At 39.2% G+C, this 1,153,433-nt stretch overlaps 8 protein-coding genes, 1 long non-coding RNA gene, 4 other non-coding genes and 2 pseudogenes across 35 annotated transcripts; 9 read left to right on the forward strand and 6 right to left on the reverse strand.

Annotated features, from left to right (window-relative positions):
* Nucleotides 1-99,693: 99,693 nt before the first annotated feature.
* On the forward strand, nucleotides 99,694-126,313 carry GDNF (glial cell derived neurotrophic factor). 4 transcript variants are annotated; one of them, XM_027607183.2, is made up of 3 exons: nucleotides 99,694-99,841; nucleotides 104,494-104,670; nucleotides 123,180-126,313. In XM_027607183.2, exons 2-3 carry the CDS (start codon nucleotides 104,520-104,522, stop codon nucleotides 123,662-123,664), a joined length of 636 nt encoding a protein of 211 aa, XP_027462984.1. In that variant the 5' UTR covers nucleotides 99,694-99,841; nucleotides 104,494-104,519; the 3' UTR covers nucleotides 123,665-126,313. The 4 variants fall into 4 exon arrangements, with proteins under 4 accessions (XP_027462984.1, XP_027462987.1, XP_027462985.1 ...); XM_027607186.2 differs by having other exon boundaries at nucleotides 104,494-104,592; XM_027607184.2 differs by lacking the exon at nucleotides 99,694-99,841 and adding an exon at nucleotides 103,600-104,313.
* An 8,465-nt stretch (nucleotides 126,314-134,778) lies between these two features.
* LOC113928922 lies at nucleotides 134,779-152,290 on the reverse strand. Of its 2 annotated transcripts, XR_003522024.1 has the most exons (4): nucleotides 139,641-139,730; nucleotides 137,357-137,738; nucleotides 135,948-136,162; nucleotides 134,779-135,775 (listed from the first exon to the last, which is right to left on the reverse strand). It is a non-coding gene; the product is annotated as an uncharacterized LOC113928922 (long non-coding RNA). The 2 variants fall into 2 exon arrangements; XR_003522025.1 differs by lacking the exons at nucleotides 137,357-137,738; nucleotides 139,641-139,730 and adding an exon at nucleotides 152,065-152,290.
* Nucleotides 152,291-152,367: 77 nt separating this feature from the next.
* On the forward strand, nucleotides 152,368-173,960 carry LOC113928921 (SWI/SNF-related matrix-associated actin-dependent regulator of chromatin subfamily D member 2). Of its 9 annotated transcripts, XR_003522023.1 has the most exons (4): nucleotides 152,369-153,961; nucleotides 155,820-155,917; nucleotides 159,703-159,773; nucleotides 162,842-163,078. XR_003522023.1 is itself a non-coding variant. In XM_027605242.2 (2 exons), exons 1-2 carry the CDS (start codon nucleotides 152,390-152,392, stop codon nucleotides 159,727-159,729), a joined length of 1,599 nt encoding a protein of 532 aa, XP_027461043.1. In that variant the 5' UTR covers nucleotides 152,368-152,389; the 3' UTR covers nucleotides 159,730-159,747. The 9 variants fall into 9 exon arrangements, 2 of the variants coding, with proteins under 2 accessions (XP_027461043.1, XP_027461044.1); XR_003522017.2 differs by lacking the exons at nucleotides 155,820-155,917; nucleotides 159,703-159,773 and adding an exon at nucleotides 173,334-173,960 and having other exon boundaries at nucleotides 152,368-153,961; nucleotides 162,839-162,962; XR_003522020.2 differs by lacking the exons at nucleotides 155,820-155,917; nucleotides 159,703-159,773 and adding an exon at nucleotides 173,334-173,960 and having other exon boundaries at nucleotides 152,368-153,961; nucleotides 162,842-162,962.
* On the reverse strand, nucleotides 164,479-455,033 carry WDR70 (WD repeat domain 70). Of its 2 annotated transcripts, XM_027605240.1 has the most exons (18): nucleotides 454,919-455,033; nucleotides 454,756-454,821; nucleotides 451,890-451,973; nucleotides 443,803-443,923; nucleotides 433,976-434,171; nucleotides 400,036-400,095; nucleotides 396,761-396,894; nucleotides 370,144-370,297; nucleotides 344,881-344,957; nucleotides 267,744-267,918; nucleotides 216,342-216,441; nucleotides 213,409-213,493; nucleotides 211,828-211,966; nucleotides 190,371-190,471; nucleotides 188,667-188,746; nucleotides 186,556-186,672; nucleotides 183,669-183,831; nucleotides 164,479-164,716 (listed from the first exon to the last, which is right to left on the reverse strand). In XM_027605240.1, exons 1-18 carry the CDS (start codon nucleotides 454,941-454,943, stop codon nucleotides 164,629-164,631), a joined length of 1,965 nt encoding a protein of 654 aa, XP_027461041.1. In that variant the 5' UTR covers nucleotides 454,944-455,033; the 3' UTR covers nucleotides 164,479-164,628. The 2 variants fall into 2 exon arrangements, with proteins under 2 accessions (XP_027461041.1, XP_027461042.1); XM_027605241.1 differs by lacking the exons at nucleotides 443,803-443,923; nucleotides 454,919-455,033 and having other exon boundaries at nucleotides 454,756-454,808.
* Nucleotides 420,709-420,850, forward strand: LOC113930070. Its single transcript, XR_003522440.1, has one exon. It is a non-coding gene; the product is annotated as a small nucleolar RNA SNORA67 (small nucleolar RNA).
* Nucleotides 455,034-466,506: 11,473 nt separating the features above from the next.
* NUP155 (nucleoporin 155) lies at nucleotides 466,507-530,498 on the forward strand. Of its 3 annotated transcripts, XM_027606455.1 has the most exons (36): nucleotides 466,507-466,810; nucleotides 466,924-467,104; nucleotides 469,908-470,045; nucleotides 472,624-472,720; nucleotides 475,559-475,629; nucleotides 480,839-480,931; nucleotides 481,690-481,856; nucleotides 483,548-483,653; nucleotides 484,436-484,509; nucleotides 484,800-484,891; nucleotides 486,671-486,768; nucleotides 487,264-487,416; nucleotides 488,149-488,249; nucleotides 490,660-490,830; nucleotides 493,194-493,304; nucleotides 494,434-494,528; nucleotides 495,275-495,363; nucleotides 495,842-495,904; nucleotides 496,431-496,578; nucleotides 497,910-497,976; nucleotides 499,562-499,677; nucleotides 505,761-505,858; nucleotides 507,336-507,466; nucleotides 509,096-509,287; nucleotides 509,953-510,091; nucleotides 510,806-510,941; nucleotides 511,937-512,090; nucleotides 512,299-512,403; nucleotides 513,464-513,618; nucleotides 514,939-515,068; nucleotides 516,217-516,330; nucleotides 517,090-517,210; nucleotides 517,658-517,768; nucleotides 520,988-521,124; nucleotides 527,310-527,416; nucleotides 527,993-530,498. In XM_027606455.1, exons 2-36 carry the CDS (start codon nucleotides 466,948-466,950, stop codon nucleotides 528,129-528,131), a joined length of 4,176 nt encoding a protein of 1,391 aa, XP_027462256.1. In that variant the 5' UTR covers nucleotides 466,507-466,810; nucleotides 466,924-466,947; the 3' UTR covers nucleotides 528,132-530,498. The 3 variants fall into 3 exon arrangements, with proteins under 3 accessions (XP_027462256.1, XP_027462255.1, XP_027462257.1); XM_027606454.1 differs by lacking the exon at nucleotides 466,507-466,810 and having other exon boundaries at nucleotides 466,833-467,104; XM_027606456.1 differs by lacking the exons at nucleotides 466,507-466,810; nucleotides 493,194-493,304 and having other exon boundaries at nucleotides 466,833-467,104.
* On the reverse strand, nucleotides 479,297-479,402 carry LOC113930030. The gene has a single exon (XR_003522409.1). It is a non-coding gene; the product is annotated as a U6 spliceosomal RNA (small nuclear RNA).
* On the forward strand, nucleotides 500,662-500,789 carry LOC113930078. The gene has a single exon (XR_003522448.1). It is a non-coding gene; the product is annotated as a small nucleolar RNA SNORA30/SNORA37 family (small nucleolar RNA).
* On the reverse strand, nucleotides 522,773-523,327 carry LOC113929512 (annotated as a pseudogene).
* A 9,002-nt stretch (nucleotides 530,499-539,500) lies between the features above and the next one.
* On the forward strand, nucleotides 539,501-540,898 carry LOC113928470 (annotated as a pseudogene).
* A 6,729-nt stretch (nucleotides 540,899-547,627) lies between these two features.
* CPLANE1 (ciliogenesis and planar polarity effector 1) lies at nucleotides 547,628-686,619 on the forward strand. 6 transcript variants are annotated; one of them, XM_027605163.2, is made up of 55 exons: nucleotides 547,628-547,844; nucleotides 556,327-556,451; nucleotides 559,606-559,741; nucleotides 559,852-559,971; nucleotides 560,426-560,655; nucleotides 564,028-564,134; nucleotides 565,785-565,941; nucleotides 566,350-566,453; nucleotides 568,258-568,440; nucleotides 570,985-571,234; nucleotides 571,408-571,563; nucleotides 571,735-572,504; nucleotides 573,246-573,454; nucleotides 573,864-573,944; nucleotides 576,988-577,152; nucleotides 580,133-580,306; nucleotides 585,519-585,747; nucleotides 586,870-587,009; nucleotides 590,203-590,420; nucleotides 592,541-592,705; nucleotides 596,124-596,262; nucleotides 596,943-597,052; nucleotides 597,211-597,369; nucleotides 597,489-597,597; nucleotides 600,270-600,573; nucleotides 602,509-603,412; nucleotides 619,014-619,162; nucleotides 619,763-619,929; nucleotides 624,631-624,710; nucleotides 625,454-625,533; nucleotides 626,987-627,064; nucleotides 629,360-629,552; nucleotides 632,063-632,356; nucleotides 632,540-633,310; nucleotides 635,325-635,491; nucleotides 636,765-636,897; nucleotides 637,702-637,756; nucleotides 642,279-642,383; nucleotides 644,569-644,640; nucleotides 646,523-646,632; nucleotides 646,983-647,178; nucleotides 647,587-647,736; nucleotides 652,336-652,589; nucleotides 656,034-656,118; nucleotides 661,215-661,379; nucleotides 665,079-665,109; nucleotides 665,830-665,961; nucleotides 674,272-674,437; nucleotides 676,514-676,572; nucleotides 677,033-677,200; nucleotides 677,953-678,065; nucleotides 681,814-681,903; nucleotides 683,634-683,717; nucleotides 684,726-684,901; nucleotides 685,339-686,619. In XM_027605163.2, the coding sequence occupies exons 2-55, from the start codon at nucleotides 556,371-556,373 to the stop codon at nucleotides 685,504-685,506; spliced, it is 9,891 nt and encodes a 3,296-aa protein (XP_027460964.2). In that variant the 5' UTR covers nucleotides 547,628-547,844; nucleotides 556,327-556,370; the 3' UTR covers nucleotides 685,507-686,619. The 6 variants fall into 6 exon arrangements, with proteins under 6 accessions (XP_027460964.2, XP_027460965.2, XP_027460966.2 ...); XM_027605164.2 differs by having other exon boundaries at nucleotides 619,766-619,929; nucleotides 685,339-685,506; XM_027605165.2 differs by lacking the exon at nucleotides 644,569-644,640 and having other exon boundaries at nucleotides 685,339-685,506.
* LOC113929167 (mitochondrial import inner membrane translocase subunit TIM16-like) lies at nucleotides 584,905-585,476 on the forward strand. The gene has a single exon (XM_035727685.1). The coding sequence runs from the start codon at nucleotides 584,976-584,978 to the stop codon at nucleotides 585,474-585,476; it is 501 nt and encodes a 166-aa protein (XP_035583578.1). The 5' UTR covers nucleotides 584,905-584,975.
* A 14,015-nt stretch (nucleotides 686,620-700,634) lies between the features above and the next one.
* NIPBL (NIPBL cohesin loading factor) lies at nucleotides 700,635-898,852 on the reverse strand. The gene is given in 49 exon segments (XM_035727556.1): nucleotides 700,635-701,350; nucleotides 701,913-702,101; nucleotides 704,297-704,471; nucleotides 705,713-705,987; nucleotides 707,745-707,891; nucleotides 711,043-711,243; nucleotides 711,727-711,834; nucleotides 714,243-714,433; nucleotides 714,830-715,003; nucleotides 716,463-716,553; nucleotides 717,066-717,133; nucleotides 717,136-717,242; nucleotides 717,913-717,958; nucleotides 717,961-718,009; nucleotides 718,132-718,272; nucleotides 721,848-721,984; nucleotides 723,470-723,578; nucleotides 736,170-736,223; nucleotides 737,568-737,666; nucleotides 738,498-738,632; nucleotides 741,892-742,038; nucleotides 742,140-742,238; nucleotides 742,838-742,940; nucleotides 743,051-743,265; nucleotides 744,333-744,422; nucleotides 746,854-746,997; nucleotides 747,849-747,981; nucleotides 748,566-748,648; nucleotides 750,559-750,697; nucleotides 752,004-752,104; nucleotides 752,823-752,903; nucleotides 753,476-753,627; nucleotides 754,428-754,659; nucleotides 757,142-757,228; nucleotides 759,562-759,665; nucleotides 761,389-761,478; nucleotides 761,568-761,639; nucleotides 761,881-762,078; nucleotides 766,449-766,631; nucleotides 783,944-785,566; nucleotides 791,577-792,203; nucleotides 795,707-795,803; nucleotides 796,722-796,882; nucleotides 800,015-800,166; nucleotides 800,702-800,801; nucleotides 803,705-803,832; nucleotides 806,252-806,417; nucleotides 808,443-808,585; nucleotides 898,527-898,852. Coding segments are annotated over 48 exon segments (8,433 nt in total). The 5' UTR covers nucleotides 808,507-808,585; nucleotides 898,527-898,852; the 3' UTR covers nucleotides 700,635-700,984.
* Nucleotides 720,490-720,593, forward strand: LOC113930087. Its single transcript, XR_003522455.1, has one exon. It is a non-coding gene; the product is annotated as a small nucleolar RNA U13 (small nucleolar RNA).
* A 149,575-nt stretch (nucleotides 898,853-1,048,427) lies between the features above and the next one.
* Nucleotides 1,048,428-1,125,772, reverse strand: SLC1A3 (solute carrier family 1 member 3). Of its 3 annotated transcripts, XM_027605845.2 has the most exons (10): nucleotides 1,125,546-1,125,772; nucleotides 1,123,645-1,123,924; nucleotides 1,104,332-1,104,469; nucleotides 1,065,326-1,065,530; nucleotides 1,063,278-1,063,320; nucleotides 1,059,201-1,059,493; nucleotides 1,056,351-1,056,584; nucleotides 1,055,595-1,055,789; nucleotides 1,052,500-1,052,634; nucleotides 1,048,431-1,050,665 (listed from the first exon to the last, which is right to left on the reverse strand). In XM_027605845.2, exons 2-10 carry the CDS (start codon nucleotides 1,123,823-1,123,825, stop codon nucleotides 1,050,461-1,050,463), a joined length of 1,629 nt encoding a protein of 542 aa, XP_027461646.1. In that variant the 5' UTR covers nucleotides 1,123,826-1,123,924; nucleotides 1,125,546-1,125,772; the 3' UTR covers nucleotides 1,048,431-1,050,460. The 3 variants fall into 3 exon arrangements, with proteins under 3 accessions (XP_027461647.1, XP_027461646.1, XP_027461648.1); XM_027605846.1 differs by lacking the exon at nucleotides 1,125,546-1,125,772 and having other exon boundaries at nucleotides 1,048,428-1,050,665; XM_027605847.1 differs by lacking the exons at nucleotides 1,052,500-1,052,634; nucleotides 1,125,546-1,125,772 and having other exon boundaries at nucleotides 1,050,461-1,050,665.
* Nucleotides 1,125,773-1,153,433: the final 27,661 nt, after the last annotated feature.

Consider the following 1,153,433-nt stretch of genomic DNA (forward strand, 5'->3'; position numbering starts at 1 on the left):
GGAGACGGAGATCCATGAGTGTTCATATTTTTATTCTTAAACTATACACAGACGTACATTTTTATATGTACTAGAAATTTACAAAATAAAACATATGTGTGCAAAGCAACAAAAGAGGGAGGGAACCACCATTCCGTGGATGGACTTAAGCAGAATTTCCTTCTAGCACAGTGTTACCCTTTATCTTTCCAGTCCCCAGAATCTAATCTGCAAGAAGCCTCACTGATCTAGGTGTCACCTTGTCCTCCTCTGAAGATAAAAAATCCCCACATGCAACACCACATCATGCCTTCCTGCCAACAGATCTCCAACTCAGCTTTGTCGACTATCAGTTTATTTAATGCCACATGGTGCAGTGGACAGGGTATTGGACAATCAGAGACCAAGACTGGGGCCTGCTGAGTCACTCCCCAGCTTCGATGACTTTGGGCAAATCATTTCATCTCTCTGCTCAGCCCCTTCAGAAGACCCCCTGGGGTTAACCAGCGCTGCTCCCTTTTTAAATGGTCTTATGTTGGACTTCTTGGCTTGGTTTCTTTTGAAGAAAGGATTACACCGTTTTAAAAAAAAAAGTTCAAAAGCCTCTAGACCAAATGATCACTAAGAATTTTCTTGCTGGAACATTTTAGAATTCTGTGTTTTGTGAAAGCCATGTTGGGCCTGGCACACTGTTAGATAGATAGATGAAAAGGTACTAAAACTAGATCATAAACGTGGCACCTTACAGAAAAAAAGCTAAATGTGTTTTGCCTAGAATGACGGATTATTCCAGAAGTTCTCTCAGACTTGCCTTCTTTGCTCCCACTTCAGGACCCACCTCTTATCCTATGACCCTTACTTCTAGGCATTTGACAGCAAACCTGGCTCACTAGTTCAATCACTATCAAAGAGAAATAATGCAAGTGGGACTGTAGATTAGGGGCATTTTCTGCAAGGGGCAGAATTGCATGGGAATTTTCATAGGAGTGCCTGGTGGCCCACAGCACTCTTCTCTGACCCTGTCCATCCTCTTTTGTCTCTAGTGCTCAGGGGACAGCTGCTCAGGCCCCTCAGCCATTCTGTCCTCAGGTCTTCTTCCTCCACCCGTTCTTGGGTTTCTCTTCCACTCTGGTTGGCCAATCATGTGTTAAGTGTTCCAGACTGGACACGGTCATTTAAACCCCTATCTTCTGGGCATGATTAATTTCAGGTACCAGGTAGAGATACAAAGTCAACTCTGCGAAGGACAGCTTGGCCTATAATACTCACCACTGCCTAACAGGACAGCATGGAAGATTTGTCCTCTGGTCAAGATTTCAACATTACTGTCTTCATAAAAGATTACCCTTTGGATCGTCACCCCACTTTGGGCCTCACTCTCTACTTTAACTCATTCTAATTTCCAAACCAAATGTGCCGGTTGTTCTAAAGATTAATAAAAGGAAATAGTAATTTTTAAGATATATGAGCTTGTTATATAGACTTATAACTAGCCTATAGTTCTGAGAAACTTGATTCAGTATCACAAAGATTTCTGCAAGGTGCAATTCTGGTATGAAATCATGATACATGCTCTGGAGAAACAAAGGCTGTTGTTCCTTTTTCTCTTTTCCCTCTTGTACTTCACTCAAGGAAGTGGAGCTGAGCTCCCATGAGAACCACACAGCCACACTGTGTCAATTCCTAGACATTCGCATTCAGTTTAAAATGAGATTTTAAGTGTTGCCAGTAAAGATAAGTAATTTTCTCCTTGGGAGAAAAAGTCAGCATAGGAAGAAACAAACTGTTTCTGCCTCAGCCATCCCAGAAACCAGCAGTTTCCTCAAATCACAAAAATAAGTTCCCCTCCCTGTCTGCTCCTCTTGCAAAAAGGCATTTTCATTTGTTTATAGGATCACTACTAAACATACTGGCTTCCCCACCCATGGTCTGGAAAATAATTCTCCAGGAGTTTTATAAACAAGTTGAGTGGAGGAGGCTCAAAGTGATCCTCTCTCTAAAGGAAATTATACCCAGCCCCCAAACTCCAGCATGCATGAACTCAGTGCCCAAAGAATTCAAGCTAATACACCCCATTCTTAGTGGCTGGGTCTGGTGGTCCACATGCATATCCTCCAATCCAAGGGAAATGGGCACCGTCTCATTAGTGAGAAGGACCATACAAACTGGAATCCCTTCCATTGATCATATTGCCATTTTGTTTAAAAAAAAAAAAGGTAACAAGTAACATTTGATGAGTCTCATTTTTTTTTTTTTTTTTTTTAAATTTTATTTATTTATTTGAGAGAGAGAGAGGATGAGAGAGAAAGCACATGAGAGGGGGGAGGGTCAGAGGGAGAAGCAGACTCCCTGCCGAGCAGGGAGCCCGATGCGGGACTCGATCCAGGCACTCCAGGATCATGACCTGAGCCGAAGGCAGTTGCTTAACCAACTGAGCCACCCAGGCGCCCTGATGAGTCTCATTTTTTTAAAAATTTGACTCATTCTCCTTTGCCCAGCATTCTACACTATACCAGCAGCCTGCGGATGGCTATCCCAGCCTCATCAACCATTCCTCCCTAAGCCTTCTGCCAGAACCAAGTTATTTATTGATTTATTTATTTTTAAGTAGGCTCCATCCCTAGCATGGAGCACAACATGGGGCTTGAACTCATGACCCTGAGATCAAGACCTGAGCTGAAATCAAGAGTCGGATGCCCAACTGACTAAGCCACCCAGATGTCCCAGAACCATGCTATTTTAACCTCTATCCCCTAGGCTCCCTACACAGTTCCTACCTGGGATGCATTCCCTACCTCTGAAATTGTTTCCAACATTCAAAGCCCAGCCAAATAAATGCTCACCACCTCCTTAAAGCCTTCTTAAGCATTCTGACCAGAAATCTCTACTTCCTATGAATGTTTATAGATGTTCTAGCTTCTACTCTTAACTTGCCATTTTTATATACTAATTTGCTGGATGAGATTTTGGCTTGTTTTGAACTTTAAAATAGTATCTGCCTATCCTAGCCTGACATACCTACCTCCACTAGCCTGAAAGCTTCAAAGGCGAAGGGGGTTGTAAGGAAGATACCTTAAACTTTTGCGGGTCTCCTATAGCATCTACCACTTATCTTTACACAGAGTGGGTGATTCAGTAAAAGTCTGTTGGTAATGTTTGAGAAGCAAAGATTCCAGACAAAGAAACCCAAAATATGTTGTCAAACATAGGAACAGACTCCTCTTTAGTAAAACAAACATCTGATCTACATATTCACATGGCATCCCTAAGACTGTTTGAGCCAAATCCCCGGAATTCTGTCTACATCAATTTCATACACATTAGCAGTCTCCCAGTTAACCCAAAAATCCAGCCCAAGGTGTCTGCAGAGCTCTAGGTTTACCATTCCAACTATATCATGACTGATCCAGAGGACCCTAAGAAATCCTTGAATTTGAGATTACCCAGGACCTGACTTTGTCCAGGTCAACCCAAAGGGGGTACTAGGAAGCAGATCCATCCCTTCCATCTCCCAGTATCCTCAGAACCCAAAGCCAGACCAGTTCTGACTTGCAGATGTTCAAGGATGGTCCAGTCTCAGACATTTATCTCATTGAATGGCTTCCATATTTGTTGCTTCATTGGCCAAATGAATAAATGAATAACATATCTATTTAATAGTTGGATAATCAATCAGTGGTCCCTATGACTATTACCTAATTTTATCTTTGCTGTTTTAATAAGAAGTAGGGCTTAGCTAAAGACTTTCTTTGGACTCTGAATCTTCAGGACTCAAGTCCTCCAACATCCAATAAAGATATAAATATATACACATCTACCATATAAATATCAATGTATCTATCAATACATATTATCAATAGAAAATTACTAACTCTAGGTTGCTTGGGTGGATCAGTCAGTTAAGCATCTGACTCTTGATATCAGCTCAGGTCTTGATCTCATGGTCATGAATTCAAGCCCCATGTTGGGCTCCACACTGGATGTGGAGGAAAGGAGAGGAGGGGAGGGGAGGGAGGGGGAGGGGAGGGAAAGAAAGAAAGAAAGAGAGAGAGAGAGAGAGAGAATGAAATAGAGAGAAAGAGGAAGGAAGGACGGAAGGACGGAAGGAAGGAAGGAAGGAAGGAAGGACGGAAGGAAGGAAGGAAGGAAGGAAGGAAGGAAGGAAGATTGATTACCATCTCCTTTCTTGGGATGAACTGTCCATTATTCCTCATTGTTCATGTCAAAATATTTTTCTTAATAAATTATTAGTCTTAGAGACAGCTCTTGACTTTTTTTTTTAGTGGCATTACTTGACAAAATAAGAAGTCTGGCTACCCTGTTTCCTCAAAATTATTCAAAAATTATACCCATCTATGAAACTCAAAGCTTGGGAACCACTGGCTGGAGAAGGTAGACCTAACTTCAGCATCACATCACGTCTCTTGCCCTTTATTCTCATTTGCACCTTTCTTTAAACCATTATTTATGGAGGCCCCCATTGGGTACCTGGCACTGTACCAGGGGTTGGGATTAGAGACATAGGATACAGATATGGTTATCAGTTTGCCTAAGATCTAGGGAAGAGGCAAGCAGACAAACTGTTATCCTACAAAAAAGTCATTGTTTCTGTGTTTCAACCATGGTGCGTTCTAGAAAAGGAACATCTGGTCCTCCAGAACTCAACCTCTCATCCTTTTGAAGGGCTCTGTCTACATTAAGGCATTTGTCCATTTTTTTCCAGGAACCTAAAAAAATGGAAATGCCCTGGGCCTCTCTCAACTCTGAGATGCTCTCCTTTGTTGCTCCGTCAACAAGTCCCAGGCTCACTTTAAACTTTAAGTTGCTTTCTTCAGCCTCAGTTAACATTCAATAAACCAAAACATATCATCCTTCATGTTCCACTATTTCCCTTTAAATTGTGGTATGTATATTTCTCTTATTACAAAACATCACCTTTCCGAAGGAGATTCCAATCAAGACAAAGAAGAAAACAATTAAGAGGTTATTCAAACAAGAAGTACATGGTGGATCATAATCATAAATCAGGGTAATCAAAAGGGTCATAAAATTTAATGAGGACAAAAGGGAAAAATGATAAAAGGGCTTCTGGTCTACAGAGAAAGTAAGAAGTTCCTCCACTCCAACTTCCAACTTCCATACCCCATACCCTGTGGCTAGGGAGCTTTTTTTTGTGACACATCACTTGGACACCTTCTAGCAAGTGAGGAGGGATAGGTGCAGTGACATGTTAGTAAGCTGGCTCTCTGAAGAAGAAAAAAAAATGATTTCTAACATTTACTAGTTTCCAATGAGACAAATACTCTTGCTATGGCCAATCACAAACTACTAACAGTTTACCAGCCAGATCAGAAAATTCCTAAATACTGAACTACTAGTTCTCATGAGCCCCTGTGACTAGCTCCTGCACCCCACCAGATGAGTGTCATTTGAGAAGTGACTGCTCCAATCCTGTATCCTCACCGGATGGTAAGAAGCAAGGCTTTTTAGGGGGGTTGAGCAACTCCCTGAGTTCAGTGAGAGCAAGCTAGTACATGAGCAAGGGTACATTTCTTCACTACTGTTACAGACCTGAAGATGGGAACCAATGGCTTTGGGACTTGAAAGAGGAAATTCCCCTGCCCAGTCAGCCATTGCCCAGTCACTGGTGGGCAGGGAGGGACTGATTACAGGCAAGCTGAGGGCATAAAGGGCCACAGAGAGGAGTTAGGGGAGAGAGAGAGGGAGAACCCAGGGGTGGAGAGGAGATGATGATGATACGCAGAGGTTCCCCCCAAAAAGCAGCCAAGTACAAAACAGGCTCATTTCACTTCACCTTCAACTGATACGTGTTTGCAGAATGGAGTTCCCTGAAAAGTTTCACTTGGTTTCCAAGGAAAACAACCATGAAGACATGGTTTTCTGTCCTGTGGTCTGCCCCCCCCCCCCCAGGAACGTGATTGCAGGAATGTGAACTCAAGCTGATAGCTCCTTTCTACACATATGGAACAGCTTTGGGATGGGAAAAGATTTTTTTTAAAGACTGGAAAAAAAATCCCTGAAGAGCAACTTGGCTTTTGGTTAATAGGTCTGATGAACAATTTGAGGGAAACGAGAACTGGGGCAAAATGGAGTGTTTGAAATTCTGAGTTTCTCCTTAGAACAGGGCTTTACCATTCAGTAGCCAGGCAGTGGGTTTCCTGGGCCTGTTAAGGCTCTTGATTACTTTTAATATAAAAATTTTAAACAAAAAATTTTCATTTTGGTGGGATGGATGGATAGATAGATAGACGATAAATAGATAGAGGTGACTATCAAATACTAGGTTTCCCTCCTCGCTCCTATTGGTACCTTCCTCACTCTCGCTCTAGGGAATCCACATCCTCCCATCCTGAGTATTGAGAACTACTGAGATTCTAATCTGAGACAGATTCAGGCCCATACAGTGGCCAGGTCTGGTGGTATTTTTGCCAGTGTCTCGAAGAACCTGTCTGCAAGTCTTCTCAGTAGAGGTGGTAATTCATGCATTCAAGGTTCAGAGACAGAGACGCAGAGAGAGAAAGACACAGAGATGAGATATATATTTACATAAAGATATTTATATTAAGGACCTAGCTCACACAATTGTGGGGGCTGGCAAGTCTGAAATTTCTACGGCAGACCAGGAAGCCAGAAGCTCAGCAGGAGTTAACTCTGCAATCCTGAGACAGAATTTCTTCTTCGCTGGAAACCTCAGTTTTTGCTCTTAAGGCATTCAGCTGATTAGATGCGGCCCATCCACATCATCAGGAGGAAATCTCCTTTAAAGTAAACTGACTGTAGATGTTAATCCCTTCCCCACAATATCTTTACAGCAACATCTAGACTGGTGTTCAACCAAACAACTGGGCACCACAGCCAAGTTGACACATAAAGTTAACCATCGCAGGTGGCATCCTAGCCCGCCTAGCTGGAATTTCCTCTCCACTGCTGCTCTAGCACTCTGGGGTCCCACCAACAGCAACTGCGGTTGTGTTAACGTGATAGTTACCACAGTGGCCCACATCAGGTCTGTTCTCGGTGACTCCCAGATGCCCCCTACTGCCCTCTCATCCTCTTCTCTCAAATATGTTCTATTGGGAAGGAGGACTCTAGCCTCTTTGGAAGCTCAGGCTCTCCAATTTTTTGTTCTAATATCTGGGCCCACAGAGGCAAAATACCAAAACCCAGAGTGCCTGTCAGCCCCCTGTAAGGACCCACAAGCATATTCCACTTCTTCCGTCAAAGGATAGCATCCATTATAGGTCAGTGTAGGCTCTGGTCTGTGTCATCATTGCCCTAAGACCCAGATGGGTCTGCCATCCTTTGGAACCTTGCCAGTCACTGGGGCAGAGGGAACATGGAAAACCATGCCCTGGCTCTTAGAGCTTCTACCTGAAAATACCACTCATCCCTTTCAGTCACGTTTCATTGGCCAAAAGCATGTCACATGGCCATATGAGCCACAGGGGAGCAGGGCAAGTACCACCCCCTAGGTGCCTGGAAGGAGATCAGCTGGTCAATGTTTGGTGACCAGCGCTGACCATTACCCCAAGTTCTCTCAGCTCACCTGCAGAGCTGATGGGCATGCCTCAAGTGAGTTGTCAAATCTTTTCTGGACCAAATCACCAGTCCCTTCTCCCCACTTCCCCAGGTGCTTGTGGATCTCCATCTACCCAGTGCACACACAGCCTTCCTTCTCCATTCTTCTTTTTCTCTACCTTTCCTATACTGCCCACACTCAGAAATGACCTTCCAAAGTCCATGCTAGAATTCTATCATGGAAACACACTTTGCACAATATTAATAGACAGTGTCTACCAAAGAGAAAGAGGATTACTTCCCCAAGATTTCCTGATCCAACACCTTGACTCACTCATTGCAAACCACCCAAGACCAGTGGCTGCCTGGTACTTAAAAGTGTCCATGTGTTTCTAAGAACATACAGTTAATGATGAGAAAGAATTCTTATGATAAAATATGTAAATAAAAGAATTGCTGTAATATAGAATAATCTCAATTTTGTGAAACAAAATATTCATATGTGCAACTTTTAATGGGTCAAAAAAATACTTCAAAATAATAGAGGATTTTTTTCTGGAAAGCGGAAGGAGAGTTGATTGATATGTTCTTAGGTTTTTGAAAGAAGAACATATGTATATTCTTTTAATTAGGACAACTATCTTTAAGCAGTTTTTAAAGGTTTTGAAGTCCACATGGATGGAAGTTTTTCATCCTCTTTTAATCAGTCTTGTAGGCAAGAATCTCCCCTTACATCTCATTAAACTCTCTTTTACAGTAATATAAATCTGTTTCATCCTGTCTAGGTAACCAAAAAAGGTGGGGATGGGGTTAAGAAGTATGGTGTCTCCTTAGATCACTGGAACATGCTGGAAAACTAACCAGGGTAACTGGCTCAATTCCCCATCCCCTCCTGTGGCTACACAGAACCCTCCCAGAGGAGGTCTTGGGCCCCCTCCGCCCTGTTGAACTAAGGGCACCTGAACTTAGAGGGAACCCGGAGGTGGGGTGGGGCCGAGGATGGGCAGATGCCCTGCCTAAAGAAAAGGCACTCTCCTCCAAGCCCTGACACCATCCCAGGTCCAGGCGTGCCAAGTCACACCAGGGCTCCTCTAAGCAGCATTCTGGATTTATCCCATCATCTTCAAGTCCTCGGGCTGGGCAGAGTGTGTGGCTAGTGAAACTGTGCATGGGGCAGACTTGTGTTGGTTTTAAAACATGGATGCACCACATAAGCTTGAAAGGTGCTGTGTGGCCCCCATCAGAATTTGACCAGAGTCAGAAGGCACAAGGGACAACAGCACATTCATGCAGTTACTATAAGCTCAAGAGTATTTTTTTCTTTTCTAATTTTATCTAGGAACATAATCCCTCCAGTCTTACCTACTTCCAATGGCCACAAAGAGGGGGCACAGGGAAAGACAGCTGGGAAAAAAAAAAAATTACTATTACAATGAACAGCAATAAGAACAAACACTTCTTGAGCACTTACTATTGCCAAACTCTGTACAAACATAGCATCTCAATCCCGCAGCAACCTCACACAGCAGGGGTTATGAAAGCACATGTTTTATGGATAAGGAAACAAAAGTTCTGCAAGTTCAAGAGCAATCGTGGAGCATCTGGGTTCAGACCATGGACTAAGGAGCCAGACTGCAAGGATCTGAATCCTGGTTCTGCCATTTACAGAAGTGTCTGACCTTGGCGCATCACATAACCTCCCTGTGCCTCAGTTTCCTCACTGGCAAAATGGGGACAACATGTGTACCTTCCTGACCAGGTGACTGTGAGGACTAAAAGACACTCTACACAAAGAACTTAGGAAGAGTACCTGGCCCTTGACAAAAGCTGTAAAGCGTTAGCTCTTACTAAGTCATCGCCCAAGGCTACACAGTTAGGAAGAGGCAGTGCTAAGAACTGAAGGTCAACAGTGTCACTCCAAAGCCCCCACACCTAAAATCTCCTCCACTCTGGACAATGAGCATTCTAGCTCCTAAAGTACAGCTTCCCCCAGCTGGTCCTTGTAATGCACCCAGGGGCATTCTATTTGGAATCTAAAGGGATCCTCTGGGCAAACGTTAAGGCACAACAATCTCCTTTCACATGACGTTCTAAAACAGATAGATGCTGAAGTTTTCAGTCACCACTGTGTCACCAACACACAGCAAGAGTTGGGGACTGTCCTTGCAGGGAAGGAAAGCAGCACAGAGACTCAATCTACACTCACTCACCCTTGGGCCAAACACCCCACAATGGAGCTGATCCCCCATCCTGGGCCTCTCTCCACTGGGTTTGGGTTGAGTGTGCAGCTGTGGGCCCACTTCAGTGGGGGGCAGCCTGGCCACCTCCCAGCCCTGTCTGCTGCCCTTCAGGCTGCCCCCAAGCAGCTGCAAACATGTTAGATCTGTGGTGCCCCTGGGCTTTTAGGTCTCACCTTGGATTTTGATGCATGTCCAAACTGGAAGCTTAGTTTAAGGAAGAAAAAAAAATCAACTCTTCCAGCTGATACCAAGGCTGAATAAAGGAAGTGCAGGGATGATGAGCACTAGCCCAGACAAGAACTTCCTTCTCTTTGCTTAGGCCTAATCACTGGGCTGCCTCAGGTGGCACACGGAACAAAAGCGATTCCTCTGTGAGATGCAGTAAACCTCCAGGGAACAATAGTAGAATTTGAGCATAAATCCCAACTCCATCAGTGGCCAGCTGTATGGCCTGGTGCAAACTGTTTCAGTTTCTTCATCTGTGAAATGGGGATTATCACCACCACCCATCACTCTGCTGAGAAGAGTAAGGCAGGCATGTTATGGATGAACAGCCTCTCAGAATTTTCTGTAGTCCAGTCCCTACAGAAATAAGGTCACGTTAATCATGGTTTTTTTTTTTTTTAGTCTCTATATTTTATAATGCTTTGACATGTTGAGGACCTGGCTAGCTGAGAGAGACTGCCCCTCCAGGGTTAGCCAGTTCCTAGAGATAGCAAACAACTTGCCTGTGATGGTTTTCATATGTAAACCAACTGATCCAGAACCCTGGTCCCCAACCACCTCCACTATCTAACTCACACACACTAAGCCAATTTCCCCCCCACCCCCGCCCTCAATCGCTCCAGGGCCAGGTACTAGACAACTACAGACCACCCCTATAGCCCAGAGCCTGCCAAAATTATTCAAACTAATCAATCTTAAGATATTTATCCCTCCCTGTGAATGTCTCAAGGTAAATCTGATTGGCAAAGGATACTTATGTATTCTGAGTCCTTAATACTCTCAAAATCAAAGATACTGCTGGGAACCAGTAGCTATTTCCTCAAAGAGACAGCGCAAACTAGACAGCCAACAGAGCTACAAATGTGTGAAACCTCATGCTAGATACTCTCATAAAGGCATATAAGCTCTGCTCTTTGACTTTATTTTTTTTAAAGATTTTATTTATTTATTTATTTGAGAGAGAGAGAGAGCAGAAGCAGGGGGAGGGGCAGAGGGAGAGGGAGAAGCAGGCTCCCCGCTGAGCAGGGAGCCCGATGTGGGGCTCAATCCCAGGACCCTGGGACCATGACCTGAGCCAAAGGCAGACGCCCAACTGACTAAGCCACCCAGGCATCCCTCTGCTCTTTGACTTTAAAAAACACGTAAACCGGTTGTACAAATGACATTCAACTTCCCCAAATACATATTTATTATATATATTATATACAGGTGTACATGAGAAACACCACATGAATGTTATTTATGTACACTCAAAATTCAGGGTAGCAAGAAAGCACCAATAATACAAATAAAAATCAATTAGTCAAGCATAACAGCTTAAAGAAAACGCGATGTTCTAGGTCCAAGTCCAACTCTGAGGTTCATTTCTATGGTGTTCCTATGCACCTGGGAAAACCCTCCACATGGCAATTACTGGCCTTCAGCCCCTTTGCCTCTCTGGCTGCTACTGCCTTCTCTGGAAAGCTCTCTCTGGCCTGAGCCCAGCCCCTGGGTTGTAGCTATTCCTTCAGTGGGCCATGATGTCACCCATACTTCCATGAAGCTTTGAGCAAGTCTTCCTTCCACCATCCATCTACCTCAAGGCATCACCTAATATGCCTGAATATCCAGCTAATTCATTCTGAGGGAAGGTGTTTCTGAGAACGCCATACCAAGGCCAGAGGCTGGGCCATGTGACCTTGCCTTGTCACTGATCATCAGTACATATTCACGGGGGCCACTAGGGAAACTGGTCCAGAAGTCAGCCCTACCAACCAGAACCGGGCCAAGCAAGCAGTGCTCCGGGCTGGCTTTCACTCTGGACTGTGGATGGAATTTTTGATGAAGGCACAGTATGTGACTGGCTTTTCCTCAAGAACTGTAAAGTTATCTGAAGAATTCCCCATTTCCCATTAATGCTAAAAACATGTTTCCAATTTTGCTTATTTACTTACATGTGTTCAGTGCTTATTTATTTATCCTTTACAAGGCTCATGATAGGAATGTCTGCTTTGACAGGAACCTCCCAGCAAAGCTTTCTTCATCTGTCACTCCTAGGTTTGCATGCGATGGAAAGGACTGAGCTTCAGAATCAGATCCGCTTAGGTTTGACTGCTGGTTCTTCCTCTTCCCAGAGGCTGGACCAGTGAGCAAGTTGCCTAAACCCCTCTGAGCCTCTTTCTCTTCCAAGAAAACTGTAACAGTCATTCCTACCTCACAGGATTGTTGTAAAAGATTAAACGAAATAACATGGGTAAAATCCTTAGCACAGTGCCAAGAACACTGATGCTAAGTGTTTTTTGATGCTCAAAAAAATACGAAGTCTTCTAGTCTAGCACTAGCTAACAAATGTTTTAAGTGCCCACTCATAAAAAGGATGCAATGATATAGTAGTCCTCAAAGAAATGGTAAATTGAGGTTGTTAAAAGAAAAGGTAATGACTATGATAAAAATACAGTAGTCAGGATAGATTAGGTTATGTTGCAGCAACAAACAACCTCAACATCTCAGTGGCTTAAAACAATAAAGGTTTATTTCTTGCTCATATTCTGTGTCCATCATGAGCAAATGCGGCGGTGGGGGGAGGGGGCTGTGCTCTACTTCACCCTCATTCAGTTACACAGGCTAACAGAGACTCCATTCTTTGGATTATAGCTGGCAGTCTTGACAGATGGAGGAGATGGAGAATCATACTCCAACACTTAAATATACCTCAGCACAACTCCATTCATATATTGACCAGAGAGTCACCTGGCCATACATAATTTCAGAGAAACAGGGAAGTGTAATGTTTCTGAATGCCCAGAAGTAGAGTGGAATCCAAGCCTGAAGTTTCCCACAGAAGGTACACAGTGTATGATGAAGTCATAAAGAAAGGAAAGCATAAGGTTGCCTTGAGTGTCCAAAAGAACCTCTGTCAGGGAGGTAATTCTTGTGATGAAACTTTAAAAATTAAATTCAACTTGCCAGACAGGCAAAGGAACAGGAGGTGTACCAGACAGAGTGCAAAGAGTCAGAAACCTAAGAGAGCAGGACGCTCTCTGGGACAAGCTATTCAGTGTTACGGGGGGGGGGGGGGGGGGGGGGGGGGGGGGGGGGGGGGGGGGGGGGGGGGGGGGGGGGGGGGGGGGGGGGGGGGGGGGGGGGGGTTGGGAAGAAGTGGGAACTGAGTGCTAGACCAGTGCTAGATCATGTCATGATAAGAAACTCAGATTTTATCACAAGGGTGATGAGCAGCAGGGCATGGCCCTGAAGATCCATGGCAAGAGAGTGACAAAATCAGATTTGCTCACCTATTCAATCAAGAAATATTCATTGAGTGCCTGCTAAGAGCAAGGCACTGTTCAAAGAGTTGGGTATATATTGGTGAACAAAGACAAAAGTTCTTGCCCTCATAGAGTTCAAACCCCAATGTCAGAAAAGGCAGTGTGGCAGCATTATGGGGAATGGATTAGGAGTTGGTTGAGATGAGAAGCAAAGAAGCCAAAGAAGAGGTTACTGCAATATTATAGGTGAATAATAATATGGGCCTCAACTATACATAGCAGCAAGAGTGCTGAGTTGAGGACAGATAAGAGACATTGAAAGAATCAACAGAACTGGCTGGGGATCAATGCAATATAAAAGTAAAGAAGTGGGAGAAATTAAGAATGACTCTGTTTTCCTGCATGGACTAGATAAATGTCAGTGCCATTCACCAAAACAGCGCTGAGAAGGAAGAACAGTTTAGGAAGAGGTGATGGGTGTTGTCATGAGAGCACTGACCTTTGGGTGGAGTCTTTCCCACACGAATTTGTGTATCTGGAACTCAAGAGATGGCTATACACTGAAAAAATATATTGGGGAATAAACAGAAGGGAACAGAAATAATGGAGGAATGTAGAGTAATGGCAAATGTAGTGTCCTCTCATTCCCAAGACCATGCTAGCATGGTCTTGGGGTACTGAAGAAGATACAAACACACAACAGCACAGTGCACAAGAAAGTGGATAGCACTGAAGAACAGAAAGTGGTTGGAGGAAGGCAAACCAATTTCACAAATGAAAAGGCTCAACTTAAAGCGCTTGCAAAGAGGCTGACCTGCCTTCCAAAAACCACTTAAGAAAATGCTGTTGGAAATAAAAAGGGATAATTAAAACAACCAGAAGTAAAGGAAGACAATGATGTTGAAGAAATCTCGAAACTGTATCAAAAGTCAGAGAGAAAGAAAATAAGAAAGAAAAAAACTGAAGACTTAGATAATCAATCTTAGAGGTCCACCTGCTGACTAAAAGGAACTCTAGAAAGAGAATGGAAAGAGAGGATAAAGGAAATTATCAGGAAATCATACCCAGAAAATGTCTCAGAACTGAAAAACAAATTCCCAGTTTGAAAGGGCCCTCCAAGTACATACACAGGGACCAAATACAGGCATACATCAAAGCATGTAACAGTAAAATTTCAAAACACCTAGGTTATAAACATAAAACTAAATCTCTCAGGACATAACCATAGTCCACATACAAAGAAATAGGAATCATAATGATATCAGAAGGTAGGCCATAGACCTAAATGTGAAATTAAAACAATACAGAATCCAGAAAAATCACAAGGAGAGTATCTTTGTGTCATTGTGATAGGCAAAGATTTCTTAAACAGGACACAGAACATACCACCTATTAAAAAGTGAATAAACTAGACTTTGGTAAAACTAAAGCCATTAATAAACTAAACAAGCAAGTCAATGAGAAGATAATCTGATTACATGTATCTGACAAATGACTTGTATACAGAATACAGAGAGAACTCCTTCAAATCCATAAAGATAAACAAGCTAATTTTTTTTAAATGGGCAAAAGAATTGAACAGACATTTCACCCCCCCAAAAAAAGTATCTAATTGGCTGGTAAATGTATGAAAAAAATATTTAACGTGTGAGATTACTCATTAGGAAAATGCAAATGACAGCTTCAGTGAGCTAGCACTACTCACCCACAAGGTTGACTAAAGTTTAAAAGGCTGACAACTGCACATGTCAGGGAAGATATGGATCAACTGGCAGTCTTATAATTGGGAAAAGCGGTTCATCTATTTTGGAAAACTGTCACACTGGCTGGTAGAATCTATAACCCCAGTATCCAGCAATTCCATTTCCAGGTATTAAAGTGTGTGTCCTCAAAACAAAATGCACAGAGCGTTCTTAACAGCTTTATTCATAGCAGCCAAACTCTGAAAACCACCAAAAAGTCCAACAACAGGGGAATGGATAGAAGTTGTGGAACACCACCTAGTATAAAAATAAATGAACAGCGGGGCACCTGGGTGGCTCAGTCGTTAAGCGTCTGCTTTTGGCTCAGGTCATGATCCCAGGGTCCTGGGATCGAGCCCCGCATCGGGCTCCCTGCTCAGTCTGCTCAGCAGGAAGCCTGCTTCTCCCTCTCCCCCTCCCCCTGCTTGTGTTCCCTCTCTCGCTGTCTCTCTCTCTGTCAAATAAATAAATAAAATCTTTAAAAATAAATAAATAAAATAAATGAACAGCTAATAGGCACAACCACATGGATGTATCTCAGATATTTACTGAGCAGAAGCAGCCAGACACAAAGAGTACCACACAAGTCCATATATGAAGCTCAAGAACTAATACAGCTAATCTGTGTGAGAGAAGTCAGGTAAGTGGTTATCTCCGGGGGGACGGGGGGGGCGGATGAAGTAGTATTGACAGGAAAGAGGTACCAAGGAACCTTCTCAGTTGGTGATCTGGATAGCATTACACAGGTAGATACATCTGTAAAAATCTATCAAGCTATATATTTAATATTTCTTTATATTTCCATAAGACATCATATTTTATAAGGTTATGCCCATTTTTTAGAAAAGAAAAACAATAGAATGGCATTAGGCTTATCACTTGCAACACAGGAATCTAAAAGACCTTGAAGGAATGTCTTCAAAATTCTGAGAGAAAATCTAGAATTCCAGACCCATCCAAACTTTCAATCAAGTGTGAGGGTAAATTAGAAAAATTTTAGATGAGGATGAGCAAGCACTCAAAAAAAATTTAATTCCCACTCATTCTTTTTAAGATTTTTTTTTTTTTTTTTATTAGAGAGAGAGTACAAGCAGGGGGAGTGCCAGGCAGAGGGAGAGGGAGAAGCAGGCTCCCCGCGGAGCAGGGAGCCCAATGTGGGGCTCAATCCCAGGACCCCGGGATCATGACCTGAGCCGAAGGCAGATGCTTAACCGTCTGAGCCACTCAGGTGCCCCCCCCCCCCCCCATGCATTCTTTCTTTGGAAGCTACAGAAGATTTCTCCGCCAAACATGGGAGTTCCCAGTGGATCCAGAGAACAAGGAATGTGACCAGAGTAGAAGGAGGGAGGGCTATGGTGGGAGCTATGCAGGAAAAAGGAAAGGAGAAGTGAAGTGTAACCGGATACACGTGAACATTTAGAAAAGAAATATGATAGGTTTGTGACAGACAGAATATGGCATTCAGGAACAAAGGAAGAAATGAACGGCGATATTTAAAAATCGACAAGTGAGAATTAGGAGCAGTTACTGACTCTAGTAGAAATAAAAATGATACTAGGAAGCAAATATCAGTAGTCTTCTACGTTGGTCTACAATGAATATTAATATAGTAATATTGTAAATGCTGATCATTGGCTTAATAAGAAATATAACTACCTTAGGAGGATGAGGGAGGGAAGTGTAGGGAGATGCAAGAGAGCTAAATCCTCATCAACACTGGAAGAAATTTGTTATTTTCAAGCACTGTCTGAAATTGATAAATGAAGAGCTAGTGGTATAAAATATTACAGAAATAAGGGGACAACTATGAAAAGAAACTGCCAAAAGAATTAAAAAGTACTGTCTGCACAAAGTGAAAATGGACACAAGATAAAGCTGTGTAGGAGGCGGGTTTGTGCATCTTAAGCCTTTCAAAACTATTTTTAAATAGAATTTTTAAGACACAGGAGAAAATAGAGACATGTATAAGATTACGCCGGGAGAGGAAAATGAATGAGAAGCGAAGGATCCTAAGAATTCTGAGGAACACCCACGTTTAAAAGGAAAAGGAGGAGGAGCCCGCATGACAGACTGAGGAGGCTAACACCAAAGAGGCAGCGAGAGAACCCCAAAAAGGGCTCCAGGGAAACCAGAGGCAGCGGCTGAGTTCTTACTTGCTGGGGAGTCAAAGCAGGGCGGGACTTTTACTGAGCAGCTACACTTGCTTCTATCCATGTACCACTCTCCTCTACATGGGTCAGCCAAGACCCAGCAGCAGTTCTGGAATTGTTGGGCACCAGGCCACAGCATCTGTTGTGGGACCGCCAGAGCAGGTGAATACACACCTGGCCCCAGGAAAGCTGCTTGAGCCGACAAAGTTGCTCAGAAACTGTTCAAGTGCCCCACACCCTCTCTGACCACCTGCTCTCCCCTGCCCCACAGGCTGTGAACTTGGGCCCCTGTTTCAGGGGAAGGGTTCTGGGACTCTCCTTCTCTGGCTCTCCGTGGCTTCCATTCAGATATTCAGATTCCTACTTATGATGAGACTCTGTCCTTTGCTTCTTGCACTGGACCTAACACTCACCAGCTGCCTGTCTAGGTGTCCCCACCTGTTCCCGCGGTCCATAAGGCATGCTGCTCGCACACACGACAGGAATAGCTCGTGAAGCAGACGCAGCTTCACCTTTCCTGAGAGAACACTCGCAGGCCTTGTCAAGGAGCATTCTCCAGTGAAGCTGTGTTCCGGCTGGATAAGATGGCCACGGCTTGCTTAGAGATACGCTAATTGTCTAACTGGAAACACAAAGCATTAATTCTTTAGGGTAGGAAGGAGGGTGGTGAGAGCAGCGATGCCAGTGCTTCCAGGCCGATAAGTGAATGAGCCAGAAATTTCTGGAGGTATGAAAAGGAAGGAAGGACACTCAAGGAAAACACCATACATAGCACTTCTGAAGTGAAGGACGTCCCAAAGACACGTGTGGATGATCCCATCCCAGGGAGGATTTGGACAGACACGCAGTTAACCTGGAGTAGCAAATGGAATGGACAGAGCCACTGATGACAAGGGGAATCTGGCGAAATGTAGGCAAGTTATCATTATAATAATAATGAGAATAGATATCGAGTGCTTCCTATGCGTTGGGCTGTGAACACTACCTATATTAGCTTACTCAATCCCTACAAAGCCCTGTGAGGTCAGTATTACTGTTAGTCCCCTTTTACAGATGAGAAACTGAGGTAAGGAGAAGATACGTGACTTGCCCCAGGTCTCACAGCCGATAGCGCTGAGGTTGGAACCCAGGCAATAAGGGTCCAGAAACGCTCTGAGGAGCTTAAACCACAGCGTGAGGAACACACACCACATGATCTGGATGTATTTCCAGGCTGGAAAGCAGTCCGGGCTCTGTGAGAAATAAGTTATAGTGCCCATAACAGAAAAAAACGGGAGCCTATTAAGGAAATGAACCCATCCACAAGTTCCCAGCTCCTGTGGAAGGTAAAATCCCAACAGGAAATCCTGTAGCCATGGCTACTGAGTAAGACTTACGAAGGGCTACCCTTACCTCAGCTGTAAGCACAGGAGGGGTCCAGCCAACCTTTCCACACTTCAGCAGACAGAGCCCTGGGGTTTCGGTACCAACAGCCTAAAAGCTTACTTATCCTGACATAAATTATAGTCTCGAAAAGTCCAACGGTACAACATTCAGGGAGATTTGTAAAATATATACCAACAGACTGAGCCTGTCATTTAGGGGACTGTGCATCCATTTTTAAGAAAAATTCTTCACACAAGTACCCAAATCTGAACATGCAAGTCTGTAGCTAAATTTTACTCCAAGGGCAAAGAGCTTTCCTGGTGAACCACATGCATCCTTAGATCATTCCGAGAAATAATTCACATAAGAAGAACTGCAAGCTTTGTTGAAAAGGACTCCTGGTGTTTGTTCAGCATCAGCATGAGAGACCTCATTTCAAATTGTTCTCAAATCCTGATTGTTGAAAATCAATCCAAATGTCTCCTCACCAGCCCCATTTTCTTCTAGTGAGTTTTATTAAGCAATAAATTCACAAACATACATTTGGAAACTTCAGATGACGCTAGTCAAATTCACTATACAGTGAACGCTCCAAAGAAATCAACATTCCTCTTGCACATTTTTTCATAGGGAGGGCCAGAAAGATCTCCCCCGCCACCCCCACCCCGGGCATGAGTCCCAGGAAGGGGACTTGGCACAAATAAGAAGCGAAAGCTTGCAGAGCTGAGACTTGTGCATTAAAAACCCATGAGGCTCCAGCCATGCTGTGTTAGCTCCAGACCTGTGGTTATGTCCAGGCTTCATCACCCACTCCTAAAAGCACCAGCTACCAGCTTTCTTGCCAAAGATCCAAAGCAATGAGTTCAAGGTGCTTCCTGGCCCTGACCCAGCTTATGTGGAAGGACCCCGTGTCCACAGTGGTGCAGGAGCGCCTCTGAGCCTTCTCTATAAGTGCTCTGGAAAGCATTATCCTACCCAAAGGGGATGAAAGTCTCTTTGAAAACTCTTCTCCGAGGCTGCTCAGAGATGAAGACAAAAACCATAACACATGGGAAGGACCAATATCCTGCAAACTGCTGACTGATATTATCGGGGTATTCTGCTTTTGAAAATATTTTGTTTGTAAAAAGAAAAACGCGTTCCCATCACTGACTGTCCCTGGAGCAAGTCATCTGCCCTTGCATGAGCTCAAGGACCTCATCTGTAAAATGAAGAGCTGACGGGCGCCTGGGTGGCTCAGTTGGTTAAGCGACTGCCTTTGGCTCAGGTCATGATCCTGGAGTCCCGGGATCGAGTCCCGCATCGGGCTCCCCGCTCAGCGGGGGGTCTGCTTCTCCCTCTGACCCTACCCCCTCTCATGTGCTCTCGCTTTCTTGCTGTCTCAAATAAACAAATAAAATCTTTAAAAAAAAAAAAATAGATAGAGCTGAATTAAGGGATTGCTGAGTTCCCATCCCATCTAGTAGTCCAGTTAACAACAGCAGTCCAAAGGGGTCCAATATGGCCCATCTCCTAGGGTCCACCATTGACACAGATTACACACACACACGCACACACACACACACACACACTCACTGGGCATGTACCCTCACAAACATTTACTCATTCATTTGATGAATATTTACTGCCGGCTAGATGCCAAACACTCTTCTAGGCACTGAGGATATGGCAGCAAACAACGCAGCAAAAGCCCTGCTTGCTTGGAGATTACTTGCTAGGGCTGGCCAGATGCAAAATAGTCAACAAATACATGTCAGGCAGGAATAATGCTATGGAAAAAAAGAGACCATTGGTGGTGGGTAGGATGTTTTGATGCGTGATTGGGAAAGGCCCCCTTGAATAGGACATCTGGGTAGAGCTCTGAAAGATACCTGGTGAGGAAAGGAGCCATTGGATATTCGTGGCAAGGAGGCTCCTGATAGAAGCATGTGTGAAGGCCCTGAGGGGGAACCATATCAACCTATTCAATATTCAAAAGACTGCAAGGAAATCAGTGGCCAAGAGAGAAGTGGTGCAATGATGGGAGTTCCCATTTCCTGAGCTGGGAGAGATTATGAAAGGGACCTATTTTGGGTGGTGGGAGATAGAAATCTGGATATGTCATTTTGGGCATGAGAAATCTGAGATGCCTTTTAGATATATTATGAAAGCATGATATTAATACCACCAGCTTCTAGAATCTTCTTTGGACAATAATTTAAAATATAATCCCCAGTGACAACACTCAACGTCTTCTACTTGGGAACTGTCCAGAGAATACATGCTGGTTAATGTTTAATAATCTGCTCTGAGGGAGGGGTGATTCCCTAATTTGTTGCATTTGCCTATTTCCATGGTGTAAATACTCCCACCGTGGCCAACTTCGAGCTACCAGTGTGAAGCCACTGAGTGTGGCGAGGGGAGGAGACGGGTGCAACCGGCCCCCATGCCAGCACAAGCAATAGCCCCAGCACACTACTGCAGTGACCCCGTCCCCTACCCCCCCCCCACATCCTTCAGAAGAGGAAGAAAGAGGGGAAGCAGGGACAATTTAGATGGCTTTAGGCAGTATCCTTTAAACACCTTTGCCGGCCTTTTGAAAAAACAGGTTCTAAGAAATACTGAGGCATTTGTATTATAACCAGCTGCCTTATTACTGCAACAAACTGATCCAAGATCTGACATTAATTATCTCTAATGCAAAACAAATTTACTCTCAGATTTCTGTGGGGGGGGTAGAGCAGACAGGGGAAGATGGGGTCCCTGGTCCCCCAAGTCATTGGTGGAGGGAAGGAAGCTCCATCCTCAACTGTTTCAGTTTCCAAGCCCGTCATCCCTTTCTGAATCAGTCAGGGGCATATCTGGCTCACTTGCAAATCTGGGATGAGAGGAAAAAAAAAAACTGCTCTAGGCTTTAATCTGCTCCTGGAGAGAACTATTTTCTCAGGGCAATAAAAAACATTAGGTTTGTGTTAGCAAACTGTTGTCCAGTCAGCAAATTAAAGATCCTTAAGGCAAAGCTTGCTTTCCTTCTCCACACTAAAACAGGCGTTCTTTTTTTTTTAAGATTTTATTTATTTATTTAAGAGAGAGAATGAAAGAGAGAGAGCACATGAGAGGGGGGAGGGCCAGAGGGAGAAGCAGACTCCCCGCCGAGCAGGGAGCCCAATGCGGGACTCCATCCCGGGACTCCAGGATCAGGACCTGAGCCGAAGGCAGTCGCCCAACCAACTGAGCCACCCAGGTGCCCTAGAACAGGCGTTCTTAATCCTCTCTGCTTTTTTAAAATCAGCTGGGGAAAGATGTTAGAGAATTCATGTGGGGGGTGGGCACCCAGAGATTCAGATCCAATTGATGGGTGAGACCTGGGTGTGGGTATTTTTAAGTGCTCCCAGCTGATTCTAGTGTAACCAGGGCTAAGAAGCACCCACCCTGGAAGCTTGAGCAATGACTGGTTAGAATCCACCTGATCTAACTGGTTGTTCAAAGAGCACTCGCACACAGAGTAGCCGCTAAGTGGGGTAGAAAAGCCTCCGGGCTAGGAACGGGTGAGTCCAGGGGTCCAGTCTTATTCCTGCCATTGGACAAGCTATTGCAGAGTGTGGGCTCCTGAGGGTTAGGACAGATGGTCTCCAAGCTCACTCCTCCCCCTGACGTTCTGTGCCTGCCGACACCGGGGGTCACACCATAGGAGCTCCACTTTGGCTCCCACGAAGGAAGCCACCTGGATGATGTGAGATCCTGTTTGTGGAAGAATGGCAGCTAAGGCTGTCATTGCTTGCAACTATGCCAGAGCTGGCAAAACATCTTGATAAAGAAGGCCCGAGCAGAGCAAGCCTGGACAAAAGATGTGCCCAAAATAAAGCATCTTTGTCTGGGATGGAGACCTTGCCGGGTGGAAGGGCACGCCTAGCCTTTCCCGACTCCCGCACAGAAGTTTCCTGTCCTGGTTTTATTGCTGCACAAGGATGTGGCAGAACAAATGGGACCCAGCACTCTTCAAAACCCTGACATTTCACCACAGGATTCCTGACCAAACAGTAAGTCAATAAAAGTTCAATTAAGAAATCCATTCTAAAATCAAGAAATATTTAATTTTCCTTTGAACACAGGTAATTAATCATCAGTTGCACCAAACTCTCATTATAGTCTCAGTCTCCCTATTCTCTTTCCTGTCCTGCCGCCCCAATCCAGAACAATCCCACCCTCTCCCACTCACACAGATGCCAAACTGGGACGCAAAGGGACAGAGGGAACACGACAGCAAACAACACAGAGTGGTTGGAGGAGGCACAGCAAGGGCTGGTGGTCCCATGGAAGGACCAAGGCCCAGAAAATGAGCATTTCCAAGGAGATGAGGAAAATCTTCACTGGGGAGCAGAGCCCCGGCCGAGGGAAAGCCCCCCCAGGATATAGGGCCTGATGAGCCTGGAAGGACAGAGCCACAGAGGGAATCAGCACTGGCTCAGGGCCCGCCGCCTCGGCCTCCAGCCCATCTCCCACCACCACATGCGTCCCTCGGGGAGGCCGGGAAGGAGGAAACACTCAACTGCTAGCGGCTGCACAGGCTTTTGATTAAGGGAAGTAAATGGAACAGAAGCTTTGTCTTTTCAATCCCTCAAAACAGTTTAAAAAAAAAAAAAAAGCCATGCAGATAGAAGAGGGGCACAAATGTTCAGGACTCCAGGCTGGAAGGCCAGATGGAAGAAGCAAATTCAATGTGTTCAGCAAGAGAACAGGGTGATGCTGCCAAGCTACGCAGGGGAGGGAATTCCCTGTTTTTCTCGCCTCTCTCCTCACTCGAGAACATGGTGATGCATTTCATGGAAATGGTTGGCAGAATGAGTCAGTTAAAGGTACCGGGTCACCCTTTTCCAAATACAACAGCCAGGCTGGCAAATCTGGTCTCTTGCTCATGCTGGTCCTTCTTCCTGAGAAGCTCCTTCTTATCCCTCAGGACCCAGCTCAAATGTCACCTCTGCTGGGAAGTCCCCCTAGACTCACTCAGGCAGACCCTAGGGCTCCTCTCCTGTGTTCCTAAGGCCTTCATCCATACTCTCCACAGACACATTGTCATGTTGTCATCTAGTTATGTGTGTGTCTCCCCAAGTAAGCTCCCAGGGGTAAGAGCTAGACCTTGCTCATTTCCTCATTCCCCAGTTCCTACTAAATGCTTACTAAGGGACCAGACTGGCAGACAGACACAAAGATACCAGGGGGATCCAGAAAGGCCCTGCTCTAAAAAGGAATCTTCATCTACAGGAGACAGAAGAGCTGCCAACCATGAGATAGACTTTTCTATAGGCAACGAGTCATCTTTTCTGGAAGTTTGGAAGGGCTGTCAGCAAGATCTCTGCCAGTCTCCTTTGTGTCTCTCTCTATTTATACCCTGGGGCCAGGAGACAGGAGGCGGCTGTCTGAACCCAGGGACGATGGTCTGCAAGCAATACCTCTTCTGCATTTATTCTTGGCAAGGATTCCCAGAGATTAGATTTCCTCCAGAAAGGAGCCACTAAGACAGGGAAATTCCAGTTTTTAAATTCTCCTGCTAGTCCCAAAGAAATGGACAGAAACTTTAAATATATTTTTGGTAGCCCTTAAGTCGCCAAAATTCACCCTTAAGCAAAAAGACTATCGGCGTTGCAGAAGTTGCGGACTCATATTTCAGGTTACTGGAAAGAGAACAGCAATCAAGTAAAACTGAAGGGATCACTGAGAGAGCAAAAAAATTGGAGGGAGGTTAGAAAATCACCAGTCTATCCAAGTGTGTTAACTGCAAAATGGGGCAAAAAAAAAAAAAAAAGAGTTCAGTAAAATATTTGGGCTTTTACTTAATGGCTCTAGAAACAGGGGCGCCTGGGTGGCTCAGTTGTTGAGCATCTGCCTTCGGCTCAGGTCATGATCCCAGAGTCCTGGGATTGAGCCCCGCATCGGGCTCCCTGCTCCGCGGGAAGCCTGCTTCTCCCTCTCCCACTCCCCCTGCTTGTGTTCCCTCTCTCGCTGTGTCTCTCTCTGTCAAGTAAATAAATAAAATCTTAAAAAAAAAAAAAGAAACAAATACAAACACACATACACATAGAGTAAAGCCACTATTAACCTAATTTGCTCCCTTTTAGGAAAAGGGGCAAAAGCCCCAGTGATTGAGAGCACACATTCAGATGTCAGACCTGAATGGAATCCCACCCTCCAGCCTTCCAGTTGTGAGACTGGAGCAAGTTACTCAAACTCCCTGAGCTCCAGTGTCTCTAGCTGGGAAATGGGCTGTGGTCAGGCTTCCTGGGGTGCTCTCGGCACAGAGCCAGGCCCAGAGAAAGGGCTCGGGAGTTGGTACACGGCAGTGATGGTAGCAGTCTCCAGAGTCCTGTCATCACAATAACAAAAAAACAAAAGGACGTCAAGGATTTAGGAAAAAGTCCCAGGTATAGGAAGAATCTCCTGAACTTTCTTCAATAGCTTCCTCTCTTATTTATCAAATGCACTGGTCTCTCTCTAGAATCCTCAACCATGAAAGAAAGATCCAATTATGGTCATGGACTTTATAAGAAGGGTCATAAGACATTTGATCAAGCTTTTCAACCAAAGGGTTGAAACCAAAAAAGTTTTTCTGAACATTCAATTACCAGGAAAACCCCACACCCTAAGAGCTCAGTTCTAAGCCTGAATTGTTTATTACTTTCAGGAGGTCTGAGAGATTGCCTAAATACAGGTTTCTTTCTAGAAGTTACATCAGAGTTTCCACTTATTAATGTCCCCAACAGTCTATAGTAATTGAACATGCCTTTTTTTGGCATTAAAAATGTAGTACCAGTGTCAAGCACCAACTCCAAGTTCATGGACTTTGTAATAATACAGCCCATCATTGAGGACAGCACTCTGTCACCAGAGGCTTGAAAAACTCAGCAGGACAAAGTTATCCTCAATTTTATTATAGCTTTTCAAGGGCTAAAGACCCGACATTTAAACACAAGTGTATGGTGTGTGTGTGTGTGTGTGTGTGTGTGTGCACGCATGCACGCGCGTGCATGAGCGCACACACACACCAGAACAGGTGTGAGGATTATGAGTCATGCCCTACACCTGGCTCTGCCTATCATGTCAAGGATGCTCCCAACTTGTACAAGTCAGTTTGTCTTGCCAGAAAGGAGGATAAAAAGGAAAAATGACTAAAGCACCAATGAAACCCAACCAACTTATTAACAGAAGACCATAGACTGCGGAGATTATGAACAATTTATTTCTCACAGTTCTGGAGGCTGGGAAGTCCAAGATCAAGGCCCTGGCAGATTCCTGGTTCATAGACAGATATCCCCTCACTGTGTGCTCAGGGGCAAGGGAGTTCGTGAGGGCTCTTTCATAAAGGCACTAATCCCATTCATGAAGGTTCCACTCTCATGACCTAATCACCTACGAAATGCCCCACCTCCTGTCTTACCGTTGCACTGGGGGTTAAGATTTCAACACGTGAATTTTGCATAGGGGGCACAAACAGTCTATAACAAGTACCAATAATCAAGAAGATGCAAATAAATTCAAGTGACACATTCTACAAATTTCATTCTTATCTGACTTTAGAATAAATAATACAAGTTGGCATTTAGGTTAGGAATTTTGTTGTTCTTTTCTTCTGCAGTTAATCTTTAGCATTTGTGTTGGGGGGGAGTAGCAATTATAATTATATTCCATAAGCCCCCAACCAAGTGATGATTGCAGAATTATATTTGATAAAAGAAAGAAGCCATTCTCGGATGAAAAAGATGCTAGATAAAAGAGTGGATAATGATAGATAATTGGGAGTTGGCTTATTATGTGTGTGTCTCCATCTTATATATCTGAGTATGTATATACATACATATGTAGCAGATCAATGCCAGTATTATGTGGTACGTATATATGTGTATATCTGAGTATACGTTCATGCTTCCTATAATGTGAGGTTGATGTGTATACGTTTCTATGTGTAAGGATGTGTATATGTGGACATATGTACATATACAGGCATTGAACAATGCATGTGTGTGAATGATATATGTGTGTGTTCTTATGAAGCTTCATCCTCACAAAAGAATTTGTCTCATGAGCCCCGGCTGTAGCTGACATACAGCCTTGTTTTAGGAAACATGTTTTCCATTTATATGGTTTATTATTCCCTGGTTGTTTCCTTCCTCCAGCAAAGAAATGATGAGCCTTCAGCCCCTTCCCTCCTCTCCACAGATCACCTGCCCTTGCTGGGAAAAGCCCAGTCCCTCCCACTTTTGCAGGGCCATGACTCACACCATCCTTCTCTGGGGACAGCCCAAGGCAGCCCTAGCCTGGTCCGATAGGACTGTCTCTATCAGTCCCAACTTGTTCCTTCCGGGGGCCTTTTTCTGCCCAAGTAGAATACAGATTTTGGTGGTAAGTCTCACCCAGGCTGCCTCTATCAGACATGTAACATCTGGGTCCAATAACACCTTATAATGAAGGACCTCCTGTAGCTGGGATCAAGTCACATCCCCCCCAGTCACAGTAAAAGTTATCTGTGTCCCTAGGTTACAAATTCTCTTAAGAAGCCATGGATTTAAGCTCTTTTATATACATACAACCCTGCTGGCCTTGAGAAAATGGGGGAAATTCTCTATGTGGTAAAGGGTTTGTGTCCCTAGATGTGCCCACTCTCCTGATGCCAGATGCACATTCCGCCATACCCTCGTTCTCCATCTCTCTAGCCTGGCAGACGTCTCCCGGGCACAGAATGTAGACCATCTCTACCACCCCCCACTTCCTCAGCCTCTTGAGAGACAAAGAGAATGAATTTCCTGCCCATGGCACTACCACCCCATTCAAGGCCATGCTAGGAGTACACAGCAGGGTCCCAAGGTTCACCATTGTCATGCCCTAGGCAGCCAGTCCTCAAAATGCCTCCACCACTCCCTCCCCCCTTCCACAGCATCTCTTCCAGGACCCTCTCTCCTATCCTCAATTGCCCAGTCTCAGCCCAGAGGCACTCCCCACGCCCAAGGGAGCCCAGTAATCCTGAATTCCCCCTAAACTTTCTTCAGGCTCATCAAAAACATATTGGTCTTCAAGAATTCTACATCTCTAGAGATGATGGACGAGGGGGTTACTCAGTTCATTTACTTATCACCTGATGCATTTGCTAGCTAATAGGTTCTCTCTTATCAAGAAGATCCATGGAAGATAAAACTAGAGGTGAGGTTGTAAGAATCCAATGTAGAGGAAAGAGGAGCCCCTGTGGGAGGAGTAAGATTTGGGTCCTCTTATGCCATCCCATACAAACAGTCACCAACTCTGTAGCCAGAGTTGGAGGGATAGATGACCACCAGAGAACAATTCTCCAGAAAGAAGAGGTTCTGTTCCCAGTCCTTAACCCCTAACACCTGACCTCTCTCAGAACCACCCATGGAGTCTCTCTCAGCTCCCACGTGGAGGGTGGGCTTCTTCACCCTGCGGGGGGAGAGTCCAGCAGACAAACAGCACTCCAGAGGCTGGGAAGGCTCCATGTGCTTCCCCAAGGGCACCACGGAAGAGCCGGAATCCATGCAACTGGGAGGCCAAGCAATCGAAAAACACTCTTGGCAGGAATACAAGGGCCATCAAGAAGCTAATTTAGATCCTGCCTGGCTGACTTGGGTCTGGAAGGAAGAGAAAGAACAAGAAAATTATGTAGTGAACTGTCAGAAGGCAGGAGAGACCCAAGGCCTTGGTCTTAATCATGTTCCATGTGAAGTTCTGGCATGGTACAAGCGTGAAACCTGCCAAACCTTGAGTAATGGGAACAAACGAGGCAGGAAAGAGAGAGCGGGCTGAGAGAGACTGGTGGGGAGAGGGAAATCAGGCTGTGTCTAGGTGGTGCCAAACATCTGGGTAAACTGTAAAATGTTTAAGCCAATAGCCAGCCATTTTGTCTACAAAATAACAACCATCGAATCTGAAAATGTCTAGGTCGCACATTTGTGATTTTATTTTTCATTGTTTGTGCAGATGTCTGAAAGTTCCTTGAGGGCATAACCAAGGCTCATTTTCAGGTACCTCCACCTTCCAGTACTTAGTACATTTCTGGTACCTAGTAGCTATTCTTCATGTGTTTAAGAAAGGGAAAGAGGGAAGGCGGAAGGGAGAAAGCCATGTGCAGGACTACCCCTCAAATCCTTAATGACATATAATTTTATTGCCCAAACTGGGACGACTTTGAGAGTAGCTAGAGGGGTGCTAGTCCTGGCCCAAGCCAGGTAGCCACCCTACTTAATGGCCAGTTACATATGGAAGAATGAGGCATTAGGGGGAACGGCCTTTATTATTTTCCAAAAACTGTAATTTCGACAGGCTTGGAGTACACGAGAAATAGCAAGAAGGTCAATGTGGCTGGAGCAGAGAGAGAAAGAGAGAGAGCAGGGAAATGAGGCAGGAGAAGTCAGGAACTTGGACTTCACCGGAAGTGTGACGAGGGGCCACTGGCATGGGGGAGGGGGAGTTACCTGAGGGAATGACAAGATCTGATTTAGGTTTTAAAAGATCTCTATCCCGCTGCAGTATGGAGAATGAATTGTAGGGGGCAAAGGGAGCATCAGGCCACTGTGGTTGTCCAAGTGAGAGGACAGTGGCTCGAGCGAGGAGCGATGACTGCAGATGAGGTGGAAAGAAGGGGACAGTCTGAGGACAACTGGTCTAAGTTGAGTCACTGATGCGATGGACACAGGAGGTGAGTTAAGAGAGGCATCAAGGAGGACTGCTAGGTTTAGAGCTGGGTAGCTGGTAAGGTCCTTTATCTACCTGGGGAATCATAGCCTTTATGGATGTCTCTCTAAAAAAAAAAGGCACCCCCAAACCCTCAGCTATTCCTTGTCTTTTACCCCTGTTTACCTCCCTCATGGCTCTTATCACCATCTGTAATTTTATTTATGGGTTTATTTGGTTAATGACTTGTCTCCCCCACCAGATTGTTAAGTCCCATGAGGGTAGGGACTTTGCCTTGTTCACCAGTATGCCTAGCACAGCACCTAGCATCGAATACATGCTCAATATCTGCTAAAAGGAAAACCAAGAGGAGTTTTTAAAAATAGTACACTTGAGCCCAAGGACATGTTTTGGGACCAGGGAGCTGCAGAACCTTAGACAAGCCATCGGGCCTCCAGCTCTCATCATTACAATGACAGATTTGGAGGAGATGCTCACCAAGATCCCCTCCAGCTCGAACACTCCAGGACCACGATTGTGTCTCTTGAGGCTCCCAGATGAGCTAGAATCAGCAAAACCAGAAAGTGGTATTCACAGCTCTCCAAACCAAGAAAACACTTTGAGCGAGAGCTCAGGAGGGACATTCTCCCCAGTGCCCAAGCCCTCACACCAGTAAGTGAAGAGACAGCAACATCACAGGGAGGCAGCACAACAGGTAGAACGGGGGTCCCACTCCCTTGGGTCTGTAAGGAAGAGCATAGCATGGCACCCCCATTACCAGCATGACCAGCACCCCCATGTATCAGACATGCCCATTTTTCCAGGATGATAGGTTGGGGTCCTACCCTTCGGTGAGTCAGTATCCCCTTTTCTTCTTCACGTTTGTTCCCATTATTCAAAGTTTGATGTGTGGTTTACATGCAATGAGTCAGATCCTTTTGCACGATAAAGGATGAAGCCTGCTATCCTCTGACAGTTTATTGCATGATGTTTTCTCCCCCTTCTTCCAGCCCCATGTCCAAGAGGGACCTTCGGAATGAGCCCTGTGAAGGCTATTGCTCTTCCAACAGCTCGGTGATCTTGGAGTCTCCCCGATTCCACATTTGGCATTTCCAGAGCCCAACAATCATGATGACCTTCCCTCCCTCCATGCCAACAGGAAAGAGAGAGCGCGGATAAAGGCAACTGACAGATAACCTAAAACGCCATGTTAGTCATTCATTAAAACCTCCGGATCTGCTAACAGGAACCAGGACTCCTAAGAATGTTGAAAACCTGTGCAATTAGGCTGAGCTGGTATAGAGTTGCAACACTCACAGTGCCATGCCGCATGCCAATGGCTGGTTAGCCTGAAGGAAGCCTCCTGAAAATCAGGCCAGAGACCAAAGTAGTGAGTTCAACCATCAGGGCCCAGATGCACTCCTTGGGGGATGCACTCTGTTTCTCCAAACCTGGGACCCCAAGCCCTGTCCCATGTCCAAGCATGAGGAATCTGTTGCTCCGTCTCCATGAGCGTACTGGACCCCCGGCCGCCAGTGTCCAGCCACGCCCCGCCTGTGCCACTGGCCTGAGCACGCCTGCCTCTGGTTCCCTCGGGAGGCAGAGACCCGCCCCCCTAAACCTTCACAAGTGTCTGCATAGTTCTCCCCCCCGCCATTTTGCATTTTTCTCCACCTTCCCAATTTGCAGCTGGAAGTCTGTCTCAGGTCCTCTCCTAACCTTTCTTAGGCTCGTCTGAGTCTCGAGTCTCCTGTCACCAAACTCCTGGTTCAAGGTTCCATTGGAAGCATGGTGAGCAGCCACACTGGTGACTGTTTTCTCTGCCAAACACATTCTCTTATTTACTCTGCTGCTTCTAAATCTGTCATTGCAGAGAGACCTGGCCAGGCCCTCCAAGTTACTCGGACTTTGCCCAATTTGAAGAAAAATTGACATACTTGGTAGCAACTTCTAATGTAACTGCTGGATGCATAGATGCCTTCTGGGTCTGGTCTGAACCACCACCATCTCACCTGCGACAGGGCCTGGTCACATCTGTCTGTAATAATAGATAACTGCCCTTTCTGCTGTACAGTTCTCCTCCGTAACTATGATCCTGTTCAAATAGAAGTCTGATCATGTCACACCTGTGCTCAAAATCCTGCAACTTTTCTCCCACTCATCACAGGGTAAAAGCCAACGTCTTCCCAATGATCTAGAAGTCCCTTCAAAATTGGAGGTGTCCTCAATTGTTTCTCAAACATACCAGGCATGCTCCTGCCTCAGGGCCTTTGCACTGGCTTTTCCTCTGCCTGAAATAGTTACCTCCAGATAACATGGTTCACTCCTTCTACTCCTTCAAATCTTTGTTTAAATGGCTTATGCAGACCAATCCATTTATAATTTCAACTTTCATCCAGCCATCAAATCCCCCTTTCCCTGTTTTCCTAAATCAAATTCTAACATACTATGTAATCTAGTTATCTGCAGGATATTCCTTATTTCTGTCTCCTCTGCCAGAATTTAAGCTCCAAGAAGGCAGGGATTTTTGTCTGTCTTGTCCAGCAATGAATCCTCGGTGCCTAGAACAGTGCCTACACATATTATGGAACAGATGAAGTAATTAATTAATAAGAAGTGCATTTAGGATGTGTACGTGGCTCAATCAGTTAAGCATCTGACTCTTGATCTCAGCTCAAGTCCTGATCTCAGGGTTGTTGTGAGACTGAGCCCCGTGTCAGGCGCCATGCTGGGTGTGGAGCCCACTTGAGATTCTCTCTCTCCCTCTTCCTCTGCTCCTCCCCCCACCCAGAAAAATAAATAAATAAGAAGTTCATCAGTAAAGAGTCTAGATGCTGGTCTTACTTCTGAGTTCAAATCTCAGATTCAACTTCTACAAGCTGTGTGACTTTGAATAAGCTCTAACTTTTTTATACCTCAATTTACCCCATCTGTAAAAATGGAAGAAAAAAATAACTGCAACCACTTTGTAGGACTTTCATGAGAAAATTCATGTCGCACAGTGCTTAGAACATAGTAAGAACTCTGTGGATGGTATCTATTCTCTTCAGCCTTGGTAGATGAATTAGACTTTTGGAAATAACCAAAAAGCCATGTGAACTAAAGCATGCTAAATAAAGTAATCGTATCTCTGCTGCAAAGATGGGAAGATAACGCAACATGCACGGTTCTCTTTTCTGGTTCATAAACCAGCTCTAATTCTGGGGGAAAATAATTCTGGGGGTAGAAAAAAGCAACATTCACGTTGTAAGCAATGGTACTCCCTATGTGGCCACTTGGAAGGGCAATATGTTCTGACATATTTGCTAATGCCCTAGAGTCCCAATAGTAGAAATAGAAATAGAAATAGCAGCCCTTAGAGGTGCTCTGCTATACCTCCCACTTCCCTGACTCACTTTATGTTGCTTTTCTGCCACGGAGAGCCAACTGCTCCGAGTATGTGGGTCAAGAACCTCTGGGGAGAGAGCGCCGAAGAGGCTTTATAGAGAGGATGTCACAGAAAGTGATACCCTGAACCAGGCTGAGACGTAACCTGAGTGTCGTGAAGGTCTAGAAACTCAATCTGGGGGAGAGCGAGCAGAGACGGAACAGCTCATTTGCAGCACAGACTTTCAGGGGCCCAGAGGAGAGGGAGGAGGAAGAGACTGACCCCCAAACGGGCTGGCCACCAGCCCGGCTGTTAGAGCTCTGTGGTCTTCCTCCTCTCCCCCTTCCTCCGGCACCTCAGGAAAGAGGGGGTGAGAAGAGAGGGGAAGCTCAGGGCAACACCCTCAACCCTGCCACATGAGAAGATGCAAAGTAGAGGGCTCTTCCATTCCCGCGGTTCCTGCTGTCTGCCTCCAGGGCCAAGCATATTCTTCATAGTGTAGTAGAAACTGTGCCTCCCTGTTTTACAAATGAAGGAGTTGAACCCCAGAGGAAAGGGAATGTGGCTGGCAGACAAATTGGTGGCCCAACCATATCCCCTCCGTCCACCCCAAAGTCACCTGCGGACAGGTTTACCTGGCAATGACTTCCTGCATCTCCCTGCCCCGGGGGTGTCCTCTGGCTTCAGAAGCATGCTCAGCCCAGGGGCAAAGAGGCCAGGCATGCCAGGGAGTTATTACCCCAGAAGCGACCCTCAACCTACCAGGGAGAGCAATTTCAGATGCATGTCACGGCTTCTTAGAGTGATTTTCCCATCGAGTTCAGACCCCAAGTTTTAAAATAGGGGGACACACTTTCATATTTAAAAGAGAAGATGAAGGGAGAGGTTTTAAGCATTTTTGTTCCCCTGGACTCCTTTGGCAATTTGGTGAAGACTGTGGCCCATTCCTCAGGATCATTATTCTTAAGGCACAAAATAAAATCTATAAAGATTATAAAGGACACTAAATATGTTGAAAGACAATTATCAAAATAACTTAAAAATAATTTTGTGATAACACAGACTTATTTTAGAATAAGATCTAAAGGAGCAGCTCATAACTATCATAATCCTAAATGAGTGATGAGCACTAATATTTTCCGCAACAACCGTTATATGGAAATATGTGTGGGGGCACCTGGGTGGCTCAGTCGGTTAAGCGTCCAACTCTTTATCTCAGCTCAGGTGTTGATCTCAGGGTCATGAGTTCAAGCCCCACACTGGGCTCTGTGCTGGGTGTGGAGCCTACTTAAAAAAACATTATATGTATGTGTATATGTATATACACATACATATAATGTTTTTTGCTAAGTCACAGTCACTGCTGATATAGTGTGGTGTGTTGCCCACATTCATACTGGAGGAAAACAGTAAAATGCAGTTATAAGTAAGAAAATAAAGATGTGATTTCTCAAAGTTGACAGACTCCTGAACTTTCTGCATCCACCTTCTGGGCACCTATAAACCCCAGAGAGAACCCCTGTGCTCTATGTGAGACTTGCTAACTGGTGACTCAAAACTGGTTCAGTGGCTCCTTGAGCTCCTGTTCCCTTCCTGAACAAGTCAATCCTAAAGCCATCAGTTGGGGCAAAGCAAGGTAGTAGTTCTGGGGTGGGGGAAGCCACAGTGGCTCAGAATAGGGTTTCAGAGTTTCAACAGAGTGAGGAGGGCAGCCCTGCTGGGGAGGGGATGGCAGGAGAATTGGTTGGATACAAAGAAATTAATCAAATGAATAAATACATATATAACGAAAGCAAGGTTCCTCACTGTTGGGAGAGTTATAAATACAGAACGGGGGAAGACAAGCCTGAGCCATGGTGTTGGATTACAATTGGAGACATCTGTGTGAACGCGTGGTTTTCAAAAGATGGAGATGTTAATGTGTGTATACACCAACACGCGCGTGCATGTGCACGCACACGCGCGCACACACACACACACACACACACACACACACAGCTCTGGCTGTTGAGAAGGTCTGGGAACAGCAATCCCCCAAGAACGATGAGCATATTTAGCACTCAGATCTTGGCTTCTAAAATAACATTTTCTACCAAAAGAGCCCAGAGCTCCTTGAAGAAATGGCTGATTGCTGGGCTGGAGCACAAAAAAAGTACAGGTGAGCCAAGAACATCTTACTGAGCCAGAAAGCCAGGAAACACTCCAAGAATGACAGGGTTCTGTGAAAGGAATTCAGAATCCAGCCTTAGTGTGATCCCAATGGCCAAACCAGGGACAATCCGAGCATCAAAATACATAAGAATTAAAATTCATTCAATGTAATGGGAAACCATGAGTCTGTATAGATGTAAATAAATAGATGAATTAATTGAATGTGTGATAAGGAATGAGATGTTTATACAGTTTCAAAATACCTTCCCACAAAATATATATCAGTTACAGAGGAAGAGAGTAACTTTATAGTGGGAGAGCCTAGAAGACACCAACTTAATTAAGTGATCAAAGGTGACAGCACCAGGAAGAACATAAAGAGACATCTGTACCACTTGATGAAAGGCAATGAAAAGAACATAACCTAACTCCTGTGGTATTCCTGCCAAAAAATGCATAATCTGAATCTAATCATGAGGAAACATCAGACAAATCTAAATTGAGGGATGTGCTACAAAATAATTGGCCTGTAAATTTCAAAATGTCAAGGTGATAAAAATCAAAGTGTGTTCCAGACTGAAGGAGGCCTAAGAGATGACAACTAAATCCAGTACAGGATTCTGAACCAGATCCTATTGCTCTAAGGGTGTTATTAGGATAACTGGCAAACCTTGAATAGGGTGTGAGGTAAGATGATAGCAAGATATCAATGTGAATTTCCTGATTCTATTGGTTGTACTGTGGTTACACTTGTTTCTTTGTAGGAAACCCCTCTAAAATATTCTAGGATGAAAGGATACAGGTTGAAAATTTACTTTCAAAGTTTCGAGGTGCGGGAAGTTCTTTATAGTGACCTTCCAGGGTTTTTTGAAAGTTTGGGATTGTTTCACAATTTAACAAGAGGGAGAAAAGCTGGTTCTATGATCTGTATAGTCCACCACTTATCTGTAGCCAAAACGAGAAACTAAAAATAAGTAAAGGAAGATTGGGGAGCAAGGATTTCTTGGAATAGAGTGTGACCATGTATTTAGAGAATCCTGTTCATTTCAGTTGGGTGACGTGGAGAGCCATTCCCACCGCCACTCAAGCCTTAGAGGGTGGGTGTATCTGCCTTAAAGAGATTAACATTTTGCCCTTCAGCGTGATGCATGTGAACCTGCAGAAACTCAGAGCTCTTAGCACTGCAACCAGAGCAGAGCATGAAAAGGTTTGAGCACAGCCTGCCCTTCCAGAGTTGGGTGAGCAGAAAATAGAAACTATCTCCCAGGAGCAGTGGACATCATGGAGGACAGCTCCATGTGAGCCACCTTAAAAAGATTCAACTCCAAAGGCAAAGTGATCCCAGTAGCAAGAAGCTCAAGGAAAGGGAACAGTCAATGGTCAGTAGGAAGGTGAGCCCGCAAGTCAGGGAACAATGCAGCAGGCAGTACCAGACACCCTTTTAGGGAAAGGGGTCCTAAAACCTATAAAGCTCCCCAAAAGAGAGAAAGCTAGCACCTGGGTATATGACACCCAGGGGGCATCAACCTCAGAATACAAGTGCACAAGTATCAGACTAAAACTACAAAGCACTAGCAGCAGCGAAAAAACAGAAGAGAAATAAACAACAAGAAAGAGAAATCACAGAACAAAGCTCACCCCAATCCACCCCACCCCCACCCCGGCGCACGTTCCCAAGACTGGATCAGTCCTGGAGTTGGACGAAAACTTGAAATTTTGATTCGCATCATAATTGTTTAAAACCAGAAAGCAAAGCGAAAATACCTGAAAGCGAGCAAACATCTATCAATTCTTGCAGGGACAGGGAAGGAAAGGCCAAAAGAACCCATTTGAAAAGCAATGGCGAACAAGAATAATGTAACTCTCTGCTTCTCCCCCACGGAGTCCAGCTCATGCAAACTGCTGGTTCCACAAGGGTTGTCCTATGTATTCAGCATAGGACACCCTAGAAAGGTGGCCTTTGCTGTAAAGCCTGCCTGAAAGGGACCTGAATGCAGGCTCATCAGTACTAAGTCATGGCACCCGGTGTGCCGGCCTTGCAGGGAACAGGGCATTGCACTGCACAACTTCATCCTTGGGGAATGAGTAAGCAGAGAGCAACACGAAAGCCAGTAGGTGGGCAGCAGAAACCAATGGAGAAAATGCAAAGAACAGTTGCAGGGAATTTGTTTTGCTTTTTAGTGGCTTCCTGGGAAAACCACAGCTACAGGGAAGATTAGCAATCAGGGATGGGGTGGTTCTTCCAGCACAGAGGCTCGGGCAGAAACATACTGTGAAAGCTACAAGCCCAACAAAGAAACCGCCCATATCGGGAATGTTCACAAATCAAGCTCATTGCAGTGATTCTTAACCTTGCTTATACATTAGAATCACCTGGGAGTTTTGTAAAGATCCTGATAGTGTGTCCTAACCTCAGAGATTCTAGCATTAGGATTTTTTTTTAAGGTCCCTAGGTGATTCTAATGTGCAGCCCAGGTTGAGAACTATAGCAGTAGATTTTGTTGCTGAAGTTTGGGGGGGGGAGGAAAAGCTGTTTTATCTCAACCGCAATTATCAGCTCTAGAAAGGTTTGGCTTGAGCATGAACCTCAACCCTGAAAAGCAACTTGTTTGAAATATAAACACACTAATGAACATCCAGGCACAGCCTCATTTGCTAGGCTTAAATACAGATACGGATATGGAGACAGATATATACCCATCTTCCTGGTGCTAGTAGTACAATATGTATTTAAAAAGTATTTCTCTGGGATGCGTGGAGCAAGATGGCGGAGGAGTAGGAGACCTGGATTTCATCTGGTCTCACGAATTCAGCTGAATGGGGATCAAAACCATTCTGAACACCTACGAACTCAACAGGAGATCGAAGAAGAGAGTACCAACAACTCTCTGAACAGAGAAGCGACCACTTACTGGAAGGTAGGACGTGTGGAGAAGTGAATCCGAGGCAATAATCGGGAGGATAGACGGCAGGGGAGGGGGCCTCCATCGGCCGCTTCTGGCAAGTGCTAGAGCCACGGAGCACAAAATCGGAACTTCTAGAAGTCGGCTCCGCTGAAGGACCTCACTCCAGTGACTAAGTGGGAGGTGGAACCCTCGCGGGACAGTGTGGTCTCAGGACCCTCGGGGTCACAGAAAGACCGGGGGTGCTGAGTGCGGCAGATCTCCCAGGTATCGGAGCGGGGAAGCCGGCTGCAGAGACGGAGCCGAGGCGCGGGTTCTCAGCTCGGGGTTGCCATAAACTGTGATCCACGGCCCAGTCGGGCCACTGCTCCTCCAGCAGGGACCCAACAAGCAGCCGAGCTGGGGAGACTCCCCTTCCTCCCCCGGGAGGAGCGGCGCGGGAGCGCACCGCAGGGTTGGAGACTCCACACGGGGTCGGGTGCCAGAGACAGAAACGCTCGGTCACAGGCCGGGTGAGCACGAAGTGCGGCTGGAGACAGGGAGACGGGAGTGACTGCTTTTCTCTAGGGGCGCAATGAGGAGCGGGGCCCCAAGTTCTCAGCTCCTCTGGGCAGAGAGTGGGAGGCCACCATTTTCACTCTCATCCTCCAAAGCTGTACCGAGAGCGTGCAGGGAAAAAAAGCTCCTGAGAGCAAACTGGAGCAGCTTGCTTAGCCCGGACCGACAAGGGCGGGGCAATTCCGCCTCCGGCAAAGACATTTGGGAACCACGGCAACAGGCCCCTCCCCCAGAAGATCAGCAAGAACAGCCAGCAAGCCAAGACCAAGTTTACCGATCAAGGAGAACGGGAGAACTCCAGCGCTAGGGGAATACTGCACATAGAATTCATGGCTTTTTTTTATCATGATTCATTAGTTTTTCAAAGTTAATTTTTTTAACTGGTTTTTTTTAATTTTTCTTTTTCCCTTTTTCAACCAACATCTTATCAATCCTTTTTTTAAAAAAAATTTATTTTTCATTTTTAGAGTCATATTCTATCCCTTCATAGTAGTTACCCTTATTTTTTGGCATATATATATAAGTTGTTCACTCTTTAAAATTTTGAGATACAGTTTCTTCTAACAGATCAAAATATACCCTAAATCTCTAGTGTATGGCTTTGTTCTAGTCTCCTGCCTGATCACATTCTCTCCCTTTTTTTTAATCTTCTTCTTTCTTTTTTCAAACAACTTATCAATTCCTTTTATAAAATCTTTTATAATTTTCATCTTTACAGTCATCTTCTTTCCCTTCATTGTATCAACCCTCATTTTGTACATATATGTCTTTCTTTACAATTTTAGGAGGCACTATCTTCTAACAGACCAAATACACCCAAAATCTAGAGTGTGGCACTGATCTATGCACTAGCCTGATCATATTTGATCATATTCTGTTCTTTTTTTGTTTTGTCCTGTTTTTGTTTTTTTATCTTTTTCTTTTTTTTCTCTCTCTCTCTTTCTTTTTTCTTTCTTTCCCTTCTTTTCCCCTGGTTTCAGGTCTCTTCTGATTTGTTTAGAGTATATTTTCCGGGGACATTGTTAACCTGTTAGCATTTTTGTTCTCTCATTCATCTATTCTCCTCTGGACAAAATGACAAGACGAAAGAAATCACCTCAGGAAAAAGAACAAGAGGTAGTACCGTCTGTCAGGGACATACTCAATATGGACATTAGTACGATGTCGGACCTAGAGTTCAGAATCATGATTTTAAAGATACTAGCTGGGCTTGATAAAAGCATGGAACTTATTAGAGACACCCTTCCTGGAGAAATAAAAGAACTAAAATCTAACCAAATTGAAATCAAAAAGGCTATTAATGAGGTGCAATAAAAAATGGGGGCACTAACTGCTAGGATAAATGAGGCAGAAGAGAGAATCAGCAATATAGAAGATCAAATGATGGAAAATAAGAAGCTGAGAAAAAGAAAGATAAACAACTACTGGATCACGAGGGCAGAATTCGAGAGATGAGTGATACCATAAGACGAAACAACATTAGAATAATTGGGATCCCAGAAGAAGAAGAAAGAGACAGAGGGGCAGAAGGTATATTGGAGCAAATAATAGCAGAGAACTTCCCTAATGTGGGGAAGAAAACAGGCATCAAAATCCAGGAGGCACAGAGAACCCCTCTCAAAATCAATAAAAATAGGTCAACATCCTGACATCTAATAGTAAAACTTAAGAGTCTCAGAGACAAAGAGAAAATCTTGAAAGCAGCTCGGGAGAAGAGATATGTAACCTATAAAGGTAGAAGAATTAGATTGGCAACAGACCTATCCACAGAGACCTGGCAGGCCAGAAAGGACTGGCATGATATCTTCAGAGCACTAAATGAGAAAAATATGCAGCCAAGAATGCTATATCCAGCTAGGCTCTCATTGAAAATTGAAGGAGAGATAAAAAGCTTCCAAGACAAACAAAAACTAAAGGAATTTGCAAACACGAAACCAGCCCTCCAAGAAATATTGAAAGGGGTCCTCTAAGCAAAGAGAGAGCCTAAAAGCAGCATAGACCAGAAAGGAACACAGACAATATACAGTAACAATCACCTTACAGGCAATACAATGGCACTAAATTCATATCTTTCAATAGTTACCCTGAATGTAAATGGGCTAAATGCCCCAATCAAAAGACACAGGCTATCAGATTGGATTAAAAAACAAGACCCATCAATATGCTGTCTGCAAGAGACTCATTTTAGACCCAAAGACACCCCCACATTGAAAGTGAAGGGGTGGAAAACCATTTACCATGCTAATGGACACCAAAAGAAAGCTGGGGTGGCAATCCTTATATCAGACAAATTAGATTTTAAAACAAAGACTGTAATAAGAGATGAGGAAGGACACTATATCCTACTTAAAGGGTCTATCCAACAAGAAGATCTAACAATTGTAAATATCTATGCCCCTAACATAGGAGCAGCCAGTTATATAAGGCAATTAATAACAAAAGCAAAGAAACACATTGACAACAATACAATAATAGTGGGGGACTTTAACACCCCCCTGACTGAAATGGACAGATCATCTAAGCAAAAGATCAACAAAGAAATAAAGACTTTAAATGACACACTGGACCAAATGGACTTCACAGACATATTCAGAACATTCCATCCCAAAGCGACGGAATACACATTCTTCTCTAGTGCCCATGGAACATTCTCCAGAATAGATCACATCCTAGGTCACAAATCAGGTCTCAACCGGTACCAAAAGACTGGGATCATTCCCTGCATATTTTCAGACCACAGTGCTTTGAAACTAGAACTCAATCACAAGAGGAAAGTCGGAAAGAACTCAAAGACATGGAGGCTAAAGAGCATCCTACTAAAGAATGAATGGGTCAACCAGGAAATTAAAGAAGAATTTAAAAAATTCATGGAAACCAATGAAAATGAAAACACAACTGTTCAAAATCTTTGGGATACAGCAAAGGCAGTCCTAAGAGGAAAGTATATAGCAATACAAGCCTTTCTCAAGAAACAAGAAAGGTCTCAAATACACAACCTAACCCTACACCTAAAGGAGCTAGAGAAAAAACAGCAAATAAAGCCTAAACCCAGCAGAAGAGAAATAATAAAGATCAGAGCAGAAATCAATGAAATAGAAACCAAAAGAACAGTAGAACAGATCAACGAAACTAGGAGCTCGTTCTTTGAAAGAACTAACAAGACTGATAAACCCCTGGCCAGACTTATCAAAAAGAAAAGAGAAATGACCCAAATCAACAAAAGCATGAATGAAAAAGGAGAGATCACAACCAACACCAAAGAAATACAAACAATTATAAGAACATATTATGAGCAACTCTATGCCAGCAAATTAGATAGCCTGGAAGAAATGGATACATTCCTAGAGATGTATCAACTACCAAAATTGAACCAGGAAGAAATAGAAAACCTGAACAGACCTATAACCACTAAGGAAATTGAAGCAGTCATCAAACATCTCCCAACAAACAAAAGCCCAGGGCCAGATGGCTTCCCAGGAGAATTCTACCAAACATTTAAAGAAGAATTAATACCTATTCTCCTGAAAGTGTTCCAAAAAATAGAAATGGAAGGAAAACTTCCAAACTCATTTTATGAGGTCACCATTACCTTGATCCCAAAGCCAGACAAAGACCCCATCAAAAAGGAGAATTAGAGACCAATATCCTTGATGAACATGGATGTAAAAATTCTCACCAAAATACTAGCCAATAGGATCCAACAGGACATTAAAAGGATTATTCACCATGACCAAGTGGGATTTATCCCTGGGCTGCAAGGTTGGTTCAACATCTGCAAATCAGTCAACGTGATACAATACTTTAACAAAAGAAAGAACAAGAATCATATGATCCTCTCAATAGATGCAGAAAAAGCATTTGACAAAGTACAGCATCCTTTCTTAATGAAAAGTCTTCAGAGTATAGGGATAGAGGGTACATACCTCAATATCATAAAAGCCATCTATGAAAAACCTACAGCGAATATCATTCTCAATGGGGAAAAGCTGAGAGCTTTTCCCCTAAGGTCAGGAACGCGGCAGGGATGTCCACTCTCACCACTGCTATTCAACATAGTATTAGAAGTGCTAGCCACAGCAATCAGACAACAAAAAGAAATCAAAGGCATCCAAATTGGCAAAGAGGAAGTCAAACTCTCACTCTTTGCAGATGATATGATACTTTATGTGGAAAACCCAAAAGACTCCACCCCAAAACTGCTAGAACTCATACAGGAACTCAGTCAAGTGGCAGGATACAAAATCAATGCACAGAAATCAGTGGCATTCCTATACACCAACAACAAGACAGAAGAGAGACAAATCAAGGAGTCGATCCCATTTACAATTGCACCCAAAACCATAAGATACCTAGGAATAAATTTAACCAAAGAGGCAAAGGATCTGTACTCAGAAAACTATAAAATACTCATGAAAGAAATTGAAGAAGACACAAAGAAATGGAAAAACGTTCCATGCTCATGGATTGGAAGAACAAACATTGTGAAGATGTCAGTGCTACCTAGAGCAATCTACACATTCAATGCAATCCCCATCAAAATACCATCCACCTTTTTCAAAGAAATGGAACAAATAACCCTAAAATTTGTATGGAACCAGAAGAGACCCCGAATAGCCAGAGGAATATTGAAAAAGAAAAGCAAAGCTGGCGGCATCACAATTCCGGACTTCCAGCTCTATTACAAAGGTGTCACCATCAAGACAGTATGGTACTGGCACAAAAACAGACACATAGATCAGTGGAACAGAATCAAGAGCCCAGAAATGGACCCTCAACTCTATGGTCAACTAATCTTTGACAAAGCAGGAAAGAATGTCCAATGGAAAAAAGACAGTCTCTTCAACAAATGGTGTTGGGAAAATTGGACAGCCACCTGCAGAAGAATGAAACTGGACCATTTCCTTACACCACACACAAAAATAGACTCCAAATGGTTGAAAGACCTAAACGTGAGACAGGAGTCCGTCAAAATCCTAAAGAACACAGGCAGCAACCTCTTCGACCTCAGCCACAGCAACTTCTTCCTAGAAACATCGCCAAAGGCAAGGGAAGCAAGGGCAAAAATGAACTATTGGGATTTCATCAAGATAAAAAGCTTTTCTTTTTAAAGATTTTATTTATTTATTTGAGAGAGAGAAAGAGAGAGATAGAGAGCACGAGAGGGAAGAGGGTCAGAGGGAGAAGCAGACCCCCCCGCTGAGCAGGGAGCCCGATGTGGGACTCGATCCCGGGACCCCAGGATCATGACCTGAGCCAAAGGCAGTCGCTTAACCAACTGAGCCACCCAGGCGCCCAAGATGAAAAGCTTTTGTACAGCAAAAGAAACAGTCCACAAAACCAAAAGACAACCAACAGAATGGGAGAAGATATTTGCAAATGACACATCAGATAAAGGGCTAGTATCCAAAATCTATAAGGAACTTATCAAACTCAACACCCAAAGAACAAATAATCCAATCAAGAAATGGGCAGACGACATGAACAGACATTTTTCCAAAGAAGACATCCACATGGCCAACAGACACATGAAAAAGTGCTCAACATCGCTTGGCATCAGGAAAATCCAAATCAAAACCTCAATGAGATACCACCTCACACCAGTCAGAATGGCTAAAATGAACAAGTCAGGAAACGACAGATGTTGGTGGGGGTGTGGAGAAAGGGGAACCCTCCTACACTGTTGGTGGGAATGCAAGCTGGTGCAACCACTCTGGAAAACAGTATGGAGGTTCCTCAAACAGTTGAAAATAGAGCTACCATACGATCCAGCAATTGCACTACTGGGTATTTACCCCAAAGATACAAATGTAGGGATCCGAAGGGGTACGTGCACCCCGATGTTTATAGCAGCAATGTCCACAATAGCTAAACTGTGGAAAGAGCCAAGATGTCCATCGACAGATGAATGGATAAAGAAGTGGCATATATACACAATGGAATATTATGCAGCCATCAAAAGGAATGAGATCCTGCCATTTGCAACGACGTGGATGGAACTGGAGGGTGTTATGCTGAGTGAAATAAGTCAATCAGAGAAAGACATGTATCCCATGACCTCACTGATATGAGGAATTCTTAAACTCAGGAAACAAACTGAGAGTGGCTGGAGTGGTGGGGGTGTGGGAGGGATGGGGTGGCTGGGTGATAGACATTGGGGAGGGTATGTGCTATGGTGAGTGCTGTGAATTGTGCAAGACTGTTGAATCACAGATCTGTACCTCTGAAACAAATAATGCAATATATGTTAAGAAAAAAAAGAAAAAGAAGAAGATAGCAGGAGGGGAAGAATGAAGGGGAGTAAATCGGAGGGGGAGATGAACCATGAGAGATGATGGACTCTGAAAAACAAACTGAGGGTTCTAGAGGGGAGGGGGGTGGGGGGATGGGTTAGCCTGGTGATGGGTATTAAAGAGGGCACGTTCTGCGTGGAGCACTGGGTTTTATGCACAAACAATGAATCATGGAACACTACATCAAAAACTAATGATGTAATGTATGGTGATTAACATAACAATAAAAAAATTTTTTAAAAAAACTATTTCTCTGGGGCGCCTGAGTGGCTCCGTTGGTTAAGCTGCCTTCAGCCCAGGTCATGATCCCAGGATCCTGGGATCCAGCCCCACCTTAGGCTCCCTGCTCAGGGGGTTGTGCTTCTCCCTCTGCCCCTCCTCCTACTTGTGCTCTCTGTCAAGTAAATAAAATCTTTTAAAAAAATTAAAAAATAAAAATAAATTTTTAAAAAATTAAAAAATAAAAGTGTTTTTCCTGGGGCGACTTGGTGGCTCAGGGGTTAAACCACTGACTCCTGATTTCATCTCAGAGTCCTGAGTTCTCAAGCCCTACGTTTGGGGGTGGAGCCTACTGAAAAAAAAATAAAGTGTTTTTCCTGCGTTTGGAGGAGATGATCGCCAGTTCATCTTATCCACACTTACCCAGTGGGTACTCCTTACAAAGAAAAACACACATTTACAGGGTAACTGTAGGACATTGGGTATGCAGGAAGTCGCTGAAAAGGGCAAAGCCATTGGACCCACCAAGAGACTGAACTGGGCGGGGAAAGGCGGGGAGGTTTTTGTTTCATGAAAACTGTTCTGGAGCCAGCTGAACCCCCCACACTACAGCATTTCCATCCACCTACTGACACTAGTGTTTCAATAAAAGGAGAAAATAAACAAGCAATTAGACAAAGAGTCTTTCTTTTAAGGGACTTTTACATTATTTAACTCCAATGTCACTTTCAACTTTCAACCGTTTTCAGATTATTCTTAATATTTCTCCATTACTCAACTGTAAAAGAAAAGGCCCAGCTCCACGGATCAATAGGTGGCACACACTTCCCCACGCCCTCACTCCCAGTTCCTGACTCACTGCAACTACTCCACAGGGCCGGCACAAGCCAAGGCTTAAAAAGCCACCCTCCAACGCTGGCTCCACTGTGGTCGCCTGGAGAACACGCCCAGGCTAGTCCATTGGAGGATGAGAAGCACATGACCCAGTGACGCCCAGCCAACAGCCAATCAACTGTCAGACTCAAGTGCGAGTCAACTCCGCTAAGACCAGAAGAACCTAGCTGTTGAGTCTGTCCTAGATCAGCCAACCTTGGAGTCGATCCTGTTAGTGAGCCCGAGTAAGACCAGAAGAACTGCCCAGACAAGCTCAGCCTAAACTGCCATCCTGCAAACGCAAAGGCTTAATCAAGACTGATTGTTTTCCTTTTTCTTTTTTCTTAAAATATGTTGCATTATTTGTTTCAGAAGTACAGATCTGTGATTCCACAGTCTTGCACAATTCACAGTGCTCACCATAGCACATACCCTCCCCAATGTCTATGGGGAGTAAGTCAGAGGGGGAGACGAAGCATGAGAGATGATGGACTCTGAAAAACAAACTGAGGGTTCTAGAGGGGAGGAGGGTAGGGGGATGGGTTAGCCTGGTGATGGGTATTAAAGAGGGCACATTCTGCATGGAGCACTGGGTGTTATGAACAATGAATCATGGAACACTGCACCAGAAACTAATGATGTAATATATGGTGATTAACATAACAATAAAAAAATTAAAAAAAAAAGACTGATTGTTTTCCGTCACTGAGCCTCGGGGTGATTTGTTACATTATTATGGCAAAAGACGGATGATACAAGTGCCCAAATGAAAAACTGTATGGCAGTCATTTCAGTGAGGTGAAAACAAGTGGCCAGAGACTAGACTGCAAGACCCCTGCAGGCGGGGACTTAGGCTGGGTGGTTGACCACCGTATCGCCTTTACACAGCCCACCCACATAGCCACTGGTACTCAATCATGTGTGCTGCATGAAAGAAACATCTGGTTGAAACAGATCCTATGCTGTCACGCTTCTCAGAATGGTCCTGAAATCATTAATTTCCAAACTTTTAAAAAAATATAACTGACCCACTACTATCCTTTATTTACCTTTTTCCTTTCCAAGTCAGAATCCTCAGCCAGCACACATAAACCACACAGTAAAAAGGACTTCTGTAAAAGACTTCCCCCAAAGCACGTGGATGATTCTTTGCCCCATCACATAAAGCCATTTCTCTCCAACTGCCAGGCTGCTTCTGCAAGAGCCCAGCCAGTTACAGTAGCTGGTGTAAAAGCTAATCTTAGAAAGCACACATCACTTCTCCAACCCTGTAATTAAGACCAGAAATCTGTAACTGAGACATTCATAAAACGGGTTTCCAAGTGCCAGCTTTGCCTTAAAGCTCTGCAGAATGGGCCAGATTGGGGGAAGGCTGCCCAGAACAATCTGATGGGCAGAGGGATGGGAGAATGGGCTCCTGGATGGCCAAGAAAGCGTGGGAGCAGGCCCCAGCCAGTAATTTCCAAATCCCCCCTCTCTGCCTAGTCAATGGCACAGAACTTCTCTGTCCACCTTTGATCATTATTAAGTGCCAGGGCCAACCAACTATTAGCAAACCTGCAGGAGAAGAACAGATTCCTATGGACAAGGGGAGCAATTTTGTTGGTTTTTAGATGAATGTCTCCAGTGGCTAGTTGTCAAAGAGTAGTCTTTTAACTTCTCAGTAGGATATTTCTATTCCACCAATTTTATCTTTCACAGAAGGGACCAGTTTCAACCAACTGTTTGCAGTCCTGATACTTGGATTCAAGTCAGGGAGGGTTATTAAACTTATTTACACAGTGCTTATGACTGAGTTCTGACTTATTGATGTGCTTATTTCTACACAGCCATAACAAGGACTGGGAAAACTATAGCCTCTCCTTCCCAAAATGCAAACATATGCATATGCCTCACCTCTGACTCCAGGCCTTGCATTTATCTGGACAAAGTGCTGATCTTGGCAGGTCACCCTTGAATACACTTTAGGAGTCTGTCTCTTTGATACAGCCAGCAGGATAAAACCGCCCTCTCCACATATGTCTTCAATGGCTGAGATAATCTTTTCCCACCACTTCCCACTGTGGGGACTTTTTCAATCTGTTTAATAGTAGGGAGGAGCCAGGTTGCTATTTTGGGTTTAACCATGAAATATTTATTGAGCTCTAACTTACCAGGAGCTATTTGAAACCCCAGGGCCTTCGGATTGTATCATTTTTATAAAAATGGTCCCGGAAATTGATCAGGTAATGAGAGGAGGGAAAAGAAAAGTCGCCCTGATTTGAAGGATCAGCAGGGCCAGGGGGTCTGGCTTATCAGCGCCCAGAGGATAGGAAGGGTAACATTTGAGTGTTTCATTCACTTTTATAGGCCCAGAGTGTAAAAACCAAGCAGTACCTTACAGGTCGGGTATTGTAAACTTTCCATTTTATATGAGGAAACTGAGGCCCAGGGTGCTTAAGTGACAAACCCAGGCCCCACACCTAATCAGTGGAAGAGTCAGAATCGATATATTTTACTCTTTTTGAAACTCCAGCAAATGACCATGAGTACCATTTACAAAGACAGGGCAGTATTACGGCGTTTGGTGGTGTACTTACATACAAGCTAGAGTTCAAAATCTTTTTTTTTTAAGATTTTATTTATTTATTTGAGAGACAGAGAATGAGAGAGAGAGCACAAGAGAGGAGGGAGGGTCAGAGAGAGAAGAAGACTCCCCGCCGAGCAGGGAGCCCGACACGGAACTCGATTCAGGGACTCAAGGATCATTACCTGAGCTGAAGGCAGTCGCCCAACCAACTGAGCCACCCAGGTGCCCTAGAGTTCAAAATCTTGAATGTTCCTGCCTCCAGGGGCCCAAATTCAACACACTTATATCAGTGTAACATTTTTCATTATACATTAGCTCTCAAAGGCGGAGAATCCATGATTTACAGCAGGGGTTCTCAACCTCAGCACTACTGATATTTTAATGTGGATAATTCTTTGTTAGAGTGGAGGTGAGACTATGCATTATAAAACATTTTGCAGCTATCCCTGGCCTCTACCCAGTAGATGCCAGTAGCCTATCTAGTTTGGTTCTCCAGACATTGCCAAATGTCCTCTGGGGAGCTAAATCGCCCCAGCTTGGAGCCACTGATTTTTTTTTTTAAGGTGTTTATTTGACAGAGACAGAGCAAGAGAGGGAACACAAGCAGGGGGAGTGGGAGAGGGAGAAGCAGGCTTCCCGCTGAGCAGGGGGGTGCCCGATGCGGGGCTCAATCCCAGGACCCTGAGATCATGACCCAAGCCGAAGGCAGATGCTCAACTACTGAGCCACCCAGGCACCCGGGAGCCACTGGTTTAAAGTAAAATTAATATGACACCTGTGCAAGGCTCTATAAGCATCATTGAACCGCACAATATATTTCTATTAATGGTGACGAAGGTAGAAAGACCTAGAGATTTAAAGAGAAAGACCTGATATCATCATTGTATTATCCAGTACCTACAAGGCACAAAAAACTTCTCTTCCATCTTCTTAGAAATTAATAGAATTAAAAATTGATATCTATTATTACTAATAAATGTTAATTTATTAATTAATAAAAATCTTCTGAATGCTTCAAGTTTACATTAAAATAATTTTCTTTCATTTATCCTACCCCCCACGTACAGCTGGAATTCTTTTCCTAATGGCCATTGCAGTTCTTTTAAAAAATCTACATCAGGGGTACCTGGGTGGCTCAGTCGTGAAGCATCTGCCTTCAGCTCAGGTCATGATCCCAGAGTCCTGGGATCGGGCCCCGCATTGGGCTCCCTGCTTGGCAGGAAGCCTGCTTCTCCCTCTTTCACTCCCCCTGCTTGTTTTCCTGCTCTTGCTATCTCTCTGTCAAATAAATAAATAAAATCTTTAAAATAAATAAATTAAAAATCTACATCAAACTCAAAAGCTTTGCATAATAAAAGAAATCATCAGCAAGACAAAAAGGCAACCTGAATCAGACAAGATATTTGCAAATGACACATCTGATAAGGGTCAATATCTGAAACATGTAAAGAACTCACAGGAGTCAACACCAGAAAAATAATGTGATTAAAATGGGCAGAAGACCAGAATAGATGTTTTTCCAAAGAAGACACATCCAGATGGCCAACAGACACATGAATAGGTGCTCAACATCCCTAACCATCAGGGAAATGAAAATCAAAACTACAATGAGCTATCACCTCACATCTGTCAGAATGGCTAGTATTAAAAAAACAAGAAATAATAAGTGTTGGCGAGGATATGGAGAAAAGGGAAGCCTCGTATACTGTTGGTGGGAATATAAACTGGTGCAGCCCCTCTGGAAAACAGCATGGTGGTGCCTCAAAAAGCTTAAAATAGAACTACCACACAATTCCATTGCTGGGAATTTACCCAAGGAAAACAAAAAGACTAATGTGTAAAGCTATATGTACCCCTATGTGTACTGCAGCACGATTTACAATGGCCATTTTATGGAAGCAACCCAAATGTTCATTGATAGACGAATGATAAAGAAAATGTGGTATATATTTTCAATGGAATTTTTATTCAACCATAAAAAAAATGAAATCTTGCCATTTGTGACAACATGGATGGACCTAGAGGTATTATGCTAAATAAAATAAGCCACACAGAGAAAGACAAGTACTATGTGATTTCACTTATATATGGAATCTAAAACACAAACCAAACAAAAACAACAAAGACAGAAACAGACTCAGAGAGAACAAACTGATGGTTACCACAGGGAAGAGCAGTGAGGGGATGTACAAAACAAGTGAAGGGGATTAAGAGATACAAACTTCCAGTGATAAAGTAAATGTCACGGGGATGAAAAGTACAGCATTGGGAATGTGGTCAATAAGATTGTAATACACTAATCATGGTGAGCATTTTGTAATGTATGTAATTTTTGAATCACTATGTTGTACACCTGAGAATAATGTAATATTACATGTTGACTATATCTCAATGAGATATTTTTTTATTTTAAAAATCATAGCCTGAAGACTATACAAAGTACACAGATGTGGGATAAAAACAATCCCCACAAATAACAATTCAAAAAAAAAAAAAACCCACCTCATTCACATTTGATCCTTTACCAAATTAAAACTCATTTGGAGCAAACACCCTGAGGTGGATTAGCTTGCATTAGCTCAGACGGCTTTCCTAGCCACCAGCTCTAGCTCATGAAGAGTGAGTGGTTATGTGGGGTGCAGAGGAAGGATAAGACCTTGGCACCTCAGAATACCAGCTTCACTTCATTTATTTTTTTTTAAGATTTTATTTATTCATTTGAGAGAGAGAGAGAGAGAGAGCACACAAGCTGGGGGAGGGGCAGAGGGAGAAGCAGGCTCCCCTCTGAGCTAGAAGTCCGACATGGGACTCGATCCCAGGACCCTGAGACCATGACCCAAGCTGAAGGCAGCCTCTTAACCATCTGAGCCACCCAGGCGCCCCACAGTTTGAAGTAACTCCAAAGTCCTAGGAAATGTAGCCGTTTGTAACTTTGTTAAGGTACCAACCCGAAGCTGATAGAAGGAGCCCCAACAGCTGAGCAGCAACCACAGCCAGACTCAGCCCCATTGCTCTCTTCTCACTGAACACAAGCACAAAGTGACTCTGGCAGGTGATTTTTTTAAAATTTGTTTCTATGTGAAAAATGCCATCAGGTGAAAGAGAAAACTTCAGGGAAATTTGGAAAGGTGGTTAACTATAGTTAATGAGCACTGTGAAGGCAAGCACAAGGACATTTGACTCTCCATGGAAATATGAATTAAGAGAAAATCAAGAATTTGTACATTGTCTTACTCTCATTTTATTCTCAAATCTGGGGAGTCAGAAAGTACTGGAGTATCAACCTCCAGATTCTCAAGGGTCTATTGTAAATTCTTGCTTACCCAGGAGCACACGGGGTGGGGGTCCAATGAGTAAGGGTCCAGAGTGAAGGGCTTTGATCAGAGGCCATGGGCTTGCCATGAGGATAGGTAGTAGTTGGAAGCCAAAGAGAGGCTCACTTGGCAATTCTGCCTTTCCAGAGCTGCCTTCCCAAGTGGCTCTCATTTAACTTCAGTGTGGGGGACAACAGGCTCCTACCATGGTGAGTCCACTCTAGAGTGGTAGGTATGAAAGAAACGCCTAGGGTCAAGGTTGGACACCAGTCTTCTGCCTCCCAGATGCCATAAAATCACATTGGCTATAGAAGGACACTAATGTCAGGAAAACAGACCAGGTTTGGAGAGGCCCAGGCAGGGCTGTTCCAGGGAGGTGAAAGATGCCTGTTCTGTGGAGTCATTGGCCAGGGTGACCCCAAGCTGTTCTGCTCTTCTTCCCTGCTAGAGCCACGCCTGAGGCCCCAAGAACCCAGTCCATCAATGCCTTGGGCTATGCAATTTCCCCTCTCACATCCTTTCCCTAAAACCTAAAGGAATAAATCATCTGTAGATCTTATTTCAAAAGGGCTAAGGAGTGGACTGCCTGCTTCAGTGCACTCTCAGCAGCTCTAAATCTCTGACTAACCTTGGCTCCCACATGAGCCAGCAGGAAGGTACTCATACTTGGTTCTACAACCATTCACCAAGCCTGAAAGAACCCCACAAATTGTCCTTCTTCAGAAAAACTCACTGTCCAATCCTGTGCCACATGCTTTATATATTGTCTTTTTTATACTTTATAACAGCTCCCTTGATAACAACAATGGCAAAGTACATTTTCTAAGTGAGGAAACCGAGGCTAGAAGTTATGTAACTTTTCTGAGGTTGCACCAACATTAAGTGATCTGGCTGGGATGGAACAAAGACTAAGTCCTGTACTTTCTCCACAACAGCAAGGGGTATTCAAAACCCAAGAAAGATGCACTATTTCGGGGCGCCTGGGTAGCTCAGTCGTTAAGCATCTGCCTTCAGCTCAGGTCATGATCCCACAGTCCTGGGATCGAGCCTGCATTGGGCTCCCTGCTCCGCAGGAAGTCTGCTTCTCCCTCTCCCACTCCCCTGCTTGTGTTCTTGCTCTGTCTCTCTCTGTCAAATAAATAAATAAAATCTATTTAAAAAAAAAAGAAAGAAAGAAAGATGCACTATTTCAAACAAATCCAGATGAGAGTTTGAGCCTCTCCTGCCTGCTTGTTCCTGGGGCAGACCTGGCAAATCCCACCAGAACTGTATCTCTCCACACCACCTGCCATGTTGATACCCAGGCTATCCGTGCCACCCCGAGAACATCCTTGAAAGTAGCTACAAGCATTGATGCCCCGTGGATCCAGACTTTCCACCACACCCAATCCAGGATTTCCCGAGATTTACTGCAGCCAGTATCTCACAGAAAGCCCCACATTCCAAACCAACTCCTCAGGTCCCCAGAGACTGCAGGACCTTTCTTGGAGTTGGGGACAAATAGGTAGCCTTAGCCTGACTACAGGCCCAGAGCCTCATTTATTAGTTTCCCATGGCTGCTGTAACAAATCACCACAAATTTAGATTTGTGGGTACAGTAGAAGAGATTTAGATTAGACAATTTGAAGAACTTGCCCAAACAATAAGGATTGGGTTAGACCATTGGACTAAATTTCCCCTATGTAAAAAGAGTGAGACACTGACACGAATTATTAAATTGTCTTTCCTTGGGGGGCTCCTGGGGGGCTCAGTCATTAAGCGTCTGCCTTCGGCTCAGGTCATGATCCCAGGGTCCTGAGATCGAGCCCCGCATCAGGCTACCTGCTCCACGGGAAGCCTGCTTCTCCCTCCCCCACTCCCCTGCTTGTGTTCCCTCTCTCACTGTGTCTTTCTCTGTCAAATAAATGAATAAAATCTTTTAAAAAAAATTGTCTTTCCTTGGAAGTTTTCATAACACAGACCTAGTAGCTAATGTTGTTCACAAATTAAAAAAAAAAAAAAAAAAGACGATCTGTGTCTTCTTTGCTAGAACTGTCATATCACTCACCCTTACAGCCCCAGAGCCCCAGGTGCCCAGAATGGGGGAGAAGGCAGGGAGGTGAGCTGCCACCACCGCCCCAAGGGAGCCAAACCCCAGAGTCAGCTCCCAACCTGTGGTTCTCAAACTTTAGTGGGCATCAGAATCACCAGGAGGGCTTATTAATATACAGATTGCTGGCCCCAGCCCCCAAGTCTCTGACTCTAGTCAGTAGGTCGGTAGTTCATGGTGGTGGGATCTGAGAATTTGCATTTCTAACAAGTTTCCAGGTGATGCTGATGGCTGCTGGTGGGGACCACACCCTGGGATGTGTCGTGTGAACTGCTTTGGCCCCTGACTCCTAGACACAGTAGGAGCGAGGAGGGATCTGGGCTTCCTCCCACCCCTGTGGAATGTTCCGGGGTCCACAGGATGGCCAAATGCACCTTCTCCAGTGTTTCTGAGGACATTCTCTCAAGATCCTGCTGGGACTGTGATTTTTTGCAACAGAAGCGCTAGCCCTCTCTCCCCACCACAGCTGAGAGGAGGTCTTTTCTCTGAAGAGACACTAATCTTGAACACTTGCGGAGGATGCGAGCCACCTATTTGCCAACCTGCCACCGGCTTGGCACTGATGTTTGCTTAACCTCTGCTCAGCTGCCACCTCCTGAGGATTTTCTTGTCCCGCCCTTGGCCAGGTTCGTGTTTTTCAAGTTCAGTCCTGAGAAACCTCTTATTTACCAGTTTGAGGAATTTGGGTTTCTTTCCTGCACGTGCCTCTTCTGGATTCCCCATGTCTGTTGTTCTCTGTCCCACAGCACCAGTGGGGCCAGAGGGTAAAGGCCCGGCTGAACCAGCTGTTCGGGCAGGGAGGGGTCTTTTATCACCGCAGTGAATTGTTGGCACGTGATGATCATAAAAATCAGTTTGTTTCATTACTGCTTTTAAATTCTCAGGGCACCTGGGTGGCTCAGTCAGTTAAGCGACTGCCTTTGGCTTGGGTCATGATCCCAGATAGGGGACTGAGCACCATGTCGGGCTCCCTGCTCGGCGGGGAGTCTGCTTCTCCCTCTCTCTCTGCCACTCCCTCTGCTTGTGCTCTCCTGCTCTCTGTCAAATAAAGTCTTAAAAAAAAAAAATTCTCTATAGACAATGCACTCCCCTCCTCTACCCCTGTGGTCTGCACCTGGGACCGATGGCGCCCACCCACCCCCACCTCGGTACACCAAGGCCACACCAGGTTGCTCTTCTAGAAGCCTTTAAGTTGAGCACCATCCTTAAAAGGACCATTGTCACAAGGTTCCCTGGGAGCAGGAGTCAGGGTGGAGATACCAGTCCCCTTGTTGTCCTAGCAAATCTCATGCTACCTCCCCTTTCTACCACCTCCACCACCAACCTGCACAACCCATCAGCCTCAGTGCCCCAAAATCAGTCTTCTTCATGCCTGCTTGCTATTCCCTTCTCTCCTCAGCCCACCACCCATCCAGACCTGCCAAACCTCCTGCCTTTGTGGCTAAATGATCTGCCAAACTCATCTACCCTAAGACCTTCATGGAAAGGCAGAACTTATCCCAGACCTTGCTGCACCCTAAATAGCAGGACTCCTAGGTAGAGGGGTGTCCCTTTGTGAAAGATTGTATTGGTAATAGTGACAATTAAGCAATTTGAGGCTTTAAGAAGGGTCAATATGGAAAAGGTAGCCTCTGGCCAGGACGCCTAGGATCAGCCTGTGTGTGTGAATCCTTAATGTCCTGTGGCACCAGCCTTCTTTTACTATCCAAACAAAATGGCCTGATTCCCATCCCATGGGAATACAGTGCCTTCCTCCAAATTCCCAAGGGAGGGCATGGTGGGGGGGGGGGGCGGGACTTGAGGTCTCCTAGCCACCCGCACGCACTTAAATTCTCCCTTCAAGGGACTTCTCGGTCTGCGCTCACCATCTTGCGCCCTGCATTTGTGGTCTCCTCTGCGCACCTGTATGCGCTCTCCTCCTCGGACGCTACCCCCTCCCCCAATCCTTTCCCCAAAAGAATGGCAAGTCACTGTCTCACATAATCATGCTTTCACTGAAGTGTGGGAAAAACAGAACACAGCTTAAAATTGAATATTAGTCATCAGTGTTCTTAAAGTTGATGTTCTATCCCTGCCACTCTCACCCTCTCGAGCTGGATCTTTCCTTGCTCATCATCTCCCCATTTTTCAGGCTCCAGATCTCTGTTCCTCCCTCCATGCTCAAACTGCCAAGGGAAAATGGAAATTTCTGTTACTTTATCATATAGACATGTTTAAGTCTGAACCACCCCCTTCTAGGGACTGGGGGGCCTCTTTCATGTCTGCCTAATAAGGTTTCCTTAACAAAAACCCACCTTCCCCTGGCATGAAATCCTCTCTTGCCTGCTCACGGGGAAGCTGCAACAGTCATTTCTGTTCCGAAAGAGCAATTTTTCCTTCCCTGTTACACAGGCAATTTCCGCTTCTGCCTACAGGCCTCACTTTGATTCCTAAACCATAAGAAGCTTTTCTTTGTGCCAATTCCATTTTTCCAATTACTTATGTATTTTTTCATAATTTCATAAAACCATTTCGTATGTGATTGAAAACAAAGAGCATGATCCCATCACTCTTCCAGGCACTTTTCATTTTCAAATGCACCATTTTAGTCTCTATCCACCCATGCATATTTTAAGACATCTATGTTTTCCTCGTCTGCTTTTTGACTTGACGTACTATGACTTTCCATGTCTTCATTGCTATTTCTTAATGGCTGCCGAATATTCCATCTGGTTATTGCCCCACAGCTTAGCTACACATTCCCCATCACAAAAGGAGGGACTTTTGTCTGTCGTGTTCACTGATGAATCCCAAACAGTGGGAAATAATGCCTGGCATGTAATAGGATTTCAATAAATACCTGTTGAATTGAATGAATGAATGAGACAGATTGTTTCTAATTTCTTATTGCTATAGGCAGGATGTAATAAACATCTTCATGCATACCACATTTTTCTCTAGCTTACGATTTCCTTGATATAATTTTTTCCCTGATATTAAAAACTGCAGTGGCAGCAGTTTTAATAAAAATTGCTTTTAATAGATAATAAAACCAGCAGCAGCAGCAGTGATTATAATAGCTAACATTTACTGAGCAGTTACTACATGCCAGGCTCTGTGCTAAGCACTTTATACCCAAAAAATCATTGACTCCTCACAACATCCCTATGCAAAAAGTACAACTTACCCTCATTTTACAGATGAAAAAGCAAAGGATTGTTATTTGCCCACAATCACATAGCTTGTACAGGGCAGAGATGGGATTTGAACTAAGGTCTATCCCACTCCACATTCTTGAGCTCTTAACTATGACTTATAAGATCAGAGGGTATAAATGAGCTTATGACTCTTGGTACATATCGCCCTGCAGCTTTTGAAAAGACTGTGGCTATTTAGAGAATCCTTATTTTAAGGTATATCACCTCATAAGGTGCATGTACTTGGGTATCGTTTTTTATTCAATATGACAACCTTTACCTTTCAATTGTAATGTTTAGCTCACTAACATTTAATGTAATAATGGGCTCACTTGTATGTAAATACCCAACCTTACCATTTGTCCAAACTGTTCTGTGTTCCTTTCCTCTTTTTTTCTTGCTTTATCCAGATTGGTGTTGTCTTTTTAAATTCCATCTTCCCTTTCTATTAGCTGGGTGGATATATATTCTTTTATTCCTTTTAGAGGTTATCAGAAAAGGGTCTTTATTATAAAATCTCCTGGCACTCAATAAATACTATTGGCACATTTTTTGCTAGACACTCATTAATCAACCTCAATTAAATCATCTCCCAGAGCTGTCTTCTCTGCACACAGCACTGTAGGTCATAGACTCCCCCAGAGCAAGACAGCAGAATTCCCTCTGTATAGGCAGTGTCAAATTCTGGCTGTAAAATATTAAGCAGCTCCTGTTGTCCTCAAAGGCGTTCACTCCAGTACAAACAGGCAAGCGAACCATTCGATACCCAAAATCAGATGGCCATCTGTGTAAGACACAACCTGAGCATGGGCTGATGGCAGAGATGGCCTCAAACCCAGCCCCTGGCACAGACAAAGCCCAGCCTGCCTCGTGCTGGCCTCACAAAGCCCAGAAGACTCTCCCTGGGGAATAGAACCTTCTCCCAAAAGTCTGATCCAAAATGTTGTTCATCCTTGCCGAGGCTACCTACCTTCAAACATGACATGATAACACTTTAATTATGCATTCAAATAGAGGGCATACACATATCCCTTATTGTTGGCTTTGGATGATGATATTCATCATTTGAGATATTCTCAAAACTTTAAAATGAAACCATGTTGCCAAGGGCTGGAGCAAAATCGGCTTGAAAATAGCCTAAGACCTTCCTCCTCCCTCCATCCTGCAGCTCATAGATCCAGAGTTTGGGGTGGGGTGCCAATTGTCTGAGACCCCAGGGTATCTATGCATGCATTTCAGCAGTAAAGTTGTCTAGGAATCCCTAAAAATTATCTCCCTGTGGTCACGGACACAAATAATGAGAACAGAAAATATCCTTCGCCAAGGAAGTAAGTTATTTCTGTTCTTTTAAAGTATGATTTTGAATCTGTTAACAAAGCTTTGCTGTCTTGTCTGGAGTCAGAAAGGTCAGTTTGAGGTTAAGCCCAAGTGAACGGTCCATGATGGAATAAACACAGCACAACCCAGGGCTATGTGCAATGTTATTCTTTTACCTTCTTCCTGGAATTTCAGAGGTTGTGCAAATGGAATACAAAAATGGACAAAACAGTGCAAAATAATACCAGGCGTGAAATCGGCTTACTTGAAGATTCAAAGAAATAAAACACACTTTAACAATGGATCTGCCCAGCTCTGCTCCCTGTTCCCTGATAACCATCCCTTCCCCCCAAAAAGAAAAACTTATAGTTTCTCTTTCTTTCCATGAGACTATGGTTTCTAAAACTCTTTCTCCCTCTCTCTCTCTCCTATATACACACAGAAAAAGAAAAGTGGGATGTTCAGCTCTGGATGGGAGAGCTGAAAAAAATCAGCCAAGCCAGAGCTTTTCAAACTTCTTTTAAACCAAAGGATTTGATTATTGATTAAACCTCATTTGTAAGCTATATTGGCTCTGCCTGGAGTAATGCTGTGTAACAAACAACCGCCTAAAATAGAATGCTTTTAACATTTATTCTCCAGCTTACAGATCTGCAGGTTGAAGATAAGCTGGTCTAGTTGGAACTCAGGCTATGGGTTGGGTTTGGGTCTGCTACACACATCTCTCATTCTTTCTAGACCAGCTGCTACCTATAGGCCCATTCTCCTAGTAAATGGAAGAGCACAAAAGGCAAGAGAACTCTGGCAAGCTCATTTAAAACCTCTGTTCATGTCACATCCTTCCTCATTCCATTGGTCAAAGTAAATCACGTGGTCAAGCCCAAAGTCAGCAGGATAGGAGAATGTAGTCTGTTCCAGGGAAGACAGGGGAGGGAGTGATTACAGGCTAACCAATGATCCAATCTATCACAGAAATCAAATATATGAAATAGACATAGGTGATTCTTTGCTAGTTGAATGAGGGATGAAGGGAGCCTAGATCCCATGCTCTTCCCCACCCCCCAAAGTCCCAGTGAGTCCTCTGGCAACCCCAGGGGCTTCAAAGAACATGGCATGAATTTTGGGGCAACCCACTCATTTTGCAGATAAGAAAACTGAGGTGCAAATATTTGTAACAACTTGTCTACCATCTGAGAAGCATCGGGTAGGAGGCCACCCGTGAGAGGACCTTTTCTAAGAGTTTTCACATCTGATGACAACTGGTCATTTTCCAGTCTCTAGTCATAGTTACAGGGATTACAACAGTCACATGGTTTACAATTTGTGTAAATTGCTTGCAGGTGGAGAAAATGTCCACAAACCAGGTAGCATAGTAAATAAGAAAAAGAGGGAGAGGCGAATACAGTTCTGACTACCAAATCTCAAACTACTCATTTCACAGTACAAAACTCAAAACCAGCTCCTTCTATTCCTGGCTACCCATCCATGATTTGACGTAGGTTAGAGCAGTGACAGACAAAATGAGGGAGACCATGGTTGAGTTAAATTCTAAATGCATCTTTGATGAAGACAATCCTCAAATTAAAGAATAAAAATGATATCATAATTATATTTGTTGGTAAATGAAGCCTTCAGAAGCCAGAGTGTTAGGAAGAGGCTAGAAGCTTTCCCAAGGCTGTAACTCTGAGCACTCAAGGCACTGCAGGGATTACCCAGGGTTTGAGGATGTTGGCCACCAAGGAGACCTATAGGTCTGGCTAGAGACTTTAGCAGGTACAGGTGTCAGAAACAGAGAGTAGGCTGAAAGCCATGAAAAGATTCACCACCGGGGTGAGGTCAGAGGCACACCAGAATCCCTAAGAGGGACAGGTGTTTCCAGTCTAACCCAGACCCTGATTGCAAAGTTGAGGATTGGTGTAAGAGATGTGAGCCCTCAGTGCTTAGGGGGTCAAAAGAGCCCAGCTTCTGGGGATAAGACAAAATGGCCAGGCTATTCCACGACCTGAGAGTGGAGAGGGCTCTGTGGTTCAGTGTCCAGCAGCCCCTGAGGTCGGCTTCCTTTATCCTAGCCTTTCCGAGCTTGAAGTGTTAAAGCTGAGCGTCAGGCACACGCCCCTCTTGGTTCTGAAGCTTTTACTCCATCTAAGCAGCATGAGGCCCCCCCACGGTGGTGGTGATCGTGTCCTGTGTCACAAGAGCCAAACAATGTCCCCGTGTTCCTTCCCTCTCTGGCTCCGATTTCAGGCGGGCAACACGAAAATCTGTGCGAGCTCTGGAAGGCAGCGTGAAGCTGTGACCCTCCGGAGGTCCGACTGGGGCACTCGCTGGCTCAGACCCGCTGCTCACCTTGGTGGGGTGGGCACTGGCTGGGCCCACAGCATCTCCACCGCCCACGGGGTCTCCTCCAGCTTCTCAGGGTCCTGGGCCAGGTGCACGTGAGCCTCCGTGGTGATGGGCGTCCACTTGTCCTGCGGGCCACCTGTGTTATCAATATTGGAGGCGGCGAGAGTCCGATGCAAGCTCCAGTTTGTTCTTGCTCTCCCCCACGTCACATCCAACTTTCCACCCCACGTGTAGGCCCTGCTGACCTGTAGAAACTTTAGGCCCAACATCAGACACAGAGGCAACAGCCTTGCATAGACTTTTCCACTAGCTCTCAAATTGGGTAAGCCTAATCTCTGTAACAAATCCCTTATTCCAGGTCACCCAGAGTAGCTCTGCTTTCCTCACCAAAGGCTAACCGATACAACCAGCTATTCCCATTGCCTCAGCAAATACAAACAAAGATCCTTCTGTTCCTCTGAACAGAACATTGATACCTCCTCCAAGCTTCTGCTTTCTTGATTGAACTTTCATCACCACCGAACTTTCATCACCACCAAACGCTCATCACCACCACCTCTACCGCCCCCAAATAACCAATACTGCTACCGCCATCCCCAACCCCACCAGCATTCCCGTTCCCCCCCCAGCACCACTGTCATGGTCCCCATCCCCACCACCAGCACCACTGTCATGGTCCCCATCCCCACCACCAGCACCACTGTCATGGTCCCCATCCCCCCCCCAGCACCACTGTCATGGTCCCCATCCCCACCACCAGCACCACTGCCTGGCCTTGTCACCACCAGCATAACTGTCACCCCTATTCCATCTCCGTAATTTTCATAGCCATACAATCATCTAGGTACGATGATTCTACTTTACAAATGAGGAACTGAGGCCCAGAGAGATTAAGTAAGTTGTCAGCAGCGAGGGAGAGGCTTAAACCCAGGTCCAGCTCCAAATCCCTGCTTCCTTCACGACACCCTGCAGCCTCAGGAACTACATGCGACAGAGCAAAAGAGGGTGGTGGTCAATGAACAAAACAGAGGAGGCAAAACTGTGCCGACCAGGAGGGGAGTGGCAGAGGAAGGTGTGGATTCAGACAAGACCACCAGAGCAGAGCTGGGGTGGGGGGACCAACTATGTGGGGTGGCACCTCTGACCCAAAGCTGCATGGGGTTCAGAGACCAGGTGGCTCTGCTTCTGCAGATCTCAAGGCCAGGGCCCCAGAGCAAAGCTTGCTCATGGCAGGAAGGTCAGCAATCAGGAGGACAGAAATCCCACCTGGCCTCCAAAGGAAGGGCCAGTAAGTTAAAAGGGGTGAGAGTCCAAACTGACAATGGGAAACACCTGCAAAGCCCGCTCTATGCTTTAGCCAGAATGGTTCTCAGCCCTTGCCACACATTAGAAGTATCTGGAGAGGGGTGCCTGGGTAGCTCAGTCATTAGGCATCTGCCTTCAGCTTAGGTCATGATCCTAGAGTCTTGGGATCGAGTCCCGCATTGGGCTCCCTGCTCATCCGGGAGCCTGCTTCTCCCTCTCCCCCTGCTTGCATTCTCTCTCTCTCTCTCTCTCTCTCTGTCAAATAAGTAAATAAAATCTTTTTTTTTTAAGTATTTGGAGACTTTTACACTTGCTAATCCCCAAGTTTACACTCAAAACCTCTATTATCTTTCTAATGTTCCCCCAGTTCATCTTCAAGTGCAAGAAGGATTGAGAAGCAATGCATTAAACCAGTACAATACTGGGCTCATGATTTTCTTTTTTCTTTTTTTTTTTTTTTAAAGATTTATTTATTTATTCATGAGAGAGAGAGAAGCAGAGGGAGAAGCAGGCTCCCAAGGAGCAGGGAGCCCGATGTGGGACTCGATCCCAGGACCCTGGGATCATGACCTGAGCCGAAGGCAGACGCTTAACCATCTGAGCCACCCAGGCGCCCTGGGCTCATGATTTTCTTCCACTTCAGTGCCCAGAATTCCCTCACACTCCAGTGGGACTTAGGTGGGCTCTTGAATTAAGTGACTCTGGGGGCCAAGTGGTGGTAAAGCAGAGGAGAGAAAAGAATCCTCCCCAGAAGAGAGGGAAAAAAAAATGACCGTAATTTTAGACAGAAAACTTCACCTGTTTCTTATTGGGGTGTGAAAGAAGTAGAGGATTCATCTACAAATTGAAGCAGTAAGAAAAGGAACATAAGCTGGAGGAGACCCCTGCAGTTGGAGTAAGGTGCTGCCCTTGTCCTCAGCCCCAAGGTGAAGCTGACTTATTCTCTACAATATCCAAAGGCTTAATGGAACAAGAAAAATCAACAATAGCAATTGTTAACATTTGCCCAACACTTATGGGCCCAGCACTGTGCCAAGTTCTTTACATGTAGTAACTCTTTTAATTCTCAAGGCAACTCTATGTGGTGGATGTTAATATTTTCCCCATCATACAGATGAAGAAACTGAGGCACAGAGAGACTAAAGAACTTGCCCAAGTTCACACAAGTATCAGAGCTCTGATGGTATCCCAGGAATATGCCTCCGGACTCTATACTCCTAACACCACACTGTACAGCATCTCAATCCCCATGGGCCCTTGGGTAGGTAATATCATTCCCACCTTACAGGTGGGGAGACTGAGGTTAAGCAAATTTCTCAAGCTGCCATATTTCCCCACTAGCACAGCCTGGACTTGGAACCCCCACAAGTAAAATACACCAGAGCGGCTTAGGGATAGTTTGACCCAGAGGCAGAGAGATATTTCTAAATGCCCATCTCTTCGCCAACACCACTCCATCCTTCACACTCAGAGGCTACACACGCAATTATCTTTCAAAATAACTGCCTTTTAAAAAATCTCCCCAAGACCAAAACCAGCATTGGCATGTATGGCACGTCTGAAAATGGCACATAAATAGAAGGAAAGGGTGAATCCAGCCTCACTCTAGGTTAGGCAAAACATCTCAGATTATTTGTTTCAAACATTTTGCAATTGGCAAGACCCAAACCACATTTTTCCAAGCATTCCCTTCTCCACCCCAGCCCTACCCCCACTGCCCTGCTTTACATTGTAAGCCCATGTGTATTTCCCCAAAAATGGAATCCATATGTCTCTGATCCATTTATACTTAACTCATCAAATTGTAGTTTGCTAGGAGTTGTTTGTTGCCCATGAAGCCTTCTGAGACTGTCCGTGAGGCCTTCAAAAGGCTCTTTCAGCCTCTTTTCTTAGAAATAGGAAGCTACATTGAGCTAATGGCAAATGGAACTGGAAATATTGGCAATAGGAGGGAAGACGCTCTGCGACCAGAAAGTTGCTTCTTATTCTCCACTTGGCAGAAGAGCAAGGAGGATCCCCCTTGAGGTCATACCGTCAAGGTCCTAGAAACTTGCTCTGGTTAGAGCACCAAGGCCAGGGTTGGGTCCGATTTTGTTTTCAGCCACAGTCACAGTCCCTCTGTTGCCATGGCCTCTAGAGTGGCTCTGGAATGTAATGGAGAGCCAGCAGCACGTCCCTGCCCTGGGTCACCAGTGATCCTGATGGTATCAACGGCTTTGGTGGAACTAAACCCTGTATACTGGGTTTCTACCTTGTCAGGCAAAGATCTTGCAAGGTCTGTTTTTCCAACTGCCTTAACAAAACACGCACACATATAGACAACAGACCAAACACTTCTCAAAACAAACCATTACATCTGATATGGTTTAACTCATCCATGTTTTTTGGCTTTAGCAAAAGGTTCTAGTTTGGGGTTTGTTTTTTTTTTTTAATTGCTTAAATTCAGCTCACTTATGTCCTTTGGGAAAACTGATCTATGTAAATGTGATTTAACTAAAGGGGGTCTGAGCCATTCACATGTGTTTTACATTTTCTAATCATCCTGAGCTCTGTACATAGTGAGCAGACTGAAAAATGATGGTGGTCTCATTTCAACATCAGTTTTTAGCCATTCTATCTCCCAAGAATGCCGAACAATGCCTGGGGAGAATCTCACTTCCTATTTCCAGACAATCAGAAGTTGGTATATATGAAAACCCTGGACGTGTGTAAAGTTGATTGGATGGGCAGAAGACCCATTAAGAAGACACCAATTCTTTAAGATGTCTCCATTCTTAAAAATCGGCCAAAAGTTTAGCAGAGATTCACTTTAAATGTTCTATTCCCCTGATTAAATTAAATTCAATAAACATTTAAGAAATGCCTACTGTATTAGTTTTCTATTGTTGCATAACAAATTACCACAACTTCAGTGGCTTAAAACAACATACATTTACTATCTCATAGTTTCCATGGGTCAGGAGCCTGGGCATGGCTAAACTGGGTCTCTGCTCAGGCTTTCATAAGGTTGCAATTAAGGTGTCACCCAGGCTACATTCCCATCCAGAGGCTTGACTGAGGAAAAAATCAACTTCCAAGTTCATTTGACTTGTTGGCAGAATTCACTTCCTTGTGGCTATATGGCTGAGCTCCCCGTATTCTTGATAGCTGTTCTCCATGAACTGCGCTCAACTCCTCAAGTCCTTGCCTTGTGGGCCCATGTTCTTAAAACATGGATGTTTGCTTCTTCGAAGCCAGTAGAGGACTCTTTTCCTTTGGGAAGGTCTAGGCTGGTTTAAAGGCCTTTTCACCTGATTAAGGCAGGCCCAACAGCATACTCTCTATTAGGGTTAATCCAAAATCAACTGATTTGGAAACTTCATTATATCTGCAAAATCCCTTTCCTTAGCCACATAAGGTAACCTAACCAGGGGAGTGACATCCTTCATATTCACAGGTCCCATTCACATTCAAGGAGGGGGAATTATATAACGTGTGTATACCAGGAAGGTGGGAAGCTTAGGGGCCTGGGGAATCTAAGAACTCTGCACACCTGTACAAGAGTATGATGCTACATAAGTTATGAACCCTACCTTCATGAAACTCATACCCTGACAAGGGCCGTGGGTATGCAACAAGTAATTAACTACTTCATGAGATATATTCTGTAATAGAGCTATGTTTGGTGTTCGGTGTTAAGCAATAGTACAAAAGTGGCCACACAGAAACTGGGATTTATGAGATAAATAGGAGATTGGTGAGATAAATAGGCAGCAAGTGTGGGGAAGGGGTGATTAAGTGGGATTGGCTTGAAAGAATATGGTGTGATTAACATTACCAGAAATTTGATTTTGCTAACAGTTAAGCAAATGTGCTGAGCATTTTTATTTGCTTTATTTTTATTTATCTTCTTAAAACAAAAAGAAAAAAATTAATTGCTTTATTTTTTAAAAGATATTTATTTATTTATTTGAGAGAGAGCGTGAGAGCGAGAGAGCACGAGCAGGGGAGAAGGGTAGAGGGAGAGAGAGAGAGAAGCAAACTCCCCACTGAGCAGGAAACCTGACTCAATCCCAAGACCCCGGGATCATGATCTGAGCCGAAGGCAGATGCTTAACTGACTGAGCCACCCAGGCACCCAAAAATGAGTTGTGTTAAAGCCTGGCTGATGGACCATGTGTACGTGTGTGTGTGAGATATGCTGCATATGACTCAGCTATTTACAGCAACCATGAAAATAACACCAAGGGGGAAAATGTATCATAAATTAACACTGTAGCTGCGATGGACTGAATGTTTGTATACCCTCAAAATTCTATACTGCAAGCCCTAATCTTCAGCATGATGGTATTTGGAGGTGGGATCTTTGAGAGGTAATTAAGTCACAAGGGTGGAGCCCCCATGGTGGGATTAGTGCCCTTATAAAAGGAAACATGAGAGAAATGATCTTTCTGCCATGCGAGGCTACAGTAAGAAGGCAGCCATCTATAAACCGGGAAGAGGGCCCTTGCTAAAACCCAACCATGCTGCCACTCCGACCTGACTTGCCACCTCCAGAACTGTGAGAAACAAATGTTTGTTGGTTAAGCCACTGGCTCGTCTTGTTATAGCAGCCTGCACCGACTAGGGTAGCAGACATATGAGAAAATACGCTCCTGGGTCTCCTTAGGGATGGATAGACCTTTATAAGCAGAAGTTCCCCTGAACTGGTGTTTCATTCCAGAAAGGTGGGATAAGTCCACCCCTACAGACTTAACAACAAGAAGAGCCAAGGCAATTTCTGTACCCAGAGCACAAAGAACAGCAACTGAGGCTGGATGCAAAGTCAGGCCCATCCCAGCACCTGAGGTGCACGTGCTGACCTGCACCCCACATCCTGGCACTTTCATAACTTGAAACAGGATTCACTTTTGAAGCTGGAGGCCTCTGATTCTTCTACCACAATGTATAAACATAGGCCAGAAAGGAAATGCCTCTAAAAAACACAGTAGTCTCTATGTCAACCTCAAAATACCTCTTGAGCCACTAGGAAGATGACAATATTGTAAACCAAACACAACCAGCATGCAGGTGGTTGGGTCCACGGGTTTCATTTCCATTGTCAAGTCTGCCCCTGGGGTATTTCCTGGTGACTCAGACCTGCTCAGGTTGGTCTGCTTCTCTGTGGGCCTCTGAAAAACCCCACGGCAGAGGGAATGCTTGAGATACGACATGAGGAGGCCTGCACTCCTGTTTCCGTTTAATTTGTTCTTTCATTTACCCAGGATTGTTGGAGGACAAGTTTTCCACGAATTGGATAAATGGGTTTTCTAGACAACTGAAAAACTCACTAGCTATAAGATGTTTGCACTTTATTGTTTAAATTCTCCTAAGATATGGGCACATATTAAGAGCATGGGCCCTGGGGCCAAGATGCCTGGGTTTGAATCCCAGCTCCACCACACACTCACTGTGTGACATGGGGCAAGGGAACTAACTTTTCTGTGCCTCTGGGGACCATCCCTACTTCATAAAATAGTGGTAAGGGTTAAATAAATCAACTAGATAAAACACTCATGTACCTGGCACATAATAATCATCTCAATGAGTAGTGCTGTTGTTACGATAAAACAAATGTAAAATATAAAAGATAAGGGAGACTTTATTTCTCCGGGTCATTTTCATAAACACTAAACAAAACACTGTATATATATATACACATAGGGTATACTCTATACTACTCTACACCCACTCCCACTAAATATATATAAATACACACACACACACATATAGATATATAAAACCATGCCTCTGTGACCCACTGGAACATATTAGGAAGATGACATTTACCCCAAATGACCTCAGAAGGTGGTTTTTTAATGCCTTGTGTTTGTCTTTTTAAAACATCTTTGCCAGGTACCTGGGTGGTTGGGTGACAGCCTTTGACGCAGGTCATGATCCTGGAGACCCAGGATCGAGTCCCATGTCAAGCTCCCTGCTCAGCGGGGAGTCTGCTTCTCCCTGTGATCCTACCCCTCTCATGCTCTCTCTCTCTCTCTCTCAAATAAATAAACAAAATCTTAAAAAAAATAAAACAGAAAACATCCTTGCCTCCTCTCGTTGGTCTCACTGTTATCCACGGTCATGTCTGGCTAGCGGTCTTCCCCTCTGAGTTCTTCTTCTACACTTCTGTGACTGGGCAACCAGATTACACAGCTTGCTCTAAGTGTGGTAGAATAAGAGCACAGAGATCCGAATAACATTGAGCTTGCTTTCTGGATCTTGAACATGTTCTAAATCTGTGGATTTCAGCCACCTGCACAGGTCCTTCCTGCTCTGTGAGCACATCGCAGGGGCCCCCATGGTGGGGGGAGGGGACCGGCCAGAGGGACGTTTACCCAGTAGGGCTCCAAGTCCTCCACTCCTACTTCAACCAGAGAAACTCTGTTAGAAGTTTTATGTAATGAAGTTCTGCATACAGCACTGTTTGAAGAAAAGCTTCCACTGCTAAGGCAATAAATAAAGTGACAGCTTCTGTTCTCCAGAGTCACAGATGACATCTGGACACACACTCTTCTCTGTAAGTTTGAAGTATCTCAAATATTTAAAAAAAAAGAGTCACAAGCCAAACCATCACTGGGAATTAAACATAACAAGAATTCATATATTATAAATGAGATGAGACATCTATATAAAGCATTTTCAAATGTGCCACCATACGTATGATTTGTTTTGTTTTGTTTTTAAGATTTTATTTATTTATTCATGAGGGACAGAGAGAGAGAGAGGCAGAGGGAGAAGCAGGCTCCCAAGGAGCAGGGAGCCCGATGCGGGACTCGATCCCAGGACCCTGGGATCACAACCTGAGCCAAAGGCAGATGCTTAACCATCTGAGCCACCCAGGCGCCCACCATACGTATGATTTGTAAAAAAAAAAAAAAAAAAAAAAAAAAATTAATGAGATTAGGCTAACCTCATGTCTCACTGGAGATCCACCAAGTTAAAAGTAAATAAATGTAAAATGAGTTATACTTTTGAGAAGTCTAAACTGTTAACCGTGGATACATATTGATGGGAGTGAGTTGCACAGTTGGGAAAAGGAGAATTGTTCACAATCATTCGTAAGAGTTTTTCTAGAACTCACCAAAAGAGAGTCCAATAGCTGAGGCCATGTTTCTACTCAGAAAAATCCTTTGAGTGAAGATGGGCACATTAGCATGACATAAATGACCTTTCAGCAACATCAAACTCCCTCTTGTTCAAACTCTATCCTTACTAACTGTAGCAGTTAGGACTGTTTTGGCTGCAAAAAAAGTAAAACACAAAAGAGACTTTTAAAAGCTTAAACAAGATCAAAATGTATTTCTCTCTCACATTCTGGAGGTAGTTAGCCCAGGGCAGACACAGCACTCCGTGATTTCAGGGATCCAGGCTTCATTGACCTGTTGCTCAGCCTTGAGTGGCTTCTGTTTTCAAGAGCCCTTCTGACCCAAAATGGCTGCTAGAGCTCTAGACATTATGACTGTGTGCTAGACAGCAGGCAGGAGGAAGAAGAAGAGAAGGAAATTCCCCTTCCTTTCAGAAGATTTTTTCAAGTTTCACATACCCCTCTGTTTTCATCATATTGGTCATAACTTAGTAATATGGCCACACTTAGTTGCACAGAAGACTGGGAAATATAGTCTTTACTCCAGACAGTTCTGTACCCAGCCAAATCAGGCAGTCCATCACTATGAAAGAAGGGAGAACAGATAATGGATGACAATAAAAGTCTCTACTATGGCAACTCACCTCCTGATTTCTATTTTAACTTCCTAAATGTACCTATTCAACAAAAATAGTGATATCCCCATTATCCACTCTTCCCCCAATTATATTTTTAAAAATTAATTTTCAAGTCAATGTAATGCCACAAACATTTGTTAAGTACCTATTATGATTCATACAATGGAATACTATTCAGCAATAAAAAGGATCAAGTTATTAATATATGGAACAACATCAATGAATCTCAAAATGATTATGCTGATTGAAAGAGCCAGACCACAAAAAATAGAGTACATGTTATATGATTCCATATATATATAATTCTAGAAAATGCAAACTAATCTAGAGTGATGGAAAGAAAAAACTTGGTTGTCTGGGAACAGTGGGAGGAAGAGAAGAAGAATTGCAAAGAAAGCTTTGGGAGCAATGGATATGTTCATTATCTTGATTGTGGTGATGGTTTCATGGGTATATATATATATCAAAACTCATCAAATGGAAAACTTTAAAAATGTGCAGTTATTTCTACATCACTTATACTTCAATAAAGCTATAAGATAATTTAAAAAAAAAGAACCTATTACATGCCTGGCACTATGCTAGGCACTGAGGTTACAAAATAAGCTATGAGTTCTGTCCCCAAGGGGCTCAAAGTCCAGTAAATTGTTCTGATGAATAAAATAGGTTTATGGGTGTAGATGGGGTGATTGGCTCCCCCAACATCTGATTTAGTTCTCAACAAATGGACTAAAGCAAGCAATTCAGTCTACAACTGAGGACCAGATCCCAGCCCATGGGTCCAGTCAACCCCCAAAACCCAGCTTGAAGCCCATCAGTTTTAACCATTTTATAGTGAGAAGCCATGTACATGTACACACCATCCTTTAAATTTATTTCTGCATATGGCTATGAATACATATGAGGAATAGTATTAATAGTTTAAAAGTCCCAGAGTTCATTGTATATTTTCCACTTTTAGAAATGAAATCCAAAGGCATGCTCTCTTCACTTTTCACATCTGTGTTGCAGAGCCAAGAAGGATCATATGACAAAGACAAGAAGCCGGCACAAATGAATCTTTAGAAGGAATAGTCTAGCGAGACAGCTATTTTGAACTGCTGTTTCCAATGACCAAGATTGTTCATGTCTTCACATCTCTTGGTAATACTCTTGTAGCACGGGTAACATTGCAAAAGTGCAGTGTTAAGCTCCGGAAGTGTTAAATGTTGGCTCAAGGGCAAATACTATAGATCAAATTCTTTACTCTCTTTTCTCCTCAACTTTGCACCCCCTACTTCTTAGGGCTTATGAAGGTTAATAGGACATTTCCTTAGAACTGAAAGCCATTGCTACTACCTTTTCCACTTTGAGAAAAAAAATCATAAAAGAACAGTGGTTGCCAGGGTTTGGGAGGGAAAGAGACAGATGAATAGGCAGAGCACAGAGAATTTTTATGGCAGTGAAGATGCTCAATATGATACCATAATGATGGGTACATGTCATTATACATTTGTCCAAATCTATAGATTATGCAACACCAAGAACAAACTGTAAACTATAGATCCTGAGTGATGATGATGCGTCAACGTAGGTACATCAATTGTAACAAATAACCACTCTAATAGGAGATGTTGGCAATGGGGGAGGCTATGCATGTTTTGGAATGGGGGTGTATGCGAAATCTCTGTACCTGCCTGTCAATTTTTTTGTGAACCTAAAACTTGTCTAAAAATATAAAGTCCTAATAAAAAAAATCAACATGCAAATGGTAATCAACCTCATTAGAGTTATATTAATCCTAATAAAAAGTGAGATATTACTGCCCAACATATTGACTTTTTAATTACAATAATCAAGGTGTTCCCATAGTAGGTAGGAGTGTATATTGGCATGTTCCTCTGGACAGTAATCTGGCGAGATGTATAATGAGCCTTTTGAAAAGTTCCTGACAATGTATGCATAAAATATTTCCAAAAGACTATACAATAAAGTATTAACCGCTTTTAAAAAAAAAATATCACTAGTTGCTGAATAGATAGCTTCTTAAAAAGTAACAAGATTAGATCAATTCACAATCCATGCCAAAGAAAGAAAAAAATTTCCCATCACCCATGAGGCCTTTCCGGGGGAGCTGTGTGGCCTAAAGAGCCCTGAGCAGAGTTGTATCCAATGCTGCCCACAACCCAAAACACCTCCTCCTCTTACCCTAACCCACTGCTAACACTCCTGTATTATTGACCCTTTTAGATTCAGATGCTGAGGCTGAATTGTCCTCTGGGAAAAGAAAGCAAAAATCCAAATGGCCCACATTGCCCAGAGAGTCTCAGAGGACCGGTATAAGGTAACCCCATGGGGTTGGTTTGCATGATCACCATGGACCTAGTGGGGGTACGACAAAGGCCAATGTGAGATGCATGAGGTGATGACAGTAAACTTTGGTTATGGGAAATTTTCTCGAGAACCAGTACATCATATTGTAAAAAACTAATCTGGAGTCAAGTGATGAATTATTCCATACATGATCACCAAATCTTAATTCTTTTCAAATGTCAATGTGTTTTTAAAGATCCATGATTCAAAGCACTCCTTTCACTTTTATTCAATCTCCTAATAAAGGCAGACTTGCTGTCCTCATTAAGCTCAATTTATTGGCACTTGAAGCATACTGACTTCCTAGTATATGATTGCCTTAATTTCACTGGAAGTTCCAAAGCCAAGCAACTCCGCTGATGAAAATCATCCCTCCCCAATACTCCCTTTCTGACTGGGCACCTCTGTGCATTGAAAACACATTTTCAAAGCTAACTAGGAGGGACTTTCTCAGCTCTTATCACATTAATCTTGTGGTCTTAACTTTTTTACTGGACGTCCCTTTCTCCCATATGTCCTTTCCTTAAATCGCTTTGAGGATGGCGTGAGATACTTCATCAAGGAGAGGGCCCAGTGCAAATGTGGAAGGAAGGAGAGAGAAATCAGCAACAATCTTCAACATTTGTTCTCTAATGGCAAGCAGCCTGACCCTCCTGCATAGAACATTTGAACCAAATACTCACTTCTGAAGCTGATGGGAATCATTCTGCCTGAAACAGAAGTCCCTCATTGTAATGTGGTTTTCATGAGCAGACATTTCGGGGCAGGGGGAGGTTTGGGGCAGGAGGATGTCAAATATGGCCATGAAAACCTAACATTGTGAAGCCTACAAAACACTCATAGCTGCAGTATGGCGTCAGTCCCAATTCCCAATATGTCACAGAGGCATTTACCACATCACCCAGTGACTCTCCCAAGTACATCTACTTTGTGCTTGCTTTGTGCCCTTGGACAGGTCACTCTTCACCTCTGAGTCTCATTTCTCATCCATACCAAGTAAAGCCTGGACCAGGGGACCTCTATCATCCATTTTAAGTATCTATTCTGTTCTGGAATCCAGTCCGTGGAATTATCTTGATTCTCCCCTAGTGACCACACTTTGTCTTGGTGCCTTAATTCTTCATGACATCACTATTCTTAAGACTCCTCAAGAAGTATAATCTGATTTTTTAAAAAAATCACTTCCAAAATGCCAGGAGAGAACCTCTTCAGGTGCAACGGAGAAAGTTGGTAAAAGCCTACGATCTGCTGAATGGACCTTCTAAACACCATCTATGCAGACGGGCTGGGGGCTGACTTTGCCCTTCGGGGTACATTTGGCAATGTCTGGAGCCATTTTTGTCATAGCTGGGGGCGGAAAGGGGCTCCTTTTATCCTCTAATAGATAGAAGCCAGAGATGCTGCTAAACATCCTGCAATACACAGGACAGCCACCGACAACCAAGAATTATCTGGCCCAAAGTATCATTGTACCAAGGTCGCGAAGCCCTGGTGCAGTCCGTAGAATCAGTACTACAGTGCAGCCAGCTCCCCAGAGTCAACTGTGTGCATCTCTTTCCAGTTCCTCATTCATAATATAACTTTAGCAGCTTGAAGTTGGCCAAGGGGGGAGTATTTACACCACACACATCAGCACACTCTACAAAGCAAGGCAATTCTATTTCAGAGAGCCAGCTTAAACAGCTGCCAACACACCACTACTCGGAACCAACACCTGATAAAACTGACTCAAAACTCAAAAGTGCTTTCAGCAAGAAGGCTGCATTTTGGCAAAACTAGAGATGATTTTCCCTACGGGCAAGGAGTCTGACCTCATAGCGCCGCCATGACAACAACAAAGGTACACCGTGAGCAGGTGTTAGAAGCCTCTCCTGTCTTGTTTTGCTTGCTTCTTCATACACACCCTGCCTTCTTCCAGAAAGCATTTGAGGCGACAATTTAGGACATAAACCATATGCTTGTTTATTAAAATCCTCACAGGAAATGCATGATGGAATAATTCAAGACATTTAATTGCGAAAACTTGACATACAAAAATAAAGATCAACACACAACAGGTACAAAGCCTTGAGGAGCTAGTAAGTCAGTCTTTCCGTACCTGGCCCAGCAAACTGAGAGGTGCATTTCCTGGTGGGTCCTGGAAGTTGGCAAAGCTGGACTCTGCTAGATTCCCCCACAAGGAACCGCCGGGCCAACACTGCGACTCTCAAATTATCTTCGTGCAGATACTGGGTGCCCTACAGGGACTCAAGCCACGTTGGAGCGAAACCCTTTCCCGAGTTTGCTCCTTATTGCTGCCTTGATATTTGCCTCTGGTTGCTATGATGAAATCTGGCACTGGAATTTTTCTGGGAACAAATAGGAAATAGTTGTGGGAGGAGATTCAAGACCCCACGCACATTTAGGTTTGGTTATAAACATTTATGGTAAAACAAAGCATTGACTCATTAAACCCTCCCAAAAAGAAACCCCCCAGATATTTTTTTAATCCCCATTCAACACTCCTTTGTTCCAGAGGTGACCAGCTAGAAGCTATTTGTTCTAGACAAGGTCACCAGCAAGATGAACTAACAGGGTAGAGAACTGACCAGTGGAGGTCGGTTGGTCACCCTTTGCCAAGATACACTCTGCTTTCAGTGTGTTTGATTTCTGAAGCTGAAAGTGCTAACCCCACACAGTGGAAATTTCCCATTTGCTAGAGTTGATTATCTTGTCCAGCCTCACTGAAGAGAAAACCAGGGCTGCAGCCTTTCAAACCCTGGCACTGAGGGTCTGGGAGATCTTATGAGAACATTCAGGCCTCTGACACGCCTTGGACTCAGATGTGCTCGGTGTCTCTTTGTCTTTGTCTGTATTTATTGAAGGCTTCTGTATCTAAAACTTTATTTCTGGGGGCGCCTGAGTGGCTCAGTCGGTTAAGCATCTGCCTTTGGCTCAGGTCATGATCCTGGGATCCTGGAATCGAGTCCCGCATCGGGCTCCTTGCTCATTGGGGAGCCTGCTTTTCCTTCCTTCTCTGCCTGCCACTCTGCCTACTTGTGCTCTCTCTCTGTCAAATAAATAAATAAAATCTTTTAAAAAATAAAATAAAATTTTGTTTCTGAATCTCCACTTCTGACTTAAGCCCAATTACTCTCTTAGTTCCCATCCACCAACTTGTCTTCTAGAGCCAACCTTATATGAGGGGAAAAAGCAGCCGCCGTCCCTATGGAGTGCTTTGAAGGGAGTGTGGAAGCCCACTCCACCCTATATGGGCTGGTCAGTGCCTTCTTATATTTGATGAAATATAAGAAGATGGATGTGGGGAGATGCGCTGAAGAAATAGCCTACTGATCCTTTAAGGGGCCATCTGGCTCCAACCTATCTTGCCTGTCATATCCCCTAATGCTCCCCAATGAACATAGTCCACTCCAGTCAGGCTCATATCCCACCATCTCTTGCATCTACCATAGATGCCTCAGAAGTAGTGATTCAAATACAGCAATTTTTATCTCTCAGAACTCCTTGAAAGAGAAAACAGATCTGTTTGGAGGAAATATTTAAGTAAGCCAGCTGGGGAGGCCAGACAAGATCTCTAGGTTTGTTCAGAGAGCAAACAGTGGTCACTGAACTACGATTCATAAAATAAGTTATGAAGAAAAAGGCAACAGCTTAACACGGAGGCTGGGCCCATATGGGAGCGGACTAAGAGGAATAACTCTAAGACTATCTAGTGTTTACCTCTACCTGGCACTGTTCCAATCTCTATGTATCACTCATTTAACTCTTACAACAACCCTAAGAAGGAGTCAGTAATATTATTCCCATTTCACAGATGGGGAAACAAAGGTCCAGACTGGTTCAGTAAGTTGCCCAAGGTCACTTGGTTAGTGAACGGTTGGAGCTAGTGAGCAACAGTCTGATGCTAGAATCTGCTTTGAACCCACTCTGCAACTGCCTCAGTGAGTAAGCCTCTGCGCACAGCTGAGGAAGGACGACAAAGCAGAAAGCTACGGGGATTTCATCAAATATAAGAAGGTGCCAGTGTAAGACCCGCCATTATTTTAGGTATCACCACGAGAATGGCTATGATATTTGCTATTTTATATTATACTATGACACACCATCACAGTAAGACAGATTCTGGTTCAGAGATATCAAATATTCACATTTGAAAAAGGTGCATCTCAGATTGGAAGTCAAGTATTGAAGGGGGATTATGACCCTGTTTGCTGGAGAGGATGCAATGAGATCTTCTCCATCTCTCCTTGAAATCCTCAGTGAAGTCTATGTTTCTCATTAGTGCTTTTGTGAGTATAGATTCTTGGGGGGAGGTGGTGGCAGGGAAAACTTGTAGAAGTGCTGTGTGTGGAGGTGTGTGTGCACACGCAAGCACGCACTTGTGCTCCCCGCGCACACAAGCATCGGTGAACAGATGCGGGGCAAAGACAATTTTAGCAAGTTCAAAATTACCCTACATTTAGTGACACAAAGAAAATATAGCTTCATTATTTTCTATAATTGCTCTAATCTTTTTCCTGACCCTTCACTATACTATGTAGGGATGGAAAATTGAACATCATCCAATCCAATAATTTACACAGTCTCCTAGATATTTCGATCTTGCAGCACCCCCACCCCCGCCACTCTCCCATTTCTCTCCAAGGTGGCCCCTCGAGGAAGAGTTTACTTTACCTGGAGTTTACTTTACTTGGGGTGGCTTGACCCACATGATTCATAGGCACAGGTCCCTGTACCATTCTCTGGGTCCTCTGCATCCTCCCTAAAGACCCGGATGCTGAAACTGGTAGAGCTCTGTGCTCTCTTGGCAGGGCCCTGCTGCCTGAGCTCCACTTAGGTCCTCACAGGAGTCACAGACCCCCTGACATCCAGCTACATTTCCCATTTCATCTCCATCCAGGGAGTCCCCATGGTGGCAACACCCTGCTAAGTTCAGCACAGCACTCTTGTTCAATGAGCCTGGGCGTGAGGTCCTTCCTGTCACCGCCCACTACGTTGACGTCAGCATATTAAATAAGCTAGAGCCAGCCTGGATCTACTGCTGATTCCCTAAGAGGCACCCCTGTTGGCCGTTACCTGTGCCCAGGAGATAGTAATCACGTGAAGGGGGAACACAAACATTAGACAGACATGCAATTAGTACTGACTGAATTAATACTTTTATCACCTACTGAACGTGTTAGCATGGGTGTTAGTCCTAATTCTAGTAAATCTTAAGCCACCAATCTTCCCCAAGGGAGAGAGGGGGACACATGCAACATATGCATGTGCTGTTCAGGTCAGATATTCTTCTGGCTGACTCCCCCAGGATAACATGACCCAGTAGAGGCGAGCAGGCATGTGTGTGTGTGTGTGTCGGGAGTTTGTCCAGAACTTTGGGTTGTCATGGCCAGAGAAGTGATGGACTAAAGAGCTGATACTGAAATCTCATCCATGTCCAGAAGTCTGGATGAACCCACCAAGAGCCTAGGACAGAGCACCAGGCAGCCTGTCACCCCCTCTCTAGACTAGAGCCCCCAAACATGGAGAAGCCTGTCCAGGCCAGAGAGCGGCCCTTTGCCTCTTTCTCCACAATCCCGTTCTTCCTCTTCCCGGAATATCTACCATCTGTCACCTCAACTGACCTTCTCCCTCTGTTCAATGAGTGGAGTGTCTGAGTTCCGCATTTTCCAAAAAAAAAATCCTCAGAAGGCCAAAAAAAAGCATTCGAGAATGAGCTCTGAAGAGAGAAGAGGACAGAGAAGAGAAGTACCACTCCCCTCTCCCAGGAAAGAGGGTTCCCTGGACCTCACACTTCTGGCCCTCCCCTGGCTGGGCCCCTTTCCTGCCTGAGTGGTCCCGAGCCTACTTCCAGAGCCTTCCCGGGTGGGTTCTCTCCAGGGCCAACCACGTCTCCAGGGCACACACCCCTAAGCCCAAGAAGTGGCGGAAGGGTGGCTGTTTGCAGGGATGGACTTAGACGTGCAGGCGGGGAAGTCTACACGTGTGTGTGGCCTGTGCCTCTCGTGTGGGGCCACCGGGGAAAGAGGTGAGTCCCCAGGCCCTGAGCCATCGCATTCCTGCACAAGCCTACATAGTCTTGATTCAAACCTGCCCTCTGTGCAGGTATACTTGTCAAGGCAGGAGGGTGAAACATATTTTACTTAACAGTTTGTCCGCTTGATTTACAACTTTTAAGTATCTAGACGTGGTATGTGAGCCTCCATTTTTACCTGTGCAGGGGCCCCATGAAGTGAAGGGAGGACCTGGGGAAGGGAGGGACGGGCAACTCTCTGCATCAAAAAAGACCAAACTTGATTCTCCGCTGTGTGGTGCCTAGAATAGTGCATAGTACACCCTCAAATATGTGCTGAAAGAGAAAGGAAGTAAGGAAAGAAGGATGAGGCAGCGAGAGGGGAAGGGAAGGGCTTGTGTGAAACCGTTCACATTTCAGGAGTTTTACGGATTCAGAAAAGCCGGAAATCAAAGCTGGCCTCCACCATCCCACTTGCATGTCTTTGGGTAGCAGTAGGCTATTTGACATCTCCAAATCTCATTTCCTCACCTGGAAAATGGGGAGGTCATGCCTATGCAAAAGAGAAAACAGGTAAGGATTATCTACTTACATTATTCTCATCATCAATTTTTATTTTTATTATATACTTCATCTCCCCAATCTTGTTTAACTTATAAATCATATTCTGAGGACCAATTTGTTTCAAACAATCTCAGGAAGTTTACTGCTATTGATGGGCCCAACATGGAGGGAGAACTATTTCATGATCCCCATTTCAGCCCCACTAACAACCTCAAATTCCCCCCAACTACCATGGCAGATGTTGCTGGTGCCCCATCCATATGCCTGGGCACGGACCCCTTCAATACTCAGCAGCCTGACTTCCAATTGCCAGCACCAGCATTTCTTTACATAAAGGCATCCCCAGTCCTCCTCTTCTTTGCCACTTGAATGGCCAGACAGAAGCACCAGAGAATTAATGTCCAGGCAGCAGCCTTCAACCAATGTCGGATGGGAGTGAGTGTAAATACCCCAGCTCTCTCACTCCTACAGGAAGATAACTCCAGGGTACACGGTCTATACTGAATCCCAGCAGGATCACATTATAGTTGCCCTCAGTGGTAACTTGCTGGATAAGGAATCCTTTGGTTGCTACACAAATATGCATGAGGATGGTCATTCATGCCAGTTACTATGACCAGTGACTATCCCTTCTAATTGGTCAGTGCTCACGCCTTACTCCTTGTTAAATATTTTTAAAACCACCTCTTCACATTTAACCAATAAGTTGCTCCTATAAGTGCTTCTTGAAAAATATCAATGTTCTATAAAACTAGATCCAGCAGCAATTTCACCTGATAAACTAATAAATATGCATGATTTCCTCCTTCCTACAACATGGCATTAAAATTCGATAGTTGAGTGGAACAGATGATATAAGATCATTCAATGCTTCCACCCACATTCAAAAGCCAGCAAACACCACGGGTTTTTTGTTTTTTTTTTTAATTTTCCCATATGTTTAAATCAGTACCACGACCCCACACAGTCTATCAAATAGGGCATCTGCTCTTATGTACTTTTGTACTTGGCAGTGACCTCAGGGCTTGACAAATACGCTGTCTCGGTGTTTTTATTTATTATCTCATAATCCCTTGGATGGTGACACATTCTGTGATTCTATCAAATATAGTAAGATCCCTATATGAATGTAATGTAACAAAAAAAAATAACCTAGATCTGGAGTGGGTGAATGCCAACCCAAACAGTGGCTAAACAAGGCAGCTGTTTGCAATTAGGTCCAATTAACACATATTAAACATGGCTGAGCTGGGAATCTCTTTGAAGTGTGTTGCTGGTGAAGGTTTTTCTTTAAAGGGGTTTCTGAGTAGGAACCAGTCAAAGCCCACAGCTGAACAACTCAACTTCCCATTTTGACTTAAGTGCCTTGCAGAATTCACAGTTTTAGAGTTCATTTTCCCCAGTTATGTGTGTAAATATTTCAAACATGTAATGAAATGCCTGGAAAGGCATCTTTGCTGAAAAGAACATTTTAAAGCCAGGAGGAGAGAGGAAAGCAAGGGCAGGGCTCCTGTGTTCTCAGTTGCATTCTGTCAAACTGCCAATCTCCACTTAAAACATAAATTGCAAAATATTTATTTATGTCATAAGCATATAAGAACATCGTCTACTCTGAAATAAAAGCTCCATGAGGGCAAAAACTTTGTCTCATTCATCACCATATCCCTAGGACCTAGACTGATGCACAGCAGGCCTACAGTGGATACTAGTTGAATGAATGGAGGGATGGATGTTTACGGAGTGAATAAACAAATGCATGAATGAAGTAATAAAGTGAATTAATTATATACATATGTTTGGAAAACACAAGCTAAAGTCCCTAACCCACATGTGTGTGACACAGAGGCACCACACATACACTGAGAAAGGGAGAGAATTGTCTTAATTCTCCTAATTATTTTGCTGGTGCTGCCTAGTTGGGGATAATTTGGGACTTAAATCTCAGCTTCACAAGGCGCCTGGCTGGCTCAGTCAGTAGAGTTTGTGACGCTTGATCTCGGGGGTGTGAGTTCAAGCCCCACATTGGGTGTAGAGATTACTTAAAAATAATATCTTAAAAAAAAATCTCGGCTTCATTTTTCATATCTGACATAAAGCCAAGGACCCGTGCCTGGCTTATTTATTAAGTAAGCACTTAATAAGTATTTGAGGACTAGTGAGTGAAAAAACTAAATGGGGCTTGGTTCCATGGTCTCTGACCAGAAGAGGCCCGACATCTAAGTGCCTCACTCCTTGTGTATTTCCTGAGTCTTGTCTCCCCACTGACCTTCCTGCATGACCTTCTCATTTGCAGACACCGGGCCCAGCTTTGGAAGAAGAGGCAGGGAGACAACCTCCCTCCCACCAGTCCTGTCTCTGAGATGGAAGGGTCTGTTGCTTTGTTCCAGGCGAGGCAGACAGGAGGCAGTGGGATATCTGCTAGGAGGCCAGGTTCTACAGCTGGGCTGCCCACTAAAAATGCAGATTCCCGGCTCTCAGCCCCCAAGGCTCCGACTCATAGTGAGTCTGGGATGTAACTCGGGAACCTGCATAGGAACTACCACTCCAGTAATTCCAATGTAGAGGATAAACTGTTAGGGACTCGGGTTAGAAGGAAAGCATTCTGAAAGGAGAAAACTTCCATCCCTGAGTGCCCCCTGGAAAGTAAGTCCATGTCTGGTTGGTTGATGCCATCCTGGGATACTGTTTCAGGGAAATTCTCAAACATTCTCTAAAAAGACCACAACATACTTTAATTTAAAAGAGAAAGGCGTAACACATATTCTTTCCTTGCTGTTGTGGTAGGTCTCTCACACACGCTCACATACACATTTCATCAACCAAAGCATTTTGGCTCCTGCAAAGTCTGAACACTAAAGAAAGAGCCCTTGAGCACAGTGTGAGAAACCACCCCTTCTTCTCAGAAGAAGTGTTTTCCTTCAAGGAAATTGAGAGTTTGCTATCACAGAAACAAACCAAAATAATAATAACAACAACAACAACAACAACAACACCTAGAAAATCGTAGTTGGGAATAACCATGCTAAGGAAAAGCAAGGCGGAGGAGCACAGACGCTGGTCTCTAGAAGCAGAAGAGGTCTGGGACCTGCCCATCAGGACAGAAGGGAGGGCCGGACCAGAGCAGGACTCCAGTCAAGCACTGGAATGACAAGTTCCTGCAGACTGATAATTTAGAGACTTATAACATATCTGTCCACACAATAACTAATTTCAGAGTCAATGGTGTACTTCTTGAAGACAGCCTAGAAACCTGGAAAATTCGAGACAAACGGCCTGTTAGCATAAAGGAGCTCAATGGTTTAAATCCTCCATTTATCATGCCTGCATGAACGGCTTCCTCTGTAAACAGAAGAGCAAGACCACACTGCCTTGTATTAAGATATGCTCAGCTTGTTTAAAAGGGGGCATTATTTTCCACTGGGCATGTGGTTTCTTCATGATTTCACACACACACTGTGCACCGAGCAGACAACTTTTTTGACAGGCTCTTGAGCTTAGCCTTTTTGTGCTACCTTGGGAAGCTTAACCACAGACTAGATGGATAAATCTACAGTACCAACGGGTCAGAACTCCATCTCTCACTGGCCACCAATATCTCTCCCCTTCCCACTGCCTTCCCACCCTGCAACCATCAGTCTCTTTGTTCTTGGATCTCTCTGGATAGACAAAGGTACTTATGTTTTGTTTACTTGATAGCAAATATAGTTTAAAAAAATAAATGGTCATTGTGTTAAGCATGTATTGTATTATGAGAATTACATAACAAGAGATTCTAATCATTTCTGTTGACTCCCAACCATTAGGCTCATGGCAAAGACCTTGTGACTATATGATGAATATGGGAGACTTCTCATAAACGTCAGGAGGGAAGAGAAGATACCACATTTTGTGCAGGCTAGTTTATGCTGTGGCAGCAAACACTACCCGAGTCTCAAAGGCCAACAAAAAGCCTCTTTCTCATTCCAGCACATCTTCATCTGAGTAGCCAGGCACGTGGTAGAGAAGAAGAGAGCACAATCTCATACCAGCAACTACACGCTGGGTCTGGTTGTGCCACACATCACCTCCATACACATCTTCTCGCCCAGAACTAATCATGTGGCCCAACCACTAGTCACCCAATGACAAGGGGGCCAGGAATAAAATCCTCTCCTGTGTCTGGAAGTCAAAGAGTCAGAAAGATCTAGAGAACAGCACTAATGACCACCAAGAGAAGAGGAAGGAATGGAGAAGAATCCAGCAACTGAGTGCTATTGAGGAAGACACGCTGAAAAATCTCACCTACTGTCACAGACTATACCCTAGTCCTGACTCAGCGGCATCTCCCACTGCCTATAAAATCCTGCAAGTTTTGTAATTTAAAAAAAGATAACAAAGATTTGTTTAATCACCAGTTTTCATTTTATGTTTTCATTTGCCATGCATGAAATAGGCATTCTCATACATGACTTCTATGAACAAAGTTAATCAGGTCTTTCTGGAACATTACTGGTTATGTGTAGAAAAAACATTTAAGAGTTTCATTATCTTTGACTCTATAATTCTATATCTAGACATGAATCCTAAGGAAATAAGCAGAAATGCAGATAACAATTTATGTAATAGGATATTTTCTTAATCACATTATTATTAATGTTCCAAACTGGAAGTAGCAGAAATGTTCAATAAAAGAGGACTGGTCAAGGGGCGCCTGGTTGGCTCAGTCAGCTGACCATCGACTCTTGATTTCCACTCCAGTCATGACCTCAGGTCAGGAGATTGAGCCCCGTGTAGGGCTCTGCGCTCAGCGTGGAGTCTGCTTGAGATTCTTTCCCTCTGCACCTGCCCCCCACCCCCCGACCCCCCGCTCACACACATGCAGGTGCTCTCTCTCTCTCTCTCTCTCAAATAAATAAATAAATCTTTTTTTTTTTTTTAAAGAGGACTGGTCAAATAAATTCTGCTGCATCCATATGCTGGAAGAATGGATAGCTATTAGAAGAAATGGCTCATCAGGCTGATGTGTCCATACAATGGACTGTTATATTGACATTCAGAATCGCGATTATGAGTGTGATCTAGAAATATGGGGACAATACCTACATGAGGTAAGGATAACAGGACAAAACAGAACTTGATAATACACACATTAAAATTATATATAAAATAAATAAGTTCTATATTAAATTCAGAAGGGACTGGGGCAGATATATGATGATTCAAGAGTTTGAGCTTTTCTGGTGATTTCAAATTTGTACCCAGATGTTTTGTTCAATGCTTGTTTAGTTGATGAAGGAGAAAAACAAGCAGGGCAAGGAGAAAAGGGAGAGTGAGGAGGGGAAAAAAAGGAGAGAAAGAGGGAACAGAAAGTGGAAGTAGAAGGAGCACAGAGGGAGAGGAGGACCGAAGAGACTTGCTGCATTCAGCATCCTGGGCTCCATCCCTGGCAAAGTCGGGAGGAGGCTCCTCTGTGAGCTACACAAGTACAGTGTGATTTTGGTCCACCTGAAGTATGTCTGCTGTTCATTAAATACACAGAACATGTAGAAGAGACCTTCAGTACCTCTACGTCACACAGGCAGACATTTCCCTCACAGAAGAAGCTTTGGCATCTAAGCAGTGTGGCCGGCCACCTGGAAGGTTCTCCAACTACCTCATTGGCTGGGTGTTTCTGGAGTACATGGTGCCTGGTTTGGCCAATTTCCAGTTGGTAGCATTGATGAGCAAGGCTGAGTGGCAAGTCTGGGTCTGGGCTTAGTCTAATTTCTTGTGCTCCATCCTTGAAGGCAAAACAAAGGACCTAGAAGTTAGTATTAGAAGTTCTCAAACAAGCACGAAACTTTTTGCAACTCAGTAGGCTACCAACCATCACACACCCAGCAAAATGGATTTAATTTAGGACTGACAGTATCAAGTGTTGGTGAGGATGTAGATGAACGAGAACTCTCAATCACTGCTAGTGTAAAATAGTACAGCCATTTTACATTTTCCATCTGGAAAATGGTTTGGCTGCTTTCAGTGTAATTTCACTCCTAGGTATATATACTTAAAACAAATACATGCATATACCCACAAAAAGACCTGCACAAGAATGTTCTTGGTGACCTCAGTCACAATATTTCACATTTGTTCCATCCATCTCCTTTCTGTGGGATGACTGACTGCCCAAGACAAGGTTTTCTCATGGTCGAGCCCAGGGGCACAAGAAAGCAGAGGAAAGACACCTGCCATGCCTCGTGAAGTCCCACCTAGAACTGACCCATGGCCACCTCTGTCCTCTTGCTGTTGCCACAAGCAAGACGTGTGGCAAAGCATTTACTGAACATTTATTGCAGGTCTGACTCTTTTTGTGCATTTGAACATTTTCAACGGTGCAATGAGGTGGGCACAAGTATTATCCCCTTTCATGGGTGATGAAAGGGAGACTCTGGGAAGTTAAACAAGTTTTCCAAGGTTACAAGGCTAACAAATAGCAAGGAGTTGAGTTGCAGAGTCAGACTCCACAGCCCCTCACCCTGAGCCAAGTTGGCAGATCCTAGATATGGATTGTTCTCGACTTGCACAGCTATCACAAAAGCCTGTGGGGTGAGTTGGGGCATAAATTTTTAAGTGGTTTGGAAAAAACAAAAATCACTTAACCTATCTGGCTTTCAATTTCTTCTCCCGTGAAATGAGAATTATATTGGATCTCTAAGCTCATTCCAGATATAAATTTAACACCAAGATTCTGTGAACACAGTGGAACATTTACAACAGCTGTAAATGGCTCATATGCTAATCACTAAAAGCAAGCCTACAAACTACTGGATTTTGGTATGAGCGACCGTATTCTGGGAGGTCACAGGGAAATGGTGAAATTTCTTTATGTAGAACAGATACCAACTTAATTCTCATTTTTTAAATATTGAATTTAGTGTTGTGGTTGATTCTAAAAGCACTAGAAAAAAAAGGAACTCATTGTAAAATTAGATAAATTCCTCTTTTAATTCAGGATTTTGCTTCAGTTTCCATGGAAGTGTAGCTGGGCTTCTGGCAGTGGGTCTTATCCTCTGCACCTTCTCCATGGGCAAAACAACCAGGGTGGGGTTGATACCCAGGAGGGCTGCATCTGGGTGTTCACTCAGGCAAATTCCATTCCAGTAAGAGCCACCGTGAGCACTAAAATTGCCTTACATCTATCATTTCTTAAAATAACCTAACATTTTCTGAGGATTTTTTTAAACATACTTCTCTGGTCTCCCTAAATGGACTTACAGACTCAGAAAACAGAGAGCTTCTTCTGGTTTGCACGTCCACGATCACTTAGTACCGTCCTGTCATCAAACAGGAAGGATGGATGGATGGACGGATGGACAGATGCCCAGGTGAACACATACTGTACCTCTGTTAGAAATGCTCTTTCCATCCCACTCTACCCCCTTCTCCTAATTAACTCCTAATCACATGTTGGTTCTTAGATCAAGCATTGCTTCCTCATAGAAGCCTTCACTGACCCCCAGTCAAGGGAGGCAGCTTCCTGCATGGTCCTTTCATAGTGTGGTGCTCCTTTCCTCAGAGCACTCATCTGTGTATAGTTATACATTCATCAGTATAAGCAGATGTTTAATGTTGATCTCATCAAGGCTGTAAGTTCCATGAGAGCAGGAACAACGTGTGGGCTAAGATGATAGATGATAGATAGATAGATGATAGATGATAGATAGATAGATAGATAGATAGATAGATAGATAGATAGATAGATACACAGACAGACACACACACACATATATGAACAAATAGATGAACAGAGAGGTGAATGTGTGGATAGTGGGCTACGAGCTTGGAACTTGATTGTAAAGACATTTCTACAGTAACCACAGAATCGCCATATTTAAGAAAAGCAGAAACCTTCAAGGTTAAATGATGCTCACACAATGAAAGAATATTAGAGTTTTGAGGGACCTTTGGTTCAACCTCCCACATAATGTGGGAATCTGCACTGTAATGAGATTTGACCTCTGAACAGAGTATATATTTTCAGTGAGGCTTTCTTTTTGGAGTAGGTGTTTTTAATTCCCTGGAAAACATTATTTGCTCTGGTACCCTGAAGCTCTGAAATGTTTAATTTAACTCACATTAGTGTACATTTTATTCTAAAGGATTATTTTACTCATGCTCTTTCAATTAATCAATTTATTGGTCTACCTAGCTTAATGTAATGCAATAGATACGTATGTGCATGTGTGTGTGTTTACACACACACGCACACACACACACACAAATTATGTGGAAGTCATACTTCCATCAGTGAAATCATTTAAAGTACACCAAAGTATTTTCTTCTATAAGATGGAGAATATTTTCTTTAAAGATTTTTTTATTTGAGAGAGAGAATGACATAGAGAGAGAGCATGAGAGGGGGGAGGATCAGAGGGAGAAGCAGACTCCCTGCTGAGCAGGGAGCCTGATGTGGGACTCGATCCTGGGACTCCAGGATCATGACCCTGAGCCGAAGGCAGTCACCTAACCAACAGAGCCACCCAGGCACCCAAGATGGAGAATATTTTAAACTTGAAAACTTTTAACCCCTAATTTGTGTTTTGTAAGTCCAGATTTTTAATCTGAGCTTCCTGAAAATGAGACACACCTACAAAGGTACCCCCAGTACCAGATTTTACAAAGAAAAGATTCCTCAGAAAAATGACTGTGGAGCATTTTATCATAATATAGAATAATATATGGGCATTAAACTGGTTTCCTCTACTATGTTCCAGAAGCCATATGGAGATGACCACCAAACCTCCCTTCTTCTACTTCCTTCTCAAGTTAGTGCAGGTCAGTGGGGAGATTCTGCCCTCACGCCATCTCAGCTCATAGCCTGACCCTGCCAGCTAACTACCATGGTCTTTGTCCACGCCTATGTGGACAGCTTGCCAGGCATCTGGAGGATTCATCTCTAAATGCCCTTAGGGAATTAACTCATCAGCTATTCCCCAACCTGATGCCAGCCACACATGGGTAAGAGGAAAGGAAAATCATGTGGCAGACCCCAGTAGTTGCTCTCACTCATCTTTGCTAGCAGAATCCTCACTGCTTAGACAGCATTATATCCAATTGCAAAAGCTGACTCATGGTTGGTTTACACGCGGGCACATAGTCCTCTTCCCCTTTGCCAATGACGTGGCAAGGATGAGCCTGTGAACCAGCTCAACTCAATGAGATGGGAAGAGAAGGCTGCTGGGGGTGTGCCAGGAGAGATTCCCTCCCTGATAAAATGAGAGAGGGCTGTAAGAAGATCCCTTTTCTCTCCATTCCCCCGTCCCCTTTCTTCTCATTTGGGACACTGCCAGGTGAGGACATGACTTTTGGAGTTGTGACATCCATCTTGCACTGTGAAAGGAGGTACCGCCAATACCTGGATAACAGCAGAATGTAAAGAGCAAACATCAGCTCTTGAGTGACATCATGGAGCCACTGCACAAATCTTGGGGACTTTGCACATTCAGGTAAGTGAACAATAAGTTTCTTTATAGTTTAAGCCACTGTTACTTCAGTTCTCAGCTACTTGTAACCAAATACATTCCTTTTTTAAAAAACATTTTATTTATTTATTTGAGAGAGAGACAGAGAGAATGCACAAGCACGAGCAGAGGGCACGAGCAGAAGGAGAGGGAGAAGCAGGCTCCATCCCAGGACCCTGGGATCATGACCCCAGCTGAAGGCAGACACTTAACCGACTGAGCCACCCAGGCGTCCCACCAAATGCATTCCTGATACAAATAATAACATAGTGAATATCTTATATCAGCACGGCACTTCCCATTTTTCAAAATACTTTCACATCCATTACCTCATTTAATCCTGCCAACAATCCTGAGATTGAGTGCAGGAAGTCAGAGTCCAAAACCCCTCAAACTGAATGGGGAGTTAGAAGATCCTAGATCCTTGTTCTTGAGTTACACAGCCATCACAAAACCCTGTGGAGCAAGTTGGTGAAGAGATGGTTTATTATCCCTATTATCCCTCATTTTATAAATATATAGAAATGAAGATTTAAAAAGAATTAATCTTGTGAAAGAAAGAAAAAAAAGGAAAGAAGAGAGAGAAAAAGAAAAAGAGAAAGAAAGAAGAAAGAAAAAGAAAGAAAGAAAGAAAGAAAGAAAGAAAGAAAGAAAGAAAGAAAAAGAGAAAGAAAGAGAAAGAAAGAAAGAAAGAAAGAAAGAAAGAAAGAAAGAAAGAAAGAAAGAAAGAAAGAAAGAAAGAAAGAAAGAAAGAAAGAAAAAACAGGACTAAAACTGATTGGAGATGCTTTGCTTTAATCCAAGGGATAGCAAACTATGGTCCACAGGCCAAATAAATGGTGGACAAAGAGTATTTTTTGCATTTTTAAATGGCCGGGAAAAAATTTAAAAACAATAATATTTCCTGACATGGGAAAATTTTGTGAAATTCAAATGTCAATGTCCCCAGTAAAGTTTTATTGAAACACAGCCATGCTCATTCATTTACATACTATCTATGATTGTTTTAATGCTTAATGTTTAATGCCGAGCTGCATCATTGTGATGGGCTATATGGCCCCCAAAGCCTAAAATATTTACTACCTGGCCCTTTACAGAAAAAGTATGCTGACCCCTGTGCTAGCCCTATCAAGCCCACTCCAAAAAACTCATGTCCCCATAAAAACCACACAGGGTGGTCAGGACACCATATTTTACACGCTCACGTCATGATCTAAGGTTTTGTTTGCTGTTTGTCATTTTTTTCATCATCTGAGTCTAACCTACTGACAGCTTCATAGTCCCCAGACTACCCGAAGAGGAGCAGAGAAACGTCTTGCCTAACTGCTAATTAATCAGTCTGGCTTAAATTCTCCCCTCAGTAAACACCAGAACACATCTGTTTGAAACAATGTTTTGATGAAACAGCCCTTCCATCATAAAGCAAAAACTAACATCCCATGCATGCCACACTGCAGTAGGTTCTCTTCTCTGAGAGTGGTCATCGCATGAATGTAAATGAATTACGCTAAATCTGGTGTAAAGCATACAAAAGACTTCCTCCGCAGAGAGATTATGGGCAACCATATTATGCAAACCAAGATTATCCAAACCAGAAAAAGCAGATCTAAAACAAATACATCAATTTTACTTAATTTTTTTTGGTTTTGATCATTGTAACATAATATTTGATGAACAATTCATTCCACTGGATGAGAAAATACAAATATAAACATAGAATAGGGTACCTAGTATATATTTTGTACTCATTAAAAGTAGTTGAACCTGAAATTCCATGAATCACCGGGAGGAATATTTTTAAACTACTTAATTGTTAAGCTATTTTTTTTTAAAGTATGCATCTTTAGCACGTAAATGCTAGGAATCGCCAGTCTACTAAAATTCGTCTGAAAATAAATTTTTTCTCATTTTTGTGGCTTTGGTTTAAACCACTTCATAGAACCCCCACAAACATGCCTCGGAAGATACAACGCCAGCTTTATTCCAGCCAACATGGGTATGCTGACACAGTTTTGCCACAGTTCACAAATCTTCGCATTGTTCTAAAGCAGAAGCAACATACTGGTCTGTAAAGACTCCTTTAAGAGTTTTTATTAAAATTATACCCACTCACTATCATCATCACATAGAGGCATGGGTTCTCCATGATAAAAGTGTTTGGGTTTTGTTTTGTTTTGTTTTGTTTTTTTAGGGCTTCTGAGCTCCTGGCTCCTTGTCACCCCAGGGAACTCCATGTTTTGAGTTGATCTGCTCCCCCTGCTGCCTGGTTCCGTAGTAATTACCAGGCTCTTGGAGCTGGGCTTCTCATGTGATAGAAGTATATAAGCTAAGAAGTAAACACAAACAGCTGTGTTAATTCCAGCAGTGTTCAAACCTTAAGGCTGAGGGAAAGTTGCTGAATCAAAAAGGAACGAACTCCAGGGGGGATCGCTCTCCCAACATTCTAGCAAAGAACCGAAGGGCTACATCCAGTAGGGCCCAACCATCCAAAAGAAAGGAGACTGTAAAATGCACAGGCTTTTAAAAATACAATGGTTGAAAATCCTCTTTCTTTCCTAGACAAAAGCTTTATTTTAATAATTGCACATTCTCTGGAAGAATTCATAAGAATCCAGTAATTGCGTTACCAGGGGAGTGGAGGGCTTAAAGACGGCATGTGAGAAAAGAATCGTTTATCACTGAAATTACCTTTGCACCTTTTGAAAGGTATAACATGTGCGTGTGTAATTTCATCAAGTAACTGCATTAATTAATTTTTAAGATTACACATTACATACCAAACACATGTGACTAGACCAAACTTACTAAAAGCAAACAATGCAAGTTCTGACTTCTAATGGAATTCTTCACTTTCCCACCATTTAATACCATTTATGTGCTAAGTACTAGGGATGCAAAAATTAAAGATGTGATTCCTGGCCTTGCAGAACATTTGATCTGACAAAGCACGAATATGCATACAAGCAATTGCATATAGTAATTGGGTTGGGCTCTACTGGTGCAGTAGGAAGAGAGGCAGGATGCCCAATAAACACACGCACGGATATCCCCAAGTGTGTGTTACCACCTCCTAGCAGTTCCCTGGAGATACCATTCACTTATTCCAGGGTTTCTATTGTTGTTCAGCATTGGGAGTTCCTCTTTTGGAATCAGCTTACAAGCTGTATTAGTTATCGATTAACAATGCTGTGTAACAACCACAGAAACCCAGGAGCATAAAACAAGAAGTATTTATTGCTCATCTACCTGGAGTGCTCAGTGAGGCAGCTCTGCTGATCTTTACTAAGCTCATTTACACGTCTAGGGGTGGAGTGTGAGCTAACTCTCAACAGATCAGAGCTGACCTTGGCTGTGATGAATGGAGCAGCACTACTCTGTTCCACGAGTCTCTCATCCTGCATCAGGCTAGCATGTTCTCATGGTAACGGCAGAGTCTGAAAGAGTAAGCGGGAACATGTCGGCCTTTGGGGTCCTAAGCTCAAAAGTGGGAGATGCTCACACCCATGGAATTCTGCTGGCCAAAACAAGTCACAGTTCCAGTTCAGACTCAAGGGATGCGGAAACGGACACTACCTTGTTAGTAAGAACATTTGCAAAGTCACGTGACACAGAGCCTGGGCACAGAGAATGAAGAGGAAGAATTGAGGCCCTCGACCGCAATGTACCCCCAAGGCGTACCAGAAGAACAGTCTCCAAATTACCTTCTCTCGGTTTTAACCCACCTCTTCCACTAGAATTTATTTCAGGTGGCTTGGTCTTTGCCCGAAATTAAACCCATCCTCAAAAACCAGATAACTGCCACCACTGAATATAGGGGTGTTATCTCATGCCTTTTTATGTCCCTTGACAACTGCCCACACAAGTCCTTATGAAGCAAGGTGCCTGCACAACTCTTTGTTAGATGAATGAAGAAACACATTCACATATCATAAAAGTGTTTTTAAGCAATAGCTGCGTATTAGAATATGCAGATAGTTTCCTCAGGTGGCCATTTTAAAACAGATGACACATTCTGATATACTAGTGCTCCTATGTTTGTATAAAACATCAATCCACTATATTTAGGTTATATTCCTACCATTCAACATTGTAAAGCAGATATTTTATTATATTTACCTTACTTTTACCTTTTGTTTTTACTCCTATTTCTAAAATGAATCTTTCACCCATTATTTTTCAAATAGTGAAGTCATTCTACAAATATACTATTCCCTAACCTCATGTTGGGTATATTATGGGCTGATCTTTCATTGGCTGGAGAATGACTCTGGGATAGGATAACCATGACCTACCCTACAGGATTGTTCTGGGAAGCTGCATGATGGATTTCGTAAAGAGTGGTCTGCAAATGTGCTTTTCGTAATATTAATTCTTTACATTTCTAGAGCTGATTTTCTCTCAAAGAACTCCAAACACCTCACAGATGGCAGGCCAGATCCTCTTGGAGTGTAAATTATGCCCCAGGAGTAAGTGAATTACTTGGAGGGAGGCACTAACTCTTTCAGGTCACCAGGGTTTCACTTAGAGCACAGCAGGAGGGCAGTAATTTATCAAATAGTACCCTGGTGGCCAGAAAGTATACGTGCAGTATAAATTATTCCCAGGGAGTAATTTATGAACTCAGAAAATCTAGCTTATTATCTCATCTATTCACATAGTATCCAATGAGGGAGAGAAGGAGTAAAAAGAGAAAAACAGGCAGGGCTAGGGATGCTAGGAGTTTCTCATAGCTCATCCAGGGCAGAGGTCCAACTTGAATTGCCTGATCATTGGCATAACTTCCTCCTAATTAGTGGCTTCAGGATTTGGGGCTCTCACCTTGACATTTCTACTAATCAGGGATGGGGACCCAGGTGAAGCAAGTGTGGTGCCCACCACGCAAATTGGGAGGCCCCAGCTGTCTCCCCCGGTCTCAGCCCTGCTACTGACTCATGAGGGGATATTTGGGTAGTTGCTTGAAATATCTAAAGACCACAGAATTACACTTACATTTACTACTTGCTTCTCATAAACCCATAAACACTGATGAGGATTCATTAGTTAATTAATTCATTTTCCCACACTGAGAAAATGTGGGAGTCAATAATGGTAGGGCAGAGAGGCTGTCCATATTGTTTTGTTGCCAGAGTTGGAAATGATCAAATAGTTCATCTATTTTAGGTAAGAGAAAAAATTGAATTCAATCTAGATTGAAATCTGTATGATGTAATTAATACATGGCAAAGAGGTCCCTTGGAATATTTTGGCTTGAAGGCCCAAATATGGAGTTTTTGTCCCTGAGTCAACTCTTTTATGGCAGTATCTTTAACTATCACCCATGCTTTCAACTCTTTAGAGGACACCAGAAGCTCTGCAGCAGGCTCTAGGTGGCCTACAAAAGAATTAGGATGCAGGTATCTTGATTCCCCACTCAAAGCTCTCTCTCATACTCACTCACACACACACACACACACACACGACATATCTCTGTGCCTTTGTGATGAGATCCTGGGTAGCTGCTGTCTGAAAGCCAATCACAGGAATAAAATGGCCTTTTAAGGAGGAAAAAAAAAATCTATTTAGTGTTCTGCTTTGCCTGGGAACTCTGCTATGCTCTAAAAGGCAGCAATCAACCTCTTTTCAAAGTTCTGTCTTCATTCAGCCTGACATTAGCCTCTGCCACCAATAAAGATTCTGACTGATTTCTCCATATTTTGACTCATTTCTTGCCTCAGTGAAATATACTAACTCACAATTTGAAAGAAAGGTGATACAACATACCCCCCATGGCTAACCCCGCTGCCATCATGCATACCATGAACACACACACACACACACACACACACACACACACTTGTGAAATAATTTGATCCCACATTTTCTTGGAGGGTAGGGGTATGTCACTCACTCAAAGAGTGGTTTTGGCTAAGTCACTTACTCACTCCCGGCCTCAGTTTTCTGGTCAAATGAGGAGATCGGACTAGAAGCCTCAGGTCCCTTTCAGCTTTGGTGTTTCATAACCCTAGAGCCCATCCATGTTCAAGTCACGACTTTAGCCAAAGCTAGAGCCAGCCAACTACAGCCTTTAGGTGAAATCCTGCCTACTGCCTGCTTCTGGATGATCTATGAGCTAAGAATGACTTTTATATTCTTAAACGGTTGGGGGGGGAAATCAAAAGAATAGTATTTCATGACAGGTGAAAATCATACAAAAATTCAAATTTCAGTTGTCTATAAAATGTTTATGGGAACACAGCTCTGCACATTCATTTACATATTATCAGCGTCTGCTTTTGTAATATAAGGGTAGAGTTGAGTGATGGCAACAGAAACTGTACTGGGGACTACAAAGCCAAAAATATTTACTATCTTTACGGAAAATGCTTGCTCTTTACAAAAAAAGTTGGCCAATCCCAGATCTAAGCCATTAGACCACGTGCATAGTAACAAAGTCTGCCATAACCCTCCTACCCGATTCAAGTTTTACTTCTGGAAAACAGGAGTGTCAGAAAGTAATCTCAAGAACCAAGAATAAAATTAATGGATAGTCAATCGGATCCTTATAAAAGACATTGCTAGAAATCACTGATAAATCTACCATGTCGATGTTAGAATTGATTTCGTATGAGAAACAATTTACTCCAAAGAATTTATCCCTTACTACTACTTGGCAAAAAGGCCATTACAGTCCATTTTCCCCTTTTCTTTTTCTTTTTTTCTTTTCTCATCTTATAAGTGGTCTGAAGTATAGCAAATTTATCTTTTCTTTATGAGTAATAGTATCATTGGTGAAAATGACTGCAAAAGAACAATTTCACATGAAACAAATCCCTCCCTAATAAAGTGGTGACTTTGAAAAGGAAATTGCCCTGCTCAAGTGATGGATTCTATTTCAGCTGTCATGACCCATGTTATGAGGGAGTCCTGAGACATGGGGCCTGGCCCTTACAGGCAGACCAGCTGCAGAGCCCCACTGGGAGCTCCCCCAGGACGTTCTGTGAATGGCCAGAGGCTGACCCGCCACTCCACCACCCCTAAGAGCTGCTCACTGCTGAGCACTGAGTCTCCAGACACCCCTTCCACCTAGCCTGGAATGCTCCCCTCACCAACACCCCCCCACACTTACTTTCCCCAAGAAAGGCCTAGTTTGAGTTCCAAATATGGTAATAGTCGTGGCCCACAGCCTCATCATACCCTATATTACTTTTTCTCATTTGGTTTGTGTTTTCTCTTCCCTGGGACTGTAAGATCCTCCAGTACAGAGAGCATCCATCATTGAAACCTCTTTCAGTTAGAGATCTACATCAAATTCCAATGAAGATGATGATAATGAAATGGGAAATTAGGAGGGTTTTGAACCTTTCTTCTCAAAGAGGAGATGAGATGCTTGAACAATCCTCGCTTCTCTCTTTCTGATTCTCAGGCAGGTTTTTCCGGATGAAAGGCTGAGATCTAGGGCCAATGTAAGGATTCTTCGCAGTGTGTCGTTTTTACTTTATCAGGAGACAATCAACCTACTCCGAGCAAAAGTGGGGCTGCAGATTGTTCTCTCCTGGACTTTGCTGAGGAACAACTTCATATCGAACTTAGCTTTGTTTCCTAGAAAAAAGGAGAAGGTAGGGGGCCACCTGGGTGGCTCAGTCTGTTAAGCATCCAACTCTTGATTTCAGCTCCAGTCATGATCTCAGGTTCCTGCGATTGAGCCCCGCATCAGGCTCTCTGCTCAGCAGGAGTCTGCTTGTCTCCCTCTCCCTCTGCCCGCCCCCCGCCCACTCATGCTCTCTCTCTCTCTCTCTCTCTCTCTCTCACTTAAATAAATAAATAAATAAATAAATAAATAAATTTTTAAAAAAAGAAAGAAAGAAAAAGGAATAGATGGAGCTATGGAGGGGTCCCTACTTACAGCAGCTGGGGGCTTTGAGATTGTGACATCAGGCCATCCTCTTGTCCCTAAGACATCAAATGCTTGCTTCACAGTAGTCACTTTACAAGTCCAATGCGCTATCCATTGCGCCACAGAGCCACCTTCACGGTAGTCACTTTACAAGTCCAATGCGCTATCCATTGCGCCACGGAGCCACCTTCACGGTAGTCACTTTACAAGTCCAATGCGCTATCCATTGCGCCACGGAGCCACCTTCACGGTAGTCACTTTACAAGTCCAATGCGCTATCCATTGCGCCACGGAGCCACCTTCACGGTAGTCACTTTACAAGTCCAATGCGCTACCCATTGCGCCACGGAGCCACCTTCACGGTAGTCACTTTACAAGTCCAATGCGCTATCCATTGCGCCACGGAGCCACCTTCATGGTAGTCACTTTAGAAGAAACTGTTTTTCTTTGTCTGTCAAGGCCCGAGACTGAGGAGATTTTTGTCAATACCAATTACAGTACATTTAAATGTTGGGCTTTGTACTAGGAGATTTTGACCACTTCAGACCTTTTCCCTTTTTCTGCAGCCATCTGAATGTTGTAATCATGCAAATAAATGTTCTTTCAAAACTAGAAGTGTTTGCTTTAACTCTAAATTCAATTTTACATTTTCCTTTACATTACAATTTCAAGATAATCAGTAGTATTCCAAAAGAAATTTAATATTTTGGAAGCGCCTTAGTCCTAGGAGGTTCTAGGACTATCAAAGTAGGTGAATCTCTTAGTTTTGTTCTCAGAAAGAATCATAAAATGATTATAATCATTGAAAAAAATAGTGTTAATTGATACCTCAACCCCAGGCGTACTTAGAACAACTCGGGGAACATTTAAAAAAATACCAACTTCTGGGCTCCACTGCTCCAGAGAGTCTCATTGAATTGCCCAAGAATAGGCCCAAGGCATGAGTATGTTTTCATAATCTTTCCAGGGTTTGACTGGCCATGTGAAGATCAGACATGAGCACCTCCTACATACCTCTGTGTGCGTATGAGCATTTATCACTCTACACTGTGACTACTTGTGGGCATCTCTCCCTCTCTTACAGATGGTAAGTGCATGGAGACCAGGAGATGTATCTTATTCATCTTTGAGTCTTGTAGTAGAGGTTTGTTAAACTCCAAGAGCCTACCATTAACACAGTTCTTTCTGGGGGCACAAATCCTGTGGAAAGAAAGCAAGGACAAACCCTGGGCAGTTTCTTAAGCAAAGGTGGCCAGGCTTGATACCATGTGACCCCAACAGCATGGCCATAGGTGACTAGCCCAGGAGTAAGCACCTGACCAAGGTCTGCTGATCTACAGGCTGTCCAGCAACCAAATGGAGGCCTGATATAAACACTGAGTCCAACTCTAGCATCTGGTTAGTGCCCAGTGCAGCCAGTTAGATTCTTTCACTAAAGGAGTTAAAATATGAGATCAACAGAGAGCTGAGCAGTTGGTAGCAGGATCAGAAGCCAAGAGACAATCAAAGAAAGAGAGAGAGAGAGAGTAGCTGAATCACCTTGGCGGCTAAGCCTGCTAGTAGGGATCCCAGATGCTTGCTGCTCAGGGGGCAGCGAGATAACCCAGCCACAGAGCCGTATCCTGAATGACCTTCCAGTTCCTGAACTTCAATCCAGTTTTCTTGAGGCCTGGCTGGGTGGCCTTTCCGGAAGGCTTTTCAGAGACACGTGGCTGAGCGGTGGAGATTCCGGTCAGCCTTCCTTCCACAGTAAACTCCCATTACTTGGGGTGAACGCAGCGGTGTCTGTTCTCTGCAACCACAAAAAGCCCAGTCAGCACAATTCTGGGGTCTAGCACATAACAAGTACTAAATCTTTGCAGGTGCTTGGACGGCATGACCATCCCCAGTGAAAAACCTTCTGAAAATGAAGAAATCATTCATGGTAGGAACACTCACTAGGGTTGCCTTCGAATTCCCAAAACAATGCTAAACTATGATAAATATGTTAAGCTTATTCTCCCCTCCCATTTCCAAATCCATCTACATTTCTACCATAAATCCAACAAAAAAGGAAACGTCACATTCTGCAGAACTACAGTGAGCATCCTAACTTCAGCTAAGGTATGTTTGGATGACTTGATTTTCATTCCGCTTCATCTTAAATCATGGTAACATTAGTAAGAACAATTTTCCTCCCACACTAGCTTCACTGACAAACCTCCAAAGGTAGCTGATCTTTGACTTTCAAGAAGTTTAATAATACATGATCTTCTCCCCACATTGCCACACACATTTCCCCTGTCTATTGTCTGTATCAGCTACCTGAAGAACACATACTCCCCAACAACCGGATGAGTCACAGAATTAGAGGTACATGGATGTAAACTGAGCCTGTTTACCCTTTCCCTGGCCCCAGCTCATAAAATAAAAGAGGTCCCACTGAATTCAGGTCCCAATGGCTTCCGGAAAGCAGACTTCAGCTGAGCAAAGACATACCTTATTTAGTATATTATTTTAAAGGCAGAGCTAATGTCATGCGCTGTGTGAATGAAATGTATTTATGGGGAGAGTCATGCGCAGGGTGTGTGTAAGGACTTGCCCTCCTCATGTCCTCTACAAAAGAAGGCTCTGGCTGCTTCTGGTGGTAAGCTAACCAACAAAAGGAATGCCTCAAAGGTCTCACAGAGATCAGGAATGGGAGCTGGGTCCCTGCTCACTGGAAACTCAGCACCCAAGAAAGTGCTTGCTTAGGTTTCCCATCTGCATTTTCCAAAATCGGGATAAAAGCAGGTTTATCCCCACCTCCCTTGACCTGTTCCTGATAAAATGATCTTACCCCTCTGGAATTGGGATTTTGAATGTATGTGCCTACCCCACATCTGATATTATATTACAACAGCATGAAAATGGAGCCTAGGACTGAGGAGCCGGCCAGCCTCAGAAGCCTTCTTCATTGCCTGCCATGTAATACATGATATGCAAAGCCTCTGACTTCAGCCAGCAGGTATTTGGAGACCGTGTTGGCCCTAGCATGGGGACTAAACTAATGTGTGTTTAGGTCAGAAAGCGAATCAGAAAAGCCACTGGAGGGCACGTCACAGAGTGAGAGTCCTATAAATTCATCCCCACTCTCAGCGTCCCCTGGCAAACACTCTGCCTCCCTCACTGGGCCGCTCCACATCTCTCCTTCGGAGTGCTAGGAGGACTCCGGCAAGCAGCTCCTCTCCTCCCCCACTGCCTTCTGCCCTGCAGAAACGCGAGAGGGCTAGACACCTGGGAAGGAAGGAAAGCCTTCGACAGGCGCGAGGAAAGCCCAGTGTAGCCCTCCACCAGACGGAGCGCCCTCCCTCACAGCGCGGGGCGAGGGGGCAAAGCCTGGCGCGGTGACCGCGGTCAAGTTCAGATTGCCCCCTTCGGTTGGTCTGCGCGGAGCTCCACACATTCCTCCGGATCTACCCGGCAAGAAGGAGACGCAAGCCCGGCAGCGTCTCCACGCGCTGAGCGCTCTCCCTGCACCCCGGGGAGGAGCGCCTCGCGTCACCCACTCGCACCCCAAGCCCCCTCCTCGGGAGCGCGGGCGCCTCCTCGCTGCTCTCCTTTCCCTCCTTCACAACCGCCTCCCGACCCCTCCCCTTTCGGGGCCCCGCGCCTCCCCTCCCCCACCCCGGCCCCCAGGCCCGGGCTCTCAAGGACCAGCCTGCGCTCCTGGCGCCCTCATGTCTTCACGGGACTCCCCGCGCCGGTTGACGTGGTGTCTCGATCGGATTTCCAGGCCAGACCTCAGCTCCGGCGGCAGCATCAGTCCGGCCCATCTCGTGCTCCCAGGCGCTGCGCCCGGAGAAGGCGCAGAGCGCGGCCGCCGCAGCTGAGCCGCCCGCGGCGCCCCGGGCCCGCGCAGCCCCAGCCAAGAGCGCGGCGCGCGCAGCCGTGTCACGCCCCCCCACCCAAGGCAGCGGCGGCTGCTCGGACCTCGGTTTCTGGGGGTGCAGGGCATCGGCGGGGGAGCTGTCGGCATCCCTCGCCCTTCTCGAGGCGGCGGCGGCTGGAGTCTTGGCCACCGCCTCCTGCGCACCCTCGCTGCCCCAGGATTGCGAATTCGTGCCCCTGACCTGTTGGGCGGGGCTCTGCGCTCCTGCCCTCGGCCCTCGGATGGGGCTCCTGGCTGGGACTCAGGGCTCCTGGAGTTAATGTCCAACCGGGGGTCTGCGGAGACCGGATCCGAGGTAAGTGGGAGAGCGGGCCGGGGTGGAAGGGGCGGATGGCGCCTGAATCGCGGGCGGCCGCGGCGGCCTGCCGGGTGCGGGAGCCAGAGGGGGCGCGGCTGGACCCCAGGGCAGGCGGTGAGATTGGAAAGAGGAAAGACTAGATGGAACCGAGGCACCGGGAGGGTAAAGGAGAGAGAGAAGTTGGACGCGAGAGGGGCTGGCCTTGCAGAGACGCCGGTTGCCTTTCCACGTGGGCAAGGATCCCTGGTGCCCCGATGCCGGTGGACCCCGGAATGTCCGAGAGGGTCAGTTTCCCTCCCCGGCTCGGCGGGGCGCTCTTCTGTCAAGTCCCGGGACGGGGCGGGTTTGGGGTCATCTTTGAACCCACCGCGACCAGAAAGTGCCCTCTCTGGACGTACAGCTGCAGAGATACCATTGCCGGGCATGTAACTTACTGTTGAGATTGGGTCTGTTCCGAGGGAAGGTGCACACCATGCGAGGGACTGATGCAAAGGTGCTGGGAACCTAAAAATACTGGGCTCGCCTCCTCCGGGCGCCGTCTTGCAAAGCTACATTCCTCACCCTTTTCGGAACCCGGTTGCTTGCACTTTCCTAATGCCTGCAACCCCAACTAACCGTGCCCGTCGAGGTTAGGAGAGGGGCTGCGTGGACAGTCCAGGACTTGGGTCTCCGCCTCGAGCAGGTTCTTGAAACTCTCAATGTCTCCGCTAGGCCATCGAAGTGATTACGTTAATGACCTCTTCTCTCCTGCAACTCTGTGCCACCTCACCAATAACACCTTCCACCACTGCCTTGCACCACCTCTGGCCTGACTGCGCCGTGGATTGATTTACCAGCCCCACCCGGTGAAAACGAACCCTCACTGGGGAGGGGAATGGACTTTCACCGGAACCCCCAGCCTCCTGGCGCCTCCCTAGTTTTGGCTATGGCAAACCCGCCGGCAGAGCCGACTTGCGCGCCCCGGGCGGGGGTAGGGGCTGCCCAACCCGGTGTTCCCAACATTTTTGCTCATTGGCGGGGACAAACACAACTCTTCTGGCCCCTGCCGCCGGTGTGCTAGAGCGTACTCGACTCTTCCACGGTATTTTGAATATACACTTAAGTATTCCGAGGAACAAACGCAACTTCCAACTTCACGCACGCACCTCTTCCTGCAAAGCCCTCTAAGTGGGAGCCGCTGGGCTTCTGCCCGGCCGGGGCCAATTCTCACCCTCACTGTTTAGCCACACATTCGCTTTGGCGGGGTAGGGGGACAGTGCCGCCTTTTCAACAAGTGTCAGGTGCCCAGGGAGCCCGCAGCGTCCCTCCCCAGCCCACTCTCGCAAGGGGTTCGGGTGCCCCCCGGACCTGGAACCTGGTCTCAGGCCCCTGACCGGAGAGACCTCTTCCCAGAACTGCATGCAGAAAACGTCCCTCATTCTTTTTCTTTCCCCTGGTCTTGGGCCCAACAGTTAGCCTCCCCCAGGCTAGGACACGAGGCACACTTAAGAAAAGCAATACATCTTTCAGCAACTTCTCTCTATCCCAAAAGAATACCCCCCGAGTTACAGCACGCTCCCCACCACCCCGCCTCCCTTTTCTCTCCGAGACCTGGATCTTGAAGGCAAAGCCCAAACAAACCTCCCAGCCTGCCAGACAGAGGAAGGTGCGGGGGCACTGGCGGCGGGGGCGCTCACCCCGGGGGAAGCTGTCATGGTGACGCGGGGAATTGCGGGGAGGGGGAATCTAAAAGCAGGTTACCAGAAACCAGATCAGGTGAGGTGGGAAGGGAAAAACTGGGGAGAGAGGATGGAGGGTAGGAACCTGAAAATCAGGCATGCTGGTGAGCACATCCGGAAGTTTCGGGGGGTATTTTGGATTGGGGGAGGATTGTGGGGGGATCGGGGGTGCTTGTTCACGGATTTGATACTTAAAATGACGCAGCGTCTCGTTCGCGTGGGCACTACGGGACTCGGATGGTTTCTGGTGCCCCCTGGTGCTGGGAACCCAGAAGCGCCCCACCGCGAGCGGCGGCTTCTGTGGGCAATGGGGCCCTCCAGAGCGCCCTTTCCCGGGCGGGCCTGGGGACTGCCGGGTGCGGGCGCCCACGACACGCCCCTTTTGCTCTGCGGGGCGCGCTGGTCGCGGGCGCAGAGGGAGAGCAGGCTGTGGGGTACAAGCATGGGTGCCGGGGCACCTGGCGGAGCCGACTTCTGGAGGAGAGCGTGCTTACCGCACGTGGCAGCGCCTTAAGCAATTCGAGCGCGTAGCAAAGGCGGCGGGTTGCACAGAAACACGTCCCGCAGCTGTGCTTTGAGAAAGCGATAAAGAGAGAAACCGGGAAACGGCGGGGGCGGGGGCGGGGGCGGGGGCGGGGGCGGGGGGAGGTTCCAGATGGGCCCTGAGAAAAGCTTCCTAGTCAACCACTGTGTGCGCTCAGCCCCCCCCCCATCCCCTCCTCTTCCTCCGCCCAGCAAATACCGGGAACTAAGCCGTCGGAGTGGGGCCGGCCCAGCGGTGCTCCGAGGGAAGAATGCGCCCTCCCTGTCGCGGGGGAGGTGGGAGAGCGCTTTCCGGGCCTGCAGTGCACCCGGCCGCGGGCGGGAATGAGAGCTGGGAGCCCCCTCTGGCGAAGCGGCGACTTTTTCGCTGTTTCCTCTTTTGCCAGCTTCTACACACTTCTAATTGAGGATCTCCACGTCCAATTTAAAAAGCTCTCCGTCGGCCAAGCGGGGAAAAAAGGAAAAACCCTCTTAATGCGGAAGGGAAATCTGGTGCCTCCGTCGCTTCCTGCTGGCGGGCACGGCGATTTGGAAGGGCGCGTTAACCCCGCGGCGGGACTGCCAGCCGTTTCGCACGCACCCCTGGAGCTGGCAACGGGGGGAGGGGCGGGGGGGCCTCGCGTTCCCCAAGACCTCTCCTGTGCGCTCCTTTAGCACGGCCTGGGTGCAGTGTTGCCTGGGCCCAGGCGCCAGAACCTAGAGCCTTTGCTTTTTCCCGAGTTTGTAAAGCAGCCCGCGCGGCATGAGGTGCCGGGAGCTGCAGGTTGCCGGGAGTTCCCAGTCCCTACAAACACCCCGAGGCGCACAGTGGCATAGCCAACTGACGCCCGAGGTTTGGAAAACGCATTCGTCTCCGCAAGGATGGGAGGCGGCGGCCGAATTAAAGGCTTCCCCGGGTGGCCTGCAGGGGAATCTGGGCGGGAGTTCTGGGTGGAGATGGGGGTAGGGCTGCTGGACGGGAGGCGGGTAAACCTGGGAAAGATGGGCTCGGCTTGTAAAAGATGCCGAGCCCAAGTTTTTGCGTTTACCTGTCTTACTCTCTCCCATGGAAAAAGTTCAAGGAGGTTTTCCTTAGAATCGTATCTGGAGGAGGGGGGATAATTAACTGCATGAATCCCGTAGTTTCCACTTAAGAATTCCCTCGGAAACTGGAACACGGGCATTGGGAAGACACTGGGAAACACCACACCCCGAAGTGCCTGGGTCTCCTCCACCTGCGAACTGGGTGGGGCTTGGCCCTGAGTTGACAGTGCCCTTCTCTCGCCCGCCCGCGACTGCTCTGGTGTCGTCCGCCTTTCTAGGGGTTTTGAGGACTGAGAAGCCAAACGGAACCCCCTCGCTGAGAGAACTGAGCCCAACTCCGCACCCTTTCGTGGTCTGAGCCCTCCCCTGCCCGTGCGCCTCCGCAGCGTCCGCGGCGGGGTACCATCCTCCTGGATACCCCGCCCGGGGAGCTCGAGACTCCTCTGAAGGGGGAAGGGATTTGGGGCCAGAATCTCGCAAAACTGCAAAAGTAAAATAGAGGGTGTTCGGGTTTACCATGACGGATTAAAATTTGCAAGACAAATCAAACCCTACTTAACAGCAATGCTAAAGCGCTTACTCTATGCTCCCCTAGGTCTTTGATACATTATTTAATGTTCATAACCTTAAGAGGTGGAAGTAATATTTTAAACGGAGCTGATGCTTTGGGAAGTAACGTAACGCAGGTATTCCCACACAGGCCCAAAGTCCCCAAGTCCCTACTAACTTCTCGTTCAGCGACAGAATACTTCTATAAATAAGTGGGAGGAATGAAGCGCGCGGGCGGGGTGAGGGGTGCCACCAAGCCTGCCCCAGCCAGCCTACGGGACCCCGGATAAAGGGTCCTTGATTGTATTCGTAAAATGAAAAGCTGACCGCTTGCTTGGGTGGAAGGCTGGCTCACGGGACGTCCGGGAGCTGCCGGAAGGTGGGGAGGTCTCTGACCCGGGCGGAGGATGTAGGCTGACGGCTGCCTCCTCGTCCCCCCGGGGAATGGGGCGGTGGGGGCGCCAGTCCTGGTTTCGTCGTGTTGGCCAGGTATCGTGGTGTCGCCGTGTCGGTACCTGCCGGGGCAACGGCCCCGCTGGAAAATCTGACCCCTGGGATTCGGTAGCAGAAGTGAAGGGCAGTTGGAGGTTGGAGGCGGAGAGCCAGCCGCGCCTGGGACGCCGCCGGGACCCGGGAGTGAGCCGGGGACTTGGAAGGGGGGCGCGGGATGCCCAGGGAACCGCTGGGCTGCAACCGTCCCGGAGGAGGGCGGTGACGAGTGTGACGGGGGGGGGTACCGGGACCCGCGGGGATGCCGCGCCCTGGGCGTCCCGGCCTAACGCGCCTCCGCCGGCCCTCTCCCCCCCGCCCGTGCAGGTGCCGCCGCCGGACGGGACTCTAAGATGAAGTTATGGGATGTCGTGGCTGTCTGCCTGGTGCTGCTCCACACCGCGTCCGCCTTCCCGCTGCCCGCCGGTAAGAGGCCTCCCGAGGCGCCCGCCGAAGACCGCTCCCTCGGCCGCCGCCGCGCGCCCTTCGCGCTGAGCCGTGACTGTAAGAACCGTTCCCTCCCCGCGGGGTGGGGGGCCGCCGGCGGACCCCCACGCACCCCTACGCGCCGCTCGCACGCACCCCAAGCCAGCCGGGACGGCGGTGCGGCCTCCCACGCCCGCGCGGAAGCCCCCCTCCCAGGCCCTGACCCCCGGTCCGTCTAGGACACGTGCTGGTTGCCCAGAGAGTATCAGATTTTTTGCTGTCCGTTTAGCTTTCCGGGGAACAGACATTTTCCCCACCACTACCAGCACCGTAGGAAAACACACAGTTGTCCCCTTTTCTCTGCTTCCTATCGTAGACGCGCACTCCCTTGTTTTCGTTCTTCCAAAGCCCTTTATCTGTTTGGGTGTGCCTGGCTATGCTTAATTCTGAAAACAATTGCATTTCCATCCTAAACTGCCCTTGCAAGGGAAGAGGCCGAGGTTTTCCAAAACCAAGCCAGAGTCAGAGAAAACACAGAAGGGCCTCGATTTGCAGAACAAGCATCTGGGTAGTGTCAAATCTGTTCAGAAAAGTTCCGGTTCTAGAAAGACTTAAGGGAAAAAGTGCTAGCTAGGACTAGGCAAAAAAGCTGTAGTTCGCTCCACACTTGACAATACTAACTTTTAAGAAAAGACCATATAAATAAATAAATAAAAATCTGTGATTTACCCCTCAAAAATGTTTTAGATAGCACTCTATTAGGGCATGTCAACTATGATTTGATATAATGTGCCCTAGGCCCTTCAGAAGTTTATCTGTTGCATAGAGCAGGGTATTTGCACACATTACAAGTTAGAGGTTATTGGGGAAGTATGTAGGTAACAGAGGTAGCACTAGAAAATTGGACACAGCCCCAAAATAAAGCAGTAGTGAGCTGTAGCCAGGATGTCACCCTAGCTACTCCCACCTTCCATTTTCCCTCGAGCTGTTTTGCACTTAAAACAAACTGAAGTCAGATGCATGGCAGAAGCAGTCCTGAAAGTCAGCTGTCTGCTAAGAGCCCCCCAAACCTAGTGAGTGGCCTTGAGCTGAAAACAGTGCAGGAAATGTGATGTGCTTATTCTGTACTTAATTACAACAATAAAAGCATCTTCCAGAAGTCCCAAGAAAGAGGAAAAAGTGCATTTTCTAAGCAAATTAAGACTTCAAGAGTGACTTAAGGTTAGAAAAAGAACATGGTTGATGCCTTGAAATTTAAAGTAACTGTTCCAAGAGTTTCTGTCAATTAGTTATATAAGCTTATTTTTTTAAGATTTTATTTATTTATTTGACAGAGAGAGAGACAGCCAGGGAACACAAGCAGGGGGAGTGGGAGAGGGAGAAGCAGGCTTCCCCACTGAGCAGGGAGCCTGATGCGGGGCTCCATCCCAGGACCCCAGGATCATGACCTGAGCCAAAGGCAGACGCTTAACGACAGAACCACCCAGGCGCCCCTATATAAACTTATTTTTAAAGGCTTTGGTTTCAGCCACGAATTTCCACCTAAGTGTATATAAATGTTTCTCCAATAGAAACTTAAATTTAAAATGCCCCTTAGTGTCAGTGTCTTCAGAATAGTACCCATGAGGGCTGAGTAAGTGGCTTTTTGTTGATTCAAACAGCCTAGGCCAGAGGAACAGGAACACAGTGTTAGACAGTACTTCTCTAATCAGGATCTTCAGGAGAAATATGACTGTGCCTGATTATGAAGCTCATTAATTCATGGAAACTTAATTAGCATATTAGTATCCTATCTACCTAGGCTTATTTAATGCTGGCTCTGGGTTCTGGCTCCACTTTTTTTTTTTAAGATTTAATTTATTTATGAGAGAGAGAGCATGAGCAGGGGAGAGGGGTAGGGGCAGAGGGAGAGGGATAAGCAGACTCCCTACTCAGGGAGGAGCCCAACCCGGGGCTTGATCCTGAGATCATGACCTGAGCCAGAGGCACATGCTTAACCAACTGAACCACCCAGGTGCCCCTGGTTCTGGCTCCACTTTCAACTAATTTGGACTTTGCACAACTTACTTACTTACTTTAGAACTCAGTGAACAGTTTACAACCATGCAGTAAGGGGAGGCCTTTCTACTTCAAAACACCAGTGGCTATGAGATTTTGTCCCCTGGTCTTCATGTTCTTGCCCTCACTGTCCTCTGGGAAAAGACTCAGAAGGAGAGACCCCCCTGCTCACTGGAATCACCCAGGGATCTTTAATGGAATACTGATGCTGGGCCTCACCCTGAGAGATTCCAATTTAATGGGTTTTGGGTGTGGCTTGGGCATTTGGAGATTTAGATGTCCCCAGGTAACTCTAATGTGCAAAGGTTGAATCATTATGATTCGATAATACCCCAAGAAAATCTGTGCCCCATGTACGATACAACAGTGGCAAAGCAAGCAAGGTAGCATTAATCCTACTGATTCGGGCAGGGGGAAGGTGTGCAAAGGACAGGTAGGAGAAGGGAGATTACTTCCCTTTTCCAGAACTGATGCTAAGTTGTCAATGGACAAGATTCCTACTACTCTATTTACATTTGAACCGGCAGAACACACCCAATTCTGTTTTATCTACGGGAAGACCCAATAGATCCTAGAGGACACTTGAAACAGAAACATTCCCAAAGAGAAACTGAGCGGCATTCTAAGCCAAGTTGACTTCTTTCCAGGTATGTTCAGTTCGGTAGCAAGCTGTTAGTACAGGGAAGATAGAATAATGACAGTGTGCAGACTTTGAACACTCAACCAGGGTCAGCATGCTCCTATCACGGTGCTGACATTTATATCTTGCGCACCGTACACCAGGCGACTGGTTAAAGCTTATGGAGAAAAACATTAAGTCACAAGTTGCATTTGAAAATAGTCCCTCTGCTTTTCAAATGCTTGTGACTCAGTGATTGAGCAAAGGTGCTTTCCTGCCCTCTTAACTACTCCGTGCCGTTCAGAGGGGGCTAGCCTGCACACCCTCACCCTTGAGGTGGCATGTGTCCTGCTGCTTCCAATGTAAATGAAACGGCCAGAATTCTTTTCCTAGCATTTTCACATTTCAGGATGAACTGCCCAAATAGAACGGGTAACTGGCTCGCTTGCATGCCTACAGGCTGGCTATAAAGGGAATGGGCTGTGGATGCCTCCCGTGGCAACTGTGAACTTGTCTAAACCCCAGGACCGGTGATTTTCCCTTTGGGGCATCCAAGGACGTCCTTTTAGTTTGCTTTTTATCAGTATCGTCTCCAAAGGGTGATTAGAGCAGGCAGGAGAAATCTAGAAGGTGAAATTAGCAGATGTCAGAGCACTGTAGAACCGGCAGTTAACCCCTTCCGCTCCTCATGGTAAAGCAGCTTGTCCAGAGGGCAAGAGCTCCGCTGTGGCAGGCAGGTCGGCTGAAACTGGGACCAGAGTTTCCCAGACCACTGAGGCGCAGAGCAGAGCATTTGGTTTTGCTACGTAGGAGAAAACACTTCGTATGGGAGGAAGGTCTTCAACTAGCCACTAAGACCCTGTTGCACAAGGCTGTCTGAATTTATTAAAGGTTAGTTCATCGTAGTCATATGTCAGATCTCGGCCGTGGATGACAGCTCTAAATGTGTTTCACAAGCAAAAGCGTAAAGTGCGTGTGGTTTTAAAACTTGCAATCTAAAAGCATGTATTCATTCAACAAACAGTTCAGGTGTGCCTACGGGGGCCAGGCACTGTCCTCGGTGCTGGGAAATCCTTGGTACACACAATAGGCAAAAGTCTCTGTCTGCATGGAACACACCCTCTAGTAGACGTACAGTGTGGTACAATTAGGTAGCGCTGGAAACCAGAACTGATCATGAACAGCCTTGGGCTGACTTTTTGTGTGACCAGAGGCCAACTGGAAGAAAGACTGAGCCTTGTTAAATTATAATTACAGGTAATACACAACTTATTGTAATACGAGGGGACTATATTTCCCCAGTTTGGTAGCAAGTCACAAAATTTCCTATGGAAACAATCTTATAAATCAAGATATCCGGTTCCCAGGCTGGCTCACAACAAATCTTGGTGTAAACCATAATATAACTGAAATATAATTCATAGTATCATTAGGCTAGAGCCTCTTCCTGGGGTGCCAGGCCCCACAAGTTGCAGAAAGAGGGCACAGAGCAGGAAATCAGGGAGTCCTGACAAGCAAGAGTTCAGTTCACACCATCGGATCAGACTAGGGTTTGGATCCCGGCCTTGGCACACAACCAAGCTGTTACTTCATCTCTCAAACCTCAGTTTCCTCGTGCGGAAAAGCGGGACGCTATTACAACTGTCTCCTGGGGTGGCTCTGGGGCTAAATAAGATAATGTTTTGTAAAGTCCGTGCCCCATAAGTAAATACTGCAGGTGTGAGGGGCCATCTTCCTCCTTGCAACGCCCGATGAGAGCCTTTTTCCCACCCTCACCCCTTCACTTCAGCCTCTGCCAAGACGTTGCTCTAAATGGTGGGATTTCAAGCAGCACAACACAGTATGGACAGTGAAAGAAATGCAGGCCTTACGGGGAGGCTATTCTGGGCCCCCAAGTCTGTCATTTGGTCAGCACTTGGTCAGGCCAGCCTTGCCTGGGATTCTGCTCCCCGGGTCAGGCCCCCTGGCTCTTCCCAGGTTCCACAGCTCCTTCCCTTCCCCCTTTTCTTGAGCCCACAGAGTTCCTGTGGAATTTTTCCCACCAGCTTCCCATGCACACGTTAGGGAGACCCTCTTCCCCCACTGGGGAGAAGGGAGCTAAGGTAGGCAGACCCTTCTGTGTAAGTGATAAGGGAGGTGCGATTTGGAGGACACCTGTATTGAGTATTTTTAAGTGATCCCTGCTGCATATTTAAGATGCTTAATTTAATTTGAGATGTTTCAGAAACCCAGCAAAAACACTTTCGGTGAACTTTAGTAAATGTTCAGCCCATTGTTAATCAACAAAGGAAGCTTCTAGAAGCTGGTTCAATGTTAAGCTTTCCAATCTAATGTTATGGGATATAGAATTTGGAATAAATAAGCACCATCTACCTATTGCTTCTTCTTACTTTACTGACTATGTGAATGAGCAGTACTATAATAAAGTAACTATGTAAGCTTTTGGAAAGGGCCTCTGCCCTTTGGGATGAGGCTCTTGAAATCAATAAGTTTCATGTCAGGCCCTTTCAGGAGGCATAAATTCCTCACTTGAGATCTGAGACCAACATTTCACTCTGGCCCCAGTCTGGAGACCAATATCAAACTGTTGCTGTTTAGAGAAATCTATTTCAGGCTTAATTTGGATTGGCTGATCTTAGGACCTTCGGCTGATCTGACAGCTTAAGAATTATGCTTAAAAGATTCTACTTTCACTGATACAAAAACAAAAGCTATCTGGCCTCCCCCCCACCAACATCCCTTTCATCTTTGTTTGTTTAGCATTTAATGGTCCCTAGCACCTTCATTCAATTAAAACACTTATTCTTTAATTAATCACTTGAGCTCAATCAAGAAGCAAGTGTTAAATATCTTTCATGTGCTAGGTGCTGTGTGGCATCAAACAGACAAAATCGTGAACTAAGCAGCTTATGGTCTAGTTGTAAACTATGGAGAGGCAGATGGGTGGGTGGGCAGATTGATATGTCTACCAAGGGGCTTATATTAGCTGAGGTCATGGTAAGAATTCCTAGCAATGAGGTCACTGGGATTTGGAGATCATAGCAGGAAAGGATTCAGGGAGGAGTGAGGATTTGAGCTGGTACTTGAAAAATGGGTATTAGGAAGGGAAGGGAACGAGGAAAAGGCACATTCCAGACTAGGGAGAAGCCTGGGCAAATTTATGCCCATGATATGGGGAAGGGGCAGGTGGTGAATCCCAGGAGGAGGCCAGACTGGTCACCAAGTGCTGAGAACAGGTGGCGGGAAGTGGTGTGAAATTTAGGAGATCTTCGTAGGTGATACCTAGATGATGAGATGCTATAAAGTCCAGGACAAGGAGGGGTTTGCTGTTTTTGATGGCAGTAGAGCCCCACGGGAGAATCTCGAGCCGGCAGGTGGCTGTGGGTGGGATCCTGCTGCAAAGCGGTCTTGCCACAGAAGTTACTCAGGGACACAGGCTGCTCGGGAGTGGAATCCGTAGCATTAGGCATATTTTTCACTTTGAGGTATTGTGCCCTCCTTTTTAAAAAGTTTCTAGGCATAGGCACAGTTGAATCAACCTATTAATCCTCCAGGAAGTGAATAAGTACAAATAAAAACAATGTTAAAATTAGTGTTGTAGCCCCTCTTGGCTATCCACACGGTTGAATCAGTTTTTAACGAATAAGTTTTGTATCTTGTCTGAAAATTGAATAAGTTTGAGCTCTACTAGACAGGAGGAAATACTTGTATCCCCATTTTACAGATGAAGAAATGGGACCCAGAGAATTGTTCAAGGTCACAAATGTAGTAAGTGGTGAAACCAGAGTTCAGACCTCAGACTTCTGGCCTCACAGCTTTCTTGGCTTTACACAGAGTGTGCTCCCATATTAGTAGATTAAGAAAACACGAACATTGGCTTGCTAAAAATACATTCACTAACCCTGAAGCGCAGATTTTCAAGAAAATCAAAAGAGCAAGCTAATAGGAGTAGGGAATATTAAATTTTTTTTAAAGATTTTATTTATTTATTTGACAGAGAGACAGCGAGAGAGGGAACACAAGCAGGGGGAGTGCAAGAGGGAGAAGCAGGCTTCCCGCTGAGCAGGGAGCCCGATGCGGGGCTCGATCCCAGGACCCCGGGATCATGACCTGAGCCGAGGGCAGACGCTTAACGACTGAGCCACCCAGGCGCCCCGGGAATATTAAATTTTTAAGCCCCTTTAAAAAAAAAAGATTTTATTTATTTATTTGACAGAGAGAGAGAGCACAAGCAGGGGGAGCAGCTGGCAGTGGGAGAGGGAGAAGCAGGCTCCCCGCTCAGCAGGGAGCCCGATGTGGGGCTCGATCCCAGGACCCTGGGATCATGACCTGAGCCGAAGGCAGACGCTTAACAAACTGAGCCACCCAGGTGCCCCTAAGGCCTTTCTTCATTTCCATTTGGGTGGCAGTGGGCCTAGGCTCCTATTATTAGTGGCTCCTTTGAAGCCCAGATCAGAAGCTTTTAAGGAGGGAAACGTAAATTTCTGTACTGATACCAGCGATGCCTGTTGCAGTGGGAGGAGGCTTCCTAACATTTGGGGACAAGGTGAGGTCTGCTCATACGTTTGGTAGGCTGACAGCATTTGGGAGACCTTCTGGGAGATACTTGTGCTGAGATCACTCGCGTTCAGCCCCAGGAAAGGGGACATTGACATAGGAAACCCAGGGTGACTGCACACGGGCCAGAGTGACCCCCACGGTGGGGACAGGAGTGGATTTGCCCAGACAGAGCTGGGCTCACCATTGGGAATCTACCAGTTAGCTCAGGAGAAGGCAAACCCACTTTTTGCATGACTTTAATAAGGTAATTGAGGTGGAAAGTCATGGTTTTAAAAGTCTTCAAAGTTTTTTGTTTGTGAACCTGCCAAAAGAATGTTGAAAAACTTCTTATTGCACACTTCTAAGACGATACCTAAAATGTTTGAATCACAAGTTGCATAGTCAGTCGTACCAGATGTAATTTCCAGACCATTGGGGAACTGTATGTGTGCCTCACATACATTTTTGGTGAAATCTTGGAGCTGCAAATTTAGCTTATTCAGTTCAGGGGAAACTATCAAACTAATCAGCGCAGCTAAATTGACTTTTTGGGCAGAAAAGATCTGACTTCATTTCCAGTTCAAAGACACCTGTTAATATACATCCATGACAACCACCATACTTCCGGATCCTAATTACATGATGAATAGATGGATGGGTAGATGGACAGGCAGACAGATAAGCACAGAGGCTTGCCGTTGAGTGTCCAGCCAGAATGAAACGTGGAACCACCCACTTCAGTATATCTTGGTTTATTCATATGGGACTTCATAGTACACAGTTCATAGTACAATGAACACCCATGTATCCTTCACCAAGACTGACCTCGTGTTAGCATTTTGCTTCATTTTTTTCCCCCGAACCACTTGAGAATTAGTTGCAAACGTAACATCAAATACTTAAGCACGTACCTTCTAAGAACAAGGATATTACCTTATATAACCACAGTTCAATTATCAGTCTCAGGAAGTTTAACAATCCTGTTATCCAACAGATAATCCATATTCAGATTTTCCCAACTGTGGCAATCATCCTGTTTTATAGGGTTTTTTTTTCCTTAATCAAGAATTGCAAATTGTATTTGATGATCATGTGTTTTTTTTAAGGATTTTATTTATTTATTTGAGAGAGAGAGACAGAGATAGTGAGAGAGAGCACAAGCAGGGAGGAGAGGGAGAGGGAGAAGCAGACTCCCCGCAGAGCAGGGAGCCCGACACGGGGCTCGATCCCAGGACCCCGGGATCATGACCTGAGCCGAAGGCAGACGCTTAACACCTGAGCCACCCAGGCGCCCCATTGATCATGTTTCTTTATTTTCCTTGAAAATAGCTGCCAAGCCTTTTCTTCCCATGACATTGACAGTTGTCAAAGTTCAGGATGTTTTGCCTGCTGTTTTGCAGACTGCCCTTCAATTTGGATTTGTGCGACTGCTTCCATTTATGAGATTCAGGTAAACATCCTCAGAATAGAAGTTCCTGATGACGTGTCCTTATGTCAGGAGCCCCCGACATCAGTTTTCCCCCCAGAGCCATGCGTGCCTGGATTGTCCCAGCGTGGCCCCTGCAGGTTTTGCCCCCCGGACAGTGCCTCCCAGTAAAATGAGTGAGATGGGCAACAAGCACGCCTCTCTCATGAGGTGGAAGGCTGAGCGTAAGCCAGGAGTTGGGAAAAGGTGCGTTTGCAGGCTGACCAATTTCAGGGTGCAGCACATGTGGAAACCAAGTCTCCTAACCTGCCACAGGCCCTGTAGAAAGTTTTCACATGCCTTCAGCTGGGACACATGGCTCAGTTTGGAGACACCGACCCACACCCATAGCGGACCCAAAAACACCATTCATGGGCTGTGGACTCAGTGGATGCTTGTGTGGTTAATTTGGGGGCATTTCGAGGGAGCACAGACAAGGCAGCAGAAACTCCCAAGACAGGCCTGCTCCTTCTGCCCACAGACCATAGACCGCTGTACCAGGGGCTCCCAGCCCTCTCCTCTGTAGGACACACTAGACTAACAAGGGACCAGGGTCTGCATCTCCTTTGGGGAACTCTTGCTTTGTCTAGAGCCAGCATAGTTGACCTCCACAACTGCTGCCCCCCGTGTAGATGTCCCTGAAGAATGATCACAGACAACCATATCAAGTGAGCTGAAAACTTGCTTCCACTCTGGTAAACGTGTGACTATCCCCATTTTAGGGGGCTATTGGGACTTCACAGTGTTAAGCAACTCAGCAGCCTCTGGACCAAGGGCAACCTGAGTCCAGCACTCACTCTGTTTTGTTTTGTTTTGAATTCAGTTAGCCCACATATAGTACATGATTAGTTTCAGATGTAGTGTTCAATAATTTATCAATTGCGTATAACGCCCGCTGCTCATCACATCACGCAGCACTGACGCTTGTGACCACACCACCAGGTCACTTCCTCCCCACCCAAGACACTCCTACAAAACTCTTCTAGCTGTGTCAGAAAGTCAGGAAGGGAAAGTCAGGCATTGGGATTTTGTAAATGCAGTCATTTTTGAATGGTCTGTATAGCCGATTCCATGAAGAGTCTTTGAGATGCCAGTAAATTCATTCCCCGGGGGGAGGAGGGGTGTGTAGCAAGTCCCTTTTCACATTTGACCACAGGAAGCTGGTTCAAATGATAGAGAACACCTTTCTTTTACCCCCTTTATTTTCCTTTCATCTTCTCTTGGCCCTTCCTCTTCTTGCCCAAGTCCCTCAGATCAGCCACTGCTCAGTGGGCCCCTGGGAAGGCCTGAGGGAATGAGAAGGCAGAACCCCGGAGCATTCTGGGGCCTCCGGCCTCAGGCCGGGCTTTGTGGGAGGGAAGAAGCAAAGGTTCCTTTGCTTCCAGGTTCTTTTGGAGTTTCCCCTCAAAACCCACCTGCCTCTGATAACACCGCAAGGGATTCTTTTCCCAAGCGGCTTTTTGTGCTTAATTTTACTGGGTAACTATCTCATCCTTCCTGTAAGGTTTTCATAAAGGCATCAGCTAAGCTCATGGTGCGTGCTCGTTAGTATGGGCCCTTTACGGCTGACCGTGGAGTGCTTTTAGCTCACACCAGGTGTTCGTGGATTAGTTAACAAATGGACACCCTGTGGGGTGTGTTTGTGACTTAAAAGCAGGAGGATGGACATTTTTCCCTCCAGGGGAGCTGTGCAGTATTACCGTAAAATTATTAACATAACTATAATGAAAGCCTGGACCACATAGGTAGAAATCAGAGCCAGGCAATCAGAAGCTGATGTGAATATACTGTCTCTTCCTCAGTGAGGTTTTGGGGCTGTTTGTCTTCCTGGAATAATTTCCATTATACTCATGACAGGTTTTCTTAGTTAAGTTGTAGGATAAAAATTCAAGATAGTATAACTAATACTCGTGTGCGATGTTGGTCAAAGCAGGTGGAGATGGTAAATAAAATGGCATTTTGATGAGTAAAGTGGCTTTTGAAAGTATACCCAAGGCTCCTTTTTCTATATTCTGAAATGGTGTGCATCCTGGTTGGTCTTTTTCTTCTGCCTTGAGAGGATCCAGAAATGCTTTTTTTAAACAACAAAACACAGGTGTTTTTACGATGCAAATACTTGTCAAATAAACCCGTGTCATGCCTTACTGTCAACAAACCACGGGTCATGAGGAGATTGAGCTGGTAGCTCCGGCAGTGGTCACAATGACTTAGTAAATCGCCTCAACTGGTGATTACTCTTAAGGAAATAAGATGCCATAGACCCCTCTTGAAGTTAACCCAAGAGTACCCAGTGACTAGGCTGGTCTAACACTGGGTGAATACTCTAAAATAGGAAAGCAAGGATGATCGTTACATAATGTGACACTATCAGCATTCTGGTGCTTAGTGAGCTACAGGCTTTTTATTTTTAATTAATTCAAATCATTGGCAAAATTAACACATAAGTAGTAGCATATGACAAAACTCTAGAATTTTTCAGAGAACTGGAACCTTCTTGTGGAATAACACCACACATTTCAGAGGTCACTGAAGGTCAAATAAGAACAAAAGTCAGCAGCTTGCAAGGTGGGCTGGATCCGTGATCCATTTGGTAGCAGTCGCAGTGGGTGATTCTAGCCTTGGATTCATAAGCCGGGTATGACCCAAACATGACTGAAACAGCGAAAACAGAAATGGATAAAATAGAGATTTTTAAGAAAATGGCAGGTTTAGCGTTCAACTTCCGGGTGATGGAAACAGAAGGCTGACAGCATGTTGGTGTAATATGTCCTCTCAGAGGCCATGGGCGCCATCCCTTCCTTTACAGATGGAGACTGAGGTGTAAGGATGCCTCCCCCTAGAACCCCCTAGAACCTAGGGTGTTTTGAGGCTCAGCACCCTTTCTACACATCTTTTCACCTCTCCTGCACAGGGGAGAGGAAGATGATGAGTTGAGAGACACTCCATGGTGATGATTTCAAATGTAACCAACGCGCTGAGCCAAGAGGTAAACTGAAAAGGTCGAGAACTGCTAGGCCCTAAAATACCTCCCGTGGGGTTTCATGGGGCCCTGAGCAGAATGCTGCCAAGACATCAGCCAGAGGCGGCCTCTCCCTGACAGAGGTCACTGAAAATGAATGTTTTCAGCACTCCCCGCCCCCCCCCCCCCCCCGCCTGCCTCTTAGGGCATTAGCACTGGGGAGGGCCCCAGAGAAGGTCCAGCCAACCTCAGGAGCACTAAGTGACTAGCCCAAGGTCACGAGACACCCCAGACTGGAATTCTAGGCTGTGTTCTCTCCAGCTCTGCAGCGAGAGCCTCATCATTTGGTGCCAGAGTGTTTGAGGAGCTTCCGGAGATGCGGCCTCTCTGTCGGAATCTGCCACCGCCCTTGGCTGCTGGTTTTCCGGTTTTAACTGGGAAAGTGCCAGATCTGCCTTAGAGTGATATGCAAGACCCAGGGCATGGGAGGTGCCCCTGAATGGCCTGGCTTTTCCCTTTCCAGAGACAACTTACTGTATTCTGTGGCCCGAGGCAGCCTGATTTTAGAATCTACTTCACATAACTCAGTTCATGCTGAATTTTCCAACAGAAAGTATATTTCTCACTGGATTTGGTAAATGTGTACAGGTGAAATCAGCATATCTTGAACTTGTTCCTGAGTAAATTACCACACACCTCGAGACTTAAAAAGCTGCCTAGGAGTAAGTTTGTTTTTTTTTTTTTGGTACTTAAAAACAAATAGGTGGCATGGAGGCCTAGAATAAGTTTGAACTTTAAAACTAAACCAACAGATAATGAATCATTGAACACTACATCAAAAACTAATGATGTACTATATGCTGGCTAATTGAACATAATAATAAAAATAATTAATTAATTAAAAAAACTTTTCAACATAAAAAAAGAAACCAACAGAGTCCACATTTATGAGTCACGTGGCCTTTCTTTTCATCTCCTCTGAGCCTCAGTTTCCCGATCTGTGAAGTCCAGATAATACGCAGTCCCTACGTTAACCTTGCAAGGATGTTGTGGGGCTTAAATTTGATGCTGTAGGAAAGGAGGTATCCATCCCCCCTTTATATTGGTAATATTTTATGTGCATCAAGGAAGCTGTTATTTTAAACATAGAATGATTTAGTTTTGTAATAGGAATTTTTAAGTTTTTTAATACTTATAATATTTCAGTATTAGTGAAGAAAAATCATGTTTGTATCTTACTGAAAAGTAAAAATAATGTATTCCAAAGAATGACATGAGTCGGGAATTTTCTTGAGAAGCTCTAACAATCAAGCAGGCTGATTCTTCTCATGTAAACATGTATGTGCGCACGTGTGTGCACACGTATGTACATATACATGTGTGTGGGTAGATAGCACTTGTGTTTTTCATATGCAAACTTGGTCTACAGAGTAGTCTGTATTTTCCCTGGGGTACAGGCAGGTAAAGAATATCAGGTTCAAAACAGGCTGCCCAGCTCCTCAGCACCCTGTGGCATAGCCTTCCGTGGCCTTACACTGCCCCCCTCCCCAGGGTGTAGTCCACCCTGGATAGGGCATTATTTGGAATAAGGCCATCTGGGCACTGGGTCCAGATGCACCTCTCACTTGCGTGGCCTTGGCTTGCGCAGTAGCTCACCCCATGGACCTCCGTGTATTAACCCTTGCCCTTCACCCCAGTACAAAGCAGCCGGATGCTTTCCGGTGGGGTACAGCGGCTACTGCTCCCCAGAGCAAGAAATAGTCGGGCCTTTTCTCTGGGGCCCCTGCATCCTTGAGGCTGACTCTGGCCTGGAAGACCTTTCCTCTAAGAGGGGCTACTGTGGGTACTAGGATCCAGCCCCCTCCACACACACTTTTTTTCTGGAATTCTCAGAGCCTCAGAGACCTTCCCTCTGTGCTCAGAGCCCACTTGCACTCTGGAGTGGGCTCTCCTTGTGCTGCCTCCCTTTTGGGCCCTGGGTTGAAGACAGGCTGAAGGCTGGCTTAGCCCCCCAGCCTGGCTGGGGCAAGGAGGGGGACACCCTAATACTACTCCTTTGATTAAAATGGAGTTAAACTCTGCTGTTCTTAAGAGAAATCTAACATTTAGGAGACTGTTTTGTGCATGGAATGGTTTGAATTATGTACTTTTTACTTGGGCTATTACAAGTACTCTGAGTCCTTACCATTGTTCCTATAAAAACCCAGTTACCTTTACAAAATGGTCAATATCCCAGTTTTTTGTTCCTGAGGTGACTTTACTGTCTTCCCCCCATAATCAAGGGAGGCAAGGTCTCTGCTGTGAACGGTTTGTTCCCCAGTGCAAGGTTTCATTTGCTTGAATAGCACTGTTTATACAAAGGACACATCAAAGTTAAAATATCTTAAAGAGAATAATGCCAAAATATTTGGTTGCACCCTGAAGGATCACTTAAATGCATTTGAACATTTTGATTTTTCGAAAACTTTAGCTTTTAGATGGACATGTTTTTCTAAGACATATCCTCCAAGTGGGGTCTGGGAAACGAGCAAGTGTTTGACCTATTTTTTAAAAATGATGCTCCTCTTCTGTGGTTCGCGAGTATTTTACTATCAAAGTTAGTACTCACGAGGGCTGTTTGGATAGCTGACATTCTGCCAAGCCCTTTATAAGATGAGGAAGAAAGTGATATGCCATTAAGTTTTAATTTAGGGAACTAATCCAAACCCTAACCCCCTTCTTTCCCCTCAGCTCCGTGAATTCTTGGTAGATACAGGCAGCTATGGGTTTGCCAGGGCCCGGGTTCCAGGCCTCTGCAGAATTTCTAAGAACAGGCACAGTGAAGTGAATGGCTCCTCATGGCCCCGAAATGCCTGATGTTGATAAATTAAGGGAACTCAGCATCAAAAGGCCTGGAATTAGGAATTTAGTTGAGACAGGCCTATTTGCTCTGTGGTTTGGAAAATATAATGTTACCCTTTTCTGGTTTCCAAAATTCATATCCATGTAAAACTTGCAAAATAATTATTTATTATTTTGCTCTATTTTTCAAGAAGGAGAAAAAAGGAAAGGGGGAAGGGGAAAAAAAGCTTTGGGCTCACTAAGAATCACCTGGGGCCTAAAACTGTGGCTTCGATAAATATTTCCACATCACCAATAAGGTATGAGGCAGATTTTCCCACCAAAAGGAAAAGTACTTATTAGCTATATCCTTTGGTTTAACATCGAGCATTTATTGACTGCCCCCCAGGTTCCTGGAAGCCTTTTATTTCAGGATTAATAATCTGCTTACCACCTTATCCAAAAGCATAAGTGGTTGGTGCATTCACACTGCTATACTCATCACCCTGAAAAAGCCAAATGGAATTTAAAATAAAGGAACTAAACGTTCTCATAACAAAGTATAAGTATGTCGCACACATCCTTTAGGACTGCTTAGACTAAAAATTTATTTATATTTTATCTGAAATTCAACTTTAACAAGGTGCTCTGTATTTTATCTGGCAAGCAAAACCAATGGACAGAGCCACACAGTCAAAATGTCATAAAAAGGAGGGAAAACGGTTTTGGGGAACTTTGAAAGGATCAGGCAATAAATAAGAACATCATATATACTGACTCAAATTGTTATTATAACTCCAGTAATATAAAAGTATGTAATTTATTGTTGCATAAATTAAAGAGTCTCTAAACCAGTGTAAGTTGAACTTTTACAACTTGAATGTTTTCCCATGAGTTTATGTTAAAATTTTAGTAATGTTTCTCTTGAGTAAAATTTCTGAGTAATCTTCAGTTGATTCTTAATTGATTTTAATTTTCTATGTCCCCAGGTTCTTAAGTTACTGATCTATTCAGGAATTCTTGAATAGAGTGTTGGGGGGGAAATCCCCTCATGTGAGTTCTTTTGTAACACAAAGGGTCTTTTGCGGGAACATGAAGACTTTTTTGGTATTTTGATTAATCACCCCTAATATATCAATTTTAGAAGTTCAGATTTCTATAAAAGACACGGTTTTTTGAAACTGAGCACACCTAATTCCTCTTCAGAGCTTATTATTGAAAAAAAATCACAAATAGCATAAGCAGCTCATTCCTCAAAATAAGCCGTTCATTTCTTTAAACAGAGTGATTTAAAGGTTTTTGCGTTTTAAGAAGAAAAGAAAATTTCTTAAGGAAGTCCAGTTAGGAACCAGTTAGAAAGTGGTTCCGAGGAAATGACTCAGAGATCCCCCCACAGCAGTCCTCCCCGAGGGAGCCCCTTCCGAGACCCCGAGGGAGGCGGACATTGAGAGAGAGCTCTTGCCTGCTGCAGGAGGCTGGCAACATGGGTATTTCGCTCTCAGCTGGAAAATGACGGTGCCACTTAGGGCGCGGCCGCTTCCCCCGCGACGTGGGCTGTTTACCTGGGAGCCGCTTATTTCATTATCACCAAGTGTCCCCTTGAAAAATTAAGGACTTCTCCTTCTCCCCTTTTAAAGTGCCCTATTTCATTCAAAAATTATCAAGGGCTTCCAGGGACCAGATCCTATTTTAAGCGCTTGGGATCCATGGGTAAACAAGCCAAGCAAAGGTCGCGCCTCCTGGAGTTGAGAAGACAGTAAATAAAAAACACAAGAAATCAGTTATACAGTATGATGTTGGAAGGAAGTATTATGGTGGAGGGTGGGGAAGCAAGGCAGAGGGGTCTGGATTTGGGCTTGGGGACAGATTACATTTTAAACAGGGAGGTCAGGGTAGGACTTGGGGGTGGTGACCTTTGAGTGAAGACTTGAAGGGGATGTGGGAGTGAGCCAACTGGGTGCTGTGCAGGAACAGTATTATATGCAGAGAAGGAACAGACAGCACCAAGGCCCTGAGCTCCTGATTGTGTCTGATCTGTGGTTCTCAACCCAAGATGATTTTGCCCCCAGGGACATTGGGCAATGTCTAGGGAAGGGTTGGGGGGATACTCCTGGCATCTCCTGGCTCGAGGCCAGGGATGCCGCTCAGCGTCCTGCAGTGTGGGAGGACAGCCTCCCACGGCAAAGAATGATCCTGCCCCAAATGTCAGTAGGGCTAAGGTTGAGAAACCCTGAGTGTGAGAAGAGGTAAGGAGGCCCGGAAAGCTGGAGGAAAGGCAGTAAGGGAGAAGGGAAGTAGAAGAGAGGGCCAGAGGTGACAAAGGCTGGAGGAGAAGGGGTGGCTAGGTCAGGTAGGGCCTTAGGCCAGTGTGGACTTCGGCTGTTACTCCAAGAGAAATGGGGAGCCATTGGAGGGTCTGGAGCGGAGAGGGACATGACCTGCATTAACAGTTTGAAGAGTGTCGCTCTGGCTGCTGAGTGGAAAGGAGACTGAAGGAGGGTAAGGCTGGAATGAGGGGGGTCGAGGCTGCTGTGGTAACCCAGAGAGAGACCATGGGGCTCAGACCAGGGTGGGAGCAGCTTCGCGACTTCCAGGCCCCGGGACTATGCAATGCCAAATCCTAGATACCGGACAATCAGGCGTTCTGGGGGTTCCACACAATCTGCACTCTTTTCATGACTGTGTATCCTATATTATATATATTCTATATAATCTAGATAGATAGATCAGTGTCGATCAATAGACCTATCAACTGATTGATAGATTGATTGGCTGATAGAGTTAAGTCGCCTTAGCTGGATTTTGTTTTACACAACAGGATACCTGACATTTGTTTTAACAATCAGTCCATGACAAAACAATTCGACAGGAGTCAGGCCCAAAGTAATCCCTCTCTGCTTTACCACAGTCTTGGCAAAACATGTTCACTCTTGCCAACAACTATTTTGAGGTGTCTTTTTCTGAGCCACTTATAACCCTAAACCTGCTAAATTACCTGAAATGGGGATGAGGGGAGCATAAAAGGCCTAGGACCTAATCATGAGGGGTTTGAATGGCTTTCTTCTCTTAGAAATGCATTACCTTGTTCAAGCAGCTCCTCACCTCTTACTTGATCAGCCAAAGCAAATTCTACAACAGAGCAGAAAACACCAGGGGATTGGGAATTCTTGCTCTAACCCAAAGGTCTCAAACCTCTGAGAAGCATCGCCTCCATGTTCCTCCGTGTGATCTCCCTAAAGCGCCCATGTCTCGTCCTCTGGGCAACCAAAAGCCGTGGGAGTCGTGTGGCTGCCTGCTGCAGAGGCTGGGCCTCTCTCCACAAACAGCATCTCCTCCCATTTTTTGCTGATCCATATAAATGTCTTCTTACAGTTTACCATATTTTTTTAAGTCATGCTGTTCCAAGGAAGTGGTCGTCTGTTAGTGAAAAGTAGGCTGTTTTTCAGGGAGTTTTTAAGGAAATTTTAACATATAGATGAAGTCATGAGCTTTTCATTCGTTCTACCAGAACATTTCTGGCCCCATTCAACGGCGCAGAGGTGTGGAGTCAGGGAGAGATTCCAGGGAAGAGCCCTCGATAGTCCAGATGAAAGTAGCAGTGTTGGAAGACTTCCCGATCCAAGATCATCCTTTTCTCACCCTCTAACCCAGGGTTTCTCAAGGTCATGTCAGAATTCATTAAAAATGGACAATCTCTGGCCCTTCCCCGTACCTCCCACTAAGGGTAGGGCCAGGAATCTGTATTTCCGCGAGCCTCCCAGCACCCTCTCACTCACACTCACATCTGGGAGCCGCCCGCTCCCAGCAACCGCAACACAGACTTACTTAAAAATGGCAGATGGTACTCAAACGAAGGATGCGCTTCTGAGGACTTGTTCTCTGCAAGGAAGCGTGTCTGTCACCTGGCAGGCTAGTCTCCTCTTTGAATTGGATACTTTCCCTTCTGTAGGTGCATTTTCGCCTCTGCTCCCCGGGGTCGGGGGGGGGAGGGGAGCGCAGTGGTCGATAGGCTGCTGGTTCTGCCGGGGGTCCCCGCTAGGCTGACTTTGGAGGCGCCTTCCTGTAGAAGCCTGCCTGAGACGGTCCTTGTGGTCTCATATGACCTTTTCTGTTCTCTCGTTGAACAGCAAACACACCAGAGGATTATTCTGATCGGTTTGATGACGTCATGGATTTCATTCAAGCCACCATCCGAAGACTGAGAAGGTCGCCTGAGAAGCAGGTGGCCGTGCCACCCCGGAGGGAGCGGAATCGCCAGGCCGCGGCCGGCAGCCCGGAGAGTTCCAGGGCCAAAGGGCGGCGAGGCCAGCGGGGCAGAAACCGGGGTTGTGTCTTAACGGCAATACATTTAAACGTCACTGACCTGGGTTTGGGCTACGAAACCAAGGAGGAACTGATTTTTCGGTACTGCAGTGGTTCCTGCGACGCGGCCGAGACAATGTACGACAAGATATTAAAAAACTTATCCAAAACCAGGAGGCTGGTGAGTGACAAAGTAGGGCAGGCTTGCTGCAGACCCATCGCCTACGATGACGACCTGTCGTTTCTGGATGACAACCTGGTTTACCACATTCTAAGGAAGCATTCCGCCAAAAGGTGTGCGTGTATCTGACTCGGGCTCCGGAGACTGCCATGTTTTGCATTCCTACTACGGTGCACAGGAAGGGACCAAGGTTCCCAGGGAATGTTAGCCCCGATCGGAAGATGAGGACCAAGGAGGCGGAGGAGGAGGAAGGAGGAGGAGGAAGGAGGAGGAGGAGGAAGGCAGCCGTTGGGGGAGCCTGGTAGAGGGAGATCCAGCTACAGAGAACTGGACGGGAGAGAAAACAGCCATCTGGACTCTCCCGGCCGGCAGCCGACGTCACCAGAAGCTCAGGGCTGGGGTCCCTGGCTGGGTGTTTCCTGCCATCTGACACAGCCCACCATGGCCGGTCCCGGGCAAAGTTGCGGATGCACTTGAAACCAAACCAGTGTATCTCCTGTGGTTTATTTTCACATGTCTGGAGACACCCGGGAAGGGGTCATCCTGGTGTCGTTCCTTGTCATGACGTTTTACCGCAGAAAGCGAGAAAGGTTTATTTTTCTGTCACTCAGCGGAGACATACCCCGGAAAGGAGGAAGAAAATGAAACAACACAACACAACACAACACAAAAAGCAAAGACACAAGAGATCGTTACCCTTGAATTTGAAAGTTGAGGCCTGAGGTTTGCTAAAGCCAGCATGTTTTGCGAACGGTCGGCCAGTGATTGATTAGGAACCTGGTGTGTGGGGTGGGAGGAAGCTGGCTAGGAACCAAAAAGGCTGTCCTCATGACTAAAAACAAACCTGAAGGTATTTCCTTGATGTCCTTGGAAATAGGAAACCAGTCGTGGTTTTCGGCAGCATTCTTGCAGGAGAGCGAGTGGGGAAGGCCCCCAGCTGCCCCCAGGGCAGGCGGACCCGCTGGGCCTGTTGGTTTACAGAGAGACAGATGTTACATACCCCCCAGCTCCGTTTATGCATGGTCACCAGTGACCAGAGAAGCTACTCGATGCAATGCATCTGTTTCAGAATACAGAAATATAGAGAAGATATTTATTGAGATTTAAGTTATTGTTATTTATTACCATTCGCTAATGAGTTGCTCTTCTTTTCCCTTATTTATTAAAGTTTCTTTTCAAAGGTGCCAAAGTATATGTGCTCGCAAAATGCAAAGAAAAGTGACAAAGGAAATTTTGATTGGGAACAAGGGTCCATGCTTTTCAAAGTATTAAAGTTTTTCGCTAGGCAAAAATCACTTACTTTACCTTTTTAAGAAAAGCCCTCCTTAATCTCCCTCCCCCCACCCACCCATTTCAACCTCTTCCCTATTTTAATTTTTGAAAAAAGGAATGCGTCAGAAGGAGCGCTTCTGACAGGCCCCCTTCTCGGGAGCGGCGCACAAAGACCTGTGCTCGCTGTTCCACCGCCGAACAGATTCACCACACGCTTCCCTTTCCGTTGCGTGTAAGCTCTTACTCCCGACCACACAGATCTATCTACGAGATGCATAACCGTGTATATGAAAGGGTAAATCCCTTTTAGTAAGTAGTCCCGGATTCAGTGCTGACCTAAAAGTACGATCAAAATCCTGTCAGCTAGCCATGGTTCTGCTCTGACTTGTGGAGACTCTTCCTCCATCCTTCCATCCACCCACTATCTTCTAGAGAAACATGCTCACGCCCAGTGCAGTCAGGGAGCATGTTGCCAGCCTTCCAGAAATGGGATCTACCTGGGTGCCATAGAGCTCCTTGGCTGTCGCCCTGGGACAACAGTCACTGTCCCTGTCAGAAGAAGGTGGCCCAGAAGGGAGGACGAGGAAGACATGTCTGGCCTAGCCGCATGCACACACCAAGTCTCCTGCCCACAGAATGCCCTACCTGTACGATGGAAGCCTTTGGAGGGGCAGGGGTGTAGGACAGGAAAACCCAGCTCCTCGCACGAGTCCCAGAGGTGGGTTTGACTGGCAGCTGACTCAGGCTCAAGGCGCTGGGCCCTATGTTAGAGTTTGTTGCATGTTTCATAAAAGGGATTTTTATCAAGGAAATCATCTATCACTACCTGAGTGGCTAATGTCCCGAAAGTATGACAGATTTAGCAATTAAACGACCTACTGGCCTCCCTCAAACACTCATGTGAATTTTGCAAAGTAGCCAAGAGGCAGCATTTACCAGACATCCCTTCCCCCAAGCCCCAAAAGACTCGAGTTCGCCATCATTCTGCCCCTCTCCGTCTTTTCCGCTCCCCTTGCACAATTTGGAAATAAAGGAAAAGGAACCCCCCCCCCACCCTCTCCTGGGGCCAGAGTGGGGGCCCCGCTGAAGAGCAGCCTGCTTCAAACAGTGACAGACCCAGCCGTCTGGTCATTCGTGAAGCACAGTGTGATGTAACCCCAGGATCATCTGTCCGGTTCAGAGAATCCTGGCACATTTGGCGGCTGGTGTCCCCCGGTGTCAGCCTCAGTTATGCCCCCAATTCCCATGGAGAGCCCCTGCTCGCAGGGGCTCTATGACACGTGGATGTGGACAGCTCGTTCCCAGCACCGCCTACACACCACAAGCAAGTTTTAACCGGAGCAAATCACTCCACCAAATCCACAAAAAGGGTAAAGTTTGTGATTTTTCTGTATCATTGCGATTACCACCTGATCCGGTAAGGAGTGCACTTCTTTGGAAGTTCTGACGTCTCTGATCTGTCTCAGTCGTTTGTGTTACACAACCAAAGTTCTCTACAGACTTTATTTTTGTACAATATCATTTTGTAACTTTTTACAAATAAAAACTCATTTCTATTGCTCCCTGTCCTTCTGTCCTTCCTCCCTTGCCCGTGGACCACAGCTAGCCCCGGCGGCCAGCCCAAGCATTTATGATCAGTTGGGCCCTGGACCAGAAGGCCCCCCCACCTTCACCACCACACCACCCACAGTTTGGTCAATGGCCTTGCCCGTCAGCTCTCCACAACCAGTCACACCAATATTTATGGAGTTCCTACCCTCTGCCAGGTAATAGTCAAGGCACCAGTCATCCAAAAGTGGCCAAAACCAAAAATCTTTGCCCTCGTGTAGTTGGTATTTTATTTTAGTGGACAGGCGGTATTCAAAAAAGTAAAAATATGTAGTGATCCAGGCAATGATAAATGCTATGAAGAATACAAACGGGCTATTTTGTAATAGGAAAAAAAATGGGGCCTGCTTTAATTAGAGGTGACACTGAGGCAAGATTTAAGAAACAGAGAGTGCCAACATATAAGGAGCATCTTGGCTTCTGCCCTGAACCAGGCAAACACTTGGATGGAGCCACCGCCTTGCACAACTTTGGGGGACACCATTCACTTCTGTTCTGTATGACAATCCTTGGAGTTGGCGCAAATGGTGGCCTTGAGCCGAGTGCATTCTGGTGGCAAGAAAAACACACCAAAGAGAGGAAATGCCAGTGCCCTGGGTTGGGAAGGAGAGCATGCTTCCTCCTCGGATGACACACAGCCTGTGTTATGTCACAGGCAGCCTTGTGACTATGAAAAGGTAGCCTTGTGTAGTGTTTTAAACCCAAAACAAAACTCTGACACTCTTAATACTCATGCTAAGTGTCTGCCAGCTGAGGTTTTCCAACAGACAGCATCCAGAGCAGTGCCAGGCTCTGCCCGAAATGCCGTTTCCTTCCTGATGCTCCTGGCCCCCTGCACTGAGAGTGCCTGGTGTCTCGGGGCCCCACTATGTGCTCCAGCATTTGGAGTCCTTCTGCCAGGGCCGTACTGGGGCCAGCTGAGGTTTCTGTCAGCCAAATTCTGGTACAAAATTAGTGACATGCCGAGGGAATGCAAAGATTGTTAGCTCCTGCTACCTTCTGCTCCCTTTTTAGAGCCGTTTCCCCAAAGTAGGCTCCCAGGATCGTTAACTGGGTGAGATGCTCCACAAAAACAAAAGGATGGGGTGGTTTTCTAATCAAATAAGTTTGGAAAACCTTGAGTTAAATAACATCAAACAATTTTTTAAAGTTAAAAAGAGAAGCGCAGAACTTACCAGAACCTTGATTAGACCAACAAGGACTGCGACCCTCCAGGAGGGGTGTGGGGGGGGCTCCCCAGGTGGGTGGGGCCAGGGAACCGCCTGCTGCATTGTTCTCTTGCTCATTACACCTGCTGACCGTCCCTTGAAACTACCTTGGGCGGTGTTGCCTGCTCCTGTAAGCATCAGGATGAGCAGAGAGGGGGCTAGAGATCGGTAGAGAGGCAGAAACTGCCGGGCAGCTCCCACGGGAAGGACAGCCCCCCCACCACACACACACCCCTACATACACACACACACACACACGCGCGCGCGCGCGCACACACACACACACACACACACACACACACACAGGTACTGTGGTTTCTTGCTCAGCATGATTAACCAGCAGTCAGCTTTGGAAATTTCCTTTCCAAAGGGAGAATGTGCAAATGCATTTCTCTCACGTAAGGGAGAATGTGTTGAAAGCTGGGAAATACCTAGCAATAAAAAAGAGAACTTTCACCATGCTTACTGAAAATCCTCACCAGGCTCGAATCATTTTGAATCACGAGTGCAGGCTTGAGGGATTGATGCCCCCTTGCAGTGGTCCTCAAAGGGAATGCTGCTTCTATGGAGCTTCAGGTTCCGAATTCTTGCTGCCGAGAACGGTGGGAGCACTGGATGAGGAGCCCCATCACCAGGCTCTGACCGTCTCCAGTGGCTTGTGCCCATGAGATCAGCCCAGGCCAGTTTTCTCCTCTGTGGCCAGGGCTGAGCGAAGCAAAGGTTTAAAAGAACTTTTTAAAGAATTAATCCACTCTTGAGGTAAAGGCAGAAAATCAGAATTTCCTGAACCTAAGTCTCAAAAACCGAAAGCACTGCCCCCCTCCACATGCAAAGTCCTGCTTGGGTCACGGCTGATTTGCTATCTGACCCCAGAGTCCCAGGGAGGAGGGAACCCAAGACCTCACACTGTCCACCTCAGAGCACAATGGCAGGGAGAGGACGTAGGTGTCAGCCATGGGCTTTGGGGCTTTCTTCCATCAGGTAATGAAATGTCTCAATCCAGAGTGTCTTCTTGGGACACATCTTTGGTGACAGAACTGTTGACTGATCCCATGCAATAGTTAACTTTGGTCTCATCACATCCTGAATGAAATTAAAACCAAATACTGCCCAGTCGTCCCTGAAAATAAATAGGTAGGTGGGGGAGATAAAGGGAAAACGCCCATTTACTCATGGGTGACAAGGAACAGACTGCCACATCCTGGCCCGGGGGCAGGTGAGGGGAGCAATGAGGAGGATGCAGACCGGGGCAGAGCATGCGTGCTGACAGGTGCACAGAGTGCGGGAATGCCCTGGCCAGCAACAGGTGAGAAGAAGACCTGAGAGGGAAACAAGCCAGGGACAGCCACAGTGCTGGGTTGCCAGACCATTGGAATTTCAGATAAGCATACCACAGCTTCTCAGTATTACTATGTCTTGTGCAAGATTTGGGACATGCGATATTTGGGACATAGTTACATTAAAACGACCACTTGTTGTTTATCTGAAATGCAGCTGGGCACCCTCTATTTTAATTTGCTAACACTGGCAAGAGAAAGTGACATTTGAGCTGAGCCTTGGGGATGAGCAGGAATCTGTCAGGTGGACAAGGGCAAAGGGTGGGGGTGGGATGAGGGACAGACGTTCCAGGCTGAAGGAACAGTGCGACCCAGAAGGACAGAAGAGCCCTGTGCGTTCCAGGAGCAGTGAGCAGAGCAGTGGGCTCAGGGCTGACTTAGCCATTAGGCCCAGGAGACACTTGGCTAGGAGCCACAAGATTTTTAGAGGTCCTTTTAATTAAATATCAATTTTGATAATTTTTTAAATCAGAAGAAAAATTGAATAGAACAATATTGACTATATCATATGAAATCCAGTCTGGATTATATCCCCCTTTATAAAGCCATGTGGTCATATAATTTTTAATATTTTACAGAGAGGGGCCCACAAAGGCAAAAGTAACGCAGCCCTGGGTGTGGGGAGAATAACAGCCTTGCCGGACTCTCTACCTGCAGTTTCCTTGCAGGCTTGCCTCTCTCGCCCCATCGCGCAAGCCAGCCTCATCATGAACATTGTGATTAACACTCGGGAAGAACTTGTTACATATATTACCTCATTAAATCTTCACACCACCACCACCACCACAAACCCTCTTCCCACCCTTCAAGTTTGGGTGTCTTCTCAAGATATCTGCACCCGCACCCCGCTTAGGGAAACACCCCTGAGGGTAGGCCATCCACATTCCAAGATTCCTTCACCCCCTTTGAGGAGACCCGTAAGGCAGGCGGCCCGGAGCATACTGGCAGTCAAGGGGACAGCGACAGAGGGAAGAAGTGGTCAGACAGAGGGCAAGAAAGGTAGAGAGGAGTTAAGGCTCCGAGAAATGAGAGAACCAGCACAAGTGAGCCATGACAAATAAGGATGAGGTTTCCAAACACACACAATAGATTATTTTAACTAGGGAAATTCTTTAAAATGGTGTATGTAAGGAATTTTAACCCACTTCCGGCTCTGTGCCTGGGTTTCATTCATTCAACTAATTATTTAGCATCTATCTCCTACTGGGGAAGGATATAAAGATAAAAGCATATAAAGATAAAGCCCTCAAGGGGCCCCCAGATCAGAGGGACAGAAACAGTATAAAATACATGATGAGGACAGTGATAAAGACAACACAGTGTCATGGGAGATTCAAGGATGAACCATAAACCCAGCTGAGGCGGGGTATCAGGGACAGTTTCCTGGAGGTGGCTGCCTGAATGTACTATTATAGGATGAGTAGGAATTTTCCAGACTGACGTTGGGGGAAGAGAGGGCATTCCACACAGAAGGGACTTGAGAGCTAAGCCAACAAGAGTAGAAAGAGCCTGGTGTACTTTTGGCTTGGAAGGGTGGAGACCGGTCAAGGCCAGAGCTTTGGAAAGCAGGACTAATGAGCTTTATTGGGCAGGAGAGGGAAGGAAGCAGTGAGGCTGGGGGCAGTGAGGGGCGGGGGAACAGAGAGCTCTTCCTCTCCTGGGCTCCAGCTCTGCATCCACACTCGGGAAAGGATCACTTCTGACCTTCACGCCTGACCTCGTCCTTTCAGACCCTCTGCCTCCCCAAACCCCTGTCTGAGTCCTATTTTCTCAAGGCCTTGTGTGCACTGCTTTCATTCTCCCATGAAAAGCCCTCCAGAGACAGCTACCTTCCACAGGAGACTCAAGAGCACCAAAAGGCTTCCAGACCAACACTTCCCCAAACTGCCCAGTTGAACTCTAGGGAGTCATTCATAGATGCAAGGGTTTCTTGATTTTAAAAATTAGGGAAATGCTGCATATTTTGGTTCCATCTCAGAAAGACATAGTACATGTTAGCGTATTAAACAAGGCCCTGAGAAGGCCTGTGGAGGAAAACCTGTGTCATTTTGTTTAACCCAGCAGCTCACAACCTTATTTGACCAAGGAGCATTTGGGGACATCTCTAATAGAAGTGTTCTGCTAGACACAACTTGGGAAATGCAATGCTACCAGAAGGAATGGCCAAAGGGTCAACCAAAGAGTCAACCAAAGGAATGACTCTCTAATGGAAGAATTGCTGATGGCAGATTAAGTTCCTTCTGTGCAGGGGATCTTTCCAGCCCACCATCAGTAGAGGCACCTTTGGCCTAAAGGACCTGAAAACTGGCCACCACACTCTCTTATGTGCATCAGTTGGACTGACCCAGTAAGCGACCAAACTCAGCCATGGTCTCATTTCTCCCTGAGCTTGAGCTGAGGTAACCAGTCCTCCTCCCCTGTCCTCACTCTCCACCCACTCTCAGTCCTAACCCCATCTGGCCAACCCTGCCATAGCTCAGAATTGCTGGGCTGGAAGATACTCCAAGGGGGGCTCATTCATGCTACACACATAAAAAATCAGCCATCGTGGTCTTCATGAGTGTTATTCACCAAATAATCACAGATCCTTTCCACTCCTGGCTACATTGTAAGGTTACACGTTTGGGTTCCCTTGCGGTTGACTGAGGCCAGTGACTGACCAAAGAGCGTGAGCAGAAGTGGCTTGTGTTTCTTCTAAGCCTGACATTTAATTGCCATTATGAGACTCTTGAGAGTCTCTTTCTTTTCCTATAGGATGGCAACCAGAAACATTCAAGATGGTGGCTGTTCTGTCAACTTGGAGTGACTACGATGAATGGAGCCACTCTGCCAACCCACGACAGACATGCGTGGTAAAAGAGAAAGGACCCATTGTAATCTGAGCCACCGAGATGTGGAGGTTGTTTGTTACTGCAGCATATCTTAGTCTATCCTGACAGAGGCAAGTTTTTATTCTGATGAGGCATATTGTGGGCCATGAAGACAAAGAGAACAGTCAGCAGAGGTGGGAAGAGCGGTAAATGTAAAGGCTCAAAGGGATGGGGGAGTGGTAGGAGATAAAGTGGGGGAGGTAATCAAGGGCCGGGTCATGTGGAGTCTTTGGGGCATTGTAGGATTTAGGATTTTATTCTGAATCAGACAGGAAGCCATCAGGAGGTTTTAGGAAGACAGGTGACAGACAGGATCTGGTCTGTGATGTTAAAGGACTCTTCTAGCTGCTTTGTGGAATATAGACTGTGGAGGAGACCAGCGAGGCCCCTGCACTAATGCACACAGGTGATGGTGGGGACCTGGATGAGCATCAGCAATGGTGGTGCCAACAGGACTTGCTCAAGGTCTGGGAGGGAGGGGCCGGGAGAGCAGGAGTGAAGGTGTGATCAGAATGGTACCGAGTGTGAAGCCAAAGCAATGGCATCTCTAAGAAGGCCAAGCTGCACAGGTCTCACGCAGGGGACCTCATTCGGGTCTCATTGTGGAGTTTTCTGCTGGGAAGGTCACCAAGGAAGAAGAGAGATGCTCCGTCCTGACATCTAACTCTGGGTAAGGCAGGAGCCAGGGCAGGGGCCGGGCTCTGAGGGAGTCTGCCAGGCCCTGAGGTCTGGAATGCCATTAAACGTGTGCATGCCAGGCCAGTTGGCTCATGGTCAGGATGAATCTGCCACTGCTCCCTCTGACAATGTTTAGCATGAAATAAAAAGTATGGCTTTCAAATGATACCACAAGGAAGATTCTTGAGCAAATATGGCCAGAGCCGCTCTGCAGAATGTTCTCAGAGGCTGGGATTCCATTCGCCTCCAGCCCTCTTTTTCCATCTGGTCCTTCCCAGCCCTGCACTGAGGTCCAGCCGGACAATTGCATTGGCCTCCTCACAGGTCCCCCGCCTTCCAACCCTTCGCCTCCAACTGCACTCATGGCTGCCAAATTAATCTTCCATACCTCCCCCTCCTATTCAAAACTCCTCTCTATCTTCCTGCAGCCAGTCAAATCCCTCAGACTGCCAATCAGAGCCTCCACAATTTGTTTCAAACAAATCTTTTCTCTAGTTGTTGTGTTTATGTCCCCCAAATCTTCCTGTTTAACCTAACCTCTACCCTTCAGTCGCTATGGATGACCTACAGAACCTCAAAATACACACTGAGCTTTCTACACTTTCCATGGCTGGACCCTTGCCCAAGTCTTTCCCTCTGCTCGGAATAAGGTCCTTCTTCTCTTCAGTGCTCCAGATTCTCCCCAGCTGGTATCCATCACCCACTCCACTGTGGTCCTGCAGCCAAGCTCCTCATGCGTGGATCACGCTTTCTTGTGGATATGTGTACACTGGTCTTATGTTCTCTGCTAGGCTGAGGGCTCCTTGAATGCATGGGCCACATCTGGCTCATCTTTGAATCCTGAAGAGCCCTGAGCACATGCTGTCACCTGGAGCAGAAAACTCAACTCAAGCTGCCTTAAACAATGAAAGGGAATTGATTAGCTCATGCCCCTGGAAAGTCCTGCAGTGGATCTGGTTCAGAACAAGTTAGATCCAGGTGTTCAATTAACGTCATGAGGAAGAGCCCCTGTCAACCACTTCTCTGTCTTCCATTGTGTAGGCCTCATTCTTAGACTGTCCTTCCCCAACCTGGTAGCAAAGATGTCCAGTGGAAGTTACAAGCTTAAGTCCCACTCTCTTAGCTACTCAGTAGACAGAATGAGTTTCTTATTTAATAATTTCATTAAGGACCTTGGAGGAGAATCTGACTGACCAACCAGAGCCGGATGCCAATGTCTCCACCGATGGCTATGGCCAGGAGGATGGATAATTCTGTCCCAGCCTAGGGCATGTGTTCATGTTTGGTGCCAGCCAGTAGGCCAATCTGACTAAACTCTATGGGCTAAGAACATGGGAGGTCAGATGCTGTGAAGGAGATATGGGTGCTGTGACCTAAAGAAGGAATGAGGGATGCTGAGAAGCCAAAAACAACAGATGTCCATGACAGGCATTTTCTGTGATAGCGCATTCCAACAAACAATTTGGCACCTCTTTTCTCAGATTGATTTTGACAACCATCTGCTCAAAGAAATTAAAGTTTCCATCTTGGCTTATTTTTTTGGCCATAACAGCAAGTTCATATAAAAATTCAAACAGAACAACAGGGAGTCGGGGGCATCAGTTAAGACATAACTGGGAGAAATACAAGTATTGGTACTTTTTTTACAAAAAAAAGGAATATGGAATGGGTGGTTAGATGGAAGGAAGGATGGAAGGAAGGAAGGAAGGAAGGAAGGAAGGAAAGAAGGAAGGACAGTTTTATTTATTTGATTGTGCCACTGTCATATTAAAACCATGTTAAAGGGCACCTGGGTGGCTCAGTCAGTTAAGCGACTCTTGATTTCCACTCAGGGCATGATCTCAGGGTCGTGAGATCAAGCCCCACATTGGGCTCCCAGTGGGGAGTCTGCTTGAGATTTCCTCTCCCTTTCCCTCTCCCTTTGCCCCTCCCCCTGCTCTCTCTCCCTCTCTCTCTAAAAATAAATAAATAAATCTTTTTAAAGAAATCCTGTTATAATGGGCCCCATTAAAAAGACAGTTCAAAGAAGGTTTAATTAATAGAAAACCCTATTGCAGTGGTTTAAATAGGAGCTTACTTACCTCACACAATTGTTTATGGATATGCATGTGGTGTGTGCCACAGGAATAATTTTTGCAGGCATATCTACCAAAGGATGTTAACATTAGTGGGCATAAGGTTAAGGGAAAAAAAATACTGACATTATCTCAAAGTATCTCGCCCAAGATATTTATTAATTAAAAGGGAAAAACAGTAAATTTACATTGGAGAAACTCAGCAGACACCATCTTAATGAGGTGATCAGGGCTAAGATCACCAGTAATAAGAAATATCGATATCATGTTCCCTGATACAAATGAGAAGAACACAACATCACTTTTACTTTTATTTTTGCCAAAAATGCAAAACCTCTATCTAGCCTTGAGAAAACATCAAACTTAAATTGAAGAACCTTCTACAAAATAACTGACCAGCAATGTTCAAAAGTGTCAAGTACGAGAGAGAGAAGGAAAGATGGAAGAACGTTTCCCAGCCTGGAGTAGAGGAAGGAGACTTGACAACTACACTGAGGCGGGACCTCAGATTGGATCCTCAAACGAGAAAAGAACACACGTGGGAAAAGTGGGGAAATCTCTCTTGAGAAGGTCTGGAGTTTCGTTAAGAATATTGTGCTGAAGCTCATTTCCCACGTTTGATCATTATGTACCTGGTTAAGGAAGATGTTAGCATTAGGAGAAGCTGGGTGAGGGGCATAAGGGAGCACTCCTCTTACTATTTTGACAACTTTTCTGTCAGTCTAAAATTATTTCAAAGTTCAAGTTAAATAAGAAAACCATGGTGTTAGTTCTTAGTACACTTATAGACCAGTTGCCACCACAGTGCAAAGATTTACAGGGTTAGTGTCCCAATCATATGTACGGACACGGGATCTCAGAGTCTGGAGGAAGGAGGGTACAGTGTGGCCTTGATACTTTTGATGTCTCTAGCTTCAGGCAAGTTGCACGGCTTCTGCTAGACTTTGAAAGCATGGGCCAAAGACAAACAAGTGTGAATGAATGCCCATGGCATGTTCTGAAGGCTTCTCAAACTTCTTCCCAGGCAAAGAAATGGACTCTGGGCCCTGATCTGGAACTAGCATTCTGGAATTCCAGGCCCGTGTCAGAGTGGAAAGGGCATGGGATTGGCTGCAGTACACGGAAAACTTGGGAAATAAAGATGGCATCTTCAGAGAAGTCGGTTACGGAAGAATACATGCTGGGTTCATTTCTGTATTCAAAAAGACACAAAAATCAGAATGACATCTGAGACTAAAAGCCAGAGCACACATGTTAGAGAGCTCTTAAGGGCACCAAGCTGATTTAGACCAGGCTATTGCAGAGCAAATATTTCTTTAGAGGAGCAATGAAAGATGTGGAGTTAGCTAAGGAGTTGTACTTACCTCAGTCTCATGTCAACCAAACTTCCACACCTCCTCCTACTTCGATGTGCACACGGAGCCCCCAGGGATGTTGTTAAAATGCAGATTCTGACTCAGTAGTCTGGGATGGAGCCTGAGATTCTGCATTTCTAACAAGTTCCCAGGTGATGCCAGTGCTGCCGGTCCACAAATCTTGCTTTGGGTAGTAACGATACAGACCATTGGAGATGTTTGAGCTGTGGAAAGACAGTGAAGACAACAATGACCTGGGAATATGTTCAACAAGGCTGTGTTGGTTCTGAATACCTTCCTGGTCTTCATGTGTGGATAGTCACAAGCAGAGTTAACATGGAAAGCTGAAAATCTTGTATGAAAAGCCCTATTGGGCAAGTAGCACCAGTGTGAAGAGCAGGATCCTATGGGAACATAGGATCCAGAGGTGAAGCCACAATGCATCTATAACACGACTGTTTCAATCAGTCCACTGAGCACAGCCCTGAACCCATAGATGGGTGGTGCGGGGCCTCCCGGGGCAGTGGATACCTGGCCAGGTGAAGGCTCTCTGATGACCACTTTACTGCCACCAGTGCCTTTGGCCTGGCTGTGCAGTAGGTCCAGCAAGCCCAGCTCTTCCCCGTCCCTTCTCCTGTCATCACATATCAAGTCTCCTCACATCCCCTCATCCCTTCCCAGCTCAAACATCCCATTACCCAAGAAAGGACCTTCCAGCCTTCCCACCAAAATGCACTACCATATGCAAAAATCCAGGAGCTGGGAGGAAAGGCAAAGACCCTTTGACCTCTCCTAGAGACTCATCCACTGCTCTTCTAGAGAGTGGAAGTCAGTCCTACCTCCTCTCCCCACCAGGCAAGTTAGAAACACTATTTCTAGCCATCGGCTGGAGGGCATTTTCATTTTCTGTGGGTATCTGGAAGGTGGGCCTCTTCCCTAAATGATTGGATTCTATTCTACCAAATGAGCAGAGAATGAGCGCTTCCTACACACACTGTGGTGACCAAAACACAGCCTCTGTCTTCAAGATGCTCCTAGTCTACTGGGAAAGAAGAAGGCCAAGGTAAAACTGAAGCAGGTGCCAAAGGCTGCAGGAACCCAGAGGTAATGCCCTGGGGAAAGCAGGAGTTGGAGAACAGAGAGCTAGACCCTGGCAGCTACGGCACCACTGCAACCTCCCCGCTCTCTGAGCAATGAGAACAAGAATCCCACCCACCCACCGTCTTCCCCAGCATTTGCTTGGTCCTCTTCTCACACTGGCTGTTGTTTGGGAACATCTTCCCCCTTCTCCAACCAAATCCTAGTATTTTAAGTCTGTGTTCACAGACATCAGCTTGGGATCATTTGTTAGATGGTTGTTTTCTATAAGCCCAAACTCATCCCTCAGGTATCTGACAGATAATGTTTTTGAGACTCACCCACGTTGTAGCGGGTACCAGAATTCCTTCCTTCTTATGGCTGAATGATTGTCCCTTGTGTGTATATGCCATCATCCGTTTAATCCATTCATCTGCTGTTGGACATTTGGGTGGTTTCTGCTTTGGGCTTATTGCGAATGATACTGCTGTCGACATCTGGGTGCAGGTTTCAGTGTGGCTCTGTTTTCGTTTCTCATGGGCATGCACATCGGTGTGGAATTACTGGGTCATGGGGTCGATGCTGAACTTCATGAGAAACGACCAAACCATTTCCACAGCAGCTGCACCATCTCGCTCCCCATCGCTAGCATGCCGAGACCGTTATTACCGCAGCTACTATTTATTGGGCGCACGATGGAGCAGACACCCGGTTCCAACACAACTGGATGAAGTTGATATTGAAGGAAAGCAGAATATGTCACCCCCATTTAGATCTCTTTGATATAAAAATTATTTGGGGCACCTGGGTGGCTCAGTGGGTTAAGCGTCTGCCTTTGGCTCAGGTCATGGTCTCAGGGTCCTGGGATCAAGCCCCGCATCAGGGTCCCTGCTTGGCGGGGGGCCTGCTTCTCCCTCTCACTCATGCGTGCGCTTTCTCTCTTTCTCAAATAAATAAATAAAATCTTTAAAAAAATTATTTTGAGCTAAAGGCAAATTCGGAAGAAACAAACTCAGAAAAAAACTCTTTTTCTGCCTCAAGGCAAGATATAAATTCTCCTTTTACTGGAGACAAGCTCTTATCAGCCCAGAGGTGGCACCCAAGGAAGCTGCAAACAAATCTTACCCCATTAGTTCCCTCCAGTACATCCACCTTCCCACAGGTTGCCGCCACCCGGGGACGCCTAGTGTGGCTCGCCTCTGTCCTGTCATTCCTCTACAGATGAACTGTTCTTCGCTGAACACGATAGATAAGCCACATTTCTAAGCCACGGCTTTGAGTTACTTTTGGTTCGGATTTCTCCTGGGTGATGTGTGCTGCACATGTTAATAAACTGGTCATTTATCTCGTTAATCTTTTAGTTTAAGAATCGCAGCTGAAGCCTAAGACAGGTAAAGTTTAACCTTCCCTACAATGTCATCATCATCTTCATTTTATACATGGGAAATTGTTAACACAGTGACTTGCCCAAGATCACCCAGGGAGGATGAGGCGGTGCCTGCCATGGAATACGGAGAATGCACAGATCCGGCCCCACGCACAGGGAGCCGTTGGGGCACAGAGGAAGGGCCCCGAAGCTGTGTCCCGAAAGAGGAGTGTGCATCTGTCAGTAGATGTGGCGGAAGGACGTGCGGTCTCAGAGCAGCAGAGAGAAGCGGGTGAGCAAAGACACTGGGCTCTGTGTAGATGGATGTAAGGTGCACGTGACGGTCATGTTTACCACTGTATCTCCTATATGGTGCCTGGCACACGCAGCTGCACGATACCATGTTCTGGGGAAAGACGTTAGAAAAGGGAAGTAAAAGGGAAAGCTGGAGAGCTGGACAATGTCCAGAGCAAGGGGAGCTTTGCCTGCTTTAGTGAGGAGTATGGACTTTATCTTGTGGGTAAGGTGAAGACTTTTGAGGGTCGCATCAGAAAGCCCACTGCAGCAACAGTGTGGAGTATGGCTTGGGCTAGATCAGAGTAGAAGCAGGGAGACCAGTTAGGTGGCAGTTGCAATAGGGCCAGGAGAAAGATGTGGGGGAAGGTCTGAACCAAGGCAATCATGCATGGGATGGGAAGGAGAGAAGACAAGCCTGACGGAAATGGAAAGAAAAAGATAATCTGCCGGCTGGGCTAACAGATTAGATTTCAGGGCAGAGGGGGAAGTGGGATTGTGACTCATTTCCAGGTTTATGGATGATGGGACCGACAGTGGGGCTGGTGCTGGTGGGCACAGTAGGTGCCGATGCATTGTGGTGCGTTCTTCACGTTGGCTGTGGAGTATTTAGGCTGCCTGGGGGGCGTGAGGGTGAACGGTAGACGGTTGAATCCCAAGCTCAGGAGAGAAGGGAAGGGGATAGGGAATTAAAGGTTGTCGGCACATACCATCACTGACATCACTGGGTGCATGAGATCCCAGGGATATGGGCAGAAGCAGGAAAAGAGGGGCCTGAAGACAGAGACCCCCCTGCAAACGGCCCCAACCTACCACTACCACTGTGCCGTCCCCACTCTACCACTTAGAAACTTCCTGTTTGGCTCCTTGTTCTCAACAATGATCTAACCTAAGCTGGCCAGAATTCAGTTTTCCAGCCCAGAGACCACCTTCCTCTGCACCCCCACCCCCACACATGTACTCACATCAGAAGCCATTTCAAGGAATATGTGCGTGCCTCAATTTCTTTGCCATCTTATCTCACTCGTTCACTTGAATTCATCATTTTCAGTCACTGGGGGATATAGGAATACAAAATGTTGTGGAGGAGAGAAAGCTTTGTCTTTTCCTTAAAAGAAAGGATGTTGCCCCTCAGAATGGAGTTTGGTGGCAGTGAGAGCAGAACTGACACGGATGCACGCGCGGCCAGTGTCCTTGCGAGGAATGCAGCCTTGGCCCAGGACTTGGTGCCCTTGGGCCCTGGTGGCAGGGCTGATTCTCGTCCTGAGAGAACCGTCTCTCCCTCCCCAGTTAGACATTCGATTCCTCTGACTCCACTTGGCTCCCGGCGTCTGCCTGCCTCAAGGAGGGGACAAGCTGGCCATGCCAGTGTGGGCTTCCAAACCTTGCTGTGGGGATTTCACGCGGGACACGAGCTGTCCCAGCTCCCGCTTTCATCTCAATCGTGGGAGCTCGGGAGGGCGGGGGGTGGGATGTCGGTCCGCCCCTGGACTCGCCCTTGATCTGCGGACAAAATGCAGTGCCCCAGCCCGAGGGCTGAGACACAGCCCCTGGACCTGGTCAAGGGCCCTGCCTCCTGCCTGCCTGAGAGGATGCTTCAGAGCAGACAGCCCTCCCCGGAAGGACCTGGGCTCTAGTCTTTTTTTTTTTTTTTAACTTGGTCTCTCTCCTTTGATCACCTGTCACCTCTTCCTGCAACCGCTCCTCCTTGCTCCTGAGTCTGCCATGAAATTTTAATCTAAATGTTAACAACGAAAAAACCATTCTCCATTTCTATTTTCTAGTTTAACTTTTTAGGGATGGTGTTTTTAGACTTCGACTTCCAGACTGGGAGAAAGCATATTCATAAAATAACAGTGTTCACAGCTCAGTTCACTGCCTTAAATTACCATTTCTGGATACATTTTGTGAAGTCACAGTTTAGAAAAACAAAAGCTCCCAAATGGCTTTGAGAATGAAACCATCTTCAGATTGGCAATCAGACTAACTTGTAAATATTTTCTCCCATTTATTTAACTTTCCCCATCCAAATGCAGAGATGGGGAACATAGTGTGTGCAGTACTGTGTTGATGCTGCTGGGGGGAGGGGAGATGCTGGGCCCCTGCAGGCCCTTGCCTTTCCGTCCACTTCCACCCCCTCCCCCATGAGCAAGCAGGAATGTGCATAATGTGCATGGCACATGGGGACTCCCGTGAAACCAGGAGGCAGCCAACAAGACTACCCCTAAAATATAATCCACATCAGCCTGCGAAACTGCTCCCCTTTTAACCACATCCCCAGGGCCCATTTTGCCCTTCTGACAACTCCCTATACTTCTTCTACCCAAAGGTTGGCCCTTTCTGACAGTGTTCTTCTCAGTTTTGTCGCTCTAGCCTGCCTTTGCTATTAGGACAAATAGTGTTAATGGAGTGCCTTTTGTTTCCTCTGTATCCTAAAGGTACTGCCTGATTCAATCCTGAACAAAGTTAGGAAGAGGCAATGAGTAACTGCTTTTTACAGCCAAACAGCCAAAGCTCAGAGAGGTACCTATTAACCTAGTTAGGGTCACCCGGTTGCTAAGTAGCGGAGCCAGAGTTGAAGCCCAGGTGAGGCTGACTCCGCAGCAAGCACACTGTGACATCAAGCAGCTTCACCTGACAGATGGAGAGGTGGCTGTCGGATGACACAACCATCAACTGAGCAAGGAAGAGACAAGCAGAACTTGTCTTTGCTCACAGCTGTGAGCAAAGGTATTTCTGGCCAGTGTTTTTCTTACCAGAAATGGAGCTGCCCAAGTATTTATTTGTAAGAGATACAGGGTAGTACAGTAGGAAAAACATCCACCCAAGAACCAGAGGCTCAGGGACTCAGGCGTTTGCACTTGGAAGCTGGCAGGACCTTGAGTAGGTGTAAATCACCCAGACGCTCTGTTCTTGTTTCTTCCTCTGTCAAGTGAGGATAAACAATGCTTGCCCTCCCTTTGTCTCAATGCTGCTGTGAGGATCAATGAGGCGATGGAAGTAAAAATTACAAAATGTTCTACAAAACCATGTATAAATGCATATTTTTATATTGATGTATTTCTGCCTGATAAAAGAACATTTTGGGGTCATTGAATCCATTCCTTTGCTCTGCTCTTGGACATAAACATTCAATTTCTCTTGGCCTCAGTTTCCCTATCTGGAAAATATGGCCATGGGGTTCACTGAACCCTAAGCTTCTTTCTAGCTCTGACCCAGGGCAGATTTATGACTCTTCCTGATTCCTACCCTGCTTTCCAACCAGCCCCTGGTGACTAGGAGAACCCAGAGGTGGGGTTCCCTCACACAGAGCCATGTGTCCTCTCAACCAAGAGGAAGCTGGAGGATGTTCGACTGCAAACAATGGCAGAATTAAATTCAGAGAGGAATAATAAAGTATCCCCTCCACAATATTTATCAGTGAACATTATGTGCCACATGGTATGCTGGGAAGAAGACTGGGTGGAAGAAATGGTCCAGAGCAGGAGACAGACTTTAAACCACTATCTTCCCAGATAATTATTTAGCTGGAGGCGTGACATATGCTACGACATAGAGTAAGACTGTTGATCAGGATATTATATGATGGGGCAGGGGGGTCTCAGAAGGATTTCCCAAAGAAGTGGCATTTCCAACTATTTCTTGAAGAAGGATCTGGATGGGGCATGGGCAGGGGGTTGAGAAGAGGTTAGAGGATATTCCAGGCAGAAAGAATGTCCAGTGCCAAGGTCTTTTAAAGAAGAAAGTTCTTGATCTATCCGAGTTGCTGAAAATAAGTCGATTTGGCTGTGATGCTAGTGACGGGGAGAGTGGCATGACATGAGGTTCCAGATATAGACAGGAACTGATCATGCAGGGTCTTATAGGTCAAGATGAAGAATCTGGGCTTTATCCTAAGAGCACAAAGATGCCACTGGAAGGTTTTAAGCTAGAGGATGTGTTCCAAGTGATTGTCCAGAAAGATCGCTGAGGCAGCAGCAAGTTTACTAGAGGGGTGTACGAGTGGATGCACCCAAAACAGTCAAGAGGCTAGTGCAGTGGTCAAAGTCAAGAGCAGACCATGGCTGGGACCAGGATGGTGACCATGGCTGGGACCAGGATGGTGGCCATGGAGATAAGAGAAACGTGGAAGGAGTTGAGAGATACTTAAGAGGTGGAACGCTCGGGGAAGAGTCACTGATTGGGGGTAGCAGGGGAGAAAAAGGGAAGTAATTTATATATGCTATGCATTCTAATCTATTGAGGTTGTGGGGACCATGACCCCCAATTTCCAGATAAAGAAAGTCTCTGAGAGGCTGGGGGACTTGTCCAGATAGAGGAGCTGAAAAATCAGGTTCCCAGAACTCTCAGCTCTTACATCATAATTATTTCAGGTATGTAAAGGCTCCTGTCCCAAGTGACTCATTCTAGGTGCTATCATTACTTCACAGAAAACTCAAGGAAGGTCTGATTTCATGTGTATTGCATGCCAAGCACACCACGGCAAAAGCTATATGATGAGAAGGGACCAGAGTGAGGAAGTGACATCATGGGCCAAATAGAGTCGCTACTCACAGCAAAAGAAACAGTCCACAAAACCAAAAGACAACCAACAGAATGGGAGAAAATATTTGCAAATGACATATCAGATAAAGGGCTAGTATCCAAAATCTATAAAGAACTTATCAAACTCAACACCCAAAGAACAAATAATCCAATCAAGAAATGGGCAGACGACATGAACAGACATTTTTCCAAAGAAGACATCCAAATGGCCAACAGACACATGAAAAAGTGCTCAACATCGCTCGGCATCAGGGAAATCCAAATCAAAACCTCAATGAGATACCACCTCACACCAGTCAGAATGGCTAAAATGAACAAGTCAGGAAACGACAGATGTTGGCGGGGATGCGGAGAAAGGGGAACCCTCCTACACTGTTGGTGGGAATGCAAGCTGGTGCAACCACTCTGGAAAACAGTATGGAGGTTCCTCAAACAGTTGAAAATAGAGCTACCATACGATCCAGCAATTGCACTACTGGGTATTTACCCCAAAGATACAAATGTAGGGATCCGAAGGGGTACGTGCACCCCGATGTTTATAGCAGCAACGTCCACAATAGCCAAACTGTGGAAAGAGCCAAGATGTCCATCGACAGATGAATGGATAAAGAAGATGTGGTATATATACACAATGGAATATTATGCAGACATCAAAAGGAATGAGATCTTGCCATTTGCAACGACGTGGATGGAACCGGAGGGTGTTATGCTGAGTGAAATAAGTCAATCAGAGAAAGACATGTATCATATGACCTCACTGATATGAGGAATTCTTAAACTCAGGAAACAAACTGAGGGTGGCTGGAGTGGTGGGGGGTGGCAGGGATGGGGTGCCTGGGTGATAGACATTGGGGAGGGTATGTGCTATGGTGAGTGCTGTGAATTGTGCAAGACTGTTGAATCACAGCTCTGTACCTCTGAAACAAATAATGCAACATATGTTAAGAAAAAAGAAAAAGAAGAAGATAGCAGGAGGGGAGGAATGAAGGGGAGTAAGTCGGAGGGGGAGACGAACCATGAGAGACGATGGACTCTGAAAAACAAACTGAGGGTTCTAGAGGGGAGGGGGGGTGGGGGGATGGGTTAGCCTGGTGATGGGTATTAAAGAGGGCACATTCTGCATGGAGCACTGGGTGTTATGCACAAACAATGAATCATGGAACACTACATCAAAAACTAATGATGTAATGTATGGTGATTCACATAACAATAAAAAATTAAAAAAAAAATAGAGTCGCTACTCAAACGTGCACTGCAGACTCCTTACACAATCACCTAATTATAGTGCCTGAGGAAGTGCTGTAGGATAACACGCGGTGCGGAAGCCAATGGGTAATTGTCAGTGGGCCAGACGGTCTTTTTAATTGGAGTTGATATTTGGAAGATAATGTGTAACAAGCTCAATGAGGTTTTTGTGGTGGGATCTTTCATGTCCAAGAGAAAGGCCTGTCCGGCTTGCGAGTGAAAAGGCTCTTCCATACTCTGGAGTTAAAAGTCTTCCTGACCTTAAAGCCTCCTCTCCTCCCGTCCCAATGAAAGGGAACAGTTTATGTAAATAAGTGTATATCTGACACGCAAGGCAGCATTCACGTACCGCCGCCCCTCCAACTGCACTGACCCAACGTGGTTTGGCCAAGGCAAACATTGACTTCTTTCCAAATGTTCCGGTTTTAATGACTATAGTTAAATAATGCCCCTCAAGTCCCCAAATGAGGCAGACTTTGCAAACCAAGTCTCTCCAAGCTCAGGGTCATGCTGTCTCATAACCAATGTGAGCCTCGGGTTCCTCGTGCACAATGAGGACAGTCTCTACCTCACAGCTCAGCAGTGAGTGTTGTCACTCACTCAGCAGTGACAACAAATACCTGGAAAGTGTCTCACAACGGGCTTGGCTCATGGCAAGAGCTCAACAGTGGTCGCTACCGATCCCAAAATAGAGTGGCAATAGAGTCCATGAGACATTTCAAAAGAGAATTAAAGTGAATACAAATTATACAAATAGTACACTCTGGGGTGCCTGGGTGGCTCAGTTGGTTAAGCGACTGCCTTCGGCTCAGGTCATGATCCTGGAGTCCCGGGATCGAGTCCCCCATCGGGCTCCCTGCTCAGCAGGGAGTCTGCTTCTCCCTCTGACCCTCCCCCCTCTCATGTGCTCTCTCTCATTCTCTCTCTCAAATAAATAAAATCTTAAAAAAAAACAAATAGTATACTCTGATTTATTCAGAATGAGACTGACGTTTGAGCATCACACATATATCTGAGCTGCTATTTAACATAAAGTAACAACGCAGTTCCCACTCAATGGCTAAAATTTTACTGGTCGTTTTGGCTTTGCTCTGCTCTCCTTGCATGACTCATTCATGATTCCCCAAGTACTTCAAGGTCTTGCTATACTTTCGATCCTTGAAAGCAGCACAGTTTTGGAAAATGCACTTAATAATGCCAATGCCGTTTCCTGCCTCTCGCCTGGATTTTGCCTTCCTTCAGTTGATAAACATGTGTTACTCTTACTGAATTGATTCGTGCCAGATACGCTGCTCGATGCTGGGCTTTGCAAACAAATGGACGCTATGGTCACTGGCATCACGCAGTTCATGTTCTAGGGGGCCGAGGGCCTGGAGCCCCGGGTCAGATGAGCGGTAAATCCCCTCCATGGGGGAGAAAGGCACAGGAAGCTGCTGCCTTAGCTCCAGAGGGAGAAGTAGTCAAGAGCCTGCCTTTTCCTCAATTTCATCATCTGAGCGAGACCCAGAGGGAGGTGCAAGGAAGTTAGCTCATTTGCTGGTGCCGGGAGAAATCGGTTTATGTAGGTGAGGAGGAGAAGGGAGAGTTGCGGACCAGTGGCCAACCAAACCCCACAATGACTTAGTCCCGTGGAGTTCCAGTTTGGATAGACACAGGGCAGAGGCAAACCCGGCCGCCTTGCAGCTGACACCGACCCGGCCCGGGCAGGTTCTTCTCCTCACCTCACCCCACTCTCCTTAGTGTATCACTTTCTATCACCCTATCCTTAGCTCCTGCCACCCAGAATTTTTTCTCCAGTTGGGAGGACTGGCAATCAGCTCCCCTCCCTTGTGTAATCAAATATCTCACCCCGAAGATATGCTCAGACTCTCTGGCCCGCGCTCAGCCCTCCGGTTTACAGCGTGGCATGAAGCAGCCAGCCAGCCAGCCCAGAGCCCCACCAGTTTCTAATTAAAACGGAACAAGTGTTTCTTTAGACACAGACCAAGTTCTTAGAGGAGAAACAACAGGTTCCTCTAAGGTTGGCCTTCAGGGCTCACACAGATGTGCTGTTTGCAAAGGGAAGGTAAATAGGCTGGTTTTAGAAAGTCCAAATGGGTGTATTATTATTATAATCAATTATTTTAACCGTATTTGCCACCTGACACTGACTACAAAGAACTTAAATATGTCTCTGGAATGGCATTCAATAGATGGGGGTGGAAATCACATTATTTTAATGTGTCGGAGCTACAAAAATAAAAAATAATTTCCTGTCTCCCTTAGGTTATAAAAATTTACCTAATCCTCTCCATATTGGTCATATTCAGCACCATGCTATGGAAATGTAAACATTGCTGAAATAAAAGAGTTTTTATAATTAAAAGTTAAAAAAAAGACACAAAAACCAAAATTCCAAAGCAATTTGTGATTGGACACATTCCCTGCTCCGGGAGGCAAGATTGCATGGTTCAGCCCTGAGACCACAGACTTCATCGCCTAAAGGCAGGAGTATTCTTCAAACTACTGAATGGCCATCCCAGAGGCACAGGGCAAGGACTAACCAGCAAATGGACGCAAGATACAGCGCTGGAGCAGGGAGGTAGAGACCCTTGATATCAGATGGGACCTCTTTATAGCCAAGTAGCGGGGAAAGGAAGTTGGGGGAGTCGCCCTGTTGGAGAATGTACCCCTCAGCAAGAAGGGTGCTAAGCTTAGGAGAGCTATTTACCAATAGAACAGGAAGATTTCACCAATTTAGCAAGTGGCTCATGTGGACCGTACACACCCACTAAATACTGGCCCTGCCCAAAGGGACAGGCGAAAACCTAAGTGAGGGAATAAGCTGACTGAGGGGAGGATGCCCCAAAGGGGCAGACATGACTTGGTTCTTGCTAATTGCTGCTAGGCCTTCTGATTTCTCACGAGAAGCTAAAAATCTGTATTTCATTACGGTAAGTAGTACACATTAAAAAAATAAAGCCACGTGAGCCAAACCAAACAGGTCGGCAAGTCACCATTTTGTGACCTGTGATTGACAGTGGCCTAGGGTAACAGGCCCACTTGCACCCATGGCCTCCACAGAAACATGAACCCACCAAAGTTGCTCCAAAAGCCAAAATCTCTCTCTACCCCTGAAGCCCCTGCCCTGGTTCAGCCCACCTCATGCCTCACATGCATTCCCACAGCAGACCGAACTGGTCTTTGCACAGCACCACAGACATTCCCCTCCCCTAAACCTACCACAACCAAGGTGCTTGGCTGGCTCAGTCAGTTAAGCGTCAGCTCTTGACCTTGGCTCCGGTCATGATCTTAGGGTCCTAATCTCGGGGTTGTGAGTTTGACCCCATGTGAGGCTCTGCATTGCACTCCAGGTCAGGCTCCGTGAAGGGCGTTGAGCCTGCTTAAGATTCTCTCTCTCCCTCTGCCCTTACCTCCCCACCCCTGCACATGCGCTCTCTCTCTTAAAAAACAAAACAAAACAAAACAAACCCTACTACCTCCTATTGTAACGACTTGTCTGTCTCACCCAGAGGTTTTGTCTTTTTGTTGCTGTGTCTATATGGCCTAGCATGCAGTATGGCACCCAAAAGTCACAGAAAGGGAAAGAAGAGAGGAAGGAAAGAAGTTTTGTTCTGCTATTTCCAGTCCCTTTACTATTTTTTTAAAAGGTTTTATTTATTTATTTGAGAGAGAGAGAGAGAGAGAGTGTGTGTGTGTGTGTGTGTGCATGCGTGCATGTGAGCTGGGGGAGGGCAGGACAGGGAGGGAGAGAATCTCAAGCAGACTCTGCTGACAGAGCCTGACGTGGGGTTCAATCTCATGACCCTGAGATCATGACCTAAGCTGAAACACAGAGTCATTAGCTTACCCGACTGAGCCACCTAGGCACCCCCAGTCCATTTACTATGTCAAGCTGTAGCACCTAATGGTGATATGTGGTATGACAACCCAGCTTTACTTAACTTGGAAGATGCTCACCCAACCAAAGAGGAAATAAATAAGAATTTGACATTGAAATATTTTATATCATAAGAAAAAGCCTCAAATTGAAAGATGTAGCAAAGACATCTGCAATAGTCATGGTCACCATGTGAACTCTTTCTTTTAAATTCAACTACTGAAGGATTTTTTAATCATGAAAACATAGCACCAATTCCTTAATAATTTTTTAGAAAATTGAATTTAAACTTTAGAAAGGTAGTCTATAGCCATTTCTCCTATAATATTTAATTCCTGAAATGTATATATTTTTCAGGTCTCAGGAGCTGCTCTTAAAAAGAGAAAGTCCTTGGGACGCCTGGATGGCTCAGTTGTTAAGCGTCTGCCTTCGGCTCAGGTCATGATCCCAGGGTCCTGGGATGGAGCCCCGCATCGGGCTCCCTGCTCCACGGGAAGCCTGCTTCTCCCTCTCCCACTCCCCCTGCTTGTGCTCCCTCTCTCGCTGTGTCTCTCTCTGTCAAATAAATAAATAAATAAATAAAAAGCTTTAAAAATAAATTTAAAAAAAAGAGAAAGTCCTCATTTCCCAACAATGTGAATATACTTAACCCAGCTGAACTGTATGTACACTTAAAAATGGCTAAGATGTTATATTTTATGTTATGTGCTTTTTGCTACAGTACAATAATATTTTAAATAAATATATTTAAAAAAATAGAGATGGTCCTCAGCCCACTCTCCTTCCTAAGAGGTCCTTAATACAGAGACAGCAGGCATCGACACAAGCTAAAGAAGTGTAAGGAGAGCCATTGAGGTAGAGCCCATACCTTGGTCCTGGCATCCCGTAGTCTAGTCCTAGAAACAGCTGTACCGAGGAGCAAAATGTTTCCCTCTAGTTGTTATGATTCCATCCTTCAGGGGTGTTCATTCATTCAGTAGGCATTTACTGAGACCTACTACCAAGGCTTTGAGGATATCCTTAAAGCATAGTCTATGCCCTTCACTTACTCGAAACTCAGATTTTAGCGAATGTGCTGCCAATATACTTGGAGATGAAGTAGGTGCCTGCTAAGGCCCAGCCTCACCACGATTCATCAATCTTTAGCAACATTCACATGCCTGGTCATGAGGTCAGAGATGCCCACAACTTCCTTATTCACTTTTAGGAGCACAAATATCTCCTCATGAGCTTCCTCCTTGCCATCCTGCTCTGACTGCAAGAAGTCCTGAACTTCCCCAGGCAGCAGGACAAACGCTTAAGGCAAAATGAATGGTGGAGGCATCTGTTTATGCCCAGTGGGCAAGAAAATGTAAACGTAACCCACCGCCATGTTTTCTCTGAGCCTTCTGCTTTCTGCACCCCTGGAAATTCACCAAGTAGCAGTGATTTCTTCTCAGGCTGGCTCCTGAGCAAGGCACTTATCCATACAACCTAAGCTTTCCCAGTGGATTGGTGGGAGTTAGATTGGAGGATATTAGACCAAAAAGAGAGCTTAGAATCAAGAACTCTTATTTTATAAATAGGAAACCCCAAGAACTGGTAAATTTCCCAAGCTCACAGCAAATTACTGGTCAAATTTGAACTAGAACTCAGGTCTCCTGACTCCCAACATAATCTATGTTAAGTCCAAGATACCTCTACTAAGAGAATTGGAGAAGACTATTAAGCTATAGCTGGTCCAGTTTCAGACTATGATCACATAAAAGTTTTAAAAGTCTTTCATGTTCATTTTGAATGTCTTTTTGGCAACTCTCTGGATTAAGGTAATGATGGCAACACCTATATCCAGTCAGGGATTTTATGCAGAAAGGCAGGAGAGCCTGCCAGGAAGCCCCCCACCCTGGTGATTGGATCATGTTATAGTCTTGGGTCTAGTTCCGTGGGAGCTTGAGGGCCCAGACTTCAGTTCACTTGTCTAGTTGGTGGAATGATGGATGTCACTGTCGGCTCTAGAACACATCTCCATGCCTCTGTATTTCATGAGTGAAATGATTTATTGCAAAACTCTAGTGAGGGTATTGTGAAAACCAGAAGGTAGTGTAAGCTGTGGGTAAATGTTTGTGAGTTTAAGACAGAACACTGTTCGATAATAATGGATCAATCTAGGTTCATCCCTTATAACAAATGTGCCATTCTGGGGGAGGATGCTGATGATGAGGGAGGCTGTATGTGTGTGCGGGGAGGAGAGGTGGCAGGGGATAGATGCCGGAAATCTCTGTACCTTCCTCTCAGTTTTGCTGTGGAACTAAAACTGCTCTAAAAATAAAAGTATATTAAACAATTTTTTTTAAAAAGATAGAACACCTCTAATCCACATTTCCTCTATTATCATATAGTACCTTTTCTCCTAACTCAAAATATGGGTGCTCCATTTTATGGGCAGAAAGACGGAGAATCAAGAGGTTGTAGTGGGGCCAAGACAGAAACAGTGCTTGCAGCCGCCCCAATCAGGCAGCCAGTCTCTCAACTCAGCCATATCATCCTCGGGGTCTTGAGGGCACCTGAGGCACCAAGTTTCCCAGGTCTCCTCGAGCTCAGAATCAGAAGGAACACGACTACTCTGTGTTGTCATGAGAAGTGTTTCATGGAGTAGTGTTCATGACCTCTTGCTTCAGAGTCACTTGGGACACTTGTCACAAATGCAGAATCATGGGCCCTGCCCCAGGGTCTTACTGAATCCTAACGGCTGGGAATGGGGCCCAAGACTTGATATTTCTAGTAATTGTCCCCAGATGACTCTGATGCAGCCTGATGTATTAGAATCAGTTCTGCTGATATTAGATCACCCTTTTATGTCGAGCCCATACACCGGAAGGCTGAATCCATAGCGTGTCTTAACCCAGAAAGCCTCCCTCCAGGCAACATTCTTTCAGCAACTTGTAAGGCACCACAAGCTGTCAGAAAGGGTGGTATGGACAAGGACATCACTGAGGGCATTTTGGATTTCAGAAGGGGGAAGGGTCTAATTCCCATTTCCCAAAGAATGACTGCTTCAGCAAATGGCTGAGCGAGAGGTTAGCAATGCAGTCATGGCCACAATTATGTACTGCCCAGACAGATGCTGCCCAAGTGCATGACTTACACCCCAGTCATGGGTTTGACTTTTGTGGGATCTCTGGTCTGACATTTCCTAAGACCAGATCACTTTCCCTATATCTGATGGTTGATGGGATATTTATGAACAGCGCCCATAAAATGCCACCTGGGGGCTACAGAAACTCTCGATCCCAGAGTCACCTCAGCCATACCTGCTACTGTAAGTCTAATTTAAGTCCCTGTGCTTCGGTTCCTTTAGAAGCAGAACAGAAACTCTCACTACCCTGCCTCTAAGGGACCTTGACTGGAGAAAGAGGTAGGATTTGCAGAGAGCTGAGTGGTGCAGAGGAGTAAGCCTCAGCCCACATTCAGATGCCCCTGGGATTTAGGTGCCATCCTTGTCTGAAAATCAAAATGGATTCCACCTGCTGTGGCTCACATTCGGGTCTTGCCAAGCTGCACATCCAGGGAACAGAACTGAAGGGAAGCCAGCTGCCCCTTCTAATCCTACACAAGGGCGTCCGGCGTTTCAGTACTTGGCCTTCCACTGCTCCACTCCTTCACACTCCATTTCCTCAGCCCTACCTCCCCACTCAGTGCATGAACCCACGGCAGCCCCTGCCCACGCTGCTGGAACCCACCTGAGGCTCTGTACGCGGCCACCAAGGCAGCTGACTGGTAAGCCCCTCCTTCCTGCCTTCCGCATTTCCCTCTCAGGCAGTCCTGAGATGTTTCTTCATTTCACCTCTACTCCTTTCAAAGCAGCCTTGGAACTGTTGGTGTTTCTTTTAAAAAGAGCAAAGAGAGAGAGATCAGGGAGACTAGATTGGAAAGTGACCTACCCTCAAAATCCTCCAAGTCTAAAGTCTTCTGTGAGGCTTCTATTTGGATTCTCCAATGACTCTTTTCCAAAAAAAACAATCTGAATTTTAAGTACAAGTCTCGAAAAGACTCCAATATGAGGCGATGTCGGGCCGTGGCGCGGGCGGGTTCCCGCTGCCTCCGCTGAGTCCTGGTGGCGGCGCCGTTGCCGCGGCTCTGGGAGCACCGCCTCCGCCAGCGGGACCCGGCATGCTGCCCGGACCGGCGCTGAGGGGGCCAGGGCCGGCTGGAGGCGTGGGGGGCCCCGGGGCCGCCGCCTTCCGCCCCATGGGCCCCGCGGGCCCCGCCGCGCAGTACCAGCGGCCTGGTATGTCACCAGGGAGCCGGATGCCCATGGCTGGCTTGCAGGTGGGACCCCCCGCCGGCTCCCCGTTCGGCACAGCTGCTCCCCTTCGACCTGGCATGCCACCCACCATGATGGACCCATTCCGCAAACGCCTGCTTGTGCCCCAGGCCCAGCCCCCAATGCCCACCCAGCGCCGGGGGTTAAAGAGGAGGAAGATGGCAGATAAGGTTCTACCTCAGCGAATTCGGGAGCTTGTCCCAGAGTCTCAGGCGTACATGGATCTCTTGGCTTTTGAGCGGAAGCTGGACCAGACCATTGCCCGAAAGCGGATGGAGATCCAGGAGGCCATCAAAAAGCCTCTGACGCAAAAACGAAAGCTGCGGATCTATATTTCCAATACGTTCAGTCCCAGCAAGGCAGAAGGTGATACTGCGGGGACCGCAGGGCCCCCCGGGGGAACCCCCGCAGGGGACAAGGTGGCTTCCTGGGAACTCCGAGTGGAGGGAAAACTGCTGGATGATCCTAGCAAACAGAAGAGGAAGTTTTCTTCATTCTTCAAGAGCCTCGTCATTGAGCTGGACAAGGAACTGTACGGGCCTGACAACCACCTGGTGGAGTGGCACCGGATGCCCACCACCCAGGAGACTGATGGCTTCCAGGTGAAACGGCCCGGAGACCTCAACGTCAAGTGCACCCTCCTGCTCATGCTGGATCATCAGCCTCCCCAGTACAAGTTGGACCCCCGACTGGCAAGGCTGCTGGGGGTGCACACACAGACCAGGGCAGCCATCATGCAGGCCCTGTGGCTTTACATCAAACACAACCAACTGCAGGACGGGCACGAGCGCGAGTACATCAACTGCAACCGGTACTTCCGCCAGATCTTCAGTTGCGGCCGACTTCGTTTCTCCGAGATTCCCATGAAGCTGGCTGGGTTGCTGCAGCATCCAGACCCCATTGTCATCAACCACGTCATTAGTGTAGACCCTAATGACCAGAAGAAGACGGCATGTTATGACATCGATGTGGAGGTAGACGACCCACTCAAGGCCCAGATGAGCAATTTTTTGGCCTCTACCACCAATCAGCAGGAGATTGCCTCCCTTGATGTCAAGATCCATGAGACCATTGAGTCCATTAACCAGCTGAAGACCCAGAGGGATTTCATGCTCAGCTTTAGCACCGACCCTCAGGACTTCATCCAGGAATGGCTCCGTTCCCAGCGCCGAGACCTCAAGATCATCACTGATGTGATTGGGAATCCCGAGGAGGAGAGACGAGCTGCTTTCTACCACCAGCCCTGGGCCCAGGAGGCAGTGGGGAGGCACATTTTTGCCAAGGTGCAGCAGCGAAGGCAAGAACTGGAACAGGTGCTGGGAATCCGCTTGACCTAACTGCTCAGGGACCCCCTCCTCTGCCTAGAAGGGGACCACCCTCTGGGGCCAGAGACACACAGGCTAAGGATGGGGTGAGGGGTGTCTCCTGTCACCCCCTGCTCCCCAGCTATAGTTTCATAAATGTAGTGATAGGATTCCTTGTTGCTTGGTCCCCCAAAGCCTTATACTTATTTTCTACTTCGGCTTTAACTGGGTTCACAAGAGATGCCTCCTCTGCTCCCTGCAGGCCCAAGTCGGTCCGCCGGAGGCTGTCCTTTGACATTGTCACGGAGACCTTTCAGAACCGGGCCCGCTGGCTTGGCTTGTTTACAGACCCCCTTGGGGCCAGTGTCCGAGCTGGCTCTGGGGCGCTGGGTCAGGAAGAGGAGCACAGCTCACGCTCTTCCTAGCCTTTCTAAACCAAAGTTCTTGGCCATTCCTACCAGCCCAGCCTTGCTGCTGGTTTTTCCTTTTCTTTGGGTATTTGCACTATGTGGGAAGCAGGTTTTTCTATGCGGGAACCACTTTTTTTGTACAGGGGTAAGTTGGGGTTTTCAGGGAGCCCTGTTTGGTGCCTCCTTCCGTTTTTTTCTTTCCTCAATCTATGCAAGCGGCTCTGGCCGCCATCTCCTCGGACGCCAGGGGGCTGCACCCCAGCTCTTGAGCCCAGGGTGGGAGAGCCTCCTCGGAGGGGACTCCAGTTCTCTAGCAGGGCCTGAGGTACGGGTGTGCGTGCTTGGTGGAGGGCGGGGGGATGGGAGGGGGAGCGGTGGGGAGGACTGTTATTGCCCTTTAGAGCTTGGAGGAGGGTGGACCCCAGGGCTTGGCAAGGGCCACTTCTGGCAGGTTTGGGAATTTCCAAATAAATCCTTGTTTATTGGTGAAAAAAAAAAAAAAAGACTCCAATATGACTAATGATGGCTCAGAGAGTTACCAAGAGAAAATGAAAAAACGGATTTCAGTTTCTCTGGACTGTATTTGAAAGACAAGGGTAAAGAAACCAGATCTAGCTCTGGAAACCAAAGGCCGATAGAAGGCAAACCAAGCTGAGAGATTAGTCTAGAATTGCTGGCAAATCCATTTTTGTTAGGCCAAGTTTATGTCACGGTAGAGTGACTTATATATACTTCATGGTGTATTGGCCCTCTGTATAACCATAATGGCCACTTACTGAGCATTTACTGTTAAGTCTCTCTCTTATATTAATTATTTCATTTAATCTTGACAACTCCACAAGTCATATATTGATTTCTCAGTTCTATAGATGGAGACATTGAGGCTCAAAGAAGTGAAATATCTTGCCCAAGGCCACCATACATGGCAGGGCTGGGATCCCAGCCTAGGTCTGTGTCATTCCAGTCAGTGACCTCTAAGAATAGTGGAGCTGAAGAAACACTGAGCTGCTATCAGAGATCTTTGTTACAGTCCCCACTCTACAGTTAACCAGTGGTGTGTCCTGGCACAAATGGCTGACCCCCGGGGGCTCTAGTTTTCACAACTGTAAACTATGGGGCTCAGTAGGAGGTGGGCGCGAATGTCTGATTACAGGTCCTCACTTGCACATTATTCCAGCAGTTCTCTGCTTTCTCTGGATTTTAGGATGCGTAGTTGGTGATAACTATAATTTATGGGATGCTTAATCCGTGATCTTGTTGGCCTCCAAATTACAACACTGTTTTTATATGTAAAAAAATACAGCCTGCCTGGCTAGTGTCAGCTTTGCCACAAGCCCACGTTATGCCACAGCTCCCGAGGCACACTGAGGCAAAGGGGAGGGAATGCTTGTCAGACAGCGACAGAGATAAAAGCAGTAACATTTGCTTGTGTTGTTCTGTCTTCTCATTATTTACAGTCCTGTGATCTTCAGTAAAGGGGAAATATTGGAAGCTAACAACACATAAACTAAAAGAATGATGTTGACTGTTTATAGTGAGAAAGATCTTGGAAGATGTGAGTAAATCCCGGCACGGGAGTTAGAACTACACATCTGGCCCTGAGCGGCTTCGTGAACCTCACCTCCAAGCCACACATAATCAGGCAAAAGAGAGGGTCAACATGCATGATACTTCAGGCTTCAGCCAGCCTTGGGCCACTGAAATAAAGAACATGGTCACTGGGGCAGATCAATAGGAGAAAGGCTAAAGGGATGGGTCAAAGTCCAGTCTCCAACTGCCAGGTAGAACTAACTGTTGGTGGGCATTGAACACAGAAGGCCTGGATTTCAAAACTAGGGTTGCGCATTTTTGAAGCAAAGAAATATATCTGCAACACTTTCTTCAAGGCTTGCTTGTTTCAGGCCAAAATACACATATGCCATAATACAGCATTTCCAAGAAATAGCTCAAAAAAGAATCTCTGAAAAGCTGGTCTGCTCCTGCTAGGGTGCCTCTGAAGATGGAAGCAGTAATGAGAATATTTGTGTAGTCCTTGTTTGCAAAGTGCTCTCACACTTTGATCCTTCTAAGATCCCAGATTCGCCAAGGTTCCAAAAAGCTTATGTAACTTGCCTGACCTGGCATTAGAACCCAGGTCTCCTGACTCTAGAGCTTTTCTCTACACCATATATTTCTGAATAAGATTTTTTCCACAAAGGAAATAAATTTTCTTATTTTAAAAAAATAAAATAAGGGAGGGGCACCTGGGTGCCTCAGTCATTAAGCATCTGCCGTCGGCTCGGGTCATGATCCCGGGGTCCTGGGATCGAGCCCCGCATCGGGCTCCCTGCTCCTCTCCCACTCCCCCTGCTTGTGTTCCTGTTCTCGCTAACTCTCTTTCTGTCAAATAAATAAATAAAATCTTTAAAAAAAAATAAAAGAAAATAAATAAAAGAAAATGAGGGAAAGAAAAATGACTCTGTACTTAGGGGGCAAGACTGCTTCTGGCTGTTTGTCATGGCTGTCTTGCTATTTTTCATAAACAAGATGCAGTAAGGTCAAAGGGAAGACCACATGGCACCCAATGAAGTGAATGCAATCTTTTTCAATGCTGGGGAGAAGCAATGGCAAATAAGAAAAAAGCAACATCAAAATAGCCTATGAGATATGCAAAAGAGAGCACTCCCATTTTTCTAAATTTAGATAGGTTTCCGATTCTGTCACTGCCAGCACCATGAGGGTCACTGTGTCAAACATGGCCAACAGCAAGGCCAAGAGGAGGTAGATCAGGGTTCTAATTTGTTCCATGAGAAGCTGAGTCAACCAGGACCAGAGTCCACCTAAGAAAATCTTAGCCAAATCTTGGATAACTTTCACATTAGATGACAACCTCTCAAACACACAGAATCAAATTCTCCCTGTGAATAGAGCATCCTATCTGCCACCACAGTGATTCTTAATTATGGGGCTGATACGGATTTGGGCTTGTTTTCTGAGAATATGTACTTCGAGTACATTACTGAGTTACTACTAATAAATAACCACAAGTGACCAACTATATTAGCATTTCATAATTTGCAAAGCTCTTGCACACACACACACACACACACACACACAGCTCTGGATATAGTGAGGGTGATCGATATTGCCATTCTACTGATGAAAAAACTGAGGCTCACTGTTTATATGACTTTCCTAAACTCACAAAATTACTAACTAAACCCCAAACTTCTGACTCCATATTTCATGCTACTTTCCAAGATACCAGCCCTACCACTGATTAAGAGTCCTGATTAATGCAGTAAATACTCTTTTCTCATATGTTTATCTTTTGCCATGGCTGATCAACTTCAGAGATCTCAGAGCGGCACCAGACATCTGGTCACATCAGCTCTGTCAGGCAGATCTGAGGAGAGAATCCGGTTGTCAGCCACCCACGCTTCAAAGTGACTTATAAACAGCAAAGCCATAGATGTCTCAGAATAAAAAAGGCTATGAGGAAGACTTACTCATAGGCTTAGAATGCCATGGATACGTGGGATAGGAGGCTGTAACGCTGGATGCCTGCTTGTGTGTGCCGAGGAGGAGGGATAAGACCAAGTGTGGAAGCCATGGCACCACAGCAGCTCAGGGAACCACTTTCAGCCGAGTCAACTTGAGGGGTTACAGAGAAGGGGCAGCAACTCTGCTGACTCAAAGGAACTGAGGAAAAAATGTTACAATTATTTCCTTTAACTATGATCTCTGGGTTTGTCCCAAGTGGTTCCTGACAGTCTTCTCATCCTAGAGAGTAAAATCTGTCCCCTTACCCTCACCCCATCAAGAAAAACCAAGTGACCTCACCACCTTAAGACAAATTCTTAATGAGAAGACTGAACAGGAAGTCTCTCTGGAAACTAGTGACTAGATACTCAAAATGTAAGATGAATTAGCTGCATTAGCTGCATTAGAAATTGTATTAGTTGTCACTTGCTAGGTAACACATTACTCCCAAATTTAGTGGCTTAAAACAACAACTATAATAACTCAAGTCCATGCTGATTGTTGGACCTGGGGAGCAGGGGAGGGAGGTGGAGGACAATAGGATTCGAAACTTTGGTGTTGGATCTGGAAAGTCTTGTGGTTTTTCCCCCCTTTTCCCGAGCGCTTAGTGAATTCTGATATGCAGCCTTGAAGCATTCACATGGATCCAAGTGTTCCTTATGTCTTGTTGCAAGGTGTATTCATTTCCTAGGGCTGCCTTAAATTATCACAGACTGGATGGCTTAAAACAACAGAAATATAGTTTCTCACAGTTCTGGAGTCTAAGTCTGAAAACAGAGTATCATCAGGGCCATGTCCCCTCTGAGGGCTCTAGAGAAGAATCTTGCCTTGCCTCACCCTAGCCTCTGGTGGTTGCCCGACAATCCTTAGAGTTCCCTGACTTGTAGCTACATCACTCCAATATCTGCCTCCATTTCACACACTTTTTTTGTCTCTGTGTCTTCACATGACCTTCTTATAAGGACACCAGCCATCAGATTTAGGGCCCACTCTAATCCACTATGACCTCATCTTAATGTAATTGTATCTGTAAAGACCCTATTTCCAAATAAGGCCACATTCTGAGGTTCTAGGAGAGCATGAATTTTGGGGGGACGCTATTCAACCTAGTATACCAGGAATATTTTCCAGAATTGTCTCTGTCCTCTCCAGTTGGGTATTCACTGATAAGGTAACTACTAAGATTACAATAATCGTATCTAGCAAAAATGAGTCATTCCTTTTGACCCTCCATAATTCTATTTGCATAACCAATTCTAAGAATCCTACGTACATAAAGAAACTTTAGGCATAGATGTAAAGCAAAGCAGCATTGCTTACGATAGCAAGTTTAAAACAACCTATGTTTCCAATAATAAAAGACTGGCTAAGTACAGAAAATACATCTGTATAATAAACTACTAAGTAGCCCCTAAAATTATATATGAGGCTTGTAGTAATATAGAAAATTTACATGTTTATTTAACAAGTGAAGAATACACCATATTTTAAATAATGACTGTTTTAAGAGGAGCAAAATAATTCTCAAAATGGTACATAAAGTTTAAAAATTGGAAAATGATTTATTAAAATATTAGCACTGTATTTACTTATTTTTTATTATGTTCAGTCAGCCAGTGTACATCATTAGTTTTTGATGTAGTGTTCAACGATTCATTAGTTGTGTATGACACCCAGCATTGTCTGTATTTAAATGAATGATTTCTTACCTTTTAGGTTGTTCCAATTCTATATTTCTGTATAACAAACAAGCCCATAACTTCCTGCCTAGAATGACAATAATCATTTATTGTTCTCCTTAATCTGCTATTGGGGCAGGGCTCCATGCGACAACAGCCGATGTGACTGAACTGAGACTGAAGGATCTGCTTCCCAAAATGGCTCAACAAGTGGGTGCTGGCTGTCAGCTGGGAGCTCAGCTGGGGTTGGCCAGGGGCCTCGGTCCTTCTCCAAGTGGGACTCTCCATGGGGCTGCTGAAGCTTCCTCACAGCATGGCAGCCCAGCTTGAAGAACAAGTGCTCTGAGAGAAAGGAAGTAGAAACTGCAAGTCTCTTAATGGCTGGGCCTCAGGGCTACTAGCCCAGCGCCCCTTCCGCCACGTTCTGTTTGTCAAGCCATTCCAGAGCCTGCTCACATTTCAGGGCAGGGTCTCTTCCTGGGGAGGAATGTCTCGAGGAACTTACGGCCATCTATAATCTGCCATTTTATGTCAACATTTTCCAGATACTCTTTACTTAAAGAGTATTATTACAAGTGGGGGCAGATGAAGTACCATTAAAATGCTTTTATTTAAAATTTTGAAGGCCCCTAATACAAACTGTTAATTCATAAAACTACTTAAAATAGCAATTTCTCTACTCTTAGCTCTTAAAGCCCCTTCTCCACCTATATACCCCTAGACACACACATACACACAAGATCTCCCGTCTGTAGACGCTTCTCCCCCAGTCAGTTCTTTGATGAGGGTGTTGAGTAAATTCGAGTCATGGTCATGGCAGCTTGTGGTATACTCCATTCCAGATAGATACTTTTCAAAAGGCATTTAACAGCCCTCCCCTACTTCCTGACCTCCTTACACACAAGAAGACAAATAAATGAATGAAGCATGTCACCTCTAAAGGACCAGTGACCCAGGTTAGATGTACACATCTAAGCAGGCATCTGGTTACCCTCCTTATCTCCTACAAAATCTGATTCATTGGTTATTAAACACTGAAGGGCTCACAGATGCCTGAAATAGTAATATCGATTCCTGAAAGCTTTTCTCAAATTGGCTCCAATCTCATAATATTCACTCTTAGATCACATAAAGAAGCACTTACCTTTGGATGCTGCCTTCAGGGAATCATAAAGCTCATCTCTTTAGCTGCTAATGGGACAGAAGGCTAATCATCTTTAAAGAACAAAAATTTAGGTCTGACTACAAAGCAACAAGATCAACTGCCTAAGACTAAACAAGAGCCAGTGTGTTAGCAGTTTGGGTTTAGTTTGTTCTGTTTGGTATCTTGTGCGTATGTGAATGTGTGTGACAGTTATATCTTGATTTTCAAAACTGGATGGTCCAATTTACCCAGTCCTCTTGGGAGATGAAAGAGCTGCTAGCAACACCCAATAACCCAGAATTTTAATTAATGCTGTGGATCCTCCCTATGGAAAGATGCTCATGATCATAAGCAAAGTGCACTGCATACTTTGGGGCATTCACAGACACCCTGCTTAGGTTAAGAACCCCCAAGCTAGAGATATCTCAGATCTTTGGTGATTCAGGATAGGAGGGGAGTGCCTGAGGATGTCATGATGGCTTAGGGCTTTTAGGCCATGCCAGCTACAACACAGGCAACTGTTTACAATCCTGTTTCCTCCTTGAGCCATCACAATAGTCAATAAACCCCAACAGAGAAAAGCCAAGCAGCCCAGATATAGCCCGAGCTTCTGTATTAATGATCTTCCTTCCCACTGGTGAGGCAGAAACACCTTTTCACACCTCATTCTCTTTCCATCCTTTCCTTACCCTTCCCTGTTTCTCTCTTTCCCTCTGCTAAATATTTAATTTTTAACCCTTTCTTGGGGCTAAGGGCTAGGAATACAAATGTGAATAAAATATGGCTCCTTTTACACATTAAACAAATTCATTGAACATTCACAGAACCCAGTGTGCTTTAGTTTTTACACCCTACATTCCAGTGGCAGAAACACACTCAAGCCCACAAGCCACACACACATACACTTACAATGAACATATAAGGCCATAGCATAGAGGTATGTAAGCAACCACAGGCGCAGAGGAGGGAGCAACTAACTGTCTGCCAGGGTGGGTCACGGAAGGCTGCTCAGGAAAGGTGACATTGATCCTCATATTCATTTTTTTTAAAGATTTTATTTATTTGAGAGAGAGAGAGTGAAAGAGAGAGAACATGAGCAGGGGGAATAGGAGAGGGGGAAGCAGACTCCCCGCTGAGCAGAGAGCCTGATGCTGGACTTGATCCCAAGAGTCTGGGATCACGACCTGAGCTGAAGGCAGACACTTAACTGACAGAGCCACCCAGGCGCCCCGGATCCTCATATTCAAAAACAAATAGGCAGACAAGGAAAGAAGTAGGGACAGTATGTGCAAAGGCACTGAGGTGCAAAGCACATGGTACTTCCCAGGTTCAGAGTGCTGGAACTGAGATGCATGTGCAAGATCAGCAGGAGTTAAAGCTGGAAAGATGGGGAGAGGCCAAATGTGGGCATCCTAAGCACCACACAAATGGGTTCAAACTACTGACACAGACACTCCGGAAGGCTCTACACAGAGGGATGAAATGATGGGTTTTAGTTTTAGAAAGCTAAGTCTGTTGGCAGAATAAAAGATGGATTTGATGAAGACCAAATGAAAAACAGGGAGATTAGTTGGGAGGGAGGCTCCTGGGAGGTCCTGGTGAGGGATAAAAGGGACTAAATTCTAGCAGGGGCAGCAGGGAAAGAGGTGAAGGTCAAATAGAAGATGGTCAGCAGATGGCATGGATGGAAACTGGCAAATGTTTACATGAGGTGGGGGGGGGTAAGGGAGGAGTCATTATTATGACTTCCAGGTCCCTTATTTGAGCAAATAGAAACGCAGTTGACCGAGATAAGGAACGTAACTTTGTACGGGGTAAAATAAGGAGGCCCGAAGGGCGTGGGGAGTGTGAGGGCCTGGGGAATACCAACTGGAGATTCTACCCTGGTGATGGGACTACAGGTCCAATGTGCACCCACTATTCGTCCAGTCCTGGTTCTGAGGTCCTTTTTCACCAAAATTGATACGGAAATCCTATGTCTTTTGCCAATCTTGTGTGGAAAAATAATTTTGTATCAAATTCTCAAGTGAGATAGATCATCTCAAGCCTGAAAAGGGCCACTTGTGTTGTGGGTAACAATGAGAAAATCACCTTCGTGCTAAATCTGTCTTTCTCTTCCCTTCTATCCTAGCAGGTTCCGCCAAGACCACTATGATCAAGTTTTTATTCCTCCCTCCAACCCTCCACAACAACTTTTGGCTGTGCAAGACGAATACTTCCATATGGTGCAATGTTTATGTTAAGACAGGAAAAAAGTAAGAGATGCTTTCAGTAAATTTTATCCAAGAAACCGTAAATTTACAAATCCTAAGCACTTGGAACAAAATATTGGTCTGTAATTGATTTTGAATGAAGTATACTTCAACAGGAATAGGAAACTTGGGGCAGTTTGTTAATTACTGATGCTTAGAAATCTTGGGTGTCTTCGTACAGCCCTTCCTAACTATAATCTGAGATAGATTGACTTCTTGAATCTCTTTTGTCTGTAAAATGGGTATAGCAATTTTACCTACTCATGGGGCTTTTGTGAAGATTAAATGAGCTATTGCAGGTAAAGAACTCAGAATAGAAGCCATCAGAAACTAGGCACATAGCAAAAGTTAGTTCTTATTAGCTTATAGGTAATGAGGGAAGGGGAACAGAATGAAGATGGGGGTGGAAGAGGAAAAGAACAGAGAGTAGATGACAAGAATGAAGGATTTTAGGATTTATTTATAGAGGAATGCCCACTGCCACCCACCCCAGAACTGCAGGGGCAGGAAGGCTGTGTACCTGTGATCTTGGTAAAAAAGATTTTTTTGGGAGGGGGTGGGTATGTGAGGACTGCAACTTTCCAACACATATTTTGGGTCATCATTCATTTTTAGAATTATTTAATTCACCAGGACAAATGAGAGCAGGAGGGAAAAAGGCAAGAGGATTAAAAATTCCTGAATTTTCTAGTGGGGACTATTTGACATGCAATATTATTACCCGAGGTCTGTGTGAAAGCAGTCCACAGAATTTTATTTCTATTGACTCATTACTACTTTGGGCAAACTGCCAACTTTTGTTTTAGTTTTCTAGTCACAAAAGCACAAGGGTCTTTTAGAATGATGTTTTAATGTCTTCTAATTATAGGTACAAAGCATTTCCATATTTTTCCAATTTAACAGTGATAAAAATCAGGCAAAGTAGATATCATTAGCTCTATTTTAAAATAGGAAATGGTGTATATTTATCACATGCCAGGTACTACACCAAACGCTATCCAAGGAGTATCTCATCTAATCCTGTAACAAACCTATGAGGGTGGTGCTATCATCATCTGAGGCTAGAAGACAGAAGTTTAGTAACTCCCAAGGTGACCGAGACAGTAAAGAGCAGAGCCAAGGTTTGAACCCACATGGGTCTGACTTCAAATCCTGCTTCCTAAATCCTAAACACTGTATTCTGCTCTTTAAGGATAATCAGATACATGTTCTTTCCTAGTACGGCAATGCTTTTAGCCTGAACTCAGACTAATTATTTATAATCATGTAAACAACTATTGTGAAATTATACAGAAATATGAAACTTTTGATGTCTATTTCCATATTACGCTCCTAGAATTGCTCAAGACACATGTCCATTTCAATGTACATTTCCCTCCCTCAACATTGTAAGACTCTGTACAAGACCAATAATTGTTGAATAAAGTTCCTAAACTACTTGGTAATAGGCTAAGAATCTGTTTCTTATTTATTTATAATACAGATTCATAGTTGTAGTTAAGAAAATATAAGCACAATTTTAGTGAAGGGTAGCTACCAATCTTTTGAAAGGTTCAATAATGCAAACTACAAAGCTGTTCATAAAAATGTATTTTTTATTTCATTAAAAAAAAAAAAAAACTGTCCAACATCACTCCCCCTCATGCAAACAGCTCTCATGTGAGAGTCTTCAAATTTTACGCTTTTTCCATTCTGGCTCATTCTTTGCTTCCTCATCATCAGATTCAACTTGGGCAAACATGGTTTTGGGTTGAGTCCTAAAAGAAAGTTAATGAAAAGAGGAAAAATTTAGTCAGCAAGTGTTTATTAGATATTAGACTTTGCTACTTTTATCAAGTGGAAGCACATCTGGGAATCAACTACATCTCAATTATTAAATATCAATCATTAAACTTCTGGCAAAGAAAAGGATAACAGAAATTTGATTTTGTTCATCAAAAGAGCCAAAGATTCTCTTACAGATTTCCTTCTGTGGCAGACTATGTATGCTGTCCTTTTCTTAAATAAAATGAAAATACATCAAATTCGGTAAAATCTTGTATATTCATAACCACCCTCTATTCAAACTCAGGATAACTGGGACTGTTTGGGAGTTCAAGTTATGGTCACCACACAAGAACACACATGATCTTTATTCACAGCTCTCTGCATTGTTCCTAGACAATAAAGTAGTCCAAATACATGTGATTATGATGCACAGGAACAGGAGAATTTGAGATAATCGCTTTCTTATTTAATGAGTCTAAAATAACAGATAACATATAGAGTAACTTGAGCGCTGCCAGCAAAAATAAAACAACAGAGCAAACAGATGGGACATTCTCTCCACCCCAAAACCCAGTTCAGTGCATGGAAATGTCAAGCATTTTAGGATATGTCACTGACTACCATTGTTGTAATATTGGCACACGGTGCCTCAAAAGCAATCTTTGCGTTAGGATGTTCTGGGCTTTGTAAACATACCTGGTTCAATGACTTTCCTTTTTACACCATTCACACAGAAAATAATTTCAAGAATATGTGAAATGGTTATAATTTATGCTCCTTTTGGTTATGCTACTGCTGATTCCCTTTTAAAAACAGCTCTATCACATTACGAGGAAATATTTCTTGAAAGCTTTCTTATTTTTTTGGTTTCAGGAGAATTCAGTGATTCATCACTTACATATAACACCCAGTGCTCATCACAAGTGCCCTCCTTAATGCCCATCCCCCATTTAGCCCATCCCCCTACCCCCCTCCATTAACCCTCAGCGATAGTTCTCTATCACTAAGAGTCTCTTATGGTTTGCCCTCTCCTTTTTTTCCCCTTTCTCATAGGTTCATCTGTTTTGTGTCTTAAATTCCACAGATGAGTGAAATCATATGGTATCTGTCTTTCTCTAACTGACTTAGGTCACTTAGCGTAATACTCTCTAGCTCCATCCACGTCATTGCAAATGGCAAGATTTCATTCTTTCTGATGGCTGAGTAATATTCCATTTTATATATATATATATATATATATATATATACACACCACATCTTTATCCATTCATCAGTCGATGGACATTTGGGCTCTTTCCATAGTTTGGCTATTATTGATAATGCTGTTATGAACATCAGGGTGCATGTGTCCCTTCGAATCTGTATTTTTGTATCCTTTGGGTAAATACCTAGTAGTGCAATTGCTGGATTGTAGGGTAGTTCTGTTTTTAACTTTTTTGAGGAACCTCCTCCATTACTGTTTTCCAGAGTGGCTGCACACATTACAAGGAAATATTAAAACCCCTATATCTAAAGATATATTTTAACTCACATCTTCATCTTGAATTCAATTCATTATATCAAGGTAATTCCAGAATGTTAAAATAATGACAACAACCATTCCTTTTCTTTGACAAGTGAAAACAGGGTTAAAACTTTATGTTACTTGTTGCTGTCTCTTTATTATCCTGGGAAGAAGTATAAACCACCCACATTCACCCTGATGGTGCTCTGATGCAAGCCATGTACTGGAATTCCTCATGCATAGGTTAGTCAAAACTCCTGTCTCTCTAGTGACCCACACACCTACCTGCAGCCCAAGGTGTCCCCATACACAATCCAGTCAGTTGAAATTCTTGTCACTTCAAGACACTGTTATGACATCTACAAACAGGTCACAGCTCTAACATTTCCAAACACAGCTGCAGATTTTCATAGGTCATGAGTTGCTGAGTTACTAGAAAGCAGCCCCGCCCCTCTTCCCCCGACCCCAGCTCTCTAACATGCAACAGTAGGGCAACTGGTGCTCATTACATATTTCATCTTCTGGCAAATACGTGGACCGCTGAGATACGGACAAACCAATATGGGAACAATTTGGTTTAAAAATCCTTTGAATTAGATGTTTAATTTCTAAAGAGAAAAAAATAACATGGTCTTGTTACCATATCTGGCAATGCATCATAAGACACCAGCTCAAACTGGGGATCACTACATCAAAAAAAAACAAAAACAAAAACAAAAACAAAAAACAAAACTAATGATGTATTATATGGTGACTAACATAACATAATAAAATTAAATTAAAAAAAAAAAGACACCAGTTCATCAATGTTAGTTGCAATGAGACGTAAGTACTAAGAAATTTTAATGTTACTTTTTTGGATATAAAAAAAGAAATTAAATGACAGATCACAGGAAGAACAGAACCTAGAGCTTAAAAAGGCTATTTCATTTAAGTAATTGCTCTCATATTCTACCTACTTCCCAAAAGTATTTTTTGCAAGTTGGTGGCTAACTGGAAGGGCTCAGAATGAATGGAACTATTTCACAGAGGGGAGAAAGGGAGTAATGATTGTGAGGAGGCATGGGGAATGTTTTGGGGGGGATGGAAATGTTCCATAATCTTGACTGAAGTGATTACATAGGTGTATACATTTGTCAAGACTTGAAATGGGTGCATTTTGCATTTTATTATACATAAATTATACCTCAATAAAATGGACTTATAAAGAAAATCAAAATGAGTAAGTAGAAGGGTAGACATAATAATACAACATTCAATTTCCTAGTAGCCAAGGCAAAGACAAAGGAAATGTATTAGTTTTCAAAGGAGATACCTTTTCCCCCAGCCCTAAACTCAGAAAAATTCACTGAGTAAACTTTTACATCAGGATCACTTAGACCGTCAGGCTGAATTACCAGATCACAACAGTTTCCTTTGTCCTCTCCAGGTATCTTAACTTAGGGGATATGATTGTTTGGAAGGTAGAATGGTCTCTTTGAGGAACTCCACAAAATTTAGTATTTTAAATTTCAGTTTTTGAACTAATAACAATGTTGCCAGCAAAATAGCCATATTTATATATATGCAACATGAAATCATGACATTTAGCTTTCAAACAGCCAGGCTCTCCTTCCCCCAAGGAGAAGCTAGTGTCCAAATTTTCCCAGCAGTGCTTGTTTACCACTTTGTCTTTCATTTTATTGGCCAGGGAGGAAATACCTGAGTGTAAGAAGTAGGCTCCTTTCAAAAAATGGTGCTGGCAAAATTGTACCAAAAGCAATAAATAAAACTGGACCCTTACCTTATACCATATGCAAAAATTAACTCAAAATGGATCAAAGACCTAAACCTAGAGCAAAAACTATAAAATACCATGGAAAAGCTTTATGACATTGGATATGGCAATGATTTCTTTGATAGGACACCAAAAGCATAAGCACAAAAGAAACCCAGGTAAATTGAACTACATCAAATTTAAAACCTGTGTATCAGTGGATACAATCAACAGACTGAAAAGGCAACCTATGAAAAGGGAGAAAATATTTGCTAATCATCTATTTTGTAAGGGATTAATACCTAGAATATATAAAGAAGTCCTACAACTCAACAATAACAACAAAAACAACAATAAAAAAACCCAAACAACCAGTTAAAAACAAGGCAAAGGGCTTCAATAGATATTTCTCCAAAGAAGACAGCAAAAGACTAACAAGCACATAAAAAGATGTTCAACATTGGTAAGCATTAAGGAAATGCAGATCAAAACCACAATGAGATAACACCTCACACCCACCAGGATGGCTACTATCAAACAAAAACAAACAAACAAAACCCAACAAAATAACAAGTATTGACAAGGATGTGGAGAAAGTGAACCCTTGAGCAGTGATGGTAGGAATGTAAAATGGTGCAGCCTCTATGGAAAACAACACAGTAGTTCCTCAAAAAGTTAAAAATAAAATTACCATGTGACCTAGCAATTCCACTTCAGGAAATATGCCCAAAAGAATCAAAAGTGGGGTCTTAAAAGAAATATTTGTACACCCATGTTCAATGCAACATTACTCAGAATAGTCAGAAGGTAGAAGCAACCTAAGTATCGTGGATAGAAGAACAGATAAAATGTGGTGATACGTACAACGAAGTTTTATTCTGCCTTAAAAAGGAAAGAAATTCTGGCCAATGCTACATAGATGAACCTTAAGGACATTATGCTAAGTGAAATAGGCCAGTCACAAGAAGACATATATTGTGTCATTCCACTTATATGCGGTACCAAGAGAGTCATACCCATGAGACAGAAAGCAGAATGGTGGTTGCCAGGGACTAGACAGAGGAGGAAAGGAAGAGCTCTTGTTTAGTGAGTATAGAGTTTTAGTTTGGCAAGATGAGAAGAGTTCTGAAGATTGGCTGCACAACAAAGTGAATGTACTTAACAGGACTGAAATGTACACTTAAAAATGGTTAAGAGGGTAAATTTTAGGTTATGTATATTTTACCAACATTAAAAAAAAATTTTTTTATTAAAAAAAGAAGAACCAGACTCTTGGACTTGGGAATAAGGAATAATGAACCTGCTACTAGAGTAAATAGGAGGCACCCTGGAGAAGGCCTTAGCCTCCAATCTGGGGCCCTGCCTAGAGCAGCGCTTCTCAAACCATCTGTGGTGCAAGGCCAGGCTTTGTTTTCTAATTTCCAATTCCTTGCAGACAAATACTATATTTCTAGAAAAATTAAAAGACTGCAAAGTGCAAAGCCAAATTTTAATTAGATTCCAAAAATGTATCAAATTGCTCTACAATTTCCTGCATGCTTACTCTCAGTTCCTACACTTCCCTCATGAGCACCAGTTGGTAGAGCGCACTGAGCAGCACCTGTGGGAACACCTTCCCTCCCAGCTGGGAAAAGAAGGCAGTAAAGCAGGGCTCTGAAACCAGGCTGTGGAGTAAAGTCTGTCTTCTTAACATCAACTTTGACACATGACGAGCTTCCTTTAACTGTAGGAAAGTACTTCTCACCTTGGAAGAAGCCTGCCCTGGATGATGCCACCAAAGACTGGGTGAAAGAATGGGGTTTGAGGCCGTACTCTCACAGGCCCACCCCTGAAAGAGCAGTCTTTAATCCCTGGGAGTGAGGCATGAGCAGGTAAAGGGAGATGTGGCCCACAGAGAGAAGTTTCCCGTGTTCCAATCCATCCTGCCCCCAATACCAATGTTCTCACAGCACCATCCAGAACCTTCATAAGAGCTATATGTGGTTTGCTGAATAAAGACCAGTTTCCTCCAAAAAGAGCATTTGACTTGCGCACACTGAACACCTCCGTCTAGTCTAGAGAATGCCAGCATTTTACAGAAGCAAAGTGAGAGAATTACAGCTTTAAATCTTGCAGCTATTCTTTCTTTTCAGCACCTGTTGTTTTTAAATTTATTTCCAGCAGTTATTCTTTTGAAACAATTTGGAAACTCATATATGAGAAAGACCCCTCCAAAAAAATTAAATTCAGATTATCTGGGGCATTTAAAATGGATTTCTGCAGTCACTACTTTTTAAGACAATGAGAAACAGAGATGATTAGGCAGAGTTAGGAATAGAACCAAAAGATTTCTTCCCTGGGGGATGGCCTAATTTGCCCTTGACATAGATAACTACTATAAAAATAAATCAACAATGCCAAGCAGGAGTAAAATGACACATGCAAAAAAAAAAGCTAATGGATTTGAAAACACTTAAAAGTTGGTCCAGAAGTCCCTGCTTTTAAAACCAATAGGAAACCAACAAATAAACAACAACAAAATACTCCAAGTCTCTACTAACATTGCCACCGGCCACAAAAGTGGATTCCTTTCTGGGCTGCTTGAAGAAACAGAATTTGCACACTGATTTTAACACAGACTTTGTTGGGTGCTTCCATAAGGAAGAGAAAAACAAACCAAACCAAATGGGCACTGAACACATGGAAATAACTGAACTTAGGAAATAACACATATAAATAAAAATGAGCAAGAGATATATTTCACCACCTTGAGAAAGTATTTCCTTTTCTGACCCACTCCCCTGTCTTCTATTTAATCAGTTCCTCCAGGATTCTATACCTGCTTTTTCAAGTGACAGGAAGTTGCCAACTCAAACTTCCAGCCTCATGGAAGATTTATGTCAGTTGCCCAAAACAAAAGCCTTTAAAGAGACTGACATGAAGGAAAACGAGGTAAGGGGAACATTCCATTCAGCCAAGGGTATAATCACTGCGGTTGCTCAACAGGTCAGTAGGGACACGGTAAACCTCACTGAGGACTAACAGAGTAACCCACCTTATTGAAATCAGCTTTATCCATACTATCTAATTTACTGGTTTATGGCCCACACTAACCCATTTTTCTAAGTGTTAACTGAAAACTTAAACTTACAGAAGGCTGGTTGTGAAACTTGTTTTCCAGTTTGATTAACTCACTTGGTGAATAGTAAACATTTTTCACTTGACTATATATGTCAACTTGTTTACTAGAATTACCAAGAAAAGAACAGATTACATATCAACATGGTTATTGTTATGAACCATTATAATCAGAGAAGAGCCAAAAGGTTTTTTGTTTCATTTTGTTTTAGCTTCAGTAAACTCTGCATTTGCTAATAGTTAATATTTCATGAAGCGAAGATAAAAGTTTAAGCAAACGTCTTTCTCAAATCTATCAATTCTGTTTAGATGATACTACATGCTGAATAATTTTCCCCTTGGGACATTTTTTAAACTGAATTCTCAGACGTATTTGTACAAAGCGAGTCTTTCCCAGCAACTGTGTGTTAATGGAAAAATGTCAGAAGTCCAACAAAAACTGAGTCCCACCTTCAGTGTTTCCATCCAGAGGAATTTTATGTAGAAAAGTCAGTAATGAATAAAGATTCCCCTGTAATATTGTATGAGGACATTTCTGGGGTGCACTGTTTGTGCGAAAGATTCAAACTGTCAGCAGGGCTGTCTTCTCTCTTCTGACTAAGCTCTAACCTAGGCCCTCTACACTCCCTTTTTAGTGCTCAGGCCACAGAAGAATCTCAGAATGTTTTCAGCTGCAGTGGAAAGTGCACAGGTCACAATCTTTTTAATTATGGATATTCTTCTGATATGATTCATTCAAAAAGCATAAAGCCAGTTCCAGGGTCACAGAATGAGTGAGGAGAAATCACTTGTAATATTCAATCATCAGTATGTGAGTATAAACCACAAGCTTTTTTGGCTCAGGGCCCATTGTTTATTATGAAGGAAAACCTCAAAGCCAAAGTCAATTATAGCCATGACTTGACAATCTGACACACTTGTTAACCCTGTTAGAATGAATGTGGTCCAGATGAACTGTGACCCAGTCGTCACAATTGCAGAATTATTAAGATTAAATAAAGGGCTTGACCAAAAGATTCCACTTGAAATGGGCCCTTCTTTCTGGTGAAGAACTAATCAAAGATAATTTTTTTTTTTAAATATTAGGGATGAATAGGAAGATGAGACACAACATGATGTTTCTAGATAATGTTCTGTTTTCTTCAAAAAATGAACACATAATATTTTGGAAAACAGATAAACATATCTCGGACTCATTAAAGAGGGCACACTAACTCATAATGCCGGGTGTGTGAGTTCAAAGCCTGGGTGAGGGTAGAAAAAGGGACAAACATGAAACCTGTGGAAATGGGAAACAAAAAGAGAAAGAGTAAAGAGCAGAAAAGGAAAACAAAAAGAACCCTCTAAAATCACACCATTACCTGCCTTATCACCAAACGGTTAAACAAGTTAGAAGGATAAAATCTTTGGAGAGTACACAGGCCTGCAGCCGCCCAGCCACACAACCGGGTGTTCCCGTGACCGTGGCCCCGCTCTCTCCACACATTCACTCACCGGAAACAGCCTCCGGCCATGTCAGCGAAGCGCATGGCGGAACGACACCCCGGAACTTCTGATTCTTAGTCTAGCATTCGGCTCTGCCATGCTGGCTCACACGGTAGTCTTTTCAGCTTCACTAGTACTTAAATTTTTTAAAAAACTGCCACCAGCTGCTCTGTGATGATAAGCAGTACACTATAGTCGTCAAGAGCAGAAGCTTGACTCCGAAGCCAGACTGCCTGCATTCAAATCCCAATTCTGCCGCCTGCTACCTGCGTGGCTTTGGTCAAGTTATAAGCCTCAACTTCCTCATCTGTAAAATGGGGACAATAATACTGCTTCCTTCACAGGGCTGTTGTGAAGATTAAATGAATAATATATATAAAGTTCTTAAACAAGGCTGACACAGTGTAAGTATAATAAAAGTGTCATTATTATTATTATTATTATACCCTTTGCTTTGGCTATCACGTATTCCTCACTTCATATAAAAAGTATGTTTTCAAAAAGTTTTATGTAGAATAATACATTTGGTAAAATAATTTCTATATTAAATACAACACAGCACCTTTCTATTTAAAAAAAAAAATACCGGGGGAAATTATTTGTTATATAAATAATCTGTTTCTTCAGCATAATCTATTCTGTACATTTTAATTTTCTAGGGGTAAATCATTTGTGGTTTATTTGTGGTTTATTTATTAGTGCACAAAATAATCACCTGGGAAACTTTTTTTTTTTTATTTGACAGAGAGAACACAAGCAGAGGAGAGAGAGGGAGAAGCAGGCTCCTTGCTGAGGAAGGAGCTGGATGTGGGACTCGATCCCAGGACCCTGGGATCATGACCCAGGCCAAAGGCAGCTGCTTACCCGACTGAGCCACCCAGGCGTCCCGCACCTGGGAAAGTTCTTAAGTTGCAGATTTCCAGCTCCAAGCTCACAGAATCTGAGTTGGTCTGAGGTGCAGTCTAGAAATCTGCATTTTTAACCCCCTACTTCCACCCTGGACTCCGACAGGAGGCAGTCCACAAAACCACTCTGAGAAACACTGGCCTCTACACAGGAACATGGTGGACAGGGACGATCAGTCACCTAACTATAACTCAGGGGAAAAGTTAACACGTTCCTCTGTGGATTTATGTCTCTTCTTGGCAAAAATAATATACAAACCTTTACTCACTCAAGCAATGACCTCTTTAAATACTGCCTACTAATTCAACATGACTTTAAATGGATCCTTTATAGATGGGAATGATATTTTAATACACACACATATATCCAAGCATCCTGTACCTGACAAGACACGCACACTGAAAACTAAATCGATGGAACCAGCAATAATGGCAGCTTATCTGGCAAGAAAAGTGACCATGGCTGACAGAGCTGTCAGGCTGGCAGGCTGCTGGCCAGGGGCCAGGCTCCCACACACGTCCATCTCTGTCTGATGTGTAAGCTAATAGCATTCTGGATCTATATCCTGCCCACTCTCCAGCCAGCTCCTCTTCCCTCCCTCCACAGCCACTTCTTTTAACAAGAAACTGTAATTGAATCTGACCATGTGTGCCTGAACAAGAGGCCTCTGTGATCCTGCTGTGTTTTAAAACTTCCATGGCTGTTACACTGCTAGTGCCAGGAATGAAACTCGAGTCCTCAATCGGCACAGGTGAAGTGTTTAAAGACTCTTCGTTAGCATCACTGGAGAACAAAGGTGAGTATATGTCATGTGCAAGCAGGGAGATTTATGTAATGTTTAATTGGGCTTTTCTGTGAGAAAGTGAGATACAGTAAATCTTCATTTCATCACTGACACAAGTCAATTGCAGTGAAGAAAAACAACCAGACACACATTCTCAATTACAGTGACCTTTACGAAAACATCCTTTTAAATATTAGCTTCCCTTCGAAGACTTTGCCACTTGGCAGTAAACAGTATACTCTAGCAGGTGAACGCAGGAGAAATAGCACTGCAATCCTGGCTAACAAATCACATGCCACAGCTAGTGCCATGAACTTAGTTAGTATGCAATAAATGGAAGGTGACAAAGTTGGGTGGAAGGAAGGAGATGGGAGGAAAAAGCAGCAGCAAGGCATATATTCACAGAGAGCGCAGTCCTCTGAAAAGCTCACTGGATGAGGGACAGAGAGAGCGGAAGTACAGTGCTAGCCGCACTCACTGTCGACCGCAAGCTTCAGTCTCCTCACATGCAGGGTAAAAGACATGACATTACCTGTTCTCCCCATTTGGCAGAGCTGATACTTAAGCTAGCACATTATTCAACTGTAAATATAACTAAATTACCTATAATGCAGGAAAATACCTTTTGTTAATGCGCACCAACAAAAAAAGAACTTCCACTTCAAGTAATCCTATTTAAAGAAAGCTGAAAATCTGGATGAATGAATCCCCAGGAAATATTAATTACTGAGCAGACTCAGAAGAGTTGGAAAATCCAAATTATTTACCATGAGGGGATGGAAAACAGAGAAATTAAGAAATCACTATTTACCCTGTCCTCCACAAAAGCACCAGGTTTTGACTGTTTCACGGGTGAATTCTATCAAATCTTTACAAAGTAGATAGATTAAATGGTATTCAAAACAGTTTGAGAGTATATATAGAAAAGCATATAAAATTTTTCTGAAGCCAGTCTGACACAGGACAAAGAATAAACCATAACTATGTGAGGGTCATACCAAAGATGTGAGGATAATTCAATATGAGGAAATCCAATAATATACTTCATCATATTCATTGATCAAAGTAGAAAAGTCATATGATCACTTTCACAGAAATACAATAAATGAATCCAATAAAATTCAGCATCTATTTCAGATGAACATGCCTCTGGTCTTTGTATGGTGTTTATTTGCATGGGATGCTCTTCCCTTGGATATCAACATGGCTCACTCCTTCATTTCATTCAAGTCAAAAATCACAAAGCAGAGGTTTTACCCCGATCATCTTATCTAAAAAATAGTAACCTTTTCTTCCCCCAGTTACTCTACATCCACTCATCCCTATTTTAGTTTTATTCTTTGCACTAGCTATCATCTAAAATTTAGGGACTTATTTATTGCCTGTCTCTGCCAACTTGAATATAATCTCCCTAAAAACTACTATATCCCCATAATCTAGAACGGTACCTGACCTATAGTAGGTGTTCAATAAATTGTTATTGAAAAAATAGGAGAGAAAGATATGGATTCATCCTTAACATCTTGTATGTATGAGTTTTCAAAAATCATGCTTTATGGACAAATATCATTGAATTGAACAACATGAAATTGCCGATATTTGACTTTTTTTCACCTACGAAAAGGGCAATTACCTGATTTAACCTAATGGAGTCACTCCTTTAAAGTTCAAATTAAGAAAAAGATGTCTGCTATCATGAAATTATTTAATATTGTTCTGGCAGTGTTAGCCAATACAACTAGATAAGACAACTAGTACAAAAACTGGGCAACATCTATTCATGATAAAAACTCTCAACAAAGTGGGGTTAGAGGGAACATACCTCAGCATTTTAATGTCCATATATGAAAAACCCACAGCTAACATCACATTCAGTGGTGAAAACTGAGAGCTTTCTCTCTAAGATCAGGAATAAGACAAGGATGTCCAGTCTTGCCACTTTTATTCAACACAGTACTAGAAGTCCTAGAGATAATTAAGTCAAGAAAAAGAAATGAGGCATCCATAATGGCAAAGAAGTTAAACCATCACCATTGGCAGATGACATGATACTATACATAAAAAAATCCTAAAGACCCCAACAAAAAACTACTAGAAGTAATAAATGAATTCAGTAAAGTTGTAGTATACAAAATTAATACCCAGAAATCAGTAGTGTTTCTACACACTAATAATAAAGTAGCAGAAAGAGAAATTAAGAAAACAATACCACTTATGATTGCACCAAAAAGAATACTTAGAAATAAGCTTTACCAAAGAGGTAGAAGACTGTACTCCAAAAACTTAAAGAAACTGAAGACACAAACAAATGGGAAGATATTCCATGCTCATGGATTGGAAGAACAAACATTATTAAAAAGTCCATATTATCCAAAGCAATTCAATGCAATCCCTATCAAAATACCAACAACATTTTTCACCAATCTAGATGGAACCACAAAAGACCCCGAATTTCCAAAGCAATCCCAAGAAAAAAGAACAAAACTGGAGGTATCACAATACCAGATTTTAAGACATACCACAAAGCTGTAGTAATCAAAACAATATGTTACTGGCACAAAAAAGACACACAGTTTAATAGAACAGAATAGAGAGCCCAAAAATAAACCCAAACTTTAATGCTTAAACAATCTATGACAAAGGAGGCAAGAATATGCAATGGGGAAAAGACAGTGTCTTCAATAAATGGTGCTAAAAAAAACTGGACAGTTACATGCAAAAAAGGAACACTGGACCCCTTTCTCACACCATACACACAGAAAACCCTCAAAATGGATTAAAGATCTAAATGTGAGACCTGAAACCACAAAATTTCTAAAAGAGAATACAGGCAGTAATTTCTCTGACATCGGCCGTAACAACATTTTTCTAGATGTGTCTCCTGAGGCAAGGGAAACAAAAACAAAAATAAATGAGTAGAACTACATCAAAATAAAAAGCTTCTGCACAGCAAAGGAAACCATCAACAAAACTAAATGACAACCTACTGAATAGAAGATATTTGCAAATGACATATCCAAGAAAGGGTTAGTATTAAAAGTATATAAAGAACTTACACAATTCAACACCAAATGCCTCCCCCCAACAATCTGATTAAAAAATGGGCAGAGGACCCGAATAGACATTTTTCCAAAGAAGACATACAGATGGCCAACAGACTAATCATCAGGGAAATGCAACTCAAAAACCACAATGAGATATCACCTCACGCTTGTCAGAATGACTAAAATCAAACACACAAGAAACAACAAGTATTGGCATGGATGTAGAGAAAAAGAAAACCTCATACACTATTGGTGGGAATGTAAACTGGTACAGCCACTGTGAAAAACAGTATGGAGGGTCCTCAAAAAATTAAAAATAGAAATGCCATGTGATCCAATAATTCCACTATTGGGTAATTTGCCCAAAGAAAACAAAAACACTAATTTGGAAAGATTATATGCACCCCTATGTTTACTGCAGCATTAATTACAATAGCCAAGATACGGAGCAATCTAAATGTCTATCAATAGAAAAATGAATAAGAAAGATGTGAGATATACATACACACAGTGAAGTATTACACAGCCATTAAAAGGGATAAGTTCATGGCATTTGAGACAACATGATGGACCTGGATGGTATTATGCTAAGTGAACTAAGTTAGTCAGAGAAAGACAAATACTGTAGGATTGCACTCACCAGTGGAATCTAAAAAAACCCAAAAACAACAACAACAAAAAAAACCCTACAATGAATAAACAAATAAAAAACAGAATCAGACCTATAAATACAGAGAACAAATTGATGGTTGCCACAGGGGAAGGGGGTGGGGTTTGGGAAAAATGGGTGAAGGGGAGTGGAAGACACAGGCTTCCAGTTATGGAATGAATATGTCACCAGAATAAAAGGCACAGCATGAGGAATATAGTCAATGATATTGTAACAGTGATGTAAAAGGACTGAGGGGAGCTACACTTGTGGTGAACAGAGTATAATGTATAAACTTGCCAAATCACTAAGTTGCACACCTGAAAGTAATGTAACATTGTTTGTCCTCTAAACTCAAATAAAAAAATTTTTAAATTAAAATAATTAGAAAGGATGAGGTATTATCACTATTTGCATATGATATAATTTTATGCCTGGAAACTACAAGCAAACTGAGTAAATAATTAATTGAAAACAACAGGAAAACAGGGTAAATAGCTGTATATAAAACAACTACCTATATACACAATAATAACACACATATATGTGGCCACACAGCATTTCCATATACACAGGAGTTATAAATTCAGCAGAAGAAAAGATTCCACTTACAATGGCACAGAAAGAGAAAATAACTAGAAACAAAATTAAAAGAAAACGTGAAAGATCTATATAAAGAACACTTAAAAATACTATTGAGAGATAAAGAGATGTGCCTGAATAGAAAGACGTACCCTGCTCTTGGTTTAAAAGAACCAGTATTGTAAAACTCAATCTAAGTTAATATATACATTAACTCAATTCCAATACAAATATCACCAAGAATTTGGGGAGGGGGGTTTACTACATAGCTTCAAGTCATGGAAACCTGCAAAAACAGAAAAGTTTTACTAAGAAGAAGAATGAGAACAGGCAGCCCTAAAACAATGAAAACAGTCTGATACTGCTCCTTGAATAGACCAAATCATAGAGCACAACAGAGAGCCCATAAATGGGTTTAAATTCATATGGAAGTGCAGTGTGTGTAATGATATGATTTCAATTCAATGAGGAAAACTAGATTATCCAATTAAAAAGTGTTACAGCAACTGGTTAACCAAGAGGAAAAAATTAAATTGGAGCTCTACTGTGGTAGCTGAAATATCTACCTCAAATCCCTAGAAGCTGTGAATATGGCCTTATTTTGGAAAAAAAGTCTTTGCAAATGTGACTAAGGATTTTAAGATGAGGAGATAATCCTAGATTATCTTGGGTGGGCCCCAAATGACATCCTGGGTATCCTTGTAAGAGAGAAGAGGAGACCAACAGAAAGCACTAGGCAAAGTGAGGACTGGGAAGAGCCTGGGGCAACGTGACTCGGAGCCAAGCTAGCAGGCAAACTCTGGAAGTCAGCAGAGGCCTGGAACAAATTTCCCCTAGAGCCTCTGTACGGAGTGTGGCTCCCCGTGACACCTTCATTTCAGACTTCTGGACTCTAGAACTGTGAGAGAATTCATTTCTGTTTTTCAGGCCACCATGTTTGTGGTAATTTGTTCCAGGGGCCACCGGAAATGAATATGCCTTTCTCACTCCCTTCACTAAAATAATTTCAGGTGAATAAAAGATTTAACTCTAGAAAAAAAGGACATTAATGGAAAGACGGGAGAATCTGAAGAATTATCGTGAATGCGGTGGCCTTCCTAACTAAAATAAAACCAAAGAAAGAAAAAAATTCCTAAATCTGATTACATTAAAATACATTTGATAGCAAACTGCTCCAAATAGGTTTGTGTGTGTTTACATGCAAAGTAAATTACTGAAGTATTTCCATAAATACTGAAATAATACTGATTTTTGAGTGATATTAACAATATATAATTTATAGGAAGGTGTCAAAGACCTTACTTACCATTGAAGAAAATGAGACATTGAGAAGATAACTTTTAGAACGTACTGGATAGTAAGTCCTTGCTAGAACCCAGGCCAGGAAGCTGGCCTTAGAACTTCTAAGCTATTATTCTAATTTCTAACAACTAATTATTTTGATGAAGGATCTAACTTTAACATCATATGTGATTTTCATGTCTGAGATTTTAAGGACTACATGCACAGTGAAAAAAATCCAGCAGCACTAATGGGCAGACTACAGAACTTTGAGGGCCCCTTTCACTTCACGCCCCTCCACCCCGCACCCCTCCCCACTCCTTTGTTCTCCTACTTAAAAGATACCCACGACGCACATTTCTTGTATTTCCTCCCAGAGGGAGTCTGTGTATAAATGATCAGATATATGTGTAGGGACATCCACTGTGTAAAAACACAGGTATACACACAGCATGTTTTGCAGGCTGGTTTCTGTCTTTGCTTGTTGGTCAGTTTTCTACTTAAGGAAACTGGGACATATCCATCCATATGTATGTAGCTCATTCTTTGTATTTTCTTGTTATCGTTAATTATATGGATGTGTTATACTTTTCTAAAACAATACCCCATTGAAGCACATTTATATTGTTTTCAGTCTTTTGCTTTCATAAACAATACTGAACTTAATATCTTTGGACATACATATTTTCCTACATGTGCAAAACTTCTGGAAATAGAATTGCCAAGTCAAAGGGTATTTGCATTTTAAATTTGTATAGATAGTGCCAAATTTTTCTCCAAATGATGCTCACTATGTTTAGCAAATTTTAAAACATGGCTCTGTTTCTTCTTATTTCCTCAGCTAATTTTTTGTATGTTTCTAAACAAGTTTCTTTAAGTATAAAAAAACCCCTAATAGTAATAGAAAATAATGACTCCATTAAAAACAGAAGTGTCAACAGAGGCATAATCTATAAGCTTATCTGACTGCCAGTGATGTGTTGACATACATTAGTTCATACACACGCAAATTCCATACAAAAGAAGGCTAAATGCACACTAGTTAGCTGGCCAGCCTTGATATGACCCTCTTAGCTGTTGTAATACTATCCAACTAATTGTTCAGAGATGTTCCATCTGTACCGACTGGTTATTAGTACACACTGTGAACAACCACCACTGACATTATGGAGCCAAGTCTGTTCCGCTACATGGACCGCAGAGGATGCAGTGCTCCCCACCAGAGGCCCGCAAATCTCTTTAGCATTTTTGTGTGGGGTGCTTTCACTCACAACTGCAGCAGCTATCTCGCTTTGTCAGAGGGCTGTCAGCAGGTTGCTAAAGCCCTGGAAAGCTGGAAGTACCTGGGAATGTCTCCCCCAACCCCACCTCTAGCCATTAGCAAAGATCAACAGATCCTGGAGTATAAGTACTCCAGTTACCATGCCTCTGACCAGGGTCTCCAGGGTTACCCTGTAGACTGAGCCAAAGTGGACCTCCCTCAGACTTTGCTTGATACACCTTATTTGGCTTCATTACACTTCTCCACTCCCCTATTGGTTTTCTCTATGGATGCTTCCTAATAGGCATCCTAATAATAAAGCTTCCTAAAAGCACCTTTATATGAATCTTTTTCTCAGGATCTACTGCTAAGGAACCCAAGCTAAAACAGTGTGTTTTTCTTTTATGCAAAGTAACTCATAATGATTAGCAGATAGAGAACTGATACTGGGGGGTGCCTGGGTGTCTCAGTTGGTTAAGCATCTGCCTTCAGCTCGGGTCATGATCCCGGAGTCCTGGGATCAAGCCCCACATCGGGCTCTGTGCTTGGTGGGAAGCCTGCTTCTCCCTCTCCCACTCCCCCTGCTTGTGTTCCCTCTCTCGCTGTCTCTCTGTCAAAAAACAAAAATCTTTAAAACAAAAAGAACTGATACTGGTATAGCATGTCTGTTGAGTTGGTTCATAAGTGATTTTTTTTTCCAGCATGTTAATGTTCTGAAAAGTGATCAGAGTCCAGCTTTCTCATAATTGAAAACTTTAATAATATATGAAGACATCAAGAAAAAACGTGAATACACCTCCAAAGATACAAAAATACATACACACGAGTTTATTTACTATAGCACTGTTAGAAATTGCAAAATACTGGAACCTAAATATCCACTCATAGGAGAGTGGTTGAATAAAATATGATATGTCCATACAGTGGACTACTATGCAGCAGTGAAAAAGACGAGAAGGAGCTCTATGACCTGATGTAGAATGATTTCTAGGGCATAATCCTAGGTGAAAAAAAGCAAAGCCCAAAAGGGTATATTATGCAATCCTTCATGTAAAGGAGAGAGTAGAAGAAAATACTCACAAATCTGTTCATTTGTGCAAGAGACCTACAGGAGAACCAGAAACTAAAGAGATAGGCTACCTGTGGGGGTGAGTGGGGAAGGGACCGAAAGACGCAGGATATGGAAATGAGGGAGCAGAGAGGAAGAACAAGTCTTTTTTAAGGCCCTGACTCCTAGCACTAGAGTAATATTTCGCACACCCTACACATACCTCCAAAATAAATAGAACATAGGGGAAATCCAAAAAAGGAATGTACACTAATAAATGACCCTAACTGCATTTCAGATGGATTACATAACCACCCTGACAGGAGTGGAGAAGAAAATATCTCACCCAAGTAACTGCGAAAAACAGTCTCTTCACCACATACTGTAAGGCTAAAAGGACAAAAACAAATCAAAATAAAAACAACAACAACAAAAAAACAAAACCTACACAAATGCAGATAGGGAAATCCTAGTTAGGGAAAATGTTTCTCACAGGTGTCTAGGTAGGCAATTCTGAAACCACTTTATATGCATACTAGAAGTGAATAAATAAGTAAATATATTGTCAGTAATGAGAGCTGGGTTTTTCATTACTGGAGAAAGAAGTTAAAAATACAGGAAGGAGAAAGGTAAAATGAAACCAGAGGTATAGGATTGAAATCAGAGGCATCAGTATAAACTCACAGTTTTTAAAATGTAAATACAGAGATGTGTGTGTGTGTGTGTGTGTGTGTACATACGTGTGTGTGTGTGATGAGGCGTGGTTAGTATACATGTATGTATTTCCAAGTTCTGTCAGCTCAGAAGACCTAAAGGAGGATCTAGAAGCAATGATATTTCAGTAGCTACAGGCACGTCTAGCATCAATGTCTTGGTTTCTAAACATCGTTCTCCAGCAAAAGAAACCTAGGCGCCTTGAAGGAGCAATTGATTCCAGGACTATGGGAAGAAAAACAAAGATGACTCTGGCACATCTTATGGTATCAGAAAGTAAGGAAGTGCTCAAAAAAAAAAAAAAAAAATCTACAACACTACCCTTGTCAGTGTAACTGTACCTGGTTTAGAGGCTTTGAGAGCCACTGCATGTTCATCCATGTTGAGCTATTTGAGGGAATCTGAGCAGGTGGGCTCTTCTCTGCCTATGTACCTGTTACTTACATATATAGCTCTGCAAATGAAAAGCAGTCCTTAAGGACAGACCTACAAACTGCTCCTCTTCATCTGCTTTGAACCCTCCTCAACTAACATAACGCATACGGGTAGTGCTTTTCCTTTTTTTTGTCAGAGGTAGAATGGGCTTCACGTAATGGGTTTACACTAGGCCATAACTGATGGAATTGACCTACGTTAAAGATTCACCATTTTAGAGTCCTAAGGTTCAGGACTATGAGTACTTGGCTTATTTTTCATGCTCAAGAATAAAACAAGAAATGGAGAGTTAAAACCTCAAAGTAGCTGTTGTTACATTCTTTCCAATTCATTAAACATAATATTTTTTTTCTATTTTAAAAGGCTGCTTCCTTACTTAGAATATGCTGGAGAAACCCAATACGGGTTGTCTTCGGCTGCTTTAGCATGCCGCAGAATGGCTTCCCGGGGATTGCTGTCATCAGTTTTGTCCAAAGCAATGTTCTTCACAATGTATGACGACAGAGTGCCCCCGTGGGTTCCAACCCGGCCGCCACGACCTGTTTCCAAGGAAAAAACATAACTCAGAACTGGAATGAGCATGACAATATAGAAGCATACCCTGTACTTATCTGAAAAGGTTGAGAATCCCTCAGTGCTGGCTTCCAAGGTGGCAGATGAAATGAGTAAAAGAGTGAGGCCAGAGCTTCAAATTTCCCCGATTTTTGTCATTCCCTATGGAATCAAGGTGTTGAGCACTCCGGGGCTTCTTCAGATCTTGGCTTGAAGCACACAAATCTCAAGAGTACTTCAGTGTCATCCCTTCAGCTTTCATTTATGATCATCACAACCAAAGTAGGAAATCACCAAACCTTAACTTCCCTGTAACATTTTTTTTTTGAGAGATTTTATTTATTTATTTGACAGAGAGAGACACAGCGAGAGAGGGAACACAAGCAGGGGCAGTGGGAGAGGCAGGCTCCCCACTGAGCAGGGAGCTCGATGCGGGGCTCGATCCCAGGACCCTGGGATCATGACCTGAGCTGAAGGCAGACGCTCAATGACTGAGCCACCCAGGCGCCCCTCCCCGTAACATTTTTAAATAAAAAGGTTTTTTGATAGGTCTTAGCTATTTTAATCTACAAGTGACACCAATGCAAGGAAGAATCACAAACACTTTACCATGTTTAGGCCTTGAAGAGATCCCTCAAGCATGAACATCTGAAATTCAACTAATAAAAATAACCAAAACTGGGGCGCCTGGGTGGCTCAGTCGGTCAAGCAGCTGACTCTTGATTTCAGCTCAGGTCGTGATCTCAGGGTTCTGGGGTGAAGCACGGAGGCAGGCTCCCAGATCAGCAGGGAGAGTCTGCCTCTGGATTCTCTCCCTCTGCCCCTCCCCGCCACTTGCAAGCGTGTGCATGCTCTCTCTTTTTCTATCTCAAATAAATAAATAAATCTTAAAAAAAATTAACCTATATTTATTAGATGCCTATTTTAGCTTTAAGCAAACATATCTTAGGCCTTGCCATCTTCCAAGTACCTTGTAGGAGAAAAAACAAACAAGTTGAATAGACTGATTCACATTATATTTTATGGTACTGGAACTGCGCTAGTAGACAGAAAGCTCCACAAGGGCAGCGATTTGCAACCTGTTGGATCCCCAAAAGCTAGTCTGGTGCCTGGTACTCAAAAATGTATGACTTTTTTTTTTAAGATCTTATTAATTTATTTGTCAGAGAGAGAGAGAGAGCGAGACCACAAGCAGGGGTGAGGCAGAGGGAGAGGGAGAAGCAGACCTCCCCGCTGAGCAGGGAGCCCAATATGGAGCTCGATCCCAGGACCCTGGAATCATGACCTGAGCCGGAGGCAGATGCTTAACTGACTGAGCCACCCAGGCACCCCCAAAATTTATGACTTTTTAGGAAGATTTAAAAAAAACCCACACACGAAGAGCCAAATTGTGCTATAAGATTAATTCTAACAATCAAGATAAGAGGAGACTAAAAAAGGCAGGAAATAATTAATTGTGAAAGAATTTGTGTGGCTAGTAACTATTATAGTACTTAGAGGAGGGAAAGAGCTCTTTAGGCTGAGGTGGCTGGGGAGCTCTTTAGGAAGAGATGGATCCAAATTGAGAAAGCTCTGAAGGCAGAGGTCATTTTCAGAATGAGCAGAATGGTTTCAGAACCAAAGTATGGAAAAAGGACGATTCAGCGGGCCTTTTTGGGCAGGAGTGAAATGACAGTTGTATCAGATCAGAGGAAGAGAGAAGTGAGGTGGGATGCTCAAAAGTGGGTTAGAGTCAGACTGCAGAGAATGATTCTCTGAAAATGCAAATGGACAGTGGGGAGCTTATAAGATTTGGGGGCAGCACCAATATGAAAGCCAGAGGAGCTGGAAATAAAAGCTGTGTAGAAGATGGACAGAGGCAGGGTGGGAAGGAAAGAGAGTGACTTGAGACAAGGTGCCTAATTAGAAGGGCTTTTCAATAATCCAGGTAAGAATATTATTTAGGAACTTTGATTTAGAATGGTGGCAGAGAAAATTAAAAAAAAAAAAAGTTAAGATAGATATGTAAAATGTTTTGAAGGCTGAAGGGGCAGGCCAAACAGATGTAAGCCCAGAAATGAGGTTCAGGATGAATGAACAAGTCAAAAGCTCTAGGCTTAGGAGCCTAGGAAAATGGAAACCACACAAGTGATAACTAATAAAATGGGATTCCAGTTACCGTATGTGTTGTATGAGGGCCAATGCTGCCTTGCTGTCTTCTGGGGGTACCTACTTTCTTTCTTTTGGTGGTCGGGGGTGGGGGGGCGGGAGTAACTACTTTCTTAAAAACTCTAAGGACTTTTATTCATCCTCTAGGGGAAACCTAATGTGAAACCTAATCCAGCCTGGATTCTGGTCAAAGTACCCAAATGCTGTATATGAAGCCAATATTGAGAGCAGTGGCTTTAACACTGGGTTCCAGGAGCCCTAGAGTTCCACCAAGATCACCTAAAAGGGCTCAAGTTAGAGACCGAGCAGAAAGGGGTCCAGGCTTCCTCTCTAGGTTAACACAGCAGCTCCATTTGTATCAGTTTTATGCACCTGGATTCTGCATCCTTTAAGGAAAAACTTCTGATACTAAAAAGAGAACGTCTGAAAACCACCATGTAGTAAAATCTCTCTGGAGACAAAGCAGCATCCAGGAGAAAATGATCTTCCCAATTCTCTACCAGTGACTGCACCCTGCCCCTCCACCCCCTTTGCAGGTCACAAGCTGGAGAGATCACTGTCACCTGGGCCTGCCACAGGAGGTTCGGGTTTATGTGACTTCAGGGGATCCAGTCTGTCCTTCTCCAGCTGCTTCCTTGTACTCCGTTGGCGGGGCTCACGGAACATAGGCAAGGCATGAGCTACAAGAAGTCACATTTGAAAAATTTTATTATAATAATAACCCTTCCATCCAAAAACATAGCTGAAGCATGACTAACTTGAAGATGAAATGGAAGTCATAATGACAGCCTTCATCTAATAATAAAAGACAGTCTTACTGTAACCAATTAGCCAATTTTGTTTGAGACCAAGATTCATTGTTCACCTCCCCTGGCAACTAATGGTGCTCAGGAAATACTGTCAAATACTGTCACGGAAACACTGGTGAGGCTCCCCATCGCACGGACCATGGGTAGCAGTTAAACTTAATTTCTGTGGTTTTGAAATGAAACACTCAGTGGGACTGCTTCTTCTTTTTTTTTCTTACAGGACCCAAATGTGAATGATGCAGCTTGCCTGTCAGCCCTGAAGTCTCCTCGGACGCCTCACAAACACTGGAATCACTTCACACGTTTCTGAAATGTGACCACCGCTCAGGAGGAGTTGACAACACTGAGTAACCGGAAGGGAAGAGCACTTCTCCCACTGAAACTGGGATAAAGGTTGCCCTGAGTGCAGGGGGTGCCTGAATCTCCAGGCATGGTGACTTGATGGGGACTTTTCCCTACTTCTATATGGTGGACAAAACAAAAGGATAAGAATCTGAGTAGTATTTGTCCAATTGCTATTGGCTGTTCACTCAATGTCAGAATTAAATTTTATAATATAAGAGTTTATGAATGTAAAAAGGAAACAGTGATATTCTGCAGGAGAGCAAGAAGGTGACCAGGGGAAAAAATTAAATAATGATATTTTTCTTGACCAAAAACTGTATCAGAATAATTTCTTTGGATCCTTACATGCTGAGTAAAACCTCCCTTAAAAGAGAAAACCTTTTCCCAGGGGAGTACGGGAGAGAAGGAAACAGATTAAGAGGGGTTCAAAGGGAATTTATAATATGAATGACAGAAATGTCTAAAATACCTCAAAAACTCTTCCAGTATCCCCCTCCTCCTAGCACCAGCTGGGACCAGGACCATCTCACTCACCAGTAAAACTCGCCTGCCTTGATCAGGGGAGCTGAGAAACACAGCCACCCGTCACTCTGTTGGGCAACACGACACAACAGTATTTTTAGGAGGGGGAAAAATAGCTTTTCACTTCAAACGACTAGAGGAATTTAAGTAGGCCGCATGTAATTACATGAGCTAGACTGGTTGTGACACCGACTTTAACACTTCTACTCTTGCAAAAAGTGTCACGGGATCTCCTTACGGATCATAAGCTCCATGGCACTTGGTCTTAGAGGAGACCCACCACCAGAGAGAAAAACCCAGCAGTACAGCGCCCCCTGGGCTTTAGACCGAGACCCTGGTAAAGTCCACAGGGCATCTGCTCATCACAACTATTACTGCATCCAAGATGTCCTTCCTAGCCACTACCTGTGAGAGGTCTGAGGCCCTGGCTCTGGGCAACACAAATCTGCCAGGTTGACAACATTGTGTGACAAACCCGAGAGAAGCTGCTTATTCTGGTAAGATTTCTGGTACCCCAGGTAGTTCATTTTGTATCTAAATGTCTCTGGATCTGTTGTCACAGAATCTCAGAGGGAGCTGAAGGAGACCTTTCACCTAGTCTCCTCCCTCCTGATAAAGCTCAGTTGTTCAACATCACACTGCAAGTCATTGGTAGAACTGGACAAATCCAGGTCTCCTGATTCCAAGACCAGCACTCGTCTTTGTTTATTCTTAGAACAGACTGTTATTCTTTAAAAGGCTGCTATGGAGTAATACATTAGGCTCAAATAGGCTTTTCCCTTTTGGGTTGAAAGTTACATGAAATTACCCTGTCTCTGTGATGAGTCACAGAAGCTAAAGCAGTTAGCTGCTACATGACTTGGAGTCCTGTCCACATGGTACTTTGTAATATATGCCTGGACTCTGAAGACTTTTTCTGTCTCTAAAGCCATGAGATCAACACCACACAACAGTAGAAGGGAGAGAGACGATGGAGAGACACCATGCTAACAACTTACGGGTGATGATGTAGTCCTGGGTTAGAGTCTCAGCTTGTTTTGCCTTCCGCTGGGTTTTAACCACACATAATTTTGCTCCCCTGGGGTGGGTAAAAGCACATTATTTTCTTTACTTGGTCTTCTAAACAAAAAGTTATGTCAAAAGCATTACTTTCAGGAACACACTCTGTGCACACCATCTCACCAAGTCCTTGACTTTCTAAGGGATGGCAACAGAAGGGGCCTTGGTGATAAGAGATTAAATTTATGGGAAAGCAAGTCTGTCAGTCAGTGGTTACTACTGAGTGAAAGGGTTGAAGAGGTAACTGGGCAACAGAACACTAGTTTAAAAAATCTACAGAAATAACTTAAAATTTTAAGATCTTAGAGAGATATAAATAAAATTAACCAACCTTTTCACCCTGAAGGTCACAGGGTTCAAATTTTAGCTTATGTCTCAGATGAAAGCAACCTGGGTGGTCTACACCCCAAGTGGCATTTGTCCATATCTCAACTGTAAGAGTACAAGTGTCTGGAACTGAGTCGGCTTGGCAGTGTTGCCACGGGGCAAATGCCCAAGAATGTGTGGGATTAACCAAAAGTCTGATCAGAACATTTCACTTCTCCTTAGCAATAATGAGCTATCCCTCTCAGGAGGAGCAAATACAAATAAAATTCCTTCAAGATTCCAAACACAGAAGCTTCCAAATGGGTGCTATCAAATGGGGCTCATCGTTTTCTCAAGTGAAACAGACTCTCTCTCATTCTAATTACATTAGCATTTTCAATTTCTTTATTAAAAAACAAAATCCTATTTGTTCTTAAACACAATAAAAACTTTATTTTATAGGGCAAGGGTTCCAAAGCTAGTCCACAAAGTTCCAAGGGAAAACAGGACTGTCTGTTTCTATTCAGATCCAAATTACAACAATGAGTATTCATCAATAGAGGAGGAGTTTCCTTTCCTCAAAAAGGATGTGGGACCTCAAAATAGGTTTATGGGGAACCCCAATGAATTTTGCATGGGGACTTAAATACTAGCTAACCAAGGCTTACTCTAAAGAAAGAGCTAATCAAGTACTGTACCTTAAGAGAGAAACAAAAACCATCCTTTTTTGGGGTTGCGACAAATGTTCGCCTTTGTGACCAAAGAAAATGAAAATAATTGAGGAACTGATGGAGACTCCAGTGAAGTCTTCAGACTTCTGAAACACACTGGGATGTTTAACTCTAGCATTTGGGGTGGGCATGGGGTCGAAGAGAAAATAATTTGTGATGTCCCCTTGGCAGAGAACCCCCCAAATCCAAACCACTACCTGATAAAAGCCCAAACAGAAAGGGAACAAAACAGACTAGCTATTTCCATTTCCTATAAGTGGTTAGTTCCCTGCTCCGTTAATCCCTTACATGTATCACTGCTAATGCCATGTCCAGGGCGGTATGCAAAGTGGGCAAGACTTTTTCCCCCTTTGCACTCAACATTTCAGCTAAAGAACTGCAAATCCCCAGGAAACTTTCACTTTGAATTCTGTCTGGATCAAGGGCAATATCCAAATCCTCTTTAAAGTACAATACTAGGAGTTTGAGGCTTTACTCTGTGCCAGCTGCATTTTCTAAAAGGGTGGATCCCCATCAAAGGGGGAAATAAATAAAAGCAGGGTGGGAAAAGAAGTCCTCCCCCCAGTTGCTGTCATCCATCTAAAACAGGCAATACTTATGAAATACCTCTGGCTCTTGTTGGGGTCATAATAGACTTTAGCCAATCCATTGCCAGTTCCTACCATGATCTGGTTCAGCTTTGGATGCCACAGGCAGCGGACAACACTCTGAAAAGGAAAGGCATGGTAATCAACTAAAGATGCCAAATAAAAATGGGAAAAATCCTGCTAGTACTCTGATGGCTAGTTTACTAACTGAATACCATCCTGATGGCTACCTATAATTTTTAGGACATTTTCCCCCTAAACCATTAGGTTGTGTCCCTGAGGTTAGGTTCTATTCCATCACTTGTTATATGTGTGATACCATTTAAAATTGAAAAGGATGTTCCTTCCTGACATGGCTCCTCTCTTTTCCTGACAACCTACCAACCACAAAGTTAGGCTTCCTCAGCTCCATTGCCATGTGAGGCTGGCATCTTGGAATGCTAAACCCACATAACTCAATTCTGCTTACCACTGAAGCAGATTTAGATCTCAGTGTTTCATGCTTTTATACACACAGTATGTCCCTCTGGACAGCAGATTGAAGCCAGGTGCTTACTCTTTTTAGTTCACAAAGATCCAAATCTCATAAAGCTTTTTCAGGAACAACACATATTTTCAGGCATTGAAAAATATCTCCCTATCTATGAGATAAACCAGCAGGATAATAGCAGAAGTAAAACAGAGATACAGCATACAAAGACTTGACATTAACCTGAATGAAAAACTCTTTAAGAGAAGGTTCACTGGAAGTTATGATCCTTTGAATTCATTACTGCTAAGGAAAATAAGTGGTGCTCTGGGGTCAAAAAGAATGAATTCTCAGTGAGAACTACAACCTGTTTTTAATTTTTGTCTGCAGTAAGAGGGCCAAGGTGGGAGGTTTAGCAGGGATAGAATGAAGGGGGGAAAGATAAAGCTAAAATTGGTAGGCAGAGACACCATGTGCTAGGTTCTGCAGATCTCACTCTGATAGAACAAGTAATGAGTGGAAACACCAATTCAAGGTTTATTAAAAATCATCACGTGCCAAGCAATGTACAAGGACTAAGGAAAAAAGAGTACAATTAGATACTGTTATTTTAGGTTCTAATAGTAAAATGAAAATCATGAAATTCCTGCCTTCCAAATCTATCTCAGGCTGAATTTCTCTGGTTTCCTCTCCCTAACCATCCCACTCTTTTGTTAAGACAGAGTACCTGTGAATCTCCTCAATCCCTTTTGATAGAAATTCTGGCTCCCACTTGACAGGCAGGAAGTATGCATACAGTAATATGGCCACAAATCCTTCTCTGAGATTCATGAGGAACTCAAGAGGAAATGTAAGAGTCTCCAGGACTTCTACTTCTTGTCTGACAATACAAGAGTGGTTCTTAAGCTCTGCACCACTGAAGACAGCTGAGATGTTCTACTGAGAAAATAAAATCAGAGTGGCTGTGTTTTCCCTGTTTGGGGGCGGGGGTAAAATTAAGTTAAAAGGGCAGGTTTTGTTTTTTTTTTTTTTTAAGATTTTATTTATTTATTTGACAGAGACAGAGACAGCGAGAGCAGGAATACAAGCAGGGGGAGTGAGAGAGGGAGAAGCAGGCTTCCCGCCGAGCAGGGAGCCCGATGTGGGACTCGATCCCAGGACTCTGGGATCATGACCTGAGCCGAAGGCAGCCGCTTAATGACTGAGCCACCCAGTCACCCAAAAGGGCAGGTTTTTATAATTTTTCTTAAATCTATGGTGCCTGCTACCCAGTGCCCACTAGCAAGTGCTAAAAGATGATAAAACATATAGTGGTAAGTGAATATTAACAAAAATCCTTGAAAACAGTATATCATATATGTTTTGGCTTTTGGGGGAGGGTTGTCATTTTTCACATATGCTTGTGAAATCTACTTTATAATGCATGAGTATAGAAGATATATTTTATCTTATAAAACTGTGCTTGGTTGGTAAGATGAAATTAAGGATATCAACAGTTCATGGTCTACAAAGCACAACTGACTTACAGGTGCTCTGACACTGAGATTAATTTGAGAACCCCCATGCCTTGGCCACTGGAAATTTCCAAATGGTCATGGCCAGGTATAAGGAAACATGAGAAGAGTCACAATCTTAACTTCATAAACCCTATCTAGCATCTAAGTCAATACTTGCCTCCTTCAAATCAATGCTTACATGTCATCACGCCAAGACTGCCCCATTTAAAATTGTACCCCACAACTTTCCTTACTCTGTTTTTTCATTTTTCCAAAGCATGCATCACCTTTTTACATAATATGTAATTTATTGTTAATTATGCTTATTATCTGCTTCCCCGACGTGAACAGATTTTCCACATAGGCAGAGATCTTGGTGTGTTTTGGGTGGAAACGTATTCCAAATGCCTAGTGTGTGGTGCTCAATAAATGTTTGCTGTTGGAATGAATTAAAAGTAAGAGTTCACCCAAGCCTAAATGGATTGCTTTGCTAAATGGAGTTAGAGACAATTTTCAAGTTAAAATCATTACTATCTATGGAGAATAATTTTACTTCTCTAGATCATTATTATACTCAAGTATCCTACAAACAAGTAGGGTTTGTTTCTTCCTAATGTGGTCCTAAAAAGAGGGATGTGCATGAGAGATAACAGTAAGAGGGGCTTTTAAGGGCCTTCAGAAATCCCAGCCACCCACAAATGGCCCCAGGACAATCTCAAGGACATAGTATTAAAGTTATTTCTCTTCCTTGGTTCTCTAGAGGTCTGGCTAAGCAGTCTAAGATTACTGGTTCTCAAATATGTTTTCAAGTGAGCAGGGTGCAGAATTGGAAAGGATCCACAATGTAGGCCTGGTAAATTCCAAGACACCCAGCCAAATAGGCAGTTTCCAGGGGCAGCAGGTTACTGTTACTCTCTCCCTCTACGCTGAGGGTGTAAATGTTAGAGAGAGGCAACTGCCCAGGCCAACAGACCAAGGCCTCATTGCTTTCTAGGTAGTCTAAGCTCAGGGCACTGCACCTCTATTCCTGTTCACATCCTTTCCCCTCCAGAGCTCTCAGACACACACATGGCTGGTCAGCATAAAGCTCATGGAGAAGCACATTTACCCTCCTTTTCACATGGAAGCGGGGAGAATGCAAATAAGACCCCTTGAACTAAACAGTCATTCCAGAGCTCCATCCACTGTGGCGATGAGTCACCAAAGCAGCCAATGAGGGCTCTGGGAGCAGTCTAACTTAGGCAAAGGATACTTAAGGCTCAATTACCCTAAGACTGGTTATTAATCAAATACTACAGGGATTCCAAAACATGGAATGCAGAAACAGAATTCAAAGTCAAAGGTGGGTGGGCCTTTTTTGTTTATTAATATTTATTGTGTGTGTTTAGCTAACCTTTGTAAACTTTGCAGCTAATGCAGCTCCGCACTTTGTCCTGTCAAGGAAATGCATCTTACAGCAGAAAGCTGGCCATCTGCCAAGCCAAACAATCCCCGAGACAGCGGCAGAGCTGGGGAGCAAGCAGAGCTGCCACGCTACTCACTCGTCAAACTTACACACCAGGCTTTACTTAACAACAATGGGACACGTGCCTGCTAGAAACCCAAGGAACTATCAGAAGACATATGAACTATAACTACTTAGAAACAGTGCATTCACTCCATCAACCATCCACCCGAGCCTTCCTTCAGACTCTGTTCTTGAGGAGGTGCTTCTGTGGCCAGGGGTTGACACAATCGAACCTACAGATTTCCTGAGCAACACAGCAAACGGAGGGTCCCGAGCATGTCTGAATGGAAGGACCGAAGAGGAAAATGACACAAGAGCTACCTGGATCTAAGAGAAAGCCTTCACACTGTATTATGAGATTCAAATGGCAGAAGCCCACTGTGGTGAGGACTAGATTCTGAAATTAGTCTGCATATTTTAATATACTGGTTTGCTTAATTAAATTAATAAAGCATTTTATTCTTACACTAATCTACTTCACCTTACCAAAACAACGTGGGTCCGCTAATGGCTTCCCCTTGCTAATTAGGCTGAACTCCATTTTAGTATGAAATTAGGTGTAGCCTTGTAAACCAAAGCCTACCTTCATTTTAGCATTATAATTTGGCAGTGCAAAGTAACCACAATCTGCCCCAAAGGTACTTAGCTCTAGCAGCAGCCATAAAGAGATGGTAAGGGGGTTGGAGATCATAAGCAAGATGACAAGAAGGAATTACAAGACTTTAATGTACTTAACACAGAGATCTTTCTTCTCTGCACAGACCAAAGAAAAAACAGGGGTGTGGGCTGGGGAAGAAGAGAGCACTGCGTACAAACAGCAGTGTCAATATTCCAAAACAGGAATTTTGGAATTACCCCTTAGCAAAAGTAAAAAGGCTACAAAAAATTCCAAATAATTTATTCCTGTGGTTTTTCTGGTTTACTTTAAGTGAAATCATGGAAGCAAATAAAGAGAGGAGAAGGAAACCAATGAGAGAAGTGAATTTATATTTTAGGACACTGTAGAAAGGTAACTACTAGGTTTCTGGAATTTTGTATTATTTAAAGTAACTGAATCCTTGCAACAATACTACAAAATTAGTAATGTCATCCTCATTTCACAAAAACAAGAAACTGAGGCTTGTAGGAGGGTGGGTAACCTTCCCAAGGCCACACAACTTGTACAGAAAGGAGCTGGAATCAGTGGGGAGGTTTTCCCAACTCCAATGCTCACTCCCTGATACTACTTAATTATGCAAAGTCCTATTTTAGAAGATGGGGAGGAAGGGATGTGGGAGATCTGAAATCATTTCCAAACCTACCTAAGCCAGAAGTAGAAATCTTAGCAAGTTTATTTTAAAAGGCAGATGGTATAACTAAAATCATAAAGGAAAAGGCTCACTACTACCCAGGTCATAAATGTTACTATAAAAGAAATCAATGCCTGTATAATTTCTTAGGCATCTGTAATGCACATATCCAAACACCACCCTTATTCTACTTTACATGCTAAAAGAAGCCTAACATCCTTCATAATTTTATATCTTAAACATGATTATGATGAAACACCATTTCCTGATCCTTCCCAGCTGCGGAGCCACACTGTAAACCAAACTCCATCTGGTTTTTTCATGTTTGGTTTTTGTCACATAGTACAAGAATGGATAAGCTACCTAGTGATTCCTTGGGAGAACAAGCACTTTTCAGATTTTTCAAATAAGGAGCCTTACACCTGTCTGTGAAGGAGACTATCACAGTTTTGCAGACCTGTATAGAGGCAACCTCACGGTCATGGACATCCTCAGGAATATCCACTGCATGTGAATGGCTGTGTGTGTGCTGATTTCCAAGGCTAAGATCATAGATCAAGATATGAGTCCAAAATAAATAGAGAAGGCAGATGAAAATGGAAAAATACTGGAGAAAAGAACTTTCTTCACATTTTCACAAGCCCAAGTTTTAGTTCACATTAAAAAAAACTGCTTTCTACATTAAAATATTGAGCCAGGGCGGTGGAAGAGTAAGATGAGAATTCTTTATACCTTTCTAGGCTATTTGTCCTATCCTGCCAAAGCCACGATGTCCCCAGATTTGGATTATTCTGCAGCATGCATGGGCCATGAGGCTTGGCTTCATCCCTCTAAAGTTCAGGAAACACACCTGGTAAATAAGCCTCAGTCTCCAATAAATAAGATTCCTCAACACCCACCTGATCTCCATGGAGACTTCCCACAAATGGAAAAAATTAAAGACATTTTCTCTGCTCTTCTAAGTACACACCTATCCTTTTTTCTTCCTCCACACCTCCTCCAACTGCAAGGAAGTTCTACCATAGGGCCAAATATGTAGCGACTGTCACTCTTTGCTGGAAATCTTTTCAATCCTCCCCCTTTCCTGCCCCAAGTAATTTTCTGATAAACCAGATAGCAGCTCAATGGTGAAAAGAAAAAAAAAAAAATGCCATGCCATTTTTATAAATGTAGGGGCTGCTGCAGAAAAACCAAACAAGGAAAAGGGCTGCTCTATACCTGCCATAAATATTTGATACAGATGTACAGATTATGACTTTTAAAAACTAGCACCTAATTATCAAACTAATTCCCATCAAATCCATGGAAAATTCATTTATTAAAATCTTTTCATTTATAGCCTATGCTCTAAAATTAAGATAATTGTTAAAGCAGCAAAAATTTGAAACCTGGTAGTTGTCCTTGGCACTAAATGAATCACATCTGTATCTGATAATAAAAATGCCTAAAGAATTTCATCACGAGAAGAAGTTCTCAGAGAAAAATGGAAGGTCTCTTGGGTAAGAAAATTAAATACAATTTTCCTCATCTAATTCAAAACACTAAATGTTAGTTTGCTCCAATCCACTTATTTGAGAAGATTTTACAAAGGCAAAGAAAGCACAAATAATGACTGAAGAAAATCTGGTAATTATTCTTATTAGTGACAGCCTGGGAGCCAGAAACAAACAGGCGGCTGGAAGCTGGAGTCCACAGGATGAGTGACACTGGTGGTGGATCCTACAAGGCAAATATCCCAGAGGCCCCATACCACAGTGATCCACATAAAAGAAGCACTTACTGGAGGCATAGTTCTAAAATTCTAGCAGAGCTTCCCACTGGTGGGCACAGGATGGGTTGTAGGCAATTCCTCAGGCCTGAAATGGGCATAGGGCCCTAGAGCCTTTGGCAAATCAGCAAAGAGTACCCTTATCTGTTTATATCACACATTATCATTATGAGCACCAGGTTAAGAAAAAGCTTGAGAACATGTCTCTCAATCTAATCTACACAGACCCAGGCCTCTTTACCCTTCTTCATTCATCAAGTTAAAGAAGGCCAAGGTCATACATGAAAAAGCCACTGCTAACATCATATTCAATGGTGAAAAGCTGAGAGCTCTTCCCCTAAGATCAGGAACAAGACAAATATGTTTACTCTTGCCACTTTTATTCAACATAGTACTGGAAGTCCTGGCTAAAGCAATTGGACAAGAAAAAATAAAAAAATAAAAGGCATCCACAATGGTAAGGAAGAAGTAAAACTTTCACTATTTGCAGATCACATGATACTGTATATAGAAAATCCTAGGGGCACCTGGGTGGCTCAGTTGTTAAGCGTCTGCCTTTGCCTCTCGTCACGATCCCAGTATCCTGGGATTGAGCCCAACATTGGGGCTCCCCTGCTCCACAGGGAGCCTGCTTCTCCCTCTCCCACTCCCCCGCTTGTATTCCTGCTCTCGCTATCTCTCTCTCTGTCAAATAAATAAATAAAATCTTAAAAAAAAAAAAGAAAGAAAAAGAAAATCCTAAAGACTCAACGAAAACACTAGCAGAACTAATAAATAAATTCAGTAAGGTCACAGGAAACAAAATCTATATACAGAAACCCATTGCATTTCTATACATTAATAATAAAGTGGCAGAAAGAGAAATTAAGAAAATAATCCCATTTATAATTGTACCAAAAATAATAAAATACCTAGGAATAAACTAACCAAAGAGGTGAAATATCTTTACTCTGAAAACTATAAAACACTGATGAAAGAAATTGAAGACGACACAAACAAATGGAAAGAGAGTCCATACTAATGGATTGGAAGAACAAACACCGTTAAAATGTCCATATTACCCAAAACAATCTATAGATTTAGTGCAAACCCTATCAAAATACCAACAATATTCTTCACAGGACTAGAACAAATAATCTTAAAATTTGTATGGAACCACCAAAGACCTCAAATAATCAAAGCAATCTTGAAAGAAGAAGAACAAAACGGGAGGTATCACAATCCCAGATACCAAGATATATTACCAAGCTGCACTAATCAAAACAGTATGGTACTGGCACAAAAATAGACACAGATCAATAGAACAGAATAGAGAGCCCAGAAATAAATCCACAATTAGGAGGAGTCAAGATTATGCAATGGGAAAAAGTTTCTTCAACAAATGGGCTTAAACTGGACAACTACATGTAAAAAAATGCACTGGACCCCTTTCTCACACCATACACAAAAATAAACTCAAAATGGATTAAAGACCTAAATTTAAGATCTGAAACCATAAAAATTTCTCTGTAATTTCTCTGACATTGGCCATAGCAACTTTTCTAGATAGGCCTCCTGAGACAAGGGAAACAAAAGCAAAAAGAAACTATTAGGACTCCATCAAAATAAAAAGTTTTTACACAACAAAGGAAACTATCAACAAAACTAAATGACAACCTACTGAATGGGAGAAGATATTTGTCAAGGACACATTGGATAAAGGGTTACTATCCAAAATATATAAAGTACTTCTATAACTCAACACCCAAGAAACAAACAATCTGATTAAAGAATGGGCAGAAAACCTGAACAGACATTTTTCAAAAGTAGACATACAGATGGCCAACAGACACATGAAAAGATGCTCAACATCACTCATCATCAGGGAAATGAAAACCAAGACCACAATTACCTCACACCTCTCAAAATGACTAAAATCAAACAGACAAGAAACAACAAGCATTGGTGAGGATGTGGAGAAAAACATACCCTTGTACACTGTTGGGGGGAATGCAAACTGGTACAGCCACTGTGGAAAAGAATATGGAGGATCCTCAAAAAATTAAAAATAGAATTGCCATATCATCCAGTAACACCACTACTCGGTATTTACAAAAATAAATAAATAAATAAATCTTTAAAAAAAAAAAAAAAAAAGAAAGAAAAAGAAAATCCTAAAGACTCAACCAAAAAACTAGTAGAACTAATAAATAAATTCAGTAAGGTCACAGGAAACAAAATCTATATACAGAAACCCATTGCATTTCTATACATTAATAATAAAGTGGCAGAAAGAGAAATTAAGAAAATAATCCCATTTATAATGTACCAAAAATAATAAAATACCTAGGAATAAACTTAACCAAAGAGGTTAAGTTTATTCAAAAAGATACATGCACCCCTAGTTTATTGCAGCATTATTTACAATAGCCAAATTATGGAAGTAACCCAAGTGCCCATCAACAGATGAAGGGATAAAGAAGTGGAATATATATACAATGGAATATTACTCAGACATAAAAAATAATAACACCTTGCCATTTCCAACAACAGAGATGGATCTAGAGGATATAATACTAAGAAAAACAAGTCAGTCAGACAAAGGCAAATACCATGACCACAAAACAAAGAAGCAAAGAAAAAAAGAGACAAACCAAAAAAAGACTCTTAACTATAGAGAACTGATGGTTACCAGTGGGGAGGTGGGTTGGAGGATGAGTAAAATAAATAAAGGCGATTAAGAATACACTTATAGGGGCGCCTGGGTGGCTCAGTCGTTCAGCGTCTGCCTTCGGCTCAGGTCATGATCCCAGGGTCCTGGGATCGAGCCCCGCATTGGGCTCCCTGCTCTACAGGAAGCCTGCTTCTCTCTCTCCCACTCCCCCCTGCTTGTGTTCCCTCTCTCGCTGTCTCTCTCTCTGTGTCAAATAAAATCTTAAAAAAAAATTTTTTTAAAAAGATAACCATAAATCCTCTGCTTATATGAATAAACAAAGCACAAGTAGATAAAGCAATTAAATCCCTAACTACAATATAAGAAATATATATAATTAGATCTTGGAAATCATCAACTATGTAAAACCAAACCAAACCGGAAAAGCTAAAATCTTCAAAAATGAATTATATAGGATATGTAAAGCACTATTCATCTTAATATAGTATGGGTAAAAATGTTTTACAAATCATACTCTTTTACTTAGCCCTTTGGGGGTCTCATAACCCCTCCTCATACATGACAAAGCATTATCTATCACTCCAAAAAAGAAAAAGAAAAAAAAAAAACCCACTACCCTGGGATATGTGTTAATTATAGACCTCTTTCTTCCCCACACTATATATAATTGTGAAAGTCTGGCCAGAGCTCTGACAGAACAGCTGGAAAACTTGTTACTGAAGATCATTCATCAAATTCAGGTTGGGAGAGGAAAAACTGTCACAGAACATCCTACAAGACATGAAGTCCTTCACTGGTCTGCTATCAGTGGGACATAATACGGTGCTGGGGTTAGACAACAGAGCACTAGTCATCATTGCATTGTATGTTTTCACACTGTATAAAGAATAGTGTGCCATTTTGAACACCTTCAAACGTCTACAAAATCAAGTTCTCCTTTTCTGATATTTATAAAGGAGTCGAGTATGTTTCTCCTTCAGGGCTGTATTATCTAGTGGCTAACTCTTCATCCAGTTTACCATTCATGGCAATCATATCTATATAAGGAAATACAAATAAATTTAAATACCAATTAAAAGAACACCAAACAAGAGTATAGAGAAGGAAAAAAATGTTTCTATTTAACGAAAAAGGTAATAATGAGTCTTGCTATTGTTTTTGCAGATCCAGAAATGGAAGCAAAACAGTAAACAGAAAACATTTCTTTGAAACTGCGAACACCAACAAGTAGCAGATGCCTTTTAATATAGCACGGTACAGGGTTAAATGCCACTAGAAAATGAGTAAACTATTACACTGAACGAGCCCTCTTTTTGGTCCTCATTCTTTTGCTTTCAATGATTTATGAAGCCTACAGCAGCATGTGATTGGCACTTCAACTATATGTAACTCTCAAAATGAGATAATTTCAAATACATTATCAAAGAGATAATTACAGGAAAGACACCTCACTACAGGTTTTGAATGCATTCCTACAGCAAGCATTATTTCAAGGAGAGAATGGCTGAAAAGAGAGTATCAGAGAGAACAGAACTGTTGAGAACATATGACCCACAAGGAAATGTCAAAAAAACACAAAAACTACGTTTGGTTCTCTTGGACAAGAGAAGACTGAACAGAAACTTTGTAACAGAGGAAACAGGGGATGTTGACCAGCTGTTCTCCAACTCCTTGAGGATTCGAGTAAAGGATGTGGGCTCTAAGCTTAAGAATGTGAGGCTAAAGTACAGGAAAAAAATAAAAAAGATCTGATGGTAAGGGATTTCAACAACAGGAATGAACTCTTTGGGAGGGTTGTAAAATCTTCTGTTAAAATTAAGTCTAAATTTCACACAGAAGAATTAAGGCATAGTTCTCAGGTAGGCAAGGAGATGGACTCTGGAAGATAATATTCAGAAACTAAACAAAGTATGCTTGATGCCAGATGGCAGCTGATTAAGCAAAAGCCAGTAGCTCTGCCTGTGGCACAGTTACGTCAAGGGAACACACCACCAGAGTAAGAGAAGTGACTCATACCAGGATCAGTGACATTATTTTACTTCCTACAATATGAATGTCCCTGCAAAATGTGCAGGGATCTTAGAAGCTTCCTCTTAGGCACATCAGCTGCAATCTGTACTATTTCATTATGTATTTTCCATCACCACTGTAATTTTTTTTAGGAAGGAAGGGAGAGAGGGAGGGAGGGAAGGACAGAACAGAACTGGTCTTAGGTGAGACAGAGGAAACATTCCACTCAGTCTCTCCTTCCGAATGCAGTTATATAAGATAGAAGGCATAGAGCACCCATTTGAGGACTCTGAAAAGTAAACAGCAGTAGGTAGATTGGGGAATTAGCCCAGAATTCAGAGCATCACTGAAGCAAAAGTGAGTTTACTATTTTCCTTACTCCAGTACTTCCCCTACCCACCCCAGCGAAATCTGTGATGTACAAAATATCAAAATTTTGAAAAAGCTCAGTCCAACTCAGTTTCCTTTTTGCCTTCAGCACAGGGCTCTTACCATTTTTATTGAAAATATTGGTGTTTTATTCATCATGGATTTTTTGCATTAATTTTCATTTTTTTATAATGTTGCATTAAAATGTCATTTATCTTGACTACTGAGTTTTTTGGCACCTCTTTAAATTTTGTACTTGAGCCTGACCCTAGTCCTGGCCCTGCCTCAACCTACGTCTCCTTCTATTACATAAAATTTAGCCCAAAATGGACCAATAGACCTAAATACAAAACATAAAACTTTTAGAAGAAAATCTGGGTGACCTGGGGTCAGTCAAGGAGTTCTCAGATATGACACGAAAAGCACACCCTATAAAAGAAAAAACTGATAAATTGGGCTGTATCAAATTTAAAATCTTTTGTTTTGTAAAAGCCACTATTAAGAAAAAAATAAGCAACAGACCAGGAGAAAATATTTGCAGATATCCTAAAAAGAACTTGGTGTCTAGAATATATAAAGGACTCTCAAAACTTAACAGTAAGAAAACAAACAACCTTAAAAATGGGCAAAAAACTTAAACAGGTACTTCACCAAAGAGAATAACAATGGACAAACAGCACATGAAGATATTCAATATCATTAGTCATTAGAAAAATGCAAATTATAACTGTGATGAGAGACCATTCCATACCTATTAGAATGTATAAAATAAAAAATGTCCACAACACAAACTGTTGGTGAGGATATGGAGCAAGTGGAAAACAAATACATCATTGGTGGAAATGCAAAATGGTACTGTTACTCTGAAGAACGGCTTGGTATTTTCTCATAAAAATAATCACATACTCACTGTATGACCCAGCAAGCCTACTCTTAGGTATTTACTCTACAGAAAGGAAAACTTCTGTTCACACAAAAACTTATATATGAATGCTTATGGCAGCTCTAGCCATAATCTCTAAAAACTGGGAACAATCAACTGTCCTGTAATAAGATACATTGGGCTATATCCACACAGAATACTACTCAGCAATAAAATGTAACAAACTCTTGATACACACCATAACCTGGATGAGTCTCAAAAGCATTCTGCTAAAAGAAGTTGATCTGTATGTTGCCTAACTGAAAATAACAACAACAACAATAATAATAATAATAAAAGTTGATCTAAAAAGGTTACATGCTGTATGAGTCCATTTAGATGACATTCTTGAAAAGCCAGCACTACAGTGGAGACCAGTGAATGCTAGGGATTAGGAATGGGGGGCAGGGGAGAGGTGAGTGCGTGGCTACAGAGGGACAGCACAAAGGAGTTTTTGGGGGGTGACGGAACTGTTCTGTATCCTGATTGTATTGATAGTGGTTACATAAATCCATACATGTGTTAAAAATCACAGAACTGTACACTTTTTAAAAAGATAAATTTTACTGTATCATTTTCAAAAACAAATAACAAAGAATCAGCACTAAACTGGTTCTTATCATTTTCCTTACTTAAAACACTTAAAGACTTGATAAAGCAGATATTACCATGAAATCAGTGGTTTCTTCTCTATTTGCATGGGCCTAAGGATGAGCACTCACCTGTATTCTTCCAATCCTGAGAACTACTGTCCTGGAACACCCACAACATGAGAGCTTTACACGTAGTTATTGAGAAGTAATTTAATCAAGTCTTACTGATACCAGCCCCCCTCGGACATTGTGAAGTTAGCTGAGGTCCAGGTACTGTTTAAATTGAAGTCTGATAGGTATACTGCTTATTTCATGAAATCCCAAGAAAGAATTTAGTAATCCAAACCATGAAAGCAGCAATAATGCAATACTGTTTTTCATCATTGCCCAATGACATATCTTTTCTTCAGGGATTAAAGAAAATACTCCTACAGAAAGGAGTAGTGGCTGATCACTGTGCCTCTTGACAGTAAAACACTGTCCTAGTAGCCATACTGAGAGTTAGCTCTTGACTTTGAAAAGGCAGTGCTAGAACATATTTTAAGAAAAAAGAAAAAGAAGAAGATAACAGGAGAGGAAGAATGAAGGGGAGTAAGTCAGAGGGGGAGAGGAACCATGAGAGATGATGGACTCTGAAAAACAAACTGAGGGTTCTGAGGGGAGGAGCATAGGGGGATGGGTTAGCCTGGTGATGGGTATTAAAGAGGGCACATTCTGCATGGAGCACTGGGTGTTATGAACAAACAATGAATCATGGAACACTGCACCAGAAACTAATGATGTAATATATGGTGATTAACATAACAATAAAAAAATTAAAAAAAAAAAAGAAAAGGCAGTGCTAGAGAAAGAACCATGTAACTGCTGTATTGGCATATTTACACTAAAATTCCATCATCTTCTACTTCCAAGTTGTTGTTTTTTTTAATTCAATAGCCAATATATAGTACATCATTAGTTTTTGATATAGTGTTCCATGATTCATTAGTTGTGTATAACACCCAGTACTCACTCATCACATCACGTGCCCTTCTTAATGCCCATCACCCAGTTACCCCATCCCCCCACCTACCTCCCTTTCCACAACCCTCAGTTTCCCAGAGTCAAGAGTCTCTCGTAGTTTGTCTCCCTCTCTGATTTCTTCCCATTCGGTTTTCCCTCCCTTCCCCTGTGATCCTCTGCACTATTTCTTATATTCTACATATGACTGAAACCATATAATTGTCTTTCTCTGATTGACTTACTTCACTTAGTATAATCCCCTCCAGTTCCATCCATGTTGATGTAAATGGTAGGTATTCATCCTTTCTGATGGCAGAGTAATATTCCATTGTACATATGAACCACATCTTCTTTAACCATTCATCTGTTCAAAGACATTTCGGCTCCTTCCACAGTTTGGCTATTTTTGCTGCTGTGAACATTGGGGTGCAGGTGCCCCTTCTTTTCACTACATCTGTATCTCTGGGGTAAATACCAGTAGTGCAATTGCTGGGTTGCAGGGTAGCTCTATTTTTAACTTCTGGAGGAACCTCCATACTGTTTATCAGAGTGGCTATACCAACTTGCATTCCCACCAACAGTGTAAGAGGGTTCCCCTTTCTCCACATCCTCACCAACATTTGTTGCTCCCTGTTTTGTTAATTTTAGTCATTCTGACTGGTGCAAGGTGGTATCTCATTGTGGTTTTGATTTGTATTTCCCTGATGCCAAGTGATGTGAAACATTTTTTCATGTGTCTGCTGGGCATCTGGATGTCTTCTTTGGAGAAATGTCTGTTCATGTCTTCTGCCCATTTCTTGACTGGATTATTTGTCTTTTGGGTGTTGAGCTTGATAAGTTCTTTATAGATCTTGGATTCCAGCCCTTTATCTGTTATGTCATTTGCAAATATCTTCTCCCATTCTGTAGGTTGCCTTTTAGTTTTGTTGACTGTTTCCTTTGCCGTGCAGAAGCGTTTTATCTTGACAAAGTCCCAGAAGTTCATTTTTGCTTTTGTTTCCCTTGCCTTTAGAGACGTGTCTTGCAAGAAGTTGTTGTGGCCAAGGTCGAAGAGGTTACTGCCTGTGTTCTCTAGGATTCTGATGGATTCCTGTCTCACATTTAGATCTTTCATCCATTTTGAGTTTATCTTTGTGTATGGTGTAAGAGAATGGTCCAGTTTCATTCTTTTGCATGTGGCTGTCCAATTTTCCCAACATCATTTACTGAAGAGACTGTCTTTTTTTCCATTGGATATTCCTTCCTACTTTGTCGAAGATTAGTTGACCATTGAGTTGAGGATCCATTTCTGGGCTCTCTATTCTGTTCCATTGATCTATATGTCTGTTTTTGTGCCAGTACCATGCTGTCTTGATGATCACAGCTTTGTAATATAGCTTGAGGTCAGGCATTGTGATGTCCCCAGCTTTGGGTTTTTGTTTTTGTTTTTTTTTTTTTTCAAAATACCCCTGGCTATATGGGGTCTTTTATGGTTCCATACAAATTTTAGGGTTGTTTGCAATCCCTATCAAAATACCATCGACATTTTTCACAGAGCTAGAACAAACAATAGTCCTAAGTTTTTCATCAAGTATTTATACATCTCGGGAGACCAGGAAACAAGGCAGTGCTCATGTACCTTGCCTTTCTGTTCCCAATGAGCAAATGCTCTAAATACCTATGTTGAATATACTGTCTTATCACTTGGCCATGGGAAAATATACCAATTTTAGTAAGTACAAATAGTTAATCAGTATCCATCTAGAATCTGCATTGTTTAATCCTCCCGAGAAAGTGAATTACAGCAAAACTTCATTAAGCTGATGCTGCTTTATCCAAGATAATATATAATTCAAAGCAACTACTATTCCCTAGTCAACTAGCTGCCTGATTGCTCTTTAATAAAAATCAGATAATGGAAAGCTAAACTCAAAGTCCATTTTTTCCATCCCTTGGACTTCATATTAAGAAGGTTTCAGTATATTTTAGAAGGCAGATAAATGCCAAATATAGTCTTTCTTTCGAGTTTATTTTCAGTTGGCATTTGCACTGCCAATAGCTCAAGTTCCCTCTGTGTCCTATTCCTTGTACAATCCTGACTGGGCAAAGACACTGCTGGACTCCTTTATTTCCAGAAAACTTTTAAAGAGGTGGAAACTTGTATCAGTGAGACAGATCATTAGTCTATTCCCAGGATGATACAGAAGAAGAGTGAGTTCCTCAACTCTTCAGAGACAAGCTTTCACAAGCACAGCTTCATTAATTTGTTTGAAGTGAATTTCCAGAGTTGTTCTATCAAGACTCATAAGTAAGAACAAAGACACTTTCCAAAACCAATTCTGAGGACGTCTGGAATATCCATTAATTTGAATGATCTTTCTGCTCTCTTATATATGTACAAATAATGGAGGATGATTGTAGTATGAATGATCAGCATGTCCCTTACACTCATAAATTAAGACAAATAGCTAGTTTTGTGAAGAGTCCATTATTTATGGCCTCATTATATTCATTTCTTCTTTCCCTTCAATCTCTTTGGATTTAAAATATCAATATACTCTCCTAATAAGAACACAAAAGCTTTTTATGTGATACTTCATTGTATGATATATGTCATTCTTTAGGTTAACAAATAGCAATTTTCTTGGACATGAAAATGTATTCATTTAAATGTCATATCTGAGAATAATCTATGGGTGATATGATTAGATACGATATTTACTTTTTTAATGATCTTTTCTATGTTGACAGTTTTTTAGATTTAATATGTACTACTTTTATAATCAGAAAAATACAATTAAATCAGAAAAATACAATTAAAACACCAAAAGCAGTCTAGTTGAAAAACTAATGAATGAATAAAATAAAGCAGTCTAGTTGAAAATATCAAAGCAAATTTCCCTTCCCCTCCCTTCAGCGGCTATATACTAGACCAGCTGTGCCAGATCTATAGCTATGTTTTGTAAATAAAGGTTTGATTTTTTTCTTTCTGTTCCTCACTTTGTTCAGTCAGTGTTTGCAGAAACAAAGGTCCCTCACCAAAGTACATAAGCTAACAAACAAATCAGAAGAGTAGTCAGGATCAAGTGTGAGATTTCTGGCTTTTTTCCTTTCTACTTTTTTTTCCCTCTTTACCCAAGGGAACACCTGCTATTTATTTTTTTTTTTTTCTAAAGATTTTATTTATTTGACAGAGAGAGAAACACAGCGAGAAAGGGAACACAAGCAGGGGCAGAGGGAGAAGGAGAAGCAGGCTTCCCACAGAGCAGGGAGCCCGATGCGGGGCTCAATCCCAGGACCCTGGGATCATGACCTGAGCCGAAGGCAGACGCTTAACAACTGAGCCACCCAGGCGCCCCCTGCTATTTCTTTTAAATTATTACCAAAGCAACTGAGGTGAAGAGGCCACCATCTTAAATAATATCAGGTCAAAAAACTTTATTCCATTACACTTGGGTTAAAGAATATAAATGGTAATATGCTAGTATAATTGCATAAACCATGTCCTTTGATTTATAATTGTGAAAAAGGAAATTCTGTTAGTCATTTTATAACAAATTATAGTTTGATGAAAAATTACTAAGCTAACAGTAGTTCATAACAGTATTTCAGGGCCTCTCCAGAATAATTAGAACTCTGAAAAGGTCTGAATATGTCTGTTTCTTCTAAACATAAATATTTTTTTAAAAATTGATACATTAGGAGCTTGGGTGGCTCAGTTGGTTAAGTGACTGCCTTCGGCTCAGGTCATGATCCTGGAGTTCCGGGATCGAGTCCCATACTGGGCTCCCTGCTCAGCGGGCAGTCTGCTTCTCTCTCTCTGACCCTCCCCCCTCTCATACTCTCTCTCTCTCTCTCTCATTCTCTCTCAAGTGAATAAATCTTTAAAAAAATAAATAAAATAAAAAAATAAAAATTGATACATCATCTCCAAATTGTATTTTGTCCATTCTTTCTGTCCTATACTTTCATCACATAAAACAGAGTAATGGCAGCCTTTTATACAATACACAAAAGCTTAGGGTCCCATCTTACACAAAAACTAAAGTGATTTGTAAACTCAAGATTCAAGTTATATTCTGGAATTTATCTTAGAAAAGAGGCTAAGCACACTACTTAAATCATAAAAAAAATTAGATGACAAATGAGAAATATGCTATTTTTTTCAATTGAGGGAACACAACTGGACGACAAAGAAACATCTAAAAAATAAGCAGAATTGTAAAATGTATATGAACATTATACAATAAAAATGGTAAATGTTAAAGAAACATTTGTCAACTCCTAGTGAAAAGAGTCTCTACGTTGAAGAGAAAAAAATTTTCAGAGTATGTAACAATACAGAGAATGGAATTAAAACCAGTTTTTCCTTTAAGTTTGTTTCAAAAATAAATAGGGAAAATATTTTTAAACTTTTATTTTATATTTTTGAAAGCTATTTATTGTGAAGCTTGTAGTATAGTTTTTAGTTATTAGGCAACTGTAGAGTTTTTAATATCCCTGACTGAAAACAATGTTTGGCTCCATATACATGTGGCGCTTGGCATTCTAAAATGTAACTACTCAGGGATTTATTTTATTTTAGAAGAGGGTGTGAGAATAAATCACTCATACTTTACTGAAGTAAAAGGACTCAACTAGGATAGACCTAAAGCCACCGTTGTCTGTGTCTAATCAAGCAAGCACACCACTAAATGCTGATATTAAGAATGAGATGTTGCCTTTTATGTAAATTAAAACTCAACATAGTATGTATTTTACTACAGCAGAGTGCAGTATTTCCAAAAGAAACGACTATTCTGGTTTTTAATGACAAAAATACAATAAAATAAGAGATATTTTTGGCCCTTCAAGCAAAATGTCCACCTTCTTTATCCATTCCAAAGAATACATTTATTTTCTTATATTCCAAGACTTAAAACTTTAGATCAGAGGGGCATTTTAAAGTTCTTTTAACATACAATTCTACTATGTAAACAAAAACAATGTTGTCTGATATTAACAACAAAATGCAATCAAACAGATCCTAAATCAATTATTTAAAAGGCTGCTTCAAAGTGCTGTGGCACTTTTGTCCCTATTTGAAGTTTTCTCTTCATCTGTCTATTAATATGGATCTCAAAATCTGTTTTCTGACTTTTCCAAGACAATTCAACAGAAGGTATATTCCATTTACTTAATGACCATTCTCCTTTGTTTGCTTCTCTTCATTTGCTCATCCCTTAAACGTTCAGGTTTCCTAGGGCTCATGTTCTCCATCCTTTTTGCCCTTTCCTTAATCAAACTAATCAGCAACCAATATTTCAACTATAAACTGTAAAGATTTCTCCCAAAACTGTGTCTTCTTTCTCTTAAGCACCAAACTCACTTACCTATCTGCCTACTATCTCCACCCAGAGGCCCTGCAGGTATTCAAGCACAACATATCAACAACAATGCAGTGTATTTCTTCCAAAATCTGCTTTTTTCCTTTCCTTTTCTTTTTTTTAATCTTGGGGAACACTGGCCCAGTCTCTCAAGTAATAAACCTCAGCCTTCAGACACAACACCAAATCTTGTAAATCTAACCTTCACACGTCAATAAAAATTATCTGTTCTAAAGCCTAAATCAGACTGTGCCATTCCCTTGCTTTAACAAACACACACACAAACAAAAAAGAGAAGATAAAGTCACCTTCTTATTATGGTATACAAGATCAGTTTACCCTTCCATCTCTAGATCCTTCTCTCCTGCCTCACTCTCCAAAGACATACCTGTGCTGTACAGTATGCATTACATGTACTTGCCAAGTATACCATTCACTCATTCAACAAGTATGTGTTAGGCACTGTTCTAAGCACTGAGGAGATCACAGTGAACACAACAGACAAGTTCCTGCTCTAGTGGGCTTACATCCTGGTGCAAGGAAACAGACAACAAACATATAATAGATGCAATGGCAGTAAGTACTATGGAGGAAAAGATCTAGCTAGAAAAGCAACCAGCATGTTCTATACACTACAAAAACATACGGTGTCTTAAAAGTGCAATTTTATTTAGGTTTCAATTTTAATTATAATTTAAAACCATAATACCATGAGTAATACTGAAATGTATTGTCATTGAGAGGCATAACAGAACACAGCTTACTTCTGGAACAACCAATTATAATAATTTTATTTTTTGAGATTAAAGTTGATAGAGTCAAGAATGTTTTTCTTTGATTCTAGTGTTTAAGTTGGCTCTTGGATGTTCCCCCCAAAAATTATTATTAGCGCTGGCACATTTCAAATTACATCATGAGATTAGAATCTATAAAACCTAAGTACTCATCTAGAATTAGTCTCATTGTTATTTATTTCATTGTCTTTAACTATAGTTAGTTAACTAACTATAGTTAGTTAAAATAACTATACCACGGTTTCAAATTTAGGGCCTACAAATTAAGACTCCACAGTAATACCAGAACATTAGAGACAGGAGCTTTTGACTAGTGATTTAAAAACAGTTGTTCAATTGTCTGAATCATGTAAGTTCATAATATGTCCCAACTGCAAAGAGCTGAAACAACTGGAGAAGTCTACAGAAGGGCGCTGTTTAAGATACAGGATATTACTAAAGGCTTTGACAGTAAGCCAAAGAAAATTTACACAGACATTAATCGGTCTATTTCATACTCAGAAAATAACAATGATTTACCTTACCTTCTAAATACTAATACATACTCTAAAAGACTACAAAGGAATTCAGATTTTCCTCTGGGAAACTTCACTATTACTGTATTACAGTCTCAGGAAAGGAATGAATGAATCAGTGAATCAATGCATGCATGCATGCCGGTGTTTTAGTGCTTATAGTGCTTACATAAATATGTAAAGAAAACTAATGGGTTTCTTTAGATGCAGAAGTTAACTGTGAAATGTTTTAAACTTCCAAATAACTAAATAGAAATTAAGCTTAGTGGAAGCTGAGTCTAACCTCAATGACAACTCTGGCAAGCAGAATTCTGTCAAAGTTTTCAAGGTTTAGGAAACAATGATACAATTCATCACTTTCTAAAGGCATAATTTTCACTTCTGTCCACAATCCCTGAATCCTCACAAACATGTGCCTTATGGGACACTTCTTTCTGTATCCTATGTGATGATCAGCTTCTGCTTTCCTCAAACCAGTTGGCAGAGGGGCAACTGTCCCTGGCCCAGCTGAAATTCTGACTGAAGCGTGGGCCCATGGGAAATACTGGGTCAGAGGAAGGGAAAGCATAGATCAGCCAGTCTGCAACATACTAATAATTCCTGTGTTGGTAAAAAAAAGTAGCTACCATTGCACCACAGAAGCCAGGACTTATGTTCTATTTAAAAACTAAAACCAAAACAAAAGATGACTAAGAGGCAAACCTCACTTCATTCTCAAGGCTGAGGAGAGAAGAATTTACATACCGCATCCGTGATGTCTATTTCATACACCCTTTGGAAAGTCCTGCGCTCAAAGAAAACAAGTTTGCCGCTGCCACATCCCCTTTGAACAGATGTCCCGGTGACTATGAGTTTATCATCTGGACTGAAACAGCAGTCAGTCCTACAGACAAAAACAGCGTGTAAGCATAAGCTTATGACCCTACAGCAATGAGTTAAATAAAATATAAACAACACCAATGTAACAAGAGGTGACTCTTATAGAGGGCTCACAGTAAGTTAAGCACTTATATTAGTTTGCTTAATCTTCACAATAATCCTATGGGGTAGACATTATTATCCCCATTTTACTGATGAGGAAACTGAGGCAGAGAGAGATTAAAGAAACCCTTCCCAAGACCACAAAAGTAGGTAGCGCAGCTGGGACTTGAACTCAGGCAGTCTGATTGCAGAATCTATGCTTCTAACTTCTACACACTGTATATTTTAATGTATAGAAAGTGTGGGAAAAACTCAAGATAGACCTTGACAGTGCTATAGACAAAGAAACATTGTATGACTAATGTCTAAATAGTGATAATTTTGTCCAGTTTTGGAATTATTTTTTACCACCACTAGCCACCATCCCCAAATAATTGGAGTTTTGTCAAGTCAAGGACCATGAAATGAGGAACAGGTTGAACTGCTGGAACCTAATTGATGGCTATGATTCAAGAGCCCTTGTTATTAGAGATCTGGCCACCTGGTTGTGAATAATCTAAGACATGATCCAAAGAAGTTATGTAGTTAGCATAGCTTGCAGCAGGCATAATAGCTCAAAAAATTCTCATCAGCTATAAATTCATGTTTGTTTGTCCATCTGTTTGTTTTAACAGATAAGTGCCATGGGCAACAGACCGCGCTAGAGTCAGGGCTCTGCTATTACACAGTTTCCTCCATTTGACGGTTCCATCACCTTCACGCTCTCCCTGTTGGTCATTATTTAACACAGATGTGAAATTTTATTTCTACAAAAATAGGAAGTTTTACTTAGGCACCAACTGTAGGACTTAAAAAGTTCAAATCCCAGCTCAGCTGCTTGAGAAAAATCTTTAAATCCTTCAGTTGTCAACTTAATAGAATGGAGATAATGGTGTTCAGCTACCTAGAGCAAGATACTCTGACCAAGTGAAGTATACTGAATTATTGACCGGAATGATGATAAGGAAAACTTGAGAAAATGATATATAGTAATGCTCAGTAACTATGAAATATTGCTTTGATGGAATGGGGTTCAAATTTTAAAAGACAACAAATATGCAAGCCTACCCTGTCATTTATACATATTAAAAGAACAATTCAATCTCTTAAAATATTTTTAGTACCCCAAGACCTATGTGTGCATACACACAGAGAAACACATGAACATATATGATTTCAACTTCAAAAAAATTTTATGGTCTGAAGAATGTGCAAGCAGAAGGGAAAAATAAAATGCATCTTTCAAAAAACAGATTTCAAATACTCTTCCTGTCCCTTTTTAAAAGACATATAACATAAATTAAAGTGAAGAAATTTCTTTTCCATTCTCTTACATTTATCAATTATTTAAAATATGCTACTTACATTGGGAACAAGGTAGGAAGACCCGAGGCTGAAAAAAGTGGTTTATTAAACTGTCGGATGTCCCATAATTTCAATGTATCATCACCTGACAGAGGAATGAAAAAGAAAAAAAAAAGAAAGTGAATTGTGCAAAAAACTAGTTCTAAGTTTAGAGTTTGCTAAACTTAGTGTATAACTATAGGAAAGAAGGAAGGAAGGAAGGAAGGAAGGAAGGGGAAAGAAAGATGCACATAAGTGTATTTTACTGTTTTAACTGGGCAGCTTGAAAGTAGTGGATGTGAGAACAGTAGAAAGATTTATGATAATGAACTGGCCTTCTAGAAATAAATTTTCACACTGATGTAGCATCTGTAGGCTAGAAGGAACCCTGGAGAATCTACTCTAAGGAGTGATTTGAAAGCAGCTGGTAGTCCCCCAATGGTATAGTTGAGCATAACCGGCCTTCTTAAGAAGATATTAATTTAACAACCATCAGGACTGAAAATAGTTCAGTTCACAACACTCTTTCTCCCACTGGTGTGTAGATGAAGCTATCCATTAACATTAATGAGACTGAGCCATGTGATTCCCTTCCCACCAGTGTAACTCTACCTGCGGCTATCATTCTTCATGTTGCCGGGAAGTACAGCTTTTCCAAAAGCTCTTTAAAGTATAATGAATATTCTTCTAAGAATCGCTGTTTTTCTATTTCTATAGGGCTACTAACTGATATTCCTGACGAGAATGAAAGCCAAAACTCATATAACTAATGTCTTTGCTGTTCTTGCTCCCCAGCGTCCACAGCTGAGACCTGCCTCAACCCCTTGGGTCCAATAAAGAATCAGTATCAGGTGCAAGTGAGCTGAGTGGAGATTTCAATAAAAATCTCCATTCTCTCCCAAGTGACCCTTCCTCTGAAACCCAACTTTTGGCAGGTGCACTAATCCACAATTGGCTGGACTGGGGACCTGCTTAAAATGGAAAGACTTTGTAAGACTCACCTTTTTTTTTTTGCTTTTAGTCTTAAAAAAAGATTACATATCCTCATAATTCTCAACAATAAGAAAACATTAATCTGCATTAAACAGTTTAGCTAACCTGACAGGTTCTGGAACTAGCAGGAGTACCTTACAACACCTGGGGACTCTGCTGAATACACTTCTATCTGCCATATTCTATACACCCAGGAAGAAAAATGATGGAATACGTTATACGTACTGTGTTGGCGACATGTTACCCAACAGTTATTATAGGATGGAAAGGGAAGGTAAGAATTGTCACCAAAATGGCTTTGACTGAACTGAGGTTAGTCCAATACTTCTAGTAATTATCAACTGGTTTGGGGCTGGCCTGTTTTAGAATCCTCTGAGAGGAATTTTCAAACTATGCTTCCCACTTATTCCTCTCTTGTCTCTCCACTCCACATTGGAGATTTGGGTTCACCATTCTAAAGCTGCAAGAGTAAATGTGAGAATTTCTAAGTGAAACATTTATCATTTGAAAAACTTTCTCAAAAGATTCAGATACACACTCTTGGGGTAAGAACCACTATCTGTAAGTAAAGAGTATATATAGTCTTAATTAAGAGTCATCTCTTGTGGCGCCTGGGTGGCTCAGTCGTTAAGCGTCTGCCTTTGGCTCAGGTCATGATCCCAGGGTCCTGGGATCGAGCCCCACATCGGGCTCTCTGCTCCGTAGGAAGCCTGCTTCTCCCTCTCTCACTCCCCCTGCTTGTGTTCCCTCTCTCACTGTGTGTCTCTCTCTGTCAAATAAATAAATAAAATCTTAAAAAAAAAAGTCATCTCAGGACTCAAATAGGTTAGAATTGATGGACCAAATACATATTTTATACAGACTGCCCCCTTTCCCATGTATACCATAAATAGAAAATACATGTGCTTTGATGTTTTACAATTATGTAAGTGGGGGTAGTTTGGATATAACAAACAAGGCTTCCTCAGAGGAAAGAGAATCTGATGCAGTTCCCAAGGTACACAGACATGGAATGGCTGACCTGAGCAAAAGCTGGGCCAAGTCTCTCCATCTTCTCCTCACTCCCACTACCCTCTACACCAGGTTGCACATTCTTTCAGGAAAGGAACACTGTCTATGATGTTCACAGTTTAGACCCAGCACCTAGCACAATGCTTGCTCAGAGTAGTTGCTCAACATAGAATGGCTGAGTGAGTGAATGGCCGAATGCAGTGTTGCTAGATTAACATGGCCTACAGAATAAAAACTAAATCCTTTATGTGATATTTGAAACCATCTGTAATGGCTCCAATCTACTCACTCTACTGTTTCTTTTCCCTCCCCACAAATGGGCCTACAGGAAGACCCTCAGTCATGCCCCATACTTCCTGTAATGCTCTGCTCATAAACTGCCCTTACTCTTCTCTTGTTTCCTTCTTTCAACACTTAGCTCATCCATGTGAGAAAGATTCAGCAAGAAGAAACCCATATTTAACCTCATGAATGTGGGTAAATAAACATAATATGGTCATACAGAACTATGTAGCCGTTTAAAAACTAACATTCAGGTACGCAACTTCTTTTTTAACTGAATTGAGGTACAGTGTTCAAACTGAAAAAAAAAATCAGTGGTAAGCCAACAGAAGAGTCTAAGTTATAAAATGATATAGGAAGAATATAGAACATCATCTACAAAATTCCATAAGTCATCCTCGGAGGCTTTAAACTCTGATGGAATTTGAAGCTAAAATAAAAACTTAGGCCAAAAAGTACATATTTTCTAAATTTTATTTGATACCTTTTTTAAGAAAACAATACTGCCAAGTCAGAAATGCATTTTAATGGAAAAAAAAAAAAAAGACTGGCAAAGGAGCACTAACAAAAGCACAGCTAGGTTTACTGTTAGGACATTAGTGTAACATTTGTTAATTATGATCATTTTTAAATACAGAAACACATCCAAAAGAAAGTTTTTAACCTACCTCCACGAGAGGCAAGGACATTACCGTCATAGGAAAAAGCCACACAAGAAGTGTCTGTGCCTGGGTCATGAGCCTGTTTATAGTGGAATTTAGGATGAACCTGTTTTCAAAGACAAGCAAAGTGTTAACATCTCATCTGAATTCCAATGAGAACATTTTTGTGGCAAGGGTATTTTACTTTATCATCCAGAAAATGATATATGTAAAATAAGAATTTTACTTGACTATAGTTTTCTTTATTCTGGAAAATAATTCAAAAGGTTTCTAAAAACATCCATTTGCTTTAATAATAAAAAGAGATTAAGTCCCATTTTTCAGACTCCCTTAGCAAGCTCTGAGCAACACAAGACTAACACAGTATTTAGTTCTTACAGCATAAAGTTATTGGGACCACTTCCTATCATAAATATGAATAAAATAAAAATGAAAAATATGAATAAAGATTACAAATGAACATATTATTTATTAAATCAAAAATATCACTGTAGTGGTGCCTGGCTGGCTCAGTCAGTAAAGCGTGTGACTCTTGATCTCAGCATTGTGCGTTCAAGCCCCATGCTGGGCACGGTGCCTACTTTAAAATATATATACACATCTATCATTGTATTCCTAGTATATGCCAGACACTGTGCATGTGCTTGTAGGTCTTGAACGCTCTTTAATGTGCCTGGAGGATAATGTTGTTGCGGAGGAGGAAGAGGGGAAGAACTAACCCTGACACAATGCTAATCATACCCTATATGTATTCTACTCTTTACTATCTTGTCTACGTAATTCTCTCAATCACTTTACAAGTTAGCCTCTCCTATTACCACCTGCATTTTACAGAGTAGGAAACTGAACCACAAAGACTTCAGTACCTGAGTTAAGGTCACAGAGCTAGTGAGTGGTACAGCTGGGTGTTTGAACCAAAAGGCCCACTCTTAAACACTACACTCTACTCCTTCTCTAGTGATGTATGTTAATAGTTTTTTTACTTCGAATGTTGCTTCTTCACAGTTAATGACTTAGAAAAGTAACTCTACTATACTAATCTTGTCACTTAGTTATGATTCAGTAACCAGCACAGGATACTAGGGAGTCAATTATCCTAGCTCCACCAAGCTGGATAATTCCAGTGAATGGACAAGGCACACTGCTAGTGATAAGAGCATGTAGGTCTCTCGTGGGAGCCACAGGGATAGGAATACAAGTGACTCCATCTCCTTAGGTCTTACGTCAACCGTAACAATCATGAGTCACAAAACAGAGCTCATGTCTGTTAGCCTCCCACCAATATCCCTGACACCCTGTCAGTGAGCTTCCACCTAAAAGCTTCCAGTAATGAGGAGCACCTCATTACCTCACAAAAGCAGGCTGGGTTTTTTGGTGCTTTTTGTTTTTCTTTTTTTTAAGATTTTTATTTATTTATTTGACAGAGAGAGACACAGTGAGAGAGGGAGAAGCAGACTCCCCGCTGAGCAGAGAGCCCGATGCGGGGCTCGATCCCAGGACCCTGGGATCATGACCTGAGCTGAAGGCAGACACTTAACGACTGACCTACCCAGGCACCCCTCGTTTTTGTTTTTAATAATTTGTATAGCTTGACTTAAATTTGTCCTTTCTCTTCCTCTGACAGTCTTAGAAATTTGTATTAAACATGGTGCTCATGCTTCCACCTTCCATGGGTACAAATAATTTACTGATTCCACTTTTCTTTTAATTGGGCATCAAGACACAAGGTTAAACAGGGAAACACAATGTGCCAAGATAAACATGATAAACAAGATAAACATGGCTTTTCTCCCTAGAGAATTGACAGTCCCCTGAAAGAATACGGGTAAGCGTAAGAAGTCACAAGTAGTACAAGGGGGATGTGAAGAGTAGTAAGTGAGCACTGAGGAGAGGTACCTAATCCAAACCTGAGAATGGGGGGTGGGGGAGGAGAGAGGGGCAAAAAGAAATCCTGAGACCCAGTGGATGAAAGTACAAGTTAGCAGATGAAGGAGCAGGATGCAGAGGTAAGAACGAGTATTCCAGTCACAGGGTACTGTGTTGTAGTAGGCAGAATTTTGACCCCCATGATCTCCATCCCCTGGTGTCATGACCATAAACATGTCAGTCTACATGGCAAAAGGGACTCTGCAGGTATAACTAAGGTTAGTAACTAGTTAACCTTAAAAAGAGGGAGATTATCCTGGATTATCCAGGTGGGGCTGAAGTAGTCACATGAGACCCTGAAAGCAGAACTTTCTCCTGGCTGAGGATAGAAGAGAAAGCCACAGAGACAAGACAGAGAGTAAGAGAGACTAGAAGAATCCGAAGTGTTTGAAATGCCACTCTTGACTCTAAAGACGTGTCAAGGAAATGGGGATCTGAATGCTGCCAGTAACCAGTGCGTTTGAAAGAGGACTCTTAGCCCCCGATGAGAGCCACCGCCTTGGCCAACAGTTTGATTATAGCTTGATGAGACCCTAAGAAGAGAATCCCACCACACCATGCCAGACATCTTACCTACAGAAATTGTGAAATAATAAATTGGGTTTTTTTTTTAAGGCACTAAATTAGTGGTAATTTGTTATGAAGCAATAGAAAGCTAACGTGCATAAAGGTAAAAGAGCTAGTTGCAGTCAAAGAACTAAAAGAAACTAACCACGACTGGAGGGAAAGGAGAAGTGGGGGAATGGTGGAGCAGGGCCTCAATCACCAGGAGCCTTGTAGGCCATGGTAAGGGCTTAGATGTTATCCTGAAGGCAAAAGGGAGCTGCTTAATGGAGATTACTCAGAGGATAATGTGACTAGGTTTGCTTATTTTAAAAAGATCATTCTGAACACATGTGGAGAATAGATTGGGAATATTTGGCTCAGAAAAACAAAACTCTGCTACTAAACTCAATTAGGAAAATTTGCCACTTGGTCATATTTCATCAAGTCATCAACTACTAAACTCTAAATAGAACTTGTGAAAGATACTGTATTGGTAGCAACTTACCAAAAAGTCTGTACTTACATTTGGCCTCTCAGTGAAATTAACTTAGTTTTTTGTTTACTTGTTTTAAATGTTTTGTTTATTTTTAATGCTCATAAATATATATACACATCTAAAGAGAAGGAAGACCAGTCATTTCAGGAGTGGTAAGGCAGTGCACTATAGTAAAACTGGGCCAGGACCAGGAGATAGAAAATCTAGACTTCGCTTAGTAAAAACTAGCAGTGCGATTGGGGACAAATTAGTCTCTCCAGATCACAAGTCTATCTGCTGTAAAATAAATGGATTGCACCAGATGATTTCTAGGGTCACTGACAGCTCTGTGATTCTTAAGGAAAAGACAAAAACTAGTATATATAATATTTTATAATTCAACAAACTGATCAATATGTACTTTTTATTATTAATAGGACAAAACAGATTTTGAATGCCAACATTTGAACACATAAATAAACACATACACATAGATGTGTATATATACATAGACCAGTAAAGGGGGCTAAAGAACCTTAAAAGGTACAAAGGAATCATATCATATAAACTTCAGCAGGAGCCCCATGGCAAGAGGTTTTTCCCTGTAATAATCTAATTCTCACCCTTGCTCAGAGAAGGGGTGAGATGAGGCTGCGAGTCTGCTGTTCCCTAAATTGGTCTTGCTTCCTCTTTTTACTGCCCTGAGTGGGATTCTAGGGTTTAAAGGCATACAGCCATCTGGTACTCATGCACAGAGAAAGTGCTCTGTTTCAAAACTTAAGATTCTACTGGATCTAACAGGTAATAGTATAACTGTAATACAAGGAACTGAACAGGAATAAGGGATTACAACTACAGGTGATTTTGCCTTAATCTAGTAAGAAAGAACTTTACCAAATATTCATCTGCCACACTTTAATGTCTCCTCATTTAGGTACTACTTTAAAGGGCCACTATATTGGAGGTTGGGTGTTCTGAAATTTTTACAATTCATTATTTATAATGCAAAATGTGCGAATATTTGCCACAAAACAAACCCCACCTTGTCTTTCTGACTTCCCATAGTTCCTATTGCCATATCAATTTACATCTCAGTGCAGCACTCTTTTATAGTAACAAATGGCTGCATATTAATAATTAAGATTTCAAAAGAGATTACACTCAAAATAATCTAAATCATTTCCTCTTTTAAAAGGACTAACATAACATAATAAAATTAAATTAAAAAAAATAAAAAATAAAGAAAAGGACCTAATAAAATAAAAAGACAAAATGCCCTCACTTCAGATGCACAGCTCACGGATTTTATGTCCTAAGTGCTCTTCAATTATTAACTTCACTTTAACCAATAATAAAAGTTTATTCTAATGAAATAAAATGATAGCCAGAGGTGATCTTAAACTTACATAAAATATCAACACTTGGACAGTCATGATGACAAACACCCTTACACTCAGTCAACCTGACTGAAAACACTTCTGGCATAACTTGGGAAATCTGGAACTGTGACTTCTCCTTTAACTGATTTTATGATCATCCTAGGCAAAGAACATCGTTCTTCAGGGAAGCTGAGATTATTAACGCCTTTATACAGGTTTCCTATTCTTAGGAGGGCCTTACGTTACGATTTGGAGAGTATCAAGTCTCAGATTCATAGTGATGGAAAATGCAAGCACAAATGCTAGAGTTTTAAAGCCCCTCTCCTGAGATCATACCACACAAACTCCAACTGGTAAAAGGGTCAGGAGCCTCTGGCAGTACAGAACTCATTACCTTCCAAGCAACATCAGTCCATTTCTGGGTGGCTCTAACTGGGAACACTTAAACTGAGTCCAAGACTCCTTCCTAGAATTCCAATATCTACTTATGACTCCTGGCCCCATCTTCTGTGGCTATGCTAATTCTAGTTTTTCACTTCTCTAATGCAGCCTGTAAAATTCTCAAAGAAAAATAGGACATCTTCCACAAAGTCTTAAATATACCATTCCTGAAATCATAAACATAATCCAAACATTCTGTGGTGCTACTGATGGTCACTGAGTTTACATCCAGGGGCTGGCTGCCTAGATCCCAGTATCTTCATTGTTCTAGTGTGTGTCAATCAATGAAAGAGGACTGACAGCCCTCAAAATGATCAAAACACGTTCTGTAATTAATAGAGACAGTGGAATATACTATTTTAAATGAGGGAATTTAAATGAGTTGCTAGGCTGAAAATAGAGAAAATTTTAATGGAAAGACTACTGGTCCTACAGCCAAGCTGACTTCATCTAAATTTTCAATCCAATACATTTTAGTTTGACCCTGGCCAAATTGCTTAATCTTTCTGTTTCTCAGTTTGTTAATTTTTAAAATAACACACCCTAGGGCGCCTGGGTGGCTCAGTCGTTAAGCGTCTGCCTTTGGCTCAGGTCTTGATACCAGGGTCCTGGGATCGAGGCCCGCATCGGGCTCCCTGCTTGGCAGGAAGCCTGCTTCTCCCTCTCCCACTCCCCCTGCTTGTGTTCTCTCTCTCTGTCAAACAAATAAAATAAAATCTTTAAAATAACACACCCTACACATCTTCCCACCCCTCCCCTTCTCCTCAACTCCCAAAGACACTGAGTTACATTTGACCTACTAATCCCTGCCTTATGTCAGTACCACACATTTATTAACTCTGGAGTAGCTACCTCTTTTCAGAAAGTTGCTGACATGTAACTGTGCTACCAGAACACAAACTCCAAGAGCAAGATGAAGCAAATGCAGGGCTCCCTAACAGATGAGAGGTACTAACATTTGACTGTCCTCTCAAGTCTGTTCCTAGGACCCCCTCAATAGATAAAAAATTTCTTTCTCATTGGGAATCTATTTTCAATAACCAAGCAACTCTATATTTTCAATCACATGTTAGAGTTACTTACTATACCAGGATTAAAAATATGTCAGGATTTTTTTAAATGGCAAGATTAAGAACAGAATAAATATTGGTCTAGACTGAACATAATTCACTCCTGTTTCTCTGATTTGGGAGACCTATAGTAAGGAGATTGAGAATGTATACAAAAGAATAGGAACTTTCATATGAACATGCTTTCCCATTCCCTTCTGCCACAAAGCCTTCATTTTAGTGAGGAGAAACGGACAATAACACCTCTCCAACTGATTCTGTGATATTCAAATTCATATATTGTATGAAAATATGGCATCACCATAAAAAGCACCGACGATGCAGCCAGACTGACCAGTTCAAATCCAGGCTTCACCACTTACCATCTGTATGATCTTGGGCGAACTAATCTCCCTATGCCCCCCTCTGCCATCTATTAAATGAAAATAATAATAGTACCCATGTCAGATGTTGGGAGAATTTAATGAGTTGATGCAAGCGTGGCACACTCCTTTGCAATATAACTTTGCTGTTCTTTTCATCAAGATGTGCCATTCACTTCTCAAAACCTGGGCTCTGGGTATGGACGTGTGACTTGTTTGGGCTTACAAGACATGCAGCCATGAAAATGTGCCTGTCACATTTCCCACGGTAAAAATCATAACTGACTGCCACTCCCCCTCCCTCTGTCACTCAGCCGGGCTTTCCAAGGGCTGCTCCCAGCCAATGACTGAGCACAGGGGATAAAGGACTCCTAAGTAGTCTGAATGAAACTTTGACATTGTGCTATAGTCTAAGAGTCTTTCTGCACAGCCCTCTGTTTTCTTTTCTTTTACTATAACATTTTTTATTGAGATATAATTCATATACCATGGAATTTGCCTACTTAAAGTATGCAGTTCACTGATTTTAGTATTTCCAGAGAGTTGGGCAACCATCACCACAATCAATTTTAGTTCATTTCCATCACCTCCCAAAAGAAACCCCATAGACATTAGCAATCACTCCCCCATCTGCCCCTAACCCCTCAGCCCCAAGCAACTGCTACTCTAGTTTGTCTCTGTATATTTGCCTATCTGAACATTTCATATAAATGAAATTACACAATATGCTATCTTTTGTGACTGGCTTCTTTCACTTAGCATAATGTTTCTGCGATTCATCCACAGTGTAGACATATATCAGTTTCTTTTTATTTCTTTTCTTCCACCCAGACTAACACAAGCGGTGCCATGAGGGATCCAACAACATCGGGGTAAGATAAGAATGTGGGACTGGCTCATTCATTGCCTGATAGGTAGAGAGGACATTTTTCTAAGTGGACTATGAGGTGCAGATACACTCTAGCGCTTGGTATTGGTTCAACTGCTACAGATTTCACTGGAAGTGACCTGGGAAAACTTCCTGGTATAGGGGAATGCCCTTGTGGGTACAATGTCTTAGGCATTTAAAAGATATGGAAGGAGCAATGCCTACAAAGATAATAGTGTTGGCTGGCTACTGCTAAGTCTTACTGATATGCTACAGAGGGCTAATGAGAAACTGAAGGCCATTAACAGTTAAAGACTATGTGGGAGAGACAGAGGGCCAACTGTGGTACTTTTCAAAGAGGCCCTCATCTCCTGCAGTGGAAGAACAGACAGAGCTGAGCAACAAACAAAAGCGATCTGGTAGTCAGATTTATACAGCTCCAGAGACATTAAATGCTCAACCAAGGCAGGTCTGTTATTCTAAGGTCAGGGCTCTAGTTGGGAAAACCTGAGACTCTGAAACATAAGGATAGGATATCTGGATGGATGTCCATAGAATGCTGGATCTGCAGATGCCCCTGGAACTCTCACAGCTTAGAGAGATGGCCAACTCTTGCCCTAGGAAGAGCTAGAACTTCCTTTGTGTTGGAAGATGCTACAACTGTCCCTCCCCCAGGAGGACCTTCCCCTACATCCTCCTCTCCTGGCTGCTAGGCTAATAACTAGGGTTGAATTCCAGGATTACTCACCTGGGGAGGTGAGGGGAGGTGGAGGCTGAAAGGAGGAAAGAGATTACACACCAAAAGAATGCAAGAATCAGAGAGCAGCTACTGGGAGGAGCCTTGAGTTTAAAGTGTGAAGATGCTTAATCGAGGGGGCTTTGATGTAAGACTAGATAGGCAGGATTCCTTGATGTGGGGGGGCAGATTTTGGAAAAGGAACCTAGGGGATGGGGCAAACAAGCTGCTAGGATGCTATCAGAGGCCTGGAAAAGTGATGGCCAATGTTGAGTAAAATAAAAACACCCTGATTGCCCTAGAAGAGGACAGAGAAAAGGGTAAGAAGGCCTGGGGAAGTGGGCATACTGGAATGGTTATGTTGTATCAGGCCAGAAAACACAGATTATTATTTTTCATGGGAGAACCCCAAAGAACCACCATTTACAGGGAACATCTGCAAGCACAGGGGAGAGAGCCAGCATCACCAACAAGTTCAATGGCAGCTCTCCACCTACAGCCCAGGGCTAATGTCACGGAGCCAGACCATTAAAATTAACATCCACAGGGATGATGAGGCCCAAAGTAATAACAGCCAGGTTGCAGTGCTTAATTACTAGAAGCCAACAGGCTGCGATTACTATAATGTAAAGTATAATGACTGGCAAAGTCAGAGAGATAGGCAAGGGGGCTTGATGTGCAGGGAGTTGTGGAGGTTGACAGAATAGAGCATTCCTAGGGGCAGAAGGCATGGGCAGACAATAAAGGTAATGCTTAATTTCTACCATCAAAAAGAGAGATGAACAGAGGAAGAGGAGGCTGAAGGTGGTCACCCCAACAAAAAGTTATGATTCCTTGCTCTATTCCCATACCTAAGTCTATTTTCAGATCAGGAGCCTACCGACTACAGAGGTAGCTAGATTCCTTAAAACAAAACAAAACAAAACAAAAACAGTGCTACTCAGTGGAGCAATAATTCTCCTAGTCCTTCCACAAAGGGATTGCTGACTACAGACTTAATCAAGTAGTAGTCCCAATTGTAGCTGCTGTGATGAATGACAGATCATAGCTAGAGCAGATTAATAAAGCCTTAAGGTGATTCTGGCAAAAGAACTTCCCACAGGCCTGGCCAAAGCTTTCTTAGAACTGTGTTGCTGTATGAGATTCTTCCTAGCCAACCCAAATTCCCCCCTTCCTTCCCTCTTTCTTCCACAGGAGTTGGACCTGTATTACCATCTGGTACTCTCTAGCCTCCTCCTCTGGCTCCCCACTCACTTTTTTCCTTCCAGGAGTTTTGGCAATAGATCTCTTATACATCTAATGCTGCCTTAGCATCTGCTTCTTGGAGAAGCCTAACAGAGGACACTAGCAAGTAAGACACAAGCAGAGAACTGTAGAGGCATTTTTTTTGGGACTTGCTCTCTTGCTGTTTTGGGAACCCAGCCATCTTGTAAAAAATCACAGGCTAGTTTCCTGGATGATCAGAGACATGCCCAGTCATCCCCATAGCACCAGCTAACATCCAGCCAACAGCCAGACATGTGGGTGAGGACCATCCAGCTGTTAGTTAACTGTTGATGCAATAGAGAACGCAGGAGAAATCAGCCTAGCCATTTCAGACCAGAAGTATTGCCCAACTGACCCACAGAATAGTGAGAAACAAGAATTGTTTGTTGTTTAAGTTGCTAAGTTTTAGAGTAGTTTGTTAGGCTAGCAAAAGGTAACTAATATAACATAGAAAGGAAGTGAACAGTGCCTGACAGATAGTAAACATTATATATGTTTGGCATTATTATAAGTCAGATGATACTATAGGAGCATAACTTTTTAAAGAAGGTTGATTCTCTCACCCCTACCTCAGCATGTTGCCAAATAATAGCCATCATAAACTAGTCCTGAAATCCAATAACTAAAATTTATTCAGCTTTATCATGTGTTGTACTTCACATGATCACTGTGCTCCTCTCTTGTCTTTCTGTATCTGCCTGTGAGAGCAAGAATTCTCTCTAGCAATGTTTTCTTTAAAAAAAAAAAAAAGTAATTACACTTATTTATTTTTTCAATATAATTCAATTAATTATAAACATATAATTTAATATTGACTATATTTTATTTTTTATATTTTTAATGCTTGTTTTATTATGTTACGTTAATCACCATACATTACATCATTAGTTTTTGATGTAGTGTTCCATGATTCATTGTTTGCGTATAACACCCAGAGCTCCATGCAGTACATGCCCTCTTTAATACCCATCACCAGGCTAACCCATGCCCCCACAACCCTCCCCTCTAGAACCCTCAGTTTGTTTCTCAGAGTCAATAGACTCTTATGGTTCATCTCCCTCTCCAACTACCCCCCTTCATTTTTTCCTTCCTCCTATCTTTTTTTTTTAACATATAATGTATTATTTGTTTCAGAGGTACAGAGCTGTGATTCAACAGTCATACACAATTCATAGCGCTAACCATAGCACATACCCTCCCCAATGTTTATCATCCAGCCACCATCCCTCCCACCCCCAATCACTCCAGCAACCCTCAGTTTGTTTCCTGAGATTAAGAATTCCTCATATCAGTGAGATCATATGATATATGTCTTTCTCTGATTCACTTATTTCACTCAGCATAATACCCTCCAGTTCCATCCATGCTGTTGCAAATGGCAAGATTTCGTTCCTTTTGATGGCTGCATAATATTCCATTGTATATATATATATATATATATATACCACCTCTTCTTTATCCATTCATCTGTCAATGGACATCTTGGCTCTTTCCATAGTTTGGCTATTGTGGACATTGCTGCTATAAACATTGGGGTGCACGTAGCCCTTCGGATCCCTACCTTTGTATCTTTGGGGTAAATACCCAGTAGTGCAATTGCTGGGTAGTAGGGTAGCTCTATTTTCAACTGTTTGAGGAACCTCCATAGTCTTTTCCAGAGTGGCTGCACCAGCTTGCATTCCCACCAACAGTGTAGGAGCGTTCCCCTTTCTCCACATCCCCGCCAACATCTGTCGTTTCCTGACTTGTTAATTCTAGCCATTCTGACTGATGTGAGGTGGTATCTCATTGAGGTTTTGATTTGGATTTCCCTGATGCCGAGCGATGTTGAACACTTTTTCATGTGTCTGTTGGCCGTTTGGATGTCTTCTTTGGAAAAATATCTGTTCATGTCTTGTGCCCATTTCTTGATTGGATTATTTGTTCTTTGGGTGTTGAGTTTGATAAGTTCTTTATAGATTTTGGATACTAGCCCTTTATCTGATATGTCATTTGCAAATATCTTCTCCCATTCTGTCGGTTGTCTTTTGGTTTTGTGGACTGCTTCTTTTGCTGTGCAAAAGCTTTTTATCTTGATGAAGTCCCAATAGTTCATTTTTGCATTTGCTTCCCTTGCCTTTGGCAATGTTTCTAGGAAGAAGATGCTGCGGCTGAGGTCGAAGAGGTTGCTGCCTGTGTTCTCCTTTAGGATTTTGATGGACTCCTGTCTCACATTTAGGTCTCTCAACCATTCTGAGCAGTTTAGATGTTTGAAAACGTGCTGTCTTAAAATAAGATGAAACTAATTATACTTGAGTGTTAATGGGCAAATTAAATTTATGTGGTCAATATTATTTTAAACCTCACAATTAATTATTTTATAGGCACAAGAGTTTTTTTTAATGTTTTTTTATTTTATTATGTTATATAATTTGACTATATTTTATTTTTTATATTTTTTAATGCTTGTTTATTTTATTATGTTACGTTAATCACCATACATTATATCATTAGTTTTTGATGTAGTGTTCCATGATTCATTGTTTGCATATAACACCCAGTGCTCCATTCAGTACGTGCCCTCTTTAATACTCATCACCAGGCTAACCCATCCCCCCACCCCCATCCCCTCTAGAACTCTCAGTTAAACCCCAGCAGGAGAAGAGAAATAATAAAGATCAGAGCAGAAATCAATGAAATAGAAACCAGAAGAACAGTAGAACAGATCAATGAAACTAGGAGCTGGTTCTTTGAAAGAATTAACAAGATTGATAAACCCCTGGCCAGACTTTTCAAAAAGAAAAGAGAAAGGACCCAAATAAATAAAATCATGAAGGAAAGAGGAAAGATCACAACCAACACCAAAGAAATACAAACAATTATAAGAACATACTATGAGCAACTATACGCCAACAAATTAGATAATCTGGAAGAAACAGATGCATTCCTAGAGATGTATAAACTACCAAAACTGAACCAGGAAGAAACAGAAAACCTGAACGGATCTATAACGACTAAAGAAATTGAAGCAGTCATCAAACATCTCCCAACAAACAAAAGCCCAGGGCCAGATGGCTTCCCAGGGGAATTCTACCAAACATTTCAAGAAGAATTAATACCTATTCTTCTGAAACTGTCCAAAAAATAGAAATGGAAGGAAAACTTCCAAACTCGTTTTATGAGGCCACCATTACCTTGATCCCAAAACCAGACAAAGACCCCATCAAAAAGGAGAATTACAGACCAATATCCTTGATGAACATGGATGCAAAAATTCTCGCCAAAATACCAGCCAATAGGATCCAACTGTACATTAAAAGGATTATTCACCACGACCAAGTGGGATTTATCCCTGGGCTGCAAGGTTGGTTCAACATCCACAAATCAATCAATGTGATACAATACATTAATAAAAGAAAGAACAAGAACCATATGATCCTCTCCATAGATGCAGAAAAAGCATTTGACAAAGTAGAGCACTCTTTCTTGATCAAAACTCTTCAGAGTAAAGGGATAGAGGGTACATACCTCAATATCATAAAAGCCATCTATGAAAAACCCACAGTGAATATCATTCTCAATGGGGAAAAACTGAGAGCTTTCCCCCTAAGGTCAGGAATCTAGCAACGTTTTCTTAATCTTTGCTGTGGTCGCTTGGAATCTTCACTGTCTCTAGGTAGTTGTAGTCTGGTTCCAACCAGTTGTAGCCATTCTTGTATATATTCCTTTTTTTTTTTTACGATTTTATTTATTTATTTGAGAGAGAGAGAGAGCACATGAGTAGGGGGAGGGTCAGAGGGAGAAGCAGATTCCCTGCTGAGCAGGGAGCCCAATGCGGGACTCGATCCCAGGACTCCAGGATCATGATCTGAGCCGAAGTCAGTCGCCCAACCTGAGCCACCCAGGGGCCCTCTTGTATATATTCTTGAACACCGAATAAGATGATTCTAGCAGACAATATTGCAGTGAGAGAAGAGAATGCTTAGAAATAGCTCATTCTTGGAGGATGTGGAAGGGAGGACTGTTTAAGTTGCTTTTCTTTATTGTACTAGATAAAAGCTCTTTCCCCACATTTCTGATCCTTTCTTTCAAGTAGGTCAGCCTCAGATTCTTTCCCAGACACATCTGAACTCCACGAACGCCAATGAGTCTCAGAACGGTATAATATGTTATACATCACATATCATGGTGCTTATAAGCGGAACAGACTTAATAAATACAGCAAATGAACCTCAGAACTTTTGAGTATGTTTCAAGGAAATAATATATTTCATACTAAGTTGACAGTTTTCCAAGTTTCTAACTTTTTTCAAAAAGATAATTATGCTCCAGCCAAGATGTTTTCCCTTCCTTCATTCCTTTCTTCTCTTTCCCTCCCTCCCTTCCTTTGTTTAAAAGAAATAATTTAAAGCCAAAAGACAATAATAATCTGACAAAGGTTTCTGAAAAGTCTATTCATCATCCCTCATAAAATAAAAGTGTGATAATGAAACTTTAAGAATCCACATTTACAGTGTGAACCACATTTACCGAGGACCTATTTATTATATACAAAATGAGATACATAAATGAAGAGACCACATGGAATGTTCTTGAAATGATTTGCAAGTTGGAAAAGGTGGAGACCTCTTATTCTTTCATAAAATATTTACTGCATCGACTACAAGCCAGGTTTAGAGGGCATCAAAATGACTAGGAACTGGCTTTTGCCTTAATGGGGAAGCTTAAAAGTGAGAGACAGAGACAGAGACAGAATGAGTGAGTGTGAACATTTATGATCGGAGCTGAACTCTCCAGCAGGGTTCTCCACTCTTAGTCCAGGTTCACTGTTGCAACCACTGTGATTTCAGAAAACAGGTATGACTTAGCATTTATTTTCCAACTGTGTTGGGCAAAGAGATAGCCAGCCTTCATTCATAACTGGACAATGTTGCAATTACATGCCTGCTGGGTCATCTGAAGCCAGGTGACTGCAGTGTGTGACTACCTAGGGCTCTGATGACCATCTGGAAGCTGCAGCTGCGGGAGAAAGCTCAGCCACTGAGACGTGTGAGTCACAGGCTGCATATGACGCCACTGCTCTGGAATCTTCTGGCTCCCCCTGTGCTTGCAACTTGAAATTCAAGGTGTTTACTTTAGTCTATAAAACAAACCCCTTATGGCTAAGGCACAAGTTATCTTCACATTAATTTCCCTTCTGATAAACCCTAGCTGAATCAGTTGGTATACCAGTTAGGCACTCTAGATTAATGCTTCAGAAAGCTGGATGCAAAAAAATGTGAAAGCCCTACAGAAAACCTACAGAAAAAAAGTTTTTGGAATTTGAAGAAGGAATAAAATGGAACTCTGGACTTCGAGATTCCATTTATAATCTTGAGACATCATATAGGATCATTTAAAGATGGGGATACTATCCGATTAGAACATTTAAATATCTGGTATATTTTACTGTTCTGATTTTAAGCAAAGTATACTTTTTACCAGTGAAAAAAACACGAGATGATACTCTGTAGGTTTCTAAATGAGGGTATCACCTAAATCACCAAGAAAAATGATTTAAGAAAAAAAGTCCTTCCAGAAACAGCCTAAAAGCAGGGTTTCCCAGAGGATGTTTTGTGTAACATCATCCTCTCCAGGGGTGGGTGGGGGGTGGGGATGGGGGCCAAGGAAGCCTGGGAAAATAGAGTTTATTTGCAAACCATGCCCTTGTCTTGAAAATTCACAATGCACATTAGTGTATTAAAAGCCAGAGTCTTTTAAATAGCAGTCCTAGAATAACTCAACTTCTTTAACATTTCTGATGCTTATTTGACCATGGCACTTTTTTTTACTCAGATAGTACTTACTAACACTGAGAGAACTAACATTCTCTGGACCTTAATTGGGGAAATACAGTATCTAAAGATTTTTAAGATTTTTTATTTATTTATTTGAGAGAGAGAGAATGAGAGATAGCACGAGAGGGAAGAGGGTCAAGAGGGAGAAGCAGACTCCCCGCCGAGCAGGGAGTCCGATGCGGGACTCGATCCCGGGACTCCAGGACCATGACCTGAGCCGAAGGCAGTCGCTTAACCAACTGAGCCACCCAAGCGCCCCATGGGGAAATACAGTATCTAGAGAAGGAGTTAGTAAACTTTTTCTGGAAAAGGCCACAAAGTAAATATTTTGGGCTTTGAGTACTACAGTCTCTGTTGTAGTTACTGATTTCTGCTGTTGCAGAGTGAAAGCAGCCAAAGACAACACATAAACAAATGGATGAGGCTGTGTTCCAATAAAACTTTATTTACAAAAAGAGATGGCAGGCTGGATTTGATCCACAGTTTGCTGACCTCTGATGTAGAGAGAACAAAAATCTTAGGAAAAGGCAACCCTTGTTCCATAAATTAAAGGCTTCCTTGTGATTCAATAATATTTTAACTTGTAACACTAATGGCGGTGACAGGTACATTTATTGAACATGCTGCTACTTGGTGCAGTAAAACATAAATTTTCTAATTTCATCCTTAGAACAAGGCTCCTGAGATGTATGTAATTACCTCATTTCACAAACAAGAAAACTGAGGCTAGCAAGGTGACTTATTGAAAGACCTATGACTAGTATATCGTCAGAGCAAAAATTCAAACCCTGATTCTAACTCCAGAAATCATACTCTTCACTAAAACATCTTTTTATTTATATATTCACATATTTTTATATTTATTTTATATTTATGTATTAATGTATGCTGTTATGTTTTACCAGGCTTCTTCTGGATTTGTATAGATTATTATAGTAATGGTCCTAAATGAATTGCATCTCCTTCTACCCCCAAGAAAGGCAGTGTGTGGGGGGGTGGGAAGTAGATAACATGAAATAACTTTTCTCCTTCAAAATATATAATACATTTTTTAAACACTATTAGGGATTTCTGGGGGCGGGGGGCAGATTCTATTACAAATTCCATCTAAGGCAGAAGCCAGCCATCTTTAATCCATAAAGGGGGAGTAAAATTATAAACCAGTCATTTTTCACCCCCACTCTAGTCCCAGTCAATGGGATCTGATACATGCTAATAACAGTTAACATTTACTGGGCATTTACTGTGGGCTAGATACTGTGCTAAGTGCATGCTATGTATTAACCCCTTGAATCTTCCGATGGCCTTATGAGATAAATACTATTATTACCCCACTTTCCAGAAGGACATGGAAGTACAGAAAGGTAAGGTTAGTTGCCCAAGTCATGGGGTCACTAAGTGGGAGCCAAGATTTGAACTCAGGCATCTGGCTTCAGTGCCCTCACTCTTGTCCACCACTGGACACGCAGATACTTACAGCCCTTTTGACTTTAGCAACAAAGGCCTGGACTTTGTGGGGAAGTGGGGAAGTACAGCAAGAGAGTGTAGCATAGTAGGTAAGCACTACACCAGTTTCTGGAAACAAAACCACTATCACAACTAAACACAATTCTAGGTCACTAGTTAATTCAATCCATAAGCCAAGGTTCTTTACTTGTGAAGATCACACAAAGAGTCCTTAAAGTAATTTAAAACTTGGTAAATAACACAAGTTACAACTAGCAATGAGGAAATCCCGCTAACTGCTGTGGGATCTCCTTAGCTGCCCTTTGTATGATGTTACTTTTCCCCACCATCTTTACTCTTAAGTGTGGGGTAAGAGGGGTGAGGATCTTAGACCGTTTATATCACATAAGAAACACAAATGTGAACACAAGTGCAGCTTTCCATTCAGCTTTTTAATTGAAGAGGAACTTGAAAGCCACTATGCCAACACCGGAAGCACAGTGCTGCGGAATGACCTGCCTAGACAGGAGGGAAAGCCCAGCGGTCCCCCCTTTGAAGTCCAGCTGCCTGAGATTCACTGGCAGCCAACCTTCAAAGAGAGCCGATGCTTCCTTCCCTCAGCCTGGCCGCCAAGCTTCCCGGGCAGCTGGGCAGATTTAGCCACTCTCTGCCCAGCTGTCTGTGAACTCTGGCAGCCAGTTTCAGGGAGGGATAGAGAGGTGGCAGAGAAGGAAGGGTGAGGAAGAGGGAGTGGCGGAGGGGGGGGTGGCGGGGTCCAGTGGCGCCAGGGCAAAGAGGATGCTGGGTTTCTTTGGAACCAACCTTATCAGTGTCAGGCAAAAGACCAAGCTTCCAGGAGAGCACAATCCAACTCCATCACAAAGCAACCAGAGAAATTTCAAATTCCTTCAAAAGCTGAGTGACTCTCAAATGTACTCTTCTAATGATGGCCCAGTTGCTGCAGAAAATAGCCTAATCTCTCCACAAAGATGTAGGGGACAAAGCTAAGATCAAGCATCAAGAATGCACAATCCTTTACTAATTTTGATTTTCCAGCAGCAGGAGTTTATGCTTCTTGGGGACTTTTGGGGTTGTTTGCTGAGTTTGTTGTGGCAACCTTCTGTTCCCCTGGCAGCCAATAACTAAAACCACTTATCTGTTTCTGCGCCTGTGCAGCAGATGCTTGAAAGACTGGCTGATTTAACATAAACATTACCAATGTGTTGTTATATTTATCCTCTGGAACAATATGCTTGGAAGAGAGGAGAGTAAGTGTTATCAGCCGCAGGTGCAAAAGGGACTTAGAACAGTTGTGTTAGTGACAAAAGACTTTCAAAAGAAGTCCAGCTAAGAACAAGATCTTAAATTTGGTTAAGTGGGAGACAATGGAAGTGACTAAGTACAGGAGAATGGAAAGGAAGAACTGAAGAGTCATGAACATAGGAGTCAATCATCAGATCTACATTTCAGATGGAGTTCTCTGGCAGTTATGTGGAGATAGTAAGGGAGATTGGAAGCAAGGAGAAAAATGATCATAAAATCATGAAATCTTTTCTCTAGTTTTGTACACTTTGGGTTAGGAAAAGAATGAATGGATGAGCTTGTACCATGCACCATGGCAGTATGAGGAAAAGATCTCGATAATCAGAAAGCTATCAAATTAAGTCCATTAGCTACAAATGCCTCCTCCTCCTGCTCTTTAGGTCTCTTTAAAACTATATGACACATGCTCAACATCGCTCGGCATCAGGGAAATCCAAATCAAAACCTCAATGAGATACCACCTTACACCAGTCAGAATGGCTAAAATGAACAAGTCAGGAAATGACAGATGTTGGCGGAGATGCGGAGAAAGGGGAACCCTCCTACACTGTTGGTGGGGATGCAAGCTGGTGCAGCCACTCTGGAAAAGAGTATGGAGGTTCCTCAAAAAGTCGAAAATTGAGCTACCCTACCACCCAGCAATTGCAGTACTCAGTATTTACCCCAAAGATACAAATGTAGTGATCCGAAGAGGCACCTGCACCCTAATGTTTATAGCAGCAATGTCCACAATAGCCAAACTATGGAAAGAGCCAAGATGTCCATCAACAGATGAATGGATAAAGAAGATGTGGTATATATATACATTGGAATACTATGCAGCCATCAAAAAATGAAATCTTGCCATTTGCAACGACGTGGATGGAACTAGAAGGTATTATGCTGAGCAAAATAAGTCAATCAGAGAAAGACAATTATCATATGATCTCACTGGTATGAGGAATTTGAGAAACAAGACAGAGGATCATAAGGGAAGGGAAGGAAAAATCAAACAAGACAAAACCAGAGACGGTGACAAACCATAAGAGACTCTTAATCTCAGGAAACACACTGAGGGTTGCTGGAGTGGTGGGAGGTGGGAGGGATGGGGTGGCTGGGTGATAGACATTGGGGAGGGTATGTGCTATGGTGAGAGCTGTGATTATGTGAGACTGATGAATCACAGACCTATACCCATGAAACAAATAATACATTATATGTTAATAAAAAAAACTATATGACACAGTAGCCAGCATCAAGTACAGTAATATCAAAAACATACAACCCAAAACTTATTATCTAACTTTAAAAGTATAACACTGAACCTGCAGAAGAAGCAGTGGTTAATATTTGCTAAAATTAATCCAACCGTTTATTCATTCATTCTACAAACATCTATGGAGTCCTTGCTGTGAGCAAGGCACTGTGCTAGGTGTTGCAGATGTGTCACAGATTGGTAAAATGGTTCCCTACTTTCAAGGATATCTGTCTAGAAATGGAGATAAACATAAAACAAATATTTGCAATTCTTTGTGTAATAAATAACAGCAGTATCCACAAACTATACAGTAAGCCCACAGAATAATGGTCAACTCTGTCATGGTAGCAAAATGGTGACAGGCTGGGAGTAGAGGAGAGAGAAATCAGGTAAAACCTGGTGACGATGCTTGACACCTGTCTTTGAAGGATAAGTAGGAGATCAATAGCAATACAAGAGAAAGTTATTCCACTAGAGGCCTCAGAATATAAAAGACTCTGAACCGTGAAATAGCACACTGCTTTTGGAACTACAGGTGGGACTCAAGAACAAACCAGTAGCATATAAGATGGAGAGATGGAGGTCAAATCACTACTGCCCTCAGATATCCTCCTACAAGTTTGAATTTGTACTCAAGAGCAATGTTGAGCCTCTGAGGGTTTTAAGGAGAGATGGGTAATAAGATCATATCTGTATTTTAAAAGATCACTCTGCAGCAGTGGGAAAGATAAACTAGAAAAGGGAAGACTGGGGGCAGGGAGATGAGTTAGTAAACACCTGCAGTGGTCCAGGTAAGAGCAGGTGAGGGCTTGAAGCTGGGGAATGAGGAGTATGCCTGAAAATAAGTGAAGTTGTGGTTGGTGACTTTGGCATAGTTTCAGTGAATCTGTGACAGAGCAAATATGGTCTATTCTGGGTAGATACCTGATTTAAAAAAAAAGAAGGAAGAGTTGGAAAAGGCTTTTATTAAATCAAGTAAATAAAAAGCAGGAGCAGGAGCATATATTCTAGGATCCAATAGGGATGAAACAGATGAAAATACAGGAAAAGGAGCAACTGATGGAATGAAGTCTCAGAGGAGGCAGGAAGGACCCAAGATCTAGCACACAGGTGGAAGGATTAGTGAGGAACTGGAAGACAGACCTCTTCCGTGGAGCTGCAAGGAAGGAGGCTGGGAGACAAGCAGGTATTAACCCAGAGACATTTACATACATCAGGAGGAAAAGTCTGACAGAGGTCTAGACCATTGTCCTTATTCTTCCATGTAGAGAAGGAGAGATAACTGAATAGGGGGTGGGAATTACAAGGTAGACCAGACAAGAGCTGTATGAGTGTGAAATTCCCCACTGAGGTGAAATGACAGAGATAAATGGACAGGAAAAAGAAAGGGATTACCAAAGACAAGGAGGGCCCAGAAGAAAAGGTGTATCATCAATCTGGAATATACCAATCTGCAAAATTATGGGTTTTATCACATTGGACTTAGAGCCAGAGCAAAGCAGCAAAGAACCATACTACTGGAGCAGCAGGATAGAAAACAGAAAATAAAGCATAGTTTAAGTCTTGGTAAAACGTATACTGCAGAAGTCAAATGATCTTTCGCCTTTTCTCCAAGGATTACACCCCACAGTTAACTGGCTTAAATGTGCATTTTTGCCCCCAAAGCTGAAGTTGAGGTTCATATAACTTTAAACTTAGCTCAATTACAAAAAGAGAATGTTTTCTCTTCTTTAAATGTACACTTTGTTAGAGAAAATACCTCCACAACTAAAAATAATAGTATCAATATTTTGCTTATAGTGAGCATAGCAGTAACTTATTTCAAAAAAGCAAGAGTTCCAATTTCACTCACTTAAATCAACTTGAAGCAAATATTTATTGGTTGCTTTCTAGGTCTGTGGCATTATGCCATGCCTGTAGGAATATATGCAAAAACACAATCCCTACCTTCGAGATTATACTCTAATTCATATTCTAAATGTTTTAATAACTTTTTTCCTTGTTAAACAGCATCTTACATTTCCTAGTTCATTATATTTGTTAAAGATCCTGGTGTAATCTCTCAACTAAAACCACAAAAAAGGAACAGTGACTAAGCAGTTAACTGCCAGAGGAAATCTTAAAAAAAAAAAAGTGTCTTCATTAAGTTTTTAATTAAAAGATGGAAGAAACAAATAGGAATTTATAACAATCTACAGGCATTCAAGAAATTAGGGACTTCTGGCTTCCCTTAAATACACTAAAATATCCCACACACCTTATTTCCACATTGTAACAATAGACTGATAGAGGAGAAAGAGACTGCCTTAAGGTAATATGACAAAAGAAATTGTTTTGGGGCACCTGGGTGGCTCAGTCAGTTAAGTGACTGCCTTCGGCTCAGGTCATGATCCTGGAATCCCGGAATCAAATCCCATATCAGGCTCCCTGCTCGGCAGGGAGTCTGCTCCCCCCTCTGACCCTCCCCTCTCTCATGCTCTCTCCCTCTCTCTCTCTCTCAAATAAATAAAAAATCTTTAAAAAAAAATTGTTTTAACATCAAGTAAAAAAAAAAAAGTAACTCATTTATTAGTAAGATATCATTAAGTATAAGCACAGGGATGCACTGAAACCATTTTAACCAAGGCAGGTAGATTCCTCCTTTGTGCAGACAAGTATGTTTTGGGAATGAATACAAATCAATCTTTATTAAGGATAAAAGTTGAGTTTAAAAACAAACAAACAAACAAACAAAAACCTCTTCCAGGTATTTAACATTTACCTTGATCTTGGAAAACATTTACTTATCTGTAAAACTGTAAAACAAGCTCAGAATATTCTCTTAAACTCTTTTTCACCTGAGTTTTAATGGAAATATATTGAAGTTCTACTATTTATCAATATGTTAAGTTCTGAAAACCTATCTATAAGTGCATTGCTCCTAAGACCCTTCACATCATCCATAAGTGGCAGGCACAGGTGTGATGATGAACTTTGGCCCAGGGCTTTGGTCTGGATACTACTTTAATATAAAGCAAAAAACATCTACTACTGATAGAGGATAGGAAACTCTCCTACCTCCTGGCCCCTACCCCTTCTAGGCAAAGGTCAGATGTCACAGAGAAAGATGAAAAACAGACTATGTGCTCTCACCCAAGACCCTCTAGAGAAACAAAGCAGAGTTTAGTTGTCATCAGGGCAAGAAGCAGGAAACCTGCCTGTGCTCTTGACCCACACTGTCTAACATGGTAGTCATTTGCCTCATGTAGTTATTGAGATCATGAAATATGGCTACTGTGATTAAGGAACTTAATTTTAATTTTATTTTAATAAATTTAAATTTAAATAGCCACATGTATTGGACAGCAGAGGCCCAAATGCTCTAATTAAAAAGCAAAGGTTGTTACATGGGATGAAAAAGCAAGTCTCAGCTATATACATCTGTAAGAAATCCAAATAAGCTTAATTTAAAAGTATAGAAAAAGATACACAAGGCAGACACAAAACAAAAGAAACCTGGGGCAGCTATGTCACTATCAAAGTAAACGTTCTAAAGAATAAGAAATACCACCAGAAATAGATATATTACATAATGATGAAGGGGTCAATTCAGCAAGAAAACCTAATTCTAAATGTGTATGCACGCAATAAAAGAGCATTAAAATACATAAAGAAAAAAGAGAATTAAAAGGAGAAATAAACATATCCATAATTACAGTTACAGATTTCAACATTTCTCTCTCAGCAATTGATAAAATAGGTAGACATAAAATCAGTAAAGTGACATGATCAATACTATCAACCAACTTGACCTAATTAATATTTATAGGACACTCCTTCCTAAAACAGCAGAATACACATTCTTTTCAAACTGTACATGGAACATTTATTGAGACAGACTACATTCTGGATCAGAAAACACATCACTATAAATTTTAAAGTGTTAAAATCATACAAAGTATATTCTCAGGTTGCAATGGAATTCAAGTAGAAATCAATTAACAGAATGGCAGAAAAAAAATTTTTTAACATTGTTTTGTTTTGTTTTAAAGATTTTTATTTATTTATTTGAGAGAGAGAGAATGCGGGATAGAGAGCACGAGAGGGAAGAGGGTCAGAGGGAGAAGCAGACTCCCTGCTGAGCAAGGAGCCTGATGCGGAACTCGATAGCTCCCACCAGCCCCCTTCCTTTGCATAGGACACAGCAATGAGAGGGCTGTCATCTGCAAACTAGGAAAAAGGCTCTCACCGGAACCAAAGAGGAACTGATCTTAGACTTCCCAATATCCAGAATGGTGAGAAATTAATGTCTGTTGTTTAAGCTACCTACTCCATGGTATTTTGTTATGGCAGCCCGAGCCAACTAAGACGCAAAGTGTTTAGAGGGGAAATTTAATATATATATATGTCAAAAAGAAAAAGAGGTCTCATGTAAAAGTCCTAAGCTTCCACTTTAAGAAATTAGAAAAAGATGAATAAAAAGGAAGAATAAAGAGCAGTAATCAATAAAATAGAAAAAATAGAGAAAAAAATGAATAATTAGAAATTGAAATAAAAAACATTTAAAGAAGTCAAAAACATGAAACTCAAATAGAAATCTATATCCAATTTCTGTGGTTAACAAAACAGAAATTAATCAAAACAAAGATGTCAAGGTTATTACATAATTGCATTAGTCACGAACAGTTAAGAAGTATTAATAATTTGTTTTCTAACTATAAAAGCATTTACCTTAAAATCTACATAGTCTATATATTTATCTTAAAATATATGCTACTGAGGATGTAGAACATAGTTTTCCCCAAGAAATTAAAATAATAACCTACTTCTAAGTCATTTTCTAAGAACTTGCTGAAAGGAAAATTATGGAATGAAATGTGTACAAATCATTAAGACTCCTCTTATTGACAGAAAATATGATCAGTAACAAAGAGAATCTCCTAGTATAGAGATCAGGAATTGATTAGCCCAAATGCAAAGTATCTAGTTCTCTTCTTCCAGTCTCTTAAATAAATGGTCTTCTGGCAGAAGTCGGAAGACAAAATAATGAAACTAAAATTTCAAATGTTTAATTTTGTCTTAAAACAAAAACTATGGCTGCCAAATGGTTGGGAGAGAGGAAGTTTCTAACCTATCACTTGTCAAAACCCTGGATTTGGGGTTATTTGTGGATTTCTAGTTTACTCAACTCATTCACCAGTTCATCCAAACTCTAAAACATTTCTAGAGCACCTAAGCACTTGGGAAGCTGAGGCTACAGAGACGGCCGCTGTTCAGGGAACTCACAGTGGAGTGTGGGAGGAGAGCTCCAAGGGGTCTCCTATAGGCAGAGAGGAGCAAGTAACGAATTCTGTCTAGGGGTAGGAATGTTTTCAGAGAGGTAACGACATTTAAGGACAGTTTTGGAAGATAACCAAGAGGTCACCAGGCAGAGAAAAGGGCAAGGTATATAGTAGGTGAAGAAACATTATTTTCTAGGGCAGAGTGGGAGAGGGCACAGTATGTTTAGAGATGACAAGCAATTGTCTGGTAGCCTAATATTCATGCTTACTATCACACAGGATTAGAGAGTTGGTTCTATTTGAATTTCCACTGAAAAGGTATCATCTGTAAATATATAGCTTTTCTTTAACACTAGCATGTTCAATATTTTATGGGAAAAGGGAATATATATCTAAGTATTTTCCATTTTCATTGTAAAAGAGAGATAGTATGGGAGCATTAATCTATAACTATGTTAAACAATCTTCATAATTTTAGAGACTTTTATCTATGTTTAATTAAAAACAATGAGTCAGGGGTGCCTGGGTGGCTCAGTTGTTAAGTGTCTGCCTTCGGCTCAGGTCACAATCCCAGGGTCCTGGGATCGAGCCCCACATCGGGTTCCCTGCTCCACGGGAAGCCTGCCTCTCCCTCTCCCACTCCCCCTGCTTGTGTTCCCTCTCTCACTGTGTCTCTCTCTGTCAAATGAATAAATAAAATCTTTAAAAAAAAAAAAAAAGTCACCTAAACAATAAAAAATTAACAAATTTAGCCTTCCTATCATTTCTTTTACATGGGCTTTCGTCCTAATTCTTTTTTGAAAAGTTATCACTTGGGTATAAACTTACTAATTATGTGATGCCAGTGAGAAGTCAGTATGTGACATGATGAAAGTGTGTATGTCACAGTATATGTAAGAGAGGGGGTGTCAGAGTGAAAATAGGCAGTAATTTATAAAGAAAATAAAACAAAGTGTTATCCTTTTAAATTTGGATTTGAAGACACTATGGTTTCAATGGAAGGGAGACCAGAGAGTTACTGGTGCTCCATCTCCACATTCAATTAGTTCCTCAATTCATATAATCAATTACTGAATTTCTACTGTAAATGAGGCACTGTCCTAGGCCCCCTGAGGAATAAGATAACTACCACAGGGTCCTAGAGCCCCCAACACCTCCTCATCTTGCAAAGGAGACAAAAATGTATGCAACTATGAGTAACAAAGAATGAAACCACTTTTATGGTTTCAAGATATGATAATCACTATAAAATAACATTTATTAAGCACTTACTATGTTCCATTCCCAGGGTAAGCTCTTTATTTATATTATTTTATTTTATCTTCAAAAATGTCCCATTTTACAAATGAGGAAGCAGGTTATATACTTAATTAGAGCTGGGATTTAAATCTGCAAAGTCTGACTCTAGAGCTTGACCTCTTATCTATTCCTGATATAAAACAGTTTGGGAAAGCAAAGAAAAGGACAATTATTTCTCTCTTGGCAGACTGGATAAGGTTTCACAGACACATCTGAACTGGGCCTTGACGGAAGAGTGGTTTTCCATGGCTGGAGCATATGAGATACTAAGGCTGAGGAAAGTGCCTAGTTGAAGGTATGAAGGAGGTTTAAAAGTGCATGGCATGTTCTGGAAACATAGTTTGATCAGAATACAGAAATGTAGATGGTAAGGCAGAGAAGACTTACTGGGATCAGATTATAAAGAGCCTTAACTGACAGGGTACAACTTGCACATCCTACCTACCAGATGGTCCTGCTGCAATGGCCCAGGTTATGGGATTTGGACTCCAATAAATATATTGTCCCCAGGGCCACATTAGCACATTGATTCTCAGCCTTTCTCACTATCAGGCCAAGTTTAGCACCCGAATCACCAAATCAGTTTAAGAAATGAAGTAGAAGAATATACCCAGAGATAAAAAGACTTTTTCTTTCCCCTTTCAAAACTAAAGATAAATAGCCTGTTAACTCTTTGCCCCTTTAACACTTTGTCCCTATAAAAACAAAGCACATTCTGCTGACTGATGTAATGAAAGCTCTCAAGGAAGTTCTGCTGAAGCAAGTGTTGCTGTTTCAGGACAGTATAAAAAAAGACTGGGTGGTTGAGTAGTAGAGGGAGTTACAAAGGACGGTGTCTTTTCCTCCTCAAAATAAGAAGCAAAACATATGAGAGAGTATGTGAGGGAACAAATTATGTGCACGGTTTTGCCCCTAAATGTCTGCTCTCCTCTCCATACCTACTGCCCAAAGAGCTCACGAATGCACTTCAATAACCTGCCATGCAAGTGATTCCCAAATTTCAACCCTACTTTTTTCCAGAACTTTCAAGCAAAGTGTAATGATACTGGACATTTCCACTTAGACATACTACTATTTCCTCCAAGCAATATTCCTAGAACCAAACTCATACATTTTTTAATTTTTTTAATTTTATTATGTTATATTAATCACCATACATTACATCAGTTTTTTTGTTTTGTTTTGTTTTATGTTATGTTAATCACCATACATTACATCATTAGTTTTTTTTTAAAGATTTTATTTATTTATTTGAGAGAGAGAATGAGAGAGAGAGGGAGCATGAGAGGGGGGAGGGTCAGAGGGAGAAGCAGACTCCCTGCTGAGCAGGGAGCCCGATGCGGGACTCGATCCCGGGACTCCAGGATCATGACCTGAGCCGAAGGCAGTCAGTCGCTTAACTGACTGAGCCACCCAGGCGCCCCTACATCATTAGTTTTTGATGTAGTGTTCCATGATTCATTGTTTGCATATAACACCCAGTGCTCCATTCAGTACGTCGTGCCCTCTTTAATACCCATCACCGGGCTAACCCATTCCCCCCACCCCCCACCCCCAGAACCCTCAGTTTGTTTCTCAGAGTCCATAGTCTCTCATGGATCATCTCCCCCTCCAATTTCCCACCCTTCATTTTTCCCTTCCTGCTATCTTTTTTTTTTTTTAACATATAATGTATTATTTGTTTCAGAGGTACAGGTCTGTGATTCAACAGTCTTACACAATTCACAGCACTTATCATAGCACATACCCTCCCCAATGTCTATCACCCAGCCACCCCATCCCTCCACCCCACCACTCCAGCAACCCTCACCAAACTCATACATTTTTACCCCCAGTCCTTTTTTATTTAGTTAACCTTCTATAATGTTTTTAGTCACTAAGCATCATCTTTGACCCTTACCAAATATCCCTTGATATTATAATACATCTCTCACATCCAATACTGCCTTTTAGTAACCACTATAATGGCCGACAACCCGAGTGTTCCAATAAATATTGACAATATGTAATAAGTAATATTGGGCTAAATGTATACTAATTTCATAGTTTACAAAGCACTTTTATGTGTAGTATCACATTCTTGGTCACAACAACCCAGTGAGACAACTAGGAAAGATATTTTTTATTACATCCACTGTCTAGATAGGATCAGAAAGATTAATGACCCTGCTCAAGATCACAAGTCCCACTTCCCATCACGCTCTCTGGCTTCATCCCAATTATTATAATAATTCAAGGTAAGGAAAGATCTTTCTTTCATCCCAACCATCTTATATACCCCTGCCAAATTAATTGTTCTAATAAAACTTTGTTGGTCATGTTACTTCCATATGCACACAACTTTAGAAAGTGACACTGCAAAATAAGAGAAAATATGCAGGTAAATAGGTAAGTAAGAAAGTAAGTAAATTCTTGAATGAATGAGTGAATTAACGAATGTATGTCTAAAACCAAGCATGATGACATTCATGTTCTTCCGTGATCTGGACCCAACCTAGCTTCCTGGTCTTCCTACTACTCCTAATGATAATCCTTTGCTCTAGATAAACTCAAATTGTCACCCTGTCACTTGGCAAGACTTCCATTTTCCCCTTTACACTGTTGCCTATGCTGTTCTTTTTTTGTTTTGTTTTGTTTTATTCATTTGAGACACAGAGATACAGAGAGAGAGAGAGAGCATGAGCAGGGGGAGAGGCAGAGGGAAAGGGAGAAGCAGGCTCCCTGCTGAGCCAGGAGCCCGATGCGGGGCTCCATGCAGGGTTCCATCCCAGGACCCTGGGATCATGACCTGAGCCGAAGGCAGACGCTTAACCATCTGAGCCAGCCAGGCGCCCCAGCTGTTCTTCATCTAGAGAGCCTGCCTCTCTCCTCTCTGCCTGCCCTAGTTAACCTGTATGTCTCAATCCAGGTACCTTTTGCTACATGAATCTTTTCTAATGTACACACAAGAACTCTTTTTAAAATACCTTTTTAAAAATTTGATTTAATTTTTATGAGGTTGGGTACAGGAATATGCTTATCACTGAAAATTCACAGTTTAGTTTTATGTCATTTCTAAATGATTTCTAACTTCATTTCAAAAATCATTTAGAGGCCACTGACAATGTTAATAATGAAAAACAAATCAATGTCTTAAAAGTAAAATTCAATAGGATCAATGCAATTTAGAAGAGATAAAAATAAAAAACAGCAGAGAAAATCCTTGAACCAAATCGCCATTTTTATATAAGAAATAAAATCTTCATATCTGAAAATTCCAGTTACTTATCCTTTCATAAAGAAGACACGTGCATTTTAGCTATAATTTAAAACCCTATGAATAATGAACTACAAAGGAGGAGGAAGTACTCAACTTTACAGTGTTGTTTTGTTCAACACCAAAGAAATATATCAAACCACTATTTCTTCCATAAACTCTAAACAACAAATAATGGTTGAAGAGTACCAACCATGTTTGTTGATGTTTTATTTTATAGTTACTTCTGACAATTTAGTTACCAACAGATTACCACTAAAAGAATAGCTCTCTTTCTCTGGAAAATATTATTCTGTTTTTTAAAAAGTTATTAATGAGTTCAAGTCGATATTGGGATTAATTACTGTGGTTTCTAAATTATGGCATCATAATTAACAGTGGAGGAGCTTCCTAAACTTGGACAAAAACAGAAGAGAATTCAGCCTGCCTGAAAGACATGGTCTTTTAGGAACAGAACCTAAGGGCTCTTCATACATTGCAGAAATTATCACCATCTTAGTTAAGCAAGTAAAGGAAGAAAAGATACGGATGAGTAGTAATTATTAGGTACATCCTCTCAAAATAAACATTTTTCATTTGATCTTTCCATATATTTACTGATGAATTTTTTTTAATATGGGGGAAGTTTCTTGGTGGGGAGAAAATTGGAACATTAATTTGTTTCAATACGACAACTATTTTAAAAAATATTTTTGAAACCTCTCTTTTATACATTTCAGCCTATCAATATTTACTGAGTGCCTCCTGTGTCTGAGGCACTCAACGCTAAAATATAATACTTCATGAGGAAAAGTACTGGCATTTAGTGTTTTATTTTATTTTTTTTTAAGATCTTATTTATTTATTTGACAGAGAGAGAGAACACAAGTAGGCAGAGAGGGAGGCAGAGGGAGAGGGAGAAGCAGGCTCTCCGCTGAGCAGGGAGCCCGATATGGGGCTCGATCCCAGGACCCTGGGATCATGACCTGAGCTGAAGGCTTAACCAACTGAGCCACCCAGGCACCCCTGCATTTAGCATTTTATGTCACACAATGAATATGTAGACATTTGGGTATAGTTGATATAGGACAACGTGGACTAGGAAAAATGTCCAAATAAGCTCAAAAGTATCACAAGACACAACACAGAATAAAAGACATTAAATTTATTCTACTGATCAAAAATGTTTTTCAAATAAATTTCAATTGTTCCTAAATTCATTTTACCATGGGATATAGTTTAGTAAGGCTAGAAATATCAGAGATAATCAAAAAGCAGTGCTGTTGTTTTTCCTTTATAAACTCTAAGATACACAAAAGAGCAAGCATCAGCTTTGGTTTCAGATCTCCTGAGAAATGTTACAAAGTTCAAGCAGGCAGTCTTTTGCTATCTGGTAACAATCTGTACAGTATCATGATAGTCACACATTATATAAAATGCATTGGTAAAGACCCCACTATTTCATGATCTTTTCTAAAATTGTTTAGTAACAACAACCACAGAAACAAAGGTCTAGCTTTTCTATGAGGAATGCTAGAGAGGGAATTATTTCTCATGCTGCCTTTTCATTTGGGTAAAGATTAAAATATTTTAGAAAATCTAAAAATTATTTCCCCAAATACCCAAGGAAGTCATAAAAAATTGAAGCCTGACAATTTTGTTAGAATAATATTCATTCATTATAATATTCATCTCCTGAAGAACAGTTTTATGTCTTATCTAAATCTTACATTTGGTAGATATAAGAACTATGATTACAAGTTCAAAATACTTCTGAGTTTCCTAATTAATTAGCAAACAAGATTTCATTTCTCTTTAGGAAAACTTATTGCTCACCAAAAAACAAACAAACAAAACGTTGAAAATGCTTATGTATAATTCTGGTCAGTTTTGAACTGTTTTTATACTTTGAAATGAATCATAATCTTATGACGATAATGGACCAAGCAATAGTATTTACGCAATAAACATTAGTTGAACTGAGGATGCTGGGTCATTTTCTCTATTTATGAACATCTGATGAAATTAATTAGAAGCTGGCCTAAGAAACTGAAGACAAAAATAACATCTACAGGATCAGTTTTTAATTGATCTCTCTCTCTCTATGCTCTTCTTTTTCCTGTCATTCTTTGTATTCCTTAGATAAGTAGAAAATGCCTTTTCACTGTTAGTACTTTGTGAGTCAGTATAAAACGCATGTTCACTGTGTACTTCTAGGCATTATGCCTCCAACAGGGTTCTCTTTTCCAATTCTAATTATATTTCCCCACTTCCTGGCTGTCACAAATACCTGGTATGTGTCTTATCTCAACAGTTTCATGCTGGAAATACTCTCTTTCAGACCATCTCAAATGGGACCCCTTAAATGCTTACATAGGATTATAATCATGCTTACTTTCGACAGTCATGGGGCTCCTATTTTAAATCATGGCAACAGAGATCAAGATTATAATGTCAAATATAAATAATAATAAGACAAAGAATATAATTCTTATTTTCTAAACATAAAGAATTTAGTTAACTATTATTTTCAGTAACAAGACAAGAAAGAAATGGAGGAAGAAAGGAAAGAGAAAACTGTACTAAGCATTTGGGAAGAAAAATTAGACTTAGTATAGAGAAGAAGAGTAGGATGGATAATCCTGGGGGTGGGGTAACAGTGGGCTAGAGAAGTAAAATGTGAAATAAATCATCAGTTAACTAACTGACCTGGAAACAAATACCTCCTAACACTACATAACTATAAGCAGTTTATATGAATAAAGAAATACCTACTCTAAAAGTAAACAGGTACCAAATTTTTAGCAAGCATGCTTTCAAAACTCTTAACAGGTATATTTATATCAAATATTGAAAATTACTAGATCTAGAACATTTAAAGTAATCTTTAATTACACCTCCACCACCACCAACCTTCTCTGGCCACAGAATAGGCTTTTCTAAAATAGCTGACATCTAAAATAGTTTATGCTACTATAAAACAACAAAAATCCATTTGTAAAAACACATGTTTCAGTGATCGGTGCCTATAGCAGAAAAGTGAACCTGCTCTTTACACATAACTGGAACTGGGCAGTACAGAGCAGGGGAATCTGGAAGAGAAACTCCAAGTATAAGAAAGTGTGCTATGAATCAGAGAAATAAAAGAGGAAAGGCTAAAGGTCATTTTCTTCAGTGGTTTGTGGTGGTGTAGAACTGAGGAAAAACAGTTCAAAAGACCCACAGCAATTTTGTTGTAATGAATAGAGTACTGGGAAACAAGTGAATTGTCAATTATGCTAATTCACTGAAGCAGGCTATATTTAGGGTACAGCCTGCAAACACTCTCTTACTCAACTGTTCTCTGGTTAATGAAAGGTAACTCTACCGAGAATTGTAAGGATGCTACCCTACACCTCATTTTATTCAAGTGAGCAGGTACTTCTGTACTTTTAAACTGTCTCATATTTCTACCTTAAATCAGTGATTGAAGAAAAATTTCAATTCTTCAAGGAGACAGACAGAAAAGTACAAACTTGTTTCTTTAATTTTCTCCTTTAAATGACTGGTGATTTTTCATTTCATATGGTATATCAAATTTGGAAGGACAATTTAAAATTTACTGAAGTCAAGAATAAGTGCTGCTTTAAGATCAAAAGGTAAGCTAATACAGAGAGCAAATTATCTGTTCAGAGCTTAAACCCCCAAAGTGTGACCTACTTTTAAGACTTCATAGCCTAGAGGAGAAAGTCTTTAGATCTAAATGTCAGCATGTTCTTTTAAAATTATTATTGTGATTATTTTTAACTCCAACATTCTCTCAAGGAAAAAAACCACACAATACAGTCTATTTATCAAAGACTAGTGAATACCACATCAGAAAGTCTAAGGCATAGCTATAGAAGAACTATCAGGGAACTACAAAATGTATCAACCTTGGCAGCTACCATTAGGAATGTCCACTCTGTATTCTAAATACCATTAACAATTAAAATAACAGGTTTTTCAGTGTTAGATAAATGGGATAGGAAGACATTTTTAGAATTCTTTTCCCTAATAAGTGAAGACAACTCAGTGAAATACTCATTTTTTCAAGAGCACGCTATTACGATCATGATAACTCTCTGTAAGCATTCTATAAGGAATGAAAATTAATTACAGATTTCAGAGAAATAAAAGAATCAATGACGCATGCAAGTGTCCATGGGGACTCAAAGAAAACCATGATACAGTGGCTGAAAGCAGTGCCTTTCAAATCAGAAAGACCTGGGTCTCTTGGCTTTAATATTTCTAATTGTACACAACAGGCAAGTTATTTAATTTCTTTAAGCCTTAGTTTTCTCATTTGTAAAATGAGAAAATACCATGAATTTCAGTGAATTGTGGTGAGAATGAGATGCAATAATAAATGTGAAGTGCTCATACACACTTCTGGTACCCAGAAAATGATCAACAAACAATAGTTACTATATTAGCTATTACATAATAGGCAACTGGAAAGTAGATGAATATTGAGATACAGATGCAATATTATTAATTCTCAGAATATGCTAACCAGAAGTCAAGAGTATATTTGAAATCAAAGAAGCAAACCACTTCATCATCATGATCACCATCAAAGAGTGTGGTAGAACCCAAGCCAAAGAGCCACTGCCCTCCAGGAACTTATAATCCAAAACAGATGACACTGGCATCATCTAAAATGTAAAAGGCCAGTGCCACTGACAAAGAACTGTACAACAAATCCAGACCAGAAAAAGTTGGAGAGCCACGAAAATGGAGGAATTAAGACTACAACATTCATGAATTATTAAGGTCCACAGATTAGCATTCCTAGATTTGCAAATTAGGCAGAAAAAGCATTTAGAGAGTAATTTTTTAACTTCTTCCTATCTCTCTAGCAGCCCCAGTGAGCACTCTGGTTTTCCCTTAAGAGGCTACTAACTGACTACAATAAAACTTTGAGGAAGGTTTTGACGAGCCTTCAGAGATGGATAATGATGTCCATATCCACTGGGAAAGAATCACGATTATAATGATTAAAATCACTGAGTCTTAATCACATGATCAGAAAGTGTGAAGTTTATAGGGAATTTTTTTCAGGTTTTTTCCAATATACTGGTATGATAATTCTTTAAGGAAAACTTACTCCAATAGGCAATGAGGGAAAGAATTTCAAAGGCTTAACACAATGATGCTGTTGTTCATTATTTAAATGAATAACTCTCGGGGGTTGCAGGGGTTGTTTTTATGTTCTCCATTTCTTCCAAATGTTCTAACTTACTCATCTCTTGGGCAGCCAGTGAATAGCTTAATTTTGTTCATCTGGCTTATAAAAATCCATTTAATTAAGTTAGATACATTTTTCCCCTTTTAAGCACTATGTATATATCAAATTATTCTAGAAATATTTAAAGATAATTAATTGAAGCTAATATTTTAGTCTTGCTCTCAAAATAACAAATTCACTGCCTTCTTAAGTTGGGATGGCAGTTATCACTTTTCGTTATAAGCAAATCAGCTAAAAACTGAGATGCTAAAGATTCCAAAAACTGTCAAAAACAGAGTTGATTCAATAACACTACCAACGCACAAAATCTGATCTCAGATCTTAGCAGCAGTGTGAACTTTCTCCTATAAGACACCTATTACAGAGGTCAACAAAGCGGAAACATACTTCAGACACAAAAAAAGGCTTCTAAGGACTTGACATACCAAAATTAACCAGAAAATGAAACAAAAATAAACTCCTCAGCCGATAAGAGAATCAAAATAACAACAGCAGCTAACAATAGCTAATATAATACACACACACACTCATTTAGTCGTCCTAATAAGCTGAGGGGAAGTGCTGTTATTATCCCCATTTTATAAGTGGAGAAACTGTTCAGATAATAAGTGGCGGAGCCTGGATTTGAATCCAGGCAAATCTCCAGAAACTACACCGTTAACCTTTACACTGTAAAGATTCTCAAACTCAACTTAATAGATCAATATAACACATATAAGAGCACATTAAATCTGAAATATACATGCCTCAAAATAACTCTTGCAACATAAACTCATTTTAATGTCCTAATAAACAGGATAAGAAAGATAGAGGCAGTTTAAAGTTCCAGATAGCTCTCTATTAATCACAGGGAAAAATACTAAATCCACTAAAATCATCTGCTAAAGGGTTCTATCTTACCTCTGATATTTTAGCTAACATCTAAAACATGAGTGGATCTGTACATTACTAGTTAGAGTTCTCAACTGTACAAGAAAATGAATTTACTGAAATAACAGAAAATGCATCCTACAGTTGCTGGGGAGACTGCAGAACCAGGCTCAGAAAATGTGTGGGAACAAGGCAGGTTTGGCACAGTTAGGATGCCAGCCAGATTCAGAACCCAGGGCAAGTCTAGAAGGCACCATAGCCACTTCAGAACGTTAGATGCGGACCACTGGTGTCACAGCTACCCCTGAAAATGACTGCCTCTACTCCTAACCCACACCAGGATGAATTCTCCCCTCTCAGTAGCTCCTGATTCAAAGCCCAGAGTAGGTGAATTTGATTGCGCAAGCCTCGGCCGAATACCTGCATTCCAGAAACACAAGGCTGAGAAAGCGAGCGTTTGGCACTTTTGGCTTTTGGTGTGGGAGCTGTGCTCTACTTCCCACTAAAACTCATTTAATGGAATCAGGAGACGTGACTGTCGTGCAGAGGGCCACCCTCAAAAGGTAAATCATTTATATGCACATATACTTCTTGAACATATTCCTGTGCTAAGCCTTACTAATCCTCACAGATGTCAAAGAACAAAAATTTACCCCTCCATTTATTGTGAGGCAAATGTGATAACCACTACACTACGGAAGTACGGCTCTCCATTTATTAAATAGATCTTCCCGCTGCCCTATAATTACCTCTTTCAAAATTTTCAAAATCTACTACTAACCTTGGCACTTTGAGACTTAGTATTTGGAGAGAAAAAGAGTTGGATGAGCTGACTTGACCTTGCCATGTTGACACCAAGGTTGTTTCAAAATCATTTTTAAGATTAAAATGCAAGTTTTAGGGGCACCTGGGTAGCTCAGTGGGTTAAGTGTCTGCCTTAGGCTCAGGCCATGATCTCAAGGTCCTGGGATGGAGCCCCACATCAGGCACCCTGCTCAGAGGGGAGTCTGCTCCTCCCCCTTCCCCCGACCCTTACCCCTGCTCATGCTCTCACTTGCTCTCTCTCTCAAATGAATAAATAATCTTTAAAAAAATAAAAATAAATGCAAGTTTTAAACTCGTTAGTTTTTAAATTTTTTAAAAGATTTTATTTATTTATTTGAGAGAGTGAGGGCATGAGATGGGGGAGGGTCAGAGGGAGAAGCAGACTCCCCGCTCAGGGGGAGCCCGATACAGGACTCAATCCTGGGACCTTGGGATCATGACCTGAGCTGAAGGCAGATGCTTAACTGACTGAGCCATCCAGGCACCCTAAACTCATTATTTTAAAATAATTCTAATTTATAAAAAATTACAAAAATATTACAAAGAGTTCCCACATACCCATTACCCAGCCTCCCCTAATGTTAAATCTAAAATAACCATGGTACAATTATTTAAAAAGCAAGAAATTAACACTGACAGAATACTATTAACTCATCTATAGACCCTATTCCAATTTCACCAGTTTTCCCACTATGTCTTTTTTCTGGTCCAGACTGAACCCAGGACCCCACATTGCATTTAGCTGTCATGTCCCCTTAGTCTCCTCCAATCTAGGATAGGTTATTTTGATTCTTGTGAAGAGTACTGACTGGTTATTTTACAGACTATCCTTCAATTTGGATCTGTCGGATGTTTTCTCATTATTAGACTGAAATTAAACATTTTTAGCAAGAACACAACAGGCACTGGAGGGGTGGATGTACTAAGAAAGTACATCTCTTACAAGGCTCATGGTGCCATCTTTCTCAAGTATATGCATCCAGAAGGGATTTTTGATCCAAAACTGAGTAAGACAGGGAGGAAGTTGGTCAGGATCATAGTTAAACCTGGGACAGAGATCCTAAGCAAAGTGGTATATAGGTAGAGAAGGCATTGGGTCAAGGAATGGAAATTCAAATAGCAGAAACAAGGAAATTAAGGCTGGGAGATCATGGAGGAAAGAATCCGATCTCAGTGAGGTTTTGGAAATAGAAGTCCAGCCCCAGGCCAAAAAGTTAGGGCACTTTTCAGTCAAAATCAGGGCAAAAGAGTAACGGGCATGAATATAAGCCCCAAGAATTAATAAATCAACTAATTCATTTATTCCACTGAGTTGGATATGGAATTGAGGATTTTGTGAATAAACACATCCCAAATTGGAATGCAAGCTGGTGCAGCCACTCTGGAAAACAGTATGGAGGTTCTTCAAAAAGTTGAAAATAGAGCTACCATATAATCCAGCAATTGCACTACTGGGTATTTACCCCAAAGATACAAATGGAGGGATCCGAAGGGGTACGTGCACCCCAATGTTTATAGCAGCAATGTCCACAATAGCCAAACTGTGGAAAGAGCCAAGATGTCCATCGACAGATGAATGGATAAAGATGTGGTATATTTATACAATGGAATATTATGCAGGCATCAAAAAGAATGAAATCTTGCCATTTGCAACGAAGTGGATGGAACTGGAGGGTATTATGCTGAGCGAAATAAGTCAATCAGAGAAAGACATGTATCATATGACCTCACTGATATGAGGAATTCTTAATCTCAGGAAACAAACTGAGGGTTGCTGGAGTGGTGGGGGGGTGGGAGGGATGGGGTGGCTGGGTGATAGACACTAAGGAGGGTATGTGCTATGGTGAGCGTTGTGAAGCGTGCAAGACTGTGGGATCACAGATCTGTACCTCTGAAGCAAATAATACGTTATATGTTAAAAAAGAAGAAGAAGAAGATAGCAGGAGGGGAAGAATGAAGTGGGGGAAATCGGAGGGGGAGACGAACCATGAGAGATGATGACTATGAAAAACAAACTGAGGGTTCTAGAAGGGAGGGGGGTGGGAGGATGGGTTAGCCGGTGATGGGTATTAAGGAGGGCACGTTCTGCATGGAGCACTGGGTGTTATACGCAAACAATGAATCATGGAACACTACACCAAAAACAAACAAACAAACAAACAAAAAAAACACATCCCAAATTGAATTATAGTATTCTCTTCTTCCTCTACTTCCTCAGGCAAATATCCCTGCCTTGATGGTGGCATGCATCCCAGTTACTCAACCTGGTCAGTCACTCATCCTGCATTCCTCTTATAGAAACATTTACCAAATTGTATGTGTGTCCTACATTCTAAATATCTCTCTAATCCACTTCTTTGGATTGATCTCCACTTTCACCTTTCAGGGGGCCTGGACTCACCTAGCACCTCTTAACTGACCCCCTTGCCTCCTGGTTTAATTTCCTCCAATTTATCTACCACATAGACAACAAAGTGATTCTTCAAAAACAAGTCTGATCATGCATCTCTCTTGCACACAGCCACTTACTGAAAGGGAAAAAACAGGCCTTCCTCTCGACCTCACCCCACCCCAATGCCACCAGGAGGGGCATGGAAAATCACTGTGTGGGGTAAGGATAGAGATTCATTTGAAAAAGCATATTCGATTTACCCACTGTTTCTGTAACAGAGTACAGAAAGTGAAGCTTAACAAAGTCTTCTTAGCTAACTGCCAAACACAGACTATGGATTGGTTTTTAAGGTACTGAAAAATACTCTCCTGTAAGATAAAACAGAAGTACTTGGTCCAAGTCTATCTTTGTAAATGGGAAAGCCCCATACAAACAAGCAATCAGTATCAAACTCAAATACATTCACACACACACAACTCTATCAGTTTCAGATTTATACAGGAAAGTCACTTCCTAAGAATGTGGATTTAGGGTTACAGTATAGAATTTCTTTTTCTTTTTACTTTTTGGCTTATCAAATCTATTAAAAGTACTCTTAATTTTTCAATATAAAAAATAATAACTATCATGTATTTTGCTGTAACTTCTAACTAGTGTCTCAGTGAAACATCTAAAATATCTTTCCCTCCTTGAGATACACATTTTATGTGTGGGAAAACATTCAAGCCCCATGCAAGTATCTTTAGTATCTCCATATGTTTTAACTCATAGCACTTGGAAAGTCTGCTCTGCTACTGAATGGTTTATAGGCAAATCTTCCTAGGTTTAAAAATAAAATAGCAAAATGTCATCTGGCTACTAGATCTAGTCAATGACAAAGAATTCCATTTAAATTATGGCCATTTAAACTTAGTAAAATGTTTTAATTTTATGCTATTTCTATAATCTTGATTCACTATCTCAGTAATAAAATACAGAAAGCATAAATATAGTACAGAGTGAATTATTTCCTTTAATGAATGTGGACACCACACATTTTCCCTTTACCAAGGGAAAAGGATATAAAATTTAGAAGTACTTCTAATGCAGTCAATTTAGGTGATAGCATTTGGAAATACAGCTAGGAGGAGACTCTGGTAGTCACTCCTTGCCTAATTACCTGAGTCTAAACTGAGTTCTTTTCCTCTTCCAGCCTTATTCCATTTTGATCCTCATTAATTGTGATAGAAGGACCCAGGAATTCCCTCTGCATTACCCCCCCTACTTCTTTCTTCTCTCCTGGATCCACTCCCCACTTACCCCACCCTGCAGATCCTTTCTAGGCAGACAAACAGAAGTTGGATCTTTTCTTATTGGAACCAGATCATCAATCAGACAATTTTACCCTAGATAATATGCATTTCCTGGCTTTTGAGCAACATACAGAAAATAGATGCCCCTTCAATTGGGTAGATGAATGGGTTTCCACTCTCAGAGACTTAAGAGATTGTGGTTAGAAGTATAGACTCTGGAGCCAGACTGGAGTCAAATCTGGAGTCAAATTCCAGATCTACCTAGTCTTTACTGTATGACCTTAGATATACTACTGAGTCTCAGTTAACTCATCCTTAAAATGGAGATATCAATATTAACCTCATAAGCTGTATAACAAGCAAATAGATTGAAAGCATTTAGAAAAATTCCTGGTACACAGTTGGTGGAAAATGTTAGCTCCTATTCTAATAATTATTACTATTACTACTATCACTACCACCACCACAGTTACTAATGTTGAGGTAGGTAGCAGTGAGAAGGAGACGAATTCTCTGGTAAAGTTCTATAGGTCATATCAGAACAAAGCTGACTTCTTTGGGCAAACAGTCTTTTTTTTTTTTAAGATTTTATTTACTTATTCATTTGAGAGAATGAAAGAGCATAAGCAGGAGGAGCTGCAGAGGGAGGAGAAGCAGGCTCCCCACTGAGCAGAGAGCCCCATGTGGGGCTAGATCCCAGGACCCTGGGATCATGACCTGAGCTGAAAGCAGATGCTTACCTGACTGAGCCACCCAGCGCCCCTGGGCATACAGTCTTGATGTAGTTCTGTAACATATTAATGAGACTATGAATATGAGTAACTAAATAAAAGAAGGCACACTTATTGACCTTCACCTAAGGACCAGGTAGTACTGGTGCTTTGTACTTTCACAAAGGTTATCGCACTTGATCCGTATAACCAGACAAAGATGAAGTTTATTAATGAGATGAATAAATTGAAGCTTGGAGGCAAAGTACTCTTTTTGTCCTACCAGACCTACCTATGGGGAACATAAAGAAGAGCAGAGAATATACAAGTTCCAATTTATATCATTCTAGAGTAGAATCTGTGTCTTTTCTTTAAAACTCCCAAAGCATCTAATTCACTATGTGGTAAATACCTAATTTTATATGATCAAGGATAATGATGAAGACTGCAATCACCATACTTGGTAGAACACATTGTGAATTTCAGTTATAGAAAACTCTGGGAATAATACAGAAAATCCCTTTTAAAAAAGAAGTGAATGAGAAGACTGGGGTGGGGGTTGGATGAATTCAGCTATATCAAGACAAACTTTAGATGGTACAAGGGAATAGCATTAAATGGTAGTGAATCTCATAATGAGAAAACTGTTTTTAAAATTCTCCTACAATTCCAAGCAGAAAGTCTTGATTTAGCACTAATTTGTCTTTTTACCTCCATAACACTTGCTAATTATCTCTTTAATACAGAAAAAAAATTCAGACACAGAGCCTTGGCTGACAATAGTACCTAGGGAGTATTTATGATTGTTTTACTTTTAATGCAATTTTAATAATTGCTATGTTCTATTAATAGCAACATTGGCTTTTTGCTTATGGTGGTGGTACAATGTTCCCTTTAGGAAGGGAGAATGGGGAGTGATTACTTCATGGGTACTAGTTGTTTTTATGGGATGATGAAAAAGTTTTGAAACTAGAGAAAGCTGGTGGTTGCACAACACTGAGAACACGCTAAATACCACTAAATTACATATTTTAAAATGAAAAATAAATAAAATGGTTAACTATATGTTATATGCATTTTACCTCAATTTAGAAAGTACTTATAATTTTAAAGTAAATCAATGTTTTAAAATTAAGTAAATAACAAGATGGGAAACGTTATGAAAGTAGTATGCAAACAAATGAAGTTTGAGAAACATACTTAATTAGTGAAACTGGACTAGATTACTATGGATGGATTTCTGGGGGTAAACTACAGGCATCTCAAAGGTAGAGCCCTGGACAAACTAATTTTGGTAGCTTTTCAAGATAACAGCAACCTAGTACAGTCTAACCACTAGTGATTTCTGGTGGCATACCAGATGTCTTGAAGGGTTTAGGCAAACATCCCAAGGCAGGGAAAGCATCTACTGCATCCATCTGCCTCCTGTTCTAAATCTCCGCAGCTCCCCTTCCTCTCTCTGACCATTAAAAGGGACTGCTGTGTTCATGATGCCTTCTGGTCACTCAATGCCCCAAACCATTTCTTCTTCATCATCGGTCAGAGCTTCTGTGTGTGTGTGTGTGTGTGTGTGTGTGTGTGTGTGTGTGTGTGTGTTTTAAGATTTTATTTATTTGTCACAGAGAAAGAGCACAAGCAGGGGGAGCGGCAGGCAGAAGGAAAAGTAGGCTCCCCGCTGAGCAAGGAGCCCAGCGCGGACTCGATCCCAGGACCCCGGGATCATGACCTGAGCTGAAGGCAGACGCTTAACTGACTGAGCCACCCAGGAGTTCCATAGAGCTTCTGTTTTTTAAATGCAGGTTTTAACTATGTTTTGAAAGGATCTATATCCAGAAGGTCACTGTAAAGATCAAATTATATTTGGGACATGCTTCAGAAGTATTTTGTAAACTCTGAATTCTAACTCATTAGTGGTTCATAAAATCAATTTAACAGATTATAATCAGTAAAATGAAACCAAATGAAATGAAAAAATTGGGAGTGCATTGTACATTGCAAGATCAGGAACTGTTTTGGTAAACTTCTATTTCAGTCGCACAAGTGTGTGTATGTATGTGTGGGTGTGTGTCAGTCTGTGCAAAGATACTTGTATAGTCAGTCACAGCGAAAATATAATTTACTGTGAGCAAAAAAAAAAAAAATAGTTTTACAAAACAAGTCAGTCCTTTCTCTCTGTGTTATATGATCAGACTGAGAGAGCATAAGAACTGTTTTTCAGAATAAAACAGGGTTATTATAGGATATACACAGCAATTGGTAACTTCACCACCTATCCCATGAGTATCAGCATTATCCACCCAAAGTAAAACTTTTATAGCAAAAAGTAAAATTTCTTATCAGACAGCTGTGAGAATAATTCTTTTTTTTTTAAAGATTTTATTTATTTATTTGAGAGAGAGAGAATGAGAGATAAAGAGCACGAGAGGGAAGAGGGTCAGAGGGAGAGAAGCAGACTCCCTGCCAAGCAGGGAGCCCGATATGGGACTCGATCCCAGGACTCCAGGATCATGACCTGAGCCGAAGGCAGTCGCTTAACCAACTGAGCCACCCAGGCGCCCCGAGAATAATTCTTTATATAATTAACTACAAATAAATTGGGGCAATAACTTTAAAAATACTTCTGAATTAAGATTGGATCTTTACATTACTTTGTAGAAGAGAGCTGAAAGACACAAAAACTCTGATAAGGAACAAAACTGGTAAATATTTTAAATATTCCGAAGTGTTGAGGTTTACCAGAATCTTGAAATGCTCTATAATTTGGGTATCATACATAAAATAAGTTTCTGAGTTTTATGAAAGGCAGTAAATTATTATGGCTTGTATAATCAGAGGAAGGAAATTAAAAAAACAAACAAACAAAACACAGAACAGGGAGGTTCACTGTAACACCAAGAGTTTTAGAGCTCAAATCATCACTGGTAGCATCCCTTCTCCAGTTGCAATGAATCAAAGAGTAGGTTAAAAGAGAATGCACACAGCCCAGAGAACCCTTTCACATCTTTTGGCTCAGACATTACTTTCTGTATATAAAAGCCCTACTAGCGGCTCTATTGAGCGAACATTTAACATTTACTATGTTGTTTATAATGATTAAAACAGTAATGTTTGGCCTCTTCAGCTTACAAAGTAAATCACAGCTGTCCTGAAGCTGAGAAACACAGATCAGGAAATATCTTTCCTAGAGAGAGGAATCCCTTATATAGGCTTTCTAGAGACTATAGTCATCCTGCAGAGATCCACCATTTTAAATGACATAACAGCCATATCTAGACAACTGCAAAGGACTTTACTCATGCTAAAGAAGATGCAAAAACTCTTTTTTTTTTTTTTTTTAAGATTTAGGGATTATTGGAGCGTGCTCAGTGAAGTATCTGACTCTTGATTTCAGCTCAGTTCATTATCTCAGGGTCCTGAGATTGAGCCCCGTGTAGGGCTCCACACTGGGCATGGGGCCTGCTTAAGATTTTTTCTCTTCGAATGAAGGGGGGTAAATCGGAGGGGGAGACGAACCATGAGAGACGATGGGCTCTGAGAAACAAACTGAGGGTTCTAGAGGGGAGAGGGGAGGGGGGATGGGTTAGCCTGGTGATGGGTATTAAGGAGGGCGCGTTCTGCGTGGTGTTATGCACAAACAGTGAATCATGGAACCACTACATCCAAAACTAATGATGTCATGTATGGTGATTCACAGAACAATAAAAATTAAAAGAAGATTCTTTCTCTTCCTCTCCTTCTGTCCTTCTGCTCCCCCCACCCCCACTCATGCTCAGTCTCTCTCTAAAAAAAAAAAACAAAAGAGGGGCGCCTGGGGGGCTCAGTCAGTTAAGCGTCTGCCTTCGGCTCAGGTCATGATCCCGCAGTCCTGGGATGGAGCCCACACCAAGCTCCCTGCTCCATGGGAAGCCTGCTTCTCCCTCTCCACTCTCCTGCTTGTGTTCCCCTCTCTGGCTTTCTCTCTTTCTGTCAAATAAATAAAAACTTTTTTTAAAAAAAAAGAAAGAAAATCTTGTAACCTAACTTTTTCAAAAGCCAGTATTTTCTCATTTAAAAAAATGTTTCCAACAGTATACGACATTTTCTAAAAGCATTATAAGTAAAACTTTAAAGCTTTCATTAAATAATTCACAAATTAGAACTTAACTGCAAGGCCTGCAAGTAATATTGCACAGTTTTTGATGATTATTTGTGTTGTGAGTCAATGACATACCTTTGTGAAAAGTAAACTTCAAAAATATGCGTGTTTAAAACACTACAGAACAATCTGTATGTCACACGTTTTCTCCTGAGTGTTTATTTAAAAAGGTAATTTTAGTTCATACATCTACTCAGGCACACTAACCAGCGGGTACATAACATTCTCATTTATTGATGGTGACTGTTATTTTCATACATTGAATGATGGCTATAACAGGGATCTACATTCTCATCTTTCTAAAGCCATACCTTTAGTCACCAAGAAATCTGTGAAACGTAATGACATTTTCACATCTGAGTTCAGTAGCATCCTGAGATCTAACTTTACCGTTCTACAAAAACTGTAAGCTGACTAGGTGCTAAAGAGAAAAAGGAGGAAGAAGACCAATAGCTATTGAGAACCTGTTATGTGCAAGTCCCATTCTGGGTACTTTTAATATATTACCTAACATATTCCTCAAAATAATCTGACAAGATGGGGATCATGCCCTCATTTCCTGAATAAGGAAAAAGACATATAGAATGCTCAAGAAACCCAGGACTGATAGACAGAAAGCCCTGAGTAATGTATAATGTGATTTATGTCTCAGGTGTCATTTACATACTGTGCCAAAGAAGTATGCAATCGGTATTTAGCTGTCCACATTTTTTAGACTCCCAATATTAGGCCTAATGAAGAGATAAAAATCTATATTGAATTTTTAAACAATGCTCTTTATATGTTTTTCAGAGAAAACAGCATGTTTTCTCAAAGGAAGATACCAGAAAATTTTTTCTAAACAATTTGCTTTTTAAATTGTTTAATAATGCCATTTTCCCTCTATAATATACTTTGCTCCCCCATATAGTCAATTCTTGCCGCTTTAACCTTGAAACTCATATTGGCTAAAGCTTTCAATCACTGTTAAATGACCGACCCTCATGTAAAGAAGGGAGAGACACCTGGAGGAGAGCATGAACCTGGACTTGCTTGCAAGCACAGTGTTGGCCACTGGAAGTCATGTTTAACTCATGAAAGCCTTTTGATGACATCACTATGAGAAAGATAAAGGACACTCAAAGAGTACAGAGAAATCAAATCTCAAAAAGCTCTCTATGCATTATTCCCAAGGTTGATAGCTAAAGCGGTATGTCACAAAAATTAAAACACAAGACTAAAAGCAACTGTTTTGGGCTGAAATAGTTTCAAAGGGAAATTTTTTAATGAAATTTGACTTATTCACATTTGTAGATGACAGTAAATGGTAACTGCGTAATGAAATGTTTTCCAAAGCAAAGTTAAGGGACATTAAAAGTGCACAACAAATGACAAATTTGTCACAAAACAAGATTGGAAATAAGGACAAAATACTATATGCTAAAAATATTTCAAAGTATTATTCTTTTTAAAATCTTCAAAATCTGCAATATCAACAGGTTAACACTCTATTTAAGGGAAGTCTGGTATGTTCTAATTGTACAAATGAGAAAGATGAGGTAAATACTAAGAACCCTCCTTCATAAAATTCATCCTCCTCACTAATACTCTCTTAGAGTATGTACTTAGAGATAATTCTGAAACTCCATGAGAGTAAATAGTGTTTTTCCCTTCAGTGGCTATGAGAGTTTCATAAGAATGTTCAAACAGCAGGGGGAGAAAAAAAAAACTATCCATAAAAAAATTACTACAGAATGTAGCTAACCAATAGTATGAGAATTTGGCCTGAACTGGTTTACATGACGTGTGAAAGAAGACGGATCAAAGCCGTGTTATGAAATTTAATAGAAAATACCACGAAAAGCAAATCCTTAAATCTCAAAAATAATCTATAAAATACAGGCACAGCAGATAGTGACCAACAGTGAGAATGATTTCTGTGAGACCTGAAGCAACTTAAAGGTACCCAGGGACTCAAGTGCCACCCCTCCCACAAAACATTCTTTCTATTCTGCTTTATTTTCCTTGTGGCACTTGCCATTATCTGAAATTAGCTGGATGGTGATTTTAAAAGAAAAGATTCAAAACATTTTGAGAAATAACAATCTCAAAAGAGCCTTTCAATGTGACTGCTTTGACACAGAATAGCCCTTATTAGGTTGGTTAGTAAAATAGCATTATTACTCTGTAATCCCAACTGATGCCATTGGTTATCTAAATTCCATACCTCTCAGAGGGTCTTCACTATGAGTACCTACCCTGACCCTATAAGCCTTCCCTAACTCTTCCATATTCTGGGCACTATACAAGGTAGCATCTGATTATAAATTATCTTACAGATTATTCTCTTTTTTACAAACTACTTAATGGGTTTAAAATCTTTTGTCTCATTCTCATTGAGGTGGTAAGTGTTCCAAAATATCAGGTGAAATGTTCCTAATGTACACAGCTAGCTAGCTAGCTAGAGATACAGAGATATGGAGAAAAGTACAGAAGAATACATAGTAGGTAATTACAAGCATTATGGGGTAGAGATAGAATAATTAGAGCAAGGAAGTTTCAATAAAAATAAACTTTTTGAAAAGTGTATCTTTCGTGTCTGTAAAATTATGATCCCATTTAAATAGAGAAATTAGAGCTCTACCCTATTTACTTACAAGTAAAAAAAGCAAATTGCAAATTCTCTCTCTATATAAAAACAAAACCTTTTAATGTATGTTTATACACACAAATAAAGGGGAAAGGTGAAAAAGGACATAAATCAACCTAAGCTTAACATAGGTTATCTGACAGTGACTGGAGACATTTAAAGATCTGTAGTGCACTGGATCTAAGCTACTACTGGTAACTTTATTTCCCATAGTCTCTCTCCTTTACACCTGTTCTCTTACACACTGGGGGCTTCATTTGCCCAGAAACTTATCTCCCAACATCATTACTAGTTCTTGCCCGAACCCTTCTCTGATCCATACCAACCATTCTCTAGGATGGCTGATAGTATGGGCACTGATCAGCCACTGAGCTGGAGAAATGTCTCTGCAATATCTCTTAGGCTTGAAGTTTTCCTGATAGGGGGCTGTAGTATGTGGTCATTTTCCCAAAAGGCACAGCCCCAGAATCTGGGCAGGGAATGCAGGCAAAAGGAGAAGTAAGAGGCAGTCAGGTGGAGAGTAGGTCAAGCTGCTGCTGACAGTACGCTACTGCCAAATAAACCAACTTCAAATATTATTCCTTCTCATCAACCTGTGTCTATGGAAGGCAAATATAAATAAATAAATACAATGGTCTCCGTTTTCCTGCCAAAATCTTAGTTTATAAATAGTGATTGCAATACAAGTAAATACAGCATGTTCTTATAGTAAAGGGTCTAGCGTATTGTAGATTCTTAATAGATATTAAAGAACAGCAACACTGCTTTGAAAAAAAAAGTATGTCAAAGAATTTGCTATGTGTTTTTATACGAACAGAAGTCATTAGATATTCAGGGGCGCCTGGGTGGCTCAGTCATTAAGCGTCAGCCTTCGGCTCAGGTCATGATCCCAGGGTCCTGGGATCGAGCCCCGCATCGGGCTCCCTGCTCAAACAGGAAGCCTGCTTCTCCCTCTCCCACTCCCCTTGCTTGTGTTTTCCTTTCTCGATGTCTCTCTCTGTCAAATAAATAAATAAAATCTTTAAAAAAAAAAAAGATATTCATGAGACCGTATAACACTGGAATATTTTAAAAGTCAGAAATTAGGGCGCCTGGGTGGCTCAGTTGGTTGGGCGACTGCCTTCGGCTCAGGTCATGATCCTGGAGTCCCGGGATCGAGTCCCGCATCGGGCTTCCTGCTCAGCAGGGAGTCTGCTTCTCCCTCTGACCCTCTTCCCTCTCGTGCTTTCTATCTCTCATTCTCTCTCTCTCAAATAAATAAATAAAATCTTTAAAAAAAAAAAATAAAAAAAATAAAAGTCAGAAATTAGACTTGAGAGCCATGAAAATAGTTTTTAAAAATCTACCTATGTTCATACAGATTGTATATTTATACATCATTAAGGACATACAAAAATAGGGGCACCTGGGTGGCTCAGTCATTAAGCATCTGCGTTCGGCTCAGGTCCTGATCCCAGGGTCCTGGGATCAAGCCCCCGCGTCGGGCTCCCTGCTCGGTGGGGAGCCTGCTTCTCCCCTCCTCCACTCCCCCTGCTTGTGTTCCCTCTCTCACTGTGTCTCTCTCTGTCAAATAAATAAATAAAATCTAAAAAAAAAAAAAAAAGGATATACCAAAAATTACCTCAGTCTATTTCTCCCCTAACCCTTCTCTATCTCTATTTCATTGTGGTTTCATATAAATAGAAGGTTTTTTTTATGTTGCTATTTTTAAATGTCTTCCCAGAAATAAACTGACAACCTTATTTTGTTACCTTTCAGAATACGTTCATTCATTCATTCAACAAATCATTATTGAAGATCTGCAGTACAACAGGTATTGTTCTTTGCTCCGCGAATAGAGCAGGGAGCAAAACAGACAATAATCCTTTCCCTATGGAGCCAATATCCTATTGGAGGTAAATAGCCAATAAATCAGTGTGTAAAATATATAGTAGAGTATGTCAGATGCTGATCAGCAAGATGGAAGAAATAAGAAGGATACAGAATGCCACTGGTGGGGAGAAGGCTGCAATTTTAAAATGTAGGGTGGAGTCAGGGGACCTTGCTGAATAGAGAAAATGGAGCAAAGGACTAAAAGATGTGAGGGGAGGAAAGGCCATATGAACATGTAGAAGAAGCATGTTGCAGGCTGAGAGGGCTTCTGCATACATCGAACCCGAGTCAGGGTGCACACTGTTACCTCTCCAATGTCACCTCCCACCATTCTGCACCTCCCTCACCTTACTCCAACCACACACTAGCTTTCTTGCCACTGCTCAGCTATATGCTGGTGAATGGGGGCTGAGGGGACAAGGAGGCAATGCAGACCTGTAGAAGCTCCTCTGAAAAGCTCTTCTATCTCAAATTGACAGGCCATCATCACATGACTGAAAGGGTCATTGGGCGAACAAACACTCCTCTTGAGCAGCACTTTCCAACAGAACTCGCTGCAACGATGGGAATGTTTTTTATCTGTGCTGTTCAACAAGTAGCACAGAACTAGACATGTGGTTATTTGGTACTTGAAAAGTGCCGTGTGACTAAGGAACTGAAATTTTAATTGTAAATTTTAACAGTCAAATGTGGCTAGTGGCTACCATACTGGCCAACATAATTCCAGAGTAAATGTAGGTCTTAAGAACACAGGGAATTTTTCACTAATAGACACCTTACTTATAAAAAAGAAATATTTCATTTAATTTGCTAAATTCTCTAATGAGAATTCTATGCTTAAGTAGGGCATTTTTATGACAGTTTTACTTAATTGTCACAAACACACACATATGTTAATTACTACTTACCATGTAATTCTCTGGCTAGTACATGGAAAACTACCGCTATTAGGCTTTTTTACTCAGCTTTAGTGTATCCCTGCAATAATTTATTATTGCTGAAGTAGTAATTAAGAAATTTTGTAAAGTTCTGTTCTTAAATCAAGGCTGTATTTCCTGCAAGTTTTTTCTTCTCAATCTGATTTGTCTTTAGGTGGACTATATTTACATGCAAATGTAAAAATATGAATAAATATAACAAATAGGATGTGGTATAATAAGCTATAACTTCATGTACTATTAAATTCTAACAAAATAGAACCAAAGACTATAATTAGGCAAAATAGCTTAAAAGATTTTTTTTGGGGGGAGGGGTAAATTGACATTTAAATACCTTTATTTTTTACAAAAATGGAAATAGAAGATAGTCGTTATTTTAGGAGATATGCAAAGCCAATCTTTAAAAACTATACTCAACTTTGTAAGAATATATGGGTTCTAAGAGAAAGGGACACATATATGCACTATACTAAACACGTCACTATTAAAGCTACACAAGAAAACTTCACGACTTAAGAGTTTTTATGTTTAATCCAACAGCACCCAGAGACGATGAAAGCCAGTTACTAAAAAATTTATTGCTTGGTTAAAACTCAGTTTACAATTCAAAGGATTTTTAAAATCTCTGTGCTGTTATGAAGCTTTATGGGGTTTACAATGGAAATGAAAACAGAAATAAAAAGATCTGACAAACAGAAAATGCCAAAGATATTTCCAGCATTATCAACATGGATTGATTCTTCCCTATCATTTTTTACCTTATTCCAAGACAAATAATTTTAACCCATCTGCCTAAAAAAACAACTATGTCTCCTAGGGTCACTTTCAAAATGTAAATGTCTGATGGGCAACTTTATTTGAAAGAATATTATTTTTATAATTTTTAAAAAGAATTAGAATATAAACTCCAAATGGCAGGACTTTTTTATAATCTGCAGTATTCCCAGTGCCTACAATAGTGCCTGCCATCTAGTAGAGGTACTTAATAAATTCTAACAAATTACTAAATTAATCATTTATCAGAATCTTTTATTAAAATAAAGATAAAATATTAAAATAGTATTATAACATTAGTGTAGATTTTCATTTTAACATTGGTAATATAGAATCATTCCACTTATCAAAAAGTCTTGTTATACCATCTCTACATAGAACAAAACCCTTTCTAAAGCTTATTGGTAATTCTCAGAATTAGCCAAAGACTTTCATATTCATTATTTTGCATAATTATTTACATAGAATTCTGTGATTCCTTCCAATTCAAAAATTTATTTATTCTAATAATGATCTAAAACTGTAAAATAAAATCTGAAACCTACTCAAATGGAACGTCATGGAACGTTAAAACAAAATATTATTTAAATTACTACAAAAAGAATTGGAAAACAACTAATGGACCATCCTAGACATTTCACGGTTTTCTTAAATCTTTTAAAGGGTATTTTCTAGTACTCTGCTTAGTCTTCTTTTACACTACTATCAAATCCTTTGCTTTCAAAATCAAGTACACTGAGACACCAAATAATAAAACTGCCCTATGCTTTTTAAATTTTATACCAAAAGATCTACTTTATTTTAAAAACAAAATCTAATACGCATTGGAAAATACTGAGCTGGAATGCTGCTGAAATGCTGTTTACTGCAAATGTCCCAATGTTTTATCAACTAACACTGAAGTTTAAGTTAGGGCTAAACTCAGGACACTGACCTTCATAATATTTTAACATGATGTTTGTCTTTATAAGGTGGTTTTCTTCTAAGAAAAGTGGACTTAAATGTCTTAGACTTACAGTCAAATTTCGGTCCCAGATCTGTATGCTTCCATTCTGGCAGGCAGCTGCTATGAGGTTTCCATCTCTACTATAAGTGCACGTGGTGGGAATTACTTTTTTACCCTGCATCGTCCGTGGTTTAAACACACTTCTTTGCTTCCTTGGATTTTCAACTTCCCATGTCCTCACGGTCCTAAAAACAATAAAGAGATTTTCATTTACAAAAAAGAGAGGAGTTTAAAATTCAGAAGAGCTCATAAAAACTGCTTCACCTCTTAAGCATATAAATCTAAAAATTATTTTAAAATAAAATGTGTACTGTAAAACATTCTCCATTTATAAATGAAGTTACTCACTGCAATAAAGTGAACCACATGAATCACGTTGTCTTCAAATCAAACAGCAAATAGCAAATTCTACTTCAAATCTATCAGAGTTTTAAGTTCTGACCCTCTACAACAGTGGCCTCTAAACAATTCTGACTATACTCTGATCAGTAAAACTGTTGAATATACACACATTAATTTCTAAATTACTGACATGTGTTAATGTACTGTTATATAATACACACCAGAAAACACACTTAAAAAAATAGGTCACTAAAGAATGATGTCACACTCTACGGCCAAGGCAAAGATCTCATGCCTCTAGGGGAGAAGCAGAAACAAAACTGTCTGCCCCCAAGTTTTCAACAAGTAACAAGAAACAGCAGTCTAGGGCTGGGGAGATACGGAGTACCCTCCTGCTCACAGTCCCAGGCAAAGGAGCACTGCCACTAAGAAAAGCTAAAACAAATCCTTATGACCTGGAGCAGGGGGGTGAGGGGTGGACCAGAAAACCAAAGATGAGTTCAACAAATTAAATTCTTGGCAGAAACTAACCAAGCCGAAGCACTATGGAATAACATCTCTAAAGTTCTAAAAGAAAGAAAAAATGTCAATCTAATATTCTATAGGCAGCAAAAATACATTTCAAAAATAAGGTAAAGACTTTTTCAGATGAATGAAAGCTGAGATAATTCATTTCTTTCAGACATGTACTAAAAGCAATGTTAAAGGAAATTCTTCAAGAAGAACAAATATGATACAAATGGAAATCTGAATCTACACAAAGAAATGAAGAGTGCCACAAATGGTAAAAATGAAGATAAATTTAAAAGACATTTTAAAAAATGTTTAAATGTCTTTAAAAGATAAATGGCTGAAGTAAAACAATGTATTGTTAAGATTTATAGCATATGTTCAAGTAAAATGTATGTCAACAATAGCACAAAGGTTGGGAAGAAGACATTGAAGTATAGTTTTATACCATACTTGAAATGGTATAGTATTATTTGAAAAGAGATTTTGATACATTAAAGATATGTATTACAAACCCTAGAGCAATTGCTAACGTATTTTTATATATATAATAACAGAGATAAAATGGAAATGAAATAAAAACAGGAAGGGATAATAAAGAAGAACTATGGGATAAACATAAAACAAACAGCAACATGGTAGGTTTAAATCCAATCTCATAAAAAATTACATTAATTAGAAATGACCTAAAAACTCTTAATTAAAAGGCAAAGATTGTCTGATGGGATTAGGTAAAAGCAAGACCCAGCAGATTCTGTCTTTTAAAAAGACACAAAAAATGGGGGCACCTGGGTGGCTCAGTCAGTTAAGCAGCCAACTCCTGGTTTCCACTCAGGTCATGATATCAGGGTCCTAGGATCAAGCCCATGATGGGCTCCATGCTCAGTGTGGAGTTTGCTTGGCCCTCACCCTCCTCCTCTACTCCTCTCCCCATCTCACATACATGCATGCTTTCTCTCTCTCTAAAACATATAAATTTACTGTACATTACATCATTAGTTTTTGATGTAGTGTTACATGATTCATGGTTTGCATATAATGTGTGGTGATTAACATAACATAATAAAAGAAAAAAACAACAACAAAAACAAAAAATAAATTTAGAAAATAAAAATAAAATAAAATCTTTTTGAAAAAATATACACAAACATTTAAATATAAAGACTTAGATAGGTTAACAGTAAAAAGATGGGGGAAAAATGTGCCAGGTGAACATAATCAAAAGAAAGCTGGAGTAACCAACCATATTAATGTCCAACAAAGTGGACTTCAGAACAAGGAATAAAACTAGAGACAAAGAGCAAACTTTCATAATGCTAAAAAGTCAATTGATCAAGAAGACATAACAATCCTAAATGCATATGCTAGTAATAACAGAGCTTCAAAATATGAAAGCAAACTTAAGAGAAATAAAATTAAATATAGCAAATCTATATTTATATTTGTATACTTCAACATTCCTCTCTCAGTGACTGATAGAACAAGTAGACCCGTCCCTGTTCCCCCAAAAAATCAGTAAGGATACAGAAGACCTCAAAAACAATAACAAACAAGTTGAGCTAATTGACATTTATATAACACTTCACCCAACCACAACTGAGTGTGCATTCTTTTCAGGCGCACACTGAACATACTCTGGGTCATAAAGCAAATATAAACAAACTAAAAATGACCAATTTAGTGAGGTCACAGGATACAAAGTCAATAATGAATTTTATTTCCATAGACGAGCAACAATTAAATGTTGAAATTATGAAAATACCATTAATAATGATATGAATAAACATGGAATCTCAAAAGATATATAGTATCTGTACACTGAAAACCATAAAATATTTCTGAGAGAGATGAAAAAAGATCTATATATATGAGAAGATACACTGTATTACGCTGAGCGAAATAAGTCAATCAGAGAAAGACATGTATCATATGACCTCACTGATATGAGGAATTCTTAATCTCAGGAAACAAACTGAGGGTTGCTGGAGTGGTGGGGGGTGGGATGGAGTGGCTGGCTGGTTGACAGACATTGGGGAGGGTATGTGCTATGGTGAGCACTGTGAATTGTGTAAGACTATTGAATCACAGCTCTGTACCTCTGAAACAAATAATACATTATATGGTAAAAAAAAAAAAAAGAAGAAGAAGATAGCAGGAAGGGAAAAATGAAGGGGGGAATTGGAGGGGGAGATGAACCATGAGAGACTACGGACTCTGAGAAACAAACTGAGGGTTCTAGAAGGGAGAGGGGTGGGGGGATGGGTTAGCCTGATGATGGGTATTAAAGAGGGCACGTACTGCATTGAGCACTGGGTGTTATACGCAAACAATGAATCATGGAACACTAAATCAAAAACTAATGATGTAATATATGGTGATTAACAGAACATAATAAATAAATAAATAAGAAACACTGTATTGATGGGTTGGAAGAGTCAGTACTATTAAGATTTCAATTCTCTCCTAATTAATCTTTTGATTCAACATAATTTCAATAAAAGATCCAGCAGAGTTTTTTTGAGATAGAAATTGGGTAAGGTAATTCTAAAACTTATATGAAAATGCAAACAACTTGGACTGCCTATAATATTTTGAAAAAGAACAAAACTAGGGAATTCACTCTACCCAAGTTCCCATATTAGCTTCTAAATCCAACTTTATAACACCAATCACATAAGTTGTCATTACACATATTAACATCTACTCCTTCTACAAAAAGAGCTACTTGAGAGCAAGGGCTCTCTCTCTCTCTTATCTTTGTGTGCCTTATCTTTGTATGCACCATCTCTTAAACATAACAGGAACACAACACCTACTTGGTCTTCAACAAATGTTTGTCGAAGAATAAAAAAAAATTCACTGCCTATCTAAGCATTTTAGAAATCAATTTAATTGAGGTATAACCAACATACAATAAATACAATTGATTTTTAAATGTATAGATTTCAGATAGCCAGCATTTTCTGTCAAGTATTTATGATTTATTCCAAATGAGGATTTGGGGATTTTTTTAAATAACTTCTGCCTATTTCCCCCTAAACTTTGAGAACTTACTCAGTTGCTTAACATTACCAAGCCCTAGTTTTCAGAGCTGTCAAACCCATGCCTGACATAAGATTGCACTGACTGCATTTTAGGAACTACTGGCTAGCAAAAATGTAAGTTCAAGTAAGAGTTTAGAAACAGTACATACAGAAACAACGGAAAGGCGCCTTGGAATTCCAGGATTTAAAGCAACCCAGTGGGGAGCCAGGAGACTCAAGAGTTACAAGACACTCTGACAGAAAGATGCCATTAACAGTGTGACAGATACTGCTAGCAGCATAATCCAAATCCATTCTCCTTTCTTCTCAGTGTAAGTCTGTATTTCCTAGCCTCTCTTGCAGCTAGATGTGATGAAATGTAGAAATAAAGCTTTGACCAATGCAGTATAAATGGAAGGGTAGCACAGGACTTTGGGAAAGTCTCAAAAAGAAGGTTGCAGACCCTTCTTCAACCCTTCCTGTTTACTCCATCCTCTGCCAGCAATCTTGATGTGATGCTGGGCTCAAGTAGCATCTTATCAGACCAACAAAGTAGAAGGTACACTGATCCTTGATGACACTACAGCCATAAACCAACTCTGGAGTACCTATGTCTAGACTCCTCTTACTGAGAGAGAGATAGATGATCGATAGATAAATCAAAAGAAAGAGGTGTTGGGAGAGAAAGAGAGAGAGGGAGAAAGGAGGAAAGGAGGAAGGGAGAGAGGAAGGAAGGAAGGGAGGAAGGAAGGGAGGGGGAGGAAGGGAGGGAAGAAAAAATTTATTGGGGTGTAACATACAATGAAACTCATCTGTTTAAATGTACAGTTGTGAGTTTTAAGAAAGGCATAGTTATATCATTCCATAAAGTTTTCTTTGTGTTGCGTCTTCGTAGACCACTCCTTCCCTTCCCAGCTTTAACCCTTGGCAACTATTGACCTGTTTTGTATCCCTAGAGTTATGACTTTTCCACTATTATATAATGGGAATAATACTGCATATAGCTTCTGAGTCTGGTTTCTTTAAGTCAGCATAATGTATCTGAGTTTTATATATATCTCATTAGTCCATTCCTTTTTGCTAATGAGTAACATTCCACATATGGATATACTACATTTTGTTTACCCATTTACCGAATAAAGGTTACTGGGCTATTTCCAGTTTGAGGTGATTATGAATAAATCCACTATAAATATTCATGTGTAGTTTTTTTATTGTTTCTTTGTTTTTGTAAAAATAAGTTTTCATATCTCTTGGCTAAATACCTAGAAAGGGGATTACTGATCATATGCGAAGTAAACGTTCAACTGTATAAGAAACTGCTAAACTTTTCCAAAGTGGCTATTTCATTTTGCATTCCCACCAGCAGCATGTGAGAATTCTAACTACCCCCACAAAAATATGATCAGTTGGGTTTTTTTTTTAAGTCATTCTAATAGGTAGGTTTTGGTATTTTGATTTTAATTTACATTTCCTATATGATTAATAATGTTGGGGATCTTTCCATGTATCTTGGCCATCCATTTCTCTTTTTTGGTGATGTATCTCTTCAAATTTTGTGCCCATTTCAAATTTTTGTTGTTTATGTCCTTATTATTATATTTTTAGAGTTCTTTATAATATTCTATATACAAGTTCTTTATCAGATATGTGGGGTTTTTTTTGATGAAAGATACTATAATTTATTCATTATTATGTACCAGTTGCTTTGCTAAATTCTTTATATACATATTTTTTGTTTTTTTTTATTATGTTGTTAGCCACTGTATAGTACATAATTAGTTCAGGTATGTGTTTAGCAAATATTTTTCAAGTCTGTAACTTGCCTTTTTAAATAGTCTTTCAAATAACAGATGTTTTAGATTTTGATGAAGTCCTTTTATCAAATTCTGTAATACCACATTGAAGAAATCTTTGCCTACCCAAGGTCAAAGAAATTCTATGTTTTTTTCTAGAAATTTTATTTATTTTTTAAAAGATTTTATTTATTTATTAGAGAGAGATAGAGAGAGCACTAGCAGGGGGAGCAGCAGACAGAGGGAGAGGGGAAAAGCAGGCTGAGCAGAGAGCCCAACGTGGGGCTCGATCCCAGGACCCTGGGATCATGACCTGAGTGGAAACCAAGAGTTGGATGCTTAACCAAATGAGCCACCCAGGTGCCCCTTCTTCTAGAAATTTTATACTTTAAAATTTTACAACTGAGTAGTTTTACAACTGAGTCTATGATCTATTTAAATTAGTTTTTATATCTGGTACAAAGCTGAGGTTCATTTGGAGAGATCGACAGATAGATATCCCAATTGTTCCAGCACCATCTATATATGAGAATTATAAACCGTACTCCTACTGAACGTATTCTGTATCGCTTACTATGCTTCCCATAGTTGAGAAATACCTCGTGTATCTTTTCTTCCTACCCTTGGCTCAACAACAGTGGAGATAAACTATGATGATTTCTCTTTTTTTATAACTGAACATCTCCAAAAGTCAGATACTACTTTAAAATTTGATATAAAAGGCCCCACACAAGTATAAAATATCATTATCATCATCTGGCTCCTTTAAAGTTCTTCATCACTAAAAACTGGGATGATAATACAAACAATAAGGGGATTAAATGAGATTAGGGATGTAAACGTGTCTGGGACAGTACTTGGAACACAGTAGGCACTCAATAAATACTAGTTCCTTTCTGCTCTTCCTCTTAGACTATAAATAAAATATTAAAGCTAAAAAAAAAAACCCAACAACTAAGTATGGTCCATTTGTTTCAGTGGTATATTAACAGGTTGAGCTAGTTATCAAAATAACAGAAAGGGAAAAAAAGCAACTAACCTAGCATATAGATGTGTGAAACATAATTTACATAGCATCTGATAGTGACTAATTACACTATGGTTTTATGGCTCTGATTCTCTGAATCTATGCCTAAAAAAAAAAAAATGGATGCTAAAGTGCTAGGCCATTAGGTATCTGTCTAAACATTTTATGCTGAAGAACACATATTTTGAAACTTGGAGTGAGATCTGGTCTTGTAAAATTAAAACTGTGTTTCATAAAAAAGATTTAAAAATAGAAGAAGAATCTGCCTGGGCCTTTCTAGACACACAATGAAAACACCCAGAAGACAAGAAAAAGACACAGGTGGGGTCATTACATTGCCCCAGGCACAAATGCTTTCTGTCTTAAAATTTTGAGTTCTTTCCAGATACAAGTTCTACACTTTCTGGCATTGGCTACATAAATGCATCACAGCATTTGGCAGAAATCAAGGGAAGCATTAATTTCACATGGAAATCACTTAAGAGATCTTGGTTTAATTTTTCTCAAAAGACTACACAAGCAACTTGAGTGATGTAAAAGCCTGAAACTTGTCGGCTCTCTTGCTGGCAAAGTCAACAAGAATGACCTTCTTTTCAAAAATGCCCAAATATGAAAGTATAGAAATTCCAGAAATAGGAAAAATGTTCTAGCTTCTATATAAACCCACAATAATCTTTACAAACACATGTAATTCACATATACACACAGCAATTGCAATAAGAATACAATTGCATTCAGAAGAAATAGATTTGGTGCTAATGCTTTATACTTACCATTATTAAAGTTAGGCCTTATGAAATCTAGAGTTAGACTAAGGGATAAATGCTACAATAAATAACCACTTATACCCTTACATTTATGGCCAACTGATTTTCAACAAAGATGCCGAAACAATTCAGGGAAAAAGAACTGTTTTGAAAAAGTCTTTTCAAAAAATGCTGCTGAGGCAACTGGATATCCATATGCAAAAAGGTGAATATGGACCTTTACTTCACATCATACAAAAATTAGCTCAGATCACAGACATAAATTTAAAACTCTTAAGACATGACATTAGATTACAAAATGATTTCTTAGGTACTCCATCAAAAGCACAATAAAAGGAAAAAAAAGATAAGTTGGATGGCATTAAAAATGTATGCGCTTTAAAGGATACTATGAAGAAAGTTTAAAAAGAAGTCATAGATTTGGAAAAAGTATTTATAAATCATATACCTGACAAGGGACTAGGATCTAGAATATTAAAGAAACTGAATCCTCATACATTACTGGTAGGAATGTAAAATGGTGGAGCCTTTCCGGAAGACAATTTGGCAGTTTTGTAAAATATTAAACATAGATTTACCCCATGACTCAGCAATTGCACTCCTAGGTATCCACGAACGAGAACTGAAAACATACCCCCATGCAACAACTTTGACAGGAATGTTCATAGGAGCAATATTCGTAACAGCCAAAAACTGGAAACCCAATGTCCATCAATCGATGAATGGATAAACAAAATGTGAAATACAATGGAAAACTATTTAGCAATAAAAAGTAACAAAGTATTGACACATACTACATATGACAATCCTGAGTCTGCCATAACAAATTACAAACTGGGGCGCCTGGGTGGCTCAGTCGTTAAGCGTCTGCCTTTGGCTCAGGCCATGGTCCCAGGGTCCTGGGATCGAGTCCCACATCGGGCTCCCTGCTCCGCAGGAAGCCTGCTTCTCCCTCTCTCCGCTCCCCCTGCTTGTGTTCCCTCTCTCGCTGTGTCTCTCTCTGTCAAATAAATAAATAAAATCTTTAAAAAAACAAAAAACAAATTACAAACTGGGTGACTTAAAACAACAAAAATTTATTCTTTCACAGTTTTGATGGCCAGTAGTCCACTCCTTCTGGAAGCTCTAGAGGAGAATTCTTCCTTGCCTCTTCCAGCTTCTCAGGCCTATCAGCATTGGTTCTCTTCAGTGACTTATAACCACACCACTCCAATCTCTCCCTCTATCTTTACATGACCTTGCCCTCGGTGTGTCTTCTATTTTTCTGTCTCATAAGGATACTTGTCATTAGATTTAAGGTCCACCTGGATAATCCAGAATGATCTCACCTTAAGATCCTTAACAATTACATCTTTGAATATACCTTTTCCAAGCGAGGTAACATTCACAGGTTCTAGTAATTTGACATCTTTTTGTGGGGGGGCTCCCATTCAACCCACTACATACTATAATATGGATGAACCTAAAAACACATTGTGCTAAATGAAAGAAGCTAGATACAACAAGTCATATATATCATACATGAACCCATTTATCTGAAAGCAGACTAGTGGTTGCCTAGGGCTGGGGGTAGGAAAAGGGAAGAACTGAACATGACTTCTTTTTAGGGTAAGGAAGATGTTATAAATTAGGTTGCTGTTATGGTTGCACAACTCTGTAAATATATTAAAAATCATTTAATTTCCCCACCCTCTTCTAGTTTCAGCTAGAATCAGTATAGCTAAGTCCTCATTAAATTCCTAAAATGATCATCAGTAATTAAACATGCCTGAAGACCACTCTAGGAAAACCTGGATGAGAAAGTTGATCAAATGGAATTAAAAGAGACCTTCAGTTTAAAATATATACCAATATTTCTTATTAGATAAAATTTACTCCCTAATCTTATAAACCAAATTACTTAATGGAGGAGAAAAACTCATGAAGCACCACCCAGAGAGAAAAGAAAGAGGAGCTCAATTGGAAAGATCTGGAAAAGATTCCACAGAGGTGTGTATGTTGGGAAGAGTTGAGATTCTGCAAGTGAAATTTGGGTGGATGGATGGGGGATCCTAATAAACTGATAGAGAAAACGCCAAGATAAGGTGGCTTGCAGAAGCACAGCTATTCTAGGAACAACAAGTAGTATGCTTTGACAGAAGGATGAGGTGCGCAGTGGGCATAAGTGGAAGATGAGACTGTCACAGGCACTGGCAATCACAAGATTATAAGGGTATCCTATGAGACATACTGGGATTAGGGGCTTTATGGTCTAGGAGACTCTGAAGCCACTAAACAGAGGAGTGAATGAAGTTATTTAACCAGATCTGTGTTTTAGAAAACCGCTCATGTGGCAGTGGGCAAGACTGCTTGGAAGGGACAGGTCTGTACTGTGTAGCCCAGGTGAGAGATGATCAGGACCTGGGCTAAGGCAAGGGGTGTGGAAGGTGTAAAGGAAACTCTGAAGAGCGCTAGGAGGGTGCACTATTCATTCAGTGAGGCAGGGTTGTGGAAGGGTGGTATAAAACAGAAAATAATAATATTAAAGGAGGTAAGAGCAAGTTCAAGTTGAAATACTTGTATGACAGCCAGGTGGAGAATCTTGTACAGAACGTGTGAAAGAAATACAATTAGGTGTCATTAGAATGTAGACAGAGATACAATTGTGGGAGAAGGCAGACTCCCATGGAACAGATCCTGAAGGAATAGGCAGCAAAAAGTTAAAGAAGTGAAATAGGAGACAAGAAAGTATGAGAGACAGAGAGGATAGTGTTAGAAAAGCTGAAGGAGAAAGTTCAAAAGGAAGGTGTGATCAAGAGTGTCAATTCCAAAGAGATACTGAGTAAAACAAGGAGTGAAAAGCCTTCATTAGAATTAACAGGTAAAGGTCATAGAGGAGGTCTGCAAGAGAAATTTCAGTAGAATGATGGGGGCAGTCAGAATGCTATGGAAATTAGGAGTGGGAGTGATAAGGAAAAGACAGCTGGTGAAGAGTGCTCCTGCATAATATGCTATTTAAATACATATAAGAATCAATAAAACGTGGCCAGGATAAAAAGGAATAGAACTGAGGAAGAGAGGCTGAGGAGACAATACAACATTTCATTTGGTTCCTAAATGAGAAGGGGTTGTGGGGTAGATTTGAGAGACGGAATTTATGGCAGAAGAAATACCATGAGCAAAGGCCTTGAAAGGAATGGTGCACAGTCTGATTATAGTTACAGTGTGTGTATGAGGGTGAGGCAGGGAAGGGGACGGAGGGTTGCACACATGTCTAGAGATGAGGATGGAAAGCCTAGGCCTGCAACTACAAACCCGGTTAGGGAGTACACCAATATACTGGAAACTGGGAAACAACAGAGTCAACACCAATAAGGGGTTTAGGATCATGAAGGGCAGACCTGAAGTCCCCTCCTGGGCAAGAGTGGTGCCCCAAAGTCAGCCCGGACTTGTGCTCTAATAACAGGGCTTGATCCGTGGCTGCAAAGTATAGAGCCAAGAAAGTATGAAGACACTGTCACTGACAAATGTCCTGAACAATGGAGAATAATATCATTATTAACATAAATGGAGAACTGAAGAAGACACAAAAGAATGAAATTAAATTAGTAAAGATCCAGAGCTTCTAATAGCATATATTTCTGACCAACTTGAAATGAACATGAAGAGGTCACTGATGGATTCCAACTCTCAGAGAGGGCACTGAGAACAGAAAGAATTCTGTAACTTTCCAACTGCATTTCTATGTACTTGATTCAAAAGCAGAAAATTCACATTGAACCTACCTGGGGTATAAAGGTAGTCATTCACTGCTAGTCCAGTAATTAATCACTCATTTTATAACAAGTATCACGAAAAGAAATTACATGTAGATTTGGCCTTAAAATGTGAAGAAAAATGAAGTGTGACTATAATTATAGATGACTGTTTAATTTATGTTAAGAAATAATTACTACCTCTTGTCTGACAAAAGCAAGAGAGAGTACAGTGGGTGGAGGTGGAGAATGGAGAGATAGGGAGGAAGGGGAGAGAGAGATGTGGTAGTCAGCACAGGATAAAGTAGATATGACAAACCCAACAGAAATCTGCCTCCACCCACCCTTTACCCAAGTACTGCCAGGGGACCACAGTATTTCTGGACCAACTTCTCTCTGGACATTAGCAGGTAGAGTCAGGCTTTCCAACAAGCCACTGAAATATGGAGCCATTATTCTTTATTTTTAAAAATACCTCTGAAATACAATAGATTTACAAAGTATTCACTCAACCAACCAAGTTTTAAAGCAGCAGACTGCACATCTGCAAAACAGATTCTAAAGATAAAATTTTATGTGCCAAAGAATGATTCAGTGCAAATTTGAAAATGAGATAAATATTCTTCTTTTGAAAGAGAATGGATGTTTTTTTCCTGACTGAAAAGTTAAACAATGCTTAATCAAGTTGTAGAGTTAAGTAGTGAAGTCAGTTACTTTAGAAGTTTACACTAAAAACAGTGAACCTTTAAAATATCTCTAACAAATAATCTTAACAGAACTCTTGTACTTGGAGGATTATTTCCAGAAAATATGAATGCCAAGAAGTGTTTGATAATTTAGAACACTGAACTAATAATCTGAATAAAAGCTAAGATTTGGACTAATAACCATGATAGCTCACATTTACATGCTTAAAATGAAGTAAGCACTGTTGTAAGCAGTTTATCATTTAATCCTCACAACTCTATTATGAAGAAACTATTATTATAATCTGTATTTGACAGAGCAAAACTAAAGCACAAAAGATCAGTAATAATTTATGTCAATATTCAGAAAAGCAGAATAATCCACTACTGCCTACTCATGTTCCATAGTCTTGTCTACACGAACCCATGAAAACAGGTAAGGTCACAACAATTTTGGATTGATACTGATGGTGCAAGAAATACTTTTGTTTAACAAAGAATACTGTAAAATTTCTGTATCTATAAAACTAATGCAAAATAAAGCTGAATATTATCTGTATTTTGCATCCTTTATGAATAAGCAGTGATTTGAAAGTCTCATTATTGTAAAGTATGTTACAGAAATAGAGCACTACTTAACAAAATAAATTCCAACTTTTCTCTTCCAATGAAGATAATCAATGAGAAAACATTTTCAAAGGATAGAAGGGTAAAGGATCCCATTTATTTTAATTGCTTCAGTGCCCCAACCCTCACTTTCCCATCCACCCCCACCAAGGCCTACGACACATCTGTTCATAAGCCAGGCATTTTCCTCCTCAGTAAACTCTGTCAGACACTCTTAAAAGATATCTTTAGTGGGATAAAATTTTCTGCATGTAGAAGAATGAGCAGCAGCTGATACACAGAGTTAAATGGGGAAATAAACAAGGTGAATCCAGGAAAAGTTTTAAAACTCACCACACAGTTTAAAACCTTGCACAGAGGCATGAACTACTAAGATCAACAGAGCAGGGGAAACCACCCATGTAGCATTTTGCCTTCAGAAACAAGTCATTTAAGAAAATGGTCAAGAAGTGTTACACACAAGGACAGCCCATGCTGAAAACAGAGGTTGAAACTCTGCAAACTCTCCAAATGCTCTCTGGCCCTTATGGCTACATAAAGAGGCAAAATAAAGAGATGTTCCCTGTCTATCCCATTACCATTAAATATAATGATATTCATAAAAGCTAAACACGTATTCTGTTTATATTATACCAGCCCACTATGCTAAGGGCTTTTTATCTCATTTTAAACTCAACATTGAAGTAGATACCTTTATCATTCTCATTTCACGCAGAAGGTGTGAAAAGTTGTGTAATTTCGCCATGATCACACAGTCACTGAAAGAGTTAGGATTCTAATCCAGGTCAACCTGCTTATTAGTTAATTAATAATTAATATCCTTAATTAAAGGATAATTGTGTGTAGACCTCTGGTTGAATAATTATTGTATAAAATGGGATCAGACACTACTAAGTAAACAGAGTATTCCAGGGTTATATGGCTTGATGTCTGATATAGGAACTTTGAAAAATATGATTTACAATACCGTTAGTCTGATTTCCCTAAAACACTCATTACATGTCTCCCTAAAATATTAAAAGGTTAGGGGCCCCTGGGTGGCTCAGTCGGTTAAGTGTCTGACTCTTGATTTCAGCTCAGGTCATGACCTCAGGGTTGTGAGATTGAGCCCCGTGTTGGGCTCTGCACTGGGCATGGAGCCTGCTTAAGATTCTCTATCTCCCTCTGCCCCTCCCTCCCCAACTTGCACACATGTGTTCTTTCTTTCTCTCTCAGAAAAAAGAAAAAAAAAAAAATTAAAAGGTTTGATTTCATTGTTTGGCTTTCACCTACCCCTACAGTTAATTAGTGGTCAGCACAAAACTTAAATTTACTCTAGGAGAAATGAGGACCAGAATACAACTGCAAAAATGACCCATCCTATAACTGAAAAGACCATGAAAGGTTAAATATCTTAGTAAGGCAGATACTGCTTTAGTACATTTAAATAAACAAAAGTTTTCATACACTTCCCCCACCAGGAGTTGTCTAAAGTACCGTGAGATCCAGGATTTGGAATCTAATGAATCCTCTAGTAGGGCGCTGGGGTGGCTCAGTTACTCAAGTGTCAGCCTTCAGCTCAGGTCATGATCCCAGGACCCTGGGATAGAGCCCTACATAGGGCTCCCTGCTCTACAAGGAGTCTGCTTCTCCTTCTGACTCTCCCCCTGACTCTGTTCATGTGCGTGTGCTGTCTCTCTCATTCTCAAATAAAATAAATAAAATCTTTAAAAAAGAAAGAAAGAAAGAAATACCACCTCTAGTGAAATATCAGTTTATTGCCTTGGACTCTCTGCTGCCCAACTGTAGATATACAGATAGTTCTTGAGGATTTTTTTTTTCTTTTTTGAGGGGAGGGGGAGGGGAGGGTACTGAGTTGCCTAAAATAGTATTTATTTGTACTTTTTGCAGAAAATGTCTGTAGTTGCCCCCTAGATCATCAAAGAGATAAAACAAAGTAAGAAGGCAGCTCTAGGTAATCTAAAATTTACACTGGCCCAAGTAAGATCTTCAGAGAACTGACTGTATATTTAGTCTGCATTTCTTTGGCCCTCTCTTAGAATGTCTTCTCCTGAATTACATTTCTTGGGGCTTGACTTATACTGTCAGGTGCAACAAAAAAAAAGTAACAGGAATACAATACAGAAAAATGATTAAGAGAGGATGATGAAGTCAGATTTGCCTGTTTTTAAATCCTCTCTCCTCACCTACCATGTGTTCTTGTATAAGTCACTTAACCTGTCAGAGCTTCAGCTTCCCATTCTGAAAATAATACTTCACAGTTATTTTAAGGAATTGGATGACAAAATATACATAAAAAGCACTTAGTGCAGTGCTTTGCACACAGTATATGACCAATTATTATAAGTTTACTACAGCATTTATTGTAAGGATATTGTCTATATCAACCACTGTCCTCTATATGAGGATTTCTAGGAAACAATTTTCTTTATACACTCTTGAAAGGAAAAGCTCTATGTTTTCATCTTGGGTATCCTGGGACTCTTTTAACTGAGCATGTACACATCTTTGTTCTGGCCACTAGTAAGTTTAGAGCTGAATCTACAATATAACTCTGTCTACTGGGGAGCAAAACCTTCTGCTAATAACCTTTTATGAACTAACTTTATCCCTTCACCCCTACTTTCCCATGGCCTGGGTGCTGCATTTTTTTATAATGTTGTGTTACTATTACTATTTTGAGCTTCTTCAAATTCTTTTTTGGGATGAGACAAGATGCATAAAAATAAACAAATTAACAAACCAGCAGAAAAAATAAATAGTGCTGTTTTTGAACCGGTGATAACTTCCGTCAAAAAAAAAAAAAGTCACTTTTCCTAATTCATGGGTATACTGGCTACCAAGTCAGGAGAAAAATTAATTTTTTGGACTTCCACAAGTAGAATCTGCCCTATACCAGTTTAGACTCTCAAAGGTAAGCTGAACCAAGAGTCATCAATCAAAAAGCAAAACAAATCCCTGCAATGATAAAGAGAGCTTAACACGAAAAGTGATAAAGTAATGGGGGAATATAGCAATATGCTATTCCTTTGAGGTGAATGCTTATATGTTCTGAAAGTTAAATAACTTCTGGAATTCAATGAGGGATATTTCAAAAAGAAGGTACAAATTCACAGAAATGGGATAAACTGCATCAATTCCTGGGAAAAACAAAAACAAGTTTCCTGGTTTTAGCTTTACCAAACCCACAGCAATGGCAGGTAATATTCAGGCTGACATAAAGGTCTCTTTATTTTCTGACCCAGATGAATGGAAATGTGCCATAGCTGTCGTGTGGTAAGCAGATGAGACACCAAAGGGGCTGAGCGTTGGCCAAAGACAAAGGAGGAAAAAATTCAAAATCTAAGCCAAAGAAGCTTTCCATAACTGCTTGGCAATACAGCGTCTAAATAAACTATCTTAATTTGATGCACATGTGGTAAGTGGAAAATTAAAAACAGGGCAGTAAAAAAAAAATGTAGTGAATTTGTTAAATAGATAAAATTATAAAGCAGTTTCACTATTACACATGTTGACATCCGGATTATTTGAATTCCTACAGATACTTTAATTCCATACCATTAAGAAGTTCTGTATTGTCTTGGGCAAACAACAGATAAGATACTAATTTCTGAGATGCAAATTTTTTACAGTAAGAAAACTATGACCTCTAAAGAATCTATAAGAGAATAATATCCAATAATTTTTAAGTACATTATTGGATAATCTTAAGACAGCAAAGTTTAAATGGTGTGTTAAGGAAATGAAGAGAAGAAACTTATGAAGACAAAGCAGAGATGATGTCCTAAAGAAAAATGTACTTAATATGTTTGAGGGACTTCTTGTTTGTAAAAGCTGCTGTCTATCATAAAAATTCCATTGTGGGTGCCCAGTCTATTGAAAGCTGTAAGACAGAAAATGATACCATGTTGGATTATGCACAGTAATGAAACAGGTAAGAGTTGATACACTGAAATTCAAATTTTCTTCAGACTATAATCAAATCTCTGACTACTCTAAATGTTTAATTTTTCCAAAATTGTTGTCAGAGTTAGATTTTTTTTTTGGTCTGTTTTCTTTTCTTTGCTCTTCAGAAGTGAATATATTTAAAAATTTCCTTCCTTTCTTCTCCCTCTTTTCCTTCCAATCAGTCAAAAAGATAGGCCAAGTAATGCTCTAAGTGCTAGAAATACAGCACTGAATAAAACAAACATCCATTTCCTTGTGAAGCTGTTAGCCTAGTTACATACACTAATTCATTTGTTCCTTCATTTCAATATCCCTTTGTGGTGTGCCTTCAAGGGACACAGAATTAGGAGAAACACACTAGGTAGAGAAACAATTTAATAGCAAATCCAGGTTAAGATTCTACAAGGAAATTAAAACTTCAAATATGCTATTTAAATGAAAATACAATATGTGGAAGAGACATGGGTCAGATTCAGGTCAGGGCCCACCTGTGGGAACATCTCCTCACTTCTCCAGGCTTAATTTATCACTTTTCTATGTTTCTATAAGGTTGAGTCTATTACACTTCTCATATAAAAGATGTCATATTTTACACTGCACATTTTTCTCTCCAATATTAGACTGTGACCTTTATGAGGACAAAGTCCAGTTCTGTACATCTTTGTGTTGCTAGCATTAAGAGCTGTGCTGTGCAAATGAGTTCAAATAAATATACTAAATTTATGGCCTTTAATTACACAAAATGTTATATCTAAATCATTAAATTTAAAACACACACACAGGATGGGGAAGAAAGCAGCAGAGTAGGAAGGACTCTAGACTTCCCTCGTCCTATGAATACAACTAGATAACTACCAAATCATCTTAAATACACCAGAAATTGACCTGAAGACTGGCAGAACAAACATCACAAATAAAGGTAGAGAAGAGGCCATACTGAAGAAAGCAGGAAGTGCAGAGAAAAGGTTTGAGAAAGAACCAGATGGTGGCCACTGCGGTGGGGAAGGAGTCACAGGCATGGAGAAAGGCAAGAAACAAACTAGAACAAAGCACAGCACATGGTGAATACGAATTCCTATAGCAATTGGCTTGGAAAGCAAGAGGGCCCAAATTTTATGAGTTCCTGCAACCAATGGGGCTTAAAGCCTGAAGGTTTTTTTGTTTTTGTTTTATTTTTTTTTAATTTTTATGAATTTTTTCTACAATATTTTTATTTTATTTAAATTCAAGTTAGTTAACATATTGGTTTCAGGAGAATTTACTGATTCATCACTTACATATAACACCCAGTGCTTATCCCAACAAATGTCCTCCTTAATATCCATCATCCATTTAGCCCATCTCCCTACTTACTTCCCCTCCAGCAACCCTCAGCTTGTTCTCTATAGTTCAGAGTCTCTTACGGTTTGCCTCCCTCTCTGTTTTTATCTTATTTTGCTTTTTCCTTCCTTTCCCCTATATTCATCTGTCTTGTTTCTTAAATTCCACAAATGAGTGAAATCATATGATACTTGTCTTTCTCTGACTGACTTATTTCAGTTAGCATAAAGCCTGGAGTTTTAAAGGTCAGCGTGCTTGGTTCTGGGAGAGCTCAGAGGGTACGGGGACTGCTCTTGAAGAAAAAGCAGGCAAAAAGCCTAGAAAGATACAGTGTGGAAACAGTGATCTGAAGAGTATCAGGGCCACACAGTGGGGAGGTTATTTGCTCTCTCGGAGCATGTCCCAGAAAGGCAACAGGGAGATGCCTCTGAGAACAAAGGAACTGGCCATTTGCCTCCCCTGCTCCTCAATATAAGCACAGGGCTACCTGCAAGAACCAGTGCAGTGCGGACACTTGCTATCTAACTTGCTTACACCAAGCCCCACCCACATACTCCTGTGGAACCACCCCTCCCAGTACTGCTTGCCTCAATCCCAGTGCGGTGGGCTTCTTCCTCCCCTGAAGACAAGCACAAACCCCTGCCCAGACCGCATCTCCCCACGGAGAGTTTTCTGGAGCTTTGGTTCTTATGGAGGTGGCAACAGGTTTCATTTCATAAACAGACCAGAGCACACCTAGTAAAAACATGCCAGGGACCAAATACTGCCCACAACAGGCAAAGACAGTCCCTACAGACACCTGGCCTAAAAGATAAAGCAGCCAGGACAAAACAGCAGAGCACACACAGCACACACTGGGGACACTCTCGGAAACACCAGGCCCTGGGGGAAAGCAGACACCACAAGGCAGGGCACTACAGGACTTTCATAAGGGCATTACCCACAAGAAGAGGAGACATAGCTGACTTTCGTAACACACAGAAACAGGCACAGAGGCTTAAAAAAGTGAGAAGACCGAGAAATTTATCCCAAATGAAAAAAAAGCACGAGGCCATGGAAAGAGATCTAAGCGAAACAGATAGAAGTACCGTGCCTGCTGGAGAATTTAAAGTAATGATTGCAAGGATACTCACCGGACTTGAGAAAAGAGTGAAAGACATGAAAGAGACCTTTAACACAGTGATAAGGAATAACATAGCAGAGATAAAAGATATAACAAATGAAGTAAAAAACAACCTGGACGGAAAGAACAACAGGATGGAAGAAGCAGAGGAATTAATTACTGACCTTAAAGACAGAGTAATTAAAAGTAATCAACCTGAACAAAAAAGAGAATTATGAAAAACGAGAATGGACTTAGAAAACTCAGTGACTCCAACAAATGTAATGACATTCATGTTATAGGAATCCCAAAAGAAAAAGGAGGCAGATTTATTTGAAGAAATAATAGCAGAAAACTTCCCTAATCTGTGGAAGGAAACAGATCCAGATTGAGGAGGCACAGAGAACTCCCAGCAAAATCAACGTAAGTGGACCCACACCAAGACATATTAAAATTAAATTGGCAAAATATAGTGAAAAAGAAAAAAACTTTAAAGCAGCAAGAAAAAAAGAAGATAGTAACTTACAAGGGAAAACCCATAAGGCTAGCAAGAAATATTTCACCAGAAACTCTTCAAGTCGGAAGGGAGTGGCATGATATAGTCAAAGTACTGCATGGGGAAAATTGCAGCCAAAAGTACTCTATCCAGCAAGGCTATCAGAATAGAAGAGATAAACGGTTTTCCAAACAAAAACTAAACAGGGAGAAGAGGAGTAAAGAATGGGTTCAAACTTAAATGACCATCAACTTCATATAGCCTGCTATTTGCCCAGATGTTATATACAAACCTAATGGTAACCATATATCAAAAACAATTAAAAAATATACAAAGAATAAAGAGAAAGAAATGAAAATATATTACTAAAGAATTAAATCAGGAAGCCATGAAAGAGGGAAAGACAAAAAAGGATCTAAGAAACTCAACAGAAACAACCACAAAACAAATAATAAAATTGCACTAAATAATATCTATTAATAATTACTTTGAGGGGTGCCTGGGTGGCTCAGACTTTAAGCATCTGCCTTCGGCTCAGGTCATGATCCCAGGGTCTGGGACTGAGCCCAGCACTGAGCCTCCCTGCTCTGTGAGAAGCCTACTTCTCCCTCTCCCACTCCCCCTGCTTGTGTTCCCTCTCTCAATGTGTCTCTGTCAAATAAATAAAAATCTTTAAAAAAAAAAAAATTACTTTGAATGTAAATGGACTAAATACTCCAAAGACATAGAGTGACAAAATGGAATTAAAAAAAAAAAAAAAAGACAAAAAACCCCACAACCCATCCATATGCTACCTATAAGGCACTCACTTTAGACCTAAAGACACAGCAGATAGAAAGTGAGGGGATGGAGAAACACCTATCATGCAAATTGATACCAAAAGAAAGCTGGAAGCAATAGTTATACCAGACAAAACAGACTTCAAAACAAAAATGGTAACAAAAGACAAAGAAGGGGGCACCTGGGTGGCTCAGTCATTAAATGTATGCCTTTGGCTCAGGTCATGGTCCCAGGGTCCTGGGATCGAGGCCTGCAATGGGCTCCCTGCTCAGCCAGGAAGCCTGCTTCTCCCTCTCCCACTCCCCCTGCTTGTGTTTCCTCTCTTGCTGTCTCTCTCTCTCTCTGTCAAATAAATAAATAAACAAACAAATAAATAAATAAAATCTTTAGAAAAAAAGAAAAACAAGAGATAAAGGACACTATATAATAATAAAGAGGACAATCAAACAAGAAGATATTATAATTGTAAATACTTATGCATGCAACATAGGAGTGCCCAAATACATGCAAGTTAATAACAAACATAAGGAAACTAATTGATAGCAATACAGTAATAGTGGGGGACTTTAACACCCCACTTACATAAATGGACAGATCATCTAAACAGAAAATCAACAAGGAAACAACAGCTTTGAATGACATACTGAACAGAGGGATTTAACAGATATATTCAGAACATTCCATTCTGAAAGAGAATACACATTCTTTTCAAGTGCACACGGAACATTCTCCAGAATAGATCACATATTAGTCCACAAAACAAGCCTCAACAAATTCAGGAAGATCAAAGTCATACCATCTACCTTTTCTGACCATAACATTATGAAACTAGAAGTCAACCATAAGAAAAAATCTGGAAAGACCACAGATACATGCAGGTTAAATAACATGTTACTAAACAATGAATGTGTCAGCCAGGAAATAAAAGAAGGAATTAAAAATTACATGAAAACACAACAGTCAAAAACACTGGGATGCAGCAAAAACAGTTCTAAGAGGGAAGTTTAAAGCATTACAGGCCTATCTCAAGAAGCAAGAAAAATCTCAAATAAACAACCTAACCTTACACCTAAAGAAGCTAGAAAAAGAATAACAAAAAACCTAAAATGACACAGAAACTAAAAAAAAAAATACAACAAATCAATGAAACCAGGAGCTGGTATTCTGAAAAAATCATTAAAACTGATAAACCTCTAGCCGCACTTATCAAAAAAGAAAAAAGGATTCAAATAAATAAAATCACAAATGAGGAGGAGAGATAATAACCAATACCACAGAAATGTAAACAATGATAAGAGAATATTATGAAAAAAATAAGCAAACAAACTGGGACAACCTAGAAGAAATAGATAAATTCCTGGAAACATACAAACTATCAAAACCAAAACAGGAAGAAAGAGAAAATTTGAACAGATTGATAACCAGCAAAGAAACTGGATCAGTAATCAAAGAAACTCCCGACAGGGATGCCTGGGTCACTCAGTCAGTTAAGCATCTGCCTTCAGCTCAGGTCATGATCCCACGGTCCTCAGATGGAGTCCCATATCGGGCACCTTCCTCAGCGGGAAGCCTGCTTCTCCCTCTGCCTTGCCCCTCCCCCTGCTTGTGCTCTCTCTTACTCAAAATAAATAAATAAAATCTTAAAAAAAAAAAGAAACCTCCCAACAACGTATATTGTTAAAATGTCAAGACTACCCAAAGCAATCTACACATTTAATGCAAACCCTATCAAAATACCAAGAACATTTTTCACAGAACTAGAATAAACAATCCTAACATTTGTATGGAACAACAAAAGACCCCAAATTGTCAAAGCAATCTTGAAAAAGAAAAGCAAAGCTGGAGGCATCAAGATTCTAGACTTCAAGCTACTACAAAGCTGTAGTCATCAAAACAGTATGGTACTGGCACAAAATAGACACATAGATCAATAGAACAAAATAGAAAACCCAGAAATAAACCCACAAATATATGATCAATTAATCTTCGACAAAGCAGGAAAGAATATCCAACAAGAAAAAGTCTCTTCAACAAATGGTGTTGGGAAAACTGGACAGTTATATGCAAAACAAAGAAACTGGGCCACTTTCTTACACCACACAAAAATAAACTCAAAATGGATCAAAGACCTAAATGTGGAGGAGCAAGACGGCAGAGGAGTGGAGCCTAAATTTTGTCGGGTCCCAGGAATTCAGCTAGATAGTTATCAAACCATTCTGAACACCTACAACCTCAACAGGAGATCAAAGAAAAGAATAGCAGCAACTCTTTGAACAGAAAAGCGACCACTTTCTGGAAGGTAGGATGTGTGGAGAAGTGAATATGAGGCAATATTTGGGAAGATGGCGGGGGGGAGGGGGGGTGCGGGGGACTCCCATCAGCCGCTCCTGGCAAGTGATAAAGCAGCGTAGCACAAAATTGGAACTTTTAAAAGTCGGCTCCACTGAGGGATGACACTCCAGTGGCTAAGTGGGGGGGGGCGGGGGGGAACCCTTGCTGGGATACTGCGGTCTCAGAACCCTCGGGCTCACAGAAAGACCAGGGATGCCTGAGTGTGGCACAGCTCCCAGGTATGACAGAGGGGAAGCCGGCTGCAGAGATGGAGACAAGGAGCGGGCTCTCAGCTTGAGGTTGCCATAAAACGTGATCCGAAACACAGCTGGGCCACTGCTCTTCCAGCAGGGACCCAACAAGCGGCAGATCCGGGGAGACTCCTCTTCCTCGTGAGGGAGAAGCGGCTTGGGAGTTCACGGCAGAAATCTGCTGGGTTTGGAGACTCCAAAGATAGAAATGCTTGGTCACAGGCTGCATGAGCACGGAGTGTGGCCAGAGACCGAGGAGATGGGAGTAATTGCCTGCTTTTCTCTAGGGACGCACTGAGGAGCAGGGCGCCAAGTTCTTGGCTCTGGGGCGGAGATTGGGAGGCCAGCATTTTCACTCTGGTCTTCCAAAGCTGTACGGAGAGCTTGCAGGGAACAAAAGCTCCAGAGAGCAAACCCGACCAGATTACGTAGCCCAGCCCCCCGGCAAAGGTGGTGAAATTCCACCTCTGGCAAAGACATTTAAGAATCACTGCAACAGGCCCGTCCCCCAGAAGATCAGCCAGACTAGCCAGCCAAGACCAAGTTTACCAATCAATGAGAACGGCAGAACACCAGCACTAGGGGAATACAGCACATAGAATTCATGGCTGTTTTCCCCAATTCTTTAGTATTTCAAATTTAATTTTTTAAATTTTCTTCTTTTTCTTTTTCAATTTTTTTTGAATTTTTCTTTTTCCCTTTTTCAATCAACATCTTATCAATCCCTTTTTTAAAAATCTTTTTTATTTTTCATTTTTAGAGTCATAATTCTATCCCTTCATTGTAGTTAACCTTATTTTTGGTATATATATATAAGTTGTTCTCTCTAAAATTTTGGGATAAAGTTGCCTCTAACAGACCAAAATATACCCTAAATCTCTAGTGTATGCCTTTGTTCTAGTCTCTTGCCTGATCACATTTTCTCCCTTTTTTTAATTTCTCCTCTTTCTTTTTTCAACCAACTTCTTATCAATTCCTTTTATAAAATCTTTTATAATATTCATCTTTAAAGTCATATTCCATCCCTTCATTGTATTTACCCTTATTTTTGTACATATATAAGTTTTTCTTTCTTTAAAATTTTGGGAGGCAGTTTCTTCTAACAGACCAAAATACACCCAAAATCTAGTGTGTAGCACTGATCTATTCACCAGTCTGATCATATTTGATCATATTCTTTGTTTTTCTTTTCTTTTTTCTTTCTTTCCCTTTCTTTCCCTCTGGTTTCAGGTCACTTTTGATTTGTTTAGTGTATATTTTTCTTGGGTCGCTGCTACCCTGTTAGCATTTTGTTCTCTCATTCATCTGTTCTCCTCTGGACAAAATGACAAGATGGAAAAAATCACCTCAAAAAAAGGAACAGGAGGCAGTACCGACTGCCAGGGACCTAATACAAACATTAGTAAGATGTCGGAACTAGAGTTCAGAATGACGATTTTAAAGATACTAGCTAGGCGTGAAAAAAGCATGGAAGATATTAGAGAAACCCTTTCTGAAGAAATAAAAGAACTAAAATCCAAACAAGTTGAAATCAAAAAGGCTATTAATAAGGTGCAATAAAAAATGGAGGCTCTAACTGCTAGGATAAATGAGGCAGAATAGAGAATTGGTGAAATAGAAGACCAAATGATGGAGAATAAAGAAGCTGAGAAAGAGATAAACAACTACTGGATCACGAGGGCAGAATTCGAGAGATAAGTGATACCATAAGACAAAACAATATTAGAATCACTGGGATCCCAGAAGAAGAGAGAGAGGGGCAGAAGGTATACTAGAGCAAATTATAGCAGAGAACTTCCCTAATGCGGGCAAGGAAACAGGCATCAAAATCCAGGAGGCACAGAGAACCCCCCTTAAAATCAATAAAAATAGGTCAACACCCAGACATCTAATAGTAAAACTTACAAGTCTCAGAGACAAAGAAAAAATTCTGAAAGCAGCTCAGGACAAGAGGTCTGTAACCTACAATGGTAGAAACATTAGATTGGCAACAGACCTATCCACAGAGACGTGGCAGGCCAGAAAGGACTAGCATGATATCTTCAGAGCACTAAATGAGAAAAATATGCAGCCAAGAATACTATACCAGCTAGGCTGTCACTGAAAATAGAAGGAGAGATAAAAAGCTTCTAGGACAAACAAAAATTAAAGGAATTTGCAAACACAAAACCAGCCCTACAAGAAATATTGAAAGGGGTCCTCTAAGCAAAGAGAGAGCCTAAAAGTAACATAGACCAGAAAGGAACAGAGACAACATACAGTAACAAGTCCTCTTACAGGCAATATAGTGGCACTAAATTCATATCTTTCAATAGTTACCCTGAATGTAAATGGGCTAACTGCCCCAATCAAAAGACACAGGGTATCAGATTAGATAAAAACACAAGACCCATCCATATGCTCTCTGCAAGAGAATCATTTTAGACCCAAAGACACCTCCATATTGAAAGTGAGGGAGTGGAAAACGATTTACCATGCTAATGAACATCAAAGGAAAGATGGGGGGGCACCTGGGTGGCTCAGTCGTTAAGCATCTGCCATCGGCTCAGTTCATGATCCCAGGGTCCTGGGACCGAGCACCGTGTCATGCTCCCTGTTCTGCTGGAAACCTGCTTCTCCCTCTCCCACTCCCCCTGCCTGTGTTCCTGCTTTTGCTATCTCTCTCTCTGTCAAATAAATAAATAAAATCTTTAAAAATGAAAGAAAGAAAGCTGGAGTGGCAATCCTTCTATCAGACGAATTAGATTTTTTTTAATTTTTTCTTATGTTAATCACCATACATCATTAGTTTTTGATGTAGTGCTCCATGATTCATGGTTTGTGCATAACACCCAGTGCTCCACACAGAACGTGCCCTCTTTAATACCCATCACCAGGCTAACCCATCTCCCCAACACCCTCCCCTCTAGAACCCTCAGTTTGTTTTTCAGAGTCCATCGTCTCTCATGGTTCGTCTCCCCCTCCGACTTACTCCCCTTCATTCTTCCCCTCCTGCTATCTTCTTCTTTTTTTTTCTTAACATATATTGCATTATTTGTTTCAGAAGTACTGATCTGTGATTCAACAGTCTTGCACAATTCACAGCACTCACCATAGCACATACCCTACCCAATGTCTGTCACACAGCCACCCCATCCCTCCCACCCCCCACCACTCCAGCAACCCTCAGTTTGTTTCCTGAGGTTAAAAATTCCTCATATCAGCGAGGTCATAGGATACATGTCTTTCTCTGATTGACTTATTTCACTCAGCATAACACCCTCCAGTTCCATCCACGTCGTTGCAAATGGCAAGATCTCATTCCTTTTGATGGCTGCATAATATTCCATTGTGTATATATACCACATCTTCTTTATCCATTCATCTGTCGATGGACATCTTGGCTATTTCCACAGTTTGGCTATTCTGGACACTGCTGCTATAAACATCGGGGTGCACGTACCCCTTCGGATCCCTACATTTGTCTCTTTGGGGTAAATACCCAGTAGTGCAATTGCTGGATCGTATGGTAGCTCTATTTTCAACTGTTTGAGGAACCTCCATTCTGTTTTCCAGAGTATTTGCACCAGCTTGCATTCCCACCAACAGTGTAGGAGGGTTCCCCTTTCTCCACATCCCTGCCAACATCTGTCGTTTCCTGACTTGTTAATTCTAGCCATTCTGACTGGTGTGAGGTGGTATCTCATTGAGGTTTTGATTTGGATTTCCCTGATGCCCAGCGATGTTGAGCACCTTTTCATGTGTCTGTTGGCCATTTGGATGTCTTCTTTGGAAAAATGTCTGTTCCTGTATTCTGCCCATTTCTTGATTGGATTATTTGTTCTTTGGGTGTTGAGTTTAAGAAGTTCTTTATAGATTTTGGATACTAGCCCTTTAACTGATATGTCATTTGCAAATATTTTCTTCCATTCTGTTGGTTGTCTTTTGGTTTTGTGGACTGTTTCTTTTGCTGTGCAAAAGCTTTTTATCTTGATGAAATCCCAATAGTTTATTTTTGCCCTTGCTTCCCTTGCCTCTGGCGATGTTTCTAGGAAGAAGTTGCTGCGGCTGAGGTCGAAGAGGTTGCTATCTGTGTTCTCCTTTAGGATTTTGATGGACTCCTGTCTCACGTTTAGGTCTTTCAACCATTTGGAGTCTATTTTTGTGTATGGTGTAAGGAAATGGTCCAGTTTCATTCTTCTGCATGTGGCTGTCCAGACAAATTAGATTTTAAACCAAAGACTATAGTAAGAGATGAGGAAGGGCACTATATCTTACTTAAAGTACTTAAAGGGTCCATCCAACAAGAAGATCTAACAATTGTAAATATCTATGTCCCTAACATGGGAGCAGCCAATATATAAGCCAATAAATAAGAAAATCAAAGAAACACATCGACAACAATACAATAATAGTAGGGGACTTTAACACTCCCCTGACTGAAATGGACAGATCATCTAAGCAAAAGATCAACAAGGAAATAAAGACTTTAAATGACACACTGGACCTAATGGACTTCACAGACATATTCAGAACATTCCATCCCAAAGCAACAGAATACACATTCTTCTCTAGCGCCCATGGAACATTCTCCAGAACACATCACATCCTAGGTCACAAATCAGGTCTCAACCGGTACTAAAAGATTGGGATCATTCCCTGCATATTTTTGGACCACAGTGCTTTGAAACTAGAACTCAATCACAAGAGGAAAGTTGGAAAGAACTCAAAATACATGGAGGCTAAAGACCATCCTACTAAAGAATGAATGGGTCAACCAGGAAATTAAAGAAGAATTTAAAAAATTCATGGAAACCAATGAAAATGAAAACACAACTGTTCAAAATCTTTGGGATACAGCAAAGGCGGTCCTGAGAGGAAAAGTATATAGCAATACAAGCCTTTCTCAATAAACAAGAAAGGTCTCAAATACACAACCTAACCCTACACCCTAAAGGAGCTGGAGAAAGAACAGCAAATAAAGCCTAAACCTAGCAGAAGAGAAATAGTAAAGATCAGAGCAGAAATCAATGAATAGAAACACCAAAAAAGAGTAGAACAGATCAACAAAACTAGGAGCTGGTTCTCTGAAAGACTTATTAATTAAGCCTGATAAACCCCTGGCCAGACTATATCCAAAAGAAAAAGAAAAGACCCAAAAAAATAAAATCATGAGGGAAAGAGGAGAGATCACAACTAACACCAAAGAAATACAAACAATTATAAGAACATAGTATGAGCAACTATACGCCAACAAACTAGATAATCTGGAAGAAATGGATGCATTCCTAGGTATGCATAAACTACCAAAACTTAACCAGGAAGAAACAGAAAAACCTGAACAGACTTGTAACCACTAAGGAAATTGAAGCAGCAATCAAAAAATCTCCCAACAAACAAGAGCCCAGGGCCAGATGGCTTCCCAGGGGAATTCTCGCAAACATTTAAAGAAGAATTAACACCTAATTCTTCTGAAACTGTTCCAAAAAATAGAAATGGAAGGAAAACTTCCAAACTCGTTTTATGAGGCCACCATTACCTTGATCCCAAAATCAAAGACCCCCATCAAAACGGAAAATAACAGACCCAGTATCCCTAATGAACATGGATGCAAAAATTCTCACCAAAATACTAACCAATAGGATCCAACAGGACATTAAAAGGATTATTCACCACGACCAAGTGGGATTTATTCCTGGGCTGCAAGGTTGGTTCAACATCCGCAAATCAATCAATGGGATACAATACATCAATAAAAGAAAGAAAAAGAAACCATATGATCCCTCTCAATAGATGCAGAAAAAGCATTTGACAAGTACAGCATCCTTTCTGATGAAAACTCTTCAGAGTGTAGGGATAGAGGGTACATACTTCAATATTATAAAAGCCATCTATGAAAAACCCACAGTGAATATCATTCTCAATGGGGAAAAACTGACAGCTTTCCCCCTAAGGTCAGGAACACGGCAGGAATGTCCACTATCACCCTGCTTTTCAACATAGTACTAGAAGTTGTAGCCACAAGCAATCAGACAAACAAAAGAAATAAAAGGCATCTGAATCGGCAAAGAAGAAGTCAAACTCTCACTCTTTGCAGATGATATGATACTTTATGTGGAAAACCCAAAGACTCTACCCCAAAACTGCGAGAACTCATACCGGAATTCAGTCAAGTGGCAGGATATAAAATCAATGCACAGAAATCAGTGCATGTCTATACACCAAAAACAAGGACAGAAGAAAGAGAAAATTAAGGAGTCAATCCCATTTACAATTGCTCCCAAAACGATAAGATACCTAGGAATAAATCTAACCAAAGAGGCAAAGAATCTGTCTCAGAAAACTCTAGAATACTCATGAAAGAAATTGAGGAAGACACAAAGAAATGGAAAAATGTTCCATGCTCATGGACTGGAAAAACAAATATTCTGAAGATATCAATGCCACCCTACAGCAATCTACACATTTAATGCAATCCCTATCAAAATACCATCCACTTTTTTCAAAGAAATGGAACAAATAATCCTAAAATTTGTATGGAACCAGAAAAGACCCTGATTTGCCAGAGGAATTTGAAAAAGAAAAGCAAAGCTGGGTGGCATCCCAAATTCCGGACTTCAAGCTCTATTACAAAGCTGTGATCATCAAGACAGTACCATACTGTCTTGGGTATGTGTCACAAAAACAGACCCATAGATCAATGGAACTGAATAGAGAGCCCAGAAATGGACCCTCAACTCTATGGTCAACTAATCTTCAACAAAGCAGGAAAGAATGTCCAATGGAAAAGAGACAGTCTCTTCAACAAATGGTGATGGGAAAACTGGACAGCCACATGCAGAAGAATGAAACTGGGACCATTTTCCTTACACCACACACAAAAAGAGATTCAAAATAGATGAAAGACCCTAAATGTGAGACAGGAGTCCATCAAAAACCCTAAAGGAGAACACAGGCAGCAACCTCTTCGACCTCAGTTGCAGCAACTTCTTCCTAGAAACATCACCAAAGGCAAGGAAAGCAAGGGCAAAATGAACTCTTGGGACTTCATCAAGATAACAAGCTTTTGCACAGCAAAGGAGACAGTCAACAAAACCAAAAGGACATCCGACAGAATGGGAGAAGATATTTTGCAAATGACATATCAGATAAAGGGCTAGTATCCAAAATCTATAAAGAACTTATCACCAAAGAACAAATAATCAATCAAGAAATGGGCACAAGACATGAACAGACATTTTTTCCAAAGAAGACATCCAAACGGTCAACAGACACATAAAAAAGCGCTCAACATCGCTCGGGCATCAGGGAAATCCAAATCAAAACCTCAATGAGAATACCACCTCACACCAGTCAGAATGGCTAAAATGAAACAAGTCAGGAAACGACAGATGTTGGCGGGGATGCGGAGAAAGGGGAACCCTCCTACACTGTTGATGGGAATGCAAGCTGGTGCAGCCACTCTGGAAAACGGTATGGAGGTTCCTCAGAAAGTTGAAAATAGAGCTACCATACAATCCAGCAATTGCACTACTGGGTATTTACCCCAAAGAGACAAATGTAGGGATCCGAAGGGCTACGTGCACCCCGATGTTTACAGCAGCAATGTCCACAATAGCCAAACTATGGAAAGAGCCAAGATGTCCATCGCCACATGAATGGATAAAGAAGAGGTGATATATATATACAATGGAATATTATGCAGCCCATCAAAAGGAATGAGATCTTGCCATTTGCAACAATGTGGATGGAACTGGAGGGTATTATGCTAAGCGAAATAAGTCAATCAGATAAAGACATGTATCCTATGACTGCACTGATATGAGGAATTCTTAATCTCAGGAAACAAACTGAGGGTTGCTGGAGTGGTGGGGGGTGGGAGGGGTGGGGTGGCTGGGTGATAGATAAATGGTGAGTGCTGTGAATGTGTTAAGATTGACGAATCAAAGACCTGTACCACTGAAACAAATAATACATTATATGATAAAAAAAAAAAAGAAGAAGCTAGTAGGAAGGGAAAAATGAAGGGGGGGAATCGTAGGGGGAGACGAACCATGAGAGACGATGGACTCTGAGAAACAAACTGAGGGTTCTAGTGGGCAGGGGTGTGGGGCGTGGGTTAGCCTGGTGATGGGTATTAAAGGAGGCCATGTATTGAATGGAGCACTGGGTGTTATACACAAACAATGAATCATGGAACACTACATCAAAAACTAATGATGTAAAGTATGGTGATTAACATAATAAAAAAATAAAAAGAAGAAAAAGATAATAATATAAAAAAAAATAAAGACCTAAATGTTGAGACCTGAAATCATAAAAATCCTAGAAGAGAACACAGGCAGTCACTTCTCTGACAGTGGCTGAAGCAATTTTTTTCTAGATATGTCTCCTGAGGCAAGGGAAACCAAAAGCAAAAATGAATATTGGGACTACACCAAAATAAAAAGCTTCTGCAACAGCAAAGGAAACAATCAAGAAAACTAAAAGACAACTTACTGAATGGGAAAAGATATTTGCAAAGGACACAACCTGATAAAGGGTTAGTATCTAAAATATATAAACTACTAAAAAAATAAAAAATAAATAAAATATATAAAGAACTTATAAAACTCTAAAAACCATTTTTAAAAAAGAACTTATAAACTCAACACCCCAAAACCAATAATCCAATTTAAAAATGAACAGAAGACATGAACAGACATTTTTCCAAAGATGACATCCAGATGGCCAACAGACACATGAAAAGATGTTCAACATCACTTACCACCAGGGAAATGCAAATCAAAACTACAATGAGATATCACCTCACCCTTGTCAGAATGGTTTAAATCAACAACACAAGAACAAGTGGTGGCAAGGATGTGGAGATAAAGGAACCCTTGTGCATTGCTGGTGGGAATGCAAACTGGTACAGCCACTGTGGAAAACAGTATGGAGGTTTCTCACATAGTTAAAAACAAAACTATCTTACAATCTACTGGGTATTTATCCCCAAAATGCAAGAACACTAATTCAAAGGGATACATGTATCCCTATGTTTACAGCAGCATTATTTATAACAGCCAAGATATGGAAGCAGCTCAAGTCTCCCTCCATTGCTGAATGGATAAAGAAGAGGTGGTATATATATACATAATGGAATACTATTCAGCCATAATAAAGAATGAAGTCTTGCATTTGCAATGACATGGATGGAGCTGGAAAGTACAATGCTAAGCAAAACAAGTCAAAGACAAATACCACCTAATTTCATATGCAGAATTTAAGAAACAAAACAAATGAGCAAAAGGGAAAAAAGAAAGAGAGAGAGACAAACCAAGAAACAAACTCTTACTTAATAGAGAATAAACTGATAGTCACCAGAGCGGGGAGGGGTGGTGGATGGCTTAAACAGGTGATGGGGATTAAGGAGTGCAGTTGTCGTGATGAGCACTGGGTGATGTACGGAACTGTTGAATCACTATATTGTATATCTGAAACTAATTTAACACTGTATGGTAACTAACTGGAATTAAAAATAAAAATTTTTAAAAAAAGAAAAAAGAGACAAATTAGTATTAACTGACCAATAATAAAACTTGTTTTTCCAATACCCCCCAAACACACACACACACACACACACGCACACACGCTCTCTCTCTCACTTATTTGATCTTCAATAAAACTAAAAACCATAAGGTACAGAGCCAAGAAACCAGTTATTAAAATTTCATAAATACAGTATAATTCCAGCTGAATGGTTAACTACTGTAAGACTGCTTCAACATGTTACTCTGTAACTTTCTCACATTCATATGGTCTCCACTAACAGTGGGTTTGTTACACTTAGAGCTATAAAATAAAATGACAATGCTCTGGTACTGAGCCCAAAAAAAAGGCAAAGCAAAAATACTAAAATGTTGACATGTTTATAATTATTCAAGTTATTACCTTCATTACTCCTCTGTACTCAGCCTATATCACTCTTAATGTTACTTCCCTTAATTCCCCCGCCCCATGCCTCTTTCTTTCTTCATCAACACCTTTTTCATGTTTTCCATGCAGCCTTGCTTTTTGTCTCTGTTACTTTTCTGCAACTAAATTCTATGAGGCCAGCAATAACTCACTAGCTGCCAAATTTAACAGTTATATGCATCCTTGACCTAACTTTTCTTTGAAGTCCCATGTCAGGCTCAGCTTGGAGTTTGCTTGGGATTCTCGGTCTCCCTCACCTCTGCCCCCCCACCCCATGTACGCTAAATAAATAAATAAATAAATAAATAAAATCTTTTTTAAAATTAAAAAAATAAAAGCTGCTGTTCCTCAGGGTTCTATGCTTCAACCTATACCCTTTGGCTTCAACCACCACCTATGCCATGACTGACTCTCAGGCCTAAGTTTACTAGTCACGTATCTATTGCCTGGGCTGCAATTCCACATTTCAAAATACCAATCAGACATATGGTTTTTCTGCAGGCATCCAGAAACTAAACATGTTAAAAATAGAATGTAATACCTTCCCCCTCCTGCCTTCCCTGTCTCACTTAAAACAATCAGCATTAATGCCACTGCTCAAGGAAGTGGTCTCATTCATCTCTGACTCCTTCTTGTCCATCCCCACACCCACAACGCACTGTCTAAAACATCATCTTGTCTGGGGCGTCTGGGTGGCTCAGTCAGTTAAGCGTCTGCCTTCGGCTCAGGTCCTGATCCCAGGGTCCTGGGATCAAGTCCCGCATCAGGCTCCCCACTCAGCGGGGAGTCTGCTTCTCCCTCTCCCTCTGCTGCTGCTCCCCCTGCTTGTGCTTGCTCACTCCCTCTGTCAAATAAATTTTTTAAAAATTAAAAAAAAATTAAAAATAAAACATCATCTTGTCTCACGGCTGTCTCTCTCTCCTTTTCCGTTCTCAACTAAGATGCCATGTCCTTAGAAAACTCTGCCCTGACCTCTCACAGTTAGTCATGCCACACCATCTGACCCCATCTGCCTGCTTCAAAGGACTGATCACAAGCCACAATTCTAAATTCATTGCTTTCTCCTCCTCTACAATGGGAGCTCTCTTACTCACTAGTGTCCCCTAGAATCTGGTCCAGGATGTTACAGAGTTGGTACCAATAACTGATGACTGAATGACTATCAGAGTCCCCTGTCTTTAGCCTCTCTTTACCCTGTCATAAAAATGATGGCTTTTTTTCTGAGAAAAAAAAATTTGATAATGCCGCTCTACTGAGGAAAAGCCTCTGAGGTTTCATAAGACTACAGAAAAAAGTTCCAGGTACTAATGGCATAGCACCCAAGGGCCTTCCTAAAATGATCATAATCTAAACTCAATGTTCTAGGCTCTAGTCCAGTGACTTTGGCCCCCTTATGTTAGATACACCTGAGGGTGAGAAAGTACTGCTGGGCAAGTAGAGGAAGATATCTCTGAGACTATGACACACTAGAGTTGAGAACTAACTGATAAAGACCTACAACCTGCCTTGGAGACTACCAGGAAGAGGGACCACAAGTGAAAGGACTTAATGTGAAAAAGAGGTTGGTATGAGAAAAGAATAGAACAGTGGTGTGACTGGAAAATAGTGTAAAATGAGATAAAGTCAGTGAAGCAGGCAGATACCAGATTATATAGAGTCTTATAGTCTGGATTCTATTCCAAATTGGTAAAGCACTGTGCTCGCTTCGGCAGCACATATACCAAATTGGTAAAGCACTGAAGAATTTTAAGCAAGGGAAGGGCATAATCTGATTTATGTTATAAATTCTAAGTGGAGAATTGATTCTTTCATTCATACATTCATTCCTTCACTCAGGAATTACTTGGTAAGTGTCTGCTATGCACCAGATACCATTCTGATCACTATGGATACAGTGGTGAACAAGACAGGTAAAAGTCTTTGCCCTCATTAAGGCTTTTGCCCTTTCATTCTAGAGTATTCTGGGAAGACAAAAAGGAAGTAAGGGGCTCAGTTAAGAGACCACTGCAGAGTCCACATGAGAGATTAGGATGGCTTGGACAAGGTATGTTACAGTAAAGAGGGAGAGAAATGGACAAATATAGGTTCTATTTTAGAGGTGCAAAAGATAGGACTAGAAAGGGTAAAGGAAAGACAAACTGGGAATGACTCTCACATCTCTAGTCTGGACAACTGCATTGATGGGTGTAATGTGATGTCTGAAATGGAGAAAAACAGAAATGCATATCTGGGGAAGGAAACCAAGAGTTCTATTTTGGTCATATAGGATGAGGTACCTATTAGATATATGAAGAGGAGTTATCCAGTGGACTGTTAGGAGCCTGAAAGTTCAGAGGGCAGAACCAGAGAGGTAAAACTAGGAGTTGGGCATAGAGACGGGATTTAGGAAGGGAATACAAATGAGAAGAGCCTCCAGGATCAAACCCTGACACATTCTAACTTTGAGAGGTTAAGCAAAGGAGGAAAAGGAAGCAAAGAAAACTGAGAAGTGATTAGTAAGGCAGGGGGAAATGTGTAGTGTCACTGGCAAGCCATGGGGGTGTGCTGTTAGGATCTCCCTTCAAGAAAACACCTGCTATTCAGGTGTAAGGAGTTCAGTTAACTGACAACCTCCAGCTGTTAATAGCCTCAGAATGTGCTTGGTTTTTGAGGCAAAGGCATACTCTTCCCAGGCCACCCAGCTGATCATTGAGCACACTGTGGGTGGTACAGTCTGGCCAGGTCTGCCTAATGCATCTCTTCTAACAAGTAACCTCTGCTCCAGAGTTCCCAGTTGGGTTGGTTGCCAGAGACTCTGTCATATCTGCAGCCCGGTCTGAGGTTTGCCCTTCCCAATCCTGCTTTCTTCCCTCTTTCCTTCCACAGCTCTTAGGTCTTGGTCTGAAGACTTGCCCTATCCAATCTTGCTTTCTTCTTGTCTTTCACAGGCAAGCCCCCCCCACCCCCTCAGTAAGCCTCTTGCATGTCTCTCCATCTCAGCACTTGCATCCTGGAGAACCACATTCCACAGTGACAAAAACCAAGAAGAAAGAGTGTTTCAAAGCGGAAATGATCCACTGTGATCAGGGTTGCTGAGAAGTCAAGTAGTTAAAGGAGAAAGAACTATGAGTGAATTTGGCAAAATGAAGGTCATTGAGAATACTGAAGAGGACATTTTCAGTGGGGCAGTGTGCATCAAAGCTGAAATGGAATGGGCTGTGGGGTGAATGGGCTGAGGAACCCATAGAGACTGTTGAGACTACAAACAACTAATTCACTCTAGAAGTTCTGCTTATAGAACTCCCAGCTATAAGAAGTGCTCTGAAAGAATGGTACCAGGATTTCAAAAAAGTGTAACTGGAAACCTAATGTATACTGGGGAAGGTATCTCTGAGAAAGTAAAGTTTTCCAGAAGAGTGGAAATAAGAACATTGCAGAAAGAAGAAAGAGCAGGTGCTAAAGCCAAGGCATAGGAGAAAGTCTGAGTAATTAGAAGACCAGAAAACCAGTTGCTGTGGCTGAAATAGAGCCAGGATCAGATTATGCAAGGCCATGTGGAATGTGATAAAATTTTGGATTTTAGCCTAAAGCCAAGAAGTTTTAAGTGGAGGTTAAAGTTAACATGACCTTCATAATTTTGTGAAAATATCACTACTTGTAATGGGGGAAAAAACAGAAGTGAAAGACCTCTTGAGGGCGCCTGGTTAAGCATCGGCCTTCAGCTCTGGTCATGATCCCAGAGTCGGGGATCCAGTACCACATCGGGCTCCCTGCTCAGCGGGGAGTCTGCTTCTCCCTCTGCCCTTCACCCAACCTGTGCTCTCTCTCTCTGTCTCTCTCTCAAATAAATAAATATAACCTTAAAAAAGAAAAGAAAAGACCTATTGAGAGCCAGTGGTGAACTGAACTTGGGCAGCTGAATTTATTCACTCATTCATTCATTCAAATACTTAATAAATGAAAGAAGCAAATTGATTCAATGTGTATTGTCAGAGATAGAATCTACAAGGACTGGCAAAGATGGGGTTAAGAGAGAGGGAGTTATCATAACTTCATAATTCCTAGGACTTCAGCTCAATCAACTGAGCAAAACTGGTTATGAGGCCCAACTGAGGTGCACCAACTTCTAAGGGCCCCCACAGACCATATACAGCCCCTTTTCTTGGCGGTATACCAACAAATCACACCCCAAAAATCTAACACCAAAAAATATAACTGTGTAACACAACTGTTAAACAACACAGGCTAACACAGAATGTTTCTCCTTCAATGCTCAACTATCTCACTTTATGCCCAAGGGAATGGATTGCCTACTAGAGTTGGAATCTGCCCATACATATTAATGCTGCTCTCTTGACCTTCACATACAATTTTACACATATTTCAGGAACAGTCCAAAAGCCCTCAGTCCAGAAATTTATTCATGGGCAATTTCTGAAGCTCTTATCACTGGCTTCTCTTCTGGGCTTTTCCGGAAAATTAGAAATCCTTGCTTAACATGAGCCGGTCCCTTCTTCCTCCTTTTATTTAAAACCATCATTAAACTCCATAAGCCAGACCTTAAAACTCCTTAGCCTTTAGTATTTCATTGCAGAGGACATTATTTTTGCTCCTGTAGCTCTGAGCAAGCAATATTTAGAAATTTTGGTTTCGACTATTAATGTGCAATTTTAAATGTTGCTTTTGTCTAGGATTATATTCAAAATCAAGCATTCAAATCCACACATTTATCAAGCAACACCTATTTGCTAGGTACTGTGAGGAGTGTTAAGAAGCAAAAGAGGATTAACACAAGATCCTAGTCCTAAGAGAATTAACACAAACTTGGTGAATTCACTATCTTTTCAGGGTATCCAGATAAACTCAAATTCATCTGTAAGGATGCTCAGGTATGTGACGCTAGCTGTGAAACTGCAGCCAGGAAATAACTGTGCTGGGCAAACACTTCACAGAGGAGGGGGCATGTGAAAAACATCTTGAAAGACTGAGAGTTCAATAAAACTCCAATACAAAAAGAGATAAAGAACATTCTAACTGAAGGGAACAACTTGTGCTTAGAAACAAGAGGCCATGTTCCTAAAACCAAAGGACATTCTTCAGAACTCACTTGATTTCACAGCAGCTTTTGATCCTGATGATCATTCTCATATCCTTGACACATTCTCTTAGTTTGGTGACACTACACTCTCTTTGTATTCCTCCTAATCTCTCTGGTTGGTCTTCCCCAGTACTCTTTGAAGGTTCCTCTTTATCTCTTACACAGTGCTATTTCCACAAAGTTCAGTACCAGGCTTCCCTCCCCGCAAAAAAATGAAAAGTCCCCTGCCTGGTAGATCTCACATCTCTCCCATGGTTTCAATTACCATATATTCATGCCTCTCAAAGCTGTGTCTCCAGAACAGATAGTTCCTGAGTTTGAGAGCCAAATAACTACTGTCTTCTGGACACTTCTTTAAAATTTCACAAGTGCCTCAAACTTAATACTTTCAAAATGAAAATGTCTTTCTCCCAAACCCCATTCTCCTCTTGGGATCCCCCTCCACCTCAGAGAACCAGCCAGCCAGTTGTCCAAACCAAAAACCTGGACATTATCCTTGACTTCTCTCTCTCCATTACACTCATCATCTATTCAGTTCTTAATTCTGTCAACTTTGCCTTTTACTTAAATGCGTATACTTATCTTCATCCCAACTGCTACGGTCCTAATTTATGGTCCCATCACCTCTTGCATAAATTATGGCAATACCCTCCTAACTGGACTCCCTTGTCACTAGTCCTGCTGCCCTCCAATCTACCCTCCACATGATAATATATCCGACAGTATCTTGCATGATCTAGTTCCTAATTACATTCTGGACTTAACCTTTTGCCCCTAGCCCCTACACATTCTGTATCTCCAGTCATATTCAACCATTTATCTTGCCTTTAGGTCCTTCTATATACATTTCCCATGCACAAAATGCTATTTCTGTTCTTTATTTTTATTTTTACTAATTCCCAATCTTCCTTTAGATATAAAATTATACATTATTTCCTCAGGGGAGCCACTGATCCCTCAACTACTTCCTTTTCTTTTCTTTCTTTCGTTTTTCTTTTTTTTTTTGAATGGGGCACTTTGTTAGTGTCTTTTGTTATAAGGTATAATTGGCAAGTGAAACTGTAATAGCAAATATACAAAATAATTTGAAATACATATACTTTGTGAAAGAATTCCCACCACTGAGTTAATTGACACATATATCATCTCACATATTTACCTTTTTTGGAGAACACAAGTTCTACACTCTTAGCAAGTTGCAATTACATAGTACAATATTATCAGCTATAGTAACTATGATGTACATTAGCTCCCCAGACCTTCCTCATCTTATAACTGGAAACTTATACTATCTTACCACACTCTATCTATTTCCTCTACCTCCTAGGCCCTGGCAACCACCTTTCTATTCTCTATTTCTTCGAGTTCATTTTTTCTAAAGATTCCACATGTAAGTGATACCATGCAGTATTTGTCTTTCCCTGTCTGGCTTATTTCACTCACTAATGTTTTCCAGGTACATCCACGGTATTGCAAATGACATTTCCTTCTCTTTTAAGGCTGGAAAATATTCCTGTGTGTGTGTGTGTGTATGTATCTCACATCTTTTTTAGCCATTCATCCAGCAATGGACACTTAGGTTGTTTCCATGCCTTGACTATTGTGAATAATTCTGCATGGAACATGGGAATACAGATATCTTCAAGATAAAGGTTACATCTCCTTTGAATATCACTAGGCGTGAGATTGCCGGATCAGATGGTAGTTCTGTTTTTAATTTCTTGAGGCCCCTCCACACTGTTTCCCACAGTGGCTGCACCAGTTTACATTCCCATCAACAGTACACAAGGGCCGTTTTTCTCCACATTCTTGCCAGCATTTGTTATCTCGTATCTTTGATAGACACTCTAACAGGTGTGAGGTGATATCTCACAGTAGTTTTGATTTCTATTTCCCTGGTGATTAGTGATATTGAGTACATTTACTATACCTGCCTAACTGCTTTCTGTTACATGTTCCTATCATAGGTATCTTTATCCCACTGTTTTAGTTTGTTGTTTGCTAGTTAGTATCTTCCTAGACGGTAAATGCATAAGAGCCCTTGACACAGTGCCGATGCATACTTTAAGTGCTCAAAAATTATTTGTGTTATGACTAAACAAATCATAAGGAAATCCTTAACACACTTCATCAAAACACTAAGCACACATGAGATTTAAAAATGGGTGCAGGATGACAGGGGACTTCCTGTGGTTGCCCTTCTAATAAGGTCAACAGAAAAAATAATATATAAAATACTATTATAAATGGACAGCAAAGATAATCAAAAGGATTAACTGAAAAAGCATAATTCAACAAACACTTAAGGTAGCCAATAACAATGGAAAGAAACTGCTTTTGTCTTTGAGTCACTAATTTTGCAGAAATATCATTCAGGACAATTTTCTGAGAAGGCAACAACTGAGCAAAAAGTGAGCTGATGTCTAAGCTTTCTTTTCTCCCCCCAAAGAAACATGTTCTAAGACCAACCATTGAACACAAGTTAGACACTGCTGCATAACAAACTACCCCAAATGCAGGGGCTTAAAATAACAAACTCTCTACTCTACAGGTCAGCTAGCAATTAATTCCACCTTGGCTGTGCTCTCTTATGATTATGCAACAGTCTTACAGGTTAGCTAAGACTGGCTTGCTAGAATGGCCACCCTCACATATATTATGGTTGGCTGGCTCTTGAATGGGATGACAGGCGTGATGGGGACACATCCAGCAGACTAGCCCAAGCTAATTCTCACAACAGCTAGACAGGTGTCCATGAGCAGAAATGCACAAGGCCTCTTGAGACTTAGCTTTATAACTGACACACCATCACCTCTGCTGCATCTATTAGTCAAAGCAAGTTACAAGGCCAGCCCAGATTCAAGAAGTAAGTAAATAGATGCTATCTCTGCAGAGTCACACTACAAGGGGCATAGATATAGGGAGGGAAAAATCAAATCAAGGCCATTTTTTAAAATCAATATCCCATACACTATTTGGCCCTACACATGCATCTACCTGTGAGCAGTACAGTTCAGTACTGAGATTCATAATGATGATTCTGATTCAGCAAGAATTTAAATAACACTTAGTATCTTATAGGTCGAGAAGCACATTGCAAAAAGCTTTCCATGATCAGAACAAAGGTTAAGAGATTTGCACTAATAACTCACTTTATTGTGGTGTCATTCCCCATGATTTCAGAGAATAGTGTTTTTATGACAGTGCATTCTGTTAATTCACTGTGAGGGCTACCAAAGGGCTTGAAAAAGTAACAGGACAGTCCATTGTATCCCTGGTGAAAGGATTCAATTAAAATAAATAAGGGCTAAGCCCACATCAGATCTTTTTAACATACAGAAAAACTTGCATTTATATGATTCAGGAAAAGGACCAGGCCATGGACTCACTTCCTAAACACCTGCCACACAGAGATAACATTCCCCACATTCATGGAATCACTCACTATAATCCTTGTGCCAAAGGAAGGAGTTAGGTGAGTGGGTAGGTAGAGCTAAATGAGGAGTTCCCCTGACAAATACACATAAATCTGGCAAACTCCTAGGAAGAAAATTAGATAAAAATGGAAAAATACTTTCATATGTGCAAACTGTTACTAGTAAGGTATTTTTTAGCAACCACAAAAACTATGCTGGGCTTGAATAGGTAAACAGAAACCAGACCAAATTACAGATAAGCTTAAAAGCATGCAGATCTTCAAATCCAAGTGATATTACTGGGTGCACTTGATCCTTGGACTATGTGGCCTAGTTTTGCTGGATGACCCTCTAATTTCTGAAAAGTGCTACAGGATCCTCTTGACAACGACCTCTCCTAACTCCTGCATGGGAACTCTTAGCATTTCCGATGTGGATTTTAGAGACAAAGATAGAACACTGAGACCTGCCAAGGCTGAAGAGGATATCACTTTCAAAGGTTAAAAAAATCCCCCCCCTCTTTTTTCTGATGACTACCCAATTACACAAGCCAGGCATGATAACTGGGAGCAGTGAAAGAAGTCTTCTTATAGGCATGGACAAAACTACCTGTTCAAACTCAATAAAAAACACGAGGCACAGCAATAAAATTCACCTTTTGGGGAAATGCACATGGAGTAATCTACCATGAAAAAAAAATGTTTTTGAATATAAAATAGAAAACTCAGAATCTAATTCTATTATTAGTACTTATCAGGGCCTATTTTGTGATATTTAAACAGAACAGCTTTTCATTTTTTAATTTTACATAAGAGCATCAAGTTTTACAAGAGATTTATTCTTAAAATTCTGTAGGCAGAACAAAATTTTGTAAAGTGAAACCCATTCTTCCTCTGAGAGCTATTATAAAATCCAACATGTGTATCTATATATAAGCATGCTCCTGAGACCATGGATTTGGGTTATATTTTTGTGTACTAGAATAAAAGCTGTAGTGTGATGTCCACTTGTCTGATGATGTGCATTTTCCACCTGCTCAGCTGACATAGAGTCCAAGCATCTCCTGTCAGTACCTAGTAATGACAGTGTTTTAGTCCTCTTGTTTATTTGCCATTCAAAAATAACATTTTGATTTTATATCTAGAGAAGAAATATGAGGCAGGAATCCAAAAACAGAGTACTTGTTCAACCTGTGGGTTCTTTCAGTATCTTAACTGTTGAAAGTATTTGCCATTGCTTATTACTACAGAGACAGTAAAAAAAAAAAAAACAGCTATTTTTGGAACACTCAAAGTAAACTAGTATTATTTGCTTTTGGAGACCCCCAGATTCTGTCAACATTTTTCAAGAAGACTTAGAGAAGCCTTACAGTAATGTTCCCCAAACAGGTCTTCTTCCCAGAATTATTATGTGATCAATTTCACATCTCTTCATTCTATTATACATCTGTTAGAGTTTTATACAATAACAGCCTTATGATGATTCTGACAGTTCTTAGCTGAACTAAAAACCTCAGGTGAACTGTAAATTAGATCTCTACATTAACAGAATACTCAGTACAGCAGCCAACTTCAAAAAATTTATTCACTTTACCACTCTCTCTCTCTGAACACCTAAATTAAACCAGGCAAAATTAGATTGATCTTGGCTCATCACAGATCTGTGATTATTAATCCACTGGTCAAACAGTCAGGTGCCCGAAGTCACACAGCTAGCAAGAACCGTAAGAATTTGCATTGGTGAATAAATAAGCATGAGCTGTAAAGAATGTCAATTGTTTGTGTGCAAAAAAGTGATGTTTCCTAAGAAAAATTGCAAAGTTTAAAGAATTTTAAACATTACTTCTATTATAACTACTACATAAATACTTATTTGTACTATGAAGGAAAGGTATTCTAAGCAAAGATAAACACAACCAAGTTCACTATATTTACCCCAATTTGGGGGTTAAAAGACAGAAAAATTTATCTCAAATCTTCAAAAACAAAAGCAAAAAAAAAAGGCAGATTCAACAAAATTTTACTAAATAATAGTAATTAACAATATACTGCTATGCTTAATTAAACCATACAGTGAGGATAAACTATTGCTCACAACATGAGGAAGCACATTAACACACTGCCACAAATACTTAATGATATAGAACTTAATTACATAATTTCATTAATATGAAGGATCAGTAGTATGAAACCTATTATTTATTTCAATTTCTTTAATTTAATTTAATTTTAATATGTTATGTTAGTCACCATACAATACATCATTAGTTTTTGATTTAGTGTTCCATGATTCATTGTTTGCGTATAACACCCAGCGCTCCATGCAGTACATGCCCTCCTTAATACCCATCACCGGGTCAACCCATCGCCCCCCTCCCAAAACCCTCAGTTTGTTTCTCGGATTCCATAGTCTCTCATGATTCGTCTCCCCCTCCAATTTCTCCCCTTAATTTTTCCCTTCAACTTTAATGCATCATTTTAAAATTCAGTAAGTAACAAAGAGTACATTAGTGGTTGCCATGGACTGAGGGAAAGGGAAAATGGGGGAGTAACTGCCAACGGGTATGGGGTTTCATTTTGGGGCAATAAAATGTTCTGAAACTTAGACAAATGGTTGCACAAGTTTGTAAATATACTAAAAAACCACTGACGTATTTATACACTTTAAAAGGGTAAATTTTATGGTATGTGAATTATATCTCAAAGTTATCACAAAAAGTAAGGCTAAATATTTTTATTACCTATGTGAATTCCTATAAATATATTTTTAATATATAATTATAAATATAAAATATATATATTAAATATAAACTAAATATAAAATATAAAGTATATATTATATTTTATATAATATATATATTTTAATATTCAAATCATCTACCTATAAACTGCTTTGTCTATTATTTTCTAGGAATTATCTTCCTGAAGGGTTAGTTACTCTAATGGTCTAAGAATCCAGAGACTACCAACAACTCTTCAAAACACAGAAGTGACACTAAATATTAAAGATTTTGACATCTTGATGGACCCTTTAAAAACAAAAAGGTTTGAATTCCAGTGGGCTACATAATATAAAGACACCTGTTTTCCTGGGAATTAACAGTTGTAAATACAGACAACATAAGCAATTTCACACATCAAGCTGATGTGTAATAAAATAAATCTACTCAAGGTTCTTCTTTCAACAAGATAACAGACTCTAACGATAAATGACTACAGCTCATCTTGTTAAGATCAAAAGGGAATGACTTTTGCAGCAAAATATGCCTACCAGCTAAGCTATTTCACCAGCTCAGTTACTAATGGCACAAAAGCAGTCTTGCATGAAGCAGCAAAAGGAAGAAAGAAGGGATTCTTAAAAGACCTGATTTGTCAAGGTTGTAAATTGCTTTGTAACGTTCATTTATTAGACTTTAGAGTTTATATCTCTGAAATGTGCTGACAAAAAAACACAATAAATTTTTCCTTAACTTGTAAGCTCTCTGCAGATATTTCTTATCCAGCTGTAGTTATATTAACAGTTCTTACTGCCACCCTATAACGTATCAGTCAATTTGCCACAATTGGGACATCAAGAAAGAGCAAGATCTGTAAGTTCATCTCCTATGCCATCATACAAAATGTCACATAAAGCAGTTTATTTCTATGATGATGTTATTTCTAAAGGGCTATAAAATAGTTTATTTTGTATTTCAATTTTAACTATATGAGTTACTGCTAATGTTTATGCATAAAAACCTGAGCTGCATTTAAGTTGTCTTTGAAATAAAACAAACACAATCAGAAAAATGTCAACATCAATAGAAAAAAATCTTTTTCTAAATCATAATTCAGAAATATGACAATGAAAAAAGGAGTTATTGGTGAAAACTATAACTAACAGTATAAACAGATACTTTTTTATATCATAAATTTTATCATAAGATCACACACAGTAGTCATACCAATTGGAGCCTCAGAATTTTATCCTAAGAGAGGAAAAGGAAATGTTTTTCGAACTCCAGTCTAAAGAGCTAAGCTTCCTCCAAAACTATCTAACATGCCCACATCTGGGCGATAAGGAAAATAAGCCTCAAAGCCATTAAGTAACTTGCAGATTTCAAACACAAGGTTTCTGACTTTTCTAGAATGTCATTTTAAAGAACAAAGAAAATTTTCCACTTAATTACACAAAATTTGAATATGCATTTGATGTCATCTACTCAGATGTAGACCTCAGGACCTGAGTGTATCTTGGGTGCCTATACAAGGGGTATCTAAAGCGCTTCCCCTCTCTCACTTGTTCAAATGCCTCTGCCTTCCTTGCCACTGCTTCCTCCAACCTTCATTTTCTAAATCTGTGAGTTCTTTTTTTCTTTTCCACAAGAACACATGAAATAATTTTCATATATGTAAATAGCAAGGGCACTTAAAACTACAGATGCTATCTTTATGTTAAATCAAGAGAGAGAACCTTTCTAGTTTACTGCTAAAAAAGCAATATGTCATAATATAAACTATAATAAAATGCATTCTACCCAAGAGAGGATTAAGCTTTGCTACTACAAGGAGACCTGCTTTATAAAAATAACCCTCATGATGGTATGGCCTGTTGCTGAGACCCTCCTACAGCAGATCCTGTCCTTGTTGGGGGCACAACAAGCCTTAGCACCATGCCAACATGACAGCTGCCAAAAATGAATTCTTCCTGATTCTGGAGAACTGTCACTCGATTTCTCCACCAAGGTAGCTAACCCTATCTGTCGTGACCGTGTTTCCTATACAAATATTTTACACAACTTAAACAGTTGTTTTAGCACAGTGGATACCATCTCTGTCATACTGGTAAGGAAGGCTTTATTTCTAAAAGAATTTGGAAATATGGATTTACAGACTGACCAAAACAATCTTCTCTCTCAGTTTTCTGTATTATTTAATTCTATTTTTCTAGAACTTTGAGGGGCTACAGAGAATACAAAAAGTACAAATTATCCCTGCTTTCATGGCCCTTAAAGTAATATTTAAAGAGATAATATTAACAGAGTTTAAAATAGTCAGAAAACACTTAGCAGATGGAAATAAAGTCTATAATACCATCTGCTACAGACTTCATTTCCTAATGATCTTTCTCCTATAATAACCATGAGATGAGACAAGGTGAGTCTACAGTAGCCAATCACAGCCTTCTTAGCAGATCTTCTTAGTAGATCTCCCCCACCCCCAGCAGTATGTGTAAGAAACCACCATCTCACGGAATTAAAGCAAGTATACGGTTGATACGGTAACAGTGAACATACCCTTGAGCCTGCTAGTCATGGGTGCTGTGTACCAAATGGCTGGCTCAGCCAAAGCCAATGCCTGACTACATAAACTGCTTTGAGTTGTGGGGGTGTTTTTTTTTGTTTGGTTGGGGTTTTTTTTGTTTTTGTTTGTGTTTTTGTTTTCTCAAGACTGGCTTCTATAAGCTCTGGTCATGTGCTAAAATAAATAGTTAAGGAGCTGACGGAGTATCCTGGAAAGGTCCAGTGACTTCGATTGTCACAAAGCTTCTAACATACAGAACTAGTTCCTAATCTTTATAATCCACTATTAATGTATCTCAGACTGGTTCATTTATAATTTGAGACAGGCAATAGCCTACTTTGAATAAACTACTGGAGGAATCAACAATAACTAAGAAAGACAAATTCATGTTCAGTCAAAGAGCATGTATTTTAAAGCTCTGAAACAGCACAAAAGATAAGAAGGAAAGGTGTCAGTCTGATAGAGACAGATAGCTCATACTTGGCTTACCAGCAGACTCTCATATTTGACTCTAAGCCGGGCGTTTTCAGGAGAGAATACACTGTAGCTTATAAAGTATATATCTTAACAGAAGGAGATAAACTAATGACCAACAAAACTATATAACTTTAAGCAAGGAAAATACATGACAAAACAAGTCAGAGAGATTCCTTTGGAAAAAGTAGAATGAGAATGATTTATTGAAAGGCAGTGCTTAATCTATAATGGTTTTGAAGAATATCTGGCTCTGACCTTTACAACATTTACATCAAAAATAAATGTAGTGTCTGTACCTCCCTATCTTCAGTTATATAAACTCATAATTCAAGCTACTTTGGGAACACTTAGTTATTAACAGATTTTCTTGGTTTTAAATTCTCCCCATCTAAAGTATCAAAATTTTCTTCTGCTATCAAAAATAAAGTATTAAAAAAACCTATAAAAGTTATCTTCTAAAAGTTATGAGCATAAGCATAAACACAATGAAAGTTTCGTCAAAGCAAAACAAAATATATAACTATAACTAAAATAAATGAAATTGTTTAATGTAAGAAAAACAAAATGTAGTGTTATTACAGGACAACAAGAGCCAATCCATAATCTCCCAAGGCTTTCAAAAAGCCTTTTATATTTTTATTTATTAACACATTTCTGGCAATCAAATAACACCCAAATAAATCAATATTTCATATAACTTTAAAGGAGTATGCTCTAGGGGTGCCTGGGTGGCTCAGTCGTTAAGCGACTGCCTTCAGCTCAGGTCATGGTCTCAGGGTCCTGGGATCAAGCCCCGCATCGGGCTCCCTGCTCAGCAGGAAGCCTGCTTCTCCCTCTCCCACTCCCCCTGCTTGTGTTCCCTTTCTCGCTGTGTCTCTCTCTGTCAAACAAATAAAATCTTTAAAAATAATAATAAAATAAAAGAGTATGCTCTAGGTTAATACTTGTCTCTGAGAGAGATGAGGGAGGAGAAGGATGAAGGAAAGGAAGAAGGGAGGAAGAGGAGATACCGGGAGAAGGAAATGGAGTGGGGAGAGAAGAAAACATGAGAAAGGGGAAGAATAAATGAGAAGTGATAAAGTGGTGCCACATAAACTAAGAGAAAAGTTCAATACATCTTGTTCAAAGAAGAATAAGAATATATTTCATTATGAGAATAAATATTAAGGAAGAAGAATTATTAATATTCTAACTAAGGGGTGGGGGTGGGAGCAGGTAGAAACCAAAAAAAAAAGCAACAGAACTAGGCCTACTGACCTAAGAATGAGATCACTGTGGAGCCACCTGCTTTTCCTGAAGAAGGAAAACTTAATCTCTATGAGTAATAGAGATGGCTGGAAGATAATGCAGAACAGGGAAATACACTTTCACCAAGGAGTGGATAGTTATTAATCAAAGAAAAATATTAAATATGCTGAGTCCAAGACAAAAGATTTGAGATTAACAGATATTAACAGAGCAACTACATGCAACTTGGCGACTTTAAAAAGTAAACAGCAAACTATGTCTGCAAATCTAGACAGATTATATAATAGTAAGTATTCCTAAATAAAAGCCTGAAATCTCTTTGAAATTTGACATTCAGAAGGGCTTGCTTTGCATCTAAAAATGACTGGAATTCCTATAGAATGTTACTACTACTGATGGAACTTAAATAGCCAAGGCAGTTGACATATTTAGAGCGAGACAGTGTGGTCATGCTAGTTCTTATAGGAATTATAATATTCTTGAATATTACTAACATTAAGAAATTAATATATTATAAATTAATATACATACTATAGCTCAAAAAATTCTAAGTGGAAATCTAAACTAGTTCACAAAATGCAAATCTAAATAATTCATTTTTTATTATATATATTAGTCAACTCTATGGAATAGATTACCTGATGTACAATCAGTCATGGAAAATATGTTAATTTAATAAAATATTTAGAATTACCATGAACCAGAAGGAAATCCTTATTAGATGTACCTAACATCTGAAACTATATAGTTACCAAAGACTCACCACTGACTCCACTACAACTTTGAAACTTTCCTCCTACCACTAAGACTATGGCACTTCCCACCTTTAGCCAAAGTGCATCCCCAGAACAAGGCAACAATTTCAGATTTCTACACAAAAAGCAGTTGAGGAAGAGGAGGAAAAAAGGAAGGATGTTTTATTGTCCAATCTGTCTTGTGAGAATTAAATAAGTTAATATACACAAAAGTGTTTAGAAGAGTGCATCTGGCACATAGCAAGCATTCAGTAAAACTGACTATTTCCCTCGCACAAAAACAGAGTTTTACAAAAGTCCTAGTCTCCATAAACTATCTAGGAAGAATAAATAGCCCATATTTGGTAAACTTGTGGTTGATCTATTCAGGGTCAGTGCCTTGCCAATGCTCTTCAAGGCCCATCAGCATTAATTACAACAGCTACTTGGGTGGTCATTAACATCAGTGATTTTGTGAAGCTTTTTTTTAAAAACGAACTTCATAAATGTCAAGCACCAGTTTTGCTGTTTTGAAACAACAGCTAACTTCTTTTCATGCTGGCTGCTCATACATTTCATTCCATAATACAAGTACCACCAGATAAAGCCTACTCAATTAGTTGACCTTTTCTCTGGGAAGTTACTCAGGTTATATCTAAAAAGAAAAATCTCAATGATTTCATTTCTAACATAGGATTCCATTTCAGAAAGGAAATAAACATATTAAATCCAGTGAAACCTCTCAATAAGATACCCTTCCTTAACACTAATTTGGATATAAAGCAATTGGTGGTTGGCTTCCATCCTTCCACAATCTTATAATAACGTGACTGTGTTTAATGGCATCCCACACTTTACCCAACTGAATATTTGTGGTTCCATTTACAGTGTTATGGGAGATTTTACCCTATCAGAAATTGACACAAAATATTCTCAAGTTTGAATGCCACACAAAGGAATTTACTTTGACTCTCAAGATGCTAGTATTATCTGAAAATCTGTTACATTGTTCCTGCTCTCCAAAACTGACTAGCCCGTCCTTCCTATCTTCCCTTAATTGTTACTGTAATTTCTCACAGTCTTAGGATATCTGCCTTTGTAAAACAGGTATTTTTTAAATTTAAATTTCAGTTAGTTAACATATAGTGTATTTTTCGTTTCAGGGGTAGAATTTAGTGATTCATCAGTTGCATATAATACCCAATGCTCATTACATCAAGTGCCCTCCTTAATACCCATCACCCAATTACCCCATCCCCCACCACCTCCCCTCCTGCAACCCTCAGTTTGTTCCCTATTGTTAAGAGTCTCTTGTGGTGGGCGCCTGGGTGGCTCAGTTGGTTAACCAACTGCCTTCGGCTCAGGTCATGATCCTGGAGTCCCGGGATTGAGTCCCATATCGGGCTCCCTGCTCAGCAGGGAGTCTGCTTCTCCCTCTGACCCTTCCCCCTCTCATGTGCGCTCTCTCTCTCATTCTCTTTCAAATAAATAAAAAAATCTTAAAAAAAAGTCTCTTGTAGTTTGCCTTCCTCTGTTTTTATCTTATTTTAGTTTTCCTTCCCTTCCCCTATGTTCATCTGTTTTATTTCTTAAATTCCACATATGAATGAAATTATATGGTATTTGTCTTTCTCTGACTGATTTATTTCTCTTAGCATAATATACTCTAGTTCCATCCATGTCATTGCAAATGGCAAGATTTCATTCTTTTTGATGGCTGAGTAATATTCCATTGTATATATCTATGTGTGTGTGTGTATATATATATACACACCACATCTTCTTTATCTATTCCTTGGTTGATGGACGTCTGGGCTCTTTCCATATTTTAGCCATTGTGGACATTGCTGTTATAAGCACTGGGATGCACGTGCCCCTTCAAATCACTCTTTGTGTATCCTTTGGGTAAATATCTAGTAGTGCAATTGCTGTGTCGTAGTGTAGTTCTACTTTTAACCTTTTGAGGAACCTCCATACTGTTTTCCAGAGTGGCTGTACCAGTTTCCATTCCCGTTAACAGGCATTTTAAAAAGATATTAAAATCTGACTAAAATTATAAAATGAATGAAAGGATCATTAAAAAGAACATTCTAGTGAAAAATGTTAATAAAGCATTAATGTGAATAAAGCATTTGATATTTCACACAACGTTGATGAGTTTAAGATCAAGAACCTCTAAAAGAAAATGTCATTTGTGAAGATCATATAATGCTGTTTATTATTTCAAATATATAATCTAAATATTTCAATTGTAAGTGCTAGAAGGGCAAGAAAATAATTTTAAATTTTTTTTTTCCAGAATCAGTAACTAACTAGTTTTTCCAATAATTTTCATGTCCAAAGAGATAAATTAAGGAAAGCCATCTGGGATACTCCACCAGTTCTCTGATCTGTCATATTATAGGACACAAAATGGATGGTAGTAACTATCACAGAATTGGTCAAATCATATAATTCAAAGAACTGGTACCCCAAAAAAATTATTTAGAAAGTGAGACTCTTTTTTTCCAAACACTTTTCTGCATCTAAATGTGGACACTGATAGTAAACGTTACTTTAAAAAAAAAAAAAGGAAGAAAATCCAAAATATGGAATAAGTTACAGGCATAGTAATATTCAACACACTATTTACAATAAAGAAAAAAGATAACAGAATGTATTGGTAAATTATGGTACTTGAAACTGAATTATTATGCCACAACTAAAAACTATAGTAATAAAAGGTACCCAGAGGTGCCTGGGTAGCTCAGTCAGTTAAGCAACTGCCTTTGGCTCAGGTTGTGATCCCGGTGTCCAGGGATCAAGCCCCACGTCAGGCTCCCTGCTCAGTGGGGGATCTGCTTCTCCCTCTCCCTCTGCCACTCCCCCTGCTTGTGCACACACTTGCTCTCTCTCTAATAAATAAATAAAAATCTTAAAAAAAAAAAAAAGTACCTCACAGCAGGAAAAAGGTCTTGGTATAAGGTTATATAGCTTTTGGTGTAAAGTTAAGGAGGGGGAAAAAAGTAAGATTTTAAGTAAGCTATAATCGTGATTTTCAAGTACATGTAAAAATACTCTAAGGTATTTCCTCTTCTCAAAACATTAATAGTTATATTACAGCAATGGGAATCAATAGGTAAGGGTTTGCTTCTCTGAACTGCCTAAGATTTCTGCCATGTTGTTAAACTGCTTTATAATTATAAAACATATACCTGCATTTTTTTTAATTTAAGCAATACGGAAATACAAAGGGCACTAGAAAAAAATGGCATAAACTCATAACTTCATAACGTTAAGAAATCTTTTTGTCAAACTAAGCATTTGAGAACTTCATCTCTTACAATATTTGTGTTGTCAGAATATTGTATGATGGACGTGAGGATAAAATACAATTTGCTTAATGCTTATAGGTAACTATGCATAACTAATAGTTATTATGTAAGTGTTGATGATTCTATGAAAAAATATTAACTCATATCACTACATTATACTAATTATTCTGTGAACCAGGTTGGGCTTTTCCAGTCAAGTCCTATGAATTTTTCCAACGCATTTACTGTCTGCAAATCTAGCAGCTGCTCTTAGGTGGTACCTGTTAATGCGAGCCAAGGTCCAGATGAAGAGAAGATGTAAAGCATCCGATACTACAATTCTATAAACTAAAGACTATTTTATCAACAATCATCATAACAAAATATAGCTACCTATTCACTATAAGATATGCTTCACTATATAAGAAATATAATTTTTTAAAAATACAAATAATGGAGCACTGGGTGTTATGCACAAACAATGAATCATGGAACACATCAAAAACTAATGATGTAATGTATGGTGATTAACAATAAAAAATTTAAAAAAATAAAACAGTTCAAAATGAATGTAAAAAAAATCACATTCAATGAAATCAAAATTCCCAATAGACTGGATACAGCAGTGCCATGCAGAACAGTAAAAAAGAAAAAAATACAAATAATTATCTAACACCATATTCAACCTTTATTTTTTTACACTAAGTTCTTATAAAGATCTGTAACTGATATCCTAGAAGGTAACAGCCTAGAATTTCTTCTGTTCACTGCTTCTGCTTATTCTTGCCTTTCTAGGACCATTTTAAGACTTCCAGGCTTCAGAGCTTGGTATGACATCTTTTAACTATTTTCCTAGAAGATTTCTATTCATCCTTCGACCCAAACTCAAATATTATTTCCTTTGTGAAGCCTCCCTTAATCACCCAAGCAACATCTTCCTCCAAACCTGTCACAGAGCTTGAGGCAGGCAGACCTAGGTATAGTACGTTTTTAGACCTCTAACACATATATTTTATGAGCCAGCAACACTGGCCTATGACCAGGATTAAATCAGCCCATAAAGCCAGCCAGTTCTTCACAGGCCACGATCTGGCAGAGTCAGGCTCACAATTTTTCACAGTAACTCTTAAACAGATTCATGATTTGGTAGCTATCTTAGCTGTCTTTGGTGTCCTTGGCCAAATAGGAACAATCTGAGTATATAAATAAAGGGGGTATTGCACTAAACCAGTGGCAAAGTTAGCATTCTTGTAGCTTACAAAAAGTTTGCAAATTAACTAACCAAATGAATCAACTGCTGTGGAAAGCTGTTGTTAAAGCAATATGTCCATAATCCCTCTAAGAAAGATAAAAACTTTTCAACAACACTAACAATAACAACAGTAATAGCAAATAACTTATGGAGTGCTGCTTTGAGACAGACACTATCCCAAGCACTTTAGGGATATAAATTCACTTAATGCTCAACCCCATGTACGGAAGATAAAACAGAGGCACACAGATACAAAATAATCTGCCCAAAGTCACATAGCTTAGTGAATGGCAGAGCCTGGACTCAAGCCTGCATTGTCTGAGTCCAGAGTCCATGCTGTACATTTTACTGCCATATAACTGAAAGAAAAATGTAATGTTTTTTTAAGCCTGGAGAAAAGACACAATAGTAAACTCATGACCATGTCCAATACTCAAAAAAGAGAATGATTTCACATAGTAGGAAATACACTATACTAAGATCCAGCACATGCACACCCCCACTCACCCCCCTCCTCCCTCTCACATACAACTGAAGCCAAAATTCCAGGAAACAATATAAACTGGAACAAAACCTGACAATTTTTACTCTATCTTGTAAAAAATGCTGGTCATAACCCAAAAAGGTCTTACAATGCAGTCTGAAAAACACTGCACCAACCCCAGGATCAGCTTTACTATGCAACCATCTATTCTGAAGGAAGATATGAATAAGATACAGATTATTGTTGTGGGCTTAAGATAACTAAAGCTAGGGAGGGGATGTGGTACAATGGAGCTAGATTTAAGTTATAATCCCTACCCCACCCTACATAAACATATGATCTAGCAAGTCACTTCCTTCTTCGACCCAATGCTGGGATGATTGAGTGAAACACAATATATAAAGCTCCTGGCCAATAACATATATAAAAGGATATTTTCTTCCCCCCACACCAACTCTTGGTGTTTATATCTGTTGGCTTAAAGTAACTTTCATAAAGCAGAAGATGAGTTATTTTGAAATAGGAAAGGATTCAGAAATTGATAACTATAACTTATTGAAGACTCAAGCACCATCCTATCCAGAAAAAAATTTTCTTTCCAAGGTGAGTCTGAGCTAACTTCCAGGCTGAAAAGTACCTACAGGAAAACTCTGTTCTTGCATTATGGGATCTGTGTCTCTTAGCAAAGAGGGCTTCATATTCCTCTAAAGAAACAATCCAGAATGAGCTACCCCCATCCCTTTGCCACAAAACGTAGTGTTATAGGTGCCCAATGATCCTAAGAGATTGGAGGCACCCCGGAGAGAAAGTACCATGTTGTACTTATTTCTGTGCATTCAGCTCAAAACATGTACCTAAAGCAGGGCCTAACATACAACAGTAGATGTAAAATAAATGTTTGCTAAGCTTAACTGAAGAAAATTTTTCAGCTCTGGCCTAAAGAGAAAAGGTCCACCAAACGCAAATCTGTATCATCTTTCATTTCTGTATGACTCCCTTTTTGCCTCTTCTTCTGGCATTCCCACAGTACATATTTTACACCAACCACTGTTTTCACTCTGCCTTTCCTAACGAAAATGTCTATTTAGCATTAACTTACTTCTCTGTAGTTTTGGAATTGTTCTTCACATAGATAACTGGTATTTCTTAAAAGGACAGAAATTAAATTAATGTACTCAAAGACCTTTTTTTATTTACTTTTTTTTTAAAGACTTATTTGTTTATTTGAGAGAGAGACAGGGGGAGGGGCAGAGGGAGAAGGAGAGAATCTCAAACAGACTCCACGCTGAGCGCAGAGCCGGGCACGGTGCTTGATCCCAGGACCCCAAGATCACGACTCAAGCCAAAACCAAAAGTCAGATGCTCAACTGGAGCCACCTAGGTGCCCTGATTTAAAAAAAAAAAAAAAAAAAATTAAGAATATTAATAAACTCATTACATGTTGGTGGATTTTCATGAAAAAATGTGAAAATCAAAACAGGTCGCATGAATATATAACAATGTTTTCCAAAACAAACAAAAATAGTACAAAATGTGGCACCATTCTACAGTTTCACAAATCACTTTAAAGTGTGGCTTGATAGAGGACAGTACTTAATACTTCTGCATTCAGTCTGTTACATATGTTGTTCTGGTTAAATCACAAGAAGAAAATCCATCACACAGATATGTAGTGGGAAAAAAGAGTATTTTAATAGTTCTTTCATACAATTGTGGATATTCTTTGATACTATGCCAAAACTCAACAAGAAGTAGTTTCTTAAAAGTTAGTTGCAGTGCAGAACCTAAAACCATGACAGTTTTCATACTCTTACATTAAAATCTACAGGTTGGGTGCCTGGGTGGCTCAGTGGTTAAGCGTCTGCCTTCGGCTCAGGTCACGATCTCAGGGTCCTGGGATCGAGCCCCATATCGGGCTCCCTGCTGGGCGGGAAGCCTGCTTCTCCCTCTCCCACTCCCCCCTGCTTGTGTTCCCTCTGTCACTTTCTCTCTCTCTCTCTCTGTCAAATAAATAAATAAAATCTTAAAAAAAAATCTATAGGTCTATCATATATTATGAATGGATCCTTTACCTGTGCACGATTTTATAACATGCACTGAAACTACTTTGGTCATTTTCTGAAACTAATGTGGCATTGTGTGTGAACTATACTGCAATATAAAAACGAAAAAAAAGGAAAATACTGGTCAATGGGTTATGCAAGTCCTCAAAATGTTGATACATTTCATTGTACAATTGAAAAAAAAAAAACCACTCATTAATGTGATAACCAATCTCAATATAAAAAACAAACCACTGGAGCACCTGGGTGGCTCAGTCCTTAAGCATCTGCCTTCGGCTCAGGTCATGATCCCAGGGTCCTGGGATTGAGCCCCATATGGGATTCCCTGCTCAGCAGGAAGCCTGCTTCTCCCTCTCCTACTCCCCCTGCTTGTGTTCTCCCTCTCGCTGTATCTCTCTCTGTCAAATAAATAAATAAAATCTTTTAAAAAATAAAATAAAATAAAAAAACAAACCATTAAGTACCAAGAAGCTGTCAAGCTCAAAGGAATATTTACAAATCTTTTTTTTAAAGATTTTATTTATTTATTTGAGAGAGAGAGAATGAGAGATAGAAAGCACGAGAGGGAAGAGGGTCAGAGGGAGAAGCAGACTCCCCGCTGAGCAGGGAGCCCGACGCGGGACTCGATCCCGGGACTCCAGGATCATGACCTGAAAATTTAGAATTTACAAAAATTCTAAATTTTACTTGAAAGCACAAATTGTATCATTGGACACAAATACTACCAACTGGTTTCCTTAAAATGACAAGTGACTTCAGTTTTTTCATGATTGATTGATTTGTGGGCGGGGGGGGAGAGCATGCAAGCGCAAGTGGGGTATGGGGCAGAGGTAAAAGGAGAGAATCCCAAGCAGACTTCCCGCTGAGTGCAGAGCCTGACATGGGGCTCAATCCCAAGACCCCAAGATTATGACCTGAGCTAAAATCAAGAGTTGACGCTTAACCAACAAAGCCACCCAGGCACCCCAACTTCGTTCACTTTCTTGATAAAATGTTTACCAAATGCCCAGCATGAATAACCATAATTTGTCTGTCAATGGTTCTTTCGAGTAAAAATGATGTTTGTTCCATGAAAACATAGCAGTTACCTCACAACTGAGGCATGCAAGTGCTTCTCCTCCAGACAGCCAACGCTCAGATAGGCATCAAGGTGTAATAGAATAGTAAAGATGTACTCAAAGGTTAAGATTTAATAAAACTAATAATTTTTACTGCTTCATCAAAGACATTGTGACATAAAACTAGCTTTTTTAAAAAATTATGAGTGTGTGGCAGTAAATACAATGGTTTCTAATAAAGTCTACTGCCACTGCATTGATTAAAGCCAAGACGCCAGCAGCTTCACCCACCATTGCTTTGGTGTCATCAGCACAAATGCCAACACAGTGAAAAAGTCAAATTATGCCTCGGTGTTACTACGGAAATAGTGTCGGCCTTGCAGACCAGCTGAAAGGATCTCAAAGACTTCCAGAGGTCCACGGATCGCACCATGAAAGCTGCTGTTGCAAAACACTATTTCATTCAGCATTATCTCCCATATATGCTTACATTAGAGAATCTGCCACATATATTTTATGTTATCCAATAGCCAACCACAGTAAATACATTCCAATTGATGATGCCAGTTTCCTACACCAAGAGAAATCATGTGAAAAGGGCGCCAAAAGATTTTCACAACTGTGGGTGGAGGTGCTTGCTCTGCCCCTGGCTAACTATCTGTGTGACCTTGGGTAAGTCACTTCGCTGAGCATCAATTTCCCTATCAGCAACAGTAGGTAAGAGCTCGTCTAGCTCAGTGATTCTCACCTCAGGGGTGGGTAGCATATGGATGAAGATCAGATTCACTACAGATGATGAACAGTGTTACTGATGGGAGTATGTTTCATATTTGAAAACTCTCCAGGCAGAAAAAAGAACCACTAACCTAGCAGTATGAAAGCCACTCATTTTATAAAATTTTTAGAATATGGTTATAATTGCCCCACCTTTGCCCATCCAATTTACTCTCTATAGAGATGCTAGAGTAATTTTTTTTAATGTAAATCTGATTGTGTTACTGCCCTGCTTAAAAGCCTTTAACCTCTTGTATATAGTTGCCCTTGGAATAAAATCCAATGTGTCCAAAATGGTCTATAAAGCCCTGCATGGCTTGGCCCCACCTACTTCAGCGAATTCATCTCATGCTGCCCTCCACCCTGCTCTACTTTAGTGATGTTGGTTTCTCTCAGTTCCCACAACAGGCATTTCAATGTAATGTCTCCTCCGTCTAGGATGGCATCCTCTTCTCTCTGCCTACCAATAATCACTCATCTTTCATATCTCAGCTTAAACATTATGTCCTCAGAGAAGTACTTACTGACTCCCCAGTCTACTTTAGGTCTTCCTTATATACTGCTCCTTCATAGGACTTTACATACCTTTAATTATTCAGTTATTTACTGTTCATTGTTTGCTTAATTGTTGATTACTATGTAAGTATTTTCACTATATTATAAATTCTACAAGAGCAAGAACTACCTCATTTATCCAGGCTTGCTGAGGCTGAGCACATAGTAGGTTGTAAATATATGTTTGCTGGTTAATAAACAAAATGGTTTTACAAGAACAGAATGGAATTAAGAATATTAAAAGTTGTGTAACTGCAAAGACACAAATGTAGTGATCCGAAGGGGTATGTGCACCCCAATGTTTATAGCAGCAATGTCCACAATAGCCAAACTGTGGAAAGAGCCAAGATGTCCATCGACAGATGAATGGATAAAGAAGATGTGGGATATATATATATATATATATATATATAGAGAGAGAGAGAGAGAGAGAGAGAGAGAGAAAGGAATATTATGCAGCCATCAAAAGGAATGAGATCTTGCCATTTGCAACGACGTGGATAGAACTGGAGGGTCTTATGCTGAGTGAAATAAGTCAATCAGAGAAAGACATGTCTCACATGACCTCACTGATATGAGGAATTCTTAATCTCAGGAAACAAACTGAGGGTTGCTGGAGTGGTGGGGGGATGGGAGGGATGGGGTGGCTGGGTGATAGACATTGGGGAGGGTATGTGCTATGGTGAGCGCTGTGAATTGTGCAAGACTGTTGAATCACAGATCTGTACGTCTGAAACAAATAATGCAATATATGTTAAGAAAAAAAAAAGAAGAAGAAGATAGCAGGAGGGGAAGAATGAAGGGGAGTAAATCGGAGGGGGAGACGAACCATGAGAGACGATGGACTCTGAAAAACAAACTGAGGGTTCTAGAGGGGAGGGGGGTGGGAGGATGGGTTACCCGGTGATGGGTTATTAAAGAGGGCACGTTCTGCATGGAGCACTGGGTGTTATGCACAAACAATGAATCATGGAACAGTACATCAAAAACTGTAATGTACGGTGATTAACATAACAATAGAAAATTTAAGGGAAAAAAAGTTGTGTAACTGCAAAGGATATATTTTCCTGTGGAAAAAATTAATTACATAATGGGTTATGAAAAAGAATTATAATCTGCAGGCTATTTGGGACATATAAGTAAGACTGCCTAAGTAAGATAAAGAACACTAACTACAACCATAGTTATGTGGTATAAACCAGAAGCTGCCCTACCTCTGCCCAATTCTAATACAGAAATAAAGCTCTGTAACCAAATTTTTGTTGGAATATTATCAGTGAACCTCATTTCCTCCATGAAGTCACAGCTATTGACTGATACTGCAAGACTTAAGTGACCATATGAAGTGTCTTAAACAAGTCTGTGCCAGTTGTATTTGTTAATAGATTAGTACAACTTTCCAAAAATATCATTTGTTTTATTCTAATTAATAGAACCCAGTCCATTATGGCCTGCAGTTAGTAATTTATGAGATATTTCTATTTAATAGTCTATCTTAGTACTATTATAATAATGGAAAAATATTATCAAGGGAAGAGTAAACTATTTCCACTTGGAGCACTTCTTAAAATTAAAACAGCAACAAAAGCTAACATTTTCATCAAGGCAGATTTTAAAAGTATTATCACAAGAAAGGATAGTTTATAGGACAGAAATAGTTTTGCAAGATTTAGAAAGAGGCAACTGAAAAGGCAAATCATTATTCACACTTCCTTGCAAAGTTCCTGTTAACCTGCCACCCTAAATTCATGAACTCTGTCAATATGAAACTGAAAAGATGAGGTGACAATTTTTTTGAAGTTGGAAATGGATTCAACAGGCTTATCTGGCATTATAGCAAAGATTCAGAAACAGGATACATATAAATTTGCCATGTAGTTCCAGAAACTTAGAAAAGAAATGGAAAGGATAATTTAAAAAAGGAAAATCACTTATTGTAGCCAAGTCTTTCAGGAAATGTTGGAGATTCAAAACAAAGAAACATTTTAAGCTTAATTATGAGTTTTAACGATTGTAAAATCCACAATATGGAAACACCTTTAATCCCATTCCTGCAATTACATTCAATCCATCAATTTTCACAGGAATAACATTCTTCTTCCTTTACAACTTACTCCATAAATGGCCAACAAGGCCACTACACACCACAAGAGAACTGGTATATTAGTCATACTTACAAACTCATTTAGTCACACATGGAATGGACTGGTTGTACTAATGGATGCTACTTTGCTTGACCTAGAAATTCCCAGAAGAAATTCAAACTACTCTCTATCACATTCTCGGTTAACCGAGGGATGCCAGGAAACAAGCATAGCGTTTAATACTGGAGACCTCCACATTATTCTTTAAAAATATATAAATGAATAAATAAGTATCTTGAAAACTGAATTGATGTAAGAGATGTACTGATGAGATTAATGATGGTTTCATATGGACTTCAAGATAAAGAAAGAAAATACTAAAGAACATCCTCCACAATGCATAATTCCTACATTATTGTTCAGTACTGATGTTCTTATAGCCAAAATAAGTTCCTACTGAACAACTGGGAAAAGCATACTAATAAAACATAACAAACTTGGATTTAATCAAATTTTCTCCAACATTTTTGAAGATGTGAACATTTTAAACTGGTTCAATACGGCAATATAGTAACACCTGAGCAACATTCTGTATAGAAGTTATATAAACTTATATCAAGGATAATGTGACATTAAATTTTTTTATAATTCCTAGAGATATGACATAAAGTTCTATACTATAAACATATGCTAAAAAACATACCTAAGGAAGTTGAAGGTACCAGGAAAATTATAAACCAAAGGCTATTCAAGCATAATAGAAGCTTGAAAATTAAAATGCTTAATTATAAATAACTCTTGCCTATTCAGTAAATTCAACTTCCCTAGTGATATTTTGTTAGCTTATTTTGTGTTACAGGATATAAATGACATTATATCTCAATTTTTTAAAAAGGGTATGACTAATAATTCCACATCCATTTCATTAATAACACTAAAAGACTGTGTTCTAGTTTTTTGAGATATTACATAAGTTATTAGTGGGCCAAATTATGTCACCAGTAAACACAGTAATATATAATTCATCTCTAAAGTCAAGCACGAAAATTTCCCTCTGCCTCTTGTCGTATTTATTACTTTAGACTAGCACCCAATTACTTTAAATTACTATAGAACCAAAATACTGTAAAATTACAGAATTATAATTTTTAGATCTCTAGGTTGTTTTTGATGTAGTATTTTCAAATTACTTCAAAATATCTCATTATAAAACCCTATTTTATGCCGTCAAAATCTCTAAGGTAAAACTAGTTCTAGAGTTCCAAATATTGGATGGTTCTCAATAACTATCAATTTCATTTTCCAACTAAAACATGTTTCCAGGATTTTTAGTGTTAAAGTACTATGTTGCACAACAGAAACTGAGAACACTGACATCTTTACACTTAAAAGAGATTACAAACAAAACACAAACAAAATCCAACCTCGGTCTCCTCGGTAACAAATTAACCCAGGTAAAAATTAACAAAAAAAAAAATTCTTTCTATATTTAATCAAACATTATAAATACAGGCAATAACTACAAAGATGGTTGAACTAAAGGTAGTAACTTAAAATTGCGATGATCACACATTAATCTGAATGGCGATCTTTAGAGGACAAGCACATCCATAAGCCCTAATTCTAAGTCCTAAACTTGACCTTTTAAAGTATCTGTCCTGGGGGCACCTGGGTGGCTCAGTCATTAAGTTCTGCCTCTGGCTCAGGTCATGATCCCAGGGTCCTGGGATAGAGCCCCGCATCGGGCTCCCTGCTCTGCGGGAAGCCTGCTTCTCCCTCTCCCACTGCCCCCTGCTTATGCTCCCTCTCTCGCTGTGTCTCTCTCTGTCAAATAAATAAAATCTTAAAAAAAGAAATAAATAAATAAAGTATCTGTCCTGGTAGCTGTGGAATGGGTTATTATTATTACTTTAAAATCTTACAGACTTTTTACCTACTGTATGTTTCTCAATATAGAACAGAAATAAAATTGGACTGAGTAAACACAAACTATTTTAAGAGGAACTTATACAAACCAAATGAATTTATGATAAAATTAAAAGATGTACATATTTCTTCCATCTAGACCTACACAGAAAGTTTGTCAGTAGAAGCTAAATCAAACACCAAAATGTGAACATCTCAATTATAACAGTAATTTGAGAATAGATTCTCATACTCTCAGAACTCATGAAGAAAAAGAGTTTCAGAAAGTGAGTGAATTTTGCCTTTTATCATAAGCATATTTCACCATTATCAGCAAATTTGAATGGTAAAATTTTCAGGATTTAGGCTCCATTGCTAAATCCTAATTAATTTTTCAAAAAGTTATGTTTCATGTAAAATTTGTTAACAAATGCTTTAAAATTATATAGACAAATTTTTCATTATCCCCACACTGAAAATAAAATCAAAGCTATTAATATTTTAAATGCTGGTGGCTACTGAAACAGATAGTTTTAAAAGTATCCTTATGGCTTTAAAATGAAAACCTATGAGAGTATGTTAAAGAATAATTAGAAGTAGATTTTAAAAATCAAAGAATTAAATTAGATAAAAGTAATACCAGATATTGCAGAAACATGATCTAAACAGCATACTTCCTCTTTTAATTGAGGTATAATTGACATGTAACATTATATTCGTTTCAGATGTAGAACATAATGATTCGTTATTTGTATACATTGCAAAATGATCACCGCAAGTCTAGTTAACACCTGAAAGGAGTACACTGTTTCTACGAGAAATCCACCAAAAAGAACCATTAAAAATATAACCACCACACCTTACTTATTTGGCAGCATGGACAGTATAAAACTCCTCCCAGAACCAGAAAGAAGAAAAAGTCTTCCGGCAGCCAAAGATGGTAAAAATTAATGTGCTATTAACAACAAAAAATCATACATTCTGCTAATTGCTTATTCCCTCTTCTTCTGCACAAATTCTAAAAAAACCTACCCCACACAGCTTATGGGAAACAAAGAACTGAGAGAAACTGAGGCACTTGTATAGGCTGCAAGCCTACACCAACAGCAGCAAGAAGCAACAATTCACAGAAAGGGAAAACCAAAAACTGAAAGTAACAGTCAAGAACTCTAAAAGCTGTAGACAGGACTACATATACCAAGACTTTGTGAGGCATTTTATACCACAATGTAATAATTTATACATTATAAAGATGTTAAATTATATTCAAAACACTTATTAATAATATAGGAAGCTAGGGTATTTTTTAGGTTCCCCCCCCCCAAAAAAATAGTAAAATGGAAAAAAATACTTTGAGTTACAGAAAAGTTTACTTTTCTGGGATCCATTTATGTGAATCACTGCTTCTTAGAGAATTTTATAATTATATTTACACATGTTGTTGATTATAAAAATTAAGTGAAATCTGTCTAGCAGCCTTCCAGCAAAGGCCTGTGAGATCCAACATGCCCCACACATGCTCTCAAAAGGGAGATGCTCATCAAGATGTGAGAGAAACTAAGAAAAACTAAAGACTGAAAATCATACCGTCTTCAATCCAATTCAAACGATTCCAAAGCTACTCCTACACATCAACGCCAACTATGCACAAGGCTTTATACATTAAATCTAGATTACAATCCTGTGAATCAAGTATTACCCCATTTTATAGGAATCTGAGATTCAGTGGTAAATTACTAGTCCCAGGTCATGACCAGGGGTGGAGTACCCAAGTTGCTCTGAGTCTGGAAAGTGCATGCTCTTTCTATTATGCCATCCCAAAATTTGCCAAAAATTTTAATTGATATAGCTGCAACCAAATAAAAATATTTATTATACTGAATTCCACCAAGAGAAAAGCATTAACTAGGGGCAATCTTCATTTTCCAAAGTGTACTCCTGAAACACCAAACCCCCAGAGTGTAATAGGTGTTGTTGGCAATGGGAGAAAGATGGAGTTTTATCAATACAGCTAGAAAATGCTGATTTCTTTTTTTAATATAGTTCCCAGGATCTTTAACATACTTAGTCTTTGGCACTGTGACTCTCCAAGTGGAGGACTAAGGAACCCTTTCTCCATGGACACTCTACAGGTACTAACATTCCCAAGAACACACTTAGGAAATCCTGCTACATATAATCCAATGAAGACAATCCTGAATAATAGGTTCTCCACAATCTAAGTCAGCAGTGATATGTCGAAACTTAAAATATACTAAAAAACTATCCAAGAAAAAACTTGACCAAAGTAGAATGCAACTAGATATGTAAGACTGCTGACAAGACTGACTCCATCTTTGGCCCAACTTGTCCCAGGACCCTGGGAAGTTAATGTGTGCCCTGGCTGGAATGCAGGAAGCTTATTCTGATCTTCCCTAAAGTTGTTTAGATAACTAGTAGAGATAACATAGTTTCTTCCTCTCCCTTCCCTCTGGCACACAAATGGCACCGCTTTTTATATAACTACCCTTTGACCTCACCACAACACAATAAAATCTGTGGATTAAGGTCCAGGCTTTGCAGAGAATAGCTGCATAGCAACTGGATTGCCATCCGTCTGATCCCCCCTGTCAGTAAGTTACCCTAAATAAATCTCTGTGTAAATGATATGAAGTGGCTTGCTTTGTTTTTTCAGTCTCAAAGTGCCTTCTCAGTGTGGAGGACACTTTATTGTCTCTCCTCCACCTTCTAACAGGACAACATCCAAATAAGCCGATATTAAGAAGATCGACCCAACTTTTATTTTGAAAAGCTTCAAAGCTACAAGCAAGTTAAAAAAGCAGTACAATAAAGACCCTATATCCTTTCCAATGGACACCATATACCATAACATTTTGTCACATCTGTATTCTCAATCTCTCACTTTCCATATATATGTATACCCACATATATATACATATACACATACCACACACACAGGCATACTTTATTTTCAGTACACCATTTTAAAGTAAGTTGCATTATCACATGATACTTCACACCTAAATTTACCAGCTGGTATCTTCTAAGAACAAAGACATTCTTCTATATGACCTGATTCTACATTACACGATTCAATAATATCATCTGTATCAGTTAACAACTGATGCATAACAAAACATTTCCGAAATTTAATGGCTTAAAATGATAGGCATAAGTTACTGCTTATGAGTCCACCAGTCAGGTGGGTAGCTTTGTCCTAGCGGGTTAACTCATGTGTCTGTGGTCAGTTTTGCTAATCTACATTAGGGTCTCTCACAAATTTGGAAGTTGTCTGACTGTAAGCTAGGATGGCCTCAAATGGGAAAACTGAATTCTCCTCATCCGGGTCTTTCACTCTCTAGATTAGCCATAGCTTGATCAGATAGCAATGCTATGGTTCCAAGAAAGTGCAAACACACAAGAACTCTTAAGTAGCCTATGCTCATAAATGGCACACCATCATTTCTGCCACCTTCTGTTGGTCAGCCCATATTTATGAGGTGGGGAAACATTAGTGGGAGTAGCTGCAAAGTCACATTGCCAAGGGCATGGGTACAAGGAAAGATGAAGAACTGTGGCCATTTTGCAATCTGTGATATCACCTAATATCCAAATTTCCCAAATTGTCTCTTTATTGCCTTTTTTCTGGTGTTTCCTTCCTTCCCTCCTTCCCTCCCCTCCCTTTCCTTTCCTCCTTTAGAAGAAATAAGAAGATCAAACCAGGGGCGCCTGGGTGGCTCAGTCAGTTAAGCGCCTGCCTTCAGCTCATGTCATGATCCCAGGGTCCTGGGACTCCGGGGGGGGGGGGGGGGGAGGTTTTCACTGCTCAGCGGGGAGTCTGCTTCTCCCTCTCCTGTTCCCTCTCCCTCTGTGGGCTTGCGCTCTTACAAATTATAGGTTTCTATCCTTGCCATGCATCCTTTATTTTTTTTAAGATTTTACTTATTTATTTGAGAGAGAGAAAGAGAGCAGGGGAAAAGGGCAGAGGAAGAGGGAGAATCCCAAGCAGATTCCATGATGAGCATGGAGCCCTACACAGGGCTGAATTCCACAACCCCGAGACCACGACCTGAGCCAAAATCAAGACTTGGAAAGACTTTTTTTTTTCCTAAAGAAAACTAAATGGACTAGATATTAATGTCTCTAAATACTCATTTCACATTGTACAAAATAAACTCTAAATATGAAATTATGTTTTTTGCTTATAGATAACCACCTAATCATAGATCACTATATATACTGCATGTTCTATATGGTAACATCCTTGAGGGCCCAAATTAAGGCTTTCCTATATCCTTCTCCAAGTCCATCTCCTCTCTCATCACTTCCCTACTTTTCCACAAAAAGAATTTATGCCCAATACAGTAATCCTCCCCTTATCTACAGTTTCACTTTCCATGGCTTCAGTTACTCATGGTCAACCTGGTCTGAAAGCAAACAATCCTCCTCCTAACATATCATCAGAAAGTCAATAATAGCCTATGTCATTCACCTCACATCATATCACTTATGCATTTTATCCTCTTGCATCATCACAAGAAGAAGGGTGAGTGCAGTAATATATTTTGAGAGAGAGAGACACCACATTCACATTAACTTTTATTACAGTATAATTGTTCTAGTTTATCATCCGTTACTGTCGTTAACCTCTTACTGTGCCTGATTTATAAATTAAACTTCATCATAGGTAAGTATGTACAGGAAAAAAACATAGTACATATAGGGTTCAGTACTATCCATGGTTTCAGGCATCCACTGTGGGTCTTGGGATATATTCCCCATGGATGAGGGGGGACTACTGTACACATATTCAAAACCCCCGTATAAAGCTTTCCCTGATTCTTCCAAGCAAGCAGTGTTAGCAACTCCTCCTCTATACTCCCTGTACCTACCTGAGACATTGCTGGTGAACGTTTTTAATATGACATGAGCAGCCTGACTTTCCCCAGACCACAGCACCCTGGAGTAAAAACTGGTCTCATTCCAATTTTTTTTTTTTTTTGAAGTCTCTATTTCTTAATTGCAGGAGTCTAACCCTCAAAGACTCATTCAGTACCTGAGAGCCATTTTTCACAAGTGGGTCTTGTGGCTATTTTGTGACATCCACAAGGTCCTCCTCTTTAAGTCTGACCTAAAACCCACTTTCTCTGCACCCACCTTTTTTTTTTTTAATTAGCATAGACCCTACCTATTCTTCCACATGTCCTCCCTCCCAACTGTGGTGTAGAAGGAGACACTATGTTATAAAGTTTTGTCATCTCCCCAGTGTTTTTTATTCTTATCTAATACTGTCTATTCTTTCTGCAGCAACTCACTGTGAAACGTTTGTCTGTGCATATCATTATTTTCCTGCTTTGTCCTCAGCATTAACCGCACATAGAGGCAGAAGTAGTCACAACAGATATAAACAAATTCCTCTGAGACACAAATTCCTGAGTAAGCAATAGGAAACCCTCCAGATACATACTAGAAGCATCTGATTCACTCAGCAGTACCTGCGGGGCAGAGCCTGGGCTGAACTGGAACTGCTTTGTACAAATTCTGTACCAAGGACTCAGATCCCACTAGTATAGCATCACTTGTACCCTTACTCTGAGCACTACATATTATAAAGTGGCTCCAGGGCGCCTGGGTGGCTCAGTCATTAGGCATCTGCCTTCGGCTCAGGTCATGATCCCAGGGTCCTGGGATCGAGCCCCACATCGGGCTCCCTGCTCCGCGGGAAGCCTGCTCCTCCCTCTCCCACTCCCCCTGCCTGTGGTCCCTCTCTCGCTGTGTCTCTCTCTGCCAAATAAATAAAATCTTAAAAAAATAAATAAATAAAGTGGCTCCATAGCAGATCATATAAATTCACAAGTAGAACTGACTTCCACTGAATACGTAAGCATTTTTATCTTCATTACCATCTGGTTTAAATTAACATTTATTTCCAAGCATAACGTAGTAAGCTCTGCCTTGTTATCTGTTTCATTCTGGTAAACTTGGAAAAACCAAAAAGATTTCCCTATTACCCTCTTCCTTTTCATTTCATTCCTAAATTGGCCTGATCCCAGGTTTGTGTTTCATATTGAAACTCATAAAATCAAAAGGTTAAGGCACTAGCATCTCCAACTCACACTCAAAGAAAACATCATAATGTAACTGAACATATATGAGGCCAGAACAAAACAGTGAGTACCACCTTCGCCTCCAATAGAATAGTTTCTCACAAATCCTATCTGGTTCTTCACTCCTACTGTATCTAAACTTATTCATAATATGTGTGAGTTACATGAATGGCTGGTACTGACCTGGCCAGGACTGCCTCTCTACTCCTACACTGCTGATTGCCATAGCCTGACAAACACGTGTGTTAGCTAGCACTAAGCACCTAATACTATGGTAACACAGGAGGTGCTGAGATGAATAACTTTCATCCGGAAGCTATCTACACCATGGTCATATTATCCAAAATACTTATTTTCCAGTTGCCCAAAATGAGGGGAAACAGGGAGAGAGAGAAGGAGACTGGGGAAGAAGAGAATATTACAATTATGAGCTTGATGAAGTCTGATGAAATTATCCTAATTTAAATCCTAAATAACCTAATAAAATCTCCAAGAGAATAAAAAGTTTATAAGACATACAGTTGATATTTACCTCTCTGTCATGCTTACCAATGAAGAGTATGAGATAACACAATGAAAGGCAGAGTGGCCCTCTGAGGTATGAGACACACTAAAAAATATAGGCAGATTCCGCCCAAAGGTGCTAATTGAACTAATTACTGAACCATGGAACATTTCTTAATCCAGGATGAACTTCATAATATCAGACCTAAGAATTCTGATGATGCCTCATCAGATGCTAGTTGTTCCTAATAATTCATGTAGTTTTCCAGTGTGATGGCAAGTAACCAATATACCATGGTTATACTTTTTCCCCTAAAACCTATTTAAAATATCTTATAGAATGTTATAAGGTAAAACACTGGTTTGACAATCACACTGAAGTATAATCAAAAGTATCATCAATTTTACTTTGTTTATCCTGTTAACCCAGAGTTTGTCCAATAATAAAAACTTTTTACTCTAATATCTTAGAGTAAAAAAACAAAAAACAAACTACAAAAACGTGACTCTTGATCCTAGTTGTCTATTTTAAACAATGGAAACTTGTGATCCATAAAATAAGATGAAAACAGAGAGGGAGGGGCGCCTGGGTGGCTCAGTCGTTAAGCGGCTGCCTTCGGCTCAGGTCATGGTCCCGCGGTCCTGGGACCGAGACCCACGTCCGGCTCCCTGCTCAGCAGAGAGCCTGCTTCTCCCTCTCCCTCTGCCTGCCACTCTGCCTCCTTGTGCTCTCTCTCTCTGTCAAATAAATAAATAAAATCTTAAAAAAAAAAAAAAAAACAGAGAGGGAGACAAACCATAAGAGACTCTTAACTACAGGGAACAAACAGGGTTGCTGGAGGGGAGGTGGTAAGGCAATAAGGTGGGTGATGGGCATTAAGGGGGGCACGTGATGTAATGAGCACTGGGTGTTATATGCAACTGATGAATCACTAAATTCTACCCCTAAAACTAATAACACATTATATGTAAACTAAATTGAATTTAAATAAAAATTTTTAAAGAAACACTTATTTTTAAAAAGCCATCTACAGGGGTGCCCAGGTGGCTCATTCAGTTAAGTGTCTGCCTTCGGCTCAGATCATGATTCCAGGGTCCTAGGACTGAGCCCTGTACCGGGCTCCCCGCTCAGTGGGGAGTCTGCTTCTCCCTCTCCCTTTGCCCCTCCCCCGGCTTGTGCTCTCTCTTGCTCACTCTCTCTAATAAATAAAATCTTTTTAAAAATTAAAATAAAAAGGCAACTATAATACCAATATCATATCCCCCAATTAATAATTCCTTAATTATTATCAAGTAACCAATCATTAAATAAATCAATTCTTACATTTCTCTGAAAAAAAAAGATAATATATACATTACCCCTGTCCCACTAGACAGCCAGTAATTGTAAATATTTATATTTCAATTAAAGGTACATTCTTAGTTTTACAGAAAAAGACTTCTCAGTACATTTTATTCAAACTGATCTATATCAAGTTATATTTGTGGGCCTCTAGATCACATTCTTATGCTCTTTTAACTCTCTTCCCACCTCCTACGTTCATATGTCCAGGTCCACACACTTTTCCTTTAAGGGAGAACTCAGTCCAGGCACAATATTAGTACACTTAACAGATATTTTCCTGAAATTTTTTATCAAAGCATTTTCTTCTAAACTGCTCCTGCTTACTTCTAGTATTTCTTCTAAATTTGTTAAATCTATTTTTTCAGAAAAAAATCTGAGAAATTGTAGTTAAAAATAAAATAAGTCTTATAAATAACTTCTATATTAGAACTCTGGGTGTGGACTATAATGCAACTAGTTGGATGACCTTGGTGTTCCATGAGATTTTTTGTTTACAGCCATGTTCATGAACTTGGACATGGATACCAAGTAATAGAAAGAGGGGAAAGCTGCCTTATTTTAGGAAACCAGTATAATCTTGGTTCCAAAACCTAATAAAAAAACAATACAACAACAAAAAGTCCCCATTTATTTGTCAATATAAAATTAAAATCCTAAATAAAATATAAGTTTTGTAAATAGAGCAATATATTTTTTTAAAAAATACAAAGTGATCAGGGCACCTGGGTGGCTCATTCAGTTAAGTGTCCGACTCTTGATTTTGGCTCAGGTCATGATCTCAGGGTTGTGAGATCGAGCCACACGTGGGGCACTGGGCTGGGTGTGGAAACTGCTTGAGATTCTCTCTCTCTCCCTCTCCCCCTGCCCTTCCCCCTCCTCTCTCTCTCCCCACCCCGCAAAAATACAAAGTGATCAAGTAGGATTTACTATAAAAAAGCAAGAATGGTTTAACATTCTGAAATGTATTCACATAACTCTCTGTATGAATGGACCAGAAGGATAAAATCAAGATTACATCAAAATTCCACAAAAGCATTAAAGTTCAATATCTATGATAGAAATAGATTGAAATTTCTTTATTTAACAAAGTTATATATAAAATCCATCATACTTCAAGAAAAAATATATTAAAATAAAAGGTATTTAACCCAGTACACTGTTTTCCTTGTTTAGTTTTTGCTTAGGAATGGGGTGGGGAGTAGAGCCCAACACCAACTCCCAGCTGGTAAGAAAGACAAAGGAAACACCCTTAGACCTAAATATAGTCTGTCTCTGGCCAGACTGTGCTCATCCAGCACAGCCAGAGTGGTTCTACATCTCAAAAATCAAGTAGGGTTGCCCTGCGGGGGGGACAGGTAAAAGAGGGTAAAGACCACCTATACTGGCAAAGGACCTCTCATCATCTTCATCACAGTCAGATAATATGGTAGCATCATCACTGGGGTGCACTACTGGAGACTTCCAAGTGAAAGGAATTTGTCCTTCCAATGATGGAGAACACTACGAGTATTCTTAACGAGGCGAGTTCTTGTGCCCTTCCCTTACATAAAAGGGATTTCTATCTGTGAATGCATCTGTAAATCAATCACCATAACCTTTGTGACAACCACTCACAAAGTATCTGACTCAGTGGATTCACATCCTAGCTCAACCACTTAGAATCACGTGTCCCTAGGAAAGTCATGACCAGTTTCTTCATTTGAAACATGTAATAACATTACTACCTCCTCTATTGCTGTGAGGAGAACGTAAGACAAAGTGCTTAGCACATGTTAAGTGTATTGAACAGTACTGGCACAAGGAGTGTTAGCTATTATTAGCTATTACCACAACGTTATCTTGCTGCGCACGTGTGAGCAGGGAGAGGGGCAGAGGCAGAAGGAGAGAGAATCTCAAGCAGACTCCGCTCTGAGCATGGAGCCCGATGCAGGGCTTGATTTCATGACCCTGAGATCATGACCTGAGCCAAAACCAAGAGTCGGATGTTCAACCCACTGAGCCACCCAGGTGCCCCACAGTGTGGTTTTTGATTTGCATTTCTCTGATGATAAGTGATGTTGAGCGTCTTTTCATGTGTCTGTTGGCCACCTGGATGTCTTCTTTGGAGAAATGTCTGTTCATGTCTTCTGCCTATTTTTTAACTGGATTATTCATTTTTTAGGTGTTAGGTTATATAAATTCTTCATATATTTTGGATACCAACCCCTTATTGGATAAGTCATTTTCAAATATCTTCTCCCATTCAGTAGGTTACCTTTAGTTTTGTTGATTTTTTTTTTTAAGATTTTATTTATTGATTTATTTGACAGAGAGAAACACAGCGAGAGAGGGAACACAAGCAGGGGGAGTCGGAGAGGGAGAAGCAGGCCTCCTGCCAAGCAGGGAGCCCGACGTGGGGCCCAATTCCAGGACCCCGGGATCACCACCCAAGCCGAAGGCAGATGAGAAGGCATAACTGAGCCACCCAGGTACCCCATGTTGTTTCTAAAGCTGTACAGAAGCTTTGTATTTTGATGTAGCTCCAATAGTTTATTTTTGCTTTTATTTCCCTTGCCTCAAGAGACACACCTAGAAAAATGTTGCTAGGGTCAATGCCAGAGACACTTCTGCCTGTGCTCTCTTCTAGGATTTTTATGGTTTTAGGTCTCACATTTAAGTCTTTAATCCATTTTGAATTTATCTTTGTGTATGGTGTAAGAAAGTGGCCCAGTTTCATTCTTTTCCATGTACCTGTCCAGTTTTCCCAACACCACTGTTACACTATCTTTTTCCCATTGGTTATTCTTTCCTGCTTTGTCAAAGATCAATTGATCATATAATCGTGGGTTTATTCCTGGGTTTTCTATTCTGTTCCATCGATTTATGTGTCTATTTTTGTGCCAGTGCCATACTATTTTGATGACTACAGCTTTGGAACATAACTTGAAGTCTGGAATTGTGATGCCTCCCACTTTGCTTTTCTTTTTCAAGACTGCTTTGGCTATTCAGGGTCTTTTGTGGTTCTATATAAATTTTAGAGTTATTTGTTACAGTTATGTGAAAAATGTTGTTAGTATTTTGATAGAAATTGCATTAAATGTGTAGACTGCTCCAGGTAGTCTCAACATTTTAATAATATTTGTTTTTCCAACCCATGAGCATGGAATGTCTTCCCATTTGTGTCATCTTCAATTTCTTTCAACAATGTTTTATAGTTTTAAATATAGATCAGGGCACCTGCCTGGCTCAGTTGGTGGAGTGTGTAACTCTTGATCATGTGGTTGTGAGTTCAAGCCCTACGCTGGGTAGAGATTACTTAAAAATAAAATCTTAAAAAAGAAAGACTATAGGGCTTTCCCCTTCTGGTTAAGTTTATTCCTAGGTATTTTATTATTTTTGGTTAATTGTAAATAGGATTGCTTTAATTTCTCGTTCTGTTGCTTCATTATTAGTGTATAGACACTGCAACAGATTTCTATACATTAATTTTGTATCCTGTGACCTTACTGAATTCATGTTCTGGTAGTTTTTTGGTGGAGTCTTTACAGTTTTCTACATATAGTATTATGTCATCTGCAAATAGTGAAAGTTTTACTTCTTCTTTACCAATGTGGATGCTTTTATTTCTTTTTGTTTGTTTGTTTGTTTGCTATGGCTAGGACTTCCAGTACTATGTTGAATAAAAGTGGTGAGAGTAGACATCCTTGTCTTGTTCCTGACCTTACAGGGAAAGTTCTCAGTTTCTCCCCATTGAGTATGATGTTCATTCATGGCCTTTATTATGTCAAGGTCACTAGAAAATTTTAATACCCTGTAAAGTGAACGTTCCCATGTTTTTGATCTTCAATAATACTATAGGGCAGACTTAAGATTCTTTATTGGCTGGCCTTATAATTACGTTAAAATCTTAACCCTTTATACCATAGACTACAATACTTTATATGATCTAGTCTCTGCCTTCCTCTCCAAATTCACTTCCTGTCATTTCTACCTTTTCTATCAACCTACAAAATGTCAACAAAACCAGACATTCTGCCCCTCCAATATGCTCTAATACACTCCCTTCTTAAGGTCTTGAAGTATGCTGCCATTCTGGCCTGGAAGGCTCTATCTGCTGGGGCTGCCTCCTGTGCATGGTGTAATTCTCAACTAAAAGGTCACCTCCTCAGAGGCTTTCTCTGACTACTCTACATACAATATACACTTCTACTCTCTCTTTCTCTACCCTTTTGCTTTACTTTATTTTATTCTCAACACTTATTACTACATAAAACTATATTAATTTATTAGTGCATCTGTACCTGGTCTGTCTCCAAGCACTCACCTCCACTGAAATGTAAGCATCATGAAGGCAGAGACTTAGATCATATCCAGGAGTACCTGGCACACAGTGAGCATACTGTATTTGTTGATTGAAATAGGCGTCTGGGCTGATGTCCCACAGCTTAGCCCATTACTAATTACTACCCTCAAAGTCAAAGGCCAAAAGAAAGTCACTCTAACTACAAACCATCTGAATTTATTAATGGTAGATTTTTCTAAAAGGTGGTAAAGAGGGGCACCTGGGTGACTCAGTCGGTTGAGCATCCAACTCTTGATTTCAGCTCAGGTCATATTCTCAGGGTGGTGAAATCAGTGAGATCAAGCCCCACATCAGGCTCCACACTCAGTGCAGAGTCTGTCTGAGATTCTCTCTCTCCCACTCCCTCTGCCCCGCCCCCCATGTAAGGACACACTCTCTAAAATAAATAAATCTATAAATAAATAAACAAATGAATAAATAAAAGGTCTTAAAGAGTACGTATAATTGGGGTCTATGATTAAAGCCCACTGATCTTCATATAAAAGTATGGACAAAACCCAATTTGTACAGTGTAAAAGGAAACTGGAGCACATTTTCAAAGGTACAATATACTAGAACATCAGTGACTGGGCATGGAACTGAAGACTTGCTCTTTCAAAGAATGGGATAAACTACACTTTATACCCAGTAAAGTGATGTCATGCATTAGAACTTTACCCAAACTATTGTTCAGAGGATTAACAAAGTTAAACATGTTTCTTTAAACCCTATACAAACCATTTAAATGTTTATTGTGGACCACTGGCCTGGGAATACAACATTCAAAGTCTCTCAAACTTATTAGACCATGGAATGCCTTTCTTTAAATTACTAATTTACATATCCTGGATATCAATTTGGGATAAGCTTCTCTAGAGGTCATAAAGTTATTGTGTTAGCAACCATGAGAGCCTACCACTTGGCATGATCCTTAGTAGTTTGGAGAACAAAAGTTTTGTTTTGTTTTTTCCAATTGCTTTCTTCAGCAGAAGTTTTTAACCACAATAGCCTGGCTCCTCTATTCTTTAATAGTTGTTTTCTTCCAACACTTCTATCAATTTATTTATTTTCTTATTTTACTACACTGTATAAAGTCTCTAAATCTACACTGCATAAAGGCTCTAAATAGTTGTGGGCATCTTTGTCTTTTTTTTTTTTCTTGTCTTTTGATTTAAATGCAAATAGCTCTAGTACTTCAATATATAATACAATATTTATTTTAAATTTTGGTAACTAATTTTTAACAGGTTTTGCTAATTTCTTCTTATTTCTGTTTTACTTAGAACTTCAACTACGAAAGACTACTAACTTTTGTCAAATGTCAATGTTATATAATATAACATCATGTGATTTGTAACTTTTCACTTATTTAATAATGAATTATGTTGAAAACTTCTTGATGGCAAAATTTCCTAATTGTAAAATATCCTAGCATTCCTAGAATAAACCTTACTCGGTCATGGGATACTATTAATTTAGATTACCTGCTAAGTTTAATTACTGAAGAAATCAGATACTTGATTTGCTGAAGTAAGGAATGTCACTTTAAACATACATAATTTAAGTTTTGGAAAGATAATAAGACAAAGATAAAAAAGAAATTAGAACTGCATAGTTCTATTTACCAGAAATTTTAATCAAATTGTATTATCCTGTTCCAGTCATATTCTGTATAGATACCCAAATTTTAGTTCCCTTTAGATCAAATTAATTTTTAAACTGTCGTATGGAAATGAAATTATGTCTTTTGTCTGTTATCCTAAAGATCAGCTCCAGAAAACATAAACTATCCAAGAATGTTAACAGGAATTTTGAAGGTAAATGAGGCAAATTATAAATATCAGAAAGTAAAAAGATGAGACAAAATAACCTAAAAACAACAATCTTTTTTATCTAAAATAGTGTTTCACCTAAATAACACCATCTATATTTTTTAATTTATAAGGTTTTCCATTGTCATTTATAATACCACAAATAGTGCATTCTTATGAACTACTCTGAATACTAAAAATTAATCATACAATATAACCATATAGGAAAAAGCTGCTCAAGTATTCCCTGTAGTATTCTTGAGTCCTAGGCCAACAGATATAATGCTGTAGAATCTTAATAACCATTTAAACAATTTTTTCAGTTATTATTTCCAAAAACCAATCACTTAAACAATAAACTTATATAAGGTATTATACTCAGATATCAATCTTTACTATAAAAAGTAACAAATTATTAGTCACAACTTCAAAGTCATTTGAGTCCACTTAATAGCATCAGTCTGATCCACTGATCTCCCTAATAAACTGTACTAGAATTTATATGAACCCTCTTTTTCATAGTTTCCATACTTATTTAAACAAAAAAGTAAAGACCAAGAATAATGTAAACATCAGGATTCCTAATACTCTATCTCCTACTTCACTGGCAAGTTTGTTACAATATAAATGTTAAAGAAAATAGTGAAAGAATGTATTAGATGATTTATCAACAGTACTCACGCATCATTTGAGCAAGTCATAAATTCTCCCTTTATTTTGGGATGCCATGAACCAGTATGAAGCATTGCTGTATGACCCTTAAAAAATAAAAATATAGGAAAAAAGATAGTTTAAAAAGATTCTTAAAAATAAAGTGACCAGAAACCGACATATCATACTTAAAAGTAAATTTTTAGTCCTCCCAAGAGCACACTATTTTAGTTATAAATATAGTATACTCTCCCAATTTTATTTCATAATATGCTTTGTTTATTTCACTTTGTTTAATTCACTGTATAACTCCCCTGCCTAAAAATTAACACAGCACTTATATAGAACAGGTGCTTCATAAGGAAGGAAATAGAAAGGAAACTGACAGCCTCTCTTTAGGAAACAATGGAAAAACCTAGTAAGAGACAGATAGGCAAAAAAAAAAAAAAAGAGAGAGACAGATAGGCCCTACTTTAAAGACTCTTTTCTCAATGGAAAATAAGAATAGAAAGTATTTACAAATAATCAAGGCAGAAGCAAGAGGCTGAGGGAAAAAAATCCACACTTCTTAAAAATGTGTCAACGATCTTAATTCTACATCTATAAGAATAAATATGTGAGAAAAGAAGAAATATCTTTAAAATGATTCAAGAAGATTAGCCCTACTAGTTATAGAGCATAATATAAAAATACTGTAATTAAAACAACGTAATGTTGGTATACGAACTGACATACACACCAAATCAACCAGAGTACATATCAAACATGAATATACACACACACTTCCCTTCTAGGTGCAAAGTCGGCTAGAGTAATCTCATACAGTATGTTCAGATGGGGCAGAAAAGAGCCTAAAACCTAATAAGAGCCAAATCTCTTATTCTGTAAGGGTCCAAAATAAAGCTTGCTGTAAGGAACAAAATGTGCATATTTAAATGACTTGGAAGGAAAATAACTATAGCTCTCTGGAGAGAATGAATTGGAACTGGAATATCCACATATAAACCTGAAGACCATCTATAGTCCAAATCGCCCACAATACCTCATACAGATCTAGCCAACTCCTGACAATCTGCTTATGTTGAGAGGGTACAAACAGGAACCAGAGATGTACAGTAGGGAAGCATGAACTGAAGTAATGGGACTAGATGGGAGGTTTGAGATTCCATTTTCTCTCCTGAGCTTAAGATTGCATATTTAACTATCAAATTGACACTTGCATTTGCGTAGGCATTTCAAACATAATAATAGGCCAACAGGGAAATCTTGATTCTTAATGTCTACTTCATTTGCAATCAACTTCTTCCATAATTGCTAAAACTACAAACTTGGAGATCATCCTTATATACTCCAACAACCATAAACCTAAAACCCCTCCCCACTGGAATTCAATCCCCTAGCTAGTCCTGTCAGTTCGGCCCAAAATACATTTTAAATCTATCCACTTTTCTCCTTATTCACCTCACCATTCTTACAGAAGCCAACATTACCTCATGCCTCTATGTCAGTTATTATACACTGTAACTGGTCTGACACTTGTCTCTACTTTTATTCTTGCCTCATGTGCTCCACCTAGCAATCAATACAGTCTTTTAAAAATCTCCTTCTAGGGGAAAAATGAAGGGGGGCGGAAATCAGAGGGGGAGATTCGTCTCCATGAGAGACTATGGACTCCAAGAAACAAACTGAGGGTTCTAGAGGGGATGGGAGTGGGGGGATGGGTTAGCCTGGTGATGGGTATTAAGGAGGGCAGGTACTGCATGGAGCACTGGGTGTTATACACAAACAATGAATCATTGATCACTACAGCAAAAACTAATGATGTACTGTGTGACTAACATAACATAAAAAAATTAAAATTAAAAAAATAAAAAATAAAACAAAATAAAAAATAAAAAAAATATATCCTTCTAGGGTGCTTGGGTGGCGCAGTCGGTTAAGTGTCCAACTCTTGGTTCCGGCTCAGGTCATGATCTTGGGGTCGTGAGATCAAGCCCTGCATTGCACTCCACACTCAGCGGAGTCAGCTTAGGACTCTCTCTCCCTCACCATCTGCCCCCACCCCCGCCAGTGCTCACACTCTCTCAAATAAATAAACCTTTAAAAATATATATATTTATATACACACATATTTATACACACACACATAGAAGTGTGTGTATATATATATATATATATACATACACTTCTAAAAATGCCAATGCTTATTGTCCTCCACTGGCTCTCTAGCCTCTCTACATAGTCTACAACAACTCGTTCTGGCTCTTGCTTTCTTTACAACTGCACTTATTTTGTGTTCCCTCTTCCCCAACAGGCACTAATAGGCTGGCCTTCTTTCACTTCCTCTAATACATCCAGCTCTTTCCCCACACCAAGGCCTTCTCATGTGCTTTTCCATTTGTGGGAAAGCTCTTTTCATTCCTCCAATCTCAGTTTATATAGTACTTATTCAAATAATATGACCTAGCCCTATATCTAAGTATATATGGCCCATTCTATTGTTCTCCACCCAAGTATCTGTCCATTTCCTTAATTACAGTCACCACAATTTGTAATTCTATATCTATTAACTTCTTAGATTCTGCAACTGTTGTTTTGCATATTCAAAAGCAAACAAATAAGGCTGAGAGGAACCTAAAATTCAATATAAGCAGAAACAAATGGACCCTACTGTATTTCAAATGAACAACAAACACACTGAAAGAATAAACAGAAGATAACAACCCAAGTAACTATACACTCTGTACTGGATTAAATGGTGGCCCCCCAAAAGATCTACTCATGTCCTCATCACTAGAAGCTGTGAGTGTGACCTTAAAGAGTCAGAAGAGAAGACACAAAGAAGAAAAAGCTCTGTGAAGATGAGGCAGAGACTGGATTATGCGGCCACAAACCAAAGGAACACCAGGAGTCACCAGAAGCTAGAATAGGCAAGGAAGGATTCCCCTCGAGCCACTGGAGGGGGCATGGCTGTGCTAATACCTTGATTCCAAGACTTCTGGCCTCCAGAACTGTGCAAGAATTTCTGTTGTTTTAAGCTACCAAGTGTGTGATAATTTATTACAGTAGTCTTAGAAAACTAATATATATACTCTCAGGCTAAAGACCAAAAGAACTATAAATAAATATTGAATTCTAGTTAACACACTTATTTCTTTTTTGCAGTGGTATGCGTTAAGAATGCTGGAACTGCTTTCACTACAATGAAGAATTAAGGAATTGAAGAAATACTTTTGAGGACAATGAATTTCTCCCTGTTAGAAAACGGAGTTACAAAAGTGGAAAGAAGAAAATCTAGAATGAACCCTACGGAATTTGACTGAAATCAGGGATATCAATATGAACCCACGATTTCTTTTTTTTTTTTTTAAAGATTTTATTTATTTATTTGACAGAGAGAGACACAGTGAGAGAGGGAACACAAGCAGGAGGAGTGGGAGAGGGAGAAGCGAAGCAGGCTTCCCGCAGAGCAGGGAGCCCGATGTGGGGCTCGATCCCAAGACCCTGGGATCATGACCTGAGCCGAAGGCAGACGCTTAACGACTGAGCCACCCAGGCGCCCCTGAACCCACGATTTCTAACAGGTAGATATAAATATAGGTGAATATGGATGTGTGTAAGTTATTCTTGAGCTTTGTATACTGAGAATGGCTGGAAGCAATGATACCCCAGCCTAGCACAGAGATCCTGGTTTCTAAATTGCATTCTCCACTGAAAGGAAATAGGGCTCCTTGAAGAAATATTTGATTCTTGTTCATACAAGATGAACATGGAACATTTGGTTGTGCCAAAAAATAAGAAAGTGCAAAAATGATGGGGCTATGTTAAAGAATAAAGGCAGGTTGAGGGGCTTCTACTGGGACAATTAGGGCATCAAAATAAACAATGAAAGTAATGGATTATAAATGACTGACTAAACTAGGAACTCCTGGGTGTATATGAATAAATAAATAAGAGAAAGCTCCTCCTTGCAATAGGATGATAATAAATATAAAATGAATGATGGAGTTAGAAAAATCACCATTTTGTAATCATCACAGTAATAACTGATTCATGCAAGAATCATCAATGGATGCTAAAACTGTTGGAGAAAAGGTTGATAATGAACAGGGAGAGTATTTCCCTACTCTCAAAATCCCCCTGCAAATTACTTAATAAGTACAAAGAGAAAACAGCAGGGAAGAGATCTGGTATTACACTACCTTAAACAAGTGATCAAATTAACATTGCCAATACTGGGATGTACTGGTATCATGTGCTTCCTGATATGAGGATGTAAGAAGCACACAATAGTGTTTCTATGACAGACTTTCTAAAAATGCATACCCAAACTCTAATGATGAGGAAAAACAGGCAAAATCAAATCCTATATCTGTTGCTATATATTTACAACTTCTACACAGTTATAAAATAAATGGCTTATAGTCTTCAAATATATCAAAGACTCTTTTTTTAAAAAAAAGGTAGAGGAACTATTCCCAATTAAAAAACAAAAAGGCAAGGGCACCCGGGTGGTTCAGTCAGTTAAGCATCTGCCTTTGGCTCAGGTCATGATCACAGGGTCCTGGAATCAAGCCCCATGTCGGGCTCCTTGCTCAGCAGAAAACCTGCCTATCCCCCTCTCTCTGCCCCTACCCCCACCCTCATGCTTGCTCTCTCACTCTCCCCTTTCAAATAAATAAGTAAAATCTTAAAAAAAAAAAAAAAAGTACGACTACTAAGCTGGTGGGAATATAATTATAAAGGAGATTGTTGAGACAACTGTGGACTAAGGATCAGATAACAGTATTTTATCAAGGTTAAATTCATGGTTATGTTAAAAAAATATAACGTTATTAGGAAAACTACACTGAAGAATTTAGGAGTAAAGGAGCAAGATGGCTACAACTTATTTCACAAAAGTTGGGGAATATTACACACATAATTCGTATATATGTGCATATACCTATGTGAGTGAGTGGGGGGAGATATGTAAGTGTGGGGAGGGAAAGAGGGACAGAGTTCGTATTAGTTGCTGAAGGAAGGAGGGGGAAGATAAAGCAGTGGGGCAAAATGTTAGCAACTGATGAATCCAGAAAAGGGGCATAAGGAAGTTCTATATACTATTCTTATAACTTTTCTGTAAACTTGAAATTACATCAAAATAAACGCTTAAAAAAATATTCTGGCTGCTCTGTGAAGAAAAGCCTGTTGCAAGTCAAAATAGGAATTGAGAAGATAGTGCTGTGGTTCACACGAACACTGACAGTGGCTTGGACTAGGGTGCAGCAGTGAAGTGTTCAGAGGTTAAGAAGATGTGGGATATGTTTTAAAGACAGAGACAACAGGTTTCCCTAAAAAACTGGGTCTGGGCTGTAACCACAGATGAAGGCAAAGTCTGCAAACTAAGCAACTGTGTTGTGTAAATGGTGACTATACAAATAACATGTCATTCTCTCCGGCCATGGAGAACATGAATTCTCTTTTCTAGTTAGGAAATTCCCCCCATAACAACTCTTGGGGTAGAAGACAGAGACTACCCCTCATTGAGAAGTGGAAAAGTCAGGTGCTAACTTTGCCAGCCTCCCTTATACATGTGACACAGGAATGCAATCCAGCTCCAGCCACTGCATTCCCTTGAGCTGTAACTCATGGACAATGGAGTGATAACTTTCCATGTTAGTCCATTTGGGCCACTATAACAAAAATACCATAAACTGAGTGGCTTATAAGCCATAAACATTTTTTTCTCACAGTTCTGGAAGCTGGGAAGTTGAAGATCAAACTGCCAGCAGACTTACCATCTGAACTTCCTAGTTCACAGAGGCTGTCTTTTTCCTATAACCTCACATGGTGAAGGGGCAAGAAAGCTTTCTTGGGCCACTTTCACAGGGCACTAATCCCATTCATGAGAGCTCCACATTCATGACCTAATCACCTCCCAAAGGCCCCAAAGGCCCCACCTCCTAATACCATCACCTTGGGGGTTATGATTTCACCATATGAATTCTGGAGAATATTCAGACCATAGCAGTCTCCTTAAGGGCAACAGTACCACACCTCCTGCAAGAGAAAATGCCCGGCTCTTAAGAGGCAGTGGTACTCTGTGATATCCAATTTCTGGCAATGACCACCACAATTTTATCAGGAAACCAGGTTTAGAGCATGGGTGGGGCATTGTTCCTGCACTACACATCAAGTGTGGTTCACTAGACTTCTAGCATTCTCATTATGCATAAGTCAAGTACAGTAAGTTTTACTGCACAAAGCCAAGAACAGGTACTGAAATCCTAGCTCATAATTTTGAACAGTGAACTGGAGTGAATTAAAATATGTTTTATAGGAGATTCCAATTTCACTCATGATGGAATACACACATTCTACCCCATCTCTCAATTTAATTACAACAAAAAATTCTGAACAAAATAAAGAAGGTAAGGGGCACCTGGGTGGTTCGGTCAGTTAAGCATCTGACTCTGATCTCAGCTCAGGTCTTGATCTCAGGGTTGTGAGTTCAAGTCCCACACTAGGCTCCACACTGGTCATGGAGCCTACATTTAATGAGAAGGGGCGGGGAGGGGAGGGACGAAACTACCAGAAGACAATGAATAGTGAATAAGAGCAAGCAAAAAGGGTATAGAACCCAGGTCTTAAACAGCAGTTGGGGGATGGTTTCTGCTTTCTATATTTCTTGACTTAGGCTCTGGGGCAGTCCACAACTAACAACTGAGAGCAAGAGCGGACAGAAAGTTCCAAAAAAAGGTTCCTCTCCCCAAGACATGGGGTGGCAGATGGGTGGTGAAGGGCCTGTGGGACAAAGCTCTTGTGATCTGACCTACCCTATGCCAGCCAAGCACAAGTAACAAAGCTGCAAGTCTCTCCTCAGTGCTGGCACCAGAAATGAAAGAAGTCCTTACAGGTCAAAGAACTATCGATTTCCCCCTTTCCACACCAGGCAAGTGCTGGCTCTGGGTGGCACTTCTCATCTTCCCAACCAGCAGCAGTGGCCCTGTGAGGCCATTACAGCAGACAAGTGCCAGCAACAAAAACAGCAGTTGTCTTCTCAGTAACAGAAGCAGCCCTTCAGGGAGGATACTTGCTGACTCTCCTGATCCTAAACCAGGAAAGAACCAGCAACAAAGAGGCATGGTGCCTACTCCCCTGAACCACAAGCAACAATAACAGCAACCCCTGTGTGTCAGAACACTTTTGACACTCCGTGTTTTCTACTCGGCCAGTATTAGCAACAAAGCAGATCACCTACCAACATACATAGAATAGAACACTTCTGATACTCTATGCTTTACACCAGGTAGCTACACTGCCTTTTCCCACCAACACATAGAAACAGCTGCTGTGGGTAGAGAAATTTTTATTTTTCCACCCCACTCCCGCTTTGCTTAGAGGCATAAGCTACATTTATGGGAACTGCTACATTGCATAAAAAGTGTCTGATTTTCTAAAGATTTATTTATTTATTCATTTGACAGAGAGAGACACAGCGAGAGAGGGAACACAAGCGGGGGGGAGTGGGAGAGGGAGAAGCAGGCCTCCCGCCGAGCAGGGAGCCTGATGTGGGGTTCGATCCCAGGACCCCGGGACCATGACCCGAGCCGCAGGCAGACGCCCAACGACTGAACCACCCAGGTGTCCCCAAAAGTGTCTGATTTTCTAGCAAGAACATCAGAACAGAAAGCCCCTGCAAGAGAGTAAAGGGAAAATCATGGGGTGAAGGGTAAGAAAGGTGGAGAAAAATACCCTTTAAATTTGTACACCTGCACTCACTCCTGAGGTGCCCTGTGTGAAACCTACCAGAATCAACCTGAGAAAAGCACTGAGAACTGAAGATGGTGTGGACTAGGGACCACACGGGTCCCTGGGTAATATGGGAAAAACCAAAATAGCATACAAATGCTTTGGAAATTAATACTGCAAGGAAAAACAGCTCATAGGAAGCAGGTCAGGACTTAAGAGTCTACAACTAATCAGGCTGACTCTCAGCTAAAAAAGAAACCACACACTCAGAAAAACAAACAAACAAACAAAAAACCTACCATTCTCCAGAGGTTTTGGACAGGACTAAGAATATCATAACACAATACTCAAAATGTCAAGGATACAATCCAAAAATAATCATACAAAGAACCAGGAAAACCTAACCAGCTCCCAAGAAATAAGATAAAAGATACCAAGCACAAAAGGATCCAAATGCTCTAATTATCAGAAAAAGACTTAAAATCAGCATTTATGACCCTGATACATAAAAGGAAAGTTAACACATTTGAAGCAAATGCAAAGATAGAAGTGCTCAGCAAAGAAAACCAAACTATTAAAAAAGGGATATCTGGTCATATTGAAAAATATAATAATGGAAATAAAAAATCCACTGGAAGGGCCCAATAGTAGAATGGATATGACAGAGGAAAAATTCAATGAACCTGCAGGCAGATCAATAGAAATAATTCAGTCTAAACAGGAAAAAATGAGAAGAATCACAGAGAGCTATGAGACAATATCAAAAAATTTAGTACTCATGTTATATAAGACTTAGGAGAAGAGAGACAGGTGCAGACAAATATTTGAGGAAATAATGGCTAAAAATTTCCCAAATATGGTGAAGGAGGTAAATTTACAGATACAAGAATTCAGTGAATGCCAAACAGGATGAACTAAATAAAAACAAAAATAATAACTAAAAAAATTTTTAAAGCTTACACCTAGACACATATTAATCTATTAAAAGCCAAAGATTAAAAAAAAAAAAATCCTAAGCAAAATATAAAAAAAAACACATTACATAACGAAAAACAAATACTTGAATTACTGCAGGGGACTCATCAAAAATAAAGCCAGAAGACAGCAGACCAACATTTTTAAAGTGCTGAAAGAAAAATACTGCTAAGTTAAATGTACAGAAAATGTACCTTAGGAATGAAGGTGAAATAAATACATTGTGATATGAAAGAAAACTAAGAGAATTTGTCACCTGATTTAAAAGAAATGTTACAGAAATTGAAAAAACTGATCATATATTTCATATGGAAATTCAAAGAATAGCCAAGAAAATGTGAAAATTCTTTTACTTCAAGAATACTTATTACAAAGTTGGATGCCTACCTCACACCACACACAAAAATTAACTCCAAATGGATCAAGATCTGAATGTAAGGGCTAAAACTATAAAACTTAGAAGAAAACATATGTGTAATTCTTCATGAGCATAGTTTAGGCAACGGCACTAAAGGCACAAAACAAGGAAAAATTAAATTGAGCTTCATCAAAATTTAAAACTTTTGTGCTTCAAAGGACACCATCAAGAACATGAAAAGACAACCCAAAGAATGGGAGAAAATATTCGCAAATCATATATCTCATAAAAGACTAATAATCCAGAATATATGAACTGTTAGAACTCAATGATAAAAAAACAACCCAATTTTAAAACACGCAAGGATTTGAACAGATATTTCTCTAAAAAAGATTTACAAATTGCTAATATATACACAAAAAGAAGCTCAACATAATTAACCATCAGGGAAATATAAATTAAAACCACAGAGACACCCACTCCACACCCTCTGAAATGGTTATCATTAAAAACAAACAAACAAACAACAACAACAACAAAATGAGAAAATTACAAGTGTTGACAAGGATGTATAAAAACTGGAACCCTCATACACTATTAGTCGGTATGTAAAATGTTACAGACACTTTGGAAAACAGTCTGTCAGTCCCTCAAAATGTTAACATAGAGTTACCATAGGACCCAGAAATTCCACTCCTAAATATACATCTAAGAGAAATGACAACATACCTCCACACAAAAACTTGTACAGGAATGTTCACAGTAGCATTATTCATAATAGTAAAAAAAGTGGAAACAGCACAAAAGTCCATCAACTGAAGAGATAAATGTGGTATATCTATACAATAGAAAATTGCTTTTGCAACGAACATAAATTAAATATTGATACATGCCACAACATGAATTTTAAAAACATTATGCTAAGTGAAAGGTCCACATATTGTATGATTCCATTTACATGAAATATCCAGAATAGGCAAAAATCTAGAGAGACAGAAGTAGATTAGTAATTGCACAGGTCTTTGAGGGGTGGTAGAATTGAGGATGATGGCTAAGGAACAGGGAGTATTTCATTTTTAATAGACTACTTTTTGGGACAGTTTGAGGTTCACAGCAATATTGAGAGGAAGATACAGAGATTTACCATATATTCCTTGCCCCCACATGCATAGCTTCTTCCTATTATTAATATCCCCCACTACAGTGGTACATTTGTTACAACTGATGAACCTACACTGACACATCATTATCATCCAAACTCCACAGCTTACATTAGGGTTCACTCTTGATACTGTACATTTTATGGATATGAACAATTTATAATGACATGTATCCATCATTATAATATCATACAGACTAGTCTCATTGTCTTAAAAATCCTTTGTGTTCTGCCTAATCACCACTCCCTGCCCCCCTTATGGCAACCACTGATCTTCTTACTGTCTCCAGTAGTTTCTTTTGGGGAGGATAAAAATGTTCTAAAATTGATTGTGGAGATGGCTGCACACTCCATGAATATACTAAAAACCACTGAATGTACTAAAAGCCACTGAACACACACACATTAAATGGGTGAATTTTATGGTATTCTATCTCAAAATTAAAAATTAAAAAAGACAGTCTAAAATAAGTTCTTCATGTGAAAGGGAAATGATAAGAGAACCACTGAACATACATGTTAAATGTGTGAATTTTATGGTATGTATATTCTATCTCAAAATTAAAAATTAAAAAAGAAAGTCTAAAATAAGTTCTTCAAGTAAAAGGGAAAGGATAACAAAGAGAAACCTAGAATATAAGCAATGAAGGGACAACAAAAGAAAAGGGTAAATATCTGAGTAAGTAGAACAATATGTTTCACCCTTAACTTGTTGAAAACAAAAATTATTATCATTGCCTGATGGGATTTTCAATGTATGTAAGTGTAACACATATAATAACTGCATCAGGATTGGAGGAAGAGCCTATGTGGTTGCACAATTCATATTTTATACTTGAAATGGTAAACTATTAATTCTAAGTAGATTATATAAAACTTAAAATATATTTTTATAGTTCCCTAAAGCCACCACTTAAAAAACTATACAAAGAGACATAATTAAAATCTAACAGGTAAATAAAAATGAAATTCTAAAAATGTTCAGATAATTTAAAAGAAGTCAGGGCGCCTGGGTGGCTCAGTTGGTTAAGCGACTGCCTTCGGCTCAGGTCATGATCCTGGAGTCCCGGGATCGAGTCCCACATCAGGCTCCCTGCTCAGCAGGGAGTCTGCTTCTCCCTCTGACCCTCCCCCCTCTCACGTGCTCTCTCTCTCTCATTCTCTCTCTCAAATAAAATCTTTAAAAAAAAAAATAAAATAAAAGAAGTCAGGAAAGATGAAGCAGAGAACAAAGAACAGAAAGAAGCAAAAATAATGAAATAGTAGAATTAAATCCAACCATATCAATAATTACATTAAACTTAAATGAGCTAAAAACACCAATTAAAAGACAATGATTACCATTATACATTAAAAAGCAAGACCCAACAATACACTTCTTTCAAGAATCCAACTTGAAATATAATGATATAGAAAGGCTAAAAATAAAGAACTGAGAAAGATCTAGAAGCACTGTGACTCAGAGCCTTGAACAGAATAGCCTTTGCTGTTCCTCTTTCTGCATGGCCCCTTCTCAGATATCTGTATGGCTGGCTCCCTCGTGGATCCTTCATCCAGGTCTCAGCCTGAATGCCATCCCCTCAGAGAGGCCACCCTGACTACTCTATCTACAAGCCCCTAGTCACTCTCCATCCCCTTAATGGGCTTCATTTTAATTCATAGTACTTACTACTCTCTGATTTTGTGATATATATTTTTGCATATTTTCAATGTTTCCCCACTGGCATATAAATTTCATGATGGCTTAATCTAGCAGACATTCAATAAATGTTGTTGAATATGGGGTGCCTGGGTGGCTCAGTCATTAAGCATCTGCCTTCGGCTCAGGTCGTGATCCCAGCGTCCTGGGACCGAGCCCTGCATCGGGCTACATGCTCAGCGGGAAGCCTGCTTCTCCCTCTCCCACTCCCCCTGCTTGTGCTCCCTCTCTCACTGTGTCTCTCTCTGTCAAATAAATAAACAAAATCTTTAAAATAAATAAATAAATAAATGTTGAATAAATGAATACAGAACAAAATATACCAACTTGAGTGAATATATTAATATCACATAAGGTTGACATCAGAATATGAAAAATCACAAGAGATAAGGAGGGACATTACATAATGATAAAAGGATCAAGTCACCAAAAAGACATAGCAATTATAAGTGTATATGCACCTATGGGGTGCCTGGGTGGCTCAGTTGCTTAAGCATTCAACCCTTGATTTTGGCTTAGGTCATGATCTCAGAGTTATGAGGTTGGGCCCTGCACCAAGCTCTGTGCTCAGCATGGAGTCTGCTTGAGATTGTCTCCATCTCACTCTGCCCCTCTCCCCACTTGTGTGCTCTCTGAATGAATGAATACATAAATAAATAAATAAAGTCTTTTAAAAAAAGAAAAGCTAAAGCAAGTCTCTATAATTAACGCATCCACCTTAAAATATTAGAATTAGAAAACTATTCTTAAGCAGGCTCCACACCCAGCACAGAGCCCAACATGGGGCTCGATCCCACTACCCTGAGATCATGACCTGAGCCAAAATCAAGAGTCAGACACTTAACAGATGGAGCCACCCAGGCACCTCTCCAAATAATCTTTAGATTCAAAATAATTTCAAACAAAATCCTAGCAGGATTCTTTGTATGTATAGACAGGATAATTCTAAAATGTATGTGAAAAAGTAAAGAAACTAAAAGGGCCCAATATCAAACCTATAATGAGATATCACCTCACACCTGTCAGAATGGCTAAAATCAACAACAGAAGAAACAACAGGTGTTGGCGATGATGAGGACAAAAGGAACCCTCATGCACTACTGGTGGGAACGCAAACTGGTGCATCCACTCTGGAAAACAGTATGGAGATTTTTCAGAAAGTTAAAAATAGAACTATTCTTTGATCCAGCAATCGTACTACTGGGTATTTACCCAAAGAATACAAAAATACTAATTCAAAGGGATCCATGCATCCCTATGTTTATAGCAGCACTATTTACAATAGCCAAATTATGGAAGCAGTGCAAGTGTACTGATGAATGTATTGATGTGCTGATGAATGGATAAAGAAGAGGTGATACATATATATATTCAGCCATAAAAAAGAATGAAATCTTGCCATATGTAAGGACACGGATGGAGCTAGAAAGTATCATGCTAAGTGAAATAAGCCAGTCAGAGAAAGACAAATACCATATGATTTCACTTATATGTGGAATTTAAGAAATGAAGCAAAGGAGCAAAGGAGAAAAAAAGAGAGAAAGAGAGAATGAGAAGCCAAGAAACAGACCCTTAATTATAGAGAACTGATGGTTACCAGAGGGGAGGTGGGTGAGGGATGGGTGAAATAGGTGATAGGGACTAAGGAGTGCACTTGTCATGACAAGCACCAGGTGATGTATGTAAGTAATGAATCACTACATTGTACATCTGAAACTAATATAACACTGTATGTTAACTGTAATTACAAGCTTTTTTTAAAAAGAAACCAAAATAGCCCAAACAATTTGAGACAAAGAACAAAGTTGGAGCACACTGCCAAATTTTTTTTAATTTTTTTTAAAGATTTTATTTATTTATTTGAAAGAGAGAGAGAGAGAATGAGCAGGGGGAGGGGCAGAGGGAGAGAGAAGCAGATTCCCCACTGAGCAGGGAGCCCAACTAGGGACACGATCCCAGGGTCCTGGGATCATGACCTGAGCCAAAGGCCGACGCTTAACCACCCAGACACCTGAACATACCACCGAATTTTAAGCATACTAAAAAGATGCAATAATCAAGGCAGTGTGGTATTAGTGAAAGGATACTGACACAGCTACAGAAGAGCATAGAGAGTCTCAAAGTAGAGAGCCTAAACTGCCTTGGCTTCCTCAGTCTTGCAGACTCCTCCACACCTGCTGCACTCTCCTCCTCTGCCTAACTGAACTCCATCTCCACTGACATCTCTGCCTGACCCTATAATCTAATGCATAGTCTGCTTACATCCCAGTCAGTTCCCATTTACTATTTTCCTCTCCCACTCCCAGACTCTGGGATTCTTACAGATGGATGCTGCTCACTCTAGTTCTTGGACCCTCACTTCCAGTACTTTGTCTGAGCAACAACCCAACAACTCACCGAGACCACTGAGGTCTTGAAGGCAAGCCCCAGAAAATAGGTTTTTTTACTGGTATCTGTTGATTAGAGTTGAAATAGCATCTTGGAATATAAAGGATATTTTTAAGAGGACCAAAAGAAAATGATCCCTATTACAGAAGAAATTAAGATCAAAAGGATATGTGGGCACCTTAGCTGCTGAGTACCTAGAATATGAACACAAGTAGGTTAAACTGTAAAAAATCTAAAAGACTGTGAATGTTGTTTCTTGTTTGTAAGATAGGAGCATGACAAAGGCAATGGGAATGTTAAGTACCCTTGTGTTAAAACAGTGACCAAAATTAGTCATAAAAAAATCAAGTTCAACTAAGGATTCTTAAATGGATCTAAACAGATTCAGTACCATGGCTAACATTAGCGGAAAAAATTTTAAAGTGACACCTACTAAAGAACAGCCAGTGACTAAAACAGTTTTTCATCAAATAAACTAGTTTTTCTCTCTTTCTCCCTTATCTAAACACAGGCACTCCTGAAAAAAAAACCCTTTATTTAACAGCCTTAACTGGAAATAGCCTAGAAGAATTACGCATCCATTTGTTTCTCATAAATGTTATCCTTTCCCTAAAGAGAGGACATTACTGAACCATGATCAATACTGGTTTCCTCTAAACACACACACACACACACACACACACACAGACGGGGCGGGGGGGCACAGCGCAATGCGTGCTGATTTGTACCAATCTATACATACTCTCGTGGCTGCCACATGACAAGAACTGTAAAGAGCCGCTCTGATGCAGTGCCATCTGTAGTCACTGAATAAGGTGAGGCTCTGTGACCCACCCAAATGAAAGTGCCCATGTCTTTGGCATGGTGAGCTAACTAACAGAGGCAACTCACATGATGAGATGAAATGCAGCAGAGAATATAGTGTGAACTTGGATCCAAAAGTTCTTCTTATCCAGAGTCCGTTCTTTGGCTGTTAGGAATCACAAAAGTTCCTAAAACTGTCAGCAAAATTTTGTGTGCATACATTTTGCTGCAGAAAATGTTCACAGCTTTAATGCAGGAGTTGGCGAACTTCTTCTCTAAAGGGCCAGATAATGAGTATTTTAAGCTTTGCAGGCCACACGTTCTCTGCTGCAACTATTCAACTCTACCACTGTAGCACAAAAGTAGCCACAGACATGTAAGTAAATGAACCGGCATGGCGGTTTCCAATAAAACTTTCATTTACAAAAACAGTGCAGGCTGGATTTGGCCCACAGGCTGTAGTTTGTCGACCCCTGTTGTAATCCGTCCACACTCTTAGTCAGTTCCTTCTGTGAATCAAAGACTCTGAAGTCCAAGTTTTTCTAATTCCTGGGTGATTTTAAAATCCATTTGAATACATTGAAGAGATAAATTCATTCTTCTGTGATCTACTCAATTCTAATGACCTCTTCCAATATATTTCAGCAGCCCCAACTACAGCTAACTCTGCCATTACCACAAATAGTTACTTTTCTGAAACCATGAATTTCCAGTATTTATTGATTTAACAAATATTTTTCAGCTGATATGTTCTGGGCTCTATATATTCCATTTACTGGTCACAAAACCTCCTATCTTCCAGTTCTTCAACTTTCTTTATTTTCATTCATCCACTCCTTAAGCATAAACCTGAAAGTCCTTTCGCTTTACCTACAATGAACCACTTTTATTCTGGAATAACTCCCTCCTCCTCATCACTGTATTCCATTCAAACACCCAGGCTCCTGAATAAGACTCAAGAACATCATACAAATATGCAGAATGACTGTCTCTGCGAATTTACATTCTACAGCCCTTAGTGCTCCCATAGTTCTTCTAGTCATTTTTCTCTCACAACTGTCAATAGCTATTCTAAGTCTTTACTATCTTACTGAAGGCTTCATCTCAACATCTCCCAACACAAAATTAATGACTCTGCCAGTAGATGGTGACACTTTTAGTTTCCTACCTAAGACCCACAATCTATAAACATATCTGGATATGAGCCTCTACAATCCCTCCATCCCCAGTGTAAATATATTCCATCCTCCCACTGGAAGCCAACTCTTGCTCTTCTGTGTGATCACAACCACTACAACCTCCTCATGGACTTGCATTATTACTTAGTATGTGTGGTTTTTGCAGAACTATATTAGTTATCCATGCTGTGTAACAAATCACCACAAACTTAACTAATAAATTGGAGGTAGCCTAAGACACTAACAGTTTTGGAGGTCAGAAGTCCATCACAAAGTAACTGGTTTCTTTGCTTAGGGTCTCATAGACTGAAATCAAGATCATGGTAAGGCTGTGTTCCTCTCTCAAGGTTCGGGGGAGGAATCTGCTTCCAAGTTCACTGAGGTCACTGGCAGAATCCAAGTTCCTTGTAGTTGTAGGACTGAGATGCCCATTTCCTTGCTGTCAGCTGGAGGCTGCTCTCAGTGATTAGAAGCTGTGTGCCTTCCTTACCACACGGATTCCTCCATCTTCAAAGCCAACAAATGAGAAGCTTTCTCATGTTGAATCTAAATTAGACAAAAGCTATGCCTGCAAATCTTTGCAAAATAATCCCCTCTTTATCTGTAACTCCTGTTGAAATGGCTAAGGAGTAATATCCTTAAGCTTTCTAGAGGCCACCTGGCTTGGTTGAGAAAATCTATGAAGCACACATTAATTTCTTGAAAAAGCCTTCAGTGTAAATGAATAATCTGACCTTATGATCTTTCTGAGGTTGAGCAAAAGGTTATATGTACACTCTTGGTTTCTTCTCTGAATCACATTTTTGGAAGCAATTTCTTCATTTTAACATTATTTGCCATCTAAGATAGGCTCAAAATTAACTAAATCATCTAGCCCTGGTTCCCTTTTAATAAAACATCTTTCAATTTAACTTTATTCTCTCATATTTTCCTATAAGCAGCAAGAAAAAATCAGGCAGTACCCTCAACACTTTGTTCAGAAATTGCCTTAGCTACATACCCAATTTCATCAAGTAAGTTCTGCTTACAACTTCAAAGCCAGAAACAGAAACTCTCCAAGTCAAATCCCTCCCACACTTTAAATCTCTTTTGCCAAGAAAGGCTCAATCCCTCAAAGGGCTCACCTGATTAGCTCGACCCACTGAAGATAATCTTCCTTTCTTAACTGTGCCATACAATATAACCTAATCATAGGAGTACTGCATCCTGCTCATAGTTCACATCCACACTCACGGGGAGGAGCAAGGAATCTTGGGTGCCCTCTTAGAATTCTGCCTACAACCAGGACTAGGAGTGTAGCAATTCTGAAACTACTTTCTATGAATGGTAGCAATGAACAAATGAATGAAAGTAGTGATGATACTGGAGGCCAAACTTCTCACTGTTGAAGAAGTGAAATACAAATATGGAATGGAGAAAGGCTAGGAAGTTAGATTAGGATTACTGGATGTATCAGTGTGAACTCATGATTTTATACACACACACACACACACACACACACACACACACACAGTTGGCTGATCTCCCATTCCAGCTCGCTCTCCTGAAACAGTCTAGAAGCAATGACACCCCAGCATCAGTGAACATACCCAGGGCCCAAATCCAGATTTGTAAACAGAATTCCCTATTAAAAGGAGCCATGGATCAATGGAGAAATGGGTAACATCAGAGCAGGAAAAGTACAAGATGAGCCAAGAACATTTTGTTGTACCAGAATGTAAGAAATTATCCCCAAAATGATGGGGATATGTCAAAAGGACAGAAACCAGTGTTAGGGAGTTTCTATTAGATAAAAACCTCTGAAAATATTCAGAAATTGGAAAGAAACACAATGTACTTCCAATCACTGTACTTTTTAGAGTTTATATTTGTGGTTAAAACCATCAGTTAAAACTGCTTTCAGAAACAAAACTATACCTAGAATTCACAGTTTAAAATGTTTTACTTCTTAGGGGGGCGCCTGGGTGGCTCAGTTTGTTAAGCGTCTCCCTTCGGCTCAGGTCATGATCCCAGGGTCCTGGGATCGAGCCCCACATCGGGCTCCCTGCTCCATGGGAAGCCTGCTTCTCCCTCTCTCGCTCCCCCTGCTTGTGTTCCCTCTCTCGCTGTGTCTCTCTCTGTCAAATAAATAAATAGAATCTTTAAAAAAATAATAATAAATAAATAAATAAATAAAATGTTTTACTTCTTAGGAAACAGGACTTACCATTAAAAGGATATGACTAATATGTTCATCTCCAAATTTGCAATAGCAAATTTTTGGAGTGGCTGGATATCAGAATAACTATGTGAACTATTCAAATATAAATAAAGCTATTTGAAAACATGTTTTTCCCGTAATTATTTATAAAGCTTCTAATTTCCATAATTACAGTACATTCGTGGAGAAATTGTCCAGCTAAAGGTCCAAGGATTCTAGGGTCCCCTGAGCCTGTCCTTTCCCAATTTCATCATGTAGTTAAGAAAGAAATGTAACAGAATTGTTTTGATGTTGAAAAGACAAGGGTTGAAGACAATCCAAAGGAAATTCACTTAACAATATCAACCCAAGATGAATTGATAAAAGGAAGTTTAATAAATGAAATTATAAGATCATAATCATGGGCATTCACTTATTAATAATCTATGAAAACACTCTTTAATTTAACTTAATAGTGATTTGTTATGGAGTTTTGATGTGTAGGAATACTTCTCAGTGAAGAATCAAAATATAATAGTCACATATTTGTGGGCTCTAGGCCAAAGAGCCCCAATCTGAATCTCAGGCAAAGTGTGTAAGACTTCAAAGTAAGAAAGGAAAACACTCTCTGATTGGAAGTAATGTACCAATATTCTGGTTTAAAATAAATGAGTTTTAGATGACAATGTCACCACAGATTTTAGAGTATGCTTTTGAATAGCTTAAAGATGGATTCCTGCTTATCTCTGTCCTACTTTCCTCCTGTTAGAGACAGAGACAACAGGCCCCAAATGGAGTCACTTATGGTAAGCCCACAGCGCCAAAAAGACACTTAGTACCTAAGTACCTAACCCAAGTACAGTTTCAAACTCTCCCAGGAATGTAATCTTAACTAGTCAGTCTGGAATTTCCCGATCAGCACCAGTGAGGTAATCCAACCGACAGACCCCTTTGTCCCCTCAAAAGAAGGTATAATCCTGCTGGAATCATCCATTTTTTTCTATTTGTAAATTCCTTGTCCCACCCGCTTTCTGCCTTTAAAAACATTCCATTTTGTACAGCTCCTCATAACCTCTATTTGCTAGATGAGATGCTGCCCAATTCATAAATCATTGAATAAAGATAATTAGATCTTCAAATTTACTCAGTTGGATTTTTGTTGGATTTAGTATTACTCGTCTAAACCTAAAGAAGTAAGGTCTTATTTTCCCCAGATAAAATAACCAATAATCCCATGAACTCCAGCTCAGGAATCCTCATATTTTAAAAAAGCAGCCCAACCTAATTTTCAAAGGATATCTTATGAAAAACTCCAACACATAAAACAGACAAAAACAGAATTCCTCTGACTGAAGTGGAAGGCCCCCTGCCCCTCACTCCTATCCTGAGGCCTCTCCTTCTACCTTACTGCAGCCCCTGGAGCATCTGCACAAAATCCCAAGACTGTAGAACATACAAAACATAGTTCCAAGTAATAAACTAATGTAAATGTCCCGGTTTGATCAGAAAAACATCTTTTCAGATGCATAAGGAAAATATAGGCATATAGAAACAAATGTTATTAGTGATTATATTTGGGTAGTAGAATTATGAGTAATTTTTTTCCAAATTTTTTATAGTTGACAGGAATTACTGTTAGAAACCCAATAAACTTTATTTTTTTAAGGTGTAAGTACATCACTCTCCCTACAGTGAACTGCATCGTAGTGTATGACAGAAAAAAGCATTTCTGTACCACTATGAGTACATTTAAAAATACACACATATACACACAATGATGTAAAGATTAGAGATATAAATTTAATATAACAATTTAACAGAGAGGCCTGTTTATATTTGAAGGACATATTTTTTTTAATTTTTTTATTGTTATGTGAAGGACATAATATTTTAATCACAATAGAGCAGATATATTTAATTGTTTCCTTTAATGTCCTATTTATTGCAATTCAGAAAAGAGGTTAAAAAGTTAAGGAAAAAAACTGTCCCATGAAATCTACTACTTTCAAATAATAATTCTTGTATTTCCAAAACCTATTACTCAAGTCAAAGACTGCAGTTAAGATATCAGTAACATTTCCTAGACAAGTAAATAGTCAATTAATTATATCTGCTTCTGGGAAATGAAGAAAGTAAATATCAACCATGATTTTGAAATCAAAATGGAAATATTAGGCAAGTGGGGGAAGTTACAGTAGTTACAATATATAGTAGTTTTCTACATAATGGTAACTAAATTTTTTCCCGGTTTTATTAAGAAATAATTAACATACATCACTGTATAAATTTAAGGCATACAGCATGATAATATGATTTACATATATTGTGAAATGATTATCGCAATAGGTTCAGCTAACATCCCTCATCTCATATGGATACAATATAAAGAAAAAAAAAAGGTAAAAAAAAGTTTCCTTGTAATGATACCTCTTAGGACTCACTCTCCTTAACAATGTTCCTTTATATCATACAGTGTTAACTATAGTCATAATGTTGTACATTATACCCCTAATTATACCATTAGTACTTATTTATCTTATAACTAGAAATTTGTACCTTTTGACTACTCTCTTCCAACTCCCTCATTCCCCGTCTTCTGCCTCTGGTAACCACACGTCTGATCTCGTTTTCTGTGACTCTGTGGTTTGTTGCGGGGGCGGGGGGGGTTGTTTGGGTTTTTTTCTGTTTTAGATTCCACATAGAAATAAATCATACAGTATTTTGTCTTTCTCTGTCTGACTTATTTCATTTAGTATAATGCCTTCAAGGTCCACTCAAGTTGTTGCAAATGGTAGGATTTCCTCACTTTTATGGCTGAATTATATATATATAGATATAGATATCTAGACATAGATATATAGCTATCTATATCTATATATCTATATAGATATAGATAGCTATATATCTCACAACTTCTTTAACCACTTATCCATCAATGGACTTAGGTTGTTTGGCTGTTTCCATGTATTAGTAATTGCAAATGATGTTGCCATGAACATGGAGGTGCAGATTATCTTTTCAAGGTCGTGTTTTCATTTCCTTTGGATATATTCTCAGAAGGGGAATTGCTGAATCATATGGTAGCTCTATTTGTAATTTTTTGAGGATCCTCCGTACTGTTTTCCACAGTGGCTGCACCAATTTACAATCCCACCAACAGTGCGCACGGTTTCCCTTTTCTCCACAACCACACCAGCATTTGTTATCTCTTGTCTTTTTTATAATGATCATTCTAATACGCTGAGGTGATATTTCACTGTGGTTTTCATTTGCATTTCCCTAATGACTAGTGAGGTTGAGCATCTTTTCATGTACCTGTTGGCCTTTAGTACATCTTCCTTGGAAAATGTCTATTCAGATCCTTTTGCCCATTTTTTAATTGGGTTTGTTTTGTTTTGCTATTGAGCTGTTAGATTTCTTTACATATTTTTGGATTTTAACCCCTTATCAGATACATGATTTGCAATTAGGCATAGAATGAACATATCTCAACATAATAAAGGCCATATATGACAAGCCCGCAGCCAACATCATACTCAGTGGTAAAAGGCTGAAAGCTTTTCCTCTAAGATCAGGAACAAGACAAGGGTGCCCGCTCTCGTTACTCCTATTCAAGACTGTACTGGAAGTCATAACTAGAGCAATCAGGCAAGAAAAGAAATAAAAGAAAGAGGTAAAATTCTATTTGACATGATGACATGATTCTAAATACAGAAAATCCTAAAGACTCATCAAAAAAACTCTTAGATCTAATCAACAAATTCAGTAAAGCTGTAGAACATAAAATTAACATTAAAAAAAATCAAGAGGTTTTCATACACTAACAATGAATTTTCTGAAAAATAAAGAAAATGATCCCATTTACAATAACATCAAAAACAATTAAATAATTAGGAATATATTTAACCAAGGAGGTAAAAAATAACTCTAGTAACTTAATATGCTAATGTTAATTTCCCGTGTTTCCGCACAGACTTGTTTATCCACCCTTGTCCTACTTTCCTAATCATCTCATTATATGTCCTATATGTACTATAAGTCTGAAATTGCAAAAATAGCCAGAAATAAAACTAACCGGATTCCTTTCTTCCTGAAATTTTATTGGCTAAAACTTAAATCCACAAAGTCTTAGTGTTTCTATAATATAAGAAGCCCTGAATGGCTGAAATAATTAAGAAGAGCTTAGAGGGCCGCCCGGGTGGCTCAGTTGGTTAAGCGACTGCCTTCGGCTCAGGCCATGATCCCAGAGTTCATTCTGGGATCGAGTCCCACATTGGGCTCCCGGCTCAGTGGGGAGCCTGCTTCACCCTCTGACCCTCTCCCCTCTCATGCTGTTTCTCTCTCTCTCTCAAATAAATAAATAAAATCTTAAAAAAAAAAAAAAAGAGCTTAGAGACTGGCAAAAACTGCTCTTCCTCATACTTTTTAAGAAATACTGTCTCCCATCCAAGTACTAACCAGGCCTGACCCTGCTTAGCTGTCGATGGTAAGCACAAACTAAAAAGAGAATAAATTAAATACAAGATTTTAAAGGTTTCATTTCCACAGACCAGTTGCTTAAATAGATCTGTATTCCCAAAAGCTTCAAATAAAGCAGATAAAAGCAGAACTAAGTTTAAGACAGGGAGAATGACCTAGAGGCCTATCTGCTTTCTTTCCTTACCATCATCACTCTCACAACATCATCTTTGGTGGAATCCTAGGGGCAATGATTTTAAGGAGAAGGGAATGAGAAACTCTAATAAAATACATGAAAAAAAGAAACTACTGAAGCCACCACTGAATATAATTGTATGCTTAAATTATATATGAATTCTATTTGAATCATCTAGCACTGGACACTTAATAAACAATTAGTCACACAAAAAAATGAATGAGACTGTGATCCTCTTTAAGGTTGAGAGGAACTTCACTGGGTTTCAACAGAGGGCAGTTTGAAACATAGTATATTAATTTATTCCAAAAGTTCAACTAGAGCATGTAGATTATAGCCAATTCTCATTATTTGCAGTAGTTATGATCTATAAAGTTCTGTAAATACTGAATTATCCAATACAGGGTTGGGTTCATACAAGCCAGTCATATCTTCATCAACTAATCAATGTATAACTTTATGTTTTTGTTTAAAGAAACATTATTTAATATATATACCTGATTCATTAACATTGAACTCATAGTCATGACTGAATGAAGCTTATCTAAAATACGTATTTCTCTGCAAGGCACGTCATGGACTTTTCACACTTAGGAACACCAGACAGTGCTCCAGCACTTCGGCACTATACTTGGGGGCCATTTTAAACAGCAAAATCACCAACAAAAGGCCCCCAAGTAATAAAAATGCAGCACAACACAGATCACAAAAAGGACACTTGATTACAATGTGAGAGCTGAAACAAGAAGAAAGAGCATCAGCTTTTTCACATTCTTTTTTGCTGCTCTGTGCAAGTGCATGTCTGCAAACAACCACAAAAGCACTGTGTATTGATTTGGGGGTTACAAAAACATTTCAGCAAATACAGAAACCACAAATAATGAGGATCCACTGTATTTTCTTAGGCAATCAAATCTATTAGATTTTGATGTAGTTACAAACCTTGAGTACTAAGTGTTTTAGAAATATGTACTAGGACAGGGAAAGAGGAGTAAAAGTCAGAAGTAAAACTGAGGCTCAAAATTCCACACCAACCATATCCACTGACACTGTAATAGATCTGTGGTAGGTTGCATTACTGTTCCCAATCCATAACCTCTCCTGTATCCTCAACCTTTGGCATGTGCTACTGTGGTTACTCTCCCTAAAGACCTGGGCAAATTTCTCCACTGATACCCGTGGTCATGTGATTTGCTCTAGCCAATGGAATGTCCATGGACATATGAACAAAGGCCTGAAATGTGCTTCCAGAGTTGAGGTTTCCTTCTTGTGTTTCTGCCATCACCATGTGAAAAACATGCCCTCAGGCAGTTCACTAGTGCAAGGAGCAACAGGGACACATGGAACAGACCCAGACATTAACTGTAGCTTGGAGCTACACTCAGACATCCCACAGATATGTTAGTAATTATAAATAATCCATTAAGTTTGATAGCATTTATGCAGCTATAGTTAATTGATATTGAATATAATTTCAAAAATATTACTGCCTCACTAAAAGATCTTTATATAAAAGGTTGATGAAACCCTCTTTCATTCTTGTTCTAAAGCCTAGTACATAGTAGGTTTGGAGTATGTTGTGTCCAAAGATGGCTGCATCTATATCTCCCATCCCATATCTTTTACAATGTGATCTTGTCATTCACACACCAAATGGTGGAGTCTATCTCTCCTCTCCTCAAATCTGAGTTGGCCCTACAATGCTATATAAGACTTGAAGCCAGACCTTAAAATCTGAAGTTTCCATATTCATCCTTCATGGAAGCCAGTCATCAAGCAAGAAGTCAAACCCCACTAAGTCCACCACACTGTTAGAAAGCCTAAACTAGATATGTGGAAAGAGAGAGTGAGCATGCACACAGGTATGCACGTGCACACTGTGGGGAAGGGGGAGGGCTGGAAACAGGACAGATACCATGGGGTAGAGCACCAACTATAAATCATCTGAGTGAGGCATTTTGAACATTAAAACCATCCTAGTGCCCCAGCTGACACTATATGAAGCAGAAGAACTTCCTGGTCAATCCACAGAATTGTAAGAAATAATAATACATTGTTTAAAACAAGAAACTAATTTTTAGGGTGAATTACAGCAACTCAATCAACTTGTTAATAAATGTGTGCTGAATTAATTAAATTCAATAAATATTTTGTTTAATGCTTACCTTGGTGTTTGCCATGTCCACAATATACTGGTCTCCCTTTATACATTCCATTACTTCAAAACCATCTCTGTCAATCACTTTGGCCTGAGAGCTTCCAGATACAACAAGAATCATGTCTCCTGTGTTACTATACTGTAGTGACTTGATCTGATGGCTATGTAAAAGAAAAAAGAAAATAGTGTTGTAAGACAATGGGCATAATGTTTACACTTTGACTACATTAAGCTCTGCCAGAAAAAAAATCACACAACTGCACAAATTGATAATTCTTCAAAATCAGGATCATCAACCTCAAATGGGCCCTCAACACCAGTGGCTATCCTGTTAGCACTCTCCTCCCACTCACCACAGCATCTATTAAAATATCTACTCACCGTAGATATCTTCAACCCAACCAACTGCCCTTCTTTCAGCTGTTGATTTGTCTGGCTCTTTCCCAAAAGCAACAAACAACAACTGCCTCAACTTCCTCCCACTAATGTCATAAACTCCTCTGCATCTGAACACCTCTCTTCCTCCTCCTCTTTGATTACAATGGTGGATGGAAACCTCTTCCTGCCCAAGGCAAATCAAATACCTGTATTCTGGATCTCATCCTTTCCAGTCTCCTCAGGAACTTCTGATTATCCTCTCTCCTCCCTTTCACAGCTAAGTGTTTGAACAAGTTTTCACCTCCTCCATGTCTCCAGTACTACAGTATCCTTTGCACGCTCACCACTCCACTCATTCCCCCAGCTTCCAGGATTTGGTCTGCTGGTGACTAACACCTAAACTCCCTCATACAAGATTATGTTACCATTCCAAAGCAGCCCACATTCAGCCTGGCCAGCGTGCAGTAAAATGGTCCAGCCCCATGCTTCAGTCTGGGATCCATGGGAAGAATTAAACCAGCTTCAGATTTCCCTGTGGCTGAGGCGGCTTCTGCAACCACATGACAATGCAATTTCTGCGCCTTCCTAAGGGTGTTTCCCCTGCACCTTCTCTCTCGGGAGCTAATCCCAAAATACACTCTTCAACCAACCTTCTGCATGCAAATCCTGGAATTTCAAAGAATGGTTTTGGTGAACCTGACCTGAGAGAGTTGGTATCAAAAGTGGTCCTATCGATGGACTCTGAAAAACAAACTGAGGGTTCTAGAGGGGAGGAGGGTGGGGGGATGGGTTAGCCTGGTGATGGGTATTAAAGAGGGCACATTCTGTGTGGAGCACTGGGTGTTATGCACAAACAATGAATCATGGAACACTACATCAAGAACTAATGATGTAATGTATGGTGATTAACATAACAATAAAAATTTCTTTTTTTAAAGTGGTCCTATGAAGTCAATTCCAAGATGAGATCACCGAGTGGATAGTAACGAGGACCCCATCACAGGGAGTACATAGTCCCTGACATGCTACAGCAGTGCAACTGCAACTGCTAAAAGCTCATCGTGAAAGGAAAGGTACTGGCTGGTGTAGTATTCCAGGCATTTGAGAGGTACAGGAAACCTAAGAACTGAAACAACTCTAGAACTGGATAGCTACTACTGGGTGTAGTCAGTGCAATGAATAAAGACAATGAAAGGCTGAGGATGACTATCACCAATTAAAAACTACAGTGTGAAAAAAGCCAAAGGGCCTCTTTGGCAGCCTACAAAGACAGGGTTATTGGCCCTGTCAGGTAAGTGGTATGCGGTGACCGATCTGGTAAAGCGTCTTTTTCCACCTCTATTAGGAAGCAAGACCAAAAACAGTTCACATTCACAGGTGACCAACAGCAGCATACATATGCATGCTTGAGCCAGGGCTACATTAATTTTCTGGCCCTTTGTCTTAACATAGTCCAAAGGGACCTGTACCATCTGGACAATCTGAAGAAATTCATGCTGGTCTGTGATCTAGATGACATTATGCTAACTGAATCGGGTGAGCAAAAAATCAAGTACATTGGTGAGAAACATGCTCTCCAGAAGATGTGAGATAAACCCTAGAAAAGATCAAGAGATTGAGACAAGGATGTGTAGGAAAGATGCATGTAGACAGACACAGGAAAAGTGGACAACAAATACGAAGCTCTTTGTATCCCATGTTAATCCAGACAACACCAACTTTGAAAGAGGCAATAAACCACAAAGACAAAGTGACTTGGCCAGTTGACATTAGCTAGCTTTTGTCATCATCCATACCACTGTTAATGCAATAGTCTTATAAGTGAAATAGCAGTGCAAAAAGGGATGGAAATTATGCATGGGACCAACAGCAACTCTGCAGAATTGACCTATTATTGCCAAAGGTCTAACCTGCCAGTAACAGAAGCCTATGATGAGCCCCACTCCCAAAATCAATACTAATCTAATGAGTAAGTAAAATACATAATATTAAAAACTGTAATAAGTATATGGGAAAAAACTGAGTGGGGAGGGCAGAAAATGTGAACCAAGGGGACAGGGATAAATGTTTTAAGTAAAGTGGTCAGGAAGTAAGTGAGTAAGTAGGCTATGAAGTGAAGGAGTAGGCTATGAAGATATTTTGATATCTGCTCTCCCTTTCCAAGGGAAGCAACAGCTACTAGAAAGGACCTGCAGCAAAAGCGTGTCTGGCATTTCCCCAATGTAACTGTAGCAGAGTGAGCAAAGCAAACAGGAGTTGGAGAGGTCAGAATGCAGCAAGTGGGGAGATGCAGATCAAGGAGGGCCACGTAAGCCACTGAAAGGACTTTGGCTTTTGTTCTCTCAGGGAGAAATTAGACGAAACCCATCGGAGTGCTTTGACCTGAGCAATGACACAATCTGACCTACACTCTACAGAACCATTTTTTGTGCCTGGACCATTCTGCACTCTGAAATCTGTGGATTCCCTCTTAGTATGTTTTTTAAACATATTAAAAAACTACATTAGACATATACTGGAAGCCATTATTTATCACATAAATAACTAAAAAATATTTTTTTGAATTTGTGGCATATGTGAGTTTCTGTACTAATGTATCAAGTAACTATGCCCAGAGGCAGGTCTAATAACTACTGTAATTTCAAAGGAGTGATGAGCATAAACAATGTGTATTTCAATATGACTATTATAATAACAATAATATAATATGAAAGCATCTGAACTTTGCAGGTACACCTGTGACTTTGTTGCCTACTTTCATAATTAAAGGAAATGCTAAACATCATTTAGAGATTAGTGAAAAGAAACAATTTTTTATCCAAGTTCACAGAAATTGGGAGCACCAGATATTGAACTTCTGAGTTGTAGAATTTAAAATAACTGTAATTAGGGGCGCCTGTGTGGCTCAGTCGTTAAGCGTATGCCTTCAGCTCAGGTCATGATCTCAGAGTCCTGGGATCGAGTCCAGCATCGGGCTCCCTGTTCGGCAGGGAGCCTGCTTCTCCCCCTCACACTCCCCCTGCATGTGTTCCCTTTCTCGCTAACTCTCTCTGTCAAATAAATAAATAAAATCTTTTAAAAAAAATTTTTTTTAAATAAAAGACCTGTAATTAGGGGCGCCTGGGTGGCTAGTCATTACGCGTCTGCCTTTGGCTCGGGTCATGATTCCAGGGTCCTGGGATTGAGCCCCGCTTGGGGCTCCCTGCTCAGCGGGAGGCCTGCTTCTCCCTCTCCCACTCCCCCTGCTTGTGTTCCCTCTCTTGCAGTCTCTCTCTCTCTCTGCCAAGTAAAAAACTAATATCTAAAAAAATAACTGTAATTAAGAAACTAAATGACAAGGTATATAATATATACATAAAACTGAAAATTAAAAAAAGAAATATGCAGAAATTTTAGAATGAAAACTACAATCACTGAGATTTAGAACTAATGGATGGGTTTAACAGCAGAGAATTAATGGTTAAAAGATCATTTTTAGACTTAAGCGTGTGACAAAAAATGGAAAATGCAGAAAAAGTTTAAGGTACATATGACATATGCTGAAAAAGTCTCATATTAGAATTGCAGAATGGAAAAAGAGAGAAGCAGTCTGTAAAGAGATGACTGTCAAAATTTTGGAAAAATGATAAAAGACACTAACCCAGAGATTCAATAAGTACTGTAAACCCCAAAAGGATAGCAAAAACCACACCCAGGAACATCACAGTAAAACTGCTGAAAGCCAAAGACAAAAGTAAAACCTTAAAAACATTTTTTTTAAACATGTTTTCATCAGGAAAATTCAAAAGTAAAAGTACAATGAGATACCACTGTCTACCCACCAAATGACTAAAATATAAAAGGCTAACAGTACAAAGTACATTATTGGGACTGTGAAGTGAAAATAATCTACATTCTGAGACAAAGAAAGCTGTCACATCAACAACTGCAATATATTCTACATATTATAGGACCAGCACTGCCCAACAGAACTTTCTGTGATGGTGGAAACAGTCTACATCTGTGTTGTCCATTACGGTAACCACTAGCCACTAGCCACATGTTTCTATCAAGCACCAGAAATATGGCTAGTGCAACTAAGGAACTTAATTTTTAATTTTAATTTTAATTTAAATAGCTACATTTGGCTAGCGGCTAGTGCACTGAGCAAGTGCAGCTGTTAACAAATATGAAATAAATATAAAACAGTCTCAACTTTGGAACAACAGAAGATTCTTATTGGTTCATAAACAGATGGAAAATTAAATACTAACAAAATATTCTTTAGAAACAAAAGAAAACCTAATGAAATCTATTAAAGTCTATTTGGATGATAATAGTACCAGTACTAAAAAAGTCAATTGTACAGTCCCTAAATGTGATATCCAGTTACAAATTTAGAAATGAATATTGAAGTAAACTCTCCATGTAAAAATTTCTTATTCACCATGCTAAAACACAGTCTATAACATTCTTCAGAGACGGCATGGAAAGTAACACACATCAAAGCAATTTTAAAGTATATGCTATCTCAGGTGCCATTCTCTCAAAAAAGAAATCACCAAATAAATACGTATGGAAAGCAAACAATTAAACACCTTAAACAGATAATAACACACAAACCCATAAAGAATTCTGCTGGAGAACTAACTTAGTCCCAAATATAAAATTTCTCTATCAGAAAGCAAAAATGAAAATCTGTCTTTTTAAACGGTCCTCACAACTTCCTTTATGAATGTAACTCTGTTGGCAAAAAAAAAAAAAAAAAAGACAAAAAAACTCTATTCTTTGATTTATCCTAAAAGGTTAATCTGAAAATAAATTTCAATGATTAAGACAATTTTAACAAAATTTTAGGCTATTTAGTCTTATTTAGATTTACTTTCTAAGTCTATAATTTCAAGGCTGAGAAATAAATGGATATTTCAGCAGAAAAAACTATTAATCATGATAATTTTGTCTCCTAGAAACAGAATATACACAAAAAATCAAAATTTAAGTGTATCTGACTAAGCAACAAAAGAATTATTCTTCCCGGCTGGTGGCCAAATCCAAATTAGATATTTACAATGAAACTGCTTTTCTTCACAGCTACTGCTAACTAGAAACTAGTGCTCAAAACTTAAACTGACCATTTCTCCTAAAATTCTGAAATTCTAGCTGATAGTTTTTTAAATATTTATTCTTCAAAAAACCATTCTTAATGCACTGATTCAAAGTACTAATTCCAATTCAAAGATAATTCAAACAAAGGTCTGAGTGGGCTCTGAGGCTAGAATGTGTGACAGTGTGAGGAATTTCACCACAATGCCCCAGATCAAAAGGTCAATGTAGATAAGAAATTGAAGCTCCCAAACCAGGTGCTCATGAGAAAGAAACCTAGAAAAGCAAATGTGGGGCTAATGCCCAGGCCCTTCCTTCCTAAAAAGAAAAGCCTCTCTGACCTTATACTAAATGCTAAAATGCTGGGAAGGAATGAGGTCCTTAGCAAAATTCTGACCAGGGTCCCAAATTTAAATGTTAAATCAAGAAGGAGGCCCCCATAATAAGATATAAAATTATATGTTTCACCAGATTTGCCAGTTGTCCATTTATTGCCTCACAGCTCTAAATTCACCCTTCACTGCCTGCTCTGCAAAAATGAATTTGGGCCCTTTAAATATTCTTCCTTTGCCCTGGGGCATGTTTTGCAGCTAGAGGGTGCTAGAGAGACACTGCAGGTTCCAGTGTGCTCCTGCTGGTGGGCTCCAGCACCCCACATGGCTTCTTTAGTGTCTGGCTCCCACAGCCTATACAGCTTCTCTACACCAGGCTGCTCAAGTACCTGGTAGTCAGCAACATCCAGCAGCTTCCCCCAGCACCTTCCGCCGCAGTGCTATACCAGTGACTCTGGTGAGACAGGTTTCTGGAAAGTTCTGCTGTCAGAGCACAAAAATTCTTTATCATTCAATGAGCCAAAGCCTTGTCCTCTAAAATGTCTGGATCTCAGTCCCGAGGGGCCTCTCCCTTGAATGCTTTATCTCCACCCTAGGGGTAAGAGATGCTCCTTTTATCTGCTATTCCTGTGTTCTTTAGAGTACTCTTTACTTTTTATTAGCCAATACCTCATTTCTCCAATCCTCTGTTAGTAACTCTTTATAATAAACTTCTCCCTTTTCAAATTGCTCTGTGCTTGCTCTCTACTTATTAGACCCTGCTTGATATACTAAATTTCAAGTGATTAATTAGAAACAGAAAATTATTGGCAGTTTAATCCAATTTGTTTATATACACATTCACACACAAATGTGTGTATATATATGTATATATACACACATACAGACAAATTTATACATACATATGTACATATATATAAACAAGCAGATCAGATTTTTGATAATTAGATAGTTCAGACTGCTAAAGCAAAGTAGTTCACAGGGTATATCTTTGTTAACAGAACTCTCATATTGGAGAAGTTGATTTTCTTCACTAACCATAAAAGATCTAGCACTTATGAGGGTGCCTGGGTGGCTCAGTAGGTCATGATCCCGGGGTCCTGGGATCGAGCCCTGCACTGGGTTCCCTGCTCAGCGGGAAGCCTGCTTCTCCCTCTCCCACTCCCCCTGCTTGTGTTCCCTCTCTCGCTGTGTCTCTCTCTGTCAAAATAAATAAATAAAATCTTAAAAAAAAAAAAAGATCTAGTACTATATGAGATAACTTTGTTTTCTCTGGTCAATCATTTTTATTTCTCTTTGGAAATAATTATCTAAAGAATAGCAAAATTTAAGAAGAAAAGGTAGTAAAAACAGTCAGTGGCTCCATTTCTCTGGCTATGTGCTCTCTGAAATTGCTCTATTTATATTTGGAGGGAAATACAAAATCTCAACAATTCCACACTAATATTCACCTTACTTTAGCTGTTATAGGCAAACTTGCTGTTTTCCTTCCATCACTGTTTTCATGTGCTCTCTTTGTCAACATTAAAATGAAAAGTTAAGCATCAAGCTCATCATTCCTGTCCCACTTCACTCTTAATTCTGCTAGCCACAGAGTTAAAAGGACAGGATTAAGGAGTCATTAGACACAGTACTAAGGAGAATTAAAGGGCTTCTTCAAGGAGTATAACATCTGCTCCTCAAATTCCTGCCTAAACAACTAAGATTCCGATCAAAGAGAAAAGAGGGAAAGCCAATCTGACAGTAAACTGGAGTCATGAGGAAGTGAATGTTCTCTCAGGGAGTAACTCTGACACCAAAGGAAGGCTTAGTGACATTGCACAATTCTTTCTGTGAAGTTATTCATGGGGCAAGTGGGAGTATATGAGTGTAAGTGGAGGGGAATGGGAAGGTGAAGATTGAGGATCCTTTTAAGTAGTTTTTGCTCAGCTAGCAAAACAAGCTGGGACATGCAAGACAGATCAACACAGCTGTTTGGGGCTGTCACTTGGGGCTCAGGAGCCAACATGTCCTGATGTAGTGAAAAGTGCACTGGAATGTGAGTCAGGAGGCCAGGGATCCAAGTCCTCACTCTGCTGTTAAGTGGCTCTGTGAGGGTGAACAGGCCCTTCAGCTTCACCCGGTTCAGCCTCCCCCATCTTTTGGAAAATTAATTGATGCAACTAGTGGACAGCACCATGCAGAGGTGCTCCTGAGACAGAGTTCAGGTACTAACTGTATAACTTTGCTGAGTCCTGGTTTCTTGCACTGAAAGAACCTGGAGAAATAACACTTACAGGATCGGGATGAGGAGTAAAAATAATATACATAAAGACACCTAACACAGTACGTGAAATGAGTAGTTGCTATTATTGTTACTTCTTTATTTCTGAGGTCTCTTTAAGACTTGACAGGTATAAAATCTTGGCAGCCAACTATAATGAATATACTCGAATTGAATACGCTGAGTATTTCAAATTTATTACGAGTCGAGTTAGTATAAGTTTATCATATTTTTTAATTAGCTATTAACCAAAATACTCATGAGAAACATCCTTACATTTTTTATTTTCTCCACCAACTCAAAAAACTCAAGTCCTATGTCAAATGTGACTACTACATTTTTAGAAAAAAAGGATGATAATAATTACAGAAAATATAGGGCGCCTGGGTGGCTCAGTTGGTTAAGCGACTGCCTTCGGCTCAGGTCATGATCCTGGAGTCCCGGGATCGAGTCCCGCATCGGGCTTCCTGCTCAGCAGGGAGTCTGCTTCTCCCTCTGACCCTCTTCCCTCTCGTGCTTTCTATCTCTCATTCTCTCTCTCTCTCAAATAAATAAATAAAATCTTTAAAAAAAAAAAAATTACAGAAAATATAGTTTCAGATTTGCATGCCATTTTTCAGGTATGCAATATATATTATCCAGGGCTGGGAACAGGGCAAGGAAGCAACAGACCTGAAGCAGAGCCATCAAAGTTTTCTGTATGAGAATATCAGAAAATACTAATTTATTCCATGCCAAAACAAATCTTCAGCTACTTCAGTATTTTAGCTTTAAATTTAAGAATAGACTTCCAGTGCAAAATATTAAGAATATGTCAAATATGTCACTTACCAGCTTAAACATACCAAAGGTTAATAAGCTAGTAGTAACTTGACAAAATACTATATCTGTCAAACAAAATTAAAGCCAGAGAAAATTCTATTCAGGACTATATATACATAATTTTACTAAAGCTAATCTATAACTCTTCCCTTCCATTAAAATGCATATTCTTATTTAGAAATGTGATAAAATTACTCTATCAATCAAGTATAGATTAATAGCTTCATGACATTATATGATTTTGCAGTCAAGTTCCATGTTAAAATAGGATAGTCAATCCAAAAGGCAAGGAATGAAAATACCTAAACAGTATGTTTTCATGTCTTCTGAGGATTAGAGAAATATGATCAAAAACAGCCAACCAATGAGAATGACTTGAAAGAGCTAAGGCTTTGTTCTGAGTATTCCCAACAGTTTCCTTTATGATAATGTTGATGCTAAAAATAAGTCTTAATTCTAGTAGCAGAACAACAGGGGCTCAGGATTTCACAATGAATAAAAGGTGTTGAGGGAACACATACGAGAGGGACCTACTTTATTAGAAAGTCTCTCTGGAAAAGCAATGTTTAGATGGAGACCCAAGCATAAGGAGCTACCTGTTGGTAAGGGGGGAGCAGGTAGCACGAAGTAGGAAAGAGCATTCTAAGTAGAAAACAAAGTACATACTGTGTAAAAATCTCTCAGCCATTCTGCTAGAGCAAGGGAAGAAATAAGCAATGGCCAGATCACAAGGAACATTATAAACCATGGCATTTGGGTTTTAGTCAAAACGTATCAGGAAGGCATTACAGGGATTTAGCATGAATAGTGGGCAAAACAGTAAAGAAGACTGATGCAGAATTCTAAGCGAGTTTTAAGCCTGAGGTGAACCCTAAGGGAGGGATTGTAAAAGGAACTGTGGAGGCAGGAGAAGTAAGGAGCATGGTACCTATGGAGTATAGGTACAATACATGAAAGTACTTTTTTCTCCAAATCTTGCATCAGAATTCACACTTTACATCTTGATAGATATTACCAAACTGTTCTGTGGAAAAAGGTTTAGTAAATGATATCCCATCTTTGCCTTCTCCCAACACTGGATAGCATGGATCTCTTTCTCCTTTGCCAGTCTAAGTGACAAGTAGTACCTCAATGGCATTTTAATTTTTCCTTCCTTTACTGTTAATAAAGTTGAGTATCCATTTTCACGTTTATTGGCCAGTTATATTTCTTCTGCTGTTATCTGTTAATTCATTTCCTTTGACCAGTTTTAATTTTCAAATATCCCTTTCCCTTACTGATTTGTAGAAACTATGTATTATGGATAGCAGCCCATTACTTTCAATATGTATCCCAACTTATTTTTGAGTTGATAATTTGTCTTTTAATTTTCTTTACGATGTCTTTTGTTTTCCTAATTATAAAATATCCTGTTAATTATAACAGCAATTATACTGTTTTGCCATGCCATGTAAAAGTAGAAAGTGAAATTTCTTCTTTTCCCCCAAAGAGTACACTTCCATCTGCAAGATATAACCTCCTAAACTTTCTCTAGTAACTGAAAAATGTAAATATGTAAAGTTATATATTACAAAAAGGGGGCACCTAGGTGGCTCAGTCGATTAAGGGTCTGCCTTAAACTCAGGTCATGATCTCAGGGTCCTGGGATCGAGTCCCACATCAGGCTCCCTGCTCAGCAGGGAGTGTGCTTCTCCCTCTCACTCTCCCTCTATACTCTCCCTCTCTCTCTCAAATAAATATTTTTTTAAAAGTTTAAAAAATAAACAAAAGGAATTTTTTGGAAAATGCTTTTTATTTAATAAACATTAAAAAATGTTTCTTTCTATCTAAAAACATTTCAAGAAAATACGGCTTTGAGCAAAAAACAAGGCAAGGACAGAAAACAATATGTAAAAATACATTAAGGCTGCTTTTCAAAAGACACTTAGGAAAAGGAAAAGCTGCAGATTGAGAGGAAATATTTATAATACACAAATCTTATAAAGAACTTTATCAACCAACCTGAGAAGAACAACTCAATTTTTCAAATGGACAAAAGATTTGGACAGCTCACTAAAGAAGACATACATAATGAAAGACATAAAAAGATGCTCAACATCACACTAATTATGGAAATTCAAATTAAAACCATTTACATATCACTACATACCCAAAACAATGGCTAAATTTTAAATACTGATACCACCAAGTGTACCTAAGGATGTAAATTAACTAAAATTCATACATTGCTGCTTAGAAAGCAAAATGGTACAGGCACTTTTGAAAAGTTTGGCAATTTCTTATAAAGTTAACATACACATAGCATATGAGCCAACAATTCACTCCAAATTTACTCTATTTGCCCAAGGAAATTAAAACATTTATCTACAAAAACACCTGTACAGAAATATTTACAGCAGTTTCATTCAAATATCTAAAAACTGGAAGCAACGCAAATGTCTAACTGGTGAACAGATAAACAATCTATAATGTATTCATATGAGGAATACTACACAGCAATGAAAAGGAGAAAACCTACTGAGAGAGGCAACAACAAAATCAGATCAGTGGTTGCCTGGATGTCAGGAGAAGGGATTGAGCACAAAGTGACTGGAGGGAACTTTGGGGGATAATGAAATGTTCTTTATCTTGACTGTGGTGCTGGTAATATGACTGTATGCATTTCTCGGAACTCCTGGAACTGCACGCTTGAAAGGAATATATTTTACTGTATATAAATTATGCCTGAGTAAATATGACTTTTAAAAGTTCATTAAGGTACAGCCACTTTGGAAAACAGTACGGAGGTTCCTCAAAAAGTTGAAAATAGAGCTACCCTACAACCCAGCAATTGCACTACTGGGTATTTACCCCAAAGATACAAATGTAGTCATCAAAGGGGCACCTGCACCCCAGTGTTTATTGGGTTGATGTGGTGTGTGTGTGTGTGTGTGTGTGTGTGTGTGTGTATACACACATATACAATGGAATATTACGCAGCCAACAAAAAAAATGAAATCTTGCCATTTGCAACAACGTGGATGGAACTAGAGGGTATTATGCTAAGCGAAGTCAGTCAATCACAGAAAGACATGTATCATATGACCTCACTGATATGTGGAATTTAAGAAATAAGGCAGAGGATCATAGGGGAAGATAGGAAAAAAATGAAACAAGACAAAACCAGAGAGGGAGACAAACTGTAAGAGACTCTTAATCTTAGGAAACAAACTGAGGGTTGCTGGAGGGGAGGGGAGAGGGGTATGGGATAACTGGGTGATGGACACTGGGGAGGGTGTGTGTTGTAATGAGCACCGGGTATTATGTAAGACTAATGAATTAAAGACCTGTACCCCTGAAACAAATAATAGATTATATGTTAATTGAATTTAAATTTTTAAAAAATACAAATATATATATAGGTAAGATACAAGTCAAATGAAATAAATATGACTCTTCTAAAAAATAAAAAAATAAAAAGTTCATTAAAACCAATAAGGAACTGAATTATAGTAAGAAATTAGTGAAGTAGTTTGGTTTAAGGGATTTTCACAGATTGTAGGGGGGAAAAAAGGGAGAGAGAGAGAGAAAGAGAGAAAGAACAGCGTCAGAGAAAAGAAAAGGCAAATGGAGAAGAGGTAACAGAGAAACAAAGTTGGATAGCCAGTACTCTTAAAGGAGATCAGCAGAGGGAACAGCCTAAACAACTGTCCAAAGGTAGAGGTACAATCCAATTTTATGTTACTAACAAAAACTTAGTAATGGGAAATAATACTTGAAAGGTATGATACAGATATCAACCTGTGAGATTCTGTACTCTCACATTAAATGACCAAGATAATAAGAACTAATATCACTGAGTGCTGCTTGACCAAGTGCCACGCACTATGCTGCATACATTATTTCAATTAATCATTATGACAACCCAAAGAAATGGGTATTGTTAAATCTATTTTACAGGCTAGGAAACCAACAGTCGAAGTGATAAAATAACTTGCCTATTCACACACCAAAGAACAAGTCAAGACAGAATTCGAATTCAGACTTACATGACTCAGAATCCACACTCTTACCCATCACACACATTGACTCCATGGTAATATTTAATTGTAAAACTGAATTTTACATAAATCGGTCTGCTATGGAAAAGAAAGGGGGGGAATACTCCAATGGAAGCCTAGGAAAGTAATGAAGTTTCCCCCATCCCACTATAACTGACAGTTATGACATAAGCTCAGCTGAATTAGCAGAAAAGATGGTGTATAATGCCCAATGGCTACAGCATTGGTTCATCCATTCTAATTTCTAGTAATAGAAATTTTTAAATTTCTGAATCTAGGGTTAACCTAGGAAGGCAAAATACTAGAGCAAAGCATTATTTTTCTTTGTTTAACCAAATGAATGAACTAACAGATATATACTAAGAAATGCAAACGACATTTCCAAAAGTAGAAATCATACTTCAGGGGCAATCAATTTTAATACAAAATGAATAGAAATCATAAGATGCAATAAAACTCATTAACCATTATCTTAAGAATACATGCCCTGTTTTTTTGTTTGTTTGTTTTGTTTTTTAAAAGAACTAAACAGATCAGCCTGAAGACTCAGCGTCACCAACAGTGCAGAGCCATAGATTTCAAAAGCTGCCTGTTCCTGTTTGCCTTTAACTAATAGGGTTTAAGTCAAAGAGTTTAGGTCTTCCAGGAAAAGAAATCTGTTTGCTTCCTTTCTTTTTGAAAAGACAGGTACACTTGGTGAAAAATGGTCTTTTACTCTATACAACAAGAAACTTTTTTTAAAAGATTTATTAATTTGCAAGAGAGAGCACAAGCAGGAGGGGCAGAAGGAGAGGTAGAGAAAATCTCCAGCCGACTCCACGCTGAGTGCAGAACCTGCCTGACTCGGAGCTCAATCTCACAACCCTGAGATCACAACCTGAGTGGAAACCAAGAGTCGGACACTTAACCTTCTGTACCACCCAGGCACCCCTACAACAAGAACCTTTTTAAGAAAAATATGAGAATATTCTATTATTTACAACATATTTAACAAAGAATAAATTCCCACTATCTGCCTGGCAGTATTCCAGGTACTGGAACACAAGTAAACAAATGTGAAAAACAGATTGTGTCTGATGGTGGTAAATACTATAAAGGAAATAAATCAGAGCAATGAACAGAGTAATGGCAATGGACAGAAGCCACTTTGTGATGGGATGCTTAAGAAAGGGCTCTGAGGAGCTGACATTTAAGCTCAGACACAGTACAAGAGTTTGCTGATGTTTAGTTAACAAGATAAAATTCACAAATTATGTAACTTGACAACAGTTACAGAAGGCAGCAGAAACCCAGGAAATTAAGTTAAAAAAAATGCTTAAGCTTATATAATTTTACAAAGCAAATATCAAAGAGAAAGGGAAAATATATTCAGATACATACTGTTTATCAAAGAATATTAACTGTGCTTTTTCCCACATACCATTTCACCTCCTATTAAAGCTTTCTGTTGATGCACATGGTCTCATTTGACCTTCATATAGACCAAGTAAACAACCTCCTCTCCAGTTAGTAAACCACAAGAAGTTTTACCAATGCCTGGGACTATCCCGACATACAAGAGAATAACTTGTGATTTTATCAACCTAATATTACAGCTAAAGGCATCTTACTTTCCAACTTTTTCCTTCTTACCAGTGATATCCAAGATTAGTTACTAACAAAAGCTTGTTATATGCAAGGCTGAAGGAGGCTAGATGGATGTAGTATTCTACCTTGCATACAGCCTAATTAATGATGCCACTGATCGGTAATATCTATGGGGGGAAGTCATACATGGCAAAATTTGCAAAATCTAGTAGTTAATATATAACATATTAACATATTAATAAGGTAAGTCATAAAGCAAGTTTACCAATTTACTAATAAATATAAAAAGTTCAAATATATGTCATTAACCTGAATTAATGAACTAGATCAAGTGAAAAGAGACACAACGACATGATTACTGAAATATATGTAACTCTGCTTCCATACACATCAACTCATACACAAGTAATGGGTCTAAGTTTGCAAGGGGACTCTCTGTCCACCTTCACTTTCTTTTTCAGAACTAACTGATAACACACAGAAAGCACAAATGCCTAAACAAATCATTAATCTTATCATGCAATTATGTGAAATGAATAAACTATTATGATGCACAAATATCAGCTGTAAAGTAACAAAAAACAACTTTCCCTAAAAGCCAAAACATTATTACCTCAGTTACACGGCATGGGCAGTGAATAAAGTACTGAGATATGTAAGGCTTACAAATAAAGGAATTAAGCAAACACACACACCCTCGACTGTTTCTAATGGCACTTATTCTAAATGGTTTCAATCCCTCTGTGCTTTTGTATAACATAATGATTAATGGTACATGCTCTACAGTTAGAATGCCTGCATTCAAATCCCTGGTCTATCACTTTGTGTGACCTTAGGCTAATTAATTAATCTCTCTAAGCCTCCATTTCCACATCCGTAAGACAGGGATAATAAATGTATCTATGACACACGGCAGTTATGAGAATTAACTGATACGAAGAACTCAGCCAGACTCAATAAGCTATTATGCAAGCAGATCATATCTTCTTTGTTCTTTAACAAAAGAAAACATTTATTCCTGGATTAAATAAGCAGAATATACACATAGTAGTTAAAACTCAAAAGATATAAAAGGGACAAGTAACAACATGTTTTCCTCCCATCTTGGTCTCCCAGATAACCAGTTCTTTTCCCTATAAACAACTAGTGTTGTCGGTTTCTTCTATATCTTTCCAGAAACATTTTATGCATATATAAGCAAACAGTACATATTGTTTTTTCCAAGGTTTTAAAAAAAAGCTATATACTATTCTCTAAAAAAACAACTACATACTCTTCTATACTGTGCTTTTTTAACTCTACATATTTTGAGGATTGTTCCACAATTGATCCTTTTCTCAATGCCTTAGGTCAGTACTTTTCAAATGTGAGTAATAACACCTTCCTTTTGATGGGAGAACAGCTTAGAGATCATTTTGTGATGACAAATAATTTTTATTATATTACTTAACTGCATGTAAACAGGTGACAAGGGTCCTTATCCTTACAACTCTTATAAAACTATAAATTCACAATGAATTTAAAAAGTAAACATTGGCCACTCCACACCCACAGAAATTACTATCATGGAAAAGATAGTAACATATGATGGTGATAATGTAAAGACACTGGAACCCTTATATACTGCCAGTACAAATATAAAATGGTGCGGTCACTCTGGAAAACAGTTTGTCAGGTTACTAATATATTAAACATAAATTTACCATATGACCTAGCAATTCCCAATCTAGGTAGTATCAACCTAAGAAAGATAGATGGAAACATCCCAAGACTTGTACACAAATGTTCATAGCAGCATTATTCATAATAGCCAAAATGTGAAAATAACCCAAATGTGTCCACCAACTGGTGAATGGACAAACAAAATATGCCATATATACATTCACACATAAATACAAAATGGAATACTATTTGATCATAAAAAGGAACAAAGTACAGATGTGTCCTACAATATAGATGAACCTCAAAAACATTATGATAAGAGGCCAGATACAAGAGACCACATACTGTATGATTCCATGTATATGAAATGTCCAGAAAAAGCAAACTGATAAGAGACAGAAAGATTAGCGGCTGCCTAAGGCTGGAGGTGGAAATGAAGAGTGACCACAATGGGAATGAGATTTGATTTTAGAGTGATGGAAATCAGACTGTGGTACTGGTTGCACAATTCTGTAAGTTTACTAACAATTATTGAATTGCACACTTATAGTGAATGAATTTTGTTATCTAGACTGTACCTCAATAAAGTGATTTTTTAAGTAAACACTAAAAGATCCAATAGAATTCAAATTAATTTTGCAATGTTTGCTGAAACAATATCATACAGAATGAAACAACTTCTTTATTGTGTAACAAATTAATTATGTCCACCTACCTAAGTTCTCTAACCTACCTTCGGATTAGCTAGTTAATGAATATTTATTGCCTGCTATATAGCACATGCCTATTTTACTGTGTTCCAGTGATGACTCAATTTCCCCAATTGTCTCTTTTATAACTACTGTGAAAAATATATTCATATATCACTTCATGACAAAACAAACCTTCACTTGGTGCCAACACATTTATGTATGATGCCTGTCTCTGCTCCTTTCTCACTAGGCCCTGGCAACTGTAAGTGAAAAAAGCACTTCAGCCCAAATGATTTTAAACACACAGGTAAACAAATTGGGCATTAGGGATGGGCCAAAGATTATCAAAATGAAAAAACAAAATTTTCTAATTAATGAAAGAAATTCATGAGCCCCTAAAAGTATGCCCATAAAACCCAATTTGAGAACTCTGTAATGTGCAGTGTCAGAAGTTACTGAAGTATGTGCAGTTCTGCTATGTGCCCATTCACAAATTGGCTTTGGAAAGATGATCTCTAATGCGTGATCCAAAAACAACCTTGTCTTCAATTATGAAATGGAAATTTAGCATTTACAAATCAAGTAAGAATAGTAATTTTAAAGAAACACCTAATGAAAAATAGAATTCATCCACATGAAAAGGTTGAACATTTATGACAAATGATTAACAAACTACTGAAGCCATATCATGTGATAAAAATCTTGAGGGGGTTCTTGATATAGGCCCCTGTGTTGGGCTCTGTGCTCAGCAGGGCGTCTGCTTGAGATTCTTTCCTTCTGCCCCTCCCCTGCTCTCTCTCCCTCTCTCTCAAATAAATAAATCTTAAAAAAAAGATATATATCTTTTATACATTCATATACACACACATACACACACAATGGAATATTATTCAGTCATTTAAAAAAATGAAATGTTATTTGCAATAATGTGAATGGATGTAGAGGGTATTCTGCTAAGTGAAATAAGTCAAAGACAAATACTGTATGATTTCACCAATATGTGGAACCTAAAAAACAAAACCAACAGACTCTTATACAGAGAACTCATGGTTGCTAGAAAGGGGGGGGGGGGGGCGGTTTGAGAAATAGGCAAAGAAGATTAAGATATCCAATATCCAGTTATAAAATAAATTAAGTTATGGAAATGAAAAGTACAGTACTGGAAATGTAGTCAATAATATTGCAATACTATTGTATGATGACACATGGTGACTACACTTATCATGATGAGCACTGAGTAATGTATTTTTTTTTAAGATTTTATTTATTTATTTGACAGAGAGAGACACAGCGAGAGAGGGAACATAAGCAGGGGGAGTGGGAGAGGGAGAAGCAGGCTTCCCGCGAGGCAGGGAGCCCGATGCGGGGCTCAGTCCCAGGACCCTGGGATCACGACCTGAGCCGAAGGCAGACACTTAACCATCTGAGCCACCTAGGCGTCCCTGAGCACTGAGTAATGTAAAGAATTGTCAAATCACTATGTTGTACACCTGAAACTAATATAACATTTTATGTCAACTATAGTTCAATAATAAGTGCTTTTTAAAAATACAGGCAATCAGCAGCATTATTTACAATAGCCAAACTATAGAAGCAGCCCAAGTGTCCACTGACAGATGAATGGATAAAGAAGATTTGGTATATATATATACCAAATATATATATATATATATACACACACACACCAAACTAATGTAACACTGTAGGTTAACTACACTGGAATTTAAAAAAAAAAAAAAAAGATACAGGCAATCCTTGCTTTGCATAGTTCTGATGCATGAATTTCAGTTACCATAGTTTAGAAAAATAATACCAGGCCCCAACAGCATGGCTCAAATTTCAGTTATTCCCAGGCCACACCAACTCTAAAGAATTAGAAATTCTAAAGGTAAGGTCCAGCATTTAACACTTTTTTAAGTTTGTATTTTAATTCCAGTTAACATAGAGTGTTATAATAGTTTCAGGTATGCAATATAGTGATTCAACACTTCCATGCATCACTCTGTGCTCATCCTTAATCTCTATCACTTATTTAATCCATGTCCCCACCCACCTCTCCTCTGGTTACCACCAGTTTGTTCTCTATAGTGAAGAGTCTGTTTCTTGATTTGTTCCTCTCTTCCTCTCTTATTTTTTTTTCCCTTCAGCATTTAACATTTTAACAAGCCCTTCAGATGGTTCTGAACTATGGTAAGTTATATACAATATGCTATACAACACTTGGAAAGAATACAGAACATGTAGTGATATTAAAAATCTCCAAGCAAACTGTGAAGTGGAAAACAAAAACAAATTATGGAATAACAACCATCTGATATCATTTATGAAAACAAATATAGTATACACTCTTTTGATGGGTATGTATATTTGTGGATGGTGGCATAAAAAAAAACTTAAAGAATATACACTATCATGAAAACAGTAAGAATACCTAGCAAAGAGATATTTAAGAGATGATCAAGGAAGAACTTTAGGTTTAACTGTAATGTTTTAATTTCTGTATGAGAACATGACTTAATATATTAATTAATTGAAATGTTTTTAAAATAAGAGAACAGACAGTAGCCATTTTTAAATGGGCAGAAGATAAGGAATTCTTAACTTGGGGCTACCTAAGTGATCCAAAGCTTCTTAATATTTTATGAAAAATTTTACTCCATCCACACTTTTTTGCATAAAGAATACATCCGAAGGATCTGTGAGCCCAAGGATTCTAACTCATGAACATACATATACAATTTTTGAGAATCTGTGAAGAAACAAAAGGTGACTAGCAGACTGGATTAGAGAAAATGCAGTACTGATGATTTTCACTAAATGGGACAAAGAAAGACTTCTGAAACTAGAGATCCACAAATCTAATATGGATGCTGGCTGGGCAAAAGTCCAAAACAAATTATTAAACATACTTCAAAATACCAAAATGGAAGCTGCATCAAAAAGAAGTTGAATAACAACAGAAGAAAAGCATTTTGAAAAATCTCATTATTATGCTGGTAGGTCAAGAAAACATTTGACCTCGGGCGCCTGGGTGGCTCAGTTGGTTGGGCGACTGCCTTCGGCTCAGGTCATGATCCTGGAATCCCAAGATCGCGTCCCGCGTCGGGCTCCCTGCTCAGCGGGGAGTCTGCTTCTCCCTCTGACCCTCCCCCCTTCTCATGTGCGCTCTCTCTCTCTCTCTCTCTCATTCTCGCTCTCAGATAAATAAATAAAAATCTTAAAGAAAAAAGAAAATAAAATAAAATTAGCGCTTTTAAAAAAAAAAAAAGAAAAAAGAAAACATTTGACCTCAAAGTATTTTTAGCGTCCCAGGGAAATGAGAGCCAGGTCAAAAATGCTAAAAAATTCATCAGAGATGCCCAAAATTCAAAACAGCTGATCCCATGCTCACTTCTAAATTTAGGACTCTGACTCCTATCCTGAATGGCTATGGGGATCTTTGTGTGAATGCCTGTTTGACACCCACTTACTCACCATGGTGAACAGATGGTCTAAAAACAGCTCACTCTGCTTTTATACCTTCAAGACAGTCAACAAACTCCCTTAAGTTTTCTTCACAGGTGACACAAGAACAATGTAGATGAATGACAAAAGGTATGGAAAAATTTAGCTGAGTAACAGATGTTTATAGATTCTCATAGGGGTGAGCAATTCAATCTAAAGGGTTAACAGATCAACATGAAAATAAAGAAAGGCTACTTTATTTATTTATTTATTTTTATTTTTTAATTTATTTGTCAGAGAGAGAGAGAGAGAGGGCACAAGCAGGGGGAGCTGCAGGCAGAGGGAGAAGCAGGCTCCCTGCTCAGCAGATGGCTCAGGAGGGCCAAGGTGGGGGGGGCTGGGGTGAGTGGGGGTTTCATGAGGATTGCACTAGATGATTTTATACAAGAATTTGGGAGAGGTGAGGGGTGAGGGGACAGTAAACTTCCTGAGCCACGTGGGTCCCTTAGGAGTTTCTCTTCAGGCAGGTTTTTTGTCTTTTTAGTATATAATTATAATATATATGACTATATAAATATAACTAATGTATGTGAGAATGGGCTGGCTGACTGAAATGTTGGGGTCAACAGGGACAAGCTGAAGAATCCTCCCCTTGGGCCAGCACCCCTTCCTTCACCCCCAGTCCCAGGACAAGTACTTGGAAGCCAAGTGATGTGATCTTGCACTCACAAGGTGTCTGCTAGCTGCCTCCTCTCAAAGGTCACGCCTTCTGGAATGAGAAGAGGACCACCATGGATCCATTCCAAAGAGTTCTACAGCCGGGGCTCCCAGAAGTACTCAGCAGTTTAAGGTGCGGAGGCCTCCTTGCCATCACAAGCTCCCCACGCCCCAACTTATGGCTGGTTCCTCAGTGGCCCTGCAGCTCCCTGCCTCTCCTGGTATCAGCAGCTTCAGGCTAGATGTGCAGGGGTTGGGCAGAACTAAAGAGCTGGCTTGGGTCAAAGGCTCAAGCTCTGCCTAGTAGGATCCTGATTCTCCACAGCCACCCTGCCTCTCCCACTGTGTGTCCTACCTGAGTGGATGATAGAGTGGAGAGCTTGCCTTTGGATTTAGTTCCTAAATCAATCATCTTACCAATAATCTCATCAATAATTTCTCAGTGTGAAATTCTAATTTAAAAACTTCAAAGAGACTTTCCCTTAAAAAAAAAAATGGAGGGCTCCTGGGTGGCTCAGTTGGTTAGGAGTCTGCCTTCGGCTCAGCTCATGATCCTGGAGTCCTGGGATCAAGCCCAGCATCAGGCTCCCTGCTCGGTGGAGAGTCTGCTTCTCCCTCTCCCTCTGCCTGCCACTCGCCTTGCTTGTGCGCTCTCTCTCTCTCTCTCTCTCTCTCTCTCTCTGTCAAATAAATAAAATCTTTAAAAAAAATGGAGCAAGGATACAGCTTAACCATTCTGTGACTGTTCCACACATATACTTGGGTTAAACAAACATAGAAATAATGGTTGGAGGGAGCCAGAGTTCTCACTGTTAGAAAGTGAAGGTTTCCAAGGAGGAAGGCTAGAGTGAACCAGTGTATTCTAGATTAGAGACGGAGACATGGGTATGAACCCCTGTTTACCTTAACATGGATGCAAATGGATAAAGAAACAATTGTATAGATCTAGCACACACATAGGTGAGTATACATGCATTTAATTCCCAGCTCTGTCAGCTGAGAAGGCCTAGAAGGAACAACAAGCACACCAAGAACCTAGATCCTATTTTTAGATACCACTGTCCTAACAAATATGACTGATTCTAGGACTGGGGCAGGGACAACACAAGATGAGTCTGGAGCATCTAATAGTACCAAAAAGTAAAAAGTACTCAAAAAAAAAAAGGAGGCATATCAAAGATATGCCTCTTATGGATCATAAGAGCCAAATCACAAGAGCTCCTAAAGACTACAGCTGAAATAATCTTAGCAACATAATAAATGACATTGTATTGGCTTATAACCCAAGATAGAAAACAAATATCAAATAGTCAATACTGGTAGAAATAACTGGTTAAATAAATAGATAAATAAATAGGAGAAGAAGAGACAATTCTTCCTTAAAGAATTCCAAGTAGTTTATGTAAACCCTACCCCCTCCAGGAGGTGGAGCTTAATTTTTCCATCTTCCCAAACGTAAGCAGCATTTACTGACTTACTTCCAAAGAATAGCATATGGAAAGGGGAGGAAAAATTAACTTTACAGTGGAGAAACCTTAAAAACATGATAGCATGTACCCCCACTATGTGATAAGAAGGGCACTTCACCTCTGTGATATTCATCCCCAAGACCCAGAGTCCCAGTCTAACCAGGAAAAACATCATAAAAAAACAAATCAAGAAACATTCTACAAAATACCTGACCAGGACCCCTCAAGACTGTCAAGGTTGGGAAAAACAAGGCAAGACTGAGAAGGCATTAATAAACCAGAGAAGACTAAACAGACATGAAGACTAAACGTAAGGCGTATCTTCGAAGGCATATTACTGGAAAAAAACAATGAAATGCAGAAATAGTTCGGAGTTTGATTCATGGTAATGTACCAACGTTGGTTTACTTCCATAAATGTACCGTGGTAATGTAAGATATAAACAAGAGAGGAAACTGAGTTAGGGGTATGCCTGAACTCTGGATGATCTTTGCAGCTTTTCTGTAAATTAAAAAATATTCTGAAGTTAAAGTTTACTAAAATTTGAAATGGAAATATCCATATGATCTTGTCACTTAAATACACACACACACCCCCCCCAACACACACACACCCGTATTTTCTACCTCTTTCCACTGAAAAGGTCAAGAAGGAATGATATCCCACTATTAATGAGCAGGTATAACATTCAGATTTGGTCTCTAAATACCATTCCCACTTAAAAAAAAAAAAAAAAAGATCTCCATGGGGAAATGCCGATTCTAGGAACTGGAAAGGAATATACCAGGAAGCTTACATCATGTTAGGCCAGAAAATAAGCAAGCTTTTCAAGTCTAATGAGTACATATCAAAACTACATAGCAATCAGGGACTCCCCTGGCCAAATCTGGGACAATTTAAACATCAAAAAGAATAATGACTACAACTGACTGGACCACATGAAAATTTTAAAGTCATAAATCCTGCCACTCAAAAAGGAAAAAGAAAAAAAGACCACCACCAATAACAGCAACAACTCATTTATCACCACCTACCCCTGAAATAAAAATGGGTAGTTAAAGAAATAACGAAGTATTTATCCTGCCTTCACAGAACTGTATTTTAGGGTAACCAAATAACATCAGTTAATATGGAAAAGTTCTATTAGAAGAACTTCAACAAATAAATGTAGATGAAATAATGGAATTTAGAAAATCAAGAAAAGCACCAACTTACAACCCTCAATGAGAGAACTGATTCAGGTATGAATAATCAATGGATGCTAAACTTATTAAGTGAAGTGATGATGAGAATCTAGATATTTCCATGCAACCAACTTCTCCCCACAAAGTTCTTGCTTTGTGTATATATACACAAAGTATATAATATTATAGTATATAATATTATATAGTATATAATATTAACTATATAATATTAATATTAACTATATTATATTAACTTTACAATGGAAGAATCAGATGTCACCAATTTAATCCAGGGATCAATCTTAATTGTGAGTCACAACAAGTTGTGCTGTCAGCTACATGTGAGTCACAACAAGTTGCGCTGTCAGCTACAACTAGACAATAAATACATGCCATGTGATGTGATACACTATATCATCAAGGCTTTGAATCTTCTATAGGAAATACTGGAGACAAAGAAATAAGTTAAATGATACCATAAAGAAGCAATTAAAAAATTCAGGGAGGAAAAACCTTGTGAAACACAACAGACCTGTCTGTTTAATAAAGTCATGGGAAAGAAAATGGTTTGGAAGGAGACCCTCTTCTAGATTAAAAGATATGCAAGAGAGGTACACAATAAACATGATATGTATTACTTGATTGGATCCATGTTTGACAAACCAGCATTAAAACACATTCTGAGAGGAAACTGGGGAAATTTAAATATGGAATGATTATTAGAAATATTAAGAAATTCTAAATAATTTTGTTAGGGTAATTGGAGCTATATTTATATAGGGAAATGTCTATATTTTTGAAAGATTCATGCTGAATTATTTCAAAGTGAAAGTTATATATGTCTTTACTTTTAAATAGTTGAAAAATTACAAAATGTAACTGTTAAATCTATTTTTTTTAAAGATTTTATTTATTTGAGGGAGAGAATGAGAAAGAGAGAGAGAGCACATGAGACGGGGGAGGGTCAGAGGGAGAAGCAGACTCCCTGCCAAGTAGGGAGCCCGATAAGGGACTCGATCCCGGGACTCCAGGATCATGACCTGAGCCGAAGGCAGTCGCTTCACCAACTGAGCCACCCAGGCGCCTAATCTACCTAATTTACCTAAATCTAGGTAAAGGATAAACAGCTATTATAGTAATCCCTTTACTTTTCTCTATGTTTGAAATTTTTCACAGTAAAAAATGAATTACAGATGGATGCATAAATAGAAATAAAATACACATTAAGTAAAAAAATATGTATTGTCATAAAAAATAGAGTCACATTACTTGGACATTAGGGGCAAATGATAGCAAAGTTAAACAGTTCTCATGATATAAAACAGTAACATTCACATACTGTTTGCAATACTAGAATTTATATTAATCTTGTACAGATTGTCAAGAATTCTCTTTATTCCCATCTACCCTTTGATAGCTCACTATTATATATAGGATGCAACAATTTAATTATGGAAGAGAAAATAAGCTTTTTCTTGGGTTTTTCTGCATTTTCAATTACAACAGCGTAGCAAATGACACAGTTTAGTAATAGAGCACTGGCTTGAGACTCATGAGACATGATTCTATTCAGAGCTGATCATTAATAGAGTACTGAATAATCCTGAACAAGTGAATTTACAGTTGTAAAAATAGAAGGGGAACACAATCCTTAATCAAGAGACTATTACACGGGAATAAAAGATATTACCTCATATTTTAAATACATTTAAATACATTTTTTAAAAGTCATCATACTAACTCAAGATACCAAGTTACTATTTTAAATAATAAGAGCTTTATTAAATACAGCCATCATTGGAGATACCCTGTTTTTAATTTTTTTTTTCCTTTCCAATTGATCAGAGATCTGCTATGTTCATTTAGGGAATTCTCAAATCTTTACTAAAGATAGTTTAAGAGTTAGGACTTCAAAATTTACAAGTCAGTGTGATTTGTACAAAACTGACCAGAGCCATGTTAGGTTAGGTTAGGTTAACCTAACCAACTTTTAGGTTACTTTGCTAGATAACTGTAGCTCCCAGAGAAATCTGAGGTCTCAGACCCAATTCTGAGCCACATATAGACATTTATTACCTAAGCATTTATTAGCAAGTAAGCAAAAACAATTCATACGACCTGTTCCACAAGATTAAGAAAAATCCCAGCTCTCCAGCCTTTCAGTTACTCCAACCACCACTTTCATGAAAGGTTCACTGAAAGCAAACACTCAATAGCCCAGAAATAGGAACTTTATCCATATAGTTGAAAGAATCCAGAGTTTACAGGTAGATACTAGGTATAGCAAAAACCATCATCCCCAAGAGTTCAAGTTAAAGGCAAACTAGATTCTTAAGCCCTACTCATGCTTGCATGAGTAGAAAATTGGGTCTAAGTAAAGTTCAGCTAATTCACATATCTTGAATATCTAGTTAGTCAATAAGACCTCATTTCCAACATACATTTGCAAGTTAACAAGCTATCAGTTTCACCAATAAAAATCTATTTTTGATATCTAATATCTAAAAGATATCTAAAAGATATGGTCAAAAACAGAAATAAGACGGTGGCTTGTGGTTGCAACATGTAAAGCCCTTTCTGATATAATGCTAGCTGACCATACCTGCACAGTGCAGCACTGACTTAGCACCTGGTTATTGGCTTAGCATATGTCATACACATATACATAACATTACACAGTATTTACTAGAGTATTGAAATAAACTAGGCAAGGTAATAATCTCTAAATACAAATTTTTTTTACAAAACAAAAAACTGAAAACATCTTTAAAATTTAGGTTAATGAAAGTGAAGGAAAGAAATTTAAGGTACATTTTTCTTTCATTCAAATAATGAAGGTAACATATGGTCATATAAACTTAAGTGTATTTTGGTACAAAGCATTATAGACGGAATTCAAATGATAACAACTCTATCTTCAAATATGAAGGTATTAAGTTGTGCAATACATACCATTCACAGGGCTGAAGGGATCGAAATGCCTTAAAAGAAGCATCCATTCCAGCAAAATCCCAAAACTTAACATCATAGTCATAGCCTCCAGTCACCAAACGGGCACCTGAGGGATCCAGACCCAAAGCAGAAACCTGGTTTAAAAAAAAAAAAAATTTTAACTGGAGAAAAGCTACTTACAGTCTATAATAACCTCCATTGCCTTTCTCTAACCCGACCTCCTATATTATAGGCATATGGAAGTACAGTCCACCAGCTGTCATTACTTCTAAAAAGTGTGACTGGATAGCATCTTCTCTATTATTTGACTTTGTTATTATGACTGTTATTTCTTTTGAAATAAAGAAAAAATATTTTAATGTAATTAATGTAACTGCCAGCTTAGTCCAAACTTATCTACCAAACCTCATAAATAATTCAGCTTTTTCAATAAACAATTTTGAGAAAACCTTTTGATATTTTAACTACCACTAACAGAAGACCACATGAATCTAAAATTACCAAAATGAGAAAATGCCAAAGGGAATGTTAAGAAATCGATTTAATGAAGTAGGACAAAGTAGAAATTATTTTCTTGTGTATATGGCTAAATGACTCAATATAATCACCTTAAACAGTTATTTTTAAAGCTGAACTTATAAGTGACTTAACTACATTATAATACCACTTTTATACTGTTTCCATAAAATATCTGCCTTCCCTGTGAATTTTCCTAGGTCCAATACACATGTGAACACCCAATTCGTAACTCACTATTCTTAAGCAGGAAGTCCCTGGATCTACTGCCCTCTCAGGAGGAAAAAAATACATTAGAAATAATTAACAGATATTACCATACATATGAAATACTAAAAGGATCAAAGTTTTATATAAAGGAAGCAACTATAAATCAGTTCTCCTAATAGACTTGAAATGTTATTAATGTAATAGAATTACTGTAATTAAAACCAGATATTTACAAAATAATTTTACTCATTTCAATCACTACCTGCAAACACTGATTTCAGAACATAAGGGAATTATATATAATTAATGACTTATTATATGTTTAAATTAGATAAGTACTACTTTAAATGTGTTAAAGAAAGCATTCAAATGAGAACTAAGTCATTTTTTATGCCTGAACAATTATATGTCCTAAAACCTAAAGCAATGAAAAATAAAAATAATAAAAATAAACAGTAGCTTTTGAAGTTTAGGAAGTGACTTCTGCTACTACCAACTACAAACAAAAGTGCGTCCATGCCCACTCTATCCTTCTACCCTCCTGTTAGAATTAAAGAGGTGTCCTCCTCCTGATGGGACTAACTGCACCAGTGTTCATCCCATTACAATACAATCTGAAACTGCAAATTCATTTGTGGTTTGTCTATTCTGTGCCTGTCCTCCCCTCAAGGGTGTAAGCTCCACTCCCTCGCTGCAATTACCAGCATGGAGAACCCAGGGGCAGAGGCCTACAGTCAGGGTAGGAGAACTGATGACTAGCCGTAGTCATCTTCCTTGAGTCCTCCTTGGGGAAAGAGAAAGGGCTGTTTGGAGCCAGCAACTTGCAACTTCCAGGGAATCACTGGTCGGCCTTCAGCTCAGGTCATAATCTCTGGATGATTTTAGGATTATCCCAGGATGATCTTGGGATCCTAGGATCGAGCCCTGCGGAGGGCTCCCCACTCAGGAGGGCTCCCCACTCAACAGGAGTCCATTTCTCCCTCTCCCTCTGCCCCTCCCCCCACCACTCATGCGTGCTCTCTCTAATAATTAAATAAACCTTTTTTTTAAAAAAAGGAAGCTCTAATTGATTTTTTAATGTGCAAAACAAGTGGGTACTATGTTTTTAATTATAATTCTTTAAAAGATAAAATTAAATTAAAAAATAGAAATATTTAAATAAAACGTGTAAAACTCATGAACACTCGTAAAAATCTCTGAACTGCGGTGCCTGGGTGGCTCAGTCAGTTAAGCAGCTGCCTTCAGCTCAGATCATGATCCCAGGGTCCTGAGATCGAGCCCCACATCGGGCTCCCTGCTCAGCGGGAAGCCTGCTTCTCCCTCTCCCACTCGCCCTGCTTGTGTTCCTGCTCTCGCTGTGTCTCTCTGTCAAATAAATAAAGTCTTAAAAAAAAAAAAAAATCTCTGAACTAAATGATAGGGAATCTTCTGTTTAAGTACAAACTGTCTACAGTTCCTTTCCTAATTTACTTAAAAACATGAAAATTAGTAAAATCCTGTCACAATTTCAGAAAAATACCAGAAGTCTGATTTAATAAAAAGTAGATATAAAATCACAAATCAGATGGAAATGGTTTCTTAAAACAGCAGTTCTCAGATACTTAGGTTTCAAGCTACTTTATACTCTTTAAATCTATTGATGACCCCAAAAAGCATTTGTTTATGTGAGTTATAGGAACCTGTATTTACCACAGTAAAACTTTAAACGAAGCCATTTTAAAATATTTATTGTTCACTTCATTTAAAACAACAATAAACCCACTATACTCTAACAAATATTATGAAAATGGTATTTTCAAAAGCAAAAAATTCGGCAAGAAGAACGTCATCTTTCTCTATTAATTCTATCATTTCCATCATTTCTCGGTCGATTTCTACTGACTAATGTTTTCCTCATTATAGGATGCATTTTCCTACTTCTTTACATATCTGACATCTAGAAAAAGGCAGTTTCGTTGAAAAGAGAAAGCAAGGTAATTTTATTCTTTCATTCATGAGGTTTCATTCATTCAACTACTACTTTTTTAATGGCTTTACAATAAAAGGATTTCATGTTACAACTCAAAATTTTACATTATTAATCTTTAACATAAATATAACAATACAGAAATAGAATCTGTAAATCTAAGCAATAATAATCTTAGAGCAAAACAGTTACTATTTTATATTCATTTCTTATCTCAATGTTCATCTAAAAAATGAACTCAGGCCTTTTACGATATAGAAATAAAGCTAAGGGTAATGAGAAATTTTCCCACACCATAAAAAGGAAAACTGTATTTTAGTTTCATTTCTTTTTTCACTTGAAATGTTCCTCTATCAAAGAACAAGGTTTTAAAGCCAACAATAACAGTAAGTGTTGCTATTTTAAATGAAACGCAACGGTTATTTTGATTAAACAGAAATGTAATCTTTCTTTTTCTTTAATGCCTACAGCTTCTGTGTTATCAGTTGATTGTGCAATTAGCCTTAACACAAACGTATCATTGGTTTACTTTTCCATGAGAGCCTTGTTACTGAGAGGAAAGAATCAAATTTTTTAAACTTACCGTTTTAGTGCCATGCTTTAGAGTTATTTCATGCGAGTCAGGGATCTTTTGGACAGGGTTCTGAGAAAAGAAAATTCCATGACATCAATGAGCATCCAACGTGGCGGACTACGTGCCACATTCACAGGAAACGTAATTTTTAAAAACTGCATCACTAGCTTTTTACATAAAGCTTAAAAAAACAGGAAATAAAATTTGTGAGAGTATCTTATTTCTGCACTTCTAGATAGACTACAATCTCAAAAAGGAAAAGACTAAGAAACTCTTTAGGTTGTATGGAACCGTAAGCCCTCTCAGCATCCAAATATTTAAAGTCCTCTTTTCACTGAAAATTGGGCATAACTTAAAGTGCTTAACTACACAAAATAAAATCTGTACAGGGTAGATATATACCTTTTAACTCTTAAAAGTTTAAAAATCAAAACACTGCTGCTCAAAAATAACACAAATAAGGAACTGAGTCATTCAATGATTCATTGGTTCAATAAAGCATTTATTAAAGTGAGACTATTCCAGATGCTGGGTAGTATCAGACATAGCCTCTACCAATCCCCCGTCCAAGAAGCATGTGGTCGAGGAGGGGGAGATCAATCACTCTCAGGCAATATAAGAAATGCTATGATAGACAGGAGGTATGGCCAGGATAATCGAGGAAGATAAAAGATGGATGCATAAATCAGACATAAGGAATCACAGTGATCATGTGAATATGAAGTTTCAATGTTTAGTCAAGTTTCCATTATCCAAGAGCTGGGTAATCATACTAAAATTCTAGGGCCATTACAAATTTACGTGAGGATCATCCTGCAATCTACTTAATTAGATACATGCAATCTAAAAGACTTTGGTCCCTGTCTCCCCTCATTCTTTAACATCCTTGATGAATCAATCAATCACTAGTTTTACTTCATCATAAACTCTTCCTCTGCTATGGCTCTTTCTCCTCTGCACATAAACAATTAAAGTACTTCCCATATTAGACAACACATACACATACACAATTTCCCCTATATTTACTGCTATATCATTATCTTTTCCTTTGCAATCAAGCTTCTTTACACAAGTTTTCATTCAAGTGTCCCTGCTTCCTTTCACCCCTCTACCTCTGCCACTCTGGCATGCCCTTTTATTCCTAATGCCCAGCACAGTTCTTGGCACTTAAGAGACTCTCAGTAAATACCTCTTGAATAAACAAACAAGTCACAAAAATGCTCCTGGACACTTTTCAGAACTTAACCTGCATAACTGACCTTTCAACAGCATGGCAACTACTTATTTCCTTCTTCTTGAAACTGTTCTTTCCTGGGAAGAAGCAGCCTCGACAAGAAGCCAGAAAAGCTAGGGTTTTTATTTGTATTTTTTTATAAGGTTGAACATTCTTTTTAACATTTTCTTTTATTTATTTTTTTAAGTAAGTTCTACACCCAATGTTGGTCTTGAACTCACAACCCCAAGATCAAGAGTCGTGTGGTCTAACTGAGCCAGCTAGATGCCCCGAGAAAAACTAGGTTTTTCAAACTAGCCCTGCTACTCAATAACCCTGTCATAACTGCAGGAGAGTTACAACTCTATTTCCTCATTTGTATACAGAGGATAATAGCACCTGCCCTTTAGATTACTATGAGGCAAGTGGTTTAAGCCTTATAATGCAGCATTCAGCACAAAGTAGGTGCTCAATAAATGACAGCCACCCTTTATTCTAAGGCTTACCTCCTATGTCTCCTGTCATATCATCTTAGTCTATTTCCAGGCTTCCCTTCCTCCTTAACTGGCTAATTCCTACTCATCCTTTAAGACTCAATCGAAGATGTGACCTCTTCCTGGAAGCATTTCTCAACATTTCAAACTCTGGGTTAAATGACCCTTCCATGCATTCTCATGTCTCAGATAAGGAGACAATCTCTCCGTATCTCGATCACAGAATTTATCAAAATCCATTGTAATTTTTGACCTGTCTCCCTCCCCACCACTCCGTAACCAAATTGCAAGATGGACACTTCTCAAAGATTGTGTATATCTATTATTACCTCTGGATCCCCAATCCACAAAACAGATGGTGTATGGCAGACAAACACAAAAGTGTTTTGGAATTAATTAATGGCCCAATGTCTACCTTGTAGATCACACTGGATTGTACTTTTTAATTTATTTTCAAACATTAATGTTTATGTCCATAAAGGAGAGCAGGTGCTATCCATCAGAGCAGCCTGGCAAGTGACAATAAAGGATAACGGAGGTTTTCAAAAAGTGAAAACTTTAACAACCAAATGATTATACCCCAGACCAAAAGTAAAGTTGCAAGTATAGGGGTGCCTGGCTGGCTCAGTTGGTAGAGCATGTGACTCTTAATCTTGGGGTCATGAGTTCCAGCCCCATTCTGGGTGTAGAGATTACTTTAAAAAAAAAAAAAAGGTTGCTAGTATAGAGAATTAAAGGCAGTTTTGTTTTAGACTGTCTGTATCTCAGAGATCACTGTAGTCTACTACCACCACAGTGCAATGAAGAAGATGAGGAAAAGAGAGACACTGAACAGGAACCCTAACCTCACAGTAACCTAAAAAAAACTGCTGGGGAGTTTACAATTTATTTCAATACAAGACGTTACAGTATGGTTTACTATACTTTGGAAAAGGGCTGCACATACCTTGATTTCAGAGATACCAATGTTCCAACACAAATTCTAAAATAATTTACAAGTCGAACAAATGAATTCTGGACTACCCCTATATTAAATTATGTAAGCCACTGCTCCCTTTGCAGTTGACAACATTTGTAAGCAATAAAAACTCACATAGAAGTGCTAAGTACTCTTACAAAAAACAGGAGAACAGTTCAAATGTTTCACTTAGAGAAGATTCTATTATAGTCAGTGTCTCATTTCATAACTAATTACTTTTTCATCACTCAGAAAACAAAAACACTGTCACTAAGAGGAAGGATGAAAATTATTTCATTGAATTCAATGTACAATGTGCCTATATGTAGGCAATTTCTGGCACTTAAAGTAAAAACTTACAAGAACACAGAACAATTTATTATTTACATTAGGAGTGAATTAAATGTTTAAATAAATGTTGTTTACATTTAAAATCAAAGTTTTACTGGAAATCATGTAGGGCATAACTCATAAAAAGACCATATAACTGGCACAACTAAATCATCTAAAATAGTAGCAATCCATCTTTTGGTAGGATATCACTTGATGGTGACTGTTCTTTTTCCAGAACTTTTCCTAATGACTTTTTGGGATATGGCTTAAATGTGAAATTTGCTATAACAGTAAAATATTTTCATGATTTTCACACCAGGGGACATCACAAGCTGCAAGACTTCAGTGAAGTCATTTATTATAAGAATTCATAACAAAAGCTAGTCTTAATGGAAAAGGAGGAAAGATACCAGCTTTTGTTTTGGTTTGGTCTTAAATGCCAACCAAAGGATTATTTCCCAGGCTCTTTGGTTTGCCCTCAATAACAAGGATAGCAAATATATCTGGAATAACATGAGCAGTTCCATCTGACATATACCCTTAAAGTATTTTCAAAAGACTTGCAAATCAGAAATAACCCTTCTGGGATAAAGTTGCCATAAGTTTAAAAAGTTATATATGTACAGTACTATAAGCCCTAATCAAAAGTCTACCCAGTAACAAAGATCTGACACAAAGTGGCTACGGATTGTGTGGAGAGAATGAGGACTACCAACCAGGAACTTGCAAAGGAGTGCTACATTCTCCCAGAAACCATTTTGCAAATAGTTGCCCGTATGGTATCACAGAAAACCAAAATTAGAGTCTATTCTAGTATAACTCTGGAGATCCAATAGACTGACTTAATAATTATTCATCATCACACATTCTCTTAAAAAAAAACATTTATTATTTAATTATACACCATACACCAGGGACTACAGTTAAAGATAAAAAGACTAACAACACAGACACTGCTCACAAACACTTTCAATCCAGTAAAGCAAAACTGACAGGTAAACAAATAGGTAACACTAAAATGTTTCAGATGCTATGACAGAAGAACACAGAGGGTTCAGTGCTCAATTCCATTCTGCCTGGGGAAGTAGAGGGTGATCAGAAAAGGCTTTACAGAAGAGATGCTTGAGATGCCTTTGGAAAAATAGAGGTTCCCCAGGTGAATGTAGAAGGCATCCAGGAGAGAATAAAATAAATCCTGACGCTGCAAGTATTTTTGCCTGGATAGAGTTTAAATTGCTGGGCAGGAAAAGGGAAAGGCAGTGATGAGGCCAATTCTAGAATGGGAGAAAATGTCTGCAAATCATATATCTGATAAGAGGTTAATATCCAAAAATACAAAACTGCAACAATTCAACAATAACAAAAAACAACCTGATTCAAAAATTGGCACAGGACCTAAATAGGTGTTTCTCCAAAGAAGAAATACAGATGACCAACAAGTACATGAAAAGACACTCAACATTACTAATCATCAGGGAAATGAAAATCAAAACCACACTGAGATACCAATAACAGGATGACTATTATTCAAAAAAACAAGAAAAGAAATGTTGACAAGGATATACAAAAAATGGAACCCTTATACACTGCTGGATAGAAATGGGGCAGCTGCTATGGAAAACTCAAAAAATTTAAAATATGATCCAGCAATTCCACTTTTGTGTATATACCCAAAAGAACTGAAAGCAGGCTCTCCAAGAGATGTTTGTACACCCATGTTCATAGCAGTAAGACAACAGCCAAAAGACAGGAGCAACCAAAGTGTGAATAAACAAAACGTGGTGTAGGTATGCATATATGTATGTGTGTATATATGTATATATATATATATATGGAATATATAATGGCATATTATTCATTCTTTAAAAGGAAGGAAATTCTGACAATGCAACATGGATAAATTTGGAGGGCATTATGCTAAGTGAAACAAGCCACAAAAAGAAAAATACTATACAATTCCTATGAGGTATTTAGAGTAGTCAAATTCATAGAAAGTAGAATAGTGGTTGCCAGAGCTGGGAGAGAAGGGAAAATGGGGAATTATTGTTTCATGGGTATAGTTTCTGTACAAGATAAAAAAGTTCTGGAGACTGAATATACAACAACGTAACACTACTGACCTGTATTTAAAGATGGTTAAGATTGGGGGGGGAAGATTAGGGGGAATGGTTGAAACAGGTGATGGGGATTAAAGAGTATACATATGATGAGCACTGACTAATGTACAGAATTGTTGAGTCACACTATACAGTACAACTGAAACTAATATAGCACTGTATGTTAACTATACCAGAATTAAAATAAAAAACTTAATAAAATGTAATAATTTTTAAATAACTAAAAATAAAAATGGTTAAGATTATAAATTTTAGGTGTATTTTAACAAAGCTAAAAAAGAATTTTCATAAAGTCCACATAAGCAAAAAAAAAAAAAATTAAAAGATGCATAGTATTAAGCCTGAGTATTTCCTAATGTTCTAATAAACTTTAGGTAAGCTACAAAATAAATCATTTATCAAATGTTTAAAATCTTCCTCCAAAAATGTAAAGTTATAGGTCTAAAATATTGCAGGAAGGAAAGACAATTTCCTATCTAATTCTCACAGCTGGTTCCAATCTTTCAATTAGTAGTATTCCCAAACCACCTCTAAATTACCCTCAAACAGTTTATGCCCTATTGCAAGCGGCAACCTTGGAGAACATTGGAGAACATTTCTCAGTAACATGACTTAAAAGTATGTTGTTAAATAACTTTCTATACTTGTGTGAAGGCTGAGAAACTCAAAAAGGATAGGTCATTCTTAAATTTTATCAGAAATTATATTATTTTTTAAAATCCATTACATTATCAATAAACACAAAGATGACAATTTTCTTACCATACAACAATGCAGGTAATAAGCCAACAGGATTTATACCAAAAGATATATTTATTTTCAAAAGCTACCATGAACATATGCCTTATCATTCCCTGATACCCTAAAATTTTGAGTATTTCTGCTCTTATTTGCTACTTCTGAAGACTTGAAATCTAGACAGGACTCTGCAATTAACACCACTTGTAACCTTCATTAAGTCACTCAGTTGTCTAGAACCTTAGCTTTTTCACTTATAAAAATGAAAAAATCAGGGGCGCCTGGGTGGCTCAGTCATTAAGCGTCTGCCTTCGGCTCAGGTCATGATCCCAGGGTCGTGGGATCGAGCCCCACATCGGGCTCCCTGCTCGGCGGGAAGCCTGCCTCTCCCTCTCCCACTCCCTCTGCTTGTGTTCCCTCTCTCTGTCAAAAAAAATAAGTAAAATCTTTAAAAAAAAAAAAATAAGATACTAATACCTAAAGAGGCTAACAATAATCTTATTATTTACAGTGGTACTTTTCTATATATTACTTATCAATATATATATTAAGAGCCCAACCCTTTTTTTTTTAAAGATTTTATTTATTTATTTGAGAGAGAGAGAATGAGAGACAGAGAGCACCAGAGGGAAGAGGGTCAGAGGGAGAAGCAGACCCCCTGCTGAGCAGGGAGCCCGATGCGGGACTCGATCCCGGGACTCCAGGATCATGACCTGAGCCGAAGGCAGCCGCCCAACCAACTGAGCCACCCAGGCGCCCAAGAGCCCAACCCTTACCCACAACATTAACCACTCCAGGCAGGAACGGAAGAAAAAAGGAGTTGGGCTTGCCAGTTGGGCGGTGGTTCATGGGAGAGTGTTAGAACAGAAATAAGAAGGAGCAACCTGGCTTTCTAGAACCCCTACAGTGAAACCCCTCCCTCCCACTCCTTCACGCCCACCCTAAAAAGACTTTCTTTTACAACTATAAACAAAGGTCCTGGGTTTTACCACTTGCCCTACTCCTAAAAAAAGGCCCACCTCCACCATGTCAGTGGCAACAATGTATGTATCATTCCCAAATCTTCACAACTTGAATTAATTATCCACTGAAAGCCTCCAGTCCCTAGCCTCCTGTCTACAAAGAATACGTATTTATTAAAATGATTCATTTGGGAAACAAAGCACAGAGTTGCTGTGACGACCAAATTAGTTAATGTGACAAAGTACTTTATAATTATAACCCATTATGAGTAAGAAATTATTATAAGCCTATGGCTACAAAGGTTTTTCCTTAAAGTACATATTTTAGAAACTGTTGGGAGACCCGGTGTAAAATGCCTTGAGATAAAAAGGTTTCACCAAGTTTCAGTATCTCAGATATGCAGTGCAGAATTATTTCGACATAGGTTATGTACTATACTATGTTGAGTTATGTTTAAGAGTTCATATCTGTTTAATAAAAATTGAGTTACTTCTTGTGCAATCTGTTTCTATTTAGTTAAAGATGTACAGACTTTGCTAACTTTAACTACAAAAGGTGCCACAGCATGAGTTAAATTAGGTAAAGGATTAACTTATTTGGGAAAACAAAAGAAGCCTGAGCCATAATAAATTTTTATTAAATTTACCTGACACTAAGATATCTTTATCCTTTACCTAACAACACTGCAGAATGGATACCATATCTGATTTAATATAACTTTCCATACATGCAAAAGCATGTATATACCTCACAACTGTCGAAGGGACAGTGAAAATTAGAAACATCTTAAAAACCAATCTATACAGGTTCTCTTGGACAATTCTACAATTCCAGCTCTGGCAATTATACATCCTACTCATCCCACCAAATATGGAACAAACACAGTATTAACGCTTCATACTTGCCATGATGTCTAAAGCCACCACCACTATAACCAAGTATTTTAAATCGCTCTTGAGAATTTCTTGCTAAAGAACAAACACAGATTGTGGAGAGGATGTGGAGAAAGGGGAGCCCTCATGCACCGTTGGTAGAAATGAGAACTGGTACAGACACTCTGGGAAATAGTATGGAGGTTCCCCCCAAAAAGTTAAAAATAGAACTACCCTATGATCCAGCAAGTGCACTACTAGGTATTTACCCAAAGGATACAAAAATACAGATTCAAAGGGACACATGCACCCCGATGTTTATAGCAGCTTTATCAACAATAGCCAAACTACAGAAAGAGCCTAAATGTCCATCAGCTGATGAATGGATAAAGATGTGGTGTACACATACAATGGAATATTACTCAGCCATCAAAAAGAATGGAAGCTTGCATTTGCAACAACATGGAGAGAGCTAGAATATATTATGCTAAGTGAAATAATACCATACAATTTCACTCGTGTGGAATTTAAGAAACAAAACAGATGAACCTATGGGAAGGGGGAAAAAAAGAGAGAGAAAGAAGGAAACAAACCATAAGAGACTCTTAATGACAGAGAACAAACTGAGGGTTGATGGAGGGAGGTGGGTAGGGGGGACTAAATGGGTGATGGATATTAAGGAGGGCACTTGTTATGACAAGCACTGAGTGTTGTATGTAAGTGATGAATCACTAAATCTTATTCCTGAAACCAATATTGCCCTGTATGTTAACTAACTAGAATTTAAATAAAAATTTGAAAATGAAAAAAAAATAAAAAGAAACAACTTAAAAGCAGGAGAGAGAGGAGAAGGAAGTTTAGAAAGAAGTGATGTTTGGGGCATGTGGCTGGCTCAGTTGGTAGAGCATGCAACTCTTGATCTTGGGGTTGTGGGTTCAAGTCCCACATGGTATAGAGAGTACTTAAAAATGAAATCTTGGGGCGCCTGGGTGGCTCAGTCGTTAAGCGTCTGCCTTCGGCTTAGGTCATGATCCCAAGGTCCTGGGATCGAGCCCCGCATCGGGCTCCCTGCTTGGCGGGAAGCCTGCTTCTCCCTCTCGCACCCCCCCTGCTTGTGTTCCCTCTCTCGCTGTGTCTCTCTCTGTAAACAAATAAATAAAATCTTTAAAATAAAATAAAATCTTAAAAAAAAAAAAAGGACAGGGTGCCTGAGTGGCTCAGTTGGTTAAGCGACTGCCTTTGGCTCAGGTCATGATCCTGGAGTCCCGGGATCGAGTCCCACATTGGGCTCCCTGCTCGGCGGGGAGTCTGCTTCTCCCTCTGACCCTCTTCCCTCTCGTGCTCTCTCTCATTCTCTCTCTCTCAAATAAATAAATAAAAATCTTTAAAAAAAAAAAAGGACAAAAGTAGATTGTTTACTTGCCATGTCCCCATTAGTCTGTAAGATCCTTGAGGACAAGTACAATGTCTTAGTTGATTTGTATCCGTAATACCTAATAGTATACTGTAGGTGCTCAAAATACATCTTCTTAACTGAAGATAATAAAGATCACCTACTAATGAAAGCTTGTTTTTAAAAGAAAATAAGTGAAATCTGTGAGGAAAAAATAATAGACAATCATATTTGTACACCATAATGTGTTTATATATCCCTCTAAAACATGGGGACATATCTATCAACTATTTATTTTCATATCTACTCTTCAAATTTTTCTGTGTACCTTCAAGATAAAATATTTGAAGCCACAGGCAGATTTAATAAAAGCCGTACCTAATAAACAGTAAGAATCCCCAAATAAGGAAGACACAGGTATTGTCTTCATAAGCTCAGAAGCTATGAAAGGTACACACTTGTAAACAAATGATTGTATCACAATTATGATCATTTTATCATGGTTGTGAATGCCCTATGTAAATCATACGCAAAAATGATCTCAAAATGTATCAAAGACCTAAATGTAAGAACAAAAACTATAAAACTCTTAGAAAAAAAACAGGAGTAAATCTTCATGACCTTGAGTTAGGCTTCTTAGCTATGACACCAAAAGCACAAACAACAGAAAAAATAACTTCAATTTCACCAAAATTTAAAGTTATTGTACTTCAAAGTACACCATCAAGAAGGTGATGGACAACTCACAGAATGAGGGAAAATATTTGGAAATCATATGTCTGATAAGGGACTTATGTCCATAATGTATAAAGAACCCTGATAACTCAACAATAGACAAGTAAGCCAATTGAAACAGGAAAAAGATCTGAAGAGACATCCCTCCAAAGAAGATATACAAATGGCCAATAAGTACATGAAACAATGCTCAAAGTCATCTCATTCTTTAGAGAAATGCAAATCAAAACTACAACGAGATATTACTTCACACTCACTAGGAGAGCTGTAATCATAAGACGAACAATAACACATATTGGTGAGGATGTGAAAGACTGACTCCTCATAGACTACTGGTGGGATTTTAAATGGTGTAGCCAGTTTGAAAAACAGTTCCTCAAAATATTGAACACAGTTATCATATAACCTAGTAAGTCCACTCCTAGATATAAACCCCCAAAACCAAAAAAATGCATCCATACAAAAACTTCTACACAAATGTTCATAGCAGACATCCATCAACTAATGAATGCATTTAAAAAAAAATGTGGCAAGGGGCGCCTGGGTGGCTCAGTCGGTTAAGCGTCTGCCTTCGGCTCGGGTCATGATCCCAGGGTCCTGGGATCGAGCCCCGCATCGGGCCCCCTGCTCAGCGGGAAGCCTGCTTCTCCCTCTCCTACTCCCCCTGCTTGTGTTCCCTCTCTTGTTATCTCTCTCTGTCAAATAAATAAATAAAATCTTTAAAAAAAAAATGTGGCAATACTGGAAATAAAAATGAGGCACTCATACATGCTACAACATGGATGAACCTTGAAAACATTACACTATGTGAAAGAAATCAATGAAAAGAACACTTATTGTACTATTCCAGGGATATGAAATCTCCAGAACAAACAAATCCATAGAGACAAAGTAGATTAGTGATTGCCAGGAATTAGGGATAGGTTAGTGAGGAGAGAATAGGAAGTGGAAGTTAAAGAGTGCAAGGTTTCTTTGGGGGAGGAGGAAAATGTCATAAAATTAGGTGGTAGTAATAGTTGCACAACTCCATGATTATACTAACACTCACTGAATTGTATACCTGAAAACTGTGAAATTTAGTACGTATGAATATCTCAAGAAAGCTGTTATAAAATAATAGAGGAATATAACTAACACAGAAGTAGCATAAAGAAGGAGATATTCAATTCTATTTTTGTGGCTCAATGAAGGTTTTTACAAAAAGAAAATGTCTCCTTTCACAAGGAGAAAAGCTAGATCCTTAAAACTGAAAAGGTTCTTCCCTGATGAAGGAGACAGGTCTGTCACAATGCACCCCACAAGGGTCAATGCTTACATAGCCTGCCAAGTGAATGGAGTTGTACTAAGTGTTGGCCACCATCCAGAGACAAGGAAGAGCATACTGGAATGCACAAGAGCCAGTCATATTCAAAGACTGTTCATAGTTTATATGGATAGGGCATGAGGTAAGTGTAGGAGACAGGCAGGGTGGGTTACAACCGGAGGTAAAGGAGAGCATAATGGTTAAACACACAGATTCTGGAGCACATTCGCTAGATTCAAAAGCTGGCTCCAACGTTTACTACTGGGTGGCCCTGGGAAAGTTACTTAGCATCTCTGAGTATATTGCTGCACAAAGTATCCACTGTCAGTAATATTATTTGGTTCTAGATTTGAGCATCTGCTTATTTCTTTATCATAAATCAAAAGGAGACGCAGAGACAGAAAACTGTGGCTTAACAGTGAATTCCTAGTTTGTTGGAGCATCCCTTCTTACGACAGTAAAAAAAATCACAGCTGTGCCACTAACTTCCTCATTTATTCATAAAAGCATTTAATTCCCATTTATACTCTGCAAGGCTCTTGGGATGCAAAAGTAAATAAAGACTCCCTGATTCTGATCCAGATCAGTAGTGAAATGGCAACATTACCAACCAACAGCTGCCTGGTAGACTATGTGAATCAACTTGGTGGTCTTGGTCTTATTTCAAAATCACAATTAGCTGCACTTCTAGCACCGAGCACAAAAAGTGTGAACAAAATGTCTTTCCAAATAAGGATCAAGGTCTATAGAAGAATAAAGTAAGCTCTGTTGGAGCTGCTTCAATATGCACTTATATGCCATTCTATCAATTTGGTACTTAAAAATAAAAATTTATTCCAATGCAAGCTTTACAATCATGGAAACAAGAAAGTACCTAATTCCACGAAAAGACAAATTATATCAATTTCGGTAAATATTCCTGATTTTCTAGAAATTCTTTATAATGGCACTTTTTTAAACTGTAAGATTAAAGCACTGAGAAATCTCAAAACTGACACAGTTTTACTCATGTAAATAGAAAGGGTGAAAGATCAAGGGACCTGTTTTATTTTCAAATACTGTGTTTATACCAACTAAACTGACAAACTGATGTGCATTTTCTGTATTTATCTTCTTTAACATTTAGAGGAGTGCAAAAACTAGTTACATAATCCTCATTCTTAAGACTACTTATTGTTGGGGGGCACCTGGGTGGTTCAGTTGGTTAAGTGACTGCCTTCGGCTGAGGTCATGATCTCAGGGTCCTGGGATCGAGCCCCACATCGGGCTCCCTGCTCGGTGGGAAACCGGTTTCTCCCTTTCCCACTCCCCCTGCTTGTGTTCCCTCTCTCGCTGTCTCTCTCTCTGTCAAATAAATAAATAAAATCTTAAAAAAAAAAAGTCTACTTATCGTTGGGAAGGCAGAAGAAAAAATAAAATCTATAAATAAAGCAACTCAAAGAAAAATTTTTAAATAATAAACTGAGTGGGATGCCTGGCTGGTTCAGTGGACAGAGTGTGTGACTCTTGATCTCGGGGTTATAAGTTCAAGCCTCATGTTGGGTATAAAGATTACTCAAAAATAATATTGTTAAGAAATAAAATAATAAAATAACAAACTGAAATAAGAAATGGGGGGGAATTACACTCAATTAAGTTTAAAAAAAAAAAAAGCTTTAAGGCGAAAGGAAACATGAGTGAAACAAAGCCAAGAGGTGAGGCATATGTAGGAAGATGTTAGGATCTAGAAAGAAAAACGAAATGAAAACGAAAGATAAAAAAGATAAAAAATTCCACATAGATAAATAACAAGCGAAGGGCTTTGGAAGGCCCAATTACTATTACAATAGTATTTTTTTTTTACAGCCAATTACAACAGTATTAATAGAAGTATGATGTGTGATGTATGATGATAATTTAACCCTCTGAACCTAGGATCAAAAATATAAAGTGTGAAAAAAACAAAACAAAACAGCAGTGTTATGAGCAGAGAGAGAATGGGATGGGAGTGGGAGGGGTCATTTTCCAACAAAATTTTTGACATAAGATGGCATCAAGACTCTATAGGACTGACTTTGGCAAGGATTATTAAGAGGACTGTTTTTGCAAAAAAATATTCAAGTTTTCTCAAAAGCTCTTAATTCTATGATAGTCAAATCATTTACCACCCTTGTCAATATTCCTTCTTTTACTTAAGAACTGGTGTAACTCAACTAAATCCTCATTTGACAATGGCTTTGGTAGAGCAAAGGACATCCTTAACATCACTTCCATAGACTTAATGACAATTTACATCTGCAAGATTTGTATCATCATGACAGAAATTTACCAGAGTAAATAAACTTTTATGTTAAAACAACCTGTAATTAAGGAGACTACAATCAGTCAGATAAAAAGTACCCTCCTGCCTTCCTCATTGCACTTAAATTATGCTTTGTATTATTTGCATAAACTAGTCCATCTTTGGGGGCACCTGCAGGGCTCAGTCGGCTACACGTCCAACTCGTGATTTTGGCTTGCATCATGAGCTCAGGGTGGTGAGATCAAGCCCCGAATTGGGCTATGCGGGGAGTCTGCTTGAGATTCTCTCTGCCTCTGCCTCTCCCTCTCCCCTACCCCAACCCTGTGCATGCACACATGCACTCACTCTGTCTCTAATAAATCTTAAAAAAAAAAAAAAAAAATAGTCCATCTTCATCACTACACACTATTGCAAGGAAATAAAGAAAATGGTTCATGCTAGCAGTGTCATTCACATTACAATTACACAAAATATTTGTTGGGGGAAAAAAAAGCCATTGCTCAAAGGCAGAAAGGACACACACTAGTGATTGTTCCTGGCTGCCACCTGAAAGGATACAAAAGCCTACCTGGCAATGGGAGCTTAAAAAGGACCGCAGCCGGGGCACCTGGGTGGCTCAGTCATTAAGCGTCTGCCTTCGGCTTAGGTCATGATCCCGGGGTCTTGGGATCGAGCCCCGCATCGGGCTCCCTGCTCCACGGGAAGCCTGCTTCTCCCTCTCCCACTCCCACTCCCCCTACTTGTGTTCCCTCTCTCGCTGTCTCTCCCTGTCAAATAAATAAATAAAATCTTAAAAAAAAAAAAAAAAAGGACCGCAGCCTTTTAACAAAGGAATTGCTGCAGGAGTAGCCTGAAGATGTGAGAGTGAGTATTGACTCCTGAGCTTCTAAATCACTTATCTGATCACTTATCCTTATCTAAAGGATAAGTGTGACTATATTAGAAGCTAGCTTTGATTCAGTGAAATGTTTAGGGTCAAGAGAGTAAACTCCAACCACAGCCAAGGATGACCATTCATTGAACAAATATTCCTTGAGCATCTACTGTGTGCCAGGTACCAGTCAAGCCACTAGGGATACGACAATGTAACTGCCCTCACAGAACTTGTATTACTGTGAGGAGAAAGACAACAAACCAATAAACAAAAAATGTCAAACAATGGTAACTACCATAAAGCAATGTCAGAAAAAGCAGTGCAGTAGAGAGAGTGGAGGTACTTATATAAGGTGGTCAAAGAGGAAACACTTCCACAAAGATCCAAATAAAAGAGGGAGTCATGTAAAGCTCTGAGAGCTATTTCGTGTAGAGGAAAGAGTAAAGAGAGAAGCTCTGTGAGGGAAAAAACATAGTTGCTAAGAGAAAAGCAGAAAGGTCACTGTGGGTAGAGAAGAGTGAGCAAGACAGGGAGTGGAAGGGGATGAAGTCAGAAAGATGTGAAGAGGCCAAGTCATGCAGGCCTTAGAGGTCAAGGCAGGAAACTTAGATTTCTTAACATTGTGACAGGAAGAAATTGGAGGGTTTACTGATAGGAAAGTGACAAGGGAAGCAGGGAAGTGATAAGATCTGACATCTGTTTTTAAAAGTTTGGACTACTCTGGTGATCAGAGAAATATAAACTTTCTTATTTGACCTTATAGACTTAAATTATAAAGAGGCTATCCTTAACCTTCCTGCCATTAAGCCTTATTGTATAACTACTGACTTAAAAAGCTTAAAGATACCCAAAAAAAAACCCCTGTAAATACAATACTGTCAAATCATAAAAGAATATTTATAATTTTTCTGCATTATTTTTTAAAAAAATGATTATTCCAGCATTATTCTCAACCTAAACCTCACTTGTTCCAATTTATAGAAGACATTGTTTATAAGATTTTTTTTTCCTTCCACTGTAGACAGGAGACAGTGCAAATAAAATGGATTTTTGCCAAAAGCCAAAATGTCTCTATTGCCCCCTAGTGCCCATTTAAAGAATGAAGGCCTTCACATGTTTGCAGCTTGGAAACGGTAAGGAGCACATTCACTGGGTTTTGGAATAGAGCTTCTAGCATCCTCTGCTGACAGAATCTTGCAGGTGTAATTAAATTGTTCTGTTTTAAGGAACATTAATTTCCTCTGAAGTTAAGATCATTAAGTTTCCTCACATTTTTTTAAGGCTCTTCTTCCCACTCAGCTGCAATTAAATTAAAATTGGTCATTAATCAAATATGGTAATTATAAAGCCCTGCAATTCTGAGTGCTTATTATGTGTCAATCTCTATCTTGTGTTTACTTAAATCATCTCATTCTCATATCAACTTCTGAGAACTAAAAGAACTTTTACCCACTGTTAATTCTTCAACCTTTCCCTATGCATGAAGGAAAGAGATGGACTGATACAGGTGGTTGGCAATGACCAAGGCCAAGGGGATGAGAAGCCTCAGACCAAAAGTCAAAGAAGCACAGTGGTGGCCCAAACTTGGGACTCTTCACCACAGAACGTGCCAACCAGGGAGTCAGAGAAAGTTCATGGAAGGGGCACCTGGGTGGCTCAGTTGGTTAAGCGACTGCCTTCGGCTCAGGTCATGATCCTGGAGTCCCGGGATTAAGTCCCGCATCGGGCTCCCTATTCAGCAGGGAGTCTGCTTCTCCTCCTGACCCTCTTCCCTCTCGTGCTCTCTGTCTCTCATTCTCTCTCAAATAAATAAATAAAATCTTTAAAAAAAAAAAAAAGAAAGAAAGTTCATGGAAAACAGGTGCTCACATCTAGCCTTTAGCTACTGTAATAAAAATGTAACTTTCAGTTTTCTGCAGTAACAGGAAAGAAGATAGCAAGGCTAATAAAAATCCTCAATAATCCCAAAATCTCAAGAAAAAAAAACAAAATCTTGCCATTTGCAATGACGTGAATGGAACTAGAGGGTATTATGCTAAGCGAAATAAGTCAATCAGAGAAAGACATGTATCATATGATCTCACTGATATGAGGAATTTTTGATCTCAGGAAACAGGGTTGCTGGAGTGGTGGGGGTTGGGAGGGATGGGGTGGCTGGGTGATAGACATTGGGGAGGATATGTGCTATGGTGAGCGCTGTGAATTGTGTAAGACTGATGAATCACAGACCTGTACCTCTGAAACAAATAATACAATATATGTTAAAAAAAAAATAGTAGGAAGGGAAAAACGAAAGGGGGGAAATTGGAGGGGGAGACGAACCATGAGAGACTATGGACTCTGAGAAACAAACTGAGGGTTCAAGGGCGCCTGGGTGGCTCAGTTGGTTGGGCGACTGCCTTTGGCTCATGTCATGATCCTGGAGACCCTGGATCAAGTCCCGCATCGGGCTCCCTGCTCAGCGGGGAGCCTGCTTCTCCCTCTAACCCTCCCCCCTCTCATGTGCTCTCTCTCTCTCTCATTCTCGCTCTCTCAAATAAATAAATAAATCTTAAAAAAAAAAAACTGAGGGTTCTAGAGGGGAGGGGGTGGGGGGATGGGTGAGCCTGGTGATGGGTATTAAGGAGGGCATGTACTGCATGGAGCACTGGGTGTTATATGCAAACAATGAATTATGGAACACTCCATCAAAAACTAATGATGTAATGTATGGTGATTAACATAATAAAATTAAATTTAAAGAAATAAATAATCCCAAAGTCTCCACTTAACTATTAGTTACAACCTTTTTTACTTTTAAAAAAGTCAGAATCAGGCACAATAGATACGATTTAAAAATTATTTTTTACCTCTTTTCTCTGACCCTACCAATTCGAATTTTTCTTCATTAAACTCAAAGAAAAATAATAATAAATCTTCAAATACTAAATACTTCTAATTAGTTAACAATTGGTGTAGTTTGTCAAAGTTGAGTAATGGTTTGCATACTGTTTTCATTTGCATTCTATTTGAAAGAACAATTCCATTACCACTGTAGGTAAGTAAAATGGAATAAAGGAAGAAAAAAGCGAGCTTGTCATCAAAAGAATTATGATATACAACATTAACATTTCCATTCCAGTGACCTTAACAGTAGTAACACTAGACCAACTGCTAACCAGCAACTGAAGTAAACTGAATATAAAAAAATAACAAAAATTAATCATAACCAGGTGGTATAGTTTTTACTGTACCTCCTAATTATGTTCTCTCATAATTTTCCCTCCAATTATACAGCTACCAATAACTCATTCTTTAAAAGTTTTGTGACTAGAAGGGGGCACAAAGAACTATTTGGGTGATGGAAATGTCCTACATGTTGTTTTGGATGGTACCTAAACACAAAATATACAATCATCAACACTCACCAAATGAACCCTTAAGATCTGTGAACATTATCATATATAAATTATATCTCAATAAAAACAATCACAATCCCTTTTTGTCAGACTGTTTTAAGAAGAGAAAACTATAACTTTTTTTGCCTCACTTGACAGGTAGGTTCATAAGTAGTTACAATCTATGCAATTAAATTAACTAATATCATTTGACTCATAGAGCACCTCCTACAGTTATTAAACTATTATATAACTAAATTGTATATTCAGATAAAAAAATAAATTGTAAACTTAGGAGAAGGCAAATATAATGGTTCTTCCAGAAATAGGTATCTTTATACATTTCTATATTCGTATTTCCTGATTCCTTGATCCCTACTTCCATTTTCCATGTAAAAACTAAGGATTGCTAAGTCACAAAGAGAGAACACTCTCAAATGTCATAAAATGAACTGTTCAATTATAAAAGCTAAATACACTCAATCCACTTGACAAATATTTACTCTGTATGTACTGTATAAAGACACGCCAGAGGTTTTAAGAGTTTTTAAAAATTACTGAACCATTTATATACAAGTCCCTATACTTGAGATCATTACAAATGATTGCAAAGTGGAGGGAGAGGAGTTAAGACAAGCACATATATAATGAATTAACAAGGAAAGTAGTTTGTGTTTGCTATGGAAGGCAGAAACCAAGCCTGGGAAGTAAAACATGCAGTTGGCATCTGGAGAGGTTGCATGGAAGAAATCACAGTTGAAATGGTCCCTAAAGGCTGGACAGAATTTTAACAAGCAGGAACTAGAGGATTGGGAAGGATGCATTAAATTTTGACCAGTACCAACTCAAAACTCTATTACGGAGAATTAATGGGCAAACAGGAACTGGTAGGGTCTGATACATTTAAAAATCAGACCTTCCAGGGGCACCTGGGTGGCTCAGTCGTTAAGCATCTGCCTTCAGCTCAGGTCATGATCCCAGGGTTCTGGGATGAAGCCCTGCATCAGGCTCCCTGCTCAGCGGGGAGCCTGCTTCTCCCTCTCCCACTCCCCCTGCTTGTGTTCCCTCTCTCGCTGTCTCTCTCTGTGTCAAATAAATAAATAAAATCTTAAAAAAAAAATCAGACCTTCCATATGTTAGCCTATACTGATGAAAAATTAGATATGTCCTTAAGAAATATATCCTGAATTACTGATACAACCAGTGCTAAATGGGAACTGAATTATATGCCAGGTGTAGAAAATAATAAAAGAGAGCGGGAAGGAGGTAAAACTCCTCTTAAAAAATGATAATCATAAGACAAACCATAAGAGACTCTTAATCTCAGGAAACAAACTGAGGGTTGCTGGAGTGGTGGGGGGTGGGAGGGATGGGGTGGCTGGGTGATAGACATTGGGGAGGATATGTGCTATGGTGAGCACTGTGAATTGTGTAAGACTGTTGAACCACAGACCTGTACCTCTGAAACAATACATTATATGTTAAAAAAAAAAAAAAGATAGTAGGAAGGGAAAAATGAAGCGGGGGAAATCGGAGGGGGAGACGAACCGTGAAAGACTATGGACTCTGAGAAACAAACTGAGGGTTTTAGAGGGGAGGGGGGAGGGAGGAGGGAGGATTGGTTAGCCTGGTGATGGGTATTAAGGAGGGCATGTATTTAATGGAGCACTGGGTGTTATACACAAACAATGAATCATGGAACACTACATCAAAAACTAATGATGTAATGTATGGTGATTAACATAACATAGTAAAATAAAATTTAAAAAAAAATGAAAGAAATACCAGAAGGAAAGCAACAGAAGAGGGAAATACATTTAAATATAATCAGAAAATTTTATTTTATTTTTTTTAAAGATTTTATTTATTTATCTGAGAGAGAGAGAATGAGAGACAGAGAGCATAAGAGGGAAGAGGGTCAGAGGGAGAAGCAGACTCCCTGCTGAGCAGGGAGCCCGATGTGGGACTCGATCCTGGGACTCCAGGATCATGACCTGAGCCGAAGGCAGTCGCTTAACCAACTGAGCCACCCAGGCGCCCCAGAAAAATTTATTTTAAAAAATGATAATCATAAACACAACTGAGGAGGGGAGCCTGGGTGACTCAGTTGGTTAAGCATCTGCCTTCAACTCAGGTTGTGATGCCAGGGTCCTGGGATCAAGTCTCGCATCCAGCTCCCTGCTCAGCAGAGTCGGCTTCTCCCACTCCCTCTGCCCCTCCCCACTGCTCGTGCTTGTGCTCGCTCTCTCTCTCTGATAAATAAAATCTTTAAAAACACACATACACAACTGAGGAAAAATTGCTAATTTTGTTTACAGGTATAACTTGCTTCACTGAAGAAGCATATATCCCTAAATTGAAGCATTTCTTTTTTTAAGATTTTATTTATTTATTTGAGAAAGAGAGAGTGTGTGAGGGTCAGAGGGAGAAGCAGACTCCCCACTGAGCAGGGAGGCCACTGCAGGGCTGGATCCCTGGACTCTGGGATCATGACCTGAGCCGAAGGCAGAAGCACAACCGAATGAGTCACCCAGGCGCCCTACATTGAAGCATTTAAAATACACTTTCTCGGGGTGCCTGGGTGGCTCAGTCGTTAAGCATCTGCCTTCGGCTCAGGTCATGATCCCAGCGTCCTAGGATCGAGCCCCGCATCCGGGTTCCTGCTCAGCAGGGAGCCTGCTACTCCCTCGCCCTCTGCCCGCTGCTCCCCTACTTGTGCACTTGCTCTTTCTCTCTCTCTCTCTGTCAAATAAATAAAATTTAAAAAAAAAATTAAAAAATAGGGGTGCCTGGGTGGCTCAGATGGTTAAGCGTCTGCCTTCGGCTCAGGTCATGATCCCAGGGTCATGGGATCAAGCCCCACATCGGGCTCCTGGCTCAGCGAGGAGCCTGCTTCTCCCTCTGCCTCTCCCTGCTCATGCTTTCTCTCTCTGTCTCTGTGTCTCAAACGAATAAAATCTTTAAAAAATTTTAAAAAATTAAAAATTAAAAAATAAAATGTACTTTCTCTGTTAAGGAAGCCTTCTATAAAATCCAAGATGATTCCCTCTCCAAAGGGCCTGCTGACGCCCCTCTTCAGGAAGTAGCAACTTGGACTAAAATCTGGCATGCCTTACGTTGTTGGAGAAGAGGGGGTGTTTGCTTTCTTTGTGTTCCTTTGGCTGCCTACACAGATACTTCAAACTCTTTTGGATAGACTGTGTCCTTTTCTCATTCACACACTGAAGTTGTCCTCTCTCTTGACCTAGGCCAGAGCATTGATGTGCAGCAGGTTTCTTTAGTCATCAACTATGACCTTCCCACCAACAGGGAAAACTATATCCACAGAATCAGTCATGCTGGCCAATTTGGCTGTAAGACTGAGGCTATCAGGGTGACAGAAGGAGACAAGAAGACTCTTCGAGATATCAAAACCTTCTACAACACCTCCAGTGAGGAGATGCCCCTCAGTGCTGCTGACCTTATCTGAGCAGCTGTCCTCCTACCTAGCCCTACTCAGGGTTTGGCCGGGGGGTGCTGAAGAGGAGCAGGAGGGGGGAGGGAAGGGAGCCAAGGGATGGACATCTTGTCATTTTTCTTTTCTCCTTTGAATAAATGTCACTTTTTGAGGCAAAAAATAAAAATATGTATTTTAAATTATTTTTAAAAAATAAAAAAAGGAATCCTGTAAAGTTTTTTAAAGTCCATTTCCTTTTTTTTAAAGAATTTTATTTATTTATTTGACAGAGAGAGACACAGCGAGACAGGGAACACAAACAGGGGGAGTGGAAGAGGAGGGAGAAGCAGGCTTCCTGCTGAGCAGGGAGCCCAATGTGGGGCTTGATCCCAGGACCCTGGGATCATGACCTGAGCCGAAGGCAGACGTTTAACAACTGAGCCACCCAGGTGTCCCTTAAAAAGTCCATTTCTATAACTCCATTTCCCTTACGAGTATTTCAATGATTCTCTGTATAAATGAACCTGACAAATATCTAGATGAACTTGACTATTTATTATCTTAGGGCTAGCCTTGGGACTAGTTTTAGGGATTCTTTCTTTAACAAAATGAACCAAAAAGACTACAACTCATTTCTTAAGAAAAAATAGTACAACTAAACTAAAAAAAAAAAAAAATCAAATGAAATTCATGCATGCTAATATAGTAACCAATCCCAAGAGTTTAAAGATTGCATTAGTACCCACAAATTTTACATCTTCTGTTCCTTTGGAGAACAGTAGCTATATGTTTAAAGTAAACAAAATAAAATCAAGTAAGTCTATATCATACAATAGTAAAGGACTATTCACAATGGCTGAAATTTTTTTCTAAAAAGTAAATAATTTGCCATTACTATAACCGAAAGCACCAAACACTGAATATAAATTTATGCTCACTACAGAGTTGCTAAATGGCTCCCCCCACTCCGTATCATCCATCCTTTCTAAATGGAAGCACTGAATTTTAGCTACAATCCTAGCTTCCTAAAGTAAATATTATATTTCCCATGTAAAAGATTAAGTTCAAAATCAGTAGCCTTCTTTATCCCTTCTGCATTCCTGCTGACAAAAATGCAAAAATCATGGCTACAGTTTGAGCGTACATCTTGAAGCCCAAATTATTGAGGATGGCAAAACAAAAGGACGGAAGCAAGCCAATCTGTGGTACCCTGGACCCACAAACTAGTTCCGGTCCATTTAGCTGTTGATTGCATTTATGTTTCTTTTTTTTTTATTACGTTAATCACCATACATTACATCATTAGTTTTTGATGTAGCGATAGAAAGAAAAGACTTCTATCTCATTTAAGCCATTGTTATTTTCCATTTTGTCAGCAGCAGCCAAATTACATAATACAGTAGTCCTCCCTTAACAAGGTTTCATTTTCCAGTTTCATTACCCGCTGTCAACCAAGTTCAGAAGGTCAATTGTAGCCTAACACACTGTAGCACCAATGCCTATGTCATTCACCTCACTTCACCTCGTCACATAGGCATTTTATCACCTCACATCATCACAAGTATTTCAATAGAGACCATATTCACCTCTTATTACAGTATATCGTTATAACTGTTCTATTTTTATCATTAGCTGTTGTTCATCTCTTACTGTGCGTAATTTATAAACTAAACTTTATCACAGACATATACGTATAGGAAAAAACATAGTATACACAGGGTTTGGTACCATCTCTGGTTTCAGGAATCCACTGGGGATTTTGGAATGCATCCCCCACAGATAAGGGGGGACTGCTGTAAGGTACTAACTGATAGATAGGTCGGCCCCTTAAAACGGGCTCACAGTCCAATTCCACAGCTTCCAAGTTAAGGGAGGTAGCATAATAATGTTAAAAGCGTAGAGGGCCTGGGTTTAAATAGCAACTCTATCACTTAATAGCTACGTAAGTGAGCAAATAAGCAAACTGGGCAAATAATTTAACCTCTGTGGGGGGAAAAATGAGAAATATTTACTGATTTTTAATGGTTCTTATTTACTTAAATTCTTTTTTGTACTGAAAAGCTTTATACTGTTATTTATATTCAGACATATCTTCCACTAAGTTTACTCCTAATTCACTGTTGTTGTTCCTGTTGTAAAACAGGTATCTTTTTTTCATTAACCCTTTAAATTGCATACAAAAAAATAAAATAAAAATAAACTGACTACTATAAATTATTTTGTTATAAATGTTTTGATTAGTTCTTTTTTATTTTAGGTAGAGTCACACTAAATACAATAATCTCACTTCTTCCTAATATGCAATTTTGATTACTTCAATTTGACTTGTTTAATTGGCAAAAATGTCTCAAATAATAATGCAACAGTTACCATGTTTTATTCTAGATTTTAAAGGGAATACCTCTAATGCTCCTTAATTATTTATAATACTGACTGCTGGCAGGAAACATGAATGAATTATTTAATAAGGTATTAAAAAGTTTCCTTTTAGTTTCATTTTTAGATGTTTTTATTAGAAATTACATTAAAAAATTTTTATTTTTTTGTTACATATATAAATAGATGACCATGACATCAAATAACATTCTAAGGGTTCCAAATACATTCATTCACTCATTGAATCATCTACAAAATTCCAGTTGAGTATTTTATTAGCCCCATTTTACAGAGGAGGAAAGAAAGATACAAGAGAGGCTAAGTAACGTGCCCAAAGTCACACAGCTTGAAAGTGAAAGCTCCATGTGGCTCCAAAATCCACTCTCTTAAACACTACTCTATATTGTTTCCCTGTATCTATATGTTACTTCTTTTTACTGCCTGGATTACTATTATAATACTCCAGTTAACAGTGGAAGCTGGGAGACAATCTAAGTGGCTACTGCTGTTGGAGTGATACTGGATTCACTAAGGTGGTAGTAAAAGAGATGGACAGAAAAGGAGCGATCTGGCTGGAGATAGAGCTAATGAGACTTGTAACGAATTGATGTGGGGCAGGAGGGAAAGAGAGTAACCAATGATGGTGACCAGGTTTTGTGACCTACCCATTAGCAAATATTTAGAACTCTGCTTCCTATGTTTTATGTTAATGTTATGTTCTTGCTTTTCTATTTTCCTTCATTCTTCCTAATTTATGCTTTCTTATAGCATTTCACTTCATTAAATTCTTTTTGGGACAAGGTAAGATAGGAATTTATTCACAGTACTTAAGATTTATTTTATATTTATGTTCAATATTATTCTGTTTGGAGTTTTTTCTCTATCTGTTGTAATTTTTTTCCTTTCTTCTTTTTTAGTTTTTTATTTAAATTCAATTTAGTTAAAATAGAGTGTATTATTAGTTTCAGGGGTAGAATTTAGTGATCCATCAGTTGTAGTAACACCAAGTGCCCTCCTTAATGCCCATCACCCTATCTATTCTAATTTTTAAGTTAAGATCTTAATTGGCTTATAATGAAGGAATGTTAACTGAATGTAACTCCATTATTTGTTTCTAATCACAGGCACAACTTATGATCAATATGGAAACTAGAAAAGAATAGAAAGGTATAAGGCAGGGGAAAAAAAAAACACATTATCTTCATTCCCACAATCCAGAAACAAGCAAATACTTTTTTCCATGCATGTGTATCATTTAAATTTTTGAAATCATATTGTCTAGACAGTTTTACATCATTCCCTAGTGCTACTGAAAGCTCTTATTAAACATGTTCAATGACTGCATAATATTGTATAACTAAACAATTTACTTGTCCTTCCTCCTGTTACTAGACATGTATTCACGTTATTTCTAATTCTTCTAATTATTTCACATGTCTGTTATTTTCAAACATTTTTAGACATGAAAACTTTCTGACAAGAGGAAGCTCTCAGCAAGCCCAACATAACATAAACCTAAAATTTATTTATATTTTGCCTTTAAGAGTCAGAACAAATTTCACTTTCTGCAAAGTCCGCTTATTAGAAATACATGAAGTGCACTTAAGACAAGAAGTCAGTTTCCTGGTACCACCAGTGATATGGACATGCTCTTATCAGTTCCCTCAAATGGAAATAGATAGGAGATTCAATGCCCCAACCCACCACTCCCATGGAACACATTCTGAAAATCATTATTATAAATAGTACTGTGATAACTATCTTTGGGCATAAAGCTTTTTCCAAATTTCCTCAGGTTAGAATCCCAGAAGTAATATTACTGAGATTAAAGGAAATAAGATTTTTAAGGCTCTCAATACTTGGTAATATAGTTTCAATAATTAAAACAACTGTCAGAGCTACTGGCTCAACTCCTAAACTATTTACCTGTTCATAGTCCTTCACAAACCATGATGGTTATGATTTAATAGGTATAATTCAAGATAAGCATAAAAAGACCTAAAACTGGGTATGATACAAAAGGCCAGGCATTTACCATCTCTCTCATGTCAAAAGCAACGAACAGTAACACTTCTAAAGAAAATCAACCACCACATATTATGGAAGAAATACTTTTTGCAAAATAATAATCAAAATAAATGTTATTTCTAAGTTATTTGGGGGAAAGAATATTCTTACAAGTCTTTTTTTTTTTTTTTAAGATTTTATTTATTTGACAGAGAGAGAGAGACAGCGAGAAAGGGAACACAAGCAGAGGAGTGGGAGAGGGAGAAGCAGGCTCCTGGCTGAGCAGGGAGCCTGATGCGGGGCTCAATCCCAGGACCCCAGGACCATGACCTGAGCCAAAGGCGGACACTTAACAACTGAGCCATCCAAGCGCCCCTCTTACAAGCCTTATACGAAAACAAAATGGCCTCGCTGTCACAGAGAAACAAGGCAGCAACACCATATCCTTCTTTTTGAGAAACGTTACTCTGTAAGCAATATCCCATGTCCTTAAATACCCACGATACATGATACAGGTCAAAACTTACAGAGGTACCCTAATATAGTTAAATTATTTAAGTAAGCAGCCACAGCAGATTGGGAAGAGGCAGTGCAACAGGTGAACTGGGAAGAGGCTTACCTGTGGAGCCTTTTGTTACAACACAGATTGCAGGTGTTGGGGCAGGATCCACCCCAGTCCTACTGAATCCATCTCCAGATAACAAAGCGAAGCATATATATTTTTTAATTGTACCAAAGGTGATTCTTACATTCATACTAAGAACCACTGGGTTAAAAAAAAAAAAAAAAAAAAGGTTATTTTAAAAATATTTTTCCATTGAAAGGGGAACCCTCCTACACTGTTGGTGGGAATGCAAGCTGGTGCAGCCACTCTGGAAAACAGTATGGAGGTTCCTCAAAAAGTTGAAAATAGAGCTCCTCTATGACCCAGCAATTGCACTACTGGGTATATACCCCAAAGATACAAATGGAGTGATCCAAAGGGGTATGTGCACCCTAATGTTTATAGCAGCAATGTCCACAATAGCCAAACTATGGAAAGAGCCTAGATGTCCATCAACAGATGAATGGATAAAGAAGATGTGGTATGTATATACAATGGAATATTTTTTTTTTAAGATTTTATTTATTTATTTTGACAGAGAGACAGCGAAAGAGGGAACACAAGCAGGGGGAGTGGGAAAGGGAGAAGCAGGCTTCCCAGCGAGCAGAGAGCCCGACATGGGGCTCAATCCCAGGACCCTGGGATCATGACCTGAGCCGAAGGCAGACGCTTAATGACTGAGCCACCCAGGAGCCCCTATACAGTGGAATATTATGCAGCCATCAAAAATGAAATCTTGCCATTTGCCACGATGTGGATGGAACTAGAGGGTATTATGCTAAGCAAAATAAGTCAATCAGAGAAAGACAATTACCATATGATCTCACTGATATGAGGAATTTTTTTTAAAGACTTTATTTATTTATTTGACAGAGAGAGAGACAGCAAGAGAAGGAATACAAGCAGGGGGAGTGGGAGAGGGAGAAGCAGGCTTCCCACTGAGCAGGGAGCCCGATGTGGGGCTCGATCCCAGGGTTCTGGGATCATGACCTGAGCCTAAGGCAGATGCTTAACAAATGAACCACCCAGGTGCCCCTGATATGAGGAATTTGAGAAACAAGACAGAGGATCATTGGGGAAGGGATGGAAAAATGAAACAAGATGGAACCAGAGAGGGAGACAAACCATAAGAGATTCTTAATCTCGGGAAACAAACAGGGTTGTTGAGTGGAGGGGGTGGGAGGGATGGTGTGGCTGGGTGATGGACACTGGGGAGGGTATGTGCTATGGTGAGTGCTGTGAATTGTGTAAGACTGATGAATCACAGACCTGTACCCCTAAAACAAATAATACATTATATGTTAATGAAAAAAAAGAAAAAAAATTTTTTCCATTAATTCAATAATACCTATTGAAATATTTAGCCAGTCAAATATGTGAGCTTGACTGCCTTCCTCCTAAGTAGAATCTCTCTCTAAAATGCCACAGTGCAGGGTGCCTGGGTAGCTCAGTGGGTTAAGCGTCTGCCTTCAGCTCAGGTCATGATCCCTGGGTCCTGGGATCGAGCCCCACATTGGGCTCCCTGCTCAGTGGAGAGCCTGCTTCTCCCTCTGCCTACCGCTCCCCCTGCTTGTGCTCTCTCTGTCAAATAAAGACATAAAATATTTAAAAATAAAAAAAAATAAAAGGCCACAGTGCTTTATAAGTTTCTGAGCAACAAAATAAATTGTATTCAAGAATCCCCAGATGGAGTCCTGACTGCTGTGGTAGTTTATTTTCCCTCATTTAGGGACTGAGTACTATTATTTGCAATGTGACTCGTGTTACAAATAGTTTAATCTTAAAGCAGTGAGGAAAAGGGATTGAACAGAAGATCCTAAAGGCAAAGAGACAAGCTAAGTGGCTTCAACAAAAGTTTAAGTGGAAGAAAATAAAAGCCTGAGGTTGATCTTAGAAGTTGAATTTAGAATACTGTTGGAGCTTAAATGTGGACATGTTTCATAAGTCATTAGAAAGCTGGGTCTGAAGTTCAAACGAGATGGGGCAATGCTTCCAGCTGCTCTCAGTGAAGAGGAGTCATGAGGACAAGAAAATGTAGGAGACTCTACCCAGGCCAAACATGAAATGACACGGCAAGCAAGGACAGATCCTCAGGGAATGCTTATGGTTGGGGAAATGTGAGGAAATATGAAATAGTAAGAGACTCTAGCAGAAATGTAAGCATCATCAGAGCAGGGACTTGTTGGCTTTATTCATTGCTGTATCCCCAACACCTGGAAAGTACCTGACTCATAAAAAGTGCTAAATAGGGGCGCCTGGGTGGCTCAGTCGTTAAGCGTCTGCCTTCAGCTCAGGTCATGATCCCAGAGTCCTAGGATCGAGTACCGCATCGGGCTCCTTGCTACGCGGAGAGCCTGCTTCTCCTTCTGCCTGCCACTCCCCCTGCTTGTGCTTGCTCTCTGTCTCTCTCTCCCTCTCTCTCTGACAAATAAAATCTTTAAAAAAAAAAAAAGTGCTAAATAATTATCTATTGAATAAACAGAGAGGCAGCAAACCAACAGTATATATAAATGGCAAAGAAAGAGTTTCAAGAAAGAAAAAATCAATGCTGTCCAATATTGCAGAGGTACAGAATGAGAACAGAAAAATGGCCTTTGGATTAGGATATTTTGATTTTGCCAGTGAGGATCTGTGGGAGGACAGTTTCAGTGAAATTATAAGGGCAAAAACTGACAAAGATTTCAGGAGAAAATGTGGTGACAAAGCAGAGGTGGTAATACAGATACTACTTTTGAAACATATGGCGAGAAAGAGGAAATTGTACAGTAGCTTTGAGGGAAAACTGAATTAAAGGAAGATTTTAGTATGTTTGCAAGCTTAAAGCCAAGAGCTGGTAGAAAGAAAAGGGCTGAAGACACAAAAGGAAATAAAAGCACAAAAGATTATTGGTGATGAAACGAAGCATGGGAGAAAAAAGGAGAGGAGGGACAATTCTGATATATCCCAAACTGTGAAAATATTAACTAGCATTCTGATACATAAAACAATCTCCTATAATTTTGTTTAGCATTACCCCAAACTGATTGCCTGAAGGAACTAAATTCAGTTTCTGAATCAATAAATTACTAGGTCCTAAGTCTAACCAACCATTAAAAACAAGATTCCTTCAAAACCCAGAAATACTTGAACTCAATGTTGACACACAGGCCAAACACTGCTATGCAAATAATCTAAAATAAATCATGCTAATTTGTCTGTCTAGATCCCACAACATTCACATTCAAGATGGTAATAGCAGCTTTCCCTTGCCTATGATCCCTAACTCCAGAAGGCTGCCAATATCCCACATATCAAATACAAGCAGTAGAAAAGTTTTCACTCAGAACCTAAAAAAACACCCTAAGGTTGCTACCCATCTACTACTATTAAACCACAGTCTAAAAACTGAACAACTCCATTCAAGGCCAATATAATTTATCCAAATCTAAGAAGGCCACTGCAAAGCCACATTCACAACATTTCCAAATTTCCAAACTATCTACTTCACTCACCATCTCTGCCCTAGCCCTGGAAATGCTGGTTATGATATACATCCAAAAGAGAAACAGAAGGAGAATTGTAATAGACGTAAGGAATCTCCCACTCCTGTTTTGTCTCCCAAAGTTTTAGTTAATCCATTAACAATGCTAATAAACTTCATCAATTAGTGCATACTTTAAAATTAAGGCTGTTATTGGAACATTCATCAACAGCCTTGCTTTTCATATTATTTCATCAGCATTTTCTTTTACTATGTTTACAAAAAAAGGCACACCCATAAAAAGACAATTTTCTTTCAAAAGACTCAATGCATATAATCTTATTTAAAAAAACACACACACACAGAAAACAGGGGCTCCTGGTTGCCTCAGTCAGTTAAGCGTCTGACTCTTGGTTTTGGCTCGGGTCATGATCTCAGGGTCCTGGGATCGAGCTCCACAACGGGCCCCCTGCTCAGAGGGGAGCCTGCTTCTCCTCCTCTCTCTGCCCTCCCCCACGCTCATGCTTGCTTGCTCTCTCTCACACACTCTCTCCCTTTCTAATAAATAAAATCTTAAAAAAAAAAAAACAGGAAACAAAACAAAAAAACCCACACACCCAGAAAACTGTTATTCAGTCTCCTAAAATGCTTGAATTACAGCCATGAAAGGCTAAAGCTTACAAACGAGCTTTGGAGTCCCATACCTAAGCATGTACTTCCCCGCACAGCTGTACTTTGGGTTTACTCACACACCAGTTCTATGTCAAAGGTCTGATCTTCTTTATCAACTTTCTATTCTAGGCAAGTTGATTTTTGCATCATCTGAAATCTAACCTTATAAATTATGCCTTTGTTCCTGCCATTTACTCTTCATACACAGGATGTGGCCTACCCCCACCATGCTCATCAAAATGTAACCCTCTACAAGGCTCATTCAAATTCCATGCCCTCCAGAAAGCCGCTCTTCTGTGTACTGATCTCTGAATTTGATCTCATCAGCCTCATCTTTCCACTTACCCCTAATAAGAAAACTCAGCCATGCACTAATCACATGACATTTCACCACCATAACATGTTCTTGCATACATTGAGCCTTCACTATAGCAATTTTCTGCCTGCTCACAACACCCTTCTTTTTTTCCACTCCCTGTTCCCCAGCCTCTTGTCAGCCTTGCAAACCTGTATTAATCAGCTCAGGTTAACATAACAAAATAACACAAGCTAGATGGCTAATCATCAGAAATTTATTTTCTCACAGTTCTGGAGGCTCGAAGTCCAAGATCAAGGTAATTTAGTTTCTGTTGAGGGCTTTCTTCTTGCCTTGTACATGCCCACCTTCTTGCTTTGTTATATGCAGACCTGACTCTGTGGTGTTTCTCTTCTTATAAGCACACTAAACCTATAAGATCAGGGTCCACCCTGGGGCGCCTGGGTGGCTCAGTCGGTTAAGCGGCTGCCTTCAGCTCAGGTCATGGTCCCAAGGTCCTGGGATCGAGCCCCGCATCGGGCTCCCTGCTCTGCAGGAAGCCTGCTTCTCCCTCTCCCACTCCCCCTGCTTGTGTTCCCTCTCTTGCTGTGTCTCTGTCAAATAAATAAATAAAATCTTTAAAAAAAAAAAAGATCAGGCTCCACCCTTACAACCTAATGTAACCTTAATTACTTCCAAAGAGTCTCATGTCCAATGCAGCCACACTGGGGGTTAGGGCTTCAACACATGAATTTTGAGAGTACATAAACATTCACTCACAAACATTCACTCACATTTGAGAGTACGCAAACATATTCTCACATTTCATGATCAACCTACATATAATCTACTCTGTGAACTACCCAAAATAAGTACATCTTTCTCATGTCCATAGCAAGTTGTGACCTAGATGTGAGCCTCTTCTTATTTCTGATTTATCCATATGTGCTTGAAAAGAAAATATGAGACAAGGGTTCTATATATGTTCAGCTGAAAAAACATGCATTTGTATTGTTCACTACTGTACTCTTACTGTTGTCTTAACAATTTCTGAATCTCCCATTATGATTGTAGATTTGTCTATTCCTCATTAATTCTGTCAATTTTCTCTTTTAGATTTATTTATTTGAGAGAGAGAGAGCGAGCATATGAGAGGGGAGAGGGTCAGAGGGAGAAGCAGAGTCCCTGCTGAGCAGGGATCCCGATGCAGGGCTCGATCCCAGGACTCCAGGATCATGACCTGAGCTGAAGGCAGTCACTTAACCAAGTGAGCCACCCAGGTACCCTAATTCTGTCAATTTTTGCTTTAAATATATTGTGTTAAATTCACAGAGGCTAAGGAATGCCAAATTTTCCTGGAGGATAAATTGTTCCCTTTACCATTAAGTAATGACACTCATTTGGCTAATTAGACTAATTATGACTTAAAGACTATTTTTGTCTTAAGTTAATTTTATAAGATTAATCAGTTATCTTTTGGTTAGTACTGTCCTGTTATTTTTTATTCCTCTTTCTCTCAACCTTTCTAGGTCATTACATTTTAGGTGTATCACTCGTAAACAGAATATATCGTAATTTTTAAATCTAATCTGAGAATTTTAAGTGGCAAGTTGAATCCACTTACATCTATTGTGAACACAGATATATCTGTATTCATGCCTACCACCTTATTTCTTTTTTATCTCTATTTACCCAGATTTTCCTCTACTTTTTTTTCTTCTTTCTTTTACTGGAATGATGGTGAGTCTTCTTCAATGGCACATTAAGAGTATTGCAGTGGAAGTAGTGCACACAGTAAAGGGGTGCATTTTCTGTAAAGAATCTTAAAACACATACATATATACACACATCTCATGTTTCATGTGAAAAAAATTTTTCAAAATTAAAATTAAAAGCTTTCTTTGATTAGGGGTGCCTGGGTAGTTCAGTTGGTTAAGCATCTGACTCTTGGTTTCCGCTCAGGTCATTGATCTCAGGGTGATGAGACTGAGCCCTGCATTTGGCTCCGCCCTCAGCATGGAGTCCGCTTGAGATTCTTTCTCCCTCCCCCTCTGCTCCTACCCCTGTTCTCGTGCTCTCTCTCTAAAATAAACAAATAAAAACTCTTTACAAAGCTTTCTTTGATTAACTATGAATTAACATAAATTGACAAATTTGATACACTGGTACTGAATAAGAATATGCAAAGAATGCCGATTTTGTGAAGTCACTGACAGATTTGCAAAAGCTGTTTCTTTTCTGATCGTTATTTGTTTCATCTCATAATCATTACTGAAAATAATTTACCACAGAGGAGGGTGGTATTAAAAAATGATCCACTCCGGGTGTCAAATACACCAAGTATACTGACGGTTTTCTTCATGTATTCTTTTACTATTTTGAGATTATACAATTTATTTCTATTCTTTGGCAATTACTCTTAAAATTACGACTTGCATCCTTAAACTAATGTGAAGTTAATTAATAGCTCTAGCCTCCTCCCAAATAATACAAGGCCTTCAAACTGAATGAACTGATTCCACTCTCCTATCTTCCATGTTATTGCTCACAATAATTTTAGATCCACTTTGTTTTTAAATCCCCCTAAATCGGGGCACCTGGGTGGCTCAGTTGGTTAAATAGCTGCCTTCAGCTCAAATCTTGATTTCATGGGTCCTGGGATGGAGCCGAAGTCTACGTCTCCCTCTGCCCCTCCCCGCCACTCATGCAAGTGAGTGAGTGAGCTCACGTGCGCTCTCTCTCAAATAGATAAAATCTTTAAAAAACAAAAAACAAAAAACAGGGCGCCTGGGTGGCTCAGTTGTTAGGCGTCTGTCTTCGGCTCAGGTCATGATCCCAGGGTCGTGGGATCGAGCCCCACATCGGGCTCTCTGCTCCGCGGGAAGCCTGCTTCTCCCTCTCCCACTCACCCTGCTTGTGTTCCCTCTCTCGCTGTCTCTCTCTCTCTGTCAAATAAATAAATAAAAAATCTTAAAAAAAAAAAATCCCCCTGAGGTGCCTGGGTGCCTCAGATGGTAAAGCAACTGCCTTCAGCTCGGGTTGCCTGGGATCAAGCCCCACACTGGGCTCCCTGCTCAGCGGGGAGTCTGCTTCTCCCTCTGCCTCTGCTGCTCCCCCTGCTGATGCTCTGTCTCTCCCTCTCAAATGAATAAATAAAATCTTAAAAAAAAAACCCTAAATGTATTCATTACTATTATTTATACTCAATGCTTATGGAGATTTAACAAAATGTCTATTAATTAACTCCTTTTTTCAAGACATTGCTTCCTGCTGCCCATTATTTGAGTTATATTTCCTTGTTCCTGAAGTACATCCTTTAGAGTTCTTTCAACAAGGGCTATCAGTAGTAAACTCAAAACTGTTCATTTGCTCTCACTCATGAATAACAGCAGGGAACTGATCCCTACACTACTCCAATGAATTGTTAAATTACTACTGAAATACTTACTTCCTCCTCCTCTGAATCACCGTCATCATCATCATCTTCTTCTACTTCTTCATAAAGAGGTGGAGGTAAAGGACCAAGGATATCTTCCTCGATACGATTACTTGGTTCTTTCATCATTTTAAGGGGTAAAGGAGGGCCAATTAATTCATCATCAGAAGAACCAGAACTCTCCTCACTCTCACTGCTGCTTGTATCCCTGAAAATACAGAAACAGAAACTCTTTGCCTCTGCTGCAACAAAGAACACACTCTAGAGATAGTACTGATTTCCCAGGAAACCCTGCCTCTCCTTTTAACAACTGAGTTTTAATTTTTATTAATTAATGTGTAATTTGTTAAATTTGTAATTCAAGCATTAAATGTGTAACTCAGATGTTATTTTATCTTAAGAAAGTAGAAGTTTCTTTTATCTACTTATATTAACCAAAAACATAAATTAAAGTCACAGTAATTATATGTTAGAGGCCCACTAGGGCATCCTCACTCATAAAGAGCCAGCAGAACAACTGGAATGTGGAAGAAAAACTACAAAATACGACATCCATAAGAAAGAAAACCCCCAAGATAACCAATGCTTCTGTTCACTATATCTGAGTCCAATCACTGTTTACCATAGGAGCAAATAAAGCCAGCCATGTAAGAAAGTTAATATTACTCCTAAAACGTTTCAATATATTTTCTGAAATACAAACGTTTTGTTTTAATTCAAGTTTACTGAGTTGCTAAAATGTTCTTTGTAGCATCCTTGGATTCTAAAACTATCTTACACTAGAGAGTATTATACTGATTCTCAACTGTTTTTCTACCCAGCACACCTCTGAACTGTTACACACTTTCATTAAGGTCTTTATCACACACCTCTAGGCATTCTGAAAGTCCACCATCCACCCTCCCTCCTACCCCATCCCAAAGGATTGAGAATTGCATTCCTAATTACATCAATTAATATCAAATATTTTATAAAACTCAAAGTATTATTACCTTCTACTAAAATATTTCTAGTATATAGGCTCCATGAAAGCAGAAATTTCTCTCTGTTGCATTCATTGCTGTCTCTAGCACCTAAACAATGCCTGACATATAACAGGCACTCAATATCCACTGAAGAAAAAAATGGGATTTTTTATTTTGATTTTCATCTAAGTTGAATACTGAAGGGAGTACATACTTATATACATGTTATCCGTATACAAAGGGTCCTATCTTTGCTTGGAGAAAGCAAACCTCCACAAAGAGAATTTCTCTTTGTTTTTGCCATGGTTTAGCTCACTGTGCTACATCCCCACAGGCCTTCTTTCAAATTGAATAGGTTAAGCTTGGTCCAGTATGAGGGTCTTTGCACTTGCAGTCCCCTCTGGAGCAGTGACTGTTAAATGGGCCTCTTTCTCTTCATTCAGGTCTCCTCAAGTATCACCTCCTCAAAGAGGCTTTACATGCCCCCTTTCTAAACTTTATCAAACACAGCCCTATCAGTCACCATTATCTTCATTATCTTACTTTATCTTTGTCATATACCTCACTAAATTATCTTACTTAACTGGTTACTTCGTTGTTTATAATCTGTTATCCAGTCTCCTCAGATACCCCACAACAATATGAGCTCAGAGATCTCATCTGACTTGCTAATTTCTGTAGCCCCAATGCCTAAAGTAGTGCCTACCCCACAACAGATGCTCAATAAGTAACAGGTGAATGACTGACTGAAGAGATTTTTATTAGTCACACTCCAAAATTTTCTCCCTTGTCATTAAGTCACAAATTCCCAGCTATACTAATTTAGAAATCACAGACTTTCTTAATGCAAAATTATTCAGAGCATAGAGAGCTCTAAATCATTAATCCTTAGCACCTATGCTTTAACTGAGTTTAACTATCACTGAACTAAGAACTAAATGAATCCAAGTTGATTTCACAGCTGATTACACAGTCCTAATACTGACACGAAACTGGATGGAATGTATCAGCTTCTATGCAGCTTCTAGTTCCATTTCTGTCTTTTTGCTTCTAATGTATACAAGCCAAAAAAATAAACAATTTTTAACATATTTTCAATTTCCAAAAAACAAAGTCCATGAAATTATGTCCAAAAATGTCCGTGACAGAAAACAGAACACATTCCATGTTTAAAATACTCCTAAATTCAATGTGGTACCAAAATATGAACCAGAGCCTGAGAAACAATATGTATCTGATAAGAAAACAGAGGAGTCAAAACCTAATATTTTTCTCAGCTGACTTTTAATTTTTTTAAGGTTTTATTTATTTGAGAGAGAGAGAGAAAGCACAAGCAGGGGGAGTGGCAGCAGGAGAAGGACAAGCAGACTCCCCGCTGAGCAGGGAGCCTGACATGGGGCTCAATCCCAGGACCCCAGGATCACAAACTGAGCCAAAGGCGATGCTGAACTGACTGAGCTGCCCAGGTGCCCCTCAGCTGACTTTTTAAAAGAGAGTTTAGCTAAGCATTAAATATGTAATTATACAATTTCAATATAGGAACTAAATTCCTAACAAAAAGTCATTGTTTCTGGTAACTAATTTCTTTTTCTTTTTTTAAAGATTTTATTTATTTATTTGACAGAGAGAGACAGAGAGAGAGGGAACACAAGCAGGGGGAGTGGGAGAGGGAGAAGCAGGCTTCCCGCGGAGCAGGGAGCCCGATGCGGGGCTCGATCCAGGACCCTGGGATCATGATCTGAGCCGAAGGCAGATGCTTAACGACTGAGCCACCCAGGCACCCCAATTTCTTTTTTTTATTTTATTTATTTGACACAGAGAGAGAGCACAAGCAGGGGGAGCAGCAGGCAGAGGGAGAGGGACAAGCAGGCTCCCCACTGAGCAGGCAGCCCAACTCAGGGCTCAATCCCAGGACCCTGGGATCATGACCTGAGCCAAAGACAGACACCCAACCAACTGAGCCACCCAGGCGCCCCTGGTACTAATTTCTTTAGAGGAAATGCAAATGTCTAAACAATTCCTACCTTACAGATTTGGAATATATCAATTATTTCTCTCCTATCCGACAGCTATATTTCATAGAATATTTCTTTCCAGCATTTGATATTTAAATGGTAACTTCCATCCATATACTATTTCTTTAAAGCCAATAAAAGTGGTAGTCTTAGATGACTTCCTCTAAACCAAATTTTAACAACACTAGGTTTTTTTTTTAATTATTTGTATGTTTTGTGGGGGTGTCTGGCTGCCTCAGTTGGTGGAACATGCAACTCTCAATCTCAGGGTTGTGGGTTCAAGCTCCACACTGGGTGTAGAGATTACTTAAGAAAATAAGATCTCAAAAAAATTATTTGTATGTTTTGTGACACAGACTCTTAATATACAAGGTAAAAAACTAGCCTGAAACGTGTTTAAAATAGATAGGACTGAATGAAATACAGCCAAGAGAGCAGAAGAGGAGGAGCACCACCTGGGTGGCTCAGTCAAGTAAGCACCTGCCTTCGGCTTAAGTCATGATCCCAGGGGCCTGGGATTGAGCCCCACATCCAGCTCGCTGCTCAGTGGGGAGCCTGCTTCTCCCTCTCCCCAACCCCCTGCTTATGCTCTCTCTCCCTCTCTCTCTCTCTCAAATAAATAAATAAAATTTTAAAAAAAGAGAGAAGAGGAATTCCAGAACCAAATTCAAATTATCATAAGAAATAATTTATATATAACAAGTATGCATTTAAAGATAGTGATGATCACCATGCAATGGTTGAATAAAATAAAACAGAAAACACACTGCTACATAAGAAGGCTAATGTGATTTAAAAAAATCCTGACATGCTCAATTTCCCTAAAATTCCCTATACCACTATCCTTTTTTCAGTGTCAGAATAATTCTGTTGTTGGGGCACCTGGGTGACTCAGCTGGTTAAGTATCTACCTTCAGCTCAGGTCATGACCCCGGGGTGCGGGATCAAGCCCCACATCGGTCTCCCTGCTCAGCAGACTCTTTCTCCCTCTCCCTACCGCTTTGCCTGCTTGTGCTCCCTCTCTCTCTGTCAAATAAATAAAATCTTTAAAAAATAAAAAAACAAAAATAAATAAAACCATAAAACTCTTAAAACAAGGAGAAAAAATATGTAAGTTGGACTTCATCAAAACTAAAAACTTTAATGCATCAAAGTACATTATTAAGAAAGTGAAAAGACAGGGGTTCTGTCTGGCTCTGTTGATAGAGAATGTGACTCTCTATCTTGGGGATTGTGAGTTCAAGCCCCACATGTGGCAGAGAGTTTACTTAAAAAAAAAATATTTAAGAAAGTGAAAAGACAGGACGCCTGAGTGGCTCAGTCGGTTAAGCCTCTGCCTTCAGCTCAGGTCATGATCCCAGGGTCCTGGGATCAAGTCCCGCATCAGGCTCCTGGCTCAAGGGGGAGCCTGCTTCTCCCTCTGCCTGCCACTCCCACAGCTTGTGTGCTCGCTCTTTGACAAATAAAAAAATCTTAAAAAAAAAAAAAAGTGAAAAGACAATCTACAGAAGGGGAGAAAATATCGGCAAATCATATACAGAATAATAGTTTAATAAACAGAATATATAAAGAACTCCTATAATTCAACAACAGAAAGACAAACAATCCAATTTAAAAATGGTTACAGGACTTCGTTATTTCTCCAAAGAATATATGCAAATGGCCAATAAACACATCAAAAGATGCTCAACATCATTAGATATTAGGGAAATGAAAATAAAAAACAATGAGATACCACTTCATACTTACTAGGATGACTACAATAAAAACATAAGAAAATGGAAAATAACTAATGGGAAGAATGTAAAAAAAATTGGAATCCTCATACCTTGCTGATAAGAATGTAAAATGGTGTAACCACTGTGTAACAGTTTGGCAATTCCTCAAAAAAGAAAGTTAAACATAAAATTACCATATGACCCATAAATTCCACTCCTAGGTACATATTCAAAAGAATTAAAAACAAAGACTCAAAAACATATACTTGTACACTAATGTTCATTGCATTCACAGTATTCAAAAGGTGAAAACAATCTAGGGGCGCCTGAGTGGCTTAGTCGTTAAGCGTCTGCCTTCGGCTCAGGTCATGATCTTGGGGTCCTGGGATCGAGCCCCGCATCGGGCTCCCTGCTCAGCGGGAAGCCTGCTTCTCTCTCTCTCCCACTCCCCTGCTTGTGTTCCCCCTCTCCCTGTGTCTCTCTCTCTCTGTCAAATAAAATCTTTAAAAAAAAAAATGAAAACAATCCAAATGTTCATCAACAAATGGATAAACAAACTGTGGTATACACATACACTGGAATCCTATTCAGCCATTTAAAGGAATGAAGTTCTGATAAAACATGAACCTTGAAAATATCTTACAAAGTGAAAGAAGCCAGACACAAAAGTTACGATTTAGAAATATGGAGGTAAATAAAAGATGAAAAAAAACTTAAATAATTTTCTCTGGGAAGCAAGAATTAACAGGGAAAAATGAAGCTTTATAATGTTTGATTCTGTAATGTGTATAAATTACTTCAATAAAAATTTAAAATATCAGTGGTTGCTAGGAGTTAGGAGGAGGCAAAAATGAATAGGTAGAGCACAGAGGATGTTAAGGGCACTGAAACTACTCTGACTGATACTATGGCTACATGTCATTACATAACTGTCCAAACCCATAGAACGTACAACATCAAAGAGTGAACCATCATGTAAACTACGGATTCTAAGTGATGATCACATGTCGGCATAGGTTTATCAATTCTAACAAATGTACCACTCTGGTGGAGGATGTTGATGATGATAAGGGAGGCTATGAATGTAGGAGGACAGGGGGTATATGGAAAAAAACCTCTGTACCTTCTGCTCAATTTTGCTATGAGCCTAAAACTGATCTAAAAAATAAAGTCTATTAAGTAAAATTTTTCAAAAAACAAAAATAAAGGGGCTGGGAAAACTGATTATCCACATGAAGGAAAAATAGAACTGGATGACAACTTCATCATTACCTATAAAAAGCAATTCGACATTGATTAAAGACCTAAATATGAAACACGAAACGAAAAAAACATAGGAAGCTGGGGCGCCTGGGTGACTCAGTTGGTTAAGCATCTGCCATGGGCTCGGGTCAAGATCTGGTATTGAGCCCTAGGTTGGGCTCCCTGCTCAGCAGGGTGTCTGCTTCTCCCTCTGCCCCTCCCCCCTGCTCATGCAGGCACACACTCTCTCAAATAAATAAAATCATTTTTTAAAGATTTTGTATTTATTCATTTGAGAGAGAGAGAGAGAGCACCCACAAGCGAGAGCACGATTGGGTGGGGGAAAGGCAGAGGGAGAGGGAGAAGCAGACTCCCTGCTGATCAGGGTGCCTGATGCGGGGTTCGATCCCAGGACCCCAAGCTCTTGACCTAAACCAAAGGCAGATGCTTACCCAACTGAACCACCCAGGTGCCCCAATAAATAAAATCTTAAAAAAAAAACAGGAAATTATTTTATGATTTCAGTGTAAGGACTCATTCCTTAAAACACAAAAACACCAAAGGGATGCCTGGGTGGCTCATTCCATTGGGCACTGGACTCTTGGTTTCCACTCAGGTGGTGATCTCAGGGTCGTGGAATCAGCCCTGCACCAAGCTCCAAGTTCAGCAAGGAGCCTGCTTCTCTCCCTTCCCCTCTGCTCCTCCCCCAGTGCACGCGCTCTCTTTCTCAAATAAATAAATCTTTAAAAAAAAAGAAACACAGAAACACCACAAAAGATTAGTAAACGATAACACATTAAAATTTGAAACTTCTATTTAAAAAACACCATTGAAAAATAAAAACTAATAATAATAAACATCAAGCACCTCAGTAGAAAATCTTGCAGACCATACAGTTCTTACTGTATCTTCAGAAGAAAAAATATATTTAAAAAAAAACTTTTAAAATGATGCACAACTACACCAGTAACCAGCAAAATGCAAATCAACACCATAAAGGTATCACTTCACAACAATCAGACTGGCAAAAATACAAATGTGTAACAATAATGGGTGTGGGCAAGGATGTGGAGCAACAGGAACTGTTGCACTCTGCTGGTGGTAATGTAAATGGATATAAACGCTTTAGAAGATAACTGAGCCAAATCTGGTAAAGATAAATATGTATTTAAGTCAAAGACCTACCAAGTCTACGACTAGATATATGCTCTAAAGAAACTTTTGTACAGCAGACAGTCACTCCGTCACTGCCCTGACCACTCCCTTGTGATGTATTCAATAAGCTTCTATGAAAGGAAAGGAGGGAGGAAGAAAGAGGAACTTTTGTACATATAAAACAGAGGACGATGGGGCGCCTGGGTGGCTCAGTCCGTTAAGCATCTGACTCTTGATTTCGGCTCAGGTCATGATCTTGGGGTCGTGAGATGGAGACCCACAATGGGCTCCATGCTCAGCACAGACTCTGCTTGAGATTCCGTCTCTGCCTCTGCTCCTCACCACTCCCCTTGCGCCCCCCCACCGGCTCTCACTCACACACACACACACACACACACACACACACACACACACACACTCTTTTTAATTAAATAAATAAGGTCTTTAAAATAAACAACAACAGAGGATGGCTACAAGGCAGTCACTAAAAACATATTTTATGATAATATAGAAAAACAGCAACCTAAATTGACTAGAAATTGGAAAAATTGCAGTATATTTCTAAAAGGAAAACCAAACGGCATCGAATATGAATGAACTATAGCCTCATCTGTCAATATGACTATCTCAAAAATATCTTGTTGTGGGGTGTCTGGGTGGTTCAGTTGGTTAAGTGTCCAACTCTTGATTTCAGCTGAGGTCATGATCTCAGGGTTGTGAGATCAAGTCCCGTATCGGGCTCCAGGCATGGAGCCTGCTTAGGGTCCTCTCTCTTCCCCCTCTTCCTCTGCCTCTCCTCTCCACCCCCCTAAAAAAATCTTGTTGAATAAAAAAAATTTTTTTTGAAAAAACACACTCATGACAGCATTAACAGCATCAATATAAAATAAGAAATCATATAAAACATCATATTGTTTAGGAATACTTATATCTAATAAAACTATTAAAAAGAGAAAGGAAGGATAAACAGAGTGGAGGAGAGAGAAATACGAGCAGAGAGAGAGGACTTCAAACACACTCGTAAAGCTCTACACTATGGGTATTTACTTCATTGTTCTCTTTACTTTAAGTGCAGGATATCTAAAGTTTTATATGTATGACATACTTCATAGCAAAAACTTTTTGTTTTGTTTTTTTAATTTAATTTAATTTAATTTATTTATTTATTAAGATTTTATTTATTTGCGAGAGAGAGAATGAGAGAGAGAGAGCACGAGAGGGGAGAGGGTCAGCGGGAAAAGCAGACTCCCCGCTGAGCAGGGAGCCCGATGTGGGACTTGATCCTGAGACTCCAGGATCATGACCTGAGCCAAAGGCAGTTGCTTAACCAACTGAGTCACCCAGGCGCCCAAAACTTTTTGTTTAATTAAGGGGAAAAACATCCCTGACCTTACAGTGTCAATAATCTTATATAAGAACACATAACAAAAACAGTACATGACAGTATATAATATGCTAAGTTCTATACTAGACATATAAGGGGAAAGATCTTAAAATATGCAAAACAATATGATATATGCCTTAGGGATATAGAAATACGTTATAATGTTATAAAGAGAGATGTGAAAAATATTTTAAGTTTGGAAAATTGGCTACTTCTGCCAAGAAGGGAGGGAGATGCAATGGAAGGCAGTTCTAAGAAGTGTTCACTGTAAAAGTTTACTTCTTGTCTAGTGAGTACAGTCTTTTATTAACTTTTTGATAGTCTTAAATACTTCATAATAATCTCATTTAAAATTTTTAAGTAATTTTGATTAATCCAGAAAAAAGAAAGTAGCATAATAATCTATTTGAGGAAAAATAATTGCCTAAGAAATAGATACCAAAAACATTAAAATATGATCAAACACATGAAAAAATGTTTGTACAATGAAATGTGATATAACTAAAGTTTTTTAAAAAGCTAGAGAACAAGAAAATATATCAAATCTAACAAGTTTATCAATATACATAGAAAGCATGAGGTCCAAATTCAAGTGGAGAAAAATAATCACATTTTATTTTTTAAAAGACATCAAAATCACATGAAAAAATGTATAGCCTTAAGGCAATTAAAATTATGCAAAAATTACAAAACTTCAAGATGCCTCAATGAAGAAAAAAGTTACTTAACAGTTTTCTCCTGCCTATATTTTTTACTGTTTTTTTCTTCCTAATATATGAAAGCCACTGGCAAAAAGGCCTTTAAAAGTCCTTAAATAGGGGTGCCTGAGTGGCTCAGTCGTTAAGCGTCTGCCTTCAGCTCAGGTCATGGTGCCAGGGTCCTGGGATCGAGCCCTGCATCAAGCCCTGCATCGGGCTCCCTGCTCTGCAGGAAGCCTGCTTCTCCCTCTCCCACTCCCCCTGCTTGTGTTCCCTCTCTTGCTGTGTCTCTGTCAAAAAATAAATAAAATCTTTAAAAAAAAAAAGTCCTTAAATAGGGATGCCTGCGTGGCTCAGTCAGTTAAGCGTCTGCCTTCGGCTCAGGTCATAATCCCAGGGTCCTGAAATCGAGCCCCGCATCAGGCTCCCTGCTCAGCAGGAAGCCTGCTTCTCCCTCTGCCACTCCCCCAGCTTCTGCGCTCTCTCTCCCTCTGACAGTAAATAAAAACCTTAAAAAAAATAAAAGAAAAAGAAATCAGTTTCTTAGAACAAAATCAGTCTTTATCCTTTTTTCTTTGCAAAACTACCAGTTTCATTATCTAAGATTAAACACCTAAATGGGAATGATAGTTTAATAGAATCTTTTTGAGAAAGTCAAGCACCTGGAAGATGATTTGGAGCAATCTCTGACTACATGTGAGCCCGATGATGTTGGTTCAATATCTTCATTTTGCCTTCTTAATTCTTTCTCTCTGTTCATTTCTTCCTCTTTTTCTCTTGCTTCTGAAAAGGTTTTTAAAAATTTCCAATAGTTAAGACTTCAAAATTTGTCAGGATTAATAAAGGCTAAAAATTAATATACTCAAAGAGATGTAATTTTGAGTGGTACCAGTTAACAGCAAAAACTTACCAACCTAAATACCCAAATTGGGAAAATAAATGAACTACTGTATATCAACATAAAATACAGCCAATAGGGACACATGGGTGGCTCAGTCAGTGAGCGTCTACCTTCAGCTCGGGCATGCTCCCGGAGTCCTGGGATCGAGCCCCGCATCCAGGTTCCTGCTCAGCAGGGAGCCTGCTTCTCCCTCTTCTTGCCGCTCCCCCTATTTGTGCTCTGTATCTCTCTCTCTGACAAATAAATAAAATCTTTTAAAAATTAATTAATTTAATACAGCCAATAAAAATAGTGATGGAAAATACAGAAATCTGGGAAATTAACAACAGATACGCTAAGCTAAATTAGCATGTGATTAGTGTATGAATGACACTGCACTAAGGGGGGCACCTGACTGGCTCAATCGCTGGAGCATGTGACACTTGACCTCAGGGTTGTGGGTTTGAGCCCCGCATTGGGTATAGAGATTAGTTAAAAATAAAATCTTAAAAAATAAAAATTTAAAAAAATAAAAAGAAGGGCGCCTGGGTGGCTCGGTTACGCTTCTGCCTTTGGCTCAGGTCATGATCCCAGTATCCTGGGATCTAGCCTGAGTTGGGCTCCCTGCTTGGCAAGGAGTCTGCTTCTCCCTCTCCCTCTCCCTGCCTCCTGCTTGTGGTCTCTCTTGCTATCTCTCTGAAATAAATAAAATCTTTAAAAAATTAATTAAATAAAATAAAAAGATGTGGAAGGTGATAAGTAAAAAATAAAGTATCCAAAGGTAAGAGTTTAGGTAATTTCACTATTATTATTTTTAATATTTTAACTATAAAATCAGAATTTTGTTCACTTCTGAATTTCCCCCACTGGATTTGTAGTAAGGGACTTCCCACAAAAATCATGAGAAAATTTCAGATTTCTAGAGTTATTTACCTTGGAAACACAAAAAAAAATTATCCAAAGAAATTCGATCTTTTTCTTCTGATAATGTCACTCTACAATTGGGGGGCACACAGGAAGGAAATGAATTATATGAATAGTCTGGTTCTCAACTACCACCACCCTCACTAACCTGAGATAATCTTTAACATTTTTTCTTAATAATGAAAAAATAATACACCTAAACAGTATCAAAAGGCACTTATTAATTGGAATGTTGTAGTCTTTAGGGTCTTTTGTTGATAGGATATGGAGGATAAGAAACAAGAAGATAACAAACAGATGTTTGTAACTAGACAGACTTTTATTTCAAACAGGGAAGATAAAACTCTACAGGAAGAGGTAAGGCAAACATTATAGCACTAGCTCATGTTGATATTTTTTGTGCTCACCACTGGGCTAAGGTGGGTGGGTTAGATAATTCTGCACTCTGATGCTGAGGTTGAAAAAAATAAAAACAAGGAAGATAATGCTAAATATAAGAGTGGGCGCACCCTCCTCCTGCTTCTCCAATCAATCCCTCCACACACTCCAGGGTGGGAGGGGCGAGGCTAGGGGTGAAACCACACTTGCACAGTCAGTCCCAGGCTCTGGTCTTGGGCACTTCTCATCTTAGTCAGTAAACAATACCTAGATGTACATTATTAGCCTCCTATCCGGCAGCCATTTCTTCCTTTTTCCCTTGCCAAGAAAACCCACAATTTTCTCCAGTTAAGAGGGAGGAGGTACTTCAGCAGATGCTGGGCCCCTCCCTACCCAGAGGGGTAAAGCTTGATTCCAAATCAACTATATTGCTCTTGCCAGTGGCCGTTTTCTGGAACTAATGTTCCACACTGATACCAGCCAATAAGATATGAGAAGTCAGGTGGAGGAACATGTGAGAAAGGTTTTCTTACTTCTAAAAATATATATATATACAAAGCAGTATCCTTTCAGCCTGTGGATATGGTCATCCGCATGTAACAAAATTTCACCTACAATTTCCAGTCATGAGGGCAGTTGGCTTAAACTAAGCCAATACCCTGAAACTGGCAAAGCAGAAAAAGGGGGGAAAAAACTTAAAATTCTTCATGTTAGGACTCAGAAGATGGAAGAGCCCCATTCCAGAGTTGTTTTCATGTGTAACACTAAGTTTTTCTTATTTGAGCCATTTTTAATCAGATCTTCTAGGACTTCTTTGCAAGTAACCACCTTGTAACAACCTTAATTTAATAAATATAATAGCTGCTAATACTTACATGGAGCTTACTATGTATCAGGTACTGTTTTAAGCACTGCCTATAAATCAGCTCCTTTAATCATCACAACAACCTCTGAAGTAGGTACTATTTTTTTTTAGCTTGTGGTATAATTGACAAAATTGTAAAATATTTAAAGTGCACAATGTGATGATTTAATATACATCTACATTACGAGAAGATTCTCCCCATGGAGTCAATGAACAGATCTATCACCCCACATATTCACCCTTTTTTAAGTGAAAACATTTAAGTTCTACTGTCTTAGCAAATTTCAATTATACAATACAGTTGATGTAGGTACTATTATTTTCACTCCACATTTGAGAAATCTATGCCACAGAAAAGTAACAAAGCTATGAAGTCCCCAAGCAGTGAACTGAGGCTCTACAACTTGATCTTTCCAAGATGTGACCAGACTTTCTTAGACACTAAAATTACCCAGTGAGCACCACCTACCTTATATAATAGTTTGCCTGCCTTTCTCTCCAAAGCCCAGCCCTTTACTGCATGCTTGTAGCCAGACTATCTGGAAACTGAGCCGCTTACCTGTCCAACAAGAGTTCCTCACCAGAGGATAAATACTCCAAACTACTTGTACCTAGTAAAGCATCTAACTTTTTTTAAAGATTTTATTTATTTATTTATTTTTCAGAGAGAGAGAGAGAGCATGCGAGCACAAGCAGGGGGAGTGGCAGGCAGAGGGAGAAGCAGGCTCCCTGAGGAGCAAGGAGTCCACTGCTGGACTCGATCCCAGGGTCCTGGGATCATGACCTGAGCGGAAGGCAGAGGCTTAACAGACTGAGCCACCCAGGCATCCCCAAGCATCTAATTTTTTTAATTTAAAACTTTAACTATTTTTTTAAACACTGGCCAGGATTTTCTAATCAGAGAGTTTCCTGCCATCACCTGTTGCTTCATTAAAGTAAGGATAAAGATAAAAAACGGGTTTAAGACATTTTAGAGGGGAAAAAAAATTTCTTCCTCATTGTTAAGTGAGGACAAAAACCAAAACCAAACAGAATTCAGTAGTCTGTAACTCCCTGCAAAGGGTATCATTTCATGCATTTTCATCAAATGTGGAACCAAGCACACTGTAAGCACTGTAAAAATGCTCTGTATCTTCCCTTAACCAAAGTGAATTAATCTACTACCCAACACCTAATTTTATTCTCCAAACACCTGATTTTATTCTTCTCTACTTTCAAACAGTAACCAATTTTTGGATAGCCATTTCTGCAAAAGCTCCTCCATATGTATGCAATTTTTGTCTAGGGAACAGCAAACTATCCAAAACGATCATCTCCCATCTGGGCTCATTCACACAAATTGCAGACTCAAAGGAATGTAATTTGGCACGTGAAAATCTCAGAGCCAATCATTATAGCAATCACTTAAAGGAAGAAATGAGACTTAAGATAAAATGTAAAGGAAATAAAATTACTGTAAATATAAGCTAGAATAAATGTTTTCTAATCATGATATTCTTTTTACCCGTGGGACTTAAATCTGGCTAAATCATTTTGTTACTCTAACTTAAAACAATTCACTAGCCTACCAATTTCATGTAAATCTACATTTAATTATAAATATTTAATGCCAAAATACTAGGAAATTAAAAAATAAGAACATTTTAACTACATTAATTACATTTCTTCATTAAATATTTAGGGATGTAACTATTATGTACTAAGCTTTACTAGGCACTGTAAGTATAAGAGTGAAAACGAGGTTCTTATCCTCAATACATAAACAATATTAGGATAAAATTTATAGTATTTTTTAAAGTGTTATGGAAACAAAGGCAGGAAACAATTATTATGTCCAGACAGGTTTTCAAAAAATTCCTAGAAAAAGTAAAATATGTGTGAGGCCTTAAAGGATGAGATAGGATTTAACCAGGTAGGAAGACCATTTCAGGTACGTACACACATACACGTACGTACACACACACACACACACACACACACAATTCTTTAAGCTTTTCTAATTTCTAAAATCTCTAGGACAGTTTTTCTTTTCAGGATCACTAAATCATCCATTGAAATCATATTCAAATCCTATCTTAACTGTTTTTTCAAAGATACTGTTTCCTGTCCTACCCCAGAGAAGGTTCATAAATCAATCTAAAGCACAGGCATACCCAGGGGTACCTGGGTGCTCAGTCAGTTAAGCCTCTGTCTTTGGCTCAGGTCAGGATCTCGGGGTCCTGGGATTGAGCCCTCTGGTGCCACCATCCCTCTTCCACGGGCTCCCTGCTCAGCGAGGAGTCTGCTTCTCCCACTCTCTCTGCTCCCCCCTTCCCCATGCACACACTCGCTGGTGCTCTAATAATTTTTAATAAATAAAACACATGCACACCCAAAATAAGCATTTGAACAAATTTTTCTTCCCCATTTATCTCCTCATAGTATTATAGCTCTAAAAAAGGACCTATGTCTTACATATGTCCTAGACATACTTATTAGACCTTTCAGAAAAATAAAACATACAGAGGTGCCTGGGTGGCTCGGTGGGTTAAGCGTCTGCCTTCAGCTCAGGTCATGATCCCGGGGTCCCAGAATCGAGTCCTGTTTCAGGCTCCCTGCTCAGCAGAGAGCATGAGTCTCCCTCTGCCCCTCCCACCCCTCCTGCTCGCTGGTGCTCTCTCTCTCTCTCTCTAATAAATAAATAAATAAATAAATAAATAAATAAATAAATAAAATCTTAAAGAAAACACTTTAAAAAAACCAATTGTACCATTATTTCTTGACATTTAACATAATGCATACTTTTTTTTTTTTAAAGATTTATTTATTTATTTATTTGAGAGAGAGAGAATGAGAGATAGAGAGCATGAGAGGGAAGAGGGTCAGAGGGAGAAGCAGACTCCCTGCTGAGCAGGGAGCCCGATGTGGGACTCGATCCCGGGACTCCAGGATCATGACCTGAGCCGAAGGCAGTCGCTTAACCAACTGAGCCACTCAGGTGCCCCAACATAATGCATACTTTATTGAGGTTTTAGAGTAATTCATCCTTTCTACGAGAGCACTTACCAACCAAAACAGTTCATATACATATACACAGACAAACTTTCTATTAAAAGGGACAGTGGGGGGTGGGGGAGAACCATACGAATTATTTTCCTCAAGTCTAATGTCAATGCCAATCTCTAATCCAATCACGACATAAATAATGCCCATATCGCAATTTTTGAACTTTCAAGAAAAATAAGTGAAACTTTGGATTCATGTATTTAGATCACTGGTAAAAACAGCAGCCCAAGTCCGAGGATATGATACTAAATCAACAAAGTTCAACACATTTAATTCAGCCACAAACATCACAGGAGAACTTGGTCTTGAGATGATTTTTCAAATTTTAAAAATCTAGTAACTGTTCACTGTAATTCCCCTTAGGTGCTAAATGCATACATGCTTTACTAAGAAAAACTATTTAAGAGTTAAAAGTGATATTTTTAAAGTACTTTACTGTTTAAAAGGTACTATGCCCAACATTTTAATCCCTTTAAGAACCTTCTAAGGGATTCCTTACTATCACTTCCACCTAAGAGATGAGGAAATTAAGGATCTGATATTTGAAAATCCACACGTTATCTCTAGTAGGATGTGCAGCTGACCCTCAAACCTAGGTCCTCCAACTCCAAGTCCGAAGCTCTATACAATGGACGAAGCCATTTTAAAACATTCTCCAAAGAAGCAGAATTTATTTTTTAAAAGGCAGTATTAGAGTTCTAAATTCAATCTTCTCAAGTATATATCGAGGACTTATCTTTCAAGGCATGGTACAGGGAACTATAAAACTTACTGAGGTGAACAGACAATCTCTGTTCCAAGTGTTTTGTTATCACAAGCTGGAAGACGTAAATACAAGAGAGCTATACTCTAATAGCATAAGCATTCACTAAAATGCTTAATTTAAAAATTAAGTGGTTAGGGGAGCCTGAGTGGCTCAGTCGTTAAGCGTCTGCCTTCGGTTCAGATCATGATCCCAGGGTCCTGGGATTGAGCCCCGCATCGAGCTCCCTGCTCCGCGGAAAGCCTGCTTCTCCCTCTCCCACTCCCCCTGCTTGTGTTCCCTCTCTTACTATGTCTCTGTCAAATAAATAAATTTAAAAAAAAATAAAAACTAAGTGGTTAAAGCATTTGTAAATATGCCTCAAGTAGCATGTCTTTGTATCTTGTCTGATATTAAATTATGTATTATTTTTAAGTGTGGTAGAAGTATTTCAGTTGTTTTTAAAAGGTTCAGTATCTCTTAAAGACACATACTAAAATATTTATGGGTGAAATAATGTGTCTCAGATTTGTATCAAAATAATCTGAGAGGGGAAGAAAATGGAAATAACACCAGCTGTGAATTGTTATAGTACTTAAATTTGTGTGACAGGAGTTCATTACTATTGTATGCTTGAAATGTTATTAATGACAGTTCTTTATAAAAAACAGTATGTGGGCTTCTCGCCACAAAAAACCTTATTCTTCCGAAGACCAAAAAATTTCACATCAAGCTCACTTTCTAAATATTAGATATTACTGCTATATAATTTATCATTTTAAAACCCAAAAAGGACAATCGCCAGAACAACATTCACTTAAATTTTTCCAGAAGTCCGGTCTGATTTCTAGCCCCTTTTGCGCTATCAAGATACATCTATCCTTTTGCTGTTAAGAATGATCTGAGTCACATCCGAAGAAAGCAGTAGAGAGGCGCCTGGGTGGCTCAGTCGGTTAAGCGTCTGCCTTCGGCTCAGGTCATAATCCCGGGGTCCTGGGATCGAGCCCCGCATCAGGCTCCTTGCTCAGCAGGGAGACTGCTTCTCCCTCTCCCTCTGCCTGCCACTCCCCCTGCTTGTGCGCTCTCTGTCAAATGATTAAATAAAATCTTTAAAAAAAACAAGAAACAAAGCAGTAGAGGAGTCCGTCTACTTGGAAGACCCTAAGGTGGTACTCAGAATTGCCAACCACCTGGTATCACACCAGTCTGGAAACTAAGGCCTTCATTAAATGTGTGATACAACTCATGAATGCAGGGGCTCACGAGCAGCCACATTCACTGTCTGTCTCAACTGTCTATACTGTCTGAGTCAACAGTCAGCGGTGCACACAGCTCTGAGAGCCACCTCTCGCCCAGCCTTCCAAATACTGGTTCCGCTGTAAGCAGGAAAAGAAAAAAATGAAATGAAAATCACATAAAGGTGGAAGGAGAGGTAACAAAGAAACTTCTATTCTGATTCTTATAAATTAATTTAGAATCCCTGTTTGTTCATAGCACACACTTCAAAAAGATTTTAGCATTCAGACTTTCTTATCCTACTTAGATGCAACTTTTACCATGCTAAAAAAAAAATAACCTCTGCTTCCAAAGGAACCAGCACATTTGGTCTTTTAACAACCTTGAGGGGCGCCCGGGTGGCTCAGTCACTAAGTGTCTGCCTTCAACTCGGGTCATGATCCCAGGGTCCTGGGATCGAGCCCCACATCGGGCTCCCTGCTCCGCAGGAAGCCTGCTTCTCCCTCTCCCACTCCCCCTGCTTGTGTTTCCTCTCTCACTGTCTCTCTCTCTCTCTCTGTCAAAAAATAAAATCTTAAAAAAAAACAACTTTGCATTTTTTTTCAGTCTTATAACTGTCAATGTACTTGTGTAAGTTGTATATAGTATTTAAACCAATAAAAGAGCCAAAACTGCTTACCCAGTGTTTTCCGACTTCTTTCCACAGCTGTTCTTCGTGTTTGTTCAAACATTGCTTCCAAATCAAAAGTGCGAGCTTTTTTTCCTAAACAGAAATAAGTAGCAAACTGTGATCTTCTTGCACTAAGCTGGCCAAACTTTAGGTACTCAATAAACGCTTATTAAATGCTTGATAACCATTTAGTCTGTTTAATTTGTAGCCTGACTACAAGAAAAATACCTAGGAAGAAAGAGTTTACTTCCCACGGAATTTTTAACAACAGGCTCATCATTGAACAGCCAACTTTCCCATCCTCCTCTAATTCACCTGGACTTTACCCCTTAAATCTACAACACTGGTCATAGACAGAATGGAGAATGTTCATACCCTAACCTCTGGAACCCAGGAATATGTTAAATTACAGGGCAAAAGGGACTTTGTAGATCTAATTAAGGTTATGGACTTTAAAACAGATTATCCTGGTTGGCCCAGTCTAATCACAGAAGCCCTTACGAGCAAAGATGGAGAACAGACACAGCTGAAGTCGGAGAGGTGTGAAGTGTGAGAAGGACTGGAAACGCTAGCTCATTTTCAGATGATGACAGTAAGATGACAAGAACGCGAGGACCTTAAGAAGCTAAGAGACTCAGGCGCCTGAGTGGCTCAGTCGTTAAGCGTCTGCCTTCGGCTCAGGTCATGATCCCCGAGTCCTGGGATTGAGCCCCGCATCGGGCTCCCTGCTCGGCGGGAAGCCTGCTTCTCCCTCTCCCACTCCCCCTGTTGGTGTTCCCTCTCTAACTGTGTCTCTGTCAAACAAATAATAAAATCTTTAAAAAAAAAAAAGAAAAGAAACTAAGAGACTCCCACCTGACAGCAAATAAGGAAACAGAGGCCTCAGCCCTAAAACTACAAGAAACCGAATTCTGGCAACGTGAATGAGCTTGGAAGCAATATTATATTTGTTTTCACTGCTTTTTTTTTTAAATAATGTCTACCCCGTGTTAGTAAGAATATGATAAAAATGTCATTCTTACATAATACTGACTTTGCTATAAAATGAAACAACCTTTCTGAAGGCCATTATGACAAAATGTATCAATCAGTTTTCAAAACTATATACCCAGGAGCACCTGGGTGGCTCAGTCCGTTAAGCGTAAGACTTTTTTTTTTTTTTTTTTGGTAAAGATTTTATTTGAGAGATAGAGAGCACATGAGAGGGGGGAGGGTCAGAGGGAGAAACAGACTCCCTGCTGAGCAGGGAGCCCGATGCAGGACTCGATCCTGGGACTCCAAGATCATGACCTGAACCAAAGGCAGTCGCCCAACAACTGAGCCACTCAGGCGCCCCTAAGCGTAAGACTCTTGATCTCAGCGTCATGAGTTCAAGCCCCCGGCTGGGCTGCACGCTGGTTGTGGCGCCTACTTAAAAAATAAATCTAAAAAAATTAAAAAATAAAAAAAGATATATACCCAATGTTTTGGTTACTTTTTAATATTTACATTTTTATTATAGTCCCTTCTTTAGAAATTTCCCCTATGGAAATACACATAAAATTCCTTTTACAAAAAAAAATAAGAGTTATTTATATTCTTTTTATTACTAATAAAAGTTAGAATTAGAAACTATGTAGGCCAAAATTATGGTACTTCTATTAAATGTACTATTCAGCCATTAAAAATGTTTTGGAAGAGCACGTTGTAACAGGAAAAATCCTCAAAGTATTAGGAATTAAAGTATATAATTAAGAATAATTTAAAATTGTACGTACATATGATGTTAACTTTCTTGATAAATATACAACAGAAAAGAATAGAAAACAAACTTCTAAGTCTTGATTTCTAGGTCATGCAGTTATTAAGGATTTTACTTTCTTCTCATTTTTTGTGTTCTTCAGATCTGCTATTAATATGTGTTACTTTTGAAATTAGGGAGGAAACTATTTTAAAGAACTGAAACAAAAGTAAATACAATAGGGACGCCTGGGAAGCTCAGCCGGTTAAGCGTCTGCCTTCACCTCAGGTCATAATCCCACGGTCCTGGAATGGAGCCCCGCATTGGGCTCCTTGCTCGCAGGGAGCTGCTTCTTCCTCTGCCTGCCGCTCTGCCCACTTGTGCGCTCTCTCTCTCTGACAAATAAATAAATAAAATCTTAAAAAAAAACCCACAAAAGTAAATACTATACTAATACATAACTCTATAGTATTTTTGTAAACATGACCACCTAGGAGTAAAAATGTGGCAGAAGACATTACCATAATAAATGGATCTATGAATACCAACAAGAGACCTGGACACATTAGCCTGATATTTGTTCTATCCAAGACCAGAGAAATGGGAAGACAATTTACATTTGTTTCTTACAAGCAGTAATGTTTTCAACAGATGACTACATCTCTGTTTGAAATGTCCTTCTTTATCTCATAACAAGACTCTACAGAGAGACTGAAGGGACAATTCCGGGGAAGAAAGGCCTGAATCAAAAAGGATTTAATAACCGTTATAATATCACTTAATGGCCCACTTGATGCCAGAAGGCCATCTCATTACAGACCACAGTCAATGGCTAGCTCTCCGTCTCAGGACACAAAAAGACAACTCCCTCCACTAACCAACACCGTCCACAGCATAGGTCACAAAGCTATCTTTCCCACAAGGCTTCCCATACGTGTCACCTGAACTGATCCCAACAGACAAGCAAGAATTCGAAAACGGATGGGAAAGAGGCTACCGAGAAGGTTGCAAGGCATACACTAGAGCCAAAGTAACTAGGGCTTAGCACAGTGGAGGGTGCGGAACAGAGGTGACAGCTGGGCCTCCTCTCTCAACCTGCGGTTCTTAAAACCTCTGCAAAAGGAGACGGGGCTAGGCGTTAAGACAGTCACTCACCGAACCCCGTGAAGCCCATGGTTGCCGCCAGCTGCGGATCCGGTCCCGCCGCGTCTGAACCTGTCACTGGGGCAAGAGGAGGAGGAGAAGGGCTCGTTAGTGCGGCGACCTCGACGTCCCCCGGCCCTTCCCGCCCTTCCTGGCATCGCCCCACGGAACCCACCTTCACTGGGCCCCGGGCGCTCCATGGCCAGCCGCCCGCCGCAAAACTAGCTACAGCCACAGCACAAACAGCGGGCAAGGACTCGCGGCAAAACCAGCAGGAAGTATCACCTTGGAGAGACTGCGCCGCCGCCAAGGCCAAGAGCGTCGCCTTCCGCGAGGGGATGGCGGTCCGCCGAGCTGCGCCGCCCTAGCGGGCTGGCGGGGTATAAGCGCCGCAGAGATCACCTGCTAACTCAACCCACCGGCTGGGAACGTTATATAGTTTGTATCAACACCCTTTCTTTCTTTTTTTCTCTTCTTTCTTTCTTCCTTCCGTCCTTGCTTCCTTTTTTTCTTTCTTTCCTTTCCTTCCTTCTTTTTTTTTAAGATTTTATTTATTTATTTGACAGAGAGAGCGAGAGAGGGAACACAAGCAGGGGGAGTGGGAGAGGGAGAAGCAGGCTTCCTGCGGAGCACGGAGCCCTATGACGGGCTGGATCCCAGCTGAGCTGAAGGCAGAAGCTTAACCAAGGAGCCACCCAGGCATTCCTCCTTCCCTTCTCTTCCTTTCCCTTCCTTCCCTTCCTTCCTTCTTTCTTTTCTAGATTTTGTTCAATGACTATGTATGATTGGTATAATAAGCATTTAGAAAAAAAAAGAAAGAATAAGTACACAGGTCCTACAAGGAACAAGTAAACCCGTGGAAGCCCTCAGGCGATATTTCTCAATCTCGGTTGCACATTAGTTATCACCTGGAGAGGTGTTTTGTTTTGTTTTGAAGTATAGTTAACACAATGCTACATTAGTTTCAGACATTCAACATAGTGATTCAACAAGTCTTTATATTTTGCCCACAAGTGTAGCTACTGTCACCATACAACACTATTATGATACCCTTGACTGGATTCCCTGTCCTGTACCTTTTATCTGCATGACCTATTCATTCCATAACTGGAAGCCTGTGTCTCCCTCTCCCTTTCCCCCATTTTGCCCATCCTCCTCCCTCTGGCAATCGTCAGTTTGTTCTCTGTATTTATGGGTCTGTTTCTTCCTTTTGATTGTGTGTGCGTGTTTCTTAGATTCTACACAGCAGTAAAATCATATGATGTTTGTCTTTCCTTGTCTGACTTATTTCACTTAGCATAAGGCTCTCTAGGTCCATCCATGTTGTCGTAAATGTCAAGATCTCATACTTTTTTTAACACCCTTTATCTTTAAGGCGCATTTACTGCCAAGGTGACACGATCCTCACAGAATTCTAAAGAAAAGCCAACAGGGATGCCTGGGCGGCTCAGTTGGTTAAGCGTCTGCCTTTGGCTCAGGTCATGATCCCAGGGTCCTGGGATCGAGTCCCACATCCGGCTCCCTGCTCAGCAGGGAGTCTGCTTCTCCATCTGACCCTCCCCCGTCTCATGCTCTCTCTATCTCATTCTCTCTCTCAAATAAATAAATAAAATATTTTAAAAAATAAAATAAAAAAATAAAGAAAAGCCAACAAACCCCCTTTCTTTGCATTTTGTCCTTTTCTATGAGGAAACCCTCACAGTTCTCCACCCTTTGAGTATATTTTAAGGAAAAAAAATAAGCCAAAAAGACCTGAGTAGCTAAGAGTTGGCCAAAAAAAAAAAAAAAAAAAAAATTCTCTATGGACACCTGGGTGGCTCATTTGGTTAAATCTCAGCTCAGGTCTTGATCTCAGGGTCATGAGTTCAAGCCTTGTGTTGGGCTCCATGCTGGGTGTGGAGCCTACTTTTTTAAAAAATGCTCTAGGGGCGCCTGGGTGGCTCAGTTGGTTAAGTGTCTGCCTTCAGCTCAGGTCATGATCTCAGGTCCTGGGCCCAACCCCACGTTGGGCTCCCTGCTCAGCAGGCAGTCGGCTTCTCCCTCTCCTTCTGCCTCTGCCCCTCCCCCTACTTGTGCACTCTCTCTCTCTCTCTCTCTCAAATAAATAAAATCTTTTAAAAAATAAAAATAAACACTCTAGGCCACCTGGGTGACTCAGTCGTTAAGCATCTGCCTTCAGCTCAGGTCATGATGCCAGGGTCCTGGAATCAAGTCCCGCATTGGGCTCCCTGCTCAGCAGGAAGCCTGCTTCTCCCTCTCCCACTCCCCCTGTTTGTGTTCCCTCTCTCGCTTCTCTGTCAAATAAATAAATAAAATCTTTAAAACAAACAAATAAATAAATAAATAAATACTCTAAAGCTATTCTTAGCCCAAGCCTCCCTCTGGCTATCAGTCATGATTGCTTCTAGAGTTTCCCAGCTGACAGAAAGGGTTCCCAAAACACTTTATTAACATATTTATTGTATTTTTACTTCATATTTGGCTCTAATTTCTTTACAATACAACTCCTTACCTGTGCTACAAATTAATGGTGTATTATTTATCTTTATATTTCTGAATTCTAGCAAAACCAAATACAGTCCTAATAAATGTTGTGTAATAAAATTTATTTTCATAGAGTTACTCATTAGCCTGACTACTACACCTTAGTCTCCTATCTCAAATTATGCTTTAGCTATGCACCCTAAATGATAATTATCAAGTCTAATATCACTTCCAGTGTTCTTAAAATAAAATGCAAAATTATTCACATGGCCTCCAAAGCCTTTCCAACCTCATCATTTTCTATTTTCCACTACACCAGTCTTCTTTCAGCTCAATAAGCAGCCTCAGAGAACATCACGTCCTGAAAACTAACTCTTCACCAATCCCCATGCCCTTCATTGAATCCTACTCATTCTTCAGAACTCACTTTTTTTTTTAAGATTTTATTTATTTGACAGAGAGAGAGGGAACACAAGCAGGGGGAGTGGGAGAGGGAGAAGCAGGCTTCCCGTGGAACAGGGAGCCCGATGCAGTGCTCAATCCCAGGACCCTGGGATCATGACCTGAGCCAAAGGCAGACGCTTTACGACTGAGCCACTCAGGCACACCTCAGAACTCACTTTAAACTTCAGTGGTCTTCTAAGCATTTACAGGCCTTTATACACCTCCAACTGTATTAGGCCCCTCTAACTATCACATAAGCTAGCACAATGCCTAGGTGGACACATAGTATTTATTAAATGAATGAAAAAAAATGAATGAATAAGAGAAAGAAAGTAGTTGTGAAGGCAAAAACAACTACTCTTATATGCTGAATGTTCTATAGCTTGGGACAACAAAGTTTGGTTTTATCCTAAGAGATAACTCAACCTCAAAAGTCAAAAGCCAATGTGAACTCCAATCAATAAGGCCAGCTCTTTGTGCCTTCCACAAAATAAGTTATTAATGCCACTGTCTCTTTTCTGAGTACAAATACGCAGGCCTTAGGTAGTAAAGTAGAACTTTATGGATACAGCTCATTAGGAAAACCATCGCCCCAAACTTATACCTAGCTATTTCAGCTCCTCGGTAGTCAAGGCTTTATAGGTGAGAACTTGAGATAATATATACTTTTTTTTCCTTTTATTAAGACCTTAATGTTTTAGAGCAGTTTAAGGTTCACAAAAAGAAAAAATCAAAGGGATGTTACAGAGATTTCCCATATATCACCTTGCCCTTACACATGCATATCTTCCCCCATTATCAATATCCCCCGCCAGAATGGTACACTTTTTACAACTGATGAACCTACATTAACACATCATGATCACCCACAGCCCATAGTTTACATAGGGTTCATTCATGGTGTTATACATTGTATGGCTCATGACAAACGTATAATGACACGTCTCCATCATTATGGTATTATCATTATGGTATGCTTAAGCTTTCACTCCCCTCAACCCTTAGCAACCACTGGTATTTTTACTGTCTCCATAATTTTGCCTTTTCTGGAATGACATATAGTTGGAATTGTACAGAATGTAGCCTTTTTCAGATTGCCTTCTCTCATTTGGTAATATATATTTAAGTTTCCTCTGTCTTTTCATGACTTAATAGCTCATTTCCTTTTAGCACTGTTTAATATTCCATCGTCTAGATGTACTACAGTTTACTTATCCTGCTTCACCTACTGAAGGATGTCTTGGTTGCCTCTAAGTTTTGGCAATTATGAATAAAGCTGCTATGAACATCATGTGCAGCTTTTGTGGGGACATAGTTTTCAATTCCTTTGGGTAAATATCAAGGAGCATGATTTCTGGACAATATAGTAAGAATATGTTTGGTTTTGTAAGAAACTGCCAAATGGTTTTTTTTCTTTCTTTCTTTCTTTCTTTTAAAGATTTTATTTATTTATTTGACAGAGAGACACAGCAAGAGAGGGAACACAAGCAGGGGGCAGTGGGAGAGGGAGAAGCAGGCTCCCCACGGAGCCAGACACTGGGATCATGACCTGAGCCGAAGGCAGACGCTTAAAGACTGAGTCACCCAGGCGCCCCTGCCAAACGATCTTTTAAAGTGACTGTACCGTTTTACATTTTCACTTGCAATGAATGAGAGTTCCTTTTCTTCCACAACCTCACCAGCATTTGGTACCGTCAGTGTTCCAGATTTTGGCCCTTCAAATAGGTATGTAGTGGTATCTTATTGCTTTAATTGCATTTCCCTGATGACATATGATGTGGAGTGTCTTTTTACATGCTTAATTGCTATCTGTGTATCTTCTTTGGTGAGGTGTCTGTGAAGGTCTTTAACCCATTTTTTAATCAGATTGTTTTCTTATTTTGAATTCTTAAGAGTTCTTTGTATATTTAGGATTATGCAGTCCTTTCTCAGATGTCTTTTGCAAATATTTTCTCCCAGTCTGTGGTTTGTCTTCTCATTCTCTTGACAATGTCTTTTGCAGAGCAGTTTTTTATTTTAATGGACAGTTTACCATTATTTCTGTCATAGATCATGCTTCCGGTGTTCTTTTTAAGAAGTCATTGCTTTATCTAAAGTCATCTAAATTTTCTCCTATGTTTTCTTCCAGGAGTTTTATAGTTTTGTGTTTTACATTTAGCTCAGTTATTGAGTTAATTTTTGTGACAGGTCTGTGTCTAGATTCATTTTTTTGCATGTGGATGTCTAGTAGTTCCGGCACCATTTGTTGAGAAGATTCCATTGTAGATACATAAAATGTTAAACTACAAAGTGCTGGAGAAAATAAACAAAGAAAAATGAAGATATATATCATCAACCAATGGGAGTAGATAATTACGATGATTACAGAAAAATCACAAGATGTATTTGCTTTTGATAAAGAAAAATAGAGACAATGTAATTGCACTAGTGGAGACTTTGACATTAAACTATTTTTTTTCTGCTTTTTGTCTGTATGAAACATCTTTTTTTTAAATTGTTTTTTTCTTTTTTAAAGTAGGCTCCATGTCCAATGTGGGGCTTGAACTCATGACCCTGAGATCAAGAGTTGCATGTTCTACCAACTAAGCCAGGCAGGGGCCCTAAATGAAACATCTTCGTAATAAAATGTTAAGTATGCCAGAAAAACTTTGATTTCCTTGGAGCAAACAAAGTAAAATTATTTGTGAATTAAATATTTGAGAGGCAGGATAGCATAGCATTAAGCAAATGAGTTCCAGAACTAGACTGTCTGGGTTCAAATCACGATTCTGATAATGTGCTTAGTCTCTATGTGCTTCAAATTCTTCACCTGTTAAGTGGATAAAATAACAATAGCACCTATCACCTCATAGATTTTTCTGGTGATTGAATGAGTTAATTCTCATAAAACAATTAGAATAGTGCCTGGCATGTATTACATACCCATAAATATTGGCCATTATTAAGTGCCAGATACTAGTGAAAGTAGTAAAGACATAGGGCATAGTCTCTGCTCTCATGGAATTTCTGTTCTAATGAGGATATTTTTAAAAACCCTAAATACCTAATAGAGCTAGATAGTCTATTTAAATAGGGAGCTACTTGAGCAGTAGTTCTCAAAGTATATTCTGTGGATTCCTGTAAAGCTGTTCATGAGATCAAAATTATTTTCATAATAATACTAAGACATTTGCTTTTTCACTCTTTTGGCGTTTGCACTGATGATGCAGAAGCACTAGTGGGTAAAAGTGCTGGTGCCTCAGCATAAATCAAGGCAGCTACAAGCAAATTGTTGTAGTCTTCATATTCCTCACTGTTACATATTCACTTTAAAGAAAAATGAATGAAATGTGTTTGTCACTTCAAGGAAAACAACTCAATGTACTTGTTACCAATGAAAATTTGAGCTTTTAAGATAAAATTAGAATCCTAAAAAACTTACCAAGATTAGGGACACCTGGGTGGCTCAGTTGGTTAAGCGACTGCCTTCGGCTCAGGTCATGATCCTGGAGTCCCGGGATCGAGTCCCGTATCGGGCTCCCTGCTCAGCGGGGAGTCTGCTTCTCCCTCTGCCCCTCCCCCCTCTCATGTGCTCTCTCTCTCTCTCATTCTCTCTCTCAAATAAATAAAATCTTAAAAAAAAAAAACTTACCAAGATTGTATCAAGATTGTATCAACAACCATAAGCTTGACAACTTCCTAATACTTAAAAGATTTTTCTGTTAAGATAGGTAGTAATATTAACACGATCATTTTTTTTCTGTTGGTTAATGAAATATGTCAACATTTGGAAGTTCTGTATAACTTAGAGAGCCAATATTTCCCAAATGACCAACACATAATGTTACAGAATCATGCATGGATAGAAGGTCCAAAATATAAGATAGACGAGTGGTTTTTAATTTAACAAAGTTCAAAAAAAACTCCCTGATTATTTCAAATTCCACATCATAACTAACTTTTAAGAAACTATACCACTTGGCGTGGGGCACCTGGGTGGCTCAGTGGGTTAAGCAGCTGCCTTCTGCTCAGGTCATGATCCAGGGCTCCTGCTTAGCGGGGGGGCCTGCTTCCCCCTCTTCCTCTGCCCCCTCCCAATCGTGTGCTCTCATTCTCTCTCTCTCTCTCAAATAAATAAGTTTTTAAAATTTTTAAAAAGAAAAGAAACTATACCACTTGGGATGCCTGGATGGCTCAGTTGGTTGAATGGCCAACTCTTGGTTTCAACTCAGGGTCATGAGTTCAAGCATTGTGTCGGGCTCCACTCTGGGTGTGGAGCCCACTTAAAAAAAAAAACAACAACTATACCACTTGTCAAGTTTTGGTAATCTAACAGAGAATGACATTCACAACTATCTAAAAGTGTTATTAAAATACTTCTCCCGGGGCGCCTGGGTGGCTCAGTTGTTAAGCGTCTGCCTTCAGCTCAGGTCGTGATTCTAGGGTCCTGGGATCGAGCCCCATGTTGGGCTCCCCGCTCCACGGGAAGCCTGCTTCTCCCTCTCCCGTTCCCCCTGCTTGTGTTCCCTCTCTTGCTGTGTCTATCTCTGTCAAATAAATAAATAAAATCTTTAAAAAAATAAAATAAAATAAAATACTTCTCCCTTTCCCACTACATAACTGCGTGAGGCCCGCTTTTCTTTATATACTACAAGTAAACAACAGATCACAACATACTGATGGCAAATGCAGATATGAAAATCTAGCTATCTTATCTGTCTTATTAAGCCAGACATTTAAGAGACTTGGAAAAAATGTAAAATAATGCATTCTTCTAATATTTAATTTTAGAAACTGTGGTTTTTCATAAATATGTATCATTTAAATTAAAATGGATTAGGCTTATTCTTTTATTTTTTTAAGATTTTATTTATTTGTCAGAGAGAGAGAGAGAACACAGCAGGGGGAGCAGCAGAGGGAGAGGGAGAAGCAGGCCTGATGCAGGGTTCAATCTCAGGACCCTGGGATCATGACCTGAGCTGAAGGCAGTCGCTTAAGGACCGAGCCACCCAGGCGCCCCAAGGCTTATTCTTTTAAATGACTTTTTAAATTTGTTTTTAAGAGATATTAGTAATTATTAATCAATACACTCCACACAAAACAAAAACTCTTTGTAATCCTTAATAACTGTTAAGAGTCTCAAGAGGTCCTGAGATCAAAAAGTTTTAGAATCACTGTTTAGGGAACACTTCAGCACACTTTTCCTGTAAGGGGCTAGATGGTAAATATTTTAGGCTTTGAGGCCCTTTCGTCTGCATAGCAACTACTCAACTCAGCAGTTGTAGCTGGAAAGCAACCATAGGCAATATACAGATGAACAGAAGTCCTTGGACTTAGGTCCCTGGGAATATTGTTGCAGTGCAGGAATATTAGACTGGTATTGCCAGATCATCCAATTTGTGGAATTGAAAACTCTCAATCATATGTTTTATCTTAAATTAAAAACAAACAGGGGCATCTGGGTGGCTCAGTCGTTTGGCGTCTGCCTTCGGTTCGGATCAGGATCCCAGGGTCCTGGGATCGAGCCCCGCGTCGGGCTTCCTGCTCCTCGGGAGGCCTGCTTCTCCCTCTCCCACTCCCCCTGCTTGTGTTCCCTCTCTCACTGTGTCTCTCTCTGTCAAATAAATAAATAAAATCTTTTAAAAAAATAAAATAAATTAAAAACAAACAAACACCATACCAAACCATCAGTTTTCAATCTGTGGTCTACCAAATAAAAGAAAGCTGATGGCTGGAGAACCATCTGCCTGTTTATCCACCAACAATACAAATCTAATTTTTCCTGATATATTTACTACGAAGTCTTAAATTAAACCAATAGATCTGTTAACATCCCAGAAATTTTAATATTCAGAAATTTAGTCAACCCCTTATTTGAGGGAGTAAAAAATAACTCAAGTAGCAAAAGACCATAGTTTAGCAAAGACCGTAGTTCTTTTTTTTTAAAAAAAGATTTTATTTATTTATTTGACAGAGACAGAGATAGCGAGAGCAGGAACACAAGAAGGGGGATGGGAGAGGGAGAGCAGGCTTCCCGCCGAGGAGGGAGCCCGATGTGGGACTCGATCCCAGGACCCTGGGATCACGACCTGAGCAGAAGGCAGACGATTAACGACTGAGCCACCCAGGCACCCGAGACTGAAGTTCCGTATCCTGGGCACAGGGGCACAAGAGCACCTGGCTCAAGGGGTCCCAAACAAACAAGGTGCAGTCACTCGATACTAAAAAATCCAAAGGCAGAGAAACAAGTGGTGATGAAAAGAAAGGAATTTACTTGAGGCCAACACTGGGAAGACAGCAGACTAGTATCTCAAAGACTGTCTCCAAACTGCTAAAAATACTCCTAGGTTTATATAAGGAAAATGTGGGACAAAGGTCAGTAGATACAGGCAAGTGGGCAGTAAAGGTCAGGTCCATCATTATCTTGGGGGTCAACTACAGGCAGGGTTTGCTGGCTCAGGGCAGTACTAATTGTTTGAGGAGGTACTTTCTGTTCCCATCACAGGATGCTTTGCCAGCACGATCTTTGGCCTGAGTTAAGAGATAAGCTGGCACCCTGGTGTTTACAGCAGCGATGTCCGCAATAGCCAAATATGGAAAGAGCCAAGATGTCCATCGACAGATGAATGGATAAAGAAGATGTGGTATATATATATATATATATATATATATATATATATATATACACAATGGAATATCATTCAGCTATCAAAAGGAATGAAATCTTGCCATTTGCAGTGACGAGGATGGAACTGGAGGGTATTATGTTAAGCAAAATAAGACAATCAGAGAAAGACATGTATCATATGATCTCACTGATATGAGGAATTCTTAATCTCAGGAAACAAACTGAGGGTTGCTGGAGTGGTGTGGGGTGAGAGGGTTGGGGTGGCTGGGTGATAGACGTTGAGGGGGGTATATGCTATGGTGAGTGCTGTGAATTGTATAAGACTGTTGAATCACAGACCTGTACCTCTGAAACAAATAATACATTATATGTTAAAAAAAAAAAAGAAGATAGTAGGAAGGGAAAAATGAAGGGGGGGGGAATCAGAGGGGGAGAGGAACCATGAGAGACTATGGACACTGAGAAACAAACTGAGGGTTCTAGAGGGGAGGGAGGTGGGGGGATGGGTTAGCCTGGTGATGGGTATTAAAGAGGGCACGATCGGCGTGGAGCACTGGGTGTTATATGCAAACAATGAATCATGGAACACTACATCAAAAACTAATGATGTAATAATGTACGGTGATTAACATAACAAAATTAAAAAAATGCAAAAAAAATTATAAAAAAAGAGATAAGCTGGAAAGAACTTAATTAGAAAGTTTGAGATCAAATGGAGGTAGTTCGTAGGGTGCCTGGGTGGCTCAGTCGTTACGCGTCTGCCTTCGCCTCAGGTCATGATCCCAGGGTCCTGGGATCGAGCCCCCGCATCAGGATCCCTGCTCCGCAGGAAGCCTGCTTCTCTCCCTTTCCTACTCCCCCTGCTTGTGTTCCCTCATTGTGTCTGTCAAATAAATAAAATCTTAAAAAAAAAAAAGGAGGTAGTTGAAGTCCTCTTTCAAAGGAGTAATTCAGTTACTGACTAGCTAAACTATTAAGAATACAAGGGGATGAAGGGGCGCCTGGGTGGCTCAGTTGGTTAAGCGACTGCCTTCAGCTCAGGTCACGATCCTGGAGTCCCGGGATTGAGTCCTGCATCAGGCTCCCTGCTCAGTAGGGAGTCTGCTTCTCCCTCTGACCCTCCCCCCTCTTGTGTGTGCTCTCTCATTCAAATAAATAAAATCTTTAAAAAAAAAAGACTATAAGGGGATAAAGCTTACTTAAGTGTGGTTCTAAATGAGCACTAAATAAGGACAAATTCTAGTATTTCTAAATAAGGAATGCTCTTTGAAAGAGTGCTTTGATTTGACCGCTCCAGTTGCCTTCTGTGTGAAATGAACCTATCTAACCTCTTCTTGCTCATCTTATCCTCCTATTGCAATTAATACATACCCCATAAAAAATTATGGTGATGCACTTTATCGCTTTACTTTGTGTGTCCCTGCATGAAGCACCTTGAGGACAGGAATGTGTCAGTTTGATATTCCCAGCACCAGGCACAGTGCCTGACACAAATTATGAATTCAATTTCTGTAGGACTTGGTGATGTATTGGGTGACCTACTTTATACCAGTCCCTCTACTTTGTGATGGGGATCAACCAATGAATTAGAACACTCTTCTTCCTCTCTGTAATGAGAGATAAAGGAAGGCCCAGTCCCCTGCATGCAACGAATGACTCAGTAAACACACAATTCTTTATAGTAACAGTAGCCATACACAAAAAGAAAAGCCTGATGAAATTTTTTTAAAGATTTTATTTATTTGGCAGATAGATACAGAGAGAGAACAAGTAGGCAGAGAAGCAGGCAGAGGGAGAAGGAGAAGCAGGCTCCCCGCTGAGCAGGGAGCCCGATGCGGGGCTCGATCCCAGGACCGTGGGATTATGACCTGAGCCGAAGGCAGCCGCTTAACCGACTGAGCCACCCAGGCACCCCTGATGAATTTTTTTGAAGTAGGTTCCACCCCAAGGTGGAGCTTGAACTCACCACCCAGACACCCAGAGTCACATGCTCTCCTTACTGACACGGCCAGAAAAGTCTGATGAATTTACAGTGAAGCCCCTAAGAAATGTAGTGAAATTCTGGTTCACACGTAATCTGTTTCTGACAAGCTATCAACTCCTATCCACTCTCGCAAGAGCAGTTGTTTGTGGAGTACCAGAGAAAGTGACGCGCAAACTCTTAAGTAGTTGCAGTTGAGAGATTCTAACCTGCAAAGCTCGCGACACCAAGATCCAGCGCTCGCGAAACCCACCAGAACCGGGGCAGCCTCCGCTGCCGGGCACCACCCAGCTCCCACTTACCCGACCCCTGCTCCCTTCCACCTCCCCACCTCTCCCGGCCCTCTCCTTTCCCGGTCATTTCCCCTTCTTTCCTCCATTCCCTAGATAACCTCCACGGATTCTCCCCTCCCCTACCCTCAAGCATCCAGCCTACGCCCGGGAAGGTGCCTCCGCTCCCTCGCTCCGCCCCCTAACGTCCAGCCCCCTCAACGGCTTCCTCTCTTCAGCTTCAAAACGCAGCCTTCAAATTCCCCTCCGGATGAACCGGAAGTGCGTCATGCACAGGCGCCGAGGCTCTCGTTTGGCGCGCGCGCTCTAAGCTGTGGGTCTGAGCTAGGGTGTTGGGTTTTTCTCTTTTCTCCTTGGCTTTTTACTTTTTCCAGACGCTGGTGTCTCCGAGTCTCGACATGCCGTCTTCTTTACTGGGCTCGGCGATGCCGGCCTCCACGTCGGCCTCAGCTTTGCAGGAAGCTCTGGAAAATGCAGGGCGGCTCATCGACCGTCAGTTGCAAGAAGACCGCATGTACCCGGACCTTTCCGAGCTTCTCATGGTGTCTGCCCCAAGTGAGTGATCGGTGCCCATTTGGTGACTGCTTTCTCAGCCGAAAGGACTCTCGCCTGACTTCCTAACTAGGTCATCCCCAGGGTGGGCCCAGCGAAGACATTTTGAGATTTAGCTGTGCTACATTTTAAAGAGCGAAAAAGCCTATTTTCCGTTTATTTTCCTGTCCTCACTTCACTGCCGATATTTGAGAGGGTAGGAGTGACGAGCAACCCCCCATTTGAAGCAAAGACCCCAAACTTAATGAGCTGCTCACTGCCTCGAGTGTTCATCGCTAAGGCCAGTTGAGTAGGATCACCTGATCCAGGTCTCATTCTTGTTGATCCCTCATTAACATTAGACTAAAACAGACGAGCAAACGAAGTTAATTTGGAAATTTACCATCTTCTCTCAAAGATAGTCTTTATTATGTGTAGAGTTAGTGTAATACAAAGTCCTGTAATACAAAGGTAGTTGGGAAGAACGACCAGTGGAATAAAGGAAGAGAGCAGGGATATTAGCTGTGATGATGAACAGGGAGGGTAAGGCAATGTATGGGCCCCCAAAAGAGAGGTGACGGGAAAATACTTTAATGGTTTTAAATTATGACCAGGTTCTTCAAGGCATGGAATTACATAAGTTGCTTTAAAAAAAAAAAAGTGGCCCCTTTGTGAGACCTATATTGGAGAAAAGTGTAAGAGACAAGGTTTTTGGTAAACAATAACCAAGATAAAGTAACAAGGATAATCTGTGCAATGTAAACCTAAACGACACTTGTGGCGATTTATAAAAGTCATTTAGTAGACTTGTAGTCAGAGAAAAGATGGAAATAAAACACATGTAGTATTTGTTCCTGACAGCTACTTACCAGTGCTTATAAGAACTGAGTGGCCTATTAGTAACTGTCATCTCGAACAGCATTACTCCCTTTGACCTCCTTAGGTTTGAAAAGCAAGATGTAAAAAGAGTCCATACATTCTTGTCCTCTCTTATCTGATTCAAATCGATTCTATCCACCTTTACACCAACCTCTTCAACTTAATCTCCTCCCCTTCTTCCATCCTATTCTCAAACTCTTTGTTCCAGTCACACTGAATTTAACATGTTTTCCTTAAGAAGCTCTTTCTTCAGGATTCTATTTTACATCATCATTTACTTCATCACTTCTGGAATGTTCTTTCTTTGCCTGACATTCTTCCAGACTCGCTTGAATATCACTTTTCTTTGTGAAGGCTTTCTTAACTAGTCACGTTCTTTTTATTTATTTTTATTTTATTTATTTTATTTTAAAGATTTTATTTATTTGAGAGAGAGAATGAGAGATAGCACGAGAGAGAAGAGGATCAGAGGGAGAAGCAGACTCCCCGCTGAGCAGGGAGCCCGATGCGGGACTCCAGGATCATGACCCGAGCCGAAGGCAGTCGCTCAACCAACTGAGCCACCCAGGCGCCCTATTTTTATTTTATTTTATTACGTTATGTTAGTCATCATACATTACATCATTAGTTTTTGATGTAGTGTTTCATGATTCATTTTTTGCATATAACACCCAGTGCTCCATTCAATATGTGCCCTCAATACCCATCACTGGGCTAACCCATCCCCCCACCCCTCTAAAACCCTAACCATTCACATTCTTACTGTAGTCAATAATTCCATCCTTTGTATTCCCACTGCCATTTAACATGTGCAATATCTTTTTTTTTTTTAAAGATTTTATTTTTTGACAGAGAGAGACATAGTGAGAGAGGGAACACAAGCAAAGGGAGTGGGAGAGGGAGAAGCAGGCTTCCCGCGGAGCAAGGAGCCCGATGCGGGGCTCGATCCCATGACCCTGGGATCATGACCTGAGCCGAAGGCAGATGCTCAACGACTGAGCCACCTAGGCTCCCTGTGCAATATCCTATTAAAATTATGTTTTAAGATTAAATGGGACGTCTGGGATTTGTTTCAAAAACTCCATTAGGGAAGAAATAGGGATATAAATGAAACATGATCAGGCATGTTATTGGTAATTGTTGAAACTGGGTAATCAATCAGTACATAGGAATTGATTGCATTTCTCTCTCTAGTTGTATATTTTAAATTTCCCTAATACATTTAGAATTTCTTTTATATGTCAGTTTTCCCCAACATCTTTGTACTTAAAGAGAGCCTGGAAAGGTGCCTGGGATAAACATAGGTCATCAGTCAGATCTAAAGAACACCTCCCTGTTCAAGACATAGAAAGGACAGGCTGAATAGAGCAGCGCACTCCTGCCCTTAGGTGACTGTGTCTTAGGGTGAGAGAAAGGTTGCCAAATGAGAACACTTTATAGAGCAGTCTGTGGTTTCCCCCAATAAAATATTGCTTATGTGGTATTATTTGTATTTATCTTATTGGTCTTGGGGGTGGTCTAACAGAAAAATGCATAGATTGTTTTACTCTATTAATATTTAAGTGGGAAAAGAAATCTATTTTTTCCCCAATCTTTTGTTCACAATTGTTTTATCTGACAATCACAAAGTGGTTTTATAAATATTTGCCCATTTCAGATTAGTAAAATAATAGGAAAAAAAGCCTAAATTATTGAACTAAGTATTTCTTTTCTAATGGCATCTTTGTGAAAGATAACCTTGTGTTTAGTGCTGAAACCTGTAATTGTCCCCACCTTAACACTGGATTTTCTCAGGCCTCCTTTGTATTGGGTCAGAACTCTTTTATTCTCTCTATATACCTTTTACAACCACCAGATGCACAATTTTTTTAGCTTGCAGTGCTTCAGTATGCCTAGTTGATGCCCAAACATTATTATTTTATTAAGTGCTTTGTTTTATTACTTGCAGATAATCCCACTGTTTCTGGCATGTCAGATATGGATTATCCTCTACAGGGGCCTGGTTTGCTTTCGGTACCCAACCTTCCAGAGATCAGTTCCATCCGAAGAGTTCCTCTCCCACCTGAACTTGTTGAACAGTTTGGACGTATCCTGTTACCTTGTTTTTTAACTCTTTAAAATTTTTTAAAATTGGTATTCTTGTTACAGTTCTTGCTTTGTGTTTAATTGGTGTGTGTGTATCAGTTCATTTAGGAGTTTTATTTAAAAAATATTTTAAGTATGTGGGTAGTTTGCCATGTGCCTAGAAAATTTCATATAACATTGAAGGTTGAAAATTGAATCACATTTTAATTATTCTGGGACATTGAAGAGAGTGAATTGTTTACAAGGAATTCCGCATTTTGAATGATATTCTTGCAAAGTAGTACTTTCCAGTTAAATGCTAATCAAGGAAGCTTTTAGTACCACATTTTAGCTGGAAGACCCATGATTTTCATTTTTATTTTTTCTCATATTTTAACGTTTTAAAACTGAGGTGTTGTTCTAAAACTGTTTAAAAACAAACTGCCAGGTACTTCTTTTTTCTACTCCCCAAAAGTTTTTGGTATGGTTTGCACTTACTGCTATCTTAGAATTAAAGTCTGTAAGTGATGGTATTTCTAAGGATCACAATAAGAATGGAACACTAATGGCATCTTCATAGACTGAGTTACTAGAGGAGTTTTGTTACCCTCTAAAAAGAAAGATTTTGTCTAATTTTTTTTTTAAGATTTTATTTATTTATTTATTTGACAGAGAGAGACACAGTGAGAGAGGGAACACCAGCAGGGGGAGTGGGAAAGGGAGAAGCAGGCTTCCCGCAGAGCAGGGAGCCCAACGCGAGGCTCGATCCCAGGACCCTAGGATCATGACCTGAGCCGAAGGCAGACGCCTAACCAACTGAGCCACCCAGGCGCCCCAATTTTGCCTAATTTTTTAAAAGTGTGGCATATCCTATAAAGGCGTTAGATTTATAGTTAAATTTGCTAGGAAGCTTTTTTATCAATCTATAGCCCTCATAATTTAGACATTAAGATGCTGTATTATTTAATGAGACTTTTAAAAAGTATATTAATCTATTTAAAAGCTTTTCAAATTTCGGGATGTCTGGGTGGCTCAGTCATGAAGCGTCTGCCTTCGGCTCAGGTCATGATCCCGGGGTCCTGGGATCGAGCCCCGCATCGGGCTCCCTGCTCAGCAGGAGGCCCGCTTCTCCCTCTTCCACTCCCCCTGCTTGTGTTCCCTCTCTCACTGTGTCTCTCTCTGTCAAATAAATAAATAAAATCTTTAAAAAAAAAAAAAAGCTTTTCAAATTTCATTACAGTCTGATTCAGAAAAATAAAGGAAATGGAAAATTGAGGAATACTTGTATGTAGAAAAACTAGTAGAATTTAATATTTTCCCTAACATTTTCACTGTTTCTCTGAGACTTTGTGAAATAGTGTTATTAAATATAAAACATACCTTATCCCATATTCTATTCTTGTAGTTTCTTTTTTCTTTTTCTTTTTTTTTTTTTAAAGATTTTATTTATTCATTTGAGAGAGAACACACGCGCGAGTGCACAAGCAGGGGGAGCTGCAGACAGAGGGAGAAGCCAGCTCCCCCACTGAGCAAGGAGCCTGACGTGGGACTCGATCCCTGGACTCTGGGATCATGACCTGAGCTGAAAGCAGGTGCTCAACCAACTGAGCCACCCAGGCGTCCCCCTTGCTTAGTTTCTTAATATTCTTCTTTTATCTTCTGATAATACTATTTCTGCAAAGGAAATTATTTGATAATTGTTTCCTTGTTTTATAATTACATAATTCTTTTTCAATCACACTATTTATTATTATTTTTTTAAAGATTTTATTTATTTATTTGACAGAGAGAGACACAGTGAGAGAGGGAACACAAGCAGGGGGAGTGGGAGAGGGAGAAGCAGGCTTCCCGCAGAGCAGAGAGCCCGATGTGGGGCTTGATCCCAGGACCCTGGGATCATGACCTGAGGCGAAGGCAGATGCTTAACGACTGAGCCACCAGGCGCCCCTCAATCATCCTATTTATAAGAAGCTTGCAAATAGTCAAGCTATGACTTTAGCATACCATGTGCTTTTGTTTTTTTTTTAGTCAGTCTTGCTCTTATACAATTGGAGAAACTGGTCCAGTAAGTTTTTTCATGTCAAAATTTAATGGTGTTACTCATAATCCGTATTCTTTTTTAAGTTAGTAATGGTAAAAACATTACATTTGTCCTTTAGAATGCATTTCAAGAATTCAGATAGCATTATTTAGAAATTATAGATTACAGGTTTATTTCTGTCAGCTATGTCTTTCATTAAACTTATTAGAAATCAAGATATTTTATTTGCTCTTTCTATTAAAGAGTGGTTAGGTCATGATTTTTTAATCATAAATTTTAAAGTGTGTTTTTTTTTTAAGATTTTATTTATTTTTTGACAGAGAGAGGGAACACAAGCAGGGGGAGTGGGAGAGGGAGAAACACGCTCCCCATGGAGCAGGGGGCCGGCCTCTGGGCTCGATCCCAGGACCCTGGGATCACAACCTGAGCCAAAGGTAGACGCTTAACAACTAACCCACCCAGGCACCCCTTAATCATAAATTTTAAACCAAAATCTTTCAAAACAAATTTAAGAAAGATAAGATTGAAATCTTTTTGCCTTACATCCACGCTACTTCAGATATGCAGTGTAACTGCATGATGGGTGTGTTCCCTCCTATCAGCAGAGCTTGGCTCACAATTGACAGTGACATATTCATGTGGAACTATGAAGACGGGTATGTATTTAATGCTGGTTTGCTATAGCATGGTTAGAATTTAGATTATCTTAACTGCAGCTAATGTTCTCATCAGAAGCTGCGTGGTTTATTTTTCATTCATCTAACATCTGGATCATTGCTTCTCAGTATGCATACCAATCACCTGGGTAGTGTTAAAATGTGGATTCTGTTATAGTAGTTCTGAGTGAGCCTCAAGAGTCTGCATTTGTAACAAACTCCCAGTGATGCTGCCAGTCTAAGTACCACTCTGAGTAGCAGGGGTCTAGTTGCCAAGCTCTTACCTTCCAATAAGATAGCCTATCAGTTTTTTGAGAGTTGGTTTGACTTTTTTTTCTTTTTAAGATTTTATTTATTTATCTGACAGAGCGAGAGAGCACAAGCAGAGGGAATGGTAGAGGGAGAGGGAGAAGCAGGCTCCCCGTCAAGCAGGGAGCCCGATGCGGGGCTCGATCCCAGCACCCTGGGATTGTGACCTGAGCTGAAGGCAGACGCTTAACCATCTGAGCCACCACTCAGGCGCCCCTGGTTTGACATTTTGAAGGATCTGTTTTCGATGCATTTCTGTGCGTTGGGAGTGTCTTAACTTACTGAAGTGACTAAACAGTTTTGTTGGTCTGTGAGCTTGATCTATGTGTAATTTGAATGTTTGTAATAGTCTGAGTGAAGGTCCAAGACATTCTTGCTAAAATAAAGTTTATTGATACGGTAATCTCACCTGGATTTCTGGAGATAAATTTTGGCATATTACCAGTTCTCTGTCATAATATCTTTAGGTGGTTAAGTGGGTTAATGAGAAGAAGGCCCACGTAGTTTTTACTCTTTCCTTGAGTAATTAAGACACCTGTTAGGAACACACATACACTGTATCATGGAGTTGAAGTGACACTAAATGACAACTTGTAGCTTAAATTTTTGTTCACTGATTTTTTTCGATTAGAACTTTTCATAGCTAGAGTTTTGATTGAACTGTTATATAGTCCTAATAGCAGTGATGTGTGGTTGTGATTGTTCCTCATATATCTTGAACTTCAGTTTGTTGTATTATTGTAACATGGTCATTTTGTTACTAAGGAGTAAAACCTCTTCATTTAGGCATGAATGTATTTAAGCAAATCAGATGCCAAAAAACTGCATAATAGATAAATGTAAGGATAATTTCCTTAAGAAAGATTTTCCCTTTAATGAAAATTTCTAAATTTCCATTAACATCCAATATATCCATCATAATAAAATATTGAGTTTATCATGTATCAGACACTGTTTTGTGCTAGGAAAAGTACTGAATGTGGTAAATATAGTGTCTGTCGACAAGGAACATACAGTCCAACCTTATTGTGTTAAAACTAGAACTCATTTAAAGAGAAATCATCTGAACAATGTGCTTATTGAAAAAAAAAACAAGGCACAGTCCTGGGTATAAATCTTTATTTCGTTCACAAGTTCAATACTACAAAAGCCTTGGGCTTCCTTTCAATTATTCCATTAGCTTTCTATTATAAATCCTAATACCACCTGGATAATAGGCTCATAATCTTGTCCCATTTATTGTTCTGTAACCCCTAACTTCCCCAGTACTGGTCTTAGTTTCTGGAGGCTGTGCCAGTTATCACAGTATGGAAAAAAGCAGGAAACCTGTTTACCTAAGTGGCCATTGAGGTGTTTTCTTCCTGTTGGCTTGGTCATTTTCAGGACAACCAGAAGTTTTCTTCAAAGTCCGGAACGTATATTTTTTTCTCGGTGTTTATTCTGCTTGGCATTTTGTGATTTTCTTGATCTTTCATTATTTTTGGAAATTTTTCAGTGATTACCTTAAAATATTTGTCCTGCCCCATTCTTTCCCTCTTCTGAGATTTTTATACTTTTGTTAGATTGTTTGATGTTCTTCAACAGGTTTTGGATGCTCTGTTCAATTTTTTTTCTCCATTCTTTTTTTTTTTTTCTTTTTGTTTCAATTTGGACAGTTTCTATTGACCCAACTTCAGGATCACCAATTCCTTCATTAGCTATGTCAAGTCTACTTAAAAAGTTCACAAGATGTTCTTTCTCTGTGCTGTGCTTTTTATTTCTAATATTTTCACTTGCTTATTTCTTGTAATTTTCACCTCTCTGCTGAAATTCCTTATCTGTTTATTATGTCATCCACCTTTTCCATTAGCACCCATACAGTATTAATCATATTTATTTAAAATTTTCTGTCTGTAGTTCAGACATCGACCTCATAGCTGAGTCCATTTCTGTTGATTGCTTTGTTTCTTGACAGGCTTTTTTTTCCTGTGTGTTTTTGTCTCGTGTTTTCTGAAAGCTAGATATAATGTGTAGGACAGTGGATACTGCAGTAAATAGTATTTATCCTTAGAAATGGGCCTAGCAGGTAGGCGTTTATAATGGGGAAAGTTGACTTTTTTCAAGTCAGGAGCTGAGCTGAGTTTGGTTTTGTCATTGCTTTGGTTATCCTCAGTGGACCACAGGTTTCATCCTGTAGAATTACTTTGCACTTAGGATACAGGTTGGGATGCCGGAGATTTTTTCTCAATGTTTCCCTTCCACTCTCAGCCTTATACTTTCCCTGTGAGTCTTTTTCTGAGGGCGTCTTGCCCCAGCAGTAGAATTGCTGTTACCTTGCAACCTGGTTGGGGGGAAGTTTGGGATGGGGAGCAGCATGCCCTGTTTTCCTGGTTTATGCTTATTAGCCTTAGAAAGGCCTGTGTGCCTGGATCTTGGAATTGAAACACTTTTGTTTGCTGGTTTATTTTTCATTACATTCTGTAGTCTTAACATTTTAGATAAAACTATTTTCTTCATATGTATAACATGTTTTTCTTTAACTGTTGGCAGAGGAGACCTTGCCTATTTTGATGGACTTAGTGAGACTATTCTTGCTGTGGGACTTGTGAAACCAAAAGCTGGTAAGAAATAAAAATGTAATGATTAATTTACATATGTATATACATAGGACTGAATAATAGCACATTTTAACATAGTTGAAATTTTTATTGAAGCTTGGTCTGAATTCTAATTAGAAATATGTAAAGTGATTAGGAATATTTAATAGTTTATTCACTTTATGGTAGAAGTGAGCCTGTCTTTATTTTTTTTTAATTTTTTTATTGTTATGTTAATCACCATATATTACATCATTAGTTTTTGGTGCAGTGTTCCATGATTCATTGTTTGTTCATAACACCCAGTGCTCCATGCAGAACGTGCCCTCCTCAATGCCCATCACCAGGCTAACCCATCCCCCTACCCCCCTCCCCTCTAGAACCCTCAGTTTGTTTTTCAGAGTCCATCATCTCTCATGGTTCGTCTCCCCCTCTGACATACTCCCCTTTTCTTCCTCTCCTGTTATCTTCTTCTTTTTCTTTTTTCTTAAAATATGTTGCATTATTTGTTTCAGAAGTACAGATCTGTGATTCAACAGTCTTGCACAATTCACAGCGCTCACCGTAGCACATACCCTCCCCAATATCTATCACCCAGCCACCCCATCCCTCCCACCCCCAACCACTCCAGTAACACTCAGTTTCTTTCCTGAGATTAAGAATTCCTCATATCAGTGAGGTCATGTGATACATGTCTTTCTCTGATTGACTTATTTCACTCAGCATAACACCCTCCAGTTCCATCCACGTCGTTGCAAATGGCAAGATCTCATTCCTTTTGATAGTGAGCCTGTCTTTAAATTGTTACACTGGTGCACCTGGCTGGCTCAGTTGGTAGAGCATGTGACTCTTGATCTCAGGATCATGAGTTCAAGCCCCACATTAGGTATAGAGCTTACTTAAAAAAAAATACTTTTTAATAAATAAAATTGTTAAAGTATAATTTTTGAATTTTGTTTTGCTTATTTTTTGTTAATCATTGTTGATTTATCTGGAATTTTTGCATTATACATTTTCATCAGTTACTGAATTTAATGTAAAAACCATTTTTGTCTCTGCGGTTGTTTTAGTCTTGATAGCCCATAGAAATGAAAAGAGTTCAGAATAACTCTTAAAGAAGTGGCAAGTATTGTTTAACAGTTTCAAATTCATTGTGCCAGATTTTTTTAATAAGAGCTAATGACAAAATAATAGATTGATTTAAATTAACATACATTTTTTGGATGTATGAGAAATCTTCCTACAATGGGAAATAGTAGACAAAATTGTTTGTAAGGTCTAAATAAAATTTTTTGAGTTCACAGCTGTTTTGAAATGATAATTCACGTGGTACAAACATGCAGTCTTATACACTGTTTATGTGATTGCATTGGAAACTTATTTCCTTAAAATAGAACCTCAAGGTATTCTTCACCCTGAGGTATGTATCTCTTTTATCTACATTTAAAAGTTTATTCATAGGTGCGCCTGGGTGGTGCAGTCCATTAGGCATCCAGCTCCTGGTTTCAGCTCCAGTCGTGATCTCAGGGTTGTGAGATTGAGCCCTGCATGGGGCTCCACACTCAGTGCAGAGTGTGCTTAAGACTCTCCCTCTCCCTCTGCTCCTGCCCCCTGCTTGCTCATGTGCGCTCACGCACGCGCTCTCTGTCTCTCTCAAAATAAATAAATAAATCTTTTTTTTAAAAAGTTACTATCTAAAAGTTTATTCATAATAACAGTGGAGGGCTCTCCCTGCTCTGTATTTTAATAAATATAAATTGTCCATCTAAAATAAATAGTAAAATTTTGTTCTACTCAAATATAAACTTCAGTGCAAAATTAAAATTATGGCAAGTCTTTCATATGACAACAAAGGTGTGATCTTTGGAAGTGAAACAATTTTTTTTTTTTTTGAGAGAGAGAGTGTGCAAGTGGGGGGTGGAGGGGCTAAGGGAGAGAGAATCCTAAGGAGGCTCCATGCCTGGTAAAGAGCTGGACTCTGGGGCTGGATCTCACTATTGTGAGGTCGTGACTTGAGCCAGTATCAAGAGTCAGACACTTAACCGAATGAGCCACCCTGATTATGAAACAACTCTGACTTTGCTATCCATAAGACCTGAAAATTCTGACTCTCGAACATAAAGCGTTATAATCAAAGTTCGTATCTTACTTTGCCTGTTGTAAGAAAAAAAATTTTTTTTAAGATTTTATTTATCTGACAAAGAGAGACAGCAAGAGAGGGAACACAAGCAGGGGGAGTGGGAGAGGGAGAAGCAGGCATCCTGCTGAGCAGGGAGCCTGATGTGGGGCTCCATCCCAGGACCCTGGGATCACGACCTGAGCCGAAGGCAGGCACTTAACGACTGAGCCACCGAAGCGCCCCAGAAAATATTATTCTTAAAGTCATTGTTTTCTAAGTCAAGCTTTTTGGCAAGAGTTTGCTTTATTGGCAAGAAGAGTATGAATACATGTTTCAGTTTTATGGTTGCTTGAATAAAACATAAGAGTTCTTCAGTGTTTTCTAGCATTTGCAGGTTTTTGTCCACAGAGAAATTGACAAGACTTAATCACACTTTTCTGAGTTCAGGGAAGCATTTTCCATGTATTAAAAGATTCACGTGGTTGTCTAGCTTCATTTGCATCTTCCAGGTATGGCTTTGGGACATTATTCATTATAGTGATTATGAGTCATTTTGCCTCATCTGTGTGACCAAGTAGGGCTGCCACCAAAGTCAAATCATGTGTAAACTCCTTCCTGAAGTTATTCTTGAAATGGTCTTTCCTTGTCTAATACAGTAAACCTCCTACCTCAAGTTCAGTCAGTTAGTTCTGGAAAGTCAGTGGACTTTTCAGTAGAAGAGAAGAACTTAATATTTTCCTATTTCTGAACCAACATCTCTTAAAAAGGCATCAATTCATACTATCATTGTAGTTGCCTTAGAAGTTGAAAGTACCATGGCCAAGTTTTTGGTGCCAAAGCATGCCTTTCTAAAATGCAATGGGTTATGGTTCTGCTGAATTTTTTTATCAAAACAGCAAAAACAGGGGCGCCTGGGTGGCTCAGTCAGTTAAATGTCTGCCTTAGGTTCAGGTCATGACCCCAGGGTCCTGGGATGGAGTCCCACATCAGCCTCCCTGCTTAGCAGGGAGGCTGCTTCTCCCTCTGCCCGTTCCCCTACTCGTGTTCTCTCTCTCTTTCTTGTTCTCTCTCTCAAATAAAATCATTTAAAAAAAAATAAGCAAAAACGTGTTAGCAAAGGATCCTCAGTGTTCATATTTGTGCACAAGTATTAAACTATTTATTTCAAAACTTTAAAACTTTTCCATTCAAAAGCAGTAAAACTTTGAACTGTTCCAAAGACCTAAACAACTTAGGTTAATTTCTAAAAAGTGCTAATAAGATGTGTTTTATAGATAAGATGTGAGAGCTGACAAAAGTGAGAAATGTCAGTCATTTAACCTTGTTGCATTCTGAAGGGAGATGGCTTCCATTTCTACCATCTCCTGTTGCAAAATACTTGAATAAATGATGAGAGATTTTAGAGATCACATCATTTGACAAGACACTGCTTTACTTATCTCCCTTTACTCAAAGCCATAAATCGGCTCCACCATCTATAACCTCACTAAAGTTTCTATAATCAAAGATGACTTCTTTGGCATAGGCTGTTGACTGAGTACTTAGAGATAAGGCTTTTATTTATTTTTTATTTTTTGTATGGAACGCTTCATGAATTTGCATATCATCCTTGCACTGAGGCCATGCTAATCTTCTCTGTATTGTTCAGTTGTAGTGTTTATGCTGCTGAAGCGAGCATGAGATAAGGCTTTTATTAAGGAAAATCTAAGTTTTCATAAAGTTCAAGCTTTTTAAACCAACTTATGAAATATCAGTTACATTTTGAGTTCATTAGGTAGGAGATCTGTGCCTTCAGCTTTACTGACTTGAACCTTGATACACAAAAGTGGCTTTATGCCCCTTGATGTTCATCAGTGAAAGTAAAACTTTTGTTGTACTTTCTATGGCATTTAATACCCTTAAGTAGGCCAAAGGTATACACATGAAGATATGTCCATAATTGTGACATAAGATATATTTTCTTTTATTACTGTCAGTAAGACACTATTTTTGGATATCGTAACATGACAATGATAATTATACATAGAATCTCATGCCACTGCACACCTTTTAATGTTAAACAAATAAAAAAAATAAACAGTACCTTAGCATGAATTAACAAAAAAAAATTGTGTACTTGGTAATGTCCCCTCTTATTCTATATATTATCTGGTTTTGATATATAAATTCATCTGGGAAACTCATTTAGCATAAACTCATTTCTGTTTCTATGAATTTGCCTTCTCCAGGTACCTGATATAAATGGAATTATATTTATCTCTTTGTGACTGGTTTGTTTCAGTTACGATTTTTTTTTTTAAGATTTTATTTGCTTATTTTCAGAGAGAGAGTGCAGGAGCATGAATCGGGGGGAAGAGGGAGAGAGAGAATCTCAAGTAGACTCCAGACTGAGCGCTGAGCTCAGTGTGGGACTTGACCTTACCATCCTGAGATCATGACCTGAGCTGAAATCAAGAGTCGGATGCTCGACTGACTGCGCCACCCAGGCGCCCCTCACTTACAATGTTCTTAAGATTCATTGTTGTTGTAGTATTGTCAGAATTTTCTTCTTTTTTAAGGCTGGATAATATTCCTGTGTATGTATACATATATGTGTACGTGTACACACACACACCACATTTTGTTTATTTATCTGTTGGTGGACACTTGGGTTGCTTCCACCTTTTGGATACTGTGAATTATGCTGCTGTGTGTGTTAAGTATACAAATAGAAGGCTTTATATTTTAATAAACTATTTTATAATGTAATGCCAATTTTAATTGGTATTAAATACTGAAGTGTTTCTTTTCTAAGATGGTTCTTTTTTATTACTATCTACTTAAATATTCATAGGTAGTAGTATTTTAACATAAAAATTAAATTGAGTTCAGATTTTTCATATACTATTTAATTTTTTTTTTTTAAGTAGACTCCACGCCCAACGTGGGGCTTGAACTAATGACCCCAAGATCGAGAGTCACATGCTCTACCAGCTGAACCAGCCAGACACATCCTTCATATAGTATTTAATCACTAGTTCATTTTAATGGTAAAATCATTAGTCTGTCAATGCTTAAATAGTGGAAGTGGATGTTTTTTGGAATAATACCTAACCCATGTCTACTTTATCTTAGGCATCTTTCAACCTCATGTACGACACCTCCTGGTTTTGGCAACCCCTGTGGATATAGTGATTCTTGGACTTAGCTATGCTAACTTACAAACAGGTATGGCAAACCACATGTGGTATTTTTAAAATAAAAATATGTTAGCCAATTTAATATAATTAAAAGCTATTTTTTTTTCACTAAGTTAACTTTCCAGACTATTTGTTCATAGGAAAATAGTACTTCCCTATAGGTATGATAACTTTCAGGTTAGTAAGCTCCATCAAGCAAGTATTTTGAATATGCTTATCATATTAATGTGCGCTCCTTAAATGTACAATATAAAAGGGTAGTGGAAGAGAAATAATTGACACTAGTGAGTTTTTCTATAATGCTTTCGATTTTTTTGTTTCTGGTTTTTTGAATGGCTGTTTTAACATATGGAACGCTGAAATATACATTATTCTTTCCTTTACCATAAGAAGACCTGAATTTATCACTAGTACATTCAATGGTTTCTTTTGCATTCTGGCAATCTGTTTTGGGTGAAATAGTGTTGAATTTCAGTGACTGAAATTAATGATTTAACTATCAAATCCTTGGGTTCTTTCCCAAAATCTAGTAATTTGGGATAGTTTGTCGATTGATGTTTTACAATGTTATGTATATAAAATGTATATATACCTATTGTAGGTTCTATTTAACTTGAAAAAATTGTATCAGACTTTTTATAGTAATTTAAAAGTGTATGTTATAGAAGCTTTTAGGTGTGTCAATAAGAATTCAGTAAAAATACCAATTCTGAAGATAACGTGATTATTTCAAACTTCAAAAATGCTAATAAGCTGATTCAGATTCTTTCCTTAAAAAAAAAATAGGTTCTGGAGTTCTTAATGACAGTATGTGTGGTGGAATGCAGTTGCTTCCAGATCCTTTATATTCTCTTCCCACTGATAATACTTACCTTTTAACAATAACTTCCACTGATAATGGCAGAATTTTCTTGGCTGGAAAAGATGGCTGTTTATATGAAGTAGCATACCAAGTAAGTCTGGCATTTATAAATATTTTTTTCCTCCCCCTGGATAAAGTAGGATAGATTATACTTTTGTTTTCTAATTATATAAGCACATTAATATATTCATATGAAAAGTATTCAAACATACAGTTAAAACCGTATATAGTCTTGCATGACTACACCATGCCTACAAAACCCAGTCCTCTCTCCAGAAGTAAAATCCAGTTCTGCTTATGTCTTTTTAAGACATGATACATTTGATAAGTATCTATAAATTTCTATATGTATGTATTTATATGTATACATATATACAAACATGTGATGTACTTTTGTATGTTTTTCCTTAGATTATTGCTTATGTTTTGTTACATAATTGGCTTTTCACTTAACTGTGTTATGTTTTGTGATTGCTGTACAGTTGTCTATAAATGGATGTACATTATTCACTTAATTCCTTTTTTTTTTTAAGATTTTATTTATTTGACAGTGAGAGACACAGCGAGAGAGGGAACACAAGCAGGGGGAGTGGGAGAGGGAGAAGCAGGCTCCCCGCCTAGCAGGGAGCCCGATGTGGGGCTCGATCCCAGGACCCTGGGATCATGACCTGAGCTGAAGGCAGACACTTAACGACTGAGCCACCCAGGCGCCCCACTTAGCAGGCTTCTGTGAATATATCCCACCACTCCCCACTGATGGTAGTATTATCAAACTTACTAATTTTGACCAATCTGATAGAAGGAAATTTTTTTTATTACTCGCTGAGGGAGATCTTTTCATTTATTGGTCATGTATGTTTACTCTACTCTGAAATGTCTTTTTATGTCTTTTCCCTACTGTATTACTGGCTTTTTTTCATAAGGTAAATGTTAGGAAACTGATAAAGTAATATTCTCAGAGTCATGTGGCTAACTAGTGGCAAAGCTAGGATTACAACCCTGGTCAGCTGTGTTTTTTATATTACATTGTACCTCTTTCTTACCTAGTTTCTCTTGGCTTTGTTCATTAACCTCGCTTCCCCCCCGCCCCCCCCGCCTCCCTAAAGGTTTTGTGTGGCAAAAGTCAGACATTGAGAGGTAAACTGTAGATTATGGTGGCGATGGCTGCTATTAAGATTTCTTTTTAGGGGCGCCTGGGTGGCTCAGTTGTTAAGCGTCTGCCTTCGGCTAGGTCATGATCCCAGGGTCCTGGGATCGAGCCCCGCATCGGGCTCCCTGCTCCGCGGGAAGCCTGCTTCTCCCTCTCCCTCTGCCTGCTGCTCCCCCTGCTTGTGCTCACTCTCTTGCTGTGTCTCTCTCTGTCAAATAAATAAATAAAATCTTAAAAAAAAAAAAAGATTTCTTTTTAGCCAAAATGGGAAGAGATGATACAAGTACCCCTATCCTATGTACTTTGGTCTCTTACAAACTGCACTTATTATTTGTTTTACTACTTTCAAATAAAAGAGTTTTTAAGATAATTAGAATATGAGTTCATTAACATAACACAGGTTTTGAAATAGCTGATTTTATTGAGAGCTATGATTTGATTATGGCTAACTACATTTTCTATTATTAATTAAAGGATTAAACTTAGTACTTATTCCAAATAGTATGTCTCACTTTATTTACAATTATTGGTACTTCACTAAAATTTGAGGATTTTTGTACATGTGGTTATATGGTTAGTTGCTATGACAAATGTGTCTACAAGTCTTGCTTCTTTCAATTTTTCCTTTTAAGGCAGAAGCAGGTTGGTTTAGCCAAAGATGTAGGAAAATAAACCACTCAAAGAGCGCACTTTCTTTTCTTGTTCCTTCATTGCTACAGTTCACATTCTCAGAAGATGGTAAGTAGAAAACAATAAATTTGGCAAACAAAATTTTTTAAGATTGTTGACTTAACATTTTCTTCACAAATTCTCATTCTTAACTGAAAGTTTGTCTTAATAACATTTGTTATATATTCATAAGTTTTCTTTTTCTTTTCTTTTTTTTTTTTTGATTTATTTAAGAGAGAGGGAGAGCATGAGCAGCGGGAGGAACAGGGAGGAGCAAAGGGAGAGGAATAAGCCGACCCCGTGTGGAGCACGGAGCCCGGCTAAGCCGACCCCGTGTGGAGCATGGAGCCCGGCACTAGGCTCAGTCCCATGACTCCGAGATCGTGACCTGAGCCAAAGTTAGGAGTCAGACGCTCAACCGACTCAGCCACCCAGGCGCCCCCACACAATGATTTATTAAACTAAATTGGAAGTTTCTTGAAGGAATGCACTGGGTATAATTATTTCCTGTGTTTCTGGCATATAGTAGAGATTCATTAAATGTTTGTTGAATGAAGAAATAATCTAGAACTTGGTTTTTGATTTGGCTTAGAATTCATTAAGAAGACAGAGTAATTTATTTGTGAGGCTCTTCATCTAGTCACAGTATTTGATGTCTGCTTTTCTCATACATTGTCTGATTTAAATGCTTCTTGCCTTTGTCCTCATGCAAATACCATGGGACTTACCTGCAAAGCAAGAGAAAGCCCCTAAATGCAAAGTTCTGATTCAGCAATTTAAATTTTTTGTAAATGGCTACTCTGTTTAATTCGTTAATCTTTAGAGGTTTTTTTCCTTTGTCTTATTTTTAGATCCTATTGTTCAAATTGCAGTTGATAATTCTAGAAACATTTTATATACACGATCTGAGAAAGGAGTAATACAGGCAAGTATTAATACACTACTATTTAAGGGGGGTAAGAACATCCCTGTTTTTAAGGAAGAGATTCAGTTACTCTTAGCCTTTTCCTATGAGCTGTGTGCTTTTTAAAAAAAATCCCAAACTACTTCTTAGGGCTTCTTTTTTATGAAATTTCAAATCTCTGATGTTTCCATATCTGTGTGAAGTGTCTAAATTAAAGGATCCCTAAAAAGGAAGAGTCTTCTAAAAGTTTATTTTGTAAAATGCGTATGGGTTATAGTTATGTTTAAGTGAGCACAATTTTTTATTCACAGGTATATGATTTGGGCCAAGATGGACAAGGAATGAGCAGAGTTGCCTCAGTTTCACAGAATTCTGTTGTTTCTGCTGCCGGAAACATTGCTAGGTAATTAAATGTGAGGCATTTCATTTGTACAAGGCATATCATTATGCTATATATGTGCATCATACTAAAATTATTTCTTCTTCAAAATATCTCTAAAAGGTAAGGAATGTTGAAGATGACACTGGAGGTTATGTTTGAAACAGCTCCTAGAGAAAGACTCTTCCTTTAATTCTAATGTTGGATGGTTTGAAACATAAGGCAGACTGGTTTTTTACAGTGTAAAGTACAGCTTGATTTTTCCTTGGAATGTGTTAAGCTTTAGGTGGTCTGTATAGGCAATTACAGTTGTCACTAGGAAGCTACATGTCTCAGAGTTCCCCACTAGTACCCACTCCAACCTTTTATTTATGTTATTTTATTTATTTATTTATTTGAGAGAAAGAGCAAGTGAGAGCGAATGAGAGAAGCAGACTCTCTGCGGGACTCGATCCCAGGACCCTGGGATGACCGCTCCAACCTTTTAACAGGCCTGTGTAGTATAAGTTTAGTTGGTCTGATAATTGACACAAGGGCAGTTTGGGAATACAGAACTTCACGGTTTTATTTTTCACATTGTATTCTTGACGAAACTGAAACTAAGGGATGTTAAGATTTGTCTGAAGTCTGAGTCCTAGATAAGTACTCGTACCCAAGTTACAAGCCAAGTCTTCAGACACTGTACACTGTGATTTATGTGTATCACAACTAATTTAGCTCAGCTGCAGAAATTCTCTTCACATAACAAAGACCTTAAATTTTCAGCTTCGGTTTTCTATGTGCTTGGGTCATTGCTGCATTCACCTGTCCTAGCAAAACTTCAATGCTTTCTTTGCTTTTCAGTGACAAAAAAATTCTCAAGGCAGACAGTCTAAAACAAAGGGTTTCCTTTGTCTTCTCCAACTTTACTTTTTTTTTTTGGAAATGTTTTCAAATCTATAGAAAAACTAGAAGAGCAGCATGGTAAAAACTGATAATACCCTATCAAATTATCCAATTCAACAGTTCTTACTGTTTCCCCTTATTTGCTCACTTTCATTCTTATGAACTATTTGAAAGTAAGTTGCAGACATCATGACTTTCACCCTTAAATCCTTCAACTTTCATGTCCTAAGTCTCTTACATAAGCACAATACCAGTTCGACACCTAAAAAAATTAATATTTCTGTAGTATTATCTTCTAATTATATAGTTCATATTAACATTACTTAACAGTCCCAAAAATCTTTCATAGCTGTTTTTCTTTCCATTTTTCCCCAGAGTCAGTCAGAGCCCATGAATTACATTGGTCATTTGTCTCATTAATATAGAATAGATGTCTCACTGTCTTTCTTTTTCCCCTAAATATTCACATTTGATGGGGAAGGGCAAGAGTCTTATTTGTGGAATATCCCAATTTCTGAATTTGTCTTTTTTCCATTATCATTAGATTGAGGTTTTTGTTTGGTTTTACCAGAATTACTCCTTGCAGCGTTACATCAGTAGGCACATAACCACCAGGTTTTCCACTATTGAATACTTGGTTAAGGTGCTATTTACCAGATTTCTCCATTATAAAGTTTCATTTTTTCTTTTTAATTAGCAGTAATCTTTACAATGATAATTTGATGCTCTGAGAACACCTTCCTCATTAACCATTTACCCAGTGGAGTTAGCCTTCTTTTATGATCTTTGAAAACAGGGTAATGTCTAACAATGTAAACTCATTCAGGGGGTTTGCCTGCTCTTGCTTCTGCTGTGTTAATTTCCCAAGAAGTTAGTCTTATTTTAGCATATTAGACTAGTTTTTTTCCTTTCTTGTAGGACCATAGATCGTTCTGTTTTTAAGCCAATTGTTCAAATAGCAGTGATTGAAAATTCTGAATCCCTGGACTGTCAATTATTGGCGGTTACACATGCAGGTATGTTGTTTAATTTCTATGTCTGCTCTTGGTTTTAGAACTTGATAATCCTCAGACTTGGAAATTTGTGATTAGAAATGCGTTTTTACTTCTGTATCAGTTATCAAGCCATTTTAATAATTCGTAAAATTAAGGATTTTGAAAATTGGAAGATTCTTCTGGTTTTGTTTCCTCATGTTATAGATGTCAAACTAGGTCTGATGGGTAAAGTGGCTAATATTCAGAGACAGAGGCTGAATAGGGAAAAGGACTCTCTTGGCTTATAGTTGCAGATTCTTTCTGCTAAAATGTGTTGATTCACCTGTCAGTTCCAAGTGGCACTTTCTTAGAACTCTACTTCGGGTGTTATTACACATGGTGATTTAAGATTAGTCAGGAAAGTGATTCTAGGACTTTAACAGGTTTCTCTGTTTCTCTGTGGAATTGCTTCAATAACACAAGGACTTCAAGTCTTTCATTTTCTGTTATTGATGTATAATTTTATCCCATCATCAGGTGTAAGGTTATATTTCAGCACTTGTCCGTTCAGACAACCATTAGCACGACCTAATACATTGACACTGGTTCACGTCCGCTTACCTCCTGGATTCTCAGCGTCTTCAACAGTGGAAAAGCCTTCAAAAGTACATAAAGCTCTTTACAGTAAAGGTAAGTTCTGATATCCTATCAGATTTAAGATTGGATTTTTTAAATTGTTAAAATTAGAATGTCTTTTGAGCCATTTGAAAATAAGTTTTCCAATAAAATTTAGAATATTTTAATTTCTTACATTAATAATGTCCTTATCCCCTATAATCATCCAGTGGACTTAGGGCTGCTATCTCTAAGGTCATTATAAAGGGAACAAGTTAGCGGGAGGAGCTGGAATTGAGTACAAGAGAGTGTATTTCAAAATCAACTAATATTGCTGAGATGATGTTTTATAGTTACTCTGCCATTCCACTAGTAATTTCATCATTTTTATTCATGATATGTTTGAGATAATCAGTACATGAAATTCTATTTCATTGCATTTTAGATACCATTGATTGAAAGTCACATTTTTTATGTACTAAATATACTTTTTTAAAGTTAGTAATTAAATTCATAAGCCCATTGACTGCAAAAATATATCATAACGTCAGAAATTTTAAGATGTGAAGAAAGTGTTTACTCGAAAGAAATGAAGTATAAGATCTGGAACACTTCATGATTCTACCCTATCAATAATTATATGTCCTTTTAGGGGATTAATTTTTTTTTATTTGACTTGTTTACTTACAACAATGCATACTCTGTATGTATGTTATATATATTAATGTTAGTAGTTAATATTTTTAAGAACATTGGGGATGCATATTATTTGGCATCATAATAAGATTTTGTGTATTAAACTTCTAGGCATTCTACTGATGGCAGCTTCAGAAAATGAAGATAATGACATTTTGTGGTGTGTCAACCATGATACATTTCCTTTCCAAAAGCCAATGATGGAAACCCAGGTAAGTTATCCTGAGAATCTTAATTTTTTATATAATTTATAATTTTAAGTAAAGAGTAAAATTGTAAGAATCTTTATGTTGTGATAGCATTTATTTTGAGCAATCATGTATGATTAGAAATCATATTGAAAAGTGTATCCTGGGGACGCCTGGGTGGCTCAGTCGGTTAAGCGTCTGCCTTCGGCTCAGGTCATGATCCCAGGGTCCTGGGGTCGAGTCCCACATCAGGCTCCTTGCTGAGCATGGAGCCTGCTTCTCCCTCTGCCTGCCTCTCTCTCTCTCTCTGATAAATAAGTAAAATCTTAAAAAAAAAAAAAAGAAAAGTGTATCCTGTTAATTCTTTGTTTTTCCTTTGTGAGGTTAAAAGTCATTAAGGTAATCATTAAAAATATCTTTAAACATTGGAATCGTTTTAGAATGTTTCTCGTAGTGTATCTATCCAAAAAATGCATATATATTTTCTGAAATGACTTTTGTGCCATTTAAATATGTTATGTTTTTAGTTATTATGAGGTCATCCACTATAGTTATGACTTAGAATTGTATCTTTTTTGGGATGCCTAGGTGGCTCATTTGGTTCAACATCTGACTTTGGCTCAGGTCATGATCCTGGGGTTCTGGGATCGAGTCCCGTGTCGGGCCCCTTGCTCACCAGGGAGCCTGCTTCTCCAGTCTACTGCTTCCCCTGCTTGTGCGCTCGCTTGCGCGTGCTCTCTCTCACTCTCGCTCTGTGGCAAATGGATAAGTAAAGTCTTTTTTTTTTTTTAAGGTTTTATTTATTCATTTGAGAGACAGAGAGCACATGAGAGGGGGGAGGGTCAGAGGGAGAAGCCGACTCCCCGCCGAGCAGGGAGCCCGATGCGAGGTTCGATCCCAGGACCCTGAGATCATGACCTGAGCCGAAGGCAATCGCTTAGCCAACTGAGCCACCCAGGCACCCCAATAATTGTATCTTTTTAAAAAAAATATTTAGAGAGTGTGTGCATATCATATATGGGGTGGGGGAGGGGCAGAAGGAGAGAGAGAATCTCAAGCAGACTCCTCACTTAGTCCATGCCTGATGCTCGATCTTACCACCCTGAGATCATTACCTGAGCCGAAATCAAGAGTAGGACACTTAAACTGACAGCCACCCATGCGCCCCTTAGAATTTTATCTTAACGATGTCTTTAATTTGTAGTTCTGCCTAAATTTACTTATTTATTTTAAAGATTTTATTTATTTAGGGGTGCCCCTTAATTATAGAAATTTTTGAACATACAGAAGAACAGAGGAATGATAAATTGAACCCCACATTTAACAGTTACCAACATTTTCCCCATCTTGTTTTTTTTTTTTTTTTTAAGTTATTTATTTATTTATTTGACACAGAGAGAGAGACAGCCAGAGAGGGAACACAAGCAGGGGGAGTGGGAGAGGGAGAAGCAGGCTTCCCGCGGAGCAGGGAGCCCAATGCGGGGCTCAGTCCCAGGACCCTGGGATCATGACCTGAGCCGAAGGCAGACGCTCAACGACTGAGCCACCCAGACGCCCCCCCATCTTGTTTTGATCTCTCTTCCCTGTATATACAAATGTCCACACATAAACACATAATTGTGTTTGTTTTTTTTAAAGATTTTATTTATTTGACAGACGCAGTGAGAGAGAACACAAGCAGGGGGAGTGGGAGAGGGAGAAATAGGCTTCCCGCTGAGCAGGGAGCCCAATGTGGGGCTCGGTCCCAGGACCCCGGGATCATGACCCGAGCCGAAGGCCGACGCTTAATGACTGAGCCACCCACGCGCCCCCATAATTGTGTTTTAAAAGCAAATACCACTGCATATTCCATGAAATTGATGTACAGGTCCTGGATGAGAGGTGTGCCCCCAGCCTGTCCTAACCCAGTCTCACACCTTGGCTGCTCGTCTCAGCCCTTAGCACAAAATGAGCTAAGGAGAGACCAGCACCTCCAAGGGTATGGCCAGGGAAGGCTATCTCTGCTCCCCACTTTTGGTATCCCCTGTTCTACCCCATTTACTTCTCCTAAATGCCCTTGCATAGCTCATGTTGCCTACCCCCTGAGGATGCTGATCAAACCGGATAAACCAACCTCTACTACTACTAAAGATGGTAGAATATAGTTTTTGGATATCGAAAGAATTACAATTCTAGTAAACACTGTTTCCAGTTTATCTTAAGATTTTGCCTTTCCCTTCTTTCATGAAAGATAATTGTCATAGAAGCTGGCATGATTAAAGGAATAGACAGTAAAGCACTAAAGAGAAACTTAGGAACGTTCACATACATGTGTTATTAATTTGTAAAATTCTGCATTTCGTTAGAAATTAGGTCTATATGTTTTTTCCTTTTTGGAAGATTTGCTTTATGTAACTTTAATAGCAGGTATAAAAAGTTTATTTCTTTTGTATAGATGACAACCCGTGTTGATGGTCATTCCTGGGCTCTTTCTGCAATAGATGAATTGAAAGTAGATAAAATAATTACACCCTTAAATAAGGATCATATTCCAATAACTGACTCACCAGTTGTGGTACAGCAGCACATGTTGCCTCCAAAGAAATTTGTTCTCCTCTCAGCACAGGTATGTACGTATTCTGTTAAGGTGGAGACAATAAAGAAGCCATGTTTAATGTTATGTATTTTGAAATATTTGCTTAATGGAGTCATTAGGGACTTTAGGAGAGTTTACTCTTAAAGATATTCTTAAGGAATAATCTTAAATACCAAAAATGCAACAAAAAGAATTTGCTGTTTATAAAGTGTTCTATATTTTTTTAAAGTAGCATTTCTAGTACCAGTGTTTAGCAGCATAAAACAAAATAACCTAAATTTATTATTATAATTCTCACTTAACTTATAAAAAAACATTTTTTAATATTTGATTTTGGAATAGTGATGCATTTAAAATTCAAATGGTATAATGAGTATACAGAATAAAATCTCCCTTCCAGTTGAGGTCCCTTCCCTACAGATGCCCATGTCATCAGCATCTGTGTATCCTTCCAGAGGTGTGGACATACAAACAAAATATATTTCTAAGTAAATGGTAGTGTATTATATACACCATTTTGTACCTTGTTTTTTATATCTCAAATACATATTTTAGAGATCTTTCCATATCATTATATAAAGAACTTTCTCATTCTGTTTTGTATTTGAAAGGTTTTCTTTTATACGAATATACCCAATTTAACTAGGTCCCTATTGATGGATTATTTTTTGCTGTTCGTAATGCTACAGCCTTCTGTGTATATCATTTTCTTTGTGAATAAAGCTGCAGAATTTTATCTTCTGGGTGAAAGAATATGTGCATTTCTAATTTTGATAGATGTTGCTAGATTCCCCTATATTCATATATACGTGCATACATTCACTATCGATGAATATTGATGCCTGTTTCCTTACATCCTGTCCAAGTATAATATGCCATTTTATTAAGAGTAAGATGGACAGTCTTTTCTCTTTTTTTTTGTTCTTTTTTGTTAGTTTTTTTTTTTTTTTCCTTTGGACAGTCTTTTCAAGTGTTTATTTTTCTATGGACTGTCCCTATTTTATTGAGTTATCTTTTTCATTTTGATTTATAGAAGCTCTTTATCAAGAAACTTACTGTAATTTTAGTATCATATTTTTCCTGGTGTGTCATTTTATTTTGTTTACTGAGATTTTTTCCCATACAGGTAAGCATATAAGTAGTCAAAATTTTCTGTCGTCTTCTGGGATTTATAAAAGTATTAAAAAAAAAAAAAAAAAACTTTCTCATTCTGAGGTTTATTAAAAAAAATTTACCCACAGTTGCTTTTAGTACTATTATAGTTTTACTTTCGTCCTTTAAATCTCTGATCTGTTTGGAATTTATCCTGATATCCTGATTAAGGATCCAGCTTCATTTTTTTTCTAAATGGACATATGCCAACATAATTAATGGATAATCTAACTTTAATCCTCTGGTTTGAGGGACAGCTTTTATTGTATTCTAAATTCAAATATTTACTTGAACCTGTATGACAGCTTTCTAAGTTTAATAAGAAAACACTCACCGCCACCAAAAAATCAATTAAGGTTCTGGCTCTGTAGATACAACATTTTATAAGCCTGTGTTTTATGCATGGTAATAGCACATGCCCTCTGAATATATTTTGTGTGTTACAGAGCAGTGTTTTTGTTTGTTCGTTTGGTTGGTTTTTTTGAGGTGATATCTTTTTTTTTATATTCAATTAGCCAACACATAATACATCATTAGTTTTTGATATAGTGTTCAATGATTCATTATTTGCGTATAACACCCAGTGTTCCTCACCACATATGCCCTCCTTAATACCCATAACCTGGTGACCCCACTCCACATCCCCCTCCCTTCTGTAACCCTCAGTTTGGTTCCCAGAGTCCAGAGTCTCTCATGATTTGTCTCCCTCTCTCATTTCTTTCCATTCAGTTTTCCCTCCCCTTCTCCTGTGGTCCTCCACGCTATTCCTTATGTTCTACATATGAGTGAAACCATATGATAATTGTCTTTGTCTGCTTGACTTATTTCACTTAGCATAATCCCCTCCATTCAATCTATGTCGATGCAAATGGTGGATATTCATCCTTTCTGATGCGTGAGTAATATTCCATTGTATATTTGATCCACATCTTCTTCATCCATTTATCTGTTGAAGGGTATCTATCTTGGCTCCTTCCACAGTTTGGCCATTGTGGACATTCAGAGCATTGTTTTCTTACTAAATTTTCTTTGGGCATATGTAGATCTAGTATAGGTTGGGAGTTGAAATATAGATGTTCTTTTTGGCCAGTTTACTTTGTATTCTTGAAGGAGTGTTTTTTTTTGTTTTATTGATTTTATTAAATAAAATAGCAGGGTCAGTTGATGCCAGCCATGCCTGATAAATCTATTATTTATGGTTGTGGTTTTTTGTTTTTGTTTTTGTTTTTTTAACTTTTTAGGGAAGTCTCATGTTTCATAAACTTAGACCTGTAGATCAACTGAGACATCTACTTGTGAGTAATGTGGGTGGAGATGGAGAAGAGATTGAAAGATTCTTTAAATTACATCAGGTAATTAATTATTTGTACTTTATAAAAAATATATTTTAAACAATAAAACAATGAGAATAATACCTGAATTTTATGTAAGCTAGGATCAAAGGACTGTAATTAATAGGTAATCTTAGCAGTCTTCCTTTTTTCACATTGGTCATTATCTGTGCACTAATATTTGGGAGCAGTATTAATAAGTAAAGTTTATACAGTAAACTCAGATTTTTATTTGTTATTGATAAGTTCTTATTAAAGTATACTAGTAAGAAACTCCTGTTCAAGTTATATGATAAATACATTTTTATTAAAACACAGGATATTTGTGGACAAATCTTTTTTTTTATTTATTTGACAGAGAGAGAGAGAGCACAGATAGACAGAGTGGCAGGCAGAGGGAGAAGCAGGCTTCCCACTGAGCAGGGAGCCCAGTGTGGGGCTCGATCCCAGGACCCTGGGATCATGACCTGAGCCGAAGGCAGACGCTTAAGCGACTGAGCCACTCAGGCGCTCCCTTTTTTTTTTAATTTTTTAATTTTTTTTTTTTATTTTTTTGCCAATGACCTGATGAAAAAATTGGGGGCAATAGTGATAATGCCCTTAATATTTCAAAGCCATTGCTAGAATTGAGAATGTAAAACTCAGAAAGGTTAAGATCAAGAATATCAGATCAAAGTTAAGTACAGAGAGACTGGATTCAAATCACCAGCTCTGCCACCAGGTAGATTACTTTAGTTCTGTGAATTTCAGTTTCTTCACGTGTAAAACAGGCATTATAATAGTGTATGATGTGGAGTTAATATATGGTAACCTTTTAAAATAGTACCTGGCACATGACAGGTACTTAATAAATAGCTATATTGTTGTTGTTATTTTCTAAAAGGTAAAAAGACCATGAGAAAGAAAATTAAGGGAATAAACTATAGACTAAAATAGAGTCTAGATAAAAAGAAAAAACCCTTTAATGATAGTGCCTCTGATAAACTTTCTCCTTTTTCATACCAACTCATTTCATTCACTTAGCAGATATATATTGAGCACCTCCTCTGTGCTAGGCACAAATTGAAACACTGGATACAAGAATAACCAAAACTTCTTTTTAGATGTTTATGTTTACTATAAGGGAAGAAACTTTTTTTTTTTTAAACAGGAAGACCAGGCTTGTGCAACCTGCCTTATCCTTGCTTGTTCCACTGCTGCCTGTGATAGAGAAGTATCTGCATGGGCCACTCGGGCTTTCTTCAGGTATGTGTCAGTTTTCTTTTGTTCTTGGCCACCTTTTTTAATGATTGCATTGGTCAACGTGATAGTTTAAGGGCTTACCAAACAGTTGAAGAACTGTATAGGCAAGATAGTAAAATTTTTTTGCAAAAGGATGAAATCTGGAAAGATTATAATGCTAATAGATGTAGCTAGATTAGCACAATGTATAACTTGTTACCCTTGCTCTGGGTTCTGTTCTCCTTCTTCTGTCTAGTCTTTTTTTCTACACTTCTTTCTACTCCACTTACCATATCTTTTTTACTTCCTAAAACATATTGATTCTGCTTTACTTGTATCATTGGCATTGAGGAATTCTAAATCACTTTAAGGAAACTTGGTATCAAAACGATATTTTTATTTGGAAAATATTTAGCTATAGGAAAGAATTTGAAATGTGATTTGTTTAAAACAATTTTTCAAGTGCTGTCTAACTGTAATCTGGTATGAAAATTACAGTGCCATATACTCTTAAGTAAATTCTGTGCATTGCTGACCCTTCTTAGAAATTGCTAGAGTCCCTTATAATTCTTTCTGGTAGAGGTTCAAGTAAACATTTTTTAAATAAGTATTATATCTATGCTTATAGATATAAGCACTGTAAACACAATACATTAAAGTCTGTAATGTTTAAAGCATTTATTTAGGAGCTAGCAGGACTTGGAACAATTCCAGCTTTTAAGGTGGATAATTTCACTGAATAAGCTCAGCCTCTGTTGTCATAAAAACAGGTACGGTGGTGAAGCACAGATGAGATTTCCAACCACTCTCCCTGCTCCAAGTAATGTTGGTCCCATCTTGGGGTCTCCTGTCTACTCTAGTGAGTACAAAATACTGAAATGAGACTATTTCTAATAGTTTGAGTTTTAGAAACTGCTTAGCATATTTTAATGAACAAAGCTTTTCATTATATTTTATTTACTTGCTACTGTTTTATTGATGAATACAGTTCTATAGATGTCTGACTCTTAAAAGCAAGGATATATTAATATTGAGTTCTTTATGCATGTTAGAGAACAAAATAACATGTAACCAGTGGTATTTATAGAACTCATTTGTTATTTATCCAAAAGGAAGGAGGTGAATGATTTAATAACAAGTAAATTCCCACCTCAGTGTTTTCCTCAGTGGGAATTATTAGAAAATTCCTGGGAAATGAGCAGAGTCCCTAAATCTTAAATATTTCATGGATAGGGCCACTCCTCACTCATGCTGAGAAACAGCTTCTCCTAATTTAATCAGATTTAAAAGAGTGGGAGGTTATTTTATAAATCTTTATAGTCTTCTTTCCTTTTTAGGTTCTCCTATTCCTAGTAGTAATCCATACCCAAATCCATCATTTTTGGGAACACCATCTCAAGGTACCTCTTTTCTTTGTTTTATATTGCTGCTACTATTCTTTTTGAAGAGCTAACACTGTTATCCTTAATGCTTAGTGAAAGAAATATTAACCTCCCCATGTCTCTTGAAAATAATGTAGTTGAATAGAAGTTGCATCCAAGCAAGTATTGACATTTGGCCATGAATGCCTTTGTGTAGGAACACCTTTAGTAGTATACCTGAAAGCTCCTTATCTGGGTACCAGGATTTAATATGCAGCCATGAAATATCTATAATTGGCTCTATTTGACTCCCAGCATTAAGAAGGAGTGATTGCAAGCTTTCTTGGCTTTTATCCTGCATGCCGACACTTAGAAAGCCTACCTGGGAGCATCTATCCAATCTGAGTCTCTTCTTACCAGGGAAAACCAAATTCAATACCTATTTATTCCAGTATTTTTATAAATATTCTTACCTTTGGGCCTACATACACAGGCTTTGGTTATTGAGGATGCTGAATGTTTAAGGTTAAATTTAAAGATTTGTCTTTCTTATGTTGTGTACAAGGTGTACCTCCTCCTGCCATGTCAACTCCAGTGTGTGTTTCAGGAAACCCAGCAACTCAGGCCACAAGTATGAGTTGTATGGCTGCACCAGAGATTGTGTACTCTGGAAAACACAATGGTATTTGCATTTACTTTTCTCGAATCATGGGGTAAGTTTTGTATGGAATAACCAACTATTGCTCACCTTTTCCTATCTTGTGTAGTTGAATATTTTTTATTCCTGTTAAATTTAACTTACAGTTTTATTTAGCTCACTTGTTCATTAATAAAATTGTTTTCTATTTAGCTTTTTTTAATCATCTAACCATCTATATTTGTTGTGTTTTATATATATGTATACACATACATATTAACATATGGTGTTACAGACCACCCCATTAACTCAGTGACCTGTATCTGCAAGTCAGCTAGGCGGTTCTGGTCTTAGGTAGACTAACTCATTTGTACTCATTCAGCTGTGGGATTGAAGAGAGCCCTGTCAATCTTGGCTGGAGTCTCACATGTTTAGGGTCATGTTTGTATGCAGGTCTAGAATGGTCTCTGCTGGGACAATTGGGTTTCTGTTTTTCACATGGTCTCTCATCCTCCGGCAGAAGCCAGGGGTTATTCCCTTGGTGATGGCAAGGTCCCATGAGACAGGGTAGAAAATTTGCAAAGCTTCTTGATGCCTAGGTTTAGAGTTGGCTTACCATCATTTTAACCCCATTCATTGGGCCAGGGAAACATCTCTAGGCCAACCCAGATTAAAAAATAGAATCCATTCAAATGAAATCTTTTAAAAACGCAGTGGGTGGGTACCTTGGTGGCTCAGTCGTTAAGTGTCTCCCTTTGGCTCAGGTCATGATCCCAAGGTCCTGGGATCAAGCCCCGTGTCGGGCTCTCTGCTCAGAGGGAAGCCTGCTTCTCCCTCTCCCACTCCCCCGCTTGTGTTCCCCCTCTTGCTATGTCTCTCTCTGTCAAATAAATAAATAAAATCTTAAAAAAAAAAAAAAATTGAATCCATTCAAACATGGGAAATAAACTCATTATGAGAGACACATCAAAGTCATATTGTAAAGGATAACTATAAGGAGGGACAAAGAATTACAGCCATTTTTGCAATTAGTCTACCATATCATCCAGTTAATTATCCTGTCTGCTATATATTTGTCTTAGATTTGAGATGGATGCTTTCATTTGAATCATTTGCTTAAAATGTGAAGCAGTGCAATACTCTTTTATAAATTTGTTTTTGCATTATAAACTTTGTTTACAATTCATTGCCCAGAGTCTTTTGATTTTTTTCTCAGCAGTATTTCATTATGTGAAATAACTTAGGTATATCAGGTTTAGAAATTTTCTTGTTTTCCATTCTTTTGGATAACTTTGTGAAGTGTTAAATCATTGCTGTATTTTGATAAACACACAGAAAGGAATTTACTACATATTATAATTGTTTTTGTTTATACAGCATAATTATTAAAACATTTTTTTATTTCAGAAATATTTGGGATGCGAGTTTAGTTGTGGAGAGAGTATTCAAGAGTGGCAACAGAGAAATCACTGCAGTAAGTGTGTTGTATAATGTATTCCATTGCTGTATGTAACCATTTTATGGTATTAATTGTATAAATAGATTGTTTCACATTTCTTGGTGTTAGAAACAAGATGCTGATTATTCTTTTATGGACATGTTTGTGTACGTGTCCAATGAACTCCTTGCCCTGGGTGAAGTCCAGTCCCAGCTCTGTCACTTATATAAATGATGAGTCATTTTCTTAATATTTCAGTCTGATACCTCACTATAAGGTGAGAATAATAACCTGTTGTGAGGGGTGCCGGGGTGGCTCAGTTGGTTGGGCAACTGCCTTCGGCTCAGGTCATGATCCTGGGGTCCTGGGATCGAATCCCGTGTCGGGCTCCCTGCTCAGCGGGGAGCCTGCTTCTCCCTCTCCCTCCGCCTGCCGCTCCCCCTGCTTGTGCTCTCTCTCATTGTCAAATAAATAAATAAAATCTTTAAAAAAATAATAACCTGTTGTGAGGGTTAAACAGAATAAGTCCTAAACAGAATAAGTCCTAATCCTTAATATTTACTCAAAGCTACTATTTAATATTTTGCTTATATGCTCCCGAATTCCATGAACCCAGTACTAATTTCCATGCATAAGTATACTTTCTAGAGTACTTTAAGAATAGATCCTGTAGGGACGACTGGGTGGCTCAGTCGGTTAAGGTCTGCCTTTGGCTCAGGTCATGATCCCAGGGCAGGGAGCCTGCTTCTCCCTCTCCCCCCTGCTTGTCTCTCTCTCTCAAATAAATAAATTAAATACAGTTTTTTTTTAAGATTTTATTTATTTGACAGAGAGATAGAGAGTGAGCACAAGTAGGCAGAGTGGCAGGCAGAGGGAGAGGGAGAAGCAGGCTCCCCGCTGAGCAGGGAGCCTGACGTGGAGCTCGATCCCAGGACCCTGGGATCAGGACCTGAGCCGAAGGCAGTCGTTTAACCAACTGAACCACCCATGTGCCCCAATAAATAAAATCTTAAAAAAAAAAATAAATCCTGTAAAACTTTGTATTATCAAAAATTCATAAATTCAGGTAGTAAAATTTTTTTAACGTGAAATATGAGTGCAATTTATTTTAAGCTTTCTTTTTCAATCTGAAAGATACCAAATATTTTTTCAATTCTGATACTCTTTTAAAGTTCACATTTCTAAGAAGAATATATTTATTTAACATAGTATATGATTCCATTTATATGAAGTTCAAGAAGAGGCAAAGCTAACCTATGGTGACAAATAAGAAAAGTGGTTTCCTGGGAGATGGAATGACTAGTGACTTCTAGAAAGGAGCATTAGGGAACTTTTTGGGTGTTGGAAATATTCTGTATTGTGGTCTGGGTGGTGACTGAATTAAAACATAAAAAGCTATCAAGATAATCACTTAAGATTTGTTTATTTTACTGTCTGTAAATTATACCTAAAACAAACCAGAGCAGGACAGGAGGGATGTGGCTATCTAGTCCTTTATTCTGCACCAAGCATAAATAATTACTGTCTATTGAAACTTGACATTCAGTTATAAAGAGTATGTTTTTTACATATACACTTTTTCAGTGTTTTAAAGCTTTTGAAAATACTTTTTTTCTTACAGATTGAAAGTAGTGTTCCCTCCCAACTGTTGGAGTCAGTGCTACAAGAACTAAAAGGTTTGCAAGAATTTCTAGACAGAAACTCCCAATTTGCAGGCGGACCATTAGGAAATCCAAAGTAAGAATAAACAAGATTTATTTGCCTATTTTTTCCTTTTTCTCTCTGAGATATAATTCACATTATAAAATTCATCCTTTTAAATATTTAGTTCAGTGTTTTTTAGCATATTTATGAGGTTATGCCATTACCACCACTATCTAATTCCAGAACATTTTCATCATGCCAAAAAGAAACCCTTTACCCATTCGCAGTCACTCCCTGTTCAGACCACAGTAACAATAATACCATAGAATGGCTTAAACAACAAACGCTTACTTCTCACAGTTCTGGAGGCTGGAAGCCTGAGATCAGGGTGCCAGTATGGTTGAGTTCTGGTGAGGACCCTCTTCGTCCTTTACAGGCAGCAGCTTCTTTTCTGTGTCCTAACATGGCAGAGAGAAAACTAGGTGACAGTCTCTCTGGTCTCTTCTTGTAAGGTTAATCGCATTGTGTGGGCTTTACTCTCATCACCCCATCTAAACCTAATTACGTCCCAAAGGCCCAATCTCCTAATACCATCACTCTGGGAATTGGAGCTTCAACATTGGAATATGGTGGGACACAAACACTCAGTCCATAGCACTCCCCATTTCCTTTCCAGTCCCTAGCAACCACTAATCTATCTGTGTCTGTGGATCTGCCATATTCTGGATCTTTTATGTAATTGGAAATGTGGCCTTTTGTTTCTGGCTTCTTTTAGCATATTTTCAAGGTTCACGTGTTTTAACGTGTATCGGTATTTTGTTTCATTTTTCAGTTCATCAGGTGATGCTCATTTGGGTTATGTTAGCTTTTTGGTTGCTATGAAAAATGCTGATGTGAACATACCTATAAAGGTTTTTGTGTGGGCGTATGTTTAGGATAAAAAAATTTTTTATTATAGAAATAATATGGGCTGTTTGTAAAGATTTCACTTTACTGCCCAGAAAATTTATGATCTATAGTATAACGGTGTAAACTATATGAAATACATAAATCATGTGTTTCTTTAAAACTGTAAATATAGCACCTTCACAGGTCCTCCCCTGACATTGGGGCCAGGATTTGGTAGCTGGTGCTGAAAGAAAATCCTTGATTGCATCCTGGCCCTGGAACCGTGCCAGGGGCAGCTGTCACTCAGTGGGAGAGAAAGACTGTTCTGTGACATCATGTTCAACATTGTATCTTTCTCCTGCCACTCTAACCTTAGGTCTTCTCCTTTAAAAAAAATAATAATAATAAATTAAAAAATAAACTGCAAATAGAACCTAAATAGGCACACTTTTATGAAACATTGTATATACTTTATTTTCTACAACATTCCAATCAGTGGAATAAATAATTTTTTTTTTTAAGATTTTATTATTTATTTGATAGAGAGACACAGCGAGAGCAGGATCACAAGCAAGGGGAGCAGAAGAGGGAGAAGCAGGCTTCCCACTGAGCCAGTAGCCCAATGCAGGGCTCGATCCCAGGACTCTGGGATCATGACCTGAGCCGAAGGCAGATGCTTAACGACTGAGCAACCCAGGCGCCCAAGAATAAATAATTTTTATATTGGCTGCATATTTTCCCATTATTTATATGCAGACATTTAATGATGTAACTCTACTAATAATTGCAGTGTTTCTGTTTTTTCATGTTATAAAGAAGGTACAGTGATTACTCTTCTTTATAAATGTTGGTGTACTTGTTCAGTAATCTTCAGATGAATTTCTTAAGAAGTAGAATTATTGGGTGTAAGGACTTTTTAAAATGTTGATATGTAGTGTTCAGTTGTCTCCTAAGAAAGTTAAACCGATTTTCTTTATTTTGAGCCTTTGGAACACTCTATAAAGTATATCTTAACATATAAATTGATTTCTCCCTTCTTTTGTTAACCCAGTTTGAGAGTCTGTCTTTTAATAAGACAGTTTAACCTCTTCCCATGTTTGGGATTAGTTTAATGTTTGATCTTATTTTCACCATCCTGAATTTGTGCTTTTTATTGTGTGTTTTGTTTGTTTTTCTTTCCTTCCCCATCCCCTTATTTTACTGGATTGATCAGACCTCTCCCTACCCCAAACACAGATTTAGAAGTTTTACACATGATTTTCTTTCTCTAGTAGTTAGTTTTAAATTCTGAAAAATACACATCTCTGTCAGCATTAGTAATTGGACAGAAGCTATTACTGTTCCTTTTTCCCCTGCCCCTCCACCAGTATCCTCCTTGGAAATTAGCTGGAATTTTAGTTGTAAAGTATTTTTTTTTTCTTTTTAACATTATGTTCTTCTGTTGGTAGTTTCTTAGCAGTTTATTGAATTTTACAGTTATAACTGCAGTTGTCTGTTAATTTTATACCCTGCTACTTTACTAATTTTTCTGTTTTTTCATTGAGTGTTTTAGATTTTTTCAAATATCTAGTCCTGTCATCTGCAAATAGAGATAATTTTACTTTTTCTTTCTAGCTCTAGTTGCTTTCTCCTGTCTGTATAGGCTAATATCTCCAACACAGTGTTAAATAGTAGTGGAGGTACACTGGGCATCCGGGTCTTATTCCTGACTTTAGTGGGAAAACCTGTAGTGTTTCCCTATTAAAGACCATGCCGGGGCACCTGGACAGCTCAGTCGCTAAGAGTCTGCCTTCGGTTCAGGTCATGATCCCAGGGTCCTGGGACCAAGCCCTGCATCGGGCTCCTTGCTCCGCAGAAAACCTGCTTGTCCCTCTCCCACTCCCCCTGCTTGTGTTCCCTCTCTTGCTGTCTCTCTCTCTCTCTCTGTTAAATAAATAAGTAAAATCTTTAAAAAATAAATAAAGATCATGCCTACATAGATATAGTTTATCATGCTAAGAAAGTATTCATCCATTTCTGTTTTAAGAATTTTCATGTAAAGTGAGTATTGGAATTTGTCAGATGTCTGCATTTTGCAGAGATACTTTTTCCTTTATTAACATTTTCTAATTCCAACCAACCCTTCACGCCTGCAACAGTCTCACTGCGTATTTGTTAATAGCTTTTTAAGATGTAATTTATATGCCACAAGCTTCACTTATTTTATATGTTCGGTTCTGCAAATTTTAGTAAATATATAGACTTGTGCAACCATTATCACAGTCTATTTTTGGAACATTTTCTTCAACCCAAAGACCGTTCTTTTGTCCATTTGCAGTGATTTCCACCCCTTAGCCTCAAACACTTACTAATCTATCTTATCTATAGATTTGCCTATTCTTGACATTTCATGCTAATGGAATCATATAACTTATGGTCTTTAGAATCTAGCTTTTTTTGCTTAGCATTATTTTGAGGTTCGTGTTCGAGGTCCATGTTGCAGCATAAATAACTACTTCACCCCTTTTTATTGCCTAACGGGTATGGGATTGTAAGGTCATAGCCATTTTCTCTCAGATTTTCATTTACAGTTTTGTTCCATTTTCTTCCTAAACTTTAATATTGCAGAGGAAAAATACATTGCCTTTCTGATTCTCTTTTCTCTGTAAATGTCTTGTGTTAACTTTGAAGTTTTTTTAATGCTCTTTGTCTTTATTACTGAAAATTTAGCAATTTCACCATGTCTTCAATATGTCTTTTTTTCAGTGAGTGTTGAGAACTAAACTTTCTCAGTGAGCATTTAGAACTAGACTTAAGCCTTGGTGAATTTTCTTCTGTTATTTTTTATTTATTGTACTATCTGATCATTTCCCTTTTCTTGGGAAAATCCTATTAACTCTCCTGGATCTAGCCTCAGTTTCTTCTCTTTTCTTCCATAATTTCCTTTCTTCCTTCCTTTTGTTGTTGTGGTGGTTCTGTAGATTACAGAATTCCTAGAGTTGTTGTTCCCAATCATTTTATATATATATATATATATATATACACACACACACATATATATAATTTTTATTTATGTTTTTAAGATTTATTTATTTACTTTGGGGGAGGCAAAAGGAGCAGGAGAGTCTTAAGCAGATTCCATAGTGAGCACGGAGACTGATGCTGGGCTCAGTCTCACAACCCTGAAATCATGGCCTGAGCTGAAACCAAGAGTCTGGCACTTAACCAAGTGTGCCACCCATGTGCCCCAATTATATTTTAAATAGCATCTGTTAGGGGCACCTGGGTGGCTCAGTGTGGTTGAGTGGCTGCCTTTGGCTCAGGTCATGATCCTGGCATACTGGGATCAAGTCCTGCCTTGGGCCCCCTGCTCAGCAGGGAGTCTGCTTCTCCTTTCCCTTGCTTTTGTGTTCTTGCTTGCTCGCGCTCTCTCTCTCTCCCTCTCAAATAAATAAATAAAATCTTAAAAAAAAAAAAAAGCATCTGGGGCACCTGGGTGGCTCAGTCATTAAGTGTCTGCCTTCAGCTCGGGTTGTGATCCCAGGATACTGGGATCAAGCCCCGCATCAGGCTCCCTGCTCAGCGGGAAGCCTGCTTCTCCCTCTCCCACTACCCCTGCTTGTGTTCCCTCTCTCGCTGTGTCTCTCTCTGTCAAATAAATAAAATCTTTAAAAAAAAAATAGCATCTGTTCAGTTTCTCTGATACATTTTTTCCTGGCCATTATATTTTTAATTCTGAGAGCTCTTTTATTTTCCCTTTTTCGTGACAATTAGCACTTATAATGTGAATACCAGATTTCACTAGATAGATTACTTGCTGAAACAAACAAGACTGACATTCTCCAGAGGGCTGATATATGCAGCAACGTGGATGACTCTCAAATGTATTATGCTATAGAAAAGAAGACAGAATCGATTTGTATGACATACTGGAAAAGGCAAAACTATAGGGGTAGGAGTGCCTGGGTGGCTCAGTCGGTTAAGTGTCTGCCATGGGCTCGAGTCGTGGTCCCAGGGTCCTGGGATCAAGCTCCGCATCGGGCTCTCTGCTCAGAGGGGAGCCTGCTTCTTCCTCTCCATCTGCCACTCCCCCTGCCTGTGCTCACTCACTCTCTCTCTCTCTCTGTCAAGTAAATAAATAAAATCTTAAAAAAAAGAGGGCGCCTGGGTGGCTCATTCGTTAAGCGTCCGCCTTTGGCTTAGGTCATGATCCCAGGGTCCTGGGATCGAGCCCCGCATTGGGCTCCCTGCTCGGTGGGAAGCCTGCTTCTCCCTCTCCCACTCCCCCTGCTTGTGTTTGCTCTCTCACTGTCTCTCTCTCTCTCTCTCTCTGTCTGTCAAAAAATAAATAAAATCTTGGGCGCCTGGGTGGCTCAGTTGGTTAAGCAGCTGCCTTCGGCTCAGGTCATGATCCCAGGGTCCTGGGATCAAGCCCCACATCGGGCTCCCTGCTTGGCGGGAAACCTGCTTCTCCCTCTCCCTCTGCCTGCCTGCCGCTCCCCCTGCTTATGCTCTCTCTCTGTCTCTGTCTCTGTGTCAAATAAAAATAAATAAACTCTTTAAAATAAATAAATAAAATCTTAAAAAAAACAAAACAAAACTATAGGGGTAAAGGAGATCAGTGCTGGCCAGGCTTAGGTAGAAGAGGATTTGGATAGAAGAGAACACAAGAGAATTTGGGGGCGTAATGGAACCGTTCTGTATCTTGGTTGTGGTGGTAGTTACATGACACCATGCATCTGTCAAAACTCATAAAACTGCACACGGAAAAGGTGGATGTTACTGTGTAACCTGAAACCAAAATACTCGTTGTTGAAGGATTCTAAAAACCAATTCATTACTTTTAATTTTGGCAGATAAAGAGAAAGAAGCAACCATTTATTCAGCCTTTCTGAATAAAACGGACATCACAATAACCAAATAATTGAAACTTTAAGCATCCACAAGATTAAAATGCTTCAGTTTTAAATCATCGATTCGCCAGTGATTATTTCACTATTCTGCAGAGGAAAAGAATATTAACAATGTATCCCAGCTCGTTTATATGAGATATTCAGAATAGGCAAACTTAAAAGAGACAGAAAGACCAGCAGTTACTTAGGGTAGGGGTGGGAGAGATGGGGATTGACTGCTAATAGAGAGTGATTGAAAATGTTCTAAAATTAGATTGTGGTGATAGTTGCACAACCCTGTGACTATATTTTGAGAAACTGAATTGTGTACTCTAAATGGTTGAATTGTATGGTGTATGAATTCTATCCCAGTAAAGCAGTTGAAAACACAAATACGCATTCTGGAATTTGTTTCAGTACAACAGCCAAAGTGCAGCAGAGGCTGATAGGATTCATGCGTCCTGAAAATGGAAATACCCAGCAGATGCAACAGGAACTGCAGAGGAAGTTTCATGGTAAGTTATTCCTTCTGATCAGTTGACTGTACATGACCCCAATAAAGAGTTTTATTCATTGAGTAGAAACAGTGGATTGAATAGAAAACAGTGGACATCTCTCAATAAGATCTAGTTTTTTGATAACACAAAATTTTTTATTAAAATAACATCAGTGTGGTTGAGAAAAGTGGGACTGTATGGATCTCATGTATTTCCATAACTTTCAGCCCCCCCCTTTTTTTTTAAAGATTTTATTTATTTATTTGACAGAGAAAGCAAGAGAGGGAACACAACAGGGGGTGTGGGAGAGGGAGAAGCAGGCTTCCCCCTGAGCAAGAGCCCGATGCGGGGCTCGATCCCAGGACCCTGAGATCATGACCTGAGCTGACGGCAGACGCTCAACAACTGAGTCACCCAGGCGCCCCCATCATATAGCACTCTTTATCGGACTTTTTTCCTTATAGTAAGAAATACATTTTACGTTATGACCCTGATGTTTGAAAGCATACATATACAACTGAAACAAAATTGTGGGAAATAACTACCTGTTTTATACTCTTAATATTTCCTTTTTTTTTTTTTTTTTTTTTTTAAAGTAGACTCCATGCCCAGTGTGGGGCTTGAACTTAAAACCGTGAGACCAAGAGTTGCATGGTCTACTAACCGAGCTAGCCAGGCACCCCAATTCTGTTTCCTTTTCAAGGAAAAAAAAGCTGTCATGACTGACTGAATTGATTTCATGACTCGCCTGTTTTGTTTTGTTTTTCACCAATTTATCTTAATCCAGGGTTTGAGGAACATAGTCCTAGAGAATACTAACGGTGCTTTTCAGGAGTCCTTTCTTAGGGATGTTTATTGCATTATTGTTTTAGTAGCAAAGCATAGGAGACAATATAAATGTCCTTAAGGTGGAGGGTGCCTGGGTGGCTCAGTTGGTTAAGCGACTGCCTTCGGCTCAGGTCATGATCCTGGAGTCCCGGGATCGAGTCCCACATCGGGCTCCCTGCTCAGCAGGGAGTCTGCTTCTCCCTCTGACCCTCTTCCCTCTCGTGCTCTCTATCTCTCATTCTCTCTCAAATAAATAAATAAAAAATCTTTAAAAAAAATAAATGTCCTTAAAGTGGAAAATGGACCTAATTGTGGTATACTTACATGATGGAACATCCAGTAATTTAAATACATTAGATTTATACTTATAGATAGCCTGTGAAAATACAGCTGGGTGGAAAAAGCAGTGGTGTAAATGTTTAAAAATAGCAGTGTTTTTGTTGTTTATGTGTACACACAGACGCATAGAAGCACATACACATAATGACAGGATAAAAAGCATGAATTCAACAAATCATGATCATGGTTGGCTGTGATGAGGGGAAGGAGGCGACCAGTAAGGATTTCAGCCTTAACTATAGTTGTTCTTATTGAAAGTAAAGTGTTGTTTTACTTAAAACAACCTATGTCATTGTATAAAACTTCATTAGTTGTGTTTTATCATTAGAGGCTCAACTGAGTGAAAAGGTTTCACTTCAGGCAATCCAGCAGTTGGTTCGAAAATCATACCAGGCTCTGGCTTTATGGAAGCTTCTTTGTGAACATCAGTTCACTGTCATTGTAGGAGAACTTCAGAAGGTAGGATTTCTTTTCCCTTAAGATCATACTGTTAATGCTGTCTTTAGTTTGTTTTCTTTTGAGTAAGCTTTAATCTTATATTTGGGTTTGGGAGGGGACTTTTGGGGAGAAGCATTTAGGTTATGATTAAGTTAATATCTGCTTAATGGAAATCTTAATGGAAGATTGCACTAAAGCGTGAAAGCTTGAGGGATCTGCTTTGTCAAAACCACAAGTTTTTACAATATGTGAGAATTTTATCGTGTGGTATATGAATGAAATCTTTACCAAAAATATATTTTTTAAACAGTAGATTATAACCATTATTTGGGTTTCAGATCCCTTTGGGAATTTGATCAAAACTCTTTCTTCCCACCCTCAAAGAATGCATACAGATACATCCACAAAATTTTTGCATGTAATTTCAAAGAGTCCAGTGACTTGGGTGCCTGGGTGGCTCAGCCGGTTAAGCGGCTGCCTTCGGCTCAGGTCGTGGTCCCAGGGTCCTGGGATGGAGTCCCGCATCGGGCTCCCTGCTCAGCAGGGAGCCTGCTTCTCCCTCTCCCTCTGCCTGCCTCTCTGCCTGCTTGTTCTCTCTCTCTCTGTGTCAAATAAACAAATAAAATCTTAAAAAAAAAAAAAAAACAGAGTCCAGTGACTTAAACGTTCTTCTTTTAAAGAAAGATGTTTACCATTGTGAGAAATGAATGGGTCATATTTCTTTTGCTGTCCTCATTTGAATCCTTTTTAAGTATAATGGCAATTTGCATTCATTTAAATGTTAGGACACTGAGGGGAATGTATTCCTACCTATTATTGTGAACATTTCTAAACGTATACAAAAATAGAGTAAATACTATATTATAATCCCCATATATGCTTATATTCAGCATTTTCAAGATTTTATCAACTTCTATTAATCTATTCTCTTTTTCTTTATGAAATTACTTTAAAGATGGTCCTAGACACCGTGTCATTTCACTCCTGTATAGTTTACTATGTATTTGTAAGGAAAGGTGTGATGTGAATCTGTCACACCCATTGGTCACCAGGGTTGACTCGGCTGATCTGACTGGCTAGGCAGGTGTCCCTTTCTCCCTCACCACTCCATGTGCATCCCTTCCAAAGCTTTGTACTGAAAGAGGATGACCTTCCCTGATAGAGGCAGACCATTCTTCGGTCAAGAGTATACGAGTAGCTGTGTGTCTCTGCTAGAACCTCCAAACGAGCTCTCAAGGTCCATTTGTAGGACCTGAGCTGAAATCAAGAGTCGGATGCTTAACCAACTGAGCCACCCAGGCGCCCTGTAAGCCCAAGATTTTTTAATGTAGCTAAGTGATTATTCTTTCTGCTTGTGACTAAAATCAGGAGACCTGGCTCTAATTTTGGATCTGCCTACATTTTACCTTTCTCATTTGTAAATTGAGAGCTTTAGACTGGTCATACAGTGGGTTCTTTAACAATTTTCTATGATTCTATGAAAGTTTGCAAAAATGTGCTAGTCTATATAGTTTAGCATATTTTCTTTTTGAATTATAGAGTCTATTAATTTTTTGGTTATTTTAAATTGTTAAAGAAATTGTGTTCCAGGTAGAAATAGGATATTCCTATATTTTTGGTAGTAAAAAGGACTTTTTCTTATACTCCTAGGAATTTCAAGAGCAGCTGAAAATCACCACCTTTAAAGATCTGGTAATCAGGGACAAGGAACTGACCGGGGCATTAATTGCTTCTCTTATCAACTGCTACATCAGAGATAATGCTGCTGTTGATGGCATTAGTTTACACTTACAGGATATCTGCCCACTTCTGTATAGCACTGATGATGCAATTTGTTCTAAGGTATGATGCTTTATCAGCTATTTCAGTGTTTCGTAAAGGGGGGTTTCATGGTATAAAAAGCACAATAAACTGGAATCAGAAACCATCTTTTACTTAACATATAACGTCTCTTGGGTAGGTCTCCTAACCTCTCATGGCCTCCAGAGTCCGCATCTGTATGATGAGAGGAGTTGGAATACATCATTTCTTAAAATCCTTGTATGTTTAAGTTTTTCATAAACAATCTTGATAGTATTTCTAGACCATATTTTTTTAATGGTTAAATATGTTTCTCCTTAGAAATTAAAAATTACTAAAACTTTAAATCTATAATAAGTTAGAGTCAATTGGGCAATTTTTATTGATCTTTCTTACAGGTTGAAGATAATTAAAAAAATCAGTATCACATGGACTGCCTGCTGACCAATAATGTATTGACTAGGCAAGAGGTTTACCAGTCAAAGCTATCTTGCTTAAAATATTTGTGAAAGGAATTAAAAATAGCTAGGATTTTTTGGTCAAAAATTTTTCTGCCTAAAATTAAGAAGAAGTAAGTTTGTAGAGTTTTTATTTTTTATGGTAATAAACCAGATGTAAACGGAGACACAGACCAAGACTTATGTTGATAACATCATCTATATGCTGGATTTTACATCTTTTTAAGTTCCTGTCATCTCTGATTCTAGGCAAATGAACTCCTCCAGCGTTCCCGACAAGTTCAAAATAAGATTGAAAAGGAAAGAATGTTAAGAGAATCCTTAAAGGAATATCAGAAAATCAGCAATCAAGTGGACCTTTCCAGTGTTTGTGCTCAGTATAGACAAGGTGAGAAACAAAATGTTTTTCATATCTTTTTCTTAACTCAGGAGACAAATGACTGAATAAAACAAGCTACTGGTAAAGAGCCTCTTACCAGAAGCAAATCCTTCTTCAACGTCACTTTCCCAAGTGATGTGACAAGGGAAACTCATGCCTTGTGTTTTAGTATTTGATGACTGCATTAGCTTCTGCAAAAACTATAATGCTGTTTTTATATCTTGAAATATGTAACTTTTTAACACAGGAGTTTCAGTCCTTGTCCAGTTAAACTACTATTTGTGTTAGATAGAGTCCTGGGTTACATTTATTTTTTGGATGCTTTAAATTCTTTTGACTAATTTTTAAAATAGTACCTGTCTGCTTGCTTTTAAATTACTTTAAATCAGATCTAGCATAATGTAAAAGTAATAACTGTTAGCACAGATACTGTTTTGAATTCTAAGATTTTTTTTCCATCAAGAAACTGAATCCTTCCCTTTTGTTATTCTAACTTTGAAAATCTTTTTCCATTGAAGAAAATATACTCAATAGCTGCCTTTTAGGCATGTTGGTACCTTATTCTTTGGTAGATTCCCCAGACATATTTTATATGATAGTATCATCAAGGTGACTGCCATACAGTAGAGATATAAAAACCTTGATCAGTATTTTTATAAACCAGCTAAGGAAAAACGCATCCGGCTTAATAAGCCTTATCTTGTCCTTTTCCTTTGCCATTAGTCCGTTTTTATGAGGGTGTAGTGGAGCTCTCTCTTACTGCTGCAGAAAAAAAAGATCCTCAGGGTCTTGGACTTCATTTCTATAAACATGGAGAACCAGAAGAAGACATCGTGGGACTGCAGGCTTTCCAAGAAAGGCAAGTTTTGTCACCTGAGCAGCTTGTCAGCTTTCCTTGGTGTACAGTTTGATTGATTGTATTAGGAAAATAATATCTTAAGTACAACACTTATAAAATTGAATTATGCTTTTACTTAAAAATGCCTTTTTTTTATCACGGGCCTAAATTAGGATTATAATTCTTAGCTTAGGGTTCAAGTTTTAGTCTGGTGGAAATTCTTTTTTTTTTTTTTTAAGATTTTATTTATTCATTTAAGAGAGAGAGACAGAGCACAGACAGGGGGGAGAGGCAGAGGGAGAGGGAGAAGCAGATTTCCCACTGAGCTGGGAGCCTGATGTGGGGCTTGATCCCAGGACCTGGAGATCATGACCTGAGCTGAAGGCAGACACTCAGCCATCTGAGCCACCCAGGTGCCCCATAATCTGGTGGAAATTCTTAAGGACTTATAAATGTTTTTGAACTTGCCTCTGTGGTTTTTATGACACTTTACTAATGTCAATTTTAAATGAGATAACTTATTTGGAACCATTCCCCCCCAACCACCACCTAATTTCTGGTTCTGGTTGAAGATTAGTATTTTATTTTATGCTACAATTTTTAAATGTTCACAAATTAGTGACTGTTAAAGAAGAAAAAAATGTGTGTCCATAAAGGAAATATATAACCTATCTAAAACATGTTTTTTATTAATACATTAATTTTTATGACTTCACCCTTTTATGGTTAACCACATGTTTCTCAAACCTAGAAAAAGTATACAATTTATATATTTTTTTAATTTTTTATTGTTAATCACCATACATCATTAGTTCTTGATATAGTGTTCCATGATTCATTGTTTGTGCATAACACCCAGTGCTCCACGCAGAACTACAATTTATATTTTAATACCAAATATATGTGTGTGTGTACATATATCTCCTCCCCAAAATAGTCTTCAAATCGTTCTGTGTATTTAAATTAGTTGCTGTCTAATTAAATAATGCAGTTGCTTCTTTTCCATTCTTTTTCAGATTAAACAGTTACAAGTGTATTACAGATACACTTCAAGAATTGGTAAATCAGAGTAAGGCTGCTCCTCAGTCTCCCAGTGTACCCAAAAAACCTGGGCCTCCAGTATTGTCATCTGATCCCAATATGCTGAGTAATGAAGAAGCGGGACATCATGTAAGGGACATAGCATATTTTTATCCTGAAAATATATTGTTTAGAAGTTCTGTGTGGTACTGGTAGCAGCTCCTTTTGGGAAAGGTAGTAGATCTTAGAAATAAACCTGTAAAGATTCTTGATTTCAGGACTTTATAAGGCTGATGGTTATGATGTCCAGCAAGAGAGCCTTTAACTACTAATTTTTACTATTTTTTTTTTATTTTAGTTTGAACAAATGCTTAAATTGTCTCAACGATCCAAAGATGAGCTCTTTAGTATTGCCCTTTATAATTGGCTAATACAGGCTGATCTTGCAGATAAGTTATTGCAGGTAAAAAAAAGTTTTTTTTATTCCAATATTGTTAATTTGTATTTTCAAGTAGCACATACATAGTTGAAGGACGGGCACCTGGGTGGCTCAGTCAGTTAATCATCTGCTTTTGGCTCAGGTCATGATCTCAGGGTCCTGAGATCAAGCCCTGCATTGGGCTCCCTGCTCAGCGGGGAGCCTGCTTCTCCCTTTCCCCCTGTCTGCCACTCCCCCTCCTTGTGCTTGCTCATACTCTTGCTCTCTCTTTCTCTGTCAAATAAGTAAAATCTTTAAAAAAAATAAAAATTAAAAATACATAGATACAGGAAAATCATTTTCTTATCCTGAACCTACCATTAGGTATTAGTGTCAAGCCAAGTAATGTAATGTCTTTTCCTGGTGGGCAAAGTAAACTATTGCTCTAATTTTCTTGTTATTTTGAAGCTGATTTGGGTTGTTTATATTGTGGGATGGAAACCATTGGATTATGAATTAGGAGTCCTAAACTTGGCATTACCTCTGCCATTAATTCAGTATGTGACTTCATACATGTCTTTTTACTATCCTAAGTCTCAGTATTCTTCAGCCTGTAAAATAAATGTGTGGCATTTGATAATGGCAAGGATGTCTTTGAGCTCCGAGTCTAGGAATCAGTAGCTGTGTTTTCAAAGTTTATTAGAAGATTTTAATTGGGGATGCCTGGGTGGCTCGGTCGGTTAAGCATTCAACTCTTGCTTTTGTCTCAGGTTATGATCCTGGGGTTGTGAGATGGAGCTTGCTTGGGGTTCTCTTCCTGCCCCCCATGCTCACTCTGTCTCAAAAAAATTAAAATTAAAAAAAAATTGGTAACTGGATTATGATTAGTTTAATCAGCCTAATTCAACTTTTTATAGCAACTCTTTGGTTAACTCTGGTAAAAATCATTTATAATGAAAGAAATTGCCCTCTGTTGGATTATAATTTTGCTTGTGTATTCATGAAGTAAGGCATATCTATAGTTGACTTAAAAATGTTATAGTTACTACATAAAGAGCAAGTGCCTAGTCCAGAAAATGTTTCTGAGTGACTGTATAATTTGCAGATTGCTTCTCCATTTCTGGAGCCACATCTAGTCCGAATGGCCAAAGTTGATCAAAACAAAGTTCGTTATATGGATTTACTCTGGAGGTATTATGAAAAGAACAGAAGCTTTAGTAATGCTGCTCGTGTCCTGTCCAAATTGGCTGACATGCATAGGTATAGTATAATACTTTTACTACTATGTATAATGATTGATAACTGACCTATAACTAGATAAATCCAGATTTCAGAAATTAAATGACACCTTATTCAGGTTATAGTATGTAGAGTTTTTATGCTTTTACTTGGATTTACCTAAAGTTTACAGGTTTTTTTTCTTTTTTTTTAATAGTGTACGGGAGATACTAAATACCCAAGACCCTCTCTAGTCAAACTATCTTCTAAATCTCTTCTTTAAAGTATGTCTTTAGAGTCTTTCCTACTAAGCAGTTAATTAATATTCTTTTTTTTAAAGATTGATTTATTTATTTGAGAGAGAGAGAGAGAGAGTACATGAGAGGGGGGAGGGTTAGAGGGAGAAGCAGGCTCCTCGCTGAGCAGGGAGCCCAACGCGGGACTCGATCCAGGGACTCCAGGATCATGACCTGAGCCGAAGGCAGCCACCCAACAAGCTGAGCCACCCAGGCACCCCAATTAATATTCTTAATTAAAAGGACAAAAACTTCTCAAAGGCTTTATAATTTTAAATGTTTTACTAATTCTAGACTAATTTCCTCTGCTCTATTTTAAATTACCAAAAAAGTTTTGAGTGTATATGTTGAAGACTGTTAAGAATCTTATTAAAGAAAGCATTGAGGAGTGCCTGGGTGGCTCAGTCGTTAAGCGTCTGCCTTCGGCTCAGGTCACGATCCCAGGGTTCTGAGATCAAGCCCCGCATCGGGCTCCCTACTCCATGGGAAGCCTGCTTCTCCCTCTCCCACTCTCCCTGCTGTGTTCCCTCTCTGTGTTTCTCTCTGTCAAATAAATAAATAAAATCTTAAAACAAAACAAAACATTTTCCTTAGTTTAGTGTTTAGAAGAATCCAAGTTTTAATATACTGAATTAAAGTTTTAAAGTAGGAAGTTACTTTTTTGGATGTAAACTTAAGTATTTTTTTTATTTGTTGCCTTAAACTGTAGATCTCTTTTATTAGAAGCCCTCTAATATAGTTTTTTTCTTTTTCTTTTTTTTTTTTAATCATAGAGCAGGAACACAAGCCACAAGCAGGGGGAGTGGGAAAGGGAGAAGCAGGCTTCCCGCTGAGCAGGGAACCCGATGTGGGACTCGGTCCCAGGACCCTGGGATCATGACCTGAGCCGAAGGCAGACGCTTAATGACTGAGCCACCCAGGCAGCCCCCGTCTAATAGTTTTTTCAAGTTTCTAATGGCCTTTTATGTTCATTTGGTATATACAGAATAGTGCGTCATAATTAATATATTTGTATATTGGATCTTTAAGAATTCATATAAATAAAAATAAGGTTTTCCGCCCCCAGCACAGAAATTTCACTTCAGCAGCGACTAGAGTACATTGCTCGAGCCATTCTGAGTGCCAAAAGTTCCACTGCCATTTCATCGATAGCTGCAGATGGTGAATTCCTTCATGAATTAGAAGAAAAAATGGAAGTAAGCACTAAAGATACTTAAACTTTGCCTGCATTTATTCCATTTATTCCATTTTCCCTTCTAGTAAGTCATAAGTCAGTAGCAGTCAGTATTAGTAATTCTAGTCTCTTCTGCCTATATGTATTTAGTTTCATATTTAGACATAAATCTTTTATTGGGTCACAGGACATTGCTGTAATTAAATTTTTTCTCTGTGGCATTTCTAAAGTTTTTTTCCAACTATTCCAACACAAAGGAGATTATATCACATTTACCATTTATTCTGGAAGCTAATGAGTAGATATGTGAAGTAGAGTAGTCTAACCTGCCCTAATTAAGAGACCCAAAAGTATATAATGGTCCACATACAAAGGCTTATTTCTCATTCACAAATATCCAGAGTGGGTGTTCCTGAAGAAAGTGGCTTTCTTCCACTTGAATGATTTTAATACCCAAGTTCTATTTTCTGGCTCTACCATTCCCTGTGGCCTTACCTTTTTCTTCTGTCAGAGGGAGTAAGAGAAAAAATCACATGTAATAAGCACATTCACTCTCTTAAAGACCTTCAGCCCTGAAGTGACATACTTTACTTCCACTTACATTCCTTTGAAGAGAACTTAGTCTTAATGGCCCTATCTCCCTACAGAGGAGGTTGGAAAATAGGGTCTAGCCATTGTCTGGCTGCAGTAGTGTGAGAGATGGGTGTTAGCGTGGTAGCAAGGGCGCTCTGCCCATAGTACACTTCCTATGAGATCTTTTATGTTGTGATGAAGAGCTGCCAGTTTGTTATGATAGAAATCTTCATTTGTTCATTTTTTTTTTATTGAGGTATAATTGACGCATATCATTATATTAGTTCAGGTATACAATGTAATGATTCAGTATTTTTAGATATTGCAAAATGATCACCATAATAAGTCTAATTAACATTTATCACCATATACGCAATTACAAAAATCTTTTCTTGTGATAAGAACTTTTACAGTCTATTTTCTTCAACAACTTTCAAATATGCAATACAGTGTTATTAACTCTAGTCACTATGCTGTTATTTATACATTATTTTTACTTTAACCAACTTAAAGTCAGATACTAGGAATCATTCCTTCAAGTACTTGTTGATTTATCATCAAGAACTTAAGACTTGCTTTTTTTTTAATCCAAACTAGGTTGCTAGGATCCAACTTCAGATACAAGAGACACTACGAAGGCAGTATTCCCATCATTCTTCTGTACAGGATGCAATTTCTCAGCTGGATTCTGAGCTAATGGACATAACTAAGGTAATAAAAAAGCAAGGTGAATTCCTCTAGCAGTCACCTAATATCTACAAATTCCTTGGTTTTTTGTTTGTTTTTTTTTTTGCATTCTACAGTAGAATGCAAAAAATGTGGAGATAACCTCTCCACAAAATTATGATAAGCCGTCCTGGGGAGCACATTGCTGGGCTGACAGATCACTGCTGTGGTATCTGACTCTTAGGAAGAGCTAACTTCCTCTTTATAGGCTGTTTTCTCTCAAGAATCTCTCAGCCTCACATCAAAAGCTTTGTTAAACCTCCTGCCATCTATTTTATGGCCTTGCTTATTGTCTTGGAAAAGTAACTTATCTTTGCTTATCTCTCCAAGCCGCTCCCACTCTGTACTTCAGAGCAGTTCCTTTTTCAATAATTCTTGGACATTTCTCCAAGTACCATGAAGCACCCTGAGACTTGTGTTTCCATGATTCTATGATTCTTTAAACCCTGATTTAGACAATGCTAATTATAAAAGACATGTTATTGCAGTATCTCCCTGCCAGCCGAGGGGCGGGGGGCGGGGGGGGAGGCACACATGTTGAAATCTGTTTAAATGCATTTACCAAGCCTTCACCATTCTTAATCTGGAGTTTTGACCAGCTGCATGTCATCACATCTTTATATAGTATTTTAAGAACTTTGGATAAAATCTTTGATCATTTTTAATTTTCAAGGAATGCATCACTATTTATTTCTGACTCTTGACCTCTGGTTGTATGTATAATGTTGGCATTTTCTCTGACAGCTTTATGGGGAATTTGCTGACCCATTTAAACTTGCAGAGTGTAAACTTGCAATAATTCATTGTGCTGGTTATTCAGACCCTATATTGGTGCAGACACTTTGGCAAGATATCATAGAGAAAGGTAAGTGCTCACTTACAGGTATATTAGCATACATTATGTAGTGACTTGGTAGAAGAATGCAAACTGCTAGTGGCTTTCATATATCTGGAGCTCATGAAAATTGTATATACCTAAGTAGAGGGTAAGTGGAGGGTACCTGGATGTGGTGGAGGGTGGTCCTCTAGAGAATGTCCTCAATTTATATTGGAGAGGACTCTGAGAAAAGGAGGTGTCATTTTTGGTTGTACTTCTTAATAAGGGATTCTGAGACACTTTCCTCAGAATCCTATAACCAGTGTCTGGTAAGAGGAAAGTATTTCAGACACTAACAGAAACACAGTATCTGCTCATTATATTAGAATATCATTTGTAGCTATTTTGTACCTTGAAATAGAATGAAATAGCCAATTTAAACAATTGCACATTAAAAACAGTTTGCGTTTCTAATGGTATGTCTTTTTCTTGCAGAATTGAATGAAAGTGTAGCGTTGAGCTCCTCAGATAGAATGCATGCTCTTAGTCTCAAGGTTGTGCTCCTTGGCAAAATTTATGCTGGCACACCTCGCTTCTTTCCTTTAGGTAAGCAGTAACCTTAAGTGCTATCATGGGTGTTGTGTTTTGTTTTCTTTTGATGGTTTTCTTCAATGACATGGAAAGATAATGTTCTTCAGGGTGGAATTGTTCCTTTGTTGCTGTTTGGCTCAGCTGTTTAATTCTACCTCTCCAGAAAGACCTCCAAAGATAGCAGAATTTGTTGACAAATAGTTAGGTATGAAACTTTCTTTGACCTTGTAAGTTTATATATCTGTCTGGGGAATAGTGCTAACAGACGGTAATGATTATATTGTTGGTAACCCTCTACAAGTTTAAAGAGGAAAGAAAAATGGCTAGTGTTTTTCTGCATGGGCAATCTGTGATTGCTTCAACTGCTCTTATTATATATATTTTTTTTCTTTAAAGAGTTTATTTATTTGATAGAGAGAGACACAGCGAGAGAGGGAACACAAGCAGGGGGAGTCGGGGAGGGAGAAGCAGGCTTCCGCGGAGCAGGGAGCCCGATGCAGGGCTCAATCCCAGGACCCTGGGATCATGACCTGAGCCAAAGGCAGACGCTTAACAACTGAGCCAACCAGGCGCCCCTCTGCTCTAATGATATTGAGGACATATTTTTCTTTAAAATAACAAATAGTTGGGGCACCTGGGTGGCTCAGTTGGTTGTGTGGCTGACTCTTGATTTTGGCGTCCTGATCTAAGGGTCCTGGGATGGAGCCCTGATTTGCACTGGGCTCCCCACTGACCAAGGAGTCAGCTCTAGAATTCTCCCTCTCCCTGTGATGACCCTCCCCCTGCTCACACTCTCCTCTCTCAAATAAATAAATCTTTTTAAAAAAATAGCAAATAATTGTGTTAAAAAATGCAATTTTTGAACCCTTTAATCATCTATATTACTATAATTGTTATGTATATGACTAATTATTAGAGATTTGCTGATATATAATGTTTTCTTCAGTTGTAAAACAATAGAATCAGGGTGCCTGAGTGGCTCAGTTGGTTAAGCATCCAGCTCTTGATCTCAGCTCAGGCCTTGATCTCAGGGTCATGAGTTTAAGCCCCACACTGGGCTCCATGCTGGGCTTATAGCCTACTTAAAAAAATAAAAAATAATAGGGGCGCCTGGGTGGCTCAGTTGGTTAAGTGACTGCCTTCGGCTCAGGTCATGATCCTGGAGTCCCAGGATCGAGTCCCGCATTGGGCTCCCTGCTCAGCAGGGAGTCTCCTTCTCCCTCTGACCCTCCTCCCTCTCATGCTCTCTGTCTCTCATTCTCTCTCTCTCAAATAAGTAAAATTAAAAAAAAAAAAAAATGAATAGAATCAACATAAATATATCTGTAAAGTAGGATGTTAAGCACCTGGGGTCTTTGAAAAATGTTGAGAACCAGGAAAATGCTCACAGAATAACATTAAATTGTTTATTTAATGAAGATAGAGACTTTTTTATAGACCATCTCTGATTTATGACTTATTTCCTGGAAATGGCAATAAATAAAGTCATTATAATCTTGTAAGTATAGGGGCGCCTAGGTGAATCAGTTGGTTAAAATAAGCATCTGCCTTCGGCTCAGGTCATGATCCTGGAGTCCCAGGATTAAGTTCCGCATCAGGGCTCCCTGCTCATAGGGGAGTCTGCTTCTCCCTCTGACCCTCCCCCCCCTCATGTTTTTTCTCTCTCTCTCTCTCTCTCATTCTCTCTCTCAAGTAAATAAATCTTTAAAAAAAAAACTGCCATGCTATTTCATTAATAAAAAAAATAAAGAAAAGATTAAAGCCTAATAGTTCTAATAATAAAAAGGCCACATTATACATAATTTTTTTTTAGGGTATTTCTGCTTCGACTTAGATTTTTAATTTTTGAGCCCAGTAAAATTTAGGGTAGAAGAGGCCTTTCTTCTTCTTTGGTCCATCTTTCAATGGCAAACAAGCCCTAGGGGGCTTCAAACTAGAACAAGTTTAGAGTTTTTAGAAATGTGATCATCTGTGCAAAAGTTTTGTATGGTAGATTCTGGGATAGTTGCAGGTTCAGTCATTGGCAGTCTTTTCAGTGATTCTTCTTGCCTGTGAATATGCACATTGGTCAGTCGCAGATTTCAAGGATCATAAATATGAATGTGATTGTTACTATTACAATCTTATGATATGACAGGTAGTAAAAAGTGAGAATGGGGCTAAAATTAGAACCATCAAAATAAATAACTTACACATCTGAGGGGGTGAGGCACTTAAAAACACATTTAAATTGGGGCTCCTGGGTGGCTCAGTCGTTAAGCGTCTGCCTTTGGCTCAGGTCATGATCCCAGGGTCCCGGGATCAAGCCCCGCATCAGGCTCCCTGCTGGCGAGAGGCCTGCTTTTTCCTCTCCCCCTGCTTGTGTTCCTGCTCTCACTATCTCTTTCTCTGTCAAATAAATAAAATCTTAAAAAAAAAAAAAAAACACATTTAATATTTCTAAAATCAGGATGCAGTAACCCTTCTTTTCTGAAAAGCTGTTAAATTGAGGATATATCAAGATACTAAAGAACTATCAGTGGGTCCTCTCCAATAGTGGGATTATGAATGGTCTCTATTTCATGTACCTTTCTGTGTTTTCCAAACTCACCAAAATGTAGTTTTTTTACTAATAGCTTTAAATTGTATAGCATATTCACAGTTGTGCAACGGTCACCACAATTAAATTTAGACCATTTTCATCACCACAGAAAGAAACCATGTACCTATTAGCAATCACTCCCTATTTCTTCCCACTCTCCAGCCCTAGGCAATCACTAATCTACTTTATATCTCTATATATTTGCCTATTCTGATATATCACTTATTTTATAAAAATTTTTTTTTGAAAATTGGTTTTCTTTTTTTAAAGATTTTATTTATTTGAGAGAGAGCACACAGGCGGGGAGGGGCAGAGGGAGAAGCAGACTCCCCTCTGAGTGGGGAGCCCCATGCAGGACTCAATTCCAGGACCCTGAGATCATGACCTGAGCTGAAGGTAGCGGCTTAACCAGTTGAGCCACCCAGGCTCCCCAGGAGTTAACAATTCTGTACCAACAAAAGAGTAATTAATGAGGTGAAGGACCTGTTAACTAACCTTACCAGAGTAAACATTTCACAATGTATATATGTATCACATCATCATGTTCTATACCTTAAACTTACACAATGTATGGCTATTTTATCTCAGTAAGTTGGGGTGGGGGGGGTGGGAAGAGTTAACAGTTCTAATTTCTGATCTTTTTCCCTCTCCAGATTTTATTGTGCAGTTTTTAGAGCAGCAAGTTTGTACTTTGAACTGGGATGTAGGTTTTGTAATACAGACAATGAATGAGATTGGAGTGCCATTACCTAGACTACTAGAAGTATATGATCACTTGTTCAAGTCACGGGTAAGGAAAATATTAAATAAAATGAAATAATTTATTTAGTTAAAGTTAACAAACCTTTTTTAGATAAAAGGAAAATATTTTGATTGTATGTTTATGTGTCTTGTCATCTGATAAAATTACATCAGAAATATGCTTCATTGTTTGAATATAAGAAATTATCATACTTTAGATTTTTTAAATTGATAATGAGTTGCTTTGCTGTATATCATGATAAAAATCAAATATTTCTTAGTAAACATATTTCCTTTACTCTTTGTGGAATAGACTAAGCTCATTACATTAAGAATCACCATTTGCTTTACAAGAACAAAATAATAGTGTATTTATTCCCTATAACTTCATCTAAAATATCAGTGCTCAAAGATTTTCCTCACCACAAGAAGAAAACTTTGTAATTGTGATGGTGATGCATGGTAACTAGACTTACTATGGTGATCATGTCCCATACTGATTTGTTATTGTATATATACAAATAACAAATCATATGTTGTATACCTGAAAATGAAATGATGTTATGTCTCAGTTATATTTCAATTAAAAAAAATCTTTCTCACCTTATTGAACCTTATCAGACTATATATTTTATAATTTTTATTCTAAGATAAAAGATCCAAATAAAACCTTGTTGACCTATATCATGTCTTTTATGGTAACACCATCAAAACATTTATGCGGTGCTTTACAAGGCACTTGTATATCTCATTTAAGCCTCAAAATGAACCTACGATAGGAAATGAGCATCTGACAAGGGCAGAGATTTTAAATGAATAACCTACTCAAGTCACATGGCTAGTTATTGGTATAGCCAGAATGAGAATTAAGATTCTTTGCTGGTTTAGTTAGACTAAGTCTACATAGGTTTAAAGTAAAAGGGGTATCACAGCTGACAAGAAGAAAATAAAAAAAAAGTAAAATAAGCATTTAATATTATGTGGTTACTAAACTATCTGGTCATGGTTAATATTTGAAAATCATTAAAAACTTCATTGTGATGTTATTTAGGAAAAATAACCCACTTTGTAGAGAATGCAAATTTCCTGTTTAGGAACCTGTGTTTCCTCTTGACTGGTGTGAGGAGGTATCTCATTGTGGTTTTGATTTGTACCACTGAGGATGAATGATGTTGAGCTTTTTTCGTGTGTCTGTTAGCCATTCGTTTTGATTTGTACCACTGAGGATGAATGATGTTGAGCTTTTTTCGTGTGTCTGTTAGCCATTCGTATGTCTTCTGCCCATTTCTTAACTGGATTATTTGTTTTCGGGTGTTGACTTTGGTAAGTTCTTTATACATTTTGGTTACTAACTCTATATCAGATGTGTCCTTTGCAAATATCTTCTCCCATTCCATTGGTTGCCTTTTAGTTTTGTTTACTGTTCCCTTTGCTGTGCAGAAACTTTTTATCTTGATGAAATCCCTGTGGTTCATTTTTGCTTTTCTTTCCCTTGCTTCTGGAGACATGTCTAGTAAGTTGCTGCGGCCAAGGTCAAAGAGATTACTGCCTGTGTTCTCGTCTGGGATTTTGATGGATTCCTCTCTCACATTTCGGTCTTCCGTCCATTTTGATTTTTTTAAATTATTTATTTATTTAACTGTATAAAACGTTTAATTTATTGGTCTTTTGGGGGTATTTGATGTATCTCCAGTGTATTACAACTGAGCCATTAATCTTGTCACTTCATCAACAATAACTGGTTCATTTTCATGAACTGCTGAGGAATCAGCTGTTTCTGCAAGGGTTCAAAGGAAAGGCCTTTTGAGATGTGGGCAAGTTCCTTTTGTATATCTACAGAAGCTTTATTCACTCTTAATTTTTTCATCATTCACAATGTTTATCTTCAGTGCTCGCTGAGGCAGCGCATATACAATGTTTATCTTCTTAAGATTAGTGGTAACTGGGGGCGCCTGGGTGGCTCAGCCGTTGAGCGTCTGACTTCGGCTCAGGTCACGGTCCCAGGGTCCTGGGATCGAGCCCCACATCGGGCTCCCTGCTCGGCGGGGGGCCTGCTTCTCCCTCTCCCACTCACCCTGCTTGTGCTCTCTCTCTCGCTGTCTCTCTCTCTGTCAAATAAATAAATAAAATCTTTATTAAAAAAAAAGATTAGTGGTAACTGGTTTTGCTTTGTTTTTAGACTTAAAGTTTTTTTGGTTGGCTGTATGAAATACATTCCTGGATTTCTGCCTTCTTAGTTTGTTCTTGGCCATTGTCTTCAGTACCCTTGTGAAGCAGCTCATGCTCCGGGTGACACCACCTGCACGCAGAAGATCTTCAGGAAGTTCCTTGAATTTATTTTTTTGTATGGTGTAAAAAAGTGGTCTAGTTTCATTCTTCTGCATGTAGCTGTCCAATTTTCCCAACACCATTTGTTGAAGAGACTTTTTTTCCATTGGATATTTTTTCCTGTTTTGTTGAAGATTAGTTGATCATATAGTGGGTCCATTTCTGGGCATTCTGTTCCATTGATCTGTGTGTCTGTTTTTGTGCCAGTACCATATTGTCTTGATTACAGCTTTGTAATACAGCTTGAAGTCCAGAATTGTGATGCCTCCAGCTTTGGTTTTCTTTTTTTCAACATTGGCTATCTGGGGTCTTTTCTAGTTCCATACAAATTTTAGGATTGTTTGTTCTAGCTCTGTGAAAATTGCTGGTGTTATTTTGATAGGGATTGCATAAATATGTAGATTGCTTGGGTAATACAGACATTTTAACAATATTTGTTCTTCCATTCTATGAGCAATGGAACGTTTTTCCATTTCTTTGTTTCATCTTCAATTTCTTTCATAAGTGTCTATAGTCTTAGTACAGATCTTTTACCTCTTTGTTTAGGTTTGTTCCTAGATAGCTTATGGTTTTTGGTACAGTTGTAAATGGGATCGATTCCTTGATTTCTCTTTCTGCTGTTTCATTATTGCTGTATAGAAATGCAACAGACTTTGCCTTGATTTTATATCCTCCAATTTTGCTGAATTCCTCTATCAGTTCTAGCAATTTTGGGGGGGAGTCTTTTGGGTTTTCTACATAGAGTATCATCTTGTCTGTGAATAGTGAAAGTTTGACTTCTTGCCGATTTGGATGCCTTTTATTTCTTTTTGTTGTCTGATTACTGAGGCTAGGACTTCCAGTTCTATGTTGAACAACATTGGTGAGAGTGGACATCCCTGTCTCGTTCCTGACCATAGCAGAAAAGCTGTGTTTTTTTCTCCATTGAGGATGATATTACCTGTCAGTCTTTTGTATATGGTCTTTATGATGTTGAGGTATGTTCCTTCTATCCCTACTTTCTTGAGGGTTTTTATCAAGAAAGGATGCTGTATTTTGTCAGATGCTGTTTCTGTGCGTATTGAGAGCATCATATGGTTCTTATCCTTTCTTTTATTAATGTGGTGTATCACATTGCTTGATATGTGGGTATTGAACCACCCGTGCAGCCCAGGAATAAATCCCACTTGGTTGTGGCGAATAATCCTTTTAATGTATAATGTTAGATCCGATTAGCTAGTATCTTGCTAAGAATTGTTTTTTTAAGATTTATTTATTTATTTGAGAGAGGGAGAGCATGCATAGGGGAAGGGGCTAAGGAAGAGAGAGAATCCTCAGTTGACTCCCTGCTGAGCACTGAGCCCAATGCAGGGCTTGATCCCAGGACCGTGAGATCATGACCTGAATCAAAATCAAGAGTTGACTGCTTAATTGAGCCACCCAGGAGCCCCTTGTTGAGAATTTTTGCATCCATGTTTATCAGGGATATTGGTCTGTAATTCTCCTTTTTTAAAAATTTATTTTATTTATTATTTTAGAGAGAGTGCGCAAGCAGGGTGAGGGGCAAAGGGGGAGGGAGAGGGACAAGCAGACTCTGCACTGAGCATGGAGCCCACTGTGGGGCTCAGTCTTACGACCCTGAGATCATGACCTGAGCAGAAATCAAGAGTCCAGTGCTCCACTGACTGAGCCATCCAAGAGCCCCGTGTAATTCTCCTTTTTAGTGGGGTCTTTGTCTGATTTTGGAATCAAGGTAATGCTGGCCTCATAGAATGAGTTTGGAAGTTTTCCTTCTGTTTCTATTTTTGGAACAGTTTCAGAAGAATAGATACTCTTTTTTAAATGTTTGGTAGAATTCCCCTGGGAAGCCATCCATCCCTGGACTCTTGTTTGTTGAGAGATTTTTGATTACTGATTCAATTTCTTTACTGATTATGGGTCTATTCAGATTTTCTGTTTCTTCCTGTTTCAGTTTTGGTAGTTCATATGTTTCTAGGATTGCATCCATTTCTTCCAGATTGCCTAATTTATTGGCATATAATTGCTCCTAATATTCTCTTATAATTGTATTTCTGCAGTGTTGGTTGTGATCTCTTTCATTCGTGATTTTATTTATTTGGGTCCTTTCTGTTTTCTTTTTGATAACTCACTAGGGGTTTATCAATTTTCTTAATTCTTTCAAAGAACTAGCTCCTAGTTTCATTGATCTGGTCTAGTTGTTTTGTTTTCTATATCATTTATTTCTGCTCCTAGCTTTATTATTATTATTATTACCCTTCTTCTGCTGGCTTAGGCTTCATTTGCTGTTCCTTTTCTAGCTCCTTTAGGTGTAAGGTTAGGTTGTGTATTTGAGACTTTTCTTGCTTCTTGAGGTAGGCCTGTACTGCTATGTATTTCCCTCTTATGACTGCTTTTGCTGCATCCCAAAGGTTTTGGACCATCGTGTTTTCATTTTCAGTTGCCTTCATGTATTTTTTTATTTCTTTAATTTCCTGGTTTATCAGTTCATTCTTTAGTGGGATTTTTTTTTTTTTTAAGATTTTACTTCTTTATTTGAGAGAGAGGAGAGAGAGAGGGAGAGAGCGTGCACGCGAGGAGGGGAGAGGGGCAGAGGGAGATGGAGAAGCAGGCTCCCCACTTAGCAGGGAACCTCCCTGTTGCAGGGCTCTATCCCAGGACCCCAGGATCATGACCTAAGCCAAAGGCAGACACTTAATTGAATGAGCACCCAGGCGCCCCTAGTAGGATATTCTTTAACCTCCGTGTATTTGTAGTCTTTCCAAATTCAAGTTATATAGCATTGTGGTCTGAAAATATGCATGGTATGATCTCAATCTTTTTGTACTTTTTGAGACCTGATTTGTGACCCAGTATGTGATCTATTCTGGAGAATTTTCCATGTGCACGTGAAAAGAATCTGTATTCTGCTGTTTTAGGTTAAAATGCTCTGAATATATCTGTGAAGTCCATTTGGTCCAGGGTATCATTCAAAGCCTTTTTTCCTTGTTGATCTTCTGTTGATGATCTGTCCATTGCTGTGAGTGGGGTGTTACAGTCCCCTGCTGTTACTGTATTATTACCAATGAGTTTCTTTAAGTTTGTTATTAATTGGTTTATATATTTGGCTGTTCCCAAGTTAGGGACATAAATATGTACAATTGTTAGATCTTGTTGGATAGACCCCTTTATTATGATAAAATACCCTTCATCATGTCTTATTACAGTCTTTGGTTTAAAATCTACTCTGTCCAGAGGCGCCTGGGTAGTTCAGTCAATGAAGCACCTGCCTTTGGCTCAGGTCATAATCGATTGAGTCCCCCATTGGGCTCCCTACTCAGCGGGGAGCCTGCTTCTCCCTCTGCCTGCAGCTCTCCCTGCTTGTGCTCTGACAAATAAATACATAATAACAAAACTCTTAAAAATAAATAAAATCTAGTTTGTCTGATATAAGTATGGCTACTCCAGCTTTTTTTTTTAATTTTTTTTAAAGATTTTATTTATTTATTTGAGAGAGAGAATGAGAGATAGAGAGCATGAGAGGGAAGAGGGTCAGAGGGAGAAGCAGACTCCCAGCCGAGCAGGGAGCCCGATGCGGGACTCGATCCCAGGACTCCAGGATCATGACCTGAGCCGAAGGCAGTCGCTTAACCAACTGAGCCACCCAGGCGCCCCCCCTCTTTTTTTTTGATGTCCATTTGCATGATTATGGTTCTCTATCCCCTCACTTTCAGTCTGCAGGTGTCCTCACAGAATAGTAAGAACCGTCAGCACACCCAGTGTCACAGCGCTCCTGCGTTAAATACTTATTTTTAATACTGGGAAATTTTGCCTAGGACTCTGATAACTGGTTTAACTAATAACATAAATGGTTGAAAAATCAGTTGACACAGTTTGCTTTACAACTCATGACGTATATTTTCTTTATAGGATCCATTCTGGAACAGAATGAAGAAACCACTGCACCTTTTGGATTGTATACATGTACTGTTGGCAAGATATGTTGAGAATCCTAGCCAGGTTTTAAATTGTGAGAGGTAACTATGAATTAGGTATTGTATTATGGCAAAAGCTTAAATGTTTCTAATAAGTATCTGAGCAATAAAGTTAGAATGGGGGAAGATATGGGGATTAACTATTTGAATGATATCAAATAGTTAGCATGTATTAAAGGTTAGAGTTTTTCTTTTCAACCCCTGTCCTGAATCCTTTCTATAGGTAAGTGATGTAATTTATGAATTACTTGTGAACTCTTTCTGCATTGAGTTAGTGACCTAGGGCAATTCAGTTATGTCTTTGTGAGATTATTGGCCATTAGAAGGTATATTTGTTTGAAAAGACCAAAAGAATGTAAATAATTTAATATTAATTTAAGGAGTCATCCTTATTGCCTCCTTCCCATTATAATCTTCCAAAGGAATATGGTGGTCATGTGGTAATTCACTTACCCCCTGCATTTCTTGTCTGTTTTCATTTATTTACCATTTACTTAATCATATGCTCCTTGTTCTTTCTGGGACTATAGTAAGTTTAGCAGAAGTTGGAGAGAAGTCTTACAGGAGGAAATGTTTCTAAATGTATCAATAGTTGATCAGGTATCTTTTCCTTTACAGGAGAAGATTTACGAATCTGTGCCTGGATGCCATTTGTGGTTATCTGGTTGAGCTTCAGTCTATGAGCTCTTCAGTGGCAGTACAAGCCATCACGGGAAATTTTAAATCTCTTCAGGCTAAACTAGAACGGCTTCATTAATTATTGTAATGTATTGTCGTCCATGCATTTTAATCTGTAAAATAAAACCTCAGCTGGGTCCAGATATCAGGTGCTCTAAATCTAAGAATTTAAGAACAATTTTAATAGAAATGTGTTTTTAACAAGTGGCTAATATCTACAAACAGTACATTTGCCAGATGAATTATTTTTTATTACTATTTTGTTCTTTAATCAGGTTTAAAAAACAAGTGAAATAAGATTACTTAACACAAAAGTAAAAAACATTTAGAAATTCTTATTTTTAATTTAATGAGGGCAGAAATTTTGAATTTGTACTATTCATTTTCAAGTCAGTCCAAGGATATTGATATCAAAACTTAAATAGGCTAGCTGAGCAAGTCCCATAACACTGGATTCTACAATAATCCTAATAAAGGCAAATAAACACTGTCTCTTAAAAAATCATTTAGGTTTGGGTTCATCTTTGGAAAAGAAATTTTGTCTACCTACTAATTTTGTCAGTTGTAATTCTTGAAGATATTCTTGGCTGTTTTTTGAGCAGGTGGCAAACATGTAACTAATATTCTATGTCCTAAAAACCTACACAAGGAGATACTGTTTTCCATTTAGTGTCTCCCTACCAGTCCTTGTGACTGATTACCAACTGCCTTAAAGCAGTGGTTCTCAAAGTGTGTGCACCAAACCAACATAGAAGTCTCATCTGGGAATTTGCTCCCTGTTGGATTCTTTTTCCTCCCAATCAGTAACCACAACAAATGAGTTTTACCCAAGACACAATATATAAAGTAAAATTGTTAGTAATGTAGTTTTTAGTCTTCAAATTGAAATAACGAAACCAAGTCATGGCAACAACAAGGAAGGAGAACAGAGTGGGAATGACCAGGACTAAGAAAAAAGCAAGGACATGGACTTCTTTCCTCTCACCTGTTATGCCAACAAGAGTAATTACCTTCTGCTTATTGTCATTGAAGCAGGTCTAACAATTTTTATAGTACATTTTGAAAATAATTTTCCTTCCTTCCCTTCTTTTTTCCCAAGATCATGGGTTGACCTTTTTTGTATTTATTCTCTTAGAATTTAGCTCCCTTTTTCCTGTAATCTAATACATAATATTTAATAGACTGTCAAAATGTCACTCATTAGGTACCACTACCTCTCATATTTTTCAGCTTTCAGTTCCTTTAGTTTTTTTGAATATGTAAAATGAATGTAAGTTATGCATTGTTAATTCTGTAAACTTAAAATTCTGTTATGTCTACTTAAAATGAAAGTCTTGTTTAAATGTTATTTAGCTGTGACTCCAATTCTGCTATAAATATATGTATTTTTTAAGCCCATTTACACACAAGCATGTTAATATATATGTTAAATATACTCAACTCACGATATTGAAGCTACATCTTTCAAAAGGACTGCAAGCTAGCATGGCTAAATGGTCCTTAGGAGTCAGACATCTGAACCCTGTTCCTTTTATCACAGAGCACTTTTGAGAGGGTTTAACAGTTCCAACTGCATAGCAGATGTTTTCCATATCCTTGGGAGGGTGAGATCCCTAAGAAAACTTAGGTCCCCTCCTTTTTAGCTCTCTAGAACATAGAACAGAATTTCTAAAACTTGTAATTCGTAAGAATCACATGGATAACCTGCTAAAACAGATGTTCCACCTGTAATGTGATGCTGATACTGGTGGTCAGTGGATCAAGCTTGGAGTAGCATTGTTCTAGCACATTTATCCACTGTATTAGTATGTCTCATACTTGTTTATTCAACACATTATTTCTTTATAGTGACTATTAAACATATACAGGCAACAAATAAGTTGAACAGTATTTATGAAACAGTGCATTCATTGTAGGCAATGACAAGTCATTGAAGATCTTGATTGTGACAAATTTTTTTAGGTAGCTCATTTTCATTTGGCAAAATGGTCAGGAAAGAAGAGAAAAATCTATTTTGAGTAACTGTGCAAGGTATGGGATATTGACCCTGAAATGCATGTGATGTATGTTCAACATTTCTTTAGTTATAACATATGTGACTTACTAGTGACTTTTTCATTGAACACTTCTCTGCTAATCATTTGCATTTCCTCCACATTTGTGTTATATAGTTAATTTCAATCTCAGGATTCACAGATTGCTCATTCTCTTCCTCAGGATACTTCCCACCTCTTTTTTCCTCTTATTCATGAGAGGAAAAATTATGATAGTGATACAGTTGTATCAAGAAAATGAAGAACTGGAATATTGAATGTAAAGGTCTTGAAAGGGCACATAATTTTTTTTCATTTTCTATCAGTTTCTTCATTTAAATTCTCTTAATAAAGCTTTTTTTTCCAGAATATTTTTTAGTCTTCTAGTAAATCATTTAAATTCTTCAAATTTTCATTTTCCTAAGAAATTTTTCAGGACGCCTGGGTGGCTCAGTCAATGAAGCACCTGCCTTTGGCTCAGGTCATGATCCCAGAGTCCTGGGATTGAGCCCCACATTGGGCTCCTTGCTTAGTGAGGAGCCTGCTTCTCCCTCTCCCTCTGCCACTCCCCCTACTTGTGTTCTCTCATTGTTTCTCAAATAAATAAATAAATAAAATCTTTAAAAAATATTTTCTTGGGGCGCCTGGGTGGCTCAGTTGTTAAGCGTCTGCCTTCGGCTCAGGTCATGGTCCCAGGGACCTGGGATCGAGCCCCACATCGGGCTCCCTGCTTAGCTGGAAGCCTGCTTCTCCCTCTCCCACTCCCCCTGCTTGTGTTCCCTTTCTCGCTGTCTCTCTCTCTGTCAAATAAATAAATAAAATCTTTAAAAAAGAAAAATTTCCTCATAAGAAGACTAAAGCTAAATGATAAGACTTTTTCTTTTAAAAGATTTTATTTATTTGAGAGAGAGCATGAGCGGGGGGAGGGTCAGAGGAAGAAGCAGACTCCCTACTGAGCAGAGAGCCCAACTCGGGACTTGATCCTGAGCCTTCAGCAGGCACTTAACCTACTGAGCCACTCAGGCGCCCCTAAATTATAAGACTCTTAAATCCAAAAACTTGTAAGAACTAATGTAATCTATTTTTATTCAATTTTGTTCTATACTTCAAATATTAGTTTAACAATACTATTATTTTTGGGCGCCTGGGTGGCTCAGTTGGTTAAGCAACTGCCTTCGGCTCAGGTCATGATCCTGGAGTCCTGGGATTGAGTCCCACATCGGGCTCCCTGCTTAGCGGGGAGTCTGCCTCTCCCTCTGACTCTACCCCCTCTCATGTGCTCTCTCTCTCTCATTCTCTCTCTCTCAAATAAATAAAATCTTTAAAAAAAACTATTATTTTTACTTTTTTTCATTGCAAATAAATATTTCTAAACTGCATCATGACATGTTTTAAATTAAAATTTTGTTTTAAAACTCAGTTATGCTTTTTGCATTTAGGAAGCTCCTATCAGCAGGAAGACTAACTCTTTTTAAGATTAATCAATTTACCATGCAGGAGTTAGGAGTATCATATCTCCAGCCCACACCTGAGTTTCTGCCTATGTAATGAACATTTTCACTTAGATGACCTCCAAAGCTCCTCAGTCAAAATGTGACCAAATCTGCGTTCATTCCTATCTCCCTGAAATCTACCCACTCCTCTTCCTCCTCTATTTTCTTTTCTTTCCTTTTTTTTTTTTTAAGTAAGCTTACACATAACATGGAGCTTGAACTCATAACCCTGAGATCAAGAGTTGCATGCTCTACCAACTGAACCAGCCAGGTTCCCCCCCTCCTCCTCTATTTTCTGCTTAAGTCTTTATTATCTGAATTCGTGAAGCGTTCCATATTTTTAAATGGATTGGTTAAAAAAAACTCCAAAATACGGGTATTTTTAAATTTTTCCCTCTCCTTCCAAACACAATCAGTCACCAATTTCTAAGCAAGACTGTTTTCTTAATATCCACCATTATCTGTTCAATTATCTTACTATTTTAGGTTTTTAGAGTTTAATGAGATTATTCTACTTCACTTAGATGCCTGCATAATGTCATAGTGGTCTTCCTGCCTCTCATTTGACCCTTTTTTTGTTCCTTTTCCACACTAAGGTCAAAGTGGTCTTTTTAAAATGTACACCTAAATATATTACACCCCCACCTTTTCCCTCAATAGAAATTCCAAATTCCTGGTTGGCATTAGGACTTTATTGCAGTTGACAAAAATAAAAATTTTAAGACTTTAAGTTAGTTTAAGCAAAAGAAGAATATTATTAGCCTTCAAAACTAAGAAGTCTAATACAGAGCTACTTCCACATGGCTAGTCCCAGAGCCTGGATATCTTCAGGGCTTTCTCTAGGTCATTTTGGCTCTTCTTTTCATGTTTATTCTCTGTGTCTGCAGACAGTTTGCTCCATACCTCCTGAGAGAATGCAATGTCAAGGCAGTGTCAAGTTACTTTATCTGTTCACTCTAAGCCAAAGGTATAGTCAACAAAAGAAGTCCTAAGAAGGGTTCTGATTAACTCAGCTTGAATCATGAACTCAGTCTTGGGGTATGGTGGTATAGGATCATCACCCAAACCATACAGAACTGGAAAGAAGTGCTTTCTTAAAGAATTGAATGCTAGGCACACTGCATTTCACATCAGTCTACTATATCTGTCGCCCTTCCTTGCTTACCACTCACTTTCTTGTGCTGTAATGAAACCTACAAACCCATAGATCCAAGAAACATAATGAACCCAGAGCAGGACAGATACAAAGTCACACCAAAGCACATCATAATCAAATTCTCAGCAAATAAGTAGAAGGGAACTTCCTCAGCCTGATAAAAGACATTTATGAAAAATGTACAGCTAAAATCACATCTAATGGTAGAAGACTAAACACTCTCCTTAAAGTTGGAAACAAAATACGGATGTTTCTTTTCAAAATTGTGTTGGAGGTTCTGATCATTGTGATTTGGCAAACAAAAGAAATTTAAGACATACAAGTTAGAAAAGCAGAAGTAAATGTGAGCTTATCCATGGGAAATTACCTATGCAGAAAATCCTATAGAATATACAGAAAATAGCACTACTAAGTAGGAAAAAATGCTAGAACTAATGATAGTTTAGCAAGATCACAGTATGCAAGGTCAACCTACAAAATCAATTGCATTTCTATATTTTTTAGCAACAATCAAAAATGTTAAAATACTCCTTTAAAATAGTATTTAAAAAGCCATAAAATAAGAGGGATGCCTGGCTAGCTCAGTTGAAAGACCATGCGATTCTTGATCTCAGGGTCATGAGTTGAGTCCCACACTGGGTGTAGAGATCACTAAAAAAAAAAAAAAAGTTAAAAAACTTAGGGACATACTTAAAGATCGTACATGACACCATTTGTAGTCCAGATATAAACATAAAAATGCAGTATTAGGGCGCCTGGGTGGCTCAGTTGGTTAAGTGACTGCCTTCGGCTCAGGTCATGATCCTGGAGTCCTGGGATCGAGTCCCGCATCTGGCTCCCTGCTCAGCAGGGAGTCTGCTTCTCCCTCTGACCCTCTCCCCTCTCATCCCCATCTCTCTCTCTCATTCTCTCTCTCAAATAAATAAATAAAAATCTTTAAAATAAAAAAAATGCAGTATTAAATTGATTGCGTAAAATTAACTGCAATACATGCTATACTTCTATAATAATTTAGTAGCTCACCTCCTGTTTCTATTGCAGCTCAAATGTTGGAGTATCTGCTTAAAATGCCAGGTGTTGCTAATCATGCAAGCAATTGTCTCTCCAGTAAATTGCATAATGCAGTAAAAAGAGCTCTCTCATGGTTCTTGTGCATTTCTCATCATATTCAATGCTATCCCATAAACTTTGAATAACACCAGGGGACCAATACAAAGTGCCACTAGCGATGCTGAAAGAATGCTCAAGAAGCAAATTCATATTACAAGAAAAAGTTGAATTGCTTCGTATGTATCATAGCATGAGGTCTGCAACTGTGGTTACCCACCATTTCAAGATAATCCAGTGTAAAGACCATTGTAAAAAAAAGTCATGAAGCAAACACTGCAGCTACACCAGCAAGCACGATAACCTTGCACTTTTTGCAAAATACATTTTTATCTTGTATTGAAGATGCAGCTTTTATGTGCATGCAGGATTGCCATAAGAAAGGCATACCTAAGGGTGCCTGGGTGGCTCAGTTGGTTAGACATCTGTCTTTGGCTCTGGTTGTAATCTCGGGGTTCTGGGATGAAGTCCTGCGTTGGGCTCCCTGCTCAGGTGAGAGTCTGCTTCTCCCTCTCCCTCCACCCCTCCCCCTGCTCGTTGGCTTGCTCACTCTCTCTCGAATGAAAATCTTAAAAGAAAAAAAAAAGACACACCTGTAGACTAAAATGATTCAAGAAAAAGTGAAGTCATTAAATGATAACTTAGAGCAAAAGGAATTTAATGCTGGCAAAAGATGGTTTGATAATTTTAGAAAGTGATTTGGCTTAAAAAATATCAAGATAAGGGTGCCTAGCTGGCTCAGTTGGAAGAGCATGAGATCATGAGTTCAAGCCCCACGGGTGTAGAGATCGCTAAAGTAAAAATAAAACTTAAAAGATAATAGAAACAGCTTCTGCCAACCAAGAAGCAGCTGAAAAGTTCCCAGATTATATTAAACTCATCGAGGAGAAACGGTATCTGCCTAAACAGGCATTTAATGCAGACAAAAGTTCTTCATTCTGGGAAAAAAAATGCCACAAAGGACATTTATTAGTAAGGAGGAGGAGAGAGCACCAGGATTAAGATAGGAAAGGATAGGTTAAATTCACTGTTTTGTGCAAATGCAATCAGGTTTATGATCAAACTGCCCTTATCTATAAAATTGCTAATCCCTGAGCCTGGAAGGGAAAAGATAAACACTAACTGCCAGTATTTTATTGTACAACCAAAAAGTCTGTATAACAAGAACACTTTTCCTAGATTGGTTCCATTGATGCTTCATCCCTGATGTCAGGAAGTACTTTGCTAGTAAGGGACTGCCTTTTTAAAAATTAATTAATTTATTTATTTGACAGAGACACAGCGAGAGAGGGAACACAAGCAGGGGGAGTGGGAGAGGGAGAAGCAGGCTTCCCGCAGAGCAGGGAGCCCGATGTGGGGCTCGATCCCAGGACCCTGGGATCATGACCTGAGCCGAAGGGAGACACTTAACAACTGAGCCGCCCAGGCGCCCCATGATTTATCTATTTTATTTTATTTTTTTTTTAAGATTTTATTTATTTATTTGAGAGAGAAAATGAGAGCATGAGAGGGGGGAGGGTCAGAGGGAGAAGCAGACTCCCCGCTGAGCAGGGAGCCCGATGTGGGACTCGATCCTGGGACTCCAGGATCGTGACCCGAGCCGAAGGCAGTTGCTTAACGAACTGAGCCACCCAGGCGCCCTGATTTATCTATTTTAGAGACAGCTCTATGTTGGCCTCTCTGCTCAGGGTGAGCCTGCTTCTCCCTCTCCCTCTCCCCTCCCCCACCCCACGCTCATATGCACGGGTGTGTGCGCACTCTTTTTCTTATTTTTATTTTTATTTATTTATTTGTCGGATAGAGCACAAGCAGTGGAAGCAGCAGGCAGAGGGAGAGGGAGAAGCAGACTCCCCACTGAGCAGGGAGCCCGATGCGGGACTCAATCCCAGGACCCTGGGATCATGACTTGAGCCGAAGGCAGATGCTTAACTGACTGAGCCACCCAAGCGTCCCTCTCTCTCTTTCAAATAACTAAATAAAATATTTTTTAAAAACGAAATAAACAGTAGCTTTCAAAAAAAATAAATGGTAGCTTTCAATATATGATATTTATTTTATTTTTTAAATTATCTATTAGGTAATCTCTGCACCCAATGTGGGGCTCAAACTCATCACTCCAAAATCAAGAGTCACATGGTCTACTGACTGAGCCAGCCAGGCACCCCAATATATGATTTTTTTAAGAACTGATTTTGAGGCACCTGGGTGTCTCAGTCAGTTGAGCATCCAATTCTTGATTTCAACTCAGGTCATGATCTCTGGTTTGTGATTTTATGCCCTGTGTCAGGCTCTGTGCTAGATATGAAGCCTGCTTGGGATTCTATTGCTACTTCTCCCTCTGCATGCCCCCTCCAAACAAAACAAAACAAAACAAAACAAAACCCTGATTTTAATTGAAATAACATACAGAATAGCACACAAATCATAGGATAAGTTTTCTCAAAGTGAACACACTTTTTTACCACCCAGTCGAGATATAGAACCTAAAAACATATATATTCTTTCCTATGTCCTATCTTGATAGCCAAGGAATTTGGGCCAGTCTCACTTTTTGACCTACTTTTTTATCTTCTACATGGGTTGTCTTTTTCCATTTGATGGCTTTTCTGAAAGTAGAAATAACTCCAATTTCTCTTTAAACAAGAGGAGAATTTAGGACTTGAAATAAAGATTTATTTATTTATTTATTTGACAGAGAGATCACAAGTAGGCAGACAGGTAGGCAGAGGGAGAGGAAGAAGCAGGCTCCCTGCTGTGCACGGAGCCCGATGCGGGGGGGGGGGGGGGGGGGGGGGGGGGAGGCGGGGGAAGGGGGCACGGGGGACACTGATCCCAGGATGCTGGGATCATGACCCAAGCCAAAGACAGACACTTAACCGACTGAGCCATGAGCCACCCAGGCACCCCAGGACTTGAAATTAAAAGGATGCATGTTACAACAGTACTGTTACACTCTTCTAAAGATAAAGAACGAACAGCAGCTTGGTAAACTATCAAAGCATCCCCGCACAGTTCATCTGTCAGGTTACACAGTTGTTGTGGGTCTTTTTCTGAAGTATAGCCTCAGGGCATGCCTGGGTGGCTCAGTTGTTAAGCATCTGCCTTCTGGGACGCCTGGGTGGCTCAGTCGGTTAAGCGACTGCCTTCGGCTCAGGTCATGATCCTGGAGTCCGGGATCGAGTCCCACATCGGGCTCCCTGCTCAGCGGGGAGTCGGCTTCTCCCTCTGACCCTCCCCCCTCTCATGTACTCTCTCTCTCATATTCTCATTCTCTCAAATAAATAAATAAATAAATCTAAAAAAAAGAAAAGCAGGGGCGCCTGGGTGGCTCACCTGGTTAAGCGGCTGCCTTCGGCTCAGGTCATGATCCCAGGGCCCTGGGATCGAGCCCCGCATCGGGCTCCCTGCTCCGTGGGGAGCCTGCTTCTCCCTCTCCCTCTGCCTGCCTCTCTGCCTACTTGTTCTCTCTCTCTCTCTGTGTCAAATAAATAAATAAAATCTTTAAAAAAAAAAAAAGCATCTGCCTTCTGCTCAGGTCATGATCCCAGGGTCCTGGGATAGAGCCCCGCATTGGGCTCCTTGCTCAGTGAGGAGCCTGCTTCTCTCTCTCTCACTCCCCCTGCTTGTGTTCCCTCTCTGGCTGTCTCTCTCTCTGTGTCAAATAAATAAATAAAGAACTTTAAAAAAAATGAAGTATAGCCTCAGAAGAGAAATCAGAGGATGAGTCCCTATTACTGAGATGACATATGGATCCATAGCGCTTGCCATGAGAAATAGTCTTTTGTCTCTGACAACTCTGGCAACTCTTAACTGAATTGCATAATTCAGTTTAATAGTTCCTGTTGAACTGGAAGATGGTCAAAATGACTTCTGGATACTTCTTCATTGTCTGCCCAAGTACTTGATAAATTGACCCTCCAAATGACAAGCAATGGGAAGCATACTTATGGACGCTATGGATCCATAGCGCTTGCCATGAGAAATAGTCTTTTGTCTCTGACAACTCTGGCAACTCTTAACTGAATTGCATAATTCAGTTTAATAGTTCCTGTTGAACTGGAAGATGGTCAAAATGACTTCTGGATACTTCTTCATTGTCTGCCCAAGTACTTGATAAATTGACCCTCCAAATGACAAGCAATGGGAAGCATACTTAAAATATAAAATGGCTACATTTCAGGTGACGGAAAATCCATAATTAGCTATTGCTACTGCAATCTTGTAACTCACCTTGTCACAGTGATTAGTCTATAAATGACACTTAACTAAAGCCTAAACCAATCAATGCTTTTTTTTTCTTTTTTAGGACAAGGGATTGACTCAAAGTGGATATGTGACTTAAATTGTTCCAATTAGAGTGAAGCACAGGTTGAAGAAATAGATCTTTTTTTTCAGGTTGGTGCGGTGTGACAGTGTAGGATCTGAGACATCTGTAGCCTTTTGCTACCATAGCAGAAATGATACTTTTAAATAATATTTTGGGAAGGGACGCCTGGGTGGCTCAGTCGTTAAGCATCTGCCTTCGGCTCAGTTCATGATCCCAAGATCCTGGGATCAAGCCCCACAACGGGCTCCCTGCTCAGCAGGAAGCCTGCTTCTCCCTCTCCCACTCCCCCTGCTTGCTTTCCCTCTCTCACTGTGTCTCTCTGTCAAATAAATAAAATCTTTTTTAAAAAGATAACATTTTGGGAAGTAATTTTATATTCATTAAAATTTGTTGCCTTACATATTATATCAGTCAGGTTCTGAAAAAGGAGCACTAGAAAATGTGTGTGTTTGTGGTGTGTATTTTTACCGGAATTTGACATTATGCAATCAAAAGAGCTGGTTTAAGTCTCTGCAAGGCTGTTTCTTTGCATCAGATGTTGGAGCTTGAAGTTCATAGAGCAGTCGAGCAGCAAGGGAAGATGGTTGCAAAGGGGAAGGGGTAAGGACAGGTTGGACCCTACAAGCATGAATTGGAGCTCATGAGGATGGACCAAAACCCATGTCAGTTCTTGTTGCTTCTGACCTTGGTGGTATTGGTGTCCTGCAGAAGCTGAGTCCTTCTTCATGGAGCTAAATACTTACACCTGGCCCAGGAGTTGGAGACTTTGAAAGAGGACACAAGGGAAGTTAGAGCAGCTGCAAAGCCAGCAGCTAAGTGACCACATATGTGAGCTACAAGACAGCTGCTTCACTTCTGCCCTTGAAATCTCCTATAAGAATCTCCCTTGTGGGGAAAAAAAAAAAAAAAAGAATCTTCCTTGTGGTCTACTCTGGCTAGAAACATACCAGGAGGGGATTCAGCATAGCCAAGTTGACACAGTACAAAGCTATCATTACTACCCATTCATTGAATCAGTGACATTCACTTCTTTATATAGAAGATAGATATCGGGGCGCCTGGGTGGCTCAGTTGGTTAAGTATCTGCCTTTGGTTCAGGTCATGATCCCAGGGTGCTGCGATGGAGCCCCACGTCAGGCTCTCTGCTCAGCATGGAGCCTGCTTCTCCCTCTCCCTCTGCCGGCCGCTCCCCTTGCTTGTGCTCTCTCTCTCTCTCTGTCAAATAAATAAATAAAATCTTAAAAAAAAAAGATAGATACCGCCTAGTTTTTTCACAACAGGTTTGTTGCCAGAACACAAGTGTCATACAACCACTGCTAAACCTAAACCAAAATGGGAAAGGAAAAGACTCACATCAACATCATCGCCATTGGACATGTAGAGTCGGGCAAGTCTACCACTACCAATCATCTGATCTACATCATCGCCATTGGACATGTAGAGTCGGGCAAGTCTACCACTACCAATCATCTGGGATCGACAAAAGAACTATCGAAAAATCTGAGAAGGAGGCTGCTGAGATGGGAAAGGCCTCCTTCAAGTATGCCTGGGTCTTGGCTAAACTGAAAGCTGAACATGAACGTAGTATCACCCTTGATATCTCCCTGTGGAAATTTGAGGCCAGCAAGTACTATGTCCTGATGCCCCAGAACACAGAGACTTTCTCAAAAACATGATTACAGGCATATCTCAGGCTGACGGTGCTGTCCTGATTGTGGCTGCTGGTGTTGATGCATTTGAAGCAGGTATCTCTAAGAACGGGCATGCCCTTCTGGCTTACACACTGGGTGTAAAAAACTAATTGTTGGTGTTAAAATGGATTCCACTGAACCACCTACAGCCAGAAGAGATATGAGGAAAGCTCTGGATTGCAATTGCATTTTGTCACCTACTCATCCAACTGAGAAGCCCTTGTGTCTGCCTCTCCAGGACGTCTACAAAATTGGTGGTATTGGTACTGTCCCTGTGGGCCTAGTGGAGACTGGTGTTCTTAAACCTGGCGTGGCGGTCGTCTTTGCTCCAGTCAATGTTACAACTGAAGTAAAGTCTGTGAAATGCACCTTAAGATTTAAGTAAGGCTCTTCCTGGGGACAATTAGGCTTCAATGTCAAGAACGTATCTGTCAAACATGTTCATCGTGGCAATGTGGCTGGTGACAGCAAAAGTGACCCACCCATGGAAGCAGCTGGCTTCGTGGCTCAGAGGATTATCCTGAACCAGCCAGGTCAAATCAATGCTGGATATGCACCTGTGCGGGATTGTCACACAGCTCACATTGCTTGCAAGTTTGCTGAGGTGAAGAAGATAGATTGTTGTTTTGGAAAAAAGCTGGAAGTTGGTCCCAAGGTCTTGAAATCTGGTGTTGCTGCCATTGTTGATATGTTTCCAGGCAAGCCTATGTATGTTGACAGCTTCTCTGACTATCCTTCTCTGGGTCATTTTGCTGTTCATGACATGAGACAGTTGCTGTGGGTGTCATCAAAGCCGTGGACAAGAAGGCAGCTGGAGCCGGCAAGGTCACCAAGTCTGCCCAAAAAGCTCAGAAGGCTAAATGAATATTATCCCCAATACCTGCCGCCCCAGTCTTATGAGTGGTGGAAGAATGGTCTCAGAACGGTTTGTGTCAATTGGCCATTTAAGTTTAATAGTAAAAGACTGGTTAATGATAACAGTGCATTTGTAACACCTTCAGAAGGAAAGGAGAATGTTTTGTGGACCATTTTTTTTTGTGTGTGTATTTAAGTTATTAGTTTTAAGTTATTAGTTTTTAAAATCAGTACTTTTTAATGGAAACAACTTGACCAAAAATCTGTCACAGAATTTTGAGACCCATTAAAACAAAAGTTTATTTTTTATTTATCTATTTTTATTTTTTTTTTAAAGATTTTATTTATTTGAGAGAGAGAGAATGAGAGATAGAGAGCACGAGAGGGAAGAGGGTCAGAGGGAGAAGCAGACTCCCCGCCGAGCAGGGAGCCTGATGCGGGACTCGATCCCGGGCCTCCAGGATCATGACCTGAGCCGAAGGCAGTCGCCCAACCAACTGAGTCACCCAGGCGCCCTATTTATCTATTTTTAAAGATTTTATTTATTTATTTGACAGAGAGAAACACAGTAAGAGAGGGAACACAAGCAGGGGGAGTCGGAGAGGGAGAAGCAGGCTTCTCGCGGAGCAGGGAGCCCAATGCGGGGCTCAATTCCAGGACCCTGGGGTCATGACCTGAGCCGAAGGCAGATGCTTAACGACTGAGCCACCCAGGCGCCCCTAAAACAAAAGTTTAATGAGGGAAAAAAAAGAAGATAGATACCACCTAAAACAAAGTTTTCATTTTCAGTTTCAAGTCTCCAAGTAAAATTATTTGATTCTTGGGTGCCTGGGTGGCTCAGTCGTTAAGCGTCTGCCTTCGGCTCAGGTCGTGGTCCCAGGGTCCTGGGATAGAGTCCCACATCGGGCTCCCTGCTTGGCGGGAAGCCTGCTTCTTCCTCTCCCACTCCCCCTGCTTGTGTTCCCTCTCTTGCTGTCTCGCTGTCAAATAAATAAATAAAATATTTTTTTAAAAATTTGATTCTTTCACGAGACAGCTGTCTAAACAGTTCAGCTTTATTTACAGAGAAAGTGGTTTTCTAAATTTCTTGTTAAATATCAAATTCAAAACATTAAGGTCTGAATATGGCATTTTGCCATAAGCCACAATGCAGGGGCAATCAAGAAGACTCAGAATATGTTTAAGAGGAGTACCGTGCAGGCAAGAAGAAGAAGCCCCTCTCACTTAGTGGAAACAAGGAATCAGATATGCATGTATTTCAGGATAAAATCTCATGAGGATGGGATTAAGAAGAAAGTTGAAAGCCGAGTAGTTTTTCTCTGTCATTGGAAAAAATTGTCCTTTAGGATGCCCACCCCCAATATGGGAGTGATCCCGCCAGAGTAAAACATGGTAATGTGATAGGGAAAGGAACTGAGATGCTCTCAGCTCTTATGTCAAGTTCTAGGGGCGCCTGGGTGGCTCAGTTGGTTGGGCGACTGCCTTTGGCTCAGGTCATGATCCTGGAGTCCCTGGATCGAGTCCCGCATCGGGCTCCCTGCTCAGCGGAGAGTCAGCTTCTCCCTCTGACCCTCTTCCCTCTCGTGCTATTTCTCATTCTCTCTCTCTCTCTCTCAAATAAATAAATAAATAATAAAAATAAAGAAATCATTGTCAAGTTCTAGGCATATTACTCACATACGCTGGGGAAGTTGAGAGCAAGGGGACCCACTGAAGAGGCACAGAATGGAAAGACAAAGGCTGAGCCTTAGTGGGCAGCGTAGCATCATCAAGGGAGAAAGAGTAGGTTTACTAGCTGTACCACAGTAGATACCAACCCAAGAGATCAGGAGCAAACATCAAACATCCTGAAGCAGTGGGTGAGAATATAGAAAACAAAGTTTGAACACAAGTACTCTCTCCCCAATTGCCTTTAGGGCACATAACCCCTCTTCCCCTATCACTATGAATCTACCCTGTAGATTAAGTAGAATGAGAAGAAGAAAATCCACAAGACACATTTATTTGAAATTCTTACCAAAGAAGAAATGGACGTACTATTAAGTGTCAAGATAAAGATTTTCCCTGCTACACACGGGGGTAGAGGCTCATGAAGAATATTCAATTACAGGGGCGCCTGGGTGGCTCAGTCATTAAGCGTCTGCCTTCAGCTCAGGTCATGAACCCGAGATCCTGGGATCGAGCCCCACATCGAGTCCCACATCGGGCTCCCTTCTCCGCGGGAAGCCTGCTTCTCCTTCTCCTACTCCCCCTGCTTGTGTTCCCTCTCTCACTGTGTCTCTCTGTGTCAAATAAATAAATAAATCTTAAAAAAAAAAAGAATATTCGGGGCGCCTGGGTGGCTCAGTCGTTAAGCGTCTGCCTTCAGCTCAGGTCATGGTCCCAGGGTCCTGGGATCGAGCCCCGCATCGGGCTCCCTGCTCAGCAGGAAGCCTGCTTCCCTTTCTCCCACTCCCCCGCTTGTGTTCCTGCTCTTGCTAACTCTCTCTCTCTGTCAAATAAATAAATAAAATCTTAAAAAAAAAAAGCCATGGTTTTTAAAAAAAAAAAAAGAATACTCAATTACAGAAAAAAGATGATAAACTACATTTTCTTTGTAAAATGGCAGATTTGTCATCCTCTCATTTTACCAAAAAGAAGCCAGCCTGAAGACAAGGAGCAGAGTGAAGAGAATTAGAGAAAAATAGAACCAAAACCCCGCCAGATCAAAACTCGCAAGAAACCTGCTGAATCCCTACGTTAATGAGCCAATCATTTATTGTTTGGCTTCTTTTATTGTTAAACGCAGTTTAGGTTCTCTGTTACTTAAGATCTTAAAGATCCTGCTTAAAGATAAGCAATTTAAATCAGCCAGTAGACCATAGAATTTGGAATTAAACTTAGGATGTATAACATCCAAGTCTGGACTCGCTTTTCTTTTCTTCTCAAAAGATTTACTTATTATTTGAGACAGGGAGGGGCCAAGGGAGAGGGAGAGACCGTCTTAAGCCGACTCTGCGCTGAGTGCCGGGGGTGGGGGGGGGTGGTGACGTGGGGTGCGACATGGGGCTGGATCTCACAACCCCAAGATCACCACCCTGAGATCACAACCTGAGCCGAAACCAAGAGTCATACGCTTAACCTACTGCGCCACCAAGGCGCCCCACCAAACTCTTAATCACCATAACACATAGGTGTAGCTCAACTGCCATTTCCTCTGCTGAATCTGCAACTACTTGCTACTCAAAGTATGGTCTGAGGACCTGAAGTGTGGCATCACTGGCAGCTTGTTAGGAAAGCAGATCTCAAGGCTCACCCACCCCAAACCTACTGAGTCAAAAATCTGCATTTTAATAAGTCTCAAGTGAGTCATATGTACCTTAACATTTGAGAAATACCATTTTAAGCCATTCTTTTCTTTGGATTCTTACAACATGTTCCTTATTCATTACTAGTTAAATAGTCATCTATCTCCTTACCAAAACTGTGATAACCTTGAAGGCAGGAAATACGTATTATTATTTTTAAAATCTAACTACTTGTAATAATTGTCCACCAAATTAATTGTCTGCCAAATTAATTGTCCATAATAATAATTGTGCCCCAAAACATTCTTTCAGTGTTACTGGGTACATTGTCAATCTACATTTCCCAGACTCCCTTGCAATAGCCATGTGATTAAGTTCTCTCTAATGCAACATAAGCAGAAATATTGTGTACTACTTCTGGGCTCAGATCTTAATACTGTGGACATACTCTCTCATTTTCCCCTTCTCTTGACCGAAATCCACTGTGACCCAGTTTGATTATGCAATAAGACGTTGAAGAATGCCAGAGCAAGTATCTTGAAGGAAGCTGAATCTCTGAATAATTGTACAGATGAGAGTTACTCCTCCAAACTGAATCAGTCACCTTGTAATAGTTTTATAAGAAAGAAAGAAATGTCTCTGTTCTTTAGGCCACTGATTTATTGTAGGGGCTTTTTGATATGGCAGCCTAGTCTTATCCTAAATAACTCATCATTCCATCTTATAACAGACCTCAGCTTAGAATGATTCCCCTTGTGCTGAAAGGCCTCAAATGCACACAAAGAAGCACTCAGCAGCCATTTCTGTACTATGTGATCCCAGCCATAGCTGACTGGTCCAGAAATGGATCCTTTACCCAAACTGCACTATTTGCACTTTTCCTCCAAGACATTTGCAATTTTGAACTGAGAATAATTGGAGTTGAGTCATGTTAGTGGCAAGGTTTTAAAGCTGTGCTGTATAATACAGGAGCCACTAACCACATGTGCTTATTTGAATTTAATTAAAATAAAATGTAAAAAATCGGTGTCTTAGCTGCACTAGTTACATTTCAGGTGCTCAATACCATTGTGGTTAATGGCTACCACTTTCAGCAGGGCAGATATAGAATCTTTTCACCATTACAGAAATTTCTACTGGAGAGCACTATTCTACAGAGAATGCCCATGATCTGTCCTGGTTCCAGTTCCTCCCAAGGACTGGTTGTTGAAACCATTCCTTAGATTCTGTGGGATACACCAGAATCTCTACAATAAATTCCCTCTCTTGCTCAACCTACTCAGAGTTGATTTTATTATCTGCTACCAAAAGGATTTCAGTTCTATATCTGGCACTATAACTACAAACACCAAAACTGGGGGAATTCTGAGGCTTAATTTTATTTGTCCTTACTTGGATTTTCGCGTGGTTGGCTACTTCTTCCTAGATTCATCATTCCTAGGCTTTCATGACACCACACTTTTGGTTCTCCTCCATTCCTCTGACATTCTTATAAGAACTGGTATTCCTGAGCACGTGGGTGGCTCAGTCAGTTAAGGCTCTGACTCTTGGTTTCAACTCAGGTTATGATGGGGGGTGGGTGGGGGTGGGGGGGTGGTGAGAAGGGCTCCGCTCTCTGTGCATAGTCTCCTTGGGATTCACTCCCTCTCCCTCTGCCCCTCTCCCTGATACCTGCACATGGGCGTACTCTCTAAAATAAATAAATCTTCATATGCATTTTTGATTTTTAGTGAGGAAAAAAAAGTATAGTGACATCAGCTGACATTTGGTTTAAATGAGGATAAGAATAATGAAAAACCGAGGTGCCTCGGTAGCTCAGTCGTTAAGCATCTGCCTTCAGCTCAGGTCATGATCCCAGGTTGCTGGGATGGAGCCCCTCATAGGGCTCCCTGCTCAGGGGGAAGCCTGCTTCTCCCTCTCCCACTCCCCCTGCTTGTGTTCCCTCTCTCACTGTGTCTCTCTCTGTCAAAAAAAATAAATAAAATCTTAAAAAAAAATGAAAAACCTTATAAAAATAGGTTTAGTTATTTCATATTTTCATATAACTTACATCAACAAAATTAAAAAGTAAATGACAAATTTGCTCTATTTGGCAGAATAATTACTTAATTCTCATAAGCAATTATTTACAATAATAAAAACTTGAACAATGCAATTGAACAAATGGTCAGGGAATATAAAGAGACAATTCATAAAAGGAAAATTACAAATGGATAGTAAATACTTGAAAAACGTTCAATCTCACTAGAAATCAAAAATGCATATTAAGATAATGATTTACCATTGTCACCTATTTGAGGAAAGATTCAAATGAGACCAGTATGCAATGTTCATGATGCTGGAGGCCTGCGAATTAGTATTATGATTAAGAATGCCAATTTTGTAATATACATATCAGGTTCTACCTTGACTTCACATTTGAATCATATTATTTTATTTTTTTAAGTGTGATTTTTATTTTTTTACATTTTAATTCCAGTAAAGACCTGGGGAACTTTTAGAGATTTTATCTATTTATTTATTTGAGAGCGAGAAAGAAAGGCAGAGCACAAGCAGGGGGAGAGGCAGAGGGAGAGGGAGAAAAGCTCAAGCAGGCTCCACGTCCACAGCCAGCCTGACCCGAGGCTCATCTCACTACCCTGAGATCAGGACCGGAGCCAAATCAAGAGTCCACATTCAAGGGACTGAGCCACCTAGGCACTGCTAGTCTTGGGGAACTTCTAAACGCAAGACAAACGTGGGTTCTGTCCCGGATCAATCAAATCAGAATCTTCAGTAGTGGACTCCAAGTGCCAATATTTTTAAAAAGCTCTCCAGATAATTCTAATATGCAGCCAGAATTGAGAAACACTAAGTCAAAAACTTTTAACATATATATTGACTCATTGTTTCTGATATTAAAGAGTAAAACTAATTTGTACACTACTGTTTATGTATGAGAACTTCAGTAATGTTATTATAGTGGAACTGCAGAATGAAGCAAATGCTCAATAAAGAAACATTGTAGAAGACAAAACAAAATCTCCCAAACCAGGCCCAGGACATCAGCGTGTTAAGAGAAGGGCGAGGAGGGAAACAGAGCATGCCACTGCCTAAGGCATTAAAATTTAAGTTACAAAAAAAAAAAAAATGCTTTTTCAGGCTAGACAGAACTCTAGAGCGGCCTGTTGGTGACCCCTGTCCCCGTCAGTCCGCTGGACTAGGACTGGGGCAAAGGAAGCCAGAACCACCGTCAACTAACAAGTCCCTAGGACGGCGAGTACAGACACGCTTTCCTTATCGCTGTAGGTTGCACATCCGATCTGGGGAGTTCCTTGTGCGACCCTTTTATTTACGGGTCCTGGGAGGTCTCCACAAGGGAGGCGACATCCCAGGAGTTACCCATTAGTCGGCTATTAAACAGTTTCCTGAAAAGCGCCGCGCAGCTCCTGGGCACTCAAGAGGCAAGCGTCTGAAGCGCGCCGAAGGGGTGAACCCCCGGCGGAAGCTGAGGAGACCCGGCGGGGGGGAGTGGGAGCCCGCGGGGGAGCCCGGTAGCGGGCGGCGGAAGCCTGCTTGGAAAACGAGGGGCGGGAACACGGAGCGCCAGGAGGAAGAGGAGGAAGGAGGGAGGAGCATCACGAGCTTCCTGCCCGCGCTCCCGGCCCGCTGCGAGCAGGCGCCCTGGCCGCGTCGGCGTCTTCTTTCCAGCCCTCCGCCGCCGCCAAGGCACAGGCTCGCGTCTGGTCTGGGCGAACGGCCGGGCCCTTGGCGGGCGCCCTTCCCCCTCCTCGCCACGCTGCCGGTTTCGCCCTCCGCCCCGCCGCGCCTTCCCCGCCTCGGACGGGCGGGGCCCCAGCCGAGGTAACTGCCCGCAGATTCCTGCCGCTCACGGCCCCAGCCCCCTCCCCGCACCGCCCGGCCCCCGGCGTCTGCGGGCTTCTCGGTCGCTACTTCCACCCTCGCGTCGTGCCCGTCCGCGACCTCCCTCACCGCCCCGCCTTCTCCCGCCGCACCCCGTCCCCTCGTCCTTCCCTCGCGCTCGGCGCTCCCCAGCCTCCCCGCGTCGCCCTCCCGCCGCAGCATCCTCGGGCTGACGGAGGCGCGGGAGCTCCGGGGGCCGGGTCGCCCTCCCGCCGGCGTGGGACGACCTCCGCTGCGCGCCAGCCCTCGGCCGGACCCTGGTCCCCCGGCCCCTGGCCGTCCGCGGGGCGCCGCGGTGAGCACTCCGCGGGGCGGAGGGCCGCCCTCCCTCCCAAGCCTACGCCGCAGGGTCGGGTAGAAAACCCCGGAGGGGTCCCTGGGGATGACCCCGTGATTTGTGCGAGGTGGTCGTGGGGAAACTTCTGTTTGACGTTCTTTAGTGTAAATTGAACACTCAGGAATAGTATGCGATTTCTTAGGCTCGTCTGTGGTGGAAAAAAACAGAAGAACTTGAATTATTCTCTGGAAATTGCGTTCGCCAATGAGTTTTGAATAAAGGTACTTTTTTGGGGTAGACTTAACATATTTTTTTCTCCTAACATATTTTGTGTGGTTGAGTTTATTATTTTTTTAAATTTCTTTATACCATTAACTAATTTTTTTTTAAAGATTTATTTAGAGAGAGAATGAGAGACAGAGAGCATGAGAGGGGGGAGGGTCCGAGGGAGAAGCAGACTCCCTGCTCAGCAGGGAGCCGGATGCGGGACTCGATCCCGGGACTCCAGGATCTTGACCTGAGCCGAAGGCAGCCGCCCAGCCAACTGAGCCACCCAGGCGCCCATACCATTAACTAATTTTACTCGTTTCGTGATGTTTACTATTATCAGTAGCTTTAGTGTTTCGACTGCCAGTTCTCTATGAGGCAGAAATAATCTTTGCCGTAGAACAGGAGGTGAGAACATCTTTTAGAGTTCTAAAAGATGAAAGACCACCATCCATCATCAAATCCTGTAGGACTCTATCTTTACACCTTGAGCCATCTTTTTATCCTTTACATTTTAGTTGACCATACTTCTGAAATACTTTATTTTTTATTACTATTTTTAAAAGTTTTTATTTTATTTATTAGAGAGAGAGGTAGCAAGAGCGGGGTTAGGTGCAGAGGGAGAGAGAGAAGCAGACTCCCAGCTGAGCAGGGAGCCAGATGTGGGGCTCCATCTCAGGACCCTGGGATAATGACCTCAGCCGAAGGCAGATGCTTAACTGATTGAGCCACCAAGGCGCCCCCTTCTGAAGTATTTTAAAGCAAATTCCTGGCATAAATACCTAAGTATATACTGTATCTCTCATATGTAGGAGAGGTAAGCACCCTAAAAAAAAAAAAACCCAACAAAACCCAAACCCATGATAGAATTACCACATACCACCAAAAATAATTAATTTTTATTAATTTCTCAGTGTCATCTAATACCCTGTCATATTCAATTTTCATCTTTTTTGAATTTGAAATTCAGGTTTATGGAAAAATTGCAAAAACAACACTAAAGAATTCCTGTACTGTTACACAGTTTGCCTACTTGTTTATGTTTTGCCCATGCTTTTTCCTTCTCTTTATACATGTGCACACACATGTTTTTTTCTGAACTATTTGAGAGTCGATTGCATACATCATGCCTCTTTCTGCCTTACTATTCAAGTAGTACAATATGTATTTCCTAAGAGCAATGATACTTTTTCATGTAAACAAGTACATTTATCAAATCCTCGGAAGTTTAACATTGATATGTTACTTTTATCTGTGCTATAGTTCATATTTCCAGTTATGTCAAGAGTCACAATAATAGCCTTTACAACAAATTGTCTTTTCTTACTTTTTTTTTTTTTAAAGATTTTATTTATTTATTTGACAGAGAGTGTGAGAGAGTACAAGCAGGGAGGAGTAGTAGAGGGAGAGAGAGAAGCAGGCTTCCTGCTGAGTAGGGAGCCTGATGCGGGGCTCGATCCCAGGACCCTGGGATCATGACCTGAGCCAAAGGCAGATGCTCAACCATCTGAGCCAACCAGGCACCCACAAATTCTCTTTTCTAGTACAAGATACAGTTCAGGATATTTCATTTCATTTAGTTGTCTTATATTGTTAATCTTCTTTAGTTTTGAATAGTTCTTAAGCCTTTGTTTCTCAGGATATTGATTTTTTTAAGGACTAATAGCCCATTTATATCAAAGTCTTCAATATGAATTAGTTTCCTCATGAATAGAGTTAGGTTTGAATTTTTTGGTTGGAATACTATATAAATAATGTTATGTCTTTTTTAAATTATCACAATCAGAGGAGCATAATGTCTTCCTCATATAAGTTAAGATGTTAATCCGTTTTCTGCACTACCATTTCTTTTTCCTATTCACTGTTATTTTTTCCTTTTTGCAAATTAAGTATAGTTGACCTTTAAAGCGCGTGGGGGTTAGGGATGCGAACCCCCAATCCCTTGCAGTTGAAAATCTGACTCCGGAAAAACTGAACTACTAATAGCCTACAGTTGGCCATGCCTTACCGTTAACATAAATATTTAACACATATTTTGTATGTTGTATGTATTATATGCTGTATTATAGTAAGCTAGAAAAAAATGGCATTAATAAAATCATAAGAGAAAACACCTTTACAGTACTATACCATATTTATTGAAAAAAAATCTGTGTATAAGTGGATCCTCATAGTTCAAACCTGTGTTGTTCAAGGGTCAGCTGCAGTTGTGGGGAAATACCTCCAGATTATGTAAATATCCTGTGCCTTATCAGAATCCTCCCTCTGCCTTTGCCTCGTTTAGCATCTCTTGATGGTTCCTGAATCAGTTTTTACTATGATAGTTGTAAAATGGTGATTTCCACATCTGTCACATCAGTGTGGCCTCATTTATTCTTTATTTAATAGATTGTAACCTGTTGCTCATCTTCTTTATTTTGATGCTAAGAGTGTCTCAAATTTGACCTGTGGGATTTGGCCCATCTATCTTGGTCCTTTTTCTTTCTTTGAAGATTTTATTTATTTATTTATTTATTTGAGAGAGAGAGAGAGAGAGAGAGTGAGCGCGTGCACGCGTGCATATGTGCATGCAAGGTGGGGATAAAGGGGGGGGAGTGGGAGGGGGAAAGAATCCCAGGCCGACTCTGTCCTCACAGCATGGAGCCCTAGGTGTGGCTTGATCCCATAACCCTGAGACTCTGACCTAAGCTGAAACTAAGAGTTGGATGCTTAACCGACTAAACCACCCAGGCACCCCTTGGTCCTGTTTCTTTTTGACATACCCCCATTATATGTTTGCTTCTTTATTTTGGAACAAGATGTTCCAGGGCCATCTGTTTCCTTCACTATCTGTACCCTGAAATCAGCTGTTTTTTCAAGGAGCCCTGGTTTCTCTTAACTGAGGAGTGGTACTTAGAAACCAAAATCTGGGGGTGCCTGGGTGGCTCAGCTGCTTAAGCGTCTGACTTCGGCTCAGGTTATGATCTCGGGGTCCTGGGATCAAGCCCCACGTCCTGCTCTGTGTTCAGCAGGGAATCTGTTTCTCCCTTTCCCTCTGCCCCTTCCCTGCCTGTAATTTCTCTCTCTCTCTCTCAAATGAGTGGGTAGAATCTTAAATAAAAAAAGAAAGAAAAGAACCCAAAATCTGGGTGTTAAGTTTGCTCATTGCTACTAGAGTGTCATTGCTTCTATAGGTCCTTTTGTTTTTTTTAATTTTTATTTTTTAAAAGAGTTTATTTATTTATTTGACAGAGAGACGGCAAGAGAGGGAACACAAGCAGGGGGAGTGGGAGAGGGAGAAGCCGGCTTCCCGCTGCGCAGGGAGCCCGGTGCCGGGCTCGATCCCAGGACCCTGGGATCATGACCTGAGCAGAAGGCAGATGCTTAATGACTGAGCCACCCAGGCGCCCCTCTATAAGCCCTTTTAGAAGACAGAGGTAGAAATCATGAATTTTTTATACTGATTAATCTCTAATTCTTATCCAGCTCCTTAGGGCTCTTCTTTACCTTTCCTAATTCTTTAATTGTTTTCTGTTTCTTCTACAATGAAAATACTGGCTCCCATCAGCAGATATATATATTCATTTCCTCAGTCCCACAATACACAAAAAATAGCTTCATAATTTCTGTACTCCTACCCCTAGGAAAAACAGACCTACTAAGAAAAATTTGAGGTTTGTTTGTAGTTCTTTTTATCTTCAGTTTGAGTCAAAATACTGTATTTAAAAGTTACTTGAATTAATCCTTTTTCTTTTCATTGTGGTTATTTTACTCATTTGAAATATAGTCGGATTTGCTTCTCTTTGTATTAGGTTTTATGTCCCCCCCATTCTTGTTTACTAATGTAATTCTAAAAGTCAAAACTATATAGAAAGGTGTATTAAGTATCTCTCCCTCGCTTTTCCACTTTGCCATCCCTACCCCATGAAATAGTTAACCTATTTTGTTCATTTTTGTTTTATTTTTCTGTTTCTTTCTGCAAAATTAAATGATGAGTATGTTATTTTCATCTCCTTACATACAAAGTAGCATACTAGGTAAACTTTTTTTTTAAAGTAGACTCCACACCCAATGTAGGGCTCAAACTCAAGTTCAGGAGTTGCTTGCTCTACCAACTGTGCCAGGCAGACACCCCTATATATGCACTTTTTCACTTTACATTTATCTCTCTTTTTTTTAAAGAGTCAGTGAAGCTTGTTTTATTTATTAAAATATTTTATTTATTTATTTGTCAGTGAGCAAGGAGCCAGATGTGGGGCTCGATCCCAGGACTTTGGGATCATGACCTGAGCCAAAGGCAGATGCTTAACGGACTGAGCCACCCAGGCATCCCTGCACTTTACTTTTTTCAATTAACAATATATTTTAGGGGGCACCTGGGTGGCTCAATCATTAAGCATCTGCCTTCGGCTCAGGTCATGATCCTGGAGTCTCAGGATCGAGTCCCACATCAGGCTCCCTGCTTGGTGGAGAGTCTGCTTCTCCCTCTGACCCTCCCCCCTCTCACGTGCTCTCTCTCTCAAATAAATAAAAATCTTAAAAAGAAACAAAAAAGCAATATATTTTAGAAATCACAGTTCATAGAGTTCTTCCTTATTTTTTTTAATTGAGATCTTCCTTATTTTTGGCAGCTGCTGAATACCTATTTCTAACTGGCTTATTTAAATTAAGGCCCTTGGGCGCCTGGGTGGCTCAGTTGGTTAAGTGACCGCCTTCGGCTCAGGTCATGATCCTGGAGGAGTCCTGGGGTTGGGGTCGAGTCCCGCATCGGGCTCCCTGCTCAATGAGGAGGAACCCTCCCCCCTCTCATGTACTCTCTCTCTCTCATTCTCACTCTCTCAAAATAAATAAGTAAATCTTAAAAAAAAAATAAATTAAGGTCCAAAAAAGATCTTCACATATTGCATTTGGTTATTATGTCTCTTAATACTCCCCTCCCTTATGTATATGCATGTCTATATCTATATAATACATATATAGCAGTTTCTCCCCCTTGCCCCCTTTTAAAAAAGATTCATTTATTTATTTTAGAACACGTGTGTGTGGGGAGAGGGGCAGAAGGAGAGTGAGAGAAAGAGAATCTCAAGCAGGCTCCCCACTGAGTGTGGAGCCCAGCTTGGGGCTCTATCTCACAACCCTGAGATCATTGACCAGCGCTGAAATCAAGAGTCAGACGTTTGGGGCGCCTGGGTGGCTCAGTTGGTTAAGCACCTAACGCTTGATTTCGGCTCAGGTCATGATCCCAGGGTCCTGGGATCCAGCCCCGCATCGGGCTCCCTGCTCCGCGGGAAGCCTGCTTCTCCCTCTCCCACTCCCCCTGCTTGTGTTCCCTCTCTTGCTGTGTCTCTCTCTGTCAAATAAATAAATAAAATCTTTATTAAAAAAAAGTCAGACATTTAACTGACTGAGCCACCCAGGTGCCCCTCTCCCCCTTCCCTTTAAAATAGCATTTGTTTGTTGAAGAAACTGTATCATTTATCCTGTAACATTTTTTACATTCTGAATTTGGTTGATTTTATTCTCCTTGGTGTGTTCAATATGTTCCTTTATTTTATTTCTTGTCAATTGGTGTTTAGAGTCAGATACAGATTAAGGTTCAGTTTTAAATTTTTATCTTTTTAAGAATATTCCAGTGGTGCCTTTGTGTCTGCCCTTGGCTCAGGTCGTATTCTTGGGGTCCTAGGATTGAGGGGAGTCAGTGGGGAGTCTGCTTCTCCCTCTCTTTCTACCCCTCCCCCACCCACTGCTCATGCACTCTCTCTTAAAAAGAAGATTTCATAGATAGTTCTGTGTACTTCCCATCTACATAGCAACATATCAGGAGGAATATAATGTCTTTTTCTCATAGTTAGTAATTTTAAGATTGTAGGCCATGTCAGTACATCTAATAAAAAGTTCTCCATCTACTTTCACCTAATAGTTTTAGCAACCACTGACACTGTTAACTAGATCTGTTATTTCATTAGGAACTGCAAATGATGCTTTTCTAATGAAATCATTCCTCTTGCATTTGGTTAGTTTTTCTTTAAAAAGATTTATTTATTTATTTTAGAGAGTGTGTGTGCACAAGCGGGGGAGGGGCAGAGGGGGAGGAAGATACTTGAAAGCAGGCTCCCTGCTGAGTGCAGAGCCCCAAATTGGGGCTCCATCCCATGACCCCGAGATCATGACCTAAGCCGAAATCAAGAGTTAGGCGCTTAACCAACCGAGCCACCCAGGCGCCCCATGATTTCTCAATTTTAAAAATTAAAAAAATTAATTTGGAACAGTCAGAAACTTATAGGAAAATTACATATATAGTACAAGGAACTATTTTTTCATGAATCATCTGAGAGTGAGTGACAAACTGATATTCTCTTACCTCTGAATATTTTAGTGTGTATTTTCTGCAAACAAGGAAATTACCTACATATATGGAAGACACCCATCATAATCAGAAAATTAACATTCATACATTAAACCATATCATCCTTAGTTTCTATTCATGTTTTTCCAGTTGCCAATATTGTCCTTTATCATGAAAAGATAAAATTTACAATTACTCATTGCAACTCAGTTATCAGGTTTTCCACTTGACCAGTTTCTTGATCTTTTTCCCAACTTCCATAACCTTGAAACTTTTGAAGATTTCAGATCAGTTATTTTGTAGGATGTCCGTCGATTTGGGTTTGCCTAATACATCCTTGTGATTAGATTCAGGTTATGTATCTTTAGCACATGTGTTACAGAGAAATTTCTCTCATTTTATGTATTAGGTGACACATGATCTCCAGTTGTCCCATTTCTGATAATTTTCATTTTTTTTAAAGATTTTATTTATTTATTAGAGAGAGAAAGCACAAGCAGTGGGAGTGGCAGGCAGAGGGAGAAGCAGGCTCCCCGCTGAGCAAGCAGACGGATGCGGGACTCGATCCCAGGACCCTGGGATCATGACCTGAGCCGAAGGCAGACGCTCAACTGACTGAGCCACCCAGGTGTCCCTGATAATTTTCATTTTGATCACTGGTTTACATGGAGTCTGCCTGGTTTCATTATAAAGCTACTCTTTTCTTTTTTGCAATTAATGAGTACTTTATAGTGTATTTTTATACTTTGAAACAATGTAAATGTACCATTTTTAATAAAATGTTCAATTGATTAGTTTACTTATTATATGGATTCATGGTTTCCTCTTTTTAAGGTAAGATATGAGAATGAATTTAGTATCTCATATCTCAAATAGCTCTCAATGAGAGAAGTGTGAAAGTCACAGTATAAAAAGAGCATGTGGGATGGGAGATAATGTTGTGGCCATCTTTGGGTAATACAACCTATGGCACTGAGAAAAGCATAGGAACTTTATTGTCAAGATGTTTTCCTAGTTTATTTTTATTTTGTTTTTATTTTTATCTTTATAGTCTGAGAAAAAAACTTGTGAAAAAGGCAAATACATTTTGCCTAACTGAGATACAAGATACTAAATGCATTCTCAATATCTTACCTTAAAAGGAGAGTTAAATTGAGCTGATGAAAAAGTAATTTACTTTGTGAAAAGTAATTTACTTTGTAAAAGGAGAGTTAAATTGAGCTGATGAAAAAGTAATTTACTTTGTGAAAACATCTAAATTAAGATGCTTAGTAAATCTTGTGGGCTATTTATTATTATTATTATTATTATTATTTTTTTTTAATAAACTTTTTTTTTTTTTTTTTTTTTTATTTATTTATTTGAGAGAGAGAGAGAGAATGAGAGATAGAGAGCACGAGAGGGGAGAGGGTCGAGGGAGAAGCAGACTCCCCGCCGAGCAGGGAGCCCGATGCGGGACTCGATCCAGGGACTCCAGGATCATGACCTGAGCCGAAGGCAGTCGCTTAACCAACTGAGCCACCCAGGCGCCCTATTATTATTTTTTTTTACAGCATCTGGTGGACTGTTTTTACTTAATTGGTCATTGTTAACAAGCATGGAGATAAGATTAGAAGTTTTAACCTCAACAAGCATCAAGCAGAAAAAGCCCTGGCCACGAGTCTCCTGGTTGGGACAGGTAGGTTTTTCTTTCTTCATACAGTACCAGCTGTAATAATGTGTTAAATGTATACTTTGCCTCTAAGCTAGAATGTTCTATGGTCTTAAACCACCATCTTTAGAAGGATCACGTGCTCACAGAACAGGATTTTTGTGTTTGTTTTTGTTTTTTTACGGGAGCAAGTTAGCTTTTCCAGAAAGTTAAATGGTCTAAAAGAAGTATTTTACTTTCAAAAAATTTTTTGTCTTATTACGTTTAAGGTTGAGATGGCATATATCAAGGGGAGGTGTTTTTTTTAGGATTTTATTTATTAATTTGAGAGAGAGAGAGAGCATGAGCAGGGGGAGGGAGAGGGAGAAGCAAGCAGCCTCCCTGCCGAGCCTGGAGCATGACGTGGGGCCCCATCCCAGGATCTCAATGTCATGACCTGACTCAAAGTCTGATGCTTAACTGACTAAGCCACCCAGTTGCCCCCAAAGGGAGTTTTTTAATGAAAAATTTTAATTTAAATATAATTAACCTAACAATATTATACTAGTTTCAGGTGTATAACATATTCTACAATTCTGTGCATTACTCGGTGCTCCTCACAATAAGTATAGTCGCCATCTGTCACCATACAACACTATTACAATGTTTTTAGTATATACCCTATACTGTACTTTTCATCTATGTAACTTATTTATTTATGACTGGAACTCTGTACCTCTTAATCTCCTTCAACGATTTTGCCCATGTCCCCACTCATCTCCCCTCTGGCAACCTCCGGTTTGTGCTCTCGCTCTCTCTCTCTGACAAATAAATAAATAAAATCTTAAAAAAATATCCAGTAGTGGAATGAGTGGATCATATGGTTTTTCTATTTGTAAGTTTTTGAGGAAACTCCGTACTGTTTTCCACAGTGGCTGCTGCACCAATTTAAATTCCCACCAACAGTGCACAAGAGTCCTTTTTTCCTTCACATCCTTGCCAAACACTTGTTATTTCCGGTTTGTTTGTTTAAAAGATTTTATTTGTAAGTAATCTCTATATCCAACATAGGGCTCAAACTCACAACCTGAGACCAAGAGTCTCAGGCTCCACTGACTGAGCCAGCCAGGTGCCCCTTTTGTCTTTTTTTTTCTTTAAAGATTTTATTTATTTATTAGAGAGAGAACACGAGTAGGGAGAGGGGCAGAGGGAGAGCCAGAGAATCTCAAGCAGATTCCCCGCTGAGCACAGCCCAATGCAGGGCTCGAATTCGATACCATGACCTGAGCCAAAACCAAGAGTCAGATGCCTAACTGAGCCACCCAGGCACCCCTCTGCTTGTCTTTTTGATTCTAGTCATTCTGACAGGTGCTAGGTGATATATCTCAGTGTGGTTTTGATTTGCACTTCCCTGATGATTAGTGATATTGAGCATCTTTTCATGTATCTGTTGGCCATCTGTATGTCTTTTTAGAAAAAGGTCCTTTCAGGTCTTCTGCCCATTTTTTAATTGGATTATTTGGGTTTTTTTGCTGTATAGTTATATAATTTCTTTGTATACTTTGGATTTTACCCCTTACCAGACATATCATTTGCAAATGTCTTCTCCCATTCAGCAGATTGTCTTTTTGTTTTGTTGATGGTTCCCTCCTGCATGGTGCAAAAGCTTTTTATTTTTGTATAACCAGAAGGGAATATTTAATCTTCTGAACCTTTCCTTACTGGAACAGTCAGTGGAGTGTTTCCTCCCATTGTGATTTTCATGAGTATTCAATAAAAGTGCCCCTTAGAACTTAGAATAAAGATGGGCCAAAATATACCAGCAATCCAGGAATACCATTCACAATATATGGGATAGATTCCTCACCTTAGGGAAAGTTGGCAAACCTATAAAATCCTCTTAGAATATGTAATAATTATGAAAATTTAAAAATTTGGTGTTTAGAGTCATTTCCTATGAGAAATTATATTTTTAACTTCCTCTAGAACAGTGTCTCTTGAACTTTGCAGTGGTTCAGAATCATCTGGTGATGCTCAACCCAGGGCTTGAACTCACAACCCTCAGATCAAGACCTGAGCTGAGATTGAGTCAGATACTTAACCGACTGAGCCACCAGGTGCCCCTTTACCTGGTGATGTTTTTATTTATTTATTTATTTAAAGTTTTTATTTATTTATTTGAGAGAGAGAGCACATGAGAGGGGGCAGGGTCAGAGGGAGAAGCAGACTCCCTGCCGAGCAGGGAGCATAATGCGGGACTCCATCCAGGGACTCCAGGATCATGACCTGGGCCGAAGGCAGTCGCTTAACCAACTGAGCCACCCAGGCGCCCTGGTGATGTTTTTAAAACAAGTGTTGGGCCTCACTCCTGGAGTTTCTGATTGAGTAGTTCTGGGTGGAGAGTGCATTTCTAACAGGGTCTCAGGTGTTGCTGATAGTGTTAGTTAGGTGGTACTTTGAAAACCACTGCCCTTAAATATATGAAAACAAGGTTCATTCAAAACAGCCTGCTTTTTCTAGATAATAAAAAATGATCAGAGCCTGGGTTTTATAAATTTCAGAAGCCATATCTGTTTTAATCTAGGTAAATAATTTAAAAACTTGCCCCTACTACTGTTCAAATTGATGAAATTAAACAACACATAATTCAATTTTGGCTAGCATAATTAGAAGACACTCCTATAATTTTATTTATTTCTTTAAAAGATTTTATTTTTTAAAAACCTAACTTTATTTTATTTTTTTTAAGATTTTATTTGTTTATTTGACAGAGAGAGAGGGAGACAGTGAGAGCAGGAACACAAGCAGGGGGACTGGGAGAGGGAGAAGCAGGCTTCCCACGGAGCAGGGAGCCTGATGTGGGGCTCTATCCCAGGACCCTGGGATCATGACCTGAGCCGAAGGCAGATGATTAACGACCGAACCACCCAGGTGCCCCAACACTCCTATAATTTTAAAGGTCAAAAAGATCTAGATGCAACCATTACGTTATTCTACCTAGTGATTCTATTAAGAAGGATTTTAAGATAGAATGAAAAAAATCTCTAGGTTACCTAATCAACCTTATTGTTCATTTTATTATTTGTGGTACAAGTATATAATCTTTCTTGAATGTCACTTTATTTTCCTTTCTGGGATTATTTAGGTTAGAGGTTGAATTAACTTCTGGCACCTCGTCAGTCTCACATGTTTCTTCTCTTAGGAAAATGAAGCTGTTTTTCTTTTGGATGACAAATTCATAAATGAAATTAATTTGCTGTCAGGAAGAACAAAGAAGAAAATTCCTTGTCTGCAGCCCTTACTGAAGGATGTTATTGTCCTAACAACATCCAGTAATGGTTAAGTAGTACTGATATTTTCAAAAGGCTAGATTGTGTTTGTTCATAATTTGGGGTAATATCAAGGGAAATATTAGATTATAAGTATTGTATTTCCTTTTTGGAAACAGATGCCTGGCTGGCTGGGGTACTCACTACAGGGGAGCTTTTTCTTTGGAACAAAGATCAAGATTGCTTGAAAACTATACAGACAACTGAAGAGCCTAAGAAAATGATTCAAGCTGCAGTAGGTAGGAGTTTTTTATTTACTTAAATTGGTTTACTTGGTAAATAGAAGGAAAAGAAGATGAAACATTCTCCTATTCCTATTTTAAAAATACATCTCTGTATGTGTGCATATATATCTGTATAGGTAGAGAATATATACATATATATGTTTTCTTATATATGTATGAAGTTTGGAATGAACCTATGAATCTATGAATCACAAATGATTGTGATACTTAGATTCATCTTGAAGAAAAGTCTGGCCTATCATACTGATAACAATGGGTTCCTAATATCATGTAACAAATACATGATAAATGTTACTATTATTTGTATTTTTAATTTATTGTGCCTTAGTTTTATCCTGAGTGGATGCATCATTTAGGTTTCTTATTGTCAGAATAGATAAATTATGTACTTTCTGGGAAGAATTCAGACTTCAGAAGTTTAATTAACTTTTTTTTTTTTTTTTTAAAGCAAGCTCTTTGAGACTGTACTTGTATGTATCTGGAAATGGGAAAAGAGTTCTGCTTATAACTCCTGGATGCATATTTCTTTGGGAATATTTGGAATTCAAGAATATCTTCTCTTCTAAAAGCCCTTCATTAGTAGGCCAATGGTCCCAGATCATACCTGAAGAAGCAGTTCATTTGCCTTCTAATGAAGATAAAGAAGCTGTAGTGCACGCTGTTTTTATAAAAAATGAGGTAAAATCCAAATCAGACAGGGTGTTATAGAAGTTGAGATCGCAGACGCTAAGAACAGAAACTATTTGTGAAGCTATTGAGCAGAGTGTTAAAGCACTGTTCTATATCTTTAGTCATCATTAATTGTCACAGTAAATATGAAATTTTTTTTTTTTAAACACTTGGCCAATTTTTTTTTTAAGATTTTATTTATTTATTTGACAGAGAGAGAGAGAGCACAAGTAGGCAGGCAGGCAGAGGCAGAGGGAGAAGCAGGCTCCCCGCTGAGCAGGGAGCCCGATGTGGGGCTCGATCCCAGGACCCTGGGATCATGACCTGAGCCGAAGGCAGACGCTTAACCGACTGAGCCACCCAGGCGCCCCGTAAATATGAAATTATTGTGGAAAAAATATTTTTATATTTCTTGGTCATATTTTTTAAAATGCTTATTAAAAATGGTTTGAACTCCACCAAAAGAAACTACTAGAACCGACAAATGAATTCAGTAAAGTCATAGGATACGAGATGAATATATAGAAATCTCTTGCATTTCTCTACACTAGTAATGATGTAGCAGAAAGAGAAATTAGGAGAACAATTTCATTTATAATTGCACCAAAAAGAATAAAATACCTAGGAATAAACTTAACCAAGGAGGTGAAAGATCTGTACTCCAAAAAGTGTAAAACACTGATTAAAGAAATTGAAGATAACACAAACAAATGGAAAGATATTCCATGCTCATGGATTGGAAGAATGAGTATTGTTAAAATGTCCATACTGCCCAAAGTAGTCTACAGATTTAATGCAATTCCTATCAAAATACCAACATTTTTCAAGGAGCTAGAACAAATAACCCCACAATTTGTATAGAACCACAAAAGACAGTCAAAGTGATCTTGGAAAAGAAGAACAAAGCTGGAGGTAATCAAAACAGTATGGTACTGGCACAAAAATAGACACAGCTCAAGGAACAGAATAGAGAATCCAGAAATAATCCCATGTATACATGGTCAATTAGTCTGTGAGGAAGGAGGTAAGAATATATAATGGGGAAAAGACAGTTTCTTCAACAAATGGTGTTGAGAAAACTGGACCATTTTCTTACACCACAAAAAAATAAACTCAAAATGGATTAAAGACCTAAATGTGAGACCTGAAACGATAAAATTCTTAGAAGAAAGCATAGGCAGTAATTTCTTTGACAACAGCTTTGGAAACATTTTCCTAGATACATCTCCTCTGGCAAAGGAAACAAAAGCAGAGTTAAAACTATTGGGAGTACACAAAATAAAAAGCTTTTGCACAGGGAAGGAGGAAGCCGTCAACAAAACAAAAAGGTAATTTGTTGAACTGGAGAAAATATTTGCAAATATTTCTGTTAAGGAGTTAATATCCAAAGTATACAAAGAACTGGGGCACCTAGGTGGCTCAGATGGTTAAGCGTCTGCCTTCGGCTCAGGTCATGATCCCAGAGTCCTGGGATCGAGCCCCACATCGGGCTTCTGGCTCAGGGAGCCTGCTTCTCCCTCTGCCTCTCTCCCTGATCATGCTCTCTCTGTCTCTCTTCTCTCTCTGTATCTCTGTGTCTCAAATGAATAAAAAAAAAAAACGAAAGTATACAAAGAACTTACACAACTCAACACCAAAAACCCACAAATAATCCAATTAAAAAATGGGCAGAGGACTTGAATATACAGTTCTCTACAGAAGACATACAGATGGTCTCAGTTACATGAAAAGATGCTCAACATCACTAATCAGGGAAGTGCAAACCAAAACTACACTGAGATATATCACCTAACACCTGTCAGAATGACTAGTATCAAAAGGCAAGAAATAACACGTGTTTGACAAGGATGTGGAGAAAAGAACCCTTGTGCACTTTTGGGAATATAAATTGGTGCACCCACTGTGGAAAACAGTATGGAGTTTCCTCAAAAAACTAAAAATAGAAATACCATGTGATCCACTAATTCCACAACTGGATATTTACCCGAAGAAAACAAAAACTAATTCGAAAAGACATATGCACCTCTATATTTATTGCAGCATTATTTACAGTAGCCAAACTATGGAAGCACCCCAGTGTCCATCAATAGGTGAATGGATAAAGAAGATGTGGTGTATCTATAAAATGGAATATTACTTAGTGATAAAAAAGAATGAGATCTTGCCATTTGTGATGACATAGATGGACCTAGAGGGTATAATGCCAAGTGAAATAAGTCAGAGGACAAATACCCATGACTTCACTTACATGTTGAATCTAAAAATCAAAAATGAACCACTACCACCACCACCACCAAAATAAACAGATTCTTAAATACAGAGAACAAACTAGTGGTTACCAGAGGAGAGGTGGGTGAGGGATGGGTAAAATAGATAAAGGGTATTAAGAGCATAGTTATCTTGAGAAATGTGTAGAATTGTTGAAAAATTATATTGTACACTCAAAACTAATATAATACTGTTAATTATACTTAAATAAAAAAATGGTTTAAGTTAGAGCTTCCTTTTTCTTTCCCTAGTTTCACTTTCCCCTAGTTTTAAATTTTTATTTACTTTTATTTATTTTTTTGAGTATAGTTGGCACAGTGTTACATTAGTTACAGGTATACAACATGGCGATTCAACAACTCTTTATGTTATGCTGTGCTTATCACAAGTATAGTCACCATCTGTCACTATGCAAAACTATTACAGTACCATTGATTATATACTGTATGCTCTACCTTTTATTCCCATGACTTGTTACATAACTAGAAACCTGTACCCACCACTCCGCTTCACCCATTTTGCCCATCCCCCTCCCCCCTCCCCTCTGGCAACCAGCAGTTTGTTCCCTATTTATAGGACTGATTCTGTACTTTTCCTTAGTTTCAAAATATAACTAGTTTAATAATTGAAAAAGCTAGAATTGGTGATACTAAGTAAGATTTAATTTCCAAGAAAGAACCTATTCATTAGCTAAAAAACTTAAATAGCTGCATGCATTCTTTGTATGTATGGACCAACATTTCATTACCCAATCCACTATTGTTAGAAATCGCGTTTTGAAATTTTATTTTCCTCTACCTTCCTCTACCTCTAGGTAGTGCCCTAATTTAAATAATATGTAACTATTAAATAAGAGAAAAATACATAAGAATATATAAGAATCTTTCCAGTAATAGTCACAGTAAATTGCATTGTTTTCTTGGGGCATGCCTCTGGCTCATAAATAAATTACTTATTCTTTTTTTTTTTTAACTATTCTTTAGCCTAACGTTAAGAATAAAAATACAAGCAGGATTTCTGTATTTTATTTTATTTATGATAAATATATGTTCTATATATCTTGATTTATTTTCAGATGAATTATATACTAAAGTTTATTAAATTTATCTACAGTTATTTGGAGATTGCTGCTTGTGTTCGTTTACTTTTTATTCTGGAGAGTGTCTGAAGTTGACATTTCTAGCAATTCGGTGGCATGAAAATGTATTTACACCTATAAGGTAAAGTGAAGATTTCCTTCTTATTTTTTATCCCTTTTACAGCAATATTTTTACTCCTGTAAGAACATAATAAGATTAGTTAAATGAAATGTGAATTTGAACTTACAAGATTTTACAAAGCTGTTCTTCCCATACTTTATTTTGTTTTCATTTTAAATGTTTACTTTTTAAATTAAAAACCTTCCTAGGTTTTTCTTGTTTTTGTTTTGTTTCCTTTCTTGGAAATGAGAACATGTAAAAGGTGAGAAAGGTTGTGGTATAGAGATAGCTATTTTGAAAAATAATTCAGTTGAATTTTAAAAGGGACATAATTTGAACTTAACTACTGTACCTTTTAAATGCTCAAGTACTTTTTAAATTAAAAAATAGTTTTATTGGGGTGCCTAGGTGGCTCAGTCAGTGAAGCGTCTGCCTTCGGCTCAGGTCATGATACCAGGGTCCTAAGATTGAGCCCCACATTGGGCTCCCTGCTCAATGGGGAGTCTGCTTCTCCCTCTGCCCCTCCCCCTGCTTATGTGTTCTCTCTCTCAAATAAATACATTTTTTATTTTTTATTTATTTATTTTTTTAAAGATTTTATTTATTTATTTGAGAGAGAGAGAGAATGAGAGATAGAAAGCACTAGAGGGAGGAGGGTCAGAGGGAGAAGCAGACTCCCTGCTGAGCAGGAAGCCCGATGTGGGACTCGATCCTGGGACTCCAGGATCATGACCCGAGCCGAAGGCAGTTGCTTAACCAACTGAGCCACCCGGGCGCCCTAAATACATTTTTTAAAAAGTTAAAATAGTTTTATTTAGGGGTACCTGGCTTTGTTTGGGGGTACCTGGCTGACTCATTCAGAAGAGCATGCCAGTCTTGATCTTGGGGTTGTGAGTTTGAGCCCACTTTGGGGGTAGGGATTACTTAAATAAATTAATTAAAATAAACAGTTTTATTTATTCTAAAAAACCCAGTAATATACAGAGTGCACTAAAAGCATAAAATGCCTGAGTAGGATTTAGTAAAATAGTGTGATTTTTTTTTGCTTATTTTCTTCATTTTCATATGCTAACAGTACTTTATTAAAATATAATTTATATAAAGTAAAATGAAAAAAATCTTAAGTGTATAATGAGGTGGATTTTGATAAATATATGTTTGTATAACCATGCTCATATCAAATATAGGACATTGCCACTACTTTATTTTATTTTATTTTTTATTTTTCTGTATGGAAGCTTCACGCTCAGCATGGAGCCCAACATGTGGCTTGAACTTAAAACCCAAGAGTCGCAGGGTCTACCACCTGAGCCAGACAGGCACCCCAGAACATTGCCACTATTTTAAAAATCCTTTCTTTTCTACCTATTTAATTTCTGTAAAAATGTTTATAATAATGTAGAAATCTGTGTCACCTGAACCTTTCGTCAAAGCAGATGTATTTGGGGTTGACATGGAACATGCCATTACTAACAAAATGCTGATATTGAACTTGTTTAACTGGCAACTGCTCTTTTGTGCCTTGGATGAAACTTCTGAACAGTTGCTAAAATGCCCCCTAATATTTGTGCACATATAGGAATTTAGTTGGACTCTTAAGTTTTTTGTGATGAACTATTAATTTAAAAGTTACCATATTTCCTATTTTCAATTATTTCATTACTTTCTTAGATCATTGCCATACCATGTTCATTGGGCACAACAAAACTGCATTCTGTGCAGTCTGGTTCCTAAATGTGAATCAGTAAAGTCAAGAGGAGCTCTACTTTCTGCCTTTTCAAGAGATGGTGTTACCCTGGCAGTAACTCTTAATCAGAAAGACCCAAAGGTCAGTAAATGTAATCTGTCTTGGAAGTAACCCATAAGAGTTTAGTCCAGTTTGGAGTTCTTTGTTTTTTAATACTACTTTATGTTTTTTAAATTGGTGTTTTCTGATCCAATTTAACGTTGTAGTTTGGTAAAGTTATTTAAACTAGCTGCTGTAATTTCAAAACTTGGCCTTCAGAAGTGAAAAGAGGGTAGCATAAAGGAACAAAAAAGGGCAAAGTGGTAACTGATGGCCTTAAAATATAGTATAAAAGAGCGTGGAGTTTTAGTTTTCAGTATTGTTTTGCCAGTTGGGAAAGACTTCCAGGATAGTTTATTGATATAATAATAGTCTCTAGGTCTCTAGAATTAAAAGTAATGATTAAAATAAAATAATTCAATGGTTTTGTTGTCTTTTTTTTCTTTTTAGGCAACTCAGGTATTGTTTATAAACACACTGAATTTTGTTACTCTCTGTGGTAGCCTGAGAGGATGTAGTAACAAGAATCCTGTGGTCCCAGCTACACTTACTAGGTAAGAACACTTGTGTTTCTACATACTGTTTTTATTTTCCAATGGTTTAATAAGTTTAAGGCTCCAATAATTCAAAAGGTATCTAAATAGGTATTTAGATAGATAATGCAATTTCCTTTCAGCATTTGTGCTTGATAGATTCTAAAATTGCTTTATGTAAGGAAAATCCTACTTTAAGAAAGAGTCTTGGTAGGGTGGAAGATACATGAACATATTTTCTTTTCTTTTTTATTTTTTCCTGTGTTGTCTCAGGAGGAGTGGGGTCACAACCGGGTAGGGAACTATTGAGCTTAATTAGAGACCAAAATGAAAATAACCTGGATTGGGAAAACCATTATATACTCAGGGAGGCTGTGGTGTTAGCTTTTTAAACAAAGTTGGCACTGCATGTAGGTTAATAGCAACATAAGTAATGATTTTTGGATGGCACATGAGCCACTACCACATTTCCTCTTGGACTTCTTAATTTCCTTTTCTGAACACTTTTCTGTGCTGTTCTCTGAATTTCCAAAGTTTTCAGGTCTGTCTAGCCTTGCCTCTTCATTTTCTTTCCCTCTCCAAAGGTTCCTTTCTAAAGGTATTACTCATTCTTACACCTGAAATTTTTTTTTTTAAAGATTTTATTTATTTATTTGACAGAGAGAGACACAGTGAGAGAGGGAACACAAGCAGGGGGAGTGGGAGAGGGAGAAGCAGGCTTCCCGCCGAGCAGGGAGCCCGATGTGGGGCTCGATCCCAGGACCCTGGGATCATTAAGGCGGATGCTTAACGACTGAGCCACCCAGGTGCCCCTTACACCTGGATTTAATACAGCATCATGTCTCAACTATACTTCAATAAAATAAATAAAAGTATTACTGGTCGCAGTGCGGTGGTCTGCTTGACTTAGAGTGTCTGTCATAATTTACATGAAGAGCTACTTTTTGTCTCCATGAAAGATTAATATTACCAGATAGTTAAGGAATAGTAAGGATGGCTTTGGGAGGAGGAAGTCTGCTGCTGCATGGAACTCTGGCAAACTGCAGAGATGAGAGGCAGGGTATTGACCTTTAAATCTATCAGTGGATTTTAGTTGTAGACACCAATATGATTAAAGTTGTTCTAATTTGGGGCACCTGGGTGGCTCAGTTGGTTAAGCGACTGCCTTCGGCTCAGGTCATGATCCTGGAGTCCCGGGATCGAGTCCCACATCGGGCTCCCTGCTCAGCAGGGAGTCTGCTGCTCCCTCTGACCCTCCCCCCCCTCATGTACTCTCTCTCTCTCATTCTCGCTCTCTCAAATAATAAATAAATCTTTAAAAAAAAAAATAAAGTTGTTCTAATTTGGGGTGCCTGGGTGGCTCAGTCGGTTAAGTGGCTGCCTTCGGCTCAGGGATCAAACCCCGCATCGGGCTCCCTGCTCATCGGAAAGCCTGCTTCTCCCTCTCTCCCTCTGCCTGCCACTCTGCCTACTTGTGCTCTCTTTCTCTCTGTCAAATAAATAAATAAAATCTTAAAAAAAAAAAGTTCTAATTAAAATGTGAGTGACTGAAAAGCTTAACTCTTTTAGGGAGTATTTTCATCTTACTTGCTTATGTGTGTGAATTTCTAATTGCCATGTTGTATGGAGTACATATTTATGAGCAAACATCTTAGTTTCTTACCTTTTTTCTGGGAAGTAAAATACACAAAAATGTATGTGGCAGTTGCCTACTATTCATTCTTTTTCCCTTATTTTTGAAATGTTTCACCCTTGCTTGGCCATTTTAAATTGTGAAAGACATTGTAGAGAGTCCTTTCTAAACATACTGTCTTGCTTTTTCTAGGTCCTACTGGGTAGGTGATATCAGCTGGACTCATGATAGTCTTTTTCTGGCTTGTATGTTAAAACGTGGCTCCCTGGTTTTATTGACCTGTCAAGGTGAATTGGTAACGTTAATTACATTTGGCTGCTCCATAGAATTTGGGCCAGCAGAATTTATTCCTTTTCACCCACTAATAACATATAGGTGAGACATTTGAATTGTTTTAATTTGTTTACAGGTTTTCTTCTTTGGTATTACTTTACTATGTATTTTTTTAAGTAATTTTATCTTTCAAATTGTCTTATTCCTTCTTTGAGTCTGTCATCTCAATATCTGTTTCTTATATATAGTTTTCTTCTATTTCTTTTTGTTGCTTAATCCTGGTGAAAATTTGACATTGTGACTATGTAAGTATAAGTTATTTAAATATTCAGTAACACAAACATATATCTTCTTTTATGTACAAGTTCAAAGAAGTATGCTATGTCTTTTATTGTTTTAAAAGAAGGGCACTTACATAAATTAGTAACTCAAACTTAACTTGGCACATGGATTTATCTTTTTTTTCCCCAAAGGGAAAAAAGGAAAAAGTTGTGGGAAATGGATAGAAGACTTTAGAATTTGCCATATTTTAATTTTTAATTGTGGGTTGGGGTAGAAGTTTGGCTTTTGGAGTCAGACTAAAATTCAGATCTTGGTTCTTCTACTTATTAGTTGTGTGACTTTGGGTAAGTTATACTTTAAGCCTCTGTTTCTTTTACTGTGAAATGAAGATGACTCTGTCTCTTAGGGTTGAGGGAATGAAGTGAAATAATAAATAGTAACAAATTGCTTAGCACACTTCTGACGTAAAGTAAGTGCTCAGTTAATATTTGTTGTTATTTATGCTGATATTAGATATGACCTGACATATATACACAGGTATTTACAATACAGAAATACTGGAAAAGTCCTTTGAAATTAATCCATTGCCTCCCAGAAAGGAAATTGAGGAGGGGTGTGTCCTTGATTATATTTAGAAAAAAGGATGCTTAATTTTTAGTATTAGAAAATCCTAATTGAGAAGTTTGTCACTTCCTGCAGTGAAAGTATTTTTTTATGGTCTAATTCATAATTGACTTGAATTTCCTCATAGTCTTTAAAATTAATTTAGGACCTTTTAAAATGGATTACTTTTGGGGCACCTGGGTGGCTCAGCTGTCTGCCTTCTGCTCAGGTCATGATCCCAGGGTCCTGGGATCGAGTCCCACATCAGCCTCTCTGCTCGGTGGGAAGTCTGCTTCTCCCTCTCCCACTCCCCCTGCTTGTGTTCCCTCTCTCGCTGTCTCTCTCTCTGTCAAATAAATAAGATCTTAAAAAAATGTAAAAAATTAAATGGATTACTTTTTCTGATTACAAAAGTAATACATATTTATTATTTAAAAAAACTAAAAAATCAAGTGCTATAAAAATAAATAGTATAGAAAGTGAAACACTCTTGTAATCCTATTCCTCCAAAATAACAATTAACATTTTAGTGTGTTGTCCTACAAATTAAAAAATATATATATGGTATTTATAATAATAACAATATTAGTTTCTTTTTTTTTTAAAGATTTTTATTTATTTATTGAGAGAGAGAATGGTAGAGAGAGAGCATGAGAGGGAAGAAGGTCAGAGGGAGAGGCAGACTCCCCGCTGAGCAGGGAGCCCGATGTGGGACTCGATCCCGGGACTCCAGGATCATGACCTGAGCCGAAGGCAGTCGCTTAACCAACTGAGCCACCCAGGCACCCATTAGTTTCTTTTTTAAAACAAAAGAAGTTCTATGATATATGCTGTTCACTATTTTGCTTTTTTGATTAAACTGTTTATATTACACATATTTCCATGAAGTAATTTTTTAATGTTCTGTAGATTCCTTGTGGTGTGTACATTCTATAATTAACCATTCTCCTGTTGTTGACCATTTGGTGTAGTTTCCTAACCAGAAAGAGATTATAATATATTTTTGATTATTCTCTTTATAAAGCCCCAAAGTTAATAAGCAGTGATATTAAGTAATCATAATCAGGTATACCACCATAACAGTAAATATGTACATTTATGTAGAAGCTTAGTCAAATTTAATCTTAAACTGATAAAATTTTCCTTACTACCATCTTTTACAAATGTCTTTCCTAGTTTTCTTTCTTTCTCCTCCTCCTTTTTTTTTTTTTTAAGAGGGAGGAGCAGAGGGAGAGGGAAAGAGAATCTTAAGCAGACTCCATGCCCAGTGCGGAGCTCGACTCAGAGCTCAATCCCACAACACTGAGATCATGACCTGAGCTGAAACCAAGAGTTGGACACTCAACCAGCTGAGCCACACAGGCCACCCCTTCTTTCTCCTCAATAACAAGTACTTTCATAGCTCATAATTATATTCTTATAAGTATATTTAAATATATGTTAAGGAAGGTTAACTATTTAACTCTTTAATAGTAAAAATGAACTGACTTAATTCTTCTCTGAAATAGTTTGTATAAAACTAAATTAAAAACAAAATAGAGTAAATACCACAATTCAGGGACTATTTAAAAAACATATAAACCTACATATTATTTAATCATTTATGTTTTCCTTATAGATAATACAGTTTAATGTTAGTGTGTTTAACTGGCCTTTTTATCATTTCTGTAGCTTTTAATTGTTTTTTTCTTTGGAATAATATGATTGTTTCCTTTAAGATTTTTCTCTTACTAATTGTTTAATTTTGTGTTTGTTTGCTAGACCTCAGCAGTTTACATTTCAAGATTCAAATAATTCTGTAGATTCATCAGCTTCTGATAGTGACCCTATGAGACAGAGATTTTCTATAAAAGCACACTCACGGTTACCCTACCTCATTATTTCTGATGGATACATGGTCACAACCCTCCGATTTGTTGATAACCTGTCTCCATCAGTGCTCATGAGATCCCTTCTACTTGATTCAACCCAGAGGCTTGAGAAAACATACCAAAGTATGATACTGTCTAAGGTATAGTGCTTTTTGGTATCATTGGTAAAAGTTGGCTTCTTAGTTTTCTCAGATTTAAAACCATACTGACAGTAATATCCTTGGATTATATACGGTTGTCTGTAGAATTTTTAACTGCTTATGATAGAATTACAGAGAAAATTTTACTCTTGGAAATCTTTTATCTTCTACAGCCAAAAGGCAAAGGGCTGAACTTGCGATCACTGGATTCCCTGAGATGTAGCCTGTTAAAACACCAAGGAAATCAAAGTTTAGCTGATTCTGCTGTCCCCAGATTCTTACAGGCAGAAGAAACAATGAAGTTAAATGAAAAAACAACAGATTTCCAGGTACTTAGTAGCAGTTTTTTTTATTTATTTGAACAGTTACATATTGACTTTATTTCAAGAAACATATTTTGTTTTTCTCTTGTTAAGGGGGAGAAATTTGAGAACACCAGTGATTTTTACTTACAAGGTATTAAATAACATTAAGTATAATTCTTTTCACTCATGTTTTAGGATTTTGAAGCAGAAGAAACTAATGAAGGCAAACACTTTCCAGACAACTTATTCTCACTTTGGAACCAAAAAAATGATCCACTGTTCAGTAGTGTCAAGGAGGGAAGATTGGAATTTGCGTCTATGTTTGATACAATACATGCAAAGGATAATATCAAGGAGACAGATAAAACCATTACAGAACTGCATTCTGTCCAGAAAAATCTCCTTGCAGCATGGGCTATCGGAATTTCAAAAAATGTGACAGAAAAAAATGTAATGTTAAATTACACAGTTGTTTGTATCACTCATTTTTTCTACATTCTTCAATTTATAAAATATCCTTTCCCCAAACTAGATCCTTTTTTAAGCAAGAGCACAAGACAAAATGCATGGGTACTTTGTATCTTTCAACTTTTTCATCAGTGTTTATCAATGCAGTATTGGGATATGAGATACAAACAAGATGTGGGACATTTGGTAAAGCTGACCTCAAATACTATAAAGCTTTTGCTGACTCAGCAACAACAGGGTCATTTATTTTCAGAGAAGCTTTTGGCTTGTTTTCATTTACTTAAAATGGTAGCTGATAATTTAAATGGCATATACATTCTTCAACCTGAAGTTATTTCAGCATCTATTGATGGAAGTAGAATAGCAGATCAAGACAAATTGGTGGTACCCATTTTTCAAATGTTTCAAGATAGTGATTCTCAGGAAAACTGGTCTTGGGACTCATCTTTCAAGATTCATCCTCCAGCAGTAAATGTTGCTCAGCGACCAGGACACAGGTATATTTACTTTATATCAGGATACCATCAACATTATAGATGTTTTCCTTTTTGAAAAATTGAGATATAATTCCCATACTGTAAAATTCACCATTTTAAAGTATGAAATTCAGTGATTTTTAACATAGTCACAAGGTTGTAGAATTATTAGCATATTTCCAGAATGCTTTTTTTTTTTTTAAGATTTTATTCATTTATTCGAGGGGGAGGAAAGGGGAAAGAATCCCAAGCAGACTCCTCGCTGAGCCTGATGCAGGGCTTGATCCTATGACCCGGAGACCATGACCTGAGCAGAAACCAAAAGTTGGATATCCAACTGACTGAGCCACTCAGGTGCCCCTCCAGAATGTTTTTATAATCCCAAAAAGAAACCCTGTATCCATTACCAGTCAGCATTAATAGATTTTTATATTAATTTTTTAAATATTTTAGGATTTGTGCCAAATTTTATTCAACACACATATTTTATTAGCCTTGGGCAGCCATGATACATGCTGAAGTATTGAATGATTTTGGTTTAGGTGAGCACTACAGAAAAATAACCATGAAGATTTAAAAAATGTATTAATGCATTTTTTGATCAGTGGACTTTGTGCTATATTTAATTCTGATCAGTTTGCATATATATTATTTTATCAGTGAAGAATACAGGCAAAAATAATAAGGCTGAGTAGGAGGCTGTACTCCTTTTTATTCCTGGTCTGAAATTTGGCTTTGATGATCACTTAATTTTGTGTGCAGATTGATCGTTCTCTGGAGAGTGTTGTACAAAAAAACCGTATGGTATCAAACACAATTAAGTCGAAGACTTCCTGAAGGTGACAGACAGTTAACTGAAAAAATGACACAGGAAGCATCTACTGTCAAGGCTCTGTTATGTCATATACAGGCTAACCTACAGACTGCTGGAGTTCACTTGAACCAAGCCTTAGAACTTAAATCTATCAATGGTCAGTAGTTTATAAACATTTTCTAACTGTGAATAAGCAATATAGTTAACTGGGCTTTGATATTTATTTATTTATGTATTTATGTATTTATTTATTTATTTATTTGACAGACAGTGAAAGAGGGAACACAAGCAAGGGGGAGTGGGAAAGGGAGAAGCAGGCTTCCTGCCGAGCAGGGAGCCCCATGCGGGGCTCGATCCCAGGACCCTGAGACCATGATCTGAGCCGAAGGCAGTCGCCCAACCAACTGAGCCACCCAGGAGCCCCTGGGCTTTGATTTTTTTAATTGGTTGCAATTATTTGTTTTTCAAAATAGTTTCTGGCTGAGCTGTATCCAGTAAATTTTAAAATGAAGTAAATTTTTATAATATCATTAACCATGATTGATTGTTGGTTGAAAACTTTGTAGGTGAAGAGTGTTTCCTGTTAGGATCATATGAAAAATCTGTTCAACTGTGGAGGAAAGCTCTACAAGAATCTCAAGAGAAAGGTAGGAGAGTGTTAAAAAATAATATTTGCCATAATATTGGTAGGAATGTATTTTGGCATGCTGTAGAGCTTAAAAATAATTCCAGATTTCTGAGTGCTCACAATTTCTTAATGCTCAAATAGAATACACCATTGTAGGCACCTTGACTATCAGAAATATTTAAAATTATTTTTACTCTTGGAATTTGTAGCACTAAGAATTTTTCCCATTATTTATAGATAAGGCTCCTTCTGTCCTTTTTTTGGTTAGTGATGGGAGTGACTGATTATTGATGGGGAAAAAATTAGATTTATATCCTAAATAAAATACTGTTTTGTTTTGTTGGCCATTTGGGGAAAAAATTAGATTTATATCCTAAATAAAATACTGTTTTGTTTTGTTGGCCATTTACCACCTTTTTACAGACTTAGAGAAATGTGGAGCTAAGGCTCTCTGCCATGAAGTAATTCGACTTTAAGAATTTCCTGTGAGTTAGACTGATTGTTGGATTAAGTATGGGCTTCATGGAATTTTTGATGAGACTAGAGGAATGTAGATTCTAGAAACTGGTGATGGCTTTTATGGTATTGAGGGTTTGGCTAGGATGACAAGTTCTCAGCTAGCGACCTTGGAGCTAGCCATGACTATAACTACTACATGGTCAGGTTTGGCCAATTATTAAGCTTATTTTCTGACTGCTTTGCATATTTCACTCATTCCCCTATTTTAATCAGTATTTATCAAGGCCCTGCTATGTCCCTAGTACTGTATTAGGCACTAGGAATAACTGAAATAAATAACTTTACCCACAAGTTGCCCACGATGTGGAGGAGAGATTACATAAAAAACCAGTACTTTTCTCGTTATGTTGTTTGGTAGATGCTGGGGAAGCACAGAAGAGCACTTTGCGCAATCTGAGGCTGGAGTGTAAGCATTAGTCTGGGGAAAACCTGGAGGCGTTGACATTTAAAATTGAATATAAATTAGCGAGCTAAAATTGTGGTAATGGTTTAAAGAAGGAGGTAACATTATAAAAACAAAAAGGCGTGAGAAACCATGGCAACTTGGTAAACTGGAAGTTGTTTAATAGGATTAGATTATATGATATATGTATTCAGTATTAGGGGCAGGGTGGTGAGAGCTAAGTTGAGAGGTATGTAGGGAATAGATGATAAGGAACATACCGTATGCAATGCGAAGGGATTAAGATTTTATCCAAACGAGATTGGGATCAGTTAGATACTTTATGTAGGAAAGAGAACTTTTCAAATGAATATAGGCCATTTGGAAAGATTCTTTTGGTACAGTGTGGAGGGTCATTTGTAGGAATGTGGTGTAGATATGTGGGTTTCACATGGAAGCAGGAAAATTAGTCTGTTGAGTAGGTCCTGAAAGCAATGTCAAGAGTACTGGAGAGCAGAGGTTACACTTGACAGACAATAGTTTTGATCAGTTGGAATTGTGACTGAGTAGATCTGGAGAAAGAAGTCTAATGTAGTTCTCACATTTGGGGATTATTCAACTGGATGAAGAAGTGTGGCATTCAAGGAGATGAGAAGTTCTCTTGGAGAAAAGTTTTCATAACGAATTCCATTATGGGGCTCCTGGGTGGCTCAGTTGGTTGAGAGACTGCCTTTGGCTCAGGTCATGATCCCAGGGTCCTGGGATTGAGTCCCATATCGGGCTCCCTGCTCAGCGGGGCGCCTGCTTCTCCCTCTTCCTCTGCCTGCCACTCTCCCTGCTTGTGCTCTTTCTCTCTCTCTCTGTCAAATAAATAAAATCTTAAAAAAAAAAAATGAATTCCATTATGGACCTTTACATTTAATTTCATTTCCAACTGTATCCACTAGGAATGGCTTCTGATAATGGAGACTGAAAGTAATAATGGTTTCAACAAGAAAGAAGTTTATTTCTCTTTTTTACAAAAAGAGACCAGAAGTTGACAGTCTGGGGCTGTTTGGTGTTTCCGTGGTCTAATTAAGGACCTATGTCCTTTAGTTTTTCTACTCAGTCGTCCTTAGTGCATTGCTTCCAATCTTAAGGCCATTACATGAGCTAAAATGGGTACCGGAACTCCAACCATTGCATCCATATTCTAGACAGGAGAAAGGAAGGGAGCAGGAAGGGCAAGAAATGGTGCACCTCCAAGCTGAGTTACCTGCCTTTGAGCAGCTTTTCTGGAAGTTCTACGTAGTGTTATCTCTTGGTCCAGAACTCAGTCTTTTTTTCATGTGGCCACATCTAAGTGAGAAATTGTGATCTGGGTGCATTATTTATTTTTTAAAGATTTTTTTTATTTTTAAGTAATCTCTACACCCAACGTGGGGCTTGAACCTACAACCCCGAGATTAAGTCTCATGTTCCACTGACTGAGCCAGCCAGGTGCCCCTGGGTGCATTGTTAACCCCAAATAAAATTGGAATTCTTTTACTCAGGAAGAATGGATAAGGTATCAGTTCTAAACACCCATTAGATACTTGGACGCAGTGGTCAGGGGCTCCTATCTCATTGGATAGTGCTTCTCCTTTGGGAAGTCTCTTTGACTAACTGATCTATGTATGGTTTCTTGGGGTTTTCTTTTTTAGCATGTTTCCTTCTGTTTTATACCAGGTATACTTGAGATAGTTGTTGTTAATGGACTTTAGTGCTGAGATGCTAAGGATTTGCAGCTCTCTTGGGATAAAATCTTAGTCGTTCTAGGGCCTGATGAAAGATAATAAAATAGTTCAGAACTTAAAATGAGAAAGAACAAAGTATTGCTGACCTGTTTTAAGGAAAAAACCTTTTTATTGAAGTATAAAACAAATACAGAAAAATTCACATAACCTGAGTGTACAGCTTTCATAAACTGAACATTCCTGTCTACCTTGCACCCAGATTGAGAGCATTACCTTGCTGGGGTGCTTGACTGGCTCGGTTGGAAGAGCATGTGACTCTTGATTTTGGAGTCGTGAGTTTGAGCCCCACGTTCAGTATAGAGATTACTTAAATAAACTTAAAAAAAAAAAGGAACATTACCTTGCTAACATGTTTTTAATATAAGCTTAATTCTTTCTTGTTTAAGGAGGAAGAAGAACATGTTTTCTTCAGATACGCTATTATCTTTCTCTTTTATACTGCTACCTCTATAGCTATAACTTAAATGATGCTCAAGGATTGTGTGATCACCTAGTAAGAGAAATTTTGAGGTTGTCCCATCTACCTGTAAAAGAAAATGAGGATTATTCAGGTATGTATTTTGACAGTCAGTATGTTTAATCTCATTAATTTGTATTCATAGGTTTAGATATGAAATTGCTTATACATAAAAGTTGGTTGCTCTGACTAAATTAGGGTAGAGTGAATTTTGACCTGTCAGCTTCTCAATAGCAAGGATCATGGGTTTTTCTTTTTTTTTCTTTTTTTCTTTATTTATTTGAGAAAGAGCAAATGAGAGAGAGAGCCAGCACAAGCAGGGGGAGGGGCAGAGGGAGAAGGAGAAGCAGACTCCCCACTGAGCAGGGAGCCTGATGCGGGGCTCAGTCCCAGGACCCTGAGATCATGACCTGAGCCAAAAGCAGATGCTTAACCGACTGAGCCACCCAGGTGCCCTTGTTTTTTTTTTTTTTTAAAGATTTTATTTATTTGACAGAGACACAGCGAGAGAGGGAACACAAGAAGGGGGAGTGGGAGAGAGAGAAGCAGGCTTCCCGTGGCGTGGGGAGCCCGATGTGGGGCTCGATCCCAGGACCTGAGCCGAAGGCAGACTCTTAACTGCCTGAGCCACTGAGGCGCCCCAAGGAAACTCATTTAGAGATTCGGTGCCCAGCGTTTTTAATTAGAGTCTGGTTGGTCATGTATACCCCCTCTGCCTAGCCCATACCAAAATTCTACTCTCAGAAGAAAAACAGGTGTTCAGCATAAACCACATTGTTTGTACAAACAGGTCCAGTAAGCCATTCTCATCAGTTAAGGTGGTGGAAATGCTTCCCAAATCCAAGTTCCCAGATGCCATCCAAGGACCAACATTATACGCAAGCATTTCAAGTAGTCAGGCCTGTTCTGTTATCTCTTTCCTGCACATTACCTTATTATATCATTGTATATAGTCATAATTTAATTTTTATTGCATAAGGTTGCCATTATTAACATCATCAGGGTGCCACATACAGAATTACTGTTTCAAATTTTTTTTACTTCTGAATTGATACAGTTTTACTCTGTGACTATCTTTTAGAATTAGGTTGCTCGCCATTTAAGGACCTTATTTTTGAGTTTCTAATAATGAGTTTTGTATGAGTAGAATTACTGGAAATCTTGCCTTTGTATAATTCGTACAGCAAGGTTAATGAGGAGAAAATTATTCATACCCATGTATTTTTAAGTTCAATGTGAAGAAATAGTATGGTTTTTCCAGAATTTAAATGACCAAATGAAGAATACTGCTTGAAGGCTAATAAGATTTTCTCAAGGGGCACCTGGGTCGCTCAGGTGTTAAGCGTCTGCCTTTGGCTCAGGTCATGATCCTGGGGTCCTGGGATCGAGCCCCGCATAGGACTCCCTGCTCCGCGTGAAGCCTGCTTCTCCCTCTCCCACTCCCCCTGCTTGTTTTCCTTCTCTCGCTATCTCTCTCTGTCAAATAAGTAAATAAAATCTTAAAAAAAATTTTTTTTCACAAGATTCCCTTTATTAAGAAAAGCTTAACAATAATCTTGAGTGCCTACTCTGTGAGAGGAAGAGTGTTACATGCTGAGGTATACAGTGACAAGATAGAAGTGGTTCATATGAATATAGAACTTAATATTCTTGTGAATATGTATCAAGTGACTTCTGGGAAAGAAAAATATTTTGCTATTGTTGGGGCCATAAATTTTCTTTTTAATTAATTAACTAATTAATTAATTAGAGGGGAAGAATGGGAGAGAGAGAATCCCACACAGGCTCCACACCCACCGCAAGCCCCCTTGGGGCTCGATCTCACAGCCCTGAGATGGTAACCTGCGCGGAAATCAAGAGTCGGATGCTTAACTGACTGAACCACCCAGGTGCCCTGGGGCCATAAATTTCTAAAAAATTAATGTTAACTTTGTATTTATCTATATTTACTAGTTTAACTATTTTCAGATTTCTGAATGCCAGTTTATATTACTGAGTTTTGATTCTCAAATAGGGACGGCACATTTGCTCCTGCAGTTTATATATCAGAATCACCTCAGAAATCCTGGTGTAATTCCCGCTCCCCCACCCATTTTCTCCCTTCACCCCACATTTTCCTTTTGTCCCTCCCTCCCCAAAGAATCTTACAATAGTGAACCACTCTTACTAATGGGAGTATATCCTAATCACGAGATGTAATGGTACAGAAAACAGCATTAAGGATTACTGTTCTATGGGCGCCTGGGTGGCTCAGTTGGTTAAGCGACTGCCTTCGGCTCAGGTCATGATCCTGGAGTCCCGGGATCGAGTCCCACATCGGGCTCCCTGCTCAGCGGGGAGTCTGCTTCTCCCTCTGACTCTCCCCCCTTTCATGCTCTCTCTATCTCTCTCATTCTCTCTCAAGTAAGTAATAAAATCTTAAAAAAAAAAAAATTACTGTTCTAGAGGCTCTTGGGTGGTTCAGTTGGTTAAGCGGCTGCCTTTGGCTCAGGTCATGATCCCTGGGTCCTGGGATCGAGCACTGAGCATTGGTTCCCTGCTCAGCAGGGGTGTCTACTTCTCCCTCTCCCTCTGCCCCTCTCTGCGCTTGTGCTCTCTCTCTCACTTTCTCTCTCTCACATAAATAAATAAAATCTTAAAAAAAAAAGAGTCACTGTTCTAGTGCTTTTCAGATTATTTTTATAGTAAACTCTGCCTCCTTTCATCAAAGAAAAAACATTGGAAAGGGAAGGAAAAGGGAAAATAATGAAATTTAAGCTTGCAAGTCCATCATGGCTGGATTGTGTTGTATTTATCCTTCTGTGTTTTAAAATAAAACTGGTAACTTGAAGTAAATAAAATCATCAGTATTCCTAAGTGCATGTGCTCATAATTGTGAGCTAACTATTTTTGTTTTATTGTCCTCAATAAGCATAGATACCTATTATAAATTAGCTCATACAGGTCGTGGGTGCTCATCTGAGAAAAAAAATTTTAATTATAATTTTCTTCTTGTATAATGTTGGGAACTTAAATATTACTGCTTTTTGATAGTTTGATCAGAATCTCCTTTGGTCATTTGCTGTATTCCTTAGTTCCTGAGAAGTCTCACTGTGAGTTTGGAATGACTAGAAATGTTCGTCCTGAGGCGGCAGTGAGGGTTATCCAGTCCATGGCTCGTTTCATGGCCGCCTATTTCGCCAATCAGCTGCTTTACATTTTGCCACCTCACAATGTGAATGTTCTTCCTCCCCTTCATGTTAAAACAGGTAATACAGTAACCAGATAATTTTCTCACTTTGTTTTTTCACATACTATTTAAAATCAACCTATATAGTGAACATTATTCTATGGAAATAATAGTGTTCTAGCTTAGTGTGTGATGCACAGATTCTCAGTGACTATAAATGAATAAAATCTGAGAAAGGTATTGCTTGGGTTTGTTTTTATTGAGTATGAATTTTTAATTACAAATTTTAGACAAATTGCTATTTTTATAAAGTTTCCATTTTTAAAGTAAAAGGACTGTCATTTATATAAAAATGGAAATTTAACAAATTTTGAGTATGCTAATTTAGAATTTAATTTTATTTGGATGATTTACTTTTATAATTTTCTTTGGATCATTTACTTTCCTCTATTTAATCATTTTATTAATGTCAAAATGTACCACAGATTAATGCATAGAGAACTGCTCTGCTCTTATGGAGAGAAACAATGTACACAGATTTCTGTGATGTTCATTTTATTTCACTGATTTTATTAAGTGTCTGCTGTGTGCCAAGCAGAGTTGTAGGTGCTAGAAATATATTAACTTGCACCATATGAGATTAATATTATGAAGATACTTGTAGTTCTTTTGTTTTGATGTATGAAACAGACTTATTCTGACTGCCATGAACAAAACAGATAAAATACCTGTTCTTTTATGGAGTTTAAATATAACATCTAATTAAATATACATCTAATTAATTAAATAACATCTAATAGCTTGAATCAGAAAAATAAATGAATACATAAACAAGTGGTGATAATTGGCATGCAGAGAGTTGAAGTAGAGTAATGCATTGTGACTGAGTGGGTATTTCAGATGGTGAATTTGGGAAAATACTGTCTGAGGGTGGGGGGGGCCATTTAAGATGAACTCTTAATGACAAGAAAGAGCAGCCTTGGACCCCTCAGGACTTACAGCATTCTAATTGAGCTTGTGCAGAAGCCCCAGAACAAGAACAAACTTGATGCATTTGAGAAACTGAAAGGCTGGTGTGGCTGGAGGAGAGAGGGTGAGGTGGAGAATGATATGAGATGAAGTCAGAGATGGGGCCAGATGTTGTGAACCAGGGGAAAGAATCTGCACTTTAAGTACAGTGGGGTTTCAGCAGGAAGTAACATGAACTGATAAATATGTACACATACATTAGAATAGTACAAGATGTAAGGTAATTAGAAGTTTAATAGAGGGGGTGCCTGTGCCTGGGTGGCTCAGTCTGTTAAGCATCTGCCTTCAGCTCAGGTCATGATCCTGGAATCCTGCAATGGAGTCCTGTGTTGGGCTCCCTGCTCAGCGGGGAGCCTGCTTCTCCCTCTCCCTCTTCCCCTTTCCCCGCTTGTGCTCTCCCTCTCTCTCTCTCTCGTTCTCTCTCTCTCAAATAAATAAATGTTTTTAAAAAGTTTAATAGAGGTAGCAACAAGTAGTCAGCAAATTTAATCACAGAACCGTGAATTTTGAACTATGTGTTCAGAGTCTTCTGTAAATGTCTAAAGATGTGGGTTGGAGCAGAGGACTGTTTGTACCCACTTGAATACTTTAGCAGTAGTCCTAGTCTCTCTTCTCACCTGGGGTTCTTCGGGAGGTTCTGCTCCCTAGAAAATCATGTGTGTGAGGTAGGATCAGAAGGGAACTTGTCTCATGGCTTCTTTTGTAGTAGGTCCCTACTTCCTTGGGAAAAAATGTTGGTCCCGACCTGATTCTGGCTTCTTTTAGGGACTGGTATGAACAGAAACAGGTGCTCAGCTTTCACCAGGCTCTGCCTGCTGCTCTCCTGTCCCTGCCCACCATTGTCCTTTTCTACCATGTCCTAACTCAGATTCAGCTGGTGCTCCCTGCCTTTCCTCCCTTACAGCATGTGCTCCTTTCACTTTAATGCTTTCCTCTAAGCCTCTCAGATACCTATTACTTATTTCCTTGTACATTTGATATTACAGTTGACCCAGGAACAACATGGGGGTTAGGCGTGCTGGCCCCCTGCATAGTCAAAAATACACACATAACTTTTGACTCCCCCAAAAGTGAACTGTTGACCACATGCTTTACTTTGGTCAACAGTAAGTTATATATTTTGTATATGTATGATATACTGTATTCTTACAATAAAGTAAGCTAGAAAAAGAAAATCTTAAGGAAATCATAAAAAGTACATTTATATTACTGTACTGTATTTATCCAAGGAAATTGTGTTTGAGTAGACCTGCACAGTTCAAACCTATGTTGTTCAAGGGTCGACTGTATTTATTATCATTAGAGTGGTTTTATATTTAAGCTCTCTTTTTTGTTACATCCCTAAGTACTTACCACCTGTGTTTTCTATTTTTGGTAGTAAGGTTTCTGACAACAAATTGTGTCTTTAATCCACCTTATTTCACTAAAGAGGAGAGGTAGTACTCCATGCAGTTTTTTGAAAAACCTAAAAAAAAAAAATCAAATCCTGACTTAGAAAATTTGTCTCAATTTCTTGTTTTCCTATCCTACATTATTTATAGGACTTTGCTGTTTGCCATGACCTTTATGCTTTCAGATCACTTTGCATACCTAGGGAAGATCTTTATCACATTGTAGGAAGAAAGGTGATAGAATTACTGAATTGTTTTTGGACATATTCATAAACATTCATAAAAGCTCAAAGACACACGTTTTTATTCCTTGTGTAAATATCTTCCCAGTGAGAGGGTGGGGAAGAAAGTTTTGTGATCTCTTCCTAAGCCTGAAACTGTGATTATTGAAAATTTAAATACCAGAAATTTGATATATATCCTTTAGTTTCTTTAATTTCCTAGTATCTTGAAAAAGGATATCCACAGGCTTGACTTAAAAATAGATTTTATGTTAATCTTTTTAGTCAGAACTAATGGCAGAATGTATTGAGGATTTGAGTTGCTTATTTGGTGTGATGCTTGCTGTATGAAAGCAATAAAATTTTCAGAAAATTAAATCATTCAAGTTCTTTTAGTAGTATGGTACCTTGCTCATAGTAAATAAAAAAGTAGGAAAAATTTCGTCAATCTCCAGGCTCTTTGCCTATGCAGAATAACACAATCAAGCGAATGACAAATTTTTGTGTTTCTATCCAAATGTGTTTGTCAGAAAGCTAATGTGTTATTGTTTGGAACAGGCAGAGACTAGGTCACGTGAGAAACTAATCATTTCAAGGAGCAGGAACCCATGCATACCATTTGCCAGGTTTATTTTGAGGAAGTGAGTGGGAATCTTAGCAATATGTATTTTTAAAAAAATAGCAGTTCAGTCATTGTATTTCCAAGTTGCTTATTCACGTTACTTTAATTAGGGAAAGGTGTGGAGGGCTAGGGAGAAGGATATCACCCTTTGTATTTAATCACAGGCCAGACTGAAATCTTGTCCATTTAGTCAGGATTATTTTCTACTTTCTTATAAACACTGATATATTGAACACTTAATGCTTGAGTTTTACCTCAAATTAGTATTTTATTGCATGGCACTATGAGGAATACAAAGTCATGTAAAATGTGTCTCTGCTCTCCAAATTTCTAGTAGGAGAAATAGAAGTGTATTTTAGTCAGCCCACAGTAATAAATTGTACATTGTGGCCCAGTATACTTAAGTGTGTATATATATGTTTATATTATCTGACATAAAGTTTTCATTAAACTGTATTTATATTTATTTTATGTAATGTACTCAATGCTCTCTCCTCTCTGTATCCACTCTGTTCTTTTTCTTTTTTTTAAGGTTTTTTATTCATTTATTTGACAGAGACACAGCGAGAGAGGGAACGCAAGCAGGGGGAGTGGGAGAGGGAGAAGCAGGCTTCCCACGGAGCAGGGAGCCCGATGTGGGGCTCGATCTCAGGACCCTGGGATCATGACCGGAGCCGAAGGCAGACGCTTAACGACTGAGCCACCCAGGCGCCCCTCTTTTTCTTTTTTTAAAAATGCTGTCATTTACTTCATGACCCAGTAATGAGACGTTTTCTTCAGTGTCAAAAAAAAAAAACAAAAAACCTAGAGTATATTAAGTATTATTTTAAACCATTTTTTAAAAAATATTTTATTTATTTAGAGAGAGGGAGAGAGCATGAGTGGGGGAGGGGCAGAAGGATAGGGGGAGGGAGAGAGAATCCCAAGCAGACTCTGCACTGAGTGCAGAGCCCAATGTAGGGGCTCCATCTCACGACCCCGAGATCATGACCTGAGCCGAAACCAAGAGTTTGACGCTCAGCTGACTGTGCCACCCAGGCGCCCCCATTTTAAACCATTTTTTAAAAGATTTTATTTATTTGAGAGAGAAAGAGCATGAGCAGGGGATAGGCAGGGGGAGAGGGAGAGAGAGGTGGGAAGCAGACTCCCTGCTGAAGGGTGGATCCCTGAAATCATAATCTGAGCAAAAGTGAGATGCTTAACCAGCTGAGCCACCCAGGCACCCCTATCTTAAGACATTTTTCTTGTTAGGATTTTGTGTAGAAAATACTAATTAAAGAGATAGGGGCTCCTGGCTGGCTCAGTCAGTGGAGCATATGACTCTTGATCTTGGGTTTGTAGGTTTCAGCCCCACATTCCGTGTAGAGATTACTTAAAAATAAAATCTTAAAAAAAAAAAGAGAGGTTGGACCCGCCGGCCACCCTTGAGTTGGAGCCGCGGGGCCAGGAAGCCGGAGCCCGCGACCCCGGGGCGGAACGGCCACCATGGCCAAATACCTGGCCCAGATTATTGTGATGGGGGTGCAGGTGGTGGGCAGGGCCTTTGCCCGGGCCCTGCGGCAGGACTTTGCAGCCAGCTGGGCAGCAGCTGATGGTCGAGGATGTGCTGGACACCAGTCTGCAGCTGCCTCCAACCTGTCTGGCCTCAGCCTCCAGGAGGCCCAGCAGATTCTCAATGTCTCCATGCTGAGCCCCGAGGAGATCCAGAAGAACTACGAACACCTATTCAAGGTGAACGATAAATCCGTGGGTGGCCCCTTCTACCTGCAGTCCAAGGTGGTCCGAGCCTGGGAGCGCCTGCAGAAGGAGCTCAGGATCCAGGCCCAGGAGAACAGAGAAGGAACAGATGCTCAAAACGTGACCACTCAGCTCGTCCTACTGCACCCTGCCCACCTCCTCTTAATTTATAGTTTGGTAATAAATGTCTTTTCCAAAAAAGAAAAAAAAAAAAAAGAGAGGTGTAACTGTGTGAGGAGTGAGTTCTGATAAATGTAATTGTAAAATTCGTTTTCTTTTATTTACTCATAGAACAGTGCCTTCGACTTATTCCTCTACAACACTCTGAAGTTGCCAGTGTTGTAAGAGATCAGAATCTTTCTGATGTGTGGACAGTTGAATATGCCTTTGAATTATTACTTATTGGTGGCCTGATTCCAGAGGCTGTGTGGTTGGCACATAAACTTGGAGACTGGAAGACATCTCTTTCCATTGGTGTGGGCTTCCAACTGTTCTGTAAACATGATAGAAATTTCATAAGGTATGTATATTTAGGCAGACTTAGATTAAGAAATAGTACCATAGTATCATCTATTTTTTTATTTCTCTCATTGCTGGCATTTACACATTTTGTGGAATCCTTAGTCCAGCAGTATCCAATAAAATTGTTTTCAGTGTTGGAAAAGTTCTGTATGTGCAGTCCAGTATGATAGCTGTTAGTCTCATGCAGCTATTGAGCACTTGAAATGTGGCTGGTAAGACCAAGGAACTGAGTTTTCAATCTAATTTAAATTTAAATAGCTAAATATGCAGCTGGTGGCTACTATGTTGAACAGCTTAGCAGCTTTCTGGTGTTAAAACTTAAAAAAAAAAAACAAAAACTTTTATTTAGCACATTTGTTAGTAATGCCCTAAAAAGGCTTTTAGTCAATGGGAGAGTTTGTCTATCTTAAGTAGGATTTGAATTTTAAGCTAATCGATCTAATATCTGTATTTTAACTTTTTTGAATATTATGGTATTGCTGTATCTTTGATATTTTTCAGTTCAATAATACAACATATATTTATTTATTAAGTAACCTTTCTGTACCAAGCTCTGCCAGGTATTTTAGTAGATATAAACTTAAATGGCACATAATCTCCATATCGAAGGCTTTTATAGTTTAATAGAAAAATAAGGACAAAACATTATTCTAATTTAGATAATGTGGTAAGAAAAGTGCCAGTGGAGCAATAGTATGAAGTGGGCATAGGACAGGAAATACTTTATGTAGGAGATATCATTTGAGATGGGCATTGAAGGGAAGACAGGATCTTGACAAATAGAGTAGCTGTAGGGAGGGAGAACATTCCACACATGAGCAAAGGCATTTGGCAAAAGACAAGTTTGGTGTAGTTTGGATAGAGTAGACTGTAGGGTAGCAATGGGAAATAATGATGGGATGATGTATTAGTATCATAATCATGGAGAGCCTTAAAAATCTCCTCCATGCCTTATTTCCTCAATTATTTCTTTTTTCCCCTAATTTCTTTTTAAAATAGAGGATGAATAAAAAAAATGAATTTCATTGTTTCTTAAAATTTCATGCTTAGTTCTTAGTGTGTTAATATTTTCTTTTTTTCAGAATTTGGGTTCATTTTTCTTAACTTGATGTGATTTCAGGTCCAACAAAAAGGGTCTAAATTTACCAATAAATTTGACTCCAGCACAAATTTTCCGGGAAAAACTGCAGTGTTTTTTAGGTCGGCCAGCCTCTTTTGAAGCAAAAAATGAAATGGGCTCAAAATACAAACAGTTCACAGGTGTGTTACCTACATATATTCTGACAGTGTATCAGCTTAATTAATATAAACCTCATGACATTTTAAAAAGCTTGTACTATCCACAAATATATTAAACTTTGCAGTAAGCTTCATCAAAGATAAAAGTTTGCTACTTATTCTTAATCATAGGAGCATTCAAAACTTATGCCAGCTTAAAAAACAATGGTCAGTAACTGAATGATACTCTGATTTTCTGTATATATCTTTTTACTTAGTTGTATTTTGTTACATTTGGATTATTTTCTTTTGTAGTCATATTTGTAGAATCAATCTCTCACACATGAGAATACTTAAAAGTGTTTAGTTCAACTCTTGCTGAGTGCATAAATCAGAGTTGGTTTTGTTTTTAGTTTGAAAAGTTCAGAGTGGCATTACAAAATTAAAAATAATGTAATATCACATATATTTCATAGATTTACCCAGGAGCCTTATAAAATTTGTCTGTTTTATAGATGGAGAAATTTAGATGAAAAGTAATGAAGTCAGGTATTTAAAGTTGTATGTTTAATGACTACTGTGGGACCCTTTGGTTTTATTAGTGCATGTCTCCATTAAGCAGGGACTCTATATTCTTAGAACCTACTAATTATAACTTCTCTTTCCAGAAAGAACTCATAATACTTGGAAATCTGACTAAAAACTTTTCTTTGATAATTTCTGTCAATATTTTTAAATTTTTAAATTTTTATTTTTAGAGAATTTATTTATGTATTTATTTGAGAGAGAGAGAGAGCAAGAGAGCAGCAGAGAGAGAGAGAGAGGAAGCAGGCTCCCTGCTGAGCAGGAAGCCCAATGCGTGGCTTGATCTCAGGACCCTGGGATTGTGACCTGAGCTGGAGGGAGACACTCAACTGACTGAGCCACCCAGGCACCCCTGTCAGTATTTTTTTAAATAAATGAAAAGATAATGTAACTACATGAAAGTTGGTTTTGAAAAAAAAGGACTAGAAAAGTCCCAGTCTGAACTTACAGTTCTAGCAATATGTTGTTTTAAATAATCTGCAAAACTTTCCCATAATAAATATATAGATAAAATGTGTTTCTAGATAAAATATAAAAATACACATTTTAAGGCTAATACATAGAGAAAGTAGGGCAAATTTCCAGGAGTCAGAAACAAAGAGGAAATAGAAACTCAGTGGATTCCACCCCTAGGTATTTACCTAAGCATAATAAAAACGTAGAACCACCCAAAGACCTGTATACAAATGTTCATGGAAGCTTCTTCATAATAGTCAAAAACTTGAAACAACTCCAATGCCCGTCAACTTGTAAACAGATAAACAAATTTCAATGTATCTATATAATAGAATAATCAGTAATGAAGAAGGGCAAACTACTGATAACATGCAAAAACATGGATGAATTGCAGAACCATTGTGAGGAATGAAAGAAGTCAGAAACAAAGATTACATATAGTTTGATTCCGTTTATGTGACATTTTAATAAAAGTAACACTGTAAGGGGGGCACCCGGGTGGCTCAGTCGGTTGAGTGTCCTACTCTTGGTTTCAGCTCAGGTCATGATCTCATGGGTTGTGGCATCAAGTCCCACGTTGGTTTCAGCGCTCAGTATGGAGTCTGCTTGAAGGATTCTCTCTGCCCCTCCCCCCATTCTCCCTCTCCCTCTTTCTCTCAAATAAATAAATCTTTAAAAAAAAAAGTAATAGTATAAGGACAGGAAACAGATCAGTGGTTGCCAACAGAAAGGTGTAGGAGAACTTTTTTGGAATGATGGCATTATTCTTACCGGGCTGTATAGATTTGTCAAAACTCATTTGAACTATATACTCAAAAAGGATGAATTTTAGTATATGTAAATTATACCTTATAAACTGATTTAAAAACAAACTCAGCAGATGGTTAGTGAAGTGGAAAATGAATTTGAACTCTCTGTATAGGACACAACATCTGTGTAATAGGGGTTCCTGTATACCCATACCAAATTGTGGATAGTAGCTATCTTTGGAGAGAGTGAGTGGAATATGATTGGCACATAAGAAATTTCAGCTATATCTGAAACATTTTATTTTTAAAAAATATTAATTGAATATATCAACAATGTTAATATCAGACAAGGATGAAAAGTCAATACACGAGTGTTTTCATATTATATTCTATATCTTAAAGCATGCTTTAAATATTTCATAATATAAAAGTCCCTAAATCTCCAGTTCTATCACCTGTATCTCCTTGCATTTTACCTTCTGGGACATGTCCACATTAATACAAATACTTATATAGTAGAAGCTAGATTGTAGGACTGTTTTTTATCTTTTTTAAAAAAAATTTATTTAAACTCAATTAGTCATTAGTTTTTGATGTAATGTTCAATGATTCATTAGTTGCCTATGACACCCAGTGCTCATCATATCACATGCCCTCCTTAATACCCATTACCCGGTTATCCCATCCCCCCACCCACCTCCCTTCCTGCAACCCTTGGTTTCTTTCAAACTCAACATCCAAAAACCAAATAATCCAGTCAAGATATGGGCAGAAGATATGAACAGACACTTCTCCAAAGAAGACATACAAATGGCCAACAGACACATGAAAAAATGCTCCACATCACTTGCCATCAGGGAAATACAAATCAAAATCACAATGAGATACCACCTCACACTGGTCAGAATGGTTAAAATTAACAAGTCAGGAAACAACAAATGTTGGCAAGGGTGCAGAGAAAGGGGAACCCTCCTACACTGTTGGTGGGAAAGTTTTGTATGTTCCTGCCTTTTTTTTTTTTTTTTTTTAGCTTTATGACATAAGTCATTTTTACTAACTTTATTTAAAAAATACTGTGGTGGGGGCACCTGGGTGGCTCAGTCGGTTAAGCGGCTGACTCTAGATTTCAGCTCAGGTCATGATCTCAGGGTCATGAAATCGAGCCCTGCATTGAGCTCTGCTCTGGGTGTGGAACCTGCTTAAGATATTCTCTCTCTTCCTTCCTCCTGCCCCCCACCCATGGTCAATCTCTCCCTCAAAAAAAAAAAAAAAAATAAAGTAGCAGAATAGTTATTAAATTTCTGTCTAGAAGTTGCCTTGTTTTGCCTGTCAACCAATGTGTTCACTTTTGATGATTAGGTTTTTCAGGTAGGAAATTTTACACTACAAAATAGGATCAGCATAATATAAATTTTAACTGTTTTACCTGATTTTGTATTTGGTAGATCCCATTGAAGAAGAAGATGTAAATCTGCTATTTGGTTCAGTGCAAGAAGTACTGAAAGCAGCAGTTATGGCTGATGCAGATATTCTGTCAGAGACATTTCAGCTTCTGGTAAATTCCGCCAAGGACTTCAGTAGGAGGCTGCGGGGCTTAGTGCCGGTTGGCTTGTATCTTCCGGCTCCTCCATTGTATTGTCCTCAGCCAGCCATTCGCAGTGAAGTAAGCTTAGTGCTTAATCTTTTAATTAATTTAAAGTTGATTTTTTGTCCAAATTTTAAAATAATCAACTTGATAATAATTACCAGCTTAAGAATGCGAGCTCTGAAGATAAACTTCCAAATCCCAGCTTTGCTGTTTATTAATGGTATAATCTTAGGCAATGTACTGAACTACTTAAGTTTCCTTATCTGTAAAATGCAGATGATGATAGTACCTGTAATAGCATTATTGTGAGGATTAAATGAGATATCCTGTAAAAGCTTTTACCTTAGGGCCTAGGACACATAGTAAGCAGTCAATAAATGTTAAAAATATTGCAATAATAAAACAAAATCAAGAGGGCGCCTGGGTGGCTCAGTCGTTAAGCGGCTGCCTTCAGCTCAGGCCATGATCCCAGGGTCGTGGGATTGAGCCCCGCATCGGGCTCCGTGGGAAGCCTGCTTTTCCCTCTCCCACTCCCCCTGCTTGTGTTCCCTCTCTCGCTGTGCCTCTCTGTCAAATAAATAAAATCTTAAAAAAAAAAAAAACAAAATCAAGAGAGTTCTCTATATCCAGATTTTAAAAAAATAGACATTTGTTTAGGGTAACAAATAATGAATGTCAGAATTTAGAAGCCATACATTATTTCAGTCTTTTATTTACCTCATTGTCTGCCTCTTTGGAAAGACTTACTTACTTACTTTATTTTTATTTGATAGGTCATTTTTTTCTCCTGCACTATTCAATTGATAGTTCTGTCATAAATAGCAATATGGGGGCGCCTGGGTGGCTCAGTCATTAAGCGTCTGCCTTCGGCTCAGGTCGTGATCCCAGGGTCCTGGGATCGAGCCCCGCATCGGGCTCCCTGCTCCGCGGGAAGCCTGCTTCTCCCTCTGACCCTCCCCCTGCTTGTGTTCCCTCTCTCGCTGTGTCTCTCTCTGTCAAATAAATAAATAAAATCTTTAAAAAAAAAATAAATAGCAATATGGTGTTCCTCTCAGGAACTTTTTCTCTGCTCTCATGACATTACAATTAGCTGGTTTTAAGATTTAAAGTATTAATGCAAATTATTTACTTTTAAATTATTTTAACATCTGATTAATATTTTGAAGTGATTCTGATATTGTTTCTTTACTACTTACTGTTTTAGTATTAGCAACTTCTCTGTATCTAGTTTTTTCTTTTCTTTTTTAAGAGTTTTTATTCTATTCTTATTTGTTATATTTAAGATTATGTTTCAATAGGTTAAAAATATTTCATTTATTGATATTTCAAATGTAATATGTTGTATGTGGAAGGGATAAATAGTTCATTGTGTTCTCAGTAATTCGTCTTTTCTGTCACATCTGAGTCTTCAGTATATTGGCTTAGAAATTAGGAATAGCATTTTAAGGTATTTTTGGAATATGCTATGCTAATATTAGTTTGAGTGGTTATGATCCTTAGTAGTGATTCATTTTATTAAAATAATCCTCAATGGTAGGATTTCTAAATATCACTCTAAATCACTCTATATCAATTAAAACTCTTTGGGTTAGAAATAATAGAAAACTCGGTCCAAATTGGCTGGCATAATTAAGAAGCCCAGTAGCAGGGTAACCTTCTGACTCAGTTACGTTAACATAGATTGGAGCTCTTCCTCTCTAGTTTGTTTTCTAAGGTGTTAGCTTCAGCTTAAGGCTGGCTCCCTTTGTGGGAGCAGGGTGGCCACCAGCAGCTTCTAAGGATACCTTGTCCATGTCCAGGGGGAGAGGGAAGGGGAGAAAGAAAAACAGTAGAAGTATTTCTCCCCCAGTATTTCTCTCCCTCAGGGTACTGAGATTGACTCTTGGCTAGGGAGAATGCAGGGTTCTGTTTGGCAGTCCATTAGTACCATTGGAGTCAGGAGTGGTGGGCTTTAACTGTTGTAGGGAAAGACTTGGGTTTAGGGTCAGTTTAGCTCTTTACACTGTTTGAGATGAGAGAAATATTTCTTTGACTCTAGAAATAGCTATAGTTGAAATCTCTGAGGCCATTCCTCAAAATTTCCCTTATAAATCCCCAGGAACATTTCGTTTGAGAAACACTATATTTATTTTCACTTTAACCCTTTAAAATTTCATATTACTAGCTACTAAAATTAATTGTTTTATTTTCTTCAGGAAGATGGTGATGATCTTCTTTTAAAAGCTGAGAAAGAGAACCGCCAAAAGGTGTCTGGAATCCTTCAGCGGGTCCTCTTGCTTTTCCGGGCAGCTCGGTGTTCTTTTCCTGTGGCACAGTGGTACATCTTGCAGTTGAGATGGGCGAGAAAAGTCATGCAGAAGGTTTGGAAATGTCTTAGTCACTTATGTGCTATGTTAAACTATTTAAATCTACTAATACTTATTCATATTTACAAATACTTAGAATCATGACACTTTCCCAAGGAATCCTACCCTATAAATCCATAGATCTCAGGTTTGTTTATAATAAGCAAGCCTGTCATCCCCTTCTGCACTGACTTCAGCTGAGCCATAGCTGCATCCTTACCTGATGTGCGGCCAGACGGGACATCTGCTCATATGTCTCTTATCCAGCTGCAAGTCCTTTGTAGGCCTGTTGTCTATCTCTGTGAAATGTGGAAATAAATATTATTAGCCCCAAATATCTTTAATTTGGCCCTTGATTAAATGTTTTTAAGTAGGCTCTATGCCCAGTGTGGAGCCCAACACGGGGCTTGAACTCATGACCCTCAGATCAAGACCTGAGCTGAGATCAAAGAGTCGGATGCTTAACCGACTGAGCCACCCAGGCGCCCCAGCCCTTAATTATATTTAAAAGAATTTACAACTTTTTTTAGTAGGAACCTTTAGAGAGACTTTGAGAAGTTACCAAGTTGTTGTTGAAAATTAGACTTTTTTTTTAGAAAGAAAGGTTTGTAAAATTTGCTTACAGCTACCATAAAAATATAACATGAAATTGTACCCTTTCTGTATCTTGTCATCCCAAAGTTGTTTCTAAAGCATGTTTACTAAGAAGGGCGAAGAGTTTTCCTGTGTTATTGAAAGATTGGTTTTAATAGTTTCAAGATCTACTGAGCCTGTTTATTATAGGAAACTTCATTTTTAAAAAATTAAGGAAACAGTTTTCTACAATGAAGTTGGAAATTAGATTTGCATAGAAGTTTGATCTTATGTACAAATCCTGATGGTAATCTCACTTAATCCAGCTTTAACTAATTTAGCTAACGTTAAGACTTTAGTGACATAGCTGAAGACATGCCTCCTAGGAATAACAGGCCATCGACTAGAGCCTTTGTGTGTAGTCATTGCTACTCTCCCCAGTGCCTCGTGTGACTTGACTTGTGGCTTATATTTAAGGCTTGTTGTCAATCCCTGGGCTATATACAGAAGTGACCCATAAATTCCCTCTAATTCACTATTCCTCAGATTTATGTGATTGTTTTATTGTTAGCCCATGAATTTATTGATCTTGGGAGAGGTACCAAAAATGTGGAGATCCATTCTTACAGAAATATTTATGATTTATAAGTGATTCCCTACCTCCTTCATTTATACTTTATTGGGCATAGAATCTAATCACAAATTTGGTTGTAGTAAATTGATGTTTTCTAAATTGGTTGGAATAGTGGAACACTTGTTGCTACCAAAATTATAAGGTCTTTATTCATGAAAGCAAAAAAATCACATTTCTCCTGAAGTTGCATACCAAAATATGGACTGTTGCTGTAGGAATCTGAATGCTTGACAGGGAGCAGAGATCGGATTACAAAAAGCTCTTGGTGTGGCTAAGAAGTTTGTGCTGGTTGTTAGCAAGAGGTTTCCCCTGAGCAAGTGATCCAGAAGACAGCAGGGCGAAAAGCTATGATGCCTTTGTGATTTAATCCCAGAAATCAGTACAACCACTTTGTATTCTGTTGATTAGAAACTAGTTACTTAGTATGATCTACACTCTAGGTGAGGGAAGTTAGGCTCTACCTCTGAAGGGATGAGTTTTAAAGAATTTGTGGACATATTTTAAAACCACCATACTATTACGCCAATGTTAACAGTAATTCCTTATTAATATCTGTTACCTGGTCCATAATAAAATTTCCCTGATTTTGAAAATGTCTTTTCTGTAGTAGGTTTTTTGGAATCAAGGTCCAACTGAAGTTCACCCATGTTTGGTTATGAGATTATAGGAAGGACTATATTATCAAGTCTGACTCATAAGAATCAACAGACTTACCCAGGGTCAAACTTTATACCAGTGATTTCAAGGATATCACTAAAAGACACAGGTGAAACCTGCAATGGCATATGTTGTTCTCAAGGTTTTTCTTGCTGTGGAAGAATGTGATCTGGCCTCTGTTTAACATCATGACACAAAAGAGTATCAGTTACTGAACATCTCCTTTTTTATATCTAATTATATAGCTTGTGTGACATTTTCAGTGAGCCATGCTCCAGAAATCCATGCATCCTAACCAACCTAGCTAGGCTCTGTACATCTAGTAAATACTGTTCAGTTGTTTGACAAGAAGTCTGTCATTAGCATGCTTACAAGGGGATTTGATAAGATCATGTCTTTATGAAGTGAATAGAAGAGGGAGAAAGTAGATTACAAACCTGCTGCTAATCCTTTTGTTTTCAGGTTTTATGTCTCTTAGATTCCTTTTCTTTTATTCTGTAGCAGTTTCCTTTAATTTCTTTTCTCTTCTTGATTTGTAGAGAAACATGGTAATTTGTCCTGTACCGTATTCTGCATGTGTTTGATAGTTTATCCATTTAGTACCATTTAATTTATTCCTCTTTCCTTTTATTTCCCCATAAGCTATTAATTACTCTGTACTCATTGAGGTACAGAGACTTGATCAGGTTCACATTTTCTTAGAAATGGGTCCTTCATAGATGGTATGGTATACTTCCCTGTTGCATCATATCATGTGACACATAGGACTTTTTATCTCACTTTTAGTGATGGGAGAGGGATTCATGACTTTGGGTTGTGTTTTACCCACTCATGTTCTCTATCAGCCCAGCAACTTTTTACCTAATTGAGCATTTATTGATTATCCTTGCTGGAGTTATTACTTTATTAGGAGTTGCCAGATGGTGACTTTCTAATTTTGTCATTTAAGTTTTTTAAAAGTTATATAGGTAGATATAACTTTTGTCATATTTATTTTTAGGTACTGCACATAGTTTTGTTTTGGATGAGAGATACTTAAACATCTTTTTTTCCTTTATTATGCCTTTGGGGAAAGTCAGGACAAATAGCATTAAATTCTTTTTATATAGGCAAAACTGAATGATGAAAAAAATTTGAAAACTTTTCTCTTTTTGTGACGTAGCCTAGTGAATTTCTTTTTTTTTTTTAAGTTTTTATTTATTTATTTATCAGAGAGTGCACAAGCAGGGGGAGCGGCAGGCAGAGGGAGAAGCAGGCTACCCGTTGAGCCAGGAGCCCCATGCGGGACTCGATCCCAGGACTCTGGGATCATGGCCTGAGCCGAAGGCAGATGCTTAACCAACTGAGCCACCCAGGCATCCCTAGCCTAGTGAATTTCTTGAATTAAATTTGTAAGCTAAGTTTCTGAAAGTACAGCTCACTTCAGAGATATTTTCTTACATAGTATAGGAACCATGCTGTGTTTTCCATTCTATATGGCTTATCTTACCTGCCTTGTTTGTTCCTTTATAGCTTCCTCAAAAATAGATTTAGATGACTGATAATTAACATATTCTGTCATTCTTTCAGATTCGAATGAAAGGGTCCCTTCCTTCATTGAGTCCTTTCCCTCAGTCATTACTTAATTATTGTAAAGGAGGTGTAGCATTCTTTCGACGTGGAGCAGCTGGAGACCACAAGCTTGATGAAGTTTCCATTAAAGCAATAGGTTTGTCCAAAATGAACTGCTTGCTTAGAAATTAGGCCTAAATATTAATAATGATATAAACAGTTGATTTGGGGAAGTTTCTATACAATGGAATACTATATTGGCAATGAAAAGACAGTATGTGTATGTTACCACCATGGAAAGATAACTGGGATACATTAAGTGAAAAAAAGACCTAGGTTCAACACAGCATACATAGTATGATTATATATGTCTTTGTGTACTTTTATTGCTTTTAATTAAAAAATTGTTTGATAGTGGAAAGTATGTTTCTAGTATTGAAAAATTTTAAACTGAGTTGCCTATCATAAGGGGTTTTCCAAATAAATTAACTATACAGTATTAAGTAGAGCTGTGTGTATTGGTTTTGAACATTATCTACAATACACTATGAAGCTTAAAGCAAGTAAACTTCTAGTAAAGAGTAAGTTGTTCACTCTAAAAATGTTTTTAATATTTTTATGCAACTGCCCATGCATGAAATATTCTAGAATAATGTACATAAAAATTCTGAAAGGATTTTCATGACTTTTATATAAGGTGTTGTCAATGAATGTATGTTTCTTTTATAATCAACAAAATAAGGACATTTATTTTGGAAAAAAAAAAGCAGGGATGAAGTTGTTATTATATGAATGTACATACTCATCCAATTTTTCATATTTGCATTCCCGATTTAGGTTGCTTCAGAGAACTTTGTGCTTTGTGTTGGATGCTACATATTCGTGATAAGTTATCCTACAGTTGCAGGCAGTATCAGAAAGCAAGAGAAAATGTGGAGGGAAAAAAGGTATTTACTTGCACAAGAATAAGGGAAATGAACAAATATTACTTGGGAAATTATTGCTTGATAGAAGATTTTACTGTTAATAACAACCTTTCTTTTGAACTCATCCTGATCTTTCCATCTAAATTGAAAAGGAAATGTATATCTCAATATCCTTTTAGGACCTCGAAGTGGAGTTTGATTCTTGTATGGTTGAGCACTGCCTCAGTGCCGTGGAGTGGGCGTACAGAATGCTGCCCTTCTCTCGGTTTTCTGATATTGAAGAACTTATTCAGGATCTAATTTTGAGCCTTATTGGAGAACTGCCACCAATCAGAAAGGTAATGTGAATGTAGGTGAAAACAAAGTAAATGAAAATCAGAGACTTTAAAGGATTTTTGCTTTATTTTAATTAAGAATGATGTTGCTCATAAAACTCACTTTTTTAATTTTTCTGAAGGTAGCAGAAATTTTTGTGAAAGCGTTTCCCAATCCTGAAGACATAAGGGTTCCTTTAAGAGAAAAATATCACTCTCTTCAGCAGAGACTCAGACACTGTGTTGTGAAAGGTAGTATTTGTCATTTCTTAGATATCTGATAGATGAATTATGGAAGACTCTCGTTTTCTTTTGAAAGCATGTAATTTCTAGTGCTTATGTTTTTATGCATTTCTCCTTTCTTTGAAGATAGTATGAGAAGGCAGAAATGAGCACTCCTCCATTACTGAGGCACCAGTTTTGCTTTGGAACCAGACAAAGCTGACTTCATGTCATGGCTCTGTCAGTTAATAACTGTGTGACTATAGGCAAGTTTCTCAGTCTCTATGGGTCTCATTCCCTTATTTGTAAAATGGGTATAATAATACCTACTTTAGGAATGTGTATTAAAAGAGGATTAAGGGGCTTATGCGTGACTCAGTCAGTTAAGTGACAGACTCTTGATTTTGGCTTAGGGTTATGAGATTGAGCCCCATGTCGGGCTCCTCGCTGGGTGTGGAGACTGCTTAAGATTCTCTCTCTCTCTGTGTCTGCCCCTCCCTCTGCACGCTCTCTCTCTCTTTCTCAAAAAAAAAAGAAAGGATTAAATAAAATATATAAAATGAGCATATAGCTCTTTGCATAATGCAGATATTTTATTGAAAACTAGTATTCTTGGGGTGCCTGGGTGGCTCAGTTGTTAAGTGTCTGCCTTTGGCTCAGGTCGTGATCCCACATCTGGCTCCCTGCTCAGCGGGAAGCCTGCCTTTCTCTCTCTATCCCTCCCCCTGCTTGTGTTCCCTTTCTTGCTGTCTCTGTCTCTGTCAAAATAAATAAATAAATAAAATCTTAAAAAAAAAAAAAGAAAACTAGTATTCTTCCTCTTCTTTTATGGTTATTTGTATTGCTAATTTTATCCTATACATTCAAGGTGCCCTTGTGGAAACTTTTTTTCTTGTGGTTAAAATATACATAATATAAAATTTGCCATTTTTAAGTATACAATTCAGTGACATTAAATACATTCACAATGTGGAAAAAAAATTTTTTTTTTAAGATTTTATTTATTTATTTGACAGAGACACAGTGAGAGAGGGAACACAAGCAGGGGGAAGTGGGAGAGGGAGAAGCAGGCTTCCTGTGGAGCAGGGAGCCCAACGTGGGGCTCCATCCCAGGACCCTGGGATCATGACCTGAGCTGAAGGCAGACGCTTAATGACTGAGCCACCCAGGTGCCCCACAATGTGGAAATTTTTAAAGAATTCAAATTACCCTCTTTTTTAATAACTATAGTATTTAAGTCTAGTTGTCCTGTGATTGTACATTATTGCATTAATATATTTCTAGTTTATTTTTTTATTTATTTTTTAAAAAATTTTATTTATTTATTTGAGAGAGAGAGAGCACATGAGAGGGGATAGGGTCAGAGGGAGAAGCAGACTCCCCGCTGAGCAGGGAGCCCGATGCGGGACTCGATCCCAGGACTCCAGGATCATGACCTGAGCTGAAGGCAGTCGCTTAACCAACTGAGCCACCCAGGCGCCCTATATTTCTGGTTTATATTTTTCTTTATACTTCTTTGACATTCTTTAAAATGTCCTGCTTATGTATAAGAATGTTTAAAATTTTTTCTGTAGGCAGCCTTGAAAACCTTCCCTTCCTAATGTTTCCTGTTACTTGAAGTCAGAAAGGTGTTCTTGTTTCTTTGGCTAAAATTATACTCATTTTCTCTTATTTATCACTCTTGGAATGGAAAAATTATAGTGATTCTTTTTGTAATTATCTGTCTGATTTTTTAAATTTTTTTTATTTTTTTTTATAGATTTTATTTATTTGAGAGAGAGAATGAGATAGAGAGCACGAGAGGGAAGAGGGTCAGAGGAAGAAGCAGACTCCCTGCTGAGCAGGGAGCCCGATGCGGGACTCGATCCCGGGACTCCAGGATCATGACCTGAGCCGAAGGCAGTCGCTTAACCAACTGAGCCACCCAGGCGCCCCTGTCTGATTTTTTAAATAGTTAAATTACTTCTTTTTAAAAAAGATTTATTTATTTATTTGAGAGAGAGAGAGAGAGTGCAGGGAGAGGGGCAGAGGGAGAGGGGGAGAGAGAGAATCTCAAGCAGGCTCCATGCCCAGCGCGGAGCCTGACATGGGGCTCCAGCCCATGACCCTGACACCACGACCTGAGCTGAAATCAAGAGCCAGACACTCAACCAACTGAGCCACCCAGGTGCCCTGAAATAGTTAAATTACTTCTTAATTTTTTGTTTTCCAGGGCGTATGTTCTTATGATGGAGTCTGGATTCTGTCCCTTTTATTGTTCTTTAATGGACCTTCTCTAACTTCTGCAGTTCTACTTTAAAGTGCGGACCATAGCTTTCTTTACTTTCTTTTTTTTTTTAAAGATTTTATTTATTTATTTGACAGAGAGAGACACAGTGAGAGAGGGAACACAAGCAGGGGGAGTGGGAGAGGGAGAAGCAGGCTTCCTGCAGAGCAGGGAGCCCGATGGTGGGCTTGATCCCAGGGCCCTGGGATGCTCACCTGAGCCGAAGGCAGACGCTTAACAACTGAGCCACCCAGGCGCCCCGGGACCATAGCTTTCTAACAAATACTGAAGAAAGCATGCTCTGTAAGAATATGGAAATAAATCTTAGTCATCAGTTGGATTCTGTGTTCCCAGGAGGGACTAGAATTGGGTCCCCCTTTGTCTTGAATGGAAACATTTTAATTTACTCTAAGGCCTTTTGTTTTTTCCTTTATAGGTCCCCAAACTGAGGAAATGATGTCTGTTATTATGCATTCTATTCATAAAGTGAGAGCGAAAGCCCTAAAACGTGTGCAGAGAAATATAGGTTCTTTTGAGATGAATATCTGGGAACCAGTTGAAGAAGAAAAACCAGCTGAGGTTCCAGGTTTTGATAGGTTTTCCCTAGGAACTAGTTTGAGCAGGAGCACACTCACCGAACTGGGGAATTCTCTAGTCCACAGTGAAGCAGATGATACAGCAGACACCTTCTCGGAAGCATTGTCAGTTGAAGAAAAAAGTAGGATATGTGTCTATCAAAGGTACAGTTGAGATCTCTCCCTTTCTTTTTTTCAAGAAAGATTTTATTTATTCATTTGAGACAGATAGAGAGAGAACATGAGCAGGGGGAGAGGCAGAGGGAGAGGGAGAAGCAGACTCCCCACTGAGCAGGGAGCTAGACATGGGGCTTGATCCCAGGACCCTGGGATCATGACCTGAGCCGAAGGCAGACGCTTAACCATCTGACCACTCAGGTGCCCTCAGTTGAGATCTCTTAATGGCAAGCATTCTCTTCCTATGGAAAAAAATATTTTCAGTATGTTCATGCAAGAGAGAAGCTGATTTCTTGTCCCTCACTGATTGTATTGTTAACAATATGAATGATAAGTGCTACCCTCCCTGACTCACAAGGAAGTTAGGAGTGTAAAATGAAACTACATTTGAAAATTCATTGAAAATGTTATTGAGATGTGAAATAATTTTGCTACCTGATAGTATAAAATCAGGTAAGTAGATGAAATTCTAGAGTCCACTGGGGGGGCTTTTAGTTTAGTGGTTTTTTTTTTTTAAAGATTTTATTTATTTATTTGAGAGAGAGTGAGAGAACACAAGCAGGGAGGGAGGGGCAGTGGGAGAGGGAGATACAGGCTCCCAGCTGAGCAGGGACACTGGGATCATGACCTGAACCGAAGGCAGACGCTTAACCACCTGAGCGACCCAGGCGCCCCATTTTAGTTTTTTAGTAATCTTTAGATTTAAATAATTTAGGATTATTGAGTTAGCAATATTATTTTTAAGGGTTTCCAGGGAAAGGAAATTGCACATTCATCTTTGAAACTTGTCTAGAAATTCTTATCATTTAAACTTCTATTACTCTAGGTAAATTTTTTTCTTTATAATTCCATTATCTGCTATGCAGTCTATCCTTTTCATGACTGAAAGACTATATAATCAACCATAATCTTGTTTAAATGAAATAATTGTATCTACTTCAAACATAAATGTCTGCTTAAATCATACCTAATAATATTATAAATGGTGTGCTTGTTTCACAAATTTTGGTGGAATACACTGGAGCCTGCTTATTGTACCTTCTTGATAAGAAGAGACATGGCGCCTTCAGTCCAGGTGCCTTAACATGAATCCTTTATTTCTTTTACTGAGGGAACTAGGAATCTGTGTTCTTCCCTAAGGACCATTTTGAAAGGAAACAGATTTAAAAAGTAATTATGATTGAAAAAAATAAATAAAAAAATAAAAAAGTAATTATGATTGGCAGTTAAAGGGTTTGCCTAACAGGTTTAGTAGCAGCAGAAAGTTTAGAAAAAATTCCCAACTTTTGTGTAGTACAGTCTTGAGGGCAGTCCTGTTTGTTGCACATTGTACGGGGAAAGCTGAAAGGGGCAGATGCAAAAAACAAGAAACCATAAATTAAGATGTATATTGGTGGCTTATGATTTTTATTGACTTTATATTCCTAAATTCTAACCTATTGGACCTTTTGTTTTCCAGAAAAAAATTCATGTTTTTAAAAGTGAAATTTCTATAAACACATTTCAGTCTTTTTTTTTTTTTTTAAGATTTTATTTATTTATTTGACAGAGTGAGCATAAGTAGGGGGAGCAGCAGGGAGAAGGAGAAGGAGGCTTCCCTGCTGAGCAAGGAGCTTGATGCGGGGCTCGATCCCAGGACCCTGGGATCATGACCTGAGCCGAAGGCAGACTCTTAACTGACTGAGCCACTCAGGTGCCCCCATTTCAGTCTTTTTTAACACAAGTTTCCCCCTTCTGGTATTAATGTGTTATGTTTTTTTAATCAGAATATTCATTTAGTCTAAGCCCCTCATTTGAAAGGTATTGAGCATTACATAAAGATATATTATTCAATCAGTGGAGAAAATTTTTGTTGTCAATTCTAACGTGTGTTTTAGTGATTAAATCTTTAATTTTGTCTTTTTCATTTTTTTTTTTTGCTAGAGATGCACCAAATCATGTGGAATTAACATTGATTGATAAGTCCAATGAAAAAAAGAAGATACGTAATCAGAAAGATAATCTTGAAAGAAAAGATCATGAAAAGTTATTACAAAATGCACTTCCTGTAATAGGTGTTTGGGAATTTGAACGTGATGATGATGAATATATTAAATTTCTTGATCTCTTCTTGAGTTATGTTCTTGAAAGAGACCTCCTTGATTCCAAGGATCCTGGCATTCCATTTCTAACCAGTTTTTCTGGACATCTTAGAGAACACGAACTTAATTCTTTACTTTTTGATGTACATACAACATTAAAACGACGTCAAGGCAAAACCAAAAGCCAGAATGTGTTTAGAGCTGGCTCCTGCTTTGTTGCTTCTGAGTCATATGAGTCTGAAAAATCAGAAAACCAAGCACTTTCAGCTTCAGTACTGGTTACTCAAGAAATCTGGCCATTTTTAGAGAACCCTTTGAATGAAGTCGATAAAAAGGAAGGGACAAGTGGATTGTTCGGTTTAAAACAAAAGTCAGTTTATAGAATACAAGATGACAGTTCAGAGAAACCTGTAATCCAGAGATTGTCAAACCATATTTTTTGGACTCCCAAGTCCACCAAAACTAGAAGATGTATTTTTAAAGCAATTCAATGCAATGATGTTAACCCTCAAGAAGATCTTCCTCTAGCACTAAACAGCACATTTAGCAGTATAAGAAGGCTGCTGGAATGGATGATAAGGTGGTCTAATAAAAGACTGCTCTGTGATCCTAGTCTCACTGAGTCATCCTGTGAATATAGTCCCGTCATTCGTGTAAAGACCTCTACAGCTGCCGTTCTTACATCATTGTGGCTTTTGGAACAACCATATTTTGCTACATGTAAGGCAAAAAATGCCATTTTTAAGGTAAGTACTTGAATTCTTTATTGTATACAATTGAGAATTCTCATTGTAGATTAAAACTTTTTTTATATTTATCCATCTGTTAAAGAGTCATCCAGTAACAAAGTTAATGACAGTGTTGATTACAATCTGCATAACCAGATTTTTTTTTTTCTTCAAGCGATTCCTTTAATTCTCAAAAATAATTAGGGTAAAATGTTTTCATAGAGGCTTTGAGGTTTTGAGGTTTTATGTGTGTTTATAAAAAAGAAAAAGGAGGAAAAATAATTTTAAGTAATACTATGAGTGGTATTACATTTATATTCTTTTTATTTTTTTAAAGATTTTATTTATTTATTTGAGAGAGAGAATGAGATAGAGCATGAGAGGGGGGAGGGTCAGAGGGAGAAGCAGACTCCCTGCTGAGTAGGGAGCCCGATGCGGGACTCGATCCCGGGACTCCAGGATCATGACCTGAGCCGAAGGCAGTCGTTTAACCAACTGAACCACCCAGGCGCTCACATTTATATTCTTTCTCTTTCAACTTTCAGGTTGGTTCAGATGAAGGACTAGGCCTCTACACAGTTTTTATTACTGGTGTCTCATCATATGCATTAGGGGATCATTTTTCTTATAGTCTTGACTAGAATTTAGAGAACCAAACCTAGAAACGCAGATAGGTACCAGTAGAGAAGTTAGTGCTTATTAGCTATTTTTTCTTTTCTCTACCCGGTGGCAACTAGCAGGCTGCTCTTTTAACCTGTTTGCAAGAACAGATATTTTTACATAAATATCTTTTGATTGAGTGGTTGCTGTTGCACTGGAAAAGAAACTACGGAGATGAACTTTTTGGAAAACCAATTTATGTATGGTAAAGTAGTTGGGAAATGGACTTTTTTAATATTTGGAGAATTCCAATAGTTTCTAATTTTTTCTGTTTTATTTTCCCCTCAGCTTTATTGAGGTATAAATGGCAAAATTTTAAGATATTTGAAGTATACAGTGTGATGATTTAATAGACATATACATAGGGAAAGGTTTCCCTTCATCTAGTTAACACATTCAACACCTCACATACTTACTTTTTTTTTTTTTTTTGGTGAGACAAGTTCTACTCTCTTAGCAAATTTCAGCTATAGTTACCATATTACATTAGCTCCTCAGACCTTACTTAATTTATAACTTAAAGTTTGTATAGGCATACCTAGTTTTACTGTACTTTGTTTTATTATATGTTGCAGATACTGCATTTTATACAAATTGAAGACTTATAACAACCCCGCATTGAGCAAAATCTGTACCATTTTCTAATAACATTTGTTCACCTCGTGTCTCTGTCACATTTTGACAATTCTTGCAATATCTTAAACTTTTCCATTATCCTTATATTTGTTATGTTGGTTTATGACCAGTAATCTTTGATGTTACTAGTGTAATTGCTTTGGGGCACCATGAACCATGCCCATATTAGATGATGAACTTCATCAATAAATGTGTACGTTTTGACTTTACCACCAACTGGCTGTTCCCCCATCTTGCTCCCTCTCCTTGGGCCTCCATGTTCCCTGAGACACAACAGTATTGAAATTAGTCCAGTTAATAACCCCACAATGGCTCCTAAGTTTAGTTCAAGTGAATCTCACTTTTAAGTCAAAACTTAGAAACAGTTAGGCTTAATGAAGAAGGCATGTTGAAGGCTGAGCTAGGCCAAAAGCTAGACTTCTTGCAACAAATAGTTAGCCATGTTGTGAATGCAAAGAAAAAGTTCTTGAAGGAAATTAAAAGTGCTAGTCCAGTGAACACATGAATGATAAGAACATGAAACAGCCTTATTGCTGATATGGAGAAACTTTTAGTGGTCTGGATGGAAGATCAGAGCAGCTACGGCATTCCCGTAGCAAGGTCTTGTCCAGAGCAAGACCCTGACTCTTCAATTCCATGAAGGCTGGGAGAGGTGAGGAAGCTGCAGAAGAAAAAATTGAAGCTAAGCAGAGGTTGGTTCATGAGGTTTAAAGAAAGAAGCCATCTTCATAACATAAAAGTGCAAGATGAAGTAGCAAGTGCTGATGTAGAAGCTCCTGCAAGGTATCCAAAAGATCTAGCTAGAATAATTAATGAAAGTGTTTACACTAAACAACAGATTTTCATTGTAGACAAGATAGCCTTATACTGGAAGAAGATGCCATCTAGGACTTGAATAGCTAGAAGGGAAAAGTCAATGCTTGGATTCAAAGGACAGGCTGATTCTCCCACAGGTGCCATTGAGCTTCCCTGTTCATTAGCATACAAGCAGAGGCAGCTGCTGCAGGCAGCTAACTGGACCCCACTTTTTGCTGAGCTTTACATAAACTCCAAGCCCCTGCGCATTTGTGCAACTGCCCTTCTGGGATAAACTGGCACCAGCCTTAGCACAGCAAGACCCTCCTACAGAGGATTAGTGTGGGTCCATGCCAGGTCCCTAAAATTTGGAGTTTTGAAACCCAGCTGGTGTGCCTGAGATAAAACAGGAGCACTGTACCACCAGGTGGGCAGATGGCTCAGACACAGGGTGAAGGCAAGGATCTGACAGAAGCCTGGGACACAGGAGGGGAGATTGTTTGCTCTTCTGTGAGGGCTTCCTGAACAGCGGTAGGCATGAACTCCCCTGTCCGGGGACAAGAGAGCAAGCTGATGCCATTTCCTCCTCCTCCCCCCACCCCCAGTCAGCACAGACGAACTTCAGTGAGCAGCATGGCACCCCACAGTGGAGGCTTGAACCACTTACACCAAGCCCCACCTCTCTGCACTCTGCAGGTGCTTCTGAACTAAGGCAAGTATGCCTGAGAGTCAGAGCAGCAGCTGCCCTGCGCTCCGCCCCCCGCCAGAAGATCAGCACAGACCCCCCCCACATGCATTAAGCCTACTGACCATAGAGTGCTACAAAGCTTAAGGTCTAGGGGAAATAGGATCTAGCCCCTTTCTTTCAGCACATGCAGGGAGGGACAGAGGGGAAGGAGAGGTAGAGAGAATCTCACGCCCTCCGTGTTGAATGTGGGGCCTGACATGGGGCTCAGTCCCCCAACCCTGAGATCATGACCATAGCCAAAATCGGAGTCAGATGCTTAACCGACTGAGCCACCCAGGCGCCCTGGACCTGGCCTTGTTTAAGCAGACTAAAACACACCTAGTTAAAACTCGCCACACCCTGGACAGAGTCCAAATACTCCCCACTGCAGGAAAGGAGAAACTCTGCAGAGGACCTACCTGAGGGAAAGAGTAGCCAAAACATAACAGCAGGGTGCACACAGCATACCACCAGAAACACTTCATGAAGCACCAGGCCTTGGACAGTATAGAACCTCTTCTTAATATAGCTGTTACTCTCAGCAGCAGGAAACATAGCTGGCTTTCATAACACACAGAAGAGAGACCTAGACAAAATGCCAAGATGGAGGAATTGACCCCAAAAGAAAAAAGAGGTCATTGCCAGGGATCTAATCAAAACAGAAGTAATATGCCTGAACTGGAATTTAAAACAACAATCCTAAGAATACTGCTGGGCTTGAGAAAAGCATAGAAGACACCAGGGAGTCCCTTACTGCAGAGATATAAAACAAAAACTAGTCAGACCGAAATAAAAAATGCTATAACCAAGATGTAAAATTGACAGGATGTATTGACCACAGGATGGTAGAAGCAAAGGAATGAGTTAAGTTATGGAAAATAATGAAGCTGAAAAGAAGAGGGAAAGATTGGATCATGAATGTAGACGTAGGGAACTCAGCAACTCCATAAAGTGTAATAATATCTGTATCATAGGAGTCCCAGAAGAAGAAGAGAGAAAAAGGGGCAGAAGAATTATTTGAACAAATTATAGGTGAAAACTTTCCTAATCTGGGGAAGGAAACAAACATCCAAATCCAGAAGGCACAGAGAATTCCCCGTCAAAATCAACAAAAGCAGGCCAACACCAAGACATATTATAGTAAAATTTGCAAAATACAGAAATAAGGAAAGAATCCTGAAATCAGCAAGGGAAAAAACCCTAACTTACGAGGGAAGACACATAAGGTTAGCAGGTCTTTTCACTGAAACCTGGCAGGCCAGATGGGAGTGGAACGATATATTCAACATGCTGAATGGGGAAAATATGCAGCCAAGAATACTCTGTCTAGCAAGGCTGTCATTCAGAATAGAAGGAGAGATAAAGAATTTCCCAAACAAAAACTAAAGGAGTTTGTGACTAAACCAGCCCTGCAAGAAATAGTAAAGGGGACTCTGAGTGGGAAGGAAAGACCAAAAGTAACAAGGACCAGAAAGGAACAGAGACAATCTACAGGAAAAGCGACCTTAGGGGTAATACAGTGACACTAAATTCTTATCTATCAGTAATCACTCTGAGTGTAAATGGACTAAATGCTCCAATCAAAAGACATAGGATATCAGAATGGATAAAAACAAAAACAAGACCCATCTATATGCTACCTACAAGAGACTCATTTTAGACCTAAAGACACCTGCAGATTGAAAGTGAAGGGATAGAGAACCATGCTAATGGATGTCCAAGAAAGCTGGAGTAGCCATACTTATATCAGACAAACTATGTGTGTGTGTGTGTGTGTGTAGAACGAAACTTTAAAAATTTAAATTAGCCAACATAGCTAACCAACATCATTCTTTTTTTCAAAGATTTTATTTGTCAGAGAGAGAGAGAGCGCGCGCGCACAAACAGGAAGGGACAGGCAGAGCAGGCAGAGGGAGAAGCAGGCTCCCTGCTGAGCAGGGAGCCCGATGAGGGACTTGATCCCAGGACCCTGGGGTCATGACCTGAGCCGAAGGCAGACGCTTAACCGACTGAGCCATCCAGGCATCCCCAACATTGTTAGTTTTTGATACAACGTTCAATGATTCATTAGTTTCATATAACACCAAGTGCTCATCACATCACATGCCCATTAATGCCCATCAAACAACTATTTTAAACAAAAGACTATATATAATAAGAGATGAAAATGGGCACTTTATCATAATAAAGGGTCTATCCAACAAGAAGATCTAACAATTGTAAATATTTATGCCCCCAACTTGGGAGCACCCAGATATATAAATCAATTAGTAACAACATGAACAAACTCATTGATAACAATACAGCAATAGTAGGGGACTATAACACCCCACTCACAGCAATTGATCATCTACGTAGAAAATCAACAAGGAAGCAAGGGCTTTGAATGACATCATGGGCCAGATGGACTTAACAGATCCGTTCAGAACACTACATCCTAAAGCAGCAGAATACAGATTCTTTCCAGTGCACATGGAAGATTCTCCAGAATAGATCACATACTGGGTCACAAATGAGGCCTCAAAAAGTACAAAAAGATTGAGATCATACCATGCATATTTTCAGACCACAATACTATGAAACTTGAAGTCAACCACAAGAAAAAAATTGGAAAGACCACAAATATATTGAGGTTAAAGAATATCCTACTGAAGAATGAATGGGTTAACCAGGAAATTAAAGAAGAAATACAAAAAATACATGGAAGCAAATGATAATGAAAACATGATGGTTCAAAACCTTTGGGATGCAGCAAAAGTGGTCATAAGAGGGAAATACATAGCAGTACAGGCCTACCTCAACAATCAGGAAAAGTCTCAGATACACAACCTAACCTTACACCTAAAGGGGCTAGAAAAGGAACAGCAAATGAAGCCTAAAGCCAGCAGAAGAAGGGTAATAATAAAGCTAAGAGCAGAAATAAATGATAGAGAAACATAGAAGCAAACAAAAAAACAGATCAATGAAACTAGGAGTTGGTTCTTTGAAGAATTAACAAAATTAGTAAGTCCCTAGCCAGACTTACCAAAAAGAAAAGAGAAAGGACCCAAATAAATGGAATCATGAATAAAAGAGATCACAGTCAACACCACAGAAATACAATTATAAGTGAATATTATGAGCAATTATATGCCAACAAATTAGGCAATCTGGAAGAAATGGATACATTCCTAGAAACATATAAATTACAAACCTGAAACAGGAGGAAATAGAAAATTTGAACAGACCCATAACCAGCAAAGAAATTGAATCAGTAATAAAAAATCTCCCAACAGGGGCACCTGGTTGGCTCAGTCAGTTAAGTGTCAGACTCTTGATTTCAGCTCAGGTAATGATCTCAGGGTTGTGAGATCGAACCTTGCATTGGGCTCTGCACTGGGTGTGGAGACTGCTCAAGATTCTCTCCCTCCCTTTCCCTCTGCTCCTCCCCTCTCCCTCTCAAATAAATGAATAAATAGATAAATACTAAATAATAAAATCTCCCAACAAAGAAAAGTCCAGGGCTAGGTGTCTTCCCAGGGGAATTCTACCAAACATTTCAAGAAGAGTTAATGCTATTCTTTTCCAAGTGTTCCAGAAAATAGAAATGGAAGGAAAACTTCCAAACTCATTCTATGAGACCAGCATTACCTTGATTCCAAAACCATAGACCTCACTAAAAAGAATTACAGGCCAATGTCCCCGATGAACATCGGTGCAGAAATTCTCAACAAGTTACTAGCAAATCGAATTCAATAGTACATTAAAAGAATTATTCACCCAGGCGCCTGGGTGGCTCAGTCCTTAAGCGTCTGCCTTCGGCTCAGGTCATGATCACAGGGTCCTGTGATCGAGCCCTGCATCGGGCTCCCTCCTCTGGGGGGAAGCCTGCTTCTCCCTCTCCTACTCCCCCTGCTTGTGTTCCCTCTCTCGCTGTGCCTCTCTCTGTTAAATAAATAAATAAAATCTTAAAAAAAAAAGAATTATTCGCCATGATCAAGTGGGATTTATTCCTGGGCTGCAAGGGTAGTTCAGTATTCACAAATCAATCAACATGATACACCATGTTAATAAAAGAAAGGATAAGAACCATATGATCCTCTCAATAGATGCAGAAAAAGCATTTGACAAAGTACAGCACCCATTCTTTTTTTTTGGAAAAAAAATTTTTGAAGATTTATTTTAGATAGACGGCATGAGTAGGGGGAGGAGCAGAGGCAGATGGAGAGACTCTCAAGCAGACTCCCGGCTGAGCATGGAGCCCAATGAGGAGCTTGATTCCACAATCCTGAGATCACTGCTTGAGCCAAAATCAAGAGTTGGCTGCTCAACCAACTGAGCCACTGAGATGCCCCAGTACACACACATTCTTGATAAAAACCTCAACAAAGCTGGGATAGAGGGAACATACCTCAACATCATAAGGCCATACATGAAAGACCCAAGCTACTATCATCCTCAATGGGGAAAAACAGAGCTTTTCCTCTATGGTCAGGAACAAGACAAGGATGTGTCTACTCTTACCATTGTTATTTAACCTAGTACTGGAATTCCTAGCCTCAGCAATCAACAAAAAGAAATAAAAGGCATCCAAATTGGCAAGGAAGAAGTCAAACTTTCACTATTTACAAATGACATGATACTCTATGTAGAAAACCCAAAAGACTCCACCAAAAAATTGCTAGAACTGATACAGGAATTCAGCAAAATTGCAGGATATAAAATCAATGCACAGAAGTCTGTTGCATTTTTATACAACAATGATGAGGCAGCAGAAAGAGAAATCAAGGAATTGATCCCATTTACAATTAAAAACTGTAAGCTATCTAGGAACAAACCTAACCAAAGAGGTAAAAGATCTGTACTCTGAAAACTATAGAACATTTATGAAAGAAATTGAAGATGACACAAAGAAATGGAAAAGCATTCCATACTCATGGACTGGAAGAACAAATATTGTTAAAATGTCTATACTACCTAAAGCAATCTACACATTTAATGCAATTCCTATCAAAATACCAACACCATTTTTCACAGAGCTAGAACAAACAATTCTAAAATTTGTATGGAACCACAAAAGACCCTGAGTAGCCCAAACAATCTTGAAAAAGAAAACCAAAGCTGGAATCACCACAATTCCGGACTTCAAGCTATATTACGAAGCTGTAATCAAGGCAGTATGGTACTGGCACAAAAACAGACCCATAGACCAATGGAACAGAATAGAAAACCCAGAAATGGACCCAAAACTGTATGGTCAACTAATCTTCAAGAAAGCAGCAAAAAATATCCAATGGAAGAAAAGAAAGTCTCTTCAACAAATGGTTGGGAAAACTGGACAGCTACATGCGGAAGAATGAAACTGGATCACTTTCTTACACCATACCAAAAAAAAAAAGACTCAAAATGGATGAAAGACTGAAACGTGAAACAGGAATCCATCAAAATCTTAGAGGAGAACACAAGCAGCACCCTCTTTGACCTCAGTTGCTGCAACTTCTTACTAGGCACATCTCTGGAGGTAAGGGAGACAAAAGCAAAAATGAACTATTGAGACTTCATCAAGATAAAAAGCTTCTGCATAGCAAAAAAAACAATCAATAAAACTAAAAGGCAACATGCTGAATTGGAGAACATATTTGCAAATGATATCTGATAAAGGGTTAGTATCCAAAATGTATAAAGAATTTATCAAAGTCAACATCCAAAGAACAAATAATCACCAATCAAGAAATGGGCAGAAGACATGAACAGACATTTTTCCAAAGAAGACATCCAGATGACTACCAGACACATGAAAAGATGTTCAACATCACTCATTATCAGAGAAATACAAATGAGAACCATGATGAGATACCACCTCATACATGTCAGAATGGCTAAAATTAACACAGGAAACAACAGCTGTTGGCAAGGATGCAGAGAAGGGAACCCTCTTATGCTGTTGGTGGGAATGCAAGCTGGTGCAGCCACTCTGGAAAACAGTATGGAGGTTCATCAAAAAGTTAAAAATAAAGCTACCCTGCAACCCAGCAATTACACTAGTAGGTATTTGTCCAAAGGATACAAAAATACTGATTCAAAGGGGCACATGCACCCTGATTTTTTTTTTTTTTTTAAGATTTTATTTGACAGAGATACAGCAAGAGAGGGAACACAAGCAGGGGGAGTGGGAGAGGGAGAAGCAGGCTTCCTACAGAGCAGGGAGCCCAACACGGGGCTCGATTCCAGGACCCTGGGATCATGACCTGAGCCAAAGGCAGATGCTTAATGACTGAGCCACCCAGGCGCCCAACACCCTGATGTTTGTAGCACCATTATCAACAATAGCCAAATTATGGGGGCACCTGGGTGGCTCAGTTGGTTAAGCGACTGCCTTCGGCTTAGGTCATGATCTTGGAGTCCTGGGATTGAGTCCCACATTGGGCTCCCTACTCAGCAGGGAGTCTGCTTCTCCCTCTGACCCTCTTCCCTCTCATGCTCTCTATCTCTCATTCTCTCTCTCTCAAATAAGTAAATAAAATCTTTAAAAAAAAAAATAATAGCCAAATTATGGAAAAAAGCCCAAATGTTCATTGACTGATGAATGGATGAAGAAGTGGTATATATATTCAGTGGAATGCTACTCAGCCATCAAAAAGAATGAATTCTTGAATTTGCAATGACATGGATCAGAGCTAGAATGTATTATGCTAAGCAAAGTAAGTCAGTTAGAGAAAGACAAATACCATATGATTTCACTCATATGTGGAATTTAAGAAACAAAACAGATGAATATAGGGGAAGGGGAAAAAAGTGAGGGAGGTAAATCATAAGAGACCCTTAACTATAGAGAACAAACTGAGGGTTGCTGGAGGGGAGGTGGGCAGTGGATGCCTAAATATGTGATGGGTATTAAGGAGAGGGCACTTGTGATGAGCACTTGGTGTTGTATGTAAGTGATGAATCACTAAATTCTGCTTCTGAAACCAATATCACACTATATGTTAACTAACTAAGAATTTAAATAAAAACATAAAAAAGAAAAGACATGATTAGTCAAATAAAAAAATAGGGGCACCTGGGTGGCTCAGTCAGTTGAGTGTCTGACTTTTGAATTTGGCTCAAGTCATGATCTCAGGGTCATGAGATCAAGTACCTTGTTGGGCTCCGCTCTCTGTGTGGAGTCTCCTGGAGAGTCTCTCTCTCTCTGCCCCTCCCCCACCCACACAATCAATCAATTAGATCTTTAAAAAAAAATAAAACAGAAGAAAAAAGGACAGGCTGACTCCCTTGTTAGTGGCTAATGTAGCCAGTGTCTTTAAATTGAGGTCAATGCTAATTTACCATTCTGAAAATCCTAAGGCCCTTAAGAATTATGCTAAATCTACTCTGCTTATGCTCCATAAATGGAACAACAAAGCTTGGATGTCAGCCCATCTGTTTACAACATGGTTTACTGAATATTTTAAGCCCACTGTTGAGACCTCTTACTCAGGAAAAAAAAAAAGTTTTCTTTAAAAAGATGACTGCTTACTGACAATGCACCTGGTCGTCCAAAGGCTCTGATGGAGATGTACTGGGAAATCAGTGTTTCATGCCTGCTAACAACTACATCCATCCTATAGCCCATGGATCAGGAGTAATTTTGACTTTCCAGTCTTATATTGAAGAAGGTCTTACATTTCATAAGTCTCTACCTGCCATAGATTGCTGATTACTCTCATGGATCTGGGCAAAGTAAATTGAAAACCTCTTGGAATGGTTTTCAATTTCAATGGAATGTTCCTTTGTCTCAAGATATTTTTTTTACTTCCTTTTTTATTTCACCTTTGACTCATTGATTCTTCAGGAGCATGTTGTTTAATTTTTGCGTATTTGTGATTTGCATAGTTTTCTTCTTGTAATTGATTTCTAGTTTCGTATCATTGTTGGAAAAATGCTCAATATGATTTTAATTTTCTTAAATTTATTAAGACTTGTTTTTATGGCCTAACATATAATCTCTCCTGGAGAATGTTCCATATGCCCTTGAGAAGGATGTGTATGTTGCTGCTATTGAATAGAATATTTTGTAAATGTCTGTTAGGTCCATCTGATCTATCATGTGGTATTGAACTCCTCTACTGTTGTTGTATTGCTATTTCTTGCTTCCTACCTGTAATATTTGTTCTAAATATTTAATTGCTTCTGTATTGGCTGCATAAATATTTGCTAATGTTAATTGTTTTTGATGGATTGACCGCTTTATCATTATATAATGTCCTTCTTTATCTCTTGTTACATTCTTTGGCTTAAAGTCTGTTTTTTTCTGATATAAATATAGCTACCCCTGTTTTCCTTTTATTTCCATTTGCATGGAATATTTTTCCATCTCTTCACCTTCAGTCTCTATGTGTCCTTAATGCTTAAATGAATCTCTTATAGGCAGCAGATAGTTGGGTCTTCCTCTTTTTATCCATACAACCATTCCCTGTCTTTTTTTTTTTTGTCAATGAGGAATTTATCAGAAAGTTGCAGGAAAATCTTATGAAATCTATTTGAGGAAATACAGCTGGTCATTATGGCAACTGGAGAGTCACCAGTGAGCTCTTCTTTTTGTCTCCTTATTTTGGGGAACACTTTACCTCTCATTTCTACTTCTCTTTGCAAGAATATTCCATTCTCTGTGTAAACTCTCTTCCTTTTTGAGACACTTTTTCTGCTCTTCTAGACCTGCCCGTTTCACTAAGATGTGGCTACTTGTGATCCTAACTCCATAGAGCCTTATGGTTCCAAGGCCAGTGTGGCTTGGCTGTATGTTCCATGGCATTCATATTTTTGAGAAAGACTGATTGGCTCAGCTTAGGTCAGGTGACCATCTGGTCTGTTCAGCTTTGGTAGTAGTGCAAGGTCAAGCAGAATAAAGAAAGTTGCTCAGACCTAAGCCAGGACTGTTAGGAGAACGCTCCCTGTCTTTCAATTGGAGAATTTAGTCCATTTACCTTTATTTTTATTTATTCTTTTAAGATTACTTATTTATTTTAGAAGAAGAGAGCACGCAGTGGGGAGGGACAAAGGGAGAGGGAGAGAGAGAATGTCAAGCAGACTCCCTGATGAGCATGGAGCCTGACACAGGGCTTGATCTCACAACTTCGAGATCATGACTGAGCGAAAATCAAGAGTCAGACACTTAACTGACTGGACCACCCAGGCACCCCTCATCCATTTATCTTTAAATTAATTATTGATAGGTATGGACTTAATGTGATTCTGTTGATTTTTTTTCAGGTTGTTTTTTAAGTCCTTCCTCTCCTGCTCTTCTCTTTTGTTATTGGATTATTTTCTGTAAAGATATGCTTTTTTTTTTTTTTTGTATGTCTGTTGTAGGTTTTGCTTTATGGTTATCATGAAGCTTACATAAAACATGGTGTATTTATAATAGTCTATTTTAAGGTGATAACTTATACTACATACAAAATCCCTACATCTTTACACTCTCTCCCACATTTTTATGTTTTTGAATTAAAAATTTGCATCTTTTTTACATTGTGTATTTATTAACAAATTATTATAGTTATTTTTAATACTTCTGTCAGTCTTCATACCAGAGTTGTGTTTTACCCACCACCATTATAACACTAGAGTATTATGAATTTATATATTTACCTTTACCAGTGGGTTTTATACTTTCACATATTTTCTTGTTACCCATTAGTTTTCTTTCAGCTTGAAGAACTCCCTTTAACATTTCTTGTAAGGCTGGTATAATGGTCATGAACTCTTTCAGTTTTTGATTTTCTGGGAAAATCTTTCTCTGTCCTTCAATTCTGAAGGACAACTTTACTGGGTAGTGTATTCTTGGTTAGCAGTTATTGTTTACCCAGCATTTTGAATATATCATTCCACTCCCTATAGCTTGCAAAGTGTCTACTGAAAAATATGCTGATAGCACTAAGGGGGTTCCTTGTAGGTAACAAATTGTTTTTCTTTTGCCATTTTTAAGATTCTTTAGCTTTTGACAATTTAATTATAATGTGCCTCAGTATAGGTCTCTTTGGATTTATATTACTTACAACTCTCTGGGCTTCCTGGATCTGAATGTCTATTTCTTTCCTCATATTTGAGAAGTTTTCAGTTATTATTTCTCAGAATAAGCTTTCTGCTCCTTTCTCTTTCCCCTCCCTCTGGGACCACTATAATGCATATAATTGCTTGTTGGTTTCCTGTAAGTCCCTTAAGTTATCTTCACTCTTTTAAATTTTTTTTTTCTTTTTGCTCCTCTGATTGGATGAATTCCACTGCCCTGCCTTTGACTTTTTTGATCTATTCTTCCACTTGATCCAGTCTGTTTTTAAACCTCCATTGAATTTTTCAGTTCAGTTATCATATTTTTTAGCTCTGTAATTTGTTTGTTACATTTTTGTATTTTCTATCTCTGTTGAAATTCTCACTTTGTTCATGTATCACTTAATTTTCACTTTGTTCATCCCCTGACCCCTGTGACCATGATATTGAATCTCTTATCAGGATATATCATTATTTCCATTTCATTAAGATCTGTTTCTAGAGATTTATCTTGTTCATTTGTTTGGAATATATTCCTGTTTCTTCATTTTACTTGACATTCTGTGTTGGTTTCTGTGCATTAGATAAAGCAGCTACGTCTCCCAGGTTGGATAGAATGGTCTTATGTAGGAGATAAACCTCATCAATCAGCTTTGCCTGAGCTTTTGGTTGGCTCTGAAATCTTTGTGATGGTCTAAGTCGTCTTTGTTCTTAGTGGTTCCTAGTAGTTGGGGGTATGCCAAGACCTATCAGTGTCCCAAAGGTGTGGGTCACATTTAGCATTTAAGTATACAGTGACTGGAAGTTGGACTTTCAGGCAACATGTGACGAAGTGTGTAGGTAAGCCCTTTCTGGGGAGAAACTGTAAGATGGGTGTTTTTGCTTGCTGTGTGTGAAGTAGGCTGAGGTATATAGCTACGGGGGGGATGCTTCTCCAGTCATTAAGAACTGCTTCTTTGTTTGCTACATTCCTGTGGGACTCATAAATGCAAGTTCAGTTGGTTGTCAGAGACAGGTGATCTGGGGACCTGTCCTTCAGTCAGCAGCTGCAAAAGCTGGGGCACCCAAGAGTGTGTAGAGGCTGCTTGAAGGGAGATACTGGTGACTTGGAATGGGCTCAAGAGAGAAGGCAGGGGAAGTGTCCATCAGCTTCCCAGTCTCCGGGGTATCATAGCTAGCCCCTAGAAGTATGCAGCTGTGTTCCTTCCAGGAGAAGACTGGGAGATGGGTGTTTTCACCTGTTCCTCTGTGCTGAGCCTTTTGGGGATAGCTGTAACGAGTGCTCATGCACCTGTTAATAGCTGCTGCTTTGTTTGCTATGGTCTTGTGGGACTTAAGGATGCAACCTTCATTGGCTTTCAGAGCTAGGGGTTTTGGAGGCGCATAACCTCAAGTGGGAATCTTAAAAGTTAGAGTGCTAAGTGTGGAGTCTGAACCCTTCACTCCTCAGAGTGAAGTTGGGAGTTCCCTCCTGCTTATATGGTGCTGTGCCACCGGTGGGGTTTATGGTGAGAGTGTGTCTCAACCTTTCCTACCTGTCTCTGCGTGGATATTTTCTCATTTGCTTGATATGTAAGAATCCATCAGCTAGTTTCTAGATTTCTTTCAGCATTAATTGCTTTGTGTGTAGTGGTACATTCAGTGTGTCTGTGGGAGGAGGGGAGTTCAGGAGCCTCCTATGTCACCATCTTGGTTGACTTACCTCCACCCATTCTAATTCTGTATTTGTCCTCTTTCATTTCATTTTATTTTATTTTATTTTTTTGCTTTGTGGGAGAGAAAGAGAGAGCAAGAACTATGTTCCATTTTAAAGTGCCTTCATTCTGGGGTGCCTGGCTGGCTCAGTGGTAGAGCATGTGACTCTTGATCTTGGGGTTGTGAGTTCAAGCCCCATATTGGGTATAGAGATTACTTTAAAAAAATTAAAAATTAAAATTAAAATAAAAAAATGAAGTGCCTTCATTCTAAAATAATTTATTCTAGGTCGCAGGGGATGTGTGTGTATTTTGTTTTTGTGAGATCTCTTTCATTTCTTGAGATCCGTGTCTGTTATCCCTAAAGGTAGTTTAAGATACTGTGATATTTGTTGTCACTGAAATTTCATTTTCTAGGTGTTGCATACCCAAATTTCTAAATAAGAGACTTAAAAAAGGTACATCCCTGTATTTTTTAGCTGCATATATTTTTATCTGCATTTATTTTTACCCATTGTGTCATATTGGAATAATTACTAAGTGCCTGTATAATAGCCAAAAGAGTTAAGGGAAAGCAACTTTACATTTTATGTTATTGTTTTGTGACTTGAAAACATTGGTAACATACCTTACAAATTTGGGTTTTTTAAAATTTATTTTTATATATTTTTTAGAGATTTTATTTTTTTTATTTGAGAGAGAGAGCACGCATGGGGGGTGAGCAGAGGGCGAATGACAAGCATATTCCATGCTGAATGCAGAGCCCAATGCAGGGCTCAATCCCAGGACCCTGTGATCATGACATGAGCCCAAATCAAGTCAAATGCTTAACTGACTGAGCCACCCCCCTTACAAATTTGTAAGGCTGATTTCTTTCCAATACTATTTAGGTAGTCAGATTTGTTTTTTTCCAGGTAGAATAAAGACTTGATCATTGCCTCAGCATCAAATATTGAGTTGTAGAAATGCAGTAAATACTTGATAAATGAATGAAAGATTTAATCAGGAGTAGGTCTGTAGAAAATATTAATAATCTAAAAACATAATGAAAAGTATGGGATTCGATTGTGAATGCTAACTAATGTAAATCGTTTGTTTTTAGGTGCTAGAGAATCATTACTCTCAGACTCAGAGTGGACCAAACATTGAAAGTGATTGCAAAACAGATGCTGGATGTTCTTTCATAGTATCCACTCAAGGTGGGACTGAGGAAAAAAATGATCAAAATGAATCTCATCAAAGTATCTTGAAGTAAGTTTTTGAGTATACATTCCTTTTCAGTGGATGATACCTGTTTGATGGTGTTTGGGCTTAGCGGCAAGAATCGAACCCTTGAAAAGTAAAGGAATGAGTATTTCTTTGAGCTTTGGAGAAGGAGGAAGTGAGTACTTTCTGAAGTGCTTTAACAATTAATTGCAAAATATGTTTCTTCCCTGATGGTCTAGCTTATATCTTCTGAGAGAGGAGCTAATTCTCATTCTGAGAGATCCTCTCTTACTATATTAATTAATTTCCTGTGTCAGAGGAAGTTAAGCTAATCATTTCATCCATTTTTACATATGAAGTAATATATCTTTGAATAACAAGGTTGACCCTTTAATAGCAGGAAGATTCCTTTCTGAGAATGGCAGATTTCATAGGTTGAAATTATTCCAGTTATTTGAGTAAATAAAAATGGGGATGTTTAGTCATTCATTGAACAGCCTTTTTTTGAGCTTCTACTATGGACCAGACATGGTTAAAAAACAGAACACTATAAATATGAAACCTAATGTTCCTTTTCAGTAAACGGAATCAATTGAAAGCAAGCTTTTTGTTTCTAAGAATGAGTTATAATTCTGTTTTTGTCAGTAGAATGCCAACTGAAGCATACAGTCTTGAAATAAAAGAAACCAAAGATGAGATTATTTCTGTTACTGATGATACTGAAAAAGAATTTATAGATATTGATGAGGATCTTTTAGAAGTAGAAACATTTAACCAAGAGGAAATGGAAATATACCTATCAGACTATGAAGGTCAGTTCATTTGGCTAATCTTTTTATTTGGCTTTTATTAATTTGAAGTTGGTGAATGATTATCTGAGATAATTTATTTAGTCTTGTATCTAAATTAGTATGTTTACAATTGCCTAAAACCAAAAGTTAAAAGAGAGCATGGGGTACCTAGGTGGCTCAGTTGGGTAAGCATCCAACGCTTGGTTTTGGCTCAGTTTGTGACCTCAGGGCCATGGGGTCAAGCCCTACGGCAGGCTCTACACTTGGTGGGCAGTCTGCTCGAGATTCTCTCTGTCCCTTTCCCTCTGCCCCTCCCCAATGAAAATGAATAAATCTTAAAAAAAAAAGAGCGTAATATTTATTTATTTATTTTTTTAATGATTTTATTTATTTGAGAGAGAGAGAATGAGAGATAGAGAGCACGAGAGGGAAGAGGGTCAGAGGGAGAAGCAGACTCCCTGCTGAGCAGGGAGCCCGATGCGGGACTCGATCCCAGGACTCCAGGATCATGACCTGAGCCGAAGGCAGTCACCTAACCAACTGAGCCACCCAGGCGCCCAAGAGCGTAGTATTTATGAAATGTTGAACACATTAACTCTTAACCTGAATTTACAATTCTTGGGCTTTTTGCCTTGGTTATGTAACTATCATGGGCCTCTTCATTTTTGTGAACCAATTCTGTGAACCTTTCCTTGGCAGTCTTTGATAAAACAGAAACTCTTAGAGCTTTGCATGGAGTTAAACACACTGATATGAGGTCTCTCAAGACTCATCTGGGATCCACTTGATGAAGAGGGGTTATCTCTAGGTGTTTTTTTTTTTTTTTTAAAGATTTTATTTATTTATTAGAGAGAGAGAGAGAGAGCACACGAGGTGGGGAGAGTCAGAGGGAGAAGCAGACTCCCCGCTGAGCAGGGAGCCCGACGCGGGACTTGATCCAGGAACTCCAGGCTCATGACCTGAGCTGAAGGCAGTTGCTCAACCACCTGAGCCACCCAAGCACCCAATCTCTAGGTGTTCTTAAAAAAAACATTTTTATATGTCTGTTGACCATTTGTATGTCTTGTTTGGAGAAATGTCTGTTCATGTCGTCTGCCCATTTCTTTTTTTTTTTTTTTTCTTTAAGATTCTATTTATTTGAGAGAAAGAATGAGAGAGAGAGCACATGAGAGGGGAGAAGGTCAGAGGGAGAAGCAGACTCCCTGCCGAGCAGGGAGCCCGATGCGGGACTTGATCCCGGGACTCCAGGATCATGACCTGAGCCGAAGGCAGTGGCTTAACCAACTGAGCCACCCAGGCGCCCCGTCTGCCCATTTCTTGATTGGATTATTTGTTCTTTGGGTGTTGAGTTTGATAAGTTCTTCATAGATTTTGGATGCTAGTCCTTTATCTGATAAGACATTTGCAAATATCTTCTCCAATTCTGTCGATACTTAACATCACTCGGCATCAGGGGAATACAAATCAAAACCACAATGAGATATCACCTCACACTGGTCAGAATGGCTAAAATTAACAAGTCAGGGAGTGACAGATATTGGCGAGGATGCAGAGAAAGGGGAACCCTCCTACAGTGTTGGTGGGAATGCAGTCTGGTGCAGCCACTCTGGAGAAGAGTATGGAGGTTCCTCAAAAAGTTGAAAATAGAGCTACCCTCGACCCAGCAATTGCACTAGTAGGTCTTTACCCTGAAGATACGATTGTAGTGATCTGAAGGGGCACCTGCACTCTAATGTTTATAGCAGCAATGTCCACAATAGCCAAACTATGGAAAGAGCCCAGATGTCCATCAACAGATGAATAGATAAAGAAGATATGGTATATATTTACAATGGAATACACTCAACCATCAAAAAAAAATGAGCTGTCATCATCAAGACAGTATGGTACTGGCACAAAAACACACATAGATCAGTGGAACAGAATAGAGAGCCCAGAAATGGACCCTCAACTCTGTGGTCACCTAATCTTTGACAAAGCAGGAAAGAATGTCCAATGGAAAAAAGAGAGTCTCTTCAACAAATGGTGTTGGGAAAATTGGACAGCCACATGCAGAAGAATGAAACTGGACCATTTCCTTACACCACACACAAAAATAGACTCCAAATGGTTGAAAGACCTAAACGTGAGACGGGAGTTCATCAACATCCTAAAGGAGAACACAGGCAGCAACCTCTTCAACCTCAGCCACAGCAACTTCTTCCTAGAAACATTGCCAAAGGCAAGGGAAGCAAGGGCATAAATGAACTCTTGGGACCTCATCAAGATGAAAAGCTTTTGCATAGCAAAAGAAACAGTCCACAAAACCAAAAGACAACCGACAGAATGGGAGAAGGTATTTGCAAATGACATATCAGATAAAGGGCTAGTATCCAAAATCTATAAAGAACTTCTTAAACTCAACACCCAAAGAACAAATGATCTAATCAAGAAATGGGCAGAAGACACAAACAGACATTTTTCCAAAGAAGACATCCAAACGGCCAACAGACACATGAAAAAGTGCTCAACATCGCTCGGCATCAGGGAAATCCAAATCAAAACCTCAATGAGATATCACCTCACACCCGTCAGAATGACTAAAATTAACAAGTCAGGAAATGACAGACGTTGGCAGGGATGCGGAGAAAGGGGAACCCTCCTACACTGTTGGTGGGAATGCAAGCTGGTGCAACCACTCTGGAAAACGTATGGAGGTTCTTCAAAAAGTTGAAAATAGAGCTACCATATGAGCCAGCTATTGCACTACTGGGTATTTACCCCAAAGATACAAATGTAGGGATCTGAAGGGGTACGTGCAACCCGATGTTTATAGCAGCAGTGTCCACAATAGCCAAACTGTGGAAAGAGCCAAGATGTCCATTGACAGATGAATGGATAAAGAAGAGGTGGTGTATATATATACAACGGAATATTATGCAGCCATCAAAAAGAATGAAATCTTGCCATTTGCAACAAAGTGGATGGAACTGGAGGGTATTAGGCTGAGCGAAATAAGTCAATCAGAGAAAGACATGTATCATATGACCTCACTGATATGAGGAATTCTTAATCTCAGGAAACAAACAGGGTTGCTGGAGTGGTGGGGGGTGGGAGGGATGGGGTGGCTGGGTGATAGATATTGGGGAGGGTATGTGCTATGGTGAGCGCTGTGAATTGTGCAAGACTGTTAAATCACAGATGTGTACCTCTGAAGCAAATAATACATTATATGTTAAAAAAAAAAAAGGAAGAAGATAGCAGGAGGGGAGAATGAAGGGCGGGAAATCAGAGGGGGAGATGAACCATGAGAGACTATGGACTCTGAAAAACAAACTGAGGGTTCTAGAGGTGAGGAGGTTGGGGGATGGGTTAGCCTGGTGATGGGTATTAAGGAGGCCACGTACTGCATGGAGCACTGGGTGTTATACGCAAACAAGGAATCATGGAACACTACATCAAAAACTAATGATGTAATGTATGGTGATTAACATAACAATAAAAAACCAAAAAAAAATGAAATCTTGCCATTTGCAATGACATGAGTGGAATTAGAAGGTATTATGCTAAGCAAAATAAGTCAATCAGACAAAAGCAATTACCATATGATCTCACTCATGTGGAATTTTAAGAAACAAAGGATCATGGGGGAAAGGAGGGGAAAATAAAACGAGATGAAATCAGAGAGGGAGACAAACTGTAAGAGACTCTTAATCATAGGAAACAAACAGAGTTGCTGGAGGAGAGGGTGTGGGGGGACGGTAACAGTGATGGACTTTAAGGAGGGCATGTGATACAATGAGCACTGGGTATTGTATAAGACTGATGAATCTCTGACCTCTACCTCTGAAACTAATACACTATATGTTAATTAATTGAATTTAATTAAAAAAACTTTTTATAAGCAGGATAGAAAATATTTCTGCCATTATAATTGTTGCCTGTAATATTCCTGAACCTTATAAAAAGTAAACTGATTTTAGGTAATAAATACTAAGTAATTGGCTTTAGATTTTTGTAATTTTTTCCCCTAAGTTCCTGCTAGATTTCGTATTCTAGTAGTCAGTGTATTTTCAGTGAAATGTAAAAATATTCCCGTTCTCTTTGAGCAGTATTAATTTCTTGAGATCTTATTGTTTGTCACTTGAATCCTGTAGCTGTCATACATCTGGTATAAGCAACATTTGATTTTTGAAGTGTGTAGACCATCTCTTTATATTTCAAGATGTAATTTTACATTTCTGCATTTAAAACCAGTTTGGCCATAATCTAGACGCATGCTTCTAATTCATATACCTGCACATGTGACCTTTGTGAACAGAAATTTGCATGTATAATCTGTGTTTACTTGTAACTTTCTGGTAATATACTGCTTATATCTGTGGATTCAGGTGTCTGAAGTGAATACCAATTAAAGAAACCTAGGCCATGTTCATTGGTTATACATGTTTGGAATGTTAACCAAAAAAAAAAAAAAAGTAAACTGATTTTCTTCTTTTTTTTTTTTTTAGATTTTATTTATTAGAGAGAGAGAGAGAGAGCATAAGCAGCAGGGAGGGTAGAGAGAGGGAGGGAGAAGCAGAATCCCCGCTTTGCAAGGAGCCTGTTGAGGGACTTGGTCCCAGGACCCTGGGATTATGACCTGAGCCAAAGGCAGATGCTTAACCGACTGAGGCACCCAGGTGCCCCTAAACTGATTTTTTTCAAATGGTCACTTTTCTCTTTCTCCTTATTTCCCTATAGAAGGTACCAAAGAGCCTGTTGGAAGTCTTAAAAGTTCCACTGTTGCCATTAACATGCAGACTTTACCACAACATTTAGAAGTAAGTCAATAAATAGTGGATAATGTTATTTAAATAATACTTAAGTGTTTTTATTTAATCATTCAACCAAGGCTATTATCTTTTTAAAAGTACACTGTGGGTTGTAGAGAATAGCCAGACCATGCAGCATTTTTCTTTCACTGAAATTCTATCATTAGTAAGATGTCTAATAATTTCAGGCAATTAAATTTTTATTTCATAAACTGCTATAGTAAATTAACTTAATCAAGAGTAATAGAAGTGTTCTATATTCAAAATGTATAATTCAGCTGTAATATGCAGCTTTTGCACATATATCACTTTTATGCATTATTTGTTTTCTCAAAACTGTGCAGTGCATTTTCAGTTGGAACACAGACATTTCTAATTATTGAAAAAATTCCTTCAAAAAGGATTAGTTTTTCCTGTTTATAGTTGTTTTCAGATTGTACTTATTAATCATGTAGTGATGGGTATATGTAATTTACAGGGTATTTTTAAATGTAGTGTAAATAATTTCCACTGACCTCGTTTGTCTTTGTATTTTAATATCCTCAGAGCCTCAGGGTGATGGGCCAAAGGCAATTCACACAGTTAAAAATCTGATCAGAGCAGCACTGGGAATTCATTTTAATGTTTGGTTTCTCTTGCTTTTAGACTGTTGTTACTCCAAGTGAGTGGTTAATGTGAAACTCAGGACACCTAAGACAGTAATACCTATTTATATAACCCCTTTTCTTTTTGGGTACTATTAATTTTAACAGCATTCCACAGGAGAGGTTCAGTGTTCAAGGGAAGAACCATTGAAGACATGTATGGAGAAAAAATCAAGTGAACAGGAAGGGTAAGTAAGGGGGAAAAAAATAAGGAAGTGATTGTTACTGCCATCAGGGATTCATTTGTTGAAGAGGTTATTTTTCTCATAATATACGATATATATTTTATGGTGATATTGTGTTCCTAGTGAAATTTAACTTTATAGCAATGGTAAATGATGATCTTCAGTAAATGTTATAAACTTCTAAATTTTGGTAGGGTGAAATAAGTAATGATATCTAAAATGCCTTTTGTTCTCCCATCACTATCAGCCTTATCAAAGTAAAATACAGCTGTAAATAGAGTTTATTCACCTGCTAATTAGGGGAACACCTTGTCATACTGATTCCATTTTTCTTGGATCAAATAAAGAACTATTATGAATCCCAATATGTTTGTATAATTGTTCACTGTTACGGTGTGACTACTGCACACTATAGGGCTATTCAGCTGGCTAGCATATTATTGCTTCACGGAGAGCCAAAGGCAGTTTTAATCTATTGCAGATGTGACATGATTTCTTAATTTTTAGAATTTTTGAAGTTTTAGAATTTTAGAACTACCTTGGATAAGAGAGGCAACATAATTAGGTTTTCTTTCTCTTCTCAGTATAAAAATTTTGTTCATTTCTCTGGAGAGTTAAAAAAATGTATATCTTTTAAGATTTTATTTATTTGAGAGAGAGAGAGTGTGAGAGAGAGAGATATCACAAGCAGGGGGGAGGAGCAGAGGGAGAAGCAGACTCCCCGCTGAGCTGGGATCCAGATGCAGTACTCGATCCCAGGACTCTGGGATCATGACCTAAACCAAAGGCAGACGCCCAACCAACTTAGCCACCCAGGCGCCCCCAAAAAAAATATTTTAAATGTGATGTGCCTTTACAAATAGATATTTCTATTAATAAAAAACTAGTCTTTACAGTTTTAAATGTAATGAGGGCTCTGTAGTGTTTCTGAGCAAAGTCTGCTTCTGCCATAGGTGGAATTTGAGGTCCCAGCTAACCTCACTTCCCCACGTTAGATTCTTTTTTTTTTTTAAAGATTTTTATTTATTTATTTGAGAGAGAGAATGAGAGATAGCACAAGAGGGAAGAGGGTCAGGGGGAGAAGTAGACTCTCTGCTGAGCAGGGAGCCCGATGCGGGACTCGATCCTGGGACTCCAGGATCATGACCTGAGCCGAAGGCAGTCGCTTAACCAACTGAGCCACCCAGGTGCCCCCCCACGTTAGATTCTTTTATTTCTGAGGGGCAGTCAGCAGTGTTCTAGTTATATGTTCAGTCATCCAGACATATTCTTTGCTTTTTGTTTACATCTGTTACTAATTGCTATGGAGACAAATATAAATAGATTGTAATTATGAGCTAAGCATTATAGAGGATTAGAGAATGTTTAGACTCTTAGATGGCTGAGCATTAGATCCCCTGTATCTTAGGAAACGTGAAGAATATCTTCTTAATCAGTTATTAATCTTTAATTCTAGTATGATCGAAGCCTTTTCAAATCCTGAACACACTGTTCCTTACTCATTTTGTGTAGATAGAAGTTCAGAAATTTCTAGGTAAGAATTTTTGTATACTCTACCATTTTGATATAATCATATTTTACAAGTAGATAAGGGAATGAGATGATATCTACTGTGCCATTTTGAAATAATTCTAAATGTTTTGACAAAATTAATAGTAAAATGAAGGCAACACAAAGCATTGAAAGAGCAATGTAGGTACACATTTCTGACACCTTTAAGTTTATTATTGGAATATTTTCCTCTAACAGCTGTGTTTTAAAAAAATTAATTAAATTTTTTAATTTAAATAAAAAAATAAATTAAATTTAAAAAATTACATTTTTTTTAACCTGCAATGTTTCCCTACTGGTATGTTTCATTAAGTGCAATACAGAAACTATTCTAGAATAGTCTTTTCTGAAAAAAAGTATAGTTGACCCTTGGACAATACTGGTTTGAGTCACTTGGGACCCCTTACAAAATTTTTTCGATAAAAACAATATAGTACTCTAAATATATTTTTTCTTACTTATGACTTTCTTAATAACATTTTCTTTTCTCTAGCTTACTTTGTTGTAGGAATACAGTATGTAACACACAACATACAAAATATGTAAATCAACTGTTTATGTTATAGTAGGGTTTCTGGTCATCAGTAGGCTATGACTAGTTACGTTTTTGAGGAGTCAAGTTATATGTGGATTTTCAACTGTATGGGGGTTGGCCCCCCAACCCCCTTGTTGTTAAAGGGTCAACTGTAGTGGATATATTAATTAAAGTTGCTTATTTTCAGCCTCTAACAGATTTCTAATAGTGTATGAAATGCTTTTAATTCTCTCATAGAACAGATTCATCCAGTTGTCTTTTGAACTTCTTCGACAGAGATTAAATAGTGTGTTTAGTATTTAGAAATTTTGCTGAAATAGGATAACATAGCATAACCTTACTTTAGAAGAATTCTCCATTATTGGAATTTATCTCGTTGCTACTTGTTGGAAACAAAGGCCAATAAAGTTGTCTTAAAATAGGCAAGTCGAGGGGCACCTGCGTGCCTCAGTCGTTAAGCCTCTGCTTTCAGCTCAGGTCATGATCCCATAGTCCTGGGATCGAGCCCCACATCAGGCTCCCTGCTTGACGGGAAGCCTGCTTCTCCCTCTCCCACTCCCCCTGCTTGTGTTCCTGCTCTTGCTATCTCTCTCTCTCTGTCAAATAAATAAATAAAATCTTAAAAAAAAAATAAATAAATAAGAATAGGCAAGTTGGTTATAATGCCTGTTTTTCATGGATTTGCCAAATAAAGTTTTGTTACTGAGCGTGTTAGTGTTAGATGCTTTTGATAAAAGGCAAATATTGCTGAAAGGGAATGAATGTAAACCCAAATAATCTAAATGTGATTCAATATATTCTTTTCTTTTTTTTTTTTAAAGATTTTATTTATTTATTTGAGAGAGAGAGAATGAGAGATAGAGAGCACAAGAGGGAAGAGGGTCAGAGGGAGAAGCAGACTCCCCGCCGAGCAGGGAGCCCGATGTGGGACTCGATCCCGGGACTCCAGGATCATGACCTGAGCCGAAGGCAGTCGCCCAACCAACTGAGCCACCCAGGCGCCCTATTCTTTTCTTTTTAGAGATAATGATCAATTTAGTTGGATATAATAATACCTGCTCCCTTATTTAGTTTGTGAAATCAATTTGCTTAGAGAACATTTGAGTACCTGCTGTGTTTAAGGAATCATCCCCAATCATTTTATTTAAAAAAACCAAAAACTTATTTTGATCTTTAGTTTTTATTGCTGTGTAGGCATTTTTTGTTAGGGTTTAATTATAAATATAAACTTTGTGATTTGTTTGGAAATGAAATGTTCACAGTGCTGTTGTTTCACGTTTAATGATGATCAGGAGTTTGCACTACCCATCTTAGAATTAAACATTTTTTTTAACCCATACTTTCTCTAGTTTTCTTAACTCTATTCTGGATCATTAAATTTAGTAACAAAAAATATTCCTGGTATAACTCATCAGAATAATGGTCTCAAACTCAGGTGTTTGCAGGGACCAGGCAAGTCAAATAAAGGTGTGAACTGTTCTGGGTTGTAACACCATAGGGAGGGGACCATGGCTGACTAGATGTTACATCTCCCTTAATAAAACAGCATTCACATGAGCACTGTGCTGATGACAAATGCGTCTGGTGGCTAAGGAGTACGGAGTGATAAGCTTTAGGGTTTAAATTTCCTGAAAACTTCCAGAAGGCCTTTAGAAGAAAAAGGTGAGATCAAAATATTCAGATTGTAGACATCTGATTTGGTTTTTTCTTGATTGTGTTTTTTGTATATATGCTTCCACCTAGTGCACAGATCTCTGCATTTAAAGATAAATCTTCCTCAGTTCCACCTTTCGTATCAAATGGAGTCAGTGTTGCTTCACAAACACCTGGGCCAACACTTCAGCAGACCCAGAGAAATGAACCCAGGGCTCAATTGCCAGATTCTTCAGATTCTGTTAGGCAGATGCTCCAAGATGAAATGTTTAAATTAGTTCAGGTAAGCACATCTCCCTATAAACAAGTAAATCTACACGTATGATATATAATTAAGGATTTTAAATATGAACAAACTTTTAGAAATGGCCAAATTGAAATTAAATTTTAGGGTTGGTTTCTCTGCTTTGGGCACTCTTTATTATTCAGAGGTTCCTAACTCAAGCCCTTGAGGGCCTAGAGTCCAGGCTGAGCTACTTACTTCTCGCAATGACTTCTTACACCTGAGCTCTTTGGGATACAGAGCTGCCCCCAAAAATCAGGTGGGTGACAATCAAACCAGACCAGCGGACTCTAGCTCAGAGGTAGCCAGTTTTTTTTTTTTTTGTTTGTTTGTTTTTTAACACAATCTGTCACATATTTCTTATCTTCAAACTGAACTTTGGCTTGGTTTGAAGTTGTCAGCTGCATTTTAAAGTACTGTTCACTTTGAATTTTGTCATCTTTTTCTCAATTGGTTATCCTTTTCTTTACCAACAATTTTAAGTTATTTCCTTTTTCTCTTTTATTTCTTAAAACATTAACTTCCCTCAAGTTTAATCCTCTATTCATGTATTCTACGCTCACTTCCACATCCTTTTATGTGATATACCATTTTTATACTGATGCTTGGCACTAATTTTCTCTTTGAACTAAGGGCCCTGATGAGAATACTTTTTCAGTATGTCTCATTGTCTCATGAAACTTACTGAAACTGACTTTATCTTGATTTTTCCCAGTCCCCTCTTTCCCTTTTCCATTTAGTAGCATTAACTATTCTACCAGCTTAAAATTTTCGAAGGATTTCTGAAATTTTTTTTTGGATTACCAAGGGACTTTGCTGGTAGCTGCCCTGTATATTTAACAAATTCTCCAAATAATTCTGACACACACGAAGGATTAAGAATCACTGTCTTAGGGAGACATCTTTGCCTTTTTTTCACTACCTATATCCAGTGTTCTTCGGTGCCCTCCTGATTCTTTTGCCCACACTGTATGTCAGTACAGTACTTGCTATTTCTATAGCTAATAGCCAGCTTTAGACTCAGAACTTCATACTTCCATTGTCTTATATATACATTTCCTAAGACATTCTTCTTCAGGTGCTATTTTAATACTGTTACTTTCCTGGTTTAAAATGTTCAGTAAATTTCAGGTACCAATTTGTATAATATCAAATCAGTCTAAATACAGAGTAAAAGGAAATACACTAAAAATCTCAGTACTAGTTATCTTTGAGGATAGGATAATGAGTGATTTTTATTTTCTTTTTTGTGTTTCTCTTTTTTTTTCTGTAATAAGCATGTATTTTTTTTTTTTTAATACTTGAAGGGAAATTACATTTTTTTTAACCTGCAATGTTTCCCTACTGGTATGTTTCATTAAGTGCAAATTCTTCTGTTGGGCTTGAAAGACCCACCACCAGCTTTTACCTTCCGTCTTTTCCCTTTATACTCTCCTAAATCCAGTGGTTCTCAAAGTGTGGTCCCTGGATCAGTAGCATCAGCATCACTTAGATATTAGAAATATAAATTCTCAGGCCCCATCCCAGACCTACTGAAATCAGAAACTCTGGGAATGGGGCTCAGCAAAGAGTGCTTTCACGAGTCCTCCAGGTGATTCTGATTGCATGCTCAAGCTTGGGAACTCCTGCACTGCCTATCCTCTCATTATAGCTGCTATTAATTTGCTGTTCCACTAAGCCAGCGTTTATGCTAGTGGTTCCCATGCTTTACCACATACTGAGACACCTTGTCATCTTAAAAAATACTAATCCTGGCTTCCATCCCCAGATATTCTGATTTTATTGGTCTGGGTGTGGTCTGGCCATGGGGATTTTTAAATGCTTCTCAGGTGATTCTAACGTGTAGCAGTTAGTCAACCACTGGCGCATGCCTTTGCCTTTCACCTTGTCTGCCTTTCCAGGGGAATTCCTCACTCTTCACCTGTTTGCTAATCTTTGCTTTTTTTTTTTTTTTTTAAAGATTTTATTTATTTATTTGAGAGAGAGAGAATGAGAGATAGCACGAGAGGGAAGAGGGTCAGAGGGAGAAGCACACTCCCTGCTGAGCAGGGAGCCCGATGTGGGACTTGATCCTGGGACTCCAGGATCATGACCTGAGCCGAAGGCAGTCACTTAACCAACTGAGCCACCCAGGCGCCCTAATCTTTGCTTTTTTCTTTCCTGAAAACCTGATCGCAACACACTCATTTTAGGACTTCTTTAATTATCCTCATTCCATTCCATCAGATCACTCCTTTATGATCTCTGGGGTGTTTATGTAAAGTGCTTTATAGATAGTCCCAAGGCTCATTATGAGTTTATATTTCCAGTTGACAGCTCCTTGAAAACAGGAAGGTATTCTTTTTCCCTTTTTAAAAAAATCTCTCCCAGCTCTGCTTCCTGCTCAGCATTCATGGGTCTGACATATTAAGACGGAAGTATGACTATTGGTGGAATACTCAGATGATTGTTGTTGATTCTTTAGATTTTTTCACTATATTTTAAAATGTTTAATTTTTATTTTATTTTAGCTGCAACAGATCAACTTCATGAGCCTAATGCAAATAGTAGGATCATCCTTTACTAACCTCCCAGATATACATCAACTTCTACAGCAGCCTCAGCCTGTGCCTTTGGTGGGAAGTCGAGTATCAAACCCCACAAGAGGGAGTAGTGATGTTGATGACACCAGTAGAAATTTCAAGGACAGATCTTTTATTAAACCACAGTCCATGGGCGAGTACACCACAGAGCCTGGCAAGAAGAGTCCACACGACCATAAAGGAATTGTGCAGTCTGATCAGAATAGTAATGGAAACTTACAGGTAATACATTTAAAGATACCATTGAAGTTCTAGTAGTTCAGTTGTCGGCTTTTTGTTATTTGAGCAAATAACTTTTTGGCAGTTATTACATTCCACTCCCTCCAAGATATATTGAACATCATGTACAAAATAAGTTTATAATATATTCTAAACTTATGTAATAGATTTTTTTTTCTCTTCCAGAATGTACCACATGGGAGTGTTCCTTTATGTCAGTTAGAAGGCCTGCCTCCCAACACAGGATTGACTCCAGCATCTCCAAGCTTCCCAGCCACTGCACTGTCTCCAGCTCCTGCTGGAAACACTCCCTTTCACCTTCTGTCTCCATCTTCTGCCGTCCCGAAGACACCTAGACTCATCCCAGCTGCAAAAACTTTCAGACCTGGGGATGGTTTTCCTTTGCTTCAGTTTCAGGCTAAGCATGAATTTAAGTCCCTTTCCTTCCATACAGGAAGAGTTCCGCAAGTTCCCTTCAGGCTCCTACCGCAGCCAAGAGAGGCATGGGGATTATCGGATTCCTTCCAGCCTCCTTTGCCACAGAGAACAGTGCACACCACTTCAGTGTCCCATTTGAGTTTGAGCCACTATAATACTGAAGCCATAAAAAAAGCAGTTGAGCAGAAGAAATGGCCATTAACTGTAATTACAGAAATACCTAAGCATGTGAACTTGGATCAGTATGTTGGTCAAGAAAACTTTACACCTCAACAGGACTCTTCAGTATTTATAAAACCAGGGAAAATACTTGATGTTAAGCCAGGATCCCTTGAGATATCTCCTCAGAATTCCTTTGGACTTCCATTATTGCACCTGCAACTTAAACCTCCTTATATATTTTCCTCTGCCTCAAGAGCGTCAGTAACAATTCCTTCAATACCTACCAGAACTGTAGCAGAAGAAAGAAAATACCCAAGACTGTCATTACTTCATTCATGCCTATCCCCAGAAAACACGGTAATGATTTTTGCAGAGTGATGCAAAAGCAGTCCTGCATTTTTCATACCATAAATACTACACATAGAATGAAAAGCTCTTACACATTTCTTTTTAAAAAATAATGGTTCTAGGGCGCCTGGGTGGCTCAGTTGGTTAAGCGACTGCCTTCAGCTCAGGTCATGATCCTGGAGTCCCAGGATTGAGTCCCGCATCGGGCTCCCTGCTCAGCGGGGAGTCTGCTTCTCTGACCCTTCCCCCTCTCATGTGCTGTCTCTCTCTCTCTCAAATAAATAAATAAAATCTTTAAAAAAAATAGTGGTGCTAAAAAAATTAAAAATTAATAAAAATAATGTTTTTGTTATGGGAAGTAACATAAAATTCTAGTTTAAAATGGTAATTAGGTGGGGCGCCTGGGTGGCTTAGTCGTTAAGCGTCTGCCTTCAGCTCCAGTCATGATCCCAGGGTCCTGAAATCAAGCCCTGCATCGGGCTCCCTGCTCCGTGGGAAGCCTGCTTCTCCCTCTCCCACTCCCCCTGCTTGTGTTCCCTCTCTGGCTGTCTCTCTCTCTCTCTCTCTCTCTCAAATAAATAAAAAATCTTTTAAAAATAAATAAAATGGTAATTAGGAATTTTAAAGCTGTTAGATCTGTCTTGTACACCAATACTAGAATTCGTGAGACTTTTTTAAGATTTTATTTATCTGTCAGAGAGAAAGCACAAGCAGAGAGAGTGACAGGCAGACAGAAGCAGGCTCCCCGCTGAGCAGGGAGCCCGATGTGGGACTCAATCCCAGGACCCTGGGATCATGACCTGAGCTGAAGGCAGACGCTCTAACCAACTGAACCACCCAGGCATCCCTCGTGGGACTTTTTTGTAGGTATTTCTTCTGCTCAGAGAAGAAATAAAATGACCAGTATTCTTGTGCACGTGGGTCGGGTGTGTGTGTGTTAAGTGTGCACACATGCATTATTTAATATTCCTAGTAATTTTGATATGATGGCCTTCAAATCTGTTATAGTTTAAAACAGTTAAATAGACCCAGACCTATAAATAGTTGTGCCTATTTTAAAAATGGTGTATTTTTAAAGTACTTAAAAAGATAGAATCTTTATAAACCCACAGAATCCTCTTTAAAGTTGTAAGCTTTGATTTATGAAATTCATATTGTTTAGGCTCTAATTTTATAAGTCAGTGGTACCATCTTACGAAGCTAATTGAATTTATGCTCTGGTGCACTTTTAATTTTAAGATTTGAAGACAGTATTGGGAAAAGAAATGGTCATTGTTTAGAGGAGGTACTTATCATGCCTTCTTTTATTCTGAATATACTATGAACAGAAAAGAAAAGATTAAAGGTGTGGAAAAGTAAACATTTTGAGAGGGATTTAAAGAAATTTTATTAGGATGGTATAATGAACTCCCAAGTTACATTACCTGACATCAGTACTTATTAACATACTGCTAATCTGTTCCATGCATAATCTCCACTTCTCTGTATCTTCCCTGTTTGAAAGAATTTTAAGTCAAATGCCAGACATTATTTTATTTATAATATAAGGAAGATTTTTAATATAGAAAAGAAAAAGATTGGGGCGCCTGGGTGGCTTAGTCGTTAAGCGTCTGCCTTCGGCTCAGGTCATGGTCCCAGGGTTGTGGGATCGAGCCCCGCATCAGGCTCCCTGCTCAGCGGGAAGCCTGCTTCTCCCTCTCCCACTCCCCCTGCTTATGTTCCCTCTCTTGCTGTGTCTTTCTCTGTCAAATAAATAAAATCTTAAAAAAAGAAAAAGAAAAAAAGATTAGGACTTCTAGCTTAGTTTCTGAAATAAGATGACCCAGTTAGCATTTCTTGTCCTTGAAAATCATTTATTCTTTAAGCTTTAGATTCTCATCTTACCGGGCCAAATTAATTTGTTATCTTGACATGGTCTATCTCTCGCACATTTTAACTTAATTTAAACAAATGTTTTTCTCGATTTTTATTAACATATAATTGAGGTTTGTAATTTTAAATTATCACGCTTTATTTCTTCTAGTACCAAAACCCACAACTTATTCCACTTGAAAACCTCATTGCATTCAAACAAAGCCAAGAGAAACTAACACATAATTTATTTGAACGAGGCGATTCTGGACACCTTCAGCTTCTAAATGTCAAAATAGAACCATCTGAAGTGAGACAAGGAAAGGACAGTAAAAAAAGGCAAGTTTTAAGTGAAATTTTATTTGAGAATATCACTTACCTGCAAATGTATTATTAGTTAAAATATCATAGTTATAATGGTGAAAGTTATCTGGTTCATCCTCCCCGCCTATGCACAACTGCAAATTCAGTTTTCTTATCAGGTGTCATGCATTTGAACACATCTTGTGATGAGGAAAATTCCTATAGTGTGAGAGGGAAATATTATTGTTTCCATTTTATTAAGGAATTCTTTACTGGAATTCATAGGCTGGAAGATTCTTTTATATTTTTCTGTAACATTATCAGCAGTTTACTTTTTGTAGGACAAATATTTGGTATCTCATACAATATTCCATGTGCTATCTAATGCACTGAAGTAAAATTGTTATTCATCTTACCATAGCCTCCAGATTCTTACATAAGAAGTGTTTCAGGACACTAAGAAACATGCATGTAAAAAGCAAGGCTGTGACTTCTGATGAAGAGCATTTATGCTGTTTTACTCATAATGGATATTCAAAAGTGTATTGACTGGTAGATTACTACTGAGTCTAGAAAATACTTTAAGAATTTAACATTTAGGGGCACCTGGGTGGCTCAGTTGGTTGGGCGTCTGCCTTCAGCTCAGGTCATGATCCCAGGATCCTGAGACTGAGCCCCTGAGTCAGGCTTCCTGCTCAGCAGGGGGTCTGCTTCTCCCTCTGCCCCTCCCCCTGCTCGTGCTCTCTCTCTCCCTCTCTCTCAAATAAATAAAATCTTAAAAAAAAAAGAATTTCACATTTATCAGACCCTAAAATCTACTACCAGTGCTCTCTTTCTAGAAATGGTTCCTTCCTTCCATCTTTTTCAGGTATTCCCTCGTCAAAGTAAGTCTTCTCCTTAACTTTTTGGGCCCTCTTTCCTCCTTGCTGGGATTTCGCTAAGGTGACTTAAGTGTGCTTAACTTCTTCAAAAGGGTGACTGGAGGCATCCCATAGGGCTTCTGGGGTCAGCTCAGAGTCTGCAGAAAAGAGAGTTTGAAAATTACCTAACAGGTGTGACTCTGACCTGAGATTCCAGTGACTAACACAGAAAAGTCAGTTCAGTAGGAGAGGAACTAAAAATAACTTTCATGTGTCCAACATTTGCTTCTATTTGCTTGAATTCTATCAAAGTATCTTGCTAATTTAATTATATGCCATTGAAAGTAATTTATTGGCATAATTTTGATAACTGTCTCCCTGTATAGCATGATATAAGTGAAAAACTGATGTTACTAGAATAGTAAAATGTTTTCTCTTGCTTTTAACAGACAAAGACGACGAGCTGAGAAAGAGCTGCAAGAAAAAAAATCAGAGAAACTAAAGAGAAAACCAAGTGTGGCTTTCCAACCAGAGGGTTCCCTTGTGAATGATAATGATTCAGAAATGGTTATGAAACCCAAGGTACAGAAACATCACTATAGATGCCTCTCTGGTCTGCATGTACACAGAGTTGGGAATGTCTTTGTGGTTTATCTAGTATTCTGACTGCTGGAAGCTTCTGATTATGCCCAGGAGAAATCTTTACATCATTAAATACATAAGCCCTGCTGCATTCCTCCATGGAATAGTGGACATATAGTTGCAAAGCAAATTTTTGATTTACCTGCCTGTGTGACTTTTTTTATATTTGAAATCACTCCTTGCTTTTTTCTGTGACATCTTAATCATGTCATATATGTTCTTTGGTTTGCTCCTATTAAATAGTTTGACCTCTTTTAGATGCCTCCAGCATTGCCCACACACAGATTTATTAAATAACCTATATATTGAAATCAGATCTTTTCAAACATTCCTTCTAAGTTTGGTGACTATTCACCTATTTTTGCAACAAACTAAATAAACACTAACAGTTTACAAGGATTTTTTAAAAGCACACTTCAGTAAGCCTCAAGAGCATGCCTGGAGGCATTTAGTAACGTTGGTGAGTCCATGAGCAGTTTTGATAGGGTGGGGGCACTATTTGAGTGTTAAAGCTGCACACTGAAATTTAGTAACTGCATTAAATTAGTAATGTTCCTTTTATTGCTTGGTTTGTGAGTTTTGTGAACTTCTTTGTGGAGTTACTTTGATAGAGTAAATATTTCTTGAATGGATTCAAGCCTATACCTAAACATTCAACAATCCTCTTAGCTATTGAATTTTTTTTCAAAATAATGAATGTCTTTGAGTTACAATCATAGATTGATCATTTGGGGATTCATTTAGGAGCAACAAGAACATCTTGGTTCCCAGCCTTTGGATGACTTCGATATTCCTTTTGGTATGTATAAGCATGATTAATGCAGTGTCTCAGTTCAAAGTTAAAATCAGCTTTCTAGAATTGTGTATGTAAAAATGAGACTAAATTATTTTCATTTTCTTTGACAAAGTGGAGTGTGTGTGTGTGTTTTGATGTGTTATGTGGTAGAGCAGTGGTTGAAACTATGGCCCACATGCCAGATCCAGACCATGCCTGTTTTTGTAAATCAAATTTTTTAAGGATTTATTTATTTATTTGAGAGAGAGAGAGAGAGAGAGAGAGAGAGAGCGAACATGCGTGGGGGGAGGGGCAGAGGCAGTGGGAGAGGAGGGAGAATCTCAAGCCAACTGCCCTCTGAACGTGGAGCCTGACATGTTGCTTGATCTCATGACCCTGAGGCTACGACCTGAGCCAAAACCAAGAGTTAGAGGCTTAATGACTGCACCACCCAGGCGCCCCTTTGTAAGTCGAGTTTTATTGAAACAGAGCCATGCCCATTTATTTACACATTGCTTCTGACAGATTTTGTACTGCAGCAGGGTTCACTTGTTGCAAGAGGAACCATATAGTCTGTAGAGCCTAAAATATTGTCTGGCCCTTTACAGAAAAAATTTGCTGATCCCTATAGTAGAAAAGCACAATTAATTAGAATCTCAAATAAGATACTGATATATAAGGCCTAAAAGGAAATTATGGAAGAACATGCCTGTTGAATTCTTCATAGAAAATACGTGTACATTAAAGTAAGGAATCAGTTCAGAAAAGAGTACTTGTTTATAAGATAGGAAATTCTTTTCTTTCTCTAGTTGGTCAGTTGATTTCTTTCACCAAATGCATGTGTTCCCCAAGACTTTCTCCTCAGTGATTTTTGTACACATATACACAAACATTCACTCTCATGACTTCAGCTCTTAAAATTGTTTTGATGACACTCAAATACACATCTACCCTCTCATCTTTCTTTTCTACTTTTATCTTAGGTTTAACATGTCCAAATTTTATTTTATTTTATTTTTTAAAGATTTTATTTATTCGTTTGAGAGAGAGGGAGTGAGCATGAGCAGCAGGGAGGGGGGCCAGAGGGGGAGAGGCAGAGGGAGAAGCAGACTCCCCATTGAGCAGGAAACAGTCAAAGGGCTCAATCCCAGGATCCCAGGATCATGACCTGAGCTGATGGCAGCTACTTAAACAACTGAGCCCAGGCATCTGCTACATGTCCAGATTTTATTTATTTATTTTTTAAAGATTTTATTTATTTATTTGAGAGAGAGAGAGAGCACATGAGAGGGGGGAGGGTTAGAGGGAGAAGCAGACTCCCCGCTGAGCAGGGAGCCCGATGCGGGACTCGATCCTGGGACTCCAGGATCATGACCTGAGCTGAAGGCAGTTGCTTAACCAGCTGAGCCACCCAGGTACCCCCATGTCCAGATTTTAAACTGACATCTTGCTATTAGTGATACCACTATTCTCTTGACTGGTCAAGATTTTTACCTTGAAAGTCATCATTGCTTTATCCCTCACCTTTTTTTTTTTTTTTAAAGATTTTATTTATTTATTTGACAGAGAGAGACACAGCGAGAGAGGGAACACGAGCAGGGGGAGTCGGGGAGGGAGAAGCAGGCTTCCCGCGGAGCAGGTAGCCTGATGCGGGGCTCGATCCCAGGACCCTGGGATCATGACCTGAGCCGAAGGCAGACGCTTAACAACTGAGCCACCCAGGTGCCCCTATCCCTCACCTTTGACCTTTGTTACCCCTTCCTTCACTTATTCCTTGACCTGGTCCTCCCTCCCTCCCTTTCTTTTCTTTCTTTCTTTTTTTTTTTTTAAGATTTTATTTATTTATTTGAGAGAGAGAGTGAATGAGAGAGACCGTAAGTCAGGGTGGGAGGGTGGAGAGGCAGAGGGAGAAGCAGACTCCCTACCGAGCAGGGAGCCCGATGCGGGGCTGATACCATGACCCTGGGATCATAACCTGAGCCGATGGCAGACGCTTAACCGACTGAGCCACCCAGGTGCCCCCCGTCCCTCCCTTACTTGTTACCACTGCCCTGCATCAAGCCTCTGTATGCCTAAACGAAGCAGTTTTTTCCCTAACTGACCTGCTTAGCTTTTCTCTCTAAGCTTCCTAACCCATCTGGTATTCTTTCCCACTCACTTGTCTTAAAACCACTTTCTTTTTCATTCTTAACAGTGTTTTGTTTTGTTTTGTTTTGCTTTGTTTTGCTTTGCGAAGGTAATACATGTTCACTGGAGAAAATTTAGAAAATACAAATAGGGAATAGGAAGAATATTAAACTCTTCCACCCCAAAAAAACTCCCATAATTTTTCTGTCTAGAGATAGCCAGTGTTAATATTCTTCCAAGGTTTATTTTTTAAATATCTCCACTCATATATATCTGTAAATACATATATATGTATTTATATATACTTATATAAGTTAATATTTATTTAATATATTTAATATCAAATTAAATATAACATATTTAATAATTATATATTAATAAATGTTATATGCTTAATATAAATTTGTTTTTATTATTTATTTTTTATATATATATATATATAAAGAATACCTCCTCTACTTATTACTTACTTGTTTTTACATACTAGTGTTAAGGTAAATATCTTCCCATATCACTAGATATTCTTCTACAATGTCGTTTTTAATGACTGCATAATACTCCAGTGGATGTATATTGTATCATTTCAAACAACAGTAATTCTCCAATTCTCTGACACCAATTCAATTCTTTTTTTTTTTTTTAAGATTTGTATTTATTTATTTGACAGAGAGAGACACAGCGAGAGAGGGAACACAAGCAGGGGGAGTGGGAGAGGGAGAAGCAGGCTTCCCGCCAAGCAGGGAGCCCGATGTGGGGCTTGATCCCAGGGCCCTGAGATCATGACCTGAGCCGAAGGCAGACACTTAACGACTGAGCCACCTAGGCACCCCAGCACCAATTCAGTTCTGACAATAACCTGGAGTTAACACAGATCCCACAGATTAATGGCTCAGTCCCCATACACCTGCACTTTTGCCCAGTCAGCTACACATTCAGGGATTCCCATGACTCACCCTCCAGGTTCACTAATTTGCTACAGTGATTCCAGAACTCAGAGAAGTGCTTTACTTATGATTACAATTTTATTATAAGGGATACAATTCAGGAATAGCCAAATGGAAGAGATGCATAAAGGCACAGAGTTTTCACACCCTCTCTGGGTATGCCACACACCCAGCACATCCCCTTGCTCATCAATGCAGAAGCCTCTTTAGCCTCGTTGTTTCAGGAATTTTATTGACATTTCATCATATAGGCATGGTTGATTACATCATTAGTCATTGGTGATTGAACTACATCTCCAGCTGCTCCCCCTTCCACAGAGGTAGGGGTGGGGTGAGGCTGATCATGTGGTTTGTTCCTCTGGTGACCAGCACCTATCCTGAAGCTATCTAGGGGCAAGAGTCAAGAGTCACCTCATTAGCATAAACTCACATCATGAATAATGACAGGAAATTACTCAGGAAACTCCAAAGATTTAAGGAACTCTGCTTAGAACCAAGGATGAAGGCCAAATATATATATTTTTTATTATACTATAATATTGCCATAATTGATAATCTCTTGTGTGACTTAGTTGTCCTGGATGATCTCTCAGGAAAATCCACATCTAAACCCAAACTCCCAGAATAGACTTTGGACTTGGATTCTACTTGCTGCCGAACGTTTCCACTTGGGTGGAAATCACCTCAAGTGCCGCATGTGCAGTCCAAATTGTTGTCCCTCCCCCAGCAGCTGGTTTGTTCTCCTCATTCTCCATCTCCATTGGTGTCACCACCAACTCAACCCCAAAACATAGGTTATCTGAATTCTGCCTTCCCCCACCTTCTCATCTAATCAATAACCAGGTCTTGTCTGTTTTACCTCCTTTGTAATTTGTAAATTTATCATCTCTCCTCCATTTTTCACCATTACTGGAGGTACTGATCTGAACTGTTACAGCAGCCTCATCTGTCTGAAGCCACTAGAATCTGCTTTCCATACCCTGGCTGGGGGGTTTTCTAGAACATCAATCTGGCCATATCATTTTCATGTTGTTTTTTTTTAAGATTTTTTATTTATTCATTTTGACAGAGAGAGACAGCGAGCGAGAGGGAACACAAGCGGGTGGAGTGGGAGAGGGAGAAGCAGGCTTCCCACGGAGCAGGGGATCATGACCTGAGCTGAAGGCAGACACTTAATGACTGAGCCACCCAGGCGCCCCATCATTTTCATGTTTAACATTTTCTACTGGATCTTCATCAGCCAGAACATCTATGTTTCTAGGCTGGACATACAGAATCCTCCACAATTTTGGTTTTGATTTCACTGAGCTGCCTTTGAGAGTTAACGTAGGCAGCACCTCATTCGGAAAGTCCATTTTGATAACATCTTGGCATCTCATACCTTACTTCCCTTGAGTTAGGTACTCTGCTTTTGGACTCCAGGTAAAATGTTGGCTTCTCAGTGATTGCTTTCATGTTTTGTTGTTATATTTAAGAAATGCTACAAGATGATATTAATACTTCAGCTGGATTGCACTTCATGGCCTCTGTGAGAAAGAAAGCTGTAGAACGTCAGGATGCAAGTACAAATACAGACCCAGGTAAAATGCTATTTTACCTTAATTTTTAAAATTCATGTATTTTTGCAACATTTAATATATCTAGACTTTTTCTTCAAAACAATGATTTAACATGAATTTTAAGGTAAGTGATAAGTAGTTACTCATCCCAGGTTCTTATCCTCAATCCTGGTATGTACTTCACAAATTTTAAACTTAACTTTTAAATTGAATTTATGATAACTTAATTAAAGCATAATAGAAATTTTTGTTCAAAATACCATGGACTACATCCTCAATCAGTAGAAATAATATTTTGAATTTGGGTTCTCTATGCCATTAATTGCCTTCACTGGGATTTCATGCCTAAGACCGAGAAGCCTGGAGCTATGTATGGCTGGTGAAGTTGAGTTAGGAAGAGGACTAGATTGGGTTGGTGTGGGAAGGGCATATGTAACTGTGTCCAAGAACAGAGGAAATAAAAGTTGAAGGAACTATTATTTGGAATTTTGCCTGATGAACTTCCTTATTCATGTAAGTGCTCTGACCTTTGTGTTGTAGAAATTCTTTTCTATGATATTTAGGAAACAGTTGCTTTTAACTGTGTTCAGAACCTTCAAGTGCTTTTTTAAACCTCTAATTTTATATTATTTTAAAAGAGTATTTATTGATATGGTTTCAAAATAATATATGATCTTTATAGAATATTTGGATAATGTAGCAAAGCTATGAAGAAGGTAAAATTAACTATAATCATACCACTTAGAAGTAATATTTTTTTAAAAGATTTTAGAGGGGGGGCAGAGAGAGAGAGGAACTCAAGCAGACCCTGTGCTAAGTGTGGAGCCCTATGTGGAGCTTGATCTCACGACCCTGAGATCACAACCCAAGCCAAAACCAAGAGTCAGTTGCTTAACCAGCAGTGCCACCAGGCGCCCCTAGAAGTAACATTTTGATGATTTTTCTTTTAGTCTTTTGCACATTTTACATAGTTTGATACAGTATATATTACAGGTGTCCTGCCTCACTATCTGAACTTTAATCTTCCAAATATTATTGCTATCTTCCCTGAGAATTTAACCCTTCATGGGCCCCAGTGTTTCTTTTTGCCTGGCTATCTTTGGACACTCTCCAGTTAGACTGTCTTTTTAACATATTATTTCATTATTTATTTACATAGTATAGTTTATACATATATAGTGTGTGTGTATATATATATGTATATAGCATATACATTGTAGTATATACTTATATTATATTATAGTATTTATTTATATTATACTATATATTTACTTATAGTATATGTTTATAGTAGAGTATCAGTATTCTATCTGATATGGTCTGTATTATTGCATATGCACACAAACTAATGGGTTAAATGAATGCTAATTAAGAAGTGATGTTTAAAATGCTTTATATTTAATAACCCTTGATGCATAGTTATTTAGATGTTTAAGAATTGTTTAATGTTTGGGAGTATTGGATGAGCTGGGCTGGGACACCGTTTCTCCCCCACTTAAAAAATCTCTTGGTATCTGTGCAGCACATTTGTAAGAATGGATTGGATTTGGATAACAGAATTTACTGATATTTTGTATCCTTTGCTTTTCACTTTGATTTCTGCTTATGCCATATATTGCCCCATGTCATCAAAAAGTACTTTGTAAGCATATTCCTTCTTCCAGCTGTGCCATAAAATATTTACCTAATTCTTTATTGTTGAGTGCATTAGGTGGTTTCCAGTATTTTTCTCCTATAAATAATGTTTCAGTGAGTATCTTCTCACATATGAGCCTTTGTTTTGGTTATCACTGTGATTTAGCTAATTCTTTTATCTTTACCCATCTAATAAATCATAAAAAAGCATCTCACTATTTAGTTTTTGTTTCTATCTGAATGAGGTTGACGTTTTTTGATGCAAATGGTGCATATGCATTTGAGAAACATTCTTATAAGAGAAAGCCTTTAAGAAAGCCTTGGAGGTAATTTACTGCTAGATAGTCTTCTGGAATGGGCAGCCTGTTTGCTAGAAGTCTGTTATCATCCAGGTAATCAGGCCCAGGATGAATAATAATAAAATCAGAAATTATCATTAATTTCTAAAATTAAATTCTTAATTTTTAAAAGTCAATTTACTTTATTACCTTTAATACACAGTATCTAGAAATCTGCATTCATATATTTAATTTTTTCTTTTTTTGCCTCAAATCTTCGAACTCATTACAAGATAAAAAAGCTACTTCTCAGGAAGTTGTTTCTGAATGTTGTAAAAATCAACAAATCATTTCTTCCATATCAGGTGTGCTTTTTTTCTTTCTTTTTCTGAGAATAGCATTACTAATTAAAGACTATGTTTTTGTGATGCCAAAACAAGAGTTACCACCATCCATAAAAAAGCAATAAAACTCATCAATTGATTCAATAGAGATAGAATGATAATTTAAGTATTTTTACTTTCCTTTTTCTAAAGTTTTTGGGTTGTCATATGGTTTAAATTCAATCCTTGGTAACAAGTTTCCAGTATTCAATATAACAAGAAGTTATATTTTGCATATGAAATTTGAAAGTAATGTTCTATTAAAAATAAGATGCTAGGAAGTAAAACTAGTGTCCTAGGACAAAAAGCACAGAGACCATTTGCTGACCTGTTGTGACAGGCTTCTTTGTTGTACTTTTGAATAAGAAGCTAATGACTTTTGTAAAATTTAGATGTTAAACATTTTTTAAGTGGTAAAATTTAGCCATGGGCTCTGTGAATATACTGGAAAATACTGAATACTGAGTTGTGCCATTTTATTTTATTTTGTTTTGTTTTATTTTGTCTTATCTCATCTCATCTTATCTTAGAGAGAGCGTAGCCCAAGCAATGGGATGGGGAGAGGCAGAGGGTGGGGGAGAGAGAGAATCTTAAGCAGGCTCCATGCCCAGCGTGGAGCCTGATTTGGGGCTTGATCTCATGACCCTGAGATCATAACCTGACCAGAAATCAAAAGTCAGATGCTTAACCAACTGAGCCACCCAGGCACCCCCGAATTGTGCCCTTTTAACGGGTATAAATTATATCTCCATAAAGCTGTTAAAACAAATGAGTAATAAGAAAAAGTGTTGACATAAAAAAACAAATTAGTTATAGGTTAATTTCCTAAACAGGTTTTTTTGAAATCTCCTAAACAAACACGACTTAATATATCTGAAATGGAAATAGGAAATTACAGCATTTTCTCTTCTTTCTCTTTCTTCTTTCTTTCTTTCTTTCTCTTTCTTTCTTTTTCTTTCCTTCTTTCTTTCCTTCTTTTCTTCCTTCTTTCCTTCCTTCCTTCCTTCCTTTCTTTTCTTTTCTTTTCTTTTCTTTTCTTTTCTCCTTTCCTTTCCTTTCCTTTCCTTTCCTTTTTTCCTTTCCTTTCCTTTTTTCCTTTCCTTTCCTTTTTTCCTTTCCTTTCCTTTCTTTTCTTTTCTTTTCTTTTCTTTTCTTTTCTTTTCTTTTCTTTTCTTTTCTTTTCTTTTCTTTTCTTTTCTTTTCTTTTCTTTTCTTTTCTTTTCTTTTCTTTTCTTTTCTTTTCTTTTCTTTTCTTTTCTTTTTTTTCTTTTCTTTTCTTTTCTTTTCTTTTCTTTTTCTGTCTCTTTCTTCTCCACGCCCAGTATGGAGCCCAACATGGGGCTTGAGCTCACAACCCTGAGACTAAGACTTGAGCTGAAATCAAGAGTCAGTATATGCTGCCGAAGCGGCACTGAAATCAAGAGTCAGACACTTACTGACTGAGCCACCCAGGAAATTACAGCATTTTCTTCACATGACTTAGATACTTTAGTATCCTTGTGAATCATTCATATAATCATTCAATAATCAGTCTCTATTCAACTACGAATTACTCTAAATTGCCTTTAGAATAGAATAGAATTTATTTATATCTGTGAAACTTCTACTTAGATTTTTTTTTAACATGTTATTTTTAACTAATCTCTTCATCCAAAGTGGGGCCCAAAGTGGGACCCACAGTCAGAACCCCGAGGTCAAGAGCCCATATACTCCACTGACTGAACTAGCCAGGCGCCCCCTACTTAGATTTATAACAAAAAAAATTTTATGTTGTTTGTTGCTAACTTGTTGTAATGCTGATGACTCAGAGCTATTTACAGATTTTTTTTTTTATATTCCTGATTTTTCTTTTCTTAATTTTCAGAACATGAACCTTTGAATGTTCCTCAAATTTTGGCTCCTGATGTATGTCTAAATCTCAAACTTCCCACTGAAATATCAGAGAAACCTTTGTCACCTTCACCATCTGATCTGGTACTAAATTTGGTATTGCTATTCAGAGGTTATAATAATACATTTGCTAAAATTTATTATGGTTATCTGCATTATTTAATTGTATAGATGAAATGAGCCTAAATTGGCATTCTATGTAGCTTTGTTGGAAAGATCAAAAAAATAAGATTTCTGTGTTATGCCCCAGAGTATTGTAAACTAAGACCATAACACGTACTTCCTGCAGTTTTCCCTAAGTTAGACTCATAAAAGCTCTTCTTGCCTTTAGAATTAAATCTCTCTCTCTTTTTTTAACAAGGGCAAAGGGTGCAAACTGGCCCTACAGAGTAAAAAGAATGTAACCCTCTTTGATTTTATGTGTTTTGGTTCAGGTTGGACACACTTACATAAATGTGATTGACATTAAAGCTGATGATCTACAGGAATTGCCTGTCAAAGAAGAGCTTTCAAATGATACTATTATCAAACAGCCAAGTGATCATCTGGAGGCCCCATCTTCTGCAGAGTTACATTATATGGCAGCTTCAGTTACAAATGCTGTTCCCCTGCACAGTTTTAAGAGTGAAGGTAATAATTTTTTCCTACTTTTTAAGTAGATTAAAAACATTTTGAAAAATTCTTTAATATAGCATTGTCACCCCTTAAGTCTCTTAGCTCTTCTCCTGCAAACCCGCTATACTTTTGGATGTTTATATTCACATTTAGAAATGTTCTTTTGGCAGGGGAGGGCCAAAAGAACCTCCCCTGCAGAGGGTGAGGGAGAGAGAATCTCAAGGAGACTCCATGCCTAGTGCAGAACCTGATGTGGGGCTCTATCTCATGACCCTGAGATCATGACCTGAGCCAAAATCAAGAGTTGGAGGCTTAACTGAATGTGCCACCCGGGCGCCCCTAGAAATGTTCTGTTAATCTTCTAACTACCTTGTTTAGAAGGTTAGAAAATCAATCTTTGTATGCTTCTCATATTCTTGATAGAGTCTGCCAATTCCACTATGGATTTATTTTTTAAACCTGCGAAAGTGTCTCCATCCTGTCTGGCTGGAAGAAGCTGGAGAGCAGGCAGTACAGATGTGAAGGAGCCTGGGATCGCTTCCCCTATACCATCAGAAATACGGCAGGATGAAGGTGAATGCCCTACATGGATAACATGACTCTCCCCTTTCCCTAATTACTGATAATATAGAAACAAGTTATAAAACTTGGTAATTGCAAAAGAAACCAGGAAAAGGCTCTTCCCTTGCTAAGGAGAGTGGGGTCAGATAGGTAAATGAGGTAGAGTCATGGTTCCAAAGTCATGGTTCCATTATTTTGCAAGGAGACTACAGATCTGTTTGTACATATGTCATTTCTTAAGGAGCTAAAAATAAATATCCTATGGGATGTCATGAGTGCTTTGGTGTTAAAAAGGAATTCTCCTATTTAAAAAGGTGGGAGATTCTAGAATAACACATAGAGTATACACAGGTATTTAGCCAACAGTAAAATATTATTAGTAAAATACTCAGTTTTATAGTTATAAATTAGATTGCGTTATTCTAAAATATTTGCAAGATTTAGAAGAATATTTCTCCAAAACCTAAAGTTATTACATCCTATGAATGATTAGTCTTTTTTAAAAAGATTTTATTTATTCATTTGATACAGAGAGATACAGAGAGCATGAGCAGAGGGAGAGGGAGAAGCAAACTCCCTGCTGAGCCAGAAGCCCAACTTGGGGCTCGATCCCAGGTCTGGAGATCATGACCTGAGCCGAAGGCAGACACTTAACTGACTGAACCACCCAGGCGCCCCTGATTAGATTAATCTTAATATGCAGTCAGACTTCCTGCAACAGAAAGCCAGTCTGTCTTCTGGGTTCCACAGCTGCTAGGAGGAGTGCACCCAGCCTTGTGGTTGTTAGATGCTTGGGGGCACAGTCCAGCCCTGTCTGCTAATTGTGTATCAACAGTGGGCACTCAGGAGATGTGAGGAGTAAGGAAGGGATGGATGGCAGGGAAACCTCACATTAGGATGTGTTAGGGCATGTCTGTTACAGCTGTGTATACCAGTAAGTGCTAGCATGTCAGATTTTGAAGCCTTGGCTCATTCTCTCTCCTGTCATGGGGCTGTTCGGTGTATAGATATTGAAGGGAGAATGTATGAAACTAACAGTCTTTTAGGGAAGTGTGTGGGAAATGAAAAGAGCTTGACTTCTAGATTCAAGTAGAACAGACCTAGTTTTTGGTCCCAGCTCTATCCCTTCATAGTTTGGATACTTTTTGCAAGTAAATTAACTTTATCTCATCCTTACTTATATCTCTGTGGGACACAACCTCATTGGGTTATCATGTGGGTTACATCTAGCCAATGCCTGTGGGCTCCCTGGGGCTCCTGGGTGGTGCAGTCAGTTGAGCATCTGACTCTTGGTTTTGGCTCAGGTTGTGATCTCAGGGTCATGGGATCGAGCCCTTCGTGGGGCTCTGCACTCAGCGCAGAGTCTGCTTAAGACTCTCTTCCTCTCCCTCTGTCCCTGTCCCCCCATGCTCTCTCTCTAAAATAAATAAATAAATCCTTTATATGCCTGTGGGCTAGTTTCCCTTCATTTCACACTAGTCAACTTTTGAAATTCTGCCAAACTGGAACCAGACGCATCTCTTTGTTACCCCTGAATATCCTCGGCCAGCATTTCAAATGACCACGAGCTACAGGTTAATTTCTTTCATCAGTCTGATCAAGTCTCTTCAGCCTTTTGGAAAATCCTTCTCTGGGGAGACTGGTTACAAAAATATATCAGTGGACCCTTCTACTCTTATTAAAGAGAACAACTTTAAAATGCCAATTTAAAAGGATGTGTTTTATATTTTGAAAATATTTCATCATGGTATTTATATAATATACCTTAAAGATTCAGAACCTAGTTACATAATAGAGTTAAATGGATTTGTATTATAGGAAAAGGCTGGGAGGAGGGACAGGGTCCCTAGGTATTTAAAACAAAAGCAAAGGAAATAATAAATTCCTACTTTTAGTGCTACTTGCTCACCATTTTGAATGACAGTAGTTCCTTATTTTAGAAACTATCTCCAATAGGAATGCTTTCAGCTATTAATAACAAGCAGAGCTTTGCTGGCCAGAGAGAATTTTTCAGGGTCAATGGAGCTCAGTATTTAACCCTCTAGGTGATTTTTCCTATTAGTCAGTGGGAGTGGAACAAATTCTCTAAAGAGAGGGAAGCTAGTTTCATTATGTCTGTAGGCCATTCTGGATTTTGAGCATGTCCAGCTCTTTTGCTATATTTTCTACTCGAAGTTTGTACACAAAATTCTTTCCTGAGAGTGACTAAGGGAGACACTTCAGGCTGCTGAAAACAGGAAGGATAGATGGTAAAGTACTGTGAGAGTCAAGCTGGAAAAGGTCAGGCCAGGTATTCCTGACAGGCTCGGTCAGTAGAGCATGTGACTCTTAATCTTGGGGTTGTGAGTTTGAGCCCCATGTTGGGTGTAGAGATTACTTAAAAAAAAAAAAAAAAAAGGTAAGGCCAAAACGGGTAGTGGGAAGTGACACAACAGCCATTGCCTGCATTGCAGTTTGCCATTATCCTCTCATGGGAAGCCTCATGCTGGCCTGAGGCTGAATCACTTGTTTAGGGATTCACATTTTTCAGAGTATTTTGTTCCATAATTTAGTCTTCACAAAACTTCTGCAAGTTAGGTAGGTCAGGCATCATAATCCTCATTTGACCAGCTATTCAATAAATGCTAAGTCAGGGGCCAGATATCAGGGCTCAAGAAGAGTGTAATACTAGGCTCTCTCCTGGGTGCTCACCTAGAGAAGGAAAGGAAGGCAGAGAAGCAGAGGGTTACGAAACACCTTTGGAAGTGCTGTCAAAGTGGTCTGGATGAGATTCTTGGGAAATAACAGCTTCTACTCCATCTCTAGGGGGGACAGGGACATTTAGGAGAGACACCTCAGTGGAATCTTAAAGGGAAGTTGGACTTAGTGAGACTGAAAGACTAGATTGTGCAGTGACGTGGAGGTTTGATGGAGACTGCAGAGGTTGAGAGAATTAAAGTTTGCTTGGAGGCAGTGGAGTGGTTTTGTTTGTTTAAGACATAGCAAGAGATGAGCTGGAGAGGGAGACAGAGGAAAGACTGAATGGCATTGTCCTCATACTGAGGCATTTGGATTTTTAAGATGAAGGAATTAGAGAAACACTGAAGAATTTGAGGTGGGAAAGGAACAATATCACATTTACGTTTTTTTTTTAATTTAGATTTTTTTTTTAAAGATTTTATTTATTTATTCATGAGAGACAGAGAGAGAGGCAGAGGGAGAAGCAGGCTCCCCGCCGAGCAGGGAGCCCGATGTGGGACTCAATCCCAGGACCCTGGGATCATGACCTGAGCCGAAGGTAGACACTTAACCGACTGAGCCACCCAGGCGTCCCTCACATTTATGTTTTAAAGGATCTATATGGAAGGTGGACTAAACAGGGGTAAAATAAATTAGAGCTAGAGATGCTATTTGGGGTCCATCTATTGTGAAAGCTTCAGCTAAGCAATGGTAGTAGGAATGGAGGTTTTGGTTGGTAACCATCAATATTTGGTGTTACTTTGGATCTGAAGGAAAGAGAAGAACCTTGAATGACTCTCAGGCCTCTGGCTTTGGAACGTGGGTGAATGATAATGCTACTCACTGAACTGGAGAATCAGGAAGAGGGAGCAAGTTGGAGGGGCAGAGCGAGGAGTTTCAATTGATAGGCTTTTGGGACAACCTAAATGAGATATCCAGGACATAGGTGGATTTAAGGGCTGGAGCTCATGAAGATGTCATGTGAATTTGAGAGTCACCTGTGCGCCAGTGACATCAGCCAGGGAGAGTGTGCAGAGTGAGACATGAGCCGAGACAGGCACTCTGGAAGGACTGATGGGTCGGGGGGCGGGGTGGGGTGGCAGAAGGGAAGAACGGGAAGGCAACGAAGAAGGAAGAGCACTAGAGGGAGGAGGAGACCCGGAAGCTGGAAAAAGAACACATTTAAAAAAGAAGTGTTTCAAATTTGGGACAAGAATCAATTGAGTTTAAGAGTAGGGAGAGTCATTGGCTTTGATATTGGTCTTGGGAGGTTTAACTTTAGCCTGGGATCCCACGTAGAGTTGGTGGTGGCCCACAGTGGGCCTAGCTTTTACTGTGTGACGCTGTTGGTTTTCAAGTCCGGTTTTAAAAAGTCAAAAATAGGGGCACCTGGGTGGCTCAGTCGGTTAAATGTCTGACTCTTGGTTTCGGCTCAGGTCATGGTCTCAGGGTCATGATATCAAGCCCTGCGCTGGGCTCTGTCCTCGGTGGGGAGTCTGGTTGAGAGTCTCTTCCTCTGCCCCTTTCCCCACGCTCGCTCTCTCTCCCAAAATAAATAAGCAAATCTTTAAAATAAATAAAAAGTAAAAAATATTAAATAAAGTTGCTTTTTGATGAAGTATGTTTTTGTAGCAGAGGGTAAAAGTAACATTCAGACTGCCTCGTATATGGAGTTTTGTGGTAATAGTAATACTGTTATGTATTCTTATCTCACCACAGACAGCTCTCCAAAGTCAAGAAGCTGAAGTGTTATTTCTGGGTGTATTGAAACAGATTTGGAAGGGAAGGTTATGTTGACTTAAAATGAGGTCTTCAAAAGAATTAGATCATCAGCATCTACTTCTCCCTTAATTCTAATCAATTCTGATATTGATTACCTTTATTAATATTTAGATATGCTGAAGCCAGATTTTCAATTCAAAGAACAGAGCTCAAAGTCAGCTGCTGCAGAGGATGATTCGCTGTGGAAGCAACTGCAGGATGTGTCTGCCACTCGTCCTGCGCAGAGCTCTGCAGCTCGCCGGCTCGAGCATCTCACCTCTAAGCTTCAGGAAATTGATGCACAGCTGTTAGCAATACAGAACATTGCTGAAAACATAGAGCAGGATTGCCCCAGATACAAAATGCTAGATCGACATTGTGATAAGGTAGACTGTCTTTATTTTAGCTGTTTGTTACTGAGTTATTAGATTTGTAATGTGACGTAATTTTAGACATTTGATTTTTCAAAATAATGGGAAATTTGTTTTTTTTTTTATTTTAAGCTAGGGTTTCTCAATCTCAGCATTATTGATATTTGGGGCAGATAATTCTTTGTTTGGTAGCATCCCTGATCTTCACCTGCTAGCTGTGCTGTAATTATAAAAAAATGTCTTCAGACATGGCTAAATGTTCTCTGGGGGACAAAATCACCCCCAGTTGACAAACACTGCCTTAAACTTCTAAGACGTGAACCAATGCTTCCTACCAGGAAAAGAAATATATGAATTACAAACAAGAATGTGGTTTTAAATGAACCCTGCTCATAATTGAGTATCATTTCCTGCAGCAGGACTTTTTTAACTTTATAAAAATACTATTGTCTTTATATTTGGAATTCTCAGTTTCTTTTAAATATTTTATATAATAGGAATGTGGTCCTTAGATTTTTCTGTATCTTTAAAAAATACCCATAAGAAAGAGATTATTTATGTGTATTGGTATATCATGGTAGTTAGACAAATAGGAAGTCTCAAACATGAATTATTTTGTATAAACCTGTTTTTTTTAGGAAGTAAAATTTACATAAAATAAAGATTAAGGAACAAAATAGTAAACATATTTTGAATGTGTTAAAGCCTTGTATTGGGAAATGCAAATTAGTCTGCAGGATAAAAATTTCATCATTGACTTACCTAACAAATACTCCAGGTTACTAGCAGGTTGACATTTTAAAAGATGTGTTTATTAGGTTTATAGTATTTCTTTAATTCAAACATTTAGCACATATTAAAAAGTTAAGATTAAACTTATGTGAAATTACACAGAAAAAACATGAGGTAGGACTACTATTAAGTAATAATATTATGATGTTTATTTGGTTGTTTTCCTTTTTGTTTTTTTAACCCAGACTTAGATCTAGCACTTCAAAATGAGTGTTAAGTGTTAGAGTCATCTTTGGAACTCCTTATTCTAAGGAATCACTTTCTGAAATGGCCTTATGTTCTAGTATATTAAGCATATCTACAGCCAAATATGTACACTTGAATCTAGTCTTGATCCTGGCTTGCTCCAGAGTCCAAGAATCATTACATTTATTAATCTTCTACTACCTGCTGGGCCCTGTGCTAAGTTCTGGGAATAGAAAGATAAATAAGGCATACATAGTCACTGCTCTCAAGCAGCTTAGAATCTAACAAAAGAAAATAGACGTATACACCCGTTAATACATACGAACAGGGTGTGGCGAGAACAGCACAGGTACACATGACCTGTTGGGGTTGGACAGGTAGGTAAGTGAAGCTGTGGCGTCAGAGATGACTTTGTAGAGTTAACTCTGGAGTTGGCAATGAATCGATATTCACGAGTTAGATAAGGAAGGGCTGATGAAACAACGTGAGGTGGAGGTTGATGGTACTGGGCTTTAAGACATCTGGCAGGAAAGGGAGGTAGGTGTGTAGATAAGGAATGATGGGAAGTATTGTTTGCCGGGTCAAGTGGTTAGGATTTTGTCCTATACTATAAATAGGCAGGAGGGAACCACTGAAGAATTTTAAGCAGTGAAATGATGTGATCAGACACTCTGGCAGCAGTGTGGAGGGCAGATTGGAGAGGATAGGCTGAGAACAGGGAGATCAGGTGGGTCACAGTGGTTCTAAACTTGCTGCTCATTAGAGTCATCTTGGGGAACTTCTTAGAAATGCAGACTTGTGGGCTCATACCCCTGAGATTCTGATTTTAAGTAATTCTGGGGTGGGACCCAGGAATTTGTATAATTAATAAGCTTCATGAGTGATTCTTATGCAGCTAGCTCGATACTGGGCTTACTGATTGATGTTTGGGACCCGCTGAGTACCAAGCCAAGAAGTAATGATAACCTGAACTTAAGCATTGGGGATGGAGAAGGATGTAGCAGGACTCAGAGGGTATTGGGCTATGGGAAGGTGAGGAAGAATAGATTCACAGTGGTATCCGGATTTCAAGCCTGGGTGAATGGGGGAGTCATTTTCCACACTAGGGAAGAAGAAGTCTTTGTGTTTTGGGGGAAGAGAGGCACAGTGATTTCAGTCCAGAACATCTTAAATTTGAAGTGTTGTGAGATTAGTAGGCAGTTGGATATATGCTTCTGGAGCTTAGGAGCTAGATTTGGGTTGATGGTACAGATTTTAGAGTCCTTAAGAGGAAGTTAAAATCCTAACAGGGCACTCACCCAGAGAGAATACACTGAATGAGGGGAAAAAGAGGGCAAAGGACAGAATTCTGTGGGTGCATGAACTTTTAAGGATGATTCAACAACAAAGCACGAGAAGGAGCATTCTAAGGTAGTTAAGAAACTCAGGAGAAAGCAAACCAAAGGAAGAGTCTCAAGAAGGAATTTCCACAGATCTGGATCTATTAGATAAAAGGACAGCTGTGCATGTCATGATCTTTTTCAAAAATATACATGCCAGCCCTACTGAATCTGGGGTGGTAGTCTGGGGACAGAGGAGGGGGCAGTGGCTTGGCGGCGGGGAGGGTGTAGATCACACACATGTATTTTGAAAAAGCTCCTAAAAATTCTGTTATGGCGCCCCTCTCAGCCCAAGCCTTTAAATACTGGAGGATAGGGACTGTGTCTTTTGCTTGGTAACATGGCAGGCATTCAATACATGTTCATTTAATCGTTGTCTTTACTCTCTCAGTTCTGGATTCTGACAGTAATAGAATCACATTTATATAATAAAGACTTATCACCAGAACAGTTGTTAATAATGGTAGTGCAAGCCTGGGAGACAATTTCAAAGGAAGAGTTTCCCAAAGGAAGGTGGATCAAACTCCATAAGTATTTAGTTTGCTAAGGTGACTACTTTGAGGGAACTAACACTAATTTAAATGAGAGATTTGGGGCTATTGTTTTAAAATGTTCTCATCCTACTATAATGCACACATAGATACAAAGATTTTGACTTGTTTATTTTAATTAAGAGAACAGACTTCAGGCCTGGAAGAGACAGAGGGATACTTGTGGACAAACACTGACTAGGGGCTTTGAAGACCTTGGTTCAAATCCATGTCTTGCCACTAAGAAAGTCACTGAATTTCTCTGGGCCCTGTTCTCTCATTTTTAAAATGAAAGGTTTTGTCTAAATGGTAGCTAATGTTCCTCCCCAATCTAAAATTATCTGATGTTGTTTTCCTTATGATGTCTAAAAAGGTTAAATCATTTAGACTACAAATAAGTAAAAATTTCCTTCTCTTCACCCATCCCCACATTTAGCTCTTACTAGATTTAATCCCATTTCTTTCACTTGTTACCCTAATATTTAAAAGGTACATAAGATTATCTAACAATATTGTGAAATTATCAAACTATAAAATTCTTAAGTTATTTTGTTGTGTGTATTTTTCTACAGGTTGAACCTGAAGATCACATTGAATTGTCTTCTGGTCCTGAATCTGAAAAACCATTGGCTTCAAAAGCCATTGGCATTTCCGAAGGTGTGTGTGTGTGTGTAGGGGGAGTTGTGGGGGCACTGAAGCCTCGTTTTGAAAGAATAAGCATTGCCTTTTGGGAGCTAGAGAACTAGGAATAGTTTTCATTTGTGAGCCCAAGGCCGCAGTCCCCTAATTTAGATTAGGATTATTCTTGTGATTATGTGATTGGCTCCCACCCAAACCATTGTTTTCCTGAGAAGCCAATGCCATAGCCTCCTAGAACGGGGCGCCGTCAGCCACACACTTGCTGAGTGTTGCACAGAGCTTGGTGCTGAGGTTGCTGTTTGTCCCTGGTCAACTGCAGAATTGGGATTCGAGGTTCTGGTTATATGGCCAGGCAGTGGTGAAATAGTATATGTTTGAATTTCTTACTGAAAGAATGAAGTTAGGGTAGTTACTTAAAATTTCTACTCTATCTATAGTTGTTTATCCCTACATTCTCTTTCAGTCAGTCTTGTCAGCAATTTAATGTGGTTTTCTTTTCTTTTTCTTTTTTTAACAAGCTTTGGTTTGATTCTGTTGCTTAATTTTCTTTTTCATAAATTTCTACCCCTTGGCTTTATTATTTCTTCGGTTTTTGAAGGCTTAACCTGTTGGCTTTTTCCTAACTTCATTCTTTCTTTTTTTCTAATATATGTATTTGAAGCAGAACAGGTTCCTGCAAGGACCCAGACAAGAGCGCTGATATGCACCAAGTTTTGGTGGTGTTTTGATCTAGATAGTTTGTAATTTGTATTAAGATGTCTTCTTTAGCTCATAAAAGGGATACTTAGCTTCCCGGTATTATGGGGTTTGGCTATATTTTTATTCATCTATTCATTGCATTATGATTAGGTAAGTGTATAATAATAGCAATTCTTAGATATTTGTTAAAATTTCCTTTGTGGTCTGGGATGTATAGTCAGTTTTGGTAAATGTTGAAAAGAATATGCATTTACTGTTGGTTTATGTAGGACATGTGTGTGTGTGTGTGTGTGTGTGTGTGTGTGTGTGTGTGTAGTCAGGCTTTTAAGTTGTATATTTATACATATATATATATGTTTAATCAAACTTTTAAATTGTCCAGATTTTCTATATTCTTTCTGATTTTTTAGTTTGCTTGCTCAGAAGGGTGCATTAAAAATTGCCCACAGTGATTGTGGAATTTCTCCTTGTGATTCTGTTAAATGTTGCATTATATAGTTGAAGCTGTGTTATAAAATGATTATGTTCATTATTGTTATATTTTTGGTTGAATTTTGCCCCTTTTCTCATTAATGACTCTCTTTATCCCCAATAATGTTTTTAGACTCAGTCAATTTTATCTAATATTAATATTTCCCTGCTATATCTTTTTTGATACATTTAATTTTTTAAAAATTTATCGTGGAAAATTTCAATAGAAGACAGAATAGTATAATTAACCTTCATGTACCCTATATCCAACTTCAACAATTATCAACTCATGGTCAATCCTCTTTTATGTATACACCCACCCATTTACTCCTCCTACCTTTTCCTGGATGATTTTGAAGCAAATCCCAGATAGCATATTATCTACCTATAAATATTTTGTAAATATGTCTAAAAGATAAGGTTTCTTTTTTTAAACACAGGCGTAATAATATTATTGCTCCTTTTAAAAAAATTAATATTGTCATATATCTAATCAGTGTTTCAGTGTTGTCAGCTATCTCATTTTTAAAAATAGCTTATTTTTTTATTCTAGTTAGAATCCGAGTGAAGTCCATACATGGCAGTCGTTTGATGGCTTATAAGTCTCTTTTAAGTTCTTGGTACCTTCTCTCTCTTTTTCCCCTTGCAATTGATTTGTTGAAGAAACATAGATGTTTGTCCTGAAGTGCTTTTCAGAGTCTGGATTTTGCTAATTGAGTCTCTGTGGGGTCATTTAACATATTTCTCTCGTATTTTCTGTAAGTTAGATATTCCTTTATTTTCAAGTTGAGTGATTATGTTGTAGTTGTGTCCAGCATATAACTAGATTTCACTTGTAAAAGTAGTTAATTTGTGTGTCTTAATCATCAAATATAATTATATTATGTATATTGTGATTACTGATATATTTGTGCTTGTTTCTATAATCTTATTTTGTGCTTTCTATTTACTGTGTATTTTTTCCTTTACTTTTTGAGCTGCTTTCTTTCCTTCCGTTGGATTGGGTTTTCTGTATTCTCTCTTTTCCTCTCTGTTGGTTCAGAAATTACACATTCTGTTTTTAATCTCTTAGTGATTATTCTTGAATGTTCAATATTCATAGTTGAATTAAAATTTAAGGCAAATATATTTACCTCCTAAACAATATAGACTTTAGAGCTTTTAACATTGACCTGCTCCCTCCCTCCCATCTTCCCTAATATTGTTTTCTAGTATTTTAGATCTACTTTGTTTTTAATTTAGTCTCCCATGTCTTTTCAGTCAACACTTACTTGAACTCATCAGCATGTTTTCCAGTTTCTTTGCCTTCAGTTGCTTCTTTTTAAAAAATTTGTAACTCAAATAATGTAAATATGTAAACCATGAATGTATAAAACCAAAATACAAGTTTCAGGAAATAATACTTACCCTTATTGCCTGAGATGCACTCTGGCAAAATTTTCTATTCTCTGCTACTGTTGCTCACAATTTCTTTTTGCATCTGCTTTCTTGAGGATTGTTTCCTTCTTCCTTCCTTTATTAGTTCTTCCATCTAGAGCATGTGAGTGGTAAATTCTCCTAGTCTTTGAAAACATCTTTAATTTTATTCATGAGTGATAGCTTACAGATGGGGACAGAATTCTAAGTTGATCCTCATTTTCCCTCAACATTTTAAGGATAATATTCCATTATTTACTGACATCTCTAATTGCTGAGTTTATACTACCTATGTGCTGTCTTTCCAGTTACTGTTCTTTTATCTCTGAATTCTTTTAACATTTTCTCTTTATTTTTAGTTTATTTTATATTTTTGATACAAGTGTGTCTTGGTGTATATACTTTTATTTTTATGTATTTATTTTTTAAGAGGTTTTTTTTTTTACTTGGCGGGGAGGGGCACAGGAAAGGGAGACAGAGAATCCAGATGCAGGTCTCGATCTCACAGCCCTGAGATCACCGCCTGAGCCGAAATCAAGAGTCGGACACTCAACCGACTGAGCCACGCAGGTGTCCTCAGTGTGTATATTTTTAAAATTTATTCTAGGGCGCCTGGGTGGCTCAGTTGGTTAAGCGACTGCCTTTGGCTCAGGTCATGATCCCAGGGTTCTGGGATCGAGTCCCACATCGGGCTCCCTGCTCAGTGGGGAGCCTGCTTCTCCCTCTGACCCTCTCCCCTCTCATGCTGTTTCTCTCTCTCTCAAATAAATAAATAAAATCTTTAAAAAAAATAAATAAAATTTATTCTAAATGAGAGTTGGAATGATTATTTAATTTTCAGGTTTAATGTTGGTTATTTTTCACCCATTTTCTTTTGGAGTATTGCTTCCTCCCCATTCTTTCTGTTCTGTTTTCTAAAACACCTTTTAGAGCTATGTTGGGGGCGCCTGGGTGGCTCAGTCGTTAAGCGTCTGCCTTCAGCTTAGGTCATGATTCCAGGGTCCTGGGATCGAGCCCCACATCAGGCTTCCTGTTCCACGGGAAGCCTGCTTCTCCCTCTCCCACTCTGCCTGCTTGTGTTCCCTCTCTTGCTGTGTCTCTCTCTGTCAAAAAAATAAATAAAATCTTAAAAAAAAAATGAGCTATGTTGGACCTTCTCACTTTATACCCTGTCTCTTAACTGTTAATTGCCACCTTTTTATCTCTCAATGACGTACTTAGGGTGATGTCCTCAGATCTGCCTATTAGTTTACTAATTTTCTCTTCTGCTATATCTTTGCTATAGGATTTAGTTTTTTTACTATATTCTTAATGTCTAAGTTTTATTTCTTTTTCAAATCGATTTGCTGGATGTACTGTCCTGTTCTTTTATTATGGTTTCTATGTCTTCTTTTTTCTATTTAATGATTTTAGTAATATTTTATGCCCTTTCAGATTGTTTTACTTCATGATTGTATATTCTCAATTGTCAGGTCTGCATGCTGTCTTTTATGGTGGTTTCTTTGTGCAATTTGTAATTTTTTTTTATCATGAACTTATCTTTAGGGGAGTTCTGCTGGGTTGTGTATGTTTGCCTTTGATGTAATTTTGTATTTGCTTCTTGGGATCTACTGAAGTAGAAAAATTTGGGGGACAAGTTTTTATATACATTTCTTGGCTTGTAGTTGCTATAGTACATAGATAGTATAAATTCAGATCCCATACCTGTTTGTGGCATGACAGAGGTTTTGTTTTGTTTTTTTAATTATGTAACGTTAATCACCATACATTACATCATTAGTTTTTGATGTAGTGTTCCATGATTCATTGTTGGCATATAACACCCAGTGCTCCATTCAATACATGCCCTCTTTAATACCCATCACCAGGCTAACCCATCCCCCCACCCCCACCCAGAACCCTCAGTTTGTTTCTCAGAGTCCATAGTCTCTCATGGTTCATGACAGAGGTTTTGATTTCTCAGAGTTGACTTGTTTTTCTCCCATCTGCTATCAGGCAGATAGAAAACTTCTCTGCTGCTTCTCCAGGGTTTTTATGCTTATTTTATGGACAAAGCTATCCTTCAGTGCTTTTGGCCATATGAAGGTAGCTCAGTTCTCTCTACTGCAGATGGCAGAAACCACATCTCCTTTCTGTATGGACTCTCCCAGCATCATTGCCCATATATTGCCCAGCTTTGATTCCTTTTTCTTTCTGGCACTGGGGGATTTCTTTATTTATAGGGCTTGGTTGCATATTAATCTATTTTTTTAATTTAACATTTCGTCTGTGTTTCTATAACAGGGTATGAACCTGTCTACTTTAGCTCAGTCTGCCATGTTTTCTGAAACTGATAATAAATTTAATAGTTTTTTTACTATGAGGGAGATTAAATTTTAAATATATTAAATTATTTCATTATACAGTAGAAAGTTATCAAAATAATATGTTGTAAACTTCTGATATATCTGTTGCCATGTGAAAGTGTTAACTGTTACATCTTTTTTTCCCCATGTGTTTTTTTCCTCTACTATTTTACTTTGGATTAGTATGTTTCCTGACTCATATGAATAAGGAGGCTCAAAGTGACCAAGAGGAGACTTCAGAAGCTGAATTTTCAGTAACAGAAACTCATTCTAGTCAAAAAACCCATGTGTTTCCTTCTGCTGATTCGGCTCTCAGCCTTTTCAGTGACCAGAATACAACTTCTCCTGGTATCGTTCTTCACTTTTTTCATTTACACTCTTGTTTTCCAGTATACTGTTACTGAAGAGTATTTTATTGGGAACACAGTTGTGAAGGATTTGTGAAGCCATTTTGCAATATTTATACATTTCAGGGGCGGGAAGTTAAAGATTGTGCCATTTACTTGAACTTGATTGTCATCTTCCTAAGATCTATTGCAAGCATGTATCATCATCTCCAATAAGATATATGATTAGATATCTCCAAGTTATTTTGCTAACTTATTAATGTTAGATATATAGCAACTGGACTTACTATACTATCTGATTTTTATAAAACTTGAGAAATTCAGACTCAGCCAATATTGAGAACCTGGAGTTTTAATTATGAAAACAAAACAACAAACAGCTGTAGTTTCTGGAGACTGCCGCGTCCCAGATAAGGCTGCTCTATGTGCACTGAGCTCGGTGTGAGCCTAACCTGCGAGGTGGATGCCATTATTAGCCCCACTGTACAGTTGAGAATATTGAGACTTAGACAAGTTTAGTGCCACTTTTCATTCTATTTCATTTGGAGTTGGCAATTAAAAATGTTCTTCTTTAGTCCTAACAAACACATTTTGTCATATGAATAATAGGTCATACTAAATACAACACTTGGACTACTGACAGTGGCTCTGAAGTGTGTTTTTTCTCTCAGCTATTGATGGTCAAAAATGATGAATTTACTAAGTGTTTATAGTATGTTTTATTATCATTATTAAAGTAGCATAAGCAGTAAAAAATGCTATTTTTAAATGGCATAGTGGTTATTAAAAGAAAAGCTATTAAGAAGCTGGCTTTAAGTCTTATAATTTTTTTCTCTAAATTCTTCCTGGATTCCATTTGTATTTTGGTCATCATCCTATGGGATTGATCATTTCCACTTCACAGAGTTATGAAGATTGAGTGTTGTATATAAAGTACCTAGCTCAGAACCTGTTTGATTCCTGTAGGTCCTCAGTCATTTGTAGCTTTCGTTTTGACGCTTATGGGAGAGAGTTGACAGATGAGGTTAAAGAGGTGGTGGAGGGTATCTGAGAAGTGAACACTCCATTTTATATCAGGGCATCATTGGAGAATTCTGAGCAGAGAAGTGGAATGAGGAGATTTTGAAGACTAGAATGGAGACATAGATCGTTTAGTGAGCTGTTACCTTCATCTGACTTTGGAATAATAAGGGCCTGGGCAGTGTTGTGGGAAAGCAGGAGACATTCTGAAGGCAGCTCATGTTACCCACTCACTAAGCGGATAAAAGAGGAGGAGAAGGAGAACCTGAATGGCGATTTTGTGTTGTCATACTGTAGGAGCGAGGATATCCTAACTCTGATGTCAGATTCTAGAGTACCCTAAGACCAAATGTAACATAAGGTGATGTTGGGTATATAAATGGCCATATTTAGGACCCGGTTTTTGACAGCAAGTAGAACTTGATGAGAGGTTTATGCTTGAAAAACAGATGTAAGAGCCTTTTACCTAATTATATAGTCAAGACTTGGTGCATCTGTTCTCAGCAAGAAATATGGAAAAAGGGAAAAAAAACCAAAGAGCAGCTTGTGAAACGATACCCTTGGGAGAGCATGGGAGGCCTCCCTGGGAGGGGGATGGACAAGCAGACTCTGGTAAAGGGGCTTCAGAATGAAGTGAGTGGCTCACAGTTGCACAAGCTACCAGAATGTCAAGTATAAAGATTGAATTTGTTAAGGACTTTAGGGACTTTCAGGTAATATCCAGAGTAGAAGGCTGTTTGGGGACAAAGACAGGCTCAAGAAGCTGTACGTATAGACTACTTAACAGTTCTGATGGTAAAAGGAAGTAGAAAAATAAGAGAAATGAAGTCAAAGATCATTTCAGGATGGAGATAAAGACAAACTCTTTTAATGTTTAAAGGAAGAAGAAAACAAAGGAGTAGGAAAAGTGAGATTGAAAATATTCATTCAGAATTGTAATAGCTTCTTAAATTAGGTTGCAAGAGAAGAAAGGAAAAATGTGAATAAATGTCATAATACATATAAAGATAATTAAAATGTTTTTCTCTAGCATTCAATGTCTAATGTAAACTAAAAAGGAAACCAAATTACTATTTTTTAGAGTGCAGGATTTAGATGCCTAATGGGTGTTTCTTTTTCCAAAGTTGGTACTACTTCTAGTGCTCAAAAACAGCTCAGATTTCCTCATTTGAAATTGACTTCCATTTCTTAGCACATTCTTGTGAATGTTCTTAACAGTGGCAAATAATTTATTCACTGAGGATGGATTTAATTTTGGGTAACAGCCACAAGATTTCCAGAGGCATTTCTGATAAGTGGAGTAGATAATAAGGCTGAGTGTCACTGTTTGGAATTAAAAAAAAAAAAAAAAGAATTGTGATTTTCAAGGAATAAAGTTGATCTGTTGTGTTCAGTAAATTGTGAAGGCAGTTCCCAAAGGAAGAGTTCCAAAAATGGTTTGAAAATGAAGTAAGGATCAAATCTTCCTGTGTAACTACTGTTAAAGGTATTTATTTGGATATAATACTTTTCTGCCCTTTGATAAAAGGAATCAGAAAGAAATTTCATTTCTCAGCAGTCAGACCTTTTATATCTGATTACTCTATAACCTACATCATTACCATTTTTTTTCTTTTAGTAATTGAGGATTTTCTTAATAGTTAAATCTAAGGGGTGCCTGGCTGGCTCAATTGGTAGAGCATGCGACTCTTGATCTCATGGTTGTGGGTTCGAGCTCCATGTTGGGTGTGGAGATTACTTAAAAATCAAAAAAATCTTTAAAAAAATAGTGAAATTGAATTAATTGCTATTAAAACCTCACAAATGCCCCAACTCTGAGAACAAAGATAATGTAAAATCTTTGATTTGAAGATTAATAAATTAAACAAAACAATGTGCTTAGGAAAGCAAAATTAATAGTAAAGACACGTGGATGTATAAGTCTTGGGGCAGGGTAGATTTGTCTAAGAAAAGCTTAACAAGGAAACATTTTTGAGAACACTTTCCCCCGTAGTAACTCAATTCTCTTTGAGGATTAAACATATCAAAAGTTGAGTAGGTATTTTGCTTTAAAGACATGTAGTTAATATTGGACAAGGTTTAAAAATTATTCTTTGGCTGTTGTTCTTCCAAGTAATGGCTTCTTGGAATTAAATTAGATATTTTCCCAAATGTATTACTTTTAGACCATCAGAGCATTTTTGTTTTGTTGTTGTTGTTGTTTTAGTAAATCTCACTTCTGTATTTTAAACTGTGTACTAAGCAAAGAAGGACTGTACTTCCTAAAGTATTCAGAGTACTCTGAATAGAAGAGTAATAATCTGAAAACGCAGAGTATTCACTACCAAATAGCATATTTAAGAGGAAGATAAATAGGTTACACATATATATCTTTAAACCTATTTGGAGGTTTAAAAATATTTTAATTTTACTTTTATTTATCTATTTTTTTAAGATTTTATTTATCAGAGAGAGAGAGAAGGGAGGAGAGGGAGAAGCAGGGGGCCCGATATGGGGCTCGATCCCAGGACCCCGGGATCATGACCTGAGCTGAAGGCAGACGCTTAATGACTGAGCCACCCAGGCGCCCCTAAAAATATTTTAATTTCTGGTTATATAATTTCTAAATCAGGTTAATAGATGAAAGTAGAGAAAATTATTGACCCCCAATTTTTATTAATAATCTTTCTCTTCTTTTAAGGTGTGAATAACAGTGATGAGTTATTTGAGAGGTAAATATCTTTTAAGAATTAATTCACAGGTTTACTTAAGGTTGGGTATAAACTGTGTGCTTTGGAAATTTTGTTGTTCATTTGCATGTGAGCTTCTATACTACATATTTTTTCATGGACTAAAAGAATATAATTCTCATCGGGAATGGAGTATTTTAAGAAGCTGAGGATTGCTTTATTATATCCTTTATATACACCTATGTTTTAGCATAGGTAATTAGAATGCAGTAGACTGTGTTTGCTACACTTTTCACTGCATGTGTATTCAGCAGGCAGGACAGGTAGAGGTTATCTCCTCAGCCTTATGTTCGCTTTTTTTTTTTTTTTTTGACAGAGACAGAGAGAGAGGGAACACAATCAGGGGGAATGGGAGAGGGAGAAGCAGGCTTCCCACTGAGCAGAGAGGTTTATGTGGGGTTCGATCCCAGGACCCCGGGATCATGACCTGAGCCGAAGGCAGACGCTTAACGACTGAGCCACCCAGGCGCCCCTTATGTTTGCTTTTCTATGAGCACATAAGAAGTCATCAATTACTGATGATTAGACTTGCGCTGAGGATTACTGGAAAGTAGAAGGAACATTAGATCTGTGTTTATTATTTTTGTGTTCATTTATGCTCTTAGAGGACATAACTTTTAAACTTTACATGTTAATTTTTGTTTAATATAATTAAATTGTAGATACTGACTTATATTTCTCAAATTGCATTTGAAAATGAAGCATTTCAGTAGATCCACTCCAGATGACTGGATTAACTGATATTGCAGACATTATTGAGGACCTTATAACAAAAGATGGTGTTTCCAGTGAGGAGCTTGGTTTAACAGAACAACAAGCTAAGAATATCTCCAGGTAATCTTTGAATAATTCATTTTTAACCCATTTAAAATGTTTATGGTTCAAGAATATTCAAAATTGGCCATATTTTAATGTGATTTTTATGAAACAAACACAAAACTTAGATTTTTTTCTATCTGGGGAGTTTTCCCAAGATCTCATTACTTTATTTTATTTTTGTTGTCATTATTATATCTTTAATTTATTTATTTTGAGATTTAAAAAAAAATTTCAGTATAGTTAACATACAGTGTTATATATATGTATATATATATATATATATTTTTTAAAGATTTTATTTATTTGACACAGAGCACGGTGGGGGGGAGTGGCAGGCAGAGGGAGAGGGAGAAGCAGACTCCCTGCTGAGCAGGGAGCCTGATGTGGAACTCGATCCCAGGACCCTGGGATCATGACCCGAGCTGAAGGCAGACGCTCAACCATCTGAGCCACCCAGGCGCCCAAAATACAGTGTTATATTAGTTTCAGAAGTACAATATAGTGATCCAGCAGTTGCATACTTTACTCAGTGCTCCTCAAGACCAGTGCGCTCCTAATCCCCTTTACCCATTTTACCCATCCCCCACCCACCTCCCCTCTGGTAACCATCTATTTGTTGTCTATAGTTAAGAGTCTGTTTTTTGGTTTTTCTCTTTTCTTTTTTGTTGTTCGTTTGTTTTGTTTCTTAAATTCCACATATGAGTGAAATCATACAGTATTTATTTATCTTTCTCTGACTTATTTTGCTTAGCATTATACTCTACTGTCTAGCTCCATCCATGTTGTTGCAAATGGCAAGATTTCATTCATTTTTATGGCTGAGTAATATTCCATGGTGTATATATACCACTTCTTTATCCATTCATCTATCAGTGAACACCTGGGCTGCTTCCATAATTTGGCTATTGTAAATAATACTGCAATATACATTGGGGTTACATATTTCCCTTGGAATTAGTATTTTTGTATTCTTTGGGAAAATACTTAGTAGTGGAATTACTGGATCATAAGGTAGTTGAATTTTTAACTTTTTGGGGAACCTCCATACTGTTTTCCAGAGTGGCTGCACCAGTCTGCATTCCTACCAAGAGTGTACAAGGATTCCTTTTTCTCCACATCCTCACTGACACTTGTTGATTCTTAGGTTTTTTATTTTAGCCATTCTGACAGGTGTGAGATGATATCTCATTGTGGTTTTGATATGCAGTTCCCTGATGATGAGTTATGTTGAGCATCTTTTCATGTGTCTGTTGGCCATTTAGATGTCTTCTTTGGAGAAATGTCTGTTCATGTCTTCTGCCCATTTTTTTAATTGGATTATTTGGTGTTGAGTTGTGTAAGTTCTTTATCTATTTTGGGTACTAACCCTTTATTGGATATGCCATTTGCAAATAGTTCTCCCATTCAGTAGGTTGTCTTTTAGTTTTGTTAATTATTTGCTTTGCTCTGCAGAAGCTTTGTATTTTGATGTAGTTCCAATAGTTTATTTTTCTTTTATAACCCTTGCCTCAGAAGACATGTAGAAAAATGTTGCACAACCAATGTCAGAGATAGTACTGCCTGTGCTCTCTTCTAGAATTTTTATGGTTTCAGGTCTCACATTTGGGTCCTTAATCCATTTTTAATTTATTTTTCTGTTTGGTGTAAGTGGTCCAGTTTCATTGTTTTGCATGTTGCTGTCCAGTTTTCCCAACACCATTTGTTGGAAACAACCATCTTTTCCCATTGCATATTCTTTCCTGATTTACCAGTGATTAATTGACCATATAATAGTGTGATTATTTCTAGGCTCTCTGTTCTGTCTCATTGAGCTACGTGGCTATTTTTGTGCCAGGACCATACTGTTTTGATTACTACAGCATTGTGGTATATCTTGAAATCTGTTATTGTGATACCTCCACCTTTGTACTTTTTCAAGATTGCTTTGGCTACATGGAGTCTTTTGTGGTTCCATACACATGGTGGGGTTATTTGTGAAAAATACTGTTGGTATTTGATAAGGATTGCATTGAAAAATACTGTTGGTATTTGATAAGGATTGCATTGAATCCTAAAAAAAAAAAAAAAAAAAAAGATTGCTTTGAGTAGTGTGGACATTTTAACAGTATTTGTTCTCCCAATCCATGAACATGGAATATCTTTCCATTTGTTTGTGTCATCTTCAATTTCTTTCATCATTGTTTTATATTTTCAGGATACAGGTCTTTCACTTCCTTCATGAGTTTTTTTCCTAGGTGTTTTATTATTTTTGATGTAATTGTAAATAGGATTATATTCTTAATTTCTTTTTCTGCTACTTCATATAGAAATGTAATGAATTTCTGTATATTGACTTTGTGTTCTGCACCTTACTGAATTCAATTATTAGTTCTAGTTTTTTTGGTGGAGTCTTTAGGGTTTCCTCTATATAGTATCTTGTCATCTGCAAATAATGAAAGTTTTATTTTTTTCTTACCAATTTGGATGCCTTTTTTCCCTTTTTCTTGTCTGTGTAGGTAGGACTTCCAGAACTATGTTGAATGCAAGTGGTGAGAGTGGACATCCTTGTCTTGTTCTGGTCTTAGGGGAAAAGCTCTAAAGTTTTTTACCATTGAGTATGACATTAGCTGTGGGTTTTTCATACATGGCCTTTATTATGTTGAGGTATGTTCCCTCTAAACCTACTTCATTGAAGGTTTTAGTCATGTATGGATGTTGTACTTTGTCAAATGCTTTTTCTGCATCCATTGAAATGATTATATATTTTTTATCCTTTCTCTTTTGATGTGATGTATCACATTGATTTGCAGATTTTTTAAAAAATATTTATTTGACAGAGACAGTGAGAGAGGGAACACAAGCAGGGGGAGTGGGAGAGGGAGAAGCAGGCTTCCTTCTGAGCAGGGAGCCCAATGTGGGGCTCAATCCCAAGACCCCAGGATCGTGACCTGAGCCAAAGGCAGATGCTTAACGACTGAACCACCCAGGCACCCCTTGGTTTGCAAATATTGAACCACCCTTGAATCCTTGGAATAAATCCCACTTAATTGTAGTGAATGATTTTTTTAATGTATTGTTAATTTGGTTTGCTAATACTTTGTTGAGGATTTTTACATCTGTGTTCATCAGAGATATTGGCCTATAGTTCTCTCTCTTTTTTTAAGGATTATTATTTTAGAGAGAGAGTGTGGGGGGAGGGGCAGAGGGAGATGGAGAGAGAATCTGAAGCAGACTCCCTGCTGAGCATGGAGCCCAATGCAGGTCTCATTCTCACAACCCCCAAGATCATGACCTGAGCCGAAATCAAGAGTCGGATGCTTAACAAACTGAGCCACCCGGGTGCCACAGTAGTTCTCTCTCTCTCTTTTTTTTGTAGTGTCTTTATCTGGTTTTGGTATTGAGGTAATGCTGGTCTCATAGAATTAATTTGGAAGCTTTCCTTCCTTTTCTATTTTTGGAATAGTTTGGGAAGGAAAGATATAAACTCTTCTGTACATGTTTGGTAGAATTCATCTGTGAAGCTGTCTGGTCCTGGATTTGTTTGTTGGAAGTTTTTTGATTACAGATTCAATTTCATTGCTGATAATCAGTCTGTTCAAATATTCTATTTCTTCCTGCTTCAGTTTTGGGAGGTTATATGTTTCGAGGAAGAATTCTTGTAGGTTGTCCAATTATATTCAAAGTAATTATTGATAGGTATGTACTTATTGCCATTTTGTTACTTGTTTTATGGTTGTGTTTGTGCTGCTTCTCTGTTCCTTTCTTCTCTTGCTCTCTTTTCTCATGGTTTGCTGGCTTTCTTTAGTGATATACTTGGATTCCTTTCCCTTCATTTTTTGCGTATCTATTACCGGTTTTAATTTGTAGTTACCATTCGGTTTGTATATAACATCTTATGCATATAGCAGTCTATATTAAGTTGATGTGTGCTTAAGTTTGAACCCATTCTTTACTCTTCTCCCCACCTCCTGTGTTTTAGGTGTATGGTGTCCTACTTTACATCCTTTTATTTTGTGAGTTCTTTGATTTTTATACATATACTTATTTTTATTATTTTTTCACTTCCTACTTACTCCTAGTTACGATTTTTCCTTTCCACCTTGAAGAGTCCCCTTTGAGATTTCTTATAGGGCTGGTTTAGTGGTCATGAATTCTTTTAACTTTTGTTTGTCTGGAAAACTCTTTCTCTCCTATTCTGAATGATAGCCTTGCTGGATAGAGTATTCTTGGCTGCAGGTTTTTTCCTTTCAGCACTTTGAATATATCATTCCACTCCCTTTTGACCTGCCCAGTTTCTGCTGAAAAATCAGCTGATTGCCTTATGAGGTTTCCCTTGGATGTAACTGTTTTCTTTTCTCTTGCTGCTTTTAAAATTCTCTCTTTATCACTACTTTTTGCCATTTTAATTACTATGTGTCTTGGTGAAGACCTCCTTGGGTTGATTTTATTGGGGGATTTCTGTGCTTACTGGATCTGATTTTCTGTTTCTCTCTCCAGATTTGGGAAATTTTCAGATACTATTTTCTTGAAGTAAATTTTCTGCTCCCTTTTCTCTCTCTTCTCGTTTTGGGATCCCTATAATGCAAATGTTATTACACTTGATGGTGTTGCTGAGGCCCTAAGACTATTTTTATTTTGTATTATTATTTTCTCGCACCTGTTCAGCTTGATTGCTTTCCATTACTCTGTTCTCCAGGTTGTTGATCCATTTTTCTACTTCCTCTAGTCTACTATTCATTCTATCTAGTGTACTTTTAATTTAATTTATTGTGTTATTCATCTCTGATTGGTTCTTTTTTATGTTTTCCATCTCTTTGTTCAGGGTCTCACTGATGTCCTTTATTCTTTTTTCAGTGAGCATCTTTATGACCATTATTTTAAGTTCTCTCTCAGTCATATTACTATGTCCATTTCACATGGGTTTCTTTCTGTGATTCTGCCCTGTTCTTTTATTTGGGACATATTTCTCTGTGTCTTCACAAACCTCCCTCCCCTATGCCCCAGGCATTTTTCAAACTGCTTCTTCTCTGCTGTATCCTGCAGGGCTGTCTCTTGTGCTCTCCCTTTAAGGGCAGGGACTCAGTTTCCTTTCTCCCTCCAGGCTCTCCCAGAGCTGAGCCTGCTGCTGTTTAAAGTTCCAGGTTTTAAGTCCTGCTGATTATAAGAACTTGCAAAATTCAACCCCTGTGGTTTCCGAAGTCAGATGTTATGGGGATTCATTTTTCCTGCATGGGCTCCTCAGTGTGAGGATCTGTTTCTCTCCCCTCTCCATGCCCGCAGCATCCGTCCCTCCAGTGGACAGTTCTGTGGTTCCATTTAGCCCCTGACTGTGTCTCCACCCTTCCTGCCCGCTTTGATGTGGCGTCTTCTCTACATTTAGCTGTGGAGAGTTTGTTCTTCCAGTCTTTGATCAGTGTTATCTAATCATATCCATGGGATGAGATGAGCTTAGGGTTCTCCTACTCTGCTTTCTTCCCTGGAAGCTCTCATCACTTTAAGTACAACATAAACTTAATCCTTTCTTTTTAGAAGTAATTAAAGATTTTTTAAAAAGATTTTATTTATCCATTCCTTTTTAGAGGAAGAGAGCGTGTGTGTGTATGCACCTGCAGGCAAGTGGGGGAAGGGGTAAAGGGGGAGGGAGGGGGACAAACAGACTCTGCACTGAGTGTGGAGCCTGATGTGGGGCTCAGTCCCACAACCCTGAGATCATGACCTGAGCCAGAATCAAGAGTCAACCGCTTAACCGACTGAGCCACCCAGGCACCCCAATTAAAGACTTCATCCATAGTACTTTGCCCTAAATACTAATCCTTAGAATATGTATTAAATAGCCTTTTCCTGGAATATTAGGTTAAAATGTTTTTCCTTGCAATGTGTCCTGATCCAAGAACTGGTTCCTGATAGAATAAAGTCTGGCTCTCCTATTAATGCTTCCGTGGGATATATATATACCTATTGGCTTGTTTATATAAGAGTCAGTCTTATGAATGTTATGAATATTTCATCAATAATGTATTAAGTATCAAGATTTAGAAGAATAAAAATATGGCTTGTACTCTTGAATGGAGATAGAACTATAGAAAGAGTGTGACATAAGACCAAACTGTATCATGGTGCTATGGGAGCTTGAGGGGAGAGTCAGTCCAAGGCAGCAGCTTCACTAGTTACGGTGTTTGAGCTGTATTTCAAAGGTCCGATAGAAATTCGTGTTGCTTATAAATAGTAGAAAGGGTATTCAAGGCAGCAAGAATATAAAATGCAAAGGAGCAATGAGTAGATATGGGCTGGGAGTTATATAGGACTGGAGTTTATGTATTGGAAGGAGAGAGAGGGTCTGGCTGGGTGTGCTGGCTATAGATTGGGGACCAAAGGCACCCATTCCTTATCTGCAAGCAGTAAGGGGGTCAACAAGGGGCTTTAAACTAGAAATGGGAGCCAACTAGAGGTCTTACTTCAGTAATCTAAAGATGAAGGGGCTCAGAATGGAGAGTGTAGGGTAATAATCATGAGTAAACCTGGAGGCTGTCAGGAGGAAGTGAGAATGATTTTCTATTTGGATGACTAAGTTGATGGTGATTTCTTTGGCAAGATAGAGAATGTAGTTTCAGAAATGTTATAAGGTGCCAGGAGAATATTCCATTAGTGATATTCATTGGCACATTAGTTTTAGGTCATCCCAGAAGCAAATGCCAAAATGAGATTTAGGTGAGCATGAGATTTGGAGGAACACCTGTGAGGGAGAAAGGGGCAGGAGCCTGAGGAAGTGGGGACAACTGTCAGACTGCAGTCCCAGTGTGGATGTGGATCTGATCCTATGTTAGGGGTCCCCAGGATCACCTTAGGGTCACTGATTGGGAGGACTTACAGAACTTACAGAGTCATACTCATGACTTAATTTATTAAAACAAGAGAATTCAAAGCAAAACCAGCAAGGAGAAGAGACTGCATGCAGTGAATTCTGAGGGAAACCAGGCACAGGTTCCTAAGAATCCTCTCCTGGTGCGGGCCCAACAGGACACAATTCCTCCAGCACACGTGAGATCATGTCCACCACGGAGGCTCATTTAGGGACTCAGTGCCCAGAGTTTTTCTTGGGGGCTGGTTGAGTAGGCAGCCTCTTCCTGGCACATACCAAATCCAGACTTCCAGAAGGAAAAGCAGGTTTTCAGTATAAGCCACATTGTTTGTACTGGTGGTCTGCCATTTAGGATGATGGATGATGTTCTCCTCTCATGCTGGGTGATGAGTCTGCCCCAGATCCCTGTCTCACACCACCTGTTTTCTTGGATTATTTTCAGTACTACTTGTGTCAGTTCCTGTCATCTGAGAAGCAGAAGCCAAGATGGGATTAGATGTGCAAGACATTTATCGGGAGAAAGGCCTGTGGGGGGGGACACAGAAGTGGGGGGAAGCATCAGACCACAGTGTAGGTGTGCCCACCCCGTGAAGGAGAGAGGGAAGGGGGAAGAGGAGGTTGAGTAAGTGGAATGTGGGAGTACGGTGTTACAGGAAAGTTTCAGCTGGGTCAGTGGTAAGACATCCATCAGCGTTGCCCATCAGAGGAGTCCTGTGTCTTGCAGGAATGGGTCAGCCATAACTAGCTCAGGCCAGCCCATGGGGAATATGGTGTGGGCATGAATGTGGCTAGATCTACAAGGGCAGCTGTTTAGAAGTCATCTCTGTAGTATAAGTTTTGAAAGTGATTGAGATAGTCCAGGAGTAAGAGGATTGGGGAAGAAGTCCAAAACAGAACTTTTAGTAAGACATTAATATTGAAATGGTGAGCAGAGACTAAAGGACCCAATGTAGGAGGCTGCACAGTGTTTTCAGAGTTAGAGTAAGACCCATGTAAGAGAGAGTTTAACATAGAAAAGAGGAGCCAATTGTATTAAATGTTATAGGGAAGTCCAGTAGGATGAAGAAGCTGTTGGTGAGCTTCCCTTCCCTTCCCTCCCCTCCCCTCCCCTTCTTTTTTCTTTTAAATTTATTTTTATTTCATTATGTTTTGTTAGTTACCATACAGTACATCATGTGGTTGATGAGCTTTCTGAGATCATTTTTAGTGGATTTCAGGGAACAGGTTGGTGCAAGTCGATAGAGACATGAATGTGTACTACTTTTTGAGAATGGGAAAAATCTTTCCAAACGGGCAGCTGGCGGGCTTAGTCGGTGGCACGTGTGACTCTTGATCTCAGGGTTGTGAGTTCAAGCCCCATGTTGGGTATAGAAATTACTTTAAAAAAATCTTAAAAAAAAATCCCTTTCCAAATAAACAGTACTTAGTTTACTTAGATCCATAAAAAATGTAAAATCAAGTGATGCCCTGTCTGTTAAATTTCTCAGAATTCAGCATTCTTCTGGTAGACGAACACAGAGAACTGAGAAGGAAAGAAGAGAAATTCAGGTGTGGATGAAAAGAAAACGCAAGGAAAGAATGGCAGAGTACTTAAACCAGCTGGCGGAGAAGAGGGGGCAAGAACATGACCCTTTCTGCCCGAGGAGCAATCCAGTAAGTGTGCAGTAAGTGTGCAGTATCAGGGGCAATGGGCAGTGGGATAGCCCTGAATATGTGCAGTGTTTCCCTGGCAAATATTCAAGAAAAGGATTAACATAATTTGGATGCATTTTTTATTAGACAGAAATGTCACCATTTTACTTGTCAGAAAATGTTAATTACCTTAACAAAACATAACAAGGTATTCTACAAACCATGTCCTGTTGAACTATCTTAAATACTTTTTCTTCCCCAGGCTAACTATGGCTCTCGCTGATTTTAACCAAGTGAAGAGACTGAGTGATTGGTGACCAGTTGGAGCTGTTCCCTTAATTTTCAGTGAGAGTCAGTGGCAGTTGAACAACTGACTGTGTGTAGTAAAGCCATTTAAAAAAATAATTTTGTATCCACAAGTTATCTACAAAAAATAGAGTATGATTCAGGTACCAAGGGTACGGTGGCGTGTGTGCACGCGTGTCAGCTGCCCTTTAAACTGTCCACATTTATTTACTGAGCCCTGACTGTGGGCATCACTGTAGCTGGTCAGAAGCAGTTTTCTTCAGAAGGTGAAATAAAGCAATGTTACTTTGATAATCACATCATTACTATGAAAATTGCATTTGAATTATACTTAGTTTATCTTTTACTTTGTAATTTGAAATAAAATATAATAGTACTTAATTTTTTTTGACATCATTAGAGGAACATGTTCTATAAAAGTGAATTTTCCAGATATGGCTGTCACATTTAAGCACCAAATGGTGCAAAATAGGTGAACTAGTACATAAATTGTATACTTAACTTGTGTCTAGAGAAAGCTTGTTGATGTTAATATAACCTTTTTTTTTGAGAGAGAGCATGCGCTCACGTATATACACATGAGCGGGAGGGAGGGGCCGAGGGAGAGGGTGAGAATCTTAAGGCCCCGAGATCATGACCTGAACCAAAATCAAGAGTTGCTTAACCGACTGAGCCACCCGGGTGCCCTGATGTTAATACAACGTTGTGGTGGAGAGTGTTAAGGACCCGTAATGACCATCAAGGCTGCTGAGGCACCTGACTAGAATCTTCAAGTTCATGTGTTTATGTGTGTGCTCCTCCAGCCCAGGTGGGTGGGTTCTGATATTGGCCTCTCTGTCAACCAAGCAAATACCCTAGATAGTTAGAATTGTGTCCAAATTTAGAACAAATTAACTCTGAGGGCACTGGGATTGCTTGGTTGTTGGACTTTGTGACTATTCCTTCACAATGGCAAGCACCTGTTTATTTTTAGCTTCTATTTAGGTGAAGGTATGGGATTAGTGAGGGGTTAATGTAATTAAAACTTTCATTTGAATTTATATCAGAAATTAATAAGACCTCTAATTTGTCACTCACTGCTTCCAAGGAAGCAGTGTCTTCCAAGGAGAGTAGTGTCACTCACTACTCTCCAAGTAGGAGCTACAGAGAGTGCATGCACTTCTGTGTGCACACTTTTATACACGAAATTGTGTGTAAAAGGACTTCATTAGTAACTCAGTAGTAACTTTTAATATTCTGGAATAAGACACTTGCTAATTTGCCTCCTGGTGCATAAGTTTTGAGGCGTTTTTACGTCGCAGTGAACATACTACATTAGGTGACTGGTAGACATTTTAAAACATCAAAATGATAGCTTTAAAGGTCTACTCCTGCTTTATCAAGCACACTGTTAGTGAGATTAATCACAAGGCTGAGTATGAAGTGTATGTGTCTTCATCCTTAAAATGTTCTTGTTTCCCATTTTAAATGCAGCTGACACTGTATGTTAATTGAATTTAAATTAAATGCAGCTGATAAGGTTCTCTCTTGAGAAAATACGTGAATTTAGCTAGCATTCTACTTATTAAACTAGTTTTTAATTACATGATGCTTTAACATTTTCGTGTTTTGTACTTGGGATAGGAAGCTTTGTCAAATATGACAGTGTTTTGCATTGTTTCCTGAATAGCAAAAATATGTTTTAACTTCCTATTAAAATTGATTAGTGGAATTTTCATGTTTTCCATGGATCACAAGGGCTTAATTATTTGAACTGAACCATAATGGACTAATGGGGTGTTTCTCATGCAGTTTTACATGACTTCACGGGAAATCAGGCTGAGACAGAAGATGAAGAACGAGAAGGACAGGTGAGCTGGGTAGCTGTCCCCCCAGCACGCTCTCCAGTTTGCACACCTGAGGCATGGACAATGCCTGAGGAACTCTAGTCTTCACAGTAGCCCCTTTTTGTCCATAAACAGAAAATTATGAGAGATAACTGCAAGGAAAATAGACTCTACTAGCCTTTTTAGGAATCTGCTTTCAAATATTGTTTATTCCATTGAATTTTCATGACTTTTATTTCTGCTATTGCCCTCCCTCTCCCAATCCAGATATGTATGTGCATTTTGAAAATACCCAAAGGGCCATAACTACAGGTAGCTTTACTAATTTCCGCCTAATCGATTTCAGAAATCTGAAATATCAATTTGCATTTGAAAAGCATTGAAAAAAACAAAAGCTAGGTGATAGTCAAACATTACATTCCCTCTGGAGGTATGAAGTGAAAATGACTCTTTTATTAAATGTTGTTTAATTCTTTGTCTGAAGATTGCTACTGTCTGACCACTATAGTCGGCGGCTCTCACAAGCATATAGCCTGATGAATGAACTGCTATCCGAATCGGTACAGCCACCAACAACCGCCCAGAAAGCCTTGCCTAACAAACCCAGGGCTGCTCACGCTTCCCGAGGGCAACACTCTCTTTCTCCAAGACGGTAAGAGAGTTTGGCATGTTGTTCAGCACGATTATGTCAGGCCTGATAAGAGTTGAGTGCTTTTGTCCCCCAAGTTCAGTGTATTTGCATCTACCCTGCTCAGAAATAAGAAAATCAAGTAAAGAAAAACATGGTCCCATAATTACGACATCTTTTTAAGTTTATAGAATCACCAAGGAAAAAGATAACAATGTCATTATATCTCTAAGATATGACAGAGCACTTTGGCATATACCTAATACAGTTTTGATACCTGTTCAATTCCATTTCCTCCTTCTCTGCAATCTGCCATGTAACTGTTCGCCCTGTTTCTCCACTTGGCTCTACTCTTACAGAAACAGCCCTCACCAGCTTATCACTTCTCTGTCTCTTCCCAGCACAAACCCACATGTAATCAGATCCCTTGTGTGTATATAATTTGGGGTCTACTCAAAACACCAGAGATTCCCTTGAATCTTCTCTAATATAAAGCAGGGTATTAAATACATAAGTAACTGCCAAATACATAGATAATTTGAAATGGACAGATAACCAAAAACAATTTCTTTGAAAGAAACAAATGAAGTTTAAGGTATGAGACATGAAGAATAATTTGTTGGGAATTGTTATAACACAAAATGTATCACTAAGGTACAGAATAAGCAATGTGAAGTGAATGTATTAATCTGAGCTAGAATTTGGGTCTTTTGAAATGTACTTCATTATGGATATGAGATTCTAGGAATATAATAATTATGTAATTTCTACTTTAGAGAGAATCAGTATGGTCACAATATTCCAATAAATCAGCCTGGAAAATTCAAATATATATCCAGACCAAGTTACATCCGAAAGGGGAAACCTCAAGGCCCTCCTTGGTCACGTGGTAAGATTTTAAGCTTTTTTTAAATTGTAAATTTTGTGTAATTTGGACCTCCTTATCTCCAGAGTTGGTTTTCATTAGTAAAATGAAATCGTAGTGAAAAGCCGTTCTCATTTCAGCAGAATACAAGTTGCAGGATTGATAAAGACTTACCTGTGCTGGGATTTTGTTTGTTCTATTGCTTTGAAATAGGAAGACTCCAGAAATCTTAAACAAATGGCCTTTTTATAATAAAACTTGAACAGTCAATATTTAGATAAGACTTATTTGGGAATCTGTTTCTTTTGTGTGTCTGGCTAAAGAGGTAGGCATTTTTACAAATCAAGTTCTTATAGATGTCAGGATGGACTAGATAGATGGGTATCAGGATATCACAGAAGAGGAATACTATGAGGCTCATATTGAAGTATCATGTTTTTACCTTTTTTTTCTTAAAGATTTATTTATTTGAGAGAGCGAGAATGAGAGAGAGAGAGAGTACATGAGAGGGGAGAGTGGGAGAGGGAGAAGCAGGCTCCTCGCTGAGCAGGGAGCCCGATGTGGGACTCGATTCCGGGACTCCAGGATCATGACCCGAGCCGAAGGCAGTTGCTTAACCAACTGAGCCACCCAGGCACCCCGTGTTTTTACCTTTTGAACATCCTTTTCCACATTTGAAGATATAATATCTGTTATTTATTGCTAGCCTTCCTTTAGTTAATTTTGCCATATTTGGGTTTTGATTGCCAGAGTAAAACATATTTATTTTATGAAATGATTACACATTAAAAATGTATAATCATAGGGACGCCTGGGTGGCTCAGGTGGTTGAGTGTCTGGCTTTTTTTTTTTTTTTTTTAAGATTTTTATTTGAGAGAGAGAGAGCACAGAGGGAGAAGGAAAAGCGGACTCCCCACTGAGCAGGGAGCCTGACATGGGGCTTGATCCCATGATCCCGGGATCATGACCTGAGCCGAAGGCAGAGGCTTATCAACTGAGCCACCCAGGTGCCCCAAGTGTCTGGCTTTTTTATTTTTGGCTCAGGTCATGATCTCAGGGTCATGATATTGAGCCTCACATCAGACTCTGCACTCAGTGTGGAGTCTACTTGGGGTTCTCCCTCTGCTCCTCCCCCTGCTCACACTCTCTTTCTAAAAATAAAGAAAATCTTTAAAAAATGTATAATCATAGTTAATATGTAGTATAAATGCAGACAGCTTTTAGCTATATAAAAACTAATGTGCCAGGTTCTGGTTACACCTTTAGTTACAAATGTTCCCATTTTACAGATGAGAAAACCCAGGCAGAGAAAGTTGAAATAACTGCCTGAGATCAGATAGCTAGGAAGTGGCAGTGCTGGGATTTAAACTCAGTTTGGGTCTAGAGCCTACACACTTAGAACCCATGCTTCATTATGCTGCCTCAATTTAGAAAATTGAAATTTCCATAAACTCTAGTCCTCTTAATAAAACTTCATAGTTTAGGGGCGCCTGGGTGGCTCAGTTGGTTAAGTGACTGCCTTCGGCTCGGGTCATGATCCTGGAGTCCCGGGATCGAGTCCCACATCGGGCTCCCTGCTCAGCGGGGAGTCTGCTTCTCCCTCTGACCCTCTTCCCTCTCATGCTCTCTATCTCTTGTTCTCTCTCTCTCAAATAAATAAATAAAATATTAAAAAAAAAAAAACTGCATAGTTTAACTCTTGCTCTTGATTAACAAATTACAATAAGAAAACAGTGCTCTTTTTAAACTAAAATTTCAAAATAGTAACCATGTTTTCTTTTTTTAATTTTTATTTTACACCTGATACATTTGCCAAAGTTAAAGAAATACCAAAAATTGGAAGGATTTTAAACTTGAATCCACGGTTTCTTAATATCAGATGGAAAAGTCTTGGATTCTGTGGAAATGTCTTTGTCTTGGGTCTGTCCAGTGTCAGGCCTGCATGGTTATGCTGCACTCGCCTGGGCTGAGGCCTCGGCCCTTCTTTGGTCGGCTCCCCGCCCTTGCTGGACTGTCCTTGAAGAGGTGCTCCTGCATGCTGGGTTCAGAAGCCCTCAAGGGACCCCCACCCCACACAGACCAGTCCAGAGCTCATCCCTGGCCTTTGGGCAGCCTCCCCCTCTGCCTTCTTAGCCCCCTTTCCCCATCTCACAGGTGCTGCGGGCCAGCTTGCTTTCTAGCCACAGGCTGTGCTCGGCACCCCTCTCTTCCCTCAAAAGTCTCCCTCACCTTGAATGCCTCACCTCCGTGTTTTGGAAGCCACCCCTCATCTTAATTCTTCAGTTCTTCTAAACTGATGTAATGAATTTTAAATTGGGGCCAATACTTAACTGGCCTGGTGGTTGTGAGTATCAGCGACAACGGTCTCAGCTGCCTTTGCTACCATTTGTGTCCTCTGGCCCCTGGTCACATGTTTGTGACTCTGAGGCATTGCTGCCACAGGTCTCATGTAGTCACTTGTGAACTTTTGTCCCATGCTAGACTGAATCTTCTGAAGGTAGCAACACTGTCTTCTCTATCTTATATACCGCTTACATTGAACAAATGAGACTATTGAATACTTGGATACATGAAAAAAAATGGCTGTTTTTCTGACTAAAAATAGCTATTTATAAACTACTGTTCAGGGATATTAGTGGGTAGGTGTTGCTGTATTCATCCTATGTCAGAGAAGACCACCATGTAACTTGCCATCATCCCAGCTAACCTGTCCCTTAGCTTCCCCAGAAGAGGAGAGACAAAGGCAACTGGAGGGGCCGGTGACCATGCTGGCTTCTATCCAGGTTGCGCCTTGGTGTGACCTCTACCACCCCCAGAACCCAGCCGTTTCCCCTGGCTACATTCCGAGGCTTTAGGTCCCCCAGGATTGTGTGGCAGTGGGGGAAACGCAGGCATGATGGATCCCAGGCTCTCCCCTAGTCAGGGACACAGATCCCCGGAGCCCATGTGAGGCAGTTCGGTCAGTGCAGATGGGGAAGTGAGGACTCATCAAGACTTTTAAGTTCACTGCAGCGCGTTTGTAAAAGAAGAGTTCTTCTGAGATGCTTGTGAGTCTGACTATGTGTTGTTATCTGTCTTGTAAAGCAGTGTGTCATTTCTGCCAAATATCTCCAGCCCTGATTGCAAGATGTTATACTTAGAGATCTCCCTGCCTTTTTTTTTTTTTTTTTGGCTTGTTTTATGTATAGTTCTATCAAAAACAATATAAGGACTCTATGATAAGTAACTGAGAGGCATCAAAAACATAAAAAAATGTTCCAGCTTTTGGAATCATCCAGGCCTACATTCATATCCCAGCTCTGCTGCTTACTTGGTGCCTTCAATTATGTTATTTAAAACCTAACTCATAGGGGTGTTGAAGGTAAAAAGTAAAACTTTTGCATAACATAAATAATAAATGGTGGTTATTAGTCCTGGAATTTAAGAAACCTTAGTGAATCATTCTTTTGATAACATCTAACCTGGCATTCTGTCAAGGTGTTTCCCGCTAATAGGCGTATGTGGCTGGCTTTTCCAGTTGCCTGAGAGGTTGTCAAGGCACATTTGCCAGTTTGAGAAAGGACCATGGTCCCGCTATGAGGATACCAAGTTTCAAAGTAGAGCTTTCCCTTCCTTCATCTGCACTTTTGTTTTGCTTTCTTGGTTCAAATCAACCACCATTTATTGGGCCCCTTCCTAATCAGTAGTTTCTGTCCTCAAAGAATGTACAGTACGGTATGTGAAACATCATGGGCGCATACAGAAGGTTAAAGAAGTTTGCCTGTTTCTACAGGAACTGCTACTTCTGCCATACAGAATAAAGGTGCTGGAGCCAAAGCGGCAGTAAAAGCGGCTGTCCCATCTCCAGTTACCTTCCAAAAAGGTAAGGGAGAAATAAAGAATAACTTTATTTCTTCAACTTAAATTTTTAAAAATCGTAAGACCCTCTTAGAAATTTCAAATACAGATTTCAGAATGAAGGGTATGGCAGTGTGGTAGAGTGGTTAAGGGAACAGTCTGCGGAGTTAGCTCTCTTTAGAATCCTGGTTCACCACTTACTCTCTAGCTCTGGGCAAATTCCGGACCCATCTGTGTAAGCCTCAACTTTCTTACCTGCAAACTCCAGATTATTAGAGTGAAAACATATATTATGGGCTTAGCAAAGTACTGAACATAAAAACAAGTATTCAGAGGGGGCCATCGTCACAGAGTCATGCAGCACACAGACCCTTAAGTTTGGGGATTCTAAATTAGCTGTGCTCTGATCAACTAGAGAGTGAAGTGGTCATGATCTTAATGCCTAAGAATTCAGATCTAGCCCTGGCCTACCCCTCGCCCCGTGTTACTCTTCACCATTTAAAAAGTACGTTCACATGATTCTCCTGTGAGCTCTCTGTAACGGCCTGGTAGATAGACAGGGCATCTGTGATCCCCGTCTTACTGCTGAAGCCAGAGAGGCTTAGGGAAGCGATGCTTGATGCCAAGCATTGTATTAACACTGCCTGTGCATGATCTCACTTAATCCTCACATTAACTGAGTGAGCTCTATGGCATTATCCTGATTTACAGAAAGAACTACATTTTGGTAGGGACAAAGACGCAAACACTGATTATATGTAATATAAAAACGATGAGAAACATGAATGAGTCTATTCCTGCCCTCAGGCCTCTCTCCAGTGCCGCCGTCTTCCAGTTCACCGCCTCTCTCTTCAGCTGCATCTGCTCTTTAACCTATCAGGTTTTACTGTTGATGGCTGTATTTCCTAGAAATTCTCTTTGGTTCTTTTTCCACGGTTTTCCCCCACTCAATGCCTTAAATCCCAAGGCTGTAATTACTAGGATCAGTTTGAGTGCTAGAAGCATCATTTCCTGTGCTTTTAATTGTATAATCCCAGACTTTTTTTTTTCTTTCCAAGTCTCTCCTTTTAATCTTTTGTAAAGTGTTTTCTAGTTTAGAGTACCCCAAAGCTATTTTATTATTTTCTAAACAAATATCTAGCAATGTTCGTTTAACAGATAAAATACCCCAAAATACAGTGTTGGCCCTAAAAATAGCTGAAATTCTATGTACACTGATACTATATTTATGAAAGCTCCAGAGATCCAGGGTTTTGCGAAGTGAATTATGATCCAGTGTGAGCCCTTGCCCATAGAAAGGCAAACAGAAGTACTTCTTTCATTGTCCAGGGGTAGCCCTGCCTGTAACAGGATGAAATTGAATATGACTCCAAGTATCTAGCTTGGCTGTGGGTCTAGAGTATGGCCCAGGATCAGACACAGGAGGGGCAAGTGGAGGAACAGGGTTTTCTTCTGGGGGTGGAACAGGGAGTAGATGCAGTTCTACTGTTCAGTTTCCGATTCCTCAGGTTGGACTCCATAGACATCATTTGGCAGTATGCTTCATAAAGAAATGGGGGCGGTGGTCACTGTCCTACTTCGAGGGAAGCTGCTGCACTTGCCGGCCTAGTTTCCACGGTGGGGTTTCTTCCTGATGTATCACTGAACTTTTACTGTAGAACGTGTCCACTGTCCACACTGGGGCACAAACACCCAGACTTGAAAAGCTTTGCACATGCTCAGTTTTGCAGCATTGTTTTCATGTTGTATTTTAAGATTGGCTATCCCGAACAAATCCTAGAGAAATGTACTCCGATCTGAAGAGAAGAAAATTACAAGGCCATCACTGCAGGAAGCAAGGTGAGAGCCAGACAGCTTCCCAAGATGTGTGCCTTCCCCACAGGCAAAGGTTCATCCTAAAGTGCAGGACCATTAGCCTTAATTTCTTAATTTTGGCGATGATTTTGTCATTCTTTTTAGATTGCAGTAATTATGTTCATTTGATGAGTATCAAAGTCTGGTTACCAAATTAACTGTGGCAGAAGTGGGGCTGGGATTAGTTGGTGGTTACAGCTGTTCTGCTCTTTCACAGCCTGAACACCTGGGGCAGCTGCCTCAGCTCCCCGGCCCCACGAGTTTCCGTCTGCTCTGGAGACGGCCTGCCCTCGTGCCCTCATGATTATCTTACTGCTTAACCACTTGGTGGTTGCTCTCTTTGTCATCCTTCAATCTCAAGCTGTTCTGTTTTACTGGCTGTTTTCTTTTTTAAAGATTTTATTTATTTATTTGACAGAGCACAAGCAGGGGGAACAGCAGGGAGAGGGAGAAGCAGACTCCCCGCTGAGCCAGGACACCCTCCCCCCCCCCCCCCGGGATCATGACTTGAGCCGAAGGCAGACGCTTAACCATCTGAGCCACCCAGGCGCCCCGAGCTGGCTGTTTTCTTTTTCGCCACAGTGTTTGTTCACCCAACTTTGCAGCTGGAACTTCTCCACAGTTCTGTTACATCTGCAGCCTCTCCTCCCTGGACTCTCTTGTCCTATAGGTTACTGTTCTTTTTAAAATGAAGAGATCGCCAGAATTCAGTTTCCTTCTATCACACTGACAGGGCAGAAATTGTTAAAACCATAGCTAGGCCTTGTGATTCGATTATTCAGTAAGGGGCCCCTGGCTGGCTCAGCTGGTGGAGTGTGCGACCCCTGATCTCCGGGTTGTGAGTTCGAGCCCCGTGTTGAGTACAGAGACTTCTTAAAAATGAATCTTAAATATTAGGTAGAATGTGACTGCCTTGGATTTGATGATAAAAGTCAGAATAAACAAGTTGTAAATGAGTCAGACCCATGTAGCTTTGTCCTTTTCTCTTGAAAGGTTCTGGTGCTCCATGTCGTCTGCAGTGTACAAAAAATCACATTAGTGCTGAGCTTTCACCTCGATCAAAGCAGATGTGTATAGAGTATGAGAGAGAGGAGACCATGGTGAGTCCCTGGATGGTACCTTCACACATCCGAACAATTCTTCACGAGAGTCATAGTTCCCTTTTACAAGTAAGTGTTATTCCAGATTTCAGTCTGCCTAGTGATTTCTCTGTGTTATCCAGTTGTTGCTTATTGTTTTCTGTGGGATGTGGAGATCCTGCAAGATTGAAGTAGTAATTCAAAGCATCTTCAATTTTGGCTTAGTACTCTAGCATTTATCTTTCAGAATTTTCCTTGAATTTGTATTTTCCTTTCAACTAAAGAATAACAAAGAACAGATAATTGTATTATGAGTATAAAAATCCATTGTGTCCATTCTTCAGATCTGGTTGTGTCAGATGATGTTCAGCCTGTTGTCCATCAAGATGTGCTGGGCAATCACCGCCCTGGTTTGCTTCACCAGTTGGTGGATGAGCAACTCTAGAATCTTTGGAAAGCTTAGTTCATGTTCCATTTACTTTTTCTCAGGCTTAGACCACAACTTACTGCCTTTCTTACTTTGATAGGACTTGTCAGCAGCTGAAGAAGAGCTAGAGCCTCCTTTCCGTGGCACGGACGGCATGTCTGAGAGCACCGGCAGCATCCTCAGCAAGCTTGACTGGAATGCTGTTGAAGACATGGTGGCCAGCGTGGAGGACAAGAGTCTGTCTGTCCACTGGGCCTTGGACCTGTAAGACCCGAGAATCATTCTGTTGCCAAAGGCCGGCGCTTCAGTGACAGTAGTTCTGAAAGATTGGTGTGTTTGAAAGAGAGAAGCAGTGAAGGAAGCAATGTGAATATACACCTGCAGCCATATTATTACCCAGCTTAGCCATTTCAAGAGGGAAAATAAACACTTCTCAATAATATTGACTTCATGGGTAAAGGGTTGTTTAACTATAGATCTGTTATATGCTTTGGCATTTGATCTGTCTTTAGACACAATTTTTTAAATGATGAAAAAATGAAAAGTACCTTTCAAGTCAAGTTTACATAATATTTAAGTTACTTTCAATAAAAATCTTCTGTTTCGTCTCCTTCTTTACTACCCCCTGAGTTTTGAGAAACAACCTTATATGGATAAACCTGATGGAAAAATTGAGAAGAAAGTCACAGTCTCACCCTGAGATTCGATAATGACCTCCATTTTAGAACACAGCCTAAAATTCACCTGGGCCAGCCTGGCCCCTGAGTGAAAAGAAACCAACCAACTTCCACCTGTCCTGTGCCCTGCAGCCTGCGAAGCCTTGAAGAACAAACCAGGGAAGAACGCTTTGAATGGGAAATAAATAGGACTCCTGACTCCAGAAGGCTCATGTTAACTTTGTAAAGACCATGGTGCCGAAACCTGGGTAGTTTCTAGTGTTGCCCCCAAATAATGTCATCATTTTGGAGATAATTTTAATGAGAAGAAACTAAAAACCTTCACTCATTTGTCAATTTTTAGTGTAGTATCAATACTATTGTCTGAAAAAGCTATTAAATATGCCTCCTTTTCCAACTACATACCTGTGTGGGGCCAGATTGTTTTCATGTCCTTCAGCCAGAACAACATCCTGCAACAGGCTGAGCGCAGAAGCACTATGAGAATTCCGCCATTCAGGAGATTTGTAAGACTATAGAACAGTGCCACTTCTAAGTTTTGTTTTGGAAAAGTTACTTTTGTAAATATGTGTTATAAACATTGAATGGGAGGTGCCTGGGTGGCTCAGTTGGTTAAGTGTTCCAACTCTTGATTTTGACTCAGGTCATGATCTTAGGGTCGTGAGATCGAGCCCCATGTTGGACTCCCCAGCTGGGCATGGAGTCTGCTTAAGATTCTCCCTCTGCAGGGGCACCTGGGTGGCTCAGTTGTTAAGCATCTGCCTTCGGCTCAGGTCATGATCCCAGGGTCCTGGGGTCGAGCCCCGCATTGGGCTCCCTGCTCAGCAGGAGACCTGCTTCTCCCTCTCCCACTCCCCCTGCTTGTGTTCCCTCTCTGTGTCTCTCTCTGTCAAATAAAATCTTAAAAAAAAAAAAAAAAAAGATTCTCCCTCTGCCCACTGTGTGTGCATGTGTGCGCGTTTGCGTTCTCTCCCTAAAAAATGAATGGGTCGGGTAGGGGGATGGGTTAGCCTGGTGATGGGTATTAAAGAGGGCACATTCTGCATGGAACACTGGGTGTTATGAACAAACAATGAATCATGGAACACTACACCAAAACAAATGATGTAATATATGGTGATTAACATAACAATAAAAAAATGAATGGGTCACTGTAATTAAAAATTAAACACTTTTCTCAGTTTTAATTTGTAGCATGATAAATATTCACAGATATACCCGCATACAGAAAAGCTCTTTAGGACCCTCAGTAATTTTTATGAGTATAAAGAGTTTGAGAACTGCTTTAGGGCTAACAATGTGTGCCCTTAACTTACCAACTCGACAGTTCACGCCACTTCAGAAATAAAGGAGTTTTACAGTAGTATAATCCCTTTTACCTGCCGGCTCCTGTTCTGATCCAAACATTCAGTTGTCTTTTAAGGCAATTATTTCCAGTGCTTTTCATTTCTTCCTGTAGATCAAATTTCTGTCTAGTCTCTCTTCAGCCTGAAGATCATTAGCATTTCTTATAGTACAGATCTTCTGGCAATTCTTTCAGTTTCATTGACAGAACTCTAGATTTTACCCTCATTATTGAAGGGTATTTTGTTGTAGCCCTTATTCTAGGGCAAGATCTTTACTTCTAAGATGGGCCTTTCTGGTGTCTAGACTGGAGGCCTGGAGTATTACTGAGGTGCTTGCAAGGTCTCTCCACTCTAGCTGGGCCGGGCCTCCCTCATCCCCCAGCAGGGCTCCGCCTCTGGTATGTCTTTGGCTCTCGACCTTGTAGTAAGTACTTCTGGTACGCCTCAGGTACTCTTGTACTAGTACGAGCAGCTCAGCCCTGTCCGCACACAGGCTTCTGGGGATCTTCTCTGCAGCTTCCTTCTCTGTTGCCCTCCCTGCAGATTCCAGCTACCGTGACGACCCTGAACCCTGCTCTCTGCCTCTTCAGCTTCATAGGGCCACAGTGGCGTGCTTGGACTCTAGCTCATTACGTTGGAGTCATCAGAATAATATCCTTAAGTAGACAGCGAGGCATACACGAGACTTACCCATGAGTTTCCCTTCTCTCCACGATCACTGTTTTGTGCTGCACATTGTCCAATGTCTGACAGCTCTGTGGCTGAGACAGGCAAACCAGTCAGCGGTTACTCTGTCGTAGGTGGAAGTAGAAGTCGTCTCTTGGAGAACATCTATAGTCAACCTGAAAATGAAGGAACAAGGGCAGACAATATCAGCAGAGGACAGATAATCCTAGGTAGTGTCAACCCCTAGCTTGAGGACATCCTCAGTCTTCAAAAAAACTGCAATATGATTTTGCTTAGTGTCTCTGAACACAGAGGAATCATCCAAATGTGTTTTAGCTCCTTCTAAGGAAAGGTCTAGACTTCACCCCCTCCATACATGGACTAAAGGGAAGCAGTTTCCATATATACATTTTAAACAGCATACCTGGTAAATACCTCTAGTTATCAAAAGTGTTCCCCAATTTCTCAAAACTGAATCTTACTTTGCTTACATTTTTATTAGAAGAAGTAATACAGCATTTAGCATGATGCGTCACTAAACCAAAGTATTCTGGCTGAGCTTGGAATCCACTAGCAAAGGAAGCTCAAAGCTTCTGCCAAGAAGCTATATACGTGGACCTGGATTTAAAACACTGACTTGGGGCGCCTGGGTGGCTTAGTCGGTTAGGCATCTGCCTTTGGCTTAGGTCATGATCCCGGGTCCTGGGATCGAGCCCCACATCGGGCTCCCTGCTCAGCAGGGAGTCTGCTTCTCCCTCTCCCTCTGCCTCTCCCCCTGCTTGTGCTCTTTGTCTCTATCAAATAAGTAAAAAATCTTTAAAAAATAAAACACTGACTTCAGACTTCTGTACTTTCTCACTTCCACACCCACTGTTTCCAGCCAGAGGCCATACTTGATAAATGGATGGACCAATGACAAGCCATTATCACTTACACAATTTTCCGTTTGTCAACAATTCAAATAATTATTAAGTACCATGCTTTGTGTCTTACTTAGCTTTTCTCTAAGAAATCAAACCTTGGGGTTACTTGGGTGGCTCAGTCGGTTAACCGTCTGCCTTCGGCTCAGGTCATGATCTCAGGGTCCTGGGATTGAGCCCCACATCGGGCTCCCTGCTCCACGGGGGAGACTGCTTCTCCCTCTCCTCTGTGTTCTCTCTCTCTCTCAAATAAATAAATCTTAAAAAAAAAAATCAAACCTTGGACCTTGCTGAGGAAATATGAGAAAAAGGAAAATGAATTTTGATAATGCTCCGAAGTCGTACAGGGTAGCCCTCCAGAACTCCACTTTCCTTTAAGCATTGCATATACCCTGACCATTTGTTTTCAGCATCTGGACTATGGTCCTATGCCATTAAGGGGACCCTGGTGGAAACTAATGTTTTTGTTTCCATGCAAATACGGAATCTGGGTAATAAGTGAGAGGAAAAATCCTTATTAGGAAAAAAAATCCTTGTTAGGTAAAGTTGGTTTGTAAGTTGGGAATGAATGGCCCAAGCTTTTTCTAGATGTGTGGAATGGGGGCCAAGATCTGTGACAGAAGTTGCCTAGCTGAAGGCAAAATTTCTCTGTAGGGTTTAAAAAACAATGATCCCCAGCAGCAGTCCAGCTTTCTAGCTGATCACCTTAGAGCAGAGGTCAGCAAATCTGGTCTACTCTTTCCTCCTGGAAGTAAAGGTGTTTGTTTCTTAAGCAGGCTCCACACCCAGAGTGGGTCCCAATGCGGAACTGAGCTCACAACCCTGAGATCAAGACCTGAGCTGAGTTCGAGTCTGACACTTAACCTACTGAGCCACCCAGGTGCCCTGAAATAGAGCTTTACTGAAACACAACCTGCCCGTCCATGCACACATTATCTACACTGTGTGTCAGTGGCAGAATTGAATAGTTGCTACATAGACTATATGATTTGTAAAGACTAAAATAATTTTCTCACCTTTTATAGAAAAAGTTCCATCAGATGAAATCCACCTATACACTCAGAACTTCAATAAACTTTTTAGTACTTTGCTCTAAAACCTGGACACTTAGGTATCACCAGACACATGGAGAAAGCCTTCATCATGAAAGGGAGAATACAAGTTAAATGGGCAAAATAATAGAATGGATTATGTAGGAAATAAATGTGGCTTATTTATTTTTATGTAATCTCTACACCTAATGTAGGGCTCTATAGACTGAGCCAACTAGGTACCCCTAAAAGAAATGGTTTTTTAGAACAAATCAGAAAACTATGTGACAGAGGAAACCCTATTCTTACATTTCCATGAGGTTGTTTCTGCTAATAAAGAGGATTTTTATTCCTGATTGGTTAATGTCCAGAGTTCAACATCAATTCCCATGTTTAAAATGAGTGCCATACATGAGTTAAAAACTAAGTGAAGGGCCACCCGGCTGGCTCAGTCAGTGGAGCATGTGACTCTTGATCTCGGGGTTGTAAGTTTAAGCCTCACATTGGGTGTAGAGATTACTTAAAAAAATAAAACCTTTAAGGAAAAAGTGTACATTTGTGGGACACCTGGCTGCCCCAATCAGAAGAGCACAAGACTATTGGGGCGCCTGGGTGGCTCAGTCGTTAAGCGTCTGCCTTCGGCTCAGGTCATGATCCCAGGGTCCTGGGATCGAGCCCCGCATCGGGCTCCCTGCTCGGCGGGAGGCCTGCTTCTCCCTCTCCCACTCCCCCTGCTTGTGTTCCTGCTCTCGCTATCTCTCTCTCTCTGTCAAATAAATAAATAAAATCTTAAAAAAAAAAAAAAGAAGAAGAGCACAAGACTATTGATCTTGGGGTCGTGAGTTTGAGACCTATGTTGGGTGTAGACATTACTAAAAACAAATAAACTTAAAAAAAAAAAACAACCCCAACAGGTGTATTTGTGACTTCTCTCTGTCCCTGTTCTTGGTGCTTTTGAGTGACGGGCAGCAATGTCTCCTTCAGTAGGCTGAGCAGATTAAGTATTTACCTTGCAAAACACCACACGGTAGCCGGATCTCAAGGTCTAGATTTGGGGCCGATGGCAGCACGGCCGGTTGTGGTTGCAGGTCCAGCTACCGTATTTCTTTACGCTGGCTCTACTGACAAAAAGCTGTTAATTTTACCTCCATCTTTCAGAGGCTGGTTTATAATTCTAATCAGAACTTAAAGGAGTGAGAATGGTGATTTATCATCCTCCTTAAATCTGGACATTGGCTGTGACTTGAGGCCTCCAAATGCCAAGTGAGAAATCTGCTTTTTAAGAAAAATTTAATATTTAAGATATGAGGAGATACTGCATTCATAAAATAAGTTACTGTACGAGAGGAACAACCAGAGAACAAGAAGAAACTCTTTGAAATTTTAAAATACCCTGAAATAAAAAATGTCATGGAAGAGTTATAAAGTTGAAAAACTTTCAAAGAGACAAAAGACACCACTCCCCCAAGTGGGCAAAAAACAACTGAGAAGGGGTACCTGGGTGGCACAGTCGGTGAGGCACCCAACTCTTGATGTCCGCTTGGGTCATGATCTCAGGGTTGTGAGATGGAGCCTCGCATCAGGCTCTATGGGGAGTCTGAGATTTTCTCTCTCCTTCTCCCTCTGCCCCTCCCCCTGCTCTCTCCCTAATAAATAAATAAAATCTTAAAAACAACAACAACTGAGAAGATCAGTCCAGGAAGATTACCTAAGAGAAACTACAGAGAGAGACGAAAGAAACTAAAAGGGGGTGGGGCGCCTGACTGGCTCAGTCCATAGAGCATGATCTCAGGGTCATAGGTTCAAGTCCCACACTGGGCATCCAGCCTGCTTAAAAGAAAAAAGAAACTAAAGGGGAAGAAATTATAAAAATTCTCCATAGCCTAGGACACAGATTTAAATGATTAAAAGTCTGTATGTGCCCTGCAAAATGAATTTTAAATAGATCCCTTAAGGGACATCATGGTGAAATTTTAAAATATGGGAAATACATAAAATATCCTTAAAACTTCTAGAGGGACAACACAAGTTGTATACAAAGGAATAATAGCATGGTATCAGCCCTCTTAACAGCAACAGCACAGGCTACATGATGAAAATGATTTCAAAGGGAAAAATTTCAGTTCAGAATTCTAGACCCAGCTGTCAATCAATTACAAGGTGAGAGTAAAGACATTCTCAGACAACTAATGACTCAGCAAGTTTGTCCCTATGTGTCCATTCTTAGGAAGCTATGGCAGGCTATGCTCAAGCAAACGGAACATTTTTTGGCAAAAAGGAAGAAGGCATGGATTCCAGACACAGGTTCTGAATCCAACCAAAAGAGGGGGTAGGAAGAGTCTGGTACAACAGCTTTAGAGCAGTCCTGGAAAATCAGTCCATGCTGGTTCGGACGGCTAGAGGAAGGACTTTCTTGATGGGGGAACATGGCTGGGGTATGGGAGACTCGAATGATACAACAGAGCACTCAAAGAATTACACAGATTACTATGTGGAACTTCTGTGAGTGAAAAGCAAAGCAATTTCACTAAAGGGAAATGAGTATACAAGAAAGGAAACATTCATCTGGTACACTAAATGCTCACTCTGACTGAACAATATTTACATAGTTTTCTATTACAAAAATGCTCATTAAATATAGTGATATCCATATTGGGAGGAGAGGGGCAGAGCCTAAGAACTAAGTCCACATCTTTCATAAAAAAGTTAATAGGTCATAACACATAGTCCAGAATTAATAAATTGTAACAGTACATTCTTTAGAAATATAACTACGCAAAGAAAGAGCTCAAAGACTTCGAAGTTGTTGCCTTTATGAACAAGGGATTATTTCTTTAAATTTCATTAGAAAAATTAAACCAGTAAATAATAGAAACTGTATTATTGCATTAAAAGCCTCTTTAAAACTTTTATCTTGGGATTACTGTGTATAAAAGGTGGGATTTTAAAGATTCAGCTGACAGTTACAAGCTATGCAGAAACCCACCAAGGCTTCTTTTCTCCTTTTTGGATAATGTCACATCTTTTGATTCCTTTCCTCACTTCAAATCATGGTTATTCCTCATGGGCTGTCCTCCAGATGAATCCAGTGTAAGTCATGCTGTCTTCTGTGTGGTACCTACCCAGGGAGGATTGTCTTATCGCATCTGCCTAATTCACACCTGTTCTCTCATTACAATTTAAACAATATCCAACCAAAGCTATGTGTCCAATGTAATCATCTTAACCAGTTTTACAAATGAGGCCACTTTTCTCCTCCCGCCACCGCCACCCCCACCCAAGTTAGCATTGTCTTTCACATGGACCTTAAGGCCTCCTCCAATCACTGTATACATTGTAGACAGTGGGCTTTTAAAAATTCAACTCTGATTTCACAAATGCAAATCCCAATTCTGCTCCCACCCATCTTCATTTCTTTAATGGCTTCCATTTGCTCTTAGGATGTCCTTAACATGGTTTGGTCAACAAAAAGCATGATTTGACCCATCTACATCATCAGCTTCGTTCTGCTCTGTCTTGTTCTCTGCCATCCCCGGGGACCCTGAAGCTTCATAGGTTGTGCCATCAATTTGGGATTCTCCTTGCATCCCTTTCCTCCATCTTTTTCTTTCCCCTTAGAGTTCAGACCTCAACCATCATGTCCTTAAAGGAATGAACTGCTGGGAGCAATTAAAAATTATTTCCCATTTCTTAATGGTTCAACCAACATTAGTTGGTATCTGTTACAGCTATTACATGTCAGGCTTTATCTGAGGACTGATTAGTTTCACTTGGAGAAGGAAGCCTTTCTCATCTCCCCCAGCCCTCCAGACTACTTCAGTGCCACATACTCTCATGGATTTTGTTACTTAATAACTGCATAATTGTGTACTTTCTGGTTCATTTCCCATCTCTCCCACCGGAACACAAACATTGCTACTGGTCCAGCACAGTTCATTGTTCATAGTAAGCACTCAACAAATACTTGTCAAATGATTAAATTTGCAGAAACTAATAACCAGTGTCAGTACCAAGTGATCCCCAAGACATATCGTTAGTATGACAGGAAAGAAAGATCTGTTTTAAGCACAGGAAAGGAGTGCAGAATGTAGCTGGGGCTTCTTGGTCTCTCTCCAATGCCAAACATCACCTCTTCACTTGACTAATTCATTCCTATGGTCGCACTCTTACACTCGTTTCCAGAACCATTCTACATCAGAAACCTCACATGTTCCTTCCTCTGACTTTATCACGCCATTATTCCATTTCTGCTACTCCCATTACACTTGCTTTTCCACTTCATGGAGGCCTCTGAACCTTGATCCTTCCCTTTTCTCTAATCTAGCTCAATTATCCTCCCCCCAATTCCCAATCCTGGCTCAGAGACAAATCACCACCTTCGTTGTGCAGCTGGCCCTGCTGGAAATAACACAATCATGCATTTTGGCATCATCACAGTTCCCCACAATGTGGCCAGTGAGGGATCCTTCTGAACTACAACCCCGGGTATATTATACCTAGTTAAATCCAACAAAACTCTTGAAATGTGGCTTGTCAGGCCCTTGATTATCTAGCTTCACTACTCAGCATTTCAGTACTCGTTGTCTCTTTCCTGCCTGGCCACTCTTCCTGACAAGATTCCCATTCATTCGTTTCTCAAAGTAATTGACTTTGCTCTCATTCTTTCTGAAACTACTCTCCCTCAAGGTTACTCTACAGTCTGAATGGCAGGATCAAGAACTTTTCAGTCTTGATCTTACCGCTGCATTTCCCATGTTCCTCTCTTTGTCCTTCTTGAAACTCTCTAACCACTGGTTCCTGGATTCTTCCCATCCTCCTCTAATCATTTCTTCTGTCTCCTCCACAAACTCATTGTCCTCCTGTTGCATCTTAAATGTCGGTAGTCTCCAAGGTCCTTCCTTTGGCTCTATGCCACTCACTCAACAGCTTACATGCTGAGGAGTCCCAAATGCAGCCTCAGCCCGAAGTTCTCCACTGAAGGTGTCAGGTTACCACTTTCTGGAAATCACCTGAACATCCCAGAGATACTCACTTCCAACATGTTTAAACCTTGTTATCAAAAGTAGAGAAACCTGATAGCTGTCCTTGATGCCTCTGTCTTCCTTGACCTCAATCAACTGTCAAATCCTGCTATTTTTATTTCCTAAATACATCTGCAGTCTCTCTGATCTTCTTACCCTACTACTATCATCATCCTCGAGCAGGCTCGCACCATCTCTGAGACAACTGCATTAGTATCCGCTTCTTGACACTCTCAAATCTATCCGTCTATGTAGCAGGCAGAGTGAGCTTTCACTAATCCCTTGCTTAAAGTGCTTCCCAATGCCTACACATTAAAATTTAAGTTCCAGAAAGTGTATACTTAGCTCTTACTTTCTATAGCTTCATCTTTTGATGCTGTACTCCTCACACCCACCCAGTGCTACCTACACTTTCAGAATTCCATCCCCTATGTCCCAGCTACATCAAACATTTTGATGATCCAAATATGCACAAAAGATAATTACGTATTTTTAAAAAAGGAATCTTTGTTCAACATGAGGCTCAAACTCATGACCCTGAGATCAAGTCACATGCTCCAACTTCTGAGCCAGCCAAATGCCCCAATTATGGACTTCTTTAAATAAGCTCCCACATAACATGCTAAGTGATTTCATTTACCAAACTTCATATGACAATTATTTCAGTAACACATGGCTTCAGACTGTGTTCTGAATTCAAAGTTAATACTTTTTGCCAATCCAAGTTTTAGTCTTCTACATCAGCCCAGGTAATATAGATAACTAAAATAACAACAGAACACACAGAGAATGTCACATTTTACCTTCTCTATTTATCTAACAGGATGGTAGGCATCTCAAAATCTGAGACTATAAAGAGGATCTTTTGAAAAGGTATAAATAAAAAATCCACATTTAGTCATTAAGTTGTCTACATTCAGTTCTTACAGGTGACTGAATAAGGGCTTTCCAGATGAATCTTCCTTGTAAGAACAACTCATCTGAGAGGTAAGGACCCCAAGGATTGCTCTTGGCTCTTGGTACTATGTAGGTATGTACAGGTGACCCCTTGCACAATGCAGCATTCAGGACACTGACCCCCCCCCGGCCCCACACACAGGTGTGTGCAACTTTTGACTCAAAACTTAGCTACTAATAGCCTACAGTTGACCAGAAATCTATTACTGATAACATTAATGGTCAATTAGTATGTTTTTGTGTTATATGTATTATATACCGTATTCTTACAATGAAGCTAGAGAGAAAAATATTAAGAAAATCTTAAGGACAATACAGTTAAGTATCTGCATATTAAGGGACCCACACAGTTCAAACCCTGTATTGTTCAGGGGTCAACGGTAGCTTGTTGATACAGTTCACCTATTTGAGCCTCAATTTCGCTTAACATATAGTTCATGGATTTCCAAGGCAGATCATACATGTCATTGGGGTGGGAGTGACCATGAATCCCTTGAAATTGTATGCACAATTCTGTTCAACTTTCTAAGTAGAGATTTCATGGCTTTCATTAGATATTTAAGAGGCTCATGAATTCCAAAGTGGTTAAGAACATCTGGGTTAAATGGTTTCTCAGATCCCTCATATTGTACGATTCTGTTTTTTAAAACTATGGAACGTGGATATCTATTATCAGTTTAGGTTTTATGACAGTTACATTATAATTACTTTTTCCTGTTATTTGTTTTATGCTGTAACTCTAGCAAGGTTAGGCCTAAATTACAATTCTAGGCAAGTTATGAAGACAAACTTACTGCCATTTATTGCAGAAAAAAAGGGTGAATACAGAACTAGATGACAAGGTAGCACAAAGTAACTTTTAATTTCTAAGGTTCTAAATGACTCAGATTAAGGACCAAAAAAAGCCACAAATACATAGAGCCAAAATTACATTCAGCAAAAACTGCAATGCCTATAAACTATATAATAAAATAATCACAACCTATCGTCCACTTATTTCAAGCAGTAGATAGCAGTATTTCTGACTAACACGGGGAACTTGAATCATAGGGCATCTTCTGTTATCTCTTTAAGCTTCTGTTTCCTTTAGTTCATCTCTAATTGCCTGGTTGGCATTTGCCAACTAAAATTTAAAGGATTAAAGGCTTATCACCATCTTTCTTAAAGCTGGATCTACTCCTTACTTCATTCTCTGTTATGGCACCCCTGTTGGGGTTATGCAGGCTTAAGAATCATACATATGAGTTTGGAAGAGACAATGTCTCTCAAACCCATGATAAACTCAGATAAAAAAAAGGATTACAAACCAGAAAATTACTGTTGTTCCTCTATTTAGAATTAACTATTTCTTTAAGAACCCAAGGACAAATGACTCAGTTTCTTCATAAAAAAATTGTAAAGAATAAAAGTCAGATGAAGAAATCTATAGATTAAGACCTAAAACTAAAAAAGATATTTTGAGAAGATTGAAAATTTGAACTTACTGGATATTTCATGTCAAGGAGAATTAATATTAAAGATGATGTATTTATAGACGAAATGACATATCTGGGAAGCTTCAGAAAAATATGAAGGAGGTGAGTATATGAAGTATAGGTGATATAAGCTTGGTCAGAATTCAGAAAGCCTGAAACTGAGTGATGGGTATGTGGTGATTCTCTAGCAAAAAATTAAAATTAAAAAAATCCTGATGAGAAAAAAAATGGTGTGCATATTACAACACTGTCAATGACGATGCCATACACAAGTGGAATCTCACAAAAGAAGCGTGGGTCGGTGGTATTCAATTACCACACAAACACACAGGGATTTTATGACCACTTGGTCAACAAAACTATGCAAACTGGAATTTGTTCGTCAGTGACCTATCATACCAAATTTATATTCAACTGTTTCTTAGGACCAAAAGGACGAGAAGTGCATTTAGGGAAATCTTCAAATAAAAACATTTACACCAACCTGTGTAATGAATAATATGCTTCCTATGACAAAAATTAGCCAAGGGGTTAAACAAACAGTTTTAAAATGAGCAAGGCAAACAGCAAAAGGTTCAAACAAGTAGGATTTTTGTAGAGCAAAATCTAATATCAAGTGTTTGAAATTACATGATCATTTCAAATGATCTGATGGGTTTTATATTTGCAAAAGTAACCTTAATTCCAGTTTATATCAGTATTTTGGAGATGCAGACCACCTGGGTGCTGCACTAGTGACCAAGATGAGCTCTTTGTGCAACCAGAAGTGGTGTGAGCGGGAAGAAAACCATACACCCTCCTGGTCAAGTTCACTTTCTAAATGACTGTATGACAACTTTGCTCACTGCTCATGAAATCTACATTGGACAGAAAAGCTGGACTTACCTGTCTTCATGGACAGACTACAGTCGTCAGTAATTGCCTGTGTGCTTCAGTTACCTGCTAACAATTCAAATATTCAACATATCAACAAAGTAAGCTACATATTATTTTTTAAAAGTTCAGAATTTCTTCTACTAGAGATTACAGAATTGTTTTCTGCATATGTATTTTGGTGTGGAGTTTTTAAAATTAGCCATTCTTTGTCAAAATAGTAAAAAATGATTTAAATAAATAAAAAATTTTACATTAATATATTAAAGTGAAGAGGTACTTGGTATTTTTTTAAATCAAATATAACATTTCTTCTTTTCAATACAAGTCAATAAAATATGATTTGGCATATTACAGTATCAACAAACTATAGATTAAGATTGAACTTTGCAAGTCCTTAACATATTTGGAAAGTTTGGTTTTGTAGATTTGACTGTCAAGGCCTTAACTTATTTTACTGTTAAGACCTAAAAAAATTCGTTATCTGAGGAATCTACTTTTTGAAAACTTTGGTTTGTATATTTTAAGGGTTCAGGCTTGTAAGTTATACCAACATTTGGCTTATAATTAATAGCTAAAATACTGGAGCTTAGAATATATGGGAAATTCCTAAACACAGCAATTCATGAGGCAATGGAAGCCTTAACTACTGTGCACCTACCCCCTAAAGCACACTCTAAATAGGATCACCAAATATATACATACACATTAAGTATCCTTTAGGAACTAGTTTACTTTCAGTAAGGATCATTTCCTTTAATGCTTGATGTTCAATTAGCTTAGAATAGTGAGACAATTATTTCAACTTCAAATTTAAATCCCTATTATATATTTATAAGGAAATAGCTGACTCAGTTTTCCTTATCTACAAAATGGGGATAACATTTAATTAGCAGAGTTTTTCTAAGAATTAAATAATAGCACGCATGATTGATTGTCAGGCTCAGAGCATTCAAAATTGGTTTTTTTTAAAAACCACATCTTTATTCTTTAGTATTCTACAGGCTACACTTTATATTCTTATATTTTTTTCTAATTATTAGTATTTTACTCTTTTTGATAAATCACTGTTGTTTTCATAAGCTACCTCAAGTCCTTTGCTGATTAAACATACTCCCAGGGGGGGGAAACCCAATCTGGTTTTGTTCTACAGAGTTCACAGTAAAAAGGAAGTGGAAACAGGCAACTAAGCAGAGGAAGAAGAAGAGTTGGAAAACATTTCCTTCAAGAAAATGTTCTGAAAGAATTCCACATAGGAAATAGATCCTGAAAAGTTATTTTCATTGTGGTTTAATAGGTGTTCACAAAAAGGTATTTTGTGGCAATGTCACTCTTCCTCACAAATTGAGTATTTTCATTTATTGGCCAATTTCATAAAACTTAACATTCTAAAGAGGTCAACTTTTAAAAATGAACTTAAAAGTAAGTACACATTGTTTAAAAACTTAAATTTGAAACAGACCTTCTCCCCTGTAATTTTAGGCATTACTATTTCTGAGCATCAACTATGCAGATCAAATGATTAAATACCCAACTCTCCCCATTTGTAGTAACAAACAACCGCTCCCCAAAGAGGTATAAAATGTTTAGAATAGAAAATGAATAAACATCTCAACTAGTAAAATTACTCCTTTTTCCGTGTTAAAAAATAACTTGTGAAAAATGTAATGTAATTACGAAGTGTCATACTCAACTCTATCTCTAAAATAACACACGGCATAATTTTAACTAAGAGAAATGCTAGTTTCCCAAAATAGCATGATTGTTAGCTTTTCCCGAGGTTTAAAAATAAATATTACCATCGTAACATCACTAGAAAGAAATTGAAGCATACAAGGAATAAACTATAGTTTCTTTTTATATCAAAATGTACTCTTGAAAATGTGTTTGGCACAGTGCTAAATCATATATAGTTAATACTAAATATTGCAGGATACAATAAAACCCTGGAGTTAATTGTTTACACCCTCTTATGGGAATGAAAATAATAGATACCAATTATTCAGAAGTCAGCCTATACAAACTGTATAAACAATATTTTATGTTTTGCTTTGAAAACCAGTGATATAATAAATTTTACATAAAAGACTGCAAAATAATATAAATGGATTTAAACAGATCTTTACAATAAGAAATTCAAATGGAAACAGACAAGTAACAAAGAGAAGTAAAAAAATTTATTGCAGTATTCGCTCCACCAGATTGCCTGGGGATCCCTTTTCTTGTATTGTTTTCAGGGTGACCTAATACATCAAAATCTACATTTACAAAAACTCCTTCTGCAGATAGGTCATAGATACTGCATGCTTTTTTTTTTTTTTTTCAACAGAATAAATTATATATCCAGGAGATTCTGCCATTTTACAGCCTGGAAAAAACAATGCTTCCCTGGAAACTGGGCTAAGCTAAAGAAAGCCATCCGCTGCTAGGTTAAACTCCAAGAACACTTTATTAAGAACATTAACAGACTAATTTCCAACATTCACTTGTTTATTTTTTAAACAGAAAGTTTTTTTTTCCAAGATATAAACAATTTTTGTTAAACTATAATACAGTGGGAGTAGAAATGAACTGAGAATCTGTTTCTGCTGCACAACAGCGAAGGGAGCTCCCACAAAAATGTTTGCCCAACATTTCCTTCTCTTGTTCCTGCATCCCAGGTTCCATTCTTACTCTTCATAAAACTGATTTTTTTTTGTTTTTTTGCCAGAATGTTGATATTTCAAGTTTTTCTGCCTTTTAAAAAAATTCCTGTAAATTTGGCTGCATGTACAAATTCATTAGCTGGAAGTCCCATCCTTGGCGGCATACAGGGATCGTAAAGTCTGAACAACTTTATTAGTCAGCTTATTAGCACTCGTTAGAGCAATTTTTTTGTAAATAATGTCTGACTCTTTAATAGTGTCTACCCAAGGCACCAGTTTGCGGCCATCACGGCGCTTAGCCTCAGTCCAGGAGCCACTGTAGGAGCCTGCCATCCACTGAACACTGAAGCCATTGCTGGTTTTCTGTACTACTCTTGCAATTTGTGGTCGATCTTTGTACTTTGGACAGCAAATAGCGATGACATCCATGACGTCAACACTTTCATTCATCTGTGCTGCCAACTCCGTAGAGTCTGAATTTCGTTTTGACCTTCTCAATGACTAAAACATTGGGGGGGGGAAAAAAGACGAAGTGTTACACAAAAGAATTTTAGTGAAATTTTTGTTTTTATTGCTTTTAATCCCTTGACGCCGGGAGTTGGGATTTCCCAGCACACTTCCATTGCCGGCAATGAGACGCACCGTGACCGCCAGCGCCAAGGGGTTAACATATACTTGTAAAACCATATAACTCTTAATTTGTACCCGTGTCTTTACTCTTATTGATATATAAAATTATATATACATATGAACCATAAAGCTACATAAAACTTAGCAACAATAAAAAAGGATAACACACATTAATACAATCCAAAGAAAAATTAATAACCCTTTATGCTGGATAAGTCTCATTTCTGTTTTTTTTCTTTTTTATTGTCTTTTATGTTAAACTTTCTACAAAAGGATGTATAAATGGTTAAGTAGAGAATCTCTATCTACAAAATGTTTTCTCTCATAAGTATTACATTACTTGGTGTACATTTAATAGACTGACATATATAAGCACATAAAAATCATTTTACGTAATACGCTGCGAAATACGTTGACTCCTCCTCCGCCTCACCCCTGAAGTGCCTCCTCCTCTATCCTCCCCATCACTTTCATCATCTTCTGTCTCTGCAGCTGCATTATTTTTAGGGCTGCCTCCTCCAAGCAGCGAGGTAATTGCTTTGTTCCGAGCATTTGTACTAGCTGACACCTCCCCTTCTTCCTCCTCTTCATCAGGGTCCAGATGTTCCATGAGAAGTTTGAACTACAAAAATCAGATATGAATTTAGAGTTAAGTAAATAATCTTAAAGAAGCCTGTTAAATCCCTAAATGTTTCCTGTTTAAGTTTTTTCCTAAATGTTTTCTAGGCAGTAGTTGCGTGTGGGTACTAGTTTAGAAGCTAAATAGATTTTTGCTACTGCCCAAGACAGGGCCTGACAAATCTTTTCTATAAAGAGCCAGAGAGTAAATATTTTCAGCTTTGTAGGCCATATGGTCTCTGTCATAACTCCATAACTCTGCCATGGTAGTGTGAAAGCAGCTGGAGACAATACATAAATGAATGGGCATGGCTGTTTCAATAAAACTTTAAATTGGCAGTGGGGAAAAGAATTAAAAAAAATAATAAACAGGCAGCAGGGGTCAGATTTGGCCTGTAAGATGGAGTTTGTTGACCCTGGCCCAAGTCATCAAGTAACCAGATGATTAATAATTAATTACTGTTAGGCATCTTTCAAGTTCTCTATCCCCTGTGCCCTCTGCCAAGGGGGTAGAGGAAGATACAAGAGGAAGAAAAGGATGTTAAAACATTTAAAAAGAGAACTAAAATAATTTTCAGCTTTAGAGTATAAGGTTTGCAGTCAATGAATAATATGAAAAACATGTGTAGGTTTCATTATTTAAAAAAAATTATTTTTAGGGCGCCTGAGTGGCTCAGATGGTTAAGTGTCTGCCTTCGGCTCAGGTCATGATCACAGAGTCCTGGGACTGAGTCCCGCATTGGGCTCCCTGCTCCTTGGGAGCCTGCTTCTCCCTCTGCCTCTCTCACTCTCTCTGTCTCTCATGAATAAATAAATAAAATCTTTAAAAAAAATAAAAAAATGTTAAAAAAATATTTTTAGAGAGCAAGGGAGAGAGGGAGGGAAGGAGGAGGGAGAGAGTGCGTGAGCAGGGGATGGGGGAGGGGGAAAGAGGGAAGAGGGGAAGCAGATTCCCTGCTGAGCAGGGAGCAGAATGCCAAAGTGGGACTCTATCTCCTGATAGGGAGATCATGCATGACCTGAGCGGTAACCGAGAGTCGGACACTTAACTGACCGAGCCACCCAGGTGCCCCTGTGTAGGTTTCATTCTTGGTCAAAAATATTATTAGTTATGTTCAGCTAGTTGCTTTAAGTAGATTAAAATAAAAAATTGTTTTTATTTTTAGGGACAATCTCAAACCCCACCCCCCCATGTTTTTAAACATAAAACTTTCCTGTGGTAAAATATACGTAAAACTCACCATTCTAATGATTTTAAAGTGTTCAATTCACTGCAATTAAGTATATTCACACTGTTGTGTAATCATCATCATCATCATTTCCAGAACTTTATCATCTCAAACAGAAACTCATTCTGTATCTATTACAACAACAGCTCCCCGGGCACCTGGGTGGCTCAGATGGTTAAGCATCTGCCTTCGGCTCAGGTCATGATCCCAGGGTCCTGGGATCGAGTCCCACATCGGGCTCCCTGCTCCTTGGGAGCCTGCTTCTCCCTCTGCCTCTCTCTCTCTCTCTCTCTCTCTGTCTCTCATGAATAAATAAATAAAATCTTTAAAAAGCAAAAAACAAACAAACAAACAAAATAAAACAACAGCTCCCCATTCCTTCCCCCACCCCCCCAAGCCTCTGGTAACCTCTATTCCATTTTCTGTCTCTATGAATTTGCCTATTCTTAAAGACATTTAAAAAGCTCATTTTATACATACACACTCTCACAGTATGTTAACTGAGTGTATATGTAAGATATATACAAGTATATAAACCTGTATACACTTCTGTAAGAATGCATGAAAAAGCAGTAATACTGGTTGCCAGGAAGGAGAGCAACAGAATGGCTGAAGAGGGCAGGAGGATGACTTTTCCTGATTTTTGCTTTTGTGAACTATAAACCATGTAATCTACTGAATTAAAAAAGAAATACATATGTGGGCATGGCTTTTCCCTGAAACTTGCCTACAAACGCTCATTCTCACTAAAATAACGTGAGTGGTGGCCTGGCATTTTCTAAGACAAAATATGATGCAAGGGGGTGAAATGGGAAAGGCAAGCTTCAAGTAACTCATTAAAACCACACAGAGAAAAATAATCCTGATAGTTCATGAAGCTTCCATGTAAGGGAGAGAGCCATCTCTCCCCAAAGAATTCTTTTCAAAAAAGTATTATTAGAAGGAAATGTATTTTGGTTTCACTACTCACATCTAGATACTGTTTTACTATACTCCTCTTCACATCTTCAGTGATTTTGGAATTAGCCATATCACTCCGCAGGAAGTCCAGTGTTTGTTTGGGATGAAAATGAACTCCTGTTTTTCGGTTTATCGCTTTATCATATACTTTCGCAGATTCAGATGGAGAGTATTTCTGAATTTTACTGTTTTGGGAAAACAAAAGTCATTAACTTTAAAAATTTTTCAGGCATTTATATTTAAGTGATTGTAGTTAAACATCATTTACTAATAATTAAAATTTTTGTCACACAGATTTCAACCGTGTACTTCTACACAAAAATAATTAAAAAAGGGATGTAAAGACATAAAGGAAAAGATTAAAAAGAATAATATCCTCTTGTTTCCATCAGTATTTGTTTTGAATAGAGGCATTATTTAAATGCAAGTAATTTCTCATGTCTGTTTTTGAATACCATGATTCTGACTGCAGAACAGTTTCAAAATAAATACTGCTTTACCTCCACTTTTTTGCCCTCCAACTATTCATCGTCTACACAGCAGCCAGAATGTTTACAAACCTGTCTCATATTATTAACAACTCTGGCTTTAAAATCTTCTCAACTCCCTAGCACCACTCCAAGACCTTACAGGGTTTTACATTATTTTGAACTAGTTGCCAACATTTAACATCAAAATATTTCTCATAAAAACCTGGATTATCTAGCTTCTCTTGAAAAAGTGGAAGCTCCTGGCCACATCATGCTCACCCTCTTCCATGGTGACAAACTGATGAACATCTGAGTGATACCTGAGCCCTTTAAATAAAACACTCTCTTTCCAGTTTGCCAGTGAATTTCTACCAAATCTACTTTACTTTGTTTCATGATCTGTCCCCTAGGACCATTTGACTTTGTGATTCCTAGTGTAAGGTTTTCATGAATATGAAAAATGACCAAAGTTTCATGGGTATAGGGAGAAAAAAGATACCTATAGTGACCAGTCATGGGTAAAATTATAGGGCATTCACAACAATCAGCACTTTCCTATCCCTTACTTTATAGAGTACATTAAAGACTATTTGGGTTCTACTGGAGCTCAGCCTAGTTGGTCTGCATCTATTCTTTATTCATAGCTCTTTAAAAACTTAAATTTGCAATCTATTTTAAGATTAGCCTAATTCTCTAATAAGATCAATTTAAGGAAATCAACAAAGTAAGTCCTTTCACTTATAATACAACTAGGGAATGTTTTTCCTCTCCAAACAGCACACAAATTGTGGTATGTTACACAACAGAATACTATATAGCGGCAAAAAGGAACAAACTCCTTCTTTAGAAGGGACATTTTTAATATGAAAGTAAACATGCAATCAAAACTGGGTTTCATATTTCTTTATAATTTGAACAGGGTAAAGTTTTTTCTCTCACTGCTTATGTAACCTTACCTATCAGAAAATCCACAGAGATTCTTCAAATGTTGTTTTAACATCAGAAGCAATAAAATACCCTGGGAGACATTTGCAAATTCAATTAAAGGAGCTGAATTCTCTGGCAAACATTTCATCACTGAATTTATATCATCTTCTGAATCTGAATCTGAATCTGAATCTACACGTTTTCGGGACTTCCGAGGCCTGGAAACTTCTTCTTCACTCTCACTTGATTCATTTTCCTTACTAGGTGATGATTTTCTCTCTTTCCTTTTGTCTTTTACCATTGACTGGGGGGGGGGAAAAAAAAGGAAAAATAGTAACAAAATACCACTAATAAATAATTATGTTCTATTCACAAGCTTCAAAAAGCATCTCTAAATTAATATTTTATATTGAAACCTTCTGACTTTCCATAAACAATTAGGTTCCAAGACTAAACAAAATCATATGTAATCCATTGCTCTGATGCCCCCTCCCCAAAAGCCCTTCTGAAATATCAAAGGGAAACAATTTTGTTATAGGATAGAAATGAAAGATAAATTAGTTATAAAAGTATCGATTTGGTACATAGGTAGATCACTACAGAGAAAAGACAGTAATTATAATTTAAGTAAGGGCGCTTAATTTAAGCGCCTGGCTGGCTCAGTCAGTAAAGCATGTGACTCTTGATCTCAGGATCATGAGTTTGAGCCCCACACTGGGCAGAGAGATTATTTAAAAAAAAAAAACAAAACAGTGCTAAATATAATCTAACTGAAGAGAATATAATAGGCTTGAACACACCAACTTCTATCAAACTCTCCCTTCTAAGAACTTTTCAACAAGAGAATATGCAACTTTTCTTAAATTAGTTAAATTCTGTGGGTTGTTTTTCTTGGTACTTTATGAAACTGTTAGCTCTTAAAAAGAAATAAAGTCAGCTGGATTTAAGAGAGGGAAAAGACCAGATTACAAAGCAATTATTACTGTTAAAGAAGAAATAAAACTGGAGAAACATTTACAAGTATATCCACAACAGTAAGTGAAGTAAAATAAGATAACATGATGACTAAAGTTTCTGGGAAATTATTAACTTCTCAAACTTTAAGGGGCACCTAGGGATTCTATTAAAAAAATACAGACTGTTTCAGCAGGTCTAGGGTGGGACCTGGGGTTCTGTAGTTCTAACAAGATCTCAAGTGAGGCCAGTGCTGCTGGGTCATGGTGCACATTTCAAGCAACAAGGGTTTAGTTGCCTTTATAATTCCAACCCTTGGGTGTTATAATGATCTCCCTGATTTACTAGTGTGATCAGGGGGAGTTCTGAGCACAATAATTTCGTAAAATGAGATCTACCTGTATCATCAGGCACATAAAATATTCCAATTAATTTTTAAATAATTTACTGAGTGCCTACTAGGTGTTCAAGTGCTATACCAGGTGCTATTACAAATGAAACCAATTACATTTCCTCCTAAAAACCATAAGAGAAGACATAAGGTTTGTAATAAACACGGTAAAGATTTTGGGCACACAGTATGCCAGTTCCATTGTGATGCTGGTGCTCAGGGATAAGGAAATCAATAGTATTATACATTTTGTTTTTCCTTATAAGTAAGCTATCTATTTATATCTCTTCAAGTATACTATTGTGATCTACAGTATTACCAGATTTATAGAATAGCAAGATGCTTTAAAATGGGGTTTAAATGAATATATGAATGGACACCAAACACTTAAGATCAGTGCTTAAAGTAAGAGAAAAAAGGAAGTGGGATGGCTTATCAAAAGAACAATCCATATATAAATATATATATGTGTGTATATATTTCCACTTAAATGATCTGGAATGGAATGGCTTTAGGTCTTTCTTAACAGAAATTAAATGGCAACCCACTTCTTCTCCCCAATTCAAACACTGCCCAGATTTTAACAAATTCATTTAGAAAGACTTTACCTGTGAAAAGAAAAAAAAAAAACAAAAAAAACAATGGAAACAAAACAGTGAGAAGAGCATGCCTGCACTCTGACAGATGCATTAAGAATAGTAATGTGTGTAACTTACCTCCTTGAATGACTGCAGTAGGTTACTACCAGAAACTGAGAGTGTAATGTCTATATGATGCATTATAAACAACGGCTCTTCCTGTGTCTGGTATGGAAAACAGGCTAGATTGTCTGCTATATACAAGAGCATATTCACTTCTGTTTTCTGTAAATTTTAAAAAAAGGTACACATGTTTAGTGGATAATCTAGAAATCCATCCAAAAAGCCTTTTTAGGAAAAATATTAGAGGGCACTTTCACCTCAGTTAATGTTTCAGAAAGAGAAGGGTATAGGAGGGAGGGAGAGAGCAGGAGAGGGAGGTAAGAAAAAGGGATGAGGGGGAACAGAAATGGATTTTATAAAATAATCTTATACCCATTTTAAGAGATTTCATAATGACTTATACCATGGACCTCAAGAAGGGAAGAGGTGAAATTTTTCAGTGCACCCAAGTGGGATTCCCTGAAGTTTTCTTATAGAGTATATGGAGTCTTTATGATAAATCCATACCACATCAGAAAGTATACATATGAATTCATAATGATTTGTCATTGTGCTTCTAAGAGTTTAACCCATATGGAGATCAGTTACACACAGTTACTATTCTGCCCTCAAAAATAAGCAGTAATCATAGTACTAACATGTGGGTTAAAAAAAATCAAAGTTCATGTATTCAAAAAACATTTGTCCGTTTCCTACATATTCAAAACTCAGAGTATCAGTCGTTCTGATAGGGCCATACCAAATTTAAGGCAAAAGTTATGGTTACTACTAGTTGCTATAAAAAGAAGTAGCAGAGACTTTCAGTATTTCATGATCATACAGAATGAATATAAACAGAAAGGCACATTAATATTTAAATTCCTTTAAAACACAGCTTAGGGGAAAAAAAAAGGAAAGAGAAAATATAGCAATCAAAACACATTCCCCCTCCTGCCATCTCACCTACCCCCGTCCTGCCATGCAAACAACGCAAAACCCAACAGCGGCATCAGCAACAACAAAATCCCATAGGACAGATGCAATAAACTTGCTAACACTCTATTTTTTATTTTTAAATATGTATCAACACTTACGTGTTAAAGTTGGGGAAATGCAGACACAGAACTCCACCTTGTCTATTAGTTTTAACACTAATTTATATATATATATATATATATATATATATATATATATATATATATTCCCCCCCCCAAAACTGAAAATGTTCACGACTACTCTGAATAAACCTTTTTAAAACTCTGAAATTCTTCAACTTTGGTCATAAAAAAGTCCTATATTGCTCTTTCCTTTCAAAAATCAAACTTCTTAAAAGAATACTCTAGAGCTCCTCCTCCCATGTCTTCCTCACCACTCTTCAATCACAATCAAGCTTGTGTCCCTCACTGCTTGACAGCTGCCATCTAATCTTGCCCCATTTCTTTTTTTTAAATATCTTATTCTCCTTGACTTCTGGGTAGCACCAGACATTATTCTCCACCCTTTCCTTCTTGAAATTTTCTTCTTCCTTAGTTTTCTCTTCCTAACTCTTTGACGACTCCTCTTTCTATGTCCTTCTCAACTCCTTTTCAACGATCCTATTATTTTCTCAGGTGCTCAGGATAAAAATATTCCAGTTATCCTTTGACAATTCTCACACAGCCTCATTTATTACTTCTTCACAACACTTCTTTCCTTTCCTATTGTCATCATAATAGATCAATATCTTGTTAGCTCCAGTGTGAACACAATGCTAAAAAATCCATGTTCCTAAAATGCTCTTTGGCACCGTCTTCATCACTTTATTCAAATGCTTTTTTTGGTTTCTCACTGTCTACAAGACCCTCCATAAACCATGCCTCATTATGACCTTTCTGCTCCAGTCAAGTAACAATCTATTCGTTATTTCCCACACATTCTTATCTTTGTACCTTTATTATGTTTTTAACCCTGGCTTAAGCAGTATTTCTATCTCATCTAATCTCCCAGGCCTTCAGTGATTTGTTCCTCCTCTGATATCCTTTGTTGGAAATAGCCAGGAGACAGCATTCCATTATGACAGCTGAATTACCAGCTTAGCATAGCACATGCTGGGGTGACAGAACACTGAGCTAATGACAGACAGCAGGGCAATGAAACCACACAGGAATGAAGCTCAGAGACGCAAGGACTAGAGCAGTATCTATAGTACAAACCACCTGGCACGCAGAATATGCTAACCTTAACTATATTTTACTTCCTTTATATTGTGTCCTGTCACCACAACTGGAGGGAGGTAAGATCAGTGAGGGCAAGACTACTATATCATACCATTTCTACTACTAGCATGACGCCCTATACACAATGAAAACTTAATACTGATGATGATATGATGATGATGGTGGTGGTGGTGGTGGTGGTGATGATGATTAAATTATATTCCAAGTATTTCTGAAATAGATGCTTGTAATATTTATTTGCTAGATTACATATCAAAAAATTTCATGTAGCACTTAAAAAGAGGTCTAGTAAAGTATCTACATTCTGGCAATTTAAATTTTGTTTTATTGAAAAAAATTCTAGTTTTGGGATAATAACAAAGTCAACTTTTAGGTGATTAAAAAAAAAAAAACCCCTTCTTTTGTTCTTTTCACAACTTTACACACACACTGTACACACTGGTAAGCTCTATGTGGGCAGATACTACATCTGCCCTACCTACTATTTTATCTTCATCTCTTAGCACAATGATTACCGCACATGGCAGGTGCTGAATAAATATTTATGTAAAATGAATGAACACACTAAGAGGTAAGCTTAAAGAACAGGACTTTCTATTTTCTTGGCTTATGGACCTGGCCAATGCAACTTGTGCAATAACCCAAAGGATCAAAATTGTAATTACACAAAAGTGGGCTCTTCATTAAGGAAGTCAAGTTGAACAAATAAGGATCTCAGCAGCTAAAAACCTGCAACAGTTATTCTAACAATATTTGAGTGTGACAGAAATAAGTGAAATTTCACCTTATTTACTGAAGTAACCTATCCTCTCCAAAGTGAGAGTTTAGTGATAGAGCTTATCTAAAATTATGCTTAAAAGAACTGTTATCAAAGTTTATTAAGACACTCAGTATGGAGACACAATTACATTTTATCCCTCACTGTATTTATACTCATGCAAAATTTCCTCTCCAAATTTGACTATATACCTTATAATTACTATAGAAGATGTAAAGAAACACATACTTAATACAGTCACTATTATTTACTAAAATGGTAATATTTTCAAAATGATGACTACTTTAGGCATAAAACTGATAGAACATTTATTTTCTTAAAATAATTTTTTTATACTTACAGCTGTGTCATCAAAGAGGTTGAGTAAAGAAATCAGAAAGGCCCGTCTGTGTTGGCGGTTTCCACGTATCATGGAGTAAAGGTGTGAACACAAAGCACTAGAGGACTCATCTTGTCTGAAACCCCTTACAGGATCTTTTAGGCATGTGTTGATTGCCTGTTGTACCTGGTAAGACATCTTCATACCAGCCACTGCTTTCATCTGAAATCAATAGAAGTCTCATTTTTGACATGGAAATTAGTTAAGAGTCAAATTAAAAATATACTTTGAGCATTATAGTCAGAAGCTAACTCCACTGTTTGGCTTTCTTATTTAAAATAATAAAATCACAGAACACAAGCGCTGGAAGGAATATCAGAGATCATCTATTGCAACACCCTCGTTTTGTGTAAGAAAAAATCAAGAACCAAAAGAGCCATTACTGCCAAGCTCACACAGTAGGGACTAGAACCCATGCGTCCTTATTTTTAGTCCAGCATGCTTGGCTGGACTGTCACCTCTAGCTCAATCTTAAGAGTTAATCTTAAACAAACACCTTGGATGACAAACTTAGTTGCATGTTTAGAAGTAAATACTAAGCAAAATATTTTATTCTAATATGAATATGGGCAGGACATTTATCGAGGAAATGGTATACCAAAGAAAGATGATTAAATTTAGGTTATACAATTTAAAAACACATACATGAATGAATCCAGCATATTTTTTGTCTATTTCCACAAGCTGTTGATCAGCCTTGTTCCTCATAGCTGGTTCTGGGTCTGTTCCCATAGCAATTAAATACGGTACACACTAAAATAAAAATAAAGGTATAAAGGTATTCTTTTAGTATAAATAAAAATAAAGATTTGTAAGACATCACAGTAGTAAAAGCTCTATATGATCATGACATATGTTAAAACTCACTGTATACCTGGGATATATGTATTTAGCTTTATAGGCCTTCCTATAAATGTCATGTCTTAGTGTTCTTTTAAAAATGACTAAACTTCCCTTAGATTTATCTTAAAGCAAAAAAAAGCAATGAAGCATCAGCAAAAATATTGATGTGGTGAAACTGAAACAATTTCAGTGTGAAGTAAAGGTTCTTTAAACATAAAGAGCTCCTACACTAAGATTATCCATTTAAGATTATGACATATAATACAAATATATAATCCAATAATTTTTTAAGCCTGATTGAATTTGCTATGTAAAGATAACACAGAACACAAAGTAATTTGTCTTCCATATTCAAAACTAGGAAAATATAAATTCTTCCACAATACTGATTTTATATAGGGCTTTCATGATCAGACAGTCTGATAGCTAGTATTTTGTTAATAGAAATATCCACTGGATTTCTGAAGTCAAGAAACACCAATACTATGTTAAAAGAATCTGAATGAGTGGTGAGACCTGAAAAGAACAAACAAAAAACAGCTTAAAAATAAATAAATAAAACACAGCACTAACTGAAAAGGATGATCATGGATTAAATCCTGAATTGGGGGAGAAAGTCCATAAAGAATATTACTGGCTTGGGGCACCTGGGTGGCTCAGTCGGTTAGGCATCTGACTTTTGGTTTCAGCTCAGGTCATGATCTTAGGGTCATGAGATCGAGCCCTGCATGAGCTCCATGCTCACTGATGAGTCTGCTTAAGATTCTTTCCCTCTCCTTTTCCCTTCCCCTCTGCTCCTGCCCTCATTTCCAATCTCTCTCTCAAATACATAAAAAATAAAATAAAACCTTTAAAAAATAAAAGAATATTACTGGCTCAACTGGCAAAATCTGAAAATGGACTGTATTAGGTAAGATTGCATTCATGTTATATCTCCTGAAGCTGATGACTGCATTATGGTTTTGTAAGAGACTGTCCTCATTCTTAGAAAATATATATATGCTGAAGTGTTCAGAGGTAAAGAATTATTGTCGTATCTCAAAATTACTATCAAATGATTCAGAAAGAAGTGTGTCTATGGAGAGAGATAAAATAAATGTAGCAAAATGTTAGCAAATGCTGAATGAATGCAGGTGCAGAGAATATAAGGGAGTTTGCTGTACACTCTTGCAATATTTTTGTAAGTGTGAAATTTAAAACAAAAGTTTAAAAAAGCAAATATAATAATAAAAAGCATAACCAACTAAGGTCATTCAGAATACCAGCAAAGAGTCCTAAGTATCTCAAAAATTCAAGAGTCTCAACATACTATTGTACATTTTATTATGTGATTTTTTTAAAAAGATTTTATTTATTTATTTGAAAGAGAGAGAATGAGAGAGAGAGAGCACGAGAGGGAAGAGGGTCAGAGGGAGAAGCAGACTCCCTGCTGAGCAGGGAGCCTGATGCGGAACTCGATCCCGGGACTCCAGGATCATGACCTGAGCTGAAGGCAGTCGCTTAACCTACTGAGCCACCCAGGCGCCCTTATTATGTGATCTTGATGATGATGACCCTGAGTCATGAACCAGCTAAATATTCATTAGTGTGTTTTATTTCAGGACATAGGGAAGAACATAGCATATTCACTTATAGCATATTTTAGGAAAAGTTCTATAACAAATAGCCAAAAAATTTTTTTAAAGGATATAGGCTTTGGTTATTTAATAAATTCCCTTCCGTAGCCTATGGTACTCTCCTGAACATGTCAGATGGATGGTATATACACTACTACATCAGCATTAGTTGCTAATCCTTAGTAACACTGATATGTCTTTATTATGTCAGTTAGTCCTCATATCAATGTTTTGAGGTATTAGGTAGTTGATGCTACCTCCAATTTACAGATGAAGGAACTGAACTTAGATAATATAATTTTCTTTTTTATGGACTAAAACCCACCCTGCTTAACAGTTACAGAATACTCTTAAGAGTATTCTGTAACTGTTAAGAGAGTTCTGTAACTGGAGAGTTAACTCCAGTTAACTCTCTTGACATTACAGGCTATTGGTTCTTAGGGAGAAGAGTCAATATGGATTAAAACAAATCATCCCTACTTAGAGAATTGAATACAAGTTCATAGTCTACCAACAGTAACTGGAAATTTATTCAAGAGACAAAATTACGAATAGATGGGTATTTTACAGTAATGACAACCTAGGAGATGGATTCTTAAGCGTTTAGGACAAAAAATTTAACAAGATTAAAGAACTACTATTCTCTAATCACAATGTCATCAAATGATAACAAATTTGGCTCTTTTAGCAAAACATACTTACCTGAACTGGATGAATGAGACCTTGGTTTAGGGTCAATGCAATGACATTCAGGGCAAAGTGGCGTACACTTGATTGGGTGTGAAAAAATGCTTCAAGCACCTGTTTGAGGTAAAGCTGCATGATAGAACTACTCATCCCTGAGGATACATCACCCATTTCTTTTAGATCTTCCTGTTTTGCAACTTTTTTCCCTATAAAAGGAAGTAAACATATTAAGAATGTGTATGTTAACTTTATGAAATACACCAAATTAGGCCACAGCCAAAAGCACAAAAACTGTAGCTAGTACTCTGGCTCAATGGCTCTTCATCTTTCTTGTGTGTATGTCTCTGTCACAGGCACCTTTGAGAACCTGAGAACTATACTCTCTATCCTCCTGCAAAATGTTAACGTCTGCACATACATCAAATTTTAAAAACTATTTTAGGGAGTTTATAAATACCCTAAAGCCTAGCTATGGACTTAAGGACTCTTCTTTAAGAGAATTTCTTCATATAATAGATAAGGAAATTCAGGTGTCTGAATTAAAAAACAGAGTATCCTAACTGTAGCCACACTGTGAAATTTAAAAATAAATTTTTACTTACAGTCTCTATCTGCTTGTTGCATCCTTGTATCCTCTTCTTGTAGGTAGGTCTGGAGGTTTTTTAACACTTGTATTTTTAAATTTACTGAAGAGTTCTTATCAGATAAAATGTTATTATATAGATTTTTTACCTCTTGCTCAAACATTAGACTTGGATGCTGAATAAAGGCAAATCCTAAAGAGAGAAAAAAATATCTGACATATTCATATTAAAATTATATATAATACTTAATGAAAATGTTGATAAATTATGTAAAGAGCTCCTTATTTCAAAATTAAAACTTAAAATGACTGGAAGAATATATATGCTAGTGGCCTTACCCAGAGAAGTATAAGAGCAGGTACTTCTTTCCCCATGAATTAAAAACAAGAAATTGCATTTCAAAGGAGAATTTCACACAAGAGGAAACCTTGAGGAGGGAGCAGGGCCTAGTGGGCTAGGGGAGTGGATTAGGAGTCAGGTGTCTTGGGTTCTATTCCTGGTCCACCACTGACTTGTAGTGTGACCTTGGGTGAGTCACATAATCTCTCTGTGCCTCAATTCTCCATCTGTAAAATGGGGACAATAATATTTACCACCCACCTACCTCAAAGGGATGTTTTCAGGATTTAAGAGGTAAAGTCTGCAAACATTTTTTAGATCCCTAGCAGAAGGTACTACATTGGCATTATTAAAAAATAATATATATTTATCCATTTGATGAAACAGAATAATTCTAGAATAAACTTGAACTAACAATATCTTCTTTTTAAATGGCATTATAATAAAGCCACAATGCTGAATCTTATAACCATAAGTTAATAAGTAGCAAAATAATATTCATGTTAGTTTATACAAAATGCTTATTTATGTAAATAAGATGAAGATCCTTAATGATAGCAAGTATTACTGATGCCAAATAACAAACTAAACTCAAAGCATAGAGTGATCAGATAACTAATCCAAGGTCACACAGTATAACAGAACTATGGCCCAAGCAAGATGTCATTTATTAACTGGTCTAGAGGCACTATTTTCTACATAGTGCTAATTTTTCAAGTTAAAATTTGCACTATTTGTTCTCTGAATTAACACTGTAAGTTTTGCCACTTCATATATAACTTATGTCCAGACTGAATATTAAAAGGTACACATTTGGCTTGAAGGTTAACACTGTACTAATATAACTCCCTAAAGTAAGTGATATCTGAATTTTTAGTAGATTCGCTATATGTAATTTTCTGAAAGGGATGAAGGAGGAGTAAGATACTAAGATTTAAATTTATTTAAAGAAATCAGGAAATATTTAGTGAGGTTTGGGTAACTAAAAATTTATTACTCACTTTTGTTCAAAAGACTAATATGAACAATTGCTCATACATATTAAATTATAAAACTCGCTAATGCTACCAAAATAAAGTTTCTCTGATGAACAGAGAAGTTACATGACTTGCACAAGGTCACCCAGAAAATCACTGGCTGAGCCAAGAATGGAACCCAGGTGTCTTAACCCCCAGTCCTATATTCTGTATACCAAATCCTACTGTGAATAGAAACATATTTAAATAAAACAACAGTTTAGACTCACATTATTGCAAAATTTGTTCAACCTCTCAAACAACCAAAACCATAAAGAAATTTAGACTTAACTTACCTAGACCAATGATGGCTTTTGTTTGTACTTCTTCATCTGAATGTTTTGTAAAATACATCAATAGTTCAAGTACTTTATCCTTTATATTAACCTAAGGGGAAAAAAAACCACATTCAAGTGTATGAAGAAGAGTAACTTTGATCAGTTTTCAACTACAAAGGAAAAACCTAAAAGCAAACAGTGAGAACTTCCACACGTCAACTTTACTAAAGAATAAATCACCAATAAATTTATAAATCCATAGATTTTAGAACAGTGACATTCAAAATAAGTCTGTGACAAAGAAGTTTGTATAAGAATACAAATTAACATCCTGTTCCTTCACTGAGAAAAAAAAAAAAAAGTCAGCTGCTTACCCAGTGTGCCTACAGTTACAGAGCTGATAAAACTTGTGTAAGCTTCTTGTTATAAACCAGTAACAAACAGTTTGTAGATCAGAGGCTAGTCTGAGGACCATGTTTTGGGTTGCACTGCTCAGAATTCTCATTAAACCAGACTACTCTAATGCTGCTTTCATCCTGGGTCATTAGTTAATTTTCAGTTCACAGGGTTACACAGTCCTATTTTTTATAGCATACTAAGTAATTAATATTAGAATCTTACCTTACTGTTGCCTTTAAAATCCTCTAGATCAAAATCAAAATGCCGACATAGTGCTCCAACAGTGAAAGGGATCTGAGAAGTGCTGGTTTGTTTGTTAGAAGTGAGGTGTTATTTGGGTCTTCCTGGTGCTGACTTTTTAATTTTGAAATGGCAACCTATTAAGATAAGTAATATTTACTTACAAGAAACCTTTTATCCTTGAATTATCTTTAAATAATTACTCCCAAGTTGTTATAATTAAATTTTACTAATGGTTCTAAGTATCACACAAATCTAGAATTATGAGGGCATACCTTACAGGCTAAAAGAATTAATAGAAGAAAAAAAAAGATATTTAAATTTTATTTTACACAGTGGGCAAAAAACTTACCAACATTTAATATGAGGTAAATTTCTGAAGGAATTACACTGAATTCTTAAGGAAATACAAAAGATACTAGAAAATACTGCTTCTGAGAATGGACCAGAGGACAATCACACCTCTTAAAATTCCCTCAATGCTGTCTTTATCAGATGTGTTTTTCTTTTTCTTTTAAAGATTTTACTTATCTGATAGAGAGAGGGATAGTGAGAACAGGAACACAAGCAGTGGGAGTGGGAGAGGGAGAAGCAGGCTTTCCGCCGAGCAGAGAGCCCGATGTGGGGACTTGATTCCAGGACCCTGGGATCATGACCTGAGCCAAAGGCAGACGCTTAACAACTGAGTCACCCAGGTGCCCAGATGTGTTTTTTATTAAAAAGGAGCTATACCAAAAAAAAAAAGGAGCGATACATACTACAGGATGTAGAAGGACAATTATTATTATTATTTTTTTAGGAGGACAATTTTAAAGCCCAGGCACTGAACTTACCATAGTATCTATTGAAACAGGCCCACACAAATTTAAAATTTGTGTCACTTTATTTACAACTGCCCCAAGACAGCTCACACAATGTTGCACTACCTAAAAGATACAGAAAAATGTTAGTTTAGACAAAAGTTAAAGACAAAGGTAAAAACATATGATTTAGTTAGCATTTATGAATTTTATACTAATCAATGCGAGATGGTAAAATGAATGCTTACAGTCATGCCATACTTGATGATAAGCTTCATTAGATCTTCTTCAATAGTGGCAAGGAAAGTTTCACTTGGATGCTCCATCAGTGGTACAACCAGCTCTAGGATTTTTGCAACATTGCAGATAACCATGAAATCATTTTGTGTCTACAATGATAAAATCAGTGCTTTATGAATATCAAAATCTAACAAGAAACATACATACCTTTATGTATTTGGGGGCTGAGGTATTACATATGTAAAGTTTCAGTTAAAAAAAAAAAGACTATTAGAAAAGAGCTTTTTTAAGGTATGGAAGGAAGAACATCAGACAGTGTCAGGAACCTGGATTCTAGCCTCTGCCGCTAACTTACCATGTAACCTTTGGGTCACTTAATCACAAAACTACAGTTATTCTTTTTTTTCCCCTAAAATGTAACACAGGCCAATTTTGAACAAAGGTGTTTAAATATTAACAGAGCATTTTACTAAGTTTGATACTGTTTTTAAGATTAGTATTTTTCAAACTGGTGTATGTTAACCTAGTAGTTCTCAATTGAGGGGTGAGTTTGTCCCCACAGGATATTTGGCAATATCTGGAGAAATTTTTGGTTGTCACATTAGGGGACTTGGGGGGGGGGTACTACTGGTATCCAGTGGATAGAGGCCAGGAACACTGTCAAGAATCCTACAATGCTCAGAATAGTTCTTGACAACAAATAATAATCTGGCCCTAAATGTCAATTCTGCTAAGGCTGAAAAGGCTTGTGTTAATGCTTTTTCTCACAGATGAAAATACAGAATCCCAGAACTAAGTATAAGACTTCTTTATTTTAAAATCTGAAATATTGAATTTCTAATTTTAAAAAAGGTTAGAACTTTGATTAAAAACAAAGCAGTTAAAAAAAATAGGCAGAACATTAAAAACAAACAAACCCAAAAGGTTAGTAAAGAATTTACAATAGTCTCTTTAAAAAAAAAAAAAAAGTTTCTTTCCACCTACTATCCTCCAGTCACCCAGTTCCCTTGTCCTAAGGCAACCAAAGTTACAAGTTATTTTTGTGAAGTAAGGCATTCAACATTTTTTATCTAGTCAAGTTACACTCTTTAGTCTTAGCAACCGGTTATGACACTCATTTTGGACTCTTTGAGCTTATTACCTCTCACTAAATAAAAATATTCCACCTTACATTCATCCATCTTTTCAGCATACCCACAGGATTAAATAAAAACATAAGATGAATACTCTAAGTAACACAGAAATCCTGTCATTTCCTGCCCTCTCCCACTCCCCTTGCTTAAACAATAGATGGATGAGGAAAAGTCGTCTAGGGATGAAGGGTTTTTGTTAAGATAAATTCACCTGAGAATCACAGCTAAAATTTTACTTTGAAAGTACCCTTAACATTTCTGGCCTAGAAAGTCAAGTACAAGAAATAACTTAAATCTAGAAAAAAAATTTAAAGACAGAAATCGTGAAGGAAAAGAGCAGAAGAATATACTACTAAGAAAAATACTTGAAATGACTATAACATAAGATGCTTCAATATCTAAAAAACTTAAAAGAGTTTTCAAAATAGGAAAGAAAAAAGCTGCACAATTCAAAGGTAAAATGGTCAAATGATATAAACAGTCAAATCACAGAGAATTAAGTACAACTGGTTAATATCATAAAAAAGATGCTCAACCTTCTTGGATATCAGGGAAGGTAAAATGAAGCAGCAATGAACTATTCCTTCACACCTGACTGGCAGAGTATAAAAATGACACAGACTGTCATATACTGGTTTCCAAAGAGGCTATAAAACATGTCCACCAGCAATTTGGAAAAATCTATTAAAAAAACCAAAACCAAAAGAACATTCCCTTAATCTAACAAGTCCATTCCTCAGGATCTATCCCAAAGAAAAAAAAGCACCACTATTTAAAGGTATATGAATAGCAATGTTTATTAAGGAATTGTTTGTAGTGTCTATCAATAGAAAACAATGTAAAAACCTGCCAAAATGGGAAATGGTTAAATAAATCATAGGACATCCATAAGATGGATAATGTATACATATATAATATGTACGTATTAATATGATATGTATATAACATAACTTGATTTTAAAAAACTGGTCAACCGGTTATATATGGGTGTGTGTGCACAATTACAGAAGCAGGAATATAGTATGTAAGGATACTCCAGGTTGTTCATCCTGAGATGAAGAAGAATAAAGATGAAGGGAGGTAGGATACAGAAAACAAAAAAATTTAAATGTGTCTAGCATATAGTCGATGGCCTTATTTATACAAAACTTTGTACGTATGTGTATAAAACTTTCCAACATTCATCCTTCCCTTTAGCATACCCACAGAATTAAATAAAAAATATATTTATAGATCCTTTTTAGTTCATGAGCATGATGGTAGGGTGTTCACACTGTTATGGGACATGTGCCTCCCTCAAACCTTGTTGCAACCTCGGCACATTACCTGACATGATTAAAAAAATATGCACATACATGTGTACATATACACATACACACACATAAAATTATACAAGATGTTTTCAAAGTAATCTTGCTTCAAAGTAATATTGGTTCAAGCAAGGCCTATTCACGCAAGTTATATTATAGACTAGTTCTTAGAAGCAAACAGACATGGGGTTAAATTCTAGCTTTGGGACTGGTCAGCTGTGTGAAACTGGGCAAGTCATTTATATTCTCAAAGCTTTAGTTTCTTATCTGTAAAACTGAGATAATAATGATACCTACTTCACAAGGTAAATGAGCTAATGCATGTAAAATTCTCCATAGTACTGGGCACTGTGCTCAATAAATATTAGCTATTATTACTGGCCATAGATTACATATTAATCAATTTGTTTCTGGATCCAATACAAGCCCTAAAAGAGAATTAGGATCCCAGAATTATTATTATGTTGTTTTTATATATTTATCTTCTGGTACTTTCCGCAGTTAAAATTTCTCAGGTTTTTCATCTAGAACTTGTTAATTTAGATCACCAAAAAATGAGACCTTAGCAGCAAAGCAAATCTAATAGAGAAAACAGTTAAAATCAGTTCCTTAGGAACACTGGGAACATAGTAAATAAAAAAATTATTTACATTTTAAAGTTTTTAGACTGTTTCAAAATTTAGTGTTTATAATAAGCCACTTAACTCACCATACTGTCATATAAATTGCTGGACTATTTTACATTAGCAATGTTTGATTTGATTTTCACATTTAATCTTTGAAAAAGAGAGTATGTGCAACATTAACTTAAAACCACCACCTAACATCTCTGATTGACTAGATTTTCCATATTCAACATATTGATGTATTATAAAGTAAATATGATATACTCATAAGAAAATATATTGAAATGATAAACGAAAAGCAAATTTAGAATCCAAAAGACAGTAAATTTCTCAATGAGAGGAACTCTGCCTCATCCACCTTTGAGGTCTTAGCAGTAGTTACAACATTTAGTAAGCATTTACTGAGGGTTTGACCTGAGGAGCTTATGGAGGAAACGAAGCCTGAACTTCATTTATAATACATCAGAAAAAACAACAACAACAAACAATATAATACATCAGAAAATGATGTCTGTAGATAACTTGCCACAAATATTAGAACATATATTTGAGTACATGACACAGTTGATCAGTGAAGCTGTGGACGACACAACGTGAACTCTAAACTGAAAATACTACATGGTAAGACAGAAAGGTAGGACAACTCTATACTTACACTACATTTAGTGGTAAGGTATGGCTGCATAGTCATGGCATGTTTAACCATGAGCTGAGGTCTTATTTTGCTGAATAAGAACAAAGTGGTTATGCAAGCTACCAATCTTCCAGAATTCACACCTTTATTGTCAGAGTCTGGAAAAACAGAAATAAGATACTAAAATATGACAAGGCAGTGGAAATTATACAATTATTTAAATTACTCAATATCATCCCCTGAATTGATTTAGTACATGCTTCAATAAAAGATTAGCATTTCTTACGATGCTAGACTTCCTACATTTTTTTCTCTTATTATACATATTACATATATTAAGTATAAAAGACAAAGAGGCTGTGCTATGGACGGCAAATTTTACACTAAGGGGTGTAGGACTGAAGTTAAAAAGTAGAATGGAAGCTAAGTTTAGGGATGGGTTTTTGGGAATAAACATGGTGTTGCTTATATCTAAAAATGGATGGAAGTAAGTATGGGAGAGTTAGCAAAGGGGGACAAAAACAAATTAGCTGAGGTGATACTGTGTTTGAGGGTACTGGGAAAAAAGAGATGGTAGAAGAATGTTAAAAGACTGCAGTGACAAATTAAGAAGCTGGACCAGTGCTACATCAGAAAGGTAAACAAACTACTGCTCCAGTGGGAGGAAAATGCTGCTAGTTAGGAGATACAGTGGTTCTTAGGAGGCAAATCAGTTTTTAGAAGAGATCAGCAATTTTTCAACACTGACAACAGTATCACCCTTAAAATCTAGGATAGGCAAAAATAGGGGAAACAGAACTAGGAGATAAAAAGAAAAAGAGGTACACATGGAAAATGAAAAAAAAATTAAAGAAAAGAAACTGCATATAAAATATAAAGGATATCAACAATTTCCTTAGGTGCCATAATGGTACCTCTGTAAGGCTCCCAATTCTGGAGAATGACCAAGGCTGACTATTGTTTCTCATTAATGTACATTAGGATATGGGAAGTAATGTTAGTCTTGGGTGCTTTAAGCAATAGATTATCAATTATTACTTTTACAGTTTTATATGATTATTTACTTATATTCTGATTAATAACTTCAAATTTGTGACTGGTAAATAATATAATAGATAATATAAAATATTAAGTATTTAAAGGAATTTGTCAATTTAAAAAATATTAACCGTTTTATCTAGCTCAAGATTAAACACATTTTATATAACAATTATAAATGATATTAGGAATGTACTACAAATCTTTTAAAAACATTTTTATCATAGTTAAAACAATTTCATTTTGAGAGAAAATTTTATATCATTTAAGAGATATCAAACAGTTTTTGGATGAGTGCAACTAGCTAAATACATATTAGCACCTGGACTTTTTATGTCTGTTCAACATAACATCTAAAATTATATGCTACTGAAAGATGTAGAAGAGATGAGGCCTATGCTTTTATTATACTGCTCTAGATAATCTTAGTCAACCTAAACAATATAATCTAGGATGCAACATCAAACAAAAAACCCCCTTCATTTAAAAGTGAAGTAGTTAATTATTAGGCTAAGCAGAACCAGAAGCAAATTGAGAAATGTGCCCAAAGTATTTTAAAATATCTTACAAAATCAACTTAATGACCAATATATAAAATGTCTTACCAGCTAGAGATTCCTCATATTTAAGAATGTGCTCAACTAGGTTATCAACAAGTTGAGTACAAGCTTTCTTCACAGGTTTATATGAGGAATCCTCTTCAGACTTCAACAACTATATATGTATATATATAAAAAAAAAAATCCCAGTATAATTATTCATTAGGCAATAATAATATAAATGCATTAAATGTGTCCATAAAAAGCTTTTCAGTTTGTCATTAACAATTAATATGGAAAATGCAAATAAACAAAAAATATAGAGCAAATGTTTTAAAATATCTTATAAACCAGTAATTTACAAATACTTTCAAACAATGTTAGTATGAAGTATTTAAACTGCTGTGTGTAGGACCTGAGGTAGGATATGAGAGAAATGAGAAAGGTGACCTTCCTTAATGCTCAGTGCTAGCTGGATTATTTTAAAGAATTAGAATTCCATTCTTCATTATTTCAAGTCCTTTGATAGCTCAAGAAAATATGAGTTAATTACATTTTTTTATAAATTGTAACTTCATCTGAATTGCACCTTCAATTTTATAATTATAAAACATGAGGCTAGATTTCTTTTCTGTATTATCCTTTGCCAAATTATTAATAAACAATGTAAGAAAAGTGTTAGGAATGATGAGATGAGGAGAAAAGATCAGTCTAACTACAGCCAAAAAATAAAACAAATTCAAACTTTTATAATCGTAGGTCAATTGTAAAGTCATCTATGGTCTATTTGTTTTGTTAATACAGACTAGCTACTACAACTCTGGAGATACTAAAGAAGTTGAAATGTGTATTTGATTTTCATGAAGAGTTCCCGTGCTGTCCAATGTAACTTGCTGCAATGATGGAAATGTTCTTTATCTGTGCTGTCCAATATGGTTGCCACAAGACATATGCAGCTACTAAACACGTGAAATGTTGCTAGTATGACTGAAGAATTAAAATCAAATAAAAACAAAAATTCAAATTAAATTAAAAAAACACATGTGGCTAGTATTGGATAGCTCAAGTTTAAACTTTCACTACAAGATGCACAAATGATTAAACAATTGACAGCAATCAGAATAACATAACACATATGTTGCCCCCATCCTCTTCAATTTAAATAAATCAAAAAAGAAAATTCCAATTTTCAGTTTCAACTCTGTACAGCTGGATTCTAATTGTCCTACTCCATAACTCAATTCCTTAAGCAGCTACTAAAATCGCACGCTAGCCTTTTCCAGGCAGGAGCAGAAAACGATCCCCTCTTCCTTATTTCTTCTTTCCCTCTCCAAGAGATCAAGTATACACAAAAGTATAAATCCTAGATTTTGGTTCATGACACACCATTAATACTGCTATGTGCCCTTTTGTTTACTTATAAAAATATTGTACTACGAACCCAACTCGAGAACAAGAATATTTCCATGGACTTTTATTTTCCCAATGTGTTCCTTCCCTTATTCCACCTTCCTGTGTCACTTCAAGGTAACCACTAACAGGAATTTTATAATTTCCTTGCTTAAAAAAATTGTATAAACTGTATACTGTTTATAGTTTTGCCTGATTTTCAACTTTCTAAAAGGTATCATGCTAGATGCAGTCTTCGGGACTTGCCTTGTTCACTCAACATTATGTCCCTAACTGTAATCCAGGTTGTTGCAAATGACTGTATTTTATTCATTTTAACTGATAAGCAACAGGCTACTGTGTGTCCATACTGCATTTAATTTAGCTATTCTGAAGACAGGTTAATTACACTTTTTAGTGGCATAATGAGCATTCTTTTATTTGTCTCCTGGCACACATATGCAAGATTTTCTTGGGTATATACTTGAAGTGGAATTGTTAGGTCACAGGTTATATAACTGTTCAACTTTATGCTGTGTTTTTTCAAAGTGGTTATAGAATTAATAGTTTAAGAGATTCTGTTTAATCTATCTCTTTTCCATTATTTGTTATCATATGACTTCTCAATTTCTGCCAATCAAATGAATGTAAAACATAGTCTTGATTTGTATTTTCCATATTATTAATGAAGCTGAACACTGTATAAGCCATATGTGCTATTTCTCATATGAAATGCCTATTCATGGCTTTTACTTATTTTCCTACTGGGACTCTTGCATTACGTTAGTTTATAGAAGAGGAGTTCTTCACATATTCTTAATAATGATCCTTTTTCCATGTTTCATGTGTGTCAAATATCTTTTCCCAGTTTGTGACTTGTGTTTTTGCTTTAAGATGTCTTTTGATTCAAAAATCTACTTCCTTTCAACACAGTGAAATTTATCAATCTTTTAGGGTTAATGGTTTTGGAACTGAAGAAATCTTTCCTTACAGAAAGGTCAAAAATATATTCACATATATTATCTTCTAAAGGTTTTAAAGATTTTCTTTATATGGAGGTGATTACTGAGTTAAGTAGGAATCAATTTTTTTTTTTTAATTTATTTGAGAGAGAGAGAGAGAGAGTGCATGCACACGTGGGTGCAGAGGTAGGGGGGAGGGCAGAAGGAAAGGGGAGAAAGAATCTCAAGCAGGATCCCCACTGAGCACGGAGCCTGACAGGGGGCTCGATCTCATGACCCTGAGATCATGACCTGAGCAGAAACCAAGAGTTGGACACTAGCCAACTGAGCCACCAAGGGGCCCCAGAAGTAGGAATCAATTCTTAAAAAAACAAACAAAACAAAAATACCTTATGGATAGCCAATTGTCCCAGCTCCATTTACTGAGAACTCCATTCTTTCCCCATTAAGTGCAGTGCCACTTCTATTTTATAATAAGTATATCCTAAATACGTGGAGGCTTATTTTTGGGCTGTCTTATTCTATTGGTCTATTTAGTACCACACTACCTTAACTACTGCATCTTTAAAAATAAGTCCTTATATTTGGTAAGGCAAGTCAGTTTTCCTGCATTTTCAGAAATGACAATTATTTTTAGTTCTCTGCTTTTCCACATATATTTTACAATCACCTCAACATATCTGAGAACTGTTTTTTTTTTTTATTTTTTTTAAAGCAGGCTCCACACCCAGCATGAAGCTTGAACTCACGACCCTGAGACAAAAAGTAGCATGCTCTACCGATCTGAGCCAGCCAGGTGCCCCTTGATGACTATTTTTATTTTGATGAGATCTCTAAACATATTCCCATTTTGCATGATTTTCATTTTAGGTTTATAGTTATTTTCTGTCAGATTTTATTCCTAGTTTATTAGAAGTTATCATTCAAAACTATATTTTATCAAAAATTTTTCCTGTGTTCCCTGGAATGAACTTATTTCTTCTTCTTTGGTGTTAAATCATACATACAAACTTATGTTAAGCCAGCCTTATGCTTATATATGCATAAGTGCATGTATATACATATACATATGTATACATACACACACATCTGTATCCATCTTATTTTTGATGTATTTCAAAGTAAATTGTAAACGGTATACTTTTATTCCCTTTGAGATAAAATTTACACAAAATGAAATGTACAAATCTTTAGTGTTCATTTCCTCAGTTTCATTAAGTGCATTCGCCATTAGAACTCAAACTCCTATCGAAATACAGAACAGTGATCATCTTTAGCTTATATCAGAATCATCTGGAGAGACTATAAAAAATACAATGGTGGGCCCACCCTCAGAGTTACTGGGGTAAAGCCTTAGAATTCGTATATCTAACAAGTTGCAGATTAAATCTCAGCAACTTTTAGAACCACTGATAGAGACTATTACCATCATCCTTGAAAGTTCCCTCATGTTATTCCCAATCAATCCCTGACCCCCTGCAATCACTCTTCTGAGTTTTTCCAATACAGATTAATTTTGCCTCTCCTAGAACTTCATATAAATGGAATCAGAACATGTATTCTTCTGTGTGAGGCTTCCTTCACTCTGCATAATGTTTTTATTATTCACCTAAGTTGTATTATCAACAGTTTGTTCCTTTATGATATGGAATACTATGAAACTGTGTGGGTGTATCAGTATTTTTACTCATTCACTAGTTGATGGACAGTATTTGATTATAAACAAAACCAAATTGCTCCTTCAACACTTTAGAAATCTCCTCAGCTTAAATATCCAATTTCATGCTTGAAGTTCTACCTTTCACAAAACACTAGAACAAGAACACAATTCAGTCAAGTTCTTTGCCACTTTATAACAAAGACAGCTCTGTTGTCCAATAGCATGTTTCTCATTTCTGTCTGAGACCCCATCAGAATGGCCTTTACTGTTGGTACATCTACCAACATTCTGTACATGATTATATGTATTCTCTAAGAAGACAAAAGCTTTCTCTACAGCTTCTTTTCTCTCTGAGCCCTCACCAGAATTGCCTTTCAATGTCTCTTGAAATATCAGCTTTTTCTAGTATGCACATCAAAACTCCTCTAATCTCTACATATTATCCACTTCCAAAGCCACTTCCACATTATTTGTTTTCAGCTGCATCTTATTTTTGGTACCAATTTCTGTCTTAGCTTGGGCTGCTATAACAAATACTATAGACTAGGTGGCTTAAACAGAAATTTATTTCTCATAGCTCTGTAAGTTGGGAAATCTAAGACCAAGGTGCCAGCATCATCTTGTGAAGATCCTTTTCCTGGCTTGCAGATGACGGTCTTCTTTATACTTATATGGCAGAGAGCAGAGAGAAATCATCTCTCGTGTCTCTTCTTAGAAGGGCATTAATCTGATTCACAAGGGCTCCACCCTCATGACCTAATCATCTCCCAAAGGCCCCATCTTTGTATCACACTAGGGATTAGGCTTCAACATATGAATTTTGGAGACACACAAACATTCTGTCCAGGAATCCTCTTGAGGAAGGAGTCCCATACTCTATGGAAAATACACTGTTAATTTTTTCCCTAACCTATGGTCTTTCATCAGGTTAACTGTACACTGGAGAAAAGGAAATGATCAGACCTTTTAGGGATTATTAGATGCTGGTTCTGAACTGGCACTAATTCCAGGAGACCCTAAAGGTTCCTTTAGGGTAGAGGTAGAGTTTGGAGGTCATGTGGTCAATGGAGGTATAAATCTGGTCTGTTTCACACTGAGTTCAGTGGGTCCCCAAACATATCCTGTGATTATTTCTCAGTACCAAAATGAAAAATTGGAATAGATATACGCAGCAGCTGACAGAATCCCCACATTGGTTCTTTGATCCATGCATTCAGGGCTATTATGGTGGGAAAGGCTAAGTGGAAGCCATGAGGAATGCTTCTACCCAGGAAAATAGTATATTGAAAGCAATACTACATTACTGGAGGGGCTGTCAAGACTAGTACTACCATCAAAGACTTGAAGGATGCAGAGATGGTAATTCACACCACCTTCTCATTCAACTCACTTATTTGGCCTGTGCAGTAGACAGGCAGCATTTTGTTCTTACTGGAACAGACACTCTGGATACAGACTTGCCTTCCCTGCATGCAGTGCTTCTGCCAAAACTACCACCTGTAGATTTATAGAATGTCTTATTTACTGTCAGGGTATTCTACACAGAATTACTTTTGATCAATGAAGCAAGTGGCTTGATAGAACATGGAATGGACTTTTGAAGAGTTACATATAGCACCAGATACGTGGCAATATCTTGCATGGCTGGGGCAAGATTCTCCAGAAGGCTCTATATGCTCTGAATCAGCATCCAATATTTGGAGCTGTTTAGCCCACAGCCAGGATTCACAGACCAGAAATCTGCAAGGGGTAGAAATGGGAATGACATCACTCATATTACCTCTAGTGACCCGCTAGCAAAATTTTTGCTTCTGGCAACTTTATGCTTTGCTGACCTAGAGGTCTTAGTTCCAGAAGGAGCTTCCACCGGGAGACACAACAATGATCCCACTGAATTGGAAGTTAAGATTATCAACCAACTACTTTGGGCTCCTCAAGCCTCTGAATCAACAGGCAAGGAAGGGATTGGGGTACTGGCTGGAGTGACTGACTAGACTACTACTCTACAATGGAGGTAAGGAAGAGTATGTCTGGAATATAGGAGATCCCTCAGGGCAACTCTTCATATTACCATCTCCTGTGATTAAGGTCAATGGAAGACTATACCAACCCAACCCAGGCAGGACTACTAGTGGTACAGACCGTTCAGGAATGAAGTCATGGGTCACCCCACCATGAACCAAGACCAGGTGAGGTCCTTGTTGAAGGCAAAGGGAATAGACTGTGGGCAGAAGAACGCAGTCATGACCACATTACAAGGTATAAAAACAAAAACTTTACCTGTCATGAGCATTTCCTACTTAATTTTTTCCTCCTATTCCTTACCATAGAACATAAGATGTACTGACTTCATATCATAGTATATTTAAGTCATGGAATATCGAGGAGAAGAGTAAATATCACTCAAGGACTTAATTTTTTCTCCTGGGAAAGAGGTTAGTGCATTTTCGGTTGTATGCAGGATAGCTGTATCATGTTAGGTGGAACTATGACCTTGTTACTGTTTTTTGGAAATGAAGTATGGTTAAAGAGATATATATAGGTGCCAAGTTGACAAAGTAGATTTGTGATGGTTAATTTTATGTGTCAGCTTGACTGGGCCACGGAATGCCCAGTTATTTGGCTAAATATTACTTCTGGATATTGGTGAGGATGTTTCTAGATGAAATTCACATTTGAATTGGTGGACGCAGTAAAGCAGATCATCTTCTCTAATTTGGGTGGGTATCACACGAGCCATTACGGGCCTGAATAGAACAAAAGGTGGAGGAAGGAAGAAACCAACTACTGTTTGAGTTGGGACATCAGTTTTCTCTTGCACTCCAACTGGGATTTATACCATTGGCTACCCTGGTTCAGGCCTTCAGACACAGACTGAACTACATCAGTAGCTTTTCTGGACTTCTAGCTTGCAGACAGCAGACTTTGGGATTTAAGAGCCTCCACAACTGCATGAGCCAATTCCTTATAATAAATCCTTTTCTCTCTCCCAGTATCTTGTTGGTTCTGGCTTCTATGGAGAACCCTAGTACATGTCCCTTCCATGTCAATCCCTGGCCCCCTGCAACCACTCTTCTGAATTTTTCCAATACAGACTAGTTTTTGCCTCTCCTAGAACTTTATATAAATGGAATGAGAATATGTACTCTTCTGTGTAAGTCTTCTTCACTCTGTGTAATGTTTTTATTATTCATCTAAGTTGCTGTATGTTTCAGTAGTCTCTTCCTTTAAGATGTAGGGTACTATTAAATTACATGAATATATCAATTTTCCTATTCATTCAATGGTTGATATAGCATTTGACTGTAAACTTTAAGGACATCTTGTTTTAGATTACAAAGGCCAGGAACACATGAAATATAGGTTATTCAAGTTTTTTCAACTACCTGTATTTTCTTTTTTAAAGATTTTATTCATTTATTTGAGAGAGAGAGAGAGCAGGCGCACTCGAGAGAGAGAGCACTTGTCAGGGAGGAGGGGCAGAGGGAGAGGGAGTAGCAGACTCCACCTGAGCAGGGAGCCCAAAATACATGGGGCTTGATCCCAGGACTCTGGGACCATGACCTGAACCCAAGGCAGATGCTTAACCCACTGAGCCCAAGTGCCCCACCTGTATTTTCTTATAAATTAAAAAAAGGACCATAGTCTTGGTTCATAAGCAATGAAAGTGAGTGGCACTAGAAAATCAATTCAATTTTTGTGCACCTGTCATAGGGATGACCACCACCATGATAGTGGTTTAAATTAATTAGACTACTTTAAGATTTTTTTAAAGATTTTATTTATTTATTTGAGAGAGAGAGAATGAGAGATAGAGAGCACGAGAGGGAAGAGGGTCAGAGGGAGAAGCAGACTCCTGCTGAGCAGGGAGCCCGACGTGGGACTTGATCCCGGGACTCCAGGATCATGACCTGAGCCGAAGGCAGTCGCTTAACCAACTGAGCTACCCAGGCGCCCCAAATTAGACTACTAATACAAACTTTCATGACAGAAAACATGCTACTGAAAAAAAGGCGCAATTAGACTATTTTATACAAATAAAAAAATACAAGGACTTTCATGACAGAAATTTTTCTTTCACATGCTACTGAAAAATGGCAAAAAAAGCTATGAATTCATTAAAGGTTATAAAGGCAATGAATACGCATACATTTAAAGTGTGTGTATGTATATATAACATATTAACAAAATTATTTAGTTGGTGGACAGTTTGGTGCATGTCTGATTTTGAAGCTATAGTACTCTAAGTTTCCTTAAAAAAACAAACAAACCACATTTCATGAGTTGAGAATCACTGATCCATAAACTCACTCAACATACAAATAATAAAAATGAGAAACAGTGGAAACTGGATGGAGTGGAATGTGTATATGAGCTCATGCGGAAATAGTTGAAGTGTGTTAATTATTTTTTTTTTAAGATTTTATTTATTTATTTGACAGACAGAGAGGGGGAACACAAGCATGAGAGCAGGAGAGGGAGAAGCAGGCTCCTCACTGAGCAGGAAGCCCAAGGTGGGGCTCAATCCCAGGACCCTGGGATCATGACCCGAGAGGAAGGCAGACACTTAACCAACTGAGCCACCCAGGCGCCCAAAGTGTGCTAATTATTGTTTAAAAAAAAATTCTTTAAAATAAAATATATATAATTCTTTAATTATATATTTAAATATATATATATATGTGTGTGTGTATATATATATACATATTTTTTGAAACTCTACCCCCAGTGTGGGCTCAAACTCACAACCTCAAGATCAAGAGCTGTATGCTCTACCAACTGAGCCAGCCAGGCGCAGCTATGAGCACTAATTATTCTTGACTCAAGAATTTCCAATGATTCTATAGTAGTCCATTCTCTATATCCTTCCTAGCCTCTCTTAAAAGTTATGCATACATGTTATAACTGCTATAACTGTTACATGCATCTATAATAAATATTTTTAAGCTTTATTTCTTTCATTAAACTAAATTCTGCTAGTCTAATGACTGTATCACAAAGTCACAGTGTAACTGATAAACTAAACTGTTGTCAGAAACTAAAGTAAAATTAGACAATAGGGAGAAAGAACTAAATGAACAACTAGCTGAAGAGGACTAGAAAGTAAAGATATAAAGACCAGAGAACTTCCTGCTGAGAGATTCTAAATCTAGTCATCTCCTTTCTGCTTCTAACTTGCCAATAATACATATGGGTATAATCTTAGATCCTTTTTTGGAATACTAAATAATGACATTTCTGATAGCGACAATTAATTCGTACTCACTTATTGTAATTATCAGATGAAACATGTGGTTGTAGAGTCCTTTAGAAATTATTATGTCCCATCTGGAATGGCTGACATAAATATAACTAAGATGGTCACAATACTTTGTAATATAGAGCTAATTATTTGACTTAGGAGGAAAATGATATCAAATATATTATGTAAAATTATGAAATAAAAGATGATATATGGAAGATGATTTAGGAAGAGAACTTAAGATATTACAGACTGAAGAACATAAGCAAATACCATGAAGATGTTTAAAAAAGGCATCTTAAAAATTTTTTAAAAGCAACATATTACTGCACACCATCAGATGGCTAAAGTTAAAATGAATGACAAAGGGGGGTGGGAGGGATGGGGTGGCTGGGTCACAGACATTGGGGAGGGTATGTGCTATGGTGAGTGCTGTGAATTCTGCCAAGACTGTTAAATTACAGATCTGTACCTCTGAAACAAATAATGCAATATATGTTAAGGAAAAAAAGAAAAGAAGATAGCAGGAGGGGAAGAATGAAGGGGGGGAAATCGGAGGGGGAGATGAACCATGACAGATGATGGACTCTGAGAAACAAACTGAAGGTTCTAGAGGGGAGGGGGGTGGGGGGATGGGTTAGCCTCTTGATGGGTATTAAAGAGGGTGTGTTCTGCATGGAGCACTGGGTGTTATGCACGAACAATGAATCATGGAACACTACATCAGAAACTAATGATGTAATGTATGGTGATTAACATAATAATTAAAAAAAAAGAATGACAAAACCAAGTATTGGTGAGAATGTAGAACAACTGGAACATTGCTGGTAGAAATACAAAATGGTTCAGCGATTTTGGAAAGAGTCTGGCAGTTTCTCACTCACCACATGACCCAGCAATCACACTCATACAAATTTACCCAAGAAAAATAAAAACACACATCCACACAAAAACTTGCACACAAATATTCATGTCAGCGTTATTCAGAAAAGTCTAAACTGGAAACACAAATCCATAAATTTGTGAGTTCATAAAGAAATTACTATACATCTGTACTACTGATAACAGTCAGCAAAAAAATGAATAAAATATTAGTATACCAGCAACATTTTGCTAATTAAAAGAAGTCACAACAAAAAAACTACATGTTGTATGTATGATTCCACTGATACGAAATTCTACAAAAGATATAACTGTAGTGACAAAAAGTAGACTGATAGTTTCCCAGGGCCAAGGGAAGAGGACCAACTACAAAAAGTCACAAAGCTTTGAAGGGTGATATTCTGTATCTTGATTGTGACTCAAGAAAATAATTTAATGACTGCTAAAAATATCATTAAACATACAGAAGTAAACAGAAATAAATGGACTTAACTAGCTGTAGATTGCTGATATAATCAAACAGAAAAAATTTATTTCAAGAAGGGCTTTTAATGGGGTGCCTGGGCGGCTCAGTAAGTTGAGCCTATGACTCTTGATTTTGGTGCAGGTCATGATCTCAGGGTTGTGAGATGGAGCCTGCTTAAGATTCTCTCTCTCCCTCTCCCTCTGGCCCTCCACCCCCTTCAGAAAGAAAAAAGTAGACTTTTAATAATATATCTTTAGTAAGCTATAGATAAAAAGAAATGCAAAGCAATCTTAAAAACTGTATCCAATAATGTTATTGTTAATACAGTAGGGCAAAGCAAGTAAGAAATTATGCTCCTTTCCTTGGGAACCAAGATTTTTAGCCTAAGGGAAAGAATAAAACCAAAGAAATAGACTTCCATAATAAAAAATTTGAATAAAACAATCAATATAAATTCTTGATTTATTTTTGCCTTTCTAAAAAACACATTTTTTAGCTCTGTCCTCTGGAAAAGGCCCAAAGCTATGATAACCCATCAGCAAAGAACATCTGCAGCATCCAAATCCAAATTAGGGCTCTTTGGAAAAATGGCTGATTTCAGGTTTGGGGCAGAAAATGTGCAAGCTGAGTCTAGGACATCTTGTAGAGGCAAAAAGTGATCAGTTACAAAAGAGTAATAAGGTTGTATCAAAAGGATACAAGACCGACTGGAAGGGGCTACCACTGGGCAAAGATGGGACAATCTGAACTTCAAAAAGACTTATGATTGCAACGTTTCAAATACAAAGACAGGGCAGCTGGGTGGCTCAGTTGGTTAAACGTCTGACTTGATTTCGGTTCAGGTCATGATCTCACGGCTGTGAGATCGAGCCCTGTAAAAGGCTGGTGCTGGGCATGGAGCCTGGTAAAGATTCTCTTTCTCCCTCTCCTTCTGCCCTTCCCCCTCCTAAATAAAATAAAAAGACATACAAATCTGTTCATTTGTGCTGATATTAAAAAAATGAACAAACTCATTATAAGGTACACCAGGTTGACAACATCTAAACTGAAAGATCACTGAAAGTAGGATAAACAAACATTATGTGCCTCCTGATGTGATGCAGTAATATTCAGCATCATCTATGAAGTATCTTGTCTCCTACTCCCAAAACTGAACTTCAGTAAGGCTCTAGATCTAAGAGTCTACAGGAAAAAAAAAATGGCAAATAGAGGAACAACTTAAATGACACCAGAAGGAAAAGATCTATGAAATCTAGAATGTGGGACATTCTATAGGAAAACATATAAGTGGCATGAAAAAAAAGGGGTGAGGGGTCGACTATCATAGATTAAGAGAAGAGACTTAAGAGCCGTATCAACCAAAGCAACTGCAAACCAAATATACAAATACATTTTTGAGACAATCAGGGAAATATGAACATTGAATAGGTAATTAGATATTAGGGAATAACTTATTAATGTTTATTTTGATATAGATGATAATGATATTCTGGTTACTTTTTAAAAATAATTTCTGTTAAAGATAGACACTAAAATGTTTATGGTGAAATGATATAAAGTATGGGGTTTGCTTTAGAAGTATTATAACCAAGAAAAAAATAATTTAAAAAAATATAGGGGCAGGATTAGAGATAAAGTAAGATTGGGAAAATGCTGATAATTTTTGAAGCTGGGTGATGGGTACTTCTATCTATTTAAAAATTTCTGAAATAAAAAAATTCATAGGAAGATAAACATTTCCATTATGAGATTTTTAAAGAATAACAACTGTGGTTTAATTCTGTACTATTATAGGAAATTCTACACACTTTTATAACATGTCAAATAATGTAAATATGTATTTAATGCAATCCGTAAATCTGTAGATTTCATGTCTAATATTTAAATTAAAGGGATAAGAAAAAAATAATTATCTGGAAGGCAGAGAAGATAGAATTTCAATTACTGATTTAGAAAACTTACTTATAACAGGCAACTGAATAATTGATTAAATAGGGATATTAACCAACACATTCAGCCTAATATACTGAAATAAATGTTCTCCCTCAAAAGGCAAATTCTTAAAAAATAACTGAAAAGGTTCTTTTAAATCATAAAGCTTACAAAGAACTGACCTTCTATTAAATTTCATGTTATTTGTTATCAGGAGTCAAAGTAACACTCACGTTTTGAAGGAGTTGCTCAAACCAGTCATATCCAGTATCTCTGCATGCTGCAACCTAAGCAGGAAAATATGGTGAAACTATCAAAATTAGAAATTTACTTAAAAATCTGAAAAACAAAACAAAAACCAAACCTTTGCTATGTTTTAGCCTGAGGTATATAAATGTCTCAATGCTCTCCTTTAAAAAATTATTTTTAAAGTAAACTGTTCTTTTAATAAACCAATAATTTACCAATGCTAAACAATTTTATTTTAAAAACACTTAAGATATTCAAGAAATTAGTTTAATGTATTGAAATTAAATAAGGTATTACAGGACAGGTGGATGGGAGGATGGGTGAAATAGGTGAGAGGGATTCAGGAGTGCATCTGTTGTGATGAACACTGGGTGATGTATGGAAGTGCTGAATCACTATATTGTACACTGGAAACTCTTATTACACTGTATGTTAACTAACTAGAATTAAATAAAAACTTAAAAAATATATGATATTACATTTTGAATAATAACTTCAATTAGAAAAATCTGTAAGGTTTAAAACAACAAAGAGAAATGTTTGCTTATTATTTTCCTTCTAGATAGCAGATTTAAAGGCATGAGTGAAACAGAGATGAACTTGTAAATGACAATACAAAACTTATGTTCAAAACATAAAAAGTATTCTGGGTCAAAAAAGTTTATAGCTTATGTGTATAATTAAACATAATGAAACTAATCTTAACTCATGTTTTCTGAAAAAGTACTATCTCATTTGAGGTTGCTATCCCTAAGCTACTGTTACCTATTCATCCACTTCTCCTCCCCCTCTCAGTTTTCAATCAGTGGAGGAATATGGAAAATTTCAGTATCAGTGCTTGTAAGTGAACGAATGCCAAGAAGTGGTTTTGTAGAAATGCCAATCTCATCTTCTTTGCAGCCCTTGAGTATCTCCAGAAATGTAAAGTAAGGGAAGTACAGTTGACCCTGAACAATGCAGGGTTTAGGGATGCTGACCCCTTGCACAGTTGAAAATCTGTGTATAACTTTAATTTCCCCAAAACTTAACTTTTAATAGCCTACTGCTGACCCGAAGCCTTACCAATAACAAAAACAGTTGATTAACACATATGTTGTATGATATATGTATTATATACTATACTCTTACAGTAATGGAGTAAGCTAGAGGAGAGAAAATAGTAGTAAAAAAAATCGTAAGGAAGAGAAAACTGTATTTACTGAAATAAATCCGTGTATAAGTGGACCTGTGCAGCTGAAGGGTCAACTATAGTAGTATTAAATGTCAAGATTAAGCATCATTAAGCATCAATGATTACCTCATCACTGTCTCTTCTTTGTATGAGGGGTAGGCCTAAACTAGGTTTGCACCCACAGGGACCACACCTTTGTTCGAGTCCTTACCACATCAGTGATGTTTAAAATTTTCCTTGTCATTGCTTCTTTGTCATTGTGTGGAGTTGGAGTAAACCAGAGTTTTTGGAATGTTTCATTTACTAATTTCTAGAAGAAAGAAAATTTCAAACTACACAACTACAACAAACATGGCAAAATTCTCAATCCCAAATTCTCATTAAAACCTAAAACAAAGTTGGGGCACCCGGCTGATTCAGTCACTAGAGCATGCAACTCTTGATCTCTGGGTCATGAGTTCAAGCCCCATGGTGGGCAAAGAATTTATTAAAAAAAAAAAAGTCTCAAACAAAGCTATAAATAACTAATCAAAAAATAAACTACCATGAATTTTTGGCATGAATTTCTGTTTTTAAAAGCAATCAATTAGTTTCTTAAATTTATAATCTTTTTCAATTGGTAAAAATTTTAAATAGGTGATACTATGCCTAGCCTAGGAAATCTGCATAGTATACCCTCAAATGTTTTTGATCAAACTAAAAAATATTTTTACTACTTTTGGGGAGAAGTTGCTAAAAACAAACACAAAAGCAAACACAGGGACAATCATATACACATAAATTCTTTAATGAACAAGATCAAACTTTCAAAGAAGTATTTATTAACTTAGAAAACCAAATACATACCACCTGAAAATTAATTTGATAATAAACTTCCTGCATATAATGTAATCACAATGACATTAAATATTATAATTCAATTGGTTGAGAAAGATCAGATTTTATTTATGTAAGATCTAGAAATAAAAATGTAAGAAAGTATGTCTTTTTTGAATTTATAACCTAAAAACATTGACTCACTTGTAAAGGTTTTGTAAGTCATATTTTACATATATATCAACAAATTTAGATACAATAAACATTAAATTATTTAAAACACTAATGAAAAATGAATTTTAAAGTAGTCACCAATTCATCTTACCTTAATGCCCTCTTCATCATTGACTCTGCGAATCATTTTTACACACATTTCCGTAATTTTTGGAAATGTTGGTTGTTCAATACAGATGTCTCTTAGAATCTTTATTACCCTTTTCCTGACACTGATACCAGTATCCTAAGAACAGAAAAGTATTTTTAAATATCAGAAAAAATCAAGCTGCTCAGATGTATGAAATGTGATAAAATGAAATTAGAAAATAAGTACCATCAAGCAGTCTATTGACTTTTAACATGATAAAAGATGGTCTATATATTTCCTCTTTCTATGCTTTCTTATTGTTACTACAAATATGGGTTATTATATTGTTTTACTTTTAAAATATGATATCCAAGACATGCAAAAATATTAAACAGCACTGAACACAAGACTAGGACATAAGCTCACCAAAATTAAATGGGATAACAAATATGAAGCTTTTAGAATAGTGGCACTTAAACAGCATATGAAGTATTTTTTTTTTTTTCTTTAAAGATTTTATTTATTTATTTGACAGAGAGAGACACAGCAAGAGAGGGAACACAAGCAGGGGGAGTGGGAGAGGGAGAAGCAGGCTTCCCGCTGAGCAGGGAGCCCGATGTGGGGCTTGATCCCAGGACCCTGGGATCATGACCTGAGCCGAAGGCAGACGCTTAACGACTGAGCCACTCAGGCGCCCCTGAAGTATTTTTTTTTTTAAGATTTTATTTATTTATTTGACAGAGAGAGACACAGAGAGAGAGGGAACACAAGCAGGGGGAGTGGGAGAGGGAGAAGAAGGCTTCCCACTGAGCAGGGAGCCTGATGCGGGGCTTGATCCTAGGACTCTGGGATCATGACCTGAGCCAAAGGCAGACGCTTAACGACTGAGGCACCCAGGCGCCCTGCATATGAAGTATTTTTAACAAAAGTGTTAAATCTAAATCTAATCGAACCATTGTCCCAATCATCTTATAGTTAATAAGAAATACAAGAAACGAAAGAACAAATTAAACAAAACCATGAGGAAATAATAAGACTGACCTTGGTCTTTTTAAATGAGTCAATTCATGGGGGAAGTGTATAAAAAAGGGAGAATACTCTAAATCTTATTATTTTTTAAAGATTTTATTTATTAATTTGACAGAGACAGTGAGAGCAGGAACACAAACAGGGGAGTGGGAGAGGGAGAAGCAGGCTTCTCGCTGAGCAGGGAGCCCGATGTGGGACTCGATCCCAGGACTCTTGGATCATGACCTGAGCCGAAGGCAGCCGCTTAACGACTGAGCCACCCAGGCACCCAATAGTCTAAATTTTATTTATTTATTTTTAAAAGATTTTATTTTTTTTATCCATGAGAGACAGAAAGAGAGAGAGAGAGGCAGAGGGAGAAGCAGGCTCCTAAGGGGCAGGGAGCCCGATGCGGGACTCAATCTCAAGGACTCTGGGATCATGACCTGAGCTGAAGGCAGATGCTTAACCATCTGAGCCACCTACGCGCCGTCAATACTCTAAATTTTAAAACATGATCACCAAATGCAAAGTATGATCTTTGACTGGATTCTGTTTAAAAAAAAAAAAAGCTAGAAAATAAATTTTTTCCACCAATTTTTGCGACAATTGGAGAATTTGAATATAAACTGGTGATTAGATGTATTTAGAGACTGTTAATTTGGTTGGGTGAGATAATGGTTTTTGTTTATAAGGGCAGTACCCACATTTTTTGGAGAGGTAGGCTGAAGTATCCACAGAAGTAGCAAAATATTTAATTTAAACTAATTTAGCAAAAAATATAGATGAAATATGGTGGTAGTTTTCATAATTAAAGAGTTTTTTTTTTTAAAGACTTTATTTATTTGAGAGAGAGAGAATGAGAGCGAGCATGAGAGGGAAGAAGGTCTGAGGGAGAAGCAGACTCCCTGCTGAGCAGGGAACCCGATGCGGGACTCGATCCCGGGACTCCAGGATCATGACCTGAGCCGAAGGCAGTCGCTTAACCAACTGAGCCACCCAGGCACCCCATAATTAAAGAGTTTTAAAAATAAATAAAAAGCACTGGACGCTTAATGTACAAATTATTTCCATTATGCATTCTGACAATCATGAAAATATTTTAGGATATACTACTTGGGTAGGTGCTCTCAGTTCATTAGCTTTGAGAATCTTCTTGATTTCGCCTTTCATTCTTGAAAAGACTAAGGCACTAAAAGGAAAAAATTTCTTCCACTCTTTCCTTAATTGTTTCAATCAAGATTTTATGCTAGTTGAAGCTGAAATTATCTTGAACTCTCAGTCACATAATATTCTGATAGCAGACTAAAGGTGATAAACGTGTCACTGTGGGAACACCCAATCCTGTGCCTGACACACTTCTGTTAACAGCAGTCAGTATGCCTGTAGTGGGTGATGTGGAGATTCCACAGATATTCTGTAATGCCAATGTTCCCTGTTTCCTTTTATTATCCAGGAAAAGGCTTCAGAGCCAGAGAATTCCATGACATACAAGAAAAGAATATCTTAGAATAGTATTTCTTAAGTTTGTTCTTAAGACTCAAATGGCTTTCTCATTTCATTTGCAGGTATCTAAAGCTTGCCATAATTCAGCTTTAAGGAAACATGCAGATGTACACAAAGGATCCAAAAATATAGCCAGATACCAAAATTCTGCACTTAGCTCTCAATGAAATAGTTCTTCTTGTTTATATACATACATACAAATTTATTCTACATTCCTGTCCAAAATATTTATGCCATTGTAGTTCCTATCATTTACTCAATGTAAACTTGCCCCATTAAAAGGCAGTAGTACTTGAAAAAAGGAGTCCAATTTTCAACAATGATTTGTTTTACACTATCGAGCAGTCCTCCTCTTGAAACAAGCCCTTCTTCAGTTCTTTGTTTGGGCCTGGGGCTGAGTGGGTTTGAAATCGGTGTCTCCTGCCCTTGCTGGCACTCTGTCCAATCATTAGGACTCTTTAATTCTCAGCTCAAGGTAAGGAAGGAATGGAGGACCTTTTTCTGCTTTCTAAATCTGGGAGACTGGAGATTAGAATCTGCCCAATACTCTGCTGTCCAGCCACCACTTTCTGGATTCAATTCTTGGCACCAGGAGTACCTGCTAGCTTCCCCTGCCTTCCAACCCACTGACTTGTCAGCACTATAGGGTCACAAATCTTAGCTTTTAATTCTCAATCTGGTTTAAACTGTCTTTAGGGTGGATATGTGAAATAAACATTGACAGGTTTTCTGGGGCTGGGGGGGGGAGAAACACGTCCCCCTTTAGAAAGTTGCTACAGTATAGAGATTAGGAAATATAAATATATGACTGATATCTACTTTTCTAGTTTAACAATTAAAAAAATGTGATACTAGAAAGGCAAAATTATATTTATGAATCATAAAAAAATGACAAACATACCAATATTCTTTCAATCAGCATATCATAATACTGCTCAGCAAGCTGAGGTCGACAAAGAACAAATCGACCTAATAATTCTACTGCTGCTTCTCGAACACTAGTGGAGTTATCCATTAATCGTCCATGAACTCCTCGTTGCATATCAAGCTAAAGGAAAATGAAGAAAATATAATTTATACTAAGTAGAGCTAATATTTTAACTTGAATGCAGTACTCAAATAATAAGAATCATTTGTGCTCTTCTTTACCCTTGCTAGAATACTGGGGTCTACAGCAACAACCTCAGATAAACACTTCATTGCTTTTGTTCGAACGGCAATTGCATTTTCACCAAGAACTCGAAGGATCTGCCAAGCAAACATTGATATTTTCAAAATTTGAAGAATATATAACATTTAACAAAAAATAACATGAAAACATGCAAAAGAAATGAAAATACTTTATTTACATCCCTTTAACTTTCGTATGAATAAAAGATGTTATCTTACTGATCCAAAGTTTTAACTTGAAGGTCAGTACAGTGAGGCATTCTATACTCTAGGGCCTTCCTTTATCCTGGCATTCTCAATTAAACCTGTTTTTTATTGCTATGTTTCCTTTGCAAGGACATGTAGCCCTATTAAAACCTTGCTATGAGTAACTAATTCAGGATATGTAGTATCATTTAAGTAATAATTTGGTAATTCAGTAACAACATCATTCTACCTACACCACGTATGTATATTCATACAGATATATACCCATTTATCTGTAAAACAACAATCAATATGTAAAAGTCAAGCAAAAAAAAAAAGACCTTTAACAAATATGGAACACAGAAACAAATGCTACTTTCATAATCTCTTAAAATATCTGTTCTCAACAACGAATAGACATAAACTACCCCACAAATATCCATAATCAGAAAAATCAATATCATTGCATAAGGAATTCTGGTCCAGTTTACCTGTGTCAAATAAATATCAAAGCTCTGGGCAAACGGCCTCATAGAGGCCAAGTATCGAACAATCAAACAAGCATCATCATAGTCCACAGTATCAGAGTTCATCCTACAACAAAAAGTCATTAAATTTTTATTTATTTAATTTTTTTGCAAAGATAAATAGGTATCAGAGACATAACTAACTGAAAATGTAAGATGCTTCTCTCTGGATCTTACTTTAATGTGCTGAACTGAGAAGGTGTGGTTTTGATAATGCTTCTAAGAAACTTTTTCCGGTTTTCAGCTCGATGCATGATTTGACCAGTTGTCTCAACTTCCTTCGCATGATGTGTTCCTTCAGATGATTCTTCGTCTTTTTGTGATTTCATCGCTTTTTCTGTTTCCAGAGTTGTGTCACGGAACCACTGGGCTATATAGAATTTGCGAGAAAACTGAAAAGAAAATAGATTAAGACTTGAGCTTGATGAAATTAGCAAAATTTCAAAATGAAATTAACAAAATTTCCAATCCATTGATAAAATGCTCACTATCAGGAATAAATATTAAGGTGTACTTTAAAGTAACTTCCAGCAGATAAAAACAGATTTTAAGAAAGCTGGGAAGGTTTGACTATCGAATGATAGAAAACTTATTATTTTACTTTGTCTTAACACTTGTATTAATGATGTCAAAAGATAATTTGATAAACACAGTTGTATTAAATCTAGAATACTACTATCAATTACTTAACAAACGACAGTATCACACATAGGTCAGTAAAATTATACAGAAGATAGGTCAACTGGGAAAGTTTAGAACAATAGGATACGAGTCTAAAGGTAAAAACTTTAGTGACTTTCAAAATACCCCCTTACTTCTTCAAGAAATACACAGCCAGTTATTATTGAAATATTTTAATACTGAGGCACACCTGTAATCTGTTCCTTTCAACGGAGACTGAAAACCAGCAGTAGTTGGCTGAAAATCTTAGTTATCTCTTTAGACTGTATATCCCATCAGCAAAAAAAATAAAAAAAGTACCCTACTGCATGCATACTGTTTCCTAATACAGTTTATAAATTTTATATATGAACCTATTATACTAATAATTTGGATATATAATTTACATAAAAATATAATTAAGGATTATATTTAAAAATAAATATACACATGGAATTCTAATACCTTCTTTTCATATGCTAATAGATCACCTCAAACACAACCTGGGCCATGTCCACTGTGAGAAGAAATGATCTAGCTCAGTCTCAAAGATAACTATGAAAAGATGTCTAACTATTTCCCATGTCACACCAGTTTAGTGTAATATAATATCTGTACCAGAATTTCATGAGACAAATCAATCTATAATCATTCTTTTTTGTTTAGATCATCGAGTACCCTTCTGTTTCAAAAATCAGTATTCCAAATAACTTTCCTTTTCAGGACACTTCCCAATCTTCTTTCAGACCCAATTTGAATCTGATGTGTTATTTCCAAAAAAGGGAGAGAAGGTTCCTACCACTAGTGAAGGATCGGTCTCAGTGTTTTCATCCAAGTAATCAAGCAATGCTTTCTGCAGTTGTTGTATTTCATCTTCGCCTCCTGAAACCTATAAAATAAACCAAGTAAGAACAAAAAAGATATGGGGTGCCTAGGTGGCTCATTTGGTTGGGCGTCTGCCTTCAGCCTCAGGTCATGATCCTGGAGTCCTGGCATCGAGCCCCACATCGGGCTCCCTGCTCAGGGGGAATCTGCTTCTCCCTCTGCCCTTCACTCTGCTCATACTCTCTCTCTAATAAATAAATAAAATCTTAAAAAAAAAAAAGGAATGCTATTTTTGAAAAATGTTAATTGATAGCTGAGACTGAGACTGGCCTTTTTATGAACTATATGTCATCTTTATTTGAAGAAGGTGCGTAGGTAAGTGGAATAAATATCAGAATAAGTGTTAAGTATTCAGAAATAGGAAGGTCCTAGCACTGGTTTTCTGTATGGAAAAAAAGAGGCCATTCCAAACTTTTAATCTAAAAATGGAAACTGTTATTATCTGTTTTACTATTTGTTATAGCTGTCTTTGGGATATTTAAAAACATTCTGAAAGAGAAATACTTTTATTTATAATACAAAACAGTACTTTATTTCATGTAGGATATTAAATATATGTTCACTTGATCTAGGAACAGAAAGATACTGAATCTTAAGGTCCTGTCATGAACAATATAGAGCGAGAAACTGTGAGCTGACATTCATGCCTACAGCTTATACTCTAGCTTTACCACACAAAATGCCAATATGGTTTAGAATATCTCTAAGTAGAAAACAAAGACTAGAATAACCCATGTTTAAGAGTGTGGCGAAATGGATACATGGAGAAATCCATCATAGCAATGTAAACTAGGACAGTGTAAATTGTCCAAAAGCGAGGTGGAGGTATATCAAGAACCATAAGAATATTTACAAATGATCCCTCCCCTCAAGTTTTACAGTGTACAACCGACATGATCATATGTAATGAAGAAGTCCTAGGTCCACTCTAAGAAATACTGAAACTTGGTACCTAGGTCTTTGTTTCTAAATTACCATTCTCCAAGAAAAAGAACCAGTAGTATTTGGTGAAATGGCAGATTCCAGGGCTGAGGCAAGGAAAGTAAAAGAGGATTGAGGATCCTGAAATATCTTGTGCCACAAAGTAAAGTTCTCAAAGAAAGATGGGATGGGAATATATAAAAAAGATACAAAAGCCAGCTAAAAGGGGCTCTCACTGGTTGTATCTAGGACAATCTGAGCATTAAAATAATGATAGCAACAAATTATAACCCATGAAATAGAATAGGAATGGCAGCATTATTTTAGATGGGAGTATCATATTAATGGTAATTTCTTGCTTTTTAGAAGTGTACTGGAATATTTAAGCAAGAGTTCTTGTTTATAGAAAATATACACTAAGCAGTGGTTCTCAAACTTTAGCATTCATTAGAATCACCTGGAGGGTCTATCAAAAAGCAATGCTGGGCCCCACCCACAGGAATTTTCTATTCAGTAGGAAAGTCCTGAGAATTTGCGTTTCCAGCAAGTCCCTAGGTGATGTAAATATTAGCACTTCTTGTCCAGGGAACCATACTTTGAAATTCAAGGGTAATGGGGGCATTAAGTTTGCTCAAACAGTTCAGAAAAAAAAAACACACAGATATACGTGACATATACACAGAAACACACAGATATACATGTATATTTTGCATGCATGTAAATGTTGCACAAAGATAAAGCAAATGTTATAAATTATCAACAATTAAGGAATTAAGGAATTTGGGAGAAAGGTTTGTGGGAACTCTGTACTATTCCTCTTTTTTGTGTTTAATATATAAATTATTATATTAGTAATATAAATTATTTCAAAATACAAAGTACACTAAAAAAATATAAAAGGCGTTTCTAATGGCCAGTATGAATATGGCTATGAATATTAAAAAAAAAAGAGTAGAAAGAAAATGAAAACAGTTGTATATGGTAGGATTAGAGATCATTTACCTAATAATTTTCTTAAGTCACTTTTAGCATTACTAGCACCTCACCCACACTTAAAAAAAAAAAAGTGGAGCAATAAAATACTTTTTTTGCCAGACATGAAATCTCTATCTAATAAAATGAAAGGAAGACCTCCTCACTTTTCCCCAATATAAAAAATTATCAAAATTCAAAGGTATAAAATGACTTGATTGGGAATGCTAAATCATCTTAGTAAACTAAAGAATTAAATAAAACTTAAACGAAACAGAAAACAGCATCATACATTTATAAAAGCAGTTCACAGAAAGAAAGTAAACTAAGGATTTATATAAATCACTTAAAAGTTCCTGTTAGACACTATAATATACCCTACGGTATTAACTTTCTCTGTGGGGATTTTGAAAAGCTCACTTTTAGAAATGTAAGATCTTACTTTGAATCTATAAAATGAAATGCAACACTAATATAAGAATACCTAAAGAAAGTACTTAACTAATATTTATCCCCATAATTTTAATCCTTTATCTCAATACCTGTTTTAAAATTCGTTCTATAGACCCCTGATCCATTTTGCTTGTAACCGCATCTTTCCTTAATCGTGCAGCAACAGTTCCAAGGTAATCAAGAGATGCCACTCTTAAAGCCATCTCTGTTGACTTGTTACTGAATTGATGAACCTAAACATAAAAATAATTTTAATTTAATCAATTTATAAATTTTTAGAGCAGTTTATCATATAAATTCCAAATCTATGTTGTATTATCTGAAATTTAAACAATTTTTGTGATATTGTTCCATAAGTGACTGCCTTTTGAGTTTCTGGAATCTGAACATTTTCATGAAAAAAAAAAAGTATAGATTAATCCTAAGAACACAGTCATTTTCTTTAAATGTAGGCTCAACTGCTTACTTGTGAAAAATGGGATATTACTGAATAAGAATTTCTTATCCTGGAATTCTAATGCCTATGAAATGTTATCTTGGTTTCAGAATAGTATTATTACATTTTCTGGTTCACAGAAAGTAAGGTCCCAAAAGCTTTATAACAATTTGCATTGCACAAGTTTAAATAAATTTTAAAAATAAAAAGAGAAATCATAATATTTCTTTGCATTTTCCTATTGTATTACATGAGAACTAGAAACTGTCATGTTTTTAGAAATACTCTTAATGATGACAAAGTGTTCATGTTAATCAGTTTCATGCTTTGAAATGAATTAACTGCAGTAACTTATGACTCAGTGTTGAGATGCTTTTAACTAACAATATGGCACTTCCAAACCAAAGAAAAAAGTTTTTAAAGCACTGCTATCTTATGTAATGAAATGAAAGCACCAAAATCACAAGATTTCAAAGTTTTCTACAAAATACTGACAATACTGTGTACAGTTATGCACATGCAAAAATAAAGATGCAATGGTCATATTTCCTTACACATTTTTAAAGAATTCATCATCTGTGAATCAGAGTACATCCTCATTATGTTGTCTTCTAGTAATCTAATAATCTTTAAATGCTATACTCTTACCAACAGTCTCCCTAACAAACTAAGGAGTAGTTCAGCAGCTGGCCATTCAGGCTTATTGACTGTTGAAAGAAGGTCTTGAACAAAATTTTCAAATAGTGGTCTGTAATCTTCTTCACCTTGCTTACTACCACATCTGTTCGAAGATAAATAGTGAAAAGGCTGTGAATTTAGGTGACATGTCTACCAATACGATTGAAATTTTGTTAACTAAGTTTTCTTTTCCCCATATCTAATAACAAGTTATAAGAGAGTACATTAAATATAACATGGCATAAAATGAATCTATTTCTCAAATTTTATTCTTTCCCCTGCTAGGGAATTCATTTATTGCCTAGTATAAACATTGTTTTTCAGCAAGCACACCAATTTTTAAAAATGACCACTCTTTCTCTGAGATTACCACAAATTCTTATGAAGGCCGACTAAACCACTCTCTACAAACTTTCCTATTCAATTAGAATTCTCCAATATTTACTGAAGAAAAATTACAGAATTTCAATCTAGTACTTCAACTTGTGGAGTCAAACATATAAGTAAGTTCCCAAGAAGATTTTAGTATTTCAAATGCCTCATTTTAAAGATTAGGAGACCAAGGACAAAGGTGACATATTTAAGGTTCAGGTTATGGCAGGAAATTGGATTAACCATTTACCTAAAATAAATGAACTATTTTCTATACTGGGGAAATAAAAATCAGATTATATTAGTTTTGCTCACTTTTTAAGGAAGATGGAAAGGAAGTTTTGGGCTGTTCTCATGGCTGTTTCATAAGAGTTGGTAATGACAACATCTTGGTCAACCTAGATTGAGAAAAATGAATTTACATAGATATAAGAATCAAAAAAATAAGTTCATTCAGTTGCTGTCATGTTATTACTGAATAGGGGCAATACATTTAAACATTAAGAAGCTTATGGGGCACGTGGATGGCTCAGATGGTGAAGCATCGACTCTTGATTTCAACTCAGGTCATGATTTTAGGGTCCTGAGATGGAACCCTGCTATGGGCATGGAGCCTGCTTAAGTTTCTCTCTCTCCCTCCCTCTGCCTCTCTCCCTCTTCCTTCTCTAAAAAAAAGAAGCTTAAACTATTTTTATATATAAAGACAGAAGCTACAATCAGTAAACACATTTCAATACTTTATAAAAACTAAGTAAAAATACTGAGTTCATTTTAGTTTATTAAAATATGAAAGAGTAACACAAATGTGGTTAGCAAATGCAGTATCAATAATTTCTTATGATCTAGGTCAGAAGAAGAAATTGACTGAAAATACAAAAAGAATTTACAAAAAGACATTTCAAGTTCCAAGTTTAGGAAATGCTGCAGTACAAAATAAAATTCAATTCCTTCATGAGAAATTTCAAGATTAAGATATGAACAGTCAATTCAAAGTTCTGGAAACCCAAAGGTGAAAAAATACATGAAAAAGCTCACTAGTTACCAGGAAAATGCAAAATAGAACATGGTATCATTTCAGACTGACTAGGCAAAATCTAAAAGAAAGAAAATAAGCTAGAATAATACTTTTTTGAGCAAACTGACAAGTTCTAGTAAAGTTAAAAATACATGTACAAAAAAAATACATGTACACTATGATTTAATATTCTACTTCTAAGTATACCTAGAGAAACTCTTAAATCGTGATACAGTTATATATATTAACCCAAGTCAAGAGAAGTATTAGTTATTATGTATTAAAAACAATGTTGACTGAAAAAATAGCTGTAAATATGTCACTATATCATTTATGTAAGTTTAAAAAATTTGACGTCAGGGGTGCCTGGGTGGCCCAGTCATTAAGTTCTGCCTTTGGCTCAGGTCATGATCCCAGCATCCTGGGATCAAGCCCTGCATCAGGCTCGCTGCTCAGCGGGAAGCCTGCTTCTCCCTCTCCCATTCCCTCTGCTTGTGTTCCTTCTCTCACTGTGTCTCTCTCTGTCAAATAAATAAATAAAATCTTAAAAAAACAAAAATTCTATGTCAAATGTATGCAGATAACTAAATAAATAAGTAAATGGAGGCAGATAAACTTTCTTGTGATACGTGTCACCAAAGACAAGGAAGGAAAGATTGGAGAGAAAATAATCAGATTGGGAGAACGACCTCAAATTTTTGATAGGCATTTTTCACTTACTTAATTATATACTATTATACACATACACAAAATTCTGAAAATAACGGAAGAGAGAAACAAAATCATTCCTGTTTCTTTTTAACCTTTTATAATACTCTAAGGACCTGGAAAAATTATAAGCTTTGACGGGTAAAAGCTACAAAGCTAAGAGCAAATCTTGGTTATAGTTACTCAACAGTGAGGCATAAACTCATCTTCTGCATGGGAATTACATTAATTATATTACAATTATATGGTATGGAGTAGTACAGATATTATATATTATAATATTCACTTGCACATTCACTATCTAACTTCAAACTTAGTGGTTGGTATGAAAGGCTTGTTAGCTATTATCATTCTCATTTTATAGCTGAAGAAAGAAACTCTGATTAAAATGATCCATATGTCTCATGATTGGTAGACAAAATAGTCAGTACCAGAACTCATGTCTCCTAAAAATTAGTCTAGTGCTCTACAAGGATCCTAATGACCAACCATAAGGCTCTAATTAAGAACGTCAGTTTTTTAAGAATGGCAGAGAATTTAGGTGCTTCTTCCTATAAAAGTACAAAGTTATAAAAGATTCCTTACTTTTTTATTTGAGTCCTCTTCTGAATTAGAGTCCTTCTCTGATGATGGTAAGTGTACAACACACTGAATTAGTTGTAAAACCAGTGCCGTAACCATCTGAATATACATAGGCTCTCCATCCATATCACTACTATTTAACCTTTCACGGAGAAGAAAATATTTAAATCATACAAAGAATGAGGAGAATTTCACTCTACATGTCATCTATCAACTGAAAATTTCAGGATGCTTTACTAATATTTCTAGGCATTATCTTTAGTCCTTGTAATAGTGTCCTTAAGTCAAATTATTTTTAATAAATTAGAGAAAGTACCAATTCAATGTCTATACATACTTAGATAATTAAAATAGTCAAAGGAAAATGCAATATTTAATACAAATTTCTATACTCTATATGCACTGCAGGCAAAGATTTATACATGAAAAATATCAAATATTTCTCAAAATGATTTTTAAAATGAGAAAAGTCTTCTAGATTTCCAAATGTCCCTACATTCTGGTACTCATTTTCTTATTAAAATCTGATTCAGTCAGCTCTTGATCATCTGTGCTAGGGTATGAGGGCAGTGACATAGAATATAAAAAAACCAAATTTAAATCTTTAAGTCTACAGATACTGTAAAGGTATAAGAATTCTCTTATATGCTGATAATTATTTTACATAAGACAACCTTCAAAACAATCTAAATATAACCCTATATGCCAGGTCAACACACTTAATCACTCAGGAAATTATAATAGTTACGATAATGATGATGATTCCCTAGGACAAAAAAGACAATAATGCTGACTACAGCAGTGGATAACATTTCTTAGTTACCCTGTTGCTTAGTGATTTAAGAGCTTTTAATCTTCACGTCTATTCTCCACACTGCTGCCAGAGTAATCTTCCAGCTTTTAAACATATTATTTAATGACTTTCTACTGTATAAAGGATTAAGTCCAAGTTCCTTAGTATGGCTTATAAAACACTTGAACTGCCTTTGACTTTTTCAAGCCATATTCCCTAACATGGCTTAATCAGGGGTGATTTTGCCCCTCAGGGGACATCTGCCAGTGTCTAGAGAAAATTTTGGCTGTCACAATTGGAGGGGGTGGGTAGGTGGGTTGTTCTCTTGTCATCTAGAAGTTATAGGTCAGGATGCTGCTAAACATCTTACCATGTACAGAACAGCCTTTCACAACAAAGTATTAACTGCCCAAAATGTCAAAAGCATCATGACTGAAATACCCTGTCATAGATCTTTACACCTGAGAATCAATGAACTTAAGTCCCCCAAACATGCACTGCTTTTTCACATACCCAAGCTATTCTTCATGCTGCTCTGACTAAATTGCCTTTTATTTGATCACTAAAATAAAAATCACAGTTAAGGAATAAATTTATAAGGACTACAATATAATGTAATTCTTCGCTGTACTTAGCCTTGGATATAATTAGTCACCTGAAGTTCCTCAAACTCCTCTTGCTGGTTGGTAATCTTGCAAGTGAAGTAAAAATTTCTTCCAAAATTAACTGCCTATGTTTTTCGTATCTTGAGAATACCTGTTTAGTAATTATAAGATTTCAAACTTAGTTTATATTTATTTGAAAACAAAAATGATATCACATGATAAAAAATATCTGCCATTTACAATGAAAATGTTTTCAACATCTTCAATGACAGTGACTTAATTTACACAACTTTTCCATCATTAATTATAACATTCTTGTAGAAGTTAGAGTATACTAGTTTTATTTAGAGGGGTATACTATCTTGGAGATGGAAAGACAAAATGTAAATGATTTTAAACAATTCTGACTTAATTGTAGATATTAAGGAATTATTAACGGAGATATTTTTTAAAAATTTAGAAGGGAAAAATAAAACAAGACAAACTCAGAGAAGGAGACAAACCATAAGAGATTCTTTATCATAGGAAACAAACTGAGGGATGCTGGAGGGGAGGGAGTGGAGGGATGGGGTAACTGGGTGATGGGACATTAAGGAGGCACGTGATGTAATGAGCACTGGGTATTATATAAGACTGATGAATCACTGAACTCTACCTCTGAAACTAATAATATACTATATGTTAATTAATTGAATTTAAATAAAATAAAAATTTAGAAAAGTTTAAAATATAAGGCACACAAAAATAGTCCTTATGCTGAAATAAATCTATAGAAAACTTCAATCTGCATTAATTTTTGCAAATTTGGATTAAATGATATCAATATTATTTTTCCAGGGGGATAACTAAAAGTATGAATTTATACTTACTGCAGTGACTAACTTAATGGCACATAATTGTAGTTCACTGACATTTTCCACAAAAAATGGTGTTATTCCCATTGATGATACCTGCACACACAAAACGTAATCAGTACACATCTCTAGTTGATTTCGGTAACATTCTAACTTAACTAAATTCCAAAACATTCATAAACTTACTGGAAAAAACCGAGAGGTCATTTTCTTTCCCCTCATTAATCATTAGTATCAATCTAGTTCTTTCTCTGCTCCTTTCACCCTCAAGCAGAGTACATTAGTACATACTTTCTTTCCATAGCCGTCATTCCTCTGATCTCCACATTTTGAGTTGATAAATGTTACAATATAAAGAAACAGTACATTTCGCTACTCTGGATGAAAATATTCTGGCATATTTCAAAGGAAGTAATCATTTACCTTTCAAAGAATTTATGGAGTTTAGAGTTTATACTATATTCACCTATCTTTTGCCCTAAATGTTTCTTTTTAAAACTTCCCTGGACTTGTATTTCTTCATTTTATATATATTCTGAATGGAAAAAATTAAAATAGTGTTGGCATTATCACCGAGCAAGCAAGGTTATACTGAACTCACTTAGACCCTCTATTCTTACATCGTTTGGTCTAAAATTGAACAAAATCCTTAAAAAAAAACACCTTACCTGAAGAATTGTTGTGTCTGTAAGAAGCTGTATCTCTAGCAATTCTGATAAGCTGCTAACAATGTCACAAACTTTATTATAAAGCATTACTATTACTCTCTGCTTATGGGTAGAACATTTAGCCCGTTTTGCCTTTGAACTTAACAAGCCTCCTAAAATGAAAGAAAAAATTCAAACAAGTAATTTATCAACTTTTAATAATTTTTAATAAACAGTAATAAAACTGTATTCTGAATTAAGGGAACACTTTTTTTGGGGGGGGGTTGTGCTACATAAAAATATAACCTGGCAAATAAAGCCGGTTATTTATTAAAACAGAAAATTTTCTCTAGGGATATTTAGATAGCAAGTAATCATTCTTATAACAGATAATCTATGGTACATTCCAGTGGCTACTAAATTCTTGTAAAATATGTATCTTTATTTCTATTTTTTCTCATTGGTGCAGGACAGTAAGATTGTATTTCCCTTTAACTTGCAATTATTAAACAATAAGTAATTAATTGTATATTATTCATAAACCAAGTATGTCCCCTTCTCATTACATGTACATGTTAACTATTTCACTGCTCATTTATTCAGGTTATAAATAAGAGAAAGATTATACATCTTAAATCAATCCATTTTGTAGATAACTAATATTCTGCATAAAATTATGGTGAAGTGATAAATAGAACCAGAAGCTAATATTATCTGGGATTTTCCCTGACCAGTAGAAATTACTTCTATTGTATGTAAATATTTGTTAAAGACATTATTCTTGAACAAGTACTGGATTAACTAAAAGTTCTAACTCTAGCCACATCAAAGCCAGTATTTATTACAATTTATATGATCTAGTAATTTTTGTGCCATTTTAAGTTATTGCATTCTGACCCATCCAACATAATAAAATTAACAGATAATTCTGACATAATATTCAAAAACTTCCAATATAAAAAGGCAAACTAACCTCCGTGAGGATCTAATCTGTAAACAGGATCATACTGAGGATAGAGTGTATTCTGCAAATGAAATTTAGTGTACTGTATAACTCTTTCAATTACATCCTCAATATATACAGCTTTTGGCATGTTAGGGGATGTCATAATGTTGATAGTTGTAAGACAGGCATCTGCTGATTTTGTAACTCTCTCCATAATAAGGTCTCTCCATAATCTTTCTTCTTCTTCAGTATCGTTATTCTATAAAACAGTACATTGTTAATGAAATGGAAATAAACATTTATAGGTTAAAATATTAAAAAATTATGATATATTCGATTTTCATGGTGTTTTGATGTATATACATTTTTTTTAAGTAAGCTCTAAGCCCAATGTGGTGCTTGAACTCATGAGCCCAAGATCAAGAGTCATGTGCTCTATCTACTGACTGAGCCAGCCAGGCACCCCGATGCATGTACATATATATTCATGAACATCAGGAATGAAGTACAAATACTGATGTTACTTTAAGATTTTTGTTTCAAAGTTTTCAAATATAATATATTCTATCTCCTAATTCACCACTAGATGACGCTCCAATAACAAAATTATAGTATCTTCCATGTACTTTATCCAAACCTAAGATTTTAGGAAAGACTGTAATTGTATATAAATAATTTTGTTTGGAGTATAAACATGATAGTCAAAACTCTGCAAGTTCTGCTTGCTGTTGTGAGAACAAAGCGAAAATTAAAACGAATGGTAGAGCTGCATTTAAAAGTAGTAAAATGTTATTGACTCAATCATTCCCATTATTTGTTTTTCAAAAAGTTATTTTTGAAACAGATATTAAAAAGTTGTTATTATGCAGACTACCGAAAACATAATTTATTTTCTAAAATGGATAATTCGACAACTGACAGAAGATTGCATTTTAATTTACACACTAGTAACTTACATTACCAATGGGAAGGAGTGTTTTTAATCTTAGAGTGAAAATCCTCCTATCACATGTTTACTTATGAAATACTAACTTTATACTCTAGGAATACTTTCAAATGCATGCTATTCAAAGCATATACATTGGGAAATGAAACAAATAAAAGCACAAGAAGGGCTTTCCAATCACTAATGCCTACAAACTCCATTACTTTTTTCCTAACTCTCTAAGCTTTCTTCCATTTTACTGCTTACATACCTACTCATAAAAGTAAGATAAAGCAGCTTTTCTTTAATTTTAAAATTGCTGTATGGAAGAGTCAGTTAAGGAGGTTTATCATTCATGTAAAATGTTAAGATTATCTGCAACACATTAAATAATGTTACGGCTTCAGGAATTGAGTCAGCCAGCTCTCCAGAACTCAAGATTCTTGAGATTAATTACAGTTTCTTGTCAAAGTGTTTCAAATATAGTTTGAAGACTAAGGATGCAGCAGATTGCCACTATGGGTTTCTTTAAGCCCCCCCTTTCTTTAAGCCCTTTGTTTCTGATTCAAAAGCTGATTTAAAAAGGGCATTGGAAAAGTACAGATATATTTAAGAAACCATAGAAATACATCTGAGTTTATTTTTCTACATTTTTTTTAGTAGATCACTTAGCAATCCTGTGGCTTTGGCAAACTCAAGAACATTTCTAAGATCCAGTGCATGTACTAAATATATACAGTATATATGCATATATGAGAATGGAAATACCATATATCAAAAGTGTTAATAGTGGTTATTGTTAGATGAGAATATGGACCTTTTTGAGCTTGTGGTTTGGAAATTTTCTGCAATAAGGAAAATTCAGTAACTTAAAACTTTCCCAAATTCTAATCTCATTTTAATGCCTGTATTAGTGTTTGTATTCATTAATGGTAGAGCTATCAAGATCAATTTGAATACACATGATTTTTAAAGTCTGCTACAGTGCTAAGAAGGAAGATTCCAGGCAATTTACTTTTATCAGTTTATAAACCATTACATTACGTTGCTACTGTTTTTGACATAAAGGTACTAAAATATATTAACAGTTGCTGTTAATGTTTATTGAGAACTTAATATATGGAAACATTGTTAAGCACTTTACATGAATTAAATTATTTAATCCTTTCAATGACCATTTGAACTAGGTATAAAATGGTATAGGGGTGCCTGGGTGGTTTAGTTGGTTAAGTGTCTACGTTCTGCTCAGGTCATGATCTCAGGGTCCTGGGATCAAGCCCCACGATGGGCTCCCTGCTCAGGTGGGAGTCTGCTACTCCCTTTCCCTTGATCCCTCCCCCCACTTGTGTGTGCTCTCTCTCGCAAATAAATAAAATCTAAAAAAAAAAAAAAAAAAAAGGTATAGAAGGATTACTGTTTTAGGATACAAATATAAGGTTTCTATTTAATTCTTCAGGAAGGTCAAGAAAAAGAATTACTATCATTTCAAACAAGAATTACTATCATTTCATAAATGAAAAAAATATTTTAAACACAATCATACACAAGGAAGAACATAATGTAAAATTAAGGAACAGTCCCGTAAATTGAAATGAATTTACATCTGTTGTCTGTTTAGGTTAAAGCTGTGAATCAACAATGTAATTATGAATTACTAAAAGTGTAATTTAGTAGAACTGCTAATGAATGTAACAAGCTCAAAAAAAAAAAAAAAAAGAAATTTGAGACTTCCCCTGTAAAATCAGAATTCTTTTGAAAAAAACTTGTATCTTAACAATAGTAAAGGTAAAATTAACAATATGGATCTTGAACTTACATGATTTAACAAAGTGGAAAGCTTTGACCCATCTTGAATATTCTTCTCCAAGATATTTAGGACTTTCACAGTTTTGTCAGTGGAAAGCTAAAATAGCAACATATATATATATATTTAATCAATCATTGGTAAAAGTGATAAATTATTCAAGAAACATGTACAATTACCACCTTTGGGCTACGGAACATATAACATTACCACCCGCTTAAAGAGTGGGAAAATTTTCCCACCTTAGATTCTCTACTTAAATCTGAATTATGTAGAGAATTAATCACTTGTTTCTGAAAGACAGAAAAGCAAACACAGAATGGGCACATATGCACACTACTAACTCAACTCTTACCATACAGCTAGTCAAGATTTAGTTTGTTCTGATACCTGGCTCCCTGTTCTTGTGGCAGTGATACTGAACATGCATATGAACGAACACACACACACACACACACACACACACACACACTCTTTCTCTCTCTCTCTCTCTCAAGTTTTCATCTGTTGATTTAATTATACTATGGTTTCCACACCACAGTGTTATTCAGCAGGTGTCTTAAAATTCAAGGTGGTATTACGAATAAAGCATAAAACTGTAAATGATAAAAGTTACAAAGGTAAAGTAACACCTTTTTTTTTTAGAAGAAATCTTTCTTATTTTAAAAAGTATCTCCTATTTCATTTCTTAGAAAGGATGCTTTCTCTACCTAAAAAATTAGTAGTCGATTTAAAGGTTCTGCTAGGAGGCAACTGTTACTCATATTCTCCTGATTGAACAGGTCTCCTTTTAGACTACTAGCATGCAACTAGGACTCTCTCAACCAAATCAGCCAGAAGAGTCAAATGGAAGGATCAATAGAGTAACTGACATTAAGTACATTTTGATTATTTATGCTGGAGTATAGAAACAAGTTCCCCCAAATACTGCTTTAGATAATTTCATAACAGATTAAACTACTGAGACTTTTGGTAAACTTTCCATACTTTGAAAATACTCAGCAAATTCACCTTGTGAAATTGAAATATTAGCTATATATAATTATGGAATTTATGAAATAAAACCTAGGATTGGCAGTGTCACTTCAGAAAACTGATGCCATTTTCCTGCACAAAAAATAAATCAATATATCCCTCATTGCATATAGTAATATCATTGTGAACTAACAACACGTTAATTATTGGTTAACTATGTGATATGTCTGGCTTTAAAAATGAAATTCAGGGGTGCCTGGGTGGCTCAGTCCTTAGGTGTCTGCCTTTGGCTTGGGTCGTAATCCCAGGGTCCTGGGATCGAGTCCTGCATCGGGCTCCCTGCTCAGCGGGAAGCTTGCTTCTCCCTCTCACACTCCCCCTGCTCATGTTCCCTCTACTGCTGTCTCTCTCTCTCTGTGTCAAATAAATAAATACAATCTTTAAAAATCAAATTCATAGAAACCTTTGTGCACTGTTGGTGAGAATGTAAAACGGTGCACCCACTATGGAAAACAGTATGGAGGGTCCTCAAAAACCTAAAAATAGAACCACCATAAGATCCATCAATTCCACTTCTGGGAATATATCTGAAGGAAAAGAAAACACTAACTTAAAAAGATATATGCATGCCCATGTTCACTGCATGATTATTTACAATAGCCAAGACATGAAAGCATCCAAAGTTAAATGTCCACTGATGGATGAACAAAGAAAATACAATGTGTATTCACACACACACACACACACACACACAAAATGTCAATGAAATATCTTTCCATAAAAAAAAAGGAAATCTTGCCATTTGTGACAACATGATTAGTCCTTGAGGGCATTATGTTAAGAGTAATAAGTCAGACAAAGACAAATGCCATATAATCTCACTTACATGTGGAATCTAAAACCACTACTAACAATCAACCAACCAAACACACAGACACAGAGAACAGATGGGTGGTTGCCAGAGGGGTTGGGGATAGAGGCTAAGGTGGGTGAAGATGGTCAAAAGGTACAAATTTCCTGTTATAAATAAGTCCTTGGGATGTAATGTACAGCATGGTGACTACAGTTAAACTATCCTGCATATCTGAAAGTTCCTAAGAGAGTAGAACTTAAAAGTTCTCATCACAGAAAAAAAAATGTAACTGTGTGTGATGATGGATGTTAACCAGATTTACTATTGTGATCATTTTGCAATATATGCAAATATCAACTGGTTCTGAAACATGAAACTAATATAACTTGTATGCAATAATATGATTTTTTTTAGAATAATTTACAGAATACTTCTTTGAGTCTTATTTTTTAAAAAAGAAATAGTTCAGTTAAACTCTCAGAAGGCAACCATAAATTGTTTTCATTATTATTTACTTTATGTAATCTTTGTAATTTACCTTGAAAACTTTAATTTCAAGTATTAGACCTTAAGTAAATATATAAATTTTTTTTTAGTGAGATACCTTATCCATTATACCCATTGCTTTAATTTTAGCAGATTCACTGCCGAGTTCATTAAGCTGATGTTTTCCTAAAAGAAGTTCCTGAGGAATTTCATCATCATCACCTGAAAAACCAAACCAAACAGTTCAGGTACAATAAATAGCTCAAAATAGTAAGCTTAACTTTTCAATAAAATTTCTGGACAAAGAAATACAAACAAACTAAACAAATAACAATCTAAGAGGCTTCTGTTAACCTCAAGCAAACCCTGAATGAAAGGACAGGGATTAACATCAGAGTTCTGACTAAGATGGGAGGAGGAGATAGATCTCTTATCTTCACTACTTTAGATACACTGTTGACCCTTTTCAACCAAGCTCTCTGCCCCCAGAGGCTGACCTGTATGGACTACATCAACAGTCTCCCATCCCCTCTGGCTTGTTTGGGTTCAGCTAGTGGGGTGCCCTGTCAGAAGATCAAAGAGAAGGAGAGTGAGGTCAGGGTATTTATATCCCTCACTCCTTCCTTGTAAGGTCTCCTCAGGCTGCCTATGTCCTCTGACCAAAAGGTTACTGCTTTTTTTCAAGGGAGTCTACATTATTTTCCCTACAGAATGAGTTCTGGTAACTTCTCTTTACCCTTGTTCCTTTCGGAGTAGGGATGGTAATAGTTCCATGGCTGTTAACCCCAGATTCTGGCACCATCTGTCCCCAACTCTGTAACTGGTCTCTTTGTAAATAAGTCCTCCTCAAATTATCCTAATTTGAGAGTGCCATCTGTCTTCCTGTTGGGATCTTAAATGACATGGAAGACAGTTTCTCAGCACACATTTGGTATGCCAAATAATGGAGAAATGCATTAATGATACTTTGTGACCTTCACAAAACAAATACTTTTAAAATAAAGTGTAATGAAATATAAAGGGTAATGTAACTTTTAAGACATTTTCAAATAGGCAGACTCATATCAGAATTATTGTATATTATATGGCTTTTGTATAAATCAGGCACTAGTGTTTTTACCAGCTGAAAGTGGCATGGAATTGTTGAGGGTAGCTCTAAATACCGTAAGCAGTGTTACATTTTTATATTTAAAGATATGATCTTTACATATTATTATAAAAGGAATATATGAATATATTAATCCTATTGTATTCTAATTGGTTTACTATTTTGTTTTCCATATTAGATTCTGTATTACTTAAAGCCAGGGGCTGGGGTATTTACCTTTGTATCTCTAGCACTTAATATACTGCTGACAAAGAGTAAGTATTCAATAAATATTGTCTATAAGAATAAATGAGCAGATGCATGGGTTCCTATTTCTGCATCCTTGCTCATACTAGTACTCTCCTTACCTAGCACCTACTCATGTCTCATCTGAATAAAGGTTTCTTTAATTATTATCACCTACTCTGGTAGCTGCATTCTCAGGATTCCAAAGACACTATCAATAATACTTGATTATTACATTAAAGTTTTCAGTTTCTTGATAACATAGACTACACTTTGAGGGGCGCCTGGGTGGCTCAGTCGGTTAAGCATCTGCCTTCAGCTCAGGTCATGATCCCAGAGTCCTGGGATCGAGTCCCACACCAGGCTCTCTGCTCAGCGGAGAGTCTGTCTCTCTCTCAAATAAATAATCTTTAAAGCAAAACCAAACAAAACAACCAAATAAACATAGACTACACTTGACTCTACAACTAGATTTTAAGTTTCTTGAGAGCAAAGGCCATCCCTCTGTATGCACTAGAGAACTGGCAGAAAGCTAAACACATAGGTAAATAAATATATTTAAAACTGACTTTATATTTAGAGGTAAATAAATATATCTTAAAATGATTTTACCAAATGCAGTAAAATCCATATCTTCTAAATTATCCAAAATATTCTCTATTGAGGCTGTGAATCTCTTAAAAGTTGAAGAATCCATCATTTCTACAACAGAGAAAAAATAAAAACTTATCACATTACATGTAGAAAACTGAAGTTGAAGACTATGAACAAAGACAAACTAAAAATGTTACCTTCAGGTGTTAGTTTTGGTTCATAAGCTTTCCTCTTCTTCTGTTTTTCTTTTTTCTTCATTTTTCTAGCAACTAAAATAAACATAAAGAAATACTGAAATATAGGAATGACAACTTAAAATATTTCTATTTTTGTTCCTCCAGAACATTAAATACTTAAACAATAACCACTGCCATTCCAAACTAAATATATACTTCTGTCTTAACAAATAGTTGTTAATTAACTCATAAAAAGGTATCAGATATTCTTCAAAGTTAAAGACCTAAATTTAAAGCAGCTTATGTAAGAAATCCGTTGACACTGATGAATTACCCTCACTAAGGCTGGGAGGAGGAGAATAATCTTCCATGTCAGAATCTGATGGGCTTCGGTTTCGATAACGACCACCACCCGAACTCCTTCTTCCTTCATGAGAGTGGCCACTTCTCCTATGATCCCCAGAACTTCTTCTGTCACGCTCTTCATATTCCCATGCTTTATCATCATCTTTTTTATGTCGTTTCCTAGAGGCTAGAAGCAAATCCCCATGACAAATAATTTACCTCATTTAAAAAGACTATTAAAACTTGTATGTACTTCACAAATGAACCACATGGGGAAAATCATTGTGTGGGTCTAGGAAATGGAGTCATTCTGTTTAATCAGAAATATAAATTATGGTATAGAAGTGGTATCACTTATTTTAGCATTATCCTATTATTTTAGATTTAAAGATTTCTACATGAATTTGGTTTGCTAATAAATAGGAATGTTCTGGGAATTAAACAGGGCTCATTTCAAAGAAAGGTATTCAGTGAGTCAGTAAAGATAATATCTAACCATCAGGATTAATTAAGGAATGTAAAACAATCTTTATCTAGGATTTGGATGAAAAACAGAAACACCTTAAAGCATTTGAATTACTGATGGGGAGCAGGGTTTGGGGGAAAAGTAAACTTTTGAGAAAGTGCTATAGAATATGGAGTAATCATGTATACCAACAATGAAAAGCCAAGTTAAGCCCAAAACTTAGGTATAAATTCAAAAGACTGATAATCTAACATCACAGACCTACAGAGATAGAAAAATCTGTACCGTTGTAAATATTCATATATTGAATTCAGTTCTCCAACAACGTACTTGCTTAAACCCAAGGAGAAAAGCTTTTAAGCTTATACATGCTATATAAACATATTTATGTATGTTACCCTTCAGTTCCTTCCCCAACCTTCCAAGGGTCTAAGCATTCCATTAAAAACACCAGTACTGACAGGAACTTCCAGGCAGAACTGGCAAACAGATTTCATCTGACACATCAACTCTGATCAACTGGTAATAGCTGCCTAGAGCATTCTATTTCCCCAAGAAAGCATCATATTTCAACAAGAAAGACTGATTAGAAATGTCTGTCTTGTGAGAGCTGGAGGGCGGTACAAGTGACAAATATTTACCATACCTGCTCTAGGGTGTAGCACCACCAACTTAAAACTAGGATAGAGAACTGATGTGTCCTGTATCTTGGCATCTTGTTTTGACCACTTGGTGGTGGCAATGAAATACTTTCCAGTCTGCTGAACTAAATCTGACTACCCTGCTGTCTCTGAACTGGCTTCTATTTCAAATTCCTAACTATGATCAATACTCAAATACTTAAAACTCTTGTTTGAGTCCCCTTAAAGCCTTAGATTTAAGGATGCTAACCTTAAAGGTGGATAAGCAATGTCTGTACCCTGGCTAACCTTACTCTTACATGCTGCCTTAGCTACTCCTATTCAAGAATCTAGTTTGGTTTCTGGTTCTGGACCCTTCTGTCCAATCTACTGACAGCATAGCAGAAAAAGATAATTTCGTTTCCTCTACTTTTTGGTCAAAGGCTTGGCATAGCAAGATATTTCATAAAAAAAGACAAACATAAGTGCATATATTTAAATCTCCAATGATTTTCTTTGTAATTAGGCATAAATTTGACATGAAATATGAGGAAGAAGTAGGACTCCCCCCCTTTACAATTAGGGTATGCCCCAGTACATTCTCTTAGTGAGAGGCTGCCTTATAAACTAATATGAGGTGTGTGTGTGTGTGCACGCGCATGTTTGTGTCAGAGAAACAGGTCATTTATGTAACATTCACTAAATATTTTTTCAATAAGTACTAAAACAGCTACTAAATATGAGAAATGACAACTAATAAGCTTGTTCAGAAATGTGCAGAAAGTAGTATTCTATGATCTCAAATATGACTGACTTAGTCCTTCTGAATTTTAATTTAAGAAATCCATTTCAAGCATTCAATTCTATGATTAGAAAATGCTTGAAAAATCTTAAAATTGTTAGCAAGAACATACAATATACTGTATTGGTGGTAATTTTTATAGGCCTTGAAGATTTCTGTTTCACATTCATTAAACTTTAGGAAATTTGGATAAAAACAGGATGGCAAATTAGAAAAAACCCCACCCAACTTCTAAGATACAGTGTGTTCTAATAAGGCTATCAGGATCCCAATTCACTGTTACTAGTTTGTTCTTTCTCTATTGCCCTCATAACCCTGAAAGAAGTAGGGGAGGAGCTCAGCAGACAGGTAGGTAAAATATGCCTTGAGTGTCTTCCACCTTCCCTTTCCAAATTTCACCTACATTGCTCCTTAGCTTCTATGTCTTCCCTCCTCCTTCTCCAGCAATCCAATGACCTTGTATTTGTGTTATGGCTACCCAAATCTATGTGGCCCAACTTTCAAAGTTACCACCCCTCAACCCTTCCCCCATCCTTCAATAAAACAATTGCCTTAGTTTTAGATTTTTAGGAAACCAATTTGATTAACTGCAGTAAAACTTTAAGTTTCAAAAAAGTCTCTCAAAGCAGCATAATGCTTGTGCTTATGTTCTCATAATACTTCTACATTTTGCACTACACTATATTTTCACTACATTGTTTTTGTCATAATGACAATTTGGTTGTTTATGTCAACAACCAACTGAAATTCTTTCATCTCTCAAATCAGAGGCTCCGAGTCAATTTTTCTATAGTTACTTGTATAGAAATAAACTAAGAAAACCAGGGAGCTACTCTGAGGTCTCTTGAAAAATCCAGAGAAACTTCTTGTGCCTAGCAGGTTGAAGCTGAGGTTCTCTAATATCAGCTTTCAATATACTTGGGAATAGATGTAACAGGATCCATGGCTTTAAGATGACAGTGTGTGCTCCCAAAAGATGAAACGACAAGCTCTCATAATAGAAAGCAAGGAAAAGAATAGCGACTGCACTGATGACAAACGTAAGGCATGTGTGGCTCTCTCCCCTATTTTACACTTGGTGGGTATTTCTGATTATGCTATCCTTTCTACTTAACTGTGAGGTAGCTTCAAAATTCTCATCAGTTTAGCAATGCAGGGAGACTCTCTCAGTTAAATGGAGTTGAAGTGTGATTTGAAACCAATCTGCAACTAACCCTTAGCTATTCCCTTTAGAAACAGGTGATGTTTGGGGGATGGGGGAGGAGGAGAAGGAGTAAAGGAGAGGCATGTATATAAAGGGGAGTGAGTTTCTGGGCCACCAGATCTCCTTTCTCCTCTCCCTTTCCAGAGCATATGTTCCCATATGACCAAAATGTTTGATTATAATAAAAAAGTATTAACTTAAGTCATTGAAATATATTGCATATAAATACATCTCATGATAACAAGTTATAACAATTATACATATAATTAAATATGTCAGATTAACTTTGCTATATATTTTATTTCAATTTTAAAACTTTGTTCATATTTGTTCAGTATTCATAGTCTACTCCTCATAGCTCAAGAGCTCACAATTTAAAGATCAGAGTAAATGAACATTGAAAACTTTGGAGGAGGTGAAGGATTTCCATCAGCAATATACATTTAAAATTGGCAGCATGCATCTGTCCTTCCTGCCCTTGCTTGTCACACCTCAATCTATGGAAACTAGGTGGAAAAGGTAGAACACACTGGTGGTCTTCCCACTTCTTTTGGTCATAATGACTAAGTCAGTTGGCACACAAGTGAAGATCTCCCATAGTCTGTTTCCACTGAATGCCGTTTAAGTCAAACAAGGTTGCTGACCCCTCTTGGCTAGGCTCAATTCTCTTGCTCCAGAAGAAGGAAGATAGGGATAAAAGAGAAGAACTTTTTCAGTGGACCAGTAGGAAGACAGGCGAGGTATAGCAAGTCTAGTGCAAAGACAGGTGATCACAGTGTTGTAGAGAGGTAGCTGTGTAGTGAAGAAGCCAGCTCTGGAAAACAGTGAAACAAGGGAGGAATTCCAGGACACAGCTGGGCAAAAAGGAGAAGCCAGGTCCAAACCACACAGATAATTGGCAATGTGGCTAATCCATTCATAATTTAGTGATAGTATGGTTTTAAATAATTCTTCACCTGGCTATCTCCTATGTGTCCTTCAAGACTCAAGTGTCACCTCTTCCAGTAAGTATTCCCTGAACCCCCAAGTATAATTCTGATGCCAATCCAATGTGCTCCCATAGCACCCTGGATTTACTTATTATCACTGTACTTTTCTCACTGTGCTACAACTGTTTACATAATTCCCCCCATTAGACTGAAGGCTCTTCAAAGACAGGGGCCACATCTTATTTGTATTTTTATTCTCAGTGCCTAACATATACAGTAGGAGCGCAATAAATGTTTGCTAAATACAGACACGTACCGGTGTTATTTGACACTAATTATAGCTCATTAAATTTCTTTTCTTGGTGCCAACTGATCTCATCTTTCGCACATTTTTTAAGTACAAAGAAAAAAACTTGCTATACTATGTTATTAAGAATTAAGATCACTGTACTCTTCCTAACCCCCCAAATTATGAATGAGACAAACACATCAATCTGCTTAATTCTAAAATAATAATAAAGTTATGTGATACTTACATTCAAAAGCTTCATCACTATCATTATCTTCATCTGAACTGATTTCAGCATATTTTGGCTTTTCATTAACTGTGCTACGCTTGCGTTTATTCATTTTCACACGTTCACAAAGTGGCATGGTGGATTCAATTTCTGCCAGAAGTTCGGGGGGTAATTCTTTTAACACTGATTGATCTATACTACCTATTAATGAAAGGTAAGAAAAGAATTTAAATCTGAAGATAAAAGGGAAATTTTAACTAAATTAGCACAATAAAAATGAAATATTAGTATTTATATAAGTTTTCTAAGTCAGCTTTGTATTTTAATAAAACACGTATTTAAAACTCTAACAGGTTTCACCCTAAACTGATAATGCAGTTTTTACATATATCATTATATAATAACTTAAAAAACATAAAAAGGGTAGTTATATCATCCATTTTTGATATAATGCCTTCATTTGTGTGTATGGACTAAAACTGTCTAAAACGAGAGATCCGCTGGCATTATCCAGTCTATATGTAGTAAGGGATTCATCTCGCATTCTTGGTAGCACCCAAATTTGTTTTACAGAGGTCTGGACCAGTTTGAAAGTAATACTATCTCTCAGTGCAAATTTGAAGAGTTGGAAGACACTTATCATACCCTTCTCTTCCTCTATGCTCTTGGTTGTATACTGTGGCTGGGACAAGAGTTTTATATCTTTTACCTATTACTGTCTATTTGAGAGGCATGGTAATGCCTTTAGTATTACAAAGAACTTCCTCAAATAGATAAACCAATATATGCATTAAACTGAAGAGAATAAAAACATGAAAGGCAGGATAAATAAAAATATATTAAAATGTAAATGTCTATAATTAAAAATAGCAAATTCAAGTTTGTTATGAAATAAGTTCATATTTTCCCATGAAAGACTAAGACAGGATAAAAATATACCAACATAGTAACATTAACATAATATTTACTACTTAATACTACACACATATCCACAAAAACACTAACAGTTGCTATGAAGAAACAAATTCTTAACACCCTACTGAGAGCTTAAAAACAAAGAAGTAGCAAAAGCTATTTATTCAGGATAATTTGTCCTTGATGACTATTAAAGATAAATTACTTACCCTTGGAAATCTTTGAGTAGAAGTATAAAAATGATGTCTTACCTGCTAAATTTTAGAAATTGGGAGCAAAGAGTACCTTAGTGGTTTATAGCAGGGAATATTAGTAACTATAATCAACCTTAACACTACAACATTTGAATGATAATAGTACTTATGTAAAGGATAAAAATAATCATGACAAAAATGAATGGGTACTGATTAAGACAATTTCAAAGCCTCAATATATAATCCCAGTAATTTAATAATATAAAACATAAATTATTAATCTCGATGGAGGAATAATCCTTTTTTATTCTTTGTGGAACTTTTAGTCAACATCATGAAGGCATTATTTCAGTTAACTTTTACTCCTTTATTTTTCTAAGGACACACATAGCAAAAATTTTACCCAACAAAGATGTAATACTTGTGACTGGTAATATTCCAAAGACTTCATTGCTGAGAAACCTGACATACTAATGTTGAGTGTACTTATCTGTTGTCACTTTCAAATCATGCAACATTACTCTGTGCTGGCTTTCTTAATTCAACTGTATTTTATCAGTGATGTCCACTTTTTAGAATATTGATACAGGTAAAAGAAACCAACTGTAGCTTTGGATTGTCCATACATTCAGCCCCAAGGTAAATACACTATGCATCTCATTTAAAATTCCTTAATGTCTTGGGGTGCCTGGGTGGCTCAGTCTGCTAAGCATCCAACTCTTGATTTAGGATCAGGTCATGATCTCAGGGTCCTGAGACTGAGCCCGACACCGGGCTCCACGTTAATTGTGGAGCCTGCTTGGGATTCTCTCTCTCCCTGTGCTCCTCCCTTTCTCTTAAAAAAAAAAAAAAGGTCCTTAATGTCTTGAACACCTCTAATTAAATGTGTGTTTTACTGATAGAAGGATCATGTTTTCTAGTATTTATCTCCCCTTTCCACATGACCTATAATATTTAGTATGTATATGTTAATGGTTAATAAATGCTTTTTGATTGCCTATCATTCATAATTTCCTATGATCACTTACAAGTGTACTTCCCATATAGTTTCTGAATTACTATATTTTATAGGCAAATGAAGACATTTCCCAAATTTTAAAAAATGAAAATGCTTTCTTTTTTGTACTACTTAAAATGTTATAAACCTTTTTGGGTATTTAAATATAGACAGCCCAAAGTATTTGGCCTTTAGTCCATCATGAAATTTTTTAGAAAGCAGATTTCTCTGATTATGTTCTGCTTAGACTAAATTCCCATTCTCAGAGACATATACTGACCTGATACTAATATCCCAGAATTATAATATACAGATAAATATACAAAAATAATCAAGGGTCAATGTATGTATTGGTACTTGTACTCTCTTTACAATGGTTTATTATATCCCCAGAGCAAGGAGTCTGCTCTCTTCAAAAAAAAAAATTCCTCACAATAGCCAGACACAGAAAACTTATGTCATATATTTGATAAAGCAGGCATCAAAGTTTATTCATTGTAATTTACCATCTCTTATTCCCTAAATTAAAAAGAATGCTATCAAATTTAAGAGCTTTTGTATTCTGTAGATCATTTTAACGTCTGTATAACTCTGAAAGTTACAGCAACATAATTCAAAGACCAAATGTTTCATTTCTGAAGATGACCCTACTTAAAGAAAAAAAAATCCAGCAATGGGGGATAATGTCTATCAATGTACCATCCTCCAAAAGTAAACCCTCTTTCATTTTGAATAGAAACACCTATTCCACAGGTTTATGCATTTTCTGAATTAAACCTCCTTTCTTCCTTTTAGTAAAACACTTTATAAACTGATTCAGCCAGGTTCTTTGATTACAAGGGTTAAGAGATAAAATATTTGGTTTTCCTATACTCACAATCAGCATATTTAATACATTATTAAGGACTGAATAACTGACTCAGCTTCAATTGATATGAATAAACAGTGAGTACCTCAAATGATGCCTATGACATACTTGGTTATGTTCTTTCCCCTGAATTAGGAAATAATCTTTTAAATGAAAAAATGTCTATTTCTCAACACAATGATTTTATAAATTATTGTTGTTTGTGGAGTTATTTGTTCTTAAAAACTTCAGATTGCTCGTACTTTATGATTATCTTTCTCACCTCATTTCTCCCATCCCAGTTACTTTATTCTCTAAATCAGGTGTTTGAATTACCATAAAATTTTAAGTTATTGGCTTGAGAGGATAATGTCATTCAGTCACAATTTTGTGAAGTACTACACTTTCAGCTTTTGTAGATATATAATAGACACAGCACACCTCTATTTTCTAGCTCTCATAAGGCTAAACTTATGAGAGCTATACTATCTAAAATGTAGCACATCTAGAAGTATAGATGTGCTACATTTATAATCTTGGATTCAAGTATAAATCACTCCTATTAGCACAATGAGCAGATTATTAAAACCAGACTACTAAAAGTCTCAGAGTCACTAATCTGATAACTAAAAATGTGTGTTGTTTAAGTGAAAAACAACCCCAAGATTAAAATAAACCACCTCAATTAATGAACTCTTTAGGACTGAAGATTCAGACAATGGAAACCAGTCATGTTCAGAAACAAACCATGAAACTCACATAAACCTCCAAATCATGTAAGTCATAAAAAACATCTTAGGTATAATGTAGTTAAGTGACAACTCTTAGAATAACCTACACAAATTACAGGGGAGTAGCATCAAATGGATCTTTACTGAGAGGCAAAAGAAAAACAAAAATTTTGTAGTGTATATTGTCAATCGGCCCATTTTGTGACCCTAAGTGGGTTAATATGGTTTGAAGATACATATTTTTTGGTGGAAATGGTTCCTAAATGCAAGCCTACATCTTTATTTGAACCACTGTTAAGAAGTACAACCAAGGAGCATAAATTGCAGATTACATAGCCCTGAAATATGGTAACAGTTGGGAGGTATGAACAAAAAGCAGCAACCTAAAGAGAAACTAAAAAAATGTGTGGTTCAACTATGAGACCAGGACATTGAATGTTCCTTTCACAGGGACCCCAAGGTTATAACCTGATGGTAGTACTAGGGGTAAAGAAGAAGCCTGTGCCAAATCCTCAGTGAATACAGGGATATGGAAGATTGGTGTCAAAAGTTTTGAGGACTCTGAGAAACAAACTGAGGGTGTTAGAGGCAAGGGGGGGTGGGGGATGGGTCAGCCTGGTGATGGGTATTAAGGAGGGCACGTTCTGAATGGAGCACTGGGTGTTATACGAAAACAATGAAGTGTGGATCACTACATCAAAAACTAATGATGTATTGTATGGTGACATAACATAACAACAAAAAAAAGTTTTGAGGACACAAAACAATGACCTAAGGGGAAGAACTTTGACATGTGTATTTTAGCTATTATAGTTGATCCCTAAACAACACAGGTTTGAACTGCATGGGTCCACTTCTATGCCAATTTTTTTTTTTTTTTTGATACAGTATAATTCTGTAAAAGTATTTTCCTTATGATTTTCTTAGTAACTTTTTCTCTAGCTTACTTCATTGTAAGAGTACAGTATATATGTAATATACAAAATATGTATTAGTTGACTTTATGTTATTTTTAAGGCTTCCTGGTCAACATCAGGCTATCAGTAAATTTGGGAGGAGTCAAGAGTTATACATGGATTTTTGACTGTGTGTGGGGGGGTGAGTGCCCCTAGCCTCCATGTTGTTTAAGTATCAACTGTTCTTGGAAGGAGCATTAGCAAACTAGGAGAAAGGAGGGTCTACTTTTTAGTGCTAAGGCTCCTTCATTGAATGAAAATGAGGGAAGAGAAACTCATAGCTTTCTACTATAGATGTTAACAGTTGTCAGGGTAATAAGAAGGGAGGATCTGTTTATAACTGAGGATGAAGTCTTAATTTAAGGGAAGCGAGCATCAGGTAGACTACCTCCCCTAAAAGAAAAGAGGAAATAGAGAGGTTTGCTTTTTTTGTGATGGTTTAGGATAAATGGAAGTCATGCATAATGAGATAATCTGGTATAAAGTTGCCTTAATTTTGATAAGAGGCAGAGAGACCCCAGGTACAGGCTGGAGGACTAATAATGCTTTTTCAGGATTATAAAAAAATTTAAAAAAAAGATTTTTTTTTAAGGAAAGACTAGCAGTTGAACTCATCTTGGCTAGGGAGGGGTGGTCAGGGTCAAATCTACAGCTATTCTTTCTCATAGTCTTTGAGAAATACTGAAACTAATGCAAAGAACCATTATATAATCACTACACAAAGAATGTTACAACCTAAGAACTGGCAAGTCTCCTTTTCAATGTTAAGCAGCAATTTTTAAGTTGCAGGTTATGGCCCATAAGCATGTTGTGAAATCGGTTTTGTGGGTCTTGACTAGCAGTTGTTTTAAAATGAAAGTGAAAATGTCAGTTTTTTGCTTGTAGTATAGGGATTGTTAATATGTGCCTGTATGTGTGCATTAGGTCACAACATGCATCTTATTTCTTAGGGCACAATCACAAAAGTTTTAAAGTCTTTTATGTTTTATGGTTGCCAGTCCTTTCAAAATAGTTGAGTCAATTCAAATTGAAAAGGTCCTTCTAGGTTAATCAAACTCAATGTGTGGACTCTTCCTACTGTTAAGCTATAGGTTCGATTAAAGATAAAGAATAATTTGAATAAAACATTTACAATTAAATTGATTTTACTCATTATAAGTTGATAGGATAGTGACGACCTTGGGTTTTTAAAAAAGATTTTATTTATTTATTTGAGAGAGAGAAAGAGACAGTGAGATCACAGAAGGAAAAGGAGAGGGACAAGCAGACTTCCTGCTGAGCAGGGAGCCCGACTCAGGGCTTAATCCCAGGACCCTGGGATCGTGACCTGAGCAGAAGGCAGATGCTAACCGACTGAGTCACCCAGGTACCCCAGGATAGTGACTATCTTGTATCAGAGAGCTTAATTATCTACGCCTATAATTCTGATATAAAAGTTGCTGTTTCATTTCCAATCCAATCCAAAATCTTGGATTACTCAGAAATTACTCTTCTATTTTTGATGTAAATCTTTCTAATAAGCACTGTATCCATCTCTTTTAATAAGACAACTTCTTGGGGCATCTGGATGGCTCAGTTGGTTAAATGCTGGTTTGACTCAGGTCGTGATCTCATGGGGTCCTGATACTGAGCCCTGCATTGGGCTCTGTGCTCAGCGGGGAGTCGGCCTGAAGATTCTCTCCCTCTGCTCCTTCCCTCATACTCTCTCTCATATAAATAAATCTTTTTAAAAAATCCACAAAAACCCAACCCCCTAACCCATCTCCCAAGAAAAACAATGAGACAACTTCTTGACTCATGATCATTATTGAAAAGATCACTGCTTTACACAGCAATGCCTTCAGGAATCGACTGCTATGCATAGTGTTTGAGATGATATGAAATGATTCAGGCTTTGCTTCTGAGTTCTGTAGGACTGCTTATAGTTTACTGAAATGTATACACTCAGGATCAGCTAATTTGTGTAGAATATATAACACACAGCAAAAGGGGTTAAAATCCTTTAACCCTTTTTTACTATTCATGGAAATTTATTCCAAGAAAATTTACACAACAAAAAAGTTCTATGAAGATGTTTAGATCAGTTTTATCTATTTTAATATCTTTTCCCAGCTGAAAATTCTTTTCTAAATCCTGAAAGCAGTTCTTAGTTGTTCTCTATTGGTAATTATAGAGAAGTTTATCCACAAAGTGAAAAGATAAGATTTAATAATTGACATGTGACAAGTATATTTTAAAAGCAATTTAAGTCTGTACATACTTGTTATATATTTATATTTTATATATTAACACCCTAATAATATATATAACCCCACTAAATGAAGTACTCTCCAGATATTAAATATCCTGCTTAAAATATTATGTTTGGCAAATTTCATACTACATTCATAAATACTGGAAAAGAACTAGAAAACTACTTCAAAACTCATTCTAGATGAATCCTTTTGTATACACACATAAATACTCAAATAGCAGTGGAAAATCCAAATTTTAGGTCTCATTTGCTACAGAATAAATAATCTAGTTATCAGATTCACCTACATTAAAATTTTAATTTTATATCTATAGTAGGCTTAGCAAACTATAGCCTGTGGGGTCAAATTTGCCTACCACATGTTTCTGTATATAACATTTTTTAAAAATATTTTTAAGATTTTATTTATTTATTTGACAGAGAGAGACACAACAAGAGAGGGAACACAAGCAGGGGGAGTGGAGAGGGAGAAGCAGGCTTCCCGCGGAGCAGGGAGCATGATGCGGGGCTCGATCCCAGGACGCTGGGATGATGACCTAAGCCGGAGACAGACGCTTAACGACTGAGCCACCCAGGCGCCCCTGTATATAATGTTTTATTAAAATACATCGACACACCATTATTTACATGTTGTCTATGGTTGCTTTTGTATTACAATGTTAAAGATAAGTGGCCCACAAAGCCTAAAATATTTACAATCTGGGCCTTTAGAGAAAGTCTGCTGACCCCTGATCTATATCAAGTCATACTTTAATTCAAATTGGAACAAAGTATCCACCTTGCCAGTGCAGTTACTACAGTTATATTCTGTACATTTTAGGTCACTGAAAATTGGTTTATTTAATGAAGACAAATACCAAGGATTTGGTTTGTAGCAACTGAAAAAACAATATTACGAATGAAGCAGACAGAAGAAAAGATTCTTAAAACTGTGGTTTTAAGCACCACAGTTTTGATATTGACATTGGTACTACAAAGATTTCATCAATGTGTACCTATTATATTACTATGAAGAAGAACTATAAGAAAAAACAGGGATCAAATAATCCTTTCCTTGATAAGTATATACAGAGAGAAAAATAAATAGTGGAAGCACAACCTAACTTTGTATCTTAATGAACTAGAAAAAGAAAACAAAGCCCAAATTTAATAGGAGATACTAAATACTAAAGCAGTAATAAATGAAATAGACTAAAAATAGAAAAGATCAATGAAACTAAGAGCTGAATTTTTGAAAAGATAAACAAAATAGACAAAACTTTAGCTATACACTTACCAAGAAAAAAAGGAAGAAGACTCAAATAAATAACATTATAAACAAAAGAACAGACATCAAAATGGATACCACACAAAGGATCCTAAAATATATATATATTTATATTCCTAGAAACATATAACCTGCCAAGATTGACTCATGAAGAAACAGACAATCTGAAGAGATGGATTATCAGGAGACTGGATTAGTAATCAAAATCCTCCCAACAAAGAAAAGTCCAGGACCAGACAACTTCTCTGGTGAATTCTAACAAAAAAGAATTAATACTAATTCTTTTCAAACACTTCCAAAAACAGAAGAGGAAGGAAAGGAGAGAACACATCCAAAGCCAGCATTACCCTGATACCAAAACCAGAAAAGGACACTACAAGAAATGAAAATTATAGGCCAAGGGACGCCTGGGTGGCTTAGTTGGTTAAGCTTCTGGCTCTTGATCTCAGATCAGGTCTTGATCTCAGGGTTGTGAGTTCAAGCCCCGCACTGGGCTCCACACTGGGCATGGAGTCTACGTTAAAAAAAATTACAGGCCAATACTCTTATACTCATGATAATATAGGTTCAAAGTCCTCAACTAAATAATAGCAAACAGAATTTAATAACACATTAAAAGAATCAGGATTATATACCACAATCAAGTGGGATTTATTGCAGAATGGTACAAAATCTGCCAATGTGATATACATTCACAAAATGAATGATAAAAATCATATGATCATCTTAATAGATACAGAAAAGCATTTTAGAAAATTCAACATTCATTCATGATAAAAAAAAAAACCAAAAAACTCAACAAACTATGTACAGAGGAAATGTACCTTAACATACTAAAGGCCACACATGACAAACCTACAGCTATTATCATACTCAATGGTGAAAAGCTTTCCAAGATGAGGAACAAGATAAAGATGCCCAATCTGCTACTTTTATTCAACCTAGTACTGGAAGTCTTAGCCAGAGCAGAGCAATTAGGCAAGAAAATAAATAAATAAATAAATGACATCCAAACCAGAAAGGAAAGAGTAAATTGTCTCTATTGGCAGATTACATGATATTATATACAGAAAACCCCAAAGACTCCACCAAAAAACCTGTTAGAACTAATAAACAAATAAGGTTTCAGGATATAAAATCAATATACAAAAATCAGCTGCATTTTGATACACTAACAACAAACTATCAGAAAGAGAAATTAAGAAAACAGTCCATTTATAATTGCATCCAAAAAAATAAAATATCAAGGAATAAATTCCCCATGGAGGTGAAAGATCCATACACTGAAAACTGGAAAACACTGATGAAAGGAACTAAGAGACAAATAAATGCTAACAAATTTCTACACTCGTGGATTAGAAGAATTAATGCTATAAAAATGTCCATACTACCCAAAGCCATCTACACATTCAATGCAATCCCTATCAAAATTCCAGTATTTTTTTTATAGAAAAAGAACAACAACCCTAAAGTTTGTACAGAACCATGAAATAGTCAAATAGGCAAAGCAATCTTAAGAAAGAAGAACAAACCTTGGGGCACCATGCTTCCTGATCTTAAACTATGTTGTAAAGAAATAGTAATCAAAACAGCATAATATTGGCATCAAGACAGACACATATATCAATGGAACAGAGAGCCCAGAAATAAATTCATGCATATATGGTCAATTAACTTACAAAAAAGTAGCCAAGAATATTCAATGAAGAAAGGATAGTCATTTTAATAAATGGTGCTGGAAAAACTGGACAGTTCCATGCAAAAAAATGAAACTGGACCACTATCTCACATTATACACAAAAACCAACTCAAAATGAATTAAAGATTTGAACATATGACCTGAAACCACAAAACTCCTAGAAGAAAACTTGGTGGTAAGCTTCTGGACACTGGTCTTTGCAATGATTTTTTTGGATTTGATACCAAAGCAAAGGTGACAAAAGCAAAAATAAACAAGTGGTACATCACACTAAAAAGCTTCTACACAGCAAAGGAAACCATCAACAAAATGAAAAGGCAACCTATTGAATGGGAGAAAATATGTGCAAATCATATATCTGATCAGAGGTTAATATCTAAAATCTATAAAGAACTTACAACTCAACAGCAAAACAAAACAATCCAATTAAAAAATGAGTAGAGATCTGAATAGACATTTTTCAAAGACATACAGATGGTCAACAAGTATATGAAAAGATGCTCAACATCACTAATCATCAAGATAATGCAAATCAAAACCATAAGGAGCTACACCTGTTAGAATGGCAAAAAGACAATAAATAACAAGTGCTGGTGAGAATGTGGAGAAAATGTAACCTTGTGCACTGCTGGCGGGAATATAAATTGGTACAGCCACTACGAAAAACAGTAGGGAGGTTCCACAAAAAACTGAAAACAGAACTACCATGTGATCCAGCAATACCCACTTCTGGGTATATATCCAAAGGAAATGAAATCACTGTTTCAAAGAGATATCGCCAAAGCCTGTCCTGACCCATGATCAATGAAGCATTATTTACAATAGCCAAGACATGGAAACAACCTAAGTTGTTTAGTTTATTGACAAATGAATAAAGAAAATGGGTATATATGCGTGCACACACAATGGAATATTATTTACCCAGAAAAAGGAGGAGATCATATCATTTGCGACTACAAGGATGTACCATGAGGGCATTATGCTAAGAGAAGTCAGTCAGACAGTGAAAGACAAATACTGTATGGTCTCACTTATCTGTGGAACCTAAAAAAACAACTCACAGAAACAGAGAACAGACTGGTGGTTGCCAGAGACAGGAGTGGGAGGTGACTGGTGAGTGAAATGGGTACAGGTGATCAAAAGTTACAAGATAAATAATTTATGGGGATGTAATGTACACCAAGGTGACTATAGGTAACAATACTATATTGGATATTTGAAAGTTGCTAAGATAGAAAAGTTTTCATCACAAGGAAAAAAACAGAACTATGTGAGGTAATGAAAGCTCACTAACCTTACTGTAATAATCATTTCACAATATACACATATATCAAATCATTATTTTGTACACTTTAATAAAATGTTATATGTTAAATATATTTCAAAAAATAAAGAAATGGGGACGCCTGGGTGGCTCGGTTGGTTAAGTGTCTGCCTTCGACTCAGGTCATGATCCCAGGGTCCTGGGATCGAGTCCCACACCAGGCTCCTTGCTCAGCAGGGAGCCTGCTTCTCCCTCTGCCTGCAGCTCCCCGTTTGTGTTCTCTCTCTCTGACAAATATATAAAATCTAAAAAAAAAAAATAAAAAAATGGTGGTAGCAATGTCTCCAAATATACTCTGACTATAAAGTATATATACATAAAACGATTTATTTTCAAAAATTACTCTCTTCATTAGATAAATTCAATTAAAAATGGCATGACTGCATTTCTTCATGTAAAAAAATTGGACAGATTTTGGCTCTTTCTGTAAGATTGATCTGGTCCTCATAACTGAATAAGGTAGGAAGAAAACTGGTATCTCCATTTTAAAAGTGAATGAACCAAGGCTTTGAAAGGCTACGATTTATTCAAGGTTCTGATACCAGTGCTCTTTGTACTATCATTTATAATGAACTTACTGGAGAATTTTCAATTTTCAACATCAGAAGCCAGAGAAGGCTAATTTTTTGTGCGTAGAGGAGGGGATCCAGATTTAAAATTCCACATTATATTGTATTATATCATAGATAGTGTGTTATATACTGTTACTCTATTATTCTAATACAGCGAATTCTCTTATTCTCTTATTCTAAAAAAAAGTTACTGAAACCCTCCTCTATAAGAGGATGATAATAGCTATTAAGATAATGAATACCTACTTGATATTATACTATACTAAATTATACTACATATTATATGTAGTATAATATTCATATATTATATGAATAACATGGGTATGACCTACACAGGTCCACTTATACACAGATTTTTTCCAATAAATACAGTACGGCACTATAAATGTATTTTCTCTTCCTTATGATTTTAATAATGTTTTCTTTTCTCTAGCTTACTTTATTGTAAGAGTACAATATATAATACATACAAATACAAAATGTGTGTTAATTGTTTACATTATCAGTAAGGCTTCTGGTCAATAGTAGGTCACTGGTAGTTAAGTTTTTGCAGAGTCAAGAGTTATACGTGGATTTTCAAGTGTGTGGGGCCAGTGACCCTACCCTCCATGTTGTCAGAAGGTCAACTGTACATGAAACTATATAGTAATATTAGCTTATTACTACAATATTATGTTAACGATTTATGACAATTATAACGATTTAATATAATATATGATCAAGTAGATATCCATTATCTTAGCATAGGTATCAGGCTCTTACAAGGGAGGATTTTAGTAACTTTTTTTAGAGTAAGAAGGAATTCAGTATGTTAGAGGAATTCAGTATGTTAGAGGAATTCAGTATGTTTCTTCATAAATAGGAGGTTCTTCCACATTATTTTATTTACCTTATTTACCCCTCAACCATACGATTAGTTTTAACATACAGGAAAACCTTATAGAAGCTACGTCCTTGGGCTGGCTTGAGAAATGGAATGAGAAGGAGCAAAAACACCATTAGTAAATTTTAATACATTTACTTCTTATTAAAAAAATTTTACTTAATCTCTTTAAATCAATATCAACTATCTATTAAGCAAAATGTGAACCAAAAATTTTCTACGAACAGAAATCATGGACAAGTTTTCAAAATACTGCTGTAAAAATTACACCCAACAATAGTTAGGTATATATTATGCCAACTTCTGTAATAAATATTCTCCAAATGTTTCCTAAAGATATCAATGATAGTAAGGTCTTTGCAGAAACTGAAAATTTGAGTTTTTTGAAAAGCATTTTAAAAAACTGTTCAGGGCGCCTGGGTGGCTCAGATGGTTAAGCGTCTGCCTTCGGCTCAGGTCATGATCCCAGGATCCTGGGATCGGGTCCCGCATCGGGCTCCCTGCTCCTTGGGAGCCTGCTTCTCCCTCTGCCTCTCTCTCTGTCTCTCATGAATAAATAAATAAAATCTTTAAAAAAACAAAAACAAAAAAAACTGTTCAAATGAACCAAAATAAATTTCCACTGCAGCACTATTAAAGATTTTGAATATTACAATCATATCCACTTTACTAAGAATTCCTCAATTTAGAAATCAACTATGTCAAAAATTCACTCAGAAACAGTATTTTCTCTCAAACTTACAGAAGCCTAGAATCCTAAACACAATCCAACTAGAATGTTCGGTGCCACATAATAGGCAACCAGTTAATATACTCTCGTGATCAACATTGAGTAGTGTAACTGGTATAGTAATAACTGAGGGAAAATAACTGCCCCAAATGTGACTGCAACTACTACCTAATCAAATGAACACTACAATTTAAACACTATTGACTATTTGAGCTGGTACATTAGTACACATACCCAGTGAAAACCATTTTCAGTAACTGTTTAACTGTTTAAAGGCCATGATCTCAAATACGGATGGTATGGGATATTTCTTAGAAGTATTGAATGCAAGTGATGTAAAACAATAAACTAGTTGGAAGGAAATAGGTGAAGAAAAACAAAAAAATTACTTCCTTGGATATAAAGGTAAAATATTGTGAGACACTCTGGAACTGTAAATAACCCAAATCAAATTGTTAATGTTTGTAATTACTAAGCTGTTAACAACACATAACATGCCAGTCTTAAAGACCTCATAAACTTTATATTATTTTAATTGGAGACATATTGTACATTAACGTATATGAGGATAATATTCTGAATAAAAATAATTCAATAAATATATTATTTTTGGCATTTAATATACTGACTGAAGTATATTATAATAGAAGAAATTTTATTTATTTTTATTTTTTTAAGACTTTTATTTATTTGACAGAGAGAAACACAGCGAAAGGGAACACAGCGAGAGAGGGAACACAGCGAGAGAGGGAGCGGGAGAGGGAGAAGCAGGCTTCCCACCGAGCAGGGAGCCTGATGTGGGGCTCGATCCCAGGACTCTGGGACCATGACCTGAGCCGAAGGCAGACGCCCAACGACTGAGCCACCCAGGCACTGCTATAACAGAAGAAATTTTAAAAATTTAAAAGGTTTTACAAAGATTATGTTGGTTCTCCATATCCATCCCCTGCTTGGGAAAAGGAAAAAACAAGGATGGTAAGAAGACAAAAGATGACAGAAGCAGGATGAGAACAGAAGTGATACTGAGCCAATCTATAACAGCAAAATAAAGGGAAAGGGTAATTAAACAGACATAAGTAAGAGTAAATCTCCTTGGGACCTAACAAAAAGTACATAGTTGACAGGGTGAAAGAGTTATTACAAAGTTTAGGGAACAGAAAGTTGAAAATTGTGTAGCTCTTGAGCTAGGGTCTATTGGTGGGAACATAAAAGATGAATACACAATTTTAACCTGCACACAAAGCCTTTTCTGAAACATGGTGTCAATACAGTCCTTCAACAGCTATTTAATATGCTCTAAGTATGTACTAGTTATTATGCTAGATACATACGCATGTCCCCACAGAAATCAAATAAAATTTAACTATGTCACTTTTACATTTAATATGTTCACACAAATGATAAAAATAAGTAATATATATTAAGAGTCATAAATCTATATCCCTATCATTCCAAATTCACTGGCTTAAAGCATACTCAAGGAATTTTAAACGACCCTAACGAATATTTTAAACATGGACATAAGGTAAAATATTTAAAAAGATGGAATTTCATGGCTCTTCCAAGGAAGGAAAACCTACCAAGAATTTTGGCCTGAGAAATCAACCACTGAAGTATCTCAGTAATAGTCAATCTAATTCCTTTGCTCAGAAAAACACCACCAACATGTCAGAATATGTGATTGTGACTCTCCAAAAGAAAATCCCAAGTAATGTGTACCATACAAAGGGCCAATAATCCACAACTGTGCTTCCCATGCTTGTAATTTAAAAAAATTCACTATTATGTAACTCTGCTATTGCTAACTTAGTAGCAGAGATCTAAAACAAAACCAAAATTAGTATATTAAAAAAGAACAGATATGAATTCTAAGGTATAAATAAACCTAAATGATATCTACATGGGTTCTTGAAGTGAATCTAAGCATTAAAATATTTTTTGATGAAAAGGTCCACTTAATTATAATTGCAGATCTCGTAATACATCTGTGTATATATATACGTACCTGCACACGTACACACACGCGCGCACGCACACACCACACGCTCCCTACTCTAATGGGCAGATACACCCAGACAGCCTACTTACTAACATGAACATATCAAGTATATATATTGGTGTTAAAAGTACATTTAGGAGAAACATGGATTAGTATTAAAAAGTTTACATTCACAGGCAATGAGAAAACCATGGAAAAGAATACAGCAGTTACTATTAGGAGTACTATATTAGAAGCTATATTCATTTCTTGATGCTCAGTGTAAAGATTCTTTGTTAGGACAGAGCTTAGAAAGCAAGGCTAGCAGAAGCTGACAGATGGAAGGGGAGAAAAAGATGGTCCAGATCAAGGGACAAGAGGGTACCACTTTCCATCTTTCCATCTGACTCTTCTAAAATTACATACCTATACTCTTTAGTTTATACTGTAAAAAGCCACTCCCAAAGTTTCAGTGAAATTTTTAAAAACAATCCTTATCTAAAAGAAAATTCTAGCTCTGGCCACTACATTCTAACAACTTCTTTTATATAAACAAGTAATTCTAAAGAGATGCATTCAAGTTAAATAATAAAAACTATTTATTAGTTAAAGCTGAAGTCTTAATTTTTTTGTTAAGTCTGACTGCAATAATTAAGATCTGAAAGCTTCACTAAAGAAGTACAAATATTAGTGATAAAGACAATCTTTTTTCATTTTTGAAAAAAACCCAAAAAACAGTGAAAAAGTAAACATTTGATAAAGACCAAGTAATAATAAAAAAGGACTGATTATGACAAGTCACTTCTTTGAATACAGCTCTTCGGAGTGACACTGTTTTCACTGGGCTTTTTTTGGTAGACAAGATAATGACATTTTACAAAAATAATAATAACCATTACACCTTCTGGATTTCCTAATACACTGTAGGTACTATGCAATACAACTTTCTGTGATGATGCAAATGTTCTCTAGCTGTGTTATTAAGGAAGCCACTTGCCTCATGTGGCTACTGAGGATGTGAATTCTTAATTTTATCTAGACTAATTTCCATTTAAATATAGCTAAAGAGTCTAGTGACTATCCTATGGAATAGCACAATTCAAGAATTTCATATATTTTTAAGTAAATATAAATCTAAGTTCTTAATGAATCTCTTTCACAGAATGAGAACTTAAAAATCAAACTTTTACCTCTACTGCCTTAAAATCGGTGTCTTCATGTATTGATATTGCATGGGCTCCATAGGTCTTGCCACATATCATCATCAAATTATTTATGTATGTGTGTGTATATACATGCAGATATACTTAGATATCTTAAAAGTAGTATACAAAGAAACACAAAACTGTATTTGCTGCACAGACTGCCCATTGTATTTTCAACACTTAAGACTTTTTCCTGGAAATAATACTACTCAAGTAACCATAGAATTTAACTCAGCAACCATACAAAAAACAAAACAAAAAAACCACTCCCAAACCTCACCATCTAATGATTTAATCTGATTTAAGAGGTGAATACTATTCCTTAAGACAAAAGGGGCAAAACTATGTATTTTTTAAATATCTATAACTGACCACCCCTCCCACAAAAAGGGAAGTAACCTTTCTATAACTTTCTAAATTATATAAATTTAAGCTATGCATCAATAATTAACTCAGAGATACGTATGTAAGAAAATAGCGTAAGACACAATATTCTTAAGAGCTTATAACATTGATTTTTGTATATCATATAGCTTTATTGAGATGTTAGAAATTAAAATTCAATTTACTACCTCCTTGTAGAATGGAACACCTCTTTAGTCTAAATAACTTTTTAGAAAGTTGTTACATATATTCATTCTAATAATTCACTTGATTAACAAGCAACTTTTAAAAATACCTGAAATAACTAAACAGCAAAAGAATGTATCGCTGTGTACCAAAGTAAAAAATTATGACCACAGTGAGTAGTTCACGTAGGGATGGAAGACAAAGAATCTTCACTGACAACTTTTTATTTTTATTACTGAAAACCAGTCATTATTGTTTTATATAAATGTTATATTTTCCTATAGCAGTGTTTCAATTTTTATAAATTTCCATTTTTAAAAATCCTTAATAACCCTAAAACTTAAACAAAAACTGATTAGAATACAAATGACATCAGTGTAAGTATTCTTACCTTTATTTGACTTTGATGGTTTATTCTTGATAGGTTTAAGGGAACTTCTTGATTTATCTTCTCTATCTTTAATAAGTTTCTGAACGTCATCCAAAGACAGTTTTTGCAGGACAACTACAGGCTTAGCTCCTTTATTTAGATCTTCAACTAATCCCATTTTTTCTACTTTGTCTTTCTGCTCTCCTTTCATTTCCATTTTCTTTGTCTCCTGAGTAATATTACCATCTTTATCCCTCTTGATTTTTGGAATGACAAAATTTTTCAACGCACCAGACCTGCCCCCCAACAAATAACTTGGAAATTCTGCCTTATTGTCAGGGTGCGCTTTATTACTGTCTACTTTAGTCTTATTACCCTCTGTCCTTTTGTCATCTTTACTATTTGGTGATTTAAAACCAGGCTTATCAGGTCTTGATTTATTAGAATCTCCTTGTTTAACACGAGGACTATCAGGCCTTGATTTTTGCTCCCCAGAAGATGGTCTTTCCCTTGAGTCCCCTGATTCATGTCTATGTTTTCTTTCTAGTTTATCAGGTTTTGAAGCATCAGATTTAATGCCATGTTCATTTCTATTAGAGGATCTCAACGTTTCTGGTCTTCGAACCCTCGACTGATCCCCCCGATGTCGCTCTGATTCATTCCTGTCATCTGATTTTTGTTTACTATCATGGTCACGTCTTAATGACTCAGAAATAGATCGCCCATCAGGTCTCTGCTTTAAGGCTTCAGCTCGTTCTGATTTTAACCGAGGTGAATCAGATTTAATATCCTGTTTATGTTTAGACACTTCAGGTTTTTTCTCTGTTGATGGCTTTCCAGAATCTCTCCTATTTTCATGCCTATGTTTTGGTGTTTCAGGCCGACCTTCATTTTTTTGCTTTGGAGTTTCAGGTCGGCCCTCACCTTTCTGCTTTGGAGTTTCAGGTCGGCCATCACCCTTCTGTTTTGGGGTTTCAGGGCGCCCATCACTCTTTTGTTTTGGAGTTTCAGGTCGGCTTTCACCCTTTTGCTTTGGGGTTTCGGGTCTTGCCTTTGTTGTTTCTGATCTGCCATTATTTTGTTTGTTGTCATTTGGTTTTATGTCAGACAGTCTATTTTCATTCTGTTTAGGTTCAGATGTGATGCTCTCATTTTGTTTGGATTCAGTTGTTCTGCTCTCATTCTGTTTAGGTTCTTCTGTTTGTGTGTCAATTTTAGTTTCTAACTTACTTTCACTTGATTTTGTCTCCACCAATCTGTTTTCATTTGGTTTAGATTCTGCCAATCTTTCATTTTGTTTGATTTCACTCTTTGAAAGCTCAGAATCAGACTTTTTTTTAGGAGTCTCAGGATGGTTTTCTGGTGTAGCTTTAAGATTTCCAATAATATCTTCCTGGAGAACAGAAATAGGTGCATCATTACATTGTTTGATTTCTTCAGGCTTTTTTATGGAGTCTGAATCCTGAGTTATAGAAGCCTGAGAGTCCACTCTTCCTGCCTGATGAAGATCAATGCTAACCATTAATGCTGGCCTTGACCCATTTCCCGTAGAACCCGTCTCCTGAGAAGCTGGTCTATTACCTCCTGTAGCACCCCCAGCCTCCTGTGGGTAAGAATCTTGTTTTCTTTTTTTCAAAGGCTTATCTGAAATTTAAAGATAAATATTCAGTATCAGTAATAGACATATATTCTTATCTTATTAAAAGCCATATGGACTTTGATATTTCTTTAAGTCACAATGTTTTTTTAAATGTGGTGAATGCAAATGTCAATATGTATGTATAAAATAGCAGGCATGAATCACATACTTTTAAACCAAGGTTTAAGGAAATATTCATGGTTGCTGTACCTCAATAAATATTAGTGACTATAGTAACAAGAATTTAACAGTGTATTTGTTGATTATATAAATAAGCCCAAGAGTATAAAATAAATAGAACTTATAATACATTAAATACAAACATATATTTATGTTTGTATGTGTAAAGGATAAACCAGATTCTTTACATAAGAATAAGGCAATCAGTTATAAATCACACGTTCTCATTTAAGATCATTTAACCCTGAACCAAAAATTACTAAGTGCCCATACTGCTAACATAATAAACAGGAAACATAAGCTTTTACAACATGTAAGACAAGTATGGAAAAGAATAAAACCCAAAAGAAAATAGAAATCATGCCACTGAAAAAAGGTAAATGAGGAGAATAAGGGAAAAAAAAGAGAGTTTAATCGTTTGTCATTAACCTTTGATCCAGGATTCAAATTCTTCAAGGTGTCAACAGCACAAATGGAATTTAAAAGCTAACACACATTAGAAGTATATTTAAAATAAGGAAACATTAATGTTGTAAGTATAAAAATGAGACGCATAGAAGGACTTTTTAGATAAATCCTGTCTTAAAAGCAACTTCCACTTAAGAAAAATGCTTTGGTTCTTCGATATAAGGTTATAGGGATCTATACACTGGCCTCAGTTAAGAAATAATTTATGGTATTCTGAAATGTAAAGACAAAAATACACACAAACACAAATCTACCACCACAATAAAATGTCAAGGTATTTTTAAGTTATGTATTTCTGTGCATGATTCCACTTGACTCAAGAGGCTGCTAGATCATTTTCTACAAACTGAATCTCTAGTTAGTTCTTGGGAATAGTTGTATTATAGCACCTTAAGGTTTTGTCTGCTTTAATATTTACTTCTGAATTGCCTGGCTTTGTTTTAAAAGTCATTTTAAATCATTTTTATAGGGAAACCTCTAGATTCCCTTATGATATTCATTAATGTGATGAATATCATTTAAGGAAAACAAGGTTAAAAGTCAAAATGACCATTAAAAAATAACCTCTTATTGTTAGAAAACCAAGTTTGAAAAAAACAAAAACTTTTAATGGTAATGTTGCTTTTATACACCAAAGTTCCGTCATTTTGTTTTCAAAGTGAGAAGCACCAGTCCATTCCAGTTTAAAGTCTAGTAAAATATTTTACTAAAATTTTACTCAAATATTTGCTAGTAATTTTTTTTTAGAAGTAAGTCATTCTGGTTCTTAGTTATTCGGAAGTCAAGTCTACCGTCACATATGCTCCATTTGTAAAATAACTACCTGATAATATTAATAATTATCATCTAACTATTTTCCCCAGTTAAAACTACCCTGGCAAGAACGTATATGAAACTTTCTGCCTCAATACTTAAGAAGAAAGCACTCAGAATATTAAATTTATGTTTCCTTAATTTTATTTTGTAATGTTCTGCCACACAAAATAATCTTTACATCTTACCATATGGCACACCAAATAATTACTACCTCATAAATGGGATGCTTTATCACCTTATACCCTTAAACCTTTAGGACAAGAATCTAGAAATCGAAATAGTATAATCTAGTTGAAAATTTTTATATTTTTCAATGAAACATGCTTGTGAAAGTCATTAAAATGGTAACCTAAGTGTACTTAAGAACCATAATGACATCACAAAACTCAGGCATCTTGAAGATTTCTCTTAAGAAATCTGTGGCTCATCCTTTTATTAATATGAGCAATCAGTCTTTCTTCTGAACATTAATATCAAAATATCTTAAAGGCTAAATTTAAAGGATTACAAAATACTTAAGAGTTTATAGATAATTAACCTCATTTCAAATTATCATTTATCATTAAAATAGAAATTTAGCATAGCTTAATTTCAAAGAAATTGTTATGTTTGATTTAGTTATCTTAAACTATAGATGCTACGATTATTTATAATAAAAATAAATGAAAGCATTTGCACATGAGTAATATGCTAAGATTGGGAAAGATCTTGTAATTTTTTCCATTATGCACAATATATTGCTAAATACAAAGTTTTAATTTTTCAACTATTGAAAAGTACGTCACCTCTTCTGTAAAACCGGGAAAAATTCCATTACTGCTGCAAGGATTCTTGAATATGTTAAGAGCACGCAGGTCTGATTCACTTGATCTGATTCAGTTCCACCATGAACTTATTCCTGTATAAGTGGCTCTGAATCTGCACGTCACTTTTGTCTATCCACTTTTGTTATCAGTCTTCATTACATCATAACTTTCACCTAATGATGGAAAGCCATCTCTATAAAGAATAATTTCAATATTTGGGACACTGATTATCTTTAAGCCCTTTTCAGCACAGGGTACCATAACTTTAGCTATCAGACTGCATTATAGTCCTGAAGAAAATGCATACAAAAAGATACCATAATTTCAAAACCAACAATACTTGTCATCTAGATGCTGATATGAAAATAAGATCCAGCCGTTAGAGAAATTCTGAACTTGATTATTCTTGTAAGAAACAAACTATATCACTTGCTTTAATTTACAATTGATAACTGAAAACTCTTAAAAGACAATTATACACATAGTAGCCAATTATGAAAAATGAAAACATCCCAACCTTAAACTGCAGTATAAACTAAGTGGCTAACTGTCCTATTTCCATCTAGTCTCTTATTCCAAATGACAGTAGGTAATTTACTTTTTATAAGGGTTATAGTGTAAGAATATCATAATATTATAAAAGACATTAGTAGCTAGGCTAGGCCATTCCTCATACTTACTAACATGGAAAGTGGACCTTGAGAAAAGATGAAATAGGCAAAGATGAACAAAGAAACCCCTCTTTGGCAAAAGAAAGCAGGAATTTTCAGCACATGGAGGAGATATTAATGTCTATGATAGGTCATCCCAGAAGCAAAGATGAACAGCCATTTAAAATTAATTTATGTAATTAGACATTGAAAATATGAGCAGAGGTTGAGCAAAAAGGCCCTTTAAGAATATTATAAAATATTGTTACAGAGATTTAACCTATCAGTGTACATAAAACTACCCAAAGAAGGGAGAACAGGCCAAGGGACATAAATACCTAGCAGCCAGAAGGGTGTCCTCTATGTGTGGAACAGAGGTTCTGCCACAGCCTAGGTAAAGTATTTCTTAAGAGTATTCTATCCCTTTTCTTAAACTGCATAATGATCAAACAACCATGTGTGTTAAATTTTCTAATCTTATTTATAAGCCATAGTTTTTTCATTTCTGGTCTACTGAAAGGAAGCATTTCTCATAATAAATGAATATAATGGGAAACAAGCACAGACCCTATAAGAGAGCTCTCAGTAAAACAAGTAGTCTTTTTTGTTCCTTACCACCACCAATAGTTACCAATAGTTATAAAAAAAGTTCTCAGTGCCATACCTTAGAATGCAGTAAATATCAATTTCACAATTTAGTCCTAAAATGTAATGGTAACTAGTAATAAATTCATTTCAAGGAAATATTTCAATTCTCAAGGGCTGACTATAAAACTACCACTTCAGAAAATGTTGCTTTTATTTATGACCTCACCTACAGTCTTAGAGCAACATACCAGACCTTTAATCTTTCCAAAAATCTCAAGTTAACTCTTATAATATAAAACACTAGCCCACCACACAGTGCAGAAACTGAATACAAAATGACAAGGTTCAAATCAGGGGTGTTAGGTGGCACCTCAATTCCAAAGGTTTTCAAACAAAGCCACAAAATAATGGGAGCATGGCTTTCAGCAAACAAGTCAGAAATGACAGCACTAATATGAGGTAGACAAAAATCAGCATAACCAATTTGGGAAAATACACATACTAAATCATCTAAATCAAACTAAGAATCAGGTAGTTCCAATGAACATTTATTCCTTTAACCTTATATCACCAGATACCTCTGTAAGTCCACTTAGAGAATTCAAAATTTTAAGTCAATTCGGTTCACTCAACTTTTCAATTAACTTTTGTTATAGGCACGCTATCATAGATTACAGAGAAAATTGATTAGATAATGAAAAGTAAAATATATATTACAAGTTTCTGAAAGAACAGTATGCTATTGGCTGAATTTGTTTTATTTCCCCTAAAAAAAGTTAGTAGTCTAAAATAAGTTTGGTATTATGCAATTAGCCTTATTTACTATCCTTATTTTCTTTCAGTTTTTAAAAGTAAAAACTTCGGCTTCAACAAATATACAATAAAAGTTCAGGAAAGTAAATAAAAAAAAAGTTTACCATTTCCTCTGTTTTTGTTCCTACCAACTATTAAAAAATCATTTAAAAAATTAAGCTCCTTTTTGAGAACATAATTTCCAAAAACACAGATTAAAATGTGATGCAAAAATTCAGTTCTCAAGGCAACTAATATTTGTCAGTCAAGAAATTACAATTTTATGTTCCTTGCAAAACTGTCATAGGATTCAGGAATTTGGGATTAATACCATCAAGAGAAGTTAAATAATACTGCTCTTTTCATTTGACATGCATATACTTTCATAAGAGTCGTTAGAGGAGGAGATACATTCTGGAACCTCTATAGTTATTACTTCCTGAACCCCACATTACTAAACGAAAGAATAAGAACACTGTATGTCATCCTTAACATCAAGAGTTTAGTACTTTAAAAAAATTCCAGTTCCCTAGCCAATAAAATAAAGACTTCTGGCAGTCTCTTTATTTGCACTAACCTGTGATCTAGGCACTTACCAAACACCATAGTACAATAATTACTAAATAATGTCTGTTTTTTCAATAATGTTAAAAAGATCCATCATGATAGAAAATATAATAAATCTTCAGCATGTTTCTTAGAAACACAATTATCTAGAAATGATCCTGTCACATAATGAACAAGATCATATATAAAAAGTTCTACTCCACTTTATGAAATTTTGTTTCATAATTACAAAAAAGAAAATATGAGAACTATATAACAACCTGGAATATTTAACTATAAAATTAAAGCATAAAGTATACTTTGGTTTGGGTAGTCAAATGTGTATATGAATCTGGTAAAGACATCAAATCCATAAATTACATTACTAATTTCAATCACTGATTCATCAGTCTATCAAAATTTTCAAGAGTTTTGTATCTAATATTCACCAAATAATCTAGAATTTAATAGGGAGTTACTTTTGATTATAATTTTTTATAAAGCACAAAAAAAGCCCATAAATTCAGAGAATAGGTGTCTTGACACTCCATCCTAACACACTACTCAGACAAAAGGGAACACTTAAATCTAATCACCAAAAAAGATCCTTGACCCTTAAAGGTTTGCTACTTAATATTAATTTAAAATTCTTTCCAAAATTTTTTTACTAAACAAAACAAAACAAACCCAAACTATATTATTAAGAGATGGCAGGATTGGAAACAAAGTGAAAAATCTCACTAAATAAAGATACACACAAACTTTTCTTAAATGTACTGGTTCAAAATAATTATCAGTTACCCTGGTTTTGAAAGAAAAAAAGGTGCAGATGCAAAACTATACTAACATAACTTATAGAAAATACATGTGAAATACTAACGTTCATTTTGGTAGACAAGCACAGATAATATCATTTGATACATAATAGGTGAATAGACCTGTGATGCAGAATTACCAAATCTCAGATAATTGTTTCAAATAAAAAATGAAATAAAAAATCAAGATTTTAACTTCTGAGGTATGAGCATTAGTAATAAAAATATAACTGAGATATAATGAATTATAAAATATAATGGGAAAAAAAGAGTAACTAAAAAAACGTTTTTTTTTTACATTATTAATTATACATTTGCCCAGAGTATGAAGTGGTAGTAATGAGATTATTTTACCTTTGTCTTGAACTTCTTTTGAAAAGCGCTCCCTTTCAATAGCTGATTCTCTCTCTATTCGTTCAATTTCAGCTAATGCATCCAATTCCACTTCATCATATATAGGTCCCTGTTGTGATATCTGCTGCTGATTCTGTACCACAGAAGTCTGGGGCTGTTTTGTAGCAATTGAAGTGTTCTGTTGTAAAACAGGCACTTGATTTGCTGGAAGGAATGCTGTTTGTTCTTGCTGCGACAAACACTGAGCAGCGTTTAGTGGGCGGTTTACATCCTGTGGAGTAATGGGTGTTTTTGAAGTCTGTCCTGGGTACTGCACATTAAAAGGAATATCATTTTCTGAAACATTGCTATTTTCCATACCAGAAAGCATATCCTCTTGCTGGTCCATGTCTGAAGACCTTACACGAGAAAGTCTTAATGTAAGTTTAGTAGAGTCCTTGGATGGAGAACTAATGATATCATACATTGCAGCTTTCTCACTCTGGTCTTTTTCATCCTTGCCTAATTTCATTTTCTTTTGCTTCTTTTGTTTTCTTTCTGGAGAATCTAGCAAGATGTCTGGTGGAACATCTCGAGGTGATGAGCAAGGTAGAGGCTGAGACTGAAGGATTAAAGGTGGTCTTGATCCTGCAAAAGCAATTCAACAGGAATGAACAATTGTGCTAGTTTTACATTTTCTTACACTGTGATAGAAATATTAAACAAGTGACAACATCGTAATGCAAGAAAAATATTAGGAAATTATCTAATCTCAGCACCTTATTTACAAAATACAAAAAGCCTAGCTTGCTCACAGATGATCCAAGTTTAAATTTAAGTATGAATATTCCATCTTCCAGACCAGTATTATGTTGTTTCTATTTTTGTCCCTATAAAATATACTTAGCTTGAAAACAGCAAAGGAGTTCATTGTAAAGATGATACAACACAAATATTTTGGACAAATACTCTCTATTCTTTCACTTATTATCTAGAAAAGCTGACAAGTCTAAAGTAAGAATAAGTCTGTCAAATTATAATTAACAAATTAATCCTAGAAACTACACTCACATGAATATTTACTGGTATAAGAAAAAGAAAGTGGGAACAATTACAATTTTTAGAATCTTCACTTACTTCACAAACTGGTGGTAAAATACTGATTTATACCTTTATGTGGTGTTCTTTCTCCCTCCACTTAACATCATTCACATACTCTCTTCAGCTTGCTAATCCTCCCTCTATTAGAAAAATATGCAAGTCCAGCAAGTATCAAGGCTCAATAAAATATCTTCAGCCCAGATCCCATTAATTTACAAATGCATACGATACAAGGAAGTGGTAAAAATAAGCTAATCAAATGGAAAAATTCTCCTAGATAACAAGCTGTTAAATGAGGAAAAATGTATTGATATGCTTCAGAAATAAAAGTATAATTGTTATATTTCTTATCATTAGACTATAAAATGTTTAAAAAAACCCATAGGAAATTATAAAAATCAGTCAGGATGAAAGTGCTTTATAGAAAGAACTTAAACCTAGACTTATCTTAAATTAAGGTTTCAGTATATATATATATATATATATATGATTTTTCCATGATACAGAAATCTGCCCTTTCAATCAGCAATGTTAATATATCTAAAGTGTGATATATAAAAATATAACTTTTTAGAGAACATATCTATTAGATAAAATGTGATAAAGATGCAACTGAAGCAATTTTTTTTTTAAAGATTTTATTTATTTATTTGTCAAAGGGAGAGAGGCAGAGAGAGCACAAGCAGGGGGAGTGGCAGGCAGAGGGAGAAGCAAGCTCCCCGCCGAGCAAGGAGCCTGATGTGGGGCTCGATCCCAGGACCCTGAGATCATGACTTGAGCCAAAGGCAGACGCTTAACTGACTGAGCCACCCAGGTGTCCCAAGATGTAAGTGAAGCAATTTACCAGAAATGCTAGTTTGAAGTTATATCAACAGATAGTGTTTTTAGACAGCTTATATGGGAAGATAAAAAGAAATGAAACTAACATTTTTGGACCATTTATTTTGTGTCAGAGCGTGTGCAAGGTGCTTTGCACATCAATTCATTTAAATAATTTACAACAACCTTGATTTGTATTATTATCACTATTTTGCAGAAAGGAACATGAAGCTTATAGTGGTTAAGCAACCTGCCCAAGGTTATATGGCTAGCAAACCTGAAAAATTTAAACCCAGATTTTTCTAACATCTGAGTTACAATACACCGTATTGTCTTTGTATTTAAAATTTATGTGACTAATTATATATATTTTAGAACAAACTTAAATTCCAACAGTTCATCTATAAATCAGACAATGCATTCAACCTTCAAAACTAGTTGGAAAACAACCTCATGAACAGAAGCAGAGGTTTCTGATGAATAATGTGTTCAAGAAGTTGTTCTAAAGTTTTTTTCTTTCTATCTAAAGTTATCCATCCATCCATCCATCCATCCTCAAGAGTTAGAAGAAAAATAGACTGATTATCTAGATCAACCAGCTATCCCACTGTTACTTCTCCCTGGCAGTCTGAATAATTTCTCACTCTGACAATACTTGTGAGATATGTACCTAACTTTGATGCCTACCCTACAAATAGAGTTATTCTGAAAGCTGCTCTCTCTTTCATAAGCTGAGTTATTTTTATCCCAGAAAATTCATAGAATTATAGAATAAGAATGGCTCATAAAAGTTCAACTTTCACCCCAGGAAGAATGTGTTCCAACTCTTTGATTAGAGACAATCTGTGAAAAAAAAATCTTTATAATAAGAGGCACACCAGCCCATGATTTAGAAGGCTATAATTAGAAATTCTCATGGATAGAAAAAATTTATTATCAGCTATATTGCAATTAATTACAAGCTAATTCTTTAACATGGAATACAATATTCTCTTCCAATAACTCAGATAATTCAAATTATCACACTTTAATTTTAAGTACTTCTAAAAAAAGGCCCAAACCTGGCCTTAAATTCACAATTTTATGAATCTAGTATATACAAAAATCCACACAAGGTTCTTTGGGAATTTGAAGATAAAATTCATGTCCATAAAATAGTATAGGATAAGTTATTAGAAAATATTTAAACTAATGAATGGTTTAAGAAGATTAGGACAAAAGGATCCATGGAAGATCATCCATTTAACTTGGAACTTGAAAAGATAGGATTTTAATAAGCAGAAACCAAATATGTGTAAGACATTTAGAGAGGTAAAACAGAACAGGCCTGATTTTGACAAGTGACTACATGAGAGATGAGACAACTTAATGATGATTTAGGACTGGAATGGCATTAAATTAAATTGAATGGCAAAAAGAACAGTGAGAACAATCTTGAAAATGAATTTGAAATACCAGCTAGCCATGAGGAAATTTTGTTTGGAAACAGTAATTACAACTTGGGACACAGGACTGGAGCTAAAGACATTAATTTGGCAATCCTGTTCATAAAAGTAATCAATGCTGTTACCAAAACTGAGTAAAACAGCCAAGGAGAAAAGTATAATGGGAGATTAAAAAGTCTAATGACAGAAATCTTGAGGAATGAGAGAGCAGATAGAAGAGCTAATGAAAAAAACAACAACGATGAAATAAAGTAAGTATGAGGAAAACCAGTGGACTTGATATGAAATAAGTTTTTTTGGGAAGGTGGATGATGGGGAAAGTAGATCAATAATTTCAAACGTTTAAGAGAGGATAAGAAGACTGTGGTTTGAAAAGATGACTGGATTTATCAGTGAGAACAATGCTGTATATCTCTGAAAACACTATCAAAAGTTTATAGGGATAACTACAGGTTTGTTTCTTTCCCACAATAAATGAAAAATAAAGAACAGTTTTTGATATCTGCAACTAAGAACTTTGAGCTCTTTACTCAACTTGAAATAGGAAATACTAGGGCGCCTACATGGCGCCTGCATGTTAAGTGTCCAAATCTTGATTTTAGCCCACGTTATGATCTCAAGGTTGTGAGATTGAGCCCTGCGTTTGGAGCCTGCTAAGATTCTCTCTCATCCACCCCAATTAAAAAAAAAAAAGTGTGTGTGTGTGTGTGTGTGTGTGTGTGTGTGTGTGTGTGTGTGTGTGTGTGTGTGTGTGTGAAATGAAGGAAATTTTAGTTACTATAATACCTTTAGGAGTTCCATCACTTCCAGCAGGGGAGCATACTGGTTGTGGAGACCTCAAGGGAAAAGATGCAGCATTCCTCATTGTTGAAGAATCTCCATCCTAAGAATAGAGTATAAAATTTATACCTTAAATGACAGGAGAGGCTTTAGAGAAATCTTAAACAGACCAATAAAAGACATAAACTACTGACAAGTAAAGTGCTGGTATTCAAAAGCATAATTCTTCTGCACTTTCCTGTTTTCTTCATGGTAAATCTTAGAAGATTTGAAATTGTATCCAAAAGAATCAACAGCCTATGCGTGGCAATGAATAAGAAAACTGGTATTACTACTATGCTCCATTTTTACTATTTTCTACAAAAGGAGCTGTGAACACCCTACCAGGCTATAAACGCCTAGAGGGCAGAGTTCACGGTCATCTTTGTTATCCTTATATACATATAACTTATCTGGTAATACCACCAAACCAGTAACATATAACTTATCTGATGATACCACAAAACCAATTCCAGTACATGGAATATCTTAAAACATCAAAGCAACCTTAAATTTCAGGGAATAAAGTTATGTGCAAGTCCTAGAGGGAAAAAGAACTATGTACTAATAAAGGTTCATTATTTAAAGGAACATTTTTGTGTGAATAAGTATTTAAAAATGAAACTATATTTAAGAACCAAAACTTCTACAGCAAGGATTGGCAAACTTCTGTAAAGGGACAGATAATAAATATTTTAGGCTTTATGGGCCACATATAATTTCTGTCACATACTGTTCTTTGTTCTTGTTTAAAAATGTAAAAGCCATTTTTAGTTGTAGGCCAAACTACTGGCTAGTTTACCAATCTTACTCTAGACTAAGCTTGTGGGTACAGGAACCAAACTGTTCATAGCTAGATTCTCAGACATGGTATAACCCTTGATATACAGTAGATACCATTTAAACTATGGAATCAAAATAGGTCATGAAACAAATATTAACACTATCTTATTACCTCAATGATAACTAATATATTACATACGTCACTACTTAGCCTGTGCACCATGTGTAGGTAGTCGTCACTTGAGCCATGTCTAGGATTATCAGCATGATGATTAGCTGAATTGCCAGACAACGGACCAGAAACTTTATTATCATGTATGTTTCTCAAACCACCTGCAACAATGGGACTTGATACTGATGCTGAAATTAATAAGAATAAAAAGAGAAGGCTTTATAAAAATAAACTGTTAAAATAACGATTGTTCACAAAATATTTTAAGCATACAGAAATTACAGAAAATAATAATGAGCACTCATGTACTAATGCTTGATCAAATCTTAACACTGTACCACATCATTCAGACCCATTTTTGAAAAGAAATAAAACATCAGATAAGGTTGAAGCTCTCCAATATCTGCATATTCCTCTCCTCTGTTCCCTCCCCCTCACTTCATAAAAGTAACCACCATATTGAATTCACAGTTTACTCTATGAATTACCTTTATGCCTTTACTATAAATGAATATATTCCTAAATAATACAGAGCACTGTTTCACATATAACTTTATATAAGTGGTATGCTATATGTATGTACATATATCCTTCTCTAATTTGCTTATTTCAATATGTTGAAATTTATCCATTTTTATATATGTAGTGTTAAATTCACATAATATTTTTAATTTTTTTAAAGATTTTATTTATTTGTCAGAGAGAGACACAGCAAGAGAGGGAACACAAGCAGGGGGAGTGGAAGAGGGAGAAGCAGGCTTCCTGCCAAGCAGGGAGCCCAATGTGTGGCTTGATCCCAGGACCCTGGGACCATGACCTGAGCCAAAGGCAGACGTTTAACGACTGAGCCACCCAGGCGGCCCAAATTCACATATTTTAAACAAATATATTCTGCTGCATAATGTACACAATATTCCATTCTTATGTTCAATGTTTAGACTGCTTCAGTATTTTTGCTGTCATAAAAATATATATTATAGTTGAGATAGGAATTCAATTTTACTTTTTTCCATATGAATAACTAATTGTCTCAGCACATGGTAGAACTTACAGATAAAATTGAGTATGTTTTATCGCCTTCCCTCTTCTTAAGGGAGGGAGAATTTGAACTACTAAAGGATGCATATACATTTCAAATTATGATATTGTCAAAATGCTCTCTAAAAAGATTGTACCAATTTATATCCCTATGAAGAATGTAGGAAGTTAAAATTTCCCTGCACATTTGTTGATACTAGATATCACATAACTAAAAAATGTTTACTAATAGAGTTAATATAAAATTTTATTTCATTTTAATTTTGATTCACATCTCTAATCAGATCACGTTTTGAAGAGAAAAAAAAGGGTAAGAAAGACATATTTGGGACAACTGGTGAAAACTGAATATAGACAGGATGTTAAATGATAGTACTCTTAATTTTTTTAGAGGTGAATTATTACATCTAGTGTTTATATAACTTCCTTCTTCCTAGCAGATGTATTTAATGGCAAAGAGTTATGATGCCTGTTGATGAAGGGGCTCACTGTGCTCATCTTTCACCTTTTCTACACAGCTAAAATTTTTGTAACAGGTTGAAAAAAATTTTAAATGTTACCTTCCACATACTCTAAATTTCCATATATATATTTGCCTTATTTCTGGATTCTTTTCTGTCCCATTTACCTATCCATTTGTGCCTACCACACTACATTTTCTTATTTATGGTAACCTTAATATCCAGGTGGGGCTAATCCCTGAGTAATATTTTTAGTTTCTCAAATATCTGAGAATTTCCAAGAAGTAACTCATTACTGAACAGGTAGACGCTCAAACTAATATTTCTTCTGATTTTGTGATTTCAACTTCTGAAAAACCTGGGTTTATCTTCTTTAAAAAACAATAGTAATCAGAGTAAAAGCTTATGTTCTTTCCTACACATAAGAACGTGTATGTGGATATTTCCGTAAGGAACAAATGTGTCGGTTTTTTTTAAAGATTTTATTTATTTATTTGACAGAGAGAGGGACAGCAAGAGAGGGAACACAAGCAGAGGGAGAGCAGAGAGCCCTATGTGGAGCTTGATCCCAGGACCCTGGGATCACAACCTGAGCCAAAGGCAGATGCTTAACTGACGAGCCACCCAGGTGCCACCAAATGTGTCCTTTTAACATTTTCCTTTCATTACAGTTAAAATGTTCCTCGTACCTTTGTGTGCCAGAGTATACTAATATTTCACAAGTATCAAGAACATACAAAATACACACATACTCATGTTCCGCACTCAAACTAAATTCTGTAATTTTGGAGGTATCTATTCCAAATGTGTGATCTGCCTCCTAGTTTTCCCTTAAATTAGTGTATAAAATAGTCTCAACCTAATATTTCATTATCTAGTTTTGGGAGACCAGAATATGGCTGTTTTGATCGATGATTAAATTAAAAGTTTGTAAGTTAAAAAGTTCATAAAGGACATTTGACTCCATGCAAAATAGAAAAGAAGAATACACACAGGAACTAATAACTGACTGCAAATGTTAAAAATTTGCTGTTAATTATGGGGGATAAAAACACAAATTTTTATATTCCCTTTTGTACTTCTTAAAATTTTTCAAAAAAAGTATATACTTTTTTACTTTAAGTACATACTTTATTTACATTGCGAATAAAAAATTATTTAGAAGCCATGACATATGTCCCAAAGCAATATAACTTTTTTTTTAAAGATTTTATCCATTCACCTGACAGAGAGAGAGACAGTGAGAGAGGGAACACAAGCAGGGGGAGTGGGAGAGGGAGAAGCAGGCTTCCCGCCGAGCACAGAGCCCGACGTGGGGCTCCATCCCACGACCCTGGGATCACGACCAGAGCGGAAGGCAGACGCCTAACAACTGAGCCACCCAGGCGCCCCCCCCAAAGCAATATAGCCTTAAAAAGACCTATTATCAACTGATTTCAACTGAGACTAGTAATCTAATGCCAGAAATTTTTGCATCTAAGATTTTCTCTACCAGCACTGTATTTACTCCATAGTAAAATTTTCACACTATATATACTTTACCAATTAAAACGTAATTCTTCTTTGGCTTTAGTGCTATGTAAGGAGAAAGCCCAATAAGAAATAAGAGAATTAAGAAAAATAAGAACATTTCCTAATTTCATAACTATACTCAATTGTATAATAACCTAATCCAAAGAATCATATGACAGGGATTCTTTTACCTCCCAAATGATGAATTTCAGGATAGTTTTAGTTTGTATTTTAAAAATTATAAAAAGAAAAAATAAATTTGCTTGAAATTATAGGCATTCCCTATAAATAAACAACCAACTTTCTTACCTTGCTGCATCTGTGGATGTGTTGTGTAACTTGAAGGATGGGAATATGGCATGTATCCTGCAGGGCTTTGTGGGGCATATGGACTAGGCACTGGGCTATTTTGTTGTGGCATAAATCTGTTCCCAGAGCTTGTCTGTGGTGGCACAAACCGGCTAAAACCCAAAATCCAAATAAACAATATCAGGAAATGAAATAAATATGCTATTCCTTGAAATTTTACTGTCATAAAATTCTCCAAACTCTGGTTTGTATAAAACAAAACCTATGCAAACAGTAAATTTTGAAAAACAGAGAATATAAAAATTATTCATGATTCATAATTTAAGAGTTATACTAAACAATTTGTAAAAACAGGTAATTTATTTTACTTGCATAAAAGTATCCATTTAAGATAAAGTCATGCTCCCTAAATTCTACTCTATAAATTTTCTTATTATCTCAAACACATTATTTTAACACATTCTTTTGTCTTTATGAATTAAGGTTACTAAAATGGTAGCTACTTCAATTAGTATATTAGAGCATTTCTACATCTAACATTTTAAGACAAATGTTCATGTGAATTACTATTTAAAGCTAAGCATTTTAATTTTTCAACTACATATAATTCGCCATTACCTAAAGGTATGTATTCACAAGCATATTCATCACAGAAAATAGTACTTCATAAAATGATGCATATATTACCTGGAGGGGCTATGTGAGATAGTGGTTTGTTGATAATTGGAAGATGCAGGACTACTGTGCATGGAATTCTGAGAAAGTTTATACTGAGACATCATCATTCCTACATATCACATAAAAATGGAAAACATGTTATTTTCTTTTAATGGTAAAATGTCTTTTAAATAATTTAAAGCAATTGCTCTATCACAAACATTCAAAAGTTCTTTCTGTTCAGAGACAGGTAATTAATTAAAAAAATTTTTTTTTTACTTGCTTACTTACTGTCCTATCATTTAGCTTTACAGTTGAAAAGAAGCTTTAGAAGTCACTTTATCTAACCTCTGACCAAATACTACACAATTCTTCCTACAATAGGTTGTCGTTGGGTAGTTTTTCCATTACATGGAATACTTTATTACAGACATCTCCAGTCTTTAGAAGCTTCATTTCACAACACTACTTGTTTCACTGTGATTCAGATCTCAATTTAAAAAAAAATACTTTTTTATTGAGGGGTCCAAAGTTTTGAGTTGCTGCAATTTCCATCTGAATGTTCTGAAGTGAAACAGAATGCTCCTATTCCTTCTACCACAATAATCCTGTGCCACACAGTAAGGATTAAATGAATATTTGATTAGAGAATGAAAACGTGAGGATAGCTTTCAGATTCTCATGTTTCTTTTTAAGCTAGACATTGTTCCTTCAATTATTACACAAATGACATTTTGTTATATAGGAGATGCAGAAAAATTCAGTTATTTAGACATTTTAAAATTAAAGATAAAATCTATGCTTGACCCTGAACTTTCTTATGATATGTATAGCTAATCTTTTGGGGAGTACAAGCATCACATTATATTCCCAAATTCCATTTCCTGCTACTGATATGAAAAGTGCCTTTCACCAAAAACATTCAAACAGAAGTTACATGTTCATTTGCCAGTAATACTGCAGCAGGGATTCTAGTTCTAAAACAGCAGCATTCTGAATGAGATGAGGGCTCAAAATCACCTCAGAATCTACCACTAATAATGTGTTTTCTTTCATATGCAGTCTAAGTTAACTTCTGAGCTTTCTCTTCCAATTCAATTCAGTAGTAAATCATATGTTCCATAGCTTAATAATTTAATTACTATAATTACTGTTGATTTTTTTTTTTTTTTGAGAGGGAGGGCAATCCTCTATGAGATGAGAGTTAAAAAAATGTTTCCCCTGAATTAACAGTCTGGGACAAGCTGGAATTACTAGTTTGACAGCAATGGCTTTATTTTAAAAAGGGGGCAAATGAAATTTCTAATAGTCCTTTCTGATTATCTCAAAGTTCCAAGGAACTATGAATAAAGTGATTTGCGTATTATTAAATTTGCTCCATATGTGTGACTCACATTTACATTTAGCAACCAAGAATCACCCTTTTAAATTGTAAAGCCAAATATCACCAGGGAAACGCTTAGAAAAAAAATCATAACACACAATGAATGAATTCATTTTTTAATGCTAAGTTTATGTTTTCACAAAGTATGATATGGAGAAATCAGTGTTTTTGACTAAAATATAAGTGCATGTAGTATAAAATACAAAATGTGTGACTGAAAGGTAAATACTCCCAAGTTTTTTATTAGAGTGATTTACTACCCAAATTAAATATTTTAAAAAATATGGTACAAAATGTAGTATAAATAGCTTTGGAAGATGTCCTTTATTCAATTTGATATCTACTCACATTATCTTATACTTAATGCTCCTATCCTGTAAATTTTTCTTCCAATCAATGATCTCTCCATATTTTCTTTCATTGCAACATTCTTCCAGAGCATTTAATTCTAGATTTACTTCTCACCATTACTATCTGTCTCCTCCTACTGCAATCTAGCTTGTTGGTATTGTCCTGCAGACCTGCCTTCAATTTGTAGAAAGGGGAGTTTGGGAAGAAGCATTTCCACAGATTCACTTTGGGGAATGGACAATATGCAATTGCTTTAAAAATACAACTCACACTCAAATAAACAAAATTAACTAGGAAATGGAGTGGAGGGCTTCATGGAGGTACTGCCAATAAATCTAGCAATATTTTTTTTTTTAAGATTTTATTACTTATTTGAGAGAGAATGAGAGAGAGAGAGAGAGAGAGCATGAGGGGGGGAGGGTCAGAGGGAGAAGCAGACTCCCTGCTGAGCAGGGAGCCCGATGTGCGACTCGATCCCGGGACTCCAGGATCATAACCTGAGCTGAAGGCAGTCGCTTAACCAACTGAGCCACCCAGGCGCCCAGCAATATTCTTGAATACAATTCATCAGTTAACTAAGCTGGGCCTGAGTTGTCTAAACTACTCCCTTTTGACTATTTTAATCTTGAGAGCCAAATAAGTACTTGGGCTTGAAAGATTCAGTACAAATGCTCATGGGTACTCGACTACATACAAATTTTATCTATATTGAAATATCATATTTTTATGCTTTTTATAGTATTTATTAGTTATTATTTATTATAAATAGATTTTTCCTTAATAATAATACTCATAAACCTACTTTTCTGTTGGTAAGGCAACAGAAGTATTAAACCAACTTACTATATAACTATGAATGTAATCAGCAGTACTAAAACTAATACTTGGCATAATTAGTTATACAAGTACTGCATGTTGAAAAGCTCTGCAAATATTTTTATTATATGATTAATGAAAAGACTCCTTTCATACCAATTCCATGATTTTCTAAAATAAAAAAAGACTTCTAAAGCTCTTTGATTAAGTGAACGAACACATTCTGAAATATCTAACAAAATATGCTTTAGCTTTGTCTAATTCCCAAGGAATTTAGTTACATATTAAACTGCAAGAATATTAACATCCATTTAGTTTCCTTCTTGTTCTTGGCTGGATTCAAGGTATTAACTTAGCAACAGAGCATTCAATGATGATATGCTACCTTATTAAAGGAGACACTTGGATTTAATTACATGCGAAACAAGCTCTGACAAGAGACCCACAAAAAATACAATATGAAATTCAATGAAAAACCTCACCACTTTGTACATATCTGTTCTGCATACTTTTCTCCCTGAAAACATTAGGACTCCTTGCCAGCACGGCCTGCAACAAGACTGGTATGTCACCTTCTGGATCATCACTGCCAAGGTTATCTTTCAACTCTCTGGAATTAAAAAATTAAACACAAAAAATTAGAATAGTGATTAAGAATTCCCTATTCTACATTAGTTAGATAGCAATTCACTAGTGAAATTCAGAAAAGACTGAGGTAGAAAATCAAGAACTTATGGCATTAAAAAAAAAATCACAAAAGATGTCCAACAACTTCATGGATTTTTGAAGATGCTATTCCTGGAATAGAATTAGCAAAAATGACAGGGAGGAGTTCTTCTAAGGAAACTTTGTTTCCCTATTTTAAACAGAGGAAAAAAAAAAAAAAGCCCTGAACATGATTTTATGGAACTATGAGTTTATTTAAGAATGTTCATATTAGTTTCAAAGTAGAAAACAGAATCAGCTCTAAACTTTCCAAAATAATGAAAGGGTACGATGATGATAATTATGCACAGAAGCTGATGTTTGGACTTGGAATATATTTTCTCTCTTACATTTGAATATGAGTCTGCCTTTTTGAGAATGTCCTCTGAATGAAATAATGCTGCCACACTGGTTAAGACAAGACCCAGAGATTATGTAACTTTTCCATCTAATGTTCTTTTCTCAAAGTCATCAGGGAGCAAAAAAAAAAACCCAAGCAAGTGGTTAAGCTTAGTTGTAATTTTCAATAAACTTAAAAGTAAGTAGCAAATTAAATTTACAACTATGGAACTTAAATGATAAAATTAAATATAGTGTTTTTAATTTTACATTTTATATGTCTCTGTTCCACTCAAACCTAATAACAGATGTATAAAAATGATGTTCAATGATAAATTTCAATAAATTTCTGGGGGGAGTCTTAAAGCAGCTTTCCATAAAATAAATCATAAATGTATATGTGCTATTTCCCCTTTTTAAATATTTGGTGATAATTGTTAAGTATGTATAGATATAAGAAGTGGTATAATATTTAGACACTGAAGAATTTCTGGAGTGACAAAGTATCAGTATTAGACTTCCTTCTGATTTTTACTATTTCTCATTTTCTCCATCAGAAAATTCACATTTAGTATATTACTGTAAGAGTCATCATGTCTCCATTATAATGTGCTTTATCCTCATTCCTCTAAATAATGAATCTTTAAATTAAAAAGCAAAAATTAGGGGCGCCTGGGTGGCTCAGTTGGTTGAGCTCTTGATTTGGCTCAGGTCATGATCTCAGGGTCCTGGGATTGGGCCCTGTGTTGGGCTCTCTGCTCAGCGGGAAGTCTGCTTGAAGATTCTTTCTCTCCCTCTGCCTCTCCCTACCCCTCACACACACACTCTCTCTCAAATAAATAAATCTTAAAAAAATAAAAAATAAAAAGCAAAAATTAAAGAAAGGATACATGAATACCACTGTGTAAATGAGATGTGAAGGGTAAGAATGGGAGTTTTAACTTTTTTTTTTTTTAAGATTTTAAGTAATTTCTATACCTAATGTGGGGCTTGAACTTAAAACCCTGAGATCAAGAGTCACATGCTCTACCGACTGAGCCAGCCAGGCACCCCGAAGGATTTAACTTTTTATACATTTTGTGTTGTTTAGATACTATAAATATGTACTAGTTCTGTAGTAAACATTTTTTAAAGTATACTCATAGTATAGCAAAGATTTTCTAAATAAGCTATATAATTTATGTTTATATTATTTTTTAAAAATCTACTGGGTGAAAATACACACTTAGGTTCAGATGGTATGATAAATCCTGGGGAAAATTACTCCCAATTTTGTAGTAGCCATCCATGGAGTCAGTCCTTGAGTTTTGGTTAACTTCCCCTGGAAAGTATATGAGCCTATTCCAAATAAAGCTAACAGATTATAGTCCCTAGTATTTGGGAATTCTAACCACTCTAGCATTATCAAGGAGGAGACAGCTTCTTGAGCAACTTTAGACCTCCTTGCACAGATCCACCTTGATGAATCCCAAAATTATTCAAAGAGTTGAAAAGACCTTCATATAGCTACATGGGTCAGAACTACTGTCTCAAAATAACTATGGTCTATTTAAATCTCACTGTAAGGCTCACTTGGATATTCATATATTTTATTTTTAAATAAAAGGGTTTAAAAAATTTTTTAATTGTTATGTTAATTACCATACATTACATCATTAGTTTTTGATGTAGTGTTCCATGATTCATAAAAGGGTTTTGTTTATTTATTTATTTAACATAGAGAGAGAAAGAGAACACAAGCATGGGGAGTGGCAGAGGGAGAGGAAGAAGCCGACTCCCTGCTGAGCAGGGAGCCCGATGTGGGAGCTTAATCCCAGTACCCCGAGATCATGCCCTAAGCTGAAGGCAGATGCTTAACCCCACTGAATCACCAAGGTGTCCCATTCATATATTTTGAAATTAAACTTTGTAAATTTTCTGAAATAAAGAATAAAACCAGGAATACTCTCTTAGACCAAAACCTTTTACTTTTAAATTATACTTACATGTGATCTGTTGATACCTGGTTGAGGCTATGGACAAGCTGTGAAACCAAATTATCATCCCTACAGGCCAAAAGGCAGTTCACCTCTTCTGCTATTCGTGCATTAAAGAGAAGGCTCTTTGTAGTTGTAGCAGGTAAAGGGGATGGAAGAGGCAGCTGGTTCAGGACTATGTGGAATAAAATCAGATTATTAGAAATTGAGTAACTATAAGAAGTCTTTTTATAATATTTGCTTATAAAATATTTGCTTACAAGTATTTTGGGACTAAAAGTAAGTTATAAATATCAATGGGACAAATTATTAAAAGGCATTCTACCTCTCCCCGAAAAAAACAATCAACTCTGTAAAACCATGAAATATCACTTGGGCAATAGAAGAGTTTATTACTCCCTAAGAATAAAACTCAACTCCTTTATATGCATGACTTTTTATATCTTAAATCTTTATTCATTTAATAAATGAGAAGCCAAAAATGTATGGTTAAAAAGTAACTTCTAAGAACTGAGAATACATTAATTAATCTCATTTATTTTTGCTTCTGAGATTTATCAGAATCACTAGTAATCCCACATAAATAAACCAAGTAATTATACCCAACTCTTCACATGATATCTACACAAGTAATATGTTTTTAAAAAGCTTAAGTATATATATAAAAAATATAGATCACTTTAGCAGAAGAACATTCATTATAGAATAGGGATTCTGGTGGAAGCCAACTATTTAAGGAATTACGCTTTCAGTTATAAATTCCTAAATAGTTCTCTCCTCTCTTTATTCTAGTCTAACAGAAAACAAAAGGACATGAATGTTTATATAGTAGTTTAAATTCAGCTATTTACTGTCTCTTCACATAATGGATATCTATTCATTTGTCTAAAGTAAAAGTTAAGAAAGTTAACTAAAGTATCTTTGTTTTTGGCTTAATTTCTAATCACCTATACAGTGTAACAGGCTGCTCAGCCCCAGTGGCTAATAATAGGTTTTTTATTAATAAAAATACAGGAAACAAATTATTACTTAATAAATAGCGTTTATTGGGCAAACTTTTAAAATATAAGGTACAGTTGAGAAAATGCGGAGGACAACCAAAAATAAATCCCTGGTAGTATATCTGATTTGGCACTTCAGCATATCATATGAATTTGTGCCTTACCTGTAACAAAGTGACAACAAAAACTAAACACAGTTTCAGAAGTCTCCTTACCTGCATTATCCTAATTCCACCAACTACTTTCTTACTCAGATTTCACAAATTAGCCATGTTAGTTTCCTAACCCCAAAGCTATAGGCTATTAACTATTTTATTCCCACTGAAACCAGCTGGAAATTAACAATAGGAAAATAATATTAAGGACTACTGAACACAGATAAAAACACTTCTTAAAGTTATTTCCTCATAGCTCCTTTACTATAAAGCCCCAACGTTTGCATAATGTGATGTCCTCACCTTCTACTTTTCTCTCTCCTATCTCTTTTTCCCTTTATTTACTCAGACTGGATGACATAGGGACTAATACTATGGGTTGTTTTTTGTACCATTACCCAGGGATTAAGATTTAAGAGTTAGAGTGGGCTACCATAAGAAAGAGTCCCTAAAAAACTGTGTTACACGAAGTAAATCTCAAAAGAATGACAGAATTCTTTGAACTTAAATGATCAGAGTAAAATGGGCTGCTGTTATCTATGACAAACTCCAATAGATTACTGAAGATGACATCCAAAATGAACATTGCTAAGAAATCAGATTAAGATGGGCTATCAAACCTTCTTCTTTAAAGGACAGTTTCAGTTATTTCTAGAAGTGCTTTTTAAAAGTCTATATTTGCTCCTATATGCAAATCCATGCTTCTTCAGTTTTCTTTAATGCTTTGTCTCATCTTTGGTCTTTACTTTTGCATTTATCCTTTTATTGTGTAAGACCTTTAAACAAACAAATGCCACCATTTCTTAATGCATCCTTAGGATGAAACAGAAGTGAAGGTCTTCTCTATTAGCTGACTATATTAATTTTGTTACTTTCACATGCATGCCAATAAACCAAAGGAAATAATGATATTTGTCATTCAAAATCTAGTATCTCAAATAATTTGTTATTTATGACAATTACAAATAATTTTTTCTACATTCCCTCTTAAAATCATTGTTAACTCAGAAGAGAATATAAATTAGATAAATCAAGCAAACTTACGGTCTGTGAGACTAGCAATCCCCGCAAGAGTAGTGATGGGGACATGGGGCATATCCCCATTCATCCTGAAGTTCTGGAATGGTGTTGCCTATAAAAGTACTTAGTTCAGGTGCCAGCTGTCATTACTTCCCATTTCCCAAACACTGCAACAAAAAACAGACAATTATTTGTAAAAATATGTCAACTATAATATTATTAGGAAATGCCTATAAAAAATAAGATTTCTGTTTTTCTTGTTTGTTAACCTATTTAACAATAATAGCTACCGCTCATATATACTTCCCGTATATTAGGCCCTGCAAAATGCTTTGCATATATTTACTCATTTAGTTCTCGCAACAATAACGAATAATGTAAGGTAGGTACTATTCTTTTCCGAATTTTACTGATGAGGAAATTAATTTACAGGGAGTTTAAAGTAACTTGTGGAGGAAAGAACAGAACCCAAGCAATCTGGCTCAAGAGTCTGTGTAACCAGTAGGCTACATTACTAAACTGGGATACTCAATTTTGACAAACACTATAATTCTCCATATCAAAGACACATTAAAATCTAGCTTCAACTTGCCTTGCTAGCTATGGTTCTCACTACTCTTCTACATAAACCGGAATCCTCTTCAACCAAGCTGATCAGATTATCTTGAACCTACCTTGTGTTTTCACATTTTATTTATTTCCTTATATATCTCCCCTACCTAGAACATCCATACTTTAGTCCAAATCCTGTAATTCTTCAAGATCTAGGGCAAGTTCCCACTGCTTCATGAAACATCAAATTCAGCTAAAAGCCTATCTTAATCTAACCTTCACTTTTAGCTCAATCAATATTCTTTTGTAAATATATATTCCTTTGTGACATTTTCTGAAACTTGTCTTGCTTCATTCTTATATAATGTTCATATACTTACCTTGTATTCCCAATTACCACTGCATGCTTAATATCAACCAATCACATAATTAATACATAACCACAGAAAGGGCAGAGAAATGCTTTAACATCTTAATGTTCCTGTATGACTTAGCTGACTTAAATATTGTTTTTATAATGTAATTCTGTGTTTGTCTGTGTGTACAGACATTCTGTTAAATTCCTGAACACATTTTCCATTCTGTTCAATGTCCCCAAATTTTTCTCATCTTGATTTCAACATGTGGCTTTCTGGAACCTTTATCTTTCCTTTAACAGTGTCCTTGTTGAAGAACCAAATTTGAAGTATACAAATTTTAATAATGTGCACATTAATCAAAGATATGCCTTTATTAAATAACTTTATAAGTTCATCAGTAAATAGAAGCCTGCATGTCAACTAAAACACAGTGCTACAATAGAAAACTGAATTACAATTTTCAGTTTAAACATTTTTTGAGATTCTATTTGCTTGTCAGTCAGTTAAAAGAACCTTTAAGTTTTCTGAGTTGTAAACTTCAAAACAGTGAAATGATATAAGACGAATAATTCCCCTTACTCATATATCTCAATGCAATTTTGCAAATAAAAAAATTTTTTTAAAAGTAGAAGTATACAGGGGCACCTGGATGGCTCAGTCAGTTAAGCGTCTGATTCTTGGTTTCAGCTCAGGTCATGATCTCATGGGTTGTGGGATCGAGCCCCGTGATGAGGAGGGAGTGAGGAGGGAGTCTGTGGGGAGTCTGCTTGAAAGAATCTCTCCCTCTGCCCTCCCCACACCCAAATAAATAAATCTTAAAAAAAAAATAAAAGTAGAAGTATATAGGTAGCTAAAATCAAGGATTTTCTTTTTCCTCACTTTTATTATAGATATATGTTGACAAGTTCATAAAATATGTATGTATGTTTAACAGAGTTATAAAGTAAACATCCATAGAATGACCATCTGAAAAGTCAACACCTTAGTTCCTTCTACAGGTAACAACTACCTTGTCTCTTCAGTAATTATTTTTTTTTTCCTTACAGTTATGTCCTTTAAATGTACATTCTTTTCTAGTAGCCAGCCAAGGAAACAACTTGACTGCTTTCCTTTGATGAATGACTGACATAAAGTTTGCTAGTAGGAGCCTGCTGAAAGGAAACAGGATAGGAAATAGCACAGGAAAAGGTATAGGAAAGATATAATTACTACTGGTTGTCTTATAATTGTCCTTGCTATACTGTGGACTTCACTCTTTGAAGTTACTAATTTGATTCTTTAACAACATTTAAGAAATTTAAAGAAACACTATAAATTTAGCAGTTGTATCAAGCACTTAAAAAAAAAAGAATTTAAAACCTGACAGAAGTCACCAAAACACAAAGGATTTTTTTTTCTAAGTTTAGGCTAATAAAAAAGTTACAGTTGATGTTTAGTAATTAATGGAAAAAAGCAAATGCATGCAAATTATGTACAGAACAGCACAAAAACATCTTGTTATTCTTGTATGACTGTTGTAAATGTAAATTGCCATACTCAAGCAGATTAAGTAACAAATGACCATGTTATTTATTTAATTCAGAGGACGGAAACCAATAGCGAACAATCTGCTAGAGGGTTCTATCGTGGGCTAACCAGCTTTATTCTGTTTTCCTAAATCCCAAGTAACATGTAAAGCCGACCCAACGATAGCCTGGAGTATTTCAGTCCAAAAATGATTTAATTAGTTACCACATATGAATTAGGAGATTAATAAATCTAACCACAAGATTGTTGTGCTTTTCTTAGTGATATAACAAGGCATGTTAATACTGTGATGTCACCTGAAAACTGGAAGTAAGTGGGGAAAGAAAGGAGAGCAACAATGCTTATTCGGTTTAAAGGGCTTGTATAGACTGAGTAGGTGACTACTGACAAATATATTTATACCTCACTGCTGAACTATGTTGATTTCATTAGAAGCCAAGCTTCTGAAAAACAGCAGAAGACTTTGGTAGAAATGGACTTATAATTTTTGCTAAAGTCACAGATGTTGATGAATATGAGTAATTTGTGGAAATGCTGCTGCCTATGTTGGAATGTGACCAGAGTCCATCAAGAAAGAGCATTCCTAGAATTCTAAAAAGGAATATACAGAACTCTAACTAATTAGACATGACATTTCTGGCTCTGGGTTGGGCAATGTTTGGTCTACCTGGCTCTGTGAAAGTATACTGTCTTTCATGAAACTGCTGAAACTGAAGCTGAAAGTCATTATCTCTGGGGAACAATGTGTTCAGAAGGAAATGGTAACCAAATGGGAAAGGAGATTATAATGAGTGCTTTAGAACTGTCATTTAAGGCAGTGCTTTACTTACTTAAAATCTGTGAATGGTGACCAATTAGTAGATTATAAAATAAAATTAGTGGGTTGAGATCAACACTGAGAGGGATGGTAGGAATGGAAATACAAGTTTACATTGCACACTGCTTTGTGACTCCAGGTAAAAGGTCTAATTGTGGGTCACCAAGGCAAAGCAGTTTCAAAGTTGCCAACTGAAAGAAATAGAAGAGCGAATGTAGAAGCCCACCTCCTAAGTGGTGATGAGAATGCAACAAAATAATGCATGTAAATCACCTCACATACTACCTGGCATATAATAAGTGATCCAGAAAGTTAGCAGTGTCACTAACTGAAAAACACACATTTGGGAAAACAGAGGAGAAACAAGGGTGAATTAGGGAAAAGGTGTCTTTTCAATAACACCCATAATCCCTACTTCTGAAAGATATATTATAAATGATTTAAAATTCCAGTATATATTTCACCTTAGTATTACAAATATGTATAGCAGTCCTAGGCATACATACCCACAATTACTTAAATGATAAGGTAGCTGAAATAAATATTGGCAGTGAAAAGTAAGGAATGAAACCTAATCTTTGTAATAGGACTAAATCAAATACAAACTAAGAAATCATTTAATTTACTTTAGAATGGCTTGGTTTAATTAAAATAATTCTTAATAGGTAGAGGATATTATAGTAAATTCTCATTTCAACTCATTATATATGAATCTGATGTGGACATCTAAGCACTTGACAAGATTTTTAAAGGTTCTAGTTCTTTGCTCATTTAATTTCACTTTAAAATTTATGGTTTCTTCATACAAAAGAAATGCAAATAAAAAATTATTGGTAGAAGTTATAATAATAATATTCAAATTGGGATGGATTTGGAATAAAAGGTGCTCTCACAATCTGATGGTAGATAAACTTTCCTGGACAGCCAGTGTGTGTACCCCATAGCCAAGAAATATGTACAATCTTGTCTGAAAACTTCAATGCTTTAGTAGTGAAAAACACTAGAAATGATAACATTGAGCATCTAGTTGTAGATGTCTAAAGTAGAAAGTTGGAAATTCTAGAACTGACAAAAAATGGTCAGAATTACAGCTATAGTTATGAAAATTATCCACAGAGGACTGATAACAGTTAAATTGTAATAATAGGACAGGCAAGATACAAGGTTAACAAGGTGGGGGGGACTTTTTTAGCACTTCTTATGTGTGAAACATTAACATATACCTTTCCTTAATTGTTACCAACGTCAGAGGGTTATGAAGATTATCTCTATTTCACAGATGCAAAAATGAAGGCTCAGAGCCTAAATGCTTTGTCTGTGGTTATACAGACAGGATAGAGCAGAGCTGGGATCTGAACTCAGATGTTTCTAACCAAACCTTATATTCTCATGAGTATCCGAAGAACATAAAACTGGGAAACATCTACACTGCTATGGCAGAAAGAGAAACCAGTAAAAGGTAAGGAAACTGTCCCTCAGAGAAACTAATGTGTGTTCAAGGTCTCAAAGCTAGTAATTGACTGAGTCAAGACTAGAATACAAATGTTTGGATTTCTAGTTCCGTATTCTTTACACTATGTTGTCATCTGGCAGGATTTTAACATTATAAATCAACCGAAATTCTATACATGTGGAATATTTAGCTAATTAACACCTTTCTTCCTTGCTAATGTTATTATACTATTTTTGGGTGGGGAGGGAAGGAGGGTTTTAAAACTAGAATATTTTTATTGTCTCAGTTTATATTACATTGAACAGTATAAGTTGCCTCAAATTCTTTTGGGAAACAAGTAGAATATAAATCCTAAATAGCCAGATAAGTAAATAAATAAATCTATATTGTACTACTTACTATTTTAAACCGGTAACAGTGATTCCCTTGAGAGTGGCACCTCTCTAGCAGAATTCTTTCACTTTAGTCAAGCTACCTTCAGATTCCTTTTCACTGCCTAAAATGTATTCAAGAACAAAATTTTCACATTCTGTTTAAGATACTCCCAAAAGATGTTCCTCAAATCCTAGCTGAAAAACAGTTCCCAGTCAGCCACACTGTGAAAATTTTCATTTTTTAAAAAAAGATTTTATTTAATCATTTGACAGAGAGTGTGCAAGCAGGGGGAGCATCAGGCAGAGGGAGAGGGAGAAGCAGGCTCCCTGCTGAGCAGGGAGCCCGATGCGGAGCTCGATCCCAGGACCTCGGGATCATGACCTGAGCCGAAGGCAGACACTTAACCGACTGAGCCACCCAGGCGCCCCTCACTTCTTTAAAACATTTCTATTTTTTTATAGTTCTAAGTTATTTCCATTAAATAAGAGAAATGCAAAATAAAAGCAAAAAGCACAGCACAGCTCTAATGCTCTCTTTGGACACATGCTTTGCTTCTGGAACCCTGAGCTCCCTGCAGCCACCATGCTGGATACCAATAAATGTACATTATTCCTATGTGTATTCCAGTAATGCAGCTAGATCCTAATGTATGTAATATGTAAGAGAAGAATATAGTTACATTATTAAGTACTATTAGAAAGAGAAGTCACAAATCAGGCTGAAATTTTAGGGTCTCTCAAAACTCATTTTAAAGAGTATGTGTATGTTCACTGAGAAGTATAATGATTAGTAAAACTTTATATATTTCTATAATCAGTTTTCTTCCTTGTTCTTATCAATTTATTTAGAGGCCTGCTGAGTAGTTACACAATGTCTAATCTTAACAAAATATGCAAAAATACAAGCTCCATCAGGAAAAAATAGTCCTGAGTCCTGTAGTTAATACTTAATTTTTTTCTTTTTTTTACAGAGGCCATGGAAGAAATTTCCAAGTGCTGCTATGATTTGGGTTACTAATCCACGTCCCCACACCAAAAAATTTTATTTCTCACCCTCTTTTCCACTGCAAAAGAAATAGTCTATCTTAAGCCCCTAAGAGAGGTTGAGACTGTACCTTATACCATGAGACTATTTTCTACACAAAGGTATTAGAAATGAAAAAATCAAACAATGGAGATTTTATTTCTTTTCTAAATCAAGTTTAGGTCTTAAAGAACTATGACAGTCAGATGTAGGTCTCAACTTCTGGCCATAACACATTTGATGATACAAGATTGATTTAATCTGAAATAGAAGAGAAAATGCTTTTATGTGAAATCACTGAACGGTCCACAAGAGGGCACACTTTCAACTATAAAAATTTAAAATTCACTAAGAAATAAAGATCGCTTGCTTATTTTTTAAATTTTAATTCCAGTATGGTTAATATACAGTGTTATATTAGTTTATAATATAGTGATTCAACAATTCCATATATTACTCAGTTCTCATCAAGGTAAGTGTACTCTTTTTTTTTTTTTAAGATTTTATTTATTTATTTGATGGAGCGAGACACAGTGAGAGAGGGAACACAAGCAGGGGGAGTGGGAGAGGGAGAAGCAGGCTTCCTGCGGAGCAGGGAGCCCGATGTGGGGCTCAATCCCAGGACCCTGGGATCATGACCTGAGCAGAAGGCAGCCGCTTAACGACTGAGCCACCCAGGTGCCCCAAGGTAAGTGTACTCTTAACCCCCTTCAACTATTTCACCTATCCCCCACTGGTAGCCATCAGTTTGTTCTCTACTGTTAAGAGTCTATTTTTGTTTTTCTCTTTTTTTCTTTGTTCATTTACTTTGTTTCTTAAATTTCATATGAGTGAAATCATACGGTATTTGTCTTTCTCTGGGCTTCGCATTATATTCTCTAGATCCATTCATGCTATTGCAAATGGCGAGTTTCACTTTTTTTTTAAAGATTTCATTCTTTTTGGGGGCATCTGGGTGGCTCAGTCGGTTAAGCATCTGTCTTCTGCTTGGGTCATGAGAGCCCCACATCGGGCTCCCTGCTCGGCGGGGGAGTCTGCTTCTCTCTTTCCCTCTTCCCCCCACTCATGCATGCACATGCGCTCTCTCTCTCTCTCTAAAAATAAATAAAATCTTAGGCAGGGGGAAGATTTCATTCTTTTTCATGGCTGAGTAGTATTCCCTGGTGTGTGTGCGTGTGCGTGCACACCACTTCTTCTTTATCCATTTATCACTGGACACCTGGGCTACTTTCATAATTTGGCTACTGCAAATAAAGCTGCAATAAACATCGGGCACAGGGGTGCATATATCTTTTCGAATAAGTGTTTTCATATTTTTTGGATAAATACCCAGTAGTAGAATTACTGGACTGTATGCTAGTTCTGTTTTTATAAAATTCACTATTTTTTTAAAGATTTTATTTATTTACTTGACAGAGAGAGACATAGCGAGAGAGGGAACACAAGCAGGGGGAGTTGGAGAGGGAGAAGCAGGCTTCCCCGCGGAGCAGGGAGCCCAATGTGAGGCTCGATCCCAGGACCCTGGGATCACGACCTGAGCCGAAGGCAGACGCTTAACGACTGAGCCACCCAGGCACCCCTAAAATTCACATTTTAAAAAAAGATTTTATTTATTTGACAGAGCGAGCGAGAGCAAGATCATAGGCAGGGGGAGTGGGAGAGGGAGAAGCAGGCTTCCCACGGAGCAAGGAGCCCGATGTGGGGCTTGATCCCAGGACCCTGGGATCATGACCTGAGCCCGAAGGCAGACGCTTAATGACTAAGCCACCCAGGTGCCCCTAAAATTCACATTTTTTTTACTAAGCCCATCAAAGGTTGGCCAAGTTCTTCTGAACTGATTATTCAAGACCACTAGAAAGCAACAGATTCTGAAGTTTCCAATTTTTTTGTTTACACACACAAGAAACCTTTTTTTTTTGGATGAATATAAAATATGTGAAATCCCTCCTTATACCAAGACTTCTATATTAACATTAAATTATGAAAGTATGTAATAGTCTTATCAGTCATTTTGGTTCAGTTAGCTATTTGAATTTGGCTGCCCTAAAAATCTTTTCAACAAACTCTGGCTACTTTGATTTTTGATCTCATTAAGTGACATAGTCCCTAGGAACAACAAATTCTTCAAGACAACTTATGAGACCAAATGGAATGTTTTATACTTTAGGAAATTTTTTAATTCAACAGATTACTTAGAATACCTAAAAGAGTAATTAAGAAAGAGCAGAGGAAAATATGGAAAAAATCATGATCACTTATGCACAATCTGCATTGTTAATCCTTTTTCTGTCCTAACCCATTCCTCCTTTCTCTTGAAACTACACTAAATGTGCTTTTATTCTCATCATTCCACCAGGTGTCTTGCCACTGTGAGTAACAGCATCTATTACTGCTAAATAAATACAATGGACAGCCTCAGGTCTCATCTGATTTGACCTACCATTCAACACAGTTGATCATTCTCCTGTTTGAACAATTCTTTTGTTTTCCAACATATCCATCTGGTTTTTCCTCATACTACACTGGCCACTCTTGAATCTTGTATTGCTTTCTTCTCGTCTTCCTATCCTTACTTTGTTTTTAATCTCATTCAGTCTCGTGATTTTTAAAATAACACCTGTGTGCTGATGACTCCCAGTTTATATCTCCTGCTTTGACTTCTCCCCTGTATACTAGACTCATTTACCCAATTGCCTAGTCAACATCTCTGCTTTGATGTCTAGTAAGAACAGGTCTAGAGCACAGGTTGAAAATCGTGACTTTTAAGAATATGAATTTTGTGTTAAAGGTTCTTTATTAGGCATGTATTTTGCAAATATGTTATTCCAGTTGTTTGCTTGTCTTTTCATTCTCTTAACAATAAATTTTGATGATGTCCAATGTATCCATTTGTTCTTTATGGGGGTGGTGGTGGGTAGGCAGTGGTAGCATCTAACTGCAAAGGGACACGAAAATGTTCTATATCTTTTTTTTTTTGAGAGAGAGAGAGAGAGAGAGAGAGAGAGAGAGAGAGAGAGAGAGAGAGAGAGAGAGAGAGAGAGTGTGTGTGTGCACGCGTGCACGAGCAGGCAGGAGAAGGGCAGAGGGAGAGGGAGAGAATCTTAAGGAGGCTCCACACCCAGCAGACCCCGACCTGGGCTCCATCTCACAACGCTGAGATTATGAACTGAGCTGAAATCAAGAGTTGGACACTTAACCAACTGAGCCACCCAGGTGCCCCGAAATGTTCTGTATCATGAAGGGATACTGGTTACATGAGTGTCCCCACCTGTGAAAATTATGAAGCTAGGATTTGTTTTTCAGTATATATAAATATTACCAAATTCCAGAAAACTGTAAAAGTAATAATGATAATTGAGCAGTGGTTAGAGAATGGGCAGAAGTACAGATGAAATTAAAATGACAACATGTTGACTACGCTGGGTGATGAGTACTGGGCATTCATTATACTCTTCTATTTATCTAGCATGTACCCCAGTTTTCCATAATAAACTTTTTTTTTTTATTAAGGGAACTTTTTTTGTTAGATGCAAAATATCATTCTCTCATATGAGGTCAGTATTAATTAAAGCCTTCTTTTTCCCAGATCTATTACTGCTAAACAATGTGCTATAGACTAAATGTTTGTGTCACCCCAAAATTCTTATGTTGAAACCTGCTCTCCAGGGTGAAGGTATCTGGAAGTGGGGCCTCTAAGAGGTGCATAATGGGATTAATGCCCTCCTAAAAGGAACTCCAGAGGACTCTCCTGCCCCTTCTGCCATATACAGACTAAGCAAGAAGACAGTTTATGAACCAGGAGGTGGGTTCTCAGAAGACATCGATCTGCCAGCACCTTGATTTTGGACATCCCAGCTTCCAGCACTGTGAGAAATAAATTTCTGTTGTTTATAAGCCACCCACTCTATGGCAATCTGTTATCAGAGCTTGAATGGCCTAAGACACCATATTCCCTTCAGGCTCTATTTCTGTAATTGATGTAAAAAACCCATAAAAGAATCCAAGAGACCCAAACATAACCATTAAACAATATTATTAATGAATGTGGAAAAAGATATTAGGGTAGCTTTTCAGGGAAGATAAACTTTTTAAAAATCAATTTAAATCATCAACAGCTCCTTACTAAGGAGTTACATTTCAAAGTTATTTTAAATTGATTTACAGGGAAAGGAGTACTAAACAGAAGTGATTTCTCATTCACATTATCTACAGTAACCTTTTCATGATTTCCACTGGACCCCTCTACTATTTTATAGGGTATAAATATATAAATTAGGGATGTATATTTTTCTAAATTTATAAGCTCATGTTCAATGAACTAATCATAAAATCAGGTTTTCGTAACATCAAATGCCATATTCTTTCTGTATATAAAATGAAAAAAATAGTTCTTTAAATTCTGTCAATCTTTCATTCGGAGAAACGGATTTTAAATCTTTTTTTAAAAAGATTTATTTATTTTACAAAGAGAGGGGGGCATCTGGTTGGTACAGCTGGTTAAACGTCAGACTCTTGGTTTTGGCTCAAGTCAAGATCTCAGGGTTGTGAGATCAAGCCCCACGTTGGGCTCTGCGCTTGGCACAGAGTCTGCTTGAGATTCTTTCTCCCTCTCTCTCTGCTCCTCCCGCTCATGCTCGTTCTCTCTCTCTCAAATAAATAAATGAATGAATGAGAGGGAGCATGCGCGTGAGTTGGGGTGAGGGGTTCAACCAACTGAACCACTCAGGCACCCCTGGATTTTAAAATTTTAAGTGAGGTTTTTAATTTATTTAATAATCACAGTTACACAAAAGTAAACTTTCTATGAAACTTAGAATACTAAAAGAAAACAGTAGCAATACATACTGAGATAGAAGGTTAATAAAAATGCAGAATCAAGTGACTGTGTGTTATAGTATGATCTCCAAGATAAAGATGTTAAACAGCAAAAGCACTTGAACTCTTTAATTAAATCTTAAACTCTCAAAACAACATATTTACTGTTTTCTTTCTTTCTTTGTTTTGTTTCTTGGTTTAGAAAGTCTTAGGATATTAACTAGATAGTGAACTCCTATGACCAGAATATATGATAGCTGATTGATTTTTAAAGTACCTAAAAGAAATGATGAAGAGAAACTTTACCTCATGTTCAGGGGACTTTTATTGCTGCTTAAGAAATCTAAGTAAAACTGGGAGGGAGTGTACAAAAAAGAGGGATATAAAAAGATAGGTTTCTCAATGTTTTAAGCACCATTAACTATTACACAAACTCAAAAGCAAACTAAACTTAAAATGGGAAAAAACCACTTTCAATTTCGATCAGAATACTGAATTGCCAGGACTTGAGGAAGTAGGTCAGCTTCTCTTTACCAGTGCTTGATAATATTAAGTATGCTTATCACTGGGTGATGAAATTTGTAAGTAACTAATTTCCTTTTTCTTCCTTACCTGATTTCTTATTTTTTTAAGAAACTAATATTTTATGTATTCACAATCTTGCACTTAGCACCCAACACCAAGAATAGGACCTGACAGATAGTGGGTATCGTGTATACAGTGGTAAAAAAATCCTCATGAAGCTCAGAGAGTCCAGTAGGAGTGATATTATGAATAATCATCATGTAAATATAACTACATACTATGATAAATCCCACAACAGCAGTATTAATAAATAATACTTAGCCCTTAATATATGCCTGGAATTGTTCTAAAGAATTTACGTATTTCATTTCATATTAATTTATATTGAGGTCATTTAATTCTTATTTATATATTTTAGTTCATTTAATCCTTATCCTGTTAAATAGGCACTACTATTACCTTCCTTCATCTTAAGATAATAAAAACTGAGGCATATAAAGGTTAACTTGGCAGATGTCTGATTCCAGAGTTTCTGCTCTTAACATTCCAGAGTCCGTGCACTTTTTTAAATGAAAAGAACAGGGCACTTTCAAAGAAAAATAGATGGTAACTAAGTTTACGTTGGGGGTGTAGGCAGTCACAGAATGTCTCATTAAGGAAATCTCATGAGTAAGAGTTAGGCAAAAGGGGAAGAACTGGGGACAGGGAATGATTAGTATGTTCTAGTCCCTAAAGAATGACAGAACCTAGGACAAAGAAAAAGATTATGTGGCTGGTACTTAATGATGGACTGTCATAGGGCTTTTAATTTCATTTCATGCCACTTAAAAAACAGTAATATATTAGCTGATATATATATATCTTAGCTACTGAACATGGCAACTATAGTTGCTTAATTTTGACTATTTCTCCCTTTTCACACAGCCTATATATTCTCCTTAAAAATATTAACTTGAATTTAAGATCACTATCTTTTGCATAATTAGTCACAGCTTTAAAATACTAGAAGAAACAATGGTTTGTCACAACGTAAGAAAATAACTGCCTCTGGGGCTCCTGGGTGGCTCAGTCGGCTAAGTGGCCGACTCTTGGTTTCAGCTCAGGTCATGATCTCAGGGTTATGAGATCAAGCCCCACATTGAGCCCTGCAATGGGCTCTGCACTCAGCGGGTAGTCTGTCTGAGATTCTTTTCCCCTTCCTCTCCCTCTGGCCCCCTGCTTGCTCTCTCTCTCTCTCTCTCTAAAATAAATAAATAAAATCTTTAAAAAAGAAAATAACTCCCTCAGAATAAACTTTAAAGGATAAACCTAAGTGTTAAGTAAGAAAAAAAAAATTAACTCTTGGAGGTATTTGTGAAGTGAAAACTTATTTTCATACAAAAACTTGCACCTGGATGTTCGTAACAGCTTTCTCTGTAACAGCCAAAAACTGGAAAAAATTCAGGTATCTTTCAATGCATGAATGATTAAGCAAACTGTGGTAGATCTACACCATGGAATACCACTCAATTAAAAAAAGAAAGTATTGATACATAAAATTTGGATGGATCTCAAGGAAATTTAATACTAAAGTGAAAAATGCCAATCTCAAAAACTACAACATGATTTCATTCTTGAAATACCAACATTATAGAAATGAAGAACAGAAGTGATAGTACAAGGGAGTGGTGCTTATGATGATGAAACAGTTCTATATGCAGAGTGTGGTGGTAGATACATGTAACAACATGTATGATAAAACTTTACAAAACCACACAGAGTGTATGTGTAACTGGCTAAATCCTAATAACTCTTGGATTGCACAAATGTCCCTTTCCTGATTCTGAAACTATACTAGAATTATATACAATGTTACTATTGGGGGAGGCTGAGTTAAGGGTGCACCTCATGTCCCTATACTTTTTTTTTTGCAACTTCCTATGAATCTACAATTATTCCAGAATAAAATATTATTTAAAAAGCAATTAGAGTCTCTGTGTTCTATATAGTATCTAGTTCATTCACATTACTGGCTTTTAATATTGAACAAAGTTTGGGGCGCCTGGGTGGCTCAGATGGTTAAGTGTCTGCCTTCGGCTCAGGTCGTGATCCCAGGGTCCTGGGATCGAGTCCCGCATCGGGCTCCCTGCTCCTTGGGAGCCTGCTTCTCCCTCTGCCTCTCTCTCTCTCTCTCTCTCATGAATAAATAAATAAAAAATCTTAAAAAAAATATTGAACAAAGTTGATTTAGAAACTATAGAACAATTTATAGGAATAATGTTTTTTCTTTTTTTAAAAGATTTTATTTATTTATATGACAGGCAGAGGCAGAGGGAGAAGCAGGCTCTCTGATGAGCAGGGAGCCCGATGCGGGGCTCCATCCCAGGACCCTGGGATCAAGACCCGAGCGGAAGGCAGATGTCCAACCAACTGAGCCACCCAGGCGCCCTCAGAATGTTTTTTCTTAAATTTTTATTTTTAAAAACTTTTAAAAGTTATTTAAAATTTTTTCTGAAGGTTTTACATTTTTTTAGGTTGGGGAGATAGCTTTAAATTTTGACATAATTTCAAACTTATAAAAAGTTACACAAAACTACCACACAAGTACAAGAAGCTGCCATAACTTTTACCCACATTCACGAATTGTTTACATTTCACCCCATCTGCTTTAACATTCACATTCACAATCTTTCCTTCTTCCCTGCCGCACTGTTTTGTGTGTGTGTGTGTGTGTGTGTGTGTGTGTGTCCCTGAACTATTTTAGAGCAAGCGGAAGATACGGTCCATTTTTCTAAATACTTTAGTATGTACACTTCCTAAGAACAAGAACATTCTCTTAGGTAATGACATTACAATGAACAAAACTGGGAAATTTAACTTTTGTAAAGTCTAACCATATCAAATATAAATAAATATAATATAAATAATCTTAAAATCTAAAATAATCTAAACTATCTAACCTACAGTCCCTATTTTATTAGTCATCCCAAGAATCTCCTTTTTCTTGGTTCAGGAACCAATCCAGGATCACATACTGCATTCAGTTTTCATGTCTCCTAAGCCTTCTTGAATCTAGAATACTTCTTTGGACTTTCTTTATTGACCTTGATATCGTTTAAAAGTATGAGCAAACTGTTTTGTAGAATCTATCAATCTGGGTTTATTTGATGTTGTTATTAGATTCCAGTGATGCATTTTTGGTAGGAATACCAAAAAGGTGGATTTTATGTCCTTCTTAGCACATTATATAAGGAAGCATACAATATCAGTTTTTTCCTAAAATTGGTGATGTTAACTTTGATCACTTAACGTGGTGTGGGCCATGTTCTCCATTGTAAAGTTACCCATTGCAGTTAGTTAATAAGTAATTTGTGGAGAGATATTTTGAGACTATATGAACATCTGATTTTTTTTTTAAGATTTTATTTATTTGAGAGAGAGAGAAAGCAAGTATGAGTGGGGGCTGAGGCAGAGGGAGAGGGAGAAGCAGACTCCCTGATGCAAGGCTTGATCCAAGGACCCCAAGATTATGACCTGAGCTGAAGGCAGACGCTTAACCAGCTGAGCCACCCAGAAGCCCCTAAATATCTGATTCTAATCAAACTTTTACTCCCTAATTTTAACACCATTAATGATTTTCTATCAGTTATATTTATTAATTAGCATTCTATTGTAATACAGCATTTCCCTTCTTCCCCATTCATTCATTCATATCAGTATGGACTCAGGATTTCTTTTCTATTCATTGGGTTACAATCCTTTATTATCATCATTTATTTTGAGGCTCAAATTTTTGGTCCCAGATTTGGACAGTAGCAGCTCCTGCAAGCTGACTTCTGTGTCCTTCTGTTATGTCCTATGATCCTTTAAGCAATTCCTTACTTTCAAGGCAATAAGATGCTCCAATCTCCTCTCATAGTTTTCCTACCCAAATAGTGGAAATCAATCAGCCCTTTCTTTAGGGAGGAGCTCTGGGTCTATTTAGTGGTGAATCCTATTTAGAGATGGTGCCAGTTTTGCTCTCTGCTACTGGCATCTCACTATAGGCTGAGTTTTATTTTGATAAGAAAATAAAGTTAAATGAAAATGAAACAAGGATGTTAAATGAAAAGCAGAGAATCAAGAGAAAATATGTGTGTTAAAGTGTGTGTCTCAAAATAATATAAACATGTGAACAGCCATGTATAAATTCCAGAATCATACAATTTTATAGTTGAAAATTATCTTAGGGATAATATAGCTAAACCCTCTTACTTTACAAACAAGAAAACCAAGACCTAGAGATGTTAGACATCTTGACTCAGGTCACAAAAGCAATTATTAGCCAAAGTCGGCAAAGTCTCAATTCTATGTTCAAGTTCTGCTCTTATAATATTTATTCAAAAATATTTATTGAGTGCCTACAATGTGCAATGCACTGCTGTGGCTAGAGATAGAGCAGTGAACAAAAAAGACAATAATCTCTATGTCCTCACAGAACTCAGATCATAACATGGAAAACTGGATCAATTGTTTCATTTCATCTGTCTTTAGGGAAATGCAAATTACAACCACAATGAGGTACGACTACATTAAAATTAAAAAGACTAATCATTTCAACTGTTCAAAAGACAGGAACTCTGTAAACAACAGGAACTTGGATACAATGCTGGTGGGAGTATATAAAACTGGTATAATTGCTTTGGGTAACTGACATTATCTATCTCTCCTAGGTACATGTATACCCAATAGAAAACTCAGTGACTTAAAACAATAGTCTCTCAACCTCCTCCTAGAACCAGTGGGCCAGGCTGGACATGCTAGTCTTTTGGAGATGCCAGAGGCACAAAAGTGCAATCCAATCCCGCAACTTTGCAAGCCTTTGGTCCTGTCATATCCACTAATTCCAAGGGTCAAAGCAAGTCCTATAGCCAAGCACAAAGTCCAGGGGTAAGGAAATAGTCTCTGCCTTTTTAGGAGTGGGAAGAACTACACAATCATATGGGAAATAACTTGGATACAGGGAGGGGCAAAAACTGGGGCTATTAATGCAATCTATCACCTCCACTTAATCCAAGTTTTCAGGAGTGGGAGCTGGTAGTTTAACAAGCCCTCCAGGTGATTCTGATGCATGCTGAAGTTTGAAAATGACTGGGTTCTACAGATTGCTGGGCCTCACCCCCAGAGTTTCTATAATTCAGTAGGTCTTGAGTAATACCCAAGGATTTGACATTTCTAACAATTTTCTGAGATGATGCAAATGCTACTGATCCAGGGATCATATTGATAAATACTGGGTTAGGAAATAGGGAAAGGCTTCTAAGGAAAACGTCTCCTATAATGAATTTTGAAAGCTTGGCAGGAACTGTCAAATGAAGAGGAGTAGTACGGGTGTTCTGGGCAGAGGGAAAAACAGGTGCAAAGGTAGAAAGGTGTAAAAAAATGCATGACAGGTGTTAAGAAATTTCAAGTACTTCAGCATGAATACAATGAAAGGTGTGGACGGTGAGGAGGTTAAAAAGGCAGAAGCCAGATCATGAAAAAGCCTTAAGTGTTAAGAAGTCCAAATGACTCATTGCTACAACAACCATGGAAGGACTTTATATTGAGAAAATGATATGATGAACGGATCCTGTAGCAGTGGAGGAGTAGAACGTGCAAGACTGTAGGTAGGAAGAACAGTAAGGTAGGAAATATACCAATGAAGCAATGAGACCCTGAACCAAAACAGGGCAAGGTAACAGCAAGACAGAGATATATAGGAATAAAAGAAATAAACTTGGTGACAACTTGGATGCAGAGGGCAAGTGAGAGAAAAGCATCTAGGACAACTTTCAGGTTCTGGCTTGGGCAACTGAACGTATAATACACACATACACATACATTGTTAAGCATACATATCAAATCCTGCTTCAATCCATAAGGATATGAGGCAGTTTACCAGAAAATATAGGATTAAAAAAAAACAAACAAGTGAAGGATTCAGGGCAAGGGATAAATTTAGACAAATAAAAATGGCCCAAAGAAAAGCACATTGTATTACTCTCCAAAACTCCAAGAATTGGCCATCAAATGTGCCTTAGGTTTCCTAGTTAGCAAGACAAAGGAAGAAAATACACAGTGTCTGTAAAATAAGAGTGAATCAGTTGTTCAGAAGTACAGCTTTTCCAAGATACTCTGAGTCCTCATAAAGAAGACTGTGAATGATAGAGGTTATAGAGAAAGTTCTTGAAAGCATTCCTAAGAAACCAAAAATCTATTTTGTGTCATTCTCTCTTCTTTTTAAAAACTGCACCCTAAACGCACAATTTGGGAAAAGCAAACCTAAAAGGGGCCAAAATCATGCAATCTAAGCACACAAATCTCTAACGGTATGGTTTAACCTCAGAGTAAAATATCGAATATTTGGGGGAATGGACAGAATGACACATATTAGTCAGTCCTCCTTTAATGTATCTTCTCCTAACTGGGCTTCTGAAAAATTGAGATGGCCCAGGATACATGGTTGAATGAAAACATTTGGTATTACTAAGAGCAGAAATACATGTTTTCTCAATCGATCAATGAAGACAAGGCAAATGAAGAGAAGATAATTTTATGAAGTTTAAAGAAACCTACCCAAAATTTGTTCCACTTCTACACAGAAGCCTCAGGCAGGTTAGAATCTTCTTCCAAAAAAGTATGATTCTACTCTAAAGGATGAATGAGTGGATCATGGTCCCAAAATTCAAAACCAGTGCTACTAACTGCAGATAAGTTGTTATCTATTTCAATTTTCACAACCTGCAAGCCCCAAAGTTGATAAAACATCTTATTATAGGCAAGACTTTGTACTGCCTATATTGTTTAACACAAATCTCCTTCATAGAAAAGACTATGTATATATAATTTTACTACGCTGCCTAATTGTAGGCAGTATGTGGCCTATATTCTGAGGTGAAAGTGGGGAGAAAGAAATTTGTATCCACTATATGCCAGCTATATACCAGGCACTGTGCTAGCTGCTTTATATATATTTTTTCACTTAATCTTCATAATAACCCAGTGAATAAGTCTCATTATTTTCATTTTAAAGACGGGAAGAGAACAAACTTTAATGAATTGCCCGAAGTATAATAATTAAGATGTGAAATCAGGATTCCCAACCAATTTGTCATCACTCAGAAACAAAAATTATAAAATTACTCTCAAAGAGAAAAAAAAATGCTCAACCTTACTGTTAATATGAGAAATGTGCACTAAAACTACACTGGGATAGCAAGCTTTTCAATTCTGGCCAACCGGATAAATGAGAAATGTTAAGACACTATTCTTAAGGCTACAGAGAAATAGGCACTCTCATACACTGCTGGTTAGGATGCAAAATGGAGTTGAATTTAGCAATATCTAACAAAATTATATATGCATTTATGTAAATTTTTGACCTTGTAATCCCACTTCTAGGAATTTACCCTCCACAAATATGTAGACCATATGCATCATGTAATGTTAATCATTACAGCGTATTAGCAATGGAAAAATTTTGTGAACAATCTAATGTCTAAGTAAAGGAAACTGAATAAACCATAGTTTAAGTATTCCACATTATGGAATACTGTGCAGCAGTTAAAAGAATGAGAAATAACTATGAGCTGAAATGGAATAATTCCCAGGATATACTAAATGAAAAGTGCAAAAAAAACCTCTGTATACAGAGTACAATCTTTCTCTAATGAAGGAGAAACATGAATATACATAGGTATTGCTTAATCACAAAAAGGTATCAAGGAAAGATGAAAGTAATGAAATGCTTATCCATGGGGAAGGTTGGAACAGAATGTTAGTTAGACCTTCTGAGCATACCTTCCTATATCATTTGACTTTGAACCATGTAAATGTTATACATACTCAAAAAAACATTAAATCAAAACAGATAAAAAAGCAAAATCCTAATACTGAACATAAACAGCAACAAATGAACTAAACTGTATTATCAAATAATAATATAATCACACAAAAATTCAGTCCAAGTAATTCTGACCATAGTACTCTGACTATATGCCATTACTGTGTGTGGTGGGTTGAATTGCGGCTCCCTCCAAATATATCCATCCAGAACCTATGAATATGACCTTATTTGCAAAGAGTCTTTGCAAATGTAAGTAAGGGTCTGAAGATAAAAATCACCCGGCTTAAGTCCTAAATCCAATGAACATGCCCTTCTAAAAGAAAGAAATGGAAGACACAGAGAGAAAGGTGGTGTGAAGATGGAGGCAGAGATTGGAGTTATGCAGCCACAAACCAAAGAATGCCTGAAGCCACCAGAATCTGGAAGAGTCAAGGAAGACTCTTTCCTAGAGCCTTTAAAGGGAGAAGGAGCCTGCTGACACCTTGACTTTAGACTTGTGGCCTCTAGAACTGTGAGAATGAATTTCTGCTGTTTTAAGCCACCAAATTTGTGGCAATATAGTACAGCAGCCCTAGAAAACATACACACTATGATACATTCTAAGGACATAAATGACTGAAAAAAACTTTTTTCTCAGTCACCTATATTTATTAAGCATCTTCATATGTCACTGTGCAAGGCACTAGGGAAATGTGGGTAAGCAACAACATTAAAATGCTCTGTCCTCACAGAGCTTAGAAAATTAGTGAAATTCTATTAAAAAATGCTAAACAAAGCTTAAGCCAATTTCTTGGTGATATAAGACCTTTCACTAAAAGGTGAAAAGAAATCTTTAAATGTACCTAGAGTGTTTTACGTTGGCAGTGGTGTTGATAGAGCAATTCTAATACAATATGGTCTTGGAAGCCAAGTGCAGAAAGTCTTCAAGGACAAAGAAGCCACCAATTGTGTCACTTACTACTGAAATCTGAAAACCACTGGACTTGGCAACATGGAAGTCACTGGTGACCCCAAGGAGAAAAATTTTGAAAGCGATGGGATCTAAGAGCAAAAATCTGTTTAGCATAGGCTTAAAGAAAGAATGGAGAGAAGGAATAAGACAGTGAAAACAGACGATTTTTATAAAGGGGATCTGAGCATTTGAGCGGTGGCAGGAGGGTAAAGAGAAGAGTTTTTCACTTAAAATGGAAGAAATAACATTATGCTCATGAAAATGAATGATCAATGAGAGAAAAAAATAGTGATAAAGGAGAAAGGGGAGAATTACAGGAGGGATATCTTGGAGTATGTGAGGGAGTGAGACCTGAGTGAGTAAGTGGAAGGGCTGGCTTTAGGAACACAGATAATTCATTTATAGTAAGAGAAAGGAAAGGAGAGTATATCTAGGTATAGAGACTAGTAGAAAAATAGGCAAATAAATGTGATGCCAGGTACTTGCGAAAACTCTTTTGATTGCTTCAATATTCTCACTGTTACAGGAAGAAAGTTCATCAGCTAAAAGTAAAGGGGGAGATGCTGAAGGGTTTGGGGAGATGCTGAAGGGTTTGAGGAGAGGGAGAAAGTATGAAAAGGTCATCCAGGGGAGGAAAAGTGTGAAAGGATCAAGTAAGTGTGGTACAATTGCTCGGAGCATTAAGAGTCCACTGTCATTATTTTAAAGTGAGATCAGTCATCATGGTTCTATTATTTTTCTTCAGTCCCATTCAGCTGCAAGAATGAGATTTAATTATGGCTATAGTTTTGCCAAGACAGAGAGAGGCAAAGGAACTGAAGATACATGCAGGGGAGTCATTATGATTGGCCTATGAATTTAAGGTATAAAGAAAGAAAATAAGGGTACAGGGGGTGAAGAAAACCAGGACTGCAACATCCAATACTTGTGAATAAGTCTTTCTATTCTGAAACAATTTGATCCTTTAGCTTCTGCAGATCTATCTTCTCTTTTGTACCTTACTGATGAACTCCACTGATTCCACTTTCTCCAATGGTTTATTATCTTTCATCATTTTTCGAAGTCCAGCTACTCGGCCCTATGTATACCTCCTCCAAAATTCATTTATTCTTGTGGCTTCTTTATGTGAGAATTAATTCATGATTCTTCAGTGACACTACAAACTCTTATAGTACCAATATATCGATATGCCTGACATTCAACAATCATTTCCTTCAAAGTGCTGGCACCTCAAATAACATTTCTAAAATGAAAATTACTTCCTATAATCTTCAGTTTCTATCAGTTTCCATTCATTAGTAATCCAAACTCTCAGGTTATAAAATTTTTTTTTAAAATCCCTGTTATCATCTATATGATTAATCAATTCTTCCTTTCCTGTTCTACTGTTCTAATTCTACACTTAAAAATCTCACTATCAAGTGGCTGGATCATTATAATTACTAATTAACTAGATTTTTTAAAAACCTTCTTTCAGCTGTCCTTCATGCAGGTATGCAATGAACCGCCCTTAAACAACTGCTTTTATTATTTACTTCCATAATTAACTACAATAAAAACAACATCTACAAACAATTCTAAAAGTTCTTATTTTCACGTTCAATCTCCTCCATAATTTACACTTTCTTTTCAATTATATTTTCCCTGCTTCCAACATAAACTCCCCATTCTTGCCAGATTGGTCTTTTCGCTGTTCCTCAAACATGCTATCCTCAAATTTTACACCAATAAATTTCCTTACAATGCTCTTTTTCCTTCTACATCGAAACCAATTCTACCTGTCTGTCAAACTCCACCAATTCTTTGAAAACTTCCTTACTACTATACTTCACAATCTTTTAATAAACTCCTGAGTTACCTGTACACAAGTCAGGATCTGGCCATGTATAATTTTATATTCTCTAATCATTTCATTAGCACCTTACTAGCAAAATCTTGTCTCATTTTTTTCGACTTCATATAATACCTAGGCACAATAATGGCTTATGCTTAGTAGGTTAAACTGAAATGAAAACAGTGAAAATGGTATTAGATGAAAAAAATCAAGGCCTTACACAAGCACTAGGTAAAAAGAGTGTAATATGAATGCTGAGTAAATTCATATTTTCAAAGTGATAATATCAGGAAGCCAATCGAACATAATCAGGTGATCTTAAAACTACAATCTTCACATCTTAAGCTTATATTAACAGCCTCATGGTTTGTTTTTATTGGAAAGGGAACCATATCTTAACAGAGACCTGTATCAGTTACATTCTAGAATTCCCTTCTTCCCCCTTTTCAGTACTCTTATTAAGAAGAATTCAAAAATTAGAGTTAAACTTTTACACAGATTGGTAATTCAAAATTTTTGGAGAAATCTAGAATAAAACCCAAAACAGAGCCATAAAAAGCTGGTAGTGTTACTAACTTCTCACTTATCAAACATAAATGCTGTGGGAACAAGAAAGGTGAAATAATAAAATCCAGGTGGTATCTTTGCTAAATTAAATAGAATCTGGTAATTTTTACTATTAATTTCTGAAACCATAACTAAAAATCTATCCAGCTTTAATTATTACATTAAAAATTAAATTCTTTATCAAAAATTACCATTAAGTTGATATTAAAAACAAACTTCTGCTTTCTGCATATTATGACTCTTAAGTTTACAAGCCTCCTTTTCCTTCCTGAAATCTATTAGATTCTCATTCCTCTAACACCAAAGCCCAGAAACGAAAAATGTCTCTACTGATCTGATCAGGTGTCAGTGAATGATGGGTAAGTTTTAAATAACCATTATGCAAACATATGCAATTAAATATTATAATTTCCACAGACACTTTTGGCCAAATAGAATCACGGTATTTTAAAGGCAGAAGCGGGGCGCCTGGGTGGCTCAGTCATTAAATGTCTGCCTTTGGCTCAGGTCATGATCCCAGGGTCCTAGGATCGAGCCCCACATGGGGCTCCCAGCTAAGCAGGAAGCCTGCTTCTCCCTTTCCCACTCTCCCCTGGTTGTGTTCCCTTTCTCGCTGTGTCTCTCTCTGTCAAATAAATAAAATCTTAAAAAAAAAAAAAAAAAAAAATTTATAGTTACTACTCCAACTTGCCTATTTTACGTAACAAACAGGAATGCTGCATGTTTATAAAGCTTTTGGGGATCAGCAGTGGAGAAAAATATTACTACAGCTAGTGTAATGAAGAAACTGGGAGTTTATTATAACTATGAAATTCACATAATAACAAAACTCAATATAGGTTCTCATACCACATTTAGTTAGATACAAATTCTACTAAATACTGACCTGGATAGTTAACCACCACAGAAAACATAACTAGAGGTGACAATATCATAGCTTAAAAATACACTATATTGGGATAAAAATTCAACTTAAAAGTAGTTTGTAATAGAAGAGAAACAAGATGGTGGAGGAGTAGCAGACCTGAATTTCGTCTGGTCCCAGAAATTTAGGTAGATAGGGATCAAACCATTCTGAACACCTACAAACTCAACAGGAGACCCAAGAAAAGAATAGAAGCAACTCTCTGACTAGAAAAGCGACCACTTTCTGGGAGGTAGGACATGTGGAGAAGTGAATCCTAGGCGATATTCGGGAAGATGGATGGCGGGGGAGGGGGCCTCCATCAGCGGCTACCCGCAAGTGATAGAGCAGCGGAGCACTAAGTAGGAACTTTTAGAAGTCGGCTCCGCTGAGGGACGTCGCTTCAGGGGCTAAGCGGGGGGTGGGGGGGGGTGGGGGGTGGAACCCGCGCTGGGGCAGTGTGCTCAGGACCCTCGGGGTCACAGAAAGACCGGGGGTGCCTGAGTGTGGCAGAGCTCCCAGGTATCCAAACGGGAAAGCCGGCTGCAGAGACTGAGCCGAGGAGTGGGCTCTCAGCTCAGGGTTGCCATAAACAGTGATCCACAGCAGTCGGGCCACTGCTCTTCCAGCAGGGACCCAACAAGCAGGAGATCCGGGGAGACTCCCCTTTCTCCCCGGGGGAGGAGCGGCGAGGGAGCGCACCGCAGGGATCTGCTGGGTTTGGAGACTCCACAAGGGGTCAGGTGTCAGAGACAGAAATGCTCGGTCACAGGCTGGGGAAGCACGGAGTGTGGCCGGAGACCGGGGAGACGGCAGTGATTGATTTTCTCCAGGGGATCACTGAGAAGTGGGGCCTCGAGTTCACGGCTCCTCCAGGGCAGAGATTGGGAGGCCGCCATCTTCACTCTCGTCCTCCCAAGCTGTACGGAAAACTTGAGGGAACAAAAACTCCCGGGAGGGGCGCCTGGGTGGCTCAGTCAGTTAAACGACTGCCTTCGGCTCAGGTCATGATCCTGGAGTCCCGGGTTCGAGTCCCCCATCGGGCTCCCTGCTCGGCGGGGAGTCTGCTTCTCCCTCTGACCCTCCTCCTCCGTCTCGTGCTCTTTCTCTCTCGTTCTCTGTCTCTCAAATAAATAAATAAAATCTTAAAAAAAAAAAAAAAAACTCCCGGGAACAAAACCGAGCAGATGACTTAGACCAACCTGGCAAGGGGCAGGGCAGTTCCAACTCGGTAAAGACATTTGGGAACCACGGCAACGGGCCCCACCCCAGAAGATCAACAAGAACAGCCAGCCAAGACCAAGTTTACCGATCAATGAGAATGGCAGAACTCCAGTGCCAGGGGAATACTGCACATAGAATTCATGGCTTTTTCCCCATGATTGTTTAGTCTTTCAAAGTTAATTTTTTTAATTTTCTTTTTTTTCTATTTTTTTTGAATTTTTCTTTTTCCCTTTTTCAACCATCTTATCAATCCCTTTTTAAAAAAATCTTTTTTATTTTTCATTTTTAGAGTCATATTCTATCCCTTCATAGTAGTTAACCTTATTTTTGGTATATATGTAAGTTGTTCTCTCTTTAAAATTTTGGGATACAGTTGCTTCTAACAGACCAAAATATACTCTAAATCTCTAGTGTATGGCTTTGTTCTAGTCTCCTGCCTGATCACATTCTTTTTTTTTTTTAAATTTCTCTTCTTTCTTTTTTCAACCAACCTATCTTATCGATTACTTCTATAAAATCTTTTATAATTTTCATCTTTACACTCATATTCCATCCCTTCATTGTATTTACCCTTATTTTTGTACATATATAAGTTTTTCTTTCTTTAAAATTTTGGGAAGCAGTTTCTTCTAAAAGACCAAATATGCCCAAAATCTAGCATGTGGCACTGATGTATTCACCAGCCTGATCATATTTGATCATATCCTTTTTTTCCCTTTCCCCCCGGTTTTGGGTCTCTTCTGATTTGTTTAGTGTATATTTTTCTGGGGTCGTTGTTACCCTGTTAGCATTTTGTTCTCTCATTCATCTATTCTCCTCTGGACAAAATGAAAAGATGGAAAAAATCACCTCAACAAAAAGAACAAGAGGCAGTACCGACTGCCAGGGACCTAATCCATACGGACATTACTAAGATGTCAGAACTAGAGTTCAGAATGACGATTATAAAGATACTAGCTGGGCTTGAAAAAAGCATGGAAGATACTAGAGAAACCCCTTCTGGAGAAATAAAAGAACTAAAATCTAACCAAGTCGAAATCAAAAAGGCTATTAATGAGGTGCAATAAAAAATGGAGGCTCTAACTGCTAGGATAAATGAGGCAGAAGAGAGAATCAGTGATACAGAAGACCAAATGATGGAGAATAAAGAAGCTGAGAAAAAGAGAGAAACAACTACTGGATCACGGGGGCAGAATTCGAGAGATAAGTGATGCCAAAAGACAAAACAATATTAGAATAATTGGGATCCCAGAAGAAGAAGAGAGAGGGGGGCAGAAGGTATATTGAAGCAAATTATAGCAGAGAACTTCCCTAATGTGGGGAAGGAAACAGGCATCAAAATGCAGGAGGCACAGAGAACCCCCCTCAAAATCAATAAAAATTGGTCAACACCCCGACATCTAATAGTAAAACAAGTCTCAGAGACAGAGAAAATCTTGAAAGCAGTTTGGGACAAGAGGTCTATAACCTACAATGGTAGAAACATTAGATTGGCAACAGACCTATCCACAGAGACTTGGCAGGCCAGAAAGAACTGGCATGATATATTCAGAGCGTTAAACGAGAAAAATATGCAGCCAAGAATACTACATCCAGCTAGGCTGTCACTGAAAATAGAAGGAGAGATAAAAAGCTTCCAGGACAAACAAAAATTAAAGGAATTTGCACACACGAAACCAGCCCTACAAGAAATATTGAAAGGGGTCCTCTAAGCAAAGAGCCTAAAACTAACATAGATCAGAAAGGAACCAAGACAATATAAAATAACAGTCACCTTACAGGCAATACAATGGCACTAAATTCATCTTTCAATAGTTACCCTGAATGTAAATGGGCTAAATGCTCCAATCAAAAGACACAGGGTATCAGATTGGATAAAAAAACAAGACCCCTTGATATATGCTGTCTGCAAGAGACTCATTTTAGACCCAAAGACACCCCCACATTGAAAGTGAGGGGGTGGAAAACCATTTACCATGCTAATGGACATCAAAAGAAAGCTGGGGTGGCAATCCTTGTATCAGACAAATTAGATTTTAAACCAAAGACTATCTTATAAGAGATGAGGAAGGACACTACATCATACTTAAAGGGTCTATCCAACAAGAAGATCTAACAATTGTAAATATCTATGCCCCGAACATGGGAGCAGCCAATTATATGAGCCAATTAATAATAAAAGCAAAGAAACACATCGACAACAATACAATAATAGTAGGGGACTTTAACACTGCGCCTCACTGAAATGGACAGATCATCTAAGCAAAAGATCAGCAAGGAAATAAAGACTTTAAATGACACACTGGACCAAAATGACTTCACAGACATATTCAGAACATTCCATCCTAAAGCAACAGAATACACATTCTTCTCTAGTGCCCATGGAACATTCTCCAGAATAGATCACATCCTAGGTCACAAATCAGGTCTCAACTGGTACCAAAAGACTGGGATCATTCCCTGCATATTTTTGGACCACAATGCTATGAAAATAGAACTCAATCACAAGAGGAAAGTTGGAAAGAACTCAAATACATGGAGGCTAAGGAGCATCCTACTAAAGAATGAATGGGTCAACCAGGAAATTAAAGAAGAATTAAAAAAATTCATAGAAACCAATGAAAATGAAAACACAACTGTTCAGAATCTTTGGGATGCAGCAAAGGCGGTCCTAAGAGGAAAGTATATAGCAATACAAGCCTTTCTCAATAAACAAGAAAGGTCTCAAATACACAACCTAACCCTACACCTAAAGGAGCTGGAGAAAGAACAGCAAATAAAGCCTAAACCCAGCAGGAGAAGAGAAATAGTAAAGATCTGAGCAGAAATCAATGAAATAGAAACCATAAGAACAGCAGAACAGATCAACAAAACTAGGAACTGGTTCTTTGAAAGAATTAATAAGACTGATAAACCCCTGGCCAGACTTATCAAAAAGAAAAGAGAAAGGACCCAAATAAAATCATGAATGAAAGAGGAGAGATCACAACCAACACCAAAGAAATACAAACAATTATAAGAACATATCATGAGCAACTATATGCCAGCAAATTAGATAATCTGGAAGAAATGGATGCATTCCTAGAGATGTATAAACTACCAAAACTGAACCAGGAAGAAATAGAAAACCTGAACAGACCTAGAACCACTAAGGAAATTGAAGCAGTAATCAAAAATCTCCTAAAAAACAAGAGCCCAGGGCCAGATGGCTTCCCAGGGATATTCTACCAAACATTTAAAGAAAAACTAATACCTATTCTTCTGAAACTGTTCCAAAAAATAGAAATGGAAGGAAAACTTCCAAACTCATTTTATGAGGCCAGCATTACCTTGATCCCAAATTTAGACAAAGACCTCATCAAAAAGGAGAAGTACAGACCAATATCCCTGATGAACACGGATGCAAAAATTCTCACCAAAATACTAGCCAATAGGATCCAACAGTACATTAAAAGGACTATTCACCACGACCAAGTGGGATTTATCCCTGGGCTGCAAGGTTGGTTCAACATCCGCAAATCAATCAATGTGATACAAGACATTAATAAAAGAAAGAACAAGAACCATATGATCCTCTCAATAGATGCAGAAAAAGCATCTGACAAAGTACAGCATCCTTTCTTGATTAAAACTCTTCACAGTGTAGGGATAGAGGGTACATACCTCGAAATCATAAAAGCAATCTATGAAAAACCCACAGCGAATATCACTCAATGGGGAAAAACTGAGAGCTTTACCCCTAAGGTCAGGAACACAGCAGGGATGTCCACTATCACCAGTGCTATTTAACATGGTACTAGACGTCCTAGTCACTAAATCAGACAACAAAAAGAAATAAAAGGCATCCGAATCAGCAAAGAAGTCAAACTCTCGCTTTTTGCAGATGATATGATACTTTATGTGAAAAACTCAGGACTCCACCCCAAAACTGCTAGAACTCATACAGTAATTCAATAAGTGGCAGGATATAAAATCAATGCACAAAAATCAGTTGCATTTATATACACCAACAACTAGATGGAAGAAAGAGAAATTAAGGAGTCAATCCCATTTCCAATTGCACCCAAAACCGTAAGATACCTAGGAATAAATCTAACAAAAGAGGCAAAGAATCTGTACTCAGAGAACTATAAAATACTCATGGAAGAAATTGAAGACGACACAAAGAAATGGAGAAATGTTCCATACTCATGGTCTGGAAGAACAAATATTGTGAAGATGTCAATGCTACCTAGAGTAATCTACACATTTAATGCAATCCCTATCAAAATACAATCAACTTTTTTCAAAGAAATGGAACAAATAATCCTAAAATTTGTATGGAACCAGAACAGACCCCGAATAGCCAGAGGAATGTTGAAAAAGAAAACCAAAGCTGGTGGCATCAAAATTCTTGACTTCAGGCTCTATTACAAAGCTGTCATTGTCAAGACAGTATGGTACTGGCACAAAAACAGACACATAGATCAATGGAACAGAATAGAGAGCCCAGAAATGGATCCTCAACCCTATGGTCAACTGATCTTCGACAAAGCAGGAAAGAATGTCCAGTGGAGAAAAGAGAGCCTCTTCAACAAATGGTGTTGGGAAAATTGGACGGCCACATGCAGAAGAATGAAACTGGACCATTTCCTTACACCAGACACAAAAACAGACTCAATATTGTTGAAAGACCTAAATGTGAGACAGGAGTCCATCAAAATCCTAGAGGAGAACACAGGCAGCAACCTCTTTGACTTCAGCCGCAGCAACTTCTTCCTAGAAAGATTGCCAAAGGCAAGGGAAGCAAGGCAAAAATGAACCATTGGGACTTCATCAAGATAAAAAGCTTTTGCACAGCAAAGGAAACAGTCAATAAAACCAAAAGACCAACTGACAGAATGGGAGAAGATATTTGCAAATAACATATCAGATAAAGGGCTAGTATCCAAAATCTATAAAGAACTTACCAAACTCAACACCCAAAGAACAAATGATCCAATCAAGAAATGGGCAGAAGACATGAACAGACATTTTCCAAAGAAAATTTCCAAATGGCCAACAGACACATGAGAAAGTGCTCAACATCGCTTGGCATCAGGGAAATCCAAATCAAAACCTCAATGAGATACCACCTCACACCAGTCAGAATGGCTAAAATTAACAAGTCAGGAAACGACAGACGTTGGCACGAGGATGCGGAGAAAGGGGAACCCTCCTACACTGTTGGTGGGAATGCAAGCTGGTGCAGCCACTCTGGAAAACAGTATGGAGGTTCCTCAAAAAGTTGAAAATAGAGCTAGCATATGACCCAGCAATTGCACTACCTGGTATTTACCCCAAAGATACAAATGTAGTGATCCGAAGGGGTACGTGCACCCCAATGTTTACAGCAGCAATGTTCACAATAGCCAAACCAGGGAAAGAGCCAAGATGTCCATTGACAGATGAATGGATAAAGAAGATGTGGTATATATATACAATGGAATATTATGCAGCCATCAAAAAACCCCCCAAATCTTGCCATTTGCAACGATGTGGATGGAACTAGAGGGTATTATGCTAAGTGAAATAAGTCAATCAGAGAAAGACATGTATCATATGATCTCACTGATATGAGGATTTTTTTTTTTAAAAGATTTTATTTATTTATTTGACAGAAAGACACATAGCGAGAGAGGGAACACAAGCAGAGGGAGTGCGAGAGGGAGAAGCAGGCCTCCCATGGAGCAGGGAGCCTGACGTGGGGCTTGATCCCAGGACCCTGGGATCATGACCTGAGCCGAAGGCAGATGCTTAACAACTGAGCCACCCAGGCACCCCTGATATGAGGAATTCTTAATCTCAGGAAACAAACTAAGGGTTGCTGGAATGGTGGGGGGTGGGAGGGATGGGGTGGCTAGGTGATAGACATTGGGGAGGGTATGTGCCATGGTAAGTGCTGTGAATTGTGTCAGACTGATGAATCACAGACCTGTACCTCTGAAACAAATAATACATTATATGCTAAAAAAAAAAAAGAAGAAGAAGATAGTAGGAATGGAAAAATGAAGGGGGGGAAATCGGAGGGGGAGACGAACTATGAAAGACTATGGACTCTGAGAAACAAACTGAGGGTTCTAGAGGGGAGGCAGGTGGGAGGATGGGTTAGCCTGGTGGTGGGTATTAAAGAGGGCATGTACTGAATGGAGCACTGGGTGTTATATGGAAACAATGAATCATGGAACACTACATCAAAAACTAATGATGTGATGTATGGTGATTAACAATAAAATAAAACTTTAAAAAAAAGTAGTTTGTGGTAAATCGTGATGTATACTGTAATCCCTATGGCAAACTGTTGAGAAAATAACTTTTAAAAATGGCAAAAAGAAAAACATCAACAGAGAAATTTAAATGGTACACTAAAAGAATACTTAACACAAAACACAGTAAAAGATGAATGGCAGGCATAAATCCAATTATATCAATAATCATATTAAATGGGAATAGATTAAACATGCCATTCAAGAGGCAGAGATTATCATACTAACCCAAAGACATTACTTCTACAAAAGACACATTTCAGATTCAAAGATACAAATAGGTTGAAATAAAAGAATGAAAAAGGTATATACACAATAATAATAACTCTTAAGTGGCTACAGAAGAGCAGATCAAATAGACTTTGAGATAAATAGTACCAAGGACAAAGAAGGATTATTTCATAATGGTAAGAATCAATAAAATGTCAGCAATATATAACATTTATAAAACAGAGCCACCAAATACATGAAGCAAAACTGATAGAACTGAAGGAAGAAACAGAAAATCATCAAGAATGTAAAAGATTTGCACAATACTACTAACCAAAACTTGACCTAACCTTGCATTTATAGAACATTCCATGCAACGACTGTTCAGAATATATATTCCTTTTAGGCACACATAGAACTTTTTCCACAATTGACCACATGCTGGACCACAAACAAATCTATGTAAGTTTAAAATCAAAAAGCATGTTCCCTGACAATAATAGAATAAAATTTAAAAATCTGTAACAGAAAGAAGTCAGAAAATCCATGGGTTAAAGATGATATCAAAGGGAAATTAAATATTTTGAACTCAGTAAGAATGAAAACACAACTTATCAATCACTAAAGCAGTGTTTATTGGAAAATAATAGATTTAAATGCCTAGATCAGAAAAGAATATTCTCAAATGAACAGCCTAAGTTTCCCACCTTAAGATATTAGAAAAGGCAAATTAAATTCAAAGCAAGTATAAAGAGTAAAAATATATGAAACAAAAACAAAAAAAGAAAAATATCAATGAATTCTAGTTTGTTCTTTCAAAACCCCCCCCAAAAAACCAACAATAAAACTGACAAACCCTTAGATAGAATGACCAAGAAAATAAGACAGAAAAGCAGAAACAAATTACCAAAACCAGGAAAGGGGACATCACTATTGATCCTAGAATTTAAAGAGATCATAACAGCGTATTATGAACAAGTTTAAACCAACAAATTATGAGAACTTCTATTAAAAACAAGAAAATCCTAGAAAGACACATATTACCAGAACTGACTATATAAGAAACATAAAATCTGAATACATCTGTAACAAATAAGGACACTGAACTACATATAAAAATCTTCAACTAAGACAGGCTTAGGAAGGAAAACATGGTTTCACTGATGAAGCTTATGAAATATATAAGAAACAACTTATTCTATGAGGTATTACCTTGATACCAAAGCCAGACCTAGACAACACAAGAAAACTATAGATCAATATCCCCCACGAACACAGATATAAAAATCCTTTTAAAAAAATTAGTAAACTAGGGGTGCCTGGGTGGCCCAGTTGGTTGAGTGTCTGGCTCTTGATCTAGGCTCAAGTCACGATCTCAGGATCCTGAGATTGAGCAGGCTCAGGCTCAGCGCCCAGGAGTCTGCCTGGGATTCTTTCCCTCTTCCTCTCCCTCCCCCTCTACCAATCCCCCTGGTTCCTACACACATGCTCTCTCTCTCTCTCTCAAATAATAAATGAAATCTTTAAAAAAAAATAAAAAAAACACTAAATTCAGCAACATATAAATTCAGCATATATATAAAAAAATATTATACATTATCACGAAGTGAGATTTATCCTGAGAATGCAAGGTAGGTTAACCACCCGAAAATCAACTAATGTAAAACACTATATTCACAGAATAAAGAATAAAACACACATGATCATTTCAACAAATGCAGAAAAGGCACATGACAAAATCCAATACCCATTCATTATAAAAATGCTCAAAAAACTAGGAATAGAAGGGAATGTCTTCAATTTATTAAAGGGCACCTACGAAAAGTCTACAGGTAACATCATACATAATGGTGAAGGCTTCCCCCAAATACCAGAACAAGGATGTTCATTCTTACTACTTCTCCTGTAAGTTCTAGCCAGGGCAGTAATGCCAAAAATAGTAAACTTTAAAAAAAAATTTTTAAAAATTAAAAGATATTATATGCATTCAGCTTAGAAAAGAAGTGAAACTGTTTAATACCAGATTGTGTTAATATTTGGTACTAAATTGCAAAGCTTTCCAGTCTTTCCCAATCTTCTGACTTTCCTGCCTTTTCTGTATACTGACTATGATTTTACTGAAAGAAGAAAATGATAGATGGGGCGTCTGGGTGGCTCAGTCCGTTAAGCATTTGCCTTTGGCTCAGGTCATGATCCCAGGACCCTGGGATAGAGCCCCACATCAGGCTCCCTGCTCAATGGGGGGCCTGCTTCTCCCTCTCCCACTCTCCCTGATTGTGCTCTCTCCCACGCACGTGCTCTGTCAAATAAACAAATAAAATCCTTAAAATACTTTTTAAAAAAGAAAATGATAGAAGATTATAAAAAATAATCATAGGGAAACATCCAGTTAACAGCTAAGCAGATGATTAATTTTTCATATGAACAAATCTCTTGTAATGACAAATTGTTGGTTTTTATATTCTACAGAAAAGGAAGAAAATTTTACAGAGCCTTTTACCTATTTGTTACCTCACTTAGTATTTAAAACATCCTCACTAAGACATCTTCATTAACTTATTTAATAATTGGAGAAAAAGTTAAGGTTCAAAAGAACTAACTTCTCATTTGCCATAGGCAGAAAGCTATCTGATTTCAAAGCCGATGTTCATTTTCCCACACTTCTTTCAGATACTTTATAGCAGTGACCCCCAAAACAATAGTTTGTGTCCAATATATATGAATTTTATTAGAAAAGTCACAAAATAGATATTTTAAAAGGATAAGATTAAAAAAGTATGTCAGAGGGATACCTGGTGGCTCAGTTGGTTAAGCATCTGATTCTTGATTTCAGCTCAGGTCATGATCTTGGGGTCATGGGATGGAGCCCTAGAGTCGGGGCGCTGTGCTAGGTGTGAGCCTGGTTGGGATTCTCTCTCTCCCCCTTCCCCTGCCCCCACCCCCACATGCACACATGCTCTCTCTCTCGCTCTCTCTCAAAAAAAGAAGTATGTCTAGAGGTTCTAATTTCCTTTGGGCAATGAGCTAAATTATCTTGCACACTTCCATTTCATCTTACTACATCTTTTCCAGTATACATATACCACTTTGGAAACCACCATTCTAGCTACTACTGAATTTTTCCAGAATTGAATACCATCCTCCTTCTATTCTTGACACTACCCTCTTAAAAGCTTTAATTCCTGTATTTCTAATTTCTAATTTAATTCCTCTATTAAACTTGAGTTTTTCTATTCTTATTCTCTTGTATTTCAGGCTCTTGAAACTGGAAATACATCTACTTAATAGCTCCATTTTTAAAAAAAAGATTTTATTTATTTATTTGAAAGAGAGAAAGAGAGAGAACAATCTGGGAGGATGGGCAGAAGGAGAGAGAGAAGCCGGGAGCCTGCTTCGGGGTTCCATCCCAGGACCCTGGGATCATGATCTGAGCCTAAGGCAGCCGCTTAACCGACTGAGACACCCAGGTGTGTCTCAAATAGCTTCATTTAATAAAGCTAAACATTCTTACTTAAAATTACGGTTTACAAATGACTAAGAAAAAAAAAACTATACGAAGAATTGAAAACTATAATGTTTCTGAAAGACAAAGTGTTTAGGTCAGAAAAAAAGACTTAGGTAAGGAGAAAGAAGATACTTCCATAATACTAAAACTGGCATTTAATTAATTATTAATTTATTTATGAATGATCTGAGAGACAGCATGGGCACAACCGGGAGGAGGAAGAGAAAGAATCTCAAGCAGATTTCCAGCTGAGTGCAGAGCCCTATGGGGGGGGGGAGGGTCTAGATCTCATGATCCTGAGATCATGACCTAAGCCGAAACCAAGGGCCAGACACTCAGCCAACTGAGCCACCCAGGCACTCCAACACTGGCTTTTTAATAAAAGCAAGCAATCTCTAAATCTCACAAAAGGTAAAATTTGTTTTCTAAGCTAAATAAAATTCACTTAGACAATTGCTGATTAGTGTTATAAGAAATGATGAAGGTAGCGATCAGGTTCAGTATATATACGTCATTAGAATTCAGTGACTCTACAATATGCTTCATAGAAGTGTTCTGTAAATGCCTGGGTGGCTCAGTTGTTGGGCGTCTGCTTTCGGCTCAGGTCATGATCCCGTGGGTCCTGGGATCGGTCCCGTGTCAGGCTCCCTGCTCGGCAGGAGGCCTGCTTCTCCCTCTCTCACTCCCCCTGCTTGTGTTCCTTCTCTTGCTGTGTCTCTCTCTGTCAAATAAATAAATAAAATCTTTTAAAAAAAAAGGGTCGAAAACTGCAATGGACTTAGTGATTGTGTTAATATTTGGTACTAAATTCACACAAGACCACAAGCTGTTAAGACATGGAAAGCTCAAGATAACTACAGCTAAAATGGGGAAGGGAAAAAGCGGGAACTAAAAAAGGAGGAAAGAAAAAGGTAATGAAAGGAGAGAGGAAAAGGAGGTAACCAAGGAATGACAGAGAGAAGAAAGGTGGAAAGAAGAAAGAACCAAAGACATTACTGAAAAAATTCTTTAGGCCAAACCACTGATTCTCAGAATACTTCTCCCTAAGTGGCTTAACCACCTGATTCCAACAATGTTGTTTCTACTATAGTTATCTCTATACTAGACGGGAAATAGCACTGTTAATAATGTAGTTTTAATCTATTCCTGATAAGTTTTATTTGGTCTATTACTATATATCCAGTCACTTATTTATCAGATATTTCCACACTGACCTTCATGGGCAACTCAAACAAAGCAGTGCCAAAACAATCATCCTACTCTATATACTCTATCTTTAAAACCACTGCTTGACTTATTCTTCTAAAATTGGTTTGTGTAATTTCATGTTACCTCTATATCTAATGCATGCTTCTATTCCTGCATTCTGCACTGTAATTATCTATGAAAATCTGAGTTTTGTGATAAATTATGAACTACTTGATGGCACAGACTTTTTTTTATATATTCCTAGCACCCATCACAGAAGTTTTACATGCTGAATAAACATATGCTTAACTGTTGGCTTGCTAAGTACTTTGCCACACACGTATATGGTGCACAACCAAAATGACTTTTGAAAAAGGCTTTTTCTCATTTTCTATCAAAATAAATACTATCTGATCAAGAAATGCTTTTTCCTTGTGTTATCTGTGCTTGGAGGTCCTAACGCCTGAGGCATATAGATGTACTAATATTAAAGTAGGAGTTGCAAGGTAAAATGACAGTGACCATGAAAATACTTTAAATGAGCAAAAGCAAAGATGGATAGAAAACAAGAGAAGGAAGTGGCAATCTGAATACCCCAAACAGCAACTCCAGTGAACTGTAGCCACTTGGGAATTCAGGTCCCGTGGCCAGATCTTTAAGTGTTAAAGAAGCTTGAAATCTGTCCTTCCTTCTTCTTTTTTTCAATAGGGGTTCCTAATTTTAAATCTTGGCCATTTTCTTTTTTCCTTTTAAGGTTGGGAAGGGGCAGAGGGAGAGAGAGAATCTTAAGGCGCTTGATCTTACAACCCTGAGATCATGACCTGAGCCGAATCAAGAGTCGAACGTTAAGCTTAACCGACTGAACCACCCAGGCACCCCTCTTCTTTTTTAAGTATCATGTGAGTCAAGGAAAACAAGTCTGCAGGACAGATTTGGCCCGTAGGGCATCAGTTTGTGAGCTCTGAAAAGAATGTAATTTCTTCAACTGATAATGACAAATTTTTTGGTTTGGTTCAAGGAATCCAAATAACAGTTTTTTTTACTTCTTGCCTTGTTCCTCATATCCATGCAACCCTTCCTATCTTTCAATATCATACAATCACATTGGATTTTAGTTCTAGAAAGTCTTCTTCCTGCTTTGCTGCCTTTAGAAACCTTCAGCATGGAAAACTAGCCACTTCCCCAAGTGTAAACTATCCCTTCCCTAATCTCTCATGCTCCCTAGTTCCTACTCTGGTCACTGCCTCAGGAAAGCATCCCTCCACCTTCCTAGATTTACATCTTCTGTTAAACATATTCTCAAATTCTTGGTGCTGTTCCCAAAAGCACTTGTAAAACTATAATGAGGGGCGCCTGGGTGGCTCAGTCGTTAAGCGTCTGCCTTCGGCTCAGGTCATGATCCCAGGGTCCTGGGATCGAGCCCCGCATCAGGCTCCCTGCTCCACGGGAAGCCTGCTTCTCCCTCTCCCACTGCCCCTGCTTGTGTTCCCTCTCTCGCTGTCTCTCTCTGTCAAATAAATAAATAAAATCTTAAAAAAAAAACTATAATGAAATAACCATTTCTGTAACTAGTTGTTTAATAACTAATTCCCTCCCTGGACATCAAGTTCTAAGAACGCAGAAAATGGGTATATCTTGTTCATCACTATATGCTGATCAAGCACAGCACATGATATGCATCAATATTTGAAGGAAGGAATAAAGGGTCATTTCTTACCATCATATAAAAAGAAATGGAATTAGGTAAAAGGTAGCAAAATCTGAACTTTCTCCTGAGACGAAAGGGGAGATTTTCACTTAAAAAAAGTATATTCTTTATTTGAACTTCTGTATGTATCTCTTTATTGAGCTTAACTATTCTATTCAATACCTCTGATCTCCCTATTGTGTCTACTAGATCTGTCTAGTACTAAAAAATTTTTGTATTACATCTAACACACACACAATATAACTAAATTTTGTCAAGTTGTCTTTACATTTCAAAATATATTTTGCTTTATATATTTCGCTATTTGTTGAATTTATAAAAGTTTTTGCCTATTATATTTTCTTGACAGGCTTTTTTATTTACCCATTTTTCCAATGTCTTTCTTTATCTGACTTAGTATTTTAATTTTAAAATCTGTTTGTATTAATACTGGCATTCCTGTCTTTTTTTACTTTCTTTCACATCCTTAGCCCAACTCATTATTTGCATATCCTCAACCACTTTATTTCTTTACTCTTCTTTGGTGATTTCCCTGCCTCATGGATTTTAAACATCATATATGCTAATGACTCCAGCCTGAACCCAGACCTCTCGCCTGAACTCCAGACTGGTATTTCCAACTGCTTATGTGACATCTCCACTTGGATGTCTAACAACCATTTCAAACTTGAATATTTTTTCTTTTTTTTTTCTTAAAAGATTTTATTTATTTATTTGACACAGAGACAGAGAGAGAACACAAGCAGGGGGAATAGCAGGCAGAGGCAGAGGGAGAAGTAGGTTCCCCACTGAGCAAAGAGCCTGATGCAGGGCTCGATCCCAGGACCCTGGGATCATGACCTGAGCCGAAGAAAGACACTTAACCAACTGAGTCACCCAGATGCCCCTCAAACTTGAATATCTTCAAAATAAGTTCTTTATATTGTTCTTCACACTAGCTCCTTCAGCAACATTCCCTATTTTAAGGGCAATTCATTTTTCCAGCTGCTTTAGCCAAAAATGTTGGTATTATCCTTGATTTCTTCCTCACCCCCCCTTTTAAAAGATTTATTAATTTTGGGGGGGAGAGGCAGAAGAGAGGGAGAGAGAGAATCTTCAAGGAGACTCCCCACTGAGCGCAAAGCACGACACAGTACTCCATCTCAGCACCCAGATCACGACCTTGAGCTGAAACCAAGAGTTGGATGCCTAACCAACTGAGCCACCCAGGTGCCCCTCACACCCTACTTTTGGATCATGAACCTGTCTTCAAAATATATCTGGAATTCAACTATTTCCAAGCAAACTTCCTTCCTCATAGCCTCCTAACTGGTCTTTTCTACCATTGCCACTCCTTGGCAATTTAACACAGCAGCCAGAGCTTCTGTTAAAGATAGGTCAGATCATGTCACTCCTCTCTGATCAAAATCCTTCAATACATTCCTTTCTCATTCGGAATAAAAGCAAAAATCTTTAAAATGATCTACAGGTTTTGTATATGAATTATATTTCTTAACCAGAAATTTGCTTCAATATTCTTTTCTCCTCAGTAAAATACAAGCTGTATCTTATTTTAGAAAACATTATTTATGTAATTTAAGCATTATATAAGTTGGTAAGAAAAGATGTAATGTTGGCTCAGAAGCTAAGAAATGAAGCAGAGGATTCTTTGTCTTTCCTCAGATCTCATACATCTACAATTCCTATATCTGAACTCAAGAAATATCAGATGAAAGCACATGGTTTTATACTGTTAATCATAAAACAAGTATTAGAGGGAGAATATACATATTTAGAGGGAAAAAGGTTTATAGTTCTAATGTTAACAAGACCAACTACTCCTTTCAAATCAAAGCAATAAACATTTTGCTTGAGTTCCAGGAAAAGATCAACTTCAGTTACAGCTGCTCTGATTCTAACAATAATTGTTTAAATCTGTTCATGGTAGAAAATACATGAAACCCATTTGCCCACTCTACCACCAATTCATTTTTCACTTTAATTTACACTATCTAGAACAACTGGTGTGATTCACTGTGGCAGATTAAAAACAGCCACAAATTCTTTGCTAGTCCTCATACTGAGGTGAAGTCTAATTTCCCTCCCTTTGAATCTGGGCTGACCTCACTGACTTTAATAGTAAATAAAATACAGGAGAAATGACCTGGGATTCCCAAAGTTAAGTCATAAGAAACTGCAGCTTTCACTCCGTCATATTACACTGTCTGGGAGCCCTGATTTACCATGTCAAATGTCAGACTACCACAACACAGCCACACAGGTAATTCTGTGTTCTCTGATTCTGTGCTCTGACTGATGTCCCAGCTTCTAGCCATCTCCACCAAGGTGGCACTCATTGAATGAAGCCATCTTGAACCGTACAGACCAGCCAGATGAATACCTCCAAGTAATCTCCATCAACACTACGTGAATAAAGCTTAGCCCTACTTGAATTCTTGACCCACAAAATCATAAGACATAAGAAATGGTTGTTAATTTAAGCCACATTTAATTATGGGGTACTCTGTTACAGAGCAACAGATAAATTGAACATTCAGGAACATTTTTATTAAGTGGCAACAAAAAAGTTTTCAATTCATATTAATACTATCTATATTTTCTTTTCCTTTTTTCTGGAAACCAAATCTATTTATTATTTTAACCATATTTCCCACTTCACTCCTTAAAACTTAAATGACAGCATATAACTACTTTAATCTCTATCTTTCTGTAATTAGGACAGCAAATTTTAATTTTTTTAAGGTTTTTGTAACACCAAAATACCACAATCTCATTTTGTAGTTAAAGAACATTTTGCTGACTGAACAGTTTATAAACAAGCAACTTCTCACTGAGCATTTAAAAAATATTTAATCAACTAAAATGTAAAGACGTAACTTTCTTCTACCTAGAAAACAAATAACTGATATGTAATTATAAGGAGGGAGCAGTACTGTTCTAGCAAGAAGGGTAGGGTAGGGACTAATACACAAGTAAGGCAAGAATGAGAACACTGAATGAAAAATTCAGGGTCCACTGTCATAATGCTATCTAATTCTTTTTTTTTAAATTACTTGATACAGACACCTATTAAAATGGCCCAAATCTGGAACATCGAAAACACCAAATGCTGGAGCAAGAACTCTTACCTTATTCTTTCCTGAAGGACATCTGGAAGGATATTTGGAAGACAGTTTGGCAATTTCTTACAAAATTAAACATACTCTTACCATACAATCTAGCAATCATACTCCTTGGTATTTACCCCAAAGAGCTGAAAACTAACATCCATACAAAAACCTGCACATGGATGTTTATAGTAGCTTTATTCATAACTCCCAAAACGTAGAAGTAACCAAAAGGACTGTCCTTCCAAAGGTGAATGAATAAATAAATTGTGGTACATCCAGACAATGGACTATTATTCAGGACTAAAAAGAAATGAGCTATCAAGTCATGAAAAGACATGGAGGAAACTTAAATGCATATTACTAAGAAGAAAGAAGTCAATCTGAAAAGGCTACATATGGTATGATCCCTAATATATGACATTCTAAAAAAAGTAAATAAAAAGGTTAGTGCTTTCCAGGGGTGGTGAAGAGAGAGAGCACAGAGGATTTTTAGAGCTGTGAAAATACTCTGTATGATATTATAATGATGTATATATGTCATTATACAGTTGTCCAAACCCATATAATATACAAAAATCAAGAGTGAACCCTAAGGTGAATTATGGACTCTGGGGTGATCATATGTCAATGTAGGTTCATCCTTAGTTAAAAAAAAAAAAAAAGGTTCTGGGGAGTGATGTTGATAATAGGGGAGGTTATACATGTGTGGGGACAGGGGGTATATGGAAAATCTCTATCCCTCAATTTTGCTGTAAACCTAAAACTGCTCTAAAAAAGTCTTTTTTTTTTTTAAGATTTTATTTATTTATTTGAGAGACAGAATGAGATAGAGCATGAGAGGGGGTAGGGTCAGAGGGAGAAGCAGACTCCCTGTTGACGAGGGAGCCCGATGTGGGACTCGATCCCAGGAGCCTGGGATCATGACCTGAGCTGAAGGCAGTCGCTTAACCAACTGAGTCACCCAGGTGCCCTAAAAAAGTCTCTAAAAATTGCTTGATTTAACAACCAAATATAGGAATTAAAAAATGATATCAACATTGGTGAACCTGGGGGGATGGAGACCAAATTATACAAATCTAGTACACATATACTTATTGCTTATTCAAGTCAATTAACTCTTTTGAGGTCCATTTCTCTATTTGAAAAATGAAGATAGTTCCCACAACCTTATATGGTTACTGAGAATTAGAGACAACATATACAAACAAAGCATCTTGCACAGATGGGCCACAGTGGTGGATGAAAGTTCAGTAAGTATGGCTTTAGAATCACTAAAGCCTAAAGCATAAATCACTAAAGCATAAAATAATATATAAAGCTTATAGCAACCAAATAATAAAAAACAGAGTTACAAGGAAATCAAATTATATTTTCTTTAAAGTATAACTAAATAAAATGCTGCAGTTGTCACATTCAGTTAACTAGTAGTAAACACCTACTATACTTCCATATGCTACCATAAGAAAGGTGTAAACTGACAGAAGCAGTTTAGGCTAAATTCAATTTTAGTACAGGTTAATCATATGACAGATGATTATAGAAACAGCTCTTTCTATCACTGACAAAAATGAAATCTTGAGAAAGAAAAGTATAGTTAACTAAAATCTATGTAAAATCCTAATAATTTTAATGAAAAGAATAAACTCTTACCTGCAAAACTGAGTACTAAAACATCAGCAAAGACGCATTTTAGAAGTGCTCAAAAGCAGTAAGGTGTTTTTGAAGTGAGCCAAAGGGATTAGTCAGGAAAGATATTTATTCTCACAACCAGGAAGATAAGTCCAAGGGGATGAGGAAGCTACTGAAGTAAGTCAATGAACTGGACTTAGGAATGGGTATGAGAATGAGAAGACAATATTCATAAATGATACCTAGCAAAACAAGCAAAGCAGGAGATTAAAAACAAATTTATGACCTAGAAGTCTGGGAGACAGAGTACGGAATAATGTGTTTTGGTCTATTTGGACAAAAGGAAAAAAAAAAGGAGGAAATATGAGTGTGGAACACAGGAAAATGAACAGACAAGAGGAATCAGTTATATAAATTATGAACTTTGTCTTAGCTCAGACTCAAGAAGAAAAAGCCTTCAAACAACACTGAATAGTGGTAAGAACGGAGTTTAATTATAATTCCACCACTTACTAGTGAATGACTCTGGGTTATTTACTTAGCCTCTTTAAAGGTTTCCTCAAATATGAAGTGAGGATAATAGTAACCAAATCATAGTTATTTTATTTTTTAAAAATATTTTATTTACTTGAGGGGGGCGGGGAGGGAGGGAGAAGCAGAGTCCCCACTGAGTAGGGAGCCTAAAACGGGGCTCAATCCCAGGACCATGAGATCACGGCCCCCCAGGTGCCCCCATAGTTATTTTAAATATTAAATGAGATAGTGTATGTAAAAATCAATGTAGAAAACACTCAATAAATAAACATTATTAATAGTTTTGAGATGCAGGGTGCCTGGGTGGCTCAGTCAGTTAAGTGTCTGCCTTTGGCTCAGCCTGCTGCTCCCCCTGCTTGTGCACTCTCTCTCTCTCATTCTCTCTCTCTCTCTCTCTCTCTCTCTGTTAAATAAATAAATAAAAAAAATCTTTAAAAAATTGTTTTGAGATGCAACATGATGATATAGTAGAAAAGTGTTTTAAAATATTAATTTCAATACTACTAATAGCACCATTCATTGAATACTTTCTATATGCTAGACATTTGCTAGTTTACTTTATATCAATTTTAATCTTCAAATTCTTGCCAGAAAGATACTAACTTCTCTACTTTATGTTTATGAAATACCTATGTAAGTAGGACAAAATAGCTGCTTAATAACATTGTAAAATATTTTCCATTAGAAATGCAAGTACTGTGTCTTAACCTGATGGTATTAAGGACATAAGGTATATAAAATTACATTAACAAAGATACTGGTATAGTGGAAGTAAATAGTCAAACAAAAGGCCTTTTGCAGAGACCTCCCTTTGAGAAATATCACAGAAAACTGAAGCAAAATGAAAACATCTGGGGTGGGAACAGGGAAAGAAAATCATGAAAGGGAATTTAAGAAATGAGAGTTTAAGAAAAATGTATTTCATATATTAGCTAGACTGGGGATTTTCTATCATTAATAATAACAGCTAATGCCTGCTACGCATGTTACTTGCTGCTCTATATTAATAAAATTTAACTTTCATGGCAATCTTGCAATGTAAATATTATCATTCATCAAAAATGTATTGAGTACCTACTGGGTGCCAGGCATTGTTTTAGTATATGTGCTGCCAAAGCGAGCACGGGTGCCAGGCATTGTTAACAACTGATCACAAGATAACAGTGTCCTTGCCCTGTTCCCAGCTTGCAGATTATTACTGAAACTGAAACTCCTTCAAAGAGGTTAAGCAGTCTGCCTAAATTCACATAGCTAATAACAGAGTAAAGATATGGACTCAAACCTAAAACCCATGCTTTTACCAACTACACTTACTGCCTCAACACAATAAAAATATAAATTCTGTAATGCTGACAAACTACAAATCTATATGAAGTGATATAAAATTTCCTCAAGAAAAATAAAAATCACATTGTTTTTAATAATTCATGAATACTTAATTAATTTTAATTTTAATTCAATAATATTCCATGCTAAATGTAGCTACAACACTTAAAGGATTAAAAACTTGGATATTAGTTCAAGAGGAAAATAGCTGTTATCCAAAGTTATCATTAACTACATTATCTGATCTAGTCTGATTACTTAAGTGTTCCTATTAACAAATCAAAAAATCCTAAAGAAAAAACAATAGATCTTTGTGGAAATCAGCAAAAAATTGTAACAATGCCATCTATAGGACAATTAGTAGAATGCAGACAACTAACTGGAACTTGCAAACAATTCTTAACCATCTTCATTACGAATTTTTTTTTTTAAGATTCTATTTATTTGAGAGAGAGAGAGAGAGAAGGAACACAAGCAGGGGGAGTGGGAGAGGGAGAAGCAGGTTTCCGCTGAGCAGGGAGCCCGACTTGGGGCTTGATCCCAGGACCCTGGGACCATGACCCGAGCTGAAGGCAGACGCTTAACGACTGAGCCACCCAGGCGCCCCTTCATTACGAATTTATAGATGAAAATTATTCATCAGTAAAATCCTGAAAACTGGATCTTACCCTACACATTGTAAGACTAGAAACTGTCAGAACATAATTTGTAATTCTTATATCCTACTATATTTGAGGTTCTATAAATAGTAGTGAACACTTTCACACCTACCAGCGTTTGTTGGGTTTCATCGCTTCATAATATACAACCCTTTAAAAATCATATTCAAGCCAAAAAGTTAGTATCTAATACAGACTTTACACAGAAAGCCAAAACATGTCAAGACTAAACTAAGTTGTAAGTAACTTCGATGGTTTCAGAAAAAACTTCTGAAAATAAAATTTTAAAACAGTATTTATCAGAATACTTAAGTTGTAAAGTAATATAGCCAAATACTGGTTATGTTGCAGGTCACAGAAAAAAGAATGAATGTAAACGTATGAAACTGGTCAATTTCTGCCAAGGATCTTAATAGGTAGATTTTAATAAAAACTATTTACCAAGAAAATTTAAAGATTACCCTAGTTACCAAATTATCAATAAAGAGATATCAATAAAGATAATGCCCTCACTTTATTCATGCAGGGAAAGAAAAATAAATGTAAAATTTCTACCTGAGAGAGTAGCATTACTGGCTCACAGCTCACAGCAGCCAGTTTCAATTGGATTAGTTACAACAAATATTTTCTTTAAAATGTATTTTTTCTTTAACTCGGTCTACAGAGATATTACTGGAAAGTACCTAAAAGTACTTAAAAGTGGTGGAATGGAAAGCTGTAGTTCAAGTCTACAAATATACTGCCTGACCTATCATCATTCGCACTTTAAAATTCCCTGTATTGAAAGTAAGGTAAGGAAAGGTAAACCAATTTACAAGGGTTTGTTTTTTGACATGTCATTTATCCTCTTGACAAAACTGCCATGGTAATAAAATTATCAAGTCTAGGCATAACAACACTATCAGATGAATTAGGTGATATATGAATCAGACAAATAAGTGGACCTCAGAGAGGTTCTTACTTGCCTAACTTCATAAAATGAGTAAGTAGGAAACTACGTCAAATCCAGGACTTTCTGGAATAAAACCTAATATAGGTGTAGTAATCCCAAATATCAGTTAAAAAGCCAAACTGTTCCCAGAGAAAGTAGACAGACGTGTGCTTGATACTTTCCACTGTACATACTAGGTTAAAAGTATAATACACACTAATGACTAAAGGAAAATCTAACCAGTTTTGTTTCACACACAGATCTTATGGACTCAAAAGTTTCTTTCTAACAATATAGTCCTGGAGTACCTGGCTAGCTCAGTCAGTAGATCTTGATCTTGGGATCCTGAGTTCAAGCCCCACAGAGGGCACAGAACTTACTTAAAAAAAAAAAAAAAAAAGACTATCCTCCTAAATTGGGCAACCTCAAATGAGATTTAACCTACACTATGAATAGCATGATTTTCCTTATTCAAATATCAAACTAACAGATATGTTCAGGATAAGAGGCAAGAATACAGAAATTATAATCAAGATCCAATTTTTAAGAAATGGGTCAAAATCCAAGGTCATTTTATGAAAAACAAGGGAGTAGGAAATAGACAGTAAAAGAAACTGGTAATATACTTTTAAGAACCATATTGAGGAAAACATTGTATTTCAACAATAAAATAATTTATTTCCCTTTATTAATGAATTATAATTTATCAAAACAATATAAAATTAAATACAAAGTTTTAAGGCATTAATCAATTTTGTACTAATCATATTCATTTTGGAAAGCTGGCATTTTCATAAAATAACTTTATAAATTATAGGATTTTACTCTGGAGTAAACTAGTTCTCCTTTACTTAATTGAAGGTAAACTAAAATCCTTGCTATTTTGTGTGTGTGTAAGCTGCAAAACTAGGAAAAGTCAGTGACAGTGTGGACTTATCCTCCCAAGTTCTCAAGCCCTAAATCATCACTTTTGATTCTGACTTGGCAAGAATGTAAAGAAAAATAATCCTCAGTGGAATGATTATGTTCATTCCATGGTAAGGAAGAAGGCAGGCATGGTATTATAAGATAGTTCCAAGTGAAGAGAGTCCTTTTTACTTTGCTTTGGTGTGACTCTTATACAGGATAAATGTCATCAGACCATTATGATTCTAAGGTAGTTTTGCTATAGTTTTAAGATTTTTACATCTCTCACTCCATTTTCAAAATAGTACTCAAACCAGAAGCAGTATGTACTCATGGAACCCTCAGTAATGATTTTTACAGGAGATGAAATTTTACTTTTGTAGGCACTTTAGGCCCAGGGGTAAAATGTAATATGAATGACTTTCTTTTGGTGGGTGTGAAGGTGTAGGGAGGCACTAAAAAATTAGCCAGAGAATTAGAGTATATTAGTTGGTACTGAGGAAAGAATAAGGTAATCTGAAAGAGGAGGAGGGAGAGAATCCTCAAGCTGACTCCCTGCTGAGTGCAGAGCCCTACTCGGGGCTCAATCCCAGGACCCTGAGATCATGACCTGAGCCAAAACCAAGAGTCAGATGCCTAACCAATGGAGCCACCCAGGCACGCCAGTAATCTTAAGGCTTCTTAAAGAGGAGATAAAAATGACCCACTGTAAAATGGAATTTATAGGTCCTGAATGAGAAAATCAAAATAGCAAGAGCAAAAAACTTTGCAGCAGTCAAAGCAAAGAACTGGAATGGAGATCAAAGTGGCTATAGTGACATACAGAGAAGAAGCTGGGGAATACTCTCTATTTCTGAGTCGAGGTATGACAAACATCTTCCAAGTCTGATTAAACCATAACGGTTAAATATTATAGTTAAACCCTTGTTAAACATTAGAATTTAAATGTTTTCAAAAGCTGCTGAAAACTAGTCAATAAAGTATTTTAAGATAAGACAGTAAGCTCAGTTTTTGAAATAAATTATTAGAAACTAACAAGAAGGTATGTAACGTCCCAAACACAGATTAAAGATGACAGTGAAAGTATGTAAGGTAGCCAAGCTATTGAGATGAAGAGTGCAGTGTTGGAGGTGGTCATGGAAACAAGCAACACTTTTCTTTGCTGGAAAACAATTATAAATAGCCACTAGTAGCAAAAAACATAATATGCTCTGTCCATTTTTCAGAACACATATGAAAAAGCCTTGTAATTATCGTTTAAGAACATTATTTCTTGTTCTACAGTAACATGTTTATTATCCAAAGAATACCAGACAGCAGCTTTCCAAGTTCAGCCTACTAAATATAAGGCATCAACTCTATGTTGTCAAGTATCAAAAGTTGAGTGTTGGGCGCCTGGGTGGCTCAGATGGTTAAGCGTCTGCCTTCGGCTCAGGTCATGATCCCAGGGTCCTGGGATCGAGTCCCACATCGGGCTCCCTGCTCCTTGGGAGCCTGCTTCTCTCTCTCTCTGTCTCTCATGAATAAATACATAAAATCTTTAAAAAAAAAAAAAGTTGAGTGTCACATATGTCCTAACAATTTGATTATGACTCATTCAAGCTCTACTTCTATGATTTCACCATATCCGAGTATCATCTGTGTACCATTATTTACTTAATCTTTTTCTTTAAAATGGCTACTTACTGAAATGCTTTGATAAATAGGATGCTTATAACAAGTGCTTCTCAAGTGATACAAATCTACATGCCCTTTTGTTCTGCTATCATCAATTTATGCCATCCTAGTTTTTGAAAACATTTGCATTTCTGTCACTTGAGAAGCTTTTTCTTTCTTTTTCAAACTTCCCCTTTTCACAATGAAATCAGGGGTGTGATGCGTAATAGTTATATTTTTCTGATATTTGTATCCCCTATCCCTCACAGAAAAGCTGCTTGATATAATAACTAAAAAATGATGAGAACCTGTATCCTGGAAATGGCAAAGTAATATAAACATCAAATGTACAAAAGAAACTTCAGTGAGTTCCAAATACAACAATTCATGTTCACAAACTTTCCCAGTTAGGTGGCAGAGCTGGGATTCAAACCCAGGAAACCTGGCTTCAGGGTCCAAGTCATTAACCATTATACCATGCAGACTCCTGCCACAATCCATTTTTGGAATTTTTAAGATAAACTAGAATACCTGACAAAAGTTTTTAGAGGGTATCCAAGATAGCTCCAGTTAAGTCTATATTGGGCTTAATGGCTACAGACGCCTGTTTGTGTGGTACTTAAAAAAATTCTATTCCTGTGAACACTGCAATTAACAAGAATCTGTACGTCAGTGTCATAAAGAGGCTTTTTCATCATGCATATGGATTAATTTGCTATTGTTAGAAAAAAATTGAGGATTCTTTGCTTATGTAAAACAATGTACTTCAAATGAAAATATCTTGTTTCTCAATCATGCACATGCCAATAAAGACTGCCTACAAACTCAAAAGCATCTTTCTTTCTTAAAGATTTATTTATTTGAGGGGCACCTGGGTGGCTCAGTGGTTAATTGTCTGCCTTCGGCTCAGGTCGTGATCCCAGGGTACTGGGATCGAGCCCCGCATAGGGCGGGCTCCCTGCTCCGCGGGAAGCCTGCTTCTCCCTCTCACTCCCCCTGCTTGTGTTCGCTCTCCTGCTGCGTCTCTCTCTGTTGAATAAATAAATAAAAATCTTAAAAAAAAAGATTTATTTATTTGAGAGAGATAGAGTGTGCATGCAGTGCGTGAGTGGACGGAGGGGCAGAGGGAGAGAGAGAGAATCTCAAGCAGACTCCCTGCTGAGCGTGGAGCCTGATATGGGGCTCAGTCCCAGGACCCTGAGATCATGACCTGAGCCAAAATCAAGAGTCAGCTGCCCAAGTGATGAGCCATCCCAGCATCCCAAAAGCTCCTTTTTTATTGCAATAAATTCTGTAAACTTCACCACAGGATATGTTCAAAACCATACTTTTCAATAAAGGATGAAAATGAAGTTTACAGAAGCACACGGTGAAACGAGAAAGAGATAATTCAAGACATAACTACATTAATGTCATACTGTCAACTGACATATGGAAAGACTACCTTTTATTCTGAAGTTATCTTTCCTACTTTACCCTTTTAAGTGTTAAAATGTCCCCTCTTAGAAACATAAAAAGCTGGTAATCCAACAGTAAAATATAACTGGTTGGTAAAATTCACTTAAAAAACAAAATCACTTTTGGTGAAACACTGGTATTTAACTCGCTGGCATTTCCAATACAAAAATGAAGAGATGGATTTTGGCCAAATGCTTAGTTATACTTTTGAAAGTTTCAGAGATAGTTGTTTCTTCCAAACTGTCAATAATTTAGTAAATAACTTTGGAACAGGGGTCATCCTCTGTCTAACTTAACAGAAAAACAAATCCAAACATCTAAAGGAACTTGTAATAAAGAAGGAACCTTCTGGAAGGCAATAATCTAACTGTATTATAGAAACTTCAAATCTGGATAAAGTATACTGAGAAATTTCACTACTTTTCTTTTTCATTAGGAAATAGATGGCTTGGGAAAAAGAGAAAGGACAATTACCAAAAATGAAATGACAACAACAATTCATTTGCAACAACTGAGTGCAGTCATTCCACATATATTTTTCCACGGGAGATAATAATGTGGTAAAGAAATGGATACCAGATGCATTTCCTTTAAGTCTGTGCTCTACCAATGACAATAAATGATGAAATATGATTTCATTGACTTATAAGCTAACAGCCAGATCCTTAGGGAATTTGATACTGTGCAAAGAATTTCTGGTGTTCAATTAGCATCAATTCTACAAAAGATGAAGGCAGCTCTGGAGATCCTTAGGCATGTGTTACTACATACTACTATGTGATAAGATTTATATTGTCTTTATATGTCAAAACAAAGGTCAGAAACCACTTAAATGAAAGTAATGAATAGGAGTTGGCTATTTTTTAAGAATCCTCTTTTGACTTTAACTGAACAAAGGTTATAGAAAGTTACTGAGCTAATAACTATTTCAAATATGTAAACCTTTATACATTCTTAATATTAAATTGTAATCCTGCAAATAGCGGAAGTTTTACTTCTTCCTTACCAGCTTGGACGCCTTTTATTTCTTTTTGTTGTCTGATAGCTGTGGCTAGGACTTCCAGTACTATGTTGAATAAAAGTGCTGAGACTAGACATCCTTGTCTTGTTCCTAACTTTAGGGGAAAAACTTTCACTATTTGAAGATGACATGATACTATCTATAGAAAACCCTAAAAACTCCACAAAAAAACCACTAAAACTGATAAATGAATTCAGTAAGGTTGCAGGATAAAATCAATATACAGAAATCGATTGCATTTCTATACACTAATAATGAAAAACCAGAAAAAGAAATTAAGAAAACAATCCCATTTACAACTGCACCAAAAATAACAACATACCTAGAAATAAACTTAACCTAAGAGGTGAAAGACCTGTACTCTGAAAACTATAAAACAATGATGAAACAAATTGAAGACGAGACAAAGAAATGGAAAGACATTCTAGTCTCATGGATTGGAAGAAATATTACTGGAAATATTATTACAATGTCTATACTGGGGATGGCTGGGTGGCTCAGATGGTTAAGCATCTGCCTTCGGCTCAGGTCAGGTCATGTTCCCAGGACCCTGAGATTGAGTCCCACATCTGACTCCTTGCTCAGCAGAGAGCCTGCTTCTCCCTCTGCCTGCCACTCCCATTGCTTGTGTGCTCATGCGCTTTCTTTCTCTCTCTCTCTCTGACAAATAAATAAATTCCTTAAAAAAAATAAGGTCTATACTACCCAAAACAATCTACAGATATAATGCAAACCCTGCCAAAATACCAACAGCATTTTTCACAGAGCTAGAACAAACAATCCTAAAATTTGTATGAAACCACAAAAGACTCCAAATAGCCAAAGGAATCTTGAAAAAGAAAAACAGAACTGAAGGTATCACAATTCCATATTTCAAGTTATATTACAAAGTTGCAGTAATCAAAAGAGTATGATACTAGCACAAAAACGGACACACAGATCAATGGAACAGAATAGAAAGCCCAGAAATAAAGCCACAATTATATCGTCAATTAATCTTCGACAAAGGAGGCAAGAATATGCAATGGGAAAAAGACAGTCTCTTCAATACATGGGTGTTGGGAAATCTGGGCAGCTACATGCAAAAGAATGAAAATGGACCACTTTCTTACACCATTTACAAAAAAACCCTCAAAATGGAGTAAGGGCCTAAAGGTGAGACCTAAAACCATAAAAACCATAGAAGAGAGCACAGACAGTAATTTCTCTCACACTGGTCATAGCAACATTTTTCCTCATGTCTCCTAAGGCAAGTGAAAACAAATGCAAAAATGAACTTCTGGAACTACATCAAAGTACAAAGCTTCTGTACAGCAAAGGAAACAACCAACGAAACTAAAAGACAACATACCAAATGGGAGAAGATATTTGCAAATGACATATCCAATAAAGGGTTGGTATCCAAAATACATAAAGAACTTATACAACTTGGGGTGTGTGTGTAGCTTAGTCAGTTGAATGTCTGACTCTTGGTTTCAGCTCAGGTCACATTCTCAAGATCATGGGATCAAGCCCCCTGCCAGGCTCTGTGCTCAATGGGGAGTCTGCTGGAGATCCCCTACCTCTTCTTCTCCCTCTGCCCCTCCCCCTGTTCATGCAAGCACTCTCCCTCTCAAATAAATAAATCTAAAAAAAAAAAAAAGAACTCCCACAACTTAACACCTAAAAATCAAACAATCCAATTAAAAATGGGCAAAGACATGAACAGACACTTCTCCAAAGAAGTCATACAGATAGAAGGCTGACAGACACATGAAAAGATGCTTAACATCACTCATCATCAGGGGAAATACAAATCAAAACCATAATGAGATATCACCTCATACCTGTCAGAGTGGCTAAAATAAAAAACTCAAGAAACTACAGTGTTGGTGAGGATGAGGAGAAAAAGAACCCTCACACACTGTTGGTGGGGATGCAAACTGCTAAAGCTACTGTGGAAAATAGTATGAAGGTTCTTAAAAAAATTAAAAATAGAACTACCCTACGATCTAGGAATTGCACTACTGGGCATTACCCAAAGAACATAAAAACACTAATTCGAAGTGATATATATATACACCCCTATGTTTATTGCAGCATTATTTGCAATATCCAAATTATGGAAGCAACCCAAGTGTCTATCAACAGATGAATGCATAAAGAAGATGTGGTATATATATAATACACAATAGAGCATTATTCAGCCATAAAAAAGAATGAAATCTTGCCATTGCAACAACATGGATGGATCTAGAGTTATAATGCTAAGCGAAATAAGCCACTCAGAGAAAGAGATACTGTATGACTTCAATCATATGTGGATTTTAAGAAACAAAATGAAGAAAAAAAAAACCCATCAAACACCAGACTGGTTTTTTTTTTAAATTTTTAATTTAAACAATTAAGCTAACATATGGTATATTATTAGTTTCAGGGTAGAATTTAGCAATTCATCAGTTGCATATAACACCCAGTGCCCTCCTTAATGCCCATTACCCAATTATCCCATCCTCCCATCCACCTCCCCACCAGCAACCCTCAATTTGTTCCCTATAGTTAAGAGTCTTCTATGGTGTGCCTCCCTCTCTGTTTTTACCTTATTTTATTTTTCCCTCCCTTCCCCTATGTTCATCTGTTTTATTTCTTAAATTCCACGAGTGAAATTATATGGCATTTATCTTTCTCTGACTGATTTGCTTAGCATAATACACTCTAACTCTGATCCATGTCATTGCAAACGCAAGATTTTGTTCTTTTTGATGGCTGAGTAATATTTCATTACACACACACACACCACATCTTCTTTATCCATTCATCTGTTGATGGACATCTGGCCTCTTCCCATATTTTGGCTATTGTGGACATTGCTACTATAAACACTGGGGTGCACGTACTCCTTCAAATTACTATTTTTGTATCGTTTGGATAAATACCTAGTAGTGCAATTGCTCCCTTGTAGGGTAGTTTTATTTTTTACTTTTTGAGGAACCTCCATACTGCAAAAACCAGACTCTTAACCATAGAGAACAAACTGATGGTTATCAGAGGGGAGGTGGGTGGGGAGGATGGGTGAAATAAGTGAAGGGAATTAAGAGTACACTTATCTTGATAAGCACTGAGTAATATATAGAAGTGCTCAATCACTATATTGTACACCTGGAACGAATATAACTGTATGCTAACCACACTGGAATTAAAAATTAAACTTTAAAAAAAGATAAATAAACAAATAAATAAATAAAATGTAATCCTCTTCCTTTGATTCTACAGTTAGGATATAACTTCAGTGTTTTTTTCATAAGGGTATTGTTGTTGAGAAAATTCTCATCAAGAATTACTGGAGCAAAAAAACTATATTGAACCTGTCTGTACTGACTTCAGAACTTCATCTAATAAGAGCTTTTAGACTATAATTTACCAAATTTGATAAAAAGAAGTATGTAGGGAGCATCTGTATAGGAATCAAATCAATTTGAAGAATTTGGCTGATTTTGTCTAACAGATTTCATCCTAAGATTAAATATTCAAAATGAAGCTTTCTATTGTTTGTGGTTCTATCCAAAATTTTATTTAGAAACTAATTTTGAGTCATACCTTAGAAATATAAATGATACTATAGTTTATATAGGTTTAATTCATCTATATAGATTTTTTTTAAAGATTTTATTTTTTTTGAAAGAGAGAGACAGAGATAGCGACAGAGACAGTGAGAGAGAGCTGGAGTGGGGAGGAAAGGGAGAAGCAGGCTCCGCACTGAGTAGGGAGCCAGACTCAGGGCCTAATCCCAGAACCCTGGGATCATGACCTGAGCGGAAGGCAGACGCTTAACCAACTGAGCCACCCACGTGCCCCCTGTGTAGATATTTCAAATGTATTTAAGATAAACAGAAGTTTCTGGATATTTGTTTAGAAATACATTAGAATTTATACCCCTGAAAAATGTCAAAATAAATGCCCAAGAATAAGGAAATGGTTACACATACAAGTATTTGATAGTCTACACTCTGAAAAGTACTACCTAATGCTATTTTAAAGGTAATCAATGTAAATTTTAAAAAGTAAAATAACTTTGAGGAAACCCTTTTTAAAAGTCTCAAAAAAATTTTGAGTTTAAAATAATACTTAAAAGTAGCTATCATTAAAATTAAAATAGCAAAACAAAATCTCAAAATCACGTTAAGTTCTCCAAAAGATAGTACTCTATAACCAAGCAAATTGCTAAATTTCCCTCAAATGCAGTTTACATTTACTATACAGTTTTGAAGGTAATAAATAAATATGGGTTATGTGAGAAATAGTCAATATAAAAGCAATAAGCCACTTCCTGGCACTGAAAGTGATTAAAAAGTTTTTCCTACAGTTTAATAAGCAGAATTATGGTAACAATGGCCAATACCCATATGTTTTAAGACTATCAACAGCATTTCTTGAGATGAGCTACAAAATGTGACAGACATTTAATGCTCACCAAATATCCATGTGCTCTCCACATGTCCCAGACCCTTACCAATAAAGGCAGAGCCATGTAACTGGTTCTGGCTAATGCACCATGAGTAGAAATGACCTGTATGTCATTTCATGGCCAAAATATTGAAGAGCCAATGGGAGAACCCTCCAGCTCTTTCTTTCCCTGTGGTTGTCACTGCAGAGTCTAATGTTCCAGATGTGCCATTACATATTGTCAGAATCTCCATCAGTCTGGCTTCTTGAGCTACTGGGTGGAGCAGGTCTCTTCCTGCTGATAAATTGTGTTGGTTAAGTAATATGAGCAAGAATAAACCTTGGTTGTGGATTGTAGTATAAATCTATGCTACTCTATTACATGGTTTATTAATAATAGATCATAATAACCTGGTCCACTTATTTAGTAGGTCTGGCTTCAAAGAGAAGAACCCCATGATAAGCCAGTTGCTTTAATGTCTTAACTATTTCCCATAATCACTGCATAAAACACAAACATATAATACCACCATATCCAACTTCTAATATACAACCATGCTAAAAAATATACTAAGAACACTAGACACTTATAAAACTACATTTTCACATAACTAACTTATTTATAATACAAACTCACATTTGTTTTATACCCTATTTTTGTTTTATCCCTTTTTCTCTTTACATATACTCACTTTTTTTTGTATGCTAAACCACTTGAATTAATTGCATTTTAACACTGCACCCTAAAAAAAAGGACATTCTCCACAATAATACACTGTCACACTTAAATTCAACTTGGATAGAAATATCTAATATACGTCCATATGCAATTATCCCAATAACATCCTCAAAAGGGACAATACAGGATCACTCAATCAATTAATCGAGGATCACACTATATTTGATTATCATGTCTCTTTTAGAGCAGTTCCCCAACTTATGTTTTCATTTTTATTTTTTTAAATTTTATTTACAGAGAAAGAAGAGTGCACGTGCAAACAGGGAGGGGCAGAGAGAGAGAGAGAAAAATCTCAAGCAGGCTCCACACCCAGTGTGCATGGAACTGGACGCCAGGCTCACGACCCTGAGATCGTGAACTGAGACAAAATCAAGAGTTGGACGCTTAACTGACTGAGCCACCCAGGTGCCCCCCCATATCTGTATTTTTAATCTTTCAAGGCACTGATATTTTTGAAGAGTTACTGCCAATTGTTTTGCAGAGTCTTCCTCAATTTTAATTGCTTTTTTTCCCTCACGACTAGATTCAGATTAAAAGAAATTGTGTTTTTATAATTAAAAAAATTAAAGAAAGTAAACCACGACAAATCTTGGCTGGGGGGACATCACTAGAAGTCTTGTGAGTAAGACATACTCTCCAGGGCAAACATAACCACTCTTACTTAGAACCTGCATGCTGAGGACTCTCAGTCCTGATCTCTCCCTAAGACCCAAGGCTCATATAATCAACTGACTGCTGGACATCTTCAACTGGCTCTCCTACAGACAATTCAAATTTAATATGTTTAAAACTCATCTCAGCCACAAAACTTAATGCTATTCTCCTTCCTCCCATATTCCTTTTCTGAATTATGTATCAGTACTTCATCCAATCTCTGAAGCCTAGTCAAGATACTTCGTTCTGCCTTACCCCACATCAAATAAGACACCAAAAAGATCTATGAATTTAATCTGTATTTCTTAAAACCATTCTCTTCTACCTTACTATACTGCCTTTGTTCTAGTATTTTAGGATTTTTTTGTTTCCCAGACTCTTGCAATAGCCTAATCGGATCCCATCTTCCAGTCTTATAATCTTTAGATGTAGCTTTCTCATTGTACCAGACTAATATTTAAAACACAAATTTAGGGGCGCCTGGGTGGCTCAGTCGTTAAGCGTCTGCCTTCGGCTCAGGTCATGATCCCAGGGTCCTGGGATCGAGTCCCACATCAGGCTCCCTGCTCAGCAGGAGACCTGCTTCTCCGTCTCCCACTCCCCCTGCTTGTGTTCCTGCTCTCGCTGTCTCTCTCTCTGTCAAATAAATAAAATCTTTAAAAAACAAAACAAAACAAAACAAAACACACAAATTTAATCAAATAGCTCACCTCTTAAAATCTCAGTGGTTCCCCTCTCAAGAAAAGAATAAAGTTCAAACTCAGCAGAGCCTACAAGGCTTTACAAAACCAACTGCCATGTATATATATCTCCAGTTACTTCTTGACTTACTCTTGATACTTTTTTTCAGTTACACTGCTTTCCTAACTGTAGTCACTAGATATTTTTATAATTTTTGCCAATTTTCCTCTGGAGCAAAAGATATTTCATGGGGGTAGAAGAACAATAACATTTAAAGTTCATTAACTTTTTCCTATGTAAATTTCACAACAAATAGTTTGATCAGGAAATACTTGCTTTGCCTCTACGCTAGGGTGTTGTATGAAATACTATGAGAGATACAAGAAAAGTTAGGTATGTACCCTGTTCTAGGAAGTTTCCAGTATAGAAAATATAGATTTTTTAAAAAAAGATACACATATAATTAGAGGTAAGTATAAAAGCACAAAGATCATAAACAAGATCCAAGGAGGTTCAAAGAAAGGAGAAAAGGCTCCTTGAGTAGGAAAGGCTAGAAGGCAATCAGGGAAGTAGAAGGCAATCAGGGAAGATTTCCTAGAGGAGGTGGCAGCTGGTGCCTTGAAGAATATGAAAGGTTTGGGTATGAGTGTGAATGAAATAATCAATCACAGCTACTGCCAACTCGCTTTCTGTAAGGCAACTATTCTAAATTAGTTTTCTGCCCCTACACACATAAGGAATATGACACTTTCCTTTAGTAATAAAGGCACATTAAAACCGATTCTTGGGGCGCTCAGTCAGTAGAGCACGTTGCTCTTGATCTTGGGGTTGTAAGTTTGAGCCCCACATTGGGTGTAGAGATTACTTAAAATGAAATCTTAAAAAAATAACTGATTCTCAAAGGGAGAGCAGTAATAAGTGGATGGTTTCTCAGAATCTCTTAAGTATCTTCTGGGAAAAAACTCTCATAGTGCTTTGCCCTCCATGCTGCTTTCTTTAAATGGGGATCTCTGCTCTTAAGAGGATACCTGACCAAATTCTAGCAAGTTTCTCCAGATTCCTATAGTCTTCATACAGTGCTAGTCTAGATACAGATCAAAATAATAAAATCTTTTTTCCTCCTAGTTCAGCTAAGAATTTCTCAAAGGGAAGATGACAACAAAAGAATAAAATAAACCAAGAATTTACAGATATTAAAAGAGCAGACATGTTTATTCATTGTAGGATTCCTATCCTAAAACACAACTCACCACATAAGCTCTTCCCATAAATCCATTTTAAATAATGGCTATAATAACATCCTCCCTCCTGGAAGAGTTGAGTCAGTGTACAGCTTATATAATAATTTTTCAGGGCTAGCTACAGTAGTGAAACACAGTAGTAATAGCTCCTTATCTCCCTTTTCTTTTAAAAAAGTTAAAATAAAAGTTTATTTCTTTACAGAGTGAAGAGGTACAAAGTGCAAATTATTGGGGTATACTGTCTACAGCTGGAAATATATAAACACAAAACTGCTTCTGTGAGCACATTTAAGATAACAGCACTAATACTATCATATGCTCAGAAGACACTGTTTAGCATGGAAATGGAACGGGCTGAAGCTGACAAAAGGAGACCAGTTTCATAGGCTACTGTAATAATCTGAGCATAAAGTAATGAGGATATGAACTAGGGTAAAAGTAGTAAGAACAACAAAGGTATATATGGGAAAGATGTTTTGCAGGTTGGGTCCTACCACTGAAGTGGGGGGAAAAAAAAGGAGAAAAGAGAAACAGTCAAAACACTTGAGACTAGGGTACCCATGAAGATAGTAAGGCTTATTGCTCCATTAATTACCAGGTCTCTTTAAAGTCTTTCTGGGTAGAGATTCAAGAGGCAGGGTTTCTATTAAGTGCAACTGGGTTGTCTAAAAGAGGAAATAAAGGTAAATGATGGGGGAACCAACTGTGTGCTAGAAGAACAAAGAAAGCATTATGTCTTTCTCAACCTCTGAAAGTCTTGGTTCTACTTTTTAATTTATTCATTTAAATATCACCTTCCAGGCCTCACTTACACATACACACAAGCATGTACACACATATTTTTATTGCAAAACTGGGATCACACTAATCATACTATTCTAAATTGCTTTTTTTCTTTAACGATATATTGTTTGTTAACAATTTATCCAATAAACAAAGTCCTTTCTTTTTAAAAAATAGATGTATGGTATGTATCATAAACTATTTAACCACCATTTATAACCACTTAGGTGGATGGGGTTTTTGTTCTTGGTTGGTTGTTTTACTTCTATTTATTGACATTTGGCTACTACCAATAACACTGCAAATACACATCCTAAAAGATGAATTTGTATGCCCTCCAAGATTTCTACTGGCTAGATTCCTTGAAGTGGGGTTAATGAGAAACAGGAATGAGCATTTTAAATCTTGATTGACACAGTAGTGCAAAATCACCCTTCAAAAAGATTTGCAGCAAGTCCTCTCCTGCACTTACAAGCCATCAATTGTTGGAATGAAAAAGACCCAAATCCTTCCCATTTGTTTCCCTAATAACATTGAACCCTAATCCTCTTCACTCATGTCCAATGTGAAGTTTCAATCTAAACACTACAACATGAAATTAACCTATTTTTAAAAGAGCTAACTGGCATTCTTCTAGAGTAGACCAATGAATTCTCAACGGAAGGTGGTACTCACTCATCAACTGCAGAAAACTTTGAGAGCATATTCAAAATACCTGAGAGATGTAACTGGCAGTAGTGAGTGGGACACTAAACCATATTCCAGCACAATGAATATTCTGCCTAAAATGCCAACAGCACTCACTCACCTCTGGTTGGGAAATACAGAACTAGACAATTAGGGTATGCTGCTCAGTTTTGACTGTAAAAGTCTAGAAACATGGTCAACAAGGCTGACGTGGGGACATGGTAACAATTTCAGGATGGGATACACATAAAGTAATAGTTCTGTGAAGTATTAGGATATTACAAATTTATTTTCCTTTACCTCATTTCTTAGGTAAAACTTGAAGTTTCTAAAGAGCCTGTATCTGACTGATTACTTCTGAAATTCAGTGCTTCAACTTTTTAATATTGTGGCTTACTGGTATATACATTGTTTCTTTTTTTTTAAGGTTTTATTTATTTATTTGAGAGAGAGAATGAGAGACAGAGAGCACGAGAGGGAAGAGGGAGAGGGAAGAGGGTCAGAGGGAGAAGCAGACCCCCCGCTGAGCAGGGATAGCCCGATGTGGGACTCGATCCCGGGACTCCAGGATCACGACCCGAACCGAAGGCAGTCGCCCAACCAACTGAGCCACCCAGGCGCCCCTAACATTGTTTCTTTTTTGCTCTCCAAGATTAAATACACAGGTTTGGCAATGGCTGTGCTATTTTGGATGCAACCTTGGACACTGAAAAGGGGAAACTGGAAATAGAATTTACAGATTATTTATTAAAAGATGCCTGAAGTTCTTCAGTTATTTCTAAAGTAGTATCTTTAATACCATTTTTTTCTTAAAATCATAATTTCCTTGTGGTCGTAATTCTATGTTCCCTATACAGTACCTGGACAATAACCAACTATACAACATACAAGGTCAGCTCAATAAATTTTGAATACAAGGTTGCCTTTAATACTAGGAAATTTTAAAAACAAATCCCAATGAAGACTGGCTTCTCATTTAGGAATCTTCTATAGGACATGATCTGAAAAGGACCAAAAACATAAAAACAAATAAAACCTAAATATCCATAATATATAAAATGTTTGTTCTCCCCATAGTCAGAGAGCTATCATATGTAAAGTTAACTTAATATACTGGATTTTTTTTTTTTTTTTAGTTGAAAAGACAGTTTGCAAAATTAAAGAACTTTTAAGCAAATACTATAGCATTCTGGGATCTCATCTCTTTACACTCAAATAAGGACTTTTATTTTAAAAAGTTGTCTTTCAGCATGTAAACACTCTACATACTGGCAGTTGGAGGGTGTATAATATTTTTGTATTCTACTACCATTATATTAAATATAATCTATCTTTGTGTTAACCATACTGCCTTTCAAAAGGTTGCATAATGCCACCAGAATTGAATGAATATATGGGTTTTGCTGTGCCATGCCAGCACTGGGTATTAACTCTAAAGCAGGTCTTTTTGGGCAACGCAGGTACCTATTTGGCTGCATGAAAAATGCCTTATCAAACTTGTTTTAGATTTTAAAAAGTATTTTCCACTGTTCATTTATAATTTGTACTTTCATTTGTGTGGATAGTTCTTTGCTCATCTTTCTACTGAAATCTTGATTTTCATATGAATTGTCAAGTATTTATTTTAGTTATTACCTTTCAGGTCTTTCTTCAGAGGCATTTTTGAGAAGTCTAAGGCTTTTTTCCTTTTAATTCTAAAGGTAATATATGCATATTATAAATATTTTTAGGATGCAGATAAAAGCAGAAAATGCCTGTAATCCTGTCACTCTAATGCAACTACAGTATGTTTTAGCATATTTTCTTCTGGTCTTTTCTGAGCAAATGCATCTTAGTTTTAGTCCTATTGCTCCCACAATATTTTGTTTTCTTTACTTAAGTAAGGTGGAATAATGCATATGATAAAATGCTTCGTAAAGTTTTAACTTTCACTTGGAGTCTTACACAAAACTATAAATAAGTATTACTTTAATTTCTGATGGCTACATAATTTTATTTTTCTTATCACTTACCAGAATCTTCCATAAAGAACACATATTGCACTCTTTTGCAGGGGTGTTGGGAGGGTTAAATGAGAAAAAGTATATAAGCCTCATCTAACAGAATATCTAGCAATGATGAGACCAAGAAAAGAACACAGTTTTTTTTGACTAAAGACATCATGACAACTAAAGTCTATCTAGGCAAATAGCATACTAAATAAGTACTCTTGAACCTTGCTACTCTAAAGCTTGGAAAACAGACCAGGAGTATCATACAACCTGGGAGTTTATTAGAAATGCAGACTCTCAGACACTATTCTAGATATACTGAATCACAATCTGCATTAAAAAAGATGCTCAGTGAACATCTCATAGCAGTGCTTCTTAAACTTGACCACATACTTGAATCACCTGGAAAACTTTACTTATGCTTTGGGTGCAATCCATGGAAATACTGAGCTCAGTGTCAAGAATAAGAGCTGGGAATCAAGATTTTAAAAGTCACCCTCCAGATGATTTTAATATGCAGCAAATTTTAAAACTGCTGTTTCAGAATGCAGACACCTAAAGTGACACAATACATGAAATCCACATCTTACCCGTCACCACCTGTGCAAAAAAATACACCACAGCATTTTTAGCACTACTTAAACTCATTCATATTTCTTGTGGATCGAGTTTCCTACACCAAGATCGTCCTTAAGAAATCATCATTTCCTCAAAGAACTTCTAGAAAATATTCAAAATCTAGTACTTTTGAATTTTGTGCCCTTTTCTCCAACATATAGATTTAGAAATCATTAAGTATTAATTATACTTTCTACTGAAGACTTAATGAGAACATTGACATTTTGACAAAATAAAAGCTAAGGATGCAACAAAAATTGTTTTATTTGAGTGATGTAGGTGGCTACTTTTAAGGAAAATTTTTAGGTGGAGAGAAAGTCCATAGATTGTGATCAAATTTTCACCTCACTTCCTTCTGAAAATCACCAATTTTAAGCTATCAACAAGTAAAACAAAATCTGTTCTGGTAACAGAAATAATTTTTTTAAAAAAGGAGAAAACCTTGGGTCTGAGATTATATTAAAAGAAAGATTAACTAGGAGGGCTATTAGCTTCAGCTTCTAAGATCATCTTATTTTATTTATTTAAGATTTTATTTATTTATTTGAGAGAGAGGAGAGCACAAGCAGGGGAAGGAGCAGAGACAGAGGGACAGGCTGACTATGCACTGAATGCAGAGCCCAACATAGGGCTCGATCCAACGACCCTGAAATCACATTTTGAGCTGATATCAAGAGCTGCACGCTTAACAGACTGAGCCCCCTAGGATCATTTTAAGACCACTGATGAAGCTGTATCACTTTGTAGCGTGTACTGGGCATCCTTTTGTGCTGTGAGCCAGAGGGGAGACTTTAAAGACTTAAGCCCTGAATCACTTTACTAGTATAGACAGATTTCCCACTGAAGCAGAATCTGGAGCTGAATGGAGCAGTATCAGGGAGAACCTTGGTTCTTTAATATCTCATTTTGCCAAAGAAATAATTTACTAGATAAGTTAATGGAGATGGAATCAGTGAATAGTACACGAAAGACTTCAGAACACCAAGACTAATTATTTTCATTGATTCACTCAAAGGACACAGGCAGAAATAATTTTTTAAAAGCCACTGCATTAAGTAGTTTGACAGAAAAAACAGTCATTCTCAACAAAAAGACTAATAAAAGCAACACAATGAGTTTAACAAGATGAAGTATGTAAGCAGGTCACAAGACTGTACTTAATGTAAAACACACTCTTGTTAAAATTAATCTTACCATGAGAGACTATGGACTCCGAGAAACAAACAGGATTTTAGAGGGGTGGGGGGATGGGGGAGATGGGTTAGCCCAGTGATGGGTATTAAGGAGGGCACGTACTGCATGGAGCACTGGGTGTTATACGAAAACAATGAATCATGGACCACTACTTCAAAAACTAATGATGTACTGTATAATGACTAACATCGTAAAATAAAATAAAATTGAATTAAAAAAATTAATCTTACAACAAAGAGTCCCAAAGTATCATATTATTAGCATCATGGTCACTATTCAAAATTGTTTTGGGAGGTCTAAAAATGCACAAGTACTTTATACTTTTTATATGTATTATTTATTAGATATTATTATTATTACAATATTGAGTATATTTTTTAATTTGCAGAGACAGGTTGAAAGTAGGATTTATTTTAGGGTTCCTCTGTTTCACTGATTTATTTATCACAATAGATTGTATAGTGATGTTTTAGCTACTATGGCTTAATGGTGTATTTTAACATATGGTAAGGCATGTCTGTTTTTCCCTCATTAACTCACATTTTTCAGAAATTTCTTATTTATTTTTTGGATAAATTACAGAAAAATTATTTCAAGTTTCCAGACATCTCACTGAAATTTTGATTAAAATATACAAACCAATAAATAATTTAGGAATGGACATCTTCAAAATATTTTATTTGCCTTTCTAAAAGTTTTGAAGTTTTCCTTATATGTCATATTCGCTCTTCATTAAGATTGATTCAGGAGGGACACCTGGGTGGCTCAGTTGGTTAAACGTCTGCCTTGGGCTCAGGTCATGATCCCAGGGTCCTGGAATTGAGCCCCACGTCAGGCTCCCTGGTCAGTGGGAATTTGCTTCTCCTTCTCCCTCTACCCTTCCCCCCTCTCATGCTCGCTTTGTCAAACAAATAAAACCCTTAAAAAAAAAATTGACTCAGGAAAGGGACACCTTTGGGTTAAACATGACTCTTGATTTCAGCTGTCCTGATCTCAGGGTTGTGAGATTGGAGTCCTACACTGGGCTCCACGCAGCATGGAGCCTGCTTGAGATTCTCTCTCTCTCCCTCTGCCACCAACACACCCTCTCTCTCTACGTGAGGGGTGGGTGGGAGGGGGGGTTGATTCAGGACAGAGAAAAGCACAGGGGAACTGTCCTTTATATACATGAAAAACTAAATTTAAAGAAGTCATTCCACATTCAAGTCCAATCATGACCTTATAAGCAAACTGTAGGTTTTACTGTTCAATCACCCACTTAAGTCCTAAATTTTCAAATAGTATCCTCCATTAGTGCATCTCCCTCAAACAGGAAAAGACTTCCATATCAGAACCAACATACAAATGAGAAATATGTAGCAAGAGGTGACTTTATCCCATGAAGACACACTTTGTAGTAAAACTGTCTTTTCATAGTTACTCAAATTCACTCATTACTTTTTCCAAAGTCTTGAGAAACTACATACTTCCATTCTTGACTAATAATTTTTACACAACTTAACCCTTTAAGTATTAAAAGTATGTTTAAAAAAACCCCCAAAAACTCAACTTGTATCCTGCTCTTATTTTTGTTGAAGTTTTTTACTTTTGCAATACTCAAATCCTTATTCAAATTCCAGTGTGTGATGATTGCAGCCCTCAATGATACCCTGAGTAAAGGAAGACTGTAGCCTTCAGAGACAACCAGAGTTTAGAGGGCACCCAGCTATGCTGCACCCAGATTCCTGGCCCACAAGAATAGTGAGATAATAAATGTTTACTGTTCCAAGTTGTAAATTTTGGGGTATATAACAATAGATAGCTCACATTGTGTTTTGAAAAGATTAAGAATCATTTAATTTACAGTATACCAATAGTTAAACAAAATTCCTTTTGCAGAAACTAACATATGCACTATCCTATTTATAAGCACTTCTATTCATATCACCTCTACTATACCTCCTGAACAATCCTATATAGTATGTGGTATATATGTAAGAACACATAAAATTCTGACTTATACCCTGTATTTAAGGATCCTAGAATTTTGTTTTTAAAGTTTATTTTTTTAAATAATCTCTACATCCAATGTGGGGCTCAAACTTTTGACCCCGAGATTAGGAGTCACATGCTCTTCCAATTGAGCCAGGCAGGTGCCCCAGGATACCAGAGTTTAATCTAATATGCTCCTTTCTATACTAAAATTCTTAATAGGTTCATTCTTAGACATTTGGCTTATCTACAATCACATCTTTTAAGTTTTTCTTCCTTTCTTAAAAATTTTTCCCCCAAAGGATAAGGATGTCAGAGAACTCCATAGAAAACCCTACTAGCAATCTTGAGATGCTATAGGATCTCCTCAGTTATTAATATTTCTGAAAGACAGCAGCCTAGAGGAATGATCTTTCATAATCTAAGGAGTATCTTAAAATCACAAAGCAAATGACTGTAATTTAGAGGACAACACTGAAATAAAATGCCTCAAACACTCACCTACAAGTCTATTTTTTAGCTTGTTTGTATGAATTCATTCAGTCCAACATTTAGTGAGCACTTAAAGTGCCAAAAACTACTTAATGTTGAATTTGAGATGAATAAGACATATTCCACCACCACCCCCCTCTTCTGACCTATCAAGGATCCCCAGGCTAGGGGAAGAAGATAATTATAATACGATATATAATAAGTACTATAATAAACTCTAAACGAAAAATGTGGGAGGGTAGAAAAGAGAACAAATCCTGTCTAAAAGAGACAGAAGGCATCACAGAAAAGATGAAATTATGCTGGAACTTGAAAAATGAATAGTAACTTGCCAGGTACCCTGCCAGAGATGGTAAAAATTGTAGTCCAAGGAAAAGGAATATAAATCATGAGATGCAAATGAGACTGGTACGGATTCCCTCCAGAAGGTTCATGGCTAAGGCTAATGAATCAGCCTCTCCAACCTCATTTGTTCATTTAAAAAAACTAAGCATATACCATATGCCTGGCACTTTTGCAATACTCAAAATCTTTGTTAAATAACAGAAATAAAGCAATAAACATATAAAATTCCTGACCTCAGGGAGCTTATAGTCTAACTGAACTTAGGGGAAACACACATCATTTTAATTATGACAACTCTGAACTGCTTATGGGATTTCCCTAGATTAGCCCATGGGTGAGTCGCATTCTTTGTAAGCATCAGTTTCCTACTTTGTAGAGTGGGGATAATATTATATGTAGACCTTAAAGGATTGTAGTGAGGATTAAATAACAACAACTGAAGTATTCAAAGCAGTGGGCTCAATAAATATTAGCGGTTATTGCTATTACTATCACCATCATTGCTAAGAATAAGGCAACTAAAGGTTTTGGTGAAGAATTCTTCTGTTTTCTAAACCATAAAGAAGGACTCCTTTCTCCTTTCTGTTTAGCTCCTTTTAGATTCTATGACCACAGTATAAGTGATTTTATTATCAAGTAAGGCATCAAGTACCTTAGTCTGCCATAATGCACCCCCGAACATGATCTATCAGCAGATAGTCTCTGATGATGATACAATCTAGGATTGATTTTGAGTACTAGCAGGATTTTAAACTCTGTTGTATATGTGTACATTCAGTAACTCAGGTAGAAAGCCTTAGTTCACTTTGGGCCTAAAATATGAAAAATAAGAACTAAAAATAATAAGCTGATATATACAGAAGGGATGTTCTGAAGGGCATAAAGAAAGACATTTGCAGTTACTGTTGTAAGAAGAAAGGAAAAAAGAGGTAGTCTGAAATGAATAAACAAATGATCACAGAAAGGGTGACTGAGGTTTAAAACTGAAAAAGGTCACAAAACTAGGAGCTAAACCTGTCTCTGACCCAAGATTTCAGAAGCAATCCTTTGGAAATAGTCTATTATTGGTTATTTTAAACCTATTTAAAAGTTTATTTTTAAAAAGGGCACAACACCATCCAAAGTTTTAGATGATTTTTTTAAAACTGAATTTCCTTCTATAAAATCCTACTGTTCAAAACTCAACAAACCAAACTCAATACAAAAGGTCTGCACTGAATACAAGATTCCCCAAGGTGTAACACACATAAAAAAACACAAATGATATAAAACTTCCATATAGGTTCAATCAAAAAGAAATACAATGCACATTAATTTTTAAGTACCCATAAGGCAATCACATTACACCTCTTATTTTTTTATGCTGATAAGATCTAAGATAAAACAGAAATCTTCAACACAGAGAAAAGAACTTGGAGTTATTTTACTCTTCTCAACTTTTGCCCACCCTCTCTTTAAACTATAACTTTTTTTTTTTTTAGATTTTTAAAATTAATTTAGAGAAAGAGAGAGCGAGCAGGGGGAGGTGTAGAGAGAGAGGGAGAGAGGGAGAGAGAATCTTAAGCAGACTCCGCACAGGAGTGCAGAGCCCCTTTTGGGGCTTGATCTCATGATCCTGAGATCATGACCTGAGCCAAAATCAGTAAGACATTTAACCCACTGAGCCAAACCAGGTGCCCCTCAGCTGTAACTTCTTGTCCTAAAATTATTCAAGGAGCTCTCCCAGGACTTCCTCTTTTACTGAGTCTATTACCTTCTGGACTCAAAGCCCTACTCCACAAGTTTCAAGAACCAACTTTTCCAAAGTGACACCAAGGAAATTTTTGAAACCATGACAACTGGGTAATACAATGACATTAAAAGAATAGGCAAGTACCTGATTTGATTTCCAAAAGCAAAGACTTGAGATTTTCTGCAGTAAAATAAAAATTTGCTTTTAAAATTATGTAACAGTTATTAATAGTTTAAGGATCAAGTTAGTATCATGCATAATATTATCAACCTGGGTGTAAGCTCTTCAAAGGGAGTGGACAAGCAGTATTAGTACAGCAATTAAGAGTTCAAGCCTAGGTTTTAGAATCACAAAATTTGGGTTAACATTTGCCTTCTTCCTGTTTCAAACTGTGTAACCCTGACTTCCTAAACTTCAATTTCCTCACCTATGAAATGCAAATAACATCTATCCCAAGATGTTTTTTTCTGGGAGTATTAAATATGATAATATATAGAAAGCTCTTGACAATGTTTATTTTAAAAACGGAGAGAAAGAACTATCCAGCTTTATATTTATTGTGACACCTAACGCTTAGTAAGACCAACATGAGTGAGAAAGGGAGCTGCAACTTATTAAATAAGCACACTTTGAGGGTACTGCTGCACTTAATCTTTTTATTGATCAAAAGAACACATCATAAAGTGAACTAGAGTATACCTCTGCATTTCTCTGCTAGTGAGGTTGAACATCTTTTTATATATGTATTTACCATTTAGGTTCAATTCTGACTCAGATTAAAAAACAGAAGTTTGAATTTGAGGAATAATCCATTATCGCTGTTTCCTCTTTTGTTTCCAATCAGCAATGTATTAACAAAACTCAAGTTATTAATCTTGCCTCCTTGCCTTTCTCCTCTTTCCCTAATCCCATTACCCTCTTTGCCTAGTCACTCTTTTCTTTTTTTCCTGTACAGCTTAAACTTTCCAGATTTCAGTAGTGAACTACTGAAAATCACTTATTGACTAGTGGAAGATGAAGACTATAGAAATTACTGACCAAGAAAATTTATTTTGCATCCATATATACATATTGCTAAGACAAGCATTTATTCTGCAACAAACATTTGAGTCGGTCCTTACTACAGGTGAAACAAACTGTTTTAAATACTAGACCACAATTCCTCAATTTTTAATCCTATGCTACAGATACCACTAAATGAAAATTCTGACAAAATACGACCACAACTTTTCCTCTGAGCTATCTAATCTTACTTTTCATATGTGCACAAGTTTTTCCAAGTCACAAAGGCACAAGACTGGACAAACAGGAAAAATTCTATTTTGTAACTACTTGTAGCATGTAGTATTTGGAAGGCTGGAGGAAGGCGAAATGAACAATATTGAAAAACAAGCATAAATTCTCCTTAGAAAAAGGAGCATGAATTAGAACTAATAAAGGAGTTCTTGTAGGATGCAAGATCATTATATAAAAAAATCAACTGTACTGCCATATACTACAAATAAACAATCTTGAAATAAAAAAAATTCCATTTATAATAGCATCAAAAAGAAAAAAATACCTAGGAATAAATTTAACAAAAGAAGTGCAACACTTGTACACTGAAAACTACAAAACATTTTCATTGAAAGAAATCAAGGCCTAAAAAAAATGACAAGGCACCCCAAACTTACGGATGGGAAGACTTAACGTAATTAAGATGGCAATACTCCCCAAACTAATTTACAGACAGATTAATCCCTAACAAAATTGCAGCCTATTTTGCAGAAATGAACGAGCTGATGCTAAAATTCATATGAAAATGCAAGAGATCCAAAAATACCAAAAAAAAGTTTTGAAAAAGAACAAAGTTAGAGGATTCATACTTCCTATCTTCAAACCTTACTACAAAGCTACAGAAACTAAGACACTGTGATACTGGCATAAGGTTAGACCCCTTACAGTGAATGGGATGGAATAAAACTGAGAGTCCAGAAATAAACTCTTATATTTACATTCAACTGATTTTTGACAAAGGGTGCCAAGACCATTTGATGGGGAAAGAATAGTCTTTTCAACAGTGATGGCACAACTGGATAGTCACATGTAGAAGGAGGATCTTATATCCCTACCTGATACCACATGCAAAAAATTAACTTGAAATTGGTCAGAGACTTAAATGTAAGAGCTAAAACTAAATATAGATATAAATCTTCACGACCTTGGGTTAGACAGCAGCTTCTTAAATATGACATCAAAAGTACAATCAACCAAAACAAACAAACAAACAAAAAACCAACAAAAAAAACCACCAGATAAATCGGACATCATCAAAAAACTTTTGTGATTCCAAGGACACTATCAAGAAAGTGACAAGATAACCCACAGACTGAAAGAAAATATTTGTATATCACATATCTAATAAGGGACTTGATTCCAGAATATATTAAAAACTTATAGGGACGCCTGGGTGACTCAGTCGGTTGAGTGTCTGCTTTCGGCTCGGGTCATGATCCCACGGTCCCAGGATTGAGTCCCTCATCGGGCTCCCTGCTCGGCGGAGTGCCTGCTTCTCCCTCTCCCTCTGCTGCTCCCCCTGCTTGTACTCTCTCTCTTTCTCTGATAAATATTAAAAAAAACTTATAATTGAAGGATAAAAACACAGATAATCCAATTTAAAAATGGGAAAAGATGAGAAGAAACACTTCTCCAAAGAAGATACATAAACGACCAATATGCAAATGAAAAGATGCTCAATATCATTAATCATTAAGGAAATGCACATCAAAGCCAAAATGAAATACTGCTGCACACCCACTAGAATGGCTACATTGAAACAGAATAATAAGTATTGGTGAGGATGTAGAAAAAGTGTGAATCGGGGCGCCTGGGTGGCTCAGTCGTTAAGCGTCTGCCTTCAGCTCAGGTCATGATCCCAGGGTTCTGGGATCGAGCCCTGCATCGGGCTCCCTGCTCTGCGGGAAGCCTGGTTCTCCCACTCCCCCTGCTTGTGCTCGCTCTCTCACTGTGTCTCTCTGTCAAATAAATAAATAAATAAATCTTTAAAAAAAAAGTGTAAATCGCAAACACTGAAAATGGAACTGTAAAAATCATGTAGTCTCTTTGGAAAACAGTCTGACAGTTCTGCAAAGAGTTATAGAGTTAGCACATGCCCTAGAAATTTCACTCCTATGTATCTACACAGGGAAAGTGAAAACATATGCCCATACAGAAACCTGTACATGAATGTTTATAGCAGCATTATTCATAATAACCAAAAGGTGAAAACAACCCAAATGTCCATCAACTAACAAAAGGTTAAGTAAAATGTTGTATATACAACGGAATATTATTTGACTATAAAAAATGAAGTACTGATACATGCTACAATACAGAAGACCCAAGTGAAAGAAGCCAGATACAAACAGGCCACACTGCGCGATTCTACTTATGAATAAGGAAATCTATAGCAACAGAAGGTAGATTACTGGTTGCCAAGGGCTAGAAAAGGGAAGAACGGGGAGTGACTGCTAATGGGTACGGGGTTTCTTTTTTGGGCGATGAAATATTCTGGAAAATAGATAGTGATGATGGTTGCACAACTTTATGAATAAACTAAAAACCACTGAATTTTTACCACTGCACAATTTAAAAGAGCGAATTTTATGGTTTGTGAGAATGTGAGATATTTTCCAAATCTTTTAAACCTAGTTCAGATGAGCCACATACATTATCAGCAAACACTTGCTAAGGGCTGCTCCAGGCAAAACACTTTACCAGGTACCACTGGCAGATCCTGCCTTCAAAAAGTTTACAATCTAATTGAGAAGATAATACAAGTAATATAAAATGAAACAAAATAAACTGTAGCTTGATATACAATAAGAAAATGTGAGAAGTCAACATATAACTTAACTAACTCTGCCACACAAGTATGTACTAGAAAAAAAAGAGATCACATGAATCAGGGGGCAGAAGAAAAGGGGGAAAGTATTTTAAGCTTGGGCAGGGGGGAAAGCCTAGTAATTCTGTTATGCTACCCTCCCTCTATCACCTACCAAAAAACCTGTAAGATCTCAACAGAAAGAAGATAGTATTTGGATAGATGGAGAAAAAAGAAGATAAATGTTCCGATTAAAAGGTATAAAGCAAAAAAATACAAAATGAGTTATCAAAATTTAGTGGATATATATGTATATATTGTACATATATATGTACTGTCATACGTAATAGTATAATACAACACCTTTAGAGGCATAATTAACATTAGATATTAGAGATATTTAAATCAAGTTCCTTGTATAGGTAGTTATTATCTGGGATACTTCAGTTGATCTGGGGTATACAGCAAAGTTATATTTGGAAGGAGTATTCATATTTCAATACCATATGAACTTGAGCCAATTTGATTACTTTTTCTTTGCTTATCAAGTATCTTCCTTCCTAATAATTCATTATAAATATCACAAATTGGATGATTTTCATTTAGGAATATACTCAACAAGGATATATTTTTAATCAAATCACAATGAGAAAGGTAGCTGTCAACTAATAAAAATAACAAATATTTGCTGAGGACTTAACTACTTCTAAGCATTTTACATGTTACTCTGAAGCAGTATGTATCCAACATTTGACTTTTGGGAAAACTTTTTTAAACATAAGCCACCTTTAGGAACAGACCAGTCAGTTCATAATTTTTTACAGTATTTTAAGTACTGTTACAAATATGTATTTTAAAATTTTTACTTCAGGGGTGCTTGGGTGGCTCAGTGGGTTGGGTATCTGACTTCCGCTGGGATCATGATCTCTGGGTCCTGGTATTCTGCACTCACGGGATAGTCTCCTCCTCCCTCTGCCCCTCCACCCACTTGTGCTCGCATGTGCACACGTGTGCTTTCTCTCAAATAAATAATATCTTAAAATTTTTACTTCAATTTCTTAACAATTCTGCCAAATTCATTTATAGTGTCTGCTACGCTAACTTCTTTCCTCAATTCTATGTCCTCTTTAGTATCCACCAATTCCCCTCCATTCAAGACTCAACACATCTCTCCATTCTATTTTTTATTCTAATTTACTCATAATTCCACTCACCAGTTTCTTGCTCCTTTATGCTTCACAAATAATGTTTTGCAGAATAGAACAAAAGAGGGATCTTTTAGGCAGCCATGTAAAATTTGGAAGGAAGGCTGAAAAGAAAATCTTAATATGAAATGCCTAGAATTCATTGCTAAGCCTATAGTGTTTAATTAAGTCTTGTGGAATGATTAAAAAGCCTAAGGGAAGAACTAAAAGAGAAACTTACAAACTTATTTTACATCTCCAGAAAAGGGTTATATTTTGAAAAAATTCCCTAGATGATTCTGGTGTGCCATCTCTGTAACCAAATCAAACAAAACAAAAAAAAGTAATTTGCTTAAATGTACTTAGATTCTAGGATGCACAAATTTCCATCTGGACATTATGACACCTGGTTAATTATTTTTGATAAATCAGTTTGATTCCTTTATAATTATTCCTGCATATGATACTTTTTAAAAAGCCACTGCCATTTAATTATTCTAAAAGTAGACCCTTAATTATATTTGTAAAGATAATCCCTCCATGAGAAAGTAACATAGTTCTCACTAAAAGATCTCATTATGTGTATGGATTCAGTATAAAACTAACCAAAGAAGCAATCTTCTGAGTAAGCTGGAAGGAAGGCCCTAGGAAGAGTCTTGTACAATAGAAAACAGTCAATACAAGAACATTCATTTTGTCATTCTAAGTTCACAGTAATATATGATCCATACACTAAAAAGCAAAACCTCAAGAAGAAATGGTATTATTCTCTTCTGGTAATTTAAACCAAGTAAGATTTAAAAAAACAAAAAACAAAAAAACAAAAAATGGGTGCCTGGGTGGCTCAGTTGGTTGAGCGGCTGCCTTTGGCTCGGGTCATGATCGCGGGGTCCTAGGATCGAGCCCCATGTCGGGCTCCCTGCTCAGCGGGAGCGTCCTACTCCTCTCCTTCCCGCTTGTGCTCTCTCTTGCCAACTCTATCACAGTCTGTCTCTCTCTCTCAAATAAATAAAATCTTAAAAAAAAATAACACAAAAAAACAAAAACAGAAACACTTGGTATCACCCATTCTACTTTTAACCCTGATTTAAGATTGGAGAGATCTTCTAAGTCAGCCCTGAAAGTCATTTTCAAATAACCATTAGTGTCTACAACAATTTGACCAAGCCACTAAATTTTTCAATATCCATTCTGTCTAAAATATGAAAAGTGATACAGTGTTTCATAGACTGCATTCCTTTTTGTATCTTTTTTATTAAAAAATTTTTTATTGAAGTATAGTTGACATACAATGTTACATTAGTTTCAGATATATAACATGGAGATTCAACAAGTTTATATATTATGCTATGTTCACCCCAAGTGTAGCTATCATCTGTCACCATACAACACTAATAAAATACCACTGACTGTATTCCCTCTGCTGTACCTTTTATTCCCGTGACTTATTCATTCCAGAACTGGAAGCTTTTATTTCCCACTCACTTTCACTCATTTTGTCCATCCCCCCAACTCCCCTCCCCCCTTGGCAACCATCAGTTTGTTCTCCATATTTGTGGGTCTGTTCCTGCTTTTTTGTTTGTTTATTCATTTGTTTTTTAGATTCCACATACAAGTGAAATCATATGGTATTTGTCTTTCTCTAGGTAGACTGTATTCTTATTCATAGACAGTCAAAAGTCATTTAACTTATGTTGGCTTTAAAAGTTATGTGCTAATTCTAATTTGTATATCTATACCAGAACTATAATAACAAAATGATTATTATACTGGATATTCTCAGATAAGAAAACAAAGGAATCCTAGGATTTCAACATGGTTTTAAAGTTAAATTTTATATGTCCTTTTAAAGAGTCTAAATAAATTTAGAAATGTCTTCCTCGTGAAAATAATCCTCTAATAGACCAATTCTTAATTATGTACTTTGCCGAAGAAAAGTCTAATGTCTTCTGAGCTCTAAAGACCTGAAGTATTTAGACTCCCATACCCACCTTACATGTGAATTCTCACAGGTCAGTTAAACTTGACATGCCTAAAATTGTAGTATCACCTCCCTCCCTTCTTCCACATTACCATTGTACAATGTGTAAAACTTTCTCCTATATTCCTGACATTAGTGAATGGAACTTCCACATTCCAAGCCCAACAAGTATGAAACTTGAGAATCAAGGAAGCATCCTTGACTCTTTTCATTCTCCATTACCCAATCTACCTACATAAAAATACCAAACTGTATCCAGGCTATTTCCTTAACATTTTTTATGTTTCCTCCTCCACATTCTCACTGTTTTAACCGAGGACCTCATCAATTCCTAAATAGCTTCCCTAGCCTTCTTTTCTCTGCCTACTACCTAATCTCTGCATTGCTGCCAAAAAAAATACTTTTCAAATACAAAACATATTTCATTACTAAATAATTTCTTGGTTCCCTAATGCTTTTAAAGTAAAATGCAGTTTGTAAAAGCATATATATTCCTTCAAAATGTGGACTCTACCCCTCTCTGCAGCTTCAAATATTTATGGCATGCTCCTTTTCCAGCCCCATGTTCCAATAATCTGAGCATCTGCAGTTTCCAAAATTGAACTGTTGCCCCAGACCAATAGGCTCCCAAGTCTAATTAATGGCTTTCCAAAACTTAGTTTACACCTCATCTCTAGTTCAAATTAGGTGATTCCTCTCAGCGTTCCTCTTAGTCAATCTTAATACTGTAATATAATCTTTATCTGTCTATATTAGACTTTAAGATCATAGGGGGCACCTGGGTGGCTCAGCTGGTGAAGTGTCTGACTCTTGATTTTGGCTCAGGGCATGATTTCAGGATCCTGAGATTGAGCCTGCATCACGCTCCATGTTGGGCCTGGACCCTGCTTAAGATTCTCTCTCTTCCTCTCCCTCTGCCCCACCCCCCTCATGCTCTCTCTCTAAAAAAAAAAAAAAAAAAAAAGATCCTTGAAGGCAAGGCTGGAGTCTTTTATTTCACCATCTCTAATATCTTACAGGTCCTGAGACATAGGTAACATTCAATGTTTGATGAACAAGAGAATGAGTATGAGATTATGGCCATGTCCACACCACACTAAATATTTCATGCCTCAGATATCAGGAGTAAGTATTAGGACCTACCTAAAAATTTACTTTTCTTTTTAGTATGCTCCAATCGAGAAATCTCCTTACCATTTTTTGTTTGTTTTCTGCTAATAAAAGACTGATGATCCTTTAACTGCAACTTTATTTCTAGGAACTACTACCTTCTTTCATTTATCTAAATTACTTTTTTTCCCTTTTGCTTTGTCCATGAAAATCCTAAAACCTGAGACCACCCAAGAACCTCTTCAGTTCACAGTTGGAGAAATGAGCTTAATGACTGGCCTAAATGTCACTTGGGTAGCAGCTAGCTTAGATTAGATTCTATGCTAATTTCACTATATACCTCCAAATAATATACCTAGTTTGAAAAAGCCTATGATTTTCATCATCAAGAAGTTCAAAAATATATTGAAAGAGATCACACCCACAACAGTGGGGAAGAGGGGCAGTTAAACAACCTAAGAATAATCTAAAGAGGGAATTTGCATCTATATGAAAAAAATGCATTTACTGAATGAATTAAAACATGAATGAAAATAGATTATGGAAATACATATTATTACTATTTTTGGAAATACACATTAAGAGTCATAAAAATGTTCAAACTTTTGGCCCAACTTCCACTTATGGTATTCTAACTCTAAGTGAATAAAACCTCCAAAGGGAGGGCAAACAGTACATATAAAGATGTTCCACTGCCTTAGTTTTATATAGAAAAAAGTAAGAGCAAATAAAATGTCCAACAGAATGACGAAGGAAATTATGGTTCATCCTCTGACAAAACTATTGGGTGACTTTTTTAAAGTTTTAAAAAAATTATTTAAGTAATCTCTACACCCCACGTGGAACTCAAACTCACAACCCCAAGATCAGAGTCACATCTCCTCTGACTGAGCCTGCCAGGTGCCCCGGGATAACATTTTAAATAATTATGAACACTACATAGGAAATGAAGAAAATCTTCATGAGACAACCTTGAGAAAACAGGACTATGTATGTATAATTTATACCATGAATACGTATTTAACTAAAATTATATTTCATATAAATATTTTTATTAAAAACCTAGTAGGAAAAACCTAAAATATGAGATTATATTTTTCCTATTTTCCAAATAGCATGTAGTTTTTTCCATACTGCTTCTATAATTGGAAAAAAAAAGGAAGTCTTTAACTTTGAAGTTCTTAAAAGATTCTAAGTTCTAAATTCCACAAGTTAGCCTTACTTAGCATACCAGAAAACTGTAAGTAGTTTTATATTTTCCAAAAAAACTAAAGGAATGGAGAATTGGTGTACTATGAAGTCTTTTATAAAGAACACTAAAATTCTGGTGGCTATCTTCTAGTTGAAAACAATCAGAATCACTAAAATTGTATGATAATTCATGTAGGTGGCAGCATGGCTCAAACAGATAGACAGCATATTAGAGATTCAGATACTGAACTGTATTCTAGCACAGTCACAAACAAACTTGTTGCAAATTGTTAAGTCATTTTAAATTCTAGTTTTTAGGCCTCTTCATCTGAATACTGACATGCAATGGCACTCTGACACACACTACAAACCTTGAGTAACTGGAAAAGACTGAAAAACTACACTTCTCTCCCTTTCCCACCAATTCTCAATTCTGAATATGTATATGTGGATTTTGCAGGTCATTTTAGCCTTGAACCTACAAATCTGTCCCTTAGCAGTGAAGATGGAAGTACAGACGCAATACTTGCAACCAGAAGCAAAGCTGAAGCAGGAATAAAAGAGTAGAAAGAATCCAAAACACTTATACACAGACTTTTTTCTTATCCAGTTAAGCAAATTAATTGTCCAAATACAAGCAATTAGCTAAATTATACTAGTTCTTTGCTTTAAATGTTGTCCGACCTTTTCTGGGCTTTGTGTTTTCTTTCTTGTTCAAACTTACTCTATGTTTAACATGCCCCACCTATCTTCTGTCACTCCAATTAGTCCTTCGTCCCAAAACTGAAATATAATTTAAATTCATTTATTCAACAATTGTTTGTTGAGTGGTTGCTATGTACAAGGTACCAAAGACTCAATAAAGACAGGGTTCTCCCATCAGCCTTTGTAAACTACCTTTAGATTGATCCCATTTTCTCAAAAACATGGTAATTAGCGCTAGAGCAAAATATAGCACCTATTATTTTAGTTATAAACTCTAGATATAGTGAAGACAGGTTTACTTTGTTTTTCAAGATAGCATCACATTGTAATATGTCCTTTACAAAATGATATTCAGGATCATTTAAACCAGTAACTCTAGGCAGATCCTTTTGTTCAAATGGGGAGTGAAAGGAATAACTTCTTATTCCAAGGAAGAAACATTGTAAGTTTATACAAAACCACCACCAATAACTTCATAAACAAGTAATACAGTTATAAGGTATCTGACTCTTGCCATTAAAAATGTTTGAATGCCTAGCAACTGAACAGTATCATATTCCACTGTATTTGTTTCTTTAGTTTTCTGTTATCTGCAGTAAAAGTGAAAGTTATTCAAGTGAACTTGTTTCCATAGTATAGGAAACTTAATTTAAAAGCCCTTCCTTTACCCTTTCCTCCTACATTCCCATTTTCCACTCAACTCAGACTCTGCTCTGTAACTCATGAACACAGTATTGAAATGAATGTACACATTTATGAATTATAGTACTCTAAAAGGATAAAGGAGCAAACTGTTCTGGTTGATACACTGGGCTGTATGTCAAAAGCCCTAGATTTTTAGATTTAGTGGAAATGTGTACAGAAGACAGTCTCATTTAGGCTATAAAGCATGAATGTTAATAAAGATTACACCTAATTTTATTAAAAAAATTTTTTTTAGTAACCTCTATACCCAACGTGGGGTTCGAATCACACACTCTTCCAACTGAGCCACCCAGGCACGGTGTATATACCTTAATTTTAAATACCAGAGCCCAAGCATATAAAAAATATCCTAACACTAAACACATCTTTCACAAGTGCCATCTTCTTAGAATGCTAGAAGTTATTCCAACTGACAAGCTGTATATACACGCCCACTCTATGAATCAAAAACAGTAGAGGGATAGATTGAAGTGATATTCAGAGGTGTTATGAACGTCAGCACTGGATGAACAACTGGGTTGAAGGTACAGTAAAGGAAAAGGGTCAAGCATTATCATCAAGTTTTCAGTTTAGGGAGGTGAGGTGATGGCGGAAACATTCACCTACTTCACATAGTTGTAAGAATAGATTTCTTTCTTTTTTGGGGGGAAGTGGTAAGAATAGGGAACAACTGAGGGATGAGTTCAGATTTATATACTTTTGAATTTACAGTATTTATAGGACATCAGGAAATGCCTGGTAGACAGATGGATCTGTCTCAAAGAGAAATATATCATTCTGGAGATAGATTTGTGAGTCATCAGCATACAGGTAACAAGCATGTAAAAAGTCATATGAATAGATGGGATCAACAGGAAGGGAGAACAGAACGAAGGCTTAAGAACCACCTTGGGAATACCAATACATAAGGGGTGAACAGAGGAGGAAGAACTAGCAAGAGCCTACAAATGAGAGGTCAAATACACAGGGGAAGAAAAATAAGAGAGATAACCCTGAACCAAAGGGAGAAAGGGGTTTCAAAAAGGGAGTGGTGAAAAAACAAAAAAGGTGGTCAAATAAAATGACCAGAAAATGGTCCTTTACTCATCATCTGTCCCAACTTTCAGTAAACAGCACTGCTTCTCTAACTTTAAGCGTTAAAAGAGAGGTACTAACTGTTCTTCACTATAACTGATACTCTATTTTTAGTATAAACAACAAACATTAAACTTAAAACGTGAACTCAATTTTTGGTGAGTTATTATTGTACCATCCCTCATTTCTTATTCCAGTTTCTATGTGCTAGATGTTTTCAAAATATGTGATGCTACCTATTTTAATTGTGATGAAAAAGAGGGCAATGTCTATTTTACCTGGTTGGTGGAACATCTAACCTGACAGAATTAACTCATATAAATAATTGACAATTACTAATAATGTTAATTACAAATTTTTTGGACGTGAGGGGTAAAAATGGGCAAGTAACATTATGTCCAATAGTAAAGCAGCTGCAAGATATGAGAGAAATTATCTAAAGTTGTTCAGTTTTTTTTGACAGTAGTACCAAAGTTAAAGGGTATTCTAATTCAATTTCAAAATGCAGTCACCAACAAACTACTAATACATGCAACAACATGGATGAATCTCAAAAGCCTTATGCTAAGCAAAAGAAACTTATCACAGAAGCCTACATACTGTACGATTCCATTTATATGACATTCTAGAAAAGACAGAACTATAAGACAGAAATTACATGTGGTTGCCAGGGGCTGAACAGGGGTAAGAAACTGATTACCAAAGGACATAAGGCAACTTTTTGGGGTGATGAAAACATTCTATGTTTTGATTGTGGTGGAGGTTGCAAGACTAAACATGTTTGTCAAAACTCATCAAACTGTGTACCTAAAACAGTGACTTTTACTGTGTACACTTCAATAAGCTTTAAATTTTTAGAAAATTTCAGTCATCTAAAATTTTGTATAAATAGCACTATTTTATATGAATAGCATTTCTTTAAAAGATTTTATTTATTTATTTGAGAGTGAATGAGAGAGAGAGAGCGCACAAGCGGCGGTGGGGGGAGAGGCAGAGGGAGAGGGAGAAGCAGACTCCCCACTGGGTAGGGAGCCCGATGCAGGGCTCATGACTTGAGCCGAAGGCAGATGCTTAATCAACTGAGCCACCCAGGTACCCATGCATGAATAGCATTTTTAATGTACTGTAATGTATTTCTCATTACAGTTAACTTATCCACATTGTTATTATACACAGTACATAAATTAGCAAAGAAAACTGAAACTATAATAAATCAGTCTTGAGCTTAAAACAAGAAAGTATTTGGATACCTTCCCTCAGTATCTCATTCTCAATTCTATTGTCCAAGGGGCCAAAACAAAAAACCCTCCATATACTTTACAGTCCTTACTAACAACTAAAAAAGGAACTCTGTTTTGTTTTTCTTTTTGATTTATTTTTACACACAAGTTGTTATGTGTGCATTGTTGGGATGTATGTAAATAAAATGGTCTTACCCAAGAAGAAGCCTTAAGAAAACATATATCTAAGAAAATTATATTTCAAAACTAGCACAAACATATACTGCTACTTACTAAGCTTAGATTTAAAAATGTACCTTTAGGAAATATATAGCTCAATTCTAATCAATCAGTTCAACAAAAATGTATTGAATACTTGCAAAACAGGAAAAGCACTGTGATGGTATTATAGACATAAAGATGAAAATAATACAAGTCTCCCTCCTTTCAGATAGCTGGTGGCTTAGTATGGCTTACAGACACAGGAGCAAATTACTTTATCAAAGAGATACAAGTAATAAACTCACTAATGTTATGACATGGAATAACCAGAGAAACTTTCACAAAAAAAGGCCATGCTTTCTCTTTCACCTTAAAAGAAATTTCTGGTCTGTGAGTAGACGTTTTGAGAAGTAACATGTCTACAGAAGAAAGCAGGATTGCTACACAAATATACATTTTCACAGTTAATATCAATACTTTCTAACATTTTGAACTTATGAAGATCTCAGAATTTGAGGACTTTCAAACTGCTCAATGTTTCATCAAGGAAAATAATACAGAACCATCCACATTAAAAGCACCACCTGTATTCACTATGCTATAAAAAAATTTTTGCTTAGGACATTGACAAAGATAGGAAGAAACACATAAGAAAACGGAAAAAGAAAAGGGTAAAAAGATTAGCAGAGTTAAATTAAAAGCATATGTCATGTATGTCTTTCAAGATAACCTGAAGGTAGGTTATGGCATAAGTACTGGTTTCTTAATTCTTTTCTCAAAGGGGAAAGAATGGTAACAGCTTTTAGGGCATTACATTTCAACTTTAGAGTTTTCTGAGACATAGGCAGAACCTTGGGGGGAATAAAACTGCCATGTGCATCAATTTTTTAAGAACGGTATTTTAAAAAGGGAGGGGAATCTATGCCCAATTTACACTCTATAAACTTTCAAAATTTCCTTGGTCATTACCAAGGAAAAACTAAATTACATATAGCCTAACTCAGATGATCAATTTTTTTTAGGTGGAAATTGGCAAGCCACAATCCTATCAGATAAAGACAACGAAAAGCCAGTTTAAAATTCTTGAAAAGGTTGCCAAGTAGAAGTGTTCAGAAAAGTCAGTGATCTATTTTCCTTATTAGGATTAATTTCAAGGACATTTTCATTTTGCAAATTAAAAAATTAAATATAAAATCATAAAGATTAATATTTTTAGAGTAAACTATATTTTAAGTTTTAATAATTCATTAGTGTTTCAATCTCTGTAAGTTTTTAAGGTACCCAGAATCAATAACTTGTTAAAAAACAGTACTCCTATTAAAACAAGTACACATTTCATTTTAGCATAAGACCAAAGGATTGAGAAGTACAAATGACCCAAATAACTGCAACAAAAAGGAACTGAGTATTTCAAAATTATGTCATAGCTTCTGAATTTTTCAGGAGATGTAAAAATTTTACCTGTGTTACTTCTTAAAACATCCACTCACAGACCAGGTATAAAAAATTATTTTAGTAAATTAATGCTAATTCCATGTTTCTGCATATGAAAATGTTTTTCCTTTATGCCAAAAGGCAAATGTATACAAAAGAACACTTGAAAAGTTTGGTACGTTTGTGTTAACTGATGTTACACACATGTAAGATGGCAAAACAATTTACCTACATAAACTATGTTGGAAGTTTAATGTATCTTTAGAATATTTTTTAATGCTTGACATTTTTATATAAGAAATAACTGAATCACAATATTATGAAAAAAAGTACCTTTTCCACATTTTGCCAATTTCCATAAACACAGCATGCATATATTTAAAAATAAATCTTACTTAAATGCATATTGGTGTATACATTTTGTATGTTATATGAGGTGTAAACGAACAAAGGTATTTTACAGAAGAGTATAATCAATCATCTATAATTAACCAAAACATTTTAGAAATCCTCTTTATAAGACATAAAACGGTTCACTGCTTTATAACGAAACCTACCCTTTTCATCAAAAAGCGTATTATAAATGTTGAAGAGGCAGGGTGATAGAATGGAAGGACATTTTAGAATTAGATATATTAGGCTGGAGTCCTACACCTCTAACACTTGCTAGATTTGCTACCCTGGACTAGGTTCTTAAACATGATGAGCCTTAATTTCCTTGTCTGTAAAACAAGAACACATCACTAACCTCACAGGGTAGCTAGAGGTTCAAAGCATGATACACACTGTAGTGGTTAAGGTTGATAGGTAAAGTATCAACTCTGGAGTCTTTCCTCTACTTTCTTCCACTTGTCAGCTATGGGACCTTCAGCTAGTCGTTTAATCATTCTATACCTCAGTTTTCTCAAGAATCTTAGAATCATAAACATAACCAGACTCATATTATATACCTTGAAGATTCATGGTAGATGGAAACCACTCAATAATATTACGTATTACAAACGTAAACCACTCAATACAGTGTCTGGCATACAAAAAAGATCTTATTGGGGTGCGTGGGTGGCTCAGTCGTTAAGCGTCTGCCTTCGGCCCAGGTCATGATCCCAGGGTCCTGGAATTGAGCCCCACATGGGGCTCCCTGCTCTGTAGGAAGCCTGCTTCTCCCTCTCCCACTCCCTCTGCTTGTGTTCCCTCTCTTGCTGTGTCTCTGTCTGTCAAATAAATAAACAAAATCTTTGATAAAAAAAAAGATCTTATTAAATCTCAGTTATCCTAAACTAAGTTCTAAATTGCTTTTTACAAGTCTCTAAAACTCAAATTCACCCCTGAAGATAAAGATTTGCCATTAAGGCCCACAAAAGAAAAAGAAAAAAAGACTATCTCAAAGGCTTTAAAGGTATTCACTAAAGGAATCCCTGTAAGATTGTATGGCAAAAGCTCTAGAATAAGTGTACAACTTCCCAAGTTGATGACTTTGAAAGGATTAACATTCTTTGGCTATAGAAACACTAGAATTTTTAAAAATTACCATACTAATTTATAGATTTATCTACTATATTACAATTGGTCATATACATTTCTATGAATGAAATAACTCTCTAAAGCTGCATTTTCCCTTTCTAGAAATTGATGCTTTGACAATTTCAACTCAATAAAAATAAAAGTAAAAATTACAGACTGCTTAACAAACACTAAAATATTAGACAGTAAAGATTTGATGATTTCAAACATATATATAGGATATACACTCTGAATACTATTTTAGTTCTTTGCCGAAAGTACACAGGTTCCTTGACTACATGACTTGTAAGTACTGAATTAACCGAGCAACCAAAAAATGAAGATTTTATTAAAACTAGAAATGTAGAATCCTAAATCCTTAAGAAAAAATATAAACCAGACTGACATTTACTAATTATAAGACAACGGGCAATTTTCTAACCTTTCCAGCCTCAGTTTCTTCATCTGTAAATTGTGGATTACTGTTTCTATTTCCTGAGCTGCTTATTTTAAATGAGATAATAATACAGGGTCATACTTAACACAATTCCTGGCACATAATAAGCCCTCAAAATCTTATCTAGCTGGCAATGCTGTATTAAGTAATAATCTCTCCTAACAGTATCACTTTGGAGATAGAAAGAAATATGCCTTAAAAAACAATTCATTAAAATTGACCCTAGATTTATACCAAACAAAATAATATGTAAGACCAAATATCTAAAATCATTTTTATTACTTACTTGGGTTAAAATATTCTGAGCTCATAAAATACTTTTTAAAATTACAATGATGACTATAAGTAAAGAGACATGATATTTTTATTTATTATTTCTTTTTAAAGATCTTATTTGTCAGAGACAGAGAGAAAGCACAAACACAAGCAGGGGGAGTGGCAGGCAGAGGGAGAAGGAGACTCCCCAGTGATCAAGGATCATCCCAGACCCTGGGATCACCTGAGCCAAAGGCAGACGCTTAATCGACTGAGCTACCCAGGTGCCTCGAGACATGGTGTTTTTTTTTAAATTTTATTTTATTATGTTATGTTAATCACCATACATTACATCATTACTTTTTGATGTAGTGTTCCATGATTCATTGTTTAACACCCAGTGCTCCGTTCAATACGTGCCCTCTTTAATACCCATCACCAGGCTAACCCATTCCCCCACCTCCCTCCCCTCTAGAACCCTCATTTTGTTTCTCAGAGTCCATAGTCTCTCATGGTTCGTCCAGACATGGTATTTTTAAAATTGCTTTTAAATCAACTAGAAATGTTAAAATTCCACTCTATAAAAACACTTTCAGGAGTTACTATATTTACTACAAATACAGTTAACTGATTTACATTCTTAAGGAGGAACAAAATGTAAATAAATTTAATCATTCAAACACCAAACATACACACAAGGTCAGGATTTCTAATGTAAAAGTACTATTTTCATACCAGGAAAATACAATCAAGAGACAGGTATCATATCTCCCTAAAGAAGAGGAAAAAGCACCTTGGACTCTGATCATTGAAAAAGTCACTTAAGGTATCAGTGTCGGCACTGAGCAACAGCAATACCTAGCTTCATGACCAGGGCTCACACTTCCTTAAAGCAACATAATTTAATAAAAAACTAGTAAAAGCAAGAGAATCCCTTATTCTCATTCACCACATGAATCTACACAAATCATGTGGCCTCTGAGTATCAAGTTTTTCATCAAAAAATGGAAATCATGCTGGTCACTTCTCTCACAGGGAAATGGGAATATTTAAAAATGAACTCAGGTCACCTTGAAAAAGAACCATTTTAAAAACTCAAAGAATAATTATAAATGACAACTGCTAAAAATAGAAAAGCTGTGCCTAAAAAGTACATTTTGAAATGATTTTTAAAGGCTATATAGTACCATAAATTACCACCAAAGCCAACTTAATATGCTCAGGATATTAAAATAAGTATCTTCAACTAAACAGTTCATTACCAGGTTTCTATAAAGTTCCTGGTCAGTAATTTCCTATTCATTTTATAGCAAATAAATGTGATCAACAGCACTGAAGTTACATTTCTCTTAAAGGAACTTTTATTTACCTCAGTCTTCCCAATCACTTCACATAAAACTAAAATCGTATTTTAAAATTCCAGAATTACTCACAAATTATCCTTTTCCTAATAAGCAATGGGGTGGGGAAAGTTAAATGAAACTATATAAAAATCAAACTCTTTAGTTTTTATCTACTCTTGTATTACTAATTTTTACATAAATATAGGGTATGCCAAAATATGAACTAGGTAGGTTCAAATGTTTCTATAGCAGTTTGATGATGGATTAGTACCAAAAAATTAAATATGAAATTAATATAGTTTTAGAAAATACATGTTTGAGATGGTTAGTCTGGCTTCAAATAAAAAAAGATTTCATATTTGAATTGGTATAGCTTTGCTCATAGTATTTCTGAAATTTAATCACGATCGCTATGCAAAAAAACAAAACCTGGTTTACTACCATACTAAAAACTTTTACTTTTCATCCCCAAAGATAATCTGAAATAGACAATTTTTCTTCAAATATAACTTTTTTCTTCTTAAAGGGGGCAGTATTATAATGATCCCTAGGATAGGTTCAAAATGCTTTCCAATAACTTATAGTAAACAAATTGTTGAATGGTTCCAAGAAGAAGCATCCTATATACTCTTATCAAAACACTAAAAATAATTATTTAATATTCAATTTTAATTTGATTTACTAGGCTTTCACTACTTTAAAGTTGCTTTCTTTTCAAGTAATTACTGTAAGTTATTGGTAGCTCTATAGACTCGAGAGAAACAATAAACCACACTGTTGAATAATACTAGGAATTATTTCTCCAAATAATACAACTAACATTACAAGATTACTGGAACACTTAAAGGGTTTTCTTTCACTAAATTAAAAAAAAAATAACAGTAGAAATACAAAAATAGCCACTGGTGACTATCCATACAACCAATACAGGGGAGGTAGAACAGAGTATTTATAGTCTCTAGGGAAATACAAACTATTCCTTCCAACGAAGTTGTCAAAAATTTTAAAGTTCAAGTTTAGGGTTTTATTTGAGCTTTACAATGTTTCTTCCTTTAAAAATAACTCATATAATTGGTTTGGATCAAACAAAAAATATTTTCAATTTACTTTAAAATGTTTATACTATCTTAATGAAAGCTATCATACAACCTGTATTACTTACAAAACACTAAATATGTAGAGTTGGGAAAATAAGATCTGGTAAGAACTAATTCACTTTAATTCCAAAGTCACAAGAAAAAAAATCAATCACATAAACAGTTATCTAACGCATTGATTCAAACATCTGTGTAAGAAAGCTCCCTTTAACTATAAAACTCTAAAAATAAGTTGCTTCTGTTGATGAAAACTAAGCAAGGAGAACTCCTCCTTCCCATTACCTTTAGTAGAAATATGTTCATCCTTGACATACGTCTCTGTATTTTATTTAAATAAAAGTTGTAAAGGCATCTCAGGTTCACATAAGGACCTTTCAAACATTTATATTGAAACCCTTACCCGCTCGCCACACTCCCCCCCCCCCAGTCCCAAACTCTCTGCTTAAGATGTGAAGTGTTCCTCCCTTCTGTATTCCCTCCCCCCCAACAAGCCCCCATTCGCCTGCCCCCCACCCAGTGTAGGCCTGAGGCCCTGCAGCAAACAGTGTCTAACAGGAGCAGGCAGCACAAAGACAGGAATGGGAGATTAGTGGGAGGGAGGGAGGCCGGGATTGGGGCTCAGCAGGAGCTTCAGGCTTTTTAAAATTCAAACTGCTCCCTGACCAATACAAATCACGGACACGCTACTGACTACTACACGGATTTATAGCATTAAAAACATGCCTAGTACGTGACAGCTATATTAACTTCACTCTTTTTAACATTTATCCATACGTTTGCTGGAAATGTGGAACAATTTATTTTAAGCAGAGTGCTAAACTCAAAAATAACCTTCAGAAAAGTTACTTATTCTACAATGACAATAATAATTTAATAAGGCACAAAAAATCCGAACCAATGTAACACCCATTAGTAAAACAAGGGACTTTGTTGATCAGTGTTGCTTCATTCTAACCAGTGAAAGTTTTCCTTTAGTGAATATGAGACAAAGTATCAAAATAGTCTAATGCCAGGTACATTTATTTTTTTCTATGCAATTTGTACGGCTGAGGACTTTTAAATTGATTGTTTTTCCTTTATACCAACCTACCTTACCAACGCCTTAATAAACAAGCTCTGAACACTTTACTCGTGAACTAGAATTTGTTAAGGCAGAACTAATATTTTTCTCTAGCATTTACAGATACATTTGACCTATTAAAATGACACCTCTCTCATTACACAGTCAAACATCATGGGCACAAACAGCCAATGACAATCCTGGGACCTCAAGAAGATCTGCCCTGACATGAAAGGATGGCACCTTCTACCTTTTTTTTTAACCTCCCTGGGATTTTAAGCATAACTTAATTTCTATGCTTTTAAAGAAAATTGGTTTTACCTGTACCTCGGTACCATTCTCAGAACATTTAATACTCTTTTTATGCTTCTACACGCTTAGATCAGGAAGTACCTGAGTATTTTATGTATAGTCGTTTAAAATTGTCCTTATATAACGCACACAAATCTAAAGTGGCAAGGTAAACCTGTCAAGTACTTCACACTTGCCTTTGAATAAAAAGTCCATGTGCAACACACACTGTCAAACAACAACATAAAAGCTCTTGGTGAAGGGGGGGCACATGCAGTGTCTACCACACCACGGTTTTCTATATTAAATATTCATGTGGGCAATTTAATTCTTCAAAAAAAAAAAAAAGAAAATGAGTCTTTATTAACTTTCTAATGTCCAAACAAGTTTTACACAGGACAAGAATTAGCACTGGATCCGTGTATGAGTATTTACATTTGTCTCACTAACTGAAACTACTTCCTCCCTTCATGGGGTCACAGGGGGAAGAAGGGGGGTTGTTTGTTTCACTGGGACGTTCCCCACTCCCGGACCAGGAAAGTTGTAAATATGGGGACGATCAGGGCACATTTGCTGTTAGTTGTATTGTTTCCGCCTCCTCACTAGCTACGGCTCTTCTCCCGGGCGAGGCCTGTCACCGACCAGCAGTAGCTCCGCTCAGCCCGGAGCTCTCCTAATCCCCGAGCTCAAGTAGATTCCGCTGGCCCGCGGCCTGCACTCTCCGCCGGGCCTACGCCTCCCCGGCCGCCCGGCAGGAGCCCAGTCCCCGCCACCGGAGCCGGCCGGGAGAGAGTACAAAACCACCGCCACCCAGGGCGGCTGCCACCAGAGAGGAGCGAACTCTAGACTCGCCCGTGGAGGAGACCTGGGGCCGCTAAGGAAACGGCGGGGAGGGGAGCGAGGAGGAGAGACGCTGAGGACCTGGCGCCGCCGCCGCCGCCGCCGCCGAAATAAAGAGCAGGAATTTACCTGGGCGAATCGGCGTCTGAATCCAAGGGGAGGCCGAGGCCGCTGTGGCGAGAGACTATAATCCGGGCCGGGAGGGGGGGTGGCTACGGCTCCTCTTCCGTCTCCTCAGTGCGGGGAACATGTAGAGCCGGGGGGAGACCAGCCGAGAAGACAAATCGCTGCTTCTTCTTCCTCCTCCTCCTCCTTCTCCCACATAGAAACACTCACAAACACCCGACCGGGGGCCCGAGCTACCGGGGGGGCATCGCCGCCGGCCCGGGAACCAATCCTCCTGTCGGCGGGGGCGTCCCTCCCTGCGGCTTGGTGGTGTCGGGTGAGTCGGTACCGACGGAGGGAGGGGGGGGAGGGCGGGGGGGGAAGGAGCCCTGTGTGTGTCTCTCTCTCGTTCCGTCTCTCCCTCTCAGAACAAAATGCCGACCGGAAGTGCAGCTGCAGGAATGACTCCCTCCGCCGGCGCCAAACACTAACAACCACCCCCTCTTCCCCACTCCACTTCCGCCACCGCCGCTGCCGCCGCCACTTCGGCTCGCGTCCTCCGCCGCGCCGCACCACGCCGCGCCGCACCACCCCGCGCCCGGGCGGGCCGGGGCCGGCAGCAGGCGCTGGCGGCTCTCCTCTGCGCCCTTCTCCTCAGAGCGTCTGCGGATGTTGCCTTTTATTGTCGATCCTGCGGAGCGGCGTTTTCGCTGCGGCACGGGCGGGCCGGCTCTCCCCGGTCTTTTATTTTCCTGGAGGCCGACCGGAGCGGGGCCGGAGTTCGGTGGTGGTCGTGGGCGTGAGGGGCGCTCAGGCCCGACCCGGCTCACGGGCCAAGCTCGCTAACCCAGCTGGTGGTCATTAGCTTAGGGAGCCGAGCTCGGGGCGGCCAGGTAGAGGACGCCCGCGATTCGACGGCGACGGTGCATTTTTTTAAATGGTGTCTCTGCAGTCTGGTGGATGGATGTATCGTACACCTTCTCTCCTCTGGAGAGGCTGAACTCTACGCCCGTCTCTGCATTGTTTCTGCAGAACGAGAACGCAACCCTTGGAGGTGAAGAAGAGTCCCAGCTGGATTAAATTGGAATCGTGTTTGTGATGCTTTGGTTTCTGGAAATATGCGGTCTTTTCTGGTCTTTTTGTTGGCGGTGGTTTTGGTTCTTCCCTAACTGTCGGGATAAAGGCCTGTAGGCGACGCTGTGCGAACGAGGAGCTGGTCGGCGGCGGGGCCGGAGCGCGCGGGTCCGCGCCCTTCTCTAGGTGTGGGTGGAGCCGGGCGCGCGGGGAGAGCCGCCCGCCGCGACTCCGGCCACCGGCGGACCTTGGCGACCGGGGCGGGGGGGGGGGGGTGCGCTGGGGCCAGCCGTTTTCCAACGTCGTTTTCCTCTTTCTATTTGAAACAGTGAGGTACTGCACGAGGCTGGAGCACAGATGTGATTGTGTGTACAGTGCCATGCTTCTTGTGGTCTCCTGTTGTAACAAACTTCTTTTCGCAGTTCTCTGTTAGTGTAAACTGAAGGGGGGGCTTTTGTTCAGGTAAAAAGTGCTGTAGGTAAGCGAATTTTATTCAAGCGGGACGAAATTTGTGTTAGTTTCATGAACTTAGGTTATACGTTAATTGGTTACGTATTCGTGTATGTTTTCCAATACGCTAAAAGGAAATGGGAAAATTTGCACTCAGGTTATTCCATTTGCTTCAAAAATCACTGGAGAGACTAAATCAGATCTTGTTACTCCTTTACTCTAGACCCTGCCGTGGCATTGCATCTAGCCGAGAGGAAAAGCTAGTCTTGACCGTGGCCTAAATACTGCGCGCGGTTGGGGGAGAAGCTGCCCTGACATTCTTGCGAGCAGGACCTCTGCCCTTGCTCTTGCCTGTGCCAGCCTCTTTCCCCCAAGAATCCATAGGGCTTGCTCCCTCACCTTTGTTTTTGCTCAGATGTCACCTCGGGACTTTCGTGGCCCCCTCTTGAAACTGCATGTCCCCTGTCCCCCTTTCCCACTTTATCCTTCAGGCGTTTTATAGATCTTATGTGTTGATCTTACTATGTTTTCCCCCAGTAGACTGTTAAGCTCCAGGAGGGCAGGACGTTTTGTTCTTCTCCACTAGTGTTTTGTGGAGAAAGGGTGTCTAGACTAATGCCTGACATACACAGTGGATGCTTAATATTTGGTTAATGAATAAATGACAATTATAAGGGCCCTGACCTCCCCCCGCACCCTCCCCCACAGCAATTTCTGAACTCTAGCTCTTAATATATACACTTACATGCTACAGAGAACCTTATTAAAGATTTGTGAAAACTGAAAAAAAAAATCGGGAAAAACCGAGTTTATTACAGAGTTCTAGAGAAGGGCACCACTTCTAGACATTCACCCTCCACAATTTCAGAAGCCCACAAACTAGTGATAATTGTTTTTAGGTTTCTGTAAATGGGCTTGCTAGAGGACAGTTGATTAGTAGATCACATGATCATATTCATACTGGGCCAATTAGATTTGCTCTCTTCCTGAATCACAAACTACATTCTTTATCCCGTTTGCCCTCTTTCTCGCAAAATACGGCCGAAATTCAAGTATGTGAGAATTTGGTTGGCCTAGCCCAAATCCAGCACTACTGGAAAAGTTCATTCAGCAAGTATTTATTGGGCACAAAATGTGTACCAAGCACAATGATTCAAAAGGTGCATGTTTCTGAGGCTTTATTTAGAGGGCCACATATGGCTGCTTTGGTTACTATACAGTTATGCTGTCAAGCAAAGCAAATACTAGTGAGATTCAATTTTACAGTTTCCTCCTGAAGAAGACTCAGTGAAAGCTTAGATCATGCAGAGTGGATATTTTTAATTCACCTTTTAGTTTGCTGTTCATTACATGTACTTAGCTTTTGATAGCACTGGATATACCAATAAATTGATAATCATTTTTCAAAACAAATTGAGAATTTTTATTTCCTATTATTGCCTGGGAAAATAGGCCTTTTAAAATAAGAACGTATACCAGTAAACTAGAAACCATGCATTAAGCTTTTGGCAGTGACATTCCAAATAATATTTAATGTATTGAATTTTTTGGTAGAAGGAAAGACAGTCTTTAAAACCATTAATACAAAGTTAGATGTTGCTTAGTAAATCCAACAGGCTGTTCATTTTAAGTTTACCCATTAATCTTAAGAACAGCTTTAAGTAATATACAGATGGCTCAGAATATGTTTTTCACTCAGTTTCAAAACAGTATTTCAGTTTGCTTAAGGAAACAATTATCTTCCTATATACTTTCTTAAATGTTACTGGTGAACTACTAATTTTGCATGTCTAGGTAACAAAAGTCTTGGCATTATTGTAGCATTTAAAATTTTAGAGATGTTATTTTTCACTTCCCTCATTAAAGATTAGGTGCTAATTAGCTTTATGATAAGCATCTCTTATATACCTTAGTGAAGGAAAACAGACAAGGTCTCTACCTTTAAGGGTTTTAACTTGTATATAGTTTATATCAGTTTTTTTTGCAGATCACAGAATTAAATTGTTTCAATGCATACAGAATATTTTTCTATTAAATCAATTAGTGTTTTGCTTGCCTGAATTTAAGTCTCCAAGTTGAGATCTTGTGTAAAATCTCTTAATCTAATCTTAGTGTTTTCTTGATTTGTCTTCCTTTCTTGGTTTTTTTTTTGGGGGGGGGGAAAGAGAGCTGCTTATTTTGATCATCACCATCCATCTATTTTGCTTTTACATTTTTAAATCTTTATGTCCCAAATCAGTTGATTTATGGTGGCTTTATATTTCATTGTTATATCCTTGATTTGTCAATAATTTGTAGATAGCCCTTAATCTGGCCTAATATTGCCTCCTTGCTTTAAGTACTGAGTTGCACTAATTTTATTTCTTTATTTTATATTCCTGGATATTCCTGTATGTATTCTTGATCAATAAATTGCATAAGATTTAATAAAATATTTTAAATGGATTTCAAGGATTAAATATTGAATGTCAGCAGGAGTTGGTACAATTTACAAATTATGAATTTTTTAAAAAATTTGTCTTCAAGATAGTTTGCCATAAAGTGATGGAAATGAAAAATTTTAGAAAGTCATTTCCACACTATTTTATGCCTACCAGTTCAGTCCTTTGTTAGTGATAAAATGTTAGTGATAAAATTAACTCTTACAGAAAAAAGGTAAAGAACATGTTATGTGTATATGTTTTGTAGACTATTTCATACTCTACTAAAATTTCATATTTAGGAAATTAAGTAACTTTTAGGATGGTTTTGATTTTAAGAAACTTTGATGAGTTCAGTATAGATGTTGATTTGAGGGTGAGCTACAAAAATATCAAACAACAGTATGTAAATATGTTCTTGTTTCAAGTTTTCCAAGTGAATACCTAATCAAATTTGTGATAGTATCTATGAAGGTTATTCAATGTATTTTATCCATTTTTGTTAAGATGATAGAAAGTAATGGTTTTTTCCCCCTCAAGGACTTTCTTCATCTTGGCCTTTAAGAACGAGTTTTGTCCTTTCATTAATCCTTCATTTTCTCTGAATTCATAGATTTTATTATTCATGCCATCCACATAGAATCCTATGACTTACCTGTATTTACATTTTTGTGTATCTGTACTTTATACTCCTAAATAAAAGTAATTATACTACATTACAGGTTTCACTGCATTACATAGGGTAAAGCCCTTAAAAAAAGCATTTCTGTAATATTTCAATATGATTATTTAGGGTCATTAAATCTTCATGAAAGCCTAATCTCAGTGGAACCTACACATATGCTGAATGTGAACCAGATAAACTATACATGTATTTTAATCCTAAACCAATCTGTAATAACATTAAAAATGACTTTATGAAGGGAGAATACAAAATCCATTAAAAACTTAACATCTAAAATAGGTATGAAGGGAGTGCTTATGATGCTCTTAAAAGCATCTCCACTAGACCAGTGCTTTATTTTCTTTTTTAAGATTTTATTTATTTATTTGAGAGAAAGCACATGAGGGGGGGAAGGGTCAGAGGGAGAAGCAGACTCCCCGCTGAGCAGGGAGCCTGATGTGGGACTCCATCCTGGGACTCCAGGATCATGACCTGAGCTGAAGGCAGGTCATGATCTTAACCAACTGAGCCACCCAGGTACCCCTAGATCTTCTTTAAAACTTGGTCATATACCGTTATGGGTCATGAAATTTAGTGGGTTGTAACTAGCATTTTTTTATTTAAAACAGAGAAAAGAATAGAATCTGGATTCTATAATAAGTACATTACACATGGTAAAGTGTATTTTTAAGTAAACATTGATTCCATTTTTGTGTGCATGTGCTGAGTTACCATGTAATAACCTATTTCTTACTATGGGTTATAGGCCCAAAAAACTTTTTTTAAAAAAAACCTACAGTTCAGGTTTTTACCTTTACTTCTGTCCTTAGAAAATGAAGAAGAGTGCTAAGAAGTTCTGGTTGCCTATGTAGTGAGGAGTTTTAGAGAAGCACTAGGGTATTTTAGAGGAGGTTTGATACTGATTTCAGAAAGGTGACCTTAAGATAGAGGGGAGGTAATAAACTGTAGAAATGTTAAATATAGTTGAAGTTTTAAGAAAGAATTTCCTAATAGAGCTAAATTCGGTGTATTTAGATCTATGACTATTTTCTTATTTATTGAGGTACATTTTCTAATTTCAAATGCTGAAGACAGAATAATAAATTATAAGGCAAAAGATGTTTCTATTTCTTCCCACCTTCTCTTCAATCTTAAAACAAGTGTTTATTAACTAGCGATAGGAATGCAAAGAAAACTATTACCTTCATGAGCAATTATAAGAACAAGTTATTCCCTGAAAATGATAGAAACTCCTCCTTCCTCCAAAAAATAACAAACTGTCAATAAGGCTTTTCTCTCTAGCCCCAGTAAATAATTTCTTAAAGTAGTTAACCTTCATTTGCCATCCAGTTCACCCTATATATTTAAATAAATGTACTTAAAATTGTGTACAGAATTTAAAAGGGGGAAATTTTAAAAGGAGAGTGTTGTGTATAGAATTGTATAGTAAACATTGATTCCATTTGTGGAATTAATGAGATGAAAATGAGATGTATAAATGAGATGATGAAAAATAACTGTCAAACAGAAAATAAGGATTCTGTCATACTGGAATGTCTTAATAGGATTTAGACATTTCAGTAAAATTTGTTTTAAACGTTACTGTTTTGCCTGATTTCAGTATAGATTTCAGTATTGTATATTGACAGGTCTAAGAGCATTAATAAAAGTTTCTTTTCAGACATATGCTGCCAGTTTCCTTTTGATTATAGATATTTAAGACCTAGTTTGGTTAAAACCTCAACACAAAATTTAGAGAACATAAGAATCTCTAATTCAGTTACTGAACCAAAGCTTAGTATCCCAAGTATTTCACCAAAGCAATACATACTCTATCGAACTAAGAAAGTAATTATATTACTAACCAGCAGAGGGAGCCAAGTCAGTCCTGAAAGGGTAGGATTACAAAGGAAGACCACATGACTTCCTGTTTGTTTGTTTGACTGTTTGGCAGCTGTTCTCTTTTTGAGTTTAATCTACCGAAAGCCAAGTAAAAGGGTAGAAAGGCTACCAGTGTGTCAAATACGGACAGGGCGACAATTTTGACTGTCAAAATTGCCTTGCATGAAGGAAACTGAAAGAAAACATCTGCTTAAATTAAGGACAGCCCAGGAAAGAATTTGCAGCATAAAAGAGAATTCTTTAAAAACCAGATATTAAAAGTTGAGTAAGTAAAATATGCAAACAGTAAGATACTGCTTTTCTTTCTAATACATGTGATGAAATTAATGTGGATCAGAACAAAGCAATTAAGCAGAGGAAATTCAAGTAGAAATATAAAAGTGGAAATGTCTCAGTATTACCACCTAAGATGGAAAACCATAGAAAACATTACCTCAGGACCATGATGAATTACCAGCCAGAGATAACAGTGAACCATTTTTTTATAAATCCACTTTTATCTAAAGCTGAAATTAAGCTCTAAATAGACACATTTTAAAATTATAATGTTGGTGCAGCTAAGCTGATTGACCTTACATTAAATTTATATTCACTTTGATAAAGGGATAAATTTTGATTAAAAATACAGCAAAATAATATAATGAGATGGTTTTTCACTTTAGAAACTAGAATTGTTTTCCACTACCCTTTATAAATACAATAAAAAGCAATATCTCTTGTGACAAAAGTATGAAGGAATATAGTTTCTAAACGATAATTGTACTGTCAGCTTATTATTTTCTAAGAACCTCAAAGTGCCCGATACAATGAGTATTTGAAGTAAAACTGTAAAAGCTAGGTGTTAGCTAACTGCATCAAAATAAAAAACTTAAAGATCCAAACAATTTTGGTCAAATAATGCTAGCCTAGCCGCTTACTAATTGCATGTTTTTGGAAACTTACTGTCCAACGCACAGAAGGCCAATGGATTCAGGCAAATTTTAGCTATAGGTACATCTATTTATGTGTTTATTCATTTCAAAAATATACTTCTTGAACACTTAATCTCCAGAAGACATGGAACGTATCTTCATTATGAACTAGACAAAATTCTTTTTTTTTTTAAAGATTTTATTTCTTTATTTGACAGAGAGAGACACAGCGAGAGAGGGAACACAAGCAGGGGGAGCGGGAGAAGGAGAAGCAGGCTTCCTGCTGAGCAGGGAGCCCGCTGTGGGGCTCGATCCCAGGACCCTGGGACCACGATCTGAGCCGAAGGCAGACGCTTTAATGACTGAGCCACCCAGGCGCCCCCTAGACAAAATTCTTGTTGAAAGATTTAATTCATTAAAATATGTGAACAAATTCAATATGTAACCCATTGAATCCAAGGAGACCATATGTAGAAGCAAATCATTTAATATTGAGTACTAGAAGGTAGATTGTAAACCTCTGTAGGTCAGTTCTTTTATAGGGCAGTATAGGTCAGTATAATATACTGGCCTATGTATTGGCATCTGGTATCAGTTAATCACGGCAATGATATCCAAGAAATAAAATTCATCTGATGTCAGCCTTAGAAACATTTTAATGCCAAAAAAACAATTCAATCAATATTACTTTTTTCTTTAAAGATTTTATTTATTTGAGAGAGCACAAGCTTGTGGGGGGTAGTTGGGTGTGGGTGAAGGGGTAGAGGCAGAGGGACAAGCAGACACCCCGATGAGCAGGGAACCTGACAGGGCTCCATCCCAGGACCCTGGGATCATGACCTGAGCTGAAAGCAAATGCTTAACCGACAGCCACCAGGCACCCATGACCTTTCTAATTACATTTTAAGTTTTGTTAATGTTCCCACCATGGAAAAATAACTGTAATGATTTTTTTAATTACATTAATAAGTGACAATAGCTTTGCCTTGAACCATTTCTTTATTGATGAGCATAATAATGGGTTAACTCATCAAATTCCAATAAAAACTATTAACATTGTCACCAAAGTCAACATTGTAAAGTCTAAAATATGTAGGATAAGGGGCGCCTGGGTGGCTCAGTTGGTTAAGCCTTCAGCTCAGGTCATGATCTCAGGGTCCTGGGATTGAGCCCCACATGGGGCTCCCTGCTCAGGCTCCCTGCTCAGTGGGGAGCCTGCTTCTCCTCTGCAGCTCTGCCTACTTGTGCTCTCTCTTTCTCTGTTAAATGAATAAAAATCTTTTAAAAAAATAAAATATGTAGGATAAATTTTTCCTTTTTTATCTAATTTTTGTTTAATAATCTAAGTCTCTGACTGTAATGATAAAACCAAACCAAGGAAGGGAAAGAAAACAGCCCATTCCTTGTCTTATTCCAGAGTAGGGAATGATGACAGATTAGTAAAAGCAAGAAAGCAGCTTTCAGTGAACAAAGGTTTGAGTGAAGGATGTCGCTCTCCCTAAAAAATTAAATATAAAATTTTAGTCAGGAATTTATGCCCACATGTGAATACTGTTTTTTAACACTGCTCTTTAGACTTTTGAAATATTTTATTTTCTCTTTGAAAAAAACAAGCACCATAACCCAAGATGATTTAGTAGTCTGGTTTCTCATTTATTAGCTTCTTTCTGTCTTACACTATTGAATTCTGTAGCTCTCCTGAGGCACCTCTCTGATGTCACTTTTTCAGTGCTGCCTTCCTAATTCTATCATCCACATATAGTAGCTTTCTCAAAAAATATGCAGATGATTCCTCATGATCATGTCCAAACTATGTAACTTTTGCTTGATGTAAGGGGAAATAACTTACATTATGAATTTAAAAGAGCTATAGTAATACTTGATAATACTTCATATATACAAAAGTATTTTTAATTTGAAGAACTTACATCCTAGAGGCTTTCTGTAAAAAATTTGGAATATCTAAGTTTTTGCTAGGAGCTTAGAATTGATAAAGACTTAAAGTTTAGTCTTGTGCTTACATTAAATTTTGTGGGCTTTAATTTTACCTACAATATTGCTGTAAAAACATCATAGTTGTGAAATCTGGCTCTTTAAGAAATGCTCACCAGAAAACTGGTTTGAAACTATTCTGACTATGATGTAACTACTATATTTAATATAATAAAAGTATGACCTCTGAATAAATGAGTCTCTAATTCTCTGTATTTTTAGAATATTATTTTATTCTAAGAGTATCAGAAGACAATGTGCTCCTTTTTTCTAGATTTAGTTTTAATTAAATGTAATAGTGTGGGGCGCCTGGGTGGTTCAGTCCTTAAGTGTCTGCCTTTGGCTTAGGTCATGATCCCAGGGTCCTGTGATGGAGCCTCGCATCAGGCTCCCTGCTCCACGGGAAGCCTGCTTCCCCCTCTCCCACTCCCCCTGCTTGTGTTCCCTCTCTCACTGTGTCTCTCTGTCAAATAAATAAAACCTTTAAAAAAAAAAAGAACAATATAAAAAACATGCAATACTGAGACTACCAGGAGGCATTTCCATAGCCTTGGATTGGCAGGTGTTAATAAGTTCCTGGGCAAGTCCAAAGATGTGACTGTGTGGATGCTTGTAGAGCTGCTGGTGTAGTTAGGGCAAGCAAGCGAGGTCACGTAGCTGTGTGGGTCTGTAGTTCTCCATTTACACCACCCTGTGTTAACCCTCCCTGACTCTCAGCTCTGCTCAGGAGCCCAGGTTCCATCACGGGGTAGTGTTTATCAGTCTCACCATCTAAATAGAGATTTTACTTCCTTTTTTTTTTTTTTTAAACTGAAGTATAGTTGATACACAATGTCTTAAAGAAATTTTGAATTTGTATATCCACAGTTGGGGGATAAGTTTACTTATGAATGCACAACATTTTTATTATTATAAACTATAGATCATTCAACAAGCATTTGCCCAGCACCTGTGTAGTAGAAACAGTGAATACAAATGAATAACTCTTTCCTCTTGTAAACTCGACCCAGAGGAAGACTAAATCAAATACATTTAAAACAGTGAGATAAATGACAAAGAGTTGTATGAAAAGTACTATGAAAGTACTAGAGAGAGTACTTTCTCTGAGCACCTGGGTGGCTCAGTCATTAAGTGTCTGCCTTCAGCTCAGGTCATGGTTCCGGGGTCCTGGGATCGAGCCCCATGTTGGGCTCCCTGCTTGGCAGGCTCCCTGCCTTGGTGGGGAGCCTGCTTCTCCCTCTCCCACTCCCCCTGCTTGTGTTCCCTCTCTCTCTGTCTCTCTCTGTCAAATAGATAAATAAAATCTTAAAAAAAAAAAAAGAAAGAAAGAAAGTACCAGAGATACCTGGAGGTCTTGAGAAAAGCTTCATAGAATAGGTGAAATTTGACATTAGTGAAGGATAAACAATTTTCCAGGCAGAGAAAGACAGGAAGGAAGGAAATCAACCATTCTAAAGAAAGGAAGGAACACATAAAAACATATAGGTGCATGAGAAAGTTCCTTGTATTTCATAATCCGGAAATTGGTTTGGTTAGAGTGCAGATTATGAAAGGAGGATGGGATCCGGTACTCTAGCATAAAGCATTTGGATATTACATCATACTCAACAGGTAAGCGTTAAAGAATTTTACATCCAAGATAATAGATACATCCAAGATAAAATGCAAGATAAAATTTGCATTTTAGAATACCTCTGCAAATTCACATTAAAAAGAAGTACCTATTACATTAGGAAAAAAACCAAGATAATACTTAGTGAAAGTGTGGTGAACCTAGAAATTTCATGCAATTTAGAAATACGTATCCAGCTGAGTATTCATACTCTGACACAATACTTCCTCATCTGGGCTCTTGATGTTGCTATATTACTTTTGTAATTTCAGTCGAAACAGGAAGAAGCTTAGGTAACTGATTGAAGGAAGGATGGAATGTGAATGAGGCTGGAGAAATGTGAATCAAAAAGAAAGCTAAGGTAGTTGTTCAAGTGAGACATGAGCGCTGGGCTATGGGAGCAGGGCTGGAGAGGGGGAGGTAGATTTAAAAGATAAAGTAGAATGTCGGACTTGTTGAATCAATGAAGATATAAGGTAAGAGACAGTGGGGTGGGGAGGACTCAAACATTACTGGCAATTCAGGTTTAGTTCTCTACATGGACTCTGGTGTCATTAGATGAGACAGACATACAGGAGAAAGTATGGGCTGAAAGCAGAAAGCAGAGAGGAATACAAATCAGTTTGGGATCAATTAAATATGGGTTACCTATTACCTATTAAACTCCCGGTTAGAAATATCCAGCACGCAGCTGAAAATATGTATGGATACTTCGGAGACAGAGCTAGAGATAAAGATATGAGTGTCCTCTTCATATAGATGATAGTTGAAGCCACAGCGTGGAGGCCAGGGAGAGTGTATAAAACGAAAAGAAGCCAAAGAATTATAAGGACCACTAAGGAAAAAGCAAGCTACTCAAGTTTGCTATGGTTTAATAATCTACCACTTTCCCCCTAAAATATCTGAAAAGGACCCTTTTTATATATAAGACATTTAGTTAAATATTATAACAAATGCTTGGCTCTAAAATCAATAGCCTATAAAATGTTACTTTATCTAATTCTGGAAGTTATTCAATTACTGTCTCTCTTAACTTTTACTCAAAAATGGAAGAGAGAGAACAGAGGTGGATTTCCTACAAGAATAATGGAAAAGGTTAATGACATTTTACTTTTAAGCAGCAAGTTCGTTTTTAAGTTTTTTTTTTTTAAGTAATCTCTACACCCAATGTGGGATTTGAACTCACAACCCCAAAATCAAGAGTCACGTGCTCTTCCGGCTGAGCCAGCCAGGTGCCCCAAAGCATCATATTCTTAACATCACATAATACTTACAACCCAGATCTAGAAACCCAGCTTTCAAACTTTCCAAGTAATATTTGTCTATACTAGTCCACATGCCACTCCAATCTAATCCACACTTCTACCTGATTGTTCTTGCTGCTTCACTTAAATCATTCCATCTTAACCCCCGTTTCTCTTACTACTAAACCTCTGATAATATCTATCCAGTAACCATTGATTTCCACTGTCCCCACACATTCTGATTCCTTTAAAAGTCAAGGGTAATATCACAGTCTTCATTGTTCCTGTTACCTAGAAGTAAGACAGAAATTAACATAGCATGGAAATGAAAATTATGCCAAACATAACATTCTGAGATATCCATGTTTTTCAATAGTGAACCACAACAGTTAAAAATCTATATGGGCCACATACATTTTAAATCATAACAATAAGGGAATTACAGGATGCCTGGGTGGCTCAGTCAGTTAAGTGTTTCCCTCTGGCTCAGGTCATGATCTCAGGGTCCTGGGATTGAGCCCTGCTTCTGGATCCCTGCTCAGTAGGGAGTCTGCTTCTCCCTCTCCCTCTACTCCTCTCCCACTCATGCTCTCTCTCTCAAATAAATACAATCTTTTAAAAAATAACAATAATGGAATTATAGTCTATAAACTATTCAAAAGTATTTAGTTTCATAGCATCCAAATAGCTTAATCAGGTTTAATCATAAAAAGGTGCACACTTTTTAACCAACTTTGAAAAATCGAAGAGGATATTATTATACAACAGACCAAACTTTGCTGAAGAATGAAGTGATGTTCAACAAATGGTACTGGGACATCTGGATGGCCACATGAAAAAGAATGAAGCTGAACCCTAACTCTTCATACCATAATCAAAAGTTAATTCAAAATGGATCAATGACCTAAATGTAAAAGCAAAAACTATAAAACTATTAGAAAAAAACATAGGGGGAAAGGATACTTAGATATGACACCAAAAGCTCAAGCAACCAAAAAATAAATAAATAAATTGGATTTCAAAATTAAAAACTCTTGTGCTTCAAAGGACACAAGAAAGAAAATGAAAAGAAAACCCTACAGAATGGGAAGAAAATTTGCAAATCACATAACTGATCCTTATCTAGGGATCTATATCTAGAATATATAAAGAACACTTATAAATCAATAAGTAAAGTAACAACCCAATTTAAAAATGGACGAAAGATCTAAATAGATATTTCTCCAAAGAAGAAATACAAATGGCCACTAAGTATGTGAAAAGATGTTCAACATCATTGGTCACCAGAAAAATGCAAATCAAAATCACAATGAGATACCACTCATACCCACTGGGATGGCTAGAACAAAAAAGTCAGATAACAACAAATATTGGCAGAGATGTAAAAAATATTGGAACCCTAATACACTGCTGGTAGGAATATAAAATAGTGCAGCCACTTTGGGAAACAGTCTGGCAGTTCCCAAAATGATTAAACATCCAGTTATCATATTACCCAACAATTCTACTCCTGGGTATATACCCAAAAAAAACGAAAATACATGCCCACACAGAAATGTGTACACAAATGTTTACAGTGGCATTATTCAGAATCACCAAAAAGTGGAAACAACCTAAATGTCCACCCACTGACAAATCTGTAAACAAAATGTGGTATATCGATACAATGGTACATTATTTGGCCATAAAAAGGAATGAAATACGGATACATGCTGCAACATGAATGGATCCTGAAATCATGATGCTAAACTAATCACAATAGACCTCATACTATACTATTCTATTCATTTGAATTCCAGAATAGGGAAATCTATAGAAATATAAAGTAAATTAGCAGTTGCTTAAAGCTGGGAATGTACGGAAGTGAATGGATGGGAGCAGTGATAGCTAAAGGGTACCAGGTTTCTTTCTGTGGTAATGAAAATGTTCTAAAATTGACTGTGGTAATGTTTGAATGCATCTGTAAATAGATTAAAAACCATTTGATTGTGCACTTTAAATGAGTGAATTGTATGGTATATATGAATTCCATCTCAGTAAAGCTATTAAATAAAACAAAACAAAGACTCTATATAGGCAGGGCACATCTCAATTGTCAACAGGTTTATATTACTGAAAGTGGTCCTCCGATTCAATTTCCATGGTTTTAGGAAAGAGAATATAATATACATTAACAGAGTTGGAAAACTCATATATTGCAAGAATTTGTCCACAGAGCCAGAAATTCCAGAATAGTAATGTGTGATGTATATATTCATCTTCAATATACTAGGGATAGCATAGGTTCTTGATAGGTGTAGTTTGCCTTCAGCTCAATCAGTTCCTCTTAAGTAGAGCCATTTTGACAAGGCAGATGCTTAAAATATTCAAATACATCATTCTAAAGTCAGCTGCAGAAACTTAAAGCATAATTCCTACTTATGAAAATTTGTGAATTTCTTTAGAAATCCTGACTTTATTTCTACCAAATAGCTTGGCAGTTCTTCAAATTCTGTGATTCCATTTAGCATAAGGCAGTTCTGATAGGGGACATGAATGCACACTCCATGTAACAACCACCCATTCCCCATGTTCTAGCTTCAATATTAATAATTATAGTTCCTTCGCTGACTCATCAGTTCTTTTTTTTTCTCTCTGCAGTCTCAAGTTCAGTTTAGTCAAATATCTTGCTTGCAACACCAAAAAGGAGTTATAATCATGTAAGCTATTTGGGCTCTGTTATGGGCTGAACATTTGTGTCCTCCCCTGAAATGCATATGTTGAAGCACTACCTCCCAATATGATGCCATTAGGAGAAAGGGCCTTCGAAAGATGAGTGGCTTTAGATGAGGTCATGAGGGTACAGCCCCTGATAGGATTAGTGCCCTTATAAGAAGAGGAAGGGACACCAAAGATTCCTCTGTCCTCCATGTGAGGATATGGCAAGAAGGCAGCCATCTGCAAGCCAGGAAGAGAGCCCTTACCAAGATCCAAATTGCTAGCACCGTGTTTTGGACATCCCAGCCTCCAGAACTGTGAGAAATAAGTGTTTGTTCTTTAACCCACTCAGCCTGTGGTATTTTGTTACAGCAGCAGAAGATGGCCAAGACAGGCTCAGATACAGTTGGGTCCCTTTTATTACCAGAAGTTTTAGATCTGAAGTAGCATCAGTATAACTCTCTTCAACAAGTTTCTACAATCGAGCCATTTTACTGCATTAAAATAAACCCTTTGCATTTAGAACAGCACAATAACAACAGTAATAAGAAAATACTTAGAATAATCCTTACAAGAAATATGTGACATCTATAGAAAAAAAATGTATAAAATGTTATACCCAGAGCTATAAAAAATTTGGAAGAGAGTTGCCCTTAAGTTAATTTATAGGGGTTTTTTTAGAACTTGAAAAAATGACTCTAAAATTCATATGGAATAATGATGAAAAATGGACAAACACATTTTTAAAAAGAAGAGTTATTGGGGCATCTGGCTGGCTCAGTTGGTAGAGCATGCAACTCATGATCTTGGTGTTATAGTTTCAAGCCCCACACTGGGCATACGGTTTACTTAAAAAAAAATAGTTATTGGTGGAGAAAACTCATCTCTCTAAATATTGAAACACATTATAAAGCTAAAATAACTGCAACATAATTGTCATAGAATTTACAGATAGTTGGAAGAAATTCCAGTATGTCATAACACAAAGAGGAGGGATAGACTATTTAATGACTGATGCTGGGAAATGGCTTTTTGTAAATCCAGTTTTGTTCAAGCCAGAAACCTAGAAATCTTCCTTAACAATCTTCCTCCCTCCTTCATGTCCCCTCTAACCTGGTCAATTCAATCAAGCACCAAATCCTGTTCATTTTGTCTTCAAAATATCTATTGAAACTGTTCCCTTCTCTGTCTCCAGTGACAACTTAGTCGTTAGTCATCCCTGGTAACCAGAATTGGCTGCCATCATTTCTCACCTATTACTACAACAGCCTACTTACTGGGCTTCCAGAGTCCATCGTCTCCCTCCAATTCTTTCTCCTGCAGCCACAGTGATCTTTTAAAAACATAAATTTGATCATGTAAACCTCCTGCTTAAATGGTTTTCATTACTCTTAAGATAAAGATTAAAATTCTTAACATTGTGCAAGGCTCTGCATAGTGTGTCCTTGCCCACCTCTCTAGTCTCATCTCACATTAATCTCTACCTTGCAGTTCATGTTCCAGACACTGGCCCTCTTCCCAGTGCTTAGAATCGTACCATGCATTCTGCTGCCAAGGACTCCACAATTCCTTTCCTTTAGGGCTTTTATATCACTTTGCATTTATACATTCATTGGTGTGACTATTTGATTTATGTCAGTCTTTACCATCTAAACCATAAGTTCCACTAGAGTAGGGACCATGTCTGGTTTACTAGCACCTAACAGAATACATGCTTGATAAATATTCACTGAATGTATAACTGAATAAACAAATGAATGAAAAATAAACTAGATTCCCATATTATGTTCACTAAAATAAATTACAGATGAAATTATAAATTTTACATGTTAAAAGAAAATAAATTAATTTGAAAAATTACAGATTACTTGGTAAATTAATAGAACTCAGGATGTGAATAATTTTTTTTAAACAAGTATTTTGGAAGAAACACTGCTTATAATATCAAAGAAGAACTTAAATGTCTTCCAATTGAATGTTTGTCTTTAAAAATATATATATCTATATATATCATGTTTTTAGATAATATTAGATTATAGGAAAATAAACACATAATAGAGCATAAGAATCTGTGTGTGTGTGTATACTATAATCCCAATTTTATAATTTAAAAATTGGTTAGAAAGTATACCAAAAAGTTATCTCTGAAAGGTGGATTTAAAAGTAATTGATTTTCTTTTCCATACTTTCTTTTCTTTAGTCCAAACTTTTTATTGCTGACCAAGAACAACTAAACAACGTTATTAAAGAATTACTCTGAAATTTTGCTGAGTATAGACAGATCATTTTATTAAACTTTCATGGAAGGGAGAACTTCCATGCTTTTTATAATCTATTCAGAACTTAAAAGTGATTGAAAATTATCCAGTTCATGTTTATTAGACCAATAGGATCCTGAGGCTAAAATAGAACCAAAAGAATCTTGAAACAGAAACTAAAGAAAATCTCAATTACATACCAAAAATCTTAAATCAATAATAATTTAAAGAATCCACCACAATAATGTTCATAACAGGACTGCAAGGATATGAACCTATCAATATAACATATAATACATCATATCAATTAGTTAAGTCAGAAAATACATATGATCATCTTAATAGATACATAAAAGGTATTCAACATCCATCATATGTAAACTCTCTTAGAAAGCAAAACAGTTGGGTTGGGAAATTATTCAATAAATAGTACTGTGAAAACTGGACATTTGCAAAAATTTATTTAGTGGCTCATTCATAATTCTACCTACTTGAAACAGGTAATTAAAAATCAAGCAGTACAAATCTTGAAGAGAAATTAGTGATTTATGCCAAATTTTTTACTGAGGATTTCAAAGCTTAGGAAAGCATTGAAAAACTTTTAAAAAGAAAAAATTTTTTAGGATATGATATTCACAATTATAGGCCAAACAATGCAATATTTCTTGAATTAATGTTCAAGCTAAATTTTAAATCTAAATGTAAATACAATCTAAATTTTAAATAGAAAATTCATCCCAGTGGTATAAGCTAAGCAGACTTTTATAGTAAGTGATAAGCCAGAGACTTTCTTCATTTGTTCTTTAGTAGTTTGCACAGGACTTAACACATATATATTAATATATTCTTAATGGAATCTATTCTTTCTAAAAAAATGTATCTGTCCCTCCAACTATTCTTGCAGTTACAGCAGCAACACACTGTTTGGCTAGCATGCTATACGTATTTATTGAATGAATGACCCACAAATGATCAGATTTTAATTAAAAATTAAACGTTTCCGGGTTTTCCTCCTCTTCCATACACTATCAGGGCAAAGAATATCCTATAGCTTGGAATAAAATCAAGGGAGAAACTCCATGGACTGTAAATTGGGATATGACTTATTATATTAAACATTTTGTCAAGTCTCTAACATTTTGTGAACAGGTTGACAATATGATATTGTCTGTACCAAATCTATTTTAACATTAATTAATTACAGTGAGTCACTATACCGCTATTACCCAAATATTTTACAGAACATTAGTTCTGCAAAATGATCCAGAAATAAAGATTCTTTGGCCATATTTCCCTCTTGACGATATATCATGCATATCAACATATTGAATGTTCTGAAAATTTCTTCAGTAAAGAAACCTGCTAAATTATGTTTAATTCATGTTTTTGATCATGAAACCTTTTTATCATAAACCTCTATTACTGTCTTCAATATTAAAGTACTTTTCTGTTGAAAACCACATTACCTCATTCCAAACTGAAGTGATAACTATGCAAACATTCTGGAAATGGAGTGAATAGACACTGTTCAAAATGTGTTTCCTAACTAAACCAAATAGGCCCACATGGTTAAAACAGGGCCAGTCTCTTAATTACATATTCTTAGAGCTTCTGGGTTTTTGTTATAAAATACGTTTGTTATGTAAGTCAACACATATTCACACTTACCTTTATCTTTCCAATACTTTTTACAATTTGAACCAAGTTTTAAAAGTAACTTATGAAAGTGCTCGCTTAGGCAGCACATATAATAAAAGTAACTTATGAAAATATAAAGTAACTTATTCAGGTAAAATCAGTAAGATTTTTAAAAAATTTTAAAGTATCAGGATTTATATGGAAGAAGAAATGCAATTTAGCAAGAATGGATCAATTTTTAGCCGATTTTCATAAAATAGGAGCAAATATTACATCCTAAGATGTTATATTTTTGTGTCTAACCTTTGTTGTTAAGTTGAAATTTCATTTCTGGGGTGCCTGCATGGCTCAGATGGTTGAGCGTCTGCCTTCGGCTCAGGTCATGATCCTGGGGTCCTAGGATCGAGCCCCACATCGGGCTCCTGGCTCGGTGGGGAGCCGGCTTCTCCCTCTTCCTCTGCTTTCCCCCTGCTCGTGCTCTCTTTCTCTCTGTATCTCTGTCTCAAATGAATAAATAAAATCTTTAAAAAAAAAAAAAGAAATTTCATTTCTGTGTGAAATAGAGAATTTCATCAAGCACACACCTTAAACATTTAGATTTAAATAATTAATTGATAGGGCTTGGGATAATCATTTAACTCTTAATAATAAGTCACTTAACTCTCTAAACCCTTGTTCCCTCATCTATAAACTAGACATTATTATGGCTAACTAATATGGCTAAGGGTAAGAATTAAAGGAGATACACTTGTAATGTTTTTAGCACTATGCCTAGCATATAATCAATTTTAAATAAATGTGATTATTGTATTATCTCAAATTTTAATTCTAACTCTGATATTAGGCAAATTATCCCAAATAACCCAGTTTTGTATTTTTAAAATACTATCTAGTTCATAGAACTCATGTATTTTGCAATGAAAAAACAATAATTAAAAAAAAAATCCCCAAATGCCACTTGAGAATTTAAAAATGCTTTCCTTTTTTAATTTCTCTCCTCTACCAAAAAATAAAGATTACCAGTTAACTTTTCACAGATTTTTTGAAACTCTCTATGTTACTAAAATTATAAAGCAAGAAACATCCTTGGCTTTACTAAGAAATGAATATGCTCTAAGATACTGTAAGTTTGTATCAGTTTCATTGATAAATAAACTCTTTGAAAATGATTGGCCCAATTCACGGAGAATTTATGGAAAGAGCAAAAATATGCTGTGCAAGTCCTAATACTCAATACATCACCACATGAAACAAAAGCCCAGGCTATAATACAGCTACCTACACCCAAGTTATCCCAGAAATTGTATATGTACTACAATATCAGTAATTATTGCTTATTATATGTTCCAGAAAAAAATTACTAATATTCTTAAGGCTTTAATTGGTTTAAAAGAAATGATTAAAAAATACTTCACGCATCTTAGACTCTTAACAATAGAGAACAAACTGAGGGTTGATGGAGGGGGATGAGCTAGATGGGTGATTAAAGAGGGCACTTGTGAAGAGCACTGGGTGTTGTATGTAAGTGATGAATCACTGAATGCTGTTCCAGAAACCAGTATTGTACTGTATGTTAACTAAGTAAAATTTAAATAAAAACCAAAATAACAAAACAAAACAAAAAAACACCTTACACATCTTCAATTCTGCTTTGGTTAAATGCCAAAGAAAAAGTGATACAATCGCTATATATGTATACTATTGTGGGAGAACAGCCTGAATCCCATGTCTACATTTTTAATTTGGTTCTACCACAAACTAGTAATGTGACCACTTTAAATGAATATTTGTGGCTAAACTGTTTTCCCCTTAAAATAAAGAAGATAACTGAAGTAATTTCTCATCCTTTACTTAAAGACAGGATGAGACTGTGGCCAAAGCATGGATTTAGGAGGCAGATCTGGGCTCCTATCCTTACAGTATACTAATTCCTACTAGTTTGTATCTTTGAGACAATTACTTCCCAAAACGAAAGCTCATTCGTTTTTTTCAGTGAAAAGTAAACGAGATAAAGCATGTAAAGTCCCAGGTAGGTGCTGAATAAAAGTTAATATCATTGCGTCAAATCTACATTTCCCTTGTTCCTTGTACAACCTTGACTTTTTCTTTGGACTGAATTCAGCCCGTAACCAAAAATCTGGGCACATGGATATTTTTTATTTATTTTAAACATTAAAAGTAACAAAAATCAAATGACATTTAATGTAATTATACATGTAATGAGTAACCTTCATTGAAAATAATACATTTGCTTGAAACCAGAGTTGTCCTGGTAAACCCAAGATGTACACTTTTCCTCTTACTGTAGACAGCCAGCTTCTCAGGAGTCTAAAATATTTCAGGTGTTAAGTTTAACTGCTGAGGGGCGCCTGGGTGGCTCAGATGGTTAAGCGTCTGCCTTCGGCCCAGGTCATGATCCCAGGGTCCTGGGATTGAGCCCCACATCGGGCTCCTGCCTCAGCGGGGAGCCTGCTTCTCCCTCTCCCTCTGCCTCTCTCCCTGCTCATGCTTTCTCTTCTCTCTCTGTATCTCTGTGTCTCAAATGAATAAATAAAATCCTCAAAAAAAATCTTAAAAAAAAAAGTTTAACTGCTGATTCTATGTATAGTATTTGAGCACATCCCACTTGCCCCCCCCCCAGCCCCCCAGCCCTGATCTACGCACCTGAGGGACGAGAACTAAGCATTTCTATTAGCTGTTGTCAGTTTTGGGAAATCCATGAAGAGGGTCAGATGAGTGGTTGTATTTCTGGAAGGAGACACAGTAACAGAGCCTTGGTGTTATTATAGAATTATCTAATTAGTAATAAGGGGGAAAGCTGTGAAGCCACTTACCTGAGCGGGAAGCCTCGGATTAAACCATTCCTCCTAGAGAGTTCCTATTTGGGAAAGAAAGAGGATATCAACTTCAAATTCTCACTTCAGCTTCACTTACTTTATTGCACAAGTTTGTTGATTGTAACTTATTCTATTGATTTCATCGGTGATAGTGAAGTTCTCTTATTCAGTCTGGGACTAAATAAGTTATATTTGTAAAGAAAATCTTCCCCCCACCGCTCCAGAAAAATGGAAGCGTCCACTGGCCGGCAGTGTGGTCCACACTCAGCTCTGCTAGTGGCTCCGCGTGTACCTCGCTGGCTATACGTGGTTCTGTATTTGGCTGTGTGGGTGGTTGTGTGTGTATAATGGGGAGGAGAGCAAGGGGCTGTAAATTATAGCACAGAGAAGACAATTTTCTTATTTAAAGTGTTAACTGTAATAGAGATTTTTAAAAAATATAAGTAATGAAAAAAAGGAAAATATTTTTTAAAGAATTGCATTGACATTATGATACTTAAACTACAAATGAGCCAGTTTTATTTTTACTTTTTACATAATTGACAATGATATAAATTAAGTGGGTTTCTTTGAATACTTTTCTAAATATAAAGCATTAAATCCAGAGTTTAAAGTTTGTGAAAAATAAAATGTGACCTATTTTTTCAAATGAGAATAGCTTTATATTTTCCTGACTTTAATTTTAATACATGATCATTGTTTTAAAAAGCAAAACAATGCACAAAGGCATAAGAGAAGAAAGTAAAATCACCTGAAATCTCACCATTCCGATAAGCACTACTAAAATTTCATTAAACAATTTTCTAGTCATCTTATGATGTACACACGCACACAGACACACATATATACACATTTACTATAATCTTATGTAACTGGACATTCTATATGCACACTGCCTTGTACATTGCTTTCTAATGAAATACTATGTTGTACACATCTTCTTATGTCATTATTTTATGACTGGGTGGTATGATTGAACCGTAAGTTGTTTACTCAACTTCTGCTGAAGGACAAATAAATTGTTTTCAGTATTTTATAGAGTATATAATAACACTATAGAAAATATCCTTATATATAATCTTTGGGTACTTTTTGGGTTATCTCCTTAGAATAAACTTCTAGAAGTGGAACTGCTGGAGCAAAAAAAATTATATCCATTTAAAAAATTTGGTCAAAAAAATAGATCAATTTACAATTCCAAACAGTACAGGAGAATGTCTATTTCTCAACACTCTCAACATCAGCAAGTATTATAAGCCCTTTTAAACTTTGATAATCCAGAATGTTTTTATTTGCTTTTTTATATTTTTATTATTAAACTGAATATCATTTCTTATGTTTATTGTTCATTTGCATTTTATCTCCTGACATTTTTCACATCATTTATATATTATTCTATTGTGGCAGCCATCTATCTCAATTATTTCTAAGAACTTCATATATTAATATTAACCTCTTGTTTGTATTAACAAATATAAACATGTTTTTCTGAGTTATTTACCTTGTAATTTGCCTACATGTATTTTAGACATATATTTATTTAACGTTATCAAATCTATATTTTTATTACCCTTACTACTTGATTATAGAATTTTAAAGTGTAATAATACAAAAAATTATAAAGTAGATACTCTTCCTCAGGTTGTCCTCAGTTTGTCCAGCAATTTTTGAGGTATGTCAGGGTGATTCATTTGCTTGTCTTCTCCTCTGCCCTCCCAAGAGTAATTTTACAAAAGTCTACCCATAAAAATTTCATTACAGTGTCACAACCTAACAATAGTGTAACCAGAAAGTAACCCTAATCTAGAGATAGCTCACATACAATAAGAGACAATTCATTTTCAGATTACTCCATCTTTCCCAGATACCCACAACATTCACACAGACTCCAGTCTGCCCAAGGAAAGCATCCACTGTGAAGTCCCAGCCCCAGAAAAGCACACCAAAATCTAGACCCTGTCAACTTTTACATCCTGATAAACATCATGAAGTCTGTGCCTCATTATCTCAGGAGGTTAATAGTCACTATCAACTGCTGCTATTTTAGATAATACCTCCATGAACATTGTTTTATGAAAAGCTTTTTTCTTCTTTTAAGTTGTCCTTGAAAAAAATTACAAAAGTGGGATTATTGGATCAAAGGACATAAACATTTATAGAGCTCTAGTTACCTAGTATTATATTTTTATCAAATGGAGAATACCACTAAAATTGTTTGTGTTTTTGTTCCTTTTCAACTTTAATAGTTTTGAGTGTTATTAACAACTATTTTTGTTAGTTTACTAAGCATAAGAGAAGTACACAGTGGTTTTAATTCATATTTCTTTGATTTTTCCACATGCCTTAGGTTTCCATTTTCTTTTGTATGTATTTTGTATTACTTTCTATTTATTTATTTATTTTTAAAGATTTTATTTATTTATTTGAGAGAGAGTAGGAGAGAGCAGAGAGGGAGAGGGAGAGGGAGAAGCAGACTTGCTGCTGAGCAGGGAGGGAGCCCAATGTGGGACCCTGGGATCCTGACCTGAGCCGAAGGCAGACACTTAACGACTGAGCCACCCAGGTGCCCCAAGAAATTGAAATTTAAAGCAGTACACAGATGGAACACTACATCAAAAACTAATGATGTAATGTATGGTGATTAACATAACAATAAAAATTATTTAAAAAAATAAAGCAGTACACAGTAGTTGTCTTTTTTTTTATAGGAATAACAACAATAAAGGTTTAATCTCAATAAATTGATACATTTTACCTAGGTTGACAAATGGACCTAATCATTTGTTCATTTAATTTATGAGCTACTGTACTCTTTAGGGGATGTTAGCCTGTCTATGCTGTGCACAAATCAACCACAGCAATACATTTTGCCTGAATTAATATATTTTTCTTAAGAATACTAGCTACATTAATTTTATTTCATTTTATTTACTTATTTTTCTAAGTAATCTCTACACCCAGTGTGGGGCTTGAACTCACAACTCAGAGATCAAGAGTCGCATGCTCTACAGACTGAGCCAGTCAGGCAACCCTGGGCTAGTAGCCGCACTTAAAAACACACATTTTGATGGGCATGTGGCATCCTCCAAGAAGAGCAGTTAAATGATTCAATATGAGAAGTGTCAGTGAGACTGATTTTCTGGTCATTGACAGTTAGGTGTTAGATTTTCAGTACAACATGTACGTGTAAAAACAGATTCAGCTGATAAGTGATAGAGAAGAAGGGGCCAAGGGGCAGTGAGCTGAGCAGAGTGCAGGGAGACCGCCTCTTGGAGAAGACAGACAAGAGGATGAAGACAAACTCCATCCACTTTGCAGTTTGCCTTTGGACTAGCCTGGGACCAACAGGCATAATGATGAGCATCATTTCTCTATACTGTTATGAAATATTTTTATTCTTTTACTTTTCAATTGCTTTAGTTATATGCAAATGAAAGTTTATTCTAAATTTTTTGTAGTTTAAAGTAGAATAAGTCTATAGTAGACATCATCTTGAGAATATATAAATATTTAAATATATATTATGCCTATAATTAAAAAAATATTTTCAAACTATTTCTCATAGTTATTCATTCATTCAGTTAGCAAATACTTCCTGAACACTTAAATATTTACTGAGGAACCATTTTAAATGCTAAGGATGCAGTGGCAAACAAGAAAATTTATATTCTAGTAATTTATAAATTACTAGATGAATAAATTATAAATTTATAAATTACTAGAATATAAATTACTAGACTATTACTAAATTACCAGTAATTTATAAATTACTAGAATATAATTATAAATTTATATTCAATAAATAAAAGAACAAATAAATGCTGAATATACAAGTGTGATAATTATTGTGAAGAAAAATAAAGAGGATGGAGAATGATGGCAGATGATCAGGGCAAGGCCTGTCTGTGGAGATAGCATTGGAGGAGAGATGTGAATGAAATGAGAGGTAAGCCATGTGAGTGTGTGGGGAATAGTTTTCCAAGCAGAGGAGAATAAGAGTAAAAATGAGTAAGACGTACAAGATGAGTAAGAGCGTGGCATGTTCCAGGAACACCAAGAAGGCTCTTTTGTTTCTGGAAGAGTAGAGTTTCTGAAAGAACGAACCAAATGACAAATCCCTGTTCTCCTGGAACTTACATCATACCAGAGAGACAAAATGAATAAACCATCACATAAATATATGTTGGGTGGTGATAAGTGCTATGCAGGAAAGAGCAGATCAGAAGAGGGAGGAGAAAGAAACAAGTGCTGTTTTAGACAGGGGGGTGAGAAAAGGCTCCTGAGAGGAGATAACATTTGAACAGAACCTTCAATGAAGAAGGGGAGTGAGCCACACAGATATCCAAGGAAGAGTGACAGGCAGGAGAAGAGTGAGTGCAAAAGCCCTGAGATGCTTAGAGAAAAGAAAAGAGTGTGGAGGAAAGTTTGCAAGAAGAAAAAATGGTAGGAGGTGAGGTTGGATTCGTAGCCAGGGCCAGAATTGTTTGGAGTTTGGAGGTCTTCAGATTCATCCTCAGTGAGATGGGGTGCCAATGGATGGTTATGAGCAGAGGCGTAAGATGGTATGGTTTACATTGTAGAAGGATCACTCTGTCTGCTTCGTTTGGGGGACAAGGGTGGAAGCAGGGAGAACAATTAGGAAGTTATTGGGTAATCTAGGTGAGAGGCAAAGGTGTTTGGATTAGTGGGGGTAGTGGAAAGGGGTCAGAGTCTGGATATATTTCGAAGGTAGAGCTGACAGGATCGAAGAATGATTAGCTGTGGGGTGTAAGAAAATAAGTACTAGCTGGACTGCACTTGCAAAAGTCCAGGCAGAATTATGTATTTATAAATGTAATTCAATTTGAAAGGCTTACATTTTAATTATTCAAAGATACTGTTAATCATACAAATACGGATTTGATCAGTACATTCAACTAAATTCCTTTGAATGTGAAGGTTTGATTGAAATGTGAGAAATAATTCTCTTGTTTTGCCTTTTATTTAGCATCTGGCCCATATAAATAACACTCATAATTCAACCACTTGGCAACAAATTCACCAAATACTTGCTTGTTAAGCTTGGCGCTATACCAAGATTTGAGGACACATGATCAATAAGGTACTGATCTGAAATCATATTTAATCTTCAAAATTACTATTTTTAGGTAGGTACTCTGACATTAATATCCGTGCTAGTGTCTGTGACATAATATTATATAATATCACAGTGTACTTTTAAAAAATAAAAATGTTCCCTATTATAATGTTGATTTTGGGAAATAGGGCTTCCTTCTAGTCTGACTTAGTGGTTATGGCCTTTATTTGTAAATTGTTTTAATTTTCTTGGGATGGAGTTTGATTTAAAATCCATGTAAGGTAATAATGAACCATATGACAAAGGAGTTTTTGTGAACATTTGATTCAATTTAATGATGCTTGATTTAGGTTTTTTCTTCAGTGACCAGAGGAAAACTATTTGAAGAATCCATTATTATATAACTTTTATCATTACTACCAAGCCAAAATTGTTATCTGATTATTTTGGAAACATTCTTAATTCATCTAGTGAGTGTTGCATTACCTTTATGGACTATATCTCTTTATGACCATACTACAGTATTTTTAAAGAAATATTTCCTCACTTTCATTCTTTTTATAGTGTCTAGAATATCATTGCTGGCTCTCTTTTTCTAAGAATTATATAACACCTAAGTGATGCTTCTGTTAGTGCCACTTAGTTAATTGTTATGAGAAACTCAGGTCCAATTTTAGCTTATTTTACCAAATTATAGCGATAAGTCAACCTATATTTTTAATGAACTGATTTAAAAAAACAAACTGTCTTTTATTCTTGCCATTGGTCTGTACTAATCAATGAAGAATTGTTTTCTGATACTGATTCAGGGAGAAAAAGATGGATTTAGGCTTACAATGTATGCCTGTCATGCTTCCGATTATTTTGTGCATTGTCTTTATATATATTTTAGGGCCAATTAATATGGGGGAGGTGTTCAAATCATTAACTTCTTCATTAGGACTTGTGCAATTCTTTCTGTTTTAAGCATAATAATTTATCTGGAATTATTTTGCTATCCTGATAAAATTCCTATAAATCTTTGCCTATCCAACATCCATCCTTCAACAACTCTGAATCTTCAAGAACAACTCTGAACCCATAACTAAACAAAAGGAACATTGTGGAGAAAAGTGTCAAACCAAAGCTCAAGCCTTCTGCATCATGATGATTGGGTTGACCACACCAACCAACAAACAGACAAAGCAAAAACCTGCCTATAAAAGCCATCATGTTAACTTTTGTTTGTTAAATTCATGAAGCAGGGGCTTAGTGAAAAGAGCTGGAAGAGGAAAGAACAGGATAAGAAGAGTGGAGAGTAAAGGCAGTAACTGCAGAAGTAGCAGAGGTTAGAAATCACAGAAATAATGGGAAGCAGCTATGAACATAGGTGGCAACAGAGAGCCCTTGAAGAATGCACAGAGATAGATGTTCAACTCTGCAGCTCACCTGCTCTGGGGCTCTTGAAAGCACAGGACAGCTCCTCTATGAGACTATCTGCAAGAGAGAATTTCCACACAAGTATAACCTTTTTTTTTTTTTTTTTTTTAAGAGAGAGAGAGGGAGAGCACGTGCACATTTGCAAGCTGAGGAGGGGGCAGACGGAGAGGGAGAGAGAGAATCCCAAGTAGGCTCCACGTTCAGCAGAGTCTGTCCTAGGGCTCTATCCCACAACCCCAACATCATGACCTGAGCTGAAATCAAGAGCCAGATGCTCAACAGACTGAGCCACCCAAGCACCCATGTATATATAACCTTTTTAAAGGCATATGCTATATAGCTGTAAAATATAGTAAATTTCTTACACAGAAGAGAACCATACTTTTTTCTACTGTTCTTTGATGAGAAAAACTAAGTAATAAAGACTTTAGTATTTCATGAATAATCATTTATACCATGATTTTTGATGAAAGAAAGCCCCTATTAATGTCTTCCTTGTTTGTAGAAACACTAACTCAAAAATACAACAATTTTCTCTCCTTTTGGCTAAATTTGTTGTGCATAGCAAAATGGCAGACTTTTAAAATCTGAAGCACATATCTGCCTTAATATTTGTAGAGTGAGATAAGATATAAATAAAGTGATTCTAAATTAAATTTGTATTCTTTGCAATTAGCTTTAGAACCTGTGTAATTAGCTAGCCAAAATAAACTTTTCTGTAATTTAGCTTAATAACCTGGACTTCAGTGAATTCATTTTTTTGTTTCCTTTTTACTGTGTGACACCGTCCTAAAATGTATTAATGTGAAGAAATTTGATTTGTGTATGATTCATTTTTCTTTAATCCACTAAAATGTCATCAACTTAATAGTTTTACTTTCTGCCTGTGGAGCATTGAAAGGTAGATTCTATCAGAGATTTTCTATCAAAAATGACTCAGTGTAAGCCAAAAAAATTAGTAGTCCATGAACTATGTTATTTCTGTGCTACTTATGTAAATAATTTCATTAGAAGAGGGAAGCCTTACTGGGCCATGCTCTCCTGATGAAAATATAGAAGTTCACGTGTTCACTGGAAAGGAAGTATTGTAACATGGCAAATGGCCAAGAAAGCCCACAGCTGGCTCACTTCTTCAGGATTATATAAGGCTCTTGGGCATCTCATCTCAAATTCTCCTTTACTTCAACCCAACCCCATTCAAAATAATTCACCTTAAGCCTGTGGCTCTCAATCTTTAATGGGGGTGCTTGTTTCGGTACAGATTCCTGGGTCCCACCTTTAGAGACTGCAGTTTCACCAGTTGTGGGTTGGGGCCGACGAGTCTGCATTTCTAACAAGCCTGCAGGTAATTCTGATGCAGGTGAGCTGTGTATACCCATTGAAAAATACCTGCATAAGGGCATCTAGCATCTTGATTTTAAAATCATACTAAAGATATAACTATCTAATATCCCCTCCTGAAAACACATTCTAATGTTGATAGTGGGATTTGGGAGGAGATTGAGTGCTTTAAAAATTGGCACATCACAATGGTAGGGGAAGGGTACTTAAAATGGGGACTTTGTGGGTACTTAATTCTTTTTAATTTCATAAAGCTTCCTTTATAGGAATAAAATCTCAGAAATGAGAATAAGGGCACAACATAAGAGAGGAATAAGAATGGGTGATGACCACATTTCTCTTTAAGAAGGGGTATCATTAAAAGGCTTTAGACAGCGCTTGAAGTTAAGTGGAACCGGCAAGATATCATCTTTTAATTTTCAGAATATCAGTTAAGAAGATTTTCTGCTGCAAGAAACAGATTACCCAAACATCAGTTACATAACCCTTAAAGATATTCGATCATCTAACCAAACAAGAAGCTTACAGATGGAGGTTCCAGATAGGGAGTTCAATGACCTAGGCTTACTCTTCTTTGCCATCCTCAGAATGTTGGCCTGTTGTTCCAGACTTATCATGTCATTGTCACATGATGGCTGCATCCTCAGACATTTGAGGGGGAAAGAAGAGATCATCTTACTTTGAGCAAAATCCTTCCCAAAAGACTTCCCCTCCTCTCTCATTGATCAGAACTAGCCAGAACTGGGTCACACCAAACATTAACAAAGGAGAATGAAATTTCACTCCTGTTTTATATCAATTATGGTTCATGCCCTGATCTGGAGGGAGAGTCTACCTTCTCTGAATATGCTGCTGCTAGAAAAAACTCAAGGTTCCTTAAATTGATATATAATATATTTAAAAATGGGGAAATAACAATAGATAGGCAACCAATCATATCTTCCTTGGTTTTGAAATTATTCTTTGAATTTACTGGTTGCAGAATCCTAGAAATGCATTGAGAGTGGGCTCGAGTCGGAGGAAGAGGTTATGGCCAGAATTGTTTCTGGGGATGGTGATAGGTGGGGTGGGAGTGGGTATGTGGCAGATGACCTGGAGAAAGAGTTGTCTTCTTTTTTGATATTTTGGTCAGTCAGTCATGCCCTAGTTGAGGATACCTTTGTAAGAACTAAAAGTGTTTGTAAAGCTTGTGTTGCCACAAGGAATAATAAAATAAAAATGACTATAAGCTTATAACATTCTGTAAACTAATAACCTTTGGTTATTTCCAGAACTTATTTGCCTACTTGTAAGTTTGTTTATTGCAATAATCTAGTATTTTACCACCTTCCGTTTAAATATAAAACAAAGTATTATTTTGGCTTCTTGCAACTCACATGAAAGACTATGGTAAATAGTACTGCATAGTGTTTGCTTTTATCTTCAACTCTGGAGATCACACAAGTTATTTAGACATGCTGGAAAACAATGTCAGCCATATATATAATGCTTTTGTTTATACTATGCTTTGCTTTGTTCCAAAAATACTTGAAGTGGCTTAAAAGAATGTGCCTAATACAAACAGGTAATGATAAGTGGAAATGTCAGCCTAACACCTAAGTAGGACAAAGTTACTGTTTTTAAATTATATATAACACAAAATGATGAGAATGAACTTAGCATTTTCTGAGACTAATATTAGACTTTCAAGGATTATTATTTCAAAATTAAAATGGAAATTATTGTAGGAGCCCTGCATGGCTCAGTTGGTTAGGCACCCAACTCTTGATTTCAGCTCAGGTCGTGATCTCGGGGTTGTGAGATGGAGCCCCGCATCAGGCTCCACACTCAGCTGGGAGTCTGCTTGGGATTCTTTCTCTCTCTTTCTCTCTCCCTCTGCCCCTCCCCGCCTAAAACAGATAAATAAATATTTAAAAAATTATTGTAATTGGGAAGTCTTCGCTTTCAACTTTGTTCTCACTAGAGTTGTTTCAAACAAAGGAATGTTTCTTTTGTAACAATTTCAGAACAAAAAACTTGAACATTAATATATGTGTCAATACACTTAATGGTATTTAAGTTTTTATTTTGGAAAGATTGAATTTCTATTTCGGAAGTAGAGTTCATATTTAATAACTATTGACATTTTAAACATTTAAAAGCTCTATTGATATGAATAATGAAGAAATAGGTATTGGTTCATATGACATTGTAATATCTTCACAGATATATGTTAGCATTTTATGAGGAAATTGAATTTCATTTAATTGGAAATTGCTGTTGCTTCAAAATAATCAGGGCAATGCAATGCTCTTCAACTTTAATAACTGTTTTAACAATATCATTCTTTCTTGAAATATGAAAGAAACAGACAACAGTGTGTAATATTGTATTTTTACAATAAAGCCTTACCAAGTGTCCACTCATAAGGACACAGTTTTCCAAACTGAGGAAAATGTTGCAGTGAAAGAATATGTTATAAGAAAAAACCAAACAAACTAAAGACTTACCTTTAGAAAATAAATGCTGGAAAATGGCCCAATAATAGGGATTCACTTGAATTTTTTTTCCATTTAAACAATAGTAAAGATTTTAATCTCCTTTTCCTTCAAAAATGAAAAATATCCCATGTGTGTTAATGGCTTCAAAATTTTAACCTTAAGAATTTCAAAATAGTTAAAATATCAAATTCTTTCTTCATCGCAGATAATGGAAAACAAACTCAACCTAAATTATAGTGGTGGATTTTTTTCCCTAACTCTGTATGTATGTGTGTATGATCTGAGAAACTTGTCATAATCATTTAAAATGATTTTGAAGAACTGAAAGGTGAACTAATTGAAATAACCATCTGTTTAATTATCATTCATTCAAGAATTTTTTTAATTTTTTAGGCTAATGATTGGCAAAACCGAACGCATAAATCAAATAGCATAAAAAGTTAATCTATGGAGGTTGGGTTTACAAAAAGCATTCTAATCAAGTCTGGGCAAATGAAGATTAGATTAGGCAGTGACTGTTGAGAGTTAAATATTAATGAAAAATGCGTGTACCACTTGTTTTCTTCAAAATTTATTTATTTATTTATTTATTTATAATTTTGTGCATTATATTTATCATTTCACTTAGCAGTGTTATGGGTATATAAGTATTTTATAAGAAGTTATATTTTGGAAAGGAAAAAAAAAGGACTAGAAAATTCATAACATGTTTCTCAGGTAAACATACCTAAGGTAAAAATACAATTGTGATTGACACATAGTAGATGTCCAATAAAAACTTGTAGGAAATAAATATGATGGGTTAATTGGGGCAGCAGAACTATATGCAGATTTGATTCTCAGAATCATTCAGTTATGAATAAACACCTTGAACATTGTTGATGATGGTAGTATCACTGTTACTGAAAAGCAGCGACTCTATTACAGTTATTTGACAATGCCATACTTCAAGGAGATGAAGAAAAACACATGGGAAACAGAAAAAGATGATAATTGTTAAGGGAGGTTTGCCCAGCACAGTTTTACTATTGTTCTGTCTAGTAATGTTTGACATGACTGAGTCAGGTGTATTGCAATGGCAGTTTATATTCAAAGCTTAGTATTGTAATCACATTGTTTCAAAGTCCATCTGATGTATATGTAATGATAGCCATAATTGTACTTTGCCACTTGGTCTTTAGGCAACAGGAGTAACATGATCACAAAAATGGATATTTGAATCATTATTCATTTTATACAGACTGGGCTAGGGTTAATGGAGGTGGATGGGGAAGGGGTTGGGAGGAGGTGGACAGGAAAGAGGTTGGGTCTGTGAGGGGAGATTGAGCAGTACAGGAAGCTAGGCTGAGAGCACTAGGAAGACTCCTCATGGCATCCGGAGTGTTGCATGTCACTAACTTCTGCTGCAAGCCTATGGCCTGGTGTTTTGGGAAATTCTGGCTAATGCGCTTGTTCCCACACTCAGGAACTCAAAGCAGCATAAAGAATGCATCTTCCCCGATGAGTGAGAACCCGACAGATGGCTCGGTTCTTAGTTTCTGACCAAGGGCTGCTGGTGGACAAATAAAGCAGAAAGAATGGTGACTAATATCTAACTTTCTCAGAAGAAGAACTGGGTAGTCACAAAATTTCCCCTCCTCTTCCTCCTTTCCTTCCGGAGTTGTGTTTTACTTAAAGGCGACATCTGTTTGTAAAATTAAGGGCTGTTCACTGGCCCCCAAATCTCCAACAGGGAGAGAGAAAGAGATCCTAAGGGTGTTAAGAACAGAGGAGTAGCTTTGGGGAATGCACTGAAATATCTGATGGTATAAACATGTTAATACCTCTAAGACATTGGAAAGGAAGCCGTCATTCACATTTTATTCATTCATTCATTGAACATTTATTGAACACCTAGTATTGTCTCCAAGCCATTTTATAGACATAATGCAATACCAAGGACACTAAATGTGAACTCTGTTCAGAGACCAACAAGGCACTCCTTGTACTTGCCGTAAGACTGCTCCTTCCTAGGTGTCTTTGCCTCCAGCTGTAGGGTCAAGGGGATGCCCTGGAAACCCGCTACTCCCTGATTACAGCTTGCCACCTTATCTGCCTTGAGCCCACTAAAATTAATCTCATATTAAAACTGCAAGTAGTTGTACTTCTCATTCCCATTCATTTCCTACTCTAATCCCTACACTGTTCGTATCACCTATTTTATTCCTTTCTCCCACCTTTCTCTGACTTCTGAAAACTTTAACATCATTTCCTTTGGAACTTATGATCCATCATCAATAAACTGCTCTATACCTTTAACCTTCTCTGAAGGTTCCCTTCACTTTCTTGCTCTAATCAAAACTTGGCTCTCTCTTGAGCCTACTACTACACTATCAAGTTGTAAGACATTTTTTCTTCCATATGGTTGCGGTTGGAGTGGGAGTATGTGTCCTCCCTGTTCCATTATCACCACTTTCAGAGTATTCTCACTCTCCCTTCCCTAAAAAAAATACTCAGGTGTGAGTTTCATATCATCAGACTGTCCCCACTTATCTCCATTTTGCTTCTATCTAGTGGCTCTCTGGGTTACTGTGCTTGATTTCTTGGTTTTATTTCCTGACCCTCTGCATGCTACTCGTACCTTAGTTCTTCGTAATGTGAAACACATGAGTGATCCTCCCAACACTTTGGTCACTTAGTTCCTTCACATATCTCTTCCAATAATCTTGACTTCTGTCCTGCCTTAGCACTCATGTCTATTATTATACCTAGACCTTATCATTACCAATAATTGCAACAGCATACTCTGCTCTGACAACCACTTTTCTAACTCCTTCTTCTATCCTGTAACTATAACAAGCCTTGGGTCAAACCAGAACCTACAGTCCATTGACCCTACCACTTTTTAGCCATCTCCCCTCTTCCTGTTGACCACTTTTCCCTCCTTCCCCAGTACAAATCCCATAGTCAAGCACTGTAATCACTCCCTTTTATTCATCTGCAAATCCCTAGCCCTTCTCTCTTACCTCATCTTACTGCCTTAACACAAGCACAACCTTGTTAAGCCAGCTATTGCCTACTTTTCATTTAATTTTAAATCTATGACCATTAACCTCCTTGGACCTTTAGTGATTTCTGAGAAATGTCCTGTATTCTCCTAGTTCATTCACTCTCCCGCTCTCTTAGATAACAATTGCATACCTTCTTGTCTCTCTTCAAACCTCCAGCATTTCCTCTCACATCCTCAATCAAGTCAAGTGTTACTTTTGGATGAAAATATGGGTTCCTTTTTAAGACCAATCTCATCTTCTCTTGTCTATTAAAATGCACCACTTGCAGTTCTTCCCTCTCCTACATTATCATATTTCCCCCCTTTCTTCAGGGTCATTTCCATGAGCATACAAACATTCCATTTTGTTCTCTCATCTTTACTTCAATCTGGAAACTCTTATATATGTATTTTTAAAGTAGTCTTATGCCCAATATGGAGGCCAGTGTGGGGCTTGAAGTTACGACCTTGAGATCAAGACCTGAACTGAGATCATGACCTGAGATCTGACCATTAACTCAGACACTTAATTGACTGAGTCACCCAGCTGCCCCTGGAAAGTTTAATTGAGCATTTAGTATTTACATCTACCAGGGCTGAAGGAATGGAAAAAAGAAAAAAATAGAATCACTGCATACTGCCCCTACAGACCAGAGGTAGAACTTTGCTAAGAAAGAATTTAGGATTAAAGACTGTAGATATAATGAGTTACAGTACTTTAATATTACCTGTAAATTTCCATAATACCAGCTTTCTATTGCCCAGGTAACATCTATAATGGAAGTCATTTTGCTCAGAGCAGAATATTTTATGAGCCTTTCCACACTTTCTATCACTAGAAATGATAAATTTGAACTTTGTTGTGGATTCTTATGTATAGTAGCTGGCTATTTTCTTTACAAACAACAGATAAGACCCTGCTCCATAAATTAAGGCCACAATTTATTGAACATCAATAAACTTACTGATTACACGATTCTTGGCTGAGTGTTTTCATCCAATTGTTCATTTAATCCTCACAGCAATCCTGTGAGGCAGGTAGAGTTCCTTAAGTTCCAAAAAAATTTTTTTGTTTTTAATAAAGGCCCTCCCCATGAGTTTTATAAAATTTTAATTTGAATTAGGATAACATGCAAATTCTTTGAATAGTCAAACACAAGAAAAAGTATGCATGCAGATGGTCTGAACTAAATAAGTCATGTGCACTTGAGAATGAACTCTGTCTTGTGAAAGAGAACACGTCAATGGCTACAGTGGATTTATTGTGTGAGTGGTTTCTGCAGGACACCAGAAACCCCAGGCAATGACAGGACGACTTAGCCAACAGAAAACTGGTAGCTTTAGGGGATATGCAGGGAGGAGGGCATGGATGAGAAAGGAGGAGGGAGTGCCCACTTACTGTCAGATACAATATACTTTTTAAATTAGGTAGTTTAGCTTTTTTTACTCTCAATTTTATATTAAAATTTTTTTGAACCTGTAGAAAAGTTGAAAGAAGAGTCCAGTGAACAACTGTATACTATTAATGTAGGTTCCAAAATGAACATTTTGCCATATTTGCTTCTCTCCAAATATTTACATTTTTTCTTTATTTTAGAAGAAAGTTAGTTGCAGACATCCTGATTCTTCAGCATGTAATGCTCAGTCTTTTGAGTTTCCTTTATTCTAGAATACCTTCTCAGCCTTTCTCATCTTTCATGACATCGATCTCACAGAAGGGTCTAGGCTAGTTGTTTTGCAGACTGTTTCTCCATTTGGATTACTGAGATTTTTTCTCTTATGATTAGATTCACAATAAACATTTTTTTTGACAGTAGCACTGCATAGATAATAAGATGAATTTTAACATATATTAGATTTTCTTAATAAATGCATTACCTATGTTTTCTTCAGTAATTTACATGTACATTTTAAATATTTATTTTCTTTGCTTATAATGTGATTTTACTTAAAACTTAAATGAGATGAAATGTACTCTACTGTCACGAATAAGAATTTCTTTACAGTTTAGCAAATTATGTATTTTCAGTGACAAATTTTAGATCTTAATTTTTTTTTTCTTAAGTGAGCTCTATGCCCAGTGTGAGGCTTGAACTCACAACCCTGAGATCAAGAGTTGCATGCTCTATAGACTGAGCCAGCCAGGTGCTCCAGTGACAAATTTTAAAAATTAAGAATGAATACAACAGGGACACCTGGGTGGCTCAGTAGGTTAAGCGTCTGCCTTCGGCTCAGGTCATGATCCCAAGGTCCTGGGATCAAGTCCTGCATTGGGCTCCTTGCTCAGCGGGGAGCCTGCTTCTCTCTCTGCCTGCAGCTTCCCCTGCTTGTGCTCTCTTGCTCTCTCTCTCTCTGACAAATAAATAAAATCTTAAAAAAAAGAATTAATGCAACATAAAATGTGTGACTGTAATTGCTTTAAAATATTTATATGCAACTAATGAATCATTGGACACTACCTCAAAAACTCATGATGTTCTATATGTTGGCTATTGAATTTAAATTAAAAAAATTTATGTATGTACTGTGTACAAGGCTAATAAATGCACTATACTATTTTTGTCCAGGTGATAAGGAAGTTCCAGTAATGTGAACCTTTTTTAGAAGTCTTAATAAATCTTTGCTACAATGTGGAGTAAAACTAACACGGTGTTTGATAAGAAATGCCAAAATTGTTAGTTGTAGAAATAGGAAATAGAGAAAATCTCCTGAAATAGCTCAACATTTATTTACAGAATTTTAACGTGTGCTTTACAATAATAATGGTTGCTGTTTATTATTTTTTTAAATGTATCTCCTGTAATTAGCACACAACCTTAAGAGGGAGATATTATTTACATTTTGTAGGTTAGAAACAAAGCAACTTTTAGTCATTATACTAAGTCCCTTTGGTTTTATCAGTCTACAAAAACGCTTGCCTTATGGGATGCTTAAGTGATGCTCACTTCCATCTCTCTGTTATAGTCCTTCTGGAAAGAGACTGACTCCACTTGCCACCATTCCAGAAACTTCTCTTATGGAAAGGTAGTAGGGGAATCTAGAGACTAAGTCATCTAACTTCCCTCTGGCCTTTCTCCTCCCAACTGCAATCTAGATCTGAAGGTCCTTTCCTTTCTAAGCTACCTTTGGAAGTGTTAGTCAGATGTTGCCCTCCTGCTGGAGAAATGAACATCTCCCCAGGATCTTGATGTACCTTATCCATAGTAAATTTGCAAAGCAATTAATCTAAGCTAGGATAATTAAGGATGATTTGTTTTCAACCATTATTTTACTTTTAATAGAACGTTGACCATAGCTTTTCCTTAGTCATGATTTTAGTTTTTCTATGACAAGAATACCCACTATTAACATTATTAATTAATATTACTCTGAAATTTCCAGTCGATACAGACATAACCTTTAGGAAGGAGAAGTAAATTTTCATTATTTACAGATATTATGATTAGGTATCAGCGAACTCTACAAAATCTACTAATAATTATTGAAAATGAAAAGCTTAGATTTGAGATAAGCATATATATATATTTTAAGATTTTATTTATTTGACAGAGAGTACAAGTAAGGGGAGTGGCAGGCAGAGGGAGAGGGAGAAGCAGGCTCTTTGCTCAGCAGGGAGTCAGATATGGGGATCCATCACAGGACCCTGAGATCATGACCTGAGCCAAAGGCAGCCATTTAACTGACTGAGCCACCCAGGCGCCCCAAGAGATAAACATATGTTTTTAAAAACCCTTTCAATACATCAGTAAAAACAAGTCAGAAAACAGAACAGAAAAAATTTCATTCAGAATAGCAATAAAAACTAGGAATACCCGTAGGGTGAGGTGTAAGGTAAACAATCCGTGTTACTTTATATCAAAAAGTATGTAATAAAGCTAGCCTATAATATTGTTGTGATGCAAAACAGAAAGATCACTAAAACAAAATCGAAAGTAGGCAATCAACCCAGTATTCAAGAAAGCATTAATACGTGATAAAAGAAGTATCATAAATCAATGGGCAAGGGAATTTTATTTTTACTGGTGCTCTGACAGTGGATTATCATTGAAAAATAATCAGTTTTGTTTCTAACTGAAAACTATAAACCAAAATACACTTTGCATGGTTTAGAATTAGATGTAAAAATTAAAGGGGCACCTGGGTGGCTCAATTGGTTAAGCATCTGCCTTCGGCTCAGGTCATGATCCCGGAGTTCAGGGATGGAGCCCTACATCAGGCTCCTTGCTCAGGGGGGAGTCTGCTTCTCCCTCTGCCCCTTGCACCGCTCATGCTCTCTCTCCCTCTCAAATAAATAAATAAATAAATAAATAAATAAATAAATAAATCTTTAAAAAAATTAAAAAAGAAACTTATGTAAAGTGGCACCTGGGGACACATCATCATGATGGCTATGTTGATGGTACCGGTGGAGAACAGCTACAAAGGAACTCATTGTGGAGAGTAGAACACTGTAGTCCAAGGGCCTGCAAGCTGAGGGGATTGTCACATGGGTGGCTCCTTAGGAGGAACTTCTTGGGAGAGCTGGCCCTTGGATGAGGTGTCACATTTGGGTTGTTGGAGAAGAGGTGACACCCAGGCGGTGGCACATTAGCAAAATTATGGTGATAAAAAAACAAGTCAGGCATTGGGGAAAGAGGGATGCCCCAGGAAGGGGATGAAAGCTCTGGGAGGGCAGAGATTTGCATCTGCTTTTTTTGCTGCTCATCCCCCAGGACCCTGGCTCTTGAGAATGGCTGTTGTTGGGGAGTAGCCAGCTCCTGGGCCAGGAGATTCACTCTGCATGTTGGAATTTGAGACAATGAGAAGCTTCTGAGCAGCAACCACCAACGGGTGAATGGGATAAAAAGACATAAAATGTCGGAGAATCTGCACAGTGAAGGTATTTGTAAGTATAAATGCAATGAACGAAAATACGAAAGAAAAGGTGAAGAGATTTTTTTTAAGAGAGTTTTCGAAAGATCTGTATTTTGCAAAGTGTATAAATCAAGTCAAAAGAAATGGAAAAATAAGACAAGAAGGGATAAGGTCAGTACATCAAAGATATCCTAAAAGTTATTAAGACGTGAGGATTTATCAAGAAATGGGACAGGGAAATTAAATTTTTCACAAAAGAACAATTACAAACGGCTAATTAACTTTGGAAAAAATGTCATTTTCTTGACCATAAAAACAAGTTTAAAATAATATATTAACTACTTCTTCCTCTTTTTAAAATTAACTAGTAAATGTTAATAAGGACGGTCAACTTTTTGGAAAAGTAATCTACTAACATATTCAGAGGGCTTTAGATTGTTCATATCTTTTCATTCCTAGGATCTGTTACAGTTCTAACTAGTAGCTATATTAAGGAACTCAGAAATGCTGGCAAAGCTTTTGTGCAGAGTTTCTTCTCAGTGTTATTTACATAATTAAAAAAATAGGAAAAAATCTATATAAGTAATAATACGGGAAAAATTGTTATCAACCTAACAATAATAAATATAAATATATAAATATAAAATATATAAAAATAAATCATAATAAAATACTATCCACATAATTAAATAGTAATAAAAATGTTTTCAAACAATTTTAACGATTTGTAAAGATGTTATATTGTAATAATAAAAGCAAGATGCGAATTTTAAAAAACTGACTGATGCCAAGGTGTATTCTAAACTCCAGGGTGGGTGTGTATGTGTATATGTATGTGTGTTTTTGTTATGAAAAAAGAGAAGAATAAACTTAAATTTACATCTTTGTCTGACTAGCTTTTGCTATTTTCCCTGGCAGTCTTTCATGTCCTGAATAGAGCTCTGAGGAGTCTTATTTTTCTTGTTTATCATTTTATTTTTCAATAAAAAGTATTAATTTGGTGTAATATAAACAGTTATACCAACAGCCAAGATGGCTAAGAAAGAAAGCTGCTGTTTACACTCTCTTCCTTAATAAGTGGTATGTTTGCTTTGGCTAAATTGCCACTTTGGCAAATTACCATTTTTTTTTTTTTTTACATTTGTCCGTGTAAAAGTGATGTAAAAGTCCAAAGACGTAAAAACTGAATATTAACTTCTAATTTTTAAGTCAACTTCTGAAATGAACATTGTAATAACTAGGTATTTTTTTAGTTTATTATATAAATATCTTTAAAGTAAACTGTGGTTGAACTCATAATATTGAAGTAAACGTTGAAGGCAGGAAATCCAGTGAACTCTCTTATCGTTAGTGCTTAGCTGTCAAAATATCTACATAATAGGAGTAATTTTTAGCTCATATCTTCACCTAGTGTCTGATTTTAATTTCAGCATGATCCTCTACACCTGATGTGTTAGAACAACCAGATTTTTAGGATGAAAAAAATGGCGTGTGTGAAGAAATTTGCTTGAATACTACTACTCAAAGACTTCTCCAAATGTCTGGCTAAGCAGTCTGATGGTCTGGGGAGAAGAGGACTTCTGGACATAAGCACATGCCCGGGGGATCAGAGAAAACCAGAGTCTAACAAGTATTGCAAATGCTATGATTCACTCACTTATTTAATTTGACGATTTAAAACTGTGATAAGAGGCAGGCAAAATGTGGTGTCAAATTCAAAACAAAGTGTGGTGATCTGCCTTGTTTTCAACTTGTTGCTATCTGATGAAAACACTTTTCCACAAGCAACACTGACGAGCAGATGGTGCTAATAAGACCAATTAAGTGCTAAGCTTCTGGAAATGTTTTTTGTTGAGTGACATCTTCAGACTGTTTTCTGCTAACATACATCTGAAGCCATGTGTTTCTAAGGTGCAATAGCATTAATATTTATGGTCACTGGAATTTTCATTTTCAAGAATATGGACTCAGACAAGACAAAACAAACCCCCAGACCCCCCAAAACCCCAAAACCCTCTGGCCTAATTCCAAAAACAGTATGCGAAGTTGAGTGATGAGATTCTAACCCTTTTGGAACTCTAGGGGCCTTAGTCTAGGTCACTGGTTTCCAGTAACTGGTACATGAAGACATTTTCTCTAGTCTACAATGAAGCAAAAAAAATACAAAGAAACTCCCCCAAAATAATGGATTAGGGGGTGCTTTTTCCCTTTTCTCTCTTAACTTCTACTTGTTTTTCCTGGTAGTTTGGAAGTCATTGATCCTATTCTTTCATTGATTTCTAGCTACACAATATATTTCATTTGGATGACAGTAGACAGAATTGAATTAATTATAATACATTGTCATCATTGATCCATGAATGATCTTTATTTTCTTTATTTTACTTTTAATTTTATATATTTATGTATTTATTTATTTTATTTGGAGAGACAGAGAATGCAAGCCGGTTGGGGGAGGGGTGGGGGCGGGAAGAGCAGAGGGAGAGAGAGAATTCCAAGCAGGCTCCATGATCAGTGCAGAGGCCCACGTGGGGCTCGATCCCACAACACCTATGATCCCACGACCATGACCTGAGCTGAAATCAAGAGTTGGATGCTTAACTGACTGAGCTACCCAGGCACTCCTTAATTTTATTTTTTAAATTTACTTTTACTTACCACTCCTCCCCACAAAAAACTTTGAGGGATTGTCAGCCAAGCCAAGAACCAAAGTACTACCAATAATTTACATCTACCTAAATGTTCTTTCCTTATCCCAACTCCCTGCCTATCTACCTCCCCCTAGTAGACAGTGCCTTCTTTCTGTATGTGTGCATCTCCAAATTTCTCCTTTTTATAAGGACACTAGTCATATTGGATCGAGGCCCACTCTAATGACCTCATTTTAACTTGAATAAGATCCTTAAGACTCTATTTCCAAATAAGGTCACATCCTGAGGTACTGGAGGTTAGGGCTTCAACATATGAATTTGGGGAGACACAATTCAAACCATAACAACAGAGGACTTACTTTTTGTTACTATCAAGTTAACAGTGAGCCCCCTTGAGAAAGTTCATAGAGGACTTGGTTCAAGTCCTTTCCCAGAAAGGAAAATGAGAAGAGGGATAAAAATGAATAAAGGAAAAAAAAAAGAAATTTAATAGTGGACATCTATAATTTTTGCCTGCCCAGAATTGTTCTGTTCTTCTTTGGGTAATATCATCTTGCTTTTGCCCTGTGTGTGGTTCAGTTGGGAACTGAAACAGAGTACTCCCTCCTACTATGCTGAGTTATTGGCGTTGGGATGGCTACATGACCCATCATGAGCCAATCTTAACATCTGAGAGTGAGCTCTTTAGCTCTTTAGAGAATGGTGTGCTCTGTCTCCTGCGGTTGCGGGTGGCCAACCTTGACACCTCTTGAAAAGAATCTAAGTCAACATGGGGGAGAATAGAACTGAAAGATGGAGCAATGCAGAATTCAGGCATCATCTTGAATTCTTAGATTCACCCAGGCCTGAAGTTCACCCTTTGAACTTCCAAGTTAAATGAGCTAATAAATTTCCTTTTTGCTTTATGTTGGGCTCCTGTTACTTGTAACTAAGAGTATTAACAGATGCTCATTCGGTTTTTGAGGAAAGATAGTAGGAAATAGACATTTACAGAAGTGAGGTAACTTGACACATGCTTCAAGTGAGCACATAAATAACAGGATAGTTCTAGGACTTCCTAAAATGAGCTAATATATTATCTTCCTCCTTTTTTTCTTTCACTGATTGCTTAAGAGCCTCACTTTTTGACTCCTTTTGGATTATGGGGTTTTTGTTTTGTTACATGTGCTTTCATATACTTATCATTCTTTCCTCTCCCAAAATAACCCAGTGAGAAGGAAAACACCCATATTGTCTATGAATGGCTGGGTCTGAGCATCACTGATGAGCTTTAATTCATGTGTACTTAATAAATATTTTATTATTAAGGCATGCTCAAAGATTCCATATTTATTTATGGAAGTGTATTAACCTGTGGATAGTTGCCAATTTATGAACAGGTTGTATCCTAGAAATTTGTTAAAAAAAATAACTGGAGTTTAGAATACATCTTTCCACAGGAATAATGTTACATAACGTGGTCACAAACTAGCAAATAAGTCTTTTAAGCTATAAGGCAACTGTGGAGAGAGGCAGTATAATGTGTACTGGATAAGAATTTGCTTCCTGGATCCAGGCTGCCTGGGTTCAAATCCCACCTTTGCCATTTATGCCACTTACAAGTTTGTCCTTGTGCAAGTTACACCCACTAGAATACCTAATATTAAAAAGACTGAAGATATCAAGTGTTGGTGAGGAGGTGGGGCAATAGGAACTCTGATACACCGATGGTGGGAATATAAAATGGTACAACCACTTTGGAAACTGTTGGTAGTTTCTTAAAAAATTAAATTCACACTTACCATATGATGTAGCTATTCTATTCCCAAGAGAAATGAAAGCATATTTTCATATAAATACTCATACATAAATGTTTATAACAACTTTTTTTTGTAATAGTCCCAAATTGTTAACAATCCAAATTTTATCGAGAGGTGAATGGATAAACAAATTGTTGTCTATCTACACAATGGAATACTACTCAGCAATAGAAAGGAACAAAGTATTGATACATGCTACAACATGGGTAAGTCTCAAAATAATTATACCTAGCGAAAGAAGCCAGACCAAAAAAAAGTACTTATTGTAGGATTCTCTTTGCATAAAGTTAAAGAAAATAAAAAAAACCAATTTATAATGATTAAAAGGAAATCTGGGTTGTTTGGGGATGGAGATGGGTAGTAGAGCAGATTGGATTACAGAGAGGAATGGGGAACTTTTGGGGCTGATGATGTATTCATATGTCATAGGGGTATTCATACGTCAATACTCATCAAGTAGTACACTTTATATATGTGATGTTCATTGTATGTTAATTATTCCTCATAAAAATATTTTTATTATACCTCATAAAATATAGTTTTAAAAAGATTTTTGTTGCTATTTATACTTCCTAATTCCTGGAAAGTCTGAAAAACAAAGTATTACATTTGTACTGTCCTCCTCCATTTTTTACTAAAACAACAACAACCCACACTAGAACAAAACAAACAAGAAAGGAAACAACTCATCCTGTTTTCATTTATTTTTTAAAATTTATTTATTTTTTATTTTTTCTGATTTTTTTTAAAGATTTTTATTTATTTATTTGAGAGAGCGAGAATGAGAGAGAGTGAGAGCACATGAGAGGGGGGAGGGTTGGAGGGAGAAGCAGACTCCCTGCTGAGCGGGGAACCGGATGCGGGACTCGATCCCGGGACTCCAGGATCATGACCTGAACCGAAGGCAGTCGCTTAACTGACTGAGCCACCCAGGCACCCTATTTATTTTTTAAAGATTGATTTATTTATTTGAGAGAGAGGAGAGACAGCACAAGTGGGAGGGACAGAGGTAGAAGGAGAAAGAATTTTAAGCAGACTCCATGCTGAGAGTGGAGCCCAAAGTGGGGCTCGATCTCACGACCCTGATATCATGACCTGAGCCAAAACCAAGAGCTGGACACTTAACTGACTGAGCCACCCAGGCACCTCCTCATCCTGTTTCTTAAATGGAAATTTAAAAATTTAAAAGGCAAGAAAATTTATTTCATAAATCATATCAGCCTATACCAATATTATTATAAATGCAACACATTAAGATATTAGGCATTGTTATGCCATATTGAACCATATTCTCATGTCTTATAAACCAAATAACATAAATATTGTAGTATTAAAACATTTCAACTTTTTATGAAACATTTTGAGACTATTAAGATGCCATGAAGACAGAGCCCTTCTAGATTATAGTCTAGTATCATGAACATCGTTTCCTCTGACACATTAGTTGCTGGTAATTAGTTGGTTAATCAAAAAAGTGGTCAATGCAATGAGTAGTAAATAAGTCCTAGAGATCTAAAGCACAGTGTAATGAGTATAGACCACATTGTATTATAATCATCAAACTTGCTAAGACACTAGATCTCAATTATGCCAGCCACTAAAAAGAAATGGTGATTATATGATGTGATGGAGGTGCTACAATGGCAATCATTACAATATATAAATGCATCAAATTAACATGATGTAGACCTTAAATTTACACAGTGTTATAGATCAAATATATTTCAATTTTTAAAAAAGTGGTTGAAGGGATGGGGCGCCTGCGTGGCTCAGTTGTTAAGCTTCTGCCTTCGGCTCAGGTCATGATCCCAGGGTCCTGGGGTCGGGCTTCCTGCTCAGCGGGAAGCCTGTTTCTCCCTCTCCCACTCCCCGTGCTTGGGTTCCCTCTCTGTCAAATAAAATAAATAAATAAATAAATCTTTAAAAAAAAGTGGCTGAAGGGAGAAAATAATACCAAAAACTACATGTCTTAAAATTAAGGTTTGTATATTGTGCATTTATTCACCAAATCTTCAGTGAAACAAAGTTGTTTTCTTTGAATTTTGGCCCCTGATTAGAAGTTTTGAATTTCCCTTCCCTTCCTTTCTCTTCCCTTCCCTCCCCCCTCCCCTCCCTTTTCCTTCTTTCCTTCCTTCCTCTTTTCTTTACTTTCTTTCTTTGCACAAATCACATTCATTTGCAGTATCTTCCATTTTATGGTTTCTACTTCATTAACATGGAAATAGACTATAAAGACATTGCACAGGGGCACCTGGGTGGCTCAGATTGTTAAGCGTCTGCCTTCAGCTCAGATCTCCAGGTCCTGGGATGGAGCCCAACGTTGGGGGAGGGGGGGTCCCAGCTCAGTGGGGAGTCTGCTTCTCGCGCTCTCTCTCTGCCACTCTCCCTGCTTGTGTTCTCTCTGTCTCTCTCTCTCTCTCTGTCAAATGGGTAAATAAAATCTTAAAAAAAAAATAAAGACATTGCAGAACAGTCTGAGTGCAGAATTTTTTTGGATTTTTACAATTAAGGATTTTTTTTTCAATTGCCTCACTTGCATGTAATTTGATAATATTTTTTAGCAACTCACTTTTTTAAAAGATTATTTATTTATTTGTGAGAGAGAGAGCACCCACGAGCAGGGGGAGGACCACAGGGGGAGGGAGAGGGACAAGTAGACGCCACACTGACTGCCAAGCCCCGCATGGGACTTGATCTTGTGACCCTGAGATCATGCCTTGAGTCAAAACCAAGAGTCCAACGCTTAGACTGAGCCACCCAAGCTACCCTAGCAACTCACCTTTTAAGCATTTTTAAGCATTTGACTTAGTTTCCACAGAATCAGAGCCTAACTTACTTGCACTTGTATTTCTCATTTTATGTAATATTTAATTGAATTATATAATTATAGTAATCAGTACAACTGGCATCAACAGACTTGAGGATAAACAGCTGACTCTTGGGTAGCATGAAACAGTGTAGAACAGGTTTCCTAGGCTTGAGCATTCAGAGCCTTATGGCTATCAGTCAAATATGTTTTACCTTTAGGCTCTCGTTTAGAGAATTCATTTGAAATACTTTAATTTTGTACTCTATGTGTTTTATGTAGAAAGGTAAAGTCAAAAGAAAAGATAGTGTAATCACAGAAAAATGAAGGATGATAGTAATTTTAAAGTAAAATTCACAGAGTAAGACGATAAAGCAATATGCTAGAGCACGTGATGTATTTGAGTTATAATTGTGAAAGAAGTATTACATTAGTGAAATATTAACGACATCAGCACTTTGGGAAGGTTTATATGATCCCAGGGGAAATAATAGTCAAAATTCCAGACCCTAATTCTAAATACAGAAACAAGAACTTTCATGTATTGCAAAAGCAATGATTGTGTCACTGTGACTATTTCAGTTAAGTAATAAAAACAAAAATGTGCTTTTTATATTGCTTATCAGTTCTTCCACTTCATCTAATTTCACATTTTCTGCACCAAATTATGACTGTGTTTGTATTGTCTACGATTACATTTTCTATTGCAGGTTATATGGCTGAGTTTTATCTTTGGAATTTCCCACGGAATTACACGAAAGAAAAATTGCAGATCTTGCACCAGTAGCTAATTTATCATATTTATCAATCTCTGAGGGGATTCCTAGGAAATATAATCATGCACTTAGACTAAGAACTTACTATATGGCATATGAATACAGAAGAGAACTAACTACCCACGGAAATTTCTTGGAAGACTGCCTGTGCCCTAAAAGGTGCAAAACTGGTAAAGTAAATATTTATTAGGCATATATAATTTCCATAGCTGGATTAGTGAGTAATAAAATACACACTGGTTCAGTGACTGATGTTGCTCTCTCTCCCTACGTTAACTGTACAATTCTAATAACACAGGGTATGTTCACGTGAAGGGATAAACAAGGTAAGTGGAATCCTTTTATCTATATCCTAATGGCTATTCTAGAAGACTATGCCACTCAATATTGAACAAAAATGGAAAACTTCAGTTGTTTTTGTTTTGTCTAACTTTCTATCTAATTGAATCCTTGATAACAAGTAGATAAAGCATCAGTATATTGGAATTTTTTATCTAGATGTATTACTTTTTAAAACTTTTTTGTGTTTTTTTTATTGTGGTAAAATGTACATAACATAAAACTCACCATTTTAACTATTTTGAAGTGCAAATTTGGTGGCATTAAGTATATTCACAATGTTGTGCCAGAACTTTCATCATCCCCAACAGAAACTTCCCATCCGTTAAAATAATAACTCCCCATTTTCCCATGTTCTTAGCCCCTGCTAACCTCTATTATCCATTCGGTCTCTGTGAGTTTGCCTATCCTAAGTACCTCCTATAAATGAAATCACACGATATTTGTCCCTGTGTGTTTGGCTTATTTCACTTGGCATAATTCTTTGTAGGTTCATCCATGCTGTAGCATGGATCAGAATTTCATTCCTTTTTAAGGCTGAATAATATTCCATTTTATATATATACATATACATATGTATATATATACACACATAACAAACACATACACCATTTTGCTTACTCATTTATCTGTTAATGAATGTTTGAGTTGTTTCCACCTTTCAGCCGTTGTGAACAATGCTACTGTTAACATTGGTGTGGAAAAATCTGTATGAGTGCCTGCTTTAGATTCTTTTGTTTATATATCTGGGAATGGAATTGCTAGGCCATATGGTAATTCGATGTTTAATTTTTGAGAAACCATCATACTGTTTTCCAGAGTGGCTGCACAGTTTTAAATTCCTATCAACCCGGCACCTGGGTGGCTCAGTTGGTTAAGCGACTGCCTTTGGCTCAGGTCATGATCCTGGGGTCCTGGGGATTGGGCCCCACATCGGGCTCTCTGCTCAGCTGGAGCCTACTTCTCCCTCTTCCTGCCGCTCCCCCTGTTTGTACTCTTGATCTCTCAAATAAATACATAAAAGCTTAAAAAAAAAAAAGCATCTGCTTTTGGCTCAGGTCACAATCCCAGTTCTGGGACGGAGCCCCGCGTTGGGCTCCCTGCTCAGTTGAGAGCCTGCTTCTCCCTCTCTTCCCTGCTTGTGTTCTCTCTTGCTATCTCATTCTCTCTCTCTCAAATAAAATCTTTAAAATAAACAAATAAATAAATAAATTCCTATCAGCAATGCACAGGGTTCAAGTTTCTCCATATCCTTTGCCAACACTTGCTATTTTCCAGTTTTAAATATTCTAATGGATGAGCAGCATCTCACTGTAGCTTTGATTTGAATCTCCCTAATGATTAATGATGTTGAGCATCTTTTTTGCGTTTATTGGCCACTTGTATATCTTCAGCTAGCCCAGTTTGCTTGACTGGGTTAGAGGATGGAGGTGACTCAGGCCTTAACTCCGAAAGGTTTGAGACATGATTGGCCACTGAGGTCTATGACTGCTTCAATCACCCGTTCATAATTATTTCTAGACATGGAGACACAAAAAGATGCCCTCATGAATCCTTTGAGTTACACACATAATCCTGCCTCGCTTCTCATGGTAATCAGGGTTTATTTTCTCTAACAATAGAGTAACTTCTTCCTTTGACTGCTGGTCCACTGGCATGAGAAGCCCAAAGAGACAGGTGTGGGGCAGGGAGGTGTGCACCTGAGTGGCTCAATCGGTTAAGCGTCTGCCTTTGGCTCAGGTCATGATCCTGGAGTCCTGGGATGGAGCCCTGTGTCAGGATCCCTGCTCAGCGGAAAGCCTGCTTCTCCCTCTGTTGCTCCCCCTGTTTGTGCGTGCTCTCTCTCTCATAAATAAATTAAAAAAATCTTTAAAAAAAAGAGAGATGGGTTAGTAGTCAGAATTTCTAGTTAAGTGAAATTCTTACTGTGTTCTCTGGTAGAAGGATTCTCTTGAGAATGAGAATTTAATCTGGCAAAATCTAGAGTTTCAGAGAAGGAAAGCACAGAATCTGAAAATATGTCACTGATAATGATGGTGAAAGTGATTAATCTCACTTCTTGTTTCCTGGATCTATGTATTCCAACCATGGGGGACGTAGCACCATTTATAGATCACTGATTTAAAGCTTTCACTACATTTTGGGGACTGTGCTCTCCCCCACCCCCATTCCCAGAACGTTGTCCTTGAATTGGAGAGTTACTTGAGCCTATAAAAGTTTATTCAAGTACCTAATAAGCTAGATGCTTCGGGGTCAAGAGGTATGTGAGAAAACCAGTATATCTAGTGCTCATGTGCCCACTGACACACCCCTTTTGCCAAAAGATGGGTCCCTTCATTAGAGGTAATATGTCAGTTGCTGTGCTGATAGACCAGTCACTCTAGAAGCCTCTGAAACTGTCCCCCGCCCCCCCCGTCCCAGCTCAGCCAACATGGTGAATCAGAGAAAATGCAATGTCTAGTGCCTCCATCAATACTTAAAGAATTCAGGACTAGAGATCTCCATAATATGCCTGTGCAATCCACTTTAGTCCCTACAAAACGTTTCAAATAAAAACATTTCAGGCTACAATCATTACCACCATTAAGTACCATAGTTATTGCATATCCCAACACTTCACTTGACTTTCACCCATATCTCAGTCTTTCACAACTGAGAGTCTCGGCAATTGCAATGGGGTCTTATTGCTGTCTGTGACTGATCCAGTTGCCAAATCCCATCCTACGCGCCTGTCTTCTAGGGCTCCTAGGAAACAGACCCGATGGTCTGGGTTTAGTGTCTTAGATCATGTTTCCTCAGAAATGTACCCTGAGGTGGATATTGAAATGCAGAGGTTTTGTGCCTGCTTTGGCAGCACAGAAACTAAAACTGGAAATGCAGGGGGTTTATTGGGAAGTGTTCTCGAGACCACCACAGGTGAGGGGGTAAGGAAGGCAGGTGTGAGCAGAGGGAGAAGTTCAACTGTGATGCAGTCATAACAAAGGGTTTGACAGATCCCTGGAAATCTCTGAAGCTGAGTTTGCCCTTCAGGGATGTCTCAGATGGAGGCAAGGCTCCTTGGCTCCCAGTCATGGGTTAGGCTCTGGGAGGGGCTGTCGATGTGGCTGAAGCAGCTTCCTTTGGCCACTGGCAACACGCTAAAAGGTGCTCAGCTGTGAACCACCAGCAGTCACCAGTCCCGGCGGTGGCAGGGAGGAATGCTGTGGGCCAAGGGCAGATCTGGGTGGTACGCCACCGCACTTAGTACACTTAACGCGGAAGCAGAGTTGAGACAGATGAATTGCCGCAGATACTCTATTTGGGAAGTGATCTCAGGGCGCCACAGGAGAGTGAAAAAGGAGGAAGGAAAACCAGTGCAAAAGTGTGCTATTCAACTGGTTGCTGCATTAGAAGACTGCGCCTCGGTTCTGTGAAATCTTCTGAGGGGCTGTAGGAAATGCGTCCCAGAAGCTTCCACCTGGGGAAGAAAGAAAGAAGCATTTATCAATTGGCTCTCATTGGTCAAGGGTAAAGCCGTTAAATCTCCCCGTGGTTCTGGGTTTCCTGTGCATGAGAAAAGCTGCTATCAGGTTGCATCTATAAGAAGCTTGTAGAGGGCGCCTGGGTGGCTCAGTTGGTTAAGCGACTGCCTTCGGCTCAGGTCATGATCCTGGAGTCCCAGGATCGAGTCCCACATCGGGCTCCCTGCTCAGCCGGGAGTCTGCTTCTACCTCTGACCCTCTTCTCTGACCCTCTTCCCTCTCGTGCTCTCTATCTCTCATTCTTTCTCTCTCAAATAAATAAATGAAAATCTTAAAAAAAAAAAAAAAAAGAAGCTTGTAGAAGCCAGTATGGAATGGGTTACCTCAGAACAGGGTAGGATTGAAAGGGTCTACCAAAGCTATCTAGTGCTTCGGGAAATACCTGGCAGAATTTAAAATGTACACACTTTATAATCCACAAATTCCACTTAAAGAAGTTTATACTCCAGAAATGTGTGCTTATAGAGGCAAATACCTGTGTGAATTTGACAGGTTCTGGGGCCAACTGCCTGGGTTTAAGGCCGGGTTCTGTCATTGTAAAATGAGGCACCTGTCAATCTGTCATGTCTCAAACAGGGTTGCTATGTGAGAGTATTAAATGTTGCTGAGACTATTAAATAAATTAAACCATGCAATTGGCTTTGGACAGTGCTTTGCCCATAGTAAGGTCTCTATGCATGCCAGTTATTATTAATATTACTCTTAACAAGGATATTGGTTAAAGCTACTGTTTGTAGAGACAAAAGATGAGAAACAGCCTAAATACTAGGTAAAGAAATTATAGTACAGCCATACACAGGAAACTATCATATGCAACATATGTTGTAATGAAAAAAAACCAAACAAACCCAGAGCAAAGCCAAGTGTAGAAAAGAGTGTCTAGTTTGTGCTCTTATTTGTGTAAAAAACACATGTAAGTACACATACAATAGAGATTGTTAGTGTTTCCCAAATGCTGGCTCTTCTGCTTCCTGGGCACACAGAAGATTGCTCTTTGCAGTTAAGTGGACCATGGGATTATCTCTGGCCAGGGTGAGTCCAAGCAAGAGAGAAAAGCTCCTGTGCAACTTTCCAGCTCCCTCTTCCTGGAAGACACGTGCTGGGATGGCGGTGTCACAGGGTGATGTAGCTTAAACATGTAGTTTGATACAAAACCAAAAACCTTTGTTGTGTCCAGCCACAGAGATACTGGGTTAAATTTGCTACCACCGCATAACCCAGCCTACCTGGGTTAGTATAATATGATTCTGTAGAGGAGACAGAAAAATGAAAGCCCTAGTTTTTCCTAGGGAGGAAAACCAGGGGACCTAGAGTCAGGGGTTGGAGGGAGACTTATTTTGTCTATATATTTTCATGTCACCTGAATCTTTAAACTACAAGTGTAAATAAATTTTTTTAAAATTTAAAAAATTTTGGGGGCACTGGGGTGGCTCAGTCACTTGGGCATCCGACTCTTGATTTTGGCTCAGGTCATGATCTCAGGGTCGTGGGTTCAAGCCCCACCTAGGGCTCCGTGCTCAGCGGGGAGTCTGCTTGAGATTCTCTCTCTCCCTCTGCCTTTCCCCCGCTTATGCTCTCTCTCTCTCTCAAATAATAAATAAATAAGTCATTTTAAAAACTTTAATATTAAGTACAGTTTGAGTTAGACAGGAACCATCAACCCTCCCTAAAACTTAGAAGGTGCAGCCCACATCCCCCTTGAAACAAGAACAAAAAGACAAAACAACCTCCCCCCACTCCCTGAAAAAGACAAAAGCAACAGAAATCATTTAGCCAGATTATGTTATTTTCTCCAAGGATGTTTAGCAGCTTGAATAAAGATGCAGAAAAAGAACCTTTCGGACAAGAAAGGCAGTAAAGACAGGAAGGAGTGGGGTCTATGGTCGTGCATGGATGGGGAGAAAGTGGTGGAGCTATAGCACCGAAGTTCTTGAAGGGGTTTATGCCGTGGTACCAGTGAAGAAGTAATGTGGAGAAATAGGTGCTCGTGATTGGGGAGTCAGACACCTGAGGAAAAAATTTTTACTAGTTATGATGAGGTCTGAGAACTGGCAATCGAGGTAGGGTAAAGGGAAGGTAGCATGATTTTGATATTTTAATGCAACTCCTATAAAACTTGGTCTTGTTTGATTATCTCATTATGCTTATAATATTCTGAGTGATTTCAAAATACATTGCATATTTCATAACATAGATGGTGACAATGAGAGAAATCTTCATCATTTTCCTTCAAGAGCTTTTGCAAAGAAATCTATGATTTTTTGTAAGTTTTACCTGCAAAGGATGGTATGACGTATTGCTCATCAATAGTGACCAAGCTGGATATTTGCAGGACAGCTATGACAAAAAAGGATGGCAGTTTCACAATAAGGATGAATAATGGACAAGATAAAAGATAACCTTGACAGAGAACCCAGTTAAGAGGGAAATTGGAAAATATTTAAAGATCCTGATTCATACCAATAGGCCATTCTATGGGGTTGCATCTAAAATAATAAACAATATTTATACAGATGATTTCCTTGAGTTGCACAAATCTTTTCTTAGTGAGTAGAGAACTATGGCATTTTGGAAACTAGATGAAGGATTCTACTAATATGAAATAATAGAGCCTTCCTCAGTAATACTATAGCAAATGTTGTGGAAGAAAATTAATCAATCATAGTAGTTATTCAGCCCCTACTGTGTGCCTGGACAGGGGGAGCTGTTTGAAGAGCTAGGTAATCCCTGATTTTAAGGTACTTTTGGTTCATTTGGAGAGATGTAGAATAATGGAATACTCTTCACAAGAAAGATGGAAATAAAACATGATAGTAACCACTGATGAATTGCAAGGTAAAGACTAAAAGTGGTATAAAAATTCAGAGAAAGGTGAGCTCAGGGTAGTTGAAATATATGTTGAGGGCTCAGTGGAAGTTACTGTCGGCTGGGTTCAGAACCGAAGCCCCAGGGTAGAATCTGCTGCTGTCGTTTACTAGCTTGTGAATTCGAAAAAGTTTATTGAGTTTGCCTGTTTCTTAATTTGTAAAGTAGGAGTGACAGTACATACCTTGCAGTACTGTAAAGAGTGTGCCAGTCGCTGTCCTGTTGTCCTCAGATCTGTTTCCTGCCCTTTCTGTAGCACAGTCAAGTGGGCGTGGCAAGAAGCTCCATTTCCCGAGTGCTCTGCACCGAACTGAGTCCTGCTAGATTCAAACTTTGGAGCTCCTCAGCCCCCAAGATGATTGGATCTGAAGATAGTTTCCTTAGGAGATAACTAAAGTTAAATGAGGGCATAAGTGTGGGGCTCTAATCCAATAGGGCTGCGGCCTTAGAAGAGGAGGAAGAGAGAGATCTCTGTCTCTCTCCTCTTTGTCAGGACACAGCAAATATGTAGGAAGAGAATCCGCACCAGAAACAGACCACGCTGGCACCTTGATCTTGGACTTTCCAGCTCCCAGAACTCTGAGAAATACGTTTCTGTTGTTTAAGCCACCCCCAGCCTATGGCATTTTCTTAGGGCGGCCCACGCTGACTCCTAGAGCGGGTTTCCACCTCAGGAGGGTCAGGCCAATGGCAGATACAGAAGAGTAGAAAGTGGGAGGAAGGGAAAAGCCAGAGTCCATCTCTCCTCTCTGCTTTAGCAGCATCTCCAGCTTCTTGCCACTTCAACTCCCTGTATTTAGGCTGATCTAGCTTCCAGCTTCTGCTGGGGAAGCCTGATCCTAGACCCCAGCAGCAACAGCTCCTTTTCCTTTTGTCTTTCAAGATTTGGGGTGCTTGTAGCTTTCTGCTGTTACTAATCTCTGGGTTGCCTCACTGTCTTCCACTTCGTTACTGTCAGCTCTCCCATCACCTGTGTTATCAGTTTTCTGGATTAAATTCCCTCTATTATAAATATGTAAGTATGCTGTCCGGTTGAATTTTGACTAAGACAAAGAGTAAATCTTAAAATGGAACATTGTGAAACTGTAATATGCCTTACAAGTAATAAATGTATCCACACAGATGTCAGACTACACATATCTGTCTTTGCCTATCCTGCCCATGATGTCTGAGTGGCCATGCCTGTGATATGTCTTCTTTGATCTAATTAATTATTCTAGAGGACCCAAAGGGGGCTCATCACAGGTCACAGTGTTGACCTAATCACAAGCCCTCTCTCAGAAACTGGAACTAAGGGACAAAGAGAGACATTCTAGCCAGTGGAAATCACTGGGGCTGAGAAGTCAAGCTGTGAAGTTCATGACCATGTTCTGGTAAGTAAAAAAGAATCTAGTTGAGAGATAGGACCGAAGAGTAGCTCACACGGCTCTTGAGAAGTAGAGAGTATAGCCTTTGTTCCAGATAACTTTCAACTCCCCAGTATCAGTTTTGGTATTCCTACCCTCACATTTCATGAGATTCTTTAAATGCTTTCCATAAAGGTACCTTCACTGGGGCTAGCTTATTTGGATATCTGTTATCTGTGTTTTCGAGTCCTTGACTAGAACACCCTGTGCGTCTGTGTGCGCGCGTGCACACACACACACTTTTGCAGACTTTGAGCTGCCTTTAAAACTAGTTAGCTTGTAATTAGGCAAAGAGACATTTATGTGGAACTCGGTTCAGGATGAACAACATGAGCAAACATTCATGGTTGAGAGAGATGAGACTCTGGAATATTTGGTTGACTGCTCTGCTTGTTTTAACTACCATAGAGTTTACCAATACGTCTAAAGGCAAATTGTTTTTAAGTTAAATATAGTTGGAATTTTATAGCCCTTACTCTACATAGTTAACCAATAAGTTGGTGTTCCCTGAAGCCTGATTTAAAATAACATAATTGTAACATTCACAACAGAGCAGTAATCATTACATTAAAATATATTAAAAACTAGATTTATAAGCAGCATGTTTCCTTCATGCCCTGAAAGTCATGCCACCAGATTTCTACAAAATTGGGTGAGGGAGAAAATGCAGTAAAGAAGGGGCTCTCTCTGGGAACTATCCTATTTGTAATTTCTTGAAGATAAATTTTTGAAACTCAGGGCACCTAATGGATCTTAACTACCAGACAAAACACAGTTTTTGTGTGTTGCTTTGTCTTGCTAGTAGGTGTTCTGCTGTCATTCATTCTCTGCCTGGAAGAATCTTGCTACTGAGATGAACATTCCTGTGTTGATCAACTGGTTACATTCAAAGATAGGCTGGAATCTGGTTTTTGATGTCAATGTGAAAATGTCAACGTACAAGAAGGGATGTGAATGGAAATGTGAAATATGCAGCCAGAGGAAAGTCCCTGTTACAAAGTTTTAAAAGTTTCAAAATATTGATCAGCTTCACCAATATCTGGAATTTGTCTGGAAGTTGTGTCTTTTAAAACAAAGAGTATTTTCTGGACACAATATTTGCATGTGCTATGGTGGGTTTTAAGCTGATTACACAAATCCATTTGTTAATGTACTGTACTAATATTTATTGCTTTGCATTGCATTGCATTGTTGTCAATAACTGTCTTTTAAAAAAAGATTTTATATATTTATTTAAGAATGAGAGAGGGAGAGAGAGAGAGAGAGAGGAGGGGCAGAGGGAGAAACAATCTTGAGCAGATTCTGCGCTGAGTGTGGAACCCAACGCGGGGCTGGATCTCACAACCCTGACACCATGACCTGGGCCAAAACCAAGAGTCTGAAGCTTAACCCACTGAACCACCCAGGCACCCCTCGACATCTGTGTTTTAAGTTTTGGCACTTTTCTTTAAGTTCCCCTCACTCTTTAGAAATCACCATGAGATGAGCATGCTCTGTAAGCCCATTGGTCCCAGGAGGTGGATGAGAGACACATGGAGCAGAGCTGCCTCAGTCTGCCCCAAACAGGCACAGCCTACACCAGCCAACCACAAGCTCATGGGCTAAATAAATATCTATTGTCGTAAGGGTAATGAAAATTTGTGGTTGTTTGTTAAGCATCATTGTTGCAGCCATAGTTAACTGGTACAACAATAATGGTAGTTTATTATTGAACTCAGTAGTTCCAATAGCAACCTTTTGATTCCCTCTTTTGTCGTTGTGACAAATGTAATAGCTCCCCCAGTGAATTAGTTTATGGTGTTCTGGGAATCATTCTGGAAGAATGGTCTAGAGTTTGCTGCTCCAGTACTTCAAACAGTTTTTAATGATCTATTTCCTTTTCTACTTAAGATAACTATACCACCTCACATCCATTAGGATGGCTACTACAGAAAAATAAACAGAAATTGAGAGTGTTGGTAAGGACATGGAAATATTGAAACACTTTTCCACTGTAGTGGAAATAAAAAGTGGTGCAGCTGCTACAGAAAACACTAGGACAGTTCATCAAAAAATTAAAAATAGAATTATGATCCAGCAATTCCACTTCTAGGTATATACTCAAAAGATTTGAAAGCAGACTTGAAGAGATATTTGTTCACCCATGTTTACAGTAGCATTATTCACAATAACCAAGAGGTGGAAGCAGCCTATGTGTCCCTCAATAGATGAATAGATAAACTGTGGTATATACATTCAGCCTTAAAAAGGAAGGAAATCCTGACACCTGCTACAATATGAGTGAACTTTGAAGGCATTATGTTAATTGAAATAAGCCAGTCACAAACTCAAATTAATGTGAGGTACCTAGAGTAATCAAATTCATAAAGACATCTGAGAGTATAGGTATACTCTGGCTACCCTCCACCCTTTGGCTCATTTTGGGATCAGAATAATACGGTGTATGGCCAAGACTGTTGTTTACCCCATTACCATCTATGTAATAGTCTGCATAAGGAACTAGCACAAAATGGCTGCATTTCCCCCTATGCAAAAAAGGGTATTAGTTTAGCCCTAGTAGAAAAAGTGTAGTATATGCTGTCAGCATCCTAACTGTGTCCCTGGAGAATTCAGTATGCTTTCCTGAACCTCCAGTTGCCAGTATCTGCCTCTTTGCCTGAAGGTTCTTCCTTCCACCCCACCCCAACTACAACTATGGAAAACCATGTTGCCCATATGGAGTAGGCTAGAAGTGGGAAGAAGAGTAAACACTCTGCCCCCTCGCTTGAGTAGTCCTCAATCATTGACTCTTGGGATTTTATGTATAAGTACTCAGGCTCCCTCACCTTGAAGCTGGAAGTAATTCTGAGACATATGTTTTGTACCATTTCCAAGTGTTTCCACCCTGGGGGTGGGGATGAGCTCTAGCTCCCACTGCGGCATCTGGTCTACTGGCTACCCTCCTTTCCCTTCTTTCTATCACATCCCCACTTCTTACCTGTGTTACCTTTACTTTCCAAATAAACCACTTATACTCAAATCCTTGGGTGCCGGTAGAACTCCAATGAAGCCGCCATGGGAGCTTTGTTCTTTAAATCACCTGTGAGTCCCTGGCACTAGGGCCATAGTACCTGCCTCCCCAACTGAATAGTAAGATAACCATGTCCACTTGGGTGAGAGTATGATACCTACCACAAGTTAGGCTCATGGAGCCTCCCTGGTGGCACTCCATGTTCCATGTAAGTCCATCCATCCTGGCCTCACCTATTGTGTAGGAGAAGAACAATGCTGCCTCTTCAGCTTTCCTCCAAATCACTGGGATCTGGGATTTGAGTTTCAGAGCTGCCTTATGAAGCCTGGAAATGGACCCGAATTCCCTCCCAGTGATTTCCAGTTCTAGTGGGATAAACTGAGATGGGTATAGGCTAGGTGATGGGAGCAAAGAACAAATGTGGGAAAAGCAAAGAAAGGGGTAGAAGACAATTGCTAGAAGAGAAAACCTGGGACCTAGCTTTCACTTGTGAGCACTCATGCTGGTTATAGTGTGTGGTGAGCCAGCCTGGGGTCAAGGCATAGTTGTAGAGAAAACTTAAAGGACCTTGATTTTCTCAAAGGAAAATTATTTTAATATAGTTAGTAAGATTCTTTGGACCTGAACCCTACTCATTTCACCTTCTGCGTTAAAACTGAGTACATTCAAAGGAAAAAGTCACTGCAGGTGAAGTTTGGCTTGAGGAGTTACTCCAGACTCTACCTCCTATTTTCGCTACCAAACTTTGTTCTTCCTAGTGTCTGTCTTATTGATTCCATACCCACATTATCCCTGATCACTGAGAAAACTGATAACTCTGGCCCTAACTTTGAGGAACTCATAATCTGGTTGAGGATACAGCCATATAATCATATATGGAGACAGCCATATAATCATATTCAAATAGTAGGTAGTAAGTGCTAAAATAGGGACATAACTTACATGCTATGGAAACAGGGGACAAAGCAGCTAATTCTAGCTGTGCCATTGAAGGTGGATGAACTAAAAGCCCTGAGAGACGAAGAGGAGGTTTCCAAGCCGAGAAGTACTGCAGACACATTTCAGGCAGAAGGATCACCACACCTTCTCTTAACTGTGTGATTCTTGGGATCCTAGGGCTGGTCACGAACTTGAAGACTCCACATATGTTCCTTAAAAGCTTTTGGGGGAAAGAGAATCCATTTGGAAAGTTAGCATTTTGCAAAAAAAAAAAAAAAAAGTGTGTGTGTGTTTTTTAAGTTAACTCCTCTGAGAAACCATCTCTGATGTGTAGCTTCTAAAAATGTAGGCATTTATTTCTTATGAATTGAGAACTTTAATGGATAAACCACATAATTTGAAATTAATACCCACAGAAAACATTAATGAGGGTCAAAGCACAAGTACAAAGTCAACTTGATGTGTATATTGCTTTTTGATTAGAGGGAGGGAATACCTAGGGTTCAAATGCCAAAAGCAATTATCAAAGAGGTTTGGGCAAGGTATCAGCTGAGGCCCTGATTTTTCATCTAGAAACCCTAGATTTTCTATGAAGTTATTTCCTCCCTTAAAGCAACACTACAAAATGAAAGTTTTGGAGGATTTAGAGAAGGGAGTGATGGGGTCACTTTTGTTGCACAGCTAAACATATACTGGGGACCCTCTTCATTTCTTTTTTGATGGAAAAGTTTAAAAATTTAGGAATGCTTTTCACTGTACTTGTTAAATGAAAAAATTTTCACTTGAATATTTGTAAGACATTAGATATTTTTAGGAGATTAGATACTGTGAAGGAAAATAGACCTAAAATCATATTTTTCATTTTTCTGAGGACTATACATACAATTAGAGGACTGTGCGACCAGTCATTACTCAATGTTACCAGAGGAATTGCTGTCACAACTGTTCTTAGACCCTAGACTATTTCCAAGCTTCCTTATAGTTAGAGTTAAGCGCATCATTTTGCCTCATCCTACTGGGAAGACTAGATTCTAGAAGCCATTTGGGAGAACATTGTGGGTGTGTCCGTCATATCTTCCCCAGGTATTGATAGTATTTGTAGTATGATTACTAGAGATTCATTAGATTTCCTACCTATGTCCTGACAATAGTCTTTTGTCAAAAAAGCAAATGACTACTTTTTATTATTGGGGTGTGTGTGGGTGTGGGCGTGTTAAACAATATACTTGACCAATACAGCCAAAGAGTCAAGAAAAAGCCATGACTCATTCCTTGGGTGTTCCCTTTTTTTGGTTGATGGGTGGCTTATGTAAGTCAGGGCTATTGAATTCTCCAAAATTAACAGGTGTGTACCTACATATTGTGTTTTAATATACCTCCCTTCAGAACTGGTAGCATTCTTTACTTGGGCTCAAAAGGTATTCGAGTGCTGAAAATGCTTTGCAGTTTCTAGTCTCCATCAGTTTGCTTATCCTCACCCTTCTATAGTAGATGCCATCTGTTGTTCCTATAGGTTGTTCCTAAAGGTCAATTCTATCCTTTAAAGCCATGTCAAATGCATTCATATCTCATACAATGCTTTTCATTATAGCCCAATTTATCTTAGCTTTTGAAATGGAAACTACATATATGTAGTTAGAGTAAAGAAGAGTCAAGAACAGCTTGGCAAGAAGCCAACTGCCTGCCTCAGGTGCAGGCAGACCAGCATGAAGTACTTCGAAAAGACAATCAGTAATAAAAATTTGATGATACCTGCACTGGGAGTTTATCTTTAGAATTCAACATCCCTACTTCATTCACTATTATCTTTCATGTTGTAGTATTTTCCATTCATTAGGCAAGTTGAGGGTGGGGATGTGGGCTGTGTCTTTTGGTATCCTGCATATTAGTCTTGAAAATTTTTATGGGCTCAACAAATGCGGCATAAAAGAAAACCAGTCAAGTCAAGTGAAATGAGCTGGAAGATTTTTTTTGAAGATTTATTTTATTAATTTTAGAGAGAGAGGGAGTGCAGGGGGGAGGGAAAAAGGGATAGGGAGAGAGAAACACAAGTAGGCTCCATGCTGAGTGTGGAGCCTGACTCGGGGCTCAACACGGGGCTTGATCTCACCACCCTGAGATCAGACCTGAGGGGAAACCAAGAGTCAGACACAACCAACTGTGCCACGCAGGCACCCTGAGCTGGAAGATTTTTAATGAACTTTGAAATGATTGCCAGCCAGGCAGATACTACTCTTCTTGAGATAACTGGATCTCACTCATTAGCTACAGGAATCCATCAATTAATACAAGGAAATGCGGTGGACGCTTGCTCTACATCTCTAACTAGATTTTTGCTAGACACTGTGCTAAGTGCACTATCACTTTTACTGATAGGGTTTAGGGAACATACATACATGAACATACATAAAGTTTTTAAATTTCAAAGTTATGCTTTGGGACATTAAAACAAATAGAAATGGTTAATGCAATTTCTTAATTTTTGTGACATAGCCATAGCTTCATTAGGAACATCTCTTTTGCATTGTTAAAACACTTCTGAAATATCTTGCTAAATGATACTGTTGCATGAGGGTGGTCTCTGTTCACAAAAGGGAGGGCATGATTCTTCTTTTCAGTGGGAACCCCTTAAAAATAATTTCACTGCTCTTTTGAAAAATATGAATTAAAATTATTCTTAAATATTTGAATTCACTTCTTCAATGAATTCAGTAAGATAACTCAATCCCTTCTTACTCCCTTACACTGACACTTTTATTTATTTATTTGTTTGTTTTTTTTAATAATCTCTACACCCAACATGGGGCTCGAACTCACAACCCCCGAGATCAAGAGTCACATGCTCTTCTGACTGAGCCAGCCAGGTGTCCCCTACTCTGACACTTTTAAAGTGATCTATCTATATTTTAATTACTCTTGGGGCCTCTTGCCTTGAAACAATTGTAGAATTTTATTTTCTACTCATAAATAAGATAGGTCTGTGGTCACCGATAATTATGTAGTATAAAAAACCATGGTATCCATAGAAACTATGGGGACAAATCTTATCTTTACATTAGCTTGAGTAAGAAGAGGCACATTAACCTTCATGAGAACTTGCCTTTAAAGAAGAAAACTTAGGATGATAGAAGAAAAATTAAAGAAATGTGACCAGTTGCTGAAAGAGATGAGAGAGTCTGATTTGGGGTTGCTGGAACTATTACTAATGATGAGAGGTATTTTATAAATGTTAGATATCACATACAAACTGCATGGATATTTATATACAAATATCATATACTCTCACATCTGTGGAGAATTATGTGGCCATTTAAAATATGTCCACAAATTCTTTGACACACCTCCCTTCAAGAAGTGGAGTCTAAATTCCCTCTCCTTGAGTGTGGGCTGGACTTTTGGGATTTGCTTTTAACAAATAGAATAAAGCAGAAGTAATGGCATGCAACTTAGGAGACAAGGTCATAAAGGGCACTGCAGCTTCCTCTTTGTTCTCTCTCTTGGATTGCTTGCTCTGGGAGGAAGCCAGATGCTATGTTTTAAGGACACCCAGGCAGCTCAGTAGAGAGACCCAGACAGTGAGGAAGTGAGGCCTCTTGCTAATAGCAAGTTAGGATCTGAAACATCTTGTCAATAACCTTGTCAGTGAGCCATCTTGGAACTGGATCCTCCTGCCCCAGTCGTGCCTTCAGGTGGTTGTGGCCCTAGCAGATATCTTGACTGCTACCACAGGAGAGTCCCTGAGCCAGAAGCACCAAGTAAATCTGCTCCTGAATTCCTGGCCCACAGAAGCTATGAGATAATAAATATTTGTTATTTTAAGCCACTAAATTGGGGAGGAGGGGATTTGTTACACAGCAATAGATAACGAATACAAGGTCCTATAATAAGATTTATTTTCAAGAAACAGAATTAATTCCAGCTGTTTTGATCTAAAAGAGGTATAAGAAGTTGGAAGGACTGGAGAATTGGTATTTAGGCCACATTTGCAGAATCATACCACCATTTTCACCTTATATAAGGGGAGCTGCTACCTCTGCCACTATTAGGAAAGTGAAAAATTGAGAGGCTCCCCCTGAAATGCTGACTTCAATGAGGTCTGCTAAATGAATCAGGAAGCCTCTGCTACTAATGAATCAGGAAGACTCTGCTAAATGAATCAGGAAGCCTTTGCTACTATTGACTAGGAGCTTTGTGGGTATTGCTCCAGTACCCACAAAGCTCCTACCTGGATAGGAGAACGAGGCTGCAGAACAAAACCAGTATGTGTATCTCTAGAATCAGCCAAAGCTTCAGGAAAAACTACCTCTGCTTTATTCCTGCCTTCCAAGTCAGATGAAAATACATCTGGTTGGGAAAAATATAACACAAAACAAAAATCAAATTAAAAACTTGCCTCTAGGACCCTAAATGTAAGAGAATCTGAGAAATGTTGTTTATAGCTTTCTAGCTTCTGTAGTGCAGGAAGGCACACCATGGGTATTGGGTATTTTTGTATTTCTATAAATATTCTTGAGTTTTGTTCTTCAACACAGGGAAGTTGCTTGAACACACGTTGATCACTTTGAGTCTTGCTTTTAGGATTTGTTAAGCTATGCTTAGTCTAGGGCTAATTTTTTCTCACGACTGATGCAAAAACCTTCCAAGTACTCTACCCATTGCCCTGTGGGTTATGAGGTTTTCCAATCTAGTTAGTGGGCACCACTCCAGACCCAGTGTGGGTGCCAGGCACTGTTGTTTTTCCAATTCTTTCTCTTGCCTAAGATATTTCCCTCACACATGCACAGGATGATCATTACTCTCCTCAACACTGAAGGAATAAACTTTGTGGATCTCTGGGGTCCTATGTGCAGCTCTCTTCCCTTTGGTATTGTCATGTGAATTCTGTCACTTCGCTCTCTCTAGACTTTTTGTTCCTTTTCCTTAACTCAGGAAGTCCATCTGGTTCTATCTGGGTTTCTCCTCCCTGCACGAGAGCCTAGAAACTCTCTCAAGCCAGTAAACGAGGGTAATCATAGGGTTCACCTCATTTGTTTCCGTTCCTCAGGGATCACTGTCCTTCCTTGCCTGATGTCTAGTGTCTTCAAAACTGTTTTCTCAACTACTTCCTCCTTTTGTTGTTGTTACAGATGAGAGCATAAATCTGCCACCATTATTACATCTTGGCTGCTTACTGATTTTTTGATCAGAGCCTGTATCCCAACCTGTAGGAAAGTATTATTTCCCAGGTGACACCATAAGTGTGTACTTCAATAAGTCGTTCTGCTGTTTTATAAGACTGATTGCTTCTGTGTGCCGGGATACATGGTAAGATCATTGTTTGCCATAGGCATTGATTCATCACATACCTTTTTTTTTTCTGTACATTTAGCTCTTTGATCAGTAGTTGAGTGAACAAGGCAGTTAGTAAGTGTATGGATGGTAGTACTGGCACATATATGACAAATAGGAAAGATAATACATATCCGGAATACATTTCTATTCCCGCAGGACCATCTCTGCTTCCCTATGATGCAAGGTTTCCAATGTGGTCAACCCGCCACTAGGTACTAGTTTATGGTACTCTCTCATGGGATCATTGCTGGCTTTTGCTATTGGCCAATTAAGTTGCTCTGCAGTGGAAGAAGCCAGATCAGCCTGGGTGAGGGGAAGTCCATCCCTCCCACCATGGCTACCTGTTCAGAAGCCTATTCAGCAAGTACTAGGTGGCTGAGGAAAGAGTCTGACTGAGATCCATGAACAGTTCTACTTGCGCTCCAGATTTTTAAGGGCCCCATCTGTAGTGGTCGATTTGTGGTTAGCATTCACAAGGGCACAAATAATTTTATACTTTAGGCCAATTCTGAGAGATTATCTGTCAATTATCTATTGCTGTTTAACAAATCATCCCAAACTTAATGGTTGAAGAAAACATTTGCTTTGCTCATGAATCTATCTGGGCAAATCTCGCAGGGATTGTACATCTCTGCTGTACTTAGTGTCACTAGGAGTGACTTGAAGCCTGGGGCTGGATTATTCTAAAGTTTTGGTCACTCACATATCTGAGGGTTGAAGCTGCTATTGGCTACATCTTCAGCTGGGGTTGGGCTGGAACATCTACGTATGGCTTTTCCATGTGGGTGCTTAGTTTACTCACAGCACAGTTACTGGGTTCCAAAGGTAAGCATCCCAAGAAGAGTAGAAGAAAGCTGTATTGCCTTTTATGACAGCCTTAGAGGTCACATGACATTGCTTCTGCCATGGTCAGAGACCTGCCAAACTCAAGGAGAGGGATCATAGACTTAGCTTTCAATGGGGGAATGTCAGTGTCATGTCATAAGGAGTGCATATGGGATGAGATATACTGGTGTGGCCATCTTTGGAAAATAAAAATCTGCCCCACCATCATATACTTTTTCTGTAGACTTCTTCATCACTAATTTTTTATTCTCGTTCCTTCCAAGGTCCTCACCATATAGCCGAATTGGTAGCCCTTGCACATGGATTCATATTGATTTATATATCTGGGCATGTCTATTTCCAAGCAGAGAATAAACATAGGTACTGCTCAAAGTTTTTGTCACTGAATGTATCTGCCTCATTGTCCTTCATAGCCAATGTGAGTAGCACTGTAATGCTGAGGCAGTCCATTTATGTAAGGTGCCATCATGTTATGCAGATGATCTGAAAAATCTTTCTTTAATTTTCTTATTCCCTAGCAATTATCATGGACGAGATGAAGGGGGTAGAGCAGTACAGCAGAAGTAGGAATACGAAGAATGTAAGCTACATGTTTGTGAAAAATCTCGTGTCTTTAGAACCGGCTTGAACCTAATCTTCTTCCTTGAGGATGGAGTACAACTGCACACAACTTCAGTGTTTGCTGGATCAGATAACACCTCAGTTCATGACGGGAAGATCAGGTTACATAGTCACTTGAAATCCAGGGGTTAGGTAGTGTGGTAGGCTAAATAATGGCTCCCCAATACATCTACAACCTAATCTCTAGAACCCATGCATGGTGCCTTATGTGGCAAAAGAGACTTTGCATATGTGGTTAAGAATCTTGAGATGATTACCCAAGATTATCTGAGTGGGACCAATGTAATCACAACATTCCCTAAAAGAAGAATGCAAGAATTATCTGAGGCAGAGTCAGAGGAAGGAGCAATGTGATGAGGAAGCAGAGATAGGAGTGATGCCTTGGGAAGAAGGAAGAAGGGGCCAGAAGTCAAGGGCCACAGTCACCAGAAGCCAAAAAAGGCAAGGAAATAGATTCTACCTTCAGAGCTACTGGAAGGAACCAGTCCTCCTGCCAACACCTTGACTTTAGTTTAGTCAAATTGATTGGAGACTTCTGACTTCCAGGGCTGTGAAGAGAATAAATTTGTGTTGTTTTAGGCCACTACATTAGCTTCCTGTAGCTGCTATAACAAATTACCACAAACTTGGTGGCTTAAAACACCAGAAATGTATTCTTTCACAATTCTGGAGGCCAGAAGTCTCAAATCATCACTGGGTTACAATCAATGTGTTGGCAGAGTTGCACTCTCTCTGGAGGCTCTAGGGAGTGCCTTGCCTCTTCTAGCTTCTGGTGGCTGCTGGCATTCCTTAAACTGTGGCCACACCCCTCCAATCTCTGCTTTTCTCTTCATGTTGTCTTCTCTCTGTGTCTTCTCTTCTGTCTTCAAATTGCCCCTTATCTCTCTCTTATGAGTACATGTGTGATTGCATTTAGGGCCCACCCAGATAATCCAGGATAATCAACCTATTCAAGATCTTGAACTTAATTACATCTGCAAAGACCCTTTTTCTGTATAAAGTACCTTTATGGGTTCCAGAATTAGGACTTGATATCATTGGTTGGTCATCATTCAGCCTACGGGCAACCAAGTTTGCAGCGATTTGTTACAGCAGCAACTAATACAGGTAGGTACTAAGTCTCTATTAGGGCACGGTAGCAAGCCAAAAGTTGTTTCTCAGAAGGAAAATAGTTATTTTTTAAGGAGAGCGTGGCTTTCTTAGGAAAACCTAGGAGCCTAGATAGTGGTTCTTTGAATGCAGCTTTTCAGATCTGCCATAGACATTTCAAACTTTATTGAATATGTTGTTGTAAGGGACACATGTTAGCTCGGACCAGTTGGAGAACTTTCTCTTTCTCTCTGCTCAGTGCAAAACAGGTTACCTTGAGGGTCACTTCCTAACCACAATGGCCAGGAACCATGCACTTACATGTGGTATATATCATCTCCAAATCCCAGAAGGTGCATCAAGTATCTTTCTTGGTGGGAAGGGGTGCAAAGCGTGGCATCTTTTCTTTCACTTTTTTGAGGAGATATTCTGAGGTGTTCCCTCTATTGGACTCCCAGAAACTTCTCTAAAGTAGCAGGTCCCTGAGTTCTCTGCCACATGTGTGTGCCTTACTAAGGCATTCTAGCCCTATGAACCATTTCCTATATATTCTTTCAAACCCCTTTGTTTTCATTTATATATACAGATATTCCACATGTATTTACTTCTCACTCAGCCGCTCTTCATCTTCTTCTCACTATAAAATATACAGTGGTGGGTTAATCAATGCTGACATCCACTCTCACCACAGAGTCCCCTGTGAATTGAATGAAAGAGAGACATTCTGGAATGAGAATGCACAATATGATAACAGGTATCCTTTTTCAAGTTCTGTTAAACCAGATGCAAAAAGAACTGGTGTGGTTTGTCTTTTTTTGTATTTGGGGAATTTGCAGGTGGGCCTGACTACAGGATCCTTCTATTTCTGAGCCAGATGTGCTCACAAATAGAAGTGCCACACATTTACTGCATGTATGTTTGCATGAATGAATTCCTCCCTCATTAAAAAAAGCTGAGGATTGGGACACCTGGGTGGCTCAATTGGTTAAGCGGCTGTCTTCAGCCTGGGTCATGATCCCAGGGTCCTGGAATCGAGTCCCACATCCAGCTCCTCGCTCAGCGGGGAGACTGCTTCTCCCTCTCTCTCCCTCTGCTTGTGCTCTCTGTGTCAAATAAATAAAATCTTTAAAAAAAAAAGCTGAGGATTGTAATACAAAGCAATATCCTCTTTTTTCATTTGACAGGCACAACTAGATGATGGGAGTATTTATCCTTCAGTGGATAATTTCCAGGAGAACTAAGAAGGAAGGAGTAATAGGAACTAAAATAGAAGGGAAAAAAAAAAAGAGACGTGTTTGAGAAATACCACATTGGTTGCCTTGTAGAGAATGGAGTGGAGGAGAAACTGCCAGGAAGACTAGATAAAAGCTCTTGCCATTAAAAACAAACAAACACAACACAAAACAACAACAACAACAACAATCAAAAACTGGAATGAAATACTGATAGATATGACTATATGGATGAAACTTGAAAACATCATGTCAAGTGAAAGAACCCAGACACAAAAGACCACATGTTGTATGATATCATTTATATGAAATGTCCAGAATAGGCAAATCTATAGACAGAAAGTAGATTAGCGGTTGCCAAGGCTGGAGAAGGGCAAAGGGGGGTGGGTGGCTGGGTGATTACTAATGGGAATGGAGCTTCCTTTTGGGGTGATAAAAATGTTCTGGAATTAGATAGTGGTGATGGTTGCACAACTCTGTGATTATACTAAAAATCACTGAGTTTACAATTTAAAAGTAGGAATTTTTTGATACGTGGAATTACATTTCAACAGAACTGGTATATTTATAAAAAACAAATCAAAACAAGATATCAAAAGACTTTTGCCTGACAAATCATTTCTCAAACTTCCTATCTGATGTAGCATTTCCCCAAGCCTTTGAAGGACAGACTTATGTAGTAATATTACAGGTAGTGTCTTTCCATGGTCATTTAATTAATATGATGGATAATCTAACAAAAATGGAAGGAAAAATATCACCAACAAAATCAAGGATTTTTACTTAATTCAGTAAATGGTCAGGAGACATAAAACTCTTCTGATACTAAAAGGTTAGGGAAAAACGGTTTGCCCAACTGAATCATAAATTGAATTATAGAGGCCTCAGCAAATACTAGGAATAGTGATCCTCAAGGAAGCAAATTCTCCTTTATTTGTGGTAATTGCTATTCAACATAATGGACATCTGTTGGTGCCTTCCAGAGCATTCCCAATGTAAGCTCTGGGCAGCTGGGGAAAGTCTTTTATTATAAGACAAATAAATTATCTTAAATAAACAAATAGGTGTTTTGTTATAGGTGGGTAGGCCTCATCATGCATCATATTTATAACTACCTAAACTGAATTTGATGCAATTTTCAAGCTTTTTTTGTTTGCTTGTTTAAAGAAAATCAGGCAATATAGTGGGTTTAGTGGATGTTGCAGTGTCTATCCTATATCAATTTCCCCCTTGTTTCTTACTAACAGAATCCTGATTATGTTTGGAAGGGTGCTGTGGGCTGAATTGTGTCCCTTTTTTTCCCTTAAGATTTATTTATTTATTTGAGAGAGAGAAAGGGGGGAGGAGGGGCAGAGGGAGAGAACCTCCAAGCAGACTCCTCGCTTAGCATGGTGTCTGACACAGGGCTCAATCCCACGACCCATGAGATCATGACCTGAGCCAAAACCTAGAGCCAGATGCTCAACTGACGGAGCTACCCAGGTGTCCTGTGAATTGTGTCCTTTTAAGATTCATATACTGAAGTCATAACCCCCAGTACCTCATGGTGTAACTATATTTGGAGATAGGATAATTAAAGAGGTAATTAGGTTACATGAAGTCACTAGGGTCATCCCTAATCCAATATGACTGGCGTCCTAACAGGAGGACATTTGAACATAGATTACACACAGAGAAAAGACCATGTGAAAACATAGAGACAGGGCAGCCGCCTACAAACCAAGGAGAGAGGCCTCAGAAGAAACCAACCCTCTGACACCTTGATCTTGGACTTTCAGTCTCCAGAATTAAAGTTCTGTTGTTTGGGCCAACTACTCTGTGTGTACTTTGTTATGGCGCCCCTAGCAAACTAATATAAGGGGTAAACAAAAACCTTTATTTTTATTTTATTTTTTTTTCAGTTTTCTTGCAAACATGGGTGGCCATGGCTCAGCATTCTGGCCAAGGAGATATACAAGCAGAAATTCCTTGGTTGACCATTTGCTAAAACTTTCTAGAAGAGGTCAGAATTAGCTCCCATGTGCCTTTTGCTCTTTGCCCTTTCCTTTCGTCCTGCCTGGAATGGCAATATAAATCTGACAATAGAGTAGCCAACCTGGGGCCATGAAGCAACAGCCAAGGATGGCCAAGTGGAAAGACAAGAGACCTGATGGCATCAGAGCCACTGTACCAACCTGGGGCCACCTAACTCCAGGTGCTTTTAGGTGAGAAAAACAAAACATTTAATGTGGTTAGCTACTTTTTTCCCTTTTAAGTTTCTATCTCTCATAGCTGAATGCAATTCCTAAATGATATCACAGATATTTAGTACCTACATATTTTTAACCTAATGAAAAAGAGTCATGCTATATTGGGTACAGGTGTAAGATCTAATTGGAAATTATATGGAACATGAATTTCTTTACTCCCAACCATCTGCTTAGCTACACAGTTACCACCTTCTCATTTGTGAGCAAATTTTAAATGAGATAATTAAACAGAGAGATACTGACTTTTTATTTAAAGTGGCAATGATGCCTACAAATGCACTTATTCAGTATTCAAGAAAATTTCAAAGGAACTATAACTTGGCAGCCAGAACATTTAGAGGTAAGAAGTCTACCACGGTGATCATTGGAGTAGGTTTCAGAATAGCATCATGCGATTCCTTGTAAATCTCCTTGTAAATTATCACATATAGGCTACCCAGGGCCTGACCTCTGGCTCATTAGCCTTTGTGGTCTGTGGACCAGCTGTGGGTCTGCAGTTATCAATTAGTGAAGAGATAGAGAGATAAGGAACCTGTCATCCAATGTAGAAGAACTACATCACGGAGCACGCTCTTTCGTTCAGCTTACTTCCTTTACTCATTTTTTTGGTGGCAAGACTTCTTGATGAAGGAAGCAGCACGTTGGTTTATATTCTGGTGCTAGCTCCACATCTCATTGCAGGTTGGCAGTGTGAGTAGCAAGGAAATGGAGATGGACAACTTGGGGATAATCAGCTAATCAGGATGGGAGATAAGGCTGTGTGTGTCCATCCTCTGTGACTCACCAGGATGCGAGTCCAATTAAAATCATACTTATATTAGGTCCAGACTGTGATGACTTTGAGCCCCAAATATCTGCATAAGAACTTGGTCATGCTTCTGAGAGTCTCTAGAAAACTGTCTCATACTTGTTCAGGAAAAATTTACTCCAGTTCTTTCACTTTGGTCTGCTAGCCAAGTCATCCCAGCATGGCCTCTGTTGCTGATATTTCAGTGACAAGACTGAAGTGTTCTATTATTTAAGATACATTTGGCTGCAAGGAACGGAATACTCTCCTTTATCTTTACCCACTATATCTTTAGTAATACAGACATTTAATTTTTTCACATAACGGAAAGTCTGGAGGAAAGCGATTCTAGGTTTGAAATTGACTCAACAGTTACCTGTAACTCAGGCTTTTTGCATCTTTCTCCTGTGTCATCATCAGCATGTTGACTTCTTGCCTTGGATAAGTCACTTAATGGCTACAAGGGGGCTTTCACAATTCTAGACATCATGGTCTAAAGCTGGAGCTTTCTTTCTTTTTATTCAAACAAGAGAACCCTTTCCAGAAGCAGCAGATGTCACCCCCCCCACCTCCCAACCACACACACCCAGAAGATTCCCTGTTACATCTCATTGGTCAGAACGAGGTCTCAGGAACTGCCCTACCTTCAAAGGAGTCTGAGAAAGTGATCACCTGGGAAAGGGCAACAGGAGAAATACAACTGGCTTAGTCAATTAGGATTTATCTCCTTGGGTTCCACCCATTGATACCCCAAATTAGTTCAAGGTTCTGTTGGCAGTGAAGAAGGGAGGGTGCTTCTGTTGTGTAGTTATCTAGCAGTATTTTCCAGGGATACTGTCTCCCCAAAGCCATCTTTCCTGATGGGCCAGAGCAGTGCTAATGACAGTAAAGAGAACTAGGCTTCAAAGCGGCTCAATCCAGATCCAGAGTCTCAGAACTTCTCTTCTGCAAAGAGCTGCTTTAGCTTCTAACACTTAGTTTCTGAGCTCCTGATGGCATCTTCCTAACACACGCTCACATCCTCCCAAGACAGTGAGCCACAGTTTTCCAGCAATGGATCCATTTCAAATGCACACTTGGAAAGAAAATCTTCTCTCAATGGAACATCATTCTACTGAGCTGTAACTGCTGACCACACAGATATTATCATCCACTGTAGCTTGAGGCCCTAACCACTTGGAGCCAGTATCAAACTTTTTTTTTTTTTTGTGGTCTTTACATTTGTAAATATACCATCCAGGTATTTTTTTCCATAGGAAAGAAAAGTGTGTGCAACTCCTTACTTCTTGTATAACACCAAACTGTGAGATGCTTTGACTTGGCAGTTTTCCAGTTCCCATACTTAATGTCAAGGTTTGAATAGACTCAAGTTTCAGCCAGGATTCATGTACTTTCTCTATCCATCCCCTCCTTACAGCAGTTTCTGGAAAAAGAAACTGCTCTCAGTCAACTGGCCTAGGAATGAGATTTCATCCCTGAGATGGTGGCAAAAAGTTACTTCCTTTTCTTCATCACCTATTTAGTGATCCTTGTAATTAAATAATGCAAAGGAGTCTATGATACATATAAAAACAATTGATAGAATTCTAGCAAGTGTAATGATGGGTGTGTGTGTTTATGTTGTGTGTATTAATCGAAATGAGCTGGATGATTTAGGAAGACTTTAAACAAGAAGTAGAGTTAGAACTATGGGTAGGTTTTAGCCAATGGAGACAAAAAAAGGAGTGGGCTCTCCTGGGTGAGGGGTGTTTAATATTAATGTGCCTCAAGGTAGGGAGGTTAGGGTTGTCAGCAAAAGGAGTATGGTTATATTCCCAAGCGTACACGTAGGTTAGATAAATCCATGAATAATCTATCTATATTATTTGAAGCTTTCTGTTTTCTGTTTATATTGACTATTGGGGTGATTGTGGTGTGTTTCCTAAGAATACCTTGAGCTCCCATGTTCAACCATTTCTTTTCTTCCACTCAGTTTCCTCATGCAATCTTGACCTTGATCTAGCTGCTTCCAAAACAACAAATTCTGAATTTAAGTGACTACAAGTCAGAAGTTTCGCAAGATCTGCAGTCTTTCACATTATTGTTCATCCCAGTGACAGAAAATGGGGATATAACCTGTAGTCTCTTGAACTATCTCCAACTGTTACCCCTGCCTTGTATTAATAGGAAAATGTTAGCACCTTCTGAACTTTTCCATGCATAAGTTCTGGATATAATTCTCCAAAATGTACTATTATTATTATTTTATTTATTTAGCACAAATTCTTAAATATCTGTTCCTTTTAATTGAGAGAGGAGTAAAACAAATGGGTTAATTATTATGGGCATGAGAATTAGTTTTCCACCTTTCCATTTTCTTTTTCAGAAAAATTTGACAATATGCTTGAAGACATGCAACCTTTGTCTTCTGATGAAAGGCAGTTTCTGGCTTCTACTGGCTAGGTTTAATCTCATTAGAGAATTTACAAAATTGGATTTCACGTGTCAGCAAAACTTTTTGTTCCTTAAAGCATTTGAAAAACCGGCAAGGGTGGGGTGAGGGTGTAGAATCAGAAAATGGGAGAGGATATATGGATCCTGAAACAGGGCTTGAGAAATCTTCTTTATTCACACAAGACCAAATGTGTATTTACTGAAAACAACACATGGAGAGGATGGGGAGCTGGAACTTGCTTTGTTAAGCTAAAGCTTGGGAAATATTGTAATTGAAGATCCACCTGGTGTGTTCAAAGCAGATTATAAAGCCTGTTGAGCAGCAACCAATTTCCCTGGAGATCAGTTTGTACCTATGAACATAGCTGGGTTGGCCCTGTGGTACTCAGATCAAATCAAACCACAATTTTGGTTTCAGCCGTGTCTCTCTCTCCTCTCTCTCTCATACACACACACACACACACACACACACATACAGAAAGTTTAAATGGGAATGGGTATTTTGGTAGGTTGAATAATGGTCCCAAATATGTTCATATCCTAATTCCTGAAATTCTTGAGTGTTACTTTATATGGCAAAAGAGACTTGCAGATGTGATTAACTTAAAGGTCTTGAGATGGGGAGGATACCCTTGATTATCAAGGCAGAGGGCCTAAATGCAACTGCAAGTATTCTTATAAAAGGGAGGCAGGGGAAGATTTGGCCATGGAGGCCGAGGTTGTACTGATGCAGTCATAAGCCAAGGAATGTGAGCAGCCACCAGGAACCGGAAGAGGCAAGTACTGAATTCTCCCTTAGAGCCACTGGAGGGAGTAGGGGCCTGCTGACACCTTGGTTTTGGCCCAGGGAAGCTGATTTTGGACTTCTGGCTTCCAGAACTGTGAGAGGATACATTTCTGTTGTTTTAAGCCATCAAGTTTGTGGCAATTTGTTCCAGCAGCAAAAGGACATGAGTACAGATATGTAGTGGAGTGATATCTTAGATATCCGAATCTAAGGCGAAAATCATATACAGATAGATTGTTGATCCCTGCAGATCACTTAAGAACATAGCACACTGGAGAACAATATAGCAAGTTTTGTCCCCAGCATGCACTGGAACAGAGGGTTCTTCTCGACTTGAGGTGCCATATGAAGTAGTTGGCTTGTGTTTAGAGGCTACGATCTGGGGAAAATATTTATCTTTCAACTTTAGACTCCTCACAAAAGTACCTGGCAACCAAGATGGCAGATGCATCTCTCCCATCTCACTCTCAATCATGGCTCTTTGAATGGAACAATGGACGACATCGCTCATGTGATTCAAATTGCTCCTTCTTTCTCTACCAAGGTTGAATTTGTTTAAGATAAATAATAAGAGCTAGCCAGTATAAAGATTCCCTACCTGCCAGATTCTTTTCTAATTGCTTAAATTAACTCATTTCAAGCCATAAGCTGAGGTGCAGAGAGGCTAATAACTTGACTAAAGTGGATTTTTCTTATTTATTATTTGTTTGTTTGTTTGTTTAAATAACCTTCCAATACAAAATTAAAGATGTTTGAAAATCCCAACTTTTTGTCCCATAAGGCTTCCTTGGGGAGCTGCCTAATAAAGATGTGATTCTCAATTTCAGAACCTGTGGACCCTTTAAAAATAGGCTACTCCAGAAGGAAGCTCCCCTCTTGTTTTATGTGGACTTTCTCATCCACTCTCCATTCAGCTTGAAAGGCAAAGATGTTCTTAGAAAACTTTTCCCTTCTTTGCTATTAACTTGAAGATATTCTGCTATTTTCCAAACATTTATTTTCATAATTCAGGCTGATACTGCTAAATTAATACACACATTATTCCCAAATTCTTTTTCCACATATCCACAGCCATGTGGATATCAAAGCTAATCCATTCTGTGCTCCCTTTACTTAGTTTTAGTCCATTTAAAAAAATTGCCTATTTTAATTTGTCTTTCATATAATGCATTTGAAATAAATCCTTTTCCCTTCTTAACCACAGAACATTTTCTTGGGTTCGGTGAAATTGCTGCAATTTTATACAATCTTCAATAATTCTCTTACTAGAAGAGCCGTATGTAAGCTTCAGCTGCAGCTTAAAGCTGCCATAGAGCTTTGTCTCTACCAGTTAAATAGCCAGACTGCAGGACACTTGATGGGATTCTTCAGGTCTCCTGAATGACTAAGTGCTGTTGCTGCATAGTTGACGGCCACCCAATGATTCAGAGAGAGTGAAAAAAGGAGTGAATTGGTGGCAGCCAATTTGGTCACAGGGCACGCAGGGGAGATCCAAGAATGATTCTGTAGCTTTAAAATCACCTGCTTCATTACTGTGCACCCCACTTGTCTCACTGATTGTTTAAAAAGTAGAGACTTCTTTTTCTGACTTTTTATCCGGACAACTTGGCAGTCCATGGCGGTATTGTTTCTCTTTCTGAGATGTTTCTCCTTTTCTTCGCTATAGCAAAAATCTGGTTCTCTCTTAAGGACACTGATTCTCCTGCATCCCTTTTGGGTTTATTTTCCCGCTCTCCATATACCTTAGGTTTGTCAAGAAGGACGATGCAGTTCTTACACTGTTGCTGTTCTAACCAGATTCCCCTTCCTCTAGGTACTCATCCCATCTGCTGGCTGCTCTAAGTGGGGGCTGCTGACTACTCAAAGCTGTTCCTTCTCCGTAGCAACCTCTCTCTAGACATGTCTCCTGAGGCAAGGGAAACAAAAGCAAAAAATAACCTATTAGGACTACACCAAAATACAAAGCTTCTGCATAGCAAAGGAAGAAAATCAGCAAATCAAAAAGGTGACCTACCGAATGGGAGAAGATATTTGCAAATGATATATCTGATAAGGTCAGTATCCAAACTGCATAAAGAACTTATATAACTCAAAACAAAAAAAATAGGGGCACCTGGGTGGTGCAGTCAGTTGGGTGTCCAACTCTTGGTTTCGGCTCAGGTCATGATTTCAAGGTCGTGAGATCGAGCCCTGTGGTGGGCTCCGCACTTAGCCCAGGGTCTGCTTGAGACTTTCCTCCTCCCTCTGCCCCTGCCCCCCCACCCCGCCACGTGCTCTCTCTCTAAAATAAATAAATAATTCTTTAAACAAAAAAACAAATAATCTAATTAAACAATGGGTAGAAGACACAAACAGACATTTCTCCAAAGAAGACATACAGGTGGCCAACAAACACATGAAAATTTGCTCAACTTCACTAATCATCAGGGAATTGTAAATCAAACCACAACAAGTTATCACCTCACTCCTGTCAGGAAGACTAAAATCAAAACATAAGATACTGGGACACATTTAGTGTCTGCCTTCGGCTCGGGTCATGATCCCAGGGTCCTGGGATTGAGCCCCCGCCGACCTTCCTACTCAGCAGGGAGCCTGCTTCTCACTCTCTCTCTCTCTCTCTCTCTCTCTCTCTCCCCCTACCTCTCCTTGTGCCCTCTATCACTGTGTCAAATAAAAAACCATTAGAAACAACAAGTGTTATTGAGGATGTGGAGAAAAAGGAACACTCCTGCACTATTGGTGGGAATATAAACTGGTGCAGCCACTGTGGAAAACAGTATGGAGGTTCCTCAAAAAATTAGAAATAGAATGACCATATGATTCAGTAATTTCACTACTGGACATTTACACAAAGAATACAAAAACACTAATTCGAAAAGATATATGCACCCCTATGTTTATTGCAGCATTATTTACAATAGCCAAATTATGGAAGCAACCCAAGTGTCCATCAATAGATGAATGGATGAAGAAGATGTGGTGTATATAAAAAATAGAATATAAAAAGAATGAAATCTTGCTATCTTCAACAACATGGATGGATCTAGAGAGTATAATGCTAAGTGAAATAAGTCAGTGGGAGAAAGACAAATACCATATGATCTCATTCATATGTGGAATTTAAGAAATAAAGTGAATGAAAAAAGAAAAAAAAACAAACACACAAAAAACCCAGACTCTCAATAAACTGGTGGTTACCAGAGGGGAGGAGTTGGGTGAAATAGGTGAAGGGGATTAAGAGTACACTTGTCTTGGGGCACCTGGCTGGCTCAGTTGGTGGCGCATGTGACTCCTGATCTCGAGGTTATGAGTTCAAGCCCCATGTTGGGTGTGGAGATTATAAAGATCTTTAAAAAAAAAAAAGGACACTTGTCTTGATGAGCCCTGAGTAATGTAAAGAATTGTTGAGTCACTATATTGTACAATTGAAACTAATATAACACTGCATGTTAATTATACTGGAATTTAAAAATAAAAAATAAAATTTTTTTTAAAAAGCTGTTTCCTTCTGAGAACTGCCCTATGTCAGTTGGTCTCAAAGTGTGGTCCCTGGACTGGCAGCATCACCATCATCTGGTCATTTGTTAAAAATGCAAATTCTCAGGCCCCACCCCTGGCCTATTGAGTGAGAAACTTGGGACTGGGGTCCAACCGTCTGTTTCTGAAGCACACTAATGTTGGTCAACCACTGCCTTAGAGTGAATGGAAACCCAGATCAGAAATGCCCAGGATGGTATGTCTTCCTTTCAGGGGTTATCTGCAGACAAGGGCTGAGTGATTCAGGAAGAACAAAAGGCTGCTAGCCCCTTCCCTTGATAGGGGACAACTTCAGTGATGCCACTCAGCCTTCAGAACTTCTTGTGGGATCAGGCTGGGGCTGGAATTGAGCTGAACCTATACCTTTGCCAAACTTGTTCCCTGCCCTATTCTGCACCCTCATTCCCTTAAGAGGTGTGAGAAGTTGAATTGTGTCCTCCCAAGAGAGAAATGTTGGAGTCCTAACCCCCAGTGTCTCAGAATGTGGACTTATTTGGAGATAGGGTCATTGCAGATGTAATTAGTTAAGATGAGGTCATACTGGAGTATGGTGGGCCCTTAAGTCTATATGACCGGTGTCTGTGAAGACACAGGGACACAGGGAGAGTGCCCTGTGAAGATGGTCTGCCGAGTGTAGGCAGTTTATGGAGAAGAAAGGCAAGGTTAAGGGTCTGATTAACTGGCCTCACATGCTGCAGATCCAGCTTCGGCTCTGTCACGGCCCCTCACTCTTGTTGCTTTCTACTGCTCACCATTTGTGGGGGTTGTGCCCCTTTCCAAGCTTCTTCATGGTGTTCCCAAATGGTGCTCAATATACCGAGCTGCCCACAGAAGGAAATCTGATGCTGATGAAGACGGAGTGGCATTGCTCTCAGAACTCCCTCAAAGGGAGAAATTTCCAGTTATACCTCTGCTCAAAGTTGGAGTACTTGAATTAGGAAAAGAAATCATTAAACAAGGGATCATGGAAGGACTTTGGCTTCAATTCCTAAGTGACGCTAAATAACAAGAACTCATGGAAGGTATTAAAGGGAAATTCCTCGTGTTGATTTGTTGGATTTTGGCCTGTCCTTTCTTTTGGAATTTCTCCAGTGTAAACTTTTAAGTCATTTTCTATTTGTAGAATTCTGTCATAGCTCAGGCTTGGCTTCTCCAACTGGTACTTTCCTTAGATGAAGCATTCAGTAAGATATAACTAAAGAAAATAAACATTCAACTAGAATTACTATAATGTGCTGATAATGAAAGGACAGTTTTAAAAAATGGTGTATATTAAAACTTAAGTTTCCTAAAGCAGCTTTTCCAAAATAACAAAACATCATTTGCTGAGTAGTGACTGAAGATACACTGACTGGCTCTAGCTCTTTTCTGTTTAATGTGGAATAATTCTATATACTTCAAGGCCAATTTTGCTTCACTTAGCTTAATTGTCAGTTAGATGAATGGAAAATAGCATGTTAGTAATTCCAATTTATTTTGCTTTGATATAGTCAAGATTCATGCAGTGGGGAAAAAAAGGAGGTTAGATTCTGACAACTTTTTTATTATTCATATTTTGCTATAATTGCTAACATTTAACAAACAGTTCTACTAAATTACAAATAAAGTACACAGCTGCCATTTCTTCTCATAAAAGGAAAATGTTAAGTCCAGTATCATTACAGACAATTAAAAAAAAGACATACTTGTATGGTTAATTTTTGTATTTTCTGCAAAGAAATACCGTATTTGATGAAAACCTTTGTAAATAGGTTTAAGTTGATTGTGTTTTGGTCAAAACTCTTTTCTTAAATCTCATTGCCCGGCTTTGAGTTACTCTTCTTAAAGACAATCTGTTCATACTATTCTCAACAAGACTGATTTTCCAAAAGCCATGAGGGAATCTGGTAGTTTGGTTTTGTTTTTCATATATAACAAGTGCCATTTTAGTGTTCAAAATGGTCTGTGTAGTTGCCTGAGGGGATTGGTGGTCCATAGATCTGCTATTAATAAAATAAGCTCAAAATTGTTCATGGTGAGAAGAGATCTTGCAAAACCCATGATCCTATGTGACACTGATGCTTGGGAACTTCTTTCCCTTTCGAAAGGAAATTGTCTCAGAAGTTGGAGGTTGTCTAGGCAACTTCAGTCCTCTTGGACTCTGGGATCGCGGTTGAGTTAGGACTTACAGGCAGACATAAATAGGCAGCCACCTCTCTGATGTGAGGAATGTGTATGTATGTGTGTGAACCTCAGTTTTTTTCATTCGCAGAATGGAGGCAATGCTGCCTACTTCATTGGGTTTTTGATGGGAATCAAAATAAGGCAATTTTAAGAAGGTACTTTTACCTATGTTAAAGGTGGGAGTGGTAGAAAAATGGGAATTGATCAATGAGGATTATGTTAGTGGTCTCTGTACATATTTATTCAGTGCCTGGCTCTTCTTAAAATGGAGATAATGATATTGACCTACTTCAAAAGGTTGATGAGAACAACTAATTACTGTTGGTAAAACACTTTGAAAACATCCAGTGCTATCTATGAAAATGCTAAATACTGACTTCCTGATGCAGTTGAAAGGATTAATTAGGGAATGTTTGCTTGACCCTTGATCCTCTAATGAAAGGTGTTTCTCCTGTTGCTATTTTTGTGTTAACTATTATTTTGTACCATAATTTTCTGGATAGTGTGTGTCATGTTTGGCTGGTTTTTAAATGTTTCCAGACAGAATTTTGATAATTTTTCTTGGAGAGATCAAATGGATTTCATTTTGTAAAATGCCCAAGGTCATTCAACCAAACTGACCTTTGCTTATTTTGTGATGTCACTCACAGCTTCCTAGATGTTCTCATTCAAGCCTGTCTTTCATGGTCTCCTTGAAATATTGTGCTTAGTGATGGATTTACAGTTCTCTAACTCCTCTATTTCTCTGGCCATTTTTCCCACCAATTCCAAAAGAATTAAGAAGATTTGGGGGGAAAATGACTATTCAAAAAACTTATTAAGAATTAGGATTTGCTTAAAAATAAAAGTTGTCACTTCTATTTTCCATACTTAAATTTGTATGTAGGTATCTGTTTCATTCTGTTAGTTTTCTTTTTCTTTTTTTAAGATTTTATTTGTCAGAGAGAGACACAGCGAGAGAGGGAACACAAGCAGGGGGAGTGGGAGAGGGAGAAGCAGGCTTCCCGCTGAGCAGGGAGCCCGATGCAGGGCTCGATCCCAGGACCCTGGGATCATGACCTGAGCCGAAGGCAGATGCTTAACGACTGAGCCACCCAGGCGCCCCATCATTCTCTTAGTTTTCTTGGTGGCAAAAAGAACTGCCTTTAGAATATCCTTATCCTGAAGGGGATTTGATAAAATTTCATTTTCACTTCTTTCTAGTGGATACAATTGCTCCAATTGTTTTGCCATTTTCCAATATATTGTGAATGATAATTGTGTCAGTCAAAGAACCCAGATGATTTCGGAAGCTGAAGCATTCATGTAAAAGATATTGGGCAGCTCACAGACTCTGTGGGGAAGCTACAGGCCCCAAACAATGCCCAAATCATGTTGCAGAAGTGCCTTCTCTGGAAACCAAATCCTACAGCTTGTACAGTTCAGATCCCTGACACTGGTGCCGCCACCATAATTGTCCTTGCTGCCTCTGAAAAGCAGATGTTGCTGCTGCCAGCACCAACACCCGTCTCCACAGTAGTTTTGGGCAGCCCTTCCTCTTTTTTTTTTTTTTTTTTTTAAGATTTTATTCATTCATCTGACAGAAAGAGCACAAGCAGGGGGACCGGCAGAGCGAGAGGGAGAAGCAGGCTTCCCGCGGAGCAGGGAGCCCGATGTGGGGCTCGATCCCAGGACCCCGGGATCATGACCTGAGCCGAAGGCCGACGCTTAATGACAAGAGCCCCCCAGGCGCCCCAGCCCTTCCTCTTTTAATTAAACTCTGAGCGGGATGAATCTAATGAATGGAGCCACGGGAAGGGTGAGCGATCCTGGGCTTGGCATTTCCAACTTCTACAGTGGGAAAGGAGCTCTGCCTCAGGAGTGCAGAGGGGACTCAGTAGGAGTGTTCTGCAAACACTGGGAAGAGGTTCAGATGCTGGGTGGCCAAGAGGAATGACAAACATCCATCTATAACAATAATAGGACTGTAGTCTCTAAATATGTGCATTGGGTTCCTTATACTTCCCCTGGAATAAATATTTAGATGTTTTTACTTTTAAAGATGTAGTTTTACTTTTTCTGCTTACAAAAATTAAATGCTGCTTGGGATAAAAAATTCCTTTATTAATCTCTATGCTCTTTAGTGAATGTTCTCACAGATATTTTTCATACACATTTCCTACAGAATATTTCCTGTTAATATAGCATTAAAAATCCTCTTCCTGGCATATTTGGAAAATGATTATCATAAAAGCCAGTAGGGAGGAACAATGGACTTTTTTATTATTATCAAGTCATTTATGGGGCGCCTGGATGGCTCAGTTGGTTAAGCGACTGCCTTCGGCTCATGGACATGTAGAAGGTATGCTGGGTTATTCTGACATAAAAGACTTAGGAGGATTTTTGAAGAAGCCATGCTGGGCCCTTCTGGGCTCCTACTAAATAGGGGCCATGTATCTCTGCCAGGTTTGTATATAGTTAATCCTGGAGTCCCGGGATCGAATCCCGCATCAGGCTCCCTGCTCAGTGGGGAGCCTGCTTCTCCCTCTGACTCTCCCCCCCTCTCATGTGCTCTCTCTCTTTCTCATTCTCTCTCTCAAATAAATAAATAAAATCTTTAAAAAAATAGTCATTTGTGTTTGTTTTTTATTCCTTCGGTTGGTGTCAGCAAAAGAGCAACTGGTGCCTCTCCTATGACAGAATTGTAACGGGCTCTGAATTAGTTGATTGCAGCACTATGGTTTTAACTCCCACTGGCTTTTCTCTAAATCTAATTACTGATTTTTTGGTTCCCAACATCACTGATGATGAAAGCTTTTTTTTTTTTTCCTGAGTACAGGTGCTTAGCTCTACCAAAACCATGATAATATGTTAACTTTTGCAAACCAATAATGCTATTTGCAAAGTTTACCAACAATATTCCCTGAGGCATTCCCTTCAAATCTCACTTTTCAGAGTTCCCATTTGAAGCACATTTTGAATTCTTCCACTATCAAGATTCCCAATATTTTCAAATAAATGGTACTGGTACTGGACAAGTAGTCATGCTGCTGGCCATTGAAGATGGATTACTCTCTTTCAGTTCGGGCACTTGCTGCTCAGCTATCCTGGAAGTTTTGGGAAGAATTTTTGGTTTTGTTTTAATGTAATGGTGGAGGCAAAGAAAGTTTTCCGAATGTAGACACCGTAGATATCAACTGCTTCATAATCAATGTTCGTTCATTAGCATTTGACAATTCATCTTTACTCAACAGTATTTGTTAGGTCGTATATCCAGATAGGCTCTGATACACTTTCATCATAAATCAAGTGTAACTTGTAAAACTGAAAACCTTAATTTGGTTGGGGTGCAAATATTAAAGAGGGTTTTTTTTTTTCCAATTGCTGTCCTAATTGTGCTAGACAAAAGCATCCTTTCCCTTCTTTACCTATATCTCAAGGAGATCCCACTGAATGGCCTGGAAGAGCTCCAGTTTATTCTGTCAAGTACTCAAAATTCCCTAACTAGGCACTTAATCATGTGAGTTGTGCCTAGTGAATACCAGTGAGAAGCAGGGGTGGAGCATCCCTCATGTCTTGGTGGGCTAATACCAACAAAACATTGCAGGAAAAAAAGAATAAACGAATTTTAAAAAACTGTAAAGATCTTTCTAACCACCAAGACATGAGGGATGCTCCACCCCTGCTTCTCACTGGTATTCACTAGGCACAACTCACACGATTAAGTGCCTAGTTAGGAAACTTTGAGTACTTGACAGAATAAACTGGAGCTCTTCCAGGCCATTCAGTGAAGCCTCACTTTGAAAATATTTGGCTTGCAGATCAATAACTCGTAAGACTGAAATGGCTCTGAAAAAAAGTTAATCAACAATCTATGAGGATACTGTGGTCTGGGAGGCCTGAATGGACATGTAGAAGGTATGCTGGGTTATTCTGACATAAAAGACTTAGCAGGATTTTTGAAGAAGCCATGCTGGGCCCTTCTGGGCTCCTACTAAATAGGGGCCATGTATCTCTGCCAGGTATGTATCTAGTTAATGTTTTAAAAAATAGATTAAATGGACTGTTGGTTACTGGTAATACATTTTATTTTGGAACAGATCCACGTTGGTTTGGTTTAAAACAAAAAATTCTTCTTTTTCCAGGAGAATATGTTGTAATAGGGTCCAGCTATTGACGTGGTAAATATTGATCACCTGCTCTGTGTGAGGCACCATGTTAGAATACATACTCTGTCTCTCTCTCTATATATAATATACACATATACATATTTGTTTACATGTATGAATCTGTATATAGAGAGAACATACACATACAAAATTGGTGGTAGCTAATTAGCACAGTGAATTCACTAAATATGTAGCACATACTGTTTAAGCTGCTCATATGAGTTACTCTGCCTTGTGTAACCTCTTGAATTATTACCTCGTATAATTACTTAGTTCTTATTTGAGTTTTGGTTCCCCACCTAATCTCCGAGCTCTTCTGGGTTGGACTGTAGAGCGGGCTCTGCCTTCCCTCCACTCTTTACTCCTTGGCAGTAATTAGCGGAGAGCTGCTGTTAAGCATCAAACAGGGCGCAGACGTTTAGCTGAGGGCAGGGTTCCATTTCTCCAAAGCCATGCCTTTTCCGCACATTTTGAAGGCGATGCGTTGACACTACAGGACGCAGATGAAAAGACCTTAGAGAAAAGTATATACGTAACACAAACTTTTCGTGTGCCTAGAAATCACCGAGGGATCTTGTTAAAGAGTAGACTGTGAATCAATAGGCCTGGGGCAGGGCCTGACCTTCTGCTTGTAACAAGCTCCCACGTGATGCCGGGGCTTCTGGTCAGTGGATCACACTTGGCTGATGCAAGGTTCTATGCAATGGCCGCATCAGGGACCAGACCCTGATAACCTTTGATGAAGACGCCAGAGAGAGGGAGCGAGCGCTTCCCCCAGCCCTGGCCGCGCCCCCACCCCGGTCAGCACCCCAGGTTAGCCCGCCAGTAGTCGCGCCCAGCCGGCCTCTGAGCGCTGTGTGAGCCGCTCGCCTTCCCCTACTCCCCGGCCCGAGTCCGAGCGCAGCCGCCAGGGGAGCACCGCGGCCGGGGAACCACGCGACTCACGTAGGACATCTCCCGCCGCCCCTCCCGGAAAGCCGGCAGACCGGTTTTACCTGTCCGCGTCCGGGGGAGGCTTCCGACCCGACTGCAGGCGATCGCAGGAGGCCGGCGTCCTTCTTCATCTCCACCCTCTTCTTCTAGTCACTTCATTTTTCTGACACTCCCGAAGCCGCGGAAAGCCGGGACCCAGCCCAGCCGCTGGTTGAGCACCGTCTCCAGCGACGTGTGTGAAACTGTTCAACCCCAAACACAAACACCAGCCACTGACATGTTTTAAGAAACGCCACAGTTGGATGACTGCGGAACCAAAACAGACCAAATGGGGAGGCAAGAAGGGAAAGCAATTGGCCCAGTTCGGTCGGAGAAGCGGCTCGTGTTACACTCCCTTTGCCAGTTAGCGTCGTGGGCGTTTGTTGCTGTGTTAATTACAGTTCTTCCCCGAGTCGGAGGCGAGAACAGCCCTTGTGGAACAGTTTCAAGTGGAACGTTCCACCAGGAGGAAAACAACTGCCTTTCTCCCCAGCCGGGGAGGGATTCCCACCAGGCAGCACCCGGGCAGCAGGCAGCCCCCGGTGCGCGCTCTGCGCCCGCACCGCCCGCGTGGCTCCCAGGCGGGCTTCCGGGTGCGCTCGCGGAGGGAGACTCGCGCGCCGCTGCCGGGGCCGCGGAGGCCGGCGGGGAGCAGGGCTGCCGGCTTCTCCTTAGGGCACGCCTGCGGCGGGCGGGAGGGCGAGCTTCCCAATTGCTGCTTTTCTCTAAGCGTGCCGGGGGAGCTCCCGGGGTGGAGGTCGGGCGCGGGAGACCGCCTGCTTCACCTTTGGATGGGCAGCATGAGGGTGCGCGCGGCTGGTTCAGCAGGAGTCAGGGACAAAAGTCAGATAGTGGCAGCAGGGTGGCAAGTACCTGGCCTTGCAGGCAAAATGACCTGGCTCCCAAATCCTGTCTCTGCCCCTCAGTAAATTTATGTGACCTTGGGCAAATTGATACTTTTCTGAACTGCGCTCGTTTCTCATGTGGTACCCGCTACGTTGCAGGACTCTTCTAGACACGCGGTCCTCACAACCTCCTAAAGAAGTACTTTTAAAATTGCCATTCCACAGGGGCGCCTGGGTGGCTCAGTCGTTAAGCGTCTGCCTTCGGCTCAGGTCATGATCCCAGGGTCCTGGGATCGAGCCCCGCATCGGGCTCCCCGCTCTGCGGGAAGCCTGCCTCTCTCTCTCCCACTCCCCCTGCTTGTGTTCCCTCTCTCGCTGTGTCTCTTTCTGTCGAAAAAATAAATAAAATCTTTAAAAAAATTGCCATTCCACGGATGGGAAAAGTGAGTCCTAGAGACGTTAACCAATGCACCCAAGGCCACACAGCTGAGGAGTGGTAGGGCCGGGATTGGAAACGAGGTGATCGAGGTGGTCTAGCTCCAAAGTCTATGCTCTCCCCACGGTGCTAAACTGCATGTTATATCATAATGTGTATGTGAAGTACCTGGAAAAGACACATCATCATCAAACCGATCCTAGCTGAGATGTAATGGACCCGTTGTTGATTTACAAGAGAAGTGACAGAGGGGGTGGAAGGGTCCACGTAGTTATGGGAAATCCATCAGAGGCAGCTGAACAGGGATTGGGGAATAGGAACGTGGATCCCAGCAACAAACCCATAAATGTGTCATAGGCCCCCCATTCCCACCACCTTGCCTGGTGTGTCCACAGCCCAGACATGATTAAAGACTCTAGAAAAAAAGTTAGAAGCCATAGGGTCAGGGCAGCCCCATGAAAAGGGGCCTGAGTCGGCGAGTCTCTACTAAAGCCACCTACTAGCTGCATATCATTTACTTAAAACAGTACAAAAAAAATACTAAGGTTGGTTGTCCCGCTATTTTGAAAAATACATTTTTTTCTACAGTGCTATTTGGGCCTCTTAAGAATAAAATTCTTGGAAATGACTCAAAAAATGCAATCCAAAAACCATGGTGTGCACTTGAAACTGTCATCTATGCCACTTAAGGGCTGGCACAGATGTCTGAGATAATATATGGGAAGTGCTTGGGAGTAAAAGCACTAGGTAATGATATTTTAAAAGGATACCATACATGTTTTGATTGTAATAATAACCTTCCTGAGAGAATTCTGCCACTAACATGTGGCTTTCACTCAGAGTTTCATGTCCTTCCTTCTTGGTAAGGCTGTTTTCAGAATAGTGCACAGACAGGGTGGGAAAGGCCAGAAAACAGGTGATTTTGGAAGTGGTACAACTTCTGCCTATGAAGAATTGTTGTGGAGGAGGAAGGCAGTTATTTGGGTTCTACAGAGAGCAGCCTGTTTACCTTTCACCAGACCATTGCCCATTCATCAGGACAATTTGGGGTTAGCTGGGAATCTAGACACCGTGAATGAGTTAAATATTGCTTCTGTAACACATTACCACAAATCTGGTGGCTTCAAACAACCAAATTCATCATCTAATAGTTTGGTAGGTTAGAAAGCTGACACAAGCCTCCCTGGGTGAAAGTGTCACTCAGCAGGGTTTGCACCCTTTCCTGGCGACTGTAGGGGAGAATCTATTTCCTTGCCTTTTCTAGCTTCTGGAGGCTGCCCATATTCCTTGGTTTATGGCCCCTTCATCCATCTTCAAAGCCAGCAATGGCAGGTCAAATTCTTCTTAACACTGCATCACTTCTGACTCTCTCCTGCTTTCCTCTCCCACTTTTAAGGACCCTTGTGGTTGCTTTGGACCCACCTAGATAATCCAGGATAACCTCCCTATTTTAAGGTCCTCTGATTAGTGATTTAATTCCATTTGTCACCTGAATTCCCCTTTGCCATGTAAGGCAACGTATTCATGGACTCTGAGGTTCAAGACATGGACATCTTTGGGGTCCATTAGTCTGCCGGCCACACATCCCAATTGCTTTGGTGGCAGGCATAATCTTAATTAATTCATAAACATATGCTCAACACTTACTCCGTGAAAGGTACATTAGCAGGGACTTTGAGTCCCGTAGACCTGTGTTTGAGTCCTAGTTCTGCCACTTACTAGGTAAATTATTTTGGGCCAGTTACACAAACTTTCTGACCTCAATCTCTTCATCTGTGAAATAGCGATAGTAATAGTACCTACCTTGTTGTTTGAATTGAACGAGATAATGCTAGAAAACACTTAGCACAGAGCCTGGCACGTGGTGAACACTCAACGAACGTTTTGTTTATTATTATTAATCTGTTATGAGGATTGCAAAGAGGCATAACGCATGGTGCCTGCCCTTGTGGAGTGTGGGGAATAAGGCGTACTCACACATGCAATCGTGAAGTTAGATAACACACCGGAAGAGATAGTAAAAGATATGGGACGGTATCATACTTATGTGCTAAATGGGTTACTACAGACAGTGAGTGCTATTGAGTGAAATAAGATATTTTCAGTAAGCAGGAAAGGTAGGAATGAAGGAAGCAGGACTGATGTTGAGACTAAAAGAAAGGTTGAATGTAGACCAGGTAGAGGGGAAAGTGTTGGACACATGAGTATATACATGACAGATTGCCAGGTGACAGAAAGTAAGGTGGTTTACTTGTCATCTTATGGAATGGAAGGTTTGTGTAGGGGCATTCATTCATTTCCATTTTTTTTCTAGAATGTTCAGGGAAGGAGTGGACTATCAGACTCGAAGGGGCCACACTGGAAGGGCTTGAATACTAGGTTATATAGTTAAGATTTTCTCCTGTGATAGCAGGGAGCCATGGAAAGTTTTAGAACAGAGGTAGATTCCTGGTGAAAGCAGTGTTTAAAAAGGTTGATCCGAGAATAGTATGTGTGGGTAGGTTGGTGGGAGGAGAGCCTGCAGGTAGGGAGGGCTGTTGGGAGATGTTTTCAGTGGTCCAGATAATAATGGCTGGAGGAGATGTGATAGCCATCAGCTCCAGGAAAGGGAATGGATGTAAGAGACATGACAAAGCAAGAACAAAGAGAGACCTTAGTGAGATAGAGGGAAAGGATAAAAAATTCCTGGAAGTTTCGTAATAGAAATAATAGAAATCAGAAACGAGTTCACATTGAGTGTTCCTGTGTGGAAGATGTTGGCAGGTCATCAGGTGGCACATGTCCAGTAGGCTATTGGAAATGTGCAACTGGAAGAGAGAGAGAGGTCATAGCCAGATGATGAGGTTTGGAAATCATTAGCAAAGAGGTGGTGGCTGAAATCCTTCACTCCTGCCCCTAGACTTTCAGGATCAAACCTGTTTTAGCGCCCACACTGGTGGATTCCTAGTCTCATCCCTCTTTCCCTCCTTGTTATGGGCTGAATTGTGTCTCCCCAAAATTCATATATTGTATCCTATCTCCCAGTACCTCAGCATGTGACTGTATTTGGAGATAATGTCTTTAAAAAGGTAATTAAGATCAAATGAGGACATCGACCCGTGTCTTTATAGGAAGAGGAGATTAGGACAAAGACACATACAGAGGACAAGACCATGCGAAGACACAGGGAGCAGATGGCCATCTACAAGCCAAGCAGAAAGGCCTCGGAAGAAAACAACCCCACAGGCACCTTGATCTCCAGCTTATAGCCTCCAGAATTGGGAAAAAAAAAAAAGAAAATCTCTGTTGTTGAAGTCATTCAGTCTGTGGCATCTTGTGATGGCAGCCCTAGCAAACGAATCCACTCCTCCAGGGACCAGTGTCCTTGTACCACCGGCCCGTTGGAGCTGAGGGCACCCCAGGCTGCCAACATATCCCTCTGCCTACATTTTAACAGGCTGTGGCCCAGCCCCTCATTATCTGGATATATTGTGGGTGGTATTTAGTGGCTATCAGAAATGTGGGTCCCTGGGAACTAAAAACAAAGTTATCCTTCCTTGATAACAGTGCTCTGTGTCTTGGGAGGCTCCCCATGGTGGGGACTCTGGTGTTCAGGGCAGAGCTTGTAGAAGAGGGAGTTGGTCAAAGAAGCCTTTCTGAGCACCCAGCTCACAGCTGTTCGAGGACTGTTCTGCCACCTGTTCCTAAGGCTGTCTCTGGCAACGGATTTCTCCATGTGCCTTCCTCTGAAAGCATGCTAGAACAGAAAGAAATGTGTCCTTCCTCGTTAGTAAGACAGAAAAATGAGTTTTACTGCACTTCTAATTCATACTTTTTTTCTTTTCATTTAATAATGATTCTGAATCTCGGTTGGGCCCTGTTTTTCAAAACACAAAATAAAGTACATGGGCGCTCTGAAGCCCAAGTTAGCACTTGAAGTAGCCCTCAGGGGAAAAAAACAAGTGATATATTCGCACAACCACCTACAAAGAGCTTATCTATGAAAGGCTAGAAGAGCAAGTGTCCAGAAAGCTCCTGTTAATTCAACTGGACAAATTCCAAGTCCTGTCTTGTAGGCTTGTGACAGTGAAATATTCAGACCAGGACCATGTCCTTGGTGAGTTCTGTGTTCATTAGAGCTGGACTTAGTGATGGATTAAGGCCGTTATTATGAGGAAGATGCTGATGAACTGTTCTCCATCTTCACAGAGGACAGAATGAGAGCAAGTGGGCTGAAGGTGTAGCCAACAGAGTCATCCTGTCAGAAATAGAAAGCCTGCTTCTAAGGCCATTTTAAGGTCTGACTAGGTTGTGCTCTAGCTCCCTCCTCTGGGCTCCCTTAGTATTACCCTGCATTTCCCCCAGTCTTCACTAGGTTGTGGAGTTACTTGTTTAGGTGCCGGTTTCTATCAGAAGACCGTGAACTCCCAGAGAGCATGGCTCCTGTCTCTTCTATCTTGGTCCCTCTGCCTCAGCCCCTAGATGGCTCTGGGTGATGTCTCAGTGGATGTGACTAACTCTCTCCTTCGAAAACTTTACAGTGTCCTAGAGACTCTGTGTGTGTGTATATGTGTGTGTGTGTGTGTGTGTGTGTGTTAGAGAGAGAAAGAGAGAGAGAGAGAGAGAGGGAGAGACAAAGAGACAGAGACAGAAACAGAGAGAGACAGAGACAGAGCAAGAGAGCGCAAGAGAGAACAGGTGAAAAAGATCACGAATACTCTTGGAAATGATTTGTTATCCTGGATATCAAATAAGTGCATCAGTAGTGTAGCTGAATATCTAGCCTGTATTGATCATGAAGACATCTTTATTGACTGATTGACTAACAGAAGGCTGAGAAACAGTTATTTGCTAGAGGGAGAGGTGTAGCTTCCTCTCTAGAGCTTTTTAAGGGAGATGATAGGGATATTTCTGAGATGTGGTGTGAGCAACCTGCTGAATGCACATTTTTCCCCCTAGACCTACAAGGTGAGTGGAACCATGAGGCTGTATACTGCTGAGTGATCAATATTTAGCTGCCACTTACTGACTCCTACCACATGTCAAGTGCTTTGTACATGCTATTTCACTGAATTTTCACATACTTCTTGAGATGACTGTTGTTCCCCACCCCCCACTTTACAGATGGGGAAATGGAGGTTCAGAGAGGTTTGTTTATTCATTTAGTCAACCATATTTTTGCTTTTGTGCTATGTGCTGAGCACTGTGCTGGGCTCTAGGGATACAACATTGACAAGACACATATAGTCCTTCCCCTGTGGAGTTTACAGTCTAGCAAGAAAGAGAATCATAAAAGAGGTAAGAGAGATTGTTCAAAGGGTGCTGTTGAAGTTTATAGCAGGAGGGTGCCCATTAGGAGCTCACTGTAGAGTGAGATATGGGGGAGCAAACAACCCATTACACTTGGTTTATAAGTGCTCCATAGAGTAAGCACTAGGTGCTAAGCGAGCACACAGAAGACAGTCCGAGAGGCATCTCAGAGAAAGTGACATCCTGAAAAACGAGTAGGAGTTGGCTAGGTTAAAAAAAAAAAGGCAGGGGGTGGGGGGAAGGGGAAGGAAAGGGTTTCTAGGGAACAGAATATGCAGAGGCCAAAGGTGAGAACCACCATGATCCTTGAAAGTTAATTCTGGCTGGAATGTGGATTTGGAGTTAGAAATAAGGCTGGAGAGGTAAGCAGTGGCCAGATATTAAGCATTATCATAAAAAGCTTGGACTTGATTTTAAGGCAACCAGACAGAGGATGAAGGTAGTGGTGGCCTGAATAATGTAGGAGCAGGTTAAGTGACTGTCTCATGACCAGAAAATGGTAACTTGGGATTGGAAATGAGGTTCTATCTAATTTGGAAGCTCATCCCATGACCACTGGCCCACATTGCCAGAAAACAGTCTACATACTGGAGAAGAAGTGGTGGAGACTCACTTGTGGTTTTCTACCAATCTCTTCTCCTTACCTCCAACCCCCACAGGCTTTCCATTTTTTTATTTCCCCAGACCTTCAATAGCACAGAAGAGGGTGTGTCTCGGTCTGGGGACAGGTGGGAGACACTAGCACCCAGGAACAGTTCTATGACAGCCTTCCTGACTCTTGACTGCTTTCCACCACTTTTCCTGGTGTTGACATTTCTGTCCACTGCACATCAGTGCAAGAAACAAGCGGGATGCCTCCAGCGGGTGGGGAAGCTGCATCTGGGAGGCTTTGGCTGACTTCCTAAAACATGAGAAGAAAAAGAACCAGGTTCCCAGCTTGTAAGAGGAGCATGTTTTTGGGTGGGATGAAGAGGTTAAGATGCTCATGTTCTCTCCACCGCCTTTTGTGTTCTTGCTGGGTGGATTCGAGGTGCATATGCTAGTGCATTGTTTTGCATTGTTTTTCTGCATGTCTCCTCAGCGGAGGGCTGCCATCTTGCCAATGTTTAACTAAATCTGCCTGCCATTATTTCATATTTTGGAACCCCAAAATGTTAAAATGCTTTCATGGTAAACAAAATGTTTTCAATAATTGCTCAAGAGAATTTGGAAAAGTAAGCTTGCTCTCTCCATCTTTATCTTTTCAGCAGGATGCTTGCCTTTGTTCAATTTTTTTTTTCCTTTTAGTATAATGTAGTGGATAAAGGTACAGTCCCTTCCCAGAGTTTGAATCCTGAATCTAACACTTAGTGGCTAGGCGACCTTGGGCAAATTACTTAACACTTCTGTGCCTCCTTTCCTTATGTGTAAGAAAGAAATAATAATGGGATCTGTCTCACACTATGATTATGAGGGTTAAATGAGTTAATTAGAATATTTGGCACATAGTAGGTACTTCATAGTGTCAAGCTACCATTATTACTCATTAATTAGCTTGCATAACTTTTTAAATTCTAATCCTCAGATCCAAATATGCTTTTAGGAAAGCCTTTGGAGAGACAAATAGTGCCGACCTTCATCCTGAGCACCCTCTCCATGTGCAGTCCATCAGTATACAAGGAGATGATTAGGGGATGCGGCTTCCCTGAAGATCGAAAGAGGGAAGTACAATTCTGCTTTGCTAAACTTCTGTATTCAGAGTATTCAGAAGCATTTGCAAAGAATGAAATAATAGCCTATATGTTAACATATGTCACGTCAATCATTCCCAGCAAACTTCTGAGGCAGTATATAGTGCACAGCCCAGTAACAAATTGCAGAACCACAAATGATTTTTTTAAAAATGTAGATAATGTTCATCGTGTGAGTAAAATTCCGAAGTTTTTCCAAGTCACAGAGGAATGTACCTTGGGAGAGTACCTCTATCTCTATTTGGCTTGTTCTTTTAAAACCAGGTGAACTCCTATGGTTTCGAACAGTTTTTGTTACACATCAGTTAATTCTTTAGCTCTGAAGATGAAGTGACTTTTATTTTCTTTGGCGACAGCTTTAACTAGAAAGTGCATGCATTAGTGGAGGGAGAAGGCTGCCCTTTGATTCTTCTAGATAGAGGCTGTGATAAACAAGTTCTCGACAGTCTGCACTGCCTGGGAATGTGCAGGTGACTATGGAGACAGCCGTGGAGGCACAAGAAGGGGCATATGGTCTTCACTGGCACGGCATACCAAAGTAATTAAAAATGTCTTAAAATGCAGAAACCCCCTAAACTGTAAACTATATCATGGTAGATGTCAAATTAGCATTTTCTGCCTCTTTTAAACAATGCCATAATCTCATTAATCTGCAGAAGGAACCAAATGCATGGACTCCAACCAGTTGGCTGGACATATGTTGCATATTGGACTGGCCATTTGGTTGGATCTGATTAAAGTGGAGAAATTGCATTTTATTTTGGGCACTGAACCCAAATCTGGGCCTGCTTATTACTTTTTGAGCTCCCTTTTTAAAGTGATAGGTTGTAAGTGCCAAAATTCAGTACCAACTTGCGTTAAAAAAAAAAGCCAAGAAGAAACTACACAGAGGAAAAGAACAAGGGTTGGAGCGGGAGACGTAAGTCTGGCTTCCGATCATTGGGATATATTAAATATCAGTATTCACAATATTACACATTAGAACTGTCAAATCCACAGGATTGTGCTCATTTACAGGCAAGGTGTCTCCGTTGATCAAAACGTTGTATTTATTTTGCAGAGTGTCATATACTACTAAGTCTTTTAGCACAATGCTTTGTTTTTAAATTCTTTATTAACACGTATGAAAATTTAAAAATCTAAATATTTTTGAAAGCGAAATGAATGTATATTGTTTGCTTGCATGGATGGACCCATTGTCTTAGTCAGTTTGGGCTGCTATAACAAAATGCCATAGATTGAGTGACTTAAACAACAGAAATTTATTTCTCACAGTTCTAGAGTCTAGAAGTCCAAGATCAAGACACCAGCTGATTTGGTGTGTGGCGAGAACTCCTTCCCGGTTGCCTTCTTGCGGTGTCTTCACATGGTGGGCAGAGAGCAATCATCTCTCGTGTGGTATCTCTTCTTATGAGAGCAGTAATCCCATTCACAAGGGCTCCACCCTGATGACCTAATCACCTCCCAAAGGTCCCACCTCCAAGGGCCATCACACTGGTGATTGAGGCTTCAGCAAATGGATTCTGGGGGACACATTATCAACCCATAGCACCCACTGATATTTCCCGAATAGTTGGCGTGTGCTTAGCGCACCATGCTAAGTATTCTAAGAATACACATTTGCATGGGATGCAGTAGGTATTTGTGGTTAGGGCGAACTCACTACCAGCTCACAAACTGGGCAGGGTGTGTCATCCTCAGGAAAGGGCAAAGGGCAAAGGGCAATGAGGATTCAGCGGACGATGAGATCATCTCTGGTGTGTATTTGGTGGGAGGAGTAGGATTCTGACCCGCGGACATGGGGGCAGGAAGGTGATTTGAAATCTTAGGAGTTGGGGTGCCTGGGTGGCTCAGTCGTTAAGCGTCTGCCTTCGGCTCAGGTCCTGATCCCGGGGTCCTGGGATCGAGCCCCGCATCGGGCTCCCTGCCCCGCGGGAAGCCTGCTTCTCCCTCTCCCACTCCCCCTGCTCGTGTTCCTGCTCTCGCTATGTCCCTCTCTGTCAAATAAATAAATAAAATCTCTTAAAAAGTAAAATAAAATGAAATCTTAGGAGTAAACGGGGGAAGGTAGGAAATCACAAGGAGCTACATAAAGGGGGGCACTGGAGGATAAGTCTGGAAAGGCGGATAATGGGGACCATCTTGTGGGGAGGACTCAATGGCAGATCACAGAGTGGTGGGCAGCAGGGGGCTCCTGGGAGTTTTTGAGCAGAGGAATGACAAAAACTGGATCTGTGCTAATACGGCAGTGTGTGATGTGTGGGAAAGGTGGGTGAGAGCCTCAGTTAGGAGATGATGATGACTGACCCCATGAGAGGGGATGAAGTCCTCCTCTGAGGAAGGGCAGTGAAAACAGAGCAAATGGGTAGTCAGAGTTACTGTGGGAACAGAATCAACAGGACACAGACTCTGAGTGACTGCGGGCTGAGGCAGCAGGATCATAGGACCTCAGAATGGTCATTTTATTATTTATTATTATTATTTTTAAAGATTTTATTTATTTATTTGACAGAGAGAGACACAGCGAGAGAGGGAACACAAGCAGGGGGAGTGGGAGAGGGAGAAGCAGGCTCCCCGCTGAGCAGGGAGCCCGATGCAGGGCTCGATCCCAGGACCCCAGGATCATGACCTGAGCCAAAGGCAGACGCTTAATGACTGAGCCACCCAGGCGCCCCAGAATGGTCATTTTAAACAGTAATAATCATTATACATTTGTAGACAGGCTAGTTGTTGAAAGGCTGTCTGGCGATAGAAGGCTCAAGAGACAAACTTTTGTTCTATCAAAGATGTCTTTTCAAAAGCTAAATCTTTCATTCCCTCAGACTAAGGTAAGCTGTGTCGGCGGATGGATGTGGGTGAGACGGGGAACAGGGCTCATGTTCTGTTTTGAGCTGTCCAACACTGCACCCCAGAGATTAGACATTCTTGTCAGTTTGTTCAAAAGAGGAAACCCGACAGGAGGACCAGAGCAGGAACTGTCCCCACGACTTAACCACGCCACATACATTCTTCCATGACAAGACTTAATGTTTTCACAAGGTCTCAACACTGACTTTTTTTCATCAGTTTTACGAGAATTTCTGCTAAGATGGTGGCTGAAGTGGAGAAACGTGTTGGTAAAGATTTTAAATCCTGCAGGTCCATAGGCCTGTAATATCTATATGGAATTTTCGAATCCAAGAATGCTCACGGGCTGGACACTTGCTGGCATGCGAGAGGTGCTCAAGTTGATGGAAGAAAGAGGTTTCCCTTTGGACAGCGTGCTCTTTTGACCTATGCCCTAAATCCAGAATTCAGATACAGGCGGGTCTCAGTCTTAGGAGACATAATAGCCATTTGATTTCATTAATCTCTCTTTTTGTGGCAGTAGAACTTTCTGAAAGGAAATGAGACCTCTGAGACTTGGCATAGAAACGGTAAATTAGAAATCTATCCATGAAGACTTCTCTGCATTTAATTAAGTGACACTCTCTAGGGATTTAGCAGTATATAGAGTAATAAACCCATCACACGGAACTGCTAAATATGTGAGCCTCAGTGCCCACTGTGACAATCACAATAAGATTCTAGTGGTATATGAAAACCTGCGGAAATGAGTCTTTTTGAAGAAATACTTGCTAGCGCGTTTTGGTCTTGATACTGTGACTCTGAGAGAGGCAAACACGAATTAAAATGGGTTGCCCGAGTTCAAGTGAAAGTATCAAATCCACATGAACCTTTTGTGGTTTTTCTTACGATGGGGGAGAAGCTGCTGAGGAGAAAGAGTCCTCTCTGTCTCGTGATGGGGAACTTCTAGGACGACTTCTATATTGTTCTGTGTGACTCGTGACTAATGACTGTGTTGGAGATATTCAACAAAGCAGTGAGATCTGTTCCTAGTCCTGCTGAATCCTTTAGGGATTTCCTTAGAGACTCTCTAATACACTGGGCAGGAACAGCTTATGGAGGCAGGGAAGTTATAATGCACTAATCACACCTTGGAATTTAACTTCACACTGCTCAGTCCATACAGACCTGCCCACTTCCTTGCAGAAAGGAATTGCCATTAATTATAGGCTAGTAAAGGTGTGTGTGTCTGTGTGTGTGTGTGTGTGTGTGTAACTAGTATTTTAATGAGATGTGATACAGTTCCATTTCCAGCTTTGTGGGTATAGCTGATTACAGTAAACACTGGAAATGGATCTTGTTTTGATTTTGTCACTATCTTTTTTAAGGGTCTTTCATCCTTTCTGTGACAGGTATATTCATTTAGTGACAGCTTGGAAAAATTTTTAAGCCTTTGGCAGATTTTTTTTTTTAAACTGCCTTAAAACATTCCCTCCCTATTAAAAGAAGAGGGGAACTTACGAGCACCTTTTGTAGATGATGAAACCGAATTAACTGAGGCACTAAGTTAGCTCACCCCCTAGCGATGTTAGTGGCAAAAAGAGCTCCCGTTGGGGGCTCTAGGGTGAGATCCGGATCCAAGGGCTGGCTCTGCCCCTTTCTACAAGATTCACCGTGGACAGGTCTTCTAGGTCTGAGCCTCAGTTACCTTATATGTAAAATGGGGATGTAATAGATGAGAGAATGTATGTAGGGCCTAGAACCATGCCTCATACCTAGCTGGGGCTCAGCAAATGTTAGTGGTCATTAGCATCATTGCAAGCCTGATCCAAATTCCCATGCACAGCTGGGGTCTCACTGCCAATGTTGACCGCCCCTGCCTCTGGCTGTAACCTGGATGCTGGGCTGCTGATCTGGGCAATGGGCTTTAACTTCCAGCTTCAGTCCTTCCCTTCTGCTTCCAGTCTCCTTCTAGATGCCTCCACTTTCAATTCTCGTTGACTGCCCTTGGATAGCAGTAGCCTGTGCCAATATGTTTGGATTTAATGGCCATTGCTGCTTCTTAGACAAGAGCCTCATTCGGAAAATTGTGTAATCTTGAGCCAAAAGTTAGTACGGGCTTTGAAGCCAGATACACTGAGTTTGAATCTTAGTTTCACATCTTATGATCTGAGGAAGTCTAGCCCAAGGAGCCGGCATAGCGCAGTGATTTCAGGCTAGAGTCATATGGTAAGACCATGTATGTTGAAATCCTTATTTCCTAGACGAACTACTTAATCTCCCTGTGCCTCAGTTTCCTCATCTGAAAAATTGGGTTAATAATAATCTTTACCTCATAGGATTAGCGTGAGGACTAAATGGTACTACATTGAGTGCTCAGCTCATTATTATAGTGAGTACCCAATAGATATTTGTTGGTGGTGATACTTTCACATATGGCCACGTGTTAGCCATTTAAGATCTCAGAGACTCAATTTTTTCACCTGTAAGATTGGAAAAGTTATATCTGTCTCATAAAGATGGGAGGAATAGATGTGATAATGTACATGAAGGACATGATGCATAGTAGAATCCTGATAAATGAATTAACTATTTTATTATTTCCACAAATTAGTCTTCATGCTGGAGAGCCCTCACTGGCCAAAGGCCTTCCATGACCAACTTCATGCCTTTCATTTGCTGCTGAAGTTGAACGACATTCCCTAAAGAACTGACAGCTTTCCAGAGTGGATTCTGTTCCAGGTATCACCAGACAAGCCAACCCCTGCCCAGGTGGGGCCTACGTAATTTCTGTGCACACAGACATGCTTCCTAGGGCCCTGGGGGTGGCCTGGCCTGTGAGGCTGCTATATTTGATTTCTGTAGGTCAACAAATACACATGTGAAATTAAATAAGCACGTTAGTCACGGCAGGTTCAAGTTGCTGTAATTAGCTTCTGTCTGGCTTGCTGTAGCGGCAGCAGGCCTGTGCTCCTTACTGCAAGACAAGTCTGGTCCCAGAGCTCTGAGGGCGCTGTGGCTAAAAGCACTTGACGCTGATGCTTCAGGATGGATGCTGGCAAAAGCCTCTTCCTGTGGTGGTGGTGGTGAGTGTGGGGCCTTTAAGTTTTCAGGCTGTAGAGAGTTCCTGAGCAAGCTATTAGGCCTTGCATGGGGGATATAAAGATGGGCTAGACATGGTCTTTGATTGCAAGGAACCGTGATGGGGGCAGGGGCAGGGAGGGGCACATACAGACCAGGAGCAAAAGATGAAGCCACTCTGGGTTCATCTCATTCTTTGGGTCTTGCTGGGGAGGTGTGGTCGAGCCAGGTGTGGCTACCTGCTGGGCCCTGGACCCGCTTACCTGTGAGTGTCCTAGTGTCCCCCTTGGTCTCTGTCCCTGCACGGGCCTAGCTTCCCCCTCTGCTCAAAATCTCTGAGCCCTAGCTGGGCCCCAGCCTGGCCTCCCTTTCCTTCTCTTTCCTGGAAATATGGCGTCTTTTAGATTGAGTTATAGTCTCTGCATTTCATTACCCTCCAGTCTGCCAAACCAGTCGTGCAATTAATCACAAGGATAATGATGGTAATAGTAATGGTCACAATACATTGCTTTGGTAAAGTTCTGATTTTTCAGAGCAAATCGCATTTTTATCTCATTTTTAAAAGAAGCCGCTACGTACGCCTATTCATCATCTCCACCAGCGTGTGAGTTCCAGCTATGTTTGTCAGTCTTGGAGGTGCAAGGAAGCATACTATGCACTGCCCACCCACCCATCCTCTACCCTCCAAGGGGAAGCAGTGTAGAAAGTAAAGATAATATGAGCTTTGTCCAACTCTTTGCTACTTACAAGCTCTCTGACCTTTATCATGTTATTCAACCTTAGTTTTCATGTCTGTAATATAGGAATAATAGTAGTATTTATTTGTGTGCGTGAATGTCCTATATAAACCTAGTGAAAGAAATAGGCACCCAGGATGTATTATAAGCATAATCTCCTATACCTTACCACAGCTCTGCAAGGTAAGTGTTACTATTCCTGTGTTACAGGGGAGAAAACTGAGGCCTAGGGATATTCTTAAGGTCACAAAACCTATTATGTGGTAAAGCTGGGATTCAAATACAGATCTTGGATAGATACCACAGTGGAGCTTATTAGGCGCTGAGCCCAAAGGAGTGGTATACACAGTGAGAACTGGAGGAACGCAGAAATGAGCCCAAGAGATGAGTGCCTGCTTATTCTGAACACGTGCTTGCTTCCACCCAATTTTTTAATGTTATGCACTTCTACTTTTAACAACAACAAGACAATAAGACAATAAGACAATAACAACACTGAAGGATACTATTCTGGAATAATTTGTGTTTATACCAGTGTTTGCATGATCTTAGATATTCTGCTCTCAGTAAATGCTAGCGTGAGATATTTGTATTCAAAGTTTTGCTCAAATAAAAGGGACATTTTGTTTAAAGGGCAACATTTTGGTGATTACAAGACCAAATACACTTTATGGGACGTTGTGACTCACTTTTGCAGCAGTACCCTCTGGTGGTAAATCCTGGAAATCATTTACTTCTTACAGAATGTGAGAACTAAATGGGGAAAAAAAATTCCTGGATTTATGCTCAATCTTTCTGACTCTCTGGCTAAAATATTAGCCAGTTAACCCTGGCATCTTTATTTTTGTATGAAATATCTTTATAAAGGTCCAAAACTGTAAGAGAAGAGGTGACTTTTTACACAAACATTGGTCGTGTTTGCCTTTAATGATTTTGGGTAAATATTTGGGAAAATATTTTGAAATCATGTTAGGTGAATTAATGTCAAGGAAATTAAATATTGCCTAAAGATTTTTACTTGCTGCCTTTTCCACAGAGTCATTTTAGAGAATGTCGTACTGGAATAAGATCTTCATTTATTTATATCTTCTTCTCCATAAAATCCACTAAAACAAACAAACAAACAAAAAAGACATCCAAGTCGGATTTTGCTTGGGTTTGTTTGGAGTCATAGTTCCAAAGCCCTTGGTTAAAGGTTGAATATTCTACTTTTCCTCAGATGGTCAGGATTCTAAGGTTGGAGTTGGAAGTAAATTATAGAGAGTATCATTGAAATTGCCATACTTTCTCTTAGGTTCTCAAATGTGGCATCTAATTCTGTGGTCTAAAGGATATCCTGAATGGTGTTCCTCCAAAACATGTGATATGAGCAGGTGCTACCCACCAGCCATTGTGTCAGGTGCTTTACATCCTGTTCAATCTTCACACTCCTTTGAGGTCTGATTATAGCCTCATTTTCTAGAAGAAAGGGACTCAGAGATCTTAGGTAACTTGCCACCCAGCTGTTAAGTGGCAGGTCTGGAATTCAACCTCAGATCTCTGGCCTCTCATTTTATGGTTTTGCCTTCTTCCTGTGTAGGACCCCAAGTGCTGGCTGGTGTTCATAGGCAACTCAAACCCCAAGCTGAAACTGTGAACTTGGCTGTGTGTTATGCTCCCTCAGGGGAGAGTAGCAGCGGGGCTCATGTGTTTGTGTAAACAATGTAGGCTGACACGTGGCAATGTCACCTCTACGGAGCTACAGGAAACAGAAAGCTCTGCTTTGCCCCCTACCAATAAGTTAAAATAAAGCACGTCTAGGACGTGCACTCAGTACGGTGAGATTTTCACAGAGCCCCATCTGTCCAGCCTGGCAAGAGTCCTTTAAACGCAGTACCTACCTCTACGGCGCAAGTTGGAATTCCCCATTGCCCTCAAGAAACTAGACCCAACCCAAACCTGCACCTTACCTGGTATCTCTCTTGGTCCCTGACTTTGCCACTCATTTGCTCATCATGGGCTAACCCTGTCCCTGAGATTTGCTACACTTTGGTGCTTTCCTGCTTAATGACGTTAGCTCCCAACGTCAATTCTGCCTCCCTTTCTTGGAAAAAGTACTTTGTAAAAAATATTTACAATCCTAATCTTCTCACTCACTGATACACTGTTGGCAGGAGGGTAAATAGACTCTTTGGAAGGCAATTTGGCAGTAGCTATCCCGTAATTTCACTTCTAGGAATTTATTCTATATAGCTACTCATGCATATGTTCAAAGATACATTTATAAGAATGTGCATTGCAGTATTGTTTGTAATAGCAAAAAAATTAAACAAATAAAAGGAAAACCCCTCTAATATCCATCAATAGGATACTAATTAAACAAATAAAGGCTGCTCGATTCCATAATATGTTTATACTATAGTCAAGCAGCTGTTGAATAAATGACATGGATATATGTGTTAATGTTCCCCTGAAATATGGCTAGAAATGGCTCTACAATGTACTGTTCAGTTTAAAAAAGACAAGTTGCAGAACAGTGTATATAGTAGAAAAATCATATGACTTTGTATCTTCATAGGAAAAATATATGGAATGATAACACCAAACTGTTAACAATGGGTAATCCCTGGGGAGTGGGGTCTGGAATGAGGAAGGAGCAGAATAGGGTGGAGGGAGTGTCTATTTTCTACTTATAAAATTCAGGATTATTTGAATTTTTAAGAATAGGCATGTGTGAGTTTCAGAATTAAGAAACTAATACTTTCTATATATTAATTGTAGCAAGAATTGAAACAGAATTCTGCCACGAATGGAGACCACATGCAGCATTTGAGGGCCATTTGATCTAGTACTCCCAGGATTCCCTATTCCACTCACATGTCTCAGATTTACCTTGGCCAATGCCCCTGGAGCTTGTCGTAGGTGGACCTGAGCACCCGAGTGTGTGACAGCTAGACAGTGGGCAGGGTTGGCAAGCATCCGCTGTCTGCCATGCTTTGCACCCCTCCTCCTTTGCTGTAGGCCTGTCAGGTTTATCATCACAAATAGGAATTCACAGTGAGGAAGGAAGGTGACGTGGCCTGGATAAGTGCAGTAATCAATTAGAAAGCATAGTGGACGACCCAGTTCCGCAAACTGGAAGAAGCTTTCAAAGTTTCCCCAGACCTCAAGTGGGAGCCCCGGTCCCTTGAGAAAGCCTGGTCCCCATAGGTTAACAGATCACTGTGATTTCCCAGCAGGCTGGCAGGGGACATCAGGGACATTTTGAACATGTGCCAGGCTGGGGGCTGTCAACACCAAAGGATGATCTGAGTCCTGGAGGGTGTGGGCTACCAGGTCAATAGCTAAAAATCAGGTACAAGGAATGAAGTTACCCAGAATGGGCCACAGGGTGGGGAAGTTGTCTAAGAGTCTTCTTGAAGGTCAGTGTCAGTAAGACCTGGGGTTGGGGCTGGCCCTGAGTATGTAGGGAAAGGAGGGGCCCAGGCTCTGTAGGGAGAGAAGGCATATGCAGAATTGGCAGCTGCAGATGGCCTGAGAGGTGGGGAATTTTGCCTCTTCTGGTTTCCAATTACCCCAGCTTCTTGAAAAAGTTTTCTTGAAAAAACTGAGCTGAGTGTGGGTGTTGGGGTGGGTATGTAAGAAAGGAATGGCTTAATGAGCAACTGAAGCCACCATACATTATCATCAGGACTACATTGTTCTTTTTATTTGGAATCCTGAAAATGGTGAGTATATAAAGACCTTGAGGGCTTAGTGAGTGTTGGAAAAACCATCACATAACTGCTATTTCAAGAATCCAGCACATGAAATAGTGCCCTGAACTTCTAGCCTTTCTGGTGACTGTTCTTCTCTGTCATAATCTCCAATCACCCTCACTTCCAGCCACTCTGGCCTTGTCACTGTTCCTTGGACATGCCTCAGGGCCTTTGCACCGATTCTTCTCTATGCCTGGACCCCTTTTCCCCAAGTTAGCTACATGCCTCACTTCTGTACCTCCTTCAACGCTGTTCAAAAGTCACTTTCTCAGGGAGGTCTAACCTGACCATCCTATTTTAGATTGCACTCCAAATTTCCTTTACTTTGCTTCCCCCTCTGCCATAGTGATCATTGCAAAATTTACTTAGTTTTTAATATTTATTGCCTACCACCCTTCTCAGCCTCCTTCTTACATCCCAGAAAGTAAACTCTGTGAGTAAGTACAGTGGTGTTTTTTTTTCTTTGTCTGCTTTGTTTATTGACAAATATCCAGTGCCTAGAACAGTGCCTAACACAAGGAGTGTTCTGTAAGTATTTGTTGAATGAATGAATACACTGTAGTACAAGTGGTAAAGGACTTGGGATTCTTTGGTCATGGAATGCTGCCCAGATATGTAGAAACAATTTCCGAAGCATTTCCAAAGACCTACTTTCTTTCTCCTCCTTCCACTTCCAAATCCCTATGGATTTAGGTCTTGGCATTCAGCCCAAGAGATATGATTGCTGGCAAAAGTTGAGTGAAACAGTTAAGAGCATGGGTCTGGAGTCAAAGAGACCCAAGTTGGAACCTAAGCCTTTCCACATACCAGCTGTGTGACTCTGGGGAAATTATCTTCTCCAAGCCTGAGAATGATATTTGTGTGTGAATGCATAAAGCCTGGCCTTAAATGTGCCATTAAATGTGGTCGCTTACATTATCAATGATGGAGATGGACGAAAGAAATGGGGCAATGAATTTTAAAAGGGCGGTTTCCATCATAGTCATTTAAGCTGCCTTAGATGAAAATATTGGGGAAAACCCACCACATTTCCAGTTAAATTTAAAAATATCAAGAGATTTTTAGTAGATTCTGGGTTTTTCCTTCAATAAGGTAAATTATTTTTTAAAAGCCCAAGGTCTTGGAGTTGAGTAATGTCTTTGAGCCTCGGATCTCCCTTCCAGGAAGATGCATAGAAACCAGGAGGTACCTCACTCATGCCAGGGATGCAGCACATGGAACCAAGCAGAGAATCTGCGTGGTTCCAACATCCGGAGCCAGGTTACCAGTGCAGATGGAAAATAGCAACATGCAAAACCTGTGGGTTCAGCTGAGGGAAGCCAAGGCAGAAAGAGTTGGATGAAGTGGATGGAAAGGGAGCCAGAACCAAACCCAGGCAGGTGGCTGTGGCAGCTTTTCATCCAGCCCGTGGCTCCAGGTGGAGACAAGGAAACGGGAGCAGAAAACTTAGGGCTACCTGGACCAACCTTCCCTATCGGAACTAACAGCTCAACAGCCCAGAGGGTAGCCTCATACTCTTTTTCCTGACGCCTGCCCCATTGCTTGGCCTCTTCCCTAACCTGCCTCCCCCTCTCCCTTACTAGTTCTTCTCGGAGGCTTCTGGGATCCTTGCCTCAAACATACGCTTGTACCTGAATCATTGACCCCAGATATGCTTCTGGGAAAACCCAACCCAACACGGAACGCGGCTCACGGCTTCCGTTTTTTTAACAACTCATGAAAGAACTCTGATTGGTCAGCTGTGGTCACATGCTCAGGGGGCCTTTGATTGGCAGCCTCTCCTCCATTTCCTCTCCTCCCCCGCGCCCACGTGATCTGATCTCGCCTGTCTGCCAGCAGAGCTCTGGCAGGTGCGAGCTTTGTGGCAAGACCCTGAGGAGGCGTTGGTGAGCGCCGTCCCTGCTTCACCTACACACGTTTAGAAACTGTGGACATTGCCACGAAGGAAAAGCACAGGGTGCAGTCAGTGGGAGGGGACATGGTAGAGGCAGTGCTGTGCTCCCCGGCCGCCATGTGCAGAGCAGGTAGTAAAGAGGGCAAGAGCGGAGGGCATGGCAGGAGAGCCGGCGAGAGGCAGTGGCTTGTTCAGAGGGGTGACCCTGGAGTCGGGAGAAAGGCGGGAAAAACTCAGAAACCTTCCAAGGACCTCCCCTATTGCCTTGGAACGTGACTTCATTCTCGCAAGTCCCCGTGATAGCCCTGGGGCACATGGAAAAACAAAACAGAACAAAACGAAAGGAAAACAAGAAAAACCACATTGCGATTGGCTAACATTAGGAAACTTTAGGAGAAGCAAAAGAAAACCAAGGAGTGCCCTCTAGTCTAAAGATTAATCGTGTTCATCGTATTTAGTATTAAATACTAATACCACCCCCCTGCCTTAGTTTCAATGCAGCCATTTGCTGTTTGGAACTTGTAATAGAGAAGGGTTTCTCGGCTTCTGAAAAATACTGCCTAAATAAATGTCACATCTTGGCATTTCCCCATATTCCCGTTATTTTATTCCTTTGGGGTATTCCAAAGGATGAATTCGTCTGTGAATCTGATCTCCGTTTCTGATTGTGTAAGTGGTAGCAGTGGTTTTTATGTGTGTTTTTCATGAAATTATTTACATACGAGACAAAGATAGCTCAGAAATATAAGCTCCTTCACCATCTCTCCACAATGTAGTGTGAAAAGATAGTGACCATTTTGTGGAGACCCGGTAATTTGGGGTGGCTAAATCATTACCCCAAAGCGTATCTGGTGCTGCCCAGGCCTCCTTTCTCTGCAGACAGTTAACAGGGCTGCTAACCTTGGGGCAAACCCCCGCACTGATCCCACTTCCTCTCAGCCGCAGCCACAGGTTTGCCTGGGGGTGCGAAGCATAGTGAACCAGGCTTGTTTCCAACCAGTAGAAGGAACTAGAGCGGCGGGGGGCTCCCCAGTTAACTCACCCACGCCACCTGCTAGCGCTGAAGAAAGGTCTGAGGCTTTAAGAATATAACTGGCTGGTTCGAATTTGCCAGACCCTTCTTCCATTTAGCACTTCACTGAGCTTATTAACAAATATTTACAGATGACATTGCTTAGACTACAAAGGTGTGTCCATGTTTTGTTTGTTTGCTTGGGTTTTTTTGTCTTGTGTATTTTAGGTCTTCAGAATCTGTCAGGCACTCAAGCAAGCCCCTTGGCAGTTTTAGTTCTCTTTCCCAATATGCCCCTGTCCCCCAACACTCAGTTCCTTTAATCGCTCCTCTTTTTGTTTTATTTTCTTCTTCTTTTTAGAAAAAAATCACTTTCCCCCCATCCCTTAACTGCTATTCCACTTGTATTGTTCTTTCCCCCCTGTTAGGCTGTGTCCTTGTCATTCTTGCCTCTCCTTTCCCTTTTGTTTTTCTTCCTTCCTGTGCTCTCTTGTTATATCTCATGAACTCAGAAATTGCCCTCCAGATACCCTGGTGTCACCATCTATTCGGTGGTAAGGGCTGCTCCCACTCTGCCTTGGAAGATGACATTTCCCAGAGTGTTCCCCATAGAGGCTCACCGGTCTGACCCAGATAATGCTACCAGTTAAAATAACCCTGGCTCAGGGCCCACGGGACTCACCAGTCATTACGCTGTATTGGAAAGTAAAACTGCTTTGGCAGCCTCATTAGATTATAATCAACTCAAATCTTCCTTCTGGCTTCTCAGAGCATAGCATGTGTCCCCAGGAGCAGCAGAGGGGAGAAAATCACTTCTCCTCCCCAGCTTTCTGTACTTCTAGGCTCTTGGCTCAAATTAAATATTTGTTCACTGGCCACCATGCCTGTCACCTTAAGTGGGTTTCTAATGTGTTTTGGAAGCTCCAGGGAGCTTCAGGAGAGTCTTAAAGAGTGCAGTCCCAGAGTATAATTGTATAGGCCAGTGGATGCTGGGCCGAGAAGTATGAGCCGTATTAATTACCATAATAATAGTAATAATAGCGGCTGCTCACTGGATGCTTATCAAATACCACACCCTTTTCTATATTAATTCGTTTAATCTTCAGATTCATCCTATGGGCTATGTACTATATTAACCCTATTTCAGGTGGAGGATATTGTGGCACAGAGTGGTTAAGTAACTTGCCCAAAGTAACAGTTAATAAGTGGCAGATTCAGGATTGGAGCCCAGAAAGACTGTCATCAGTATCCATGCCCCTCAATATTTTCCTGTACCTCAATCTGGAGATAATAAGGAACTCAGAAGGTTGGTAAGTGGATGGCATAAAAACAATGATGCTCAGGAAGAGTCTTTTGGAGCAAGGGAGAGCCATTGATGGATGAGTCAAGGAATCTGGTAAGAGCCTCTTCTAATATATCCTGGTATGCAAATATTAAAGTCTGAATTAGAGTCAAAGCAGTGAATATGGAAAGCCATAGATGTAAGAGATGGTATGAAGGATTTATTTGAACTAATTTGGCACACAAATGGAAGAGTGTGGCCTGGAATGTTCTCCCCGGAGAGAATGATGGGGTCATGGTCAGAAGTGGAGGCGGCAGAAAGGGCCTTTGGCTTGTGTGGCCCTGAGATATTGCGTTGATAAGTTTTCCAGGCTGCAGGGATGAAGCATCCTCCCACCTCCCCATATTCTATCCCTGAAAGGAAGGATGCTGATGTGGATTAGTTACACTCAAGGGGTCCAGGATGCTAGAAGGTGGGGCTCTTGCTGGGAGGAGTGAAAAGATTATAGACAGAACCACCCTGCACCCCTTGTCTTTCCCAGGATGATGGAAAGTCAGTTTCCAGGCACCTCCAGGCCTGAGATCCCCTAAGGCCCTAGTGGGTGAGGCCAGGGGAAAGATGCCTGGAGGGTAGCTCAGAGTAAGGGTGTATTCACATTTTTACACACTCCCATACTTCCTTCTCTGGAGGGAAAATGGTAAGATGTGAGACTCAAGAACATGGTGGGGTCTGGGGAGAAAAGAGCCAAGTAATAGCCTATTCAGACTGGCTTACTTCTAGGTCTGGTTCTAAAGTGGGGGTGGGGAGAAGGTCCTCAAAACTTAGCTCCCCAGGGTAGGGCTAGGAGTTTGATACTGAAACTCCAGGCTGTATTGAAGACTGTGTATTTGCCCTTGATCAGTGTCCCCCATAATCCAGAGCAGAGGTCATCAATGGCATGGGATTGAAGGATGCAGTATTCATTTTTATCAACCACGATAATGATACTTCCTTTGTCTAACCAGTTTAAATCCTCCTCTCTAGTTCTTTGGTGACCTAACCTGCTTATATTTTCCCATTCCAATAAGACACCCAGTGGTGATAAATATCCTTGAAATATTTGGTTCAAAGAACTAAATAGGAGCTACAAAAAATAAAGGCATCTCCCTCTACCCTCTGAAGTATTACGGGAGCCTGATAAAATGATATATCTGAAGCCATGATTTTAAAAAGCTCTTATTGCCAATAAACAAATAAAAACCAAGGGCTATGAGAATGTTAATAATTTGGAGATGTAGGTGGACGTATCAATATTCTTGAATAACACATGTTCACACTTCATCTTTTTAATTAACAAAGTCCTTTTTCTTGTAATTTCAGCTGGAGTGATCCCAGGGTAAGAGAACAAAACTTGGATTTATGTGACTAGGATTTTTTTTTATTTCATCGCTGAATCCAAATAGTGTTTTCCTAGTGTGAAAACAGATGGCAAAGACTTTATTTGTGGTCAAAGGCATTATGTATGAGAGTGAACCTTTCTTCAACAGGCAGATTTGAATAAATTCAGGAAGTGATTTAAGACATGTTTTGTCTCATGGAATGTGATCTATAGCAGGTACTTTGATTAACAAAATTTATACACTCAAACCCAGTGAATCAGAGAAGCTAATTTTCATTCTGGCAAATCATGATTTTTTTTTTTTCTTTGCCATTGAGTATGTGCCTGGAGAGCAGGACTGTCTGGGAAAACTTAGTCTCTGACTGAGTCAGAGTTTGCATGTTCCTCTGTCCTTGCTGAAGAGTGTCTTCTGAACTTGTTTTCAAGACCTCATTTGGTTTAAAAGAAACTATTTGAGGAGATAACTAAATTCTGGCTTGCTGTTAACCTTCTTAGTCGATACATTATAATTTTGATATTTCCAACAATGCAGAAGTTTAAATGGGGTATTATCCTTAAAGGATGTTGGAAGCCATAAATCACCTCGCAAATTATAACACACAGCTTTGATATAAAGCCAAATGTTTCCTACATTCCCAATAGGAATTAGAAAATTGGGGTTAACTCTTCCCTGCTTCCATAGTATAAGTTGGATAACTACAGTTTTGGAACCAAAATGGGATACTTGCAGGAGGTTATTAAAGGCCATACACAGGTGTGGGAAATAGCTGGAAATATGGGTTGGCAGTGACTTAACTGTCATTGGTTATTCTTGGGGCATTTTCCTCCTGAGTTCATCAGTGAATTTCTTGGATTGTATTTTCTTGATTTTTCTTCTCAGTTTCTTTTCACCCCCATCCGTACACTGACTCGAGTTCAGGTACTGAAGGAGGATGAGGTGCCACAGTGCCAGAACTGGCTTGGGGGGTCTGAACTGGACCAAGGCAGAGGCAATGTCCACTAATGAAATTTTTGCTTGGCAATGTAGGGCATGTAAGTCCTCATAGGTCTTGGGGGTCTTAAACTTTAGTGGGATGAGAATCTCCTGGTTAACAGTAACCTTGTAAAAGACCAAAAACCAAATTCTGTTACATTAAGTCTGGGATGGAGTCCAGGAATCTATATTTATAATCATTCTAGGGAATTCTGCTGCAGTTGGTTGAAAGGACTGCAGTTTGAGAAACACTGCACAGAGTCCTAACTCCATGGCACCCTAGTGCTCGAGAAAATTGATTACAGTTATTAAAGTCACTACTTTTCTTTTGTTTTAAACTTTAAAGAAATTAAAAAAAAATTTTAGTTTAAGTAGGCTACACACCCAGTGTGGGGCTTGAACTCATTACCCTGAGATTTAGAGTTGCATGCTCTACCAACTGAGCCAGCCAGATGTCCCCCAACTTTTCTTTGTGTAGAGATAATATCCTTCTGTCTCAATAACTGAATGAATGAATGTGGCATTGTCTACTCTAGGAGGTTTAATGATTCTGATCCCTTCCTTACCAAGTATGGGAGATGCAAGGTGAATGTCATGTCATTTCCAGTGATGACACGGTCTCGGTGACCAAAGTAACAGTGTGAGAATAAAGATCCAAGCCTTCAATACCTAACACTTGAATCATTTTTTCCGAGTTGACTTGTAAATCAATAAGAAACAACCAGAGTCAGCCAATTAGTAAATAAACACAAAAACAGGAAGAGCACAGAGGATGACATAAAGCAGTGGGGATCTAGTTCATCCTGTAGGAGCAGTATTAAGAGTGACAGCTCAAAGAGCTGTGAGTTGGGTTTCAGAAGCGATGTGATCACAAAGGAGGGGGATTCTCAGCCTCAAAATGCTACTGTGTGGTTTTCATAAATGTATTTAGATCCCTGTTATTCTGGGGTCTGACATGTAAAAGTTACAAGTGGGGCTCAGTGTAGAGAGCATAGATATGTGTTACATGGCCCCCCACAGTTTACTTTTGGCAGGCCCTTGGAGGGAAATGGAGCCTTGGCTCTCAGACCTTACAGGTAGTTTGGCAAATGTTTCGTGTGTACCTACTGTGTGCTCAGCATTGAGCCCAGAGCCATGATAGTCTGACTCATGTTCTGTGTTCATTACCAGCCAGACAGCTGCCTTGTAGTTCTCAGAGCCAAGCTGAAGCTGGCTTGAAATCCTTGGGTATAGCACACAGACATCAGCAGCTTCCTACGTTCTGAGCTTTCACTCTTGCTTAAAGGGCCAACTCTGTCCCAAAACCCAGAGAGATTGAAGTGCCGACTCGTTGCTGCAGGTCACTAATTTCTCGTTCCAAAACTGAAAAAGGAACAACCAAAAAAAATACGAAGACCACTGAGACACTTGAGAAAAAGGCACCAAACCCCGTGCGTTAAATAGTATGTGGGAGAAAAATATGTGGTAAATGGGGCAAATTATGGACTTTGGGGTCCTTAGACTTGAATTCAGATCCTGATTCTGTCACTTCTTGTTCTCTCCAAGCAGTTTCCTCTTCTTAAAAAAAAAATTCTACTTACCTTGTCAGATTTATGTGACAATAATATACAAACACAGATAGCACGGTAGGGGCACATAACAGGGACTTGGGAAATAGAAAACGCTCTCTTCCCACTCCTTGTCCTCATATCCTGAGTCTTTGGCAAAACCTCAGATCAAACACACAGTACATTTTAGTTTGGACCTTCCAGAGATGAGTGTGCTTGGGGCCGAAGGCCTGTGTCAGAGTTCTCTGCAAATTGAGCATAAAATACCAGAAATCAGAAACCATTATCTCTCTAGGAGATTGTTCAAACCAGGGTTCTTCCAGAAAGAGGAACTAGGATGAGGGATTGTATGCAGGTCCTTTGGGAAGTGAGCTCTAGGAACTGGAGAGGGAGACAGGGAAAAGGGAAAACAAGGCAAGAGGGGAAGCCAGTTCATACAAAGTGTGTTATCGAGTTTGGTCATAGCTGTGGGAAACTGGGGCCTGTTCCTTCTGGGACTGAGCACCATGACAAACGCCCCTCAGAATCGTCCACTCAAGGGACACAAGTGGGGCAGGCATCTGCAAGCTCCCATCCCTGACTGGTTAAGGATTGCCCCCACATGTTCTCTCCCTCACATTGCCAGGATCTCACAAGTCCTGGGTGGTTCACATAGGTGTCCCAGACCAGGTGTCTGAGAAGCTGATGCAAGCCTGCAGCAGAAGTGAGGTGTACTCCAGAAAATCAGAGTAAAATATTAAGTTCAGAGCATGTGAAGTGGACGTGACCAAGTCCAGTGCTGGGATCGAAAGAAATGCCAGTCAACAGGAAAATGAGCAAGTGTGTTTCTCCTTTCAAACCTCGGATACCTCTACTATTTACAAAAGTAGCTGCTAGAATAGTCTTCAATTGCCTCCATGTGGCATTGTGCAGCCTCACCGGTCTCTTGGTTTCCTGGACTCTAATTCATGTACAGTCTCAGTACTTTGTACTTGATGACATATTCTCTTGGTTGTCCTCCAGTTTCTATACATGTTTTAATCATGTCCCTCTTCTTCACAAGAGACACTTCTCTTCTTGAGTAGCTTGGAGGGAGCTTTCTAACTTTTTTTTTATTATTATTCCATCATACATAACTGTGGTCACCAAAAACCTGTTGACTTGAACTCACTTGATAGATAAGTCCTTTCTTTAGTGAACAAGGCAGTAACTTCTTTGACATCAGCTATAGCAACTTCTGTCTAGATATTTCTCCTGAGGCAAGGGAAACAAAATAAAAAATACACTATTGGGACTGCATTAAAATAAAAAGCTTCTATATAGCAAAGGAAACCATCAACAAAACTGAAAGACAACCTATAGAATGGGAGAAGATATTTGCAAATGACATATCTGATAAAGGGTTAATATCCAAAATATATAAAGAATTTATAAACTCAACACCCAAAAAACAAATAATCCAATTAAAAAATGGGCAGAAGACATGAACAGACATTTCTCCAAAGAAGCCATCCAGATGGCCAACAGACACATGAAAAGATGCTCAACATCACTCATCATCAGGGAAATGCAAATCAAAACCACAATGAGATATTACCTAACACCTGTCAGAATGGCTAAAATCAACAACACAAGAAACAAGTGTTCATGAGGATGAGGAGAAAAAGGAACCCTCATGCACTGCAGATGGAAATGCAAACTGATGCAGCCACTACGGAAAAGAGTATGGAGGTTCCTCAAAAAGTTAAAAACGGAACTACCCTACAATCCAGTAATTGTGCTAGTGGGTATTTACCCAAAGAATACAAAAATACTAATTCAAAGGGATACCTGCACCCTGATGTTTATTGCAGCATTATTTACAATAGCCAAATTATGGGAGGAGTCCAAGTGTCCATAGACCTCAGAATGGATAAAAAAGATGTGAGTATATAATGGAATATTGCTCAGCCATAAAAAAGAATGAAATCTTGCCATTACAATTACATGGATGGAGCGAGAGAGTATTATGCTAAGCAAAGTAAGTCAGAGAAAGAAAAATACCACATGATTTCACTCATATGTGGAATTTAAGAAACAAAACAAATGATCAAAGGGGGGAAGAAAGAGAGGCAAACCAAGAAAGAGACTCTGACCTATAGAGAACAAACCGATGGTTACTAGAGGGGAGGTGGGTGGGAGATGGGTTGAATAGGTGATGGGGATTAAGGAGGGCACTTGTGATGAGCACTGGGTGATGCCTGGAAGTGTTGAATCACTATATTGTACACTCAAAACTGAGATTACACTCTATGTTAACTAACTGGAGTTTAAATAAAAACTAAAAAAGAGTCCTTTCTATAGAAGCACAATCTTTTTTTTTTGGGGGGGGGCTTATGGCATCTTCCTACTTCCTAACTATATCAGACCCTCACCAATTAATGGGCCTTGGAAAGCAAGTCTACAACAAGGGGCGGGGAGCTGGGAACACAATGCCAGTGCCTCAGGGTGTTGTAAGGTTTCCATCAGCAATTCATTCTGCACTCTTTGTATTTGGTTTCATTCCAATCGCTTGACAGCCAGTAGCACTCAGAAGGGACATATATTTAGACTAGACTTCAAGCCTCTTGTTGAAACTTTCTGTATATAATGAAACACAAATGCACTGGTCCTTTCTCTGCCTATCCTTTTCCCTCTCTGCTTCAGTCCTGCCCAGCTGTAGCTACCTTGTAAGTATGGACAGTAACTAGGACCCAGGTGGATCAGTAGGAAACTAGTATTTGTTGGATTCTTTTAGATGGCAAAAAAGGAACAGATCCAAGTTATGTTCAGTATTCCTTAGTGTGAACTTGGAGCCACTTGCATGAGGTCTATTCATGGCTGCCACATTTAGCTGGGCAGGTTGTGCACTGCACAACATTTAGGAGGCATTCTCATCATTGTCAATCTGAATGAGTACCTGGTGGAGTACAGTGGATAACCTGCGTAGCCACAAATAGTGACCCTCTCTGTCTGAAGCTCCACTCCAGTTCTACTGAATCAGAATCTCTAGGGAAGGGGTCCAGGAACCTACATTTTAACAAATTTCACAGGCTTCTCTCAACACTAAAGTTGGAAAATTACAGGTTAGGAGATAGGTTTTAAAAGAAAAAGATGTACTGGTAGGAAAGTAATGTGGGGAATTATCTCAGCCCCTATGCCATCACTGGATCCTCTGCTTCCCAGGCTTAAATGTTCAGCTGGCTTCATGAATACTCAGTGAATAATTGCCATTCAGAATATGGTTGCCCTGTTAGTGATCTGGTCATCTTTTCAATGTCTTTCAAAAAGGCCTCTATTGCTTTCTTCACTGTGTGCTTTTACATTCCAACTTTCTAAGACAGAAGTTCTGATTGGGCTGGGTTGTCACCACTTAATATGGAGTGCTCCAGTTAGGTAGCACCTATGATGACCTATCAAGTCATCTCCTTGGCAATAAGTCTTGCTCATGTTCATCTTATGTATGTGTGGTTGTCTCAGTCCTGGGCATTCAATTTTGGATCAATGACTGTCAGCTCTAGTATCTTAATAAAGAAAGAACTACCCATGACCACTCTCCTCTGAAGGGAGATGGGGGCATAGCCAACATGTAGTACTTCACTATTCATTAGGACAGGAAGGGAATGGAAAGACTCAATACACCATCTATGTCCCATAATAATAAGAGCAAATATGTATTGGGTACCAGCTTATGCCAGACATTTTTCTGAGCACTTGAATAGCATTCATAATTTAACCTTCAAAAGCAACTCTTTGTGGTAGATGCTATTATTATCTTCATTTTACAGACTAAGAAGTTGAGGCATCGAACTTGTCCAACACTTTGCATATGGTGGAGCCATAATTGGAGCCCCCACAATTTAGCTCTGAAGCCATTGCTTTTTTTTTAAGACAGGGGAAGAGAGAGAGGGAGAGAAAGAGAGAGAGAGGACAGAGGGAGAGGGAGAGAGAGTCTTAACCCATGCTGAGTGCCGAGTCCCATGTAGGGCTTGATCTCATGACCCTGAGCTGAAACCAAGAGTCGGATGCTTAACCAACTGCACCAGCCAGGTGCCTCTGAAGTCATTGCTTTTGCTTTTTATGACTATGTTGGGGTCATGATAGAGGATCGTGTGTGTGTGTGTGTGTGTGTGTGTGTGTGTGTGTGTGTGTGTGTGTGTTGGGGGTAGTACAGTAAAAAGAGGGAGAATGCAATGCACAAATTAGGTCAGCAAGGCAGGCATATGCGGAAGCCTCCCTTGGTGCATGTTGGGGAAGGGAGTTGGAAGCAATGACAGGCAGATGCCACAAAGGGACAAGACACAGCTGGGCTTTCCTTGAGGGCCAAACAGGGTTCTAGCAAGAGATCCTGAGGGGTTATTCTTACTCCTTCCCTGACTTCTTAAAAAGGAGTATAAATGACATCTAATTGTCCATGGTTGCTTTTAAAAATAAAACCATACTAAACACCTTCCTTTGGAGCCATTATCCTCCATCTTGTGCCAGTTCCTCGGGGAAGGGGGTGGGCAGCATTCCTTGATAGAAAAGCCTTGAGAGTTTAGGGTTAGACAGGAAAGTTTGGATCTGACTGTGTTTAACTAAAGAAAGTGGAGGGGCTTATACCTGCATTGCTGAGGAGCATGAAGTTTGTAGCAGGGATGTGGAATGGAAGACTCTTCTACTCTGAAGAATGCACTTAAGGTCTATGCCCAGAACAGCTACTAAGCTGTAATCGGTCTCCACTCCAGGTCGAGGCAATTATTCTAGTGTTTCAGGAGGAATTACTACAATAATGAGCTCCATTTCCTTTCTTTCCTTTTTTGTTTGCGGAGAGATCTGGTCTGCTCATGGCAATGTATTCTACTTGCTTGCAATGGACTGCCTCCTAGATCCTTAACTTTGTAAGTAAAACAAGTAGTCACTGAAGAATCATTTAGGGGGCTATATGGGTCTTGTCAAGGTATCCTTGGTGCTTCTGAAATGAAACCTTTTCACAGGAAGTAACAGGGGAGACTTGACTTGAGAATAGATTGGCTATTTATTGTCATTCCCAGGTTACGACCAGTTTCTTGTAGGTCGAGATTAATTTTGCATAGTCCTGACTGAAGACAGGGGGAATGGACAGGATGATCTTTGCCCTCCCAAATTCTGAGCAGGCCAGGGGGCTGCGCAAAGTTTGGGTTCTGGCCAACACTTGGCACACTGTGTGAATTGGGTATTTGTATACCACAAACCAATAGGTCTTGGTGCTGAGAGCAGAATTTGAAGGAGGGGGCTATAGTTCTCTGGGTCAGTTGTTCCTTTGAGAACCACAAAGATGTTCTCTGTTTCAGGCAAAACAATTACTCCAGAGACTTTGGGAGTTTCAAGACAACTGAATGCATGATAAGAAAGGGGGTCTCTTGGAGAAGATAGACTTCATCTCTACTGGGATTCTTCTGTAAGGCACATTATTGACTTAAAGGCAAGAGGCCGTGAAAGTGTGACTTTCCTTAAGACAGTAAACTCTCTGTTTTCTCAAGTGAATGGCAAAAAAAGGGGTGTATTGGTTCCCCATATCAGTTTCCAGAAATGAGTATATTGTACAATGTACTTCATCTACAATGCTACCAAATATAATTTATTGTTACTCAGATGATTCAGAAGACCTTCTGGCATCTCATCAAGATAAACAGCAAATATTTTGTGCTGCAGCTGTGTGGAGGAGACATTACCCAGTGACTTCTAGCAATGAGACAGAAAAATAAAAATAAACGCCTTTCTCTGTTACAACATATTCTAAGCCAATCATTCAATCAATTGGAATTTATAGTTTATCTGTAACTGTTGGGGGATTTTATAGGTATGTGGAGAATATAAAGAAATGTGAGCAGTGGACTCACTGGTTGCAAACAGTTACATCTACAAAAGTTCTTTGTCAGAGCTTAAGACTAGAATTTAGTATTTTGGGTTTGTGATGGGTTTGTTACTAGCTCTGCTCCTACGATCTACTCCACCTGCCTTCTAATATGCCTTCTTGCACTGTAGTGGCTGGAGAGCCAAACACCCCACTTCCCAGACTACCCTACCCTCAGAGCTCTGGCTGTGATTTAAGTCCTGCCATTATGTTGCACTGGTGCAATGTTTCAAAGGGAGAAATGAGGCAGAGGCCAGGTTTTTGCTGCTTCTGTTTTTTCTTGTAAAAGTTTGGTCGTGGAGGTATATGAATTTCCTGCAGCAGCATTAGCAGAAGTTTGTGGGTGTCAAGAGGCAGGCACAGAAAACTCATTTTGCAAGTGAGGATTAGAGCATGTCTGGTTTGGTGTAGCAGCAGCTTCCTGTCCATGAAGGCCACCCCACCGTGCTGGCTTCTGGACTTTGGCAGTCATATTCTTTAGGAGATGGCAGCTTCCTAATCTTGGGAGAACCAAGAGCTCCCTTGGTGATCCAGTTCTACCATGTAGTTTTGGGAGCCATTTCTGAAATGTCAACCTAAATCCTTGACTCTCCTAATGATTCAGTGAGCTTTTTAATGCCTTATAATAATTTTTTTTTCATTCTTCAACTTGCTAGAATGGCTTATGTTTTCTGGAACTGAACCCTGTCCATGACTGTGATTGGTACCAGGAGGGTTATAGGCAACAGACTCTAAAAAAAAAAAAAAAAAGGAAATTTGGATTTGTTTTTTCCTCACTTGATGGGGTTTGAAAGTAGCAATGATTATGATACCATTAGAATATGGAATATTGGCAGTATAAGACATGGAGTGGTGAAGTAGTGACTTAAAATATTGATCACTCGGAATGAAGTGCCCAGTGAGGCAAAGATTTTGGTAGAGTACCTGCTGACCATCATGGTGAGATTAAGGAATAAAAGGTCTGTGGAGTTGGGTGGCTGTTTTACCTACATTGGAGAACTTCAAGAAAGAAAATGATATGCTCAGGATCTTAAAGTTATTGGCATGAGGCATGATGAGAGGATCAAGAAGCTTCCCTGACTTTCTAGAAGAATCATTTATTTCATGTAGTTGTGGGGCTGATGCATTCTAACATCAAATACCATTTGATCCTGTGGGTTGATGATTAAAAGACAATCTAAACTCATAGAACCACTAGGTCTTTTATGTAAAACTTTGGGTATTGATTGGGAAAGAGTGGGACCTGAGAACTGGGACTATTTTGTGGGTTCAGCTGAACCTACCAAGATTCCCAACATTCCACTGAACCTCCATTGCCAGTAGAAGCATCTTGTCCTTCCCTGTCTGATGAGGCTGGTCCAGCTTTGCTTAGAGACTCTGTAATGACCTGAGGTAGTTTCCTTGCAAGAGGATGCCAGTTTTCTTCCTGCCCCTATTTCCTACCACTCATTGTTCTAGATCTGTAAGTAGTCAAACTCCAGTATGTCCCCAGAAGGACAAGTACAATGTCTAGCTTATGAGGCAAATGTTTACATACCCAAGGAATTGCAAAACTTTGCTCATTTGTAACAGCAAAAACCTAGGGAACAGGTGTGGGAATGGATTATGAGAATCTAGGCCAGAGAGGAAGAAACTTAACTTTAAATCTGGCTTAATTTTTTTGGTGTGGGAGCATTTCCCAAAGATATTGGGTTCATTGTTCTAGTACAATGGTAATGGTTGTACTTCTTGGCCTGGCTGAATGACTGGAAATGGGACTCAGTGGTGGCCTCCATGGAAGGAAATTCAGGTTCAGAAATCCAAGGTATAATGTAGGGGGAGGAATCTAAAAACTTAAGAGAAAGGACTATTAAAGTAGGTATTTCATATATGACCCAGTAACTCACTAAGGAGGCTCAGAGGGTGCTCTTTTCACTAAGGCATTGAGAAACAAAATTGTGAGAAATATATCCTTAAAAAGTATTGCAATGGAGTCATCTCTAGGTCAGGGGTAAAGAGAGGATGATGCTGAGAGATGATGCTATTGAAATGGCATTTTGATTGCAGTGGATCCGTTGAGATCCTGGAGTGGCGAAGGACAAGTAGCAACACTTAAATGGGAGATGCAAGGTCGAAACAGCTTCTGGTAATAGAGCTGGCATAACTAATTGGGTAGTTGATTGATCATGAGTAGTTAACTGATCATGAGGTTTCCAGGAATGAATAGATGGCTGATCTATCAGGATCGCACTGGACACAGTCAGACACACTGACCTGTTTTGTGGATGTCTGTAAGCCCCTCTTTCCACAGCCTGGCAGCGTTTCCTCATAATTAGATTCAGGTATGCATTTTTGGCAGGAATATCACGTAACTAATATTGGGCCCTCAATGAAAACACCAGGAGGCACATAATATCAATTTGTTCCATTAAACTGAAATTTGAGACTGCCCCTCACCATTTGGGTAACATAGGCAAATGGACCAACAGGCAAAGGAGGGGTCATTATCAGGTCAGCTGGATGATTGAGCCCGGTTATCAAGAGGAAAATAGGATTGCCATTATACGGTGGGAGCAAGGAGAAGTATTTTTGGAATGGAGGGGATTCTCTGGGGCATTTCATAGTAGTGCCATGCCCAGCAGTAAAAGTTATATTAAATGTGTATATTAAATATATACCTTTAATGGAAGACTACAGAAATCAAGTATATTCAGAATCCCCTAGTGTTCAGGTTCACCAAGAATGAAGATCTGGGGGACTCACCCAGCTAAATAACTTGGCCCAGCTGTGATGCTGACTGAGGGCAAAAGTAACCTACAAGGGGCTGTGGAGGACAAGAGTTATAAGACTTGCACCTGAAACTGGAACTGTCATAACCACCAATGATCTCTTCCTTGCTCTGATATGTATACTTTATATAATTAGCCATTTCTTCCTCCCTTACCCTGACAATTTTATATATGGTCTACTGTTGGCTAATTTTGTAAGTTAATTTATATACAATGAATATCCTGGTGGAATGGAAACTGAACTGGAGAAGGAATGAGTAGCATCCAAAGACAGATGCAGAGACTCATGGAAATTTGGGTCTCCTCTTTTGAGGGGAGGAGAGTACATTTTTTTTAGTACAGGGGACAGTTAAGTTATTATCGTTCGGAGGTTTAAATATGGAGAGAATGTCAGTGTGGATGTTGACGAGCCAGAGGAACAGTCTGTGGCATTTATGGTGGATTGGTGCTCAATATCCGCTCAGGCTTTCTACCGTGAACCTTCATAATCTGCAGAAGTTAGAAAGTAAAACATTTTACCCAGACTCTCTTGCGGCTAAGATTTTGGAGGTCATGCAGGCTGAGCCAATCAAACACAATTGCACAAGATTTGGAAGGCAGAAGAGGAGTGGAAGCCATGCTCTGCTGTGCTTGTTTTTTTTCTAAAAAGCACAGTCATGGGGGGGATTTTTTTTTTGTTTTTTGTTTTTTCCCGTGGCAGCTTTAGCATAGGTACCAGTGTCCAGTAACTCAGTTGGTTTGAGTACTAAGAGCCAGAACATTGGGCCCTCCCTTCTGCGGGTTTGTATGTAGGCCTGCGGCAACGTTCTGATGGGGGCAGGCTCCTCATTGTAGCTGCTTCCTGATCATGGCAGAGGCAGAAACTCCTTTTGGAGGCTCATTCCTGCATTGTGGCTTTTTGTTCCTGAAAGCTTGACTTGCAGGCTAGTTCTTCGGCTTTCCCAATGATACAGGCCTTTACAGTAGCCTGTAATACGTATTTTTCCTGCTTAAACTAGCTACAATGGACTCTGTTCCTTGCAAGTAAAACTGATCTCTATACATCGGGGTTTAGGAGCCCACTGTCCTGGGCCAATCAATGCTTTACACGAGGAGCAAGCAAAGTTCAGGTGTGGCTTCTTTGTTACTGCTGGTTATGCACCCTATTTACTCTGGAGAGAAATCTGTCAAGAATTACAGTTTATGTTTTTTATTGCTCTTTCATCTGCTTTTGATTCTAATAAGAAACAGTATGGTTTGAAGAGTATGAGACCAAAAACTGCAGAGCTACAGAGGGGTTAATGAAAACATATGTCACAGCCTCTCTATGACAGTGGTTCTCAAACTCACCTGCCCATAAGAATCATCTGGGGAGTTCTAAAAGTTTCTGATTCCTGGGCTGTACCCAGATCCACAAAATCAGAATTTCTGGGTGTAAGCCTCAGGATTCAGTATTTTGGAAGCTCCCCAGGTGATTCTAATGTGTTTTCACGGTTGAAGAACCAGTTAAGTCTGGGAAAAAAGAGGGGAATTTTCAGGTTTTGTAGGAGTTGCAATTGGGGAGAAATAAAATACTAGGAAAGTAGCAAGTTTACTATCTCATAGTCAGAAATCCAAAATGGGTCTCAATGGACTAAAATCAAGGTGTCTGTAGGGTTGGGTTCCTTCCCGAAGGCGTCAAGGGAGAATCTGTTTTCTTGCCTTTTCCAGCTTCTAGATACTGTCTGCATTCCTTGGTTCTTGGCCCCCTTCCATCCTCAAAGCCAACAAAGCCTGGCTGGGACTTTCTCATGATGCCCTCTCCCTGGTTTTGACTGTCTTCCTCTTCCACTTTTACGGACCCTGTGATTCCATCGGGCCCACTAAAATAATCCACGTTAGTCTTCCCCCTTCAAGGTCGTTTAGCCACTTAATTCCACCGCCAACCTTAATTCCTATGTGCTACGTAACCCAACAAATTCACAGGTTCTGCATGTTAGGATGTGGATTTCTTTGGGGGAGCATTATTCTGCTTATTATAAGAAAATAAGGGACAAGGACACTGGAGAAGAGACAGTCTAGGGATTCCTTCCTCACACTTTTTGAATCAGAAGAGGCACTTGGAAGGTCCAAGTCACTCAAAAACTATCATACTATTAATTCAGATGTGATGGGAAGCCTGGTACGCTGTATATTCATACAGGGTTAGCCAGGATGGATTGCTAAGAAATTAGATAGTAATTTGGGGTTGTTTGGTTTTGTTACTTTTCACCCAGGTGCAAAATTATATTTCAATGATTTGAAACTTCCGTGCAATCACCTGGATGCCTGGTTATAGATAACAGAATGCAAATATGCAAACCTTCTAGTTCACTGATCTGTAGCTTTTTTTTTTCTAATATTTTATTTATTTAATTGACAGAGAGAGACACAGCGAGAAAGGGAACACAAGCAGGGTGAGTGGGAGAGGGAGAAACAGGCTTCCCGCTGAGCAGGGAGCCTGAAGCAGGGCTTAATCCCAGGACCCCGGGATCATGACCTGAACCGAAGGCAGATGCTTAACAACTGAGCCACCCAGGCGCCCCTGATCTGTAGCCTCTTGTTAGGAACCAGGAGGGGCCTGCCACACACAGGTGGTCCTGTGAGCTAATTGTTTTTCTCTTTTTAAGAGCCACTTGACATTAACCATTCTAAAATGAAAATTATTCTTTTGGCAGATGTCCTCCAAAATTTATTGCTCTGTATCTGGTAACTGCTGCTGCAGGCTAATTCCTGTAGTTTCTCTAGGGGCACCTTGTGCCCCTAATTCATCCAGGCATGTTCACTGGGAAGCTTTTGCTCATGAGAGTATTGCCGCAATTTTTTTTTCTTTTTGCCCTTGCTGAATGATTGGTAACACCTGCTTTAGGCAGAGTCCGTGCCAAGAGCATCAGAGCCGTGATCCACCGCAGAGAATGCCACAACCTTACATTTATTTGTTGCCGTGCTGGAGTAGACCCAGTCTCCTGAGGAAATTCCTGGCTTTGCCACAGGTATCCAACAGATGCTTATTTTTTTACCACTTCTTCATCTCATCTTAAAAGCAGGGAAGCACCCTTAACCAGCATCTTGGACTGTCTACACACTGGGTCTTTGGAAACTAGTCATCGGTGTGTCCCTGGGGCCATACTAAAAGGGATGGGGTGGAGTTAGGTTGCAGTAATGGAAATCAAGTTGGATATTTCCAGCTTACGGGCTACCCCCAGTCCAGACTCACAGGATCTTCGACCTCACCCTTCTGTATGCTCTTGCCCTACAATCTGCCTTGTGATTCCAGGGGCTCCTGCCTTTCCCTTCTTTCCAGGCCTGAGCTTGGCCTCATGGGCCCTGGCTCCTAGGTTGCTGCCCTGGCTGCCCTGGAACCTCTCTCTAGTAAAATTGAGGCAAAATTCTAGACTCTCTGTAAGCTGTCTTGGGCTTTCCTCAGTCTCAATTTTCTATTTTTATTTTGTCCCTGCTGCTGCTTCCTTATTCTAATTTATATTATGTCAGAATATTATTGTATGGGTTCTTGCTGACAAGCTCTTCAAAACCTCTAAGCATTAATACAGGGCACAAGTAAGTATACAAGTGTACAGAGTAGTGACACTCATGTCCCTCTCCCCATGGAGAGACTGGTGATGAACATCAGCTGCATATTTTATTCCTTTCCATCGAAAGCAGTGGGGATGATGCAAACATCACCCGTTTCACTATGTTGATCAAGGGAGGTCTTGGTTGCTTGGGTCAGGAGAGGGGAGCTTTACCCAACCAGGCAATTTCCCAGGTATTCCAGATAGGCAAATGGTCCATGAAAATACCACACACCAGGATTTAATCTCGGGACTGAGTAGGTGGAAAACATGATCACCTGAGTCTTTCGTTTTTGAAAAAAAGAAAAAAAAAAACTAAATATAGCTAACTGAATTTCCAATCTTGAAAAATGTTTTCTGGCATAAAGTTAAAATATACCATTTTAGCTCAATTGGCAGCATCTAACAATCAGATTTTAAAGAAAAAGTCATTTTGGATTGTGCATCTAGGGTAGAAGTTATGCTGAGGAAAAAACTTGCAAAAACTTGTAAAACTTGTCTGATTCTTAGTGTCTCTTTTTCTCTCCTGGTTCTCCCCACCTCTCCACCGCTTACTGGGCCTTTCTCCTCATTTTTCCTCCTCCCTTTGCCTAATACTGGGTGGAGTTTCCCTGCGGGCCCCACGGTTGTGCTAATAATAGCGGTAGCTGCTATTTGTCAAGCCTTTGCCACTTGCCAGGCGTGTTGCAAAGTACCCTGGATACATGATCTCAGTTGTTCCTCCTAGCAGCCCTCCAGGAGGGTGGGCATATTTGTATAATGAACCCGGTCGGCCATGGTGCTTAATTCCTCCATTATGTCCTTCGTCAGCGCTCCAAGTAACAAACTTATTGGTATTCTTGACTTTTTCATGCTTGGCTTAAACTACATTGGTAAATATGCTGGTTACAGAAAGGAGCTAGCAGGTGGACTATGAGGAACTGGAGTTATGCTTTACATATACTTTTAATCCTTTCCCTGAGCAGTAATCACTGATGGTAAATGAAAATCCTGGGAGATGTTCTATTGAATTGTAACTGCTTCCTTGCCCGTGGTTGTTTTAATATTGGTAGGGATGCGTTAGAGCCTACAATGTAGGAAAGTGTTAAGTTTTGCATTAAACTTTCCTGGTAGGCTCAATATATATATATATTTATTATTATTAACTGTCATTTTCAATACTTAACCATACGAGAAAAACAGAAGTACCAACTCTCTCTACTGGGTATTTCATAGGCAAGACATTCCAAGCTGTCTCTGAAACATCTGACCTTTTGGGTTGGAGCCAATGAATCAGGAAAGCCTGGCAGGTCCACCGAAGCTGGTTTTTTTTTTTTTTTTTCCCCTGTTCCTGGCGTGTACATCACCTTCCTACCTTCCTCACCGCCCTGGTGAACCCACCTGTGTGCAGAGTTCTCCTGCTTCCCATGTAAAGACCTACTGTTGCTCTCAAGCCAGGACCTGGAGCTCTGGGGACCAGCACATGTTCCCCAGTCAGGCAGCCGAGTTCTCATGCGGGGGACCGAGCCAGCTAGTTGGGCGAGAGGACACCGAGGGAGCAGAGTTTTGCGTCAGACACTGCAGATCTTTCATCATGTTGCTCTAACAGTGTGGCTAGAACAGCCCCAGCTGGAGACTGATGCAACAGGCCGGAAGGGGCCCGTAGCACTGGGGGTTAAGTTGCCCTTGCAGAAGGGAGGATGGGAAGGGAAGTTGAAAACAATATCTTGAGGCACTGAATTTAAATTATCCGCTGTGTATTACCGGAGACCATGCCACATCTTTTAAGACGAGCTTCAAGGGAACATAGTTAAGTCCCTCAGAGGGTAAGTGATAGGGATGTTAGAGATTCATCAGAAGATTAGCCTTTCTTAGTTTTTGCCAACCTGAATAAGATCTGGACAACAGTGGGATTCTTGTTATTGTCATTAATTTGTGGATGAAAGCTTTAATGTTAAAAAATCCATAACTTACAGTCGTGGGCTGAATAAAAGCCCCCAGAGATAATCAGTCCTATTACCTGGAACCTGTGATTGTTTCTTTATTTTTTTGAAAGATTGTCTTCACAGGTGTGATTGAGTTAGAGCTCTTGAGGAGGAGAGGTAATCCTGGATTATCCAGCAGCCCTACATAATTATAGCATACTCCTTTTTCGAAGGAAACAGGGGGAGATTTGACATACACAAAGGAAGAAGAGAAAGCAATGTAACTATGAAGATAGAGATTGGAGAGGTGTATCCACAAGCCAAGTAATGCTGGCAGCCACCAGAGGCTAGAAGTGGCAAGGAACAGAATTTGCTTTTGAGCCTAAGGAAGGAGCATGGCCCTGCTGACACGTTCATTTTGATCCAGTGATGCTGATTTCAGATCTCTTGCCTCCAGAACTGTGAGGGAATACATTTTGTTGTTTTAAGCCACCAGGTGTGTGGTAATTTGTTAGAGCAGTCATAGAAACCTAATAAACTTACCTAACTTGAACCTAGTGAGTTAGATTCTTAAGTCATAAATATAGATCTCTCTATTGAAAAATATGTCAGAACCAATATGTGCTTGTAGAGAAGAAGACACAAGAAATTGGCAGCCATGCTTGCTTCTGGGAAAAGGAATGAACCAAAAGAATAGAGTCTAAAATAAGAGGCAGACTTACTGTTCCATTTTATATATTCTGGTTCTGTTTGAGATTTTTTTTCAAATTCCTTTTTTTAAAAAAATAAACTTTTTATGCACACATAGATCAATGGAACAGAATAGAAAGCCCAGAAATAAACCCACAATTATATGGTCAATTAATCTTTGACGAAGGAGGCAAGAATATGCAATGGGAAAAAGACAGTCTCTTCAACAAATGGTGTTGGGAAAACTAGACAGCTACATGCAAAAGAATGAAACTGGACCACTTTCTCACACCATATGCAAAAATAAACTCAAAATGGATTAAGCACCTAAAAGTGAGACCCGAAACCACAAAAACCCTAGAAGAGAGCACAGGCAGTAATTTCTCTGACTTTGGTCATAGCAGCATTTTTCTAGATGTGTTTCCTGAGACAAGGGAAACAAGAGCAAAACTAAACTATTGGGACTACATTGAAATAAAAAGCTTCTGCACAGCAAAGGAAACCATCAACAAAACTAAAAGACAACCTACTGAATGGGAGAAAATATTTGCAAATGACATATCTGATAAAGGGTTAGTATCCAAAATAGATAAAGAACTTATACAACGCAACACCCAAAAAACAAATAGTCCAACTAAAAAGTGGACAAAGGCAGGAACAAATTTCTCCAAAGAAGACATCCAGATAGTCAATAGACACTTGAAAAGGTGCTCAACATCACCCATCATCAGGGAAATGCAAATCAAAACTATGGTGAGATATCACCTCACACCTGTCATAATAGCTAAAACCAACAACCCAAGAAACAACAGGTGTTGGCAAGGATATGAAGAAAGGGAACCCTCTTGCACTATTGGTGGGAATGCAAACTGGTGCAACCACTGTGGAAAACAGTATGTAGGTTCCTCAAAAAGTTAAAAATAGAATTACCATACGATCTAGCAATCGCACTACTGGGTATTTACCCAGAGAATATGAAAACACTAATTCATAAGGATACATGCACCCCTGTGTTTATTACAGCATTACTTACAATAGCTAAGTTACAGAAGCAGTCCAAGTGTCCATCAATAGATGAATGGATAAAAAAGATGTGGTATGTACACAAAATGGAGTATTACTCAGCCATAAAAATGAGAAATCTTGCCATTTACAGCAACATGGATGGACCTAGAGGGTATTATGCCAAGTGAAATAAGTCAGAGAAAGACACATACCATATGATTTCACTCATATGTGGAATTTAAGAAACAAAACGACCAACCAAAGGGGAAAAAAAGAGACAAACCAAAACCAGACTCTTAACTATAGAGAACAAACAGATGGTTATCAGAGGGGAGGTGGGTGGGGGGATGGGTGAAAGAGGTGAAAGGAATGAGGAGTACACTTATGATGAGCACTGAGTAAGGTACAGAACTGTTGAATCACTATATGGTACACCTGAAACTAATATATCACTGTATGTTAACTATACTGGAATTATAAATAAATAAGTAAATAAATACATAAAGTATATAAAAACTTTTAAATTTAGGAGAGTTTTAGATTTACAGAAAAATTACAAATATGGTACAGTTTCCATATACCTACATCCAGTTTCCCCTATTATTAGCATCTTATATTATTATATGGTACATTTTTCACAATTCGTCACAATGAACCAATATTGATACACTTTACACACTTTATTTGAATTTCCTTAGTTTTTACCTAATGTCATTTTTCTGTTCCAAGATCCCATCCAATATCTCACATTACATTTAGTTGTCCCGTCCCCTTAAGCTCCTCTTGGCTGTGATAGTTTCTCAGACTTTCCTTGTTTTTGAAGACCTTGACAGTTTTAATAAGTACTAGTCAGTACTGGCTACTAGTCAGTATAATATCTCTTAATTGGGATTTGTCTGATGTTTTTCTCGTGATTAGACTGGGGCATGTTTTCCTTTTGCAGTTACAAACTAGCTAATAAAAAAGGGAATATATTATTAGTACAATAAAAATACTTTTGTAGAATATTGTGAGGATTAAAAGAGTATATATGTGTGTCTATATATACACATATTGTTTAGGACATTATGTAGCACTTAATATACACTGCATAGGTATTATCTATTACTAGTACTGCTATTATGAGGTTAAAAGATTAAAAGCATATACTAAAATAAATGCTTGGATAAAAAGATGTTGTATAGGACAATATGCTAAAATCAGAAAGATCTATGTTACAATCTCAGCCCTATCACTTGCTAGTTCTGTGATCTGGGGCAAAGAACCTCTATGAGCCTCAGTTTTGAAATCTGTAAAATGGGGATAATAATACATGCTTAATAGGGTAGTTGTAAATATTCAAAAGAAAAATGTGTAAAGCTTAAAATGCAGCTACAATAAATTTTGTGTTGTTGTTAAGTTTAATATTGGAAGATAAACTAAATACAATGGATTGTAACTAATTTGCTTGGTTTTTTTAAAGATTTATTTGAGAGAGTGTGAGTGGGGGGAAGGGCAAAGGGAAAGGGAGAGGAGAGGGAGAGGAGAGGGGGAGAGAGAATCCTCAAGCAGACTCCCAAATGAGCACAGAGCCTGACGTGGGGCTCAGTCCCAGAACCTTGAGATTATGACCTGAGCTGAAATCAAGAGTTGGGGGCTTAACACACCGAGCCACCCAGACACCCCCAGGCAACCTGTGACTAATTTGATTGTAATATAGGTAATGTACAAATAAAGCAGCCGAGTCATTGCTTTTTTTGAGAGAGAGAGGGAGAGACAGAGTGCGTGAGCAGGGGGGAAGGGCAGAGGGAGAGAGAGAATCTTAAGGGGGCTCCAAGCTCAGTGCAGAGCCCCACACACAGCTCCAGCTCATGACCCTGAGATCATGACTTGAGCAGAAATCAGGAGTCAGATGCTTAACTGGCTGAGCCATCCAGGTGCCCCTGCCAAGTTATTGCTTTAAGTTAGTTGTATTTATAAACATCTCAGCCTTTCTAATTGTGATTTATCCATCAAATTCTTGTCTGCTGGAGGTGAAATTCTGTGCAACATAAAGTTACATAAGACACAGTGCTTGCTTACACTATAACAGGGGCAGGAATGAAATAGCCCGTGAGTGCAGAAGAGGAAGGGGTATTTCTGGTAGTTGAGACAGCTTTGTCAGAAATACAGGTGGCTAGAATCTTTCTCTTTTCTTGATTATCAACATTTGGATGTATACTGCAGAAAATTTGAAAAAGTATAGACAAGTAGAAGGAAATTATTCAAACTTAATTTTATTTTGGCATAATTCCTTCCAGTGTCTTTAACCATGAATTTTTTTAAATTGCTGAGATCATATTATATAGAATTATATACATATTTATATAATATACATATTATATACATATTCTTAACAACTTAGTATCCAGTTTTTTTTCCACCTACTGTATCATAAACATTCTTTTGTGACATTGAAACTGCTTCTTAAAGCATCATTTAAAAGAGTTGCATAATATTTCTTTGCAAATAGGAAACAGGTTTGACTGTTGGGAAAGAGACACAAAATAGAGTGGTTTAAACAAGATAGAAATTTGTTTCTCTGTTGTGGCCTCTGAGCCACAGAAGCTCAGAGGCTCAGGCTCCTTTATTGTAGTGTTTTGCCATCCCCAGGTGTGGACCCCATCTGCAGATCCAAGATGTCTCCCCACCACATTTATGTGAAAATGAGAAAGAAGGGAAAGAAGATAGGCAAGACATACCCCTAATCTTTAAGGATGCAACCCTGAAAGTGTGCCTATCACTTCTGCTCACATCCCATTGACCAGACCAGTCATGTGGCTCTAACTGGCTGCAAGGAAGGATGGGAAATGTGTTTATTTTAGGTGAGTATCTGTCCAGCTAAAACCAGGGTGTTTCTACTTCTTTCATTTCTCCTTCTTTAGAAGGAGAAGACAGATACTGAGGGTCAATTAGCAGTTTCTGCCACACTTTGTATGGCCACATACTACTTCTAGAAACCATGTACTGTTGCTAGAGACTTTTGATGTTTCCATTTTCTTTTGCTTTAATGATAAATCTTTAACATTTTTGTGCTTACCAAGTATCAAGTGTTTTACATATTAGTTCATTTAAGCCTCACAATAATCTTTAGATAAACATTATTTTCCTATTTTAAAATGTGGAACATGAAGTTAAGGAATTTGCTCAAGGTTATATTATTATTGGTAAGTGGAGTGGCCAGCGTTTGAACTGAGTCCATATTCTATAACCACCACTATAGGCTTCTCATCTTTGACCATGTACTGATGATTTCCTTAAAGAAGATTTCTAGAAGAGGAATTACTGAGTCAATGGTTATGGACATTTTTAAGACTTTTGATATATTTTTCCCAATTACTTTACAGAAAATTTGTACCAACTGACCATAACCTCCTATGAAAAGAAAAGATGTCTCCCATATGCTGGTCCAAAACAAATCTTCCCAACTGGGCATGTAAGTCATCGTTCCACTCTCTCCCTGGAACTGGCCCCCTTGATAACTCTTCTCACACTAGAGCTTGATTTTCCCCTCACTTTTGCTTTCAAACACGATAGTCGTGCTCATATATGGGCCATGGTTATTTTGCAGACACTTGTACCCTTCACGGTGTCCAGCCAAGTGTCAAGGGACTCATCACACATTTGTTGAGTGAACATAAGGGACACAGGCTCCTGTGGAATGTAAGCCCCATGCCTGGCCATGGTAGGTGGTCAAAATGTTTCTTACATGAATTTACAGTCTCTTCTCATGTTGAAATGAATCTTTTCTTGCTCCTGCTACTTCCACGAACTATCTCATCACAAGCCTTTTTTCATAGCCAAATTTCACAAAACCACAGCGGCATGGTTTTCTGTCCTTCTTCTCATCCACTCCCCAGCTTCCTCCCATCTAGCTCCATTCCAACACCCCCTCCCAAATGCCCTTTCACAGGGAAGTTCTTGGAATCTCTATGTCAGTAACGAGAGAAGGTAGCACTGTATATTTAATCCACCACTGTATTCCTCTAGCTCAGGGTAGATCCCCAGTAAATATTTGTTAGATGAATGAATATATCTCATGGCCCCTTCTTAAGGATAAAATTATGAAATCTTTGATCCAGAAGGAGTTCCGCAACCCAAAACATAATACAGGCATAACGTAGAAATTGCTTCAAGAAAAAACACAGGTAGTAATGATAAGCATCTTTCGAAACATAGTGTGGGAGTCTAATAAAAAATGGTGTTTGGTGATGTTGGGAATCTACACTTTCTCCTCGCCTGGCTCCGTATCAGGCTTGTGTTTGTCAGCAATTCCACTTTGACATTTCTCTCCAATCCCTGTTATCTCCCTTTGCAGGTCTTCTCCTACCCTGTGGTCTCCATTTTCTTCCACCCTTCAGCCACTTAAATATTCTCATCTTTAATTTCCATTAATAACTCCCTGAGTGCCCCCATAGCTCTCTCATGATATGTTCCTTTTGGCACTATAACTTGTATTAAAGTGGTTTCATAATGTGTATTTGTTTCTTTGGTCTTACTTTGAATTTCCTGAGGACAGGAACTACATCTCATTTATTTATCTTTGTTTCTCTCAGGTTTGGTGCTCATGGAGTAGGTGCTCAGCAATTATTTCTTGACTCGAATTCCCCTCCAGTTGCTCGTGGAAGTCCACGACAGTTCCTCCTCTCCAACTGTCTTCCTTTCGTACCACTTCTCTCACTCCCCACCCCTCACTGTCAACCTGCAGTGTCCTGAGCTCAGAGATAACTCAATGAATAAGACTTTCTGCCCTGCTGGCCATGTCCTATATCTGTGCTGTCCAACGTGGTAGCCACTAGCCACGTGGGGCTATTGAATACTCAAAAGGTGGCTGGTGTAATGGAAGAACTGAATTTTTAATTTCATTTAATTTTAAGTAAAATCAGCTAATTAATTTAAATAACGGACTTAAATAACTTGTTTAAGTTAATTTAAATTAAAGTAACCACTACCGTACTGGATAGCACAGTTCTCTAAACATGGAACAAACTCCTCAGTCGGAAGCTCAGACTGGAGAACAGGCTTTTACGAGAATTCTGCAGAAGTGCATTCTTGAGTCCAGAAATGAGGGCTGATGGAAAGCTGTACAATTCATTTCCAGGCAGGTCAGTGCTCACGTTTGTTCTTAGGTTGTCTTGAGCAAGTCATCATGCAATCAATCCATGGACTACACGTGTAGACACTGCCTGTTGTATATAGCGTTGCAGCTCCATTGAAATAGCACTCATGTCTATAGGATAAAATGGGGGAGATATCTAAGTGGCCTGTTATTGAATTGCCCTAAAATCCTTCAAAGGCATTCAGACACTAACCGGAAAAAAATTCTTTTTTCCTCCTCTTCATTTCTGTCAAATTTAATTTTTTTGTTTTCTTTTCCTGGAACTCAAGTAGCTGTCAAGCATGTATTGCTGGGAGCCAAATTTGCCATTTTATCTTCATCAGTTGAAGAACTTTGATTTTTCTTTCTAAGGGTAATGCATTTCCACTTAGAGGACAGCTAAGTGAAAATGCACTCCTGAAACACGATTTGTTCAGCCGGCTTCTTTCAATTTGTCAAAAGGACAAAAATCTCACCAGCCTCACTCTGTAATAATGCCCTGAAATTACTTAGCATCATCTTCCACCTACTTTTCTTATCTCTATAATCTCATACATGTGGCAGGGAAGAAGAAAATGAACACTTTTTGAATTTAATGTTGTGTGTATCTGTGTATTGCCAAAGCTAATTATTTTAAACAAGGTGTCTTATCACTGATTAAAATGATCAGTGCCTAAGAGTGTAAAGGAAACAATAATAGAGTTTCACAAGTCTTTCTCATAACAGAGTCCCATACTTAACTCTTTCATGTGCTGATACTGATTTCTAAGACACAAGTCTTGAGTTAAGCCATGATTATCCTTCAAAATATAAAGATGAAAGGCACATTCATTAATGAAATTTTTTGAGGTTCCTCCATGACCTATCCAGTTAGGAAAAGGGGTATTTTTTTTTTCAAATCCTCATTTGCAGAGAAGGAAACTGAGGTCACCAATCACTTAGGGATTTTTGCTTTTTCAATCCAACTGGGTATGAGCAATGTTGAATATGCACATAACTTTTAAGTCTCCTAAATCCCAGCACCATCTTCAGAGCACAGAAGGCATTCTTCTTGAGGTTAGCCATTTGCTTCCAACACAGACCTGATGTCTACTGCTTATATATTTGATGTTAACAGTGGATAATGTAAAAGCAGAAAGAGATTTTTATTGTCATCACAAAGTGGGTCAAGTGGAAAAAGGATAGGATGACCTCATTCTTGCCCTGTGACCAACATTTTCTTTTCTCGGGTTCTTTCTCTTCACCTCACCCTTCATCCCTATCATGGGCAGACTCATCATGACAATGCTATTGCTGGGTAGCTCTAGTTCACTGTCACCCAAGAGGGTCTCCTGGAGGGCCTACTATGTTCCAGGCCCTTTTCAGAGCTGATCTTCAATCCTCATGTCAACCCCGAGAGCAGGTGGTGTTTCCATTTCACACACAAGGGAACTGAAGCTTAGTGAGGTACAATGAGTTGTCTGTGATCCAGCTGATAAAAGGTGACAAAGGCTAGCTCAGAAGTCCTTTCCTTTGATCCTAAAGCACCATACCATCCTGCTTTACTGTAGAGAATAAAGGTTTGTTTCATGGATGTGGAGCCTGGGCTTCATGGAGCTTCCAAGTACCATTTTGTTCGAGAGGAAGAGCCTTAAACTGGAAAACCCCTCATGGGAGGACACCTGGTCTTGGTGTCTATGGCGGGCTGAGTCATGGTCACCCAAGGAGGTCCATGTCCAATCCCTGGACCCTATGAACATGTCACCTGACATGGTAAAAGGAACTTTGTTAACGATCTTGAGATGAGGAAATTATGCTGGATTGTCTGGGTAGACCCAGTATAATCACAGTGTCCTTCCAAGAGGGAGGCAAGATAAGAGTGAGCAGCAGGAGATATGCCAATGGAAGTAAGAGGTTGGGGGGATGTCAGGAAGGGGCCACCAGCCAGGGAATGCAGATGGCATCTAGAAACTGAAAAAGGCAAGAACATAGATTCTATCCAGCAGCCTCCAGAAGGAATGCAGTCCAGTTAACACCTTGATTTTAGATTTCTCATCTCTAGGACTGTAAGAGAATGAGTTTGCATTGTTTTAAGACACTAAGTTTAGGGTAAGTTGTTGCAGTAGCAAAAGGAAAATAATACAGCTTGTTAACAAAGAGAAAACAACCACCCAAGGACTGGGTTGGCCGACTGCTGTCCCCATTCATTGGAGCCAATGATTCCTCCCTAGCCACACTTTTTTTCTGCATAACACACTGGTGGGGGGACCTCTTATATCAAAAGTATCATGAAGTTCTCAATTTAAAAAAAAAGTAATTGAATTGTTTTTGTGTTTATATTATATGTATACAAATATATACACACCAAATCAACTGCACTGCTGAAAGACCCCGCAGGTAGTACAAAACTAAGAGTTTGGTTTCTGTGATTTCATGAAGGAAAATAGGATCTTCCACAATATCATGTACCTTACAAAACAGAACACAGTGCCAGGCTGGGAGGAACTTACAATGATAGGTAACTGGCAAGCAAGGGTGTTAGAGATAGAATATCAAAATTCCATAAACATTGTGAATGCCTGATTCAGGGAAATTATATTCCATCTAGAGTAAAACCACCTTTCAGATATACTGGTTCTTGACCCAGGGAAGGTTCTTCTCAAGGAACATTTAGAGATGTGTGAGGGCATTTTTGGTTGCCACAGCAACAGGGATGGGAGGGTGGGAGATGGGGAGGGGTGGTGGAGAAGGTCAAGGGGTGGGGGAACAACCAACAGTGTCAGGAATCCAGGATGCCCGATGCCCATGGTTCTCAGGGCAGTCCCTGGTGAATTGTCTCACCGAAAGTGACAATAACACGTCAATGGAGAGACCCTGAAAGAGGAAGGGGATAGTACTCCAACAGGGGTTAACACTGATCATTTGGAATGCATCAAGTTAAGGATGATGCCATTGAATTGAGAACTTGTTTAGTCTCAGTTCTACTGTGCCTTCAGACACTGGACAGCAAACACGCTGAGAGTCACCTGGGCTTTCTCTATTTATCTTTCCTGTGGTTGTGCTACTGCGCAGTCTCAAAGGCTGGACCAGACTCCGTTACCCACTTGGCCATGATCACTACCCCCATCATCAACTACCTGGTGAGAAAGTATCTTCTGCAGGCAGAGACGGCTCTGCCTTTGAACTCACAAGCAGTTTGGGAGGCTGGAACTACAGGGAAGTCTAAAGGCGAAGTGTGGTTAGGACCGAAGACTCTAGAATCACATCATCTTACTGGAATTCCAACTTTACCGTCGGTTAGTTTTGTGACCTCAGGCAAGTTATTTGACCTCTCATCTGTAGAATGGGAGTAATGGTAATAATTATCTGCAAAGTTTTAATAAAGATTAGATAAGACCATCTATGTAAAGAGCTCAGCACATAATAGGCACTCACTATGTGTTAGCTATTGTTATAAAGGAGGCAAAGAGCCAAATTTAGCTGAAAGGTTAAGAGTATGCTTGCTGGACCCACACGGTTGAATTAAAAACGTTAGTTCCAGGGGATGCCTGGGTGGCTCGGTTGGTTACGTGCCTGACTTTTGATTTCGGCTCAGGTCATGATCTCAGGGTCATGAGATTGGGCCCTGCATTGAGCTCAGCAGGGCGTGTGCTTGAGGGTTCTTTCTCCCTCTGCCCCTCCCCGCTCTCCAAACAAGCAAGCAAGCAAGCAAACAAACAAAAAAGTTAGTCCCAAGCTTGTGGCCTTGGGAAACCTATTAAACTCACCACACCTCATTTTCCTCATCAGTAAAATGGGGGATAATAGTCTCCATTTCAGAGGGCTGGCATGACTTGATTTTAACCATGTAAATCTCTTAGAACAATGCCTGACACAAGGTAAGCTCTTTGCTATTCTTTTAATATAGTAAGGCAGGCAAGCAATGATAGGAAGGAAATAGGAATCTAGATTTTATAGGACGATTAGTGAGTGCCTTACATAAAATGATGAAAGGGGCAAGAGAACACATTTTTTTGAATTCTTAATAGGTACCTGGAACTTAACATCAAAGGGGTTGTTTTGAGCGTTGAATAAAATAAGACACCCCCACGCCCACTGGGGGGGGGTTGTTTTCTTATCCCAGTTTTGCAGCTGAGGCTTACAGTTTTACCCACCCTGCCGTGTCCAGCTACACGAAGGGAGGTGATGCGGGTATGTGTGTGGGGGTGTGTGTGTGTCGGGGGGGCACATGCGGAATTAATTCAGCTGCAGTTAGGAGTGCTACCTGGTTCCCAGGTTAATGCTTTCAAGTTCAAGATACTACGGTGCCAACCTCTTGACGACCACCAGATGTCAGTGCTAACAAGGACTTTCTGCCTGCCTTCTGTGTCCAGAGCTAAGGGCCAGAGTAGACTTAATTTATCATTTGGCAAGAAGCACCATCAGATACGGCTCTCTAAGAGAAGTTTAACCTGATTGTGGAATCCATCTTCAAATTTATCCACGTGTTGAGAGACTTTGGGGGACGCGGTCAGAAGAATGTATATTAGCAGAGCCCAGAACTGAATTTGGAAAATGGGTAGTGGTAGAACACTCGGATCTTTAAGATGAAAGTCCAAATCATCACTTCCTAAGGAAAAACTTATATTTGGAAAACAAAAGTTCCTTGAGGGTGGTCAGTTGTGGAAACCAAAAGGCACTTAAAACCTTGAGTTCATGAAGTAAAAAGTTATTGATTAGTTATTGATCAGCAAAGTCTTAGAAATGTAGCTTTAATCTTTTAAATCATGAAATGTAATTTATGCAGGATGCAAGCCTATTTATGCACACGATTAAAATAAAAATTTCCTGAAACAGCACAATGTGTAAAGCACTCTGATATTTTCTATTCTATTCTATTCTATTCTTTCATTAAAAAATGCTAGTTGGGACCCACCAAACTGATGACCCACAGTTTGAAAAACAGTGACCTAGGAGATTATCCCACAGCATGTTTCAGATGAAGCCCTGCTTGATCAGAGTTAATTTCTAGGGTTAGAATACTCTAAGGGAGAAAGCCACTGCTTTGGATATGGACCCAGACTCCAACTGCAACTTTGCTTTAAGTTACACATTGGCTGAAGCACCTGGGCGGCTCAGTCGGTTAAGCCTCTGACTTTTGATTTCAGCTCAGGTCATGATCTCAGCTCAGGTCATGATCTTGGCTCAGGTCATGATCTCAGGGTTGTGAGCTAAAGCCTTGTGAGGGGCTCCGCACTGGGTGTGGAGCCTGCTTAAGATTCTTTCTCTTCCTCTCCTTCTGCCCTTCCCCACCATCCTTCTCTAAGAAAAAAAAAAAAAAAAGTTATTTATTTGCTGAAAGCTCACCTTTCTCCTATATAAAATGGATGTAATAATGCTGTTTCACAAGACTGTTGTGAGGTGCCTGGTACACAACAGGTTTCCAACATATGCCTTCCCCTTCTGTACTTGAAGGGTTTTATATTCTATGTGGTTAGAAAACTTTATGGTTAAACTAAATGAGGGCATTCTGCTGTGAAGGGGGATTAATGCTAAGAGCAGTGAGTTAGGGATAGAGTAATCCTGAGCACAGGCATAATTGCATTCAGAGGCAGAGTGAGGGGAACCTCGGGGGTGTGGGGAGAGGAAGACATGTCCACTTTACAGGGATTCGTTCACTGGAATTCCTCTGTCTGACCCTCTCCTAGTACTGATTACATGGATATTGTTACTCATTTAATGATTTTCCCTGCTAGGAAATGTGCTTGGCTGGTAAGTAGTTGCCCAAAATATTGCTGAATTACTGCACAATTATGGATGAGCATGAGACTACGGGTCAGACACAACATCTGGAGAATTTTATCCATGAACCCCTGTGACGTACTGAGGGAGGAGCTGAAAAGACTGAATTTTTAATTTTCAAGGTAACAGATACTAATCACTAGTGTACTCTGATTTGTTTTATAATGGAGCTGCTTAGATAGTTTTTTTTCTGTCTGCGAGAGCCTCATAGATACGTTGCCTGAGGAAGAGACCCAGAACCCCTGGCATAAGAATCCATACCGCCACCACTGGGCACCTGGGTGGCTCAGTTGGTTAAGCGACTGCCTTCGGCTCAGGTCATGATCCTGGAGTTCCGCATCCGGATCGAGTCCCCGCATTCGGGCTCCCGGCTCAGTGGGGAGTCTGCTTCTCCCTCTGACCCTCCCCCCTCTCGTGCTCTCTCTCTCTCTCTCTCTCTGTCTCAAATAAGTATATAAAACCTTAAAAAAAAAAGAGAGAGAGAGAGAGAATCCATATCACCATTGGCATTGTTTTCTTGTGATGTAATTCTATCTCTCCTCCCCCATGAGGTTGTAAATTCCTTGAATCTGTTTTACGCTAATGCCTGCTGTTTTGCGAGTAGCTGCTCTATGTATGCATGATCACCTACCCTTGCAGCTACCATAGCAAGGTAGATGTTGGTATATCTCCATTTTACAGATGACAGGAATGACGCTCAGAGAGGGGGTAAAACTTTCCCAAGGTCACACGGTTAGGAAATAACAGAGCCAGGATTCTGGCTAACATCTGTAAGGCCAGAGGTGTGGCCTGTCTCCATAGCACTCACGGCACCTCCCTTCTTTGTGGCCTCAATATGCTTGCACTCGAAACATTAAGTATTGACGGTTGGTTAGTTGATAGACCCAGGACTTTGTGGGCTGATTCCCTGCAGACAAGCGGGAGCCTGAATTGCCAAGTCCAGGCTGGAAAAGAACATTCCAGGATCCTGAGCCTGGCCTGTGGGGGGCATTGCTTCAGAGCACAGAGAAAGACAGCGATTGCATGCAATCAAGGGAGAGCAGAGTAATGATTAAAGAGAAGGAGGGCAGGGATGTGGACAAATCGTCTGAGCCTCGGGAACAGAGCCCCAGACTCCTGCGGATTGCTGCCTGGATGGGAAGGAGCAGAGAACGATGCTCCTGGCTCCCACAACGGGTTTGTGTTACAGCCCAATCCTGTTTGGCCCTACTCGGCTCCAGCTAGAGAGCATTTTCCCAGACTCATGAAATTTTAGAGCTGGAAAGGACTTTGGAGATTATTTGCTGCCATCCTGTGGCAGGATCCTTCTCTTGCGCGCTCTCTCTCTCTCTCTCTCTCTCCAGCTAAAGCCAGCCTACACACACTTGTGAAACAAACGTACTAACAGTAGCCAAAGGTGATAGTAAAAGTACTTTACAATCGCTACAGCATGTTTGCCGAGTAATCAGAAGCGACACAGCACTGAACAGCGGGGTCGGGCTGTCCTGCAGCACTGAGTTTTCCGCCCCAGAAATTGCTACAGTGTATCGAGCACATGTATGTGCTGGGCATCAGCTAAGTATTACCTGATTAAATACCCATAAAACTCCACGAGGCGGATGATACTTCGCCAGAGGAGGAGACGTGGGGTTTAGAGAAGCTGTAGTCCTGCCCAGAGGAGACACGATAGATAAGTGGAGTGTGGTTTGAACTGGGAGCTCCTAAGGGCAAAGCTCCCACTCAGGCTTAGCCACCGGCGGGTGGCTCGCTGTCTCAGCACATAGCTGTGGCAAGGCAGGAGCCAGGTGGCATCTGTGTGGAGTCCGAGAGTTTGAGACAGGTGGGTAAGGGAGTCTTTTCTGTTCTGCTTGCAAGGACTCCTTGATGTTTTCCACAAGCGCCTCTGAGAGATGGTACGGCCATCCTGGTCTCCGATTTCCCTCAGGGCAGGAAACACCTAGTCAATGGTGACCTCTTTCCTATGTCAGGGTTTTCCTTGATTTTGGGGGGGAGGTGGGGGGGTAGATTTGAAAAACATTTTCCATTATTTTTACTTCAAGTCTTCTCTCCACTTCAAGAGGGCTCTTGCCTGAGGGAAATGTCTGGACTCAATCCAGGCTGACGCCCCCAGGGCTAGAAGCCATGAGGTGGGTTCCTTGATGGTATCCCAGCTCTAGAACTCCTCAGCTTTTTCTCCAAGCACGGATCCTTAGTCTTTTTCCCATGGGGTGTCATGGGGCCTCTAAAGTACAGTGAAGAGGTTCAGTGTGACCTGGGGCAAGTCACAACCTCATGAGAGAGACAAATGGGGGAAATGGAGGGAAAATGGAAGGAAAATGTAGGCCAGACATAAAGGCCCAAAGTAGTTGTAATTTCATAAATGAATAAATCTCAGAGAGAGAAATAAGGATTTTTTAAGTAGAAGTAAAAAAAATTAGTCTTTGAAGAGACACTGGAAAAGTCCATCAAATGATAAAGAACCCCAGTGAGGATTTCCCTGCTCCTGGGCTTCATTTTTCTGTAATAATAATAATTAATAATAATAATAATAAGTATTATTACTACCTGATCTTTTGATGGGAAAAATTGACAGATTTCTCTTTTGCTTTTCTAAATAGATTTCTGTCAACCCAGACAAGGGTCCTCATCTGCCTCAAGAAATCAAGGAAATTACTGCAGAAAGAAATTGATAGTATTCCGGTTCTGATTTTCATAATAGAGTCATTTCAAGGCAACAGAGTTGAGAACGGGCATTGTGAAGAGAGATTTTCTAAATTCTCTCAGCTCCTTCCTTAGCTTATCAAGACCCGGGCCAGTGAACAAGACCATAGGGTTTTCATCTGGGAGGCTCATGAAGGAAGAGAAGTGGGTGGCAGAAAACCCTTCTCTTCCATCCATAGGGTGGCTGGCAAAAGAAGGGAGGCCACAGGAGCAGGTGATCCATAAGCTGAGGCTCACATGGTGGGTAAAGAGCTCTTAACCCTCTCCTTCACTGCTCTGGGCTGCTCTGCACCCAACAGAAGGTGTGGTTTGCACGCCTGCAACCTCTCTCATTTCCTGTGTGGTATGGATGTCAGGTTGGGGGCCAGCAGGTCTGAGTGGGACCCTGCCTTAGTGGGAGTGAGTTCCAAATTGGGTGAAGAGTATGGAGAAGAGGGGAGGGAATGGGAAGTCCAGAGGACTGCCCTGAAAGATGCCAAGCATTTATATAGAAGGTGGACGAGTTACCTCAAAGAGACCATTTGGATGGGCAAGGGCTAGGATTGTTAATCCTAAAGGGCAAAGAGAGAAGTTAGAGATGAAATAAAGGATCTCCGGCCTCTCAGACCCCGGTGGCATCCCATCACACCTAGAATAAAATCCACAGTCCTCATAGAGGGCTGCAAGACCCTACCAGAGGGCTCTCCCTCAGGCCCTCTCTGACCCTCCCTTTTTTCCCGTCCTCCTGGCCTCCAGACTGTTCCTGCCACAGAGCTTGCCCTACACACTGGAGGTCTTCAGAGGTCCCCGGGCTTGATCTCTCACTCCGTTCAGGTCTTTCCTAAAAGAGAGCCTCCTCAGGAAGCCTTCCCTGACCACCCCATTTAAATAGTGCTCCGATCAATCCCTCTCCAGGCTCTTTCCAGCTTTTTTGTTCTTCCTAACAGTGATTACAACTTGACCCACTGTCTTAGTCAGCCTGGGCTGCCATAACAAAATACCATGGACTGAGTGACTTAAACAACAGAAATCTTTTTTATCACAGTTCTGGGGGCCGGAAGTCCGAGCTCAGGGTGCCCACATGGTTGGGTCCTGGTGAGGGTTCTCTTCCTGGCTTGCAGATGGCAGCCTTCTCCCTGTGGCTCCATGGGGCCTTTCCTCAGTGTGTGTGCACAGACAGACAGAGGGCCACCAATCCTGTCGAATGAAGTACCTGCTCTTATCACCTCATTTAAACTTAATTACCTCCTAAAAGCCTTCTCTCCAAATACAGTCACATTGGAAGTAGGGTTTCCACACATGACGTTTGGACGGTACACTATTTAGTCCATTATGGTGCATGTTTATCAGAATGTAACTATATGAACGGAGGGACTTTATCTCTACATCCCTATGTCTATGTTACCAATCACTATGTTAAACAGAGGAAAGAACTTCATTTTCTCTGGATATTCTAGTGGTAATGTGAACAAATTTATGACCCCATTATAATAACATCCCACAGCACCATTTATTGAGCATGTATATATGTCAGTGACTTCCTTTACTTATTAAAGACTTTATTTATTTGAGAGAGAGTGAGAGCACAAGCAGGAGGAGTGGTGGAGGGAGAGGGAGAAGCAGGCTCCCCGAGGAGCAGGGAGCCCCATGGGGGGCTCGATCCCAGGACCCTGGGACCATGACCTGAGCTGAAGGCAGATGCTTAACCGACTGAGCCACCCAGGAGCCCCAGTGTCAGTGACTTTACCTTTGTTTCTTATCCAACCTTCAACAATCCTAGGAAATAGGAATGATTATTGAGCAAATTGGAGAATGGAGAGGTTAAATGACTCGCCCAAGGTCACATAGCTCATAAACAAAGCCAGGATTAGGATAGTCTGTCGACGCCAAAATCTGTTTCTTTTTGGACTCCAGACCAGTGGTTCTCAACCTCTGGTGTGCATCAGAACCACCTGGACAACTTATTAAGACGGATGGCAGGGCCCTACCATCCAAATTTCTGACTGGGGGGGTCTAGGGTGGGAATGAGAGAATTTGCATTTCTGATAAGTTCCCAGGGAATGCTGATACTTCTGGCCTGGGGAACACACTTCTGGTCTGGGGATCACTGCTGGAGACACAGAATGCTTCAAGTTCCTTTTTGCTTCAGACTTCTGAACTATTTTCCGTCTCGATGGCTTTTGCTTGAGTCAATCAGTGATGCGTTTCAGGTCCATGCTGTTTCCGTGTAGTCTGGTCGGGAGTGGCCGTGAGAAGCCCAGAGAAAGACCTTTGCCACAGGGTGGTAGCAGCACCCCAGGGACAGTGTTGGTCTTGGCCGGGGACAGCTCCTTAGCACGCCATCCCCTGGGTTCCCACAGAGCGAGGGCCTGACTGCCTCTCCATTTCCCCTTGGCAGGGAGGCGGAGGATGGAAGGAGGCCTGGCAGAAGGGGAGGTCATTGGCACGCAGAGAGGCAGCTTTGTTCTCTGGGAGACTCAGGAGGAAGCTGGGTGGTCTCCTCGGAGTGCCGTATTGTGCCCTTCACAAAACCACCATGCAGCGTGGTGCTGCTGGGAGAGCCGGGCCTAACAAAGGCCCGCAGATGAGACTGGCAGGCCTGCAGGTCCACCCCAGCGCACAGTCCCGGGCCCCCTCTGTGAGGAGGCCTGCGGGTTTCTTCTGGTGCCAGTTTCCAGGGGTGACGGGCCTCTCTACAGCCCCCCTCCCAGAAGATGTAGGTCTGCAGCCTCCTGGCCTCTTGGCCTCCTCGGGGAGTTCTGTCCTGCTCACTGTGGGCCCAGATGGGGTCGGGAAACACTCTCCCCTTCTCCAGCGTCACCCCCACCCTCTTCTGCCTTCACCGAGCCAGTTTTGTTCTAAACATCTTAAGAATCTAAGTGCCCAAAACCGCGTCGGTGGTGTTCTATTATCATCTGTTTAATTCTCGTTACATCCTCATGAAAAAGGTATCATTATATTCATTTATGATGAGGAAGTTGAAGTTTAATCTATCATTTGTCAAACTTAGTTGACCACAGAACCCCATTATGACACTTCTGCCAATATACAAAAACTTGATAGGAACATTGCTTTGAAGATGGCGGGTTTCATCCAACCCCCCACATGTACAGCTGAGGGCACTGGAGGATCAGTTCAAGGTCCCACAGTCGGTTGAAAGCAAGTGAGAGGCTAAAACTCCTTTTTCTTGTCTAAGTCTGCTCTCCACTCCACCTGCCTGGTGAAGCCGTTCGAGAACTACCATTACCACGAAGTCAATGGATTATGTCTCAGGTTAGCGGGGAGGATCCAGGGCTCCTGGTGACAATGCTCAAGGCTTCAGGTGTAGCAAGTGTGGATTCTGCCCAGCACTGTGTGCAAGATTGCAGGCAACCACCATTCTGAAGAAAAGGCCTTTAGGTTTTAGGACGCATGAAGGTATTTTTAGTCTAGTTGTTTTAGTTTTCTAACTCACTTGTGGACTTTCTCGAGTTTGTTTCCTTCCTACTTCTTTGGCTAATAGCTCACCATCAACTTAAATGACACAATGCTTCACAGAGGCCCTGCAGTGCCAAGGCAGTGGAATTTGGTGACACTTTTCAGACTGGCGTTGCTGACAATCTGTGAGTGCTAAGTTCTCCCCAGGGCAGACCCATCATCAGTTCCTTTCATGGCTGAGCTGATCCCTGGATGGTCTTTATTTCCTCCTGCCATGTCTGCAGGCTCCTGGCTGGCTGCCTTCAGGCCTTTTATGATCCCTTGAACCTGCAGAGTTGAAAAAGAAATTCACAAGTTGTCATTTGACACCATTTTCCAGAGACTCAGTGCTATCTTTAACATGCACATATGTGATGATTGGGAAAGAGTTTATGGCTTTTAGGGGCATATTTTGTCCTTCTGCAGTATCCATGGGGCCCTGCTTTTCATATGCTTCAGCCTGTGGTTTAAAGAAGGGGCTTTTGTGGGAATGATGCCCATCCTTGGAGGCTGGAGTTTCCTAAAGAAGCTTTGAAAAATGCCTCATTCCCAACTTTACAATGACTGGAAAGTGATGGTCTTTGAATAGCTCAATATGAAAAAAATATGGGCACTTTCCTAAAAAGAGCACCCCAAATGAAAAAAATGTGTTCACCATTGGAAAAAAAATTTTCAGCCCTGTAATGGATTCCAGAAAATTTTTTATGTTGGGGCAAGGGGTGGTGGGCAAGAGGAAGGAGTGAGGAAAAAAAAACCCAACAAAAAAGAATGAGAAGAAAAGAAAAACAGATGTGAATCTTAAAATATTTCAAACATAGATATCTGAAACACTGTTTAATGTATTTAAGACTGTTCTGTGAAATCTTTTTTTTTTTTTTTTAAGAGTGATTGTGGGGTGGGAGATGCAGGGGCAGAGGGAGAGAATCCGGAGCAGACTCCCTGCTGATCGGGGAGCCCAATAAAGGGATTGATCTACAGCCCTGAGATCATGACCTGAGCTGAAATCACAAGTTGGACGCTCAACTGACTGAGCCACCCAGGCGCCCCAAGACTAGTCTGTGAAGTCTTAAAGGTGATTGATCAGGCTTTTTAAATGGAGCCACCAGATTTACAAGCACATAATGAGTGATAATGTCCCCAGAGCAAACAAACAGCAGGAAATGTCCCAGATCTGGACTGCCTTTTAAAGCAGTGTTTTTGTTTGTAGAGAGAAATTAAAAGTTAGGATGATTATTTTTAATAAAATCACACAAACTTTTATCTACAGCATCACTTCATTGAGGCAAACACAAATTGTCTTGAATTCTTCATTTCGCTTATACGTAGGTTGTTAGATTAACAAATAAAAATACAGGTTGCCCTATGCAATGTTTTGGGATGAACTTACACGAAAACATTGTTATTTAGTACTTACACTAAAACACTGTTACTTATCTGAAATTCAAATTTAACTGGATGTCTTGAATTTTATTCAATCACCCTGTATGTGCAGATTCAGTAAAATGTGACTTTCCAAACTGAAGTTTGAGACAAGAGCTTTGCGGCTGTGATGAGGGAAGATCAGCTGGAAAATGTTACCACTTTCTGAGTTCCTGTCTGTGCCTGGGAAACATAAGTGATGGAATGGAAAGATGAGAACTCGGAAGAGGATAGCAAAAAAGACTTTGGGAGGGGAGAGAGGCAGGGCACGCGGAGACAACACGGAGAATAATGCCCAGAAAGGAAGGGGTTCCTGGGAGAGACTCTTGGAGAAGCAGGATGACTAGAAAGAAAAGGGAAATGTGGGCACTGAAAAATTTTTAAACAGCTTGATGGCTTTCTCATATGTATCCTCCCTCTGCTCTGCAGACCTTGGAATTCCTTATGTGCTTATCAAGCGAGTTCTCTTTAAGAGGAAGTTCAGTCCTTGCCCCCCAACCCCCGCCGCCCCGCAAAGAACTCCAGGCTCCCCCTGGTGGCTGTCGTGGGTATCGCCCCCCCAGCCCTTGCCTCATTTATCCCGGAGAATCCTCATCTCCCACTTTCCCTCTTAGAAGCTGCCCATCAGCTTCCTTCGCTCTTTCTGTCTTGCTCTTTTTTCTGTCGGCTTATTCATTCGGAGCTTGCCTTCGGCGTCACACCTCCCAACTGTTCTGGCCCCCGGGAACAGGCCACACAGAGCTGGTCATTGTTGCCCCAGTTCGGGGACCACCCGGGTGGGAGCAGAGACTGCGCGCCGCCGCGGAGGCCGGATGATTGACAGCAACCTCGGGTCAAGTGCCCAGCGGCCGCCCGGAAAGAGGGCTCCCGGCCCCCCCCCCCCCGCCCCCGGCTCCCCTCCCCCGCAGGATGCTCTTCCCTGGGCTCCCAGCGCTTCCTCTAAGCCCCCTTCAGATCCGCGCAATTAACAGCACTAAAATCCCTGTTTTCAGCATGGTGTGTATGAATAAAGACTTACAAAAAAGGGTTTTATTTGGAGAGTGAAACTATTTAACTTGGGAAAGGGAACCCTGCTGGGAGCGAGCCAGTGGTGCTGAAGGGATAAATATGAGAAAGGGAACACACCGACCCCCAACTTCTCAAAGCGGAGGATTTAAAAATTTTGTTAGAAATGGATTTACTTACCAGAAACATTTTTAAAAAGTTCACCCGAAAAATTTTCAGTTAAGTTTGTGAACAGACATGTTCCCTTCTTCATCATCTTCTGCGCCGCCCCCCCCCCCCCACGCCCAACAGGCCATACAGTCACACCTTGACAGAGCTGCTATATCCCTCAACCCATAATGGCGCCTCCGCAGACCTCCCATAGGCTGATGACCAGCTTCTCAGGCTTGCACTGTGGAGGGGTTGGGGGTGGGGAGCAAAATCCAGCTTAAGCGGCAGAAGTGAGAAAAAGGCTGGTGATTGCGGGAGGAAGCACTTCCCTGGATGCTTTTGTGTCCAGAATGTCCTACAGGTGTACAGATAGGGGTCCCCTCAAGGTGGCCAGAGCTGGTTTGTTTCCCTCAGACTGTGAGCAGTCTCCTTCCACTTCCCCAACCAACTATTTGAAGATCACAGATGCCTTGGAAAAAAGGATGTACTGATCAGTGATTTGTAAATTTTTTGGCCAAAAGATCCTTCAGACTACCCTGACTTTTGTGTTAGCTTTCCTCTTCCTAGCTGTTTTCCTTTTGCGTGTTTCTCTGAACAATATTTTGGGAATCTGAAAAGTATATAAGTGAATCTAAAGATCAGTTTGGTGAGCATTAACTTCATCATGATATTAAATCTTTCTATCCAAGAATGTTGCATATCTGTCCGTTCATTGAGGTCTCTCACAGTCTTGCAATAAAATTTTATATTTTTTCTCAGTAAAAAAAAAAAAAATCCTTCACAGAAACAGATGGAAATTAAAATGTCAACCCCAGAAAAAAAGCAAACACACAAAACCTTCCCCACAATTTCAAGGGCTATGCAAACTCATTCAAGTCTTCACAAGGATGACCTAAGGGTTTACAGACCCTACTTAAGAACCTCTCCTCTGTTACCTACAGGTAGAGAGAGAGTCAGATTAAAGAGTCTCCAGACACAACTTCAACCTGGGCATTCCATATTATCCTCTGCCAATTCTTTATTAAAAGCCTGAGGGGAAAAGCAGTAGTCCAAAAGTTGTTCTTTATGAATAGAAGGAGTTCCCGAGCACAGGGGCTGCTTCTGAAACATCCCTTGAGATCTTATTTGGCTCTTTTCACAAATGGCAGCACAAGTCACATAGATAAATCTACCTAGTTTGAAGGCCAGACAGGAAATTACTTTTTTGGAAGAGCCAATGGTGGTGTTACCCTTTTCTAATCCTCACATGGAAATGATCCAATTTATCTGAGAAATTTATGTGGACAAGTTAAGTGCAGGCCGACACAGCAAAGTGCTTCCTTCACCAACTCTCCTTTCCGGCCCCAGTTCTAGGAGTTGGGCAGGGTGAGAGCACGTATCCTCATTTGTTTTCTGGTGACCGGTTCCCCCAGCTGGTCCTTCCATGATGTTACCGAGTATCGTCTAGAAAAATCTGCATGGTATCCTTTCCCAGCATTGCCCTGAGCTCACTACAATACTTCCAGGGATGGAACATGGATTTTCCTTCAGGGAGAAGAATAACAACAACATACACAATTATAATGTAAAACTAATTTTTTTCTTTATTGAAAATACATCTACAAAGTAATGTTTCTCAGTCCCCACTGGGCGCATGCAGATGCAGAGCCTGTGATGGGCTGGCAAGAGGATCATCCTAGAGGACTTGTTTTCCATAAGAAATGGTTAGTATAAAAAAAGATCACACTGTGTAACAGAATTAATTTGACATCATTAATTTTTTGCTCTACTGGTGTCACGAGAAGCCAGCCATGGATATTAACTTTTGTAGTGTATTTCCCAAATAGAGCCTCGGCATTAAATGGTTACTCCACCACAGCCTAACGTTAACTTTTGTACACATACAATGCTCACGATCTATAGAAAAAAATATCTCTAATTGTATATCGGAGGGTGGATGTCTAGATTTTCAGTCTGTTAGCATAATTAAGTCCACTCTTTACCATTTTAGGTTGGAAACTCAAACACAGCTGATATTGTCTGATAGCTCTACTCCAGGTCTTTGAATGAATACTCCTCAGGAGGTAAAAAATGAATCTCCTCTAAACCTGGGAGCTGTCTCGCCTCCAACTGATGCCCCTTCTGTTTTTTTTTCTTAGAACCACACTGGCAGTGTCTTTATACTGATTCATCTTCTACCATTTCTCTCAGGGACACAAAATAAAACCAAACCCCACTCCCGCTGAAGGGTTTGAATGATTTGGTAAGTGGAATTCCAACACAAAGAGATATCTTGTTTCACTCATTCTGAGAACTTTTGATTATAGTCAAAAACCTTTTCAAATCAGAGACCACCCACCCAGCTCACGGACCCTCTATTAGAGAGAGAGCTCATTCATTTGACTTCTTTTAAAAATATATGAGAAGTGACCTTCTATGTTGATAGGCAGACTTCCTTGGGGGATGATTCTGAACTGAAGAGAAAAAGCACTTCAGGTTAAAAAAAAAAAAAATGAACCTCTCCATTTTAAATTCTTCCTTAAAGATGATCTATAATCTTGGTGTTTTAAAATCCTGTCTATAATGTCAACCATTCTCCATTCTTTCCTACCTGGCTCTTTAGTGTTCCATAGTAAGACCTTGGGCACCCTTGCTAGTTGCTAGTCTTACATTTTACTTCCTAAAAGTCTACAGTCAGTTGAGGAGTGGTGGGAGACACCCTTCCCAGAGCAGCCCCTTCCGTTTGGGAAGAGTAGGAAAGAAGGGAATATTTCCCCTGTTGGGAAGAACTGAGCAGAGTTTCATGGATTATTCCACTCCTGGAATGGCCTCCAGCCTGGTGACTTGCATAACTGACATTTTGGACACAACACCTGGTAAACCGTACAGCCAGCCCTCCCCTACTTAGAAAGTTTCATTCCCAGTTAAGTGTCCTTTCTGAAAGTCCCATGCTCCATGGGATGATACTCGCTATGGGATGTTCCAAGGGGGAAGAGAGGGCAGTCTCTTCCATGACGTCACAGGATGTCTGGGCCAGAACAGACCGTAAAGGCGTCCAGGGAACTCACTCATTTTATAGATGAGAACACTGAGGCCTGGAGATGAGATGTGACTTGCCCACAGCCACATGGAAATTTCACTTTATGAGACTCCTCACAGCTGCTCTGGCTGTGTATTCATGCTGCCCTGCTATTAATAAAATCAGGATGCAAATCAGAAGAGAAAGGGGGAAAAAAAACCCCTTCTACTCTCCCATTGATAACCGATTGTAGTTTATCAAGTTGATTTGATACTAAAACTGAATTGTATTCCGAAGGATTTTTAACTTTTGAAAGTTGATTTAAAAGCATGTTTTAGCCCACTATTTGTTTGACTCTTCAGCTTATAAAAAATCACATTTACAGTTTTGTGTGCCACAGAAACTTGTAAGATCTGATCTGACTTGCAAAATCCTCCCTTGCTTTTGGATGAATGGTTCCCAATCCCATCAGAGCCTGCAGGAAAAGGGAGGTAAGGGGCTTCCTGGAGAGAATGAGTTGTAACAGATGGAAACATTTTACAATGGTTTGCAAATCACCTGCTGCTCAAGAAAACATTTTTTTGTGTGTGTTAGTCTACATCTTGGTTTCACTGTCAATGGGTTTCTCAGTCTCACTTTCCTGGGCAATCAGCTGATACGGTTTCTTCATTTCATTCTCTTCGATCACGGAATTACCCATTTCCATGTCTCGGTTCTTCAGTTCGTGTCGTGACAAGTACTCCACAATGCCGGCTCCAAGGGAGTCTCCCAGCACGTTGGTGGTGGTGCGGAGGCGGTCCCTGGGGTGGGGGTGGGGGGGCAGAAAAACGGGGCTTCTGTGAACATCACGTGATTTCAGCTCATACTTTGAACCGGCTGCTAAATCTTTAGAGGCATCTTTTAAAATTCGGCTTGGTGTCTCCACCAACTGCAACATTACATAGCAGACACATAATGTTTATCACAGTAGTTACTAAAAGTTATAAGGACACATAGATGACCAGTGTTCAGTTACTATGTATGTATGTGTGTCATGTTAGAGTACCAACCGTGGGGCATGACCCCTCCCCTTCTCCTTCTATTTAAAATTTCTCTTTGCCTCTCCTACAATTCACTTTCCTTTATACCAGTCATTCTCAAAGTGTGATCCAGAGACCCCCGAGGGCCCCTGAGGTCAAAACTATTTTCATAATAATGCAAAGATGGTTTTGGCCATTTTCATTCTCCTTTTCTGATGAATGCCTAGGTGGGGTTTTGCAAAGACTACAACACAACACAAGAGATACCACAACAGATTGAATGCAGAAGTAGTTAGCCAGCTGTCTTGAATTAAGCCAGACACTAAGGAGATTTCCAAAAATGTAAAATGGTATCCCTCTTGTCCCTAAATTTTTGGTTTGGCAAATGATATTTTTTTCACAAAAAAATGTCATCTATGTTAAGATGTAATGAGTTTATTATTGTAAACGCTAAGTGAATTTAACACTTTTTAAAAATTTTCTGTTTTCCTAATATAAGTATTGATAGCTCTAACCCACATAGATAAAAGCTTTTTGGGTCCTTGATAATTTTTAAGTGTAAAGGGGTCCTGAGACTAAAAGCTTTGAGAACCACAGCTTTAATACTATAACAGTCCTCATGGTAGGTGAGTGCTGACTGTGGCCCAACAGTGGGCTGAATGCCAGGCATCGCTGCACATAATCCTCAAGCACCACGGGGAGGTGGATGACATTATCATTTCCATGTTACAGAGCAGGAAACTCGGATGGCTGGGGAACCTGCCCAAAGTCACACAGGGCTGGGACGCAAACACACATCCAAGTGACTGTGGGACTCATGCTCTCAACTGATTACCCCCCTCCCTCTTATCATGCCTCGAGCACACCCCTCAACTCTTCATAATCCTTCCAGTGAAGGCAACATACAGTTGACTCCAGCACCTATAGTAGCCTTCTAGGCATTCACTTCGGGCATCCTGTGGAAAAGTTTTTTGCAAGTGAAAGGGAATGTATGAGAGAAAAGATGTCAGCTAGAAGGGCGAGGAGACCATGGAAGAGGGATGGGCCCCCGAGATTAGGGTCTGAGGGGATGGAGGGTGTCTTTCTTGGAACTTTCCCCAGAGCCCAAAGTCAACTCTACTTAATGATGCTAGTGCTCTTCCCACTGCATGACTGTCCCTCTTCCTGCCGGGTTCAGATGGGAACATCTGTGCTGCATTTACGCTATTGGAATGGGAGGCACAAGGAGGAGGGCCTGAGCCAGCGTGTGAGGCCTGTCATTCTGCTCTGGCCACCGTGGGGATGTGTTGCGCAATTCAGAAAATGCCTGGCTGATTTATGTCGGTTTTGCAGACAGCCCGTTTCCCAATCGCTGAATGGCTTTGTGGAGTGAGAAGTGTAGTTGCCAGATGTGCCCCACGGACTGCTACGGGCGTGCGTGCGCGTGGTGTCTGGGCCTCGGTCTCTAGATAAGGGCAGGGACTAGGTGGCAAAGACAATTTAATCACAAGCCACGCTGCCCCTCTTGGTGGAGCCCTTTTGGCAGGTGGGCCAAGCTGCCTGGTACCCTGGAATACCGGGGGGCGGGGGGGGACGCTTGGGACAGCAAGCCGGAAGGCAGTCCAAGCTGACTCACAGGAACCAGTCCACGGCGATGATGAGCGTGATGTCGTCGGTGGGCAGGCCCACAGACGTCAGCACGATGACCATGGTGACCAGGCCCGCCTGAGGAATCCCTGCTGCCCCAATACTGGCAGCTGTGGCTGTGATGCTGTTAAAAGAAGTTCCAAAACATAAAACATTTGTACACGTCCCCCCAAACAGAGAGTATGCCCGGCAAGCCACGCACGGCGGTGCCAGTGTCTGACTTGCCAAGTGAACAGAAGAGGCTACGCTTTAGAGAAATTGAAAGGAGACTGTGAAAAAAACCCCACTGAGCTAACACTAATATTAACTAATATTTATCAAGGGCTTATTAGGTGCCATCTGATATGCTAAGCCTGCCTTATCTCCTCTGATGCTCACAACAACCCTTAGGAAGTCGGTCCTATTATTATAGCCATTGTTTAAATGAAGACACTGGGGCTAATAGACTTTTTCACATATCTGAAAATATTTTATAAGGTCTAAAATATTGTATTGCTACAATAACAATTTGTTTCCTATAATTCCTCTATGCAAGTCGAGGATTGTAAAGATACTGAACTTGTATGATTAATGTGGTCAGGAAAAAAATTAAATTTATTAATTCTAAAGCAAAATGATTTATGAACAAAGTTCTGTACCACTATAAATATTTTTTATGGAGGTAGTGTAGACCCGGTTTGTAAGGCACACAACCTTGTCTAGGACTCTGTTAAATACCTATTTGATATAGTCTGATGTGAGGATGTGAAAATGTTTTATAAAGAGTAAAATATTACCTAGGTATAAAGTAGAATTAATAAAAGTAAGTCTGTAGAAGAGACTATTATGGTTCCCTTATATTGTTCCTCTTCTATTAGGTCCTAGAATGTTTAGCTGGTCCATGGCTGCCCAGAATGAAGACTACATTTCCCAGCCTCCCTTGGAGCTTAGACTAAGTTCTGGTCAATGAGATATGGATGAAGGTGATCAAGTGCCTTGCAGACTGTGCCCTCTTCCGCTCCCCAGTGGCTTAAGATTTGAAGGTGCTGATAAGCCATCTGGGCCTTTTGGATGAGGGTAATACCCCAGGGATATTGGAATCAAAGCCTGGGTCCCTTACACTGTATAAAACACCTACCAGCCTTGAGAGCTTTGAGAAAGAAAGTCACTCTTATTGTTATTATAATATTTTGCTCTGTCACATGCAACTGAGCCTTTTTTATAACTCAGGGCTTTTCAACCCAGTACACCAAGGTATGCCCAAGAATAGGTTATGGTCACCTGAGATATTGATCTCCCAGCCCCAGTGTAGTTAGACCGTGCTCAGGGCTCCCAGAACCCTCAGACCAGTCACGTCTGGCCGAGATCAGCCTCATTTTTTAATATCGTAACGCATCCTACAGCTATTATTATTTTCGAATAACTCAAAACATATATACATATATATATACAGAGTGTATATATATGTATAGTATATATAACATAACTTATTTCTAGATACACATATAGGTACACATACACACACACACACACAAAGTGGGGGGACTGACAGAGATTAAAACTAGACTAAAGTGACATGAAAACCAAATGCAAGCCATAAATCTGGATTTTATCTTGGTCTAGGGGAAAGAATTATAAAAGGCAATTTTGGGGCAACTGGGGAAATTTGGATATAGATTGGATATTCTGGAAGTATTTTAAAGACTCTTACTATTGTGGTTTTGTAAAAAATGATTCTTATTCTCAGGAGATGCATGTTGGACTATATACACGTAAAATGTCATGAAGGCAGAGAAAGAAGCAAAAATGGTAAATGTTATCAATTATTGGATCTAGGTAGATGTTTGTTGTAATATTATTTCAACTTTTCCGTTTGTAAGATAATTTTTATAATAAAGAGTTGTGAAAAAACCTGACTTATTTTGATATCCGAAATAAATTGCTAATAAACACACACACACACACACACACACACACACACACACAGAAGAACAAAGTCCGAACTGGCTTTTGAGGCTTAAAGTCTCCCTTACACTTACTTATTGGTCTATTGTGCATAACTGACTTTCAGTAAGCAAAAACAGGGGATTATAATCGCATATGCATATACGCGGGCTATCTCCAGAAGAATATAAAAGAAATTAGCAAGCAACAGTGGCTGCCTCTGGAGAAGGAACCTAAAAAATTAGGGGAAAGTATGGAAAGGAAAATTACCTTTCACTAGACACCTCAAATATAATAGTTATAAAAGTAGTCCACAGAAATAAAATTCTCACCTTGTTTGTCAATGGGGTCTCTTATCTATTTTATACTGCCTCAAAATTAACCTAAGAGAAAATGTTAATCCAGTTTTTCAAGCGTATTTCAATTTTTTTGAAAGATTTTATTTATTTATTTGACAGAGAGAGAGCACAAGCAGGGGGAGCAGCAGAGGGAGAGGGAGAAGCAGGCTCTCCGCTGAGCGGGGAGCCCCATGTGGGGCTCGGACCTAGGACCCTGGGATCATGACCTGAGGTGAAGGCAGACGCTTAACCGACTGAGCTGCCTAGGCACCCTATATTTTAATTTTTTAATACTGGCAATAAAAGCTGACATGTCTTAATTCCTTTTAAAACTGAAGTATAATCTAACATTTTTTAGAAAGAAATATCCATACTAGGTATTCTGTAGATTCTAAAAGGAAAGAGCTAGGTATTTTATCGATGGTATATTGATAAGTCAATCCGGCAACAAGCAGTACGTATGGCATGATTCCATTAATTATACAATGAGAGTGTGTGTGTCTAGGTGTAGGAAAAGTTCTTTATACCCCAAACATTAACAGTGGTGACCTACAGAAAGATGGGGGGTGATGGTGGCAGGGAAGCACATTTTTTTAACTTCTACATTTCTATATTATTAGAATTTCATTATTAATAAATGTATATATCTGTAATTTTAAAAAATAAATAAAAATATCTAAATATCAAAAATAAATCTACTGCCACAAATCCCCAACCTCCTGTTTAGGTTTGATCCCCTTTCCAAACAGTTTCTTCATCCAATCCCCGATCACCGTCTCATTTAAAGTCATTCTTAAGAAAATGTGTAGAACTTTCTTCATACCTGATTGTAATGATCTGTCCAAAGTTCAGCTCAAAGTTGTTAACTTGAGCGATGAAAATGGCAGCCAAAGCCTCGTAGAGGGCGGTCCCATCCATGTTAATAGTGGCCCCCACTGGGAGCACAAATCTGGTGACACGTTTGTCCACGCCATTGTTCTCTTCCAAGCATTTGAAGGTGATGGGTAGGGTAGCAGAACTGAAAATGGTTAAAAAAGGGCGTGTCAGCTGACTGTCCAGATCTTTTAGACCATGACTACGTGTTTGGTATTTTGGACAGAGATCCTTCCTCTCCCATGTCCTAATTTAAAGGGAACTAAGTCAGCACTTGTATAAATAGGGGAACAGGGTTAGGAGAGCGTGGGTTGCCTCCCTGGGTTATTTGGCAGCTCTCCTGCTCCTGGGTTCTTCTGTGAGGCATTGTTTGTGATTATTCCCCTCTCCCCACACCTGTGCTGAGTGACTCTGCCATCTTTCCCTCAGGCACAGGTCAGCTGGAAGAGAGAGATGACAGTGGGCAGGAAAGGAATAGCTGATTTCCATTTGTCTCCCCAAAGGGTATACGGCCAACCATTCCCTGAATCCCAACTAGGTCTGATGAGCACCTGCGTGAAAATGCCAATTCATATGCCCTGAAGTTTGAAACCCAGAACCATCCCCGCCCCCCCAGTCCCTCACCACCACTACAGGATTCTGGATCAAAGTTAAGTTTGAGATACATTTTCTGATAGGGGTAAGCCACACATATGTACATCCCTACCTGGAGGAGGTTCCGAGAGCTGTGATGAGTGCTTGCAGCAACCCTCCGATAAAAACCCAAGGGTTTTTCCGCGTTACCAAGAAGTAGAGGAGGGGCAAGACAATGACGGCATGAATGAGCAGGCCGACGATGACTGTCACCGTGTACATGGCAAGCTGCCCCCCAATCACTCCCATGTCTTCCATCTCAACAATTTTCCCCGCAATCAGGAAGAGGATGCCCAGAGGGGCGTACCTGTGTAGAAGCAACACACGCACGGTTGGAAGTCTGATTCCCAAAGAGCTATTCCACAGAAACGACCAAGTGGCAAGAAAACATGACAGAGAGTTGACTGCCAAACTTTCTGTACCTAGGATACTATTAGAACTTGCAGAAACTGAGAAGTTCTTTTCTTCTTTCTTTTAAAAATATAAATAGCACATAATAAAGCTTTCCTCTCACTCAGAATTTCTATAGGTCACATTTTTTTTTTCTCCTGAGCCTATGAAAAAAGACCGGTACAGAGGTTTTTAAACTCACCTCTTTTTCTAGCTCACTCTCCTTTCACTGCACCTTGGGTCACTTTTGTGGTCCTCAGATGCCACCCAACTCCCCCTGCCTTTTGTTCTCCTTCTAAGTACCCCGAACAGCCAGAATCCACTGAACCAATATCCAGACTTTTAGGAGCATTTCCCACATCAGAGCTGATTTTCAAGTTAAAGCAAGATGCACACAATGCCATTTCAGTATTTTAGATTTGTAGTCATCCTTCTTAATCAAAGTCTGTTTTTATTATTTTTTTCCCACATTACACACCACTTACAATATTACTTAGCATCAGTTTTCAAATCAACTCTTAAATAAATTTACTCTAAGAATAAATTTTATGGGAGGAGCTTGGTGGCTCAATTGGTTAAGCGTTTGCCTTCGGTTCAGGTCATGATCTCAGGGTCCTGTGATCGAGCCCTGAGCTGGGCTCCCTGCTCAAGGGGGAACCCACTTCTTTGTCTCCCTCTGCCCTTCTCCCCTGCTCCTTCTCTCTCACTCTCTCTCACTCACTTAAGAAAAAAAAGGAATATATTTTATGATATGGTGCAAATGGAAAACTAGTACCATTTGCCATAGATCAAAGGCAACGGTATAATAAATTCAAAGCTACTAAAATTAATAACGTGCATGTACATACTACTACGATCAGGTTATGGGTGTTCTAATTAAGTAATTATCACCCACAGGCTGCTACTGACATTTGTGATCTTCCCCTGGCAGACTGGCAAGAAGGAACAACTGAGACACAAAATAACTCGTAGGTATGACAACCTTTGTTGCATAAAGGTCCCTCTGCCCCACTTTCAACTCCCTCTGTCTGACGTGCATAATAATGCACAACCAAACTCACGTTACCAAAAATAGAGGGGCCAATCACCCTTAAGGAGAAGGGTCTGCTGGGAACTGTGGAGGTCTTATTTCAAGTTGAAAACACAATGCTTCTTTTTAAGAGTCCTTTCAAAACACAGTCCAGGAAATTATAAGACTACCTGTTTTCAGAAAAGTAATAACTCAACGTTGAGTGTGCAGGCGAATGTGCAGCTTGAAAAGCTACACGTGAGGTTCATTCAGCAGCCTTGAATGGGTTTCTTTCATAAAAGACGTGAAAGGTGGAGGCATTTTAATAATATGAAGATAAATGTCCACTTTCTGCTCTGCCAGGATTTCAAAGGAGGGGCCCCAGGATTTCAACCGAGGGCTCCTGTGGAGACCACATTCTGATCAGCCTTCGTGCCCAAGTTCATATCTACCTCGTACAAACTCCTGAAAAATGGATTTCTCTGGGCTTTGGTGGCCATAAAGACAAAGGATATTTTTAATCGTGTTGGTGAGTGCTTTTCTTAGGAGTGGATGCCTTCCTCCTTCCAGTGCCAAGAAGGAGTCTGGATTAGAAATAAAGGATAAAGGGAAAGCAACCCCCACATGAGGCCTAAACCAATCAAAGGGTTCTCTTCCAGCTGGTGAGAATTTACTTTCCAAGGTCAATGTTCCTCTGTGGATTTAGTCTTTTCCTTTGTGCTCTCCTCTCAACTTTATTTGAAGGAAGTTTTGTTACGACTTGTGGATTGGCATTCTGTAACACTTCCCATGAGTCCCTCAGGCAGGCAGCAGGACTGCCATGATTTTACATTTCTTTCTGAGGGCTAAAAACGGAGGAGAGGAGATCTCACTTTTTCTGACGGTCAAGGGGGCCTCTAGGTCTGCTTTGCCCTCTACTGCGAATGCTCTTCTCTTGACCCTTTGTGTGGTTAGTTTCTCCTAGTCATTCAGATCTTAGCAAAAAAGTCACCTCCTCAGAGGCCAAAATCCAAGGCAAATTTTGTGCTTCCTCCCCAGTCACTTTTTATCACATAACGTAAAATAAAATCTGCTGCTTTATTTTTTTTTCACAGCACTTGTTACTAAAGCATTTGGTTGATTTGTTTATTTTTCTATATCCCTTAAAAGACTGTAAGTTCCAGGACATCCTTGTCTGTTTTCTTCATTGCTATGTCCAGAGTGCATGGCATTGTATGCCTGGTATAGAGTAGACACTTATAACTAAATCGATATAAAATGAAGGAATGAGGAATGGTATCCCACCAGCCCTGGAGTAAAGAAGTAGACACCTTGTAAGAACAAGGAAGCAAACTTATTAAGAACAGCTTGCAGATGGGATCCAAGGCTACTACAGGCCCTGAAAATCACTGATTTTCTTGTGCTTACCCAAGTGAGGTTGTTGCCATTGGCTATCCTGCCTGGTGGCATCTTCCTCAGTACAGAACCCATGTTGGTGGCAATAAGCATCTGTATATAGCATAAATAGCAAATGGAAATACGTACCACATTATCACCGCTACCAATCTCATGATGGCTTCATTAAGAGAATCAAAGAACTCTCTCAGGGCTTGCCCCTGCTCTTTCATGTTGCCAATCACAAATCCAAAGCACATGGAGAAGACAACTAGTCCCAGGGCATTGACCCCATTCACAGACCCTGGAACGGGGACCAACTCCTCTGTGATCCTTGTAAGAGTCTCCATGGCCTCTGACACATTGTTTATTATGGCGCCCACGAGTGTTTCATTGGACTGGATGGGCACTTTAAAGCTTCTCTTCTCATAGTTGGTTTTAAACTTAAAAAAGAAAAGGCACAACAGGGATTAGAGGTGATTTTTGTTTTCTTCTTTTTACTTGCCTGTTGTCCAAATTTTCTCTAATGATATACATTACCTTGCATTCAGAGAATAGTGTTATAGAAGGTATCTAGCATCTATCTAATGTGTGACAAACCTCTACTACTTCCTCAGCACAGACAGACAGACACACACTCAAATACAAGACAAATCCTAACAGGAAAGGGGTATCTAGTTGAAGAGTCTGAACTAAGAAGAATCTGAACTAAACATACACATGTGCTTTTGCTTTCTTCTGAAATCCTAATAAAATGGCTAAAATGGGCTTTTAAAAAACTGTAAATCCAAATGTTCACATAGTCCCTTTACTATCTATAGGATCATGCTATGGGATCATGGACAAATCACCAAACACCATTTTGGTCTTACATCTGGGAAACAGAAATAACCACAGTGGTTCTACCTCACAGGGTTGTTGTAATGATTAAATTAAGCATAATATATGAGAATACCTTGTAAATTTTAAAGTACTACACTAAGTTTGGTTAATGGTGCTCAGTGACAAAGCCCTTTGGGGACTAGACTTAGCTGGAGATTTCAGTGAATATTAAAAATTTAAAACCCCCCTTTGCACCCCTAAGTTTATAACAGCATTATCTACAATAGCCAAATTATGGAAGCAACCCAAGTGTCCACCAACAGATGAATGGATAAAGAAGAGTCCACACAATGGAATATTATTCAGCCATAAAAACAATGAAATCTTGCCATTTGCAATAACATGGATGGATCTGGAGAGTATAATGCTAAGCAAAATAAGTCAGAGAAAGACAGATACCATATGATTTCACTCATTTGTGGAATTTAAGAAACAAAACAAAGGAAAAAAAAGAGACAGAGACAAACCAAGAAACAGACTCTTAGCTATAGAGAACAAACAGATGGTTATCAGAGGAGGGGGTGGGGGGGATAAGAGTTGGGGCCAATAGGTGATGGGAATTAAAGAGTACACTTATCATGATGAGCACTGAATAATGTATAGAACTGTTGAATCACTCTATGGTATACCTGAAATTAATATAACACTGTATGTTAACTAGATTTAGTTATTTATACACACACACACACACACACACGCATATTTATTGTTTATACATATACTAATTCTAGTATACTAGTATTAAAAAATTAGTGAAATTTAAAAAAAATTAAAATCCAGAACAATGGCATTTCTGACAATATCAAGGTGTTTCTGGTAATATCAATAGATGCTTGATTAATAGTTGAGGACAACAACCCAGTTCTCAAGTCTATAAAGGAATTTCTCTTCTTACTCAAGTTAGTCTTTTCCCAACAGCTTCTGCATAGATGTCGCAGACAGAAGACACAGAGTATATAACTGCGACCATATAAAACAATTAAGCCCATCCATCTAAGATTTTAATGACAGTAGAATTCCTAGCCTTTATGTTGATAGTAGTAAAGGATCAGAGAGTAATGATGTACGGATGTTGACTGGATCTACAGTCTAGGGGAAGAACGCGCAGCTGTACATGAAGTGCTGGGCCATTTCTCTACCAAGAGTGAATGGGAGACTTCTTTGTCCAGTGGGATCTCTAAAGCAAACAAAATAAAATTCCAACCCCATGGAGGCCCTCAAACAAGGACGTGGCGAGCTGTCAATATTATGGACACATCCCTGAACAATCACTGATACTGCTGGTAATTCTAAGTAACAAAGAAACTGGCCCGTTTTGGTCTCCTGTTCCAGTCAGCTCTCAAATCTCTATTTCATTTGGATGCTTAGGCATTTTATGGATTGTCTAGGGTAGAGTTCCCATCCTGATTAGTCTTTCCTATGGCTCTAACTCTTTCCCCTTAGACACAGTTTGTAGCCTACAGAAATTGCAACCTCATTTGCATTCTGGTCTAAGACAAATAGATCTGGGAGGATACATTTGCTTCCCTTTCAAAATCCTGTAAATGCAATCCAAAACCAAATACAATAAATCTGCTCGAGTCAGCACTTTCCCTGGTGCTGCTAGAAATCAGCATTTTTGATGTTGCCCAGTGCCAACTGACTGACTAGAATAGTCAGCCCCATGGTACTGGGGTTGGCTGGTTGGATTGAAAGGGGTTTATTATTTATGGTTATTGCAGGTTTTGAATAAAGAAAGTTTGATTTTGGCTTCTTAGACTTTTTTTTTTTTTAAAGAGAGGATTCTGTTTTAATTTTGCAGTGTGTGCACACATTACCTATTAAAAATAGTCTATAACATGTACTATGTCAAGGGTATGTGCTATGGTGAGCGCTGTGAATTGTGTAAGACTGATGAATCACAGACCTGTACCTCTGAAACAAATAATACATTATATGTTAAAAAAAAAAAAAAGAAGATGATAGCAGGAGGGGAAGAGTGAAGGGGGGGAATCGGAGGGAGAGACGAACCATGAGAGACTACGGACTCTGAGAAACAAACTGAGGGTTCTAGAGGGGAGGGGGGTGGGGGGATGGGTTAGCCTGGTGCTGGGTATCAAAGAGGGCACGTTCTGCGTGGAGCACTGGGTGTTATACGCAAACAATGAATCATGGAACACTACATCAAAAACTAATGATGTAATGTATGGTGATTAACATAACATAATAAAAAATAAAAAAACAAAACAAAAAAATAAAAATAGTCAATAAAAATTAAAAAAAAAAGGTGGGGGAACCATAGGGTGACTTGAATGTATAAAAGTTAGTCCTCCATGGGGTTGGAGTTTTATTTTGTTTGCTTTAGAGATCCTAAGCAGAAGGGTTAGGGAATTACAACTAGGGCGAAATGACACCATCTGGAGAAATGTCCAGGAACTATTATTTAACCCAGAATGTCTAACTGTTTTCCTTTTAATACTTTGGGCAACAAAGCTTTTTTATTCAGGTGAAGTTAGAATGAACTTTACCCCCTAACAGTAAAGTTGTATTATTAACACAGAGAGCCAAGCATTGCACGTATATGGGCTAAGAGGAATTCGACCTCACTATAGCCTCCAGGCGGGTGTTTCATCCCTTTCCAGGAAGCAGAATGTAGGAGCAGAAAAAGGATAGAATTTGGAGTCACACAATGGTTCTGAATTCTGGATCTACCATTTATTACTTGTGAGATCTTGTGCCTATTAAATACTCCTTCTGAATTATCATCGATGAGTTGCCTCATCAATGAAATGAAGACAATGACACCCATCCCATTCATGTGAGGACCAAATGTAACATTAGTGCTTGGCACACAGCAGGCATTCAAGAAATGATGATGCCATTTCTGATATGGTTCCTCCTTTAGAATCCATAAGGCCCTTAATAGACTTTTAAAAAACAACCTACTGATTTTTTAAATTAAACCCAGAAACTTGAATAATATCCCTAATCTTTAAAGCAAGTTGAAAATGTGTCTTATACTGGAGTTGGTTTGCTTGGTGGGCTTTTGTGTGTGGAATGCGGGGCGGGGGGCATAGAGAGGGAGGGAGTGTCCTGATTGGCCTTCTTAATAATTAACAGAGACTCAGTGAGTTTTTTTGTATGCAAGACTTAGAGTATCTGGCAACTAATTACCTTCAAAACAAGGTAAGACCTCCCCACCCCCTTCAAATTCCTCAGAAAACCCTAGTGCTTTCCATCTGGTTGGCAAAAGAGTGTTTCTTATTGCAGAGAAATGGAAAAAAAAAAATAAACAAGAGGGTCCCACTCTGTGTGGTAGGCCAAAGAGGAATTTCAAAAGTGATTTAGTGGCTATAGAGTGTTTACCTGTTTAAAGCAGGCTTCCACCAGATTTGGAGGGAACATATTCCTGCAAAGAAAATAATGGTCATTTGAAAAATTTCTCAAATAATAAGTTTGCTTCGTAAATACTTTTTCATTGTGTCCAAGGTAAAGATTGTATTGAACTAAGCAGCAAATGGATAAAAAGAAAGGTTTTGGTGGATTTTATGACTTGAAGTGGGACATACGGTTATTCCTATGTGGGGCCCACGTTCTTTTTCAGGGAAGTCGCAAATTCAACTCATCTGTCCTTTTGTCAGACAATGGGATTTTTAAATTTGGTCATTATCTCGTCAAATCCTGCTCCCAGGAAGAACCACAGTGAGAATGGAAACACCTTTGGTTATAAACATTCTGGTTAATTGAGGTGTTATTTAATAGTGGCCCTTTTGATATTGTGCCATGTGTCCAGGGACCAAATGTTCTGAATCAAATGTCATGGTCAGACTGTGGAATTTTGTTCTCCATAAAGTCCTCCCAAAGGCCAGCTGGGGGATGGGGTATTGACTCCGAATTGCTGGAGCTTTTGAGGCTCTTTGGTGACCAATGGAAATATGGTTCACAAAATTTAAAATTGTGGTCCATGTGGCAAGGTTTGTCACTTTCTCAGAGCAGTGTTTTGAGTTCATGGTGGAGAGGGCCACAATCTAGCTGCAGAGTCTCTAACCAGCTGTGTGAACTTGGCCAAGTCACTACACCCATTTAGGTCTCTGCTGATTTATCTGTTGAAGAAGAGATTGGAATAAACTATCATTAGGGCTCCAAGGTTGAAGACTTTGGGCCAAGGGGACATGGCCCAGGAAGTTGCAGAGCCTGAGATTCCAACAGTTGTGGGCTATCAAAGTCATGTTTTAAGGTCATCAACTCTTGTCCCTTTTCTTCTCACTGCCTAGACAATCCTGTTTCCTTTTCCTTCCTATCTATGCTCTCTGGGTCTGTTTATATAAATCTTGATAGAAATGTGAGTTCAGGAGATGTCAGGAAAAATACTCGAACCAAATGACTAGTGGGGATGGGCTACTCACACACCTACCACTGGGGCAAGGAGAGGCAGAAACATACAGCACTCTGATGGATCAACCAGACTTGGGATGACAAGATCCCAATTCTTCAAACAAGGAGTAGAAATTATACAGAAAGAGAATATAATAAAATCCTCCTAACCTAACCTACCTGATGGTAAAGTTCATGGAAAAAATGGTGAAAAGCCTTACAGCTTCCTATTGCTGGTGGTGCTTCACCATCCCTTGTAGGTTCCCTTAACCCTGCCTGTACCTTTCCAAACCCCTTTCGCTGATTCTTTTGAATATGCAATATGCTTCCTGCCAGGATCTGACTGACGCAAGGGCAGGTGTGTAGAGAGGGCGAGCAGGAAGGTGCCAGGATCAACCTCTGGTTTACTTCACAGTTCTGTGTGAGATGACTCTACCATCAAGTCTGTTTCAAGTATTAGATAAGACTCATTTGCAATCGGTGTCTGGTTTGTACACAAAACAATGCTAAAGAAGCCATCCTTTAATCCTTTATTGCTGGTCTGCCAAATCCTTTCTTCATGACTAGTATAAAAGGAAGACCTTAGAATGGGTATGATCAGATGATCCTTAAGGTCCTTTCTGGACAGAAACTGTTGTGCCTAACGGATGATGATACAGATGACAAGTTCTGCATTAGAAGAGTCCAATCAACAGGCTATAGTTGAATAAAAACTAGCCTTAAACAGCAAGACAGTAGGGTAAGACTTATTAATATTCCAAGGTAAGCTGCACAGCGGAGAGAACTGAGTGATCAGATTCTGAATCCTAAAAGCAAGGCGCTCAAAATCAACATCCCCTCTCTGCCCTTCTCACCTCTTTCCCATTAGATTAGAAAACAAAACGTGTAACTTCTGTTAGAAAGAAGTAAAAATGTGACCTTCATTTCAAGCCCCGCAAGGCTGGTTCAGTTAGACAACTATTCTGCAGTCTGACTAGCTGCCCAAAAAGCGAGGCTCGGTGTCAAAATATATCCAAAGGGGTGGGCTTGCAAGGACATACCTGATCAAGTCCAGGAAGGCGTCTGCAGCAGTCACTTGAACAATTTTGCCTTCTCTGTGCATGTTTTCCTTTGTGCCCTTCCCGGGATGGATGATGATGACAATGATTATGCCAATCACCACAGCAATGATGGTTGTAGTCATGTAATAGACTACCGCTCGCATTCCCATCTTCCCTGACGCCTTACTATCTAGGGCCGCCATTCCTGGTGAAGGCAAACAGAAGGAGATTTTCAGGAAGTCAGTCCAAAGAAGTCTCCAGAGGAAGGTAACGGGGACAGTAATTCCTTCTACACCCCCTTACCCTCATTCCACCCAGCAATGGGATTTTTACGTAAGTTATGAGAACTTGGCATCAGATTTCATCAGGGCATCATAAAAGGTGAAGGAAAAAAGCCAAAGAACGGCCAGTCATCAGCCATGGCAGCAAACATCTGATCACCTGTTTCCTGACTCAAGAGTTGATTTCACGTGGCTCTCTAATGATTTAAAAGGGCAATCAAATTCTTTCCTAGGTTATTACTGGTTGGGGAAGCTATGAGTGTAAATAGTGAGTAGTGTGTGTGTGTGTATCTGTAGATGAAGAGATGCTCAAAAAAAATTTCTGGCAGGATAACCTGAGCATATCTCAAGTCACTGTGGTGACTCACACGGATAAACTGGCATTAAATTATTTTAAAAGACTTATTATTTTATATGTGTACTTGGGAGTCTTTTCTTTGATGTTTTTACGCAAAATGTAAGCCATTATTCTGATCACCTAACAACTTATCATCGATTTGCATTTAAATTAGCCATTGGGTTATAAAACCAAAGTTCTCAAATAGTTTCTCTGTGGTTTCATTTCATCTCATCTCAACAAAATTAAAAAAAAATTCTCTTTTCTGGTGGGGTTCTTCTCATGTTTCCACCTTCTCCCCTGGGCATGGAGTACCTCATCTCATGTTAAACATCTTCGCCCTCTCGTTTTCAGGACATCTTCAAAGTCTACCTCAGGCGAGGTGTTATCCTAGGTAAAAAAGGAGGTGTGACTTTCAAGATTTCCCTTCCTGCTCTAGCAAACGGAACATATCTTAATGTCTCTTGGGGTGGTAAAAAATTGGAAATGACACAAACCCCTCAGAAGATTAGATTATACACAGACCTGTAGCCCTGAAACAAATAATACATTATATGTTAATTAAAAAAAGATTAGATTATAATAATATGGGCTCTTCTGTTTCATTAGCTATTTCTTCACTTTTCTTCTTTCTTTCCCTTCCCTAATCTCATGGAAACACTAAAATCCAAGGATAGTATAATCCAATCATAACTAAGGGACTATTTTCTTTACTATTTAAAAATTGCATTTTTATAAATGTATTAAAAGGTTATACTGTACTCCAATGATCAGTATCAGATTCTAATAGTGATTTAATCTTTTAGGTAGTGACTCTGTTCATATCAACATATTTAGAGTAAGGTAAAATATTTAAAAAAAAATAGTATCCATGATTGGGCTGGGTTTGCCCCCAAGATGTGATATAATGGTAATTCCCATGAGAATTGAAGCCAGGGCTTTCAATTTATAATTTCATTTATATTTGAATCATCTCATTCATAATTTTCATAATAAGCACTTACTTAGTACCTGATATGTTCTTATTTTTAACAACAACCCATAACACAGATTAAAAACCACTTAAGGGACTAAGGTCTTAGTCCACACCAAGTAAAATGGAGTGGGTACTTGAACTTTGCTCTTATGTCACTAATTTTCATATACTTTCTGCCCCTGAGGAGACGAACTGCAGCTCCCACAAAGGAGGCCAACTTTGGCTTTAATGCATGAACTTAGCTTCTCTTACCCTTGCCCTGGGTTTCTTGAAACCCAGGGCTAAGTATCCATTTACTGGGATGGTGCCACTTCAACACTTTGCCAACCTTAAAAACGGGCTAATCTGTTCTCAAATGTCCCATCCCCCCATTTTCATCCCCAGGTCTGAATCACATCTCCAATATCTTGGCTTCCTGCACTTGCAATAATTTCTCTCAGAAGGGGCCCACTCTTTTTCCCATTATTGCCTGAGCTTGTCACCACTGAAGCCTGAAATTCTTCGGCGGCGAGTGGTGTGGGCACAATAGGCCGGATATCTCTGCTAGGGGTTACGAGGCAGCAGTATTTTCTTCCTCCGAGATGCTTTTTTTCCCTCTCGCCTTCTATTCTGTGGTGCTGTTCCGTTCTCACGCCAAGTCTTCTCTGACGCTCCTGCCCACTACTCCCGACCTATAGCTATTCAGAGAGAGCGCTAAGTGGTCAAGGCAGAGCACTGGAAACCAAAGTGGCAAACAAAGGAGGAGGCCTAAATCTCCCTCCCTCCCACCGCGGGGGTAGGGATGGGGGGAGTTATCCCAGAGTCCACAGCTACAAGGCTATCAACTCGAAGAAACAAAGATTCTTATTTATAGGATTTTTTTTAATTTAAAAAATGAAAACCAATATGAAAGTATGTTCTCCACACCTTTAAATTCTGAAATAGCTGAAGACAACCACCAAGGCATTGTTTTTAGCAGTGAGCCCAGAAGGAGAATTGATAGTCAAATGAGAGGCCTCACCAACCTCTACATATTGACCCTTCTCCTTTGCAAGAGAATAAAGCAACAGCTGCTATTATTTCAGCCAAGGAAGGAGGGGTGTGTGTGGGGTAGGGTGGAGGATCGTCATGAACCAATTCTCCATGTCGCTCCGTTCCCGAGAGGGGGCCCTGGTGTCCCCACATGGGCTGCTTGCCTACCTCTGTCCCTGGTCCTCCAAGCCCTCCTCCCCACCTGCCAACTCTGACCCCTCCCCTCTTCTCTGACACAGGCTCGTAAAACTAAAGGGAGCACCACGAACAAGGTCACACACTGTCGTGAGGGCAAGAACAGAATGGATGTGGACAATCTGCCAGACACAGGGCCTGAAAGAGAATGGTCCTGATAATGGTGGAACCAGGAAAACGGAGGACGAACTCCGGAAGACAAAACCGAAGGTGAGCAATGTCTCTCTTCCTCTCCTTAACTTCCCTTCCTCTCTTGCTCTCTGTTACTCAAACCCAGTGACCATCTCTGTGCCCTAGCCTCGCAAAATCCGAGACAAAGCTCTACACCAGACTACACACAAATGTCAGAGTGTCTGGGGGCAAGGGTAAAGTACTAAATCACTTTGTGGAAAAGGGAACTTTGGCAGGAAGGGCCCTAAATATTTGGGAAGGGAAGATTTTAATTGAGCCTTGTCACTTTAAAATGGAAGAAAAGGGCACCGGGGCCGGCGGAGACAGGCGGTCACTTGGGTGTGTAGGTACTGATGGGAGTGTGTTACAACAACTATGTGTTTGTCTAAACATACATTGGAGAAACACATTCCAGAGCAAGTAGTAAAGATAATGATCTAGGCTGGTCTCTTTTTCTTCATTTGATCTGGGTCTAGCTAAACCAGACCCATTCAAGACATCTTGACATCTTTATTAGGAAAACAATCTGCCATCAGAATTGAGACCCTCTTGAAACCCAAGAAATACTATATTGCACAATTGCTACAAGTACCGGGGCTGGTCTTCCAATTATAATGACATGTTTGTTATGTTTATATGTTTTATATATTTTGAGTTAACCTTTGTGCTAGTTCCCTAATTCGCTCACAAAATCCCACCCCCAATCAATGGCACATACTCATCTAATTTCATGACAACCGGAGGTTGTAGATGTCACTGATATCATTTTAAAGGTGAAGATACACAAGAGCAGAGAAGTTAAGTAACTTGTCCAGTGTTGCACAGCTAGCAAATGGCAGTGGCAGAATTCGAACCTGCACTCCCAAGGGATCACCCTTTCCCCTATACCTCTCTTTTAATGGACAGGCTGGAGGAAAATTCCATGGCGGTAGATAACTGAAAAAAACTCTAGCACATTACTCAGCATTCCCTACCTTCAGAGGAAGTGCATTACACTGGTCACCAGAAGGACTAACTAGAGAACTAACCAATTAGCACAAATTTCTCATCATTTCTAGAAAAACAGCCAAGAGCATGTTCTAATGGAGCATGGAGGATCACGGATACTTGCTGGCTGTGGGTACATGAATCTTATTTTCCTTTCTAAAAACCAACCCATCAAAACCAGTCATCAAGGAAGCAATCCATCGATCATTTCATGTTCACCGATGAGTTAAGCATCTAAAAGGGGTTAAACAGACATTTTTTAGAATGTAAAAGATAAAGACTTTGCTTCAGAAACCTGGGTATTTTAGGCAGCAGTCACTTTGAAGAGAGAGGAAGGAAGAGAAGAGGGTTTCTTAATGCATATAGGTAAATATGCATTTACTTCTTTATAAAAACAGTCTTTTGGTAATCAGTTTGGCATTAACAAATACGTACAACATTTGTGGGTTTTTGCAGGGATGGAGTAGGGAGGGAGGGTCTCATAAATATGTAAGTGGAACTCTCTAGGTCTGTATTGTAAATTAGATTTCTTTTGGTACAATATTTGGTATGACTTCTTGGATAAATGAAATACACATTCAGAGAAGTATAAAAGGATAACATATAAATAATGTCAGGTTCTCTCTTATTTGCATGGATTTTATTCTCCCATCTGCTAAAAATCCATGTCTTATCCATTTGTGTGTTTTACTCCACTTCCCCCAATAATTCTTGTCTCTGGTTTTGAAAACTGAAATTTAAGGACGAATCCTTCTGTGATGAATTGTCTTTCTACTCATTCTCATGGTGTTTCATTGTTCTTCCAGGGACTGGACCAGGCCCAGAAAGAACAGAAAATCAGCAACTGCTGATTCAAGAATATTGTCTGTTTCGGTTTTTGTTTTATTTTAGAGGCACTCCTTCTCCACAATGGGCTTCTCAAATGCTCATGTAATGAAAGCCGCCTGTTCTCCATCCTCCTAGAATTTCAAGATGGGCAAACTTACAACAAGGAAGTCAAGGATGAGCTCCAGCATGTCATTTCACTGTAAGGTGCTGATTTTTTTAAGGAAAGTTAAATTCTAAAAATACAATATACTTCCTATTTACAGATTGAAAAATGAACTCTTGTATCCTAAAGCAACTGCCCACTGCTGGAGGAAAGGGCACACTGGAACCCTCAGAAAGGACCGTGAGCAGAGGGTCAAAAAGCTCAGAGGAGAGGGAGGGAAGGGAGCGAGGAGGGGGGGGGGGGCGCGGGGAGCCGTGGAAGGAGCAAGCATAAAATAAATCATTTTAAATCTGTCTAAAACTATATTACGTTTTTCTTCACTAAAATATTTTCTTCTGGCCCCTTTATAGACTTGATCGTAAAACAAGTAAAGTTCTATGATTCTATGGGTTGTAGAACAGAAGAATCTTTCAAAGTTAGGTTTGCTAATGATTGTATCACAATTTTGAATCACAATTAATAAGCAGGATACAGCCTCAGAACTTGATCTCAAAGACAATAGTTAAACTACTTAAGGCCAACCTCAGGCATTTTTGGAAATGTATTCTTTTTTTTTTTTTTTGCTCAGCGATTAAGAGTTTAGGCTCTGAGGTAAGAATACCTGGATTCCACACTTCTGGCTCTGGTAGCTTATGACCTCTGTAAGCCTCTGTTTGCTCATCTGCAGTATGGGAATACTGACAGCCCTCTCACTGGCTTTTCACTGGCATTAAAGGGACTTCTGTTCCGAAAGCACTTAGCATAGAGCTTGGCACAGAGTAAGGATTCAACAAATGTTAGCTGTTATTATTAAGTAAGCAGAAAAGTAATAAACAAGCTATTCACTAAGTATTATTTGCCTTCTCTAAGCCTCCATTTCGCCTAGATAAGAAGCTAATAATATTTATACTGTAAGCTTAGGGAAAACTTACATGAAGAATCCAGACAAAGCAGGTTCTTGATAAATGCTACTTACTATCACTGTATGTCTCTCTTTACTAAACTTTTAGTGCCAAGAGAGCAGAGCCATACGTTTTATTCACTAATGTAGCCTCAGTGGCTATAGAACGGTGCCTGTACAAGAAGGCACCCAAGAAATATTGGTTGAATAGTCATTCTTATCACCGCTGTTGTTGTTATGCTGGGGAGAGGCCACACACTTTTTTTTTTTTTTTTTAACATTTAGGTTAGGTTACTGTGAATTACAAGTACTAAAGTTGCTTCTGTTTAAAATACTCTGAAATTCGGATTCGTCAGTTTTAGTTGCTCTTCCCCCAATTAATCCAAAATCGGTTCATTCTATCTTGGAGAATGAGAGACAGGCCTGGCGGGGAAAGAGCGACTCAGCATCACCTGGAGTTTCATTTCCAGAGCTGGGCGTGAGGGGTGGGGTGGGGAGGAGGTGTCACTCACAGCAAGGTGTCCGGGGACGGTCAGGAAGGCAGAAGGCTGGCACACCTCTACTACTCACCACCAGGAGCACCCGCCCTCTTTCGCTTCCTTCTCTCTCTCCCACTCCTGTATTGTTTTCCCTCTTCTACTACCGTGAGGCAGTCTCGCAGATGAGCCTATATAAGTAACTGCTGAAGTCCTGTCCGCCCACACGTTAACAGAACTTTGAGCGAATAAGTGAGAAACACACCGAAGGGAATGGAAGAGCGGGAGAGGGGTCTAACACGTGCTTATGATGCGGGTCATGAAATCAATTCAGTGGGTTATGACTAGTATCGTTTTTCATTAATGAAAGAGAACAGAACAGAAAATACTACAGGGTAGCGCCTGTGGTAAAGGTAAGAGTTTGTGAAACCTTTTTTTCAGCTGTGTGTATGTATTGTGTGTGGCTGGGTCACGATGTAAAATACATTTGTGTTTTTTTTCCCTTTTTTTGGAGGGGCACCTAGATATGAACACACTTGTATTTTATCTGTAGGTTCTAGTAAAAAAAAAAGTAGTTTGCAAACACTGGTAGATACCCAGTTAATAGTAGAGGCTTTACAAAGGAACCATGAGCTATGGTCTCTCCTTCCTGTCATCCTTGCTTCCTATGACTTTGGACTGTCCACAGCACCCAAGGATTTATTTCACCTAGCTAGTAGAGACCAAGGAAATAAGGGGGCTGAAGTCTAATATCTGGTCAGTTGAGTTGAACAGAAATTCTGTAGACGTTGCAACGAGGGGAGAAGTTTGAGAATAGATCCGCTTCATGCAATTTTGAGCAAAGAGGCATTTACTTTAATCAGTGATTCTTAGTGAACAAGAGTTAAACCATCTCCATAAGCAGATGAGAAAAATTTTGTGGAATTCGCAGTCAGTTAAATCACAAGTATCTTCACAGGGGTTTTCGCCCTGGCTTAAATTTCGTTCCCATATAGCTGCTTATAATGTCACAAAACTTGATATTTCATTCGCCTATAATATCACTTAGTTTCATGAGGTTATATTGCATAAGAATGACAAGGGATCTTCTTTACGAATTTATTGCTTGTGATAGCATATAATTTGTCAGGCAAATTGATTTTTTAATTTGACCTTAAAACTGTCAACAAAAATCTTTCTTCGAGTTCCACTGTTCACTAGTAAAACGAAGTGTGGAAAGGCAAAAAAGAAACATTCTATTTCGAAAGACTGTTAAATAGAAAAATCCCAGGGGAGCAGACATATTATTAGTGGCATAAAAAGTCCCATAAATCACCCTTCATCCTCAGTCTGGTAGGACCAAGCACACAATCCCTTTTCTCTGGTTATTGCTGTCCTCTGAAAATGAACCCTCATATGGGGAAGCAGTGAGGGGAAACTGAGGCCTGACTTTAACTGCTGCTACCTCCAATATCAAAGAGCATCCAGTGGCCTCCTTGACCTTTGGGGTGGAGAATGTTTCTCCTGGGTTACCAGCTGGTGAGGTCCTCTGAGTGGTCAAGTTTGCTTTTTTCTACACTAGTCTTAACCATCCAACAGACTCTCATTACAGCCTACCACAGCCCTGCAGTCACTCCAGTGATGCGATCTGCCAGGGAACCCACCACGGGGACTTCCTCTCTCTCTCAGCCAAGGTCTCAAGAAAACCTCGGAAGAGCCAGCTCTGAGATTCACTTCTCAGGCACACAGCTGCCGGCGCAAGACCCACCAAGAGGTGATTTAGATACCCATTTACCCTTCACATCAGTCCATCCTTCGCTCACAGTATTGGAATGTGCTACACAATATGCTTTTCTGAAGAGGAACCAGGGAGTAATTCATCTTCTTTATGTGTGCTAAGCAGAGCAAGAGGGAGAGGCGAGCGGGACCCATGATGAGCTGGGGAGTAGTGATTAGTAACAGCTGACAGCCTCAGACCAAGACCCTTTCTTTGGCTACCTCATTGTAATAGCCGAGCACAAAGGAATGACTGTCCTCTCGCCAAGATTTAGAAACCCAGGACCGCAGAAAATAGCAGCTAAAAGAAAAAGCGTGGGTTGGGCCATGGAGACGAGGGGCTGATCAGACCAACTCTTGGTTTTACCTGTGAAGCTCGGCTTTGAAAAGAGACCTCTATCATGGGCAAAGATAAGATGTGCCAACACACAGTCGGCTGTCAACCAGCCCCCACCAGGACCACCGATGTGACCGGGGAAAGTAGGTGACTTCACTCACAGTAGAAAGACTGTGTGGAGAGCAGCAAATTGCTTCAGTTTAAAGAGAGGAAGTTCTTTGAGGGCCGGAGCTCCAGCCCCCTCTGCCCTTTTCCCCAAAGAATCATGACTTACAACCAACCACTGGATGAGTAGTTTGCAGTTTCCAAAGCAGCTCTCTTTACTTTGGGTTGAATTACTTGCTGTGGAAAAGACCTCTACGTTCTGGGTCCCACGCGACTTTCTTAGGAAGATGATGGTCAAGACAGCCTGTTTTCCAGCTGACAGAATGCTGAGCAGGACTGAATTCCACAACTGGGCCAGACTTGTCCAAAGTTAATCAAAAGGCATCTCAAGCTGACTGCAGAACATGTCAGACTCAAGGGGTTCCCTTTCTTCCCACGGAAGGCCTGTCCCTCACAGGAGAAAAGGAATTGAAAGCCTCATAGACATTGAAAGCAACACATGGACATTAAAAACCAATTCGACCTGGCCCCGATTCCCAGGAGAACAGTTGAGACAGGAGTGTGTCTCCACGCCCTGAAATGAGGCTGGGAAGCAGCAAAGATTCCTGGGGCCAAAGGAGCCATCCCCGCGGTTGCAACCCAGCATCCACCCCATTCCTTGCCATCAAAAGATTCTGGAACCATAAGCCAATCTGAGAACTTGGAAATGGACTGAGGTTAAGTTTGTGGCTTGAAACTGAAATTAACATACTTTAAAAAGATACATTTCTTATATAAAAAAAAGAAATGATTGAGGATAAAATGCGTTCCCTTCAGCTATTCTCTAAATTAAATCCAGGACATGGGATCTTATATACAATATACAAGAACAATTTTTTTTTTTTAATTTTACTCCACGTTCTGGCCAGTGAAGAGAGCATGCCATTGAAGTCTTTGGGGGACAGAGCTGGGGTTGAGAGGATGATAGAAGGAGAGAGAAGAGGGAAAGCGTGGAACGGAGAAAAAGTTCAGTGGGTGCTTTTATCTCAGTCAGCATATTTCTTGGGCTGTGGCCAACACACCCCTTTTCAGTTCTGATTAATTTTCTCAGCATTTAAAACTTCATCAGTTGTTCTTATCTAATCTATAAAGGAATAGTCGCACCCAGGGAGTGGGAGATTATGCTCCCAGCTACCTGACCCGAACAATAAAGCAGTATCACTTCACTGAGTGAAAAAGACTGTCGCAAACTCTAGACGTGGTTGGCTTCCCTTACCTCTGCCTGAAGTGTAGTAAGAGAACATTTTCTCCCTGAAACAGGAAAAGCTGCATTTTTGGCCCCTGGGCCAAGGGCGACAATGGAACGGAGTTATTCCTGATATAGTCCACCAGGAATGGTGCGAGACTGTTGCAGCTTTTCCCTTCCCCTGAACAGGGAGTTGTGTCTGCTTATTCTACCTCAGTCTTGTAACACCTATATATGTAGTTTCTATGTGCTTCTCAGTTTCATATTTTGATGCTTTTTTCAAGGGGTATTAGAAATTCCTATCAGTTCTCCAAAGAAAACTACGGGCAGCCCTTTCTCTCCAACTCCACTTATCCTGAACAGACTTCAGGGATCCAGGAAAGTGGCAGAGACAGAAAGTGAAATGGTGTTTGGTTGAATTGAGACTGACGTTGCGTAGGTTGGATTGTAAAAATTATTCTTTAACTTGGAAAATGGGGATGGGGTGGATAACGATGCAATTGCCAGTGCTTGGGGAAAAAACAACTACTGGATGGGTCTTGAGTAAAATCTGGTAACAATAGATGGCAAACCCCCCCCAAACCAAAAAAAAACACCCCACAACAACCCCAAAAATCCACCACCAAAAAACCCATCAAAAAACGAGAGAGAGGGGAGTGAACTGGGGACATTGTTGTTAAAAAAGGGATAGGAGATAAAAGATTTATAAATAAGGTAAATGAAAGTAGGGTGCAAAACTGAATTCAAATGAATGATCTTTCTTTAAAAAAGATTTATTTGTTTGACAGAGAGAGAGAGCACAAGCAGGGAGAATGGGAGAGGGAGAAGCAGACTCCCCACTGAGCAGGGAGCCCAATGCAGGGCTTGATCCTGGGACTCTGGGATCATGACCTGAACCAAAGGCAGACGCTTAACCGACTGAGCCACCCAGGCGCCCCTCAAATGAATGATTTTAAATAGCCAGGGGCGCCTGGGTAGTTCAGTTGGTTAAGCATCTGCCTTCGGCTCAGGTCAGGATCCCAGCGTCCTGGGATCGAGCTCCCTCTGCCTGCCTGTCTGCCTACTTGTGATCTCTTTCTCCCTCTCTCTGTCAAATAAATAAATAAAATCTTAAAACACACACACACACACACACACACACACAAACAGCCACCACAGCCCCATCACAAATCATGGAAAGAGGCAGTAAGGTAGTGAAGTTATATTAAGGGTAACTTGTTTAACAGTGGCTATAGTCATAGCTTCTACAATTAAAATAGTTTCACTGATTCATGTGTTCATTCAACTTTTATGAAGGAACTTCTCAACGCTCCGGCCAAAGACATGATGGATGGGGCCCTCATGTATTTAGTATAATAAGTAAGATTGCAAAATATATTTTTGTGAAACAGCCCTGAACAAATAAAATGCATAAAATTATCCAGCAGCATGATTTGGAATGGAATTGGGAGGAAAAGCAGGAAATTTGTTGGTCTGTATTGGAAGGAAATAGTTGTAAAAAACTCTAGAGTTTACTTGGTTTGAATCCTGGCTCCCTCACTCATTAGCCTGTGACAGGTCAAAATATATAACCTCTCAGTGTCTCAGTAAATGAGGGATAATAATGGTTTACTTCATAGGGTCGTTCCAAGGGTTAAATGAGTTTAACGTGTGATGCTTTAGTGTAATATCTGGTACATATAAGTTAGCCACAATGATGATGATGTGTTTGTTTTTGTTTTATAAAAATATTTTTAACTCTGAAGGGGTCCTTGGAACACGACTGTAAAATGTGAGAATTCAGTCCGTAAACTCTACCTCGCTAGGCACACGCTAAGGACTTCATCTCATTAAATCCTCCCAGGCTGGGATAACAATGGTCAATCCCCATTTACAGATTAGGAAACAGGGAGGTTAAATCACTTGCTCGGGATCACACAGTTAGTAAGTGGCATTGCTGGCATGTGAACTCAAGTCCTTCTGCCCCCAGAACCCCTGTTTAATCCCTACATCGGTCTGGTGATTCTTTGTAAAATAAAGTCTCCTTTGCACTGGACTTAAATCAATTGTTGACTTGTATTTGATTCACCTAATAGGGGCTTCTGACAAAAGTCTGTCAAATTCATATTTGAAAGGATGCTATACATCCCAGCCAAAAACGATGGTGCAAATATTGAAAAGTAAAACACTGATGATGAGTGGCTACCGTCAAAGCACTAAAATCAGTCTGACATCTTATTGAACTGCGGAGTTCTAACATGCCGGCTTTATTCAGAAGTTGAATCAAAGAAGAAAGAAAGAACACTCAACCATTGGTAATTCCGCACTGCAAAGGTCTTGGGTAATTCCTAGAACTCCCACGTCTCTTGGCGAAGCTGCAGATTCCCCCACCCCCACCCCCATTTCCTTCAGAGTATCTGTTATTAAACTTTCTCTGAGCCTAACCACAATGGTGCTCACCATCTCCTCAGCCAGCTCTTCACTGTTGGGTAGCTTTCAATTTTAAAACAGAAAGAAGCTCAGAAAGAAGCAAAATCTGGTTCCTTATAACCCTTTTCTCCTGAGATAAAACTTTCCTTCTGGAAGAGCACAAAGTGAGTCTGGTTCACATTTATCAGAGGGACCTTGGTCTTCTTTTCTCCAGACTAAAGACTCAACATTTCTCCAACTGATCCTTATGTATCATGACTTCCAGACATTTGCCAACCTGTAATACCTCCCATGGCCTACCAGTCAGTGCCCTCATACTCTGGTGCAAACCTTCTTTGCCCACTTTTATTGCCTGCTAAGACCTACCCCATTCTTCCAGGCAACTTAGTATATTCATCATTCCCTAGCCCAGCCTTGAGTTTTCCTGTCTCTACATCTTTGCTTTAAGGCTTCCTCTGCCCTCGTCCTCATTTCCTGTGGAAATCCTACCCTTGGTCCAGCCCCTGAATCCCCATAGCCCTTTCCTTGTGCTTCTTGGCTTCCTAGTCTGCTTTGTTCTACAGTCATGCGCGTACCTGTCCAGCTCTCCATTTACATTTTCAACTCCTTGAGGCTATAGACTGGCAATGTCTCTTCAAATCTTTATTCCCCACATCAGTTAGCATATTGCCTGCCCCAAACAGGAGCCCAATAAACATGTCTTAGATTGGATTCGACACCCTCTCAGTAGCTACTTTGCTTTGTCAAAGTCACTCTTGAATGTGCTCGGAATTAACAAATCACTCCCGGTGTAGTGTGTACCAGTGCAGAGGACGGTGAACTATTAATAATTATAACTGACTAGATTCATTCTTTTTTAGCCACCACATCCTATTGTTGGGTCATATTAAGCTTTTAGTCACATGAACTGGTGCCAAGCTCAGTCTTTCCCCATCCTGTAATTGCGCAAGTGCCTTTCGAATCTAAAAGCAGAAATATACATTTACCCCCCCCCCCCAGCGCTCAAATTTATTGTGTTGGTTTCCACCCAGCACTGCAGCCAACTGAAGTCATTTTGAATTATGATCTTAGGCACATGTGGTAGCAGCCATTCTTTTGGGGTTTATGTCATCTGAAAACCCAGTGTAGATGCCTACTAGGTCTTTAAGTTTTTGATAAAAATATGAACAGGACAGAGCTTTTGTAAGAAGTACAACAGTGCTCTTCACTAGGTGTCCTTCCAGCTTGATACGGGGCCTTAAACACTCTTCAGGTGTGAATGTTCAGCCATTTTAAAATCGACTTTGCTATTTTATTAAGTCTTATTTTACTTTCAAAAGTATCACAGGAGACTCAAAACTTTTGAGAATGACCCAAACAAACAGTAACAGGAATTCCACAGCTAAATGTTATAGGAAGGGAGTATTTTCACAATATAAAGATTCCTCATAGTGCCTGGAACAAGCTGTTTTGTGGGAATAAAGTAAGCCCAACTTTGTAACTTTAGGAAACAACTCTCTTTTCCTAAAAGAATCAGTGGTATCAATCTAGAAAGGTATATACTGATAAATATCTTTTTCTGCGAAATGGGAATGTAGTATCATTTGAGTAAAGATATAAACACATCAAGAATTAGTGCAAACATAAGTTATTCATATGAGAAAGAAATAACATAATAATTATTTTAAGCTTCAGGAAAGTTTATTGGATAGTTCACTGGAAAAAAATTCTGGATGTGCTCTCCTGATCATCGAGAAGTTCCTTATTTGATTATATGCCTTTAATTCATCTTTGCTTTTACTCCTTCCATGGTAACACGTCAGCTTGTGATTTTCCAGGTTATAGCCCTTCCATTATAAATATACACGAAGGCCCATATTTATTGTTATACTCTCAGTGGCTAACACAGTAGGGACTCAATAGGTATTTGTTGAATGAATGATGACTGACATAGTCTGCAAATTCAGCAGGTAAGACTAAGCAAGTGTAGTCAACCCACAAATCAATGAGTTATTGAAGTAACATCTACTACAACACAAGCTCATTGCTGCAACCAGTGCTGGGAGGCAGATGTACAAACAGTAGCTCCTATCCCTAATGGAGCAGACAAGTCATAGTCTCACCAAATAATCAAATGTTCAATCACACCTGACGTAAAAAGTTAAGTGCAAAGAATGGGAAAATTGTGGAAAATATTTAGTTCATGTGGAAAGAAGACTTTACCATAAGCTGTAAAATTAAGGCAATAGATGCACTTTAGTATTATAAATTGATCCAGTACAATCTAGAAGCCACACAATATTAGGGGCTGTGTGGCACTACAGAGAGGGGGTTTGAGTGACAAACGGATGTGAGTTTGAACACAGATTCAGCTCCTTGCTAGCAGGGAAAACTTGGGGACGTTTCCTTGTCTGTAAAATGGAGACAGTAATATTACGATTTTGTAGAAGGGATAACAAGTATGTGTGTTCAATGCCTGGCATGTCTTTTATGCTCAATAATTGTTAGCCATTATTATGGCAGGTAAAATAAAAAAATGTCACTGACCAATCAAAGAATAAATAAATCTGCAATCCAGATGATCATTTTATGACTTCAAGGTGAGAGTAAACATGATTTGAATGACGATGTCAATGATCGCATACATTTTCAGCTTCAGATATAAGCTACACATTATGTGGCTAATTATTGAAAAGTTACCATGTGCCAGGCTCTGTCCCAAGCTCAGTAAACCATGGAGCATTGCCTCTAATTTGCACACATCTTAATGCTATGGAAACTTGATTGTAGAGAACATAATCCCACAGGGAATCTGCGAACCACCTTGGAAACCAAGTCTATTATCAAAAAGCCAAAATTAAATGCCTAAAACTGGGTCTAAGTCATGGCTGAGGACCTCCAGGTTTGGAGAGTGAGGCCAAGAAACCAAGATTTGTCCATGTGATGTACACAATGATACCCCTGGTTAGTGGTGAGGCTAAAGCGGAACGAAAGCTTCACCAGGCCTTCTCTTAATGCGACACAGTTCAAAGCTTTGCTATAGCACACCAACACGAAACTAAGTTTACAACAAGCCACATTTTCCCAATCTTGGAAGGTTGGGAAAGTGGGTTTTTTGGCAAGTGGGTTTTTTATTCTAACGTAGAAAATATAGTGACTTCAGTTGCTTACTCAGGCTCACCCACAAAACAGTTTCCTCATTCAGAAACGCAGATAAGCGGCAGTGGGCATGATGTAGGAAGCAGCCAAGTTCGCTGAAAGGAGGTGAGGTTACATGCGACAGGAGTTCTGAAACTGGCTACCACTCAGTGCCGAAGGCGACATGGGCTCAATGAGGATGCCTCAGATGGCCTGGGCCACCACTAAGGAAATGATCCTCTCTGGGCAGACCCTCCATGCACAAGCAAGGAAGGGCCTTGAACCTGACACTCACCAGCAAGGAAGCCAAAAGGGCCTTCCAAGTTGACGTTCATAGTATAGATGCAGAATCTGAGCGGCAGTATTCGCTCACATTAGCCTAGTGCCTACAATTCACGTGCAGCATGCTTACAGCCACCATCTCAACCGAGCTCTCGTCGGGATCCCCCATGTGGCATAGACAGCCAATATTTCGCTTACTATCACCACTACTATTTCTACTCCATAAATGAGCCCTGAGTGCCAAGGCGGCTCCCCCCCCCCCCGCCGCGGCTCATCAGTACCAGCGCCGTGTACAGAAACTAGTCCTAAGAACCAAATAGAGATCAGCACAAATAAACAGAGCCAGAGTGAGCCTCCTCTTTAACTTTTCAGTGTAAACATCACGTCTTTGTGGAGGAGGTGATCCAGGCTCCGGAGGCCAGTGGGATGGCTCGGTGACCTTCCTCGGCACCTAGCACAGCCCAAGGAAGGGAGCTCGGTCCTGAGCGAGTTGTCAACCTCAACGAGACAAGAGCGGCTGTGCACCCACGCAGAGCACAGACGCCGGCAGGACCAGGAAGGGAATGAAGCGTGAAAACAGACGGCAGATGCTGTGAGGACTGCTTCGTGTGGACGCGGCGAGAGCGCATGACCACGGGAATGAAGGACACGGGGCAGTGTGTGCCCCCTCCCCCGCAGAGGTGTATCGATGGGCTCACGGAGGCCGCCGCACAGGTGCATGCCTCCTGAATACTTGCGGAGTAACTCTCCAATGAGTAGAAATGTAAAATATTTCAAGTAGTGAGATAAACTCTGCAAAGATGCGAGGCACACGGGATAAACCGCCCACGGGGGAATCAGTAACCAAGACAGCCAGACACCCCCTTCATCCACCACTGAGTGTTCTGAAGCCTGAGGACCTTTCCACCGGCTCCTCCGACCCACTGTGGATTTTCTGTATGCACAATTTTCTGTATGCTCCCTAGCGGCCCCTACAGGGGCACCCGAACCCCCTCAGAGGTGGAGGCTGACCTTAAAGCAGACTGACAAGAAAATATTAACATTTTCCTTTCTCTTGGCTCGCTTGAGATAAATTTATTGAACCCTTATTGTATGCCAGGCTTAGAACTACAGATGGAAACACAACCTCGTGCTTGCTCTCAGCGCTCACAGGGCAGGCGGGGCAGGGGTGCAGGGGGTGGGGGGAGCCTCAGACGGGGGAGGGGGCTGCTGAAAGAAGGGACCGGTGTGTGGCAGAAGAAGAGAAGGGCCCTGGAGAAGGGGATTTAGGGAGAGGTAATAACTTATTAGCCAGGGTTCTGGTAACACTTATCTTTGCTGTCAGGGACAGCTTGGAAAGTACATTTAGAGAGAAGAAGCAGTTTCAGTGCCAAATCAGATCTGCCTGTGCACGTTTACCAGACTGGACCTTGAGAGCCAAGGATTTAGTAGTGATGTTGTCAGAACCCATAAACGGGTTAGGAGAACTGGTGAGGGGGTAAATGTGGAGTCAGAGGTTAGGTATTTATGTGAACACTGGAACACATCGAAGGCATACAGGCTGTTGAAATTCTAATTATGAGACATGAAATAACCCGAATTTTGAAAGCTAGGACCCCTCACAACACTGCCAAACACCTAGCATCTGTTTAAATCTATTAGGAACCATTTCCTCAGGGAGGGAACGTGAAAGAATTGGAAGCAGCTGCCAAGAAGTGTGCTTGCAGGGGATGCCACATTCATGCCATAAATTTACGTGTGACCTTATTCATTAAGTAATACCACTGACCATGGACACGCCGCAAAATGGACGATGCAATTGTCCCAAACCCATGTGAGGTCAAGGCTTCCAAGAGGTCATAAAACAATTTAAGAAGTACCTCTTAGAAAATGCACTAAAGAGCAAACTAGCACACCAGTCTGACTGGTCACATTTGGTTTCTGAAGCTGAACCTGTATGCTCTGCAGTGGACGCATTGCAATTTTCAGGATGCTCGTCCTATCCATTTCCAAGCCTGCAATTTACAGCAGCTGGGTCAGTTTCTCTAATTCAGCCTTTAGCGGGTTTAAGTATTTTGTTGGTGGGTTCCTAAGAATTGTTTTTGGTGACATTTTCTTCCACCGTGCGCTTCCTCACAGAGTCACTTTGGAAGGAGAATAATCAAGCCACGTGACACAGCTGTGTTAGTAATACGTAGCTATATTGGGTTACTTTCTTTTTACTGAACATTTTAGGCCCAGTTTTGCTCCCTGGGTAACTCTGGGAATTCTCCAGAGGCGGGCAGAGACGTGAATCCAGCTCTTTGTTATTTGTAACTGTACACCTGTTATTGATGCAGAGGATGAAAAGAAAACACCAAACACACATCGTTCTATTTTTAAGCCGTTGTACTCAGTTCCAGGGGAGGGAAAGATGATGCCCTTTCTCCCCTTGAAAGTTACCAAGAGCCAGCTATTCTGTTGTAGTGAAACTTAATTTCCCAACTTTCAAGATAGATGATCTTAAGGACTGAGGGAGAGAATATGCAGTGTGTGTGTGTGTGTGTGTGTGTGTGTGAGTGCTTGCGTGTGTGTATGTGTGTGAGCATGCGTGTGCATACCAGTTGGAGTTAGAGGTGCCAAAATAAATCTTTCCTCACATCCGGAAATGCCTATCAGGGAAGAGAACTAGCTGGCAACCAGAAACCTCTCATGTAATGCTCCCTGTTTTAACCGGCACACACTCTCACGTCCTGGGGCAGAATTGCTTGCATGTCATGCCTTTAGCAGGCACTCCACTAAATGTGAACTGAAAGACTGAATCAGTGAATCTTTCCAGGAATAGCATGGCAAAGCACTCTGCCTGTTTCAAAAGCAAGCAAGCAAGAAAAAAGCCAACCGCATAAATTGGCAGTAGGGTGCAATATTTCTCTGTCAAGAGTCCAAATGTTGGCTTTACTGTTCAGACACTGCTCAAGGAAGCCGTGTAGTAAGTTTTAGGAACAGCGAGGTCACCTTGGAATTTTAACCCTTCTTCCCCTATTATGTGCACATCTCCAAAAAACGTTATGTACTGTGTAACCCTGTTTTACATGAAAATGGAGGCTTCCCTGAGACTTTCTAAAGTAATTGAAAACACTCTGGGATCTCAGAAAATGATTGTTGCCAGCCTCTGGGGTTGGAGAACCAAACAAAATGGTTCCTTGCTTTCATCAAAGTTATAGTTGGGTGGAGGAAGTGGGGAATGACAATGGGGCCACCTGGTTATACTTCAAGGGTAGGAAAGGTTTCCTGGAGAAAGTGACATCCCAGGGAGGAACTGAGGGTAATGGGGGCGGGGGTGAAGAGGCTGGAGAAGAGTCAATGCAGGCACAGGCCGTGGAAAATGAGACAGAAATGGATAAGCAGGAGCCATACAGGACACACTCACAAGTTTGACCTTCATCCCAAAAGCAATGTAAGGGGTAAGTTCAGAGTTGAGTTTTAGTTAGACTATACAGTCTTCATGTAAAAAAATAGGCAGGGGGACTAAGCAGGGGAATTGTTACAAATTAGGATTGAGACTCTGTTGGACTAGGGTAGGGGACGGAGGTCTTGGTCAGAAGTCAGAGTTGAGGGAGTAGAATTGACAAGCCTGGGGGTGGGGGAGGAGCCGGAGGAGGAGACTAAGCTTCTGGCTTAGCTTCTGGTTTCTACATTTCATTTTGATACAACAACAACAACAACAACAACAACAACAACCGTTTTTAATAGTTTTCCTGCTCTTTCTTTCTAAATTGAAAATTGCTGAATTCCCCCCTCCATATTTATATTCTTTTACCAGGAATAAATTTATTCTATATGAACTCACTATCTTCATAATAATGAATCAGCTCTTTAAAATCTTAGTAACTTGGGATGCTTGGGTGGCTCAGTCGGTTGAACATCTAACTCTTGATTTCCGCTTAGGTCATGATTCCGGGGTTGGGGGATAAAGCCCCACGTTGGGCTCTGTGCTGGGCATGGAGCCTGCTTGGGATTCTCTCTCTCCCTCTTCCTCCCCCCGGCCCCACCATGGTTGCTCTTTCTCTCTCACAAGGAAAAAAAAAATCGTAGTAACTTGGAAGGGACCAGTGAGCCCTTTCAAAGCCAGGAGGAGGGTTTAGAATTATGAAGTCTTTACTGGGCCTTTGTGCTTATTTTGCACACAGTTCTAGTTATGCATATACCTGTTAACTCATTCTGTAACTCTTGTCCATTTTGAGAGGAATGAAATAATCCCATCCTCAAAGGGTAGCCCTGCCTAACTTGATATTCTCTGGCCAACTGAGTTTTATCAGCTCCTAAAAGCTGTGGTCACTAAGATCCCTTCAAGGCCTCTTTCTGCTCCAGACTTTTAGAGCTGGTATCTGTGAATCTCTGGACCTGAAACCATGGTCTGAGGGACAGAGAAAGATGTCACACAACACTAGAGAGAGATTATCTCAGATTGTGGAAAGTTAATTTTACATGACAAACAATCTGATCTCTTCAACAAAAATTTGCAAAAGAAAAGGATGGGACAGAGAGAGAGAGAGAGAGAACCTATAGGTTAAGAGATTTAAAAATACAAAACAAATCCAACCTAAGATGTAGCTTGGTTCAAACCAACACATTGTAAAAAGAGAGGGAGAAAAGAAGGGGGGCGGTATTTGAAAACCCACTGGTTGATATTATTAAGAGATTACTGTTAATTTTTAAACTAATGATAATGGGCATTATGGCTATGTTTAGGGAAAAGAATTCTCTTTTTAGACATAAATGACTTCAACGGAAACCAGACTTTCCCTCACACTACAGAAAGTCCTGAACCTGTATCAAGGAGAGAAAGCTTTCACTCTCATCCCAGAGCTAGTGGTCAAGGTAGAAAGAGTGAATAAGTTCACCTCACATTTAATCTTATTTCCCCACCTGCCTCTACACTAAGAGTTGCATTGCCCCAGACAAAAACAGAAAGGTAGACTGATATTCCCAGACTCGACTTTCACGTTTGCCTAGCAGTTTATTCCTGAAGAAACTGAAAGCGAAATCAATGATCCTAAAAGTTTGAGTAAAATTTTAAATGCACTAAAGCAATCCACGGTGGAGCATTTTATAATTCATTAGTTTTGGAAAATGCACAGTTATTCTCAATTGGGAAGGCACATCTTTCTCAAGGGTTGGGATCGGGGAGGGGGGAATGAGTCTCAGGGTATCAGAAAAATCTTTAAGGTCCTTTTAAACTACAAAGGTTTACATAGCTCCTTCTGCTCTCCCCACACCAAAAAAACAAAAACCAAAAACCCACAAAAACCAGAGAGATTATATTAGCTACTATTAATTATTAAGAAGAGTGATTTTTAATCCCTCAGGTATGTTGGGACTGAAAAAGTTTTGAGAACCTTTGATCTGGACTTTCCTTTAGGGTATTTTCTCAAGGTGAACTATACCTTGATCTTTCAACAGTCAGAAATTGTTTTAGAACAAATCTGTTGGAATGAAGTTCTTGAAAGAGATAGGAATATCTTTCTTTTTAACAAATAACGAGCTACATTAAGGTGAGAGCCCTGCTCTTTATGTCACTTTTCAATCTTGATATTATGAACCAACAAAAAAGATAGGATTTTTTTTTTTCTTTGAGAATCTCCCAAATAGGAATTTAAGCCAATTGCCCATTTCTTCATGATAGAGATAACAAAATACAGAGCATCCTATACCCATGAGCTAATCAGATAAACTCATTCAGTTAGGATTGACTTGGTGACTTTTATAATTAAACATGCATAAAGACTATAATAACTGAACTGTACAATTAGGGCTGTTCATTATACGTAGCAGAAAAGTATATATTTGCGGTGTTTCTTTTGAATGGTTTTTGTTTTCATATTTTTTTCTTCTACTGAAATCTTAGTAACCTTTGAGCCACAGGTCATTTATGCAGTTGGAGTCTTGAGAGATCAAATCCTGCACTTCTGACGTTGAGTCTTTTGGCAATGTATGAGGTTGAAAGGAATAAGAGAGAGAATTGCCATCTGTAAAGACCAGTAACACGCTGGGCCTGCTCATGCTTCAAGAAGTTCTTTTCAAGTCCCTTTCCCAATGAGGCTGCACTTTTTGAATGTGGATTTCAACTATCTGTACATATGGGAAACTGGTATCAGTAGCTCCGTGTCACGAGGACAAGGGTTTATCCTATAAGAACACCGTGATTGTGAACAAAGCCCGTAGAAACTATAAATACCTTCCAAGGGTAACCAAAGCTTCTAAAAGCCCAACTTTCAGACTGCACAGAGGGGGAGACAGTATGAAATATGGTACAGAGTACATTTGGAGGGTGTTCAAAGATCTGATTAATTATGGGGACAAAAATGGTAGATTTTGCAGGCTCAAATTAATTTAAGAACTGTGTTCCAAATTATATTAGTCATCACTAAAAATATCTTATTGACACAAACCTCAAATTCCTTGGAAAGTTTCTAAGTTAAAATTTTGAAACTTAAATTTGTTGCTCAGAGTGGTTGAAGTTGATTAATGCCTGATTAAAAGAAAATTCTAAGTGATCACACAGAAATGCAGAATAGTTTACATTAATCCTAATTCTATAGAAAATAATAGTGATTCAGATAACAGGACTCTAAATGCTCACTACTAACTCATAGCTCTCAGAGCCCAGTTTAGCCTCCTCTGCGTAAGGGTTGGGATAAATTAAAAACAAGAAACAAAAAAGCCATGAAATTACTGTGATAATTGTGATAAAAAAGAAACTCCTCTCTTTTAAAACATAGTAATGGTTGTCACTGCTGCCTCTTCTCAAAAACTGATTTTAGTTGTAAAAATAAAATAAAATGGATGATTGGAGTCTGGATGTTTGTTAAGAAAATAGTCTTTCAGTCAAAATTTGACCACAATCTCTGCCTTTTTCTGGTGCTGACAAAAATATCTTTCAATGAAAGAATCGTTTATTTAATCTTAACTTTTATATGTACTCTTTCGTGTTGAGTAGACCAATGGGTAGATTGGCAGGAATAATGTACCAAAGTAAAGTTGATTAAATTTGCTCTAATATATTTGATCTCTGTTCCTCTCTCTCACCTTTTCTGAGCAAAGTTGGAAATTTTGAATGCCAAAGAAAATGTTTACTTAACAAAGATACTTTGAATTTGAGTGTATGTTGATTGAATGTCCAGAATGAAAACATTTATTTGGAAGGATCGAGTATGCTCTGCTCCAGAGAAATTCATGGCAGCTAATTTTGCCTTTTGTAATTAAAAATAATCAAATTATTTCATTCAAGTCCTCTTAAAAAGTTGCATTATGACTGGCATGTGGCTAAAAATAGAAATTGGTTAACAGTGAGTGTTTGTTGAGTACTCACAGGACTCATAAAGTATTTTAAGAGGAAATGATCAACTTAGATTTTTACTTGAAATGACCAGGGAAGAACTACACATTTCCAATAGGGTAATTGAAGAAGACGAATGAAAATTAAAGCTTAGCTGTGCCGAATCATAAAGCTTTCTTTGCATCTCTCATGTGAGTCTGACGTAGGCAGAGTCTAATTCTATTACAACTCTCACAAATATGTATTCTATAACATGGTGTCATGTGGGATATATTAGAATAGATACATTTTGGGCTGTGGACAGAGATGATTTCAATGAGAAACATACCATGGGACCATTTCTATCCCTAACTCTTAGATCCCAAAAGCACAATGAACATGGGATCTCTGCTTCCCCCACAGACACTGTTTGTACTCCACCAAGGCAGGAATTACTTGTACCTGCAAAGTTTCAAAGAATCTTTCTTTCCTTCCTCAAAAATTCCTCTCTGAGCATTATTTGTGAGTAATGTAATTTCGATTTCTCGTAATAAGAAATATTGAAATACAAAGTTTTCAAAGACTTAGGAACCACTCAACAGAATTTTCTCCTTAAAGAGACCACAAATATGATGCCACAAATTGTTTTCCTTCTAACATCCAATTCCCTGTCCCAATAGGATGGTTAAATTGTCATTGTCAACGTGGGCAAACTGCAGCACAGCACGACGCTGGGGGCACCTACTGAGGAGCTTGGCCACAAAGCTTAATCAGAGTGGAGACACACTGTCTGCCTTCATGCAGCTTGCATTTGGAGAGGACACTCTGGCCCTGAGCCACTAAAAGCAAATCACAGGGCTGAAAAATAAAGCCGACACACATACCAGAGTGTGTTTTTGTCCAACCACAGGGAGCAGACATTACTGGACCATGTCTAACATTTAGATTTCCAAAAAGCTTGGGATGTTTTGTTTATTTTTTTGAGGGTTTTAATCTTATGCTCCTTGTGTGGATTTCAACACAGAAAGGATAATCTGAAACAGCAAAATAAACAGAGGAAACCAATTGCTAGTGAAAAAAATCCAGCCCTTGCTATCAAGGATAGTTCATGTAATACTCTATTCGTGTTCTTTAAAATTCCAGAGTTCCCTTGGTTAGAACAAAAATCCATCCTGTGTCTGGCAGCAGCGCCAACACTGCCCTCATGGATAGTGGCTTCAAAAGACCAACTAGCTTTAGTTTTCCCTTAATAATATACCTTTTTTTTTTTAAAAAAAGAAGTGTTCAGTGGCTTAAATTTAGCTTATACCAAAGAGTTTTGGGGAGCTTTCTTTAATGGACAAAAACGAATGACTTATAATTAGTCCGTACATGATGTCTACCTCCATAAAAGGATGTCAACATCAACCCAAGAAGTTGCTTGGGCTGTAGTCCTATTGGGGCATAAAAATTAGCAATAATCAGGATCATGACAAATTAGCTCATCAAGTAAAAGTAAAACTTGCTGCTGGGAATTCAAGAAATGAGATGGAAGCTGAATGAAACAATCCTCTAACTGAGAATGGTCAGTTGGCAAACATCACTTTGGCTCTCACTGATGGCCAAAGGGCTGTAGAAGTTACTCTTCAAAGATGCAAAGTTAGGATTTGGATTTGAGGTCTTACTAGTGCTTTAAAAAAGGGAATGTCTTAAAAACATAACTTGAGGGGCTCTTGTAATCACCCAAATGCAGACACCTAAGGAATGCAAACATTTACTTTCTGAATTGAACATAATTGACCCTGGAATTATAGCTCATTATAAAAAGAATGATAAGAAATATGTAATCCAATAGTATTGTAAAAGATCTGAACAGAATTTTCACCACTGGGGCACGGGGCCATTTCATAAATTGAGATGTACCAGGCCACTGAGGCAGCTCATAAAATCTACTTCCCACTCCAGTATCAGCACTGCAGTCTTGGCATCCACATTCCTTGAGTTGGGGGGCTTGACCATGTCATCCAGAGGTTCTTTTGCTTTAGTCTGTGTCTTCCCCAACCTCACCCCCAACCACCTCCTCAAGGCAACCACAGGGGCAGCTGAGGAATATGTCAAGTTAGAGAGATTATCTGATCGTGGCCCTCAAGAACTTACATTCTGGCTAACCCAGGTATCTATACTACACATTTCAAAAAGTGAAATCCAGGCATAGGGAGAAAGCTTTATGACTCAAGCAGTGTATGATGTCCATTGAAAGCTTTGTGTAAAAACTGTAACTGCGGTAGTTTAGAATGTTGAGCAAACAACCACTTAGAGTGTGCCTTCCAAAAGAATTGACATTAAAATGTTACAGCTCCCTTATTAAAAAAATTTAATTGTGTTAAAAATAATTTGACATAAAATTTATTATCTTAACTCTTTTAAAATGTACAATTCAGTAATGTTAAGTATATTCACATTGTTGTGTCACGTGGCTTATTTCTAAAATTAGCTTTATTTTTATTCACTATAACTCAAGAAATTAACACATTATATTTTAATGTAGCAAAAAGTTATAATTGATTAGTCTACATATATTCTAAAGGATTTCAATAATATTTTAATATAGCTAACGATTTAACATTTGAATTTTACTGTTTTTGGAATGAAAATGCACAGTTATAATGCCCAGACTACATATCTTATGACTTCAAAAGTTTTAACTAAAACATAGATTTTTACAGGTAAAAGCAAAAGCAAAAAAAAAATAGCAAGGCTGACAAGAATGTAGAGTAATTTGAAGCCTCATATACTGCTGGCAGGGATGTAAAATAGTGCAACTACTTTGGGAAATAGTCTGGTAGTTCTTCAAAAGATTAAGCAGAGTTACCATATGATTCAGCAATTCTGCTTCAAGGCATATACCCATGAGAAATAAAAACATATGCCGATAAATGTTCATAGCAAAATTATTCATTATAGCCAAAAAAGAGGTGAACAGCCCAAATGTCCACCAACTAATAAATGGAGAAATACAATGTGGTACATCCATACAATGGAATATTATGTGGCCATAAAAGGGAATGAAATACTAAGACGTGTGACAACATGGATGAACCTTGAAAGCATGCCAAATGAGAGAAGCCCATCACAAAGGACCATATATTGTAAAATTCCAGGCATATGAAATATCTTGAAGAGACAGATCTCTAGAGAAAGAAAATAGATTGGTGTTTTCTGGGGCCAGGGAAATGGGGTATTTAGGGAATGATGGCTAAGGAGTGTGGGGTTTCTTTCTGGGGTGATGAAATGTTCTAAAATGGATTGTGGCGATGGATGCCCAACTCTGAATGCACTAAAAGCCATTGAATTATGCACATAATTTGGGTAAATTGCATGCATGTGAATTATATCTCAATAAAACTATTAAAAAATAAGTGCCTTCTTGAAGGGGGTGCCTGGCTGGCTCAGTTGGTAGAACCTGTGACTCTTGATCTTGGAATCATGCGTTCAAGCCTCACATTGGGTATAGAGTTTACTTAAAAACAAAACCAAAAACAAACCAGTAAATCAAAACAAACCATATTTATGGTGCGGCTAGCTGGCTCAGTCAGTAAAGCATGCAACTGTTGATCTTGGGACTGTGAGTTTGAGCCCCACATTGTGTGTACAAATTACTTAAAAATAAAATCTTAAAAAAAAGTGCTATCTTAAAATAAGATAAGCCTAAATCTATCAATACCAATGAATAATTTTAGAGGCTTCATAGAAATAAAAGAACCCCCCCATGGTAAAAAGGCTTATGTCATTTTGCCTGTCTATCTATCTATCTATCTATCTATCTATCTATCTATCTATCTATCATCTATCATCTATCATACTGCATCCAACATGGGGCTCAAATTCATGACTCCAAGATCAAGAGTCTCACACTCTCCAACTGAGCCAGCCAGGCACCCCTAGCTTCCATCATTCTAAGGAGCAAGGGGAGGTTAGTGGTGGATGGCAAAGTTTTGCAGCAAGAGTCTCTAGCAGTTGAAAGTCTGATACATGTTGTTATGTAACACTCTTTCACATAAGGAAAGCATGCTTATGTGATGTATGCAGCACTTTTCAGGCACTTGACCTCACTTGGTAGTTGTTAAGTTACTGTTCAGGTATTTATTTAATAGGAAGTTATATAGAGACTTCAAGCCATGTTCCCATTGAACATCTGTGTTGTGTTAAGCTAAACCCAAATATTTTCTGCTAAAAGCAAATGATACTGGGTGCTTAATTCAGAGGGAAAAGCGATGAATAAAGTCGATAGATTGAATTCTCTCAGTTTAAAATTTTTCCACCATAAAATTTTTTCTTTCTTTTCTTCCCCCCTCCTTTTTTTTTAGAAAGAGAGAGTGCACGCAGGGTCGGGGAAAGGGGAGAGGGAGAAGGAGAGAAAATCTTAAGCAAGCTCCATGCTCGGCATGGAGCCCCACGTGGGGCTTGAACTCATGACCCTGAGATCATGGTCTGAGCGGAAATCAAGAGCTGGATGCTTAACTAAGGCACCCAGGTGCCCCCACCATAAATTTTTCTTAAGACTTTCTTAACTTCTAGTGTTCTGAATGCTGGCAGATAAAAGGGCTTGAAAACTATGAAATACTATACCTAAACTTAAAATTGCCAATCATGCTTAGGTTAATAGCTTATACATGGAAATATGTTTATAGTTTTGCCCTTATACTGCATGAGAGCCATATTGTCTTATAGTAAATGTGCTCCTATATCATACAGAATTTAATATGTAAACATTTTTTAAGATACCCATAAAAGTGTTATGAATTTTCATTTTGTTATTTCTAGATATGATTAAGAACTACTACACTGCCTGGCTCTGAAACTGTGTTTGGGATCCTTGCCAAAAAGGAACGCTTGCAGATATGTCATTAAGCATACGTCCCAAGATAAGACTCCCAAACTCAATTCTAAAATAAAAAAAATGGCAAGATTCCAGTATAGAAGCACTAATGTTTCCAACTTTTCTTAAATACTTAGTGTGTAGGTTAAGTGTGCTGATATTAAGGATTTTTTTTTCTTGTATGTATCTCTATATTATAATTTGGGGAAACTTTTGTGACTTACTTTTTGGTAGATAGCTTTAAAATAATGAAACTTCACCTCCTAGCACAAACATCCTTGAAAACATTGCATTCGTATTATAGCTTACCTAGAAATAATCTAATATAGAAACAAATTTTGGAAAAGTTTTAAATGAAAAGAGTTACCAACAGTTGAGGCACTGACAGACTTTTTTGAGTTAGAAGGACCTTGGAAAAAAGAACAAACATACAAAGCTATGTGTGCACATACACACACTCATATTATGCTCTAATGAAGATTGTGCCCCCAAATTTCATAGTATAAACATCTACTGCATCATCCCCTACTAAAGACATATCTTGCTCTGGTTGCAGAGGAGTTTAGTAATCGATGTAAAGCACTGGAAGTGGAGTTTGTACCATAAATGGAAAGAAAGTAAATTGCTTGGTTGACAAAACTTTCTTCAAGTGATTGACAGCTCTTGGAGTATGTGTGTATGTGTTGGCGGGTGGCACAGGACATTAAAGAAATATAAAATGTGCTAAAATCATCTTAAAATATTATACCTATCTTATGTTTCCTTTGCTTTTAGAAATGTAATGAAATATCTGGCATTTGCTTCAAAATAATCCAGTAGTGGGACAGAGCAGAGGTCGGGGAGGCAGCCCAGGGATACTACAGATGAAACAAGACTGTGTGTGTATACATACAGATATTTTTGCTGGAAAGTACTGATAAGTTCCAGCAATATGGATGTTGTCTTAGCAGGCTGGATCTAGGAGAACTATAGTCAGCTTGATCTTATGGAATATTTTCTGAAACATTAGCCAACAGCTCCTGCTGACTTTTTTGCTTGTCTCCAGAAACTCAGACACTGGCCACCTTTCCTCCAACACCCCATGAAAGGAAACTCCCTTAGTAATTTAGGGGAATTTTCTTTCCTCTGAAGAAAACTTGGTTGGAAACTCAAGCAATTGTTGAAAATAAATAAATAAATATACAGATGGCAAAACCTCTTTCCCCACATGAGGAAGTTCAGGAAATGGACGTTTAAAGACAGTGTTACACTGGTATTGTAGATATTGATGGGTTCATAAAGCAAGTGTGATCATGGGTTGTGTACTGGCTTGCAGCCTGGGGATCTGACATGTTGAGGTAAACATTGTCTTCATGAGGAAACTAAAAAGAAGTTTAAAACCTAAAAACCTAGATTCTACCCAGATTCAAAACTGGCTGGATTATTCCAGCAGATCAGTCCTCCAGCAGAAAGTACTACTACCCCAAAACCTTCTTTCTGCTTATCATGACACGCTCTCTAAACATGAAACAGAGGGATGACGGGGTACTTAGCACGCCTGGAGACATACAATCCATGACGCTGTCACAGAAAGCCTTGTCTGGCTCTAGAAACTCTCTCTCTGTGTACATGTATGTGTATGTGCATGCATATGTGTCTTTCTGTTGGTAGACACTCCAGCATCTTTTTTCTTGGCTTTCTGGGATACAGACTTTTATTTATTTGTTTGTTTATTTAAAATTTTTATTTGTTTATTTGAGAGAGAGAGAGACAAAGAGAGGAGCAGAGGGAGAGGGACAAGCAGACTCCACACCCACCATGGAGTCCCACACGGGGCTCAATTTCACGGCCCTGGGATCATGACCTGAGCTGAAATCAAGAGTTGGAAGCTTATGGTGCAACCACTCTGGAAAACAGTATGGAGGTTCCTCAAACAGTTGAAAATAGAGCTACCATACGATCCAGCAATTGCACTACTGGGTATTTACCATGAAGATACAAATGTAGGGATCCGAAGGGGTGCGTGCACCCCAATGTTTATAGCAGCAATGTCCACAACAGCCAAACTGTGGAAAGAGCCAAGATGTCCGTCGACAGATGAATGGATAAAGAAGAGGTAGTATATATACACAATGGAATATCATGCAGCCATCAAAAGGAATGAGATCTTGCCATTTGCAACGACGTGGATGGAACTGGAGGGTGTTATGCTGAGCGAAATAAGTCAATCAGAGAAAGACATGTATCGTATGACCTCACTGATATGAGGAATTCTTAATCTCAGGAAACAAACTGAGGGTTGCTGGAGTGGTGGGGGGTGGGAGGGATGGGTGGCTGGGTGATAGACATTGGGTAGCGTTATGTGCTATGGTGAGTGCTGTGGATAGTGCAAGACTGTTGAATCACAGATCTGTACTTCTGAAACAAATAATGCAACATATGTTAAGAAAAAAGAAAAAGAAGAAGATAGCAGGAGGGGAAGAATGAAGGGGAGTAAGTCGGAGGGGGAGACGAACCATGAGAGACGATGGACTCTGAAAACAAACTGAGGGTTCTAGAGGGGAGGAGGGTGGGGGGATGGGTTAGCCTGGTGATGGGTATTAAAGAGGGCACGTTCTGCGTGGAGCACTGGGTGTTATGCACAAACAATGAATCATGGAACACTACATCAAGAACTAATGATGTAATGTATGGTGATTAACATAACAATAAAAAATTAAAAAAAAAAAGAGTTGGAAGCTTAACCGACTAAGCCACCCAGGTGTCCCCAGACAAGTGTTTTATAATGGACACAGGTTCCCAAACATTTTCAGGGGAAGTGGTTCTCCTAGAAGAAGTCCATTCAAATCAGAATCAATAGACTGGGTGTCTCTGTGTGCTTGGGAGTACTTTCATGGTTTGCTCTATATATTTCTATATGGTTTTGCTCATACAAATGGTAAGCATTCATTTTACTTAAATGATTTTAACTAAAATCATATGGAATAAATCATGCTATGCCTTTGGGAGCATGTATTAGTAAGGGCGAGGGAAAAGCCAGAGAATGCTTCCTGGAAGACAGGGTATCTGAACTCCTAAGGACCTGACATAAGTGGTCATACCCCCAAAGAACGATTCTAGAAAAACTGCGAAGTGGTGGTCCTTAACCCTGGTGCATAGTAAAATCCTCTGGAGAGCTATAGGGAAACATCAATTCCCAAGCCCCATTTCAGACCAATTAATTGAAGAATTTGGGGGTTGGGGGAGGGCGGGTGATGCCTGGGCACTAGGTCCCATGTAGTGCAATTCACCTGAATGGGACAGTACAGACTCTCAGACTGTGACCTCCAGAAGTGAGCGGTGCATAAGATGCTGTCTCACTGTAGAAGCACCCACTGCCCCCAGCCCCCACCCACCACTTCCAGTCTTTGAGCATAAATCTCCAGTCAGAATTCATCAGGTAACTTACTCTCCCGGAAGCCATTATGACATCAACAGAAGAAAAACATCTATTCCCAACACCTCCCACCCCAGACCTATAGTTCCAGGGTGGTTTGAAGGAAATTACCAAATTGGTAATATAAGGGGGAAAGTTTATTTTTCTTAGAGAGTGATTTAATTTTACAGGAAGCTTTTAAAATTTCTTTCTTTTTAATTTTTTTAAGGAAGCTTTCAAAAATTTCCTACAAACCAGAACTGATAGAAACCACAGACTAACTTGAAGCTTCTGCAATTTACAGATAAGAGTTCCCAACTCATGCAGGCCCAAGCCTTCTGGAAGGTTGCATCTGACAGAGAGCCTTGAGCCTGTGGCCTCTGATCTTTCAACTCAAGAGCTGTTACATTTGACACCACAAACATGTTTCCACAAACGCTCAGTTCTTAGGTGACCACAGGCTGAACTCCTCTGAGCTACTGGTTTGTTGCAGCTGATACAAAAGCTTGCCCAAACCCAGCCAGTGTGAGCAGAGGGCTGGGTCCAGGTCAGGGTCCCTACCCTGTCGTGTGACATCTGGAGCACTGGGTTCAATTCTGGGAGTGGGCTACAAGGGAGGGCAGCCAGGGTGGTGAAGGGCTCGGAAGACCTGGGACACTTAGCTTGGGTTTAGGTGTCCTTTGGACTGTTGGAAAAACTGTCATCCTCCTCTGCTCCATATAGCACAATTAGGACCACTGTGAGAACCTTACAGGAGACAGACTTCTCAACAGTTTGGACCATCTGAGAGTGGAACGTTCAGGTGACAGCTGACAGCTACCTTCCAGGGGTGTGGAGCGGGGGGTTCCCACTGTGGGTGCCAGGCTGCCCCCTATCACCTCTGTGTGCCTTCCAGCTAGGAGAGCCTCAAGTCTCCAAGTCTCCCTCCTGAAAGGGACAGTTTCTGTGGTCAAAACCCTGTCAGGAGACTCTTCTCTCAGACTTCACATCCTTGAGGCCACATTCCCGGGGCGGGGGAGGGGAGGTGATTTTTGTTGGGAAACTCGCAGGGCCCCACCCCTGGCTCTTACTACATTTCATGGGGAAAGAGTCAGGTGTGAGGAAAACAATGAGGAACAACCACAACAGATGCTCCTTCTCTTCCGCTGACAGAGTTGTGTCCTGCTAGGGAGCACTAGTGTCCTGAACCCTGGACAGTCCGGAAGAGGGATGGTTGCATTGCTCCCGTGTCCTTTGTTTCCCACCGGGCTCTCCCTGCCTAGGTCACCACTACCCTGTCACACGGCAGTCCCAGGCCTCTCTCCCAACCAGACTCGAACTCCTTAAGCTCAGGGGCCTTGTCTTCCTCGTTGTGGTATCCTCAGGTCCTAGAAAAGTGGCTGGCACGGGAAAAGTCTCCACAAATGTTTACTGAATGAAGTTGTCTGTAACAGAGACATAGACTTTTTCTGAGATAGCTAGGCTTACGTGATTTTGTCTACATTCCAACAAAACCCCAAATCCACTAAAATCTTTTTAAATAAAATGTAAAAAATAATTACCCAGATTTCCTTTCAATATGCTGCAAAAAAAGAGAAGAAAAACAAAAAGCCAGGCGATCTCTACCCCACAGACGGGTCTTCCCATTATATCCTATGCCCTCCTTCTCTCGATGGACATTCCTTGCCTCCCTTTCCATGTTTCTGAGCAGCTCTAGAAAGAAAATAAAGCAGGACCAGCCTATTGGCCTCAAACGAGCTGCACTGGGGCTTCTTTCCGGCTGACTTGTTTCCAGGCCACCACGAAGACCGTGCGCGTCTTGAGACAGAGACTCGGTTTGTCTCAAGTTTGGTTTGCAGGGCAAGGCTCTGCTCACAGCGTGTGGAACCCGGGGCCCTGTGGATTCTGGGGTACCACACACTGGGCCCGAGTTTCCCAGGAAAGACTGCGGAGTTGTATAACCCATGAAAATATTTAGAACTGTGCAGCTGGGATAAGGGGATCACATCCCATGCTGGAGGGCAGAAACCAATCCGCTCCAGTGGTGAGGAAGGCATTCTCTCCGGCTCCCGTGTTGTTACTTGATTAACTTCACGGTTTCCTAAATTGACCTTTAATGGGAAAGTGATTATGGCGAGGATCACAGGCAGGAGACAGTCTGGAGGCTTCGTGCCATGCCTCTGAATGGAAACTGGGTTCTCTTGCTCTAGAACTTGAATTTACACAAAGCAGACTACCAGGACAGCTCTTACTGATGTTACTATGATGGCCAAAAGTTACCGCTAACGGAGCACCTGCTCTGTGCCAGGCATAAATCCTCACAACACAGGTACTGTTATCACCTTCGTTTTACAGAGAATGAAAGGGAGGCCCAAAGACTCTCCTCCCCACCTACGATAGACACTTTTTTCTTCTATAAAATGTATGCATGGGGAGAAGGGGAGAAGTCTACAGTCCCTTTTCTCATATATAAATGCCTGGAGTATTTCAAATAGGCCTTAGCTATAGCCCAGGCCTGTGATAATCAATAGTTTAAAATAAGAAATTTTTCTTAAGTGATTTTAGCTTTCATTTTTGCAAGCCCTTAATAAGCCCTTCACATGTCCAGGTAATCGATTAGGAATTGTCTCGTTCTTTTTTTTTTTTTTGCCCTCTCATGTTAAAAGAAATGACAAACCTTTAGATTATTCTTATTGTAACTGCCATTTTTTTCTGAAGCCAGAGAGATATACTTTGAGGTACAACACTTATTGTTCTTTTATTTTCTCAGGCAAAAGAGCCCTTGTTGGTGACGGAAGCTTGTTGGCCTTAACGATGGTTAAGTGCTATGTTCCACCGACTACACTGGTCAATAGATTGGGGAGGAAGCTGCCTACGGAATACGTGGCATGTCTCAGAGCTTGTCACATGGGGGAGGAAGTACAGGGAGGCAGGTAATGTTCTGTTTTTCTGGATTTAAAAATACTTGTTTGTTTGATTTTGGATATAAACGGAATTGTTAGTTTCCCAAGGACAAATGGCTTCCAAAGATCTTTTGTCCTTGGGAATGTTTAGGCAGAAGCTAGACAGTGACTTGGAGGAGATACTCCAAGGCTGGTTGGACCAGAGTAGTGTTTCCAAAGTGGAGTAAATACAGTGGTATTTATTTATTCTGGTGGGACAGAAACCCCTCCTTAATTAACATTAAATCACATAAGGAGAAAGTCATTCTTTTCAATTCTTTCAGTCCTTGTATTACAGGAAAGGTAAGTCTTACTGTGGTACTAAAATGCATTTAACACCACCCTGGACCGCCCCCCGCCCCACCCCCACCAGGCACCTTTTTATAAACAGTGAGAGCCCAGGTCTCAGGCTCTCAAAACCTTTGGCAGGCAATAGTAGCAATCCAGAATTTTATTACATTGTAATTTATTATCTCCACAAGACAACTAACAGGAACTTTCTGTAATGATCTAAAGCATTGGAGGAAAAGTATATTGATTTCAAGAACATTTTAAGGAAATGAGAATAGGGGTGGTAGCCATATACCTTTGGGATGGAGATGCCATGACTCAGAAAGTCAGATTTGGGTCTGACTTTAGATCATGTTCCTAAAATCAATCAAATGTCTTTCTTGTTGCCCTGGTTGCCCTCCCTTGTACCCCACTCCCAGAATTTAACCCAGTGCTTCAGATGTCACATGACGGGGTAGGGACACTGACCTGGACCCAACCCTCTGCTCATACTGGCTGGGTTTGGGCCAGCTGTTGTATCAGCTGCAACAAACCAGTCGCTCAGAGGAGTTCAGCCTGTGGTCACCTAACGAGAGGTTACCTAATAGAGGGCCAGCCTTATTCCCTCATAGTTGGAATTAGGATTTGCTTAAAATATTGTGTGATTTCAGAGATGCAGGGAAGCTCTCCCTCTCGACCCAATATACATCCTCTTGGGGAACCATATCTTTGTGTTCATGTCTCTCTTGTGCCTAGCTCAGTGTCTGACATAGTAAGAGCTCAAAAAAATAGCTGTTAATGAATGAATGAATGTTAAAAGATACAATTCATCCATCTCATAGCCTCAACTCCAGAGTGCCCTGCCATGGGCCCCAGACACTGCCCCCACTCTATTGCTGTTGGCCTTCCCCTACTACTCCCCTTTTACTTACACTATACCCAACGCCACAGAGATCATTGGTCAAGTGATGCTCCCCGCTTCCAGAAAGCTGGAGACACAGTGTGAGTTCAGTAATTGAGGAGGAATACACATTTAGATGAGAAAAGAAGAAAGTACTAGTTTTCTGAAAAGATGAAGGAGGAGGTGATAGTTGTGTCTACAAAGCACAACCTGAAATGGAGTTTAATTATTATCCAGTAAATTTAATCAGGCTAAACCAGCCAAACCAACTCATATTTCTGGCATGAAATATCTAGCTTGGCTGCCTATGCTGACCAAATCAATAGAAATTGGCACCAAAGCTCTATTTTATTGTGTGGTGTGTTGGCACAGACTTACTCTTCTTGTTCAGAAACACAGGTACTTGAGTACAAATCCAGCCATTAGGCTTGCTCCCAGCTTCTCTCTGGCAGCTCTGGAATGCTAACACACACCAAGGGTATTCGGAAAGATTGGAATTTCAAATTTGGGAAGAGGAGGACACGGCTTATTGGAGCTTTAGAGCCCCAATTCACAAACGTGGATGTTTCAAGTACAAAAACCTAACTTAGATTTCTGAGTTTAAATAGGACTTTAATATAATTAAATGTACAGAATCTCCTAAAACAAAATACTTAATCCAATAAATGCAATAAGGGTTTCGAGCATTTCAATTTCTGTCTGAAGAAACTCTGCGAGTTTCGACTTAAAGGCAGTGAGCCTGTCAGATATTTTCCCACTGGGAAATATATCTAGGGGAGCATGAGCCCTGAGTTCTGATTCTGGTGTTCCCGTCAGGTGCAGGAAAGATCGGCACAGCTCTGACACAATGAGGTTATGCCCAGAAGATAGAGAGAAGTTTTCTAATGGCTATTCGTTCAGGTGGGAATAAATGTGGTGTTTAGTAATATCATGTCGAGTGGAGCTTTGGCAAGGAGCTGTCAATAGTTGAAGAAGGTCATAAGGGAAACCCAGTGATCCATGGGTGCACCCGGGTAGCAGTGCATCTCTTACAAGGAGTAGCACCGACGTTCAAACCTGAGTTCCTATATTGGTAGCCCAAGAGTTGGTTTGGGCCTGCAGATGAGCTTTGTTTGGGTTGCAGTGTTTTGTTCTGTTAATTGTAACAACATTGAAAAATCTGGAGGTTCTCAAAAATTTTTTAATTTCTGGACTCTCTTGAAAAATCAGCAGATTTGACAGATGGCAAAAATTTTGTCCCTTGTCTACACTATTCTGTAGCTAGATCACTTTCCGCTTATCATCACGCTTGTCCCTGTTACTTCTCCTGTCTAAGAAAACTATTTTTCTGTATCCATGCCTCTACCAAAGTAAGAAAACAAAAAGTAGCCTGAAAGGGCAGCTTCATATATAATCTCACCTGCTTGGCCGTGGGAGGCATTTGAGTTTGCTTTTCCATTCTAAAATAATGGCTCTGACTTTGTTCCCTTCCTAGGCAACACATTCTCTGACACTTTCTCCACATTCTCTAGCATCTCCCAACACACACAGGGGTCCTCCAGGGATGCATGCAATCTGCAGAAGTCCCCCCACTCTGTTCCTCATTCCCATTGGGTCATACCCTCTTGCCCCCCTTTTGGTTTAGAATCACTGTATTTAAAACCCTGAAGGAAAGTCTTATTGAATCAATCACTCATCGTAATTGCGCATAAGTATCCAAAATACTATGTAGCTTGGAAATTAGTGCTTTGAGGTTAACACTTTAAAAAGATCTTTGGCAAACTAAATTATGTCCCTTATCTTAAAACAGTCCTGGAAAAGGGCTGAGACTCTTTCATGGTCCCAAGTGGCAGCATCCCCAACTTGCAATTGGGTTACATTTTAAAAGTGCATTTGGTATTGGTTGCTTGCAGCTTATAATTCCTTTCAATATTATAAATGTTGCTAGTTTTTCCACCGCTTACCCACAAATTTCTTTTCAACCATGCAAAGGGACTGACTGCAACATAGTGTTTTTTTTCTTGCAAAATCATTCAATGAAATTTGCATTCCTTCAATAAAGTTGGTGTACTAAGGGTTAGAAAACATCAGGAAAATCCACTTTGAGCTAACTGTCAAGTAAGACTGCTACTAAGGGGAAGTAATATTTTCCCTAATTGTACCAAATGAGGTCTTCCTCTTAGAACGAGTGACACAGTGGGTTTTTAGCACAATTACCAGAAAGCAGAAGCCTCTAAACCCTGGTCTCACCCTTGAAGAGACAGTATAGAGGAATCCAGAACCCCTCAAGTTTGTGTCCAGGAAGACCGCAGTGACTCAAGTCAGACGCCAGCCAGTAGGACTGAGCAAGAGGGATGCCCTGCTCCACTAGATAAAATGACACATGTGAGTGTATTCCGTCCTCTTAGTGCTACTGCAAGAACTTGCTTCCCAGAAAAATGTTAATACGTGGATAAGAAAATGAGAATGTAAGCTCACATCAGCATTAATCTAGCTTCTCTGATAAGAGCTGGGGCTGCTATGGTTACCCCTGGTCAGCAATGGGCCAGGTCACTTCGGTGACAAGCACCCCCATCATCCTGCCTACATGATTATTTTATGGGCACTTTCTCCTCCAATGGGAGACTTGTGTACAGGCAATCACTTGTTTAAAGACCTGAACAATGGAAGCCAGTAGAGATCCGGGAGGCATTGGGAGAAAAGCTGACATAGTTCCTGTCCCAGGAAGGCTAGCCCTCCCAGGCATGTAGTAGTCAGAATCTTGCCCCATGACTTTTGAGTTGTGCTATGAAGTTCTTACTACACAGAGATCTTGAAAAGAGATTATAAATATCCTTGAGAACTCACTGGGAGGGGAAAAGATGCTCAGAGCCAGCTCACATAGAGGGGGAGTGATGTGCCCAAGGAGGGACAGTGAGCCAAGGGTGGAAAAGAGAACAGGTTCAGGAGTACCTGAGTTCTGGGCTTTAGCTACAAACCCAGAAACCATCCTGCTGGGACAGTGTCTATGGACATTCTTTCTTCATGTCAGAGATGTGCTGTGGGGAAAGAGAAGAGTGGGCAGGAAGGAATGGATAGTAACTTTTTTTTGCAACTTCTTGGCTCTGTTGGTATTCACCAGTCACATGTACAAATGACTCCTGAAGCATTTCCCATGCAGGAGTCAACAGCTAGCTTACTGTCACAGAAAATAGCTCCTACCCTGAAGAGCTTCCACTCATTGAAAATCCAAGTGTCAACGGACAAAATATCCAGAAGGGGAAATCTCCCGCCCCCTCCCCATTCTCCCACCAGCGTAAAAGGTAACAGGGGTGGGGGACAACTGGAGAAGGAAATGAAATCATGCGGGTTCACCAGGAAAAGATAAAGTGTTGGTAGCAGCAGAGTTGGTGCGTGTGTTGTGGGTATTACCTCTTGATGAGGCTTCCAAGAAGGCTCCCGCTCAAGTCCTGGTGGCTCTGAGAACAAGCATTCTTGCATCAATAGCTAATAGGCTGTCCAACCAGATGTTATCTGGGTGGGATAAGAGGGTGAGAAAACAGACCTGTTGTACGCTGTTGTCAACTATATCGCTGTGGTCAGAGAAGGCTGGTTGTGTAGTGTTTAGCAAGGTGCCTCTTTTGTAGTGAGGCAGACCAGATTACGTGGTTGTTCAAATCCGTTTCCTCTTGTGATTGGTAAAATACGAGAGTTACAATCATTCATGCATTACTAAAGCCTCCTTTCCATCATTTTGAAGGGACTTTTTTTTTTTCTAGAACAGAGCATGCATCCAGCAGAAACCTAACGTGTTTGCTTTTCTAAGCGATCTTTTGCAATAAGCACACTTTAAAAAAAAAAAAAAAGGAAGAAAACCATACTGCATAGGGTACCTGTGACAAGACTGGAGATGATAAGCGGTAACACCAGCATCTGTAACATCCTCATCAGAAGTTCCCCAGGAAAGGAGAAGTACTTGACTTCCCGGTAGCTCATTTTGTAGGGTCGGAGGGTAAATCCAAGGATTGTACCTGAAGGGGGGAGGAAACGGAGAAAAACTGAGTCTTTTTTAAAACTGAAGACATAGTCCTAGAGAAATGAGGAACTATTTAGCTGATGGTCACTGCTGTCAGACAAGAGTACATTTATTTAAGCAGCAAATATTTGTGCAGCCTTAGGAGCAAGGGGTATTCCTGTCTCTTTGGTTGTAGTCTGGAAGGGTCTGGCTGAGTCCAGGGCTTTCAGCAGAACTTAGAGAAAAAATGTTATTGGCTTCAGCAAATGAAAAATTTCTTTGTCTAACTTGAATGCAGTAGAACCCATTTTGACATGGCTCAGTACAGAGTTACAAAGATAGGGGCATAACTAGGAGACAAATCATATATATCCATGAACAAGGCAATATAGGAAAAAAAAAACCCATAATGAATTTCCTTTGTAACAACAGATGTTAGGACTGCTAGCATAACCACTTATAAAGGGTAGTGTAATTTTATTTTTTTCCAATTAAAAAAATTCCTCTTGTTCACATTGTTAATCCATTTTCATCATCTCCCTGTCTGCACACCATGCTTTCTGTCTACATGGTCTTGGTATTACCTTGGCAACTGTATTGTACAGACTTGTTAGTTGCTGGCAAAAGAAGACTCCAAAATGAGCAGAGACTTTTTTCCAAAATTTTTCCCTGAAAACTTAGGGGGGAGTAAGAGAAAGAGAAGGCAATTTTCCCCTTAATTTTCCTTCTGCTCCTGGAACTTTAAAATATATTTAAAAAATAAGTTTATCTGTAAATTAAATTATGCACGATAGCTTTTGAAGTGTTCAGAAATCAACAAACACATTGAATAAATTTACTCCCTCCCCCTTCCCTAATTTACTTTCATTGCCCAAGAAAATGTACTTATTCCAGTATTGTAAATATTTTCTAAATTTCTGTCCTGCTATTACTAAAACATGTGAGCTACAGAGAAATATTGAGTTACCTAGAAGCTAGAGGTTGGGGAAGGGGGAGAGAATACTGGGTAGACATAAGTTTTTCCAAAGGAAGCAAGCAGTTCTTTAAGGAAACTGAATCATCCTAACTTCTTATGAAATGGGCTTCTTCTCTTAGGAAATGAGGCACAAAGTTCATTTCAGCTGTCACAGCAACTCCAATTTCATTTCTTGGGTCTCAGCAACCATGAAGTATCCATTCTTTGATTATATACTGTGATGTTCCAAGGAGGAGTCTGAGTCTATGTGGCTAGAAAATCTGGCTGATCCAGTTTTCAGGGCCTTTGGGAAAATATTTATCGCATTTTCCCAATGCAACAATAATATGTTCAAGAGAGAAAAGGGGATTTGGAAAACACAGAAAAGAGAGGCAAAAGCCTGCCTCTATTGGTTCTACCACTTAAACAGCAAATAGCTAATGCTCACTGAGCTCCTGCCATACGCCAAGCATTGTCAGTGTTTTACTTGTGTTGGTATGTATACTTAATCCTCACAAAAACCCTCCGGAGGTAGGTATTATTTTATCGTCAAAGCACTGATGGAGAAATCTAATCACAGTGAACTTCGAACTTGCCAGATTCCAATAGCTATTCAATACCAAAGTCAAAAAGCGACTCAAGTGACGGAGCTGGGATTTAAACCCAGGCATTTGGACTCGGAGCTCACATTCCTGACCACCTCCCAGACTACCTACCTCTCCAGCAGAGCTTAACAACCACTGTTAGGGCTTCTGTGAGTTTCTTTTCAGAATGTTCTCATACAGAGCTAAATATATGGAAATCACACAGAATATACTTTTCATATACAGTCACCATAAGCATCCCTTTTAGCCTCATGATATCAGATCCAATGATTGTACCAAATTTACTTAATACTTCCTTTGTTGTTGAGCAGTTAGGTTGGTTAGCATTTTTCCACTTTTATGAAGAACACCATGATGGATGTATGAAAGCTGTTTTAGAGCTAGGAATATTTTTTTAGTGCAGTTTAGAGAAAGGAAACCTGTGCATTGAAAACTATGATGACCTTGATTGATGTTATCAAATTGTTTTCCCAGTGGGGTGGCCCCTCAGTTCAATGCTTTGTTAGTGAATGAGAAGGCTGTAGTATTATCTCTATTGCTAGGAGCTGAGAGAATTATCATAAAAAATTGTTAAACAAAATTTGTGAATGTGATGAGTAAATAGTACATGTTTCTTATTTCCTTTCAATTTACTTAACATCTAATGAGGTCAACCATTTCTCCTAATTGTGTATTCTCTAAGCATTTACTAAATCCTAATAGTTGAAGAGTTTATATGTGTATATGTGTGTATTTGGTTATAAATTCTTTGCATAATAAAGATAACTACCCTTTGCCTATGTGTAAAATATTTGCTCTGTTTTTCTAATTGCTGGCCATATATTATTACTCTAAAATACACAGGTATTTTGCATTTTTATAAAATAAAGTCTGCACACCTTTTTTATTAGGAGATTTCTTCAAGAGTTATATACTTTAATCTCCCTCCTTCTTCCCAAGTTAGATAAATCTTTAATTCATTTTTCCTTCTTTGATTGTTTGCTTGCTTTGTTTTAAAATATTGAAGCTTTAATCTTCCTGGAACTTCGTTTGGGGTAAGGCATTTAATTCTAACTTTCAGTGTGCATTATTGCACACCGCATCATCAACAGCACATAGGAATTCTAAAAGGCACTGATAACATCTAGTTTTTTCCTGCCTACTTAAATAAAGACCAAGTCACACTGAAATAACTGCTTCATCTTATAAGTAAGTAAATAAGTAAGTATTCATAAACCTTACTTTACTTCCAATTAAACATAATTTTACTGGAATTGATTGTTTTCTGATCTTTATTTAAATGCATTTAAACACTTGTCATTCAATTATAACATAAAATGTGCACAATAGACACAAGAAACTCATTTTGGTCACCTGGGATTTGACCATATCAAGATATTAGGAATTTTAGATATCTAATAACCAAATAACAATTTAAGACCAGGCTTGGTTTTACAAGTTCATTTCTAAGTTGGCTGTTTCATTAGAAATGTATTTACTCAAATATAACACTGTTTCCAAGGATGGGTAGGATCCTGGCTAGTCCAGAAGGTATTTGTTAGTTAAATTATTTAAGTTGGTTAAGAAATTTAAATTATTTAAGTTATCATTTAGAATGATACAGGTCCTAGGAGGAAGAGACAAGCCAATATTGATGAAGGAAGGGGATTAATCTTTCCAAATACTAGGTGCATTAGATCCCGTTTCCCAAAGTCTAACCTTCGCCAACACTGATTGTATTCTTCTCTCTACAGCCACAGCAGCCGTAGCCAGACTCTCTCTCTCTCTCTGGGAGCTCTATGTACTTTCTCTCCTCTCCCCCCATCAAATCCCACATTTATCCAGTGCCACCAATTTTCATTTAGGTGCTAGGAGGGGAAGTAGGCCAGCTCAGTGAGTGAGTCCTGGGCAGTGATGAATGATGTCTCTTAACTCCAGTCCACCAGGTAGATGTCTACCAGAGCAGCAGGAAAACAGCCAGGGGGCAGAGTCTCAAGAGGTGATATTTTTCTTCTGTTTTTCCAGTCAACAAGCTTCTTGCTTGGAAGCATAGTCCTGGCATCAGCTACTCTAGAATGTCTCAGTTTCTTTACATTCCCCAATACGGAACCTCCGTTTTCTTAAAGCTCTTCTTTATAGTTGGGACAGCAGATAGGAGTCACCATTTATTTCTTCATAAGGGATAGTTTCAGGTCAAAAGCTTTGAAGAGAAGAGTTGTTTAGAGGGATAGCACATTGCAAATACTCTTTGAATCAGTTTTGCCCCTGACTAAGCTTTGATCTGTTTACTCTCTCTGAGTTTACCAAGTGAGCCATTTCTACTCCTAGGAAAGAGGAGATTACGTTGGGAAGGGGAATATTTATTGAACCCTTAATGGGCTCAATGGTGGCCTGATCCTCATCACAACTTTATGAGGTAGATACTATCACGTCTATTTAAAAAAAATGAATACACTGATTGATGCTCAGAAGCTAGTTAACTTGCTAGTGAATTAGTAAGGGCTTGACTCAGGAATTTTAAAGAAAACCCAGAGCTCTTTCTACTACACTCTAATGCCTCTCAAACACAGACCTATCCTTGTAGCCAGGGCCTGAGGACAGTTCTCAAATCAACCTGGCTCCTGGGTCTTTAGCATTCCTACTTCCTGAACTCTGGAAGCACTTGAGTAATAATCTTGGATCTGCTAGCGATGTCCCAGAGGCACCCAGTCCATGCTGAAACCCATAGTAGGTCCCAATATGGTTATCATAGTACTAGATCACTGTTTAAAATGAATCCACCAAATCCCTTTTGGTGGAATGATTTAACTCAACTGACATAAAACTTATTAATTAAAATAGCTTGCCTCTTCACCCCACTTCACACATCGTAATCCTTGGAAACCATCGGTAACAAAGCTGGAAAGGACATGAAGTGAAAACATGCTTCAGGCTCCCATGTTTAATGACAATAGCTTGCAGTCATCGAGTACATGCAAGATGCTGAGCCCTCACGAGCACATTGCAGAACCACAGAGGCCAGGAACAGTATTACCTACACCTCACAGATGAAGAATTGGAGTCATCGAGAGGGTAGGTAAATTGCCAAAACCTCACAGCCAGTACAGGTTGGGGCCACGGTCAATGCAGAGAGGGGTCAAGCTGCTTCCCCAATGCCAGGGGAATGGCTGAGGTGGGCTTCACACCCAGGCTCTCCAGCTCCAGAGCCTGGACCCTCACCTACTCTGCTGTACTCCTCGCCTCTCAACAGTCATGGTACTAATTTAAAGAGCCTAAGTTTAGGACGCAAGTTTATTTCGCCTACCTTTTTGTTCCATTTCGAATTAGTTTAACTAACATAGAGCCTGAGGTGGGCAAAGATTTTGTTGGTGTTACTTAATGAAGTCAACATCCAGCTTTTTTCACTTCATTTGTTGAATGAATAAACAAAAGACTTTTTTTTTTTTTTTTTTTTTTGGCTTTTGCTCTGCCAGGCAGCATTAGAGGTGAGGCCAGGGTGGTAAGGTCAGCCGGCTGTCAAATCAAGAGGAGCAAGGGCTCTGAATGCGAAGACTGCTTTTTTGGGGTAAGCAGTTCAGGTTTCTGATTATGCAGCCCAGCGATGAAACGAGTCTTCCCTGAAACATCCTCACATCCTGATGCACAGATTTCTCAGAGGCCTCTACTCTCTGCCCTTCCGACCAGTTAGAGGCAACAGGGCGGGGGGCTGGCCTTCTTCAGTGTGCTAAAGCTGCTCCCTCACGGCCTCTGTACGTCCTTGAATTGCATTGACTGAGGTTCCCAGAGCTAATAAAAACCTTGATGGCCACCAGATCTTTAATGCAAGAGAACAGATCCTTTATTATTGATTACTCTGCAAAAACAACGATAAAAATCAAAATAACCTCCCCATGGGATTTGTTACAGCTGAAGTACACTTTGTAGTTTGGCGACATTATATAATACACGGATGTCACAGTTCAATTCGGATTGCTCATTCTCAGTCAACAGTCTTCTATCATTCCTGTTTTGGTATTTTACCGGATTTTTGGAATCTAGGAAATGTCTTAACTGGAACGTTGGAGGTGATCAAAATGAACTGTGCTGGCTGAATTTGATAAACAAAGATGCATTTTTGTTTAAAGATGTTCTCCTAATACAAAGAGCTCAAGAAGTGAGTCCTTCAGGGGTTCACTGTTTCCCCTAGAGGGTCTATACCACAAACACTTCTTTGGAAGATTAAATATCACTTCGCTTTTCTAAACTAAGAGGCAATGTGCATACTAGAGCCTCAGAAAGAACACATCACCACAGGCTTCCTTTTGAAAGCCAGGCACGAATAGCAAGTTAAAAGCCAAAGACATCTTTTAAGAATTTGGCCCATATTTAATCTGATAAAATTAATGAAAATATTAAGAAGCCAGAAAATATGTAAGAGTAGAAAAATGAGGCATAATTGGAAGTAAAATTTGGACTGATTCAACTTTTAACTTTTGATAAACATTGGAGTTTGAAACAGTAAAATTTTACTCAAGTTCCCCCACCCTATCTCCAAACTGTCACGAACAGATTGGCAGACCAAAGCTTTCTAGAAGTACTGCTCACCATACAAAATTCTCCAGGAAAAAGACAGGTTGCTCCCAAAGAGCTCAAATGCCCAAAGGGAATCTAAAAGTAATAGTGGCACCGATCTTGAAAGGAAGATTTTTCATTTTGAGGCCACCCTATGAAAACTACCAAATGTCCACCCAGGATGAGCCAATGAGCTCTTCTAACATTGACCCTGCAAACCAGTCAGTGGACATTCAAACTCCTACCCAGAATAAGCTTGGCCTGCAGATCTTTAGCCAGAAAGGGCACCGATGCTGTTCACTCATATGCAAGATGGCACGAGGAAAATAATGATTTCAAAATTTCTGTTGATAGCACACACTGGTTTTATGTGACAAAATACTACTATTTCCCAGGTAGGATCTTTTCATTTATGTAGCAACAATAAGAACAACAAAAGACCAGCACTACTTTGTCTCAAGGCTACAATGATCAATGTATGAGGCAACAAAAGCACAGGAATGAATCCACCACTTTTGCCACGTTCTATTGGTTGGAAGCAAGTCACGGGTCCCACCCACACACAAGTGAGCTGCCCTGGGCGGTTAGGGGCTGTCCAACGTGTAAACGTCTTTTGGCCTCTTTATCAAGGGCTTCTCCTGTGGTGTAAACACATGCATAGAGAAGATGCTCTATAGATGTTTGGTGAATGAATGATGTTGCGATTGTAGTCCTAGCCCTGCCTTTAACTCTTAATGTGATCTTTCTTAGGCCTCATTTTTTTTTTCTTCCTAATTTATAAAGGAAGAATGCTCCAAGACTCACACATCACCCTCCTTCTTGCCTGGGCCTATCGCATAGCCTTCCAACTGGTCTCCCTGCTTCTGCTTTGCTGTCCTACAGCCTCCCCCTGACATACTACCCAGAGGTATTTCCAAAACCCAAGCCAGAGAGCGTTGTTCCTCTCTGTCCCCTCATGGCTCCCTACATCACGTGGGGTAAAAGCCCAAAGCCTTGTGATGGCTGCCCCTGGCCTGCTTCCCCAGCTTCACCGTATTCAGAACTCACCCCCCACCCCTCCACCCACCCTGTTTCAACATTTGCCTCCTGGTTGTTGCTCCACCATCAGACATGATCCCGCTTTATGGGCCTGGTGCTGGCTCTGCTTCCTGCCTGGGACACTCTTCGCAGGGGTTCCCATGTTTACTTCCAGACTTCATTCCAATGTCAGCTTCTTATTGCAACCTACCCTGAACTTCCTTCTCCCTTGGCTGGCTTTGTTTCAGGAGTTCTTATCACTTTCCAAAACGCAATATAATTTTCTAATTTCGTGTGCTTGCTGTTTATTGTTGTCTCTGCCTCCTCAAATACATGCTCCAAGAGATCCAGATTTTTCTTTCCTGAGGTATTTGTTTTTGTTCTGATAAGCCCTTGAAACAGTGCCTGACACATAGTAGGTGCTCAGTGTATTGCTGAATGAATGAACAAGCAGCATGGCTTAGTTCTCTTTCAGATGATCCACACCCGGCAGGTCCTGGCCACCCCCCCCCTCCACCGTGCTGCACACTTTTACTGAATGGAGGAATTTGGAGGAATCGCTTTGCTCTGTGCTTCACAGTAAATCCCGTTTCCCACTGTGTTCTGTGAGCCCAGTGGGTAACCCTCAGGAACACCCCTTCCTCCAAACCGTGATTTCTCTCTCGTGATCTGTGAAACTGGGTCTCAACTGAACCTCGATTTCTCATACAGCTTAGGTTTTTAGATTCACAAACCAGGAGTGATAGCTCCTGATTCCTGTTTCTTCCACACGGCTTGATTTTTTTTGAATATGAAAGAGAGCCAGTGTGAGGCTCTAGAAAGATCATGGACTGAGATTTCAGAGATGAGGTCTGGGTCTGACGTTGCCAGCAAATGATGCTGGTGGGTACTTGACTTAAAAGATTGAATCTTCATATCAAACATGCAGGATTTAATATTGCCCTCTTATAGAGGAGGAGACTGAACCCTTGAAAGAGGAAGCCTCTTGTTCTAGGAGACAGGGCCAGTGACTGATGTTGGCAGAATGGGGTTGCAAACTGAGGTCTGCCCATTTCCACAGTTTAGTCTTCAAATCATGTCATCTCTTTGGACCCCCCTTTTTTTTTTTTTGTGGTCCGCAACATGGGAGGGATAAATCAGAACAGGCAGTATCTAAAATCTTCTTGAACTTTAATATTCTCGGTGAAAGTTTCTGAGTTTAAAAGAACCATGTAAACTGAAAGCATTATAAATCTTAGCTGCTATATTATGAATGTATCTTGTTTCTTCTCATGAATTCTAAAGTCCTTGATAAGATGTAGGAAAGCATTTTTTAACACGTCAAAAAATGCTTTGTCAACTTGGCCATTATAGTTATTATGACAGGTAGACAATAAATAATTATTTGAGAGATCAAATAGAAGTTTCTATTTTAGAACTGGGCTAGCGTGTAGCCCAAGCTGGAGAAGTCATAAGTCCGTCTCAAGCAAGCCTGATGAACCGGTGGGCATAAAGTTCCATTGGTTTATTTTTACAAGAAGGGCAAGGGTGTAATGGTGACTTTACCTGCTCAGGGTCTGCTGCTCCCTGTCTTTGGTTTCACCCCAAACTTCCAGGCATTTCCTGGAGAGAAGCTACTTTGTGGGAGGCAACCTTTCAACCCTCCCCCACTCCTCTGTTCCCACATCCTACAGAGATTTGGGCCCTGGCTTGGCTCATTCTTTTGTCCTTTGGTATTTCCTGTTGCTGGAGGTGGGAAATACCTGCTCCAGCCTTGTTCTACCAGTGGTGCCCAGGGGAAACCAGCCCTGGGTAACTGATGCAGACAAATCCACATGGCAAGCAACTCAGAGAAGACAAATCTATCAGAAGGACCCTAGGAGGGGCGCCTGGGTGGTTCAGTCGTTAAGTGTCTGCCTTAGGCTCAGGTTATGATCCCAGGGTCCTGGAATTGAGCCCCGCATCGAGTCCTGCATCGGGCTCCCTGCTCAGCGGGAAGCCTGCTTCTCCCTCTCCCACTCCTCCTGCTTGTGTTCCCTCTCTCACTGTGTCCCTGTCAAATAAATAAATAAAATCTTAAAAAAAAAGAACCCTAGGAGTTCTGAAAAGCCTGTGCTTTCTGCCTAAAACTGCACTAACATAGGCTATGTGAAGTGGCAATTAAATTTGCAAATAATCCTATAGGTCTTTCAAATGTCCAATCCATGGTCATTTAAAAAATATTCTACTAAAATCATTAGCACCTGGTGCATTCCTTTCTGGTAAAAAATAAAATAGTGTTATGACTGAGTAGAAACTGTAAGTGCAGTGTCAATTCTGGGGATGTTTCCCACAGATACACTTTACCTGGGGGAAATAACTTTTGTACAGGATTATTCATCGTACCATTTAACAAATATATCTAAAAGTTGGAAATCATGTAAGTGCCCATTCATTGGGAATTGCTTAAATAGGTGATGGTACACCCATCTAATGCACCCCCAAGAGAGAAGGAGGAGGCTTTTTATGCGCGAATAAGGCACGATATCCAAGGTATATTGTACAGTTAAAAAAGTAAGATGTAAAGCAGGCTATATATATTATGCCAGCATTTGTATACAAAAGGCAAAAAAGAGATAGATATGTACTTATTTTTATACTCATAAAATAATTCTAAAGGCACACAAGAAACTGATAACAAGGTATTTATATCTTTTTGTACTTTTTTATTTTGGGCAATGTAAATGTATTTCATAAATAAAATAACAAAATAAATAAGCAAAAAAAATTGGCTCACTTTTTTTTTCTTTTTTTTAATCTGACTGAATTCAGCATGCCTGGCTGGCTCAGTCCGAGAAGCATGTGACTCTTGATCTCTGGGTCATGAGTTTGAGCCCCATGTTGCGTGTAGAGATTAGTTAAATAAATAAAAACGAAACTTAAAAAAAAAAAAATCTGACTGAATTCCAATCTACGTTATTTCTGCTAGATGCTTGGATCTTTCTAAAAAGTCACTTTGGGTCTGGGTTAGTGTCTCCTCAATCTTGCTTTAATTTGTTTTAACAATGGGTTTACTTAATTTGGGCCATGGAGAGGAAAGTCACTATTTGTGCTCAGATTTCTAGTAAGTGGAGCACTTTCTGACCTAACAGTTCTCTTTTTTCTGGAGACAAGGAAGTGAATCTGAAAAAACTTTGAACTCAGTCATTATAGGATCGCGTCTGCTTCCACATTAGCCCTTGGAGTAACGAGTGCACCAAAGCTGCAAAGTCACCCTGTGAACCACTAGGCAAAGGTAATACACTCTTTCATCATCCATCATACTGAGCAAAGCAATGCAACGGCAGAACTGACAAGGCCCTGGGAAGTCTATGGAATCTCAGCTTCTTTATATGACTATTTCATTTGCCTTAAAAAAGCAAATAGAAGTCTATGGAATTTCAGCTTTTTTTTTTTTTTAAGATTTTCCTTATTTATTTGTCAGCAAGAGAGAGAGTGAAGGAGAGAGCGAGCACAAGCAGGGGGAATGGCAGGCAGAGGGAGAAGCAGACCCTGCCGAGCAGGGAACCCGATGCGGGACTTGATCCCGGGACCCTGGGATCCTGACCTGAGTCCAAAGCAGATCCTTACCTGACTGAGCCACTGCGGCGTCCCTGGAATCTCAGCTTTTTTATATGGCTATTTCATTTGCCTTAAAAAAGCAAATCCAAGAGGACAAAAGTAAACAAATAAAAAAAGAAGAGAGCTCTGGTCATTGGCAGTCTGTTAAAAGACTCAGAATTTCCTTCTCTATTCATCATTCACATTCAACAACAAGTTGAAGACAGCAGCAAGCACACGGATCCCTGGGGTTTTGCCTTACTTGCTTTAAAGATGAAATTTCCAGGGATGCAATGTGTCTAAAAGGATGAGAAGGGCAGCAATTGTCCATCTCTCATTAGGGACAGATGAGCTTCATCTTACAAGATTCTGAATAGAAAGTCTCTCGCTAATAGCCTATTGTTTTCTCTCTGGGAAGCAGAAGCAGGCTGTGACCTGGAATCATTGTTGGAGAACTGGAGAGTCTCTTTGGGTGCAAGAAGAATGGAGGTGCCCTTTCTGGAGACAGAGACTCGGTCTTGAAATTCAAAACTTAAGAGTGCGTTTTAACTCACTGCTCCTATATTTACCTTTGAATCTTTGAGACAATACACAGCGTGAAAAAAAGAATGCCTTTCCCCCTCTTGTCTTAATTCATCCAGGGAATATCTTCCTTTATCTAGTGTGGGGGCTTTTATTCTTCTCTTTTTGGTTTCAAAACCACCCGAGGACCTCTCTTGACTGGGCACAGTGATGGAAATATTCTTGGGTTAGGGAGCAAGCGCTGGGCAACTTTGATAACCCTGAAGCTTGACCTAAAACTCTTCCTTTTTATATCGGCACACACATGGCTACACTTCGAGGCCTCAAGTGCTCTGTGTGTTTCCTCACCTCACAGCAATGATACAGCTCACCCAGCTACCAGACCAAATAGTTGATGAATGATAGCACCCCAGTGTTCCATAAATATCAAGCGCTCCAACACCTGGAATGCACAACTTGGACAAGACAGGGCTTAAATTCCAGTTGCCTTTTCCAGAAAATGTAGGCTTTTCCCTGCCTTCTTGGTTCTACAGCAAAAACAGAGACTCGCCACCTTTCTCCTCTGATTTATGAAGGATGGGCAGAAGATTGCAGGGCAGAGGAGCCTTCAGCAGAGGCCTGCCTCACCTGTGGGCTCCAACCTGGTTATCCCACCCAGAGTGCAGGAACATGATGGCCCTCAAGAATCTAGTGGGAGAGAAGGGGGCTGCTTGTGGATGGGAGAGACTGGCTAGAACCGGTCGGGAGATCAACGGTATGGAATAGAGGTCCCTGCAATTGTACAGCGTCAAGGAGTGGAAAGAAAACATGGCGTGTTTTACTCCATACATTCTGCTTTAGAGGAAGGCAGAGCAGACGTTAAATGATGGAATTTTGAAGTGGGAAGCAGACATTAGTCGAAACATGATTTGCTGACGAGGAAATCTGAGGCCCAGAGATTTGTCCTGAATCGTAAAGTGAGTGAGTTGATAGCAGAGCTGGGTCCGTAACCAGGACCTTTAGACTCTTAGTGCTTTCTCAGCTGTGTTCCGGACATGTGCAGATACTGCTCGGAAGGAGGACTGACTGGGCCCTGGACTCGCATTGCTAGAGAGTGCACTGGGCAAACGCTTTGTAAACTGGAGCACCACAACAATGGAAGGTATTATTACTGCAGGTAATGGTTCTGAACACACCTGCTTATTTGATAACCTACTTAAAAGAGAAACAAATTTGAAGTGCCTGCTCAGTTTTCTCATTACCTGAACAAACAGGAAGAAAACAGCAAAGTAAAATCCAGAGATAATCTTCGAATGACATCAAGCCCTCTTACCCCATACCAACTCTCTTAGGAACCAGCAACACTCCTCCCAGGTTTCCAGAACCCCTCAACTAGCCCAACCCAACTCTGATAGGGATGGCAGGTAATGGGCAGTAGATCCCAAAACGCTGGAGAAAAGGGAGAAACCAGGGAGGTGGTGAACTAGCAGATTGGTCCCAAGTGGTAAGAACAAAAATGCACGGTTGAGTAGGTTAAAACATTTATTGAAAACATTTTCTCAGCAGCTCTCCTTGCCCGAGACATCTACTGTCAGGCACACCCTCCACTGAGCAGTCTGTCTTGTGGTAAGGGCTGGGCCCAGGGATTCCTTTCTGCTTGGGCTCAGGAGGCCAGGTGGGGGAGGGACAGATAATGACAGTATCCCTTACTCTAAGCCTTTCATCTCTGCCTCTCAAAGCGCTTTACAACCACCTAATCTCTTCCTACAAGTCTTCTTGGCTCTCTTCTCTAGCCGAGGAAGTAGAAGCCACTTCTCCTAGACCTCAACCGGGTGGTCATCTTCTCCCTTTCCTCGCACCCCTGGCTCTCAGGTCTCTAGCAGATAGCGTCATCAAATCAGTGTGTATTTGCACTTGGTGCCCCAGCAAAGACGCAAGTGGAAGATGAGGGGTGTACAGTTTCTGTGGATATTCTACCTGCCCAGCCCTTAAGGAAATTATTAAAGTTTACATGGTTGTATGTAGCGGAGCTGGGATATAAATCTTGGCAGAGAGGTGTTACAATTATTCTATTTTATACATGAAGGAACAGAGGCTCAGTTCCAGAAATGGGACAGAAACCTACAAGTGTCAGACTCCAGACTCCATAGCCCTGATCCACTCCCCTATACGGTCCTGGACTATATCCCCACGATAGGAGGCAGCTCCCTGGAATGCTTTTTCAAGAATGAAATTGAGGGCCAGGATCCAAGTGGGCTGTGAGCACATGTCAGGTAGTTATTATTGCTCTCCCTGACAATTTTTCTGTATTTCTGCTCCCTGGGGGAGAAGACAAAGCAGACGAAAATCACTAGTCCCTACACCCTACCTTTGTGTCCCTTCTCCCGAGCAGGGCATGGTGAATCCATGGCTTCTGAGCTCATAAGGCCTAGCCCCTTCCCTCCCAGCCCTCTGTCCCCAGGAGCCTCTGGGAGGAGCTGAGCTCTATAGCACCGGGGGAGGACCTACTCCAGAAGCCCCCTTTCCTCGTAGCTTCCTGAAGCTCCCTCTCTCTCTTCTCATTTCCAGGAAGTGTTGACGAAACCATAAATCCCAGCCCGGAAATCTTTCACCATTCTTTGGATTCCTGCTGTTCAACTGGGTGGAGATGCCTGTCTCCTGGTAAGCAGAGAGGCTACCTGCACGGGGGCCACATGGTGCCCGCACCGCTAACTCCAGCCGTCGGCCCCTTTGGTCCCATTACCAGTCACTTCAGTGTGGCAGCTGATGGTTAACCACATCACTAAACATGTTTGACTGAACTAACTGACTCAGCTAGAGAGTGTGTATGTGTGCAAGGCACAGAATACCACTACGGCCTCTCTGAGAGATACTCACTTTATTCATAGAGAAGGGCCCAGGAGTTAACAGTGTTCTGAGAAGATCTCACTTACACAGTAGCTTATGCAGGAGGACAACCCACTTCAATGATCATTATTCATTTAACCCTCAAAGACAGAACCTGTCCTGGTTCAGTCTCAACATCAAAATACCTTCAGAATCTCCCTGTATAGCGAGCTTCTTGCACTGTATCTCTGTTGTGGCATTTGCATCTCAAAATCAACACGTCCAAAAAACCGAAGTCCCCCCTCCCATTCTTGCCCCAATCTTCTTCCTGTATTCTACCCTTACTGGTAGCACCAGCACCTGCAGTCACCCAAGTCAGAAACCGGAGCAAAGGCCTGCAGTCCAGCTCTTCTGCTAATGCTCACAGGCAAGCAATGGTGGGGACACAGGAGTGCCTCGGGTACTGAGGTCTCAATTTCACCCCTCCTTTCCGTCACTCCTGTCTTTGGGTCAGTGCACACCCTTAGCTAATCGATGTCATAAAACAAGAAGGGACATGTCCCGAGGGCAGGGACCAGCACTCAGAAGAGTGGATGAGTGTAAACATAGGCCCAGATTGGTGGATCTGAATTCCGGTGAATATGCATCAGCTGTGGGAGAAGTCTCTGAGCTGTTTCCTTATCTGTGAAATGACAATAAGGATACCTCCCTCCCTGGCTTGTTTTGAGAATTAAATAAAACTAATGTGTTAACAACATTTACAACAGTGTTTGGCACACAGTGTAAGTGTTTGCAATGTATATAATACGTGTAATGGGAGATGAGGGGACCGAGGCTCAGAGCAGTTAAATGCATCCTCTAGGATCATACAGCTATTAAATCATAGAGTTGGCATATAAACCCATGTCTATCCTTCATCAAAAGCCACACTCTTTTTTTCCCATGTGATACATCTAGGACCCACATTGTTTTTTTTTTTAGATTTTATTAATTTATTTGAACTAGAGAGAGGGTGAGAGAGAGCTCATGAGTTGGGGGACAGAGGGAGATGGAGAAGCAGGCTCTCTGCTGAGCAAGGAACCCAGGGCAGGGCTCGACCCCAGGACCCCGGGACCAGGACCCAAGCAGAAGGCAGACGCTTAACTGACTGAGCCACCCAGGTGCCCCCCAACCCCCACGGGTGTTAATAAGAAAGTAGAACCTCTAAAGTATCAACACAAAAATCATATATTATATAGAACAGTATGGATAATACGATCTCACTTAAAAAATGTTTAGAGATAATTTAAAAACTCCCTGTTACTGCCTCTGAACCTTGTCTATTCCTTTGTCATCTCATTTTATCCATCTCCCCTACTAAATGACCTGAGGGCAGAGACTCCCCATTGCATAGCACAGGCCAGATACCCAACATTCAGTATTTGTTAAATTGCTGAATAGCACTGAATCTTTAAACAAAACCACACATTTATTTAGCAAACAATAGATAATAGTGGATAATATGTGAATGTGCATTCAAACCATACAAAAACTTATTTAAAGGAAAGTAATATTCCTTCTCTTCTATTATTAGACACCCAGCTCCCATCCCAGAGGCAGCCACAATGACCAGTTTCTTATATATCCTTCAGAAATACTGCTGAATTGCATTGAATTATAGTACAATTTACATTCATTGCTGAAAAGTATTAGGGAATGATGGGAAATGCTTTATACACATTTAGCCAGTACGTTTTCTTTTCTGAAAAGTCACCAATTATTCTCAAACCCATATAAAGGACAACCCAAACATAAAAGGTGTGTGTGTGTGTGTGTGTGTGTGTGTGTAGACAAACAGCAGAGAAAGGTGCTGGTTGCTGTGTTCAGGAATTCCCTCAAGTAAAACCACCCTCCAAGTCTACGCAATGCTATTTAGTTTCCTTCCCCTTGCAGCTGATCTTATGACCCATTTCTTCAAAAAATTTTTAGCCTGAGATTTCATTTTTATTGTGCTATTCGTTCCCTGGACACGGAAAGATGGGCATTCTGTGACTTGAACACAACAAAGGACTCTCCCTTTCTTTCAGCAAGGTGTCTGAGGTCACTCTCATCCCACTTACCACAGTTTGAAATGAGAAAGTGCCTCCTGGAGGGAGAAAGATAGTAACCACTCTCCTCAATGTGGTTTTTGTCAGACAGATGTCTGCAACAGCCCTGGGAGACACTTTATCTCATGCTTTAATAATGAACCCTCTTAAAGGGACTTAACACTTGGCAATGCATGCTCGTAGGTTGCTAATTTGCACCCATTACGTCGCTTTGTCAGAGCATGGCACATTCAGACTTTGACATGGCTTACAAAGGACATTAGACATTAGGTCTTTTTTTTTTATTAAAAGTGATTAAAACCTAAGAATTTGGTTCTTCTCACCTCCTCTTTGGAGAAAATAACTTTTCTTCTTCCTTACTAGCATCTTCCCAGTTTTTTCCTATGCTGCAGCAAACGGATTAGAGAGCTGAAGCCCAGACATGTTCTTATTATTCTTTTAGGGCTGATGTAGACATGGTACCCAGTGACAAGCTAAATGGTGCCTTTGTTTTCACTGGGCCCTCACTGGAAGACACACCAAGAGATAACTGAAGGATTCTTCCTTCTTTCCTTAGTCTGTTTGCTACTAAGTAGTCTATTTGCCTTTCCAAGTCTTCGGTGGAGACTCAGTGGTCTGACTGTCAATGAGCTCTTTTTATGTGTTTCTTTGTTAGTGCCTTCTTCTTGTAACTTCTACCTCTTCAGTTTCCATCAGTAAAGCCAACCATGAGGACATCCTGCCAAGTTATCTACCCCAGCTCAGCCAACTCATTGCAGTTCTCACAAATGTTAGGAAAGTCCTCATGGGGCTAGGAAATGATCCCAGAACTCATAGAGAAAATGGACTATTAAATCCTGGCATTATCTTCCTTCTAGTGGAGATTTGTCTTTGTAATCGCTTAGGAACTTGCTTCTCCATCAGTCTGCCTCCCATGTGTAGGTTTTATTACTTTCCATTCCTCTCTTCTTTAACTGAAACATTTCTGTTCTAGAAGTCGAACTCTTCTTGTGTTTAGAACACCATTTTGATTAAGTGTTTCTGCATCTTTTCCAAACATACTCCAGTATCACTGAGCTCTATTATTAAGGGTGTAAGATTGCTGAATAAATGAGTATTTGTTAAATAAATGAGAGGGTTGTGGCTTAATCATTTGTAGGAGAATTGTAAGTTTTCTGCTGATTTAACTGGGTAAGTCATATAGTAAAATGACAATGCGATGTGAATGCATCTAGCATTGTTTGCTAATTGGCCTCTACCAAGTCAGAGCAGCATTTCTCTTCCTGGCATTTCTCACAAGACACCAACTAGTTCACAGAGCAGGAAGGCGGGATGGCAAAGTGGTTAAGAGAATGGCCTCTGGCCTGGATAGCCTGAGTCTGACTTTCAGCTCTAGCATTTACTATCTGCATGACTCTGGGCAAGGTGCTTGATCTCTTCATGCTCAATATTCCCATCTATAAAATAAAGATCATACCAATCATACCTACCCACTCACTCATAGGCTTGTTTGAGGATTAAGTAAGCTAATAGAGGCAAAACACCTAGAAAGTAGTTGGAATAGTACTATATAAATGTTCACTATTATTATTTGGCAGCTACTGTTTGGCTTGATGACTGTCATTCAGGCATTTTACATGAACTTCCAAGACAATGACACAGCACTGAAATACTTCTCCCAGGAATGTATTTAAATCTGGGAATCTGGGGCGCCTGGGTGGCTCAGTCAGTTAAGCATCTGCCTTTGGCTTAGGTCATGATCCCAGGATCTTGGGATAGGGCCTTGAGTCTGGGCTCCCTGCTCAGTGGGGAGCCTGCTTCTCCCTCTGCTCCTCCCCCTGCTTGTGCTCTCTCTCTCTCAAATAAATAAATAAAATCTTTTAAAAACACAAAACCACAACAAACCTGGGAACCTACTAAAGAAAGCCATTGCTTCCCTGAGTCTATCAGGACCTTTTTTCTTTGAACATCTCTAAAATTAGTTGAACAGTCATTAATCACCAACAATTACTAACAGGAGCAAAAGATGTTGAAATGGAATATATCTAAATTCTTGTGACAAACTATTCTCCTGCTGTATTCCTATTTGTCTACAATTTAAGAATCCTATTTTTTTGGATCAAGTTCTAATTATATTTCCAAGCTACAAAACTTTATTTGTTTTTAGTGTCATTACCTCCTTATATTTGATGGAGATCTTGGCAAACTCCAAGGTATTAAATCTGTACACAAATGCCCCCTCCCCCTTTTGGGCCACATAGTAGAAATTTGAGTTAGGCAGTTTTTACAACATGGCCTTGGCTTATATGTTTACCAGCCTAAGGATATCTATACTGGTTCAGTCGAAGATTCCAAGTAAGTAGTTCCTTCAGCTCTATTTTAAAGTAGGATCAATGACACCCGTAAGTAATAAGCAGTAATTTCAGATATCAATAAATCAAACAAAAACAATGTTTTATTAGTACAGATTGCTGTTAACAATGCTACATTTGTAAGAGGCTGAAAAGTTTCAGAAAAGGGACAGCTATTTATGGCCAGAAATGAATGAAAAAGATCCGTGTCAACATTTTTCTCAATTTACTCTTTCTAGTCACTGGATGGGGGAGTGCAAACACATAAAAGATTCAGCCTCTCCCTCCAGGCATGATACTCAGCTTCAGGTCAGTTAGAAGATAATTACTATTAGGAACCTGTACCTCATTTTGGGTGTACTAATTGTATAAATTAGTTTTAAGTGAAAGTGACATCCTATAATGATTACATTTTGGCCAAATCTAGCAGGCATGCTTGTTTTTATTGTTATTTAACTGCTCAGGCCTAGTGATTAAATTATCACTCTTTCATCCTTACAGGAGATGGAAAAACATTTGATTTGTTTCTCTTCTCCACACAATCAATTGATTTGCATAATGCCTAATGATGCTTCTTTCAGATTCCCATGTGTTTACCATATATTGCTCCAAACATGCCAACAGACTGTCATTTAATGGGAGAAAAAAATCTTCCAGTTCAGATGAAAGCCTGGACAATTATTTTGAATACCTACAATCAGTCTATCTGATAATATGCTCAGGCAGCCAGATGCCCCAGAGAAACAAGATCCTTTTTTTTTGGTTGTTATCAAATGACTTACCCACAATGACTGCAGTGACAGTGAGCAGCACAAAAGCATTCCGAAATAGGTAACTTTTAACATCCTCCTTTGTGAGGTTCTGCACTTTCCTCTTGGCCAAGAGTGTGCGCTTACGAACTCCTCGCTGGAACCTCTCCATCCTGCCCCCCATCCTGGGCTCTTCTTCATTGCTTTTAGTCATATTTTACTTCTCTAGGAGAGGGAGAGTCTCTTCTTTGCACGTCGGTGTCTCGGAATCACCCCCGGAAAGCCAAGACCTCTTTGGTGTTGGAGAACACAACTAGAATGAGGAGAAAAGAGACGAGAGTTACAGCCTGCAGGGGTGAGAAATGAGAGCTGCCCCACAGCAGGGCAGGCTGTTGGCACACTGCATAATCTCAGCAGGAATCAAGGGCTAGCGAGCCGCGATGCCAGCTTTCAAGGCGGGGATGTGCATATTTTACTGGACCACGTGTGAGAGATGTGCCTAAATTCAGACTATACGAGTAATAAATAAAGAATATACCTGCAGAATTGTGTGTTCTATTTTAAAAAATTTGCCCTTCGCATTCCAAGGAGACTATAAAAGGGTTCATCAGAGCCCTGAGTGTGACTGAGCAGCCCCCACCCCCTCGTCTCCCCCCAACCTAGCCAAGTGCTTTTTGCACAATGTTCACCCTCAATAAATGTCTAATTGAATTGAATGCACAGGAAGCGCTCAATAATTACTTGATGGCTTATGTCGTGTACATGGTGAAGGCATAACCAGGTCGATAAAATGAATTAAGATATTGATATTTCACCATCAGAGCTTTCTGTTATATATAATAAAGTAACGATTTTCTTCATTAAGGAAAAAACATGATAATATCAGTTAACAAATATGGTCATGAAAAGAATATATGCACAGGACTTCGGAAATATATTTGACTATTTTACAGGTCACTTTTTAATTTTCTTCTCCTGAGATAAGCAAAGATATCCAAGCCCATCTATACGTTATCTGAAATCGTAATTCATTTCCATTTTTATTACAAGTAGAAAGTAGTATCTGTCCTTGTGGCAATCATATCGGAGTTTTCTGAGGAAACCAACAGTGACTTCTGGGTATTTCAAAATTTGGGATTTCTAGAACAGAGGAGATGAATCCAATTTTCATTCCAAACATTACAGTGTGTGGTTTCTAGTTTCTTTAAAGTGCTCCTAGGTTATTCAAATATAGCTAAGTCAATCTCTCCTGGGTGGAAATCAGTTGTTTTGAAGAAATCAAAGGATTCCTCCTGTTTTATAAGATTTGTGATCCATAATCTTTCCCGTGATCAATCCAAGTAGCAATCCGTGGTGCGTGTGGACGTGTGTATATGACAACGCAAGCAGCCAGCGCGGGCGGCTGTGGGGGAGGTCCCTGGGAAGCAAAAGACTCCTCCGAAGCTTTTGGCAAATCCAAGTGGGGAAAAAAAGACTCGTCTGAACAGTTTTGACCTTTAAATAAAATTGCAGGTTGGGGTCAGTGACAATACGACCCACAGCTTGCTTAAGACTTCACAGCAGATTACAAGTTTAGGGAGAAGGGAAGGAGGGGTGACACGAGAGACCAGATTTTTTTTTTTTTCTTTTCACTAATCTCTGGTTCCCTTTCCAGTCACTTTTTAAAACAGACCAGCTCAACCTTGATTCTTTTCTATCTCTGGAACCACAATCTACCCCCAATCCAGCCCAAATGACTCAACTCCAAATGAAGAGCGGACACGGCATAAATACACACCACGCGCTGGTTACATGAAATTACTAACGTGGACTTTATCTACCAAAATGGCTAGCTTTTTACTCTCGCTACTCCTCCGCGGGGCGAAACAAAATACACTGGTGGAGAAGGGCAAGGAGGAGTGAAGCCCAGCAGGAATACAGGACGTCAGACTTACCTTTTCTGATTTTGTAACGGGTGGCCGGAACCGCAGGCAATGACAAGGTGAATTCCGCCGCAGGTACCGCAGACTAACAAACGCCCGTGAGCAAGGCATGCACGCGCTCTCTGAAACTGCAAGTTACTATCAGGGCAACTTAAGAAAAGGGGAGGAGTCTGCGCCCGGGAAAGGGGGAGTGGGGAAAAATGAAAACACCACAGGGAAAGAGGGGGCAAACCCGAGGTTTCTGGAATATTGATTAATCTTGGCTCACCAGAAGCATGCTTGCTGGCTTTGTTTTGCTCCTTAGACCACTTTCACGCTTTGTCAGTTCACTTTCATTAGGAATGCAAAACCGGGACCAGGAAGAATTGCAAAATAAAGCTCACACACATACTCAGAAAGCTGGAAGTCTTGATTAGAACGTTTCAAAGAAGACTTTGCTAAAACTAAATTTAATTATCTCACACTATTGCAGTTTCCTCCCCTGAAGGAAACACGAGAGTGTGCTCTTTTGCCTGGTTGTACAACTGTTATAAAGAGTCCCTCTTTTTAGAATTGGGGGAAATAACTGACATTTCTTGGGAAGACCCAGAATGCAACAAGTATGGAGAAAAAGAAATGCTTACTACAATTCTGCAAACTTGCCTAAAGTTACTCAAAACACAAGATGAGGCATGCCTCTGTGTTAGCAGTTTAACCTCTTATAACAAATCTAATTTAGCTCAAAGTGCCTGCATTACAAAGACTAAAAAGGTAAGAAACACACAGAGACCAGGATCTTTGCTGAGCTATAAAGTAGAAAGCATTTTAAGACCCAAGAGTGTAAATGCACACTTGAAGGTTTGTGATTTCAAAACATAAGTTGCTGTAACAGGTAGATGTTTCCATTTTAAAGGATGCTAAATATCTCCCAACCCCCACAGTCCCCGCACCATTGTTTTTAGGAATTAGAAAATTCTCATTGCACTTTTAGCCCACTTTTCTTCGAAAAGAAAATAGATTGTGGAAATAGATTTTTAAAAAGGAAAAAAAAAATTTTAAGCCTGACTCAGCTCCGAAACTTAGAACTTGTTTAGCATGAAGAACAAAGTTTGAAACGAAAACCCATACCAAAAATTATAGCCAGAGTTCTGTGTTCCTGTTCGTTAAATCTTGTATTCTCCATGCAAAATCTGCTTAGTTCTTGGGTCTGTCATCAGACAGGAAGGTGTGTTTTTTCCCTCATTAGCAAACCCAGGGAGAGTCTAAAGACTTGTCTCCTGTCTCCTGCCTTCTTAACCGTTTTGTGTGTGCCCTTCCCAACTGGTTGGAAAGCAATGGCGAATCATGTAAATGATTTAAAATGACAAACGAGCAGCATTTGTTTAATGAATCATAACAACTTTTAAATTTGGTGTAATTTTAAGAGTTCATTGAAAATATATACTCTTGACAGTCCCAGCCCTCAGGAATCTTTTCTCTTCCTGTGATCTCCTCGGTCAATTAGCATCTGGGCCACATTGGTTAACACTTAATTACACGCTGTCTTCTGCTAATCCTGTCTTTTTAAAATCATGTTAAGCTTTGGCTTCTCAACTGAATTATAAGTTCTTTGAGGGCAAGAACCAGTCCTATGCTTGATATGTAGTAAACATTAAATAGCCTTTATTAGTGGATGGCGTAATGTAAAAGTATGAAACAAAATGCTTTTCAACCTTCTGTGTTAAAAGAAAATTCTTTTTATGTTGGTGCCTCTGGCCTAGGTGCATGGAGCAGATATCATTTCTTAACACCATGAGTACATTTGAGAGCATTTATTTACTGCCCTAAGTCCTATCTGAGCCATGGGTTTAAGACTAATTTGTCCATATTTCTTGTGGAAGTGACTTGGATTTTAAGAGCGCTAAAGAAAGAAATCTTTAAGTGATTTTAAATGGAGTTTCAAGCCAAGTGGCATTTATGTTTTTAAATTCTGTTTTTACATAGGCAAGAAAAAGGCCTAGAAAAACCACACTTTGGATAGCATCAAGATGAGAAGGCCCTACCGCCCTTTCTTTTTTCCTTTTTTCTAATCCCTAAGGCTTGGTTAAAAACCATGTCATTATTTTAGTTTGCGCAGACATTATGGGAGTCTGGTGTACCCTTGAGAAGGTACACCACTGAAAGTTTTGTTGGCTGTAATAAAACCTAATGAGAAAATGAGATGCAAAGAGTCTCAGTTCAGAGTTCATCCGCATTACAAGGTTTTAGTCTGGGGGGAAAGATTGGGAATTACTTCTTTTAAGCACCACTTTCTCTTTGGGAAAGCTATAACAATAATGCCCTTGGGGCAACCTAGGTTTACTCAACACACATCTCTACCTTTTCCCTTACTTCATAAGTAAGACCCGTAAGCGTTAAAATATTTTTTCCTTCATAGAAATACGAAATAAGTGAAAGATCAAGAAATTATGAACAAGCCTCTATAGGCCGATTTCATTTAAAGCTACTCTAGGTAGGAGACACCACAGAGCCAGGGAATCATATTAATTTTGGTATTCCAGAGTGGAAAAAAAAATCACATGGGACAAACACTGCTACTTTTGAAAAATCTTCCAAGAATCCTCTGTGAACATACTATTAGAAAGTATGCCGTACATACCTTCTCTTTTATTTTTTGAGAAAAAAAGTCACTGTAACAATCACCAAATCTAATGTATTCATAAATGGACTGTTTCCATTCATTAGTCTGAAGTACGAAGGATCATGATTAACGAGTAAGTGCTGTTAACAGAGTACAGAACAATTAAATTTCAGCATTCAAGAGGAGGGCATTCTGGAATTAGAAGAAGAAAATGGATTAGAAAATATTTTAACATTTACCAAATGTTTTCTACTTTTATTTTTAATTTCATGTTTCATGAGAGATTTTGTCATTCTTTATTCAAATAGCTTACATTTTAGGGCGCCTGGGTGGCTCAGTTGGTTAAGCGACTGCCTTCGGCTCAGGTCATGATCCTGGAGTCCCGGGATCGAGTCCCACATCGGGCTCCTTGCTCAGCAGGCAGTCTGCTTCTCCCTCTGACCCTCTTCCCTCTCGTGTTCTCTATCTCTCATTCTCTATCTCTCGAATAAATAAATAAAATCTTAAAAAAAAAGAATCTTTAAAAATAGCTTACATTTTAGGATCATCATACGGAGTGTCAACTCAATAATTTAGAAATTATACAATGTGAGGACATGAACGGGAACTGATTTAACCTGAATGGAAATGTTAGAGTTGTAGTTACAGTAGAAGTAGAACTTGTGGTAGATGGTCTTTCATTTTGTCTTGAATTTTTTCTTTCTTAGGCTTGAATGTAAAAAGCAAAACAAAAAAATCTGTGGTGGATTCTGCTTAGTTGGGTTTTTTAGCTGACTGGGTTTATTTTAAACCCAGATGAAGCCTGAAAAACCCACCTCTAGGGGTGGATTATGATTAACCTTTATCATATTCATTCATTCATTCATTCATTCATTCAACAAACCTTGAGCAAGTATTGTGCTCCAAATGCCAGTCCCTTTCCTCAAGGAGCCCACAAACACACATCTGTAATTATTAGGCAGTGGGCAAGGGGAGAACCCCACAGGGAGTTACGGGGACTCTGTGTTGGGGCCTGTTTACCAGGTCTCTCTACAAGGCTGAAAGCTCCCCGAAGGAGAGCTGGCTTCACACTGTATGTACAGAGGATCCAAAACACTAAATTAAAGAACTGGAACTCTACTCCCAGGCAAGACAGAGGCACAGGATTTAAGCACAGGAGTGATTTTAAATTTGGGGGTGTTGCAAATCCTTTAAGTGAAGAAGACTTGAGTCAGGAAGTGGAAGGGAGGGGAAGCATTTACCAATTGGGAGAGTTCACACCCACATTAAAAGGAATAGTTTCAGTTGAAAAATACAATCTCACAAAATTGAGGCCCTTCCAGGGATAGGCGGTCATTGAGTGAGACCTCCTGCCTTAGGTGAGGTGTGTACTTCCCACGTCACTGGTCTGCCCACTTTAGTTTTCGTTTCCTTGAACATACTCTAATGTTTGGACCTTTGAAGTGGTTTGAGCAAGGGCAGAGGCCTAGAGAATCCCAACATAAGGGGGAAGAAGAACAAGAGGAGCCCTCTAAATAGACTCACTCATGGTGAGAAATTACACCACCCATTTGATCACAAGTTAGCTAAGAACTGGATATAATGGTGGTTTAAAAATTGAACACATTTTCTTCATCCTAAAACTAAGATGATCCACTTTTTAATGAAGATTTCACAATTGCTGTTGCTATTAATTGTGACATATTGTGAAATGACTTTTTTCCCAGTTGCTCCCAGTTGCCAAACCTCTGAAGGACCATGTAAGTTAAATGGAATTAAAGCCTTTGGCTGAGTGCTAGCAATAATAATAGTGAACATTTATATAGTGCTTCATAGTTTTATAAGGACTCTTATACATGTTATCTAATTTAATCTTTGTGACAATGCTTTAAGGTACATTCTATTATTACTAGTCCTGTATATCGAGATGTTGATATGGAGTTTCATAGGGATTAAGCAGTATGCCCAGGATTACAGTCAGCGAGGGACAAGAGTTCACAATTCTGAAAATTTAGTTTCTTGGGGCGCCTAGCTCACTCAGTTGGTAAAGCATGCAACTCTTGATCTTGGAGTTGTGAGTTTGAGCCCCATGTTGGGTGTGGAACCAACTTAAAAAAAAATAAAATATTTTAAAAAAGAAAAAAGAAAGAACTTTAGTTTCTCATCTTTTTCCAAAAGAAGTTCCTTGTAGATTTTATTAAAGATAAATAGAAAAGAAAGTAAAGTACATTAAAAGGAAGGCCTAGCATCTGTTATTTCTTCTGGAAAGTCAATCCTAAACTTCTCCTCACCCTCCTCCCCACCCTCCTCCTCATCCTCCAATCCTTGATAGGTCGGTTGCCTCCTATGTGTTCCCAGGGCTCCCTGGGCTTAACTCTCTAGAGTGATTACCACTCTGTTCTGCAACTTTCCCTTTGTAGACTGTGGGCTCTTCGAGAGCCCGTATATACAACCACTGCATACTCAGTAACCAGTACAGAAGGTCCTCAGTGAAGAGGTGCTGCATGAATAAATGACAACACAGCCACACATATAAGAGATTACATCGATCCATCTCTAATCCTAAAACTTGGAGAAAGGACTATCAATTAACATCAAACTTTAAAAAGTAGGGAAAAAAGCCAATGAATTTCTTTTTCAGTCATTACAATGTAAAATAGATCCAAGTGGGGCTGCTCTAACAGAATGAGTGCGAGGTGGGTGTCATGGTCTATTTCAGTGTCCCCCTTTTCTCTTCCTCAGGTAGGCCCTGAGGTACCTCATCAATCCATGGATTCCATCCATCGTCCTTGAAAACAAGGATGAATGATGAAGTCAGGTTGGTCTCTGCCATTGTTCCTTAGGGCCAGGGCCAGGTTTAGAACTTGGGTCCCCCATTCTTGCTCCCATGCGTTTTCAGTCACTAAACCACATGTTTCTCCCCTCCTAATTTTGAATGTCATCTGTAGGATGAGGTTGGACTACATTATTTTTCTCAAGTTGCTTTCCCTATTAACATTCTATTATTCTAGATCGTGTCATGCTAAAAATGGGCTTGCCTTATCCACTTCTGCCTATTTAGTTAAAGACACAAATTTTTATATGCTCTCAATGATTAATGGCTTCTCATTAGATTTCTGTGCCACAAATTAAACACAAACACATAAACAGTCACCAAAGGAAGCTCATTGAAGGGCACGGGTTTTATGAAGCACAGCGATGACATGAATCTTTTATAACTGTTTGCTGGTATAGAATCATAATTACAGCAATCAAGAGAGATACACATCTTTTGTAAGGAAAAAAAGTAATTATAATTTAAAAGCACAGAGCTCAAAGTTGCCATCACAAAAACGACTATTATAGCAACTATTTCACATTTGGACATTTTTTTGGCAGGCAGTCTGAGCATTGTTTATTGTGAGTCAGAAACAGGCACTGAGAAAATATGCAAATTTTTTAAGCAAGAGAAAATGCAGCTTTGAGTTGAGAAAACAGGGTGAATGGTGGAAACTGTCTGGGCCTTGAACACTAATCAACCTTAGCTGCTGAAATCATTTTTGGTCATTGGATGCTGTTATAGCAATCTGGGGTAAGGTCAAAATAAAGTTATTTTATGCTTTAAAACATACATTCAAGATTAGTGCTGTGCGCCTGGGTCAAAGTCTATCTTCTGCTAATGCTGTGTCTATGGATTGATTCTGAGTAGAATGACCAGGGAAGAAAGCCACTGGAATGCTCATGGATGCCATTTTCCTTGGCCAGGCAGGGGAACTGTTGTCACCTGGTGAGGCAGTTCACCTATGGGTCACAGAAGAGGCAAAGGCAAGCCTCCCTCCTCACCCAGCTCCTTCCTCACACAAGATCACACCTGCTGAAATGAAATGAACTCAGGGCGACCAGTTCATTCCTGTCAGCTGATCTCAGTTGTGAAAAGGTGTTTCTATTAGAACCGCATTAAGTTCAGTCAGTTCTTAAAAAAAAAAAAAGTTTCTTAATATCAACAGGTGAAATGAAGGGAGATAATATGGCATTGGAGAAAAATACACTAAAACTGGGGTCGGGGTGTGTAAACCTTAGCAAAAATTGTGGCCCTCCCCTCCAAATGAAAGGTGAGACAAGCACAGTGTTTCAAAATTTTTTAACCCTTTGTTCAAATAAAATCTCAGTGATGAAACCAACAGCAATGTGGCACATCAAGGATAAGCCACTAGGTTTGCCCTTCCTCTGGCTTCCCCTTCCCCTCCTCCTTTCCTCCCCTCCAGTGCCAGCATCTGGGCCCCGAGTGGGTTCCCAGGGTCAGACATGGAAATGACTGAATCAGGTAACTCAAAGTACTCAAATTCTAAGAATAACGCTCTCATAACTGGAATAACCTCCGAGGAAAAGACAAAAGACATAAAGTAAACTCTAAGAACCCAAGTTTTAGTGATGACTCAATTAATAAATCTTATAGAGGCTGACTCATTCTAGTAAATTCCACAATAGGTAAGATGTGTGGGCTTATGTGTTTCAGGTCTCAGGCTTAGGTCTAGGGGGTTGAGTGGTGATGAGACAGACTGGACTGAGGGGCTGGTCATATTTTTTACAGCCTTATGACCTAGCCAAGCCCTGGGACAGATGTGAGAAATGAAGCACAGCAAAACAAATGGTTTGTCCCAAATCAACCAAGTGAAAATCAGAGTCAAGACCAGAACCCAGTGTTCACTCTCAGTTCCAGTCATTTTCAGAGAAACATGTTGTCCTATAATCCCAATTACATTCAGTGAAAGCTTTGTGTGATTTGATTCATTCATGAGGCCAATGCCTTAAAATCCAATATTATAAATCTGTGTTTTCCAATATGGAAGCCACCAGTGACATATAGTTATTGAGCACTTGAATGCAGCTAGTGCAAACTGCGATGTGCTGTAGGGTAAACTATACACTGAGTTTTGAAAACTTGATCCAAAAAATAGTAAAGTATCTCATTAATAATTCTATTGATTACATACTGTAATGATACTATTTTAGGTATTGTGTTAAATAAAACATATTAAACATTAAAATCAATTTATCTGTTCTTTTTGTTTCTTTTAATGTGACTAGTAGAAAATTTTAAGTTACATATGTGACTCACATTCTATTTATATTGGGCAGCACTGTTATAAAATGGTCATTCTTTATAGAGGAGTTCTTGTTCTTTATAGAGGAGTCCTTGGAATTGGCAGAGATGGCAAAATCTCTTCTCTAGCCCATTATCTCCCAATTTATTTAAATAGATTAATGTAAGGTGAGACTATTTGGTCTCTGCTATTGGTAGTACTACTACTAATAAAACTAGCTACCATTAGTTGAGTCTTTTCTACGTGCCAGGCACTGTGCCGAGTGCTTTACATTTGCCTCATTTACTTGTCACAACAACCCTATTGTCGCTAAGTTCTATTATTCCCACTTTACCAATGAAGGAATTGAGGTTCAGAGAGAATTAGCAACCAGCCAAGGTCATAAGCTGGTTAAGTGGTTGTACTGGGTTTCCACCCCAGGCCACTCACATTCAAAGCTCGGGCACTTGAAGGCCACACAATTCTTCTTTGCCAGAACTAACATTCCCAATGAAAATACTGTCCTCAGAATTCTACAAATTCCCACCATGTTTAAAGGCACTGCAGGGAAGGTGGGACACACAGAGAGGGCCAAAATGGTCGCAGTCCTCAAGGAAATTACAATACAGTAGGAGAAAGCAAATGGTCAATGAAATATATGACAAAGTAAAACCTGACGAGAGATTTAAAATGAATTTCTTTAGACAGGAGGGGGATTAATTCCAGTTGTAGGGAAAAAGAGTTTCATGGAAGAGACAGCATTTCAGAAGGAACTCTGAAGATGAGAAAGTTTCTCCCACAGTTAGGAATAGCTTGGGGGAGTCATTCCAGGTGGAGGAACGGGCAGGAACAAAGACACAGAGTGGTGTGAGGGGACCAGCAAGGACTCCAGATGGGTTCCTCATACATGGCTAAAGGACATAGAAAAGACCAAAGAGATAGAGTATTCCATGTTTTGGACAGGCAGAAAGGTGGGATGAAAGAAGAAATAACTTGCATACCTAGAGTTCTTGACAATGCAGTTGGAGCATTTCCTAGGTTGAAAAGAAGTCTTTAGGTGTGACTTTCAAAATCAAAGAGAGTTTTACACTAATGCATTTTGTAGAATGCTAAAGGCTTTTTTTTCTAGAATCTGGTATAACAAGCAATACCATTACCACCAACAAAATCAGCCCCTAAGACCTTCCAAGAACTACCCAACCTTCACGAGCCAAAAGGAATATATCCGTATGTAACAAAGACACCATGGGAGTGACCCCCTGGTGGCCAACACTCTTCCATATTCCGGGATTTCCATCAGCAGAAACAGAATGCCTTCTCCTTCCCCAATCTCACCCCAATCCACACTCTGGTCAAAATCTTGGTTCTCTATTCCATTAGAGGAAGATGTGTCTTGGTGGCAATAGATTCACCCAGGAATAAACATTGCTAACATTTACGAAGCAGACAGAAAAGATTAGAAAAATGAAGCTTTCACCAGATGTAGAAGAGAGTGAATAATTTTATCAGGTAATTTGTCGGAGCCCCTTTTTAGATGTCTGCTATGTTTTTCAGTTGTAATATATAAGATAGAATTCACTCCTCATGCCCTTGACATAGTGGCTGGCGTTTTCCCTTCCTCTAGGGCTGCTTATACTTGCGTCTTGCCTCCACTAAATCCGACAGGACTCAGAATTTTTGCTGTTGGTTCTATGTTCAAATTCTTCTGGACATTGGAGCCACCAGGTGAAGCCGGTTGTTCTGGAGTAGTTTAGTGATTAAAATGTGGTCCCAATCTAATTCCAGCCTTGTGGTTAAAATGTATGGGGATGGGATTAGAGAAAGGAGGCATGTTGAGGGTAAATTTACCCCAGGTTAACTACCCATTGCACTTTTTACTTCGGACTCATCACCATTAGCCCAGCACTAGCAAATCTTACTCTTCCTGGGACTGGCCCTGTTCCAGAAGGCATTTATTGTCAATCCTGGAGCTACCCTTCTGACATTCCTTTTATCCACCAGAAATATCTGGTTTTCCCAACTTCTTATCATAGAGAATTCATTGCTTCCTTGCTGGCCTTTTAGAACTGTTTTCTTGGGTCTTCTTGATGAGATTGCAGTCTTTGAGATATTGGGCTTTATGGAAGAAGCGCCTTCCTACAGGCTTGTCTTGAGCTGCTGAGAGCTGTCTAGAGATTTTATTGTTATTTTTATTTTTTAAAGATTTTATTTATTTATTTGACGGAGAGAGAGACAGTGAGAAAGGGAACCCAAGTAAGGGGAGTGGGAGAAGGAGAAGCAGGCCTCCTGCTGAGCAGGGAGCCTGACTTGGGGCTCGATCCCAGGACCCTGGGATCAGGACCTGAGCCGAAGGCAGATGCTTAAGGACTGAGCCACCCAGGCGCCCCTGTCTAGAGATTTTAAAATGCACATTGACTGCCTGATGTGATTTGTGTGATTAGGGTGAGAAAAAGGAAAAGAACAAATGAGAGAGTGGACAAGGGCACAGATAATCTTCAAAAGGATAGAGACAGGCTATGGCCAAAGCTGCGATTTTGTTTCTCATTACAAAGGCCATGTAGACTGGAAGAAGCCTCCTTCCTGATCTTTCTCTTGAGGTTGATGTAACATTTTCAGATTCCTCAGCTCCACTAGCATGGGCCCTGCAGATTTTTTCTCTTATTCTAGTGCCCCTTCAGTCTTGTATTGAGCTTGCTCTTGTTGACACATTTAAATAAATTTTTTTTCTCTTTAAAATGTTTAAAGACTTGGGTCCTCAAAATATCTTCTCTTCACAAAAGAGTAAAATGTATAAAGTTCTTAGTGTTGCCTTTCTACACTGCCTCACATTCTCAGCCTTCACTCCCATTCAGATGCTTGTTCACTCTTCATGCAACAAACATTAATTGAGTCCCTACTCGGTGCCCAGCACTATAAAGTTGTGAAAAAAGGAGAAGAGTTTTGGCTCTCATGGAGCTTACGTTCTGGTTGGGAGGAGACAGACCCTGTACAAATAATTGCTCATTGCTTCTGGAAAGGGCTTTGGACCTCACGCTGAGTGGGATAGGAAGCCATTGTAGGGCTTAGCTCCATGCAGAGGAGTGGAATGCCTTTAAAAAGGCTGACTCTGGGGGCGCCTGGGTGGCTCAGTCGGTTAAGCGGCTGCCTTCGGCTCAGGTCATGATCCCAGGGTCCTGGGATCGAGCCCCATGTCCGGCTCCCTGCTCAGCAGAGAGCCTGCTTCTCCCTCTCCCTCTGCCTGCCACTCTGCCTACTTGTGCTATCTCTCTGTCAAATAAATAAATAAAATCTTTAAAAAAAAAAAAAGGCTGACTCTGGCTGCTACATGAAGAGTGGTTAGCAGTATGGAGACTAGTTAGAAAGCTCTTGGAAGAGCCCAATGAGGGATGATGGTGGCTTAGATTAAGGTCACTGACCAGAGAGGTGGTGAGATGTGGTCCCATTTGGGGATGTGTCTTGAAAGAAGAACTGTCAGGATTTAATGACAAATTGGACAAAGGGTATGAAAGAAAGAGAGTAGTGAAGGATGGAACTAAGGTTTTAGGCTTGAGTAAGCAGGTAATTAGAGTTTAACTGAAATGGGGTGGATAGCCTAAGGTTCAGGGTAGGTGTAAGTGAATGAAGAGTCCTATTTTGGATCCTCTCAGATCTCCAAATGGAGCTGTCCAGGTGGCAATGGCATCTGAGAGAGAAAGAGAGAGAGAAAGATGGAACTCCACATTTGGAACTTGTCACACACATGGAATTAAGAGCTTCAGTTCTGTATAAACGTGCCAAGAGAGTGCGTGAGAGTGCATGAAGACAGAGAAGATTCATAACTGAAATGGAATGGAATAACTAAGAATTGAATAGTTGAGGTTATTTTGTTTAACATTATATGCGCTAGTACACCAAACACTATTACAAAGGCTAGAATTATATCTAAAGGAATCTCTATTATTCTGCCTCATATTGTTAGCCAAATTTTTATAAGCATTTAATGCTTCAAAAAGGATGACACCAAGATTTTTGGCCTGAGAAACTGGAAGACTCTAGTCGTAATTGACTGATTTGGGGAAGATCCAGAATAGATTTCTGTGGGGTGTGGTCAGGGCAAGAAATCAAAACTTGAGATAATCAAATGGAGATGTTGAATAGTCTGTTAGATATAAAAGAAGGAATTCAGGGGAAAGGTCTGGTTTGAGATTAAATTTGGTATAATCAACATCTAGATAGGGCTTAAAGCTATTGTACATTTCAACAGATGTCATCTCCAGGAGTGTGAATGTAGCTAGAGAAAAGATAATCAAGGACTGGCCCTGTGGGCTCTCCAGTGTCTAGAAATGGAAAACATATGGAGGAATTGGATGAGAGACAGTGAGGTAAGGGAGGAAAAAACAGAAGTGTTGTCTAATACACTAAACTACCTTAAACATTACAAATACTTATAATATCATATAGTCACAAATTCTTTTAAAATTTAACACAAGCAGGGGTGCCTGAGTGGCTCAGTTGTTTAAGCATCTGCCCTGGGCTGATCCTAGGGTGGGATTGAGTCCCATATAGGGCTCCCTGCTTCTCCCTCTGCCTGCTCTGCCTGCCTCTCTCCCTGCTTGTGTTCTCTCTCTGACAAATAAAAATCTTTTAAAAAAAACAAAAACTTAACACAGGTATATCAGGGCTCCTGGGTGGCTCAGTCGGTTAAGTGTGTGAATCTTGATTTCAGCTCAGGTCAAGATCTCAGAGTGGTGAGATAGAGCCCCGCAACCAGCCTCTGTGCTGGGCATGGAGTCTGCTTGGGATTCTGTCTCCCTCTCCTGCTGCCCCTCCCCCTCCCTCTCTAAAACAACAACAAAAAACCAACTTAACACAAGTATAGAGTCCAAAAAATTTGTCATCCAAATAATTTCAAGGTTGCTTTCCCAAAGGAATATTTTGGAATTATGTTTGCAGCTATACATTTCAAGCTAATCAGTGTCGCACACTGACCAGAAATTTTGGCAGGGTATGATATTGAAACTGCAGACATCATGGCGTGGCTTCTCAACCCTTGACTGCCATGCTGAGGTGCTCTTTAGAGTCTCTCCCTCATGAGTTTAGAGGGGAGAGAGTAGGGTGGTCACATAACTCCCAGGGGCTGAGTTTCTTTATCTAACATTCAAGTCAGGCTGGAGTCTTTAAGCTACCACAGGGGAGCGAGAGCATTGATTGCACTCTGCATTTCTTTATCTTTTACAGTTATGTCAAGGTCTTTCGCTGGAATTCTGAACCTAGGGTTTGAAGAGCCTTCCAAAGTGTCTTCTGGGGATAGAACCCAGGGATCTGTTAACTTGGGTGGGGAAAGAAAAAATCACATCTTTATTTTCATTAACTTTGAGTTGAAATTCAGCAGTTTCTGCAATTATGAACGGAGGCAACAAATCACATTCATATCAGTTGTACCCTGACTTTGATACCAATAGGAAACACAGATATTATCACATTGCCCTACAATGATTTCAGGTATCTTAAAATGTTATCTATGCTCCTCACGATTTCAAAATTGCATGGTTATTAGACCAGACATTATGTCTTTTTTCTTGTTGGTAAAGAAGCACAAATACATATAATTGTATTTCAATATAATTGGTTCCCTTTGTAATCTTTTGCAGTTTATTTATGTACTTACAATTTTTATTTTATTTTGAGGAGGGACTTTATTAGACCGCCAATGGGAACAATGGTGCAGAGAGGTGGAGAACCTCTGGTGTCTCTGAATCTGTGTCTTAGCATTCTTTCCATATACGTCTCACTTCTTGGCGTCACATGACTGAGAGATAGTGTAATCATCTTTTACTGGATGCCTTGGGAATTTGGTCAATGACATTATCTTTGTTCACAGTATCTTTTCTCCTCTGAGGTTTTAAATTTTAGGTAGTACAGTCTACTATTGTTACTTTTTTCTCTACGGCTTCCAGGTTATGAGTATTTCTTGGAAAGATCTTCCCCACTCCAAAGTTATAAAAGTACTGTTCTATATTCTCCAATGTTTTCTTCCAACATTTTTTATATGGTTTTTGTTTTGTTTTTTATCTAGCATTTTAATCCAATTGGAATTTGTTTTTATGTCTGGTATGATGTGTGAAACAGAATAAAGGAAACCTCACTGAAAACAGAGTTGGGAGGCCCAGAGAGCGAGCTCTCATGCCCTACCACTTGTTGTCAGTTGCAGACCCCAACAGGAAGAGGCCTCCGTTCTTTCCAACTCCAGCAGGAGGAAAAAAAATTTCTCTTCACCCAGCAACAAGCTCAGCCAATGAGAAACTGTCACCACCCTAGACTTTGGCTTTCCTCTAATGGACTTCCATTTAAAACGGCACCTCCCAACCTTCGCTTTTTCTCATAAAGTAACTTTCTTCTCCTTTTACCTCGGATTTGCCTATGGTTTGCCCTGGCTTATATGTCTTGGATTGCAATTTCTCTGTTCTTCCCAAATAAATCCATTTTGGTGGTAAAATAACTGGCTGTTTTACCTTTAAGGTCAATAACTTTAATTTGTTCTCCTAAAATGATAACGAATATTCCAAAACCATTTATTGAATAGTCAATCTTTTCCTCATGTACCATTTTTTAGAAGCTTTGCTGAATTACAATTGATACACAATAAACTCTACATATTAAAAAGATACAATTGGATACATTTTGGCATATGTATACACCCATGAAATCATTACCACAACCAAGATAGTGAACTATTCTTATTTCTTAATATCTTCAATTTTACTTATTTATCTTTTGAATAGTCAACATATTCACATGGTTGAAAATGTAAAGACATAAAATGTTTTTTTACAAAATGTTTCATTACTCATACCCAATCCCAGCCTTGATTGTTCATTTCCTTCTCTAGAGGCAATCAGTGTCTTTAGTTTCCTTTATATCCTTATAGAGATGTTTATTTATACATATATTTATTTTTTTAATTAAATTAAATAAATTTTTTGGGTAAACCCTACCCCCAACATGGGGCTTGAACTCACCTCCCTGAGATCAAGAGATGCCTGCTTTACTGACTGAGCAATTATATATATATATGTATGTGTATATATATATATATATATATATACACACACATATATATATATATAGCAATTATACCTCAGAAAAGTTGCTGAAAATATGGTAAATGAGGAAAAGATCGACTACCCAAAAATAGAAATATTTGTGCACATAAAAGCAAATACATATACTATACACACACAAAATAGTATATAATACGCATTGTTTCTCCCCTTCCTATTTTTCCCTAATATATTTTGGACATCATTCCATACCTATATTTAAAAAAATTCTTCATTCTCTTTTACTTCTTAGAATTCTATTGTGGGGCGCCTGGGTGGCTCAGATGGTTAAGCGTCTGCCTTCGGCTCAGGTCATGATCCCAGGGTCCTGGGATCGAGTCCCGCATCGGGCTCCCTGCTCCTTGGGAGCCTGCTTCTCCCTCTGCTTCTCTCTCTCTCCCTCCCTCTCTCTCTCTCCTCCTCTGTCTCTCATGAATAAATAAATAAAATCTTTAAAAAACAAAAAGAATTCTATTGTGTGTGTGTGTGTATATATATATATATATATACTCAACAAATATTTATTGAAAACATACTATATGTGAAGCACTTTTCTAAACTCTGATATATTACTGAACAAAACAAATTCTTCCCCTCATAGAGGTTATATTCTAATGAGATCTATCATAATTTATATAATCAGTTTCTGATAATGAATATTTAGATGGTTTTCAATCTTTTGCTCCTATAAACAGTGCTGCAGTGAATACCTTGTATATGTCATTTTACACATGTGCAATATATTGAAAGAATACAATTCTAGAAGAGGAATTTCTGGGTAAAAGTGTATGTACATTTGTAATTGATATGATCAAAGTACTCTTGGTAGAGGATTATCAGTTCATAACTTCTACCAATGTTGTTTTGATGGTGCTGGTTCTCGATGTACTGTTCTATGTGGAGTTTTATTTTTGCCAATTTAATAGGCAAAAAAATGACAAGTCATTGTAGAGTTATTATATGTTTCTTCTGATTAATGATACTGGGTGTTTTTTCATATATTTAAGAATCATTTCATATTTTTTTTCCTTTTTACCTAATAAGCTGTTAGTCTTTTCTTGCCGATTTATAGAATGCATGTATTAGGAAATTTTGGCTTTTCTTCTGTGATTTAAATTTCTAATATTTTGACCAGTTTGTCATTTATCTTTTGATTATGGTTATTATGGATTTTGCTATACATAAATTCTGATTTTTATAAAATTGAAATGATCAATCTTTCCTTTTGTGGCTTATGGGAGGTTTTTATGGTACTTAGAAAATTTTTCCCCACTGCAGGATTATAAAAAACTGCAATGATTTCTTCTTGAATTTTTATTATTTCGTTCTTCGAATTTATTTAATCTACCTGAAATCATCTTCTATAAAGGATCCGGCTTAATTTTTTTTCCATATGGCTGCCCCAACACAACTTATTAAATAATCTTTCTTTTCTCCATTGATTTAAAATGCCATCTTTATAACTACTAAATTTCCACATATATTTCCTGCTTTTCTGCTCTGATCCATTGATCTGTCTGCATATTCAATGTGCCAATACCACAGTTTTAATTACTGTAGCTTTATAATATAAAACCCTTTTCTTTTTTTACTACTCTTGTTTTTCACAACTGTCTCAGGTATTCTTGCTTATTTCCATGTATACATTAAAATCAGCTTACATATTCCAATATCTAATTCTTTTATTGGGATTTCCCAGGAGCTCAAAATATAGCCTTTCTCTTCTCTGTCTATGTTTTGAACAAATTGAGAAAAAAGGTAAAGAGGCAGATGGGAAATAAAAATACAACCTTTATTAGAGACCAAGGCTGAGCCGGATAGCTAAGTATACTTATAAATAGGCTTGTGAGCTGAACCTCAGAGCTAGGCAGATACCCTGAGCCAGAGGTAACCTTTTGAGGTAGGAGCTGTCCAGGCAAGACTTTGGAACCAATGCTCCTTGTAGTCTGCTCACTTCCAAAAAAAAAAGAAGGAATGAATCAAGAAGGTCGATTTTATTCCTCCCAAATTTGTCAGAAGACAAGAAGGAGGAGTGAGTAAAAGGTTGGAAAGACGCCTTAAAATTTACCCTTCCCGCCCCCCTGCCATGGGAAAGGAAACTGAAGTTTCCCTTCTAATAATTTGATGCTGGTAGGAGTAAATTATTATCCCCCATTTTAAGATGAGAGACATAATACACAGAGATGTTAAGAAGTGATGCAGACATCTTCATCTTCTAGCTTGGTTCATTCCATAGGCAAAGCCTTTCTTGCCTTTGACAAACCCCCTACATTATTTATTTTGAAATATTCTTTCACCCCAACATAAACATGAGAGAAATGATAAAGATAAATTTCTCCCTTGATCTTTTTTAATTCAATTAAAATGATTTCAAATGATCTTTAATATCATCTCACAGACAAATCCTCAATTCAAACTTCAACGGCTTCCAGCTGCCATTTTACACCGAGCTCAACTTTCCCCAGCGGGACTTATTCTAGGACAGTATCATCTACCTTTCTTGGCACCCGGTTTGGCTCTGACTCTCTCACCTCCGATTAAGTAACCCCAAAGGGGATGCCAACCTGCGTGCCTAGTTCCCTCTGCATGGGGTGTTTTCTAGACCTTGACGGTGTCTACGGGATAATTGCTATGGATCTGAAACTGGGAGAGGAAGACCCAGCACCTTTTCTGATTTGCTAAACTTGAAGCTAGAATGATCCAGGGCTAATTATCTACCCTACGCCTGTTCTACTACCCCATGAGATCTGGCTGCACTAAAATGGACCTGTCTTTTGGAGGAACGTATCTCTTCAAGGATCCCCGAGCTCCTCCTAACCCACACCTTCCTCTAGGTGTAGATCCCCCTTAGCCCTCCAACTCTTGCGCTCCACCCTGTGACACATGACTCTCTGGAATTCCAGGGCAGGGGGCTTTATTCCCAAACATATGCTCTGAAACAAAATAACGCTTTTATATTGCTGTTAATATGGCAGGTGCCCACAGGAAGAGAAAGAATAATCTTAACTGTATGTCATTACTGGAATCAAAAGAGAAGAGTGAATTTATTTTTGAATGTGCTGATGGAAAGGAATTCAGCTTTATTGCACAACCTCCTAAAGAACTAATGCAAGTCATGATTACAACAGGCTTTTATGGTCTTTTGTGTGTGTGTGTGGTTTTCTTTCCGTGTCTTTCTTTCTTTCTTTTTAGTTTTAAAAATTATTCTCTATCTTTGTGCTACCAAGTTCAAACACACTCCACTTAAGAGCTAGTTCATGTTCATCACAGCATCTGTGTTGTATTTTGGGCAGTCCATGGAACTTAATTAGAAAGAAAGTTGGCTCTAATTTCGTTTTTTAGTACCCCCCCACTTGAAAAAATAAAGACTGGTTGTTTGAAGATCCTTTAAAAAATTATTCTTTAGTTTCCTCTTGACTTGTGTTTATTGCTCAAAGCCTTCCCAAGGGAGGGCTGGAAGCAACCGTAGGCCAGTTCAGGCGTTCTGTTCTATTCCTTTTCTACCGAAGGGCTCCAGATAACAGCCTCGAAGAAGGGAACACATTCAGGCCTCACAGCAGGATGTCGGTACTTTATAATAACCTCTCCCACAGCCTGAAGCTCCCAGCACTATTCACTTTGTACGAGTACCCTTAACCCAGCACAAAGGAAGACTTTGAAAGTCCCTGGACCCCACATCCCTGCTGAGAGCCTAGGATGCAGGATACTGCACAGCAGTCTTCAAAAAGCCCCCTAATTTTATTTCCATCTCTGATTTCTGGGCCAGAGTCTTCTGCTTGAATGAGGGGGAGTACAGCTGTGTAAATAAATACAGATGACTGCAACAAGCTGAATGCTTCCCCCAGCTGCCTGCTATACTCATATAGGCTCTCCCCTGACTATGTAGGATGGGTAATGACATGGACCAAAAGTGCCGCAGTATATGGTATTCTTCAGGGAGGAAACTGGTGTTAAGCACCCGGGAGAGTGTTCTGTATGAAATAGGGATGCTGGGCTGCCAGGTAATCAGGAACAGTTAACTGAATCCTATTATTGTACTTAGGAACTTTCAAAAAGCCTGTTTTCCTAAAACCAATCAATCATTCATCCAGCAAACATTTGTTGAGTTATCTACTACACGCAAAGCATGTTGCTAAGTGTTTATGGGGACACTTGGCAAACCTCAGTAAGGTCTGTCTGTGCCCTTAAGCCCCTGTGGATCAGAGCCAAGGGATAAGTAGTGATTAAACGTATAGTTTCTGAAGTCAACTGCGTAAGGCTTGAGTTCTAACTCCATTGTCTCCTCACCATGTGGCCTTGGGCAACTGGCACACCCTTTCTGAGCTTCAGTTTCCTTATCTCTAATACTATTTTTCCATATAATATCATTGTGAGGATTAAATGATATAATGCACAGGGTCTGCCCCATAATAAACTTTCAATATAAAGATTAGCTATCCTATTAGGGCATAGACTAAGCTACTATAGACAAAAAAACCCCACCCCAAATTTAGCAGCAGAGCAAAACAGAGGTTTATTTCTCTGTCTAGAGTCAGGCGGTCTGGGGCTGTAGGGGTATCTCTGTCATTTTCAACATGTGGCTTCATCTCTGAGCCAGGATGGTGGCTCCAGCTCTTACCACATCCCTGCCTGCAAGAAAAGGAGGGGGCCAGGGGAGAGCATGCTTATTCCTTTTAAAGGTACCACCCAGACGTGGCACATGCTGTTGCTTGTTACATTGCATTTGCCAGAACTTAGTCATGTGATTGTGTCAAGCTGCATTAGAAGGGTGGGAACTGCAGTGTCTAGCTAGCCTTGTGTTCAGCTACAATTCTTCACTGCGGGTGTGTGAGATGGTGGGCCGCAAACCATCCTAGCCACTGCTGTCTTTGTTAGCTGGCCATAGGGCTAGTGACAATCGTTGCTGTAGGAGCCTGGGAAGATCATAGGAGGTAGACCCTTGGACACATCGGTTAGGAAAAAAAAAAATTCCAGTGGAGGGAAAGAGAGCTCAGAGACATCAAAGAGTGGATTTGTTTAGAGTATATTGAGAAGTCTAGATTATCTGGAGTGTAGCAGACAATAACAGAACTGTGTGGGAAGCCAAGCCAGAGCATAGGTTAGCAGCGGCTCATGAAGGGCCCGAGAAGTCATTTTAGTAAACCAGGGATAAGATTTTGAGGGCCTGCCCTGGGCTCTGGTGGTGGCGAGATTGTGGAGACAGAGCCAGCTGGGAGGCACTTTTGGAAATAGAATCAACAGGCTATGAGAACTGACTGAGTATGGGTGTGAAGAAAATGGGTCAGGGTGGCCCCCAGATTTTCAGCTTTGGTTTTCATCAGGACAGTGATGCCATTAAGAAGGACAGGGAAGCCAGGAAGAGGGGGAGAGAAGAACTAGGGTAGGGTAAGATTTTGTGAGCAACTGAAAGAGAGTTTCATGGTACTCTAATAATTATTTATTTTTTTGATAATTGTTTAACGTCTGCTCATTCCTTCACTAGTCTGTAAACTCAACTATAGCTGCAAAACAAATCATCTCAAACTTTGTGGCATGAAACTAGCAGAAAGGTCATTTATTAATATCTTTCATGGTTCTGAGGGTTGACTAGACTCAGCTGGGTGATTATCACTGAGTCTCTTATTCGGTTATAGGCAGACAAGGATGGGAGTTGGAATCATCTCAAAACCCCCAGGGTCTGGTAGTTGATAGTGGCTATCAGCTGAGACCTCAGCTGGGACTGTCGGCCAGAACATCTATATGTGACCTCTCTGTGTGGCCTGGGTTTCCTCACAGCACGGTGACTGGGGTCCAAGAACATGCGTCCCAGAGGAAGCCATGGAGGAGTTGTATTGCATTTATCACTGTGTCACTGAGGGGCATTTCTACTGCATTCAGTTAATTTGAAGTGAGTTACTAAGGCCACTCATATTCCAGGAATTGATGGGGAGAATGTGAAAAATCTGTGGACTTGTTTTAAGCTCCCACAGTCTGTGAGGCCAGGGCCCGGACCCTGCCAGTTTTCTAAACCACTATATTGACAATGCTTAGGAAAAAGTAGTATGTGGTGTGGTCAATGAAAGTTTGTTGAACAAGTGAATGAAGAGAAAAATCAAAGGGTTTCAGTGCCACAGATTATTCACGACAAAGACTAGGGAATGTTGGCTCTTACTGTTTATTATTAGCGGGCCAGCCGTATGGCCACCATGTCTATGTGGGAGACTCGATTTTCATCAGCAATCACCAACACCACTGGGGGAGTGAGAGCATTATACTTAGGGGGCCGTTGGCTCCTGAGTATGGCACAAGTGGCTCTGAAAGGTTAAAAGATAAACTGAGGCATATTAAAAATTTTAAGTTTATTTGAGAAAAAATCTGCTCAAATGGGCAGCATCCAATCTAGCAGACAGAAAGGAGCTCCAAGGAGCTGTACAAAACGAAAGACTTTTAGGGGCAAAAGGGAGCAGGAACAAAGAAATTCTGTGAAGCCAGAAAGCAGATTGGTTATTGCAAAGTTTCTTTCCTTTAGGGAGCGACCGGGTTCTCTCAGGTGGATTACCCAACTGGTGCCGATCAGGTGATTCCTGATTGACTGAGTTAAGATTCTACTTTTCAGAGAGCACAAACTAGAACGCTCAGTTTGGTGTCACGGGGCATAGCATAAGCTTCTCCAGTCTGGTTTCTAAGTCAGACCCAGTCTCACCCCAAACCCAGTCCGGTTCCTAGTTGGACCCAGCTCCACCTGGACCAGTTTCTAAGTCGGACCCAGTCTGACACTGGCCGGTTTCCCAGCCAGCCCACCTCCAGATGCAGGGAAGCAGCCAGCTCAAGGGACTCCACAGGTACCTATGTTTGGTTGCTCTGTTGCTCCTGGGGACCCTTGGGGTCTCCTCGGTTCCCTCTTCTGATACTAAAACTGTTGAAAGATAAACCGAGGCATATTAAACTTTTTAAGAGTTTGAGCAAAAATTGATTTAAATTGGGCAGCATGAGGTCCAGGAGAGAGAAGAGTTTGGAGGAGCAGCACAAAACGAGAGGCTCTTATAGACAGAAGGGAGCAGGAATAAGGGAGTTATATGAAGCAAAAAAAGCGGGTTGGTTATTGCAAAATTACTTTCCTTTAGGGAGCGGCAGGATTCTGGCAGGCAGATTACCTAACTAGTGCTCATCAGGTGATTCTTGACTGACTGAGTTCGATTGCATTTCTGGGAGAGCCCAAACTATAATAAAGTGAAGTCTCAGTTTGGTGACCTGGGGCTTAGCACAATTATTCCGCTTTGGGCCTGTTGTCTTGTTTTTAACAGGCAACACCTGAACCAAATGCCTGCACCTACTGGCGTAGTTTGTTTTTTTTTTCTGATGCATAACAAATTACCACAAGTTTGGTAGCTTAAAACAACACTCATTTTTTTTTAAAGATTTTATTTAGTTATTTGAGAGAATGAGAGATACAGAGCACCAGAGGGAAGAGGGTCAGAGGGAGAAGCAGACTCCCTGCTGAGCAGGGAGCCCGATGTGGGACTCGATCCCGGGACTCCAGGATCACGACCCGAGCTGAAGGCAGTCGCTTAACCAACTGAGCCACCCAGGCACCCAAAACAACACTCATTTATTAGCTCATATTTCTGTAAGCGAGAAGCCTTGGGTTCTCTGCTTAGGGTCTTCTAAAACTCAAATCAAGGTGTTGGTCAGACTTCATTCTCCTCTAAAACTTAGGGCACTCCTCCAAACTCATGAGGTTGTAGAAAAATCTAGTTCCTTGTGGTTGTAATACTGAGGCCTCTGTTCCTTGCTGTCAGCTAGGGGTCACTCTCGGGGATAAGAGACTGCCTGCATTCCTTGTTGGGACACAACCCCCCTCCCCATCCGTCTTCCAGCCGCAATGGAGATTTTCTCTCTCATTGAATCCCTCTTTTATGCTTCAAATCTCTCTGACATTCTGTCTCTGATCTCTAGACCCAGATTTAAAGAGCTAGTGTAATTAGGTCAGACTCACCTGGATGATCTCCCTATTTTAAGGTCAACTGATTTGAGGACTTAATTACACCTGAAATCAGTATTCGAGTAACTAGGAGTTTGCAGTATTAGTGTCTGATTAACTGGGAGGTATGTGTACACCGGGGCTGGGAATCTTGGAGGCTACTTTAGAAGTCTGTTACCACAATGGGAAATTCCCCAAACATAGGAAGGTGTATAGATGGTTCCAATATTAGGAAAAAAAAAAAAAAACTTTACAAATGTCTACCACAGGAAGAAAGAGGACAAATGAAGACATAGGAAAACTAAAAGGTAAGCATCTGTGATTGAAGTTATAAATTCTACTAAAGAACTACAGATGGACAAAGGAGTGAGTGTTGTTGAAAGCCAAGCTAAAGTTGGGTGTAGAAAATGGCACTAGAGGCCCTTGATGTTCTTAATGAATTTCTTAAGCAATTAGCTGCAGCAATGAGTAAAAAAAGATGAAGCTAGAGAAATTGAATGCAGGTGTTCACATAGTATGAGGATCGGCACAGCAAACAGCATCGGTCATGGAAATAGAGGATCATGGTAAGAGCACTATTGCAGGAAAATAAGCTGGAGGTTTGAATTCTCCTTATCTGTAAGGGTTTTGCTCTATACCTCAGCAATTGCACTACTTACTGATTTATCCAAAGGGTACAAAAATAGTGATTCGGGAAAAAAAAAGTGATTCGAAGGGGCACCTGCACCCCAATGTTTATAGCAGCAATGTCCATAATAGCCAAACTGTGGAAAGAGCCCAGATGTCCACTGACGGATGGATAAGGAAGATGTGTTTTTTATACACATGTGCGCACGCACGTGCACACACACACACACACACACAAAATGGAATATTACTCAGCCATCAGAAAGAATGAAATCTTGCCATTTGCAGCAATGTGGATGGAACTAGAGGGTACTATGCTAAGTAAAATAGATCAATCAGAGAAGGACAAATACTGTATGATTTCACTCATATGTTGAGCTTAAGAAACAAAAGAGATGATCATAGGGGAAAGGAAGGAAAAAATAAGATAAAAACAGAGGAGGAGGGAAACCATAAGAGACACTTAGCTCTAAGAAACAAACTGAGGGTTGCTAGAGGGGAGATGGGTGGGGGTATGGGGTAACTGGGTGATGGGCATTAAGGAGAGCATGTGATGTAATGAGCACTGGGTGTTATATGCAACTGATGGATCACTGAATTCTACCCCTGAAACTAATAATACACTATATGTTAACTAAATTGAATTTAAATAAAAAAATACAAGTAATTCAACTAGAAAAAAAGGAAGAGGTGAGGGTTTTGCAATGGATAATGTTCTACCCCTGACACTGTAGCACCTGTGACTCTATGGTGTGGCCCCAGGGTCCTGCTGAGTGGGAAAGCAAGGAAATAATGCTAGTACAGATAAAGAATAGGGATTGGAAGTTATGATGAGGACAAAGATTAGGGTCATTAGGATTTGATGGAATAAGAAAGTGTAAGGGTAAGAGGGTAGGTAAGAAGTTGATTTTATGCTACTTCCTGTAAACTTTTAAAAGTTTATGGTAATATATGTCCTTTCCCCCATACCTTTCTTTGGTCTATTATTGTGGTAGATTTTACTTCTCTCTATGGTATAATCCTCACAGTACTTTTTTTATTTGTGTGCTTAAAGGTTAATTACCATTTAAAGACTTTAGCAAGTGAAAATAAATGTCTTTTATATTTATCTGTATATTTACAACTTATGGCACTATTCATTATTTTGTGTAGGTTTGAATTTCCATCTGATATTATTGTCCTTCAGCCTGAAGCACTTTTAAATATTTATTTTATTTTATTTTATTTATTTGACAGAGAGAGACACAGCGAGAGAGGGAACACAAGCGGGGGGGGGGGGGGGGGGAGAAGCAGGCTTCCCGCTGAGCAGGGAGCCCGATGCGGGGCTCGATCCCAGGACTCTGGGATCATGACCTGAGCCGAAGGCAGACACTTGATGACTGAGCCACTCAGGGGCCCCTACTGGCCTTTTCTTCTGTAGTGTTCATCAGCTGTTAATCTCATTCAGTAAATTTTTCATTTTGGATATTGCATTTTTCATTTCTAGAAGTTCCATTTGGTTCTTTTCTTATACATTCTGTTTCTCTAATCATTATGTTTTTGCTTTTCTTTAGATCCTTGAGCATATTTGTGATATTTTAAAGTTGTTTTAAATCCATCATCCACTAATTCCATAATTTCTGGCATTTTTGGGGTATATTTCTATGACTAATTTTTCTCCTAATTATGGGTCATATTTCCTTGTTTCTCTGAATATTTAGTGGTTTTTGTTGGGATGCTGGACAGTGCATTTAGGTGTCTGGATGTCTTTATCTTCCTTAAATGGAAGAGTGGATAGATTTTTTCTGTCATGTAATTAATTTACTGTGGATCAACTTCATCATTTTGAGGCTTGTTTTTAAGATTTTGTTAAGGCAAATATAGAGTACCTTTAGGATTAGTCTGGCCCTAACTCTATGGCCTGCCTTTTATGGGGTCTTCAGTGAAAAAAAAAAAAAATCTTGTTATTCAGTGAGGTTTCTATTTTTCTTTGACTGGTCTCATGTAGTATTGCCCTAAGCATGCACAAGATTGGTATTACCCTGTGCATGCAAAAAGTATTCAGTCAAATACTCAAAGAGACCCCTGTGCAGAGTTCTAAAGCTATATCTCTGTCTTCAATGTCCTGCAAACTTCAGCCACCTCATCTTAACGTAAACTTCACAGAAAAGATCTCTTTCACTCAGTAAGAACACTGTGCTCTGCTTGTTTTCCACTTCCATGACCTGGAATCTGGTAAATGCCTTCAGAGAAAAATATCATAGAAGTCATCATCAGAATCATTTGTTTCCCTTCTCTCAGGGGTTACAGTTCTCTGATGCTGGTTTCCCACTGTCTCAAAATAGTTGTTTCACACATATTTCCCAGAGAAGAAAATAGGCAAGGGACTCTTGTGCCTACCTCTGACCTTCCTGGCCTCTTCCATAATACCCCTTGTGCAATATGTGAAATTCTGAGTACAGGGGTTGAACGAGTTCTTGGAGTTAAGAGATCTGAGGTGGGTGCTGGTTTCTTACTCTCCAATTAAAAATGCAGCATAGGGTGCCTGGGTGGCTCAGCTGTTAAGCATCTGCCTTCGGCTCAGATCGTGGTCCCAGGGTCCTGGGATCGAGCCCCACATTGGGCTCCCTGCTCAGCAGGAAGCCTGCTTCTCCCTCTCCCCCTCCCCCTGCTTGTGTTCCCTCTCTCACTGTGTCTCTCTCTCTGTCAAATAAATAATAAAATCTTTAAAAAAATGCAGCATAGAAGAGGAGACTTCAGCATTTCTCATTCAGAGTGCTTCTGGGGAAATTATGAACTGGCTAAGGTAGGTGTTTTGGTGGTTGGTAATATGAGGCAAGCAGCAGCTATCTCCCTCCTCTAGGTCCTTCCTGAGTTGGGAAGACTCTCATTGATAAAGGGAGGACCTGAGCTAGAGCTTGGGGGAGGTGGGAGCAGGGTGTAGGCAGCAAGGGGGAAAGTCCCTTGGGGGCTCAAACTCTCTGACTTTCCCCCTTGCTTTTTTTAAGGGATCCCCCTTCTTTCTCTCCCCCCTCCAAATTCCGATTATGTATTGCCATTTCCCTGAGAGCAATACCAAAAAAAACCCTCTTTTACTGTGTCTTAAAATAAATGAAGACAAATAAGAGAAATATTTATTCATTGTAGAACACCTGAAAAATACTGAGCATCCTCAAAAAACTGCCTTAGATGGTGTTTCCTTTTAATAAAGTAGTTGGTTGGAATAATATAATGCATGAAGTTGTACATCCAATCTTTAAAACCTATCATTCTAATCATTTTTCTAAAATTTCTAGCTCTGCTTTTACTTGTTGTGTGGGCTTGGATGAGTTACTTAACTTCTGTGAGCCTCAGATCCTCATTTGTAAAATGGAGATAACAGTTGTACCTCCTTCAGAGATTGATATCAGGACTAAATTAGAGAGTATATGTCAAACTCTTAGCTAGTTCTTGATTTATGTAAGCACTCATTAACTGTTAGCTAATACTTTTTCATGTCATGCAGGAATTCATTATATTATCAAAGTATGACTTTTCAATGAGTGTATTATGTCATTGTATAACGGCATCATGACATTTATTTTGGGTCAAGTTTTTGCTATTTCAATAATTTTGTGATGAAAGGCCCTTGAATATACAACTGTCTACCATTTGTGTGAAGGTAAATCCCTGGAAGTGGGAGGAATAGTTGGGGGAAAAGGAAACAGAACATCAGTGGAGGTAGAGTTTCCTTCATCCATTTCAGCTCACTCTCCTCACATAAAGCCTCAGAGAAAGGACAGCAACCTGGGGATGGCTTCCAGAGGAGCCTGGGCTGAAGGAGAAAGGAAGGTCCTTTGGAAGATTTCTGTCTTTCCTCCTTTTTGTTTCAAATTCTCAGAGGGTTGGGACTCACTGAACTGGGGAGACCTGAAGTCTATATCCAGCTCACTGGCCAAGTATGTGACTTTGGGCATCACTCAATTTTCCTGGGCTGCTTCTTGGGTAAAATGGAGGAGTTGGGCTTCACTTCTAAAGTTCCTTTAAATGCTAGCATCCTACAGATCTAGACTCTGACGACCTCATATCCAATATCAACTTACCCCACTTCCTATTTCAGGTAGAGAATTTAGTTCGTGCAATCTTCATTCATTTATTCAGGAAGGATTTAACCAGTTCCTACCATGCATCCATCACAGAGGTGAACTACATGGTCTCCAGTCCTTGAGGAACTCCCACCCTAGTAGGGAAATAGGACAAGGAAAAAATTATATTGACACACTGTGATAATTGCTATAATAGAGGCTATTACTGAATCCCATGGAAGGACAAAGGAGGAGATATGTGTTATGTTTTTAATAGTGCTGATTGGGTGGGTCAGATGAGGAGTGGATCACCTAGGAAAACAGGCAAGCTATCTCCAATCCCCTTTATGTATGAGCCTGATTCTGAGTTTTAATGAAAGCTTTCCTGATATGAGACCATTGTCTGTCTTAAAACATCTCCATAAGGCAAATATTGTTGAGAAACTCCAAGATGAGAGAAAGAAAGTTGACTGTAGAGATGAGCAAGGCATTGTCTTTACCTCCTAAATAGTGATGAGAAAAGGCAGCCATGGAAATAATCAGTATGGAA

Source organism: Zalophus californianus, chromosome 5 (genome assembly GCF_009762305.2).
Source record: "Zalophus californianus isolate mZalCal1 chromosome 5, mZalCal1.pri.v2, whole genome shotgun sequence".
NCBI lineage: Eukaryota > Metazoa > Chordata > Mammalia > Carnivora > Otariidae > Zalophus > Zalophus californianus.

Excerpts from the sequence above, each read along its gene's own strand:
- GDNF (XM_027607183.2), top strand. The coding sequence starts at position 104,520 with ATGAAGTTATGGGATGTCGTGGCTGTCTGCCTGGTGCTGCTCCACACC. Across the intron at positions 104,671-123,179 it reads CTTCGCGCTGAGCCGTGACT|CAAACACACCAGAGGATTAT; the intron begins GTAAGAACCGTT and ends CTCGTTGAACAG.
- LOC113928921 (XM_027605242.2), top strand. The coding sequence starts at position 152,390 with ATGTCGGGCCGTGGCGCGGGCGGGTTCCCGCTGCCTCCGCTGAGTCCT. Across the intron at positions 153,962-159,702 it reads GAAGGCAAGAACTGGAACAG|GGCTCCATGCGACAACAGCC; the intron begins GTGCTGGGAATC and ends CTATTGGGGCAG.
- WDR70 (XM_027605240.1), bottom strand. The coding sequence starts at position 454,943 with ATGGAGCGCCCGGGGCCCAGTGAAG. Across the intron at positions 434,172-443,802 it reads TGCTCCAAATCATCTTCCAG|GGATACAAGCAGCAGTGAGA; the intron begins GTGCTTGACTTT and ends CTGTATTTTCAG. Across the intron at positions 216,442-267,743 it reads TCTGGGACCGAAATTTGACT|GTTCATCCTAAATTCCACTA; the intron begins GTAAGTCTAAGA and ends CTTTGAAAACAG.
- NUP155 (XM_027606455.1), top strand. The coding sequence starts at position 466,948 with ATGCCGTCTTCTTTACTGGGCTCGGCGATGCCGGCCTCCACGTCGGCC. Across the intron at positions 517,211-517,657 it reads GCAAGATATCATAGAGAAAG|AATTGAATGAAAGTGTAGCG; the intron begins GTAAGTGCTCAC and ends TTTTTCTTGCAG. Across the intron at positions 527,417-527,992 it reads CAGGTTTTAAATTGTGAGAG|GAGAAGATTTACGAATCTGT; the intron begins GTAACTATGAAT and ends TTTCCTTTACAG.
- CPLANE1 (XM_027605163.2), top strand. The coding sequence starts at position 556,371 with ATGGAGATAAGATTAGAAGTTTTAACCTCAACAAGCATCAAGCAGAAA. Across the intron at positions 600,574-602,508 it reads AGGATATGTGTCTATCAAAG|AGATGCACCAAATCATGTGG; the intron begins GTACAGTTGAGA and ends TTTTTTTGCTAG. Across the intron at positions 677,201-677,952 it reads CACTCTCTTTCTCCAAGACG|AGAGAATCAGTATGGTCACA; the intron begins GTAAGAGAGTTT and ends TTTCTACTTTAG.
- LOC113929167 (XM_035727685.1), top strand. The coding sequence starts at position 584,976 with ATGGCCAAATACCTGGCCCAGATTATTGTGATGGGGGTGCAGGTGGTG.
- SLC1A3 (XM_027605846.1), bottom strand. The coding sequence starts at position 1,123,825 with ATGACTAAAAGCAATGAAGAAGAGCCCAGGATGGGGGGCAGGATGGAG. Across the intron at positions 1,104,470-1,123,644 it reads TGTCACTGCAGTCATTGTGG|GTACAATCCTTGGATTTACC; the intron begins GTAAGTCATTTG and ends TCCCCCCTTCAG. Across the intron at positions 1,050,666-1,052,499 it reads ATCGCCGTGGACTGGTTCCT|GGACCGCCTCCGCACCACCA; the intron begins GTGAGTCAGCTT and ends CCCCCACCCCAG.